Here is a 990,659-nt window from a genome sequence, read left to right on the forward strand (position 1 = left end):
TAAGATCGAAGATCCTGTGTGCCACAACTAAGACCTGGTGCAGCCACGCCCCCCCCCCCCCCCCCCGAAAAAAAATACTGGGAGAGAGAAGAAAGATACATTTCAGTGGGAGAATGAAATATGATTCAGGAAAACTTTTCTGCCAGAATGGCCTTTGCGTTAGATCTTGAGTGAGGCTATATTAAGGATATTTTAAGACGAGGGGACATATGAGCAAAGGCCCTGAGCTGGAAAGGGAAGAATGAGTCTGGAGAATTTAAGGAATTCGTTGAAACTGGAACCTATGGAATGATGACTGCCAATGCAGCCTAGGGATTAGTGACCGTGTGACATGTTAAGGACTTTGGAATTTACTTTACTGATAATGAGAAGCCGTCAAAAGGTAAGAACAAGAAGGGGCAAAATAGCTCATTGTTTTTTTCTTTCTTTCTGTTCTATTCCCTCGTCTGTTCCTTCTTCACCTTCACCACCGATTAAAGGGTTGCTTTTCATTAAAGCACTAGGTCAACCCCACCTCATCTTTCCCTTTGCCTCACTAGACCTGCTGTATGTAATTCACTCTGCACAGACAGTACTGTACCCTCTGTTAAGGTTTTTTATTCTTGGTGAGGTCTTAACTCATATCAACATATTCTCAGTGACAGATGCAGAAAGAACATCTTTTTAAAAAAATGTATATACTTTTGGCTGTGGTGGGTCTCTGTTGCTGTGTGCAGGCTTTCTCCATTTGTTGTGAGCAGAGGCCTACTCTCTAGTTCTGGTGCCCAGGCTTCTCACTGCAGCAGACTTCTCTTGTAGCAAAGCACAGGCTCTAGGGCACTTGGGCTTCAGTAGTTGTGGTCCCTGGGCTACAGGCTCAATAGTTGTGGCTCAGGGGCTTAGTTGCTCCACAGTATGTGGGATCTTCCTGATAGGGATCAAACCCATGTCTCTTGCATTGGCAGGCAGACTCTTTACCGACTGAACCATCAGGGAAGCCCGAGAATACTGGAGTGGCTAGCCTATCCTTTCTCCAGGGGATCTTCCCAACCTAGGAACTGAACCAGGGTCTCCTGCCTTGCAAGTGTATTCTTTACCGGCAGAACTACCAAGATAACTACATTTGGAAAGAAAATTGCATTTTGAATCTATAAAAAACAATGTGATTTTCTGTTGAGATCATTGCACAGTTGACTCTTGAACAACATGGGAAGGTTAGGGGCCTTGACCCCTGCATAGTCAAAAATCCACATATAATTTTGACTCTCCCCAAACTTAAACTACTAATAGCCAACTGTTGACAAGAAGCCTTACTGATGACATTGAGTCAACAGATATTTTGTATGTTATAAGTATAATATACTGTATTCTTACAATAAAATAAGCTAGAAAAAAGAAAATGCTGTTAGGAAAATCATAAGGAAGAGAAATACATTTAAAAAACCATACTGTATTTATTGATACCATAAGTTTACATTGTCTATTTATAAAATGAATTGTGTATATACCTACATCAATATTGTCTTACATGACACAAAACACTATAGATGTTCTACATATTATAACACTAGACATCAAAAATTAAAAGATGATGTAAAAAGGAAATTCATATTTATTTACAGGTATAATGATCCATGCATTGATAACAAAAAAGCAGCAATATACTTATTTTATGATTGCCTAGTGTTTTTGGTACACTTTCACTGTAGCTTAGCCTATACACTAATGAATGAATTTTTATAGAATTTTTATTGTAGACAGTATTACAGTCATATTCATAGTACAGCATCGGAAATATTTAAAAAATCACTTACCTATTAATGATAGATTGATAAGCAGTTTATCTAATTATGAAAGAGAGAGGCATATTTGTCTGATAATGGAATTCTTTCAAGGTACAATTATAAGAGTAAAATATTGATACATTATTAATTTTATATTAAACATCACTCATCTTACATCTGCATAAGGATAGACTAGTGTGTACCTCTATTTTGTGCCATTATGACATACCTTTTTCTTAATTTTTTTGATATTTCTAGGCCACATGATTAGTCTGTGAACTTTTTCAAGCTGTTGCAAATTTCCAAAAAATTTTTCTAATACATTAAAAAAATCTGCATATATGTAATTCAAACCCTTATTGATCAAGGGTCAACTGTATTTCTGCATAAATTGATTCTTTAGTTAGTATTACATAGTTTAGTATAAAAAGTATAAAATTTCAAAACTCTTATTATGAGTAGGACTGTATTTAATGCCCCCAAACTTAGCTGTATTCTATTAAAGAAATCAATTAAGGAGACTATTAGAGTGAGGTGGCTCTCTTACCTTGGGAGTCTATGTAAGCCAGAGGGGATGCACCTGAACCTGAGAAAGGACAATTTAGGAGCAACTGATCACAAAAAACCAATTAGGTTTTCCCAAATAGAGCAACCAGAGAAGCTATAGCGGATCAAATAATTTCCTTGCTTTGCTTCTGCTCTGTCCAATAAAAGCCCTTATACTAGCTTCTATTGATGGAGTGCTCCTAACCATTTTCCATCTGACGCTGAGTGATTCAAATGGATATTTGGTCAAATAATCTTTTGGAAATTTAGTGTACCTCAGTTTCTGCCTTTTTGTTGTCTTAGAAAGTATGAACCAGACATTATCTGTCTTTATGTTTTTCTGCCTTCTCAACAACTCCCTGAGTATATTTCCTTGTCTGTACAGACTGATGTTGAAGCTGAAACTCCAATACTTTGGCCACCTGATGCAAAGAGCTGACTCATTTGAAAAGACCCCTATGCTGGGAAAGATTGAGGGCAGGAGGAGAAGGAGACGACACAGGATGAGATGGTTGGATGGCGTCACCGACTCAATGGACATGGGTTTGGGTGGACTCTGGGAGTTGGTGATGGACAGGGAGACCTGGCATGCTATAGTTCATGGGGTCGCAAAGAGTCAGACACGACTGAGCGACTGAACTGAAACTGAAATAGGAGTAATTATAAAAGTAGCTACCTCATAGAAATATTGTGATGATTGATTAAGTACATTTGATTATTGAGTAAGGTATGCACACTAAGTGGCTCAGATGGTAAAGAATCTGCCTGCAATGCAGGAGACTCAGCTTCCATCCCTGGGTCAGGAAGACCCCCTGGAGAAGGAAATGCAATCAACTTCAGTATTCTTGCCTGGAGAATTCCATGGACAGTGAAGCCTGGTGGGCTATAGTCCATGGGGTCGCAAAGAGTCCGACATGACTGAACGACTAACTCTTTCATATGTACCGCAAGCTTTTTGAATATGGTTTATATAGGAAACTCTGCGTACCGGTAAATCACTGCTTTATAATTAGGAAGAAATTGTTTTCTTTACTTGGTAAATTTTCTTCATTCATTACCCCACTTCAATCTTTTAAAAAAAATTGTACTTTTTTTTTTCAGGGCAGTTTTAGATATAAAGGAATGTTGAACAGAAGTGCTTGCACAGCCTTCCTGAGCATTAGCTTACATCACCAATATGATAAATACATTACAATTGATGAATCTACATTGACAGGATTTTTTCAGGCAGTGAAACTACTCTGTATGGTACTATAAGTGAATACATGTCATTAGAAACTTGTCTGAACCTTTAAAGTATACAACACCAAGACTGAACCCTAACACAAACTATGGACTTCGGGTGATGGTGTGTTAATGTAGGTTTATTAATTGTAACAAATGTACCACTCTGGTGGGTCATGTTGACAGTGGGGGAAGCTGTGTATAAGTAGGGGCAGGGCATATATGGGGAATCTGTGTACTTTCCTCTCAGTGCCTATGAATCTCAATCTGTTCTATAAAATAAAGTTTACTAAAAAAGAAATCCCCTATATTGGACCTTTTCATCCATTCCCTCCCCCTCATCTCTGGCAACCACTGATCTTTTTACTGTCTTCATAGTTTTGTCTTTTCCACAATGCCATATAGTTGGAAACATACAATCGTTTAAATTTATTTTGGCCATACCATGAAGCATGTGGGATCTTAGTTCCTCAGCCAGGGATTGAATCTGTGTTCCCTGGATTGGAAGGGGGAAGTCTTAGCCACTGGACCACCAGGGAAGTCACTATACAGTCTTTTTAGATTACCTTCTTTCACTTAGTACAGCTTATACATTTGTTTCCTCCATATCTTTTCATGGCTGGACAGCTCATTTCTTTTTTCTTTTTCGCTGTACCGCAAGGCATTTTGGGATCTTAGTTCCCCAGACCAGGGATCGAACCTGTGCCCCTGAATTGGAAGAATGGAGTTTTAACCCCTGGTCCACCAGGGAAGTCCTGACAGCTCATTTCCTTTTAGCACTGAATAATATAGTCCATTGTGTGGATACTCACAGTTTATTAGTCCATCCACTTACTGAAGGACATCTTTGTTCCTGCCAAATTTTGACAGTTATGATTAAACATCCATGTGTAGACTTTTATGTGGACATAATTTTTAAGCTCATTTGTATAAATACTAAGGAGCACAATTGTAAAACTATTGTTAAGAGTCTGTCTAGCCAAAGCTATGGTTTTTCCAGTAGTCATGTATGGATGTGAGAGTTGGACCATAAAGAAAGCTGAGTGCCAAAGAATTGATGCTTTTCAATTACGGTGTTGAAGACTCTTTTGAGAGTCCCCTGGATGGCAAGGAGATCGAATCAGTCCATCCTAAAGGAAATCAGTCCTGAATATTCATTGGTAGGACTGATGCTGAAGCTGAAGCTGAAGCTCCAATACTTTGGCCACCTGATGCAAAGAACTGACTCATTGGAACGGACGCTGATGCTGGGAAAGATTGAAGGCAGGAGGAGAAGGGGATGACAGAGGATGAGATGATTGAATGGCAGCACCGACTCAACAGACATGAGTTTGTGCAAGTTCCAGGAATTGGTGATGGACAGGAAAGCCTGGCATGCTGCAGTCCATGGGGTCACAAACAGTCAGATATGACTGAGTAATTGAACTGAACTGATTTTAAGAGTATGTTTAGTCATAGAGTCGGACATGACTGAAGCAACTTAGCAGCAGCAGCAGCAGCAGCAGCAGTCTTATAAGAAGCTGCCAAATGGTCTTCCACAGTGTGTACCATTTTGCATTCCCACCAGCAATGAGCAACAGTTCTTGTTACATATCCTTGTTAGCATTTGGTGTTTTGTATCTTGGCTATTCTAATAGGTTTGTAGCGTAGTACCTCAGTGCTATTTAATTTGCTATTCCCTAGTGATGTAAGGTATCGTGCACCTTTTCATGTGATTATTTGTCTTCCATATATCTTCTTCAATCAGGTCTATTCTTTTGCTCATTTTAAAATTGGGTTATTTGCCTTCTTATTGTTGAATTTTTAAGAATTTGTTGTAGATCTTAGATCACAATCTGTTATCAAGTACATCTTTTGCAAATATTTCTCTCTGTGTCTTGTCTTCTCATCCTCCTGACCTTGGTCAATTTTTTTAATGAGAACATTCTTTTAATTAGAAAAAAATTATAAACTTAAAAGAGAGTGATGAGAAACAGCATTTCAGCATTTAAAGAAGGTTGCGGTGTTTTGTTTTTTATTTTTTAAATTTTATTAAAAAATACTGAATGGTCTGATTGCTTTTCTAGTCTTTTAAAGAACATTTGTATTTTGAAATAATTTTAGAAGTACAGAATTGCAATGTTAGTACAGAGAGTCCTGGTTTATTCTCTCCCCGGTATCCCTTAATGTTAACATCTTACATAATGTTAGTACACAATCAAACTAAGGAATTAACACCAAAGCAACACTATTAACTAAATTAATACAAACCGTTATAGGATTTGATCAACTTTTCCACTAATGTCCTTCTTCTGTCCTTAGGGTCCCTTTTGTGGTTTCTTGGTCCCTCCTTGTTTTTCATGATTTTAACACTTTTACCTGAGTACCAGTCAGGTATTTTGTAGAATATCTCTCAGTTTTTCATGATTAATTGGATTGGGGTTATGGAGATTTGGGAAGAATATCACAGATAACATGCCCTTCTCATATTGGCATCTTAATGAGAATATGATATCAACATGACTCACACTGGTAATGTTAACCTTGATCATTTAGTTAAGGTGGTGTCTGCCAGGTTTCTCCTATAAAGTTACAAAATTTCCCATACCACATTCTATTCATTAGAAGCTAGTCAATAAATCTGGACCCCATTCCACTTCCTGGAACCACAGTAATTAACAGGCAACACAGTAATTAATAAATATTATGAGGTGATACTTTGAGGCTATGCTAATATCCTGTTTAATATCCTGTTTCTCCTTAAAGTTTTACTCACTAATTTTAGTATCCATCAGTGGGATTTTCCTGCAGAAATAACCACTGTGGTTTTCTATTTCTTTCATTTCTGCTACATTTATTTTTGGAATTCTATTTAAAAAAACTTCTTGTCCCCATTTATTTATGTATTCAGTCATTTACTCACATCATGGGTATTTATTTTATTCTTTGGGTTATCATCCACTACTACTGTTTAATGCGTTGCTCAAATTGCCCCAGCTCTGGGCCTGAGAGCACTTTAAAGATTGGCTCCTGTATTCTGTTCACATGTCCTTATCCCAAGCAGCATCTAAAATGGGCACAGCCTGCCCCACAATGACCCCTGTTTTTATTTCACCAGCTAGCCCAGACCTGCACTTTGACATTCTGGTTAGGACCAACTCTGGCATCTGCTTGTTATGCCTTCTCAACTGCTCCCATCAGCTTGCCATGTCTTCTCAGCTGTAGGTGACATTCTCTCCCTCCTACTAGAAGCCCTTGTTGGGCTTGACCTTGAGAACAGCTCCTGTTGAGCCAGGCCTGGCCTTCCTGCCTGGAGGCTCTGCTCTGTCATCAATCCTGTGCTGACCCTGGCTTTGAAGGGTGGAGCCTGTGACAGTCTATAGTCATGAATGTAAATTAAAAGTCAAAAGTGAGCTTAGATGAAACAGTCAGTCACGGAAGACTGTTCTCAACAAAATCAGATCCTGGTAGAGTCAGCAAATTAGCATTTTTTTCTGAGTCAGTTTCTTGAGCTAATTAAGCTTTCCTTTGCTCACCACATTTTGTTGGATTTTCTCAAGCTTTTTATGACTCATTGAAAACACAAACTTGTGCCTCTCTTCATACATTACTTAATAGATCAGCAAGTCTGCAAATAACTTATTAGCAGGGAGCTGGTGAAAGGTAGGGATGACTGACAATTGTTCAATGTCTAGAAAAAACACATCATCAACTAGAGCACCTTGGGAAATGAGTATAGAGACTTGAAAGCTGTAATCTTTGATTCTAGGTCTGAATGCTGAGTGGATTAATATAACAATGCGGACTGTACCTATTGATTGCTGAGGGGAAAACATCAGGATATTCCTTTGGCATGGTATTCATTAAGCACTGGCAAAGCCACAGTGTCACCATATTTTGGCTTTTCATATATGTCATCAGAGACAGAAATTGAATTTCTTTATTTGGGCCTGTCAGGTCTGAATGATGGAAATAGCTAGCAAATTAGCTAAAACATTTACAGTGTTGTTTGGCATTGTGAGAGCTGAAATATTAGAAAGGGGATGTGTGGGAAAAGACTGGGTGAGAGGAAGAAGGGGCTTCCCAGGTGACTCAGTGGGAAAGAACCTGCCACCAATGCAGAAGAAGAGAGTTCGGTCCCTGGGTCAGGAAGATCCCCTGGGGAGGGAAATGGCACCCACTCCAGTATTCTTGCCTGAGAAATCCCATGGACAGAGGAGCCTGGGGGGCTGCAGTCCATGGGGGTCACAAAAAAGCAGACATGACTTAGTGACTAAAGAACAACAACCAGAGGAAGAAGTCATTAAAGTTACAAATAGCACTTTTAAGGAAGATAGAACTGTAGGGAAGAAAAATCTGGCAGTACTTGTTGCACAGGTGGTTCTCCCCTTGTAGATCCACATTCTAATACTGAGCCTCTTCCGTGTGTGGGAATGGTAATGGTGGCCACAGCATTGGCAGAGGTAACTTTCCATGTGGGGCATAAGAGATGGGATCTGTGCAGAGTCTGGAGGCCTCCTCCATCACTGTGTTTCTAGGATATTCAGAATGTCTGCAATTTTTGCCATTAAAATGACATTTATATCTTTGTATCGTAATTTCTGTTTCTCAATCCTCTTGTTATTAGGACAGAGGAATATTTTAAACATTAATAACCATCAATATTCTAAGTAGATTTCCCTCTTGGCAGTCACAAAAACACACTAGAATGCAATAGAGGTACCCTGGGCAGTAGACAAGGATGAAAAAGGTGGGACTAGTTCTGCCAAAAGTGGAAGGATGGACAAAAATAAATATATTAAACTTGTTAGGGCAAGAGCTCAACTGTGGATCTGGAAGATCTGATATTCAGGGATGGTGAATGAAAAATAGGTCTTTTTATAGTGCTGACACAGTTTGAGAGTTGGACTGTGAAGAAGGCTGAGTGCCGAAGAATTGATGCTTTTGAACTGCGGTGTTGGAGAAGACTCTTGAGAGTCCCTTGGACTGCAAGGAGATCCACCCAGTCCATTCTGAAGGAGATCAACCCTGGGATTCCTTTGGAAGGAATGATGCGAAAGCTGAAACTCCAGTACTTTGGCCACCTCATGCGAAGAGTTGACTTATTGGGAAAGACCCTGATGCTGGGAGGGTTTGGGGGCAGGAGGAGAAGGGGACGACAAAGGATGAGATGGCTGGATGGCATCATGGACTCGATGGACAAGAGTCTGAGTGAACTCCGGGAGATGGTGATGAACAGGGAGGCCTGGCGTGCTGCGATTCATGTGGTCGCAAAGAGTCGGACACGACTGAGCAACTGAACTGAACTGAACTGACACAGTTTTTCTTTTTTTTTTTAAAATTACTAGTTATTTCCATTGTTTCTTCTATTTAAAATGCAATTAATTGACTGAAACATAGTGATAGCAGTAGAAACCATTTTACCCAGACTTAGATCCTTGTTCTGCATAAAATTTGATACCTCCTAAAAGTCTGTATCCAGTTATGTAATATTACAAGCAATCTAATGTTATTTAAAGCTTAAAACTATAGTCAAAACACAAGTAAAATGTCATATTATATTTGCTTTATTTCAAATGAATCAACTGGTACTAACCTGCAAAGCAGCTATTAACATTAGGTAACTGTCCACATCTGAGAGTTAAATGCTCCAAGGACACACAAGGAATACTTGGCTGACAAAATCATGCAGAAGAGGTTCAAAAACATTTCATTAGACAGTAATGCCAATTTGAGTTTTTATCTTTACAATGTTTTGGTTTGGAAGTGACTTTGGTTGTATGGATTTTTATTGGTAGAAGGCCAAGCAAATTCACTTTTCAAAAATTGCACGTGTGTGTATTCAGTCATGTCTGACTCTTTGCGACCACATGGGCCCACCAGATTCATTGGTCCATGGAACTTTCCAGGTAAGAATAGTGGAGTAGGTTGCCATTTCCATCTCCAGGGCTTCAAAAATTGGCTGAGGAATAACAGTTTCTCCTTACTACAGAGTAATTATTTATCTCTCATTTCTTGTTTGTACTCTTATCCCATTATAGTCTATTTGCATATGACATCTAGAGCAAACTTCTCAGTGGAAATAGTATAATGTCACACTCTGCTTTAACTTTCCATTGGTTTTTTCCTGTGTTTAAAATTCAAGCTATGGTTTTTCCAGTAGTCGTGTATGGATGTGAGAGCTAGACTATAAAGAAAGCTGAGTGCCCAAGAATTGATGCTTTTGAACTATGGTGTTAGGGAAGACTCTTGCGAGTCCCTTGAACTGCAAAGAGATCCACCCTAAAAGGATTTCCTAAAGGAAATCAGTCCTAAATATTCATTGGAAGGACTGATGCTCCAATACTTTGTCCACCTGATGTAAAGAACTGACTCATTGGAAAAGACCCTGATACTGGGAAGATTGAAGGTGGGAGGAGAAGGGGACGACAGAGGATGAGATGGTTGGATGGCATCACTGACTTGATGGACATGAGTTGGAGCAAGCTCTGGGAATTGGTGATGGACAGGGAAGCCTGCGTGCTGGAGTCCATGGGGTCACAAAAAGTCAGACCTGACTGAGCGACTGAACTGAACTGAACTGAACTGAAAATTCCAGGAACTTCTCTAGGGGTTTAGTGGTTGAGACTTCCAGTTTCCACCATAGGGGGTGCAGGCTTGATCCCTCATTGAGGAGCTCGGACCCTGCATGCAGCACAGCATGGCCAGAAAACAAACAAAACCCCTCAAACCAAAAACCACCCCTCAAAGAAAAACAAAAAAGCCCTAAAATAAAATTCCAATTTCCTTGCTCTTTGTTCAGCTAAAAAGAATGAACCCTTTTCTCCAAGCTCATCTCATGACACTTTCCCACTGGCTCTCTTTTCTAATTATAGACCATCTTTCTAAATAAACTGCCTACCTTTTTCCTACCCTAGACCTTTGCCATTGCTGGCCATGCTGACTTGAAAATCCTGCTCCCCAGTTGTGGCATGATTGGCTGCTTAATCAGTTTACACTCAAGTGTTATCTCCCTGGTAAGTTCTTTCTTGCTTTTCAAACCTAAGGGTGACTTTTATCACCTGGCACTTTTAGGAAAAAATACTATTTTTCCTTATCTGAAATTATCCTCGTTAATCCTCTAATTTTTGTCCTTCTGCAAGACTGTATTCTACACAGTGGAGGGCCATTGTCTGTTTCCCCTCCCCCTCCATACTTTGAGTCTAAGAAACTTCAGTCACATCCAACTCTTTGTGACTCAGTAGACTGCAGCCCGCCAGGCTCCTGTGTCCACGGGAGTCTCCAGACAAGAATACTGGAATGGGTTGCCATCCCCTCCTCTAGGGGATCTTCCCAACCCAGGGATCAAACCTATGTCTCTTAGGTCTCCTGCATTAGCAGGCTGGCTTTATATGACTAGCGCCATCTGGGAAGCTTGGTAAGTCTGGAGCTCTGCAATTTTTTTTTTTTTAATATTATTTGATTGAGCAAATGTATACATTCTTCTTGTATTGGTTGGTTGACAATTATCCTTATCAACTTCTAGGAGATCAGGTTCCTCTGGCCTTTGACCTAAGAGTAGACCTTTGCGTCTAGAAAAAAAAGAAATGCTGCTGGTTTATTAAGAGAATGGTCTCTTCAGATTAGTCAATCAGACAATATAAATCACTGAATAAAATACATACTTAGAAGAGGGCTAGGAGACGAGCCCAAGAGAGGCTGCAGGGTATACCTAATATATAGATTAACCAAGAGAATCCTTGTTCTCAGTGTCAGGGCCTCAAGATAGGCCTGTGACTGGTAAGGACGTTGAGAGGAGGACCGATAGATTGCACCAGGAAAACTGAGTTAGTTATGTGGGGCATACAGCAAGAAGGCCAATCTCTGTGTTAAGCCAGCAATTAATACGGAGGAAGGGAAAATTTTCCACAACATAATTGGGGAAGCAGTGGTAGTGCAATCCCCAGAGGGTTAGAGTGAGTCTGTGGGTGTAGCATAGGGGGTAAAGCACGGCTAAAATAGATAATAAAGTTCCCCTGGAAGGGAGAAGATATTTTTTGTTTTTTAATTGGAGCATAATGACTTAACAATATTGTGTTAGCTTCTACTATGTGGATCGGCTATACGTATACATATATTTCCTCCCTCTTGGATCTCCCTCCCACCGCCAACCCCTGCCCCAGCCCATTGTATCTTTCTAAGTCATCACGGAGTACTAAGCTGAACTCTCTGTGGAGGAAGAGTTTCTAAAAATAAAGGCTGTACATAGAGGGAGAAAGGGGGCTATCTTAAACTTTGTCCTTAATGATAATTGAAGAATGGAATGCAGTCTCGGGGACTGGTTGTGGGGAAATGTAACTCCAGCCACGTTATGAATAGTAGTTCATAGAGTCAAATGTTTTCTGTTCACTGGCCACCTTCTTACGTCACTGTGCGGACATGGGAAACTTAAAACTGACACATAATAACCTCCCCGGGCAATGGTACTCATTTCAAAAGCTGTGGGTAAGAGTTTTAACCAGATGTTCATGAGTAAAATTTGGGAATATGTGAACTGAAACTACATAAGTTTGTGATTATGAAAACTAGAGTGGGTTGCCATTCCCTTCCCCAGGGGATCTTCCTGACCCAAGGATTGACTCCGGGTCTCCTGCACCACAGGCATACTCTTTACCATCTGAGCCATCAGGGAAGCCAATTATCCCCTATGTGTATTTACTTCTAGGGAAATTATTTGTAAGTTTTTCTAGCATTCTCAAAAGGGTCTGAGATTTTTTAAAAAGCAAGATCCTATATTGGATGGCTTTGCCAATGCAATACTTTTTATGAGAAAACTCAGGTAGCAACAAGTTAGGTGACCCACCAAAAGGGCAAAATTGGAACTAAAGTCCTGTTGTTTAGTCACTATATCATGACTGACTCTTTGGTACCCCATGGACTGCAGCCCACCAGGCTCCTCTGTCCATGGGATTTCCCAGACAAGAAAACTGGAGTGAGTTTCCACTTCCTTTCCACGGGATCTTCCTGACCCAGGGATTCAACCTTTGTTTCATCTCCTGCATTGGCAGGCAGATTCTTTATTGCCTGGGAAGCCCCAAAAGCCTTTCTACTGTTTGGTAAATTTGTGAATAGCAGTCTAGGAGGAAGTGATAAGAGAGAGTGATCCTGCTACACAGAACATAACTATGTCTATCAGCAACTCTGAAAAGCAAGCTCTTATTGCAGTGTAAATAAGACTGTATATAGAGTTTGGCTGAGAGACAAATGACTCATTGTCCTTGATAATACTATGGAAAAAGCTAGGTTTTGCATCTTTCTTGGGTGTAAAATTTGCTTTTGATTGAAGCTGTGATGGAAAACAATTTAAAGTAAAGAAACAAAGACAGAAGTGTCATCTTTGTGGGCAGATGCTACTATTAGAAGCTGAAAATGTGATGGAAGTGCTTTTGAAAATGTGTTATTTCTCCATGTTCTTTATGCCACTGTAAGCATAGGAAAAACATTTTTTAATTCTTACTCAAGTCAGCAGATGATGACACACACTGTAAGCACAAAAACATTGTGAATTTGCATTTTGTGGTGGCTATATAATTGTTTCCTAGTAAATGTTTTTTGGGGGGCCTGTAAAGACAATTATCGTTGCAATTTATACTGATATAACAACTTTAAAAAATTATTTATTTAGCTGTGTCAGGTCTTAGTTGCGGTATGTAGGATCTTCCATCTTCATTGCGGCATTCAAACTCTTCCTTGCAGCAAATTGGATCTATTTCCCTGACTGAGGATCGAACCCAGGCCCCCTGCATTGGGAGCCAGAGTCTTAGTCACTGGACCACTAGGGACGTTCCAGAGCAGCTACTCTTGATGAAACACTATCGTGTGAAAACTCACAAGCATTTATTGGAGAGTCTTTATGCTTTTTGTACTGGAGTTTTGGGCTCAAAATCTTTGATTTATTGGGTAGATTGCATTGTTCTAGCCCAACATCACTTTTGTGGCTCCTTAAATTCAGTCAGTGATTTTGGTATTTGCAGATGATATGGTAATTAAAAAAAAAAAATTAGGGAGACTTTTAAATAAGCACTACCATGTAGGCCTGAACAAGTTCACGTCTTTTATTCCAAGCAGTTGCCTAAACCCTAGAAAGATAAGATGGGAAACTAGCACTCCCTATTCAATAATAGATAAGAAATAAGCACTTTTTTCTTTCTGAAAGCTATGTAACCTTTGGATTAATTTGTATGTTTAGAGAATTTTTCTTTTTGTACTTTATATATATATATATATGCACACACACCAATGAGTTTATTTAGAAAAAAATGACCTATTTAAAATAGAAAAAAAAGAGAACTGGTTCCATTCGTCTGAGCCAGCAGAAGCTGAAAATCCTTTACACTGTTCTTTTCTACCAATTGTCTCACTTTGGGCCTTTCTTTCAATTTCCCTGACACTCCTCATTGCAAAGGGGCTGAAACCTATCAACCCCAACACTCTTTCAAACGTGCACTGCAGATTCTTTCTGGCAGACCTCTTGGGCTATTCACTCTGAGTTATTACCTAATAAAAGAGGACTTACATCCAGAAGCTGTCACTCAAACTCCCTCCACTCCCTAGCTTAGTGTATCCGAAGCAAGGTTTCCTGCACTCTGAACTCAACAGGCACTTGGCTTTGGCTGATCTTTAGATATCAAGATTTTGTCACCGTCTAGTCTCAAGTGTCTGCATCACCATGTCATTCTCTGCTTTACTTTAGCTGCTTATGGCTTCCAGAATCCAGAAAGCATTCAGAATGTGAAAAGTTTACAAAGGTCTTCATAAAGCTAAATAATCTGACTCCCAAGGACTTTACTTTCTTACTTTTCAGTATTAATTTCTTTGAGGAGTTTTGCTATTTTTCTCAATTATGTAAGGCCAATGTGAGAATAATCACCATTACTCACTTTCCAACAAATTGTGAATTTGCGCAGACATCAAACTTATTGCTTCTCACATCCAAGGAGAGAGAGACAGAGAGAGACAGAGGGAGAGAACTGTATGATGCACGCACCCATGTATATGCACCATCCATTAGAAACTGGTATCCAGAATTCTAGAATTTCCTAGAAACTGAGAAATAATGGAAAACATTATATTAGCTATGTGTGCAACATACTGCGTTGATATTTATATATATTGTGAAATGACCACAATAAGTCTAGTTCACATCCACCACCAAACAGTCACAATTTTTTTATGATAAGAACTTTTAAGAGCTACTCTCTTAACAGTTCTCAAGTATAAGATACAATATTATTGACTATAGTCACTGTTATAGCCCCATGACTTATCTATTTATAACTGGAAGTTTGTATCTTTTGACCACCTTCACCCATTTCATTCACTCCTCACCCCAGAATTCCAGAATTTAAAGACCCATTTCACTGATGCCAAATAATTATTGTATCAGAAAGCTCTAGTTCCTTTCTGCAATTTTAATTTTCAAAAAGTTTGGTCATGCAGTGTAGCTTGCAGGATCTCAGTTCCTAGACCAGGGATCAAACCCAGGCCCATGGCAGTGAAAACAAATTCTAACCTCTGGACCTCCAGGGAAGTCCCCAGAATCTTGAGTAAACCATGTGGGACAGTAGTCTGGATGGAGTGGTTACCTCTCTCCAAGCATTTGCAGGGTATGATGTGTCCTGAGGAACTAGAGAATAGTAGACTAATATTTATCAGTTACTGTCATTCTGAAGAGTTTTAAGTTAAAAATTCACCAGCCTTACAAAGTGATTTATTATGAAACCATTATAATTCTGCATTTCAGAAAAGAATAAGCATGCATACTGAAATTCTTTTTTAATAGAAAATTACTGTCTTTTGCCAACCAAGAAATGCAGAAGGCTGTAAACAAGAAAAGAGTTTATATGGGGTCTAATATCACAATTTGAGAGATACAGATCTGGGTAAAACCAAAAGACTGTTCTGGGGAAAAGAAAGTTCAGGGCTTATAAAGGCAAACCCCACAAGATTGTTACAGTTGTCTGGCAAGAATTATGACTGACCTTAACTCAAGAAAGGAAATATTTGTTCTTAGGATATAGGCAATCATGAGTTATTTTACAGTAAGGGTTCAATAAGTATCTGAATTTCTGGAGCACTGGGCAGATGTTCTAGATGCCTGCATTAAGGCAGTAAGACAAAGTTCAGATTCCATCCCAGCTAAGACATTCATACGTCACACATCCTCAGTGCCTCCTGGCTCCACTTTGGACAGCTCTCTTAGCAATACTGACTCCATTTTTATTTTCTTTTCACACTTTGTAATCAGGAAATTGATGTCATTTATTATACCCAAATGCAAAGTCCAGAGCTAACCTGATCAAAGAAAAAAGCATTTTATTACAAAATAATAAATTTCATGTCTGCTTGATATGAAAGAAGCTATGCTGTAAACAGTGGGGGGAAAAACGCTTTTGTCTTTGAAGCAAAAATTTTAGAAATGATTCCCTTACCCCTAGTAAATTGAAAGATAACATCTCTTGATCAGAAATAATCACTCCTGGAGGCCACTTTCTCTTTATCTCGGAGGATTTTTCTGAGGATGAAGTGTGAAAGTATAAAACTGTGTCTTCATTCTTTCAAAAAATTTTAACTGAATACTCCTTTTATGAAAAAGTGTCAAATGGCTAGTCTAATCTATACAGTATCTAATCTATAAAAATGGTTTATGTAACAATGTATTTTCTATTTTGTCCTATCCAACATGGTGCCTTTTTAAGTAGTACATATAACCATGGAGAGGAAAAAAAAAAAAAAAGAGCTAAGGAAGTGCTGACTACCTTTTTGTCTGTTTGTTAACTGTGACCCCAGTGTTTTCCATTCCTTTTGCTACCTGTCTCCTGTAGCCTTGTTACTAGCAAAGTCGATTAAAAATTTTCAGGAAATAAACATGTTAATGACTGAGGACAAAGATCCCCAGACAAAATAAGTTGATCTCCCTGGAGTAAATCCTGAGATCTCAGCCCAGGGATGGGTGCTACAAGCTGAAAGAGCTAGTCCTGTGATAGTCCATCTAAAACCCAGACATACAAAGCCCAATAGAAAACGGTACTAGCAATTACACTGCAAATAAAGAAAAACAAACAAACATGTATAAAAAAAGGGTTGGGGTGGGAAAGTAAAGAAAAACAGTACCCAATCCCAAGGCCTATTGGGCCTTGCTCCTGTTATACAGGACCTAATTGACCAGGTCCTTATGAGACCATCCAGTCAGCCTGTAATACCTCCATTCTCCCTGTAAAGATACCCAGTGGGGGGTATCAGATGGTACAGGGCAGTAATATATATCCAGTGCTCCCTAATCCCTAGGTCCTGCTGGCCACTCTACCATCCACCAGGAATACTGATATACCATGCTAGCTTTAAAAGATGCCTTCCTCTGTATTGCATTAACCTCAGAGGTACAAGAAATTTGGCTTTCAAGTGGTAGGACTCAAACATGCAACAACAACAGCCATACTGCCAACAGTTCTGCCCCAAGGCTAAAAAGAACAGCTCTGGGAACCTCTCTCTGGCCTGAAGCTTCCCTTCTATCAAACAACCTAAGCTTTTTGACTAGGGAGATGCAGGCCGTGGCAGGGCCTCATCACCAGGGCCCACTCACCTACAGGCCGAAGACTGAGGTACCTGCATTTTTAGGAAACTCTGACACCTGACCACTACGCTCTTTCTAGTATTGGGACCACAGACCTTAAATTGCCTGGTGTCCTTTGTCTCTTAAAGGTTAGACAAACGAGGGTCGAAGAGTGAGGGTCCAGGTCAGTTCACTAGCAAGCACATCCAAAGGAGCTGAGGGAAGCTCAGCTCCTCCACCAGTGGTTATGACGAGGCCCTCAGTGCCGTAGGAAGCAGTTACAGAAGCCAAACCATCGGCCCCCCCCCCACTGCCCCCCGCAGTGACCCTCAAGAATAAGAAGCCAGAGGAAGGTAGAGCAGAGACTGGCCACTGGCAAAATCCAGTCACAATTCCCAGGAAATAAAAACAGAACCTGGGCAATAAAAGTAAAGTCTGACCTTTCTTCTTCTCCTTTGTGGCTAGTCCAGCTTCTCTGACTCACAGAGGTCTAGGGCCTGGCATTTCCAGCCAGAGTTCCTCCTTGTGAAACGGCTGCCTGGACTAGTCGGCTTGGAAGCCGAGTGAAAAGAGGCTGCGCTCGACACCTCAATTCAAGATGGCAGCAGTGTGCCATGGGCAGAGAAGCTGCGCCTGGCATGGGGTGCACTCCACCCCCTCCCCCAAACTGCTGGGGTTCCCACGAAACAGGCCCACCCACAGACTGTCAGGGAGCCTGTGCGTTACAGCCAGAGCTGGCATCTCGTCATTCTTTCTTCAAAGATTAAAGAGTTCCTTTGTTTCTGAGCCCAACTCAGCCCTGTTCTAGTGACACTGACAGGAGGACCCTGGGTGGGGCCTGACTCCAAAGGGTAGGGAACAGTCTGGAACTGCGTGAGAATGCAAGCTACAGCCCACAAGTGGGTGATTTCCACCCATCTAGAAGTGTCTTTTGGAATGTGTACTTTATGTCAGCAAAGCTTTATGAAAATCCCTGGTGGGCTTTGGAGAATGAAAATTCTGTCTTAGCATTTGTTTTCTTGGTGTTCAGTTCAGTTCAGTTGCTCAGTCATGTCCAACTCTTTGTGACCCCATGAATTGCAGCACGCCAGGCCTCCCTGTCCATCACCAACTCCCGGAGTTCACTCAGACTCACATCCATCGAGTCAGTGATGCCATCCAGCCATCTCATCCTCTGTCGTCCCCTTCTCCTCCTGCCCTTAATCACTCTCAGCATCAGAGTCTTTTCCAATGAGTCAACTCTTCGCATGAGGTGGCCAAAGTACTGGAGCTTCAGCTTTAGCATCATTCCTTCCAAAGAAATCCCAGGGTTGATCTCCTTCAGAATGGATTGGTTGGATCTCCTTGCAGTCCAAGAGACTCTCAAGAGTCTTCTCCAACACCACAGTTCAAACACATCAATTCTTCAGCGCTCAACCTTCTTCACAGTCCAACTCTCACATCCATACATGACCACAGGAAAAACCATAGCCTTGGCTAGACGGACCTTTTTTGGCAAAGTAATGTCTCTCCTTTTGAATATGCTATCTAGGTTGGTCATAACTTTTCTTCCAAGGAGTAAGCGTCTTTGAATTTCATGCCTGCAGTCACCATCTACAGTGATTTTGGAGCCCCCAAAAATAAAGTCTGACACTCTTTCCACTGTTTCCCCATCTATTTCCCATGAAGTGATGGGACCAGATGCCATGATCTTCGTTTTCTGAATGTTGAGCTTTAAGCCAACTTTTTCACCCTCCTCTTTCACTTTCATCAAGAGGCTTTTTAGCTCCTCTTCACTTTCTGCCATAAGGGTGGTGTCATCTACATATCTGAGGTTATTGATATTTCTCCCAGCAGTCCTGATTCCAGCTTGTGTTTCTTCCAGTCCAGCGTTTCTCATGATGTACTCTGCATAGAAGTTAAATAAGCAGGGTGACAATATATAGCCTTGACGCACTCCTTTTCCTATTTGGAACCAGTCTGTTGTTCCATGTCCAGTTCTAACTGTTGCTTCCTGACCTGCATATAGGTTTCTCAAGAGGCAGGTCAGGTGGTCTGGGATTCCCATCTCTTTCAGAATTTTCCACAGTTTATTGTGATCCACACAGTCAAAGGCTTTGGCATAGTCAATAAAGCAGAAATAGATGTTTTTCTGGAACTCTCTTGCTTTTTCCATGATGCAGCGGATGTTGGCAATTTGATCTCTGGTTCCTCTGCCTTTTCTAAAACCAGCTTGAACACCAGGAAGTTGACGGTTCACGTATTGCTGAAGCCTGGCTGGGAGAATTTTGAGCATTACTTTACTAGCGTGTGAGATGGTGTAGCCTTCATTTAAAAGTGAGGAAGCTAATATCTGGTTCACAGATTGCTGAAAGCATTTATTGAGTGATATAAGTTGCGTAAATCACCTGGTGTCTGACTTGGTAGTTCAAGAGGACCTAACAAGGAGTCTTGAGGGCGTTTTCTTGAAGCAACCTTTCTAGACTGTCTTTTCTGGGATGGGGGTGTGAGATGATGGGGTGGTTCTTTAAACTGTGAGCTAATTGGTGCTGGAACTGCTTATTTGGGTTGGAAAATACCTTGGAACTCAGTAAAACTGGTGAATAAAAGCACTGGAGAGTATTTAACAAAAGAAACCTCTCAATGAACTCAAGACTGGAACTTCTATCTCTGTGCAACTAGGGTGCATCACCCTCCAAGCACGTGAGGTTCACCAGCTCAGAAGCTCATTGTATCTTGTTTAACAGTTTTAGAGAGTTTAATCTCTAGCCCACTGCCTCTCTCTTCACTTCCTTGAAATTGGTGGCTAGGCCCTATAATCACCTGATCTTTCCAGTAACCAACCCCAGCCTGAGGCTATGTAGGGTCCCACCCTAAGTCAGAGCTTCCCTGATAGCCCAGTTGGTAAAGAATCCACTTGCAATGCAGGAGACCCCAGTTTGAGTCCTGGGTTGGGAAGATCTGCTGGAGAAGGGATAGGCTACCCACTCCAGTATTCTTGGGCTTCCCTTGTGGCTCAGTTGGTAAAGAATCCACCTGCAATGTGTGAGACCTGGGTTCAATCCCTGGGTTGAGAAGATCCCCTGGGGGAAAGGCTACCCCATCTAGTATTCTGGCCTAGAGAATTCCATGATCTGTATAGATCGTGGGGTCACAAAGAGTCAGACACAACTGAGTGACTTTCACTCATTCAGCCTAAGTCACCTCATTAATAGAAATTCAGGTGAGTTCCAAAGAGCTTGCTCAGAATAATGAGACACTCTCATTATTGTCAGCTCCCTGGTAGCTCAGATGGTAAGGAGTCTGCCTGCAAAGCAGGAGACCCAGGTATGATCACTGGATTGAGAAGATTCCCTGGAGGAGAGCATGGCAACCCACTCCAGTATTCTTGCCTGGAGAATTCCATGAACAGAGTATAGTCTATGGCGGGCTATAGTCCATGGGGTCGAAAAGAGTTTAACATGACCGAGTCACTAACACTTTCATTTCACTTGTCATTTAGGAAATTAAGAGTTTTAGGAGTTCTGTACCAGAAAAAAGAACAAAGACCAAATCTATTTCCTATTATGCCACAAACTGGGTGATATAACAAATTTACCACAGACTGGGTGACTTAAAAACCAGAATTTATTTTCTCATAACCGTGGAGACTAGAAGTTCAGAAGCAAAGAGTTGGCAGGGTTGGCTTCTTCTGAGGCCTCTCTCCTGGCCTTGTAGAGGGACATCTCACTGTATCCTCACATGGTCTTCCCTCTGTGTCTTGTCCTGATCCTCCCAATTTATAAGGACACAATCATAATGAGTTAGGGTCCACCCTAGTGACCTCATTTTAAATTACTTATCTCTTAGGAGACCCTACCTCCAAATATTGTCACTGCTGAGGTCTTGGGAGTTAGGGCTTCAACATATGAATCTTACTGGGACACAATTGAGCCCATAATACACGTCCTAAATAATCTTACTTAGAAGGTCACAGTAAGGTAAGGCATTTATGCATATTAGCTGGATAGGGGATGCTTGGTTATTAATGTGGCTTTGCTGATGTTCATGTTTTGCTTGTAGTAGGCAAACACAGTGCTCTTGTTTTTGTCTTAATCTATCATGGTGTTCTATAAATGTTTTATGTTCAGCAGGAGTATGTTAAATCCTACCTGTGGGTTCCAGGCCAGTTCCTAAATGTCAGGGACTGCTTTTCCCTGCTTTTCTCAGCATCCTTAAAGAAGGAAGAGGGAAAACTGAAATGCAACAATAATTCATAGTGACCCTTACCAATTTGAAACTAAGTATTTTTGGCCAGTAGAATATAGAGAACCTTTCCAAATTGATTGCTTCCTATTGTGTAAATAAAAGCCTTATTTCCTAAACAAAATAAATGGATAAATAGGAAATTGAAATGAAAACTGCAATGTCACAAGACTTTTGCCAAAGTTGACTTATTATTAAAAATTCTGGTAAGTAAGAGACAAGATGATTACTGTGTGTATTTGGCATAATGGAAAGGCTGAGTATGTTCTGCTTAAGTGAAGGAAAGCACGTGATACCATTTAATGGTAATATGATTGGAGTCAGGGATATAACAGGAAGAACCTGAGCTTTAATGGCAGGACTGGATTTGAACCTGAACTTTTCTACTTATTAGCTGGAGTACAGCACTTAGTTTTCCTGGGCCTCTATCTGTAAAATAGATGTGACAGGAGTCCCTCTGAAGGGTTGTTTTGAGGAACAGAAGGAGAAAGTGCAAATGATTGGACTGATCATACTGCCAGACATGTAATAAGTGCATAACATTATTGATGATGCTGATAATGATAGCTTCTCTGTTCCTCATTCTCCAGAGTCAATCTTTTGGCAAACATTATGAGCCCTATCTTTAAACTTTGTACTGAGTCTGAAACTTCACCACCTCTTCTACTTCCTAGTTTAGATCATCGTAATCCTACGGATGAACTGTCATACTCCTTCTTGGTGGTCTACCTATTTCCATGGTTGTCCCTCTGTTCCCACACAGGCATCCCTTATCTACTTTAACAGTAGAACTAAATCATAGTATGTCTCTATTTGTTCCCACCTCCAGAATGAAACGTAAACTTTTACCATGCTTATAACAAGTTACACACTCTAGTCTCTCTCCATGTCTCTCTCTCTTTCCACTGTTGTCTTTTATTTCATTATAGCTTCTCTGGCCTTCGAGCTGTTTCCAACCTTACTAAGCTCATTCGTGATCCAGGCATTTTACTTTTACACTTGCTATTTATTTTAAGATGAAGTGAGATGGCTTGTTCCTCCAATTCATAAATCTCTGCTCCAATGTCATTGGCTTAGAGTGACCCAGCTTGACACCTTATCCAAAATAGTATTTCCTTTCTCCAACCTCTTTCTATCCCTCTAGTCGGCTTGAATTTTCTTCAGAACACATATCAAACACTAAAATTATTGTAACGCACTATCTTTGTACATGTTTGTGTTTTGTCATGTCCACAATCATATAATCTCTGAGGCAGCTGTCTGAATCCACAGCATCCAACACAGTGCCTGGCATGTAATACTGCCAGGAAATATTTGTTGAAAAAGTAAATGACAATTGTTTCCCTTGCAATATTCATCAGATATCACTTTTCTTTTATGTGTTTCCCTTTGGTCTGGCCTTGTGACCTCATCTCCTTATCTGGAACCTGAAAGATTGGATCAATCAGTTGGTGTGGTCCATTATAACTGTAATAGGAATATTTGTAGGGGAATTCCCTGGTGAGCCAGTGGTTAGGACTGTGTGTTTTACTGCCAAGGGCCTGGATAAGATCTCTGCTTGTGGAGCTAGGATCCCACAAGCTGTGCAGCATGGTCCTCCCCCCGCCTCCGCCAAAAAGAAGATTTCTGGAGAATGTGCCTATGATGATTTAGAGTTAATAAATGACCAGTTAAGTTCTGCATGCATGAAAGTCAATACTTCCAATGACCCAAATAGCCACTGAAAAGAAATATGTACATTTTGCAAATTGATGAGAAAATACTAAGATTCTAATAAAGGACAGGCAAAAAAGAGACTAATAGACAATCTGGATAAGCTTATATCTATTAAAGAAATTAAATCAATAATTAATAACCTTCCCAAACAGACAGTACCAGGCCAACCCAGACTCACTGGTGAATTCTACCAAACTTTTAAGGAAGTGAGCAATACCAATTATTTACAGTCTCTTTCAGAGGCTAGAAGCAGAGGCACTACTTTATAACTTATCCTGTGAGGTCAGCGTTATCCTAATACCAAAAGAAAGATAAGCTCTGGAGCCTTAATGTGCAGCATGTTTTTGTTGTTCAGTCACTAAGTTGGGTCTGACTCCCTGTGATCCCATGGAGTGTAGCACACCAGGCTTCCCTGTCCTTCGCTATCTCCTGGAGTTTGCTCAAACTCATGTCCATTGAGTTGATGATGCCATCCAACCATCTCATTCTATGCTGCCCCCTTGTCCTCCTGCCCTCAGTTTTCCCCAGCATCATGGATCTTTTCCAATGAGTCAGCTCTTTGCATTCGGTGGCCAAAGCACGAGAGCTTCAGCTTCAGCATCAGTCCTTCCAATGAATATTCTGGAAAAATCATAGCTTTGGCTATACAGACCTTTGTCAACAAAGTGATGTCTCTGCTTATTAATACTCTGTCTAGGTTTGTCATAGCTTTACTTCCAAGAAGCAAGTATCTTTAACTTCATGGCTACAGTCACTCACTGTCCACAGTGACTTTGAAGCCCAAGAACATAAAGTCTGTCACTGTTTCCACTTTTCCCCCATCTATTTGCCATGAACTAATGAGACTGGATGCCATGATCTTAGTTTTTTGAATATTGAGTTTTAAGCCAGCTTTTTCACTCTCCTCTCTCACCCCCATCAAGAGACTCTTTAGTTCCTCTTTGCCTTCTGCCATTAGAGTGATATCATCTGCGTATCTGAGGTTGTTGTTTTTCCGGCAATATTGATTCCAGCTTGTGATACATCCAGCTCAGCATTTAGCATGATGTACTCTGCATATAGTTAAATAAGCAGAGTGACAATATATTATATAGCCTTGATGTACTCTTTTCCCGATTTTGAACCAGTCTGTTGTTCCATGTATGGTTCTAATTGTTGCTTCTTGACCTGCATACTGGTTTCACAGGAGACAGGTAAGGTGGTTTGATAGTCCCATCTCTTTAAAGATTTTCCAGTTTGTTGTGATCCACACAGCCAAAGACTTTGGTGAAGTCTATGAAGCAGAAGTAGATGTTTTGGGGGCATTCCCTTACTTTCTTTATGATCCACTGGATGTTGACAATTTGATCTCTGGTTCTTCTGCCTTTTCTAAATCCAGCTTATACAGCTGGAAATTCTCAGTTCATGTACTGCTGAAGCCTAGCTTGAAGGATTTTGAGCATTGCCTTGCTAACATGTGAAATAAGTGCAATTGGGTATAGTTTGGACATTCTTTGGCATTGCTTTTCTTTGGGCTTGGAGTGAAAATTGACCTTTTCCAGTCCTGTGGCCACTGCTGAGTTTTCCAAATTTGCTGGAAATTTGGAATTTGCAACATTTTAACAGCATCATCTTTTAGGGTTTTAAATAGCTCAGTTGGAATTCCATTATCTCCACTAGCTTTGTTTGTAGTAATGTTTCCTAAGGCCCACTTGGCTTCACACTCCAGGATGTCTGGCTCTCGGTGAATGACAACACCATCATGGTTATTCAGGCCATTAAGACTTTTTGTATAGTTATTTTATTCTTGCCATTCATGCCTGTGTCAATGGGATTCTCCAGGCAAGAATACTGGAGTGGGTTTCCATGCCCTCCTCCAGGGGATCTTTCTGACCCAGGGATTGAACCCGTGGCTCCTGCATTGCAGGCAGATTCTTTGTTGGGGAGACACTGGGGAATCCCATATTCTTGCCACCTCCTCTTAATCTCTTCTGCTTCTGTTAGGTCCTTTCTGTCCTTTATTGTGTTCACACTTGCATGAAATGTTCCCTTGGTATCTCCGGTTTTCTTGAAGACATCTCCGGTCTTGGGCTTCCTGGGTAGTGTTATGCCCAAGTCGCAAAATCTCCCAATGACCACCAGGGAGCCGATATCTGATGCAAAAGTAAGAGAGTCTTTATTACCAAGCTCGAGCTGGGGCTCCCACTGTTACAGATGCAGTGGCTATAGGGAGGAGCCCCGGGTTTTGGATTACATTGCTTATATAGGAAGTGTTCAAGAAAAAAGAATTTCTAGGTAGGGGGACGTCTGATTGGTCACTTTCTTTCGAAGGGTTGTGTGTTGGTTTTTGATTGGTCCCTATTACCTAGGTAGACCACAAGTTCCTGAACGTTAAGTCAGGAGATTTTGGTCTGGGGTCTGACTGGCTCGTGGGTGGTGGGGTGAGGTCAGGGGATTTCCAAAGGCTCTTTTTCCGGAACCTTACGAAATGGAGTTTTTCTGTTAACAAAATGGAGTAGCTTAGATTCTTCAGTAGCTCAGATGGTAAAGAATCTGCCTGCAATGCAGGAGCCCTGGGTTTGATCCGTGGGTTGGGAGGATCCCCTAGAGAAGATCCCACTCCAGGATTCTTGCCTGGAGAATTCCATGGACAGACGGGCCTGGTGGGCTAAGTCCTTAGGGTTGCAAAGAGTCGGACACAACTGAGCTGTACATTCCACTTTCAATGTACATCATGGTGACTATAATTAATATTGATGTATTATATCCTTTTTTTTTTTTTTTTTGCCTCATGGGATCTTAGTTTTTGGCATGTGAGATCTTAGTTCCCTGACCAGGGATCAGACCTATGCCCCATGCATTGCAAGTACAGACTCTTAACCACTGAACCACCAGGGAAGTCCCATGATGTATTAAATCCTTGAAATTTAGTAGGAGAGTAGATTTCAAGTGTTTTTATCAAACACACAAAACAGTAACTATGTGAGGTGATAGATATGTTAATTATCTTCACAATTGATTGTGGTCATCATTTCATGGAGCATATGTATACCAAATTACCTTGTTGTACACCTTAAATATATACAATTTTTGTTTGTTAATTTTACCTCAATAAAGCTGGTGAAGAGTAATTGCTTTAAGAAATATGTTTTACTATAAATTTTGCTTTATCTTGTGAGCAATTTCCCTTTCAAAATTTTCTGCATGTCATTTATAATATTAAAATTGGATATAGATATAAAATACAAAATCACTTTTGAAGAAGTGACAGCTTTTAGATGTTAGTTTTAATATTATATTCTTTTTTCTGTGGGTATTTCAAGTGTTTTTCATTTTAAATATAAATATAATGACTTATAAAATTCAAAGGTTTTGTTGAGGAGGGAGGAAATATGTAACTGATACCTAAAACAGCCAAAGAGGAAAATATAAAAATATTGCTATTTTTAAAGTAGGGTGGTGTGGTGGGTGGGGCAGGATAAATTAGGAGTTTGGGATTAACAGATACTACTACACGTAAAGTAGATAACCAATGGGGACCTACTGTACAGGGAATTATACTTAACATATTATAATAACGTATAATGTCAATTAATCTAACAAAGAATCTATGTGTATATATATATATCAGTTCAGTTCAGTTCAGTTGCTCAGTCATGTCCGACTCTTCAGGATTTCATGAATCGCAGCATGCCAGGCCTCCCTGTCCATCACCAACTCCCGGAGTTCACTCAGATTCATGTCCATTGAGTCAGTGATGCCATCCAGCCATCTCATCCTCAGTCGTCCCCTTCTCCTCCTGCCCTCAATCCCTCCCAGCATCAGAATCTTTTCCAATGAGTCAACTCTTCACATGGGGTGGCCAAAGTACTGGAGTTTCAGCTTTAGCATCATTCCTTCCAAAGAAATCCCAGGGCTGATCTCCTTCAGAATGGACTGTTTGGATCTCCTTGCAGTCCAAGGAACTCTCAAGCATCTTCTCCAACACCACAGTTCAAAAGCATCAATTCTTCGGCATTCAGCTTTCTTCACAGTCCGACTCTCACAGCCATACATGACCACTGGAAAAACCATAATCTTGACTAGATGGACCTTAGTTGGCAAAGTAATGTCTCTGCTTTTGAATATGCCATCTAGGTTGGTCATAACTTTTCTTCCAAGGAGTAAGCGTCTTTGAATTTCATGGCTGCAGTCACCATCTGCAGTGATTTGGAGCCCCCCAAAATAAAGTCTGACAGTTTCCACTGTTTCTCCGTCTATTTGCCATGAAGTGATGGGACCAGATGCCATGATCTTCATTTTCTGAATGTTGAGCTTTAAGCCAATATTTTCGCTCTCCACTTTTACTTTCATCAAGAGGCTTTTTAGTTCCTCTTCACTTTCTGTCATAAGGGTGGTGTCATCTGCATATCTGAGGTTATTGATATTTCTCTCGGCAATCTTGATTCCAGCTTGTGTTTCTTCCAGTCCAGCGTTTCTCATGATGTACTCTGTACTCTGCACAGTCAAAGCCTTTGACTGTGTGGATCACAATAAACTGTGGAAAATTCTGAAATATATGTATATATATAGTTATATATATAGTTATATATATATATATATAACTGCAAAATCTAATTATTTTCTGTACACCTGAAACTAACACAACATTAATCAACTATATAACAGTAAATCAAGTATATTTCAATAAAACTAAAAAAAATAAAGTAGGGTGATGGTTGTATTGTACATGTTGTAGTATTATATAAATAGTACATTTATATGTATTAGATATTTCATTATAAAAATGAAAAATATTCTGTCTTCGTATGTATGGCATACATATATGCCATTACACCTGCCTTATACAAGTTCCAAAAATGACGACATGCTCAGCCCATTACTCAAAAAAATATTAGATGTCAGGAGTCAGCCAGTTCCTGAACAGAATGAAGTCTAAGGTCACCAGTAATATAGTATCTTAAAATCCTGTTTAAGAGTAACAGCCCATCCTTAACAACTGTACTATCACATGGGGATTTATTTTTTCTTTTGGCTGCATGGCATGCAGTGTTTTCATTACCTACTAGGGATCAAACCTGTAGCTCTTCAGTAGAAGCGTGGAGTCTTAACCCCTGGACAACCAGAGAAATCTCACATGGAGACAGTAAAAATAGAGATTTAAGGGAAATTGATGGCTCAGACAGTAAAGCATCTGTCTACAATGTGGGAGACCCAGGTTCGAGCCCTGGGTTGGGAAGATCCCCTGGAGAAGGAAATGGCAACCCACGCCAGTACTATTGCCTGGAAAATCCCGTGGACAGAGGAGCCTGGTAGGCTACAGTCTATGGGGTCGCAGAGAGTCGGACACAACTGAGAGACTTCACTTTCACCACTGTATTAAAACTTTCTGTATGACTGTTAAATATTTTAAAAAGGTTGAATAAAATGACCTTCAATTTTAGCATTTGTATCTGAAGAAGAAACAGATTAAAGAACAAGTCAGAAGAGTATCAGAAGTCTGAAACATCATTTTGTGTGGGATAAATCCTTATTGCTGTGCAGAAATATCTAGAGATGTTATACTCTAGGGTTTCGGGAGCAGAGATGAAGCAATAAAAACTAAGCTTTCTTTTGGAAGAAACCTGAGCTGAACACTGATGAAATAGGAATAGTGAGTTGCAATGTTCAGCTGAATTTTTACCTCACATGCCCACCTGCATTCAGATTTGACCAGGTCAGGAGGGAAAATGTGTTTGTCTGTTCATTCCTGGTGGACATTTATCTCCATGACAAACCCACTCAATGATAAAAAGACAAGAAGAGTGCAAATCAAGCCATTTCTAAATGTAAATTAGATTTTCTTTTCTTTTTTTATTTTGCATCAGGCCCTGTCTGACAATTGACTAGATAATTCTACTAATTATGTTAATAATTATACGTATTGTCAAAACTCCAGAAATAGCTAAATTAAAACTACCAGGTCAATAAAATATCATTTAGTAAAAATTTATTGTGCATGTATGAACAGTTTTCGAACTGGGAACTTTGAAATTCAAAGTTGATAGGAAGTTCAATGGCATGGAGTTACAGGATGGCTTATAAAGTGAAAATGAGCAACTCCATTAAGCTTTACGATAATTGGTTATTACTATAGGGGTCTCCATGTGGCAGGGTTTGGTTAAAAGTGATTACCTTATACCAGTTTTAGGATGATGACTTAAGTTCCTTTCATGATTATCAGTAGTATTTGCAAGAAATAGCTTAAGTTTCACTTATGTTCATGAAATAAACTAGATTTATTTTTGCTTATGTGGTTTAAATGACTTAGTCTGTGATTGTCGGGGGTGGGGGTTGGGGGGTTGGTAAAAAATAGGTGAAGGGGATCAGAAGGTACAAACTTCCAGATATAAACTAAACGTCATGAAGCTGTAATACACAGCATGTAACTATAATTGATATACAGTTGTTTATATTTTGAAAGTTGTTAAGAAAGTAGATTGTAAAAGTTCTTATTACAAAGCAAAAGTTTTTGTGACTCCATACGGTTGGATGTTAACTAGATTCATTGTGGCAATCATTCGCAATATATTCAAATATAGAATCATTATGTTGTATACCTAAAACTAATATAGTGTTATATCCAATTATATCTCAGTAAAAATTAAAAAAAATTTGAAAGATGTAGCTTATCTCTCAAAAAATCAATAAACCCATTGTGATACCTAAAAAATCAATATGGCAAATTAATTTATATTGCAAATTAATTTCAAATTAATTATAGAATGACTGATAAGAAATGTTAAAAAAAATCACCACTTGGTAATGATCACATTAATAATAGTTTCAGGTAATACTCATCAATGGGTGTTAAAATCAGTGGGTAAAAATTTAACTAGAGATGGGATTTTTATATTGCCTCAAAGTATTCCCCACTCCCCTGCTATGCTCCCCCTCAATGAGCCCAAAAAGTTTTGCCTGTTCAGAGAATATCCAAGTCCAGTCTCCATCTTGTATTTAACAGTGCTTAACTTCCTGATGTTCAAGCTGGTTTTAGAAAAGGCAGAGGAACCAGAGATCAAATTGCCAACATCCGCTGCATCATCGAAAAAGCAAGAGAGTTCCAGAAAAACATCTATTTCTGCTTTATTGACTATGCCAAAGCCTTTGACTGTGTGGATCACAATAAACTGTGGAAAATTCTGAAAGAGATGGGAATCCCAGACCACCTGACCTGCCTCTTGAGAAACCTATATGCAGGTCAGGAAGCAACAGTTAGAACTGGACATGGAGCAACAGACTGCTTCCAAATAGGAAAAGGAGTGCGTCAAGGCTGTATATTGTCACCCTGCTTATTTAACTTCTATGCAGAGTACATCATGAGAGATGCTGGGCTGGAAGAAGCACAAGCTGGAATCAAGATTGCCGGGAGAAATATCAATAACCTCAGATATGCAGGTGACACCACCCTTATGGCAGAAAGTGAAGAGGAGCTAAAGAGCCTCTTGATGAAAGTGAAAGAGGAGAGTGAAAAAGTTGGCTTAAAGCTCAACATTCAGAAAACGAAGATCATGGCATCCAGTCCCATCACTTCATGGGAAATAGATGGGGTAACAGTGGAAACGGTGTCAGACTTTATTTTTGGGGGCTCCAAAATCACCGCAGATGGTGACTGCAGGCATGAAATTAAAAGACACTTACTCCTTGGAAGAAAAGTTATGACCAACCTAGATAGCACATTCAAAAGCAGAGACATTACTTTGCCAACTAAGGTCCGTCTAGTCAAGATTATGGTTTTTCCAGTGGTCATGTATGGCTGTGAGAGTTGGACTGTGAAGAAAGCTGAATGCCGAAGAATTGATGCTTTTGAACTGTGGTGTTGGAGAAGACACTTGAGAGTTCCTTGGACTGCAAGGAGATCCAAACAGTCCATTCTGAAGGAGATCAGCCCTGGGATTTCTTTGGAAGGAATGATGCTAAAGCTGAAGCTCCAGTACTTTGGCCACCTCATGCAAAGAGTTGACTCACTGGAAAAGACTCTGATGCTGGGAGGAACTGGGGGCAGGAGGAGAAGGGGACGACTGAGGATGAGATGGCTGGATGGCATCACTGACTCGATGGACATGAATCTGAGTGAACTCCGGGAGTTGGTGATGGACAAGGAGGCCTGGCATGCTGCGATTCATGAAGTCCTAAAGAGTCGGACACGACTGAGCGACTGAACTGAACTGAACTGAACTGAATAATCTATTAATGTATACACCATGTTCCACAAATAATATGAAGCAACTCAATTATGATATTTATATAGTTCTTTACATACAGTGTATTTTAGCAGGTTTCATTTAGATGTAACAATAAGTCTCTGAGACCAGCATTAACAGCCCATTTTTATAGCTGAGTAACTGCAGGTCACAAAGATTAATTGACTTGCTTGGTTGAGAGGTAGGTATTAACACTGTCTTGTTAGTGGGAAAGTGAGGCTTGGAGAAAAGAAGTAAATTGCTAACGAAGACATACCTAGTTTGAGGTGTTATTAGAAGGTGGGATTTCAACTCACTTTTATTGACCTCAAAAACTGTCATTAACTGGTGTGGTATATTACCTCCTCAAAACGTTGCTTTTCTGATGTTTTTATCCTAGGGAAAAAAGAGTCATTCATTTGATTTCTATTTCCAAATACCATTTTTTAAGACTGATTTCTATTTTCAAATATCATTTTTTAGACTGATTCCTATTTCCAAATACCATTTTTTTTAAGAAAATGGATGCAATTTAGAATTAATTTCAAATTCTCTGACAATATGAGACAATATGTTTTTATTTCTAAAAGACTGCTCCATCCAGGGAATTCTCCTATAATTTTTACCCAATAAATTCCAAGAGAAAGTTAACCTTGGTAAGAAAACATCAGTTGTTTAATCTGTGGAGAAACCAAGTCATTGTAGTTGATTTTCAATAAAGATCAAAATAGTGTGTTAACCTTTTCTGTTCATCTTGTACCCTCAACAAATATGCTTTCAATCTGACAAAGATAGAATCAATTGCCTGTAAGTCAATTGTTTTCATCATTAAAGTGCTATTAGTTCCCAATTACATTATTGAAGTTAAAGTGACAATATAAGAAGTGAAAGAGAAAATTAACACTGAATACTATCTCTTTTTAAATCTAGATTTCATTTATTTGTGAAGATAAGCCCAAAGTTGCTTTGGGAGACCTTTTCTAAAAGCTTTTTACTGTGTGTATAGATTATAAATACTTGAACAAACCATCTACTTTTTGCTGAATAGTAAAAAGCAAAAAATGCTACTCTTCTAATGGCTGTTTCTTCTGGCTGCAAGATTTTGAGTTTTTTTTTAAATCAAGTATACCTAAAAAATATTTATTTGGCTGCAACAGGTCTTAGTTGTGGCACATAGGATCTTTAGTTGTGCTATGCAGTATCAAATAGATGGGGAAACAGTGGCTGACTTTACTTTTTGGGCTCCAAAATCACTGCAGATGGTGATTTCAGCCATGAAATTAAAAAGACACTTACTCCTTGGGAGGAAAGTTATAACCAACCTAGACAGCATATTAAAAAGCAGAGACATTACTTTGTCAACAAAGGTCCATCTAGTCAAGGCTATGGTTTTTCCAGTGGCCATGTATGGATGTGAGAGTTGGACTATAAAGAAAGCTGAGTGCCAAAGCATGATGCTTTTGAACTGTGGTGTTGAAGAAGACTCTTGAGAGTCCCTTGGACTGCAAGGAGATCTAACCAGTCCATCCTAAAGGAGATCAGTCCTGGGTGTTCATTGGAAGGACTGATGTTGAAGCTGAAACTCCAATACTTTGGCCATCTGAGGTGAAGAGCTGATTCATTTGAAAAACACCCTGATGCTGGGAAACTTTGAGGGCAGGAGGAGAAGGGGATGACAGAGGATTAGATGGTTGAATGGCAACACTGACTCAGTGGATAAGAGTTTGGGTAAGCTCTGGGAGTTGGTGATGGACAGGGAGGCCTGGCGTGCTGCAGTTATGGGTCGCAAAGAGTCAGACACTACTGAGCAACTGAGCTAAACTGATGCAGTTTTTAGTTCTCAGACTAGGGGTTAAACCCAGACCCCCTGCACTGGGAGCATGGAATCTCGGCCCCAGGTCACCAGGGAAGTCTCACGATTTTGCAATTCTAGGAATTAGGTATGAACCCAGTACCCTGCAGGTCAGTTTGTCTCCTCCGAGAATTGCTGGATCTAGTCTCTCTGTTATGTTCTTCCTCTGGGTATGGCATTGATGGTCCTTGAGATGTTATACAAATTGCCATGTATCTTCTGTGTTCCAATTGATAGCATGATGTCATGCTTCTGAAGTGTTCACCTAAGGGGCCCTCTAGGAATCTGAAGCCTGGAGCTAGTGCCAGTCAAGCATTCCTCCACAGCCCAGTTGCTGATGTGTCCTGGGCAAGATACCTCCTTGTGGGTGACTGAGACCAGCCTTGAGGTGGCTGAACTTTGGTTTGTTTTTAAATTTGATTTATTTATGTTAACTGGAGGATAACTACTTTACAATATTGTGATGGTTTTTGCCATACATGTGTCCCCCGCCTCCTGAGCTCCCCTCCCACTTCCCTCCTCAGCCTATCCCTCCAGGTTGTCACAGAGCACCTGCTTTGGGTTCCCTGTGTCATACACCAAACTCCTGCTGGCTATCTCTTTTACATATGGTACATGGAGAAGCTGGGCCCTCTGCACTGGCAGCATGGAGCCTTCACCACTGGACCACCAGTATAGGGAAGCCCCCTATACTGGTTTTAATGTGAATTTTTGTTTCACTTGGGTAAATAGGTAGAATTAGAGTTGCTGGGTTGTAGAGTAAATGCGTGTTTAATTTTAATGAAACTGCCACCCTGGTTTCTAAATCGGGTGGCTGTATATTTTATGTTCCCATTAGGAATTGAGGAGAGTTCCATTTGCTCTGCAAAATTCTGATCGCTTATATTGTCAGTTAAAAAAACATAGGCATTCTATAGGTGTTTAGTGGTACTGCATTATGATTTTGATTTTCATGTCTCTAGTAACTAATCAGGGGTACTTACGTTTTAACTTGTTTTTAATTGGAGGATCAGTTATGGAATCCAGCCTTTACTGTCAGAAGATGGAACTGCATGCTACATATGACTCCTTTAGAAAAATTTATCATGATATATCCGTTAATATTTCAATTCTTGTTTAACAATTATTCCTTAATTACTATGTAGCTCAGGGTCTAAAGGTGTTTTTACAAGCTGATGGAGACTTTATAAACACAAAACACATCAGAAAATCCTGAAAAAAATTTGCTTCGGTGGTATTGAATAATCTGAGGTCTGTTTGCAATGAAATGGAAATGAAACCAAAGTTGAAAATCGAAGAAGAGCTTATATTGCACTATTTCTTAACAGCTCACATTAGAAATTGTACCTGCATTTCAAAATGATCTCTAAATTACACGAAGCAAAATTGGGTAACTGTGAAGAAAATCTGAGGCAAGGGAATATTAAAAGAAAAAGGAACAATTCATTTCTTTTTTCTAGGTTGGTGAAATAATATTTCAGAAATGACAGAAGTTACAGATAGAAAGCTTTAACTTTATTATTATTCAGCTCATGCCAATTTTAAATCTGTGTTCGATAGACATGTTATTCTCAACATTTTGGAATTTGTTACCTAGAAAGACTTCATAATCATTTTACTTCATTTTATAGAATTTTTGAATTTCAGATATTATGGTGGTGTTAATCAAGTTTCAGCTTTAGTATTATAATGTGCACTGGCCACCAGCCTTTCTTCTGTTTATGTATGACAATTTTAGCTCTTCCCAAATCTGCCAGGGAAATAACTGTACTCATAGCTTACAGAGTTGATCATGCACACACATACTCACACAAACACGTATGTCAGTGAAATATGCATTGTTGATTTTTAGCTCTAAAAGATTTATGTGAACATTTTAATGAACTAATTTATATGCTTATGTTATTTGGTTATAATTATCAATGTCCTAAATATTTTTGTTTGAAATTTTTTAATAAAGATGAAGATCTTGAAGTCATACCTTATTATGTATCATTCTGAAAGAGATTCTTACTTTTCTTGAATAAAACATTACTTAGTGTTCACTTCTTGCAATGCACTTTAGTTTTTTAGTTATGCATTTTTATTTTAGACATATGGTAATTTTATATGAGGCTCTATTTCTGAAAAACAGTATTATTTTAATAAGCTTTCCTGTACATCACTAAACAAAAAATAACATGGAAGACTGAGAGCAGTATTTGATATTAGATAATGAGCATAGATTTTTTATTGGAGTATAATTTCTTTACGATGTTATTTTGGTCTCTGTTGTACAACAAAGTGGATCAGCTATGTGTCAGCTATATATCCTCTCCCTCCTGAACCTCCCTCCCACTACCCCCGCCCCTCTGCCAACTCACCATCTACGTCATCAAAGAGCACATCCATGTGCTATACAGCAGGTTCCACGAGCTATCTATTTTACACATGGTAGTGAATTTATGTCAGTCCTAATCTCCTGGCTCATCCCAAACATCCCCTTCCCCTACTGTGTCCACGAGTCCTCTACTTCTCCATCTCCATCCCTACTGTGTAAATAGCTTCATCTGTACCATTTTACCCCCCAGATTCCATATATATGTGTTAAAATATGGTATTTTGAGATCTGAGCCCTGCTCCACTGTTTACCCGGAGAAGGCATGGGCACCCCACTCCAGCACTCTTGCCTGGAAAATCCCATGGATGGAGGAGCCTGGTGGGCTGCAGTCTATGGGATCGCTAAGAGTCGGGCACGACTGAGTGACTTCCCTTTCACTTTTCACTTTCATGCATTGGAGAAGGAAATGGCAACCCACTCCAGTGTTGTCGCCTGGAGAATCCCAGGGATGGAGGAACCTGGTGGGCTGCCGTCTATGGGGTCCCACAGAGTTGGACACGACTGAAGCGGCTTAGCAGCAGCAGCAGCAGCAGCCACTGTTTATCAGATGTGTAGCCCCAGAGAAACACTGCACCTCTACAAATCTGAAATAGCCCAAATGTAAAAGGAGTTGAATATTGCCTATTAAACAGGATTGTTATTTGTATCGATTAAGTAAAATATGTGTGATGACTGCATCATAGGTACTCGAAAAATTATCTTTTCTCTTTTAGGGTCAGTTCTGCTCATTAGCTCAAGTTTATTTAATTTGTGGGGCAAGAACTAATGGAGTCTACAACTTCTGCTTAAAGATGTAAGAAAGACTTAATGGCAGTTTTCTTAAGGTTCATGGTGGGAATGGTAATTTCAGTCTCCCTTTTCATTCCATTTACTCTCGTGGTGTGACAATCAAGGACCAGTGGTCAACTGTGAGGAAAGGAACCACCTTAGCTGACAGGAGGCACTGTATCATTTTTTTTTTTTTTTTGTCAAAGAAAGTTTGTCAATGAAGGAATGCAACTGTTTTTGTATTCTGCAAACCTCTGCCCTGCACAATAAAGACACAGAAAAGGACAAAAATGATATGGACCTAACAAAAGCAGAAGATATTAAGAACTGGCAAGAACACACGGTGAACTACACAAAAGAGATCTGAATGACCCAGATAACCATGATTGTGTGATCACTCACCTAGAGCCAGACATCCTGGAGTGAAAAGTCAAGTGAGCCTTAGGAAGCATCACTACAAAGCTAGTGGAGGTGGTGGAATTCCAGCTGAGCTATTTCAAATCCTGAAAGATGATGCTGTGAAAGTGCTGCACTCAATATGCCAGCAAATTTGGAAAACTCAGCAGTGGCCACAGGACTGGAAAAGGTCAGTTTTCATTTCAATCCCAAAGGAAAGGCAATGCCAAAGAATGTTCAAACTACTGCACAATTGTACTCATTTCACATGCTAGCAAAGTAATGCTCAAAATTCTCCAAGCTAGGCTTCAACAGTACATGAACTGAGAACTTCCAGATGTCCAAGCTGGATTTAGAAAAGGCAGAGGAACCAGAGATCAAATTACCAACATCTGTTGGATCATAGAAAAAGCAAGAGAGTTCCAGAAAAACATCTACTTCTGCTTCATTGACTATGCTAAAGTCTTTAGCTAAAGTCTTTAGCTTGACTTTAGCTAAAGTAAAGCTAAACTGTGGGAAATTCTTTAAGAGGTGGGAATACCAGACCACCTGATCTGTCTCCCGAGAAACCTGTATGCAGGTTAAGAAGCAACAGTTAGAACTGAACATGGAACAATGGACTGGCTCCAAATTGGGAAATGAGTACATCAAGGCTGTATATTGTTACCTTGTTTATTTAACTTATATGCAGAGTACATCATGTGAAATGCTGGGCTTGGATGAAGCACAACCCAGAATCAAGATTGCTGGGAGAAATACCAATAACATCAAATATGCAGATGACACCACCCTATGGCACAAAGGGAAGAAGAACTAAAGAGCCTCGTGATGAAGGTGAAAGAGGAGAGTGAAAAAGCTGGCTTAAAACTCAACATTCAAAACACTAAGATCATGGCATCCACTCTCATCACTTCTTGGCAAATAGATGGGGAAACAATGGGAACAGTGACAGACTTTGTTTTCTTGGGCTTCAAAATCACTGCAGATGGTGACTGCAGCCATGAAATTAAAAGATGCTTGCTCCTTGGAAGAAAAGCTATGACCAACTTAGACAGCATATTAAAAAGCAGAGACATTACTTTGCTGACAAAGGTCCGTCTAGTCAAAGTTATATTTTTCCAGTAGTCATGTATGGATGTGAGAGTTGGACCATGAAGAAAGCTGAACACTGAAGAATTGATGCTTTTGAATTGTGATGTTGGAGAAGACTCCTGAGAATCCCTTGGACTGCAAAGAGATCAAACCATTCAATCCTAAAGGACATCAGTCCTGAATATTCTTTGGAAGGAGTGATGCTGAAGTTGAAGCTCCAATACTTTGGCCACCTGATGCAAAGAACTGACTCACTGGAAAAGACCCTGGTGCTGGGAAAGATTGAAGGCAGGAGGAGAAGGGGATGACAGAAGATGAGATGGTTGGATGGCATCATTGACTCAATGGACATGAGTTAAAGCAAGCTCTGGGTGATGGTGATGGACAGGGAAGCCTGGCTTGCTGCAGTCCATGGGGTCACAAAGGGTTGGACACGACTGAGTGTGACTGAACGGCAGTTGCCCCTGCAAGATGTCATGATAGGCACTGTAAAATATTAAATGGCAGAATTCTTATTTCCAAGAAGTTGAGAGACACATAAGTATTTAAAAGAGCTAAACTGGGCCATTTCCTTCGCGTGTCGTCGGTGAGAGGAGCTGTGGTGGGTTGTGAAGTTCGGCTATCATGGCGGAAATAATTCAGGAACGTGTAGAGGATCGACTTCCCGAATTACAGCAGCTAGAGCGCACTGGACTCTTCAGTCAAATGGAGATTAGGGCAATCATTAGGAAAGCTTTAGAACTAGAATACAGGATACAGCGAAGAAGTCTTTTAAAGGATGACTTTATCAGATACGTTCAGTATGAAATTCATCTTTTGGAGCTGATCGAGAAACGGAGAACTCGCGTTGGATATACATTTAAGAAGGATGAGATTGAGGATCCTATAATACATCGGATACAGAGTGTCTTCCGACGTGCATCAATTAAGTGGAAAGATGATGTTCAACTTTGGCTGTCTTTTATAGCCTTTTGTAGGAAGTGGGCTGCCAAGGTTCACCTTAGCAAGATATTTTCTTCCTTGTTGGCCATTCATTCGAACAAGCCAGGTTTGTGGATTTTGGCGGCCAAATGGGAACTGGAAGACTGCTTGTCTTCAGAAAGTGCAAGACAGTTATTTCTTCGGGCTCTGCGCTTTCACCCACGTTGCCCAAAACTTTATGAAGAATACTTTAGGATGGAGCTGATGCATGCTGAAAAATTGAGGAAGGAAAAGCAAGAGTTTGAAAAAGCCAACATGGATGTGGGGAGTCTCGAGCATGCTGAAGAAGTCCTTACGGGCGAGTTGGCGCGGATCATCTATAAGAATGCTATAAGTGTAATTAAAAGTGCAAAATTTCACGTGTCACTGCTTTCAGTTGCACAGCTGTTCGACTTTGCCAAAGATCTGCAAAGAGAAATTTACAATGACCTTAAGGCTCTGCACACAGACGACCCCCTCACTTGGGACTATGTAGCCCGGCAAGAATTGGTGATTCAGTCACAGCCAGGAGAAGAGCTGCCTGCAACCAAACAAGCCAAAGCGAAGGAGGTGGGCCGCCGGGAGGAGAGGTGCTGTGCTGTGTATGAGGAGGCGGTAAAAACTGTGCCCACAGAGGCTATGTGGAAGTGTTACATGAACTTCTGCATGGAGAGGTTTACTAAGAAGACAAGCAGTCGCCTCCTCAGAAAGAAGAGGCTGGAAAGAACCATGGCTGCATTCCGGAAGGCACATGAGCTCAAACTTTTACCAGAACTCCAGTACAGGCAGCTGAGCACGTTGTTGCTGCATCGCCAGTTGTTAAAGGAATCCCTGGAGGTGGCAGACGCTGGGGTGAAATTGTTCAGGAAATCAGTGGAGATGTGGCAGGTGAAGCTGGAGGCCCTGATTTCGTCAGAGAGCCACGAGATGGCCAAGGGTTTTGACCAAGCCTTTGCGTACCTGAAACCTCAGATGTGTCTTCCGTTGTGGCTTACTTGGGCCCAGTGGAGTGAAGATGCCGGAAAGCAAGAAGAAACTGAAGGAATCTATAAGAGAGCTATCTTCCGTCTCTCAGGAGCTGACTCAGTCCCTGTGAAGGAAAAGTATCTGAATTGGGCTTATCGAAGTGGTGGTTACAAAAAGGCTAGAGATGTGTTTAAAAGTTTACAGGAAAACCGTCCATTTTCAGTTGATTTTTTCAGGAAGATGATCCAGTTTGAGAAGGAGCAAGAATCCTGTAAGATGGAGAACTTAAGAGAGTATTATGAGAGGGCTTTGAGAGAATTTGGAACTGATGATTCTGATCTCTGGATGGATTACATCAAAGAAGAATTGAACCACCCGCTTGGTAGACCTGAGAACTGCGGACAGCTCTACTGGCGAGCCATGAAAATGTTGCAGGGAGAGGCAGTAGAGCAGTTTATGGCTAAAAATGCTCTGCATCAGGCCGGCCGTTTGTGAAAAGAGGAAGAGCACAGTCACCTTTGTCAAATAGTGCTGTAAGCCCTCCAGGCAGATTTGTTTTATGCAGTCATCTGCAGTTTGCTGAGATGGTGTCTCATTTTGAGGCCTGCTTTAATTTTGTTGACGTGTTAATCTTGAATTCCAGAAAAGAGAAGTGCTGCTTAATGGCCAGAAGCCAGTTGTTGAGGCCAGACCTGTGTAGATCCTAAATGTTTTTCAGAATACATGGAAACGATGTAACTGATCTTGTTTTACTACACCTTGTCAGGCTTGAGTAGCTCTAATCTAGACCTCAGGTTCAGTTAAAATGGAGACGAAAATACAGTTCTGTTTATTTTCTCCTTATAAAAGTATATGTGGTGTGCATTTAGTGTGAAAGTATGGAGGGGACAGAGTAATTTTGCAATCTTGTCATCTGGACTTAAACTCACTGGTATGATTTCCTTTGTTAGAATTGGATTTATACTGTTAGATCATTCATTCATTGAGTCCCTGTCATGAGCAAGAAAGAAGACAAGCTTTTGGGATGGAAGTGGGGGTTAAAGGTGTAGAGCTGATGTCCTGAGTTGGTTGAAGCAGCAGAATAGGATGCTAGGTATTAGGGGGAAAGTTATCCTTTAAGAAGATTTTAAGAAATTACAAAAGTGTTTTTGTCTCTGGGACTGATCTGGAGAGAAATGTTTGCACTGGAGAGACCCAGTAACAAGGAAAGGCAGGGGTAGGGAGTAGCTTAGAAAGAGAAGGGCTTCAGAGGCAAGGATGGAGGGTAGCTTACAGCGGAGACGGGCATTCCTGGAGAAGAAGAAGCGGTTGTTTGAGTTGTATATCCTTTAGCGTAACATGATGTTACTGGGAAAAGCATTCAGTACAGTTTTACTTACAGTGTTTCACTTAATATTATGTTGTTTTCCATGTTATGTCCATGTTATAAGTAGCCTTGAAAACGTGAAATAAATCCACAGCATTCCATTGAAAAAAATAAATAAATAAAAGAGCTAAACTGAAAACTGTTCAAAATGAATTATCAAGAATTTATATTTGTAGTGTTTTTCAAGCCCCTTTGAGATAAATAATCTCTTAATTTATTTTATTTATTTAAAAGATTATTATTTTTAAATATTGATTATAAACCAGTATGCATACATACATATGTATTTTTAATTTATTTTTATTTTTTAATATAAATTTATTTATTTTAATTGGATGTTAATTACTTTACAATATTGCATTGGTTTTGCCATACATCAACATGAATCCACCACAGGTATACATGTGTTCCCCATCCTGAACTCTCCTCCCTCCTCCCTCCCTGTACCATCCCTCTGGGTCATCCCAGTGCACCAGCCCCAAGCATCCAGTATCATGCATCAAACCTGGACTGGTGATTCGTTTCATCTATGATATTATACATGTTTCAATGCCATTCTCCCAAATCATCCCACCCTCTCCCTCTCCCACCGAGTCCAGAAGATTGTTCTATACATCTGTGTCTCTTTTGCTGTCTCGCATACAGGGTTATCATTACAGTCTTTCTAAATTCCATATATATACATTGCTGCTGCTGCTGCTGCTAAGTCACTTCAGTAGTGTCTGACTGTGCGATCCCAGAGATGGCAGCTCACCAGGCTCCCCTGTCCCTGGGATTCTCCAGGCAAGAACACTGGAGTGGGTTGCCATTTCCTTCTGCAATGCATGAAAGTGAAAAGTGAAAGTGAAGTCGCTCAGTTGTGTCCGACCCTCAGCGACTCCATGGACTGCAGCCTACCAGGCTCCTCCATCCATGGGATTTTCCAGGCAAGAGTACTGGAGTGGGGTGCCATTGCCTTCTCTGATATATGCATTAGTATACTGTATTGGTGTGACAATCAAGGACCAGTGGTCAACTGTGAGGAAAGGAACCACCTTAGCTGAGAGGAGGCACTGTATCATTTTTTTTTTTTTTTTTTTGGTCAAAGAAAGTTTGTCAATGAAGGAATGCAACTGTTTTTGTATTCTGCAAACCTCTGCCCTGCACAATAAAGACACAGAAAAGGACAAAAATGATATGGACCTAACAAAAGCAGAAGATATTAAGAACTGGCAAGAACACACGGTGAACTACACAAAAGAGATCTTAATGTTTTTCTTTCTGGCTTACTTCACTCTATAATCGGCTCCAGTTTCATCCACTTCATTAGAACTGATTCAAATGTATTCTTTTTAATGGCTGAGTAATACTCCATTGTGTATATGTACCACAGCTTTCTTATCCATTCATCTGCTGATGGACATCTAGGTTGCTTCCATGTCCTGGCTATTATAAACAGTGCTACGATGAACATTGGGGTACACATGTCTCTTTCAATTCTGGTTTTGACTGTGCCATGTGACATGCAGAATCTTGGTTCTTCGACCAGATGTGGAACCTGTGCTCCAACACATTGAAAGCCGTGAGTTTTAACCACTGGACAGCCTGGGAACTCTTGAGATAATCAATTTCTATGGGGGATTTTTTTAAGCAGCTCATTCTTTTCTGTGAACTAAGCCAGAGCATCGAAGAGCTATGCAGTGGTCCATATTATTTTGGTTTCTTTACAAAATTCCATTTACATTTCTTTTGAAAATGCCCTCCCATAAATAGCATTGTAAGATACATATATTTTTCAATTTATTGTACACAGTCAGGAAAGTAGTTGAAGGTATCACTACACCACTGAGTAGCCCTTCTAAGGAAAATCCAAAGCACATAGAGGAAATTATAGACTTAAGCATTATTCCTTGTTGGTCATCAAGAAGCTCTAGAATTAATTTGTGGCCCAATTTTTATAACTTTAGTACCTATAACATCCATAACTATGTAGTAATGCTTAGTCTTATAGCTTAGGTTTATCTATAGTTTTCTGATCTTGTTTTATATTTTATTCTATTTTTTAAAAATTTTTTGGAGTATAGTTGCTTTACAATGTTGTGTTAGTTTCTACTATACAGCAAAGTGAATCTGCTTTATGTTTACATATATCCCCTCTTTGAGCACTGAGTAGAGTTTCCTCTGCTATACAGTAAGTTCCCATTATTTACCTATTTTATACATAGTATCAATAGTGTATATATGTCAATCTCAATCTCCCAACTCCTCCCTACCTTTTTTCCCCCTTGGTATCCATAGGTTGTGTTTATGTTTTATTTTATGGAATTATGTTAACTTTGTCAGTTTGTCAATTCTTCATATCTTTGTGTCTTTGTATACTTGTAAGTAGATAATTTCTCTAACTAGTATTTCTTTATTATCAACCTTCTGGCAACGTTAGTTCACTTCTATTTTAATTCCCTCGGGATGTTTTAAAGTTCAGTGCTATATTTTCAACATACCGAGGAGAATTAAGGAGAAAAAAAATGGGAAGTGTGCAAAGACCGGAAAGCTTAATAATGGTAGTTATCACAGAAGACAGAGCTATGCATGAAATAATTACTCATTTATGTAAAATTCGAACTATTCTTTATCATTTCAAATAGCCAGACTTTTAAGAAAAAGCCATTTTTTTCCAAAATAAAAATACTATACATTATGAAAAAGAATATTTATGAAGATAGCTTTTTAGGTGAACTTTATTTTATCACTTCCCTTAACTATAATTCTTGACTCTTGTATCCTTCATGCTATTCTTTCATCTTACCAATTTCTTGAAGCAAATTTATAGTTATTATTTGCAGTAACCCAAAGTTTATTAATATTTATTCATTTCGGGGGCACCCCACTCCAGTACTCTTGCCTGGAAAATCCCATGGATGGAGGAGGCTGGTAGGCTGCAGTCCATGGGGTCGCTGAGGGTCAGACATGACTGAAGTGACTTTGCTTTCAATTTTCACTTTCATGCATTGGAGAAGGAAATGGCAACCCACTCCAGTGTTCTTGCCTGGAGAATCCCAGGGATGGTGGAGCCTGGTGGGCTGCCGTCTATGGGGTCGCACAGAGTCGGACACGACTTAGCAGCAGTAGCAGCATTGTGTATCAGATACTGTGCTAAAGAGGAAAAGGATGATACAAATTTTCTTAAGTGATCTATCATTGGCTCTTGCTGCAGTTAATTACTCTGCCATCTTTGAAATATTTTTTTTATCCATTTTTCATTCTGTCTTGGATCCCTCCTACCTCAGTGTCTTTCCTTTCCAATTTACCTCCCGGGTATTTTTCATTTCCTTGACCTTAGAAATTGGAATGTCCCAGAGCTCCATCCTTGGCCCCTTTCTCCATCTACACCAAAAACCTTGGAAATCTCATGTGGTCTTGTGGTTTACATATTATATAATAAAAATAATTATTGTTGTCTTGTGGTTTAAATATGTGCCAAATATTATATATTATGTCATCCAAATATCTGCAGCCCAAACCTTGCCCCTCACCTGCAGTCTTCTGTGTCTGACTGTCTAGATGACATTTGTACTGGAGCTCAGGCTTTACGTTTCTTAAACTGAGCTCTAAAGTCCTGCACAGCCTGATTGTGTCAGTCACCTCCAGTGCGTATCTGTGTAACTCCATCCTTCTAGTTGTTTAGGCGAAAATCCGGGGTCATCTTTGACTAGTGTCTTCAGTTCTCATCTCAGATTTAATCTATCAGTAAATTCCATTGGCTCACTTCCAAGATAGATCAAGGTTCTGACTGCTTCTACCACTGTTGCCACTTTGATCCAAGTCATCAACATATTTTATTTGGATTATTACAATAGCTTCCTGTGTTAGTCATGACATGATTGCCGTCACAACTTCAAAATCTAAGTGACTTAGTGCAACAAACATTGATTACTTGCTCACATGACAGTGAGTGGGTGAAGGGGCTCTGATCTATAATACATGGTCATCAGGGACCCAAGATTCTTCCTTCTTTCTCTGTGGTATGAAATTCTCTACTGGATTCTCTGCATGTGGCAGAGAATATGGGCAGTATATGAGTTTTCTTGCCTGGCTTGGGTGCTCATACATTACTTCTGACTGCTTCCTATTGGCTGAAAGCCAGTCACATGGTCTTATCTAATTGCAAGGGAGGCTAAGAAATTGCATTGAATGTGTATACTCAGTTCAATTCAGTTCAATCGCTCAGTCGTGTCTGACTCTTAGACCCCATGAATTGGAGCACGCCAGGCCTCCCTGTCCATCACCAGCTCCTGGAGTTCACTCAGACTTACGTCCACTGAGTCCGTGATGCTATCCAGCCATCTCATCCTCTGTCGTCCCCTTCTCCTCCTGCCCCTAATCCCTCCCAGCATCAGAGTCGTTTCCAATGAGTCAACTCTTTGCGTGAGGTGGCCAAAGTGCTGGAGTTTCAGCTTTAGCATCACTCCTTCCAAAGAAATCCCAGGGCTGATCTCCTTCAGAATGGACTGCTTGGATCTCCTTGCAGTCCAAGGAACTCTCAAGCATCTTCTCCAACACCACAGTTCAAAAGCATCAATTCTTTGGCACTCAGACTTCTTCACAGTCCAACTGTCACATCCATACATGACCACAGGAAAAACCATAGCCTTGACTAGACAGACCTTAGTCGGCAAAGAAATGTCTCTGCAAAGATAAGCTTGATAAAGGATAGAAATGGTATGGACCTAACAGAAGCAGAAGATATTAAGAAGAGGTGGCAAGAATACACAGAAGAACTGTACAAAAAAGACCTTCACGACTCAGATAATCACGATGGTGTGATCACTCATCTAGAGCCAGACATCCTGGAATGTGAAGTCAAGTGGGCCTTAGAAAGCATCACTACGAACAAAGCTAGTGGAGGTGATGTAATTCCAGTGGAGCTGTTTCAAATCCTGAAAGATGATGCTGTGAAAGTGCTGCACTCAATATGCCAGCAAGTTTGGAAAACTCAGCAGTGGCCACAGGACTGGAAAAGGTCAGTTTGCATTCCAATCCCAAAGAAAGGCAATGCCAAAGAATGCTCAAACTACCGCACAATTGCACTCATCTCACATGCTAGTAAAGTAATGCTCAAAATTCTCCAAGCCAGGCTTCAGCAATACGTGAACTGTGAACTCCCTAATGTTCAAGCTGGTTTTAGAAAAGGCAGAGGAACCAGAGATCAAATTGCCAACATCTGCTGGATCATCAAAAAAGCAAGAGTTCCAGAAAAGCATCTATTTCTGCTTTATTGACTATGCCAAAGCCTTTGACTGTGTGGATCACAATAAACTGTGGAAAATTCTGAGAGAGATGGGAATACCAGACCACTGTATGCAGGTCAGAAAACAACAGTTAGAACTGGACATGGAACGACACACTGGTTTCCAATAGGAAAAGGAGTACATCAAGGCTGTATATTGTCACCCTGCTTATTTAACTTCTATGCAGAGTACATCATGAGAAACACTGGACTGGAAGAAACACAAGGTGGAATCAAGATTGCCGGGAGAAATATCAATAACCTCAGATATGCAGATGACACCATCCTTATGGCATAAAGTGAAGAGGAACTAAAAAGCCTCTTGATGAAAGTGAAAGAAGAGAGTGAAAAAGTTGGCTTAAAGCTCAACATTCAGAAAACGAAGATCATGGCATCCGGTCCCATCACTTCATGGGAAATAGATGGAGAAACAGTGGAAACAGTGTCAGACTTTATTTTCTGGGGCTCCCAAATCACTGCTGATGGTGATTGCAGCCATGAAATTCAAAGATGCTTACTCCTTGGAAGAAAAGTTATGACCAACCTAGACAGCATATTCAAATGTGTATACCAGGAAGTAAAATTAGCTTTGAATATATAGCAGTCACAGTTAAGCTCATTAAAATGTAAGCATCAAATTGCTTTACTGCTCTAAACTTTCCAATGGTTAACTTCTCACTTGGAAAACCAGCTAAGTCCATACATGGGGTTAAGTGATCTTACATACTCTGGCTACCACTACCTCTTTATTTTCTACTGCTCTTTCCCTTGTTCACTCACCTCCAGTCACTGACTTATTTGATGGTCCTTGAATGTTCCAGTGATCTACTTCAGGGCATTTGTACTTGCTCTTTCTTCTGCCTTTAGTATGTTTCCTCTAAATATCTGCATGGCATTCTGCCTTACTGTCTTTGTATCTTGGTCCCAATATTGCTTTCTCAGTGAGTCCGTTCCTGCTCATCCACATAAAAATTGCAACCATCAATCCCAGTACTCCTTATTTTGCTTCTTTGCTTAATTTTGTTTTCACAGCTCTTATTACCTTCTGACAACAACACTTTCAAAATTGTATTGAAAGTGAAAGTGTTAGTTGCTCATTTGTGTCTGATGCTTTACAACCCCCATGGACTGTACCCATAAGGCTCCTCTGTCCATGGAATTCTCCTGGCAAGAATACTGCAGTGGTTTGCCATTCCCTTCTCTAGGATATCTTCCTGACACAGGGATCAAACCCGGGTCTCCTGCATTGCAGGCAGATTCTTTACCATTTGAGCCACCAGAGAAGCTCTACTATGTATTTTTTGTATTGTCTCTCTCTTCAGACTAGAAGATAAGCGCGGTAGGGAATCTTGTTTGTTATGTTCTCTGCTGTATCCTCAGCTCCAAGATTTGTGCTTGGCATTTAGTAGTTACTGAATAATAATTATAATAATATAATTATGCTAAAATAACTATGATAATGTAGTGATAATTTGTTGATGAAAGAATTTACCACTTCCATGGACTTTAAAGTGAAAGAGGAGAGTGAAAAAGCTGGCTGAAAGCTCAGCATTCAAAAAACGAAGATCATGGCATCTGATCCTATCATTTCATGGAAAATAGATGGGGAAACAATGGAGACAGTGATAGAATTTATTTCCTTGGGCTTCAAAGTCACTGCAGATGGTGACTGCAGCCATGCATTTAAAAGACGCTTGCTCCTTGGAAGGAAAGCTATGACCAACTTAGACAGCATATTAAAAAGCGGAGGCATTATTTTGCTGACAAAGGTCCATCTAGTCAAAGCTATGGGTTTTCCAGTAGTCATGTATGGATGGGAGAGCTGGACCAAAAAGAAGGCTGAGCATCGAAGAATTGATGCTTTTGAACTGTGGTGTTGGACAAGACTCTTGAGAATCCCTTGGAATGCAAAGAGATCAAACCAGTCCATCCTAAAGGAAATCAGTCCTGAATATTCATTGGAAGGACTGATGCTGAAGCTGAAGCTCCAATGCTTTGGCCACCTGATGTGAAGAACTGACTCATTGGTAAAGACGCTGATCCTGGGAAAGATTGAAGGCAGGAAGAGAAAGGGATAACAGAGGATGAGATGGTTGGATGGCATCACCGACTCGATGGACATGAATTTGAGCAAGTTCCGGGAGTTGGTGATGGACAGGGAAGCCTGGCTTGCTGCAGTCCATGGGGTCGCAGAGTCGGGCAATACTGAGTGACTGAACTGAACTGAAGGACTTTAAAATCAAGGGAGGAAGACAGATAACTATATTATCTCCCTACAAGACACAGATACAAGAGTTACGGAAACAAAGAAAACTGATTTATTCTGCCCGTAAACCCAAAGGCTTTACAATGGGGATAATCTTAGACCTGGGCACTGAAGAACGAGTAAGAGTTTTAAGGTCTAAAGAGGCATTCTAGGGGGAAAAAAGGCAGCACAAACAGGGGCTTGGAAGCAGGAATATTGTGACATTTGGGAAAAACTGAGGAATCTGAGGGATAGATACGTGTGTGCATACTTGAAATGGGGATATTAGGCTAAAATGTTAGGTTAGTCTAAACGTGTTCAATATTGTAACACATTTTGATTTTACACTGTTGGCAGTGGAGAAACTTGGCAGTCTTTAGAAGTATGATGGATCCAGGTGTGCAAGAATGAAAGATAAACTTGGTGAAATGTATGGAAGACTGAGAGCAAGTGGCAGGGAATTTAGTGAGAGGCTCTTCATGACAGAGCAGATGAATAAGCTGATCTAAGACCATTCAACGAGGGCTCATATGGACAAATCTACCTGGGCACAAAGATAGCATCTAAATTGCTCACTTATCTCCAAATGGCAAGGGAAAGGGGTCCGCATAAATGTGGTTAACCTTTAGACCAGAGAGAGTGTAGGAACACTGACTTTGTTAAACCTAAGACCTCTGTACCTGCATCTATGTGAAAACTGCTTCTGATGTTTTCCGTGGCCATTACAAAGGGTCTCAAAGTCTGTATCTCAACATATTCATGTGAAGATATTTTTATTATTATTATTGGCTGCACTGGGTCTTAGTTGCGGCCTGGCAGCTCTCCAGTTGCAGAGCAAGGGCTTAGTTGCTCCATGGCCTATGGAATCTTAGTTCCCCAGCCAGGGAACTTGAGTCCCCTTGCATTGAAATGTGGAATCCTAACCACTAGAACATCAGGGAAGACCCTCATGAAGATATTATCTTATGAACAAGAGCAGACATTGGCATTCAAGCTACTAAATATTGAATCAACAAGTGGTTTGATTTTGAATTTGATTCTAGGTTCATTGGACCTACTTGTTCTCTCTGAAGCAAACACCATGATCTGTGAATGATTTCTGTCATTACTGATTTTATTCCATGCATTAATTTATTCAATAAAATTTCTTTATCAAATGCCCTTAACACTCACTTTGTAAGGTCCTACTAGGCATACAATTCCTACTGATACTTAGAGAAAAGCATTGGAGTTACTGTGCCTATTTATCATTGCCTCAGCCCATTACAAGCATCCCCCTAAAAAAGTGATAACAAAAACTCGTGGGCCTTGCAAATAATAATTGTGGTAGGATTGGTTCTCTGGCAGTAAAACATTTGTGCGTATATTGACTTTCTAAACCTGAGTAGCATCATTTCCAAAAGATGATCTTTTGGTTTTTGTTGACTCTGAATGCTCTAAAATTTAGCTTGTGAAGCTGGATTTACTAAGCTGTGTGTGTGTGTGCTTATGTCCTGGCTAAGCCCAGAACTGATGAGAAACTAGGCTGCAGCCAAGTGAGTACTAGGAGATGAAGACCAGGACTTTCCCCGTGGCCCAATAATTGACTCCCTGCTTCCATGGCAGGGGGCACAGTTTGATTCCTGTTGGGGGAACTAAGATCCCACATGCTTCATGGTATGGCCAAATAAATAAATAAATAAAATGGAGACCAAGGCCATCCATGAGTTTTTAACTGACACAATGCATTTATCCTTCTAGAGAGTAAAAATCTGGAAACAACCTTATTTTTGTAATGATAGATGCTGTTTCTTATTAATGATATTTCTCTGTTTGACACATATGTACATAAATAGTGAAGAAAGGTAAAAAACCCAGCCTTACTAGGGAACTGCATGTATGAAAAATCCTCTAACGTAAAACATGATGATGAATGTGTCTTGTCCTAGCACTTGGGAAATTGGTGATCTAAAGCATCTGAGCCTGGATTGTAATCCCTCCGTGAGTTCATTTCAAACTGAGCAGTAGAACACAATAAAATATACTTGACTAAATTCTGGACATTGATGGTATTTCATTTTTGTGGGTGTTTTTAGCTTCACTGGACCTAGAAATAGTCTTGTTCTAGGAGTGTAAATAACAGTCTTCTCATGTCCTTTTCATCCTTCGTACTTCAGTTTGCAGCATCCCTTCTCAGCTTCTATATCAGCTTCTCATTCTGTCTCCATCTTCCCCAGCACATGCTGGATACTCTGAACTAAGAATCTTGAACTTAGCTATCTTCATCATCACATGATACATGGCTACAGATATTTCTCTTTAGGATTTATTTTCTATAGTCATTAAATCAAAAAGCCTCTGTATCCTTACGGATATTTACTTTTAGTTTTATTTGGAAGAAATATGGTTCTAAAAAGTTAGGCAAAACATTTTTTTTCAGTGGTCTTAAGCCTTCTGAAGAAATAGGAAAGTAGACGAGGCATACTTATTTTCATCTAAACAAATAAAAAAATACTCTCCATAGAAAAGTGAACTTGTTTATGTATTTTCTTATTAATTTGAAAAAAATGGTATACTTTTATATTTTGTTTTGAGAGGACTTTTGATATTTCCAATAAAATAGGTGATCATTGATGTGACAGGGTGAGCAAAACATATGTACTGGCTTTTGATACTCTCCACAAACGTGGTATTTTAGAGTGCCTACATTGAGACTGTAGTTTAGTCACTAAGTCGTGTCCAACCCTTTTCTGACTCCATGGACTGTAGCCCATCAGGCTCCTCTGTCCATGGGATCTGCCAAGCAAGAATGCTGGAGTGGGTTGGGATTTCCTTCTCCAGGGGTTCTTCCCAACCAAGGGATTGAGCCTGAATCTCCTATATTGGCTTTCTTGTGAGCCAGCAGGGAATGTTTGAAAGTCATCATTTAAGACTTTTCTCAATCTGTGAACATACCAGTTGGTATTAGTTGAGGGTATGCAGAGATACCTCGTCCTTGGTTTCCTACAGTTGTAGAAAGGCTTGTTCAAGACCACTTGGAAGGACATGTGTGGGTCTGAAAAAGTCTCCGAAGCACTGGTCCTAGAGATAAATTAATCACGGAATTTCTGATTTCTCTATTGCAGGACCACCAGAAAGAGGTGCATTAGATGATGTTAATTTTCTGTAGAAATTGCCACAAAGAACTAAAAAATATGTCCTAAGGTATTGTTTTTTAGAAGATTGTTATATTAAAATAAAAAAAAGCCACATGGACTATATTTTTGAGGACACACATATTTAGCACATTCATTATGTTGTTAAATACTCTTAATGAAGTTACTGGCAGGAGACTCTCCTGAAAATAAGAAGCAAATTGGTAGCAATTATTTTCTTTCTTTCTCATTTCATGGATAATTTTGTTAATTTTTGTGGGAAGTCAAATGTTAAATTTTGTGCTTAACTGATCTGATATCAAGAATTTAAAAACATATTTTCTTCAAATGGCTTGCATTTTTATAAAGGCAGTATACTTTAAAAAATTCCTTTAAAAAATATGCTTTCAAGATTTCCATGGAAATGGTAGGATTGAGAAAAATACCTATTTGGCTTTTTTTCCCCCTTTGACATTATAATGGCTTTATAATGAAGCCGCATATTGACTTTGTAATGAAGCTACATAATGCTGATATTTGCCAAGGGATAATATAAGAATGGATCTTTTCACATCTTTGAAGATATAAAAGTTGCTTGATATATTTTCTATCCAAAAACCTTCTCTTGCCCCCTCATTTCCCACCAGATATTGTCCAATTTCTTTACATCCTTCACTAGCAAACTTTTAAAAAATGGTAGTGAGTACCTTCTGTCTTCTCATTCTCTACAAAACCCCCTTCAGCAGAGCTTTTTATTTTCAAATTTAGACTGCATGGGATCTTAGTTGTAGCCTGTGGGATCAGTAGTTATGGTGTGCAGGCTTAGCTGCCCTGCGGTATGTGGAATCTTAGTTTCTCAACCAGGGATTGAACTCACATTCGCTGCATTGGAAGGCATATTCTTAGCCACTGGACCACCAGGGAAGTCCCAACCTCAATAAATTTGTTTTCCAGTGAACAAACAAGAAAGAGTAGATGATTTTTAGTGTATTGGTATGGAAGTGTTTAATTTTCTTACTTGAAATGTATAAAATGCTGGTTGTGGTTCTATGATTAGTCAACCCTAAGACTCTTTTTGGCTTCCCGGGTGGCTCAGTGGTAAAGAATCCGCCTGCAATGTAGGAGACGTGGGTTCAGTCCCTGGGTCGGGAAGATCCCCTGGAAAAGGACATGGCAACGCATTCCAGTATTCTTGGAGAATTCCATGGACAGAGGAGCCTTGCAGGTTACAGTCCATGAGGTCACAAAAGAGTCAGACATAATTTAGCAACTGAGTAACACCAACAACATGACTCTTTACCCTGAGAATTCTTTACTCCTCTGCTGAGCTCATACTTGGTAATGGAAGGTTCATTCTAAAGGGTTTTACTAGAAGAATCTCTTCCTAGTAAGAGACTTGAACTTCTACTGGAAAACTGATCCATCACTGTTGAGAAACGTAACTGCTGTAAAATTTCCTCTAAACATCTTTGAAGATCTCTCCCAATAGTGGGAGATCAGGGCCTGAGCAAGACCAGTACCATTTGGTCATGTCTTCACAAGAACAGGATTTCTTTTTTACTCCGCTTAATTATTTTCTGGACTCTAGGGGGAGAAGGAAATGGCAACCCACTCCAGAGTTCTTGCCTGGAGAATCCCAGGGACGGGGGAGCCTGATGGGCTGCCGTCTGTGGGGTTGCACAGAGTCGGACATGACTGAAGTGACCTAGCAGCAGCAGCAGGAATAATTTAGGAGAAGGCAGTGGCACCCCACTCCAGTACTATTGCCTGGAAAATCCCATGGATGGAGGAGCCTGGTGGGGCTGCAATCCATGGGGTTGCTAAGAGTCTGACATGACTGAGCGACTTCACTTTCACTTTTCACTTTCATGCATTGCAGAAGGAAATGGCAACCCATTCCAGTGTTTTTGCCTGGAGAATCCCAGGGACGGGGGAGCCTGGTGGCTACTGTCTATGGGGTCGCACAGAGTTGAAGCGACTTAGCAGCAGCAGCAGTTTTGTAGAATCATTACTTTTTTGTTTTATGGGTTGGGGTGCTGGGAGTAAGCTGTTCTAAAGCAAGGATATATTGGAAATGTTTCCTCTGTGGCCAAAATTGTCCAAACTTGACTTTGGAGTCAATGTATTTACTGGATATTTTGTGCTTATCAAAATCACTTGCAGCCAAAATAAAATGTCAATCAGAGTCATACATTATACTGCTAGAAATCCAAGATTTCATTGGATTTTTGTGATGTATATCTCATCATGGTCCACTTTGACAGAAATTAAATTAAATCTGCCATTTCAAATAAATCCAGAAGATGGAAAATCTAGATAATTTTTAATACATGAAAAAGATACGTTCTTTACTAGCAGAACATGCCATGGTCAAAATAAATAAATAAATTTAAAGATGATTTGAGACTAAAATTGCTTTCCGTAAAAGATATCATTAAAGCTAATGACAGTTAAACAGCAGTGTCATAATGGAACAGATATTACTATGGGAAGATGGTTAAAATTCTCCAAATGAGCTTTATAAATTATGAGATTAATGCAAGAGTTAGTGTTATATGCTATTTCATCGTTGAAACTACTCCATGTTTAGTAGGCAGGGTATTTATTAAACTTTCTTGTAATATATCATAAAAGTAGCTTAGAATGACCAAAATATCATAATGAGACTTTTAATTTTGAAGACTACAAAGAGTAGTTACATCATTCAATTAAAAATTTTTTCAAAAAGTCCATGTAAGATTGAAGCATCAGGGGACTTTCCTGGTGGTCCAGTGGTTAAGACTTTGCCTTCCAATGCAGGTGGTATGGGTTCAAGCCCTTGTCAGGGAGCTAAGATTCTATATGCCTCATGGCCAAAAAACCAAAAGGTGAAACAGAAGCAATATTGTAACAAACTCAATGAAGACTTGGAAAATGGTCCACATAAAAAAAAAGCTTTTCAAAAAGACAGTCAAATCAAGCCAAAAAAAAAAAAAAAAAAGACAAAGATTAGTTACACAAGGAAATATTATAATCATTATAAATGGAATATTATATGTTCCTATTATACTGTTAAAGAAGTTCCATAAAACTGTATTATTTTTAACTTAAAATAGCTATGAGATTAAAAAATGAAAAAAAAGAAATATGAGCATTCTGATACAGAAATCACATTTTCCAGCCTTTATCTAAATCCATATATATTTTTATAAGCATAAGCATAAGTGACTTGCAATTTAAAATATTTATGATTTTCACTTAAAATAATGTACTTTTCACATCTTGCTGTATACTCTCCATGAACACCATTTTAAATAATCACTTAATATTCCCTTTGGTGGATTGCTGTAATTTGCTTAACTACTTTTTTTTCATATTGAATTCAGTCACATTCTGTTCCCTTCCTGAGAAGGCACCACTTATAATATTTAGTTGTAATAAGTAACTCCCTGTGTGGCATGTTGGAGTAAGTGCGAAAAAATATTTCTCATTTCAAAATTTCCATCTAAAGTTATTGTTTGTCATTATACCTTGGCCTGAATCAGTTAGCATATTAGTTCTAGCCAAAGTATGGGACATGAGCATAGTGCTTGCATCTAGGCTCACCCTGGGAGACCAGATCTGGTGGACTGACACTGAGGACAGATTCTTGTATGAGAATGGATTCCCCAGGGGGTAAGAGAGGACACCTCATTTTCAGTATAAAAGGTACTAATGGACTGAGGGATAAAAATTGTATAATTTTTGTAGAGCTTGGTTTTTTTATAGACATGGGAAGAACCTACAAAAAAAAATGAACAACTTTAAGTACATTTTTTTATGTCTTGAGTTGGAGCAAGTCTGGGGAGCTGTTACTATTCACAGTGTGTATCCAGTGTGAGTAGAAAAAGAATACATTTACTTGTCCAGAAATTTAACACAACAGAGGAGCATAACTGTGCTAGCAATGGTTCCAAGTCAGTAAAGTCAGAGTTTCACTTGTCAGTTTTGTTGTTTGTCATTAAATCATGGAGAAAATACCAATGATTGGCAAGATTTTAAACACTGATCTGGTTTTATTGGATTGTTTCACAGTCCAAATGACCAAGAAATCAATGGAATAAGGGTTCATCTAAATTAAAGGCAGAATTCAAGAAGCAATAAGATGATTTCTTTTTTTCATTAATGGGCTGCATTGTATGTTGAAAGCTAACTTTCGTTCACTAAGTTGTGCTACGGCCGCTATGACCAAAATTATATCACTCACTTTTGAGAACTTCATTGGCGCAATGAAGTAAATTGCAAATTATATGAGTTGCAAATTATATGTATAAACATTGCAGTAATTATGTTCATTCATTCATTTATGTGACTATATATATATATATATTATTATTATTTTTTTTTTTGAGATTTTGTATGTGGTAGTCTCTAGGGGATATAGTGGTGAGCAAGACAAAGTCCTTATCCTCATGGAGCTTGTATTCTAGATAATAGAGGTAGGCCCCAAACAAGTAAAATATACAAAAATTTGTATGTACAGTAACAAACAAAAACTAAAAGAACACGGTAGTCATATCTGTTTTATATAATATGGTCATAGAAGATCTTCCAAGTCTGAGATATCACAATCAAGATGTGAAGGGGAGACGGGAACAGCATGAGGTCTATGGGAAGAAGAACTTCTGGGTGAAGGAATAGCAAGCACCAAGGTGTGGAGGTGGAGACATTCTGGGTATTTTCCGGGGAAGTGATGAAGCAGATGTTAGGGCAGAATGAATGGGGTCAGGAGTGGCATAAGATGAGTTAAGGAGTGTGGTAAGGTACAGGTAAGCCTTTGACTGTGTGGATCACAATAAACTGTGGAAAATTCTGAAAGAGATGGGAATACCAGACCACCTGACCTGCCTCTTGAGAAAACTATATGCAGGTCAGGAAGCAAGAGTTAGAACTGGACCTGGATCAACAGACTGGTTCCAAATAGGAAAAGAAGTATGTCAAGGCTGTATATTGTCACCCTGCTTATTTAACTTATATGTAGAGTACATCATGAGAAACGCTGGACTGGAAGAAACACAAACTGGAATCAAGATTGGCGGGAGAAATATCAATAATCTCAGATATACAGATGACACCACCCTTATGGCAGAAAGTAAAGAGGAGCTAAAAAGCCTCTTGATGAAAGTGAAAGAAGAGAGTGAAAAAGTTGGCTTAAAGCTCAACATTCAGAAAACGAAGATCATGGCCTCTGGTCCCATCACTTCATGGGAAATAGATGGGGAAACAGGGAAACAGTGTCAGACTATTTTCTTGGGCTCCAAAATCAGTGCAGATGGTGACTGCAGCCATGAAATTAAAAGATGCTTACTCCTTGGAAGGAAACTTATGACCAACATAGATAGCATATTCAAAAGCAGAGACATTACTTTGCCAACTAAGGTCCGCCTAGTCAAGGCTATGGTTTTTCCAGTGGTCATGTATGGTTGTGAGAGTTGAACTGTGAAGAAGGCTGAGTCCGGAAGAATTGATGCTTTTGAACTGTGGTGTTGGAGAAGACTCTTTAGGGTCCCTTGGACTGCAAGGAGATCCAACCAGTCCATTCTAAAAGAGATCAGTCCTGGGTGTTCTTTGGAAGGACTGATGCTAAAGCTGAAACTCCAATACTTTGGCCACCTCATGCGAAGAGTTGACTCATTGGAAAAGACTCTGATGCTGGGAAGGATTGGGGGCAGGAGGAGAAGGGGACGACAGAGGATGAGATGGCTGGATGGCATCACCAACTTGATGGACATGAGTTTGAATGAACTCTGGGAGTTGGTGATGGACAGGGAGGCCTGGCATGCTGCAGTTCATGGGGTCGCAAAGAGTCGGATACGACTGAGCAACTGAACTGAACTAAAGGTACAGATGGTATAGGGCTTTTAGACCAGTCATGACTCCGGCTTTTACTTAGTGTGAATTTAGAATCCAAGACAAGGTTTCCACTAGAAGAGAAACATGGTCAGGTTTCCTTTAAGGGAATGACTCTGCAGTGCAGAAATTTGACTATATAAAGAAATAGATGATACAAAATGAGAAAGAGAAAAGGGAAACCAGTTTTTTATCAATCTTTGTGCAGAGGACAGGTAACTATAGCTTTGAGGCAGTAAAGTGGTTTGATTTAGGATCTATTTTGAAGGATGAGCTTATAGGTCTCTGTTAAACTGAATGATGTTAAGTGAAAAGCCTCGTGCGGTCCCTGTGTTTGCGATATGCTTGGTATCTGGCAGGCAGCTCTGTCCCTTGCTCAGGCTCAGTGTGATGGCAGGATTCCATATCATCGTTTCATCCCATCCGCCAAAGCCCTCAGTCCCAAGCAGGGTCCCCACAGTTGGTCATCTCTCTGTCAGTGCCACAAATACTCAAGGATGCTTTCATTCTTTCGTTTGTTGATTTACTCACTTGCTTGTCAATGTATAAGTACTGAGGACAATGTGTAAGGTATTTGTGGGGATGTCTAGGTGAAAAAAACAAACAAATATGTATATCCTCCAGGGACTCCCAGTCTACTGAACTGATAAACAAATAGATAACTTCAATATGACTACTACCAGCGCAGAGTGGAAGGGACCTTATCCATGAGGTGGACTTGAGATTAAAAGATAAATGCTCTTTTCCCAGTTTAAAGAATAGAGTTTGAAATTCCAGGCACAGGGGCCATCTCCCACACAAGCCCACCAGGGTACAGCCACCTGGCTGTCTGCTGCTGTTGCTGGAGGATGGCCATTGCTCAGGCTCCTTACACTGAATCTCTTCTATGGGGGATCAGGCTGCTGTCTGGTCATCGTCTATGAAGGAACAGGTGCTTCCTCTTCCCCATCTCCGGGCCACTTGTGCCCATGGCAGTTGGGAGTTGGGCCTGATGTTTTAGCAGATGGCAGGATTTGGTGGTTCCTATCCAGCTCCACTTCTAGAAAGCGGGCTCTATCCTGTCTTTAATCCCCTTTTATGCATTTCCTGGAGCGATCAGACTTTTTAATATGACGTTCATGGTTTCTTCCTCATTTGATGCTCTGCATGTCTCTTCCAACTCACTGAGATGAGACCTTCATCCCTGGTGGCGCTAGCTAAGCCTTCTCCCTACATTTGCTGCTGTGTGTCTACTCCCTGCTGGCCTCCTGTGAGGCTGACTATCCTCCTTATCTTCACATGATGAAGCCACTTATTGGACAGTCCCCTCCTTCAGTTCCATCTGGGCTTCACAGGCATGTTTCCATAGTTCAACACTTCTAAAAGAGTAGAAGACATAAAGGGAATATAGATGGCCGAGAGGAAAATAAAACAGCAAGCAGTTGTAAAGAAGAGAAAACAAATGCTAAAAATAACAGAGAGGTATTTGGGTAAACTCCGGGAATTGGTGATGGGAAGGGAGGCCTGGCGTGCTGCAATTCGTGGGGTCGCAAAGAGTCAGACACGACTGAGCGACTGAACTGAACTGAACTGATAGTCTTAATATATATTATTGAAATGCACATAATTGAAGTGGTGGCTCCAAAGCCTTCTAGGAATGGATGTGACTACATGGTTGTCTGGACGAGGAATAGAAATTACGGTTTAAGGACGTATCAGTCAGTTCAGTCAGTTCAGTTGCTCAGTCGTGTTCAGCTCTTTGCGATCCCATGAACCGCAGCACGCCAGCCTTTCCTGTCCATCACCAACTCCCGGAGTTTACTTAAACTCATGTCCATTGAGTCGGTGATGCCATCCAACCATCTCATCCTCTGTTGTCCCCTTCTCCTCCTGCCCCCAATCCTTCCCAGCATCAGGGTCTTTTCCAATGAGTCAGTTCTTTGCATCAGGTGGACAAAGTATTGGAGTTTCAGCTTCAGCACCAGTCCTTCCAATGAATATTCAGGACTGATTTCCTTTAGGATGGACTGGTTGGATCTCCTTGCAGTCCAAGGGACTCTCAAGACGTATATTCTGCGATAATGTTTTCTTTTTTTTAAATTCCATATCTGTTAGTTATTTACACAAACCCTCCATCATAAGATAACTCGAGTAAAAAATAATTTTGGCTTTATCTGCCATTTACCTTTTTGATGCAATCTGAACACTCTAGCAAAGTAAGACTGTCCTGAAAAGACCTGCTAAAGGTGTTATGTGGGAAGATACTGGGAGGGACTTGCTGGGGGGAAGCACTCTTGTGTCTCCACCTCTTCAGATGAGAGAGAATGCCTCATTCTTTGGGTGGGCCTGTGGGTAGTGGTTGAAGTCTTCTGCAGGAGGTGTGGACAGGGCACTGACAGAACCCCAAGGTCTGGCTTCACAATACTCGAAATTCTTCTAATCCATTTGCTTAAATACAACCCAAATAATGGAAAGAAAAAAAAATCTGACAACCTAGTCATTGGACAGCAATAAATTACAGTAGTAACAGAGCTGCCACTGAAATCACTGTCTCACACCTTTGACAGGGGTTAGTGTAACACTTCCAGGTGAAATCCCAACCACCGGGAATTTCCTACGGGATACCAAGACAGTTGCCAGGCCTCCCAGTCCCCATGTTTGCTCTACTATGTTCCTCTTGCTCTGAAGACAAAACCTGGGTAATCAGCTAGTGTGTTTTGTGCACTTTTTCATGAGTTTCCCACCAGAGTTTCCTCCCTCCTTTTTTTTTTTTTCCCATGAGTTGCAAGATGCTAATATGCTAGTATGATGATATTGGCTTAGACAGGGATCATAAATATTCAAGTCAATTCTGTGTAGTGCTTGTTATGTGTCTGGCTGCAGCTCCGATATAAGACGAGTAAAACACAATCCTGATCCTCAGAGAAGCAGGCTAATTGTTTGAGATTGCTAAAAGTTAGGTATGATATTATCTCACATTTACATAGGAATTACACCCTGAAATACAGAAATTCTGGGCAGTGAGTGACAAAAGCCCCAAAAGAACATCCCAGATGTGTAATTTTATTATTTACGTGTGGGTAGCAGGTCACGTTAGTGAGGATTCAGAGAACACAGGAAGTTTTGGTGAGCAAGTTGTGTCAACAAGAACAGAAATTTTGAAAAAGCTAATGCAGAGCACTTGTGATGTGACAGACCCTTTCCTAAGCTCTTTATTATATCATTCCTTTGTTCCTTGCAAAAACTCTCTATGGGCTATGTATTATTATAATATCCTTGACTCCAGTCTCTGTTCTTAACTGCTAAATCCCATTGACTCTCAGAAGGGTACAAGGCATGTTTGTGAAGGAATTTAGATAGGATTTGGAAATTGTTTTGTATGTGAGGAAAGGTAGCATTTAATTCTTCAACATAGCATATAGCTTGAGTTAAGGATAGATAATACACTTTCAAAATAGAATGATGGTAGGTAAATTTTTAAATTTCCTTACTTGATTTGCTTTCAAAAGAGCAGAGATAACTTCAGTCTATTTAAATGCCTTTAAAATGACAGGTGCTTGTATTTTCTAGATATGAATTTTGTATTTTGAGATGTTGGTTTATCAGATTTATGATTTGCAACTGTAAATGTAAGTGATTGATTGATTCATACTAAATACTGAATCCAAATGAGGACTTCTCTGTATATTAGATTAGCTGATTGTAGGTTTTGTAACAAAATCCACCCATTTTCCTTTACAAGATGGGCACTTTGCCAAGCAGCTCTTGGGTAACTTACTATAGCCTGTTTTCAGCTTCTCTGTAATGAGTCCTCAGTCCTTATGTTTGAAGACAGAAAAAAACCCGTAGAGAAAAGTATATTTATCACTTCTCCACTTCTTAGTCTTTAAGTGGTGAATTTTAAAGAGAGAACAATTTCATATTTGGCATCTGTTATTAAATATGTGGTTTCCTCCTTCTTTGGGGTAAATTTTTGTTACTTGATAAAAACTGCTAACATATTTGTATTAATAGCTAATCAACTCTGATAGAAGTGTAGAGCATTTTAATTAATATATTTGAATGAACTTCTTGTTCTGAGTTTAATTATGGGGAGATAAAATATTAATGACTTTGAAATGAATGTATAAAAATATTTTATTGCTTTTATTCCAATTATAATTTCTTTTAACTTTGTTCTTAGTTTGAAGCATATTATTTTTTTCAAACGAGAAGGCTATAGCAAGGGTATATTTATTTCAATAAGGATGGGTTGATTTTAATCAATTTTTAAACAAGAACAGAAAGTGGCCTTATTAGTGTGTAATGGAACATGAACTCTTATTTTAAATTTTATTTGAGTTTTCCATTTGTTTCATTGAGATGTTTGGGGCATGTTGAATATTTTAGTGCAAAGGTTCAAGTTCTTTTTTTGTGGTTATTTGCAAAGAAGGACAAGAATATTAAAGACCCTTGATGAAAGAGGCTGGTCTTTGAGGAAAAAGCCTCTTCTTTCAAGGGCTTTCAAAATTTGCTTTGGGAGTACTGTTGGTTATTTAACTCTTGCTTGTGTTACCTTACTTATATAATCAAATTATTTAGTTTCTATGCAGGAATATGTGTCTTAAGACACCACTTGTAAAAAGATTTAGTTTCTGGGTGAAAGATTTTAGTGACCATAACATGTAGACAGAACAGACAAAGTGAACTTCAAAATTACTGGGACATAAAACACCAGGCTAATTATTTGTAAAGTCTAAAGCCACAGTAATTATTTAGAGAAAGGAAAAGAAAGAAAAGGAAAGAAAGAAAAAGTCTGTTCATCTCCAAATGGTATTCATTGTCTATTTATTCAAACAGTGATTTCTATGGTTTTGATAGCAATATTTTCTGGAATAGATGATTTTGTGACAAGCAAGTAAAAACCAGCCCCAATTTATGATATTAATAGCAAAAATATAATTTGATAAATTACTATGTAGATTGCTGACTCTCTAGTGATCATACATGTTAAGATAAGAAATTTAGTTTGTTCTCCATGTGCATAATCCCACTCCAACTCTTGCCTGGAAAATCCCATGGAGGGAGGAGCCTGGTGGGCTGCAGTCCACAGGGTGGCGAAGAGTCAGACGCGACTTCACGACTTCACTTTCACTTTTCACTTTCATGCATTGGAGAAGGAAATGGCAATCCACTCCAGTGTTCTTGCCTGGAGAATCCCAGGGACGGGGGAACCTGGTGGGCTGCTGTCTATGGGGTCACACAGAGTCGGACACAACTGAAGTGACTTAGCAGCAGCAGCAGCAGCCATGTGCATAATATTTAAATGTTAATGTAATAAAAAAGTGCAAAACTTGAGCTTTGTCTTTTTTGACAAGCACGTGTAGGGTTGCATGAGCATTGAGAAGAAAGTGAATGAGAAGGCAAAACAATAAATGAACATTTAAATAGGTACTATTTCTGCTTATAGAAATAGTGTACTTGTGATATGGGCAATTTGAAAATACAAGAAGCAGAAGGAAGACAGAAAAGCTAAACATACAACCTGGAAATAACTATTGTTAACTCTAAGCTGTATTTCCTTTCAGTGTTCTTTATTTTCACTTGTGAATGCAGTTAATTGAGATCATATTTAATTATTTTTTATTCTGCATTTATTTTCTGCTCAACATTGTATCAGGAACATCTCACTAAACTCCTTCAAAAATGTAATTGTTAATAACTGCAAAACCAATCAAGATACAGTGTGTTATAATTTATTTGATGATTCTGTTATTTGTACATTAGTTTATTTCCCCTTGATCCCTGCAGTAATTCATGCATCATTATCATCTTGGTATATAAATCTTTGTCAGCTCCATCTTATTATTTCCTTAGAGCAATTCTTATAACTGAAGCTGCTGCTGCCGCTAAGTTGCTTCAGTCATGTCCGACTCTGCATGACCCCATAGACGGCAGCCCACCAGGCTCCCGTCCCTGGGATTCTCCAGGCAAGAATACTGGAGTGGGTTGCCATGGGCTGTTCATTCGTTTAATCATTCCTGGAACAAACATACTTGGAAAGCCAGCTTTGTGCTTGACCTGTGTAAATCAGTATTTTATAATGGAAATGTTTTATGGCTTGTCATGAAAGACATCCTCGTGGCATCTACTTTGGTCTCTCTTAAATCCCACATTCTAGGGGAAGCCAGGTGCCATATCATGAGAACACTTATTCAACCTTGAAAAGTGGTACATGTGGCATGGAGCTCAGGCTTCCTGTCAAGAGCTAGCAAGGACCTGAGTCCTCCAATGAACAACTATATTAGTGAGTTATCTTGCAAGCTGACCCTCCAGCCCTGGGCTAGCCTTCAGATGACTGTGGTCCTGGCCAACACTTCGATGGCCACTCATTGGAACTTCTGTGCCAGAACCAGCCAGCTAAGCCACTGCTGGATTCTTGACCCCCAGAAACCAAGTAAGATGCTAAATAATTGTTGTCTTAACTTGCTACATCTGGGAATAATCTGTTACACATCAGTAGATAATTAATACAACCTCCTACCAGCAGTTGGGATAGAGTCCTTGCCGACATTGTAATTTGTAGGTTAATCTGGCAGATAAAAATCATCTTATTGTTTTATTTACATAATTTAATTTTTTCATGTTTATTAACCTTTCCCCCCACTTCTAATTGGTTATTTATGTGTATCCATTTTGTTTTAATCAGTGCTTCATTTGTTTTCTCTGGGATTTGAATTTCCAATAGGAACAGCATTAAAGTGCCAATAAAGACAATAAGGAAGCCTCAGAAATACATAATTCAAAGATTTTATTAGGTTAACTAAGGGTTTAGGTTTGGACAAAAATTAACTCTTAGAGATATGGTTTGGTATTTCTCCTGGCACCCTCTTCAAAGGAACTGTGTACGTCCAAAAAATATTACAACATTATTTCTAATCTCCATGCTCTTCCCACAATGTGAATGTCACACTCCTCCCATTAATTGCTAGTCCTTTCTATAAACTCTATCACCTTGAACCTGGATGAAATTGGGAGTATAGGTGGGGCTATGTAGCTTTTGAATTAGATCATAAAAGGTGATTCTTTCTGGTTCTTTTTCAATGCTTGATCTTGGAACTTAATTTCTCTGATGCAAGGAAGTCCAAACTACCCTACTTGAGAGGATGCTAGGAAAATACCACTCATAGGCTATTCTGGCCAAAAACCCAGCTGATATTCTAGCCAACAACCACCATCAATTGCCAAATATGTAAGTGGAGATGCCTCCAGATAATTCCATCTCCAACCTTTGAGTCTTCCCAGGTGAGCTGCAAACATCTTCAAGCAGAAACAATAAAGTGTAGTCTGCCCTGTTCGAATTCCTGACCAATAGAATCTATGAGCATCATATAATTATTTTACCTCTAAGTTTTAAGTGCTTTTGTTATGTGGCAATAGTAACTGGCACAGCAAACGTATAAAGCTGAGTCAGAGTTTTAAAAAGCTATTTATTTATTTATTATTTATTTTTGGCATTGGGGGGGTGCTGTGCTGGGTCTTTGTTGCTGCAAGCAGACTTTCTTTACTTGCAACAAGTGGAGGCTATTCTCTAGTTGCTGTGTATGGGCTTCTCATTGCGGTGGCTTCTCTTGTTGTAGATTACAGGCTCTAGAGTGCTTGGGCTCAGTAGTTGTGGCGCATGGGTTTAGTTGCCCCTTGGCATGTGGGATCTTCCCTGACCAGGGATCGAACCTGTGTCCCCTGCATTAGCAAGTGGATTCTCAACTACTGGACCATCAGGGAAGTCCTGTTTTTACTATATTAAAAGTCTAATTTAGTTAATGTTATTTTAAAAGCACAAGTTAATTAATATATTTTCATGTTTATTAACATTTTACCACTTCTATTAGTAATTGGTTATTTATGTCTACCCATTTTGTTTTAATCAGTGCTTCATTTTTTTCCTGTGATTTGAACTTCCATTAGGAACTTCTTAATTTCCATTAGGAAGTCCTTTCTATTTATTAATTTTATATATTAAATATATATAATACATATATATTAAAAAGGAAGTCATATATATATATATACACACACACATGCACACACATATATAAATATATATATTTATGCCAGGTCTTAGTTGTGGCATGTGGGATCTAGTTACCTGACCAGGGATCAAACCTGAGCATCCTGCATTGTGAGCTTGGCGTCTTAGCCACTGGACCACCAGGGAAATCCTGTGAGTCAGATAGTTTTAATCCTCATTTTAGTGCTGAGGAAATACAAGCAAAGAGAGAGAAAGAAGTGATATTTTCAGGGTCTCCTAATAATTTAGTGTCAGTATAATACTGGATCATTTCCACCGTTGGATGCTATTTCAGAGTTATATGGTGGTTTAGTTACTAAGTCATGTCCAACTCTTGCAGCCCCATGGACTTGCAACCCCAGTCTCCTCTGTCCATGGGATTTTCCAGGCAAGAGTACTGGAGTGGTTTGCCATTTCCTTCTCCAGTGGAACTTCCTGACCCAGTGATTGAACCTGGGTCTCCTGTACTATAGGCATATTCTTTACCACTTGATCACCAAGGAAGCCTCAGGGTTATATAACTAGTAGTAAAAATATAATGGAAACATTTGATCCTCTATTGAGTAGTACTTCTAGGTGTCAGGCACTGGATGAAGTTTTAGAGTTCAACAGTGAGCAAGAAAGCAGGCATGGGTTCTACCTACATGATTCCAGGCCAGCACAGGAGATAGACATTCATCAAATAATCACATAAGAATTAATGACTTGGCATATCAAATGGGGGAAATTATAACAGTGCTCTAAGAGGAAGAACAAATTAACAGAGATCAGGAAATTTTGAAGAACTGTCATTTAACTGAAGATGGGTCATTGTATTTAGCTCTACTTAGGGTTTCTTTTTCACTCATTATTTAGTTTTTTATTTGTTTATTCACTTTCCATTAAACTATATATTGCTTTAGCCCAGTAAGTGTTTCATTTGAATAACCCCACAGAGCATACTTATTCTCATAATTATGCTCAGCCTTCCACAAATGACTGAATGGAACACAATGGATTTAAAAGTAATTTAACCTGAGTTCCCATTCCTATAATTGTTTCACAATGCTGCTTTTATGTCACTCACCTCCAGGGTTTAGCTGTGGCATCTGTGTCACTTGCACAAAGCTGTTGGGATGAGTATGACAGTTTGGATCCTGGTCTGCAGTGGAGGATTCAAGTAGCTGATGAGCCATGCATTTATTTGGCAAAATGATGGGTTTTGTTCACAAATAATATCAGGGCCTCCTTGTGGTCCCTTCCTATCCTGTTCTACAGAGTGTTAGAAACCAGAAGTTTGGACTATATCTATTGACCAAAAAAAAAAAAAAAAAAAAGTTATTTTTACTCTCTGGCTTCTAATTAAGTCCAGACAATTATGTGCCCTGACTGGACATCAGAGGAGTGAAAGAGGGTAAGATCAGTGTATTTATACCCTCTTCCCCCCACCCCCAGAATATCATAGCTCCTTCTGTCAGGACTTGGCATGGTCTTGCTGTGACCCAAGGCCATAGCTCTCATCAGACAGCTGTCTCCAAGTAGCTTCCTCCCTCCGTTAACAATTTTCTTCTCTTGTTCATCCTTTAAACCTAAGGGTAATAACAGCCCCCCCCACCTCCATTATTGCATCTGTACCTTTATTAACCTCTCTTCAAACTGCCCAATTTGAGTGTGTTATCCTAGTTCCTGCAAGGACCTAATCAATACAATACTGATGTGATGATGCAAAGGCAGAAATGATAAGCTTTGGCAATAAACTGGAAGTTGGGGCAGAGGAGAGAAGCAGGCAAAATCGATGTGAAAAAAAAAAAAAAGTCAATGTTGTTTAAATAGTAAATACAGGGACCAGAAAACCAGGAGAAAGTTGAGAAGAAACTCTAGCAAATAAACTTTAAGGAAATTGTGTTTGCGGGGCAGGCAGTTAAATTATGAGATTGGTGCTTAGGGCAGAAAGCAGGACTAGTGTTTCAAATATATTAATCTATACAAGGAGAACATAAAAGTCATGGGAATGACTCAAAGCAACCAAGGAAGTCTCTACATAATTCTACTAAGCCAGAACGCAATAGCCCAGACACAGAGCAGGACCACAATCCAGCAGCATATATAGTATCATCAAGTCCAAGTCAAAGTAATTAGAATATCTACTTGTGTTACTCAAATGTTGTGAGGGAGATAATAAGTAAATAATAAATTCTTTCAATCTTTTTCTTCATCTACTATTTCTCCACTGACAAGTTTTTCCCCCTTTGTGCTATATTCTTTTCAACTACGTGCACATCACAAAACCTCCTCCCATCCCATTTTCCTGATTTCTGTTTTGAAAAGACCTTATTGAATTTGTTACAATATTGCCTCTGTTTCATGTTTTGTTTCTTGGGCCCTGAGGCACGTGGGATCGTAATTCTCCTACCAGGGATTAAACCTGCCCCCCTTGCATTGGAAGACAAAGTCTTAATCACTGCATCACCAGGGAAGCCCCCCATTTTCCTGATTTTTTATCACAAAATTCTGAAAAGAGAGGTATGAATGGCAGAGGTGAGAAGAGGTCAGATTTTAAGGATATTCAGAAGGTAGAATCAATAGAATGTGCTAACAAATATGATTGAAGGTGTGAAAGAAAGAGATGACTTAGTAGCTTTGGACTGAGAAGACGTTTATAAAAGAGAAAAATGTTGGAGAATCAGTGGAGTAACAACAGAAAATATAAATGTCACTTCTATTACAGTTTTGACCAGCCCTGATAACTTCTGCTTAACATGTGCATGTGTGTGTGTGTGTGTGTGTGTGTGTGTGTGTGTGTAATGGGTGGTAAAGTAGGGGATGTGTTAACATCTGTAATCAGTCCATTACCTACTGACAAGATGAAACTTAACATAGCCCTGGAAGAGCCTGATTGGCAGTCAGTATTTTAATCAATATGTATTCTATGAGAATTTCTTCTCTGAGACCTTGAAAAGCCCTTACAAAATTGCATTGCTATATTTCTGTTCTGTTTTAAGTTTGGGTGTTTACAGTTCAATTTTGAAAACTCTCAATGCATACTTATGTATTTTTACTGTATTATTAGGTGAGTGTTCAGTTGACATTCACCTGAACTGCCTCACAGAGGAAATCTCTAGGTGATGCTAAGAAAGAGTGATGATTCAGGACCCATTCATGCCAGACTGCAGCAGGATGCTGGTAGAAGTAAGAATAGAAAATGATAAAATTGTGATACTGAGAAAGACTACAGGCATGAAAGGATAGAAATACTTATTTTGCAAATGCACAAATTTTAGCTTTAGGACATAATGGCTGTCATTTGTTGTTCCAAAAAATATCCCCATATATAACTTTAAATTCACCATGAAGAGTAAAAGTGAAAGACAGCCTCAGATTTACCTATGTTCACAAATGTGTTAATTTTCTAAATGCGGTCATATTGTTGTGAAACTAAACAGTTTATCATATATTACAATCAGATATATAAATACTTCTCACATGTTTCTTTTTTTTTTTTTAATCTTCACTTCTTTAGGTTCTCTTTGACCCTCAACTCTTACTGGACAGAGTTAAAACAAATTGTTATATAGAACACTGGGCATATCACACGCTAGCAAAGTAATGCTCAAAATTCTCTAAGCCAGGTTTAAACAGTACATGAATCATGAACTTCAAGATGTTCAAGCTGAATTTAGAAAAGGCAGAGGAACCAGAGATCAAATTGCCGACATCCATTGGATCATCGAAAAAGCAAGAGAGTTCCAGAAAAACATCTACTTCTGCTTTATTAACTATGCCAAAGCCTTTGACTGTGTGGATCGCAACAAACTGTGGAAAATTCTTCAAGAGATCGAAATACCAGACCACGTGACCAGTCTCCTGAGAAATCTGTATGCAGGTCAAGAACCAACAGTTAGAACTGGACATGGTACAGACTGGTTCCAAATCAGGAAAGGAGTATGTGAAGACTGTATATTGTCACCCTGCTTCAGTCAGTTCAGTTCATTTGCTCAGTCATGTCTGACTGTTTGTGTCCCCATGGACTGCAGCATGCCAGGCTTCCCTGTCCATCACCAACTCCCAGAGCTTACTCAAACTCACATCCATCGCATCACTGATGCCATCCAACCGTCTATCCTTTGTTGTCCCCTTCTTCTCCCGACTTCAATCTTTCCCAGCATCAGGGCCTTTTCTAATGAGTCAGTTCTTCGCATCAGGTGGCCAAAGTATTGGAGGTTCAGCTTCAGCATCAGTCCTTCCAATGAATATTAAGGACTGATTTCCTTTAGGATGGCCTGGTTGGATCTCTTAGCAGTCCAAGGGACTCTCAAGAGTCTTCTCCAACACCACAGTTCAAAAGCATCAATTTTTTAAGTGCTCTGCTTTCTTTATGGTCCAACTCTCACATCCATACATGACTATTGGAAAAACCATAGCTTTGACTAGATGGACTTTTGTTGGCAAAGTAATGTCACCCTGCTTATTTAACTTATATGCAGAGTACATCATGCGAAATGCTGGGCTGGATGAAGCAAGCGCAAGCTGGAATCAAGATTGCCAGGAGAAATATCAATAACCTCAGATATGCTGATGACACCACCCTTATGGCAGAAAGTCTAGAAGAACTAAAGAGCCTCTTGATGAAAGTGAAAGAGGAGAGTGAAAAACGTGGCTTAAAACTCAACATTCAGAAGACTAAGATCATGTCATCCCATGTCCCATCACTTTATGGCAAATAGATGGAGAAAGAATGGAAACAGAGACAGACTTTATTTTGGGGGGCTCCAAAATCACTGCAGATGGTAACTGCAGCCATGAAATTAAAAGGCACTTGCTCCTTTGGAGAAAAGGTATGACCAAACTAGACAGCATATTAAAAAGCAGATACATTACTTTGCTAACAAAGATCTGCCTAGTCAAGGCTTTGGTTTTTCCAGTAGTTGTGTATGGATGTGAGAGTTGGACTATAAAGAAAGCTGAGCACCAAGAATTGATGTTTTTGAACTGCGGTGTTGGAGAAGACTCTTGAGAGTCCCTTGGACTGCAAGGAGATCCAACCAGTCCCTCTGAAAGGAAATCAGTCCTGAATATTCAATGGAAGGACTGATGCTGAAGCCGAAACTCCAATACTTTGGCACCTGGTGTGAAGAACTGACTCTTTGGAAAAGACCCTGATGCTGGAAAAGATTGAAGGTGGGAGGAGAAGGGGACGACAGAGGATGAGATGGTTGGATGGCATCACCGACTCAATGGGCGTGACTTTGAGTAAGCTCTGGGAGTTGGTGATGGACAGGGAAGGCTGGATTGCTGCAGTCCATGGGGTCACAGAGAGTTGGACACGACTGAGTGACTGAACTGAACTGAGCATAAAAAGCCTTTATAATCTGGCATTTGCCTGCTCATTTACTGTAATCTCCTTCTATTTGTTACTGAACCAAACTTGGGTCCACTCGCCCAAGTGTAGTAAAGACAATCCACTGACACTGGGTTCTGGTGCAAGAAAGTGTAGAATTTACTGCAGCCACCAAACAATGGTGGCTAATGCTCAAAAGACCTGAATGAGGAAGGGTTTTTAAAGACAGGGTGAGGGAGACCGTTGAGTGGTATCAGCTCATGGTAATTCTTTCGACTGGTTGGTGGTGAGGTAACTGGCTTCCCTGATGGCTCAGATGGTAAAGATCAACCCAGATTCAATCCCTGGGTTGGGAAGAGCCCCTGGAGAAGGAAATGGCATCCCACTCCAGTATTCTTGTCTATGGACAGAGGAGCCTGGAGGGCTGCCGTTCTTGGGGTCCCAAAGAGTCAGACACAACTGAGTGACTAACACACAGCCGCTTGCAGCCCAAAGGTGCTCTCACGACATCACCATGAGGTAATTGGGTCTCAACATCATCAACCTTCTGGTCCAGCTGGTATGGGGGTCTGTGTGCTTGTGGTCAGCATGCAGTTAACTCCTTCCACCTGGTAGGGGTTATAGTATCTGCAAAACAGCTTAAAGAAAATGGCTCAGAATATTATCTGTATTCCTTAAAGAGGAACTAAAAGTCCTTGACTTTGTTTAATGGCTAAACTATTTTTATTTTGTCTCGCAAGACTCTTTTTTCTTATTTTCTGAATTTTTTCACTTCTCTGTTTCAATTTGTCTTTGGAACTCAGGGAAGGCCTAGGTGGCTAAAGTTCTTCTACAAATTAGTGCAGACACAGGACATGGTGGTGGTGGTGGGGAGTCAGTCCTGGGAAGTCCCCGTGGGTGCCTGCCTGGTTGCACATTCTTGCCATATCCTTTCTCCGCATAGACACCACAATATTAACCACCTTCTGCATACACTATGCTTGTTCACGATTCTGCCTTTGCATATGTGGTCCTGATTTGTCTTTGCTAGGAAAGCCTCCTAGGATATGCACATATCCTGATAAACTCCTTATTCTATAAATCTCAGTTTGAACACGGCCTTGAAGTAAATTTCCATTTTCATCCCAGGAAAAGAGTTGATTGTTTCAAGGACTTGCTTAGCATCTAAATATCTTCTAGTACTTACCACAAGGAATTGTAATTACTTTTTTACATGTCAGCTCTCTTGACAGGAAGAGCTCAGCTCATCTAATTCTTTGTATTTCTAGTCCCAGAAGGAAAGAAAACTTACAAAAGATGGTTGTTGAATTAATATAAAAAATTCTTTCCAATTGGTTTATGGTAACCAGTGCATGGCAGCTAGGAAATAATCAATGGATGATATATTCATTGAAAAGCTTTCATTTTAACTATATTTCCTGAAATGTAAGTGGGTTTTTAAGAAATTAATCATAACGGATCAAAATTAAGGAAAATAAGTTCCATCTATCTTGACACATTTTTCAAGACTACAGAAATCACACCCAATTTCAACATTTTTTGGGGGGCAGTGTTTATTAATTATGATTGTTCCATTTGGTAGTTTTCTTAAATTCCGTAAATCTAAACAAAGGATGTCTGCTCACAGCATCTTTTTCTTACATTTTAGTAAAAATATCCTCCCCTTGAATAGGATCTCATGTGAAACAGCTCTTCGGTAGAAGAGCTTTTCATCCTCTGTGAACTATAGGGACTTGTTTGCTAAGCCTGTTTTCCTGAAATGTGTGTTAATGCCTTTCTTCCTCATAGCGGCCATTAGCAGGCTTTTAGGACCACTCCAATCAAACTCTAATAAGACCATGCTCAGAGGAAGGTAAAAGGAAAAAATGTATATAGATAAACACAAACTCTAAAGTGTCTCAGGAAAATAATCTGTATTTATTTTGAGCTTTTCCCTTTGAAGACATTTCTTAAAAGCAGATTGTAGATCATTAGGAAGACTAATGGGTAACATGGTTTCAGATAAAAACTCTAGAGAAAAAGCACCATTTCTTTCTGAGTTCTTTTTGAATATAAAATCAGAATGTGTAATTCTGGGTTAGATTTATAGTTGAGTTTTGGAGGGTCTAAAACTAATTTACAGCCAGGATTATTTATGTCAAGAAAGTGGGAAGTATCTTTAGAAAATGTCAGGAAGGAAGTGTTTTTATGAAGGAGTGAGTTTCTGCTTCACCCAGGGTCATTCTGGCTTTAAAACGTCATAGCATGAAGGTCAAAGTGATACTGAGCATCAAGCAGACCATTAGAGTGGGAAGCCCATGTTCAACCTGCACTCACAGTGAGAGGGCTTCACTGATAGCTCAGTTGGTAAAGAATCAGCCTGCAACACAGCAGACCCCAGCTCAATCTTTGGGTCAGAAAGATCCGCTAGAGAAGGCATAGGCTACCCACTCCAGTATTCTTGGGCTTCTCCTGTGGCTCAGCTGGTAAAGAATCTGCCTGTGATGCTGGAGACCTGGGTTCAATCCCTGGTTGGGAAGATCCCCTGGAGAAGGGAAAGGCTACCCCTTTCAGTGTTCTGGCCTGGAGAATTCCATGGACTGTATAGTCCATGAGGTCTCAAAGAGTTGGACATGACTGAGTGATTTTCGCTTTTCACTTTCACAGTGGGAAATTTATAAGTGGGGATTTTGGGTAAAGAGGAGTTAGATCAACCAAAATATCTCTTGAACCAGGACAGAACACAAAATACAGCAAGAGAAAACCAAGAGCAAAACCAAGTCAAAACCCCTCCCCTCCCTAAAGAGAATCACCATTTACTAAGGACATTTTATGAACAATAGCATATTAAAAGAATTGCCTTCTTGGGGACTTCCCTGCTGGTCCAGTGGTTAGGACTCTGTGCTTCCACTGCAGGGAGTGAGGGTTTGAGCCGTGGTCAGGGAACCAGGGCTCCCCTGGTGGCTTAGACAGTAAAGACTCCACCTGAAATGTGGGAGACCCAGGTTCGATCCCTGGTTTGCGAAGATCTCCTGAAGAAGGGCATGGCAACCTACTCCAGTGTTCTTGCCTGGAGAATCCCATGGACAGAGGAGCCAGCAGGCTACATACAGGACATGGACTTGCAAAGAGTATGACACGACTGAGCAACTAACACTTTCACTTCCAGGGACCTAAGATGCTGCATGGCTTGGCCTGAAAAGAAAAAATAAAGAATTTGCCTTTTTGCTTTCATAACCTCCAAATTAAGCCTTTCTTTAAAATGGTTTGCTTTGGCAAGTCTGTAATAAGAGTTGGGTTATGGTAATAGTGGGGGCCCAGAGTTTTGAACTTATGTGCCCAAATTAGCCATGTCACCTTGGCCATGACCTCTGGTCTACAGCTTTCTCCATCTGCAGATTGAGAGAATTTAATTAGATAAACTGGAAAATCTCTTCTAAGCTTGAGTGTTTTTAAGAAAGTTTTCAAAGAATGATTGCATTTGAAAGTGTAGTTCGGCAATGCTAATTGCTGCCATATTAGGACACTTCTTAGAGCTAAAAGTTTCTCCAGAAACTTTTTTTATTTTTTTATTTTTGAGATTAATTACTTGCCATGGATGGTACAATATTCAGTTGATTCCTGTTTGAGCACAGGAACAGATCTGAAATTGCTCTCTAAGAAATCTTGGCACAACTTGTAAGAATTCTCCCAGCAGGCTTCCCCTGTGGCCATATTTCAAGTCATGAACTTTACTTCACATAATAAAGTATCTTTTTATCCTTTCTCCCCCATTTATATGTCCAATATAAGAAAGATTTACACAAAGGCTATAACAAAGATTTTCAAATTTTACTGTGCAAAGGATCACCTTCAGAATTAGTTAGAATACAGATGCCTAAATTCTACCACTAATGGAGGGGGTTCCCTAGCTTTGGAGTGAGACTTCAAAATAGGTAATTTAATTTATTTATTGAAATATAATCGCTTTGCAAAGTTCTGTTAGTTTCTGCTGTGCAACAAAGTGAATCAGCCGTAAGGATACATATATCCCCTCCCTCTGGAGCCTCCCTCCCACCCCTACACCCACTCCCATTGCACTCATCTAGGTCATCACAGAGCACACAGCTCAGCTCCTTGCGCTCTACAGCAGCTTCCCATTAGCTATCTATTTTATACACACGTGCTAAGTCCCTTCAGTCATGTCCAGCTCTTTGTAACCCTATGGACTGTAGTCCACCAGGCTCCTCTGTCCATGGGATTCTCCAAGCATGGATTACTGGAGTGGGTGTTGTGCCCTCCTCCAGGGGATCTTCCCAACCCAGGGATCAAACTCATGTCTTTTGTGTCTCCTGCATGGGCAGGTGGGGGCTTTACCCTAAGTGCCACCTAGGAAACCCATTTTACACATAGTAGTGTATATATGTCAATGCCACTCACCCAATTCATCTCATTCTCCCCTCCTCCTTCTGTGGCAACATGTCCAGTCTCTACATCTGTATCTCCATTCTCAAAATAAATATTTTAAGAAGCTACCAAGGGAATAGGCCATACTTGAACAAACTCATCCTAGAGACCGTGGTTCCTGCCACTTTCAATCAGTGTACCTGCCAGACATTTACTGGGGTCTTCTACCTTGAATCAGCACATTTCCAGCAGTGACAACTGATTTTTGAAAGTGGCAATTCTAGAAGGTGGTTTTTCACTATCAGTTGAGAATCATTTGTTTTATTTGTAGATTTCTGATCCCAACTCTGAAGTCTAGGGAACAGTGTAGAAATTTACACTTTTTAACTGCTCTTGTGTGATTCTTACATATGATTGACTAACAGCAACACAAGCTTAATGGGTTTGTTAATTTCTCAAGATTTTCTGAGGATAATGTGATACTCATCATTCTCCTATTAGCAGAAATTACCAGAAGCCTGCATATCTCTACAAAATCATTACCACTGTGCCCTTTACTTTCACTGAAGCTTTGATTGAAAAATAGCCATATGTTGAATAACAACATTCCTTATTCTTTTCTGCTTAAGTGTTCACAGTTCATTACACTCTCAATGTTCCTTATATAAAGACCTTGGGACTAATTTTTCATAGTACTCAGATTTAAGAAAAAGTTTGTTTCTTCTGATGAATTGATGTACTTTCTTTTACTAGACAATAGAGATATATAACAGATCAAAATTCCCTTGTTACTTAGGCCACTAGGAAGCTCAGGGCAAAGCTTTGAATTTTGTTTTTATAGCTTTCATCTATCAGAGTTTTGTGGATATTACTTGCTTCCTTTCATCTGTATTAACTGGCATTTAAGTTTTATAATAATTATTAAATATCCTTTTGTGTGTACTTTAGCCAGCCCAAGTCATCTCTTTTATAAAAATTAATTAATTAAACAATTAGTTAAATTAATTAACCATCTAAAATTAAGTTTTGACTGTGCTGGGTCTTCTCTGCTGCACAGGCTTTTCTCTAGTTGCAGAGAACATGGGCTGCTCTCTAGTCGTGGTGAATGGGCTGCTCATTGCAGTGGCTTCTCTTCTTGCAGAGCAAGGGCTCTAGGGTGCACAGGCTTCAGTAGTTGAGGTTTCTGGACTCTAGAGCACAGGCTCAGTAGTTGCGGCACATGGGCTTAGTTGTTCTGCAGCATGCGGGATCTTCCAAGATCGGGGATGGAACCCATGTTTCCTTCATTGGCAGGTAGATTCTTTACTGCTAAGCCACCAGAGAAGCTCCCCAAGTCATTTCTTGAAGTGGAAAGAATGGGGGGACTTCATGAGAATAAATTACTTTTAAAAGCTGCACTTATTTATTATTCTATATGCTCTGGTGAAATATTGTCTTCCTTTTCTTTCCACCTAAGGCATGGTTTTAATGGTTTGCAATCTACATTAAGTGATGTGATGATCAGCTGCTTTTCCTTATCTATTGGATTAAGCACTGGATGTTTATCCAAAATTTCCTTTATGTCTTGGTTGATTTAAAATTTCCCCGTTATTCAGTGTTTCCAAATCTTGCCTAATCATAGAATTAGCTGCATTATTAAAAAAAATGCTTATTAAGAAAAAAACAGTCCCAGGACTTCCTTGGTGGTCCGGTGGCTAAGACTCCAAGTCCCCAATGCAGGGGGCCCAGGTTTGATCCCTGGTCAGGGAACTATATTCCACATGCTGCAACGAAAGATTCTGTATGCCGCAAGGATGATCAAAGGTCCCACGTGCCCCAGTGAAGATCCGTCACAGCCAAATACATAAATATTTTAAAAAAAGTTCCAAAATATTCTCCCCTGTCCCAAGATTCTGATTTAATAAGTGAATAGCAAGATAAGGACACATTTTATTTAACTACTCAGTTGTCTTATTGTTATTGGACTTGAAGGATGACCAAGCCATCCCTTCTCTCCCAAGATAGCTACTCACGTCAAGATTCTGCTATGCTCTGGTTGACAAATGAAGGACAACTTTCAGACAGGGTTTGAGACATATTATCCACTCCTAGTTGGAATCCTGGCTTTATGAACAAAGTATCTGTGGAAGTCAGATTCATCTTTGTATTCATCAAGCCTTCCTAGGAATTAAGAGACCAATATTTGTGAAGGAACATCCTGTACCCAAATTGAGAAAGAGGTGTAAAAATACAGTCATAAATCTAAAGCAAGGCAAATTGTATAATGAAAGGGAGGCAAAAGTCAGAGATTTATACCCAGTCATTCTTTGGTTTATTCAACAACTATGCATTGAACTTTATGTGTTATGCTGGGGGCTATCTGCTTTGGGTGCTTCAGTATTACCTCTGGAGCTTTAAAAAATACAGATGTTTCAGTCTAAACTCTTTGCTTGCTGAATGAGTATCTCTTGGGTTGAGTCTGAAAGTGTATACATTTGTCTCTCTGCATCCGCATGTGTTTGGTTCCAGGATACCCTCCCCACCCCCTGCAGAGATAACAAAACCCACAGATGTTAACTCCCTTATATAAAATGGCATAGCGTTTGCATATAATCTATGCAGATTCTCCTATATATTTTAAATCATTTCTAGATTACTTTTAATACCTAATCAGTGTAAATGCTAAGTAAATCGTGTAAATACAATGTAAATGCTATGTAAGTTGTTGCCAAGGTGAGGTAAGATTGAGTTTTGCTTTTTTGGAATTTTCTAGAATTTTTTTTTCAAATATTTTTGATCCACCATTGGTTGAATCCACACACTTAGAACCTGCAGTTATGGAGGGCCCATTGTATTTTGAACAAGTCTATTTGAGAACCCCTGAAATGGGCACGCTCTTGCTAAAAAAGAGCTTATTTTCATATAACACAGGCCAGTATTTCTCAATCCTGACTATGACACACCTGGAAAACATTCAGTGATGGAAATGACTCTTGAACTTCATGGCAGTTTTACTGAATCAGAATCTTGGAGGTAGGACAAGAAACTGTATTTGAAGGAAAAATCTGAATGGAATCTGATGATTCACAGCTAGCTTTGAGAACCACTCATCTAAATTTCAAGGGAACCTGGAAGAAAGAATTTATGAGACAATTTAATAAAACAAGCTTTTGAAGGGTCAGTAGATCTCAGGCTAACACTTGGAAAGTGGAGGGATTTTAGAGCAGTATGTTTTCTGTTGCTCTGAAGACAGCTGAAACTCTTTAATACTTTCATAGTCTTGTCTTTTCATTTTCCTTCTAACTCCCTGCCTCTCTTTTTATCATTCATGCCTATAATCTATATTACAGAATTTCATTTACTGAGTTGTATATCTCATAAACCTTGTTAAGATACAGTTATGATTTAGGGCAGAGTTTCTCAAATCCAACCTTATGTTAGATTTACTTGGAGAGCTTAAAAAAAATGCCTGGACTCTACCACAGAGTAATTAAATCTGGGGCTAGAGTTCTGGTACATATAGTCTTTTGAATGCTTTCCAGTTAATTCCAATGGTGTTCAGGCTTGGGAATCACTTCAGTTCAGTCACTCGGTCATGTCCAACTCTTTGCAACCCCATGGACTGAAGCAAGACAGGCCTCCCTGTCCATCACCAACTCCCAGAGTTTACTCAAACTCATGTCCATTGAGTTGGTGATGCAGTAATGTCTCTGCTTTTTAATATGCTGTTTAGGTTGGTCATAACTTTTCTTCCAAGGAGCAAGTGTTTTTTAATTTCGTGGCTGTAGTCACCATCTGCAGTGATTTAGGAGAAACACTAGTTAGTTCATCTTGTCTGTCACTAATGCCTTCGCGTTTTAAAGTTAGGACTGAGATCATTTGGATTCTGCCCTTTCTGTTGTTGCTTCTCATATCTTTTTACTGCAAAAATTCATCTTTTATAGGAGAGACTTTGACAAGATGGCAAACTGTTTCATGGAGGACAAAAAGAAAACAATGTGATTACCACCAAGCTCTGACATAATCTGTGGAAAATATGGATATAGTCTCCCCAGAAAACTTTGGGGTCTGGGATTGTGTCTTGCTATCCATTTTCTCTGTATAATTTTTGATTCCAAATATAAGTGATATCACCATATATTTGTCTTTCCTTGTCTGACTTGCTTTATTAGGATAATAATCTCCAGGACCATTCTTGTTGCTGCAAATGCCATTATTTTATTCTTTTTTATGTTTATATATATGTAGTGTCAACTACAAATTGGCATCTGTCAGCTGCCTCTGGGAGACTGAACCCCATGCTCCTGCGCAGGGCTGCATCTGACATGCCTTGACGGCAGTTTAGGGTGGAGAGTGAGGCAATCTGCACTCCAGGGAAACTGATGGGACAGGTCTTTAAATAGTTGGATATTTCAGGAACTAATGCCATGATTCCAGTCCTTTTGTCTCCTCATATCTAGAAAAGCCCTAAATCCCTTCATGGTGACATCAGCGCCTCATGACTAGCAGAAACCTTTTTATAAGTGTGAAAGTGAAGTTGCTCAGTCATGTCCGACTCTTTGCAACTCCATGGACTGTAGCCTGCCAGACTCCTCTGTCCATGGGTTATTCCACACAAGAATACTGGAGTGGGTTGCCATTTCCTACTCAAGGGGACCTTCCCCACCCAGGGATTGAACCCTCATCTCTTGAATCTCCTACATTGGCAGGTGGACTTTTTTTTTTTTTCTTTTTTAATCACTAGAGATAGCTGATGCTGTGAAAGACTGAAAGCAGGAGGAAAAGGGGACGATAGAGGATGACATGGTTGGATGGCATCACTGACTCAATGGACATGAGTTTGAGCAAGCTCCGGGAGTTGGTGATGGACAGGGAAGCCTGGCATGCTGCAGTCCATGGGGTAGCAAAGAGTCAGACATGACTGAGCAATTGAACTGACTGAGTGCCACCTGGGAAAACCTTAGATTATGACTATTTTCACAAAGTCTTTTAAAAATCCATAGATAAGTGTATTTTGAAATACTTGTGTATTTGAAAGAAGTAAAATGTTGAGATATTTTATTTCCTTCCAACCTCTTGTTGCTCTGTGTATCATGTACTTAGGGAATCTCTGCCCAGTGCAATACTGGATGTTGGGAGTGAATACAGGAAATTCACTGTTGAAAGAATGAAAAAGGCATGTTAAGTGATAAGATAATGCAGTTTAGCTGGGAAAATAAACCAATACACAAGACACAAATATTAAGAAGTGATTATTTGACATGGTGGAAGAATTACTACAGAATAATTAAAGATGAAATGGCAACCCACTCCAGTATTCTTGCCTAGATAATCCCATGGACAGAGGAGCCTGGTGGGCTACAGTCCATGGGGTTGCACAGAGTTGACAAGACTGAAGTGATTTAGCATACAAAAAGAGTGCTGCTGTGTAAAGGGTAAAAAGTTGGCTTAAAGCTCAACATTCAGAAAACTAAGATCATGGCATCCAGTCCCATCACTTCATGGGAATAGATGGGGAAACAGTGGAAACAGTGTCAGACTTTATTTTTGGGGGGCTCCAAAATCACTGCAGATGGTGATTGCAGCCATGAAATTAAAAGACTCTTACTCCTTGGAAGAAAAGTTATGATTAACCTAGATAGCATATTGAAAAGCAGAGACATTACTTTGCCAACCAAGGTCCGTCTAGTCAAGGCTATGGTTTTTCCTGTGGTCATGTATGGAAGTGAGAGTTGGACTGTGAAGAAGGTTGAGCGCCGAAGAATTGATGCTTTTGAACTGTGGTGTTGGAGAAGACTCTTGAGAGTCCCTTGGACTGCAAGAAGATCCAACCAGTCCATCCTAAAGGAGATGAGTCCTGGGTATTCTTTGGAAGGGCTGATGCTAAAGCTGAAACTCCAGTACTTTGGCCACCTCATGCGAAGAGTTGACTCATTGGAAAAGACTGATGCTGGGAGGGGTGGGGGCAGGAAGAGAAGGGGATGACAGAGGATGAGATGGCTGGATGGCATCACCGACTCGATGGACATGAGTTTGGGTGAACTCCGGGAGTTGGTGATGGACAAGGAGGCCTGGCATGCTGCAATTCATGGGGTCGCAAAGAGTCGGACATGGCTGAGCGACTGAACTGAACTGAAGAATTGAGATTTTCGGATGCTCAGGCAGATTCCTGAGTAGCTCAACCAGTAAACAGTCTGCCGGAAATGTGGGAGACCTAGGTTTGTTCCCTGGGTTGAAAAGATCCCTGGAGAAGGACACGGCAGCCCACTCCAGTATTCTTGCCTGAATAATCCCATGGACAGAGGAGCCTGGCATGCTACAGTTCATGGGGTCTCAAAGAGTCAGACATGACTAAGCAACTTTCACTTTCAAGAACTTAGAATCAATTGGAATAAGCTTTATACAGAAGGTGGCATCTTACTGTGTGTCCTGAAAAAGGACAGGACTTGGACAGTGGAATGTAAAGACAAAGGCCATTCAAATATGAGTGCCAGCAGAGCAAAGGGGCCAGTGTGATGCATATATTTATGTATAGAGGGACAGGCTGTAGCAGACACAGAAGAATAAGTTCTTACAATTTGGAGGCAGTGTCCTGAGTCCTTTTGATAAGCTAATGAAAGCTATGCAATCTTTTCTCCAGAACAATGTATATGTATACAGATGCAAAATTTTTTATTTTACTTCAGGGATTTAGAACTTTATTCAAAGGAAATGAGGTGGAAGTTATTAGTTTCAAAATGACTATTGATTTATGAACAGGGAAGTGAAATGATTAACTTGGGACATTTGCCTGCTTTAGGGAAATTTCCTGGTAACAGTAGGACAAATAATTGGAATCAGAAATGATCTGGAAATAGAGAAATGCAAATAGAAAATAAAGTTCCAGACTAACAGGGCAGCTGTAAGAATGGAGATTAAAGCCATAAAAAGAAGATATTTTTCATTAATTAACTGAAGACACATTTTTAAACAGATGAAATGCAATGAGTCATTTTCTGTGTGTATAAATTTTGATGTTCAACATTCGAAGAATTTTAGGAAGACTTCTATGGTATCAGCAGTTATGTCATCAGTTATTTTGGAAGCAAGAAGCCTTTAGTTGAAGTTTTTAGAAGTGGCTATAGTATATGAAGGAAAAAAAATAGTATTTTTCATAGATTAGCTTTGTAGGAGATGGTAAAAATAGGATGGTGGTATCAAATTCTTCAAAGGTGTTAAAGTTTGGCAAGAAGGAAGGTTTTGCTTATAATGAGTTTGCTAAAAATCTATCGTTTTAAAAAGCTTTTATTTACTGGTTTGTTCAGAGCTTCCTTTAAGGATTGTGAAATAGAAAATCAAATATGTAAAGGATTCACAAATGGGAGAAAAAGATGAATTCATGCTGTATGAAAGACAGCTATTAACCAGCAGAGGGAGCATGTTCACTGGATTTTCCAGTGTTAGCATTTCTCACATTTAGCACTGGCTGAGTAACATGAAAAGAATGAAAATCAAAATTATAAAAGTTCCTTCTACCCTGGAAACTAGGATTAATTATATACCTTCAGGACAATCTCAGCCTTGTGCTTTTATGAAATTAGACATGAGTCTGAGGATGGCAAACTGAAGAAAATGCAGTAGTAAATGTTTTATTTGTGTTTGCTGTTGTGAAGTTCATAGGTTTCTTCTCCTGCCTTCTGTTGGAATATAGGAAGAGACGTCTGATTTTCAAGAACTGATATGTGGTAGTGCAGACGTTCACGTTTTGGACAAAAACATTATCCTCGTACAGTTTTCTTTTCTAAGAAGCTTAATTGTGTCAACTCATCTTCCACTTAAGTTCCATATGCTAGACTTTTATGTGAAAATTTTTGCTTAGCTTTACATAATCCTTTTGTTACAAAAGCAAACTGACTCTAGAGCAAGCTGTGCTAACTTTGTATTACCTACCCAAATTGAATGTTTCATGTGCATGTTAGTCGCTCAGTCGTGTCTGACTCTTTGTGACTCCACGGACTGTAGCCCACCAGGCTTCTCTGTCCATGGAATTCTCCAGGCAAGAATACTGGAGTGGATTGCCATTCCCTTCTCCAGAGGAACTTCCCAACCCAGCAATTGAACCCTGGTTTCCTGTATGGCAGGCAGATTCTTTACCGTTTGAGCTACAGGGAAGTCTTGAATGGACAGGTGAAAATAACAGTATTTTAAGCAATCAATTCTGCAGGTTAATATTTGCTTGAAGTAAATGTTTTGGTTAAGAGACATGAATTCGATCCATGGACAGAGGAGCGTGGGGGGTATGGTCTGTAGGGTAGCACAGTCAGACATGACTGAAATGTCTTAGCTTGTACACACAAATATTTTTGACAGTTCTTTTGGTCATTCTGTCTCAGATGTATAGAGTTCCTTGAGATGGTACAGACATAACCAGTGTTCTTAAAATATTAGCCACAAATGGCAAATATTACCCTATAACTAAATGAAGATGAGATTTTTTCAAATAGGTGAAACAGTAAACTACATTTTCATATGAATTTTAATTTTGTCTCTTTTTAAAATTTATTTTTAATTGGAGAATAATTGCTTTGCAATACTGCGTTGACTTCTGCTATACAACAACGTGAATCAGCCATAAGTACACATATGCCCCTTCCCTCTTGAACCTACCAGCGCACCCCTGATCCCCCCAACACTCCGCCACCACCAACTCCATCCCACCCCTCTTGGTTGTCACAGAACATGTGGTTGAGCTCCTTGTGATATACAACTTCCCATTAGCGATCTATTTTATACATCGTAATGTATATGTTTCAATGCTACCGCCTCAATTGTCCCATCCTTTGCTTCCCACACTGTTTCTACAAGTCTGTTCTCTGTGTGAAACGTGTGAAAGTTGCTCAGCCATGTCCAACTCTTTGCGACCCCATGGACTATACAGTCCATGGAATTTTCCAGGCCAGAGTGGGTTGGAAAATGGAGTGGGTAGCCATTCCCTTCTCCAGGGGATCTTCCCATCCCAGGGATCGCACTCAGGTTTCCCACACTGCAGGCTGATTCTTTACCAACTGAGCTACCAGAGAAGCCTATGTCTAGTCTATGTCTGCAACTCTATCCCTGCCCTGCAAATCAAAACTTCAGTGAGGTATCACCTCACACTGGTCAGAATGGCCAGCATCAAAATATCTGCAAACCATAAATGCTGTAGAGGGTGTGGAGAAAAGAGAGTCATCCTGCACTGTTACTGGGAGTGTAAACTGAGATAGCCACTATGGAGAACAGCATGGAGATTCCTTAAAAAAAAAAACTAGGGATAAAACTACCAAATGACCCAACAATCCCAGTACTGGGCATATACCCTGAGAAGACCATAATTGAAAAACACACATGTACCCCAAGATTCATAACAGCACTATTTACAATAGGTAGGACATGAAAGCAATCTAGATGTCCATCAACAGATAAATGGATAAAGAAGTTGTGAAACATGTATAAAATGGAATATTACTCAGCCATAAAAAGGAATGCAGTTGAGTTCTAGAGAGGTGGATGAACCTAGAGCCTGTTATACTGAGTAAAGTAAGTCAGAAAGAGAAAACAAACTTCCTATATTAATGCATGTATATGGAATCTAGAAAAATGGTGCTAATTTTATCTCCTTTAAATAAATTATAAATCCGGTATACATTGTTACTCTAACCTATTGGCTAAAAGAGCAAAGTTTAACTGAGTTAATAATAATAGCTTAATTAATAATTAATAGTGTGATCATTCCAGAGAGAACACAAGACAGTGTATAAATTTACCTGGAGAATAAATAGATGTAAAATAAATAGGTGAATAAATCAAGTTTAGAAGGTTGGTGGTAAGAGAGATGAAAGACAAGGTCAAGAAAGTAAAGCTAGGGTGAAATTAGTAAACATAATCTGTGAAGTTTATACATTTATTGAAATTGTACATGAGTTTGACTGACTTTTTCACAGCAGGAGATAAAAATAGGTTACATTATTTTCTACTTTTTTAAATTAAAAATCTTGAACAACTTTACTGAGATAAACAGTACAGTCCACACATTGAAACATTCAATTTGGTGGGTTTTAGTATATTCACAGATATATATAGCCATCACCTCAGTCAATCGTAGAACATTTTCAACACCTCAAAAATAAACCCTGGACATTTCCTGGTGGTCTAGTGGTTAGGATGCTGTGCTTTCATTGCCAAGGGTGTGGGTTCAATCCCTGGTCTGGGAACTAAGATCCTGCCAGCCATATTACACAGCAAAAACAAAAAAAACAAAAAAAAAACAAAAAAAACCACCCTGTATTCTTTGGCTTTTACCTTTCTTCAGTCTACCCCCAATCTTCAGCCTACCCACAATCTTCAGCCTTAAGAAACCACTAGCCTACTTTCTCTGTCTATAGACTTCCTTATTCTGGACTTTTATATAAATGAAATCATATTATATATATACATATCTTTATGACTGGCTTGGTTCACTTAGCATAACGTTTTCAAAGTTCATCTATGTTGTAAAATATCATCAATATTTCATTTTTTATGGACAAATACTATTCCATTATGTGGATATGCCACTTTTTAAAAAACTCATTCATCGATTGATCAGTGTTTGGGATTATCTCCACCTCTTAGATATTTTGAAAAACGCTGCCCTAAATGTTGTGTGCAAGTGTCTGTGTGGCATTGTTTTCATTTCTCTTGAGCTCGTACCCAAGCGGAGTTGCTGGGCCATGCTGTAACTCTGTATTTGACCATTTGAGGAATTGCCAGACTGTTTTCCAAAGTAGCTGCTGCATTTTCCATTTCCACTTCCAGTGCATTAAGTTTCCAGTTTTTCCACTTCCTTGCCAACACTTGCTATCTGACTTTTTGATTCAAGTCATCATATTGGGTGTGAAGTGGTATCTCACTGTAATTTTTATTTTTTCCAAATCTTCTGGCTGCACTGCACGACGTGTGGGATCTTTGTTCCCTAACAAGGGATTGAATTCCTGCCCCCTGCAGTGGAAGCCCAGGACCACCTGTGCTTCTTAATCACTGGACCACCAGGAAAGTCCCTCTTACTGTGATTTTGATTGGTATTTACCTGATAACTAATGATGGTTACATGCTGTTTAATGATCATAGAATAAAATGAAATAATTTGCTTAATGTCATGTATCCATAATTCTGCTATGTACATGGATGTGAGGGAATTTTGCTCTATGGATCGTCTCTTGAGGGAATAATTTTCTCTAGAACATTCCTGCAGTCCGCATAATAATATGTCTCACAAGGTAAAGAGCACTTAATAAATGGCTCCATGGCAGAGTTGGGGGATGTGAAACGCTGCAAAAAAGATTTGAATTTAGAATTGTTTTGTTACCAACGCCACCTAACATTTCCTTTAATGAGGTTGATTAAGGAGACGCAGCAGTTGGACAAACATACATTTTCTCTGAAGCACATCTTGTGAACAGCTGAGGTTCACCTTTATTTGTCGTTATGGTTGTGTTAATCTTGCCAAATATAAGTTCACAGTTCTATTTACCCTGTTTGCTCTGCCTGAAATTAAAAGGAAACAATTTAGGGCTACTTTGAAGAGCTCATTCTAAAGAATACAATTCCTGTTTTTCTTTCCAGGAATCTTTTGTTAGCAGACTGGCGCTGCAAAGATTGTGAATCCTGTCTCCTGCTGAATGTCCACCCCATTAGAAACTCAGTTTCACTCTGCTTTTATCCACTGTGGGTTCTGTGTTCATCTCCCCAGATCTCTGCAGTGGGGTTGAAAACACTAATAGACAAAAGCCTTAGGAAGGATTCATCCTCTCAGGTGTTTTTGCTGCCAGGGTTCAAACAGGGCTATTTTTCTGTATTCTTTTCTTAAAACTGCAGGAAAGCAGGCTGAAACTATGATATTATTAAGAACAAAAAGGTATTCTCTTTTTCCCTCAGATTAAACCCTGTGGTGTTGAATTAACCCCGTGGAGATGGCTGAATAAAGATAGTGCATCTGTTAAAGAATTAGATGTTTTATAGTTAATAAGACTGCACTTGATGCTATATTATTCCCTTGTCAGAATCATTTCACAATTTTGAAAGAACTGTAGGAAATTGTGATAAAATATGGCGATTTCGTTAGCAGCCCTTTGTTACTGACACTCTCCTCTAGCTTTAGGGACTTAATCTTTCTGATGATTTATTTAATGTGTTCGAGAGTCTCTGAGTTGGGCAAAGAGAAGTCAGAATTAAAAAAAAAATCACTAACTGCCCTCTTTGTGAAATTTACGGTTTTCAGCCCCACTGCTGTGAATTTTTACCAAGCAGATGAAAACTATTCAGCAATATATGACAATTTTGCTAGACTGCCCCAGCAGATATACAAAAGAACCAGGCAAAACTGTTCTGATTCATTATCAAAGATCAGTTACATAATCCTATATTCTTTTATCAGTTAACTTTCCACTAGTGGGGAAATTAAATTCAATTAAAGTTAGACTGAAATTTGTGAGCAAAAAAATATATGGCTTGAGTAAGAGGTAGAAGGGTTTCCCAGGTGGCACAGTGGTAAAGAATCTGCCTGTCAATGCAGATTCAGTCCCTGGGTCAGGAAGATCCCTTGGAGGAGGAAATGGCAAACCACCCCAGTATTCTTGCCTAAGAAATCCTATGGACAGAGGAGCCTGGTACGCTACAGTCCGTCGGGTCCCAAAGAGTCTGACGTGACTTAGTGGCTATGCAAAACAGGTAGAAAGAGGTAAAAAAAAAAAAATTAATTACTTCCTAACATTTTATATTTATTCAGTATCAGGAAAGCTATTTATTATGTGTATCACCAATAATAATAAGAAAAAAAAATGAGCCAATTTGAAGCATTTCTAGAAAGTCTCACTTCCTTTACAGATTTGGTTAAATCTCATTTGTTTTTCCCTGGCAGCTCACCAGAGCAGAGAAAGACAAGGAAAGGAGGATTTTCCTGAGCCTGAGTAGCCACTTCCACTGGCTCCGTTCGCTCTCATTTGTCATCATATAATTAGTCCACATGCCCTCGGTTTGGTTGACTGTGAGTTACCAGGACCTGCTTCCTGGGTGTGTGATCAGTGCAGGCAACTTTCGGTTGAACGCTTTGCAATTGCCACCTTGAAATTCTTGATAAGTTAACCTTTGAATCTGTGCTCAATAAGTGAACTCTGGCGGAACAATGGAGTATGTGTGGGGGACTTGGAGCCTTGCTTCGGGTGGGGCCACCCTGGTGCCACCTGGGACACACTCAGGCAACTGTTCTGTGGTCCGATGGCCTTCACCCGCTGTGAGGGAACAGGGTGCAGGCGTGGGATGGGATGGTTGAAGTTGGAAAGCATCATATGTGCCCAGCTGTGGGGTAGAGCTGTGAGGTCGGCTCTTCCAAGACAGCGCAGCATTTATCATTGTGAAAACACCACGGCTGGTCCAGAGACAGATGGCAAAATCGAGGAGGAGCTTTTTGCCAGTTTTGTGAACAAGAGGTCCTGCATTTTCATTTTGCACCGGGCCCTGCAAATTATGTAGCTGGCCCTGTCTGTCACACAGCGGTTGTCCCATCTCACCGTTGCTGCCATGCTATTTTCTTTTGAAACATGTGGATAGCGTAAAAACACCATCATGTTTTCCTTGCTTCCCCGCCCCCTCATATGTCTGAGGGCTTTATTGGGTTTTTTCCACTGGTCAGATTCATTCTTAGTGTTTGACACTCAGTTGTATCTGACTCTTTGTGGCCCCATGGGCTGTAGTCTGCTAGACTCCTCTGTCCATGGGATTCTCCAGGCAAGAAGACTAGAGCGGGTAGCCGTTCCCTTTTCCAGTGGATCTTCTCAACACAGGGATCGAACTCGGGTCTCCTGCATTGCAGGCAGATTCTTTATCGTCCAAGCTACGAGGGAAGCCCTGATCTACTAGTAAGGCTCAAGGATTTCAGTGACACTTTCCTATGAAGACCACTGTCCTAAGTATGCCATACATTAACTTCTCTTTGAATGTATCTTTTTTTTTTTAACATTGAGTAATCCAAGGAACCATTATATAAGAGATTTTTATAATGTCCCCATACTTATGTTTGTTATTGTCTGGATTCATTAGTAACATAATTTACAGTCACAAAGACTTATCCACTTACCTCCAGAAGCATGACAGAAAGGCTGGTCATTGATTTTCCTATAGTTTTTTGATAGCTTTTTTTCTATAGCTTTTTGCCCATCCTGAGCAGGGTGGCAAGTCCTGGATAAATTTTGTTTTTAGGTAGAGAAGTCCACTTACTTCTCTATGGTCCCAACAAAGTAAAAAGTGATCATGCATTCCTATAGATCACTGAGGAAATACTCACTTTCAGATATTATCTAGCCTTATTCCTGGTATCTCAATGGTGAAGCACCTGCCTGCCAGTGCAGCAGATGTGGGTTTGACTTCTAGGTGGGGAAGATCCCTTGAAGAAGGAAATGGCAACCCACTCCAGTATCCTTGCCTGGGAAAACCCATGGACAGAGGAGCCTGGAAGGCTGCAGTTCATGGCATCACAAAAGAGTCAGAAATAGTAACTAAACAACAATGAAATATTAATATGCCATCAGGCAAATTTTTCTAACTGGTAGAATTTGATGACAAGCAAAACACGCCAAAGTGTCTTATTCCCTTTGAGCAGGAACTTGCAATGTATAAAATGAAATTTGGATGTATGCAAATATGTGGTGATTAAATCACCATGCTGAAGTGTCATTTGGCTCAGAAAAAATCCTATCTCTATAGCCACGGCCATGGCGACATAATGATATTCAAATTTTATTTCCAAATTCCCATTCATACCTTAAAGTTTGTGTCTGACGTTACCCCATCTAGTCAGACCAAAACCTTCATTTCAAAATTGGAAAGTCTTACTGAGGCTGAAGTATTGTAAATGAATATGTGCATAAAGTGGTATTTATTTTGGGAGGCGATACTTCACTAATACTAAAGACTATCCATTGACTGATTTACCAACAAGGAGGAAACAATCCAAGTGCATCGATGCCAAGGATGGTCTGTTCTCCTCACGTCTGGAACAAACCACCATGGGCCTGCCAAGCTGATCTGATCACATCTCAATTCTATTTGAATTGCCAGGTGTCAGTCCTGGGTTCTGTTGCAGAGACAGGATGGCGTTCACTGGCTACTGGTCCACTTAAATGGAAATGAAAAACTTTGTTCCCTCCATTGGCTTGAAACTGTCTTTTCTGTGCTGTTCTGGCATGCGGACTGCTCCTGTTATTACCCCACCTACCCTCTCTTTCTTTCCTATAGTCTCAGTCTTGTCTTTTACACCACAATTTAGAAGCATTCTGTGTATTATATTTCTGTCTGGGCTGAGTCCCCTGGACCAAATCTTCACCTATCTTTAGAAGGTCCTGATCTCTTTAGAGGGGCCTCCCTGGTGGCTCAGCTGCAAAGAACCTGCCTTCCAAAGCAGGAGACATGGGAGATGGGAGTGCGATCCCTGATTCTGGAAGATCCCCTGGAGAAGGGCATGGCAACCCACTCCAGTATTCTTGCCTGGAGAATTCCCACAGACAGAGGAGCCTGGGGTGCTGCAGTCCAGTGGGTCACAAGAATCAGACGGTTTAGCAACTAAACAACAACAATCTCTCCCTGCCGCTAGGTTTTAATTCTTGATGAAATTCCCCACTGTTACTATTTTTTTTTTTTCATTTTATTGTGGCACTCAGCTTCAAATCCTGATAATTGAGAGCTCAGGATATCGGGGACTAGAAAGGATTGTAACTTTTCTGTCTTTCTCATCAAATATTAAGCTCAATTATCTTTCCCCCAGCAGTAGCAATTCTATAGCTTGCATAAATTTACACTGCCACAGCAGTCATATTGCCCAACTTATTTTCTGGCAAGTTGGAATGTCATTGTTGGAGGTAATTCACAGTGCAAATTAAACAGACACCCTCCTCAACTAAAACCTCTTTCTCCTTGACTCTCTGGAAGCATAATTTTTTGTTGTTTATTCGCTCAGTTGTGTCTGACTCTTTTGCGACCCTATGGACGGTAGCCTGCCAGTCTCCTCTGTCCGTGGGATTTCCCAGGCAAGAATACTGGAGTGGGTTGCCGTTTCCTGCTCCAGGGAATCTTCCTGACCCAGGCATGGAACCCTAGTCTCCTGCCTTGGCAGGTGGATTCCTTACCACTGAGTCACTGTATAAGACACTGTTGCTACATTAAAAAAAATTAGGTAAAACCTTGTTTTGTTTTTGATGAACTTTCTCTCTTGTGTTTGAGGGGACAGATCATGGGTTCCTTAATAACCTGGATAAAGACGCCTCTGGAACTTTGAAAATGAATGAAATGAGGAGGGATGTTCCTTACCTGGGCCATTTGTTATTATCCTTTATGTCTACTTTGTATGGGAGGTTAAACAAATTTTCTCCCTTTTCAGTCTCCAAGCTTGGCAAGGTGATTTAGGTAATATTACCAAAGGCTAAAATAGACAATCTACTTATTTTCTGCAATCCAAAATAGTTAAAGAAAGGGAGGCCTGACGCTTTTTCATGTCTTATGTTTGAAATATTTGTAGAGAAAAATGGACAGTGGTTTTCCCTAAGATTTTGTCTTTTTATCCTAAGAGATTCTGTACCTTTTGGTATTCAGTGCATCTGTAATGTATAAAGAATATTCAGGGTACAGTAAGATAACAGAAGAGGAAAAGGTGTTTTTCAACTTACTAAATGTATTAAAGTTAGACAGTATTTAGTGAGACCCTGATTCTGAGAAAAAAAACAACTTGCCCTTGGAGTATTACTTTTCATTACAGTTTATTGACTCTCTGCTTGTTTTACTCCTTGAAGGTCTATTTTTCACACATTTAGTAGTATAAGAGAAAGGATAATAGCCAAAGTAGAAATAATAATCCTTTTCTGTTTCATACTATTCTTTGCATTTTTTTTTTAAAGGGAATAATCATGAGCTGTATTTAAAAGCAAAACGTTCTTTTGAAGGAAGATTGGGCTTGAAAACCATCAGAGTGCATTTTTTTCAAAGAAAATGACTTACTGTTTTTTACCCTAAAGTTTCCCCCCAAATACTGTCATAGTTTAAAGTAAATGTGCAATGATTCTAATAACTCCTGTGGGTAGGTGACATTTACTCTCCAAGCTGTACTCAAATAAATTTTCAGTTTTGGATTTTGAATATTATAATGTTTTTGAAAACTTTTCTTTTTATGAGGCTTATTCATAAGGTAAAAATATTTCAGGTGAAATATTAAATATTTCATTCAGGAAGGGTTTTAGTTGAATTAAATGGACTCATAGTAAAGACTCAGTGCAACTGTTGTATTCTCACTGGGAGTACGTTCTGCTGTTAGAAATCACCCTAACAGAGACACTGCTGCTGCTAAGTTGCTTCAGTCGTGGCCGACTCTGTGCAATCCCATAGATGGCAGCCCACCAGGCTCCCCTGTCCCTGGGATTCTCCAGGCAAGAACACTGGAGTGGGTTGCCATTGCCTTCTCCAATGCATGAAAGTGAAAAGTGAAAGGGAAGTTGCTGAGTCGTGTCCGACTCTTAGTGGCCCCATGGACCACAGCCTTCCAGGCTCCTCCATCCATGGGATTTTCCAGGCAAGAGTACTGGAGTGGGGTGCCGTTGCCTTCTCCGAACAGAGACACTTCACGCTAGAAAAACTTACCTTTCAGTTTTATGAGCTATGAGTCTTACACTGAAAGCAGAAATAGTGTAGTTTCCCCCATCTACGTATTTTACATCTGCATCATCAAACAATAATTATTTGGCGATTTTATTTTCCATCACTAATTGAAGCAAAAATTTACATTTCATTAAGAAGCGAGCTCTCAGGAGACAAGAAATAATTAAAGGATATTTTGATTTTTTAATTATGATTAGAAATTTAAGAAAATTTTAAAAGGATGTTAGAAAATTCATGTTTGAAATTTTGGATTGCGCAAAGGCTGAAAGCTCCCCTTGCCATTTTATACAAAATAGGGTGGCAGAACTATATCCACATACATCACTAGTAATTATGAATAGAGATGGGCTTTTTTGTTTGCTTGTTTATTTTTCATGTTGTGGTGTGTTATTATTTTTAACTTTTTATTTTATTTTGGAGTATAGCCCATAAACAATGTTACACAACAAAGGGACTCAGCTGTAAATGTACATGTACATGTATCCTTCTCCCCCAAATCCCCCTCCTGTCCAGGCTTTCACATAACATGGAGCAGGGTTTCCTGTGCTGTACAGTACATCCTTGTTGGCTACCCACTTTGAATATAGCAGTGAGTACATGTCCATTGGAAACTCCCAAAGTATCTCTCCCCGCCACACTTCCCTGCTGGTAACCAGAAGTTCCTTCTCTAAGTCTCTGAGTTTGTTTCTGTTTTGTAAATAAGTTCATTTGTCTCATTTCTTTTAAGATTCCACATATAAGCAATATCATACAGTGTTTGTCTTTCTCTGTCTGACTTACTTCACTCAAATAGAGCTGGGTTTAAATCCACTGATGCAATCTTTCAAATTCATTAAAGAAAATGAAACCTAATACTATGTTTCACTGATTTTAAGATGCATATTATTTTCACACTTGTCAACTCTGAAATTACAAAACGTTTTATGACGTGTCTTGGCAACGCTCTTGATGTGGTTGCCACTAAGTGGTGCAAACTGCTTAGTATTCTTGGTGGCATGGTTGGACCATAGCAATCCTTTGATGTCTCAGTCAACAAATTATCAAGGATCGTTTGAAAGAAATATGAGTCTGTTATGTTGGAAAACCTTTTGATGACATCTTTAGGTAAGATTTAAAAAGCACTGACATGAAAACTTGCAGTGTGAATGTCAGCAGCTTGGGAGGAAATTCTGAAGACAAGTATGAAACTTTTGAAATAAACGACGTCTCGCCAATCCTCTTGATGGCCCAGAGGACAATATAGTATGGAAAAATACAATTCAGAAGCACTGGATTTTGAATGTGAAGAAATTTCATTCTGAAAATACATTTATCATAGCATTTCTCTTGTCTTTTCATTTTTCTAGGCATGCACACAATGGTTATAATTTAACAACCAATTTTCAGTTAGTGTAAGACTGAAATAAGATTGAATAGATAGTTCTAAGTGATAAATGTATTACTTGTTTCTACATTTATATTTATTTGCTTATGTTTGTTATTAACTATATACATCATATTTATTATTACATAGGTGTTTATACATTACTTGATAGAAGTGTTTCTTTTATAAAGATGAGTAACAAGATATACATACTGCCAGCTTGCAATTACCTGGTGATATATGGTATTGAGAATTTTTTTATATGCTTCTTTTTTCTCTAATGTGATGTCTGTTCATGTATTTTGCCCATTTTTTAAAATTAGATTGGTTGTTTTCCTACTACTGAGTTTTAAGAGTTCTTTGTGTAATCTGGATACAAGTGCTTTACCAGATATGTGTTTTGCAAATAATTTCTCACTGTCTCGGTCTAACTTTTTATTCTCTTAGTGCTTTCACAGAGCCAAAGCTTTTAATTTTAATAAAGTCTCATCAATTTTTTCTATGGCTAGAGTTTTTGATGTTCTATCTAAAAAAGTCATTGCCAACTCAAAGTCATCTAAATTTTCTTCTGTGTTATCCTCTAGGAGTTTTATAGTTTTACATTTTTGTATTTAGGCCTATGATCCATTTTGAGTTGACAGTTATGAAAGATAGAAGGTCTGTGTTCATTAAAACAAATTTTATCAAAATTTTCTTTTGGAAAGCATCCAACCTTGACTTTTAACTATCTATGTTTTTAATTGATTTTTTGGCCAAGCTATGCAGCATGCAGGATCTTAGGTCCCCAGTCAGGAATTGAACCCATGCGCCCTGGAGTGGGAATGTCGTCTTAGCCACTGGACTGCCAGGGAAGTCCCAGAAAATCTGTGTTTAGATTCATTATTTTGATGTTGATGTCTAGTGTTCTAGTACCATTTGTGGAAAAGACTCTCCTCCAGTGAGTTGTCATTACTTTGTTAAAGATTAGTGGACTTTATGTATGAAGGTGAATTCTGGACCCTTTATTCTGTTCTGTTGATCTGTCTATTCTTTTTCTAACACCACACTGTTTTGATCACTGTAGTTTTATAGTAAGTCAAAGTGAGGGAGTATCAGTCTTCTGACTGTGTTCTTCAGTGTTGATATGTTGGCTATTCTGAGTCTTTTGCCTGCCAAATAAACCTTAGAATACATTTGTCAGTACCTACTAAATAGCTTGCCAGAATTTTGACTGGGATTGCATGAATCTGTAGGTAAAGTTGGAGAGAACTGAAATCTTAACCATATCAACTCTTCCTATCCAAGTACATGAAATATCCCTCCAATTGTTTAGGTCATCTTTAATTTTTTTGGTCTGACTTTTGTAGTTTTCCTCATATAGATCTTGTTAGATTATATGCATTAAGTGATATAAATTTCCCTCCATGCACTGCTTTCACTGTATCCTAAATGATTGGTATTTATTCCTTTAACTTTAATTTAAAAATTTTTCATTGAAGCGTAATTGACATTCAGTATTATATAATTACAGTTGTGCAATATAGTGTCATGATTTTTAAAGGTTATAGTCCAATTATAGTTGTTATAAAATATTGGCTATATTCCCTGTATTATACAATTATATCCTTGTAGCTTATTTTATACTTAATAGTTTGTACTTCTTAATCCCCTGCTCCTATATTATCCTTCCCTTCTTCTCCCAACCAGTAATCACTAATTTGTTCTCTATATCTGTGAGTCTGCTTCTTTTTTGTTATATTCATTAGTTCATTGCAATTTTTACATTTCACATATAAGTGATAGACTGTATTTGTCTTTTCCTGTTGGACTTATCCTCCAAGTTCATCCATATTGTTTCAAAATTGGCACAATTTCATTCTTTTTTATAGCTGAATAGTATTCCATTATATACATATACATTCCACACCTTCTTTATCCATGCATTTGTTGATGGACATTTAGGTTGCTTCTACATCTTAGCGATTGGAAATAATGCTGCTGTGAACATTGGTGAAGCCTACATAATTTGATCTTTGGATTTTTATCAACCTCAATATTTCCTTTTTTTTCCTGCATGAAAAGCACATGTAACTTAGATTTTATTTGTGGATGCAAATTACAAAAAGACAATCAGGCAAATCAATTGAAAAAATTTCATTTTAATAAATTCAGTAAGACTTATAAGTCATTGATCATATCCATAGATTGAGCTTAAAATAGTGCTTATGCTTGAAAAATTTTAAACAGATACTATTTAACTAAATAGGAAAGCTTAGGCAACGATTTGGATTCTTGGCCTCAGAATATTTTTGTGGAAATTATATTTTTAATGTCTTCACAGTTGGTAGATTATTGTCATTCATGTACAAAGCTTTAAAAATCAGTAAAATATTATTTGTAATATGCTTGTCAGACAATATAGTGCATCAGGAAATATCCTAACTTTCTCAGTAGTGTAAATGTTTTATAGCTTCTTTGTTTTTTAAAGATGTAAAAACCAATCTTTTATGCAATATAAAAAAAGAACATATTATTGGGTCATTTCCTATAATAATTCTACATAAAATATCATTTGTAAGTTTGAGACTTTGGAAACAGAGACTTCACTTTTAAATATTCAAGACCAGCACTAGTTAGTGATGTTTTGCTTTAGGTTTGCAAACAATCTAGATAAGTAAAGGTCCCTCATGCCCACCTTTATTTCAGAAAGCTATACTCCCAGCAACAATCACCTCTGAAACTATCTTGATTAGTTATGGCTCTGGTAAAGAATCTCCCTGCAATGCAGGAGACCTGGGTTTGATCTCCAGGTCAGGAAGATCCCCTGGAGAAGGAAATAGCTACTCACTCCAGTGTTCTTGCCTGGAGAATTCAATGGACAGAGGAGCCTGATACGCAGCAGTCCATGGAGTTGCATGAGTTTCTATAACCTTATTGGAAAGGAAAACTTCTTGCATGACCCTCTTAGGGTCACTGGGTGGGTCTGAAAACTTAGCTGGTAAGGACAGACTAATAGGAAAAAAGCATGTAAATATATTTACTATAAAATTTGTCTGACCTGGGAGCCTTCATAAGGAAACACAGACGCAAAGAAACAGTCAGAGCTCTGTATTTTTATGCGAGGTTTGATGAAGATGGGCAGTCAGGTAGAAATGTAGTAGGTTAAGGAGTATGAGGTAAGTGTAGTGAACTGGAAAAAATTTAGCAAGACCTGTTTGTTAAGATTACTCATCTTAACAATGTCTTAGACGATAAGGATGTGCCTTTGGCGATAAGGATGCCTGTTTCCTTTGGGTGTAGGGAGGCATCTCTCCTGTGAACATTTAACAACCTGTTTCAGGAGAGAAGGGTGGGAGGAAGGTCAGAGAAACCTTCCTGCTTCTGTCATTTTCTCAAACTCCTTTAGCTGAAACTCTTCAATATGCCAATGGGCCGTATTTGGGGGTAGTAAGCACCCATATTTTGGTGTCTTGAACCCCGCCAACCCTACATTATTTGAACTTAAGATTTCTCATAGGTTGGTAAATGCACTTAAAGTGTGTGTGTGCGTGTGTGTGTGTGTGTGCGTGTGTGTGTGTGTGTGTGCGTGTGTGTGTGTGTGCGTGTGTGTGTGTGTGTGTGTGTGTGTGTGTGCGTGTGTGTGTGTGCTTTAATTTGGTGAAGCCATGAGTCATGTGGGATCTTAGTTTCCCTGACCGGGGGTTGAACCCACAGCTTCTGCATTGGAAACTTGGCATCTTAACCACTGGATGGCCAGGAAAGTCCAGTAAACGCACTTGGAAATGTCACCCTCCTGCTTCATTAGGTAAAGAAGTATTCGGAAAGCAATTACAATTAAGCTATCCATTGTTAGAAAGGCCTATGAAATACACATTTCTACCAAAACACCATGTTCAAAAGTGAGAAAAGAATGTAGAATGTAGCTGGAGATGGGGGACTGGATGGTAAAGAACAGTTTTCTGAACCTTCAGTATCCTGGATGTTCATAACGTCTTTCAAGAAGGTAGAAAATAGCAGACGTAAATACAGTTGTGAACTCATGGAAGATTATTACATAGTTGAAAACATTCTGAACTTCCGGAAGCTCAACCATAGTCTATATGAAGTCCAGTTTACCCTCCATCCATCATTTTGTCCTCAATTTTACTAAATTGCTTTTCACCTGGTTTGTTATCTTCCTTCCCATGTCTTGCTAATATTTTCAAGTGTCAGTTTACTTTCAACCTTTTCCTTAAAAGAAGAAAAATACCACTTGTTCTTTTCTGGGTAAGTGATAAAACCTATTTGTTTTTTATTGTATTTATGCTGGACTATATTGTGTGATTTCAGTACTCTAGAGCAAAATAGCACATTGTTGCTATACTTCTCATGACCCAAATAGAACCCCTGGAGTCATAGGAAGTATATACCTCCTGAAAGCTACTGTGAAAAAAGAAATGGAATTTATCTAATTTCCATGTCCTAACTTTGTTCATTTAGCTAATGCTTCCTTAGCTTCACGGATCCCACCTGACGTGAATAAGAAATGAGTGCAGGGATTTACAGCATGGTGATTTGCCAATCAAGCCTAGTGTCTGTAGTCAACTTGTATGTCTATAACTAGAAATTCCTGACTGAATATCTAATTGAAAAAAAAAAGTGAATGGCCCATGAAGGTTGATGAAAGTAGATAGTTTAAAATCATCAGATATGATTGGTTTCTAGTGGTCCCTCTTAATGTAATAATCAAATTGGACTATCTTTGAATACAGCAGTCCCCAAATTTAATGAGCCTCAGGATCAACTTCTTAAAAACAGATTGCTGGATCCCACTCCTAGATATTCTGATTCGCCGACTAAGGTATGGGGCTAGATAACTTACATACCTAACACATCCCCAGTTGACGCCAATGCTGTTAGTAAGCAGCCACGTTTTAAGACCCCTATTCTTAAGTGAATTCATTTTATTCTCTGACCTATCCCTAATAGGTGATCTATAAAATAATTTATGTTTTTATTTTTCATGCTTAAGAATGTGGATTGTGTCTTCTCTGAAAGGCTTACCTGAAAATTTATTTTTCCTTTCCTGAGAGTTAGAAGGTAGGAAGAGGTCAGTTTCTTATGAAGCTAATCACTGAGGAGAGCAAATAAAATCAAGTCAAACACAGAAGGCATCATTTCCATGTACAGGAAACTTTCAATCGTATTTCAAATGCCTCTCTATTTTGTATATCTTTCTGCTTCTCTGTTGCTGACAAATGGATGATCAACTTTAATGTAAATAAAACTTTAGAAAAATAAATGTGTCTTAGGAACACATTCAATGATGGCTGCTGAAGTAGTCTATCCATTATTTTGAAAGTCATATCACGTAACTAAACATTCTCACTTGTATTTCTATATTTTTGACAAAATGTTCAGGGGGAATTCCACTTTTGGCTTTCCAAGGGTGCTTCCCAATTTTCTCAGACCGCTGTCTCAGGTACTTTCCTGGTATAAAATTACACCAGTCACTCTCTGTAGTGATCACTGCTTCCGTCATTGTAAGCCTCTGTTGCCAAGAGGATAGATATCAAACTGGAGTGAAAACGATGGAGTGAAGTGTGTATGTTTAGTCTCAAGCAATAAATGTACTCTTCACTTATTGCTGTAGGCTATAGACATCTCTTTTCATATAAGGACAGGCAAAAAATCATTGCAATTTGAAAGGATTTTATTAATCTACTCTATAATGATCTAAGAGAAAGCAATGGCAACCCACTCCAGTACTCTTGCCTGGAAAATCCCATGGACAGAGGAGCTTGGTAGGCTGCAGTCCAAGGGGTCACGAAGCGTTGGACACGACTGAGCAACTTAGCAGCAGCAGCAGCAGCATAATGGTCTAAACTCCACCAAACTTATAAATTAGAGTTTATATTGTCAGAGGAACTCTGGAGTGATACTATTTCTATTCATGTGAAGAAGTTTGAAATAATCATAACATTAAACTTATTTTTTAGGAGAAATAAAGTATGTTTCATGTCATCTCAAAATGTTATATTTCTAATTGGCTTGGGGTTAGTGAAATCTAAATGATTAGAAATTTGGATTCATTGCAGGTATCTTTTACAGAGTTCCCTGTGGCATATTATACAAAGGGGAACAGATTTCTTCCATTTTTATGTATAACACTTTATATTTCAATTTTGCCTATTGGTCACATCAAAGGGTGGAGTCTATTTTTCCACTCCTTAACTCAGAGCTTGGCCACATGACTTGTTTTGGCCAATGGGGCAAATATATCACAAGCAGATACTTGAAAAATGTTCTACAATCTGCTTTGCTGTCTTGTTGCATCTGGAAGTCCAAGTCCAGCATGTGAATGACCACAGGCTAGCCCCGTGGAGAATGAGAGGTTGATGTGGCAAAGAACTGAAGCATCTCAACTGATATTGAGCTAACCAGCCAGATTTTTGTTAGATCGTGTAGACCGCAGATGGGCAGATTGTGATCTGTGGGTTGAATCCAGTCCAATATCTGCTTCTGTAAATAAGATAGTATTTAGGTAGCCATACTCACTCATTTACATATTATCTGTGGCTGCTTTTGTTCTTCAAAAGCAGAGCTGAGTAATTGCAACAAAGATCACATGGTCTACAAAGTCTTTTACAGCAAAGGTTTTTGGACTCATGCCCTAAGACAACTAATCCCAGGTAAGCTGGCCCAGATCAGAACTACCCAGCCAATCCACAAAATCATAAGGAGTAATAAATATTTGTTGTTTGAAACCATCTAGCTTTGTGTGATCTGTTATGCAATATAAACTGCTACTAACTGAAACTAGAACTGATTCCATCCCCATCACCTCAGTCCCCATTTTACTTCCATGTTTGTTAGTGGTGCCCTTTCTCCGTAGCTTTTAAGCTTGGAAGCCTGGCCCATAACCTCAAAAAATAAAGAGATGGATAATGTTAGAGATCATTTAGTCTAATCACTTCATTTTATAGACAAGAAAATAAGCTCCAGGGAAAGTATTCAAGGCACTACAGATAGCTGTTTGCCAACTAATTGGCTATGGGTCTTTCACTTGTGAAACTCAAACCTTTTTTCCTATCCAGTGGTACTGTGAAAATGTCTTGAGTTGATTGCCCCAGATGGCAATTTAACATTTTGTTCAGTTATCCTTAAGGCAGTCTGCACTTCATATTATTTTTCCTAAGGGAAGTCTTTGGAACAGGAAATTATGAATGTACAATTTGAGATCACTGGGAATTGTCACAAAAATGTTTGAGAGTATTGCTTAGGAAAATTGATAATTCATCTCTGATCATATCTGAATGGGTAGTTTGGTCTCATGGAGCAGGGGGAAACAGCTGTGTATAATTATTTGACTTGTTATTCAGTTTCCCTGAATAATTCGAACAGACTTCAGTTCTCCTAGTGTTAGTCTCTCAGTCTTGTCTGACTCTGCAGCCCAATGTACTGTAGCCTGGCAGGCTCCTCTCTCCCAGGAAATTCTCCAGGAAAGAACACTGGAGGGGATTGCCATTCCCTTCTCCAGGGGATCTTCCTGATCCAGAGATTGAACCTGGGTCTCTTGCATTGCAGGCAGATTCTTTACTCTCTGAGCCATCTGGGAAGCACTGACTTCAGTTGGGGTAAGTTAATTAAATAGTTTGTTTTTACCTTTCTCATAGACTTCTAGTTGGATTATACAGAAGACACTTCCAATGCAAATTTTTGAAATGTCTTGAAATATTGGTTAAAACTGCAAAACTACACTTATTAACTTATGAGTCTCTGCAAATGTAAAATAACAATCTTGGGTATATGTAGGCTGGCTTTGGAAACATTTTCCAAAATTAATTTTATTTTTTTGCTTTGTTTTAGTTTTTTCTCTTTGGCTGCCCTTAGCTTGTGGGATTTTAGTTCCCTGACCAAGGACTGACCCCAGGCCGAGGGCCAGTGAAAGCATGGAGTCCTAAGCACTGGACTTTCCATTGTTCTTTCTTTTTTTTAACTTTGTTTTGTTTTTTTAATTTTGGACTTGAATATTACAGAATTGATGAGGATGATGATGATTTTAAGCTTGGTTTTATTTTGATTCCATATATAGCTATTTATTCACATAAAAACAACTGTCACATGTATTTCTGAAAGACTGGGAATCTAAATGAAAACTCAAAGAAAATGCTTTTATTGATTGTATTTTTGTGGATATATGTTACTATTGCTTTTCTTCTGTGTTAACAAAAAGTCAATATACAGAATCAATTACATGTGTGTTATGTATCAAGTAATAGTTTTATTGACAGGTAATATTTGTTAGGTACCTATTACAACGTTATTAAGTAGGTTGGCTATAACTTCTTACTACTTAAAGTAGGTTATATTAGTCATTTACTACTTCCTAAGACAAATCACTGTTAATATTTGGTGCTAATTTTCATATAGATTTCTATTAATTTGCACGTACATGCACATCTGTTTTTTAAATGATAAATTATATATTAATGTACATATTGTACATCACCTCAATTATTTTATGGACATTTTGGGAGAATTTTTTATGTTAGAACATATTGGCCTCCCGTTTCTTAACATCTACATGTAATTTTGTAGAATGCAGTATCGTGATATATAAAAATTCTTTAATTGATAGATATTTAAGTTGTTTTAATTTTTGTTATAATCAATGTTTTAAGTATTGCTCTTGTACATATCCCTGAACATTTATTCAAAAATTTCTTTTTTAAAAATTTTATTTTTAATTGGAGTATAATTACTTTACAATATAGTGATAGTTTCTACCTTACATTATATTCAAGTATTTCTGAGGGATAAATTTGAAGAATTGAAGTACCTGGATCTATATCTGTGCCCATTTTACATTTTAACTGATTTTGTCAAAGGTCCTTCAAAACCGCTGTGACGTTTGGTAGTCTTATCAATGGTATGAAGGCAGACCAACACTAGATTTTATTGAATTCTTTTCATTCTATACCAAGTTGATGGTAAACTTTAGATCCCAAGGTTCTTAACAATTTGATCATAAATGATGATTTAAGGTTTGTATTCAGAGAAGGCAATGGCACCCCACTCCAGTACTCTTGCCTGGAAAATCCCATGGATGGAGGAGCCTGGTAGGCTGCAGTCCATGGGGTCGCTGGGAGTCAGATACGCCTGAGTGACTTCACTTTCACTTTTCACTTTCATGCATTGGAGAAGGAAATGGCAACCCACTCCAGTGTTCTTGCCTGGAGAATCCCAGGGATGGGGGAGCCTGGTGGGCTGCCGTCGCTGGGGTCGCACAGAGTCGGACATGACTGAAGTGACTTAGCAGCAGCAGCAAGGTTTGTATTTATTCTTCTGTAATTTGCTTATTCATACATCTTGAAGACATTTCTATTTCTTTAAAAAATTGATGTGTAGAAATCCTTTGTACACGATAATCCTTATTCTCTCATTCATTTTTACTTTGTTTAAGGGATTTTTCTTATTAAATTTTTTAAAAAAATACACATTTTTATGGCTTCTGGTTTTAGTTTTGTTTAAGAAGACTTTTTCTATGAAAACAATATCCTATACAGTCTTCTAAAATTTGTAGTTTTGCCTATTACATTTAGTTTTTTAGTATGACAGAAATTTATTTTTGTGAATTTGTGATATAGTGATCTGTTTTTAGTTTTTCAAATGGATGGTCACAGTTTTATTTGCTATTTTTCACAATTACCTGAAACATCAACATTATTATATACTAATTATTCTTGTATGGGTAGGTCAGCTTTCCAGTACTTGATTCTCTTTATCTACTTTATTAGCAATATTTCTAAAACAATCAGACTCTCTCTTAGGTACTGAAATTCTTTGTCACAGTGTTGGTATTGGAGCTGTCAAATGAATCACTAATGTTTATTTCTTTAAGACTGTATTACTTATTTTGTGTATTTAGTTTCTCAATTAAATTCTAGAATCACATTGTAAAGTTCCATATAATTTCTTTTTAAAATTTGATTGTTTTGATTTTATGAATTTATTTAAGGGAAGTTGATTCTGAGAGAGATGGGAATACCAGACCACCTGACCTGCCTCTTGAGAAATCTGTATGCAGGTCAGGAAGCAACAGTTAGAACTGGACATGGAACAACACACTGGTTCCAAATAGGAAAAGGAGTACATCAAGGCTGTATACTGTCACCCTGCTTATTTAACTTCTATGCAGAGTACATCATGAGAAACGCTGGACTGGAAGAAACACAAGCTGGAATCAAGATTGCCGGGAGAAATATCAATAACCTCAGATATGCAGATGACACCACCCTTATGGCAGAAAGTGAAGAGGAACTAAACAGCCTCTTGATGAAAGTGAAAGAGGAGAGTGAAAAAGTTGGCTTAAAGCTTAACATTCAGAAAACAAAGATCATGGCATCTGGTCCCATCACTTCATGGGAAATAGATGGGGAAACAGTAGAAACAGTGTCAGACTTTATTTTTTTGGGCTCCCAAATCACAGCAGATGGTGACTGCAGCCATGAAATTCAAAGACGCTTACTCCTTGGAAGAAAAGTTATGACCAACCTAGATAGCATATTCAAAAGCAGAGACATTACTTTGCCGACTAAGGTCCGGCTAGTCAAGGCTATGGTTTTTCCAGTGGTCACGTATGGATGTGAGAGTTGGACTGTGAAGAAGGCTGAGGGCCGAAGAATTGATGCTTTTGAACTGTGGTGTTGGAGAAGACTCTTGAGAGTCCCTTGGACTGCAAGGAGATTCAACCAGTCCATTCTGAAGGAGATCAGCCCTGGGATTTCTTTGGAAGGAATGATGCTAAAGTTGAAACTCCAGTACTTTGGCCACCTCATGCAAAGAGTTGACTGATTGGAAAAAACTCTGATGCTGGGAGGGATTGGGGGCAGGAGGAGAAGGAGACGACCGAGGATGAGATGGCTGGATGGCATCACGGACTCGATGGACGTGAATCTGAGTGAACTCCGGGAGTTGGTGATGGACAGGGAGGCCTGGTGTGCTGTGATTCATGGGGTCACAAAGAGTCGGACACGACTGAGTGACTGAACTGAACTGAACTGAACTGATGGGCTTACAATATTTTTACCTTCAGCCCAGAACATGGTGTGATTCTCTGTGTACTCACGTCTTGTTTGTGTCCATGAATAAAGTTTAAATTTAATAGCTTTCATGATATATCTCTTGTACATCAACTGTCCTGTTAATTCATAGCTATTTTAGTTTTTGTTGTTATTATAAACTGGATTTTTCTTAAAGTGAAGAATAGTGCTTCAGTTAAAAATTGCTGTTTACTTGAACTATTCAACTGTTATCCTATGATATCATATCGTGGTGTGCAAGTCTCAGAATATATTTTAGTATGTAAGTGGTTTTTTGAAACTGTTTAAAAATTGAGAATCCAATTTTTATTTTCCTATCATAAAAAGGTTTTAATATAACAAACATCACTTAAAACTGCCAATGTTTTAAATTGTCAGTTCTTTTTTATTATATCTCCTTGTTCTTAATTTCAGATCTTGTCTGTTTATTCATGCTCATCAGAAGTCATGGATCTTCTTTGCTTCTTTCATTTTTCTGAACTTATTTTCTCCATCCTGAGGGAAAGAAGAAACTTATATGGAGAACAAAAATTATTTTGTATTTAAGGACACCTTACTTCTTGGAATATGTCATAGTAACTAAAGATTAAGAACTACAAGAAAGCTTTGACTCAGATAACCGTAATTTTTCCAGAATCACAATTCTTTCAGACCTCTTTCATTGTGTCACCACCAGGGTAGGGTTTGGGGTATCAGGGTTGCCAACAGTTGTTTATTTTGTGAAATAAATGGTTGTTTATTTCATGTAACACTTTGTTGGGGGGATAAATAATATCATTGTGGCTTCCCAGGTGACTCAGTGATACAGAATCCTCCTACCAGTGCAGGAGACGCAGGAGATGAGGGTTGGATCTCTAGTGGGGAAGATCCCCTGGAGGAGGAAATGACAACCCATTCCAGTATTCTTGTCTGGATAATCCCGTGAGGAGCCTTGCAGGCTACACACAGTCCATGAGATAGCAAGGAGTCAGATACGACTGAGTGACTTAACATTCAGAACAATGTCATTTGTAATTGTACTTATAATGGTAATTGTTACAATTATCACTGGGGTGGGCAGGGTGAATGGGGCAGACTGAGTTCGGCGCAGATAGTCCTAGGCATGCAGGTCCTGAAGGCGCAGATCCAGAAACAGCCGCGAGGTGGCGCTAGGCTTCACAGGTGGCTCCAGGATGCGCGGTCCTGGATGCGCGGCCGGGAGCTGGGAGATGGTCTGTCAGCAATTCCAGGAGACTCTAGGGCTGGGCCTCTTCAGGGTTGATGGGCCTAGGACCCTCTTCCCTCAGGCCTCAGCCTCAGCGGGGTTTCTCTCCAGTCCAGGGAGCCAGCCTTGGGGTCAGAGACAGGCCTCGGCCGTGCTCATCTGCTTCAAGTGCAATACAGAGGTCACAACTCTGCCAACCAGTCAGAAGGTCGTTGCCCACCTCCTTCCCGCGCGGTGGGGTCCTTCGGGGGCAGCGAGGGTCCTGGGCCATCCTGTGACCGCACCAAAGCTTTGCGTAATCCTCCAGCAGAGGTTGCAGCTGCAGCCAAGGGTCACCTTGGCCACTCCCTAGAAGACGGTGCACACGTTTTGTGCAGTCAAGCTGAGCACTGGACGGAGACCCTGCATCCAAACGGTCCTCCCTTGCCATCTCCTGGCCCCTCTGGTAGGTCACAGGCTCCAGTCCTTTCCCGCAGCTTCTTCACCAGCTACATATCCTTGCGCAGGTCAATCTTGCAGCCCACGACTGTGATGGACACCTCCTTGCAGAAGTGATTCATCTCCGGGTTGTTGTTTAGTCGCTAAAACTAAACTGTGTCGGACTCTTTGACCCCATGGACTGTACCTTCTAGGCTCCTCTGTCCATGGGATTCTCCTGGCAAGAATACTGGAATGGGTTGCCATGCTTTCTCCAGGGGATCTTCCCGACCCAGGGGTGGAACCCGCGGCTCCTGGGTTGGCAGCCGGATTTTTTACCTGGAAGCTCTTCACCTCCTGGTAGCAGCAGTTAAAGATGTTGTTAGAGCTGCCCTGGCTGGTGACCGGAAGCAGAGGATCGTGATGCTGGCACCAGTGGGTAACAGGGCCTCATGCTGCCCTATCCTGCTGTGTCCCTTGCCCTGCAGCGTTCTTTGCTCTGCTGGGTCCTGTTAGGGCAGCAATGTGAAGAAGTGGAGTAGTGGGAGGAAGTTGAAAATTTTTTAAATCTCGATTTTTTTTTCTTTTAAAATTTTGTCTATTAATACACTTCCCAGGCTGCGGTATATCTAAAACTTGAGGCACAGTTATTCAAAATAACCTTTGGATATTTCAAATTTAGTTTAAAGTGACCTTGAAAACCTGATGAGTAAATGGCACAAGGAAAATTAAGACCATCGTTTCTGCTCAATTTAGCCATAATTTTACCCCCATTTAGTATTACTAGGGCTGTTACTGGCATTTAAATTTCGTAGGCTTCATATTCTTAGCCATTAGTGTATAAATATCAAAACCCAATCCTTACTTAAGGGTATAAAAATAAGAACTCATATGTTTGTAAAACCCTTTATAAATTTGAGCTGCCTTCAATTCCAAATATCAGCCCTCTATTCTGCTGTTCTAAGTGCGGTACAAAATAGAGACATTGCAAGCATGGATAATGCATCTCCATTTTCACCCATTAAGGAACACCCAGACTAAAAGGTAATTATTTTCCCTTGATTATGAAACATCAAGTTGTGAAGCTATACGCAGAAATTTTGTTTAATTAAACAAAACAGCCTGGGATGGTGTGGTGACAATGGCTAGAAAAGCCAGGTTAAATGCTTTTCAAGCCGTGCTTGTTTCATTAATATGGAACTGTCATTCTTGCTGACTTCTGGTTACTTGCTAAGGAACTGACAAGGGAGAAGTGTCTATCTCTAGTTTCTAATACTAATGTTAATCAAATCATAAAGCCAGCACATCTTTTCCTTTAATAGAACAAAGTTATTAGTCAACCCCGCAGGGTCTCTGGCAGAAAGAATAAAAGTGAATTTTTTCAAAAAACATGACACACTTTATATTTCCTCAGTGCTTGCTATTAAAGCTGTCATTTGTTGACCTTTTGAGTGCCAGGTAATTTACAGACCTCTTCTACAGTCTGCATAACTACAGCAGCATAAGGGTAAATTTTCTTATCTGATTTCATAGAAATAACTGTTTCTTATAGTTGTGTGTGAAAAATTGTAAAGTGATTTTGAGGCTCTCTGTGTTATCTTCCTGGCAAGACAATTGATTTTTGCTTCTGGCATGCAGGAGATTTAGAGGAAGAATACTTCAGCCTTGTGTGGGGTTGAGTTGATTTGCAGCTGTATTTAAATTTTTATGAAAACTATTCTATTTCTCGGAGAAGGCGATGGCACCCCACTCCAGTACTCTTGCCTGGAAAATCCCAGGGGTGGAGGAGCCCGGTAGGCCGCAGTCCACGGGGTCGCAAAGAGTCGGATACAACTGAGCGACTTCACTTTCACTCTTCACTTTCATGCATTGGGGAAGGCAGTGGCAACCCACTCCAGTGTTCTTGCCTGGAGAATCCCAGCGATGGGGGAGCCTGGTGGGCTGCGGTCTAGGGGTCGCACAGAGTCGGACACGGCTGAAGCGACTTAGCAGCAGCAGCAGCAGCATTCTGTTTCTAGTCACACTTAGTCTTCTAGCACAGCCCCTGATGAGTCCTATGTGAAAACTAAGACTAGAAGTACTAGAAATACTTTTAGAAGTATTTTCTGGGATCTTCCTCTTGGTGAGCTCTCATCTTTATTTTCTTAATTCCCTGAGCCCACTGCATTCTCTGTTGAACTCTACTCAGCTTTTTGACCTTTGAGTTGCTGCCTCTTTGACTTTTCAGCCTCTGGACCACCTCCTGAAAAGAGCCAGTGACAGAAAGGAGCATATAACAATGAATTTAGCCTTACTTCTTTGTATTATACTTTCTATGTCTTGAGGATATTGACTCTTCAAGTCCTTGCTGTCTTGGTAACACATTACCATCAGTTTTCTTTTTTTTTTTTTTTGGTTTGTTTGTAAAAAATCTACCCAGGGTTTCTTGTTGTTTTCGGTAGACAATGCCCTGACACTGGCTAGTCCCTCATGGCTGTAAGTAGAAGCCTTTCATGAAAGCTTTGTCTGGAAGCTCATTGATTTTTTTTTTTTTTCTTTCTGGAAACAAACTCCAGCTTTTTTCTGGAATCACATTGATTTTCTTGTTGTCCCTACTCAACCCATAGCAATTCATGATCCATGAAAGCTGAAATCATATATTGCTTTCCACAAAATCTCTCTTATGTGGAAAGCTCTGTCCATCTCACAGTTGGTTGACAGTTTCTCTGTTTCTGTTTAGTTGCTCAGTTGTGTCTGACTCTTTGCAACTCCATGTAGCCCCCCGGGCTCCTCTGTCCATGGGATTTCCCAGGCAAGAATACTGGAGTAGATTGCATTTCCTTATCCTTGGGCTCCTCTCGACTCAGGGATCAAACCCGTGTCTCCTGCATTGGCAGGTGGATTCTTTACCACTGAGCCACCTGGGAAGTCCTACTTTGTTCTTGTTTTAGCCTGTTTTTGGTGTACCAAACACTGGAAAGATAGGGGTGATTTGTGACGCAGTTGTTCTAGTTAGGCTAGATGTGAACATTCGCCAGAAGGCTCAGTTCTTTCCTCCTAATCCTCCCTTTACAACCTGAGGATAGGCCAATGATAATTATAAGGAGGCAAAACTTGTAATAGGGGTTCAGCCTGTGATCATATACTCCCGACACTGATCAGAATTTTAATTTGCAGGGAGGTAGATGACTGCAATGATTAGTATATATAAATATTTTGGAAGTAGATTTTTTTCCTTGGAAAAGTTAGTTAGCCTCTTTATGCTTCTATCTGTAAAATGGTGATAAATTATACTAAGTGCTTTGTAGAGTTGTTTGGAAAATTAAATGTTGTTTGCTTTCCTTTACAAAGCACATAAAACAGTGCTGAGCGTGTAGTATGCATTGTGTCAGTGTTTGTTAAATAAAGAAGAAAAGTCACAGCCCATTTGAGGAAGCAAGCATGGCTCTCTCTCATAATTCTTATCTAGTTAAGACATTAGACTCTGAACTTAGTATTTGGCCTGTTTTTCACCATCTAGATAAATAGCTGGACTTTTTCTTTTTCTGGGTTTGCCAAAAGTGTCATGGCATTTTTAGTTGGAGTTACAGGATATGGGAGATAGGACAAGTGAAGAGTTTAGGTATCATGCAAAGAACAGTGTGTCCAAGTGATAAACACATCCTTGCTTTTTATTAATTTATTTATTCTGAGGGCTTTCACTAGGATGGCTCTGAATTGAGTACTAGTCAGAGGACTTGAGTGAGGGCTACTTCATAGATTACAAAGAGTAAATTACTAGGAATAGATGTTGTATGGCTGTGTCATTCTAGGTCCTTAAAAATAAAAAATACTGGTTTCATGTTTATGTGGATTCAGTAACTGGAAAAATCCCTTGCAGATTACCATACTGTACTATACTATAATACACTGCATTATACCACACTACTATACTACACTGTACCATGCTATACTAAACTGTATTATACGGCGCTATACAATACTATCATGACCAACCTAGATAGCATATTCAAAAGCAGAGACATTACTTTGCTGACTAAGGTCCATCTAGTCAAGGCTATGGTTTTTCCAGTGGTCATGTATGGATGTGAGAGTTGGACTGTGAAGAAGGCTGAGCGCTGAAGAATTGATGCTTTTGAACTGTGGTGTTGGAGAAGACTCTTGAGAGTCCCTTGGACTGCAAGGAGATCCAACCAGTCCATTCTGAGGGAGATCAGCCCTGGGATTTCTTTGGAAGGAATGATGCTAAAGCTGAAGCTCCAGTACTTTGGCCACCTAATGTGAAGAGTTGACTCATTGGAAAAGACTCTGATGCTGGGAGGGTTAGGGGCAGGAGGAGAAGGGGATGACAGAGGATGAGATGGCTGGATGGCATCACGGACTCGATGGACGTGAATCTGAGTGAACTCCAGGAGTTGGTGATGGACAGGGAGGCCTGGCGTGCTGCGATTCACGGGGTCGCAGAGTCTGAACTGAGCGACTGAACTGAACTGATGCAGTACTATATACTACACTATACTACTCTATACCACACTATATTATACTATACTATACTATACTGCACTACACTACACTGTACCACACTATACTGCACTATACCATATTGTACTATACTCTTCTCTACCACACTATATTACTCTATACCACACTACACTGCACTGTAGTACACTATACCACACTATACAATACTATACTACCTTATACTATACCATACTATACTAACCTATATTATATGGCACTAAGAAATAGAGGAAAACAACAGAATGCGAAAGACTAGAGATCTCTTCAAGAAAATTAGAGATACCAAGGGAACATTTCATGCAAAGATGGGCTCAATAAAGGACAGAAATGGTATGGACCTAACAGAAGCAGAAGATATTGAGAAGAGGTGGCAAGGATACACAGAAGAACTGTACAAAAAAGATCTTCATGACCCAGAAAATCACAATGGTGTGATCATTCATCTACAGCTAGACATCCTGGAATGTGAAGTCAAGTGGGCCTTAGAAAGCATCACTACGAACAAAGCTAGTGGAGATGATGGAATTCCAGTTGAGCTATTTCAAATCCTGAAAGATGATGCTGTGAAAGTGCTGCACTCAATATGCCAGCAAATTTGGAAAACTCAGCAGCGGCCACAGGACTGGAAAAGGTCAGTTTTCATTCCAATCCCAAAGAAAGGCAATGCCAAAGAATGCTCAAACTACCACATAATTGCACTCATCTCACATGCTAGTAAAGTAATGCTCAAAATTCTCCAAGCTAGGCTTCAGCAATACGTGAACCGTGAACTTCCTGATGTTCAAGCTGGTTTTAGAAAAGGCAGAGGAACCAGAGATCAAATTGCCAACATCCACTGGATCATGGAAAAAGGAAGAGAGTTCTAGAAAAACATCTATTTCTGCTTTATTGACTATGCCAAAGCTTTTGACTGTGTGGATCACAAGAAACTGTGGAAAATTCTGAGAGAGATGGGAATACCAGACTACCTGACCTGTCTCTTGAGAAACCTATATGCAAGTCAGGAAGCAACAATTACAACTAGACGTGAAACAAATTGGTTCCAAATAGGAAAAGGAGTACGTCAAGGCTGTATATTGTCACCCTGCTTATTTAACTTATATGCAGAATACATCATGAGATACACTGGGCTGGAGGAAGCACAAGCTGGAATCAAGATTGCTGGGAGAAATATCAATAACCTCAGATATGCAGATGACACCACCCTTATGGCAGAAAGTGAAGCGGAAAAAAAGCCTCTTGATGAAAGTGAAAGAGGAGAGTGAAAATGTTGGCTTAATGCTCAACATTCAGAAAACTAAGGTCATGGCATCTGGTCCCATCACTTCATGGCAAATAGATGGGGAAACAGTGGAAACAGTGTCAGACTTTATTTTTTTGGGCTCCCAAATCACAGCAGATGGTGACTGCAGCCATGAAATTAAGACACTTACTCCTTGGAAGGAAAGTTATGACCAACCTAGAGAGCATATTCAAAAGCAGAGACATTACTTTGCTAACAAAGGTCTGTCTAGTCAAGGCTATGGTTTTTCCAGTGGTCACGTATAGATGTGAGAGTTGGACTGTGACAAAAGCTGAGCATCGAAGAATTGATGCTTTTGAACTGTGGTGTTGGAGAAGACTCTTGAGAGTCCCTTGGACTGCAAGGAGATCCAACCAGTCCATCCTGAAGGAGATGAGTCCTGGGTGTTCATTGGAAGGACCGATGCTGAGGCTGAAACTCCAGTACTTTGGCCACCTCATGCGAAGAGTTGACTGATTGGAAAAGACTCTGATGCTGGGAGGGATTGGGGGCAGGAGGAGAAGGGGACAACAGAGGATGAGATGGCTGGATGGCATCACCGACTCGATGGACTTGAGTTTGGGTAAACTCCGGGAGTTGGTGATGGACAGGGAGGCCTGGCGTGCTGTGATTCATGGGGTCGCAAAGAGTTGGACACGACTGAGTGACTGAAATGAATGAATGAATGAATGATACTATACTACTCTATACCACACTGTACTATGCTACACTGTACTACACCACAGCATCCATACCATACTGTACTATATGATACAACCCTATACTATCCTACACCACGCATACTATACTATAGTACACTGTGTGCATGCTTTCTCGCTCAGTCATGTCTGACTCTTTGCAACCCCATGGACTGTAACCTGCTGTGCTCCTCTGTCCATGGGATTTTTCAGGCAAGAATGCTGGAGTGGGTTGCCATTTCCTCCTCCAGGGGATCTACCCAACCCAGGAATCGAACCTGCATCTCCTGCGTTGCATCTCCTGCAGGCATATTCTGTACCTGCTGAGCCATTGGAGAAGCTGCATAGTATACTGAATATACTATATATAAATCCCCTCTTTCTTGCCCCATCATCCCTTCAATGAGTCCCCACTTCACACCCTTCGTCCCAGCACTCAGACGCTATGTAGTTGGGCCCTTATCCACAGATACAGCCCTATATGCTGCTGCCTTCTGTATAGGCTTCCCTGGTGGCTCAGAGATACCTTCTGTATTTCCTTAACGTCAGTGAATTTATTTTGTTCATTTTTCTCCAAACCAAGGACATTCATTTTCAGATATGGTCATGTTTCCTGCTGTTTTTCCTCCCTGAAGTAATCTGCCATTCTTTGTTAGACTAAGTTTTGTTCTCCATTTAGGCTGCATTAGTTGGGATAAAGTTCAATTATGATAACTAGCAGAAAACTCAACTAATTGTGGTTTAAACAAATAAGAAGTTTATTTGTCTCATGTAACAAGGAATTTGGAGCTAGGAAATCTTGCTGCTGCTGCGTCGCTTCAGTTGTGTCCGACTCTGTGCAACCCTATAGACGGCAGCCCACCAGGCTCCCCCGTCCCTGGGATTCTCCAGGCAAGAACACTGGAGTGGGTTGCCATTTCCTTCTCCAATGCATCAAAGTGAAAAGTGAAAGTGAGGTTGCTCAGTCGTGTCCGACTCTTAGCGAACCCGTGGACTGCAGCCTACCAGGCTCCTCCATCCATGGGATTTTCCAGGCAAGAGTACTGGAGTAGGGTGCCATTGCCTTCTCCATAGGAAATGTCAGGCTGGTAAAATAGCTCTGCATGAACCTGGTTCCTTCTATCCTTCAACTGTTTTCAGCCTCATGGTTACAATGTGGTTGTTGTGCCTCTAGCCTTCTATTCATGTTCCACATGGAGGAAAAGAGAGGGTTACAGGGCAAGAGCAAAATGCCAAAACTTACACCATTGTCCATTTGAAAAAGCCTGTCCTTTTGCCTGCAGTTCATTGGCTGGAAATGAGTCACGAGGCTAAGCCCAACTGTGGGGGATTCTAGGAGGGCATCTCAATTCTCCAGTCTCTGTGACAGAAAGTAAAGAAAAATAAGGTTGTGAATGATTTTTGTATATCTGATTCACAGCATCCAAACATTCAGTTTTCAGCTTTCATGAACTCCGGAAACACTGATTTATGCCCATAGTTTGCTTGTAATTTAACCTATGTTATTACGATTGAAAAAAGTTTATGTTCTGGCTCTTTGGTTGGATTAGACTGAGTTTCATCTTGTCACACTTACTTAGATGATTAGCACTTACTTAGACTTAGCAGTAGCAGCAGACGTTTCTTGAAAATAAACATATTCCCTTGAGGATGAATTAAACAAATGAATAGGAACTGTTGCAAACGGAACCAGCAAGGTCCATGATGATGATTTCGCCTGCGCTTCTTCCTACCTGATACTGCTGCTACTGCTGCTAAGTCGCTTCAGTCGTGTCTGACTCTGTGCGACCCCATAGACGGCAGCCCACCAGGCTCCCCCGTCCCTGGGATTCTCCAGGCAAGGACACTGGAGTGGGTTGCCATTTCCTTCTCCAAAGCATGAAAGTGGAAAGTGAAAAGTGAAAGTGAAGTCGCTCAGTCGTGTCCGACTCTTTGCGATCCCATGGACTGCAGCCTACCAGCCTCCTCCATCCATGGGATTTTCCAGGCAAGAGTACTGGAGTGGGGTGCCATTGCCTTCTCCTACCTGATACTAGCCAGTCCCTGTATTTCATGTGTGCGTGCTACGTTGCTTCAGTTGTGTCTGATTCTTAGCGACCCTATGGACTGTAGCCTGGCAGGCTCCTCTGTGCATGGGATTCTCCAGGCAAGAACAGTGGAGTGGGTTGCCTTGCTCTCCTCTAGGGGATCTTCCCGACCAGGGATGGAACCTGCATCTCTGTGGCTCCTGCATTGCAGGTAGATTCTTTCCCACTGAGCCACCAGGGAAGCCCATATATATTTCATGGGCAAGGTCAAAGCCACTGAGCAGAGTGGACTGAAGGAAGTGTTCAGACCTGAGGAAGAGATAGGAATAAAAAAATATTTAGGAGAGTAGGGGTGGGCTCCTTGAGGGAATAAAATGCTGTTGGTCATGCTTTTTTCAGTTGTGTAAAAGAATTGCTTCATGTAATTCTTAGTGACAGTGAAGTAAATTTTGTTGGGAGAGGGATTCAAAGATGTTGAACAATTTTCCTTGAATAAAACAATCGTAGGTAATGGAACTCGGGTTGGCAGACAGATCTAACTCTGAAGTTAATTTCTTTCTGCAGGTTTTGGGTTAGAGAAATTATGTGGATAAAAGACTAGGCAGCAGGGAGCATCCTGTTTCTCAAATAACTGTGGGAGAGATATTACTTGTGTTCATCAAGGTCAATCACATCAAGGTTAATACTTATGGAGTAAATATCTATTTAGGGGTGACCATTGCTAGCAATGAGAACACACTGGAATTTTGGGACAATTTTGATTAATAGTGAAGCTTGATACTTTGAAATATATTTTCAGAACCAATTTGAGCAAGTGAAATGAAAAGTTGAAAAAATGCAGCTTTATAAATAATGGAAGCCTTGCCATTCTTTAATATTACAGAGCAAATAGCTCTAAATTCTAATTACCGGTGTATAATGCTGAATATCTTTGGTGAAGTTAATTAAAGAGTGGCTCTTGAATATTTTGCCTAAAATATCCATGCCTCACTTTTATGCTGCTGAGCCCTTTAAAAACACATGCTAATAACTGGGAAGAAACACAGTCTAGACTGTATCTCTTTTCATACTGTGCATCCCAGGTCCTCCTTTGCAGGGGCTGCAGTGCTGGACATTATTTATTCTGGGAGAGGAGACAGAGGGGTATCCTGAGACTCAGTCTTAATACTTTTTGTTCTTTTATGTTCTCAAATTCATTTCTTGGGTGTAGTCAATAAGATATTCTGTTTGGAAGACTTTTCAGTTTTTTGCTTGTGGGCCTTTCCTTTTGTCTAGTGCTGTAATCTTGCACAATTATGGAGAAGGTATTAGCATACTTTTCCTGTTTTGCTGTGCAAATCATAATAGACCTAGCAGAATGAAAATTTTATTCTTCAAGTCCTAATGTATTGGTTTTTTACTTTTCACTATGAAGAGTTCTTTTAAAGTAAGAAATCTATAGAAACATTCATGTTATATTACTTATAATTTTTATGGTAGTTGATATGACAAACATGCTATGAATTTTAAAATACTTTCAAATAACTTGTATTAATCACTAAAATCTATTTGAAATGCAGTAAGTACAAGTGTTAAACTTACGATTTATTCCAACAACATTGTGCTTTGTGCTATGTGGATCCACAGACTTATTTCTTTAAATTTAAATTTATTTATTTTGATTTAGATGATAATTGCTTTACAATATTATGTTTGGTTCTGCTATACAGCAGCATGAATCAGCCATAGGTATACATATGTCCCCTCTCTTGAACCTCCCTCCCACATCCCATCCCATCCCATGCCATTCCTCTAGGTTGTCACAGAGCACCGGATTTGAGCTCCCTATTTCATACAGCAAATTCCCACTGGCTATCTATTTTACATATGGTAATATATTTCAATGCTGCTCTCCCAGTTCATCCCACACTCTCCTTCCCCTACTGTGTCCACAAATCTGTTCTTTATGTCTGTGTTTTGCAAATAGGATCATCAGTACCATCTTTATATATTCCATATATTTGTGTTAATATACAGTATTTGTTTTCTCTTTCTGACTTACTTCACTCTGTATAATAGGCTCTAAGTTCTTCCACCACATTAGAAGTAACTCAAATGCGTTCTTGTTTATGGCTTATTATAATACTGCCTTCTAGAATTCAATAGAAATAATCTAGGTACAACAGTCCCCAACCTTTTTGGCACCAGGGACCAGTTTCATGGAAGACAATTTTCCTATGGACTGGTGATGGGGAGATGGTTTTGGGATGATTCAAGCACATTGCATTTATTGTGCACTTTATTTCTATTATTATTACATCAGCTCCACCTTTGAACATCAGGCATTAGATCCTGGAGTTGCGGACCCCTTATAGAAGATGCTTCACAGAAGAGTGGGAGGGAAGGTGAGCAAAACAGGCAAGGGTACTAGGTCTTGAGGGGCTGCCAAGTGTTGAATGGTTTTCATAAATTTCTAAAACCCCAAATAAGAGACATCTAGCCTCACAATCTCAGAGAAAGCAATGGCACCCCACTCCAGTACTCTTGCCTGGAAAATCCCATGGGTGAAGGAGCCTGGAAGGCTGCAGTCTGTGGGGTTGCTAAGAGTCGGACACGACTGAGCGACTTCACTTTCGCTTTTCACTTTCATGCATTGGAGAAGGAAATGGCAACCCACTCCAGTGTTCTTGCCTGGAGAATCCCAGGGATGGGGGAGCCTGGTGGGCTGCCATCTATGGGGTCGCACAGAGTCAGACATGACTGAAGCGACTTAGCAGCAGCAACAGCAGCAGCCTCACAATCTAAATTTTCACATTCAGCATAGTAAATGAAATGTGGGATGTTGATAACAGACTCTGGTTCCTCTGAAGATGAATTTGTCCTTTGAATATTTTATATTGCTCAGTACTATATTAATTTAGGGAGATTATGAGAGGTTATCCAGAAGTGTTTAGCCTATTTTTTTTTGGCACTAATATAGAAACACCTAAAAGTCTAAAACCAAGTGCAGCCATTTTAAAAAAATTTATATATATCTGTATATATTATACATATACATATATAATATATACACACATTATATTATATAATATTTATTATTAGATTATAAATATTATAATATATTATATAATATTTATTATATGATTATGATATGTACATATATACATACATATACATATATACATGTATATGTGTATATACATGTATTTATTAATATATATACATATATATACACATATATAATATATATACATATGTATATAGGCTCAGATGGTGCAGAATCTGCCTGCAGTGCAGGAGACTATTATTCAATCCCTTGGTTGGGAAGATCCCCTGGAGAAGGGAATGGCTACCCCTCCAGTATTCTTGCCTGGAGAATTCCATGGACAGAGGAGCCTGGAAAGCTACAGTCCATGGGGTCACAAAGAGTCAGACATGAACTGAGCAACTAACACAGGCACACACATATATAATTTATTTATTTGGCTGTGCCGTGTCTTAATTATGAATGTGGGATTTTTGATCTTCCTTGGGGTGTTTGGGATCTTTATTTGCAGCATGTGAACTCTTAGTTGTGGCATGTGGAATCTGTCTCTAGTTCCCTGACCAGGAATTGAACCCAGGCCCCATGCATTGGGCGTTCAGAGACTTACCCACTGGACCACAAGGGAAGTTCCAAGTGTGGTCATTTTTTGAGAGACCATGTTGTATACAGGTTGAGGTTCAGATATTGATGCATATTCTAGCTCAGAGTCTTATTAGCTACCTCCCTTTGGTCATTGCATTTAAACTTATTAGTACTCAATTTCTTTATTTGCAAAAAGGAGAGATTAATAGGATTGCTGTGGGTATTAAACAGATTTTATTATATTTAATACATCTAGTACAATTTTGGCACATTTCAGTTCTTATTAAATGATGGCTATTATTGTTACTATTGTTATTATTAAATTCCATCCTTTCTAGATGTACAATCATTTCTAAAGCAAAAGCTATGATGCTAGAGTTGCACAAGTAAATGCTACTAGAAACAAAAGGATTATATTTTCCTATGTGGATGTATTTTGCTAATATTTCCAATAAAACTCTTTGGACAAATCTTTTGGAATATGAATTCAGTATTAGGGCTGGTTCAACATTTTAAAAAATCAGTTTGAAGGAAATAGTCAATGTTCAAAAGGGTTTATGTGGAGGCCTTGATATTCCTGCTGTGGTCAGTATGTAGAGTGAGGGACTGGGAAGCCACATTGATACTTCAGTGATTTATATAATGCTTTCTTTGTCATTGAAACCATATCCTTACATACAAAACTGTCGGAGAGAAAGGAGCCCATAAATAGAGCTTATTTTCCCTCTATTATTCTAAATCTGTCTCATCAGAGGGCCATGTTAAGAAAATAAAAAATATAAAAAGAAGGCTAATGATCTCTATGTGGTGATTTTTTAAAACAACAAATCTAGAAATATGAGAAGGCAGTGGATTTTTATAGGTAGTCCTGATGGTACTTAAATGGAAAAAGATATATACCTAACATGAGAGTTCAAAATGAAACTAATTGCTAATTCAGGAATGGAAACTGAACTAATTGCTAAATTAGCCAAATGAATATTTTAAGGTGAAACTATGGAGCAGGACCCCACTCCAGTACTCTTGCCTGGAAAACCCCACGGACGGAGGAGCCTGGTGGGCTGCAGTCCATGGGATCGCGAAGAGTCAGACACGACTGAGCGACTTCACTTTCAATTTTCACTTTCATGCTTTGGAGAAGGAAATGGCAACCCACTCCAGTGTTCTTGCCTGGAGAATCCCAGGGACGGGGGAGCCTGGTGGGCTGCCGTCTATAGGGTTGCACAGAGTCGGACACGACTGAAGCGACGCAGCAGCAGCAGCAGCAGCATGGAGCAGGAGACCCGGATTCGATCCCGGGGTCGGGAAGATCCCCTGGAGAAGGAAATGGCAGCCCACTCCAGTATTCTTGCCTGGGAAATCCCATGGATAGAGGAATTTGGTGGGCTGTAGTCTGTGGGTCGTGTAAAGTTGGGCACGACTGAACGACTAACACACACACACACACGGAGCAATTAATTCATTAAATGAAGACGGCAGCTGGAGTAGTAGTACTAAAACCTTTGTTCTATTATTGCATGTTGTTCCATATAATGTATGTTAAGTGTTGCTGTGTAGGATTATAAAACTAACTGAACACATCTCATTGAACTGCATCTTCTCACCTGTGTCTTGAAATAAGAAAATAGCTCAAGCTTGAAAACTAGCTCTGCCTTTTTATTTTGGAAAGTTCAGAGTGAATTTTTGACTTAAAGTAACATAAATAATTCAGTTACTAGACATAGCCCTGTTTAAAATGTTTAAAGTACAATATTATAAGGGCAACTGCATAAAACTCCCTGAAAACTCACAGAGGTGTTTAATGTCTCTAATTATATTTAGACTATAGCGGCTGGGCCTGGCGAACAGCAACTAAGTCAGCTTATTCACTGATTGGCCCTAGTGGATAAATAGAAGAATCTGAACTCGTGCTGAGTAGTTGCTTCAGCTGAGGACCCTTAAGGCAATCTCATTTTGCAAATAGGCTCTGAGACTCTAGAAGTGATTTGAGGAGGGAGTGGGTTGAGTGAAATTGAAATCTGACCTAAAAATACAGGGTCTGTAGAGGTAATTTTGCATCTAAGGGTATTTTCATCATAGCAGCTAATTACTACTGTTATGGACTGAATGTTTGTGTCCCCCTCAAAATCCATGGATTGAAATCCATACCCAGGTGAAATGATATTTGGGGGTGGGGCCTTTGGGAGGTAATTAGGTGATAAAGCTGGAGCCCTCACGTGGACTTATAAAAAGAGGAAGAGCTAGGAGATTTGGCTTTTTCTCCTGGCGTGCATCGGAGGAGGTCTTGTGAGGACCTAAGAGGAAGACATCCCTTAGCGAGACCTGGGTCACACTAGCACCCTGACCTTGGACTTCCAGACTCCCGAACTGTAAGACATGAATATTTGTTGTTTAAACCCCCCCAGTCTATGATATTCTCCTATATTAGCCCAAACCAATTAAGTAAACTACCAGTTTTCAGTCTGTCCATACAGAAATAAAGACTTAATTTTTCAAGTTTACTATTTTTAATTTTTGAAATTATAAAAATATATTGGAGTATGTTGATTTAAAATGTGTTTCTGCTGTAAAGCAGAGTGAATCAGTTATATATATATATATCTCCACTCTTTTTTAGATTCTTTTCCCATGACTTCTTATTTTTAAGGAAGTTTATTTATGAAAGTGAAAGTCACTCAATTGTGTCCGACTCTGCTACCCCATGGTCTATACAGTCCATGGAATTCTCCAGGCCAGAATACTGGAGTGGGTAGCCTTTCCCTTTTCCAGTGGATTTTCCCAACCCAGGGATCGAACCCAGGTCTCTCGCATTACAGGCAGATTCTTTACCAGTTGAGGCAACAGAGTTCTGAGTTATTTTGTTTTGAATTTCTTTAGATTTGCTTGATATTCTTATTATAACTTGTTGAGTTGCTTAATGATCTATTTGGGAGTAATTGATAATATTTTAAGACAACTCTATCTTATGCAAGCAATTCTAAATTGCTTTAAGAAATCTGTCATGGTAAAAGTGTTTAGTATATCAAAGAACTATTTGTAAATCAATGAGAGCACCTATGTTATTGGCAAAAGGTGACATTAGAAAAGCAGAATGTGAGAAATTGATATTGAGGGGATAATTCTCTTCTTAAAAAAAGATTATTTAAAAAACCTCAAGAAAATAGTAGTAGAAATAGTTGATGCTTTTAAATGGCATTTACCAAATCAGGGTAATGCAAAGAAAATGATTTACTGAAAAATCATGTATTTGGGGAGTCACATGGCAGGTGGGATTGATATCAAGGTTTTCACTGTGTCATTTGGCTTTTGAGGGAAGAGGTGGCATATAAAAACATGTAGAGGATTATAAAGAAGAGTTTAGTGGTCAGGTGTTTTCTGATACTACACAAACAAAACAGATATGATGGGCTGAGTGGAAAAAAAGCCACTGTTGAACATAAAATTGGCTCTTTGGCTCATGGGTGGTTTCATTTCCTTTAATATAGATTTCAAAGCAGGGGTCCCAACCTCTGGGATCTAATGCCTGATGATCTGAAGTGGAACTGAGGTAATAACAATAGAAATAAAGTGCACATTAAATGTATTATGCCTCAATCATCCCAAAGTCATCCCCCTCACCCCGAGTCTGTGGAAAAATTGTCTTCCATGGAACTGGTCCCTGGTGTTAAAAAGGTTGGGACCAGTGCTCTAAAGGGTCAGTAGTAATAAGTTCAGTGTCAGGGACCATGTGACGTCTCACAGCTACTCAACTCTGTGATAGGATGACACAGCCTTAAGCAACATGTAAATGATGAGCAGCTGTGTCCAATGAATTTATAAAAAACAGGAAGCAAGTGGGATTCAACCCATGGTTCATAGTTTGGCAAGCCTGATAGAACTTTCCTGTGGAAGACTTGACAGTTTGCTTGGTAGAATTTAAGAGGAGTGATAATAAGTGAGCTTCATCTCTGTGATTTTTAAAAACTTGTTTATTTTATAATTTAAAAATTCGTAATAGGTCATCTTGGGTATAACCTTTTATGGAAACAAATTTTTTTCCTAATTTTACACTTACTTGCCTGTAGAACCCTGAGACCCACTCCAGACCACAAGCATCTTGAAGAACAGGTTTCCTTTACAACTGTATTCTCAGTGCACTGGATAGTGCTCATCACTAAATAGATGCTTAATGGACATGTTAATTGAATCATCAGAATGTTTAAGCATTTCTAGGCTGCTTTAAGTGCAATAAAAATGCTGAAAAATCTTGAAATAGTGAAATAGTGAAGGTTCACCTTTTTATATAATAAGGAGTCAATGTCTTTCTTGCCTTTGGAAGCATTTTTATTGCTATGGTAAAAGGTTCTTGACTGAAATCTTTTCTTTTGAGTTTCCATACAGTCAAAGACATGGACCAGGATAGGTTTATGTCAGAGGAATATAAAAAATAGTGTGAAAGTGTTAGTCACTCAGTCGTGTCCAACTCTTTGTGACCCGTGGGCTGTAGCCTGCCGGGCTTCTCTGTGGAATTCTCCAGAGAAGAGTACTGGTGTGGGTAGCCATTTCACTGTCCAGGGTGTGGAGCAGTAGAGTCCAGTTTGGCAATATTGTAAAGATTGCTCTATGACCCTGCAAAAACAACTGGCAGGGTGAAGCCTTATTCCATCGTCACATCTTTTTGTGTGAGCAGCAAATATCACCAAGGTGTAGTGGCTTTCCTTTGTTCCAGTGGCAGCGGATGGGCAAGAAATGTTGGCTGGAAAACTTTACAAGGGCAAAGTAAATGCCTCAGTCTATGAGAAAGTTTTACAATTATCGTTGAATAGAGAGAGGTTGCAGTTTTACTGAAAGTCAGTAAAGGGTTAGATAAATGAGTGAATCTCATACTTAGAATCATTAAAGTTTTTCTAGTGGTTGAATAACCGGTTCAATGAACAGAAGCAACTTGCGGGATGTAATGAAAAGGCAATTCTATATTTCTCTCTAATGGTCCCTTCATATTTATTTGGTGAGTCTGACTTGTGTGTCCTATACCCTATCTGAAAACCTTGGGATCCCTTATCTGACGACTCTTAAATAGAAAATCCTATCATCACTTAGGTCATAAATTTCTAAGATAATAAATGTTTATGTCTACCAGAATTACTTTACCTCCTGAAACAAATAAAACTGGACAAGACAGATGAAACAGTTTTGAAGGCACTGATCATCAGGCATGGAAAACAGTGACTGACGGAAAACAAATGAGGTGAACCCATGAGTGGTGCAGTAGTCTTGAGGAAATTTCTAGGGTGTAGTGCAGGGTGGGGGAACTTAGGTAGAATAAAGTTGAAGAAATATAACAGAGTTCAAGGTGACCAGATCAGCTCAAGTCCATGGGCCAGAGATCTGGAAAAGAGAGATTTACACAAAGAATCTTTGATCTGCAAGAAGGTTCTTGCAGGTGTTTAGTGGGATAGTGATTAGCTCAGGTGAGAAACCGACAGACCTGAGTTGAGAGAAGGAACCATTTGAAAGGACTAGCTGGAGCAGTATGTGGCTGTCAAGGTCAAAACAGTCCCTGTTCCATCAGCTAGACTAGAAAACTTCACAATTATGGAGCCTTGGGTAGAGTACTCAGAGGGTCTTTCCTCAGTAGTGTGGAATAATTATCCCAATAAAAGGCAGTCGTCAGATTGGATAAAAAAAGCTAACTGAACAAATAGCATATATACATGAAAAGATAACTTGGCATAATTAGTAGTTCAGTTCAGTCGCTCAGTTGTGTCCAACTCTATGTAACCTCATGAATCGCAGCATGCCAGGCCTCCCTGTCCATCACCAACTCCTGGAGTTCACCCAAACTCTTGTCCATCGAGTTGGTGATGCCATCCAGCCATCTCATCCTCTGTCGTCCCCTTCTCTTCCTGCCCTCAATCCCTCCCAGCATCACGGTCTTTTCCAATGAGTCAGTTCTTCGCATGATTAGTGCTTCAGTTCAGTTCAGTCGCTCAGTCATGTCCTATTCTTTGTGACCCCATGAATCGCAGCACGCCAAGCCTCCCTGTCCATCACCAACTCCTGGAGTTCAGCCAGACTCTTGTCCATCGAGTTGGTGATGCCATCCAGCCATCTCATCCTCTGTCGTTCCCTTCTCCTCCTGCCCCCAATCCCTCCCAGCATCAGAGTCTTTTCCAATGAGTCAACTCTTCGCATGAGGTGGCCGAAGATTAGTGTTTAGGGCAATGCAAATTATTTCAATGGGATAACAATATATATCTAATAGACTGGATACAGTTAGACTGACCCAGCAAATGTTTGCAGATTGTGAAGGAATTAGAACTCTCAGACTGCTGATAGGAATGTAAAATATTACAATACAACCACTTTGGAAAACTGGCAGATTCTTACAGAATTAAAAATACCTGCTGTATAGCCTGTATGTTCTGCTCCTGGCCATTTGCCCAAGAGGAAAGAAAGCACATATCCATACAAAGACTGGAACGTGTATGTTCATAGCAACTTTATTTGTAATAACCAAAAAATGGAAACAACCCAAATATCTTCTATCAGTCTATGAATGGATAAACAAGTTATGGTATATCCATACAATGGAATACTACTCAGTTGGAAAATGGAGTGAACTAGTACTACACACTAAAACACTGATTTATCTCAAAATAATTATGCTGAGTAGAAGAAGCCAGATTGAAAATATTATGTATTTGATTTAATTTATATAAAATTTTTTAAAAATGCAAACTGATATATAGTGACAGAAGGTGGGTCAACAGTGGCCATGGGGGCACAGTGGGGAGCTTGAAGGAATGAGAGAGAATAGGGAGTGATGTGCTGGTCAAATGCTTTTCCCTTCAGGGTCCAGTTCTCTGGCATCCCATCCCTGGGGTGTCTGCTCCAGTTCAGAGTTGTCAAGGCTGGTAGAGCAAGTCTGAAGCATTATTGTACCTCAAATATGAATACTTCTACTGAAAAATACGGTTTTTGAGTGTCAGCTGAAACATCTAGATTTTTTTAGAGTTAATAGCTTTATTTTTGTAACTTGATTACTTCAGAAATTATGTAGATAACATTTCAATTTTGTTTTTTAAATTGGAGTATAGTTGCTTCACGGTGTTAGTTTTCACTGTAGGGCAAAGTGAATCAGCTGTATGTATGTGTGTATTTTCCCTTTTTAGGATTTCCTTCACATTTAAGTCACCAAAGGGCATTAAGGCGAGTTCCCTGTGCTATACAGTAGGGTCTCATTAGTCGTCTGTTTTGTACATAGTAGTGTATATATGTCAATCCCCATCTCAGTTCATCCCACCCCACTTTCCCTCCTTAGTGTCCATACGTTTGTTCTCTACATCTGTGTCTATTTCTGCCTTGCAAACAAGTTCATCTGTAACCATTTTTCTAGATTTCACATATATGTGTTAAAAAGCATGTATTTGAATTTCACTTTGCAATAATCTATACAATTAGAAATAGACACAGGCCATACTTCATAAAATTTTAAGACTATAAAGATAATTTCTTAGAAAATTAGTCGTGGCATGTGACTCACATGTAAATTGTGTTTGCAGGCTTTATTCACATCCTTTCTCTACTTACATATGTTCTTTTAGGGGAGTTAGCTTGAACATCTCAAAATAATGGAATTAGAGAAATTCAACTTTAATTAAAATTACTACCTAGCAATTTATTTTATTGCAGTGCTTGGTGATAGTTACACAATGGTGCTGCTTTGTGATTGGAACCTGCCTGACCCATAGTACATGCGTGCTGTCTGGTTAGGGCACCTTTTTATTCCTTTAATATCAGATGGCTAGAATTCAAGATGATGTTTCTATAGTATTTGGACAGAAGGTGTAGACCAGGATCCTAAGTGCCTTTTTAATCTCACCTAGTCATAAGTTTCTAATATGGCCACCAGAGCCTTCTCGCAAGTGAAGAGTAAGTAGCGAAACTTACCTAGTTTGAGGTCTAACTTTTTTCTCCCTGTTCCCTGATGGTGACTTGCCACATAATGGAAAAGGAGGAAAACCATGACTTCCACTTTTGAAATACTGTTTTTGTCTAAATTTTATATTTAAAAATTTCAGTTCAGTTCAGTCACTCAGTCGTGTCTGACTCTTTGCGACCCCATGAATCGCAGCACGCCAGGCCTCCCTGTCCATCACCAGCTCCCAGAGTTCACTCAGACTCACGTCCATCGAGTCAGTGATGCCATCCAGCCATCTCATCCTCTGTCGTCCCCTTCTCCTGCCCCCAATCCCTCCCAGCATCAGGGTCTTTTCCAATGAGTCAACTCTTCACGTGAGGTGGCCAAAGTACTGGAGTTTCAGGTTTAGCATCAGTCCTTCCAAAGAACACCCAGGACTGATCTCCTTTAGGATGGACTGGTTGGATCTCCTTGCAGTCCAAGGGACTCTCAAGAGTCTTCTCCAACACCACAGTTCAAAAGCATCAATTCTTCAGCACTTAGCCTTCTTCGCAGTCCAACTCTCACATCCATACATGACCACAGGAAAAACCATAGCCTTGATTAGACAGACCTTTGTTGGTAAAGTAATGTCTCTGCTTTTGAATATGCTATCTAGGTTGGTCATAACTTTCCTTCGAAGAAGTAAGCATGTTTTAATTTCATGGCTGCAGTCACCATCTGCAGTGATTTTGGAGCCCAAAAAATAGTCTGACACTTTCCACTGTTTCCCCATCTATTTCCCATGAAGTGATGCGACCAGATGCCATGATCTTCAGTTCGGTTCAGTTCAGTCAATCAGTTGTGTCTGGAAAAAAAAAATCTATTTAAAAAAAAGTTAAAAAATTTAGAGTATGTGAAGTTTTTTTTTTTTTTTAATTATACTGTATCTTCAGTAGTGCTTTTAACACCTGACATCTGAAGAGAAACCATGTTAATTATTTTCTCATTTCTATAATCTCTGCTTCTCAGGTGGTTTCCCAGGTGGTAAAGAACCTGCCTGCCAATGCAGGAGATACGAGATGCGGGTTCAATCCCTGGGTCAGGAAGATCTCCTGCAGTAGGAAATTGTCTGTATTTCTAGTATTCTTGCCTGGGAAATCCCATGGATAGAGGGGCCTGGTGGGCTAACAGTCCATGGTTGCCACAAAGAACTGGACATGACTAAGCACACAACACACAGAATCTCTGCAGTTTCCTCCCCAAATCCACTTTTTGGCGCTTAAAACAATCTCACTGTATGTTGTTTATATTTTAAGGCTTTCCTTTCTATTCAGGCAAGGGCCTCATGATATCTGGGAAATATCACTCTTTAAATTGAACATTCTGGGCTGTATCCTTGAGAAGTATGAGGCTTGCAGGCATTATAGCAGTTTTATGATTCACCTCCAGGTTACAATTCGAGATGCTGAGTTTAAATGAAAAAATGTTGTGATTGGACTTTAGTTACCTTAGAAAAATGCTTTTTCTCATGGAGTCTTAAAAATAGGAAAGACCAGTCTGGGTGCTCTCAGTGCTTTTTCTGTGATTAAACTTCAAGGGAAGACGTGATAAGATATGGTTCTTGCATCTTTGGATTTCGCATCTGTTCTTGCTCTGTCAGTTACATTGAAATAAGAAATTTTAAAGCCTTGCAAAGCCTATATTTTGAAGAGTTTATCTGTACAGGTGGAACTTGGCCTGGCATATTTTATCATCCAGGTCTGGCAATTTAAAAGGATAATTCTACTTAAAAGGGTAGACTTATAAGGTAACTGAACAGTTCCTTTTCTTTATAAGCATTTTTGTAGACATTTGAAACTGATAATTTTGTCTGCAAGTCATAGGCTTACATTTTTATATCCTCATTACTGAGAAATTATATTTATACTGCTCATTTTGGTATGTGCTATGCTGAGTAATTTAGACAGTAGTGCTGAATCTCAGTCTAATAACACTGATTTAGGGAATTTTGAAAAGTGTATGGAATACCGTAACACAATTGTATTCATAAGAGAGCTAAATATATTATACTTTCAAGGTGCTTGGGAAGCACTATGATTTTTAAAAATTGTTTTGCAGTATTACTGTTCAGTATATTCAACAAAACATTTATTTCTAAAATACTCTTTTTTAAAAGTGTTAATTGCAGTACTTTACCAGAAATCCTACAATACGAGTGGTAAGAATATCTTTACAACGTGCCAAAATGTAGCCAACCTTGTCATAGAGTTTCTACTACATGATTCATTCATTCGCCAACTCAGCTATTTTTAGTTAAAGGAAAAAACATAATGTAAATTTTATTGTTCTGTTGCCTTAGGAGAGGCACTAAGCCACATCTCCCATGACATAACTATGTATTACTGACCAATTCTTGCTTTCTTTTTTAACCTTAGATAAGGTACTATTCTTTTGCAATGACATATATAAGGTTATTTTTGAAGAATAAAATATATTGGATTATGTTATTTATCCACATTTACTTTTTAAACTGTTACCACACAAATAGAATATTTTACATTTATATTTTGGGATATTTCTCCCAGACTTTTTACATGTACAGAATTTTACTAATTTGTATAGTACCTAAGTTTTCTTGTAATGTTTATTTTAATTTAATTTAAAAAAACTTAAGACTCCAGTAAATATTGATATTATCCTCAGTAGATATACATATTTTTTATTGTTCTCTTTAAGAGATGATTATAGGTAATTTAAAAATAATTCTGGTTCTGCCATTAGAAATAAATATACAAATTTTATATGTTAGAATAATCTGGTATGAGTTCAGTTCAGTCACTCAGTTGTGTTTGACTGTCTGTGACCCCCTGAACTGCGGCACACCAGGCCTCCCTGTCCATCACCAGCTCCTGGAGTTTACCCAAACTCATGTCCATTGAGTCGGTGATGCCATCCAACCATCTCATCCTCTGTTGTCCATCTCTCCTCCTTCCCTCAATCTTTCCCAACATCAGGATCTTTTGAATGAATCAGCTCTTCACATCAGGTGGCCAAAGTATTGGAGTTTCAGCTTCAACATCAGTCCTTCCAATGAACAGCCAGGACTGATCTCCTTTAGGATGGACTGGTTGGATCTCCTTGCAGTCCAAGGGACTCTCAAGAGTCTTCTCCAACATCACAATTCAAAAGCATCAATTCTTCAGCGCTCAGCTTTCTTTATAGTCCAACTCTCACATCCATACATGACTACTGGAAAAACCATATCCTTGACTAGATGGACCTTTGTTGACAAAGTAATGTCTCTGCTTTTGAATATGCTATCTAGGTTGGTCATAACTCTCCTTCCAAGGAGTAAGCGTCTTTTAATTTCATGGCTGCAATCACCATCTGTAGTGATTTTGGAGCCCCCCAAAATAAAGTCTGACACTGTTACCCCATCTATTTCCCACGAAGTGATGGGACCAGATGCCATGATCCTTGTTTTCTGAATGTTGAGCTTTAAGCCAACTTTTTCACTCTCTTCTTTCACCTTCATCAAGAGGCTTTTGAGTTCCTCTTCACTTTCTGCCGTAAGGGTGGTGTCATCTGCATATCTGAGGTTATTGATATTTCTCCCGGCAATCTTGATTCCAGCTTATGCTTCTCCAGCCCAGCGTTTCTCATGACGTACTCTGCATATAAGTTGAATAAGCAGGGTGACAATATACAGCCTTGATGTACTCCTTTTCCTATTTGGAACCAGTGTGTTGTTCCATGTCCAGTTCTAACTGTTGCTTCCTGACCTACATATAGGTTTCTCAAGAGGCAGGTAAGGTCAGGTGGTCTGGTATTCCCATCTCTTGAAGATTTTTCCATAGCTTATTGTGATCCACACAGTCAAAGGCTTTGGCATAGTCAATAAAGCAGAAATAGATGTTTTTCTGGAACTCTCTTGCTTTATCCATGATCCAGCAGATGTTGGCAATTTGATCTCTGGTTCCTCTGCCTTTTCTAAAACCAGCTTGAACATCTGGAAGTTCATGGCTCATGTATTGCTGAAGCCTGGCATGGAGAATTTTGAGCATTACTTTACTAGAGTGTGAGATGAGTGCAATCGTGCGGTAGTTTGAGCATTCTTTGGCATTGCCTTTCTTTGGGATTGGAATGAAAACTGACCTTTTCCAGTCCTGTGGCCACTGTTGAACTTTCCAAGTTTGCTGGCATATTGAGTGCAGCACTTTCACAGCATCATCTTTCAGGATTTGAAACAGCTCCACTGGAATTCCATCACCTCCACTAGCTTTGTTCGTAGTGATGCTTCCTAAGGCCCACTTAAGTTTGCATTTGATGTCTGTCTCTAGGTGAGTGATCATACCATGATATCTGGATCATGAAGATCTTTTTTGTACAGTTCTTCCATGTATTCTTGCCACCTCTTCTTAATATCTTCTGCTCTGTTAGGTCCATACCATTTTTGTCTTTTATTGAGCCCGTCTTTGCATGAAATGTTCCCTTGGTATCTTTAATTTTCTTGAAGATATCTCTAGTCTTTCCCATTCTATTGTTTTCCTCTATTTCTTTGCATTGATCGCTAAGGAAGGCTTTCTTATCTCTCCTTGCTATTCTTTGGAACTCTGCATTCAAATGAGTATATCTTTCTTTTTCTCATTTGCTTTTGCTTCTCTTCTTTTCATAGCAATTTGTAAGACTTCAGACAGCCATTTTTCTTTTTTGCATTTCTTTTTCTTTGAGATGGTCTTGATTCCTGTTTCCTCTACAATGTCACGGACCTCTGTCCATAGTTCATCAGGCACTCTATCTATCAGATTTAGTCCCTTAAATCTATTTCTCACTTCCACTGTATAATCATAAGGGATTTGATTAGGTGATACCTGAATGATCTAGTGGTTTTCCCTACTTCTTCTGGTATGAGTATTATTGGGCATTTCCATACATGGTGGCATACACTGGGGTGTTGTGGTAAAAACCAATGAATGAATTTGATTTGGTGATGCCTTCCTCCCCTATCGAAGTTAATCACTTTTAACATAGTTCTTCCTCTTCCTTAAAACTTGGCCTCTCAATTACACAAAAATTTTAAGCATTTCACTGATCTCCAGCCTGTTCCATTCATTTTCTTTGGCTCTATGTAGACCTCTAATCCTTTTTTCTCACCATTTTTTCTTTTTAAAATTTTTATTAGTTTAGTTGTTTTACAGTGTTCTGTGTCTGCTGTACAGCAAAGTGAATCAGTTGCACATGTATATATATATCCACTCTTTTTAGATTCTTTTCCCATGTAGGTCGTTACAGAGTATTGACCATTATTTCTATCAATACTTATTCTCTTACTTTCTCTACTATTCAACATAGGTCTATGGCCATGGCACCTTGAATGCACCTGATCTTCTTTGACCTATTACTCCACATAAGAGTTTATGATCCGACATGATAACTACTCTCTTGAATTCTCTAATCCCTTCCCTTTTCTTCCATTATATTCATCTTGCAAAGCCTGATTTCCCATTAAACTCAACTGTTCAACCTCTGTACTGCTCTAAGCAGTTTAATATTTCTAGAACAAATCACATACCCTATTGACTAATTTCAATTTAATCACCAAAAGATTCACATAGGCACTCAGATATCCATCCATGCTCACAGGAGGCTTTCTCTTTCATACAGACATACATGTGTACAAGTGCACACACGTGTATGAAAAATGAAGAAATCAGTGGAAAGGAGATGTCAGGGAACCTTTTTCTGATGTGCAGAAGAAGGTCTTGAGGGGAACACAGGAGGCAAGTTAGGTTGAGGGCAGGGTGATGAATTCAGTTTTTTACATACTGCAAAGTAACTGACATCTTAAGAGATATCAAATAGGTACTCATGTGGTTTTGGAATTTAGAGAAGAGTTCTGGGTGAAAACTGTCAATTTAGGAAATGCTGGTGAATCTAAGAAGAGAGTGTATAACAGTGAAATAAAGGGGTAGAACTGAGCCTGGCCAGACTAATCTCTAAAGTCAGTGAGTGGTGCATGAACCAGCAGAGGTGAGACCAGAACATGGAGAAATAACCAGAATAGTGTGATGTTAGGAAACAGATGGCTTTAGGAACGAAAGAGGGGACATGAGCATAGAAGGATGTGGAGATGTGAAATATGACGGTAAAACTCTAAGACTAAAATGCTGTATTACTAATATTTAACAGGGAGTGGGGTCATGAGTGACCTGAGGTGAGTTATAGTATTGATGAGTTGTTGCAACTAAATTAGAATGAGTGTAAGATTGAAAAGATACATGTACCCCAGTGTTCACTGCAGCACTGTTTACAGTAGCCAAGATATGGAAGCAAACTAAAAGTCCATTGACAGATGAATGGAAAAAGACATGCTGTATATATGGAACGGAATATTCCTAAGTAATGGAATATTACTCAGCCATAAAAATAAAATAATGTTATTTGCAGCAATATGGATGGACCTAGAGACTAGCATACTGAATGAAGTAAGTCAGAGAAAGGCAAATATCATATGATACCTCTTATATGTGGAATTTTAGAAAAGGATACAAATGAGCTTATTTCCAAAACTGACTGAGACTTGTAGAATGAAAGCAGAGAATTTGGAAGCTAATGGCAGACTTTAGCCTACTTGTGTTTAAGAGGTTGCTGACCTAATGCTGTGCATGATTGAGAATGTTAGTATAAATTGGCAGGGTCAGCCTCTGCAAGGCCTTTCAGGGAAATAAAACTGGATGCTTTTTAACTGACAGCTAGAGCTTGTTTCAGGCTTGCTGACTTCAAATGTGCTGGGCTCTGCCTTTAGCATGTCCACCAGATCATCATGTTACTTTAAATTATGTAATATCTCAGTCATTAATAAGCATTTTTATTTTATCTGGAGTAAAGCAGAGTAGAAAAAATGCATAAGGAAGAAGACATTGCTCTTTATATTTTTAGTTCCCCATGGATGTTTAGGATGTTATGCAACTTACACTCAGATTAATTGCTTATATGGTTCGTAGTCACTTTCGTGGCTGCTCTAACTAAAATGGTACCTTTGTTACCTCATAATTCAAAGACAGACAGGGATGCAAACTGACATACAACTGTGGTGCTGGTAGTAAAAGGGAAAGGAAAACAGAAAGGAGGGAAAATTGAGTATGTGGTAGAATAAGATTTGATTCCGTTGTTAAGAAGTGTGATACTAAGGCACATCCTGTGTACATGAAAATGATCACTTATAAGTGAAATTCATCTTGGGGGGTGGTAAATTGATGTCAGAATTCGCATCTTTGGGTTTGAGATCCAGAACTGTGTAATTGCATCATTTTTAATTTTGCCTTGGAACTCTTTCTTAGAAATTGAGGCAAAACCTTCTTCATGTCTGAGACCTGAAGGGCAGTTCCCTGGGTTTATGTTGAGAGTATGACAGTGGGAAGTCAGGTTGCTTGTGACTGATGACCCATTTGGGAGAATCATTGTATTCTAAATTGCTTCCAAGTATCTTTTGTAAAACACAGCAGAAGATTATGTTTTCCAGATGCTTGGCAAATGGCTAAATATCTAGTATTCAGCCAGTGGACCCTTTTAGCTCTTCATCAGAGCAAAGGCTCCCGCTCCCACTCACCTTGCAAATCCTCATTGAGCTTTTGATGGAAATAAACTGACTCTTGCCCAGCTCACTTTCCTATTTGGAAAAAAAAGAAGGAAGGAAAGGAGGCTGTGTCACAGTGATTCATTAGAGGCAACCGCCCATATCCTGGTTCATCTAAAGTTCGTTAAGTTCCAATTCCCCCAAATGCCAAGTTCCAATAACATTGTAATCCAAGAAGTCAAGGAAATAATTTATCCCAGAGGTTTATATACTTGTAAATGCCTGGCTAGGCTTGTGATGTACACAATTGTGTCAGGGCTCATTACTGTATTTGACAAGTTTATGCATTAACTTTGAGCAACAGGATTTCACACAATAGAGAACATACCCATTGGCCACGTGTTGGCTTAGCCACACATTGGAATTCTGTGTTAACTTGCATAATTTCAAGGTTTGAAATCATTGCTTTGAAGAATGTTTTATTCTTTTAAAAATCTTTCAGAATTTAATTTGAGGAACACCACTGTATGCTCTACTCCCCAACTTATATACCTCTTAAAGTTATTTCTGAGGAGTATCATACATCCTTGTGGGGCAAATGAAAATTAGAGAAAATTGTAAAATATTAACACATTTCTTTTACTTTGTGCATAATTATTTAGAGCATGAGAGATAAAAGGTAAATTTGACTCTAAGAAAAATGTATTATTGGTGAGGGTTAATCCAGTTGAGCTGTTTCAAATCCTAAAAGATGATGCTGTTCAAGTGCTGCACTCAATATGCCAACAAATTTGGAAAACTCAGCAGTGGCCACAGGACTGGAAAAAGTCAGTTTTCATTCCAATCCCAAAGAAAGGCAATGTCAAAGAATATTCAAACTACTGCACAATTGCACTCATCTCACATGATAGCAAAGTAATGCTCAAAATTCTCCAAGCCAGGCTTCAACAGTACGTGAACTATGAATTTCCAGATGTTCATGCTGGATTTAGAAAAGTCAGAGGAACCAGAGATCAAATTACCAGTATCCATTGGGTCATCAAAAAAGGAAGAGAGTTCCAGGAAAACATTTACTTCTGCTTTATTAACTATGCCAAAGCCTTTGACTGTGTGGATCACAATAAACTGTGGAAAATTCTGAAAGAGATGGGAGTATCAGACCACCTGACCTGCCTCCTGAGAAATCTGTATGCAGGTCAGGAAGCAACAGTTAGAACTGGACATGGAACAACAGACTGGTTCTAAATTGGGAAAGGAGTACATCAAGGCTGTATATTGTCACCCTGCTTATTTAACTCATATGCAGAGTACATCATGAGAAACGCTGGGCTGGAGAAGCACAAGCTGGAATCAAGATTGGCAGGAGAAATATCAATAACCTCAGATATGCACATGATACCACCCTTATGGCAGAAAGCAAAGAAGAACTAAACAGCCTCTTGATGAAAATGAAAGAGGAGAGTGAAAAAACTGGCTTAAAACTCAACATTCCAAACACTAAGATCATGGCATCCGGTCCCATCACTTCATGGCAAATAGATGGGAAAACAGTGGAAACAGTGGCTGGCTATTGTTTTGAGGGGCTCCAAAATCACTGCAGATGGTGACTGCAGCCATGAAATTCAAAGAGGCTTGCTCCTTGGAAGACAAGCTATGACCAACCTAGACAGAATTAATGCTTTTTAACTGTGGTGTTGGAGAAGACTCTTGCGAGTCCCTTGGACTATAAGCAGATCCAGTCAGTCAATCCTAAAGGAGGTCAGTCCTGAATATTCATTGGAAGGACTGATGCTGAAGCTGAACCTCCAATACTTTGGCCACCTGATGGGAAGAACTGACTCATTAGAAAAGACCCTGATGCTGGGAAAGAATGAAGGAGGCAGGAGAAGGGGACAACAGAGGATAGATGGTTGGATGGCATCAGTGATGTGATGGACATGAGTTTGAGTAAGCTCTGGGAGTTGGTGATGGACAGGGAAGCCTGGTGTGCTGCAGTCCATGGGGGTTGCAAAGAGTCGGACATGACTGAGCAACTGAACTGAATGAACGCATTAGACGTATTATAAATAATTACCATGGAAATGTAAATATGAAAGAAAAAAATTTGAAAGAAAGCTGCTTACTAAATTTGCATTCAATTTAGATACTGAAATTGTTTTTGTGACATTGTCTATAGAATAAATTTTTTTAGAAGATGAATTTTTCCATATTTAATGCTGGGATTATGAATGGGTACATTATTACAAATACCGGTTGTTTTGGAGGAGAAAGAAGTGATGTTATAAACTATAGGAAGGATACATAAAAATTGCCATTTTGACCTATTAGTCTAATAAATGTATGTTAAATAATTGTGATTCAGGATGAATAAGACATACTTTCTCTCGCCATTTCCTGAGGACTATAGACTATATTGCTTTATTTTTTAAATTTATTTTTGACTGTGATGGGTGTTCACTGTAGCACAGGCTTACTCTAGTTACAGAGTGGGGGCTGCTCTCTAGTTGAGGTGTGTGGGCTTCTCTTGTGGAGCGTGGGCTCTAGGGCACAGGGGCTTTAAGTTGGGGCTCTTTGGCTCAGTAGTTGTGGCTCCCGGCATCTAGAGCACAGGCTTAGTTGCTCCATGGCATGGTCAGGAATTGAATCTGTGTCTCTTGCATTGGCAGGCATATTCTTTACCACTGAGCCACCAGGGCAGCCCTTTATTTTTATTATATTTTTAAAGCATAGAACATTTCATTTTACTGAGCCATTGTGATACATGGGTCCAGACCTTCCAGTTACTCTTACAAAGATAGCCAGTCGGCAGCACACAGAAGCGGTCTTCACCTACTTAATAACAAATATTTGGTCAGTGGGAGTTATTTTCTATGCATTCAGAATATAATGATGAACAAAACAAAGTCCCTGACCTCAAGGGCCTTATAATCTAATAGGAGGGAACATAATAAACCAACAATCATATAGCAATAAACCAATATATCTCTTAGGTAGATAAAAGTCATGTTAAGGAAACAGAATAGGGTAAGGACATGTAGGGGAGAGAGATTTACCATTTTTGAGTGATTAAGGGAAGCAACTCTGATAAAGGATCACTTGACCAGAGATCCATAAAATGTGAGGGAATAAGCCACATAGTTAACTGTTTGCAGGAAGTGTGTTTTAGGCAGAGCGGCATGCCTCAAGGCTTGGCATGTTTGAGGTTTATCAAAGAAGCCAGCGTAGAGGAAAGAAGGAGAGAACATCCAAGAATAGCAGGTAGCCTGATAATGTGGGGCCCTGTGGTTCTTATAAGGCCTTAGATTCTTTGTTTTTTTAATTTTTAAAAATTAAACAGTTTTTATTTGGAGGATAATTGCTTTACAATGTTGTGTTCGTTTCTGCCATACAACAATGTGAATCTGTCATAATTGTGTGTATATATATATATATATATATATATATATATATATATATACATCTCCTCTCCCTGTTGAGCCTCCCTCCACTTCCCCTGTAAGACCTTAGGTTTTTATCTGAAGAAAGATGGGAAGCCTTTGAAGGATTTTGAGCAGAGTGACACAATCCACCTTTAATAGGACTGCTCTTCTTGCAGTGTGAAAATAGAGCGTAAGGGCATGTGAGGGTACGAGAGATCAGTTTAAAAGCTGCTGCAAGCATTCAGTTGGGAGAAAGTGGTGGGAGTGAGAGAAGTGATCGTGGTGGTGTTGGTAAGAGTTCTGAATACAGTGCACGGTAGTAGGATTTGATGCATGGAGCCTAAGGAGTGAGAAAGAGACTAACCTAAGATCTGTTTTTCTCTGAGTTGCAGAACAGCACACTTTGTCCCATTCCCTTTTGGTCTTGTTGGGGTGGTGGGAGGATGGAGCAAGTGGGCATGCAAGTGAGGGCTGTTGAAAGTTCAACTTGGGCTTAATGCAGCTTTGTCTATGCTATGCTGATGGGTATGGTCCCCAAGATATAGGTTGTTCATTTACTTTCATCATTGCATTAAGTTCCTAGATGGCCATAGCAAACTACCACCTTAAACAGTTATTTTCAAGTGCTGGAGGTCAAAGTCTAAAGTGAAGTTCTGTGAACTTTGGATAGAATACTTTCTTGACTGTCCCTAGTTTCCAGGGGCAGGAGGGCAGGCAATAATCCTTGTGTTCTGCAGCTTGCAGATTCATCTCCCCAGTCTCCTAATTACCTCTGGGGCTACCTTATTTCCAAATATAGTCACATCCCAGAGTATTAGGGGGATGCTAAGACTTTAACATATGTTTTTGGGGGAGGCAGACAGTCATAGAGATGATGAATCTTGCTGATGTTCACTGCAAACATGAATATCCTGTAGCAATTATAGTTATTTTCTCCAGTTTTTTTCTCAACATTTTCTGGGGCTTCTGTCTTTCTCCCTTGACAGGTTTCTTTCCAGATTGAGAATAATACTTTTAGTATTGTCCTCCTTTACCAATACCTTCTCTGAAGTTTGCTGGTGGGCTTAGTGGTCACACAGAATTTTCTATTCTACACCATTCGACATACCACTCTTTGAAATCTTTTAAGTTTGGTGTGTAACTGCTTCTTTAGTAGATTGCTGCTCCTTTTTATTAATTCCATTAGTTTTATGAGAAGAAAATATGTCGTCCAGCTTAACTCTGCTATGGTTACCTGGAAGTTCAATTTCAAAATTTTGAGAATTGTATTAAAAAACACATAAATTGTTAAGAGCTGTGAATAATCTGAGATTTTTCCCCACTTGCAGACTGGCAAGTCAGCTTAATGGTTTCATGGATGCTGGTAGAACAAATAAGTTTTTATCCTGGGTCAAAAACAATGCGATTTCTCATAGCAATAATAGTATCAGCATTTTACACCAGTTTCCCAGCCTCCGTTTACGCAAGATGCTGTGAAGAGTCAGATGATACCCGGGAAACACCATGGATTGCACTGCAGGAGAGGAACCCTGACTTCGGGGAATCTGATTGTTCTCTAGTGGGCAGTTGCTCTGGCGAAAGATACTGTTTGTCTGCCAAGGAAGCAAAACTACTCTTTTTTGCTCCTGAAGGGAAGAATATATGTCTTCCAAGGCTATTTTAAAATCAAATCTCCTTGAAAGTCTGGGGAAAAAGGACAATCATTTCCTTGCTTGCAAGGCATTTGGAAATGCAAGAGTCTAATGGAGAATTGCTTTCCAATCGTTGTTTTGAAGGGATGTTCTCTCATGAGAAGCATTTACCACCATGTTGCTCTATTTTTTAGGAAATGTGCTAATATGCATAAAGTTTTACAGTGACAATATATGTGAATGCTGGTTTAAAAAAATCTCTGCATTGAATAATACTTCTGTGCCATGTACTGCATATGCATTTCATGCGTCTTTCTGGAAATGGCATTTTGCAGTAGATAGAGTAGTGCTTTCGAGATAGACAAGAATAAGTTTTACTGCTAATTGGACTGTTTCTTCATCCATGGGCAAATTAAAAAATCCTCAATTGTTTGCATACTTAATCCAATGTAATCCTTGTAAAATCAGATAGGATTGGAAAGGCTTAGTATCTTGCCCAATGTCATAGTGCTAATAGAAAATAGTCAGGATTCAAACCAGGATCTCTCCAACTCCCACTCCTGAATTGTTAACCACTCTATTATTACAAATCCATGGAGTATCTGGTATAATCAGTAATGGCTGTTTTACATCCAGTAGTTAAAATTTATGGGAGATTCTTCATCAAGAAATCTTTAAAGTGTATTCTGAACAGCTCCTTAGAACAAGACACAGTTGGGCTAAGGGCAGAGAAATAGAGAAATCAAAGCTGAGAGCATCCCCCCAAAAGACATCTGTCATGGCAGTTAATGAAGTTGTTTTTAGAGGGAAATTTGATATAAAAAATTGTCTTCCATCCAGTTCTGGATGTTGTCTATTTGCTGCTGCGATTGTTTGACTAGGATAGCCAGAAACGTGAACAATGATTTTGATTTATATATTTCTTGATTCATCTGAGCCAAAACATTGGGATGGAAGAAGGAAATATTTATTTTATTTTGCCAGGCAGAAGGACAGAAAGTTTTCTGTTGCATTGGCTTGGTGTGGAAATGAATCCTGAGCCATACTTCCAGTGTTTTGGTTGAGTTTACTAACAAGATTGATAGTCTTACATTTTCTCCTTTGCGTTCTTGATTTTGCAAGGTGTGTGTAACCTCTTCCGTGTGGCATTTTATTCTTTGATTTTGTCATTATATATTTCCTGGGTGTTGGTGATTTGCAAGCCCTGTAGGAAATACCGGTTATGTAGGGTCTCTTTTCAGTAAATTTAAAATGAAAACTTAGCAAGGTACTTTCTAGAATGGTAGGTGAATATACTTTTTTAGATTTATTTTTAAAAATGGGTCAGTGAATTCTTGAGTTGCATACAATCAGTCTATCATCTGACATTTTTACTAACCTTTAACATTTAATTTTGTTGGCTAGTTTTTTGGTCTTGTTATTGCTGGAGTTGATGCTATTCTGTTCTCCTTGTTAATGGTATAATTGACTGTACTGCCCAGATGTTTGAATAGAATGCTGTTGCCAATTATTCATAAATACTGCTACTTAAGGCTTAGGGAAGGAACATTGATATTAAAATGTTTGTCTGGAACGTGCACTTGACTTCCAGCATAATGTTAGATTTCTTTGCCCTGATTAGTGCTGGAGTTATCTTTTGAAGAATGCCAATTAAGTGCAAACCTGCCCTAGAAAATAAATACCTTTAAAACCTTTGCAAAGGGGCACAGTCTATGGGAAAAACATTAAAGCATAAGGCTGGAGCATTGTAGTTTACCTGATAACTTTCTTCATTAAATTCTTAGTTTGGGAAAAATCTCTTGAACTTTTGTTGGCTATCTTATTTACAACGAGAACACATGAACATCTCTAACCTGTTGTTCTCTAGTTAAGTAGTGTCTGACTCTTTTAGACCGCACAGACTACAGCATGCCAGGCTTCCCTGTTATTCACTATCTCCTAGAGTATGCTTAAGCTCATATCCATTGAATTGACAATGCCATCCAACCATCTCATCCTCTGTCATCCCCTTCTCCTCCTGCCTTCAATTTTTCCCAAGATCAGGGTCTTTTCCAATGACTCAGCTCTTTGCATCAGGTGGCAAAAGTATTGGAGTTTCAGCTTCAGCATCAGTCCTTCCAATGAACACGCAGAACTGATCTCCTTTAGGATGGACTGGTTGGATCTCCTTACAGTTCAAGGGACTCTCAAGAGTCTTCTCTAGCATCACAGTTCAAAAGCATCAGTTATTCAGTGCTCAGCCTTGATTATGGTCCAACTGTCACATACATACATGACTACTGGAAAAACCACAGCTTTGATTAGATGGACCTTTGTTGGCAAAGTAATGTCTCTGCTCTTAATATACTCTCTAGGTTGGTCATAGCTTTTCTTAGCAAGGAGCAAGTGTCTTTGAATTTCATGGTGGCAGTCACTGTCTGCAGTGATGTTAGAGCCCAAGAAAGTAAAATCTTTCACTGTTTCCACTTTTTCCCTGTCTGTTTTCATGAAATGATGGGACCAGATACCAGGATCTTAGTTTTTTGAATGCTGAGATTTAAGCCAACTTTTTCACTCTACCCTTTCACTTTCATCATGAAACTATTTAGTTCTTCACTTTCTGCCATAAGGGTGGTGTCATCTGCTTATTGGAGGTTGTTGATGTTTCTCCCAACAATCTTGATTCCAGTTTGTGTGTCATCCAGACCGGCATTTCACATGATGTGCTTTGCATATACGTTAAACAAGCAGGGTGACAGTATACAGCCTTGATGTACTCCTTTCCCAATTTGGAATCAGTACATTTTCCATGTGTGGTTCTAATGGTTGCTTCTTGTCCTGCATACAGGTCTCTCAGGAGGCAGGTAAGGTGGTCTGGTATTCCCATCTCTAGAAGAATTTTCCACAGTTTGTTGTGATCCAAACAGTCAAAGGCATTGGTGCAATCAAAAAAGCAGAAGTAGATGTTTTCCCGGAATTCCCTTGCTTTTTCAATGATCCAATGGATGTTGGCAATTTGATCTCTGATTCTTCTCCCTGTTTTAAATCCAGCTTGAATATCTGGAATTTTTCTGTTCATGTACTGTTGAAGCCTGGCTTGGAGAATTTTGAGCATTAGTTTGCTAGAGTGTGAGATGAGTGCAATTGTGCAGTAGTTTGAACATTCTTTGGCATTGCCTTTATTTGGGATTGGAATAAAAACTGACCTTTTCCAGTCCTGTGGCCACTGCTGAGTTTTTCAATTTGCTGGCATATTGAATGCAACACTTTCACAGAAACATCTTTTAGGATTTGAAATAGCTCAGCTGGAATTCCATCATCTCTACTAGCTTTGTTTGTAGTGATGCTTCCTAAGGCCCGCTTGACTTCTCATTCCAAGATGTCTGGCTCTAGGTGAGTGATCATACCATCGTGGTTATCTGGGTCATGAAGATCTTTTTTGTATAGTTCTTCTGTGTATTCTTGCCACTTCTTAATATCTTCTCCTTCTGTTAGGTGTCACCATTTCTGCCCTTTATTGAGCCCATCTTTGCATGAAATGTTCCCTTGGTATCTCTAATTTTCTTGAACAGATCTCTAGTCTTCCCCATTCTATTATTTCCCTCTATTTCTTTGCATTGATCACTTAGGAAGGCTTTCTTGTTTCTTCCTTGCTATTCTTTGGAACTCTGCAATCAGATGGGTATATCTTTCCTTTTCTCCTTTGCCTTTAGCTTCTCTTCTTTTCTCAGCTATTTGTAAGGCCTTCTCAGACAACCATTTTGCCTTTTTGCATTTCTTTTTCTTGGGGATGGTCTTGATCCCTGCTTCCTGTACAGTGTCATGAACCTCTGTCCATAGTTCTTCAGGCACGCTATCAAATTCTATCCCTTAAATCTATTTGTCACTTCCACTGTTTAATTGTGAGAAATTTGATTTAGGTCATAGCTGAATGGACTACTGGTTTTCCCTACTTTATTCAATTTAAGCCTGAATTTTGCAGTAAGGAGTTCATGATCTGAGCCATAGTCAGCTCCCGGTCTTGATTTTGCTGACTGTATAGAGCTTCTTCATCTTTGGCTGCAAAGAATATAATCAATCTGATTTTGGTATTGACCATCTGGTGATGTCCATATGTAGAGCTGTCCCTTGTGTTGCTGGGAGAGTGTGTTTACTATGACCAGTGTGTTCTCTTGGCAAAACTTTGCTAACTTTTGCCCTGCTTCATTTATATTCTAAGGCCAAACTTGCCTGTTACTCAAGGTATCTCTTGACTTTCTACTTTTGCATTCCAGCCCCCTATAAAAAAAGGACATCTTTCTTGGTGTGGTTCTAGAAGGTCTTGTAGATCATCATAGAACTGTTACATCAATCTGATACATGCCTGTAAAATGTATATGCATTTATTATTAATTCTTTAAAATTTTGTGCAATATTTAAGATGTGCTAGTAAAGTAATGCTCAAAATTCTCCAAGCCAGGCTTCAGCAATACATGAACTGTGAACTTCCAGATGGTCAAGCTGGTTTTAGAAAAGGCAGAGGAAGCAGAGATCAAATTGCCAACATCTGCTGGATCATGGAAAAAGCAAGAGAGTTCCAGAAAAACATCTATTTCTGCTTTAGTAACTCATGCCAAAGCTTTTGACAGTGTGGATCACAATAAACTGGAAATTCTGAAAGAGATGGGAGTATCAGACCACCTTACCTTCCTCTTGAGAAACCTGTATGCAGTTCAGGAAGCAACAGTTAGAACTGGACATGGAACAATAGACTGGTTCCAAATAGAAAAAGGAGTACATTGAGGCTGTATATTGTCATCCTGCTTATTTAACTTAAATGTAGAGTACATCATGAGAAATGCTGGGCTGGAGGAAGCACAAGCTGGAATCAAGATTGCTGGGAGAATTATCAATAACCTTAGATATGCAGATGACATCACCCTTATGGCAGAAAGTGAAGAGGAGCTAAAGAGCCTCTTGATGAAAGTGAAAGAGGAGAGTGAAAAAGTTGGCTTAAAGCTCAACATTCAGAAAAGTAAGATATGGCACCTGGTCCTATCACTTCATGGCAAATAGATGGGGAAACAGTGGAAATAGTATGATTTTATTTTGGGGGGCTCCAAAATCACTGCAGATGGTGATTGCAGCCATGAAATTAAAAGACACTTACTCCTTGGAAGGAAAGTTATGACCAACCTAGACAGCATGGGGTCGTGAAGAGTCAGACTGAGCAAATTCACTTTCACTTTTCACTTTCATGCATTGGAGAAGGAAATGGCAACCCACTCCATTGTTCTTGCCTGGAGAATCCCAGGGATGGGGGAGCCTGATGGGCTGCCGTCTATGGGGTTGCATAGAGTCAGACACAACTGAAGTTTTTTAGCTGCAGCAGCAACAGCAGCAGACAACATATTAAAAAGCAGAGATGTTACTTTGTCAACAAAGGTCCGTCTAGTCAAGGCTATGGTTTTTCCAGTGGTCATGTATGGATGTGAGAGTTAGACTATAAAGAAAGCTAAGCACTGAAGAGTTGATGCTTTTGAACTGTGGTGTTTTGGAGAAGACTCTTGAGAGTCCTTTGGACTGCAAGGAGATCAGTCCTGACTATTTATTGGGAGGACTGATGTTGAAGCTGAAACTCTAATACTTTGGCCACCTGATGCAAAGAGCTGACTCATTTGAAAAGACCCTGATGCTGGGAAAGATTGAGGGCAGGAGGAGAAGGGGATGACAGGAGGAGATGGCTGGATAGCATCACCGACTCAATGGACATGGGTTTGGGTAAACTCTGGGAGTTGGTGATGGACAGGGAGGCCTGGCATGCTACAGTTCATGGGGTCGCAAAGAGTCGGACATGACTGAGCGACTGAACTCCCGCAATCACCCCTGAATTTGGTGATCTGAAACAACAGTGCTGCTCTCCCATTTTTTCTTCTGGCTGTCAATTTGGGCCAAACTTGATAGGGGGCATCATATCTTTACTAAATACCAGCTTGGGCTGGTTGAATGGAGGGTAAGTGCAAGTCAGTCAGTTGTGTCTGACTCTTTGCAACCCCCATGAATTGTAGCCTGCCAGTTTTCTCTGTCCATGGAATTCTCCAGGCAAGAATACTGGAGTCAGTAGCTGTTCCCTTCTCCAGGGGATCTTTTCAACCCAGGGATCGAACCGGGGTCTCCCCTGAGTTGCAGGTGGATTGTTTACCATCTGAGCTACCAAGGAAGCTGAAGAGTACTGGATTGGGTAGCCTTTTCCTTCTCCAGGGGATCTTCCCCGATGCAGGGATCGAATCAGGGTCTCCTGCATTACAAACGGATGTTTACCAGCTGATCTACCTTAGCAGGTCCATTCTTATCCAGTTGCTAGCTCTTTCTTGTGGTTAGCATGTTGGGACAAATCATTGTCTGGGAACTCGGTCAGTACTATGGGCTAGTTTTCGATTCCTGTTCACTTGGACCTTTTTGTGGACTGTTTACAATTCCTTACAGCATGGGGCTGGGTTCCAACAGTAAGTATGCCAAGAGACAGAAAGTAAAAGCTGCCAGTTTCATAAAAACTGGTCTCAGAAATTGGTTCAGTGTTGCTCTTGCTATGTTCTATTTTTCAAGTTTTGACAGATTTTCCATTTCACTGAGAGGAATGTAAAAACAGCTAAAGTTCATCCTACAGATGACTTCTAAACTCCTGACACTATATCACGCAGTTCCATATGACTAAGTGATTAAACAACAACAACAACCATAAATAGCATCCCCAATGTTCAACTCTGTATTTTTTTTCCTTTAAAAACATGAATTATCACTTGATATTCTACATCTTGGGCTTCCCTAATGGCTCAGTGGTAAAGAATCCTCTGGCCAATGCAGGAGACTTGGGTTCAATCCCTGGGTTGGGAAGAAAAAGCTTTGATAAGATGAATGTATAGCAAACAATAGAATGGGAAAGACTAGAGATATCTTCAAGAAAATTAGAGATTCCAAGGGAACATTTCATGCAAAGATGGGCTCAATAAAGGATAGAAATTGTATGGACCTAAGAGAAGCAGAAGATATTAAGAGGTGGCAAGAATACACAGAAGAACTGTACAAAAAAGATCTTCATGATCAAGACAATCATGATGGTGTGATCACTCACCTAGAGCCAGACATCCTGGAATGTGAAGTCAAGTGGGCCTTAGGAAGCATCACTATGAACAAAGCTAGTGGAGGTGATGGAATTCCAGTGGAGCTTTTTCAAATCCTGGAAGATGATGCTGTGAAAGTGCTACACTCAATATGCCAGCAAATTTGGAAAACTCAGCAGTGGCCACAGGACTGGAAAAGGTCAGCTTTCATTCCAATCCCAGAGAAAGGCAATGCCAAAGAATTCTCAAACTACCACACAATTGCACTCATCTCACATGCTAGTAAAGTAATGCTCAAAATTCTTCAAGCCAGGCTTCAACAATATGTGAACCGTGAACTTCCAGATGTTCAAGCTGGTTTTAGAAAAGGCAGAGGAAACAGAGATCAAATTGCCAACATGCGTTGGATCATCGAAGAAGCAAGAGAGTTCCAGAAAAACATCTATTTCTGCTTTATTGACTATGTCAAAGTGTTTGACGGTGGATCACAACAAACTGTAAAAAATTCAAGAGATGGGAATACCAGACCACCTGACCTGCCTCCTGAGAAACCTGTATGCAGGTCAGGAAGCAACAGTCAGAACTGGACATGGAACAACAGACTGGTTCCAAATAGGAAAAGGAGTACGTCAAGGCTATATATTGTCACCCTGCTTATTTAACTTCTATGCAGAGTACATCATGAGAAACGCTGGGCTGGAGGAAGCACAAGCTGGAATCAAGATTGCCGGGAGAAATATCAATAACCACAGATATGCAGATGACAACACCCTTATGGCAGAAAAGAAAGAAGAACTAAAGAGCCTCTTGATGAAACAAAGAGAGAAAAAGTTGGCTTAAAGCTCAACATTCAGAAAACTAAGATCATGGGATCCGGTCCCATCACTTCATGGCAAATAGATGGGGAAACAATGGAAAAAGTGACAGACTTTATTTCTTTGGGCTCCAAAATCACTGCAGATGGTGACTGCAGCCATGAAATTAAAAGATGCTTACTCCCTGAAAGCTATGACCAACCTGGACAGCATATTAAAAAGCAGAAACATCACTTTGCCAACAAAGGTCCGTCTAGTCAAGGTTATGGTTTTTCCAGTGTTCATGTATGGATGTGAGAGTTGGACTATAAAGAAGGCTGAGCACAGAAGAATTGCTGCTTTTGAACTGTGGTGTTTTGGAGAAGACTCTTGAGAGTCCTTTGGACTGCAAGGAGATCAGTCCTGACTGTTTATTGGGAGGACTGATGTTGAAGCTGAAACTCTAATACTTTGGCCACCTGATGTGAAGAGCTGACTCATTTGAAAAGACCCTGATGCTGGGAAAGATTGAAAGCGGGAGGAGAAGGGGATGACAGAGGAGGAGATGGTTGGATGGCATCACCGACTCAATGAACATGAGTTTGGGTAAACTCTGGGAGTTAGTGATGGACGGGAGGCCTGGTGTGCTGCAGTCCATGGGGTTGCAAAGAGTGACTGAACTGAACTGATAGAAAACTAGCACTTTTCACATAAACACATTTAATGCAGGCGACAACTTTCTTCCTGAAATTCTGGAAGATTTGGCTGATTTACAAATCCTTTTGGTGTCCTTGAATAACCTCGATGTCTTGGCATATGTTTTAGTGAAGAATAACTTATTATAAGTGTATGAAATAGTTTGCAGGAGCTATTAATGACAGTGCCACTGGGCTACACAAAAGCTTAGATAAGCAGTATGGAATTATTGTCAGGAGCCAAAGCAGTGGTTCTTACTAATGTATATAAAGGTTTTTAGTGTTTCTCTGAGGCCATAGAGTCTCTCAACTGTCTGTCTTCTATATGTTTGCTTCATTCTTCATAACAACTTCAGACCCACATGGTCTCCCACCCATTTGTATGACACATACTATATTTCGACTGTGTGTTCCAAATACTTTTAGAGGAACGATTACTTTATGTATGACTAAGAAGAAATATTGTCAAGTATGATGCACAAGCTTTTGTGAAATGCCTTCTGATTTTATAAATTATAAGAGGTGCAAAAATCTGCATCTTAGCATCAGTGAAAGAAATGTGATACTAAAGTGTCTGGTGTCTAGACACTAAATTGTTGGAGAGAGTGTCAACTAAAAGAAAAATGCACAAGCTGCAAGTTGAGAATTGTTTTATTCTGTGGACTTTCTGAGATTTTAAGCCTGGAGGCAGCCTCTCAGATAGCTCTGTGGGACTGCTCTGAAGAGATAGAGGAGGAGCCAGAATATAGGAGTTTTGCAGCAAAAACCAGGTAGTAGGAATATAAAAACATTAGTGTTAAAGAAAACCAGATATCTCAAGTTAATGAATTTGGCAGTTTTCTAAGTATGGGGGGGGGGTTTAACCTGGTGGCTCAGATGATTAAGACTCTGCCTGCAACGGGGGAGACCTGGGTTCGATCTCTGGGCTGGGAAGATCCCCTGTTGGAGGGCAAGACAACCCTCTCCAGTATTCTTGCCTGGAGAATCCCATGGACAGAGGAGCCTGGCGGGCTACAGTCCATGAAGTCCCAATGAGTTGGACGTGACTGAATGAATAAGCACACTTGTATGGGAAGAGGCAAGAGTCTGGGCTCATTTAAATCATTTCTTTGATATGCATTTTAGGGCAGGTATCCTGTTATTTTTCATTCTGAGTGCCTGCAGGGCTCTCTGTTGGGGGCTGTAGGAGCTTGAAGCCTGCAACATCCTTTATTGATAGAGCAGCAGCATTTGTCATTCACATGAGAGAATCTGAGTGAATCAGACCAATCATTGGAACCTGTTTCAACAGGGATAGCTACCCCAGCCTCTGTCAGTCATGGCAAAAGGTGCTAAAGGAAAGTTCTTAAGCAAGGGGTGGTTGTTGGGGGACAAGAATTAAAAAGGTTTCTTGTGTATGCTGTTATTTAACAATTTCTAGAGTTTTACTTTCAATATTATGGCAACACAAAGCATTTCCATACTTTAGCTTTTTTGTTGGTTTTGAATTGCTGTGAAATGCAAGTTGAAAAACCATGAAAGCAAAAACATGATGTATATATTACATGACTGTGAATTTAAAAATGAAAAAGAAAATGCCTTTGAGTGTTGAGAATTCCATTACGGGGCACAGCTGTAAGTTTAAAATTTGCCATTTTGTTGAGGTTTTAGGTATGATTTAACTTTTTAATTGAGATAGTTTAGACTTACAGAAGAACTGTGAAAAGATAGAACAGAATACTTGTATGCCCTTCATTCAGCCTTTTCTTAGTCGCTGTCCTCTCCCCTTCTGGGTTCTGCTGGCTGGTCTAAGAGTTAAATTGACTTGAGACAGATTCAGAGGAGAAAATCAAACAAAAGTTTTTTTTTAACACGTATACACAAGAGAGACCCAGGACTGAATAGCTTGCTAAAGTGGCTGAAATTCTCACCTTGGTTAACATTTTTAGTTCATAAAAAGAGGGCGATGAGGGTAATGGTTTGGGACTGCAAAGGGGAGGAAGGCAATTTGCGTAGAGATGGAAAGAAAATTGTTTAGTAAACAGATGTTTGCTGGGCCTGCAAAGACAACAGGCAGAGAAATTTTTGACAAACTGTGCCAGATTCCTCCCTGGCTACCACATTTATTGGGTTGGTGAAAAAGTTCCTTTGGGTTTTTTCATAAGATGGTATGGAAAAACCCAAAGGAACTTTTTGGCTGACCCAATATACTTATCTATAGTGATAGCGTCCTTCCTGGAACAGGCTCACCATCTAAACTCAGGCAATTAGGGGGAAGGTCAGAGATTCTTCCTGAGTCTATGCCTTGATTGTTTTCAGGTTGAAATAACATTCATATTTTATTAAAATAATAAAATTCACCCCAGAAAGATATTCTGGGGTGGCAGGTTTTGCTCCCCTACATCAGTCTCTACTGTAACCACAGAGCAATGATCAAAACTAAGAGATTGACCTAGGTATAATACTGTTAACTAACATATAGAACATACTTGCATTTCACCAGCTTTCTAGTAATGCTCTGTTTCCATTCCCAGCATCCAGTGCTGGATTCTGCATCACATTTAATTGTTCTATGTATTTTAAGTTCTTTGAAGAGCTGACTCATTGGAAAAAACCCTGATGCAGGTAAAGATTGAGAGCAGGAGGAAAAGAGGGCGGCAGAGGATGAGTTGGTGGGATGGCATCACTGACTTAATGGACATGAGTTTGAACGAACTCCAGGAGATAATGAAGGATGGGGAATCCTGGTGTGCTGCAGTCCATGGGGTCACAAAGAGTCAGATACGACTCAGTAACTGAACAACAATAATCTGTACTTGTTCCTCAGTCTTTTCTTGTGTGACTTCGACCAGGACTCTTCACAATTGTTGGTCAAGCAGAATGTCCCTCAGTCTAAGTAGAGAGGATGATTCTACCGGGCTAGAATGTGATGATGCATAACTGAGAAGAATACCACAGAGATATCAGGACGTAGTATTGGGTCCCTGATATCTACATATTAATAGTGATATTAACCTTGATCACTTGGTTAAGGTGGTGTTTTGTCAGGATTTTCTAATACGCAAGTAACTATTTCATTCTTGAAATTACTGTATGTTTGGGGGGAGATGATTTGGGTCTAATACCCTGTTTTCACCTGTCCCTGTGGTCTTTGATATACTACTATCCTTTTTCTTCTTTACACCAGAAGATGCTCTAGGCTTAATCTTCTAATCCCTAACCTTGAAATCCACCAATAATCTAAGGAGACTTGCTCCTTGTGTTGGAGGATGGTATGTGGAAATCAGGATTTGAGTACTCAGATACGCTTTTATTGTTGTAGATTCAAATGCCCCTTAGTAAATATATCTTTCCAGTTCTCTCTGTATAATAACCCATCTATACACACACTTGCATTTCCCTTTCTCTGTCTGTCTTAAAAAATGATAAGTTGACTACAGCCCAGTACCACCAGTTTCATTACAAGAGAACTATTATTAAAAATGTTTTCTGCATTATAGTTGGAAAATAGAGCTTGTGAAATATTTATACTTTGGGATTTATTTGGGCTCCTTTATTGAGGCTTAGGGCTTCCCTGGTGGCTCAGATGGTGAAGAGTCTGCCTGCAATGCAGGAGACCCAGATTTGATCCCTGGGTTGGGAAGATTCCCTGGAGAAGGAAACAGCAACCCACTCCAGTATTCTGGTCTGGAAAATCCCATGGATGGAGAAGCCTGGCAGACTACAGTCCATGGGGTTGTAAAGAGTCAGACATGACCAAGTGACTTCACTTTCACTTTTATTGAGGCCTAATATTTTATTTTAGTAAATATCCTGTATGTACTTGAAAAGAATGTGTGCTCTGTTGTTTTAGAGTTCTCTTTATATCTAAAAGCATATTAGTGTATTATTCACATATTTCCATATATTTGAATATTTTTGTTGCTTGCTATTTGATTTCTGACTGTAATATATTACAGTGATTCTCAAAGTGTGGTTCCTGGACCAAAAGCATTAATATTACCTGGAAACTTGTTAGAAATGCATATTCTTGGGCCTCACTCGATGTGATTATTTTTTTTTTCTGCAGATGATCAGCTCTTTCTCTCTGAAAGGCTCTAGAACTTTCCATTTGTTTGATGTCCTATTTGTCTTATTTGGGTTCTTTTATCTCTCATAGATGGCACTCTCTGAGCCCTTTTGATCTGAGTTCTTTCGCCCCTCTTTAATCTGGGACTTTTATCTCTATTACACTTTACCCTTTCAATATTTTACTTTTCTTCTATGACTCTTATATCTGTATTTTGGCTTATGTGTTTCCAAATTCTTTAACTGTGGAAGAAAAAAAAAAAAAAAACCTCTTTATTCTTTTGTTATTTTCTCAGTTTGTTTCCAGCTCTCTAAGTTGATTTTTAAAAATAAAAGCATTCATCTTACTGCTTAAATTATGTACTGTTTCATTATTTCAAATACAATATTTTTCATCATTAATATTACACTTTGCCTGCTTGCGATTACTCGTTCTCCCTTCAAATTGTCAATAACTTTTTGAATATCACTCCAGAATTTTTCAATTGAATTTCATGATCTTCCTGACAGTAATTCTGCTGAAGATTTTACATGTTGCAAATTCATATAGTTTCATTTGAGATCAATTCAGTTATCTAATTATTTTGTGTGTTTATTTGGGGGTGCCCTTTGGCTATGTGAATTTGAGGATAGCCAAAAACTCAGGATTTTATCTCTTATTCTGGGAGATTGTTAGGACAGGTGAGATGAGAGGACATTGGTTACTATGGACCTGTATGTGGAATAACCACACCAGAACCAGCTTTACTCCTTGACAGAGGAACAACACTGGGCCACAGAGACTCCCTAGGCTTCATTCCTTCAGCCCTGGGAGCCTTGAACAGGAAAGAAAGAGTGGAGGAGGAACAGGAGGCAGCTGGTCAGGTCTATCTTGTTTGCATCAGCTCCTGGCTCTCCTAACTACTTAGCTCCCTCCCTAACCAGCACCAGAGGTGAGAGCTGTTGCTCCTAATGTCTGTGAATGTAGACAGAATGGTGGTTGTCCAGGGCAGCGGGGGGGGGGGGGGGGGGGGAACTTCTTCCTCCAGCTGCCACTCACTCTACACCACCCTGCAGCATACCCCAAGTCAAGGCAGCTTTCATTCTTTCTGGGAGCTTGTCACATTCATTTGATCTGGTGTGTTGTTGTTGTCTTGGTTAGTTCTGGAACCTGTTTCCTTCCTGTTTCTGTGCATTCCTCAGAGGTGAATTTTAGGAAGAGATAGCAGCAGCTCCATGCTATCTTGCTCTCTTGGTAGGTCATTTAATTTGCACTAATATGAGAACTAAAACTATTTTGCCCTGATCTACCAATTAACTGGGGGCTTCCCTGATGGCTCACACAGAACCTGATCCACCAGGGAAGAATCTGCCTGCAATGCAGGAGACTCGGGTTTGATTCCTGGATTGGGAGGATCCCCTGGAGAAGGGCATAACCCATTCCAGTATTTTTGCCTGGAGAATTCCATGGACAGAGGAGCCTGGTGGGCTACAGCTGATGGGGTTGAACAGAATCCTACACAACCAATTGACTAACACATGAACTAATCACTGCTGGTGGAGCCTGAGGGCTAATGGAGCCTATCCATTTTGAATTCCTATTGACCAGCTCCTCCTGCCCTGCACTAACACCTATGATAGTGATTTTTCTTTCCTTCAATGCTCAATTTTCTCCTCGTCACTCTCAGTGTTGGTAAGTGGCCAAGATTCCTGGTTGACAGAGACAGATGAAACACAAGTTACCTTGCCCCAATTCTTATTTATTGTTGTTCTCGTCTCTTCTCATCCCAACCTTCCATTCACTTCTAGAGCTGAGTAGTTATTCCTGGGATTTCCCTAGTGGTCCGGTGGTTAAGACTTTACCTTTCAATGAGGGGGTGCAGGTTTGATCCCTGGTCATTGAGCTGAGATCCTAGATGCTCTGGAGCCAAAAATCCAAAACCAGAAACAATATTAAACAAACAATATGAAATAAACAGATTAAGTAAAGACTTTAAAAATGGCTGACATCAAAAAAAATTTTTTTAGAGCTTACTTTCCCTGAAATAACCTTTCCACTTGTTCTCTGGATCCCATTTTCCTTGGGAGAGTTTTTTCATATTCATCTTTTATATTATTAGCATTGTTTTCATTTTAAAATTGTTAGCATTTCCCTAAACTATATTTACATAAAAGCTTAAATGTATAAAATATAAATTTTAATGGTAATAATAAAAAAAAGATATAAAATGTCTTAGTTCTTATTTCCAGGCAAAATAGAACCTGAGCAAAAGCTTATGCGTGCAGCTTTGCTGGGACCAAACAAAGGCATCTGAGACAGGGAAGAAGGGTGAACAGATGCAAAGCTGTAGGTCACTGATGCTCACAGCTTTCATAGGGAGAATGTGTGCCCTGATGTCCTCAAAGGGCTCCACAAAGCTATTGTCCAACAAATAGTCCACTGGGAGCAAGGGAAAAGAATTTATCGATTGGGTTTTTTCTGCTCATTTGTCAATGTTTACCTTGCCTTGCATTTTCTGTCCTGCAGCATTGATCATGTGCCTCAGCGGCAAGAGAGGACATCCAGGGTGGAAGTTGAGGTGCCTGGGGAGAGGTGTAGAGAGGTAGGGGTGACTTGTGCCAAGACACACTTAATAGTAGGAGTTGTTACCTCAGAGGGTCCCCTGTCTAGACAGCAGGACAAGGGTGTCCCACATACTGAACCCCAACGACAGTATATAACAGGCACAAAGAATGTGAGATTGAATACCCAGGTATTCACCACGCAGATTGAGCAGGAGAATACAACCAGTAACACTGTAGGTTCCTAGATACCTTTTCTCCATTCAAACCCTCTTCTTCCCCTTTCCAATAGTATCAATTTCAATTTTTGTATTACAATTCCAGGGTGCTCACTGCATTTTTCCAACACATAGGTACATAATTTTAATCCAATATTGATAAATTTTGAATTTTGAACCACCTGTAAATAGTATGGTACTCCATATTTTTCTGTGATTTGCTTTTGCAATTGTTGAGGAAATATAATTAAAAACGAAATCTCCTATCAACCCAGGAAACCTCTCCTCAAAGGCAGAAGAGAAAGAAAACAATTTTATCATTGGGTAAGCATTCAAGAAGAGTTGGATATAGATTACAGGCAAGAGGTGCTATAAAATAATGCGAAGTGTCTTCCCGAGACTGTTGAATGCATTTATCTCACACTAATGGTGTGTCGTTCATTTTATTTATCATTACTTGAAAAAAGTCAGTTTTTTAAGTTCTTGCCAGTCTGTGTAAATGTTCTCTCATAGTTTTGACCTTCATATCCCTTATTAAAAATAAGATTGGGCATATTTTTATTTATTTATAAGACTTGATATTTCTTCTCTTGCTCCTCTTTCAATTGGTTGTTGATATTTTTCTTTTGATTTGCAACACTTGGTTTCATTTATGCTCTATAAATTACAAAAATAATCTTCTAGGTTTGAAATTTGATTTTACACTTTCTTATACTTTCTGATGAAAAGAAATCCTAGTTTTAATGTGTCATGTTTATTTTTCAATATGATTAATGCTTTTGTGTCTTTAAGAAAGTCATCCTTAGAGCGACCTGAAGATTCTTGTTCAGTCACTTGGTCATGTAAAGCTCTTTGTGACCCCGTGGATTACAGCAGGCCAGGCTTCTCTGTACTTCACTATCTTCCGGAGTTTGCTTAAACTCATGTCCATTGAGTCGGTGATGCCATCCCACCGTCTCATCCTCTGTTGTCCCTTTCTCCTCCTGCCTTTAATCTTTCTCTAGCATCTGGGTCTTTTCCAATGAGTAAGCGCTCACACAAGGTGGCCAAAGTATTATAGCTTCAGCATCAGTCCTTCCATCAGTCCTGAAGATAGTCATCTATCTATATATATATATTTTTTTTTTCATCTATATTTTTTAAATTAAAAAAGTTTCACATTTAAATCTCTGATATTCTAGAAATGGTTTTTCTGTATGGTGTGGATTCCCATTTCTGTTTTATGTTTTTAATCAATATTCCTGCATCACTGTTTCATTAATCCATTTTCCATCATTTAAGCTCCTAGTTCATCCTTACTGATGAGCAGTATATATGATATACATCTGTCATATATTATATTTCCTTGTATATAAGCGTCAATTTCTGGGCTTTTTATTCCTGAGGGCCACATATTCATTGGTTTAAAGGGATAAATTGAAAATTTTGCATTTCTATTTTTAGTTTTTATTTCATCCTGCTATTGATTCTCTCTCTTATCTTTATTTGGTTTATTCTTTTTTTTTTTTTTTCCAAATGACTTCTTAAAGGATCTTTTCTGAATCTTTGGTTTTCTGAATTTTTAGTGTGATATGTTAATATCTAGAGTGTGATTTTCTACCTTTTAAAATTCTGTTTGAGTGTTTTTGTTTTAACATGTCTAGAAAATTTTTAGACATCATTCTTGAGATGGTTTTTAGTTCTATCTCTATTTCTGTATGGAAGAGTGACTTGATATATTTTAAAGTTTCTCATTCTATCAATATTTTCTGTACCTCTTGATTTCTCTTATTTGCACTGCATTTGGGTCATTTCTTCTGGTTTATTAATTCTTTCTTTGGGTTTGTTTCATGTGCTGTTCACTCAAGACGATTCTCTTGAGTCTTGAATTTCAGTGATTATATTTTTTAGATCTTGGTTTGTTGTCAAATTGGCTTGGTTACTTTTAATAGCTTCTTGAGCCTTGGCTAGGGTGTGATTCTTTATTCTTTGAAGATTTTAATGCTTGATTTTATCTTCTACATATTCTGGTATTAGAATCCTTGAGGATCTCAATCTGCTGTCTTTGTTTCTACTGGCTCTCACTCAAAATGCCTGGTTTTCATATGTATTTGTTCATTATTTTGGACTAATGTTTGACTGTGGAGAAAATCCTGTGAGAGTTAAGTGGATGATACTTTCCTCTAGAGAGGATTTGTATGATCATCCTGGGTCCATCTGAATAATTGTTTTGGCTTCTACTTCACAGATCGTATGTGTGATGTGAAGTCAATTCCAAAACACATGTGGAGGCAAGTTCATGGCTAAACTTTTTTATGAGATCGTTTTTCTTATTTCTCCCCTAAATCCAAGGCTAGGGTAGACAGGTTTAGCTCTCTTTGCTGCAGAGCTGAGTTGTGGAGTCATTCCTTCCTTCTGGTTGTTTCTTTGGCAGTGGGGAGAGTGAGGGCCTGTTCAGTCCAGCAATTTCCATCCTCAAAGTTGTTCTCAGTTATCAGCACCGTGGGATCCCCGTCCTTAGAGAATCTCGGTGCGTGGGATCCCCGTCCTTAGAGACTTTCGGCGCCGTTGGATCCCTGTCCTTCGAGACTCTCGGCGCCGTGGGATCCCCGTCCTTAGAGACTCTCGGCACCGTGGGATCCCCGTCCTTACAGACTCTCGGCACCGTGGGATTCCCGTCCTTACAAACTCTTGCTGTTGGCATTTGTCACCAGAAGATTTTCAGCTTCATATTTTTGGTTTATCATCATTACTATTTCTTGCCTTGTGGGGATTTTCCCAGACTCTTCATAGATGAGCAATGCATTTGGAAAATATGATTTTTATAATTTATCAAAAATTTTTTTTATACAGCAGATTGACATAGTGGGTTCAGAATATGAATTCCCAAGTGGCTGGACACAAATGTCTCAGTGTTTTTTTTTTCAGCAACATATATGAAACATTTCAGTTACTTTGAGCTTCTGGAAAAGGAGGAAATAAATAATTGCCTAGCAATGTGGAAAAGTACTTTACTTTCCAACAGTTTGGAAAGTAGAATCTTAACATTTTGAGAGGTGGTGTGACTAAATATCATTAAGAACATTTTACTATAACTGCAGCTCTGCGATGCCTGTAGGATAGAAGAAGTTGATTTTATTAATTCTCTTCTCTATGTAGCTGAACTATTGTCCTAAATTATTTTTTAAGGGTTATGGATTATAGTCAAGAGTTATAGATTATTCATGGAGAGCACTAGATGTATATAAAATCTCAATCATAGAATCTGTAATAAAATTGTCTTAGCTGAGTCTCTTCTAAGATCCTTCTCTGACAGCATCGCTGGCGTGAATGTTATCTTAGAACTGATAAAATTCAATATCTACTGAATGACCTCACATTTCGAATGTCCTGACTTTATTTTTGTAATGAACCAAAGGATACCATGCCAATAATGAAATAGAAGTGTTTTTTAAATATCTTTTGTTAAAGATGTAAAACTAAGGGAAAATTGAAAATACATTGAGTTAAATTTCTTGATACTAGAAGAACACTGGAAAGTTTAAATGACCACCAGCTTTTTCAATTCATCCTGAAGACAGCTATCATAGTATTTTATTAAAGTTCAGAACTCAGTACAGGGCTCTTCCTTAACTCAAGAAACTGTAATTAATGGCTAACTTTTTGCCAGACATTCCTATGTAGATGCTCAGTAATGTTTACTCCCATTAAATCAAGATTTATTGAAGTCTTCCTTTATGTTGTGTTCTGTGCAAGGCAACATGAGTCAAAGGTGAATTAGTCATGGTACTTACCTTCCAGGTGACTTTCAGCCCAATGGCAGGGGCTGGGGGGTAGGAGAGACAGGAAGCTTGTTTTTTTTTTTTAAAATCCCGTGGTGTGATAAGGGCTAGAATGGAAATTCATCCAAGTAATCCTTTTAAATTTTTGTTGCATTCTGTCTTTATCCCTCAAAAAGCTTTAGTACTTTCACCTTTTAGTACATTTTCCACTCCTATGACTTCAAACTTTTTGAGGGGTAAGGCATGGGTACTATGTTGTGTCCTGAGTTTTTTGCTGTTGTTACTGTTTTAAAAAATTTTTTTAATTGATGTATGATTGCTTTACAGTGTTGTGTTTTTGCTGTACAATAATGTGAATCAGCCATCAGTTCAGTCGCTCAGTTGTGTCCAACTCTTGTGACTCCATGAACAGCAGCACGCCAGGCCTCTCTGTCCATCACCAACTCCCAGACTCCACCGAAACCCAGGTCCATTGAGTCGGTGATGCCATCCAGCCATCTCCTCCTCTGTCGTCCACTTCTCCTCTGCCCTCAATCTTTCCCAGCATCAGGGTCTTTTCAAATGACTCAACTCTGCATCAGGTGGCCAAAGTATTGGATTTCAGCTTCAACATTAGTCCTTCCAATGAACACCCAGGACTGATCTCCTTAAGGATGGACTGGTTGGCTCTCCTTGCAGTCCAAGGAACTCTCAAGAGTCTTCTCCAACACCACAGGTCAAAAGCATCAGTTCTTTGATGCTCAGCTTTCTTCACAGTCCAACTCTTACAGCCATACATGACCCCTAAAAACCATAGCCTTAACTAGACGGAACTTTGTTGGCAAAGTAATGTCTCTGCTTTTTAATATGCTATCTAGGTTGGTCATAACTTTCCTTCCAAGGAGTAAGCGTCTTTTAATTTCATGGCTGCAGTCACCATCTGCAGTGATTTTAGAGCCTAGAAAAATAAAGTCTGACACTGTTTCCACTGTTACCCATCTATTTCTCATGAAATGATGGGACCGGTTGCCATGATTTTAGTTTTCTGAATGTTGAGCTTTAAGCCAACTTTTTCACTCTCTTCTTTCACTTTCTCCAAGAGGCTCTTTAGTTCTTTGCTTTCTGCCATAAGGGTGGTGTCATCTGCATATCTGAGGTTACTGATATTTCTCCTGGCAATCTGGATTCCAGCTTGTGCTTCCTCCAGCCCAGCGTTTCTCATGATGTACTCTGCATATAAGTTAAATAAGCAGGGTGTCAATATATAGACTTGACGTACTCCTTTTCCTATTGGAACCAGTCTGTTGTTCCATGTCCAGTTCTAACTGTTGCTTCCTGATCTGCATACAGGTTTCTCAAGAGGCAGGTCAGATGATCTGGTATTCCCATCTCTTTCAGAATTTTCCACAGTTTATTGTGATCCACACAGTCAAAGGCTTTGGCATAGTCAATAAAGCAGAAATAGATGTTTTTCTGGAACTCTCTTGTTTTTTGATAATCCAGCGAATGTTAGCAATTTGATCTCTGGTTCCTCTGCTTTTTCTAAAACCAGCTTGAACATCTGGAAGTTCACGGTTCACATATTGTTGAAGCCTGGCTTGGAGAAATCTGAGCATTACTTTACTAACATGTGAGATGAGTGCAATTGTGCAGTAATTTGAGCATTCTTTGGCATTGCCTTTCTTTGGAATTGGAATGAAAACTGACCTTTTCCAGTCCTGTGGCCACTGCTGAGTTTTCCAAGTTTGCTGGCATATTGAGTGCAGCACTTTCACAGCATCATCTTTCAGGATTTGAAATAGCTCCACTGGAATTCCATCACCTTCACTCGCTTTGTTCATAGTGATGCTTCCTAAGGCCCTCTTGATTTCACATTCCAGGATGTCTAGCTCTAGGTGAGTGATCACACCATCGTGATTATCTGGGTCATGAAGATCTTTTTTGTATAGTTCTTCTGTGTATTCTTGCCACCTCTTCTTAATATCTTCTGCTTCTTTTAGGTCCATACCATTTCTGTCCTTTATCGAGCCCATCTTTGCATGAAATGTTCCCTTGGTATCTCTAATTTTCATGAAGAGATCTCCAGTCTTTCCCATTCTATTGTTTTCCTCTATTTCTTTGCATTGTTTGTTGAGGAAGGCTTTCTTATCTCTCCTTGCTATTCTTTGGAACTCTGCATTCAGATGCTTATATCTTTCCTTTTCTCCTTTGCTTTTCACTTCCCTTCTTTTCACAGCTATTTGTAAGGCCTCCTCAGACAGCCATAGTATACATATATCCCCTCCCTCTTGAGCCTTCCTCCCACCCCGCTAGGTGTTCCTTTAAGATAATTTGGAGGGCAGTTTAAGATTTCAGCAAAATTGAAGGGGAGGAACAGAGATACCCCTGTACCCCTTGCCCCCACCCCAGCTTCCCTTATTAACCTCCCCACCAGAGTGGTACATCTTGTTATCACTGATGCACCTATACCAAAACATTATAATTGTACCAAGTCCATATTTTTACATTATGTTTCACTCTTACTGTTTTACTTTGAGTTTAGACCAATAGACTGATATAATTAAATGTATCTACCATTAGAATGAGCTTCCTAGGTGGCACTAGTGGTAAAGAAACCTGCTGATGCAGGAGACATAGGAGACACAAGTTCAATCCCTGGGTCAGGAAGATCCCTTGAAAGAGGGCATGGCAACCCACTCCAGTATTCTTGCCAAGAGAATTGCAAGGATAGAGGAGCCTGGTGCGCTACAGTCCATGGTGTTGCAAAGAATTAGAGATGACTGAATTATTGGAGAAGGCAATGGCACCCCACTCCAGTACTCTTGCCTGGAAAATCCCATGGATGGAGGAGCCTGGTAGGCTGCAGTCCATGGGGTTGCTAAGAGTGAGATATGACTGAATGACTTCACTTTCACTTTTCACTTTCATGCACTGGAGAAGGAAATGGCAACCCACTCCAGTGTTCTTGCCTGGAGAATCCCAGGGACAGGGGAGCCTTGTGGGCTGTTATCTATGGGGTCTCACAGAGTCGGACACGACTGAAGCGACTTAGCAGTAGTAGAAGTGTAATTGGCGCACATGTACACACATTACTTTGCCAACTAAGGTCCGTCCAGTCAAGGCTATGGTTTTTCCTGTGGTCATGTATGGATGTGAGAATTGGACTGTGAAGAAGGCTGAGCGCCGAAGTATTGATGCTTTTGAACTGGTGTTGGAGAAGACTCTTGAGAGTCCCTTGGACTGCAAGGAAATCCAACTAGTCCATTCTGAAGAAGATCAGCCTTGGGATTTCTTTGGAAGTAATGATGGTGAAGCTGAAACTCCAGTACTTTGGCCACCTCATGCGAAGAGCTGACTCATTGGAAAAGACTCTGATGCTGGGAGGGATTAGGGGCAGGAGGTGAAGGGGATGACAGAGGATGAGATGGCTGGATGGCATCACGGACTCGATGGACGTGAGTCTGAGTGAACTCTGGGAGTTGGTGATGGACAGGGAGGCCTGGCGTGCTGCGATTCATGGGGTCACAAAGAGTCGGACACGACTGAGCGACTGAACTGAACACGTTAGGACATCATATAGCATATTTTCACTGTCCTGAATATCCTCTGTGCTCTGCTGATAATGCCTCCCCTCCCATCATGATCATCTCTTATAAATTGTCAAACACGTATAGCTGTGTGCCCTACATAGAAAAGAATGTGTGCCAGAATAATAGCAGTAACACCAGTAACAACATAAATCACTTCAGTAGTGTTAACTACGGGTTAGTCTCTGTGCACGCACGCTCAGTGGTGTCCGACTCTTCGCAGCCCCACAGACTGTGTGTCCTGTGGCTCTTGCATTGCAGGTGGATTCTTGACCTGTGAGCCAACAGGGAAGCCCATTAGTCTCTGTTCTAGGGCTTCACTCATCCAATTCATACAACAATTCTGAGGTGGGCACTATCATTATTCCCATTCAACTGATGAGGAGACTGAGGTGCAAGGTAAGTGAAATAACTCTCAAACCCACTTAGCTAGTAATGCAGAGCCCAGAAATGGGCTGTAGATAGTCAGTAAATGTATACTGAAGACATAATGAGTTAATAATTAGGTAGCTGTTTAAAGAAAAACTTAACACAAAAGTCTTGGAAATTTTACGTCTAATACTAATGCATTTTCCTTTGTTTGGGCTGTATAATTGTGGAGACTGTTATACTATATCTGCATTAAAGGGTTTTATTTATGTCTGTTTGGAAGCTCCTTAGTAGTGTTTCTGCCCTAAGACATAAAAGATCGACACATTTTACCCCTAGCAATTCTTTGGTTTTGTTGTCCTGTTTAAGTTGGACTGTCTTCAAAGGAAAGAAGCTTCATCAGTATGCTGGCCATCCTTGTGTTTTACATGGAAACCTCCCCAGTGCTCTGAATATAAATCAGCTTTACCTGCAATGTGTGGCAAGTGAATTTGTAACTTCTGTATTAGTGCAATACACCAAAGTGAAAGTCATTTGGAAACCTGGATTCTTCCTACCTTCTTGGTCTTTTACCTGAGGTCCTAAGATAATCAGAGCTTGTTAAAGTTAGGAGGGGCTTTGGATCATGTGATCCAATCATCTCCCTTTACGAACAAGCAAGCTACCGTTCAGAGCAGCGCTGACTCACCCGAGGATACACCATAAATTAGGGAAGAGCAGAAATGGGGGCAGTGCTGTTTAGAGATGAGATGGACATGCCCAGGACAGTCAGAGACATGCTTGGAGAATAGCATGAGCTATTACCATTAAAAAAAAATACACCATTCTCTGTGTTCAAGGAGTATAATTCACAGTAGGGAGAGGGCAATGCAGGAGTACAAGGTACTACATCACAGAGCAGACTGATAGCCCTCACAGGTGATGTAGGCTGGTTTATATGAGATTACAGAGGAATAAGGGGTGCATTGTGGCTGTACTCAGGAATGCTGCTCTTTCATTTATTGATCATTTTTATTTAGCATATGCTCTAAGCACCAATGTACATGCTGGAAAATCAGTGATAAAATAGATGTGCTTTTTCCTTATGGAACTTAACATCCTTGTTGAGATAGATTGGTCTTCATTTACATTTGCATTTTTTAACTTCATATTTGTGTTTGTTTATAGTGTTCAGTAATAGATTCCAGAATAGTATTTAAAAGCACATATTAATAAGAACAGAATGTAGTCGTAAGCTTTGTCCCTATGGCCAATTTTATTCATCTGTTTTATGTGATTTTTAATTATGGAAGCTTTGCCTATTTCATTAGATTTTTCAAGAAAGCAGTTTTTGTTTTTTTTTGTTTGACAGCTTAAATGACATAAATTTACTTTCTCACATTTCTGGAGGCTAGAAGTGTGATATGAAAGTGTCAGCTGAGTTAGTCTTCTCTCCTCTTTGCTTGGCTTGTAGATGGCTATCTCCTCTCTGTGTCTTCACATGGTCTTCTGTCTGAGCATGTCTGTGTCCCATATTTCTACACTGTTAATAATGAAAATATAGGGAATAAGCAATGGCTATGCATTCAGAGCTTGTTATAGCAAGGGAGTCAGCCACCACCATCACTTGAATTTGAGAGAGACTCAAAGACAGGCAGAGGACTGAGAAAGCTTTATAATAGAGGAATAACAGAAGGCTTCATATGTGCCTTGATTGAAGGCAGGGGAGGCTGTAGGCAGGACATTCAATGTGGCTGGTTGGTGGGGTATATTTGGCTTTCTGGAGTTGCCCCTGAGTTGGAAGTAGGTCAGAAATTACAGCAGCATTATTAAGACTGGTCATTTTGTGGCCAATTTGTTAGGGGTTATTGTTTGGCTTCCTGGAATGGTTGTTAGAGATAGTAGTCTGACTTCCTACAAGTCTGACTGGCAGAAAATAGGTTGGCTTTCTGGGATGGTTGCTACAGATTGTGGGTAGGAGTTCTTTTCTTATGTATATCCTAGCCACTAGTCTCCACCAAGAAATTGAATGCTTCGAATCTTACAAATGAATGCTTCAAAAAAAAAAATAAAAAAGTGAGGGAAACAATAGCATGTGTTGAAAAGATGAGAAGGATGTTATTTCAGACAGGGTAGTTGAAGACAACTCTGAAAATAACATTTGAGTAGAACTTGAATTATGTGAAGGAAAAAGCCATGAGACTTTGGGAGGTACAAGGAGGAGGGAGGAGAATGTGTCTGGTGGAGGACAAAGGAAGAGTAAAAGCTCAGGGGTGGGAAGAGCATGGAAAGTGTTGAAGAAAATGAGGATCATTCAGAGGGAGGTAGGGCTGGTGGGCTGGTATTTCATTTGTCCTTGAGATCTTATTGTAAGGTCATCAAAAGTCATTGGCAATAAGGGACTTCTCTGGTTGTCCAGTGGTTAAGACTCTGTGCTTCAAATGCAAAGCATGAGCATTCGGCCCTGGTTCGGAAACTAAAATCCCATGTGTTGTGTAAAATCCCTGCCCCCACCCCCCGCAAACAAAAAGAAAAGAAAAATAACTATTCTTTAGAATAAAGTCATTGGCACTGGGGTGAGTTAATTGCTTAAGGTCAGTTTAGTCACCATGTGAAGAAAAGTAGGTGGTGGTTTAGTCGTGTCCAACTCTTACAAGCCCCATGGACTATAGCCTGCCAAGCTCCTCTGTCCATGGGATTCTTCAGGCAAGAGTACGGAATGGATTGCCATTTCCTTCTCCATGGGATCTTCCTGATCCAGGAATCGAACCTGGGTTTCTTGCAAGCAGTCAAATATGGAAAGCTAATGGTGAGGATTGGGTTGAGCAGAATATTAAAGACTAACAGAAAAGTGGAAAGGATGTTTCAGCATGAAGGAATGGTTGGAGTGAAACTGGAGTATTAAAATAGTCCTGATGGGGGAATGCAGAGGAATCCAGATGGATGGGTGAGCTCATGCTCTGGGTAATGGATGGCTGAAAAATTTTGCCTTATGCAAAACTACACGGAGTATGGATTTTGTTAATTAGGAAATGAGCATCTGTTATGACAATAATGAGCAACTAAAACTTAGGCTTAAGACATTTTCTTTGTAGTTGTTTGCTGAGTGAGAGAGGTGGAATTTGTTAGAGGGAACATAGGTGCTGAAGTTCTCCTTAACCTGTGTATGAGACATTCCTGAAAGAGTGGAAACAGAAGAAGTCAAGGGAAGCACTGTTTTCTGTTATTTCAAGAATTCCAAAGGATGAAGAAATAATTCTACTGTGTGAGATAAATACAGTTTCGTATGTTTCAGAGAATTGTAGCAAAAACACAGCTCTTAATGTCAGCCACTGGTGCTGGGCTATGTGTAACTGTAAATGATAGTGGACAATCATAAAGCAATAAGATTCTGAATAATGCAAGAGACGCTTTCAGGCAACATTTGACCTGGAGGATACAGTGCCCATGCTTACAGATAGGAAGGTATAAATAAAAGCATCACCTCGTGCAGAAGAAAATCTGTAGTGGGAGGCATTGTACAGAAGTTAGAGGTCAGTTTCAAGGCACGTTTATTTCCATGCTGTCTTTTCCTCTAGGCACTTTGCAATAGCTGAACTGGGACTGCAGATAAAATTTCGAGTCTTACTTTTCCCCCAAAATACTAGAGTTTTCCTCTGACTAAAACTCAGAGTATAATTTTTAAGTATATTTTTAAGCATAATTTTTAAGCATATTCATGTCTTTGTATGTAAATCTTTGCTAATATTTTGGATTATTATTCCCTTAGGAAATAGTACTAGAAGGGAAATGAATGGGTCATTTCTCATTACTTTTGTTCCTAATAGCTCTTGCGTTATTCTCGAGAATGTAGGAAATTCAACAGGTGGAGAGTCTTTTTTTATTCCTTTCAAATGCAAATATGGAAAGTTTAGACATGATTATAGAAGCATATCAATGGCTGACACAGAATGAAATAATAGTGATCACTGGAGTGACTACTGATGTGTACAAGGGATTTTAATCTTCTTTAATCCTCAAAGCGGTTCTGTGAGACAGATTTTTTTTCTTTGCCATACCACGTGGGTTAAGGGGTCTTAGTTCCTGACCAGAGATAGACCCCATGCGCCCTATAGTGGAAGCATGGAGCCTTAACCAGTGAACCACCAGGGAAGTTCCAGAGACAGGTGTTTTTATTCTCACTTGGCAAGTGTGGAAACAAAGGATTAGCCCAAGGTCTTAAAACCTCTACATTTGACTCTAGAATCTGTGGTCTTAATCTGCAGACAAACAAAAGTAGACGATAGCATGAATAGATGGGTACACCCTAATCACTCCTGAAAGGCTTCATCCTTAACCTCGTAAAGGAATTATCCTCACTTTAAGCACCCCAGGCATATTCCTCCCAGCCTAAAATATTCTGCTGAAGTGCTTTTTGTCACATTAATTTCCTAACTGTTGCCTTTGCTTCCACCTTGATCTGTGTTAACCCTGACACTGTAACCACAAGTTTATGTTCACTTAGTTTATAGCTCATTCTCTGGAGTAAATGCAGTAGTTGTGAAGTAATGATTTTGTTGCCATCATAAAATATGTTTTACCCTGAACAACTAAATGTTTTTCAGTATGACCTTCATACAACTTTAGCCTCCAGATATTTCTCCCTACTCTCTGGCTAAAGCCCAAACTGTCCACTAACAGCTGCTGACCTGCAATACTTCAGTGCCTTTGTCCCGTGGTTAACCCAACCTGCTTCCCTGAACTTTCTGGGAATTTGCACAACAAATGGTTCTCAGAATAATAGGGGTAGGTTTTCTCCTTTCGGAAGAAATCAAAGATTTTCTTCAGTTACTTTCAAGACATACTTTTTAACTCCACTGACCTTTATGGCGGAAAGTGAAGAGGAACTAAAAAGCCTCTTGATAAAAGTGAAAGAGGAGAGTAAAAATGTTGGCTTAAAGCTCAACCTTCAGAAAACTAAGATCGTGACATCTGGTCCCATCACTTCATGGGAAATAGATGGGGAAACAGTGGAAAAAGTGTCAGACTTTGTTTTATTTTGGGCTCCAAAATCACTGCAGATGGTGATTGTAGCCATGAAATTAAAAGATGCTTACTCCTTGGAAGGAAAGTTATGACCAACCTAGATAGCATATTCAAAAGCAAAACATTGTTTTGCCAACAAAGGTCCATCTAGTCAAGGCTATGGTTTTTCCTGTGGTCATGTATGGATGTGAGAGTTGGGGGACTGTGAAGAAAGCTGAGCGCCAAAGAACTGATGCTTTTGAACTGTGGTGTTGGAGAAGACTCTTGAGAGTCCCTTGGACTACAGGGAGATCCAACCAGTCCATTCTGGAGATCAGTCCTGCATGTTCTTTGGAAGGAATGATGCTAAAGCTGAAAGTCCAATACTTTGGCCACCTCATGTGAAGAGTTGACTCACTGGAAAAGACTCTGATGCTGGGAGGGATTGGGGGCAGGAGGAGAAGGGGACGACAGAGGATGAGATGGCTGGATGACATCACTGACTCGATGGACGCGAGTCTGAGTGAACTCCAGCAGTTGATGATGGACAGGGAGGCCTGGTGTGCTGCAATTCATGGGGTCACAAAGATTGGACACGACTGAGCGACTGAACTGAACTGACCTGATTAACGTTAGTTTTAGCTATAATTCAGCTAAAACCATGTCGTCAGCAGTCTTACAAACTCTTGACTCAATAATATTAAAACAATGGTAAAAAAAAGATTGAGGGCAGGAGAAGGGAGTGACAGAGGATGAGATGGTTGGATGGCATCACCAAATCAATGGACATGAGTTTGAATGAACTCCAGGAGATGGACAGGGATGCTTGGCGTGCTGCTGTCCATGGGGTCGCAAAGAGTTGGATATGACTGAGCGAAGTCACTTATTGAACAATTACTCAGTACTGGATTCTGAGCAGTGTCTGTACAAGAAACTTATAAGAAACTTCTGTATAAGAAACACGCAGTTTCTTATAAGAAACACGCAGTTTCTTATAAGAAACACGCAGTTTCTTATAAGAAACACGCAGTTTCTTATAAGAAACACATGAGATATGATGAGATCCTGTGTTAAAAACAATGGTGAAAGTGAGAAGTGAAAGTGAAGTCACTCAGTCGTATCCAACACTCCTCTGTCCATGGGATTCTCCAGGTAAGAACACTGAGTGGCTTGCCATTTCCTTTTCCAGGGGATCTTCCCAACACAGGAATTGAACCCTGGTCTCCTGCATTGCAGGCAGATGCTTTAACCTCCTAACCACCAGGGGTACTGAAGCTTAGTTTAAGTAACTTCCAGAGTCACACAGATGGTAAGTCATAGAGCTCAGTTTCTAAGCCAGATGATTTTAAAGCCTGACTTCCAAGCTTCTACAGAGCATGTATTCATTCAGGCAAGTCACTCCTTAAAACAAGTACAATTTCCAACTGAAGGCATAATTCAATTTTGCTTAATTGTTTGTTATGTAACCAGATGCTTAAATGCATAGTAAAATTTCCTGTTTGGTCAACAAATTATATTTCAAATGTTCTTTTGTTGGCTCTTCTTACTCTGAGAAAACTTTTCTTTATGTAAAAATGATAGTGACCATAATATCTTTTCACAAATGAAAGGGAAAGAAATAATCTTACTGGGCCTTAAAGGTCATTCATTTGCATTTCAGTTAAAATGTTTTGAGACCACAGGACAATGTTTGAATACTTGTACAGCTTGAAAGCACAACATATGTTACTTAAATTAAGAAATCTTCAAGACTGTTTGACAGTAAATTTGTCTACATGTCTTTTGGACATTTTTTGTTAAAAGATGATTTTATTGATTCTTTTCATAAATGTCTTTATTAAATAATACATGAGCCACTTTTTTTTAGGCAGTTTTTCATACTTTTATTGGGGTTGAGCCAAATAACCAGCAAAAGCTTAGCTAGTGAAAAAGGAAAAAAACAACCACCCCAAATCTCATACCTGTGGATCCTTGCTGTTAACCAAGTCCATAACAGCTAAAGGGCAGCTTTAAATAATCTGTTGCTATTTTCTAAAGATGGTTAAACAGTTTTGTGTCATCTGCCTAGGATTTTGTTTGTTATGTTTTAGGTTACAAATTTTCCAACTAAATCTATACTTCAGCCATCTTCTTTTGCTCAATCTTTCTGTGTGTGATATTATCGTTAAAGACCAACAAAATGGCCACAGTCCTAATCATCTGCTGTGTTGTCATTATGGGGATGTGGGTGCATCAAAGCTATTAAAGTATCAATAAGCATTTTAAGTGGGCAGGGAGTGAGGGTTGGCATCTGTCCAAAATAGGGGATGGTTTTAACGGCTTTGGAGTAGATCCATTTTCTTCAAGCTCTTTTTTTCTTTTTTCTTTCTTTTTCTTCTCTCTTTTTTAAAACAGCTTTTTGTTACTGAAGAAACTGAATTATACTCAGGTAATAGACAACTCACAAAATATAAGTGTTGGTAGCATTTATACTTTTCAGTCAATGCATGGGGAAACCACTTTCTGCACGTGTATAGGAGAATCAGAATGCTTTGTAATTGTTTACAACTGCTTGGAAAGTTGGAATCAGAATGTGTAAATAGATTTTTTTTTTTTTAAAGGAGGCGTATACTCTTATGTTCCATTAAAAATATATATATATATATATATATATTTTTAAGGAGGAGTATACTCTTATGGTCCATAGTTTTCCTTAATTCTAATTGGGAGGAAGGAAGAAAGGAAATATGGAGACTTAGTTACTTGCTTTATTAAAGTGACTTTTACAGAAGATGCTTTTATATAAGCTCAAAACAAGCCCAGAAAAAAGGTAAAATCAGAAAACATATTTAGAATTTTAGGTCAGTATCATATTTAACATATAAGGCTGCACACATTAAAAAAAAAAACAAAACTGAGCTCTTTTAAGGATTTTCCTAAGTCCATTCACTGTTTTTTTAAACAGCCAATTTTCCAAGAATTAATAATAAAGCAACATTTCCCCTCAGTGAGAAGACTGAACAGAGTGGAAGCATTTAAGCACATGTTTACCTCCGAAAATATTTAATTTTGATCTCAAATCCGAATTAGTGGCATCTGAGAAACTGATTTAAAACAACAATAACAACAAACCTCTGTCTGTATTTGCGGGGCCGGCTGTGGCCTGTTTGCCCTCTGATCTGTACCCAGATCTGTTTCTCTTGCTTGGCAGTAGGGGTCAATATCCTCCAGGCTGATTTTTTTTTTTCCCCAAGTGACGCGGGCTCCCAGTTGGGCCTAGCAAATGGGGGGCTGGAGACAGGGATTAGATGGCAGAGTGAAGGAAAAGCCAGCGTCTCCTTGGCCTGCTCTCTCCCTTGTGCCCACCCCAATCTGTCTCTGCCATCTGCTCTGTCCCCTCAGGGGTCCCCTTTGTGCCTGGCAGCTCACTGTTGCTTTAGCTAGTACTTGGTGATCGGCATCCCTGGACCCTGATTATATCACTCCCTGTCTCTCCAGTGGAGAGTTGGGAGGGGTTTCTTCTGTGCTAATGTCTGGATTGCTTCATCACCCCATTTGGCTTCAATCTTCCAAATGCCTCCGTAACTAATTATTTTATTAAATGTATTCTGTTTTAAATGTTAGGAGCAGTTTCTGTATTCTTGAATGGTAGAATGTGAAATTCTTGTTTTTTTTTTTTTATATGATTCTTTTGACTCATGTGTCTTTCTTAATTGATTTGTAGAATTCTTTTTACATATTCTGGATACTGATATTTTACTGATTAAAATAGTAGTATAAGGATTTGCCTTATATAGATCTATTTTAATCGGTTTTAGTGAGACTTTTAAATCTGCAAATTGAGTCTTACCTTTTTGGTTGTTGCTGTTGTTGGTTTTAGTGCCCAGGAACCATATATTTTTATGGTCTAAGTAGCAATGCTCAGTCGTGCCCTACTCTTTGTGGTCCTGTGGACTGTAGCCCATCAGGCTACTTTGTCCATGGAATTTTCCAAGCAAGGATACTGGAGTGGGTTGTCACTTCCTACTGCAGGAGATCTTCCTGACCCAGGGATTGAACCCACGTCTCTTAAGTCTCTTGCTTCTGCATTGGCAGGTGGATTCTTTACCACTAGTGTCACCTGGAAAGACCATATAGTTTGAGTAAATGAGGTCCATTAAAAACATTTTGCTTGCTGTTAATAGACTAGCTTCTAATGATAGCTTGAGTTCTTTTTTTTTTAAGGGTACAAATAAGAAGTAGGAAATGTGTAAATGATTTGTTGTTGTTCAGTCACTAAGTCGTGTCCAACTCTTTGTGACTCCATGGACTGCAGCACACCAGGCTTTCTCGTCCTTCACTATCTCCTGGAGTTTGCTCAGACTCACATCCACGGAGCTGGTGATGCTATTCAGTCATCTCATCCTTTGTCACCCCCCTTCTGCTCTTGTCCTCAATCTTACACAGCATCAGGGTCTTTCTAATGAGTTGTCTCTTCACCTCAGGTGGCCAAAGTATTGGAGCTTCAGCTTCAGCATCAGTCCTTCAAGTGAATATTCAGGGTTGATTTCCTTTAGGATTGACTGGTTTGATCTCCTTGCAGTCCAAGGGACTCTCAAGAGTCTTCTCTAGCCCCACAATTTGAAAGCATCAATTCTTCGGCACTCAGCATTCTTTATGGTCCAGTGCTCCCATACATGAGTACTGGAAAATGATTGAGAACTTTATTGAAATAAATGTATCAGTCATACAGTGCTTCATGAGTGCAAGTAATTTGTATCAGGTATGGAAAGTGGTTAGGAGAAGTTTCTAAAATAAGATTAAAATGTATATTTGCTGTGCTGTATGGCTTGAGGAATCTTAGTTCCCTGACCAGGGATGAAAACTGGACTCCCTGCCGTGGATGCAGAGTCCTAACCACTGGACCACCAGGGAAGTCCCTAAAATGTATTGTAAATTTTAATTTAAAACTTTGAACCTAATATGCATTTTTCCAGGTATTTCCTGTAATATCACAAGTTATTTTTTCCTAAGCATAATTAGATGATCATAGCTCTGTTTTTAACACAATACACTTCATAATGTTGTAATGTATTTCACTTTTATATTCCTACTGTAGCATAGCATCAGGAATATTAAATGCTATTATTGTTATTTTGGCAAGTGATATTTGAGTTGCAATTCTAGAAACTCTGACTTCTGGAGTCCTGATTATGTAACAAACACTTCTGCTAAGGAAAGGAACAACTGATTAACTATGAAGTAGTTTCTCTCTCTCCTCTGTCTATAGCATTCGTTAAGCCAAACTCTAACATGTTTACTCAAATAATCCAAAAAAATTATATATTGGCATTCTCAATTATATTGCTTTCTAAAAAGTATTTTTTTTTAAACAAACTCGAATTTGTTCTCATGTTTTTCTATTGGATTTGATGTAGTGAAAATTTCTTCTAGGTCATTTATGGTGTTAAGTCTTTGGTTCAATTCCGTTCAGTCGCTCAGTCGTGTCCGACTCTTTGCGACTCCATGAATCACAGCACGCCAGGCCTCCCTGTCCATCACCAACTCCCAGAGTTCACTCAGACTCATGTCCATCGAGCCAGTGATGCCATCCAGCCATCTCATCCTCTGTCATCCCCTTCTCCTCCTGCCCCCAACCCCTCCCAGCATCAGGGTCTTTTCTAATGAGTCAACTCTTCGCATGAGGTGGCCAAAGTACTGGAGTTTCAGCTTTAGCGTCATTCCTTCCAAAGAAATCCCAGGGCTGATCTCCTTCAGAATGGACTGGTTGCATCTCCTTGCAGTCCAAGGGACTCTCGAGTCTTCTCCAACACCACAGTTCAAAAGCATCAATTCTTCGGCGCTCAGCCTTCTTGACAGTCCAACTCTCACATCCATACATGACCACTGGAAAAACCATAGCCTTGACTAGACAGCCCTTTGTTGGCAAAGTAATGTCTCTGCTTTTCAATATGCTATCAAGTCTTTGATATATTCATATAATTGGAACCATATGTTTATTATGTGATTCTGGCCATTGTCAACTAATACGCTGATGTGACTCATCAAAGTTTTGTGACTAGCTGGCAAGGGTGAAATTAAAGCATCATGGTAAAGGTCAAGACTGTGGTTATTTTTAGAAAGAAGTTAGGGAGGTTGAGAGAGGACATTAAAGGGTCTTGCATGATGTTGGCAATTATTAGTTTTTTACTTAGATGGTAGTTATACACTTAGTGGTATGTATAATTTGCATGATTTTTGCATGAGTATGTCAATAGAGAAATGTCAAGTCATAAAAATAGATCTGTTATTAAAAGATAACATTTCTATGGGAAAGGACTAATTAGTTTGAGGGTGCAAATTGGTAGCAAGAAAATATGAAAAAATTAATCTCATGGGAAAGATAAATATATAGTAAAGGTGGTCGATTAGTCACTTTTATAACTATTATAAAAGACAAAAGTATTAAAAACTGCAATTACAATAATTAAGGGATAGCACAATTAAAAGATGTAAAATATGGTCTCAGAAGCATAAATACAGAAGAGAGTAAAAATACTGAACTTTAGAATGGGGCCAAGTTGTTCTCCATTTAAAATAGACTGTTATGGATATAAGTTGTTCTATGTAAGCCTCAAGGTTTCAAATTGTTTACCATTTGCCTGTTGTACTCTGTTCTTGATTTTTTTTCCCCTCATTTTTTTTCCCCTCTTCATCTAGTTATTTTTATTGACTTGCTTTACAACTTACTGTTCTCATGTTCTGTGTTCAATCTGTTGTTTAACTTATCAGTTGGGTTTTTTATTTTATATACTGTTTTTCAGTTTTCAGGTCTAGATTCTCCATTTTATTCTGTTTTATAGATTCTAATTTTCCATTAAATTTTTCCATTATTTTATCTATTTGATCCATATTCTTTCTTTGATATATTTTAAAGTTTTTGCTAACTCTATTTTGATTATATGTTCATTTCTATTTACCATTTCTTTTTCAATTTTAGTAACATTTTCTTCTTTGCTGTTCTAGTAATTTTTAAGTTATGTGTTCAATGTTTATATATGTTGAGATATAAAGAATCAGAGATTCCTGATATTAGAGACTTCCACCTAAGAGGATTCCTTCATGGGCAGATAATTGAGACTGCTATCTCAATCCAAATCAAAATTGAACTGGAACAAGCTGAGTCCCTTGGAGTGCAAGGAGATCCAATCAGTCCATTCTGAAGGAGATCAGCCCTGGGATTTCTTTGGAAGGAATGATGCTAAAGCTGAAACTCCAGTACTTTGGCCACCTGATGTGAAGGGTTGACTCATTGGAAAAGACCCTGATGCTGGGAGGGGTTGGGGGCAGGAGGAGAAGGGGATGACAGAGGATGAGATGGCTGGATGGCGTCACTGACTCAATGGATGTGAGTCTGAGTCAACTCTGGGAGTTGGTGATGGACAGGGAGGCCTGGCGTGCTGTGATTCATGGGGTTGCAAAGAGTTGGACACGACTGAGCGACTGAACTGAACTGAAAGGAAAACTTGACAGTGTGCTTGAAGCAAGTTTTTGTTTCCCTAAGCATTGAGGAACTAAGAATTTCAGTCTTCCTCTAGAAGATTTTGACCTCTATCTTCTTATACTTTTATGGCTTCAAAATACAGAAAAGGTCCTGTTGAATCTATGAACTATTGTTTTAGTTCTCAAGTTTTCAATTCGCCACAGTATTTCTTTGATTATTCAAAGCTTTTCACTTTACATTTTCCCCATTAGAGGCTCTATTCTTAGGTAACCTTGAAACTTGAACAAATCAGATCTGAGTCTACAACAGAAATTACTTCATGTTCCATGGGAAAAATAATTGGATGTTACTAGCTCCCCTGAGAGAATTTCTCCTCTTAGAAACTTCTTAGAATTCTGCTTAGAATTTTATTTAATCTTACTCTTTGCTTCCACAGATTCTGAAGACCTTTTAAAAACTGTTTTGAATAATTAATTTTTTACTAGTTGTTACTGTAGGAGCATTGGCCTGCTGTGAAATAGCTATAAAGTCAAGTTTGTCTGGATTGATTATTTTTATTATCCTTCTTTCCCTCTTTGTAAGATTTATAGTTAAATAGTCATTCTCTGGGAGAAGGAAGTGGCAACCCACTCCAGTATTGTTGCCTGGAGAATCCTGTGGACAGAGGACCCTGGAGGGCTGCTGTCCATAGGATTGCACAGAGTTGGACATGACTGAAGCGACTTAGCATGCATGCATGCATTGGAGAAGGAAATGGCAACCCACTCTAGTGTTCTTGCCTGGAGAATCCCAGGGACAGAGGAGCCTGGTGGGCTGCCATCTATGGGATTGCACAGCGTCCGATACAACTGAAGCGACTTAGCAGCAGCAGCAGCAGCAGCAGCAGCAGTCATTTCTCTAGTTCAGTTTTTACCATAGGTGTTATAACATACATTCTTACCTTATTCTTTTTTTCTTTTTTAAAGAAAATGTCTTATTTTGTATTGGGGTATAGCCAATTAACAATGTTGTGATAGTTCCAGGTGGATAGCAAAGGGACTCAACCATACATATACATGTATCTACTCTCCTCAAAACTCCGATCCCATCCAGGCTGACACATAACATTGAGCAGAGTTTCCTGGGCTATACAATAGCTCCTGTTTTACCTTGTTCTTAATGTCTAGACAATGAGAGGTGTTTCAGCTGTCAAATTTTGAACAACTAACCATCACAAAACGTAGTGCCGTAATCCAGTAATTGATTAATATTCTCATGTTTCTGTGGAGACTGGGCTTATCGGGAAAATTGGCTCTTGGATTCTGTGATGTAGTCTAATCAGGTGTCTAGAGCTAGAATCATTGGAAGGCTCAGCTAGGCTCTGTGTTTTTGATGGTTCACTCACATTGTCAGCAGCTGACGCTTGTTGGGAGCTCAGCAGGGATTGTCAATCATGTTCTTCCTGTGCCCTAAAGTTCTTGTAGTCTCCAAAGGTGCCCTCCTCAGTGAATCATGTCCCCCAGTGTTCACATTATTGAGTATTCCCCTGCCTTTGACTCTAAACTGACACTTTGCCTCAATTATTCTGCTCAATTATGGCAAAAATAATGCCACATGGTTACTGAGGCAAAGTCACAAGAAGCCTTGCAGCTTCCGTCTGATTCTCTTAGCACTTTTATTCATGAGATGCTGCTTCTTAGAATTCATTCAACATGATACAACAAGCTCAAGTTAGGTGAAGGACCGTGAAAGAGCACTCAGGTTGATATTCCCTTCTTAGTTGACCTTGAACTCCAGTTTTTGGTCCACTAACCCCATGAATCTCCACAAAGCCCTGTTCAACCACTCTCTTCTTATCTGCCTCTTTTGCAATTAGAAAATAACACTAGGGGGAAATAGCCTCAAATGCTAGCTTCGTCTCTTTGGATATGCCTCTTTATCCAGGTCTTGGCCATGTAGGTTTTTTAATGCCTCATTTCAGTTCAGTCGCTCAGTCGTGTCTGACTTTGTGACTCCATGAATTGCAGCACGCCAGGCCTCCCTGTCCATCACCAACTCCCGGAGTTCACTCAGACTCACATCCATCGAGTCAGTGATGCCATCCAGCCATCTCATCCTCTGTCATCCCCTTCTCCTGCCCCCAATCCCTCCCAGCATCAGGGTCTTTTCCAATGAGTCAGCTCTTCATGTGAGGTGGCCAAAGTATTGGAGTTTCAGCTTCAGCATCTGTCCTTCCAATGAACACCCAGGACTGATCTCCTTTAGGATGGACTGGTTGGACCTCCTTGCAGTCCAAGGGACTCTCAAGAGTCTTCTCCAACACCACAATTCAAAAGCATCAATTCTTCAGTGTTCAGCTTTCTTCACAGTCCAATTCTCACAGCCATACATGACCACTGAAAAACCAAAGCCATGACTAGACGGACCCTTGTTGGCAAAGTAATGTCTCTGCTTTTAAATATGCTATCTAGGTTCGTCATAACTTTCCGTCCAAGGAGTAAGCGTCTTTTAATTTCATGGCTGCAATCACCATCTGCAGTGATTTTGGAGCCCCACAAAATAAAGTCTGACCCTGTTTCTGCTGTTTCCCCATCTATTTCCCATCAAGTGATGGGGCCAGATGCCATGATCTTCATTTTCTGAATGTTGAGCTTTAAGCCAACATTTTCACTCTCTTCTTTCATTTTCTTCAAGAGGCTTTTTAGCTCCTCTTCACTTTCTGCCACAAGGGTGGTGTCATCTGCATATCTGAGGTTATTGATGTTTCTCCCAGCAATCTTGATTCCAGCTTGTGTTTCTTCCAGTCCAGCGTTTCTCATGATGTACTCTGCATATAAGTTAAATAAGCAGGGTGACAATATACAGCCTTGACGTACTCCTTTTCCTATTTGGAACCAGTCTGTTCCACGTCCAGTTTTTAATGCCTCATTAGCCACTTATTCATGATTATAAATCTTTAAAATATTTTATGCAGCATTCTGACTTTTTTCTCGGTGGGAAAGTTTGCATTATCACTACAGGAAGTAAAATTTTCCTATTTTTTTAAACTTATAATATTGAACTTCTAACAAATCACATCAGGACAATCTGAAACCTTTTCCTCTACCTCATTCCAGTACCATTAGCCATTCAACTGACTGTATGGATCTTTTCTATTGAGTAGAGATAGGACTGTGAGGATGATAATAAAAGAAAAATTGTGATTTCCTCCCCTCGATTTTCTTCTCAGATTCCCTTTTCTTATAGTTTATATGTTTTGATTTGGGGGATTATGTTGGCAGGATCACAGATTTTTAATATCAAATGTGAGAATATTTCTGATAAAACCTTGAAAACAAATCTTTCCAACACTATTGCTTGTGTACTATGTAGGTCTTAAGTCCTTTAAGTTGTACCTTCGTGATATTTCATTGTACCTTAATAGATTGCATTGGAATCATCTACTTACATTTCTAAGCCCACAGTGCAAGTAAGACTTCCTCAAGGACAAAGACCATTCCAATTCATCTATCCCTAGTACCTGAACACAACTGTCATGCAGTCAGCACTCAGTAGCACATTGATCTGACCGATTGGAAGCACAGTGGGTGGTTTGGGAGATGAATTAGCTAAAGATTGTTAACAGTTTGGGTCCTATAGCTCTTAGGTATGAAGAACCAAATGTAAACAGCAGAGTTTAAATATTCATCTTTTTATTTTTTAATTGAAATATAGTTAATGTACAATAATACTGTGTTTCAGGTGTACTACATGGTGATTTGGTATTTGCATACATTATGAAATGATTGCCACCATAAGTCTCATAACTATCTGTCCCCGTACCTCTTAAACTATTATTGACCATATTCCTTATGCTATACACTACATCCCGTGGCTTATCTGTTTTATAACTGGAGGTTTGTACCTCCGAATCCCTTCTGCATATTTTACCTCCCCTCAGCACTCCCCTTTTCCTTTTCAACTACCAGTTTGTTCTCTGTATCTATGAGCCTGTTTTCATTTTGTTTTGTTTTTCCTCATATAAGTGAGATTATGAGTTTAAATATTTTATTCAACAAGAAGAACAAATCATCTAGCATTTCCTGATATAAAACAGGGCTTAATTCAATATCAAGTGATAACAATGGTCATTAAGTAAAAGGAAAAAATGAACATTACGCTGGCAGGAAAAACATTCACTACATTTCGTCACCAATCCTATTCTTTTTCTTTGCTAGATCTCTCCCTACTTTCTTTTAATTTCTTTGCTGCTAATCATCACCAACAACTGACATTATTTAAGCCTCACCTTTTAAGTGTTAGGAATACACAATAAGGTTATATTTTCAAAGACAAATATTCTTTATTTATTTGCCTTAGGTTCAGACATGGTCACTGTCTTCGTAGAAGAGTTGATATGGTGATTTCTGTATTTAATTGCATAAACAAAGTGTAAGTGGAAAATACAGCCAGATAAGCTTTGTAGATTTGAAATGTCATTATTTTTTTTCTTTGCCTTAATTTTTTCTTTTTTTTAATTGAAGTATAGTTGAGTTACAATGTATTAGTTTCAGGTTTATAGTAAAGCAATTCAGTTATACATTATGTGTATACACAAATATATTTACACACACATATATAAGCTAGATAAATTTTTTTCTTTGTTCTATGTTTCCTTTAATATAAAACTCAGTCCATGGTGACAGCAGGTCAATTGTTGGTTGGTGTATCATCTATTGCTATGTGATAATATTACCAAAAATTTAGCAGCTTACAATACCCATATATTATCTCAGACTTCCTGTGAGTTAAAAGTCTGTGTACAGCTTAACAGGCTTCTCTACAAGGCTGTAATCAAAGCATTGGCCAGGAATGGGCTCTTCTTTGAAGCTAAATTGGGGAAGGATCAGGTTCTAGGTTCATTCAGTTGTTGGTTCATTCAGTGCCTTGTAGGCTGCTAAGCTGAAGACATTTGCTCTCTGGTTTTGGGCTGGAAGCTGCCCTCAGTTCCCTGCCTCATGACCTTCCCCACATGGTGGCTCACAAATTGGCAGGTTGCTTCCTAAAGACTAGCAAGGGAGAGATTATCATCCATGAATATTATGATCCATGATCTATGGACATCCTATCACCTTAGCTCTATTTATTAGAAACAAGCCATAGGTCCAGCCCACACCCAAGGGGAGGAGATGATGTAAGGGCATGAACAGCAGCAGACTGTCCCCTACGTTTTGGGATAGGAGAACTGCTTAAATGGGATATATTTACAAAGGGGCAGAGGGGAACTTTTGGGTTGATGGATAAATCATCTTTTTTGCAGTAATTGTTTCATGTGTGAATATGTCTGTCCAAACATATCAAATAATAGAGTAAAATATACATAGTTATTGAATGGCAATATATCTATATCTGTTAAAAATTTTATTTGCTTATGTATTCAGATTCAAGTTGAAGCTGAGCAGGAATAAAAGGGGGAAGAAAAACATAAACATTCACTTAGTTGCAGACAAGCAAGCCTATGCCATGACCTTGACTGCTCTCTAGATGAAACTGTACTAGTGACATTAATGCAGCTTTCTGTAAAGAAATGCAAAGTATACAAAACATTAGTGCTACTGATATCAATTCAAATGTTACAGACATTACGAGCTCTTGTGGTTTCTGTCTTATAAGGAATAATGAGCAGTGCAATTTGTATATAATTTGACTGGCAAGTAAATTCCCCACATAAAGTATGAATAGAATAAAAAAATTACCTGTCACATTTATGAAGCTGGAATTAGGGCTCTTAGAGAAGGTATATTATTCTAATGTCAGAAAGCAAGTTCTTTCATTTTATCATGATAATGAAATTATGGAAATTTGTTTTACAACATGGCAAGCATGGTGTAATTTGATTGAAATGTGGATATTAAAACTGAGTCACCTTTATGTTTACTACTAATTTTGAAAGTTAATGAGGAGATACATCATCAAAGAAGAAAAGAATGAAAACATAGCAGTGTATTGCTTTCTGACGAGAAGAAATACTCATAGGTCCATATAATCTATTTTATTTTTTTCCAGTAGTCATGTATGGATGTGCGAGTTGGACTGTAAAGAAAGCTAAGTGAAAGATTGGTGCTTTTGAACTGTGGTGTTGGAGAAGACTTTTGAGAGTTCCTTGGACTGCAAGGAGATCCAACCAGTCCATTGTAAAGGAGATCAGTCCTGGGTGTTCATTGGAAGGACCGATGTTGAAGCTGAAACTCCAATACTTTGGCCACCTGATGCAAAGGACTGACTCATTTGAAAAGACCTTGATGCTGGGAAAGATTGAAGGCAGGAGGAGAAGGGGACAACAGAGGATGAAATGGTTGGATGGCATCACTCACTCAATGGACATGAGTTTGGGTAAACTGCAGGAGTTGTTGATGGACAGGGAGGCCTGGCGTGCTGCGGTCCATGGGGTCGCAAAGAGTTGGAAACGACTGAGAGAACTGCACTGAACTGAATCTATTAATGAAAATAGAATCAAGATTATTTCATTCGTAATGGGAAAAGAAATTAATAATTGAGTGCTAGCCCTTTGTTAGACATTGATATTATGAACTGAATACTCAATTTTTACAAAATCCTTTATTTTTTAAATATTTATTTATTTGGTTGTGCCAGGTCTTATTTGTGCCACATGGGATCTAGTTCCCTGACCAGGGTTTGAACTGAGACCCTGTACATTGCTAGCTCAGACTCTTAGCCACTGGATCACCATGGAAGTCGTGAGTTGTTATTATTTTTTTTTAAAGACAGGAATATGGTTCTGACATGTCACATTGAATTTCCCATGGTGATACGGTATTTCAAATGATGACCTACTTCACACACGTATTTTGTTTCTTAATACTAACATGGTTAGAAGCAGAGATTCAAAACCATTGTGTGTAGATTAAAATTGTGGTTGTATGAGCTGTCCAAGTTTTTCTACCTCGCTATGCCTCTGTTTGCTCCACTGTAAATATCAACAGTACCTGCCTCATAGGACTGTTTGTAAGGAATGAGAAAATGTTTATAAAGGGATTAGAACAGTGCCTGGTATATAGAAAACATTCTGTGATTATTTATTCTCATTATTATTACATGTTCTTGAGGTTGTATATGAATCAGGGTTTTCCACAGAAGCAGAATCAATAGGACTTTTTTTTTTTTTTTTTAAGGAATTGACTCATTTGATTATGGAGGTTGACAAACCCCAAGATATACAGGGTGAATCAGCCAGTTAGAGATCCAGGAGACCTGATGTTTCAGTTTGAATTCAAAGGCAGGAAAAGCTGATGTCTTGTTTTGAAAGAAGTCAGCTAAGAGGAATACTCTCTTACCTGGCACAAGATGATAACACGGGCAGACCTATGTTCTGTTTTTGTTCAGGCCTTTAATTGATTGAATGAGGCCTACCTACATTAAGCAGGAAAGTCTGCTCTACTCAGTTTACCAATTTCTTAAAAAATAAATTTATTTTTGGCTGCTTGGGGTCTCTGTTGCTTTGCGGGGACTTTCTCTAGTTTCGGGAGCAGGGGCTGCTCTCTGGTTGTGGTGCATGGGCTTCTCATTGCGGAAGTGCAGGCTCAGTAGTTGTGGCACATGGGTTTAGTTTCTCCGAGGCATGTGGGACCTCTCCGGATAAGGGATCAAGCTTGTGTCCCTTGCATTGGTAGGTGGATTCTTATCCCTTGTGCTACCAGGGAACTCCTCAGTTTACCAATTTAAATATTAATCTTATCTCCAAACACCTACACAGAAATACCCAGAGTACTATTTTACCAGATATTTGGGTGCCCCATGGGCCATTTAGGTTGAAACGAAATTAATAGCATAGCATCAGATATAACATCAACACTAGACATACCTAGTTTCTATATTCTGTGATATTTTAAACTGAGATTTACTGATGTTTAAATGTTTTAAAAATTTTCATAGTTATGTCCATCCCTTTTAATTACTCTTTATTACTGAATGCCTGATGCTTCCTAGCCTGGTCATAATCATCATGATTTCTCTCCCTTTTGTGGTGAACAATTTACAAGTTTTGCCAACTAATAACATGACAGGTTGGCTGGTTATTGTGGAAACAAATCAAGCTATTTGATTAATTAAGTGACAAATCTTGTGTTTTTTTCATTTATGAAAAACTCATTAAAATTTTTTTTGAAGTAATTTGAAATAACATATGGCCTTGTTGGATCTTAAGTACATTTCAGCAAGAAGTGAGACATGAAAAGAAAATTTTAAAATTAGGACTTCCCTGGTGGTACAGTGGATAGGAATCAGCCTGCCATTGCTGGGGATACCAGTTTGATTCCTGGTCCAGGAAAATTCCATGTGCTGAGGAGCAACTAGCCCTGTGTACCACACTCCCAACTAGAGAAAGCCTGGGAGCAGCAATGAAGATCCAGCGCAAAAAAAAAAAAAAAAAAAAAAGGGAGAACTAATTCCTTAGTTTGTGCTATTTTAAAAAATGACAATTATAATATTGATAATAGCAAAAATATTTCCTGTTTATTGAGTACCCACTATGTATGAAGAAGCACTGTATCAAGAACTTCACATCTTTAATTCTCACACACAGTTTAGGAGCATTATCTTATATAGTTAAAAGAAACTGATGATCAGTTATGTTAGGGAAGATATGGAGCCAGTCTGGGCCCCTACTGTGCCTTTCTGAAGGAAAAGGTGGTACTTCAAAGTGTGTGGGACCCCTTGGGAAAGGAGTTATTCCCTGTCAGTCTTCTCTTCAAAATGACAGTTACTGGGGAGAGACATCTTAGCTTTAGTGTCTGGTTTATACATTCCCCATCTAGTCACTGTGGTCACCTTCTCCAGGTTACCTTACAGCGACAGTTAGCAGCTGTTCTAAAATGGTCTATTAATAGGAAACTTGAGGGATAGAGAGGCTAACAGATCAGCACATGACTTTCATTATAAAGGTAGTTCTTTACAGTTCCTAGGGGGAGAGGGCATGCCATGAGGGACCACCTGGGGAAGCACTGGGGGTGGTCATGGTGAGGGTTGGGGAACTGTGTGCAAGAACCTTTGTGGATTCTGTGAGGGAATGGATGAGGCAGAGGAAGCAGGCTTAGGATTGGCTCACGGGACCAGGGGCTGTCCCTCATTGTTGAATACCTGGAGCAAGGAGGCAGGTAAATAGTGGCCTGAAGTGTGAGAGCCCAAAAAGGAAGTTGGTTGGGAGTGTGGAGCCTGGATTGGTTGGTTTGTATTTGAAAAGTGCACCCTCTGAGAGAAGGACTCTTTCCAAGGAGAGAAGATGGTGAAGGAGGCTAAAAGGAAGTGACTCAAGCACATTGCATGTTGTCCTGAACAAGGCATGTCCGGGATATGTATGGAGCACAGAGGTAAAACATCAAATGTGTGGAAGCTGGAAACATGGTTAATAGTAATAGCTCAAGTTATTGCTGTTAGAGAAAGGGGATTTTGTGAGGTTTTTAAAATTATACCTGTTTTGGCAAAATTGTGCAGACGTTTTCTTACAGTGCCCATTCATTTTCCTGGTGGTCATTAGACTTCCACCTGCAGGGACAAATCCCTTTATTTGCATCAACAGTAGCAGAGAGAAAAGGTTTGTGAATGTTTGCTGCTCAGCAGACAGACTCCAGTGCAGAGTATAAGTGGCTCTGCCAAAGCGGAAGAAGAAAATCTCAGGAAGCCTCGAGGGTGTGAGAAGGGCCTGTGTTGGGCAGAATGCGCCCCTGCCATCCACAACTCCCTAGGAATGACGCTTGTCAGAGCCAAGCGTACTGTAGACCTTTGCCTCATTCTCCATTTTCCACTAGATTGAAATATTTTTTCTTATTATATATTGAAACTCGTCTCTCTTCTGAGTTCTTCCAGAATTCTTCCTCCCTCTTCTTTGACTCTCATTTTCTGTATTCTTTTGGGTATGGTTGCAACATCCTAAAGAAAATAGTAATAAAAAATTTTCTAGAGATAGAATGTCTTCACTGGTGGAAAAAAATGAAAAAGGGCTCATAGGACATACAAACATTTCCTCCATTTAACAGAATGGAGGAAAGAGAAATTTGGGATTATTAACAGTTGAAAGTGAAAACCTATCATGTTTGTACAAAGCAGATGGGTTGAACTGAATAGGGTAATTTATGGATTTTTAGTGTGGCATGAATCCGTGGTGAAAAACTGCATCTGTGCAGAACCAAATGTTGTAATATGTTAGCTGTCAAAAGAACTTTGAAAGAACTTATGGATGGTGCCTTACTTCCATTTGAACATCAAGTGCATGGCAGAGGTGCTGTGGTTCTGGGTGACCCTGAGAAACAGGACTGAAGTTCTTGAATTGTCAAGGTTCTAGTGAGACAAGTGGACTCTATGTGGATAACAATAGGTGACCTAACTAGAGGGAAGAATTGCTCTGTGTATCCTTCTAGAATCCACAAAGGATTAATTAATCCATGAGAAAGAAGACATTTTTTGAATCAACATTTTTCCCTGGTGGCTCAGAGGTTAAAGCGTCTGCCTGCAATGCAGGAGACCTGGGTTCGATCCCTGGGTCAGGAAGATCCCCTGGAGAAGGAAATAGCAACTCACTCCAGTGTTCTTGCCTGGAGAATCCCATGGACAGAAGAGCCTGGTGGGCTACAGTCCATGGGGTTGCAAAGAGTCGGACACGACTGAGCGACTTCACTTTCACTTTCTCTCCTGCACCTTTGGTGTTCAAGGCATAGAAATATATTACAAATGGAACAATAACAGAAAAGGTATGAATTTGGTGATGTCTAAGGATATTTCTCAAAGCTTGGGCTTGTTAAACCTTGGATAAATCTTCAAGTTGATTGTGCCATTAGCTTTGGGTCATAAAAGAAATGGAAGCTAAAGAGATCTGCTGCTGCTGTTGCAGCTGCTGCGTCGCTTCAGTCGTGTCCGACTCTGTGCGATCCCAATAGATGGCAGCCCACCAGGCTCTGTCTCTCCGGGCAAGAGTACTGGAGTTGGTTGCCATTGCCTTCTCCGAAAGAGATACTAGAAAGTGAAAATTACGTGTATAATCCAATGCAGGGTTCACAAATTAGTGGGTTGTAGAGTTGCCAGACTGGACCTGGAAAGGCCTTTCATTTACTCTAGATTTCTGGCAGACATGATCATGTTATATGGATGTCATGATGGAAAAATGGTTGGAAAGAGCTGAACTAATTTGACTATAACTGTGGTCTGGAAGGATAATGCTGTTTTTTATTGTCACACCGTGCCATTGCTTCTTTAGCACATTGATGAGATTTAGCCCATTTATCTCTTACTTTAAGAGTGCTTTCAAGGGCAAAGTATCCAAAAGGAAAACCCTGGAGATTTGGGGTGAGTACAAGTACATAAATGAAATACTAAAAATTAACTTGGTTTTAGGATCAGATCCATCATTGTTTGTTAATGGGGGAGGGCTCTAAATTAGTACATTAGTTGAATTGGATTTATGGAAATTCTGTAGGTGAGCAATTGAATGGGAAAACACCATTTTTCCTTAGTTCTAATCTAAAATACTCTGATTTAGGTGAGTGTGTTTTATAGCACTACTTGCCATATATAGATAACCCTAAGCTGAAAAATAAGCATTCTTTCTGGGTCAAGATATCACACAGATGCATAAATCAAGAGTGCTTTGTGTTTTTCTCTTATAAATAGTGCTGAATTGCTATTATTTTCTTTTGTATGTTTAATAAAACCTTTGGCAGCATTCCTCTATCCATATTTTCTATTTCAGTAATGGAAGTCACTAAATTCTTTGTACTGTGAGTCAGAAACCTGTGGGTCATATTTGACATATGCCTCTCTTTCACCTCTCATATTAAATTAGAAAATGAGCAAATTAGGAAGATGAAGCTGGATTCCCTAATTTAAAAACTATAACATTTGTCTTTGTCCTTTCAGGCTGCTATAACAAAACACCACTGACTGGATAGCTTATAGACATCAATGCTGTATTTATCATACTTCTGGAGGCTGAGTAGAAGGCAATGGCACCCCACTCCAGTACTCTTGCCTGGAAAATCCCATAGATGGAGGAGCCTGGTGGGCTGCAGTCCATGGGGTTGCTAGGAGTCGGACACGACCGACAGACTTCACTTTCACTTTTCACTTTCATGCATTGGAGAAGGACATGGCAACCCACTCCAGTATTCTTGCCTGGAGAATCCCAGGGGCGGAGGAGCCTGGTGGGCTGCCGTCTATGGGGCTGCACAGAGTCGGACACGACTGAAGTGACGCAGCAGCAGCAGCAGAAGCAGCTGGAGACTGAGAAGTCTGAGATCAGGGTGTGTGCGTGGCTGGATGAGGGTCCTTTTCCAGGTTATGTGCAGACTTCTTCTATCTGCACATGGTGGCCCTATGAACTAGCTCTTTGGGGTCCCTGGTATATGAGCATTAATTCCTTCGTGAGGGCTCCATGACCCTTATGACCTAAACAACTCCCAGTGACCTCACCTTCTAATATCATCAAATCGGGTATTAAGATTTCAACATAAAAATTTGGGGAGGACACAAGCATTCAGATTGTAATGAATTTCTTAAAGGAACTTCTTTAATAGAGGTGCTTTGAATTAAGTGGCCTAGAATGATCTATCTCTAAGTGTTGGGGACAATTCTGGGCTCAAGGAAATGGTGTTTATATCCACTATAGTGATGGAGGTTTTCCAAGGTACCTGTAGTTCCTCAGGATCCTGAGTGTTGCTCTGTTGTTATTCATCTACCTCAGCGGTCAGTGCGAAGAAATAGAGGCAAAGAACGAATGGTAAAGACTAGAGATCTCTTCAAGAAAATTAGAGATACCAAGGGAACATTTCATGCAACGATGGGCTCGATAAAGGACAGAAATGGTATGGACCTAACAGAACCAGAAGATATTAAGAAGAGGTGGCAAGAATATACAGAAGAACTGTACAAAGAAGATCTTCATGACCAAGATAATCATGATGGTGTGATCACTCACCTAGAGCCAGACATCCTAGAATGTGAAGTCAAGTGGGCCTTAGGAAGCATCACTACGAACAAAGCTAGTGGAGATGATGTAATTCCAGTGGAGCTATTTCAAATCCTGAAAGATGATGCTGTGAAAGTGCTGCACTCAATATGCCAGCAAATTTGGAAAACTCAGCAGTGGCCACAGGACTGGAAAAGGTCAGTTTTCATTCCAATCCCAGAGAAAGGCAATGCCAAAGAATGTTCAAACTACAACACAATTGCACTCATCTCACATGCTGTAAAGCGATGCTCAAAATTCTCCAAGCCAGGCTTCAGCAATACATGAACCATGAACTTCCAGATGTTCAAGCTGGTTTTAGAAAAGGCAGAGGAACCAGAGATTAAATTGCCAACATCCGCTGGATCATGGATAAAGCAAGAGAGTTCCAGAAAAACATCTATTTCTGCTTTATTGACTATGCCAAAGCCTTTGACTGTGTGGATCACAAGAAACTGCAGAAAATTCTGAAAGAGATGGGAATACCAGACCACCTGACCTGCCTCTTGAGAAACCTGTATGCAGGTCAGGAAGCAACAGTTAGAACTGGACATGGAACAACAGACTGGTTCCAAATAGGAAAAGGAGTACGTCAAGGCTGTATATTGTCACCCTGCTTATTTAACTTCTATGCAGAGTACATCATGAGAAACGCTGGGCTGGAAGAAGCACAAGCTGGAATCAAGATTGCCGGGAGAAATATCAATAACCTCAGATATGCAGATGACACCACCCTTATGGCAGAAAGTGAAGAGGAGCTAAAAAGTCTCTTGATGAAGGTGAAAGAAGAGAGTGAAAAAGTTGTCCTAAAACTCAGTATTCAGAAAATTAAGATCATGGCATCTGGTCCCATCACTTCATGGGAAATAGATGGGGAAACAGTGGAAACAGGGTCAGACTTTATTTTTGGGGTGCTCCAAAATCACTGCAGATGGTGACTTCAGCCAAGCAATTAAAAGACACTTACTCCTTCGAAGAAAAGTTATGACCAACCTAGATAGCATATTGAAAAGCAGAGACATTACTTTGCCAGCAAAGGTCCGTCTAGTCAAGGCTATGGTTTTTCCAGTGGTCATGTATGGCTGTGAGAGTTGGACTATGAAGAAAGTTGAGCGCCGAAGAATTGATGCTTTTGAACTGTGGTGTTGGAGAAGACTCTTGAGGGTCCCTTGGACAGCAAGGAGATCCAACCAGTCCATTCTGAAGGAGATCAGCCCTGGGATTTCTTTGGAAGAAATGATGCTAAAGTTGAAACTCCAGTACTTTGGCCACCTCATGTGAAGAGTTGACTCATTGGAAAAGACTCTGATGCTGGGAGGGATTGGGGGCAGGAGGAGAAGGGGACGACAGAGGATGAGATGGCTGGATGGCATCACCGACTCGATGGACGTGAGTCTGAGTGAATTCCGGGAGTTGGTGATGGACAGGGAGGCCTGGCATGGTGTGATTCATGGGATTGCAAAGAGTCAGACACAACTGAGTGACTGAACTGACCACAATTAAGTGAAAAGTGAAGTGTAATCGCTCAGTCGTGTCCAATTCTTTGTGACCCCGTGGACGGTAGCTTACCAGGCTCTGCATTGCATGGAATTTTCCAGGCTAGAGTGCTGGAGTGGGCTGCCTAAGGCCACCGTTAAACAGCATCAGCAATGCTGTCAATCAGAGATCTACTCTTAGGTCTGTTATCCACCCAGTTATCTGTATTTGCCTTGAAGAGATTCTTTCAAGTTCCTAGATTTTCAAAGTTTTCTTCTGCAAGTCAGATGAAACTCACTGAAATGTTTGTCATCTATAGCCTAATGTTCTTTTAACAAATGGCCTTAGAAGAGAAAATACTTCAATGTGCAGGTTTCCAATAGCTGTGCTTTCTTTGGAAGAGGCTCTTAAAATTCTGTAAGTAATACGTGAAAATATGCTCACTGAGAAAATTAAATCAATAAAGATTGTATTGTGTCATTCTTGACAGTTGTTAGGGGGTGATTTTTTTTTTTTTTGTAATGCAAGTGCCTGGCTTAAGCTATGACTGCTGAGGCATCCACTTCAAAGAGGTATTCCCTTCATGGTTAGGCAAAGAGCAAGGTGCCTTCCCTAACTGATGCTCCTTTGTTTTAGAGATCTGGGTTGATTTTAATAACTGGCCAATTGGGCTACTTCTTGTCTTCCTATACATTAAATTCCTGCTCTTATATTTTAACTTTCCAATGGAGACAGTCCACTATGTATATAATAACACATCTTCTGTATCCATATATTGCTGGGCACTTGAGGATGTTATGCTCAGTGAAATAAGTCAGAGAGACATTTCCTTCATGTGTCTCATATCTAAGAGGCTGGCTCATGCACATTGTAATTGTGGAGGCAGGAATCAAAGAATCAGTGAAGAAGCGTGTCAAGCTTCTGTTTTCGTCACATTTACTATTGTCCCATTGTCCCGAAGCACATCACAGGGTTATGCTCAGAATTAGTGTGGGAACATACTAATAAGGGTGTAAGTACTGGGAGATGTGAAAAATTGAGGTAATTAATACAGTCTGTAATACAAATGCAGCATGATTTTAATACACTGTGGTCATATCAATACTTATGACCTCCACGATGGACACCGAATGCTTCTAATTTTCACTGTCACAAACATTGCTGTGAATAACATCTTATTACATATAAATACATGATGGGTGCATTTAATTCTTAAATAGGAATCCATCCCAAGAAAATCTAGAATTTTATTTTTCATTGAAAGGAAAAGAAAATGTATATGGTAAGAGATGTTTAAGTTCCGGAAAAAGACTGCTTTCCCCATTTACTGCTTTCTGCTTTGGGCAGCGACATTTTGTGCCCTCAACTCAAGCTTTCGACCTGCTATTGAAGCAGTAGTGTGAAGGTCGTGCCTCTTTCAATTCTTTTGTCCCTGTTCATGGTTTTAAAATGGCTTCTAATAAGGAGCTAAGGAACTGAACAGTGCATAGTATCAGGTGAATACTATAATTTATTCTGTAGGTATCTTTCCTTTTTAGCATGTTGTTAATGCCACAACAACTGGTACCTTGTCTCATTAAATTTTAAGTTTGGCATGTGTGATTATTTACCTCTTGGATCTGCGCGTAGAAGCAAGTTGCACTGAGACAAACATAATCACTAATGATTCCATATGTCTTGTTTATGTATCTAACCCCCTAGATGGATTAGTGCCTAGCACAGTGTGGTAGGTGTTTATCCATTTTTGTTGAATAATTGTCAAACGCTCGTTGACAATCTACACTCTGAGTCCTCTGTAGGGGAGATTATGTGATGGGAGAAACTGAGCTGGTGTTTAGGATTTGAAAAGTCTTATATTTTAGCTTCTAAGGGACAGTTTCACAGAGCATGAGGACTCTGTTTTGCTTAGACACTATTCATTCAGTGTCTAAGATGCTGAATATTAATTCTTCGCCATTATACAGTTCTATTCAGTCTGAGATGTAAGAGTGCTTAAGGTGTGGCATAAAGATCAACACATTAGAAATGGATTTGTAAAGAGCCCAGGGCCTTGTTTCGGGTCATGTAATTGAAGACAATTTTCCTAAATATAATGAGAGAGGCCAGGGCCTAAAAGCTAAGAGTTTAAAAGGAACAGATTTATGTAAGGATGAAAAGTGCCAAGCCATTATATGAAGCAAGTGATTTTTCTGTTCTCAAATTGCATTTTCTAATAAGTCAAGGTTCAATTCATTATAAATGAATATACCCTTTGCCCTGCCTCCTGCCTCCTTGATTGTAGGAGTTTAGTTTCAGAGCGTGGGGGAAAAAAAAACACACTTCACTGGCCACCCTTTAAGGAGAAATGATTATATAATCACCCAATTCAATTAAAAATATGGAAAACATCTTTTTAAACCTGCTTTATTATTTTTTTGTGTGCTTTCATTGTCACAGACAAGAAAAAATCTAGGCTAAGAGCAGCATAAAATGTTAGCAGTCATTTTTTGTTATCCTGGAAAAATAGCTTTAAGAGATGAAAGTTGGTTCATTCATTAACTATAAATATTACTGCTGGTGCTATGTAAGTCAATATACTATGTTTGTGCTTCCAAGTGGACAAATATGCTGAGTACATAAAAACTCTTCTGTCCTGTGAAAGTCACTCAGTCTCTTTGTGACCCCATGGACTTAGTCCATGGAATTCTCCAGGTCAGAATACTGGAGTGGGTAGCCTTTCCCTTCTCCAGGGGATCTTCCAAACCCAGGGACTGAACCCAGCTTTCTTGTATTGCAGGCAGATTCTTTACCAGCTGAGCCACAAGGGAAGCCCAAGCATACTGGAGTGGGTAGCCTATCCCTTCTCCAGCAGATCTTCCTAACCCAGGAGTCAAACTGGGGTCTCCTGCATTGCAGGTGGATTCTTTACTAACTGAGCTATCAGGACTTAGAAATCTCTATAATGGCTGAGCCATATTTAGATTCTGTCTTAGAAGAAAAAACAGAGATATTGTGTAATATAACCTGTATTTCTTCAGGTCACATAAGGGTTCATGAAGTAGCAGGAGTGTCCAAAGGACATCACTTCAAAAACAGTCATCCTAGGGACTTCCCTGTGGTCCAGTGGTTAAGACTTCACCTTCCAATGCAGGGGTGCTGGTTTGATCCCTGGTTGGAGAGCTAAGATCCCACATACTTTGTGGCCAAAAAAAAAAAAAAAAAACCCACCATAAAGCAGAAACAATGTTGTAACAAATTCAATAAACACTTTAAAAAGTGGCTCACAATAAAAACAAACAAAAAAAAATGTTTTATTTGTTGACTCTTAAAACCACCCGCTCACACACAGCCTCAAGAGCCCCACCCCCATGACTTTCTCAAGTCCCTCTGTTTCCAGAATGAGGCTCTCCCCTCCTGCTCAGTTCTCACCATCTTCTACAGCTGCCACTGCCACCCTTCTCCCTGATGCTCAAGCTTGTGACATCACTTGGGGCTGATCAGCATAGCCATTGGTGTCAGTGGTCACTGGGAGAATGTATGCTGAGGAGGGCCACCTCCCTTCCCAATCATTGTCCTTGAGAGCTAGTAATGTAGCACGCATGCTCAGTCACTCAGTTGTGTCCAACTCTTTAGGACCCCATGGACTGTACCCTGCCTGTCTCCTCTGTCCATGGAGTTTCCCATGCAAGTATACTAGATCTTCCTCTGGGAGATCTTCCCAAATGAATCCCACCTCTCCTGCATTGGTAGGGGGATTCTTTACTATGAGCCACCTTGGACACCCTCTAGTTTAATATAGAGTACCTGTTACCTATTTCATTTTCTTATGAACAAGGTCAAATACAAATTATGTATGACCAACATGTCTGAAGGAAGAAATTCAGGATGCTCTATATTTAACCTAATGTGTGGGAGGGTGCATGGTGGTGATGATGATAGTCACAGGAAAAGTTTATAGTATAGCATTGCCTGATGCCATGTTTGTGATGATTATCATTTTCCATTTTGGTGACATCAGTACTTTGGAAGTAAGACTGGGTAATTCCTGTTGAGTGATAGCTTTACTGACTTATGAAAATGTCAGGATGAAATCTATAATTTATATAATTCCAACAATGGTAGTAGTGCAGTGCAAATTTTACAGTTTATTAAAATTGTATGCCTATTATAGAATTAAACCTTTGTAACAACTCCGTGGAAGTACCTTTATGGGTCATATTTCTAATTAAGTTTTACAAATGAAGAAACTGAAGTTCTAAGAGGTTATTTAACTTGCCCAGAGTGGCAGAGGCAAAATTTGAAACCAGGTTATTTAATTGAAATGAATACATTTCTTCATTTACTATAATGATTTAAAAGGGCTTTGCTGGTGGCTGAGAAGATAAAGAATCTGCCTGCAATGTGGGAAATACAGGTTTGATCCCTGGGTAAGGAAGATCCCCTGGAGAAGAAAATGGAGACCTACTCCAGTATTGCTTGGGGAATTTCATGGACAGATGAGTGTGGTGATCATAGGATCGCAGAGTTGAGCACAGCTGAACAACTAACACACACACAGTGATTTAAAGAATCTATTTTCTGGTAATTCATTAAAACAATTCTTTGTTTAAATGTTTCACATGCATGTGCATACACATATATGCATTCCATTAAGTTTATGTTATCTTATGCATTTTCTGAGCTTCTCCTTTGCCTTTTTAATCCTCTCCCAGCAAATCACCCTAATCCTCCACTTCTGCCATAGGTATCCAATGCTAATAACATCTTCTTCCTGTTTTCTTCATGCTTTAAATAATCATACAAAATACACCTATACGTGAAGATGAATAGTAATTACATAATATGCAGGTTTTTTGTATTTTGCTTTTCTCGCTTAAAGCGGTGTGGAAATCTCTCTCAGACTGAATTTTCATTCATTCTTTTTATTGACTACATGTTAGATCACAGTTGGGCATACTAGCAGTTATATAGTATTCCCTTCTCAATGGGCATTTCAGTTTGCAGTTTTAGACACTATCGGCAGTGCTGTATTAAATATATGTCTTTGCGTGGTTGCTGGTTGAAGGGGTACAATATTAAGTTTGTTTATTGTTTATAGATTGCTTTCCAAAAGGCTTGCCTTGGATTGTAAGAGGTCTCATTTCTATTAAAAAAAAAAGTATCAGTGGACCCTTTCCTTTACATTCTACCTGTAAGATGATATAATGATTTTTTTTTTTTTTGTTTTGTTTTTTTAATTAATTAATTAATTAATTTATTTATTTTTTTTTTAAATTTTAAAATCTTAAATTCTTACATGCGTTCCCAAACATGAACCCCCCTCCCACCTCCCTCCCCACAACATCTCTCTGGGTCATCCCCATGCACCTGCCCCAAGCAAGCTGCACCCTACGTCAGACATGGACTGGCGATTCAATTCTTACATGACAGTATACATGTTAGAATTCCCATTCTCCCAAATCGTCCCACCCTCTCCCTCTCCCTCTGAGTCCAAAAGTCCGTTATACACATCTGTGTCTTTTTTCCTGTCTTGCATACAGGGTCGTCATTGCCATCTTCCTAAATTCCATATATATGTGTTAGTATACTGTATTGGTGTTTTTCTTTCTGGCTTACTTCACTCTGTATAATTGGCTCCAGTTTCATCCATCTCATCAGAACTGATTCAAATGAATTCTTTTTAACGGCTGAGTAATACTCCATTGTGTATATGTACCACAGCTTTCTTATCCATTCATCTGCTGATGGACATCTAGGTTGTTTCCATGTCCTGGCTATTATAAACAGTGCTGCGATGAACATTGGGGTACATGTGTCTCTTTCAATTCTGGTTTCCTCGGTGTGTATGCCCAGAAGTGGGATTGCTGGGTCATAAGGTAGTTCTATTTGCAATTTTTTAAGGAATCTCCACACTGTTCTCCATAGTGGCTGTACTAGTTTGCATTCCCACCAACAGTGTAGGAGGGTTCCCTTTTCTCCACACCCTCTCCAGCATTTATTGCTTGCAGATTTTTGGATCGCAGCCATTCTGACTGGTGTGAAGTGGTACCTCATTGTGGTTTTGATTTGCATTTCTCTAATAATGAGTGATGTTGAGCATCTTTTCATGTGTTTGTTAGCCATCCGTATGTCTTCTTTGGAGAAATGTCTATTTAGTTCTTTGGCCCATTTTTTGATTGGGTCGTTTATTTTTCTGGAATTGAGCTGCAGAAGTTGCTTGTATATTTTTGAGATTAGTTGTTTGTCAGTTGTTTCATTTGCTATTATTTTCTCCCATTCAGAAGGCTGTCTTTTCACCTTGCTTATATTTTCCTTTGTTGTACAGAAGCTTTTAATTTTAATTAGATCCCATTTGTTTATTTTCGCTTTTATTTCCAGAATTCTGGGAGGTGGATCATAGAGGATCCTGCTGTGATTTATGTCTGAGAGTGTTTTGCCTATGTTCTCCTCTAGGAGTTTTATAGTTTCTGATCTTACATTTAGATCTTTAATCCATTTTGAGTTTATTTTTGTGTACGGTGTTAGAAAGTGATCTAGTTTCATTCTTTTACAAGTGGTTGACCAGTTTTCCCAGCACCACTTGTTAAAGAGATTGTCTTTACTCCATTGTATATTCTTGCCTCCTTTGTCAAAGATAAGGTGTCCATATGTGTGTGGATTTATCTCTGGGCTTTCTATTTTGTTCCATTGATCTATATGTCTGTCTTTGTGCCAGTACCATACTGTCTTGATGACTGTGGCTTTGTAGTAGAGCCTGAAGTCAGGCAAGTTGATTCCTCCAGTTCCATTCTTCTTTCTCAAGATTGCTTTGGCTATTCGAGGTTTTTTGTGTTTCCATACAAATCTTGAAATTATTTGTTCTAGTTCTGTGAAAAATGTGGCTGGTAGCTTGACAGGGATTGCATTAAATTTGTAAATTGCTTTGGGTAGTATACTCATTTTCACTATATTGATTCTTCCGATCCATGAACATGGTATATTTCTCCATCTATTAGTGTCCTCTTTGATTTCTTTCATCAGTGTTTTATAGTTTTCTATATATAGGTCTTTAGTTTCTTTAGGTAGATATATTCCTAAGTATTTTATTCTTTTCGTTGCAATGGTGAATGGAATTGTTTCCTTAATTTCTTTTTCTACTTTCTCATTATTCGTGTATAGGAATGCAAGGGATTTCTGTGTGTTGATTTTATATCCTGCAACTTTACTATATTCATTGATTAGCTCTAGTAATTTTCTGGTGGAGTCTTTAGGGTTTTCCATGTAGAGGATCATGTCATCTGCAAACAGTGAGAGTTTTACTTCTTCTTTTCCAATTTGGATTCCTTTTATTTCTTTTTCTGCTCTGATTGCTGTGGCCAAAACTTCCAGAACTATGTTGAATAGTAGCGGTGAAAGTGGACACCCTTGTCTTGTTCCTGACTTTAGGGGGAATGCTTTCAATTTTTCACCATTGAGGATAATGTTTGCTGTGGGTTTGTCATATATTGCTTTTATTATGTTGAGGTATGTTCCTTCTATTCCTGCTTTCTGGAGAGTTTTTATCATAAATGGATGTTGAATTTTGTCAAAGGCTTTCTCTGCATCTATTGAGATAATCATATGGTTTTTATTTTTCAATTTGTTAATGTGGTGAATTACATTGATTGATTTGCGGATATTGAAGAATCCTTGCATCCCTGGGATAAAGCCCACTTGGTCATGGTGTATGATCTTTTTAATGTGTTGTTGGATTCTGATTGCTAGAATTTTGTTGAGGATTTTTGCATCTATGTTCATCAGTGATATTGGCCTGTAGTTTTCCTTTTTTGTGACATCTTTGTCAGGTTTTGGTATTAGGGTGATGGTGGCCTCATAGAATGAGTTTGGAAGTTTACCTTCCTCTGCAATTTTCTGGAAGAGTTTGAGGAGGATAGGTGTTAGCTCTTCTCGAAATTTTTGGTAGAATTCAGCTGTGAAGCCGTCTGGACCTGGGCTTTTGTTTGCTGGAAGATTTCTGATTACCATTTCAATTTCTGTGCTTGTGATGGGTCTGTTAAGATTTTCTATTTCTTCCTGGTTCAGTTTTGGAAAATTGTACTTTTCTAAGAATTTGTCCATTTCTTCCACGTTGTCCATTTTATTGGCATACAACTGCTGATAGTAGTCTCTTATGATCCTTTGTATTTCTGTGTTGTCTGTTGTGATCTCTCCATTTTCATTTCTAATTTTATTGATTTGATTTTTCTCTCTTTGCTTCTTGATGAGTCTGGCTAATGGTTTGTCAATTTTATTTATCCTTTCAAAGAACCAGCTTTTGGCTTTGTTAATTTTTGCTATGGTCTCTTTTGTTTCTTTTGCATTTATTTCTGCCCTAATTTTTAAGATTTCTTTCCTTCTACTAACTCTGGGGTTCTCCAACTCTTCCTTTTCTAGTTGCTTTAGTTGCAGAGTTAGGTTATTCATTTGACTTTTTTCTTGTTTCTTGAGGTATGCCTGTATTGCTATGAACTTTCCTCTTAGCACTGCTTTTATAGTGTCCCACAGGTTTTGGGTTGTTGTGTTTTCATTTTCATTAGTTTCTATGCATATTTTGATTTCTTTTTTGATTTCTTCTGTGATTTGTTGGTTATTCAGAAGTGTGTTGTTCAACCTCCATATGTTGGAATTTTTAATAGTTTTTCTCCTGTAATTGAGATCTAATCTTAATGCATTATGGTCAGAAAAGATGCTTGGAATGATTTCGATTTTTTTGAATTTATCAAGTTTAGATTTATGGCCCAGGATGTGATCTATCCTGGAGAAGGTTCCATGAGCACTTGAAAAAAAAGTGAAATTCATTGTTTTGGGGTGAAATGTCCTATAGATATCAATTAGGTCTAACTGATCTAATGTATCATTTAAAGTTTGCGTTTCTTTGTTAATTTTCTGTTTAGTTGATCTGTCCATAGGTGTGAGTGGGGTATTAAAGTCTCCCACTATTATTGTGTTATTGTTGATTTCCCCTTTCATACTTGTTAGCATTTGTCTTACATATTGCGGGGCTCCTATATTGGGGGCATATATATTTATAATTGTTATATCTTCTTCTTGGATTGTTCCTTTAAAGTCTATTTTATCGGATATGAGTATTGCCACTCCTGCTTTCTTTTGGTCTCTATTTGCGTGGTATATCTTTTTCCAGCCCTTCACTTTCAGTCTGTATGTGTCCCTTGTTTTGAGGTGGGTCTCTTGTAAGCAGCATATAGAGGGGTCTTGTTTTTGTATCCATTCGGCCAGTCTCTGTCTTTTGGTTGGGGCGTTCAACCATTTACGTTTAAGGTAATTATTGATAAGTGTGATCCCGTTACCATTTACTTTATTGTTTTGGGTTCGAGTTTATACACCCTTTTCGTGTTTCCTGTCTAGAGAATATCCTTTAGAATTTGTTGGAGAGCTGGTTTGGTGGTGCTGAATTCTCTCAGCTTTTGCTTGTCTGTAAAGCTTTTGATTTCTCCTTCGTATTTGAATGAGATCCTTGCTGGGTACAGTATTCTGGGCTGTAGGTTATTGTCTTTCATCACTTTAAGTATGTCTTGCCATTCCCTCCTGGCCTGAAGAGTTTCTATTGAAAGATCAGCTGTTATCCTAATAGGAATCCCCTTGTGTGTTATTTGTTGTTTTTCCCTTGCTGCTTTTAATATTTGTTCTTTGTGTTTGATCTTTGTTAATTTGATTAATATGTGTCTTGGGGTGTTTCGCCTTGGGTTTATCCTATTTGGAACTCTCTGTGTTTCTTGTACTTGGGTGATTATTTCCTTCCCCATTTTAGGGAAGTTTTCAACTATTATCTCCTCAAGGATTTTCTCATGATCTTTCTTTCTGTCTTCTTCTTCTGGGACTCCTATAATTCGAATGTTGGAGCGTTTCATATTGTCCTGGAGGTCTCTGAGATTGTCCTCATTTCTTTTAATTCGTTGTTCTTGTTTCCTCTCTGATTCATTTATTTCTACCATTCTATCTTCTATTTCACTAATCCTATCTTCTGCCTCCGTTATTCTACTAATTGTTGCCTCCAGAGTGTTTCTGATCTCATTTATTGCATTATTCATTATATTTTGACTCTTTTTTATTTCTTCTAGGTCCTTGTTAAACCTTTCTTGCATCTTCTCAATCCTTGTCTCTAGCCTATTTATCTGTGATTCCATTTTGATTTCAAGATTTTGGATCATTTTCACTATCAATATTCGGAATTCCTTCTCCGGTAGATTCCCTACTTCTTCCACTTTTGTTTGGTTTGGTGGGCAACTCTCCTGTTCCTTTACCTGCTGTGTATTCCTCTGTCTCTTCATCTTGGTTATATTGCTGCGTTTGGGGTGGCCTTTTTATATTCTGGGAATTTGTGGAGTTCTCTTTATTATGGAGCTTCCTCACTTTGGGTGGGGTTCTATCAGTGGCTTGTCAAGGTTTCCTGGTTAGGGAGGCTTGTGTTGGAGTTTTGGTGGGTGGAGCTGGGTTTCTTCTCTCTGGAGTGCAATGGAGTGACCCGTAATGGGTTACGAGACATCAAAGGTTTTGGGATAATTTTGAGCTGCCTGTATATTGAAGCTCAGGGGAGTGTTCCTGTGTTGCTGGAGAATTTGCGTGGTATGTCTTGTTTTGGAATTTGTTGGCCCTTAGGTGGAACTTGGTTTCGGTGTAGGTATGAAGGCATTAGATGGGCTCCTATTGCTTAATGTTCCCTGAATTCAAGAGTTCTCTAATGTTTTCAGGCTTTGGATTTAAGCCTCCTGCTTCTGATTTTCAGTTTTATTTTTACAGTAGCCTCTAGACTTCTCCATCTATACAGCACTGATGATAAAACATCTAGGTTAAAGATGAAAAGTTTCTCCACATTGAGGGACACTCAGAGGGGTTCACTGAGTTATAAGGAGAAGAGAAGATGGAGGGGGTAGTTAGAGGTAACTGGAATGAGATGCGGTGAGATCAAAAGAGAAGAGAGCAAGCTAGCCAGTAGTCACTTCCTTATGTGCGCTCTATAGTCTGGACCGCTCAGAGGTATTTACAGAGTTATACGGGGAAGAGGAGAGGGAGGAAGTAGACAGAGGTGACCAGGAGGATCAGAGAGAGGAATGAGTAGGAGAGAGACAAATCCTGCCAGTAACCTGTTCCTTAGGTGTTCTCCACTGTCTGGAACACACAGAGATTCACAGAGTTGGATAGAGGAGAGATGGGGGAGAAAAGAGACAGAGGCCACCTGGTGGAGAAAAAGGAGAGTCCAGAGGAGGAGAGAGTGGTCAAGCCAGTAATCTCGCTCTCAGGTAAACTGGGATAGTGAAGTTTGGGTTTTTAAATGTACAAAATTGACCACAAAAACCTAAGAGCAAAGATTAAAAATCTGTTTTTGAAGACAATGATCTGCTTTTCTGGTTGCCTGATGTCCTCTGTCAGCCTACAGAAGTTGTTTTGTGAAGTTTGCTCGGCGTTGAAATGTTCTTTTGAGGAATTTGTGAGGGAGAAAGTGGTCTTGCCGTCCTATTCCTCCGCCATCTTTCCCTCTCCTTGATATAATGATTTTTAGACTTTTCCAATCTTACAGGGATCTTCCTAACTCAGGGATCAAACCCAGGTCTATATTTAAAATCAAACACCCATATTTAAAGGTGTTTGATTTTCAAACAGTTGGGGGTTTCTCATTTTTATTTCTGTTACTGGTTGCCAATTTAATTCCACTGTGGTCAGATAACATACTTTGTATTATTTAAATACTTAAAGCATTGTTGACTCTTAGTGGTTTGGATATCTTAGTGGTTTGGATCCGCATTGCAAGCGGATTCTTTATCATCTGAGCAACCAGGGAAGCCCCATATACATCTGTTAGGCTATGGTGTCTTCTATTTTACAAAGTTTTAAAACTTATAAGACTCAAGTAATCTTTCTTTTATAGCTACTGAGGTTCTATCCATGGTAAAAGATATTTCCTTAGATTGTATATTGTGAATGGATTTTTATTGTTTTATGTCTTATATTTAGTTTTTTCGTTCTTCTGAAATTTATTTACATTTATGAGGAAAGAATGGATCTGCTTTTCTTCCAGATGGAAAGCCAGTTGTTCTGACAGCATTTGTTAAATGTCACAGTTTTTCACTGAAATAAAATTCTTCCTTTGTCAAATAGTAACTTCTCAAATACGTGAGATTGATTTCTGAATTGGATTTTACAGTTCTCTTTCAGCAACTGTGAAGGCTCTGAGATTTTACCTTACTGCTAAGGTAACAAGTGAGTCTATACACAGTCTTACAGATTTAGGAAGAATATAAATCTCCTGAGCTGGAGGCAAAGGAGAGTTTATTATTCACGATAGCAGGAGCCATAGTTCTGTAATTCCCCCACTCCCAGGTTCTCTGAGCCTCAATTCCTACAAGTTAATGCAGATCTGAGTGATACTACTTTAGTTGCTTTCTTTAAGGGTTGATAGTTTTATTTTTTTTCCCCACTCATTTCAAGAAAGTTGCTGATTCTCATTGTGAATTCTTTGACTCATATTTAAAGGTGTTTGATTTTCAAACAGTTGGGGGTTTCTCATTTTTATTTCTGTTACTGGTTGCCAATTTAATTCCACTGTGGTCAGATAACATACTTTGTATTATTTAAATACTTAAAGCATTGTTGACTCTTAGTGGTTTGGATGTCTTTTTAATATGTCTTTCTTGCCTAATTGCTCTGTGTAGGATTTCTAGTACTATGTTAAATAGAAGTGGCAAGAGCTGCCATCCTTGACTTATTCCCGACCTTAGAAGAAAAGTTTTCAGCTTTTCATCATTTGGTATGATGATGTTAGTTATGTGTTTGTCATATATGGCGTTCACTCTGTTGAGGTATGTTCTCTGTATACCTAATATGTCGATAATTTTCCTGATGAAAGGATATTGAATTTTGGCAAATGCTTTTTCTCCATTTATTGAGATAATCATATGATTTTTATCCTCCATTATGTTAACATTGTATATCATATTGATTTTATGTATAGTGTATCATCCTTGTGATTCAAGGTGATCATGGTAGGTCATCCTTTTAATATGCTGTTGAATTGTGCTATTTGCTAATATCTTATGCTAATATGTTAAGGATTTTGGAGAAAAAAGGGACACTTTTTACTCTTGGTAGAATTGTAAACTGGTATAACCATTGTGGAAACCACTATGGAGATTCCTCAGAAAATTAAAAAAAAGAACTACCATATCATCCAGCAATCCCACTTCTGGGTATTTATCCAAGAAAAAGAAAAAACTAACTCAAAAAGATATCCACATCCTCATGTTTGCTACAGTTTTATTTACAATAGCCAAGACATAGAAACAGCCTAAGTCTCCTTTAATGGATAAAGAAAGTGTGGTATCAAAGAGAGTATTATAGTGCCTTTAAAAACAAAAAGAAGGAAATTCTGTCATTTGTGACAGCCTGGATGAACCTAGAGGGTCACTGGGCTAAGAAACTAAGGCATACACAGAGCTTGAACAAGGGTTCCCTTTCCTCTGTAGCCTTGCCAAAATATGTTACTTCCTATCTTTTTGATAATAGCTGTTCTAATAGGTATGAGGTGATACCTCATTGTGATTTTGACTTGCAATTCTCTGATTAGTGATGCTCAGTACTTTTTCACATACCTGTTAACCTTTATGTATTCTTTGAAAAAATGTTTATTCAGATCCTCTGCCCACTGATTAATCAGATATTTTTCATATTGAGTTATATGATTTCTTTACATTTTTAATATTTTGGATATTGACCCTTTGTCAGATACATGGTTTGCAGATAATTTCTTCCATTCAGAAGGCTGTCTTTTCCCTTCGTTGATGGTTTCCTTTGCGGTACAGAAGCTTTTCCTGTTTGTAGTCATTTATTTCATTTGTTCAGTTTTGCTTTTGTGGCCTTGGCTTTTGTTATCCAAAAAATCATGACCAAGACTAATGTCAAGAGCTGACTGCCTATGTTACCTTCCAGGAGATTTATGGTTTCAGGTGTTAAGTTCAAGTCTTTCATCCATTTTGAGTTGATTTTTGTATACAGTAAGATAGTGGTCCAGTTTCACTCTTTGGTGTGTGACTGTTCAGTTTTCTCAGCATCATTTATTGAAGAGACTACTCTTTACCCACTGTATATTCTTAGTTCCTTTCTCATAAACTGACCATATAGGTGTGGGTTTATTTTTGGGCTCTCTATTCTGCATTGCACCTTGGGCCTGGTTTTGTGCCAGTGCATACTGATCTGATGACTCTATATTTTTAATATAGGTGGAAATCAGGACATGTGATGCCTCCAGCTTTGTTCTTCTTTCTTAAGGTTGTGTTGCCTATTCAAAGGTTTATCATGGTTTTATACAAAGAATTGTTCTATTTCTGTGAAAAAATGCTGTTGAAATTTTGATAGGGATTTAAGTGATTTTTAAAAAAATTTTTTCCTCTTTACTCCTTAGATTGGAATATTTCCATTTATCTCTCCAAGTTTGTTGTGGTAGTCATTTGGAATCTCTATGCTATTAAGACTATCCAGCATATACTGTCATTTCCCATTCTACAATTTCTATTCAGTGTAATATTGTAGTTTATGAATTTATGATAACATTTTCATCTGTTCATCTGAAAAAAAACTTCTCATTTTTGAACATGTTTATTGTAGCTTCTCTGAATTAGGTGCTAATTCCAATATCAGGGTAAACTTAGAGTTGTTTTCTCTTGACTATGGGACAATTTTTTGTCCTGAAGTTTTTTTCCTCTGAAGTATCTTATAAATTCCAGGTTCTCAAAAGTATTATTTTGTTGGTGTAAATATTAGAATTATCTTGTTTTTTAATTTTTAAGGATTTTTAGGGAATTTAAATATATAGTTGATGTGTGATATTTAAATTACAGATGTACAATACAGTGATTCACCATTTTAAATTTATACTCCATTTATAGTTGTTATAAAATATTGGCTAGATTCCCTGTGTTATACAATATATCCTTGTAGTTTATTTTAAAAATAGTAGTTTGTACCTCTTAATTCTCTTCTCTTGCCTCTCCCCCCTAGTCTCTCCCCACTGCGGTGGTTTAGTTGCTATATCACGTCCAACTCCATGGACTGCAGCCTGCCAGGCTCCTCTGTTCACTGGATTCTCTAAGCAAGAATAATGGAGTGGGTTGCCATTTCCTTCTCCCCACTGGTAACCACTAATTTTTTCTCCATATCTGTGAGTCTGTTTTTGTTTTTTGTTGTTATAGTCACTAGCTTGTTGAATTTTTAAATTACACCTATAAGGGGTGTAACCCCATGGACTGCAGCCTGCCAGGCTCCTCTGTTCATTGGATTCTCTAAGCAAGAATAATGGAGTGGGTTGCCATTTCCTTCTCCCCACTGGTAACCACTAATTTTTTCTCCATATCTGTGAGTCTGTTTTTGTTTTTTGTTGTTATAGTCACTAGCTTGTTGAATTTTTAAATTACACCTATAAGTGATAATATACAGTATGCCTTTCTCTTTCTAACTTATTTCACTTAGAATAATACCCTCCAAGTCCATCCATGTTGCTGCAAATGGCAAATTTTCATTCTTTTTTTTTTTATGGCTGAGTAGTATCTGATTGTGTGTGTGTGTGTATGTATAGATATAGACCACATCTTCCTTATCTATTCATCTGTTGATGGAAACAGGTTACTTTCAAATCTAGGCAATTGTTGATAGTACTTCTGTAAACATTGAGATTGGATGTATCTTCTTGAATTAGTGTTTTTGGATTTTTTCAGATATACACTCAGGATACAATTGCTGGGTCATATGGTAGTTCTATTTTTAGTTTTCTGAGAAACTGCCATCCAATTTTCCACAGTGGCTGCACCAACTTACATTCCCATCTACAGTATACAAGGGTTCCCTTTTCTCCACATCTTTGTCAACATTTGTTACTTGTGTTCTTTTTGATAATAGCCATTCTGATAAATGTAAAGTGATATCTCATTGTAGTTTTGATTTGCATTTCCCTGAGTGATATTGAGAATCTTTTCACGTGTTTGTTGGGCATCTGTATGTCTTCTATTGAAAAATGTCTATTAAGGTCTTCTGCCCATTTTTAAATTAGGTTTTTCTTTTTTTGGATATTAACTCCTCTTCAGTCATATCACTTGCAAATATTTTCTCCCCTTCAGTAGGTTATAATTTTGTTTGGTCAATGGTTTCCCTTACTAGCAAAAGTTTTCTAGGTTTAATTAGGTCTCATTTGTTTTTGTTTTTATTTCCTTTGTTTTAGGAGACAGATTAAAAAAGTAATGCTATGGTTTATGTCAGAGAGTTCTGCATATGGTTTCCTCCAGAAATTTTATGGTTTCCAGTCTTAGATTTGGGTCTTTAATTTACTTTGAGTTTGCTTTTTTATATGCTGTTAGAGAATGTTTTGATTTGATTGTTTTACATGTAGCTGTGCAGTTTTCCTAGCAGCACTCACTGAAGAGGTTGTCTTTTCTCTACTAAATATTCTTGCCTCCTTTGTCATAGATTAATCGACAATAGTGCATGGCTTTATTTCTGGGCTCTCTCTCCTGTTCCACTGATCTGTGTGTCTGTTTTTATGCCAGTACCATAATGTTTTGATTACTACAGATTTGTATCAATAGTATAGTCTGAAGTGATAGAATAGTCTGCACTCAGGGAGCATGGTTCTATGAAAAATACCATTGGTATTTTGATAGGGATTGCATTGAATTTGTCAATTGCCTTAGGTAGTGTGGTATTTTAACAGTATTAATTCTTAATTCTGAGGCTATAGTATATCTTTCCATCTGTTTCTATCATCTTCAGTTTCATTGATCAATGTCTTAGTTTGTGGAATACAGGTCTTTTGCCTCCTTAGGTAAGTTTATTCCTAGCTATTTTATTTTTGATGCAATGGTAAATGGAATTTCTTTAATTTCTTCTGATGTTTTTGCCTTTTTCAATGTCAAGTAATTTTTTTATTCTATAATGGGCATTATTGTTGATAGATGGTTGGGAGTTCTGAATTTTGTTGTTTTTCAGTGTAGAATCTTGACTTTTGTCCTAGTAGGCATTATAATGTAATTGAATTGTCGCTCCCGACTCTGTGACCTTTCTTGTGAGCAAGTTCCCGAGATTTCCTCTCAGTTTTTAAGCCTCCACTTGTTTCTTTCACCTGGTGCCATGAAGTCCACTTGTAGTTCAAGGATCAGAGGAGGATTTGGGTAGAGTCTTTAAACAGGGTTTAGTCTCTCTTCTTTAGAGCTGTTTGTTGAGGGGTTTCTCTCAGGCCTGAACTCCATCTTCTGATTTCATGCTAATCAGCTTCTGGTTACATACTGAGCTGCTCAGACTGGAAAGCGCCCTTACAGAAAAATCTGTGTGAACTTAAATTTCACCCACTGCAGTTATTCTCTTTTCGAAAGTCTTTTCTTCTTAAATCCTGAAAGCTTTGCTCACTTCCTAGTACCTTAACTTATAATGATTGTTTTCATTTGTATTTTGTCTGGAGTTTATAATTGTTATCTATGGGAGAGTCATCCACTCTGTCATTACTGGGAGAAGAATCTGTGCTGACTTTTAATATGCTGGAGTAATCATAAATTGTGAAATCTTCCTTCAGGTATCTTGGAAAGGAAATGCCAAAAAACCTTTTCAAGCCACATTTTTTTTTTTTAAGTGAGCCATCTATCAAACACTAAATGTTTTTGGTTTGCAACTCATCCAGTTCACACCGTGAAATAAATCAATTGTAGATATTCTAGTTGTTGCCTAATGCAATTTCTCCTAAACACACAATAAATACTATGTGTGTTTTTTTTTAAATCAACAAAGGCTGATCAACTTGTTTGTACCAAAGCTGAACCTTGTGAATGAGTACTTATTTATCAACCTTTAGATTTATATGTAAACATGGAAGTTCATTGATCAATAAAAATATGTGTAAAAAGCATACCAGTGGTAACAGGGACTTTGGAGCTTTAGCATTAGTGTGTGAAAAATGTTTTGTGTTATTGGAACTATTTATATGGAAACTAGCAATGAGTATAGGTAAAAGTTACTCAAAACACCAGGTTAAAATGACCAGGCATTTCCTTTCTCAGGTCACTGAAGGCAGTTAAAGCTTGACTACAATGGATGAATGACATTGGTTCAAGGCGAACATTTGTTCTCTTTTAAATTGCATTTTCTTCTTCACCTTTGTTGCCAAGAAGGCTATAAAATTTATGAAATAAGTTTCATACTGTGTATTTGTTAAAAACAAATAAACCAGAGTAAAGTCATTATATACTCTTCCTTATGACAAAAATATGCTATTGTAGGTAGTGGAAGAGAAGCAAAAATAGCAAATTTCAATGTTTGAGGCATATGTGGTAATGAATTTGTAGGGAATTAAGATCAGCTCAGTTCCTCAGTCCAGTTCAGTCACTCATTCATGTTCGACTCTTTGCGACCCCATGGACTGCAGCACGCCAGGCCTCCCTGTCCATCACCAACTCCCAGAGTTTATTCAAATTCATGTCCATTGACTCAGTGATGCCATCCAACCATCTCATCCTCTGTTGTCCCCTTCTCCTCCTGCCTTCAATCTTCCCCAGCATCAGGGACTTTTCAAATGAGTCAGTTATTTGCGTCAGGTGGCCAAAGTACTGGAGTTTCAGCTTCAGCATCAGTCCTTCCAATGAATATTCAGAGTTGATTTCCTTGAGGATGGACTGGTTGGATCTCCTTGCAGTCCAAGGGACTCTCAAGAGTCTTCTCCAACACCACAGTTCAAAAGTATCTTTTCATCTAAAGAGCAAGTGTCTTTTTAATTTCATGGCTGCAGTCACCATCTGCCATGATTTTGGAGACCCCAAAATAAAGTCTGTCACTGTTTCCACTGTTTCTCCATCTATTTGCCATGAAGTGATGGGACCAGATGCCATAATCTTAGTTTTCTGAATGTTGAGTTTTAAGTCAACTTTTTCACTCCTCTTTCGCTTTAATCAAGAGGCTCTTTAGTTCTTCACTTTCTGCCATAAGTGTGAGTGTCATCTGCATATCTGAGGTTATTGATATTTCTCCCAGCAATCTTGATTCCAGCTTGTGTGTCATCCAGTCCAGCATTTCTCATGATGTACTCTGCATGTAAGTTAAATAATCAGGGTGACAGTATACAGCCTTGATGTGCTCCTTTCCCAACTTGGAACCAGTCTCTTGTTTCATGTCCAGTTCTAACGGTTGCTTCTTGACCTGCATACAGATTTCTCAGGAGGCAGGTCAGGTGGTCTGGTATTCTGGTCTCTTGAATTTTCCAATTTTTGTGATCCACACAGTCAAAGGCTTTGGCATAGTCAATAAAGCAGAAATAGATGTTTTTCTGAAACTCTCTTCCTTTTTTGATGATCCAACAGATGTTGGCAATTTAATCTCTGGTTCCTCTGCCTTTTCTAAATCTAGCTTGAACATCTGGAATTTCACGATTCACATATTGTTGAAGACTGGCTTGGAGAATTTTGAGCATTACTTTGCTAGTGTGTGAGATGCATGCAATTGTGCAGTAGTGTGAGCATTCTTTAGCATTGCCTTCCTTTGGGATTGGAAAGAAAACTGACTTTTTTCAGTCCTGTAGCCACTGCTGAGTTTTCCAAACTTGCTGGCATATTGACTGCAGCACTTGAACAGCATCATCTTTTAGGATTTGAAATAGCTCAACTAGAATTCCATCACCTCCACTTGCCTTGTTCATACTGATGCTTCTTAAGGCCCACTTGACTTCACATTCCAGGATGTGTGGCTCTAGGTGAGTGATCACACCATCGTGATTACCTGGGTCATGAAGATCTTTTTTGTATAGTTCTTCTGTGTATTCTTGCCACCTCTAATTAGTAATCATTATTCTTAAGAATTTGCATGTCTTTTTGTGAGGTGTCTTTAAGTGACTTTTTGTGATTGGGTAGATAAGACTCTGAGTACTTTGGAGATAGAATTGTTTCATACTCCTTTGTACTCCATTATCTAATAACACAGTGCCTGACTCACAGTAAGTAGACAAAAAGTATCTATTTTCCAAATAATTTTTTTATATAAATATATTTTTCAAGCAAGGAAGAATAATTTAGGCCATTGGATTTTTATCATTTCTATCACTTTATACATTATTTTTATGCCATATAATCTTTGTATGATTACTTCAATTCTAAATAAATTTCCTCTTAAAAATATCATAATTTATTCCATAATAAAAAATTTATTCTTCAAGGAGCATACTAACATACCTCAACTGAACTTCCAGATGTTCAAGCTAGATTTAGAGAAGGCAGAGGAACCAGAGATCAAATTGCCAACATCCGTTAGATCATCGAAAAAGTAGAGTTTCAGAAAAACATCTATTTCTGCTTTACTGACTATGCCAAAGCCTTTGACTGTATGGATCACAACAGCTGTGGAACATTCTTCAAGAGAAGGAAATACCAGACAACCTGAGCTGCCTCCTGTGAAATGTGTATGCAGGTCAAGAAGCAACAGTTAGAACTGAACATGGAGCAACAGACTGGTTCCAAATTGGGAAAGGAGTGCATCAAGGCTGTATATTGTCACCTTGCTTGTTTAACTTATATGTAGCATACATCATGTGAAATGCTGGGCTGGAAGAAGCACATTCTGGGATGAAGATAGTTGGGAGAAATATCAGTAACCTCAGATATGCAGATGACACCACCCTTATGGCAGAAAGTAAAGAGGAACTGAAGAGCCTCTTGATGAAAGTGAAAGAGGAGAGTGAAAAAGTTAGCCTTAAACTCAATATTCAGAAAATTAAGATCATGGCATCTGGTCCCATCACTTCATGGCAAATAGATGCAGAAACAATGTAAACAGTGACAGACTTTATTTTCTTGGGCTCCAAAATCACTGCAGATGGTGACTGCAGCCATGAAATTAAAAGACGCTTGCTCCTTGGAAGAAAAGCTATGACCAACCTAGATAGCATATTAAAAAGCAGAGCCATTACTTTGCTGACAAAGTTTTGTCTAATCAAAGCTATGTTTTTCTAGTTGTCATGGGTAGAAGTGAATGCTGGACTATAAAGAAGGCTGAGTGAGTGAGTGAGTGAAGTCGCTCAGTTGTGTCCGACTCTGCAACCCCGTGGACTCCCAGGCTCCTCTGTCCATGGGATTCTCCAGGCAAGAATACTGGAGTGGGTTACCATTTCCTTCTCCAGGGAATCTTCCTGACCCAGGGATCGAACCCAGGTCTCCTGCATTGGAGGCAGATGCTTTAACCTCTGCGCCAAAGAAGGCTGAGCACCAAAGAATTGATGCTTTAGAATGTGGTGCTGGAGAAAACTCTTGAGAGTCCCTTGGACTGCAAGGAGATGAAACCAGTCAATCCTAAAGGAAATCAATGCTGAATATTCATCGGAAGGACTGAAGCTGAAACTCAAGTACTTTGGCCACTGATGTGAAGAACTGACTCATTGGAAAAGACCCTGATGTTGGGAAAGACTGAAATCGGGAGGAGAAGGGGACGATAGAGGATGAAATGGTTGGATGGCATGACTGACTTGATGGCCATGAGTTTGAGCAAGCTCTGAGAGTTGGTGATGGACAGGGAGGCCTGGCATGTTGTAGTCCATGGGGTCACAAAGAGTCAGACATGACTGAGCAACTGAACTGAACGTACTAAACTTAAAACCAAGATGTCTGCTTTGAAAGTGAAGCACATTTTCAAACTTTAAAATTCAAGCATATTGGGGCTGGTGCATGGGGATGACCCAGAGAGATGTTATGGGGAGGGAGGTGGGAGGGGGGTTCATGTTTGGGAACGCATGTAAGAATTAAAGATTTTAAAATTAAAAAAAAAATAAAATAAAGAATCTATCTCCATGGAGAAAAGAAAAAAAAATAAAATTCAAGCATAGCTAAGGAGGTTATTGTTTAAAGGGAAAAATGATTAGGCTCTTGAGAATCTTAAGGTGACGGGTATACTTTCTGGTTTTCCTATTTGAAATTCCTAGTTTGTAGTAGGAAATCAATAAATGTTGCATTAAATTGATGGAGAGTGAGTGTAGGGTTATTAAGATATGTTATTCAAATAATAAATGTGATCTTAATATTTCTTAGCTGATAAATTGTCAACCAGAGACATTCATTGAATAAGAGTTGCATGTTTCTTCTGTTGTGCTTAGTCACTTCAGTCATGTCCAACTCTGTGAGGCCCTATGTACTCCAGCCCACCAGGCTCCTCTGTCTGTGGGGTTTCTCCAGGCAAGAATACTGGAGTAGATTGGTATGCCCTTCTCCAGGGGATCTTTCCAACCAAGGGATCAAACCCAGGTTTCCCACATTGCAGGCAGATTCTTTACCATCTGAGCCATTGGGGAAACCCTGACTCATTGGAAAAGACCCTGATGCTGGGAAAGATTGAAGGCAGGAGGAGAAGGGGACGACAGAGAATGAGAGGGTTGGATGTATCACTGACTCGATGGACATGAGTTTGAGTAAGCTCTGGGAGTTGGTGATGGACAGGGAAGCCTGGTATGCTGCAGTCCATGGGGTTGCAAAGAGTTGGACATGACTGAGTGACTGAACTGACTGATGGTATGTTTGCATACTCCATCAGAATTTTCAAATATAATGTTAACTTTCATTGATCTATCTAACGTATATTTATTGTCTCCTATCTTTTTTGCAGAATTTTATTATATATAGTAAATTGTTGAGATTTGCTGTTTGTTTTACTGTTCCTGGCAGCTTTTATTTATTTTTTAAAATTTTACTTTATTTTACTTTACAATACTCTGTTGGTTTTGCCATACATCTGCATGAATCTGCCACGGATGTACACGTGTTCCCAATCCTGAACCCCCCTCCCCATTCCATCTCTCTGGGTCATCCCAGTGCACCAGCCCCAAGCATCCTGTATCCTGCATCAAACCTAGACTGGCAATTCATTTATTAGATGATATTATACATGTTTCAATGTCATTCTCCCAAATCATCCCACCCTCACCCTCTCCCACAGAGTCCAAAAGACTGTTCTATACATCTGTGTCTCTTTTGCTGTCTCACATACGGGGTTATCCTGGAAGCTTTTATAGTGTGTTGAAGAGTTAAGTGTTTTTGCAGTTGTTCTGATTTTTGTCTGAAGGCCCCTGTGTCAGTCAGTGGATACCCACCCAAGACTTATTTTAGCAAAAGACCCCTCCCCACCATGTTCCTTGTCTTCTTATCACCTAATAGTTACTGGGGTGCTTATGAATATGAAGGTAAGTTTTTTGGAATGTAGCATATTGAGCAATTGCCCTTTATTCCTGACCTTATTCTTTTATTGACCTTGCATTCTTCCATTCATTTTGAAAGAATTTCTATGAAATAATGACAATAAGAATAACTTAGTTGTAATACAGTTGACATTTTTCTACTTTCTTCTTCATATACTGACTACCCAGCTGAGTGCCCTATTTGATGTTATCAGTCAGTAATGTCCAGTTAGAGAAAAGAAATCACTTTGGGTATTTGAGTAGATGGAGATTTAATGTTGACATCATTACAGTGATGCTGATCAGGCTGGAAGGAGAAGGAGGAGGAGATGTGTTACTGTCCCTCTGCTGGAGCCCAAGATTCCACCCTTGACACCTGTAGCTGTTGGGAAACTGTTTCCTTCCTTATTTTGGATTTGGTGATATTAAAAACTTTATTAGAATATGTAGGTCAATAAATGTGAACTACATTTAATATGAGTTATTGAATATAAAATCGAGTTAATGAAACCACTTCCACGAGTATATGCTGGTGTAATACTATGACTGCTGGCTCCATTAGCTTTTGAATTCCTACCTGGAAAGTCCCTATGTTTATTCAGTGTTCATTGAACTGAGTGAAGGAATTTGTGTTTTGTGACTTCATAAAGGGTTTTTGAAAGAGGGAATAGGTAGGTAACTAAATTTTATTACCCTTTTCACTCAGTCTTGGAAAACTGATTAATTTTTATGCTTATTTGTTTCTAAGAATTTCAGGGAGAAACTGCTGGGGTTGATGGGATTGGGATGTGTCTTGTAGTTCATACTTAAAAGTATAATATTGTACTAAGTGTAATAGACTATGTTACATGAAATTTTTATTTCTATATTTGAATTAAATATTTGAATATGAAGGTATAATCATAAAGTTATTGGTTTCAGATATTTTGTTGGTACTTGTGGAATGAAATTTTAAAGTATTGAATAAATTCTATATAATGGAAGATTTCAGGTACACAGAAAAATGTAAAAAAAATAATAGGGTAAATATCATATGCCTATCACCCAATTTGCTTCAGAATTTGGAAAAGATCTTAAACATAAGAAAGCAAAATAAGTAACAATGACATGTTTTAATGAAATCTTTACAAATTTGAATTGATTCTTGAAAGTTATTTTTATCTGCAGGGATTAAAAATCCCATTTCTAAATGAGATGTTTTAGGAATGGTACACTTTAGTTATTTTCATAAGAGCATTAAATATTGTCAGTTCAGTCTCTTCTCCAGTTTTATATTAAACTGTTGTCAACTTATTTTTGGAAAATTATCTCCTCTGTTCCTCTCATTTACAGTATATAGTACATGAAAAACTGCATAAAACGATCTAGACTGAAATCAAAGCATGTGAGAGCTTGTGCACATTATAAGAATATAGGAATATCATGTATGTTTCAGACATATGGCATTATTAGGCATGTTTTTGTTTCATAGAACAGTTAGAATAAAATTATGAATCTGTTTAAATGAGGTAAAAGATTATATGGTTCTTTATGCAGAAAATACCTCGTTTCTCTTACTTTATTGTCTCATTTGGTTTTAGATGAAGGATGTCAGATTGTATAATGAGGAAACCCATTCTCATTTTCACCCAGACTGCCCAAATTTAATACATGTGCTTCAAGCTTCAGTATCCTTCTAAGTATTAATAATAATCTTCTTTGTTTCTATTTTGTTTGTCACATGTGGGCAAGGACATTTTGAAGCTTATAATTTAGCTCTGCTCAACTGTCTGTAACAATACTAATTGAAATTATTATAGTTGTTTATGATGTTAAAAGTTGTAATTTTCTCATTTCTGTTTTTTTTTGAAATTTTCAGTTATTGGAATCATTTGAGGTAGCACCCAAAGACTCTCTCATAAAACATTTCTAAAAAATTTTGTAAATTCTTTTTTCATAATCTAATAACATAATGAAATACATGTATAGGTTTAGGCCTGAGAGGATTTTTTTTCCAATATAATCAATTGAAAGTAAATCATTCAATACGTATATTCTACATGTTTTTGTAGACATTGAGGAAAATAAAAGGATCAGCCTCATCTAAATGTCTTTTGTATTTTGCATCTATGTGGAATTTACTCAGTGAATTACTTACGGCTAATGTAGAATTATATTTTATTTATTCCCTTCCCAGATAGTGCACACACAGACACACATGCATGTGCACACACGCAACACGTGAACTATCTTGTCAGCCCACACTTATTATACTTAAAGGAAAAATAAAGTATAAAGTAGCAATAGTGGTGCAGTCAAGGGGAAAAAGGAATGAAAGGATCAGATTTAATAGAAGTACCCTTTCTGGAAATGAAAAATAGCAGCAGGGTTTTAAATAAGTCCAAAGAGAAATAGAATGGCAATTTACTTAATACCATGTTTTAAGATAAAGATTTAAAATTTATATTTCTTAGAAGGACATAACTTGATTCTCCACATTTAATAAAATAAAGCCATCATTTATTTACCTGGAAATGCATGCAGGAAACAAAATAGCTGCCATCAAGAATTACCTTGAGATCAAATCAACGAAACAGTATGTCTTCAATGTTCTCTGTCATACTAGGCACTCAGAAATGCAAAATATGACAAATAATTTAATTGTTTAAAGAACAAACATAAGAAATTAAACTAAAAGATGACTTTTTAGGGAGTATGGGGCCAATATGACTAGGAACTTGGTGTTTACTCGAAGGATAAGACCTATTAGGCTAGGCAGTAGGTTCTAGACACACAGGTGAAGAAAAGACATAGGCATGCAAATAAGTGTTAGATGTGTGGATAAGACTGGAAAAAAAGGTCTAATGACATCAAGCCCTTAGCATTTACTTTGTTGTCGTTCAATTGCTCAGTCTTGTCTGACTCTTTGGGACCCCATGAACTCTAGCATACCAGGCTTCCCTGTCCTTCATTATCTCCTAGCACTTGCTCAAACTCATGTCCATTGAGTTGGTGATGCCATCCAACCGTCTCACCCTCTGTCACCCCTTCTCCTCCTGTCCTCAATTTTCCCCAGCATCAGGGGCTTTTCCAGTGAGTTGGTTCTTCATGTCAGGTGGCCAAAGTATTGGAGTTTCAGCATCAGTCCCTCCAATGAATATTCAGAGTTGATTTCCTTTAGGATTGACTGGTTTGATCCCCTTGTAGTCCGAGAGACTCTCAAGAGTCTTCTCCAACACCACAGTTTGAAAGCATCAATTCTTTGGTGCTCAGCCTTATGTTCCAACTCTCACATCTGTACTTGACTACTGGAAAAACCAAAGCTTTGACTATATGGACCTTTTGTTGGCGAAGTGATGTCTGCTTTTTAATTTGCTGTCTAGGTTGGTCATAGCTTTTCTTCCAAGGAACAGGTGTCTTTTAATTTCAAGGCTGCAGTCACCCTACACAGTCATTTTGGAGCCCAAGAAAATAAAATCTGTTGCTGTTTCCACTTTTTCCTTATCTGTCTGTCCTGAAGTGATGGGACCATATGCCATGATCTTAGCATTTTTACATAAACTTTATTTTTATGTTTTAAAACAATGATTTTAATTGGAGGCTAATTACTTTACAATATTATAGTGGTTTTTGCCATACATTCACATGAATCAGCCATGGGTGTACATGTGTTCCTCATCTTGAACACTCCCCCCCCGGCTCCATCCCATCCCTTAGGGTTGTCCCAGTGCACCAGCCCTGAGTGCCCTGTCTCATGCATCAAACCTGGACTGGTGATCTATTCCACATATGGTAATATACTTGTTTCAATGCTATTCTCTCAAATCATCCCACCCTCGCCTTTTCCCACAGAGTCCAAAAGTCTGTTCTTTATCTCTGTGTCTCTTTTGCTGTCTCACATATAGGGTCATCACTATCATCTTTCTAAATTCCATATATATGCATTAATATACTGTATTGGTGTTTTTCTTTCTGACTTACCTCACTCTGTGTAATAGGCTCTAGTTTCATCCACCTCATTAGGACTGATTCAAATGCATTCTTTTTAATTGCTGAGTTTGAGTGAACTCCGGGAGTTGGTGATGGACAGGGAGGCCTGGCGTGCTGCAGTTCATGGGGTTGCAAAGAGTTGGACACGACTGAGCAACTGAACTGAACTGAATATTTCATTGTGTATATGTACCACAGCTTTCTTATCCATTCATCTGCCAATGGACATCTAGGTTGCTTCCATGTCCTGGCTATTGTAAACAGTACTGTGATGAACACTGGGGTACATGTGTCTCTTTCAATTCTGGTTTCCTTGGTGTGTATGCCCAGCAGTGGGATTGCCAGGTCATATGGCAGTTCTATTTCTAGTTTTTTAAGGAATCCCCTGATTTAGTTGAAAAGTTCAGCCCTAGAGATAAAGGTTGATGAATGGGACAGGGTTTGATTCACATACTAATAAAGGAGACAAGCTGTTGTCCAAAAAACTGATCGTGAGAGATGGTCAGAACCTTGATACTCATAAGGCGAGGGAAAGATGCTGAAACTGCGCAGAGACTGACATTCATGAGGGCATATTTCTGCAGTGAGAAAACATTCAAGTATTTATAAAGACCACCTCCCTTTCAATTACTTAATCTTTATGCTGTAGTAACAGCCCCCCCGCCCCCCCCCAAACAAAAACCAAACCTACAATGATAGCTTAAAACTTCCAGGGATACTTTCTGGTTTGCTGTTATTTGATAAGAAATGAGGAAAATCTGCAGCCTTTCTCTTCTAGAACTTATCAGAGATGTGCTTTTTATTTGCAGTGCTGGGACATTTCTTCATCACTTCCTCCTCCTAGGTTTTCTGCCTTGAGCCCAGATTTCCTTTAATAGCAGAAATACTTCTACCTAGTAAAATCCAGTTCTTTAATTTCCTGTGTTGAGTCTTTATTTTAAAATGATTGTAATGCAACAGATTTTGTTCATTCTATCTTGCATATTTTTTAACCCACTTTACAAAAAAGATCTTCATGACCCAGATAATCATGATGGTGTGATCACTCATTTAGAGCCAGACATCCTGGAATGTGAAGTCAAGTGGGCCTTAGAAAACATCACTATGAACGAAGCTAGTGGAGGTGATGGAATTCCAGTTGAGCTGTTTCAAATCCTGAAAGGTGATGATTTTCAAGTGCTGCACTCAATATGCCAACAAATTTGGAAAACTCAGCAGTGGCCACAGGACTGGAAAAGGTCAGTTTGCATCCAATCTCAAAGAAAGGCAATACCAAGAATGCTCAAACTACCGCACAATTGCACTCATCTTACATGCTAGTAAAGTAATGCTCAAAATTCTCCAAGCCAGGTTTCAGCAATACATGAACTGTGAACTTCCTGATGTTCAAGCTGGTTTTAGAAAAGGCAGAGGAACCAGAGATCAAACTGCCAACATCCACTGGATCATGGAAAAAGCAAGAGAGTTCCAGAAAAACATCTATTTCTGCTTTACTGACTATGCCAAAGCCTTTGACTGTTTGGACCACAATAAACTGGAAAATTCTGAAAGAGATGGGAATACCAGACCACCTGACCTGCCTCTTGAGAAACCTATATGCAGGTCAGGAAGCAACAGTTAGAACTGGACATGGAACAACAGACTGGTTCCAAATAGGAAAAGGAGTATGTCAAGGCTGTATATTGTCACCCTGCTTATTTAACTTATATGCAGAGTACATTATGAGATACACTGGGCTGGAGGAAGCACAAGCTGGCATCAAGATTGCTGGGAAATACCAATAACCTCAGATATGCAGATGACACCACCCTTATGGCAGAAAGTGAAGAGGAACTAAAAAGCCTCTTGATGAAAGCAAAAGAGGAGAGTGAAAAAGTTGGCTTAAAGCTCAACATTCAGAAAACTAAGATTGTGACATCTGGTCCCATCACTTCATGGCAGATAGATTGGAAAACAGTGTCAGACTTTATTTTGGGGGGCTCTAAAATCACTGCAGATGGTGATTGTAGTCATGAAATTAAAACACGCTTACTCCTTGGAAGGAAAGTTATGATCAACCTAGAATGTATATTGAAAAGCAGAGATATTACTTTGCCAACAAAGGTCCGTCTAGTCAAGGCTATGGTTTTTCCTGTGGTCATGTATGGCTGTGAGAGTTGGACTGTGAAGAAAGCTGAGCGCCGAAGAATTGATGCTTTTGAACTGTGGTGTTGGAGAAGACTCTTGAGAGTCCCTTGGACTGCAAGGAGATCCAACCAGTCCATTCTGAAGGAGATCAGCCCTGGGATTTCTTTGGAAGGAATGGTGCTAAAACTGAAACTCCACTACTTTGGCCACCTCATGTGAAGAGTTGACTCATTGGAAAAGACCTTGATTCTGGGAGGGATTGGAGGCAGGAGGAGAAGGGGATGACTGAGGATGAGATATCTCTATCACTGACTTGATGGACATGAGTTTGAGTGAACTCCAGGAGTTGGTGATGGACAGGGAGGCCTGGCGTGCTGTGATTCATGGGGTCGCAAAGAGTCGGACATGACTGAGCAACTGAACTGAACTGATTCAAGGACAGGGCTTCCCTGCTGGCTCAGACAGTAAAGAAACTACCTTTGGATTTGATCCTTGGGTCTGGAAGATACCCTGGAGAAGGGAGTGACTACCAACTCCAGTATTGTTGGCTGGAAAGTTCCATGGGCAGAGGAGCCTTAGCCTACAGTCCATAGGGTCACAGAGAGTTCAAGGACAAGCATTGTGTCCAGTTTGGATTACAAAATGGCTTAGGTCAAAGATGGCTTCTCTTATGTCAAGAAATCCATGCCTGTTTCTTTTTTTCCAGGGACCTCTTACCATATCTGCTTATAATACTACTTAAATATGAAGATATAATTAAATATTCAATAACAGAAAAAGGATAACCTGTTATAAACATAGAATAAAATTTATAAAAACTTTTTTTTACTTAAATGGTAAAACACATTTTACATACATAGTAAAATACAGTGTGATGTTAAATGGAAAAAGCAAAATAGAGGAATGAATCTATGACCTGACCTATTATAAGTAGAAGGTGGCTCTGGGGGATATTAAAGGTGATTTTAGTGTTATCCCTTGCAGCTTACACAGTTCCCACAATGATTATTTTGTATTTACTTCATTAGTTTTTATTTATGTTTTACTTTATTAGAGCATTTTAGAACATTTGTGTTCAGATTTTTGTGGGGACATAAGTTTTTAACTTGAGTAGATATCTAGAAGGGCAATTAATGGATTATTTTTATTGTTAATGAAATCTAACATTAACTTTATTTTTCATGAATCATGCTTTTCTTTCCCAAAGTCATTGTGAAACTCAACATCTCTTAAATTTACCTACTGCCTTATCTTCTAGAAGATTTATAGTTTCTGCATTTCACATTTAGGTTTATGATCCATTTTTGAGTTAATTTTTGTGAAAGATGTAAGATAGATACTTTCAAGGGCTTGAAGTATAATATAGTTGATTTGCAATGTTGTATTCATTTCAGGTATACAACCTGACAATATTTTTATAGACTATACTTCATTTAATGTTCTTGTTAAGTACTCTTTTCTGCATAACATCCTTGTATCTTTGTTTTATACCTAGTAGCTTGTATCTTTTAATTCTTTGGAGACAAATTTTTTTGGCATGTGGGCATCCAGTTGTTCCAACACTATTTGTTAGAGACTCTTTGTCTCCATTGATGCTTTTGTTCTTTTGTCAAAGATCAGGTGACTATGTTTGCATATGGTGATTCTGGGCTATCTATTCTGATCTGTTGATCTGTTTGTCTGTTTTTCTGGCTAGCTGCACTGTCCTGATAACTGTAGATTTATAGTAAGTCTTGATGTCAGGCAGAACCTGTTCTCCAACTTTGTCCTCTGTTTCAACCTTGTATTTTCATTTCAGCTCTTAGCACATTAATCATTGTTCCTTATATTTCCCATCTGATAATTCCCGAATCTCTGCCATATCTAAATCTGCTTCTGATGCTTGCTTTACATCTTCAGCATATGTTTTCTTATTTATAGCGTGCTGCTAAGTCGCTTCAGTCGTGTCCGACTCTGAGTGACCCCATAAATGGCAGCCCGCCGGCTCTGCTATCCCTGGGATTCTCCAGACAAGAACACTGGAGTGGGTTGCCATTTCCTTCTCCAATGCATGAACGTGAAAAGTGAAAGTGAAGTTGCTCAGCCGTGTCTGACTCTTCGCAACCCCACAGACTGAAGCCTACCAGGCTCCTCCATCCATGGGATTTTCCAGGCAAGAGTACTGGAGTGGGGTGCCATTGCCTTCTCCATATTTATAGCATACTTTGTAATATTTTGCGGAAAGGTGGACATGATGAACTGGATAAAATAAACAGGTAAACTGGCCTTTAGTTTGAGGTTTTATGTTTACGTGGCTAGAAGTTAGAGTGTGTTTACTTTTTGTTGTAGCTGGAGGTCTCAGAGGCCAAGATCTTCTCTGGTGGTCTTGTTATCTCCACTGTTGTCTTTGGATTTTTCTAGAAACTTCTCAAATGGGGTCTGAAGTTTCTAGTTCTTGGAACTGTAACTCTCTGCTATCGTACAGGTGTCTTGTGGTGTCTCTGGACTGTCAACTTAGATGCTTGTCAGCCATCCGCACCCCTCACACCCTCTTAGGAGACACAGGAATGCTAGAGGAGGCTGGAGTTGGTTAGGTCCCGGTACCAGCAGTTCCTGCTCCTGGTATACTGTGATCACCTGTGTTTGCCTCTGTCTCCAGTTTTTGGGGTGACCTCAATTGATGATTTTAAGTATACATGTAGTCAATAATCAGATGTTTTAGTAGGCTTTTATAAAAGTGTGCCCAGTTTGTATTAAAACACTGCCTTCTCAGGTTTTTCCAAGTGCACCAGCTTGTTGAATGCATAGTATCAGAGTCTTTCACACAAATATGTGTATGGTGTATTTATTATTGATATGTTTACTACAGTTTCAAGTAGGAAAAGATGCTAGAAAGTTACACACATTTATTCAGTTCTTAGCTATTTCACAAGCATTAACTGAATCTCTGTTTTTCCATGTGAGACCCTGCATGTCTAGAAGTGAACACCACAGATAGGTTGTTGACCACCTTGGGAACTACATTGTGGTGGAGTCTGGCTTTGATGGTTTACCTCTTCTCCTCCATTATGAAGAGCTCCCTCTCGGAAGGGCTGAGGCAAAATTGGCAGAAGGGGTTGTTTTCACTAAATTCTCTTTGGCTCACTTTTCCTCCTGACTATACCATAGGGTCCATAGAATTAAAAGAAAACAAACTATTCTAATATAGAATATTATTTTAAAACTGATTAAATTCCTTTTCCCTTCCCATCCTTTGTCACAACTTTTGGCAAAACCCCCAGTCCTCAGTTCAGTTCAGTCGCTCAGTCGTGTCCAACTCTTTGCGACCCCATGAATCGCAGCACGCCAGGCCTCCCTGTCCATCACCATCTCCCGGAGCTCACTCAGACTCACGTCCATCGAGTCAGTGATGCCATCCAGCCATCTCATCCTCGGTCATCCCCTTCTCCTGCCCCCAAATCCCTCTCAGCATCAGAGTCTTTTCCAATGAGTCAACTCTTTGCATCAGGTGGCCAAAGTACTTGAGCTTCGGCTTTAGCATCATTCCTTCCAAAGAAATCCCAGGGTTGATCTCCTTCAGAATGGACTGGTTGGATCTCCTTGCAGTCCAAGGGACTCTCAAGAGTCTTCTCCAACACCACAGTTCAAAAGCATCAATTCTTTGATGCTCAGCCTTCTTCACAGTCCAACTCTCACATCCATATGTGACCACAGGAAAAACCATAGCCTTGACTAGATGGACCTTAGTCGGCAAAGTTATGTCTCTGCTTTTGAATAAGTGAACCCAATTATTCCCCTTCCCCAGGCTTGCAGTCAAGCTGACGAGTTTTGCTGAATAAAACCAAATAAGCTTACATCACAAATGACTTCCTTATGGATTAATTTAATTAGGAATAGTGAGTCTGCAGTTTGCTTGGCAACTTACCTAAACTGCCCATTGCAACAGTTTTTTACACCATCTTCTGTTTGATTGCTTTGAGATCCACAAATTTCTCTTTTGTGCTTCTCTAGCCACTATTTTGGAGAAGGTAATGGCACCCCACTCCAGTATTCTTGCCTGGAAAATCCCATGGGTGGAGGAGCCTGGTAGGCTGCAGTCCATGGGGTCGTGAAGAGTTGGACATGACTGAGTGACTTCACTTTCACTTTTCACTTTCATGCATTGGAGAAGGAAATGGAAACCCACTCCAGTATTCTTGCCTGGAGAATCCCAGGGACGGAGGAACCTGGTGGGCTGCCATCTATGAGGTTGCACAGAGTTGGACATGACTGAAGCAACTTAGCAACAGCAGCAGCCACTATTTCTTAGTTTCCTTTACTGACTTCTCTTTTCTTCCCCCCCAGTCCATTAAAGAGAGAAACTCTTCAGTGCTTTGTCCTTCGTCCTCTTTTTACCCATTGCTTCACTTACTCTACAGCAGTAATTTACAAATTATACCCTCTGCCTTGAACCATCCTGTGAATTCTATACCAGCATGCTATGCCATGGCCTACTTGTCATCTCCTTTGGTAATTAAATGGGCTTCCCTGGTGGTTCAGACATTAAAGAACCTACCTGTGATGGAGGAGACCCAGGTTCAATCCCTAGGTCAGAAAGATCCCTGGGAGAAAGGAATGGACTCCCATTCTAGTTTTCTTGCCGGGAGAATTCTATGGACAGAGGAGCTTGGTGGGCTAAGGTCCATGGGGTCACAGAGAGGCAGACACGACAGAGTGACTAACACTTTCACTTTGCTATTTAAACATTGATATCTGAAATGGAATTCATTATTCTCATCTACTCCACTCTCTGCTCCTCATTGTCAGCTCCCTCATTCAGTATATAGTAGTGGAATCTATGCAACTGCTCATACCAGAAATCTGGATTATCTTAATAATTTTTTAAAAAATTACCTCTAGTATACCAGAGAAGGAAATGGCAACCCACTCCAGTGTTCTTGCCTGGAGAATCCCAGGGACGGGGGAGCCTGGTGGGCTGCTGTCTATGGGGTCGCACAGAGTCGGACACGACTGAAGCGACTTAGCAGCTTAGCAGCAGCAGTGTACCAGCACCTTCAGGGTATGACACATATACATCTGTGAGGGGAAGGTCATTTTAGTGTTCCACCTGGGAGACTCTGGAGGTACAAAGAGACCAAATCAATTGCATTTGACCAGTAGAGGGGATGCTCTTTGGTTCATTTGTTTCATGGCAGATGCAGTTAGCGATCACATCTGCGCCTGTGAACATGTCCCACAGGAGAAAGAGCCACCTGAGAACCTGAAAACATGGGCCACGCTAGAGGGCCCATGATATTGAATCTAAACATAACCCTAAAGCCTTGCCTTTTTATCAGATCCCTTCTTTCCTGGAAAGGGTTAGAAACAACTCAGGGTGGGGATAGAAGCCGAGCTGGAAAGAGAGAGGCTGACTGAAGCAATTGTGCAGTTGGATATATGTGGAAAAGGAGAGAAATTAAGAAGATCCTGTTGATTATTCTCTATGTTATATGCTAACAGTCTCCAACATTAGATGATTTCGCCTAAGTATGTTAAGATCTTTCATACCTGTTCTTGCTGTTGCTTACACTCTAGTCGAAACCAGCAACATCCCTACCTGTCTTCTGCAGTAATCTATTTCTCATCAGTATTTTCGTTTATTTTTAGAGTTTGATGAAGGAGTCTGTTTATTCACCTGGGGTCTTACAATGAATCCATGCCTCCTGGAGGCTTACATTGGATGCAGGAAGTCTTACATGGAATTTGGTCATGGTTGTCAGGGAATGTTTAACAGGAGGATTCTTACATGCTGTTTCTCATAAATCCTCTGTTCCTTATCAGTTTCTGTTGTCAGAAATGAGTGGAACGGCAGGCTGCTCCCAGCACTGAGGTCACAGGATGAGACAGGCTTGAATCTCCTTCAGTAAACATTCTCCTTATGGCAAAACTGCTTAGTCTCGATCTTCTTTCTTGAGATATGGATTGTTTCCTGGCCTTGTGACCATTATTAATCCTTTTTTTCCTTGGTAACGGTTGCTATATGTTAGGTTTTCTGACCTTTATCATTGTCGAAAGAAATTTCTTGTACAACAGCCTATATATACTCACAGAAAGATCATTAAAGCACCTTTGCTCCATCAGAGCTTGGGTCCCCATGTCTGTCTGTCTATCTCTGTCTCTCTCCCCTCCTCCCTCCGGCTCTCTCTTTCACTTTCTTATCATCGACTACAGACCAGCAGGTTCTGGTCCATTAAAGGACCCCAACAATGGTGAAATCTATAAACCAAGTATAGGACTTTCTGAAAGTATTGCATTTTAATCCAATGCACACAAGACCTAGAATTACTTCAGGCTATAATTTATAAGGAATATTATATAATATTTTGAACCATGAAAGCACCTTTTGGACAGGATAAAGAATATATTTGGTCCTTGACTTGTAAGGAGAGTAAATGTTATTTCCTGGTTATGAACATTTTGCCTTTCCCTTAATTTTTTGCAATGATTTCTTAATGTGTCTTCTCCCCTCAACACTTGCTCTCCTCCAGTCCAGGTCTTGACAGTCACAGTGCTCAGAGAAAAAGTAACCTGGATCTTGTGACTTCCCTGAATGAAACCCTGTAGCATTTTCACTTTGACTGTAGAATATAGACAAAATTCTGTATGGCATATCAATGCTGCATGAATTGGCTTCTGTCTTCTTCTCCAGCCCCAAGTTAAGCAACTCATTTCCTGGTTGGCAAGCTTTGGAGCTGTTGGACTCACTGCTCCACTGTGACGCTTTTGCATCTGCAGTTAGTCTGGTGAACTCTTACAAATCCTTCAATACATTTAGGAAATCTAACCCTAACTTTCCTTACCTCAAAATACCCTTCTTCCTCTCACTCCTCCCACATTAGATTAAGTCAATTTTGCTATGCCTATGTTCCTTTATTCTTTGAAAGTATATGCTTCATAGAGGAACTCCATACACTGTACAATGCCTGTTACCTCTTGACTGTGATCCTCCCGAGGGCAGAGGCAGCATCTGTAACCACTGCATGTCTAATGCCAAGTCCACAAGAAAACACAGTGAAAGCTTAAGGAAAGGATGCTGTTAGCAAATTCCAAGAGCACTGCTTGCAATTCTTAAGCAGAACAAAAGATTCCAGTAACAGACCTTTTTTTTAAATAATAAAGGTAAAATTGCATATTATATAATTCACCATTTTTAAGTATACATTTCAATGGCATTTAATGCACCAATAATATTGGGCAAACATCACTCCTCTTAAGTTTCAGTTGCTTTTATTTTTGTCCTTCAAGAAGAATATACCATACCTATTAAGTACTTCCCATTCTCTCTTGGTCCCATCCCCTAGCAATCACTAACCTGGTATCTGTCTTTCTAAATTTGCCTATTCTGTATATTTCCTATAAGAAGAATCATGCAGTGTGTGTGTCATTGTATCTGGCTTAAATTTTTTTTTTTTTTACTGAACATGATGGTCATCCAAGTTGTATATATTAGTACTCCATTTCTTTTTATGGCTGAATAATCAATTTTGTACATATACCATGATTTGTTTAGCCATTAGATTTAAGGGCGGAAATATCTCCTTCATCAATCTGAAGTAGTTACACACCTTTAGAAAGATAATTTGGTTCTAGACAGCCCAAAGGGCTTCCCTGGTGGTTAAAATGATAAAGAATCTGCCTGCAATGTGGGAGACCTGGGTTCAGTCCCTGGGTTGGGAAGATCCCCTGGAGGAAGACATGGCAACCCACTCCAGTATTCTTTCCTGGAGAACTCCCATGGACAGAGGAGCCTGGCAGGCTACAGTCCATCAGGTTGCAAAGAGTCAGACACTACTTAGTGACTAAGCACAGACAGCCTAAAAAATTTTACCTATTTATTGGAAGATAGTTGATGAATCATTGAATCTTATATTCCATTGGTGTTTCTTGCAGAAATACTGTGTTCAAAGATCCAATTTAAATTGATTTGATGAATGTTGCAATACCATAATATTCTAGAACAGGCATTGGCATACCATGGCCTAAAGGCCAAATCTGGCTCACATCTGTCTTTCTACAGTTTCATTGAAACACAGCTACATCCATCATACTACAGCAGTAGAACTGAGTAGCTGTGACTGACTGCTTGGCCAGAAACACCTGCAATATCTCCTGTCTGATTCTTAACAAAAAAGTTGGTAGACAATCTGCTCTTGAATCATGAAATCCATATAGAATTACTTTTCTGACAGGATCTCATTGGCTTAGACATCACCAAAGGAAAACCTCAGCTTATTTGAGCTTTGAAGGTTTTTCTCACCAGACCCTGGAATAGGGACTAGATTTTGTTTCTCCTATTGATGGGAATTTTGTTAATTATAAAAGGAAAGTGAAAGTTGCTCAGTCATGTTCAACTCTTTGTGACCCCATGGACTATAGAGTGCATGGAATTCTCCAGGCCAGAATATGGGAGTGGGTAGCCTTTCCCTTCTCCAGAGGATCTTTCCAACCCAGGGATTGAACCCAGGTCTCCTGCATTGCAGGTGAATTCTTTACCAGCTGAGCCACAAGGGAAGCCCAAGAATACTAGAGTGGGTAGCCTATACCTTCTCCAGTGTATCTTCCCAACCCAGGAATCAAACTGGGGTCTCTTGCATTGCAGGTGGATTCAGGAACAGAATTTTAATCTGATGAGACCATCCAAGATGTGGTAAGATAGCACAATCCCTTTTAGGATGTGTTGAAAGCATGGAAAACCATAATTAGGGAGAATTTGGTCAGAATAATTTCTCAACTGAAGTTTTGAAAGAAAAAAAATTCTGTGCTATAGGTATATAAAGTTAATAACTATGATTTTTAATTTAGAAAGGAACAAGATGATTCTACCAATAAAAGCACTTAGGGATTTGGTCATAGATCACTATTTTTGAATGAAATCTTCAATTAGTGGAGGCTTTCCTAGCTCACCTCTGGCTCCTGTTAATTCCAGAAGGGAAAGATTCTAAAGCCAAAGGCCTACATCCCCCCCCCCCATTTTTGTTCAATTATTTTTTAACACGTCTAAATGTCATCCATATAGACAAAAGAAGCAAATAGTTATTTTTTCTTGGACTTGAGTAGAATTCTTTTATTATTGTCTTTTTAATATTTTGTTTTGTGGTAGAAAAAAATGTCATTCCTGGAGGTGTCTGACATGGTATTTTTTGAAGATTTTTCTTTGAGAACAGAAATATTAAGGTCCTAGAACAATTGAATTTGTATTCTAGCTAAATTTTGTCTGTAAGATAAGTTTCCAGAATCTTTAACTCCATAAACTCAAACTTATAAAGCAAAAAAGAAAATCTCAATATTTCCATCAGGCTATATTAGAGATCTGGCCTTCAGCTAGGGCTAAACATTCAGTTGTATTATTTTTTCTGAATCTACTTCATACTAATAGGAAGCAGTGCTATATAGTCATAGCAGCTACATGATTGTTTGAATAATTCCTTTTCCTGTTTAATTTTTGTTCTTGAACAAATGAGTATCATTTTATAGGCAAATTTCAATTCCAAGCAGATGATTATATATTTGTGTTTTCATGTTTCTCCCATTTCATTGTTACTCTGTTGTATGTCTCTTGTTTCCATTAGTAAAGATTATAAAAAATGAAGGAAATTAAATGTCATGAGTTTCTATCCCTTTTAAAAAAATTCTTAAAAGAACATTGAAATAGATTACTGTGATTGTCTATGCTGCTTATATGTGAAGGTCATCAAGAGTGGCCAATAAGTTTCTTATGGGGATCTGAAGAGCTAACATAAGGATAAATTTGAATGATTTCTATTTTTCCTTATAATGGACTCAGAAGTACATTTCCTACATTTATTACCTTCTGATATTATTAGAGTTCTGATAGTCTAAACTTGAAAAGTAAAATTACAGTGATATTTTTGGAAACTAATTTCTTAACCATCCTTTAGTTAGGTATGAGTTTAAAATGATACTGGTGTCACACTCAATTTATGTTTCCTTGGGCCCTACTTGATTACTTTGGCTAGTTGTCTTCATCCTGTGATCTGTGACTTGAATCACTTCCTAATTGTCTATAGGTTGTTCTTCCTTTATAAGCCATCTCCAACTTCTATGGTTATTCTGGGTTTCTTAGCCAATATCATACTTCATTCATAGTGGGCAGGTAGAATTTTCTGATTAATTTCTATACTACCACTTGGTAGATAATTTTATTATCATCAGTATTAGAAGTATTAGAAGATGCTTGTAGAAGATAATTAGAAGATAATTCATAGAAATATCTGTTTTCAAAGTACTGATTGAAACAGTCCTGTATTAATTGTAAGGAACAGAAACTGACATGACAAACCTTAAGTCTTTTTATGAGAAAGATAAAGCTTATCAGGGAGCTCTCAAACAAATAGAAATTTGGAGAACTGGTAGATTCATGATGGATAGAGACAAGGACAGGTCTGGTAGCAGCAACTGTACCTCAGACAAGGAGGGAACTAAAAGCTCAGGAAGAGAAGCCAAACCAAAGGGAAGGCAGGTGTCTATTTCCTATAGCCCTGTTTGTTGTTGTTTAGTTGCTAAGTCATGTCCAACTCTTTTGCAAGCCCATGGACTGTAACCCTCCAGGCTCCTCTATCCATGAGCTTTCCCAGGCAAGAATACTGGAGTGGGTTGCCGTTTCCTTCTCTAGGGGATCTTTCTGACTGATGAAATGAACGCTTGTCTGCTTCATTGGCAGGTAGATTCTTTACCACTGAGCCACCACAAACCACAATGACTTCAACTTACTCCTCTGTTCCTAAACCTGCATGACCTCTTTCCCTCTCTATGGCCCTTGTCTCTTCAGTTAAAATGTTCTCGGTCTCCAAAGGTGCCTCTGGCTCCACTCATTCCGTAAATGTGCAGCCATGATTCATCTCCACTTTCTCTCGATGAATCCTTTGCTTCCACTTTCCAAATTTCTTAACACTACCTTGAAAAATTTCCAACTCTCCTTTTTCTCTGGCTTTGGGCATACAGCCAGTATTACAAGCCTGTCCCTCCTTCCTTTACTCCATCAACAAAAGCATTTTTGGACCATTCGCTTGTGAATTATCTTTTGTCTGACATCCAGGTTGTCACCATCAATCAATTTACTAAATATTTCTTAAGTTGAAAATGAAATATCAAGGTCTAGCTCCACAACTCAATTCTGCAATTTCCTGATATAAGCTGACCTCCAACAGATTTCTTATGGGAGCTTCCAGTTTGGTAATTTTATTTAACTTCTCATAATATATCCTAAGTTAAACCAAGGCCCACATCTTGCTACACTTGCAGGTGGATTCCAGTTTCTCCCAGAAATTCCTCAAATCTTTAAGAATCCCTGGGTACATGACTTTACTGACTTTTATTTTTGTAAATTAATATAGTTATTTTAATTTGAGGCTAATTACTTTATAATATTATAGTGGTTTTTCCCATACATTCAGAGAAGGCAGTGGCACCTGACTCCAATACTCTTTTGCCTGGAAAATCCTATGGATGGAAGAGCCTGGCAGGCTGCAGTCCATGGGGTCGCTAAGACTCAGACACGACTGAACAACTTCACTTTCACTTTTGACTTTTGTGCATTGAAGAAGGAAATGGCAACCCACTCCAGTGTTCTTGCTGGAGAATCTCAGGGATGAGGGAGCCTGGTGGGCTCCTGTCTGTGGGCTGCTGTCTATGCGATTGCACAGAGTCAGACACAACTGAAGTGACTTAGCAGCAGCAGCAGCCCATACATTCACATGAATCAGCCATGGGTGTACATGTACCCCCCCCACCACCAACCTCCTTCCCCATCCCATCCCTCAGGGTCATCCCAGTGTACCAGTCCTGAGTGCCCTGTCTCATGCATTGAACCTGGACTGGTGGTCTATTTCACATATGGTAATATATATGTTTCAATGCTATTCTGACAAATCACCCCACCCTCACCTTCTCCCACAGAGTCCAAAGTCTGTTCTTTACATCCATGTCTCTTTTGCTGTCTCGCATGTAGAGTCATAGTTATCATATTTCTAAATTCCATATATATGCATTTTTCTTTCTGACTTACTTCACTCTGTGTAATAGGCTCCAGTTTCATCCACCTCATTAGAACCGATTCAAATGTATTCTTTTTAATAGTCGAGTAATATTTCATTGTGTATATGTATGTACCACAGCTTTCTTATCCATTCATCTGCCAATGGACATCTAGGTTGCTCCCATGTCCTGGCTATTGTAAACAGTATTGTGATGAACACTGGGGTACACGTGTCTCTTTCAGTTCTGGTTTCCTCAGTGAGTATGCCCAGCAGTGGGATTGCTAGGTCATATGGCAGTTCTATCTCCAGTTTTTAAGGAATCTCCACATTGTTCTCCATAGTGGCTGTACTAGTTTGCATTCCCACCAACAGTGTAAGAGGGTTCCCTGTTCTCCACGCCCTCTCTAGCATTTATTGTTTGTAGACTTTTTGATAGCAGCCATTCTGACCAGCGTAAGATGGTACCTCATTGTGGTTTTGATTTGCATTTCTCTGATAATGAGTGATGTTGAACATCTTTTCATGTGTTTGTTATCCATCTGTATGTCATCTTTGGAGAAATGTCTGTTTAGTTCTTTGGCCCATTTTTTTATTGGGTCACTTATTTTTCTGGAATTGAGCTGCATGAGCTGCTTGTATATTTTTGAGATTAATTCCTTGTCAGTTGCTTCATTTGCTATTATTTTCTCCCATTTTGAAGGCTCCTTTTTCACCTTGCTTATAGTTTCCTTCATTGTGCAAAAGCTTTTAAGTTTAAAAGATTTTAAGTACCATTTGTTTATTTTTGCTTTTATTTCCATTAATCTGGGAGGTGGGTCATAGAGGATACTGCTGTGATTTATGTCAGAGAGTGTTTTGCCTATGTTTTCCTCTAGGAGTTTTATAGTTTCTGGTCTTACACTTAGATATTTAGTCCATTTTGAGTTTATTTTTGTGTATGGTGTTAGAAAGAAATCAAAGATGACACAAATATATGGAGAAATATACCATGTTCATGGATCAGAAGAATCAATATAGTGAAAAATGAGTATACTACCCAAAGCGATCTATAGATTCAGTGCAATCCCTATCAAGCTACCCATGGTATTTTTCGGAGAACCAGAACAAATAATCTCACAATTTGTATGGAAATACAAAAAACCTTGCATAGCCAAAGCAATCTTGAGAAAGAAGAATGGAAGTGGATGAATCAAACTGCCTGACTTCAGACTATACTACAAAGCTACAGTCATCAAGACAGTGTGGTATTGGCACAAAGACAGAAATATAGATCTGGAACAAATATGGAACAAAATAGAAAGCCCAGAGATAAATCCACGCACAATGGCACCCCACTCCAGTTCTCTTGCCTGGAAAATCCCATGGACGGAGGAGCCTGGTAGGCTGCAGTCCATGGGGTCGCTAAGAGTCGGGAACAACTGAGCGACTTCACTTTCCCTTTTCACTTTCATGCATTGGAGAAGGAAATGGCAACCCATTCCAGTGTTCTTGCCTGGAGAATCCCAGGGATGGGGGAGCCTGGTGGGCTGCTGTCTGTGGGGTCGCACAGAGTCGGACACGACTGAAGTGACTTAGCAGCAGCAGCAGCAGCAGCAGCATGAACAACTTATCTTTGACAAAGGAGGCAAGAATATACAATGGAGAAAGGACAATCTCTTTAACAAGTGGTCCTGAGAAAACTGGTCAACCACTTGTAAAAGAATGAAACTTTTTTTTTTTTTTTTAACCATTGATTCAGATATCTGTTGGGCAGGGATGAAGGCAAGGATTAAGAGATGCTCTCTAAAATTAAAGAGGAAGAAGCAATTTTCTCTGAGCTATTTATCACTCTACTGAAGTGAAAAAAATTGTGCAGACTTTCAGAATGAATTCTTCCTTTTAAGTACCCCAATAATAACTAGCACCAGTGCTGTAGGATGAATGTTATTTAGTACACATTGAGACAAATTAAACTGGAAGGTCCATATGGTAGAAAAACGTGAAATGTGATACTAATTTATTTATGGCCATACTGCACAGCTTGTGGAATCTCAGTTCCCCGATCAGGGAATGAATCATGGTCCTTTGCAGTGAAAGCATCAAGTCCTAACCATTGGACCATTGAAGGAGTTTCCCCAAACTCCTTTTGTTTTTTTGCTGTGCTGGTGCAGCATGTGAAATCTTAGTTCCCTGACCAAGAATGGAACTCATGCCCCTGCAGAGTCCTAACCACTAGACTGCCAGGGAATTCCCCTTAATGTGATATTTAGATGGTGGGTTGAACTGAAATCAAAATAGAATTAGGACCAGAAAACCAGGGAAACCCCCAGTTCTGGTTGTGTGATCACAGATCAGTCACAGATCTCTTCTGGCTAGGTTACTTTTCTAAAACAACTTCCACTTTATTTCTTCATGGTGATTTACTGTATTCCTAATTTAACTTAAGAGCTCTGTGCTCAAGTTGTGAGATCTACTTTTTACAACTTGACATATTATTTGTTTGATTGGATATTATTTTTCCTCCTAAGATGCCTGCTTTATAATGTGTACAAAATAAAATGTATGTTATTTAGTTTTATTTTCTAATTTTGTGTCTGGTCCATTGCTGCCATGGGAATCAAGACTTCCTTTTTTATAATCTAAGCTGGGCAAGAAACCTGGATTCTGGAGGAATCCTATATGCTCTTCATGAGATTCTTATCTTTGAGGCAAATATGCTATGTCAGTAATTGTGTGAGATCTGGGTAAGTCTGTAAAATTTCCCAGATGGTGATTTTATCTGATTTTATTATATCATTTTTTTTCTATCACTGTGTGTAGTGGCTGTTGTACTGGAATTTGTGTGTCAAATGCCCACACCTTAAATCCAAGTGCATTTAGACTTCTTCCCTACTTCCACAAATACCTATGGAACACCTAATTTGTGTTAGGCTACATGCTAACATATGGTGGTGAGCATTATAGGAAGAGTTCATGCTTTCAAGAACCAATTATCTAATGAGAAAGATACACATTAGCCAAAGGCATGCAAATCAATGAACAGTTGTTCAGTCATGAAGCTGTGTCTAACTCTTTGCAACTCCACAGACTGCAGCACTCCAGGCTTCTCTGTCCTTTACCATCTCCCAGAGTTTGATCATACTCACATCCATTGAGTCGGTGATGCCATCCAACCATCTCATCCTGTCACCCCCTTCTCCTCCTGCCCTCAATCTTTCCCAACATTAAGATTTTTTCTAATGAGTCAGTTCTTTGCTGTGTCCAACATATTGCAACTTGAGCATCAGTCCTTCCAGTGAATATTCAGGGTTGATTCCCTTTAGGATTGACTGGTTTGATCTCCTTGCTGTCCGAGGGACTCTCAAGAGTCTTCTCCAGCACCAGAGTTCAAAAGCATCGATTCTCCAGTGTTCAGCCTTCTATATGGTCTAACTCTCACATCCATACATGACTCCTGGAAAAACCATAGCTTTGACTATACGAACCTTTGTCAGCAAAGTGATGTCTCTGCTTTGTAGTATACTGTCTACGTTTGTCATAGGTTTTCTTCCAAGGAGTAAGTATCTTTTAATTTTGTGGCTGCACAGTCAGACTATAATTGAAGAAAAACTGCCAAATGCTTTAGAAGGTAAATTGCAGATAGACTTTCCTTCATCATCTACACAGTGGTCACCTTTTGATACCAAGATAGGCCAGGTTCCTGTGGTTTTAGTATCCACACAGACTCTTTGGTCTATTATCCTGCAGAACCTAGCTTAAACTCATTGCCATCGAGAATGTATATACATCTAGAACATGTAAATCCCTCAAGTATATTTCACATTATCCTTATCCTCCTCCTTAGCATCTATCTAAATAGAATTAATCATTTACTAGTATCAGTGCTTATAACTATGTCTCATTCTCCCATTGGCCGGTACTGTGACCATCTGGTCCATGCATAGCCCTAGTGCCTAGAAAGAAAACACGATAGTTAATAGATAAATGCTTTTGTTAAAGCATATTGACTATGGTGACTGTTGCTCTTTTCCTAAGAGATAAAATGAAGCATTTCATGTATCATTGTGGTGGTTGTTCAGTATCCATTCTATCCTTCTCCTTTCATACAATAGTCAGGGGTGTGTAAGGTGATCCCTTGAGTGTGGACCCCACCTTCAAGGAGGGGATACCACCTAATCTATGCCATTGGGTAGTTTGATCACTCATTGAAGTGATAGGTTCAGAACAGGAAAGCTTCAGCTGGGTTTTTTTTTTTTTAATTGAAGTATAGTTGATCCACAACGTGTTGTTAGTTTCAGGTGTACAGCACAGTGATTCAGTTTTACAGACACACATATAAATTTTTTTCCCGATTCTTTTCCCTTATAGGTTATTATAAAATATTGAGTATAGTTCTCTGCGCTATACAGCAGGTTCTTGTTGCTTATCTATTTTATATATAGCAGTGTATATATGTTAATGCCATCCTCCTAATTTATCCTTCCCCTTCCCTTTTCCCTTTGGTAACCATAAGTTTGTTTTCTTTGTTTGTGGGTCTACTTCTGTTTTGTAAATAAGTTAACTTGTGTCTTTTTTTCCCTTCAGATTTCATATACAAGAGATATTCTATATTTGTCTTTGGCTTGCTTTACTTAGTATGATACTCTCTAGGTACATCCATGTTGCTACAAATGCCATTATTTTATTTTTCATGGTTGAGTAATACTCCATTGTATTTATATATACCACATCTTTTCCATTCATCTGTTGATGGATATTTAAGTTGCTTCTCTGTCTTGGCTATTGTAAATAGAAGCTTATTAGGTCATGACACTCTTTTGGCTAGGCATAGGGGTAAGTTTATGATCTAAGCTGAAACTAGAAGCTTCAAATACAGATGTGTTAGACACTTTGAGACAGAATCTTCTTCCTCTGTCTCTTCTAGAATACAGGTGTAGGGCCAAGGAGAATACTGGCAGAATTAAGTAACTTGCCTCCAGTCTTCAGTTACATAGCCAGAACATGGCAGAACCAAGATTAGTAGCCAGGTCTTTATAAATGGACATTCAAGCTGTTTATAATTTTCTCACAAGTATTTTTAAGAAGAGGCCTTTGAGCATGAAACTTTTTATGTATGAGATTATTTACTTAGGATTTTTCTTACAGGTGAATTTAGTGGCTCACAGGATAAGAAAACATTTTAAAATGTCTGTTGGCAGTGAGTATCAAACTGTTTTTCAAAAGGGCTATATAAATTTGTTCCACTCAGCAATCTATAAGGTTACTGTTCCATTAATTTTGGCTGTGCGTTGGCTCCTGGGCTTGCTTGAAGTCCCCCTAGTCTATAGAGCTTCTTATTCTGCCTCTTTAATACACCTGTAAATGCAATGACTATGAAAAACAGTGAAGAGGCTTCTATTTTTCTTCTATGGTGCAAATTTAGAATTATTTATGAGGTACTAAATACACTTGACATGAAAGTAGGTTTTTTTTTTAACATAATTAGGTGGCTATATAGTCACCTGTAAATCATATTTGGAAAGGTATCGTCAAAGAGACTTTGTTTACCCATCAAAACATAATTATCCCACTGACTTATCAAATTGGTATCTTCTACCCTATGTGATTGGTAATTCCAATTAGAGTCCAAAATAGCAGAGGGGTAAGACATTATTAAAAAGTTAAATTAATTTATCCTGTTAAATAGGGAAGAAGAGAATAGAGAAAACTTCCCCAGAAGGGATAATATTTAATTGTATTTGACTGCAGATTCTCAGCCATTAACCTTGAAACTCTGGGGAGCAAGTTGAGGAGGTGGAACCCCCAGGGTTCAGGCCAAAGTATGACTATGTGGAAGGTCAGGAGTTGGGTCAGAGGACAGCAACCTTCTGAGCAGAATGTCCCAAACCCATGTGACACTATGTTACCTTGAAAAAAATTACCTGAAGGATCTGATCTTTAGATTTTAAATCTAAATTTCATTTTGCTCACTTTATTAAATTATCCTCTATTCTTTCTTCCTCTTGGTAATGCAAGCTATTTATTTTCATCTAGTAGGCTTCAATTAGTAGACTTTGAAGATCTTGATGATCCTATTCCAGTCTTTCATTAGTTAATGTCCCTAATCTGTTGCTATTAATTACTCAATGTCTTTACTTGAGCATTTCCAATTTTTTCTTTTATATTTATTTGTGTTTATTGTGTATGAATCAGTTTCAGACATGGGTGTTAGTTTAGACAATGTATCCCACACCAGAAATGTATCCTATGGATATAATTTATTTATTTGGCTGCACCAAGTGGCATGAAGGATCTTAGTTCCCTGACCAGGGATCGAACCAGGGCCCCCTGTAGTGGAAGCATGAAGTCTTAATCACTGGACCACCAGGGAAGTCCCTGGATGTATTTTAAAGTACAATCTATTTGTATGGAGCAGTTTGTTGCAGAATTATTCATAATACAGAATTTTCAAAAAGATTAAACAAGGGATAAGGGGAAATGGTTACAGAAACTATTAAATCAACTGATGGAATATCTGAAGAAATTCTAGGTACTTGGCAACATGAAATTCTATGTAAGCCATCATGATAACTATAAAACTGTGTGAATATGGATGAGAATATTCAAAGGAAGACAAAAAATGTACAAGTATTAGTTTGGTTGTTCTAAAGTCATCATTGTGTATTCTTAATTGTTCTAAGGTTGAAATAGTTTATAGAAAGGTATGATCTGTTGAGATATGGCCTTAATCCTCCAGGAGCTCAGTTTATAATTTAGTTGCAGGAAGATAATACACGTGTGCATAGAAAGATAACTGAAGCTCTAAGAGCGCATATGATAAGAGTTGATTGAAAACCCTTGACAGTAAGAATTTTAGTTCTAGTATTTTTCTTCTTTGCTGGCATTTCCATCTCATGAGAGATTGGAGAGGTGGTCGATACAGATTCCATCAGATGCCGAAACATATTACATAAAGAAAAGAATCCCTAATGCATTACTCTTTCATTTCCAGCTCATTTATTTTCCATCTACAAATCCGTTTGGTGCTTCTATTACACACTGAATGATTTTCCAATTTAAATTATATTCAGTGATATTTTTACTGTTTTTATCATAGAAAGGAATACTCTTTAGGATAAGACAATGTTCATCACTAATTAATTTAAAAAAATATTCCACTTAATTCATGTGAAGTTTACATCTGCATAGGGAATTGGGGACATTGTGATTCAGATCTATTTCTGAATAGTAAATGAAATATTCTTGAGGAAGTATGATTATAATCACTTTCAGTTCAGTTCAGTCACTCAGTCATGTCTGATTCTTTGCGACTCCATGAACCGCAGCATGCCAAGCCTCCCTGTCCATCACCAACTCCCGGAGTTTACCCAAACTCACGTCCATACAGTCGGTGATGCCATCAAACCATCTCATCCTCTGTCATCCCCTTCTCCTACTGCCCTCAATCTTTCCCAGAATCAGGGTATTTTCCAATGAGTCAGTTCTTCACATCAGGTGGCCAAAGTATTGGAGTTTCAGCTTTAGTGAATACCCAGGACTGTACACTTCAGTTCAGTCACCCAGTTGTGTCTGACTCTTTGTGACCCCATGAATTGCAGCATGCCAGGCCTCCCTGTCCATCACTAACTCCTGGAGTGCACTCAAAATCATGTCCATCGAGTCAGTGATGCCATCCAGCCATCTCATCCTCTGTCATCCCCTTCTCCTCCTGCCTCCAATCCCTTCCAGAATCAGGGTCTTTTCCAATGAGTCAACTATTCACATCAGGTGGCCAAAGTATTGGAGTTTCAGCTTCAACATCAGTCCTTCCAATGAATACCCAGGATTGTACAGTTCAGTTCAGTCGCCCAGTTGTGTCTGACTCTTTGCGATCCCATGAATTGCAGCACGCCAGGCCTCCCTGTCCATCACTAACTCCCGGAGTGCACTCAAAATCATGTCCATTGAGGTGGTAATGCCATCCAGCCATCTCATCCCCTGTCGTCCCCTTCTCCTCCTGCCTCCAATCCCTTCCAGAATCAGGGTCTTTTCCAATGAGTCAACTCTTCACATCAGGTGGCCAAAGTATTGGAGTTTCAGCCTTAGCATCAGTCCTTCCAATGAACACCCAGGACTGATCTTTAGAATGGATTGGTTGGATCTCCTTGCAGTCCAAGGGACTCTCAAGAGTCTTCTCCAACACCACAGTTCAAAAGCATCAATTCTTCAATGCTCAGCTTTCTTCACAGTCCAACTCTCACAGCCATACATGACCACTGGAAAAACCATAGCCTTGACTAGATGGACCTTTGTTGGCAAAGTAATATTTCTGCTTTTGAATATGCCATCTAGGTTGGTCATAACTTTCCTTCCAAGCAGTAAGCATTTTTAAATTTCATGGCTGCAATCACCATCTGCACTGATTTTGGAGCCCCTCAAAATAAAGTCTGACCCTGTTTCCACTGTTTCCCCATCTATTTCCCATGAAGTGATGGGACCAGATGCCATGATCTTAGTTTTCTGAATGTTGAGCTTTAAGCCAACTTTTTCACTCTCTTCTTTCACTTTCATCAAGAGGCTTTTTGGTGTTCTTCTTTACTTTCTGCCATAAGAGTAGTGTCATCTGAATATCTGAGGTTATTGATATTTCTCCCGGGAATCTTGATTCCAGCTTGTGCTTCTTCCAGCCCAGCGTTTCTCATGATGTACTCTGCATATAAGTTAAAGCAGGGTGACAATATACAGCCTTAATGTACTCCTTTTCCTATTTGGAACCAGCCTGTTGTTCTATGTCCAGTTCTAACTGTTGCTTCCTGACCTGCATACAGGTTTCTCAAGAGGCAGGTCAGGTGGTCTGGTATTCCCATCTCTTTCAGAATTTTCCACTGTTGATTGTGATCCACACAGTCAAAGGCTTTGGCATAGTCAACCCAGGACTGTACAGAGGGCTAATTTTCAAATATGCCCTTGCTGCAAATGTTGGTACCTTATGACTGTGTATACACGACTACTGGAAAAACCATAGCCTTGACTAGATGGAACTTTGTTGGCAAAATAATGTCTCTGCTTTTTAATACGCTGTCTAGGTTGTTCATAACTTTTCTTCCAAGGAGTAAGCATTTTTTAATTTCATGGCTGCAGTCACCATTTGCAGTGATTTTGTTAGGCACAGGTGAAGTGTAGTTTGAAAACGTGAAGGATTTGCTAGCATGGGAGGTGAGTAGAGCATGGGGGTGCCTGGTTTAAAAGTTTAGTTGAAACGAAGCTTTGATAAAGTAACAAGAAAAGGGGTTTCTTGCAGAGGGGTGTTTCCTGCAAAGGGCTGCTCACACTCCTTCCAAGCTGTTGAAACCCTCCTGAATATTCTCTCCATAAGATCTGACAGCTGAAGAGTTGATGCCTATACAATATTTTAAGTTTCAGCACCGCATATAGGACAAGTCAAGAAAAACTATAACTTAGTAATGTAGGAATTTTAAAAACATCATTAGAATGAATCCACTCAATGAAATAAGCTCTATTTTTATTTATCAAGTACTTTATTGATTATCAACTGAATAAAAGGTATATATATACTCACACACACATATATGATGTAAACATATACATACATACTTAAATATATGTGTGTATTATGAAATATGAAGCCAAGTGGGCCTTAGGAAGCATCACTATGAACAAAGCTAGTGGAGGTGATAGAATTCCAGTTGAGCTATTTCAAATCCTGAAAGATGACACTGTGAAAGTGTTGCACTCAATATGCCAACAAATTTGGAAAACTCAGCAGTGGCCACAGGACTGGGAAAGGTCAGCTTTCATTCCAATCCCAAAGAAAGGCAATGCCAAAGAATGCTCAAACTACCGCACAATTGCACTCATTTGCTATGCTAGCAAAGTAATGCTCAAAATTCTCCAAGCCAGGCTTCAACAGTATGTGAACCACGAACTTCCAGATGTTCAAGCTGGATTTAGAAAAGGCAGAGGAACCAGAGACCAAATTGTCAACATCCGCTAGATCATTGAAAAAACAAGAGAGCTCCAGAGAAACATCTATTTCTGCTTTATTGACTATGCCAAAGTGTTTGACTGTGGATCACAACAAACTGTAGAAAATTCTTCAAAATATGGAAATACCAGCCCACCTGACCTGCCTCCTGAGAAATCTGTATGCAGGTCAAGAAAAAACAACAGACTGGTTCCAAATTGGGAAAGGAGTATGTCAAGGCTATATATTGTCACCCTGCTTATTTAACTTATATGCAGAATACATCATGAGAAATGATTGACTGGATGAATGACAAGCTGGAATCAAGATTGTTGGGAGAAATATCAATAAACTCACATATACAGATGACACCACCTTTATGGCAGAAAGTAAAGAAGAGCTAAAGAGCCTCTTGATGAAAGTGAAAGAGAAGAGTGAAAAAGTTGGCTTAAAGCTCAACTTTCAGAAAACTAAGATCATGGCATCTGGTCTCATCACCTAATGGCAAATAGATGGGGAAACAAAACAGTGACAGACTTTATTTTTGGGGGCTTCAAAATCACTGCAGATGGTGACTTCAGCCATGAAATTAAAAGACCCTTGATCCTTGGGAGAAAAGCTATGACCAACCTAGACAGCATATTAAAAAGCAGAGATATTACTTTGCCAACAAAGGTCCATCTAGTCAAAGCTATGGTTTTTCCAGCAGTTATTTATGGGTGTGAGAGAGTTGGACTATAAAGAAAGCTGAGTGCCAAAGATAAAGAACTGATGCTTTTGAACTGTAGTGTTGGAGAAGACTTTTGAGAGTCCCTTGGACAGCAAGAAGATCCAACCAGTCCATCCTAAAGGAAATCAGTCCTGAATATTGATTGGAAGGACTGATGCTGAACTCCAATACTTTGGCCATCTGATGTGAAGAAATGACTCATTGGAAAAGACCCTGATGCTGGGAATGACTGAAGGCAGGAGGAGAAGGGGACCATGGAGGATGAATTGTTTGGATGGCCTCACCAACTCAATGGACATGAATTTGAGTAAACTCCGGGAGTTGGTGATGGACAGGGAGGCTTGGTGTACTGCATTCCATGGGATCACAAAGAGTTGGACATGACTGAGCAACTGAACTGAACATATATAAAATTATCTATGTAAATAATATCTAACACATTCATAACTAGTGTGTGTGCAGTACTACCTTTGCCCTTATCCCACTTCTATAGTCTTGACCCTGGGCCATTATCCTCTGATCTTCTTAATACCATGTGAAGTGTGTGAAAATGTTAGTCATTCAGTCATTTTCTACTCTTTGAGACACCATGGACTGTAGCCCTTCAGTCTCCTCTGCCCATGGAATTTTCTAGGTGAGAATACTGGAGTGGGGTGCCATTTCCTACTCCAGAGGATCTTCTGGACCCAGCAATTGAACCTGCATTTCTTGTGTCTCCTGCATTGGCAGGCTGGTTCTTTACCATTAGTGATATTGTCCCTTATTTTTGTCAACTGAATCCATGTACAAGAAAGCTCAGCTTTTGCTTATGCAGTCTGGGTGCCTAGCTGGATAGTGGAGTGACAGTATGAAACAGTGCTGATCAAAGCTCAGGGTTTCTGCAGATTGCTAAGAATCAGCTGAAGGCATCTCCTGCATTCTGTTGACTTATGACTATTTGAGCAAAGATCCTTCATAAGAAGAGGCTTTCTCCTTCTTTAAAGTCCCTGGAAAGTACCTGGAGCCTGTTATCCTAGGAATGGGTTTCTATCCACTATGGATTTTTGTCTGATCTCTGCTCTGTGAACTTGCTGATATGTGACATGCCAGTGGGAGCAGTTTATAGGATTTGGAAAAGAAAAGAACTTCTGGAGTTGACAATAACCTGGAATAGTCTTGTTAGGAACACAAAACTTAAGACACTTCCCTTGTGTTAATACAAAATATTTTTCTTACTGTAGTGATCTCTCAGTTTTCGCTGTTTAGTTGTATCAAGTTCACTGTGTATACACTGTGCTTTAAAATCCATCATTTGATTTAATTTCCACATCAATGTGAATTCAGATGTTGGAAATTCTGTGTTTTACGTTTACAGATGAAATTTTAATATTTTCCAGGCTATATTTCGGCTCACCCATATAAATGACCAGATTAATAATGGCAACAGTAATAGCTTGAACGCTATGTAAAAACATTGCTTTCTCAAATCTCCTGGCATAAATGCAAATTCCTGAAATTATAGCCAAATGTGGGCAATTTGTATGAAAAATGATGCTCATGGATTAAGATTTTAAAAATGATTGGTTGTTTGGAAAGTGTAATTTTAAAGATGCTGAGGGTAATTCAGCATCTGTTTCAGTTCTAGTTACATGCTTCTGGCTGTCTTCATTTCTCTTTATTTTTACCTCATCATGGTACTTTTTTTTTTTAACTATTGTTTATCTTCTTTACTTTTTAACTTGTCTTAGGTAGGATCATATACTTACAGCTTTTTATCTTCTTGATTACTAGAAAGCCATTTAGTGTCCAGAGTTTTTATTTTTAATTTTTATTTTTTTAATACAAATTTATTTGTTTTAATTGAAGGTTAATTACTTTACAATATTGCATTTGCTTTGCCATACATCAACATGAATCCGCCACAGGTATACACATGTTCCCCATCCTGAACCCCCCTCCCTTCTCCCTCCCCATACCATCCCTCTGGGTCGTCCCAGTGCACCAGCTCCAAGCATCCTGTATCCTGCATCGAACCTGGACTGGCAATTTGTTTCATATATGATATTATACATGTTTCAATGCCATTCTCCTAAATCATCCCACCCTCTCCCTCTCCCACAGAGTCCAAAAGCCTGTTCTATACATCTGTGTCTCTTTTGCTGTCTTGCATAGAGGGTTATCATTACCATCTTTCTAAATTCCATATATATGTGTTAGTATACTGTATTGGTGTTTTTCTTTCTGGCTTACTTCACTCTGTATAATAGGCTCCATTTTCATCCACCTTATTAGAACTGATTCAAATGTATTCTTTTTAATGGCTGAGTAATACTCTATTGTGTATATGTACCACAGCTTTCTTATCCATTCATCTCCAGAGTTCTTTTCCTAACTTAACTTTGTTTCTACATAGTACACAGACACTGAATTAATGAGAAAGATCACTGGGATGATTTTTGGAAGTGATGACCATGCCTTATTCAGTTTGAATCTCCTGGAATATCTAACATGGTGTCACAAGCATATTGGGTACATGCTTGTTGAATGAATGCTTGAACGAGAGGAGAATAAGTAATAATTTACACCTTTTAATAAAATGATGAGGAAAGGTACAGGACTAATAATTTTTAAATGATGGAAAAAGATTCATAAAACTCTATTCTTTATCATTATTGGATTGCACATAAAATATTAAGTTATCAAGATAAATCTAGATTGATGTGATGAAATATATCAGCTTGTATTCTATATAGAAAAACATAGTTTTTGCATGTTTATTAGTATAGTCATTGATATACTCAAATATGAACTATCCACCACATGCCAGCCATCGTGAGGGTAGTGTGGGTAGAAATAGACATGTCTTCTATTTTCATAGTTTATGGACTAGGATATAAAAAGAATAAATAATAGCTATGTGATCAATAATCTCAGACATGCAGATGACAACACCTTTATTGCAGAAAGTGAAGGGGGAACTAAAGAGCCTCTTGATCAAAGTGAAAGAGGAGAGTGAAAAAAGCTGGCTTAAAACTCAACATTCAAAAACAAAGATCATGACATCTGGTCCCATCACTTCATGGCAAATAAATGGGATAACAATGGAAACAGTGACAGAGTTTATTTTCTTGGGTTCCAAAATCACTGCAGATGTTGACTGCAGCTGTGAAATTAAGACACTTACTTCTTGGAAGAAAAGCTATGACCAACCTAGACAGTGTATTAAAAAGCAGACACATTGCTTTGCCTACAAAGGTTTGCTTAGTTAAAGCCATGGTTTTTCCAGTAGTCATGTGTGGATATGAGAGTTGGACCATAAAGAAAGCTGAGCACTGAAGAATTGATGCTTTCAAATTGTGGTCTTGGACTTCATGTAGATCAAACCAGTCCATCCTAAAGGAAATCAGTCCTGACTGTTCATTGGAAGGACTGATGCTGAAGCTGAAACTCCAATACTTTGGCCACCTAATGCGAAGAACTGACTCATTTGAAAAGTCCCTGATGCTGGGAAAGACTGAAGGCAGGAGGAGAAGGGGATAACAGAGGATGAGTTGGTTGGATGGCATCACTGACTCGTGAGTTTGAGTAAACTCCAGGAGTTGGTGATGGACAGGGAAGACTGGCGGGCTGCAGTCCATGGTGATTGTTGCGAGCGAAATGACACAAAGACAAAACACATGAGACACACAAGAGACAGACAATACATCACTCTGGCCGGAGGAAAAAAACTGCGCAAAACTAATTGCGGTTTATTTTTATAAAGCCCCTCAGGCAGAATTCCAGACTGCATGAATAAGCCTTTTCAGTATAGCGCAGGTGCATACATGTTATCGTACAGCAAGGGGAGTGAAATCCCTGTCCACTGCAGAGTCTTCCCAGAGCCCTTTCTCTTCTCCTTATCAAAAGAAGGGAATGTTCCCTTGTTTGCAAGGGACCATTAAACTCAAGGCTGTGTCCAGACTCCTTGGCAGAACGCCTCATTTGCAGGCACGTTCAGCCCGGGCTGAGAAACCCGTTTGCAGGCACATCTCTGCTACCCTATTGTGGCTGCATTAACCCTTCAGTGTTGCAAAGAGTTGGACACAACTAAGAGGCTGAACTGAACTCTATGATTGGTAGGATTATTTTGATTGTAAGTAGAAAAAATGGAAAATCAATACAGTAGAGACAAAAGTGATAGGTATGGTAGGCATTTTTGGCACATAAATAAAAAGTGGAGGTTACTTTTGAGGCATTCTAGGACCAGAGGACTCCAGCTTTGGCTTTTTTTTTTTTTTGTCTGTATTGTCAGTCAGCCTTTCTCTACATCTTAGCTGAGAACATTCCTTGTACTACAGGTTTATGTAGTACATAAACCTGTGATCTTAGCACCAGTGATCTCAGATCACTCAGATCGCAGGTAAATGTTCCTTTCTCTGTGGTCTCAGCTCAAATGACTTCTTATTGGACTAGCAGTTACTGTGGCTTGGAAGAATTGGTCATGCAGGCCTGGGTTTTGAGTAGGTGATAATTTACTCCCATATAAATCACTTAAATTGCATTCTTCATAATGAAAAGTGTTTATATTTCAGAAGAAGAAAGGAGGGTGACAGACAAAAGCATAGTAGTATTTACTATATTATACTGTAAATTCTAGTATATAAGTACTCTATTTACTTCCCAGGTGGTACTAGTGGTAAAGAAACTGCCTGCCAGTGCAGGAGACTTAAGACACTTGGGTTTGATCCCTGGATTGGAAAGATTCCCTAGAGAATGGCATGGCAACCCACTCCAGTATTCTTGCCTGGAGAATACCATAGGCAGAGAAGCCTGGCGGGCTGCAGTCCATGGGATTGTAAAAGGAAGTTGGACATGACTGAAGCGACTTAGCATGAATGCATTCACTACAAATACTAATGAAAAGATACAAATTATTTATTTGAAGGAATAGAATACAATTCTATAAAATTAAGTCAATGCAATAAAAGTAGCTAACAATAAAATGACAATGAATATTGCTAATACTTGGATAAGTGAAGTGAAGTAGCTCAGTCGTGTCCGACTCTTTGCAACCCCAGAGACTGTAGCCTACCAGGCTCCTCCCTCCATGGGATTCTCCAGGCAAGAATACTGGAGTGAGTTGCCATTTCCTTTATGGACACAGCAATCAACTTTCTAAGTGAAGAAAAATTAATGGAATTTCTTTTAAAATCAGCTAAAAGCCAGAAATCCCCTTGCCATTATTTATATTCACCAATTTTACTGAAGGTTTTGGCTATGCAGTAAGTCAAAGAAAAGAAATGAAAAGTGTAAAGATTATAAAAGAGTAAATACAGTTGCTATTGATTCTGTCTCTATAAAAAATTCAAAATCTACAAATTTATTATAAATTATTAGATCTAGAGGAAATGTTAGCAGGGTGACTCAGTGCAAGGTCAATATGAACAAATCAATTAAGTCCTTATTCACCAACAAACGTTTTCTTTTAATTTTTTAAAAAATTATTTTTTAATTGAAAGATAACTGCTTTACAGAATTTTGTTTTCTGTCAAACATCAACAAAAATCAGCTGCAGGTATACATATGTCCCGTCCCTCTTTAACTTCCCTCCTGTCTTCCTCCCCATCCCACCCCTCTAGATTGTTATGGAGCCCCTGTTTGAGTTCCCTGAGTCATACAGCAAATTCCCATTGGCCATCTGTTTTACATATGGTATTGTAAATTTCCATATTACTCTCTCCATACATCTCACCCTCAACAATTTTTAAAAAATACCTTGTATAATAACAACAAAAGCTATAAGAAACATGTAAATGAATCTAACAAAATATGAGCAAGATATATAGTTATAAAACTTGATAAAAGGCATTAAAGAAGCCTCTGAAAGTGGAGAGTCATGCCAAATTTGGGAATGAGGAGGCTTAATATCATTAATAATTCAATTTTTCTAAATCTGTTTATAGAGTCCATACAGGGCCAATAAATATCTCAACCAGGTTATTCATGGAGCTTGACAAACTAATTTTCTCATTTATAAGAAAGAACAAAAGGTCAAGAAAAGTCAAAACACTCCAAAAAAAAAAAAAAGTAGAGGAATGAATAAGTACTTGCCTTACCATATATCAAGACTCTTATGGAGCTACAGTAATTATGAATCTGTTGTGTTAGTACAGAGGTGAACAAATTGAATAATGAAGAACAGAATGATTAGAAATAGACCATGCCTATTTATTTATTTATTGATGTTTTCCCAGAAAACTTTGTTCACCAAAGCCAGCATTGGGTCATATTTGGCCCATGGATTGTAGTTTTCTAAACCCTGCTTGATATATCCCTTTTTGCTTAAGCTTGGCAATAGCCTCCCTTTCAAAAAATTTTTATTGGAGCATAGTTGATTTACAATATTGTGTTAGTTTCAGGCGTACAGCAAAGTGATTCAGTTATACATACATATATACATATATACATATATATATATCTATCTCCACCTTTTTCTTTTTCAGATTCTTTGACCATAAAGGCCATAGTAGATTTCGCTGTGCTGTACAGCAGGTTCTTTTTAGTTATCTATTTTATACATTATAGTATGTATATGTCAATCCCAACCTTCCAATTTATCCTTCTTCCCCAGACAATGCATATTTAGAACTAGGTATTTGGCAGAGGTGACAAAACAGATTTATAGTGCAGATACTGTCTCATAAATGAAATTGGAAAAACTGGTTAACTACATGAAAACATAAAATTGGATCCTTCCATTGCACCATACTAAAAATTCAGCCCCTAATGGATTGAAGACATAAATATGAAAAACAAAGTTTTAAAATTTTTAGGAGAAAATACCAGGAAAGGCCCTGCTGGCTTTAGCATTAGAAAGGCTTTCTGAAGACAAAAACTCAACCAGTAAAGAAATTATAGGTACATTTATTACATTAAAAATAAGAACTTCATTTTATTAAAAACAAGTTGAAGAGCCTGAAAAAGGAGGCTCCCACCTAGGAAGAGATATTTATATTGCACATACCTGACAAAGTACTAATAATCAGATAATCTAATTACTACAAATCAAGAAAAATATAAAACAGCACAGTATAGAAATGGGTAAAATATATGAATAACTATTTCACAGAAGGAGAAATTCATACTGGCAGCAACTGAGAAGGCAGACAATTGTGTGTTAAACATATATTAGCTGGATCCTTTATACATTGCTGGTAGTTTATATCTGTTAGTAAAACTACTTAAAAACATTGGTACTTCTATTTTAATTTCTTGCCCTATAATGCAGTGATTCTAATATTAGCTGTATATTCCAGAAAAATTTTACGTGCTCCAGGAGAAATAAAAAGTAATATCCTCTTCTTATGAGCAAAATTTGGGGAGGGGGGAATAATTGTTTTTATCTGTGATAAATCATGCACTGCCCCTAGTAAAGAATACATCAGCTATAAATAACAGCATAGATGGACATTTCTGTCCTTGTGATATTATACCTTCAAAGTTAGGGAATTTTATACAGTAGATAATAGACTAGCATACATTCTTCATATTTATTTGACTTCCTTAATGTAACTATTGAGATATAAACTAATAATTTCCAAAAATTTTTAAGACTGAATTTTCAACAGAAAAGAGAGCAGTTAGTTTTCCCAAATAGTGTACCGAGTGAAAATAGAACATCCAAGTTTTATAACTGGTAAACTGCAACTTATATAAAAAACATTGACAGACTGATTACTTTAAAATGAAAGTCACTATCAATGTTGGTTTTGATTCTTTCATCTTTTATAACACTAGCTCAACCCTTATCCACATCGTGATCTTCCCAGTGGTTATAGTTAGTGCTGTGGATTATTAGGCCAAGGTTCAGACACAAGGAACAAAGATAAAGCAATATAAATTTGAACTTTGATCTGCTCCTGTTTCTTGGTGATAAAAACTTAGTTTCACCAAGTGGCAAACGAAACGACACCAGCCCTCTCTCCCCACAAGAAAAGCATGTGTCAGTGGGAAGGAGAAATGATAAAAGAAAGCTATTAAGAAATAGGAGATATCCAAAATATTCAAGAAATTTTGTTAATGCAAGGATTCCTTTTTTTTTTTGTATGTAAGGCTAATATTTCAAAGTATAATATAGATTGTACAAAAAACAACTATTTTAATCTCTTACAAATAAGTGGTTTGGTTAAAAGGGAACAGTAGAATGTTTGAAATTCTAGATTACTTTTTACTGAAAATTTAGATACTATATATTTTCTTCCTTTTCCTTTGGTATCCCCAGTTAGCACAGGCAATTGGAAAAGAGTTATAGCAAGTGTTTAAATGGATTTTGGGACTCAATTTAAAAGTCCTAGTAGTTTGGTGATGCTTAGTCCTAAAATTAAAGTTAAAAAATATCTTTACTATGGAGAGCATTACCTCAGAGTTTGTACTTGGCCTGATATTTCTAGTTTCAGCTACCTATTGCTTCTATTTTCAATCTAGATTTAGAAAGAAAAACTAGTACTGCAGAAGCTCCTGAGAAATAAGCTTTCAATTTCAGCTTAGTTTTTAATCAGTATATGCAATATCATGCAAATGTAGGGACTTCCTTGATGACCCAGTGGCTAAGACTCCATGCTTCTGATGCTGGGGACTTGGGTTTGATCCCTGGTAAGGGAACTAGATTCCACGTGACACAAATAAAAGATTGTGCATGCCACAACTAAGACCTGGTACAGCCAAATAAATAAACTAAATTAAAATTTTTTAAAAAGCATGCAAATCTTAGCCTCAAGAAACCAGAAGCTGCCACTTAGTAGAAGCCTAACAATTACAAGCAATGTCCAATTTGTATGATGAAATGAACTATTAATACAGAAACAGCAAATGGCATCTGAGAAATTGAAGTGAGATAATGTGTCATGTGTTAACAAATAGGATAAAACACATTTTTCTAGCTTCCTCAAAATGGAATTGGAATATGAAATAATGAGATAAAACACAGTTTGTTCAACCTTAAAAAAAATAGCACAGAGTAAAAACTAAAATGACTGTGAAACCTTTGAGAGAAATAAATTTACAACAAAGAAAATGCTGGTCTGAAAATTAAACTGGAAAAAAAAATACTGGCCTGCATAGTGGATAATAAAACAAGGACTTAATGTTTAAGGATTCAAAACCATGCATAAGAGATAAATTAAATCCTCATTATTCACAGACACCATATTTGCATTGGTAACCTCCAAACCAATACATAATCTGCCTTTGTCATCATTTGTGGAAATGCCAAGTGGTGAAATACTTGAGTCGCCTGAAGCTCATGTTTTCAACTGAAGTTTAACAGGTGATGCTCTGCCTTCTTGTTTCAGCTGTCATACTGTTAAAAAAAAGAAAAAAGTATCCTTTTCATGTTCTGTTTAATACCGTGTTTTACTCAATATCGTAAATCATCAGGGAAGTACAAATGCAAACCACATCTGTTAGGATGCCTGCATGGAAATGCAAAATGGTAAGGAAAGCTGTTAAGGAAACTGATATTGAGTTTCCACATTTTTGTACTTTTTGTTGGTGACGTCATTGTTTAAAATTGGCCCCCAGTATAGTGCTGCACCTCTACTGTACCCAAGTGCAAGAAGGCAGTGATGTGTCTCATGGACAAAATACATGTGTTAGATAAATTTCATTTGGGCATGAGTTCTGGTTAATGAATTCTCCCTAACCTTGTGGAGAGTTTGGGTTTGGCCCTGTGAAGGCTCACTAAACAGAATAGTACCAAGGAGATGTTCAGATACTATTTCAATATAGCTTATACATTTTCTGTTTGAATTTCTGTTTAAGACTGAAAATATTTTAAGTAAGATATGATGTTTCTCACCTTGTCTTAGAATAGTGAAAGTGAAAGTTGCTCAGTAGTGTCCAACTATTTGGGACCCCATGGACGAGTCCATGGAATTCTCCAGGACAGAATACAGGAGTAGGTAGCCTTTCCCTTCTCCAGGGGATCTTCCCAACCCAAGGATTGAACCCAGGTCTCCCACATTGCAGGTAGATTCTTTACCAAGTGTGCCACAAGGGAAGCTCAAGAATACTGGAATGGGTAGCCTATCCCTTCTTCAGGGGATCTTCCTGACCCAGGGATCAAACTGGTGTCTCCTGCATTGCAGGCAGATTCTTTACCAACTGAGCTACGAGGGAATCTCCATCTTACAATATGTTGACTACAGATATACATCAGAGGGCTTTCCTGGTGGCTTAGTGATAAAAAATCTGCCTGCAGTCCAATAGGCACAGAGACAAGTTTTGATCCTAGGTCGGGAAGATCCCCTGGGGAGGGAAAAGGCTACCCACTGCAGTATTCTTCCTGGAGAATTCCATGGACAGAGGAGTCTGGCGGGCAACAGTCCATACACTCGCAAGAGTTGGACACGACTTAGCAGCTAAACCACCACTACCACATACATCAGATGTGGTTTCACTGTGTTTTGAAAAACATGCTTTTCTATTTTGAGAGGAAAAAAAATGCTGACTTTTCCATTCATTATGTTAGAATATGCTGAGTCAGCCATGAACAATATGGACAAAAATCAAATGATCATGTCTATAGTATTGCATTAGTTGTTGCAGTGGGATGGTTCAGATACAGTTACCATTGAGTTCTGAGATACTTGGATAGGACAGTTGAAGCTTGTGTACTGTAAACAGATTTCATGCATAACTGCACCAGATTGGTTCTGCTTTTTCAGCTTTAGTATCTGTTAGAAGAATGTGATAACAGCATTCGGTAATCTTCCTTGTAGTGCCTGGATTATATATTTGGGTTACCAGGACGATTGAATCAATACATCTAGGTCTTATTTGGTGAAGTTGACAAGCAGACCTATGCCTTTGAGAGACGTTTTGTAAAGTTGACCTTTAATGTGAAAAAGCAAATTGTTCTCCTTTGATTTTGGAATTCACCTTGTCAGAACAAGTCAGGGCACCTTCTATCGCATTAGTCTTAGCACAAGATTCCTTTTCAGAAATAAAGCTTCATTGCTTAAAATTGGCCTCGATTTTAAATTCAGAAAAAAAATGTCTTCAAAGTCATTTGGAAAATATGAACAAGTGCAGAAAATGTGACCTACTTGGTATCCCAGGAAGCCATCTCTCTCTTTTTGTTTAAAAATTATTTATTATTGGCTCATCTGGGTCTTCCCTGCTGTGCACAGGCTTTCTCTAGTTGCAGTGAGTGGGGTCTCATCTGGTTATAGTGTGCAGGTTTCTCATTGGGTGGCTTCCCTTGTTGCAGGCCATGCACTCTAGGTGTGCAGGCTGCAGCAGTTGTGGCGCACAGGATGAATTGCCCCATGGTATGTGGGATCTTCACGGACCAGAGATCAAACCCATGTTCCCTGCATTGGCAGGCAGATTCCTAACCATTAGACCACCAAGGAAGTCCTGCCATCTCTTTCTTAAAAGATCACTCCATGAAATTCACAGACACGCATCAGCTTGTGAGAATTTGTTGCTGCTTAAAGGTGGGAGTAGAGAGATGAAGATTAGCTATGTTACACATAGAGTAATCTAAGGGTGATGCCTAGATGGGTCTTGAGAACAGCTTGTTAACTCAGTAAATGTGAACTCTAGAAAAGAGCTCATAAAAAGAATTCAAAGCTTTATTTCTTCACACATTCATAATTCTTCTCCACTAGTAGAATGAAATAAATTGTATCTAAGGGCACATAGACTCATAGAATAAAGGGGACAACCAAGGATGAGATGGTTGGATAGCATCACTGACTCGATGGACATGAGTTTGAGCAAGCTCTGGGAGATAGTGAAGAACAGGGAAGCCTGGTGTGCTGCAGTCCATGGGGTTGCAAAGAGTTGGACATGACTGAGCAACTGAACAATAACAATAGAAATAATTTGGCCCAGCTTTTCATTTTAGAGACAGTAACTTAAGTTTGTTTGAAAGAAAATGAAAACCTTGCAAAGGTTTAAACATTTAAATTGTTCTTGTTCTTGTTATTTTATTTAAATTAAGAAATTTAATCAAAGAAATAACGACATAATGTAAAAGTCAAGTAGTACCATAGGATTATAATATTAAAAAGGTCCATGTACCAACCCTCTGATAATATTGTTAGTATAATAATAATAATATGTAAATATTGTTGACAAGTGAACTACATTGTGTCAGTGATAATATTTGCCATGATGTACAGTTTTTTTCTTGGAGATAATTTTTTTTTTTTGGTCTATTGGCCTAGTTTTTGACTGAAAATGTAAAACTCTTCTCAGTGTAATCAAACACATGGGGATCTTGAGAAAGTTTGCTTCAGAAGCAAAGTTTTTGTGACCTTGTCTGCTTGATAATCTGTTTATTCTCCCCATACTTGCAATTGATTGTTTAGAGTTACATAGAATTTCAGGTTAAAAATTTGTACTTCTTAATCCAGAGCATTGGTACAATTACTTTTACCTTCTAAGTTTCTGATAGAAAAGTCTCATGACTTTCTGGCTCTCAATCCTTTGTGTATACTTTTTCTTCTGAAGACATGTGGGGCCTTTTAATATCTATGGTATTCTGAAATTTGGTTCTTATTTTTTTTCAGATAAAAATTAGTTTGTAGAATTACATGTGTGTGTGTGTGTGTATGAGTGTGTGTGATGAGAATTTTTAAGATTTATTATCTTAACTTTCAAGTACACATTACAGGATTGTTAACATTGTCATTATGCTGTATGATAGATCCTGAGAAATTATTCATCTTACATCTGGGAGTCTGTACCTTTTGACCATTTATATCTATACCCTCACTTGTGGCATGCAATAATCTGTTTTTTATGAGTTCAGTTTTTTAGGTTCCATGTTTAAGTGAGATCACAAATTACTTGTCTTTCTCTGAATTATTTCATTTAGTGTAATACTCTTCAGATTCATTCATGTTGACACAAATGACAGGATTTCCTTCATCTCTAATGTCTGAATAATATTTCATTGTGTGTGTGTATGTCTTTTATCAGTTATCACCTATGGACACTAAAGTTGTTTTCATGTCTTCAGCTCAGTTCAGTCGCTCAGTCGTGTCCAACTCTTTGTGACCCCATGAATCACAGCACGCCAGGCCTCCCTGTCCCTCACCAGCTCCTGGAGTTCACTCAAACTCATGTCCATCAAGTCAGTGATGCTATCCAACCATCTCATTCTCTGTCATCCCCTTCTCCTTCTGCCCCCAATCCCTCCAGCATCAGTCTTTTCCAATGAGTCAACTCTTGACATGAGGTGGCCAAAGTATTGGAGTTTCAGCTTTAGCATCATTCCTTCCAAAGAACAGCCAGGACTGATCTCCTTTAGAATGGACTGGTTGGATCTCTTGCATTTCATGTCTTGGGTATTATAAATAATATTATCTGGGGAATATAAACATCTATTAGTGGTAGTATTTTTGTTTCCTTTGGACAAATACCCAGAAGTGGGATTGCTAGATCATAAAATAGTTATATTTTTACCATTTCAAGGGATATCCATATTATTTTCCATAGTGGCTACAACAATTTATATGAAGGATGGCTTTTCCAGAAAAATAATTCTTGGTTGAATTGTTTTCATTTAATATTGAACATATCTTCCCACCCTCTCCTGGCCTGCAAAGTTACCACTGAGAAACCAATGATCATCTTACAGGGGGCCACCTTGTATGTGGCAAGTCAGTTTTCTCTTGCTGCTTTCAAAATTCTTTGTTTTTGACTGTCTAATTATAATATGTCTCAGCGTAGAATTTTCTACGCTGGTACAACCTATTTATGGTCTTCAGAGCTTCGTGATTCTTAGTGTCTATTTCTCTCTCCAAGTTTAGACTGTGTTTTTAAGTAGGTTTACTGGGTGGGCTTCCTGGTTGGGCAGCACTGCTGACTACGATCTCTGGCAAGGTGGTACCAATGATTGGATTCCACAGTTGGGTAGGGCTGTGGGCCATGCTTCACTTTTGCTCTTGGGTGGGTGGGGCCTTAGGCTGTGATCCCTGCCTGCACATTTCCACAGACTGGACTCCATGAGCTGGCAGGGTTAAACGGACAGATGGGTAATCAGGCTGTGCCCCAAAGTTGATCAAGGCTACGGATAGGGCTTTGCAATCAGATAGGCCATTGGTTGTGTTCTGCCTTTGGTTGAGGTCACTGGTCTGGCTCTCTGGTTGAGGAGGGCCTTTGAATGAACTCCACAGTTGAGTGAGTCCAGGGACTATGTTTAACAGTCAACCAGGGCTGTATGCTAGGCTTCAGTGCTTGGTGGGATTGTAGGCTGGGTTCTGCCGCTGGGTGGTACTGTTGGCACTATGTGTTCAGAGTGAAAACATGGAGGAGACCCCCAGTGGACAAGTAACAGAAGTGAGAAATGGTCCTGTATTGTAAGCCTTGGAGATCTTGGTAGTTTATTGTCATGTAACTTAAAGCTGAGTGATGCAGTGTTCATTTTTATTGTCTCAATGAAGTCTGGAGGTACGACCCTTTTTATCGTCATAACTTTCAGTTCCTTTTTAAAAGTAGAAGCTAAACAAATTTTTTTGGTTGAATTAACACTTTGAGTATACAATTTTTAATGGACTTGGTTCTAATTAAGAGCAAACCGTCTCAAATTGGCCTAAACTGCGTGGTGAGTTCACTGGTTCACATTATCAGGAAAGTACAGAAGTGAAAGAGTTTTTGAGTCTGGTTTGACACAGGGACTCATTCAGTTCATTGAGGGTCAAGTTCATGTCTTCCTCTCTAGTCTGCCTTTGACAACATCAGCTTTATTCGCTTTTCCTAATTTAGGTAATGATAATGGTGCCAACGATTCCCAGGGATACATGCTTTCTTGTCAGTGCTAGGAAAAGAGAAGGGCCCCTCTAGAAGTTCTCTCACAGAGTGGCTAAGAATCTTCCTTAGAATCCACAGTAAACTTCTGGCATGTTAGTAACAGGAAGTGAGTCACTCATCCATTTCTGAGCTAATAACTATAACCTATTCACCCCAGCCTCAGATACAGATTGAACATTTTGAACCATGTATGGAAGTTAAACCTTTCGTAAAACACAAGGGGAAGGGAATTTGTGCAATAGTTAGATTTGCCAGACAAAACTACAATGAAACACTGTGGATTAGCACTGCTTTTTCATCAATTCCTGTACATGAATATATGATAATTGTGACAGAAGACTTGTGTTTCTAATTATTTGTTACATATTTGCATGCATTTAGCATGTCCCAAGAGAAGCAGTAACTGAGAAGTTATCATCTGGCAGATACACAGCCTGTTTTACATTGCCATTAGTTTCATCCAGCCCAGTTTTGCAAATTGTCATCCTACCAGCTCCTTACTACATTTAACATGGTCATATGTGCCAAATCTTTGATGTCTTTCCAGATTTTATGCTCTTATATTCTTGTTCTCTGTCTCTGGTATGTATACAGCTATATAATTTATATCTATACATGTATATGTTTATGTGTTTGCTTATACTGGGTTAAACTTAGTATGACTTTTTTAGAATAAGTGCTAACTTGATCTTGAAAATATATTCAGGTTTAGAAAGATTAATTTGTAGCATATGTGATTTCTAGAAAAGTAGTTGGTTTAACATATAACATCAAAATGAATAACCTTCATTTTAATTTTAATGTAACATTCTTGATTTTATCTTCCATTGACTATAGCAACAGTAATATAAATATTGAGCTTATTTTAGTAGTACTTTCTAGTAACTCTTAATGGGTGTTTGAAGCATAATACCAATTTGACCATGAAAATCCATTTAAAAGCTTAATTTTTTTTTCCTCCTTATTTATCTAAGTCTCAGAGATGGTCTAAAGATTTTGCTGAGTTACCATTTCATTTGAATAACTTATAATTAATATGATTTTTCTGGTTGTGCTAGATGACTGATCATTTATTTCATGTTTGGTTGTTTTCTATTTGAAAATAGAATTTTAATGGGCCTTGAATCCATTAGAACACATTTGACAATCATTGCAGATTAACTATATGTGGAAGTCTAAACCTTTTTTATTTTGATAAATGTGCACTGGTAAATACAATGCTGAGAATTGCTGAGATTATCATTAAAATGAGGGAAAACATTTCAATGAAAAATTTCGTACTTTGTTATATAAAGTAGACCCTTCAAGCACCTTAGATTTTGAAAACTTCCTGTTTGGTAACAGCAAAAAACAGCATAAATCAGTAGTTTTCTAGTAAAAATGCCAATGTACTATTTAAAGTAAATCAATCTGTAATGAATATTTGCATTTTAAATAACATGTATTTTTTTGTAAGGGAGTTGCATTTTATTTTCTAACCACAGTTCTGTGAACTTCCTCAGTTGGCTTCTTTCCTCTTTTCAACTCTTATTTCACAATGAATCCATCAGAAAGATGCCCAGGGGAAATCAAAGATAGTGAAACTCTACTACAGAGCTCAGTAGCAAAGAGGAAGAATAACACTTCTAGAGCTTGGCTACAAATGAAGTTTTTGAGTGATGCAGTCACATATTTTTTTTGGTATTAATTGGGACCAAGCCAGGGTGGCTAAATGGAGACATTTGTCTATAGTGGGAATAAGGGACTTGCTCTGTTGTCTGGAATCTTTTATTAGTTTTATCCCAGGAAGAGAGAGAGGAGAGAGTGCATATACCTTAAAGGTATAATAGGAAACACAACTACTTCTAATCATGCAGAACTCAGTTTTAATCCCTGTTGCGCCTCTGAGTAGTCCTGTAATGTCTGGGCAAATTATCTCACTAATTGAAGATACAGCTTCACCACTGGGACAAATATTTATTTCACTGAGTAGTGGGGAAAAGTGAAATGTAGTCTCACAGTTGTGTCTGACTCTTTGTGACCCCATGGACTACTGTAGCCTGCCAGGCTCCTCTACCCATGGAATTCTCCAAGCAAGAATACTGGAGTGGGTTGCCATTCCTTTCTCCAGGGAATCTTCCCAACCCTGTGATCGAACCCAGATCTCCTGCATTGTTGGCAGATTCTTTACCATCTGAGCCACCAGGGAAGCTCAGTAGTGAGGAGAATAATGTTAAATGAGTTGTGTTCAGTCACTCAGGCATGTCCAACTCTTTGAGACCCCATGGACCATAGCCTGCCAGGCTCCTCTGTCCGTGGGATTTTCCAGGCAAGAATACCAAAGTGGGTTGCCATTTCCTTCTCCTGGGGATCTTCCTGACCCAGAGATCAAATCTGTATCTCCTGCATCTCCCTCATTGCAGGCAGATTCTTCACCCCTGAGCCACCAGGGAAGCTGTTAAATGAGTTAATGTTGCATAAATGATCAGACACCATGGTTACCACATGGTAGTGGTTGGGGGAGTACCTGGGTCCTTTGCCTGTCTTCCTTCTTAATTCATTCTTTCTCTCCTCTCTTTCTCCCACAGAAAAAAGTGAGAGGTGTTAGAAGTTTCTATAAAAACTTTTATATTTGGAGCATAACTGATTAACAATGTTGTTAGCTTCAGATATATAACAGAGTGATTCAATAATACACATACATGTATCTATTCTTTTGAAATTATTTTCCCATTTAGGAATGTAACCACTTATGGTTTAGTTGAGGACTGGCTTGCAGGGGAACAACTCTTCCTAAAATGCACAGGGAAGCATGAGAAGATGTCTACTTTTTTACACACTAGGCTTTGCACATCACAAAAAAAGTTTTAAGAATTAGCCAAATTATTATACACAAACCCTAACATGCTATATAAGAAAAAAGCACTTTGGAGTCAGAGACATTTGAATTTATACATTGCTAGAGTCATGGTAAAACTCTTTATCTTCTCTGTTCTGATTTCCACTTCTTTAAATTACAGTAAAGATAAGTGTGAGATGGTATGTGTGAATTTAGGCAGCAGAGAATTTAGCACGGAGTAGGCTGTCAATAGATTTTGCTTCTTGGGGCCCCATCATCACAAATAAAATGGAGCTGGCTGAACTGTGTCAAATATTAATCCAGTAACTGTCAGTTGAAAGAATTAAAAAGTTTGTCTGCATGCAGGTCCTGCTTGGCATAGCCCTGAGTTACAGCTGTCACTGATAATTGCTTAACAGCTCAGTTAGCATGGCAGCAAGTTGTTGCTTTCAGACAGCTTGTATATTTGGGAAGAGACTTCAGATCATTGCAGAGAATGTACCTGAATTTCAATTAATTCTGAAAAGGAGTCTCAAGCACTTTGGTGACCTTGGGTTTAAACGTTTATTCAAATTATTTGATGTAACCTGCTCTCTTTTTAAAAAAAGTTTATATGGAATGTAATAAATTATTTTGACAGTCAAAACTCAGTGGCAATTGTATTACATGTTCCATCAGTCAAGAGAGCAATAAGAGTTTATTACTGCACTTAAAATATCTAATGCTAGACATAACCACTAAATTAGCTTCAAATGTTTTAAATTCAGAGTGTATGAAATATGATTGGCCATGCTTAAAAAACTTAGCGGCTGCCAGCAACTGATATATAAATTTAACAGTGGGAACCAAGTTTGGGGATTATAGGTGAGGTGGTTAAAATATGCATTTAGAAAGGATAGCAGCAATGGCTGTGAAATTAGCTTTGGCCATGATGTGGCCTGTCACAGGAATTAATACCTCCCTCTCCTTCCAGTAGCTACATTTTCAGGATCTCTCATGAATAATTATATTTTGGAGGATAAACAAAGATCACAGTTCCTTTAAATTTTACATGATTATTCCCATAGATTTACTGTTTGCAGTTTCCAAGATGTAAGTTTAGGTCTTTCAATTAAGGTATATTCTCAGTTCTGCCCTGATAGGACCTGCATTTAGGAGTCAGAATCTAGGGGAATGCAATCAAATTTTTTAATCTATCTGGTTCTGCTCATTAAAGTACAGAGCAAGGATTCTCAAACTGTAGGTGGATCAGCATCACCTTGCTGAGATAGATTGCTATACCCTTATCTCCAGGGACTGGGATAGAGCTTGGGAATTGGTCTTTCTGTAAAGTTTCCAGGTGAGACTAAGGCTGCTAGAAGAACTGCTGGTACAAAGAAGTGTTTGGGGGGATTACTTTATGTTACAAATAATAGAACACCTGACTGAGGTTGGTTTAACAATAGGACTAATTATCTTCCATGGATAGAAATCCAGAAATAGAAAGTCCCAGAGTTTGTTCAGTGGCACAGAGGTCAGGAGTCCACCCCTTTACGTCTTCTGAGACATCCTCATTGTGTTGGTTCTGGCTTCCTCACTGGGCATCATTCCCACCTAGCCCTGATGGCTTTGGCACCTCCAAACATTAAGTACCAACACGACAGCATTTAGGGACAGAACAAAGAGGGATAAAAGATTCTTTTAGTATCTAAGGTGGGAACACTCGGCCCAAAAGGAAGAAGGGGAAGGACTGAAATAATCGCGGATAAGTAACTAACAGCCACTGGAGGTAAACTTGCAAGACGTTAGGAAAAGGTCCTGTAGCTTTTGTTTTCCACAAGGTATTTAAAATGACTCAAAACCGTCGGCCGCTTATATCATTCTGGTGACTCTCTACTTCCCTGCCTTTCTTTTTCATTTCCTATTCCTCTGAATTCTCCCCATAATATACTGTTTGTTCCATTATCTGTTAATGCTGTTTCCATCTAACTTCCTCCTCCTTATACAGTGTGTGTGTGTGTGTGTGTGTGTGTGTGTGTGTGTGTGTACACCACATCTCTTATGCATGTCCGACTCTTTGCAACCCATGGACTGCAGCCCACCAGGCTCCTCTGTCCCTGGGTTTATCCAGGCAAGAATACTGGAGTAGGTTGCCATTTCCTTTGCCAGGGGATCTTCTGACCCCAGGATTGAACCCATGTCTTGTGCATTGGAAGGCTGATTCTTTACCATCTAGAAAACTAAAATTATATTTTGGGCACTAAATGATTTCATCTGAAATTTGAGAGTCACATGCCTTTTCTTTGCTTTGCCTAGAGCAATGCTGGATTTTTTTTAGTCCCTCATGCCATTCTAAATTTCCCACGTTTACCCTTTTTGGAAAGGAGCTTTTGAACAAGACATAATAAAAATTTGCCTTGCCTTGATGAGTTCCTCTCAAAAGCTGGAAAAACCCTATAACCTGTCAGGTCTAATGTTGAGACTTTAAAGGGGGAACAGTGACGATATTTACCCTCCTATGATGGTCTGCAGCCCCAGATCTACTCTTTCTAGAATCTTCCACATTTCCATAAGAGGTAATTCCACCCTTAAATTTGTGAAGGACAATGTTTGGGAGTTATTCTTGATTTAAGAAATCATTCTTCAGCACAGCTTGGCAGCTTTAACTTTAGAATATGGCCCTAATCTGACTACTTCTCACACTTGCATAGCTACAAAGCTGGCACAAACCAGCATCCTCAGATCTAGCTTCTCTCTCATCTGGATGTTCCCCTGCTCCCCGCCTTGATCTTCTTAAACTTATTACCAACACAGGAGCCAGAACATTTCTATTAAAATGTAAATAAGATCGTGTCACTACGCTGTGTAGAACACTTCAAAGGCTTCTTGTCTCACTACAATTGAGAGTCAAAGTTTTCACACTGGCCTGCGAGGTTCCTTAATGACCTGTTCCCCTCCCCACCTTGCTGCCCTTGGAACATGCCAGTTATACCCCCACTTTGGGATATTTGCCTATTTTGTTTCCTATCATGGTCTATTTCTTCCTCAAATATCACCATCTCAGTGAGTCCATCACTTAGTTTAAAATTACATCACTGGCCTTTGTTATAATTTCCCCTCCCCTCTCTGTCCACTTTTTCTTTAAAGCTCTTATGACCACCTGTTATGCTTTATCTTTTCCTTATTTATTGTTTCTCACTTTACTATTTTAGTTTTTAAAACTTCCTCCACTAGAACGTGACCTGTTAGTCAAATAATGTGAGAGTAGCAATGTTTGTTATATAATTGCTCTATCATTAGAACTGAGAAAACCTAGCACATAAACATGAAGTGATATTTGAATGAATGAATGTATGATTATATGGTAATTAAAATTTAATGTCATAATAAATATCAAACATATATCAAGGAAAAATAGTATAATGAACCCCTCGTACCAATCACTCAGCTTCAACAATTATCATCATTCTGCCATTCTTATATCACTTAGTTTGTTTAGCCCTTGTTTGATAATTCAGTGGGGACTCAGTTTTTTTTGGGGGGGGGTAAAATTACACATATTGAAGAGCATAAATCTATATAATTTTTGACAAATATATACACCTACGTATAACCGGGAGGCCTGGCGTGCTGCAATTCATGGGGTCACAAAGAGTCGGACACGACTGAGTAACTGAACTGGACAGAACTGATACGCCATCTTTATCGTGACATGAAACGCTTCATCTCCCCAGTAAGTTAACTTATGTCCCTTCCAAAGTCACACGCTCTTGTCACTCTTCCTGCCCTCCTAACCCAGGCAATGATTGTTCTCCTTTTTTCATCTTAACCTAGTTTCATCTGTTCTAGAACTTCATGTCTAGCTTGACTTGTATGTTAAAAGTCAGAATCAAAGTGAAAGTTGCTCAGTCATGTCCAACTCTTTGAGACCCCATGGACTGTACAGTCCGTGGAACTCTCCAGGCCAGAATAATGGAATTGGGTAGCTCTTTCCTTCTCCAGGGGATCTTCCCAACCCAGAGATTGAACCCAAGTCTCCCACATTGGAGGCAGATTCTTTAGCAGCTGAGCCACCAGGGTATGTTAGGATCCTTCTTTTTTTTTTTTTTTTTGCTTTCACACAGAACAGTGTCTTTAAGAATCATTGATGTTTTTGCATGTATTAATACAAATTGGTTCCTCTCCATGTTGTAATGTTCCATTATATGAATATGTGGTAGCTTGTCATTTCATTCTCTTAATAGCTGACATTTGCCATTGTTTTATGTGGTTATCTAGCTGAATGTTTTATGTGCAATTGAAATGAGTTTGGTTTTGGCTGTGGTTCAAAATCTGTATATATTCTTCTCTAAGTCTTTCTATCTTTTTATGGACGTATGTTCTCACTTCTCTTGGATAAATGCTTAAGAATGGAGCTGCTTAGGTAAAGTGTTGGTGTATGTTTATTTGTATAACAAATGCTAAGCATATCTACAAAACAGCTGTACTGCTTTTTAATTTCATTAGTGATGGTTTATGGGTTTAATTTACATTTCCCTGATGGTAAATGATATTAAGTATTTTTGGATGTGCTTACTATTTATTTCTCAAAAAGAATTTTTTATAATATTTTGAATATAAGACTGTGGTCAGGTACGTGTTTTGTGAATATTTTCTTCCAGTCTGTAATTTGCTGTTGATTTTCTCAGTGACGTCTCTTGATCAGCAATTTTTAATTTTGAGAAGGCCTAATTTTTTTCATTTTTTTCTCTTGTGATAATTTCATTCTGCTTTCCAGGAAACCTTTGTTTAAGTCTGCCAGATTTTTTTGTATGTTTTCTTTTAAAAGTGTTATTGTTTTATCTTTAGGACCCTGCTTCATTTAGAGTAATTTTTGTATGTGGTAAGTAGAGGTAGAGGTTATTTACTCATCTTTCCATTTGAATGTCCAGTCCAGTTGTCTCAGTTATTGTTGTTATTTAGTCACTAAGTCTTGTCTGACTCTTTGGCAACCCCAAGGACTGTAGGCTGCCAGGCTCCTTTGTCAGTTGTCTCAGTACTGTTGGTTGAAAACAACAGCTCACTCAGTAGCTTTCACATCTTTGTCAATTATCGATTAACTGTGTAAATATGAGTCTATTTCTGGACTCTATCATGTTCCAATTGTGTATTTATCTATATTCCAAGCTCTAACTGATTACTGTAGCTTAATAGTAAATCTTGCAGTCAACATATATTTTATAACTTTGTTTTTTCTTTTGCAAGATTGTTTTGTATATTCTAGGTCCATATGAATTTTAGAACTAGATGATCAATTCTTGTAAAAATACCTTACTGGGATTATGATTTGTGTTGTGTTATGGCTCAGCGTGTGGTCTATTTAGCTGAATGTTTGCATGCTTTTGGAAAGAAAAATAGCCTACAGTTTAGGGTATAGTATCTATAAATGTCGGTTGATAGCGTAATAGTTCTGTCAATTGCTGAGAAGGGATACAAGACTATCCAACAGTAATGTTAGATTTATTTAGTTTATCTTTTAATTTTGTTAGCTTTTGCTTCATGTAATTTGAAGCTTTATAGTTAGGTGTGTACACATTACACATGTTTTATCTTCATGATGTATTAACTCTTTTTCAAGATTAAGTCTTTTATTTTTGATACTACTTGTCTTGATGTCTGCTTTGTCTAATGTTAATATGAAGTAAAGTGAAGTCACTCAGTTGTGTCCGACTCTTTACGACCCCATGGACTGTAGCCTACCAGGCTCCTCGGTCCATGGGATTTTCCAGGCATGAATACTGGAGTGGGTTGCCATTTCCTTCTCCAGGGGATCTTCCTGACCCAGGGATTGAACCCAGGTCTCCCACATTGCAGGCAGATACTTTACCATCTGAGCCACCAGGGATGTTAATATAGCCACTGATAAAATCTTTTTCATGATAAATATTTGTATTTCATCCCTTTCATTTGTATTAAAGTAAATCTTTTAAAGATGTACTATAGGGCCTTTTTTTTTTTTTAAATCTAGTCTGATTGCTTTTTTTGTGAAAAGTTTGGATTGTTTAAAATTAATACATTTGTTGATATGATTGGATTTGAATCCACTGTTTTATTAACTGTTTCCTTTTTGTTCCTTTGCTTCCTTTGTCCTACTTTCTTTAGGGCAAGACAAAATTTAAATTTTAAATTGGACTATGATTGGTTTACACTATTGTGTTCATTTCTGCCATACAACAAGGTGAATCAGCTATGAAGGTGAAAGTCTTAGTCGCTCAGTCCTGTCCAACCTTTGCAAGCCTGCCAGGCTCCCCTGACCATGGAATTTTCCAGGCAAGAATAGTGGAGTGGGTGCCATTCCCTTCTCAAGGTGATCTTCCTGACTCAGGGATTGAATGTTGGTCTCCTGCATTGCGGGCAGATTCTTTGCCATCTATGCCATCCTGTGCATACATATATCTCTTACCTCTAGAGCCTCCATCCCACCGTAAGTCATCATGGAGCACCAAGCTGGGTTCCCCGTGCTATACAGCTGCTTCCTGCCTACTCTCTATTTTATACACGATAGTGTATGTATGTTGATGCTACTCTCTCAATTTGTCCCACCCTCTCCTTCCCAAACATTAAAAAAAAATCTATTTTGATAATTATATTGACATTTAGCTCTTCTTTGAAAGGATTTTAATGCTGCTGTAGGATTTGCAAATTGCATCTTTAATTAATAAACATTTTAGAGATAATATTGTGTTAGTCCATACAAAGTATGAGTCTTCCATCGGTGTAATATTGCTGGGGTCCAGCCCTGGTGGATCCAGGGTAATTCGAAGGGGAGACGGAGTAGGCGTCCTAGGAAAAAACTTATTTAATTACAGATATATAGAGAGATTAGAAACGGATAGTGTAGTAGGAAAATTAGTGGAGAAAAGGAGGCTGAATAACTTGGTTTACGTGGAATACCAATCATCACCTATGTGGGCCACAGGTGTCTTTCCTTTCTCCTGAAGAAGAGGAGGCACTGAGGCCTCCCCGGTCCAATCTTAGAAGCCCAGGCAAAATTAGCAGGCTTGCTGAGTACCCACATTCCAGATGGGAATTCAGCCAGAAGGGGAAAGAAAGAATGACACGGGGGAATCAGTCTTTCCAGAAACTGATCCCACTTCTTTATTTTTTAGGTTTGTTTATATACCTTTTGTTATACATAGGGATGAATACAGTCAGGCGGGGGTCAGCAGACCTGACCCTTGTCACAATCAGGTGCTTCATATAAAATTACACAAAGGTCTTATGGGTTTTACATCATCTTATGGCCATGAGGCCTGCTGACATTTTATGGCCCTTTCTGATAACAGTCAGTAAACCAGAAAACTTATTTTTTCCAGGGGTGATTTTTTTTCTTAAACCAAGCACCACCCTCCAAATAAAGTTGCATTCCTATAGGGTGAGGGTGTAGTGGGTTACAATCAAGAAAGGAATTTAAGAGATGGGAATACCAGACCACTTAACCTGCCTCTTGGGAAACCTGTATGCAGGTCAGGAAGCAACAGTTAGAACTGGACATGGAACAACAGACTGGTTCCAAATAGGAAAAGGAGTACGTCAAGGCTGTATATTGTTGCCCTGCTTATTTAACTTCTATGCAGAGTACATCATGAGAAACGCTGGGCTGGAAGAAACACAAGCTGGAATCAAGATTAAGGAGAAATATTAATAGCCTCAGATATGCAGATGACACTACCCTTATGGCAGAAAGTGAAGAGGAACTAAAAAGCCTCTTGATGAAAGTGAAAGAGGAGAGTGAAAAAGTTGGCTTAAAGCTCAACATTCAGAAAACGAAGATCATGGCATCCAGTCCCATCACTTCATGGGAAATAGATGGGGAGACAGTGGAAACAGTGTCAGGCTTTATTTTTCGGGGCTCCAAAATCACTGCAGATGGTGATTGCAGCCATGAAATTAAAAGACGCTTACTCCTTGAAAGAAAAGTTATGACCAACCTAGATAGTATATTCAAAAGCAGAGACATTACTTTGCCGACTAAGGTCCGCCTAGTCAAGGCTATGGTTTTTCCTGTGGTCATATATGGATGTGAGAGTTGGACTGTGAAGAAGGCTGAGCGCCAAAGAATTGATGCTTTTGAACTGTGGTGTTGGAGAAGACTCTTGAGAGTCCCTTGGACTGCAAGGAGATCCAACCAGTCCATTCTGAAGGAGATCAACCCTGAGATTTCTTTGGAAGGAATGATGCTAAAGCTGAAACTCCAGTACTTTGGCCACCTCATGTGAAGAGTTGACTCATTGGAAAAGACCCTGATGCTGGGAGGGATTGAGGGCAGGAGGAGAAGGGGACGACCCAGGATGAGATGGCTGGATGTCATCACGGACTCGATGAACGTGAGTCTGAGTGAACTCTGGGAGATGGTGATGGACATGGAGGCCTGGCGTGCTGCGATACATGAGATCGCAAAGAGTCAGACACAACTGAGCGAATGAACTGAACTGAACTGAAGGTTTAACATGGTTAATCTTAAAGGTTAATACTTATTTCTCCTATATGCTAGTTATATTCATTATAAGGGCAAGGAATATGGAGATTTAGCAGCAAACATCAGCCCAACAGATGAAAACCCTTTACAAATGTTTCCCTTAATATCTATTTAGTCTTAAGATAGTGATAAAGTTACATTTTTGCATAGCAAGGACACAATGATTTATAACAAAGTACAGTACTCTTGCCTGGAAAATCCCATGGACGGAGGAGCCTGGAAGGCTGCAGTCCATGGGGTCGCTGAGGGTCGGACACGACTGAGCGACTTCACACTCACTTTTCACTTTCTTGCTTTGGAGAAGGAAATGGCAACCCACTCCAGTGTTCTGGCCTGGAGAATCCCAGGGACGGGGGAGCCTGGTGGGCTGCCGTCTCTGGGGTCGCACAGAGTCGGACACTACTGAAGTGACTTAGCAGCAGCAGCAGCACAGTGATCTATAACAAAAGAGAAAATTCATTAACGCAAAAAGTCTAGTATTGCTAACATCAAAAACTACTATATTTCCTTTTCTGTATTCCAAATACATTGATTAAAATATTCCCAGGTGCCTAAGGATATGGAGGCCTGGTGGCAATCATTGACTCAACAATGAGAAAAGCCCTATGCTAATTAAGACTTTCAAAATACTTCAAACTCTCTGTGCTGTTTATGGTTGAGAGGTTGTCACACAAGCTAGTCTGTCAGCAGAGAGGTTTGACCTGAGACACCCTTGTCACACCCAGGGCAGGGAATTAGCAGTAATTATTGGCACAATAAATGAAAAACCCTTCACCAATATAATTCCCAATCAACCCACTATACTATACTAATAATTTTCTAACTTTTCAAAAGAGTCTGTATTTAGAAAATTTTAAAGCATCTCGTGCCTCTCACGGTTGGGAGGCTGTAAACAATCACTTGTGGCTGGACGAACCCGCTCAGGCAGGCTAGAGAACCTTCAGAGGAGTTTGTAAGTTGAAACAACTCTTGTCATGCCCAGGAATTTTTATTAACTAGAGCTGCAAGTTAACTCCTTCTCTGAGAGAAATGGTGATGGGGGAGAGCCCCCCATAAAGTCAGAAGTATCGGTGAGAGCATAAAACAGACTCTGGTTTTGGGGGTAGATGCTCGGGAACAGGGATTTCCTGAGGCTCGATCCTGCCTTTGGGTATGCCGAGCCTCCTTCCTTATGACCTTTGCCATGGGCAGAGTTCCTCATGCTGGCTCCCAGCATACTATTTGCATCTCTGCCCCATGTGTTTTTGCACCATATGCATTGCAATTAAATACATTATATTTGTTTTTAAGTATTATATAACACAAAGAATTTAACATTTTGTCATTGATTGCATTTGATGGGTTAAACATTACTACAATTTAGCTACTACTCTGTTGAAATGTGGAATATGATTTCTAATGCTCTTGACTTGGGGCTGACTTTAATGCTTGATCAATAAGATACAGTAGAAATTGTGTTATTCTTTCAATGATAGCTCATAGAAAGCCTCGCAGCTTCAGATTGAGTTTCTTAGAGCATTTCCCCTTATAGCTCAGCCACCACACTGTGAGCAGCTCAAGCTATATGGAGAAATCTCAGGTAAGCTTCTAGCCAGTAACCACATGAAAGATCTCAAGTAAGTATTGCCCAGCTGATTTCAATTAACTCACAGGCCTATGAGAGAGAAGAATACTTTTTTATATTAAGCTACTAATTTTTGGGTCAGAAAGATCCTCTGGAGAAGGAAAGGGCAACCCACTCCAGTATTCTTACCTGGAGAATTCCATGGTCAGGGGAGCCTAGTGAGCTACAGTCCATGGAGTTGCAAGAGTTGGACACAACTTAGCGACTAAACCCACCAGGCAACTAGCTTTTAGGCTGATTTGTTAGGCTGTTATAGAAAATGTACTCATATTCTTATCATTTCTTCTAACAGTTATCACCTTGTGTCATTTGCCTTTAGCCTGAGGAATTTCTGTTAGCATTTTTTGGGAAACATCTTTTAGTGTGAATTTTTACAGTTTTTGATAATCTGAAATGTCTGGTTTTCACCCTAATTTTTGAATGGTCTTAATGGATATCGAATTCTGGCTTGACCATTTTGTTTTTCACTCAGTGCTTAACTATTATTGTTCCATTGTTGTTTAGCCTTTTCTGTTATCATGAGAGGTTAGCAGTAATTTTACAATCATTTTTCTCACTCTACTTCAAGAATTACTTTTCTTTTGATTTAGCATTTGATTGTGATCTTTCTAATTGTGCTTTCTATGAACTTATCCTGCCTGGAACTTGGTGTGTTTCTTGGTTCTAGAAGTTGGCATTTTTCATCAAATTTGGGGGATTTGGGGGCATTTTTTAATTTTGGAAGTTTCTACTCGCATATCCTCATGCTCAGATTCTTTCCACAGTCATGTCTTGATAACTTTGCCTCTTGTAGCTATCTGTATCTACCTCAATCCTACCATTGTGGATTCATACCAACTTAGTGTATATATGTAACATATAGTCGAGATCAAGATAAATTCTAATGCTTCATGGGGGCATCTGCCAAAATTGTGGACACTGGCTTCCTCGATAGAATATTATTTTCCTGGTGGTGATCCCCACAGATACTATTAAGATTCTACATAGATAGTAAATTTCCTGATAAAATCATTGAATTCTTCCTATCTGATATATACTTTATTAACCCAAGAGCATTTAGTCATTTGTTCAAAATGTTCATTGAGCCACTACTGTATGCCAGATATTATTTCTGGGTAAGGACATTGGCTAAGAAAATGCCTTAAAAAAAGTTATATAAATCAAGACAGAATAGATTTTCTATAAGTGCAGAAATACTGATCAATGGAACAGAAGAAAAATTCCCCAAATCAATCTAAACATGAAGGGAATATTCAAGAAATAATTTTTGATTTAGGATATTTCTCACCAATAAATGATTTAGTATTTAAACACTGAATAATAGAAAATTTATAGGATTAATTTACATTTCTCTTTCTGGAAATGGGTGAAGATTCACAGAATAATCTTTGGGTTTTCAGGGAAAATGCCTTTGGTTTTGAGGTTTATGCTATTGTAGGAGATAACTAAGAACTTATGAAATTAAAATGGGTAATTTCATTTGGTAACAAGCTCTTGGGGGCTTCCCAGGTGGTGCTAGTGGTAAAGAACCCGCCTGCAAATGCAGGAGACTTAAGAGACGCAGGCTTGATCCCTGGGTCAGGAAAATCTACTGGAGGAGGTCATGGCAAACCACTCCAGTGTTCTTGACTGAAGAATCCCCATGGACAGAGGAGCTTGGTGGGCCTAGTCCATGGGGTCACACAGAGTTGGCCTGACTGGAACAACTTAGCATGCACACCAAGTTCTTAAAGAATCCTGGGCCGAGATACTGCCATGAGGAGAAGGGGAAGAAAGAAAGAGAGGCTTTCTTGGGCTCAAGGAAGCTCAGGCAAGTTCTCAGAGGAGGGGATAATTAAATGGAGATCTGAAAAATAAGAAGTGGGGGCCTGGGGAGAAGTGATGGGAGTGAGTTCCAAAGGGTGTGCTTACGTGTCTGCTCAGTTCTGTATGACTCTCTGCGACCCCATGGACTGTAGTGTGCCAGGCTCCTCTGTCCATAGCATTTCCAGGCAAGAATACTGGAGTGGGTTGCCATTTCTTCTCCAGAGTTCCAAAGGGAGGAAGGAGCAAAAATTGAAGAGAAAACTGAGTGTTTTTTTATACTAGTTAATCATTTGGCACGTAAATAGGTACTGTATTGTGAAATGAAATTAATATTTTATGGCAAGACAAGAAAGAGATAAACAGAAAGTATTTTCTCTGCCCTTTGGCCTCCTTACTCCCTGCACTGTACATTGTTTATCTGCATTATGTGTTGAACAAACTGCGCCTGATCAGCAGAAGCACCCGCTCAACCAGAAAGAGCTACATTCTCCTCACAGCAACAACTCCTTAAAGATAACATTCCTTCCTAATCTCCTGAAGGCCCAAGACACTTAGATCTGGATTGTTTAACCTGTCAATAATGCATCACTTACTGTATAGCCCTCTATTTCAAAAAATGCATATAACTGTGCTTTGACTCCTAATGGGTGGAACAGTTTTCCGAGCTTTCTGAGATGCTGTTCCCAGGTTAGAATCCTCAAATTTTTCTTGAATAAAATTTTCCATTTCATTTTTAGATTGATTGATTGATTAATTTTTCTTTGACAGTTTCATAACATCTTTTGTTATCATAAAGATGGTAGTTATCACTTTTTGAGCCTTTTTCAAGGACTTCATGTTTATTAACTCATTTAATTCTCACAACAGTTCTATGAGGTCAATATGTTTATTAGAGAGTTGACAACTCTGTTTTGGAGAGGTTTAGCCGTTTGAAGAATTTGGATTCAAAACCAAGTCATTTTATCCAAGTCTGCCTGTTTCTGACTTACTGGTTTATACTTCTCTTCTGCCATCCTAGGTAGATTTGGAGTTTTATAAAAAAATGTTTTAATTGGCCTGGGCTGCAATAACAGAATGCCATCGACTGGGCTTAGCCAACATAAACGAATTTCTTCACAGTTCTGGGGGCTGGAAGTCCAAGAATAAGTTGATGGCTGATTTCATTTCTGGTGAGAACCCGCCTTCTGGCTGGCAGAGTTCTCAGTGTCCTCACATGGTAGGAGAAAGCTCTGGTCTCTCTTTTTTGTTTTTTCCAAACCATTAATCTCATCATGGCAGTTCTACCTTCATGATCTCATTTAAACCTAATTAACCTCCAAAGGTCCCACCTCCAAATACCATCACATTGGGGTTAGGGCTTCAAAATTATGAAATCTGGGGGGGACACATTTTATCCATAGCAGATGGGAGACATGAATTGTACATATTGGATATTCCCTAAAATTCTCATTAAAAAATATGAAAGTAGTATTACATGCATGAAAACGAACTAATTTTGCCCAGCTAATTCCTACCAGTTTTCCAGGCTTCAGTTTAACTGCTAGTTTTCCAGGAAGGCTGGCTTAGCCGCCATGGTAGCTTGCTTATCCATCAGTGATTTCTTATCTGTTCTCTCTGACTTTGTGAGCTCTGTGAAACCTGTCACCACTGTATTCCTGGTGTGTGGTGGTGCAGTATCAGGTACAAAGTAGCTGAATTAAATTGATGTATGTGTTAGTCACTCAGTCGTATCCGACTCCCCATGAGCCTATGGACTGTAGCCCACCAGCCTCCTCTGTCCATGGAATTCTCCAGGCAAGGTTACCGGAGTGGGTTGCTGCCGCGGCCAGCACAAGCAAGAGTCGCACCTGCACAGGGAGAGAACGGAGCGTCCCCGCTAAGAAAAATAAGAGAGAGACAAAAGATGGGGTTGAGAGGATCAGACCAAAATGGCTGATGCCTTCCTTTATTGTGCTGCAGTATATATAGGATAAAGTACGTGACTTCTGACATTCACAAGATTGTTCTTAATCTCCAAATACAATCACAAGACCCTTACCGTTGTGTACATCACAAATAGATAATCTATCTTCTATCAATAAGCTAATCTATCTTCTATGAAATGTTGCAAGAACCAAACGTCCTGGAGCCTTAAGGGTAATAAATTTTTCAGGGGGGCGGGACAGGGAGCTTAGGAACATGTCCTAGGGCTCTGCATAACGCCGAGTAGCTCCCAAGACTTAACCCTTCACGGGCAGTCCCCCGCAGGTTGCCATTTTCTTCTCCAAAATTGATGTGTGATCCAGGGCAGATTAAAAGCTCCTCAACCTTAGTTCCCTCATCTGTAAACTTTAATCTACTTCATTCAGTTAAGAGAATTTGGTGAACTGATAGATATGAAAATATTGTCTCTTTATTCACCCTTTGTTTCCTCATCCACCTTTTATTTATTCTTTTTTAAAGTTCTTCACTTTACTTGCACAACTGAGCACACGTGCACACAAACACACCCACACCCACACCTTACTTGCAGTGTACCATATGATTTCAGTTTAGTCGCTCAGTCGTGTCCGACTCTTTGTGACCCCATGAATCGCAGCACGCCAGGCCTCTCTGTCCATCACCAACTTAGCTATCTGAAAATGTTAAGCAAACTGTGACATGCGATTTCAAAATGGATCTATATTTCTAAAGCAGTAAGCTGTAATTCTTTAAATGCCAAGACCAAAACAGCACATGATGATTGTTTCGTCTAAAGGTGACCTTTATCACATCGAAGACAGAGGTAATAGGTTTTTCTGTATCTGGTATAAAAGGTTCAGATAGACCGTGCAGCGTTGACTTCTTTGATATGCCTAAGTTAAAATTTGTTGTTGTTTAGTCGCTAAATTGAGTCAGACTCTTTTGTACCCCATGGACTGTAGCCTGCTAGGTTCCTTTGTCCGTGGGATTTCCCAGGCAAGAATACTGGAGTGGGCTGCCATTTCCTTCTCCGGGGGGTCTTTCTGACCCAGGGACTGAACCCACATCTCCTACATTGGCAAGCAGATTCTTCACCACTGAGCCACTAGAGAAGCCCAGTTAAACAGACCAAGGAACAATAATTTTCAAGCAGAAAATGAGGTCACATTATCTGAAAAGCATAAGCTTGCTTATCATGGTAGTGAGATTAAATATGTGAAATTATGACTATTCTGAAAAATCTAAAGTGGTATAAAAAGATGAGCATGGGTCTAGCCGATTAAAAATTTTGTGTTGTTGTTGAAGTACAGTTGATTTAGATGTTGGGCCAGTCTCTGTTGTACATCTAAGTGACTCAGTTATATACATATATACGTGGTTTTTTTCCTTTTTAATTTACTTATTTTGGCTGTGCTGGGTCTTCGTTGCTATCCGTGGGCTTTCTCTAGTTGCAGTGAGAGAAAGGACTAGAGTTGAGGACAGTGGCCTGGCTGTGCTGGGTTAAGGAGAGAGCTGAGCATTTAAGACTTGTATTCCAGCTTTTAATAAAGTCTAATTTTCATTCCTTCAGCTCTACTCTGCTTTCCAAGGCATTGGTGCCTCCAGTGGCTGAGATCCTCAGGCTTTCTGTGAGACGTAACTTTTTTTTATTTTCCTCCCACCTCTGCTAAGCCCTTTACAACTTCTCCATCTACTTTCCATCTTTCAAAATTTGTTAATCTCATTTCTGCTTTCATCTTCTTTCCTAATCTCTTTGTACTTTTGCATCTGTATCTTTTTTTCTTTCATCCTTATATCAAGTAGCTTAGGAAACAGACCATCTGCCATATGTAACTAAAATTCCTAGGTATTTTTATAAGTTGGAGAATATAAATTCCATAAATAGACTCAGAGAACTGAATGGATTAAGCAGTGATTAATAATGATTTCATTGACTAAATGAAATCATTTAGAAGGAGAAGGAAATGGCAACCCACTCCAGTATTCTTGCCTGGAGAATCCCTTGGACGGAGGAGCTTGGTGGGCTACAGTCCACGGGGTCGCAAAGAGTCGCACACGACTGAGCGACTTCACTTTCATTGACTAAATGTTTAAGTCTAGAAGTTCATGAATCTGAATGCTGCAGTACAAAGAAAAACACTGTTTTATAGTTACCATTAGGTATACAGTGTTTTGGTCACTTGTGTCGTTGTTGTTTAAAACAAGAAGTGGAGTTACTGCTTTTATTTGGAGTCATAGACCTAGAAGGGACGCATGTCTATTTATCACTTCCTGTTCTGCTCATTCTCTGACAAAAGTGCTCATACATTGAAACTACAAAGCATGAGGGGGAAAGAAAGAAGGAAAGAGGACGAATTTTCCACTCTTCAGTGATTGAGGTTTGGTGGCACCAGCCACGACCAAAAGAAATCTGCCCAGCGGCTGTTTTAATCAAACATATTTATAACTCAGTCCTTTACATTTGTAATTTAACAATTGAATTAGTTCCATTTAACTGGCAGCAGATGGTGTGTGATTATTGCCTTCCTAGAAGAAAAAGAAAAAAAAGCCTGTCAATACTTGTTAAATATGGATTAAGTCAAGGGTTACTGAAACTCCTTGCGTTTTCATTAATACAGTTCATTCAACTTGAATTTGGCAATTAAAATGTGTAGAAATCACATTAATTCTGTATTCATTATGCATCTTGGCACCTCAGCTGCAAAATGAAGTAGTTGGGCAGTGAATTCCTCTTGGCGATATAACTTATTTTTACTATTTTAAGTTAGAAAGTAAAATTGTCCCTGTGTAAACATGGGTGGAAGTGTATATTTCAAAGTTGATAATGTTTGTTAGATGCTTCCCTCTGGCATGGAGTCAAGGGAGACCTTGCAGCTTGTTCATCTGCTGGGCATTCTCTCCGGTTTAAAAGGAAGGTGGCTAGGAGTGATCACGGACACAGTCTTACTTACCATCCAAGCAGCAGATTGAATGTAAATGATGTTTTCAGCTCTTTAGAAACAGCAGCCACATTTTTTTTAAGTAAATTACTATGCAACAGGTTTATAAACCTGCTCAGAAGAATTGAGAATCTTTTTTAAAATTGACTCAGAGTTCAATCTGAAGTAACTGTGGTTATCTTGGAAGTTTTCAGGATGGAATCAATGTTTGACTGAGTGGAACATATTGCATTATATACTGAAGAAAAAACAGTCAAGTCATTTCGTCTCGGGCTTGAGGGTTCCTGTGTTTTCTGTTTTTCATTTTTTAATGAGAGTTGACTTTTTAGAGGGTTTGTTTGGTTGTTATTGTTTTCAGGGTGTTTGCCTCTTGGGGTTTTGCCTTATCTTTCATCTTCATGATATTTTTCTGGGAACTCTGTTTCAGGTGAAATGCTCGGGTGGGCCCTGCTAAAGCATCCTTTCCTCCCTCCAGGGCTCAATTGATCTTTCTCTACTCAGTGGATCCATCACTTTGCTTTCACTTGCTGAGAGTTCATCACTCATTTATCTCCTGACTGGCTTAGATGCCTTTTTTCTTCAATTTAGAAAAATATCTTTTGCCAGTGGTCGTTTTAAAAAGAAACTTTTTAAAAGGGATATACATGCATGTGTGTGTGTGAGTGTGTCCTGAAGTTCTAGAATAGAATAGGAATAAATACAGAAAAAGATACGGAAAGGCAGATGTATTCTGGCATTTGAAGGAACTTTCCAGTAAACTTCCCTGGTTCAGATAGTAAAGAATATGCCTGCAATGCAGGAGACCTGTGTTCAATCCCTTGGTCGGGAAGATCCCTGGAGAAGGGAATGTCTACCCACTCCAGTATTTTTGCCTGGAGAATTCCATGGACAGAGAAGCCTGGCTGGCTACAGTCCATGGAGTCACAAAGAGTCAGACACCACCAAGTGAGTATCATTTTCACTTTCACTTTTTTCAATAAAGCAGGACAAAAATTTTACATTCTGTTGCAGTTTGGGCCCCTTATCTAAAGTTGGTCTGGCAGAAGTTAGGGAACATAGTAAGTTGAACTATATATATATATATATTTGTAGAAAATCAGCAATTGAACATCAGTAATTTTATCTGATGCAACATTATACCTTAAAGTTTCCTTTTTCAAATTAACAAGACTTGAATTCCCTGGCAGTCATGTAGTGAGAACTCTGCTTTCTCCACCAAGGTTGACAGTTCGATCCCTGGTAGGGGAACTAAGATCCCAGAAACCCCATGGTGTAGCCAAAAATTAAAAAACAAAGCAAAACACACGCACACACACAAAAAACAGGATTGACAAGACTTGGTAACTTCCTGTATTTTGTGGTGAAAGAAGAGGGATTTAAGTGAGTTTGATAACTGTTGGTTGGTGTTTATCTTGAATTTAAATCCATGGTCATTAACATCAGGATAGATAACAGCTTTCCTATAAAACTCTGTTTCAGGCACATTTCTATGCTGTCTATCTCTACCCGTCTATCTCTCTGTCTGTCTGTCTCTCCATCCATCCATCTAATCAGTGAATCCTCTTTTTTTGTGAGAAAATATCAATATTATTAATGTCCCTAATTGGCAACCCACTCCAGTGTTCTTGCCTGGAAAATTCCATGGACAGAGGAGCCTGGTGGGCTACAGTCCATGGGGTCACAGAGTCAGACATGACTGAAGCAAATTAGCACACTAATTTATGGAGCAGGAAAGGGAGGGTTAGAGAGAGATGTTCGCTACCTTGTCCAGATAACATAGGTGGAAGCCGGTGGAGGCTGGGTTCTTATTCAGTCCCTCTTGCTCCAGTGTCTGGCGCATAAACTCCACATCATCCCTTCCATGGGCTCTGAATGCTATCCCTATCAGATACTTGTCCCTCGTACGTTTCATTTCCTCTTCTCTCCTGCAGGATTATTTTATACATCTCCTTTTTCCTTGAGCCTCCAGTACCTTCTCTCCTGCATGCATGCATTCTCAGCTCATGACTTTGTTTTCCAGGTCTCTAAGAAAATTGAAGTAATCCAGAGGGAACTACCTTCTGCTCCACCATGGTTAACTAGCTGCCTTCTTAATATATACTCTGCCCCATCTCCAGTGGACATGGATCCACAGTCCCTGCAGCTGCTCCCCCAAGATGCTAGCGTATATCCCCTTTACTCAGTGCTATTCCTGTAGCAGTTTTCTCCTCTTTTTGCATTGTTAACCTGTCCCTTTCTTCTGGGTTAGTCTCCTAAGCACACAAAGGCGAAGAAGCTCGGTCATGTCCGACTCTTTGTGACCCCACACACCGTAGCTTAACCAAGCTCCTCCATCCATGAGATTTTCCAGGCAAGAGTGCTGGAGTGGGTTGCCATTTCCTTCTCCAGAGGATCTTCCCAACCCAGGGTTCGAACCCAGGTATCCTGCCTTGTAGGCAGATGCTTTACTGTCTGAGCCACCAGGGAAGTTTCCATTTCCCTGTTCTTAAAAAATGAAGCTCCTTTTATCTCAGTCTTTTTGTCAGTTACTCTCCCACTTTTATCCCCCTTGAGACAAAACTCTTGGAAAGAGTTATCTGTAATCACTTCTCCAAATTCCTCTCCCGGTCTTCAGTCTTGAACTCCAAGTAGGCCCTTGTGCGCTGCCCCCGACAGTCACCGATAAGCTTCACATGGTTGCAGTATCATCCTGCTGCTCTCAGTTGATCTCTCAGCTGCATTTGACATAGATGATCTGTCTCCTCCTGAATTCCTTCTTTAATTTCGTTTCTGGAATGCCCCACGGTCCTGGCTTTCATCCTGCCTTCCCGTCTGTAGCCTCTCTGCCACTTTTGCTCCTTATCCTTCTGACCTTGGAACTCTGGAGTGGCCTAACATTCAGTTTCTCCTTTCACAACCTTGGCGCTTTCATCCTCTATCTTGGCTTTCAATATTGTTTGCATCAACTTTTCTTGATGCCACTTCAGATCCTCATACATTCCATTTCAGCTCTTCAGCCTGCGCCTTTTGTTTTCTGCCTCCTGCATGCCATGCACTATTGGTCCTCTGAAAATTCCTATGTTGAAATCAAATCCCCAAGGTTTGCAGCTTGATTAAGTCAAAGTGAATGAAATTCATGCCCTTATAAAAGAGACTTCAGAATACTTCTTCATCCCTTCCTTCATGTGAGGACATGGAGAAGATGACTGTTGTCTATGAACCAGGAAACGAGTCCTAAAAACTGATACTTGCATCTGGGGCTTCCCAGTCTCTAGAACTATGAGGAATAAAATTCTGTTGTTTATAAGTCACCTAGTCTATTATATTTTATTACAGATGTCCAAATGGACTAAGATATGGCAAGAGGCTTTTCTGTTAATGCAACCTGGTGACCTCCTTGCCTATGCGACCCACCCCTACGTCACTGGGAGGTGTGATGAAGTGGGTAAATTCTCTCCTTTTCCCCCACTTTTTGGCTCTCTTATCATAGTCTTGCTATTCCACTCCCTGGTGCTTTAGTTTTCATCACTACTTCAGTTCAGTTCAGTTCAGTTCAGTTCAGTCGCTCAGTCGTGTCTGACTCTGCGACACCATGAGTCACAGCACGCCAGGCCTCCCTGTCCATCACCATCTCCCGGAGTTCACTCAGACTCGCGTCCATCAAGTCCATGATGCCATCCAGCCATCTCATCCTGGGTCATCCCCTTCTCCTCCTGCCCCCAATCTCTCCCAGCATCAGTCTTTTCCAATGAGTCAACTCTTTGCATGAGGTGGCCAAAGTACTGAAGCTTCAGCTTTAGCATCATTCCTTCCAAAGAAATCCTAGGGTTGATCTCCTTCAGAATGGACTGGTTGGATCTCCTTGCAGTCCAAGGGACTCTCAACAGTCTTCTTCAACACCACAGTTTAAATGCATCAATTCTTCAGCACTCAGCCTTCTTCACAGTGCAACTCTCACATCCATACATGACCACAGGAAAAACCATAGCCTTGACTAGGCAGACCTTAGTTGGCAAAGTAGTATCTCTGCTCTTGAATATGCTATCTAGATTGGTCATAACTTTTCCTCCAAGGAGTAAGCGTCTTTGAATTTCATGGCTGCAGTCACCATCTGCAGTGATTTTGGAGCTCCAAAAAATAAAGTCTGACACTGCTTCCCCTGTTTCCCCATCTATTTCCCATGAAGTGATGGGACCAGATGCCATGATCTTCGTTTTCTGAATGTTGAGCTTTAGGCCAACTTTTTCACTCTCTTCTTTCACTTTCATCAAGAGGCTTTTTATTTCCTCTTCACTTTCTGCCATAAGGGTGGTGTCATGTGCATATCTGAGGTTATTGATATTTCTCCCAGCAATCTTGATTCCAGCGTGTGTTTCTTCCAGTCCAGCGTTTCTCATGATGTACTCTGCATAGAAGTTACATAAGCAGGGTGACAATATACAGCCCCTGACCTCAGACACGGGGTAGCTCCTCCCAGCCGCCACCACTGACCTGGGAAGTGCAGTAGCTCCCCTTGGACGCAGGGTAGCTCCTCTTGGCTGTTCCTGCGCCGTCACAGCCTGGCACTCTAGGCCGCTGCCCCTGACCTCAGACATGGGGTAGCTCCTCTTGGCCGCACTTAGTGAGCCGGCTCTCAGACGCCTGCGCTTATCACTACTTCACAAATCTCCAAAGAATGGCAGTGAGCAATGAATAACACTCACATTTTCTTCTAAGTACTTCAAACATAGCCTTGACGAAAATATATCTTTTTATTAGATTCCAGAATTGTTCACAACAATCATATTCTACAGTCTTATTTCAGATTGGATGCTCTATCACATTACATTATACTTACTATGTATCTTTGGATTGTGTCATAAGTAATTTCTCTGTTTGTACAACATACTCACACTTCACGGTGATAGTATTTTTTTTTCCTTTCCTAATTTTACTTTCTACTTAATTTGTTGCTGTTCAGTTGCTAAGATGTGTCTGACTTGTTATGGCTGACCGGTGTGTCTGACCCATGGACTGCAGCGTGCCAGGCTTCCCTGTCCTTCACTATCTCCTGGAGTTTTCTCAGACTTGTGTCTATTGCTTCAGTGATGCCATCCAACCATCTCATCCTGTGTCATCCCCTTCTAACAATTATAGTGATCTTGCCTTCTGTATACTATTCCAACTTCTTACTGATTGGTTCTTTGCTTTTCCTTACTTTGTGAATCTTTCTAATTTCTCTTGCCCTGATTGCTTTTGTTAATCATCTGCCTTAACAGTACCTTTCAGTGTGTTCCAACAAGTGTCTCTGACTCACGCTTACTCACCCCACACCCATACCATGTGCATCATATAGTTTCTGACTGGATTTTATTCAAGTGTAGTTCTAAGGACTCTGAACACATCCAGCCTCTTAGAAGGTTGAAGCAAACGTAGTTCAAGAGAGAACAGAATGGTGAACAGAGTGAGAAATGCAGACGTCTTTGTTTACCATTGAAGAGCAAAGAAAGGGAAAAAAACCCAAAAACATTCTCTATTATTCACCTGGACATCTTCCTGCTCTTTCAAGCTTTTGGAGCACTCTTCTGTGAAGTTTTGTAATAATATCAAGCAGCCTGTCCTACGGCTTCCTACCTCCATCCCTTGCCTCTGCACTCTTGCCAAAGGACAAAAGTCAAGCACAAAAGCAAATATCAAAGAACCGTGCATCACTAAGAGTTAATCGCAACGTTTGGCATATTCCGTGTCTGATTTGTCTGTGTGGCTTCTCTCTTTAAGTCTACAATGCCAAGTCTTCTCTATGTCATGTGAAGGGTTAAGAGTTTTTGGTCATTTAATAGATAATATGGTCTATGTTCTATTTATCTTTTCCCAAACACACATATGAACACCCAATGAATTTGTTTTTCTTCATTTATAATTATGTATTTTCTGCACTGGTTGCCTTAACATCAGAGTGTCCAACATTGTTATGATGTTGCCAAGCTGTGCATCCCTTGCTCCTTGAATCGTCCAAATTATTAGTTTCTGATTCCTTCCCTTTGTAATTATTATCAGGCTTCCCTTGTGGCTCAGAATTTGGTGACACTCTTCTCTAGCTGGTTGATTCCCCCGACATTACAACAAAGGCTTTTGATAAGACAAAGCTGAATTTATTGCTTACCATGGTAAGGGAGAACACTACCTTGCAAAGCTTTGCCAGAAGAGATTCATTTCATAATATGCCCTTTCCCTTAAATTTGAAATCAATATTTTATCTTATTTCTTAAAATCAAAATCAATATTAAATGCAATGAAAGAGGAGTCCAGCAGGGCCTGAGGGCTATGGCAGACAGCCTGGCTGCAGCAGCATCATATTTCAGTGAACTCGGCTGCACTCTGGAAGCCTGATCCAAGAACCATAATCTCTCACAGTCTCTTCTCTGTAGGATGGATTTTGAAGACTTGAGGTTGGTGGTGGGTTGAGATCACCACCTGCCTCTACCTGCTGCTAAGACTGGTTGAGAAAAAGTTTACTCTTGTACTCATAGTAACTCTAACATTTGTGGAAAATCTGAGCTCTTCTACACTCTCTTCATGTCTGCACAGTTGGCTCTCTCTATTGTATTTATTTTATGGCAGAAACCCATAATAACACCCACCCCATTAAGGGGGAAAGCAGTAGAACTCCGTAGTTTGAAATGTCATACAGTTTTGCTTACTCCAGGGTCTCCGGATGGCTGTTCCTCCGCTGGGAATCTGATCATCACACTACAGGTGTAAGTCCCGTGGGACCCAAGTTTTCACCATAATGTTCTCAAATCTTAAAGGCAAAAATCATATGTTTATTTGGAGGGAAAAAAAGTCTGCTCTAACACAAATCTTTCTCTAAGGTGTTGTCACTGGCTTGATGATAATGTCTAAACAGTGAACGGTTGGTTTCTAGAAAGTTTTCTTGCTATAATCACAGATTCTTGCAATCCAAGCCCCCTTCCCTTTTCCATCCAAGGTTGTTAGAAGGTTTTCTTTCAGCTCTTGGCCCTTTACTCATCATGAGGACCCTCCCACCACTCCCACTTAATCAGTGTTTTGTCTTCCATTTTGGCATCTGCTCTTAGATTTGCTTAGCAAAAGTAGTGTAAGAGAAAAGCTGGTGAGATGAGGTTTGGGAACTGGTGTACTTGTGACCTTGCAGGTGAAATGGACACTACTCTGAATGGTTTGCAGGGCAAAATAATTCCTGAAACTTACTTGGTGATAGCCCACCTGCTAATGATTTCACCACTAGTGATCTGGGAAATCATTGCCCTTACCTCAAGGATGCAACAATTAGGGTATTTGAAAGACTGGGGGAAGCCAAATCTTTCAAAGGCAACAGAGTTGGATGGTTACTGCTAAGTGGTTATTGGTGCCTTGCAGGTCCTTAGAAGCAGCTGAGGGCTCAAAGTGAGAGCTCAGCAGTGGAAGAGTGAGGGTGGGCATGGCTGGGCAGGAGACAGATGCCAAATAGTTACAGCAGCAAAGCTCCAGAGATGTTTAAATGTCCACCCAGGGCAGGCCTACTATTTTAAGCTCAGGACACTGTCTGGGCAAAAGAACCTCATGGAAAGATATACATTGCTACCGCTAAGTCGCTTCAGTCGTGTCCAACTCTGTGCAACCCCATAGACGGCAGCCCACCATATATAAAATAGGTAGCCAGCGGGAATTTGCTATATGATTCAGGAAACTCGAACCAGCGCTCTGCGACAACCTAGAGGGGTCGATTGGAGATGGAGGTGGAAGAGAAGTTCAAGAGGGAGGGGGCATACGTATATCTATGACTGATTCATGTTGATGTATAGCAGAAACCGACACTATTATAAAGCAGTTATCCTCCAATTAGAAAAAAACTCCATGTGGAAGCCCCTGGGGATTCTTGCTCTGAAGAGTGCCCTGAATCCTCAGAAGTTAGTGTAATAGCATCAAGGATGGGAGAGGGGGTTGGCCTGCTGTTGACCTCTCCCCTCCACCTTGGGGTCATGGGATGTGTGTGGGATCCTTGTTGTGCGTGAAACTGTGGATTGGCCATGAGCCACTCTCGGCAAATGTACTGGCTGTGTCCCCTACTCAAGTTGGCTGTCCCCTCCCCAAGCTTGCAGTGCTATGGTGTTAATGAAAAGGGCGGCTAGCTGCTAGAATCACTGTAAACTGCTGGACACAGTGAGTTTCTGTACTTTAAACACATCTAACATGCTTTCATCTCTGCAATTCTGAGTTGATGCATCCCTTCTCCCACGATGGGCAGAACAACTAGAGTGAAGGCAGCAGGGAAAGGGTGTCAGGGGAAGGGGTGTTGGCATTCTTGCCAGTGTGAAAATAAACGAAGACCACCCAAATGAAAACACACAGAGGTTTTTCATTCCAAGCTTGGTATAGCAAGGGTCACTGCCATGACTTGCACAGACTCAAAGGCAGGCAGTGAAGTGGGGAAGTTTCATAACGAGGAAAAGGGAGGGCTTAAAGTGTGACTTGATGGATGTTGTTGCCATCGGGAAGCTGGAGGTGGACCAGCTAATAAAAAGTGAGTCATGTTACTGATCGGCTTGGGAGGGGGCGTCATATTCAACTTTATTTTGATTAATCTTGAGTTGGAAGCAGGAGCAACCCCTTGTCTTTTCACTATCTCTATAGTTTTGCCTTTTCCAAAATGTCATATAGTTGGAATCAAATCATGTATAGCTTTCAGACTTACTTCTTTAAGTATTTAATTTCCCTTCTTTTCATAGCTAATTTCTTATCACTACATGCTATTCCATTGCATAGATATACTGCAATTTAGTAATTTAGATGTTGAAGGACATCTTGATAATTTCTAGCTTTTGGTGATTTTATAAAGTGTTATAAATAAGTTGTGTGAATACAGTTTTCAAATAATTTGGTTAAATAGGAGTGTGATTACAGGGTCATAACGTAGAATATGTTTAGTTCTGCAAGAAATTACCAGCTGTCTTCCATAGTGATTGTACCAGTTTGCATTCCCATCAGCAGGGGATGAGACTTTCTCCCTTTTTTGGATTTTAGCCATTTTAATAGATGTGTAATATTATATTGTTTTAAATCACAATGCCCTGAACACGTGTTATGTTGATTATCCTTTCATATGCTTATTTGCCATCTGTATCTTCTTTAGGTGAGGTATCTATTCGTATTTCCCACATTAAAATTTTCCCCCAGATTTATGGAAATATAATTAATGTATAACATTGTGTAAGTTTAAGATATACAACATGTTGATTGATGCACTTAAATATTGAAAAATGATGACTGCCATCACATTAGCAAACACCTCTGTTATGTCATGTAATGATAATGACCATAATTACCATGCTGCGCGTCATATCCCCAGAATTTATTCATCTTCTGAGTCGACATTTATAAGCTTTGACCAGCCTCTCCTCATTTTCCCCCTTCCCCAGTCTCTTGTAATCACTTGATTCTCCATTTCTGAGTTCAGCCTTTTCCACATACAAGTGATATATACTATTTGTCTTTCTCTGTCTGGCTCATTAAGCATAATGTCCTCTAGATCTATCCATGTTGTCCCAACTGGCACTGTTTTCTTCTTTCTCAGGGCTGAATTATACTCCATGTGTATGCGTACCACTTCTTTGTCCGTGATTCATCTGTTGACAGACACTTAGGTTACTTCTATAACTTGATGGTTGTGAATAATGTTGCAGTCAATGTGGGAGTGTGATACATCTTCAATATCCCATTTTCATTCCCTTTGGCTACATACCCAGAAGTGGGATTACTGGATCTTATGATATTTGTATTTTTAATTTTCTGAGAAAACCACATAACTGCTTTCCAAAGTGTCTGTACAATTTGTATTCCCAGCAACAGTGCACATGAGTTCCCTTTTCTCCACATCTTCACCAACACTTATTTTCTCCTGTCTCCTGAAGACAGCCATTCTAACAGGTATGAGGTAATATGTCATTGTGATTTGGATTTGCATTTCCCAGGTGATGATTGATGTTAAACACTTTTTCATGAACCTTTTGGTCATATCTACTTCCTCTCTGGAAAAATGTTTATTTGGTTCTTCCCATTTAACAATTGAATTATTATTATTATTTTTGATATTAAGTTGTGCAGATTTTTTTAAACCTATTTTAGATATCTGCCTTTTATCTGATTTACAAATATTTTCTCCCATTTCCATAGACTGTCTTTTCATTTTGTTGATGGTTTCCTTTGCTTTGCAGAAGCTTTGTAGTTTGATCTAGCCCCACTTGTTTAGTTTTGCTTTTGCAGCCTTTGCTTTTGACGTCAAATCCAAAACAAACAAACATTGCCAAGATGAACGTCCAGAAGCTTACACCCTGTGCTTTCTTCTAGGAATTTTATGGTTTCAGGTTTTGGATTGTAGTCTCTAATCAGTTTTTTTTTCTTTAACTGCCCCCCCCCTTCTTGTCCAATTTTGAATTAGATAGTTTCTTTCATTGTTGATATTTCACAGTTCTCTGTTATTTTAGACCTTTATCAGATAATGTACTGAGAAAGATTTTCTCCCAGTCTAGGCTAATCTTTTCATTCACTTAGACTTTCAGAGAGACATTTTTAATTTTAATAAAATCAAACTTACCCATTTATTCCCTTTTATATATAGTACTTTCGATATTATATGTAAAAAATCATTGCGAAGCCCAAGGTCACCTCAATTTCCCCCTATGTTATTTTCTTCACTTTATAGTTACACTTTTTCATTTTGGCTTATCATCTACTCTGAATTAATGAAAGTGAAATCTCTAAAGTCTGCGTTTATATGTTAATATCTTTCAGTTCAGTTCAGTTGCTCAGTCATGTCCGACTCTTTGTGACTCCATGAATCGCAGTACGCCAGGCCTCCCTGTTCATCACCAGCTCCCAGAATTCACTCAAACTTATGTCCATCGAGTTGGTGATGCCATCCAGCCATCTCATCCTCTGTCATCCCCTCCTCCTCCTGCCCCCAATCCCTCCCAGCATCAGAGTATTTTTTCTGTGTGGATGTCCAGTTGTTGGAAAGGTTGTTCTTTCTCCGAATTGCCCCTGCCCCTTTGTCAGAAATCAACTTTCTGTACTTGTGTGGATCGACTTCTGGGCTCTCCATTCTGTTCCATTGATTAACTTAACTCTTCTTTAACCAGTACTACCTTGTTTGATTACTAAAGCTTTATACTAACTTTTGAAATTAGGTGGTATATTCACACTGCTGTGAAGTCTTCAAATGTTGTTCTTCAGGATTGATTTTTCTGAGTCTTTGCCTTTTCATGTGAACTTTAGACTTATTTTGTGAATATTCATAAAAGAACTTGGTGGAATTTTTATTGGGATTGTGTTGAGTTCATACATGAAGTTGGGAAGAGCTGTTAACATTGTTACCTTATCCATAAACATGGGATGTTTCTCCATTTATTCAAATTTTCTTTGATTTTTTAAATCAAAACTTTATATTTCTTTATATTACTCATGCATATATTTTTAGATTTATATTTATACATTTCTTGGATACTAATAAAAATAGTTCTGTGTTTTTAGTTTCAAAGCCTAATTGTCCATTACGGGTATATAGGAAAGTGGTTTACCTTATATATTAACCTTGGATCCTGTAACCTTGCTGTAATCATTTGTTAGTTTCAGGATTTTTTTTTTTTTAATATGTGATTAAAAAATTTTTTTACATGTAAAATTGTCATAAAAATTGGACAGTTTCATTTCTTCCTTCCCAATCAGTATATCTTGTGTGTGTGTTTCCTTGCTGCATTATGTAGGTCTTTCAGTATGATATTGAATAGGAAAAGAGGACATTCTTGCTTTATATCTGATCTTAGGGAGAAAACACCTAGTTTTTCACCATTAAGTATGGTATTAGCTGTGGGGTTTTGGTAGATGTTCATCAAGAAGGTAATTTCTTTATATTCCTGGTTTTCTCAGAGTTTTTTTAAATTATAATTAATATTGGATTGAGTCCAATACTTTTTTTGCATCAGTTGATATAATCATAACTTTTCTTATTTATAGACAGTTGATGTGATGGATTACATTAATTTATTTTGAATGTTGAACCAATTTTACACATCTCGAATAAATTCCACTTGGTAATATATAGAGTGGTATATAGTTTGGACATGACGGAAGTGACTTAGCTTGCATGCACACAAATTTATTTTTATACATTGCTGGATTTGATTTGCCTTCATCTATGTTCATGAAAGATTGTTTTGTAACTTTTCTTCTTTTGTCTTTTGTCTGGTAATAGGGTAATACTGTCCTCATAGAATTGGAGTAGGAAATAGCAACCTACTCCAGTATTTTTTCCTGGAAAATTCCAAGGACAGAGGAGCCTCATGGGCTACAGTCCATGGGGTCACAAAGAATGGGACACAAAACTGAGCACCTGAGTACACATGCCTGTCTTCATAGAATAAGTTAGGAAGCATCCCTTATGCTTCTGTCTCCTAGAAGAGGTGGTAGACAATTGGAGGAATCAAAAGGGTTACTAGTTCATGACCTTCCTTTCTGGAAAATTTTTACTTCAAATATTGCCTGCGTATATTTCTTTTTTTTAAATCTCTCTTGTAAGTTTCATTTAGTCATATGTTGGATTCTATGATTCTATGTTCCAGGCTCTTAAACTATACTTTAAAATATTTGCGTACATCTCTATGGTGCATTTTGTATATTTATTTATTTATTTATTTCCATTCCCCCAAATCATCCCACCCTCACTTTCTCCCACAGATTCCAGAAGACTGTTCTATACATCTGTGTCTCTTGCTGTCTCGCATACAGGGTTATCGTTACCATCTTTCTAAATTCATATATATGTGTTGCTGTTGCTGCTGCTGCTGCTGCTGCTGAGTCACTTCAGTCGTGTCCGACTCTGTGCGACCCCATAGGCGGCAGCCCACCAGACTCCCGCGTCCCTGGGATTCTCCAGGCAAGAGCACTGGAGTGAGTTGGCATTTCCTTCTCCAAAGCATGAAAGTGAAAAGTGAAAGTGAAGTCACTCAGTCGTGTCTGACTCTTAGTGACCCCATGGACTGCAGCCCACCAGGCTCCTCCATCCATGAGGTTTTCCAGGCAAGAGCACTGGAGTGGGGTGCCAGTTAGTATACTGTATTGGTGTTTTTCTTTCTGGCTTACTTCACTCTGTATAATAGGCTCCAGTTTCATCCACCTCATTAGAACTGATTCAAATGTATTCTTTTTAATGGCTGAGTAATACTCCATTGTGTATATGTACCACAGCTTTCTTATCCATTCGTCTGCTGATGGACATCTAGGTTGCTTCCATGTCCCGGCTATTATAAACAGTGCTGCGATGAACATTGGGGTACATGTGTCTCTTTCAATTCTGGTTTCCTCGGTGTGTATGCCCAGCAGTGGGATTGCTGGGTCATAAGGCAGTTCTATCTGCAATTTTTTAAGGAATCTCCACACTGTTCTCCATAGTGGCTGCATTAGTTTGTATTCCCACCAATAGTGTAAGAGGGTTCCCTTTTCTCCACACCCTCTCCAGCATTTATTGCTTGTAGACTTCTGGATAGCAGCCATTTTGACTGGTGTGAAATGGTACCTCATTGTGGTTTTGATTAGCATTTCTCTGATAATGAGTGACGTTGAACATCTTTTCATGTGTTTTTTAGCCATCTGTATGTCTTCTTTGGAGACGTGTCTGTTTAGTTCTTTGGCCTATTTTTTGATTTGGTCATTTATTTTTCTGGAATTGAGCTGCAGAAGTTGCTTGTATATTTTTGAGATTAATTCTTGGTCAGTTGCTTCATTTGCTGCTATTTTCTCCCATTCAGAAGGCTGTCTTTTCACCTTGCTTATAGTTTTTCCTTTGTTGTGCAGAAGCTTTTAATTTTAATTAGGTCCCATTTGTTTATTTTTGCTTTTATTTCCAATATTCTGGGAGGTGGGCCATAGAGGATCCTGCTGTGATTTATGTCGGAGAGTGTTTTGCCTATGTTCTCCTCTAGGAGTTTTATAGTTTCTGATCTTATGTTTAGATCTTTAATCCATTTTGAGTTTATTTTTGTGTATGGTGTTAGAAAGTGTTCTAGTTTCATTCTTTTACAAGTGGTTGACCAGTTTTCCCAGCACCACTTGTTAAAGAGATTGTCCTTTCTCCATTGTATATTCTTGCCTCCTTTGTCAAAGATAAGGTGTCCATAGGTGCGTGGATTTATCTCTGGGATTTCTATTTTGTTCCATTGATCTATATTTCTGTCTTTGTGCCAGTACCATAATGTCTTGATGACTGTGGCTTTGTAGTAGAGCCTGAAGTCAGGCAGGTTGATTCCTCCAGTTCCATTCTTCTTACTCAAGATTGCTTTGGCTATTTGAGGTTTTTTGTATTTCCATACAAATTGTGAAATTATTTGTTCTAGCTCTGTGAAAAATAACTTTGTATATTTTAAAAAATATCTTCCAATTCACTAAATTTTTCATTCATTTTTTTTTCTTCCTGCTTCTACCATTTACTTTACTTTCATTCTCAATGATTATATTTTTCCTGGGCACTTTTATAAAATCATGCTTAGTCTCTTTCCTTGTGCTTGTTTTAAAAATTTAATCTTTTAAAATCTTTGATAAATAATTTTTATTCACTATTACATAATGCCAATGTATGACACTTCGGGTGTGTAATTGTACCTTTGTTTATTTGATTATTTGTGATGGCCCTGAGTTATATACACTTGTTTGTGACTTGCCAGTTAATTTTTCACTGAGTTCTTATTTGGATGATCATAACCTACGGGAATCCTTATTGAAGGTGTCAGGAATTTATTTCCTAGCATATTCTTCCTCTGGCTTTCTGCAGTGATAGCACTTGTATTTCCCTATGCTATATAAATCCAAATCTTTTTATGACCTTTCTCAGTTCTTCTTTCAAGATTGGGGTTATGAGTCACTTCAATCTGTAATAGAGCAAATGCTTTCTCATGCCTTCTTCATGTATCTTATACCTCTTTCAGTCATTATTTTGAACTCATCTGAAATTTTCCTTAAAATATTCTTCAGTAATAAATTCTGAGTTAATGCTATTTCCTTTTTCCTATTTTTCTTCCAACTCTTGGGAATTTTCTTTAAGATTTATAGGCCCAGGATTCAGTTATATATTTTAAAGCAGTTTATATTCCACTCCGTCCATCATCTAAATTTCTTGTATTTTGAGAATCACACATTGTCGTCAGTCGTGTCCGACTCCGTGTGACCCCACAGACGGCAGCCCATCAGGCTCCCCTGTCCCTGGGATTCTCCAGGCAAGAACACTGGAATGGGTTGCCATTTCCTTCTCCAATGCATGAAAGTGAAAGTGAAGTCGCTCAGTCGTGTCTGAATCTTAGTGACTCCGTGGACTGCAGCCCACCAGGCTCCTCCGTCCATGGGAGTTTCCAGGCAAGAGTACGAATGCTGCTTTTTAAATATAAAGTATAACCTACTACTTTTTAGCCAAAATTAGAATCAGTGTGAGTACATTTTTTAAAATAAATGTCTCATATCACCTTTCCAAGTTGTAATTTCTTTTACATTAGGGACGTTGTCATTTTTTTTTCCCCATTGTGTCTCTCCTATCTTCCTAACCCCCACCCCCAATGTCTAGTGTAAAGTAGCTTCTCAATCTTTTAAAAAAGATAGAATGGTATGTCTTTCTAAAATGAATATTCTCTGTCACTTTGCTTCTTGGAAATCTCACCTTTATATTGCCTTATGAAATTATTGAACAATTATTGCCAATTAAAATTACATAGTCCTTTTTTAGACTATGTACTTTTAGAACTCATTTCTCTTGAGTTCTAATCCAGGTATGTATCATCATTTAATAATCATGTGATCTTGGACAACTGAGTACTACTTTTATTTATTTATTTATTTATTTATTTATTTTTATTTATTTTTTTTGTTTTTTTAAATTTTAAAATCTTAAATTCTTGAGTACTACTTTTTAAATTTAGATCTAGGGAACAATGCAAGATATTTTGGATATAACGAGACAGTGTATATAATGCACCCAGCCCAGTGTACGAGCACTGGATCTCTAAGACTTGTCCTTTTCCTCAGTAAACTAGATAAAAACAACCCTGGGTACTACCAGTATCAGTTTATACCTCTTTTGGTATATGTAGAGAAAAAGTGATTAAATATATTATCATTTGAATATAAATTTACCTTTTCGCCACAAAATATAAATTTGCTTTATATACTGGATTATACTGATTTACTTTGGGTGCCACTATTCCAGTTCATTTCTTGTCTAAATGATGAATGGCACTTGGAACAGTACAGAGCAATGTTAGTTTTAGTAGACAGTAACAGTTAATAAAGGAGTTTCCCAGCTGCAACTAGGCAATAAACAGCTATGATAGCAACAAAATGTGTAACTTTTTTTCTGAATGGAAAATAGTGATCATATAAAATGTTAAGGGACCTGAATTCAGAGTTAGAATATAAAATTGAAATGTTTTTATGCTTTCATGCCTTTTTACACTCTTCTGCTTATTCTTTTTTCTTCTTTATAACATTCTCTCATTTCTATTCTCTCTTGTCTTCCTTACTTGAAGAGGAAAATCTGGAATGAGTTTTGACATGATACATGTCTTTACTTATTCAGTGTAGGGGGGTGGTGGAGTGTATTGCCAGTGCAACACAAAATTGCAATTTCAAAATCTGAAGGACCTTTAAAAACAGCACAAGATTTAGAAATAAAAAAAGCCACATTGAACACAAGAATTATATGCCTTTTATGTAGCAGCACTAAAACCTTCACCTCTTGCATTTATTTACATGTGCCTAGCAAAAGTTGAAATGCTGGTAAGCCCTCCTAAGTTACATTCAATAAGGAATTACTTACTGACCTATCTGCCAGGACCTTGCTAGTAACTCATGATACAATAGTGAGAAAGTCACAGTCCAGCTCTAGTCTTACAGACTAGTGGAGGAATCACTGAAGTAAATACCAGTGACCACACCAGACCCAGAAGTATTTAAGATTAGTGAGCAGAAGACTATGAGAGAAAACCTGGGAACAAAACTTAATTCAGCATGAGAAAATAAGTCAAGATACTTCAAAGATGGTCTTCAAAATTGGAAAACTAAAGACTAATTGGTATGCATCTGGTGGTTGGGATAGGAAGGAGATCTCAAATCTGGAGTCTTGAGATGCATGTTCAGAAAACTGCCAGGGTCATGCTTCAGCAAAATTGTGTTGGAGAACACAGAGGAGGGTTCAATCAGCAGTGAACTGCAACAGGTGAGCTGCCAGGGCATATGGCACTTACAGTTATTTTAGATGGAAATAAGTAGGAGTGGCTTATGCTTTGAAAATGATCACTCTGCCTGAAGAAGGAAAATGTGTTGTGGATAGGAGACGTCTGGTTCAGGGTGTTGCTGAGATAAGAACTGATGGAGTCTTCACTTGACATATATGGAATTCAACTCATGAGATTTGATGACTGATGGATAGGTGGTGAGAGTAGTCCTGGGCCAACATATCAGTTCCTGGCTTGGCAAGGTGGTGCTGTTCCCTGAAATATAGAATATGGGAGTAAAGGCTCATTGGGTGGGTGGGGGAAAGGAAGATGAGGTTAATTTTTGATGCTAGTGTAGAAGTCACAGTGTCTGCCTATGTGCCCTGTGTGTGTGTATATACACTCAGGAAGAAGACTTAAAATATAGGTTTGAGCAGCATGTCATATCATGGGCTTCCCTCATAGCTCAGTTGGTAAACACTCCGCCTGCAATGCAGGAGAACCCGGCATGATTCCTGGGTGGAGAAGATCTGCTGGAGAAGGGATAGGCTACCCACTCCAGTATTCTTGGGCTTTCCTTATGGCTCAGCTGGTAAAGAATCCGCCTGCAATGCAGGAGACCTGGGCTCGATCCCTGGGTTGGGAAGATCCCCTGGAGAAGGAAAAGGCTACCCACTCCAGTATTCTGGCCTGGAGAATTCATGGGTACAGTCCATGGGGTGGCAAAGAGTTGGACACGACTGAGTGACTTTCACTTTCAGCATGTCATGTCAGGGCTTCAGATATGGACTTGGGAGATGACAATGTGTAGATGATACTTGAAATTATGAGCATGAAGAGAAAGCCTGGAAAATATAATCTGAGCACAGAGGAGGACTAACATGGAACTATCAGGTTAATCAGCATTTAAGAGATGTACAAAGAAAGGAGTAGGCAATTCACTTACAAAGCAAAGAGGTGGGGAGAATAAATATTTCTGAAATAGCACAAAGCATAGAGTGAGGAAATGCTAAATTGTGTGAAGTGTTTAATAATAGGGCAAAATTATGAATTTTTCTCCTTGAATCCTGAATAATCATACTGTAGAACTTTATATGTTTACTGAGCCTTTTCTCTTTGAATATGTGAAAAATGTTGCTTTCCTTGTATCTTCTTCAAAAGCATAGGTACGTTGCTGGTCCCTGGTCTGTGATTCTTTTCACCCTACATTCTTCAGTCACTTCATATAGTCTTTGTGTTTTCATCTCTTGAAGTTATATTGCAGAAATTAAAAGTAGTTTGAAAGAACTTTAATATATTGTTAATAAATCAAATATAAAGGACTATTTTGAATAATCAACTTCATATGATTTCTATTTTTCAGTTTCACTGAATTATTATTTGTAATATGAAGTTCAAGTGTTCTGAACTTGAGTATACTGTTCATTGTTAATATCACCCTGAAATCGTATGTTTCACTTGTAAAAGCAAATTAAGATGAATTAACAGGAAAATCCACATACTACAGAAGAAAGAACACTGCATTCAGCAGCAGGATATTTGAGTTCCAGTTTCTAACACCAAATTACTGTATTTCCTCATACATATACCTTAACTTTCTTGAGTCCAAATAATGTAATTTGGAAAATAAGGATCTCCAGTGTCCCTTCGGTTTTTAAAATCCAGTGTTTTTCAGTTTATCTCAACAAACAGTGCAAAGTTTCCATTCAGCGATAAAGGACAAGAATTTCATTCTCATGAAACAGTTCTAATATTTAATATTTAATCTAATATTTCAGTTCTAATAGGCCTGAAATAGTTGAATAAATTTTCATAACAATGTTCTGAATTGCATGAACATGATTAAACATAGGAATTCATATAGAGCATTTTTATGTTGCTTCTAACTTTGAGGTGGTTTTCCTCCCATTTATGTGCCTGCTCTTTTAAAAAAATTTTTTTTTTCTTTCAGGATATAGCATGATTATAAGGGCTTAAACTGTTTGAACATGGTATAACTAGGGCAATAAACATACATGCTTAGCTAGATATAGAAATGATGCAATTGATCAGTTAAATATTTTCTAAAGACACTCCTCTGAAAGAGTAAATGAGCTGCCTTGGACTCATTTGTTAAGAGTTGTGGATGGTTACAAATAGTTTCCAGTCATAAGAGGTAAACCTGGAAATCAAAGAACAGAGGAAAGAAAAAGGATGTTTCCAGTTACGGACTCACCTGTGACAGCTGCCTGATCTCTAAGAGATATGTCAAGTGATGCTCCTCTGCCAGAATGTTAACTTTCCCAAAGAATGAAGCTTTGTGTGTCCTTTGGATTTCCTGTATTTTCATCTCCGTACTGGTTCAGCAAGGAACCGGAGTTTTTCAGTGTGACAATGGAGTCTCTTTGCCTCTTGACAATGTGTGTGACTTCACAGATCAGTGTGGTGACATGAGCGATGAACGGCAATGTAAGTTTCCTTCCTCTCTGTGCTCTAAGTCCTGTCCACCTTTAATCCAGGGGCTGCTGAGTTGCTTGAGGAAGTTCAGCTAGATGCCTGATTCTGCACAGAGTTCATTTCTATGACTTCAGTGTCAATCAGAAACTAAAAGACTCTTTTTCAGACATAAAGAGCAGACTGATGGACACAGGGCGGGGACGGTGAGGGTGGGATGAATTGAGAAAGTGGCATTGAAGCATCATCAGTTGCTCAGTTGTGTCTGACTCTTTGCGACCCCATGGACTGCAGCGCGCCAGGCTTCCCTGTCCATCACCAACTCTCGGAGCTTACTCAAACTCAAGTCCATCAAGTTGGTGATGTAAAATAGATAGCCAATGGAATGTCACTGTATGATAACAGGTAACTCAAATTTGGATCCTGGTCTGACAGTCTAGATGGGTGGGATAGGATGGCGGGGGTAGGAGGGACTTTCAAGAAGTAGGGCAAATACATGTACCTATAGTTGATTCATGTTGATATGTGGCAGAAAGCAACACAATATTACAAAGCAATTATCCTCCAGCTAAAAATAAATAAATTTAAAGAAACAGATCCACAAATAAAAATAACTCTACTTAAATGTTTTCAAATTGCTAAGATTCTTCTTGATGGGATGTATTTTGAATCAGTTTTTACTGAGTATAAAGAGGGAATGAAATGCAAAAAGATAAGTTTAATGTTGTTATCCATGAAGCAAGGTTTTTAAAAAACTTAGTCATGCAGTGTTAAAGTGTGGTGATGGAAATTATGAGCTTAAGTTGGAATATAGTTATGGGAATATTTAATATTAATTTAAGATTGAATGAGGAGATTTTATTTTTGCTTATATGATACTCCCACCACGTGAGTTGGTATCTGTTGTACACAGAGCATAACTGATGAATATCCCTTGATTCTAAGGCAGAGGAAGGAGGGGAAGCCTTAGAGAGTTCAGGGCCTTGATTTGGATCCTGGGTCAGCCATCTACTAATTGTGTAATCTTGGACCTCCAGTTTGTTATAAGAAGTCATAAAATGAGATAAACTGATCTCCCTGGTGGGAAAATACTCCTAGTATAACATTAATAAAAAGTTCACTTAGGAAGATACAGGTAAAGACATGTATGTTTCTGTAGTTTCCATTACAGTATCACATCCTGAAAATAGACTGCAATTCATCAATGGAAGGAGTGCCATTCCTACAAGCAGCCACCTTTTATAAACAACATTTTCATACAATTAAATGGGTCCATTATTGATTTGTAGTAACCCTCAGATACCTGGGGCACTAAGTCTGGTATTTTAGAACAATTTACTCAAACAGTTTCTGTTTTGTGTTCAGAAACGATCTTAATTAGTGCTTACAGAATTCTTCATCTTCTCCTACATAAAGCTCTACATATTTGCTTTGTTGGAATTTGTAAATTCAGTTGTTACCACAAAAACAAGAAAAACTGGAAATCTTCTCTTTGGAAGGAAACAGGTGAGGGATTTTTCTCCTACAGTTTGTGATTACAATCAGGCTGTTAGGAACTATTAAACACAAACTGCACCGAAAGAGAAGGATTCATTTATAATTGTCCAGTTTACCCAGAGAGGCCACCTGTGGACGCACTGCCCTTTCTTTGGCCTGTCTGGCAGAAGCCATTACTATTCTTTGAGCAGCAAAGGGAAACCACTTGGCTGGTTTGACCAGAAGTGCAAAGTCCCTTCCATTAATAATCCCTCTGAAGCTTCCTTTAGCACGATTGCTCTGATAACATGAGTGGTTCTGCTTTGAGGAAAAGGTTAATGCGAAAGAAGGGGAGAGTTGCTGAGCAGGAAAGATCTGGCTGCATGAAAGATTCTAATAACCCCAGACTGAGACAAGCATGAAGGAACAGATCTGTCGAATAAACAGATTTCATTTTAAATGTTACCCTGGGGAAGTCACCCCTTGGCTTTTTCACTTTTCGTTTTCATTTCTGAGAAGTTCCACTTCGGTATTTTATTTAAAATGGGATAACCATAGATAAAATTGACAATCACTTTAAAGCATGAATTTCTTTTGTATACCACACTAGAGGGGAAATATTGTGAAGGAATCATGATAGCAAAGAAGTTTTTCTCTTGAAAATTTAGAATGCTAAACTTACAGACAAGATGTATTTTTTTTTCTAAAGCTAACTTTATTATGATGTTTAAGCAATCACATTTTTGGGGAAAAAAGCAATCTGTGACCCTCTTTAAAGTCCAAATAATGTGAGCTCTAGAGAATGGATTAATATAATTTTAAAAATGAAATTGGCATAGTTAAAATTCAGATGCAACTAATTCTATTAATACTTTTTTGAAAATTTTCTTATTTTACATGATGGTCCTATTTTCAGAATATTTGAACATATTATTTTAACTTAGTATTTTTTTAAGAGAGTAAATTTAGAAAGACTAAATCTTCAGAATGAAATAAATTATATATACATGATATTGAGCAAATACATTTTGAGCAAGAAAAATAATTTTTAGGTGTAGCAATTAAATGTTTTTAATGTTGACAAGAACTTCCCTTTACTAGAATTTATTAATATCCTGAGCCAGGGAAATAAGTGTTGTGGTACTGCTCTAGGTTTTTTTTTTTTTTTTTAAATTCTGTTTCTCATGTCGCATTGTCTGCCTCCATGCGGTACCCCATTGCCTGGTCTGCCTCATTCTATTAAGTTTTATTAGTTTAATTAAACTAAGCAATAGTTTCTCTTTTAGCAATCATGCAAAATTATTTGATGTTCCAAGGCTTTATTGTTTTATTTTTACTGAGCGAGAAAAGAGTAATGTTACTTATGTTACTATCATTCAGATAACAAATGAACCATGAGATAATAACCTATACTATTGATACAATGTTGAGGTATATCCCATGCAGTGGGTCTCTACTACTGGAATACTGCCAGAAAATATTCATAGATAATTACTTGAGCATACTTGAAGTTAGTTTTAACATTAACTGTTTAACTTTTAAATATTAACTGTTTAACATTTAAACATTAACTGTTTAACATTTATGTTTAGAGCTAAATTTACTGTGACTCAAAAATGGAAAAATATATTCAGTTATATAATTTCTCTCGTACTTACATGTCTTGCTTAAGAATACTTCCATTTAGTCTCTTTTGTTTATTTTGATATGATGAAATACATCACAAAGTTTTAAAGTATTACCTAACTTCTTTTGCAAACTTTTTGGATTTAGGAATTTTTCAAAATGTACTTACTTCATATAAATCTTTGTATGTGAAATGTGTGAAAACTACCTCAGAGGTACATTCTGAAAATCTGAGAGGTGATAGTGTTTATTCAGATGATATTAAGTACAAACATTGTTTCTTCAGTAGGATGACATAAATTTCAACTACTTTTATTTATTTATTTTTTTTACTCATGGTTATAGTTTATTATATCAAAAGGATTAAAGATTAAAATCAGCAATGAAAAAAAGTGTGTAGGACAAAGGTCAGGAGACACCAGGCACAAGTTTTTAGCTGTCCTTTCCCAGTAGTCATGGGGACAGTGTTCAATTCTTCCAGCAACAACTTATGACAGCCTGCTTGGTATATTGCTTTGTTGTTGTTGTTCAGTTGCTCAGTCATGTCTGACTGTTTGTGACCCCACGGACTGTAGCACACCTGGCTTGCATGTCCTCCACCATCTCCTGGAGCTTGCTCAAACTCAACTACTTTTAAAAGTGATTGTAATTGCAGAAGTTCATTGAAGTATATGAAGATAAACATTAATAGAGTGAAATGTGAGTTTTCATGTACAGTATTTATCTTACCACTACATTGTATGCAAAATGAATTTTCTGTATGCAAGAGTGATAACTTTCAATTAAAGGTCCCATATTCACCATTACTGACAGCGGTGAAAAGTGGTAAGATCTTTTGGCCAAACTGCTCTGAAGTAGAGAATTGTTTGTAAGCAGCTATATAACCTTTATAATACTCATGTAATACTACTGCAGGTTGGAGTAAATGCCACACATAGTCAGTATTTCTGTAGAAATTACCAGACAATTAGATTCAGAGAATTCCTTTGAATTTTGCTAATCTTGAGTAACAGTATTACAGTTAAAATAATGATTTGGAAATCTGATGGTATCTGTGTCAAATTCTTGCCAAAGATGTGCTTAATGGCTTGAGATTAAAGGCAACTATATGACAAGATTCCAACCTAAGTAACATTAGATAATTCTGGTGTGAGCTATGGAACTTCTTATTCCATTTGCTATCACATACCTTTCTGAATTAGGATTTTTCCTATTTTTGTCTCATTGAAACTATTAAAATTAATTCAGTGTGAAGTATAAACATTTCCCTGATAAAATCAATTAATGGTTTCAAATTGCTCAGCCAAATAATAGCACTCTTTCATGGAAATTTACTTTTGAGGATAATTAAAATTTACTTTTATTTAATTGGAATATTTTGAATGTATTTTTATCCTTTGCAGGAACCGGCCATTAATTTTTAAATTAAATGAGGGTAAGGGAGATAATTCTTTGTGAAAATTTTTTATATACTATCTACATGAGGGAAATCATCTTCTAAACAGTAAAATGTATGTAAAAGTTTGTGACTATGAAATACATAGCTTTCCTCAAAAAGGAATGGGATAAAAACACTTAATCTTGGACTAGAAGGAAATTAACCTTAACACACTAATGGCTATATATGGAAAATCCACAGGTAGCATTATACTCAATGGTGACAGACTGAAAACTTTTTCTTTAAGATCTGGAGCAAGATAAGATGCCCTCTTTAATCACCTCTGTCAGCATAGTACTAGAAGTCCCAGCCAGAGCAATTAGACAATAAAAAGAAATTAAAGCCATTAAAACTGGATATGAACACAAAAAAATTATCTCTGTTCACGGAAAATGGGATCTTAACTGTAGAAAATCCTAAAAAGTCTATGAAAAAAATGTTAGAAGAAAGAAACAAATTAAGCTGCCAGATTCAAAATCAACATACAAACGTTAGCTGCATTTCTGTACACAATGAACCATCTAAAAAGGAAATTAAGAAAAAATTCCATTCATAAAAGTGTAAAGAAAAATAAAATACCTAGGAATAAACATAACCAAGGATATGAAATCTAAAAATTGTTGGCTGGAAGAAATTTAAAAAGACCCAAATAAATGCAGACATCTCATATTCAGAGATTGGAAGAATTAAGTGTTCAGGTGTCAGTAGTACCCAAGTATCCTCCAGCAGATGAATGAGTAAATAAGATGTGGTGGATACATATAAGGAGAAAGCAATGGCAACCCACTCTAGTACTCTCGCCTGGAAAATCCCATGGACGGAGGATCCTCGTGGGCTGCAGTCCATGGGGTCGTGATGAGTCAGACACAACTGAGCAATTTCACTTTCACTTCTCACTTTCATGCATTGAAGAAGGAACTGGCAACCCACTCCAGTGTTCTTGCCTGGAGAATCCCAAGGATGGGGGAGCCTGGTGGTCTGCCGTCCATGGGGTCGCACAGAGTCGGACACGACTGAAGCGACTTAGCAGCAGCAGCAGATACATACAATGGAATATTGTTCAGATTTAAAAAGGAAGGACATTCGGACACATGCTACAACATGGATGAACCTTGAGGGCAATTATATTAAGTGGAATAAACCAATCGCAAAAGGACAAATATTTTATTCCACTTTTATGAGGTACCTAGAGTAGTCAAGTTTATAGACAGAAAGTAGAATGGTGGTTTTGAGGGGCCGAGGGGAGGGAGGATGAAAAGTTGGGGGAAATGAAACAGCTGTGAACTTGGAGGGTGATGATGGTTGCATATTAGTGTGAATGTATTTGTTACCACAGAGCTATATACTTAAAATGACGCATTTTATGTATGTCTTGGCACAATTTCTAAGAAAAGCAGGATTTATTATTAAGGAAAGACTACAACTCTGCCTCATAGAACTTTCAAGAGGGAAAAAACATGCATTATTAATATAGGCCCAGGCAAAACTGTGAAATAAATGCCTTCCACCTCTCCTTTTTAGAATTTCCTAATTCTTCTATTTTCTATTTTTTAAGAACTTCATTATTGTGACGACCTACTCATACTAAGTTAATCCTGAATTCTGCATCAATTTCTTCTCCATTACCACTATTAAATTTTTTTCTATTTTCTATTTTCTCAGAAGCATGCCCTATGTTAACTATCACTTGAGGATACTTTAAAAAATATTTTCCCCAATTACGGTGTTAATGGTCACATTTTTGAATGGCTCTGCAATAAAATTTTAATGAGAGAATCTGGCATGGTGGAAGCCAATTCAGAAGATGATCGGGTCTTCCAAGCAACCTCAAAGAACAAGATAGAGACAGTCTCTTTTTGACAATAGTACACTTGACCTGTGGTATCACAAAATTAAAAGCAAAATGATGAGTTTCTCAATTTCAGAAAGCTCAGGAACATGATTCTTTGGATAAATTCCTGCATCAGTTCCTCCTTGTTCCATATCGAGTCCAACTGCAGCATTGCTATAATAGCAGATAAATCTCCACACAGAGATTACTATAGCATGTACTGTCAGATTTGAATGTAGATGGGTGGCATAGCAGATTATAAAAGGCAAATCAACCACAATTCAAGGAAAATTGTTCAAATGGCTTAAGATGCCCAGTTCTCTCCTGGGAGAAAAATGAGTACTTAGAAAATTTTCTGATGGATTTTTTGAATAACCCAACAGTTATGAGACATTCATGATTGCTTCTTTTTAATAAGAATGAGTTGAAAAATGTATGCCCATTAGATTCATGCTGTAATGAAAAGAACCCCTGTTGAGACTGTTCAGAAATAAAAATGTTTTATCTAGCTACTTTGTGGCTCTAACACTTCAGAATACATCATCATTGTCCTTGTTTATTAAAGAGAACAAAAACATTGAAAACAAACATCAACTAAGTAATTTTAACACAAGGTAATTTCTTGGTATTTAAAAACTGACACCTATGTGAAAATGCGAGTATATTTCATACACATAATTGTTGAAATACAGTGATAAAAATACTTTTGTGAATATTTTGTTATCAGAAATAGATCATTGGAAACATTGCTGGGAGCTGAAAGAGACTTAAACAGATACATATTTATGTAGGCTATTGCATAGCTATTTGAATGACACACACACATTTATATACAAATAGCATATAATTTACTTCATTTTCTGTTCAACTAGATTCTTGGATCAGTAGGAGTCCATGAGGTAGTAAGTCAGGTATTCCAGCAATTCTGACTTCCCTGGTGGCTCAGACAGTAAAGGGTCTGTCCACAATGTGAGAAACCTGGGTTCAATCCCTGGGTTGGGAAGATTCCCTGAAGAAGGAAACGCAACCCACTCCAGTATTCTTGCTTTGAAAATCCCATGGACGGAGGAGCTTGGTGCAGGCTACTATCTATGAGGTCACAAAGAGTTGGGCACAACTTCACTTTCACTTTCCAGCAATTCTAAATATTTTAAAGGCCTTAAGGCAATTGTAAATTTAATCATAGTATGATTCATAGACTAATCAAGTTTCTTAGTTTTTAGGTAGAAGGACATTGCTTCTACCTGGAAATATTGGTTTCCTCAGGTTGAGTAGAAACTCTGACCTACCAACCTTTAAATCTAGGTATTTGGTAAAAATGGGTTAGTGGATTAACATTGAGACCTTAAGAATTCAGGTTTTGAAGTCAAAAAAGACCTGGGTTCTACTTTTGGCCCCAGCATTCACTTGCTGCCTGCTTTGTAAGGTGGTTGTAAAGAGCTCAGTTCAGTTTAGTTCAGTCGCTCAGTCATGTCCGACTCTTGGCGACCCCATGAATCGCAGCCCGCCAGGCCTCCCTGTCCATCACCCATTCCCGGAGTTCACTCAGACTCACGTCCATTGAGTCAGTGATGCCATCCAGCCAACTCATCCTCTATCCTCCCCTTTTCCTCCTGCCCCCAATACCTCCCAGCATCAGGGTCTTTTCCAATGAGTCAACTCTTCGCATGAGGTGGCTAAAGTACTGGAGTTTCAGCTTCAGCATCATTCCTTCCAAAGAACACCCAGGGCTGATCTCCTTTAGAATGGACTGGTTGGATCTCCTTGCAGTCCAAGGAACTCTCAAGAGTCTTCTCCAACACCACAGTTCAAAAGCATCAATTCTTTGGTGCTCAGCTTTCTTCACAGTCCAACTCTTGCATCCATACATGACCACTGGAAAAACCATAGCCTTGACTAGACGGACCTTTGTTGGCAAAGTAATGTCTCTAAGTAAACTACTGGAAGTAGAAAGCCTATCACTGACCTTCCTCAGTAAATTTTACCTAGAATATTCCTATTAATATTACAGAATACAGCTCCTTTGTAAAATCTTTCAATAAGGAATCTAGGACTAAAATTAATAAAACAGACCATTGCTGGTAAAGCAGGTTTAGCTAATGTTGTTTAAAACTGTCATTTTTAAATTGGCTCTTAGTACTCACATGGATGATCGCAAGAACATGCACCAGATGTATTACTAAGTAATATTTTGACCAAAATATGATTAAATAAAAGTGAAGTTTTTGTGACTGGGTTGCCAAGGACTGTCTTATCTATTAGTCAGATTAAGCACTGTGGCTAATGTAACCAGTCAGGACAAGAACAAACTTGTCAAAGGAAAATCACCTTTACTAATAGCTGCAACCCAGGGATGGTGTATTTGTGGTTGAATTAATCTATTTTTCAGAGAGTGACATTTGCGGATGTTGGATAACAGAATAAAGTCCACTCTGGATGATTATCACAGCAACCAGGTGTTCAAATCCTTTCCTTTCTCCCAAGCCTGTTGGATCACTTGTACCCAGAGAAAATGGAATTTAAAAAAAAGCCAGAAAATACCCTTTTTGTGGGTGATTAAAATACATTGTATCATTAGATCTTCATAGAAATCAGTCAAGAGAGAAAGGACAGGATGTCAGTATTTTAGTTTCACAGGTGAAAAAAAGGGCTTGGTGTGGGTAAGTGGTTTAGCTAGGCCCTCAGTAAGAGACAAAATCAGGCCTAGGTCCTCAGTCTCATGGCCTCATGTGTGGCATTCTGTCTGTATGACCACACTGGTTTTTACGTGTGGGGATTTATTTGAATGTCATGTGCAGAAAACCTTTGCATCAATAAAGTAGACTGAAATTGTGAAAAACGATCCAGCTGTTAATCTCTATTTATCGTTTGTTCCTAATCTTTCTTTTTTCATGTATTGTATTATTTCTTAAGTAGACACATAGGGTTTTGGAAGCTAATTTCTTTCTCTCTCATTAGGCTCGGATTATGAAAGATGTGATTTTGAGGATGGGCTCTGTAGTATGATACGAGATCAGAGTCTGCGACTTGGCTGGACAAAGAGGAATGGGCTGATCGGCCAGTCACCTCCATTTTATGATCACAATGGTGATACGTCTGGTAAATGCTTTGAACTTTATTATTCATTTTTGTCAAACAGTTGGTTAGGACAGTAAAATCTTGGCTGATGTTTAGAGATTGTGATTATAATGTCTAATTTGATATCTTCTTTAACCATATTCAAGATATTTGTGATTCTAAGGTGTCATATTGTTGTTGTTATCTGGTTGCTAAGTCATGTCTGACTCTTTGCAACCTCATGGGCTGTAGCCTATCAAGCTCCTTTATCCATGGGATTCTCCAGGCAAGAATGGTTGTGGGTTGCCATTTCCTTCTGCAGGGGGTCTTCCCGACCCAGGGATCAAACCCTTGTCTCCTGCACTGCAGGTGGATTCTTTACCACTGAGCCACTCAGAATCTAAAATGTCGTATTAGATACTTATAATTGGGTTCCTGAGATCCCCAAGGACTATCTAGATAATTGGGATTTTCTAGCTATTTTGACTCTCTCTGAAAACTGTGAAATTTAAATGTAGCAATCCTACATAAATTAATTTGTCAAATATCTTTGCTTTTGGCTCGACTGATTGTAGTAATGCTCATTTTCTTCGGCTGCCTAGAAAGCATTGATAGGTTGACCACTGGCCTTTGAGTTGGCTCTGGACCCAGATATTTATTTGTTTTATTTGTTAGCTAATGAACTTCATTCATTCACCATTTTATACCAGGCAATTAAGATATTTTAGTGAACAGAAATTGACCTTGTGCCTGCTTTCATCTGATGGCCTTATACGTGATATGAAAAGAGGTAATTTTTTGCCTGGCATAACTAATTGAAGGCTGGTGATTTTTTAAAGTTTGTATTTCTCTCAAATAAATACAATTAAATGTCATATATGAATGTTTCCCTAAAGATAACTTTTTCTTTTTGGCTGTACCATGCAACTTGTGGGATCTTAGTTCCTCAACCAGGGATCGAACCTGGTTCCATGGCAGTGAATGCCCAAGTCTCAACCACTGGACCCCCAGAGGATTACTTGCTTAGAGATAATTTAGAGCAATTGCATATTAATTGTTTGGAAATGTTTAGATAAATAGTATACATGTGGTTGGAATCCCAGCGCTGACACTTACTAAGTATATAATCTTGAGCAATTTACTTCATTAAAACTTGGTTTACTCAATTGTAAAATCTATCTTGGATCAGATTTAAGAGCTAAATAAGATATTTTGAGTAGAACTTGTCATAAACTATCTGATGCAAAGTTGATATTTAATACATTCCTGAAAAATTTTGGTTTTCCTAATTTTAACTCTTCTGTAAGTAAAATGTTCATCTTCCTTGACTTTGATGACTAAGTTTTAAAAAAAGAATTTTTAACCATTGTTAGGAAAAAGCCAACTTTTCCACCACCACCCCTGTCCTCTCCCCCCCGAAAAAAGACCAGCTTCACAAACAGGACCAGTGATCCACGACAATACGTAAAAGTTTTATTGTGAATTCAGTTGAGCTAGATGGTGCCACTGAATCTGGTTCCCAGATTTTAGCCAGTGTAATACTATTTCCCTTTTAGAACCTCCCCACCGTTTCTTCCTTGTACTTTATAAGATTTTTCGCAGCATACTTTTACTTACTGTAGTCTCCATCATGGGCAGAAGACTTGATACTTTGATTTTATGTCATATGTAGCTCTTACTCTATTCTTGCTTGCCTCTTCATCTGGAAGTTAGACAACATCAGGATCTCCACCTCTTTTCTGTTCTCCTCCTTTTCATCCCTCTTTCTTTCCTTCTGTCTATTTTCTCATTTTGCCATGCTAATTTCTTGATAGCCTAGTTAAGAGATAAAGTGGGATCATTTATATCAAAATCGAGATGTTATACAGGCAGACACTCTTTTATCTGTATCACTTGGTTTGACTCCAGATCTTTGGAGTCAGACTCGTTGGGTTTGAACCTTGGCCCTGCTAACCTGCTCACTATGTTGTTTCAGTTTCCTCATCTGTAAAATGGAAATAATAATATAAGCCAAAAAGGGAAAAGGAGGCAAAATTTTGATTAGCATAGTAATGAAAAGCTAGTGATTTTAATAATAGTGATGTGTCTCATACCTACAATTAAATGTTAAAATATGAGTTTTTCCCTAGAGATAATTTTAAATAAGCAAATGTTTTGCCTTCAGATATAAAGTGTTGAAAATGTTTATGGAAAAATAGCTATGCTGAAATCTTGTCTTAATTCAAAAATTCTTATTTCATGAGTTTTAATAAAATTTTTGATTAACTTACACTTGAAATAATTTGCCAGTGCTCCAGATTAAGTTTCATCATGTAATCAATGCCTTGAGAAGTTTTCTGAGCTAATTTTGAAAATCTTTTAGAACATTAAAAGCATCACTGTGCTGATGTTTGATGTCTACTAAAGCTTGAAGCAGAGTGATTAAGATATAGCACTGATTTTTTAAAGTATATAACATTGCAATTTGATAATATTATTACAAAAATTCAAATACATCTTTGCAGTTACAGTAACACTTTTTTAAAAGGATGGACTATAACAATTTTTCTTGTAAGAGTATAAAATTTTTTCTTATAACTCATAAATGAGTTTTTCTTTTAATTCTTATAAATATATAAGTATAGAATAATTCTAGAGTTCAACTAATAGTAAAGGTGATACATGAGGTTTTTAAAATGTATGATTATCTGTAAACTTAAACTGTATAGGTTTATCAAAGATAAAAAATTATGAAAAGTTAATATTTCCTTTTATACCACAGATTATTTTCCTTATTTGAATATTTAAAATTAGGTTTAAATGGAATTATGAGAACTTTTGTGATTTTAACCAGTTGTTAAACTGGGTCCAAAGTCCATATACTGCATTATGGAACACACTATTAAACAGCATCCAGTCTTTTCATTTTGTCCTAGGAAAGTATGATTGTAGCCTAGAGCTGAAACCCCTTTGCTGTTCTCCACAGACACGCCTGCAGGGCCCATTTCTAGAGCATTTCTTTGATCGTTTGGGATTGTTGGGCAGTTTCAGTCAGTCTGTTGTTGGCCCCAGATGTTATATCCTGTTCCAGGCAACTATAAAGTTAAAATACTTGCCAGTTGTTTCCAACACGTGCCTACCATGAGGAGTCTATTTGCAGGGGGCAATTTTAGACAGCCGTATAAGTGATGGCTTTCAGGAAACGCGCATGCTCTGTCACTTCCAACTCTTTGCGAGCCCATGAACTGTAGCCCGCCAGGCTCCTCTGTCCATGGGATTCTCCAGGCAAGAATACTGGAGTGGGTTGCCATTTCCTTTGCCATCAGGAAATATCAGTGATGTCAAATGATGATAATTATTTGGTAATGAGGCTTGAAAGAGTTTTAGCTTCGTTCTGCTCATTCCTATGGTTGCCATACTGCACCAGGAACATAGGCTGCCATTTTTTATAGTTGCTTTGGGGCTTGAGAGTGGGCAATGGGAATAGGGCAAACTAAAAAAAAAAAAAAGCCTAAAATTTATTGAAATTCATTTTTTTAAAAACTGAGATTCAGTTATCTATTGAATAAAAATTCTCCAGTTCTCTGAATTTTATTATGGTCATTTTGCCAGTGTTTTCATTGCTTTTATAGAGGAAAAAAATTTCAGAGATCTTTACACTGGCAATTTTGTTAATATCATCCTCATATTTTTTATGTTTTATGATTTCCTAAAGTGATTCACCTAGCCCTTTATCACTGAAGCAGACTTAAATTGATATGGCAGCATTTATTTACACACTGGTAGCAACTATAAGGGATTACTGTTTGAGAGTATCCTTTGACACAGTTTTAGCAAATATTATGTGGCTATGTTGACTTGTGAATTTAATGAACAGGAATGAGCCAAAACTTGATTCAATAGAAATTGAATTTAATAAATAGAAATTATCATCTTGAAGGAGTTTGTATGCAAGACTGCTATTTTACCTCTGTTATCTGAACTGAGCCATTTTTCTGTCACAGATGAACCTACTTTTTCTTTTCCAAAGTTTTAATATTCTAACCTTTGCCTCATGCCTTGGAGCTTGTCACAATGATCCATTCCTGCAGCCTGAATTTTTTTGGATAGTATCTCACTGTTAAAATACTCAAGTTTTTTAGTTCCTTTAAATGCATTGGTTTCTATGCAGGAGCAATAGGATTTATATTTATTCTGCTTGTATTCATTACTATTAATCACTTAGAAGTTGGAAAATGGAGAAAAGGCAAGACTGCCTATCAGTCATTGAAGAAAGTGAGACTGAAAATTCTACCTTATCTTTTCTGAGGATCAAGGTTGGCGGAATTCACTGCCAAAATTATTGAATTTAGCCCTCAAAAACTTGATTCATGGTTTTTATTGCTTTCATATTTTATATACTTTTTTGTCATCAATCTTAAGTTTACATTGGAGTTTTACTCCTATACTTACCCAGCAATTAGGAAGAAAAACCCCTTTAATGTAAACATTTGAGATTATAGATGATATCATGTCATCTTATTTTGTAATGTTATTAATCCCTATTTTATAATTTTAATAGTTAGCAACTTCATCACAGGGTTATTTTAAATATGTTTTAAAGATATGCTATGCAGTTCCTTTTATGGATGCATGCATAAAATGGGAATTTATGAATCAGATGAATCAGTTCAGTTCAGTTGCTAAGTTGTGTCCAACTCTTTGCAACCCCATACACTGCAGCATGCTCAGCTTCTCTGTCCATCATCAACTCCCAGAGCTTGCTCAAATTCATGTCCATCGAGTTGGTGATGATGAATACACTGAAACAAATATGGTAGAGATAAATAGATGACCTGTGATGATGACAATGATATGTGTATATGTGATATGATAGTTACTACTAGTCTCCCTCAAGGACTAAGAATGGTGTGTGGACAGGACATTGAGAACCTTTTAAAAAAAATCAGCTTCGTAAGTCCCTTCTTGATGGTGAAAGCCAGTGGCAAGAAAGGGTATCAGATGAGGGAATGAGCTTGTGGAAAATACTTTGCTGCCAGGGATCTGCTTTTTTCTTTTTTTAATCATAAACTTGATAACTAAAGCCCCAAGGAAAGCAAAAGAACTTTCTATACTTTGATATTCTCCAAGGAATATCTCCAGCTATGAATTAAAGAAATTCTATGCTGATAGGGAGCAATGTAAAACTGAGCATGCAAAAAGAGTGGATATGTGCATAACTGATTTACTTTGCCTTTGGACACCTGAAACTAACACAACATTGTGAATCAACTATATTCCAATAAAAATGTTTTAAAAATTGCTTGTGTATTAAAAAAATACTTGTTATTATCACTAAATTAGGATTAAAAGTTAAAAAGGTATTGCTGTATTGGGTGTATTTTGAACACTTTTTTACCCCATGAAAAGAAAGCTTGTTACTGGAACAAATGCTAAAGGATCTTAAGTTGTTTCTGAATTTAAACTTTACTTTTTATGATAACCTGAAGATTATCATTTAATTTTGGACACAATATAGAGTAATTCAGTGTCATAAAATGTACTAAATGACAGTTCTCATTTATAACACGCCTAACTTAAATATTTATATAATTTATTATTTTATTGAAAATAGTGTTCTATTACATAATGGCTAAAATGTATCCATCTGATTTTTAAGACCAAGCTTTGAAAACTAAATATGTTTAAGTAATTTCCTTGACAAATGAAAATAACTTTTCCTGTATGTATCACAAATGCTTTCTAGGAGCTGAATATTTATAAACAGTAATTATGGGCCCATTGAATAGTGTTACCATTTATATTGCAAACAATTTTATTTACACCTCAAACAGTATATCCATATGACTCATTATGCTCATTTGATTTTTCACTTGCTTAAACGTTTGCTTTCCCTGCTGAATATGAAGCAAAAGCAAACTAACGATTGGCCACTTGTATCACCGTGATGCCAACTCTTCATCTAAATTATGTGTATAAAATTATTCCAGGTAGTACATTCTCAGAGCAATTTTCTGTTATTTCAAGGACTTTAGTTATGCCTTTGACTACATCTATAAGTAATCATTAACGTTCTTTTTTCCCACTTAATTAGGGTAAATTTTGGAAAAGCTGTAGGGAATAAGAGGTTTCGTAGATTTCTTAATTAAGGCTGTCAGTGATGTGACAATTAAATTTAATTTCCAAGGCAGTTTTAAAATACCACTAAATAACCTGGGTAGATAGACCTTCACAATCATCATCAATGTCATTTTTCCATTCTTCTTGACAAATGGGGGTTTACCAAATAGGGTAGGAGGAAACAGTGGTTCCCAGATAATACACTATAACCTTGTCAAGCATTGCAAAAATTTATGAAAGCCCAGAGAATATTCTGTATTTATTTTATAAGCTTCTAAATAGTGACAGTCCACTTGCATAATCTGTACTGCAGTGTACAGGACAGCACTGGGACTCAGTATTGTTTTCCACGTAATCCTGGGAAAAACTGCAACTAATTGTCCCAATTCTTGCAGGAGACAAGCACTACAAAAGAGGCTTTCTTTTAAATTCTTCATTGAATTACTTATTTGGGTGGGCAGTCCCAGTATAATGTTTTTCCTGGATACCATCTTTGCTGAGTTATAACTTTCTAAGTTATATGAGATAAACTGGGTTGTGGCTTACAGTCCATAATAGTGTTATATGGAGTACACTCAAAATTAGTTATTTTACTGGGGAATATATTGAAGTAACAATATCAGCTAGACCATTTGCAAAAATAAATGGTGCAGTTAAATAGTTCATTTTTTAAACAAAAATATATTGACCTAATGTGGATATGGACTTGAATTATTGCCTGATGTATTGAATACGTTTACCAATGATGGTCTTGTTTCTAACAGCTCACTTCCTCTCATTGGTCTCTAACTTGGATTCTACTTCCTCAAACATAAGCACCAGAGTTTTTCTTCCAACGAATAACCAACATGCTTGTCAGGTATTTGAAAGCACATGGCATTTGAATTACCTTCCATATTTGGGAACTTCGTTATTATAATCATGTGAACATTCATTATTTTTCACAGATTACATTTTATTACTTCTCCAGCCAAATGAATGGCAAGTTAATGGCTGGCTTTCAAACTACCTGTGGTGGCCCTATGCAGCATTTATGGCAAAACACTGCTGGGCTCCAGAATCGTTGGGAGAGGAATGTCATCGAAATTCAGAGTCCCCAGAGGTTTCAGGTATGTATGTTATGTTTTCTGTCTTTGAAGGAAAAATGATGAAGTACAGATGTTTAACACCAGGTGATTAATCATCCCAGTTGTCTGAGGACTGAGGAATTTGCCAGAACTGTCACGTGTTGAAACCAAATAGTTCCAGGAAGTTGGGGTGGCCAGTCATCCTAAAAGACAGTTTTAAGAAGTTTAAAACTTAGGTATCAAAACTAAATTTGTTATATACTGACATATATTGATATAACAGTAAAAAATGACCTTCTAATACTCTTCCTAATTTCTTGAATCCCCTCCGCTTTCCTTTTTCTCTCATCACTCCAATCTTCTTTCATTTCATTTTGCATTCTTAAGAATTTGATTCACTTCTAGTGAGGTGGGTGAATACAGAGTGAGCTAAGTGAGAAAAAGACAAATATTGTATATTAATGCATATATATGGAGTTGAGAATAATGGTACTGATAAACCTATTTGTAAGGAGAAATGGAGACGCAGACATAGAGAAGAGACCTGCAGACACAGTGGGCTTAGGAGAGGGCGAGATGCATTAAGAGAGTAGCATTGGAACATATATGTTACCATTTGTAAAATAGATGGCTTTGGAGAAGTGCAGTGTAACACAGGGAGCTCAACCTGGTGCTCTGTGACAATCTAGAGGGGTGGGAGGAGTGGTTCAAGAGGGAGGGGACACATGTATACTTCTGGCTAATTCACAGTGCTATGTGGCAGAAACCAACATAACATTGTAAAGCAATTAACCTCCAATCAAAAAAAAATGGCTTCTGTTTCACAGTTTTCTCAAGCTTTTGAGAGAATAGGATTGTCTTGGGTAATGAGAACGTAGATTGTTTTCAATATTAACACCAAATGCTGCTGAAGTGGAATCATTGTCATATTCATTTCATGGTTAAACTCAAATTATTCAATGCAGCCTTCATCTTCTAAAATAATTTTGAGACTTAAAGCCAATGTAAGCCTATAAAAGACATTTATTTATGCAGCCTAATAAAACTTATGTATGATAGAAATTATAATCTAATAACTATTATAGGAGTTCTTAGAAAAATAGTGCATACTTTAACATTTTGGGCAGCCAAGCAAAATTTTCCAGTTAAAAAAGGGATCTTAAAACATTTTATTCTGAACAAATATGCTTTTTAAACCTTGTTTGTGACTCAGTTTAGCCCAGGTAGGTTTCCTTTATCATCTATTATTAGAATATTATAATTTTATAATTTTGACATGGAATAGAAAATCATCTGATATGTGATGGATTTAGCACTTGCCTTAATATAGAGAGTAAATTGTATTGAATTTTGAGTGGCTAAGAGGGAATATGGGAGAATGAATAAGATCTCTATTATTAAAATTGAATGATAAGATATAAGAATGGCACATATTCTTAATTGATCTATCATAAAACCATTGAAGTTCAGAATTTTCAGCCTTTTGTAAAGCCCTGGGGATCCAAAGAAAAAAATCATTTAGTAGATAGTTAGGTGACTCCTGGATGATGACTTGAGGAGAACTGTACAGTTGGAAGCATAATTCTGTCATTTGAGGCTTTGTATCCTCTTGAAATTCAGTATTATTGGGGTGTGTGTCTGAGTGAGTGAATAAGGTTGGGTTGGTATTTTAAGCCATCAGGCATGTAAGTCTTCCTATAAAGGACTCCTCAGGCACAGGGACAAGACATCTTGAGTTCCTGCCTTGGTGGGGAGTGCTCTGCAGAGTGAGAACCCCAGACAACAAGAATGCATCCAATTTGTTGTGGATGTTCAGGCGTCATTAACCAAAGGATAAAATTCTAGTTTATTTATTATATTACTACTTTATTGTCTTACTTCCCTATGTCTGTCTCTTTTCTGTAACAATAGCAACAAGAGAGTCAAGAGTGCCTTTGAGGGGACACTGACTAGATGCGGAAGGATGAGCTTGGTGAAGTCCCTCTGTCTGCATGCTTGTCTAAACCTTAAGGACTGCTATGAGACTCTTGTCTGTGTGTAAAATTTATCAGTATTTATACATCTTTTCTGACTTTGAAACAGAGTGGCTGATTAAAACAAAGAGAGAGTCTTAAGCTATCTTTGTCAAGCATTGTGCCTTCTTATTTTAGTGCAGAGTCTACCTGTCAATGCAGGAGACGTGGGTTTGATCCCTGGGTCCAGGGAGATCCCCTGGAGAAGGAAATGACAACTTACTCCAGTGTTCTTGCCTAGAAAATCCCATGGACAGAGGAACCTGGTGGGCTATAGTCCACAGATCACAAAAGAGTCAGACACGACTTAGCAACTAAAACTACAACAACAACAAATATTTTGGTCAAGGTCTTTATTAGTAGCACAACAAGGGATTTGATGTTGGATACAAGTAGCGGGAACCTGCTACTTGTAAGTTAAGCATTTTAGGATATATTCTTTGCTTTTCTCAGGTGTCCATTCCCAAACAGCATATTGCGGGGGTTGATGATTAAATATGTGTAGTAGATAACTATAAAACTTTAAATTCCCAAATAGATTATCTCCAGGGCAATTCAGCTGTAGCAGAGGAAGTGAGATTGTTCACCTGAGTCCTTTAAAATGCAGCAGTGTCTTCCACCAAAACAGATGCCCATGGAGCTTATTAATTTGATTCTCAAAATCCTTCATTGCTGATACAAAAACAGTGCCTCTACCTTAAAGGAATTGCTAAAAATTAGGAAACTGTACGACTCTCATGGGATCCTCTGGCCACACTGATCTTTAAGACAGCAGGTATGTTGTAGTTCTATCCTGTCAGCAAGTGAACAGATACTCATTTGCTTTTGTTGAGCTGGGCCACAGAGATGTGCTGTGCTTGTAATACTGCCTGCCACTATGTAGTAGCTCTTTGCTGGAAAGCTTTAGAAAGAGGCTTATTTGAGGTCATTTTGTAATCATCATCTCCAGACAGTATCTGCTGCCTCATCAATTTACAAGTTTCCCAGAATTATTCTAGGTTTTTTTTTTTTTTTGGTTTGTTTTTCTTGGCAGTTTCCCATGCATGCTGCCTTGATAGTTTTAAAGTCATTCATGCTTGCTTTAGAAATACTTACATAGATTTTTGTCCCAGCTGGACTCTGGCTTAGCATGGGTTTCTGAGAAAGCCTCTGGATCTGGTTCCTGTGTGGGGACTTTGTCGCCTTCACCTGTAAAGGACTAACTAGATCCATCCCTTATTAACCTGAAGTGTATGTTAATTTCTGAGAGATTGCTGCTGTATAAGCTAGGAATGCTGTTTATGCATTTAGTCCACAGAGATGGCAGTGTTTCAGAAAGTTTCTGAAGGTGTTTAAAGAATAACATCTAGTATTGATTGAGTGCTTACTGTATGTAAAGAATTGCATTTAGTCCTTCATGTATACTACCTTATTGGCCCTTCATGAAGTCATCTCAACTATCATTTACCCCATTGTTCACATGAGGATTGTAAGCTTTATTTTTTAAAGATAAAGTTTTGATGTGGACCATGTTTAAATTCTTTATTGAATTTATTGCAATACTGCTTCTGTTTCATGTTTTTGTTTTTCGGTCCTGAGGCAAATGGGATATTAGTTCCCCAACCAGGGATTGAACCCAGGCCCCCTGCATTGGAAGGTGAAGTCTTAGCCACTGGAACACCAGGGAAGTCCAGAGGATTGTAAGCTTTAGAGAATGAAATAATATACCAAATCCCATACAAGATTAGAACATAGGATAGTTTGATTTCAGATCTCAGTCAGTCACTGAGCCATGATAATTTTTTATCTAATAAAGCTGTGTAAGAATTTATGAAATATAGAAAAAAAATCCAACCTCTAGATTTGGTCAGATCTGATGTGACTTATTAAACCTTTGTCTGCTGTGTTAGATGAAACATTATTATGCATTGTATGGTGCTAATGAACTGAGATCACATTTCTCAAAATTGCGGACAAAAGCAATTAATTTTACTATTGTCTTAAAATATTCATAGAAGCCAAGAATAAACCAGGCTAAACATATAGTAGAAATTTAGCCTCAAATTCAGATGAAATCTCCCCTCATCCCTGTTTTTTTCTGGTTCTTGAAGGGACTTCTCCTATTGGAGAAAGAATGAATACTATGTTACTAAGTATATCATTGACTGTGGTTTTCCAATTGAATGTCTGGATTCTTGAAATCAGTGCCTGAATTTTAAGACGATACTGAAGCATTTTTAATATGCTATTATCTACTTGTCATTTCTCTGATATTCCACTTAGAAATGCCAGAGACTTCTCATCACTCTCCCATTCAGAAACAATAGGCTTTATTAATACAAACAAAAGATGTGGTTAATAATGATGAATATAAATTATTAACTTACTGCTACTCTCAAACTTTTCAAAATCATAATTTGAGACATTTTATCTTTTAATTCAAGAATACTTACTGTGTGAAAACATGACGATGAAAAGACTACTGTCATCTTCTTGTGTTTTATATATTTTCTTGAAAAAGGCCATTGAGTGCATAACTAATTAGAAAAATTCTCATACAGAAGATATAAATGCAAGGGTTTCTGTTCATGTCGTTACTGGTATAATCCAAGTGAGTTTATATCCATTGTTCACCTGCCATAAAAGTTTCATTGAAGATTTTAATCGAGTATTTCAAGCACAAAGCCTCCCTTCCGAAGCCATCTTTTCTAAAAATGTTTGAGGTGAAAGAAATTTGTCTCATGTTTTCCACTGCATCAGTGCAGGCTATACCTGACTTAAGTGATGGTGTCAAACTTCTAACTTCATTATCCGTGCTGTGATCTGCTTTTGTTTTGCCGCTTTGCTGCTGTTTTCTTTTCTTTATTTTGGCTGTGCCCCTGAGGCACTCAGGATCTTAGTTGCTTGATCAGGAATCAAATCCTTGTCCCCTGTAGTGGAAGCACAGAGTCCTAACCACTGGACTGCCAGGGAAGTCCCTATCTTTTTTTTTTTTTTCGACTTTACCTAACAGAAAAAAATGAGGTGGGTATTTGGAAAAGGTTATTTGCCTAAATTTTGGAGAAAACAAAGAATGTTAATCACTTCTCTTAGAAATGCAATTACCACATCACAAACAGCCTCTGACTATAGGGCCTGGTTTTTAAAAAAACTATCATGGGTTTCCATGTTGTTTTTTTTTTAATTTTTATTTATACTTTATTTTACTTTACAATACTGTATTGGTTTTGCCATACATTGACATGAATCTACCACGGGTGTACATGAGTTCCCAAACATGAACCCCCCTCCCACTTCCCACCCCATATCATCTCTCTGGATCATCCCCGTGCACCAGCCCCAAACATCCTGTATCCTGCATCAAACATAGAGTGGAGATTCGTTTCTTACATGAAGAATACATGTTAGAATGCCATTCTCCCAAATCATCCCACCCTCTCCCTCTCCCTCAGAGTCCAAAAGTCTGCTCCACACATCTGTGTCTCTTTTGCTGTCTTGCATACAGGGTCATCATTGCCATCTTTTTAAATTCCATATATATGTGTTAGTATACTGTATTGGTGTTTTTCTTTCTGGCTTGCTTCACTCTGTATAATCAGCTCCAGTTTCATGCATCTCATTAGAACTGATTCAAATGTATTCTTTTTAATGGCTGAGTAATACTCCATTGTGTATATGTACCACAGCTTTCTTATCCATTCATCTGCTGATGGACATCTAGGTTGCTTCCATGTCCTGGCTATTATAAGCAGTGCTGCGATGAACATTGGGGTACATGTGTCTCTTTCAATTCTGGTTTCCTCAGTGTATATGCCCAGCAGTGGGATTGCTGGGTCATAAGGCAGTTCTATTTGCAATTTTTTAAGGAATCTCCACACTGTTCTCCATAGTGGCTATACTAGTTTGCATTCCCACCAACAGTGCAAGAGAGTTCCCTTTTCTCCACACCCTCTCCAGCATTTATTGCTTGCAGACTTTTGGATTGCAGCCATTCTGACTGGTGTGAAATGATACCTCATTGTGGTCTTGATTTGCATTTCTCTGATAATGAGTGATGTTGAGCATCTTTTCATGTGTTTGTTAGCCATCCGTATGTCTTCTTCGGAGAAATGTCTATTTAGTTTTTTGGGGTGGCTCAGACAATAAAGAGCCAGCCTGCAGTGCGGGAGACCCAGGTTTGATCCCTGGGTCGGGAAGGTCCCTTGGAGAAAGAAATGGTAACCCACCCCAGTGTTCTTGCCTGGAAAATCCCATGGATGGAGGAGCCTGGCAGGCTACAGTCCATGGGGGTCACAAAGAGTTGGACATGACTGAGCAACTTCACTCACTTTCCACATTCTGTAGATAATTCACCCATCCCCCTTTTCAGGATCCCAACCAAAATCCCTGGAAACTTTTTGTTTAAATACCTTTAACTGGATTATCTCCCTGTGCCTGGTGGATCTTTTGTTTCCTAGCTATGTAGATCCACAAGTAATTTCCCTACAATTAGAGAAGCAATTCTTTTCCCTAAGAAAACCTTTGCTCTTGCAGTGCCAGTGGGCTTAAATGACTGCCGATTTTCATACGAGCTTCTCTTCAGTTATACCAACTTAATCTATAATTTAACTGAATCAAATAAATAAATACACATATTGCAAACTCTGAGGAGAGGCTTGAAGGTAAGAAGATAATTTAAAAGCTACTTCAGGACTTCCCTGGGTGGTCCAGTGGTTAAGATTCCATGCTTCCAATGCGGGGGGCCTGTGGTTTGATCCCTGGGAAGTGAACTAGATCCCACATTTTGCACCTAAGAATTTGCATGCTGCAACTGAGACCTGGCAGAGCCAAATAAATAACATAAAAGCTATTTCATTAGATCAGGTATGAAGATGTAGGAGTGGAAATAGCAATGGAAAGGAAAGAGGGTTTAATAGGTCTTGATCGATTGGACATGACTGGGGGAGAAAGTGATTCCAAGGATCATTTTGGGGTTTTGAGCATTGCAGATGGCAGTCTCCTGATACCATTTTCAGAGGATGAGCATCAGGGCAGAGGTCCAAGTTGAGAGGAAAGAACATCTTGAATTAGAAGTGTCTTCGTGTCACCTGACTGAAAATATTCAACAGATGGTAGAGATGGGGAAGGAGAGCTCAAGAGAAAGAGGCTGACATTCCTGATGTAAATGTGTATTCATGAGCCTGGGTGACAGATAAAGTCCTGAAGATGAGTGGGTTTGTGGGGAGAGCATGGAGGAGAAGAGAGACTGGTAATTAGTCAACACTTATTTCCACTTTTCTCTTTAAATGTGGCTGTGGAGAAGGCGATGGCACCCCACTCCAGTACTCTTGCCTGGAAAATCCTATGGACGGAGGAGCCTGGTAGGCTGAAGTTCATGGGGTCATGAAGAGTTGGACATGACTGAGGGACTTCACTTTCTTTTTTCACTTTCATGCTTTGGAGAAGGAAATGGCAACCCACTCCAGTGTTCTTGCCTGGAGAATCTCAGGGACGGAGGAGCCTGGTGGGCTGCCGTCTATGGGGTCGCACAGAGTCGGACACGACTGAAGTGACTTAGCAGCAGCAGCAGCAGCTGCAAGTACCTTATGACAGCTTGAAATCCTAGTATCCAAATATTAATTTTTGGTTATCCTTGATCATTGTAATACTATAGAAATGTTTTCAATTATAATAAAGTAATTGCATTTCAACCAAAAATAATTTTTTTTTTAAATGTGGCTGCTATAGGTAAGTGTTCAGCTCAGCAGGAACTAGGGAATGTATCTATATGAATAGGCTTTCAAGAAGAATAAAGTTAACCTATGCAGAGTAGATTTTTAATTAGTAAACACTATACATTAGCTTAAATATTTTAATAACTATGCCATAATACCTGACATTTAATGCCAACTATATAGGTAAAGTGCAGTTGTATAAGTGATGATTCATTTGTTACCTTGCATACATCTTATCATATAGGTAATAACTATCCTTATCAATACCTTTTTACAAAGAAATAAACTGAGGCACAGAAGTGTTAAGTAACTTCTTCAGGGTCTTCCTGCTAGGAAGTGGTGTATCTTGGATCTAAATTCAAGTAATCTGATTCAAAATATACACTTTAATCACTATGCTATGGAGGCTTCTCAGGTAGTGCAGTGGTAAGGAATCTGCTTCGCAATGCAGGAGACATGGGTTCAATCCCTGGGTCGGGAAGATCCCCTGGAGCAGGAAATGGCAACCCACTCCATTCTTCTTGCCTGAAGAATCCCATGGACAGAGGAGCCTGGCAGGCTACAGTCCATGGGGGTCACAAAGAGCCAGACATGACTGAACATACGCACTATGCTATGCTACCCTCATATGAAGCCATCCCTACATCACAGTTTTTGATAGACTTCTTCCATCATGGTCCTGACTTGTAAGTAGTGCCATGGTTACTCTAATTTATGTGAAGAGAGGATGACATTCTTAGGGCTATATATTGACAGTTCACTGGATGCATTATGGACGTGCTTCATCACATTTTTAATAGACTAGTAGACAATCCCTGGCTTAAAAGGAAACATATTAGGACATCACGTTGTACAGGAACAAAAGAAAATGCAGGACAGCAAAATGATCTCCTAGGTCTTGTGATACAGACCAGCTGTTAAGCTAAGAAGCAATGTGATGTCTTGAAATAACATTTACGTCATGATAAGGTTGAGTCATGCACACAGGTTTAATGCATCCATGAATTAAGCCTCATACATTATTGATATTCATTCATGAGGACGCGAGAATACTCTCCACCAATACACCAATGTTTTATTGATTTAAGTAATTAGGAGTACTTGATCTTTCCAAGTTTCTCAGATTCATTCTGCTAGAGGATTTCCTCTTGGTGGAGACTAGGGCTGGCCTCACATCATAGTACAACATGCGGTCATTTTAACAGTAAGTCACTGAACAATGATTTCCAATCAGTGTCTCGAGCTGTGCTTAGATAATGGCAGAAAATGTGCAGGAAGATAGGACAAGGACATTTAAGATGGGGCTGTGAGTAAAATTCAGAGAACCAGAGGTAATGACTTTGATCTGCTCTTTATTTTTGCTTAATGCTGCAAAATACTGAGAACCAGAGCTTAAGATGGAGTGAGGCTCCCAGAACTGGTAAATGCTAAGTAGTATGAATGCATAGGAACCAAACATGGAAGATGATATAGGAAAGAAACCAGGTGGCTGTTGATTCATTTTGCAAATATGTTACCTAACCTATTCTAAACATGTGAGATACAGAGAAGACTGTACCTTTTTTGGTTCAGGTGGTTTTTGTTTGTTTGTTTTTAAACTTTTTATTTTGTATTGGAGTATAGCTGATTAACAATGTCATGATAGATTCAGGTGGACAGCAAAGGGACTCAGCTGGACATATGCATGTATTTAATCTCCCTCCAACTCCCCTCCCATCCAGGCACTTTTTTGTTCTTCAAAGTATAGATCTCTCTCCACTTGGAATTGGCATGGTCACCCATGTGCTTCTAGGAAGTATCATGTTTCTTTTATTTGTAGACTCTGTGCTACAAGATTGTGAGACAATACTGTTCCTTGTTCTTCATGTCTGTTTGTTTTTCTTGTCCAGGTTGTTTTTCAAGGCCAGATGATTTCAGCTCAGGATGAAGCCATAGCTATTGACGATCTATCTTTCAGCTCAGGCTGCTTGCCAGCAGATGGTAAGATATTTTTTTCATTCTGATCCTTATTGTATAAAAAAGTCAGTTCAGTTTAAACATTGTGTAATGATTTTGATCTGCTCTTTTATTTTTGCCTGATGTTTTAGAGTGAACTATTTTCTATTGTCCTTATGCACTGTGGTACAATGACTAGATTTGTGCTAGAGGTGAACACAGGCTACTATAAAGAACTGAAGTGTGCAATTGAGTCTCAGATTTGGAACCCTGTAGCATATTTACACTGGTTAGTTAAATCTTACCCAGAGGATTCTATGCCTTCTAGGATATCAAGGGAAGACTGGCCCCCATTGATTTGAAACTGTCTTCTTAGAGGATCAATTTAACTAAGCCACTGAAAGACACAAATGGAGAAGTATATTAGTTATAATCTATTTTCTATTTAGACTGAAACAACTAGATCAATAAACCACACATCAGATCTAAAAAATTATCCGTATCAGTCCTGTGATTACATTAACTGTGTAATATTCAATTCACCATTCACATTGTTCTCAATAGGAAAGTTCAATGTTTAAAATATAAGTTGGTAAGGATGAAATTAACTTAGGCTAATATGCAATAATCACATTTATTTAATATATTTGAGTATAGATACTTGATAGAATTTTTTCCTTTTGAAATTTTATGATGATATGGTAGAATCAAGAAAGCTGTTTTGTAGAAAGGGTTCCAAGTTCTAGTTGGATACAAAGAAATGGTAGCTGTGGTTAAAATAAAAATGTTCCAGTAACAGAAGAAATGTGGTTAAGAAAAAAGTATTCCAGTCTACCTAAGAGAGACCAAGGAAACTTGATAAAGGATGTTTGCATTGTGCTTTGATACTTAAAAAGCACTTCTGCTGTTATAAGAGCTTACAGGTTTGTGTCTCCTGTCACTCAAATCAAGGTAAATTTACAAGAGCTAATTACAGCCCCTCTAAACACGGAACACATAAAGTTCTCTTTCATCTTTGTATTGTCAGTTCTCAGTATATATTAGTAAGAAATCATGTTAGGATAAATTGAAATATAGATAAGTGAAATGTAGAACTTTAAAGGAACAGACTGTAACCTCCACCCATTCCTAGAAGTAAATAATTTAAGCATTATTATTAAGCACATCAGTGACTTTTCACTAAAAGAAGATAATATTCCTTAGATTTATCAGAAGGGAAGCAGTATGCTAGTAGAGAATACATTATCAATTCCAGGCAATGCATGATCTGCCATTTAAAACTCCCCTAATAATCTCTCTTCTGTTACCCTGCATGGTTGTTTATGAACCAGAGCACAGCCCACTTACACTGGATTTTGAATGAAACATCTAGTCCCTGACCCTGATCACCTCAGCAGGGACATTATATATCTCAGATTAATAGTTTCTACAGAAATTGAGGTCTGCCAGACAAAATGATCCCTAATAGTTGTATTTATTGCTCAGTCTGGCTGATCACCCTCAAAGGAGAACAAAGCCATGAAATAAGCTATTGACTGGACTTCCTGGACCATCAGGGAGTTAGGAAGTGGCTCTTGCCATTGAAACTGTTTACACAGCAAATTTATGCAGGAAAATGCTTGGGTTGTGCTTGGGATCTGAGATTGCTTGTAATAGGACTCTGCTATCATTTCAGACGTGAACTTAACTCTTCATCTTCAGCTCTGGGAACCAAAGCCATTTCTCTATGTACCCATGACCCATACACTAAGACAAAGGCCTGTGTAGATGGGCCATAATAATTACTCAGAAGACAAATGCCAGATTTTTAGTAAGCACTTAAACTCTTAACATCACTATAGAAATAAAAAATGCAATAATAGTGGGAGTAAGAGCACATGATACTTGAACATTCAAAGATAAGTTGGGGTCACATAGAAAAATACTGGCATCTACAATTTCTAAGAATATTTCTAGATAGTGTTATCACTATATTGGTCTGAAGTGATGTGGAAATAAAGTTTGATGAAGATGAGACATGGATTTTAAAGCTCAGTTATTGGGTAGGGCTTTTACATGATTGTTACATTTATACAAGATAAAGCTCTAGAGAAGATGACTTTGAAATCCATGACTGAAGTCTTCAATAAATATGGAAATCAGACCTCCTGCATGGATGACCCAGGGCTATAAGTTAAATGTCCTGAGCCAAGATGTTTTTACAACATGGAAGAATAAATCACTGTATGGAAGCAACATTGGGGATTTAGAAGGATGATGACTTTAATTTTTGGCCTTGTGTTTTATGGGGCATTGGAAAAAGCTATCTCCCCTTGGGGAAAGCTGCAAAGCGAGTGGTTTCCTTTTAGAGAAATTCTGTACTCAGGTCAAGGTCACAGAGTGTTCTTTGAATCTTTGAAGGTGAGGGTGCATGGGTTTTGTTTTTTGTTTTTCAAATAGAATGAAGATTGAAGGCATATTTAAACTTTTTGGAGGGAAACACAGCCGCATGAGGACTAATAATGGAGACAAAGGATAAAGCATTATGGGATAAGATTGGCATTCAGATGGAGTTACATTTTGTAAATGGTGGGACTGTGAGAGATGGTAAAATTAGGTGGCATTAAATTTTCAAATGAGACTCTCCACTCAAATTCAGGCACTGACAGACTATATCTAGTTAATCATCAGAATCACGTAAAAGAGTGATTGATTCTGGGATTCATTCCAGCCCTGCTAGATGGGAATCACTGAGGATGGGGCCTACGTTGTAAATAATGTCCTTAGGAAATTTTTGTCAAGTCAGCCAATTCTAGGTTTAAGAACAGAACTAGCCTTTGGAAACCATGAGACCTAGTCTTGTGTTGATTTTTTGCCTTTGGCAGCGACTGCCCTGGAGTAGGGTTCTGGATGACTAGAGTCAATGGTTTCAGTCTCATGTCCTGGTGGTGATGGCCAAGTGGGAGAAGCAGGCAGATCCAACCCAACACCTTCTGGACATTTCCATGAGAAAATCCTACTCCAGTGGAAAATAGGGTTAAATATGCATTGGGATGCCAGAAAGCACAATAGTCTGAGATTTTTGCTTTTGCTTTTGACTTAATGGGCTTCCCTGATAGCTCAGTTGGTACAAAACATGCCTGCAATGCAGGAGACCCCAGTTCGATTCCTCGGCTTGGGAAGATCTCATGGAGAAGGGATAGGCTATCCACTCCTGTATTTTGGGGCTTCCCTTGTGGCTCAGCTGGTAAAGAATCTACCTGCAATGTGGGAGAGCTGGGTTCCATCCCTGGGTTGGGAAGATCACTTAGAAAAGGGAAAGGTTACCCCCTCCAGTATTCTGGCCTAGAGAATTCCGTGGAATGTTTAGTCCATGGGGTTGCAAAGAGTCAGACATGACTGAGTGACTTTCACTTGTCAGATGACTTAATAGAGGAGATAGATAGTCATGGCATAGATTCTTCAACTCTGATACTGCTAAATTCAAGGACTAAGGTGTTTTCTTGCTACTTGCCTCATGCTTGCCATCTTATGCTTCTGGAATAACCTCTCTCATTCAGGATAGGAAGAAGGAAGGAATGACATAGGAAATAGTTTTGGACATGTCGTTCATCAGCTAGGTGATCGTCATCTACCTTGGTTGCTAGAGAGGCTAAGAAAACTGAGTGTTTAAATTTGGCCTCTGTAATAAAAGAAGGCAAGGAGAACAGGTTTATAAGTTGAGTGAGCATCCATTTGCTGCAGAAACTCAACATTGGCATATTTAAAATTAAATTCCAATCTTCTTTCAAACTATTTCTTTTCCTTAGTTCCCTTTTCCTATGCTCCCTATTGATGTCTGTTTGGTCTCACATAGAAGCCAAGGAGTCATTCTTCAATGCTTCTTCCCCTTTGTCACCTCCACATTAACTTGGTGCAAAACATTACTGAGAGTATGTTCTTATATTTCTCCAATTGTCTCCATTTATTTATCGTAATTCTTCATCCAACACTGATTTTGTATGTCCCACATTATTTTTTCTTGGATTTTGAAAATTCCAGTTTCAGTCTATTCCACTCCACTAATCACTACTACCTGCTATCCACCAGTTTGTACTTTCTAGCATCCAACTATGACCAATCTCTACTTTATTTAAATCCCTCAGTAACTCTCATTGCCTTCAGAATGGAATTCAGATTTTTTTGGTCATGACATAAGATCACCAGGATCCTGCTCTAACACACCAGCCCAACTTCTTCCTTCTTAATTCCCCCAAGAATTCCCATATTCTGACCCCAAAGAGCTACTTGTGAGTCTAGTGTTATCTCCTTTTTCGCGTATCTTGCAAACATTGCTCCCTCTGCTTATTTCACAAAAAATTTTGATGACCTGTCCTGCTACTAGATATCCTTTCAGACTGAGTCAGGGTGTCTTTTCTGAGAAGACTTCTCTTACAGAAAATGCCCCCACACTCCTAGTCCCTGTCCATACATACACACACAGTATTGATTTACCTACACAGCTAAATGCTGAGAATTGTGTAATAAACAAAGAATATGTGAAATTATTTAAATATCAAGTATTTGGGATTTTGGATGAATTCTCCTTTCTGCTGAGCCACAAGTATCATTCCATAAAAAGCAGATTTAAATAAAATATCATGGGAATATATTTCTTTAGCAGTACTTACACTTATGCTGCTGCTGCTAAGTCACTTCAGTCGTGTCTGACTCTGTGCAGCCCCATAGATGGCAGCCCACCAGGCTGCCCCGTCCCTGGGATTCTCCAGGCAAGAACACTGGAGTGGGTTGCCATTTCCATCTCCAATGCATGAAAGTGAAAAGTGAAAGAGAAATTGCTCAGTTGTGTTTGACTCTTAGCGACCCCATGGACTGCAGCCCACCAGGCTCCTCCGTCCATGGGATTTTCCAGGCAAGAGTACTGGAGTGGGGTGCCATTGCCTTCTCTGACACTTATGCTAAGAATATTATATTATTTTTTAGGTTTTGTTTCAGTATCAAAAATAAAGATATGTCTTCAAAATAATGAGATTTTTATCAGGATGAATTAAGCTGAGGCAAATATTTGCCATGGTTTAGTGGAAACATTGTGTTTTCTGTCATTTTACAGCAGATATATAGCATTTGGAAATGAGTCCTCTTGAAAGTGAATGCTGTAATAAGTCTTTTGGTGGTCATTTTGATTTATAGAAATGGTTCTGTTTAAGATATATAGGTTTCCTGACAAGACTTCTCTATTTTATTCTTCAAACTAGTGTGCTTTTAAAAATTTGTTCTGATTTTTTTTTCTTTTGAGACAAGGGAACAATTCTATTACTGTGTTTTTATTTTCTCTGTTTTGATGCTTTGATACTCGGTGTCTTGCTGATCAAAGAGGGTCTGTCTCTTCCAGAGTGAGCCAATTCCTAGAGACAGTAAACCAGCTCGCCTTACAGTATATTTTTCAAATTGACAGCCATCTATTTAGGCTTTCATACTTTGGGCCACTAGATACCTGTCTTAATTACCCCAGGGGCAGTGCATGCTTTCTAAGGCAGTAGTTTAAAAAAAGTTATCAGAGACTGGATGGCTTAAGGTGGTGCTAGTGGTAAAGAACCTGCCTGCCAATGCAGGAGACATAGGAGACACAGGTTTGATCGCTGGGTCAGGAAAATCCCCTGGAGGAGGGTATGACAACCCGCTCCAGTATTCTTGCCTGGAGAATCCAATGGACAGAAGAACCTGGCGGGCTATGGTCCATAGGGTCACACAGAGTCACATGCGACTGAAAACACTAAGAATGCACAAATAGATGGCTTAAAGCAACAGAAATTTCATTTTTCATGATTCAGAAGGCTGGAAATCCAACATCGAGGGGTCACCAAGTTTTTTTTTTCTTGCGTTTTTTTTTTTCCCCTGCTTGTGGATGACTGTCTTCTCCTTGGTCTTCATATAGTCTTCTTTCTCTGTGTGTCCATGTCCTAAATGCCTCTTCTTATAAGGACACCAATCATATTGGACTAGAGCCCACCAATATGACCACACTTTACCTTAATTACCTCTTTATAGACCCTATCTCCAAATATGGTCACATTCTGACCTACTAAGTGTTTGGACTTGAGCATATGAATTGGTGGTGGTGGGTACAGTTCAGCCTATCAGAGCAACTAGGGACAGCCCTGACTGACTAAATGAAATATTGATGGATTTTCAGACCATGGCTCTATGGTTGTCAAAATATACAGAAATAAATACCAGAAATGTATAATTTTATTGTTTAATTTTTTTAAATTAAAAAGAAATAGTAACTTTTTACATTTGGGAAAATTCTGATCATGAGAAATCCCCCAGATAGATTTTTTCTTGTTCTTGTATTTTATTTCACCACGTAGATTATTATGTGTACTATTATCTTTAGGGGAAAAAAAAAAACCTGTTTCTATTTTTTATTATAGAAGTATAAACAACTCTAGAAAAGTGATAGATATGGGTATTATCATGGTTTCTGGAGGTTTTCAAGTTGGAAAATAAAACTAAATTATTTTTATAACATTAAAAAAATATTTTAGATTACTTCCATGATTTCAAATAGTATCTAACCACTGCCCTTCCCAAGACAGGGGTATTCACTGTGTGTTTATTATAAGGAAGATCTGTTTAGGCTTTACTAAAATAGCAAATATGAAAAAAGATCAGTGTTTGTGACTAAAAAGTCAGTGTTTGTGACTAAATAAGAATATGCTTAATCATTGATTCTTAAATAACATTGATTCTTGAACAAATTACTCACTATGTATTTTTATAAAGATTGCATGATATAGCTCACAGTCAGAATATTGTGAATATTCTGTGAATATTTTTAGGTTGGCTTGCCAGGATTTTGCCTTATTCTCCTTTATAAACATTCCAAGTACACAAGTTATCTCTTGATGAAAACCTGAATAATGCTTATATATTATCCAGTTAACTAAGCATTATTTAACTAGTTACCTTTTTATCTTATTTCTAGCTACCTTTTAATATCTAATGACTATTCATTGAAATTCATTACTGATTTAAGAAAACTGATAAAGAAATTGTCAAAAACCCCTGGAGTCAAAAGTAGATGTCAATTATAACTTTTGCAGCAGTAGCTTTGAGGCTTGGACTTCATTTTCTACCATCTGAGGGAGTCTGGTCAATTTCATGTAACCTGTTTGTACAAGATAAGATTTATGGCAGGCTTTGCACATGTGGCTTCATTGGTATAGAGACTTTGAAATTGTTGACAAAGCTTCAACCTGCTGATTGTACATCATTGATGGAGAATTTTAAAATGTCGAAGATAATTTTCTACAGCTGGATTGTGGTGCATTATAAGAATTAAAGGGAGAAAGGATGGAGAGGAAGAAAATTGAATATGAATATAAATATAGATGACATCTTTAAATAGCTTTGAGCTCTGAAATAGAATATACTAAAACAAAAAGCTGTTCGGAAGATTAATTGATTGACAATTTATTGCACCCCTCCCCATGCCATTGTTGTTGTGGTTGTGAATTCCATTTGGGAGACTAAAGGTAGTAAAAGTGGCTAACATTGGTGAAAGATATTTAATACCAATTGATACAAGCTGCATTTTAAATTCCATGCATGAGAATTCTCTGGTGGTCCAGTGGTTTCGACTTTGCCTTCTCCTGTAGGGGGTGCATGTTTGATCCCTGGTCGGGAGCTAAGATCCCACCTGCGTCGTGGCCAAAAAACCAAAATATAAATAACAGAAGCAATGCTGTAACAAATTCAACAAAGACTTTAAAAATGATCCACTTCAAAAAATTTTTTTTAATTCCATGCAATTTGTTCTTGACTGTTTTGCTATTTTTGTTTATAGCACTTTTGTGGGTATTGTTTTGTACAAATAGTGAAAAATTAGAGATAATATACAACATCTAACTGAACTATGGCAAATATTTAATTATGGAGTTCTAGGGGTAGAAGATTTGTAGCTCTTATATGAATCTACAAAAATTACTGTTTTAATTGTTTCACGGTAATTGTTATTGTGCAATCTTCGCTTCATTTATTGCCCACACTCCCTTAATTGCATATACAGTTTAATTTTCCTCGAATCTTATGTGCAAGAAGCTTTGCATATTCATCACTTGTTAGCTTCCATTATGAGAAACCAGATTAAGGATGTTATGCATAAATCGTTTTCATAACCAATTGGTTCAATTTTATTTCCAATAAAAACACAAACAATTTATATAGAGTTTACACTATTTTAAAAGATTTCATTGAATAGGTCTTGGGTAATTTATTTATCCATTCATTAAACAAGTACATATTGAACATCTATGTTATATCAAGAATTTTTCTAGATGCATGTGAGAAGCAGTAAAAAAAAAAGTAATCCCTGAGTTCATGGAATTTATATTTTAATCAGACAGTGAATGAAATTAAACAAGTGAATAGAAAAATATATTTTATGTCAAGTGATGACATGTGCTATGTATGGACACAGTAAAACAGCAGAAAATTGAGATGAGAGTGCCCAGGTAAGGGGGAAATGAAGTTTTAAGTAGAGTTTTAAAGTTTTAAATAGATCATGCATGGTCACATGGAGAATGTGTGTGTGTGTGTGTGTGTGTATATATATATATATATATATATATATTTTTTTTTTTTTTTTTTTGCTCAGAAAATAAGTTGAAGGAACCAGCCATGTGTATATTGGAAGGAAGCAATGTGTAAATGTAGAAGTCCTGAGGCAAAAGTAAGCCTGGTTTGTGTGAGGATCATGCAAAGGAATTTTATATCTATTTCTTGTAGGACAGAAGCCCGTGTGATGATCTTGAGCAGAGGAACCAAGATCTGACTCATTACTTGATTTAGCTTTAACATGTTCTGGTAGTGCATCATCAGTGTCCATAGATGATGGTGACAAGCTGGCACAGGCAGAGAGGGATATCATTTGATGTCAAAAGATTTAAAAGTCAAATATTTAGGGAGGGGAGAAATCTCCATACTGCTTTACACAGTGGCTGCATCAGTTTCCATTCCCACCAAAAATGTATGAGTGTTCCCTTCTCACCACATCCTTGCCAACATTTGTTATCCGTGTTCTTTCTGACAGCAGTCATTCTGACTAGTTTATGGTGATATCTAATTGTGGTTTTGATTTGGATTTCCCTGACGATTAGTGACGTTGAGCATCTTTTCATGACCTGTTGGTCATCTGCATTTCCCCTTTGAAAAAAGTGTCTATTCATTCCTTTTGCCTGTTTTTTAACCTGGTCATTTGTTTGTTTGGTTGGTTTTTTGATGTTGAGTTGTGTTGTTATTTATATATTTTGGAAATTAACCCCTTATCAGTAATCATTTGCAAATGTTCTTTTCCCATTCCCATGATCTCTTCTGCAGAAAAGGTTAATTAATGAAAAGTTTAATTAGGTCCCATTTGTTTATTTTTGCTTTTACTTCCGTTACTTTAGAAGATGGATCATTTCTGTGATTTATGTCAGTGTTCTGTCTATGTTTCTTCTAGGAGTTTTATGGGCTCTGGTCTTACATTCAGGTCTTTAATATATTTTGAGTTAATTTTTGTCTATGATATTAGAGAATGTTCTAATTTCATTCTTTTACATGTAGCTATCTAGCTTTCCCAGCACTACTTATTGAAAAGTCGGTATTTTCTTCACTGTATATTCTTGCCTCTTTTTGTGCTAAGTGAGAGTTATCTATGGAAGCAGGGGATAAAAGGACAACTCCACCATCTTGAACTCCTGTGTTGCAAGGACTATGGCAGTGAGGGGAGTGGGAGGAAACAGGCTCCATTTGAAAGATCTGCAGGGAAAGTAAATCCAGGGCAGACCCAGGTGAAGAGGTTACCATATGTTGTATTTGATACATGTACAATTATCAGCCTAATGATAGGCTCTTTGTTTCCACATTAAAGCATGTAACCTACTTCACTGGAGACCTAGATGATTTGGCTTGGAGTCTTAGCAATCACCACAGAGATCTGATTAAAATCGAGAAGTACTGACATGGTCATTTTATTCTCTCTTCTCTTCTCTTCCTGAATCTGTTTCTCTGTCTATATAATAGTGCGATGCTGCCATAGAGGAGAGTTGGGTTCAGCACTCTCTGTAGAACAAAGGTTAACCTTTTGAGAATTCCATGATCTTTCTAGTGATACCACATCTCACTTTTTGCCAATCTTTACATTTAACAGATGACATTTTGCCATGTCAAGAGGCATCGAATACTGAGAAGGAACTATGCCATCCAGATAGAAGTCTCTGCAGATTTGATTCTACAGATGAAGGATTGAGGTGTAAGTGCAAAAATAAGATGCCTGCTTGCCATCCATGAGACTCGGACCCCCACAGAAATATCAAACCACTAGTAGGGGTACTCACTTGACAGGCTCTGTGTCATCTGTGTCCTCATTTTACCAGGAGTATCACTGCGGTTTTAGCTGGATTGTAATTGGAAGTGTGTGGTTTATTAAAAAAGTGAAAGATGGTAAATATATCAAGTTAAGGTAATGTTTTGAAAAATAGTTGCTCTAAAAATCATGGAATTAAATACAATGTATCTTCTTTAAAATTTTAATGTGATTATGAATAGTAAATAATTTAAGCTAACTGAATTCCATAACGTAGGTAAAGTCTGGTATTTCTTATGAAAAAAAAAAATACACAGCGGAAGTGTGGTAATGGTTCTCATTTGGGAGGATGCCTGTCTGGATCAAATTAAGAACTTTTAAAAAGAAGAGTTCACTCTAAGGCTTATTGGTATGAATTAGTGTATTTGTGTGTGTATATATGCTTAGCCTTGATTACAACTATAACCATTGTTAAGCAGCCACTCCAGTAGACTATGATAGTCTGCCAACATCTTTTTCTCCTCTCCTCAGTGTGTCAAGCCTGTGGATTTTCATTTGACATGTGTGATTGGGTATCAGAACCAACTGCTGGGCAAACTTCCTGGATGCGCACAAAAGCAAGAGAAATTCCTGTGTTAGAATATACACCTCAACAAGATCAGAGCAGTGATGATGAAGGTAGCAAATAAAAATCATATCAATTATACTTCCATTTTTACTTTGTTTAGTGTTTGCTCTAGAATCATAGAAATGCATTTACAACTAAGCTAAGATTTTTTTCAAATAACTCTATACTTTTCATGGGCAGTGCAAGGAACTTATAATAAAATACTCCTAATTCTTCCCTCAATTCTCTCACATTATTGATATCATTCATTTCACTTAATTAGCAAATACATTAAGACTATTCCTGTTGTGAACGAATTTATTTTTTGATCAGCTAAGCAAGCTGAAAATAAAATGTTTTGTTTTACATTCATTTATTCCGTCTCTAATACTATTCCTTTCTTTATGTAGATCAGAGTTCCTGACCTGCGTAATTTTTCTTCTCTCTGAAGAATGCCTTTTAGCATTTCTTACAAAGCAAGTCTGGAGTATTTCAAAATTTTTGCTTGTCTTTGATTGTCTGCAGTTTTTAATATAATAATTTGCTTAGGTGTTGTTTCTTGGACATTTATCCTACTTGGTGTTTCCTGAGCTTCTAGGTGTCTGCACTTTGGTGTCTGTCTGACATTGACTTGGGGGAAAATTCTCAGTCATTATTACTTCAAATACTGGTTTTCTTCCTGTCTCTCTTCTTCTCATACTCCCATGATGCATATGTTGCATCTTTTTAGTTTTCCCAGAGTTCTTAGATAGAATTAAAGAATTGCTCCTTTATTTTCCACTGTTTGCTTTTCAGTTTTGGAAGATCCTATTGATGTATTCTTAAGTTCAGATTCATGCCTCAGTTGAGTCAGTCTATTAATGAGTTCTTTGAAGGCATTCTTCATTTCTGTTCTAGTGTTTTTTAATCCTAACATTCTAAACTCTCTGCCTATATTATCCTTTTTGCATGTTTTCTACTTTTTCTATTAGAACTCTTAACTTATTAATCCTAATTTAAAAAAATTTACAGTCTTATTATAACATCCCTGCCATTTATGGGCCTAGTTCTGATGCTTTTTCTTTCTCTTCAAACTGTATATGTTTTGCCTTTTAGTATGCCTTGTAATTTTTTTGTGAAAGCCAAGCATATTGGAATTAAGATAAATAGGTGTTTAATATGAGGTTTTTATATTTTTCCAGCTACAGATTAGGCTCTGTTTACTGATGGCCATAGCTTTTAATGTCTGAGATGAAAACTGTATCTGATATTTTTGTTTTCGTTCCACTGTTGTCTTTGGGTTTCCCTAGAGATGTCTTCTGAAATAAGGTCTGAGGCCTGCTGTTCCTTTGATAACATGCCCTTGTTATTTTACAAGACCACTTTTGATGTGGTGATAACCTGTGAGAGGAAAGGAAGCATCCTACAGTCCCAGGAGTCAATCTCAGTCTTTGAGAGGAATGGTACCTTTGCTCTAAAACCTTGACAAATCCTTCTTCCTTACATCAGGTGAGACAAGAATGCCAGAGGGGACTGGGTCTGGATATTTGCCTCACTTCATGTGGAAGGTTAGAACCTGATGGATTTGATACTTCACTTCTCCCTGATCTCAACTGCAGTCAGTTACGTAGTGGTGGTGGTAAACAGTTTGTTTTGAGTGAAAGTCTTGTTAAGAATAACAGGAGAGGCCAGGTATATTTCAAAATGATTACTTTCCTTTTCCTCTGTGCTGTGCTCAGCTGCTTCAGTCCTGTCTGACTCTCTGTGACCTATGGACTGTAGCACACCAGGCTCCTCTGTCCACAGGATTCTCTAGGCAGGAATACTGGAGTAGGTTGCCGTGCCCTCTTTCAGGGGATCTTCCCAACCCAGGAATTGAACCTATATCTCCAGGGTCTTCCACATTTGCAGGCAGGTGGGTTGCTGTTGCCTTCTCTTCTTCTCCCTAGCTGTAGGCAAAAAGGGATTTTGCTCTAACTCTTACTGTGAGAATCTGGTAGGGCTCCTGGAGGTAAAACAGAATGGGGTCCTCCCTAAGATGGGACTGTCTGGAGTTTTCAGCTCTCAAGTGCATTCACACTGAGCCTCTAGCAGTTCATCCATTACACTCTAGATTTCTCCACCCCAGTACTGATTGTCATAGCAGTTTGTGTTCTTGGGATTCTGGGCTTGAAAGTTGTGATTCTCTATATCTCCTTGTCTCACCAATTCCTGCCCAGTGGTTTGTACCCTGACCTCAATTTTCTTAGGGGTATAAGAGGAGCTGTTGATTTTCAGTTCATATATTTTCTTGCTGAGTGGACGGGAGTAGCAACTCCCAAGCTCCTTACATAGTGGTCCAGAAACAGGAAAATTTGCAGGCTCTCTTTCAATGAGATTTGTTCTCTCTCTCCACTACCTTTATTCTTTACAGCTCTTTTTCTTTGTTCTTGCCTTCTTGTTCAGCTGTTTTATTGTCGTATTACTCAGCAACCCAGAACCTTATGTGAGTAACAGTCCTGTTTTAGGGTCTCATATGTTTTCCACATTCTGTCACTTAGCCCTAGCCACAGCAATGAGGGTAGGCATATTTCCCATCTCAGTTTATAAGCAAGGTTCCCAGCCCCAATCTCTAACTTCATTGAGAGAATTAGGCTCTGTTCATCCAGGACTGTGCAGCGTTTGAAGTAGTTGAAATTCTCGCCACTACAGCCTGTCTGGTCTCAAGTCTGAGAGTTCTATGATTTCAGCTCTGTTCATCCTATCTGTTCTTCCTTATCTTTTGAGATGTTTTCTCTTGTGCTTATTCTGTCTCTGCTTTTATAAAACTGTATTTTTATGTCATTTATCATTTCCTTGTATATAGGTCAGAGGCAAAGTATTAATTTACTGTACTATTTTGATTAAGGTCAATCAGAGCTTCATTAAATTCATAGTTTTTTTTTTTGAAGCTGTAGGAATATTTGCTATCTTATAAGGAAATAGAGCATTTGAAAGACCTTATTTTTGGAATTAAACTTATAAAAATATAGAAATAGCTTTGTATTTCTGTATTATATGTATTACTGAATTAAAACAAATCCAAATTAGTTTTAAGAATCAGATGGGAAAAAATGGTTGACAGTATTTTTATGTACTACAAAACCCATCCATGTAATTTGTGGGATTGTAAGTATCTGGTACTTCAACATAGTTTGGTCAGAAAGAGGCAGTTTAAATTACATTCCCTTAAATGATGAAGGTTTTCCTGTGAAGAATAGAAAAAATAACCAAAAGGGAAAATAATTCTGGGAGGAAAGATGAGGAATTTTTGATTAAAGAAAGATTGCATTGTGACATTTAAATGATTATTTGGTGGCACAGAGATTTTTATATCAATAGATTTTTTTTATAAGAACATTCATATTGAGGATAGTATAAAACTTTGATTTCAGGAATTAGAATGAGATTACAATGCATTTTAGAAATCAAATATGGCAGACTTCTCTGGTGGTCCAGTGGTTAAGACTTTATCTTCCAATGCAGGGGGTGAGGGTTCTACCCCTGGTCAGGCAGCTAAGATCCCATATGTCTCATGGCTGAAGAAACCAAAGCAGAAAACAATATGGGAACAAATTCAATAAAGACTTTAAAAATGGTCCACATCAAAAAAAGAATAAGAAAATATGGAAATGAAAATCTATAAATTGTAGTTGATGTCATTAAAAAATCCTATTCTTTTAAATAAAATACTTGTGTTTTAAACTTGATTTTGAAAATTCAAGAAACATGATAATTTTGTTCAAACAGAAACAGCTGAGTTTTTTTCTAAGTTGCTTCTCCCCCCTTTATTTTTCAGGTTACTGTCTATGGGTAGGGGCTAAGCAAGCTTCTACTCTTACCCATTTAGACAGCAGGGCTTATCTGAATAGCTCCGTGTGTCACTGCCTGGGCCGGAGCTGCCATCTTCAATTCTATTACTCTATGGAAAACAGTGTTCTCAGAGTAGGACTGTCTAATGATAAGGTGAGAAGAAACTTGTATTACTTTCAAATTCATTAATAAATGAAATTTCTATTCTTGGCAATTTGTATTTCTATTTCTTAGTTATGTGTAGACTGCAGGTATTTTTTAACTTGCCTTTATTTGATATAATTTTTTTTTTCCTCTGAGGGGGAGTTTATGTTTTTCTTTTCCATTATGGTTTAGTAAAAGATATTGAATGTAGTTTCCTGTGCTATACAACAGGACCTTATTTATTTGGTATACCTTTAAAAAATGTACTAAGAAATTAGTTTAAGAGATATTGTCAAGTACAAAAGTCATGGTGGTAGTTTGTAAAAACTTCATAAGATTTTTAAAATTCATGAAAATATGTTAAAAGAAACTATGGTGTCATAATGTATTGGGGATTCTATATTATTAACTCTACACTGAAGTGTTGATGTGATCTGCTCTGGACTTTTAATCTCTGTATCGTTAAAGCTATAAATATGATGGAAGCAAATTACTGGTTCTGTTACAGTAGATACAGTTTTAAAAGATTGGTAATTGCTGATTAAATAAGCCAAATGAGTCATATAACTGGAAAAAAATAGTGCATTGGGCAGAGTGAAAGTTGTAGTGGTAATGCTAGTGAGTAAAAAAAAAAACAACTATAACTGAAAACAATTCTCTACATGTGCGAAAAATACTTGAGACTCTGAGAATTTCTATTGTGAAAACTTTATTTACAGGTAGGAATAAAGAAATTGTAGGGGTAAACAGCAGTCACTGCAGAAGTGGGAGACATTTGACAATAATTGCAGGAATTCTGACACTGGAAAAGGACAGTAAAAGCCTCCAATCAAGTTTCCTTTTGCTCAAATGGCTTTGGGTAAATTGAGTTGAAACTTCTGTGTGACATCAGTCAGATTCATTCTTCAACAAAAGTTTGTCACTTGTACTTATCAGGTGCCACTAACCATCTTTCAGAAGCATTTTCTTTTGTTCTATTTAAAAAATTCATTATTTTTAATTGGAGAATAATTGCTTTACAATATTGCGTTGGTTTCTGCCATATATCAACCTGAGTCTGCCATAGGCATACATATGTCCTCTCCCTCCTGAACCTCCCTCCTACCCCCCACTCCATCCCACCCCTCTAGGTTGTCACAGAGCACCAGATCTGAGCTCCATGTGTTATATAGCAAATTTCCACCGGCTATCTAATTTTACACATATAATGTATGTGTTTCAGGGCTACTCTCTCCATTTGGGCCACCCTCTTCCCTCTGTGTCCACAAGCCCGTTTTCTATGACTACCTCTCCATTGCTGCCCCACAGATAGGTTCATCAGTACCATCTTTCTAGATTCCATATATATACACAATATATGATATTTATCTTTCTCTTTCTGTACTTCATCCTGTATAATAGGCTCTAGAAGTGTGAAGTGACTTCATAGTTGATCCTCAAGTATCAAACTTCTTATTACCAAGATACTTGAACATCGAAAAGGCATTCTTTTTCTCCTGAGTTCTATCATTTCACCTGTCCCTTTTTCTTTTTTGTGTCATTCTCATCATATCCAGTTTTTTTTCTTCTACTTCTCTTTTCCAGGACCTTCACAGACTTCTAAAGCTGAATACTCTCATTAGATGGCCTAACACATTTTCCTTTGTTACACGGATGAGACACAATTTGTAGCATTTTACTATATTTTCATTGCATTTTTTTTCAGTAGTATTTGGCAGTGCACTGCCCTAGAATCTATTTGATATATGTCATTCAATTTGACGTGGTATGGGATTTCTTTGGAAGGAACGATGCTAAAGCTGAAACTCCAGTACTTTTGGCCACCTCATGCGAAGAGTTGACTCATTGGAAAAGACTCTGATGCTGGGAGGGATTGGGGGCAGGAGGAGAAGGGGACGACAGAGGATGAGATGGCTGGATGGCATCACCGACTTGATGGACGTGAATTTGAGTGAACTCTGGGAGTTGGTGATGGACAGGGAGGCCTGGCGTGCTGAGATTCATGGGGTGGCAAAGAGTCGGACATGACTGAACAACTGAACTGAACTGAGGCTGAAACACCTCCCTGCCCTTTCTGTAGGGCTCCAAACTTTTCAGATAATTGGAAAATTTTTACAAACAAAAATAGGTTTAACTTTATATGTTATAGCATTCAAGTTTCAAGTATCTTTTAGTTACTATCAGCTGTGTCATGTAAACCAAGTCCAGTGAACTTTCATGTACTTTGAAACTTTCTGCAATTTCCAAATCCTCCTTCAACAAAGGCATAGTAAAAAGAAAATTCTGAAATTTTGTTGAGCTTATATTATAGTTAAAGATGCATTTTAAAAAGTATGATGTTACAATACTGCTTTTCAAAAGGTGGGTGATTAATATTCATTAAATGTTGAATGAATTATTATCCTAAGTTTAAGTAGAAATTTGTGTCTTTTATCTTCTAATACTAAGGTTTATTTTAATATCCTGAACATCAGTGGTAGATTATGTTTCAGTATGTGTATATGGAGATATGAATTATTGGAAGTGAGCAGTATCATTCCTCTGGCTTTGGGACTGTACAAGAAAAAAGTGCGAATAAATTGGTTTCAAATACTATGTCATATAATAATAATAGACTTCTCAAGATTCTGTCTCCCACCTTATAAGAAGAAGTTAACCGTGGAGAACTCATCCAGCGTATTAATCAGAAACAATCGGAGGTACATCTTAGGCCGTGTTGACTGATACTTGATCCATGAGTTCACCAGTATTCTGCAAGGCTCTGTCCAGCCTTTTCTGACACTATTCACTGTGCTCGCTATATGCCACACATCGGTCACTAGTGAAAAATCTGCATCACAGTACATTTAAATTACAACTTGATGTTGTGTCATAAAGTTAAAAAGGACTTCAAACCTATCATTTAAAAAATTAGCTCTTGATGAAAATGATCGTTAACATAATCTGTGGATAGAATAACAAAAACAATCCTTATGATAACGTGTGCAGGTGAACCAAGAAATATCTAGGGGGAATGTTAAGCACAATTTTATTTTTTGGAGTACTTTAGAGCTTGAGAAATAAAAAATAGGTGAAAGGAAAGTTGTTAGATAAAAAGTTGAAACTTTGAAAGTCAGCTCCAGTGTATGTACCATCTAACTGTTCTTAGGATTAAGTTTCTGCCCATCATCTATAAGATAATAATCATAGCAACAGCCTATCTTTTATCCTCAGGAAAGTTGCCATGTCAGTGAGCAAAGGATAGTATGGGTTCCCAGCTTATGGTGACTTTTATATATTTTTAAAATTCCCACTAGCAAATAAATAGGAGGAACTTGTAGTTGAGAAAGGAAAGAAAATGCCTTAGAAAAATATCTTTTCTTGTGTGATACAAGTTTTAAAGCTATAATAAGCTTTCCTTGAAGGAGAGCTTTTGCTTAAGTACATGGACCTATCACCACATGCAATCAAAAGTAGTTTTAAAAAAAAAACTTGAATTTGATATCTGATTCCCCCCCACCCCCACTGGAAGAGGGGGGGAGAAGCAGAGAGCTCTAAGAGATCTGATCATAAATATTTTTCTTGAGAGGTAAAACGGCATTATTAAGCCTGGTCTGGGGAGTTTTGCTGTTGTTGTCCAGTTGCTAAGTCCTAGGTGTGTGCTCAGTTACTCAGCCGTGTCTGACTCTTTGCGACCCCATGGACTGTGGCCCATCAGGCTCCTCTGTCCATGGGGATTCTCCAGGCAAGAATACTGGAGTGGGTTGCCATTCCCTTCTCTAGGAGATCTTCCTGACCCAGGGGTGAAACCCACATCACTTGCATCTCCTTCACTGGCAGGCGTATTCTTTACCACTCAGTCACCTGGGAAGCTGGTCTAGAGGAGTAAAGACATTTACATAATTTTGATTGATTGATTTTAAGATAATAGAACATTGGAACATCACTTGAAGGCTTTTCTGACCTGAGGGTTTGTGTTTTACATTGACACCTGTTGAAAGTAACTAGCTAAGTGTGAGAGTATGGACAAATATAAAATAAAAGCTGATATCATGTAGTTGGAGTAAATTTTTTTTGTTTGTATTACTTGTGTTGTCAGATAGGAAAATGTGGTAGAAAAGTCTAGATTTCACACACAATATACCATTAAATGATTTTTCAAATGCTAAGTTAAGTTTAGAAAGAACTATGCTCAGCCTCCTGAACAAAATGTAAATGCATTCTTCTTCAGGTAGAATGGGGAAAATCAATTAGTCATTGTGAAGAAAGAGCAAAACAACTGTACATTACCCTCATAAAGTGAAAGTGAAGGGACGTGGTGAAGGCAGCTTGCCTGGTAATGTCAATAAAAGCGTCAGTGGAGGACATAGTATCTCAGTGCTAAATAACTAAAGTTGCTTAAGAAATTATTGAAAGAAAAATTTGCTGTATTTTTCAACCCTTTATAACTTCATTGTGATGTGACCTGGAAACTATCAGCTGAAAATATGTGTCTGCCATGTATGTTTCATTGTCTTATGGAAGTCTTAAATGTTCATATAAATAAGTAATAGAATGAAGTACATTTTAATGGGTTTAGACTATCTTCTCTGAAATATTTAAGACCTAGAAATTGGAGTAGATAACAGAGGGCAAAGAACAAAGCTAAAAAGAAATTCATATTTAGAAAATCTTGCATATGAATGAAATAAGTGAAACCAAGTAAGGAGATAAAGGCTCTTAAGAGTCTGAAAATGATGGATGTCATGCGTCATCTGGATTACAAATAGTTGTCACCTTCCAGTGCTGATTGCTATCTCACAGACGGGAGGTCACAGAGATGGCCTCAGAGTTTAACCTGAGACATTTATGCCACTGTCTTCATTTTCACTGTATTTCACTATCTATCTATATCTATCTATCCTTCTCCTCCTCCTAAGTCGCTTCAGTTGTGTCCAACTCTGTGCGACCCCACAGATGGCTGCCCACCAGGCTCCTCTGTCCCTGGGATTCTCCAGGCAAGAATATTGGAGTGGGTTGCCATTTCCTTCTCCATATCTATCTATATATGTGTGTGTGTGTGTGTGTGTGTCTATATATATATATATATAATTGTTCAGTTGCTCAGTCATGTCTGACTCTTTGCAACCCCATGGACTGCAGCACTCCAGGCCCCCCTGCTCCTCACCATCTCCTGAAGTTTGCCCAAGTTCATGTCCATGGCATTAGTGATGCCATCCAGCCATCTCATTTTCTGATGCCCTCTTTTCCTTTTGCCTTCAATCTTTCCCAGCATCAGGGACTTTTCTAATCAGTTGTCTGTTCACATCAGATGACCAAAATACCAGAGCTTCAGCTTTAGCATCAGGCCTTCCAGCGAATATTCAGGTTGATTTCCTTTAAGATTGACTGGTTTGATTTCCTTGCTGTCCAAGGGACTCTCAGGAGTCTTTTCTAGCACCACAGCTCGAAGGCATCAATTCTTTGGCATTCTGCCATCTTTATGGTCCAGCTCTCACAACCGTACATGACCACTGGGAAGGCCATAGCCTTGACTATATGGACCTTTGTTGGCAGAGTAATTTCTCTACTTTTCAACACATTGTCTAGGTTTGTCATAGCTTTCCTGACAGAAGCAATCGTCTTCTGATTTCTTTGCTGCAGTCACCATCCACAGTGATCACTAAATCTAAGGAAAATAGGGTTATTCCATAGCATGAAAGCACAATCAAAATCATAAAGTCCAATACTATGGGCAAAATTATGGAGTACTTTATAAATTTTTATCAAATATATGACCTCCTAGTATATAGTAACATAGTTTCGCATATACTTTGCAACCTGGAAAATGACCATCATAGAGACATCTGACATAGGATGCTTTAGAAGACATGGAAAGGTCTTTGAGTGACTGGAGAGTAAAATAGAAATATAATCTCCAGAAAAGAACTGTATGATTTGGAACTTGGAATGACTTCTTCCATAGGAAAAAATATTTGAGATTTGCAGGAAATATATCTGATAACATTTTTTTACTTTCATGTTAAATATTTGCTTGCATTTTTTCTTTTCTTTAATCAAGGCAATATTGCAGAATGTAGTAATGTCAGTGGGATCAGTGTTTAAATACCTGGCTTATTAATTGATGCTTCAGTTCAGTTCAGTCACTCAGTCGTGTCTGACTCTTTGCAACCCCCTGAATTGCAGCATGCCAGACCTCTTTGACCATCACCAACTCCCGGAGTTCACTCAAACTCATGTCCATTGAGTCCGTGATGCCATCCAGCCATCTCATCGTTGGTCGTCCCCTTCTCCTCCTGCCCCCAACCCCTCCCAGAATCACAGTCTTTTCCAATGAGTCAACTCTCGCATGAGGTGGCCAAAGTACTGGAGTTTCAGCTTCAGCCTCATTCCCTCCAAAGAAATCCCAGGGCTGATCTCCTTTAGAATGGACTGGTTGGATCTCCTTGCAGTCCAAGGGACTCTCAAGAATCTTCTCCAACACCACAGTTCAAAATCATCAATTCTTTAGCACTCAGCTTTCTTCACAGTCCAACTCTTACATCCATACATGACCACTGGAAAAACCATAGCCTTGACTAGATGGACCTTTGTTGGCAAAGTAATGTCTCTGCTTTTGAATATACTATCTAGGTTGGTCATAACTTTTCTTCCAAGGAGTAAGCGTCTTTGAATTTCATGGCTGCAATCACCATCTGCAGTGATTTTGGAGCCCCAAAAAATAAAGTCTGACACTGTTTCCACTGTTTCCCCGTCTATTTCCCATCAGTGATGGGACCAGATACCACGATCTTCGTTTTCTGAATGTTGAGCTTTAGGCCAACTTTTTCACTCTCCTCTTTCACTTTCATCAAGAGGCTTTTTAGTTCCTCTTCACTTTCTGCCATAAGGGTGGTGTCATCTGCATATCTGAGGTTATTGATATTTCTCCCAACAATCTTGACTCCAGCTTGTGTTTCTTCCAGCCCAGCGTTTCTCATGATGTACTCTGCATATAAGTTAAATAAGCAGAGTGACAATATACAGCCTTGACATACTCCTTTTCCTATTTGGAACCAGTCTGTTGGTCCATGTCCAGTTCTAACTGTCGCCTTCTGACCTGCATATAGGTTTCTCAAGAGGCAGGTCAGGTGGTCTGGTATTCCCATCTCTTTCAGAATTTTCCACAGTAGATTGTGATCCACACAGTCAAAGGCTTTGGCATAGTCATAAAGCAGAAATAGATGTTTTTCTGGAACTCTCTTGCCTTTTCCATGATTCAGCGGATGTTGGCAATTTGATCTCTGGTTCCTCTGCCTTTTCTAAAACCAGCTTGAACATCGGAAGTTCATGGTTCACGTATTGCTGAAGCCTGGCTTAGGGGATTTTGAGCATTACTTTACTAGCATGTGAGATGAGTGCAATTGTGCGGTAGTTTGAGCATTCTTTGGCATTGCCTTTTGTTGGAATTGGAATGAAAACTGAACTTTTCCAGTCCTGTGGCCACTGCTGAGTTTTCCAAATTTGCTGGAATATTGAGTGCAGCACTTTCACAGAATCATCTTTCAGGATTTGAAATAGTTCAACTGGAATTCCATCACCTCTACTAGCTTTGTTCATAGTGATGCTTCCTAAGGCCCACTTCACATTCCAGGATGTCTGGCTCTAGGTGAGTGATCACATCATGATGATTATATTGGTCGTGAAGATCCCTTTTGTACAGTTCTTCTGTGTATTCTTGCCACCTCTTCTTAATATCTTCTGCTTCCGTTAGGTCCATACCATTTCTGTCCTTTATTGAGCCCATCTTTGCATGAAATGTTCCCTTGGTATCTCTAATTTTCTTGAAGAAATCTCTAGTCTTTCCCATTCTGTTGTTTTCCTCTGTTTCTTTGCATTAATTGCTGAGGAAGGCTTTCTTATCTCCTCTTGCTATTCTTTGGAACTCTGTATTCAGATGCTTACATCTTTCCTTTTCTCCTTTGCTTTTTGCTTCTCTTCTTTTCACAGCTATTGATACTTAGAATTTTATATTTGGAAGTGTAGTACTTTACTCAAGATTCCATTCAAATTTTTCTTCCAAACTTATTCTCTATAATAAAAAATAGGCATCTTTATTATGTATATATACTTTATTTCCTTAGTTTTTAAAAGATAATTTTCATAGAGTGGTTTTAGAGTCACAGCAAAATCTAAAGAAAGGTACAGAGATCTCCCATACACCCCCTGTTCCCACATATTCAGTCTCTCCCATTAGTATCATCTCCCACTAGAATGGCACACATGTTACAACTGATGAACCTACACTGACATGTCATTATCACCTGAGGTCTCTAATTTACATTAGGGGTCATGTTTAGGGCTGCATATTCAGTGGGTTTGGACAAATGTATAATGAATGACGTGGATCCATCATTATATTATCATAAAGAGTATTTTTGCTACCTTAAACACTCTCTGCACTCTCTCTTTTCCTCCCTCCCTATCTCCATTTCTTTATTTTTGTCTTAAAATATAATATATTATTTTAAACAATACTTCAGTTTTTTAGTACTTAATACCCTACAGGTACGATCAACTCTACTGAAATGTAATTAAGAGGGCACGTATATAAATATGAGATTAGAATTTTGGGAATGAGTGATGTTTTTTCCTTTGAATCAAAGGAAGAAGAAACATTTTGGATATACAACACATCAACTCACAGAAAATGGGTGAAAGTGGATGTGGTAATACCAGAAGAACTGAAGACATTTAAGGTATAAAAGGGAAAAACAAGTATTTTTTATCATAGGTTTAATTGTTAGCCTTGTAGTGAACTTATCATTCGTTGTTAATTTAAATTAGCATTTAAATTAGAAATACAGACTCATATGTTTAGGGAGAGCAATTACTTGTTTTCATTGTACCTACCTGTACTCAAGTCAAATTTGCTTGAGTGGAGAAGCAAGAAGGTAACTACTATATTTTTTTTAAACAGAGTTAATGTATTGATCAAATCTAGGAAAGAATAATACAGTTCTTATACTGAAGCTACAGGTCACTCACAAACAAAAGATTGACACATTCAAATTTTATATAATTCAGTATTCAACAAAAGTTTTTGAAATGATGAGAATATTAACTACTCTTGTTTAAAGCATCCTCGTTCTCCATGGGCTCCCTCCCTAGCATCCCCAAACACTGCGCAGTACAACCAAGGAAGCCAGTTGCATTTGAAGCAGATAAACAATAAACCGGTATTGAAAAATCAGGAGAGTATATGCAAATATTTTGAATGCAGGAATTCACATCTTTATAATGCATGGGTAACTCTATCTGTCCAAAGATGCATCTGAAATATACATATGCTCAGTGGGAATGCTCTCTCTTAAAATTATTAACTTAGGTTTTGTGTTGTATATAGAGTTGAGATTGTGCAGAAAAATATCTGGTAACATTTAAAAACTTTCATATTGAGTGTTTGCCATTTCTTTTCTAATATCATGGCAATATTGCAATGTGTAGTAATGTCAGATTGACATAGAAGTTCTGGTATTATTAACTGCTGTTTAGATTTTTATTTTTAAAGTACAGTAGTTTAAGGTTCCATTCATTTTGTGTTGTATAAAGAGTATATAAATACATTTATACTGGAGTGTAAGTATAAAATAAAGAGGCTGATTGTTTGTGTGGCTTATGAAACCAATTTTATTACTTTAAGGTGATATCACACTCATACATTTTTCTAGGTATTAAAAGGAGGACCCAAATGATATGAACTGTGACTATGCAGATTTTTTAAATCCAATTTGCAGCTGAATTTGGAACTTAAGAATCACAGCATTTTTGTAGCAATCTCGGAAGTTGAGGTTTATATCATAGCCCATTGAGTTAACATCTTGATGCTATTTTATAAATTGTTAAATATTTATGCAAACTTGATCTTAAGTAATCCTTAGATATATATTGCTCATGTTTTTGAAAAGAAAATTTCTCAGACATTTGAGGCTGGAAGAGGCTAAAAGGAGTCAGTCTTTGTTCCTAGAATCTTATTTACATATTAACAATATCTATGCAGAAAAAAAAATACCCCCTGAATTACTAAGCTGTACATCTGAAATACAATATTATAAATTAACTATACTTCAAAAAGTAGAAATACTTTTGTTGTATTCCATGAAAACCAAACCAAACCCAATATCTAGTGCAGTGCTAATCAACAGAACTTTCTGTGTTAACGGCAGTTTTATCTGTGTTCTCCAGTATGGTAGCCAGTAGCCACATATGCTTATTGAATTCTTGAAATGTAACTATTAATATGTGGAACTGAATTTTAACTTAATTTTTGTTCATGTAAATTGACATAGTCCTATGTAGCTAGTGACTGGAGAAGGCAATGGCAACCCACTCCAGTACTCTAGCCTGGAAAATCCCATGGATGGAGGAGCCTAGTAGGCTGCAGTCCATGGGGTCACACAGAGTCGGACATGACTGAAGCAACTTAGCAGCAGCAGCAGCAGCTAGTGACTACCATATTGGATGGCAGAGAATAAGGCATCTGCTATACAGTTTTTAATTTCTTTTGCACTCTTGGTGTTACCTAATAATTGCTCTTGTTAAAACTTCAAGGGATATTCATACTTCCACATTATCTTACACTAGAATAGCAACGTATGGTTGTTTCAACTTGCTAGTAGTTTATACCTTTAGAAAGCCTGCAATTCAGTTAGAGAAAATGAATTCATTTCCTTTAATTAGCACTTATTTGATTGTTAGAGCAATTTTTTATAAGAATTAATAGATTTTAAAATGTATTCTTTTAAATGTTTTCCTATTCCATTGCATCCCTTTTTATCTGCCTGACATTTCACTTCCTACCTTCTAGTAACTAATTTCAATAGTTAAAAAACCAAGTGCATCTATAACTCTTGTTATATAAATAGCAACAACACTTATTCTTTTCCTTGAATATTAAAGTCGGTGGGCTGTGAAAATGATGACCAAGTAAGTCTGCAGTCAGGGACATTGTTGGTGATTAAATAGGATCATGATCATGGGTGATTTCTCAGATCAGATCATCAGATCATGGGTGGTTTCTTAGACACCTCAGTGGCTCTAATGTGCCTGTCAATCTGATGCGTGTGAGTCAAGCTTATCAAATGGGAACTTTATTCTTAGTTGTATTTGCTTTATCTTTAAAAAGGCATTTTTCTGAATAATTCTTAAATCTCCAGTATTATTTTTGGAGTCTTTTTGAAGAGGTTTTTAAGGTCACAAATTGTTCTCTGTGCTTCCTTGAAGATTATTTTTGAAGGGACTATTTTGAGCCAGAAAGGTTTTATTGGGCTTGATGACCTGTGGGTCTACGCCTGTGCCCAAGCCCGGTCCAGACAACTTTGCTCTGCAGATGAATTCACCTGTGCCAGCGGCCAGTGCATTGCTCGAGAATTGGTTTGTGACTCTTGGCAGGACTGTTCTGATAAGAGTGATGAGGACCCGACAACTTGCTGTAAGTAAATTAATGGTTGACTCACTCCTATGCTCACATTCATGATAGTGGTGGAATTTAAAAGAGTCTTTATCTTGAGCAAGGTGAAGTTAGTATGTATGAAGTCAGATGAATGTATGGTCTCACTTTGATGCTATTAGCACTATTCCTTGTGGACATCTCTATGCTAACTTAATGTTTTGGTGCTTTTTGCTCACTCTCAGGATCTATTTGTTCAACAAATGAATAGTTGTGATGTTGAGTGAGATGTATGTATTTTGAGTAAGAGGAAAATGGATGGGAAAAGGACCTATTTGTATTCTTCTCTTAAATACAAATTTACTATGGGTTAATAACCTTTTTTAAATGTAAGATTTTTTTCCATTTTGACCAATTATGCAGAAAGCTGTGGGGCAAGGAGAAAGAGAAGGAGGGCTGTCATTACCTTCCAGATAGCCATGATGATGTAGAAATCAGCCATGGTTGGTATTCATGACTAGGCAAAAAGGCCCAACTCCTTTATTTCAGAACTTTTATGAAGTCTTTGATAAGAGTAATGATAAGAAATTCTATTACTATTCAAACCTATTTATATCAGAAAGGAAACATAATTTAATTTATAATTTACATCATGGTTTTCATTCATATGAGGTAACTTAGCAACTAAAATACTTGTCTTTTTAGAAACAATGAATACAACTAAATGCATCCAATTTCTATATCACAAACAGGAGGGTTTCTTAATTATTAAAAACTTTACATTTATTTTTGCCGAAGTGCTTTATTTTAGTGATATATTTTATTGAGCAACAGAAAAATGTTATAACAAGATGAAATCACCTTTTTAATGAAAAGCTTTTACAATATGGTTCTGCTGATTGGTAAGCAAGAATTTTACTGAGATTAATGGACAAAGATGTAGCAAAGAGAAGAGAAAGCAAGGAAGAAACTCTCTGCCTCTTTGTAAATAGCAATTTAGTCTATTCCTGAGACACTTGGGTTTTAACCATAAATTTAAGTAAAATAATCTCCTTACCGATATGACCTCCATGGATTATTTTGTGCCCTTTTTTTTCATTAGAAATGAGGCATTTCATTTTCTCTAATGCGACTCACTTTCCTCTTTTTGCTTCATTAAAAAGCTTTTTTTTTTTTAACAGACAATTTGGTTCATTTCTTGTGACAAATTCACCTTTCTAATGGTTTGTATTATTCTCAATTTCAATAATTGAGAGCAAATATATTTCTTGTCTTTTCAATTCCGCATATTGAAACTTAATAGCTTTTCTTCTTTCTTTCCCCACAATTCAAGGATTCTTTATGCTATCCTTTTAAGTGGTTTTCTTCATCGAATTTCATCTAGAATATTAGTAGATACTTTAGCATTTGATTGTGGACATACTTTCCCATATCTCTTTATTGGAAGTTTTATTGACTACTTACCTGGTGTTTTCCGCATAGATTATATCTTGATACCATTTTGCTCTTTCCTTTGTGTGAATTCAGGGACAGATCCCTGTCCTTATCAAAAAGTAGTTTTACTTCATAGTCAGCTAAATTTTCCAAATAATGTAAGCTCATTTAGTCAAATAGTCAAAGAGCATCTGGCATGCTTGCTTGATTTAGATCAACTTTATATAGGAGATATGACATAAAAAGGTAGCCATGTTACATATTACAAGACATCCATATAGTCTGGTGTCAGCATGAGTATTTCATGTACATATTTGTATAATCATTTTTGCTTGGAGGAAATTATTGTATAGTAATGGAATTACTAGACTCTATATAAATGTTATAATGTTACACTGTTTTCTGCACTGAAGTATTTAACATGTGCAACCCATGTGTAATACGCAAAACATGTCAAATACTATAGTGCATAAAATAGTATAGCACTGTATCAATTCTAACAATTCCATTACTATATAAATAAGTTTCTTCAAGCAAAAATGATTATACAAATAAGTACATGAAATAATCATGTCGATATCAAAGTGTATGTATATATGTTTTGTAGTATGTAACATGGCTACATTCTTATGTCATATCCCCAATATAAAGTATATAAACACATGTATATATATGTTATTGCAAAATAAGAGGCTTTCCTTTGACATTTTAAGCCAGTTTCAAACATTGTACAACGTACTTTGAGTTTGTATTTTATAAATTTGAATTCGTTATACAAATTTTTTTATAAATATAATTTTAAGGTCCATAAAACTCAAGAAAAATGTTTTTATATCTTTTTAAAAACTGTCAGCATAGGATGAATCTCTAGATTATTATAGCTCATATTGCCAGGAGAAATATCAACAAGCTCAGATATGCAAATGACACCACCCTTATGGCAGAAAGCAAAAAAGACTAAAGAGCCTCTTGATGAAAGTAAAAGAGGAAAGTGAAAAAGTTGGCTTAAAGCTCAACATTCAGAAAATGAAGATCAAGGCATCTGGTCCCATCACTTCATGGCAAATAGATGGGGAAACAATGGAAACAGTGAGAGACTTTATTTTGGGGGGCTTCAAAATCACTGCAGATGGTGACTGCAGCCATGAAATTAAAAGACGCTTGCTCCTTGGAAGAAAAGTTATGACCAACCTAGACAACATATTAAAAAGCAGAGATATTACTTTGCTGACAAAGGTCCACCTATTCAAAGATATGGTTTTTCCAGTAGTCATGTATGGATGTGAGAGTTGGGCCATGAAGAAAGCTGAGCGCTGAAGAATTGATGCTTTTGAACTGTCGTGTTGGAGCCACTCTTGAGAGTCCCTTGGACTGCAAGGAGATCCAACCAGTCAATTGTAAAGGAAATTAGTCCTGAGTATTCACTGGAAGGACTGATGCTGAAGCTGAAGTTCCAAGACTTTGGCCACCTGATGTGAAGAACTGACTCACTGGAAAAGACCCTGATTCTGGGAAAGATTGAAGGTTGGAGGAGAAGGGGACGACTGAGGATGAAATGGTTGGATGACATCACTGGCTTGATGGACGTGAGTTTGAGCACACGCTGAGTGTTGGTGATGGACAGGGAAGTATGGCATGCTGCAGTCCATGCGGTTACAGAGTCAGACACTGCTGAGCAACTGAACTGATAGTTACAGCTGTGAACTGAACTAATATATACAGCTTGAATACATCAGATTTTTTTACTGTATTCCAGAGGCTAAGTAAATATTAACTCATGAATATTATTAGTTGGTATCTGTGGTCAGCGTGATTTTCGCAAAATTCATGTTTACTCAGGTAAACATTCTTTACCAGGTTTACCAAGAAAGTTTACCAAACTTTCTTTACCAAGTTCCTCTTACTTTTATACCATTTTAACAAATGTAGTTGATTGAGCCTGTAGCCCAGTACCTTTTCAAAAGTAGCTAATGGTAAAGGAAAAATGGGTTCTGCTGTTCCTACCGTTAGTGTTACTTGGTTGACTTGGTAGTCCAGGCAGCAGCATCTGCGAGTACCTTGGAAACGTAGAACTTTGGGATACAACCCAGTCTTACAGAACCCAAACTTGCATTTTAATTCCCTTAGAAGTCTCTCAGTCATGTCTGTCTCTTTGCGACCCCATGGACTGTAGCCTCTGAAGTTCCTCTGTACATGGAATTTTCCAGGCAAGGGTACTGGAATGGGTTGCCATTTCCTTCTCCACTGCATTTTAATAGTGCCCCAGATGATTCACCTGCATGTTTTAAAATTTGAGAACCACCGTGCCTAAAAGGCTTCCAAAATGGAGGCCGAAAACACTTTCTGAAAAGAGAAAACAGGTGGAGAGAAAACTGTAAGAGAAAACAGTTTTAAAAGGCAAATTGGAGGCCTTTCATGATAGAAAACAAAACTCCCAGTACTTCACTAATACCTAAGGGCATCATTATAATTCCTAACAACAGAGTTTTAAAATAGTGCTATTAAGATGTATTGATGTACAAGAACTGCACAGAAAGAATGTATACAGTTGGGTTACTTTGGATATATGCATACATTTGTGAAACCTGTGCCGCATCCTTCACCCCCCAGGTTTTCTTTGTCCTTCCCCCTCCGCCGCCCCCCACCCCCACATTTTTGTAGCCAAAACACTTGACCCAAGAGTTATCTTCCTAACCGGGAGGGGCCGCACATACAGGCGCCCTGGAGGCCTAGGTGCTGGAGGGTACCTGCTGCTGTCTGCAGGCAGCAGAGGCGAAGGGCGAGGCGGGGGAGGGGCAGCTGGCGGCACCTGAGGCTGCGCCCGCCGCACCCCTCGTCCCACTCCCCCCCCCCCTCCTCCGCTGCCTCCTGGTTTTTCTCTGGCTCAGGTCAGTTAAGGGCCACCTAGTGTCAACATTTCCCAGCAGCGGAACGGTTCAGGGTCCACCTGCTGCAGCTGAACCCCTGCCTGGGTCTAGCAGCCTCCACGACCGGCCCTTGCAGGTGAACCCGCGCCGCAATGTCTTGGTGCAGCGTTCATTCGGATGGTGAAAGGGGCGCCGCAGGACCCACGACCCGCTGCCCCAGCGATCTTGGTCCTGAGGGCAAAGGCACTGGCCTCTTGGCCATCGCCTCAGGTCACCCAGGTCCGGGGCCTCCCCTTAGCGGGGCCTCCCCGTGTGACGGCGCCCCGGGACCCAGGCGCTCCTGTGGAGTCCTCGCCTTCGCCGCGGCTCCTCCTTCCTGCAAGAGACCTGTCCACGGAGGTGGGGTGCCGGAGGGAAAAGGGGGCCACCACCTCTGACACTCCGGGGCAGGAGAGGTGTTGCCGGGGAAGGTGCCCAAATGGCAGTGGTCCTGCAGGAGGACGTGGCCCAGGCCGCGGTGCCGGTGAGCCGCGGAAGGTTCAGGGAGGGGAGCACCTGGGAGCCCCGCGCAGCCGCTGGAGGCGGGAAGCCCGGACGCTGTGCCCGAGGGGAATCAGCCCTGAGAGGGGTGGTGGTCAAAGAACCTTCAGCAGCGAGGAGCGCAGGCCTTTCCAGTCCTCAGACCAGGAGCAGGACTGCAAGCCCTGCAAGGATGGGGAAGCGCCGGTGCGTGGTTTACTGCAGGCAGTTTCGTAGAACTTGTCTGAAGCCCTCTAACCCTTCCTAGAGGAGGATATCACCTGTCAAAGTTCCAAATAGCCTAGATGCTCTTGCCCAGTAAAACTTCGCCACTGTCAACTCTTAAAGGCTCAAGATTGGTGTTGGAGATGCACAGGCAAGTGCCTGTCCCCACAGCACTTTCAGCTTAAAATACGTCCTTTAAATGGACACGAAAGACTGTTCAGAGAACGGGTGCTCGTGGAGCAGAGAAGTGAGCCTTTTTTCATGTTCCTTCTCCTTTCTGCCTCTCCCATTTCAAAATACTACACAAAACGTTGTATTTTTTTTTACAAGTATTAAGTGTTGCAAAACAATTAGCAAAGTGTATAATACAGTATCGTTGACTATAGACAGTACTTTGCATAACCAAAATTTGTATCAACTGAACAGCATATATTTTCCAGGGTTTTCAATACCTCATGCAAGTGGAATCATTATTCTAAGTGAAATAAGCCAGTCACAGAAAGGCAAATACTGCACAGTTCCAAACTATAGGTTTTTGATGGTTATTAATATGCTCCTGTATAAAACAGGGACATTTAAGAATAAAATACTAATGCCATATATTTTCTACAACATTTCCAATAAGATGTAACATGTACCAGGTATACACTGGTATATGCATACATGGTCTAAACGTATACATTGGCTAGCAGAACAACTAACATATAAAATATACCTAATTTTCCAACATATGCTACAATGTGGCTAAATCTTGAAGACATTATGCTAAGTGAAATATGCAGGTCACAGCAGGACAAACATTGTATAATTCTATTTACCTGCTGCTAAGTCACCTCAGTCGTGTCCGACTCAGTGTGACCCCAGAGACGGCAGCTCACCAGGCTCCCCCGTCCCTGGGATTCTCCAGGCAAGAACACTGGAGTGGGTTGCCATTTCCTTCTCCAGTGCATGAAAGTGAAAAGCGAAAGTGAAGTCGCTCAGTCGTGTACAACTCTTAGCGACCCCATGGACTGCAGCCTACCAGGCTCCTCTGTCCATAGGATTTTCCCGGCAAGAGTACTAGAGTGGGGTGCCATTGTCTACTTACCTAGAAGACTCAAAATAGGAATCAGAATGGTGGTTGCCAGAGGTTGAAGGTAAGGGAAAAATGAGAATGTTTAATGGGTATGGAGTTTGGCTTTAGGATTATGGGAAAGTTCTGGAGACACATGATGGTGACGATTGTACAACTGTGTAAAGGTGCTTAGTGCCACTCAACTGGACACTTAAAAATGGTCAAAAAGGTAAATTTTATAATAAGTGTGGTGGTGGTTTAGTCACTAAGTCATGTCTGACTCTTGCAACCCCATGGACTATAGCCCACCAGGCTCCTCTGTCCGTGGGGTTGTCCAGGCAGGAATAACGGAGTGGGTTGCCATTTCCTTCTCCAGGGGAATCTTCCTGACCCAGGAATCAAACCTGGGTTTCCTGCATTGTAGGCAGATTATTTACCAACTGAACTACAAAGGAAGCCCATATGAGTATATTTTACCACAATAAAATGTTGAAAAAATATATATAGTTTATGCAGAAAGACTGTGTGTCAACAAGGACGGAAGGATGGACAGATCAGTGTTTAAATTAAAGCAGTTTGGAAAATTCCATGGGAAAACTCTTTTAATTGAATGAAAAAATAGGAATGTTTCAGAGCATTTAAAATGTGAATAGAAACTGTGACACTTCAAAGAAGAAGGTACAATATTCAAGTGAAAGAGACTTAAACCAAGAATCTGGTGCAAGATGTTTGATTTTCAATGTGATACTGTGCCTGAATGCTTTCCATTTTGAAAAAAAATGTTGAATACTAAAATAACCTCCTGAGGGTAAGGGACATATATGTACACTTAGTGGAGAAAAGATTTTGTGGGTTCTCAATAAATAAAATATTTTTGTTAGTATAATTGTATTAAAATCTAGTGTCTGCTTAATGAATGTATAATTCCCACACAGACTTCTTTTCTTATACAATAGAGAACTGACTGACTGACTTCTGAACCAGGGAGTTCATAAATATTTTAATTTTCATGATCCAGAATTTTCCTCAGCTGCCACAATGAAATTCTTTTTCTCTTGCCAGTGTGCTTCAGTGGTTAAATATGCAAGAGAAAGCTTTGTCATAATTTAAAAATATTACTCTAACTGATGAACTCAGTGAAATTTCACTGAAATTATGAACTGTGGCATATCTCATCCTGTGATTAGAGATGGCTATATGTATTCTGCAGTCACAGAAATTTAAGTAAAAGCAACCAGATAATCCAAATCACTACTTGTATGAATACAGTTTGTGTATAATATGAATAGTTAAATTTTTAGATTTCATAAATATTTAACATTTAACACATGGTGGTATCATAAGGCATTTATTAACTGCCTGCATGTATTTGGCCCTCCCGATTTTACTTCAGATAATAACTTTACCTTAAATGTTTGGAATTACGTAGGGGAAATAATAATGGAAGAACTTCGGCTTTGGTGACTGGAATTTGACTTATATTTTATAGTCCAGTTAAGTTCTAGAATATTTAGCTTTAAGAAAGTCCTTTGACATGTACTGGAGTGAATGTCATTGGTTTGAAAAAAAAAAAAACAAACAGCTGAGCAATTCACTAAGATCGTTATAGAGATGATTGTATAATTTTATAGAGGTGATTGCTTCCCTGGTAGCTCAGCTGGTAAAGAATCCGCTTGTGATGCAAGAGACTCCAGTTAGTTTCCTGGGTCAGGAAGATCCTCTGAAGAAAGGATAGGCTACCCACTCTAGTATTCTTGGGCTTTTCCAGTGCTTCAGCTGGTAAGGAATCTGCCTGCAATGCAGGAGACCTGGGTTCATTCCCTGGGTTGGGAAGATCCCCTGGAGAAGGGAAAGGCTGCCCACTCCAGTATTCTGGCCTGGAGAATAGTCCATGGCAAGGAGTCAGACATGACTGAGCGACTTTCACATTGCATCATTTTGCTTTCATATATCTTTATGGTGATGGACTTTAAAAATTAATTTTCATTTTTCAAAAGACAGTGTTTTGGGTTCTGTGGAAAGTGCAAGATTTTAACTGATAAAACATCCAGATAATGAAAGAAATGGTTAAAACTTTTCTTCTAAAGCTGAATTTCAACATGAATACAATCTATTTTGTCTTGAAATCTTCTTTACGGTTTTTTCAGTGGAGTGAAACAGGCACAGATGTGAGACATCTGTCGAAGAGCCGGCGACGTTTGGGTCATTTTGTACTTTCCATGTCCACAGTCAGTGGTGTTATAGCCATTTCATACCGTTGCATATAACAATAATTGTTCTCTGCATGGTCTTGCCTGCTTCCTTTGTGTATTAACCTGTAATTTGTTGTTCTAATAGGGCTATATTGAATATATTGCCCAAACAGGGCACTTGAGAGGAAAGAGGAGAGATAGTAATTATTATCCTTGGACAATGGGTATAAACTGGGATATTTCTGGGCCAACCCAGATAGGGGTGCCTGTGTTTGGGGGAGGAGGGATTCCTTGACCAAGTTGACAATCAAGAATTGGGAACTTAACACATTTTGGAGATAGAGTATGTATTTAAACCTTGTCTATTTGTATATTCTTCTGACTGAGAAGAGCTGGGAGGTGGCTTGGCAGGTGGTGAAGTTCACAGAAGACCAAAGAACTAGATCAGAAGATTTTCTGGATGCTGGGGGAGACAGTCACAGTTAGGTCATAAATTCTTAACACTGTCAAAAAACTGAAGAGGCTCTGCTTGGAGCAATAACTGGCTATCAATAGCAGTAATTCCAGCAACACTATAACCAGAGCTGAGAAAAGAAAAACATCCAGAAGCAATAGATTTCCAGTTAAGTACTATGTGGGTGAACAGCATTTCCTCACCATTAGGTTATGAGCAACATTTTCCCATTATTACATGATAGTTAATTTGCTTGTTTTTATTTTTGGAGAATACATTTAAGGGGAAATAGTATTTGCTTGTAGAGAAAAATCTTTCGTTATATACCCATTATATGACTATCTAAACAAGCATAGCTCTAAGAACTAAACATTGAATTTACATGGAGAGAAAATTTGTGGCCTTATTTGCAAAGTATCCTTTAGTGTTCTAAGAGTTGACATATTAGTAATAAAATATCTGGTCATGACCCAGGAATCCATTTTTATAGAAATTTGAATATCCTTTGATTATTAATATATAGTGAGTCTATTCAATATACTGGTAAAATTGATCACACTTAAAAAAATTGAACATAACAGTTAAGAGCAAGCAGTGATGCAGTCTTTTAAATATTGAGGCAAAGTCCCTGGTGTAGAGAGGCTTCAAAGTATAACCTTTGGTATCAGACAACTCAGTCTGGATATTCCATTAATTATAGTTGCTTTGTAGGGTGTTTGTGAACATAGATGGTAATATATGCAAAATACTTGGCACATACTTGGAGCTCAGTGGGAATACATCTATTCTTATTTTATTAAAGATCATAGAATTGTGATCTGGGGGAGTTGTTAAAACTTTAGGTGTTTTCTGACCAAGACCAAGAATTATTTTATCCTTCTTTCTGTTATGAAAATGCCTCTGCATAAAGAGGAATACTTGCAAATACGTTTTAAATTAATTGCATAGAATTTCCCCCCAAACCACTATCTAATATAGGCTGATACTATAATTCTTATTTTAGGATAAGGAAGCTTTATAATTTCTTGAAAGCACAAATCAAGGTGTTAGAATTTCTAGCGTACTACCCAGTCCACTGAAACTTGCTATTTTTTTCCCTCACAAATTTGGTGACAAAGCTATGAATAGTGTTTAGGAAGCTTACTCTAAATCCTGACTTTCTCTAGAACTCATTATCGTGTGATAAATGTAGGAACTTAAGTATTTTTCAACTTTGTAGTTGTGTATTAAGAGAAAGGAAAAAAGCGAAGTTCAAAAATACCTAATTTACCTGCAATCCAAAGTGGCTGGGGAATTTTTTCTTTTCTTTTTTTTTTTCAGAGAAACTGTTAAACTAACATAATAGATTGAATTCTAAGGTGCTGACCTCAGGCTCTTCAGGTGTCCAGAATTAATTTAAATTCTATCCTTTTAACCATCCCAGCAGGTGAATCATTTTCATCTTGGCAGTTGAATTGGTTACTCTGAAAAGCTGCAGAGTTTTACCTTGTGTTATTAAATGCAATAGAGATGGCCAACCAGGAAGAAATGTGCCAGGTGTAGATAGATGAGTGGAGAAGGACGATGCTTCACGCAGCACGTGGAGAACTTTGTGAGGCTGGAAAAATCAAAACGACTCTGATGATCAGAAGGCATTCTTTACAAAGCAGAGTGGTGGTTCTGACCACCTCAGTTGATTGGCTATGCTAGGGTCAATGTTTCCCTGCTTGCTCCCCCTTTATTCTTCTCACTTGTTTTCCTTTCTCTCCATAACAGCCAGTCATCTCAGGTGTGACTTTGAGTCTGGTTTCTGCGGCTGGGAGCCATTTCTCACAGAAGATTCACACTGGGAATTTGTGAAAGTATTGCCCAGTGCAGACCACCACCTTCCTGATGCTGAGCACCCAACAAACACAAATCATGGTAGGATATTTTCTTCTTTTCTTAAAAAAATTTTTTTTCTCCCTGTTGTGAAATGATGATTCTGTGCATTTTCTCTGCCCACTGTAGACTGTATAAGTGGAACTCAGGTTTGTCTTGCTTTCATTTCTTCTAATCAACTTCATTATTTATGGTTGAGTTTCCTGGAAGGAGCATTAATTTAATAACAAAACAGTTTGTTACACCTTTTAAAAGGTGGGATTGAAGGCATGAAGAGGGGAAAAGTCTTCTGATAATTTTCTCTCATTGTCATGAATCATGTACAGTAGGCTTGCCTTCTTTTTGGAGCAATCCAAGTTTTGCAAAACAGAATAGTTTAATCCTTTTTCTAGGAACAGAGAACAGAGATTTAGCACTAGCTTGAAAATAAATTGCAGATACTCTAATACAACTTAATCACTCTTAAAGCTTCTTTGTAACAGTCTTACTTCTTCCCCATATATCCTTTTATTTTAACCAGCAGTACAGTTTTTACATATCCCCTTAAAATAGAGCAACCATAACTATATATAGCATTCCACTGAAGGGTTGTAAAACTCCAAGGAAAAGAGAAGGGTTTTGTTCTGTTTTTGTTTTGTTTGATGAATTGCAAAGGTACATTAGTTTCATACTAACTTTATAATAACACAGCTGTGCCATAGATCCTCTTTAAGCTTGCATAACCTCCACTAGACATTATATCTCTTTCTCCTTTGAGATTTCCAAAGAAGTATACCAAAACTAATAGTGTTGACTGTGTTTTTAGCCATTGGAAATTGAGGTTAGTGGGGGAGGATGTTAGGGGACAGAGAGGGAGACTAGCTATTCATCCCATCTGTTGTCTAAAACTATAAACTCAGCTGATTATTTAACAGTAGTCTTATTTTTCCCTTCAGATTCTCTGGCAGATTGGATTAAATTTAAAGTTTAAAATAGGAAGGAGACTATTAATTATTGAAACTACATGTATTACTAGTACATTTCCTCCAAGCTTCTATAATGTTTTCTTAAACCAGTTGAGTACATACCATATATTAGACCTGGGTGTATACCAGTGGAAAGATATTTGAGTTGTTCCTACATTTTGGTGATTATGAGCATATAGTTTGCCTACGGGTTTTGTCTGGACATAAATTTTCTGTCCACTTCCTATGTATAATTAATGTTTTCACTCTGGTTAGTAAAAAGACCCTACTGTTTCTGGCCCTTTATGACCTTGGGGCAGTGTTTCAGCTGCTCCTTTTAGAAGGTTTTCCTCCAGCCTTGGGTGGAGATTTGGAGGGAACTCTCTGGAGATCTCCAGAGTTCACTCTCTGCAGCTCTCCTTTTCCTGGAACTCTGTTTCATGAACTATGGCCACTTGTGTTTCCCCAAACTGCAGTCTTTTCAACTTGAGAAGACTACCACACTGCTGGCTTCCTCCTCCCTGATTGGCAGTTGGAAACTGGGTTTAGGTAGCAAGCTGGGAAAATTGTGCCGCTTCGTTCATTTCCTCTCTCAGAGACCATTGTGATTCTATATTCCCATTGTCCTACATTTGAAAACCATTATATAATATATATTGTTTTGATTTCTTTGCTAGTGTGAGATAGAAGACTAAATCTGATGCCTGATATTCAACCTTGCCTTAAAACAGAAAAAAAGCCTAATTCCTTTTGTTAATTTGCTTAATTTATTTGGTCTGGGCATGCTGTAATATATCTAGCCTTCCTCTTATTGGATAAAAATATTATGACAATGCTGCAAAATCTATACTGGTATGCATTTTCTTATATGGGGATCTTTAATTCTATGCAGTAAATAACTAACAGTGATACTCTTTTTTTTTTTTTTTCAGAAATGTGCTTTCTTTCAAAATTTTAATACTTAAAATTCCAGCAGCAAAAGGGGTACTGTTTTCTATTTGTCCACCATCAATAGACATGCTATTCTCATAATTAAAAAAAATTTATGTGTAAAAAATGATTTCTCATATGTAACCTTGATTTGTATTTCATGGAAAGATGATCTTTTTCAAATGTTTCTAATTTTTTCCATTTATTTAGATCTTTAATTTCTCTATATTTGAAGCTTCAGTGTATAGATTTTAAAAATAGTTTGCTAATATTTCCTTAGGTTTTTTAAATTTTTGCAGCTATTGTAAATGTCACATTTTAAAAACTTAATTTTTGGAGTTGTTGCTGTATATATAAATGTAGTTATATTTTTAAATATTGACCTTGTGTTCAATGACCTTGCTTATTTTAAAATTATAGTTAAGAATTTATGAATTATGGGCTCATAATTATTTTGTCTTCAAAGATTGACAATTTTATTTCCATCTTTCTAAATCTTAAACTCTCTATCTTCAGTTTTATTGCGCTGACAAGGACCTCTGGAAAAATGTTGACTAGAGCTGGTGATAGCTGCTGTACTTGTCTTATTCCTCTTGAGGGGAAAAACTGTCAATAATTCAGCCTTGAATACTATAGTTACTTAAAGGTTGTTTTGTATCAGATAAAGATGTTTCTATTTGTAGTGTTAAAGTTTATGTATGTGTGTGTGTGTGTGTGTGTATGTATATGTATATATAAATTAATCTGTTAAAACTGGGTGTATGCTTTTCAGAACATATTGTGATAATCATCATTGTGATATTATCTTTTTTTGTTTATAATAAAAAGAATGATTTTTTCAAATATTAAGCCACCCTTGTATTCCTGATGCAAACTTCTTTTGACTGGTTTTATTTATGATTTCTTCCTGCATAATGGTATATTTGTGATATTTTTACCTAAATTCATTATAAGGTTTATTTTCTAATGTTCTCACAGCGTCTAAGGAATCCTTTCTTGGCCATATTGCATTAAAACGGGTGCATCCTTTGCAAAAGGTGAGGTTGAGGCTGGCCTGCACAGCGTAGCCTGGGGAGGCTGACCCCTCCATTCTTTATTTTTATACTGTGCTGGTCAGCTAGCCCCTCTGGGGTTACAAGAGTTTTACAAGAATAGTTTTACGATGAACAGTTAAGATGAACAGGAATAGTCTCTTTGGTATGCTATAATTCCATAGGTCTCTTAACTCAGAGCATTCTGTGGTGCAGGCTTGTAAGAAAATAAATCCAGAGATATATTTCTGGAAGTATATGGGCCTGGGGTCAGAGTTCATTCTCTTTAGGCTCTACCTGCATATATAAATTTTGTCAATACCGTCTGTTTTTCAAGCATCTGGTTAAAACGTTCTCTAGATGGCATTTAGCTTCCACATCAGTTTTCATTAAAGTAATATTTTCATAATATTACCTTTTCATCTAAAAAATGTTATCTCTTTTCACTTAATCAGAAGTCTTATAGTTTTTCATGGAGTTTTATGATGTTCTTCATACAAGTCCTGTCCTTTTCTTGTTAAATTTATTCCTACATATCTTGTATTATCATTGTTAACTGTGAGTAGAATATTTCTTATCATTCTATATTCAGTGTCTTATTGCTAAAATAAATAAAATAATGTAGAAGTATTTCGCTGTTCGAATTTACCTTGCTGCTGCTGCTAAGTCACTTCAGTCGTGTCCGACTCTGTGTGACCCCATATTCGGCAGCCCACCAGGCTCCCCTGCCCCTGGGATTTGCCAGGCAAGAGTACTGGAGTAAATTCTCTTATTGATACCTGTCTGTATTAAAAGAGAATCTGTTGGGGTTTCTGATTTTACAGTTACATTATTGGCAATACACATGGAATGCTATCTCTACTTTTCTGTTGTATTTACTAGAAATTTTATTTTCTTGACTTGCACATTTGCTAGACCTGAGATAATATTAGTCTAAGATAAGTAATATTATCTTACTAATATTTCCTCTAATTAGTAATGGTGACAGAATTTTCTAGGTAGTTTCTCATTATAATTAATTTTGTAGTTGGCCATTCAAGACATTATTTATTTTGAGATAAATCTTTAATCTTTATTGTTTCTTTTAACATTTTATTGAGGTTATCGGGAATGAATGACTATTTTTCACAGTCTTTTCAATCTTTGTTTATAAGAGATTCCCTGGTGGCTCAGATGGTAAAGAGTCTGCTTGTAATGCAGGAGACCCAGGTTTGATCCCTGAGTCAGGAAGAGCCTCTGGAGAAGGAAATGGCAACCCAGTCCAGTATTCTTGCCTGGAAAATCCCATGGATGGAGGAGACTGGCCAACTACAGTCATGGGTTGCAGAGCTGGACATGACTGAGCGACTTCACTTTCACTTTGACTCTGTTATTTTACTCTTTACTTTGATCTTATTGGGCTTCCCTGGTGGCTCAGACGATAAAGCATCTGTCTACAATGCAAGAGACCCAGGTTCAATCCCTGGGTCGGGAAGATCCCCTGGAGAAGGAAATGGCAATCCACTCCAGTGTTCTTGCCTGGAAAATCCCATGGACAGAGGAGCCTGGTAGGCTCCAGTCCATGGAGTCGCAAAGAGTCGGACACGACTGAGCCACTTCACTTCACTTCACTTGATCTTATTGACTATGTTGATAAGACTGTTAAACCAAACTTCTGTTCTTGGAAATCTCATTGGTCGGGGCACAGCATTTGTTTTTAAGAATTGCAAATGCAATTGAGACATTTTAATTAGAGCTTTGTGTCTATGATCATGAGTGATATTGAGCTGTAGTTTAATTCTCTTTTCTTCATTCTTAACGTTAGAGATATCTGGCATCATAAAATGAGTCAAGGAACTGTTCGTATTTTTCTAAAACCTATGATATATGCAAGTGATGTGCAAATATTTATTCTTTAAAAATTAAATGAAAAAAACAGTGGGGCCATACACCCTGGTAGATTGTTTTCCTATCACTTTTCCAGTTAATTTTGTGGGATAATCAACTTGTTCAAACCTTTTGCTTCTTTTAGATTTTGGAGTTTTGATGTTTATGTGTTTCATCCTTCATTAACTGCTTGTTTAAAATTGTCCATATTGTTTTAAATGACCAGAGGAGTAAGATCTTTGAATATTGTTAATGTTTAGAATTTTTATTAGTCTTTTGGCAATATTCAGTTGATTTTTACTTGAACCTGAGGATTTTTAAGGGGGAATAATTTTTCAAAGTCATCTTTTCCTATTCTTTCAAAGGTGAAATAGAGAATTTAATGAACTCATATACTCTTTCTATTACTCGTAGTCTGGAGTTGGGAAGAGTAGGCGTTATCCTTCCCAACTGGATTTGGATTTAAGGCCCATAGGAACTGGGTTCTGTTTTTCTCACTCAGAGACTGCGCTGCTGACTTACAGCCATGGTAGTCTGGTTAAACATGTGGTGGTACCTGAAACACATTTAATTATGAAATCCTTTTCATTCTGTGCAGTCAGTGCTGATCTGGCTAAGAAAATTCCCTTCTGAATGTGTTTTATTTCATCAAAATAGTTGTCTTTACAGGTTGCCCATCGCTTTGTGATTATCAAAGAGCAGGATCAGACCTTGACATTGTGCGGCATAGACTACCTTGTAAATTTTCATTATTCAGGGAGGCTACGCTGACTACTTTTCTGAACGTGTGATCTTTCGAGCTGCTAAGAGATGTTATCCCCCCTGTACATTTGCCATTAGCACTTCCATTGTAGTTAAAACCTAAAAGCAGTTATTTTGTTAACACTCAGATTACATCTTTAATTAAGCTTTCATTCCCACTAGCACAGACAACAATGACAAACATGTAAGCCCCAGGAGAAACCAAGCTTATTCTATAGGCTCTCATCCTTCGGTACATCCAGAAGAAACTTGCAAGGAAAGATCTCCTAGGAATTTTCTAAGGGCATGCTGAATATCTAATTGTAAACTTACAAGCTTCATTTAATTTCAAACTGTGACTTGAGTTAAGCCAATAAAACATGTTCATTGATAGAATTTAGATCAAGAGCTTATTTTTCATCAATGAGATTTTATTTCAAATAGTTAATGTTATCCATATGAAAGCAATTCATGGTTATCTATGGAACATAATGGTAAAGAAGTAAAAACGTAATTTTCTTTATCTGATTGATAGTTGAATATGTATGCACAGTTGAGCTATTAGAGCAAAGAACTGCCAAATGTACAAGAGAACTTTCATCCACATGACTTTATGTTTGTTTTTGCAGGATCATTTATTTATTTTGGGGCACATCAACCACCTGCAGTGGCCAAGCTTGGAAGTCCTGTTCTTACAAGATCAGTCACTGCCTCTACGCCATGTCAGGTAACCAGTTACTGGAATATTCATTGGCTAGTCTGTGGTTATAAACTGTTAGGCTTGGGTTACTCCAGCTAGTAAATGCCTCCTGTGTTTTACTACTATTTTCATGATGTATTGAGAGATTTGTGTGAGCTATTTCAACAGGAAATGTCATGTCATTCCAAAAGACATTTATAGCGTATAACTTGCACCCTTTGTTTGGGGGGCCTATTCAAAAATATTTCTATCATTTTGTATTCTTTCCATGTAGTTCTTTCAATAATTTAAAGCTGTGGATACACATTGCTCCAGCTGCTTGTTATTTTGGCCAGAAATGTTGCTAATAATTGAGGAAAATAAAAGCAGTTTAACAAATTCCATTGAAAAAAAGATGAAAGGGTGAATAAATAAAGACAAATATGTTCAGGAAAAATAAATATATTTCCAGAAGTTTAGTTTTTCAGTTAGTCCTTCTGATGCCGCTAAACACAGACCAAGGGGTAGTCAATCTAATCACACTAGGACCACAGCCTTGTCTAACTCAATGAAACCAAGCCATGCCTGCGGGGCAACCCAAGACAGGTGGGTCATGGTGGAGAGGCCTGACAGAATGTGGTCCGCTGGAGAAGGGAATGGCAAGCCACTTCAGTATTCTTGCCTTGAGAACCCCATGAACAGTAGAAAAAGGCAAAATGATAGGATACTAAAAGAGGAACTCCCCAGGTCATTAGGTGCCCAATATGCTACTGGAGATCAGTGGAGAAATAACTCCAGAAAGAATGAAGGGATGGAGCCAAAGCAAAAACAATACCCAGCTGTGGATGTGACTGGTAAGAGAAGCAAGATCCGATGCTGTAAAGAGCAATATTGCATAGGAACCTGGAATGTCAGGTCCATGAATCAAGGCAAATTGGAAGTGGTCAAAAGAGATGGCAAGGGTGAACGTCGATATTCTAGGAATCAGCGAACTAAAATGGACCGGAATGGGTGAATTTAACTCAGATGACCATTACATCTACTACTGCGGGCAGGAATCCCTCAGAAGAAATGGAGTAGCCATCATGGTCAGCAAGAGTCCAAAATGCAGAATCTCAAAGACAACAGAATGATCTCTGTTCGTCTCCAAGGCAAACCATTCAATATCACAGTAATCCAAGTCTATGCCCCAACCAGTAATGCTGAAGAAACTGAAGTTGAACGGTTCTATGAAGACCTACAAGACCTTTTAGAACTAACACCCCAAACAGATGTCCTTTTCATTATAGGGGACTGGAATGCAAAAGTAGGAAGTCAAGAAACACCTGGAGTAACAGGCAAATTTGGCCTTGGAATGCAGAATGAAGCAGGGCAAAGACTAATAGAGTTTTGCCAAGAAAATGCACTGGTCATAGCAAACATCCTCTTCCAACAACACAAGAGAAGACTCTACTCATGGACATCACCAGGTGGTCAACACCGATATCAGATTGATTCTATTCTTTGCAGCCAAAGATGGAGAAGCTCTACACAGTCAACAAAAATAAGACCGGGAGCTGACTGTGGCTCAGATCAAGAACTCCTTATTGCCAAATTCAGACTCAAATTGAAGAAAGTAGGGAAAACCGCTAGACCATTCAAGTACAACCTAAATCAAATCCCTTATGATTACACAGTGGAAGTGAGAAATAGATTTAAGGGTCTAGATCTGATAGACAGAGTGCCTGATAAACTATGGAATGAGTTTCGTGACATTTTTCAGGAGACAGGGATGAAGACCATCCCCATGGAAAAAAAATGCAAAAAAGCAAAATGGCTGTCTGGGGAGGCCTTACAAATAGCTGTAAAAAGAAGAGAGGCGAAAAGCAAAGGAGAAAAGGAAAGATATAAGCATCTGAATGCAGACTTCCAAAGAATAGCAAGAAGAGATAAGAAAGCCTTCTTCAGCGATCAATGCAAAGAAATAGAGGCAAACAACAGAAATAGAAAGACTAGAGATCTCTTCAAGAAAACTAGAGATACCAAGGGACCATTTCATGCAAAGATGGGCTCAATAAAGGACAGAAATGATATGGACCTAACAGAAGCAGAAGATATTAAGAAGAGGTGGCAAGAATACATGGAAGAACTGTACAAAAAAGATCTTCATGACCCAGATAATCATGATGATGTGATCACTAATCTAGAGCCAGACATCTTGGAATGTGAAGTCAAGTGGGCCTTAGAAAGCATCACTATGAACAAAGCTAGTGGAGGTGATGGAATTCCAGTTGAGCTATTTCAAATCCTGAAAGATGATGCTGTGAAAGTGCTGCACTCAATATGCCAGCAAGTTTGGAAAATTCAGCAGTGGCCACAGGACTGGAAAAGTTCAGTTTTCATTCCAATTCCAAAGAAAGGCAATGCCAAAGAATGCTCAAACTACCGCACAATTGCACTCATCTCACATGCTAGTAAAGTAATGCTGAAAATTCTCCAAGCCAGCCTTCAGCAATATGTGAACCGTGAACTCCCTGATGTTCAAGCTGGTTTTAGAAAAGGCAGAGGAACCAGAGATCAAATGGCCAACATCCACTGGATCATGGAAAAAGCAAGAGAGTTCCAGAAAAACGTCTATTTCTGCTTTATTGACTATGCCAAAGCCTCTGACTGTGTGGATCACAATCAACTGTGGAAAATTCTGAAAGAGATGGGAATACCAGACCACCTGACCTGCCTCTTGAGAAACCTATATGCAGGTCAGGAAGCAACAGTTAGAACTGGACATGGAACAACAGACTGGTTCCAAATAGGAAAAGGAGTACATCAAGGCTGTATATTGTCACCCTGCTTATTTAACTTATATGCAGAGTACATCATGAGAAATGCTGGACTGGAAGAAACACAAGCTGGAATCAAGATTGTTGGGAGAAATATCAATAACCTCAATTATGCAGATGACACCACCCTTATGGCAGAAAGTGAAGAGGAGCTAAAAAGCCTCTTGATGAAAGTGAAAGAGGAGAGTGAAAAAGTTGGCTTAAAGCTCAACATTCAGAAAACGAAGATCATGGCATCTGGTCCCATCACTTCATGGGAATAGATGGGGAAACAGTAGAAAGTGTGTCAGACTTTATTTGTTTGGGCTCCAAAATCAAGGCAGATGGTGACTGCAGCCATGAAATTAAAAGACGTTTACTCCTTGGAAGAAAAGTTATGACCAACCTAGATAGCATATTCAAAAGCAGAGACATTACTTTGCCGACTAAGGTCCGTCTAGTCAAGGCTATGGTTTTTCCTGTGGTCATGTATGGATGTGAGAGTTGGACTGTGAAGAAGGCTGAGCGCCGAAGAATTGAGCTTTTGAACTGTGGTGTTGGAGAAGACTCTTGAGAGTCCCTTGGACTGCAAGGAGATCCAACCAGTCCATTCTGAAGAAGATCAGTCCTGTCTGTTCTTTGGAAGGAATGATGCTAAAGCTGAAGCTCCAGTACTTTGGGCACCTCATGCGAAGAGTTGACTCATAGGAAAAGACTCTGATGCTGGGAGGGATTGAGGGCAGGAGGAGAAGGGGACGACCCAGGATGAGATGGCTGGATGGCATCCCTGACTCGATGGACGTGAGTCTGAGTGAACTCCAGGAGATGGTGATGGACACGGAGGCCTGGTGTGCTGTGATTCATGGAGTCACAAAGAGTCGGACACAACTGAGCTACTGATCTGAACTGAACTGACTGAAGAGGTAAAACTCTCAGTTCATTCCCACAGCATAACAGAGAAGAAGGCAAGGGAACTTTGGAGTCAGATGAATCTGGTTCCAGTTTCACTTCTGCTACAGATGATATGCTTTGAGACTCAGTGTCCACTCTGGAAGCGTAGTGTTAGTAAACCTTCACATGGTTGTGAGAATTCAAATGTGATTAAATACAGGATCTGGGAAAGTATTTGGGACATAGTAGGTGTTCAATAAACATAATCCTTCCATTTTTCCATAACACTAATGTTTCCATTAGAAGTTTCTATCCTTTTGAGAGTTCTAACATGTCTCTGCGGAGAAGGCAATGGCACCCAACTCCAGTAGTCCTGCCTGGAAAATCCCATGGAGGAGGAGCCTGGTAGGCTGCAGTCCATGGGGTCCCTAAGAGTCGGACACGACTGAGAGACTTCACGTTCACTTTTCACTTTCATGCACTGGAGAAGGAAATGGCAACTCACTCCAGTGTTCTTGGCTGGAGGATCCCAGGGATGGGGGAGCCTGGTGGGCTGCCATCTATGGGGTCGCACAGAGTCGGACACGACTGAAGCAACTTAGCAGCAGCAGCAGCAACGTGTCTCTGAGCCTGTAGATTTCAGCTTTCTTCTTCTCCCTTTGCTTATCAGAAAATAATGAAGGGATCAGTAGTTCCACACACTAAATTCATTGCCTGGAAATGCAGGGTTACAGAATTAATTCAGGCATTCCTGGTGATAAATTACAGATCATTCAGAGGTGTAAATTTAATTATACTTTCAGCTTGATATAAGCCTGACTGAGAGTGCCTGCAACTCTTAATAGATTGTCCTACTCTGTTTTTTTCCTTTGTTTTTTTGTTGTCCATATCTTTGTGAAAATTTGGATTAAAACAATGGCCTGAACTCCACCTCCATCTTACCCACTTGGACTCTAGACACTACCACCTTCGGTTCATTTTAATTAAATCTGATGTGATAGATATAGATTATTTTTGGAGAACTTGTAAAACATTTACTTGCTCTTTAAAAGCACTTTACAGACTTACTGAACTTTAATTCAAGATCACATACCCAAGTAATGCAACTGCTGTTGTTAAATTCATTAAAGACACTGGATAAAAAGGAATGGAATGTATTAATTCTGCCTCTTTTACAGAAGTATGAAAACTAACATTAAGAACTTATTAGAAATTCTGAGACTCATGAAGAAATCATACAGCTCTCTTCTTTTTCAATATGATTTGCATTTCCCATGGTTGTGTGTGGGTAGCCGTTAATTTGCAGTCATTGGGATTGACCCACAATGTATGATTGTTTCCACTTGAGGACATTTTTCTTTATTGTGGCTTAAATTTGGAGCTTACCTATGGGAGCTATTGGGGTGGAGCCGCAGTAAAAGCAATGAGCAATTTAGATGCTTTGTTGTTTGTCTCTCAGGACAAAGTCCACCACCTTTGTTCTCAGATACTGATTCAGGGGCTTGCCTTGATTTGTGGAAAAATAAGAGGTTGCAGACTGCCAGCGGAAATCTTTGTTCCCTTTTAACTGCATCTGCTTAAATGTTAGGAATCTTTGAGTTAGAAGGATGGATATTTGGATTACTTCATAGTGCTTTCCAGCTTAGAATTATTATTTGATTGTTATAGGTAGTTCATAGTCTGAGATGCGCATAGCCAAAGTTCTCTCCCATAGGAGTATTCTAAGAATATACTATTTACTTTTTTAGAAGTCTGTGGTAATGTGTTTCTTTCTTTCATGAAAGTTACAAAATAAGCTAACAGAACAAATTCTCATCTTCTTCGGTAACCAGAAAATGCAGCTGATCTTCCTAATTGGAACCTATTGATCATAGCTGTATTCATGGAATAGCAAATGTTCTTTGTAATAAAATAATAAAGAGGGGCAGTGAGATAAGCAAAGTGGGGAACTTTGATATGAGTAAAGCTTTCATTTTATGAAATTATATGATTTTTTCTCTACATAATCATATCAGGCTAATGCAGCTAAGAATATTTTTTTGAAAGGACTTTAAAGGAATATGAAGCTTTCTTTTGAAACTTTTTCTAACAGACTTTTAGGGTCATTTTGCATGAATTACCTTGTACTTTATGTGTAGACCACACATGGCATCGACATACAGAACTGGTCCTGCAGCTATGCAGTATTCAAGGTGTGGATTTTTATTAAAAGCTTTAAAATCTCCTTTAGTCACTGGTGGAAATTTGGCATTTTTCCTTAAAATAGCTGGGAGATAGGACACACAGAACATGTGGAAGCCAGAAGCTAGTATTTCTTATTGCTGTTGAAATACTCTTACTGTTTTTAATAAATCAGGAAATATAGAATATGAAAGAGGTTTGTGAGAATATTAATATTTTCTGAGCTCTCATATCTGAGTTACTGTTTGAAAGACCAAATATCTCACTTCACAATTAAATACAGCAGAACTGGTAACATGAAGCTTTTGCTTTCAATGCTATTAACAGTTTATATGTTTGTCTTTTGTTTGTTCTAAATTCCTGAACACATATTTGCTATTCTAATAGTCTTTAATTAAAAAATTCTTAAAATTAAAAAAAAGTGAGTGGGTATATCAGGAAAAAGATTGATGAAACAAAAGATAGACTGGTTCCAAAAATAAAGTTTGAGGGCCAGGCTACATGTTTGAATCGAAGTATCCCAGCAGCCAGTGCAGAGAGAGACATGTGAGTTGTCATTTGGTTCAAGTTCAAGGAATTAAAAACAAAAGAAAAATAGTTCTTCTGAGACTCCTGAGTGCACACATACAAGTGTAAATGTTCTTTCTCTGACTCAGTGCACACCTGTTACTTCCATACTCCATGTGGATACTAAAGGGACAATAGAAACGCATGTTTGTCGTAATATGGAAAATATTTGCCAAAATATAGAACTTAGTGAAGGATACTAATAGCAGTTCAGTGTTAAGTGCTTCACAGCATGATAAAAATATATGTAATACCAGAATGGGTAGTCATTACCTTCTCCAGAAGATCTTCCTGACCCAGGGATCAAGCCCAGGTCTCCTGCATTCCAGACAGATTCTTTACCATCTGAGCCACCAGGGAAGCCCAATATGTAATATTATCTGTAATTATATGTAATGTATAATGTAACAACATATAAATTAAACATATAAGATATATAACATATGTATATAACATTTAACAATATAAAATGTAACAGTGATAACCCACTTGTAGCAACTCTCTCAATGAGTTTTAAAAGGCCATGTCTTATCATGTTCCCCTAGTAGAGTGATGAAGTCTTATTGAAGAGAAATTTAGGAAATTCATGGTGGGGCTTGAAATGGTGCCGTCATGATTTGTTCTCTGTTTTCTTTACTCCAAGGATAGTGTTAGATCATGTTAGAGATCATGTTTAGATCATGATCATGTTTAGATCATGTTAGAGATCCTGAGCTTCCCCAGTGGCACTGGTGGTAAAGAAGCTGCCTGTCAGTACAGGTTAGATGTAGAAGACTGGGGTTTGTTCCCTGGGTTGAACTAGAGTGGCTTGCCATGTATTCTTGTCTGGAGAGTCCCATGGACAGAGGAGCCTGGCAGGCTGCAGCCCTTCGGAACACACAGAATTGGACACAGCTGAAGTGACTTTGCATGCATGCATACATGTTAGGTATTCTAGAGGAAGCAATGGATTTTGAGGAAAGGTTGAGCAGATATTCTTTCTTATTGGACATGGTTAAAACACACCCAGATTAATCATTTAGATGAGAAAAGATTATATTTTACTGAAGACTGCAAACTTCCACTTAAGCTCATTCAGATAAAAAAGTCAATCAAAAGCACGATTATGACTCGGAGTCATAAGAATCACTATAGTGGTAGTAGTGTTAGTCACTTAGTCATGTCTGACTCTCTGCAACCCTATGGACAGTAGCCCACCAGGCTCCTCTGTCCATGAGATTCTCCAGGCAAGAATACTGAAGTGGGTTGCTATGCCCTTCTCCAGGGGATCTTCCCAACCCAGGGATTGAACCCAGGTCTCTATGCATTGCCTGTGATACAGTAGACCTGGGTTCAGTCCCCAGGTCAGGAAGATCCCCTGGAGAAGGGGATGGCAACCCACTCCAGATTTCTTGTACTCTAGTATTCTGGTAATGATAAAGGAGGATGTATGAGAGAGAGAGATGAACGCTCCCCCTCTACTACATGGACTTATTCCCAGCTGAATTTTGAGGAGTTACAGATATCTTGTTTCTTTCTCTCTTTTTTTTTTTTTTGTGTATACATGTTTTATTTTTTTGTCTTATTCTGGATCTTGAAGATACAACAGGTGTTGGAAACATCAGACAGGGGTTGATGTCTGTGGCTGAGAAATCAGAGATAACTGTGCTTTTGGAGAAAATGAGAAAAGACATGAAGATTTGACCAATAAGCTCCCTCATAGGGAAGCAAAAGGAGTCAAGAGCATAAGAAAGTTGAGGAAAAAGGCAGAAAATCCGAAGAGTAGAGTTCCGATTGGAGACAAACCCAAATCAAATGAAACAGCAAAGAGAAATAAGGAAGACATTATTTTGAGCTTCTAAATAATGTCCTGTTATATCTGTTACTAATAAGTAATTCCTAGTTGTTCCTAATCATATTCTTTAGTAGAGACTGGCCTTTCCTCTGGGAATATCACAGGGCCCTGCAGAAACAGAATAGCAAGGTTAGTTATTCAGCCTGCACTCAGTAACTAATAGTATAAGTCACTCGATAAGATGTCCTTTCTTTTTATAGTAAAATGAATGATTCAGTATTTTAAAAAATATATACAAATAATATAAAATCAGAGAATACAGTTAAAAACAGTAAACTAATTTGAGCTTCATTTCTTTTCTCTCCAATTTGCAATTAAAGGAATTGCTTTGTTGGAAGCTTTTTAAACCACATGAAATTCTCTTGAATAAATTGATTCAGTGTCTTGCATAGTCACCCTGTACATACAATCCAAGCTGTGGCTATGCAACTTACTTTACCCAGAAGAAATAAAAGCAAGCCTTTAATATTAACATTTTATATAACTGCTTTTTTTTTTTTTTCTTGGCAGTGGGGCACACCAGGTCTTAGTTCCCTGACCAGAGATCGAACTCTTGCCCCTTGCATTGGGAACACAGAGTCTTGGAGTCTTAACCCCTGAACCACCAGGGAAGTTCCTATATCCCTGCTTTTTAGTGAATCAGACATAAATCAAGATAGTAGTTTCCTTTAAATGATAATTAATAAATACATTTTAAATGGTTGTTATCATTTTAATATGGGCTTCCCTGTTGGCACAGAGGTTAAAGCGTTTGCCTGCAATGAGGGACACCAGAGTTCGATCCCTGGGTCAGAAAATCTCCTGGAGAAGGAAATGGCAACCCACTCCAGTATTCTTGCCTGGAGAGTCCCATGGATGGAGGAGTCTGGTGGCCTACAGTCCATGGGGTTGCAAAGAGTCGGACATGACTGAGCGATTTTCACTTTCACTTTCCCTGGTAACTCAATGGTAAAGAATCCACCTGCTAGTGCAAGAGATGTTGGTTTAAACATTGGGTTAGGAAGATCCCTTGGGGAAGGAAATGGCAACCCACTCCAGTATTTTTGCCTTGGAAATCCCATGGAGAGAGGAGCCCGATGGGCTGCAGTCAATGGGGATACAAAGATTCAGACATGACTTAGTGACTAAACAATAAGAACAACAACATGATTTTAATATACATGCTTGATAGTTCTTTTTAATAGAATTTTCTGTGATGAAAATTGTCTTCTGCATCCACTGTGGAAGTCACTAGCTACAAATAGCTACTGAGCATTTAAAATGTGATGATAACGGAGAGAGTGAATTTTTCATTTTGTTGAATTCATTGACATGTAAATAGCCACACTGTTTTTATATGCTTGTCATTATATGCTTAATTGTTCCTTTTCGTTCTCTCCCATAAAACTTTGAGGTCCCTAAGGACACCTGATTCCTTGTACATTTTACGGTACATGGCGGGGGGGTTTTCTCTCTATCACTGTCTCTGAAGGTTTTTAGACATTTATTTCTTTTTGGCTGTGCTGGGTCTTGCTTGCTTTGCAGGAGCTTTCTCTAGTTGTGGCGTGTAGAGGCTACTCTGGGTGGTGGTGTGCAGGCTTCTTGTTGCGGCGGCTTCTCTTGTGGAGTACAGACTCCAGGCACACGGGCTTTAGTCATCATGGTGTATGGACTTGGTTGCTCCATGGTATGTGGAATTTCCTGGACTAGGAGTCGAACCTGTGTCCTCTGCATTGGCAGAGGGATTCTTATACACTGTACCACCAAGAAAGTCCTATAAACCTTTACTTTAACACTAATGCTGATAGTCCTACTCAAACTTCCTTCTTTTCTTTAGTACCTATTACCCGACTACCTACTAAATGCAAATTGCCCTAGTTGGTTCTATGAGGAATTAACAACGTGCATTATGATTTTGAGTTCATGACATAATGTTAAACTACTAATGTGTATTACAGTGGGAACCACAGATGTTGACTACGTGCCTGTCTGAAGTCATAGCTGTATTAACTCTTGTACAGTATTTTTACCCTGACCAGTATTAAATTTGGAGATTCTGGGAGGTTTCTTGGTCTATACCAAACTAAATAATTCTCCTCAAATCTCTATCATGCCAATTCACTTTTAAAAAAGTAAATTAAATGCGAAATTCTAAGCTCTTATCCAATTGAATATGGATCCCATTGGCATTTACTCCTAATGCACTATTAACTTTGCACGGGTAATGTACTGAGAGACAATTGGACAGCTTGAAATTCTGATGCGGCATGCACAACTCTTCAACTAGGTTTAAAGCTCTGTTTTGAATATTTACAAAGTTGGAACATGCTGAAACTATAGCAGGGATCTAAAATTTAATTGTGGTAGGGGACCGTACAGCCTCTCTTTTCACAGAATTTAATTAAACACTTCCATTTGACTCTGTTTCTTGGCTTGCCTCAAGAACTGAGTGCAGGTGAACTTGGTGGTAGAAGCTGATATGAAATTGATGATCAGAAGGAGCAATCCGGTAGACACTGAAAAAAATGTGTACCACATTGAAACAGAGAATGCTTGATGTTTCAAACAGTTTTTTAGAAGACATTACACATTTTTTTCAACTTTCATCTCTACTGAAATTGGTACCCACAATGACATAAATGGGGTAATAAATAAATAATGCGTGTAATAACGTCTGTCCATGCAGCAAGGTAAAAGTCCAATGATTAAGGGGAGAGAGAAAAAAAAAAAAGCAGGAATTTTAAAAAAGCAGGAATTTAAAATGTAGTGAAACTGAAAAGGAGTCACTTTGAGTCAAAAGAGAATGATTTCATTTCTCAGGAGCCTCATCTCTGAACAATGCTCTGTCTTTGAAACATGAAGCATTAGAACTCTATGGCATAATGAGAGGAAGAAAAAATTGCTGTTGTGTCTGAACTTGGTTTTGTGGGTTTTTTTTCATGATATATTTTGTATTATATCATCCAACCACTGAGGCAATTAATTTTCAACTTGCCTTGTGTCCAGTCCTTAGTAAATGGTCAGTAAATATTGGTTGAGTAATGATAGTGCTGAATTCTATGTTATAGCTGCAGCTGTCAGCACCTAAAATAATCCTCTCTGTTTTCTCCACTACCTCGTTAACCTGTCAGTCCTTTGGATTGTGTCACCATTGATGGTGAGTAGGAAACGAAATGATCAAATCTAGGCTCCCTAACCGCAAAAAGAACATTTTCTAGTTAGATTAAATTATTGATAAACAATACTATGTGATCTCCCAAGGTTTTTGCTAATGTCACAACAAACAGGAATTAATGAAAAAGTATTCCTTGCAGTCTTCTTTTACTTGAGAAAATTTTGAAGACATCAAAGAGAATAGTAGTATGTGATTTTGTAATTTGAGTCAGATATAGAACACGTGTCTTCCTATATTCATAAGAAGCAAGAAAGCAAGAGAAAAGGGTCCTAAAATTGTTCCCTAATGATGTAGGTAAATATTTGTCCTCATACTTGTCTGAGCAGGATGTTGGTGTCCCATGTCTTTAGACAGCGCTATAGCATGTGTTTAAAATACCAGTTAATGTAACTGCCTTGAGCCTCTTCTTAAGGAGGGATCACAAAGGCTGGCAGAAGATGTACTTAGCATTTTCTGGGTCTACATATTTGGAGGAGAATTAAAAAGATGATATTGAACACCAAAGTAATTTTGGGTATTTTTAATTATAGAAGATCTACTGGGCATAAGTAAATGGAATGTTTATATCACTCAAACACACTTTTCACCAGGTGCAGTTTTGGTATCGTTTGTCTCAGCATTCACGTCTCTCACTTTTTACAAGAACATCTCTGAATGGCGATTTGCAGAAGCACAGTGATCTAATCGGAATCTCTGAATCTCAATGGCGACAAGCAAAAATCAATCTCATTGCAAAGGCTGGAGAATCTACTCTCCCTTTTCAGGTAAGCATGTAAGGGATGAACACAACTCAGAGGATGATGCTTATTTAATGCTGATCTTCCCAGACAATAGTAGAACACGTATGTCCCATAAGTTTATCTGATATTAACAAAGCAAGCATATTCACAGTCAGGGATAAGTAGAGAAGTTATCTTGACTGAGTACTCACGACTTAACTTGTGGAAGCAGAGCAAAAGTGGAGGTAAGGATTGAACAGGATGGCAGAGAGAAGAGAAATGTAATGGGAAAATATTTTTCTTAAGGATGGTGGAGTACATAAGGTAGTGAGAAAAATCTGAGCTGCACTCCTATTTGCTGTCCATTAATACTGAGAATTTTTATCACACTTTTATGTCATTTTCTTGGTTAAATAATGAAAGAAGGAAACTGTAGCTTATCAAATGGGTGCCCCAGCTTCCACCCTTCTGGACATGACTCTCTTCTGGATGATGTTTGGAAAGAGCTAGTTTAGTAACTAGATTGGATGGTGGAATCAGAGGAACACACACTGCCATCAGTCAGATGGTCTGAGTTCCCATCTCTGCTTAACCCAAGGGTTGCTAAGTGACTGTATACATTATACTTTCAAGCTTCAGATGTCCCAATTTGTGCGAACCACAGTGATAATAAAAGCAATATTGGGGAAGCTGAGTATTAAAGAAAATGTAGCTAAAACGGTAGCTATGAACATGGGCTCTTTAGCCTGAGGTTCGAATGCTGGTATATAGTCAGAGGGAAATTGCTTTATCCTTCCATGCTTCTGGATTTTTCTCTATAAATGGGTGCATGGAGGTAAGATTGTTGGGGTGTTCAAAGCCTTTGAAAAATAGCACACCTCATCTGCTACTCACTTCCTAACTGAGGCAAATACAGAGGTCAAACAGGGAGAACAAACTATTTTGGAGAAGATGCCTTTAGAACCTTCAGGGATATATTTAAAATAAGGACGTCCCTTGTGGTCCAGTGGTTAAGAATCTGCCTGCCAATGCAAGGGACATGGGTTTGATTCCTGGTCCAGGAGCTAACATCCCACTGGCCACAGGGCACCTAAAGCCTGTGCTCCACAACAAGAGAAGCCAACGCAAAGAGAAGCCTGCACACGGCAAGTAGAGATTAGCCCCCGCTCTTCATAAGTAGCCAAAGCCTGTTTGCAGCAGTGAAGAGGCAGTGCAGCCAAGAAATAAATTAAGTTTAAAATAATACTTCACCTCAGAATAAACAGCCCCACCCAGAGAACAACCAACTGCTAGAGAATCCAAGACTCAACCTTTGGGGAAACCATCTTATCCTGAGTGACTATGATATGTCACTGTTATCTCCTCAGTTGTAACAAATGCCCCCCTCTGATCGGGGGTGATGATGATGGAGGAGGCCATGGATGCTTGGAGGCAGGAGGTGTGTGGGAACCCTCTGTACCTTCCTCTAAACTGTGCTCTAAAACTGTCCCTAAAGGTGCTCTAAAATCTTAATAAAAAACAAAATACAAAAACCAGAATGTCCTTTGTTGAAACTGACTCTTTGAAAACTCATACTGTTCTTTCTGGGCTTCATTAACCTGTCACTTATTATTAAAGGGTTTTAGCATAGTATAGGTGTTTTTTTTATTTAATATTTCTTCTTTTGTCTTTGTTTTGCAGTGAAAATTGAGGTTGCTCTTTATTATCTGGGGACATATTAACTAATTTGTGGACTCATCAGGGTTTGGCGAGATTTTGTAATTTGGCAAACAGCCGCACTCTGGTGCTCTCTGTTTCCCTTCGCTCCCCTCTGTGGTGAATCAGCATCCTGTGGTGGTTTTTCTCTTTCCTAACCCGAGGGCTCCCAGTCAGCACCAATCAACCTCTTTTTTTTTCTTTTTTTAGTATATTTTTGGTCGCACTGTGTGGCATATGAGATCTTAGTTTCCCAACCGGGGATCAAACCTGGTACCCCCGTGCCCTGGAAGCACGGAGTCTTAACCACTGGGCCACTAGGGAAGTCCCAGGCTCTTCTTAATTGTTCTGGCTTTGGAGGGGAGTGAATGGCCCTGGGTTCTTGCTTTAAGCCTCAGCTGTTTAATTTGCCCCTGAGAAGGTAAGGGGTTTAGCCTGTGCCTCTGTTCCTTATGTAATCCTGTTACTTGGCCATAGTAAAGTCTTGTTTTAGAAACTATAGTCAGTGGAAAGAAAAATAAGAACTGTTTTCTCAGATTTCACTTTTCAGAAGGCTATTATAGGTCCACGGTCTCTAAGCAGCAATTTAGAAAGTCAAAATTTGGAAAGCAATAAGCTTTTGAAAAACAAATTTAGAGGCAAAATTTAACCTGACCTGAACCAGTTTTAAGCAGTTCATTTAGTGATGGGTTTGATGATAGAGAGCTGCCCTCGGTCTCTCTGAGGGCATCATGATAGATTTCAGATGAACATCCACAACTCTGAACTATTCAGATTTCAAATCCTAGTTGGACTCAAAGACTGTGGGTAAGGAATTGAGGTCTGTGTTAACATCCTGGTGTGAATCAGTGCAGATTTTATACACATTTTATAAGAGAGATAAATATACAGTCACACACATATATAACATGTGTTTTTATTGAATACATTGACATTGTTTAGATACATTATTAAACCTTTCAAACAAGTAGAAAGTACACAGAAAGACAAACACCCATGTACTTAAACTTCAGAATGAATTAATATGAACATTTTTGTTTGCTTGTCATGTTGATATGTTTGTTTCTAAAAACACAGCTTTTATCTTCTTGGTACCCTTTTCTACTCCATTTCTTATCCTCTACAAACAAAAATGCTAAAATTATGTTGTTTTTAACCTGATTTTTCTAAGTGTGTTTTCAGAGTTACAGAAGTATGCGTGAGGAGTCTAGCTAGATGTAGTTCTGCTTCATTCTTTGGTCAACAGCAAACAGAAAAGATGTTATACCTACAAAGAGTCGATCCAGCTCTTACATATTCAAATATTTAAAGTTTATCTTCTTGGAAACAGGCTCCTTTGGCACTTCAAATTTAGTGGACTGAAGTATTTAAGGGTGACCTTCTTCATTGCCTGACCATCAGTTTAATGCGGCTAAGCATATATTTGTACAGAGTTATCTAATCCAAACATTGGAAAGGAAAAAGGCATGGGACTGTGTGACCTCTCCATTCTCTTGTAGCCATGACATTCAGATTCAGTGTGGTCCTTTTCTGTCTCTTGTACACATCACAACAGAATATAAATTGCTCTGATTTCTTTAGGAAATCAGTGCCTGGGTTAGGTAGGGCTTTCAGTCTTCTAGTAGAAGTGGATTTGGCTTACTGTTTATTTTGCAAGAACAGCAAATTAGCATTTTAATATTCTCTCCATTGCCTTTGAAGTTTTTATTGGAAGAATATAAGTCACATAGTGCACATTGATAGTATTTTTTTTTCCGATCTGTTTTAACTGTTCCTACTCATTTTAAATATTCAGCTTTTTACACAAATATATTCACTTAATTAGCAATTTGTTTCCTAACTCTTCTTAATTTCATATCTAGAAGTGGTACTTTTTCTGAATACTGTTTATTGATTTCAGGTTGATCTGTTGTCTTTGAGTTTGCTACTAAAACATAACCATGTCATATTTAGATTTTATTTTAAGATGACCATTTTGTGGAATTTTCTACAATAATTTTCACTCTTGATCAGTGTTGATGGTATTAAATCAATAACAATTTCCTGACATTATTTGAGGATTCAGTGAAGGGTAAGATTTATAATGCAAAGTAAAAGCTGGTCTGGTCTCTGTCATATTGCTGTGTCCTGGCCTTCTTAGTCCAGGGCTTCATTAAATCTTCTTTTGCCAGGTAATTCTGTCCTCCAGCATCTCTGAAGACCAGTTATCTCTTATTTCATGGTAGTGATGATGATCAGCATAATCATCCATGGCTCAGGTTACACATTTTTCTTACTCAAAATGTGACCTTCAACCAATAACTTCAGCTCTCTCAGCTCTGTTTCCTTTGCTTTAAAATGTGGACGAAAATAGCACTGTCTTCACAGGGTTAAAAATAAGTGAATGTATTTTAACTTATTTAGCTTACTCCAGGCCTGGCATGTTAAAAAAAAAAAAAAAAGCATCCAAGCTCTTTAGTAAAAGTTTGCTGTTGATCTTATTTTTAACACCACCGTCATTATTTAAAAATTACTGTAGTCCAGTTTTTCTTTATTTTTTCTTACCATATTCCCATAGTGTCTGTTTCCCCTTAGATTCATATTTATTCATTCTCATTATCCTTTGTTTAAAACGAGATATCAAAGAACCAAAATTTAAATATTCTAGTTGAATATTTCTCTGGAAAACCTTCTCTCAGTTTTGCAGATGTAAAAAGTGATCACAGGACTGTAAACAATGTTTACCATTGCCGTGCTTCCTGAAAGCAAAAACAAGAATTGATTCTGCTCACTCAGGGGGTAATATAATATAATTGAATATAACAAAACTCAGCAAGATCCTAAAAAATAGTTTTAGAAGGAAAGATATTTACATATAATTAGAAATTTTAGTTCTAAAGTTACCTTCAGAATCTTCTTAAAATTAGGTTTTTCTCTCTGCCTTTTTGCATGGTAGAAGCATCTCTTCTAAGCAACCTTTGGCTCACACAGTGATTATTAACTGATACTGTAGTCCTCAGGGGGAACTGCCTTCAGTGACGAAAGATCAGCTTGGTTTAAAGCAAGTAATGCAAAATAGAAACAGTGAAGATTTTGGCACAATCAGGTGAAATTATTTACAGATATGAGATATATATTTTTAGAGGAATTATAACATTTTTCTCTACTTAAAATTGGAGGATTTTAATTAATCCAGATCAAATTGTAACTGTTCATCACATATTCTTGCATTTAATTATATAGAGGAAAGCAGGCAAAGGTATAGATGACCTAAAACTGAAGTTTAGTATTACCTCTCTGCTGAAACTTTTTTCTGAATTCTCTCTCACATTCTTGGCAGAAGTAATAAAGTGCTTTTCTTTGATTCTCTTAGTATCTTATGCATATTTCTTATATAGTACTTATGGTATAGTTTAGGTGTCAATGTGTCTTACCGAGTTAATTTTAAGGTCTTTGAGCTCAGAGATCCTCCCTGATAACATGGAGATGCACTTACTAGCCACTTGCTAGCCTGGACTAGTGGTCCTGCTATGTGTTGTTAAGACTCTGCACATATTTTTTTTTCTTTCTTTCTTCTTCTTTTTTTAAATAACAACATAATGTGAGTGATTAACAAGAAAGAAAACAAATTATATTAGTCATTGTTTAGAAAGTTAGAATAAATTAAACTTAAGTAGATGCCTCCAAGTGCTTTACCATATGAATATTATTAAACATTGCAAGTGGTTTTTTGCCTAAGTAGGTTTCCATATATGTATATATAATCTATATAAGTGTTTAAATATTCTGATATGTAAATGAATCATTGCCTTCAGCAGACACATTACAAATGAACTCATATCTCAATTAAATTGAGTTGTAAACCACGCAGTTGATTACCCCAAAGAGCTGATTTTAAATGCTTATAACTCTTAATGGCTCCAGTGGGAAGGTGGCCCTTCAGTTGTGATGAATGTTGCAACTTCTAATTGAAACAAGGTTACCTAGGATATTAAGGTTGCATAAGGTGCTGTCAGAGCAGTTATGACTTTATAAATTCCTAATTTGAATTTTCTGATCAAAACAATTTTCTAAAATTAGGTTGGAAGATTGGGACATATGCAAATAAGCTTCTCTACACAAAGAAATATGATTGTAATACATTTACTTTTGTTAAAAAATAATTAAGGAAGATAGTTTAGGGGGTACAAACAAGGTTTATTCAACACTTCAAGAAACAGTCTCTAATTTGAAGAAATGCAAAATGGGGTGGAAGGCAAGAAGCTTTATAGGGTAAAGAGTAAAAAATGAGGGAGAGATAAAACAGAGAATATTCAGTTGGTTGAGGCCTCATAGTCAACCTTGTTTGGGTTGAGAAGGAATAAGGAATAGAGTCAAGAGTTGGCTAGAAGTTTGGATACTGGCTGACTGAATTTACTGTTTCTGGTCAAGAGGAGCATTTAAAGGTATGAAAGTTACTTAAGTTTTGATTTGCTGTAATGGCACCCAGGGCAGGAATGGCTCCATCTTGGGCCTAGAAATTTTTTTTTAATGTTTATAGTATATTTCTAATAATTTATCTCTCTGTAATTTTAGTTAATTTTGGAAGCTACCGTTTTATCATCAAATGCTACTGTTGCTTTAGATGACATCAATGTATCCCAGGAATGTGAAATTTCATATAAGACACTTTCAGATACTAGTGTGCAAAGCAAAGGTAAGTTTTTTCTTTTTTTTCCTTATGGTTTTTGGAATTTTGAACATTGAAATGGTTTTCTTTGATATCAAAATATAAAAATATATGTATACATTTTAAGTTTTAGATATGGACCATTTAAAAAATCTTTTTTGAATTTGTTGCAATATTTTTCCATTTTGGTTCTTGGCCACAAGGCATGTGTGATCTTAGCTTCCTGACCAGGGATGAAACCCTCACCCCCTGCATGGGAAGGCAAAGTCTTAACCACTAGACCATCAGAAAAGTCCTTCAAAATATAAAATATATTAGAATCCTTCATTAATATAGTTCATTAATACCAGGATGTGGATTATGTCACATGTCCATGAAAACTAAAACATTTCTTTTTTTTTTTTGAAGGTAAAAATATGATCTATCACAGTCTAGGCCCAAGGCTATCCAAATTAACACTGTACACTTGTGGCTAAAATTGTCACATACAGATTATTTAATTATAATAGTTATGAAAGAATTTTAAATATTTTGCATGTTTTAAAATACCTCTCTAAAAATCAATTGTAATTTAATATTGTTTGATACTTCAAGTGAATATGTAATTAAATTCATGTTTCAGAATCACTCGGGAGTTCAAAAAAAGTATTGTTTGGAAAAGTGACTTAAGTCCAAAGAAGAATTTCAAACTTGACCCTAAAATTATGTGTTTAAATTCAAAACAACCTTTTTAAGAAACAGATGGAGTTTGACTAATTCTTTGACTACATATTTTGTAGAGAATTTCAATTGAGAGAAGGATGTACTGTCATAAAAATGGATTCCAAATAATAGAATAGGCATTTTTGAAAACCTCTCCGTAATATACGGGCTTCCCTCGTGCCTCAGTGGTGAAGAATTCACCTGCCAATGCAGGAGACTCAGGTTTGATCCCTGGGTGGGGAAGATCCCCTAGAGAAGGAAATGGCAATCCACTCCAGTATTCCTGTCTGGGAAATCCCATGGACAGAGGAGCCTGGGGGTCTATAGTCCATGGGGTCTTAGTGAGAGCACGTTGAAATGGGTATATATTGTGCCTGCAGTTACTTTGTTATTTTAACACTGGTTGATGTTTCTCTCTGACCACCCCTTTCCTCAGGTCTCACTTAAGAAACAAAAATAAAAATTAAAAATGTTTCTGAAAATTGTCACACTTCATTTAACTAATCTCTTTACATGAAAAATAATTGCATGTGGACATCAGGCATGTCATACATTCTGAAGTTATGTTTTCTTATTTGACATATTTAGTGAGAGAAGTTGCATTCTTAACAGGAGCTAAATGCATTAATCAAGGATGATATAGGAGAAACAATTTTAAATTGAGATCTCAGTTAAAGAACTTTTCATTAAAGATCCTTTATTAAAGGCATCTTTCATTGGTGAGGCTGTATATTCTATGTCCTAACTGTATTGTGTTAACATGCTTTTACGTTATTCAGAATATGTGTCCTGAATTTACAATAAACCATTCTAAGCTCTGTATAGTGTGTGTGTGAGGCAGGGGGCGGGGGGGTGGGGAGTGGGGGTTGATAGACATTACAGAATGCAAAGCAGCAGATTTAATGATTAGTGAGTTTTGGAGGGTTAACTGGAATTACCTTATTTCTGTTAATTAATTAAACATTTTCCTTCTCCTAATTAAATGCTGCATCACCAGAACTGGAATAGTAGGAAGGTATTAGAGTTGACATTGAGGGCGGTGTATTTGGAAGCAGAAGTAGTTAAAAGTTTTAAATTATCAGTAAACTTAACCTTAGTAGAAGTCTCTGAGAATACTTGATCTCACTTACAGAGAATTGTCTTCATAAATTAACTCAAAACTGATTTATGTGCGCTTCAATTGGCACACCAGCTCAGTTGGTTAGAGCATAATTCTCATTAGGCCAAACTTACGTGAATGATTCCTGAAAGACCAATGATTTTACACAAAGGAAAAAAACTTTCTTACCATTTGTACAAATTTATCTAGCAGGCAATTATAAGATCTCCTTCATGGACTTAAGTGTTATTCTACCAAGCAGGAGTTTAGGGATGGGAGTAGAAGGGGACTTGTCAAGTCCTACTTATGGTGAATTATGTTATATTTATGGCCAGAGATTTATTGAGACCCTATGCTTGCCATCTTTAGCCCATTTAAAAACTAGTGTTCATGAAACAATTATACATTCCATCTATTTGTTGGAAGAGAAAAAGATGTTTTCTTCTCTCCATGTCTTAATTTGAAGCTGGACTTGTGCCACATGAGGACACAGGCTGGACTTCATCCAGCAGGGTATATGATTTCACATCTGACTGTCCAGATGGAGCAGAGGAAGCTAACTGTGGTAAGTGAGAGAGTCCAGACTCACTTGACTAAGATCTGTGGGTACACATTTACTCTCTGAATGTAAAGTGCATGCTACTTAATGTTTATTTTTTTGTTATTATTTTTAAAATATTTTTATCGAGGTGTGATTACATTATATTGGTTTCAGACATACAACACAGTGCTCTGGTATTTGAATATAAGGCAAAATAACCATGAAAATAAGTCTAGTTATATCACCATACATAGTTATAAAATTTTTTCTTGTAATGAGAACTTTTATTAAAAAAAATATTTATTTGGCTGTATTGGATCTTAGTTGTAGTATATGGGATCTCTGTTGCCCTTAACTTTAAAAATTTACTCGCTTAACAACTTTCAAATACACAATATAATATTATTGATTATTATTACCATACGATACATTATTCCATCCTCATGGCTTACTTATAAGTTTGTACCCTTTGACCCCCAATTCCCTGCCTCTGGCCATCACCAATCTGTTCCCTGAACTAGGACCTGGGGTTTTTGTTGTCCGTTCGTTTTCTAGATTCCAAATGAAATCATGTGGTATTTGTCTTTCTCTGTCAGACTTCTTTCACTTAGCCTAATGCCCTCAAGGTCTATCTGTGTTGTCACAAATGACAAGATCCTTTGTATTTTATGGCTGAATATTATTCCATTGTGTCTATGTACCACATTTTCTTCATTATTGTAGTAAAGCTGCAGTGAACAGGGGGCACATAAATGTTACTGAGTTAGTGTTTTTGTTTTCTTCAGATAAATTCATGGCACCGTCTGAGTGTCCTATGCTTTTAACTCAGTTCTGACACTGTCTACCCAGAGATGCCATTAAGTTCTACAGGTTAAGGCTCCATCCTACAAGACTGCCTCCCTTCTTCTGCTGTACATTGGATGATGATCTCAGTTCCAGGTTGTTATTAATTGGCTGGCGGTAAATCAGGTTTCTTGGACTCCCTCCTTGGATTTGATTAATTTGCTAGGGCAGCTCACAGAACTCAAAGAAACATTCTACTTACTAGATAACCCATTTATTATAAAAAGATCTAACTCAGCAACAGTCCGATGGAAGAGACACAGTGTCGGGGGAAAGGATGAGGAGCTTCTGTGTCCTCTCCAGGTGCTACTCTCTCAACACCTCCACGTGTTCACCAACGTAGAAACTCTCCAGACTCCATCCTTTTTGGTTATTACGAAGGCTTCATTACATAGATAGTAACATGATTGATTAAATCGTTGGCTACCAATTCAACCTCCAGTCTATCTCCTCTCCTCAGTGGTCAGGGGTAGGACTGGAAGTTCCAACTTCTAATCACATAGTTGGTTCCATTGGCAACCAGCCTCCATCCTTAGGTTCACTCCAAAATTTCCTAATTAACATGAGAATACACAACTTTGTTATTCTCCATACTTAGGAATCCCTAGTGGCTTAGCAGTAAAGAATCCAGCTGCAGTGCAGGAACCTGAGGAAATGCACGTTTGATCCTTGGGTTGGGAAGATCCCTTGGAGAAGGGAATGGCAACCGACTCCAGTATTCTTGCCTGGAGAATCCCATGGACAGAGGAGCTGGGTGAGCTACAGTCCATAGGGTTGCAAAGGGTTGGACAGGACTGAAGTGACTTAGCATGCATGGAACTTAGCACACTTAAGAAATTCCAAGGATTTTAGGAACTCTGAACCAGAAACAGGGATGAACCTTTTGGATGTAATCCCGCTTGTTTATTTTTGCTTTTGTTGACTCAGCTTCTGGTGTCAAATCGAAAAAGCATTACAAAGACTTTTGTCATGGAACTTTTTTGCCTGTGTTTTCTTCTAGAACTTTTGTGTTTCCAGTCTTATGTTGAAGTTTCTAATCTATTTTGAGGTAATTTTTGTGTATGGTGTAAAGAGAGTGGCCCACTTTGGTTATGTGACTGTCCAGTGTTCCCAGCACCATTTATTGAAGAGACTATCTTTTCCCCATTGTTTATTTTAACCTTCTTTATTGAACATTAATTATCTATGGGTGGGTTTACTTTTGGGCTCTCTATTCTGTCCCATTGATCTATGTTTATTTTTATGTATGGCAATAACATAGTTTTAATCATGATCCTTTGTAATATAATTTGAAATCAGGGTGTGAGATGCCTCTGTCTTTGTTCTTCTTTCTCAAGATTGCTTTGGATATTTGGTGTCTCTTGTGATTCCATAAAAATTTTAGGATAGTTTGTTCTATTTTTGTGAAAAATACCCCTGAAACTTTGTTAGGGATTGCATTAAATCTGTAGATTACCTTGTGGGCGGGGGAGGGGGTGTAGCATGGACGTTATAACAATATTAATTCTTACAATTCATTGAGCATAGAAAATTGTTCCATTTATTTGTGTCATCATCCATTTCTTTCATCAATATTTTATAGATTTTAGTGTCCAGGTTTTTCATCCCCTTGGTTAAATTGATTCCTAAATACTTTGGGTTTTTTTTTTGGGGGGGGGGGTGCAATTTTGAGTGTCAGTCTTTTCTTAATTTATCTCTCATAGTTCATGATTGATATATAGAAAGGCAATAGATTTTTGTATATTGTTTCTGTATCCTGCAGCTTTAGTAATTCATTGATTGGTTTTAACAGATTTTGGGGGAATCTTTTATAATCATGTCATCTGCAAATAGTTTTATTTTTTATTTCTGATTTTGATACTCTTTATTTTATTTTTCTTGGTAGATATTGTGACTAGGTTTTCCAATACTGTTAAATAAAAATGATGAGTGTAGGCATCTTTGTCCTATACTTGATCTTAGAGGAAAAATGTTCAGGTTTCATCATAGATTATGTTGATTGTGGGCTTGTCATATATGGCTTTTACTATGTTGAACTACATTCTGTTAATACCCACTTTGCTGAGAGCTTTTATCATAAATGGATGTTGAATTTTGTCACGTGCTTTTTCTGCATCTATGGAGATGATCATATGATTTTTATCCTTCATTCTGTTCACATGATGTATCACATTCGCTTCATTTTGTTACATGGTGTATTACATGTGTAAATACTGAAGCATCACTGCATTCCTGAAATGAATCCTTCTTGATCCTAGTGTTTGATCCTTTTAAGGTGCTCTTGAATTTGGTTTGCTAATATTTTTATTGAGGTGTTTGATGAAGATCTTTGTTCATCAGGAATATTGCCCTCCCCCCCCCTTTTTTTTTTAACCTGTGGCATCCTTTTCTGATTTTGGCGTTTAGGTAATGTTGGCCTGAAGGTGTATTTGGCAGTGTTCTTCCATTTGGAGGAATTTGTTGGGATGCTGTGGGCCAGATTTTGTTAACAGCTTAGTAGTCAAGGAAGAAATTATCCACCAAGATGCCTGCAAAACTCACTGAAGGGTGACTTAACTGCATTGTGTTATAAGGCTGGTTGTCATGGTTTAAGAACAAAAACAAGAAAAAAGTACCCTGGAACCAAAAAGGGAAGCTCCTTGTTCTGCCATGCTTTGTGGCATTCTTTGCTCTTCACTAAGAAAGCCAACCATTGTATGAGCTATAGAAAAGAGAAATGTTTGCACAGTCCAGCTCCGTTATCTCAAAGCAGAGCAAAGAGGGTAGATTTGGAGCTGGGACACAATGTGATTATAATTGGGACACATTCCTAATGTTGTGTAGTTTCTAATTGGTGGAAGGCCATCTTACATGTGGGTGATCTGTTCCCAGAACACATTCTTAACCACACATTTTGCAACCTTTCTGTCCGTCCAAATTCATCATTAAATTGAAAATGATAGTTTCCAGAAATGAAAAGTGGCTTCCTTGATCAGTTTGAGAAATAGGAAATTTGAATCCAGTGAAAGAATTTACTTTTGGAGGAGAAATCATGCTCTCAGGACCCTAGGATATCAAATGGTATCTTAGGAATTCTGTCTGGAAGTTTTAAAACATTAATGTCCTTAAAAAAAGAGAGAAACCTTAATCTTTCCCCTTTAGAAATTATTTTGTTTATGACATTACATTTCATAAATCAGAAATGTACTAAAGTTCTTTCCATTCCAATTGTGTGTTTCAGGAATTTAAAAGATTTATAGACACAGAAAGAGGACTGGGATCTTTATGTGGCACTGGATCCATGATTATAGTGAATTGAGTTAAAACAAATTAGCAAACAAACTCCATATCTCTAAAATCTTTGTCCTTATGTCTGCCCACGCACCCCCCCACCCCTGCAAGGCTGATTTTATCCTGATGAATCTGTTTTGTCATACAAATGCTAACCCTTCAACCCAAAGTTATGAATTAATAAATTAAAGATTCCAGCAGTGAGTTGAGATGAAGTAAAGGCCCAGTAAGAATTTGGAGTACAAGCAGGCATCTTTTGTCTTCTTTGCAGCAAAAAAGAGAAGTAAGCACAGTGATTTTAGGCCGACAATCTAGCAGTGAACAAACTTGTTAGTTTTCCCATAGAAAGCTTCGGTTCAGTTCAGTCGCTCAGTCATGTCCAACTCTTTGTGACCCTATGAATTGCAGCACGCCAGCCCTCCCTGTCCATCACCAACTCCTGGAGTTCACTCAAAATCATGTCCATCGAGTCTGTGATACCATCCAGCCATCTCATCTTCTGTTGTCCCATTCTCCTCCTACCCCCAATCCCTCCCAGCATCAGTCTTTTCCAATGAGTCAACTCTTCTCATGAGGTGGCCAAAGTATTGGAGTTTCAGCTTTAGCATCAGTCCTTCCAAAGAACAGCCAGGACTGATCTCCTTTAGAATGGACTGGTTGAATCTCCTTGCAGTCCAAGGGACTCTCAAGAGTCTTCTCCAACACCACAGTTCAAAAACATCAATTCTTCGGCACTCAGCTTTCTTCACAGTCCAACTCTCATATCCATACATGACCACTGGAAAAACCATAGCCTTGACTAGATGGACCTTTGTTGGCAAAGTAATGTATCTGCTTTTGAATATGTTATCTAGGTTCGTCATAACTTTCCTTCCAAGAAGTAAGCGTCTTTTAATTTCGTGGCTGCAATCACCATCTGAAGTGATTTTGCAGCCCAAAAAGATAAAGTCTGCCACTGTTTCCCCATCTATTTCCCATGAAGTGATGGGGCCAGATGCCATGATCTTCGTTTTCTGAATGTTGAGCTTTAAGCCAACTTTTTCACTCTCCTCTTTCACTTTCATCAAGAGGCTTTTTAGTTCCTCTTTACTTTCTGCCATAAGGGTGTTGTCATCTGCATATCTGAGGTGATTGATATTTCTCCCAGCAATCTTGATTCCAGCTTGTGTTTCTTCTGGTCCAGGGTTTCTCATGATATACTCTGCATAAAAGTTAAATAAGCAGGGTGACAGTATACAGCCTTGACGTACTCCTTTTCCTATTTGGAACAGTCTGTTGTTCCATGTCCAGTTCTAACTGTTGCCTCCTGACCTGCATATAGGTTTCTCAAGAGGCAAGTCAGGTGGTCTGGTATTCCCATCTCTTTCAGAATTGTCCACAGTTTATTGTGATCCACACAAAGGCTTTGGCATAGTCAATAAAGCAGAAATAGATGTTTTTCTGGAACTCTCTTGCTTTTTCCATGATCCAGCAGATGTTGGCAATTTGATCTCTGGTTCTTCTGCCTTTTCTAAAACCAGCTTGAACGTCAGGGAGTTCACGGTTCACGTATTGCTGAAGCCTGGCTTGGAGAATTTTGAGCATTACTTTACTAGCATGTGAGATGAGTGCAATTGTGTGGTAGTTTCAGCATTCTTTGGTGTTGCCTTTCTTTGGAATTGGAATGAAAACTGACCTTTTCCAGTCCTGTGGCCACTGCTGAGTTTTCCAAATTTGCTGGCATATTGAGTGCAGCACTTTCACAGCATCATCTTCCAGGATTTGAAATAGCTCAAGTGGAATTCCATCACCTCCACTAGCTTTGTTCATAGTGATGCTTTCTAAGGCCCACTTGATTTCACATGCCAAGGTGTCTGGCTCTAGGTGTAATCACAATATTGTGATTATCTTGGTCATGAAGATATTTTTTGTACCCAGGGCTCTGTGTTCTTGCTACCTCTTCTTAATAACTTCTGGTTCTGTTAGGTCCATACCATTTCTGTCCTTATCCATTCCATCTTTGCATGAAATGTTCCCTTGGTATCTCTAATTTTCTTGAAGAGATCTCTAGTCTTTCCCATTCTGTTGTTTTCCTCTGTGTCTTCGCATTGATCGCTGAGAAAGGCTTTCTTATCTCTCCTTGCTATTCTTTGGAACTCTGTATTCAGATGCTTATATCTTTTCTTTTCTCCTTTGCTTTTCACTTCTCTTCTTTTCACAGCTATTTGTAAGGCCTTCCCACACAGCCATTTTGCTTTTTTGCATTTTTTTTTCCATAGGGATGGTCTTGATCCCTGTCTTCTGTACAATGTCACGGACCTCTGTTCATAGTTCGTCAGGCACTCTATCTGTCAGATCTCATCCCTTAAATCTATTTCTCAATTCCACTGTATAATCATAGAAAGCTTACTGCTACTACTGCTGCTAAGTTGCTTCAGTCATGTCCGACTCTGCGACCCCATAGATGGCAGCCCACCAGGCTCCCCCGTCCCTGGGATTCTCCAGGCAAGAACACTGGAGTGGGTTGCCATTTCCTTCTCCAATGCATGAAAGTGAAAAGTGAAAGGGAAGTCGCTCAGTCGTGTCCGACTTCGTGAGCCCATGGACTGCGGCCTACCAGGCTCCTCCATCCATGGGATTTTCCATGCAAGAGTACTGGAGTGGGGTGCTGTTGCCTTCTCCGATAGAAAGCTTAATTGCTTTAAGAAAAAAGGTTATACGTAAGGAGGAAGAGATGATACCACACTCAGGATTTCTACACATAAAAATAAATTCTCTGTAAAAGGAACATTATTCCTCTAGGGTTTCAAATATTAATATCTAAATGCAATTTATTCAAATGTTCACAACTATCTCGGACCTAATTTGAGTTGTCTTTCTTTATAATGAGAATGATTATGACTTACCTCAAAAGAGTTGTTAAACTTACTATGATTTAGGTATTCTGTGTCTCTAAAATGTCTTTGAATTTTTTAGGAAAAAATTAGCAAATGTAATTTTTAACTAGTTTTGGTAAAAGACATAGTTTATCAGATAGATGAAAAAACCTGTATTTTTTTAAACAACTCTTTGTGTTTTAAAGGTATTATAATAAACCCAAACATCATTTTCTCAGCACTTGTATTTCTGTCTAAAAACTGGTTAGTAGAAAATGCATATGCTTTCTTTCTGAAAATAGATCTACACAATTTCTCATTTTCTACTTTTTTCTCTGTTCTCAGGGAAAAAAACATGTACATCAGTACTTGGTTTGAATTCAATAAAGTCTAAGCCAAGGCAGGTTGAGCAGAAAAGGAAAGAGAGATTTATTATTTTTCTGATTTGACTTTTCAAACTGAAATACTGGCTGTTTATTTTTCCCAAACTACTATGTCTGCTAAATATAAAAATGTATGTATTAAACACTGGCATTTCTACAGCTGATAGTAAGGTAGAGGCTACGTGATTTTATGTGTTGATGCTTTGGAGGCCATCTCCATGTATTTTTACTAATGTTGTATCTTCCAATGGGCCTCCCTGATGGTTCAGATGGTAAAGAATCCACCTGAATGCACCAGACCCAGGTTTGATCCCTGGGTTGGGAAGGTGCCCAAGAGAAGGGAATGGCTACCCACTCCAGTATTCTTGCCTGGAGAACTCCATGGAGAGAGAAGCCTGATGGGCTACAGTCCATGAGGTCTCAAAAAGTCGGACATGACTGAGTGACTAACATTTTGATTCACCTCTCTTTACCTTCCAGTAGTAATTTTTGTATTCGCAGTGAGACAAATTTCTTTTATGATACAATAGCATTATGAGAAAGCTTGAATTTTCCATATCTATGTTTCTTTTGCTCTCTATTTGTTGAGAATGTGTGTATGTTTGTGTCTGTGTGTGCATGTGTATGAGAGAGATCTAATGAAGGCTCTGTTTTTACTGCTTACATTCTAAAATAAAATGTTTTTTGAGAAGGCATTTTTTTGGTGAGATTGAACATATGTAAACTCAATTATAGAATTAAAGCCTTCCTAAAATGTACCTTTCTGTATAACCATCACTTGCTTTTTATTTTAATGAAAGATGGGGAAATAAGCTATTTCCTATTTTCTATCTAATGCTCTTTTCTATAGGCCTGACTTCCAGGGAAAAAAGGGGTCTCCAAATAAGACTAAATTTTCTAATTATTTACCCTCTTGCTTAAATGTATATCAATCTACACGTTTTTGTAGAAAGAAGGTGATCTTGCTATTTTTTTTCTTACCGAACGGGGTTCTCTTTCTCTTCATATTGTCCTCCATGATTTAGACACTGTTTTCCAGTCCAAGAAAAAAAAATACCTCCCTAGACAGAGGTACCTGTAAAAGATTAGAATGGGAAATTGTTTCTTGTGAAGGCTCATCAATTTTGGGACATAAAACTAAGAAGTTGAGAAAAAAAATCCATTCATTCTCATTTGTGGAGCCATTGATCACAGAGGAAAAAAAAAGAAAACTATTTCTGTAGACAAGTAAAATCTGGTAAATAACCCATGATGATTTGATCAGTCTTTGCTGTGGATAATTATGTTGTTAGACTAGAGAAATTCAGGACAGTAGGGATAAAATAATACAATAGGTAATGCAGTAGACAGTGAATTTTCTCAGTTGAAAATTCTATTGAGAATACGAATCTATGTATTTAATAGGAAAGTCTTTTTCTATGATTATTTAAGATTAAATTTCAATAAATTACATTATTAAGAGTATCTATGGAAAGATTTTGTGTGCATCGTGTTGAGCTCAGTTCAGTTTAGTTGCTCAGTCATATCTGACTTTTGCAACCCCATGGACTGCAGCACAGCAGGTTTCCCTGTCCATTACCAACTCCTGGAGCTTACTCAAACTCACATCCATTGAGTTGGTGATGCCATCCAACCATCTCATACTCTGTCATCCCCTTCTCCTCCAGTCTTCAATCTCTCCCAGCATCAGGGTCTTTTCCAGTCAGTCAGTTCTTCGCATCAGGTGGCCAAAGTATTGGAGCTTCAGCATCAGCCCTTCCAATGAATGTTCAGGACTGATTTCCTTTAGGATTGCCGGGTCGGATCTCCTTGCTGTTCAAGGCACTCTCAAGAGTCTTCTCTACCACCACAGTTCAAAAGCATCAGTTCTTCAGTCCTCAGCTTTCTTCATGGTCCAACTCTCACATCCACACATGACTACTGGAAAAAACGTACCTTTGACTATATGGACCTTTGTCAGCAAAGTAATGTCTCTGCTTTTTAATATGCTGTCTAGGTTTGTCACAGCTTTTCCTCTAAGGAGTAAGTGTCTTTTAATTTCATGGCTGCAGTCACCATCTGCAGTGATTTTAGGACTCAAGAAAATAAAGTCTGTCACTGTTTCCATTGTTTCCCCATCTATTTGCCATGAAGTGATGGGACGAGATGTCATGATCCTAGTTTATTGAAGGTTGAGTTTTAAGCTAGCTTTTTCACTCTCTTCTTTCACTTTCATCAAGAAGCACTTGGATTTTATTTTTCAGCATGATCATTGTTCTTCTTCACTCTGAAAATTATAAGCTAGAGATTTAAGTGGCATTATTTTTGCTTCTATACCCCAATTACTTCAGTCCTTCTCTTTAGTTTCACACCTGCTACAGTTGTCCATTTAGTTTCTATTTTCAGGTTAGTGATGGTTGTGATGAGAAATATAAGGGGATTTAATCACCTTCCCCTGTTGAACACTAGATTTGCTTAGCAGTCCCTGTCTCCTTGCCTTGAAGAACTTTACCACTGTAGATAGTGATGTTATCATTTTCTTCCAGGGTTGATAGAAACCCCTTTCTTTGGGGTGTAGACTTAAACATAGGTTTAAATATGGTATGATAATAATATAAATTCTGTTACACACTTCTCATGCACTTATTTTGTTCCTGACATTGTTTAAAATGAATTTATAAGTATTAATTTATAGCTAAGAAAAATAAGGCACACACAATGAATGTCACCACTCTTCCTATGGTCTTGGTCATGTAGTTAGTTCAGTAGAGATAGAGGTGGGAGTGAAAAATGGATCTTGGGATTGATTTTCATTCACTCACTGAGTGTTCAGGGTGCTTAAATTTGTAAAGTTCTCAAACAGTGTAAACCTTTTCACCCCCCTGGGCATTTATAAGAAAGGCATTAAAATAGGTTGGTATTTCCAGTGGCTGTATTTTAAGATTATTTGAACATTTCCAACACTTTGTTAGGTTTGTATAGTAGACACAGAAAGGGGTTTTTACTTTAAGGAAAAGCAATCTAGTAAGAAAATCTAGACATGTGTGCATAAAAGAAGTCATGATAATCTATTGCCAGTAACCTGATTAATAATAATAATAAACAGTGGTTGTACTTAATATCTGCTAAAAGAAATGTGTATAGAGTATGTAGAGATGTTAATATATTTGCTCTGCTGTGAGTAGCACACAGAATTCAACAACACATTAAAATGGTCACAATACCATGATCATGTTGGGTTTATCACAGGCATGCAAGCATTCTTAAATATATGCAAATCAACCAATGTGATACACCATATTAACAAATTGAAAGATAAAAACCATATGGTAATAGGTGAAGAAAAAGCTTTCAACAGAATTCAACACCCATTTATGATTAAAAGCTCTTCAAAAAATGGGCATCAAAGGAACCTACCTCAACATAATAAAGGCCATATATGATAAACCCACAGCAAATGTTATTCTCAATGATGAAAAACTGAAAGCATTCCCTGTAAGATCAGGAAAAAGACAAGGGTGCCCACTCTCATTACTATTATTCAACAAAGTTTTAGAAGTCCTAGCTGTGGCAATCAGAGAAGAGAAAGAAATAAAAGGAATCCAGATTGGAAAAGAAGTAAAACTCTCACTGTTTGCAGATGACATGATACTATATATACAAAACCCTAAAGATATCTTCAGAAAATTACTAGAGCTAATCATTGAATTTACAAAGTGGCAGGATACAGAATGAGTACACAGAAATCACTTGTATTCCTATACCCAACAATGAAATATCAGAAAGAGAAATCAAGGAATTGTTGCAGGAAGGGGGACCCCTTCCAGGGCCTGAAACTGGGCTCTTGTCTTACATTTGGAAATGAATTGTCCAAGAAGACACATGTGCTGACAAAGCAAGAGATTTTATTGGGGAAGGGCACCCAGGTGAAGAGCAATAGGGTGAGGGAACCCAGGAGAACTGCTCTGCCACATGGCTCGCAGTCTCAGGTTTTATGGTGATGGGATTAGTTTCTGGGTTGTCTTTGGCCAGTCATTCTAATTCAGAGTCTTTCCTGGCGGCGCACGCATTGTCCAGCCAAGATGGATGCTAGCGAGAGGGATTCTGGGAAGTGGACGGACACGTGATGTCTCCTTTTGACCTTTCCTGAACTCTTCCGGTTGGTTGTGGCTTATTAGTTCCGTGTTCCTCACCAGGATCTACTGTCATAAAACAACTCACATGAATGGTTACTAAAGGGCCTGGCCAGGGTGGGTGGTTTCAGTCAGTGTGCTCCCCCTAACACAATCAATCCCATTTACCATTGTAACAATAAAATACCAAGGAATAAACCTACCTAAGGATAGAAAAGAGCTGTATACAGAGAACTATAAGACACTGATGAAAGAAATCAAAGATGAGATAAACAGATGGAGAGATATTCCATGTTCCTGGGTTAGGAAGAATCAATATTGTGCAAATAACTATACTACCAAATGTAATCCATAGATTCAATGCAATCCTTACCAAATTACCAATGGAATGTTTCACAGAACTAGAACAAAAAAATCTCACAATATGGAAACACAAAAGACCCCCAAGCAGCCAAAGAAATCTTGAGAAAGAAGAATGGAGCTGGAGGAATCAATTTTTCTGACTTCATAATATACTACAAGGCTATAGTCATCAAGAGAGGATGGTACTGACATTAAAACAGAAACAAAGACCAATGGAACAAGATAGAAAGCCCAGAGATAAACCCATGCATCTATGGATATCCTATTTTTGACAAAGGAGGTAAGAATATACAATGAAGCAAAGATAATCTCTTCAGTAAGTGCTGCTGGGAAAACTGGACAGCTACAGGTAAAAGAATGAAATTAGAACACTTTGTAACCCACAGACAATGATAAACTCAAAATGGATTAAAGACCTAAATATAAGACCAGAAACTATAAACCTCAGAGGGAAACATGGGCAGAACACTCTATGATGTGAATCACAGCAAGATCCTCTATGACCCATCTCCTACAGTAATGGAAATAAAAGCAAAAATAAACAAGTGGGACCTAATAAAAGCGTTTACACAGCAAAGGAAACTATAGGTAAGGTGAAAAGACAACCCTTAGAATGGGAAAAAATAATAACAAATGAAACGACTGACAAAGGATTAACTTCAAGAGTATACAAGGAGCTCATACAAATTGGTACCAGAAAAACAGCCCAATAAAAAAGTGGGCAAGAGACCTAAACAGACATTTATCCAAAGAAGACATACAGATGGCTAATAAACACTTGAAAAGATAATATCACTCATTAGAGAAGGGCAAATCAAAACTACAATGAGATATCACCTCTTACCAGTCCAAATGACCATCAAAAAATCTACAAGCAATAAATGCGGGAGAGGGTATGGAGAAAAGGGAACCCTCTTGCACTGTTGGTGGGAATGCAAATTGATATAGCCACTATGGAGAAGAGTATGGAGATTCTGACCAGAATCTAGAATGGAATCTAGAAAGATGGTTCAGTTCAGTTCAGTTCAGTCCCTCGGTCGTGTCCGACTCTTTGCGACCCCATGAATCGTAGCACGCCAGGCCTCCCTGTTCATCACCATCTCCCGGAGTTCACTCAGACTCACGTCCATCGAGTCCGTGATGCCATCCAGCCATCACATCCTCGGTCGTCCCCTTCTCCTCCTGCCCCCAATCCCTCCCAGCATCAGGTACTGATAAACCTATTTGCAGAGCAGCAATGGAGACACAAACATTGCTAACAGACTTATAGACACAGCTGGTGGCAGGGAGGAAGGAGAGGGTGGGAGGTATGCAGAGAGTAATGCGGAAACATACATCACCATATGTAAAATAGATAGCCAATGGGAATTTGCTGTATGACTCAGGGAACTCAAACCGGGCTCAGTAACAACCTAGAGGGATAGATGGGGAGGGAGGTGGGAGAGATGTTCAAGTGGGCGGGCACATGGGTAAATCTATGGCTTATTCATGTTGATGTTTGTGATTCATATTGTGTTGGTAGAAACCAACACAATACTGTAAAGCAATTATCCTTCAATTAAAAAAAATTTAAAAAATAGATGAAAATATACATAAAAATGTAACTAATAGAAAAAGCTGGTTTTGCTTCATCGACAATAAGGGTGGACTAGGATAGGAATGCGGAGAAGGCAATGGCACACCACTCCAGTACTGTTGCCTGGAAAATCCCATGGATGGAGGAGCCTGGTAGGCTGCAGTCCATGGGGTCTAAGACTCGGACACGACTGAGCGACTTCCCTTTCACTTTTCACTTTCATGCATTGGAGAAGGCAATGGCAACCCACTCCAGTGTTCTTGCCTGGAGCATCCCAGGGACAGGGGAGCCTGGTGGGCTGCCGTCTATGGGGTCGCACAGAGTCGGACACGACTGAGGCGACTTAGCAGCAGCAGCAGCAGGATAGGCATGAATCAGATTCTAAAATGAGAAGCTTGTGGGGAAAGTTAAATGAAAAGTTTGAGAATAAACATTTCTTGACTTCAGTTGAAAATTCCATACAGCACAGGTGAAGCTGGCTGGAAGCACAGTTTGCATGGTGTAATCAAATTGTTGATAAAATTAGAGTGAGGCATATTAGCCGGGAAAGTTTTTACCTGGGACATTAGTGTTGTAATATTGCGCTAGAGGAGTGGATACTTTGGGAGGGTGCCTGAAAAGGGTGGATAATAGTAGGAAGCAAGTGTCGTTTAACACTTGCTGTCCTTGGGGTTAGTTTATGCATTCAATAAATATTTATCAAGCACTGTACTTGATTCAACAGCTGTTTACAGGATGAACAAGACACAGGTAGTTCCTACCTTCTTAGGGGTTACAGCCTAGTGGGGAGACTATATTATACTAATACAGCCATAATTCTAATTCTGATGAGAAGTATGTAACAGTTAGAGTGAAAGGTATAGATTGACTCTTTGATTGGTCCTAGTCTTAAGATACCAGAATTTTTCCTTAGTGCATTAGCCTTTTTTAAAAATTAAAAAATTTTAGAGCAATTTTAAATTCACAGCATGACTGAGAAGGTACAGAAAGTCTCTATAGAACCCCTACCCCCAATACATGCATAACCCTTACCATTATCAGCATCATCCACCAGGATGGGATATTTCTTACAGTTGATGAACCTACACTGACATATTGTAATCGTTCGAAGTCCACAGTACACCTCATGGTTCACTCTTGGTGTTGTGCATTCTGTAGGTTTGACAAATATATAAATACATATATCCATCATTACAGTATCATGCAAAATATTTCCACTGCCCTAAAAATTCCCCTGTTCTCTGCTGCTCCATCCCTCACCTGCTCCCAACCATGGGCGAACACTGATCTGTTCATTGTGTGCGCAGTGTTTATTGCCTTTGCTGTAAGGTTAGGTAGTTGGGATCATATGCTTTATAGCCATTTCAGATTGGCTTGTTTTATTTAGTAATATGCATTTAAGGTTTTTTCGTGGCTTTCAAGTGCACTACTTTTTCTGTGCTGATTAATATTCCATTGTTCAATATTCCATATGAAGAAAACAGCTATAAACATCTATGTGCAGGATTTTGTGTGGACATACATTTTTGTTTCCTTTTGGGGTAAATACCAAGGAACATGATCCCTGGATTACATGTAAGATTGTGTGTAATTTTCTAAGAAACTGACAAACTGTGTTCCAAAGTGGCTGTACCAGTTCACATACTCACCAGCAATGAATGCAAGTTCCTGTTTCTCCACAGTCTCACCAGCATTTGTTGTCATCAGTGGTCCAGATTTTGATCATTTTAATAGGTGTATGGTGGTATCTCAATGTTGTTTCAATTTGTATTTCCTTGATGATGTACAAACGTGGAGTATCTTTTCATATGCTTATTTGCCAGCTGTGTATCTTCTTTGGTGGTGTGTCAAGTCTTTGGATTATTTTTTAATCAGGTAGTTTATTTTCTTATTGTTGGGTGTTAAGACTTTTTAAATTTTGGACGAGTCCTTTATCAGCAGTGTCTTTCGTAAGTATTTTCTCCCTGTTTGTGGTTTGTCTTCTCATTCTTTTCATGACATTGTCTTTCTAAATTTTAATTGAAGTATAGTTGACTTACAGTATTAGTTATAGGTATACAACATATAATTCTATATTTTATAGATGATGCACCATACAAAGTTATAATATTACTGACTTTATATTCCCTGTGCTGAATATTGCATACCTGTGGCTTATAAATCAAACACAGACAAATATTGTATGTTGACATTGTCTTTTGCAGAGTAGAAAATTTTAATTTTAATGAAGTCTAGCTTATTAATTATTTCTTTCATAGCTTATGCTTTGGTGTTGTACCTGAAAAGTCTTCACCATACCCAAGGTCATTTAAATTTTCTTCTAAGTTATCTTCTAGGAGTTTTATAGTTTTACATTTTGCATTTAGGATTGTGATCCATTTGAAGTTAATTTTTGTGAAGGATATGAGGTCTGTGTCTAGTCTTCCCTGCATTGGAAGGTGAAGTCTTAAACCACTGGATGCCAGGGGCGTCCCTGAATTTTGGTAAAATGGAAAATGGATGTCTTATGTAATGTTTATCAGTATTTTTATCTGGAATCACAGGATATAGAGTGAGTAAGATGGAGAAGTAAGGTTGAAGGAGGAGATCATTATTGTCTGTAGTTTGGATAGTTCTGGCATTAACAAGAGGACAGTGAGTTGATGAAATAATTATTGAATACTTTTATTGGCATAATAAAGTAATTGTAACTTTGATATTGGATAGAATTTTCTGGGGAGAGAGTATAGGCTAAGAGCTAGTGTTTTTAACTGAAATTCTGGCATGGTGACACCACTTGAGGTTTTCCATTCCAGAGAAAGTATGATATTTAATTACAACTCCTTTGAGAGGCAATTAAATATAAGTAAGATGAAAAAAAAAGGGTCAAATAGAACCTAAAGAGAGAGACACAATTAAGGAACTCTGACAGAGGAGAAACCTAGTTAAAAAAAGGAGTGAATTTTTAGGAGTGGATGGGCTGATAAATGGGCTTGTATTAGGGGGTCCCAACTAAGTATGTCTAACTTAGTAATAGAATCAAGAATATGAGGGAAAATAAGAAATGAGAAAAAAATTATTTCTGGAAAAAGGAAGGTCACCACTGATGCTTTTAACAAGTGCATTTTGAGTGCCTGGTCTATGCCAGGCATATAGATCCCACAGTAAGTAAAACAGACAGATATCCCTCTCTTCTTGGAACTTGCTTCCAAGTAGAGGAGAGACTGAAACTATGATAAATGAGCAGAGTGCACACTATTTTAGAAGGGGTATACGTTGTAAGAAACAGAGTGGTGTAAAGGCAATCAGGTAATGATGGAGGAGAGGACTTTGAAATTTTAAATAGGATCATCATAGTAGCTCTCAAGGACAAGGTGGTTTAAAGCAGATGGAAGAAGGGAAGGGAAATAAACTGAGAATATCTCAGAGAAAAGATTTTCAGGCGGAAAGCAAGAACAAAGGGATTGAGACAGGAGGCTATCTGGTGAGTTTGAGCAATAGCAAATGATCTGTTTGGCTGAAAGAGAGTGATTATAAGAAAAAAAGTAAGGGCTTCCCTGGGGGCTCAGGTAAAGAATCTGCCTACCCATGCAGGAGATACAAGTTTGATCCCTGATCAGGAAAGATCCCCCATTACTTGAAGCAACTAAGGCTGTGCACCAGAACTATTGAACTTGTGCTCTAGAGCCTGGGAGCTGCAACTGCTGAACCCATGGGCCTCAACTACAAAAGCCTGGGCACCCTTGAGCCCATCTCTGCCACAAGAGAAGCCACCTCAATGAGAAGCCCTTGCACCACAACTAGAGAGCAGATCCCACTTGGCACAGCTAGAGAAAAGACCAATCAGAAACGGACACCCATCACAGCCAAAAATAAATAAATAAATAAAATTCTAAAAAAAAGAAAGGATTTCCTTTAACAAAAGATAAAAATAATAGGAAATGAGGCCAGAGAAATAAACTAATATCTAAAGCTATGCTTCTCAATCTTGACTGCATTTGAGAAGTATTGAAAGAAAGAAATTGAAAGTTTCTCTGTGACCCTAGGGACTGTAGCCCACCAGGCTCCTCTGTCTGTAGGATTCTCTGAGCAAGAATATTAGAGTGGGTTGCCATTTCCTCCTCCAGGAGCTCTTTCCTACCCAGGGAATGGTCTTGCCAGCATTGCAGTTTCTTTACCATCTGGGACACCAGGAAGGCCCTGATAAGTACTGGGTTGGCCAAAAGTTTCTTTGAGTTTTTCCATAACATCTCATGGAAAAACCTGAACTCTTTGCCCATTCCAATATCTAGAGAGCTTCTAAAGCTCTAGATGCCATGGCCAATTAACATTGCAGTCACTGGAAGTGCAACCCAGGCATTAGCAATTTTAAAGCTCCCTATGTGATTTTTAATATGAAACCAAGTTTGAATGCCATTCAATTAAGACCTTACAGGGTCATTGTACGGTCACTGGCTTTAAGTGAGTGAGATGGGGAACCACTGTGGCACTTTGCAGGGAGGCTTTCCAGAAACTGACTTAATAGAATCACTATGCTTATTATTTTGAGACCAGACAGGAGGGTACTAATGCCCATCCATCAGAGAAGACCAGTTCAGTTCAGTTTAGTTGCTCAATCGTGTCCTATTCTTTGCGACCCCATGGACTGCAGCACTCCAGGCTTCCCTGTCCATCACCAGCTCCTGGAACTTGCTCAAACTCATGTCCATACTGTTGGTGATGCCATCAAACAATCTCATCCTCTGTCATCCCCTTCTCCTCCCACCTTCAATCTTTCCCAGCATCAGGGTCTTTTCCAATGAGTCAGTTTTTTGCATCAGGTGGCCAAAATATTGGAGTTTCAGCTGCAGCAGCAGTCCTTCCAATGAATATTCAGGACTGATTTCCTTTAGCTTAGACTGGTTGGATATCCTTGCAGTCCAAAGACTCTTGTGAGTCTTCTCCAACACCACAGTTCAGAAGCATCAATTCTTTGGTGCTCAGCTTTCTTTATAGTCCAACTCTCACATCCATACATGACTAAAGGGAAAACCATCAGAGAATACCGTACAATCCCTATAACAAAGCTGTGTTGACTGATACTTGCAGAACAAAAAAAAATGGTTTACTGTGGGGACTTGTGGGGCATTTTAGCAGGAGTGTTAGGAGGAACTTGTTAATGGATTTAGACTTGTGTTGTGTAATTTGTGGAAGGGTTCAAAGAAGTAGGAATTCCCTCTGGAGAGATCAACAACTAAAAGTACAAATCTAGTAAAAGGCAAGGGTAAAATTCCACCTTGGCTTTTCTGCTTATAAAGCTTGTGCTCTATCTGTGGCAGAACATGTATAGAGCAGATTTCTGAAACACCACTTTAGAAATCAAAATGTAACATTTTTGCTCAAAAGACAGTTCCGTTATAAAGAAAATATTCTGTGTTTAGTTTTCAGTTTAAAAGGAAAAGCACAGTTCAACTTTTTCTCATCTTGTTTCTTCAGTTAATCATATACATACATGTAAGAAGACTCTATCCATACTTCTGGTTTCAGAACCATTGATATTCTTTAAGAAAACTATTTTAGTAAGAGAATAAAGCTTTGAGATGACACTTTTAAACAATTTTATTTTATTGCCATCTTTAGACTGTTGTGTCTATGGGTATTTTTAATGGATATGTTTCCTTTTTCATTTTAGTTTACTACTGAAATTTTTAGTCATTTGTGAGTAACATTCTTAACTCTCTTTAAAACTTGAATAAGGTTAACTGAATCTTAGGGATAACCATGTCTTAGACTAGCTCCATCTTAAGTAATAATTCAAGATCACAAGGCCTTACCAGAAATAGAAACAAAGAGAACTCCCTACCTTTTGTTGAGTAAGAGCAAAGATTCTGCTTCATCACATTTCCATGGAAAAATGTCTAATAACCTCTCATTTTTTGCTGCTTCCATAGAGCAAGAATAAGCCATGCACAGACATGTAATAAACTCATTATGTTCATCTCCCTAACCTGAACTTATGAGGAACAATTTTTGAGATGATAATTACACTGAATGAATACTCTAGTGGTATAAAGACAGAAAATATGATTTGTAAAAAGGCTTACTATTTTTTACCCCAAGAGTAGACAGACATGAATGATGACTTTTTTTAAAAAGAGTTAACTTTTTTTTCTATCCTGTTAGATTTTTTTGTATAGGTATTGTATTTCTTTCCTCAGACTAACCTAATGATTTCAGATATTTTCTATTTCTTGAGAAGAGCCCAGTTATCTGTGGAGCTAATAAGCTCAGGTTATTTCATTATCATTTATAGGGTTTTTTCATTTACCCGAGATATCCTGTTCCTCAGTCACTTCTGAGTCACTTATATAATTATCTTATCCATTTTAAGATGCAAGGCAAGTCCAGTTTTATATAGTCTCCTATCAGTATCATGTCTTAATGATGCCTTTTTACTACATGATTTTCTAGGCTTACCTTGCAAGTTATCTTATTCCTACATCCTGTTTCCTTGTTAAAATGATATTTTTGATTATTTGGTGGAATAGTCTTGACCTTTCAGAATTCCCTGTGGGAGTTACAGCATTTCTAAGGATTTCTCATCCTTATGGATAAATGAATTAGTAACACTAGGAGCTCAAGCTTTAGGACAAACCTCAAATTAAAAAACATATTAACAATAATTTATTGATTTTTAAAGAATACCAAAGGTTCAAATTTAGCATTATCTGGTATTTCCATATTTCCTCATTCTTTTCCTTTCCCAAACAGAAATGAAAGACTGTTTATAACTAAGTTTGAACATATTTCCGTTTCTGACTTGGTATCCTATGAATGTATTTAATAGTAGTTCCTGTTTTAGATATATACAAGCCATTGCAACACCTGTTAATAAAATATTTTAGAAGCTATATAGATACAAAAATTTATTAAATTTAAATATTGACATAAGATATAGTAGACTGGAAAGCTTTTAAATGAATATTTTATGTTATTTGTCACATATCAATTGGTATCTTATATATACATCTAAATATACACACACATTTTCTTTGTTTCTTTCAAAAACAATTTATATTAGGAAAAATAACTTCTCACCATTCCACAAATAAAATTCTACCAGAGCATTATGTGCCCATAATTACTGCATACATATTTTAATACAGTTGTCCCCCTTCATCAGTGGTTTCCCTTTCTGTGGTTTCACTTTCATCAAGAGGCTTTTTAGCTCCTCTTCACTTTCTGCCATAAGGGTGGTGTCATCTGCATATCTGAGGTTATTGACATTTCTGCCGGCAATCTTGAGTCCAGCTTGTGTTTCTTCCAGTCCAGTGTTTCTCATGATGTACTCTGCAGAGAAGTTAAATAAGCAGGGTGACAATATACAGCCTTGACGTACTCCTTTTCCTATTTGGAACATGTTGTTCCATGTCCAGTTCTAACTGTTGCTTCCTGACCTGCATACAGATTTCTCAAGAGGCAGGTCTGGTCGTCTGGGATTCCCATCTCTTTCAGAATTTTCCACAGTTGATTGTGATCCACACAGTCAGAGGCTTTGGCATAGTCAATAAAGCAGAAATAAATGTTTTTCTGGAACTCTCTTGCTTTTTCCATGATCCAGCGGAGGTTGGCAATTTGATCAATGGTTCCTCTGCCTTTTCTAAAACCAGCTTGAACGTCAGGGAGTTCACGGTTCATGTACTGCTGAAGCCTGGCTTGGAGAATTTTGAGCATTACTTTACTAGCATGCGAGATGAGTGCAGTTGTGTGGTAGTTTGAGCAATCTTTGGCATTGCCTTTCTTTGGAATTGGAATGAAAACTGACCTTGTCCAGTCCTGTGGCCACTGCTGAGTTTTCCAAACTTGCTGGCATATTGAGTACAGCACTTTCACAGCATCATCTTTCAGGATTTGAAACAGCTCAACTGGAATTCCATCACCTCCACTGACTTTGTTCGTAGTGATGCTTTCTAAGGCCCACTTGACTTCACATTCCAAGATGTCTGGCTCTAGACTAGTGATCACATCATCATGATTATCTGGGTCATGAAGATATTTTTTGTACAGTTGTTCTGTGTATTCTTGCCACCTCTTCTTAATATCTTCTGCTTCTGTTAGGTCCATACCATTTCTGTCCTTTATCGAGCCCATCTTTGCATGAAATGTTCCTTTGGTATCTCTAATTTTCTTGAAGAGATCTCTAGTCTTTCCCATTCTGTTCTTTTACTCTATTTCTTTGCATTGATCGCTGAAGAAGGCTTTCTTATCTCTCCTTGCTATTCTTTGGAACTCTGTATTCAGATGCATATCTTTCCTTTTCTCCTTTGCTTTTCGCCTCTCTTCTTTTCACAGCTATTTGTAAGGCCTCCCAGACAGCCATTTTGCTTTTTTGCATTTCTTTTCCATGGGGATGGTCTTGATCCCTGTCTCCTGTACAACGTCATGAACCTCATTCCACAGTTCATCAGGCACTCTATCTATCAGATCTCATCCCTTAAATCAATTTCTCACTTCCACTGAATAATCATAAGAGATTTGATTTAAATCATACCTGGATGGTCTACTTTTTCCTACTTACTTCAATTTAAGTCTGAATTTGGCAATAAGGAGTTCAAAAACACTGGTGAAAGAAATCAAAGAGGACACTAATAGATGGAGCAATATACCATGTTCATGGATGGGAAGAATCAATACAGTGAAAATGAGTATACTACCCAAAGCAATCTACAGAGTCAATGAAATCCCTATCAAGCTACCAGTGGTATTTTTCACAAAGCTAGAACAAACAATTTCACAATTTGTAAGGAAATACAAAAAACCTTGAATAGCCAAAACAATCTTGAGAAAGAAGAACGGAACTGGTGGAATCAACCTGCCTGAGTTCAGGCTCTACTACAAAGCCACAGTCATCAAGACAGTATGGTACTGCCACAAAGACAGAAATATAGATCAATGGAACAAAATAGAAAGCCCAGAGATAAATCCACATACCTATGGACACCTTATGTTTGACAAAGGAGGCAAGAATGTACAATGGATTAAAGACAATCTCTTTAACACGTGGTGCTGGGAAAACTGGCCAACCACTTGTAAAAGAATGAAACTAGAACACTTTCTGACACCATTCACAAAAATAAACTCAAAATGGATTGAAGATCTAAACGTAAGACCAGAAACTATAAAACTGCTAGAGGAGAACATAGGCAAAACACTCTCTGACATAAATCACAGCAGGATCCTCTATGATCCACCTCCCAGAATACTGGAAATAAAAGCAAAAATAAACCAATGGGATCTAATTAAAATTAAAAGCGGATATTGAAGAATCCTTGCATCACTGGGATAAAGCCCACTTGGTCATGGTGTATGATCTTTTTAATGTGTTGTTGGATTCTGATTGCTAGAATTTTGTTGAGGATTTTTGCATCTATGTTCATCAGTGATATTGGCCTGTAGTTTTCCTTTTTTAACACCGTACACAAAAATAAACTCAAAATGGATTAAAGATCTAAATGTAAGATCAGAAACTATAAAACTCCTAGAGGACAACATAGGCAAAACACTCTCAGACATAAATCACAGCAGGATCCTCTATGATCCACCTCCCAGAATTCTGGAAATAAAAGCAAAAATAAACAAATGGGATCTAATTAAAATTAAAAGCTTCTGCACAACAAAGGAAAATATAAGCAAGGTGAAAAGACAGCCTTCTGATTGGGAGAAAATAATAGCAAATGAAGCAACTGCCAAACAACTAATCTCAAAAATATACAAGCAACTTCTGCAGCTCAATTCCAGAAAAATAAACGACCCAATCAAAAAATGGGCCAAAGAACTAAATAGACATTTCTCCAAAGAAGACATACAGATGGCTAACAAACACATGAAAAGATGCTCAACATCACTCATTATTAGAGAAATGCAAATCAAAACCACAATGAGGTACCACTTCACACCAGTCAGAATGGCTGCGATCCAAAAATCTGCAAGCAATAAATGCTGGAGAGGGTGTGGAGAAAAGGGAACCCTCCTACACTGTTGGTGAGAATGCAAACTAGTACAGCCACTATGGAGAACAGTGTGGAGATTCCTTAAAAAATTGCAAATAGAACTACCTTATGTCCCAGCAATCCCATTGCTGGGCATACACACTGAGGAAACCAGAACTGAAAGAGACACATGTACCCCAATGTTCATCGCAGCACTGTTTATAATAGCCAGGACATGGAAACAACCTAGATGTCCATCAGCAGATGAATGGATAAGAAAGCTGTGGTACATATACACAATGGAGTATTACTCAGCCGTTAAAAAGAATTCATTTGAATCAGTTCTGATGAGATGGATGAAACTGGAGCCAATTATACAGAGTGAAGTAAGCCAGAAAGAAAAACACCAATACAGTATACTAACACATATATATGGAATTTAGGAAGATGGCAATGACGACCCTGTATGCAAGACAGGAAAAAAGACACAGATGTGTATAATGGACTTTTGGACTCAGAGGGAGAGGGAGAGGGTGGGATGATTTGGGAGAATGGGAATTCTAACATGTATACTATCATGTAAGAATTGAATCGCCAGTCCATGTCTGACGCAGGGTGCAGCATGCTTGGGGCTGGTGCATGGGGATGACCCAGAGAGATGTTGTGGGGAGGGAGGTGGGAGGGGGGTTCATGTTTGGGAACGCATGTAAGAATTAAAGATTTTAAAATTTAAAAAATAAACAAAAATTAAAAAATTAAAAAAAAATAAAATTAAAAGCTTCTGCACAACAAAAGAAGCTATAAGCAAGGTGAAAAGACAGCCTTCGGAATGGGAGAAAATAATAGCAAATGAAGCAACTGACAAACAACTAATCTCAAAAATATACAAGCAACTTAGGCTGCTCAATTCCAGAAAGATAAATGACCCAATCAAAAAATGGGCCAAAGACCTAAATAGACATGTCTCCAAAGAAGACATACAGATGGCTAACAAACATATGAAAAGATGCTCAATATCACTCATTATCAGAGAAATGCTAATCATGACCACAATGAGGTACCATCTCACACTAGTCAGAATGGCTGCAATCCAAAAGTCTGCAAGCAATAAATGCTGGAGAGGGTGTGGAGAAAAGGGAACCCTCTTACACTGTTGGTGGGAATGCAAACTAGTACAGCCACTATGGAGAACAGTGTGGTGATTCCTTAAAAAAACTGGAAATAGAACTGCCTTATGACCCAGCAATCCCACTTCTGGGCATACACACCGAGGAAACCAGAATGGAAAGAGATACATGCACTCCAGTGTTCATCACAGCACTGTTTATAATCGCTAGGACATGGAAGCAACCTAGATGTCCATTAGCAGATGAATGGATAAGAAAGCAGTGGTACATATACACAATGGAGTATTACTCAGCCATTAAAAAGAATACATTTGAATCCGTTCTAATGAGGTGGATGAAACTGGAGCCGATTATACAGAGTGAAGTAAACCAGAAAGAAAAAGACCAATACAGTATACTAACACATACATATGGAATTTAGAAAGATGGTAATGGTAACCCTGTATGCAAGACAGCAAAAGAGACACAGGTGTATAGAACAGACTTTTGGACTCTGAGGGAGAGGGAGAGGGTGGGATGATTTGGGAGAATGGCATTGAAACATGTATACTATCATGTAAGAAACAGATCACCAGTCTTGGTTCGATACAGGATGCTTGGGGCCGGTGCACTGGGATGACCCAGAGAGATGATATGGGGAGAGAGGTGGGAAGGGGGATTCAGAATTGGGAACTTGTGTACACCCGTGGCAGATTCATGTCAATGTATGGCAAAACCAATACAGTATTGTAAAGTAAAATAAAAATAAATAAATAATGAAAAAAATGGAAATAAAAAATTCTAGAACTTCTAGTTATGGAAGATTTTTTTGGGACACCCTCTGAGAGCAACTAGAAATATAATCAAAAAGATGTTTATAAATCACTTGAGTCCATTGAAGATGTAAAAAGGGACAAATTAAGTGACCAGTGAGAAGAAAGCCCTGATAACTGAACCTGGTGTTTAGTACCACTTCATATGCCAACATGGAACTGGTAGTTGAGAATTAGTATAGAAATTTGGAAGTCTTGTTAGGCAAGGGAACATGTTGGAGTCTAGGCTTAGTATACTAAATATGGGGTGGTAAACTCTGCAGTTTTGTTTGCAGTGCCTAAAATCTGTATCTAAGAGATCTGTGTGAATTGCAAGGTGTGGTTCCTCAGAGTCTCAAACCCAGTTCCAAATACGCTCAATCTCTGAAGTTAGTTTTGTGTAATCCTCGAATATCATTTACTCTTCATGCCCACAGAAACAAACATAAATCTTACTGAGAAAGATAATATCTTAGGTCCCAAATTATTTTACCTTTTATTATATATAGTGTCAAGCACTTAGACACCAATGAGGTGAGGCCACAGGAAAGAAAAAGCTCAATTAAAACTGAAACCAAACAAAAATCCCTCCAGATAAAACAGTTATCAGACATTGAATTGAGACTATGCTCAAAGTTTAAAAAAAAAAAAAAGCTGAGAATTTGAGCAGATAATTAGAAGACATAAAAAAGAACTAAATGAAATTTCTAAATTCCAACAATAGAATAATCAAAATTGAGAACTCATCAATGGTTTATCAGCATACTATACACAGCTAATGAGATAAGGGAATTAGACTTTAGATCTGGAGAAAAGGTGAAGTAAAATATAATAAAATGATTGAAACTACAGAAAAAGAAAAAAAGCATGTGAGAGCAGTGAGAATTTCTAGTGTTATATATTTGGAGTCCCAGAAAAAGAAAAAAAAAAAAGACAGTGTTCATAGAGAGTTTAGCTAAGAGCTTTCAAATTGAAAAGGATACAAAACCATATTTCAAGAAGCCCTATGGCCATGAAAACAATAAAAATGAAAACCATGTGGGGACATCATAGTGAAATTGCTAAAAATCTATAACAAAGTGAAACATTTTTAAAACAGCTAGAAAAAAGTATAAATCACTGTCAAAGACTGACTATTAGACTTTTGTAATGGAAACAGTGGAAACCAGAAGAAAATGGAAAGTTATCTCCAGAGTGTTGGGAGAAATCAGCCATCAGTCTCTACTCAATACATGAGTTTTCTATTATTAGTTAACTAACTACCACAAACTTAGTTTCTTAAGGCAACTTTTATTTACTATCTCTTAGTTCTGTAGGTTGGAAGTCCATATCCATTGCCTCCCCCATTATCCACATTCCCCCTCCAGACTAGGCCATTTGTTTACCATTGACAAGGTGTGTATTTAATTTGAAGTGAAGTTGCTCAGTCGTGTCCGACTCTTTGCGACCCCATGGACTGTAGCCTACCAGGCTCCTCTGTCCATGGGATTTTCCAGGCAATAGTACTGGAGTGGATTGCCATTTCCTTCTCCAGGGGATCTTCCCAACCCAGGGATCGAACCTGGGTCTCCTGCATTGTAGACAGACGCTTTACCGTCTGAGCCACCAGGGAAGTCCTATTTAATTTGAGAAGATTTCATCTGATTATGTCTCTGATCAGTCAAATTGAGTTTGTAAATGTGTGTAGAAATCTAAATATACAGAAACAAAGTATACTAACAAGGCATATTTGAATTTTAACAGCATAATTGCCTCCTAAGTCTCTTCAAAGATTTTTATCTGAGAACTACAGAATTGCTGCAGTAGTTTCTTAAATTTTACTACTGTTTGAATATTCATTTATTTCCATGGCAATATATCCCATGATAGTAGATGACAAAGTTCCATTTTCAGAGATCTATGTGGGATAGATATTATACAGTAGCAATAACTTATTTTTTTTCTATATGTGCATAACAAAACTCCTGGATCCTATTTTTGGGATTGTCTGAAATAGGAATCAAAAGTATTTGCTTTCTTTGGGATTGAAATAGCATCTACATATTGGAATCTATGCACATTTATGGGTTATTTGGTAGAGATGGCTTTTGAAAATACAAAGAGTTAAATTTTCTTAGCATTTGTCCTTAGTTTGTCATATTTATCACTATTGTTTGTCACTTTTGAATAGCACTTAATTTTGCTTTCTAGACTTTACTTGAAAATCTTTATTCTAAGTGTAGCAATTGTCTCTCCATTTTGATGATTTCTATTTGTCCCTGTTGAAATATAATTATTGCTTGCTTATTAAAGTTGATGCAACATTTTCAAAATATTTATTTTTAAATGTATTCATGCCTTCTCATTGACTTTTGATAACATTTGAAAGTATTCTATTGGCCATATTTTGGGCCAGAAGACCTGATAGAAAACATATTTTTGAAATCTAGAATCTTAAAAAAATAAAAAATTTTTATTATGTTACTAGTCACCACCTCCCATGTGGAAGGAGCATTTTCAAAATTAAACATAACTTATTGTTAGATAAAATTTCCTTTACCATGTAAAATTTTATAATTTCATTGAGTGATTTACTTTATACTTTTATCTCTTAAATATACTGATTACTTTCTAAATTGTTTTTTTAAAGGAAGATCTGTGCAGTTTATTACTGTGTCCTTGGATAAAAATATCCAGCACCAAGGATCCCAATGTAATAATCATCAATGGGGCAAATCTTATTTTTCACTGGAGTCTGTAGTAACACCTAGATATCCTCATTAAGCAAATTCAGATCATACCTTTTTGGTTTATCCTTTTCCAATCTAATGACAATTAAAAGTTACTGTCAACAGTTGCAGAAATAGTATTAAAGTAGAAGCCAGAATATTTGATTTCAATCAATCTCTACGACTTTCTACCTATGTGACTTTGGTTAAGTTAAAAGCTTTCCTAAACCTTCCTTTCTTCCTCTGTAAAACAACAATAATAATACCTTCTCCACATAACTATTGTGAAACTTAGATTTATGTAAAGGCTACTGTATAGGGTCTGTTCCCTTAGATATTCACTACGTATTAGTTTTAATTCCACACTACTGTTATTAAAACTTCCCCTTCTTTCCCTTTTACTTTTTTCTTCTCTTCCTCCTCCAGAATGCCTTTATGGAAATTAACTGTTTCTCTTCCTTTTTACTTGAAAAGTAGGTCATATTATTTTGCCTTGTGCCTATTAGGTGATACATTTGATGCTTTGGGAAATAGTAACTCTACAAATATCAGAAGTGAACATTAATGTTAAAAATCATGGATTTTTCAAATATTAAATTTTTTAGAAGTAGTTTTTCATGGTTTGGTTTAAAGTAGTCTGTAGGAACAATGAAACCTTCCAGATAATGTGATAACAGAGAAACTAGCATAAGTATCAGGATAAATTAGACCTTTGCAGTTCTATAAGCAATGTGGCCAAAGGATGCTGTTTCTTTCTTTTTTTTTTTTTTTAAGGTTTCTTTCTTCTTCTTCTTCTTTTTTTTTTTTTAATGAGGATAGTTTTTTAAAGTCTTTATTGAATTTGTTACCATATTGCTTCTATTTTTATGTTTTGGTTTTCTTCAACGCAAGGCATGTGGGATCTTACTCCCTGACCAGGGATCGAACCTGCACCCCCTTGCATTGTAAAGTGACATCTTAACCACTGGACTGCCAGGGAAGTCCCAGTGCTATTTGTTAGAAAAATATTTGGAAAACATTCTTAAGTTGTTGATTCTACCTATCAATTTTCCGTTTTTTTTTTTTTTTTTGAGGGGATCAGATAGCATCCTTTTCTTCCTCAAATAAAACTTTACTTAGGGAAATGTGACAAGGTGATTCCCATTGAACTCTGGCTACCCTTTAAACACGTGATCACCTTCAAGAGTCTACTGAAAAGCTGCGTTTTTGTTTTTCAGTTACCGAATGTGACTTTGAAACAGATAGCTGTGGTTGGTTTGAAGCAGTCCATGGTGATGATTTTGAGTGGACCTGGAGCTCTAGAAGTAACCTCTCTGCTGAATTTGAGGATCAGGCTCCACCTCGGGATCACACTCACAACACATCTCAAGGTAAGATGCCTGTAGAGGTTCTCCAAACCTACCCACTTTCCCCAGCTAATGATGGTTTGACCTAATGATTTGTCAGCTTAATGATGGTGTGAAAGAGATCACATTCAATAGAAAGTATGCATCACATTTTGAATTCTGACCATTTCTGGGATAACGATACACCTGTGATGCTCTCTTCTGATGCTGGGAAGAGGCAGAGATGCGGCTCCCAGGCAGCCACGTGATCATCATGATGGACAATCGAACAGTTACAGCTGTTCTGGTTTTCACTTCCAGTAGAGCATTCAATAAATCACATGAAATATTCAACACTGTAGTATGAAATAGGCTTTGTGTTAGATGATTTTGTCTAACTGTGGGCTAATGTAAGTGGTCTAAGCAAGGTTGAGGGAGGCAAGGTCAAACTGTGATGTTCAGTAGGTCAGGTGTATCAAATGCCTTTTGAACTTCAACATTTTCTTTAAAAAAAAACTTTTTATTTACATAGGGTTGATTTACAGTGTTGTGTTAGTTACAGGTATACAGCAAAATGAATCAGTTATACATATATCTGATGTATATATTTTAAAATACACATTTTTTTAAAAAAACTTCAGTTTACATTAGAGTATGGCCAATTAATAGTGTTGTGATAGTTTCAGGTGGACAGCAAAAGGACTCAGCCGTACATCTACATGTATCCATTCTTCCCCCAAACACCTCTCCCATCCAGGCTGCCACCTGACACTGAGCAGAGTTCCCTGTGCTATATACAGCAGGTCCCTGTTATCCATTTTAAACAGAGCAGAGTGCATATGTCTATATCCACTCTTTCTTTAGTTTCTTTCCCCATATAGGCCATTACAGAGTATTGAGTAGAGTTCTTCTGTGCTATGACTTTGATATTTTTAACTTATGATGGGTTTATGAGACATAACTTCATCTTAAGTCAAGGGAGATCTGTACTTCAATTTACTTTTGCCCAAGTCTGAGAAGAAAAAGAGAAGCAGTCAAGTTCTATGATACTACAACATAGGACAGTGTGGAGTAGGAAATGGCAACCCACTCCCACATTCTTGTCTGGGAAATCCCATGGACAGAGGAGCCTGGTGGGCTACAGTCCAGGGGGTCAACAAAGAGTTGGACACAACCAAGCAACTAAACAATAACAGAACAGTTGAATGTTATCTATTGTACTTATGTTGTCAAAAAAGAAATTCTCCTTTATGGGTTTTTTGGGGATGGAGTATAGATATATTTTTGGCTGAATTAATGGAAACTGCCGGTTGTTTTGGCATCATTTTGGCCCAGCTCTAGATAATAGTTGAGTGCTCATAAAGGCAAATTTGCTAACAATCACTATTATTGAATTTTTTTTTTTAATTTTAAAATCTTTAATTCTTACATGCATTCCCAAACATGAACCCCCCTCCCACCTCCCTCCCCATAACATCTCTCTGGGTCATCCCCATGCACCAGCTCCAAGCATGCTGTATCCTGCATCAGACATAGACTGGCGATTCAATTCTTACAACTATTATTGATTTTTAATTGTTGTATAGTCTTCAGTGTAGGGGTTACAGACAGATGTCTCATTTTAGAATTTAGTAGGTTATGATTTCTTCTTATTTTCTAATAGGGCACTTTATGTTCATTCTGAAGAAAAGCAACAGCTTATCACAAATTGCTAAACTCCAGAGCCCAACTTTCAGCCAGACAGGACCTGGATGCACTCTTTCCTTCTGGTAAATATTGAAAACAATGGTCAATTACTCTAGCAGCCTGGTAGTTGTAAGCATAGTCCTGCATATACTTGATGCTGTAATTTTTCCTATAATTTGGCTTTATTTTAAAAATAGCTATTGTATTAGATCCATACATTTAGCATTTTACTTAGGAGCACATTATCAGTATGTATAATGTTCTTTCTTAAAATAAAAAGGGCTCTTCCTCCAACAGTGGATTATAATTAACTCTGCTTCCTGGGTTTTGGACTGAACTCCTTGAGAAAGGATCTCAGGGTCCTGAGAGTCAGAGGATGCACCTGAGCAGATAAGCTCTTTCAAATGGGTGGCCACAATATTAAATAAAGGCATCTATTGTGATAACTCATTTTTGATTGGCTGTTGACTGAGTAAAAGTCACACAATTAGTCTTTTCCAGAAATCATTTCCATTTCTTGTGTTTGTTCTCTTTCAGGTTTTATAACTATGGCCTATCAGTGGGGGCAGCTGAGTTACAGCTACACATGGAAAACTCCAGGGAGTCCACGGTACTCTGGAGAGTATTGTATAACCAGGGTGACCAGTGGTCACGGGTAGTTGTTCAGCTTGGACGTCTTACTCGGCCCTTCCATTTGTTGATACATAAAGTCAGTCTTGGCATTTATGTTGGTGTCTCAGCGATTGATGATATCAGATTTGAAAACTGTCTTCTTCCACCCCCCTCGAAGAGCTGTGAAGGGCCAGATCATTTCTGGTGCCTGCACACTAGGACTTGTGTAAAAAAACTTCAATTATGTGATCTGGTGGATGATTGTGGTGATTATACTGATGAGGTCAATTGTGGTAAGTATCTTTCTTTCTGGTCCCTCTTACTAATTTTTAAAATATTTATTTACTTTAATTGAAAGATAATTGCTTTAAAAAATTGTGCTGGTGGTGGTGGTTTATTTGCTAAGTCATGTCTGACTTTTTGTGGGCCCATGGATTGTAGCCTGACATGCTCCTCTGTCCATGGGATTTTCCAGGCAAGAATACTGGAGTGGGTTGCCATTTCCTTTTCCAGGGGATCCTCCCGACTGGGATCAAACCTGTGTATCCTTCATTTCAAGCAGATTATTTACCGACTGAGCCACTAGGGGGAAGCTCCATGATATTGTGTTGGTTTCTGCCATACACTGACATGAATCAGCCATGGGTATACATTTTGATGGTGGTGAGCTTGATCAGTTCATTGTTTTCCTAGTCCATCAAGACAAAGGCCCTAAGTATTGTTCCAAAGTTGAATGAATGTTTTGTGTGATTAGTCAGCCATCAGTATTTATTATGTAGATTTATGAACTAGATACTAGAGATACAGTGATGAGCGCAATTACACAGAGTCCCTGACCCCTGGGGGCTTACAGTCTCATTGAGGAGATAGATATTATTCACATATTTTAAAAAAAAATGTAAAATGACAGGAGCTAAGACAGGACTTCACAGATGCTGTGACTTTATATAATTATGGCTTTGGACTTTCTAGAGATGATGACTTAACTGAGATCTGAAAAACAGTAAGTAAATGAAGATGTGCAAAACCCTGATGCATGACCACACAGCAGCTGCAAGATAGCCAGTATGGCTAGAGCAAAGCGTTGAGGGAGAACTAGCATGCAACATAAAGATGGAGATGAAGGGGGAGGCCAGATTATCAGATCTTTGTAGACCATTTTAAGGAAGTTTTTCCCCATTTGAAGGTTTTTAAGAAGGAAGGTAATATAATAAAATTGATTTTAAAATTTAAGATTTAGAAATGTCACTGGATACACTGGATACAGTGTAACGAGTGGATTAGAGGAGACTGGATCATACTTATTAGGAGTCTGTAGCAGTAGTTCTCAGGAGAGGGGTTGGCAGCCTCTCTCCAGTGACAGTGGTGGAGATGCAGTGGCTAAAGTTTGGGGGAGGGACCTTTAGGAGGGACATCAGACGATGTCTTAGATACAGGGAGCAGAGAGTGAGATGTTAAGTCCCGAATTTCTGATTAAATTACCAAAAAGTCGATGGTATCTGATGATTGTGGACCTCTTGCAGTTTAATTATTAAACCTGGTTCCTGGTAGTGCCGGCTGCATTTGTTTCTGAAAATGAATCGCAAGCTAAGAGAGGTTTTTCTTTTTTAATTACCAAAATCTATCAAGAAAAGTTTGCATTTTTCTTTGTCCAGAAATAGCAACGATCCTTAAAATTCAGTCTATGTGCCTATTAAATTGGAAGCCTTGTCATAAAGCAAAGGAAAGCCATCAAATACTTGGAACATCATAGGAAACATTACACTGAGAAATTTCCATATAAATATTGTGGAGAATTTTGCACATATGTGGTGTTTAATACAGTCAAGCACATTAAAGTCAGAATTGCCATGCAGCTTGTTACACAACTAATAACTTTAGTGCATATAAATGAAATTGATGACTTCGACCAATGGCTGTTACAAGAAGCATTGCTTGTCCTAAAAGTGATTTATTTTTTGCAAATTTCAAAAGCCTTTTCATCTTTTTCACTCACTTCAAACCCCACTCCTTGAAAAATGTTGGTCTATTACTAAAGATAAGCCAATTATTCTTCAAACTTCACAGTATTAACTGAGTAGAATAAGATTTTGGAAGTATGGCTGTAATACTAAAATACTTCTTCTGACTAAATATTAATGAGAGGAAACCACCGTGACTGTCACTTTCGCTCATAGCCTTCCATCTAGAAGTAGTAATTTTTAAAAATATTTTTAATTGGATGATAATTTCTTTACAATGTTGTGCTGGTTTCTGCTGTACAACACTGTGAATCAGCCATAAGAATATAAATAGACATAGTAATTTTTTTTTAATGGAGACTTTTTATTTTTATTTTTTAGCTTTTATTTTTTTTATTTTTTGGCTGTGCGATGTGGCATGCAGGATGTTAGTTCCCTGATCAGGGATCAAACCCGTGCCCCCTACAGTGGAAGTGTGGAGTTTTAATCACTGGATCACCAGGGAAGTCCCTAGAGTTAGTACTTTATTAACATAGAATGCATGAGTCATCCAGAAATCAATGGTGTATTTCCTGAAGTATGCGTGGAACGTGGTCTTTCATTTAAGGGTGGGGCTATATGCCTTCCTTTTTGAAATAAAGATTGAGCATGCAGTCAGTCTGAAGACAGGCAATGTGAAAAAATCTGTTGGCTTTAGTGCCAGTTTTATGTCAAAAACACAGTTGCTTGACATCCCCCTTCTACTGCACAGCCCCAAACTGACACTTGCTGAGGACCTGCGGGGCCCAGTTCACATCACAGCTGCGCTTGATTAGTCACAAGTGAGGAAATATCAAAGGAAAGCTCATCTCCCATTTGACATTTACTCTCTTGGTTCCCTTCATTAGGTCTAAGCTCCTGTTCTCTAGGTTTCGAGACAGATGATTTGTTCTTGCCTGGCTGCATTTACTCACATATGCTTTTATTTATTATTTCAGAATATTTGTTCACCTTTGGCGCCAAGTGCCGTTAGTAAGATGAATAGAGGACAGCTGACATTTGTCTTTCAAAAATATTAACTTATGTAAATGAAGTTAAAATGTGGAATCTTCATTGATTCTAAATTAACATTACCCAAATAATGTTAAATGTATATTCTATCCCATTTATTCTAAAAAAGTACTTGGTGTCAACAGAATTGTCACATCTTGAAAAATGAATACATTCCAGTGTTATCCTACAAATGTAGGTAGAGTGTTGAGTGGATAAGGGACTGACCGATTCTTTAAAAGCGCTTTGAGTTCTTCTACTGACTGAAGGGAGTTAGAAGTTTAAAAGCACCGGGATTTCCTCGGTGGTCCAGTGGCTAAGACGCCATGCTCCCAATGCGGGGGGCTCGCGTTCAATCCCTGGTCAGGGAACTAGGTCCCACCTGCTGCAACTAAGCATTTGCATGCCACAACTAAGACCTGGAAAAGCCAAACAAATAGATAAAGAAAAGATTTTAAAGCATCAGCTCAAAGGAGCTACAACCCAGTGAGCAGAAAAGATTACCACAGAGGGGACACAGCTAACAACTGATGAGACACACAGCATAGGAGGCATCGATAGAGAAAGAGGGAGAGGTGAGGTGTTTAGGGCATGCTGACAAATTAGTGCATGCCAAGGGGAAAGACAGCTGTGGATGAACAGGAAGTTATTTTAATTTGGGAATAGTAAAGCTTGAAAGATAGAGTTTAGATTTAAGTTGAGATTAAATAAGTAAATATGAAAGGATTTTGAATAGAGAAGAAAAATGATAAGCGACCATTGAAATATGGTCATTGTGGTACAAAGGAGGGATATTTGGAACTGAGGTGGGATGGATCCAGAGAGAAGAATTCAATTTCAGAGTGAAGTCTGGAAAACACCTGCCTCAGAATCATCTTGGGTGCTTATTAAAAATTGGGCTTCCTTCCATACCTGACATAGTGTTTGTACAGGACTCTACCAAGGAGTAAACAACTTTACCATTCACCCCAGGGCATTCCAAAAGATTGAGAACTAGTATGATTCTTGTCAGCAGTGCAGGTTAGAACCACCAAGGGAGCTAGTAAAATATCCTCTCAGTTGATGGGTACACAATTTGGACCAATTAAATCAACATATCTGGAGCTGAATTTGAACTTCAATTTTTCTAATGTATACTGGTGATTGGAACACTCAGCTGAAGTTGAAATCCATGGAGACAGAAATTTGTTGCTGTGAGCCAGCTGTGGGTAAGGTTGAGATAGTGCTACAGGGCAGGGGATGGGTATAAAAAGCATTTGGAAAATAATGGCCAAAGTGATTCCACCTCCATCTATAAAATATTATTGCTTGGTGTATTAGCTATGATTTACTTTTCTTAAAAGTTTACTCTGCTGCTGCTGCCAAGTCACTTCAGTTGTGTCCAACTCTGTGTGCTCTAATGTTACTTTACCACCATTAGAAGAGCTGGTAAATATGAAACACTTGTGGAGTTACCAGAATTGCCATTAACAGTATTTTCTTTCTCATATCTCATGCTTTCTGCTTCTGTACATATGACTGTGCTGTGTATTTATCAAAGCTAGTAAGCAATAATTTATATGTAAAAATGGCCAAGCAATGTAAGGTGAAAACTTACATAAGTTACTGTTACCTTGTATTTTCAAGTGTTTTTTTTAAAAACTGCTTTTCCAAATACAAGATTATGTTAAAGATTAAAAAAAAATTAAAAAAATAAATAAAAAAGATTAGAATGGTGTACCTTGGCAGAAGCAAAGTAGAAACTAGTATTCTCATTCATAGTTATTTTGGTCCTTAATGATCTTTTGATTTTATTTAATGCCCATTTCAGTACCCGAACTTCAGTGTAACTTTGAAAATGGAATTTGTAACTGGGAACAAGATACAGAAGATGATTTCGACTGGACTCGGTACCAGGGCCCAACATCAACGCTTAATACAGGGCCGATGAAGGATAACACTTTGGGCACAGCTCAAGGACACTATCTGTACATTGAATCTTCCGAACCACAGGTTTTCCAGCACCGAGCTGCTCTGCTCAGCCCAATCCTTAATGCCACTGATGCGGAGGGCTGCACCTTCCGCTTGCACTACCACATGTTCGGAAAGCACATTTATAGGCTGGCCGTCTACCAGCGAGTCTGGAACAACACAAGAGGACAGCTGCTGTGGCATATATTTGGGAATCAAGGCTCCATTTGGATACGGAAATCTCTCAGCCTTTTCAGCAGGCAGCCTTTTCAGGTATGGACAATGGCTTTCACAAGGTATATTCAAAGTGGTGTCAGAACGTTTAAGAAATATGAAAGATCTCTATGTTCTTGAATTAAAAGTGAAGTTTTTGGTCAGTTAGCTTGACTCACATTTATCATTTAATTAAAGGTGTACCCAAACTCGTTAGGTTTCCTTCCTCCTTGACTACCTTCAGTAACATGTGATTGAAATTTCTATAGGTGGACACATGGCATTGAACACAGCTGTATGTTCTTGCAATCTAAGTCATTGTTGTGCTGAAATGAAAAACCTGGAGGGAAAGAAAAGGAGTTTGGCTCAATCTCTAGTCTTCTGCCAAAAGTTCAGACTCTTAAATTTGTTATTTTGAATCTCTCATTCCCTCAGATTTTGCAAGTAAGGAGCAAAAATCCAGGAAGAGAGCACACATTGTTGGAAGAGCTATTCTGGGGCAGAACCAGACTTTGAATCTAGGTTTCCTTCCTCTCAATGGAATATTCTTTAAATCTTTCCTACCTTCTCCTAAAAGTCAGTGTTTCAGTAGCAAGTTCAAATGCTTATGTGCTTTTACAGTTTTGTAAAGGGCTTTGGCATACTTTGTTTGATTCAGCAATTCCCTGAAGTGGGTAAGTCAAAGATTCTTTTTGCCAGTTTTATAGAAGGGAAAAACTCAAGTTGTTTTTTGTGCCATGCTTAGTCGGTCAGTCCTGTCTGACTCTTTGCAACCCCATGGATTGTAGCCCATCAGGCTCCTCTGTCCATGGGGATTCTCCAGGTAGGAATACTAGAATGGGTTGCCATGCCCTCCTCCAGGGGATCTTCCTGACACAGGGATCAAACCCAGGTCTCCTGCACTGCAGGTCAATTCCTTACCATCCGTGCCACCAGGGAAGCCCAAGAACAGTAGAGTGGGTAACCTATCCCTTCTCCAGGTGATCTTCCCATCCCAGGGATCAAGCCGGGGTCTCCTGTGTTGCAGGAGGATTCTTTACGAGCTGAGCTCCTGGCCAGATAGATGGTGAGCAGAAAAACAGGGACTTGTTCTAGAACCCACAATGTCTATTTAATTCATGCTCATTCTGTTTCTTTGTTGTTGTTGTTGTCTCATAATGCATTATTTTTACTCTGCTTAATAAAAGAGTTTTATTTATTTTTGGCCCTGCTGGATCTTCATTGCTGCACAGGCTTTTTTCTAATTGCAGTGAGTGGGAGTTACTCTCTAGCTAAGGTCTGCAGGCTTCTCATTGCCCCGGCTTCTCTTGTTGCAGCGCATGGGCTCCAGAGCATGTGGGCTTCTGTAGCTGTAGCACATGGGCTCGGTAGTTGTGGCTCCCAGGCTAGAGAGCACAGGATCAATCATTGTGGTACACAGGCTTAGCTGCTTCATGGCATGTAGGATCTTCCCTGATCAGGGATTGAACCTGTGTCTCCTGCATTCGCAGGCAAATTTATTGCCACTGAGCCATCAGGGAAACCCTCGTTCTCTTTCTGATGCATCATATAGCCTGTTGTATGTAGGAGTGTTGAATATTTGTTTTTTCCCTCTGGTTGAGTAGACATGCATATAATATATTGGAAGAAACTTCTTACCTATACTGGCTAAACCTTTTTTTTTTTTTTTGCATATTCTAAACTTCTCAGTTACCCCAATTGAAAGCACTATCTTTATCTAAATGTCTCTAGTAAAGAGTTTTACAGCCCAGAACTTAGCTGCAGGCCACCTGAGCTTCTAACCGTTATAGATATACATTGAATATGGCTCAGTAGAGAATATATCGGGGTTGGTGTTTTGTCCTGATAGACATAAGCTGACATCATGAAACCTAGCCTGCAAGGTGCAGAGTGATATCTTGCTGTCCAGCCCAGTAGTAAGATCCATATAATCATGTGGAATGAAATTGAAGAGGGTTTTTTGATTTTTAATTGATAATTGCTCATCCACTTCAAGTTAATTCTTAATGTCTAATCAGGTCAGTTGTAATTTGGGCTTAACTAGAGAAAGAAATGGCAACCCACTCCAGTGTTCTTGCCTGGAGAATCCCAGGGGTGGGGGAGCCTGGTAGGCTGCCGTCTATGGGGTCGCAGAGTCGGACACGACTGAAGCGGTTTAGCAGCAGCAGTATTTAAATGGATAAACTTTCCTTGTGATGTTTACTGAAGAATTGCTCTTCAGTTATGGAATTGAGCTTATGGTTTCTGGAAGGGGATGGATGGGGAGAAGGGATTGTTAGGAAGTTTGGGTATACACTGCTGTATTTTAAGTGGATAACTAGCAAGGATCTAATGTATAGCACATGGAACTCTGCTCAGTGTTACATGACTGTCTGGATGGGAGAGGAGTTTCGGGGAGAGTGGAGTCCCTTTACTGTCCACCTGAAACTATCCCAACAGTGTTAATCAGTTATAACCCAGTACAAAATAAAAAATAAAATAAAAAGAATTGGTTTTCAGGAGAAAATCAGCCTTGTAAGGGAGTAGTTTCAGAGTCAGATGACCATTGAACTAACCAAAATTCCTTTGGTTATGAATCTAAAGCATCAATATTGAGGTTTGAAACCCAACCTGGATTACACAGAGTACTCTATTTGATTTTATCCAAGGGTTCTTTTTTTTTTTTTAAATGAATTTTAGGCATGAAAAGATGAAATCAGAGATTCTGCATGCTGTGTAGATTAATGATTTAAGATAATAAGGACTGAGACCATTTTAAGCAATAGGATGTTTGTTCATTGAATGGTGGATATACATAGTTTCTGTTCTACTGAGCAAAGGTGGCAACAACCAGCATTTTCATTAAGTGTAATATTGTAGTGAAATTACCTAGTATCATGCCCAGGAATTAATAGGTACTCACTAAATATTTGGTTAATAGAAAAATTTTTAAGTTTTTCAGGATCATTCATTTAAAATGGAATACATAGGATAGAACCAGATTGTGCATGCAGGTATAGGAACAATTTGTCTTCTTAATGTCAGTTTAAATTATCATCTACTGCTTTTGTGTGTGGTATGGTCAGTAAAAGCTCAGCAAGTCACTGCATAGAAAACTTCAGGTCAACCTTCTACCTAATTTTTATTATGAGATTTCTGAGATTTGTTTGATAACAGTACATTGTGAATGTACGGTCAAGCTAATTCAAATATCAATGTGCTTCATTCCTGAAAGTTTCTTAATATCCCTTTTTAAAATTAATTGATTTTTGACTGCACTGGGTCTTCATTGCTTTGCCCAGGCTTTCTCTGGTAGTGAGCCGGGGCTGCTCTTGGGCGCAGTGCGTGAGCTTTTCATTGTCATCGCTTCCCCTATTGCAGACCACATGCTCCAGAGTGCATGGCCTTCAGTGGGTGCAGCTTGTGGGCTCGAGGGCATAAGGGCTTCAGTGGTTGCAGCTCGAGGGCCCAACTGTGCAGGCTTAGTAGTTGCAGCACACAGGCTTGGCTGCTTCACAGCATGTGCGGTCTTCCCAGACCAGGGATCAAACCCATGTCTCCTGCATTGGCAGGTGAAGTCTTATCCACTGTGCCACCAGGGAAGTTCCTGATATCCCTTTGTAATATCTCCTTCTGGCCCTCACTTCCATCCCTGGACAACCACTGAACTTTCAGTGTATATTAACTTACACCACTCAAAATGTTATATAAGTCAAATTGTATGGCATGTACTTTTTTCTGACATATTTCATTCTGTATAATTATTTTGAGATTCATTTTATTACCAAATATATCAGTACTTCACTTCCTTCTATTGTTAAATAGTATTCCACGATATGGATAGAGCAGTTTTTTTCCATTCTTCTTGGCAGGGATTCAATATCAGCAGTGTTCACTGATAAGTATTGTAAAAATCTAGTTTAAAGAAACTTATTAATTCTTTGGCACCACAGGAACCAGGACTTACAAGCTTCTGCTCACTTATTCCTAACGTGGCCTTGTTTTCTGAAGTATATATTTATATATGAAGTTGGCCCAAGGAGAGGACATGGACTTTCAAAGAAAAAATTCTCCAGGTGGTATCACATCATTAAAATATTAAGAAATTGTAAAATATAAATACCACAGAACTGTCTGACTAAATCTGAAAGAATTCTATAGTGTTCTGGTAACATTCCTCAGTAATAAAGAGAATTTTCCACTGGTGGATTTTGTGAAAAGATTGAAAAATCTTATTCATAATCATGATTTATTTTTTTCATTTGTGGGATATAGCTTTAAATACTAAACAGTACATCATTTTTCAGTACTTCTAGGAAAAATGTTTCGTAAGTTATATTGTAAATAAAAGAGGACCATATTTAATAATGTTAAGTTGATTCCACTTTTCATGAAATTGTAAACAGAAATGCTACAAGTATAAATTATTTATGCAGTCTCATGTAACATTTTTCTTCCAAGCTTCTAGTGGAGTTGTTAGAATTTACATTGAAAGGTTTGGGGTGGAATCTGCTGGCTTGAAGCCTGTGTAAGTAGCGCTCATAGATTTGTTGCTTACTGGCAGCAGCAGAACAGCATACTGAATCTTATTTTACAATCTTAAGTTTCTCATAGGCTGTCTTCTTCTGCTGAACTCAAATATAAGCACAGCTTAGTATGTCAACTCTTGCTCACAACCTGATCCAAAGTGATGAGCTTGGTTTCCAGTGGGAAGAACGTGTGAGTAAGAAAGGGAGAAGAAAAGGTTAGGTAGAGAATATTACAAGAATGCAAGGGCCAGAAAGGATGTCTCATTCCTTAATAAATCCATTATTTAAATTCTGCTTTACTTGTTATGATAGAGCTTCCCTGTAGCTCAGATGGTAAAGAATCTGCCTGCAATGCAGGAGACCCAGATCTTCCCTGGCTTGGGAAGATCTCCTGGAGAAGGGAATGGCAACCCACTCCAGTATTCTTGCCTGGAGAATCCCATGGACAGAGGATCCTGGCAGTTACCGTCCATGGCGTTGCCAAGAGTCGAATACGACTGAGTGACTAACACACTACTTATGACTTCTATAATACTAAATGACATCTAATATTTTTGATCCTCTAAAATTACAGTAGAATATTAATGAGTCATTAAACTTTGGAAATATATTTATATATTTGTAATATATGTGTTATATATTATGGATCATTAAGTATTAAAAAATGATAGAAATTAATACATGTTATAAAGTGAAAGTGTTAGTTACTCAGTCAAGTGTGACTCTTTGCAACCCCATGGACTGTAGCAATAAGAAAAATGGCAAGTTTGAATGTTTTACTGGGTTGCCAAAACGTTTGTTCAGATTTTTCTCTGTGATCTTTTCTGTAACATCTAGTTTGTCTTATCCCCTTTTAGTCTATGCCCTATTTGAAACTTCGTGTAACTATGCTTTGGTTTGTTTGTTTCTTTTTCTCCCTGCTGTTGCATATATGAGCCATTCAATTCCTTTCTAATCATACTTGCAAATACTTTTATCCTCCCTTCTGGTTAGAGGAGTAGGATGGAGGCAGAAAATGTAGACGTAGTGTAGGGGGTCGCCATGTCTGGTTTGGCGGATTTTGCCACAGCAAGGCTATACAGCTGAAGGGCTCTGAGTGGGGTTGAAATCTCAGTGGTGGGATTTATTTACCATTCTGGAATTTGTGCAGAAGTGCTGGCTATGCTGCCAGCTGCCTTGCTGGCCTCTTGACAAAGTTTTTAACTACACTTTTGTGAAACTGCAGTATGAAGAAAAGTGCATTAGATTATTAGGGCAGAATTATTTTGCTAAAAGCAAAACTGTAGGTAGCATACTGAATATGAACCTTCTTATTCAGAGAGTGTCTGTGTATTTATCTGGACAAACAAAAGCAATAGTTTATTCCCATCTGAGGTATTGTTCACCCTCTAGGAATAAACTCTGTGAAATGTCTTTCAAATGTGTTTTTTCTCTGCTGATCCAGACTCATTTTAATCATGTGTAACATTTCAGATTTGACTTTTCTCTGCAAATGTGTGTGTGTGTGTGTGTGTGTGTGTGTGTGTGTTTAACAATATAACGTATTGAACCAAATTGTTTTGCTTGTTTTTATTGATGACACGTGATTTTGGCTTTTGTCTTCAGTAGAAAATCAGTGTGTCATAGCACTCACTAAGAAAAAGGTATGGTACCTCTTTGTAATTCTTTGTCAGATATTGCTTTATCTTGATTTATGCCTTTAAACTTTTTCTCATTCAGCAGAAAATATCATGGTGATATCTGTGAGAGCAAAGTGATCTATACCAATTTATGCTCTGAGTGCAGCCTCCTTCCAGAATTGCTTATGGAACATATCAACTCACAGTAGATTAGGGACACAATGCCTTCTTCCTTCTTAAATATGTCAGATTAACGATTTTGGTGCATATCCAAACTTTTACACTGAAATTTTTAGGGAAAATGTTCCTTTATAAAATAAAAGGTGATTGAAGATAGTTATTATTCTAGGGTATTCAAGGCCTTCCCAGAATTTTGGAGTCTGAAAAGAAAATCAGGATTCTTGGTCTTGGCAAGATTTCACTTTGTGTTATCAGGTTTGTCATTTAGAACTGCTCTAGGGCCTGTTCTGAAATTATCTTCAAAACAGCATTGTCGACTATGGCCAAACTGAAATCTGATTATAAACTTTTGAAGATAATTTCTTGGACCAGAATTCAAGAAATCATCTTCCAAGTAACTTTTTATTTTATTTTATTTACTCCAAACGTGCATTGTAGTTTACTTTATCTTGTCATAATCTGCCCTGGAAACAGTATTTCATTGTTACCATCTTGAACTTTTTACTGAATTCAAAAATGATTAGGCTGTTTCGTGCTTGTGTAAAAGAAGCCTTTACATTTTATGATATAAAACCTTCTGCCAAGGGGAGGAAAAGAATACGGATGAATGCAATTCTTTAAAATGTTTAAGGTTCAGTTCAGTTTAGTTGCTCAGTTGTGTTTGACTCTTTGCGACCCCATAGACTGCAGCAAGCCAGGCCTTCCTGTTCATCACCAACTTCCGGAGTTTACTCAAACTCATGTCCATTGAGTGATAATGCCATCCAACCATCTCATCCTCTGTCATCCCCTACTCCTCCCACCTTCAATCTTTCCCAACATCAGGGTCTTTTCAGAAGAGTCAGTTCTTTCCATCAGGTGGCCAAAGTATTGGAGTTTCAGCTCCAGCCTCAGTCCTTCCAATGAATATTCAGGACTGATTTCCTTTAGGATGGTCTGGTTAGAACTCCTTGCAGTCCAAGGAACTCTCAAGAGTCTTCTCCAACACCACAGTTCAAAAGCATTAACTCTTCAGCACTCAGCTTTCTTTATAGTCCAACTCTCACATACATACATACATGACTATTGGAAGAACCATAGCTTTGACTATATGGACCTTTGTTGGCAAAATAATGTCTCTGCTTTTTACTATGCTGTCTAGGTTGTTCATAACTTTCCTTCTGGGGAGCAAGTATCTTTTAATTTCATGGCTGCAGTCACCATCTGTAGTGATTTTAGAGCCCCACCAATAAATGTCAGCCACTGCTTCCACTGTTTCCCCATTTATTTGCCATGAAGTGATGGGACAAGAGCCATGATCTTAGTTTTCTGAATGTTGAGCTTTAAGCCAACTTTTCCACTCTACTCTTTCACTTTCATCAAGAGACTCTTTAGTTCTTCTTTATTTTCTGCCATAAGGGTGGTATCATTTGCATATCTGAGGTTATTGATATTTCTCCCAGCAATCTTGATTCCAGCCTGTGCTTCATCCAGTTTCTCATGATGTATTCTGCATAGAAGTTAAATAAGCAGGTGACAATATACTGCCTTGGTGTACTCTTTCCCTATTTGGAACCAGTCTGTTGTTCCAGGTCCAGTTCTCACTATTGCTTCATGACCTTCATACAGATTTTTCAAGAGGCAGGTCAGATGGTCTGGTATTTCCATCTCTTTCAGAATTTTCCAAAGTTGATTGTGATCCACACATTCAAAGGCTTTGGCATAGTCAATAAAGCAGAAATAGATGTTTTTTTGGAACTCTCTTCCTTTTTCAATGATGCAATAGATGTTGGCAATTTGATCTCTGGTTCCTCTGGCTCTTCTAAATTCAGTTTGAACATCTGGAAGTTCACAGTTCACGTACTGCTGAAGCCTGGCTTGGAGAATTTTAAGCCTTACTTTGCTAGCGTGTGAGATGAGTGCAATTGTGTGGCAGTTTGAACATTCTTTGGCATTGCCTTTCTTTGGGATTGGAATGAAAACTGACCTTTTCCAGTCCTGTGGCCACTGCTGAGTTTTCCAAATTTGCTGGCATATTGAGTGCAGCACTTTCACAGCATCATCTTTTAGGATTTGAAATAGCTCAACTGGGATTCCATCACCTCCACTAGTTTTGTTTGTAGTGATGCTTCTTAAGAGGCCCACTTGACGTCACATTCCAGGATGTCTGGCTCTAGGTGAGCAATCACACCATCGTGGTTATCTGGATCATGAAGGTCTTTTTTGTATAGTTCTGTGTATTCTTGCCACCTTTTCTTAATATCTTCTGCTTCTGTTAGGTCCATACCATTTCTGTCCTTTATTGTGCCCATCTTTGTTTGAAAAGCTCCCTTGGTATCTTAATTTTCTTGAAGAGATCTTTAGTCTTTCCCATTCTATTGTTTTCCTCTATTTCTTTGCATTGATCACTGAGGAATGCTTTCTTAACTCTCCTGCTATTCTTTGGAACTCTGCATTCAAATGAGTACATCTTTCCTTTTTCCCTTTGCTTTTCACTTCTCTTCTTTTCACAGCTATTTGTAAGGCCTCCTCAGACAACCATTTTGCCTTTATTTTTCTTGGGGATCATCTGGATCCCTGTCTCCCGTACAATGTCACAAACCTCTCCGTAGTTCTTCAGGCACTCTGTCTATCATATCTAGTCTCTTGAATCTATTTCTTACTTCCCCTGTGTAATCGGAAGGGATTTGATAATGAATGGGATATGAATGGGATTATGAATGGGATAGTGGTTTTCCCTACTTACTCCAATTTAAGTCTGAATTTGGCAATAAGGAGTTCATGATCTGAGCCACAATCAGCTCCTAATCTTGTTTTGCTGACTGTATAGAGCTTCTCCATCTTTGGCTGCAAAGAATATAATCAGTCTGATTTCGGTGTTGACCATCTGATGATGTCCATATGCAGTCTTCTCTTGTGTTGTTGGAAGAGAGTGTTTGCTATGCCTAGTGTGTTCTCCTGGAAAAACTCTATTAGCCTTTGCCCTGCTTCATTCTGTACTCCAAGACCAAATTTGACGGTTACCCCAGGTATTTCTTGACTTCCTACTTTTGCATTCCAGGCCCCTATAATGAAAAGGACATCTTTTTTGGATGTTAGTTCTAGAAGATCTTGTAGGTCTTCACAGAACCATTCAATTTTAGCTTCTTCAGCATTACTGGTTGGGGTATAGACTTGCATTACTGTGATATTGAATGGTTTGCCTAGGAAACAAACAGAGATCATTCTGTCATTTTTGAGATTGCATCCAAGTACTGCATTTAGGACTGTCTTGTTGACTATGATGGCTACTCCATCTGAATCCAGTTAATGAAATGTTTCAGGTAAAAGATGTTAATTGATCCCTGAACCAGTCTCCAGCATGGTTAAGAGTAACGAATGAAGATGGAGAAAAATTCTAAAAATTGTTAAAAAAAAAAAAAAGAAGATGTCAATCCCCATAACCTCATACTTTGATCTATTGGGGAATTCTGTGATGTACCTGAAGTGTTTATTTACACTGAATATCTACAAAGGCCTTTTCTCTTCCCAGCTTCTCTGTGAGTTACTGTCTATGGAAATTTTATTTATATTTGAAAACTTTGAAATTTTTATGACATTTGAGAGGTTTTTAGAGACTACTTATGATATTTTATTTTATTTATTATTTTTCACTTATTTATTTATTTTATTTATTATTATTTTTTAACTTTACCATATTGTATTGGTTTTGCCAATACATGAATCTGCCATGGGTATACACGTGTTCCCAATCCCAAACCCCCATCCCACCTCCCCCCCACCCAACACCATCCCTCCAGGTCATCCCAGTGCACCAGCCCCAAGCATCCTGTACCCTGCATCGAACCTAGACTGGTGATTTGTTTCTTATATGATATTATACATGTTTCAATGCCATTCTCCCACATCATCCCACCCTCTCCCTCTCCCTCTCCCTCTCCCACAGAGTCCAAAAGACTGTTCTATACATCTGTATCTCTTTTGCTGTCTTGCATACAGGGTTATCATTACCCTCTTTCTAAATTCCATATATATGCATTAGTATACTGTATTGGTGTTTTTCTTTCTGGCTTACTTCTCTCTGTATATACAATCAGCTCCAGTTTCATCCACCTCATTAGAACTGATTCAAATGTATTCTTTTTAATGGCTGAGTATATGTACTACAGCTTTCTTATCCATTCATCTGCTGATGGACATCTAGGTTGCTTCCATGTCCTGGCTATTGTAAACAGCACTGCGATGAACATTGGGGTACACGTGTCCCTTTAAATGAGGACTGTTCTGGAGAATCTGAAATATGTGTCCCTCTGTATAAATACATCCTTTTCGTGTAGAGGCTACTTGAATACTTTGGTGTCTCCAAATTCACACTCTGTGCACATCGATTTATGTGCAAATCCATATAAATATATTTTCTGTTATTAGCAGAGTTACTATGATTTTCATTTGTAAGTATCATGAGTATTCTTTAAACTGCAGGTCCCTGATTACTGCTTCAGTCAGTACAGAGCAGACCTTCACCCACTGTGCCCCTGGTTGAAGCTTCATCTTAATTATAACACAGTCAGAAGCAATTAAAACCCATGAGGAAGTGTCAGAAAAGCTATGGAGCACCTAAGCTCTATCTTAGAATAAGGCTTTATTTTTCTTTCTCAAATACAGTGTGTAACTACTTGTTTTGACCTCCAAGACTCTATACTCCCTGTATGTTGTTGCCCCTGACTTTTGAATTTTTGATTCCGTTTTAAGATTTATTCCTGCCTTCTCTGCTCTCATAGGTAATGACAGCCTCCTCTATAATTCATGGCTTTATCTTTGCTCAGATAACTGCTAATGATGGAGGTGGGTGTATTACATGTCCTTCTATCATTTGGATCTACAATTAGTAGTGTTATACCTACATTGCAAATTATAGTGCTATACCGCCGCCGCAATTTATGCAGTGTTAGAGAACTTTGCATTGACTTGGAACTACTACTTGGTGTAAAGTATGAGTTAATTTTAGTTTACATTTTAAGTAGCTCAGATTCAAGAGGTATTTTTTTAGTACAATAAATTTAACTTGTATTCTGTTATAGAGTGATTTCAGGTTATTGAGAAAGACAGAATAAGGACTTTAGAGTAAAATATGGACTTTACATTTGCTTGAGTTCAAACCCTGACTTTGTCAGTTATTATCTGTGTAGCCTTAGGAAAATTATGTAAACTCTCTGTGCCACATTTTCTTAACCTGTAATCAGGTATAATAATAGTGCTACCTTGTATAGCTTTTTTTAAGGTTGCATGTATTAATATATACATATAAAACACTTGAAATTTTCCAGGCATACAGTAATTACTCAAACATTAGCAATAAGAACAATAATAATAATAAATATAATAGGTGTTATTAAGTTTAAAAGTAAAAATTGAAGGTTGTCACTGAGCTAGAGTAAACATCATATGACCTTTGTCTCCTTTCTAAGTGGTTGAGGAGATAAGCCATTTCCTTTATCTTTGTGCCTAATTACTCTAAATAAAGGCATGTTTCTCCTCATGGACTTCCCTGGTGGCTCAGACTGTAAAGAGTCTGTCTACAATGCGGGAGACCCAGGTTCGATATCTGGGTTGGGAAGAGTCGGTTCCAGAGGAAGATCCTCTGGAGAAGGAAATGGCAATCCACTCCAGTACTATTGCCTGGAAAATCCCATGGACAGAGGAGCTTGGTAAGCTACAGTCCATGGGGTCCAAAGAGTCTGACACGACTGAGCGACTTCACTTTCACTTTCCCCTCATGGTAGCCAGCACAAACTACCTGATTCTTCTCGTATGTTGTAATATAATGATAAAAGTGAAGTCGCTCAATCGTGTGTGACTCTTTGTGACCCCATGGACCAGGCTCCTCTGTCCATGGGATTTTCCAGGCAAGAGTACTGGAGTGGGTTGCCATTCCCTTGTCCAGGGGATCTTCCTGACTCAAGAATCAAACCCAGATCTCACACGGGACAGTCAGATTCTTTACAGTCTGAGCCACCAAAAGATAAATTATCAAATTATTTCAAAATTTGCTTATGTTCCACTAATGTTTGATAACACAATGCTTTCTTGGGTTCCATTTCATTAATTAGCTTTGGTAAAATTGACTCCTTCCAGGACTGTCATAGGCTCTCTGAGTGTGGGATTTCATGGTTCCAACTAGTCTCTATTCTAATTATTGCCTAATCTTTGCCTTTCATGCATCTAGCTTGACTTGCATTATGATGTACAGTCCGTATTTATCCTTATTTAGTAGCTTCCATCTGCATCAAAACAGGTCTTTTTCTTTTCCCCTCAATCTTAACCATATTTATTTCTGCTCCTTACATGACAAAAAATAAAAACAATTCAGCTTTTGTCTGTAATCCCCACATGTCATTCACTTTGTTTTAAATACCTAGATTCAACCTTTACTTTTTCAGTGAAGTATTTTGTATTACACAAATACAATGAACAAAAAAAATGACAATTTTCAAAAGATATTGGCATGATCCTCAGATGATGATGTACCATAGGATAAAATTGGGCCTGCATAAATTAATTTTCATTAAATAGTTATTAATAACTGTACAGAAAACTTTAAGCATTTACATTAATTTAGGAATAGGAAATTGAGCTTGATATCTGCTATTATTGTTCTTTTTTTATTATTGTTTTATTTATTTATTTATTTTTTAAATTTTAAAATCTTTAATTCTTACATGTGTTCCCAAACATGAGCCCCCCTCCCACCTCCCTCCCCACATAATATGAATATCTAATAATATTTTAACTTTACATTGTTAAACATTAAGTTATTTGTTTAGAAAAATTTGAGGGGAACAGTTGATTTACAATGTTAGTTTCAGGTGTACAATAAAGTGAATCTGTTACACGTGTATCTGTATCCACTCTTTTTTAGATTCTTTTCCCATATAGGCTGTTACAATAAGGACATACTGTATGGCACAGGGAACTCTACCTGATACTCGGTAGTAGATCCAACCTTTATAGTCACTGTTCACAGAAGTTCCTGATGTACTGTCAGGACTGCTACTGCCCTTTGACAGGAGGCCAACCTATATTCAGTCTAAAGGTGTGTCATCTGTGGGTGCTGTCACAGGGCAGGATGCTGAGTGTCTTAGTCTGAGTTCCAGGAAAGGGGAAAGAATTAGCTTCTCTTTTTCCCTAACTCCTTCCTACTCCATGTTATATTAGTAATGATTGCTCTCTAAAGATTCCTAAACAAAACAAAAACAAAATATAGCAAAAGACAAATGTTTTAACAGGCTTTGAGTGTTAATGTATAGATTTTAATTTATCTTTGCAGTATCTATTACCTAATAGAAAGGATGATGTAGGTTTGATTTGCTGGCCATGAATTAGCCTTGTCCACACAAAGTTCTATATGACTCATTGATCATGGACACTGTTGTGCACAGCCTAAATCTCCCTCAGGATAGAAGGTCTCCCCCCAGGTACTGGGGCTGTGGGCAGCTAATGCTGCTTAGCTGATTCTCTCTCTAGAAATTGCCCTCAAGAGGGTTGACTTGCTGAGGGGATACCTCTCCTTGGAGACCGGCTGTATCTGCAGTCTGGTCAATGCAGAGCCTAAATGCTTAGTGCTCTTGCCTCCGTGTAGGACAGTACTGAAGGGCTGGCCCAGTTTCTAGGCTCCCGGTGTGGTTGGCTGAGGCCTCTGTTGTGACTGCATCACAGCTCAACTGCTCCGTCCACTCAGTCCTTCCTTCTCTCACTTCCCTCCAGTTGTTGGTTCCAGGTGAGTTCCCCCAAGAAAACTTCTGTACCCAAATCTCTGTCTCAGATCTATTTTTACGGGGACTCTGGCAAGAGTCCTATTTCCATGTGTTCTGGCTGTTAACCCTGATTAGTTTTAGCAACCCAAAGCCGGATCAAGGAGTGTCCCCTGCTTCTGTTTTTCCTTCTAGCCTCTATTTCTACCAAAGCTTTACACACGTAGATAGAAAATAAATTAGTTAACCATAGGTAATACTTTAGCTTAACACTGTATGTGCCTGGTACTGTATTTTGTATGTTATCTTTTTATAATATCCCCAAACCACTAAGAGGACTCTGCTGTTAACTGGAGAAAATGAGGGTTGCTCAGTAAAATGTTAAATTTGGAGAAGCAGGGTGAAGGACATAGGGCATTTTTGTGTTATTTTTGCATCTTTTCTGTAAGTCTAAAATGAAGTCAGAATAGAGGGATTTGAAGACACTGAATAGTAGAACCAGGTTTTTAAGATTTGCAGTGTGGCTCCAGAATTCAAGTTCTTAAATATCAACCTAAATTGCCTTTGAAACAAAAGTTCTCTTGGACTCAAACCACAGCAAAGTGACATGATTGTGTGCCTTTTTTGCATAGAGTGAAATGGGATGTTTATCTAGACATAGTTAGCTAAAATATCCTACTATGGATATAAGCTTTATATAAATGATCAGTCTAATATTAGTGCTTAGATTATAATTACCTAAAAATAGGGATCTAGTTCTTGTATTATAGTTTTGCTCTATCAGCCATAATCAAAACACATATGCAAGCATGAAGATGAATTTCAGTAAATACAGTCCTGTCAGTATCAAAATAAGTGAATATGTGACTCCCACCCTTTTCTCTCTTGCTTTTTCACTGTTGTAGAGAATGAAATGGTTCAAGCAGTCAGCATGTCATCCTGCAGTTTTAGTTAGTGGTACCTTATCTTTAACACTTTGTCATCCTTAAGCTGATACTTATTTTTCCTCACAGATCCCAGTTCTTGGGATGAAGGGGAATCATTGTGTTCGAATAAGATGAGTCTGTTAAAAAAAAAAAAAAAAAACTTAGCAAGAAACTTAAAAAAAATTTTAGTTAGAAACAAATATTCTTCCTACTTATTTCCAGCATGGTGACCCTTTGTATTTTCAGCACATGTTAATATGAAAAATTGATTATAGTTAATGTGAAGCATAGTGTAATATAATGAAGAACAAGATTGTGGAAAAAAATGGGAATAACTCAAAAGCCAATTTGCTTCAAATTGAAGCTTTGGATTAAAATAAATTAACTTACATTTCATCATGTTTACAAATAACTTATCTTATTTTTTCAATATATTCCCTTTGGGGGGTAAAATATCTTTGTAAAAGAGCTTTTCCTGTTAGATTACCCAGTTAGTTATATTCAATTATTTTGAGATGATTTTTATATGAAATTTTATTGTTTTGCCTTTAATAGATACACATAATATTTATGTGTTATACTAAGCTTGATATTATGCTGTACATGTAAAGTAAATGTAATTTTCCAATTTTTATTTTTAAAAGTATTGGGCAGGACTTCACTGGTGGTCCAGTGGCTATAACCATGTGCTCTGGATGCAGGGTTGGGGGGGGGGCTGGGTTCGATCCCTAGTCAGGGAACTAGATCCCACATGCTGCAACTAAGGATCTTGCATGCCACAGTAACGCTGAAGATTCCACTTGCTGCAACTAACACCTGGTACTGCCAAATAAATAAATAAACATTTTTAAAAAAGCGCTTGGGAAACAATGTGATAAAATGGAAATAACATCAAGTCAGAAGCTAGAATACATGGATTCTAAAGATTTAATTTTCCATTAAGGGATCTAGTGACTTTATGGATGTTACTTAATCATCTAATTATGTATTTTTTCATCAGAACAGTGAAATGATCTATAAACTATTTCTAATTGTAAAATTCTAGAAATTGCATTTTTCATTTACAGTTGAACTCTACAATTCTTGTTACATGTTGTATGTCACAGAAATCCTTCTTATTAAGAAACTTAAATTTAGTTTTATCTTATCTTAAAAAAGTTAAAAGCTCAGTCATGTCCAACTCTTTGTGACCCCATGGACTGTAGCTGGCCAGGCTCCTCTGTCCATGGGATTTTCCAGGCAAGAACACCAGAGTGAGTTGCCATTTCCTTCTCCAGGGGATCTTTCTGACCCAGGGATTGAACCTAGGTCTCCTGCACTGCAGGAAGACTCTTTACCATCTGAGCCACCAGGGAAGCCCATCATATTCTAAAAAGCTTTCCTCAACTTTTATTGTTACCATGAAGTCCAATGATTTTTGAGCCCTTAATGCACATTTAAGATCAGAGTTTGTTTTTAATTTCTTTCCAGATAATTCAAATTCTACTAGTAGATAGCAACAGCTCTACTGTTGCATATTTTAGAGATGGCCATTTAGTTCCTCTCTTTTTTTTTTAATATCAGCAAAATGTGTTGAGAATACTAAAAGTAAATCATTAATTTCCTGAAAGAAATGGAACATAAACAGCAAAATTAACTTGTAAGTATAATCTCTCGGTGTAAATTTTAACTTAAGTGCTAATTCATGTCTGTATTAATTTGTTCACTGATTTTAGGCCCTCCATCGCCTCAGGCACTATGCTACTTGGTGGTGATACAAATACAAGTAGTGGATGGTCATTGTCCTTATGGAGCTCACATTCTAAAGTGAGACAGAGATACTCAAGCAATTAGTTACAATAAAAATTATTTTTTTAGAAGAGTGACATCTTGACTAGGAATGGTGATATCAAGGCAGGAGTTGTATGATTTACGTATCTACGCAGTATCTATAGGTGATGGCCTGTGTTGGGACTGAGGGTCAGGATCAAGGAGCCACAGAAGCTGATGGCAAATATACATAGATGAGAAGCAGCATGCTGATTGGAAGAATAACCAAGCACTTCTACAGTTAATGGTGCATGAAGTTAGAGGCAGCGGAACGTAGACAGGAGACAGAGCAGGGAATGACTCACTTGTCATGGTCACAAATGCATACACTGACCATGAGCTAACGAGCACCGTTGAAGGTTTTATCAGTTTAGTGAGCCAATCAAAAGTGACCCATCACTTTTGGATCACTCCATCCAAAAGTGGTCCACTTTTGGATCACTTTCAGATCCATCACTCTGTTAGCTGTGAGGAGAACATTTTTGAAGTAGGGCTTACCATTAAAAAATAATCAATTATATATGTGTGTATATATATATATATATGTGTGTGTGTGTGTGTGTGTTAATGTGTATTTGTATATGCATATGTATGTAGCTTAGGTAGGAGACAGCTAGAGCCTAAGCTGGGAACATGGGCTAATATAGATGGAATGAAAAGGATTCAAGAAATGTTTAGAAAGTAATGCCACTGAGGCTTGCATGTGTGGTGTGAATGATGGGGAATAGTCCAGAATAATTCAAGATTCTGGTGGTAACAACAGTAGGAGCCATCAGTTGAAATATAGAACAGAGAGCAAAAGAGAGGACGTTTTAGGGAGAAACATGAGTTACTGAAAGACATTTTAAAACGTTGAGGGCCATCAGAAACTCTGAGGGACATTTCTTTTTGGGAAAAAAAAGTCTCAAATTTAGGGTTGGGGGAAAAAGGTCTGAAGTTTAGGGAAGTATGGAGTGAAAGGAGGTTTGGGGTAATGAATATACTGGTTGTAATTGAAAGTATAGAATTGATTCATGCAGAGAGAATGTTTAAAGTGGGAAAACCAACGAGTAGGTAAAATCAGGTGACTCATCAATGTACTTGCTGCTGCTGCTGCTAAGTCACTTCAGTCATGTCCAACTCTGTGCGACCCCGTAAGACGGCAGCCCACCAGGCTCCCCCATCCCTGGGATTCTCCAAGCAAGAACATTGGAGTGGGTTGCCATTTCCTTCTCCAATGCATGAAAGTGAAAAGTGAAAGTGAAGTCGCTCAGTTGTGTCCGACTCCTAGTGACCCCATGGACTGCAGCCCACCAGGCTCCCCCATCCCTGGGATTCTCCAAGCAAGAACATTGGAGTGGGTTGCCATTTCCTTCTCCAATGCATGAAAGTGAAAAGTGAAAGTGAAGTCGCTCAGTCGTTTCCGACTCTTAGCGACCCCGTGGACCGCAGTCTACCAGGCTCCTCCGTCCATGGGATTTTCCAGGCAAGGGTACAGGAGTGGGTTGCCATTTTCTTCTCCAATCAATGTACTTAAGTAGTGCTTAATTAACCTAGATGTTCTTAAAAGGTACAGGTCTGCATTTCTTATAAGGCAAAGGAAAATGTTTCTTAGTGCCCACGTAAGGCGAATGGGGCCCTGTTTTGGATAGCTGGGCACCACTTCTCAATCTTTCGGGCACATGTTTTAATTTAGCTTCTGCTGTAACAGCCAGTTCTTCATAAACTTCCACTAGGGCTTGAACCACTTTGTTCAGGTGTAATAGGACAATACTTGCCTGGACTGGCCCACAGCTCATGGCTCCTGTTGTTTAGGAGGTGGGATATTCGTACAGGTGCTGCCCAGGAGTTCATGCCCTGGGACCCCCTTCATGACCACTATGGGATGAAGCCCTTCCCTCCGCCCTAATGGATTGGATGTTTCTTAGACCATTCCATTCAGCTCCTCCGAAGGCCCATGAGGTTCCATCACAGTGACAGCCAAGTTGCTAAGTCATCCTTTTAAGCTGCCTTCCTTCCTTTTGTATCTCACTCTGCTCCTCCTTCTTCCTTCCTTCACAAATTCTTAAAATATTTACTTTCAATATTAGGGAAGACAGTTTGATATTCTATTTATATCTCCAAAATCTAGACTCTTACCTCTAAAACTGCCAAACACATATAAAATGGAAGATTGCTGTATAGAAAATTTGGCTTTATGGATTTCACTGTAATTTTCCCAAATACTTCAAAATCTTTTCACACACTTTTGCCTTTCCTTTTTGTATGCTTCACCTAAGAGAAGACTCACCCCAGGTTATGTGTAAGAATAGAGTACATGAAATACATTTTATATTTCAAAAGTTTATCTAAGACTTTCAAAACTGAAAGGATCTACAAATTTATCTACAAAAAATCTAACACATTTTTTTTCCAGGTTTAGAATTAAATTGAGCACAGACTCTTAAACTTTACTTTGATGGAAAGGAAGTAAGTTTCTAAGTTTGTAAAATAGGCAGCTTTAAAACCGTTCAGTCTAAATTATTTAGTGTTAAGTGATTTGTTGAGATATTTTTATATTTTTTAATATAGTTTTAAAAAATGAAAGATTATGAAAGGACCTTTTAATTGTTATTGATTCTGACAGGCAAAATATTTTCAATCTGTATCAGCCATTTGCAGACTTTACTTGTAAGAGCAAGGTGATAAATATTTCAGATGTCATGAGCCATAATGTTGCTCTCCTGACTACTCAACAGAGTCGTGGTAGAATGAAAGCAACTTTTGTTGTTGTTGGGCTTCCTTGGTGGCTCAGCAGTTAAGAACCTGCTTGCCAATGCAGAAGACATGGGTTCTATTCCTGGGTCAGGAAGATCCCCTGGAGAAGGAAATGGCAACCCACTCTAGTATTCTTGCCTGGGAAATCCCATGCAGATAGGAGTCCATGGCGTCACAAAGAGTCAGAGATGACTGAGTGACTAAACAACAACAACAAATGGGGTGTTCCAGTTGAGAGAACAACCATTTTAAAAATAAAGCTTGCAATTAAAAGGGGGGAAAAACCCCACCTAAGTTATGACTTTGTTGAGTCCTGATCTTTGCAGAAAGCCACTATGGAGTTCACAAGATCATTATACACTTTAATATTATAATAGAATTGTTGTTCATCCTTAGATATGTTGTATGTCATCCTTAGGCATGATTCTTTGTTTTTCTTATGTTGCCACGTTACCAATTTGAATGTAACTTTTGAGTATTCTGCTTTATGATTTATTTAGGTGTGTTAAAAAGGCTGTATAGTTAGACCGTGTTTTCAGGCTTTTTTTTTTGTCTTACCCTGGAATCAGATCACACTGATTATTAACTGAAAGGTATATTGGGAATTGTATCAATTCTTCCCAATCATTTCAGTTTAGAAATATATACTAAAAACAAGCTTGGGCCACAACCAGTCTTCTGCATGCTCAGAAAGGTAGGATATGGAATAATGGTTTTCTGATGAGGTGAAAACAAAATATATGTTTTCAGAAGGATTGACAGAATAGGTTGAAAAGAGGTTGCTAACACATGGATGGAGGAGATGCAAAGAGCATGAAACTGAGCGTTTGACAGAGCAACATTGCCTTCTAACTCTCTGACTCTTATGAATTATATGAAAGTGAATGTCCTATACTAAAATTACACTGAAGGAAACACTTTAATAATCTGTATGACTTTCCATTCTCCTATCTAAAATGTGTCCAAAATGGTCTAGTTTTTAAAAATAATCCTTTAATGCAGGATTTAAGACTTTAGGTGGTATTTTTTTTAATTACCATGTGATGTCATGCTGTTTGTACATATGATTTTCTACTTTTATTCCTCCACTGATTGCTTCCTCAGGTGTCTTACCTTCCCTTGCTTACTTAGACAATTTCATGTGAAATTAATTTTTAAGAGATTAGTGATAGGTGAAGCTTTGGTTTCCATGAGATTCAAAATGAAGAAAGCTGTAGGGCTAATGACTTTCTTAAGGCCATTGCTAACTTGCATTTTCTATAGAACCAGCAGATGTGAGCATGCAACTAGAAAGCAAGCTGTATATATGCGTATTTAGACTTTAGACTTCTTCCTTTGGCTGTTATTAAAAAGTTCCTCTACCCACCAGAAAAAAACATGTAAACTCGTCATTCTGTATCTTGGTCTCTTTAACAAAAATGAAAACTTGTGGCCCTGGATATGAGTTAAGAGCAAGGACAGCTGTCTCTGATTCATGGCTGCCTGTCTGTACCTCCCACAGAACTCCGTGAACTGGGACGATCCAGGACAGAGCAATGAAGGTGGTATCTCAACCAACTTAACTGACTTTTCAGTACATTAGAGTAACTGTTGATTTCTATCTGTAAACTTGCTATGCATGTATATTGCTGATTCATTTCATTGTTCAGCAGAAACTAACATTGTAAAGCAATTGTATTTCAATAACTCCAGTACTCTTGCCTGGAAAATCCCATGGACAGAGGAGCCTGGTAGGCTGCGGTCCATGGGGTTGCGATGAGTCAGACACGACTGAGCGACTTCCCTTTCACTTTTCATTTTCATGCATTGGATAAAGAAATGGCAGCCCACTCCAGTGTTCTTGCCTGGAGAATCCCAGGGACGGGGGAGCCTGGTGGGCTGCCGTCTATGGGGTCACACAGAGTCGGACACGACTGAAGCAACGCAGCAGCAGCAGCAAAAAAGTAGAAGAAAGAAATAGATAAAAAAATTCCTGAGGATGGGGACTACCCTAGTGCTCCAGTGGTTCAGACTTTGCCTTCCAATGCAAGGGGTGTAAGTTCGATCCCTGGTCAGGTAGCTAAGGTCCCACGTGCCTTGTGGCCAAAAAACCAAAACATAAACGGAAGCAATATTATAACAAAATCAATAAAGGCTTAAATCCTGGGGATGAAAAGCAGGTGTAAATGAACTCTACACTAAGTGGCTTCCATATTGTACTAGTTTTAATTTAATTTTGTTTCAATATTGAAATTTTGCCATTCAAGGATGCTCACCCTAATGCGCTTAAGCTTGAATACTGAGAGCTGACTATGAGATGCAGTGGTAATTTTAGGTATAGAATAGGTGATGGTAGAGAACTAGGGAAAATAGAATGGATTCCTAGGAAGTAGAAACTTATAGGGCATTTATCAAAATTTGTTTTTCCTTCAAGGCTTTAGTTGATATACAGAAGGCTATAGACAGCTAGAGATCCTCCAGAGTTCAGGAAAAAGATTGCAAATGTTTCCTTTTGAGCAACAAAATAAGTCTATGCATAATGTACCTTCTCCTGGTAGCACTGTGTAAACAGAAACTGGGTTAAGTGGCTTTCATTTACTATGTCTTCTCTCCGTTATTAGGCAGAATACTTTTCATCTCTGAGGCATTTGTATGTGTGTGTGGTGAGGTGTCTCAGTTATCTTATAGAGAACTTTATTTCCCTGGGAATCCACTTTATTCTTTTAAACACAGAATTTGGATTGTATCAGTAGTTCCCAAATTTTCTTAATTATCAAAACCATCTGGAGCATTTAAAAAAATACAGGTTCTCTCATGTACTGTATCAGAAGCCCCAGAGGAGAGTCCTATGAATCTGCACTTTTAATAGAAACCTTTGGTGATTCTGATGGTGAGACAAGTTTAGGAGATAGTGGATTAAATGATGTCTAAATTAGGTGTTACCATTATTTAATGTCTGAATTTATTTTAAAGATACCTGGAGATGTAAATGTGACTGTTCATTCAAGTTTATCACTTAAATGGCATCCAGAGGCCTATTTTCTCTCTTAAGTTGCCTTTAGCAAACGCCAACTTGGGATTTTCCTGTTGGTTCAGTGGCTAAGACTCCATGCTTCCAAAGAAGGGGACCCAGGTTGGATCCCTAGTCAAGGAACTAGACTGTATATGCCACAACTAAGACCCAACACAACCAAATAAGTTAAAAAAAAAAAAAAAAGAAAGAAAGAAAGGAAATGTGGGCAATGAAGTCTGGCATCAACAGTAACATGTATAGTTTTAGTTGAAATTAGTTTGGTTTTTCCCTATAATAGTCAATTCTCACCACATGCTTGTCAGGGTGCAGGTGCTGGGTGCATACAGCTTTGTGTGTCCCTCAGTGAGCCTCATGTCACTTGTCCTTAAACTCTCCAAGAAGAGACAGACATTGAAATGCACACAGAACAATAGACTTAAAAATTATATAACAAAATAATTAAAATGAGACGTTTTTAAAGGAAAATAGCTTCAACTTGAGTGATCAAGGAAGGCTTCTCTGAGGAAGTAATAATCTAAAACTGAGACTTGAAATGGGATTTTTTAATTCACTTTCATCACTGGGTGGATATTATGAGATGTGGAACCAGGACAAAGGACAGAGGTGTGTTATCATTGGAGTTTAAATGCGTGACCTGATTTTTCTCACTTTCTGTCTACATTACTTTTAAGAAGTACCCACATGGAGGTGGCGGTAGCTTTGGAGCTTTATCTTTTCACAAGGAGATTGAGGGGCATGTGATTTTTTTTGTGAAAAAGACATAGTGAAAGTCAAAATAATAAACTGTGGTTCTACTCCTTCACCTTTAAATATTATTTTTAATAGTATGGAGGATAAAAAATGAGTTTTAATTGAAAAAAGATAAGCTTTAAGAATTTCAACACTATGCTTCTTAAATGAGAATTTAATTTTGGCACATGTGAAGCAATCACTCAGACAGTATTACATCACATTCTGTTAAAGTTCTATTATATCTTACTGTATCATTTTAAAATAATAAAGCCACAGTTTTCTGAACTTTTAAGTCAATAATTCCAAACCTGCATCACTTTTCTCTGATACTGACTAGGCTTTTTTCAATTAAATGCTTCTTTGTAACCACCAATCAAATTGGTTCAGTATAAATTCTTAGAACTAGAGAAATTGAGAACTATTTGTCTTCATTCACATAATTGATGAGATGTGTAATGGGTTATGGTCTAGATGAGTCCCTGGAGGATGTTGTAATATAGCATGTGAATGTGTCCAGTTTCAAGTAGCAAATTAATTTAAAATTTATCAACATTTATCCCTTTTAAAATCTAGTTAGGCAAGTTCCAGAAAGGCACTGTTAAGAATTGGCAGGGAGGAAAAAATCTTGCCCAAATTTTGACTCTTCCTGTACATCTATTATGGTATAGAGAGAAAAGTAGCAGAAATAAGATTTGTGGCTTGTCAACCCTTTAAAAACTGTGAAAAGCAAATCCAAATAATGTGACCTGAATACTCAGAGGGTTTTTTTTAGGTTTCTGTCTCTTTCATTCAAGAAGAATAATACAAAAAAAATTTTTATCTGAATAAAGAAGCTTGTATTAAGTTTTCAGTGACCTTATTTCTTCAACCCCATTCTTTGCTTCTTGATTTTTAAAAAATTCTCTACTGTTAATATAGCAGAAGCTTTCATGGGAAAAGATTTTTGTGGGTGGAAAAGGAGCTGGGCCAAGAGCAGGTGGATAACCATCTCTGAGAGACTCTAACAAGTTACTCTCATTCAGTTTAGAAGAGTATAAAATGAGGTATAAGAGGAAAGGAGGCTGAATTTAGATAAATATTTCAATTTTTACATGAATGAAGGGGTTATCATACTTCCACAAATTAAGTATATTGGGAAATTAGCACTTTCCAACTTCCCCATTGGGAGACAGTTCTCCATGCATTTCTTTTTTAAAAACTTTTTAAGTTTTATATGTGGTATAGCCGATTAATAATGTTATGATAGTTTCAGGTGCACAGCAAAGCGACTCAGCCATATATATACATGTATCCATTCTCTCCCAAACTCCCCTTCCACCCAGGCTGCTCCATGCATTTTGTATGTCCTGTCTTGTTCAGCTTCTGAGCAAATAATCTATTGCATAGAGTTTACCCTAGGACATTTGCTTGTGTTCCACAGTTACTTAACCTACCTAGAGCCCATCCCCTTCCTCCCATCCTGCATCACCTCCTCCTCCTCCTTGTCCTTCAGTAGTGCCAGCAGCTTATAACAGCTAGAATCTCCCAATGCTGGGGTTCTTCTTCTTCTTTTTTTAATATAAATTTATTTATTTTAATTGGAAGCTAATTACTTTACAATATTGTATTGGTTTTGCCATACATCAACATGAATCTGCCATGGGTGTACACGTGTTCCCCATCCTGAACCCTTCTCCCACCTCCCTCCCCGTACCATCCCTCTGGGTCATCCCAGTGCACCAGCCCCAAGTATCCAGTATCACGCATCGAACTTGGACTGGCGTTTCATTTCTTATATGATATTATACATGTTTCAATGCCATTCTCCCAAATCATCCCACCCTCTCCCTCTCCCACAGAGTCCAAAAGACTGTTCTATACATCTGTGTCTCTTTTGCTGTCTCGCATACAGGGTTATCATTACCATCTTTCTAAATTCCATATATATATGTGTTAGTATACTGTACTGGTATTTTTCTTTCTGGCTTACTTCACTCTGTATAATAGGCTCCAGTTTCATCCACCTCATTAGAACTGATTCAAATGTATTCTTTTTAATGGCTGAGCAATACTCCATTGTGTATATGTACCACTGCTTTCTTATCCATTCATCTGCTGATGAACATCTAGGATGCTTCCATGTCCTGGCTATTATAAACAGTGCTGCGATGATCACTGGGGTGCACGTATCTCTTTCAATTATGGTTTCCTTGGTGTGTATGCCCAGCAGTGGGATTGCTGGGTCATAAGGCAGTTCTATTTCCAGTTTTTTAAGGAATCTCCACACTGTTCTCCATAGTGGCTGTACTAGTTTACATTCCCACCAACAGTGTAAGAGGGTTCCCTTTTCTCCACACCCTCTCCAGCATTTAGTGCTTGCAGACTTTTGGATAGCAGCCGTTCTGAAATGGTACCTCATTGTGGTTTTGATTAGCATTTCTCTGATAATGAGTGATGTTGAGCATCTTTTCATATGTTTGTTAGCCATCTGTTAGTCTTCTTTGGAGAAATATAGAAAACTATAAAACACTGGTGAAAGAAATCAAAGAGGACACTAATGGAGAAATATACCATGTTCATGGATGGAAAGAATCAATACAGTGAAAATGAGTATACTACCCAAAGCAATCTATAATTCAATGCAATCCCTATCAAGCTACCAATGGTATTTTTCACAGAGCTAGAACAAATAATTTCACAATTTGTAAGGAAATACAAAAAACCTCAAATAGCCAAAGCAATCTTGAGAAATAAGAATGGAACTGGAGGAATCAACCTGCCTGACTTCAGGCTCTACTACAAAGCCACAGTCTTCAAGACAGTATGGTACTGGCACAAAGACAGAAATATAGATCAATGGAACAAAATAGAAAGCCCAGAGATAAATCCACACACCTATGGACACCTTATGTTTGACAAAGGAGGCAAGAATATACCATGGAGAAAAGACAATCTCTTTAACAAGTGGTGCTGGGAAAACTGGTCAACCACCTGTAAAAGAATGAAACTAGAACATTTTCTTACACTATACACAAAAATAAACTCAAAATGGATTAAAGATCTAAACTTAAGACCAGAAACTATCAAACTCCTAGAGGAGAACATAGGCAAAACACCCTCTGACATAAATCCCAGCAGGATCCTCTATGACCCACCTCCCAGAATACTGGAAATAAAAGCAAAAATAAACAAATGGGACCTAATTAAAATTAAAAGCCTCTGCACAACAATGGAAACTATAAGCAAGGTGAAAAGACAGCCTTCAGAATAGGAGAAAATTATAGTAAATGAAACAACTGACAAAGAACTAATCTCAAAAATATACAAGCAACTCCTGCAGCTCAATTCCAGAAAAATTAATGACTCAATCAAAAATGGGGTTCTTCTTTTATGATGCAGCCCACCACTCATGCAGAAAAATGCCTGGCACATATCATGTTTCCCTGCAGGAAGTGGGAAAGCAATGGAAGACATTTCTCTGGCTGATGCTTTTTTGCCATCTCTCTAAGTCAAATCTCCTGTGTCTTCTCTCAGTGTACGTATAGGAAACAGTGACAGCCTAACTTGTTAGCTTGAAAGTAGGGTAAAGTCTAGACCCTTCATGTTTTCTAACCTAACTAGCATGCACAAGGAATTGCAAACCCAAGTGCCCATGGAAACCAGGCAAGGGATGTGAATTAAGAGAACTGGTAATGGTGTAAAATAATTCATGGCAACTGACTTTCAGCCTTAGAGTTAGGTGTGATAGAGAGTAAAGGGGACTACAGCAATTACAGGCAGTATCTTCTTGAGAAATATCCTGCCTTAGAAATATTTGCTGGGACTTCCCTGGTGGTACAATGGTTAAGACTTTGCCTTCCAATGCAGGGAGTGCAGGTGCGATCCCCGATTGTGAAGCTAAGATCTTGAAAAGCCAAAATATAAAACAGAGGAAATAATGTATTCAATAAAGACTTTTTAAATGGTCCATATCAAGAAAATCTTTTTTTTTTTTTTAAGAAATATTTGGCAACTTATTCTACTTGACACAGGCTTCCCCCCCTGTTCCATTTCTGGGTTGGGAAGATCTGCTGCAGAGGGGATAGGCTACCCACTCCAGTATTTGTATTCTTGGGCTTCCCTTGTGGCTCAGCTGGTAAAGAACCCATCTGCAGTGTGGGAGACCTGGGTTCGATCCCTGGATTGGGAAGATTGCCTGGAGAAGGGAAAGGCTAACCAATCCAGTATTCCAGCCTGGAGAATTCCGTGGACTGTATAGTCCATGGGGTTGCAAAGAGTTGGATGTAACTGAGCCACTTTCACTTTTCTACTTGAAAGCACTGTTGGAGTTAAACTAAGTTCACAAGAACTGAACCATCACCATTTAATCTCTTCTGTTATTAATGATGAGAAACGCCAGGATAGGGAAGACTTTTTTTCCTTCTTAGTAACCAGGGGAACAGTTGGCACAATGTCAAAGTAGACTTGTACAGAAAAACTGAATTCTTACCAATCCGTATATTGTGAAGCCTGACAAGAAGAAATATTGTATTTCTTTTTTTAGATTTATATAAGCTGAGTCATATGCTAGTTTTAGTTTTTTGAGAAAACTCAATAGTGGCTCTGCCAATTTACATCCCCACCAACAGTGTAGGAGGGCTTCCCAGGTGGCTCAGTGGTTAAGAACCCCCATGCCAATGCAGAAAACTTGAGTTCCATCCCTGGGTTGGGAAGAACCCCTGGAGAAGGAAATGGAAACCCACTCTGCTACTCTTATCTGGAAAATCCCATGGACAGAGGAACCTGGTGGGCTGCAGTATACGGGGTCACAAAGAATTGGACATGACGGAGAGCACACATACGCATGCAGCAGTGTAGGAGGGTTCCCTTCTCACCACAACCTCGTCAGCATTTGTCACTTGTGTTCTTGTTGATGATAGCTGTTCGGACGAGTGTGAGGTGGTATCTCATTATGGTTTTAATTGGCATTATCCTGGAGCTTAGTGATGTGGAGCATCTTTTCCTATGCATGTTGGCCATCTGCATTTCCTCTTAGGAAAATTCAGCTCTTCTGCCCATTTTTAAAGATTAGGTGGTTTGTTTTCCTGATGTTGAGTTGTAGAAGCTGTTTATATATGTTGGATATTAACTCCTTGTAGGTCACATCATTTGCAAAAATCTTCTCCCATTCAGCAGGTTTTCTTTTCATTTAGCTGATGGTTTCCTTTGCTGTGCAAATGCTTTTCAGTTTAACTAGGTCCAATGTGTTTCTCTTTTTATTCTATTTTTGTTTTAGAAGACAGATTTAAAAATATTTTGCTGTGATTTTTGTCAAAGAGTGTTCTGCCTATGCTTTCCTCTAGGACTTTTATGGTTTCTGATCTCAGGTCTTTAATCCATTTTGAGTTTATTTTTGTATATAGTGTTAGAGAATGTTATGATTTCATTCTTTAACATGTAGCTGTCAGTTTTCCCAGAAATACTTGTTGAAGAGACTATCTTTTCCCCATTGTATATTCTTACCTCCTTTGTCATTCATTAATTCACCATTAAGTGCATGGGTTTATTTTTGCCAAACTATTTTTCATAGTGACTATATCATTTTGAATTCCCATCATCAATGCATTGGAATTCCAGTTGTTCCACACAGGATTTGTGCTTTTTATAAGTTTTAAGCAAGAATTTCAAGTCTTTCTGAAGATGAGTTATATTAAAAATTGATATATATTATCCTGGAATTTTGTAACTTTTTCCCCAATGCAGGGTGGTTAAACTAAGTGACAGGCTGACTCCATTCCATTTTTTCTTTCTTTTGAGTTAATAGTGTATGTGTATATGTACATATGTACATATGTATAACTCACTTATGAATTAATATGCATATGTTAGGAAAATGAAGGTATTTTCATAAAAAATATGATTAAATTCTGTCTTACATATGAATAATTAGTTTCTATATCATGTAAACACTTCAGTGAATAACTCGGTTTCCTCAATATGGAAAAGAATCTATTCAGACAAGTCTTTAGAGGCTTATTAATATAAGAGTTTTTGGCTATGTTAGAGCTAAAATTTCCTATGTAGCTGACAAGACCACTCCATCTTTATTTGGAGCATGCAATAGCCCATGAAAAGAACAACTTAAAAGGGCTGGATAACTTTATAAAAATTTCAAGCCAGTAATAGTTCTCATGTAAGTAGAATTAGCCTCTGCACATAATGCAGGTCATTCAGACTGAACTGGAATTTTCAATTGCCTTTTAAGTCATTCAGTAAGGTGCTAATGAAACTTAGGAGGAAAATTTGGCTTCCCTAATGTTCAGAGTGGCAATACTGCCTTGCATACAATAACATTAGTGTTTTAATATCCTTTCATTTATTCTGGGAAAAACACCAAGAGAGAAAGTGAATTTTCCAGAATAGAGACACTTGGGTTTGCTTTCTTGTGACTAGTTTCTTAGGATAATTTGCAAAGCTTTTTGCAAGACTGAAATAAATACAGGACAGAAGTAGAGTTGAACTTTAACATTCATAACTTTTCTCAAGATATGATTATCAAGTAGGCTTTTTTAATGTCTGCCTTAATTAAATATTCAAAAGAGGCTGAGACTGCAGTTATACATGCAAATTGACTTTTTTAGTACCTCAGCTTGAAATTATTCATTCTTTCTCAAGAATGCTACCATTTAGAGGTTAGGAAATTGAAGATATTTTGGTAAAAATTATGGTTAATTTTTGTCAGCGCAAGACCCAACTGTCCTCTGCCATGGATTATTTCTGTCTTCCCATTGACAGTGCTAGTAGAAACATTATCAAAATGCTTATTGTGTAATACGAAGTAACCCCAATGCAATGCTCCTTGTATAGACAGCATCCAAATGCTGCTTACCTGGTGTGGACTGTAAATGAAAGAATTTGTAACTTTCTCAAATGGCCAATTCTTGAATTTGTGACTATATAAAGACAGCAAAAGGAATGCTTTGGGACACTTGAGCCCACCCACACACTCGAATGGAGCTATGTATGGTTATATACCCATACAGTTAGCTTATAGATATTTATATGTACAGTTGTGCTTATCATAGGCTTGAGATTCTATTATATCAATTTTCTATTCTTTCTCATGAATGAAGCAAGATAAGCATGATCAGTGTAGCCAAGTTAGTAAAGCTTATTTTTATTTATCCTAATTTTTCCTTTTTCTTAGATCTTCTGAGCCTCTTGTTACCATGTCCTCTGTTGTATTGCAGTGATATTGATCCAAGGAATGTATTAGTAATTAATTAATGTATAGTTATTAATCAGTCCTTACACCTTTTTCTTATTGTTCACCCAACTGCTGTCTTTATTTTCTATAAAATAAGAGATATTTTATTACAGTGTGTTCTGTCAAATTCTGACTGCTGGCTTTTTGTTTATTAGAATACATTTGTGTTCCTGTTTTCTCCCCCTGTAATGTTTTTTTTAAATCGTGCTAATGGTGAAAAGAAGGGTGCATTTTATATTTGCAGTGATCCATTTTGAAACAGCAGACTTCCTGTCATTCAGACAGTGTTAGGTGGACTATATTTGCCCATTAGTTGAATACAAACCTTTTCCAAATTGATTAATTTCCTTAGTGACATATCAGGGAGAAAATTCTAGTAATTCTGGAGAAAATCTAGAAAGCTGGTGGAAGATGTCAAGAGGCTTAAGGTCAGTAATTTGACCTTTTAATTATCTTTAGGGCATGAATAATGTATGAAACAACTTTTAGTGGAGGATAGACTTTGAAGAATGAAATAAAATTTCAATTTCCATATATAGCATTTGTGAGGAAAAATGAAACAGAAACATATATTCCTATACTAGTGGAAAAATGGAATGTGTTTTTATGAGTTTGCTTACTGTTCTTCATTATATAGCAGAATTCCTAGTAAGTGTGCAACATATTTGCATGAGTATTAAAATAATTCATCATGATTAATTCTGCTATAGTAAATCTCAGCCCTAATTACAATCTGCCATATACTATCGTGGTTTGTCAGTATTTCATATTTTACTGGAGTTGCAGTGGAATTGCAGCTCGTATAACAGCACCGATGTCATCTGAGTTCACTGTGATTAATGTGGTTCTGAAGGAGATCTAATAACGATTAGCCGGTTTCATAAAGTGTTACAGAATAAGGTCGATGTGAGAAAAATTTTAAAGCTCTTCACAATGTGCAGTCTAGCAAGTACCTCTGGCAACAAATTGGGTTTCTTGAAGGATGAAGAGATTTAACCTTGGAAACAGATGAGCTACTAGGGCAACGCTGGGCAGAGGTTCAGTAATTTGCCTTAAAGGCTCGGAGGAAAGCAAGACAAGTCTAGAATTAATGATGGAAAGTTATAAAGAAGTAGACATCGGTCTGATACACTGAAATCTCAAAAAATCAAAACTTTCACCAGAAACAGGGTGAAAGTGGGCTTCATGGATATAATGGGCCCAGTAAGGTGTGGAGCTTCCTATGACTGGAAGTATTTGGTAGAGAGACAAGATGCCTGCTTATGGAGAGTTTTACAAAGTATGATTTTAATGGTTCAGAAGAGGAGATTGTCTTTAGGTAAATTCTGAATTCCTTTTCAACCATGTGTATCCATAAATGAATTTCCTTCACAATATCAACAAATTTCTTATATTGTTCTTAGATTTTGGTGGAGGCTTCAGTGGGAGATGGCTTTACTGGCGACATTGCAATTGATGACTTGTCATTTATGGACTGCACTCTCTACCCTGGTAAGGAAGGATATTTCAATGTATGACTGCTTTCAAGCCTGTTTACTTGAATAAAACTTCCAAGGAAATCAATATTTCATTTCCAGAAATATTCCAAAAGTATTCTCGCTTCTCTCTCTTCTCTTAATATATTAACCCTGGAAAAGGTTGCAAATCTTTGTAATTCATCAAACTCTTTGCAAACATAGTAAAGAGGTTTGAATCAGTTGTGTATACATCCCATCACATTCAAAGTATTAGGAAAATGTGTCTGAAGTTAAACAGTAATTCTATAATATTGGGTGGGGGGGCAGTTATAATAACTGAACTGATTGCTTTGTAATTACATTGTTTTGGAAACTTTAGTAACCATTCAGTTACCTTTAGTGATGTCTTTCTCTCAAGCTGCACTTTAAACATTCCTGAGGATTGCTACCAGCCATTTCCTTTCCAAGTTATAGACTTCTTTCCATTAAAAAAACTAATATATTTATTCCAGATTTATATCTCCATTCTCAAATTTCCCCCTGAACTCCAAAAAGAAAGTGTCACTTAAGTTGTGTCTGACTCTTAGAGACTCTATACAGTCCATGGAATTCTCCAGGCCAGAATACTGGAGTGGGTAGCTCTTCCCTTCTCCAGTGGATCTTCCCAACCCAGAGATCTAACTCAGGTCTCCCACATTGCAGGTGGATTATTTACCAGCTGAGCTGCCAGGGAAGCCCAAGAATGCTGGAACTCCAGACTTGGATACTAACCACCTATTCAGTATCCAAACTTAGATGTAATGAACATCTCAAAGATAACTAGGGAAATAACCTAAAACAAACACGCCCCAAGGGAGACTCATTCCAGCAGTGCATAGTGATCTAATAGGGTAGACATCAAGCTCTTGGAAGGTGATATTGGGATTGAGACTGTAGACTCTTTAATTGCATGACAAGAGGAAGCACAGTCTCCTCCTCAGAGTGATCAGAGGTTGGGTAGTTTAAAAATCAATTGCATTCACCCAAGGAGAGCCTTTTCATATGCTAAAAACTTTACCTGCAATGGTCCATCAGAGTACCTACCCCTCCCCATACATAATCAGAGGGCTGGATTCCAGTGCTTTCTGCTGTAGCTACATGTCCCAGATCAAATTTTCCAGCTCATCATTCTGGCAGGGTTAATATCATCCTCCATGTAGTAGTTTCCATGGAATTCTGCAGAGTCAAACCCCTCTGTGGAAAGCCAGCAAAGATGAAATCAGAATTCAACAAGTTTACCTTTATCCCTCAATGTGTAAAAGTAAATTTTTGATGACCCATTGTCCCCTCAATCCTATCATTTTTTCCTGCCTTCTTGTCTCGGTGAATGACAATTTATCTCTAGTTGCTTATACTTCACAACAAATTTGATCAACCACTAAGCTACACGCGTATCCATACTCCACTTCTCATTTCCCTTGCTTCTCTCCTCTTGGTCCAAATCACCAGTGAAGTGTCTCTGTATAGATTTTTGTGATTGCTTTTTAAATGATCTCTGCTTCTACCCTTGAACCATATAATCTCTTCTCATAACAGCAGCCAGAATGATCCTTTTCAAACTTACATAAGCTCATGTCACCCTAACCTGAGCCTTGCTATGACATCCATCTCATTCAGAACAAAAGCCAAACTTCTCACAAGAACATCCAAGGAATAAATGACTGGCGCTGTCATATATGGCTCTGTCTTTACCTTCTACCACTGTGCTTTTTTTTGAAAGTCCCTTATTTTTAAAAATGCATTTGTTTAATTTTTGTCTGTGCTGGCTCTTCATTGCTGCACCTGGACTTTCTCTAGTTGTGGTGAATAGGGGCTACTCTTAAGTTGAGGAATGCAGGCTTCTCACTGCCATGGCTTCTTGTTGTGGAGCATGGGCTCTGGGTGCTTTGGTTTCATTAGTTGTGACTCATGGACTTCGTTGCCCCACAGCGTGTAGGATCCTCCAGGACTAGGAATCAATCCTATGTCACCTGCATTGGCAGGTGATTTCTTAACCATTGAACCACCAGGGAAGTCCTGACCAATGTGCTTCTGATTGACGTCCCTCAATGAGAAGACCTCTTAGCTGGTCCTTGAATACTCCAACCCCCTTATGCCTCGGGACTTTTATACCTGCTTTCCCCTCCTCCTGGAATGTGCTTCCTCCAGATATCCATTTCACCTCCTCCTTTCTGATCTCTGCTGGAGAATTTCTTCTCCAGTAAAACCTTCTCTCAACCTATACCCCGCCTCTCTCCCAAACATACACGCATCTCTTCTTACCTCTTTACCTGACATTTTCCATCTCCTGTTTTTCTCCATAACACCTATCACCTTATAGTCAAATTTGATTTTCTCCCATAATAATGTTGCATGAGAGCAGGGATTTTATTTGATCACTGCTGTATCTTGTAGTATAAACAGTACCTGGTGCACAGTAGTACTCAATAAGCATCTATTGGATAGATGGCTGGATAGGTGGAGAGATGTCTATTTTTTTAAGTGCTTATGTATTTTAGTTTATTATTACTATTGCTAAAATATTAATTCTGTATGTAAGATACTATGTGTCAGCCTCTGTTGAAAGCCAAATCTCAATGGCTTATAACCAGTAGCATTTATTTCTTGCTCTCAAGTGTGTCAGCTGGCATAAAAAAATAACAGCAAACGTACACTCTTCTTGTTCATATCTCTGTATCATTCTATGTTGTTTTAATTGTTTTAGGCACTGAGTTGTGTCTGACTCTTTTGTGACCCCATGAACCGTAGCCCACCAGGCTTCTCTGTCCTTGGGATTTCCTGGGCAAGAATACTGGAGTGGGTTGCCATTTCCTACTCCAGGGGATTTTCCTGACCTAAGGATCAAACCTGCATCTTCCTGCATTGGCGGGCAGATTCTTTATCACCGAGCTGCCAGGGAAGCCCCATAATTCCATGTAGTTCCAAACTATTTATCTGTGTGATATATATATTCTGTGTGTCCTGTCTATCTGGGACCCAGGCTGATGGACCAAATCCTTGTCTGACACATTCTATTTTTAAGTCAGAGGGTTAGAGAAAGAAAGCACACTTAAAGCTTCTATTAGGGCCTTGGGTACTAGCTTCCACTGGTCAGAGTGAGTTAAGTGATCAAGCCTAACAGTGGGGCACGGCAGTATTGGCTACAGTCAGGGAGCTTGGCAAGGACAGAAAATACAGAAAGTCCTTAAAAGAAAGGGAGCTGATAAATGGTCGTATTCCATGGTGGTCCAGTGGTTGGGTATCTGCCTTCCAGTGCAGGGCATGCAGGTTTTATCCCTGGTAGGGGAACTGGGATCCCACACGCTACAGTACAACTCAGGCCATGGACGACGACAGCTCTGAGTCTGTGTGCTCTGCAGACCTCGTGCCACAGCTAGAGAGAGGTCCATGGGCCTTGGTGAAGATCCTATGTGCCGCAACTAAGACCCAACAGTGACATAAATAAATAAGTAAACAAATATTGAAAAACACACACTTAAATATTGTCTATCACTCTCCATATCATCTCATATAATTCTGTAACCTTTTAAAAATCTGGAATAGTGCTTGGTCCATCACAGGTTGAAGAGACCTTGAATGATGAATAGATTGGATGTGTTTGTTATCCCAATTTTGTGGAGCAAATTGAGAAGGAGATAGCCAGTCTAAGGCGGAGTTAGCTATCAAATGGCAGAATGCAGTCGTCTTCTTTGGATCAGAATGCTTACCACTATCATTATATTGCTCATCAAATGCATTAACCTCCCAAGGAAGAAAAAGTGATTTCCATTTTAGGGATATGAAAGACGAAACTTAAAGAGCATAGATGACTGGGATGAGAATACACAGTTGAAAGCTGTAATGAGATTTTCACCTAAGGTGTCTGATTTCAGTAGCCAAATCACCTCCCACTCTTAACTTAGGGAGAATGGCTGTAACCCCAGTGGTAGAAGGGAATAAAGAATTCACAAGGAGAACCAAGACATCGTGGATACTGTTGCTGCTTTAATTATACTGCTGCATGTGTTCTGTAGCTGATGTTTCCAAGGTGGAGAGGAAAGAGCTGCCAGAAACAAGGGCAGAGATGTGAAATATCAGTTACACACCATTAGTCCCAATTTTCTGGTTTACATTTTGAAAGAAAAATATGGAATTTTAAAGACTGTCTGAACTGTGTGGTTTTCATGTTGGCTTCATAACAAAAGAAACTTTGGGTTGAAACTGCAGAATCTGATGAAGCCATATGTCTCATAAAGGAAGTTGATGTAATCTTACTATAAGATGAAAATGAAAATAAAACTAGGCTTTTAATAAAAATATTGCTTTTGATGATTATCAGTCAGTGTTTTGTCATGACATCACATTAGCTGAGATGGGATCAGTGTATGTAGAATCCACTTACATTGATTTGCTTTCAGTATAAACATTATCTGTGACATGTTCTCCCTCTTGATTAACGAAACAAAACAAATAAAAACGAAAAAAAAAAAAGCACAAACTATTGACCTTATGTCCAAAATACAGTTTTGTAACCTGTAATTTTATTTTATACCAAAAATGGCTAAAGTGAAGTAGATTATTTCATTTATACCCATTTCCTCAAAATCAAACTCTTTCTACCATATCTCCCTTATTCCTTTTGGATGAACTCAGTTTTCTCTAGCAACCCAGGATTGAAATACCATAGTAATCTTTGGCTTTTCCCTTAAACTTGCCCACTTGCGGATCCTATTAACTTTCAACTCCAAAATATTTCTCACATCTGTTCTATTTTTTCCATTACCTCTGCCATGTCCTTGACTTGAATGATTGAGCTTCTTAACTGCAAACCTTTATTACTTTTCCTCAATAATTTTTATGCCATAAGCTTAGTTTCTTTACACTTAATCCTAGACAATTATTACTTGCTCTTTTAGGTCATTCCTCTCTCATTTTCTAACTTCTAGTTGTTTCTAATAATTTTCAAATCCATTCTCAATTATGGATTGTCCTGCCTTTGTTTCAATACTTTGATGACAGAGATTCTCGTTTTAAATCTAATTCAGGAGGAAAATAGAGAAACAGCTGTTTAGGCAAGATTAATTACATTTCTAGGGAAAGTAGACAATCGTAACCATGCAATTGAATCGTATGATTCTTTGCATTAGTGTGTGATGATGTTGTCTATTCCCAGGGTAGATAATGATGCGGAATGATGGCAAAGCTAAATAGCTTTCCCTTCACCTTGAGTTAGACCTTCAGAGTAGATTATTTTGGAAGAATTGTTACCAGACATTCAGATTTAAAAATATTATCCCAGAAGAAGTATCTGTTTTGCATTATGCCTTCCATCTTCAATCAGAAAAGCAAGAAGTACATTTCTTTCAGCAGAACACATGCAACAGGAGTTTTCTTTCTTGTGTCCAAGATTATTGGTGAGATACCTGAGTTATTTGGAAGAATAGATCTGTGATGACATGGCATCACAACATACTCTTGCCAACTGAAAGAAAAATTACCAAATACTTTTCTGTTTGTCTTTTTATTTTGTATTGGAATATAGCAAATTAACAATGTTTTGATAGTTTCAGGTGAACAGCAAAGGCACTCAGCCATACATATACATGTATACATTCTTCCCCAAACTCCCCTCCCATCAGGCTGCCACATAACATTGAGCAGAGTTCCATGTGCTATACAGTAGGTTTTTGTTGGTTATCCATTTTAAATATAGCTATGTGTACATATCCATCCCAAATTCCCTAACTATCCCTTCTCCTCATCCTTTTCCCCACCCCTGCCACCAAAAGTTCATTTCCTAAGTAAGTTCTTTGCATAATTTCTTTTTATATTCTACATATGAGAGATGTCATGTGATATTTCTCCTTCTCTGACTTCACTCAATATGACAATCTCTAGGTCCATCTATTTTGCTGCAAATAGCATGATTCCATTCTTTTGTAATTCTGTGTAATATTCCATTATATATATGCACCATATTTTCTTCATCCATTTCTCTGTAAATGTCTGTAAATCGTAAATAGTTCTGCAATGAACATTGGGGTGCATGTATCCTTTCAGATCGTGTTTTTCTCCAGATATATGCTCAGGAGTAGGTACTTTTCACCTGTTTAAAGTTTCAGAATTCAGCATGCATATTACATTGATTAGCTACTAGAATTATTAATTATTAGAGTGAGTATTGGACTTCCCAGGGGGCACAGTTGTAAAGAATTTGCCTGCCGATGCAGGAGATGCAAGAGATGTAGGTTCGATCTCTGAGTCAGGAAGTTTCCCTGGAGTTGGAAATGGCAACCCACTCCAGTATTCTTGCCTGGAAAGTTCCAAGAGGAGTCTGTGGGATACAGTCCATGGGGTCGCAAAGAGTCGGACATGACTGAACATGCATAAGGAACGAGAATGAGTATCACTATCCAAGGTATTCATATTTTATTTTTCCAAGGAAAGTTGTTACTAAGTCAGGGGCATTTCTTGCATCTGATGATACCTTAAGATTGAGAAATGATATTAACTCTTTAGAGAATGCTTAGCAACGGTTTTTACCATGTTCCCACCAGTTTTTGCTATTGCTGCCAAACTGGCCGAGTTATGGAATTCCTGACATCTCTCCTCCTTTGCCTACACATCTTACCAGCTTTATTTGTGCTTGATCAAGTCTCCCTTCCTTCTACAAATTTGTTTCAGTGGCAAAATGTGTGTGTTGTATTGTGTATGCTTTTAAGATATCACAGGCAGCGTTTTCCCTGCTAATACTAAGCTGTTTGGTGTGCCCATTACATTTATCTCAGTATAATAAATTTCATGAAAGCATTATGCTTTGGGAAAAATCTGTATTTTAAAAGGAAATACAGATTCTGAAAAAAATTTAGAAATGCTGGAAATATTTCTTCAAGGCATAAATGAAGAAATTTGAGACTCAGTGATTATAATCTGAAATATCCATGTTTTAGTGTTTTAGTGTAGTTTTGTAAAGTGATTTAGCATATATCCAGGGAAAAGTTTTGTCCAAAGCCTGTGGTCTATGCAACTTAATATTTTTTATTATGTCTCTAGAAAATAAAACTGGACACATAACTGACTTATTTTAAATTTAAAACTTTAAAATTTTGTCATCTTTTGTTTGAGGGAAATGCTAAATACTCCAAATGGAGACGACTGTTAAAATACTTAAATTTTAGCTGGAGAAAGCACTTTCCTCCAATTGTTCTTTTGGTGCTCTCAAATACAAAGATACTACACTTAAGATTAATTCATTTTAATTGAATAGAGAGTAATGAGTAAAGGACAAAGAATTTCAAGATTTCAAAAGCCTAGTCAACCTCATGCAAAAATATTAGAATAAATCCAGATGCTCATGGAAATGGATTAGAAAAACAATAAAAAGGAAGATTATGTTAAAAATAGCCAGAGATTAAAATACAATTACAGAAGAATGGAATTAGGAAGATAGTTGGATATTATTTGCAAAGTTCTGAGAAAAAGTGACTGTTGGTCTAGAGCAAAGCAAAATTCTTTCAAGAATGAGGGTGACAAAAGGCACTCAGTATGACATCCACAAACAAATGAAAAAATGAATTTACTGCACCAGACTCTTACCAAATGAATGATGTAAATGTCAGCATTATAAGACAGAATGAGCCAAACCAAGGCTGAGATGCAAAAGGGAATAGACAGCAAAGTAAATGACAAACATACAGGTAATTCTTAGCTGTACTAGTGGATGACGAATGTGTGATATGACCAGAATGTTTATACATTCTTGGGGAGTATAGACATTGATGCAACTACTTTTGAAACCAGTTTAACATTGTGTGAGTTAGTCACTCAGTCATGTCTTCTGCACTGCAGGCAGATTGAGCCACCAGGAAAGCCCCAGTGTGGCATTATCTATTATAATTAAATGTGCATGCTCTGTGGCCAAGCAATTCCATACCTAGGTATATCAGGAGAAATGTACAAACAAACAAATCCTCAAACAGGATCAACTCAAGAACCTCTGATGGTATAATGGCTACAAAACATATGAAAACATATGTTGCATAGTCATATGGTGAACTATTATAGAACAGTCAACCCCTAAACTGCGAGAACATACATTAGCTTGGGTGGGTGAATATACAATGTTAAGAAAAAATTAAGTTGCATATTATAAAAAGAATGAGTCTATTCATCTAAAGTTTGATTCTCAACAGTGTTTTATTTAAATTGGACCTACATGGCGTTACATGTATATGGTCACTATTCTAAGAATTTCACAGTGTTAAGTTATTTAGTCACATAATGAGCTAATAAGTTAACACTGTAAGAGTTTATTTGGTTTATATGCAAATGAAGAAAATATGAACACAACTGAAAGTAAAGAAATAAAAAACACAAATTTCAGTGTTTTGTGAACCAGGAAAGATTGCATTGAGGGTCTGGAATCAACAGAGAAACATTGGAGGGTTCAAATCTCTTTGTGAATTTTATTTTCATAAACTAGAAGGTAAACATATGACTTTTATTATCCTTTAAAAAAAAAGCCTATATTTTATACTCATTTTTCTATATGTATAATTACATTTCATGGGGAAAAAGAAGTGAAAGTGTTAGTTGCTCAGTCGTGTCCAACTCTTTGCCACCTCATGGCCTGTAGCCTGCCAGGCTCCTCTGTCCGCAGAATTCTCCAGGCAAGAATACTGGAGTGGGTTGACACTTCCTTTTCCAGGGGATCTTCCCGACTCAGGAATTGAAGCCAGGTCCTGCATTGCAGGCGGATTCTTTACTGTCTGAGCCACCAGGAAAGCCCAATATATTTCATAATGAAATATAAAATGATAAGTGAGAAAAGTTTGAGTTGCACAATAGATTAATAGGTCAAAAAGTGGTCATTTGTGTGGAAAAAATTGAATTTAGATTCTTATCACTGACAGAACAATAGAGGCCAGATGGAGTAAAGATCTAAATATGAAAAGTAAAGCTATCAAAACTTCATGAAAATTATCAAAGATATATTTATGATATATTTATGATATTAGAACAGGGAAGATTATTTTTCAGTGAAAATTTAAAGCACAAACCATAAAGGAAATGATTGATATATTAAATTTATAATTATTTATTCTGAAGGGCAACCATACAAAATGAAAAGACAAATCATAGATTAAGAGAACTTATTTTTCACATAGATAAATGATTGAGGATTAATATAGAGAATATAGGATTAATTTAAATTTGTGAATTAATGAAAAGACAATGGATTCAATAGAGAGAAAGAGCAGACGATGTGAAAAGTCAAAAACTATAGTAAAATACTTGAGTGGCCTAAAAAGTCTCAGTAATTAGGGAAATACAAGTTAGGATATCAAGGAATTATTTCAGAACTGTTACTGTGGCAAACATTAAAAAAGAAATTCATGATATCACACGTTGGCTAGAATATGAGAAATGCACACATTTCTGGGTGGAAATAGTAAACCACCTTTGAAAACAACTAAAGTTGACTAATTAGATATTCTATAACTTTGTAATTTCATTTTAAGATGACTTGTCTTGAAAATACTCTGGCATGTGTTTACAGAGAGAAATGTACAAACACATCCATTGTAGGACTTTATATTCTTACTATCCTACTTGAGAAGAGGTATACCAGCTGCAGACTATTCATACAATAAATATTGAATCTGGGTATTCATTTAATTGAATACCCTAAAGCAGTTTAAAATGAATGAATTAATTATGTATGTAGCAATAGAAATCTGAAAAGTATGTTTTGAGTCAAAAATGCAAGTTCAAAAAATATGAATATTATTTATGTAAAATTTTCTGACACATAATAGTATGTATTTTATACAGAAAATGTTTGTTTAAGATAAGGATACAAAAATATGCATTGGAGGAATTCTTACTATATTCAGGATGTTAGTTCTTCCTACATTGATCTATGGGCTTAATGCAACCCCAATCAAACAGAATCCCAGTAGATTATTTTGTGAATATAGAAAAACTAAATCTAAAGTGTATATCGAGAGGCAAAAGGCCCAGAATATCTATGTAGTATTGAAGGAGAACAAAATTGGAGGACTGACACTACCGACTTCAAGATTTATTATAAAGCTTCAGTAATCAAGACAGTGAGGTAATGGTGAAAGAACAGAGAAATATTGGGTTGGCCAGAAAGTTTGTTTGGGTTTTTCCATTCCATTTTATGGTAAAACCTGAATGAACTTTTTGACCAACCCAGTATTTTATGGCAGTGACAACTTTGGCTTTAAATCCTCTGCAACTAGCATCTATATGATACAGAGATGTTATTAATAAATGCTTATTGAATAGCTTACTGTCTAAATTAGCTTGTATAAATTTCTTCTAAATTCTGTTATATCAGAAATTATTATCTTAATTATTTAAATACTTCTGGATGAATACTTTTGTTTGGGTCTGCCTTGCGGCCTTTGAATTCCAACTATGTGGGAATATCTGAAAAAAACATGAGATGTTAGATTCATTGTGAAAGTGGAAGAACAAAGTTCCTTTACATAGAGAACTTGAGGGTTTAATCTGACCTTGACTCTGCTTCCTAATGCCAGCATCTGGGATTTCTTTGGTTCCTGAAGATCATCCAAGCCCTGCTCTTGAGACTCCCATTTATTCAGTGAGCTCTGAAGAGTTTTCAATAATTTCCATCTGCACTTTCACTATTTTTATAATCAGAGATATCCAGAGTTATTTGTCATTACTAAGACCATGAACCCCAATTTATATGCTTACATAAAGCAGTGCAGCAGATTAGCAAATGATATCAGATATTCCTTATAATGTTGAATGCAAAGCATACTTAGTAAAGTTTATCGTGTGTAATCTTTAAAGAAACAGAAAAACTGCAAAATGATACTTGTCTATTATTTCAAGGTCATTTACCTGTGAAACTTCCAACTCCACCAGAAACTACAGTTCCAGTAACACTGCCTCCACACAACTGTACAGACAGTGAATTTGTGTGCAGGTCTGATGGTCAGTGTGTTGAAAATATCCAGAAATGTGATTTTAGATATGACTGCCCTGACCAATCAGATGAATCTTCCTGCGGTATGTGAATTTCTAAATTTTGTATTAAATATAGCCATAAAATAGATAAGAAAACACTAGTGTAATTTCAAGTAGTATTGTAATGTCCTAGTTAGAGTCTTCAACCTAGTTTAAAGCAGTTTCTTAATATAAAAGGTATTTGTATAGAAAATGATGGAAGAATCAGCATACTTTCTGAGGTAAGTGTCTTTAATATTTTAGATTCAAAATACTTGTTTTCATGAACTTGATTCCAGGGCTATCATTTACCAGCCCTTTTTAAATTCATCTTTGTTTTGTCTTTATTCTTCAATATCACTAAATGGAAATATTTAGAGAAGAAGCATAATACCCTCAAATAAGATGAATCTGTTCAAATTTTGCCATTATCAAAATACACATATACAATGAATACCATGTCCAATGTACAGAGTTAATAAGAAAATCAATCCTGGTACATGTGGACACTTCAGTAGCTATATACTGTTGAAAGATGGTATCCATTTCTTGGCATCTACCAATCTATGACTTTTTAAAAATGGATCTAGGCAAATTATTTAACTTAAAAGTGAATGTCTCAGTCAGAGATACAAACTGAGAGGAGGAAAATTAATCTGCATCTAAATAGGCAAAGCACAGGATCAGAAGAAAGAAACACTTGTGAATTTTTTCCCTTCCTTGCTTATTATTAAGTATTGATTATATGTGAACTTACCATAATATTGCTCAAGTGTCTTGATAATATTAAAGATTTAGAACATACAGACAGTACAGTGTATAGTGACATTCTAATTTGTGTTTGTCAGCCGCATCAAGGAATTCCAAAACTTAAAAAATATAAATACACATGTAAACTAAACGACGCCGAAAAAACTCATAAAATCAAAGCTGATCCACTCTGTGAATGAGATGAGACAGTAGTTAATTCAAGTTGGTCAGGAAGATACACAGTGTATCACAGATGTAGGATAATGGAAGCTGTTGTATTCAGTCTTCTTCATGGGAAGACAATAGAATCCTCTTCTAATCACACAAAAGTTATCTTTGTAAAAGTTTACACAAAATCTAATTAATTACACCTAGTGACCATTTTTAGTGAATACTGACTTTCTTCTCAGTTCGGCTTAGAAATTTTAGTAATGTCATTGATGATTGGATGGGATGTTTTGTTAAGTTTCTTTAAGTTCTTTAAATGTCCTGAATGAATGCTTACAATTAAATTATCATTTTAAAATTATGAGGATGTTTAATTTTGATTAAACACGAATTATTGCTGTTTATTTCTGAACAAATTGTATGTCTTTCCTCCTCTATCTCTTTGTAAGATGAACTATTGTGACAAATCTTCCTGTCATCTAGTCTTACATTTTTAAATTTTTTGTTATAATAAGAACACAATATAAGATTTACCCACTTGATACATTATTAAGTGTACAATACGGCATTGTTGACTATAGGTACAATGTTGTACAGCAGATAGCTTGCCTGAAACTCTGTCCTATAATTTTTTAAAAACTTATACTCTTTAAGGTCTTTTTAAAATTACGTGAAGAACAAGATTCTATTGAATACTTAACCTCTTCACAAAATAATCATATGATCAATATTAATATCAGTGATTAAATAACGCATCTGAATATCATGATTAAAATCACTTTTTTTGATGGAGGGTTTCCTTCTCAAATTTTATGTTAAACTATGAATCCAAGTTTCTAAATGGTGGTAGTGGTAGTCTATGCCGTTATTGTTTATGCCATCTAAAGATACCCATGTCTGATTCATGCTGATGTATGGCAGAAACCATTACAATATTATAACATAATTATCCTCCAATTAAAAATTGAAAAAAACTGGAGTTTTGGTTTTTATTTTTTTTTAACACGCCAGGCTTTCCATTTTTTACGCAAAACCTCATTGAATTGAATCTTTCAGAAGTAGAGGATTGAAAACAGACAGACATATGAATACATGCAGAGAGAAAGGGAGGGGGAAAGGAAGAGAGGGCTTTTGCTTTCACACACAACCAATGTATTTTTTTAAAAATCACTGGTTTTTTAGTTTTTGATATTGGAATACAGTCATAAGAATATTGAAAACTTTCAAGGAAAGAGATTCAATATAAAAGCTGTTGAAAATCTTATTGCTTTGAATTTAAGTAATTTGGAATTTAGTTTTCATAGTACTACTGTGACAAAAGAACAGACTTATCAGAACTTGGAGGTCATATAAGCATCTAAGTGTTGTGTCAGAAGAGACTGGTGATGCTGAAAGTGCTGCTTTAGGAGCTAATTAAAACCTTACTTGTTTATGAAAGCAGATTCTTCAGTGTGTGCATTTATTTCCACATTTCAGTGACTATAGATATTTGAATATAATACACCTAGATTTCTTTAAAACTCTTCAAGTGATTACATAAAGCATTAGCCTAATTATTTCAGTAATGTTGAAAAGTTTGATTAAAAATTTAAAAAATCCCCAAGTGTAAGAAAGTGCTGATGCAGATGGAAATTGCCATTTATTGATACATTTTTGTGATTAACTCATCTTGTCTTCGTCCCATTCTCTTCAAGCTATGGACATTTGCAGTTTTGAAAAAGGAAGCCTGTGTAAATGGTACCAGCCAATCTCAGAAAAATTAATTAAAGATTCAAACACATTCAGATGGGGACTTGGTAATGGAACCAGTATTCATCATGGTGAGGAAAATCATAGGTCATCGGTTGATCATACAACGTAAGTGACCACATATTTGGAAAATTTCTCTTAGGAAGTGTTTATTAAGCACTATCCAAATTCCTGCCTTGCCCCCTTACCCTGTTAGTGCTCTTGAAAAGATGAATGTTTAAGTGAGAGAATAAGTGGACTAAGTACATTCTTTCTTACGATATTGAAGAAGACATTTAATTTAAAAAGTAGTAAATACTCTTATAAAAGTCATAAAGAGTAAGGTAAGTCATAAAGAGAAAAATATTGTATATTAATGCATATATGTGAAATCTTGAAAAATGGTATCATTTCTCTTACTTGCTAAGTTGCTCACTCACTTACACTCTCTGCAACCCTTTGGACCATAGCATGCCAGGCTCTTCTGTCCATAGAATTTTTCAGGAAAACACACTGGAGTGGGTTGCCATTTCCTCCGCCAGAGGATCTTCCCAACCCAGGGATCGAATCCCCATCTCCTGTGTCTACCGCATTGTAGATGGATTCTTTAACTACTGAGCCACTGGGGAAGCCCCTCAAAATGGCACAGATGATCTTATTGGAAAGCAGAATTAGAGTGTGGATGCCAAGGGGGTCGAGGGGAGTGGAATGAATTGGGAGATTGACATATATACACTATTGATATGACACTGTGTATAAAATAGACAGCTAACGAGAACCTACCGGAAAGCGCAGGAAACTCTACTCAGTGCTCTGTGGTGACCTAAATGGGAAGGAAACACAAAAAGGAGGGGATATATGTATCAGTTCAGTTCAGTCGCTCACTCATGTCCTACTCTTTGCGACCCCATGAATCACAGCACACCAGTCCTCCCTATCCATCAACAACTCCTGGAGTTTACTCAGACTCACATCCATTGAGTCAGTGAGGCCATCCAGCCGTCTATCCTGGGTCGTCCCCTTCTCCTCCTGCCCCAAGTCCCTCCCAGCATCAGAGTCTTTTCCAATGAGTCAACTCTTCGCATGAGGTGGCCAAAGTACTGGAGTTTCAGCTTTAGCATCATTCCTTCCAGAGAACACCCTGGGCTGATTTCCTTCAGAATGGACTGGTTGGATCTCCTTGCAGTCCAAGTGACCCTCAAGAGTCTTCCAACACCACAGTTCCAAAGCATCAATTCTTCGGCACTCAGCTTTCTTCACAGTCCAACTCTCGCATCCATACATGACCCCTGGAAAAACCATAGCCTTGACTAGATGGACCTTAGTTGACAAAATAATGTCTCTGCTTTTGAATATACTATCTAGGTTGGTCATAACTTTCCTTCCAAGGAGTAAGCATCTTTTAATTTCATGGCTGCAGTCACCATCTGCAGTGATTTTGGAGCCCCCAAAATAAAGTCTGACGCTGTTTCCACTGTTTCCCCATCTATTTCCCATGAAGTGATGGGACCAGATGCCATGATCTTCGTTTTTTGAATGTTGAGCTTTAAGCCAACTTTTTCACTCTCCTCTTTCACTTTCATCAAGAGGCTTTTTAGTTCCTCTTCACTTTCTGCCATAAGGGTAGTGTCCTCTGCATATCTGAGGTTATTGATATTTCTCCCAGCAGTCTTGATTCCAGCTTGTGCTTTTTCCAGCCCAGACTTTCTCATGATGTACTCTGCATAGAAGTTAAATAAGCAGGGTGACAATATACAGCCTTGACGTACTCCTTTTCCTATTTGGAACCAGTCTGTTGTTCCATGTCCAGTTCTAACTGTTGCTTCCTGACCTGCATACAAATTTCTCAAGAGGCAGGTCATGTGGTCTGATATTCCCATCTCTTTCAGAATTTTCCAAAGTTGATTGTGATCCACACAGTCAAAGGCTTTGGCATAGTCAGTAAAGCAGAAATATATGTGTATCTGGAACTCTCTTGCTTTTTCCATGATCCAGCAGATGTTGGCAATTTGATCTCTGGTTCCTCTGCCTTTTCTAAAACCAGCTTGAACATCTGGAAGTTCATGGTTCATATATTGCTGAAGCCTGGCTTGGAGAATTTTGAGCATTGCTTTACTAGCGTTGCGAGATGAGTGCAATTGTGTGGTAGTTTGAGCATTCTTTGGCATTGCCTTTCTTTGGGATTAGAATGAAAACTGACCTTTTCCAGTCCTGTGGCCACTGCTGAGTTTTCCAAATTTGCTGGCATATTGAGTGCAGCATTTTCACAGCATCATCTTTCAGGATGGAATTCCATCACCTCCACTAGCTTTGTTCGTAATGATGCTTTCTAAGGCCCACTTGACTTCACATTCCAGGATGTCTGGCTCTAGGTGAGTGATCACATCATCATGATTATCTGGGTCATGAAGATCTGTTTTGTACAGTTCTTCTGTGTATTCTTGCCACCTCTTCTTAATATCTTCTGCTTCTGTTAAGTCCATACCATTTCTGTCCTTTATCGATCCCATCTTTGCATGAAATGTTCCCTTGATGTCTCTAATTTTCTCAAAGAGATCTTTATAGTCTTTTCCATTCTATTGTTTTCCTCTATTTCTTTGCATTGATCGCTGAAGAAGGCTTTCCTATCTCTTCTTGCTATTCTTTGTAACTGCATTTAGATGCTTATATCTTTCCTTTTCACCTCTCTTCTTTTCACAGCTATTTGTAAGGCCTCCTCAGACATCCGTTTTGCTTTTTTGCATTTCTTTTCCATGGCCATGGTCTTGATCCCAGGCTCCTGTACAGTGTCACGAACCTACGTCCATAATTCATCAGTCACTGTATCTATCAGATCTAGGCCCTTAAATCTATTTCTTACTTCCACTGTATAATCATAAGGGATTTGATTTAGGTCATATCTGAATGGTCTAGTGGTTTTCCCTACTTTCTTCAATTTAAGTCTGAATTTGGCAATAAGGAGTTCATGATGTGAGCCACAGTCAGCTCCTGGTCTTGTTTTTGTTGACTGTATAGAACTTCTCCATCTTTGGCTGCAAAGAATATAATCAATCTGATTTTAGTGTTGACTATCTGGTGATGTCCATGTGTAGAGTCTTCTCTTGTGTTGTTGGAAGAGGGTGTTTGCTATGACCAGTGCATTTTCTTGGCAAAACTCTCTTAGTCTTTGCTCTGCTTCATTCTGCATTCCTAGGCAAAATTTGCCTGTTACTCCAGGTGTTTCTTGACTTCCTACTTTTGCATTCCAGTCCCCTATAATGAAAAGGACATCTTTTTTTGGGTGTTAGTTCTAAAAGATCTTGTAGGTCTTCATAGAATCATTCAACGTCAGCTTCTTCAGCGTTACTGGTTGGGGCATAGACATATACATAGATATATGTATACAAATATGTATATACGCTTCCCAGGTGGCACTAGTGGTAAAGAACCCACCTGCCAATGTAGGAGACATAAGAGATGTGGGTTTGATCCCTGGGTGGGAAAGATCTCCTGGAGGAGGGCATGACAACCCTCTCTAGAATTCTTGCCTGGAGGATCTCATGGACAGAGGAGCCTGGTGAGCTACAGTCCATGGGAGCGCAAAGAGTAGGACACAACTGGAGTGACTTAGCACACACACATGCACACATATACACATATAGCTGATTCATTTTGCTGTGTGGTAGAAACTAGCACAACATCATAAAGCAACTATACTCTAAGAAAAATTAACAACTTTTTTTAATTTAAAAAATTTAGGAAAAACATTTTATAGAGTGCCTTAAATGCATATGCAATTTATTATACCTCACGAAGTCTTTGTGTAGATTGTGTTTCAATATGTTTTGCAACTGTCTGGTGAGGATGGATGACACAATCCCCATTTCCTTCTTCTCTATGCTCTTCTCTAAGTAAACTACTCCTTTACATACAAAAAAAGTCATAGAAACCAGAGAAAAGCATGTGTAAGTAAAGAAAAATAATTTGTAATATTGCCCAGGATCCAGAAGGAGTTACACATTCATCCCTTCTCCAAATTTCTTTTCCTCTTTTCTTCTTTTTCAAACTTCTCCTCCATCACCTTGCCCTTTCTCTCTTGTTCCAGTCATTGCTCTTTATCATCATTTATTTTGGTCTTTTCTTTCAAGTGTAGATAACTCATTCCTTCCCCTGTCTTGTAGTCTGCAAATAATACTCCCTACAAGCTCCCTTTATTCTTTTTTCCTTTTAATGATTTCAAGGAAATGTTACTAAAGACAACAAAGAACTCCCCGTTTATATTACAGAGAATCTTTTCAAAACCTTTATGCCTTCACACTTCTCCGCTGGTAAAGCTTTATGACCCTCAGCTCCTATGGTTGCTGCTTCAAAGAAAACTAAAGGTATATCTGCTGTCCAGTCCATTATTGCCCTGGCCAACTTGACCTTGCACTCAAGGGGATCACTGTGTCTTCAGTGTGCAGTGACTTTATTTTCCTGGCTGACTTTTTCACCCTGATTTTTTGAGCTCTCTTTTGTTGTTTGTGTTCCATTAAAATGGTTCCAGTTTTACCATCATTTTATTTAAACATCTGCAACCAAGTTGCCCAAAGTATATAGAGTAGCAGATATGAATGCTGCTTTGTTTTGATCACTTCTGACAACTGGCAAATGAGCTTTGTAATTTCAGTATACAAAAGTTTTCTCGGGCTGCTTCTCACATAAAAAAGAATAGGATGATTTCAGAAAGTTTCTGTGGCTCATGCAAATCTGTGCTTCATTAATAATCTATAGTTTTGTAAAGAAAAAGAGAGTCTCATTTCTAGGTGGTAAAAGTGTAAATAGAACTATGACAACATATAAGCAGAGTAATATAATCGACTTTTAACTTGTTTGTCTCTGCCTCTCACCCCCACCACCTCCAGTAGACTGCAAATTCCCCGAGGAATTTCAAAGACTGTGATTCCCTTTCATTGCATTATTTTTAAGATTCACTATATAATTAAGTACCAGTAATTATTTGTTGAATGAGTTAGTTGATGATTAGGATCAATATATTGATACTATATAATTAAAGGCTGCAAGGCACAAAGTTAAATATATCCTAAATAGGAATACTTAATCAGATAATGTTTAATGCATGAGCACTACACTACAGTGAGTCCTGGAGAAGGGTGCAGTCCCTAAGCTTCCATCTCCTCTTGCCTTCCTCTCTGTTTTTTTAATTTTTTTCCCTTTTACTTTGTGAAATAGTTCTTAAGTGTCATTTATCCTACTCTCTGGTTTGTAGTAGAACTCTAAGCTTCCCTATGGCTCAGATGGTAAAGAATCTGCCTGCAATATGGGAGACCTAGGTTTGATTCCTGAATTGGGAAGATCTCCTGGAGCAGGGCATGGCAACCCACTCCAGTATTCTTGCCTGGAGAACTCTATGGACAAAAGAGCCTGGTGGACTATAGACCACAGGGGCTCAAATAGTTGGACACGACTGAGCAGCTAAGCACAGCATATAGCACAAGCTCAGTTTATCCAAATTCTGTTTTTGTTGTTGTTTTATTTTTAAAGAGGAGCTTTTCTATTTAGAAAATATTTTTTTCTCTCTCAGATATCTGGCTCTAGAGATTTAAAGCTAGATTTTTAGACTGTTGTGTCTGAGATAGTTTTCAAGAGCACTCTTGAAAATACAAAAGCTCTACACCAATTCTTTCATTCTATGATTTCACTTCACCCTAAGGCAAAGACTGCTTCTGGCTTAGCGTGGCGAAGATCATTCATAAGTTGGTACAAAGAAAAACAAGTCACATTACTGTATTTCAAAATATTCTCTCACTTTATATACCTAGTGAAGCAATAGAATGTCTATCATGATGGAGTAGGAATATGTAGGGAGGTTTTCATTGTGTAGTTGAATCTTTGATAAGTCTTAACTTGTGTTTTTCATCATGGAAATGAAATAGTAAAGGCTAACAAAGTGAAGTGATATTCCAAGGGACACTCTTCGGTTTGTAACAGACAAGTCTTTATATTTGAGGATCTAACGTGAACTCTGGGTCTATAATAAGGGTTATATCTTTATTTTACTTTTTTTTGTTTATAGGAGAGTAACACCATTCTATACAGCTATTTCATTCAACATATGTATATGAATTAGAAATAGCCTTCTCTTCTTCTGGGGCCTCTTCTACGTGGCCGTGGTCTTAGCATGGGGCTTGTGAGTGAATTCTCCCTTCATCCTGCTCAGCAGGGACCAACTAAGGGGATCTAGCATGATATTTTTTCCTAGGATTGAAATCAAAACATTTATTTAAAAATAAATGTTGTTCTCAATTAATTATAATCCGGAGAAAGAATAAAGTAAAACCTACTCAATGTTAATATCATTGCAATTTGCATGTTCTTTTGAGAATGGAGTTGGATGAAATTTCCATTTCCTTTAACTTAGGCAGTGAGAGGGAATATTTAGTAGAAAAATTATTTTCTTGGTATCTTGGGAAAAGAACCATGATCTAGTTAAACAATAACAACAACAACAACACACACACACATACAAAACACAGAAGTAAAATGGATTTATATCCATTCATGCTCCAGGAACTACTACAGAACTCGGAAAAACATGAATCTTAACTGAGAATTGTTTTTAAAAATTATTTGCTTACTATTGAATCAAGGCATTTGGATTACCTAGCATCTAAGCTTTGTAACTAGTTCATATTAAGTATGAATATGAATATGTAGCTAATTCATATTAAGTTTAGAACATTGATGCTATAGGAGTGTTGTGCATGATTTCTCTCAGTTTGTAATTTTATAAGACCTCAGAATCCTCTCCTCTAACCTCCGTAATCAGTTTAACAAGCCAAGTCAACTTTACCATGGTATGTAAATTGGTAAATTGGCTCATAGGCAAGTACCATAAGTTTTATGATCATTTTTATCTCATAAGAAAGCCTTTGTTTGATCCAGCTTATTCATTTTCACAGCTGGAAGCAAGAAGAACAAAGTTTTGTACCCTTGGCCCTCAATTCCATTTTATTTAACTTCAGTAAATGCCTATCTATTGGTTAAATAAGGTCTGCTATTAAGATTTTTTAGGAGCTTTAAATCATTCCCCTCAGGCAGATTAAGCTCTCTCTATTTGTTGTTCATGTGGAATTATATCTAGTAGAATACACATACATATTCTGGGTCAGTGGTTTCTGACTGCTCACAGAAGCTCTAGAGAAGTTTTGCAAAGTATAGATCAAGGAACTCTGATCACGTTTCTGTGTTTATTAATATTTAAATATGTAATACATTTATTTAAAAGCAGATTCTGACACTTGTATCAGAATCTTGGGGCTAGAGCTGGGACTCTGTACTTTTAGTATAACTTCTAGATGGTTCTAAAACCTCATTCTTAGCAGCTGTATATGGGAGAAAGTGGGGAGGAGGGTATTGCTAGAAGAGGGTGGCTTTCTTAGCAACTATTTCCAATTTTGATCATAGCTGACTCATTTTCCTCTAAATCCAGTGACTAATTAAAAAATTTAGAACAAAATATCTCAGGAAAAATGAAGCAATAGAAAAATTCAAAGATGATTTTATTCAAAAACAACAAAATGTGTGTGCTATAAAGTAACTATTATTTTTTTTTAATTTTTATTTTTACTTTATTTTACTTTACAATACTGTATTGGTTTTGCCATAGTATGGGAGAAAACACTACACTGTGTTAATCTAGAAGACATGTAATTTCAAGGCACCCTCTGTGTTGCCTCATTCATGTAAGATACCCAGTGTTTTTTCTCAGGTCTTTTTGCCTGTGTGTTTTCTTCTCTACCCCTAATCAAAATGATTCTTGCCTTTCTTTAAGATCAAAACCAAATGTACCGATTTTATTAACATCTTGACCAAAAAAAAGGGTATTTTTAAATGCCTTGCATTTTAAGGTTTGCTTACAGATTATTGAGAAGCTGTTTGAGTATGAACCATCTCATTCAAAATGCAGATTAGATAGAATATAATTTCATGTGTTGCTTGTTTATAAAGCTGGAAGTACTTTTTCTGAAATTTTTATTTCATAGCACTGACTGTTGTCTTTGAGATGGGAATGAGCTATATCCACATTGTTGCAAGTGGACCTAGATTCCTATCTACATTGTGCATTTGTACAGGCTTGACATCATTATAAACTAAAAGCCACATAAATAATGCAAGCTGTCTCTGTGACATAACTGTGCATACCATAATGTGTCTAAGTGCTAGATATAAATGTGGATAAAGGCTTCAGTAAACCCGAAAATATTTTAATGTTTTCTGCTCTGCAACAATAACAATTTGCAAAGCTTTACTCTCTTAGACATTAAATGCCAGGATCACTGCTTTCTCAGAGTCCTGTCTGGGAAGCCAAAATTTTATAGGCCAATTTAAATGCTTCAACACTCTCCCAACATAATTTCTGAAAGATCCAGTTTTATAAATCTAGAATAATGGTTAAATAGTAGGCTTTAGAAACAGTTTGGCTAAAATGAAAATAAAAATGCAAACAGGCAAAATCAGAATTAAACTGTTGTAATTTTCTCTTAACTGTTTTAACACTTGTGGGAAATAGCATTTCTGGCAGTGTTTTCACAGGACTGAATATAAAGCATGATTGCACTCTAAAACACAAAAAAATGGCTGTCATTTTAGGTTGACCTTGAGTTAAGCACCTATTCTTTATTTTTCCATACATATCAATAATTTGTTTTAATTAAGTGAATTAAATCACTTTATTTTTATTTTGATGTATTTTAACTTGATAATATTTTTAGAAAATTAACTACAGTTGTTCCAAAACATGGAAGTTAAGAGAAATCTATGCTGGAAATAATACTTGTAAACCATTCCTAAAATAATATAAATATAGCTTGTTAGGTAAAGTATTTGCCCTACATGGTAAAGTTTTAATGATATATTCATAATATAGCATATGATTTATGATGTTACCAATGGTCACTGTTTAATAATAAAATAACTTGTATATCATAGTTACTTTCAGAATTTTTGAATTCATTTTCATTATATAATTTTTAAATATGCTTTCCCTTCAACCACATTAAGATGAAATAAATTAATTTGTATTCTAACTTTTGCACAAAATTGTTATAGTTATACAAAATACAGAGGAATACAATATTTTCTCAAGTAAGGTAAATTAGATTTAATTCTTATGTGAAGACAACTTGAAAATTTGAACATACTACACCACATATTGGAGAAGGCATTGGCAACCCACTCCAGTACTCTTGCCTGGAAAAGCCCATGGGCGGAGGAGCCTGGTAGGCTGCAGTCCAAGGGGTCGCGAAGAGTTGCACATGAATGAACAACTTCACTTTCACTTTTCACTTTCATGCATTGGAGAAGGAAATGGCAACCCACTCCGGTGTTCTTGCCTGGAGAATCCCAGGGATGGGGGAGCCTGGTGGGCTGCCGTCTATGGGGTCGCACAGAGTCGGACACGACTGAAGCGACTTAGCAGCAGCAGCAGCAGCATACCACATATCAACCATTCATATATATATATATAACATATAAATCAAGTATATATTAATATCATCTGATGACCTTTGTATATGCAGATTTATCAAATATTCAAAGATCTTTATGGTCTGGAGGATGAAGAGGTACCCTTGACTAGACACACAACTCATTCTTAAATTAGACATGTATTTCCTAAGCATCTGGTCTGTGAGAATCGCAAGGTTAATCAGACATGGAACCAGCATAGACATGAATACATGCGTAACACTCAGGAGAGGCCCCCCGTAGACACTCAGGTCTACAGGTCTGTCTTGGTTGTCTCTATCTTTAATAATACCTGCAAAGATTCTCCAAATTTGAATTTTAGTGAACAATATAAGTGAACTAAAATAAGTGAACTAAAACCACACTAAGGGTAAAGACCATTTACTGATTATTTTAAGACTTTAACTTTTTTATTGTTACAAAAGTACTGCTTTTTCCCCAGGAAAAAAAGAGATGTATTCTTATTGTAGGAAAATGTTTAAATATAAATAACAAAGGGAAATAATGGCAATGACTATAATCTTACCACCATGATAAAAAGCATTGTGTGTGTGTATATATATATATCTTTGATAAGCAGAAATAGGTTCTGTTAATCACATTGTTTTCTAATATGCTTTTAATTTTATATACAATCTGTAAGCAATTATTTGCCAATACTTTTCAAAATGGGGCAGTAGTTTTCCATTAACAGGATACACCATAACTCAGTAATTTAATTCCTCACTATTTGATTTACGAGTTGTTTTTGATTATACACAAATTTAATCAACCTTCGCTGAACACTATGCGACTTTACACATATTGTAGATTACATCCTGAGAGTTAAAAGGCATACAGAGTAGAATTCTTATATTATTAATTATATTTTAAAACACTTGATTTATAATTTTGTGTTACTTTGCAAAATGTACCATTTTTGAAAGCAGTACGTGCCTGCATGTTTGCCAAGCAATTGAGTATTGAATTATTTCTCGTGTGTATGAAAGCTATTAAATATCAGCTAACTGCATTCTTTTCATTTCTCTAAAACAAAGAGAGAGCAACCTATGATTTTTCCTTTGTACCTTGTTCAAGTGTATTTCTCTGTGTATCGCCTGTTTGTGCTCTTTGCTTGGTTTTCAGTTTATAGTGCTTATTTTTTCTTATGGGGTGCACTGGGTCTTCTTGCTGCGTGTGGGCCTTCTCTAGTTGAGGTGACCTGGGTTGACTCTTCATTGCCATGTGTGTGCTTTTCATTGTGGTAGCTTCTTTTGTTGTGCATGGGCTCTCGACACATGGGCTTCTGTAGTTGCGGGTCCTAGCTATAAGATCCTTTAAAGCATGGAGGGGATTTTTTTTTTAACCTGTTACAAATGTCGTAGAAATTTTTCCCAATTTTTATTGGCCTTTTGTTACTGTTTATCATATTTTTCATATCTTAAAATTCTTAGGATGTACATACTTAATGTCTCCCAACTTTGAGAAGTTTTATTGATGTGAACTAGAGAGGAAAAAAGCAGAGACATCACTTTGCTGACAAAATCTGTATAGTCAAAGCTATGGTTTTTGCAGTAGTCATTTAGGATGTGAGAGTTGGACCATAAAGATGCTGAATGCCAAAGAATTGATGCTTTAGAATTGTGGTACTGGGGAAGACTCTTGAGAATTCCTTGGACTGAAGGGAGATCAAACCAGTCAATCTTAAAGGAAATCAACCCTGAATAGTCATTGGAAGGACTGATGCTGAAGCCGAAGCTCCAACAATTTGGCCACCTGATGTGAAGAGCCGATTCACTGAAAAAGACTCTGATGCTGGAAAAGATTGAAGGCAGAAGGAGAAGGGGTCAATAGAGGATGAGATGGTTGGATAGCATCATTGACTCAATGGACATGAGTTTGAACAAATTCCAGGAAATAGTGAAGAACAGGGAAGCCCGGCGTGCTGCAGTCCATGGGTTGAAAACAGTCAGACATGACTCAGCGACTGAGCAACAACAGAGAGAAACAATCTCTCTGTAGAGACCTTGAGTGTCTTCGCTGGACCACAAGCTCAGGAGGGCAGAGGCAATGCTGTTTTATCATTGATGATTAGTGATTGCCTCTTTTGGGTACAAGAAAAGAATTTTCTGCTATGTATGCAATGCATTCCACCCCTAGTATGCACTGAATTATTGTCAAGCATACGGGGAAGGGGATTGGTCTCTAAAAGAGAGTAGAGGAATTCACAAAAATAAAGGTAAAGATGCAAACAAGTTATCACTCTGGAAAAAGTAACAGTAAATTGCTTCTAAAGTCAGCATCATATATTTGATGGCAGTGGAAAATAGTGTGACAAAATATTATGTGCAGAATATGTCTACAAAATACCATTATAGATCCCCCAAATCATGTCAATATATTAAGGTTTCAGGGCACTGAGTAGTGAACTTGACCAGAAATTGACTGTGACAGTAGAGAGCTTATTTGCAGTGGTCAAAGTGCCAGGAAGGAAATAGTATCATTTAAAGTTCAGAATGTTTGTTAAAGAACCTATATCTGCAAGTGGAGGGTAGACATGGTTGAAATGGAAAGAGAGGCCTTTTTTCTAAATTTAGAATTATCATTTATTTCAGTAACATACTTCATGACTATCTTTACTTTCCAAATATTCAACATTAATTCCATCAATTGAGTTTTCTGCAAATAGCCATCTGGATTTATTTTCTTTTTTTTCCACTAGGTTGTAAGCTCATTAGGATCTAGTCTCCGTAATATTTTCCCTTTTGTGTCTTTCCTAAATACAGGCACTAAAACAAGTGCCTTGGAAATGCTTCAGGTTACTTTATTAAGTGGCTTCCTATTTAGCTAAATTCATCTCTTATGTAATCTATATTCATACTTCTTAGATAATTTTATTCTAGTGGAAACATTTCTTCACCTGCACCTACTTGATTTAGTTCTCCTTTCAATTTGACATTTTAAGCCTCATTATTAACATTATTAATTTAGTTTAATATTTTCAATCACCAAGGATTGCCATAAAGTGAATTTTTAAATTTCTGTCCACTTAAAAGAAATTTACTGAATTGAAATTAAACTTTTCTCTAGGTTTTGAGCAAAAGTTAACAAAGTCAACATAAGCCTTAGTATAAAAATATACAGTGAGCTTTAATAGAGGAAGAAAGAAACCTCTTATCTTCTGTATTCACTTTGCAGACTTAGAAATACAAGCAAAGGAAGGCAATGCATTTTCTTTATGGTGTGAAGGTTTTTGCTTAAATGTGATGCTTGTGTTTGCATATTAAAAAGATATTTATTTGTAAGATGATGTGACTTTAATGCATCCATTCAAATATCTCTGACATTAAGAACATAAATTTTTCCTGAGAGTTTATATGATATTCAAATTCAACCATAAACTATGGGTAAAGATTGTAGTAATCCTATCTAGCACAGACTTTTCCATTGAAGAATTATTTACATTGGTTTTAGAAAGTCTGTATTTTAGAACTACCCTCATAATGAAATTCAAAATACAGTTCCTCAGTCTCATGGTTTGAGTAAATCTCAGTAGATTTGTTGTTTAGAACTCACTTTCTTCAAGTTCTTTGTAACATTATTATCCAAGAAGTGTAGTTCTGTCTTAGTTTATTAAACAGTTTATTAAAATTAGTTTACAAGAGATGTCTGTTTCTACTTTAGTTCTGTATTAATGGTCAGATAACCAAAGGATGGAAGATTAAAATGTGATATAAGAGATAGAACAGCTGTTATCTTTTCATGACTAAATGAATGAATATATGTCTCTCCATAGTGTTTATTTTAAAAGTATCTACAAAAGATGTTTTAAGTGGATTTATTAAAAATCATGCATAGTTTTATACATGATAGGTACTAAGGTCAGTATGCTCAACAGTTCATTGGTAACGTAATGGCTAATGGAAGGATGTTACATAAATTCAGTTATATCTTTTTAAAATCATTTTTCTCTGGAAACAGAAGATTACTTATTTGTCATTAATAAATGTTAGATAGAATTAAAAATTACATCTACTTTGTACTTAAAAACCTACCTTTGATTTGCCTATTTCAAAGAATAATATCTACAATTAAGTGGAGACTGTTCATGAAAAAGGGGGAAAATGCCGAATTTATGAATTTACAAATTCAGATATTTACATAGGTCTGTTTCCTCAGCATGTCCTCTTTGATTGTACACAATTAACAGGGAGGTCTGATAAATGAGCCCTGATAGCTTTCATAGTGAAGCATCTTAGAAATGAAATCTATTGTTTATTATGTGATAGACATTATGAGGATAGCTTTTGTACATAATCACATTAAGTCCTCCCAGTGAACTTTGCTGGTTCGTATAATTATCCCTGTTTTACGTGTCAGGAAACCAAGGTTTAAAGATGTTAAACAGCTTGCCTTGGTGCACACTATTTAGTAAACTTGGGAGATGGAACCTTTGAATCCAAATTGCAGTTGCTCTAATCTGTGATCCTACACACTTTTCCTCATCTTGGAAATATCTCTTGCTTAAGAACCAAGCATTTTTAAGATTTCTGACCTGATTTGATTGCAGTTTTATGCCACAGGAGATGGAGAAACAAGACAACTGGTACTGTGTAAATAATTCAGGAGAAAAAGGAAGGGTAGATGAGTGAAGTGTTAGTGATGGTAGTTTGGAGAGAAAGCAGTAATCTAGAAATGTCCAGAGACTTCCATCATGGTCCAGAGATTAAGACTTCACCTTCATAAGTTGCCTGTATATTTTTGAGATGAGTTGTTTGTCAGTTGCTTCATTTGCTATTATTTTCTCCCATTCAGAAGGCTGTCTTTTAACCTTGCTTATATTTTCCTTTGTTGTGCAGAAGCTTTTAATTTTAATTAGATCCCATTTGTTTATTTTTGCTTTTATTTCCAGAATTCTGGGAGGTGGATCATAGAGGATCCTGCTGTGATTTATGTCAGAGAGTGTTTTGCCTATGTTCTCCTCTAGGAGTTTTATAGTTTCTGGTCTTACATTTAGCTCTTTAATCCATTTTGAGTTTATTTTTGTGTGCAGTGTTACAAAGTGATCTAGTTTCATTCTTTTACAAGTGGTTGACCAGTTTTCCCAGCACCACTTGTTAAAGAGATTGTCTTTACTCCATTGTATATTCTTGCCTCCTTTGTCAAAGATAAGGTGTCCATATGTGTGTGAATTTATCTCTGGGCTTTCTATTTTGTTCCAAGAAGACATACGGATGGCTAACAAACATATGAAAAGATGCTCAACATCACTCATTATTAGAGAAATGCAAATCGAAACCACAATGAGGTACCACTTCACACCAGTCAGAATGGCTGCGATCCAAAAATCTGCAAGCAATAAATGCTGGAGAGGGTGTGGAGAAAAGGGAACCCTCCTACACTGTTGGTGGGAATGCAAACTAGTACAGCCACTTTGGAGAACAGTGTGGAGATTCCTTAAAAAATTGCAAATAGAATTACCTTATGACCCAGCAATCCCACTGTTGGGCATACACACCGAGGAAACCAGAATTGAAAGAGACACATGTACCCCAATGTTCATCGCAGCACTGTTTATAATAGCCAGGACATGGAAACAACCTAGATGTCCATCAGCAGATGAATGGATAAGAAAGCTGTGGTACATATACACAATGGAGTATTACTCAGCCATTAAAAAGAATACATTTGAATCAGTTCTGATGAGATGGATGAAACTGGAGCCAATTATACAGAGTGAAGTAAGCCAGAAAGAAAAACACCAATACAGTATACTAACACATATATATGGAATTTAGAAAGATGGCAATGATGACCCTGTATGCAAGACAGCAAAAAAGACACAGATGTGTATAACAGACTTTTGGACTCAGAGGGAGAGGGAGAGGGTGGGATGATCTGGGAGAATGGCATTGTAACCTGTATACTATCATGTAAGAATCGAATCGCCAGTCTATGTCTGACGCAGGATACAGCATGCTTGGGGCTGGTGCATGGGGATGACCCAGAGAGATGTTATGGGGAGGGAGGTGGGAGGGGGGTTCATGTTTGGGAAAGTATGTACACCCATGGTGGATTCATGTCAATGTATGGCAAAACCAATACAGTATTGTAAAGTAAAATAAAGTAAAAATAAAAATTAAAAAAAAAAATAAAAGAGATTGAATAAGATTAAAAAAAAAAAAAAAAGACTTCACCTTCCACTGCAGGAGGTTCAATTAATGGTTGGAAAGCTAATATCCCACATGCCTCATGGCCAAAAACAAACCAAAACATAGAAGCAGTATTGTAACAAATTTAATAAGGGGTTAAAATTGGTCCACATCAAAAAAAAATCTTAAAAAAAGAAAAGAAATATTCAGTATCCAAACCCATTCTTGCCTTCTTTTCTTCTTTAAGTCCAGAACCCACATTTTGTTGGTAGAAGGCAATCTCATTCCGCTTTCCTGGGAATTGTTTTAGTCCAGTGGTTCCCCATCACACATCAGAATCACTTGGAGAGCTTGTTAAAACACAGGAATCTTGGGCTCACTCTAGAATTTCTGATTCAGTAGGTCTGGGTTGGATCCTAATATTTACATTTTTAAGTTCCCAGGCGAGGCCACTCATCTGGCAGCCATGCTGTGAAGACCCATTTGTTTAGCCAAGTTCTGGTTCTCAAAACTGGCAGCACATTGGACTTGTCTGGAAACACTGTTAAAAGATACTGATATCCAGGTCTTATATAGAAAACTTTTTTGTTGTTGTTGTTTTGCCCTGATACTCGTAAAGGAATGGCTCCAAAAATGGGCTTCTAACTTTGGTTACTTTTTTACCTTTGTTAACTTTCTGTCATATTGAGAAATACAGACCCTTAAAAGCGTTGTGTTTATTTCCTGTGACTGTAAGAATTCACTGATGCCAAAGGGGTGATACAATCACTTTGGGTTTGTGTTTTCTTGAGTCTCTGAATTATGTTACTGTTTATGTTTTCTTGTTCATATTGACTCAGAGAAATCTTAGAATGAAAATTTTAATCTAATGTTAGTGATTCTGTATAACATAAAATGCATTTCGTGATCTAGTTTTATCTGTGGCTCCATTTAGTGTAAGAATAAAGTGTACATTTATGTGTGTTTATCTTTTAGTTTATGATGTTGTTATTGTTGTTTAATTGCTAAGGCATGTCCAACTCTTTTGTGACCCCATGGACTGTAGCCCACCAGGCTCCTTTGTTCATGGTATTTCCTAGGCAAGAATACTGGAGTTAGTTGCCATTTCCTTCTCTAGGGGTTCTTCCCAATCCAGGGATCAAACCCGTGTCTTTTGCGTTGGCAAGCAGATTCTTTGCCACTGAGCCACCATGGAAGCTCTAATTTATAATGTTACACTATATCTTATTTTTGTAAATAGCAGTATATTTTGAGAATAAGGTGAGATATAACAATAATAATAAAAATTAAATTAAGGAAGTGTAAGCAATATTAATGATCTCATTAAAAATGTACTAGGTTCTATGAACTTTGTTTTAATGGGCATAATTTATTATTATAAATGTTTTCATTTTTATAATTTTATTTTCTCATTGTTATTAATCATCATAAAATAAAGAGTTCTTAAAATTCTATAATCATAAGATTAAAAGAGTGAGTATATATACCTAATGTTCTCTTTAAGCAGCTAAAAATATTTAGATATTTTATTTGTAGTATAATAGTACAGTAATAAAGTTTCTGGGATAATAAGGTTGGGATTCAGAGTCAAGATTTTTTTTTTAATTTTAAAATCTTTAATTCTTACATGCGTTCCCAAAGAGTCAAGATTTTAAAATCTGTATCATCATTGTTATCTTTCAAATTTGTCTATATCTAGATGGGGGAGCCTGGTGGGCTGCCGTCTATGGGGTTGCACAGAGTTGGACACAACTGAAGCGACTTAGCAGCAGCAACAGCAGTCAAATTTTTATGACTATAGTGACTTCATAATGTGTAAACTATTGATATATTCATAACATCACTGATATTCCCTAAGAATAGTTACTTCTAGATATAATACAATTTAAGAGAGATTTCTGCATACCAGTTATGAGAAATACTTTATGCAAATAACAGAAGGATATGCAAGAATTTTAAATTTGAGTATAGATAAGAGACATTTAAAAAATTAGGTATCATTTAAAAGAAAATATAAAATCCATTAAGAAGGTACAATATTACTTGGGTGCAGAGGAAGTAGGGTTGATCGTATACAAAGGAAAAAAAAACATTATAAAAATTGATTTTTGAGCTGGTTTTAAAGAACTGCATGGAACTTCGCCAAGCAAAAATAAAATAGCAGCTATACTATGCTGCCATCATGCAGCAGTAATAATCAGTAGTTTTCTGTTTGTCATTCAGTTCAGTTTAATCACTCAGTCATGTCCAACTCTTTGCGACCCTATGAATTGCAGCACGCCAGGCCTCTCTGTCCAGCACCAGTTCCCAGAGTTCACTCAAACTCATGTCCATTGAGTCGGTGATGCCATCCAGCCATCTTATCCTCTGTCATCCCCTTCTCCTCCTGCCCCTAATCCCTCCCAGCATCAGGGTCTTTTCCAATGAGTCAACTCTTCGCATGAGGTAGCCAAAGTATTGGAGTCTCAGCTTTCGCATCATTCCTTCCAAAGAACACCCAGGACTGATCTCCTTGCAGTCCAAGGGACTCTCAAGAGTCTTCTCCAACACCACAGTTCAAAAGCATCAATTCTTTGGCACTTAGCTTTCTTCACAGTCCAACTCTCACATCCATACGTGACCACTGGGAAAACCATAGCCTTGCCTAGACGGACCTTTGTTGGCAAAGTAATGTCTCTCCTTTTCAACATGCTGTCTAGGTTGGTCATAACTTTCCTTCCAAGGAAAGTTTTAATTTTTAATTAATTAAATTAATTAATTTTTAATTTCATGGCTGCAGTCACCATCTGCAGTGATTTTGTCAATACTTTCTATCAATTTGATTAATATGTGTTTTGATGTGTTCCTTCTTGGATTTATCCTTTAGGAGACTCTATGTATTTCCTGGACTTGAGTGTTTCCTTTACCATGTTAGAGAAGTTTTCAATTATTACCTCTCCAAATATTTTCTCAGGTCCTTTCTCTCTTTTCCTTCCAGGACCCCTATAATATGAGTGTGGTGCATTTAATGTTGTACCAGTGGCCTCTTAGACTGCCCTTGTTTCTTCTCATTCTTCTGTATTCTGTTCCGCAGCAATGATTCCACCAGTCTGTCTTCCAGCTCACTTATTCATGCTTCAGCATCATTTATTCTGCTATTAATTCCTCCTAGTGTATTTTAAATATTTTAGTTATCACATCATTCATCTTTGTTTGTTCTTTAAATTTTCTATCTCTTTATTAAACATTTCTTGTATCACCTCCATTGGTGCCTCTATTCTTTTCCTGAGATCTTGGATCATCTTTACTATTGTTACTCTGAATTCTTTTTCTGGTGGATTTTCTATCTCTATTTCACTTTGTGGCTCCCTGCTCCAAAAATGGTGAGGTAGAGAGGGAAGGGACTGGGATTGTGAGAATAAATACCCTGAATGCTCTTTCTTTCCACCTTCTAGTCTCCTGCTTGTATCTTATACCAGCCAATTCTAATTGAAAGTCAGAAGTTAATGGAACCTAGATGACACATTCTATAGAGGTCTTCAGCACTGGAGGTATTTTACAATAGCAGAATGATAAAACATTTAATGAAGGGAAAGATGTGCTTGAATTTGCTTTTCTAAAGTTATTGGTAATAGTGATTGATTGGAGTAGCACTTTGTGCTAGAGGGCTAATTCATTGTTGAAATACTTCAAGTGATGAGTAAGAAGTGAAATTAAGAAGGACAAAAAGAGGAAAGGCTGGAGAAGCTGATGTAATGCTTGTATGATATAAATGCAACACAATTGGACTAACTGGAAATGCAAGGAAAAAGAAAAAAAGAGCTGCTAAAGAACATTATTAGTTTTTAACTTAGAAGCCTGGGTTGACAGAAGTCCAATAGGACCTTTCTGTGGGAACAGAAAAAGATCCCTCATTTTGTTTTGAGTTCTTTAGTTTGAGGCACTTAGCCAACATCCAAGTTGACGTTCTTCATCTCCTTAGCTTGGTATTATGATTTTTTTTTTGTTTCCAACTTTATCTCGATATAACTGATAATACAGCATTGTGTAAGCTTAAGTTATACAATGTAATAATTCTCTATATGTGCATATTGCAAAGTGGTTGTCAGAGTAAGGTTAATTAATACATTCATCACTAAGGTATTTTCTTGTGTGACTCAGGCTTCTTATTGTGGCCACATCATCATTAGCCCTCTCTCCTGTTCTTCTAGTGAATCTGTTAACTCTCCAAATGTGGGACTCTGTGTCATGCATGGTACTTTCTTTCAACAATCTCCAAACCATCCTTTCAAACTTAGTTGAAAGTCAATTCTGTGAAACTCTCTGATCTCTCTCCAGTCAAATCCAAATAGTTCTTCTCTGGGTATTAGCTGTATTCCAGCACATGTCTGAGAATACCGCTAATATTAGTTTATTTGTCTAATGCCTTCATGATACTGTATCTTGAGAAAAAGGGTGCTGAGAATTTGACTATTTTACAACACCTACCATTGTGCTGATTGCATACTAAGTAACTGTGAGAAAATAGGGATGATGAAAAGTCAACACAATTGAAGCATTTACTATTTGGACCAATAGAGGAGTTCTTAAAAAATAAATAAAAGCCAAAAGCAAAGCCAGAGGAGATTGGTGACAATAATAAAATTTTGATGATAAAATTAGTTCTCTTGTCTAAACTGCTTTAGATAGAATTATGGTGCTTTTATGGATTATTTCCTGATATGCTCTTAACTCATGTGCATAGATATATTATACTTATTAACTTTGGATATATTTTACATGAGATGTATGCAGTACTTGTGAAAAAGAAGACAGAGAAAAATATTTTGAGCTATAATTTCTTTGGAGAAATAATCACTGAGTTTAAAATAAAATTTTCTGATACTAAAGTAGGGATCTAAATTTTCTTCCAGGGATTACTTTTCCGTCTATTTTAAGTTAAACACAAAGTTTTCTAATAAAACACAGTTATCCGGTTGGTTAGGATATCATGAACTCAAATTAATATTCTGGGAAAGCTTTTAGTGAGTTAATTAAAAAATGTAGATTTTAAAAAATTAAATGATATTTATTATTAAATTATTTTTAAATTTAAATATTAAATTGAGTAATTAAATTTTTATCAGCAAAATTTTTGAAACAAATATGACTGTCCAGTAATGTCAATATCATTCGTGTATTTCAAAGATTGATTTAAAATGAAAGGACACCAGAGGCTTTTTATGAAGTAGAATATCTGCTCCCAAGTTGTCCTGGACTAGACCCATGCACTGTTCACATTCTATTCAAAAAAGATTTCCCTTTTAACAGCGTTAAACTGTTATAGCTTGTACCACGTTAATTTCATTACTAGCATTGCCTTAGTTTAGATTCCAGTTGTGACATTCTGTATTCACGTTATTAGAAAAACAGAGGATTAGCCACAAAACACTGTGGTAGTGTTTGTTTACATTTTCAGATACTTCTAACATGATCTACCTCTTTTGTATATTCAGAATTTAGATTGCCCTTTCCAACACAGACCAGTGATACTATAAATAACTGATAACAGCAATTGCTGATGAGCAGTGCTGTAGAATAACATAAAGGTCAAAGAATGATAGTTCATGATCATCCTTAACAAAGTATACAAGGCTTTAAAATGCTAATGTTGAACTCCGGTGGCCTAGCACAGGGAATTCATGGCACAATATGAATCCCCTTAATCAGTGTGATTGTGAGAAGGTTAAGAACCAGCGCCAAATTATCTGCTCTCTCTACAAATGCAGAGATCTGAGGATCAGCTTTCTGTGTGCAACACAGGACAATAGATAGTTTTACACATCATAGGTGCTCCTCAGTTCAGTTCAGTTCAGTTCATTCGCTCAGTCGTGTCCGACTCTTTGCGACCCCATGAATCGCAGCACGCCAGGCCTCCCTGTCCATCATCAACGCCAGAAGTTCACTCAGACTCACATCCATCGAGTCAGTGATGCCATCCAGCCATCTCATCCTGGGCCATCCCCTTCTCCTCCTGCCCTCAATTCCTCCCAGCATGAAAGCCTTTTCCAGTGAGTCAACTCTTCACATGAGGTGGCCAAAGTACTGGAGTTTCAGCTTTAGCATCATTCCTTCAAAAGAAATACCAGGGCTGATCTCCTTCAGAATGGACTGGTTGGATCTCCTTGCAGTCCAAGGGACTCTCAAGAGTCTTCTCCAACACCACAGTTCAAAAGCATCAATTCTTCGGCACTCAGCCTTCTTCACAGTCCAACTCTCACATCCATACATGACCACAGGAAAAACCATAGCCTTGACTAGACGGACCTTTGTTGGCAAAGGAATGTCTCTGCTTTTGGATATGCTATCTAGGTTGGTCATAACTTTTCTTCCAAGGAGTAAGCATCTTTTAATTTCATGGCTGCAGTCACCATCTGCACTGATTTTGGAGCCCCCAAAAATAAAGTCTGACACTGTTTCCACTGTTTCCCCATCTATTTCCCATGAAGTGATGGGATCAGATGCCATGATCTTTGTTTTCTGAATGTTGAGCTTTAAGCCAACTTTTTCACTCTCCTCTTTCACTTTCATGAAGAGGCTTTTGAGTTCCTCTTCACTTTCTGCCATAAGGGTGGTGTCATCTGCATATCTGAGGTTATTGATATTTCTCCCAGCAATCTTGATTCCAGCTTGTGTTTCTCCCAGTCCAGCTTTTCTCATGATGTACTCTGCATAGAAGTTAAATAAGCAGGGTGACAATATACAGCCTTGACGTACTCCTTTTCCTATTTGGAACCAGTCTGTTGTTCCATGTCCAGTTCTAACTGTTGCTTCCTGACCTGCATACAGATTTCTCAAGAGGCAGGTCAGGTGGTCTGGGATTCCCATCTCTTTCAGAATTTTCCACAGTTGATTGTGATCCACACAGTCAAAGGCTTTGACATAGTCAATAAAGCAGAAATAGATGTTTTTCTGGAACTCTCTTGGTTTTTCGATGATCCAGCAGATGTTGGCAATTTGATCTCTGGTTTTTCTGCCTTTTCTAAAACCAGCTTGACATCAGGAAGTTCACAGTTCATGTACTGCTGAAGCCTGGCTTGGGGAATTTTGAGCATTACTTTACTAGCATGTGAGATGAGTGCAATTGTGTGGTAGTTTGGGCATTCTTTGGCATTGCCTTTCTTTGGAATTGGAATGAAAACTGACATTTTCCAGTCCTGTGGCCACTGCTGAGTTTTCCAAATTTCCTGGCATATTGAGTATAGCACTTTCACAGCATCATCTTTCAGGATTTGAAATAGCTCAACTGGAATTCCATCACCTCCACTAGCTTTGTTGGTAGTGATGCTTTCTAAGACCCACTTGACTTCACATTCCAGGATGTCTGGTTCTAGGTGAGTGATCACACCATCGTGATTATCCAGGTCGTGAAGATCTTTTTTGTACAGTTGTTCTGTGTATTCTTGCCAGCTCTTCTTAATATCGTCTGCTTCTGTTAGGTCCATACCATTTCTGTCCTTTATCAAGCCCATCTTTGCATGGAATGTTCCCTTGTTATCTCTAATTTTCTTGAAGAGATCTCTAGTCTTTCCCATTCTGTTGTTTGCCTCTATTTCTTTGCAATTATTGTTGAAGAAGGCTTTCTTATCTCTTTTTGCTATTCTTTGGAACTCTGCATTCAGATGCTTATATCTTTCCTTTTCTCTTTTGCTTTTCACTTCTCTTCTTTTCACAGCTATTTATAAGGCCTCCCCAGACAGCCATTTTGCTTTTTTGCATTTCTTTTCCATGGCGATGGTCTTGATCCCTGCCTCCTGTACAGTGTCACAAACCTCATTCCATAGTTTATCAGGCACTCTATCAGATCTAGGCCCTTAAATCTATTTCTCACTTCCACTGTATAATCATAAGGGATTTGATTTAGGTTGTACTTGAATGGTCTAGCGGTTTTCCCTACTTTCTTCAATTTAAGTCTGAATTTGGCAATAAGGAGTTCATGATCTGAGCCACAGTCAGCTCCTGGTCTTGTTTTTGTTGACTGTATAGAGCTTCTCCATCTGTGGCTGCAAAGAATATAATCAATCTGATTTCGGTGTTGACCATCTGGTGATGTCCATGTGTAGAGTCTTCTCTCGTGTCGTTGGAAGAGGGTGTTTGCTATGACCAGTGCATTTTCTTAGTCTTTGCCCTGCTTCATTCCGTATTCCAAGGCCAAATTTGCCTGTTACTCCAGGTGTTTCTTGACTTCTTGCTTTTGCATTCCAGTCCTCTATAGCTGCTCCTCACTCATGCTTTATTGCTAATTTAATCTCTAGTACAGTGTGGAATTTTAAAAAAATGGTAAAAAGCTAGAAGTGCTTAATCTCAAGGCACCATAGCTTTAATAATATTGAAAAATATTCAAATACAGGAATCATTTAATGTTTGAGCATAGAACATTTTAGTTTTTATCAGACCCTGATATTGTTGAATTAATAAGAATCTGACTGGAAAATATGACTCATTTGCATACTTGTGGTTGTCATTTACATCTGACCAGCCTATTGCCTGTTAAAAGAGACAGCTTGTACATTTCTTTTACCTCCTTGATGCTAGCAGGCTTATGCTCATTTTAGATTATGGAATCAGCCAAACTGCTTTTCAAAAGGAAAATAAGTCCAAGCAGTTGTTATCTCTCCATTATAGACATATATATATATATATATAGATACAGAATGCTATACGTCTGCTTATCCTCATTTCTCTTTCGACTTTCAACTCCTATATTTGTAAAACTAAATTAGGTGGCCAGTAGAAGGAAAGAAAACTTGAATATAGTTGGGCTTCTTAATCTGTTTCATGACATGGAGCCTGTAGAAAATGATGATACTGGTAAGATCCACTGGGTAAATTAGAGGAGATTTGATTTTATGTGTACCATGCTTAAGATAAAATGTCCATGTGACTGAGCGACTGAACAATGACAACAAATATTTTCTTTATATAATTATGGTAAGAGGAATAAAGCAAGTATTGGAAGATATTAAATATTGGATTCAAGTAATGCTAATGCTTTTTTTCCCCAGAAAAATAACAAGATCTTTAATTTGCTTCCTATTAAAGTCTTTTCAAATTTTTTATTATGACAAAATATATCTAACATACAAATTTACATATATAATAAACATCTTTCTCCACGTTCTTGACAGCATTCCCCCCCCGCCCCGGGAGTTGTTTATAATAGCCATCCCAGTGAGTGTGAAATGCTATCACATGGTTTTGAGTTGTATTTCCCTAATGATAGTGACATTGACTATCTTTATATGTGCTTAGCTGATTTGCATAGTTATTCATGTCCTTTGCTCATTTTGAATGGGGTTTTTGTTTTTTATTGTTGCATTGTACGAGTTCTTTGTATATTCTGGATATTAATCTCTTATCAGAGTATGATTTGCAAATATTTTCTCAGATTCTATGTGTTGACTTTTCACTCTGTTGTTAGTGTTCGTTGATGCATACAAGCTTTACTTTTGGCATAGTTCAGTTTATCTATCTTTTCTTTGGTTACCTTTGCTTTTGGTATCATAGCCAACAAATAGCTGCCAAATTCAATGTCATGAGGTTTTTCCCTAGTCTGTATTTGGGCTGTGCCATGCAGCATGTGGGATCTTAGTTCCCTGACCAGGGAGTGAACCTCTGCCCCCTGCACCGAGAGCATGGAGTCTTAATCACTAAACCCCCAAGGGAAGTCTTCCTCTAAAGTTTCTTCTGAGAATTTTATAGCTCTTATGTTTAGGATTTTGATTTAGTTTGAGTTAATCTTTGTGTGTGATATAAAGGTAAAGGTCCAACTTCATTATTTTGCAAATGGATATCTTACTTCTCCTAACCATTTTCTTCTTTTCCTTCTTTCTCCTCCCTACTCTTCCTCCTTTTCCTCCTCTTCTCCTTCTACTACTAAAACGTAAGGCCTTTTTCACATTATATAATGGAAAATGTATTGTTCTAACGTTATTAAAAAAATTCTTTAATCTCAAAGTTATCATCCCTAGAGTGTTCATTTCAGGAAGGCTAATGAAGCTTGAATATTTATTTTTCTGCATATTCCCTTTGGATTAGCATCTTCATTTAGCAACTTTTAACTGTTAGAAATTTTGAGCAATGGATCTCAAAATTTAACATGCCCCAGAATAAGCTGAAAAATTTGTTGAATGAACCTTACCCCAGAGTTCCTGATTCAGTAGTTTGAGATAGGGCCCAAGAATTAGCATTTTAAAAAGTGTCCAGGTGAGGCTAATGCTGCTAATTCAGACACCATACTTATAGGACAACTAGAAGGAGATATTCTGGGGTAAGAGAAATGTTCTATATCCTGTGTGCTGGTTATACAGATATAAAAGGTTGTTAAAAACCATCAAACTCAACATTTAAAATATAAGCAGTTTACTGTATATTAATTATAATGTAGTTTAAAAAATAACTTCTTAGGAACACTGAAAAATAGATAAGTGGAAATACATACTTGAATAGGAAGATTATTTTGTAAAAATGTCAGTTCTATCTAAGCATAAATCAAGTGTTCTTATTTTAAGAAGAGTATAAAGCATGGGGTGATGAATCTAAGTCCCCAGTCCTCACTTCAGTATTTTGCCAAAGAATTACCATTGCCAATTTGTTTTAGTTATCTCATGTATGAAATAGAAATGAATAATCCTACTTTCTTAGTCTTGTTGCAAGTATCAAATAATAAACTATTATTTAATACTCCCTAATTCAAAGGCATACTAATTTAAAGTCTGACCTAAAAATTCCAATATTTTATACATTGTAGAAGCTAGTGTTTCTTTGGTCTGAAATCTGTTTAACAAAGAATATACATACATGAGCATTCTAAATTCCTGTTTTGGAATTAGATGATTAATACAGCTGTGTTGTGTAAATTTAGGAGTTTCCATATAAGACCTCTATATTTATCAGTTGTTATCTTTTAAATACATTTCTTCTTGCCTCACAAAGAGCTGTTTTCCAGTGAATGTCATACAATATTGAAACAAGAACCATGGATGCTCCTAATTAAAACAGTTGGCTTTAATACCTTTGTTATTAAATTTTGTGTTGATAAAACCCCAGGTGGTTATGTAAAATTTCAACAAATGTTTTTTTTCATTTTTTTGTTTCATTAGACTAGGAAAGAGAAATCTCAAAGGCACTGCTCAAATTGTAAATCCCTTTTTCACAATTGTGGTACAAATTGTATTTGTAAAGAAGAATTTTTTGTAGAAAAGCAAGAAATATCTACTGCTTTTATTTAGCAACACATTCAGGAAATATTTATTAAGCACCTGTTGAGTTTAAGCCATTTTACAAGGTGTTCTAGATACCATAATAGGTTAAGTTAAAATATATGCCTTCATGTGTTTATGTGAGACTTTAGCTTCATATTCAGTGAACTAAAATCTAATATGAAAAATGCATCTAAAAAGTTATGTATAAAATGATGTGGAATTCTTGGGTGAGGGAGTGATTTTGAATCAAGGAATTTAGGGTCAAGGGATTTAAGAAGGCTTAGAAAGGAGAATATACTTGAGAGATGCTATGGAAGGTAAATCTTTAGGAAAAAGACTAAGGATAGAGGTTATACTCATCTCATCTTAGGGAATGAGATGGTTGGATGGCTGATGCAATGGATATGAACTTGGGCAAACTCTGGGAGATGGTGAGATACAGGGAGACCTGGCATGCTGCAGTCCATTGGGTCGTGAAGAGTTGGACATGACTGGGTGACTGAACAGCAACAGAGGTTATACATTGTCCAGAAGAAAGACCAACATAAGGCAGACAGAGAGAAGGAAATACATGATATACTCAAGTAACTGCATGAACACATACAATGAGTATAAATCTGGGTGGCTGAGTGAAATAATATATGAAAGTTGAAGCTGGATGTTAGTATAGAAAGTTATTTCTCAGATCCTGATGACTTTTATCCAAAGAATGGTGCTAAATAAACTATGGTCCATGGGCCAGTTTTTGCCTAATGCCTGTTTTTGTTAGTGTAGTTTTTTTTGGAACATGGCTATAATCATTCATTTAAGTGGTCCATGGAGGCCTTCATGCTGCAGAGTTGAACAGCTGTAACAAAGACCATATGGCTCCCAAAGCCTAAAACATTTTCTGTGTGGCCTTTACAGAAAAAAAGTTCTCTGACCCCCAGTAAGATACCAGTTCAGCCTGAAAGAGGCTTCCCTGGTGGCTCAAATGGTAAAGAATCCGCCTGCAATGCAGGAAACCTGGGTTCTGTGGTTGAGAAGATCCTCTGGAGAAAGGAATGCCTACTCACTTCAGTATTCTTGCCTGGAGAATTCTATGGAGAGAGGAGCCTGGTGGGCTTCAGTCCACAGGGTCACAAAGAGTCAGACACAACTGAGCGACTAACTCACTTTTTCTCATTATGAAAGACTGCTCTGTGGACAGGCTTGTTACAAGAAAATGATGATATCAAGGAGCCTGAGCCAGAAGCAAATTAATTCAGTGCTTCCTTTATCAAGAAATTCTAACTATTAAAAAAATGAAACAAAACAGTCAGCTGATCAGACAGTGTATGTAATAAATTGATGTGTATTTTACCAGGGCTTCTTATGTGCTTGCAATCCAGGAACATACAATCTAGTTCAGGGATCTCACTTTGAGTAAGTAAAGGTGTATTGTAGATTTCTAAGCCAGATGGTAGAATCAAATGTACATTGTAAAGGACCAATAAGATCAAATAGAACCTTTTTCTTTTTCGGTCTTTTGCAATGTTCCAGCAGAATGTAGAGGACATATGTGGAATTTTGGAATCCTATACATCTGGTTTCAGACTTGGGTGGGGGTCAGGGATGGGGGTGGCGTCATGTCCTGACACTCAAGAAGGAATGTTCCTTTTCCCTTATATTCTAAAAATCCCACATGAGAACTCTGAGTGTGCTATCTTATTTAAGAAGGTTACTCCAGCAGTCGATGGATTAGATCATGGAGCTGGTAGGAGGGGTGGGGAGCAGTTATACATGGCAACGATGGCTCATTGCAGACATGAGGGTGATACTATGGAAATCCCCAGGAGAATTGTACTGTTAAACACTTTGTATTTTCCGCTACTCATGAAGGTAATCAAGTTCATGACAACTTTCAGTCACTCATGTACCATTAGGTATATTCCAACAGCCTGTTACAGTATTATAAGATATGTCTTAACACAGAATAAGCCTGAAGAATATGTCCCTCATACTGTACCTGTATATTTTGATTTGTCCATGCAAGGGTATATTTTTTCCTTACTAATTTAAATAAGATGAATACGCAGGAGATTCTCAAATAAGAAGGAGATGTCAATTTTTAAATCACTTAATCTGTGTAATACTGAGGGTCTAGAAACTGATTATCCTATGATGCTTAGGCAACATTTAAAAAAACAGCATGACTGTAAATCAGATCTCTTTTTATAATGACTTTTTAATGACTTCTGTATCATCGCCTGGATCTTTACTTTTGTGACACTTGGATATAAAGCTGTGCTTTCTTTAAACCTTTACTACTGTGGTTTATGCTGTGTTTTATTAGAAAAGGTATATTTCTATAAAACGTCATCCTTCCTGCCCTGTATGAGAAAAGACAGTTTGAAGGCTGGGAGAGAGATGCTGATATTTTATGAGTGACAGCACTGTTAGGTGTGATCATTACTGCTGTACTCTTTCCAGGAGGGGAGTTGATTTCCTTTGCAGGTACATGCTCAAATAATTTCATCTCAGGCATGTGCTTGGATCATTCTTCATTTTCCATTAGACACCATACATACATCGTATGTCTTCAATTAAGGCATATAAAACTAGTGACCAGATGGTATACTTTTACATCGGTCCTGTGTAGAGTGCTTCTGCATGTTCAGTTGCTCAGCTGTGTCCAGCTGTTTGCCACCCTGTGGACTGTAGCCCTCCACACTGCTCTGTCCATGGGATTTTCCAGCAAGAATACTGGGGTTGTCATTTCCTCCTCCAGTGGATCTTCCTGACCCAGGGATCGAACCCATGTCTCCTGCCTTGGAGGCAGATTCTTTTACTGCTGATCCATTGGGGAAGCCCAGTGTTCATAGGGCAGTGTTAAAACACAAATGCAGCTGTATTGTTGGCATTTTTCAAATGGATCTCCTGAAATGTCTCCCTTTTTCCTTTTCTTTGCAGGTGAGGGGATATTTCAAGGGAATATAATTAGAACTGTTCCAATAATTCATTTACTTTTGTTATTGTGATTGAATTTTCTCAAATTGTATTGTTGGGGGAAATGAAGCATTTGTATTTTTTCATTGTCTAGTTGCTGTGAAATTAGTGCAAGGACCTCCAGTTGAAGAACTATTGATTAGATGCTTTTATTGTTGCTAGAATAATGACTTTTAGTCACCAAATACTTCCATGGTCTCCAAATCTATTCATATTGTTCTGTCTTTTTATATTTTTTTCTCCCCTAGCCTGGAACATATTATTACAAAATTTTCTTGCATAATATCATCGGATTTACAGCTCTAGTATTCCCTTGGTGTTTTTGTTTCCACATGTGCTATACTGATTTTAAAGTACTTTTTGCTTATCAAGTATTTTTGAGACTATTGAGTATCAAGTATTGTTGAGAGTGAACCAGACACTGTGTAAGAGATGAAATAGTCATGGCCTCAAAGATATAAACATTACCTTTTGGCGGTATTTCATCCTGTTCTTCCTTATATAAATATGTAGTTATATAATCAGTTCAGTTCAGTCACTCAGTTGTGTCTGACTCTTTGCGACCCCATGAATCACAGCACACCAGGCCTCCCTGTCCGTCACCATCTCCCGGAGTTCACTCAAACTCACATCCATCGAGTCAGTGATGCCATCCAGCCATCTCATCCTCTGTTGTCTCCTTTTCCTCCTGCCCCCAATCCCTCCCAGCATCAGAGTCTTTTCCAGTGAGTCAACTCTTTGCATGAGGTGGTCAAAGTACTGGAGTTTCAGCTTTAGCATCATTCCTTCCAAAGAACACCCAGGGCTGATCTCCTTTAGAATGGACTGGTTGAATCTCCTTGCAGTCCAAGGGACTCTCAAGAGTCTTCTCCAATACCACAGTTCAAAAGGATCCATTCTTCGGTGCTCAGCTTTCTTCACAGTCCAACTCTCACATCCATACATGACCACTGGAAAAAGCATCGATAAGCTTTATTGTTTTACTTTTCACATTTCAGGTATATTCTACCTGTAATTTATTATTTTTGAATGCTGTGAAATAGGGGTCAAGGTTTCTTATTTCCCCATAGGACTACATAATTTATTCAATCCACATTGAAAAGATTGTCCTTTCCTTCACTGCTCTGAAGAACTAAGCTTTTCATAAATCAGATGTACAAATATGTATAGAATTTTAAGACTTTTTTATCCATTTCTCTGGCCCGTTTTTCTGTCTTTACTCCAATACAACTCTATCTTGATTATTCTCCCTTTACAATGAATCTTGATATCTGATCAAGTAAATTCTTCAACTTTGTTCTCCTTTGTGATAAAATGGCTATTCTTAGTTCTTTGGATATCTATATTAAGCTTAGAGTCAGTTTGCCAATTTCGGGGAAAAAAAATCCACGGAAATGGAGCTGAATTTCAGTGAATCCTGAACCACTGAATAATTCATGTATTCATCTTTGTTCTCAGCATCTGTGAAATCCTGGGATATTAAGCACGCACAAGGAAAAAAGCTGGAACTGTTTAGTCATTGACACACAATTCTGACAATTTAACGTAATAATCCTGCCTCTTAAAAATAATCTTAATTCATAACCTGTATAGTTCATAGGACACTAAACTCTTTATTCCATTAGCAGCAATTAGTGACATAAACATAATCACACATCACAACTCTCATTTATTAAAAATATTAGATGGACCAGGTACTGTGTTAGAGGTTCCACTTATTTCTAACTCTTGTTAATAACATGGAGCGATCCTATATTATGAATGAAGAAAGCAGTAGGTTCAGAGAGGTTAAATCACTTGCCTAATATTGCCATCTAGTAAATGCTGTGCCAGGGCTCAACCATGGCATGTCTCTTGTCCACAATCACATTCCCACTGCCGGACAAGTAAGACTTGAAAGACTGATTCAGTTAATATGTGGTGACTGAATGAACACTTTCCTCTTTCTCTCCATCTATTTTCTATTAATGTTTCATACTACTTTCCTCTAGAAGTTATACAGCTTTCCAAATGGTTTCAATAAGTAGTAAGTTTAAATTCTATGGTACTAGTGTCACATGTGGTGAAAAAGTGCTGTGAAAGCTAATTAATCAAAGAAGTGAAAGAATGCCAGAATGCCTGAAATTTGAGGAATCACTTCCTTATTTAATATTTTAAAAAGCTCCGTGTTGCATAGCATGTCTTATCTCTTTTTTGAATTGATAATTAAAATGGGGGTATAAACTCTATCCTTTATGGCAAGATTACACTGATATTTGTTTCCATCATTAGTTTCCCTCTCCTGTATGAAATTCAGAGAGAAAAGATACACATTAAAAATTATCTACCAATTTATTAAAATATGTTTAAGTAAAACTGACCTAAATTAATAGAGAAAATAAATTTGAACCTGAAAGACTTTAGACCAGTTAATAGAACAGTTCATTTCTCTTTTTCATGCTTTAATTATTTATAGTTACATTTTTATGCCTCTTCTAAATGTTTTCAGTGTTACACAGTCTCATTTTACACTCATAAAAATAAGCTCTACAAAATTGATCAGAATATTGGTAGTATTGTAAAAAAAAGATCAAGTCATTACACGATGCTGCTAAGTCGCTTTAGTCGTGTCTGACTCTGTGCGATCCCATAGACCGCAGCCCACCAGGCTCCCCCATCCCTGGGATTCTCTAGGGAAGAATACTGGAGTGGGCTGCCATTTCCTTCTCCAATGCATGAAAGTGAATAGTCAAAGTGAAGTCACTCAGTCTTGTCTGACTCTTAGCGACCCCATGGACTGCAGCCTACAAGGCTCCTTCATCCATGGGATTTTCCAGGCAAGAGTACTGGAGTGGTGTGTCATTGCCTTCTCCACATTACATGTTTGATTTGGTAATTTCAGCCTTTACCATAATTTTTGCACATTGTACCACTGCTGCATAGATTCAAAATTAAAATAGAAGAATGTCTATGCTGAAGGTTATGAGTTGTCATTATGCTAAACAGCATGTCATATTCTTAGGACAAATTGCAGAACTGTAATGTATGATCAATGACAAACTGTATTTATGAGTTTCTTCTTCGTTTTTATCTGATAAACACATCCTCCTTTCCCCAGAAATACTGCAGACGGCTGGTACCTGTATGCTGATAGTTCCAATGGAAAATTTGGTGACATGGCTGATATCCTTACTCCTGTTATTTCACGCACGGGACCAAAATGTACCCTGGTGTTCTGGACTCATATGAATGGTGCCACAGTTGGTTCTCTCCAGGTACTGCTTAGGCAATGGCATTTTCCAAATTTGTTCTATAAAAATTCATACTATACAATTTAGTGTTATTAAAATATATAGTCTGCTAATAAATGAGAAATGGAAAATTACCAACAATTAACTGGTTTCAAAATATTATGACTGAAAAAATTTCGTAGAATTGGACCTGAATATCTAATAGAATTTTTTTAACTATCCTATTTATGATTATGGTCTATTATAGGTCATTTTATTTTCTCTTCTATTTTTTTCAAATGTATTTGACATATAAAAGTGTGTCAAAACCATTTAGAAAAAATTAAAGTTTGTTTCAAAACTCAAGTAGCCAGTTGACCTCATTTGTTTTTTTTAAAAAGAAAATTATTGAGGTATAGTTTATAATGTTGTATATGATTATGGAATTTATTCTGAGGCTACAGCTTCTGTGTGATACTGTTTTACCCTTGAGATATGTCATATAGGTTTCAGTCAATACTCTGTGAATAACACAACAGATGAATATAAACACTTGGGTGATATTTGGATGTGCGTTCTTGTTGTCTTCGATGTAGTGGTGCTACATTCTCCAATAGTCTCTTTCAAATTGTTTCTTGGTTAAAAAATAATAATTATATATATATATATATACACACACACACATATATATATATGTTAAACTGTTTGAAACTCACAAAAGGTTGCAAGAATCTCACAGGCAACTCTAATGTATCTTTCACTCAGAGATTCTTTTTCTTGTCCACTATCCCTATAGAATCTTTTGTAGGAAAGTTTTAATTCAATATAGAATTATTTATCACACTCCATTGTTGTCTCTTTCTAGTATCTTTTTTAGAAATTAATTTTTTTGACTCTGCTGGCTGTTCAGAGCGGTGCGCTGGCTTTTCTGCAGTTGCGGTGAGCCAGGGCTGCTCTCTAGGTGCGGTGCGCAGGCTTCGTGGCGGCTTCTCCTGCTGTGGAGCACAGGCCCTAGGCATTGCAGGCTCAGTGGGTGTGGCCTGTGGGCTCAGCAGCGGCGGCTTGCCGCCTCTAGAGTGCAGAATGAGTAGCTGTGTTGCACAGGCTTACTTGCTCCATGACATGTGGGGTCTTCCTGGACCAAGGATTGGACCCATGGCCCCTGTATTGCCAGGAAGACTCCCAACCCTGGACCACCAGCTGCTAAGTCACTTCAGTCGTGTCCGACTCTGTGCGACCCCATAGATGGCAGCCCACCAGGCTCCCCCGTCCCTGGGATTCTCTAGGCAAGAACACTGGAGTGGGCTGCCGTTTCCTTCTCCGATGCATGAAAGTGAAAAGTGAAAGTGAAGTCACTCAGTCATGGCCGACTCCTAGCGGCCCCATGGACTGCAGCCCACCAGGCTCCTCCTTCCATAGGGTTTTCCAGGCAAGAGTACTGGAGTGGGGTGCCATTGCCTTCTCCTGGACCACCAGGGAAGCCCTATATTTAGTATATTTGCAAAGAGGTGACACTGGGTTACCTGCTTTCTTTTCTCCAATAAGTAGAAATACACTGCAGATCACCTGCTTATCCATTTCTTTTCAGGTAGCTTGATGTAATTTTAGTATTTTTCTAGGATTTTTCTGGCAATATTAAGTACTATATCCCCCAAAATTAGATAAACATATCTTATTTTAAAAATGATGTTACTTTTTTAATTGGAAATATGTTAAATTTATAAATCAATTTTGGAAGAATAGTTTTATTTATTATAGATGAGACTTCCCACCAAAAACAGTTAAAGAGTAAGCTTGTTTGTGTATATGTATGTGTGCATATAATAACCTGGAAACATCGAAATAGGCTTGTGGATTGAAGTTATAACTTACCTTTGCGTTACACTGATTCTTTAAAAATTGTTTTAGAGAAAAAAATCAATACAACTGACTACAGGGTTTCCATCAGAAAAATGAGAATTATTAACCGGGTGTATTTTGTGGTTGAGATTAATTGTCTAAAATAGACTTTCATTTTTTTTTAAATTTAATTTTACATTAGTAGGTGAAAAATTATAAAACAGCCTTAAATTTTATAGGCAATTAATTATCAAATAATTACAGTGGTAATACATATAATCCATATTTTTGTGCATGGCTGGATAAAAGGACATTAAATGTTGGTACTATGTTATATGAACACAGTTTTCTTTAGTGATCTGTATGTATAGCAATATTCATACAAAGAATACCTATTTCATATACACTCATTTTAGTATCCTTCAAAAATGATTTTTTACATTTTTTAGAAATTCTGTTTTCTTGACTTTAATATGTTTAAAATTCAGCTTGAATTTTACAGACCAAAAATTTAGTGGTATTATTGCTAGCTGCATACTAATTTTTATATGACTCTGAAAACTCTAACTTTGTAAAAATAACCATTTCTATTTAACATCTTTAAAAATCAGTGATGAAAGCATTCAAAATTAACTTCACTCTCAAAAACCAAAACCTTCCCACACCTTTATGTGAATAATAATTCCATTGTACATATTTGTATTGTTAAAAAGTAATGTCGTGATATAATTAAACACATCATCTAATTCAGTTATTTTAAAATGTGAAACTATTCTTCTCAGTTACTCCCTTGATGGCTTTTTTTGTGTCATCTAAATGAAGAGCCATGATTATTTATCTGCTGAGTCTCAGTTTGCCTTTAGAATGAAGGCCCAGTAGTACTCGTGTGAATGTTCTAAGTCGTGTCAGTTGTGTCTGACTCTTTACAACACTATGGACCATAGCCCACCAGGCTCCTCGGTCCATGGAATTCTCCAGGCAAGAATACTGGAGTGGGTTACCATGTCCTCCTCCAGGGGATCTTCCTGACCCAGGGATCGAACCCGTGTCTCTTAAGACTCTTGCATTGGCGTGTGGGTTCTTTACCACTATTGCCACCTAGGAACCACCCCGCTACCCAGTAGGACTGGTGAGAGTTTATTGGGTGGGGAACTCTTACTGGCTTAGATAAGAAGATGCCTGCTTGTATCACCCATACATGTTGTTGGAACTGAATTGGCTTCCACTGTAATTTCACCATCCCCACTGAACACAAGGTCATTCTCAAAATTATGTTTCAGTAAATAATCCTGTGCTTTTCATGTGACTACATGAATGTTATTCAATATTGAGACTTCCAGTTGTTCCTGCTGTCAGATTTTAAAAGGTAAGGTAGTTAAGAATTCGTAATTAAATGGTGCCCAGATACCTTCAGACTTGACTGACAGATATTGGTGCACAACTTTATTACACAGAGCTAGTAAGGTACCCTGGGGGACTCAGTGCTGTTCTAGAAAACAAAGATATCTAATGAAAAATGTCTGAGCTTTTCTCTCAGGGATTCATGTTGACATTAAAATTAAAAGAAATACTGGGAAAATTCTACATGTTTAAAATTTATCAAGGCACAATGTTTCAATACTTCTTACTTGATTTATCTCTGCAGGTACTCAGCAAGAAAGACAATGTTACTTCTAAACTGTGGGCTCAAAGTGGACAGCAAGGTGCACAGTGGAAAAAAGTGGAGTTGTTTTTAGGTGTTCATTCCCATATACAGGTTTGTAATCCAAGTGTTAAGATAATGATTGAGTTTTGTTGATTTTTTTCTTTATTTCCTCTACCCCTGTCTTCTGTCTCTCATTCCCATTCTGATATGTTACATGAATGCTTACCATTCCATAGAGCATTTTCCATAAGGAATTTGCAGTTCTGGACTGCCCTAATTTTGTTCCTAATGAGACAACCATATTTCTAGGAATATTTAATATTAGTGACAACCATCATACCTCCACAGTCTCATACACCACTCTATTTTGCAAATATATTCTCAGAGACTGTAGAGTAATTACCTTCATTTATTTCAAACCTGATTAGAGAGACCTTTGAAAGTACACTGCATTGTTGAACCTTATTAGAGAAAACAGGTTTACGTGACTGAAAAATATTTTGGGAAGCACAAAATTGTGTGATGCTGTATTTGTCATCATGTAAAATATAATAATATTAGGATAAGACCTAAAAGTAAAGGAAAAGAACCAAGGATACCTAGATTAAAACATTTAAACCGAAAGTAATTACATGACAAGATATTTAATGTGAATTTTATTTTTTATGGATTATCTGGCAAAAAAAGAGCTCCTAGGATGTGTGACTTTTGCTTTTGGAGCTTTGTTTTGTCACGTGAAGGGATATTTATTGGATGATAATGCTTAACAGTTAAGATTTAGATTGGATATGGGAAAGTGAGAATACAGAGCCATTTATGTCATTTTTTCTTAGTTTTAACTGCACAAGCCTGAATTCTTTGAATTTACACCATGTATCTATGGATGGTATACTGTCTTTGCTAATGATTGCATTTCCAGTCCTCTATATAACAGCTGCTGCTGCTAAGTCACTTCAGTCGTGTCCAACTCTGTGCGACCCCATAGATGGCCTCCCACCAGGCTCCCCCGTCCCTGGGATTCTCCAGGCAAGAACGCTGGAGTGGGTTGCCATTTCCTTCTCCAGTACATGCAACTGAAAAGTGAAAGTGAAGTTGCCCAGTTGAGTCCGACTCTTAGCGACCCAATGGACCACAGCCTACCAGGCTCCTCCGTCCATGGGATTTTTCCAGGCAAGAGTACTGGAGTGGGGTGCCATTGCCTTCTCTGCTTTATAACAGTAAATGTAGTTAAATCAGCTGTGAATATTCAGTAACTGTATCTGCAGTCATGTGCCATATTTGATAGATGAGCCCATTTCGGCTCCAATGGAAGCACAGGCTAGGTATAGCTCTTGTAAGGCACTGATACTTGTAACTTCCCTGGTTGTTCAATGGTTAAGACTTCGTCTTCTAATGCAGGTGGTGTGGTTTCAATCCCTGGTAGGGGAGCTAAGATCCCGCATGCCTCCTGGCCAGAAAGCCAAACACAAAACAGAAGCAGTATTGTAAAAAAAATTCAATAAAGACTTTAAAAAAATGTAACATTTTAAAATAAATAAATAAAGGCATCGATTCAGCATTATCCCCAATTTCTTAGAATGTTAGGTATAATAAATCCATCTTGCTGGAACTTAGTTTTCTGAAGGTTCATTTGTAGATAATTTAGAAAATGGACAAGAAATAAGTTCAACTTGAGAATAAGAAAGATTGGACAGCAATATAGTGGCCTTGCACTGTGTGAAATTTATTATTAAAGGGTTCTACCTGTTTAACCTTCAGGACCTTTTAACAGAGGCAAGAAGGATCATCAGCAAGAACATGTAGAGGGTTCAGCTGCTGCCAGGTGTCAGCTTCCACTTCAGGCAGTGGATTCTTAACTATTCTGTGCAAGTAGAATATTTGCCGAGTAAAATCTTGTTCAAAACAACATTAAGAGGGATTTAAGCAGAGGAATCAATTATTAATTTAGTCTTTCTGAAATTTAATTTTTCATATATTGGAATTTGCAGAGGAATATGCTCGTGTGGTTTGAATCTTAAGGTGAAATTTTAATGGTGTGTTAATATTTGATATTCAATGTGATTCACTCATTCCTTCAATAAAAGCATATTAAGAACCTACTATGTGCAGGAAGGCACATTACTATGCACTGGAGAAATAGTGATGGAGCATATATATTGTCCACTGTTCTTCCATTTTAACAGTATCATTGTCTTTATCATCAGAAACATTACTGCCCTTAACCTTTGAGTAGAAGTATATAGTATTTTTAGAAATTATATACTGAGTCAGCACTGGGTCATTTTCAGAGTTATATTTAAGAACCACAATTTAATCATAATCTTTAATTATAATAATTTTATAACTAGAGCAATCATGTACATAGCACTTACTAAATGCTAAGTACTCTTCTATGAATAAAAAATTTATTCCTGTAATGTTTTAAGGGACTTACTATTATCATCTCCATTTTATAGATTAGAATATAGAAATACTTAGAAGTTGGGTAACTTGCCCTATTTATATAACTACACAAAGGCAGTGATAGGCTTTAAGTACAGGCAGGTCAAGTGCAAGTCCATAATACAGATGCCATGCTTTATTGCTTCCTATGTTTTATAAAATAATTGTCCCAACTTTTATTTTACTAGAAAAAATATGCTTGTGCTTTAAAAAATGTTTAGTGACATTCAGTATTAAAGTCTATGGAATCTTAACCAACATTGTGTGGAGCATTGACATGTAAGTGATAATTTGACCATTGGATTATGGCAAAGTACCTAAGGTTGTATCTACAGGATGACAAATAAATGAATATTGAAGTATTTTTAGAATTATATAATTTCTTAATCAGAAGCAATGCATTATGTATTTAAGAGTTCAGATAATCCAGTAATTGAATACCTGTTTCAGTTTATGTATCCATTTGTCTTGGACTTAATTTTTCTTATAAAAATGTTGTCTTTATAATTCTAATTTCACCTCTTCTTAACCACAGCCAAGATCTTAATATATCTTACAAATTTATTTTTCTTTTCCAGTACAACTGCTATGAAAAAAGTAATTTTTTCCTTTTATGTAACTTTGATACATGAATTTATTGTACATAAAAATGTATATTTTTTATAATGTAAAAGATGTGAATTTTCAGTTATTATCTTTAAAGGAAAACACCTAGGTTTTTCATATAATAGTATAAAAATATATCATATCTTAAGGAAAAACTAATTACTTCTTTCAAGAATAATAGTTGTTTAGATTTGGTAAAAAGATGTTTGTGAGTTTGATGACAATACATAGGTATTTTTTATTAACTCATCTCTAATTGTCCTAAGTTTGCTTTAAAATATATGACTATTTCCTGTTAACACACAAATACATATTTAGCTTGTAGACAAATTTAATAAAAACTATCTGAATTAGTTTCACTTGGAAAATTTTAGTGAATACTGTTGCTCCTATTTTCCATCATGTCTATCAAAATCCATAGAAGTGATATCTCACTGACCAACAGTGACACACTTAAGAATTTTGTTCATAACATCCATTAATCAAAGGCAAATAACAATTATTTCAAGTCCAAAGAGGTGGCCAATTTTTTAAAAATTCATAGTTTTGAGGTTTGGTATGTTTTTGATAAATACTAGTCGAGTTGAATAGATCAGAAAAATGGTAAGAAGTGGATAAAATAAAAAAAAAAAAGTATGCTTGTATCTTCCGTCTCTAGGTACATTCTGTCACCTGGTTGGCCTCCTATCTATGTTCGTTGAGGGTCTCCAGTGCACAGGTCTTGTTTTGGCCCTGAGATTTACAGAGGCAGCAGCGACAGGTGACTCCTGCCAGTTTCTTAGGCCCCATCTTCAAAAATCTAGACAAGAGGCAACAGTGTTGCTACTCACACATTCTTATGTGTTGGGTATGGTACAGATCTTCAATGTCCCTCAAACTTCCTGGGTCAGTTTTGTCATACGGATTGCAGGATCATTTCTATCAGATTCAAGCCCTATGTTCTTCTGTACTGTATTTACTGTTTGTCCCAGGTTTTGAATTCTATGTTTAAATTTTTAAACAATTTTTATTAGAAGGCATTGCTTTACAACGTTGTGTTAGTTTCTACCATAAAGCAAAGTGAATCAGCTATATGTATGTATATATATGTCCCCTCAGTTTTGGATTTTCTTCCCAATTAGGTCATTGCAGAGCATTGAGTAGAATTCCCTGTGTTATACTGTAGATTCACATTAGTTATCTATTTTATACGTAGTATCAAAAGTGTGTCCAAGCTGAGGTGGCTCAGTGGTAAAAAAAAATCCCCCTGCCAGTGCAGGAGACATGAGTTTGACCCCTGGGTTGGGAAGATCACCTGGAGAAGGAAAAGGCTCCCCACTCCAGTATTCTTGCCTGAGAACTCCCACGGACAGAGAAGTCCATGGGTAGCAAAACAGTCGACATGACTTAGCAACTAAACCACAACAGCATCGATAGTATACGTACATTTATCCCAGTCTCCCAGGTTTTGATTCAGTCTACTGATGCTGTTTTTTTTAGTTGTTTTATTTTTTTCTTTTGAAGATTATCTTCAGGGCAAAACGTGGTATCAGTTACATAGGAGATGTAGCAGTGGATGATATTTCCTTTCAAGATTGTTCCCCACTTCTAAGCGCAAACAGAACATGCACTGCTCAGGAATTCACGTGCGCTAACAAGCACTGCGTTGCCAAGGACAAGCTATGTGATTTTGTGAATGACTGTGCTGATAATTCAGATGAGACTCCTTTCATCTGTGGTGAGTGCATGTGTTCTGCTTCCGTCCTGCCATCTTTATCTCTACAGCCTCCTTCCCTGCAGTGGGCTCATTTTTGAAAAATACAGAGAATAATTGGAGAAGCCTAGGCAAGTAAGGTGGTTTAACCATTCAAATACATTTTAATGATTCTAAATGCAATACTTAATTTACTTTAGTCATTTGAAACTAGTCAGTGACTTTGTGTTTGTGTGTGAAGAATTGGAGGTTAACTGGCAAATAGATGTCTTCAAAGACAAACTGAATTGAAACATGTATTTTCTTCATGAAATAAATTTTGGAGAAGAAGACAAGCCAAACATCCATCAATGCCAACTCATGCAGGGCTGACGAGCCTTGATGCTTTGATGTATTTCTGGCAATTATCTTTCCCTTGAGTCAATTATGATCTGGGAGAAGTGGATTTAAAAAAAATCAATATCCAGATAGTGTATAAAATTATCTCCTAAGGGAAATATATATCAGCGGTGTAATATTGTTATAAGAGATCAACTTGTAATAAACAGCACCTATTAAACCATCCTTAGCTATATGGGCCTTGTGTGCTCATCCAGGGAAGTCTGTGCAATGGTGCAACAGAGTCCATTGTTGCCTCATTTCATTGCAAATGAGGGGAATACAAATTGTCAAAATGGAGGCTGACAAATTATTCCACTATCACTAGTAATAATTTCAGGGCTAGTGTGTTTCAGTTTGATCTTTTTTATTTTTTGCCTCTTGAAACCAAATCTGGAATCACAAGAACAACTTCAGTATAATAAGAGCTCATGTTTATTTACAACTTTCAACATTCAAGGCCCTTTTATCTATTAATCTCCAATTGGTCGTCACAGAAACCCAAGGGGTAAGGGGGAAAGGTATTAATTATTAGTGAATTCCATGGATAAAGCTGCTGACAAGAATGGCTGAGATTAGGTCAAATTTCATAAAATTGGCACTGGCAGAGTTGATCCAAGTTTTCAGGTACTTTGGTTTATGATTCACTGCTTTGCCAAAGCTATAGTACCATACCACCTCTATGTACAGCTGAATCTTAGGAAAACCAAAGATCTTATTGATGTACAAGTCTTGTTTCTATCCAATAACTGTTTCCTCAATTGTGGATTATGTCTTATAATATTCATTGTTACTTATATAGAAACCAAGCAAAACTGTTTGGCTAATTGTATATTCTTAATTAATATTTATCTGTATCTTATGAATATTTTTTACTGCATTTTAGTCATTTTCTGCATCGAATGTTTTTCCATTTTCTTCATTGTCATTTTCATATGAGTATCTCACAAATTTGTTAGGTTATCAGTCAAATAGAACAGATATTATGCTCTTGAATTTTATTTGTAATGTTGCCAATTTATATCTTTCCCAAGATATGATTTAATGCATTTTTTTCAGTGTTTACAGTAACATTTTATTTCTGGCTGAACTTTACTCTTTGTGCTTAGATAATAATGTTATGAATATCTCTAGGCATCTTCTATCTGTGCTTGGAAGGGGATACTGATATACTGAGAGGGTCAGAGAAATGCACTGGAATTTGTCGTCTTGGTAGCTCTTTTGTATGGAAAACTAAAGACAAAAATCATTATAAGCCTTTGGAGAGAAAGTTGTATCAGAAGGTGCTTTTTGGTGAACTAATTTCCCAGTCTCTCTATGATTTGAATGGGCTATGATATCAGTAATACTGGAGTAAAAAGGTGAATTAGTTCACAATATTACATAAGAAGAATATTTTTTCAGCTCCTTAGAAAAAATAACCAAGTTACAGCAAACCTTAAAAAAACAAAAAAACCCACATTTCAATATTGGATCTTATTACATGAACGTGATTTCTTTTTATATCAATTCAGTTCAGTTGCTCAGTCGTGTCCGACTCATTGCGACCCCATGAACTGCAGCATGCCAGGCCTCCCTGTCCATCACCAATTCCTGGAGTTCACCCAAACTCATATCCATTGAGTCGGTGATGCCATCCAGCCATCTCATCCTGTCGTCCCCTTCTCCTCCTGTCCCCAATCCCTCCCAGCATCAGAGTCTTTTCCAATGAGTCAACTCTTCGCATGAGGTGGCCAAAGTACTGGAGTTTCTATTTCTTAAAGACATAGACTATTTCTGATGGAGGAAAATAAAATAATCTTTTATAAATCAAAGTATCTGTGGCTTTAATTTTCCGTAGTAGTATAGGCTCAGAAAGCGAAATTTGGCTGAAAGTTGAAATATTACTTTTTATTTTATGATATAAAATATTATAAAATACAGAACATAGTCAAAAATAAAGTGATTTGTGTATCTGAGAAATCTGAAATCTTAAACAGTTTTTTCCCATTGGTTTAGAGGCTCCTTACAAAACTGTCACGTTTTTGTTTTCCTATATATTCCAATTAGGATATTTATTGTTGGTACACAACTAAGAGTATCTCAGGGAAACTCAAAATAATTTAATTCTGAACTGTGATTAGCAAAGATACAGGATATTTGACCAGCATAATTATTTAATAATCTGAACTTATGGGCACTTGTATTAATCTGTATTTCTCAACTGCAGACATCTATTTCAAGTACATACAAAATTATTAAACACTAAGTAAATATCAGTAATTTTAAGTGGATTAAAGTGACATGGATTAATCCTTTGAATTAATCTGGAAATCATTTCTAAGGCAAAAACTAGAAAAATCCCTGTTACTTAGAAGAAAAACATGGTTAATAACCCATGGCGCCCCCCAAAAAATTATAGTAAAAGCTAGAATATGTTTTAAATAAATAATAATAATAATGCAATAAAAAACCTATGACATTTAGATAAGAAAGTGCTTAGTGAAAATTTTATGTACTTCAATTCTTACATTAGAAATTAATTAGCTTGCAATACAAATTAATGAAATAGAACACAAATGTCAGAGAGAATTTGGAAAGACTGATAACATATTCAAGACTCCATCAAGAATGAGCAAGAGAAGTAGAGAAGACAAAAGTCACACAGAACGTGTGTGTTTGTGTGTATATATATTATAGAGTGTGGCAGAAGGTGGTAAATGATGTATTTTGTAGGAGAAACTATAGAGTAAAGTAAAGGAGATAAAAAATGGAGAGCAAATTGCAATATTAGGGAGCTTAGGATAGGTACAAAAATAAGAAGGCGAAAAAACCTTTTTTCTTTGTAATGAGAACACTTAGGATCTAATCTCTTTATTTCAAATACACCATACAGCAATGCTACCTATAGTCATCATGTTTTGTGTTACAGCCCTAGTGTTTATCTTATAACCCAAAGGTGATCTTGGACTTAGCTGATACTTATTCCCCTTCCCACCTTTTTTAAAGTTATTGCCATTCTAGAGAAGACAATGGCACCCCACTCCAGTACTCTTATCTGGAAAATCCCGTGGATAGAGGAGCCTGGTGGCTGCAGTCCATGGGGTCGCTAAGAGTCGGACACGGCTGAGCAACTTCACTTTCACTTTCCACTTTCATGCATTGGAGAAGGAAATGGCAACTCACTCCAGTATTCTTGCCCGGAGAATCCCAGGGACGGAGGAGCCTGGTGGGCTGCTGTCTATGGGGTCACACAGAGTTGGACACAACTGAAGCGACTTAGCAGAATGTGTATGAAGCAGACTCTTACTGTGGTTTTGTTTTGTCCTTCTCTAGTTACTAACAGTTTTAATCATCTTTTCTTGTGTTTAATGGCTATTTACATGTCTTCTTTGGATAAATGTCTATTGAAGTCCTTTGTGTTTTTCTTTAAAGGATTGTGTACTTTTTCATTGTTGAGTTGTAGGAGTTATCTATCAGTTCAGTTGAGTTCAGTCACTCCTGGAGTTCACTCAGACTCACGTCCATTAGTCGGTGATGCCATCCAGCCATCTCATCCTGGGTCGTCCCCTTCTCCTCCTGCCCCCAGTCCCTCCCAGCATCAGAATCTTTTCCAATGAGTCAACTCTTTGCATGAGGTGGCCAAAGTACTGGAGCTTCAGCTTTAGCATCATTCCTTCCAAAGAAATCCCAGGGTTGATCTCCTTCAGAATGGACTGGTTGGATCGCCTTGCAGTCCAAGGGACTCTCAAGAGTCTTCTCTAACATCACAGTTCAAAAGCATCAATTCTTCAGCGCTCAGCCTTATTCACAGTCCAACTCTTGCATCCATACATGACCATTGGAAAAACCATAGCCTTGACTAGAAGGACCTTAGTCGGCAAAGTAATGTCTCTGCTTTTGAGTATACTATCTAGGTTGGTCATAACTTTTCTTCCAAGGAGTAAGCATCTTTTAATTTCATGGCTGCAGTCACCATCTGCAGTGATTTGGGAGACCAAAAAAATAAAGTCTGACGCTGTTTCCACTGTTTCCCCATCTATTTCCCATGAAGTGATGGGACCAGATGCCATGATCTTCGTTTTCTGAATGTTGAGCTTTAAGCCAACTTTTTCACTCTCCTCTTTCACTTTCATCAAGAGGCTTTTAGCTCCTCTTCACTTTCTGACATAAGGGTGGTGTCATCAGTATATCTGAGATTATTGATATTTCTCCCAGCAATCTTGATTCCAGCTTGTGTTTCTTCCAGTCCAGCGTTTCTCATGATGTACTCTGCATAGAAGTTAAATAAGCAGGGTGTCAATATACAGCCTTGATGTACTCCTTTTCCTATTTGGAACCAGTCTGTTGGTCCATGTCCAGTTCTAACTGTTGCTTCCTGACCTGCATACAGATTTCTCAAGAGGCAGGTCAGGTGGTCTGGTATTCCCATCTCTTTCAGAATTTTCCACAGTTGATTGTGATCCACACAGTCAAAGGCTTTGGCATTCTGCTTCAATAAAGCAGAAATAGATGTTTTTCTGGAACTCTCTTGCTTTTTCTATGATCCAGTGGATGTTGGCCATTTGATTTCTGGTTTTTCTGCCTTTTCTAAAACCAGCTTGAACATCAGGAAGTTCACGGTTCACGTATTCCTGAAGCCTGGCTTGAGAATTTTGAGCATTACTTTACTAGCATGTGAGAGGAGTGCAATTGTGCGGTAGTTTGAGCATTCTTTGGCATTGCCTTTCTTTGGGATTGGAATGGAAACTGACCTTTTCCAGTCCTGTGGCCACTACTGAGTTTCCCAAATTTGTTGGCATATTGAGTGTAGCACTTTCACAGCATCATCTTTCAGGATTTGAAACAGCTCAACTGGAATTCCATCACCTCCACTAGCTTTGTTTGTAGTGATGCTTTCTAAGACCCACTTGACTTCACATTCCAAGATATCTGGCTCTAGGTGAGTGATTACACCATCGTGATTATCTGGGTCATGAAGATCTTTTTTGTACAGTTTTTCTGTGTATTCTTGCCAGCTCTTCTTAATATCTTCTGCTTCTGTTAGTTCCAGACCATTTCTGTCCTTTATCGAGCCCATCTTTTCGTGAAATGGTCCCTTGTTATCTCTCATTTTCTTGAAGAGATCTTTAGTCTTTTCCATTCTGTTGTTTTCCTCTATTTCTTTGCATTGATCACTGAAGAAGGATTTCTTATCTCTCCTTGCTATTCTTTGGAACTCTGCATTCAGATGCTTATATCTTTCCTTTTCGCCTCTCTTCTTTTCATAGCTATTTGTAAGACCTCCCCAGACAGCCATTTTGCTTTTTTACATTTCTTTTCCATGGGGATGGTCTTGATCCCTGTCTGCTGTACAGTGTCACCAACCTCATTCCATAGTTCATCAGGCACTCTATCTATCAGATTAGACCCTTAAATCTACTTCTCATTTCCACTGTATAATCATAAGGGATTTGATTTAGGTTGTACTTGAATGGTCTAGTGGTTTTCCCTACTTTCTTCAATTTGAGTCTGAATTTGGCAATAAGGAGTTCATGATCTGAGCCACAGTCAGCTCCTGGTCTTGTTTTTGTTGACTGTATAGAGCTTCTCCATCTGTGGCTGCAAAGAATATAATCAATCTGATTTCGGTGTTGACCATCTGGTGATGTTCATGTGTAGAATCTTCTCTTGTGTTGTTGGAAGAGGTTGTTTGCTATGACTAGTGCATTTTCTTGGCAAAATTCTTATTAGACTTTGCCCTGCTTCATTCCGCATTCCAAGGCCAAAGTTGTCTGTTACTCCAGGTGTTTCTTGACTTCCTACTTTGCATTCCAGTCCCCTATAATGAAAAGGACATCTGTTTTGGGTGTTAGTTCTAAAAGGTCTTGTAGGTCTTCATAAAACTGTTCAACTTCAGTTTCTTCAGCTTTACTGGTTGGGGCATAGACTTGGATAACTGTGATATTGAATAGTTTGCCTTGGAGACGAACAGAGATCATTCTGTCGTTTTTGAGATTGCATCCAAGTACTGCAGTTCGGACTCTCTTGTTGACCGTGATGGCTACTCCATTTCTTCTGAGGGATTCCTGCCCACAGCAGTAGATGTAATGGACATCTGAGTTAAATTCACCCATTCCAGTCCATTTTAGTTTGCTGATTCCTAGAATATCGACGTTCACCCTTGCCATCTCTTGTTTGACCACTTCCAATTTGCGTTGATTCATGGGCCTGACATTCCAGGTTCCTATGCAATATTGCTCTTTACAGCTTTGGACCTTGCTTCTATCACCAGTCACATCCACAGCTGGGTATTGTTTTTGCTTTGGCTCCATCCCTTCATTCTTTCTGGAGTTATTTCTCCACTGATCTCCAGTAGCATATTGGACACCTAATGACCTGGGGAGTTCCTCTTTTCGTATCCTATCATTTTGCCTTTTCATACCGTTCATGGGGTTCTCAAGGCAAGAATACTGAAGTGGCTTGCCATTCCCTTCTCTAGTGGACCACACTCTGTCAGACCTCTCCACCATGACCCACCCGTCTTGGGTTGCCCCGCAGGCATGACTTGGTTTCATTGAGTTAGACAAGGCTGTGGTCCTAGTGTGATTAGATTGACTAGTTTTCTGTGAGTATGGTTTCAGTGTGTCTGCCCTCTGATGCCCTCTTGCAACACTTACTTGGGTTTCTCTTACCTTGGCGTGGGGTATCTCTTCACGGCTGCTCCAGCAAAGCACAGCTGCTACTCCTTACCTTGGACGAGAGGTATCTCCTTACCGCCTGACGTTCAACGTGGGATTGCTCCTCTAGGGCCCTCCTGTGCCTGGCAGCCACCACTCCTCGGGTTGTTCCTCCCGGCTGCTGGCCCTGGCCTCAGGTGTGGGTGGCTTCTCCCAGCTGCTGCCCCTGGCCTCGGGCGCGAGGTGGCTTATGGCTTCTCCTGGCCGCCCCTGATCTCGGACACGGGATGTGTCCTCCCGGCCACCGCCCTGACCTCGGACAGAGGAGTTATCTATATATTCTGGATATTAAGCCATTATTGAATATATGATTTGCAAATATTTTTTTCTCATTCCGTAAGCTGTGTTTTAAAATTTTCAGTATAATTTATTTTTAAAGGACTTGTATGTTCACAGCAAAACCAACTCCCATACATGCACAGCCTCCCTTTGACTAACATGTTGCCTACCAGAGGGTTGGTTTGTCACACTGGAGTTGTCATTATCACCACAGTCCATAGTTCACATTAGAGTTCCCTCTTGGTGAAAGAACACCAACTGTTAGACACTTGGTGATAAACAGTAAATCAAACTCTTATACTCAGTTACTTAATAGTAGCCTTACTAAACTCATTCCAATATATTTAAACACATTTTTTCTTATCGGATGCAATGTTTTCAAAAATATCCTTTTTTAATATTACATTTATGTGCAATTTAACACTGCTGAAAATTTCCCTAACTCAGTTACTCAAATTTTGGTCCACAGACAAATAGAATTTTTATTAGAATTCAGGCTCCACCCCAGCCTTATAGATTGTAAACTGCATTTTAATAAATGTGTATATATATACACGCTAAAATTCGAGAAACACTCATTTAAACAGACAAACATTTGAAAAAGTTTTCTGGTGAGGGGAGAGCTATGATTTTATTCTTTATTGACATATACAAATATATCAGGATTTATATATGGGCAATAATTAATGTTTTAAATATTGAAAGTGATTCTGTATATTTTAATGAATTTAATTGATTGATTCATACTCTAGTCAAGATTTAATGGCTGTATATATATTTAATTGCCTGATATAATTTACTGGCGATTTTAAGAAATTTTAAAGAATAAACATTTGTGTGTTTATTCAGAAATATTTATTGAGTATCATGTGTGAGGGTTTCTTCTAGCTATTTGGATTAATGCTATGAACAGTACAGACAAACTTCCTGCTCTCATGGAGCTTCCATTATGGATGGTGGTAGTGTAGGTGGACACAGACAAAACAGAGTAAATAAAATAATGCAGTAAAATAAGGATAAGTGCTCTGGCAAAAAAGTGAAATAGGGAAAAATGAGAAAGAAAATGCTTATAGTGATGGTTACAGTTTTAAACAGGGCCATCAGAGAAGTTCTCACTGAGAAATTGACATTTAAATAAAGAATGAAAAAGCAGTGGGTTTGAGCCGAGTGATATTTGCTATAATAGAATGATTTTTTTTTTTAATTAAAGAATGTTTTAAAAGCCAGCAATAACCAAAACATACCCCTTTCGGTATCATTTCCACATCACCAACAATTTCCTTTGGTTTCTGTGAATGTATGACTGTAATTCCCCTAAACAGTTATCCTTCATTTGAGTTGACTCATTTACATCCTGAATGTCCTTTCTCATTTGTTATAGCAGAATTCTTTCTCTCTTTAAGTAAACTGATGAATGTTGGAGGGAGAGGGGCTACTGTTTGATTATATATATATAATTGATGCTTTTGAACTGTGGTGTTGGAGAAGACTCCTGAGAGTCCCTTGGACTGCAAGGAGATACAACCAGTCCACCCTAAAGGAGATCAGTCCTGATATATTCATGGGAAGGAATGATGCTAAAGCTGAAGCTCCAGTACTTTGGCCACCTCATGCGAAGATTTGACTCATTGGAAAAGACTCTGATGCTGGGAGGGATTGAGGGCAGGAAGAGAAGGGGATGACAGAGGATGAGATGGCTGGATGGCATCACAGACTCAATGGATGTGAGTTTGAGTGAACTCCAGGAATTGGTGATGGACAGGGAGGCCTGGCGTGCTGCGAATCACAGGGTTGCAAAGAGTCGGACACGACTGAGCAACTGAACTGAATGTTTTACTCACTGTAAGGTTATATTGGGGCTTCCCTGGTGGCTCAGATGATGAAGAATCTGCCTGCAATTTAGGAGACCTGGATTCAAACCCTGGGTTGAAGAGATGCCCTGGAGAAAGGAATAGCGACCCATTCCAGTACTCTTGCCTGGAGAATTCCATGGACAGAGATGCCTGGTGAGCTAGAGTCCATGGGTTCACAAAGACTCAGGCATGACTGAGTGACTCACACATACACACACAAGGTTATATTATGAAGCTTATGTCTCCATCAATATCCAGTGCTTCACCTAAAACTTTTGAGCATTTCAGAATTTGTGCTCAGTTGTGTCTAAAATGAATTTAAAGGTGTAGACTGCCTTTATGAGAGTGCAACAGTGTCCACCGTCATGGACATCAAAAACCACTGACCTAGCCTTGCATACTGGACATTTCCTTTTCATTTATTTGTTTGGTAAACACTGGGCATCTCTAACATTACTATAATTGACCTGGAGTGAAAACAAAGAAAAATAAGATATTACATGAATTGTTGAGCTTCTTGTCTAGCTAGAGAAATAGGTACCTAAACATTCACAGTGTGAATGGGCATTAGAGTAAGTGCAAAGGATTTTTGAATGGATAAAAGTGGGAGAGAATATATAAATATATAATATATAAATATATACTCCCAACATGAACTTTCATAAACTTTACATCACCTTGAAAACAACTGGTATATTTTCAGAGACTTTATTCATCATGTACTATGAATAGCTTTTGTTTTCTGTGGGAGATTATGTTAGAAAGTAGGTCAGGTATCATAATGTTAATAAACCAAACCTTCTGGAAAGGATCAGCTATCTTGAGCTTCAGGAATTTATTATTTGCAGGCTGTAGTCAAGTGACTGGAGCTCAGGAAGCTTTCATTGTCTTTCCAAAATTATTGACACTGATCCCCACTCTCACCAACTCAGTTTTGTAAGTGACATGAATTAGAATAATATTTTCCAAATTACAAAATCAGGTAGTCATCAGTTCAGTCACTTAGTCGTGTTCGACTCTTTGCGACCCCATAAATTGCAGCACGCCAGGCCTCCCTGTCCATCACCAACTCCAGAGTTCACCCAAACTCATGTCCATTGAGTCAGTATTTCCATCCAGCCATCTCATCCTCTGTCGTCCCCTTCTCCTCCTGCCCCCAATACCTCCCAGCATCAGAGTCTTTTCCAATGAGTTAACTCTTCGCATGAGGTGGCCAAAGTACTGGAGTTTCAGCTTTAGCATCAGTCCTTCCAAAGAACACCCAGGACTGATCTCCTTTAGGATGGACTGGTTGAATCTCCTTGCAGTCCAAGGGACTCTCAAGAGTCCTCTCCAACACCACAGTTCAAAAACATCAATTCTCCGGTGCTCAGCTTTCTTCACAGTACAATTTTCACATCTAGATACGACCACTGGAAAAACCATAGCCTTGACCAGATGAACACTTGTTGGCAAGGTAATATCTCTGCTTTTCAACATGCTGTCTAGATTGGTCATAACTTTCCTTCCAAGGAGTAAGCGTCTTTGAATTTCATGGCTGCAGTCACCGTCTGCACTGATTTGGGAGCCCAAAAAAATAAAGTCTGACACTGTTTCTACTGTTTCCCCATCTATTTCCCATGAAGTAATGGGACCAGATGCCATGATCTTCATTTTCTGAATGTTGAGCTATAGGCCAACTTTTTTACTCTCCTCGTTCACTTTCATCAAGAGGCTTTTTAGCTCCTCTTCACTTTCTGCCATAAGGGTAGTGTCATCTGCATAATTGAGGTTATTGATATTTCTCCCAGCAATCTTGATTCCAGCTTTGCTTCTTCCAGCCCAGAGTTTCTCATGATGTACTCTGCATAGAAGTTAAATAAGCAGGGTGACAATATACAGCCTTGATGTACTCCTTTTCCTATTTGGAACCAATCTGTTGTTCCATGTCCAGTTCTAACTGTTGCTTCCTGACGTACATACAGATTTCTCAAGTGGCAGGTCAGGTGGTCTGGTATTCCCATCTCTTTCAGAATTTTCCACAGTTGATTGTGATCCACACAGTCAAAGGCTTTGGCATAGTCGATAAAGCAGAAATAGATGTTTTTCTGGAACTCTCTTGCTTTTTCCATGATCCAGTGGATGCTGGCAATTTGATCTCTGGTTTTTCTGCCTTTTCTAAAACCAGCTTGAACATCTGGATGTTCACGGTTCACGTATTCCTGAAGCCTGGCTTGGAGAATTTTGAGCTTTGCTCTACTAGCGTGTGAGATGAGTGCAGTTGTGCGGCAGTTTGAGCATTCTTTGGCATTGCCTTTCTTTGGGATTGGAATGAAAACTGACCTTTTCCAGTCCTGTGGCCACTGCTGAGTTTTCCAAACTTGCTGGCATATTGAGTGTAGCACTTTCACAGCATCATCTTTCAGGATTTGAAACAGCTCAACTGGAATTCCATCACCTCCACTAGTTTTGTTCATAGTGATGCTTCCTAAGGCCCAGTTGACTTCACATTCCAGGATGTCTGGCTCTAGGTGAGTGATTACACCATCGTGATTATCTTGGTTGTGAAGATCTTTTTTGTACAGTTTTTCTGTGTATTCTTGCCAGCTCTTCGTAATATCTTCTGCTTCTGTTAGTTCCAGACCATTTCTGTCCTTTATCGAGCCCATCTTTGCATGAAATGGTCCCTTGTTATCTCTCATTTTCTTGAAGAGATCTTTAGTCTTTCCCATTCTGTTGTTTTCCTCTATTTCTTTGCTATTTTCTCTATTTCTTTCCTCTATTTCTGTTCTATTTACCGCTGAGGAAGGCTTTCTTATCTCTCCTTGCTATTCTTTGGAACTCTGCATTTAGATGCTTATATCTTTCCTTTTCACCTCTCTTCTTTTCACAGCTATTTGTAAGGCCTCCCCAGACAGCCATTTTGCTTTTTTACATTTCTTTTCCATGGGGATGGTCTTGATCCCTGTTTCCTGTACAGTGTCACCAACCTCATTCCATAGTTCATCAGGCACTCTATCTATCAGATCTAGGCCCTTAAATCTATTTCTCACTTCCACTGTATAATCATAAGGGATTTGATTTAGGTCATACCTGAATGGTCTAGCGGTTTTCCCTACTTTCTTCAATTTAAGTCTGAATTTGGCAATAAGGAGTTCATGATCTGAGCCATAGTCAGCTCCCAGTCTTGTTTTGCTGACTGTATAGAGCTTCTCCATCTGTGGCTGCAAAGAATATAATCAATCTGATTTCGGTGTTGACCATCTGGTGATGTCCATGTGCAGTTGGAAGATGGTGTTTGCTATGACCAGTGTGTTCTCGTGGCAAAACTCTATTAGCCTTTGCCCTGCTTCATTCCGTATTCCAAGGCCAAATTTGCCTGTTACTCCAGGTGTTTCTTGACTTCCTACTTTTGCATTCCAGTCCCCTATAATGAAAAGGACATTTTTTTGAGTGTTAGTTCTAAAAGATCTTGTAGGTCCTCATAGAACTGTTCAGATTCTTCAGTGTTACTGGTTGGGGCATAGACTTGGATTACTGTGATATTGAATGGTTTGCCTTGGAGACAAACAGAGATTCTTTCGTTTTTGAGATTGCATCCAAGTACTGCATTTCAGAGAAGCCAAACTTCTATGTGAGGGGTTTCTCTGGATCCTGTAGTGTGAATTTTCAAAAAGCTGATACTATAAATAGAATTTTTTCCCAATACCTTTTGCCCCCAATTTTTTTAGTATGGAAACCAAATATGCTATTTGTAGAACAATTGTTTTGTGTCTGTGAAACAGTTTGGAAAGTATTTGTAGAATTTATTACCATTATTTTAACAAAACAAGGCAATAGAAAGGATATCGCATCACAATATAATGATATAGCTCAATAATAATTGACACATGTCATTAATGCTTTGAAATTTAAACTTTGAAATATTAATGAATTAATAGGAAAAGTTACGTAGGTATTACAGAGAAATTCTATTAGCCTGCATGCAGTTTCCCTCAGTGGTTACAGTTTACGTAACATATAGTATCACGACTGGGAAACTGACATTGGTTTATTATGTATGTATAGTTCTCTGGCATTTTATTATGTGTGGAAATTCCTGTAATCATCCATGTAATTAAATTTTTCCATCTCCACAAAAATCTCCCCTGAGCTCTTCCTTTACAGTTATATGTACTTCTTCCATTCCAAACCTGGGAACCCACTGCTTCATTCTCTATCTCATAGTTTGTCATTTTGAGAAAGTTATGTAAATGTGTAAATATACCATGTGACCTTTAGAGACTGTTTTTAAAATTTCATTCAGCATAACCCCCTTGAGAGCCATCCAAGTTGTTGTGTGTTTATTTGTTCCTTTTTATTGCTGCCTTATGTTCCACTATGTGGAATGTACACAGTTCCACATAGTACCATTTTGTGGACTGGCTATACCATTTTATGTAACCACCAGCAATGTGTGAGAGATCGGTTTGTCTACATTGTTGTGAGAATTTGGTATTGTAACTATTTTATTTTTATTTTGCTCTTCCTGTTGGTATGGAATATCTCATCACGATATTTATTTGCATTTTCCCTAGTAGCTCGTGGTGTTAAACATCTTCTCCCATGTTTCTTTGTCATCTTTCTGTTGTCTGGTGAAATGTTTCTTCGTGTCTTTTTTGCCCATTTTCTAAGCAGATTTTTTTCAAACTGCTGAGTTTTCACAGTTCTTAATATGTTATAGATATAAGTCCTTTGGCTGATGTGAGTGGCACATTACATAGTGTGGCACTTAGTGGCACTAAAGAGTAAGGAGTTTTGTTTTGATAAAGTCCAGTGTATTGATCTTTCCCTTTTAGGATAATGCTTTTGATATGGTAAAAATAATTCACTGAGTTTTTCCAGATTTTCTTTTTTTTTCTTCTAAAAATATAGTATTAATATTGTACATTTAAATGTATGCTCCATTTTGTTAGTTTTTATAGAAGATGTGAGATTTAGGGCAAATTTTTAATTTTTTGCAAATAGTTATCCAGTTGCTTCATCACCATTAACAAACTGACCTCCCTGCCTGTAACTGTATGTGCATATTTGTCAAATATTAGTTGGTTGTACTTGTGTGAAGCTATTTTTGGGTTCTGTATTCTGCTCCATTGATCCATATGTCTGTTCCTTCATCAATGCCACATGGTCTTAGGAACTAAAACTTTATCATAAATCCTGAAATTAGGTGGAGCAAGTCCTTTTATTTTATTTTTCAACTAAATAGCGTCAGTTATTCCAGTTTCTTTGGCCTGGCTTTTGCAGTTTTTTAAAAATCATCTACATATCTATCAATAGTGAAATAATTTTGATAAGAATTTTATTAAACACATATATCAGTTTGGGAGAAATAAGACTTTTACTAGGATGAGTGTTCCAATCCATGAGCCGTTTGTGTCTGCATTATTAAGACTTAGATTTCTTTCACCCATGTTTTGTGGTTTTCATATCGTAAGTCTTGTACATATTTTATAAGATTTGTACTTAAGCATTTCACTTTTAAAGGATTGCAAATAGAAGTATGTTTAAAAGTTTGATTTTTACCTATTTATTGATGGTATAAAGCTCAGTTAGTTTATACAGTTAATATTGTATGTATTAATCATATAGATCAATAGATTATCCTTCACACTTGTTCAGTCGCTAAGTAGTGTCTGATTCTTTGTCGCCCCGTGGACTATAGTACGCCAGGCTTCTCTGTTCTCCACTATTTCCCCAAGTTTGCTATATTCATGTCCATTGAGTAGGTGATGCTATCTGACCATCTCATCCTCTGCCCTCCCCCCACGCTTTGCCTTCAATCTATCCCAGCATCAGGGGCTTTTCCAATGAGTCAGCTCTTCACATCAGGTGGCCAAAGTATTGGTGCTTAAACATCAGTCCTTCCAATTAATATTCAGTATTGATTTCCTGTAGGATTGACTGGTTTGATCTCCTTGCAGCCCAAGGGCCTCTCAAGAATCTTTTCCAATACCACAACATGAAAGCATCAGTTCTTCGGTGCTCAGCCTTCTTTATGGTCCAACTCTCACATCCATACATGACTACTGGGAAAACCATAGCTTTGACTAGACGGACCTTTGTCAGCAAAGTGATATCCATGGGGATGACCCAGAGAGATGTTATGGGGAGGGAGGTGGGAGGGGGGTTCATGTTTGGGAACGCATGTAAGAATTAAAGATTTTAAAATTTAAAAAATAAATAAAATTTAAAAAAAAAACTAAAAAAAAAAAAAGAATTTTAATATGCTGTCTAGATTTGTCATATCTTTCCTTCCAATGAGCAGGCATCTTTTAATTTCATGGCTGAATGAAACTTCTTGTGTATTTCTGTTAAAATGCATAATCTGAATCTAATCACCAGGATTCCTCAGACAAACCCAAATTTAAGTACTTGCTAAAATAACTGGCCTGGCCTCATGGAACATATCCAGGCAAAGGAAGAAAAAGAAAGGATGAAAAACTCTTGTAGACAAGAAAATAAAATTCACGACAACTTAATACAATGTGTGATCTAACTTGGATTAGATTTTGAACCAAGGAGAAAGATAACTATAAAGGACTTAGGCAGAATACTTGACAAATTGAAATATGAACTGTGCGTTAGATATTAGTATTAAAGTCACATTTTCTGGTTTTGTTGTTTTTCTGTGGTTATGTAAGAAAACATCTTTGTTTACAAGAAAGACACATGAAAATATTAATGAAGTGATGCTATATCTCTAAGTTACTTTCAGATTTTTCTGAAATTCTTATATAGATATGCATATGCATATATAGATAGACAAATAGGGAGATGTAGATATATAAGAATCAAGTTAAAGAGTAGACAGAAAATACTTATACAATTCTTATAACTTTTCTATAAGCTTGAAATTATTTCAAAATAAAATATTGCAAAGAATAACGTCGTATTAAGACAATCAAGAGAAAGAAATATTAACTTGGAAACAAAACCAATTCAAGTGATAAATACAAGAATATGTAATTTTTAAAAGTAGACAAAACACCAATTTATTTTATTTTAAAAAAGGAAAAATACATACAAATGTAGGTTTGCTTAAGGGAAATTAACAAGTATATGGAAACTAATAACTATGCTAGTTTGAAAATGTCAATGAAATGGTTAGTTTTTTCACAGAAAAATGACCAAAATCAAACTAATGAAGCAGAAAACCTGAATAGACCATTAAGTATCAAATAAAGTTATCAACAAATGTCCTCCGATTTTGTCTCCTGGGATAGTTACTGCTGAGTTCTATCACTTTTTAAATGAATTGATAAAGTCCAAAGAAACTATTCCAACCATATGAAATGATAGAATTTATTTTATGAAGCTAATATATCACTGATAATGAAGACTCCAGAAATTAGAAAAGAAAATGAAAGTTAAACCTCCTTGTGAATATAAATGTGCAAAACTTAAAACACCAGCAAACTAAATTCAGTAATGTAACAATCGTATACTTTGAGATGAGAATCTTACATTTCAAAAATGTTTTAGTGTAACAGACTGTTAATGTAACCAAGTCACTAAAAATTGTCACAGTCAACTGATAGGTACTGAAAATCTTGTCTGAAATTTAACAACCATTTCTTATAATATATACAGAATGGTATTACTTTAACAAGTTAAAAATGGTCTATCAAATTAAAGAAGGAAACAATGGAAATATTCCCAGTAAAATCAAGATCATGTCAAAAATATCCATTACTAATATTATTATTTGTACTCTTTGTGATTCTGCTTAATACGGTGGGACATAAAATGAAATATGGAAATGACAAATTCTATTTTCTTTTTATTGAATTATAATACAGTTTAGTTCAGTTCAGTCGCTCAGTTGTGTCCGACTCTTTGCAACCACGTGAATCGCAGCACGCCAGGGCTCCCTGTCCATCACCATCTCCCGGAGTTCACTCAGACTCACGTTCATCAGGTCTGTGAATGCGACCTGTGAATGCGACCTTGGGTGGAAACAGTCTGTGCAGATGTAGCCAATTAAAATGAAGTCATACTGGATTAGGTGGGCTCAAACCCGGTGATTGGTGTCCCTGTAAGAAGAGAGAAGTAGGAGCAGAGACCCCCAGAGGGAAGAGGACGTGATGACACACAGGGTGAATGCCTTGTGAGTGGAGTGGTGTGGACAGGGCCAGGCACGCTCAGATTGCCGATAACTACCTGTATGCTTACGAAGACGAAGACCTAAGAAAGGATATGCCTCCCATACCAGCGAGGGCATGGTGCCACTGACACCTTGATTTCAGATCTTTAATTGAGAGAGAGTCAATTTCTGTTGTTTAAATCCACCCCCTTTGTTATACTTTGTTACAGCAGCCCTAAGAAACAAATACAATTCCCCAAGGAAAGTGCCCCACTCAGAACTGGTGGAAACTAACTTCTTTAAGTTTGTTTTTTGCTAGTTTTGAAAAACAAAATGGTCACAGTATAGTTGCTTTATCAGTTCAGTTCAGTCACTCAGTCCTGTCCAACTCTATGGACTGCAGCACGCCAGACTTCCCTTTCCCTCACCAACTCCCAGAGTTTACTCATACTCATGTCCATCAAGTCAGTGATGCCATCCAGCCATCTCATCCTCTGTCGTCCCCTTCTCCTGCCTTCAATCCTTCCCAGCATCAGGGTCTTTTCCAGTGAGTCAGTTCTTCGAATGAGGTGGCCAAAGTATTGGAGTTTCAGCTTCAGCATCAGTTCTTCCAATGAATATTCAGGACTGATTTCCTTTAGGATAGACTGGTTGGATCTCCTTGCAGTTTAAAGGACTCTCAAGAGTCTTCTCTATCACCACAGTTCAAAAGCATTACTTCTTCGGAGCTCAGCTTTCTTTGTAGTCCAATTCTGACATCAATACATGACTATTAGAAAAAACATAGCTTTGACTAGATGGACCTTTGCTGGCCAAGTAATGTCTCTGCTTTTGAATATGCTATCTAGGTTGGTCATAACTTTCCTTCCAAGGAGTAAGCATCTTTTAATTTCATGGCTGCAGTCACCATCTGCAGTGATCTGGGAGCCCCCCAAAATAAAGTCTGACACTGTTTCTACTGTTTCCCCATCTATTTCATAAAGTAATGGGACCAGATGCCATGATCTTAGTTTCCTGAATGTTAAGCTTTAAGCCAGCTTTTTCACTCTTCTCTTTCACTTCCATCAAGAGGCACTTTAATTCTTTGCTTTCTGCCATAAGGGTGGTGTCATCAGCAAAGCAAATCAACTGTGTGTATATATATATATATATAAATATCCTCTTAGTTGGATTTCCTTCCCATTTAGGTCACCATAGAGCATTGAATAGAGTTTCCTGTGCTATCCAGTAGGTTCTCATTAGTTACCTATTATATATATAGTAGTATAAACATGTCAATCCCAACTCATCCAACCCCCCTTTCCCTCCCTTGGTGTCCCTAGTTTTGTTCTCTATATTTTTTGTCCATATTTTTGTTCTCATCTGTATCTCTATTTCTGCTTTGTAAATAGGTTCATCTGTACCATTTTTATAGCTGGTTTGTTTTTATTAGGATTTGTGAACCTTGCTGTGTGCATTATCAGCAGTATAGTATTCTAAAGTTGTTCATAGTTCTAAATAAGCAAGTAAAAGGATTCCTTAGTTAAATAAGTTGGGAATAGGCTTCATTATATAAAGAGAGTTTCTATATTGTGGGAATTCATGGAGCTTTTAATATGCTAGTATATTTTGAAATCTCTCAGTGAGGGATATAATTTATAAGATTGATCATATTCTGTCTCTTGGCAACTGTGAAGAACGTACTTCCTTTGTGCAGCAAATTGATATCTGTTGGACATTCATAATTCAGATGAACATAGTTAAATGATGAACAATGCCACCTTAAGAAGAATCAAGCCAAACTGGATGACAGCCATCTTCATGTAGCTCCCTACCCTAGAGAAGAAATCTCCTAGAGTATTTCCTTATAGACACATATATTTTCTTACCCTGTATTATTTGTATTTTTTCTTTTTTGCAGCCTCTACCCCCAGCCACTGTGTACCTCATTATAATGGGGAATACTGGTGCAGGGGTTCTGTCATATCATTCTTAAACTCATAGTCCTGCTACTTACTAGATAGTACTAAGCAAAGTACTTTAACTCTGAACTCTAGCTTTCTCTTTGACCAAAAGAAGCATAATAACTATTATATAGAGATGCGGGAATTAAGTGTAATAATATGTATAAAGAAAATGCTCAAGCCCTGATGTTATGTTCTGATTAATACAATGGAGCCCTGTTTCCAGGCTGTTTCCCAGTTTCTTAAATGTGCTTTGTTGATAGAATGTGCTCAATAAATACTAATTCAAAAGAATACATGCTCCCCAATATTCATAGCAGCATTATTTACAGTTGCCAAGATATGGAAGCAACCTAAGTCTCCATCAACAGATGAATGGGTGAAGAAGATTGTGTGTGTGTGTGTGTGTGTGTGTGTATACACATACATACATTGTAATACTCCTCAGCCATAAAAATAATCCGATTTTGCCATTTGCAACGATATGGATGGACTTGGTGGGCATTATGCTAAATGAAATAAGTCAGAGAAAGACAAATCTCCATGATATAACTTACATGTGAATTCTAAAAAATACAACAAATTAGTGAATAATACAAAAAAGAAGCAGACTCAAAGATACAGAGAAAAACCTCGTTGTTACCAGTAGGGAGAGGAGGCAGGAGGGGAGAGGTAATATAGGTAATATGTGGGTTAGGGATTAAGAAGTACAAACCACTAGGTATAATATAAGCTCCAAGGATATATTATGCAACACATGGAAAAGAGCTAATAATTTATAATAACTATAAATGGAGTATAACCTTTGACATTTTTGAATCACTATATTGTATACCTGTAACATATTTTACAGCAACTATACTTCAATTTAAAATAAATAATTAAAATGTATATGAAAGGGACAAATGAATATAATGCTATTTTAATTTTAGAGATTTGATGGTAAGATCTTACAAGGCATGTTCTTTCAAAACTATGCACATTTTAAATGAAAGTGATATTTTATACTTATAAGGATATTGATCCATGGAAAAATAATAGCATTTTGAAAGGGAAAAACTGGTTTGATGGATGACACAGCTGTAGACAAAGGTGATCATTTTCCTCCTAAGGGCACACTTGTCTGGCATTGGCATTAATTGCTCCATGATATGCCAGGAATTGGCATCTGCACAGAAGACTACTTGTTACTTGTCTCACCTGGCACCAATGGGAAATAGTAGAAAATGAAAGCATAAGTTGCCCCTCCTTACCATAGTGATGTGAAATTCAAACAGCTTTTAGGCCTCCTTGTGTTTTCTCCACTGACATTTTATAATAAAATTTTCCAAGGAAACATATCTTCAAACCTATAGAAAATATCAAAAGCAGAAATATGATTTACATTATAGAGATTCATGCAGCAGTATTTTATTTGTATTTTTTTTTTTTTTTAGAAAAACGAATCGGTCTTTTAGCAATGCACATCATTTCCTTATACAAGTGGCCTTTTTAGATGCTGGTCCATATGGGAATCTGGTCCTCAGGGGTTGTTAGATTTTCTAATGTAAGGGCAACTGAATTAGTTACTTCATTTATATTCTTAACCAAGACAAGAGTTCAGATTATAAACAAGATAATGAGTTGGGGTTCATTATTATTTTAGTGAGATTTACTTCCCTGTCCTTTGAGAGAATACCTGGGAGAACTTTAGTATTCTGAACTAAAACTTTTATCTGACATGTGTTAACAGTAAGAATACCTCCATAAATAAAAAAGATTTTTCTTTTAAAGATGTGTTTTATTTTTTGACTGTGCTGTGTGGCTTGTGGGATCTTATTCCCTGACCATGATTGAACTCTGGCCCCAGCAATGAAAGTGCTGAGCCCTAACCACTGGACTGTCAGGGAATTCCCTGAAAAAACACAGATTTGATGCCTTGGTAGTTCTTAAAGAGTCCCATGTAATAAAATAGATTGTTCATCCAGGAATTTCAGTGACTTCTGCCAGGGTATTGACCTGCCCTCCCTTTCCTGAGAGTTTTGGCAGCAGAATCATTCCTACTCTGATTTTGATAAAATCATCTAAATTTTATTTATTAAATTTTTAATTTATTACATTTTATTTATTTGAGCAGTTGTTCAAATGTGCTGTCTTTAAGAGAAAAATCTTTGTCTAAATATACCTTGACATATTGCAACTTACCTTCTTAAGTATTTTTAGTTTTGAACATCAGCTTACATATAATTACGATCTTACAGATTTTCTCTTTCACTTTGTAATATTCACATAGGACTTAATAAAGAATTACTGTTGACAAGTAATTCTAAACAGTACATTTTTATTGCCCAATTAATCACTCATTGGTTTTATGCCACAGCATGTGAATTTACTTTAAATAATGTGAAAACTGTCCCAAACATATGTTTATAAGATATTGCACTTACTAATACATTCTCAGTTTTATAACATCTTTACTAACATTGTTAGTGTTATCATTTACCAGAAGAATTGTAAAAAGGTGTTTGTGTATTCCCAGTATCTGGTTCTGTATGTGAGGAGCTCAGAAGTTGCTGGCAACCTATTGTATTGTTGTTGTTCAGTTGCTCAGTCATGTCCAACTCTTGCAACTCCATGGACAGCAGCACATCAAGCTTCCCTGTCCTTCACTGTCTCCTGGAGTTTGCTCAAGCTCATGTCCATTGAGTCAGTGATGCCATCCAACTATCTGTCATCTCCTTCTTCTCCTGCTTTCAGTTTTTCCCAGCATTAGGGTCTTTTCCAACAAGTCGGCTCTTCGCATCAGGTGGCCAAAGTATTGGAGCTTCAGCATCAGTCCTTCCAATGAATATTCACAGTTGATTTCCTTTAGAATTGACTGGTTTGATCTCCTTGCTGTCTAAGGGACTCTCAAGAGTCTTCTGCAGCACCACAGTTAAAAAGCATCAATTCTTTGGTGTCAGCCTTCTTTATCATTTAGCAGCAGAATTGTAAAAAGGTGTTAATGTAATTCCCACTATCTGGTTCTGTATGTGAAGAGCTCAGAAATTGCCAGCAACCTATTGTCTTAATTACAAGTAAAAGTCTGAACAGACTGAAAAATGAAAGACTCTTCTTGCATTAGTAGGGCTTCCCCGATATCTCAGTTGCTAAATAATCTGCCTGCAGTGCAGGAAACCTGGTTCGATTCCTAGGTCAGGAATATCCCCTGGAGAAGGGATAGGCTACCTGCTCCAGTATTCTTGGGCTTCCCTTGTGTCTCAGATGGTAGAGAATCTGCTTGCAATGTGGGAAACCTGGGTTTTATCCCTGGGTTGGGAAGATCCCCTGGCGAAGGGAAAGGCTACCCACTCTAATATTCTGGTCTAGAGAATTCTATGGACTGTATAGTCCATGGTGTTGCAAAGAGTTGAACACGACTGAACAACTTTCACTTCATTTCAGGTCAGTCACTCAGTCGTGTCTGACATTTTGTGACCCTATGGACTGCAGCAGGCCAGGCCTCCCTGTCCATCAGCAAATCCTGCAGTTTACTCAAACTCATGTCCGTTAAGTCAGTGATGCCATCCAACCATATCAACCTCTGCCGTCCCCTTCTCCTCCTGCCTTCAATCTTTCCCAGCATCAGGATCTTTCAAATGAGTTAGTGCTTCATATCAGATGGCCAAAGTATTGGAGTTTCAGCTTCAGATAAGTCCTTCCAATGAATATTCAGGACTGATTTCCTTTAGGATGGACTGGTTGGATCTCCTTGAAGTCCAAGGGATTCTCAAGAGTCTTCTCCAACACCACAGTTCAAAAGCACCAGTTCTTCAGCATTCAGCTTTCTTTACAGTCTAATTCTCACATCTATACCCGACTACTGGAAAAACCATAGCTTTGACTAGATGGACCTTTGTTGGCAAAGTAACGTCTCTGCTTTTTAATATGCTATCTAGGTTTGTCATAACTTTTCTTCTAAGGAGCACATGTCTTTTAATTTCATGGCTGCAGTCACCATCTGCAGTGACTTTGGAGACCTAGAAAATAAAGTCAGCCACTGTTTCCCCCTCTATTTGCCATGAAGTGATTGGGCCAGATGCCATGATCTTACTTTTCTGAATGTTGAGTTTTAAGCCAATTTTTTCACTCTCACTTTCATTAAGAGGCTCTTAAGTTCTTCTTCACTTTCTTCCATAAGGGTAGTGTCATCTGCATATATGAGGTTATTGATATTTCTTCCAGCAACCTTGATTCCAGCTTGTGCTTATCCAGCCCAGTGTTTCTCATGATGTACTCTGCATATAATTTAAATAAGCAGGGTGACAATATCACTTCAGTTCACTTGCATCCATAAGAGAGGGGAGGACATAGCGCAAAACCTGTCCTCAAGATTGGAAAGATAGGCAGTCTATACAGAGAGTCAGAATTTATCAGAGCAGAGACTCGCAAGCAGTAGCCATTTCAGAAATCAGTTGCTAGGATAGGAAAACTTGAGTTATCTTGATGAGTTGCTGGAGGCTCAATGTGGCCAAGCCTGAGTGTTAAAAACTGTAGGGGAACACAGGCATAAGGTGTGCGGCCCACTGTGAGATTTATTTCCAGAAGTTCAACCAGGTTCCCACATTAAACATTGGAGAAAAAAGAATCCCCTCCTTCTTCCAGCAGGAGGAGGGATAAAGGAATCATTTTGAAATTCACCAAAGCACTTGATTCTTCTTAACAAGTCCTATCATTGGGGGAAGCTATTATTAGTTAACCAGAGCCTGCATTGCTAGGGTATTATCAGAGCTTAACTGATAGGGGGAGGAGAAATAATGCTAGCTTCCTCTAGGAATCCTGTTTCACCTAAGAAGTGAGGGGGAAAGAAATTCTGAGAGTACTTGTGAAATTCAGTGCTGAGGCATAGGTTCACTAAGAGACCCAAGCATAGGACCATAGCACACTCTCCCTCCCCCATACTCACCACCACATTGCTAAAGGCCTGCTTCTGTGAAAGTGAAGTCGCTCAGTCGTATTTGACTCTTTGCAACCCCATGGACTGTAGCCTGACAGGCTCCTCTGCCCATGGAATTTTCCAGGCAAGAACACAGGAATGGGTTGCCATTTCCTTCTCCAGGGGATCTTCCTGACAGAGGGATCGAACCCAGGTCTCCTGCATTGCAGGCAGACTCTTTACTGTCTCAGCCACCAGGGAATCTCAAGGCCTACTTACAGCAGTTCCTTTTACCTGGTATATCATGTCTGGTTATCAAGAAAAAGTTACAAGCCATACTAAAAGACAAAAATAGAATCTGAAGAAACAGAACAACCATCACAACTAGACATGGCAGGGATGTTGGAATTATCAGACTAAGAATTTAAAACAATTATGATTTATATTCTAAGGCCTCTGGTAGGTAAAACAACATGCAAGAAGAACAGATGTAAATCCTAATAAAGACTCCAAAAGAAATGATGGTGATTAAAAACACTGTAACAGAAATGGTGTCTTGATTAACTGAATAGTAGCCTGAATGTGGCTGAGGAGAGAGACCTGTGCTAGAGGGTATATTAATAGAAGTCTCCAAAACTGAAAAGCAAATGAAGGAAGACTGAGAAAAACAGAATATTGGGGGACTATGGGACAACTATCAAAGATGTGACTGATGGGAATATCTAAGGGAGAAGAAAGAAAGGAACAGAAGAAATATTTGAAGCAATAATGACTGAGAATTTTGCCAAACCTATGGCACATAAAAATCACAGATACAGGAAGTTCAGGAAATATGATTCTGGATAAATGCCCAAAAAATCTACACATGGGCTTAACTTTTAACATTACAGAAAGTCAATGGTAAAGTAAAATTTCTGAAGGAAGTCAGAGGGAAAAATACCTTACTTATACACAAATAAAAGTAAAAATTACATCCAACTTCTCCACAGAAACAATACAAGATAGAAGAAAGCAGAATGACATTTAAAGTGTTGTAAGGAAAAAAAAAAAAACTGATGTAGAATTCTGTACCCTGTGAATTTATCCTTTAAATATGAGGAAGCTATAGACTTGCTCAGACAAACAATAAGAGCATCTGTTGCTAGTAGACTTGCCTTGCAAGAAATGTTAAAATAACTTTTTGAGAGGAAAAAAATGATCTGAAATTCAGAGCTGTATAAAGAAAGGAGGATCAGAGGAGCAGTAAGTGAAGGTAAAATAAAAAATGTGTTTTTTTTCTTATAATAGATAGTTTGTTCAAAATAAAAAGCTATAATGTATTACATATGCTTATATATTTATGTATATCTATATATATGTATGTGTGTATATATACATATACTTTGTTGTTTAATCACTAAGTCATGTCTGATTCTTTGTGACCCCATGGACTGTAGCCCTCCAGGCTCCTCTGTCCGTGGGATTTCCCAGGCAAGAACACTGGAGTGGGTTGCCATTTCCTTTTCCAATACATGTGCTTATCTTTGTGAAATTAATGACAGCAGTAATATAAGAAATGAAAACGAAGAATTAGGGTTATTTTGTTATTACAAGCTATTCACACCACCCTTGAAGTGGTGTGTTGTTATTTAAAAGTTGTCCTGGATTAGTTGCAAATGTATAATGTAGACTCTAGGGCAACCAGAAAAAAGCAAAAAAAGAAGAAGAAAAAAAAAAAGGGTAGCCTGTATTTTAAAAAAGGAAAAAAAGGAAATCAAGCCTGGAGTGCTGCAGCCCATGGGGTCGTGGAGAGTTTGCCATGAGAGTGACTGAACAACAACAACTGTCAGAGACGCATAGATTTGGCAGGCAGAAAACCAATAAGGACGTAGTTGAACTCAATAATTTTTACTGTTCTGGAAATGAAAGAGAAACTTAAGCAATGTGGTATTAAATAACAGATTTAGTTTCTGTGGCTTATTATAATAAATCATTGCAGTTTTAACCTTACTTTTTCATTTCACAATTTTATTTTCTCTAAAATGAGTATACATTAAAAAATAATTATGATGATTAGTAATTTTTGCTTCAGGCAGTATTTCCCATGCCAAACTGTGTTGAAAAATAATGAACTTCCTAAATTCCGTACCAAGAGCTGAGAAGCGAAGAGGAGAAGAGAGAAGAAATAAGTTACTTTCATTAAATAGGGGTTTGGAGGAGAAAATGTGTATAATGCTAACATTTTCCCATGGATTTTGACCCTGGGACCAGATTGGTGAAGAAATAAACTTATCTAAGTCATTAGTTTGTTACATCTCTGTGTGTAACAAACTAAAATATTCTGTTTTAATGTTTCTATCAGGATAATATTGATAGGTTTTGAATATTACATGATGTGGCAGGATTACTGTAAATTTTTGGTATTTTTAAATGAAGTATAGTTGATTTACAATGTTGTGTTAATTACTGCTGTACAGCAAAGTGATTCAGTTTATACATATATATACATTATTTTTTGTATTCTTTGCCATTATAGTTTATCATATAATATTGAATATAATCCTCATGCTATACAATAGGACCTTGTTGTTTATTCATTTTCTATATAAAAGCTTACATAAGATTACTATAATTTTTTGTTTTTTCTTTTAAAAAATTTCATTTATTTATTCAGCTAATTAAGCAGTTTTTTGCCAGGCACTGGAAAAATAGCAATGAACAAAACTGAGCAAAGTCTCTCCTTCATGAAACATGCATTCTGATGAGTGAAGAGTGAGGGAAGACCAATAAAATAAAATAAATAGGTAAAGATATGATATATTAGGAAAGTGCCAACAATAAAAATAAAGAAGTGAAGCAGGAGAGAGTTGAGTATAGGAGATTTTAGATACACCGGTAAACAAGGATTCACTGATAAGGTGATATTCAAATACAGATCTGATAGAAATGAGTGGGCAGGGCATGTGGACATTTGGGAAGGAATCCTGGCAGAGAGAGGGGAAAACTCAAAGGTCCCTAAACATGAGAATGCTTTATAAAATGTGATTTTGGATAGCATGCTTTATCGGCTAATTTCCTTTTTCTCTCCACCATATATTGGAAAATGTTTTCCAGGTGCCTCCAGGGGGCGCTGTGATTTTGAGTTTGATCTTTGTTCCTGGGAGCAGGAGCAGGATGATGACTTTGACTGGAATCTGAAGGCAAGCAATGTCCCTGCTACAGGCACAGAGCCAGCGGCTGACCACACCTTGGGAAATTCATCTGGCCATTACATCTTTATAAAGAGCTTGTTCCCTCAGCAGCCCATGAGGGCAGCCAGGATTTCAAGTCCAGTCATAAGTAGGAGAAGCAAAAACTGTAAGGTATGGAGAAAAAATTAAAACAGAAATGTTATAAGCAACTTCTGATAGAGTCAAAAACAGAAAACAGAATGGCCAGAACCAGACCAAAAAGTGAGTTTGAATGCACTCAACTTGGAATTTTGTGAGAGTCAGAAAGTGAAGATGAAAGGGAAGGTTTGTTAGAACTGTTGGAAGAATTTATCCTGTGGATAAGTTCCATAGACAAGGAATCTTGGAATCCATTGGAAAAATGTCATGGTTATTATCCATAACTATGGGTGAAAGTGAAAGAAAGTATTAGTCATTCAGTCGTGTCCGACTCTTTGCAACCCCATGGACTGTAACCCACCAGACTCCTCTGTCCATGGAATTCTCCAGGCAAGAATACTGGATTGGGTTGCCATTTCCTTCTCCAGGGGATCTTCCCAACCCAGGGATTGAACATGTGTCTCTGCATTGCAGGCAGTTTCTTTACTGTCTGAGTCACCTAGAACAAAGTAAAATATTGGTTGTGTCCACTCAGGGAACTTGGCACTCATTGGAATTATGGGAATTTCATCATAAGGAAGAGAATTAAACAGCGAGAAATAGCATATAGTTAAATATTTCCAAGAACTAATATTAATCATAGTTGACACCATGATAAAATGGTTGGACATCTTCACGGAAAATTAAAGACTGAAGTTGACCCTTTAAAAGGTAGAATTTCTAGATTAGGAAAAAATGATTTGGCGATTATCCTGTGGAAATTTGAAGAAAATGTTTATAGAGTGTTAAAAATATAAGTAGAGTTGTTTGGATCTTCATATGATGACTATGCATTTGCAAGGTCCTTCACTTTCCTTTATTATTTGTGTGATTGTCTATTTTTATTCCCCAAGGGATTTGAGCCAGCTAGGCTGGGAGCTAAATTTAGCTTTACATATAAATTAAGCACTCAGAAATGACTTCATGGCATCTTTTTATAAGAGGTTAATGTATGAATAAATGTGCCCTTTATAGTTATGACAAAAAATACAGTCTTCATAGCTGTGAACACATGTATTTGGACTAGTGTATTCCTCAATGTCTGAACATTGAAAAGAAAACAAATTATATCCAGAAAGTTGCTAGCTGATCAAAGAATCAAACTGGGAGGCATGATTTAAATCTTTATTATCTTCAGATTGTCATATTCTTATATGTTCCTTTCAACAACACAGAGAGTCTTAACTCCAGAAGGAGGCATGTTAAATCTTTGCTCATGGGCTCTCCAGCTGAACCTGTATTTACTACAGGTGTTTATTCCTCTGTTTTATACTGACCACCCTTCACATCCTACCACTGTCCCAGCCCAGTCATATTAAACCTTTAGTTTGTCTTAGGAGATTTTCTGTCCCAGCTTAAGTTGATTTCATAGTTTAACACTCAGAGTAATATCTCTCTTCTCTGTTTAGGCACATTTAATAGATTTTCTGCAAGAAAGTGACATGATCAAAGTTTGAAAGACGTAACTCAGCAGTCCAGAATGGATGTAATGAAAAAATACACAATTAACCTTTAATTAGTTTGGCAAACATTGAGTTTTAGAGAAGCAAAGAAGTCAAACTGAAATTTTATATACTTCATGTTTAATTTTTAATTAACTTTCCAAGACTATGAATATACAGATTTATAGATATAGACACAACATATATAAACCTGGTGTTCTGGGGTTTTATTTTCAAAAAAGTATAAAGTAATTTGGAATACAACAGAAAGAAGACTTCTTAGCTTTTCTATTTAGACTTCCTCTAAGAATGTTCAATAGATTTTTCATACTGTAGTAACCAAGGGTTTCATTTATCTCTATTTTTGCCTGGTCCCAGAACTATAGTTCCCACTATTTTAAACATCTGTGTGAGAATAATGAAGTATGCCTAGGAGAAATGTCAAAAAATTAATGATGAACGGTTCATTTTATGAATATTTATGATATAGATTGTATACAAAGAAGTAAGGAAAAGTCTTACTGGAAATGACTGGGACTCTCAGATATAAAAAATTTATCAAGTGAGCAGAAATGACCTCCTAAACTTTCATGAAAATCCTTTCTGTCACTTAACCTTGTGGAATACCTTCAGGCAGAAAAAAATCAAACTGGAGATTTTTCTACCTTCTGAGGGATGGGTGGAATACAGAGAAGGATGCAGACCTCTGAGTAACTGAAATTTCTGGTGAAGATGCCTCCTTAAAAGAATTCAGTACTCGACAGATTTTTATTTGCTCCTGTTGCCCTGTGATTATGTTACATTGTCACCAAGTATTCTCTGTAGAAATGGAGTGTTTGCGTTTAGATGTTTGTTTGCATGTTAATCCAATGGTATCATTCAGAAAATGGCCTCAAGAAGATACAGAAGTGTTTATGTGACATAAAACATATGCCTTAGGCTTTCTGTGCAAATAAGACCAAACAAGGTAGAAAACTGGGACGACCATGTGTATGACTGCAGGGGCTCCAGACAGCTGTGTGCTATTGCCTGTTGGATAGTTTCCTTTCTTGCATTCTGACACTGCTAAAGAGGCTGGCCTCAGACGCTTTTTGAAATTAATTTTTAATGGAATATATTTGCTTTACATTGTTGCGTTAGTTTTCTGCTGTACAGCAAAGTGAATCAGCTCTGTTGTTATTTAGTTGCTAAGTCATGTCAGACTCTTTTGCAGCCCCATAGCTCCTCTTCATGAGATTTCTCAGGCAAAAATATTGGAGTGGATTGCCATTTCCTCCTCCAGAGGATCTTCGCGACCCAGGGATCGAAACCATGTCTCCTGAATTGGCAGGTGGATTGTTTACCACTGAGCCACCAGGGGAGCCCCCTGGAATCAGCTCTACACATACATATATCCCCTCCTTTTTAAAATTTTCTTCCTCTTTAGGTCACTACAGAGCATTGGGTAGAGTTCCCTGGGTTGTGCAGTAAGTTCTCATCAGTTACCTATTTTATACATAGTGTCAGTAAGGGTATATATGTCAATCCTGGTCGGATACTTTTGTTTCTCACTTTGTGCCACACAGGATTGACCAGTCCCCCCAGAACAAGCCACAGTGGTCATAGAGTTCATGTTTTCCTACACTAATGTGTTAATCAATAGAATAAACATTTTTGGATCATAGAGTAATAGCTGAAGTTTGGGTATTATTCATCAGCTAGGAAATTTGCATAGATTGACTTCACAGAGCTTACCTCTTGATGCTGTTTGAAAGTATGCATTATGTATATGGTTTAATCACATTCTTTACCCTTTAAACACATTCATTTCCCTTCTCTAGAATATAATATCCATGAGTACCAGTGTTTCTAAAATGTTATTTTCCTGCATGAAGATTACCCACCATTAGTTTTCCCTCACTCCTAAAAATGACAAGCTAAAAGCTTAAAAACACAGAGTCCCTACTGTTCCTAACTCATACTCTTCTTTTCTTAGAATTTCCCCAACTTTCTCCATCAGTGTTTTAATCACCAAAAATCTGGTAAACTCCATATTTGAAACACTGAAATGTTAATCCTTGGAAATACTCATATTAATTTTTACTTGGGGGTAAAACTCAAGTCTACTCTTCTAAAACATTTCAAGTAAAATTTAGAAATTGCTATTCTGGTGGTTTTGCTCTGTATAGTGGAGCCCTGAGGACCTTGAAGAACTGAAAATGTGTTTCAAGTAAAGAATGTGGTGGAATAAGCAATCAAGTACTCTGCTGTTTTGAAGGAAATGATTTAAGTTTCATGAGATGGAAATTTTCTTTAGTACCTGATGTTTCTTAATCATGAAAAGTCTTTCTATATAATACAGCACTTTTTAATGATATTTTTATCCCTTTGACAGTGGATTTTAAGAGTTTGTAGAGGAATCCTACTTTTATAAGTCACAAAAAGGAAGTAAACGCCACTCATTTTTTCAACTAAATTCCTGCTTGGTCCTTATTGTACTACATTCCATGTTTTGCAACATATGATTTAAGGCTGAACTAACTTCATTCATTGATAGAGTATTCACTAAGCAATAGAACATACAGACCTATTTTTTCTTCCAGAATCTGTTAAGAAAAGAGAGGACAACATGATATAATTGAAAATAAGATGAAATTAATTGTACTAATTATTTATAATATTTCTATTTTTGGTTGCAGATAATTTTTCATTACCACATGTATGGACATGGCATTGGAGCGCTCACCTTGATCCAGGTATCAGTCTCAAACCAAACGAAGGTCCTGCTTAACCTCACTGTAGAACAAGGCAATTTCTGGCAGCGGAAAGAGCTAGGCCTGTCTGGTGATGAGGACTTCCAACTCAAATTTGAAGGCCGCGTTGGGAAGGGCCACCGCGGTGATATTGCACTGGACGACATTGTGCTGACAAAGAACTGTCTATCTTCCCATCACTCCATGAAAGAAGAACTCTCAGTGCCTCTTCCAACAGGTACGTTTTGATTTATGTAGTTAGTGCTTTTACAGAGTGGTAGGTGGGAAGGAAAGAAATGGAAAAGAAGTGACCTAAACACCTAGCAAATTATTCTTTTCATAAGGAAAAATATTTTTGAATCTAAAATGTTATCTTTCAAGCCTTTACTCATAAACTTGTCTTCCAATTTTTCCTCCAAGCTTTGGTGTATTTACCAATTCCTGAGTTCTTCGTTCAGTCAGTCTCTTCTTAGATCAATAAAATAAGGCTCCTTTGTTTTCAGTTTGATTCAGATTTCAATCTGAAAAGAATATCATTCACTCTTAATAAAATGTAAGAATATCTAGAACAGATTTATTCCATTTTAATTAGATATTAGTGTGGTCATTTTATATACTTTATTCTCTTTAGACAAATACTTGATTCATTTGAAAGAAATGGCAACCCACTCCAGTATTCTTGCCTGGAGAATTCCATGGACAGAGGAGCCTTGTGGGTTATATAGTCCATGGAGTCACAAAGAGTCAGATATGACTGACTGACTAACACTCACTCACTTATTCATTTGAATGGTTTAATTTATATATTTAAGTCATTTAGATGATTGCCTATGTCCATCCATCCACTTAAAAATATTTGGGTAATTTTTCTTAATAATTAGATTAAAATGTTGACTTGATAGATGTCCAATATAATATATAGATTGACAGTGTTATGTGGAAATAGTAAGTAGCATTAATCCCTATAATATATTAGAGGTATGAGATGAAAATAAATACAGTATATAGTGTTAAGAAAGCAAAAGAACAAATTTTATCAATTGATAACATGATATATATTAATATTTAAACTATGAGTTTGGAGAAGAAAATAAAAATGCCATTCATTTTGTATATAAATTAGATATTGTAAAGGAGAAACAAAAGTGCTTTAAGAAGAATGAACTAATTTATTTGTGCTGACAACATGGTGGGTGGAATGGGGAACCGTGCCATTTCTGCCTTGACTTCCTCATTCGTTTCACAGGGAGTGTTTTAATTTGGTTAAGAGGATGTTTCTAGATAAATGTTTCCCCACTGACACATAATTAAGTCAGGATGTTTGCTTGAGGTTTCCAGCACTATATGGAATGGTACAGAGTAAAACAAACATTTCAAAATTGTATTGAGGGATATATATACTACCAAATGAAAGTTAAAGTTGCTCAGTTGTGTCGGACTCTTTGAAACCCCATGGACTGTATAGAATTTTCCAGGCCAGAATACTGGAGTGGGTGGCCTTTCCCTTCTCCAGGGGATCTTCCCAAACCAGGGATTGAAGGCAGGTCTCCCACATTGCAAGTGGATTCTTTACCAGCTGAACCATCAGGGAAGCCTAGATACTAACGAGAATTCAATGTAAAAGCATTTCAAATACCTCAGAATAATCTACTTCTTGAGAAAAACTTCACCTTCTTTTTCTGTAGGAGATCTGATGACAGCTATGCTAGCTCTTGTCCAGATCTGACCTTTTAAATAGTAAATGTTTGATCATAATATAAAGTACTCTCATAGCATCCAGGTAACAAGAGTGCAAAAGTTTTATGTAGAACCACTTTAAACTTCAATGAACAACTACTAAGTGGGATGTCAGAGGAACAAACCAATCTCATTGGGAATTTTAAATTCTTAAACCTGTGAAATCTGGAATGAAGTTTCTTAAACAAAAATAAAAAGACCGCCCAAAGGAAAATTTTAAAGTATGTACCAAGTGGTATAGATTATATATTAATGATAAAATTAAGGGTGCATGTTAATATCACTAGAGTTCTTTGTATATCCTGATGCTATTGGAGATATTCTATTAAAATTTTTGATGAATAGAAATTGAGACTCTGCTCTTAAGAATATCTTATTGTGATAGGGGAGAATAGGAAAACCATCTCAAAAATCACCTAATATTAGGTTAAATATAATAAAGTGCCAGTAGAGAGTTTATATATAATGTTATGTATATATGTGTTTAAACATATTTGGGGGAGTGTCCTGGACAAATTTTTTAAAAGCCAAACTGCTTTTTATAAGTCTTCATGAAAATTGGTGCAAGAGATTTCAGCAATATCATGAACTTTTAACAGAAGTATAATGCAAGCCACTAATGTAAGCTACTTGTGTAATTTTTATATGCTAGAAGGTATGGCAAAACCAATACAGTATTGTAAAGTAAAATAAATAACAAAAAAAATTTAAAAAAAAAAAAAAAGAACACTGGAGCGGGTTGCCATGCTCTTCTCCAGGGGATCTTTCTGATCCGTGGATCAAACCCAGGTCTCCTGCACTGCAGGCAAATTCTTTACAATATGAGCCACAAAAGAAGCCTTATACTTAGGAGTAATGTAAAAAGGCCACCACTATCCATATAACTTAACATTTTACCAATATATTAATAAAATGTTATGAAAGGAAAAAAAGCAAAGTTAATTTTTAAAATATATTTTGCCATTTCCTTCTCCAGGGAATCTTCCTGACCCAGGAATTGAACATGGATCTCCTGCATTGCAGGCAGATTCTTTACCGACTGAACTATATCCTTGTGTCAGCTCAGTTCAGTTCAGTCTCTCAGTCATGTCTGACTCTTTGTGAACCCATGAATCACAGCACACCAGGCCTCCCTGTCCATCAGCAACTCCCGGAATTCACTCAAACTCATGTCCATCGAGTCAGTGATGCCATCCAGCCATCTCATCCTCTGTTGTCCCCTTCTCCTCCTGCCCCTAATTCCTCCCAGTATCAGGGTCTTTTCCAAAGAGTCAACTCTTTGCATGAGGTGGCCAAAGTACTGGAGTTTCAGCCTCAGCATCAGTCCTTCCAATGAACACGCAGGACTGATCTCCTTTAGGACGGACTGGTTGGATCTCTTTGCAGTCCAAGGGACTCTCAAGAGTCTTCTCCAACACCACAGTTCAAAAGCATCAATTCTTCAGCACTCAGCTTTCTTTGTAGTCCAACTCTCACATCCATACATGACCACTGGATAAACCATAGCCTTGACTAGACGGACCTTTGTTGGCAAAGTAATATCTCTGCTTTTCAATATACTGTCTAGGTTGGTCATAACTTTTCTTCCAAGGAGCAAGCGTCTTTTAATTTCATGACTGCAGTCACCATCTGTAGTGATTTTGGAGCCCCAAAAAATAAAGTCTGACCCTGTTTCTACTGTTTCCTCATCTGTTTCCCATGAAGTGATGGGACCAGATGCCATGATCTTCGTTTTCTGAATGTTGAGCTTTAAGCCAACTTTTTCACTCTCCTCTTTCACTTTCATCAAGAGGCTTTTTAGTTCCTCTTCACTTTCTGCCATAAGGATGGTGTCATCTGCATATCTGAGGTTATTGATATTTTTCCTGGCAGTCTTGATTCCAGCTTGTGTTTCTTCCAGTCCAGCGTTTCTCATGATGTACTCTGCATAGAAGTTAAATAGGCAGGGTGACAATATACAGCCTTGATGTACTCCTTTTCCTATTTGGAACCAGTCTGTTGTTCCATGTCCAGTTCTAACTGTTGCTTCCTGACCTGCATACAGATTTCTCAAGAGGCAGGTCAGGTGATCTGGTATTCCCATCTCTTTCAGAATTTTCCACAGTTTATTGTGGTCCACGTAGTCAAAGGCTTTGGCATAGTTGATAAAGCAGAAATAGATGTTTTTCTGGAACTCTCTTGCTTTTTCCATGATCCAGCAGATGTTGGCATATCCTTGTGTAGTTCACCCTGAATCATGACTGAACCCTGAATTAACTCAATATGCCCCAAGTATTATCATTTTAACACAAAAGCTATGTAAGATAATAATGAAGTATTTTATATTCTTATTTTCAGACTTAACCTGTAAAATTCAGTGTGTATTTTACCACTACAACCCATCTCAATTTGGATTAGCCACATTTTGATTGCTTGATAGCCACTCATTCTATCCCAGTGCACAGGAGATGAAGTAGGTACTGTAGGGCAGTTTTATGTAAGTCTGACAATTGGGTTCCATTACTTGGGGTCAAATTTGTGAATTCCAAAGAATTTCAGTTCTATTCTCATTTAAACAGAGGCAAAAATATACCCCTAGGCTAAACGGGGAAGCACAGGTAGGTACCATGTTCTAGTGAAGTAGGTACTAATTTCAGACATTCTTCTTACTTGGTATGTGTTGTACAACTTCTCTGAAACCCAATTTCCTCATCTGTTATTCAAAAAGAACCAATTTCTTAAGTTCTTAAAAGAAAAAGGGGTAATCACCTATATGGGCTGCCCAAGTGGTGCTAAAGTGAAGAATCCACCTGCCAATGCAGGAGATATAAGAGATGTGAGTTTGATCCCTGGGTTGGGAAGATCCCTGGTGAAGGGAATGGCAACCCACTCTAGTATTCTTGCCTGGAGAATCCCATGGACAGAGGAGCCTGGTGGGCTATGGTCTATAAGGTCACGAAGAGTTGGACATGACTGAAGCAACTTAGCACGCACACACGCAATCACCCATATAATTTACCTAGTCTCATGTCTGGTATATTCTCTTGTTTGCCATGTATTCAATAAAAGCTATATTATTTTACATTATCTGATATTTTGAGCACCTTACCAGTATTCCTTAGATGGTATAGACATTTGAGTGTGAGCCTCCATTATTTGCATTTTATTAAGAATATATTTCTACCATGTGTTTTAACAAAGTTTTCTCTCTTGCAGAGATCACAAGCATATAATTATTTTATATTACATGGTAACCATTCAATCTATTATTTATTGGAAACCTCTTTAATTTAGTAATTTTTATTTGTCATGAATAACATATGTGTATGGATGTATCTTTGAAATGTTTCTCAATTTCTCAGTACTGCAAAAACACTTAACCTGGAACTTTCACAGATAAATGATAAGATACAGATAAATGATATTCAGGCAGCGGCTATATCCACTAAACTTCTGAAAGTGACTTTAGTTCACGCACACTTTTCATCTATATTCATGGGCGTAGGCTAATAATTCCATCAAGGACAGCTTAAAATAGAAAAAGACAAGAGGAGGCGAAACATATATATTTAGGAAGATGCAATTGAACTGAATCTGGAATTAGTGCTTCTAATCAGTCAAATAAGAATCAGAGCTTTATTAGCAAAAGTAATATTAGGGGGTTATTATTGAGTCTTTAGAAGTTATATTTATAAGCTTATTTTGATGGCAATTTTGTTAATTGCTAAATGATGATGGAGAAAAATAATTGTTTAATGAATTTTAATAAGAAAAAGACAACCAAGATGCCTCTTTTAAACATCTGTATGGAAATTCAGCCACTATCATATTGACTGATATTTAACAAAAATTATAATAAGGACAGAGACCAATTCTAATTTGTGTGTGCATGCACATATGTGTTTTAAGTAATTTATAAATATGAGTCATAATTATGTTTTAACATGACAATTAATTTTTGCTTAAAAGATATGTGTAAGGGAGTTTGAGGTCCACGTGTACACACTGCCAAATTTAAAATGGATAACCATCAAGGACCTAATGTATAGCACAGGGAAGTCTGGTCTCAATGTGATGTGGCAGCCTTGGTGGAAGGGGAATTTGGGGGGAGAATAGATACATGTATGTGTATGGCTGAGTCACTCTGCTGTGCACCTAAAACTATCACAACATTCTTAATCAATCAGCTATACTCCAATATAAAATGAAAAGTTTAGAAAAGGCCAAAAAAAGTATAAGGCAATGGAGCATGAATGGATTAGCTTCTCTTTGAAGCCAAGTATTTCCTTGAAATACTTGGGGGGAGTTTAAAAGTCTCGTACCTGCTGATGAGAATGCTGGCATGGCAACTCAGAGTCCTCCGCTGGGAAATCTGACTGATTATACTTGGCTCTGTAATTTAGCGGACCCTGTATACAGGGTTTAGTGCTAAGTGCGTGTGTTTGGGGTTTAAAAAGATGAGTTTGGACTTTTGTACTGCTTACTCCTTATAAGGTGTCACCTGATCTGCTTAACCTCTCTAATTCTTATCTTTCTTGTCCATAAAAATGGAGCTATTGGAATCTACTAAGTGATCTGAAAAATAAAGGAGATCATAATATATAGTATGTTTTAAGCAACCATTGGCATACAGTCAGTGTTTAGTACATCTTCCTTTTTTCTAGCAGTTCGCTCCCTGTTGGGGAGATTATGAAATTAAAGTGTGCATAAGTTGAAATTTCTTAAAAGCATGTTGTAAACTTGTTTTTTTCTTCTTCATGTTCCATTCATTGCTTAAAAATTCAGATTTCCTCTGACCCTCCTATTTTCTTCAAAGAATTTGCTCTCACAAAAGCCCCTAAATTGCTAAATTCTCTAATTTTATTTATTATTCATAATAAACAGTGAAGAGGAAAGAAGTGGTCCTAAGATTCAAGGAAGTTGATGACTTGCGTATGATGTGGTTGGGGGCAGAGGAAAGTTCATTTTAGATATACAAGCTTACTCCACCCAGTGTTTTCCAAGTTAATATTTTCCCAGTAAAATATCTGTTGATTTTCATGGAATGCCTATATTTCACTCTGGTTTTTTTAATTTTTATTTTTTATGGGGGATAATATTTATATTGGAAACTATATTTGCACTACTCAACACTGAGAACACTGTTTAAGCAACATATTGTTTAGAAAAGTCTCAAGTTCCGTTTCAAATACAGTCAACAGACAATGAGGTTTTGAAAATTTCATGCAGTGACCATACAGAGGAAGTTCATCATGGACACTGCTCTGGTTAGGGGAAGCATGAGAGTAGTATATACCCTGTAAAATATTATTTTATTTGTGCATTTGTTCTGACTATGTTTCTTCAGTACATATTTTTGTCTAGTGTAAACAAGAAATTCCTCCAGAAATTGAGAAAATGTTGAAAAAAATTGAAAGTGAAAACAAAAGAGATTTCAGTGTAAGAGAAGATAAGGGAAATTATAATGTTAACCAATATGAGCTTGTTCTGAAGAGGTAGATTTAAACAATAATTGAGAGGGACTTCCCTGTTGGTCCAGTGGATGAGCCTTTGCCTTCCAAAGCAGGATGTGTGGGTTCGATCCCTGTTCAGGGAGCTGATTCCCATATGTCTCTCAGCCAAAAGACCAAAACAAACAAACAAACAAAAACAGAAACAATACTGTAACAAATTCAATAAAGACTTTAAACCAGTCCACATCAAAAAACCCTAAAATCTTTTAAAAAATTATTGAAGTGCTCTTATATCTTACTGAAGGATTTGCTATTAAGTTTGTTCCTGTAAACATATAATATTAGTCTAAGGAAAACTCAGACACTAACTAATTAAAATGATAGACATCATTGGCTTGAAAGAATTTATGGCTCTTATAATTGCAGGGATAAACATAATACCTTAATTGGTGTTCTGCTGTGTTTCATTTGCATTTTTAGAACTTAGTTGGGGTTAGATGAGTAGATTGTGTAATGCATAATAATTTTTCACACTTAAATAAGGTGAAATTGGCTATGGATACAGCATTTTAAAACAGAACATCTGGGACTTCGCTGGCGGTCCAGTGCTTAAAGACTTCACCTTCCAATGAGAAGGTGCAGGTTTAATCCTTGGTCAGGGAGCTAGGATCCCACACGCCACAAGGTCAAAAACCAAAAGTATAAAAGAGAAGTATTGTTGTCACAGGTTCAATAAAGATTTTTAAATGGTCCACATCAAAGAAAATCTTTAAAAATCTTTAAAAATAAATGGAACATCTGAATTTAGAAACATATTTTTAACTATGTCGGAATGAACTATACTGTAAGTTTTTAAGGAGGCACGATGATAGACACAGTTGAGCAACACTTGGACTTGTGAGGGTTCAGATTTGAATGGCCAGGGGTGGACTGGGGACTTTTAAAGTCTGAAAGTTGTATTTCTTTTGTGCTACCTGGGTCTATTGAAAAAACAAATACCTGTCTCATGTTCATGGGTAAATCACTAATTAACTCTCCTTTTTTCCTTTAATATAATAAAAATTTATGGATTCTTCTTTTTTTAATATGTATTTGTTCCAAGTAGAACAAAATTTTCCTCACTATAGTAGGAAGGCATCCATCAAGCCCCATTCTTTTTTGTGTTCCAAGTCTCTCTATTGCTAGTGATGACTATATTTTACAAATGTTCTTTCCTCTAATTTCAAATATAATAGAACAGATATTGTATAAAGTTCTATACATTTTAAATAAAGAAATTTGTTCCTTAGTTTTCATTTTATTTATTGATTTATTTTTTAGATTCCACATAGAAGTGGTAGCATACAGTATTCGTCTTTCGCTGTCTGACTCATTTCTTTTAGCATCAGATCAGTCGCTCAGTCATGTCCGACTCTTTGTGACCCATGGACTGCAGCATGCCAGGCTTCCCTGTCCACTACCAACTCCCAGAGCTTGCTCAAACTCATATCCATAGAGTGGATGATGCCATCCAACCGTCTTATCTTCTGTTGTCCCCTTCTCTTCCTGCTTTCATTCTTTCCCAGCATCAGGGTCTTTTCCAATGAGTCAGTTCTTCGCGTCAGGTGGCCAAAGTATTGGAGTTTCAGCTTCAGCATCATTTAGCATAATACCTTACAAGATCATCCATGGTGTTGCAAATGGCAATATTTTATTCTCTTTTATGGCTGAGTAGTATTCCATTGTATGTGTGCATAAATAAAGTTTAAATATATGGCATCTTTATCTTATTTAAACACATCAGAATATTTTAAATGATAGTGGAGGTGATGGAATTCCAGTTGAACTGTTTAAAATCCTGAAAGATGATGCTGTGAAAGTGCTACACTCAATATGCCAGCAAATTTGGAAAACTCAGCAATGGCCACAGGACTGGAAAAGGTCAGTTTTCATTTCAGTTCCAAAGAAATGCAATGCCAAAGAATGCTCAAACTACCGCACAATTGCACTCGTCTCACATGCTAGTAATGCTCAAAATTCTCCAAGCCAGGGCTTCAGCAATACATGAACTGTGAACTTCCTGATGTTCAAGCTGGTTTTAGAAAAGGCAGAGGAACCAGAGATCAAATTGCCAACATCCGCTGGATCATGGATGAAGCAAGAGAGTTCCAGAAAAACATCTATTTCTGCTTTGTTGACTATGCAAAGGCTTTGACTGTGTGGATCACAATCAACTGTGGAAAATTCTGAAAGAGATGGGAATACCAGACCACCTGACCTGCCTCTTGAGAAATCTGTATGCAGGTCAGGAAGCAACAGTTAGAACTGGACATGGAACAACAGACTGGTTCCAAATAGGAAAAGGAGTTTGTCAAGGCTGTATATTGTCACCCTGCCTATTTAACTTCTATGCAGAGTACATCATGAGAAATGCTGGACTGGAAGAAGCACAAGCTGGAATCAAGATTGCCGGGAGAAATATCAATCACCTCAGATATGCAGATGACACCACCCTTATGGCAGAAAGTGAAGAGGAACTGAAAAGCCTCCTGATGAAAGTGAAAGTGGAGAGTGAAAAAGTTGGCCTATAGCTCAACATTCAGAAAATGAAGATCATGGAATCTGGTCCCATCACTTGATGGGAAATAGATGGGGAAACAGTGGAAACAGTGTCAGACTTTATTTTTTGGGGGCTCCAAAATCAGTGCAGATGGTGACTGCAGCCATGAAATTAAAAGACGCTTACTCCTTCAAAGAGAAGCTATGACCAACCTAGGTAGTATATTCAAAAGCAGAGACATTACTTTGGTGACTAAGGTCCATCTAGTCAAGGCTATGGTTTTCCCAGTAGTCATGTATGGATGTGAGAGTTGGACTGTGAAGAAGGCTGAGTGCCGAAGAATTGATGCTTTTGAACTGTGGTGTTGGAGAAGACTCTTTAGAGTCCCTTGGACTGCAAAGAGATCCAACCAGTCCATTCTGAAGGAGATCAGCCCTGGGACTTCTTTGGAAGGAATGATGCTAAAGCTGAAACTCCAGTACTTTGGCCACCTCATGCGAAGAGTTGACTCATTGGAAAAGACTCTGATGCTTGGAGGGATTGGGCACAGGAGGAGAAGGGGACGACAGAGGATGAGATGGTTGGATGGCATCGATGGATGTGAGTTTGAGTGAACTCCGGGAGTTGGTGGTGGACAGGAAGGCCTGGCATGCTGTGATTCATGGGGTCGTAAAGAGTCAGACACGACTGAGCGACTGAACTGAACTGAACTGAATATAATGAAATAGTACTAATGCTGCATATTATTAATTATATTACATATTAGTTAACAGTGGCATAATATCAGTTTTAAAATTCCCTATTTTGTAAGGCAACTAATGAATTTTCATTTATAATTCGTTCTTTCATAAAGTTTTACTACAGTATAATTATTATACAGTTAATTACGTAAAAGTAAGTGTGCTTGTCTAAACAAGGTATCATTTTTTATTGAATCACCCAGTATTGGAACTGTGGTAGTCTGCTTTTTGTTCTGAAATAGCCATTTTCTTTTTCTTCTTGTGGTATATAAGATAGCCCTATATTTAGACAGGCATATAGCTAAGCATTTCATTGCTGCAATAAATACAAAATAGCAGTATTTTCATAGACTGAAAGATTCAATAACATATTGTAACTTTATGGTAAGGGCATTTAATATCTTCTGTGCTATTGATAATTATAATTTTTAAAGTGGTATCTTTAAATTTTTGTTTTCTATTTGTTTTGAGGATAGAAAAGTGGTTGATTTTTAAAATATTGTTTATGGTAAGGATAAGTACATATTTGTTTGTTTGCTTAGTCGCCAAGTCGTGTCTGACTCCTGTGACCCTATGGATTGTAGTCCGCCAGGCTCCCCTTCCATGAGATTTTCCTAGCAAGAATACTGGAGTGGGTAGTCATTTCTTATTCCAGGGGATATGGGTAGAAAAGTAGTTGATTTTTCCTTTCATTTTTTTTTCCTTTCATTTTTTTAAAAATTTTTTTAATTTTAAAATCTTTAATTCTTATATTAACCTTGTTTATGGTAAGGATAAACACATATTTAGGTAATCTTTAATTTTTTTTGGTAATGTTTTATAGTTTTTATGGAAGGAGCTTGGGACGCATGTACACCCGTGGTGGATTCATGTCAATGTATGGCAAAACCAATACAGTATTGTAAAGTAAAATAAAGTAAAAATAAAAATTTTTAAAAAATAAAAAAAATGCTAAAGGCAAATGATATTTTTAAAAATACTCTCTTAAAATTCAATTTTCTATTTCTTTTTGTTACTGGTATACATAAATATAATTACCTTTTATTATTATACCCTTATCAACTCATTTTTAATTGAGGAAAAAACTATATTTGTCAGCTTCCCTTGCAATGAATGTGACTACATTTTAGCCAATGGACTCTGAATGGACACTGCATGTACTCGATAGATTGTACATTAAAAGACAGAAACATTCTCTCCATTTCCCTTCTCTTCTCATCAGCTGGTTGGAATGTAGATGTGATGGCAGCAGCTAAAGTTCTTATTTTAGTTCATGAGGTTGAGTAATTGCCTCCTTAGCATGTGACAGGTAGAAGGGGTCTGGTCCCCTAGACTGCAAAGGGTAGAACATCAGTCTGTGGTTGTTTGGCAGTGAGAGGGGGAAAAAAACCCTCTCACTTTGTCATTATTGTCTTTTGATTTGGGACAGCAGCCCAGTCTATATCTTAATAAAGGAACTTGTTATTTTCAATTGCTACATGCTGTGCCATTATGATGTTTATTTGGATGTTGGCTTGTCTCTAGTTATTCTTAGAGGATCTCTAATTTTCCACCTGTCACCAAGAAAGATGTTCGATGATCTCTGTATTGGCAGTTGGTCTCTTGGGGAGTCAATTCTGGGAGTCATTCCTGTGCGAACTCGACACACATCACTCCTCCAACTATTTCAACAGTTTTTCAAATGTATAATTCTCACTGTCCAATCACTTTCTGTTTAAAATGTTTAGGATGATTTGGGTTATCTGCTTTTAGATGCTGATTGATCTTAGCATTTTGTACCAAAGGCTTGACTTTATTGTTTGCATTAGTCCTATTTGTATGAATTTTCTAAACGTGCCATTCTGATTCTAATGAGCCGGTGTGTCAAATGTCACTTAAAAACCTTGCTTGCCAGATTTGATTTCAACCTCTATTGTAAATTTGCAGTCTGGTAAGTCAAACTCTGTGTCTGATAGTGTGTGTGTGTGTGTGCCTATATCAGCCTCCTGTTTACAAGCAAAAAGAAATTTCTTTAGGGTTATAGCAACAACACTCTGAATTTCTGATCAAACCTTAAATAAAGTATTGAAAGTTCTGAGCCAATGAGTTCTCTTTATAAATGCTCTGGCTATGAAATCCAATGTAGCCAACTCACTCTGATAATGCCTGAATTCCTTATGCATTTCACATTGTACTATGGAGACTACCACTTAGACTTCTACTGTTTTGCTTCCAATGGACACTTTTTTTAGATAACTATGGATAATATTTAAATGATAGCTGAGGAACGTCCCTGGTGGCTCAGATGGTAAAGAATCTGCCTGCAGTGCAGAGACCTGGGTTCAGTCCCTGGGTCAGGAAGATCCCCTGGAGAAGGAAATGGCCACCCACTCCAGTATTCTTGCCTGGGAAATCCCACGGACAGAGGAGCAGGCTACAGTCCATGGGGTCACAAAAGAGTCGGACACAACTGAGCAACTAACACTTTCACCTTCATACCAGCTTATAATGATTAATGATTATTTTATTTCCTATTAAATGACTGGTAGAAGTGATAATTGTTACAGAATTCTCAAAAATGTGTTTTTGTATCTTAAACATTTTCCTTTGCATTTACAGTTTGGTTCTTAGGAACTCTAAAACAAAGCACTACATTTGTATTCTCTTAAATAATATATGTTTGTGTTTCTCATCAGCTTGATCCTTATTGAAATATTTATATCATAAGCAAAGTTAGAAATTATAGCATTATTGGCATTATCTTGGTTGTCAAGGTAAAATTAATCTGTTTTTCCTGTTTGAGCCCCCAAAGTATATTCTGGTTAAATAAAAACCAAGAAAGATTGTGCGATAAGCTATTTTAATGGTTGAATGTAAGTGAAACAACACAAACTACATTTCTCTTGGAAGAAAAACATGGTTGTGTGAAATCAAATATATTACATGTCCCAGTGAACTTAATATGGTGGAAAATTTCAGATTCATTTCAAATGTCAATTGGCTGTACCCTACTGATGTAGTAGTGGAGAGTGGTGCAGTTTAATTTTTAACTTTATCATTGTTCCAAGAACATGTCCTTTATTCCGTTTAAGATTTCTATTTCCAAATGAATAATTTCTATTCATTTGTGGAAATGATAATGGGAATTAGAATATCTGAGTGCTGTTATTATTAGTATTCTTTTCCAAATGTTTGGTTGTGCTGGGTCCCCATTGCTGCCCTGGCTCTTCTCTAGCTGCCATGCGTGGGCCTCTCATTGCAGTGGCTTCTCTTGTTGCAGAGCATTGTTTCTAGGACCCACAGGCTTCAGGAGTTGCGGCATGTTGACTCAGGAGTGGTGGCTCCTGGCCTCCAGAGCACGGGCTTAGTTGCACAATACCTCCACATTTACGAGCTCCCAGCTCTGGTAATGACCATTCTGCTTCCTGTCTCTATGAATTTGATTACTCTAGGTACCTCATGTAAGTGGAATCATACAGTATTTTAAGACACTGTTTTTTAAACTAAGTTGCTCTGTGTAGGAATCAAATAGTAAATTACTAACACAAGTAACTGTATCCTGACCACTTTTTCTATTGTATTATGATTAATATCCAACATTAGTCTCAGGTGTACAACTGAAACTGCTATAATTCAATGCTCTTATACATGATGAAATGACTACCACAATAAGTGTAGTTACCATCTGTCACTATACACAGTTGTTAACAATATTGATTACATTCCCTATGCTGTGTGTTTCATCTCTATCACATTTATTATAGCTGGAAGTTTGTATGTCCTAATCCTTTTTACCTCTTTTGTCCTTCGACCCAACCCAAGTCCCTCTGGTTTTGTTTTCTGTGTCTGTGAGTCTGTTTCTGTTTTGTTTGTTCATTTATTTTGGTTTTATGAAATTCCACATATACGTGAAATCATACAGTATTGGTTATTCTCTGTTTTACTTATTTTACTTAATACCCTCTAGGTCTACCCATGTTGCTGCAAATGACCACATTTCAATTTTTTTATGGCTGAGTCGTATTGACAATTTCTTTGTCCGTTTATCTATTGATAGACACTTAGGTTGCATCCATATTTTGGTTATTGTAAAATAGTGCTGAAATAAATAAAGAAGTGCATATATCTTTTTTTTTTAATTTTAAAATCTTTAATTCTTACATGCGTTCCCAAACATGAACCCCCCTCCCACCATCTTTTTGAATTAGTGTTTTTGTTTTCTTCATATAATCACACAGAAATTGAATTTTTGGCTTGTGTGATAGTTCTTTTTTTCTTTACTTTTCAGGTATCTCCATCCTGTTTTCCATCATATATGGAACAGTTTTCATTCCCACCAATAATGACAAAGGTTCCCTTCTCCTCCATCCTGACCAACACTTGTTTCTTGCTTTTTGAAGATAGTCATTTCGACAGGTGTGAGGTGACATCCTGTGTTTTTAAATTACATTTTCCTGATGGTTAGTGATATTGAGCATCTTTTGGCCATCTGTATTCTTCTAGGCTGCAGTCCATGGGGTCGCTAAGAGTTGGACAGGACTGAGCGACTTCACTTTCACCTTTCACTTTCATGCACTGGAGGAGGAAATGGCAACCCACTCCAGTATTCTTGCCTGGAGAATCCCAGGGATGGGGAAGCCTGGTGGGCAGCCGTCTATGGGGTCGCACAGAGTCAGACACAACTGAAGCAACTTAGCAGCAGCAGCAGCATTCTTCTTTGGGGAAAATGTCTGTTCAGCTCCTCTGCTCATTTTTTAATAGGTATCTTTGTTTTGTTTTTAATATCAAGTTGTAAGACTTCTTTATATATTTTGGATATTAACACTTTATCCAGTATATCATTTGCAAATACCTACTCCAGTAAGGGGCATTTTTTTTTTCCTTCTCTTTTCAGCACTTTAAATACATCCTGGTACTCTCTTGTAGCTTATAAAGTTTCTGCTAAAAAATAAGCTGATAGTGAAGATTTTCTCCTTTTTACTGACGTTCCAAGTTATGTGAAATAGGATAGGGCTTCCCTGGTGGTATAGAGGTTAAAGTGTCTGCCTGCAATGTGGGAGACCTGGGTTCGATCCCTGGGTCAGGAAGATCCCCTGGAGAAGGAAATGGCAACCCACTCCAGTATTCTTGCCTGGAGAATCCCATGGACGGAGGAGCTTGATGGGCTACAGTCCACGGGTCACAAAGAGTCGGACACGACTGAGCGACTTCACTCACTTTCACTCACTTTCTCTGTATTTATTCTGCTTAAGATTCAGTGAACTTTCAAAATCTAAGAATTGAGGTTCTACATAAATTCCAAAACATTCTAAGCTATTATATCTTAGAATATTACTTGTTCCTCATTCAATCTTTTCTGTCCTCTGGATCTCTGCTAAAACTTATGTAGGATTTTCTCATCTTTTTTTTTTTTTCCTTTAAAAAAATTTATTGCTTAGATATAGTGATATGTACATGTTTCCAATATACAATTGATCCTTGAACCACACAGGGATCGGGGGCACCAACCTCCTGTACAGTTGAAAATCCTTGTACTATTATCTCTGCCTCAGAAATAAAGGATTTAATAAATGATTCATCCAAGGGCAGAGGGCTGAAACAGTTTGGATAGAATCATCACCCAACCATGATTCTTTTGATTCCACATATTGATTGGATTCCACATTTTGATTCCACATATTCCACATATCTAGTCAAATACAAACTTTTCCCCAAATTTAATTTACTGATCTGTAAAATGAAAATATAGGTACTATATTTTTGAAAAAATCCACATATAATTGGAACCCAGCAGTTCAAACCAGTTGTTCAAGGATCAACTATATAATTCAATGAATTTTAACAAATGCTTACACTGTTAACCAAACCACTTTGAAATACTGAAAATTTCCTTCACCCCAGAAATTTTCTTTGTTCTCTTTCTCAGTAATACTGCCCCCCATTCCTCCAAAAGCAATAGGAGTTCTGAAGTATTTCTCCACATAGTAGATCTGCCTGTCATTAGCATCCCATCAGTGGTGTGTTTGGCTCCTTTTGTTTACACAAGGCTTTTAAAATTTATCCATATTAATGAGTGTGTCACTAATTTGCTATTTTTTTCATGAATAGATGGATAAAATAGACATTGAATAAATAATATGATATATTCTATTGTATGAATATGTCATAAGGTGTTTATTCATTCTGTTGATAAACATGGTTATTTCAACTTATTGGATATTGTGAATTAAACTGCTATGAAAATTTGTGTATACATCTATTTGTCAAAATGTGTTTTATCCTTGTAAATATCTGGAACTGTGGATGCTTGGTCATTAGACAGATGTATGATTTACTTTATGAAAATACAACCAAAGCTTTTTCAAAATGATTTTATAACACCACCAGCAGTGTATGAGACTGCCAGCTGCTACTCATTCTAACATATGTTTTGTCTGTCTTTTTAATTTTAGTGTATGAAATAGTATCTCTTTGTAGTTTCAGCTTACTTTTCCCTCATGATTTTTAATTGTGCTTTTGGCCACCTGTATATATCACTCAGTCTCATAGCCTTCTCCAAAATATTCCTCTATGGAGTGCCTGTTTAAGTTGTTTTTTTTTTTTTTCATTTATTAAACATCTTGTATATTTAATATTAAGATATAGATATTAAGTTTAATATTAAGATATAGATATTAAGTTTAATATTAAGATATTTAACAAAAGTTATAGAATTTTTAATATACTCAGGATATAAGTAGCAACATATATATATTGTAAAACTTTTTTTTCTAAATGAATGTCTTAGTTCTTTAATGGTATCTTAATTATGAGAAATGTCCAGTTTATCAGTTTTTTTTTTTTCTCTCTAAGGAATCTTGCCTTATCCAAAGTTACAAAGTATTCTTCCATGTTTTCTCATTAGTTTTAGAGCTTTAAATTTTATACTTAGGTCTCTGACTTGTCAATATTATGTATGGTGTTCCAACATCATTTGCTGAAATGATTTTTGTTTGCCCTTTGATTACCTGGAAGCTTTTATCACAATTAATCACATAGGTACAGATCTAAAGCTGGTACTTTGTTCTCTTTTGTTTATATATTTGTCTATTCAATATCCAGTATATTTTAATATAAGTGTGATTGGATTGTGATAGCTTCATATCTGTCAGTTTGGGGAGAGTTGATGTGTGATTAGTACTGAGTTTTTCTATCCATGTGCATGTACGTGTATAGGTCTCCGATTGAGTGTTCTTTAATTTCTCTCAGTACTACTTTGTAATTTAATTGTATAGATTTTAAGAAGTGCTCAAAAAAGAAGCTCAAACTTTTAAATATTTTAGTGCTATTTCTAGTGGCAGTGTTTTATTTTATCTTATTTTACAGAGACTTGTTGCTAATATCTAAAGCTATAATTGATTTTTGTATGCTAAATGTATATCTTCCCAGAACTGACATATTAGTTCTAATAGTAGCCTTTTCATAAATTTTTTATGACTTTAAATCATGGAACGTGTGATAAAAGACAGTGTTATTATTCTTCCCTTCCAAACTACAAGCTTTTATTTATTTTCCTTGCTGGTTAGAACATCCAGGACAATGCTGAGAGTAAGTGGTGGTCAGATACATTTTGCCTTGCTTCTGATTTTAGGGGGGAGCATTCTGTTGTCCATTAAATGTGATGTTAGCACTTTGCTCCTTGGAAGAAAAGCTATGACCAACCTAGACAGCATATTAAAAAGCAGAGACATTACTTAGCCAACAACGGTCTGTCTAGTCAAAACTATGGTTTTTCCAATAATCATGAATGGATGTGAGAGTTGGAGTATAAAGAAAGCTGAGTGCCGAAGAAGTGATGCTTTTGAACTGTGGTGTTGGAGAAGACTGTTGAGAGTCCCTTGGACAGTAAGGAGATCAAACTAGTCAATCCTAAGGAAAATCAGTCCTGGATATTTACTGGAAGGGCTGATGCTGAAGCTGAAACTCCAATATTTTGGCCACCTGATGCAAAGAACTGACTCATTTGAAAAGACCCTGATGCTGGGAAAGATTGAAGACAGGAGAAGGGGGAAGACAGAAGATGAGATGGTTGGATGGCATCACTGACTCAATGGACGTGAGTTTGAGTAGGCTCCAGGAGTTGGTGATGGACAGGGAAGCCTGGCATGCTACAGTCCATGGGACTGCAAAAAGTCGGTCATGACTGAGTGACTGAACTGAAGTGATAGCTGTATATTTTTAATGAACAGTTTTATCAGTTTAAAGATGTTTTCTTTCATTCCCAATCTTCTAAGAGATTTAATCATGATTGGATATTAAATTTTGTCAAATGCTCTTTTTGAATCTGTGAAGAAAATCATGCAGTATCTCTCCTTTAATATCTAACTGTAGATAGTACCTTAACTGGTTTTCAAATCTTAAACAAGGCTTTGCATTCTTAGCATTGAACCCACTTGTTTAGAATGTTTTATCCTACCTATATATTGCTATATTTTAGGTATACTTTTTTTGAATATCTTTACTTTTATATTAGTGAAAAGCATTGTTCTGTAACTTTCATTTTTGATAATTTTCCTTATACTGACCCCTCATCTTTCATACTATATGTATCATACATATTTGTATACTGACTGTATTTTGTCTCAAAGAAATTTGTTACTTTTTTTAAAAAAAATTGCCTTAAAAGTATATTTTAAATTATTTTTTTTAAAAACTGCCTGTCTTTGTGCCAGTACCATACTGTCTTGATGACTGTGGCTTTGTAGTAGAGCCTGAAGTCAGGCAAGTTGATTCCTCCAGTTCCATTCTTCTTTCTCAAGATTGCTTTGGCTATTCGAGGTTTTTTGTATTTCCATACAAATCTTGAAATTATTTGTTCTAGTTCTGTGAAAAATGTGGCTGGTAGCTTGATAGGGATTGCATTGAATTTGTAAATTGCTTTGGGTAGTATACTCATTTTCACTATATTGATTCTTCTAATCCATGAACATGGTATATTTCTCCATCTATTAGTGTCCTCTTTGATTTCTTTCATCAGTGTTTTATAGTTTTCTATATATAGGTCTTTAGTTTCTTTAGGTAGATATATTCCTAAGTATTTTATTCTTTTCGTTGCAATGGTGAATGGAATTGTTTCCTTAATTTCTTTTTCTACTTTCTCATTATTCGTGTATAGGAATGCAAGGGATTTCTGTGTGTTGATTTTATATCCTGCAACTTTACTATATTCATTGATGAGCTCTAGTAATTTTCTGGTGGAGTCTTTAGGGTTTTCCATGTAGAGGATCATGTCATCTGCAAACAGTGAGAGTTTTACTTCTTCTTTTCCAATTTGGATTCCTTTAATTTCTTTTTCTGCTCTAATTGCTGTGGCCAAAACTTCCAGAACTATGTTGAATAGTAGCGGTGAAAGTGGACACCCTTGTCTTGTTCCTGACTTTAGGGGAAATGCTTTCAATTTTTCACCATTGAGGATAATGTTTGCTGTGGGTTTGTCATAGATAGCTTTTATTATGTTGAGGTATGTTCCTTCTATTCCTGCTTTCTGGAGAGTTTTTATCATAAATGGATGTTGAATTTTGTCAAAGGCCTTCTCTGCATCTATTGAGATAATCATATGGTTTTTATTTTTCAGTTTGTTAATGTGGTGAATTACATTGATTGATTTGCGGATATTGAAGAATCCTTGCATCCCTGGGATAAAGCCCACTTGATCATGGTGTATGATCTTTTTAATGTGTTGTTGGATTCTGATTGCTAGAATTTTGTTGAGGATTTTTGCATCTATGTTCATCAGTGATATTGGCCTGTAGTTTTCTTTTTTTGTGACATCTTTGTCAGGTTTTGGTATTAGGGTGATGGTGGCCTCATAGAATGAGTTTGGAAGTTTACCTTCCTCTGCAATTTTCTGGAAGAGTTTGAGGAGGATAGGTGTTAGCTCCTCTCGAAATTTTTGGTAGAATTCAGCTGTGAAGCCGTCTGGACCTGGGCTTTTGTTTGCTGGAAGATTTCTGATTACCGTTTCAATTTCCGTGCTTGTGATGGGTCTGTTAAGATTTTCTATTTCTTCCTGGTTCAGTTTTGGAAAATTGTACTTTTCTAAGAATTTGTCCATTTCTTCCACGTTGTCCATTTTATTGGCATACAATTGCTGATAGTAGTCTCTTATGATCCTTTGTATTTCTGTGTTGTCTGTTGTGATCTCTCCATTTTCATTTCTAATTTTATTGATTTGATTTTTCTCTCTTTGCTTCTTGATGAGTCTGGCTAATGGTTTGTCAATTTTATTTATCCTTTCAAAGAACCAGCTTTTGGCTTTGTTGATTTTTGCTATGGTCTCTTTTGTTTCTTTTGCATTTATTTCTGCCCTAATTTTTAAGATTTCTTTCCTTCTATTAACTCTGGGGTTCTCCAACTCTTCCTTTTCTAGTTGCTTTAGTTGCAGAGTTAGGTTATTTATTTGACTTTTTTCTTGTTTCTTGAGGTATGCCTGTATTGCTATGAACTTTCCTCTTAGCACTGCTTTTATAGTGTCCCACAGGTTTGGGGTTGTTGTGTTTTCATTTTCATTAGTTTCTATGCATATTTTGATTTCTTTTTTGATTTCTTCTGTGATTTGTTGGTTATTCAGAAGTGTGTTGTTCAACCTCCATATGTTGGAATTTTTAATAGTTTTTCTCCTGTAATTGAGATCTAATCTTACTGCATTATGGTCAGAAAAGATGCTTGGAATAATTTCGATTTTTTTGAATTTATCAAGTTTAGATTTATGGCCCAGGATGTGATCTATCCTGGAGAAGGTTCCATGAGCACTTGAAAAAAAGGTGAAATTCATTGTTTTGGGGTGAAATGTCCTGTAGATATCAATTAGGTCTAACTGATCTAATGTATCACTTAAAGTTTGCGTTTCTTTGTTAATTTTCTGTTTAGTTGATCTGTCCATAGGTGTGAGTGGGGTATTAAGCCAGAAAGAAAAACACCAATACAGTATACTAACACATATATATGGAATTTAGGAAGATGGCAATGACGACCCTGTATGCAAGACAGGGAAAGAGACACAGATGTGTTAATGGACTTTTGGACTCAGAGGGAGAGGGAGAGGGTGGGATGATTTGGGAGAATGACATTCTAACATGTATACTATCATGTAAGAATTGAATCGCCAGTCTATGTCTGATGCAGGATACAGCATGCTTGGAGCTGGTCCATAGGGATGACCCAGAGAGATGTTATGGGGAGGGAGGTGGGAGGGGGGTTCATGTTTGGGAACGCTTGTAAGAATTAAAGATTTTAAAATTAAAAAAAAAAAACAAAAAACTGCCTGTCACATAGTAGGAGCTCAGCAATTATCTCCTAAATCGATTAATTAGAAAGGCAAAGGGAATCCCCACAGATATGGGTGTGCAGAATGTCAACCCATAAGGGTGTACAAGGCAGTCAACCAAGACTGGGTTAGGAGGCCTAATTTGCAATAATAATATCTCCAAGAAAATGTACAAGTGGACTGTTATTCATAGATTTGACTATTTAGAGGAATTTTATACCTCATTTATATACTCACGTGGAAGAAAAATAGATATGTAAGTATAGGAAAATAATTATTGTTTAGGAACTTAACTATTATAAATTTATATGTAATTAAGTCAAGAGCAATATTTGTATAGTTACAATAACATGAACACTAAGTATGGATTTAACAAAAAATTATAACAGTTCATGAATATATGGTGAGGGGAGAGAAGTATATGTGTTGGAGAAGGAAGTAGCATGACTTATATCCATGGTCTCTGTAGGATGAAGACAGTAGTTCATACTGAAATTGAAAAATCAAGAATTAACATTATAAATACCTTATTTAGACATGTTGGAAGTTATCAGACAAAATAGATGAATCTATACAAAGTAAGACAATATAATGAGTGTAGGATGAGACATGGGCTGCTGAAGTAGTCTTCAACTTTTAAAACTCCATTTATATATACATATATAATTGAGATTATATATAATGACTATGTAAGAATATTTTCATTTTTAATACAATCATTAGGTTGCTCAAGACTTGAATTACCAGTCAAATCATGCAGTTTTCACTGTGATTATAGTCTTCAGCAATAAACTAAAGTAAAATCATTGATGGTGATAAAAGGAATATTCTTGTGAAATAAAGTACCCTAGCCAAATGACTATTCTCAAGCGGACTTTTAAAGATTAAAATTCTTAGAAAAAGATGAGTTGACACTTTTGGGAAAAAGCCAGACCATTGCTGAAATTTATGTTCTTTCAGTAGACAACAGAAAGATAAAAGTTAACCTCAGTTTTTTCCAGAAGAGTTATTTCTTGCATTGTCTAATATTCTAAACACATACCAAAAAAGAATGACAAGATAAACTGTAAGGGAAAACATCTTTATAAAAATGCTTGAAGAAATGACTTCTAAGTTTCTCACACCTCAGTGTATGTTATCCCTCGTGTGTGCTTGTGTTCAGTCACGCAGTCGTGTCTCACTCTTTAAGACTCCATGGACTATAGCCCCTCTAGGCTCCTCTGTCCGTGGGATTCTCCAGGCAAGAATACTGGATTGGATTGTTGCTGCCACCTCCAGGAGATCTTCTTGACCCAGGGATCAAATCTGTACCTCCTGCATCTCTGCATTTGCAGGTCGATTCCTTACCACGGTGCCACCTGGGTATTATTCCTCACTTTAAATTAATTGCCCTTGGATCTACAGACAGGACATTATTCACAATGTTTTCTTAAAATTATGAATATCAATTAGCCAAGACGCTTTGACAATTATCACATAGTTTTGTGACTCTGATCCAGATGTCAGAGCGAATATATAGGTCAATATGGAAATTGAAAAATTGGAATTTTCTTTTGATTAGATTTGCACTGAATATACAAGAACACAGGACTTCACTGGTGGCTCAGATGGTAAAGAATCTGCCTACAATGCAAGAGACCAAGGTTTGATCCCCTGGAGAAGGGGATGGCTACCCACTTCAGTGTTCTTGCCTGGAGAATTCCATAGACAGAGAAGTCCGTGAGGTTGCAAAGAGTCAGTACTCACCTGAGTGACTAGCACTTTCTCTTCACTTTTCACAGTAGAACACACATTTATCAACTCAAAGCAGTTTCTGACTAGCTTATTTCTCCCTCATGTTGGATGGTGCAAAAGCAATTGAACTCAATGAAATACAGTTCTTTACTGATCACTTAGCATAAATTATTGTTTGTACTGGAAATTGTTTGAGAAGCTATTTGTGAAGGGGCTTTCATTTTGGCATCTTTATTGTCTTTCCAAAGAAAGTCCATTTAAATACATGCATGTGTTAGCTACTTTTTAAAATGTTGTCAATGACGAAGACTGCATATATAAACGCACACTACTGTTTCTTTTAGTGCTTTAGTTATTTAGATGGCATATATAATACAATAAAGTAGTGATACAGAAATCCATTATCTTATTAAAAGGAGAACATTTTAATATACTGGAAATTATGCTGTATGATCTTAATAGAATATATAGCTCAGATTTCAATGTATATTAATACTATTGCCAATTTCAGATAAATTAAAAATTTCAGTGTAATATTCTTCATGATGGGTGTTCACATTGAAGATTTGGGACTTCGGCAGTCCAGTGGTTAAGACTTTGCCTTCCAATGCAGGAGGTGTGAGTTCAGTCTCTGGTTGGGGAGCTAAGACCCCACATGCCTCATGGCCAAAAATCCAAAAACATAAAACAGAAGCCATATTGTAACAAATTAATAAAGATTTTTAAAATGATCCACATTAAAAAAAAAAAACCTTAAAAAAATTTGAAGATTGAGGCAAAGCCAGTAGCAGAAATGGTAAAGGCTGATTTCTGTTTTCTGTTTATTATCACAAACCTAGTTAGTATAGTATGTTTTTAGTGAAAGTTACAACCTTTTCTTTAAAGTTGTAATGCATTTTTTAAGTGATTTGAGGAAGCAAGTAAATAATATTTATATTGACGTGTATACACACACATGATGAGATTTGCTGGTTAGATACATCACTCCAACAATTGTACGGAAAACAGGTTAAGATGAGCGATAAATATGGTTGTAGTCATCACAGTCTTCTCCTTTGAGATAGAGATGGTATACTCAGAAGAGACCCCAGTCTGGCTCTGCAGTAGTATCTTCCTGATACCAAAAGGTACAGGCACATCTTTAGAACCTTTACCTCCCCCTTAATCAATACCAGAGGAAGCCTTGGCTACCTTGGCGCTATGGTAAACCTTCCAGGAATTTCTCAAGAATACATGGACTTGGTTTATCAAAAGCATGGCCAAACTAATGTCCACTGGGTGGCAGCAGCCATCCAGCCCCAAGAATTACTCCAAAAGACTCTTGCCTTGGACCAGTAATCGGCAACCAGTCTTTATTGTTTATTTTGTGTCTTGTGTATGAACGTCTTATTCTTAAAGGAAGACTTTAAGCTTGTATAGAACAGGCTATATATTGTACATTTCCTGCCAGACACCACATGAATTGGCCCTCAATTTAAGATACATATTTGAAAGATGGTATCAATGAACCTAAATTTGCAAGCAGCAATGGAGATGCAGACATAGAGAACAGACTTTTGGACACAGGGGGTGGGGGAAGGAGAGGGTGGGATAAATGGAGAGAGTAGTATGGAGATATTTAAATTACCGTATGTAAAATTTGACTCAGGGAACTTAAACATATGCTCTGTGACAACCTAGAGGGGGTGGGATGGGGTGGTTCAAGAGAGAGGCAACATATGTATGCCTATGAGTGATTCATGTTGGTGTATGACAGAAACCAGCACAATATTGTAAAGTGATTATCCTTCAATTGGAAATAAAATTTTAAAAAGATACATATTTTAAAAGAATATCATTTATTGTAGATGACTTCAAAATGAATCGTAACAGTTTTAAAGAATATCTTTATATTTTGCCTCAGTGTATTTGAAACATATAACCTAGTTCATTTGCATCCTTGTTAGGTTGTTCTGAAAACCATCATAATATCCCACAACAGGTGGCTTTTTTGTAATTAGAATATTTGGATAATTTATTGACTAAGGTTTGAACACAGATAATAAGTGGTGAATTCTTATTATGTCCTGATGCAGGTGTATGTGGTCTCTTTGTCCCAAACACATTCACTGAAAGAATGGAACCTGGTATTGGCTCCTTGATTCAAAGAATCCTATAAGGTGAAATGATCTCTATTGATATTTCTGCCTCCAGTAATTATTGTTATACTTGGTTCTTCATTACTCTTAATATTATTAGTCTTATGAGACCGAATGTAACCAGAAACGACTGTAGGCATAGACACACAGGAATAGCTTTACATGTTTTATGTCCATTGTCAGTCCTCTGAATTGGTGCTTCCTTGGAAATTTAGCTGGGCCAAAGGAGGCTGTCCCTGGTTAATTACACATTATACTGAAAAATGGGTACTGTCTGGCAGGTGATAATGCTTTCTGGATTCTGCATTAAAGTTCACCATCACACTCTGAACCACAAATAGCAACGCTATATAGTGGAAGAATATTGAACTTGAATTTTTTTTAATGAGTTTTAGCCCTTTGCCAGCTCTGAGTTAAAAATAGAGCCTTAAGTAAGTCCCTTCACCTCTCTGTGTCAGCTTCCTAACATGCTAAGTATCAAATGAAAGAGACTAACTAATTGAAACCTAACTAGTCTCACTGCCTCTAGTCACTGCCAATTTCAGGTCATTGTTCAATTTAAAAAGATTAAACCTTCTAGAACCATACTCTGATCACATTGCTTCTCTGCCAAGAATTATTACTCAATAGCTTTCCTCAGCTAAAAGATAGAATTCAGACTTCTTAGACGGGTATTCCACTTTGGTTCTATTCAGCATATGTTTCTCGAGTGGATATTATATATATGAAAATGTTCTAGGCTCTAGTGATGCCAAGATAAATGATGGCTACCTTTAATCACATTCACCAAAATCATACCCCCCGCCCCACACCACACAGATATTACTGTTTAACAGGTTCCCCCCAGAGATTTGGGCAGGAACATTGTGATGAGTCATTGTTTATACTACCACACCGATCTTTATCTTTCTTTATCATTTTTCCTAAAGAATGCTGGATCTAGTAAAGTGGGATAAGTTTGATCTAATGGAACTGTAGATTTTCTTTGGATAGAGATATACTTAAAACTAGGAAGAGCATCATTAAGGACTCAGGGACGTAAAGGTCCATGTGTGTGTTTATTATTTATTTATTTACTGACCACACCTTGCAGCATGTGAGATCTTAGTTCCCAGACCAGGGATCAAACCTGCGCCCTTGCAGTGGTAGCAGAGTCTTACTTACTGAACTGCCAGGAAAGTCTCAGTACATGTGTGTTTAAAAGGATGGACAGTTACCTGGTTTGAATGAAAGGGAGATGATGTAATAATGAACATCTGAGATAATGATCTATAAAGTTGGGCTGGGAGTGGCATGTGAATGTCTTTGAATGATGTGCTCAGGAGTTGAGACTAAATTCCATTAATTTCAGAGGAAATGTTCTGAACATGAAGCAGGCAGATGAGAATCCTGTATGATCATATCTGTACTAAAGTCCACATATGAATTTCAGAGTAGGAGGACATACATTTTGAGTTCTGACCCTATTTTGACTAATTTTCTCTCTACATGATTGTTCTTAAGGTTTGATGCAAAACAAGTATAATCCTATATACATGTGTGTATGGAACTAAAGAGCCTCTTGATGAAAGTGAAAGAGGAGAGTGAAAAAGTTGGCTTAAAGCTCAACATTCAGAAAACTAAGATCATAGCATCCGGTCCCATCACTTCATGGAAAATAGATGGGAGAAACAGTGGAAACAGTGGCAGACTTTATTTTGGGGGGCTGCAAAGTCACTGCAGATGGTGACTGTAGCCATGAAATTAAAAGACATTTGCTCCTTGGAAGAAGAGTTATGATCAACCTAGACAGCATATTAAAAAGCAGAGACATTATTTTGCCAACAAAGGTCCATCTAGTCAAGGCTAGATCTAGTCAAGGTTTTTCCAGTAGTCATGTATGAATGTGAGAGTTGGACTGTGAAGAAAGCTGAGTGCCGCAGAATTGATGTTTTTGAACTGTGGTGTTGGAGAAGACTCTTGCGAATCCCTTGGACTGCAAGGAGATCCAAACAGTCCATCCTAAAGGAGATCAGTCCTGGGTGTTCATTGGAAGGACTGATGCTAAAGCTGAAATTCCAGTACTTTGGCCACCTCATGCAAAGAACTGACTCATTTGAAAAGACCCTGATGCTGGGAAAGATTGAAGGTGGGAGGAGAAGGGGATGACAGAGGATGAGGTGGTTGGATGGCATCACTGACTCAATGGACATGAGTTTGAGTAAACTCCAGGAGCTGGTGATGCACAGGGAGGCCTGGCGTGCTACAGTCCATGGAGTCACAAAGAGTCGGACACGACTGAGTGACTGAACTTAACTGATACGTACATGTGTGTGTGTATATATATATATATATATATATATATATATATATTTCTATAAGTACACACACATATGAAAGTGCTTTGTAAATTATCAAATATTAGTTTGGATCTCAAAGTTGATTTATTTCTTATCCATAAGCATGCTGTGAATTGTACTTACTATTCATATCACTTGTTGATTGCTGTAAAGAAATTTTCTGTTCTCTGTGATTCTTGCATGAATGTCTACTCTTCTTTTTATGGTAGTTAAGTACTCAACTCCTCTCTGGAGTCATCACTGGTGACCCCAGTGTTATATCTCCTGTTATCACTCATCTTTCTTTGACTTCACTTATGCCATTCAGTTCTTCCATCATATGCTGAATTATATTCTCAGCTAACCTCTACTTCTAGTATAACTGTATGCATTGTTGTTATTTATAAACTCTGTTAGGACAGAGATATAGTCTTGGCTTCTTCTTATTTCTTAGTTTTTCCATTTGGCCTAGGATTTTATGTAATGAGTTATAATGAAAAATAACACAAACCTCAGTGTTAGATCCCTTTAGGTCTAAATCCCAGCTCTGCCATACACCAATAATGTGAATTTGCACTAGTTAATTAATATTGGTGTAAAATCAAGATAATTATTTTTCAATGTAGTGAGAATTGGAGATAATATGTATAAAATGCCCAGCATTGGTTGACATTCAATTAATTTTAGTCATAATAATGACATGAAAATGAGAGTCCCTTGGCTGTGTATGACCCTTAGCAACCCCATGGACTGTAGCCCACCAGGATCCTCTGTCCGTGGGATTTCCCAGGCAAGAATACTAGAGTGGGTTGTCATTTCCTTCTCCAGGGATCTTCCCAACCCAGGAATCAAACCCAGGTCTCCTGCCTCAGAGGCAGATTCTTTACCATCTGAGCTATCAGGGAAGCTACGATAATGAAAGTGATGACTATTAAACAGTGTTTTTACTTTTTTAACCAAGCATGTGTTCACCTAAATTTGGTTTTATATAGTTATTTACATAGTGATCCATGCTTTCCAAAGCATCTTATGATCATTTATTTATATTTCAGAACAACCGTGAAAGTGAAGTCAGTTTTAACAATAGTTTTAGTAATGGAAAATTTTTGTACAAGAAGGTTAAAAGAAGTGATTAAGACCAGACTTTGAAGGTCTGTGAACGGATCTTCGTGTGGTGAATTTGCCTGCTATGCTTAGTTAACTATTAGCAGTTAGCCTTCTTTCACCAAACTGTAATTCTTATTTCTAAAACTATCAGATATTTGCATATTTTCGTCAAAAATTTTCGGTGCCTTGATTTTGTAGCAGACAATCTGGAAAAAAGAAAACTAGACTTTTTCTCCTGTCAATTTCTTTGTGTGTACATTCTTTTCCCTTGTATTTTTCAAATACTTTTGGAGGAAATGGTTTGTTTACCTTTGATTACCTTCATTACTTAAATTCTTTCAGCTTTCATCCCACTTCTCAACTTGTCTCACTCAGTGTATGACTCTTCCCCCTTCTCTTTTTAAATACATCATGGGTGTGATTCCATATGTCAGTAGATTTTTTTTTTTATTTAACCTAAACAGCTAAAATATAATAGGTTCATAAAAGTATGACTTAGTATGTCAATTTGAACTTTGCCATTAGTTTTATTTTATTTTTTATTTATTTATTTTTTTAAAAAAAAATTTTAAAATCTTTAATTCTTACATGCATTCCCAAACATGAACCCCCCTCCCACCTCCCTCCCCATAACATCTCTCTGGGTCATCCCCATGCACCAGCTCCAAGCATGCTGTATCCTGCATCAGACATAGACTGGCGATTCAATTCTTACATGATAGTATACATGTTAGAATGTCATTCTCCCAAATCATCCCACCCTCTCCCTCTCCCTCTGAGTCCAAAAGTCCATTATACACATCTGTGTCTCTTTCCCTGTCTTGCATACAGGGTCGTCATTGCCATCTTCCTAAATTCCATATATATGTGTTAGTATACTGTATTGGTGTTTTTCTTTCTGGCTTACTTCACTCTGTATAATCGGCTCCAGTTTCATCCATCTCATCAGAACTGATTCAAATGAATTCTTTTTAACGGCTGAGTAATACTCCATTGTGTATATGTACCACAGCTTTCTTATCCATTCATCTGCTGATGGACATCTAGGTTGTTTCCATGTCCTAGCTATTATAAACAGTGCTGCGATGAACATGGGGTACATGTGTCTCTTTCAATTCTGGTTTCCTCAGTGTGTATGCCCAGCAGTGGGATTGCTGGGTCATAAGGTAGTTCTATTTGCAATTTTTTAAGGAATCTCCACACTGTTCTCCATAGTGGCTGTACTAGTTTGCATTCCCACCAACAGTGTAGGAGGGTTCCCTTTTCTCCACACCCTCTCCAGCATTTATTGCTTGCAGATTTTTGGATCGCAGCCATTCTGACTGGTGTGAAGTGGTACCTCATTGTGGTTTTGATTTGCATTTCTCTAATAATAAGTGATGTTGAGCATCTTTTCATGTGTTTGTTAGCCATCCGTATGTCTTCTTTGGAGAAATGTCTATTTAGTTCTTTGGCCCATTTTTTGATTGGGTCGTTTATTTTTCTGGAATTGAGCTGCAGAAGTTGTTTGTATATTTTTGAGATTATTTCAAGGAAAATTCAGCATTATCCTTCTCCAGAGAGAGCACTTAAATACAGCAGATAGTTAACATTTGCAAATGTGTGCTTTGCTGTGATAATGTCTTGGTGGATGTATAGGTATTGAAGCCATTTATACTTCCTCCAGCCCAATTATCTCATCTATACAAAGGAATCCTGGTCTCTAATCCCCCTAGGAATTGAGATGAAGGCAGTATAATACATGTTCAGTTCAGTCATTCAGTCATGTCCAACTCTTTGCGACCCCATGAATCGCAGCACGCCAGGCTTCCCTGTCCATCACCAACACCTGGAGTTCACTCAAATTCACGTCCATCGAGTCGGTGATGCCATCCAGCCATCTCATCCTCTGTCGTTCCCTTCCCTTCCTGCCCCCAATCCCTCCCAGCATCATAATCTTTTCCAATGAGTCAACTCTTCACATGAGGTGGCCAAAGTACTGGAGTTTCAGCTTTAGCATCATTCCTTTCAAAGAACACCAAGGACTGATCTCCTTTAGAATGGACTGGTTGGATCTCCTTGTAGTCCAAGGGACTCGCAAGAGTCTTCTCCAACACCACAGTTCAAAAGCATCAATTCTTTGGCGCTCAGCTTTCTTCACAGTCCAACTCTCCCATCCATACATGACTACTGGAAAAACCATAGCCTTGACTAGATGGACCTTTGTTAACAAAGTAATGTCTCTGCTTTTTAATATGTTATCTAGGTTGGTCATAACTTTCCTTCCAAGGAGTAAGCGTCTTTTAATTTCATGGCTGCAATCACCATCTGCAGTGATTTTGGAGCCCAGAAATATAAAGTCAGCCACTGTTTCCACTGTTTCCCCTTCTATTTCCCATGAAATGATGGGACCAGATGCCATGATCTTCTGAATGTTAATATTATATAATGTTATATAAAAATAAGGTATTTCTATTATTATCTATTATGACACTAATCTATCTTTTTCTTGCAAATAATAATAGAAGTTTATTTAGTCTCAAAGTTTCCTCTTCCCCTGACTTGAATAAATGGTTAAATCATTCAGCCAGTTTTTCATACAAAAAACCTAAAAGTGTTCTTGACTTTTCCCATACTGATTATTTACCTTTGAATCTACCAGAAATTTCTGTGGCCCTGTTTTCTTTAACATATTTCCCAATATCAGCCACTTTTCACCATCAACTCAGCTACTCTTCTAATGACAATGTTAACAGCTCATAGGGGTTGAGTATTCACTATGTTCCAGGCATTGCTTACTTAATACTCATACCTGTGAGTCTGAACCTACTTCATCCCTAAACATCATAGCCTCCTGGTGGGTCTCCTTTTATGTATTCATGCTACTATTTCCATGTGCCAATCAAGAAGTTTGTTTTTTTTTTTTAATTTGTTTCTGGGTGGTATTCAGCTCAGTTCAGTCACTCAGTTGTGTCTGACTCTCTGCGACCCCATGGACTGCAGCACACCAGGCCTCCCTATCCATCACCAACTCCCAGAGTTTACCCACTTTCATGTCCATTGAGTCCGTGATGTCATCCAACTATCTTATCCTCTGTCGTCCCCTTCTCCTCCCGCCTTCAATCTTTCCCAGCATCAGGGTCTTTTCAAATGAGTCAGCTCTTCACATCAGGTGGCCAAAGTACTGAGTTTCCGCTTCAACATCAGTCCTTCCAATGAACATTCAGAACTGATTTCCTTTAGGATGGACTGGTTGGATCTCCTTGCAGTCCAAGGGACTCTCAAGAATCTTCTCCAACACCACAGTTCAAAAGCATCAATTCTTCAGCACTCAGCTTTCTTTGTAGTCCAACTCTCACATCCATACATGACTACTGGAAAAACCATATCCTTGACTAGATGGACCTTTGTTGGCAAAGTAATGTCTCTGCTTTTTAATATGCTGTCTAGGTTGATCATAACTCTTCTTCCAAGGAATGTCTTTTAATTTCATGGCTGCAGTCACCATCTGCAGTGACTTTGGAGCCCCCAAAATAAAGTCTGTCACTATTTCCACTGTTTCTCCATCTATTTCCCATGAAGTGATGGGACCGGATGCTATGATCTTAGTTTTCTGAATGTTGAGCTTTAAGCCAACTTTTTCACTCTCCTCTTTCACTTTCATCAAGAGGTTCTTCAGTTCGTCTTTACTTTCTGCCGTAAGAGTGGTGTCATCTGCATATCTGAGGTTATCTATATTTCTTCTGGCAATCTTGATTTCAGCTTGTGCTTCTAAGTTTGTAACTAGATTCATTGTATTAGGCTCTCTTTATCCTTTGATTCCATCTGTTTACCCATTTGGTCATTTCTGTCTTACTGAAGAGAAAGTATTAAAATATCATTAACGTGTACCTTATATACAATGAAATATTAGTCATAAAAAGAAATAAATTTGAGTCACTGGGAGTGAGGGGGATGAACCTAAAGCCTATTATACAGAGTGAAGTAAGAAAGAGAAAAACAAATATTGTATATTAATGCATATATGTGAACTCTAGAAAAATGGTACCAATGAACCTATTGCAAGGGAGGAATGGAGACACAGATGTAGAGAACAGACTTGCGGACACAGCAGAGGAAGGAGAGGACGGGACGAGTTGAGAAAGTAGCACCGATCATGTATAAAATTGTACTTTAGCCTTCTTCTCCTTAGTTACCACATTTGAAAATGGAGGTAATGTTTCTTATAATGTTGTTATGAGGATTAGAGATGATATTCATAAAATGTCTAGCACAAAGCAAAACATATAGGAGGTGATTGATAAATAACTTATTTTGCCATTTACTTTAAAATTGCTTTTCACTCATTTTAACCATATTTTAATATGTATGCATGCTCATATATTTAATACTGTCACATGTATATATACAAAATTATACATATATACAATATGTGTGACTTATGCAACACATATGTAACATACATACACACAGACATACAAAAGTACTGAAAACTAGGTAGACAATACATATTTTAAGGAAAGTGAAAGTGAAGTGAAGTCGCTCAGTCGTGCCCAACTCTGCGACCCCATGGATAGTAGCCTGCACCAAGCTCCTCCGTCCATGGGATTTTCAAGGCCAGAAGTACTGGAGTGGGTTGCCATTTCCTTCTCCAGGAAATCTTCCTGGAGATTTCCCAGGGATCGAACCCAGGTCTCTCACATTGTAGACAGACGCTTTACCGTCTGAGCCACCAGGGAAGTCCTATATTTTAATCTTGTTTTAAAAGGATTTTGCAGTCAACTCACTGTGAATGATATATACTAAGTCAAAAATACATAAACTAAAGCAAATTCAAACATGGCTTGGTTTACCCCAGTTAGTTTTAGACATAATACATTGCACAAATGGGAGTAGCATTTAGGCACCCAAATCCTGTGGACTTGCTTTGCTTCCTATTAATAGAATTTAGCTTAAATGGTCTTTTGTATATTTCCCTTTGAATTAGGTAATTGCCTCAGTTTCATTACATAGAATTTTTGTTAACCAGGTCAATAGGTTTAAAAATGGAAACTGCTTTGTTATAGGATCAAATTATATAAAGGTAGTATTAAATTGGGATTGTGACTATGATAAATTCTGCCTATAGAAGTAATAGGTAAATCTTTGCTTAAAGTATTGAAAGTGTATATTTTGAACAAACTGAATAGCTACTGTCACTATCCAAAACAAAAGGAGAAAAACCCAGAAGTATTTGACATTTTCATCACAGCAAAACAGGTCTGAAGTGACTGACTCCGTATAATTTTCTCAGTCTCGGTATCTCAGATTTCATCAGTTCAAACACAGTCCTGTACCTGTTATCCTTGTCCAACAACCAGAATAGCAAGTCATTTTCACTCAGCCATCTTCTAGGAGGGCTTTCCTAGTGGGTCAGTGGTAAAGAATCCACCTGCCAAGCAGGGGATGTGAGTTTGATCCCTGGGTCAGGAAGATCCCCTGGAGAAAATGAGAACCCACTCCAATATTCTTGCCTGGGAAATTCCATGGACAGAGAAGCTTGGTGGATTACTTTTCATGGGGTCGCAAGGAGTCGGACACGGCTTAGCAACTGAGCATGCACTATCTTCTAGGAAGCTCTCAGTCATCACTGTTCTCTCCTCTGTTTTATTCAGTTCATTCATTCATTCACCCACTCATTTTTTTGTTCAGCCAGTGAACGTATAGTGAGCACTTTTAAGGTGTGTCGATCTCAGTCCCCTATGGACCCATTTGACTGGCGGTGGAAAGAGTCAAATGCCAATAACCATGTAGACACATATAACACAGAGTTTTGAAAAGTTCTTTGAAGAAAAGCTGCCTGGTGTGATAACAGGTTATAACAGAAGGATTTGACCAAACATGGCTTCTTGCAGGAAGTAGAGATTGAGCTTAAATCTACAAGATTTTCAAAGGGAGAGTTGTTGAGGCAGGTAGGTGGTCCAGCTTGTGTAAAGTGTCTGTGGTTGGAGGGGCTGGATGAAGGCCAGGAGGTTCATGGTGGGAAGTTAAGAGGAAGAGCATGATCAGAGAGGAGGCTGGAAAGGTGAGTGGCAAACAGACCTGGAGTTGATTCTCTGTCACCTCAGCCAAGCTTAATTTCAACATTTCTTTCATAGCCATTTGGAGTAGAGTGTGTTCAGTCTCCCACTTCTCCGTAAACCATGGTGTCCAGAAAATTGTCAACATTCTTGCCGCTCATACCAGGCTAATACTCTTCAAAGGAACTTCAGTCTGTTTGGGATTTCCCAATTATAATATAATTTTACAACCATAGCCCTTTCTTTAACCAGGGATGAGGCCCTGGTGTGTTCAGGCCTTTGTTCTCACCAATTTCTTTTTAAAATAAAGCAAACTCATTTAATCGCACACACACAGTATTACCAAAAAGGAGCAGAAATTAAAAATTTTCTTTTGACTTTAGTCTTTGTTTCTATTTCCAGAGGAATTGTTCACTGCTTATGTATCTTTCCAGAGACAGTCAATAAATACACCAGCACACATGTATGTTGTGCTTGTGTATATACTCCTCTTTTTCACTCTAAAAATCTTACTGTTCATTTGCAGCCAAAGTAAATTTCAGGTGCATCAAAGGTTTGAAATCTTTTTAAAAATGAAATCATATAGTAATCATACAGTCCTGGAAAACATATGGAAGGCTTTTATTTAGTATGGGATTGTCAAAAGCCATAAAAGGAAGGATGGAAAAATTTAACTGCATAGAAGTACAAAATACAATTTTCCTAAAGTGATTTCGAGCTTGAAATTTAACCGTAGGTCAGACTTGTAGCTCTAGCTTTGTCTTATGGCAACAGCTCCATTTGCAATGTCTTAGATAAAAATAATTCTCCTTAAATACTTGGAGCCTCTACTAGGTACACTGAAAGACAATAAAGAATTGTTTTACATTTCTTGACAGCAAAAATAAGAGTTCAGAAAACAGAGATGCTTAGTGATCTAACTCATTACCTTATGTTACTAAGTATGATACCCTCAAAACCAAGATATATAGATCGTTTACTACCAAGACATTAGAAATGTTCTCCAAGTCAGAATTATTAAGAAACATGTATCTTTACAGATTCCTTTGTAATTATTTTAGTGTTCTTCTAGGAGAGTTAGAGTTAATTCAAGGTGAGCATGTAATGTTAATGTAATATTTCTCAAACGTTCAGTATTAAAATTGAGTAAAAGTTGAGAAATGAACTGACAGTGTGTTTTGAATGAACATGAGTGGTAACTGTGTTAGTGTAAATTTCATCGTTCTGATCAAGACTGTTAGAAAGTGCTCTTTGAATATTTGGATTGCTACTATTTGGAATGAAGAAGTGGGAGCCTGCAGGCATAATATTTTTATATTTTGTCCAGCTGGCAGTTTGTTCCCAGTTGAGGGCTGAGTGAGCCTTTGGCTAGTAAGCCGTGCCCAGGAAGCACAGAAGTACAGAATGCTACTCTTCTCAGGTAGGGCCTCAGCAGTACTGCAGTCACAGCCAGTTGGAAGCATGTCAGGTCTTTTTCCTTAAAACCTGGAGGCCTTTTTTCAACCTAGACTTTCCTCCATGTTTCTCTTTTATTTCTTATTGCAAATTACAGTTTCTCTACTTTTGTTGCTATGGTTGTCTTTCGTTTGTCAGTGCTTTAAGGCCACCACTATCTATTTTATGGAACTTTTTTCCACATATTATCTCCTTCATGCTAATAACATTAAAGTAGATCCCAGAAACCTTGATATTTTCAAGTTTTTGCTGAAAATTACTAACGGGAAATATCAAAAGGCTTAAAAATAACTAATAGGAAGGCCTTTGAAATCTTTTAGCATCTCCCAAAGCAAATGGTCGCCATGTTTTACCTACTGCAAAGACAATAACCAGAAGGGTTTTATTTTCTAGCCTCATATCATGCAGGTTTGGTTGCTCCAGTGAACTCTCTTGCCATATGAACAGAATTGCAAAGTGCGATAAAGAAATGCATCTCCTGACATTCAGGACCTGGTCTGGAACTGTCAGCTAGGCATTGAAGTTGTATGAGCTGGTGCTTCTCCTGTTTATAGTGTAAACAGTTTCACAGAGCATAAGCATCAGACATAGATTTCCCCCAAGCTTCTAGCTGCTTATGGCTGGAGAATAATTTCGTACCTTCTTACTCTCTCTTATATATGTGGTAAGAGCCAAAGTCCGCTCATTACTTATTTTGATGTTGAAATTATTTCTGATGACCAGTAATTCAGACTTGCATCATAATGATGTAATTTTTTTGAGCACTTTTCTAATTTTTGGCACACACAAAAAATTCCTAGGCTCATCTTGGACCTTCTTTTCCTTAGCCCCAAATAGATGATTTTTCCAAGAAGACCTAGTTCCTTTTAATGGGGAATAGTATTTAAATATTGTAGCATTTGGGACAGAGAAGTAACATTCAATTTATATAAAATATCTCCATGGTTTTTCTAGGTAAATATTTTTATTAAAGTATAGTTGATTTATAATGTGTTAATTTCCTGCTGTAGAGAAAAGTGATTTATATATGTGTGTGTGTATGTATACAATACATTCTTTTTAATATTCTTTTCCATGATGGTTTATCATAGGATATTGAATACAGTTCACTGTGTTATACAGTAGGACTTTGTTGTTTATCCATTCTGTATATAACAGCTTACATCACCATCGTTCTTTATTGCTTAATGGGAAGTGGTAGGGTACAGAGATCAGAAAGGAAAGTGTTGTAATAAAATCACACGCAGAAAATGATAGTGGCTTGAACCAAAAGTAGTAGTAACCATCACCTTTTGTAACAGAGTAGGATTGAAAATTGACAGAATTCACTGAAAGATTATATATGAGTTATGAGATAAAATATTATATATTATTAAAACAGTATTATATGTGAATATATAATAATGATAATTATTATTATTTAGAGAATGAGGAAAGGAAACTGGAGAGAGTGTTATGCTGGTTAGGGGATAGGACCTGGATGAAGATTACTGTGCACAGGTAGGTAGGGGCTGATGTATTTGGGATCTTCCACCAACAGGGGGAGCACCTGGGCTTTCTTAGAAAACCTCATTTTGTGAGTAATGCAATCCTGGTGTGTTGTGTGGTGTTATCAGTCTTAATATCTGAACAAAATTTTGGACAGCAGTCTACCTTGAAACTGAGGATAGTCCCAAGCTCTAGGAGTTGTAATAATAATATATGTAATATTTTATCTCATAAATCATGTAAACGTTCAGTGAATTCTGTCAATTGTCAGTCTTATAATTAGAATATATCTTATCACCTCTAAGACTGATGACATCACATACATACCAAGATGGTTTGAAAATTTCCTGGATGTAGAACACATGGGGAAAGGCTGTCAGTCATTAAGTCATACGTTGAAAAGTGGAGTCAGACTTCCATTACAGAGCTCTTTACAAGACTTTTTTCTCTCCAAGCAACTGGACTTATAGAGTTCCCATTAACACAGATGGAGCAGACTGTTCAGTGAGTAAGTTTGAAGGGGAAGAATCAGATTTTGAATGTAAGCATATTAAGTTTCAGAGTCTCTGATGTTTACATGGGAGGTTTTAAAATTTTATAATTTGTTCTTCCTTACAAAATTAAGGGCTTCCCTACTGCTCAGATGGTAAAGAATCTGCCTGCAATGCGGAAGACCTGGGTTTGATCCCTGGGATGGGAAGTTCCTTGAAGGAGGGCATGGCAACCTACTCCAGTGTTCTTGCCTGGAAAATCCCCATGGACGAAAGATCCTGGCAGACTATAGTCCATTGGGTTGCAAAGAATCAGACACAACTGAGCGACTAATCACAGCACAGCACACAAAATTAAACTGCCTATCAGGAGGGTTACTGCCTAATTTAAACAGTATTTTTTTCTGTAAAAAAGAACACACTATCATTAGATCCTTAATATCAAATCATTTAAAGGTATACACCCTACTTTTAGGTAGCTGATTTCCTTGAACAAAACAATAGGCATAGAAAATAATTTAGAAATAGGTAAATAATATTAGTTGATAACTTCCCTTGAATTTACCAAAAAATGTTGCTTGTTGTTTTATGGATAAGTGTACATTATAGCAGTGAAATTTTATTTATTAACCTAGAGAGCTGTCTGTTCAAAATTAATTTTGTGTTATATTTGAATTATTGTATTTTAAATTATGCAGGTGTTTATGTTTTATAAATGTAAAACAGTGATTCACATTGTGACTGTCTTAAAATATTAGCTATATTGATTATGTAATATTTTGCCTCATGTTTCCACTTAGAGACATGTCCAAATTATTTTCTCTTGTGTTTTAAAAGAATTAGATTTTAGCTTGACCCAGTTGCTTTGGAGAAAAACATCTTCAAAACCAGTAAATTTGCTTTTATTTCCCCAGATGAATTGAAATTGATTGAATCAATACAAATGTCAATTATATAAAATCAAATGATCTAGTAATTTCTCATGTTCTCAACAGATCCATGAGAAATAATGTATCTGGTAGTCAACACTGGTGTTTCATCCCTCAGTGATCTTGTGTCTTACAATAGTAGACCTACCACTGTTCTTCAAGTCAATGGACTTAAAAAATAATTCTGAAGACAACAGACCTGGGTCCAAATTGCATTGCTCCTCTTGAAAATTCAGCAAGTCACTTAACATCTATAATCATCAGTTTTCTCATCTATAAGTGAGAGGGTTAATGTAAATGATCTCCATTTCTGTGTAGCTCAAAAATGCTTTAATGTTACAATTCTCAGTCAAGCTCTATAATTGAAACAGCAAAGGTCTTTTGTCTTACCCTCCAATCTGCCAGCTGAACTGGGTACCTAAATAAAAATAGTTTAATCTTACACTGCAAGAAAGGAAAATGTTAGCAATTAACCTAGAAGACAGGAAAAGTTTTGTTAAAGACAGAATGCATAGTTGAAATTTGTTTCAAAGGCACTGCAAATGTAAAGGCCATTTAATTAGGCAATCTTGAATGTGCAGTCCAAGAAGAGCTTAGCACACCAAGTGGCTGGGAATTCTCAGAACACCAGTTCTTCCCCATTGATCTCTTCCTGGCCTTCCATTCCTCTCCTGCCACTTCTTTCCTCTTAGCCATCTGTTTTATAAAATGTGAGACTGATCCAGAGCATAAAAGCTTTTCTATAAGATTCTATCAAAAGAAGTTTCCAATTCTCAGAACACCTTCCATTAAATGTCTGAATCACCTCCTTCCTCTAATCCACACCAGTCCTCAACCTCCAGCCACTCTCTCAGGCCATGGAAACTCCCACCTAAAAGAAAACTACAGTTCAATATCACTGATGAACATAGATGCAAAAATCCTTAACAAAATTCTAGCAATCAGAATCCAACAACACATTAAAAAGATCACACACCATGACCAGATGGGCTTTATCCGAGGGATGCAAGGATTCTTCAATATCCACACATCAATCAATGTAATTCACCACATTAACAAACTGAAAAATAAAAACCAGATGATTATCTCAATAGATGCAGGGAAAGCCTTTGACAAAATTCAACATCCATTTATGATAAAAACTCTCCAGAAAGCAGGAATAGAAGGAACATACCTCAACATAATAAAAGCTATATATGACAAACCCACAGCAAACATTATCCTCAATGGTGAAAAATTGAAAGCATTTCCCCTAAAGTCAGGGACAAGACAAAGGTGCCCATTCTCACCACTACTATTCAACATAGTTCTGGAAGTTTTGGCCACAGCGATCAGAGCAGAAAAAGAAATAAAAGGAATCCAAATTGGAAAAGAAGTAAAACTCTCACTGTTTGCAGATGACATGATCCTCTACATAGAAAACCCTAGACTCCACCAGAAAATTACTAGAGCTAATCGATAAATATAGTAAAGTTGCAAGATATAAAATCAACACACAGAAATCCCTGCATTTCTATACACTAATAATGAGAAAACAGAAAGAGAAATTAAGGAAACAATTCCATTCACCATTGCAATGAAAAGAATAAGATATTTAGGACTATATCTACCTAAAGAAACTAAAGACCTATATATAGAAAACTATAAAACACTGGTGAAAGAAATCAAAGAGGACACTAACAGATGGAGCAATATACCATCTTCATAGATTGGAAGAATCAATATAGTGAAAATGAGTATACTACCCAAAGAAATCTATAGATTCAACGTAATCCCTATCAAGCAACCAACTGTATTTTTCACAGAGCTAGAACAAATAATTTCACAATTTGTATGGAAATACAAAGAACCTCGAATAGCCAAAGCAATCTTGAGAAAGAAGAATGGAACTGGAGGAATCAACCTGCCTGAGTTCAGGCTCTACTACAAAGCCACAGTCATCAAGACAGTATGGTACTGGCACAAAGACAGAAATATAGATCAATGGGACAAAATAGAAAGCCCAGAGATAAATCCACACACCTATGGACACCTTGTCTTCGACAAAGGAAGCAAGAATATACAATGGATTAAAGACAATCTCTTTAACAAGTGGTGCTGGGAAAACTGGTCAACCACTTGTAAAAGAATGAAACTAGAACACTTTCTAGCACCATACACAAAAATAAACTCAAAATGGATTAAAGATCTAAATGTAAGACCAGAAACTATAAAACTGCTAGAGGAGAACATAGGCAAAACACTCTCTGACATAAATCACAGCAAGATCCTCTATGACCCACCTCCCAGAATATTGGAAATAAAAGCAAAAATAAACAAATGGGACCTAATTAAAATTAAAAGCTTCTGCACAACAAAGGAAACTATAAGCAAGGTGAAAAGACAGCCTTCAGAATGGGAGAAAATAATAACAAATGCAACAACTGACAAACAACTAATCTCAAAAATATACAAGCAACTTATGCAGCTCATTCCAGAAAAATAAACGACCCAATCAAAAAATGGCCAAAGAACTAAATAGACATTTCTGCAAAGAAGACATATAGATGGCTAACAAACATATGAAAAGATTCTCAACATCACTCATTATCAGAGAATTGCAAATCAAAACCACAATGAGGTATCATTTCATGCCAGTCAGAATGGCTGCAATCCAAAAGTCTACAAGCAATAAATGCTGGAGAGGATGTGGAGAAAAGGGAACCCTCTTACACTGTTGGTGGGAATGCAAACTAGTACAGCCACCGTGGAGGACAGTGTGGAGATTCCTTTAAAACCGGGAATAGAACTGCCTTATGACCCAGCAATCCCACTGCTGGGCATATACACTGAGGAAACCAGAACTGAAAGAGACGTGTACCTCAGTGTTCATCACAGCACTGTTTATAATAGCTAGATGTCCATCAGCAGATGAATGGATAAGAAAGCTGTGGTACATATACACAATGGAGTATTACTCAGCCATTAAAAAGAATACATTTGAATCAGTTCTAATGAGATGGATTAAACTGGAGCCTATTATACAGAGTGAAGTACGCCAGAAAGAAAAACACCAATACAGTATATTAATGCATGTATATGGAATTTAGAAAGAGGGTAACGATAACCCTGTATGAGAGACAGCAAAAGAGACACAGATGTATAGAACAGTCTTTTGGACTCAGAGGGAGAGGGAGAGGGTGGGATGACTTGGGAGAATGGCATTGGAACATGTATAATATCATATATGAAATGAATTGCCAGTCCAGGTTCGATGCATGATACTGGATGCTTGGAGCTGGTGCACTGGGATGACCCAGAGGGATGGTACGGGGAGGGAGGAGGGAAGGTTGTTCAGGATGGGGAACACGTGTATACCTGTGGTGGATTCATGTTGATGTATGGCAAAACCAATACAATATTGTAAAGTAATTAAGCTCCAATTAAAATAAATAAATTTATATTAAAAGAAAACAAAAATAAAAAAAATAAAAATGAAGTATGAAGTGGTATTACCAGCTCCCCTAACTGGCCAACTAAGGAGGAAGGAAAACAAAGTGACTTTTGTTTTCCTCTATTGTACTATATTGTACTATATTGACTCGATTGTACTATAGAGTCACAAAGCAAATGGGAAGTGATGTCACCACATCAGAACTTTTCCTACTGAAATATTGTCAACCACGGTGGTTATGTTCTGTTGAAATACTGGAGCAGAATATTTATAACTTGATATGCCTATTGAACTGGTTATTATTTCCAAAACACTTTAACTCATTCATTTGACTAATATTTACTGATTACCTGTGAAGTTTCAAGCACTCTTCTAGTGATAGAAACCAGAAGTCCCCAACCTTTTTGGTACAAGAGAATGGTTTTGTGAAAGATAATCTTTTCTGTGGCGTGAGGGTGGGGGTATAGTTTCCTGATAATTCAAGCCCATTACATTTATTGTACACATTATTTCTATTCTTATTACATCAGCTCCACCTCAGATCATCAGGCGTTAGATCCCAGAGATTGAGGATCCCCAATATAAACAAGTCTCTCTAGTTAGTTTAACATTTTACTATTATTTTTTCCTCTTTTCTGATCAGTAGACTAAAATTCATCAAATATAGGAATGATCCAAGTCACATAACTGATGAGTTATCAGCATCAGTTCAAACTCAGACATTCAAAAGCATCATGCTTTGTCTTAAAGTTTGTAGAAAAGTCTTTATGGGCAACATTACTTTGTAGGAAAATTGCTCCTTAAATTCCAAACAACTTGAAATAAATAAGCATTTTGGAGGAAAAAATCTGTTGGAAGGTTAAATATTAGTTGTATATTCATACCCCTGCTTCTGAGGAAGTGTGATATATATTTGGCTTCTGATAAATAATGGAGTGCATGGATACTGATGTACCTACAAATAACCCATGTTACATAAGTTCTTACTACCCTGAAGATCTTGTTTCAGGATTAAAAATAGAAAGCCTCTCTTTGGTTTTCAGATCTAATTTATCTCTTTGAGGATAGCTCACAGGACATGCTGCATTTGAGGCCGATTGGAGTACATTCCTAGATCAATAAAATGACTGATTGTTTTCATTTTGAATGATGCTTGTAAATAAGCTATAGACCAGAACCCTGGAGAGATTAGGGGAGAGAGAGGCAGGGGTCAGACACCCCAAACTCCTAAGAACACTATGTTTCTTTACATATTAAAGGGAATCTACTCTTCCTACTTTTTAACCTCAGGAACGTGGTGGGAGTGTTTCCTCATCCTTTTTGTTCGTTTGTTTTTTAGGTTACTGTCCACTTGGCTATCGGGAATGTCAGAATGGCAAATGTTTTAAACCGGAGCAGAGCTGTAATTTTGTAGATGACTGTGGAGATTATACTGATGAAAATGAATGTGGTGGCTCCTGTACTTTTGAAAAAGGCTGGTGTGGTTGGCAAAACTCCTTGGCTGAAAACTTCGATTGGGTTTTGGGGGTCGGCTCTCCACAAAGCCTAAGACCTCCCAGAGACCACACACTTGGAAATGAAAATGGTAGGTTATCAGGTTGTTCCAGTTACTCTAATTTTATTCACAGTGAGCATCACATTGTCTTTCCTGACATCAGAGAGACCACCGTGGTGCCAGGGCAACTAAGTCAAACATTTAATGAGTACCTTTGTCTCCCAGGACTGCATAGCAGACAGCCTCAGCGGGGTGGTGTTAAAAGCACACATTTATTGTCTCACAGTTTGAGGGCTAGAAATTTGAAATCACGGTGTCAGTAAGGCTGGTGGTTCCTGTTGAGGACTTTGAAGGAGAATAATCTACTCCTTGCCTCTCACTAGCTTCTGGTAGCTTCAGATGCTACTCAGCTTGTAGGTGGGACTCTCTTTCTGTCTTCGCGTTGTCTTCCCTCTATGTATGTCTCTGTGTCTAAATTTTCCCTTTTCATTACAATGATCTTATTGAACTAGAGGCCACCCTCATGACTTTATTTTAACTTGATCATCAGCAAAAACCCTATTTCCAAAGAAGCTCACATTAACTGGGACAGAAATTAGGACTTTCACATCTTTTGGGGGGACACATGTAACATATAACAGTGAGTAATTAAAATTGAATATTGCTTTGATAATTGTAGATAGATGATAACATAGGCGGCCCTCAGGTACCTTTTTGAAATGACACATTTGTAATCAATAACCTTGAATTCTACCATTCATTTGATCAGTAGCAAGTCATGTAACTTTTCAGATTCTCAAATCTCTCCTCTGTCCAATGGAGATAATAAAATTTGCCTTGGAGTTGTCAAGATCAAGGGAGATGATCTGTATTTGGGGACAGGCAGTAGAAAGCCCTAAATGTGTTTTGCAGATGTAGCTGCAAGATCATCTCCCTGAAGGGTGCTTGGAATGGCTCATTTTTACAGTGAGCTGAACCTGTTTCTCAGATTTTTTGGTTAACAGGCAAAAGAGATTAGCAGAATAAAGAAGGGATCTTGAATTTCTGGCTACTACAGAGTAGAATAAAGGTGTTTAAATATTGAAGTTTCACAGGCCTATGATAAAACAGGGGCTTCCCTAGTGGCTTCCCTAAAGAGCCCGCCTGCAGTGCAGGAGACCTGGGTTCGCTCCCTGGATCAGGAAGATTCCCTTGGAGGAAGGCATAGCAACCCTCCCCAGAATTCTTTCCAGGAGAATCCCCATGGACAGAGGAGACTGGTGGGCTATAATCCATGGGGTCGCAAAGAGTCAGACATGACTAAGAGACTAAGCACACAGCACATGATAAAACAGAGCTCTCCAAGCTGGACCAACCATGCCAGAGAAAGGAAGGTCTGAGTCCCATTCTCACACTCAGCTCTACATACATAAAATGTTTTGGATATTTGGATAAACAAGCCCAAAACTCAGAATCTTTCCTTGTATGTTGTATATTAAAATTCTCATCATTTTATTTGTGCACTCAAAAGGTGACTGACTGTTTGAAAGCATGTCATATTTCTTTATTTATATTTTGTAGACAATCTCTGCATTGTTTCACAGTAACTGGATAGTTTGGGGAGTCTATGAAATGATTTCTGTAACTGTCTCATTGAGTCCATGGCATAAATATTCTGTCAGATCAATTCATCTACACACTGTGAAGTACTTTGCTAAAAGCACAGACAGTTGGAAATTGTTCTGTCAGTGAGCTGGAGGCAAGGCTATTAGATTTCCTTTCTCTTTCAAGTAGAAATACCTTTAGAAGTTGAGATTCTATGAAACTGTAATTAAAAACCCTGCGATAGAAAAACTAAAATGATCCTCTCCATGTTATTTTGGCATGATCTGAATCTCATCTTGTTCCTAGGGCACTTCCTGTATCTGGAAGCTACTCCAGTGGGCCTGCGGGGTGAAGAAGCACACCTCAAGAGTGGCCTGTGGCAAGAATCCAGTGCTGCCTGCACCATGAGCTTCTGGTATTTCATATCCACAAAAGCCACAGGGTCCATTCAGATCCTCATTAAGGTAAGGTTTCAGTTTGTGATGCCTCTGAGCTTCCTGAAGTTTCCTACAGGTAGCACATGGCCAAAGGGAGTTTATCACAACTCTGCTGACCTGGCCCTGGAAGGCCTCCTCCCATCAGAGGGCGATGCTGCTTGTGGTTCAGCTGTTTTGTGGAATTTGGTAAACTGGGCACAGGAACCAGCTTGGAGCTCAACATCATACAACCATCATACAACAGGTTGTAACAGAGGTTATAACTGACTCTCAGAAACTCTTTGTGGTAACTTTTAGTCCAAGACCCACGAGTTTCTTCACTCTATTTGGGTATTTCCTTGCCTATCCTCCTCACTGAAAGAATCTAGATAATTTGTACATCTGAAAGGAGAGTAGCTATCCATTGTAATTAATATATGAATGATCATTAAAGAAATTAATGTGAAACATTCTGGTTCTAAGTACAGCATACAAAGGACAGGACTGCCGAGGAGAATGATCAAGGTATGATTACATTGAACTGCTTATTAACTATGACACAGTAATACATTTTCTTACTGTGGATTAATTAGATGTTTCTGACAGGGCTTTAATTTAGTTTAACAGAGTGACAGTGTTTGGGGAGCAAAATAATGAAGCATGTATTAATATTAATGAGACTTGGTTCACATACTTTGACTCTTTGGCAAGTTACAGCAGCAGCAAAAAGGTGGGGTGTGTGTATGTGTGCGTGTGCATACATGCGTGCCTGCAGGTATGTACACGTGTGTTCATTTCAAGAATCTCTTTAGAATTCCAAGAAAGCTTACTCTGAAAACATGCTTTTGGGGCTGTTGCTGTTTTCTCACACATGGGCCTTGGTGAAGTGCCCCCACATTGATGGACAATGCCTGACCAGAATATCAAAGGCCTCATTTGTCTGAATAGCTCATGGCTGCATAATTCATGTTTTATCTGAAACCTGAGCTAACTTTATAATTTAGGACCCTTCTCTAATAATGCAGAAAAGCCTGCCTAATAAAATGCATGCAGAAAATACCACAGTGATTTATTCTTATATTTAAATATGGAAACTTACTGAAATACAGTGCTTAAAGTTCTTAGAAGAGTATTTTCCAGTACTCTATTGAATGTGGCACTGGGTTATACGGTCTGTACTGTTAAATAATAAAACTTCAGCTGAGGAAATTTAAAGATCAAATTGCTTTGTTGAACGATTCATGAATTGGGCAGCATCCCATGTAGCAGATAGAAAGGAATTCTGCCAAGTTATAGAAACAAAAAAGGTTTTCAAAGGCAGAAAGAGGGCTGGAAAAGGAAATTATTAGCCAAAAAAAAAAAAAGCATTGTTTCAGGGAAGGTCCCCTCCTAAGGAGGATGGAAGGGTTCTTTTGGACAGATAATTTCTCTAGTGCTGACTGGTTAAGATTACATTCCTGAGGGAAGTTGAAACTGCAATTAAATTAGGTATTAAGGTCTTAGTTTTCTGTAGTGGTGCTTAGTACGAGGGACTCCATTTTGAGCAAGTTGTCTTTTTTCAACAGTGCCATGTGAAGGGTTTGATGCACTGGATTTTACCTTTATTATTTGCTTCACTCATATTTACATTTCTCTTCTCTTATAGTAATAAGCTTTACATTACTATAAAAAACTTTACTATAAAATTGTACTGATTTGGTATATATGTCTTCCTATCAAGTCACATTGAGTTCCCATATTCCTCCCAATTCCTCTGGACACTTAATAGCAACTTTAAAGACCTATATTCCTATTGTATTTAAAAAATGCCTGTTATTATTTAGCTACATTTGTTATAGAGAGAAATCTTTCATACCATATATTGATTTTATATTCGTGAATTAGGGCAATCATTTCATTTTGGTAGCTAACACAATACATATTTTTGATCATCACTACAAAGTACTGCCTAGGCTTCTGTCTGTGTGGAAGCATGTTGGATTTCACTTCACTTATTAGTTGGAAATCGTCCTAGCCAGGTGGCAAACACAACAAGGGTATGAATGCTACCTTTTCTTTCTTTCTGTACTCCGTATCATTTTAAATGGTCCCAATATATGCATATGGTGTCCCCGGGCCAGTCTCCTCTATTTTTTCTCGGGAATGCCTCCTTCTGTGTTTCCGTGTTTTTCCTCCACATCAGGTCCAACACAATCGGGCAGATTCAGCCTTTCACAAATCTTTCCTTGACACTTTTGCCAACCATGACTATTCCTTTTGTAAGTGTCCCCCACAGCTCCAGAAATTCTTCCTGATGACTGACTGTTCATTTATATTTATACTATTTCAATAGATACATCATAACATAGTGAAGGCAAAGCCTTGAGACTTAGTTCTTATGTCTGTCTCAGCTCTTTGGAGAAGGGACTGCAGGATGAAGGGATTAGAGGAAAGGAATGGTGCTTCCCCAGAGGAGCCCATCACTGGGCTCAGGACAACCATTGTTTGGGATAATCCTTGTGAAGGAATGGCCATTACACATTACATGCATGACATTAAAGTCTAACCTGGAGAATCTGTAATCTAGGTCTGAAATATATATATACATTCAGATGCAAAAGGCATGAAAGCACTGACCAATAATTTAATAACAATATAGTTCTAAAGGGTAGTGTTATTGACTACAAATCATAACCACAGTAATACATGCTGAGTCATGCATTTTTCTGCATATAATAATAATTCACTTTTCTTTTTAAAATTTATTATTTTTATTTTTAAATTTATTTTTAATTGAAGGATAATTGCTTTACAATGTTGTATTGATTTCTGCCATATGACATCATGATTCATTTCTAAAATAGTATGTTTGCTCTTGATATCATCTATCATTTTTACCTACCTTTTAACTCATATATTTAATATGAAATTTCTCATTAAATTTTAGTGTATTGCTTTTGAAACCATCTAATATTTAAAAAAATGAAACAAATGCTCAAGGGTAGAGTTACAGTTCCACAGCATGAAAGTTAACTTGTTTTTACAAATATATTTAATTTTACACATTTTTCAGGTCAATTTTTTTCTGATGGAATTAATTAATAATGAGTAATATGTCGATTTTAATATGTAAAAAAGAATTGAGGGAATTTTAAAGTTTACATGCATTTGATAAATCGTTTTCATAGGTAAAAATTCTAGTTTCATCATGAAACAAAAGGCCTTTGCATCTTTTCAATTAGTCTTGTGAATAAAATGCAGAAACACCTGCTACCTGAAGGGCATTATTGTGTTTTGGACCAACTCCATCTGTGATAAACTGTTGATATTTTAATCAAGATGACTTCATGCTATAGGGAATTTGAACCTATTTGACTGAAGGTCTTCAGGACTATCCGTTATGCCATTGTGATAGAAAATATAATGTATTCAAGCCTGAAGTGGAGGAAAATAATGTTATTTCAGGAGAGCCTTCCTGATTATAGCAACCTAGTTATGCTGAAAGATCATAATTAAATTAGCTTATTGCTTTATCTTGCTTAGTAATTTAGAGAATTTTGGGGCTGGTAAGGTCCTTCAAAGTATGTTTAAACTATTCATTTTACAGATGAAGGAACTAAGTTTATGAGGTTGTCTTTCTTGTCCCAGCTCATATGGTATTTTAAGAAAAAAGTTAAGATGCAAATCCAATTTTCCTGACTTCTAATTCAGAGATCTTATGTACTTGACTTTCTGGAAAGTCTATCTGAAAATCATATTCAGTATGGAAATACAGATTTTGTTCAGTAGGCAATGGAAAATGTCAAATCAACAAAGGAAAGGCCAGATTGCTTTGCCTACTTGAAAGAACTGCCTACTTGGCAGTTCTGGTTCTGATTTTACCCTCAGCCTAGCAAACAAGGAGCTTCAGTTGGGTTTAAGGATCCACTGACAAAAGTGAGCACCTCCATCCTTTCTCACTCACCACTACCTCATCCCTGGTGCGTGCACACACACAATCCCCACAGTCCTAATGCGAGATTTACAGCTAATTACTAATACTAATGTGCCTAAGAGAATGTCAGACAGGCTTTCGTACTTAGACATCTTTCGATCTTTTCTGCCTATTGAATATATGATGCTATCTTAATCATGTTGTTGAGATTTGATTCATTATTTCAGAGAAAAGGATGTAGAGAATATGGATAGAGGGGCTACATATCAGTTGTATATAGCATATTGATTTTTTCAAAGCCAGTCATGTGCATTGGGAGCTGTAAATTCATTAAACTAAACTGTAGTACCAGAACTTTATTTGCTTTTCTGGAGTTGTTTCAGTGTGTTAACAATTCAATCTGTGTAGTTTTGTAGTTATTGACCTTAGCCAAATCAAGGGAGAAAAGTTGATCTTTGCATTTCAAAAGATAGACTTACAAGAGATCAACACACCCAGAGTTTGATTAATTAGTAGCCACAAGATCACAACACCATGGTTTATGGAAAACAAATGTTCCTTGGAGAACATGCCAGTGTGGTTTTTTTTGTTTGTTTTTTGTTTTATTTTTTTTAATTTGGTATTTTTTTTTAATTTGGAGGAAAATTGCTTAAAATTTTGTGTTGATTTCTGCTGCACAACTGGGCAATGTTTATCCCCCATATATTTTTGGCTAAGATTTTTTTCTGAACTTCTCATTACTTATTTCACATCTATCTCTTTTAGGTTCCTCTACTGCTTCCCACTAGGCAGCCAGTGGAGTCCCTTCTATTAAGATTTCTATTAAGACACTAGTTAATTAGTTTAATTGATCCTAGAGTTTTACTTTTCAAGAGACTCAATATGGTCAGCGCTGAAGAGTGTCCTTTTAACTTCTGTATTGCCGTTTCACTTTCATTTCTATTCCCACTACTACAACTACTTTTTGGGCAAACCTCTACTTATTGACTGATTTCTTTCTTCTTTTTATTAAAGTATAGTTGATTTGCTATGTTATATGTTTCAGGTGTACAACAGAGGGATTCAGTATTTTTATAGGTTATACTTCATTTAAATCTTTATAAAATAATGTTTTTTTCCACTATGCTGTACATTACATCCTTGTATCTCATTTATTTTACACCTGTACTTTCTACCTCTTAATTCCCTCCTCATATCTTGCCGCTCCCCTCACCCCTCTCCTGACTGATAGCCACGAGCTTGCTCTCTGTATCTATAAGTCTATTCTGTCTTGTTATATTCCTCTGTTTTATTTTCCATTCCACATATAAATGAAAACATACAGTATTTGTCTGTCTCTAACATACTTCACTAAGCATAACGTCTGTGTTCATAGTGTTGCAAATGGCAAGATTTTATTCATTTTGTATGATTAAGATTAGGGTTAGTAATATTTGCTTTTATGTGTGAGTTTGTTGCCTGTATTCCAGGGGGACAAAGTCAAGTGGGCCTTTGGAAGCATCACTATGAACAAAGTTAGTGGAGGTGATGGAATTTCAGCTGAGTTATTTCAAATCCTAAAAGATGATGCTATGAAAGTGCTGTACTTAATATGCAACAAATTTGGAAAACTCAGTAGTGGCCACAAGACTGGAAAAGGTCAATTTTCATTCCCATCCCAATGAAAGGCAATGCCAAAGAATGTTCAAACTACTGCACAATTGTACTCATCTCACACACTAGCAAAGTAATGCTCAAAATTCTCTAAGCTAGGCTTGAACAGTACGTGAACTCAGAACTTCCAGATGTTCAAGCTAGAATTAGAAAAGGCGAGGAACCAGAGATCAAATTGCCAACATCCTTTGGATCATAGAAAAAGCAAGAGAGTTCCAGAAAAACATCTATTTCTGCTTCATTGACTACACTAAAGCCTTTGACCGTGTGGATCACAGCAAACTGTGGAACATTCTAAAGAGATTGGAATACTAGACCACCTTACTTGCCTCCTGAGAAATCTGTATGCAGGTCAAGAAGCAACAATTAGAACCAGACAAGGAACAGTGGACTTGTTCCAAATTGGGAAAGGGGTACATCAAGGCTGTATGTTGTCACTTTGCTTATTTAACTTATATAGAGTATATCATGCAAAATGCTAGACTGGATGAAACGTAAGCTAGAATCAAGGTTTCTGGTAGAAATATCAATAACCACAGACAGGTAGATGACACCACCCTTATGGCAGAAAGTGAAGAAGAACTAAAGAGCCTCTTGATGACAGTGAAAGACAAGAGTTAAAAAGCTGGCTTAAAATTCAACCTTCAAAAAATGAAGATCATGGCATCCAGTCCCATCACTTCATGGCAAATAGATGGGGGAACAATGGAAACAGTGAGAGATTTTATTTTCTTGGGCTCCAAAATCACTGCAGATGGTGACTGCAGCTTGAAATTAAAAGATATTTGCTCCTTGAAGGAAAAGTTATGACCAACCTAGACAGCATATTAAAAAGCAGAGACATTACTTTGCCAACAAAGGTCCATCTAGTCAAGGCTATAGTTTTTCCCGTAGTCATGTATGGATGTGAGAGTTGGACTATAAAGAAAGCTGAGCACCAAAGAATTGATGCTTTTAAACTGTGGTGTTGGAGAAGGCTCTTGAGAGTCCCTTGGACAGCAAGGAGATCAAACTAGTCAATCCTAAAGAAAATCATTCCTGAATATTCACTGGAAGGACTGATGCTGAAGCTGAATTTTCAATACTTTGGCCACCTGATGTGAAGAACTGACTTATTTGAAAAGACCCTGCTGCTGGGAAAGATTAAAGGCAGGAGAAAGGGGACAGATTAAAGATTAAAGGCAGGAAGAAGGCAGGATTAAAGGGGACAGCAAAGTACGAGATGGTTAGATGGCATCACTGACTCAGTGAACATGAGTGCGAGCAAGCTCTAGGAATTGGTGATGGACAAGGAAGCCTGGTGTGCTGTAGTCCATGGGGTCACAACTGATAGACTGAACTGAACTGATACATACAATGTCATCTTTATTCATTTATTTATCGATAGACACTTAGTTTGCTTCCATATCTTGGCTGATTTATTGTTTATATATCATAAATGTCTTTTACATATAGTAATTCACTTAATATTCAGAATATATCTGCAAGGTAGATATTTTGTTCTAATTTAACAGACCATGACATTGAGACCCAAATCACATAAATAATAAACAGTATCATCAGGTTTAAAGCCAATTCTGGCTCTAAAATCCATCTCTAAACTACTGCATTCCACTTCTGCTTTTAGAATTTAAAACATTCTTATGCCAAGGAGGCAAACATATTTCATCAATGTTTTCCTGTGGCTCTGAGATCATATGTATTAGAGATTTCTGTCTCTCCATAATAATAAATCCACAGGCCTGTCCCACACATGTTAAAGAGGGAAAAGATTAGTTTGTGTTTAGCAACTTTTACAGGTTTTTTTTTTTGGAACAGCTTGTCAACATCTAGTAATAATAACCACATTTATCTAAATCACCCTGCTTGATATCTAAATATTTCAAAAATTTCAGAATCATGATTAATAGCTGCATTTTAATGTTGGTGAAGAAAGAATGACTTAGAAGCAACATAATTTGTTTTTTATAAGACAGAAATCTAGCTAGACAAAAGCTCTTAATTTTTATTCAAACATGAAATCTTTAAAACTGTTGCAAACATCTGTTGTTTTTTAGAATCTTCTTCTCCCACCCATCTCTGCTTAGTAGGATGATCAAACATAGTAATCATTTTTTCCTTTTTGAAAACTGAGACCCTGTAAATTGAAGCAGAAATCTTCAAGATCAGGGTTTCTTAATCAATTGTCCATGTATGTGTTTGTGTGTTTTATAGATTTCTTGGAAATCTGCTGAACTTCTGAATTACTTCTCAGAATACTGGTTATAAATGTATAAAATGCTAGACTTACAAAAAAAAAACTATTTAATTATTTGGAATTCCCTGGCAGTCCAGTGGTTAGGGCTCTGCACTTCTACTCCAGAGGGCACAGGTTTGATCCCTGGTTGGGGAACTGAGATACTGCAAGCTGTGTGGCCAGAAACAAAACAATGCTAATTATTAAAATATTTTAAAAACTCCAAAATTGTGATATAGTAAATTTGTGACAAATTGTAAAGGACAAAATTTAATGGAAGATAAAATAACTGTTATTCCAAAGAGTGATAAACATAAATGATATTTTTGAGACAGTTATGTCACTTTAAAGTGATGTTAAAATATTTGTTACTATTATTGGTGGGAAAGTCACAAGTGCTATCAATATTTGTGAGTTTGTTGCCTGTATTCACAGTTGCAAAAAAATACCAAACTTTAGTTCAAGTTTTCCCCATCCATGTTCTGACCCTCTTAAAAACCAAGATCCCTCTATTATAAAGGGTCTCGTGAATTTTTAATTTCATAAGCGTATCTACCTGATTTGTTGTTTAAAATATATATATCTTATCTGAGTAGGAACTTTTTGCATGGAAAAGCAATTCCAGTTCCCAATAAATGGAACTTAAAGGTACTGACGGTAATATTCAATCTGAACCAAATTCAGAGCAGTATGATTATAAACAGGTTTAGGTGCTGCCACAGCAAAGAGCTGTTTCAGCTGCTGGTTTTCAAACTTGCAGCCAGGTAGAGTCAGCAGCTTCTGAACTGACTGTTAGTGGATCAAAATATTGAGAGATTTATCACCCAGTTTCAGGAGTGTCTTTTCAAATGTCAGAAGAAGTCACAGCTATTGACTTTTTATGTAATATAGAGTCTGGTGGAAGAAAGTGAAGAGAAACAATATTGTAACTTACCTCACTTTTAAATTTAAATTTAATGTTTAAATTAAGTTTAATTTAAGGTGTAATTGCTGGTAACTTCACTTGCTTACTCTCCATTTGATGTCAGAAAATTCAGAAGTGCAGTTATGTATGGACTGCTCTATATGGGAATCCTGCGTGTGCATGCTCAGTTGCTTCAGTTATGTCTTTGTAGCCCATGAACTGTAGCCTGCCAGGCTCCTCTGTCCATGGGATTTTCCAGGCGTGCATACTGGAGTAGGTTGCCGTGCCCTCCTCCAGTGATGGGAATCCTTAGGGTTGGTTAATTTCCTTTTTACTTTTGCTTACTTCCTGATATTTGCATCTTCACTATATAAAACCAATTTGCCATGGCAAAATATCGCTTTTTTCTTTCACTTTCTTGTATTTTGGGGGAGGGCATTGCTGGAAAAATTGAGTCTTCAGCACATGATAGCAACTTTTTGGAACTTGTAAGTTTTCATCAATTAATTTTTTTGATGCTGGGTATAATTTTTATTTATCTTATCAGTTAATTTATAATGCCTGCTCTGTTAATTTTCTTTGGAGTTTGCCGCATATGTTTCTGCTGGAATAGGTTAAAATTGCTTATCTGTGGGCAGACTGTTCTAAATGAATCACATGCCTGAATCAGGCTGCTACAAGGTCAGTGATATATTTTTACTAATTATAGATCATAGAGTTGGAGTAGAAAAGACTCTATGATTCACTCTCATATGTTTTGTCAAAATAAACAATGAAAATCCCAATTATGTTGGTAGTCTTATCTCTATGAGATGAATATATAGCACATTTAATGATGAAAGTATTTAGAATTAATTTCCATTGTCCAGATTGGTACATCTCTTATATTTTCTCATAATCTATGACTTGTGTCAGCAAAGCTCTGTGTAACATTCTGCTGTGATCCTAGTTCTTTGGATACTATTACTCTTCCATTCATGCGTTCAAAGCAGTCTTCAATGAACTTCTATTGAATATACGCCTGCTGTCATGAAGGCTATGAGTTCAGAGTGGACTAAACTGTTTGCAAAAATGCAGCAGTGTCGTACTCAATCTATCAGAATCAATCAGAGCTCTCTCACTAAAATGGAATGTTCTTTGATATTTAATTATCCTCTTTTGAAGTTGTCCTCCATCTGAGAAGGTGACTTATGATCTGCTGTGCTGTATTCCCAGAACAGGAACTTCTCTTGGGGTCATGGTGTGGGTCCTAATTGAATGGCGTGTGTTCCCATTCCACTGATCTATGTCTCATGACCCCATCATATTGCATCCTGATTGTCTACATGTGAAGCTCTATAGTCCAGTGGCTAGGGAGCTTTCATGTTGCAGAAATTGTATCTACCTTGTTTACTTATCTCTAGCATGTAGCATAGGGTCTAGTGTATAGCATATAATAGGTGTTTGAAATGAATTAGTGAATTTACAGGCTTCCCATATACAATTAAATGCCAACTATGGAGAACAAACCATTCAATATCCTAGGAATTCAAAGCTATTAGAGTATTTGTGGAATGAAAGTGTTTAGGGGAAGAGAACATGGAACTAGACCTTTCAAGTAATTAATAGTTTATTTTGAATGTGAAAATCTGTCAGTCATGTCCAACTCTTTGTGACCCCATGGACTGTAGCCTGCCAGGCTCCTCTGTCCTTGGAATTCTCCATGCAAGAATACTCGAGTAGGTGGACATTCCCTTCTTCAGGGGATCTTCCCAAACCAAGGATGGAACCCAGGTCTCCCGCATTGCAGGCAGATTCTTTACCATCTGAGCCATCAGAGAAGCCCTAAAATACTTTATTTTAGGCACATAAAGTACTTGTTAGGAAAAAAAAAATAAGATTTCAAATATCTCAATGAACTTAGATATAGACAAGGAGAACAATGTGTAAATATATAATAAAAGGAATTTGCAAAGTGAAAGATAATGGAAGAAATTTTTGAGCAGGACCTGTAGACGGAATTATCTATGCCATCGAGACAGATTCTTTATAAAACTACTACCTCTGTGGTCCTAATTGAAAACCCTGTCATGTTGCATTTGATGTTATTCTCCCAAGAATGGAAAAATAGAGTTAAGCATGGACTTGGCTGAATTACTGATCTTTTTTATGAATTAGACCATTTTTTTAGGGATTTACTTTATGGATCAAGACTTTAACATTTTATTTCCTGTATTCACATATCCAGACTTGAACGTGCACATTCCTTGATTGATTCATTGAGGACTTAGTTATGGATTACAAACATAGATCAACTTTATTTTCAATTCAAGATGCACCATGTACTATATCCTAAAGGTAATCATTGTACATTGCTTTGTCTTCTATTTTTATGCTAACCTCTTGGTGGCAAAAGAGCATACTTAGTTCTTCAGTCTTATGAGCTGAGAGATCATTATTCTGAGTGCTAGCAATTGAAGTGACATAGAGACTAGAGGTTAAAAAGAAGGGTAAAATAATATTTTCTGTGAATTTATGGGTTTCTTTTCATCAGCATTCATGAGCCCATAAGGATTTTAGGGGTCATATTTTTAATGAGTTAACTTGACTCTTTCTTTACCTCACTGGGGGTCATTCTTCAAATAAAATCTCACCAAAGTTAGATATGCATATGGCTTCTGAGTGATGAGAAAATTATTTAGTTTAGAGCAGGATTTAATTTTGCACAGAGTGGGGTATTTAAATTATTTTTGGAAAAAGTTCTAAATTATAAGTTAGACTCAAAGTAATAACTTTCTCAGCTTCATCAGAATTGGAGCTAATTTTTCTTCATAGTCAAAAGAACACACACAAACACATGTACAGAAGAATAGAAAATAATGCGTTAAATAGCACTAAACAAGCTAAGCTTTTGCAAAGCAATTTATTCATTTAGAGTTTTTTTTTTTTACTTCCGAAAGATGTCTAAACAAAAGATAAGTTAAGAAAAAGAAATAGTCAGAATTAGAAGAAACTTTTTTCGTTTTCATTTTCTTTCTACATTTGAGCACAAAATATGGGGACATATAATTGATTTTTTTTTTTTTTGCAGTTTAGTTTGTTTACTTAGATGCCAAGAGATTGTGAGCAGTTTTATTTTTCCAGATATACAGTTAGTAGTGATTTTACAGTGCATTTATGCTTCTTTTTATTACTATTCTATCCACACAGTAATAAACGTCATTTGCAAAATCTCATACAATATTTCAAATAGATACCTCAGTGCTTGAAAAATGCTTCTGTATTTTATAAAATGATTAAAGGCTCACTGTTGATCTGGAGCACCAGGTCATTTTTTTTTTCTTTACAGATTATTTATCTGTAGCTAAGATATAATATTTTCTATTTTCTGTTAGAAGTTTCTGATATATCCTACTTCCTTGAAAATCTCCATTTTTTCCCCTCCAAACTCTCTAGCTTCAAACATGTAGGATTTTCTGAGTAGCTCAGATACTGTTAAACTTCTAAGAAAATTTTATGAATGCAGACATAGCTGTACAGTGACCAAGAGCCACCTAAAGGACAGTGCTTGGTTTGGAGTGACTGATGGATGACTATATATTCACTTTGTTTTCATAAATCTCTGGGGGGAAGTGAGAGCTCCATGTCATGTTTTGCACACACATAAGGTGTATTAACTTTTTTTAGTCAGCACTTTTGAAAAGTTCTGTTACATTTAATAATGTCAACGTGAACCACAAGGATCAGAATCATTACCCCAGGCACAGTACTCGTTTCATCCATTTGTACTTGGCAACCCACTCCAGTACTCTTGGCTGGAAACTCCCACGGACGGAGGAGCCTGGTGGGCTGCAGTCCATGGGGTCGCTGAGGGTCGGACATGGCTGAGTGACATCACTTTCACTTTTCACTTTCATGCATTGGAGAAGGAAATGGCAACCCACTCCAGTGTTCCTGCCTGGAGAATCCCAGGGACAGGGGAGCCTGGTGGGCTGCCGTCTCTGGGGTCGCACAGAGTTGGACATGACTGAAAAGACTTAGCAGCAGCAGCAGCATACATGATAATTGCTTGGAAAACACATGAAATTCTATACACAGAGAAGAGAAAGAAAGCTTACTAATTTTTTCCTTATAATTGCCTGTGAATATATCCATGTGAATAAGTCTATGTATGTATTCATGAAGATAATTTGCAATTTATTCAGTAGGTGTTTCATAATGACAACAGAAATAAATCCTGCAAGAAGTTAAATTTGTGACAATAGTTGAAATTGCAAATGAGGCCTTGATAGTCTTTTGGATATATTAACATTAATTTTCTTAATATTTCTGAATTTGGTAAGAAGACTGGAAACATCTTACTTGCTCTATCTGAAGAAGGAAATGAGAACTGCAAGCAGAATGTAGAAGGAGCTACATGAACAAAACGTTCATGAGAAGCGTCTTCTCTCCCCTTTGAAAGATCACCATTATCTAATATTTTTGCAATTATTTTTATATCCCCCGTTGAATTGTTTACCAGGAAGCTCTTCTCATCCTTGTGTACTTCTGCCTGGAACTCTCAACAATATTTTCTGTCATCAATTATTCTGTTCTAGCTGCTGTATGGTACTCCGAGACCCCTTAATTTGTACTCTGCTACAACCACTTCGCTCTTGTCACCAAATGAAGAAAGCCACATACTTCTTTGATCTTATTTATTCATTCAAAGCAAAATCACCAACACAGCCTTTGGTGTATGTCATAGATTTTACAGAATTTTAATTATTATTTTGGACAGTAGGAAGGTAAACAAAATTAGTTCTCAGACTTACTCCTTTCCTTTGGGTTTGACCTTCCTTTGAGGCTTTCAAGGAATCAGATGTTCTGTCCTTCCATTGCGTAGACGGACACCAGTTCAGATAACACCACCCTAAACATAGCAATTGGTCTTCACTGTGGATGTATCTTGCCATAGTGATCAAAAGACACTGAGACCTATATCAGCTCATTTCTCAAGGTGTGAAGTATTTGACAGAGTTTCACCCTGGGCTTCAGGGTGTGTCAAAAGACCATTAGATATATAGCCAGAGAGACCTTCAGATTTGAATCCCAGTTGTGCCAATTATTACTCATGACCTTGGGCATGACCTTAGGGTCTATATATTATATATATATATATATATATATATATATATATATATATATATAAAGATATACACATAGGTACATATAATTGAAAGTTAGTTGCTTAGTTGTTTCTGACTCTTTGCAACCCCATGGACTGCAGCCTGCCAGGCTCCTATGTCTATGGAATTTCCCAGGCAAGAATATTGGAGTGGGTTGCTATTTCCTTCTCCAGGGGATCTTCCTGACCCAGGGATTGTCTCCTGCAGTGTCAGATTCTTTACCACTGAACCACTGTATACAATGATGGTCACAGCATGAGCTGAAACAGTTCTACAGTCATCGAATGCCATAATAGATGAGGGTGTTGTTTGAAAACTATAGAGCATTTAATAAGTTTTAAGTCATTTTGTTCTATTGATTCTTAATGAAAAGTGAGTTTAGGAATGGGAAAGTAAAATTTAGAATATTTATTTTTGTTCTTTGTTAAAAATAAACTGTATTAATATATGTATCATCCCCAAATGTGAATTCTGTCACTTTTCTAAATGGGAATTTTCATATTGTTTCCACTTGAATGCCCTTCTCTTTGATGCCAGAACTCATTATCTGTGTTGATTCTCGCACATTGTCTGTTTGGATGCATAGGACTTTGTGTCTGTGTTCACTGTAGCTGAGCCATGATGAGATCCCCTCAGGCGTTAAGCTTGGAGCACAAGCTGTTATTCTTTGCCTCCCATAACCTGGCTAAAGATGTCTGTCATTGAGGAGATAATTTTTAGAAAAGCAGAATGTTGTTATGAGTCAGGTTATTCATGACAAATACGTATCTAAGTAAACCTAAGATGTTTGTTTTTAAACTAAGGAAGGACATTGAGATATGTCAACATGATCCATTAAAAAAACATTGTTCCCCATCTCCCACATGGCGAATGTTCCAATAATCACGATATCTCAAAGATGAAAGAGCATTAAATGATATAGTGCCATAGACACCTCATTCAGTAGCTCTCTATTGAGAAGAAAATCCAGTGCCCACATTTTGTTATCAGAGTACCAGCTCTCAAATATAGAGCACTGAACATGAGAAGGATAATCCAATGATTAATATGGTTTCAGATTTTTTGTTTTGTTTTGTTTTCCATGTATAGCCCTCTGTCCACCTTCTACCTCTAGATACACATAAAACTTTTCTTCCTATTTCAAACGAGGAGGGGATCTCTCTTCCTGATGAAGGTTTAATTCCTCCACCTCTGGTCTTCCTTGTACTCCTATCCATCCTAAAACCTGGCTTGACTTAAGCATAGGTTAAATCTTAAGATTTAAGATCCAGAATCTGCACTTTAAACCAACTTATCCTATTTTCTCTCTTTATAAAGAATTCATGCAGATTTCTAAAACACAGACAAATAAGCATAAGACATAAATATGTATTTCACCAAAGAGAAGGTACAAATGGTCACTAAACATATGAAGAGATGCTCCACTCTAGTGATCAGGATAATGGAATTCAAACCACAGGCAGCTATTATTTGATATGAAATTGCTGGGCAAAAATTAAAAAGGCAATATCAAGTGTTGCCAAGAAAGTAAAACAAGCCATGAAAGATTTCCTTTTTTTTTTTTTTTGCTCTTAGTGAGAGTATAAATTGGTATAACAATTTTGGAAAATAGCTATGCAATAGTAAGTAAAACTGAGATGGCATAGGCCCCATTATACGCTATGTTCCTCGTTTTCATATTTTCTAGGAAAATATTTGCTTGTGTCTCTAACAGTCATGAAATAATTCAAAGCAGAGAGTTTATAAAACCTCTAAGCTAAAATTGACCCAAATGTCAGTCAGTAGAAGAATGACTGAATGTGACTATTCTCATAGCACAAAAGAAAAAAACAAATATCAAACTTCCACATGGATTCCCTCTTTCAGCACATTCTAGTTCCCATCCTTTCTCCTCCCATTCAGTTTTGACTCTTCCTTGAGTCTTTTCAAGGAATCACATAGTCTATCCTCCTAATAGATTCCATCAAATAATGGGTGGTATATTCAAAGTGTGAAAATCATGCATTACTGAAATACATTAACAAACAAAATAAACAATTCATTAGATAATGGGCAAAAGACATGAAGAAACTATAATGGATGGCAAAATAATTATGAATGTATTTTCAATATTACTAGCTGTTCAGTTTAGTTCAGTCGCTCAGTCGTGTCCAACTCTTTGTGACCCCATGAATCGCAGCACGCCAGGCCTCCCTGTCTATCACCAACTCCCGGAGTTCACTCAGACTCACGTCCATCGAGTCAGTGATGCCATCCAGCCATCTCATCCTGGGTCGTCCCCTTCTCCTCCTGCCCCCAATCCCTCCCAGCATCACAGTCTTTTCCAATGAGTCAACTCTTCGCATGAGGTGGCCAAAGTACTGGAGTACCAGCTTTAGCATCATTCCTGCCAAAGAAATCCCAGGGTTGATCTCCTTCAGAATGGACTGGTTGGATCTCCTTGCAGTCGAAGGGACTCTCAAGAGTCTTCTCCAACACCACAGTTCAAAAGTATCAATTCTTTGGCCCTCAGCCTTCTTCACAGTCCAACTCTCACACCCATACATGACCACAGGAAAAACCATAGCCTTGACTAGACGGACCTTAGTCGGCAAAGTAATGTCTCTGCTTATGAATATGCTATCTAGGTTGGTCATAACTTTTCTTCCAAGGAGTAAGCGTCTTTTAATTTCATGGCTGCAGCCACCATCTGCAGTGATTTTGGAGCCCCCAAAATAAAGTCTGACACTGCTTCCACTGTTTCGCGATCTATTTCCCATGAAGTGATGGGACCGGATGCCATGATCTTTGTTTTCTGAATGTTGAGCTTTAAGCCAACTTTTTCACTCTCCTCTTTCACTTTCATCAAGAGGCTTTTTAGCTCCTCTTCACTTTCTGCCATAAGGGTGGTGTCATCTGCATATCTGAGGTGACTGATATTTCTCCCGGCAATCTTGATTCCAGCTTGTGCTTCTTCCAGTCCAGTGTTTCTCATGATATAGTCTGCATATGAGTAAAATAAGCAGGGTGACAATATACAGCCTTGACGCACTCCTTTTCCTATTTGGAACCAGTCTGTTGGTCCATGTCCAGTTCTAACTGTTGCTTCCTGACCTGCATACAGATTTCTCAAGAGTCAGGTCAGGTGGTCTGGTATTCCCATCTCTCTCAGAATTTTCCACAGTTGATTGTGATCCACACAGTCAATGGCTTTGGCATAGTCAATGAAGCAGAAAAAGATATTTTTCTGGAACTCTGTTGCTTTTTCCATGATCCAGCGGATGTTGGCCATTTGATCTCTGGTTCCTCTGCCTATTCTAAAACCAGCTTGAACATCAGGAAGTTCACAGTTCACGTATTACTGAAGCCTGGCTTGGAGAATTTTGAGCATTACTTTACTAGCATGTGAGATGAGTGCAATTGTGTGGTAGTTTGAGCATTCTTTGGCATTGCCTTTCTTTGAGATTGGAATGAAAACTGACCTTTTCCAGTCCTGTGGCCACTGCTGAGTTTTCCAAATTTGCTGGCATACTAGCTGTTAGGGAAATACAAATTAAATCCACAAGGAAATATCACTATGCACCTATCAGATACAGGTTATTATAAAACATTGAGTATTGTTCCCTGTGCTACACAGTGGGTCCTTGTTGCTCATTTTATACATAGATATCTTCCCTGGTGGCTCAGAGGTTAAAGTGTCTGCCTCCAGTGCGGGAGACCCGGGTTCGATCCCTGTTTCAGGAAGATCCCCTGGAGAAAGAAAAGGCAACCCACTCCAGTTTTCTTGCCTGGAGAATCCCATGGACTGAAGAGCCTGGTGGGCTGCAGTCCATGGGGTCACAAAGAGTCAGACACGATTGAGTGACTTTACTTACTTTATACATAGAAGTGTGTATATGTTTTTCCCAAATTCCTAATTTATCCCTCCTGTCTTTCCTCTTTGGTTAATATAAGTTTGTTTTCTATGTTTGTGAGTCTGTTTCTGTTTTGTTAAATAGGTTCATTTGCATCTTTTTTTTTCAGATTCCACATATAAATGATGTCATAGGACATTTGTCTTTATCTGACTTAGTATGATAATCTCTAGGTCCATCCATATTGTTGCTAATGGCATTATTTCATTCAATTTCTTGGCTGATTAATATTCCATTGTACATATGTACCATGTCTTCTTTATCTATTCACTGCCAATAGACATTGATATTGCTTCCATGTCTTGACTGTTGTAAAAATAATGCTGGAATGAACGTTGGAGTGCATGTGTCTTTTCAAATTATGGTTTTCTTCACTATATGCCCAGAAGTGTGATTGTAGGATCATCATATGGTAGCTGTCTTTAGTTTTTAGGAAACCTCCGTACTGCATTCCACAATGGCTGCACCAATTTACACTCCACACACACACCCCAACAGTGTAAGAGGGTTCCTTTTTCTCCACACCCTTTCCAGCATTTATTATCTGTATACTTTTTGATAATGGCCATTCTGACTGTGTGAGGTGGTGTACCTCATTGTAGTTTTGATTTGCACTTCTCTAATAATTAGCAATGTTGGGTAAATGGTTTTTGATATTTTGTGCCCAAGTTTAGTTCAGATTTTTTTTAACCTCATTACAAGTCACTGTAAATGACCCTTGAAGCAGTCCTCATGAATGTCAAGTCTAGGAGACAGACACTTTTCTCACTACTTTAAAATTTGAGATGGAATAATTTGCACTTTGGGATTAAGCTGTAATCAGGCATTTCAAATCAAAAGAATGGCATAATACAAGCCTGCCTCTTGACCTCTGGAAATCTAAATTAAATCTTTCAGTTAAGTGTGAACATTGTACACTTCAGAAAATAACCTTGGTGATAAAAGCAAGGAGAGAAAGAAATAGAAGCTAGTGAACTGTCCTCCTTTTTTCCTTCATTCCTTCCAATATTTAGTGAGGACCTGTTTTTAACCAGCCACACTTGGGAATAACTTACATGATAGCAGCAAATTGATAATTAATTTATTATTCTCTAAGAATTCCCTTTAGCTTGTGAGATAGAAGTTACAGGCTTGAACTCTATTAAGAGCTGAATTTGGGTGAAAAAACATTAAAAGAGAGAACCTTCTTGGTGTTGATGTTTCCTAGCAAGATAGTCTCTCAGCGTTATCTAACCATAAGGTTTTTTCCCAGGTTAATTTTATTAACTCTCTCTTTAATTGGACTTTTTTGGTAAATGTGCTGCAATTTACTTTTGGAAAAGTATTGTCAATGAGTACATGATTTGGTGTGATATCACAGTGGACAGTTTTGGGTGTCAAAAGAAGGTGAATATTGGATCACCCTCTTAGGCACAGTGAGTGGGAGAAAGATGTTTTTAAATGCCATAGCAATTGTCTGTCGTGATGTGTGGACCAGCCCTTGAATGTATCAAAATCAGGGTTAGAAGGAGGTATTGTTTAGATTCCATCATCTTACCCTTCTCAGCTAAAATATGAAGAACATAACAAAATATTTAGGTTTGTGAATAGATAAAACTAATTCTAAAAGCCAGTAGTTGCTGCAGCTGTTAGCATTTACCAAAGCCTCTCTAATAGCAATATTATCCAGACATCATCTAACAGGGAATAGGAAATTGAAAAATGTGTGCTTAATGGAGCAATGAATGGTAGCTATTCTTATTCTCTTCCTACTAACTAAGCACCCTGTTAACTAAATGTGCTATCTTGTTTATTCTTTTGTTGTTGGGGTTGTTGTTTAGTCGCTAAGTCATATCTGAGTCTTTTGTGACCCTGTGGACTATAGTCCATGAGGCTCCTCTGTCCATGGGGTTTTCCAGGCAGGAATAATGGAGTAGGTTGCCATTTCCTTCTTCAGGGAATCTTCCTGACCCAGGGATCAAACCCATGTCTCCAGCATTGCAAGCAGACTCTTTAATGCAGAACCATCAAGGAAGCTAACTCTATGAAAAGGATATTACTGTAATACTCTTCTTTCAATGGCATACTGCATTTGAGAGTACTCATTAACTTGCTATATTAAGTTGTTGAGCTGGATTATAGATCCAGAAAATTCAGCTTGAGAACTCAAATCTTAACCATCACGTAAGGCTGCCTCTCAGTTTGTAGAAGGTAGAGATTTATGAATTCCACACACAGTCTTCATTCAACATCTAGCAGGCAAGAAACCAAGGGACTTTAAGTCCTAGATTTCTCTAAGCATAATAGTGATTTGGAATTTCATATGAGAAAATTTTGCTGTTTAATTTTAAACTATATTAAATAATTTTAAAGACAGCATGACTTTTGTGGAGAATTGGTACAGACATGTTTTCAGGTCTCTACTTCATATTGGTCATTGGATTAGTAAATTACATAATATGTGACTGTCTTAAGTTTAGAATGGAATCCACTCTTTTAAAGAAGGGCAACTGAGTTTGGACTCACAAAAATTCCGCTGCATAAACTGAGTCAGTAATTAATAAATACAGTATTAGAAAAACTCCATCAACCCTCAAAGAAAAGCAGCAGAAAAGTTTGCATTTTTCAAGAGTCTTGTGTAGGGCTAAAAGGTCTCTGAAATAATGTGAAAACTTAGATTTGCAAAATGTTCAATGAGAAATCCCAGTGTGTACTATCTGCATGATGGAGACATGCTGAGCTAAGAAATTAGTGTTAAAGCAAATGTAGGACAACTGGGACCTTTAGGGTTGAACTTAAAGCCCCATAGGGACACATTCAGAACTTAAACACACAGCTTCCTGCAAATGATGAACTCCAAATCAATAGTGTGAGCAGGCTGAGTCAGCCACTAGAAAGCTAAAGAATTATCTTGTTACTTCTACTCCCAAGCTAATCTCTTGCCAATTTTCCCATGAAAATCCTCCTTGTTGTCTAGGGAAATCCATGATTTGTGTATTACTATCCTCTCTGCTAGTAATGATAAGGATAGACACAATGTATTGCATAGATTAAAAGTTATTCCTTTGTAAATCAAAGATTCCATTTTACAAGGAAGAAAACAGTCTTTCTTGTATGATGTACTTTAGAAGATAATTTTATTCTTGTTAATTTAACTCACTGCTATACATGGATTTGGAAAAAAAGTAATGGTAAATATTAATTTTGGAGTATGTTCTATATGCTGGTATGCCATATGTATGATGTATTCTACTTCTCTTAAAAATATTATGAAACAGTTATCCATTTTACAAATGAGGAACTTCAGCTCAGTTTTGGAGTCTGTCTTCATAGTCCATGATAACAATGAACTGCCACTAGGTAGTTTTGAAATTTGGGGGCTATTAATAATTTTACACTGATATTTTATTTATGGCTTTAACTTTTTGTTGCTTTACAACACTACAAATTTAGGTCTGAGACACCGATAGACTTATATTCTCAGAGAAAGCAGAAAAATACTTAAATAATAATATTAGTTACTATGTTTACCCTGTGCTTCTTTTGCTGATTTCTTGCTTTCTATAAGATTGATTTTGAGAGTTTCTCTTGCTATTTTAAATAGTTTTTCATCTCTGCTTTGAAAATTATAAATTAAATTTCTCTGTATTTAGTGGACACTAATTAGACTATTTCATTTTTAATCATGAGAGATGTAAGAATTTTAGGAAAGATTAGTTTATATCCCCATATTTCACCTATCAACCAGATTATTATTCTCTACTTTCTTCTCATTTTCCTAAATAGTCAGTAGGTGTTTTTTTTGTTTTTTGTTTTTTTTTTTATAGTGAGTCTTCCAATTTCTTTCCTCACCTTTGCTCCTTCCCTCTGAGTTCGATTTCCTTTTAAATGCAGTACATCATTTAGTTGTCTTTTTCAGTAGAAGGTCTCCTAGTTCTAGACCATACAGAGTTTTATATAATAGCCTACAGTGTTTAGTAATTGAACTCCTGAATAAATTATCTCTATTCCTTTTCCAGAAGGTTTTTCCAATGTTAATACATGGGATGAACTAGGTGGGAGGAAAGAATAAAATCCATTCAGATGTAATTTTAAAAACTCATGAAGTAATAATTGATAAACCTCTTTGTCACAAATAGGTTGGAAACCATAAGTACATTTTTGAAAATGCATTGTTAAATAAATGGTTTGTGACCTGGAACTGGGTGGCCAGGTTAAGAAAGAGATCACAGTCCTCAATTTTAGTTTGAGTGATTGGGGTAAAAATTTACATACAGGAAGAATAGAGAAATCAGGAAGAAAAAAAAAAAACCTATTTGTGGGATGAAGAGGAATTAATTTTAGGTTGTATTTTACTGTTTATATGACACAGCTTATAATTGGAATTACATAGCTATGGCCTGGAAGATGTTGGAGTTTGAAAATAAAATTTGGTAATACTCTCAGAAATGTATTAAAGTTATAGGAAAAGAGTACAATTTCAGTATCCTTACACTTCAGTAGGAGAAGTGTAAGGATTTAATGACAGCTATTGGTAATCAGTATTTTAACCAGCATCTTCTGAGTCACCTCATCCCCGAAGATTTGTATAGGCTAGAAATTTTGTGAACTACTGGGTTCTTATGAAACATCTTGGAAATTTTATATATGGAAATGCTTGCTTGCTAAGCCTTTTCAGTCATGTCCAACTCTTTGTGACCCTATGGACTGTAGCCTCCTGGCCTCCTCTGTCCGTGGGGATTCTCCAGTCAAAATACTGGAGTGGGTTGCCATACCCTCCTCCAGGGGATCTTCCCAGCCTGGGGATCTTCCCAGCCTGGGGATTGAACCCACATCTCTTTTACCACTAGTACCACCTGGAAACCCCATATATGGCATAATTTTCTACATAAATATGAAAAGAGCAGAGAGTATCTTGAATGCACTATAATTCTTCACTACAGGCCAAATACATCAGAATTCATATCATTTTTCAGTTCAGTTCAGTCACTCAACCATGTCTGACTCTTTGCAACCCCATGGACTGCAGCATACCAGGCTTCCCAATCCATTACCAACTCATAGAGCTTACTCAAACTCAGTTCCATTGAGTTGGTGATGCCATCCAACCATCTCATCCTCTATCATCCCCTTCTCTTTCTGCCTTCAATCTTTCCCAGCAGCAGGGTCTTTTCCAATGAGTCATTTCTTCACATCAGGTGGCCAAAGTATTGGAGTTTCGGCTTCAGCATCAGTCCTTCCAATGAATATTCAGAACTGGTTGCCTTTAAGATTGACTGGTTGGATCTCCTTGCAGTCCAAGGGACTCTCAAGAGTCTTCTCCAACACCACAGCTCAAAAGCATCAATTCTTCAGCACTCAGCTTTCTTTATAGTCCAACTCTCACATCCATACATGACTACTGGAAAAACCATATCCTTGACTAGATGGATCTTTGTTGGCAAAGTAATGTTTCTGCTTTTAAATATGCTGTCTAGGTTGGTCATAACTTTTCTTCCAAGGAGCAAGCATCTTTTAATTTAATGTCTACAATCACCATCTGCAGTGATTTTGGAGCCCCCAAAATGAAGTCTGTTACTGTTTCCATTGTTTCACCATCTATTTGCTATGAAGTGATGGGACCAGATGCCATGATCTTAGTTTTCTGAATGTTGAGTTTTAAGCCAATTTTTTACTCTCTTTCACTTTCATTAAGAGGCTCTTTAGTTCTTCATCATTTTCTGCCATAAGGGTGATGTTATCTGCATATCTGAGGTTATTGATAGAATTCATTTCATTTTTAGGCAGCCCAAAATTTGTGAATGATTTATTTTCCAAAAGATCGTGAATAAATCAGCTGGTTGAAACTTGCAGCACATTTTTCTGTAGAAACAATATTGTAACTCATGGTTTGTTTCACAAACTAGTCTATACAACCCTATTGAAACCATAATATATTCTACATGAGAAATGAAAATAATAGGTATAGAAAACATCTTTTTTGTTCCTTTAAACAACAAAATTATAATTAAGCACATGGCACAGACAGAATAATCATTGGTAGACATGATGATTTTTAAATGTGTTGAGTTAGAGATAATGCAACAAAGGAAATTCATGTCCTGAATAAGATAAGTTTTTAGACTTACTTTTGAATGTTAACATGTGAGAGGAATTAAACTGATGTGGGGAGTGATGAAGTAGATGGAGAGTGATGAATAAAAAAGGGACTTCATGAGCATTCTGAGTCCTTGAATGTTTATTGTGCTCTTTTGTTTATTTATTTGAATTTCAAAACTTTGGTTTCCCCCCCCCCCTTGGGTTTTGTATATTTCTTACACAATTAGGTTCATTTTATTTATTTGGATTTTAATTGAAGGAAACATTTTTATTTAAAAACACAAAACTTTCCTAACTAACTGCCTCCTCTAATCCTTCATATTTAAAAGTTTCTTCTTCATTCTCCCTTAGATTTATTTTCTCTGTCTTTTTTAAAATTAATTTTTATTGGAGTATAGTTGCTTTACAATGTTGTGTTCTTAGCCACCAGGGAAGCCCATGTTAGTTTCTGCTGTACATCAGTGTGAATCAGCTATACATATGCATACACCCTCTTTTTTGAATTTACTTCCCATTTAGGTCACCACAGAACACTGAGTGGAGGTCCCTGTGCTACACAGTAGGTTCTCACTAGTTATCTATTTTATCTATAGTATCAATCTTACTTTGCTATACTTTCCTTAATTTTTTGTTTTGTTTTCTCCCGCAGTGGAAGATCTTTTTTGAGACATCAGTATCCTCTCTGTTTCTTTTACATATGTGTTTGTTTTCCTTTGTGTCTCTGGTCAAACCTCAGTTTTTAACCAGAAGATACCTGAGCTGAGTCCTGAAACTTCACCTGTGTTCCTCCCTAAGGGAGGTGTCTCTCCCTAAGAAACTCAGACTCCTGGCACTTCCAAACCCATGTTCAGGTTCCTCTACCTCAGAGGTATAAACTAAACCACAGGACTGAGACATTCTGCTTTCCAGTGGCTCAGCAGGTAAAGAATCTGCCTGCAAGGCAGGAGACTCAGGAGATGCAGGTTCAATCCCGAGGTTGGGAAATTCCCATGGAGAAGGAAATGGCAACTCACTTCAGTATTCTTGCCCCAAAACTGCCATGGACAGGGGAACCTGGCAGGCTACAGTTCATGTGGTCACAAAAAGTTGGACACAACTGAGCAACTAGGCACACATTTAAGACATTGTGGAGGTTCTAAAGACATGCTCTAAGGAACTGGGCATGGAACACTATGGATTCTTACCAAGAATAGCATCATATCTTCAAAACCAAAGAGATAGGTTTGGAATGGAAAGACGACTTTCAAATTACGTATGGTGGGCTCACTATTCTGCTGAGAAAAACAGCTAAACTTAAAAGATGCCCACCAGGAAATGGGCAGGGTGTGGGGAACTTGGGTGGACATTCTAAGAGCCTCAACCACCACCTGCATAGCCTGCCAACCAGCTAAGCACACGTACCAATGCCACACAGCCATAAAAGATTTTTTGTATTTGGGCATTGACTATTCCTTCAAATCAGTGTAAGATTTGTATTCATTTAAATGAAGGTTGGTTATGTACACTTTTCAAAAAAAATAATATTGGGATTCTCTTTCTGAGTTATTAGACAAAATCAATAATTCAAAAATATCCCTCTAGTTCTTGAGAATCTGTTAAATGATTTGTACTTTCATAAATAATGTATTATTACACTATGTTAGGCTAATCAACTATCATATTTAAAGATGATAAATGACAATCAAAATGTCATTTTTACATGTAGATCAGACAAGAAAGCAGGATTTTTTTTTCATAGAACTTACTAAAATTATCAGACCACGGTATTTTTTTTTCCTTTTTTATTTATTTTTTAATATAAATTTATTTATTTTAATTGGAGGTTAATTACTTTACAATATTGTATTGCTTTTCCTATACATCAACATGAATCTACCACAGATATACATGTGTTCCCCATCCTGAAGCCCCCTCCCTCCTCCTTCCCTGTACCATCCCTCTGGGTTGTCTCAGTGCACCTGCCCCAAGCATCCAGTATCATGCATCGAACCTGGACTGGTGTTTCATTTCATATATGATATTATACCATATCATAATATCAATGCCATTCTCCCAAATCATCCCACCCTCTCCGTCTCCCACAGAGTCCAAAAGACTGTTCTATACATCTGTGTCTCTTTTGCTGTCTCACATACAGGGTTATTGTTACCATCTTTCTAAATTCCATATATATGCGTTCAGTTCAGTTCAGTTCATTTCAGTCGCTCAGTCGTGTCCGACTCTTTGTGACCCCATGAATCGCAGCACGCCAGGCCTCCCTGTCCATTACCACCTCCCAGAGTTCACTCAGACTCACGTCCATCGAATCCGTGATGCCATCCAGCCATCTCATCCTCGGCCATCCCCTTCTCCTCCTGCCCCCAATCCCTCCCAACATCAGAGTCTTTTCCAATGAGTCAACTCTCCTCATGAGGTGGCCAAAGTACTGGAACTTCAGCTTTAGCATCATTCCTTCCAAAGAAATCCCAGAGTTGATCTTCAGAATGGACTGGTTGGATCTCCTTGCAGTCCAAGGGACTCTCAAGAGTCTTTTCCAACACCACAGTTCAAAAGCATCAATTCTTCGGTGCTCAGCCTTCTTCACAGTCCAACTCTCACATCCATACGTGACCACAGGAAAAACCATAGCCTTGACTAGACGGACCTTAGTCAGCATAGTTATGTCTCTGCTGTTTTACTTTCTGGCTTACTTCACTCTGTATAATCGGCTCCAGTTTCATCCACCTCATTAGAACTGATTCAAATGCATTCTTTTTAATGGTTGAGTAATACTCCATTGTGTATGTATACCACAGCTTTCTTATCCATTCACCTGCTGATGGACATCTCATGACTGAAGTGACTTAGCAGCAGCAGCAGCTGATGGACATCTAGATTGCTTCCATGTCCTGGCTATTATAAACAGTGCTGCGATGAACACTGGGATGCACGTGTCTCTTTCAATTCTGGTTTCCTCAGTGTGTATGCCCAGCAGTGAGATTGCTGGGTCATAAGGCAGTTCTATTTCCAGTTTTTTAAGGAATCTCCACACTGTTTTCCATAGTGGCTATACTAGTTTGCATTCTCACCAAGAGTGTAAGACGATTCCCTTTTCTCCACACCCTCTCCAGCATTTATTGCTTGTAGACTTTTGGATCACAGTCATTCTGACTGGTGTGAAATGGTACCTCATTGTGGTTTTGATTTGCATTTCTCTAATAATGAGTGATGTTGAGCATCTTTTCATGTGTTTGTTAGCCATCTGTATGTCTATTTAGTTCTTTGGCCCATATTTTGATTCGGTCATTTATTTTTCTGGAATTGAGCTGTAGGAGTTGCTCATATGTTTTTGAGATTAGTTGTTTGTCAGTTGCTTCATTTGCTATTATTTTCTCCCATTCTGAAAGCTGTCTTTTCACCTTGCTTATAGTTTCCTTTGTTGTGCAGAAGCTTTTAAGTTTAATTAGGTCCCATTTGTTTATTTTTGCTTTTATTTCCAATATTCTGGGAGGTGAGTCATAGAGGATCCTGCTGTGATTTATGTCGGAGAGTGTTTTGCCTATGTTCTCCTCTAGCAGTTTTATAGTTTCTGGTCTTACGTTTAGATCTTTAATCCATTTTGAGTTTATTTTTGTGTGTGGTGTTAGAAAGTGATCTAGTTTCATTCTTTTACAAGTGGTTGACCAATTTTCCCAGCACCACTTGTTAAAGAGATTATCTTTACTCCATTGTATATTCTTGCCTCCTTTGTCAAAGATAAGCTGTCCATAGGTGTGTGGATTTATCTCTGGGCTTTCCATTTTGTTCCATTGATCTATATTTCTGTCTTTGTGCCAGTACCATACTGTCTTGATGACTGTGGCTTTGTAGTAGAGCCTGAAGTCGGGCAAGTTGATTCCTCCAGTTCCATTCTTCTTTCTCAAGATTGCTTTGGCTATTCGAGGTTTTTTGTATTTCCATACAAATCTTGAAATTATTTGTTCTAGTTCTGTGAAAAATACCGCTGGTAGCTTGATAGGTATTGCATTGAATCTATAGATTGCTTTGGGTAGTGTACTCATTTTCACTATATTGATTCTTCTAATCCATGAACATGGTATATTTCTCCATCTATTAGTGTCCTCTTTGATTTCTTTCACCATTGTTTTATAGTTTTCTATATATAGTTCTTTAGTTTCTTTAGGTAGATATATTCCTAAGTATTTTATTCTTTTTGTTGCAATGGCGAATGGAATTGTTTCCTTAATTTCTCTTTCTATTTTCTCATTATTAGTATATAGGAATGCAGGGGATTTCTGTGTGTTGATTTTATATCCTGCAACTTTTCTATATTCATTGATTAGCTCTAGTAATTTTCTGGTAGAGTCTTTAGGGTTTTCTATGTAGAGGATCATGTCATCTGCAAACAGTGAGAGTTTTACTTCTTTTCCAATTTAGATTCCTTTTATTTCTTTTTCTGCTCTAATTGCTGTTGGCAAAACTTCCAAAACTATGTTGAATAGTAGTGGTGAAAGTCGGCACTCTTGTCTTGTTCCTGACTTTAGGGGAAATGCTTTCAGTTTTTAAAAACATTCATAAATGTGCTTTTTAAAGAAATCGATCCTAGAGAATGGATGATTGCTGCAGACTTTCATCAAAGTGGTTTTTTTTTAAAGATCCTAGTTTAGTTTTCATAATTTATAGGGAAAGTGTAAGAATTTTAAAGAAGTGAGCAACCCTGGCTAAGTAACATTGCCAGGCTGTGTTCATGGTCTTTGTAATCTCTGAACAATAAACTTTATTTTGCAGTAGTCAGGGACTTTTGTCTGTTTTGTTCACAGATGGATTCCAAGCACTAAGAACTGGTCTTGATAAAAGAAAGCCACTCATATATTGAGTTACTAAATGAAATGAAGCTTTTAAGGAAAAATAATCTAAGTAAGGGAAGTTTTATGGCTTGTTTCTGGCTGTAAGCAATTTATTTGTATGTTTATAAGATAGCACTGGTTTCAGGTCAAGGAATTTGCCTAAGGGAACAAGGCAAGAGTCAGAATGTCTTAACAACTAGCCTCAGAAGTTATCCACTATCATTTGCACGATTACCCATTGGTTATATAGGCCAACATCTTCAGTGTGAGTAGTTGATCAGGGTAGAAATCAGTAAATACCAGACAATGGGGAGAGGGTCATCTTGGCTGGCTGTCACAAGGACATCCTGATAACCACTCCCAGGTTAAACTTCGTTGATGTTTATGTGTTCTCTTCTTGTTACGTGTTCTCATTTACATATTCTCATTTATATATTACGTATTCTCATTTATATTCAGTAGTTCCTCATTCCCAGCTTTAAAAAAAATTCCAAACATGGAAAGCTTGCATATTCCTCTCAACTGTTGGCACCAACCAACTTTGACATCACTGTGCATACAATTCCTCTCCAGTATGTCCTCAATTATAATCTCTCTCTCTCCTTCTGTACTTGCTTCCATATAATGATGCTCTTTCTCCTGTTTTTGATCTCACCCTCTCACTGTATCATCCAATCCGCTTTTAAAATCCTTTAAAACTCCTTTATCTGTCTCGTTTCCTGCTTTAGTTACTGCCTCTTTACTTGGCTTCTGTTCACAGTAAAACTTGTTAAAAAGTTGTAATTCTTGCACTCCCATCTTCAACTTGTGTTCACTCCTCAACCAACTCATATTCAGTCTTCCAAACTCCACTGAATCTTAGTTTACCAGTTTCATCTCACCAGTGCCACTTAACACTTTTCTGGGCCCAAGTTGCTTGGCAGCTTAGCAGTATTTGGCATCTATGACTGCACCTCTTAGAAACACTTTCATTTCCTTGTCTTAGTTTATGGGATACTGTACCTTCATGGTTTTACTCTAACTTCTCCATCTTTTTCTCTTCATATATTTTCCTAACTCTTCTTCCAGACAGTATCTTTGCGTCCTTATTCTCCATCTTTGAATCTCTTTAGATTATTTCATTCCTCATACAGCTTTAAATGCCAACTGTTCTGTTCCTTGCCTCATATCAAATTACTTAATGAATTGGATTCCCAATAAGTTTAATATAAATTAAACTTTGATTCTGGTGCATGCTTTTAAGTTCCATGATTTTATAATAGCTTTATAGCTTCATATATATATATATATATATGTGTGTGTGTGTGTGTGTATGTATATGTATATGTATATGTATATGACATGTTTCCCAGAGTGGTTGTAAATACTTAGAGTTTCAGAAATGTATTTTATACTTTACTGTTTGTTATGACACATAGCACAATGAGAGGGAGCTATTTGGTGCTTAATGCCCATTGAATTCAACTAATATATCAGCATAACAGGACAAGTACAGCCTATAAAATAAATGCAGTCTCGGTTCTAGACAGAGAAACAAGTTTACTTCTAAGTGATGTCATTAATTAACCTTAGTATAATAATTTACAGGAACACAAATCTCTAACTCTGTCTCTTAAGTAAGCACACATAACACATCTAAATGGATAGAATATGTTTTAAGAAATGTGTCTAAATGAATAAAATGTGCTTTTCCTAGACTGACATCAGTCATTTTTGTATATGCCTTGTGTAGCTGTAGAGTGCTATTTTTATTCGTTCTACACAGTGTAGGAATTTTGAGCATAGAGATCTCAATTCACAGTGACTATATACAGATACAAAATGTATATGCAATATGTATAATGTATATCTAATATCTAATGTATGTATATCATATATATGCATATGTATGTGTTAGAGATGTGTATGTATGTAATATAACATGTATTATATATCATATGATGTAAATATGTGATATAAGAAAAAATCATTTCCTAATCTTTCAGCAAAATGATTGCTTAGTGTGCCTGGCACTGGGGTTACAACAGCAAACACATGCATGGCCTGTGGATTCACTTTAAAAAAATTTTTTTTTATTTTGTATTGGGACTTCCTTCTTGGTTCAGACAGTAAAAAATCTGCTTGGAATGCACGGGACCTGGGTTAGATCCCTGGGTTGGGATAATCCCCTTCAGAAGGGTATGGAAAACCACTCCAGTATTCTTGCCTGGAGAATTCCATGGACAGAGGAGCCTGGTGAGCTACAATCCATGGGGTTGCAAAGAGTCAGACAAGACTGAGTGACTAAAAGTGGAGATAGCCAATTAACAATGTTGTGATAGTTTCAGGTGAACAGTAAGGGGACTCAGCTATACATATACATGTGTCCACTCTTCCCCAAGCTCCCCTCTTGTCCAAGTTGTCACATAACACAGAGCAGAATTCCGATAGGTACTTGTCCATTTTAAATACAGCAGTGTATACATGTTCTTCCCAAACTCCTTAACTATCACTTTGTCCAATCCTTCCCCCAGCAACCATAAGTTCATTCTCTAAGTCTGTGAGTCTGTTTCTCTTTTGTAAGTTCATTTGTATCATTTCTCTTTAGATTTCACATATAAAGGATGTTATATATTTCTCCTTCTCTATCTGACTTTCTTCACTGAGTATGGCCATCTCTAGGTCCTAGATTCACTTATTTTAAGGCAAACCTACTGACCTATGAAAAATCTTGACAAAATTCTTTGTATTCATGAACTCATATGAGTTTTATCATCCCATATGTAAAATCTTAGGATAAATGTAGATCCCCAAGAATAACTATGTGCTGACAGTGAAAGTCACTCAGTCATGTCTGACTCTCTACAACCCCATGAACTGTATTGTATAGTCCATGGAATTCTCCAGGCCAGAATACTAGAGTGGGTAGACTTTTGCTTCTCCAGGAGATCTTCCCAATCCAGGGATCAAACCCAGATCTCCCGCATTGCAGGTGGATTCTTTACCAGCTGAACCACCAGGGAAGCCCAAGAATATTGGAGTGGGTAGACTATCCCTTCTCTAGGGGATCTTCCTGACCCAGGAATTGAACTGGGGTCTTCTGCATTGCAGGTGGATTCTTTACTACTACTAGGGAAGCCCTTCATGCTATTATTATATTTGTGCTTGGGAGAGTGATATATCTAGGTAGCTATGTAGTAATCTAGTTAGCTAGATAATATAGCTAGATAGATAGGTGAACGGATGACGTCCACACCACTTCTCCCACCCCGCGTCACCACACACACACACACACACACACACACACACACACAGTTTTCAAACATAAATGCTGCAGTCTAGAAGATTCAGAACTATAAAGTTAAATGTTATGTTTTTCCCCTTAAAACACTGCTTTTAGGGAATTGAAATATATATTTTTTTCTTACATAGAGAAGGAGATCTCTCTCTGTGACTATGAAAGAAATTTTTGATTGTGTTTAATGTATAGAATATGGCTAGTTCTCATTTTGCAGTAATTTCAGTAATCAGGACTATACCTAAGTGTTGCTTTCTCTGCCCTCTATTATGTGGAAGGATAAAAGTTTTAATATTCATTGTTATCTTCTCCTGTCACCATAGAGGTTTCAGATGCCTCAGTGTGTGTGTGTATGTATGTACGTGTGTGTGTGTGTTTTAAACCTAAAATTTGTTATACTCTATGTTCCAGAAACTCTGCTAATGAGATCCAGAATTTGAAGCCTGACTCTAATGCATTCTAGTTCTAAGCACTGACATAATAATGCTGGCTGGCTTTGGAGATGTATAAAAAAACTCACTAGCTTAAATGAGGAATAATATGTATTGCCTGATTCACCTGAAGTCATTGTAGGAAAAGGCATGCAATCGTAAAAGAGAGAATTTTAATTCTTGATTAGAGACCACAGTGAAACGAGTATAAGATATTACAGACACCAAAGTTCTGTAATTATTGTGTCCCTGAGTAATTACTCCAGAATTGGAGAATGTTTAAAAGCTTTACACACTGAAGAGTGCAAGAAAGAACCACCTTTTATGATTTCAAATTTCACCAAATGCAGTAATGATTAATTGCTGCTCTAGTTAAAATATTTCTATATATTCCACTGAAATTAATACAGATAAAAATACCATTTTTGCTTTTGCCAGGGCTTGTATGGCTTGTCAGTAATCCAGAAAGAATATTTTGATAATTCATCTTATCCTTCTCTAGTCTTCAATGGCATTTTATTATATATATATAGGACTATATATATATAGTCCTACATATATATAGGACTAGGACAGGGTTAAACCCTTAACTTGAAAGATATGTCCAGAGTTTGGCTTAGATACAAGGATTTCAAAGATGAGAGCCAAAATGAGTATGCTTGTGCCAAGAAGAAGGATGGAAGGAGCATATGACTGGACCCATCTGTAGCAAATTGCCTTTGGTGATGCAAAAAAAAAATAAAATAATAATTGAAACACTACAAAAAACAGTAAATGATTTCAGTAATGGATAAAATCCTCTGGAAGACTGATAAAGATACTAGTACAGAAAAAACAGCATTTCTTCCAGCAAGAAATTTTGAAAAGGAAAATCCATTTCTCTAACCTTTAAAGTCTAATGGTTTCTCTGTGGTCTCTTTCCCATTTATATTCTTTCCTAACGTCATGTTGGCACCAATACTATTTAGTAAAATTGACTGTGAAGTCCTGTGATAAAATGCCACTCTGCAGTATCTTTGTAATTTTATGATCAATAAAATACCCTGATGCCATAGCATAGTAATCAATGTATGAGAAATGAATTTCAAACAAAGAAATAATAAAAGTATTAGCCAGATAAATACCTTTCAGATATTAAAAATGTCATTTACAGAAACTAAGCATAGCAATGCATAGACTAAAACCAAGAGAGCTACAATTTTGGGGAAAAGTCATGAAACAAAAGCTTGAATGCTTCTAAGCCAACATACTAGAGAAAATTTAAGACTGACACTGATAATTATTACCACATAATCTTTGTGCATAGAGTGGTAATTGCTTTCTGGCTCCAGAGCTACAGATTCAGAGTGAAATGTAACAAATGAGAATTGCATTTTTTATACCTAGTGATGAGACATAGAATGGATCTGTGGTTTATTGGAATGATATAAAATAATTACTGCACTTTATAATCTTAGAAAGTCAGGTTTCAATTTCTATCTAGAATGCTTTCCTGAAGTTTATCCATCTGAATTTTCATTTTCCCTTCTATGTAGGAAGTTTATGAAGCCTCACTAATTGGGCTGGACATTTCTATGAGAAATGCAAAGTGCAGAATAATGATAGCATTTTCATTCTTCACCCGTGTGCTCCAAGAGGGCCCCCAAGAGGTGTTGTCTGGGTCTGCACTCATTTTCTGTCCCAGTTTCAGGCAGTTCCATCAATAATCAGGCTCTGCTTCTACTGGTGGTGTTTGTAACAAATCCACTCTTGGGCAGCGGAGCCACTGATGATATTCTTGAGCCCATGCAGTGCTAACTCTGCATTCCTGGCTGCTTGGGCCATGCTGTCAAGATAGAAGATGACCCTTACAATGGAAAGACTGAGAGTCTACTGGAAAAAAAAAAAGTTTATTCCAATTGAAGTTTTCTGAAGTCTAGTAATTGCTATAGGAGGTTCAGCTAAATGTTCCTTAGAATATTTTATAAAATTGTAGTTGTCCCAACAAAGCAGAGATCTAGATATTTTGTATCATCACCATTCTATAGTAAAATGAAATCCTGTTCACTTAGTTTTACTCTAAATCTGTTTCTTCAGGAGATAGACATTTAATACTACTCTAGGCACAAGTATCATAGTAATTATTTCTTTTATCTTTAAGATAGTTTGATTCAAATGGTCATGGTTTAGGAGTAACAGACTTTCAAGTTATATGATGCTAAAAATCACCCAAAAGCACCCTATAATGAAGGTCTCTATGCAAATAATGATGCTGAAATATAAACTAAATTCATTAAGCTTTAAGTCATTCTTCCTGTAAGAAGTATAGTACAGGTTGCACTTTCAGTGTTGTGGAAGACTATCAAAGTAATGAGGGATTCCAGTGGCAGGTCATCATGTGTTTAGAGGGATGAGAAAAACAACCTTGGTGTCAGTAATGAAGAGAGGAAAAAAATAAGTTGAGGGGTCGAGGTACTGAGTAAAAGGTTGTGTGTTCCTTCCCCATGTGATGTGAAGAACCTAACAATTATCAAGGCTAAAAAAGACTTATATAATTGGCAGCCTCTTGTCACCCCAAAGCACTTCCTTCTGTCATTCATGAAGATCAGGATGTGCCAAGAAGTCTAATTGTAATCAGCAGAAGGATGACCATTCTAACAATAAACACAGTTTGACCTAGGAACAGGCTGGAAAGTAAGACTGAAATGAGATGATTGTGTCATATGAATCATTTATGTTAGGCATTCATCTAACATGGATGACATAAAAATATGGATGAAACTGATCACAGAAGAGATTCATGTAGCATGCATGGCTAAAATAAGACAAAAGAAAATAAGAAAAACAATTTTTAGACTATTAATATATATTCAATTAAATGAGCCAAGAGTTTGGAAATCTAGCTCATATTTTGGAACTACGCTAGTTGTTGCTTAACATACTCTTAACTAACTTTAATTTAAAACTAAAAAAGAGGTTTTACTGACTGTCCTACACAGAAGCATATATGTTATCATGAGATTTGCCTCTTTACTTGGGACCCTTCAAAAACCAGAGCTTAAGTAACTTGTAGTGCTACAATTAAAATATTACACAAAGATGTTTATTGCTTTTGTGAAATGGACAATACATTACAATCTGCTTTTGTATTCAGAAACTCCCCCGATCATGTTGGGTTTAAGTATTAACATTTGCTTTAAAAATCACTCTCTGAGTGATTGCTTTCTGAGTATGGAAATTGACTTTATTGAACAGTGATAAAATTCTGAGCTTTGTTTAGCAGCTGATACCAGCCATCAGATTAACATCAGGTACCAGAGAAGTCTAGGCCTCTGAGAATAAAATTGACCATCAAGAGATACAAAGACACAATTTTTAAAAAATACAACAAAGGTTAAGAGTGTAGGATTGGAACAGAGGGACCACTTTTCTGAAAGTGTATCGATAGTTGACCTGAATTATTCTGAGCTCTGCCATCTTAAATATGATAGTTACATATTTAATCACATCATTAAAAAGTGATTGGGGGCTATTTCCTCCCTATCTTTTCATCTGCCTGAGGGGCTTTCCAAGCAAATGGAGATCTGCCCTTCAACAGATATTAACTGACAATGTGAGATAAACCTCAGCCCTTTTTATTAGTTTTAAGAATGAGTCTTTCCCTTATTCTTAGCTTTACTAGTACAGTTTTGGCTGTTTATTTTGATTTTTTTTAATTTTTATTTTTACTTTATTTTACTTTACAATACTGTATTGGTTTTGGCATACATTGACATGAATCCGCCATGGGTGTACATGAGCTCCCAAACATGAAACCCCCTCCCACCTCCCACCCCGCATTATCCCTCCGGATCATCCCCATGCACCAGCCCCAAGCATCCTGCATCCTGCATCGAACATAGACTGGTGATTCGTTTCTTACATGATAGTATACATGTTTCAATGCCATTCTCCCAAATCACCCCACCCTCTCTCTTTCCCTCAGAGTCCAAAAGTCGGCTCTACACATCTGTTTCTCTTTTGCTGTCTTGCATACAGGGTCATCATTACCATCTTTCTAAATTCCATGTATATGTGTTAGTATACAGTATTGGTGTTTTTCTTTTTGGCTTACTTCACTCTGTATAATCGGCTCCAGTTTAATCCATCTCATTAGAACTGATTCAAATGTATTCTTTTTAATAGCTGAGTAATACTCCATTGTGTATATGTACCACAGCTTTCTTATCCATTCGTCTACTGATGAACATCTAGGTTGTTTCCATGTCCTGGCTATTATAAACAGTGCTGCAATGAACATTGGGGTACATGTGCCTCTTTCAATTCTGGTTTCCTTGGTGTGTATGCCCGGCAGTGAGATTGCTGGGTCCTAAGGCAGTTCTAGTTCCAGTTTTTTTAAGGAATCTCCACACTGTTCTCCATAGTGGCTGTACTAGTTTGCATTCCCACCAACAGTGTAAGAGGTTTCCCTCTTCTCCACACCCTCTCCACCATTTATTGCTTGCAGACTTTTGGATCACAGCCATTCTGACTGGTGTGAAGTGGTACCTCATTGTGGTTTTGATTTGCATTTCTCTAATAATGAGTGATGTTGAGCATCTTTTCATGTGTTTGTTAGCCATCTGTATGTCTTCTTTGGAGAAATGTCTATTTAGTTCTTTGGCCCATTTTTTGATTGGGTCGTTTATTTTTCTGGAATTGAGCTGCATAAGTTGCTTGTATATTTTTGAGATTAGTTGTTTGTCAGTTGCTTCATTTGCTACTATTTTCTCCCATTCCAAAGGCTGTCTTTTCACCTTGCTTATAGTTTTTCCTTTGTTGTGCAGAAGCTTTTAATTTTAATTAGATCCCATTTGTTTATTTTTACTTTTATTTCCAGTATTCTGGGAGGTTGATCATAGAGGATCCTGCTGTGATTTATGTCGGAGAGTGTTTTGCCTATGTTCTCCTCTAGGTGTTTTATAGTTTCTGGTCTTACATTTAGATCTTTAATCTATTTTGAGTTTATTTTTGTGTGTGGTGTTAGAAAGTGATCTAGTTTCATTCTTTTACAAGTGATTGACCAGTTTTCCCAGCACCACTTGTTAAAGAGATTGTCGTTACTCCATTGTATATTCTTGCCTCCTTTGTCAAAGATAAGGTGTCCATATGTGTGTGGATTTATCTCTGGGCTTTCTATTTTGTTCCATTGATCTATATTTCTGTCTTTGTGGCAGTACCATACTGTCTTGATGACTGTGGCTTTGTAGTAGAGCCTGAAGTCGGGCAAGTTGATTCCTCCAGTTCCATTCTTCTTTCTCAAGATTGCTTTGGCTATTCGAGGTTTTTTGTATTTCCATACAAATTGTGAAATTATTTGTTCTAGCTCTGTGAAAAATACCTCTGGTAGCTTGATAGGGATTGCATTGAATCTATAGATTACTTTGGGTAGTATACTCATTTTCATTATATTGCTTCTTCCGATCCATGAAGATGGTATATTTCTCCATCTATTAATGTCCTCTTTGATTTCTTTCATCAGTGTTTTATAGTTTTCTATATATAGTTCTTTAGTTTCTTTAGGTAGATATATTCCTAAGTATTTTATTCTTTTTGTTGCAATGGTGAATGGAATTGTTTCCTTAACATCTTTTTCTACTTTCTCATTATCAGTGCTAATCAATGAATATATTAAAGTTGCAGGATATAAAATCAACACACAGAAATCCCTTGCATTCCTATACACTAATAATATTTATTTTGATTTTTACCTGAGTTTGAACTTCATCTGTTATCCATGATTTCTTCCTTCTTCCCTTTATCATTAGTACATCACACTTATGGGAGAAAACAATGGCTTCTGGTGATGCTCAAGAAATAGTAGGGACTTCCCTGATAGTCTAATGACTAAGACTCCAAGCTCCCAAGATAGGAGGTCAGGAAACTAGATCCCACATGCCACAACTAAAGATCTTGCATGCTGCAACTAAGACCTGGCCCAGCCAAATCAATATATTAATAAAAATAAAAATTTTTTTAAAGTTACACAACAAGGTTAAAAAAAGAAATAGCCCTGAATAGGTTATGGTATATACACATATGTGTGCATATATATGTGGGGCTTCCTAGGTAGCGCCAGTGGTAAAGAATCTGTGTACCAATGCAGGAGACACAAATGATGTGGGATCGATTCCAGGGTTAGGAAGATGCAGTGCTACTTGCCTGGAAAATTCCATGAACAGAGAAGCCAGGAGGGCTACTGTCCATTGGGTCGCAGAGAGTCAAACTCAAGTATGGTGTTATGTGTATATACTTGTACTTACCTATATGCATGTAACTTTATATATATGTGTGTGTGTGTGTCTGTGTGTGTGTGTGAGTGTGAGTGTGTGTTTGCTGTGCTGTGCTTATGCTGTGTATGTCTGGCTCTTTGCAACCCCGTGGACTATAGCACCCCAGGCTCCCCTGTCCATGGGGATTCTCCAGGCAAGAATACTGGAGTGGGTTGCCATGCCCTCCTCCAGGGCATCTTCCCAACCCATGGATTGAACCCAGGTCTGCCCCATTGCAGACAGATTCTTTACCAGCTCAGCTACCATGGAAGCCGTGTATGTGTATGTGTGTGTGTGTGTGTGTGTGTGTGTGTGTATAAGCCACAGGTTGACAAATGTGTAATTGCGAGAAAGGTGTGATTGTTTTTGATGGCTTATAGTGAACTGCAAGAGTGAAACAAAAAACAAGTGATTCTGTGCCTCTCTGTCTACTGTATAAGAAAAGCTTTGTGCATTGGCCTGAGTTGTTTAGAACTGAAGAGGAAAGTAAGAGTGAAAAGACCTCCAGTGAGTATTTGGCTTTACTTGTTGACAGGACAAATTTCATGTGAAGACCTCTGAGATACTTGTGAAGACTCTACTTCTTGACAGGACAAATTTCATGTGAAGACCTCTGAGATCCAGGGCATTGTGGAGTGTAATGATTGTAAACTATTGTCCTTAGAGTCTTCTTTGAGCCACAAGCAAACAGCCCATTTGTTAGTCTCCCCTCTTCACTGAATCTTAGGGCATTAATCTAATCATTGAGTATAAAGATATATTGGGTTGGCCAAAAAGTTCATCTGGGATTTTCAGGAGATGTTACAGAAAAACTGCAATGAACTTTTTGGCCAACTCAATGTATATATATATTTTTATTATTTTTATTTTTCTTCATTTCACCCCTAGAACATTTCTCTGGAAAGAAAATAGGGTGAGAGATAATGTATTTAAACAATTATGATTTATGTTTTAGAAATATATTTTTTATTTGCTATAGATCTTAATAATAAATGTTCATGTGTGGACATATATTGGTAAAATGTAAATGTCTTCTGTGTCAGACATGGTATTAGAAGCTCTAAACACTGGATCTCCAATCCTTACAAAAGATGACAAGGTAAATATGATAGTTCTCATTTTTTCAGATGAGGAAAGTGAAACTATAGATGAGGCAAGTTTGCAAATAAGGAGAGATTTCAGTTTAGTTATCACTTACTGTGTGGTTTAAGGAATGGGAAATACCTACAGAAAGCAGCACTGTCCTAGCTAAGCCTCGTGGAAGCTGTGACTTTCTTTTTTTTAACATAATTGGGGGATATTTGCTTTACAATGTTGTGTTAGTTTTCACTGTATAACAAGGTGGATCAGCTACATGTATATGTATATTCCCTCCCTCTTGAACCTCCCTCTTTTGCCCCCATCCCACCTCTCAGGTCATCACAGAGCACAGGGCTTAGCTCCTGTGCTATGCAGCGGCTTCCCACTAGCTAGCTATTTTACGTATACTAGTGTATATATGTCAATGCTGCTCTTTCAATTCGTCCCACCCACCCTCTCCTTCCACTGCTGTGACATTCTTGACTGCTAAACCCACATTCATTTTTGGAAGTTTAGTCTTTGATAGATGAGAGGAAATTATGGTACCTCCAATCTATGAATAGAATTTTGTATCTTTTTCATGATTTAAATATGTTCTGCCTTTTCTAATTACCCCCCTATTTTAGACTGTGTGTGTACTCATGTGTTCTTTTTGCTAACACATGCAGCTCTGAGGAGTATCTGTGGCCAACATCCAGGCCAGTGTACTAGAATCTGTGTAAGTTTTACCACATGAGTTTTTCCTTAACTACCTATTTATCACTTAGTTTCATCTTATTATACTCTTGTATCCTTACCTTTCATCCTTGGAACAAGGGCATGAATAAATAAATCCAATAATTATTCCTTATTCTTGTCCTTAGTAAACTTCTTACTATTTATTGCTGAGTAATTAATCCACCACTCATAAGCATTTGGGTCTCAGTGCTGCTGCCCAAGGCTTCAAAGGACATGCACAGTTCTTCATGATATTAAACCTTAATGAGTATGGCTCTCATATTTTTATATACATAATAAATTGAAAGGCTAAATGAAATCAAACTTTCATTTTTTAGCTCTTACCCTGCATTTCAGCAGTTAAAATGTCCAGATAATAAATTATAGAGTGACTGTTGTTATTACTGTTTTAAAGAGAAATATTCCATTTGGCTTAAACCATATTTTGCCTACAAATTCTTGTTAGCTTGGCTCTCTAGTTTCAGGCAGCAGGCAGTGGCGTGGACATTAGATTCAGATAAATCTGGGTCCAACCTCTGCTCTATCCTAATATTTCTTCCTATGTTTTCTCAGTTTTGAATTTCTTAAGTATTCTGAGCCTCAGTTTCCTTATTTACAAAATAGATTAATAATAGGTTGTTTGTTGTTTTAGTCACTAAATCATGTCCAACTCTTCTGTGACCCCATGGACTATAGCCTGCCAGGCTCCTCTGTCCATGGGATTTCCCAGGCAAGAATACTGGAGTTGGTTGCCATTTTCTCCTCCAGGGGATCTTCCTGACCCAGGAATCAAACCCACTTCTCTTTGAGGTCGTGCATTCACAGGCAGGTTCTTTACTACTGCACCACCTGTGTACCTTTAACACTAGGAGCTATAAAGACTTGACCTCTTTCTCATCACCTGTCCAGAAGCCCTGACCATTGTCAACTGTTCTAGGGCAATGTCCGCATCTTGTGGACAGAATAAAGAACAGTTTGACCTAATATCACTTTCCATTACTGTCTTCATGTCTTCTTGGGGTAGGGAGAGAGTCTTTTGGGAGATTAATACTGGTGATTGGGAGGGGAATGGATGAATAGTCTCTGGAAGTTTTACCTGATTCTCACTGTAGGCTATACTTTTTGTTAATTTCATCAAAGGTATTCTTTCTTTATAAAACACAAGCATATGTTTGCCTACATCCTCTTTTTCCTTCTCTGTGAACTCCCAGCTTGCCAATAACTCCAAAAAACATTTCTTTACATGAATTTGCTCTAATTCTAGCTATTGCTTTTGGACTACTGAGGAAACCATGTATTAATACTTATAATGATCAGTTCTATTAGGAATTTGAATTCTAGTTTCAGCTGGATTTTTCAATGAAGTCTCTTAAGCCTCCCATTCATTCCACAGTAATGTCTACTCCTAGATGCCTCAGGCTTTGCTCTCTGCATGTCACACCTTTTGATGATATATGTCCTGTATCAACCCACTTGCATATCGCATCCTTTTCTTTCCTCTAAAGCTCCAGAATTTCTTTCCTCTAAAGTTCCTCTAAAGCTCCAGGATTAGTTGCCATGAATCCACCCTGCCCACTGTCTACAGCTCTTTCTACTAAAGAACAGATCTTTCTAAAGGAGATCTGATCAGGTTACTCCCTTATTTAAAAATTGTAGGTGGCTTTATATTGGCGATAGGATTGGGTTAAACCTTCACAATGAAATTAAAGATACTTTTCATTGTATGGTCTTGGTCTCTATATCTGAGTTGTACATCCTCAGTCTTTATTATACTTTTGATATTCTAATCACATCAGACTATTCAAGGTTCCCAAAATATTTCAATACTTTCATAGCCTACTGCCTACAATCATGTGATTTTCTTTATTTGGAATGTCCTCATATATTTTATGCCCTTGGTGATATTCTGTGAAGTTTCAAAGCCTGATACAAATACTACACTCTTTACGACATCTTCCTAATTTCACACAGATCCTTAATTTTACTGAAACTCCACTCAAGTACTGTATTATTTTTCTGTAATATAATGGAATTTGCTCACACTCAAGCTAAATAGTTGCATGGTGTTTTTGTTTCTATTTATTTGTGAGTCCTTTAAATAGTAGCAATATATAGCCTAGACATACTCCTTTCCCTATTTAGAACCAGTCTGTTATTCTGTGTCCAGTTCTAACTGTTGCTTCCTGACCTGCACATAGATTTCTCAGGAGGCAGGTAAGGTGGTCTGGTATTCCCATCTCTTTAAGAATTTTCCACAGTTTATTGTGATCCACACAATTTATTGTGATCCACACTTATTTAACTTATATGCAGAGTACATCATGAGAAACACTGGACTGAAGGAAGCACAAGCTGGAATCAAGATTGCCAGGAGAAATATCAATAACCTCAGATATGCAGAGGACACCACCCTTATGGCAGAAAGTGAAGAACTAAAGAGCCTCTTGATCAAAATGAAAGAGGAGAGTGAAAAAGTTGGCTTAAAGCTCAACATTCAGAAAATGAAGATCATGGCATCCGGTCCCATCACTTCATGGCAAATAGATGGGGAAACAGTGGAAACGGTGGCTGACTTTATTTTTCTGGGCTCCAGAATTACTTCAGATGGTGATTGCAGCCAGGAAATTAAAAGACACTCCTTGGAAGGAAAGTTATGAGCAGCCTAGACAGCATATTAAAAAGCAGAGACATTACTTGGCTAACAAAGATCTGTCTAGTCAAGGCTATGGTTTTTCCAGTGGTCATGAATGGATGTGAAAGTTGGACTGTGAAGAAAGCTGAGAGCTGAAGAATTGATGCTTTTTAACTGTGGTGTTGTAGAAGACTCTTGAGAGTCCCTTGGACTGCAAGGAGATCCAACTAGTCCATCCTAAAGGAGATTAGTCCTGGGTGTTCATTGGAAGGACTGATGTTGAAGCTGAAACTCCAATACTTTGGCCACTGGATGTGAAGAGCTGATTCATTTGAAAAGACCCTAATGCTGGGAAAGATTGAGGGCAGGAGGAGAACGGGACGACAGAGGATGAGATGGTTGGATGGCATCACCGACTCAATGGACATGGGTTTGGGTCGACTCCAGGAGCTGGCAATGGACAGGGAGGCCTGGCATGCTGTGGTTAATGGGGTCACAAAGAGTCGAACATGGCTGAGCAACTGAACTGAACTAAATAATAACATCTTCTTAGTTTTCTTCTTGACACCATCTCAATTAATAGCATATACAAGAACATAATAATAATTTATTTAAATTAAAATTTAGCATTCATGTGAACCATATTTCCTTCATTACTTGCAGTAGGGAATATTGCAATGTAGTGAGCACATACCTGCTTTGAGATTATGTAAAACAAGCTGAATATTAGGTTGTGTTTCTTATCATTATAACATTTTATCAGCAATTAGAAGAATGTCTGACCTAGACTTAATATATGAGTTAAGTAAGTAGAAAACTGATAAAATTCATTTTATCATATTGGGGTTCTAATCTTTAATAAAGATTATTTTTCCTACTTAATTCCTATCCCAAGTGACTTAATGACTAGTCTTATTCTTTTGTTATTGACTCAATTCTCATCCTAGAGTTCTTTTTTCATGTTTATACTCAGATTTTAGGCTGATAATTATTTCTGAATATTTTAGTAATATATTTTGAGTGTAAAAGTGTGGATATATTTGACTTGTTTGTTGAATACAAACAGCAATACTGTTTTGGTGAATTCAATGATTTATTAAAGTCAGAAAATTTTCTCACTCTTTCTACACACATAATATATACTTCTTTAGGTAGTAATACTTTTATACCTATAATTTTGTGCCTGCTATTAGGATTGGTTTTCAGAGAATTTTAAATTGAGAATTTTACTCTTTTAATACTTTCCTGAAGGAAAGCAGACCATTATTCACATCTTATAAACATTGTATACCTGTGTCTCCTTTGGAAGAAAAATTTGTGCAGGAACCTTAGCTTGAAGTTTGTCATTCCTTTGTACACATATGCTGTTTCACACACATATATTTGTTTTATTTTCTCTCTCATTATTTCCCACCCCTGGAGGAAGACAGGGAGCTGAGTTATGTCCAATGATTTTGTCATAAAATGCTGTTCTTTTGTTCGCATCGAGTGGTTATCAACCCTGGTGAACGGCAGTGTGCCAAGGGACAGATACAATCATTCATGACTGACATTCTGCCTCAGACCTGCTGCCTCCTCTTATTATTCTTCCTGTCAGATGCTTCCTAAAGACTCCTCATTTTTATTTTTTTCCCCATTGTTCTTCCATGTTCACCCATATGAACGTTTTTCTCCTTCAGGAACCAAATGTAGTGTGAAAGACAGTAGAAACAAGCCATCAACCACTAAGGAGGCTATCACCTTGAATATCGTAGATTGGGAATTTTAATTGGGTTAGTCAGCCCTTTGTTTTAAGTGAGTAAGGACCTTGCAAGAATCATTCTGAATGTAACTTTGTAAGAACAATCAGCTCTATAGTCTAGTCCTTGTTATAAATAATTCTTCCTCCATTTTGTATCACTAAGAGTTAAAATAACTATAGTAAGTCTCAGGAAATTATCTCTATGAGTGTCATGACTCACTGTTGAGAGAATTTATCTGTTAGTCAGTTTTTAAATGTTTATTATGACAAGCTCTGCAATTTTTTTATAATTTTTTCAATATAAATTTGTTTATTTTAATTGGAGGCTAATTACTTTACAATATTGTATTGGTTTTGCCATACATCGGCATGAATCTGCCATGGGTGTACATGAGTTCCCAATCCTGAACCCCACCCCCAACTCTCTCCCCATACCATCCCTCTGGGTCATCCCAGTGCACCAGCCCCAAACATCTAGTCTCATGCATCGAACCTGGACTGGCAATTCATTTCACATATGATCATATACATGTTTCAGTGCCATTCTCCCAAATCATCCCACCCTCACCCTCTCCCACAGAGTCCAAAAGACTGTTCTATACATCTGTGTCTCTTTTACTGTCTCGCATACAGGGTTATCATTACAATCTTTCTAAATTCCATATATATGTATTAGTATGCTGCATTGGTGTTTTTCTTTCTGGCTTACTTCACTCTGTATAATCGACTCCAGTTTCATCCACCTCATTAGAACTGATTCAAATGTATTCTTTTTAATGGCTGAGTAATACTCCATTGTGTGTATGTACCACAGCTCTCTTATCCATTCGTCTGCTGATGGATATCAAGGTTGCTTCCATGTCCTGGCTATTATAAACAATGCTGTGATGAACATTGGGGTACACGTGTCTCTTTCAATTCTGGTTTCCTCAGTGGATATTCCCAGCAGTGGGATTGCTGGGTCATATGGCAGTTCTATATCTAGTTTTTTTAAGGAATCTCCACACTGTTCTCCATAGTGGCTGTACTAGTTTGCATTCCAATCAACAGTGTAAGAGGATTCTCTTTTCTCCACACCCTCTCCAGCATTTATTGCTTGTAGACTTTTGGATAGCAGCCGTTCTGACTGGTATGAAATGGTACCTCAGTTTTTACCTTTTCAGAGAGTCTGAAATCCAGTAGAATTTTCATAAATAGGCACTGAACCTATTTTCAGCCAGTACTAACAATTTCATGCAACATCTTAATTCACCATTTTGAATTAAATATTTATTCACTGATTAAAAAGAAGCTTTTTTTTAGTGCCTGCACAATGCCACACTGTATCTTAGGCATGGGAAATCTAGAGGTTAATAAGATAGAGAAAGCTCTTGTCATCATGGACTTTAAATTGTGGGAAAGACAGACAGTGAAGAATTACTAAAATAATTAAAATATAAGATAATATTGGAAAATGAGAGGTGAGAGTGCTATAAACATTAAAGCAGGGTGATGCAATGTGAATGAGAATGAGACCCACCCTAAAGGTCCTATGAATGCTTCTCCAAGGTGACATTTGAAGAGAAAAAGACAGTTGCTTATTTTTGGGAAAAAAAAAATATATATGTGTGTATATACACATGTATAAATATATATGTATATATACACATGTATATAAATATATATGTATATATACACATGTATATAAATATATATGTATATATCAGAAATTCCCTGGTGGCTCAGAGGTTAAAGCCTCTGCCTCCAATGAGGGAGACCCAGGTTCTATCCCTGGATTGGGAAGGTCCCCTGGAGAAGGAAATGGCAACCCACTCCAGTATTCTTGCCTGGAGAATCCCATGGACTGAGGAGCCTGGTGGGCTGCAGTCCACAGGGTCACAAAGAGTCAGACATGACTGAGTGACTTTACTTACTTACTTACTTATGACTGAAAGAGAAACTAAACTTTCTCTCTTGTACAGTGTAAATGAGGTTGTGATTCTGGAATCCTGTTTCCAAGATCAAAATGGTAAAAAGGAAAAAAAAGTGATTGTAAAAAATTATATAACTTCAGCTTTATTCATCTCGATACTTTGCATTAAGCTGCCTACTTTGCCTGAGTCCCATGTTAGTTGCCTAAAATTTTAAAGAAAATTATCAAGAAATAAGTGTTTTGAATTTAAAGAAACATTATTCTACAAAACACGAGGACATATTGTTTAAAATGTTTTCAGTGAATATAGGTCTAAAACCACACATAGCTGTTCAGTGAATATATTAATCTAAACTTCAAAATCATTTTGTTAGGACAGAAATCCTCTTGTAAATATAAGAGCCACTGGTTACAGATTTTACTACCAGTATAACAGCCATTTGCAAGATATTTCTGTGGAAGAGGTTTTATGCACTTTAAAAAGAGTCTATGCTTTATTTCATCCTATTTTTGAAAATTCAAAATAGTATTAAACTATGTAAAATTTTAAACATTTGAAAATGTTTAGAATATTAAAGAATATAAATTTCTAGTATTTAATTTTTTAAGACAATATTTAGATGATTTAGAGAATTATATATATTGGGTTGGCCAAAAAGTTCAGTTGGGTTTTTTCATAAGAGCTTACACAGAAAAATCTGAACAAACTTTTTGGCCAGCCCAATATTTATCTGCTAGATACAGATATTATTCTAAATCGTAGCTACTCCTTCCCTTTTTAAAAAAGATATGTAAACATTTTTGTTATGGCTATGAAAGATTTTAATACTACATGGCATCATTAATCAATATTTTAGTCTTGTCTAGAGTTAAAAGACAAAACTTGACTGCACTGCCAGTAATTAGGGCCAGACATGTATTAAATGACTTTTTTGTTGTTGTTTTTGATTCAGAATTATTCCTGTGTCACATTGCATCTTTTTTATCCTTTATTTGCTCAATGTGCTTGTATCTTTTATGTGCTTAATTTTTGTAAACATTATGTTTATTTAAGCATATTTTAAGTTTAAAAAATTGCTGAAGTTTCAAAAAGTATTAATAGCAGAAATAATTCATTACATGCCAAACACAGAAAATTTAAATGGAATATTTGGAAGTTATACTCTATTATCTTAAAAATGAATAAAGCTCAAATAATTTTTGTAGTTCTTATTTTTTCTGACTTTTTCAAATTTGACTTGATAATTTTTAGTTACTTTTAGTTACATAAAAGATATATATTTTATATAAATATACATATTGTGTATACTAAATGTTTTACAGTTCTGTTTATGTTTCTAGAGTAATTTTATATTAATAATTTTTGAGGGGCTCACCTCTATTAAATGATTACCATTATAGGGTAGGCTCCCCCTCTCTTTGACCTTCTTATTCCTGGTGTCTAATGTCATATATGGCAACTGTATGAGCATCAAATATTTGCTGAATAAATTGAGGACTGTCTGAATAAGTCAATAAATAAATAAATTTCCATTGCACATTTGAATGGCTACTTTTGATAATTAAGGGGACATGATTGTTTTAGAAAAGGCAGAGGAACCAGAGATCAAATGGCCAACATCCACTGGATCATGGAAAGAGCAAGAGAGTTCCAGAAAAACATCTATTTCTGCTTTATTGACTATGCCAAAGCCTTTGACTATGTGGATCACAATCAACTGTGAAAATTCTGAGAGAGATGGGAATACCAGACCACCTGACCTGCCTCTTGAGAAATCTGTATGCAGGTCAGGAAGCAACAGTTAGAACTGGACATGGAACAACAGACTGGTTCCAAATAGGAAAAGGAGTACGTCAAGGCTGTATATTGTCACCCTGTTTATTTAACTTCTATGCAGAGTACATCATGAGAAATGCTGGGCTGGATGAAACAGAAGCTGGAATCAAGATTTCTGGGCGAAATATCAATAACCTCAAATATGCAGATGACACCACCCCTATGGCAGAAAGTGAAGAGGAACTAAAAACCTCTTGATGAAAGTGAAAGAGGAGAGCAAAAAAGTTGGCTTAAAGCTCAACATTCAGAAAACGAAGATCATGGCATCTGGTCCCATCACTTCATGGCAAATAGATGGGGAAACAGTGGAAACAGTGTCAGACTTTATTTTGGGGGGCTCCAAAATCACTGCAGATGGTGACTGCAGCCATGAAATTAAAAGACGCTTACTCCTTGGAAGGAAAGTTATGACCAACCTAGATATTATATTCAAGAGAAGAGACATTACTTTGCCGACTAAGGTCTGTCTAGTCAAGGCTATGGTTTTTCCTGTGGTCATGTATGGATGTGAGAGTTGGACTGTGAAGAAGGCTGAGTGCTGAAGAATTGATGCTTTTGAACTGTGGTGTTGAGAAGACTCTTGAGAGTCCCTTGGACTGCAAGGAGATCCAACCAGTCCATTCTGAAGGAGATCAGCCCTGGGATTTCTTTGGAAGGAATGATGCTAAAGCTGAAACTCCAGTACTTTGGCCACCTCATGCGAAAAGTTGACTCATTGGAAAAGACTCTGATGCTGGGAGGGATTGGGGCCAGGAGGGGAAGGAGACGACCGAGGATGAGATGGCTGGATGGCATCACAGACTCGATGGACGTGAGTCTAAGTGAACTCCGGGAGATGGTGATGGACAGGGAGGCCTGGTGTGCTGCAATTCATGGGGTCGCAAAGAGTCGGGCATGACTGAGCGACTGAACTGAACTGATTTGATATGTTATATCCAGAGTTGAATGAGAGCAAATGTATTAAAATGATATACTACAATAACTCATCATCAGGTCAATCCATTAACCCTCTTTTCTTTTCCTATCATATAAAATGAGAACAAATATATTAATTAATTTTCATTTGTTAGAAGGCCTGCTGTCAGAGTAAAGAAATGATGTGCATTTTATTGGTTAAAGTGATCACACAACCTTCTTTGGTGGCATTTGGTGGAATACACTTTTGGTAATTGGCATAGTATATAAGTGGTTCTATAAACTTTTGAAACCGACAGGACAAATTAGCAATATATTCCCAGGTGGCTCAGTGGGAAAGAATCTGTCTTCCAGTGCACGAGACAGAAGATGTGGTTCAATCTTTGGGTTGGAAAGATTGCCCTAGAGGAGGAAATGGCAATCCACTCCAGTGTTCTAACCTGGTTTCATGGACAGATGGGCCTGGCTGTCTACAGTCCATGGGGTCCAAAAGAGTCGGACATGACTGAGCACTGAGCTCAAATTAAGTTTGCAAAATAAAACAGACATGTCATTATCTCTGCATGTTATGCCGTTAAGTGTCAAACACTTTCTGCTTTAATCTTTAATTTAACTAATCATTCCTTTGATTCCAAATTGCTAAGACATTGGTGATAGTCAGAGACTAACCTTGAAAAAGCTTTTCTTCCTTAATCATTAGAAAGATATGAATTTCCATTAATTAGGTGTGAATTTCCCATCCCCTTCAATGCAGAAGCTACAGGAGTCTCTGGGTGTAAAATTTGTTATTTTGGGGAGGATGTTGAAATATCGACCTGTGTACTGTTAGTTGTTTTACAAAGTTAATTTTAGAGTAACTAATACAGAGTTCCACTTTCTCTCTGTAATTCCCCAGAAGAGCTGCTTGACTGACTGATCTGTGCCTCCCTCAACAGAATGAGGTGTCAGCTGCCTCATTTATTAACAGTAGTTTCCAAAAAGGATGAGACTATGAGTTTGTAACTCCTTTGGATCTCCTCTGCAAGCATTTCTTTTTTCGTTCAGTCCATATTTTTTAAAAAAATCTGTAAAATATGTATTTCAGTTATATGCTATAAATCAGTTGGAACATCTTATTTGATTTTCTAGATGTCATTCCATTACATATTCTCCTCTATTCCACCTTTTTGATTATAAGATTCAGTGACCAAATTTACTTGTGAATTTGTCATAAAAACACAATACTGGACCCTGAAATATTAATTTTGGGGACATAAACATAATTATATATATTTTCCCTTTTTATTTGCTATATATCCATTGTTATGATTTGTTAACCTTGAATTCCCAATAAGGACTATGCATGGAATAGCAAAGAGCAACACATACAGTTTAAGCCTTGTCCTTGTGATCAACTGACTTACATTCTGTTTTACTGTTAGCGTCATTTTTTTGCTGTTGTTAAGATTATGCAATATGTGACATTACGTCTTGTCATGTCAGGTCATGTTGTACTTGGATTATTCATCTATTAGAATATTGTACTGCTAGCAGACCAAACTTTGACATTCAGAATATTGCTAATTTGGGTTCTTGAACTTTTTAATCAATAGAAATTGATAAGAGGGAAGACAAGAAATTTGACCAAGATTTCATTGGGACTCGTGCTACAGCATCAGGGAGCAAAAACAAGTGCCAGTTTCCCTTGCTTGGGTCCCTTAAGTGGGCTGAGGAATGGCATGGGTGGTCTGCCCACTTCCTTGGTGGTACTGTTGTGCAGGAATCATGCACCGTCCCTGCTTTTGCTCCTGGCACCTCAGAAGTGGCAGTTGGGTTTTAGTGTTTTTGTAGCTTGTTCATAATTTACTCCACCTGTGCATAGGTACAGTTATTTTTAGTCCCTTGTAGTTTCTTTATATTCCCTTGGCCAAGGAAACATTTGTCTTGAGGGGAGATATTTAAATGTTTTCTTAGAAAATTAATTTTTCCTTTACAATTGGAAGAATTTGCTCTAAAATACTGTTAAGCCTAATGTAATAATCCTAGTAGAATTTTATAAAGAGCCAAAATCATATAATCATCTAATAGAATTTTTGAAATACCATCTTAGAAATAATCACTTTCCATTCACTTCACAATATCTTATATCTATCAGGGATCTGTGGTTTCTCCCAACTGTTCCTCCTTTCTTCTCTCCTTTCTCTTTCCTTAAATTATTTCAGGCCTGTAAAGAAAGGTATTGGGTTGGACAAAAAATTTCATTTGGGCTTTTCATAAGATGTTACGGAAAAACCCTAATGAACTGTTTCGCCAACCCAATACAGTATCAGTGATTAAAGAATGGGCATAGAAGTTTGGCAGGAAGGGTACCTAGAGCAGTAAAATCAGGGCTTCAGTAAACTGTTCAGACTCCACCAATTATCCATTGAGAACTCTGCATGCAAGCGAGAAGTGGGTTTAACTGAGTATTCACTTGCTAATAATGATGTCTCTGAAAATATTGAAACAAGTTTACAAGTCTTGCTCATATTTCTTTTGGGAATACTTTAGTAGATTAATGGGCCTCTGTTTCAATGGGGTAAAGTATACCATGACTGTTATCAGCTTTAATCAGTTTCCACTGGTCAAATGCTTGTGTTCTAAATAATTTGTGTTTTTTCCTTCTTTTGTGTTAAATTATTTGCCTAATGCAAACTTCTTTATCTTTAGACAGAGAAAGGACTATCAAAAGTATGGGAAGAAAATCAGCAGAACTCTGGTGATCGCTGGCAAAAGGCTGTCATCCTTCTAGGAAAGTTAAGGAATTTCGAAGTCATATTTCAAGGTCTCCGTACACGGGATCTGGGAGGAGGAGCTGCAATTGATGACATTGAATTTGAAAACTGCATGACTGGTAAGTTTCTGGAAGGCTCTGCTGTTTGGAAGCACACATAAAACCTAACCATTTATCTTTGCTTCATGTTTATAAAATGTTCCGCAGTTACATATTTTGTATGTACATAAAAATCAATTGAAAGAGATGATTTTATGATGGTTGAATTTACAGCTCCATGTTAAGAGATAATAGTTTCTCCATCCTTTGATTATATATATTTTTTCATCCTTTGATTTAAAAGATAATTCCTGTCTTCCTTCTGTGTTAACGTCTTTTTCTAACATGTAGAAGTGTTTTTCTTTGAATTTATTTTTCAACACAATTTAAACCATAAGCCTAATATTCTCATACATTTATGTAATTAATTTTAAATGAACCAGTAGAAAGGGTTAGAAAACAGGAAGTTAGTGGCTATATAAAAAATATATACAACTAGGCGTAATTCAAGCAGAACTTGAACTGAGAGCTATGCTTAAGGCATCTAAAAAGCTACGCATGTACACCCGTGGTGGATTCATGTCAATGTATGGCAAAACCAATACAGTATTGTAAAGTAAAATAAAGTAAAAATAAAAATTAAAAAATTAAAAAATAAAAATAATAAAAAGCTACTCTAGCCAGTGAACAATACTTTGAAAAATACATTATCATTTATCGTGTTTCTAAATCTGAAGTATAATTACACTTAGATTCTCTTTATGAAACTACCCAGAAAATGTAAAAAATAATTATAAATATATGTGTACAGTTTCACAACTTCAAAGTTTCTTTCTGAGAAGTTATTCCATCTTATTTATGAAATAGTACAGTGTGGTATGTCCTGCCCATGAAAGATACACCTTCTGTGATTTCCTATGCTGGTTCCCTTAGAGGAAGCCCCTGGGACTGAAGAGCTAAACCTGAGTGCTGCTTAATTCTGTTGCTGCTTTCATATTAAAATATCACTTCACTGAGACATTTTCAAAATATGACTTTGATTTTTAGTGCTGTTAGAGCATTTGCTTTCTTTATGAAAAGCCTTCTGCTTAGATGTCAGTCTTTTATTGAGTCCCCCACCCCTCTGCTGTGTTTCCAGCAAAGGCAGCTGATACTCAGCTATTATATGTATACACACACACACATTACATAAAAGCAGAATGTATGCACCCTAGATAATCTAGGGAGCAGAGAATCTGAAAACAGGGTTTGGGTGTGGAGGTGTTTGGAAGAGGATTCCTGGACCACAGAAAATGGGATCTGAAAATATAATCATGAAAAAGTATATTAGAAGTTAGAATGTGCTTCTTTAATGCTTTTCTAGTAACTTCCTAGTAATATGCTGCTGCTGCTGCTGCTGCTGCAAAGTCACTTCAGTCGTGTCCAACTCTGTGTGACCCCATAGACGGCAGCCCACCAGGCCCCCGTCCTTGAGATTCTCCAGGCAAGAACACTGGAGTGGGTTGCCATTTCCTTCTCCAACGCATGAAAGTGAAAAGTGAAAGTGAAGTCGCTCAGTCATGTCCAACTCTTAGCGACCCCATGGACTGCAGCCCACCAGGCTCCTCCGTCCATGGGATTTTCCAGGCAGGAGTACTGGAGTGGGGTGTCATTGCCTTCTCCCAGTATCATGCTAAATTTCCATTATAGTTTGTTACTCAATTTATAAGTGATTCTGGCAAGTTCAAAAGGAGAAACTCTTCAAAGCTTTATCTAAGATTTTTAGAATGAAGCTTTTATTAAATAGGAGAGATTCTTTTCCTCTCAAGGAAAGCAGAATGATTCTTGGATGGGTTGATTCAGTGCAGAAAAAAATTTGAGAGTTATTATTCCAGTTTTGCCAAGTTTCATGTTGAAGTTTTTTTTCTCTTAAAGTCCTGTGAAAATTTACATGATAATAATGCATTCAAGTCAACTGAACATTCATTCCCCTTACTGACTAATACTTTATTGTCTTATATTTAGTGATATAGTACTTTTAAGTCTTTCTATGTCATAAATAAAGAGGCAATTTTGGTTAATTGTAGTGAGTATAGTAAATTGCGTGTCAAATGTATTTTAGGAAGAAGTAACCGTTTTTCGATAGCCAGGCTGTTGCATATGTCTGGAACTAAAACAAAGCAATATTTTTTTTGGTCTTCTTAGTTTTAAATTGTATGCCAATAAATTAGCAGTGCTGTGAAAAATCAATAAGAAGAAGCAATTAGTGTATAAGTTGATCTAGGTTGTTTTCTCCTATTGCTAATTTAGAAGATAATGGTATCTGACAAAACATCAGAGAGACAGTATAGAATGGTGGTTAGAAACAAGGAGTGGAGTCAAACTACCTGGGTGTGGAAACTGGCTCTGCCACTGACTGACTTAGGTGACCTTATTTCACTTTTCCTCAGTTTCTTCATCAATAAAATGGGTACAATAGTAATAGCACTTCCGTCATAGATTTCTGTGAATACTATGTTACTATATATAAATTACTTAGAATACTCTTGACACTTAGTAAAAACTTTATGTATTGCATTGCATTGTTTCACCCACCATCATTATATTAACTAAGTCATATTTTTAAATGGTACTTTATTGCTCTATTAAGAAACCAGCTTCAGATCCTATGCAAATAGATTACCATAAAATCTATCATGGAACTGATTCTCATTCGAGATGAATAATTTAAAAAATGACTTAGTATTCATTTATCTTATCATTTCCTGCCAGTTACAATAGAACATATACTGTATGATGCCATTTATATAAAATGCCCAGAATAGGAAGTATATAGAGACAGAAAACAGATTACCGGCTCAAGAATATGGGGTGGGGAAGTGACTGCTGATAAATATAGGGTTTCTTTATGAGATGAGGAAACTATTTTAAGTTTTTATAGTGATTGTTACACAATTCCATAAATATACTAAAACCATAAAGTTGTAAACTTTATATGGGTGGACTTAATGATATCTAATGGAGAAGGCAATGGCACCCCACTCCAGTACTCTTGCCTGGAAAATCCCATGGACAGAGGAGCCTGATGGGCTGCAGTCCATGGGGTCGCTAAGAGTTAGACACGACTGAGCGACTTCCCTTTCACTTTTCACTTTTCACTTTCACTTTCACTTTTCATGCGTTGGAGAAGGAAATGGCAACCCACTTCAGTGTTCTTGTCTGGAGAATCCCAGGGACAGGGGAGCCTGGTGGGCTGCTGTCTGTGGGTTCACACAGAGTTGGACACGACTGAAGTGACTTAGCAGCTTAGCAATGGTATCTAAATTATAAATTATTTATCAAAAGCTATTAAAAATAAAGAATTCAGAAAAAATTCTGGGAAAAATGGTGGTGGTGGTGAATAGCTTTTGAACTTTCCCAAATTCTCACATGAAACAGAACTGGGGACTATAGCCAATATTTTATAATAAGTATAAGTGGAGTATAATATCCTTTAAAAATTATGAGGCACTATATTATACACCTGTAATTTATATAACACTGTTACATCAACTATACTTTAATTTTTAAAATTAAAAAAGAAATAGTCAAAGCCTAGTTGGCAGTCTATAAGCTATAGAAAACATATGCAGCAAAGTAAGTGAAAATGCATTCCTAAGAAACCCAATATATAAGCTACTGAGGATAAACTGCCAACAGCCACAAGATCTGAATGGTATTTGTGTGTATGAGACAGAAGCCAGGAGAATCACAAAATTGTCCACAGATACTCACTTGAAGATGCAGTCACGTGGTTTTAAAATGGCAGCCAAAACTGGGAGAGATTTCACCTACTTTTAGGATCATTGGGACCAAGGGATCTGTGGTTAAGTCTGTGGAGCTGGAGCAGTCTAAACCCCAGGAACACTCAAAATGGATCCACCAGGATTCCCTTTCAGGACAGCAGCCCACATTCAAAAACAAAACAAAAAATGAACAAACAAAAACACCACTGGGAGTGAAGTCAAAATTGAACAGGGAAAGATGAGAACAGAAAAGACTAACATCAAAGAGTTTGAGGGACCTAGATCCAGAAAATTTTGAAAAGCACATCATTATGTTTCATGTATATAGAGTATATAGACTTATAAATCTTCCTGGAGTCGTAACAGAGTGTCTCTGAGATTTTTCTAGGACTTTTTGACAACTCTAGAATCTATGCATACTTTTTAAATTTCAAAATTAATAAGAACAAAGTTTTAAATTGATCAAGAGTGAAAGGGGAGAAATTAGAGGCTATAAATGAGATATATTTGATGGTTATCTACTTTACCTGAAGATAAGAAAACTATTTCAGCTTCATGTCTACTTTTTACCTTCCATTCAAAAACACACACCTTGGTTTACTAAGTAATATTTAGTACATGGACAACATAGAGCTAGATATATACCCATTATTTCTTTGCATTTAGAGCACATCATGGTGCTACCTTCAATTAACTGTCAAAATTATTATTATTTTTTAAACAGAAAAATAAAAAAATAGGTCTGTCTATGCTGTGTGCAGGGACACATTAGGAAGCATACCTCTTTTTGGACAAGTTAAAATAGAACCTAGTAGCTTATTCATTTTTGAAAAAAATGACTGTTAATGAATTTGATTTTTTTCTCTTTTTATTTTTTTAAAATATAAATTTATTTATTTTAATTGGAGGTTAATTACTTTACAATATTGTATTGGTTTTGCCGTACATCAACATGAATCCACCACAGGTATACACGTGTTCTCCATCCTGAAACCCCCTCCCTCCTCCCTCCCCATACCATGCCTCTGGGTTGTCCCAGTGCACCAGCCTCAAGCATCCAGTATCATGCATCAAACCTGGACTGGCAATTCATTTCATATATGATATTATACATGTTTCAATGCCATTATTCCAAATCATCCCACCCTCTCCCTCTCCCACAGAGTCCAAAAAGATTGTTCTATACATCTGTGTCTCTTTTGCTGTCTCGCATACATGGTTATTGTTACCATCTTTCTAAATTCCATATATATGTGTTAGTATACTGTATTGGTTTTTTTTTTTTTTTTCCTCTGGCTTACTTCACTCTGTATAATTGGCTCCAGTTTCATCCACCTCATTAGAACTGATTCAAATGTATTCTTTTTAATGGCTGAGTAATACTCCATTGTGTATATGTACCACAGCTTTCTTATCCATTCATCTGCTGATGGACATCTAGGTTGCTTCCATGTCCTGGCTATTATAAACAGTGCTGCGATGAACATTGGGTTACACGTGTCTCTTTCAGTTCTGGTTTCCTCAGTGTGTATGCCCAGCAGTGGGATTGCTGGGTCCTAAGGCAGTTCTATTTCCAGTTTTTTAAGGAATCTCCACACTGTTTTCCATAGTGGCTATACTAGTTTGCATTCCCAAGAAGAGTGCAAGATGGTTCCCTTTTCTCCACACCCTCTCCAGCATTTATTGCTTGTAGACTTTTGGATCACAGCCATTCTGACTGATGTGAAATGGTACCTCATTGTGGTTTTGATTTGCATTTCTCTGATAATGAGTGACGTTGAGCATCCTTTCATGTGTTTGTTAGCCATCCGTATGTCTTCTTTGGAGAAATGTCTATTTAGTTCTTTGGCCCATTTTTTGATTGGGTCGTTTATTTTTCTGGAATTGAGCTGCAGGAGTTGCTTGTATATTTTTGAGATTAGTTGTTTGTCAGTTGCTTTATTTGCTATTATTTTCTCCCATCCTGAAGGCTGTCTTTTCACCTTGCTTATAGTTTCCTTTGTTGTGCAGAAGCTTTTAAGTTTAATTAGATCCCATCTGTTTATTTTTGCTTTTATTTCCAATATTCTGGGAGGTGAGTCATAGAGGATCCTGCTGTGATTTATGTCGGAGAGTGTTTTGCCTATGTTCTCCTCTAGGAGTTTTATAGTCTGGTTTTATTTTTAGATCTTTAATCCATTTTGAGTTTATTTTTGTGTATGGTGCTAGAAAGTGTTCTAGTTTCATTCTTTTACAAGCGGTTGACCAGTTTTCCCAGCACCACTTGTTAAAGAGATTGTCTTTAATCGATTGTATATTCTTGCCTCCTTTGTCAATGATAAGGTGTCCATAGTTGCATGGATTTATCTCTGGGCTTTCTATTTTGTTCCATTGATCTATATTTCTGTCTTTGTGCCAGTATGATAGTGTCTTGATGACTGTGGTTTACCTTCCTCTGCAATTTTCTGGAAGAGTTTGAATAGGATAGGTATTATCTCTTCTCTAAATTTTTGGTAGAATTCCGCTGTGAAGCCGTCTGGACCTGGTCTTTTGTTTGCTGGAAGATGTCTGATTACAATTTCAGTTTCCGTGCTTATGATGGGTCTGTTAAGATTTTCTATTTCTTCCTGGTTCAGTTTTGGAAAGTGGTACTTTTCCAACAATTTGTCCATTTCTTCCACGTTGTCCATTTTATTGGCATATAATTGCCTATAATAGTCTCTTATGATCTTTTGTATTTCTGTGTTGTCTGTTATAATCTCTTCATTTTCATTTCTAATTTTATTGATTTGATTTTTCTCCCTTTGTTTCTTGATGAGTCTGGCTAATGGTTTGTCAATTTTATTTATCCTTTCAAAGAACCAGCTTTTGGCTTTGTTGATTTTTGCTGTGGTCTCTTTTGTTTCTTTTGCATTTATTTCTGCCCTAATTTTTAAGATTTCTTTCCTTCTACTACCCCTGGGGTTCTTCATTTCTTCCTTTTCTCGTTGCTTTAGATGTAGAGTTAGGTTATTTATTTGACTTTTTCTTGTTTCTTGAGGTATGCCTATATTGCTATGAACTTTCCCCTTAGCACTGCTTTTATAGTGTCCCACAGGTTTTGGGGTGTTGTGTTTTCATTTTCATTCATTTCTATGCTTATTTTGATTTCTTTTTTGATTTCTTCTGTGATTTGTTGGTTATTCAGCAGTGTGTTGTTCAGCCTCCATATGTTGGAATTTTTAATAGTTTTTCTTCTGTAATTGAGATCTAATCTTACTGCATTGTGGTCAGAAAAGATGCTTGGAATGATTTCAATTTTTTTGAATTTACTAAGGCTAGATTTATGGCCCAGGACGTGATCTACCCTGGAGAAGGTTCCATGTGCGCTTGAGAAAAAGGTGAAATTCATTGTTTTGGAGTGAAATGTCCTATAGATATCAATTAGGTCTAACTGGTCTATTGTATCATTTAAAGTTTTTGTTTCCTTGTTAATTTTCTGTTTAGTTGATCTGTCCATAGGTGTGAGTGGGTATTAAAGTCTCCCGCTATTATTGTGTTATTGTTAATTTTCCCTTTCACACTTGTTAGTATTTGTCTTACATATTGTGGTGCTCCTATGTTGGGTGCATATATATTTATAATTGTTATATCTTCTTAGATTGATCTTCTTGGATCATTATGTAGTGTCCTTCTTTGTCTCTTTTCACAGCCTTTATTTTAAAGTCTATTATATCTGAGTATTGCTACTCCTGCTTTCTTTTGGTCTCTATTTGCATGGAATATCTTTTTCCAGCCCTTCACTTTCAGTCTGTGTGTGTCCCTTGTTTTGAGGTGGGTCTCTTGTAGACAACACATATAGGGGTCTTGTTTTTGTATCCATTCAGCTAGTCTTTGTCTTTTGGTTGGGGCATTCATTTACATTTAAGGTAATTATTGATAAGTATGATCCCATTGCCATTTACTTTATTGTTTTGGGCTCGAGTTTATATACCCTTGTTGTGTTTCCTCTCTAGAGAAGATCCTTTAGCATTTGTTGGAGAGCTGGTTTGGTGGTGCTGAATTCTCCCAGCTTTTGCTTGTCTGTAAAGCTTTTGATTTCTCCTTCATATTTGAATGAGATCCTTGCTGGGTACAGTAATCTGGGCTGTAGGTTATTTTCTTTCATCACTTTAAGTATGTCCTGCCATTCCCTCCTGGCCTGAAGAGTTTCTATTGAAAGATCAGCTGTTATCCTTATGGGAATCCCCTTGTATGTAATTTGTCGTTTTTCCCTTGCTGCTTTTAATATCTGTTCTTTGTGTTTGATCTTTGTTAATTTGATTAATATATGTCTTGGGGTGTTTCGCCTTGGGTTTATCTTGTTTGGGACTCTCTGTGTTTCTTGGACTTGGGTGATTATTTCCTTCCCCATTTTAGGGAAGTTTTCAACTATTATCTCCTAAAGTATTTTCTCATGGTCTTTCTTTTTGTCTTCTTCTGGGACTCCTGTGATTCGAATGTTGAGGTGTTTAACACTGTCCTGGAGGTCTCTGAGATTGTCCTCATTTCTTTTAATTTGTTTTTCTCTTTTCCTCTCTGATTCATTTATTTCTACCATTCTATCTTCTAATTCACTAATCCTATCTTCTGCCTCTGTTATTCTACTATTTTTTGCCTCCATAGTGTTTTTGATCTCATTTATTGCATTATTCATTATATACTGACTCTATTTTATTTCTTCTAGGTCCTTGCTAAACCTTTTTTTGCATCTTCTCAATCCTTGTCTCCAGGCTATTTATCTGTGATTCCATTTTGATTTCAAGATTTTGGATCATATTCACTATCATTATTTGGAATTCTTTCTCAGGTAGATTCCCTATCTCTTCCTCTTTTGTTTGGTTTGGTGGGCATTTCTCCTGTTCCTTTACCTGCTGGGTATTCCTCTGTCTCTTCATCTTGGTTATATTGCTGCGTTTGGGGTGGCCTTTCTGTATTCTGGGAATTTGTGGAGTTCTCTTTATTATGGAGTTTCCTCACTGTGGATGGGGTTGTATCAGTGGCTTGTCAAGGTTTCTTGGTTAAGGAAGCTTGTGTCAGTGTTCTGGTGGGTGGAGCTGGATTTCTTCTCTCTGGAGTGCAATGAAGTGTCCAGTAATGAGTTATGAGATGTCAATGGTTTTGGAGTAACTTTGGGCAGCCTGTATATTGGAGCTCAGTGCTATGTTCCTGTGTTGCTGGAGAATTTGCATGGTATGTCTTGCTCTAGAACTTGTTGGCCCTTAGGTGGTACTTGGTTTCAGTGTAGGTATGGAGGTGTTTGATGAGCTCCTGTCAAATAATGTTCCCTGGAGTCAGGAGTTCTCTGGTGTTCTCAGGGTTTGGACTTAAGCCTCCTGGTTTAAGGCCTTCTGGTTTTCAGTCTTATTTTTACAGCAGTCTCAAGAATTCTTCTATACAGCACCATTGGTAAAACATCTAGGTTAAAGATGAAAAGTTTCTCCACAGTGAGGGACACCCAGAGAGGTTCACAGAGTTACATGGAGAAGAGAAGAGGGAGGAGGAAGTTAGAGATGACCCAAATGAGATGAGGTGGAATCAATAGAGGAGACAGCAAGCTAGCCAGTAATCACTTCCTTATGTGCATTCCACAACTGGACTGCTCAGAGATGTTCACAGAGTTATACAGAGAAGAGGGAGGAAGGAGACAGAGGTGGCCAGGAGGATAAAGGGGGGAATCAAAAGGAGAGAGACAGATCCAGCCAGTAATCAGCTCCCTAAGTGTTCTCCACTATCTGGAACACACAGAGATTCACAGAGTTGGATAGAGAAGAGAGGGGGTAGCGAGGAGACACAGGTGACCTGGTGGAGAAAAAGGAGAGTCCAAACAGAAAGAGAGCAGTCAAGCCAGTAATCTCGTTCCCAAGTAAAAATGGCTAGTGAAGATTGGGTTCTTAAAGGTAAAAAATTGATAACAAATACCAAAAAGCAAAGATTAAAAATCTAGAGTAGAGTGTGGAATTTCAAAAATACGATATTAAAGAAAAGTTAGAAATAAAGAAAGAGAAAAAAAAAGTCACAAAAATTATAAAATATATATATATATATATATATGAAGTTTGCTTTTAAAAAATAGGGTCCTTTTTTTGCAAAGTAATAGTAGGTTATAAAAGTGAAAATTAAAGGAGTAATAAAGGACTTAAAATTTTTTTAATTAAAAAAAAGAATAATCGTAAAAATAGTAAAAATATATCTAGGACTTTGGTGTTGTGGGTATTGTGGGATCAGTTCATTTTCGGATAGCTCCTTGGTCCAGCTTATATTTCTCAAGATCTATAGGCCCCTTCCTATGTAGTCGGTACTAATAACAGGGTTTTAATCTATTGCACCTGTCACTTCCAAGGCGCTTCCCTCTGTTTGAGCTTCTTCTGTTTGCTGGTCTCTTCAGTGTCTGATTTCCACCCTGACACAAAGGGGGTGGTGGTGGACACTTTTTTAAGGCTCACTTGTTCAGTCGCGCTGTGGGGAAGGAGGGACGCTGCAAACAAATAACTCTGGCGTGTGCTCGCAGTGCCTCAGCCATACTGTGCCTGCCCCCGCTCACGGCGCATGCACCCTCCCTGCCCACACTGCTCGGGCTCTAGGTTGCTCTGCTGGGAACCGTCCAAGGCTGGCGCTGGGCTGCGTGGACCTCCCAGGTCTAAGCCACTCAGGTTCAGGCACTCGAGTAGTCCTCAGAGGCACAGATTTGGTTGGGCCTGCATTTTATGCCCTTCCCAGGTCCGAGCAGCTCGGGTGATGAGGTGTTTGCCCAGGGCAGTCGCTGCGAGTTACCGCCTCCCCTGTCGCTGCCACTCGGTTTTCTGGGTGTACAACCAGCGCACCTTCTCAGGTGGATGTTGACTGTCCAGAACCCCAAGAAGTCTTAGTTAGCAAAGAAGCCTGCTTGCAGTTTGGTAGATAATGTCTCTCTGGGGCTGCGATTGCCCCCTTCCGGCTCTGGCTGCCTGTCACCGGAGGGGGATGGTCTGCAGCCGGCTAGTTCTGTTCAGTCCTTTGTTCTGTGTGCGGGCCTGGTGGTGTCTTTGGGGTCTTCGCGGGGTAGCTATCCCACAGTCTGGTTTGCTAGCCCAAGTTAGTTCGCTCAGATTGCCCTCTGGGCATTCAGGCCAGATCCTTACTCTAAGCAATGCAGCCTGCACCTCCCTGCCCAGCCCCTGCTTGCTAGTGGCGGGTGCAAGCGTCTGTGCTGCTTCTCCGCTGGGGGAGTTACCGTTGGGCTCATAATCTGTGGGTTTAAATTTTTTGTTTATTTTTCCTCCCAGTTATGTTGCCCTCTCTTCTTCCAAGGCTCGCCACAGACAGCAGTGAGAGTTTTTCCTGGTGTTTGGAAACTTCTCTCTTTTTAAGACTCCTTTCCCGGGACGGAGCTCCATCCCTACCTCTTTTGTCTCTTTTTTGTCTTTTATATTTTTTCCTACCTCCTTTGAAAGACAATGGGCTGCTTTTCTGGGTGCCTGATGTCCTCTGCCGGCATTCATAAGTTGTTTTGTGGAATTTACTCAGCATTTAAATGTTCTTTTGATGAATTTGTGGAGGAGAAAGTGGTCTCCCCATCCTATTCCTCTGCCATCTTAGGACCGCCTCTTAATATTTTCTCTTTTTAAATTCAAGTTGATTTAGAAATTATTTGTACAAAAATCTTATAAAATACAACCACCATTCTATAACACAGAAAAGTAGGAAGGGAATTCATATAGTGACAGAAGAAATATTCCATCAGTGTAACTTATAAAAGTGGCAATTCAAAATTTAAAAGGTTACTCAATTTTGGATCAATATTATTTATTAAGTAAAATATTTATTATGCACAGTCATTCAGCTGATACTTATTGAGCTGACTATTAATACTAAATATCAGTTATGTCAATTTTACAGTAACAACGCTAGGTGCAAATCCTAGTTTGACCACTTGATATCTACTCTGTGGTTTTAGGCAAGTTTCATAATCTTCCTTCGTATTCTTTTCCTCAGCCAGAAAATGATAGGAATACTGCTTCCATCTCAAAGAGCTCTTACAAGGATTAAATCATTTACTTTAAACAAATTCTTTGAAGAATATGTGGGGCATAAAAAGCACTGAATATTTGTTGACTACAAGTATAGATGAACAACAATGACAAAAAGCTTGACATTGTTCTAGGCACAACACTTTCTGTATCAGCGCTTAAAAGCTGGTTCTGTCCATTCCCATGTTCAGTCAGTCTTTATCGCTCAGCTACTAGGCTACAGAAAACTGCAGTGAACTATGTGCATCTTTTTGAAGCAGGGCTGAAATGCCTGTGGTTCACAGTGTTTGGCTTTCCTGATTTTCCATGTCCCCTTTCAGTGCTCCTTTCTCGATGCCCGGCATTTCCTCCCCTTCCCTGTGTGCCCCTCCTGTGTCTTCCGCTGCCAGCACTGCTCTGTGAACAGTCTCTAAGACAGTGGTAAGCTCAGGACCTTGGGATAGGAGCCAGTAACAGTATAAAATGTTGCCTTTTCCACTGAAAAATCTAAAAGATCCAATTGAATGATGACCAGTTTTCCATTGAAGGAAAAGAAGGAAATAGTTCAGGGATTGCAAATGCTTCCAGAAGTCAATAAAGTCTTCTAAGTAGACAGGAGCCCAGTAGCTACACCATCTCTCTCTTAATTCATATAGAGGAAAACACCTCATGCTCCCCCAAATAATCCTAAATGTGAAAGGAAGGAAGCAACCTTGGGGAGAAAGTAAGAGAAGATAGCATCATTATAATATCAGATATCTAGTACGTGGTCTTCGCACATCACCTAAAAAGATTATAATGACTCTCATACCTTTTGTTTTCCCCCTTAAACACTGTAGGTATGACTCCTCAGTGTCCTGTAAGCAGTAATTGATTTGGAGTGAAAAATAGTGGTTTGATGCTAATGATTTCAGCGCAGCCTCACTCGGAATTCAAATTGAACTTGGGAGATCGCAAAACAGTGATTGCTCTACATAGAGTTCACATTTACATAAATCTATACACACTACCCTGTGGAGTGACTTCAAAACTTTGCTTCTTCACTTAGTTAATCTGAAAAACTGTATTTCTGCTCAACACAGGAGTGTTCAAGTAATTTTCTCTTATAGTAAATGTCAGAAGAGGAAAAAAAAGGAAGATGATAGTCAGTAGAAAAAAGATTAATTTTCTCACCATAGAGAAATAATTAAAAGTGACTTTTATTTTTAATAACTAATGGCTAGATAATACGTAGTGCTTTATAATGTAAGAGTACATAAAAGATGAATGAATGAGTGGATGGATGAGTGGGTGGATGGACCAATAGATGGACAGACAGATGGATTAATAGAAAACATTTATTCAAATCTTATTATATTTGAAAAATCAGAACAGAGCTTTCATTGAGTTACAGTCTACTGGCAAAAGCAGACAATAAGCAAAGTACTGGGTACTATGAATGGTATAGGGAGAAAGTGTTGGAGAATTATTATCCAGATTAGAGTAGTCAAAGTAATCTCTGAAAGTTACAGATGGGCAAAGGCTTGAATGTACTAAGAGGCAACCACATGGGATTTCCCTGGTAATCCAGTGGTTAAGACTCTGTTTCAAATGCAGGGGCCATGGGTTCAATCCCTGGTCAGGAAACTAAGTTTTGACATGCCTCACAACATGGCCAAATATTTAAAAAAATAAAAAGGGCAAGCACACTAACACCCTGGGGAAAAGCACTCCAGGCCTTAGGCACAATAAGGCAGACTCACTGGGAGGGAATGCATTCCTGAAGCAGAAGGAAGTGTGGGGAGATGGCAGCGACCCTCAGGATGCAGAGCTTTGTCCTCAGCTGCTTTGTGCTAGGGTCATCTCACAGCCCGGAGGGGAAGCAAGCAGACTCTGGAGTCAGCCTTCTTAGGTTTAAATTCTGTCTCTGCCTCTTAGTTGCTGCATGACCTTGAATAAGCACTTATCAACTCTTTACCTCAGTTTTTTATGGCAATGAAAATCAGACCTACTTTATAGGGCAATTTGTGCGGATTTAGCAAGTTAATATGTGCCAGAAGCTTTGAACAGTAACTCTTTGTGGTAACTACTCAGTAAATGTTAGACATGATTATCATTGAAATCCTCACCATTATGTTTAATTTAATCATCACTGCAACTCTGGAAAATGGAGGGATCCAGAGGTTATACTAAATAATTCCAACCAGCTTGATTTCTTTACTGATGCTTAACGGCACAGAAACAGCCGTATTGAACCATAACAGCATAGAGTACTATTAAAATCATGATGAATACTCTGGAGTAAAAAGAGACATGCAACACCTGCCACATCTAGTTTGTCAATAATTTCAAATGCTCTTGGAAGAAAGGCAGTATCAGACATATCACTTGTACTCCTAACAGTGGTGTGTTTTAGTAACACTTGAAATATTTTCAACACTATAAATCCTGTTTTTAAAAAAAAAATTCATGTTCAACCAGCCGTCATTGTTACAGACTTTTTTTTTTGATTCAGAACATTTTTCAGTAAGATGAGGAAGGGGAACACACTTTGTGAACAAATGTTATAGCACTTGAATGAGATTCAATTCACAGCAGTTTCTTTATCTGATTATATACAACCGTTCTTATTTTAGGTTTTCTTAAACTGCAATGCACCTTTTGTGCATAAAGCTGAAAATTTCTGCCAAGAATTGATATAATTTTTTAAACATATTCTATGTGTCAGAGCCAATTCATATCTTTAAATTAAACCTGATACTTTATATTGAACTTTATCTGTTGGCTGGTGAAATGTCTAGTGATTCTCAAGCAGTTCTGAAAAAGACTATGAAAAAGTACTTGAAGTAACTACTTTAGATTTCTGCAAATATCTTTCATGAGTTAACAGTATCAAGGTCACACCTGAAAAATTTTGTTATAATTAATATATATTCTGATTATATTCCTCTCCCAACTTACATATCAATAAGATATCCATCCATCCATAAATGCATATTTTACTAAGCATATACTTTATATATTATGCAGAAATTAAACATTTTGACTTTTCAAAGAAAGGTAACTAGTTTTTATTGATTCAAAAATGTTTCTTTATCAAAAGGGAATAATGGTGATCTCAATTCATTGATTTATGAACAAATACTACAAAATTTTTAAACCTACCATTGTACATAACAGATATTTACTGCTTTGATATATCCATTTTCTCCACTGAGTGTTCCTGAACCTTTCAGATAGGTAGTTCCATGTAAAAAAGATGCGGCCAGAGTGCCATGAGGATGTGAAATGTCATTTCCAGGCTGAAGCATTTCCAAGCTGTTGCACAGCCCACCTGGTCTCCTGCTGCTGCTGTGGTTGAGGATGCCTCATTTTCTAGGCAGCATGTCTACATCTGCCTGGTCCCCTTGAGTTTGCAGAGAAAAATCCTTACTTTCAACTTGTTATAAACCTAGATAGCAAAGTGACTGAAAAAAAAAAATGATGTTTTTGAGATTTGGAGATTTTTAAAGTTTCATATAATCTAGTCAGATCTAATGAACACATCATGCATTTTCCTGTGTTAAATTCAGTAATATATTTTTACACTTAGGGCTATTCTGTAAAATATATATTTACTGTTCCTATACTAAAACTTTAAATACATTAAGAAAGAACATCTACAGCATTCCTGGCTCCAGTCTTATGGTGAGAAAATTAAGTTAACACTAAGCAAAATTCAAAACCAAGAGATGGAGAGACCCCTTGTGGCATCAACCCTCTCCTACCGGACATTGACAGCAGTATGTTCACTTTGCCTCACTGCTTGAATTAATTTTAGCCAGGCCTCAGGGGAGAAGTCTCCTTGTTATAGTCAGCCAACAATATTATTCTTCATTAACTCTGAGAGCCACCTTATTTGCTTCTTGTAAAATCAGGGAATAGATTCTTATTCCTGATTCCATGCCCATGTTTTAGACAATAGGACTAAGTAATTGAGTTTATTATATCTTTAATCAGCTATTTTAAATTAAAAAATCAAAGCCATGAATGGATCTAATTATTTTAATGTTGCATTCAAGTCAAGCATTTATTACGTACCTAGAAAATATCAAATCTTAATTTATCTTTTAATAAATTTGATAAAATTATCGCTTCAGTGTCAAAAAAGTCTACATCTAAAGATGTAACTATAATTGTATCATCATGACAAACTGAATGTTATAATTAATGTGATTGTACTTGATTATAATTAAGCACAATAATATAACTTGGTTTGTTCATAATATTAAGAAAATATAATTACTTGAACATACATTTTAGTAAGCCTTCAATAACCTTTGAAATATCCATTAGTTCAAATGAAGACTACTATAGATCTGAATACTAACATTTTCCTCAATTCATGCAATTTCTAATTAGAATTTGTTTCAATTACAATGAACATTTCCCCACTTAATATCTATTAGGTCAGTAAGACCATTGCTTAGAGAATTTGTGATAGTATGGAATTTCAATTTTTACTGAATTTTATCTTTGCTAATTTCTAATCAAAATGAATATTAATGTTTATGAAACTTCCATTTTACACTGATATATGTGTATATATATATATATATATATATATATATATATATATATATATATTTTAAAATTTCCATTACACAGTTGAAAGGTAAAGTTTTCAGTCCTGAAACAAATATAGGATAGGCTATGCATATATATAGGATATGCAAGATAGAAGTGTATGTAAAATAAGTAGATGTGGAACTCAAATTTATACCCAGTTATTTCAAACATAAATAGGTTTCAACAAAATCCATAGATGCTTACACAGTTACAAATATTAGGCCAGGACCAGAAACTATTTTTTTGTCTGTTTGATGAAACACACACACATATACAAGTACACATACATACATATACACAGAGGCAAGCATGAGTTTATGCAAAAACCTCATAATTTGGATAATCATTCAAAAGGGCTTATGGGAAAACAGGATTGGGACAAGCCACTATAAGCATAGATAACTAAGTTATACAGTGCTAGTATAAATAGCAACCATAATAAAAATACAGGCACAGTTTAAAGCATTTTTAAAATCCTAGTAAAGGAATCCTAATAGAGGAACTTTTCAGCAAATGTGCTACTTTACCTAAAAAGGTGTGTGGGGTAGGATGCAAAGAATCTTGATGAACGGGTGGTGTGAAAAAGAGTTTAAGGCTTTTGAATTATGGAGACATGAGAAAGTGACAAAAGAAAAAACAAACGAGAGCGTGTGGAGAAACAGAGCAAAGAAACATGGGATGAGGTACATACTTAACAGCCCTGTATTTTTTTGTTGCTCTCTGGTTGAGCTGTGATAGAGTACTTCCATCTCTTCCACTATGCCTTCTCTGCAGAAGACTTTATCATAGAGGGAAAAATAATGTAGGAATCCATACAAATTCTGTGCTGTATTGACTTAATTCCTTCATTGTTTAGCTGCATACAAACTTCATTATTTTACAGAAACCTGCATTGCATACTTGATCATCAAGACAATGAAAGGAAGCTAATATATTTTGAACACCTAGCATCATGGGTGGCATGGTGAAACCAGACCCAGTGCATATGTAATGTCTTTTAAGATAGGAATAGGATATTTAATACAGAAGAGGTTCTTGAGGGATTTGAGCAAAATGAGTCAAACAAATTGCTTGGAAAGTTGCCTCAGAGGAGCTGGGAAATGCAGTTTTAAATTGTTGATTAAATGGTCAGGAAGGAGTTCAGCAGAAAAACAAGTGTGGTTGAATTTCTTTCCACTCATTTACTCCTTGGGCTGTCAGTCTTTATACATCCTCACGATCATTTCTGAGAAGTCTCTAGGTTAATTAGGTCTAGTTTAATCGCCAAAAACATCAAACATAAAGAGTTTATTCAAGGACACAAGGAATCTCAGGAAACCCAAGCTCGGGAGAGCAGTCCAGCTTCAGGAAGATTCTAAAACCAAGAATTGGAAAGAGGGAAATTGAGCTGTACTCTTTCTGTGCCTCTTTGCTTCTCTCTGTATGCCTGTTTGGGGCTCTTCTACTGTGGAACCAGCTTTCTTTGCTTCACCGTATATGGCAAAACATGTTACTACACCACAGGATTCAAGAGCCTCAAGACACCATTGCAGAAACCCATTAGTTACATTTTTTAGTTCTCTGGTAGGTGACTCCAACTGACCTATCTTGGGTCAAATAGCCATCTTCAGACCAGTTAACTAATCTGATGTCAGAGACATGTGCAAACATGCCTACTGAGCCCCCACTTTGATGACCATGTGGCCAGGTGAATGATGCGGAGTCATCACATGAAGGGAGTGGGGTAAACAGGTACACTCTTGGCTCATCGATCATGTATTCTTAGAATAGTATTCATTCAACAAATATGAATACAGTGCCTCCACGAATAAGTACACAGATGAGGTACTTATTCCAATGGATGGCTAGTCTGATGGCATAGGTGAAAAGTAATTAGCTAGAGTATTGCCATAGAAATAGAGAAGGGGAGATAGCTATATGAGGTATTGGCAGGGAGATGGTAGTTCAGGATGAATGCTTTAGCTCCAGTCGTAATATCTCCCTCCCAGCTGGCAAGAAAAAAATGGAAGAAAAAGACAAAGAGCCCATACCAACTATTCTTTAAAAAGTTTTCTTGAAGCTGGTGTCTTAAAATTCCACTTATAACTAGTCAGTCAAAATTTTGTTTCATAGTCAAATCATAAGGAAAGTTAGGAAATATGTTTATTCAAAACTAAGGAAGAGGAAGGGAATGGATATTTGTTTAGAGAATGACTAGCCTACCACAAGTTCCTACAGGCAATATCCTAGCCTAGTGGTGTTGGAGAAGACTCTTGAGAGTCCCTTGGACTGAAAGGAGATCCAGCCAGTCCATTCTGAAGGAGATCAGTTCTGGGTGTTCTTTGGAAGGAATGATGCTAAAGCTGAAACTCCAGTACTTTGGCCACCTCATGCGAAGAGTTGACTCATTAGAAAAGACTCCGATGCTGGGAAGGATTGGGGGCAGGAGGAAAAGGGGATGACAGAGGATGGGATGGCTGGATGGCATTACTGACTCGATGGACATGAGTCTGAGTGAACTCTGGGAGGTGGTGATGGACAGGGAGGCCTGGCGTGCTGCGATTCATGGGGTCACAAAGAGTCGGACACGACTGAGCGACTGAACTGAAAGGTGTACAGAATGATGAATTTAATATATATTGTCAATAAGAATGATTAATAAAATGCAAATTTCCACTGGCAACCCTTCATTGTTTTCTGTTTCTTCTCGTGCTATCTGTTAAGGTTCCTTATTGCTCAGTTCTTCTCAGCCTTTGGCCATATTTCCATTGTTGCCATAATTCAACACATTAAACCTTTGTTAACCTCCTACCCTTTCCATCTAGATTGCTTTCCCTTTTTAGTGTAGGTAAACTATCTATATCTTTAAATCCTCATTGCTCACTGTTTTTCATTAAATTTCTGTAAAGAATTTTTTCCTAATTTAGTAGGTAAAATGATATATCTACATCTGTACTTAATAATGCACATAATTGTTTTTTCACTAAAATACCTGTTATTGGTCATTCACATTTCTTCTTTTCAGATTTGTCCATTCCTTTCCTTGTCAAAAATTTGTTTTGTGCTGTTTGCTTCTTGCATTGATTTGGACTTGTTCTTTCTTCACTAATTATATAAACATTCTTTTATAAGATATATTGTAAATATTTTTTCTTGCTTTTACTGTTTTTTTTCATATTTTTGATGAAGTGAAAGTGTTAGTCGCTCAGTCATGTCCTACTTTTTGCGACCGTATGGACTGTAGCCTGCCAGTCTCCTCTGTCCATGGGATTCTCCAGGCAAGAATACTGGAGTGGGTAGTCACTCCCTTCTCCAGGGGATCTGCCTGACCCAGGAATTGAACCCAGGTCTCCTGTATGGCAGGCAGATTCTCTACTGTCAGAGCCACTAGGGAACTTTTGATGAAAGCATCCTTGTCCAATTTATTTAAGCTAACTTAATGAAGGTTTTGTTTTATACATGTGCCTTTGTTATATAGCTTAAAATATACCAGAGGTTAAATAAATACATTTTATTCTGTTTTCCATCTTTACATTTTAAAGCTTATATTTAAATATTCTTGAACATACTGCTGCTGCTGCTGCTAAGTCGCTTCAGTCGTGTCCGACTCTGTGCGACCCCATAGACGGCAGCCCACCAGGCTCCCCCGTCCCTGGGATTCTCCAGGCAAGAACACTGGAGTGGGTTGCCATTTCCTTCTCGAATGCATGAAAGTGAAAAGTGAAAGTGAAGTCACTCAGTCATGTCCAACTCTTAGCGACCCCATGGACTGCAGCCCACCAGGCTCCTCTGTCCATGGGATTTTCCAGGCAAGAGTATTGGAGTGGGGTGCTGTTGAACATACTACTTCATCACCATTTGTATTTTTTCTAACTTTAATTATGCTTTATATTTTTGGTTGTTGCTTTTTCTCAAGCCCTCTACCAAAAAATAAAATAAAACCACTGTTAGATTGTTTTTTTCGCTTACAACATGCTGGTGCATTTTATTATACTTTCCAAGTATTATAATCTACTCTTTTCTTTTTTAATCTGTTGTGCTTTGCACTTGGGGAACATTCTGCATTGATTTTACATGTTTATTTCTTAGTGGTTAATTAGAATTCTCTTAGTTATCCCACTCTGGTGGAAACTAAAATATGGAATTAGGTGATTATCCTGATTATCAAGGACTCATAGGAATTCATTTAGCAGGGTCATACTTTCATTTTCTTAATTGCTTTAAATATAAGCATAGTATTATTAAAAGGTTCTTTTAATCTGTAATAAGCTAAATGTGTTGGCTGAACTAATAAGAAAACAAAAAATGACAGTAAGAAATTAATGATTTTACTATTCATTGATTTTTTTTACTCTTGTTAACATTTCTAGATCACTTTAGTGTGAGTTATTTTATGCCCAGCTATACCTTTATGTGTTGAATCACTGATTGAAAGTCATCTATGATATATTAAATATTATAAACACATTTAAATGAAGTTGAGAGGCATACCGCTCTCTTTGGGTATTGGATGCAATTGCCCAATAAGTTATGGAATGTTTTACAGAGACTATGAGAACATATGCTCAATAAAGCCTATGGAGGCCTTCAACAAGGCATAAACCATATCGCCTGTGTTTAGATGATCCGAAAAATTCAAAATCTCCAATGTTCCAGAATCTTCTCTTTCTCTCACTCTCTTTTCCTCTACTGTTTCTTAAAAGCAGTATTTACTTCCTTGTAAATCAGCTAGAGGAAAACAAATATCATATATTAACACATTTATATGAAATCTGCAAGACTGAAGGCAGGGGGAGAAGGTGTCAACAGAGGATGAAATGGCTGGATGGCATCATCGACTCGATGGACATGAATTTGAGCAAGCTCCGGAAGTTGGTGATGAACAGGGAAGTCCGGTGTGATTCAGTCCATGGGGTCACAAAGGGTCAGACATGACTGAGTGACTTAACTGAATATAAAGTCTAGAAAAAGGTACTGATCAGTATATTTGCAGGGCAAGAATAGAGATGCAGACATAGGAAACAGACTTGTGGACACAGCAGGGGGAGGATAAGGTGGGGTGAATTGAGAAAGTAGCATCAAAACATATATATTACCATAGCTAGCGGGAAGCTAGCTATATAACACAAGGAGCTCAACTGGCTGTTCTCTGGTGACCTAGAGAGGTGGACTAGGATGGAGGTTGGGAAGGAGGTTTGTGAGGGAGGGGGCATATGTATACTTAAGGCCAATTTGTGTTGATGTAAGGCTGAAAACAATGCAATATTGTAAAGCAATTATCCTCCAATTAAAAATTTAAAAAAGAAAAAACTATATTCTCATGAAAAATTTTAAAAACCAATTGTTTACTTCCTACTGTGAAATGCATCAGTGTGGTGGCCTTTATCTCTGGTCTCACACTGAAATCTCTTGGGGAGCTTAAAATAATCTCTCTTCCCAGGCCCCATTCCAGACCAATTAAATCATTAACTCTGGATGTGGGTTGCAGGCATCGATAATTTTTAGAGTTTCAGATAATTCTAATGTGCAGCCAGTTATATAGGCCCTTATTGTGTATATATGTGTGTGTGTGTGTATTTTAAGTATGTATTTTCAGCTTAATATGAAAATAAAATGATTCCCCAAGTTACTCTACACAAAATAAGCATATTGCCTGTACTTTGCAAATCCTTATATGCACTTCTCCACTCATGTAATGTTCTGCTAGAGGAAATCAATACCCTGACTTTTATGATAATCATCTTCTTGAATTTATTTTTAGCTTTGGCACAACTGTATTCCTAAATCACATTATTTAATTTTGTCAGGTTTCGTACCTTATGTAAATGGAATCATACTGTAAAATTGTGTGTCTATTTTGCTTCTTTTTTGGCTAAAGTTTTTTGAGAATCTTCACTCTGCCTGCAACTGACTTCACTCTGCATACAGCTGTCATGAACTAATGTTCATGACATCAGTTGTTTTATGTGTTCATGAATGAATATTCCTAGAATAAGAAAGAGTCAATTTCTACTTTTTGCTGTTATTGAAAGTAAGTACTAAGAAACCTTATAAACATAAGGTTGTGATGCTTGTTAAGACTGAATTTTCTTATAGCATTGTCCTGAAAGTACTTGAACTGGATTATGTGCCAAAAATATGTTTTAAAAAATCATAGTATTTTATAATCAAAAATTATTTTTTGATCTAATATCTGAAAACTATTCTGAATTTTTGGAAGCAATGGATTAGAATCCACCTGACTTATAAAAGCATTTATTTAGGAATAATATCCAAGAATGATTCACCTAACAAGACTTAAAAAGATAGTAATCTTTTTACTCTTCCATTTAGTGGCTCCTTTTTTTAACATAATATACTCATAGTATGTAAAAAATTGGAAGCATAATTTTAACATAACTTTGTCAATTATATGTGATAAAAAATTGGTTTTGTCACATGATTCCTACATACTTTATGTATTACTAAATAACCAGTGAGTCACTGAGGAAATCAAAGAGGAAATATTTGGAGACAAATGGAAATGGAAACACAACAATCTAGAGTGTATACAGTAATTATCAGTTCAGTTCAATTGCTCAGTCATGTCGGACTCTTTGCAACCCCATGAATTGCAGCACATTGGGCCTCCCTGTCCATCCCAACTCCTGGAGTTCACTCAAACTCACGTCCATCGAGTCAGTGATGCCATCCAGCCATCTCATCCTCTGTCGTCCCCTTCTTCTCTAGCCCCCAGTCCCTCCCATCATCAGAGTCTTTTCCAAAGAGTCAACTCTTCACATGAGGTGGCCAAAGTACTGGAGCTTCAGCTTTAGCATCATTCCTTCCAAAGAAATCCCAGAGCCGATCTCTTTCAGAATGGACTGGTTGGATCTCCTTGCAGTCCAAGGGACTCTCAAGAGTCTTCTCCAACACCACAGTTCAAAAGCATCAATTCTCCGGCCCTCAGCCTTCTTCACAGTCCAACTCTCACATCCATACATGACCACAGGAAAAACCATAGCCTTGGCTAGACGGACCTTAGTCAGCAAAGTAATATCTCTGCTTTTGAATATGCTATCTAGGTTGGTCATAACTTTTCTTCCAAGGAGTAAGCGTCTTTTAATTTCATGGCTACAATCACCAACTGAAGTGATTTTGGAGCCCCCCAAAATAAAGTCTGACACTGTTTCTATTGTTTCCCCATCTATTTCCCATGAAGTGATGGGACCAGATGCCATGAGCTTCGTTTTCTGAAAGTTGAGCTTTAAGCCAACTTTTTCACTCTCCTCTTTCACTTTCATCAAGAAGCTTTTTAGTTCCTCTTCACTTTCTGCCATAAGGGTGGTATCATCTGAATATCTGAGGTTATTGATATTTCTCCCAGCAATCTTGATTCCAGCTTGTGTTTCCTCCAGTCCAGCATTTCTCATGATGTGCTCTGCATAGAAGTTAAATAAGCAGGGCAACAATATACAGCCTTGACGTACTCCTTTTCCTATTTGGAACCAGTCTGTTGTTCCATGTCCAGTTCTAGCTGTTGTTTCCTGACTTGCATACAGATTTCTCAGGAGGCAGGTCAGGTGGTCTGGTATTCCCTTCTCTTTCAGAATTTTCCACAGTTGATTGTGATCCACACAGTCAAAGGCTTTGGCATAGTCAATAAAGCAGAAATAGATGTTTTTCTGGAACTCTCTTGCTTTTTCCATGATCCAGCAGATGTGGGCAATTTGATCTCTGGTTCCTCTGCCTTTTCTAAAACCAGCTTGAACATCAGGAAGTTCACGGTTCACATATTGTTGAAGCCTGGCTTGGAGAATTTTGAGCATTACTTTATTAGTGTGTGAGATGACTGCAACTGTGCGGTAGTTTGAGCATTCTTTGGCATTGCCTTTCCTTCGGATTGGAATGAAAACTGACCTTTTCCAGTCCTGTGGCCACTGCTGAGTTTTCCAAATTTGCTGGCATATTGAGTGTAGCACTTTCACAGCATCATCTTTCAGGATTTGAAACAGCTCAACTGGAATTCCATCATCTCCACTAGCTTTGTTCATAGTGATGCTTCCTAAGGCCCACTTGACTTCACATTCCAGGACGTCTGGCTCTAGGTGAGTGATCACACCATCGTGATTATCTGGGTCGTGAAGATCTTTTTTGTAAAGTTCTTCTCTGTATTCTTGCCATCTCTTCTTAATATCTTCTGCCTCTGTTAGGTCCAGACCATTTCTGTCCTTTATCAAGCCCATCTTTGCATGAAATGTTCCCTTGTTATCTCTAATTTCTTGAAGAGATCTCTAGTCTTTCCCATTCTGTTGTTTTCCTCTATTTCTTTGCACTGATCCCTGAAGAAGGCTTTCTTATCTCTTCTTCCTATTCTTTGGAACTCTACATTCAGATGCTTATATCTTCCCTTTTCTCCTTTGCTTTTCACTTCTCTTCTTTTCACAGGTAGTTGTAAGGCCTCCCCAGACAGCCATTTTGCTTTTTTGCATTTAATTTCCATGGGGATGGTCTTGATCCCTGTCTCCTGTACAATGTCATGAACCTCATTCCATGGTTCATCAGGCACTCTATCTATCAGATCTAGGCCCTTAGATCTATTTCTCACTTCCACTGTATAATCATAAGGGATTTGATTTTGGTCATACCTGAATGGTCTAGTGGTTTTCCCTGCTTTCTTTCAGTCTGGATTTTCAATAAGGAGTTCATGATCTGAGCCACAGTCAGCTCCCAGTCTTGTTTTTGCTGACTGTATAGAGCTTCTCCATCTTTGGCTGCAAATAATATAATCAGATTTTGGTGTTGACCATCTGGTGATGTCCATGTGTAGAGTCTTCTCTTGTGTTGTTGGAAGAGGGTGTTTGCTATCACCAGTGCATTATCTTGGCAAAACTCCATTAGTCTTTGCCCTGCTTCATTCCGCATTCCAAGGCCAAATTTGCCTGTTACTTCTTGACTTCCTACTTTTGCATTCCAGTCCCCTATAATGAAAAGGACATCTTTTTTGGATGTTAGTTCTAAAAGGTCTTGTAGGTATTCATAGAACTGTTCAACTTCAGCTTCTTCAGCATTACTAATTGGGGCATAGATTTGGATTACGGTGATATTGAATGGTTTGCCTTGGAAACGAATAGAGATCATTCTGTTATTTTCGAGATTGCATGCAAGTACTGCATTTTGGACTCTTTTGTTGACCATGATGGCTACTCCATTTCCTCTGAAGGATTCCTGCCCGCAGTAGTAGATATAATGGTCATCTGAGTTAAATTCACCCGTTCCAGTCCATTTTAGTTCGCTGATTCCTAGAATGTTGACGTTCACTCTTTCCATCTCTTGTTTGACCACTTCCAACTTGCCTTGATTCATGGACCTGACATTCCAGGTTCCTATGCAATATTGCTCTTTAGAGCATCGGATCTTGCTTCTCTTACCAGTCACATCCACAGCTGGGTATTGTTTTTGCTTTGGCTCCATCCCTTCATTCTATCTGGAGTTATTTCTCCACTGATCTCCAGTAGCATATTGGGCACCTAATGACCTGGGTAGTTCCTCATTCAGTATCCTATTATTTTGCCTTTCATACTGTTCATGGGGTTCTCAAGGCAAGAATACTAATGTGGTTTGCTGTTCCCTTCTCCAGTGGACCACATTCTGTCACACCTCTCCACCATGACCCGCCAGTCTTGGGTTGCCCCATGGGCATGGCTTGGTTTCAATGAGTTAGACAAGGCTGTGGTCCTAGTGTGATTAGATTGACTAGTTTTCTGTGAGTATGGTTTCAGTGTGTCTGCCCTCTGATGCCCTCTTGCAACACACAGTATTTATAGTGAGCATTATTTCAAGTTGCTTCTTGGCTGTTTGTATGAGGGCCAAGGAATATCTATTCAATTCCTTTATCCATGTTATTTGTGTGTGTGGTTTCTTTTTTTACTCTTGACTTTTAAGCACATACTTTTCTAAAATTTATTTTTAATTGAAGGATAATTGTTTAACAATATCGTGTTAGTTTCTGCCATATATCAACAGGAATCAGCCATAGGTATACATATGTCTCCTCCTTCTTGAACCTCCCTCTCACCTTCCGGCCTGTCCCAACCCTCTAGGTAGTCACAGAGTATGGCTTTAAGCTTCCTGAGTCATACAGCAAATTTTTACTGCCTGTCTATTTTACAGATGGTAGCATATACATTTCCAAATGTCAAACAGACATTTCTCCAAAGACTTACAGATGGCTAATAAACACACGGAAAGATGCTCAACATCACTCATAGAAAAATGCAAATCAAAACTACAATGAGGCATAACCTCAAACCAGTTAGAATGGCCATCATCAAAAAGTCCATAAGCACATACTTTTAAAAGAGTAAAGAGATGAACATGAGCAAGAAAGGCACCCTTCTGCTTAGTCATCAAGCAATTCCTTCAGGAAAAAGAAAAAAATGTAAATTCAAATGTGTACACATTTATAAAAATACTCCTTTCCCAATGTAAGTCCAAACACTTTTGCAAAAGAATCTATATTTCAACAAACTCTTTTCTGCTTGTTGTAATCTCAGTAGTAATATATTTTTGTTGGCAATGAGGCATAGTCTTATTTTCCCCTGTGATGATTTTTGATGCAGTTTGTTGAACAATGGCTTCCGCCATCACATTCATTCATGAGCACAGTGATGTCATGGTAGATAATCAGCTTTCTGAAGTGCTAACATGAACATTTAACTTGTAGCTACTAACATACATCAGACAATAATTTTTCTGTAGGTATATATGTTTCTTGAGCTTTCACTGTGAGCAATGCTGATTTGTATCAAATACAAATTTGTATTTGTATTTAATACTTTGATGGAAGTAAAAAATATAAAAATTACTTATGTTTGTGCTTATATATTCAGATTTTTTAATTTTAAAATATAGCTTTATTTTTAGTTGTGAATGCACTGTTGGTAAATAACATTGTATGGTAAAATGGTTTCATACTAATATTTTTCTATTCAATCTCATGAAACTCCATCAGGCTGAAACATTCTTTGAAAATAGAATAAAAGAAGTGAGACTTTAAATGAGCTAAAAATTACCATATTTCTACTATCACAATTTGCCCATGTATATTTTTGAATGTCAAATAGAGGGAAAGATGCAAAGTTCTACCTTCTATAAAGCGCTAAGTGTGCTTGTGAAAGAGTGTGTAAAGGAAGACCAAGTTGATCATAGGTACATTCTAGGCATGTCAGTTATAGGAAGCTTCATATTTGGGAAAGAAAATCTATTAGAAATCCATTTCCTGAACACTATGTCTTTTTTTTTTCTTTTTTTTTTTAAATTTTTTAATTTTTTTTTATTTTTTAAATTTTAAAATCTTTAATTCTTACATGCTTTCCCAAACATGAACCCCCCTCCCACCTCCCTCCCCACAACATCTCTCTGGGTCATCCCCATGCACCAGCCCCAAGCATGCTGCACCCTACGTCAGACATGGACTGGCGATTCAACTCCTACATGACAGTATACATGTTAGAATTCCCATTCTCCCAAATCATCCCACCCTCTCCCCCTCCCTCTGAGTCCAAAAGTCCGTTATACACATCTGTGTCTTTTTTCCTGTCTTGCATACAGGGTCGTCATTGCCATCTTCCTAAATTCCATATATATGTGTTAGTATACTGTATTGGTGTTTTTCTTTCTGGCTTACTTCACTCTGTATAATTGGCTCCAGTTTCATCCATCTCATCAGAACTGATTCTTTATCTTCCTTGCAAACATTTTTGTGGACTCTCTTGTTGCTCAGTTGTGTCTGACTCTTTGCAACCCCATGGATGACAGCATGCCAGGCTTCCCTGTCCTTCACCATTTCTTGGAGCTTGCTCAAACTCATGTCCACTGAGTCAGTGATACCATCCAATCATCTCACCCTCTGTTGTCCCTTCTCCTGCCTTCAATCTTTCCTAGCATCAGGGTCTTTTCTACTGAGTCAGCTTTGAGTATCAGGTAGCCAAAGTATTGGGGCTTCAGCATCAGTCCTTCCAATGAATATTCCAGATTGATTTCCTTTATATTTACTGATTTGTGGAAAATTCTGAAAGAGATGGGAATACCAGACTACCTGGCCTGCCTCTTGAGAAACCTATATGCAGGTCAGGAAGCAACAGTTAGAACTGGACATGGAACAACAGACTGGTTCCAAACAGGAAAAGGAGTACATCAAAGCTGTATATTGTCACCCTGCTTATTTAACTTCTATGCAGAGTACATCATGAGAAATGCTGGGCTGGAAGAAACACAAGCTGGAATCAAGATTGCTGGGAGAAATATTAACAACTTCAGATATGCAGATGACACCACCCTTATGGCAGAAAGTGAAGAGGAGGTAAAAAGCCTCTTGCTGAAAGTGAAAGTGGAGAGTGAAAAAGTTGGCTTAAAGCTCAACTTTCAGAAAACGAAGCTCATGGCATCTGGTCCCATCACTTCATGGGAAATAGATGGGGAAACAGTGGAAACAGTGTCAGACTTTATATTTTGGGGCTCCAAAATCACTGCAGATGATGATTGCAGCCATGCAATTAAAAAACGCTTGCTCCTTGGAAGAAAAGTTATGACCAACCTAGAAAGTATATTGAAAAGCAGAGACATTACTTTGCCAACAAAGGTCCGTCTAGTCAAGGCTATGGTTTTTCCAGTGGTCATGTATGGATGTGAGAGTTGGACTGTGAAGAAAGCTGAGCACCAAGGAATTGATGCTTTTGAACTGTGGTGTTGGAGAAGACTCTTGAGAGTCCCTTGGACTACAAGGAGATCCAACCAGTCCATTCTGAAGATCAGCCCTGGGATTTTTTTGGAAGGAATGATGCTAAAGCTGAAACTCCAGTACTTTGGCCACCTCATGCGAAGAGTTGACTCATTAGAAAAGACTCTGATGCTGAGAGGGATTGGGGGCAGAAGGAGAAGGGGATGACAGAAGATGAGATGGCTGGATGGCATCACTGACTCGATGGATATGTGTCTGAGTGAACTCTGGGAGTTGGTGATGGACAGGGAGGTCTGGCATGCTGCGATTCATGGGGTCGCAAAGAGTCGGACAGGACTGAGCAACTGAACTGAACTGATATTGACTGATTGGATCTCCTTGTTTGCTTGCTTTCTAATTTGCTTCAGTTGTGTCCTACTCTGTGCAACCCCATAGATGGCAACCCACCAGGCTCCCCCTTCCCTGGGATTCTCCAGGCAAGAACACTGGAGTGTGTTGCCATTTCCTTCTCCAATGCATGAAAGTTAAAATGAAAGTGAAGTCACTCATTTATGTCCAACTCTTAGCGACCCCATGGACTGCAGCCCACTAGGCTCCTCTGTCCATGGGATTTTCCAGGCAAGAGTACTGGAGTGGGGTGCCATCGCCTTCTCCGATTGACTGATTGGATCTCCTTGCAGTGCACCCATATTAGCCTGAAGACTGCTTAGACATGACAGTCCTTTCTTTACCTTCTCATCTGCATGCCAAGTCTGCCAAAAAACAAATATCTAAGCCCACGAGGTTCAGTTCTAGGTCTTTTATTGTGTCCTCTGGTCTATGAGTCTGTATCTGCTATTCCTTACCTCTTATTTACTATAATGTTTAAATAAGTTTTGATATCTGAAAATCAGGTTGGCCAAATGTTCATTTGGATTTTTCTACAACGTCTTACAGAAAAAACCTGAACAAACTTTTTGGCCGATCCACTATACAGGCTCTTGATTCTGATCTTCTTTCTCAGAAGTGTCTTTGCTCCTGTTAGCCTTTTGTTATTCTGTATCAATTCTAGACTCAAGTGATTGATCTCTGACTCTGTTTCTCTCTCTCTAGTTATATAGCTATAGAGGTAGGTATAGGTATATATAGGTATATATCTATGGAGGTGGATGTTGTTGTTCAGTTGCTAAGTTGTGTCTGACTCTTTGTGACCCTGTGGACTACAGCATGCCAGGCTTCCCTATCCTTCACTGTCTCCCTGAGTTTTCTCAAACTCATGTCCATTGAGTCAGTGATGCCTTCCAACCATCTCATCCTCTGTCACCCCCTTCTCTTCTTGCCCTCAGTGTTTCCCAGCATCAAGGTATTTTCCAGAGAGTCCACTCTTCACACCTGGTGGCAAAAGATAGATACAGATATAGAGATAGATACTCAGGTGGTTCATTATGGCTATATCTATATCTCCATCACTTCTGAGAGGCAAGTTTCCTTCTCATTTAGTCTAATGCAGCAAATATAAACCCTATTGATTCCAGTTTTGTCTGGGAACCTCCAATAAACCTGCCCTGGGTAGTTCTTAGCCCATGAAGTTATCTCCAGATTTTAATAGAAATTCCAGTTGGCTGAGTTCATTTCATTTTTTACTTTGAAGAGTCTTGTATTTGAAAATATAATTCTGTATTTTATTACAGATTGAGATATTTTCTTTCAGATGACCTTAATATAGTGACTAAAATCTCATACCACCAAAAATGGAAGTAAAAAAGTGGTTTCTGTCAATAATATTTAAAATATTCTAAAATGTAAAACACATGACTACCAAAGTCTTTTGCAGTGTTTTATATTTTATGAAAAATAATATTATTTTTTGAAGCCTACTTTAGATGTATATCTTTTCCCAAGATGTCAATCCTGCTTTGTTCTTGAGAATGTAATGTTCTATTTGATGAGTTTATCTTTAAAGTAACTTATGCAACATATTAAGCAATTTAAGTATTATGTTGAGTTTGAAAATGAATCCAGTGAGCTTTTGGCTGTTTCTAGTCTAAAAGATATTATCTTATATTCTAAGAAAACCTTTATTTTTAAATATTTTATGTATTTTTCAAATTTCCTTTGAAGTGTAGAACACACAATTTAATTTTATTCATCACTATTTTGATTTGAAAAACAATATCTTAGAGGTTATGTAACAGGATAGGCATCGGAATCTTTAACTCAGTTTGAATTTTAACATCACTGTTTCTCAGGTGTGTGACCTGGAACAAATCACTTACCTTATCTTCCATACAATTGGATTATTGTGGAGTCTACTGATTAAATCCTTGCAAAGTGATTCAACCAGTACCCAGTCTATTTTAAGTGAAGAATTAATATCATCTAGTAATACTGAAAATCCCATGGATAGAGGAGCCTGGTAAGCTGCAGTCCATGTGGTCTTGAAGAGTCAGACACGACTGAGCAGCTTCATCTTAACTTTTCACTTTCCTGTATTGGAGAAGGTAATGGCAACCCACTCCAGTACTCTTGCCTGGAGAATCCTGGGGACGGTGGAGCCTGGTGGGCTGCCGTCTATGGGGTTGCACAGAGTCGGACACAACTGATGTGACTTAGCAGCAGCAGCAGTAATACTGATGATATTAATTTTGATTAATATCAAATAAATGATGAAGCATTTTCTAACACTATTTAGAAAGGAAACAGTAGTATAAAATATTACTAATGTTTTCTCAAAGCAGCATTTTGTTGTAGAAAGAGTGCTGGCCTAGGATGACTACAAAAAGAATTAGAACTTTCAATATCTACAAATCAAGGACAGTTTACCAGCTTTATATGTTTTATCTTCATTAAATCTTACAAGAAAATATCTTATAGATAAAGAAACTAAGGTTCTTAATAGGGCAAGTAGTCAAGAGTCAAGAAAAAATTGGAAAAAAGTGGCACTAAACACAAGCTGGAATAAAGATTGCCGGGAGAAATATCAATAACCTCAGATATGCAGATGACACTACCCTTATGGCAGAAAGTGAAGAGGAGCTAAAAAGCCTCTTGATGAAAGTGAAAGAGGAGAGTGAAAAAGTTGGCTTAAAGCTCAACATTCAGAAAACGAAGCTCATCGCATCTGGTCCCATCATTTCATGGGAAATAGATGGGGAAACAGTGGAAACAGTGTCAGACTTTATAATTTTGGGCTCCAAAATCACTGCAGATGGTGACTGCAGCCATGAAATTAAAAGACGCTTACTCCTTGGAAGAAAAGTTATGACCAACCTTGATAGCATATTCAAAAGCAGAGACATTACTTTGCTGACTAAGGTCCGTCTAGTCAAGGCTATGGTTTTTCCTGTGGTCATATATGGATGTGAGAGTTGGACTGTCAAGAAGGCTGAATGTCGAAGAATTGATGCTTTTGAACTGTGGTTTTGGAGAAGACTCTTGAGAGTCCCTTGGACTGCAAGGAGATCCAATCAGTCCATTCTGAAGGAGATCAACCCTGGGATTTCTTTGGAAGGGATGATGCTAAAGCTGAAGTTCCAGTACTTTGGCCACCTCATGCGAAGAGTTGACTCATTGGAAAAGGCTCTGATGCTGGGAAGGATTGGGGGCAGGAGGAGAAGGGGATGACAGAGGATGAGATGGCTGGATGGCATCACCTACTCGATGGTCATGAGTTTGTATAAACTCCAGGAGCTGGTGATGGACAGGGAGGCCTGGCGTGCTGCGATTCATGGGATCTCAGAGGCAGACACGACTGAGCGACTGAACTGAACTGAAAGAACTAACTACTAAATGTCAAACATGTACTGAAAACTTTGCAAACATGATTCCTAATGTTCATTCACCGCTGTTATTCAGATGGGCCCCTCAGTAGCTCCATTTGTTGGAGAAGGAATCTGAGCCTCAGAGAGACTGGTTAATTTAGCCAAATGACACAGTTTTTAGAGAGTTTACTCAGGGACATTTGAAGATTTTGTTTAAAAATATCTTTAAGTTTCTATGTTATGGATAAACTCTTTGTAAACAGTTATGAAATGCATCAAAATATGTTTTTATAGACTACCCTAAACTGATTAAATTCTGAAGATTTGAATGAAATATTTTATCAAAAATAGAGTGCAGATTAAATTTTTATACATCTCACATATATGAGAGAATTCAGTGGAAGAGATAAAAGATAATATTATCCTGTGGTTATATTTATTTGTATTCATTTTGTACAGAAAAACATAACTTGATCACTGATGCTAAAATTTGCACATAAATTGCAAATTATGTAACAGTGTCCCAAATAAGAGACAAGACAAACTAATTAAGAAAACTGAATCAGATTGATCAACATTTCAAAATCTCCTATTCTTCACTGAAATCCATTAATGGCATCAACAACAGCGAGGTTCTAGAGTCTTACATTTTTAGGAAGACCATTTATTTCCTTTAATGTGGAAATATCTGATGTATGATCATTTTTCTATATTATACATATCATTGATTATTGTTGAAGCATTCCTACTTCTTAAGAGGGGCCAAGATGGGTAATAATAGGTGTGATTAACAGTTTATATCCTCATTTAGTGCATATACTAGAAACCACTTTTACCAATCTTAAATCAAGGTCATTTTTTCTAAAGAATTAAAGGTTGAATGAGGCTTACTGATTCTCAATTTAGTCTGTCATTCCAATTATTCTGTAATTCCATAGCAGGTGTAGGAGAAAAAGAAAAAAACACACATGGTAATTGCTGACATGATTAGTAAAATATAAACAAATAGTTGCTTTTAGGTTGGTTAAAATAGATCAACTACTTATTATCAATCTAAATAAACGTATATGCCTACTGTATATTAATATTTTGAACCAATCAGCAAATGCTTCAGTATGATTTCTATACAAAAGGTACCTGAAGGGAAAAAAATAGTATTCTGAGACAAATGCTAAAAAACAACTGAATCTACCTCCTTTGCATATTCTATCATGTGTGTGTATACATATATACATATGCTTTGATATGAAAATTTCCTCTTATACCTCATCTCCAGTGGACTGGAGATAAACTTAAGCTAAAGCGTGTACTCCCCTCTTAATACAACAATTAGAAAATTTTAAGTAGGTCTAAACAGATGACATATTTCTTACATTATGGGTTGTCTTCAAGTTAGAGTTGGAATTTGGCATGTAGATAGATACCCTTAATAAAGGACCGCTTATGAATGATGATTACAATTTTTAAGAGTGAGTTTTTTTCTTTCCTTACAATTTTATGTCTAACACCAGGTTCATCATCCTTCAAAAGAATATTTATTATCTCAATACTCCTGGCTGCTTTTCCTCACTTCTCTTTAGCTTATCTTTGCTTTCTGCCTCACGTCATCACACACCATGGAGCTATGTCTGTGTAACAACCAGAAAATTACATGACCTGTGTTTATAGATGGTCCAGCTCACAGTATATTGTATGTCTCAGAAATTATCTTAGGCAGTGACAATAATTATCCTGCAGCTGATTTATCCTATAAATAGTTTATAATATTTGACAGTTTTCCTATAACCATTTTAAATGCAAAATTTTATAAGAATGATTTTGCCCAATATATTTTAAATTCATTAAATGAAATTCATAGCATGTTCAGAATTTTATGTTTAATTTACCACCTATTCTGATTATTGTGGTAAAGTACAGGCAGTTTTACCAAAGTTAAACACAGTTCAACAAATGTTAACCTAATCACCAGAAGATACTTGGACTCTGTGATAAGTATTAGGGATGTAGCAATTAAGACAATACAATTCATTCCTTTAAGGATTCTTTCATTTTTTTCGCAGAAGAAGCATGTCTAGTTTTCTATTGTATAGTGGATAAATCCAACAGGAAATGTATCAGTGTACTGTATTTCAATACCATGTGCTATAATTAATATTATCCAGAGCACTAAGAGAGCTGGATAGGTAAATGGGACTTGGAAAGAGTAACACTTAACTTACAGTTTATGGAATTAGACATTTGAGCAGAATGAGGGGAGGTTTTGGGATTTATAAGAGTAAAGACTGTAGTCAGAGCATGAATTCTGGCTTTGCTATGAGGTAGTTGTGTGACCTTCAGTAGTTCAAATCATATGGAAATTTATAGTACCTGCTTTGTAGAGCTATCTTTAGAATTAAATGAGTTAATATATGTAATGTGCTTAAACAGGATGAGGCATACAATCCATTGCCTTCCCCCCCCCTCCCCTTTCTCCTTAAGAATTGTTGTCACCACCATCATCATCAGAATCATCCACATCGTATCACATTTGTAGTTGGCGAAGCTGCAGCCGTAACAAGTAGATCACAGTTCAAGTTCATTTCTTATTCACCTTGCGGAGAAAGAGAACATGATGAGCAGGGTGTGGAAGTTTGTGTGCCTTTAGCTGGAGGTGGTATCTCCTCCATTCACACTCCTTGTGTTAGAACTTACTGTCGTGGCCCCACGTGGTTGCACATGGAGCTGAAAAGTTAAACAGCTGCTACCCAGCAACAGTGGTCTGCTGTGGAAATTTGAGGGTATATGTTGTAAGCAGTCAGCCATCTCCACCACATGGATGAGACAGGATGACGGTGTAAAAACAAGAGTAAAGATCGAAGAAGATGAGGAAAAATGTATGCTTTTGTGGACCATCCACAGATGGGCATTTTGAGGTTTGGTGTGAGGCACAAAGTAGGGAAAGAGAAAATAGAAGGGGGAAAAAAAAAAGAAGAAGAATGTGCATCGTTGGTCAGGTTTAGTGTGTCTGGTGTGTTACTGAGAAATCCAGCAGGAAATATATCCTGTTTCTAAACTCAGGCAAAGGGACAGATTGGGTTGCAGGCATCATGTCACCCACTCCCAGATGGCAGGTAAAACCGTGATCATGAATATGATGTCCAAAGAGAGCAAAAGGTCACAATTTGCTGCCATGGCATTAAAGACCTGGATTAGGAAAGGAGCCAAGAGAGGAGAAGGGGGTCAAGATGAGGCAGAGCAGTAGAAAGATGGTGGCCAAGAGCTAAAGCAATGGAGGGTTACCAGAAGGAAGACATTTTTGCCATGTCAGATGCAGACGTAAAATCCAGAGTGGAAAGGGCTGACATTTCTTTAAAAATGGTAGTTAGGAAATCATCAGATAACTGAGCAAGGGTTCTTTTAGCGGAGCGTTAGCATCACCAACTCAATGGATATGAATCTGAGCAAACTCTGGAAGATGGTGAAGGACAGGGGAGCCTGGAGGGCTTCAATTCATGGGGTCGCCAAGAGTCAGACATGACAGTGATTGAACAGTAGCAGCAAGGACCTGAAAAGACATGAGGAGTAAATGAGGACTTTTGAATCACTGCTGCTGCTTCAGTCGTGTCCGACTCTGTGCGACCCCATAGACGGCAGCCCACCAGGCTCCCCCGTCCCTGGGATTCTCCAGGCAAGAACACTGGAATGGGTTGACATTTCCATCACTAACATACTGAAAATGCTTCTTCAAGCATAAAAGCATAGTTGTCTTCGTCATATACATCATTTCTGAATTTTGTTGTTGATTTTGTTTTACTTTTTTTATTTCCTTTTCATTCATCATAGGCCTTCTAAGGCTTTTTGTCTAAACCTTTAAACTTGATGTGTCTAGAGCCTAGAGTTTAGCAATCTACTGTGCTTAATTATATGGAGAATCCATAGGAAAATCACATTTAAAATATAACTGGATCTAAAAAATGCTAAAGATAAAAATCTGAGTTTCATGTCTTAAAGGAGAGGTTGATATAGAATCAGTTTATAAAGTCCCCTTGTTTTTTGCTTAAAATCTTGAAAAGTTGGTCTTGACAACCTTGTATACACCTTGGCTCTGTGTCCTGGATTCACATTTTTTATATTTTCCTAAGCTCTTGCTGTATCTAAGACATGATATGGTACTTGGTCCAGTAATTCCGATAACACTTCTGATAATTTTGGCACAAGCTGAACTTTGCTGTCACTGAGCTCATGAGGTTACTACGTTAGATATGTTGTACTGAACTGTCTGATATGTGCAGTGACCTTCTTAAAACCTAGTAATTTTTCTAACATAAGATAGATTTAAATGTTCACCCTGAATAGAAAATATGAACAGTATTATTGTTATTTTCTGGACATTTAAATATTCTGGTCATGAGAAATGTAGTTGTCAGCCTTGCTGAGATTTCTTTTTATTTGCAAATTTTCCCTTGTTAGTGTTTCTAGAACAAGAGAGCACTCTGGTGAAATAATCAGTTCTGTTAAGGAAGAATAACACCTGTCAAGGAAGATTTCAGGTATATTATCTTTCCCAAAATACTTTTTCCTTGAGCCCATTTCCCTTTTTTAAAAAGCCAAATGTTATTCTTGAAATAAATCTGAATCTTCTGTATTTGCAACATGTGCCCAAACTTACTTGATAAGGAAACAGAAGGAATGGCATTTTGTAAAGGACTCACTTCCTCTCAGTTGAGTGGTCTAGCCCATCTTTCTGACTGACTAAATGACAAGCTGAGATGATAGGCATTTTGAAAGGTCAGCAGCTGAATAAAGGTATTAAATATTTATTATCACACCAGTGCAAACTAGGGCTACATTTTATTATCCTCTGACAGCAAGCCATTTAATACCTTCAATTACAGCCCTGAACATCCTGTTTTACTCATATAAGTCTTCACCACCAGACTGTAAATTCTTTGATGGTAAGATCTATCCACCTGGTGTCTGATAATGGTTTGATATATGTTTCTAGGATGAATAAGTAAAGATACTACATTGATTACATCACTAGGTGTAAAGTTACAGTCCTTTATATGAGAGTTATTACCATTATTTTCATTTGGAAATCGATATTAAATGGCTTCCTTAAGGTTACAAAGCTTTTATGAGAATGGAGGTTCAGCACATTACATTGGCCTCACATATTTGGACTTTCCATTAACAATCAATATCTACTGTCCAGTAGTACCAGCTTTAACTAGAGAGAAATTTTTGCTTAGCATGATGAAATGTTTGAAACATACCTACAATAAAATCTACCCAAAGGCAATTTATCAACAAATTAAAATGGACAAATGACAAGGAAAATTTATATCTTAACAACCAAAAACATGTTTATGAAAAAGTTCTCTCTTCTAGCCGCTACAAATATATTTTAATGTTTCTATTTCAGTGAATGCATTCAAATGTTCGTATATGTTTACTTTTATAAAAACACAAAATAAACTGATATATGCCAATTTCAGAGGTTTTCCTTTTAAAGCGTTCAGTTCAGTCGCTCAGTCATGTCCAACGCTTAGCGACCCCATGAATCGCAGCACGCCAGGCTTCCCTGTTCATCACCATCTCCCGGAGTTCACTCAGACTCATGTTCATCGAGTCCGTGTTGCCATCCAGCCATCTCATGCTTGGTCGTCCCTTTCTCCTCCTGCCCCCAATCCCTCCAAGCATCAGAGTCTTTTCCAATGAGTCAGCTCTTCGCATGAGGTGGCCAAATTACTGGAGCTTCAGCTTCAGCATCATTCCTTCCAAAGAAATCCCAGGGCTGATCTCCTTCAGAATGGACTGGTTGGATCTCCTTGCAGTCCAAGGGACTCTCAAGAGTCTTCTCCAACACCACAGTTCAAAAGCATCAATTCTTCGGCGCTCAGCCTTCTTCACAGTCCAACTCTCACATCCATACATGACCACAGGAAAAACCATAGCCTTGACTAGACGGACTTTAATCGGCAAAGTGATATCTCTGCTTTTGAATATGCTAACTAGGTTGGTCATAACTTTTCTCCCAAGGAGTAAGCGTCTTTTAATTTCATGGCTGCAGTCACCAGCTGCGGTGATTTTGGAGCCCAAAAATATAAAGTCTGACACTGTTTCCACTGTTTCCCCATCTATTTCCCATGAAGTGATGGGACCGGATGCTATGATCTTCATTTTCTGAATGCTGAGCTTTAAGCCAACTTTTTCACTCTCCTCTTTCACTTTCATCAAGAGGCTTTTTAGCTCCTCTTCACTTTCTGCCATAAGGGTGGTGTCATCTGCATATCTGAGGTGACTGATAGGTCTCCCAGCAATCTTGATTCCAGCTTGTGTTTCTTCCAGTCCAGTGTTTCTCATGATGTACTCTGCATAGAAGTTAAATAAGCAGGGTGACAATATACAGCCTTGACGTACACCTTTTCCTATTTGGAACCAGTCTGTTCCATGTCCAGTTCTAACTGTTGCTTCCTGACCTGCATACAGATTTCTCAAGAGGCAGGTCAGGTGGTCTGGTATTCCCATCTCTTTCAGAATTTTCCACAGCTGATTGTGATCCACACAGTCAAAGGCTTTGGCATAGTCAATAAAGCAGAACTAGAGGTATTTCTGCAACTCTCTTCCTTTTTCCATGATCCAGCAGATGTTGGCAATTTGATCTCTGGTTCCTCTGCCTTTTCTAAAACCAGCTTGAACATCAGGGTGTTCACGGTTCACGTATTGCTGAAGCCTGGCTTGGAGAATTTTGAGCATTACTTTACTAGCATGTGAGATGAGTGCAATTGTGTGGTAGTTTGAGCCTCCTTTGGCGTTACCTTTCTTTGGGATTGGAATGAAAACTGAACTTTTCCAGTCCTGTGGCCACTGCTGAGTTTTCCAAATTTGCTGGCATATTGAGTGTAGCACTTTCACAGCATCATCTTTCAGGATTTGAAATAGCTCAACTGGAATTCCATCACCTCCACTAGCTTTGTTCGTAGTGATGCTTTCTAAGGCCCACTTGACTTCACATTCCAGGATGTCTGGCTCTAGGTGAGTGATCACACCATAGATTGGACAAAATCCAAGTAATGTTAAATGAGGAGAGTGATTTGGAAAATATTGCTTTCTGGGACTTTCTTGAGATTATTTTTAGAATTTGTGATACATTAGAAGTTTTAAAATATTAAATTCATGTTGAAAATTAGACTATAGAAAAATTAGCAGAATTGTGTCATAGTATGTGTTTCTCATTCACTTCAAGTATCTAAAAATATCCTTAAAAAGCACTTATTAATACTTAAATTTAATTAATTATTTTATTTTAAGTTAATATTTGATGTAAATAATTTAAATATTATTTTAGTAATTAATACTGAATGTTAAAAAAGAAAATCTATCACTTCCAGAACCAAAGAGGGGATTCAACTACAGGTTATAGATGAAAAGTAACTTCCCAGTGGCTTAAAGGACTTGGGGGCATGAACATAGAATATGGTATCTGGAGACTGAAAGTTTTAATCCTGTATAAGAATAGGAGAGCTAGACTTGTACAATTTGCATCAAGCCTGGTCCTTTCCAGAGAAATCCCAGAAATTTGTTGTCTGCCCAAGGACTTAGAAAAGGTTAAAGAGAAACAGAACAGGATCTACCAGCATGAAACCAAAACCCTAAAACTCATGCCATAGCACATATAGAATAGTACAAGCTTTAAGAATAACTCTAAAGCAACACATTAGTATTAAAATTTCTAGAACTTTAAAACTGCAAGGACAGTCATGAAGCCACTGTACATTTATGCTGTTGGGAAGCCATGTTATTGGGATCATAATACAGAAAAAGAAAAGCATAATATAGGCAGGATATTAAATAAGATAATTAACTTTAACTTCCAGAAATGATTATAATTAAAAATAAATATCAGTGAAAAATTTAAACAGATGAGAAGCACAACTGATGGATAAATTGTCAAAAAGAAATGTGAGCTTATTCACCAGAACATGGTGCAAAAAGGTAAAGAGGCATTGAGGATAGAGTACACGAATTCAACACTTCTAATGGCAATTCCAGAAATAGAAACAGAGACCACTTGAAGAGATAAAATTGATCATTTTCTGTAATTGAAAAATATCATGATCCTCAAGCTATCATAGCATAGAAACAATCACACCCTAATAGCAGAGGGTGACCCAGCACCCAGATTTTGGTTTCCAACAGCATTCTCCAATAAAAGGAACCAGGGCTGCTTACAGAAATGACTGACAGCTGATTCTAGGACTGAGTCAAGAAGTATACAAGATAAGCCTGAAGCAACTTATGGTGTTAGAACAGACGGCAGTGTGCAAAAAAAAAAAAAATTTAAGTCTACATGAATAGGAATATGTCAAAGGGACACAGGAGCCAAACGAAAGAGCTCTCCTTGGACAAAGCTGGACTAATTTGAGCAATAAAATGAACTAGCATTGGTGGTAGTTTAGTCACTAAGTCGTGTCCGACTCTTGCGACTCCATGGACTGTAGCCCGCCAGGCTCCTCTGTCCATGGGGTTTTCCAGGCAAGAATACTGGAGTGGCTTGCCATTTCCTTCTCCAGGAGATCTTCCCAACCCAGGAATCGAAACCGGGTCTCCCGCATTGCAGGCAGATTCTTTACCAACTGGGCTATGAGGGAAGCCCAAACTATCATTGTATTATGGTAAATAATACAAATTGTAAAATAAATGTCCTTGAGTCTATGTTGATATAATTTACTAAATAATATTTAAATGGGAGAGAAACGAACAATCTTCTATATGTAAGAACTCTAAATTTATGTAGATTCTCTGCCCGCAAGGAGGGACATATAGATCTTCACTATGTGGTCTACACATAGTGACTTCCTTCCAAAAAATATTATATGGAAAGGGGTAGGAAAAAAATTAAAGTGGAGAAACATGACAAGAACTACATTAGCCAGGTAGACAAGGTCAGCATGACCAGTGACAAGTCAAGTAACAGTATGTACCTTGGTCATGATGTGATGAAGATAACACTTCTATATTATTCCTCCTTTACATCCTTCAGTTCAGTTCAGTTCAGTCGCTCAGTCGTGTCCAACTCTTTTGAAACCTCATGAATCGAAGCACTCCAGGCCTCCCTGTCCATCACCATCTCCTGGAGTTCACTCAGATTCATGTCCTTCGAGTCAGTGATGCCATCCAGCCATCTCATCCTCTGTCGTCCCCTTCTCCTCGTGCCCCCAATCCCTCCCAGCATCAGAGTCTTTTCCAATGAGCCAACTCTTTGCATGAGGTGGCCAAAGTACTTGAGTTTCAGCTTTAGCATCATTCCTTCCAAAGAAATCCCAGGGTTGATCTCCTTCAGAATGGACTGGTTGGATCCTTAATCCCATCTAAATTATAAGGGCAGGGGTCAGGAATCAGAGTCCAATAGAAACCCTACAAAATACTTGACCAGTAATGTCTAAATTGTAAAAGTTATCAGAAACAAGGAGAATCTGAGAAACTGTCCCAGTGAAGAGGAGCCTAAGGAGACATGACCTTACCAACTGAATAATATGGTTTTCAATAATGGGTCTGGCCATTATCAACACATTTTTATGTACTTGATGTGGTAATATTCTGCATGAAGAAAAAAAGGTGTTTAAAAATATCTGCCCGTGTAAATTTTACTGTCTGAAATCCCAGAGCATGCTGAATATCATCACTTGAAAGAGATGATAAAATGAGTGTGTGCCCACAAATAGAACCTGTAGAATGATTATGTCAAGTTCTGTGTAATGAATCCTGTGTGCAAAGCTATTTTACTCCAAATACAAATTTATATGGGCAAGGATTTCTTTACTGTCAATTCTCTTACAAAAAAGAATGATGCCACTTTTCAAGTGATGTCACTTTAAGTGGGGACAGTGTATTCAGATCCACAGTGGATTAGTCCTATATATTTCCCATGTTTTTTGTTGGATTAAATATTCACTTCTTATGGCTACATCATTTTGCAGATCTTTTCTTCTTTGTAGGACTTTTCCATTTATCATGGTTTACTTTTAGGTCTTTAGGGCCCTGTCAGTCAGTCTTTACTTTTTTAAACTAAAATAAATATTTCATCTGTTTCATATATTGTTTTCTGCCAGCCAGGGTATCTTCAACTTGCTCCCATGAGCACCAATGCTCTTTCCATTCTCATTCTCATTCACTACAGCATATGTGAGATTATCTCTCATTTCATTATCTGTTGACCGGGTGAATAGGTACTGCATTTGTCATTTTGACTAAATGAAGAAACTGAATGGTTAAAGATAGACAAGACATGCTCAAGAAAATAATGCACCTCTTCTATTTACCATGGTGACTTTCCTAACACCAGTCTGACTGACCATACTCTTAAAGAGGATCTACATTTCTTAGAATTGCAGTCTCTTTTTATTTTTAATTTGTGCAACCCATATACCATAGATTAACCCCACCGTAGAGCTGTCAGAACTTACACAGGACAGGGTAAAACAGACTCTTAAAGGGCACAAACAGAACCTGGTGTGCACCAGGACCCAGGAGAAAGTAGCAGTGACCCCACAACTTGTCCGTGAGTGTCCAGCAGTCTCTGGTGGAGGCGTGGGTCGACGGTGGCCTGCTGCATGGTAGGGGGCACTGAGGTGCCCATTATTTTCATTACCTCCTGTTGTGGCCTCAGGTCAAACAACAGGGAGAGAACACAGCCCTGCCCATCAACAGAAAATCGGATTAAAGATTTACTGAGCATGGCCCCGCCCATCAGAACAAGATCCAGTTTCCCCCTCAGTCAGCCTGTTAGGAAGCTTCCAAAGCCTCTTATCCTAATCCATCAGAGGGCAGACAGAATGAAAACCACAATCACAGAAAACTAACCAAACTGATCCCATGGACCACAGCCTTGTCTAACTCAATGAAACTATGAGCCATGCTGTGTAGGGCCACACAAGATGGACGGGTAATGGTGGAGAATTCTGAAAAAATGTGGTCCACTGGAGAAGGGAATGGCAAACCACTTCAGATTCTTGCCCTGAGAACCCCATGAACAGTATGGAAAGGCAAAAAGATAAGACACTGAAAGATGAACTCTCTAGGTCAGTAGGTGCCCGATATGCTACTGGAGATCAGCAGAGAAATAACTCCAGAAAGAATGAAGAGTTGGAGCAACTCAAAAACAACACCCAGTTGTGGATGTGACTGGTGATGGAAGTCAAGTCCAATGCTGTAAAGAACAATATTGCATAGGAACCAGGAATGTTAGGTCCATGAATCAAGGCAAACTGGAAGTGGTCAAACATGAGATGGCAAGAGTGAACATCAACATTTTAGGAATCAGTGACCTAAAATGGACTAGAATGGGTGAATTTAACTCAGATGACCATTATATCTACTACTGTGGGCAAGACTCCCTTAGAAGAAATGGAGTAACCATCATAGCCAACAAAACAATCTGAAATGTAGTACTTGGATGCAATCTCAAAAATGAGAGAATGATCTCTATTCATTTCCAACATAAATCATTCAACATCACAGTAATCCAAGTCTATGCCCTGACCAGTAATGCTGAAGAAGCTGAAGTTGAACAGTTCTATGAAGACCTACAAGACCTCCTAGAACTAAAACCCAAAAAAGGTGTCCTTTTCATTATGTGGTGTGGTGTGATTTAGTCGCTCAGTCGTGTCTGACTCTTGCGACCCCAGGGACCGTAGCCTGCCAGGCTCCTCTGTCCATGAGATTCTCCAGGCAGGAATACTGGAGTAGGTTGCCATTTCCTTCTCCAGGGGATCATCCTGACACAGGAATTGAACCCAGGTCTCTGGCATTGCAGGTAGATTCTTTACTTACTGAACTGTGAGGGAAGCCCTTTGATTACAGGGGACTGGAATGCAAAAGTAGGAAGTCAAGTGATACCTGGAATAACAGGTAAATTTTTCCCTGGAGTACAAAATGAAGCAGGTCAAAGGCTAACAGAATTTTGCCAAGAGAACACATTGATCATAGCAAATACCCTTTTCCAACAACACAAGAGAAGACTCTACACATGAACATAACCAGATGGTCAACACCAATATCAGACTGATTATATTCTTTGCAGCCAAAGATGGAGAAGCTCTATACAGTCAGCAAAAACAAAACCAGGAGCTGACTGTGGCTCAGATCATGAACTCCTATTGCCAAAATCAGACTTAAGAAAGTAGGGAAAACCACTAGACCATTCAGGTATGACCTAAATCAAATCCCTTACGATTATTCAGTAGAAGTGAGAAATAGATTCAAGGGATTAGATCTGACAGAGTGCCTGAAGAACTATGGACAGAGGTTTGTGACACTGTACAAGAAGCAGTGATCAAGACCATCCCCAAGAAAAAGAAATGCAAAAAGGCAAAATGGTTATCTGAGGAGGCCTTACAAATAACTGAGAAAAGAAGAGAAGCTAAAGGCAAAGGAGAAAAGGAAATATATACCCATTTGAGTGCAGAGTTCCAAAGAATAGCAAGGAGAGATAAGAAAGCCTTCCTCAGTGATCAGTGCAAAGAAATAGAGGGAAGTGAATCGGAAAGATGAGAGATCTCTTCAAGAAAATTAGAAATACGAAGGGAATATTTCATGCAAAGATGGGCACAATAAAGGACAGAAATGGAATGGACCTAACAGAAGCAGAAGATATTAAGAAGAGGTGGCAAGAATACACAGAAGAACTATACAAAAAAGATCTTCATGACCCAGATAACCACGAGAGTATGATCACTCACCTAGAGCCAGATATCCTGGAATGCGAAGTCAAGTGGGCCTTAGGAAGCATCACTACGAACAAAGCTAGTGGAGGTGATGGAATTCCAGTTGAGCTATTTCAAATCCTGAAAGATGATGCTGTGAAAGTGCTACACTCAATATGCCAGCAAATTTGGAAAACTCAGCTGTGCTGACAGGACTGGAAAAGGTCAGTTTTCATTCCAATACCAAAGAAAAGCAATGCCAAAGAATGTTCAAACTACCACACAATTGCACTCATCTCACACACTAGCAAAGTAATGCTCAAAATTATCCAAGCCAGGCTTCAACAGTACATGAACCATGAAATTCCAGGTGTTCAAGCTGGATTTAGAAAAGACAGAGGAACCAGATATCAAATTGCAAACATCCATTGGATCATCGAAAAAGCAAGAGAGTTGCAGAAATACCTCTAGTTCTGCTTTATTGACTATGTCAAAGCCTTTGACTGTGTGGATCACAACAAACTGTGGAAAAGTCTTCAAGAGTTGGGAATACCAGACCACCTCACCTGCCTCCTGAGAAATCTGTATGCAGGTCAAGAAGCAACAGTTAGAACTGTACATGGAACAACAGGCTGGTCATAAACCTGGAAAGGAGGATTTTAAGGCTGTATATTGTCACCCTGCTTATTTAACTTATATGAAGAGTACATCATGAGAAATGCTGGGCTGGAGGAAGCACAAATTGGAATCGAGATTGCCAGGAGAAATATCAATAACCTCAGATATGCAGATGACACCACCCTTATGGCAGAAAGTGAAGAAGAACTAAAGAGTGTCTTGATGAAAGCAAAAGAGGAGAGTGAAAAAGTTGGCTTACAACTCAACATTCAGAAAGCCAAGATCATGGCATTTGGTCCCATCACTTCATGGCAAATAGACGAGGAAACGATGGAAACTGAGAGACTTTATTTCCTGGACTGCAAAATCACTGCAGATGGTGAATGCAGCTATGGAATTAAAAGATGCTTGCTCCTTGAAAGAAAAGCTAAGATCAACCTAGACAGCATATTAAAAAGCAGAGACATTCCTTTGCCAACAAAGATCTGTCTAGTCAAGGCTATGGTTTTTCCAGCAGTCAGATGTGGATGTGAGAGTTGGACCATAAAGAAAGCTGAGTGTTGAAGAATTGATGCTTTTGAACTGTGATGTTGGAGAAGACTCTTGAGAGTTTCTTGAACTGGAAGGAGATCCAATCATTCAATCCTAAAGGAAATCAGTCCTGAATATTCATTGGAAGGACTCATGCTGAAGCTGAAACTCCAGTATTTTGGCCACCTGATTCAAAGAACTGACTCATTGGAAAAGACCCTGATGCTGAGAAAGACTGAAGATGGGAGGAGAAGGGGACAACAGGGGATGAGATGGCTGGATGGACTCTATGGACATGAGTTTGAGTAGGCTCCGGGAGCTGGTCATGGACAAGGAACCCTGTCATCCTGCAGTCCATGGAGTCGCAAAGAGGCAGACATGACTTAGTGACTGAACTATACCATAGGTTCTCTGGTCTATGCCAAATTTACTATAATTATACTATAATTCACTATGCTATGATTTTTCTCTCTTTTTTTTTTTCTATTCTATATTGTTAAGGAAATAAGCCTCATTTAGAGATGGAGTCTCTCTTGATCATTTTTTTAAAACTAAAGAACCAATTATTTAGATTATAAATTAAAACACATTTCCTCTGTGGAGTAATTATACAACTCCACAGGCTATGGCATAGAAAAATAAAATAATCTCTAGTGCATAGACTTGCATACTGAACAGTGTCTGCATACCTCTCTGGGTTAATAGTAAGTTCTCACCAATGTTAATTAAAATTATGTGGCAAAGATTCTAAATCACTCAAAGAACATAACCTTTAATTCTTCATTTTACTGATATCCACATCTAAATATTGGCTATTCTTTTAGATTTCCTCTCTTCAATCTTATATTTAGACTCCATTTTGCTGGTAAATTGTTTCTGGAAATTATTCAGGTTTTAACTGTTGTATTATGGAAATGACTCAAAGACTATGGAAATGCACTTTTATGAAATCTGCAGAGATTTACTATTTTTCTTCATGAAAATACTGCCTATTTTTGAGTGACTTACTGCCACCACGGTCACACTGGTTCAAACCCATAGTAATCTCTGTAACAAAGGAATTGTTGAGGTTTATTTAATTTGCTGAATTTGATAACAATAGTTTTAGGCCTTTAATGTATATAATTTTGAAGCTATAAAGTATTATCATTAGACTTTGTGTCAGTTGAAATTGTATGCAAACATGTGAATTGCTTGGAAAATTCTGTCGATTTGCTTTTTAAATTTTATTTTTCATATGTTTTTGGCTGAGCTGGGTCTTTGTGGCTGCCTGAGCTTTCTCTTGTTGCAGAGAGCCAGCTTCTCACTGTGTTGGCCTCTCTTGTTTCCAAGCACAGGCTCTATAGAGTATGGACTCAGTATCTGTGGCACACAGACTTAGTTGTTCCATGTTATGTGGGATCTTCCCCAGACCAGGGATCAAACCCATGTCCCTTGCATTTTCCAGCAAATTTTTAATCATTGGACCACCAGGGAAGTCCATCAATCTGCTTTTCTAAGTCACCTTTAGATGATACTATTATGCCTTCAATTATTATAACTAACATTTATAAAGCACAAATTGTATATTGAGTGCTGTATTAGGCCCCAAAAATCCTGTGTCAAAAGAGCTTGGAGTCTGTAAGGACAAAGAGATGTGTAAACAGCTCTTATACAAGGTGGTAAGCATTTAATATAGAAATAAAAGTGCTCTTAGGCAGCATGAAATAGGGAGTGTCCAACCTGAGGCACGGATGGCAAAGGGAAGGTAAGACCAGAGTAGAGAAAAAAGTTGTTTCCTTGGGTCTTAAGATTGAACAGACCACCAGGACCAAAAGAGGGAATGACCAGTACAGGCAAAGGAAGAAATATTTATGAGGACATGGCAAAACAAAGAGCAAGTGTCATCTCAGTGAAGCCCTCAGTCCTAGGATAGAGTTTAGCTGCAGGTGTTTCAGAGAAGAGTTGCCCCTGGAAAACTAAGCTGGAACCAAAAATCAAAAGATTTTAATGCCTTGACTGGGAGTTTGGGTTTATGTAATAAACAGTGGTCAGATCTTGATTGCTTAAAATGTATTTTCAAAGTGCAGTTTCTGTTACTTGCTGAACAGTTCCAGATGTGACTGAGAGATGGGGAGTCATCTAAAGTCTATCTTGGGCAATGATTCAAATCTTGAACTTATCTAATACTGTGGGATCTATAAAACAACTAAAGGGAGCATTGAAGTATAATGAAACTATTACCAAATGATGTTTGTGACTGTTATTTTGTTTTTCTCCAGTGGGAGAGACTTCTGAGATTTGCCCAGAGGCCACTGATTTTTTGTGCCACAACAAGAAGTGTATTGCATCCCACCTTGTCTGTGACTATAAACCAGACTGCTCTGATGGGTCTGATGAAGCTCACTGTGGTAAGTGTGTTTGCCTGTTCTAATGCTGCCAGTTCAGCACAGAGTTTCACTTTATTAGTAGAGTAACTTATTGACGTTGGTGAGTGAAAAGAAATGTTCTTTTCATGCACTAGAGTAGACTTAGAATAGCCAAACGATTTTTCCAACTTCTCTCTGAAGATGTTTAAGTAGAAGCCCTACCATCCTTTTCATCCCCATACTAAAAACTGCAGCAAATCTATAGCAAATCGTGTGACAAAAATTTCCCATTATGTCATTGTACAGAACTGTGTGCAGAGTCAGAATTCAAATTGTCAGAAATTGAACTAGCAGTCTACATTTCTTCATCAATTCTCATTACTGTTTTCACTCCTCCCTCCACCCAATGGCTGATTTTATACATGAGGCAAAAAATGAGCACCTTGAATAAATACTAGTTTAATGATTAATTTTATTAATTACATTGCAGTGGAAAAAGAATACATGAGCCACATTTTTTAAAATTCAAACTTTAATTCAAATGATTTTTAAAGTCATGTATAAAGCCAAGTAGGTAATTTTAAAACATGAGCACATACTTAAATCCAAAGAATTTTTTTCATATATCTTACTGATTAGAATTCATATGGCACACAGGCTGCCTGTTACAATTAGCATTTGCTGTGTAACAAAGTACCCTAAGAGTTAGTGGTCCAAACAACTTTCATTTGGTTTGCAGTTTTGTGGGTCTGTAACTTAGGAAGGAATCAGTGAGGCAGTTTGTCTCAGATCCACATGGCTCGAACTGGGACATCTGGACCTGGAGGAGCACTTCCAAGATGGTGGTATCTCTTATTTATTTGGCACGTGTGTGCTCTTTGGCTTCTCTGTATGGATCAGCATGTAATCAACCTCTAGGGCAATTGGTATGGCTTGGACTATCACAGGTTAGTCAGACATCTTTCATGGGGTTGGCCTTTACCATATATTGACTGAAAAAAATGAATGCTTAACATGAAAGTTGAGAATTATGTTTTCTTTGGAGAACTCTGGTGACTCAGATGGTAAAGAATCTGCCTGCAATGCGAGAGACCAGGGTTCTATCCCTGGGTCAGAAAGATCCCCTGGAGAAGGAAATGGCAACCCTCTCTGGTATTCTTGATTGGAGAATCCCATGGACGGAGGAGCCTGGCGGGCTACAGTCCATAGGGCCACACAGAGTTGAACACAACTGGGTGACTAACACCACCACTACTACTATTACTACTAAATGCTACTACTGCTACTACTGCTTGGAGGACTCAAGCCTACAAGACAGCCTCTCAGACAGCTCTGAGGGAGTGTTCCCAAGAGGTCCAGAAAGAGCCAGATTATATAGAAATTTTGCAACAAAGACCAGGTAGCCCAGACATCAAAAGATTGCTGTTAATTAAAGAAAACCAGATATCTTAAGGAACTTAGTGCTTCTCTGTGTATGGGAAGATGCAAGATGGGCTCACTGAAATCATTCTTTTGGTATCCATCTCAGCTATCTAGATGGATTTTTCCATCGTTTTTCCCATCCTGAGTCCCCGCAGGCTACACTGTTACGGTGGCTGCAGTGCCTGAAGGCTTGATGGCAGGCATCCTGCTGTTTCTACCCTGAGTTCCCTCAGGGCTCACTATGCGGGAGGGGGTAGTGGCTGATATTACAACATCCTTTGTTTACTGACATGGCAGGCAACATTTTTCATTCACACATGTGAATGTTCCAAGAGCAAGCATTCCAAGAGTCTGTGGGAAAATAGCAAGTGTATTTATGATTTCACCTTAGAAGTTTCAGAATGTCCCTCCTGACTCTTCCTAATGGTCATGCAGATAACAAAGACTAGATTCAAAGGGAGGAAGAGCATAGACTCCACTTCTCAGTGGGAAAACATCACACATGCACCTGGAAGGAGTAATACTCAAGCCGTGGTTAAGTGTTTTTTATTTTTAGCTCAGTATTGTTTTCAGGATGGTAGAGTGACAATGCTTCTGCAGTGTTCATTTCTCCTTTTTACATCCATCATTTTTTTTTAATTGTGGTAAAAATATATGTGCAATGAAATGTACTATTCTTGCCTTTTGATGTTACGGTTCAGGGACAGTAAGTATATTTGCATTGTTGTGCAGCCAACATCACCACCTATAATCAGAACTTTTTTATCTTGAAAAACTAAAACTCTATGTGAATTAAGCAATAGCCCTTCCTTTTCCCTAACTTTCAGCCCCCAACCACCACCCGTCTAATTTTTTCTATTCATTTGATGACTCTAGGTACCTCATATAAGTGGAATCACAGGATTGTCCTTTTGTGACTGGCTTATTTTAGTTAGCATATTATTGTTAACATTCACCCCATCTTTTCATTTTAAAGTAAGGATTCAGTTCAGTTCAGTTCAGTTGCTCAGTCATGTCCGACTCTTTGCTACCCCATGAATTGCAGCACGCCAGGCCTCCCTGTCCATCACCATCTCCTGGAGTTCACTCAGACTCACGTCCATCGAGTCCGTGATGCCATCCAGCCATCTCATCCTAGGTCATCCCCTTCTCCTCCTGCCCCCAATCCCTCCAAGCATCAGAGTCTTTTCCAATGAGTCAACTCTTCGCATGAGGTGGCCAAAGTACTGGAGTTTCAGCTTTAGCATCATTCCTTCCAAAGAAATCCCAGGGCTGATTTCCTTCAGAATGGACTGGTTGGATCTCCTTGCAGTCCAAGGGACTCTCAAGAGTCTTCTCCAACACCACAGCTCAAAAGCATCAATTCCTTGGTGCTCAGCCTTCTTCATAGTCCAACTCTCACGTCCATACATGACCTCTGGAAAAACCATAGCCTTGACTAGACGGACCTTTGTTGGCAAAGTAATGTCTCTGCTTTTGAATATGCTAACTAGGTTGGTCATAACTTTTCTTCCAAGGAGTAAGTGTCTTTTAATTTCATGGCTGCAGTCACCATCTGCAGTGATTTTGGAGCCCAAAAAAATAAAGTCTGCCACTGTTTCCACTGTTTCCCCATCTGCTTCAAAAAAGTGTAAATAGTTGGTACTTTTTAGAACTGTACTGCTAATACTACAATATATAATCTTAATTTTATACAATATTGTTTCCTCTATAATGTATATTTTTCTCCAGTGAAATTTATAATATATTAACTAATAGTTCCTAGCATTATTTTTAACTTCTTTTACGTGAATCAAATATATATATAATATATATACACATATGTATATTTTACATTGACTGTAAGGAATTTATTTCAATGGAGTTCTTAAACAGTGCTCTGAAACATTCTGAAGTTGCCATTTTCCCCACAAGATATGACAAGTAGAGTAAATCACCAGTAAAAACACTAAAAACTTGCCAAAGTTTAAGCAGGTTCTAAAGGAAAAATAATAAAAATATGGTGATAGTGATATACATAATCCAATGTGACAAGAGGGACAGCTGTTACATGCATATAGAAAATTTATTACAGATAGTAAATTATCTTTCTCTCATGTAAACATATACATATATTGAAAATGTTTATATAAAAATTAAACTCTTCCATTTATTCCTATTCCTAAATTGGACTAGGACTGGCCTTCTAAACACTTCAGTTCAGTTCAGTTTTTCAGTCGTGTCCGACTCTTTGTGACCCCATGGACTGCAGCACGCCAGGCCTCCCTGTCCGTCACCAACTCCCGGAGTTTTACTCAAACTCATGTCCATTGAGTTGGTGATGCCATCCAACCATCTCATCCTCTGTCATTCCCTTTTCCTCCTGCTTTCAGTCTTTTCCAGCATCAGGGTCTTTTCCAATGAGTCAGTTCTTCACTTCAGATGGCCAAAGTATTGGAGTTTCAGCTTCAACATCAGTCCTTCCAATGAACACTCAGGACTGATCTTCTTTAGGATGGACTGGTTGGATCTCCTTGCAGTCCAAGGGACTCTCGAGAGTCTTCTCCAACACCACAGTTCAAAAGCATCAATTATTCAGCACTCAGCTTTCTTTAAAGTCCAACTCTCACATCCATACATGACCGCTGGAAAAACCATAGCCTTGACTAGACAGCTACTTTGTTGGCAAAGTAATATCTCTGCTTTTTAATATGCTGTCTAGGTTGGTCATAACTTTTCTTCCAAGGAGCAATTGTCTTTTAATTTCATGGTTGCAGTCACCATCTGCAGTGATTTTGGAGCCCAAAAAAATAAAGTTAGTCACTGTTTCCACTGTTTCCCAATCTGTTTCCTATGAAGTGATGGGACCGGATGCCATGACCTTAATTTTCTGAATGTTGAGCTTTAAGCCAACCTTCTCACTCTCCTCTTTCACTTTTATCAAGAGGCTCTTTAGTTCTTCTTTGCTTTCTATCAAAAGGGTGATATGATCTTCATATCTGAGGTTATTGATATTTCTCCCAGCAATCTTGATTCCAGCTTGTGCTTCTTCCAGCCCAGCATTTCTCATGATGTACTCTGCATTGAAGTTAAATAAGCAGGGTGACAATATACAGCCTTGACATACTCCTTTTCCTATTTGGAACCAGTTCTAATTGTTGCTTCCTGAGCTGCATACAGATTTCTCAAGAGGCAGGTCAGGTGGTCTGGTATTACCATCTCTTTCAGAATTGTCCATAGTTTACTGTGATCCACAGTTTACTATGATGCCAAAATCAAAGGCTTTAGCATAGTCAATAAAGCAGAAATAGTTGTTTTTCTGGAACTCTCCTGCTTTTCCAATGATCCAGCGGATGTTGGTAATTTGATTTCTGGTTCCTCTGCCTTTTCTAAAACTAGCTTGAACATCTGGAAGTTCATGGTTCACATATTGGGTATATGAAAATGAATAAGACATTGTATTAGGTATCAGAAATTGACTTTCTACTGTGGAAAAACAATTAGAGGTGAAAATATATTAAAATATGAAGTTATTTGCTTTTTAAAAAGTTTGTAAATAAAAGGATCCCTGGTTATTTTCTTTAAATGTAACAGGTACTTTCAGGAATAAAGTTACCACCAGTTATTTGGGGAGTATATATGAAGAATAATGTGTATGTGTGTGTACATCTTTAGACGAACTATAAAAATAGACTTTAAAACATTAGAAAGAATTTCAAGTCCTTTGGTTTTTCAGGTGTGAATGCTGCCTCTGCTCTCTCTCTCTCTTTTTTTTTTTATTTATTTTTCTTCTCAGAGAACCTTACATGATTTTTATTTTTCCCACAGCTATTTGAGGTACTGATGTAAAACACACAAAGGCATTTTTGACTTTCAAAAACTGAAGTCCGTTATATACCCATATCTGTTAGTGTTGCTCATGACTTTGATGAACAACACTGGGAAATATTTGAATTCATTAAGCTAAAACCAATATATTGAGAAGTGAATAGTCACTTTTCTTAAAACATCTTGATAGATTTTGTTCGTATCCAAAAGGAACATTGCGAAGCACACAGGGATATTCAGGTGACTTTTTTGATTCTGCAAAGGCTTCCCTGTGGCTCACATGGTAAAGAATCTGCCTGCAGTGCAGGAGACAGGAGCTCAATCCCTAGGTTGGGAAGATCCCCTTAAGAAGGGTATGACAACTCACTCCAGTATTCTTGCCTGGAGAATTCCTTGGACAGAGGAGCCTGGCAGGCTACAGTCCATGGGGTCATAAAGAGTCGGATATGACTGAGCAACTAACACTGATGCTTCAGATTGACTCCCTCAATATTTTATATTGCTGATCTTTTGGATGTAGTAGAGACATCAGCATTGGATTCCTGCAGGCAGAGAATCTACTGTGGATAATGGAACACTTTCAAAGTGACCTTTGAAGAAATAAGGAAAGAATTGACCTTTGAAATTATTAAACTGGAGTCTTCATTTTTACTTTGAACATCATTTCTTGGGCAATTATTTAAATTCTTAGAGACTCACTTTTCTTATCTATGCAGTAGATATAATATACAGAGTGCTTTGAGAATTAAATGAAATAATGTAAAGGATATATTTGTTCAGTCTTTGAGGATTAATGTTAGCTTCTTTCATAATATTGTTTTTATATTCCCTTGCAATGTGTCAGTCATTGTGAATGCCTTATTTACATGTCCTTTATACTCATCAGACAATAAATGCAGCTATTCCTTATGACTAAATGTTGACTGTAGGTTATGAGCAAAGATAAATCTTTCTTTTGCATCTCTACCTCTTGCTGCAAAAATGCATAGTTGATAGGAAAGGAGAGCAATTCTTTTTAAAAGAAACAGTTACATTAGAAAAGATGTCCTTTTTTTTTTTTCATGGAAGGAAGGTATTACTTGAAACAGGTATTAAGAGTGCTTCATATTCTAGGCTAGGGAAGCAGAGAATGAGGCAGCTACTTTCTCTCCTGTCTTTTACAGTGATGAACATCATTATCAACAGTCTTTCCCACTGTACCCAGATTCTCCAAAATTCTTTTGAATGCAACTTTCCAAGAAGTCATGTCACAATGAGAAGAAATTATTTAATAGCCCTATGTTGTATATTGTTGTGTTAGTCACTCTAGTCGTGTCCGACTCTTTGTGACCCCAAGGACTGTAGCCAACCAGGCTCCTCTGTCCATGAATTTCTCCAGGCAAGAATACTTGAGTGAGTTGCCATACCCTTCTTCAGGGGATCTTCCCGATCCAGGGATAGAACCTGGTTCTCCCACCTTGCAAGCAGACTCTTTACCAAGTGAACCACCAGGGAAGCCCATGTTATATATTATGGTGTTGCAAAATAAGGTGGCTACGTGGATGTGAGAATTAAAAATAATTAATGATGGAGCCATCTGTTTAATATAAGTGAGTTGATTAATGTTTGTACTGACCATGCAACCATATGGCTGAATATTGTACCAATGGAAAAATGCCAGTTGTGTAAGAGTGTTCGTAATGCTTTGAATCAATTCAAGGAATCATGATAAAGTTCACAATTTGGAAATTATTTTTTCTAAAGCCGTAGCCATGTCAAAAATATTGATACATATTAATCATCAAGAAATATTACAAATTGTTCATATCATCTATCATTCAATAATTAGTGTAGAATCATTATAGCTTATGTAATGCAGTTAATAATAATACCTGATCACATGGAAATGTTTATAGTAATTCAGTGGTGGTTGTTGTTCAGTCACTGTGTTCGGCTCTGCAACCCCATGGACTGTAGCACACCAGGCTGCAGTGGTAAATAACAATTAGGGTGACGATGCAAAACCAAGAAGTAATAAGTTGCTAAATAAATAGTAGCAATTAAAATTACTGTTGTAAAACACCCCCACCACCACCACACACCCCTCACCCCTGAGAACGGACATGATCTGGAAAGAGAAAGATAAGACCTAGGTTGGACTTTGAAGGAAAATTATCATTTGCTAGATGGAATGGAGCAAAGAAGGTAAATTAATACACTTGTAGAGAAATTTGAAACTTGTCAAGTTTAGGCTGCAGAGCAATCTTTGCTGCTTGCTTATCCATGTTTTTGTTAAAAAAACAGAATTCCAGTTTTACTTGGGGCAGCATTATAACCAGCCACAGATACTATCTTCTGCAGCTTCTTTGTAGCCACTAGAGGCCCATGAGATATACATGGCAACTGGGGGCAAGTATCACTTTCAAAAAGAAAAAAGTGACAGAGTGGGCAAAAAGCTTTTCTCTTCTTTCTTCTTCCCATTGCTTTCAATGCCATGAATATTTGTGGCTCTGGGAAGTACAGCATCATCTTGCAACCGTGAAGGAACATGAGGATAAGATGACAGTAAGGAAGGATGGAAGATGTGTGCTTCACGCTGCTCACTGGAACTGCAACCACAGTGCTCCAATTCTTCGGCCACCTGATGCAAGGAGCTGACTCATTGGAAAAGGCCTTGATCCTGGGAAAGACAGACGGCAAAAGGATAAGGGGGCAGCAGAGGATAAGATGGGTACATAGCATCACTGATTCAATGGACATGAGTTTAAGCAAACACTGGGAGATAAGTGAAGGGCAGGACAGCCTAGTGTGTTGCTGTTCATGGGGTCACAAAGAGTCAGACGTGACTTAGTGACTGAACAACAACAACAGGATGCCAACCTTATACTGACACCTTCCTGACCTATTGTTAATTGAGATAAATGAATTCTTGTCTATTTACGCTATTATTTGGGCTTTCAGTACCTGAAACTAAATGCATCTCTGATACAGACAATAAGAAAAACGTATTTTCTAAAATGACAAGAAGTCGAAAGCAATTTAGAGTTGGTTAATTTAGTAACTTCTGTCGTCAAAAGTATAGAACTGTTTGCCCTCCATAACTCTTTAAGTTCTGCCTCCTTCAGATAATGAACGGTCTTATAAAGTCAGCTCCCCTTACACATCTTTGCAATGATATCCTGAGAAAGAACAGATAGATTTTCTTCCTTTTGACTTGTTTTTAAGAATAAAGAAATATTTTCCTAGTTGTCTTTTTCCTAGTAAGTCTCATTGTCAGAAATATATCTCAAGACTGCCTTAAACCAGTGAAGACAAGGGAAATTTGAACATTACATCATGATTGCTTAGATAAACTGTGAGGCACCGCTGGAGCTATGATAGCAGCTGTTTGACTCTTCAGACACTCTTCATAAAACTTCAGTTCTTCCCTGTTAATAAAACTGCAGTTATGTCCTGGACCAGAGAGAAAAGGAAGGACTGACAAGTAGCATCCAATTGCTAGAGAGAGTATGCAAAAAACAAGAGTAGTTTAACATGAAAGTTGAAAAAAATGTCAATTTTATTTAAGAGATAATTTACTGAAAAATTTTGTAGAGACAGTTTGAAGACAAGACAGATTTCAGCCTTAAAAAAATTACATCAACAGAAAGGTTATTGTACTCAGGACTAGAAGTCTTGAGGGCATTTTCAAATAATGTGAACACCTGAATATTTTGAGCAAGGGAAATAACAGAAGGGAAGTCTGAAAGATGATTGATGGAGTTTGAGTTTATAAGGTTGATAGCATGAAGGTTACAGTAAGGCAAGAGGCTTCTTAACTCAGCAGCTTAAACCAATGGAACTAGAACAGGGACTATGGGGCTGCAAAAAAGGAGTGAATTAAACAAATTCTTGAAGGGAGATTATACAGATGTTGGTAGATTAGATACGTAAATAAGAATGCAAAATCAAAAGATAACTTCAAAGTTTGAATCTTTAGAAAGAGAATATTCATGCTATGATATAAATCAATCTCAGAGAAGAACCCATTTGTTGGGATCGATGATGAGTTCATTTTAGGATTGTTGGCTTTGAGATGACAATTGCATATTCCAAGTAGAATATTCAACAAACATTTGTAGAAAAACAGCTGCATTTTATTGTGTCTGTGGATTCGTAGATCATTTGCACAAGAGTATGAAAGCCATGAGAAAGAATGAATGAAGGTATACAGAATGAGACTTTTAAATTTTATGTAGTTTTTTTTTTTTTTTAACATGAGGGGCACCCTAGCTACCTCTGCAAGGTGAGAAAGGAATTAGTAGAGAATGTGTGTTTGAAAGATGTGGAAACTTTGTGTAACTTTGAAATAAATGAAGCCTTGGAATGCTAATAGCAGTGCTTGATAAGCAATTGATTAGCAAGATTAGCCCCAGAAAAGGGGAAAACAAAAGTGACATAATTTGAGTTAGAGAGGCTGAAATGTAACAGAATGAATCCTGATCGGGTAGATATCTTGAGTGTCAAATATGAAGTTTAATATTAAATAGAGTACAAGAATTAGGGCAAAGGTGATCACAGAGAATAAAAAAAGGATGTAGAATAATTATGTTACAGAAATACAGTAGAACTTGTATGTGACTTCATTTTAATAAACACACAATGGCTGTCTTTTCTGTAACCTTGGACGATTCTGGATGTTTGCAGTTGGTTAGCTAAACACTTGGAGAAACTGTTCCTCACTTTTATCCATATTGCATAAGTATGATATATATCTATCTATATCACATAATCCTGGCATGTAAACATAAAAAGGATATACAGAGCCCATAAATAAACATGTAAAAATCAATGGATCATAAGTCATGGAGAATGAATGAAAGAAATGTACATAATTAAAAATGATTCTAGTTTATAGAAATAAGATGCAATCATGCCAGAGAAGTAAAAGGCCAATATTTTATGAAAATACTGTCAGAGATTCAGAAAGTTTTCTATAAAAATAGTAAAGCTTTGAATACCTAATGTTTGGCATCCATTTTAACAGCAAGTTGTCCTGTGACAATGTGTCTATACATGCTCATAATAGTTTTATGTTAAGAAAAAGTTTGGAACGAGAAACCACCTGGAGAAGAAGTGTTAAAATAATACAAACTTCATCTTTCAAAAAAGAAAAAAAAAGTCAATGACAATCTCAGTTGATTCATACTGATTAAACCATCCAATAATTCATTCTGTCTCTGTAACACAGTTTTTACAGTGAATGCTCAAAAATAATAACTGCTATGCAAAAAGAAAATTAAAGAAAAATGAAAGCAGATATCAGCGTGTTATGATGGCACTTTTCACAGATGACTAACTAGTAGACAATCAGTTATTATCTAGTAATTTTTCTCATTGTGAACAACTTAATATTTTAATGAGTTATCAATCAACACTTTTAGAAGAGAACTTCTTTCATTATTTAATGACTGGCTCTGAAATGTTTATGTGGATGATGGGTATGGTAGCAGAGAGGGTTTGCGTCATGTACTGTTTACTACTTCTCCCAAAGGCACCTTTTCATTAATTATTGACTTTTCCTCTATAATGACCCTTGCTGTTCAAGCACTACAGTGCACAGAGGGACTAAATTAATCATCCAGACAACTGGAAATATTTAATTATTTGACCTGAATTATCAGCATTATCGTAATGTTATATTCATTCTTCATGTATAGATACAGTTTTATCTATCATCTAAAATGTTACTAGTCAATTCGTGTAAATCCTTAATGGCTAAATGACAGTATTCATGCACTTCTAGATTCTGTGATAAAAAAAGCTTCAGTGTACAACTGATATTTCCAATGAATACAAATGCCATGATTCTTTAAATTTTTAAATAGAATATGCACATAATAGTTTTAAACCATCCCAAATGAAGTATAATATCAAGTGTGACATACATTTCTAGAACACGCCATTAATATTTTTGTTTCCTTAGGCCAATATACAGGCACAGCAGGAAGCTGCAATTTTGAAACAACTTCAGAAAACTGGACCACAGCTTGCCATCTTACTCAAGAGTCTCAAGATGACTTGGATTGGGCCATTGGCAGTAGAATTCCTACAGAAGCATTGAGTCCAGACCCTGATCACACACCAGGTAAATCTAGGAGAGAGAGCCAGGCCAAAGAGTCCACTGGGTGGTAATCTGCTTTAACTATTTGAGTGAACATCAGCGTGCCTTCCTTGTGTCTTTGTGGAGATAGAACTCAGTATCCTTTATGAAAAGAGAGTTAGTTCCTTTTGGTTATCCCCTGAATTATTTAACAGACCTAGAATTGATATTGCTACAACAAAGTGATCCATGACTCATATTTTAAGAAACTCAGATTTTTTTTATGGTACCCTAAAGGCCCAGGGCTTCTCTGGTGGCTCAATGGTAAAGAATCCACCTACCAATGCTGAAGATGTGAGTTCAGTCCCTGGGTTTTGAAGATCCCCTAGAGAAGGAAATGACAACCCACTTCAGTATTCTTGCCTGGGAAATCCCATGGAGAGTGGAGCCTGGTAGGCTACAATCCATGGGATTGCAAAAAGAGTCAGACACGAATTAGCAACTAAATAGCAACAATAAAGATGACCTTAAAATTTCTTAATTGGGGCAGGGACAAGTAGGGGATGTTTGGATTAATGCATGAAGTAGACAAAAGAATATAGTTGGCATGCTACCACAGTGATAGCTAGCTGGCCATCAGTTTCATTCCAGGCCCTCTGAAGTGAAGCGATGATAGACGGAATGAGCATCAGTGAACCCTGAACAAGCTTTGCTTCCTGCTGGTGGTTTGAGAGTAAGGTGATCTGAAATGGTTTTACAAGTAATAGAGTCAGAGCAGAAGTAAACTTGTATTCTTGTTTGCTTTTAACCTGAAATTTTACCTGATGCTTAACACTTTTCTCTTCTTAGGAGTCAAACTTTCTTAGGAATTAAAAATAACTTTTTTCAGTGATAAATTTTCTTAGGGACAAAACTATTCTTAGGGATAAAATCTAACTTTTCTTTGAGATAAAAAAAATCATCTTAAATATTGTGATGATTAATTTTATGTATCATCTTGGGGTGTGTTTTGGGATGAGGTTAACATTTAAATTGGTAAACTTGGAGCAGATTACATGCCATATAGTGGGTGGGCCTCACCCAATCAGTTGAACACCTGAATAGAACAAAAAAGACCAGCCTCTCTGAGCAAAAGATAACTCACCAACAGATTGCCTTTGGACTTTCACTGCCCTGTTGGCTTTCTTTCTGCAAATATGGGGCTTGCCAGCCTCCATAATTACATGAGCCAGTTCCCTTAATAAATGCCTTGCTATGTTTACACATACCCTATTGGCTATGTTTCTCTGAAGAACTCTAATTAATACAGCATTCCCCAAAATAATTGAAGCATAGGCTCAATGAAAAAGAACAAGATTGCATGGAATTAAAATAATTTTTCATAGAAAGGGTATTTAAGATTGGCTCATCCATTTTATGTCCAATAAATGAGAACATTACTTTTATTATTTATATATTCCAGACAGATTGAAAATATCATGATTTCAATTACAGCTTGGATGTGCATTTTTGTTTAAAGCTGTTTCCTAATTCAGTTTCAGGTTGAATGTTTCTATTCCTTTTGACCTGTCAAGTTGTATTTCCTCTGCCTTTCATCAAGTTTTTATTTCCTTAAAAAACAGATGAGATTAGTATATATCAGCTGATAGGGTAATGGAACAGGATAGAGAATTAAGGCACTTGGGTAAATAATTAGAAGAGTTTAGTGTATAACAAAGGTTAATTCACTGGGAAAAAGATGTATTATTTAGTGTGATGCTGGCATTGCTAGTTATCCACCTGGAAGGAAATTAAATGAAATTCTAGTTTTTCTTCTGAATATTTCATATATAACCATATATTCTAAATGGATTAATGATATAATGTAATAAATCAAAATAATAAAATTCTTTCAAGAAAACATAGGGTAAGCTATGTGCAATTTAAAGAAGTATCTACCTTCCAAAAGGTACAATAAATAAATAAATAAATAAACCACACGTATTTAAAGATATAAAATTATAACTATGATCTAAAAATTTCATAAATAAAATCAACAGGCATATAATAGATTTGAAAATTCTTTTCTTTATATATTGCAAGTACATAGGTAGGTAACTCTTATAGACTTCTTAGAAATGGCAGTTTTACCAACCAGGGAAGATTTGCATAACCAATTCACAGATGAACAAATTCAAATAATCAGCAAATATATTAAATGATGCTCAAGTTTGCAACTCATCAGAAAAATGCAAATTAATAAGATGGGAAGGGATTTTTCAGAAGCCACTCACAGATGGCTGAGTGATGGAATTGGGGAAAGAGGGGAAAGACACTCATTCATGGTTGTGGGAAGTTTTCCATTTTGGGAAGTATTCTGTCCATATAGAAATATAAAGACCATTATAAAGAAATATAAAGACCATAAGCATATGTATGTAAGGATATTTATTTCAACATTGTTTGAGGTTGAAAAAATGGGAAGTAACATAAACATGGGGCTTCCCTGGTGGTTCAGATGGTAAAAATTCTTCATGCAATGCAAGAGACCAGTGTTCCATCCTTGGGTCGGGAAGATCCTCTGGAGAATGGAATGGCTACTCACTCCAGTGTTCTTGCCTGGAGAATTCCATGGATTGAGGAGCCTGGCGGACTACAGTCCATGGGATCACAAAGAGTCAAATACAACTGAGTGACTTTCACTTTCAACATGAGTATGCATCATTCATAGAATCATTTAATCATTCACTTGTTCATTTATTTATCCATTTATTAAATGCCAAGCACCATTCTAGGGCCTGGGGAAACATTAAGAGGATGAAACAGACAAAAATCATCACCACAGTGGACTTTGCATTCTAGAAGGGGGAAACAATGGTAAATAAACATATAAGTAAAAAAGTCATATGGTCAGTTAGAGAAAGAAAGAATAGAGGAAGTAGGTTCCCGAAGGCTAGTGGATGGATTGGGAGAGGGTTGTAATTTAAATATGCTGGTCAAAATAGGCTGCACTGAGAAAATGCCATTTGAAAAATGACTTGACAGAAGTGAGAGAGAGTGATACAGGTAGGGACCTAAGGAGAGGGTGTACTAGCCTGAGGAATAGCCAGTGCCAAACACGCTGAAGTCAGAGTATGCCTGGTGAGAGTTTTGGCAATCTAATTAATTGCTGTGGAGCTTCCCTGTACACTCTGTGATGTTTGGCAGTGTCCCTGGCCTCTACCCAGCTAATATCAGCACCACTCCTCTCTCCAGTGTTGAAAGCTCAAAATATCTTTAGAAATTGACAACTACCACCAAGGAGCCAAAATGGCCCCTTGTCAAGAATCTAGAGGAATAGCCAAGGTAATTGATTCAATCCACAGTGCACAATATCACGCGGCCACTGAAAAGAGTGCAGTGCCATACAGTTGGCTTATAAGGATTTCCAAAAGATATTCTTAAAGGAGTGAGATAACATGCAAAATGATTATATGATGTAATCTAATATTTCTAAACAACAATGACTGACACCCTCTTATCTGTGCATGCATTTAACTCCGAATGTAAATATTTATAGAATAACAATGTGAAAAGAAGATGAGAAAGGATATACATCTGTTTATTAACATGAATTATGTAGACGGGTGATAGAGTTGGAGCAGAGGAGAGGAGAAAGAAATCCAAAAACAAAAAGAATAATTGAAACCAAGAATGACACCTTGAAAGAAACGCTAGCATACATGATAGCAGCACAATTAAATGTGTTTGTGGAAAATGTGGTGGATATTTTTAAGTTTTACTCCTTAAACAAACCTGAACTATTGCATTTCACCCTTAGTATTTAAAATTTTTTCTTCAAGAATTCTTTTCTTGAATTTTACATTACTGAAAATACATTTTTTCTAAAACATTTTAAATAAGCAGAAAAAAGAAAACTCTAGTCATTCCAGTAGAGTGCTTATACTTTTAAGCTTCATATCTGTGTGTCCTGTCATTCTTTCTTAATGTACACATTGGCCAATAAAAATAAAGTTTCTACTTGATCCAATAATTAAAAAAAAACCATAGTGTGAACAAGTTTATCTTATGCAGTACATTTAGTAACATAATTGTAATTATATCATAGTATTCTACTTGTGGATATATCATGATTTATAAAATTATCTAATGGTAAATTCTTAAATTATTTCCTAACATTTTCAGTATAACAAACATCACAACAGTCAATACGCATTTAGATGGAACTTTTTTCTTTTAGCCTTTTCTGATAGTCTCTGAGGATAAATATTAGTTTCTCTTCCTTGAGAAATTAAGAGAAATAAACCGATATTTATTTGCTACTAAGATCCAGAGGGGACTTCCCTGGTGGCTCAGACGGTAAAGTGTCTGCCTACAATGCGGGAGACCTGGGTTCGATCCCTGAGTTGGGAAGATCCCCTGGAGAAGGAAATGGCAACCCATTCCAGTACTCTTTCCTGGAAAATCCCATGGATGGAGGAGCCTGATAGACTACAGTTCATTGCGTTGCAAAGAGTCAGACACTAGTTAACATATAATATAATAATATATAATACAATATAATATAATCAGTTCAGTTCAGTTGCTCAGTTGTGTTCAACTCTTTGCAACTCCATGGACTGCAGGATGCCAGGCTTCCCTGTCCATCATCGACTCCCACAGCTTGCTGAAATTCATGTCCATCAAGTCAGTGATGCCATTCAACCATCTTATCCTCTGTCATCCCCTTTTCCTCCTGCCTTCAATCTTTCCCAGCATCAGGGTCTTTTCCAAGGAGTCAGTTCTTTGCATCAGGTGGCTAAAGTATTGGAGTTTCGGTTTCAGCATAAGTCCTTCCAATGAATATTCAGGACTGATTTCCTCTAGGAAATATAATACAATATAATAGTTTAGAGAAAAAGAAGTATAATCAATGGACATGAGAAAACTTCCATGCATTGTCCCAAAAGACAAACATGAGTGATCTATTGATCATTTCTAATGTAACATTTAAAGAATATTAATGATTATTTTTATTTAACTTTTATAGCTAGTGTGAGTTCATTAAAGACCACATGAAAAGTCTTCCGTCTGGTTCTTTATGCAATATGGTATATGTCATGTTATTCACAGATAAGGAAAAGTAATCATGTGGACAGAATACTTTATTATCTTCCCTGTTAATCACTGTGCGAGACAGTTTATTTTTACTGAGTGCTCTTTTCAAAGCGGCCTGATTATATCACCCAGGCTACACCACTGCAGCTCACTCAACTTGTTTAGGCATCACTGAGACAATGGGCTGCTAAATAGATTGTAAGGACATTAATTAATGTTGACCCTCTGGGAAAAACAAAATTCTTTGTGAGAAGGCCAACAGATTCAAAGAACCCACGGTCTTTTTCTAAGCATCACAACCTTGCTGTTAATTAAAGCTGCATTTATGGATCTCTTCACTTGTTGTTACCAAGATGAAGAATTAGATACATAAGGAGGGCATTCTCAATGTCCATCACAGGCCTATTTATGAGTCTTTTTGGGGCCATCACCAAAGTTGTAGAGAGAAACTGCAAGCATTAATTGACTCTTCAGTCTGCACATGAATAGTGTTCGGACTGAGTGTATATGAGTTTTAATGGCAAGAATGACATTTGCGTGACATAAATTAACAGGGGCAAAATGCAGCAGGCTGCTGTCTCTTTTTTCCCTTCCCTCATAACTTTATTTTCTTTTTAATGTTATAATAAATTAACTCTCTCTACAATTAGACTATGAACTCTGATAGGGTATACCAAAGTCACATCTTTTGCTATTTTTATATTCTTTCCAGAATTTATAATTGAATAGACCTTACTGAGTATTTATGTAGGCCTCACGTGACCTAGATGTATGTTTGTCTGTATTTTACAAATTTTTTGGATTAAAGAATGCAGTGTGGTTTTCCTGAGTGCCTTCTAAATACCACACACAATGTGTTGGAAACCACATTAAGTGAATGTTTGGAAGGTAACTGAAATGGAGTATATTTCCTTATATGAGCCACATGCTCACTGGTGTGCAGTTCTCTACTCACAGCTCAAGGTCAAAAAGTAAAGCTGCAAACAATCTTAGTGATACTAACACTCTAATGCGTATGTTAGTAGTTTAAAGCTTTAAGTGTTCAACAAACAGAACTTAACTTGGTACTTAGTTGATAGAGCCCTGCAGGCTTGATGGTGATAGCTGTATTTCCTGTTGGGCAGACAGGACAGATACTATTATTATTCCTGCATCAGAGATGAAGAACAAGAGAAGCTGAAGGTCTTCTCTGAGTCTGTGTACTGAGCACCCATGTCAGAACAGAACCCCTAGTGTTTGGAACTTCATCCAAGCTGTTTCCTTCACTGTCTTGCTTTATCCTTAGGTACAGCTTTGCCTGAATCTTCTTAATGGCCTCATTTGGGGCCACTTAACCTTTTCTTTCTTATGAGTTATGTCGCCATCTCACCATGGTCTCTGATAGAGCAGGGAGAGTTGAGGCTCCGTCAGGGAAATGGTGTGTTATATACAAAAGCCAGCCCTCACTCACATGTTCATCAGACCACTCACTTTGATCTTATCCACACACACTCATGCACACCTACACACACATGTAGAAAGAGATAACAACTGTACTTTTCACACATTTTAGAAAATTCCCATCTTTGGACCAGAAATGTTTGAGGTATTCCAGTTCAGTTCAGTTCAGTCACTCAGTCGTGTCCGACTCTTTGTGACCCCATGAATCGCAGCACGCCAGGCCTCCCTGTCCATCACCATCCCCTGGAGTTCACTCAAACTCACGTCCATCAAATCCGTGATGCCATCCAGCCATCTTATCCTCTGTCGTCCCCTTCTCCTCCTGCCCCCAATCCCTCCCAGCATCAGAGTCTTTTCCAATGAGTCAACTCTTCGCATGAGGTGGTCAAAGTACTGGAGCTTCAGTTTTAGCATCATTCCTTCCAAAGAAATCCCAGGGCTGATCTCCTTCAGAATGGACTGGTTGGATCTCCTTGCAGTCCAAGGGACTCTCAAGAGTCTTCTCCAACACCACAGTTCAAAAGCATCAATTCTTTGGCGGTCAGCCTTCTTCACAGTCCAACTCTCACATCCATACATGACCACAGGAAAAACCATAGCCTTGACTAGACGGACCTTAGTCGGCAAAGTAATGTCTCTGCTTTTGAATATACTATCTAGATTGGTCTTAACTTTTCTTCCAAGGAGTAAGCGTCTTTTAATTTCATGGCTGCAGTCACCATCTGACAGAAGGGAATAAAAAACCCGATGGGATCAGAATAAGTGAAGTGAAAACAGTATAAATCTCAGCCCAGGGGAACATGGTTCCCTCTAGATCTTCCCAAGGAAACTACACAGATATTCTCAGATTAAAGTCAAAAGTACTGTCCTGGACAGAATGGTGTCCCTCCCTCAAAATTTAGATGTTGAACCCTTAACTCCCAATGTGACTGCATTGGAGACAGGGCCTTTAAAGAGGTTGTAAGGTTAAGTGATGTCATGAATTGGGGGACCTTCATCCAAAGAACTGGAGAACGCAATGGCATCCCACTTCAGTACTCTTGCCTGGAAAATCCCATGGACAGAGGAGCCTGGTAGGCTGCACTCCACAGGGTTGCTAAGAGTCAGACACGACTGAGCGACCTCATTTTCACGTTTCACTTTCACGCATTGGAGAAGGAAATGGCAACCCACTCCAGTGTTCTTGCCTGGAGAATCCTAGGTGCCGGGGTCCAGCCCCGGTGGATCCAAGGAAATTCGAAAGGTGAATGGTGTAGGCGAGAAAAGCTTATTTATTTAGAAATATAAGATTAGATTAGGAAGAAATAGTGTAGTAGGAAAATTTAGTGAAGAAAAGAGGCTGAATAACTTGATTTACATGGAGCACTAATAAAACTTCAGGACAAGAAGTTTGCACCATCTACGTTTGGCCACCAGTGCCCGTTTGAATATCGGAGAGTGTCCTGCCATGGGCTCTCTCTCTCACGGAACTTAAAAGCTGGGGCAAGTAAGTACACATGGCGAGCTTCCATGCCCCAGATGGGAATTCAGCCAGAAAATAGAGTCAAGAGACACAGAGGAAACCAGTCCAGTGACTGGCCCAACCTCTATTGTTGTAAAGGCTTTTTATACCTTTTTTTGTACATAGACATCAATGGATAATATAAAATTATGCAGCATCAGCAGCCCTGACTCTTATCAAAACCAGGCTTTCTTTCTGCATACCTAGTTGTATACACAAGTCTTAGGTGATTTACATCATCTTCTGGCCAGAGGGCCAGTTAACATTTTACGGCCCTTTTCTGATAAGGGTTTGTCAACCAGAAGACTTATTTGTGTTGAAAATGTTGTTCTTCCCAAAGTCTGGTGCCACTCTCAGAAAGCACTAAATAAAGTTACATTCTTACATAGCAAAGGCACAACAATTTACAACAAGTAAAAGGAGTACAGTGATTTATAACAAAAGAAAAGTAATTAACTCAAAAGTCTAGTGTTGCTAACATCAAAACTACTATATTCCTTTTTCTATATCCCAATTACATTGATTAATATCCTTCAGGTGTTAAAAGATAAAGAATATGGAAGCCTGGCAAGAGTCATTGACTCAACAGTGAAAACCCATCACCAATATGATTTTTAGCTCTTTAGAAAAGGCTCTGTATCTTTAAGATGCTTTAAGCTTTGTGCCTCTCTCGGTTGAAGGGCTGTAAACAAGTCACAAATTGTAAAATGTCCGAGGGAACCTGTCAGGCAGGTTAGAGAGCCATCGAAGGGGTTTGAGCTGATGCAGGAGACTGAAGCCCTGAATTAACTTTTTTCCAGAGAATGTCAGAAGAGTGAAAAGCACAGTAATAAAGCAGGGCAGACTCTGGTTTTGGGGGGTAGATGTTCAGGAAAACTCAGGGGGAACCCCTGAAGCCAGATCACGCCTTTGTGTTTTGTTGAGCTTCCTTCCTCATGACCTTTGCCATGGGCGGGATTCCTCACACTGGCTCCCTGCACCCAGGGACAGGGGAGCCTGGGGGGCTGCCATCTATGGGGTCGCACAGAGTTGGACATGACTGAAGTGACTTAGCAGCAGCAGTATCCAAAGAACTTACGTCCTTATAAGAAGAGGAAGACACACCAGGAGGCACTTACCCAGGGGAAAAGCCCTGCAAGAATTCGCAGTGGAGGAGGCTGTCTTCAGGCCAAGGAGAGAGGCCTCAGGAGAAACCAACCCTGCCAGCACCTGGATTTTGGACTTTGAGACTCTAGAACAGTGAGGAGATAACTTTCTTTGATTGAAGCGCATAGTCTGTGGTATTTGTTTTCACAGCCTGAGCTGACTAATACAAATACCAGGAAAGGTTGTGAGGAATTCTTCAAAGTCCCTGAGAAGCAGCACGCAGAACACCTGGTTGAATTGGAACTTGGCACCACCTTTTGTATTTCCTTCCCAGGACCATGGTTTCTAAGCACAACTGCTCACAAGAGTAGCTTTTTCTCACAGAATAAAATCAGTGAAATGTCATCTAAGGAAAGCCAGGCATCTGCCTGCAAAATGATTATCATAATTTAATTACATCCTAAAAAAGAAGCAGGGTTATATTGAGGATTATACAGGATCCATACCCTAGGTTTTCAGGGGGAAATAAAGAAAGATAACTCTGTCTAGGAATAAAAGAAAATCAAAGAGGCAATCTGCCTGTCTGCCAACCCTTCACCTCACAACCAAGGATGATGTTTCTCAAACTTAGTTAAATATTAGAACCACCTGGAGAGTTTAAACAAAATATTAATACCTGGATCCACCCACAAAGATTCTGACAAAATCAATCAGTGCTGTGACCTGGGCAGCAAGATTTTTAAGAACCCTCCTTGAGTCTAATGTGTATCCCAGGTTGAGACATACTGTCCCATCTTAGGAATGTCTGTGCATCTTTGTGCCCAGCCCGCCTGCCCAGCACCTGCTCCTTATTCTTCCAATCAGAGGGCAACTCTGTGGGAAAAACAGTTCTGGTTAACAGCAGTGAATATTCTTTCCTGACAGCTGTATACCAAGATATATCTATATATCTTTCCTGATACCTATATAATATATAGCTATCCTCATTCAAAGTTGAAATAGATAGCCAAGCATCACCAAGCATTTAAAAACAACCAATATCATGAAAGATAAGGATGTAAAAAGGGAACAATTACCCTGGAGGAAGGAGATAACTTAGTGCAGTAGACATTTGTCATATTCTTGTTGTTCTTTAGAAAGATGTTTATTTACTACTGAGCCTTAAGAGTTCCTTCTCACCCAACTTGTCCTGTGCTTATGATGACAGCTGCGAATCAGATGCACATGAGTTTGATTTGAAAGCAGACAACAGTTCTCCTCCTCCATTTTTAATGGAATATAATCATTTCCTGAAAAAGCTGGGAATATAGATACTCCCACTTATACATATATGTATACATATATATATTTATGCTCTAATAAATATACTTTTACCCATATTAACATGAATATAAAATATATTCCTACTGTCTAATATTTAATTATAATGAACTAAAACTCATCTTTGTGTAATATGTTTATGAAATATGATAGACTTAATATGGTAGAAATATATACTGACCTGTATTTAACATATAAACATGTAATTTGATATTCAGGGTTACTTTCAAGTAGTCTAGTGGTAGTGAGGATATGAGTGTTAATTTAGAAGAAACGAGAATGACCATGGGTTGAAACTGTTGAAGTTGAATTTTGCATAGATGGGATTTCATTATGCTACTTTTTTATAATTCAGTATAAATTTGAAATTTCTCAAAGATGTTTAAAAAATATTTCCCACAAAATATGAATGCAACTTAAGTGAAAAAAAACCCTGGTAATATGATATCTAGTGTGAAATAAGAATTTGATATTCAGAAAGCACCAAAGGAGTTATACACAAGGTAGAAATGAAGACATGAATGCAATAATTGAAATAATCTCTTCATTAGATTTTCAAATGATACTCAAGGTATATAATTTTTTTTTTACTTTATCCAGTTTTAAGATTGAATGATAGCTACGGTATCCAAGATAATGTGGTATTAGCAGAGGTATAAATACTGAGATCAGTAGGATAACATAAAGAACTCAGTAACAGACCAAAACGGCCATACAAAACTAGACACATAGTCATTTGAAAGGCCTTGAGATGGGTTCAGAGTGAATACATGATTATTTTTATATCTTTCTATACAGTATATTTCTTAACGTGAGGTAATACTATCACATGTTGCTTTAAAAAATTAAAGGAAGGAATCTCAAAATACCCTGACAAACGATATAAGTCATTAATCCATATACTGGGACTAAGCCAATGGTGACACTTGCGAAATTCACCTCTACCTGTACCAACACATGCTCGTTTTAACCATTACAATTCTAGTCAGTCTACTTGACAGTAAATCTTCACACGATCTTTTGTAAGATTAGAAATGAGGTTCCTTCTCTGACTGTATTGTTATCATTTAGCTTGATTTAGCTGTGTGTTTCGTTTTATTGTGGCTGCAATTCAACCTCTAGAAAATGACTAAAGTGTTGCTGAAGCCTCTCTAAGGAGGAATCAGAGGGAAGAGCTGGGATTCACCTGGAAAGGTGGCACTGTTACTCCGTGCTCCTCACCCCACAGACAAACAAAGAAATAGATTAAATATGAGTGTTGGCTGGTTAAAGACACATGACACATTACGTTTCAAAAATATCAGTCAATTCAGTAAAATGGGCTTGTTCCCACATATGTCTTTTTCTCCTTAAATATGAAAGTGTATCATAAGTCAAGCCTTCATATTTCTCATAAAGACACATGCTACTCAAGGGTAGAGACAATGCTATAGAACAAAGGTGTGTGTGTTAGTCACTCAGTCATGTCCAACTCTTTATGACCCAGTGGACTGTAACCCACCAGGCTCCTCTGTTCATGAAATTCTCCAGGCAAGAATACTGGAGTGGGTTGCCAGTTCCTGCTCCGAGAGTATATGATTTTTAAATATGTACATATTTTAGCTGATCCTTAAACAATACATTGGAATTTATTATGTGTTTTTATACATAATAATGCATAAGTTTTGTATTATGTATTATTAAATAATACTATTGCATAATACATCTTATATGTTATGGGAATTTGGGGGGATACTCCAAGGGGAGTGAATTACTAACACACTTCTACTAGTATTCTTTATCATCATCATCACATTGAAGTCTGAGAAGAGTGTTAAAGGAAAACATCTGTAATTTGTGTAATTCTTCAGCCACTGCTTAAAAAACACATGTAACCGGGGACTTCTCTGGTGATCCAGTGGTTAGGGCTTCGCCTTCCAACGCAGGGGGTGCAGGTTCGATCCCTGGTTAGGGAGCTAGGATCCCACATGCCTTGGGGCCAAAAAACAAAACATAAAACAGAAGCAGTATAGTCACAAATTCAATAACGACTTTAAAAATGGTCCACATCAAAAAACCTTAAAAGAAATGCTTGTGACTAAATGGAAGAGTTTCTACACATGTGTGACAGATAAATGAAATTATATACATTGTGTGTGTGTGTGAGTCATTCAGTCATGTCCGACTTTTTGTGACCCCATGGACTATAGCATGCCAGGCTCCTCTGTCCATGGGATTCTCCAGGCAAGAATACTGGAGTGGGTTGCCCTGCCCTTCTCCAGGGGATCTTCCTGACCCAGGGATTGATCCCAGGTCTCCCACACTGGGGATAGATTCTTTACCATCTGAGTCAAATCATACACTGACATGGTGAAAAAAAATTTTTTTCAGTTATTCATACAGTATATTGTTGTTGAGCTCCCCTCTTTTTTGTTGTTGTTGTTAGCTGCTCTTCTAGTTATTTGGAATATATGTTGAATATGTCAAGAAAGGATCTCTGCTGTCATGTGGCTGACACTGTAGCAGAGGAGAACAAAAAATAAATATCAAGCATTTTAAGTAAAAACCTTGTATGGTGTGTGCAAAGTTAACTGCTAGGAGAAAGAAAGGAAAAGTGGAGCCTTCAAAAAAATATCACCCAGGAGCCAGTGGGGAGTAGCGTAGGTGTTACAAAGGTGAGGAGGTACTACAGGTTAAAGACATTTTTGTCTGTAGCCACTAGAATGAGTCGACCTGCATTACTGTTTCTATAAAGGGTTGTGAATGGAGGTTGAATAGTTTTGTTCTTATCTATTCACGAAAATCCAAACAAAAGGAATTTTTTTACAAACAAAATAAGGATAAATTTCAGAGGGATTTAGAAGAAGAAAACTAACATCTGTTAAATGTTTCCTGAGAATCAGAAACAGTAAGAGAATTGCTTCTGTTATCTCATTTCATCCTTTTAATACAGTGAGATGTAGAAGATACTTAATTCTTTAAAAGGTTGAAAAAACTTGACTAAGTCACAGGGGAGACTGGAATATTGAACTCTCTGACTAAAACGCTTTCTTTTACAGCCTACACTGTCCAAATGTGGTAGCCACTAGCCACATGGAACTGTTGAACCCTTGAAATGCAGCTGGTCCAAATGTTAAATACACACTGTTTCAAATATGGCATACAAAAGAAAATAGAGTTTAGGAAAATCTCATTAAGAATTAAGAATTTATTGATTATATGTTGCAATGATAGCATTTGGGAACATTCAGTTAAATAAGTTGTATTACTAAAGATTAACCTATTTCCTTTCACTTTTTAAAATGTGTTGCTAAAAATTCTAAACCTACATATGGGATTCACTGTTTCTGTTGAACGGCTCTGTTCTATAATACCCTGGACACCTAGAGAAGGCTTTCTCATCTCTCAAGTGAAAAAAAAAAAAAAAAACACTTGAACTAACTAAAGAAATACTGAAAAACATCCATCTCTTTGAAGATGAGCAGCCTCTTTTTTTAATATAAATTTATTTATTTTAATTGGAGGTTAATTACTTTACAATATTGTATTGGTTTTGCCATACATCAACATGTATCTGCCACAGGTATACACGTGTTCCCCATCCTGAACCCCCCTCCCTCCTCCCTCCCCGTACCATCCCTCTGGGTCGTCTCAGTGCACCAGCCCCAAGCATCCAGTATCATGCATCGAACCTGGACTGGCAATTTGTTTCATATATGATATTATACATGTTTCAATGCCATTCTCCCAAATCATCCACCCTCTCCCTCTCCCACAGAGTCCAAAAGACTGTTCTATACATCTGTCTCTTTTGCTGTCTCACATACAGGGTTATCATTACCATCTTTCTAAATTCCATATATGTATGTGTTAGTATACTGTATTGGTATTTTTCTTTCTGGCTTACTTCACTCTGTATAATAGGCTCCAGTTTCATCCACCTCATTAGAACTGACTCAAACGTATTCTTTTTAATGGCTGAGTAATACTCCATTGTGTATATGTACCACTGCTTTCTTATCCATTCATCTGCTGATGGACATCTAGGTTGCTTCCATGTGCTGGCTATTATAAACAGTGCTTCGATGAACACTGGGGTACATGTATCTCTTTCAGTTCTGGTTTCCTCGGTGTGTATGCCCAGCAGTGAGATTGCTGGGTTATAAGGCAGTTCTATTTCCAGTTTTTTAAGGAATCTCCACACTGTTCTCCATAGTGGCTATACTAGTTTGCATTCCCACCAACAGTGTAAGAGGGTTCCCTTTTCCCCACACCCTCTCCAGCATTTATTGCTTGTAGACTTTTGGATCACAGCCATTCTGACTGGCATGATATGGTACCTCATTGTGGTTTTGATTTGCATTTCTCTGATAATGAGTGATGTTGAGCATCTTTTCATGTGTTTGTTAGCCATCTGTATGTCTTCTTTGGAGAAAGGTCTATTTAGTTCTTTGGCCCATTTTTTGATTGGGTTGTTTATTTTTCTAGAATTGAGCTGTAGGAGTTGCTTGTATATTTTTGAGCTTCTTGTTTTTGAATTCACATACTTGCCACTAGAAAATGCAAAAATGACCTAGTTAACCCTGGTGGCTCAGATGGTAAAGAAAGAAGTTTGATCCCTGGGTTGGTAAGATCCTCTGGAGGAGGGCATGGCAACCCACTCCAGTTTTCTTGGCTGGAGAATCCCCAGGAACAGAGGAAACTTCAGACTATAGCCCATGAGATCTCAAAGAGGTGGACACAACTGAGTGACTAAGTATAGCACAGCACAACTTCGTCTACTTTATGCAAAAGGTACTTTGAAAAAAAAACATATAAAAAGTAAAGTGGGGTGATTATAATCTTATCTGATATGTTGTCTTTATAATATTGTATTGTATGTGTTATATCCTAATACTTAAACCTTAGCATGCTGTTTTCTTATGGTATCAGTAATTTCTGTGTCTAAAAATACTGCTTTCTGAATTATTGCCCAACTATTGTGACTTCTTTCAATAATTTTCAAAGAGAAGAATCAGTCTTTATTTCCATATTTTCTTTCATTCGTCTTTTATATATTTTTCTTTCTCTAATATGTAGTTAAAGCTCAAAGTTGATATGTTATTGATTTTATGAAAGTACAGATTTGGAAAATACCAATTAGACAATAGTTATTACTGTATAACATCTGTATGATGACAGGTTGTGCGTCAGTGTTTTTTCTCATTTTCTTCTATTTGTACCTCCTCTGTCCCCTTCACTTCTCTTCTATGATGTCGTCAAACACATAGCATCAGGTAAAAGGAGATTTTATCAAGAATAATGATATAGATTATTAGGACAAAATGAGTAATATTAAATAACATAACATATTTTTCTGATTTTCTATATATCTTTTGGTAACCTTTAATGTCATCTCATAAAATAATTTGGCTCTAATATTTAATAAGTAATGCATTAATTCAGTGACTAAGTAAATACTTCAGAATGAAAGAATACTAAATGATCTACATATGCCTGGAGTATATGTACTACATGATCTACATATACATAGAGTATATGTACAGATGGAGAGAGGTTTTGTATAGTACAGATGAAGAGAGGGGTTTTATTATTATCATTTATTTCTTTTTACTACTAAAACTTGAGCACTGTTGTATGTAACTAAGGGCTTCTCTTGTAGCTCAGTTGGTAAAGAATCTGCCTGTAGTGCAGGAGACCTGGGTTCGACCCCTGGGTTGGGAAGATACCCTGGAGAAGCAAGTAGCAACCCACTCTAGTATCCTTGCCTGGAAAATCTCATGAACAGAGGAGCCTGGTCAGCTGCAGTCCACGGGGTTGCAAAGAGTCGGGCACAACTGAGTGACTAACACTTACTTACTTCAATTCAGTTCAGTCGCTCAGTCGTGTCCGACTCTGCAACCCCATGAATCGTAGCACACCAGGCCTCCCTGTCCATCACCATCTCCCTGAGTTCACTCAGACTCACGTCCATCGAGTCAGGGATGCCATCCTCTGTTGTCCCCTTCTCCTCCTGCCCCCAATCCCTCCCAGCATCAGAGTCTTTTCCAATGAGTCAACTCTTCGCATGAAGAGGTGGCCAAAGTACTGGAGTTTCAGCTTCAGCATCATCCCTTCCAAAGAAATCCCAGGATTGATCTCCTTCAGAATGGACTGGTTGGATCTCCTTGCAGTCCAAGGGACTCTCAAGAGTCTTCTCCAACACCACAGTTCAAAAGCATCAATTCTTCAGTGCTCAGCTTTCATCACAGTCCAACTCTTGCATCCATACATGACCACAGGAAAAACCATAGCCTTGACTAGACAGACCTTAGTCAGCAAAGTAATGTCTCTGCTTTTGAATATGCTATCTAGGTTGGTCATAACTTTCCTTCCAAGGAGTAAATGTCTTTTAATTTCATGGCTGCAGTCACCATCTGCAGTGATTTTCAAGCCCCCAAAAATAAAGTCTGACCCTGTTTCCACTGTTTCCCCATCTATTTCCCATGAAGTGATGGGACCAGATGCCATGATCTTCGTTTTCTGAATGTTGAGCTTTAAGCCAACTTTTGCACTCTCCTCTTTCACTTTCATCAATGTAACTAAATAGAACAAGCCTGGTTATCAAAAATTGTGACTGTGTAACTGGTAGTCACTGAATGCCAATCACCAGGTCCCTGGCTTTCTTTTCTAATCCTCATAATACCTTGAGGGTTTTACTGAAGAGAAAATGGATGCACAGAGAGAATAACTTGCCCCCAGCCACACAGAAGACACTTGTTGAATCCAGCATTGAAACTCATATCTCTCTAAAGCAGAAGCCTGCATGTGTAACCCTCGATCTCTTCAGCCTAACATGACCCTCTCAAAGCTTGCAAATATAAAATGTGATGATCATATGAGAATACTTAGTAGTTTCTCTTCTAAAACACAAAAATGTTGGGAGATGGCATTTTTATCTATGTCAAAGAGCTCAAAACAAACAAGTATTTTATTTCTATATTTCCTGTTCACTTTAGTTGCCATTTTCTTATCACAGTTCAGTATCATTTCTACTTTCTGTTTTTCTCCAGTTACTTGTTGGAGAAACATTCCATTCCAAATATATAACTATGTTAAGGGGGGAAAAAAGAGGCTGTTTGGCTGATAAATCTTGGGATATGTCTTGTAGATTTCATTTTCTCATTGCAAAAGCAATGGATGACACCCTTCATTTGTTTGTTAAGCAGAATTAGAATAAAGGCACTTTTCTTCATGACTTATCTTCATGAAGTGAGAAAACAAGGACAGTTTCCTTCATGACATGAGTGCTTAGGCCAGGGTTGTTTCTGTTCTCCTTAATTTACTCTGAGACAGAAGGTAAACTTGGTGATGTTTAGATAGCAGAAACAAGCCCAGATCCTCTACAGCTCCTCTGTGTTTCTTCAAAAATTCTCATGATCCCAGGGCGATTTCTATTTTGTTAGCAAAAAGTAATGCTGGTATCTAACTTGAACCCTTTCCAATCATTCACATGTACCATTTGAATCAATACCCCACCCAATTTATATCACATTTTCCTGCCTCCCGGGAGAAACAAAATCTTTATTTCTGTTTTTCTTTTTTTTGTTTTGTCTGTGTTCACTTAAAATACTTCCAAGGATACTTAATAATTGTTTCAAGTAGGACTCAGGATATACTTTCTCTTTTTGAAATGCCAGGAGGTATCTGTGAGAGATGGTGTAAAGTGAAAGGCCTGTGAAGGAAGCAGTACTTTTAGAATCCTGTAGGGCAAGATTAAAGCCTAAATAAATATTCTGAAAATCTTTCAGGTTATTTATCATTTTCCAAGTATCCAAGAATCAAGAGTTTCTCTAAAAGGAATTTACTAAATGTTTATTTATTTATGACTCTAGCTCTCAGTGAAATAATGGAACCATTCAACTTATCCGTTTCTGTCTTTTCAGAACCTTGCCTCTTTGTATTTAGTTTGTTTTATGTGTGTCCTTAAATTGCCCCTTTATCACCACTTTTTGACTTTAGGCATCACAATTCTTTCTTACCTTAAAAAACAATGAATTACCTAACTACAAAACCTTAACTTTGTTTCTCGTCTAAATATTATTGTTTTTAATTATATTTTATCTCAAATTAACATTTTCCACACATTGTGGGACATGTATGGATATAAGAGTTGGACCATGAAGGCTGAGCTGTGAAGAACTGATGCTTTTGAACTGTGGTGTTGGAGAAGACTCTTGAGAATCCCTTGGCCTGCAAGAAGATCAAGTTAGTCAATCCTAAAAGAAATCAATGTTGAATATTCATTGGAAGGACTAACGCTGAAGCTGAAACTCCAATACTTCGGACACTTGATAAGAAGAGGTGACTCATTGGAAAAGACCCTGATGCTGGGCAATATAGAGAGAAGGAGAAGAAGGGGACGACAAAGGACAAGATGGTTGGATGGCATCACCAACTAATTGGATATGAGTTTGAGCAAGCTCCAGGAGAAGCCTGGTGAAGGACAGGGAAGCCTGGTGTGCTGCAGACATGGGGTCACAAAGAGTTGGACACAATTGAGAAACTGAACAGCAACACATTGTTTGTATCCTCTACTTCAATACACACATCATCTTTGGTTTCCTGCAATCTGTTTTCTACAGTCTCCCCAAAATATTTTTTCCTGGGACTTCCTAGTTGTCCAGTGTTTAAGACTCTGCCCTTCCAATGCAGGGGGTGCAGGTTTGATCCCTGGTTGGGTAACTAAGAGTCCACATGTAGCACTGTGCAGTGTGAAAATGTATGTATGTATGTATGTATGTATATATATATATATATGTATATATATTTCTTCAATGTATAATTATTGATCACTGACTCTTGGTCACTGATCTAAAACTGTAGAGATATTGTTCATCAAATACATTCCTGACCCTCATGAAGCATGTATTCTAGCTGTCTTTGAGGACTTCATTAATTTCATAATCATAATGATTCTTACACTGCTGCATTTGACACTACTGATCAATCCACCTGTTCTTCCCAGATGGTGCTAGTGGGAAAGAACCCACCTGCCAATGCAGGAGACTCAAGAGACATGGGTTTGATGCCTGGGTCAGGAAGATCTCCTGGAGAAGGGCATGGCCACCCACTCCAGTCTTCTTCCTTGGAGAATCTCATGGACAGAAGAGCCTGGTGGGCTACAGTCCATGGGGTTGCAAAGAGGTGGACACAACTGAAGTGACTTAGCACACACTCATGATCAATCCACACCTTCTTAAAGTATCCATCCATGTTTTCAGTATAGTGTATGTGATTTTTCCCCCTAGTGCTATATTTGTATTTTATGCTTTTTCTTTCTCCTTTTAGGACCTATTTGTGCATCTCAACCAATATTCTGACTTTTACCTTTTTATATCTTTTCCTACACATTTTGCTTGAATTTTTATTTTCTTTTTGGGGGGGGCATTATTTTCTCTATTTATTTTTTCTTTAAATTTTCAATTTACATTGAAGTATAATTGATTAACAATGTTGTGTTAGTTTCAAGCATACAGCAAAGTGACTCAGTTATACACATACATGTATCCTTTTTCAAGTTCTTTTCTTAGCACTCAAAATTTGCTCATCCCCCCATGTATGTAACCCTTATTTCCACATCCTCATCCCATATTTTTAGTTGCCAGTATCTTCAACTCTGTATTCAAACTCATACTTACCTTCCTTTAGGAAAGAATTTCCTAATCCTGATCTTACTGTTCCTGTTATTAAAATTATCATTATTAACACTATTATCATTATTAACACTATTATCGTTATTAACATTATTAACTAATTCTCTCTGAATTTCAATCTGTTACTTCTTCATTCCCAACTTATATGCTTTTCTTTCCTTGCATCTCCATCTCTGCCATCTTAGTAACTCCTGGACTGTTGCACATGTCCAGCCAACTCATTTTTGTGCAAGTATTCTCCTAAACCAGGCCACTCTTCACATGGATGCAGGGTTAATATTTCTAAACGATGACACCAAATCAGAGGCTCTTCACTACCTTTTAATTTGGTTTTAAGGGCTTCCTATGTTCTTCCCCAAAGAAAAGCTTTGATTTCATCTCTTATTCTTCTACAAAGTCTGTGTACTTGTTCCTAGAATATGCTTTGGGTGTTAACAAATGTCAGCATTTGGCTATATCATTGTTTTAGTATGACTTGTAAATTTGTGTCGATGGTGAACATAATGAATTGCTTTGAAAGAATCAAGGTAAACAGCCAGTTAATGTCAGGTTTTTGTTTATCTGGCTAGGTTGTGTTTACTGCTGATAAGAGCTGTGGGTGTCAGAAGGTACAGTTTTCCTCTGGCATCCTGGTTTTGTCTCCCTTGCTGTGTTTCGAAGGTCCAAACTTCTTAAATAAGGTCTGAGAGATGACACTCTTTTGCTACAGTTCCCTGTTATTATGTAGGAGCCCTAGTGATGAGATGATGGGATGGAAAGGTGCCAAGTGTCAGGTCAGGGGAATGGAATCATCCTCCAATCTTGTGATTTGATCTCAGTCTTCTAGTGTGTCTGCGTCCTTTCACTGTAACTTTCGTAAGTACTTTCCACTTCTGACCCTACCCCGCCCCAGAAGCCTTAGGTGAGATAGGAAATCATTAAGAAAAATAGGCACACTCTCAGATGGCTACTTTTTCCTCTCTCCTTGTAAGAAGTAGAAGGGATTTTTTTCCTAATCTTCATCATGAGAACGTGGTAGGGCTCCTACCAAGTAACGTTATAGGGGTGCTCCCAAAGACTGGTCCCTTGGATTTCATATCCCTCAAGTTTTTCCATACTGAGCCTCCAGCAGTTTGTTCATGACAACTTACTTTGTCCTTACCTAGTACGGCTGTTGTTTACTTGCTCAGTCATATCTGACTGACTCTTTTATGACCCCATGAACTGTAGCCCACCAGACTCTACTGTCCATGGGATTTCCCAGGGAATACTAGAGTGGGTTGCCATTTCATTCGAGTGTCTTCCCCACCCAGAGGCTGAGCCCAAGTCTCCTTCATTGAGCCACCTGGAAAGCCAAATGCTGACTCCAGTCATAGTTCCTTTTCCCAGGTTTTGCTTCGCTAAGTTTTGCTCTCTCTATATGCCCATCAATTTGGGGGAAGCAGTTTTCCCTGTGTTTTCTCTTCTTGAAGGATCTAAGAAGAGTTTTTGATTTTTGGCTGTTGGGAAAATGAAACCAATGCTTTCCAAGCTCTTTACATGCTGGACTGGAAACCAGAAATCTTCCCCCACATTTGTTTTCTTTCCTTCTTCTTTTTTTTTTTTCTTTTTTTGATGATCTTTTCCCACCCCTGTACAACCTCCTTTGCCTATGACATCTCTGCTGTATACTTTGGTGGTGGTGGTGGTAGTTTAGTCACTAAGCCATGTCTGACTCTTGTGACCCCATGGACTGTAGCCTGCCAGGCTCCTCTGTCCATGGGATTCTCCAGGGAAGAAGACTGGAGTGGGTTTCCATTTCCTTCTCCAGGGGATCTTCCAAACCCAGGAATCGAACCCTGGTCTCCTCTATTGCAGGCAAATTCTTTATTGACTGAGCTACAAGGGACGCACTCATAAACATTCTCTAATATTCTAATATAATGAATCATGGGAAAAGACCCTGATACTAGGAAAGATTGAAGGCAGGAGGAAAAGGGGACGAGATGATGAGATGATCAGATGGCATCACCAATTTAATGGACCTGAGTTTGACTAGACTCTGGAAGACAGTGAAGGCTAGGGAAGCCTGGCATGCTGCAATCTAAGGGGTCACAAAGAGTTGGACATGACTGAGCGACTGGATAACAACATAATGAATCATCTTTTATGGTCTCTTTCTGTATCCACCAATTTTAAGACATCTGTTATCTGTTGAACTACATAGCAGTTACCATCTATATTAATATTTGATATTATATGCTCATGTGTAGGGTCTCATTCAGTCTTTACCACAACTTCTTGAGGCTAAAGTACCTACTGTAATTATCTCTTATTGCTTTTCCATCCTGAAGAATTTTAATAGGCTGCTCAAGGTCACATACTTTATAAGTGGAAAAGTCAGAATTTGAATCAAGACGTCTAGCACCTGCAGGCTTAACTAGTATACAGTCCAGCCCAGGTTCTGCTCCTTATTTATTAAAATAATATAATAATATTATAAAGATTATAAAGATAAATATAAAGATAAATTTTTATAAAGATAAATATTCATCTGTTCTTATTTGCTTCCTGTACCCTTTCAGGCAATAGATCAAATCATTTCTTACTATATATCACTTACCTAAAGAAAAGGGTTTATAATTTAATTAGCTTCCTTTGTAATCTTAATTTGGCAAATGAAACCATGTCACAGAAATACTATTAAACCAATACATGTTTCCAAAGGCATTTTGATAGGAAAAAGCACTAAAGACATAATTCAGGGTTCTTCTTTGAGGATTAAGAAACTCTGAGTCCTTTGAAATTCCTAGACTTATAGGAAGTACCAGCCGGTTCCATTCGTATATCATCTTCATGTGCTTGAGACATTTTTGCTGCTGAGCATATTAGAAACTTCAAAAGAAGTCGAATCTACCCTATGTCAGCATGTCACAACTAGAAGCTTCATTTTTATATCAGAGCACCAGATCCTGAGGGGGAAAGTTTATAGCACTCAATTTGGTAATAGAGAGTAGTGCTGAAATGAGACATTCTGCTGGAAAGTGGAGTTTTAAAAAATAGGTAATAATGACTCTCAAGAGAATAATGCCTAAAGAATAAACTGTTGGAAAAGGTGAAAACGAAGAAATGTCAAAAATATTCAGTGCATAGCTCTTCAGGAAGTGATGCAGTGACAGTGTCTATTAAATACTATGAGCAGATTTCACTTGACTTGAGAGGCGCCATATCTGTGGTTCCCATTTTGACACCTTTGAGGAAACTTTTGTTCTCTCTCTGAGTATGTTTCTATTTCACAGTCTTCAAAACTTGCAGATGCAAATAGCTAGCACCTTGAACATCTGGTGTGGGGAGGGAATGAAAGTACATAAAGAGATTAAGGGCATTTCAACTGTTAGTCCTATGCACCCTTCTATTTTAGAGTGAGAGACAGGTAGAAATTATAGAGGATATGGAGCCAAACAAAGTAAGTCTGACTTTGAGGAAGGGAGAATTTGCTATCTTTAAAGAGAGACATATTGCATTTAAAAAAGAAAGAAAGAAAAAAAAAAAACCATTAGCCTATTTTATGAACAAGAAAAAAAAGATGAAAATTGCCTACAATTTAAAGCAGGGAGTGAATTCAGAACACTTGAAGTGAGAAATTGTCTTTTATGATTTGACCCTAGTGCAAATGAGTATCATTCTGCTGAGGGCACTGGAGCTTTAAAAATGCAGCTTTCTTTTAAAAGTATTAGCTGTCTATTTTAAAGAGACATGTCAAATATATTGCCTTATGGCATAATAACTCAATGAAACATTTTCAAAAACTCAAAATTGTAGCTAATAACATCTACAAGACAAATTAGAATCTTTACTTTCTGCAGACATCAAAGTTTAAAACGAATGTTCATGAAGCATGGTGATGGATTCTGAATATGGCTAGTGTATTTTGGCCTCTAATGTCAAGAAACAGTAATGATTTGAACAAAATATACTTTGATGATGAATTTGCCCTATTTGACACTAAGGCAGTTTTTGAAACCATGTGTGACTCTTTAAAGTTTTTAAGGTAAAGAATTTAACATTAATGAGAAATTTCTGTCCAGTTTTTATTTTAGCTAGTTAAGATGTGAAATATAAAAGCTATACCCTTAGAATTTTAAGAATTTGTAATCATTAGTCTGGTACAAGCAGAATCGAAATGTTAAACTGAAAAGGTACAGAAAATATCAGGAGGCATAGCATCTGAGGAGAGGAAAAATTCAGATAATATTTAATGAATGCCCATGTTCTACAGTATTACATGTAGTAATGTTTTAGATTTTACAAGCTTAATTGGATCCATTCTGATCTATTATATCAGAGTTAAGTAGCTTGTTAAATGCCCAGTAGAAAGTTATGAAATAGTTCAAAATCAAATTAATGAACAAAACAGTCCCCTTCTGTGGAAATCTGTCCCATGAATGAATGCTTGATCATGCCACACAGTTACATTTAAATAATGCTGGTTTAATGATTTACTGTTAAATTCTAACTATGTTGTGGTAATTGGAACTTTTCAGCTTTATTTTCTGCTTTAACAAGTTCTGAACTTTGTGAAGGAGGCTGGATTGACCTCCCCAAGGATTTTTCCAGATATAAATAGGTAGCTCTCAATGAAGCAACTGAAAGTTTATAAATGTAGGAAAGCATGTCTAGTCTGAGCTTGCTAGATAAAGAACAAGTCCATTTCTGAAAGTATAATTCAATGTAACATTTTATAATTTTGTGATAGAGTACCTAGTTTTCAGAGAATTTATACATTTCTATTAATAATTTTAAGAGGCTTAGCAACTTTTCACCTTTATGATTCTCCGGTGGGGTGGGGGGAGGGGGGGGAATATAGCATTGCAACAAGTCTATTTCACTTGCAAAGTCAAACTTAGATATGCTTGAGTTCCAGAATTTAAAATCCCCAAAGACCAAATTTGCAATGGTGGCTTCTAAATTGCTATGCACAGTTTTGCAATCTTAAATTTTTAAATGGATAAAATTTTACATGTATAGGCACAAATACATCACACAGGAATTGACTTTCTGATTTGGTAAGACCAAAATTGAATATGCAAATCAGAAGAGGCTAGGTGGGGTGTGCTCTGAAAGCTCACCCAGAGTCCCCTAACTAATAATTGGAATTGCTACCTTTGATGTCGAGCCTTATGTGACATTGTTTATCTTGTACTGAAATAATATATACTTCAGTGGAATGCTGGATTATCATCATTCCCAGTGAATTCGTTTTTTGTTTTTGTTTTTTTTTACACTAAGTTCCATGATATAACCCTAAAATACAAACAGCAGATTGTCCTACATTCTTTTCAGTCATATTGTATCTTTGATAAACTGCTTTTCAGTAGTTGCTGTAAAAAAAAGTTAAGTCCTGGGGAAATAAATGTGGAATGAGGCGTGAAGGTGATTTTGTTCAATCTGATTTCAAGGTTTGAGAACGTGTGCAGTGCCCAGTGGAAGCACACTCGGATAGAATGTTAATTGTGGCTATTTAAGAATGAAATGAACTTTTTCAGTTGTATGCTTTAGTTTTCAAATGCCTGTAATATTGTTAGATACCAATAAATACTAAGTTATTTGCACTGAAGTACTTAATAAACAAAATTGAGATGTAACTTCCCACTTGAGGTGCCATGAGAAGAGATATTGAGACACTAAGGAAGCTGTAGTCTAAGTCACTCTGGAAGCAAGTAGGCAAAGACCAAGAATGGAGAACTTGGTTAGAATGAACTCAGGTTTCTGGGCAAGCTTAAAACTTACATTTTAAACTACATACTATATGATTAAAACTATTCAAGAGAAACATCTGAATTAGTGAAGTTTCAGTGTATTTTTGTAGTTAGAAGAATAATTTACTATAATACCAGTTTAAAATGAGAGTTCCCAGCTTTGTAAAACAGATTAAATTCATGTCAATGAACACAAATACTTTTTTCCCCACTGCCCTAAATATTTAATCTTCAGCATCATGTTAGCATTAAACATGGAAAGAAATATATTTGATGTCTGAGTTAAACATAATTTGCTTTCGTGAGATCAAAGTTCATCAATCTCATTATGTATGTCGTACTATTTAAGAGCTAAAGTATGAAATGTGGAATCATTTTATAAAAAGATTGCGTGCTTGTGCTCAGTTGCTCAGTTGTGTCTGACTCTGTGTGACCCCATGGATTGTAGCCGCCAAGCATCTCTGTCCACGGGGCTTCTTCAGGCAAGAATACTGGAGTGGGTTGCCATGCTTTCCTCCAGGGGATCTTCCCAACGCAGGGATTGAATGTAGGTCTCCTGCATTGAAGGTGGATTCTTTACCATCTGAGCCACCAGGGAAGCCCATATTGTTAAATCAGGTTTGCTGATATTTTGTTGAGGATGTTTGCATCTATGTTCATTGGTGATCTTGGCCTATAATTTTCTTTTTTTGTGCTGTCTTTGCCTGGCTTTGGTACCAGGATTATGGTGGCCTCATAGAATGAGATTGGGAATGTTCCTTCCTCTGCAATTTTTTTTTTTTTAATAGTTTCAGAAGGACCCGTGTTAACACTTCTCTAAATGTTTGATCAAATTTGCCTGTGAAGCCATCTGGTCCTGGAATTTCATTTGTTGGGAGTTTTAAAATCAGTTTCTATTTCAGTACTTGCAATTGACCTTTTCATATCTTCTGTTTCTTCCTGGTTCAGTCTTAGGAGATTGTACCTTTCAAATAATTTGTCCATTTTATCGTTATGTAGACTGAGCAACTTCGCTTTCACTTTTCACTTTCATGCATTGGAGAAGGAAATGGCAACCCACTCCAGTGTCCTTGCCTGGAGAATCCCAGGGATGGGGGAGCCTGGTTGGCTGCCGTCTATGGGGTTGCACAGAGTCAGACATGACTGAAGCAACTTAGCAGCAGCAGCAGCAGCAGGTGCTTAATAGTAGTGTTTTATGGGTGTTTATTTTAGCAGTGTCCACTGTAATTTGTAATTTGTCCTTTTTCATTTCTAATTTTACTGACTTGAGCTCTCTCCCATGTTTTATTGAAAAAGCTTTATCAATTTTATTTTTTTCAGAGAACCAGCTTTTAGTTTCATTCATCTTTTCTATTGCTTTCTTCATCTGTTTTTCATTTATTTCTGCTCGGATCTTTAAGATTTCTTTCCTTCTACTAGCTGTGGATTTTGCTCTCTTTTCTCCGGTTGCTTTAGGTGTAAGGTTGGGTTGTTTGAGATCATTCTTTCTCCTGAGGTTAGACTATTACTATGAAACTCCCTGTTAGAACTGCTCCTGCTGCATCCCACAAGTTTTGGATCATCGTGCTTCTGTTTTCATTTGTCTCCAGGTATTTTATTTCCTCTTTATTTTTCTCAACGATCCACTGGTTGTTTAGTAGCACATTGTTTAGCCTCCACATGTTTGGTTGTTTTTTTTTTAACAGCTTTTTTTTCCCCGTTGAGTTTTAATCTCATAGTGTTGTGAGAAAATATGCTTGATACGATTTCAATTCTCCTGAATTTAAGAATATTTAAATTTTAAATTTGCTCACTTTGTGACCCAGTGTGTGATCAGTCCTGGGAAATGTTCCATGTATCTTGAAAATGTGTATTCTCCTGCTGTCAGATGAAATGTTCTATAAATATCAAGTGTCTCTGCTTATAATGGGTGTGTTAAGGCCTGTGTTTCCGCTTGATTTTCTGTCCAGATGATCTGACCATTGATGAAATTGGGATTTAAGGTCCCCCACTGTTCCTGTGTTACTGAGTTTCTCCTTTAATGCATATTAACATGTGCCTTGTATATTGAGGTTCTCCTATGTTGGGGGCATAAATATTTACAATAGTTATACCTTCTTAGACTGATCCCTTGATCATTATGTAGTGTCCTTTTTTGTCTCTTATACCAGTCTTTAAAGTCTATTTTGTCTTAGTATTCCTACTGCAGCTTTCTTCTGAATTCCATATGCATGAAATATGTTTTTCCATCCTCTCACTTTCAGTCTGTTTGTATCCCTAGATCTGGAGTGGGAGGTCTCTTATAGATAGCATACATACAGGCCTTGCTTTTTTATCCATTATCCAGTGTATGCCCTTTGCTTAAAGCATTTAAACATTTAACCTGTTTACATTTAAGGTAAATATTGATATGTATGTTTCTATCACCATTTTCTTAATTGTTTTGGGTGTTAGGGAAGTTTTCAGCTATTGATAATCTTTAATTCCTTTATCATTTTTATCACCTCCTTTTTGAACTTGGTGCCTAGCAGACTAGAAAGGCCTGTTTCATTGTTTCTTCTTTCAGGGGATTTTTCCTGTTCAGTTCAGTTCAGTCGCTCAGTCATGTCCGACCCCTTGCAACCTCATGAATCACAGCACGCCAGGCCTCCCTGTCTATCACCAACTCCCGGAGTTCACTCAAACTCATGTCCATCGAGTCGGTGATGTCATCCAGCCATCTCATCCTCTGTCATCCCCTTCTCCTCCTGCCCTCAATCCCTCCCAGCATCAGGGTCTTTTCCAATGAGTCAGCTCTTCACATGAGGTAGCCAAAGTACTGGAGTTTCAGCTTTAGCATCATTCCTTCCAAAGAAATCCCAGGGTTGATCTCCTTTAGAATGGACTGGTTGGGTCTCCTTGCAGTCCAAGGGACTCTCAAGAGTCTTCTTCAACACCACAGTTCAAAAGCATCAGTTCTTCAGCGCTCAGCCTTCTTCACAGTCCAACTCTCACATCCATCCATGACCACTGGAAAAATCATAGCCTTGCCTATTTAGTTGGAAATAGTTCCTTCACTTTTACTTTTCTCAAATTTCTCTGTCTCTGTGAATTCAGGAGAAACAGTTAACTACTGTGGTCCTGAAGGGCTGTTTTTATGTGCGACCATCCCTGTGCAGACTGTGTGAGTCCAATATTTTGGGTGCAAGCACTGTTTACAAGTCATGACAGGCATACATCCAAAGGGTATGCTGGCTGTCACCCTTTTGATAGGGGGTGTGGCTGGTGTTGTGGTGACAATAGCCTTGTCTGGAAGTTGTGTCGGACCTCTTTGATGTGTGGCTGTCACAGACCTGTCAGGGGTGGGGTCTGCTTCCCAGTTGTTTGAGTAGAGGCCCTGAGGGTCAGGTTTGATAAGGGCCTGTTGCTCGTGTGTGTGTTCTGTCCCCAGGAAGGTGAGCACGAATGCAAGTGAGGCCTGTGTGCTCACAGAGAGCCTGTGCACTGAGTGATCATGCAGGGGTCCTCGGTTCTACCCAGAAACAGCCCAAATGCTGCATCCCTTTCTCCATTTTGTTTATACAAGATGTAATGCCAGGCTGGTGCTAGAGCCTGAGGTGTGGCTATAGGGATTGAGGTGGTTGTGCTGCCTCTTAGAAACTGGGCTGCCTATATGGCAGGACTTTCCCAGGACCTATCTGCTCAGATCCAGCTCCAAGCTGTGGTGTGAGGTAGGCGGGACTGGAATACTCCATTTGGAAAGGGATCCCAGCATGCTTCACCCTAGGGGCTGTCTGCAGAGTACATGGGATTCTGTGATACAGCCCACCACCCAGTGTGTTCACCAACAAAGTGGCTGCTGCTGGACCCACCCCCATGGTGGGAACACTGATACTGGGCTTACATACCAGCCACAGCCACACCATGTGCTCACTCACAAAGTCTGCAACCAGAGTTGCTCCCTGCTGAGAGCATGCCTACAGTGCGGCTCCTATGACAGAACTACACCACCTCATGCATGAGCTAACAATGGCAGCCCAGACAGTTAGCATTAATTTACCTTCTTTGGAACTCGATCAAGTCTATTTCTTTACATCCACTATGTTTTCAGTAAAGTCTTAACTATATAAAAGAGTAATTATTTAAGCTAATTATAAGTCATCAAGGGTGTAAAATGTAATAAGATGAGGGAAAGCTTCGATGTTCTTATTTAATCAAAATAGCATAGAGTTAAAGATGCATGTTCTTAATGAATAAGTCACAGTTCTTAGTAGGTTTGACAGATGAAGCGTAGGTATACCTTGGTTGTGCATGCCACATATATGTCTTCATTTTCCAAATAAGAATACAAGCAAGTGACATCCGTGCAATGAAATGTGAAAGAAAACTGTTTCATTTTTGGATTAAAATCTTGTGTACAATTTTCCTAATCCAGTACTTGCTAGCACATAAAATAAATTTCATAGAACATTGAAGATAGAAGACCATTCACAGATGTAATAGGGAAACATTTCAAATTATTTCCAGTACCACTCTTTTCTAAACAAACACTTCATTTACTTCTTTGGCTGCATCAGGTCTTAGTCATGGCATGCAGAATCTTAGTTCCCTGACGAGGGGTCAAACCCAGTCCCCTGGCTGGGAAGCCCATTTCTTAACCACTGGACCATCAGGGAATTCCCACCACTCTTTTGTATTGAGGAGAATCTTGCTGCAATAACTCATACTTCATGTTTCTTGGTTATTTTTCTTGGATAAGATTTTTTTCTTTATTTTGCCAGACATTAAAGGGTCCTTAATGAAGAGAAATACTTTCAGAAAGGAATAGGTTTTTTTAATATATACAAGTCACTTTCAGTTTCTCATCTGACATGTAAGTCATTTGGAAGTCATTATTACTATCCTCCTAACAAGATAAAAAGCTGAATAAACTAAAAATCAACAGCACTTTTAGATCTGTTAGAGAATTGATGTCAAAGGCAAACCACTGCCTCCAAATTGGGGACAAATAGGAGAAACAGAATCATAGCTTCCTGGAGCAGAAGCTCAAGAGCAGAAACCTCTGCAGGAGTCAGAACTGGGGGAGAAAGTTCCAATTCCTAACTGACGAAGTGCTCTAGGCTCCATGTGCAGGTGTTCAGTGGAAAAGAATCTGCCTACTAATGTAGGAGACGCAGTTTCAATTTCTGGGCCAGGAAAATCCCTTGGAGCAGGAGATAGCAACCCACTCCAGTATCCTTGCCTAGGAAATCCCATGGACAGAGGAGCCTCGCGGGCTACAGTCCGCAGAGTTGCAAAAGAGTTGCAGATGACTTGGCAACTAAACAACAACAATGTGCACCCATTTGAGAGATGAAAAAATCCTGGGGGAGATTCAGTGTTAGAGGGCCTCACACTTGTTTACGTTTTAACTTCAGGAGCCCTACCATTTCTCACAGTAAAGATCAGAGAAAACTCCTCTCTGCTTTGAGCTGGTGGAGGAGAAGAGTCGCCATTTATCCAGAACAGTCTGTTCTCTCTAACAAGACTTGCCCTCAGTAGAGAACACGAATCAGTATTACCTATTACAGTAGCTAAAATCCAAGTCACTGATGACCCCAAATGCAGATAAGAATGAGAAGAAATGGGAACTCTCATTCATTGCTGGTGGGACTGCCAACTTTGGAAAATAGATTGTCCGTTTCATACAAAACTAAACCTAGTCTTACTGTAAGATCCAGCTGTTGTGTACCTTGGTGTACTTACAAATGAGAACTTCTGTCCACACAACACTTACACACTAATGCTTATAAAAACTTTATTCACATTTGCTAAAGCTGAGAAGAAACCAGGATGTCCTTCATAGGTGAATAGATACAGAAACTGTGGTGCATGCATATAAGGAAATGTTATCCAGTGATGATAACAAATGAGCTAGCAAGTCACAAATGGAAACAGAAAAACCTTAAATGGTACATATTGCTAACTGAAAGAAGCTAATCTAAAAAGACTATGTACTGTATGACTCCAACTATATCACATTCTGGAAAAGGCATACTGTTAACTCACAATTTATTATTTACACACGTATTTCTCAGTAAAAATACTGAGAAATCCACAAGAAAAAATACTTGTAACTAAAGAATATTTTAATAGACTTCATTTAGAACTATAAAGAAATAATTAACCTGAGGAAGTATTTATATATATATATATATATGCATTTCATTCTTCCCTAGTAAAAGCCATAGAGGGAGTAGTAACTGTGATGCATTTTGATGATGTCTGCAGGAAAAGAAAATCCAATTGTGTTTAAATTGAGAGATCGTTCACATACCAATGTAGTTGAGAAGTTATCTATTGTTCAGAAAAATAACAAGGTAAATTTCAGACTTACATTTCACTTTGCAGTTCTTGCCTGCCATTCACTGCTACTTTGGTCAGTGTGAGAATTGGAACAACCAAAAATAACATACAGTATCAATCAGTCCCAACACCCTCCACACCTGTTCTACATGCAGCATACGAAATATTTTTATTTGCTTGAAACTGACAGACAAGTTTGAGCAATGTAGAAGAAAAGGAATATACTTTCAGAGTCAATGAAATATTTGATCATCTTTATGCGAAAGTCACATACCAAGGTGAATTTTGTGAATTACATAATCATGGTGACACTGTTTTTAATGTTGGTTTAAAGAAGTCAATATTGTTGATATATAATTGACAGAAAGTGAGTTGCGTTTAATTTTCTCTCTACATACCTGTGTGTGTTTGGGGAAACCTGAGATTCACACACGATTTCAATCTATTCTACATCATGCTACAAAATAAATCATTTCACTAAATAAAAATTGTTTATGTTTCAAGGTAGTGGTCAGCACTTCCTGTTTGTCAACTCATCTGGCCCCAAAGAAGGATACACTGCAAGAATCACCACGTCCCAATACTTCCCAGCAAGCCTCGGAATGTGTGCTGTTCGGTTCTGGTTCTATATGGTTGATCCCAGGAGCACAGGAGTCTTAAAGGTACAAAGAGAAGACAGAGATTTGTCTTTCACTGACATACTCAGAACGTGTGTTTAAACATTTCCCTCTTTTTTTGATAGCCAGACAACACCAATCCTGATCTGTTAATTTCTCATTTCTTTCTGGGGCAATGGGACTTTGGCAAGCAGTTCCATCATTCATCTTAATCTCATTCAAGATTATCTCATTCATGGCTGCCACCTGAACTCAATTATGGTGCATGCTATTTAAAAGATTATCTACAGATGAAAGGTTATGGGCAGATTCTACAGGTATCTTCTAATAACAACTTAGATAGGAACAATAAAGAAATGTGACAAGAGGGATAGTAATGGAGAGGATTCTCTTCCCCAAAGTAAAAGCAAAGCACACTTAAGATTATAAGTATATTATCAGCTCACACTGAAAACAATGTGCCTGCTTTATTTTTAACTAGTTGAATATAAGAATCTACACCAAATGCTAATGTCTTTAAATAAACAAGCTGCTGCATCTATACTTCTTATAGGAAAGATCAGTAAATGAAATTTTCACTTGTTAAGAGCCAATTTTGAAGTCTTAATTTCTAATGAAAAGATTGTGTATCAGAATACAACATGTAGTGATATTGCCTTGAAATTATGCAGTCATTTGTTGTTGGGATAAATACACAATTTGGAATTTTTTGTCATTATCTCAAACATTGTCCCTTGTAAATAATAACAGCTATTATTAAGTGATTCCTATCTTTCTGGCTATTTATTTTAACTTTATACGTGTTAGTAGTTTTAATTCTCACATTGACCTAAAGAGGTAGTGTTTAGCTTTCCCAAAATTTTCAGTAGAGGAACTGAACTCAAAGTGGCTTAATAACTTTTCCATGATTACACAATTGACCAGAAATCTGATTTCAAAAATCTGACATCCTTGTCAGATTTCAAAAATCTGACAGCGTTGTTGCTCATATTTCCTGCATTACTCAGAGACATCTAAGGAGAAATATGAAGGAAAGATAGAAATAATAAAAAGCCTTATCAATTCTAGCCATTGCTGGGAAAGCAAGCTCTTATCAAGTAAAAATGAAAGCATGCAAGAAAGTGGAAAATCTGTTTTCCTCAAGAGAAACCAGTAAAAACAACAAAGAAAGATATTCATTTTTAACAGTTTAGATGCATGTGACTATTTTGTACATCATGAAAAAATTTTGGATATATTTTTTTTTGTTTTTACATGTAGTATGTAAATATTCAGCAGATTAGCCTTTTGCTTATGCTAAATTTCATCCTTAGCACTGATCTTAAAAAGACTATAATATGTTGTTTTCACTGATATTTTAAAACATAGATACTGCAATTGAAGAGGACAGTAGTCAGTGGTTATTTGTTTCACACAGAAGCAAATATGAAATGGAAACCTTTCAACAGAATGCACAGAGATTTCAGTCACTTTCTAACAAAATGTTGCTTTCTCGATTCAAAACTAACATTTGTAATCCTTTCACTATTCACCAGCTGATCAGTCAGTGCTACAGGCTGAATGTTTTTGTCTCCCCAAATTCAGGTGTTAGATCCTGACTATGACAGTCAGCTAGTTGAGTTACCTAGTTAAACAGCCCGCTGTTTTTAGCCATGCTTCTGCAAACAGTCTTTGAAATGAAAATGTTGGTCTCAAGTCATGATTTCTGATAGCTTGCTTAAAATAGTGATTACAGTTTTTTCTAACTGGAAGGCAGCCATTAAGTGTACTATTGTTTTTATACTCTCAGCTGTCTTCAGAGAGGTATACTGGAAAGAAGAGTGGAGGGGAATTGCAATAAGGCTGACATGCAGGTTTTGTAGAGAAAGTGCCCTCCTCAACACCAGATTGTCTTGGTAGGTTTGACGGTCCCCATGGCTTTTTACCGCCTCCACAGGGGACCCAAGCGGAACCAATTATAGTCACTTCCAGGATTTGATGCGATGTTTACAAGAGGCTTTCTCTGTCTTGTGTGTTGCAAGTCACTGGCTAGAAGTAGACTAAATTTGGGGCTCTTGGAGACCATCTTTCCCGACATGGAGAGAGAGGTTGTCTGAGAAAGAAGCTAGCACACAGAGGAATTCAGGACCAAAAGAAGGAAGACAGAACTGTTTCTGTTTAAATCCCGGAGCCTGCTTTACCTGAGTCAGTAAAGTTCTCTTTGTTACTTGCTATTGGAAAATTCATGTTACAGAAACCCAGGGAAAAACTGTTTTTTGTAATATATCCTCATGTCTCTGATGGATCACAGTAACAGTGGCAAGTCTGTTTCTCAACTGTTGCTTTTAATCTTGAGTTATTCCCAGTCTGAAAAACTCCCTGAGTATACCATATTTTTATATTATGTGAACATATCAGTGAAGTGGAAACCTATTCTTTCCACTCTTTTAAAGTGAGACTTGTCAGCTGCATGCTATTCTTTCACGGGCAACTGTTTTTCTTTTTTGTAATCTCTAATTTGAGTATAACAGTGTCACAGTTTGTAAAATTTCCTTGGCCAGGATATTTCAGCTGGTGTGTTGCCTTAGAAAGAATCATCTGTACTTACAGTATTGACAAGACTGATGGACAGCTAGCTTCTTACAAAGGGTCTGAAAACCCACCTTTGTGAATATATTGTCTAAAGTAACCAAAATAATATTATCTAGATTTATGGTGAGGAAGAACTTCTTCTCTTTAATATTAAAAAAAGTTAAGACTATAATAAATGATAATATGTACTGAGCCATGATGTGCATAAATAGATACTCAGTGGTATCAGCATGCAATTATAAAGAGCATTTTGGAAATTAAAAGCTTTATAATTTTTACATTATTTACCAAAATATTCCACATCTATAAATATAAGGAAATAAAGATAGATATGTATGATGTTTTATTTATAAGTGTCTTCATCTCACTGTTGTTTATTAAAAAGGAATATTTGAAACCACCTGAATGTCAAATATTAGGAATTGGTAAAATATAGTACATTCACTCTTATAGTGAAATACTGTGGAGAAGTTAATTCTGTAAATGAATAATTGATAATAAAGAGAAGCATTTGTGATTCATTAATAACCAAAGTAACCAAATTAACAAATATGTATTCTAGAATGTAATATAAAAATATATCTAATTTCACATATTTTAGCATGGGACTATCTATTCCTTAATCTATATAAATAAGTGTATATGTGTGTGTATATATATGTGAAAAAATATATGGAAGGATATACACTAAAATGAAAAGAGTAATTATCTTTAGACAGTGAGATGAAAAGATTGTTTTCATTACTTTTACTCTTATTTATTTTATAATTTTTCTATATTAAGCATATGATGCCTTTCTAGTAAGAAAAATATATACAAGGGTCTTTCTAAAGGATCTTCACCTTTGCAAATGTTGAAAGACACAGCCCAAGGATATCCATAAACAGGTCACTTCTTGAGTTAATAAAGAGAAAATGTGACTCTGGAGCACTTGGTAGATTATAAACCATCTCTTAGATTGATAACATAAATTCTTTCAAAAGGATATGTCAAAGAAAATATCTAAAGTGAAGTTCTACACTGAAGTGTCTATGAAACCCTAAAAATAACCTGGCATTCCTAAAAGAGATCAAATAGCAGATTGTGCTAGAATGGTTTCTTGTCAGCACAAATCTGAAATTGTATTGAATGTTATGTATCTCTTGCCTTTCTGTGCTCTGTTCTGTATCTCAGAGAACAACATTTCCCAGACTCCTTTGCTGCTGCATTCCTGAATAAGTTTGACCAAAGGAAGGTACTGGCCAAAAATCAGGGCAGGAGGAGGAGACAAGCCTTCCTCCTCTTTCTCTCTTCTCTTTTTCTGTATATTTATATCTATATTTCTCTAGCTGAGTTTTTTCTGCATCTCATCTGTGACTCAGTTCCCCCAGAAGGCCTTGCCTCCCTGATTCAACTCCCACCAAGGATATTGACAAATGCGATCTTCTTCGAGCAACTCAGCCTTGCTACTCCCTCCCTTTGACTTTAGGTTTCAGAGGAGAAACTTCTTCCTGCACATGCTAATCTATAGGTTGCCTCATAATTTCCCTGGTGACTTCTCATCTCTTCCATAAACTTAGTACCTATTACCTATATTAAAGTTCCTCTATTTGAAATATATTAGTTTCTGTTTCCTAACTCCGCCCTGTCTCGGTACCTACCTCAAAGAAAACACAAATCTTTCAAAGACATTAACTGATAAAACAGTGAAAAACTGTGAATGAGAACCAATTTAAATTTGTCATCCTTACATTAACTTCTTAAAAACTTACTGTCTAGTAGAGGAAGACAGAAAACAAATTGAAAAAAAAAAACCACTAATATGAAAACTTCTGTTTGTGATATAATACTATGGACCAAATTAAACTGTTTCCTATAATACATAATTACTCACAGTCTGCTGAGAAAGTTATTTTATATTGAATAGTAAGACAGTCTCTCTGAGAAATATGAGCTTTGAATTTGGACTTGAAAAACTAGAAAGATCCATTTTTGTCAATAACTGTAGTAAGAATGTTCTAGGTAGAAGAAATAAGCTAAAGGGAAAAGCTCAAAAGTAGAAGGTATTTGAAGGCCACTGTAGTGGAACAAAATAACCAAGACAAAGAGAGAAATGACCAGAGATGGGTAGGAACCAGCTCTTTCAAGGCCTTGCAGGGATGATAAGGAGATTAGATTTCATCTAAGAATCATGGAAAGTCATTGGAGAGTCTTAGTCAGCTTGAACTACTGTAACAAATTACCTGAAGTGGGTGGATCAAACAAGAGAAGTTTCCTTCTCACAGCTCTGGAAGCTCAGAAGTTCAGGATCAAGTTCAGTTCAGTTCAGTCACTCAGTTGTGTCCGACTCTGCGACTCCATGAATCACAGCACACCAGGCCTCCCTGTCCATCACCAACTCCTGAAGTTCACTTAAACTCACGTCCATCGAGTCACTGACGCCATCCAGCCATCTCATCCTCGGTCGTCCCCTTCTTCTCCTGCCCCCAGTCCCTCCCAGCATCAGAGTCTTTTTCAATGAGTCAACTCTTCGCATGAGGTGGCCAAAGTACTGGAGTTTCAGCTTTAACGTCATTCCTTCCAAAGAAATCCCAGGGCTGATCTCCTTCAGAATGGACTGGTTGGATCTCCTTGCAGCCCAAGGGACTCTCAAAAGTCTTCTCCAACACCACAGTTCAAAAGCATCAATTCTTTGGCGCTCAGCCTTCTTCACAGTCCAACTCTCACATCCGTACATGACCGCTGGGGAAACCATAGCCTTTCAAGGTATGGGCCAATTTGGTTCCTCTTGTGGACCTGCTTCCTGGTTTGTAGATAACTGGCTCTCACTGTGTGCTCAACCGATGGATAGAAATCATCTTTTTTGGGTCTGTTCTTAAAAGGACACTAATCTAATCCACAGGACCCCACTCTCATGAGCTAATTACCTTCCAAAGACCCCAACCTCCCCAAATCAAAACATTGAGAATTGGGGCTTCAACTTATGAATCTGAGGGGATATATTCAGCCCATAGCCGAGAGTATTAAACTGAGGGATAATAACATCTTCTTTGAAAATTTAGAAGATATGCTGTGTGGAAAAGGGACAGGACCTGGGGGTAAGAGGAGGAAATCAGAAGTGGATGTGAAACAGGAAGGCAAGTTAGATGATTTCCAGGGGTCCCCAGCTGATTTAAAGTTGGGAGTATGAATAAACTGGAAAACAATTGCTACAAATAATGAACAAGCCTGAGATCTTCATTGGCATATTAAGATTATCTTCTAAATAAAACACACTTTAATTTTATTAGTATATTAGTGAGGGCATCATGTAAAGTTAGTTTAATCAAAATGTTATACCATTGATGAGATCAAGGTGAAATTCAATTATATGTCCCTATTACTTTTTTAGGATAAAAAGCCAAATAATTCACATCTATCCATCCTACAAAGTAGAAAGCTGCATGATGAAAGCAATGTTTTATAGAGACTAGAAAGCCTGATACTAAATGTATAATATTCAGGATAGTGAATGAATAATATTCAGAATAATAAGATGTCTCTTCAGGCTTCAGTATCCTCTGATTCACAGGCTCATGATTTATGGAGCAATGCTAATACATACTTTATTTTCTAGGTCAGTTTCTTTCTTTCAATTACCTACCTACATATAAAATTAAAAGCACTCTTTAAAATGGTGCTGGTCATTTTCTGATACATATTGCCAAAAAAGTCCTAAGTGAAACCAAATTAATTTCCCATGAGATTATTTAGTTTCAGTAGTCCAGCTCCTAGCTTCTGACTTGTCCTGATTTTTAATGCTAGCTCAGGTGAATTATTTAATATCTATGAAAAGAGGTAAAGTTTGGCACAGGACAAGAGAATTTCCCTACAAATACCTAATAGCCCTTTATTCCTCTAGACTCATTTTTTAAAGACACAAAGAGGAAGTGAACTTTTGTAATTAATACTATTCAAAATGCTCTTTGTAATTTATAGAAGCATTTCTTTGTTCAAGGGAGAAAAATGAACTATTTCCTAAAACTTCTTTCAGTGATAACAGATGAGTCAATATATCTAAAGGGGCTTCCCAGAAGCTTATTGTTCATATATCAGAACAGTTAGCCTATGAGGTTGAGGTGAGTTTTATTTTAAAGTTGAGTTTTAGGCAGCCCAGTGGATAAGGTGAAACTTTGCCTTCTAGCACAGGGTATGGGTTCAATCCCTGGTTGAGGAGCTAAGATTTCACATCCCTCATCACCAAGTAACCAAAAAGCAGAACCAACAGAAGCAATATTGTACTGAATTTGATAAATACTTTAAAAATTGTCCACATCAAAAAACAAATCTTAAACATAATAAAGTTGAGTTTTAGAGCTAAATGATTTCTGCAAAATGTATGGAATTCAACATGTAAATCTTCTGTTCAGGAAGCCATTATTGCCATGTCCTTATGGTTGTAAATTTTGCTGTGTTTTCTTTTAATGTGATATTTAGAAAAATAGTAAGAGCAGTGGGAAAAAAATGAGAATACTGTAAGATGGTTACTATATGCTATACACTGAAGTCCTTTACATTGATCTAATCTACCAGACCACCTGACCTGCCTCTTGAGAAACCTATATGCAGGTCAGGAAGCAACAGTTAGAACTGGACATGGAATAACAGACTGGTTCCAAATAGGAAAAGGAGTAGGTCAAGGCTGTATATTGTCACCCTGCTTATTTAACTTATATGCAGAGTACATCATGAGAAACGCTGGGCTGGAAGAAGCACAAGCTGGAATCAAGATTGCCAGGAGAAATATCAATAGCCTCAGATATGCAGATGACACCACCCTTATGGCAGAAAGTGAAGAACTAAACAGCCTCTTGATGAAAGTGAAAGAGGAGAGTGAAAAAGTTGGCTTAAAGCTCAACATTCAGAAAACGAATATCATGGCATCTGGTCCCATCACTTCATGGGAAATAGACGGGGAAACAGCAGAAGCAGTGTCAGACTTTGTTTTGGGGGGCTCCCAAATCACTGCAGATGGTGATTGCAGTCATGAAATTAAAAGACGCTTACTCCTTGGAAGAAAAGTTATGACCAACCTAGATAGTATATTCAAAAGCAGAGACATTACTTTGCCAACAAAGGTCCCTCTAGTTAAGGCTATGGTTTTTCCAGTGGTCATGTATGGATGTGAGAGCTGAACTGTGAAGAAAGCTGAGAGCCGAAGAATTGATGCTTTTGAACTGTGGTGTTGGAGAAGACTCTTGAGAGTCCCTTAGACTACAAGGAGATCCAACCAGTCCATCCTAAAGGAGATCAGTCTTGGGTGTTCTTTGGAAGGACTGATGTTGAAGCTAAAACTCCAATACTTTGTCCACCTGATGTAAAGAACTGATTCATTGGAAAAGACCCTGATGTTGGGAGGGATTGAGGGCAGGAGGAGAAGGGGACGACCGAGGATGAGATGGCTGGATGGCATCACTGACTTGATGGACGTGAGTCTAAGTGAACTCCGGGAGTTGGTGATGGACAGGGAGGCCTGGCGTGCTGCGATTCACTGGGTCACAAAGAGTCGGACACGACTGAGCGACTGAACTGAACTGAACTGAATCCTCAACCATCCAGTGAGGAATATAATGACATTATCTACACTTTAACAGTTGAGTAAAATGAGATAGAAAAAGCTTCAGGAATTTGTTCAAGGTCACAGTACTATTTAAGAGATGGCAGGCCATGATGTTCCCATACCCACTGGCTCCAGCCTATGCTTTTAGTTAATATGGTTTACTGCCTCCCAGAACTAGATGGGTTTTTATAACATATTTTATTTTCCATACTTTATTGCTCAAAATCATCTTTCATTCTTTCCAATAATTATTGAAATCTGGTCTTTAAAAGATACTTTGCCTGTTTTATATTCTGCGTATTGTGGTTTTCAATATAAATTTGATTTGAATTACTAATATAATTTGACAAAGGTAAAAGAGGAGTGTGAAAAAGCTGGCTTAAAACTCAACATTCTAAAGATGAAAATCATGGCATCTGATCCCATCACTTCATAGCAAATAGATGGGGAAAAAGTGAAACAGTGATAAATTTTATTTTCTTGGCCTCCAAAATCACTGCAGATGGTGACTGCAGCCATGAAATCAAAAGATACTTGCTCCTTCGAAGAAAAGCTATGACCAACCTAGACAGTATGTTAAAAAGTGAAGACGTCATTTTGCCATAAAAGGTCTGTATAGTTAAAGCTGTGGTTTTTCCAGTAGTCATGTACAAATGTGAGTGTTGAACCATGAAGAAGGCTGAGGACCAAAGAATTGATGCTTTCGAACTATGGTGTTGGAGAAGACTCCTGAGAGTTCCTTGGATAGCAAAGAGATCAAACCAGTCTATACTAAAGGAAATCAACCCTGAATATTCATTAGAAGGACTGATGCAGAAACTGAAGCTTCAGTACTTTGGCCACCTGATGTGAAGAGCTAGCCAACTCATTGGAAAAGACCCTGATGCTGGGAAAGATTGAGGAGAAGGGAGAGACAGAGGATGAGACCATTGGATGGCATCACTGACTCAGTGGACACGAGTGTAAGCAAACTCCAGGAAATAGTGAAGGTCAAGGAAGCCTGGTGTACCACAGTTCATGGGGTCACAAAGTGTTGGACATGACTTAACGACTGAACAACAAAAACCAGTGTAACAGAAAAAAAACAAACCAAAAAAAAAAAAAAATTGGTGTAACAGTTATTTAAATCATTCTCCTAAACATGGCACCCTCAATGTATAGTGTGTGTTTGGTGTTGGGGGCGGGGGATGCTATCAGGATTCCTTTTTTCTATAATTACCCCTGTGACATAACATTTAATCCTTTTGTTCTGCTGCTTTGGAAGGTTAACTTTTGAATGAGCTGTTCAAGGACAAGAGCCACCAAGACTACATCCTTTTTGTCAAACTTTTCAAAGCCCTTTCTGGTCAGTTTCAGAGTCCTCTTGGGTTTGTTATCTGATCTATATCTGTCCTATTAGAAGAACTGGCCCTTTCAGAGGCCCCCATCTCTCAAACAATGCAAGAGGAAATTCTTTATATTCCCTGTGTTGCTTCCAGACTTCCAAACTTCAGAATAAGACATTTAGGGAATTTCCTGGAAGTCCAGTGGATAGGACTTTGTGCTCTCACTGTCAAGGGCCTGGGTTCAATCCCTGGTAAGGGAACTAAGATCTTTCAAGCCATGTGGCTAAAAAAGAGGAAAGAGTCTCACTTAAATTCAGCCGTTTCTTAAATGCAAAATGACCTTGGGCCCTCTAGGGGTGATGCAGAGCACAGTGAATTTTGAGGGCCAGGTATTTTGAGGTATTTAGAAAGGACATCTAATATACCAATTGGCAACTCCCCTTATCACCATATATAATAATATGATCAGAAGTAATTGAATTATGAATTAATAAAATATTGTCTATAAACAGTTCCTAGTAATAAAGGAAAATGCATTTTAGATTTAAGTTAGGTAAGTAAGTAAAGTCACTCACCCGTGTCCGACTCTTTGCAACCCCCATGAACGGTAGCCAACAAGGCTCCTCTGTCCATGGGATTTTCCAGGCAAGAGTACTGGAGTGGGCTGCCATTTCCTTCTCCAGGGTATCTTCCCAACCCAGGGATTGAACCAGGGTCTCCAGCATCGCAAGCAGACACTATCGCATCTGAGCCACCAAGGAAGCCCATTTGAGATTATATTCACACAAATCAGGACACTAGATTACCACTTAGTTCAATAAAGTCATAACTTACAAATTGATAAGTATTGACTTGCCCCAAGTCTCTGATTTTTACCATGTGATGTTACGACAGAGGCAAGGACCTGGCCCATTTCTTAATTATCACTAGTGCTATAGAAATTCTTCCAGTGATACATTGAGCAAAAGGAGAAATGATAAAAATGTTAAGTTTCAGGAAGGACAAAATATATTCAAAAAGGTTAATATATACTTATATTTATAGAACTGTCCATTCAAAATTAAATAGGTTCTAGTTTGTATGGCACATGCTTAAGGCAATTTACACATCAGATTGTCTGCTTAGTCCTTTTCTTTATTATTAATGCTTAATTTTAAAATGCATTTTTATGATATTATGTTATTATAAAAGTTGCTGAGAGGCATTATCATTATTTGGTCTATAATTTTATTATTTTATTATTTTATTAAACACATTTTAACTGTCCCAGGGTAACAATTTCGCTCTCATTCCTGTTACATGCTGAACCTCAGTCTTTATAAGTGGTGGTACACTGCTTATCAATGGCAGCTTTTGAGAATAACCTCAGACAATGTTGAATAGAGGAAACAATGATACACGCAAATATCCCCAGGCATTAAAAAGTAGGAAATCGGTGTAGATGAGCAGACTTAGCAAATGACTGCCCTCTAAACAGACTTACCAAACTCTAGATAATACCCTTCATTTGAGCATTTCATACTATTTTAGCAAAAACATAGTCATGTACTAAGGCAGTAATTCTCAATGTGTACACATGCTGGTGGTCAGTCATTTGTAAAATGGGACACAGGTAATACGCAAGAACAATAGTTAAAATGAACCCAAGTATTTTTCAGTGATTTCTTCCCTTTTTGAGCATAGCTTCAAGATTCTCCCTGTATCAGTGTCCTATATTTCTTCTGACAGGTCTTACTGAATAGAAGACAAGAAAGGTAAGGCTGTCCCAGGTGTGCCAGGCATTTTGCTGAGCAGTTCGTGTGACACTGAGGATGCTGTGATGGGGAGTGTGTCCATAGGAGAATGTGTCCAGCAGAATGTTTCATCCAACATGTTGTGTAGTGAGAATCATGGGCTTATGTTAACAGCTTAGCAAAGGTGGGTGCACAGACCTTGATGGCAGAGATACTTCGATAGTGCAGACAGAGGAAACAGTGCTGACACGTGCTGTTATCTTTTATTGTATATAATAGGAAAATAAATCTCAGGATGGGAAAAACCTTGCTGTTAGTTTCTATTAAAGTATAAATTAGCAGGCTGAGAAGGCACTCTGTGAAATGCAAAGGTTGACACTCAGGAGAAGGAGCTAATCGAATATGACCTTCAAATTAGACTTTCCCTTTAGAATATAATAAAAGAAGGAAAAGAAAAGTGACCTCAAGTTGAAGAGTTATGCTGCTAAAAATTAAAATCAAGCCACAGTTTTAGGATAGAGACATGGGAATTTGCAAAAGAAGATATTTCTTACACCTGCCTAAAAGCAAGCTAGGTACAAAGTCACCTTGAAAAAGAACCAAAAGTCAACTCTGCTTTAAAGTCTGGCTCCCAAGCTGAATATTACTTCTTAAAAAGAGAAAAACACTTAATATATTCATAGTTAAAGCAACTTTTTTTTTCCATTTTTATTTTGTGAAATCCATCGATCTATTTTCCTGATAGATTTTGGCTTTAACACTTTGTTTAGGAAGCCTTTTCCTGTCATAAGTAGCAAAATATTCTCACTAGTTTGTTATCACATAATTTTGATTTTCAGATCTAACTGATTAATACAGTTGTAATTGATTTTGTGTATATGTGGTAAGAAGTTAGAAACTCATGATATTCTTTCCAGGTACGAAGCTGGTTATTCCAACACTGTTGATTCAATACTATGCCATCTCTTTGTTGATTAGACATGCTTTCGTTATCATTGTTAAGTTTATGTTTACCTTTATAAATTTTCTATAGATGTGTAAGAGAATGGCTGCTTCTTAGGTGAAACAAAGATAGATAGATACACAGAGATGATAGAAACACAGAGATAAATCACGATCCTCTACAGCCTTACTCACTGTTATTGACTTAATTTGACAATTTAGGAAAAAGACATTTTTCCTCCAGTATAAAGTCTCAGTTTGGTTTCCTGTTTTTATTGCTCTCAGCTTCTATATTTCAAAGCCGTGTGGTGGAATGCATGAAGATTCAAGACAGTTATATGTGCTGGAGGAATTACAATGTTTATCAATTTTAAATATCAACCCTTTATACTTTCCTGAAATCTTATTTTGTTTGTTTATAATACGGACATCCTTACCACTTTAAAAAGAAATACTTTAACATCTTATTCATCCCAACAATGGAAACCGTGAGAGACTTTATTTTGGCGGCTCCAAAATCACTGCAGATGGTGACTGCAGCCAATTGCTTCTTGGAAGAAAGCTTTGACAAACCTAGACAACATATTAAAAAGCAGAGACATTACTTTGCCAACAAAGGTTCGTCTAATCAAAGCTATGGTTTTTCCAGTAGTCATGTATGGATGTGAGAGTTGGACTGTAAAGAAAGCTGAGTGCTGAAGAATTGATGCTTTTGAACTGTGGTGTTGGAGAAGACTCTTGAGAGTCCCTTGGACTTCAAGGAGATCCAAACAGTCCATCCTAAAGGAAATCAGTCCTGAATATTCATTGGAAGGACTGATGCTGAAGCTGAAACTCCAATATTTTGGTCACCGATGTGAAGAACTGACTCATTTGAAAAGACCTTGATGCTGGGAAAGATACAAGGCAGGAGGAGAAAGGGATGACAGAGGATGAGATGGTTGGATGGCATCACTGACTCAATACACATGAGTTTGAGCAAGCTCTGGGAGTTTGCGATGGGCGGGAAGCCTGGCGTGCTGCAGTCCATGGGGTCACAAAGAGTTGGACACAACTGAATGACTGGATTGAACTGAACATCAGTTATAAACAGCTTATGGCTGGATTTTTTTTTCTATAATCTAAGACTTTATAAATCAGTGCAGTTCTTTCACATCTACACAAACCATTTTTTGTGTACATTTTCTATTTGCCTTTTGTTTATGTGTTTCATTATTTACCCTGTTAGCTCTGTCTTCATTTAGATTGATTGTACTTCCTTTACTTCTTCTTATTCCCTGTGTTTCTACATTCTAATTGCTATATTTTTCTGTAAAGTGGATACTTAATTTTTAGTAAATCTCTATAAAATATTTATCCATTTTTGATGAAAATTAATTGCATACTTTAAACTACCTATCCCTCCAAAAAAAAAAAAAAAAAGACCTTTGGCAAAATTTTACTGACTTAAACTAACCCTCTCAAACAGCTCTATGACTTACTACAGTTAGGTGCATGTTGTAAATGTCATCTACTTTCCCGGCAATTCTATTGTTTAAAATTCCTTAGACATCATCAGTATATAATTATCAATGACAACTATCAAAAAGCATGATCTTTGCTCAGTATGCTTTATTAATCTCTATTGTTATTCAGTCGCTCAGTTATGTCTGACTCTTTGCGACCCCATGGACTGCAGTATACCAGGTTTCCCTGTCCTTCACTATCTCTCAGAGTTTGCTCAAAGTCATGTCCATTGAGTTGATCATCCACTCAACCGTCTTACCCTCTGTGGCCTCCTTCTCCTCCTACCCTCAATCTTAATCCCTGTGCAGTCCACTATATTTAATTCTTTTTGTTTAATGTGTTCATTAGTTTGCTCTGCTCATGGCCACTATAGCAAACTACTTTCTCCAGCAGTACATACCCAACCTGTGTGTTCTAGGTATGCAAGTCTGCATCAATAACTCCTAACATAATGACTGACCGGGCTTTTCATGGAATTCTTTGATTAATTATAAGCTGGTGACACAGGCATAGATTCTTCTCTATGCTGTCCATCTCTTACAGTTATTCCAGAATTCTGCTGGGAACAGTCAGTTTTGTGTTTTGTTTTTTTTTTTCACCTGTGGATATTTGCAAATTCCTCAGTTTTGTTTATGTAATTTCAACCAACAGTTTGCATTTAATTTAAAACTTCTATGTCCGATGCAGGATACAGCATGCTTGGGGCTGGTGCACGGGGATGACCCAGAGGGATGTTGTGGGGAGGGAGATGGGAGGGGGGTTCATGTTTGGGATCGCATGTACACCCGTGGTGGATTCATGTCAATGTATGGCAAAACCAATACAGTATTGTAAAGTAAAATAAAGTAAAAATAAAAATAAAAAAAAAAAACTTCCAGAAAGAACTTACCATTTTTGTACATTGGTAGATATGCTCCTAATTGTCCAGTGTTTCTGTGGGTGGAAACATTTTTGAGTTGTATAAATAAACGTATGTTTTCAGTTAGCCATCAGAACCAGAAACCGTTTTTACAAATATTTACAATTCTTCAGAATACACTAAAAAAGTAAATCAAATAATAATTCCATTTTTTTCCTGTTTGTAGTTTTACAGTCTAAAACTTCCTTCCTTTTGAGGGAAGATCCTTTGAAGGCATTTTAAAGGTAGTCTGTACAGTGATATTACTAATTGGGATTTAAAAAAAAAAAACTTAGAGGTATCAGGCTAACATTGAATACTACATAGGTCATTCTGCTATTAAGGGGCACTTTAATTCTGATTACTCCTAAATAGTCTGTCTCTTTCAAAGCATGTGAAGTTAATGTTGTCAGTTCAGTTCAGTTCAGTTGCTTAGTCATGTCCAACTCTTTGTGACCCCATGAATCACAGCATGCCAGGCCTCCCTGTCCATTGCCAACTCCCAGAGTTCACTCAAACTCACGTCTATCAAGTCAGTGATGCCATCCAGCCATCTCATCCTCTGTCGTCCCCTTGTCCTCCTGCCCCCAATCCCTCCCAGCATCAGAGTTTTTTTCCAATGAATCAACTCTTCGCATCAGGTGGCCAAAGTATTGTAGTTTCAGCTTCAACATCACTCCACCCAATGAATATTCAGGACTGATTTCCTTTAGGATGGACTGGTTGGATCCCCTTGCAGTCCAAGGGACTCTCAAGAGTCTTCTCCAATATCACAGTTCAAAAGCATCGATTCTTCAGTGCTCAGCTTTCTTTATAGTCCAACTCTCACATCCATATATGACTACTGGAAAAACCATAGCTTTGACTAGATGGACCTTTGTTGGCAAAGTAATGTCTCTGCTTTTTAATATGCTGTCTAGGTTGGTCATAACTTTTCTTCCAAGGGGCAAGCATCTTTTAATTCCATGGCTGCAGTCACCATCTGCAGTGATTTTGGGGCCCCCAAAAATGAAGTCTGACACTCTTTTCATTGTTTCCCCATCTATTTGCCATGAAGTGGTAGGACCAGATGCCATGATCTTAATTTTCTGAATGTTGAGTGTTAAGCCAACTTTTTCACTCTCCTCTTTCACTTTTATCAAGAGGCTCTTTAGTTCTTCCTTGTTTCTGCCACAAGGATGGTATCATCTGCATATCTGTAGTTATTGATATTTCTCCCAGCAATCTTGATTCCAGCTTGTGCTTCATCCAGTCCAGCATTTCTCATGATGTACTCTGCACATGAGTTAAATAAGCAGGGTGACAATATACAACCTTGGAGTATTCCTTTCCCAGTTTGGAACCAGTCTGTTGTTCCATGGTTTTTAGTTTTGTTTTGTTTTTAGATGGTGAAAAATTCTGGTAGCACGCCACCTCCAGCTTTTTAGAGACTTGAAATAGTTACACTTTGGGGCCATATCTAAGTTGGTACACAGAAATCAATGTAACAAAGCTAAACAAAGGTCTGATTCACCGAAGAAATATAACATCCATAGGCAACCATGCTTTTATATATATAGAAGTATTATTGGGTTGTCACATTGCCAGACTCCATTCTTTCACTGACAACCTGGGTGTCTGTGTTCCTCTAATACCTAAACCACGAAGAGTTGATTTTTTTCTGTTTGTTTTCTTCCCTATTGTTAGGTGTATACTGTTGACGAATCTGGACTAAACATCCTCATGTGGTCCATGATTGGCAATAAACGAACTGGTTGGATGTACGGACATGTTCCTCTCTCGAGTAACAGTCCATTTAAAGTGGCATTTGAAGCTGATTTGAGTGGAAAAGAGAACATCTTTATTGCCCTTGATGACATCTCTTTTACCCCAGAATGTGTATTTGGAGGTAAGCAATTCCTTCTGAAAATGGGCGGTACAAAGATAGTTTTCGATATCTAAATATCAAAGAATTGGGAATTTCTGAGGAATTGCATTTCTTTTCATGTCCAGTCTTACTCATACACTGTAGAAAGAGCAGTATACACAGCTGAAGATAAAGTTTTTCTCTCCATGAGACTTTATCATGAAATTTCCATGCATTCTAGGCAACAAAGTAGCTTTGACTAAAGAAACCCAGAGAAAATTTCGTTTTTTCAATATAGCTTTGTTGTCTACTTTTTCTTTTAATTTCCAAAGGTTCACAGCAACTGCCCAAAGACTCTTCTGCTCACCTGTCTTTTCCATCCAGATTAATTTTTCCCCTTCTGTTTCTGTATTACAATCTAGAACTCTTATTCTATTGCATCAAGGAAAAAAAGTCTTGTCATTAACTCTTTTTCTAAGAAATCATACCTTTAACAAAAATCTGAGTTTCTGATGTTCAAGATGCTTCCACTTAAGTGGCTATTTGTTCTCATATAAATCCTTCACTTTATCAACATTAGAGAGTAGGATCATTGCCTTTCAAACTGTCCATTAATTTTGTATGCTGCAACTTCGCTGCATTTATTTATTATTTCCAACAGGGAATGTTTTTGGTGAAGTCTACTAACATGAAATATACTATCACATTACCTGCAAATAATAACAGTTTTACTTCTTCCATTCCAACGTGGATGCCATTTACGTTTTTTCCCCCTGATTGCTGTGGCTAGGAATTCAATCGTAGAAGGCAATGGCAGCCCACTCCAGTACTCTTGCCTGGAAAATCCCATGGATGGAGGAGCCTGGTAGGCTGCAGTCCATGGGGTTGCGAAGAGTCAGACTCAACTGAGCGACTTCACTTTCACTTTTCACTTTCATGTATTGGAGAAGGAAATGGCAACCCACTCCAGTGTTCTTGCCTGGAGAATCCTGGGGACGGGGGAGCCTGGTGGGCTGCTGTCTAAGGGGTTGCACAGAGTCGGACATGACTGAAGCAGCTTAGCAGCAGCAGCAACAGGACTTCAATATTATATTGAATAAAAGTAGACAGAGTGGGCATCCTTGTCTTGTTCCTGATCTTTTTGGAGGTAAAGTGTTTATCTTTTCATCATTGTTATAACATCAGCTGTGGGTTTGTCTTCTATGGACTTTATTATGTTGATATACATTTCTTCTATATCTTCTTTGGGAAAATTCTTATCAAAAAATGGATGTTGATTTTTCCAAATGCCTTTTGTGCATTTATGGAGAGGACCATATGATTTTTATCCTTTATTCTGTTAATATGGTGTATCACCATGACTCAGTTTCAGACTTCAGTCATCCTTCCATCCCTGGACAATATCCCAGTTGACCATTACATACAATCTTTTTAATGTGTTGTTTAATTTGGTTTGCTAATATATCATTGAAGATTTTTCATTCATTTTCATCAGGAATATTGACTTGTAATTTTCTTTCTTTGCAGTGTCCTTATTTTGTTTGTGTATATAATTCTGACCTCATAGAATGAGCGTGAAAGTGTTCTCTCCTCTTCTGTTTTTGGAAGAGTTTGACAAGTACTGATATTAGTTCTTATTTGAATGTTTTGTAGAACTCACCTGTGAAGCCTTCTTATGCTGGACTTTGGTTTATTCGAAGGTTTTTAATTACTGATTCTCTTTACTAGCAACCATCAGCTCAGATTTTCTATTTCTTCCCGAACCAGTCTTGGAAGGTTGTGTTCAGTTCAGTTCAGTTCAGTTCAGTCGTGTCTGACTCTTTGCGACCCCATGAATTGCAGCACGCCAGGCCTCCCTGTCCATCACCGTCTCTGTTACTGAGAATCAATCCATTTCTTCTAGATTGTCCAAATTATTTGGAGTATAATTGTATGTAGTAATCTCTTACTATCTTTTGTACTTCTGTGTTATCAGTTATAACATCCCCTCTTTCATATATGATTTTATCTGAGTTCTGTCTTTTCCTTGGTGAGCCTAGCTAAAGATTTTTCATTTTGTTTATCATTTCAAAGAACCAGCTCTTGATTTCACTGATCTTTTCTGTTGTGTTTTTAGTCTCTATTTCATTTATTTTGGCTCTAATCTTTGGTATTTCTTTCCTTCCACTAACTTTGGGCTTTTTTAATTCTTCTTTTTGAACAATCTTTCCAGCTACATTTTTGTTGTTGTTGTTGTTGTCATTAAATTGAAAGAAAATAGATCTTCGGGGAGTGAATGCAATTCAAAAAAAAAAAAAAGAATATATTATCCCGGAGCATCCCTTTTAACTTGACTTGGTAAATATAAAATGACAGCAACTAGCAAAGTGCCAAACAAAATAATGAAATTCATACGGAATTCATGGGGAATAGGCAGCCACAAGTTCTCCTTGTTTATATTATCACTGCTAAATAACAGTAGCTCTCACCTCATTCTTGAATAGAGAGTTTTCTTCTTTTTTCCCATCTCTGGATGTGAACAGAGAGTATTACTCTGGAGCATTTCCAGGACTGGTAATGAGAATATTCTCTTGAAGGCAAATTATTTAACAACGGAAATATTTGTCTGTTTTCATCATCTTCATCATTTATATTATCTCCAGTGATGTATTCTATATGCCTAGAAGAGTCCTGTTATATAGGAAATACTCAATAAACATGTCCTATGAATAAACAATAAATATGTCAAATGAAAAGACGAATAAGTAAAAGTCATCAACTGAATTTATATGATACCCCTCTTCACTACCACCAATGAACTCTGCCTCCAGTCTTATTCTCTGACCCTTGTTTTGGAAAAAGGAAAGAGACAGCGACAGACAGAGCTGTGTGAATTGTCCAGTGTACTCTGTGTGACTGTATTGAGAGGTAGAAAGATAACAATTTTACTAAAACTTTGGAGACATGAGTCTAAATCATGACTGTATCACCAAACTCTTATATAATTTTAAGTGAAATTTAAACTCCTTAGATCATGTTATATCATCAGGGAGATGAAATAAACAATGTCTTCTCTCTCTTTTAATTCTACTCTCTTATGATCATATGGGACAGGCTTTGTAAAAGAGGATTAGAAAAGCAGAAGGAAGGGATAGAAAATGATCTAGAAAAGAAAATCCAGAGAGAATGATGAGGAAGTTCAGAGGGTCCAGGAGTTAGACCAGAAATGTCACTGTGGGAAGACATAGAAGACTTCTCATTACTTACTGCATTTGTAAACTTGAGTAAGTCTGCCCTTCATTTAACCAAAAGTGAAGGGAAAGTTGCTCTGTTGCATCCAACTCTTTGTGACCTCATGGACTATACAGTCCATTGAATTTTCCTGGGCAGAATACTGAAGTGGGTAGCCACTCCCTTCTCCAGTGGATCTTCCTGACCCAGGAATCAAACTGAGGTCTCCTGCATTGCAGGCAGATTCTTTATGAGCTGAGTTACCAGGGAATCCCATGTAACTAAAGTTTGTTGTGAATCGACTGTGCTGCCCTGAATTTAGATTGAAAAGACATATGTGCCTATAATATTATTGCCAGCTCTATAGAAGTTTACTATCTAAGGACATATTGGGAAAACAATGCATCCTTAGAAGCTTAAAATAGTAGTAAATGTAATTGAAACTCTCTTAGCTCTAAACTATGGTTCTAAGACAATTTCATTTGACTTGAAGGCAGCATCAGGCATAGAGAAGTAGTTTATTGAGCCATTAATGAATATTCCTGAGAAATATTCAAGGGTGTGCTGGTAAGCTAGTTCTCAAGAGGGAAAAAACGCCCCGTGTGTAACATTTTCCTATTCCCTTGGTGTCGATTTTCCAGCATCGTTAATTTTAATTTACCAGTATGACGTCACTGCAGGTTGGTGGGTTTAAGAGGAAAAGCATGCCATCATTTTCTTTACATAGGCTGCTCTACACATACGTCAGAGGAAGGATCCTCACTGTTAATGGTGTTTGCTTTCTACCAACACCACGCAGGAGTGAAGACCACAGCTGTGGTCCAGGGCAAAGAATCAGTTCTGTTCACTTGCTGTTGTGTCTGGCTCTTTGCGAACCCATAAACTGCAGCACACCAGGCTGCCCTGTCCATCACCAAAGCCTGGAGCTTACTCACACTCATGTCCATTGAGTTGGTGATGCCATCCAACTATCTTGTCCTGTCATCCCCATCTCCTCCTGCCTTCATACTTTCCAAGCATCAGTGTCTTTTCTAATGAAGTCAGTTCTTTGCATCATGTGGCCAAAATTATTGAAACTTCAGCTTCAGCATCAGTCCTTCCAATGAATATTTAGGACTCATTTCCTTTAGGACTGACCGGTTTGATCTCCTTGCTCTCCAAGGGACTCTCAAGAGTCTTCTCCAACACCATAGTTCGAAAGCATCAATTCTTCAGCGCTCAGCTTTCTTTATGGTCCAACTCTTACATCCATCTATGACTACTGGAAAAACAATGGCTTTGACTAGACAGACCTTTGTTGGCAAAGTAATGTCTCTGCTTCTTAATATGCTGTCTGTGTTAGTCACAGTTTTTATTCAAAGGAACAAGCATCTTTTAATTTCGTAGCTGCAGTCACCATCTTCAGTGATTTTGGAGACCAAGAAAATAAAGCCTCCCACTGTTTCCGTTGTTTTCCCATCTATTTGTCATGAAGTGATGGGACCAGATGCCATGATCTTAGTTTTTTGGATGTTGAGTTTTAGGCCAACTTTTTCACTCTCCTCTTCACTTGGAGGTGGTTTCATGTTTGGAAATGCATGTAAGAATTAAAGATTTTAAAATTAAAAAAATTAAAAAAAGAGGCTCTTTAGTTCCTCATTGCTTTCTGCCATAATTTTGGTGTCATCTACATATCTGAAGTTATTGATATTCTGCCTGCAGTCTTGATTCTAGTTTGTGCTTCATCCAGCCTGACATTTTACATGATGTGCTCTGCATGTAGTTAAATAAGCAGGGTGACAATATACAGCCTCGATGTACTCCCTTCCAATTTGGAACCAGTCCATTGTTCCATGTCCAGTTCTAACTGTTGCTTCTTGACCTACATACAGATTTCTCAGGAGGCAGGTAAGGTGGTCTGATACTCCCATCTCTTTAAGAATTATCCACAGTTTGTTGTGATCTACACAATCAAAGGCTTTAGCATAGTCAAGAAAGCAGAAGTAGATGTTTTTCTGAAACTCTCTTGCTTTTTTGATGATACAACAGATGTTGGCAATTTGATCTTTGGTTCCTCTGCCTTTTCTAAATCTAGCTTGAACATCTGGAAGTTCATGGTTCATGTACTATTGAATCCTAGCTTGGATAATTTTGAGCATTACTTTGCTGGCATGTGAGATGAATGCAGTTGTGTGGTAGTTTGAACATTCTTTGGCATTACTTTTCTTTGGGATTGGAATGAAAACTGACCTTCTCTCTTCCTGTGGCCACTGCTGAGTTTTCCAAATTTGCTGGCATTTTGAGTGCAGCACTTTAATAGCATCATCTTTTAGGATTTGAAATCACTCAGTTGGAATTCCATCACCTCCAAGCTTTGTTCATGGTGTTGCTTCCTAAGTCCCACTTGACCTTGAACTCCAGAAAAAAGGCAAAATGGTTGTCTGAGGAAGCCTTACAAATAGCTGAGAAAAGAAGAGAAGCAAAAGGCAAAGGAGAAAAGGAAAGATATACCCATTTGAATGCAGAGTTCCAAAGAATAGCAAGAAGAGCTAAGAAAGCCTTCCTAAGTGATCAATGCAAAGAAATAGAGAAAACAGTAGAATGGGGAAGACTAGAGATCTCTTCAAGAAAATTAGAGATACCAGGGAACATTTCATGCAAAGATGGGCACAATAAAGGACAGAAATTGTATGGACTCATCAGAGGCAGAAGATATTAAGAAGAGGTGGCAAGAATAGACAGAAGAACTATACAAAAAAGATTTCAACGACCCAGATAACCATGATGGTGTGATCGCTCACCTAGAGCCAGACATCCTGGGAGTGCAAAGTCAGGGCAAAGATGGGCATATTTATTTCACATAATGTATCCAGAATATTGCTAATGAAAACTTAGCCTATTATAAGGATATTTATAGCATTTATATCAGTTGATATTTTCAAAGCCCCAAAACGTCTTGATTATGAATAGCCATAAAGGGTGTTATCAATTGTTTTGTGCCTTTATTTTTTTTCTCAAATATTCACTTTGAAAGCAGTATTTCTCACTCCATTTGCTTATTCCAAGCATACCTCAGGCAGCATATTCTATAGACTTTGCCTTCTTCCCGCAACCCCCTACCCCCAGTTCCCTTTTGTTCTTCAAACTCTAGTTCAGGGCTTCTTATGACTCATCAGAATCTCTCTTATGGCTGCATACCCAATTTGTCTAATTTACTCACACATAATTATCAACTTTATCTTCTAGTCCCTACTATAGTGTAAGTTCTAAAAAAGTATTTCTTGCATTTTTCTAACTCATATAGTAACAGAAAGATTTTTTTTGTTTTACTGCAAGCAACAGTATCTGACTTAGGCTAACTTAAAAGGCAGAAAATAAGTCTATTGAAAGAATATTAGATTACTCCAAAAATCAAATGTAAAACTAAGTCTAAGGCAGAAAAACAAGCAGAAAGTGAGTAAAACTGACTACACCAGTGGGTTCAGTTCACTTCAGTTCAGTCACTCAATCGTGTCTGACTCTTTGCGACCCCCTGTATTGCAGCACGCCAGGTCTCCCTGTCCATCACCAACTCCCAGAGTTCACTCAAACTCACATCCATCGAGTCAGTGATGCCATCCAGCCATCTCATCCTCTGTCGTCCCCTTTTCCTCCTGCCCTCAATCCCTCCTAGCATCAGAGTCTTTTCCAATGAGTCAACTCTTCGCATGAGGTGGCCAAAGTACTGGAGTTTCAGCTTTAGCACCAGTCCTTCCAAAGAAATCCCAGAGCTGATGTCCTTTAGGATGGACTGGTTGGATCTCCTTGCAGTCCAAGGGACTCTCAAGAGTCTTCTACAACACCACAGTTCAAAAGCATCAATTCTTCAGCACTCAGCCTTCTTCACAGTCCAACTCTTACATCCATACATGACCACTGGAAAAACCATAGCCTTGACTAGATGGACCTTTGTTGGCAAAGTAATGTCTCTGCTTTTGAATATGCTATCTTGGTTGGTCATAACTTTCCTTCCAAGGAGTAAGGATCTTTTAATTTCATGGCTGCAATCACCATCTGCAGTGATTTTGGAGCCCCCCAAAATAAAGTCTGACACTGTTTGCACTGTTTCCCCATCTATTTCCCATGGAGTGATGGGACCGGATGCCATGATCTTAGTTTTCTGAATGTGGGTAAAACTGCCTGATTCCACTGGCTACGAATACTTCCTTCAGAGCTGACCTGTCTACTTCCCTGCCATCATATGAGTATTCTCTAATTGTGCCTTTATCTTTCCCTCCAAATTAGAAGAACTTATTGGAAGCATACTATTGACCAAGCCCTAGTCAAATGCCCATGCTTCAGAGTCTTGTAAGTTACTCTTTCATTTCTAATTTTCACATCATCCATCACCTGGATGATCACCATTCCTCTACTTCTTTAAAAAAATTCATAATCAAGCCTGAATATTCTGTAACCATATGGTTCAATTTATATGGTTGACCAGAAACAATAAATTATCTATCTATATGCCAGTGGTGAGAGAGGAAATAAAACTGAGACTAATCAAAATATAGTAATTCAGACCAGCTATAAAGAAAAAGCAAAATACTTATAGACTCTCAATTGCCTGCTAAATACACTGCTTACCCTTTATTACTTCCATGGTGGCTCAGAGGTTAAAGTGTCTGCCTCCAATGCGGAAGACCTGGGTTCGATCCCTGGGTTGGGAGGATCCCCTGAAGAAGGAAATGGCAACCCACTCCAGTATTCTTGCCTGGAAAATCCCATGGACAGAGGAGCCTGGCAGGCTACAGTTCATAGGGCCGCAAAGAGTCAGACACGACTGAACGACTTCACCTTACCCTTTATTGCAGCTCTTGGCTTAGCTATGTGATTCTGGTTCTAAAATGATCCCTTAAAACAGAACTTCTTGCCTTTCTCTAGTCTTGTCCTATATTATCCTATATTCTCTCCTCTCATCTCATTGACTTTAATCTTACCACTTCCCAGGCTGGGAATGCCCTGTCCTTTATCTCCTCTTGTTAAAACCCTTTTTCACTTTCTAGGGCAGAGCAAAACCATCTTATTATCCTTGAATTTATCCTTGATATTCCCAGCAGGAAGCTAAACTCTGTTCCAGATTTTCTTAGACTTAAGTTTGCAGCTCTCCTGTAATATATCTTACGTAGTATTTTGTGATATGTGTAGCTTATTTTCTGTCACTTTTAGTTCCTTTACATTGAAAAATTTCCATTATCTTATTTTGTAAAGAAAATTTTGGTGTGTGTAAGTGATCTTTAATTTTAGGTTGATGGATAAAAATATAAATTTCAAAAAAAATATGATATAGTGTAGATATCCATTTTATATCAGAAGTGGTATCATAGCAACTATAGATAAATAATTTAAAACATAGTTTTAATACATGGGTCCATTTTATAATACTGATTCAGTGAGTCATTCATGGGCCTAATCTTTAAAGGAATAGTAATGAATGTACAAAAAGCTGAAGGAAAAGTATTGTCTGTCCATTCTGATTCACTTACTGGTTTATAGAATATTATTAGGTTTTAAATCTATTACTGTGGGTTGTGAAGTCCTCACAGTCTGTCAAATGATAGAATAATTCCTCTTTATTCCTGGAAAGGACATTAGATCAGAAGAGAAAAACACAGGAACCAGAAAAATGACATTAAAAGCGAATACCAAGCCAACTTATAGGAGTAAAATCTGGATTCCCTTTTAACTACATTTGGAGGAGCTTGTCTGTTGTATTGTGAGGTGGTTCTTACTTGATTTCCTGCTGATTCTCAGACTGGAAGGAATTTTGTTGAATTAGGGGCAAGAAATCCAAATGACAACCATGGAAAAATCAGTCCCAGTAGGAACCATACTCCATTAGCCTGGATTTGACATGTGCCTCATATTGAACATAACAATAAACCACACTTCACTGTCCCAACACTCTGTCTTAAAGGTGAATGCTCTTATGTGAAAAATGATGTTTACCACATAATCATGTATATTTTGTACCATAGTATATAAATAAGTGCATAGTAAAATAAAATATGGAGATTGTTATTTCTCTACTGCACAGTCAGTTTGAAAATGATTATAACCTTTGCTGACTCTTTTCTTTTTGCTTGCAAATACTCAGCAGGCCAAATGTTTTACCAAGCCAAGTGTATCTGAGGGATCCTGGGAGTTTTTCAATAGCCAAGGTCAGTCTGGGCCTGTTTAGTTCTCTTGGGCTATTAAAGTCTGTTTCTATTACAAGTCTCCTAATTCCCTGGAAGACATATGTTGTTATCTGGAAAACATTCAGATCTATGAAAACACGGGTGTTTGTCTGTTGCCTAAGAAATAGAATAAGAAAGTGACACTCATTAACTAAGAAATCTATTTTAAGAAAAGCTTTATTTCTTTTCATTGAAAACAAGTGACTTCAACAGAATGACCATTTTTCTGATAGCATCTTACTGAGAACATTTTACTCAGCAAAGACTGACCACTCTTTTAAGTAGGAAAATAGAAAATAAAAAACAACTTTCTTGTCTTAACAAAGAGTAAATAAATGGGTTTACATATATGAGTTATCATTTTCACTAATATGAACTTCCTCAAAATAAAAAATATGAGGTTAGAGAAATAAGCAGTTTTTTATTAGAAAAAGTTATGAAGAAATAATAGACCCATAGTTGGTCTTCTCTGTTGGATGGAGATAATTGATAAGAAGTCAGTTCAAGTTCTAAAATATCCAGATCTTGCATTTTGCCTTTTCTGCAGTTTCTGATTAAAATGTAATTAAGGTATGTTAAATAGGCATGCCTCCTATAGAATTCCATATGGAGCAAAATAACCCAACACACTTTAAAATAATCATTTTTTAATCTTCCCAGTAAATCAGTTTTTATCATTAAGCAATGAATGAAGTACTATTTCTATTAGTTCTTTTTGACTTAAAGTATATTTTTAACTTTTAAAATTTTATTTTACAATGTTGTATTAGTTTCAGGTATATAGCTGTACATTTTAAATGAGTCTATTAGGCAGAAATTAGTCTTCAAGTTATGTGAATTTAAAATTAATAGTAATTCAATCATATAGAACACTCTAAACTTTAGGGAAAGCTATTCATTCCTATTCCTCAAAAGTTAATAGTAAGTTAAACATAGCTGGAGGTATTTGTCTTTGTGCTTAGAGCCAAGGCCCTGTTAACTGAAAGTTATGGGCTATCCCCACCACGTTCTCTTGGATCATAGAGGCAGTCACGGCAGTACAGCTGGGAGAGCTCTAAAAGACCACCGTATTTAACTCCTGACTGGTCGTCTCTACTGCCCACCTCCGTATCTTCATCTTGGTATCTGCCTCTCTCCTTTGACTTTCTCGAGACATGTAGAAAGTCCCCAAAGTACATATGAAATTCAGCAATGTTCCCTCACAGACAGATTGCCTGAGACTCTTAGATTTCCTTCAATTGTGTGTATTTGTAGAGTGTGTTAAAGAAACAGCTTTCCACTCTCCATCTCAACTCTTCTACACTGAGACACAGGTGTAATAATTGATTGATGCCAAGACACCCTCTCATAATTTCTATAAGTGAAACCCTTCCCTCTTACAGGAATGACAACAGCATTCCCTTCTCTGCCCCACCTCAACTGACAGAAAGTATTATGCTTAGTCGTTCAGTAGTGTCTGACTCTTTGTGACCCCATGGCCTGTAGCCCACCAGGCTCCTCTGTCCATGGGTATCCTCCAGGCAAGAATACTGGGATAGGTTGCCATTCCCTCCGTCCAGGTGATCTTCCCAGGCCAGGAATCGAACCCAGGTCTCCCACGGCACAGGTGGATTCTTTACCATCTGAGCCACCAGGGGAGCCCAAAGAGCACAACACAGTCATAACTGAAATAGTCAAAGACTAAAATACAGTCATAATTGACAGAGTACAATACAGTCATAACTGAAAGAGAGTCACTATTTCCTCTGCAAGTTTAGGCTTAATGGGAGAGCACTGGTGAGGCTGAACCAGAAGTGAAGTCACTGAATAACCACAGGACAGTGGACCTTTATCTTTTGAGGACAGTGGACTTCATTGTGTCAGACATTGGAGAACCATTTTTGAGCAGGATTCTTCTTTTGGGAAATGTATATTTGAAGCAATGTAAAGCATGGATTAAAAGGAGAGTGTACTTAATAATATTGGCACTAATATAGAAGTCAAGAGTTTAACATTTGGGGAATTCTTTGACTATTAAATAAAATTTAGTTAATATGGAAATAGAGCTATCAGTGAACAGTAGCATTAAATTAAGTCAAGTACTTTACCTGGCCCAACAGTGCATACAAAAGAGGCCGCACCAGCATAGATATGGCAGACCAAGAAGTATAGTATAGCACCATCTGGAGATGATAAGAGAGGAACTTATCTCTTATCCGCTGGGGTCTTTCTCTGGGTTCAAGGCTTCATGAAAAGAAAGGAATGACCAACAGCTGTTCTAACATTCCGTATTTTACGCATGTTTCCACATTCACATATGTTTTAGATTATTGAAGGGTATAAGTAGGCAGAAAATTCTCCATTTATGCAGTTTCAGACATTTGCAGTGGAATCACTAGTTATAGTTAGGAAGATATTGGCTATCATTGTGGCAAATACTGATGTTGAGTAAAAATGATAACTCTTTAGAGGACCTCTTAATATGTTCTGCTCCTTCAGCTCTTGATTTTCCCCAGTATGGAAAATGCGTTTTTTATTTTCTCTCACGCCCAGGCTCTGTGTGCTGGGGGAGAGAGCAGCTCCATCACAACTTCATGTTGTAGGTAACCCAACATCCACTGCCATGTGTCTCTCCTCCAGCCTTTCTGTCACTAGCAAAGAGCTTCATGGTTTCAAATAACCTGCCTCTGTGTGTAGCGGATGTGCACATATATCCATACATACAGTTGTTACACAAAAGTGCATTTATGCATTTATCAGTGCTTATCTGTTCAGTTTAGTTGCTCAGTCATGTCTGACTCTTTGCAACCCCATGGACTGCAGCACACCAGGCCTCCCTGTCCACCACCAACACCTGGAGCTTGCTCAAACTCATGTGCGTCGGTGATGCCATCCAACCATCTCATCCTCTGTCGTCCCCTTTTCCTCCTGCCTTCAATCTTTCCCAGCATCAGCGTCTTTTCCCATGAATTAGTTCTTCACATTAGGTGGTCAAAATACTGGAGCTTCAGCTTCAGCATCAGCCCTTCCAATGAAAATTCAGGATTTCCTTTAGGATGGACTGATTTGATCTCCTTGCAGTCCAAGGGACTCTCAAGAGTCTTCTCCAACACCACAGTTCAAAAGCATCAATTCTTCAGCACTCAGTTTTCTTTATAATCCAACTCTCACATCCATATATGACTACTGGAAAAAACATAGCTTGGACTAGATGGACCTTCGTTGGTAAAGTTATGTACCTACTTTTTAATAGGCTGTCTAAGTTTGTCATAGCTTTTCTTCCAAGGAGCTAGCATCTTTTAATTTAATGGCTGCAGTTGCCATCTGTATGTCTGTGCATATCTGTATGTCTGTATCAATTTTGAACTTGTCTCTTCTATCTTTACTTTTTCAATTTCAATAATTGTTACTCTTTTTCTTGATTTCTGTGTCATGTAGATCTATGGTCTCTTCTCAAATGCAAAACAAATTTAATTCGTAGTATTCTTCTATCTTTATTTTAGCCTTAGCTTTAACTAGCTCTGCCATTCACTCTGAAAATAATTATCACTTTCCATATGGCATCTCTTTTCAAATACTTAGCAACTTCTATTGGGTTGGCCAAAAAATTTCAGATATTTCATATGATGTTATGGAAAAACCTGAACAGACTTTTTGGTCAACCCAACACTTTGGACTCACCTTTTGCAAACTTTTAAATTTCCTTTATTTTTGTCTACTGTGTTAGACTTTTGACATTCCTGTATAGCCTTTCTAACCAACCACCCAAGCTCTCCTGATTCATCACCCACTCCAGTGCTCCCCATATGGCTCTGTTTATGCCAGGCTCTTCTATCTTCTTTAGTTCAACCTGAAGCTTCTAGGAATATTTAAACTGTTAAATATTGAAATGATATAAAAAGATAAAAATGATTCTTTTATGACTCTACACTAAAGATAAGTATTTTTAATTGAAAAAGAAATATTTTTATACTTTATGAAGTGATTTGCAAAAATATAAAAATTAAATTTTAATTCAAAATAATTTGAAACCAAGAGTTCTGCAGAATTGAAGTTAAAAATTTATCATCTGCTTCCCCTCCTGTAGCTCCCTGTAACATTTTTGAATGTTGTTAATGAAGTATTGGCCAAAAACAAACAATTACCAATTTATAACTGCCTATCATATTTTACAATAAGCATGTTACCATTTATGTCATTGAGTATGACAAGATTTGGAAAGAGCTTAATTCCTGCTCTTTAAAACTAAAGTTTCCTGTGCATCTTGTTTCTTTCCCTTCAAAACAGGCAATCAATTTTGCTTTCACTAAACATATTAATCATAAAGATCAAAATCCATGAGATTTTCCTTGGGCACTTTTAGACTTTTCTTGAATTTATTTGAAATTCATGAGAATGCTACATTGTATTTCACTGTAAATCATCAGTATGAAATGTTTATTGCTTTATATTGTTTATAATGTTTATTGCTCTAAAAAAAAAAAAGGTATTTCAGCTGCTACCCAAACTAAGTGAACAGTGACACTCATCATTTTAGGAGAACAAAGAAATATCCACAATGTTAGAAATTATACCTGTCTGCATAGCACAATATGAAGTGGAATGTGATAATGAGAGGCATGTCTGTGACTCCTGGGATTGCAAAAGTTAGTTAACAATGCCTTCAATCAGCTCCAGCCTGCAAAGAGAGTATAATTCGCTCAGTTGTATCCAACTCTTTGCGACCTCATGGACTGTGAACCAGTTGCAAACCACAATGTGAGATACCTTTGGTTTTTGAACCCAACATACTTTAGACTTGTGATCTATTTAAGAAACATGCCCCTAAAGCTAAGATGATATAGTGTGTGTGTGAGTGTATGTGTGTACAATTGTACTGTCTTCACAGTATCAGGTCTTCACAATTCCCCTAATCAGATACAGCTTGAGAAATGTTGGCTGAAGAGCAATAAGAAGAACACCTGTAAGTTAAAGACTGAATCACATGGTCAAAATGAATCCACATTTTCTTTCTTTCCGCCTTCTCTCTCTGCCCCTGTCACAGCCACCACCGTTTCTGATGTCCATCAATCTCTCTTTCTTACCTTTCTTCCTTCCTATTCTCACTTTACTCTTTGAGGTATATTTCAGTTGGCTTTCTGGATGTCGGTTTTCTTTTGCTCTGGTTGTGCTTTTGTTGTTCAGTTGCTCATCCTTGCCCAACTCTTTGCAACCCTGTGGACTACAGCATGCCAGGCTTCCCTGTCCTCCGCCATCTCCTGGAGCTTGCTCAAATTCATGTCCATTGAGTTAGTGATGCTGTCTAGCCATCTCATCCTCAGTGACTCCTTCTCCTCCCCTCAATCTTTCCCAGGATCAGGATCTTTTCCAACTGAGACTCTTTAATTCCTCTTCACTTTTTTGCCGTTAGAGAGTGGTATGATCTGTATATCTGAGGTTGTTGATATTTTTCTGGCAATCTTGATTCTAGCTTGTAAGTCATCCATTGCCTTTTCTGATCATGCTACATTCCCTCAAAGTAACTCTCACATGTAATGAACAATCATGTCCATGTTCAAGGAGGCAAAGTTGGGTTAGGACTGAAATGGTGCCATTTCTCTTGTGCATTCACTGGCCCTGCATCTCAGTTCTATTGGTTTTAAACAACTGATTAAGCAACTCACTGGGCATGGGAAGAAATGGACCACATGGCTTGACCAGTGGACAGTACACTTACTTAAGTACTGTGAATTTTAAATGCTGGATTTTAAAAGGAACTTAGAGAAACTAAAACACAGAAAATTTGATAAGAAAAATATCAAACATGTGTTATAGGCTAGAATACAGATTCTGAGAGATACTGGTGCTGAGATGTACACACACAGAGTTTATTTCTTAAAACAGTTTTCGGTTTACAGCAAAATTAGGTGAAAATTATAGAGAGTTTGTGTATACCTGTCTCCTCCATAATCAACCTTCCAGCACGATTGGTCAAGTGTGACAACTGGAAATTCTGCCAGGAACAGCCTCTGCAAGGGGGTGTGACTTTAGAGGGAAGATGCTAGAGGTAGACAGCTGTGTGCTATCATCTGGTAACCTCTCAGCAGTTGGGGGAATGAGGGCCTTGACCTTGAGAGAAAAATCTGGACAATACAAGACAGAATCCACAGGAGACAATACAAGCCTACCAAGTTTCCTGTAAAGAAGGACTTAGAACAAGTGAGTTTGAGTATCTTTTGATAGAAATGATTCTAGAATTTAACAGAATTGCTGCCTCCAAATAAGAAAGAAGTTTATTTGTGCGTATCTTATCTAAGCAAAAATGTAAAGGAAAGCATGCACACTTCATTTTGAATAAGGCAAGAAGCTTGTGAAATACAGAAAATTACTTCCCTTGTGTTTTTTCCTAAAATATTGATAGTTTAACTAAGCAATAGGTTAATTACTAAAATTAGTTCTATGTTTTCTTCACATGCAAAAAATTTATCCAGCCTTTTCAACCTTGAGCTGAGGTTCTACCTTGAGGGAAGTTTATAAAGATAAAAGTTTAGTCCATAAAATGTTTGAGAAAAAAAAGAAAGTTAGGCTGTCTGCCATTCCTTCAATATGAAATTAATAAAAACAATGAAGAGAAATTATTCATTTGACCATGGTTAAACATAAAAAGATACATATGCTATATATATATATGTAAAAATTTAAATCCAATTTACTTTCTAAGTTTTCATTCAGAATGTTTCCATTGGAACACCACAGTTGCTGTGTCTTAGGTAGTCAAATAAAAACATGATACAAACACCTCAGAGTCATACATATTTCCCTTCCACTTAAACATGCTTATTCCCATGAACAAAAATTCCCTCAGATACATGACTTTCATCACAGGGTTCAAATTTAAATATGTTCTGAGTATATCACCACTACTGAGTGAGAGAGAAACTTTTAGATTTCCTTTCTAAAATGAATTCACACCACCATTCTTATGTTTAAAACAAATCATTCTTACAAAATCCATAAATAATAGTTTTAAAATGTAACAAACATAAAAAAAGGTATTCCTGAACTGCTTCCCATTATTTCCTTTTTTTAAGATTTTTTTTTTGACCTCCACCATTTTTAAAGTCTTTATGACTATGTTACTTTATTGCTTCTGTTTTATGTTTTGGTTTTTTGACCACAAAGCATGTGGGATCTTAGTTCCTTGATCAGGGATCAAATCCGCACACCTTATATTGGAAGGTGAAGTCTTAACCACTGGACCTCCAGGGAATTCACAATCCCCATTACATGCTATATTTTTTTCCCTAAAATACTGATTAGCCCATTAGCTTATGTCCCAGAAATGATAAGAAGTATAAGGACTGCTCCAAGAATAATGTTCCAGCAGATTAGTGCAGTCCTGTATATTCACAGATACTCTCTGACCTCTAGAAACAGCAGCAAGTCAGCACTCTTCTCTCATGCTTTAAGTATTGATTCAAACCGTTGCTGTGGAATAGTTTCACGTGATAAAGGTTCATTAAATTTACATTGTGTCTTTAGACACTAAAATTTTATGAGCCTCAGTATCCTTATCTATAAAATGGGATTGTTGAGTATGAATCACATTATCTTGAAGAGTCTCACTAGTGTGAATTTTGGCTTAAGCTGTGGTTTCATCTCTACTTCAGATACGACTGTACATATTGTACTTTTTAGACCTTTGAAATGTGATCAAGACTGAAGGGCAAGAATAGTGTAACAAAACCATGGCAGCCCTCAGTTCTGTGAATCAGTCCTCCCCAAGTTCTCAGGAGCCAAATTCCCCAAGCTGAAGTCACTAAGAAACAGTTAATAAACTGTATACTCGTATAATGACATAACGCCAATTTCCTTAAATGCTAAAATTATTAGTGCAACCCTTCAAAGTGCCTAACTTACCATATAAAAGTGTTTTTACTCCTCCAAGAAAATCTGACTGTTGAATTTAAGAATATGAATCACAATTTCCTCTTTAATTGGAAAGTGTCATTTTTTAACAGTAATGATGCCCTTTATAAAAATGTTTCTGAGGTTAAGATAAGGTATATTCTGTAATCATGTTGGCCTGTTACGTTAGAGTTCTTATTATTCCTAATAGAAAATTAGCACTTAAATTAGCTAAATGTTTCATTGAAAATATCTTACAATGTTTCAGCACTGGACAGAGAGCTAACTCCCCTAATGTGAACATGACTTGCTCTCTTTTCCAGGTCTTGTCACAATACAGCCATCACTGTGTGAAGCTGATCAGTTTTCTTGTATCTACACTGTCCAGTGTGTCCCTCTTGCAAGGAAATGTAATGGACAGGAAGATTGCACAGATGGATCTGATGAAATGGACTGTCCTATCAGCCCCCTTCCCCAACTCTGTGGTCAAACAGAATTCCAGTGCTCCACCCATGAGTGTATCCCGTCCCTCCTGCTTTGTGATGGAGTGCCTGACTGCTACTTTAATGAAGACGAATCTGGCTGCTGTGAGTTATTTTCATTCATTCAGTGTTCCAGGGAAGAAATGCTGTTTGGAAATGATAGAGAGAGCTTGACAGATAAAACAAAGTCCTCTAGAGTCTTAGCATGATCATATCATCAATAACAAAGCTGTTTGTGCTATGTTGCTGACAAAGTGTACAGTCCTTGCTTAGCATTTCTGGAAACATTTTGTTTGTAGTCATACTAATCTCTGTTAGATGTGTCTAATCTCCTTTTTATATTTGTATCTGAATCATTCATATAGGGGATGTTCTACAGTTCCATCAGTTTTTAAAATGTTTGTGGGGATGGATTAAAGACATGTAATTATAATTTCTTCCCCCTAAAAACGTTCATGAAGCTGGCGAAAGTAAGTGGGGAAATATCCATTTTAGTGAATAAATGTAATTAGAGTTTAGACCTGGACCTTGATAGATATTATGTCAGTAAGAGGTAATGCAGGATTTCCCTGGTGATACAATAGATAAAAAGCTACCTGCCAATGCAAGAGACATGGGTTCCATCCCTGTCGAGGAAGATTCCACGTGCCACAGAGCAACTAAGTCTCTGTGCCATAGCTACTGAGCCCGTGCTCTGGATCCCATGCTCTGTAACAAAAGAGGGCATGGTGAGGAGAAGCCCACACACCCCAACTAGAGAGTAGCCCCCACTTGGCACAACTGGAGAAAGTTCACGTGCAGCAATAAAGACCTAGCACAGCCATAAACAAATAAATTTTTTTAAAAAGTTAATGCCAGAGTAAATTGGTGGGACATCTGGTTTGACCTCATCTTCATCACTTACTACTTGTACAATTTGGGGAAAGTCATTTGAGTCAGTCTCACCGCCCATGTTATACCTACCTTACAGGGCTATAAGAATTGGAGAGAATGCACATAAAATTCTCAGTCCTGCGTTCATCAACTTCTTTCTTTAGTGTTAATTAAGTAATTACACAAATTACACAAATCTTTAAAGTGAGCACATAATCATGGTGGAGTCAAGGCACCACTAGCATTTTATTTAATTATTTTCTGTCTGGTTTCATGTTATATCACACTGTATATGAGCTGCAGGGATAGAGCTCCATAAGCCTATGTTAGTGGCCACTATTTTTGGAGCAGTAAAGTTTGGAATGTAACTGTAAGATGGAGGTATTGGAAAAAAAAATAGAAGGCTGTTTCAGTGCCCCATTTTGCGTGAGCATCCAGAATTATGATATCTATTGCAAAAGGCATGAAGATGAATGAAGTAAAGTAAGGTAGTTTTTGTATGGGTTTTTTTTTTTTTGTATGTTTAAAAGTTTTAGCTTTAAATCAGTGAAACTCTTTTCCTTGGCTTTGTATTTCCCTGTTATTTCCTACATGTATAGTCTTTCTATAATAAAGTCAGTTTGTGAGGTCATATAATATTGTCTTAGAGGCAAGTAAGAGGCAAACAGAGGCAAATGAGGAAGAGGAAGCCAAGTTACTTATCCCTGTTCTGATCAAGGCTCTAATGGAATTTGGCTGTTAGAAATCAGATTAAGTTAAAGAATTCCCTGGTAGTCCAGTGATTATTAATTGGCACTTTCACTGCTATAGGTGCAGGTTCAATCCCTGGTTGGGGAACTAATATCCCATAAGCTTCATGGTTTGGCCAAATTTAAAAAAATAAAAATAAAAAAGAAATCAGATTAAGCTCAATATAGTCATATTGTATTTGACTTCAAATAACAGTGCTATTTAAAGGGAAGCATAAGAAGATACCATATTCTTATACTTTTAGACATATGCTAGAAAATTGGTATTTGAAGAGATAGTAATATATGGAATTCTGCTCCTAAAGGGAAATAAGTGTACATTAGGAACAGATGGTACTGTGAATGAATTGCTCTTCTCCATCTCCAAAATATTTATTGAGTTATGGCTCTGTAGGGAAAAGTGCATGAAAATAAATTGTGGACAAAATTCTAGAACAATAATTACAGGTTTGTCATCTGATGGTGACAATTAATTAAACAACTGCAAGCATAACAGTTTTTTTTTTTCCTGGACTCATTTTTTAAAATTTAGAATGGCATTTTATAAGCTATCATTCATTCATTCACAAACCTTCATTCAGTTCAGTTCAGTTCAGTTGCTCAGTCGTGTCCAACTCTTTGGGACTCCATGAACCGCAGCACACCAGTCCTCCCTGTCTATCACCAGCTCCCGGAGTCCACCCAAATCCATGTCTATTGAGTCAGTGATGCCATCCAGCCATCTCATCCTCTGTCCCTTCTGCTCCTGCCCCCAATCCCTCCCAGCATCAGAGTTTTTTCCAATGAGTCAACTTTTTGCATGAGGTGGCCAAAGTACTGGAGTTTCAGCTTTAGCATCATTCCTTCCAAAGAACACTCAGGACTGATCTCCTTTAGAATGGACTGGTTGGATCTCCTTGCAGTCCAAGGGACTCTCAAGAGTCTTCTCCAACACCACGGTTCAAAAGTATCAATTCTTCAGAGCTCAGCTTTCTTCACAGTCTGACTCTCACATCCATACATGACCACTGGAAAAACCATAGCCTTGACTAGATGGACCTTAAAGATGTAATTTATGCCGCACATTGTATTGGGCATTGATGATCCAATGGACATGACCCGATACAAACTCAGGTTGTTAGATACATTCTATATTAGTGAAGGAGAGGGGTAAATGATAGTTGAGATACCATGTGGTAAGTTCTGTGAGAGATAACCAAAGTGTTATTGAATAACGTAGAGTCCTCCCTAACTATGGTGCCAGAGTGTCTAAATTTTAATGTGAAAAGTGATTGCAGAGCCAAATTTGGAAAGACAGATAGTCATTAGCCAATTTGAAATGCTTGATTCCAGTGAGAATGTTCCAAGAATAGAGCAGAAGTTGTGTGATCGAAGAATATTTCATATAACTAGAGTCTGTGGTGAAAAACGTAGAAATAAGTTGGGAGAGATGAGCAGGGACTAGGTCTTGAAGAGTTCACCCTATCATGCCAGTGATAAGTAAGTGTTTAAGTGATACATTGATGGATTGGAATGAGGATGGGTGCCTGGTTAGGAGATGTCACACTTGAAATAGTAAGGGGTTGATTAGGTTAACGGTATGATGCACAGTATGAATAGATTTAAGAGATATTCAAGTGAAGAGCAGGAGAAAGAAATCAATAACAGTTTCCAAATTTCTGATCTAGGCAACAAGATAGCTAATCTGCCATTTCTTGAGCTGGGAAAAGTAGGAAGAGAAGGACCTCTTAGGGTAAGAAATGTGGCTTCACCTTTAAACATGTTTTATTTATGTTATCTCTGGCATACCCACGTGGAAACATCCAGAATATGTTTTGAAATGGGTGTGTGGCACTCAGGAATGAGCTCAAGGAAGATATATAAAGATACAAAGCTATTAGCATACAATGATTCAGACTGTGGCTGTAAATGAGATAATAGAGGAAAAAGATAAGAGGGGAGACAGAATCCTAAGGAACATCTAAAGGATAGTTTAAAAAAAAAAAATCAAAAGACAGGGAGATGTCATAGACATAGGAGGGCAACCAAAAGAGAATGATGATCTTAAATCAAAGGTAGAAATCTATATATCAGAGGGTATGCATAGGTTCAGATGTTTCTGTGAGATCACATAAAATTAGAACTAAAAATTTTTAGACTGGGAAAAAGCTAAAGTAGTTGCTGTGATTCCGGAGAGGTAACACCCTGTGGAGTGGGAGGACAGAACTGTGACATCAGCCTTTTGTGGAGAAGATGAGAAATCATAGGGGGAAGCCAGCTATAGAAAACCCCTTCAAGAAGGTGGCATTGAGACTGGAATATAGGACAAAATAAGAGGTTTGGTTGATTGGTTTGTTTGTTTTGTGAGACTTGCATTGTAGGAACAGAATTCTGAAAAGTTTGAAATTTTATACAGGAAAATCAATAGCAATTGATATTTAAAAGTCTTTTATTTTTACAAAACTACATGTTTAGTCATCATAATGCTTAAACAGAGCATATGATGAGTCCAACATTTAAAAATAATTCATATTTAATCATGTATTTCCATTTGTAACACATTTTTTTATAAAAGTGTCACTTCAGTTAGTGATACTTTTGTTTGACCAAAAATATCCAATTTGTTAAAGTAAGTGGAAAAAAATAAGTATGGTTTAATGATATGGGAAAATAACCCCAAACTAGGAACATTCTTCTCATTGATATTCCTCTGAAAGAAATCTATTCACCATGAAGATTTTTATTTCATCAGATGTATCAGTCAGTGTCCTGACAAGAAATAGATGGCATGTTGATATTATGTAATTTTAGGCTATTTTAATAAAGGAATTATTTATTAGGGGAATAATAAGCATAGGAAAACCACAAGGAGGTCTTTTGTCACCCATAGAACAAAGGATGAGAGAGGAGGGAACAGCTGTTTGTATCTAGAGTCGAGGGGAGCTACTTGATAAAGGACGTGGCATTTGTAATGGGAGCAGCTAACCATTGGTAATCTCACAGTCTCTTCCTCTGCATTAACCTCCCACTGGTGGTACCCATCAATCAAACCCAATCAAAGCTAGAAGACAAAGACAGATGTTCTACCTCCTGGGGCCCAGAGCAAGGAGAGAAGATGGAGATGGATCAAGAGAGGCACATGGATGCTCTCTATCAATAAGAGAGATAACTGTGACCAGTGGACAGGGAGGTGAATAGTTTTACTGCTATCTAACTTTAATTGATGGGCTTCCCAGGTGACACTAGTGGTAAAGAATCCACCTGCCAATGAACGAAATGCAAGAGATGCGGGTTCAATCTCTGGGCTGAAGATTCTCTGGAGGAGGGCATGGCAGCCCACTTCAATATTTTTGCCTGGAAAATCCCATAGACAGAGGAGCCTGGCAGACTACAGTCCACAGGGTTGCAAAGGTTGGCCACGACTGAGCGACTGAGCACACACAACTTTTTTGTTTATGTTCCAGAAGTGGTTGATGTATTTTACAAAGTTAAGTGCCACTTCAAAAAATTAGGAGTGGGGTTGTGCTCCTAAGACTTATAGACCAACCTTTATCAACAGTTTTATTGGGGCCTTTCGATTTGTTGCTTCCCTGATAGCTCAGTTGGTAAAGAATCCACCTGCAATGAGGAGACCCTAGTTTGATTCCTGAGTTGGGAAGATCCCTGGAGAAGGGATAGGCTCCCTACTCCAGCATTCTTGGGCTTCCATTGTGACTCAGCTGGTAAAGAATCCACCTGAGTGCAGAAAACCTGGGTTCAATCCCTGCGTTGGGAAGATCCCCTGGAGGAGGGAAAGAATACCCACTCCAGAATTCTGGCCTGGAGAATTTCATGCTCTGTATAGTTCATGTGGTGACAAAGAGTCGGACACAACTTAGCAACTTTCACTTTCAATTTGTTAGCTATGATCTCAGCACCCTATGTATAAAGATTACCCTTTGTATTTGACAGCTTCTTACAAACGTGTTCCTCAGTTTATTCAATATGAAAATCATAGTGGTTAAGTCTGTTTTACAGAGGTATTCAAGAATTAAATGAATTAATGTGGCAAATTGAATAATATGAGCATTATTATCCTTTCCACATTAAATTATCTTTATAGTTTTATTAAAATTATTTAAGCTAAGATATTTTAATAAGAGTCCTGATTGGTTTTGTTCAGGGACAGAGTACATATCCATCCTGTTTCATGCTGGGTGTGTATCTGCCTTGAAGGGCTTGTCACCTTCATTCTCATGGCACAAAACCATAGCTCCTCTAATGTTGGAAATGTTAATCTGCTACATATATGACCTTTCATTTAATAGTAAATAGATACACAGCCATAGTCATATATGCTTTACTTTTGTGTATATTTCTTATGTAGCAGATATAATCTTCAAAAGGGATATTGCTTTATAGAAGTAACTTTGGTAAGCCATCATTCATCAGCTGTTTATTTTAAATGTATCATCTACCTAAGCAAATGAGCTTAAAGCCATAAAATGCACTGTGATGCTTTTTTTGGTCAGAAAGAGTATCAACCTCTAGGGTGATGACAGATTGACATAAGTATTTTTATAGCTATGAAACCATAATGTTTGAAAGAGAATGTGGCAAAAGTTGATATTGTCCAAGGAAACATTTTGAAACCTGATTCTCCTATAAATTTTATTTATAGCTTATTTGGACTAATTTTGGAAAATGTTTTGTTGTATGTGTATTCAGTTCAGTTCAGTTTAGTCACTCAGTCATGTCCGACTCTTTGCAACCCCATGAATTGCAGCACGCCAGGCCTCCCTGTCTATCACCAACTCCCGCAGTTTACTCAAACTCACGTCCATCGAGTCTGTGATGCCATCCAGCCATCTCATCCTCTGTTGTCCCCTTCTCCTCCTGCCCCCAATCCCTCCCAGCATCAGAGTCTTTTCCAATGAGTCAACTCTTCGCGTGAGGTGGCCAAAGTACTGGAGTTTCAGCTTTAGCATCATTCCTTCCAAAGAATACCCAGGACTGATCTCCTTTAGAATGGACTGGTTGGATCTCCTTGCAGTCCAAGGGACTCTCAAGAGGCTTCTACAACACCACAGTTCAAAAGCATCAATTCTTCAGCACTCAGCCTTCTTCGCAGTCCAACTTTCACATCCGTACATGACTACTGGAAAATCTATAGCCTTGACTAGATGGACCTTTGTTGGCAAAGTAATGTCTCTGCTTTTGAATATGCTATCTAGGTTGGTCATAACTTTCCTTCCAAGGAGTAAGCGTCTTTTAATTTCATGGCTGCAATCATCATCTGCAGTGATTGTAGAGGCCCCAAAATAAAGTCTGACACTGTTTCCATTGTTTTCTCATCTATTTCCCATGAAATGATGGGACCAGATGCCATGATCTTCATTTTCTGAATGTTGAGCTTTAAGCCAACTTTTTCACTCTCCTCTTTCACTTTTATCAAGAGGCTCTTTAGTTCCTCTTCACTTTCTGCCAAAGGGTGGTGTCATCTGCATATCTGAGGTTATTGATATTTCTCCTGGCAATCTTGATTCCAGCTTGTGCTTCTTCCAGCTGAGCATAGAAGTTAAATAGGCAGGGTGACAATATATAGCCTTGACGTACTCCTGTTCCTATTTGGAACCAGTCTGTTGTCCAGTTCTAACTGTTGCTTCCTGACCTGCATATTAATAATGGATAAAAAGAACGTAATGATTCCATTTGTTTTCCTACTTTCAGTCCTTTGCTGTATAGGTGTCAATAAGTATTCATCACATATGTGAAAGTAAGTTTTCCACCTACTTTTAAAACCCAATTTTAATAAGTATTCATTAACTTTAATATTATATCATTTAACATACCATAGAAACTAAGATTTTAGTTTCTAATTTCATTAAGTGAAAAGCCAATTTTAAATTATCTAAACTGTAAATTTTCTATTTAAAAAAGAGTTAAATTTTCTACAAATTGAAACCATGTGTTTTCTTATATATATTTTTGTCTTTCAATGCTACTTGGGCTATGGTTGAACATTTATATCATTTAAAGTTAGAACTTTTCATTGTACAATAAACTTGAAACTAAGCTATTAGTCATACTAAAAGTTGGGTTGAGGAATATTAATTGGGTTAGTGTTTCTGAGATAAGAAGTGTCCAAAATGATGTTCTACAAGTAGATAAGTACCATCATCTTTGTGTACAAATTTCAACACATTATTTTAAACCTTAAAACTGTCCTCTTGTATGATCTCTCAGCTCCTGGCAATGCAAAACAATGATAAAATGCATATGCATGCATTGCTGTTGTTCAGTTGCTCAGTTGTGTCTTTTTGAGACGTCATGGATGGCAGCACACCAGGTTTTTCTGTCTTTCACAATCTCGCGGAGTTTGCTCAGTCTCACGTCCATTGAGTCAATGATGCCATCCAACCATCTCATCATCTGTCATCCCCTTCTCCTCCTGCCTTCAATCTTTCCCAGCATCAGGGTCTTTTCCAATGAGTCAGCTCTTCACATTAGGTGGCCAAAGTATTGGAGCTTCAGCATCAGTCCTTCCAATGAATCTTCAGGGTTGATTTCCTTTAGAATTGACTCTTTGATCTCCTTACAGTCCAAGGGTTTCTCAAGTATGTTCTCCAGCACCACAGTTTGAAAGCATCAATTGTCAGCTCTCAGTCTTCTTTGTGGTCCAACTCTCGCCTCCGTACATGACTACCGGCAAAACCGTAGCTTTGACCATGGGGACCTTTGTTGTATACATATATAGATGGGCATATTGATGCAAGTTTTTAGCCATGCATCCATATTTTTAAACTTATTTTGGTTTGCTCTGGGTCTTCTTGTTAGTGGGTCTACTCCCCAGTTGCCATGATCTGACCTCTCATTGTGGTGGCTTCTCTTGTTGTGGAGCACAGGCTGTAGGCATGTGTGCTTCAGTAAATGTGGCTTGTGGGCTCTAGAGACACAATCCTTTATTACTTTTTACAAACATCTCTTCATCTTATAAGAGTTGGAAAATTATTCTGTTTCTTAGTTTGCTTGGTTTGAAATATTATTTATCTTGTCAATGTATATCCTAAAACTATTTTACCCTTTGGAAAAGCTTAAAGAGCTTTTTCCCTAGCTTTTTCTCCTAGCACTTTAGCCATTTCTACAGTCTGGTTCCAGCCTTTGGTTTTAGATTTGTCTCTCATAACTCTTCACAGAAATTCTCTAGCCTAGGCAAACTGCTTTATTTACTGTTCCAATATCAAAAGTATTGATTCCCAATCTGTAGATTTGATTCCCACTCTGCTAAATGGATTTTCTCTGAAAGCATTAAAATGTAAATTAAAATATAAAGAGTATCTCAAGACTCTATTCCTACTTTCCCCCTTTGCAGACTTCCCTATACCTAAGGAATCTCTTGTTTCTGTCATACTTACCTATACCAATGCTTTTCTAGCTAAGTCTGGCCTTATGACATTTCTCATATTTACTTTAAAACATTAATCATTCTTATATTGTTATCTTCATTTTGTTGCTCCATATGTTTTGATTACTGTTTTCAAAATCTCTTTCCTGCACTTACCAGTGGAAGTGCAAAGTATAATGTCTTACTTACAGTAAGGCAGCTCAATATTATTTATTGGTGTGAATTAATGTTCTAGCAGGAAGAATCACTCAATGAAGAGTATCACTTGAATTTTTCAGATCCAGCAGTTTTAGTCAATGAAAATATATACTCTTAAAAACCTTTTTATATCCTACTTGACATTAAATGGTGATAGGAAGTTCTCAAATCAAACGTCAATAACCTTTGATCAATAATCTATGATTCAAATAAACAACTCCTTCCAACCTATAAATATACTTAAAAAAGAAAAATTGTGACCTAACTGACAAAATCTGTGTAAGACCCATACATGGGGAAGTTTACTCCTGAGTATTCTAAAACTATCAATTCAGCTTGAAAATTTTGAGCTTAATTGTCTTTATTCTAGTAGTAGTACTTCATAGATCAGTCTTTTACAAATTTTTGGCAGCAGCTTTGGGTTAAAATATTCATATAAGGGATACAAGAATACAGCTATAGGACTAAGAGTAGCATCTGAGGAAGGTCAAGTACTTTTCAGGACTAGATTGCCATTGAGCTGTCAGGAGTCTTAATGGGCATCCATAAAGGCAGTTTTCTGAATTAGCCAAAGTCTTATGCACAAGACTTATGTTTGCCCCTTGAAATCAAGCCAGCAGCAGACTCTGGAAGTAGTGAAATACCTACATCATACATTGACAGTGCTATCAAGGCATGTAGTCATAGTGCCTTGGGCAGCAGTGACCTTCATCATCACCCAGATCTAACAGATATCCAGTGACTACCCATGGCTTATGACCCAAGTGAAAACGGATGAACATTCAAACAAGTGACAGTCTCTGCTAATAGCACATAATATAGAGATGTTAGGGGAGCAACAGAAGAACAAACAGAGATCTGCCTTGATATTGAAACTGACTAGTCTAAAATCAGTTCAGACCATAAAACATACACAAAGCATTTTATACATACATACGTGAATAATACTACATGATGCACACAGCTGGACAATGATGCTATTGACAGGTTTTTGAGGACATTTTAGTAAATTGATGTTTTCTTCATTAAGAACTCTATAGAGAACAGTGTGGAGATTCCTTAAAAAACTGGAAATAGAACTGCCTTATGACCCAGCAATCCCACTGCTGGGTATACACATCGAGGTAACCAGAATTGAAAGAGACACGTGTACCCCAATGTTCATCGCAGCACTGTTTATAATAGCCAGGACATGAAAGCAACCTAGATGTCCATCAGCAGATGAATGGATAAGAAAGCTGTGGTACATATACACAATGGAGTATTACTCAGCCATTAAAAAGAATACATTCGAATCAGTTCTAATGAGGTGAATGAAACTGGAGCTGATTATACAGAGTGAAGTAAGCCAGAAAGAAAAACACCAATACAGTATACTAATGCATATATATGGAATTTAGAAAGATGGTAACAATAACCCTGTATGCAAGACAGCAAAAGAGACACAGATGTATAGAACAGTCTTTTGGACTCTGTGGGAAAGGGTGGGGGAATGATTTAGGACAGTAGCATTGAAACATTTATAATATCATATAAGAAACGAAGCACCAGTCCAGTTTCGATGCAGGACCCAGGATGCTTGGGGCTGTGCACTGGGACGACCCAGAGGGATGGTACGGGGAGGGAGGTGGGAGGAGGGTTCAGGATTGGGAACACGTGTACACCTGAGGTGGATTCATGTTGATGTATGGCAAAACCAATACAATATTGTAGAGTAATTAACTTCCAATTAAAATAAATAAATTTAAATTTAAAAAATAAAATAAAAATAAGGCTAGAACAAGGAACTCTGATCAGTATTATGTGGCAGCCCAGAGGCGAGGGGAGTGTGAGGGAGAATGGATACAGGAATACGGACGGCTGGGTCCCTGTGCTGTTCACCTGTTACTACCATAATCGACTGGACTCCAAAACAGAATAGATTCTTAAAAATTTTTTAAATAATAAGGCTTGAGAAATGAAGGATAAAACAAATTGGCTTATATTATTAGAAGAAATACATTTTTAAGTGATTATTATTGTTCTTTTCTTCAGCCGACAAGAGCTGTTCTCATGGAGCTTTGACCTGCTCCTCTTCTAACAGCTGTATCCCAGTGCACAAGCGCTGTGATGGTTTTGCTGACTGCATGGATTTCCAACCTGATGAATCCAGCTGCTTAGGTAACTACCCATTGAAATATTCTTTGCAATATGAGTCAGTAACTTCACCTGTGTACAATAAAAATATTAAAACTTGAAATTCTAAATAACAGCAAACAGAATAATTACATTTTTGTTATTGGCTTAGTGGCAGGAGGAATGTTAATGTTATTTTGCTACATTTATAGAAATTTACAATATATAATACAATGAACTCATGTATACTCTATTTTAAAATGTTCACAAAATAAAAAACAATTTTAATTTAATATAACTTACATTATTAGCATTTAATAATCTCCTCTAAGCAAATTGCTAGTTTCTTAATAACCCTACATAATCTAATCTTATATAACACCTACATAATCAAATATGTTATTAATATTTTTAATTGTGCATTTTGCTCACCTCTTCCTAAGAACTCCCTATTTGCATGATCTAGTCATGCTTAAAAGTCAATTTATGAAACTTTAGACTAGCTGTTAAAGATTTTTCTTTCTTCTGACCCCAGAATATTTATAAGAACTGATAATATGTTTTTGTGATTATACTTTTATCAAAACTGCTTTAATAGCCTCTAATTTGTTGTAGCACATTGTTAACATCTCTCCTGAGTAATTGAATTTTTATTTCATGCAGGGATATGTAAAATAAAAGATAGAGGCAATGTAAATGTCACAAGTAAAAGATAATATGAACTGATGATAAAAGATAATATTCAATCACATTTTATAAATAAACTAGGGATATTTCATATTAAAACTATGACAGAATATATTCTTTGTATCTTTCAAGATAGAAAAACATTATGAGATAAGCAACAAAGCAAGTTATTTAAAACCAAATCATAGTTCAAAAATATTTTTTATGCTGCTAAAAATGAGTTCTTGCACAGCACTGAATTTTAGGAGCACAAAGGGAAATCAAGAAGTGGGCAAATCTGATCCCATAAAATATGCAAAGATGAATGCTCTTTGACTTTATGTCTCTATTAGGCATGCTTATACATCAGATCAGATATCCAAAAGGATGTGTTCTTACTTTGAAGAGAGATCTTACTCTAAGAATGGTATTAATGAAATAAGTCCATTCTTTGGAGAAGGAAATGGCAATCCACTCCAGTACTATTGCCTGGAAAATCCCACAGACAGAGGAGCCAGTAGGCTACAGTCTATGGGGTCACAAAGAGTCAGACACGACTGAGCGACTTCCTTTGAACTTATGAAGATACAGCACTTATGTCCAGTACTCATATTTATCTATATAAAACTGGGATTTTTTTCAAGATAGTCCTATCTGAGAACAAGTATGTTGCAACATGTTGCAGTTCACTGTCTACTTTGACATATTCTGTCTTTTAAAATATGGTCAGAAAAACAGAAGACCTGTCATTTATACTGTATGATGGACGATCTGTAGATAATATCATAGTACACATTTTTGTGGCCTGTCATTTCAGTCACTCAACAATTCACTTAGTTCATTTACAAAGAATAGGTCATATTGCCACAGCTGTTGGGTAAGAATGAAATACAGAACTAGTGAAACAGTTTTCATAAAAAAAGATCCATATTATCTATCCTTTTATTTATATTTTTATGCCTTTTAGTTTGTCAATCAAATATGATAAAGTTATGTTTCTGTTTTTAAGAATGCCTTTATACCTCATCCATGCTAAAATGTGTCTATGCATATTATACCTTCCTCTTTTCAAACATCATATTATCTTAAGGTCAGCATTTCACAGACTTTTATGAGCCCAATCTTACAGCATCCAATAATTCTCCCAGTGGTCACACAACAGATGGTGAGCAGATGGTCTCCCCTCACCTCAAGGTTTAAGTCATTAACCAAAACATCAAGCTCAGGCACTGCAAGAGTGTTGCAGGTTAAGTATATTTCAATGAGTCCTATTTGTTCTCAAGTTACCCTAAAAAGGAATATTATTCTCAAGTTTTGGTTGTTAGGCAACAGAAAATTATTAAACAGAATATGTCTCAGTTAATTTACATTGGAAGTCTTTTTCCAGTCATTTGCAGTAGTAGAGTTAATAAAGATTATGTTAAAGTGATACTGTAATTGTGATAATCATTATTTAAAGGAGAATTAGGGAAAGGCACACAAAATGTACAGTTATCAGATGAGATAGTATTAATTTAATATTTGAACAACAATAATAATATAGCTTAATAAAGTTTCAGAGCTTCTAAAAACCAAACCAAAAGATAACACAAAAACATCTCATACAAGTACTTGTGAAGCTTTTTCAAGTTTCTGAAATGCAGTTTATCCCCCCTGCTGTCCCTGAGCTGGGATTTCAAGACAAAGAAAAGTCTCTGCCCACTAGGAATTTAGTTTGCTGCACAATTTTCCGGTGAACTCTTATAATCTATAGAGCTTTTGAAACTACATACAGTGTACTGTATATATGTATGTTTAACCCATGGCAGTGCCTAAATACCACATAATATCAAGAAACACAACAGGTAATAGAAATTCTGCACTGAATAGCAAATTATTTGACATTTTTAGACTAACAGGGTTTAGAACTAGAGGACCAAAATTTAAACATCTGGTGTTCCCTTGCTGTTAACTTAAGCAAATTATACTATTAACCAGTTTCTTCCTCCGCTAAAAAAAAAAAAAAAAAGAAGAAGAAGATAAATATGGAATATAGGGATATACCACTTAATGCTGTGAGGAATAAATGAAGTAACATCAGTAAAATTCTTGGGACTCTTGCTGTATGTCTCTGATAGAGCAGGTCTTCTGTAAATGGTAGTGAGATGGTGGTCATGATGATAGAAGGAAAATAAGAGAATTTGGAGAGAACAGTGGTAATATAAATTAAGTTCCATGGTAAACTCAAAGAACCCCCTAAAAGGACTTCCCTTGTGGTCCAATGGCCAAGACTCCATGCTCCCAAAGCAGAGGACTCAGGTTTGATTCCTGGTTGGGGAACTAGATCCCACATGCCCCAATTAAGGATCTGGCATGCCGCAACAAAGATTGAAGATCCTGCGTGTGGCAACTAAGACCCAGGAGAGCCAAATAAATAAATAAATTGTATCATTTTAAAAAAGAGAACACCACATATAGAGAAATGGATGAGAACAATCATTTAATACTTTATTCATACCACTCACTGCTATAAAAATGTCCAGTTCAGTCGCTCAGTCGTGTCCAACTCTTTGTGATCCCATGGACTACAGCACACCAGGCTTCTCTGTCCATCACCAACTCCTGGAGTTCACTTGAACTCATGTCCATTGAGTCAGTGATGGCATCCAACCATCTCATCCTCTGTCGTCCTGTTCTCCTCCTGCCCTCAATCTTTCCCAGCATCAGGGTCCTTTCCAATGAGTCAGTTCTTTGCATCAGTTGGCCCAAGTATTGGAACTTCAGATATCAGTCATTCCAAATTTATCTTCCCAGAAGTCCTATAAAAGAAGATCATCTTCATTTTAAACATGAAGAACTTTATACCCAACCCAACAACAATACGTAAATCATTAAATAAGTCATGTATCACAGAGGGAAAACCAAGACTCACATGATTGTCAGTCTTCCTTATAGTCCACCATAGAATAGTCATCACTACTCTAGTAGTGGATAATAGTTTCCATGCAACTGAGAAGGGGAAAATATATATATATTAAATATAAATATAAAGATATATGATTATATTATATATAAATATTATATAGAGTGAAAAGTGAAATTGAAAGTCGGTCATGCCTCACTCTTTGTGACCCCATGGGCTATACAGTCCATGGAATTCTCCAGGCCAGAATACTGGAGTGGGTCTCCAAGGAATCTTCCCAACCTAGGGATCAAACCCAGGTCTCCCACATGACAGGTGGATTCTCTACCAGCTGAGCCACCAGGGAAGCCCAAATATTGTATAAAGATATATAAGCATATTTTATAAATATATATGTGTAAAAATATTTTACATAAATATATATTTGTGTGTGTGCCTAATGCAGATTATTTAGATTTAAGCTTAAAAGTTACTTTTGTTTTTATACTCATCACTTGTCCAACTTATATGTGTTTTCTGCTTATCTAAAGCCATACGTGAGAGTGAGACTGAATGTGAATCCTTTCCGGAATGGTATTTCCACATAGTTAATAGTGAGTTGTATAGGCTTCCAGACACATGGTTATGATAAACAATTCAAGAGGGTACAAGGCAGTGAGATATTTGTGTTGCTAATTCTAACATACAGCTTATGGATTTCTAGCTCCCAACTATTCATTTATCTACTAAATATTTTTTTGTATCTTCATTACTATCTGGTGTCCATGTCTTTCCCCATTTCATTCTCTGCTCTCTGCTGTAAATTGTTTTGAATAAATTAAAGATGAAAATGCTTGTACTGTTTCTGCCCATTATCTTTATAAAGAACTTGGTTTTAAGGCCAAAACTTAGAAAATCTTCTCACAGAGATAATCTAGAAACCTTTGTTCACCCAGACACCGGGATTCACTCTTTGTTGCAGCCGATGCTTGTGTTCTTTCTGCTGTGCTCCACTCTCTTGTGTAAGAAAATATATAATTAGATTCCCACAAAATCATTCTGATGTAAAGCAAGCATCAAAGCAAATTTTAATAACTCTAGAAAAAAAAATCTGCAGCTGTGTATTATATTTTGACACTGTGGAGTATCAGACATTCTATTTTTTTTATTATTAAAACACAGCTCTTACTTGAGGAAGATTAAAATTGTACCTAAGACAAAAAAATAATAATAAAATGGCTAATCTAACAAGGTATGTATCTATTTATTCTCTATCAAATTCATAGAGTATTTTTAGTCAGACTAGCTAATTTCTTATTTATGAAGGAAATTTCACATCTGCTCTGTTCAGTCAAGTCTGCCTTCAATGCTTGAGGGGGGCAGCTCCTTATGCTCATTTCCAGCCCTGCACTTTCCTCTTGAAGTTACACAGGAGGATTTGGGGAAGGCAAGACAGGAAATATACCCCTAGAAAAGCAAAACACTGCAAAGTTTTGAAATGAAATATATACAAAACACATGGTATATTTCAAGTTTGTTCCCAGAATGAAACCTTTCTTCTTCCCTGTTTTCCTCTTTTCTGATGCCTCTACCAGCCCTTTCTGAACTTTCAGTGACTGACCTGACAATCTGACTCTTTAGACTCATGGTTTCCTTCAATGGATAATACCTACATAATGTCTCTATTTCTCCTCTTTACTTTTCTGCTATGCCTCATGAACATCAACCTTCCTCTGCCCAAGTAAATGATTTCTCTATCTGTGTTAATATTTCGCCTTTCTTCAGACCTAAAAATCTGCCCACTGAATACTTCCATTTGGATGTCCCTTAGGCACCTAAAACACAACATCATTGTTCCCTTTAAAATCTTCCTTCCCCATAAATTCCACAACTCAAGGAATCAAGCCATCAATTAATAAGTAGCCCAGTCAGAAATTTGAATATCATCCTTGACTTTCCCAAAATGTTTCAGTCCCAATATTTAAATATCTCATAAATTCCCACAAATCTGAATGTTCCCATTCCATCTCTTTCATTCAGGCATTCCTGGATTGTGACATACACCCAGATTTTTTGCCTTTGCCCTTCCATTGACTGTAAACTCTGTAGCCAGAATTATCTTTCTAAAGCATAAGCCATACCACTTCCCTTCTTAAGAGTGTAGCTTCATAGGATAAAGTTTAAACTCCCTGAGCCCAGATGATCTGGTCCCTGTGTGTCTATGACCTTCTCTCATAATTTGTATTATCAACAACCCAGTCTGGTGGAACATCCTTCAGTTTCTCAAATACATCACAATCTTTTCTCATACCTTTGTGTCTTTATGTTTACCTTGACACACACACATAGACACACAGACACAGACACACAGACACACAGACACAGACGGACACAGACACACACACAGACACACACACACACACACACACACACCCCTATCCAAATAAAAGCTCTTCTGGAGCTTTTCCTCATTGGTCAAATTTTACTTAGGTTCTCTCCTTGGTGTCCCCATTACCCTTGTTACATTTATTACAAAGTAGATTACTTTTAATACCATATTTTAATTCCCTAGTAACTTTTTACATCCTCTATGAAGCTGGAAGGTCAATGAGAGCAGAGGCTGTGCCTATATCATTTTTAGATCAACATTTCTTAAACACATATTATGATCCTGATGTTCTATTAACATTCTCAACAGCCCTATGAGATAGGTACTATTATTAACCCTGTTTAACAGAGAGAAACCTGAGGCACCGAGAGACTAACTACCTTGCTCTGAATCACACAGCTAATAGACCTAGCTGAGATTTCAACTCAGGTGGTCTGGCTCCAGTACCCTCAGCCTTAACAGCTATGAAGCTTCCTATATTATTTATCATTCCATATCCAGTGCCTAGCCAAGTGCCAGACATAGAATAGGGGCTCAAAATAGATGTGTGGATTACACATTAAAAGCAGTGTAGTCTTCTCAACTACTGGAGTTATGATAGCCTAATCAGAGAAGAATTATCTCCTATAAGAAAGGTGTGAAGAAGCCAAAAAGAGTAGAGAGGGGGTTAAGTGAGTAGGGAAATTGGCAATTTTCAATGGATCGGGATCGTGTAGTGACAATACAAGGAGACACTGTAAAGGAAAGAGCTGAAATCACTAATCACTTCTTTTTTATTGGAGTATAATTGCTTTACACTGTTGTGTTAGTTTCTGCTGGACAGCAATCTGAATCAGCTATTATGCATACATATATCCCCTCCCTCTTGAGTCTTCCACCCCCAGCCCCTATCCCATCCCTCTAGGTTATCACAGAGCACACTCAGCTAAAGCTCTGCTATACAGCAGCCTCCCACTAGCTACTTGTCTTCCACATTGTAGGGTATTGGGGAGAGCAACACTAACCACTTCTACAGGCATGACTGCATGAAACTATTTAGCTTCTTTTTAACTTATAAACAAACCATCTTTGAAAATAAATGTTTATGCTAACCTAGAACTCAGGAATGATACAAGCAGCAAAATAAGCAGGTTCAGGGCGGTGAGGATCCATTTGAGCTGTGTTGACATCTGTCACAAACATGGAGGGTAGGACCAAATTCTGCGTACAAGTGACGTTTTATCAGAATGACAGTCACCCATGCGAAGCATTTATCTGCCATGATATAGTGACTGGTGTGTGGAACTGAAGAAATGTTTCAGTAAAGAAAACGTTTCAGTATAATCACAAAGATGTCATACAGACCTTCTAAATAAGTAGATTGTACCTAATCTATGGGGAAAGAAAGTCTTAGGACCAAGCACTGGGCATGTATAAGGAATGAACACGTCCAGAGCAGTGGGGACATTGAACAAATCTGGGTGTACAGGAAAGTAGCCTAAACAAATTCCTGTGCTTTTAGCAAGTAGGAAGCAATTTATTCTCCATGATTAGATTTAATGTCTTGATTAATAGTAATATGTCTTCCTTCTTCCTGGTAATATTTATAATTAACTGTGGGTTTTGGGTTACTTCTTTTTAGAGTGTCCAAGAGGTTACTGCAGAAATGGTGGGACTTGTGTGGTGGAGAAAAATGGTCCATTGTGTCGGTAAGAATAATTGCCTTTTTAAAATTTTTTAAACATTTATTATAGTCATCTTGTTTTTCTTGAGGCTGATCTAAGAGAACATAATGAACATGTTATTAAGGTAAAAACTGAATAATGGCACTATATTAATATTTGTCCATTTGAGTATGAGAAAGGAATATTTGATATTTAGGAAAATATCAGTGATTTCACATGATTTTATATCTCTCAGCATTCATTTTATATTGTATGGGATATATAGTTTTAATAATATTCATTATTTCTTGTTTTTAATTTTTGTATCAGATTATAAAAAGATTTCATATCGATATCATCTTATTTCAGATAAACTGAATGTCTGTATTTCCTATCTCCCTTTTTATTTCATGGTCTATATTTTTCTTTTCTAACAAGACAAGAATAAAATTAATTCACAAGTAAAACCTTTTTCTGGTTTATTCAATGGATGTTTATGAGTAGATAAAGTTAAGGTACAGTTAAGGAATATATTTACATAGTTAAAGCAAAAATATTCAGAAAGAGTTCTTGTGATTTCTTCTGGGAATTATTTATATTGCCTATCAAAGATGGCTTAAATTTTTGTCTCTCACCCTTTAGGGAATATCACTGAAAACAGTTTCATAAATTCTAAAGGAAATGATGCATATTCTATTATATTTGTGTTTATGATTTTTTATTCTAACAGACCAGTGTATATATTACTTTGCTTATTAGAGAAATGGTTTCAGGTTGACACTCAAGTCATAACAAAGCACACAAAAGTATTAATATCTGGAAAAACTCATTAATAGTTGTTTAAATTCTTCTATCCTTCTGAGTCAACACTCATATTTTAGAAAAATTCATTTATCACTTTAAAAGACAGCAAACACATCTACCAAGGAGAACAACAAAAATTTTTATGATGAAATACTACAGTATTTTAACATTGTTGGAACAGAAATATTAATGTGTTTCTCAAAGTTTTTGGCTCTCAAATTCACTACATAATTTAACTCACAACATCTTAGCAAAATTATACTTTTCCCTGTATCAGTTTCCATGGAAATTAGCTTTCTACAAACTATGACTTCATGGAAATACAGGATACATATTACTAATTTCTAAAAATCTTGTGGAAGAAATTGAGAAAGATGGCATAAATATTTATTGAACATCAGCTGAGTGGGTAATGTTTAGTATCAACTGTTTACAATAAGGAGGTCCCAGTTTTTCTCTTTTCTAACCCTGATGGTTAGACAAAAGCTTCCAACTGTAGTTAGTCTCAGCTGAGCAAGCAGAGTTTTGCGTTCTTGGCAACATCCTCGTGTGCTTAAATAAACTTTAAAATTTGAAATCCAGATGGTGATGTTTGAAACTTGTTTCTCTCAAGTGAGGAAACTCTGATGTGGGGGGAAAAGATATGACAAGAGAATTGAGAGAGAGCTAGACTAAAGAAAGAAATTAATGCAGCAAAATGTATTGAGTTGGCCCAAAACTTTGTTCGGATTTTTCACAAGATCTTATGGAAAAAACCCGCATGAAGTTTTTGGTCAATGCAATATAAAGGAATTCACTGACTGGAAAGCCAATGAAATATTTTATTATGTTACTTTGCATAATAAATAATACTTTTCAAATAGCTAGCTAACTGTAATTACCATCAATATAAACAACTGGTCTGAGGGCTCTCTGCTCCATAGGGGTGAAAAATATGACTTTTAAACATTTTTCTCATAGTATAATATGGTAGCCTTTTCATTCAAATTTTTATTTCTTTAAATGGTGAGCTGCAGAAGTGACACATGTATTATAATAAAGTTTTTTAAAAGCGTAAAATAGTGTATGAAGCAAAAGTAGAAATCCCAATACCTAAATTCTCCTCTTGAGTAGTATGTGTTATATCCACACGGCTTTCTTTTCACACACACACACACACACGCACACACAAGCACACACACACACACAAGCACACATTTATTTCTTACAGAAATGTGAATTACACTTTACAATACACGATGTACTGTGTATGTGTGTTTTCTTTATGTCTCTTCACGAAATGCCATGCTGTTCTTCCACATCCGTCGGCATAGCTCTAGATCTGCCACTTACTGGTTGTGTATTACTGGGTGAATCCGCTAATCTGACTGTTTCAGCTTCTTCTTTGTTAAAATGGAGAAAATAAGTGCACTCATAGAGCCTCCTAGAGCCGTTAAGAGATTTAAAGGGGTTAATATACGTAAGGCATTCTGCACAAAGCCTGACACATAAGACATTATAGGAATGCTACTCATTATTATTACTATGCCACTATTTTATACTGTGTAGTATATAGTATTCAATATATGGGCTTGTCATCATTTAATTAACCCCATTAATCCTATTACTGGTTGTTTTGTTCTTAAACATTTTGTTTCACAGTTATATTGCAATACCCATCCTTTGACTTGTTCTTGTACATTTCCTTACTTTAAGCATAATGTGTCTTTCTGGAATGCCAAATAATAACATAAATTATTTCTAATGGCACTTAGTGTCGATTCATTTCCAGTTAAATTTAGCATCCAGTTCATTTGTCACATACAGATATTCATTTTTGGATATAAGGTTAGATGAAGACAGCTTTAGAATACAGTTTTAGAGTAACTCTAGGGTACTGTGGAAAGGTGTTGGCTTTATATCAAGCCCTATTCTCTCATTCCCAAGAGTGGGAATTCATTGTCATTCTTATCCAAATAAATAAGGACACAAAGTCCAAAGCCCATCTCTCACTCAGGCCACTGTGGATACAAGAATTTCATGGTTTCCTGAGGAAACTTGTCAGAAAAGCCTTTGAACTTCCTCTTGGAATCTGTGAGAAAGGACCTTCAGGCTTAATCTACAATCCCAGAGGAAAGAGACTTTACAAGGTCATTCATATTGCTAGGAGCTTGTAATTATTCACAAGAGTAGAAGCTACAAGGTGAATCATGGTTTCCCATTACTTGAGAAACACTATGGCTTGGAATGTTCAATGACTTAGGAAGCAAACAATGAGCCAAAAGATTCTTCACCTGGGGAGGCTTGATTATTATATTATTTCAATATACTAGCATGTTTATTAGAAAAAAGAGTGAGCTATGTAATATAAATTCCAAGTTAATATGGAGGGCAGGAAAGAAGTTACAAGAAAGAAAAGAAAATCAAGTTAGCCAGGCTAAGAGAGAGAAATAGGAAATAGTATTAAATTTAAAGTACTTCTACAATTACATACATATACAGAAGTTTACTATATACATATTTATTTCATATATATTTTTATTGTATAAACATTATATGTTATATTTTTATTTCACATATATTTAATTTTAAACAAAAATATATTTAGAAGAACTGAAAAAAGGCAAGAAAAAAACGATTTGACAAATGAGTACAAAAATACACAGTGGTAACTTTAATATCAAAACCCCACAAAATTATAGTATAAGCACATTTTTAAAAGGTTATATTGCTAAATTAAAATGATACATTCTAAAAGTTACAAAAGACAAAAATCCCTATGAAGCCAACGACCTAGTAACAAAATACAGAAAGCAGCAGTTTCTAGATACCCAAAAGAAAAAAAAAAGGATGACAAAAGAAAATAAACACCTTTTTGGAAATTTTGAATACCATTTCTAGGAAGCCCTTAGGTGAGAAATGCATTTTAACCTGGAATTTTAAAAGACAATAAAAATGATAATTTCTCTTTTCTCATCTTCTCTCCGTGTCAGCATGTGAGAGTGAATCACAGTTTTTCTTCATCTGGTTTCTGACATATCACTGGCCATCACTCTCACTTTGCTCTACTAGTTCCTTCTCCTTCTTGTAATACTGGAGTGCTCCAATACTCAGGGCTTGAAAGCCTTCTCTTTTCTGCCTACTTTCTCTTACCATATGATCTCATCTAAGCTTGGGTTAATTTATTGACTTTGAATTGTGTATTAGCAGTTCAAACCTATCCTACCAAATTCCACATTCTTAAATTCAGCTGCCAAGAAGACATCAGACTTCATCTGGCTATCTAATGGACATCACAAATATAACATGTCCAAAAAGATCTTTTGCCTCGACAGGGCATCTTCTCTTTCTCCACGCTTTGCACACACTGTTACCTCTGCCTCAAGTTTTCTTTTTTTGCCTTATTTTCCCAAAGGATGCTTTTTAATACTTAAGATCCAATATAAATGGCATTTTCTTTGGATATCTTTTCCCATACAAACCAAGTAAAATGACTCAATGCTCCTTCTATGCTCCTCTATTGACTCTATAAGCATGTTATTTTACAAGTCTTCGTTTTACTTCATTATCTATTTAAAACCTATCCATCCTATTAAGAAATATATTTCCAATGTAATTTTTAATGACCATCAAAATTTGCTTTTCCCAATTTTTATTAGTTTTGTATATAAGAATAAAATCTTAGTTATGATCACAGACAGTTTTAAAAAAATAAATTACATATTTGTTGCAGAAAAGTTTGAAAACAAAGCTTTGTGATATAAAAAAGTTTGCAATATGAACAGTAAAAATCAGTTGGAAAGGAAAATTAAAATATTAGTTCAATGAGGAAAAGGAGCTATTAAAAATTCTAACCATTAAAGGCAAACTTCTTCATGTATATTTTGTTGGAAGATAATGTGTATCTGGGGCTTCCCTCATAGCTAAGTTGGTAAGGAAATGGCCTGCAATTCAGGCCACCTGGATTCAATTCCTGGGTCAGGAAGATCCCCTGGAGAAGGAAATGGCAACCCACTCCAGTATTCTTGCCTAGAGAATCGCCATGGACAGAAGAGCCTTTCAGGCTACAGTCCATGAGGTCGCCAAGAGTCAGACACAACTTAGAGACTAAACCACCACCGATGTATATCCAGTGATATTTACATTTCAATGACAACATTTGAAAAAGTGGTCTAAGAGTTTTATTTTTACTAGCCTGGAGACTATATAATTTGAAATTGCTTAAAGTTAAGATTAAAAAAATAATAATAACTTTGACTTAAAGGAAATTCAAAAATTTTCAAAAATTCTTTTAGAGAGTGTGGGCAAAAATTTTGAAGACCAAAATAGAAAATAAAGGTCCTGTTTTTTGTACTTTTTCATCAGATCAGTTCAGTCACTCAGTCATGTCTGACTGTGACCCCACAGACTGCAGCATCCCAAGCCTGTCCATCGCCAACTCCCAGAGTTTACTCAAACTCATGTCCATTGAGTCGGTGATGCCATCCAACCATCTCATTCTCTGTTGTCCCCTTCTCCTGCCTTCAATCTTTCCCAGCATCAGGGTCTTTTCCAATGAGTGAGTTCTTCGAATCAGGTGGCCAAAGTACTGGAGTTTCAGCTTCAGCATCAGTCCTTCCAATGAATATTCAGGACTGATCTCCTTTAGGATGGACTGGTTGGATCTCCTTGCAGTCCAAGGGACTCTCAAGAGTCTTCTCCAACACCACAGTTTAAAAGCATCAATTCTTTGGTGCTCAGCTTTCTTTATAGTCCAACTCTCACATCCATATATGACTACTAGAAAAACCATAGCCTTGACTAGACAGACCTTTATTGGCAAAGTAATGTCTTTGCTTTTTAATATGCTGTCTAGGTTGGTCGTAACTCTTCTTCCAAGGAGCAGGTGTCTTAATTTCATGGCTGCAGTCACCATCTGCAGTGATTTTCGAGCCCCAAGAAATAGTCTCTCACTGTTTCCACTGTTTCCCCATCTATTTCCCATGAAAAGATGGCACCAGATGCCATGATCTTAGTTTTCTGAATGTTGAGCTTTAAGCCAGATTTTTCACTCTTCTCTTTCACTTTCATCAAGAGGCTCTTTAGTTGTTCTTCGCTTTCAGCCAAAGGGTGGTGTCATCTGCATATCTGAGGTTATTGATACTTCTCCCGGCAATCTTGATTCTAGCTTGTGTTTCATCCACCCCAGCATTTCTCATGATATACCCTGCATATAAGTTAAATAAGCAGGGTGGCAATATACAGCCTTGACGTACTCCTTTCCCTATTTGGAACCAGTCTGTCATTCCATGTCCATTTCTAACTGTTACTTCCTGACCTGCATACAGATTTCTCAAGTGGCAGGTCAGGTGGTCTGGTGTTCCCATTTCTTTAAGAATTTTCCAGAGTTTGTTGTATATCTTTTCATGACTAATACCAAATTCATACCTGATGTTATAAGAACTATTTGTGTAATATACTGAATGAAGGATGAACAAATGGATATACATGCAAAGTTCTGGAGTTTCAATGAAAAAAATATCAATACTTTTAAATATGTTCTTAAGTTATTGAGGTGAGCATATACAGTCAAATCGCTCAGTCATGACCCTTTGTGACCCCATGGACTGTAGCCTGCCAGGCCCCTCCATCCATGGGATTTTCCAGGCAAGAATACTGGAGTGGGTTGCCATTTCCTTCTCCAGGGGATCTTCCCAACCCAAGGATCAAACCCAGGTCTCCTGCACTGCAGACAGACTCTTTACCATCTGAACCACCAGGGAAGCCCAGGTGAGCATATGGTCTCACCAAAACTCAGACTGTCAACCACAAAGGGATTATTCAATGTTTTCTAAGTAGATTGCAAGAAGAATATTGAGTGAGCCTGTGATGTGCTCATTATACTAAAAAGTAATGACTCTCCAGTTTATAGGACAGAATGGATATCAATAAAGATAAATATCACCCATTAAAGAAACTCTACTTTGCTATAATGACAGAAGAGGGTGCTCTTAAACTAGAAATCTTATAAACTACCTCAAATCCACAACCCTAGGCTTTAAATGAAGAGTAAATGCAATTTTCATACCTACAAAGCTGTTTAAAAGTTTAAACAGTTTCATACCTGTTTAGAAGTTCACCTTATGAACACTATTCTTCTTCCCACAAAAAAGAAAAAGAAGAGGAGGAGTAAGGGGAAGGAAGGAAGGAAAGAAGAAAAAACAAGTAATATGAAGTAAAAGACAGAATACTCGACGATCTCAACCAGGCACCTCCATCCATGGAATTTTCCAGGCAAGAGTACTGGAGTGGGTTCCCATTGCCTTCTCTTAAATACTGTCATAAAAAAAAAAAAAATTTAGAGATAAGGGGAAAAAAATTTTCACTGAGAAAGACAAAACCAAAGTAAAAATGGACAACACAACAGTAAGAATCAAATTACTGATTGAACTCAGGAAAGAAATTTAAAAACCAAAACTAAATTATAATTCTCTCAAAGGAGGATATATTCAAATTAAATTTATTAAGGAATTTTGAACAAAAGTGAGAAAATAACCAAGGGAATGAAAGTGGGATGAAGTAAAAAGAACCAAAGAGAAAGTAAGTGAAGTGGAAGACAAAAATCATTCATGTACAGCTGGCCCTTGAACAACATGGATTTGAAGTACATCCAAGTTATATGCAGATTACAAATTCACTTATATACAGATTTTTGAAAAACATATGTACTACAGTATACCACATTTCATGACTGGTTGGATCTGGGAATGTGGAACTTCAGATACAGCAGGTCAGCTGTAAATTTATACACAAATTTTCTTTTTTTTTTTTTATACATAGAGATTAAATTTATTTTTTTTTGTAACCATTTTTTTTATTTTTTATTTTTTAAATTTTAAAATCTTTAATTCTTACATGCGTTCCCAAACATGAACCCCCCTCCCACCTCCCTCCCCACAACATCTCTCTGGGTCATCCCCATGCACCAGCCCCAAGCATGCTGCACCCTACGTCAGACATGGACTGGTGATTCAATTCTTACATGACCGTATACATGTTAGAATTCCCATTCTCCCAAATCATCCCACCCTCTCCCTCTCCCTCTGAGTCCAAAAGTCCATTATACACATCTGTGTCTTTTTTCCTGTCTTGCATACAGGGTCGTCATTGCCATCTTCCTAAATTCCATATATATGTGTTAGTATACTGTATTGGTGTTTTTCTTTCTGGCTTACTTCACTCTGTATAATTGGCTCCAGTTTCATCCATCTCATCAGAACTGATTCAAATGAATTCTTTTTAATGGCTGAGTAATACTCCATTGTGTATATGTACCACAGCTTTCTTATCCACTCATCTGCTGATGGACATCTAGGTTGTTTCCATGTCCTGGCTATTATAAACAGTGCTGCGATGAACATTGGGGTACATGTGTCTCTTTCAATTCTGGTTTCCTCAGTGTGTATGCCCAGCAGTGGGATTGCTGGGTCATAAGGTAGTTCTATTTGCAATTTTTTAAGGAATCTCCACACTGTTCTCCATAGTGGCTGTACTAGTTTGCATTCCCACCAACAGTGTAGGAGGGTTCCCTTTTCTCCACACCCTCTCCAGCATTTATTGCTTGCAGAGTTTTGGATTGCAGCCATTCTGACTGGTGTGAAGTGGTACCTCATTGTGGTTTTGATTTGCATTTCTCTAATAATGAGTGATGTTGAGCATCTTTTCATGTGTTTGTTAGCCATCTGTATGTCTTCTTTGGAGAAATGTCTATTTAGTTCTTTGGCCCATTTTTTGATTGGGTCATTTATTTTTCTGGAATTGAGCTGCAGAAGTTGCTTGTATATTTTTGAGATTAGTTGTTTGTCAGTTGCTTCATTTGCTATTATTTTCTCCCATTCAGAAGGCTGTCTTTTCACCTTGCTTATATTTTCCTTTGTTGTGCAGAAGCTTTTAATTTTAATTAGATCCCATTTGTTTATTTTTGCTTTTATTTCCAGAATTCTGGGAGGTGGATCATAGAGGATCCTGCTGTGATTTATGTCTGAGAGTGTTTTGCCTATGTTCTCCTCTAGGAGTTTTATAGTTTCTGATCTTACATTTAGATCTTTAATCCATTTTGAGTTTATTTTTGTGTACGGTGTTAGAAAGTAATCTAGTTTCATTCTTTTACAAGTGGTTGACCAGTTTTCCCAGCACAGGGGTTGGTGTCCCGATAACTCAAGTTGTTCAAAGATCAACTGTAGTTTGAGTCCCTAAGGAAGGAAATCAAAACAATAGAACAGAATTAATATTTAAAACTATCATCCAAGAAACTCAAAAATGAAAGAAGACCTGAATTTACATAATGAAATGACGAACAGCTGTTAAGATGACAGTTCGGCAGCAACCCGGGAAATTTGACACAAACCCAGCATTTCAAAGATATATGCTAACCTTAGACTCTAAACCAAAGGAAAATATTCCCATTACCTGTAGGGAAAAAGACCAAATAATAAGGAAAAGGGATTAGTCAAGCATTAGACTTCTGAAATCAGAGAGACAAAGAGACCTATTAGGATTTTCTCCAGAATTTAAAAAAAAAAAAAAAAAAGTCTTTGACAAAATTTAATATCCATTCCTGATTTGTTTTAAAAAGCCGTAAGGAACATATGAATTGGTATCCAATTGATGCTTTCTTAATGTGATAATAAATTCTTATTTTAAATTTTGAATCAATTCTTTATTTATAAATTCAGTATCTTAATTGAGAATCACACAAGGCGTTTCCATTAAGATGTCAGGAACAAGGAAATTTGACCACTCTCTTCGCTGACATTTAAATTTGTATGGGAGATAGTAGTCAATTTAATTGGACCAAAAACAAAAGGAAAAAAGCAGCCTAAGAACTAGAAAAGAACTTAAATTATTATGACAGTAAACCTGGAAAACCTTAGAAAGTTAATCATAAATAAAATTCAAAAATTGAAAACAATTCCATAAGTAATTTTGGAGGGTATAAAATTAGCATTCAGAAATCAGTAGTCAATATACACAAAACTCAGGGAAAATAGAAAAGGAAACTGTATTCATAACAAACACAAAAAGATAAAATATTTAGGAATAAATTTAATAAAGTAAAAAGCAAATACATATGATAAAATCAATCCCACAACCTTGAACAGATAAAAAGACATTTTCCTTCTCTGGGTAGCTGACTCAACATCTTAAAGGACTTTGGTCCCTAGGCCAGTCTATGAATTTTATACAACCCTACAAAAATATCCACAAATTGGGGTAAATAATTTGATAATAAAGTTCATATGGGAAAATAAACATAGAATTAGCTAGTTAACTGTTGAAAAAAGCTACTAGAAGCTGAGTAGAGCGACGAGTACAAAGATAGCAAAGTCCTTATTATTAAAGCAGGGTAGTGCAGGAAATTGAGTAGACTTTATAGACATTTTAGACTAACAGAATAAAAAGTCTAGAAATGCATTTAACTGCATATGAAAACTTAGTAAATATTAATGACAGCATCTCAGTCTCAGAACAGGATGGATTTTCAAGCAGTGTTGGGGCAACTTCGTATCTATTTGGAAAACAGGTAAAAATTAAAACTATACCTCACACCATACACAAATAAAAATAAACTTCAGGTAGATCAGAGTTCAAAGTGAAACCATGGATATACGAGGGTGATTTTTAAAACCAGTTACACACATGGTAAATTTCTCTAATCTGGATATAAGAAAAAAAACAGGTCCAAATACAATCAAATATAATACTGATAAATTTGACTATATAAAAATGTGGTTAGAAGGAATATTTTGCATGTTATAAAAAAGTACCATATGCAACATCAAAAGACACCTGTCAATCTGAGAGAAAATGTATCATATATCTCAGGAAAATGAAAATTTGCCTAATACTTAAGTATTTTAAAATATGGCCAAAGCCTAAACATCATATTAAAAATAGACCATGATTAGTTAAAATATGCAAAATTATGCTTAAATATATGAAGAAACCTCAACTTCATTCATGAGATCAAGATAAGACCATACTAAGGTGCTATTCTCTGCCTCTCTGATGAGCAACATATTCTGTTGGTAAGAAAGTGAAGAAACAAGCACTTTGCTAAGGGAAATGCAGATCAGTATAATTTTTATAGAAATGAACTTGGCAGTATATAGCAAAACTACATATGCATTTACTTCTTGAACCTAAGAATTCCACTTCTAAAATTTATACTCTTGGTACAATTCCAGCACTATGAGAATGCATGTCCACAAAGTTACTCACTGTAAGCATTTTTTATAATTTCAAAATACTGGAAACAACATAAATGCTGACATAGCGGAGAGTGGCAGAATAAACAATGGTACATTCACACAACAGATACAATTGGAATGCAAAACAGCTAAGGGGTGTCCCTTCTACCAGATGTGGGACAAGTGTTGCCTGGGGCAGGCTAAAGGAAAATGAGAATATATAGTCATAGTTGCTAGAATTATCACATGGCTTTTCTTTCATTTGATTCAAATGTTAAAAATCAGGTGTCTTACTGTCACATGTCAGGTACCTCTTAAGTGTCTGACATGACTTTGGCCTTCACATAAACCTATACGGTAGATGACATTGTGTCCAATTTGACAGGTAAGGAGAAGAGACCATGAAACTGAGTAATTTTCCTAAAGACAAAGGGCAAGAAAGTGGTGGAGTTAAGACTTAAACCATAGTCTTCTGGCCAGTGTCTGTACTCCTAAGTCATCAACCGTTGTGATATGTTGCTGCTTTGGATATTTGACTAGGTGACTCATGAGTCTTTTTTAACATTTTTTTTAATTAGTTAATTAATTTATTTGACTGCACTGGTTCTCAGCATGTGGGACCTTTAGCTGTTGTATATGGGATCTAGTTGCCTGACCAGGGATCAAACCTGGGCCACCAACATTGAGAGCACAGAGTCTGAGCCACTGGACCACCAGGAAAGTCTTCAGTTCAGTTCAGTTGCTCAGTCGTGTCTGACTGTTTGTGACCCCATGAATCCCAGCATGCCAGGCCTCCCTGTCCATCACCAACTCCCAGAGTTCACTCAGACTCACGTCTGTCGAGTCCGTGATGCCATCCAGCCATCTCATCCTCTGTCATCCCCTTCTCCTCCTGCCCACAATCCCTCCCAGCATCAGAGTCTTTTCCAATGAGTCAACTCTTCTCAGGAGGTGGCCAGAGTACTGGAGTTTCAGCTTTAGCATCATTCCTTCCAAAGAACACCCAGCACTGATCTCCTTTAGAATGGACTGGCTGGATCTCCTTGCAGTCCAAGGGACTCTCAAGAGTCTTCTCCAACACCACACTTCAAAAGCATCAATTCTTCGGCACTCAGCCTTCTTCACAGTCCAACTCTCATATCCATCAATGACCACAGGAGAAACCATAGCCTTGGTGACTCATGAATCTATAATTGCCAGATTCATTGAGTATAGATTTGACTCAAATGTCTGAAGGAATTATAAAACTAAGTTTTATTTGCATTTGGATGTTTTCTGTTCTTTAACACATTGTGCACTTCTATTCTTACAAGTTTTCATGTTCCTTTCTGCCCATTTTCCACTTTCTTGTCTTGACTACCTGAAAAACTCCAGTTTAATTTTTTATGTCCCAACTTGTAGAAACTCCCCTCTATTTCGATGAACCCACATGCATATGAGCCATATCCTGTAGGAAGTGTACAAAAGAGGGCAGGAATTTGACCCTAAAACCAGGTCAACCTGGGCTTGGGTATGAACTCCATCCACCATTGACTAACTCCATGACTTTGAATAAAGAAAGTGAAAGTGAAGTCGCTCAGTCCTGTCTGACTCTTTGCGACCCTGTGGACTGTAGCCCACCAGGCTCCTCCATCCATGGGATTCTCCAGGCATGAATACTGGAGTGGGTTCCCATTGCCTTCTCCAGGGGAATCTTCCTGACCCAGGGTTCGAACCCTGGTCTCCCACATTTCAGGCAGACGCTTTAACCTCTGAGCCACCAGGGAAGCTCATGACTTTGAAAATAAATTACCTCATTTTTTTTCTAAAGAGAAGGGGAAATGAACATTCACTGAGGAACCAACATTCTCTGCCCATGATGGAGCTATGAATTGAAAAGAGCTTCTGTATTGCTGAATATATATACTTCATAATTGTTTTATTGACTTAAGAACACTTTTTAAAATGTATCTAAGTGGGAATCACTGGTAATCTGTTTGCCAGTTTCTTATTTAACATCATTGAAATCATCTCCATAGCAACCAACAACAATTCTTTACCAGTGGAAAATAGAACAAATTATCAAAATTTAAGATCATGGCCTCTTTTTTTTTTTTTCCTTCAAACAGAGTACTGAAGTGCTAAGGACTAACAAATATATTTATAATAACATTTGAATGCTTTGTAAATGAAAATTATTTCAAAATTTCAAGAAGTCAATTTAAAAAGAGAGCATTCAGATGTTTTCTGTGTAGCAAGCTTAAGGCCATGCAGTTGCTTTTCTTTTCATATTTATTAATAACACATGAAGAGAGCACTTGATGGGAAAATGTAAGTCACCAAAATAGGCCCAAACAGAGATATTAAAGTTGATTAGATTAAATGATATAGTAGATATTTTATGTCAAAGATGTAGTTCCTCTCCTCCAAAAACTTAAATGTGTATATCTATTTTATTTTTTATTTTCTTTTGTCAGTTAAGAATTTATTTATTTATTTATTTATTTTGCCTTTTTTTTTTAGTTTTTTATTTTTAAAATTTTAAAATCTTTAATTCTTAATAGACATTTCTCCAAAGAAGACATACGGATGGCTAACAAACACATGAAAAGATGCTCAACATCACTCATTATTAGAGAAATGCAAATCAAAACCACAATGAGGTACCACTTCACACCAGTTAGAATGGCTGTGATCCAAAACTCTGCAAGCAATAAATGCTGGAGAGGGTGTGGAGAAAAGGGAACCCTCCTACACTGTTAGTGGGAATGCAAACTAGCACAGCCACTATGGAGAACAGTGTGGAGATTCCTTAAAAAATTGCAAATAGAACTACCTTATGACCCAGCAATCCCACTGCTGGGCATACACACCGAGGAAACCAGAATTGAAAGAGGCACATGTACCCCAATGTTCATCGCAGCACTGTTTATAATAGCCAGGACATGGAAACAACCTAGATGTTTATCAGCAGATGAATGGATAAGAAAGCTGTGGTACATATACACAATGGAGTATTACTCAGCCGTTAAAAAGAATTCATTTGAATCAGTTCTGATGAGATGGATGAAACTGGAGCCAATTATACAGAGTGAAGTAAGCCAGAAAGAAAAACACCAATACAGTATACTAACACATATATATGGAATTTAGGAAGATGGCAATGACGACCCTGTATGCAAGACAGGAAAAAAGACACAGATGTGTATAACGGACTTTTGGACTCAGAGGGAGAGGGTGGGATGATTTGGGAGAATGGCATTCTAACATGTATACTATCATGTAAGAATTGAACCGCCAGTCTATGTCTGACGCAGGGTGCAGCATGCTTGGGGCTGGTGCATGGGGATGACCCAGAGAGATGTTGTGGGGAGGGAGGTGGGAGGGGGGTTCGTGTTTTGTATATCTATTTTAAAAACTGAAAGTATTTTCCCTTGAAGCCAGGAATAAGAAAAAAAAGAAAAAAAAGTGAGTCTGAGACTATTCTATTTGCTCAAGGTTTGAGTGAAGGAACAGCAAAAAGAAGTAAAAATTAAACATATTTAAAAAGAAGAAACACAAATATTATTGCAGATACAGCCTAGGAAAGTCAAGCAAATTAACTGTGACACTATTAGAATAATAAAAAGGGCTCAGCAAGGTAGATAGATACAAGATAAAAATGCAAGACTAATTAAATTTCCCTTTCACCAGTAAGAACAATAATTAAACAAGATAATTAGAAAAAGAGCTCCATTCTGAAATAGTGTTATTATTATATATACAGGCCTACACTTAAATGATGAAGTCCCACATAAAGAGAACTGCATACACAAATGAAGGATACTCAAAGACCTAATCAAAGGGATAAGAAAAGAAAACAAAGTTACTTTCTAAAATTAGCAATATTCAATAATATAAAAATGATAATTAACAAAGGACACTTTTGGTGTTTTAGATTTTGTTTGTTTTTGAAGTAGACCAATGGATCTTAATGTTCACTAGAAAAAGAAATATAATATTTAAAGACAAAATTAAGGATTTCTATTTGTTGTACTTGATATTAAAGCTTGCTATAGGTTCTTGGTAATAAACATTGTGGAGAAGGGACAGAAACCAAAAAACAGACTATTGGGACGGAATGAAGAGTCTACTAATAGGTTGATATAGCTATATGGAATTAATGTAAACCAGTGGCATTTCAAGTTGATGCGGGTAGACGGGTTGGACTATGTAATAATTGGTGTTAGGACTGTTGGTTAACCATTTATTTTAAAATATTAATTGTTATTGACATTATACCCGAAACTAATCTGAGTATAATGAACTAATCCCAGATTTGTTAAAGGTATAAATAGGGAAAACTTATAATTAAACACAATATACAATCAGAGAATATTTTAAAATCTTGAAGAATGGAAGTCATTTATAAGTTTATTAGCAACCATAAGTGGAGAAGGCAATGGCACCCCACTCCGGTAATTTTGTCTGGAAAATCGCATGGACAGAGGAGCCTGGTACGGTGCAGTCCATGGGGTCACTGGGAATTGGACATGACTAAGCAACTTCACTTTCACTTTTCACTTTCATGCATTGGAGAAGGAAATGGCACCCCACTCCAGTATTCTTGCCTGGAGAATCCCAGGGACGGGGGAGCCTGGTGGGCTGCTGTCTATGGGGTCACACAGAGTTGGACACGACTGAAGCGACTTAGCAGCAGCAGCAGCAGCAACAACCATAAGAGAAAAGATGAACAGGTTTGGAAATTTGACCACCTGGATGGTTCCTAAACAAAAATAAAACTGCAGTAATGGTGAAAGATACAATAGCAGGCCACAAGGAAGATATGCAGTGAATACCATAGATGGAGATTAGCTATAATATATGTAGTAATAGACAAAGATTATTCACAGAAAAAGGAATATAAATGTTCAACACATACCAGAAAAAAAACTCAACACTCATTAATAAAAAAGTACAAATTTAAACCTTTTAAACTTTGGTTTAGCCTATCAAAGTAACACAAAAATTTTAGTAATATCTACCATTTTAGTAGATAGTACTAGATAGAGAGTAGATAGTACTAGAAGACAGTACTACTCCTATCTACTAATATCTACTAGAAGGTAGAAATACTTACCCTATTTTATACAGATTATGGGAATATAACTTGTATATTTAGGAAATTATACATACAACATTTAGGAAAAGAAACTTGTAGGAAAGACAAAGTGGTAATATCCATTCAAGATTTTTAATATCCATATTCTTTAAAGGAGATCAGTCCTGGGATTTCTTTGGAAGGTCTGATGCTAAAGCTGAAACTCCAAAACTTTGGCCACCTCATGCGAAGAGTTGACTCATTGGAAAAGACTCTGATGCTGGGAGGGATTGGGGGCAGGAGGAGAAGGGGACGACAGAGGATGAGATGTCTGGATGGCATCACTGACTCAATGGACATGAGTTTGGGTGAACTCTGGGAGTTGGTAATGGACAGGGAGGCCTGGCGTGCTGATTCATGGGGTTGCAAGGAGTCGGACACGACTGAGTGACTGAACTGAACTGAAATGAACTGAGTTCTTAAACTCAGCCATCTCAATCCTAGGACTCCAGCCCACTAGATAAGTGTTGAGTTGGCTATTTTGCCAGTATGATTTTGAAAACATTTTTTTAATTAAATATAAATCATGACAGAAAAGCATCTTTGTTGTTAGGTAAAAATGTGCAGATTCCAAAATAATATGTGTATTAAAGTCCTATGTGAGGTAGGGCTGGCAGAAAGTATGTGAAAATACAAAACAAGTGCTTATGGCAACACGAGCATCAACACATTCAGGGTTGTCAGTGACCTCTGTAGAAGGAGACTGGCTCTGGAGAAAAGGACAATTTCATATTTTAGTTTCTGTATTTTTATTTTAACAAGAACTGCTCTTGTAGCTCAGAAATGCATTTTTTTTTCCAAAAAAATCTTTAAAATGGTTGCAATGTTTCAAAAAGAATAACACCTTTTACAGTAAAAGGCAGAGCCAACTGGCTGCTTTTAACAGCAACTCCGTGATGAGATGTGCTTGTCTCTGAGTTGTCCTCCCCCGTTGTCAGAAAGCATTACACACTTTCTGCCTTGTGCCGAGTCAGACAGGCCAGGCAGGCCAGGAATGCGACTGACGATGAAACAAATAACCTCTCTCACCAAGCCTCCCTCCCTCCCTCCCTCCCTCCTCGAGCTCCATTCTCCTCTGATCACATATGCCCAGAGAATCATGAAAATCAAAAGCCCAGTAATACCTCATTTTCCCTCTCTGACTCTTTCCCAGAAAGCAAGCCTTGTGAAGTGTTGGGCCACTTAATTGTCCAGTTGTTTTTAGACTCCCCCTGCCAGCCTGTAAACTTTCACAGCTGACTACAGCATTGCTTTCACAGTCTGATGCAACTGCCTTCTGAATGACCTGTGGTGTGGACTCATCCCGAAAGGGTGCCCTCCAAAGAAGCACATGGCCCAGATTTTGTTCACTGGTCATTGCTGACAGAGATTTGTGATCCAGATATTTTCCAAAGTGTCTGGTCTGACCTGACTGTTAAGTAGATATTTCTCTTCTCCTGGAAGAAAAGTGGTGGGTTATTTCTGGGGCAGGATCTACCGTGCCAAAGGACTGGCTTTAAAAGACAGAACAAGAGATAGCTGTCTATATTGTGAAGATCAGGGTCTTGAAAAAGCTCAGTGCTTCACCAGTCCTAACACAGCTGCGTCAGAAAATGTTTCCTCTGCATCGACACAGTGTTTACTTTCTCACTTTTCGTAGCCTACGCACACCGGTGCTTTAACGAGGTCATGGTGGATTAGAAGTGACATCCGTTCTTTCTTTGCCAAGCTTGGTGTGTGTGCACGTGTCCAGTGCAGTCTCCTGAATGGGAGAGAGGTGCTGAGACCTGAGCTTCAAAGAATGCTGGCAAAAAGTCATTCCTTTGACGGAATTTCACAATTTCCCAAACCAGGCTCCCTAGTGGCACTGGAACTGCAAGCCTTCCAGCTCTGCCCTGATCCTACATAGCTTTTCTTCCTGCTCAGCCAGCATGAGCTTAACTATGTCAAGAGTAGACTCCTTTGTGCTGTTGCTAGGTGGCTGATCTCTGCCTTACAGAAGCAGAATCTACCAAATGAGGTAGAACTTTTTGAACTTGTCCCTCTTCCTAGTGAAATGTTGACACAACTGAGTAGTTCAGTGCATTTTAATTTTGAAACCTCCGTGGGACTTTTCTTATCCTCTGAAAGCCCTGGTTTATGTGTCTTATTGCCTTAATCTGCTGTCCATCTGTAACTCTGAGATGTAGGGCATCCCTTTGTATTCTTCAGAGAAAGTCTTTGTTTATTTTCCTTGTTTGCACCAGGAGGAAGAAAGAGGTAATAGAACTTGTTTATGTCTCTAAGTTTAGGATTAAATGACCTCTATTCATGATCAGTGGCTAGATTTTATATAAGCTATAAATCTATAAGGCTGTATTATCCTTCTGTTTACTGTGTATTGAAACATGAAGGTATTGTGAGTCAGATGTATGACAACTAGAAAAAGCAACACACAATATGGAAAAAATAACGATGCAAAATATGATATTGTCGAACTTCTTGCCTTTTCATTCCCTCTGTGTGCCATGACTGACCACACAAATATATTGCAGTAAATACCACAGGTGGAGAAAAAAAAAAGTTAAAGGAAAGAATGGGCATTTTGGTATTAAGAGAAATTTATCCCTTTTGAATTTATTGCCTGAGGATTCAGAATAGAAACATATAAGATCATTTCATAGCAAAACTTGTGTTTTAGTGTCACCACTATCTGAAAATGTAGTGGACTAAAGTAGCATGCTTCGGAGTATATATGGGGAATTCTAAGTTTGGAATAAGAATATTTTCTAATAATTACTTTTTCATTTTGTAGATAAAACTGAAAAATACTGTTCTCTTGTTACAGTGTCAGAATGAGAATGTGTTTCATTTGAATGAAGACTTCAACATAGAAACTGAGGCTTTATGTATATTATTCTTTTGCATTTGTTGGAACTAAAAAAGATATTATAAGAATTTTCTCTGTAACAATGTAAATTATAATGTGTTACCTTTTCCTATTGGTTATGGAGGGATACAAGTTATATATATATATATAAAGATATATGTTGATAGATGATATGTAATATATTCTTTTTATGTTATTTTTTTTTCACTAGGACAAATCACCCTAGGGAACAACTCTGTATCCATACTGACAAGTATTTTGCCTATATTTTTGTTTGTTTTTATGGTAATGTACCACATATATAAAACTTGATCATTTATTGAAGGTCAAGTATATGAAATAATGTGAGGTATAAGAAAAGGAAGAATGGATTTAGAATTAGATCTGCCTGACTACCCTTCATAATTGTGGGTATAGTGGTATTAGGAGCCTATCAGAAAAGACAAATCCAGATGGCTAAAATAGCAAAACTTCCAAGAATACTTGCTTTAATGAAGGCATTGGCAAGGTGGAAGGAATGACCAGGGATGGTGAGACTCCTGGAGACTAGCAGCAGTAGACAGACTACTTGGAACGGACATGGATACCCAGTTCCCAGTGAGAGCTGGAACCGTGGGGAGGGGACCTCATAGCAGGAGTGGGAGTTGAGGAAGCAGCTGCCTGTCAGAGAAACTGGAGGAAACAAACAGATAAAATGCATCCGAATTCTTCATTCTCCCCACCCTTCCAACTCCAGCTTCTGTCTCCCTTTGGCTGAACCCAACAGAAAGCCAACCAAGGACCACAAATAAGGATGTAATCCGTAGTGGTTCTTCACAGATAAGGGCACAGAAGCGAGTGATCTGTAGACTGTTATGATTTCTAGAAACATTAAAAAAAATAGAATATTAGGAAAGCAATATTGAAAGAAAAAAGGGGCTGAGAATATTTTTGATTTGAGTAAAATTATGACTTCAAATGCACCTCACAAAGTACTGTACACATATGAAAAACAAAACAAAAAAACCCCCAGTCCACTGCTTAATGTGTCATAGACAAATTGCAGGATTTTAGGGGAAAGAGACTATTTTTAAAGCATTTGGAAGAAAAGAAACACACAGTACTTATAAAGTTTTAGCAGTTAAACTGACCATGGACTTGTCTCAGGACAGCACATGACAACAGAGGGAAAATACTGAGGGAACATCACTGTCAAATTGAAATTTCATGCTCTGGCAAACTCTTTAAGACAAAGGCTGAGTGAAATAAAGATATGGTCAGAGGAATATTTATTATCCATAAGCTTTCTAATAAAAGAGAAGTTTTCTCTGATGGTCCAGTGGTTAAGAATCTGCCTGCCAATACAAGGGACAAGGGTTCAATCCCTGGTCTGGCAAGATAGCACATGCCTTGAGGCAGCTAAGCCCATGTGCCACAACTAGTGAAGCCTGTGGGTCTAGAGCCTGTGCTCCACAAGGGAAGCCACTGCAATGAGAAGCCTGGGCACTGCAGCTACAGAGTAACCCCCACTCTCTGCAACTAGAGAAAAGCTGATGCAGAACAATGAAAACCCAGTGCAATCAAAAATAAATAAATAACAAATAATTCCTTGGTACGTACTTAAACAAAGAGAAAACTTTATCCCAAAGGAAAAGTGTAGATTTGCAACACAATGGTGATTCAAGAAGTTGGTAAACCCTTCTATAAATTTATTAGCTATTACCTCTAAAAACAATAGAAGTAGAAAACCCATCCTACTTACTTTATGAGTACGTGCGTGCTCAGTTGCTATGTCTGATTCTTTGCTACCCAATGGACTGTAGCCCACCAGGCTCCTCTGTCCATAGGATGTTTCCAGGCAAGAATTCTGGATTGAGTTGCTATTTTCTCCTCCAAGGGCTCTTCCTGACCCAGGGGTCGAACCTGAACCTCCTGCGTCTTCTGCTAATGAACAAGGGCAAAGCAGAGAAAGTGTAGAGAAGGTTTACTTCTAAACACAAAAGTGAAACTGAATATATCAATTGTTAGCAGATAAAGTACCTTATTCTTAATGAGGTTCAAGAGCTTGTCGCTGTGCTAGTAGTGGTGAGAAAACTGGATATCAGGTCAACCTAGTTCCAGATCCAGAGTCAAAGGGGAGTCATTGATGGCTTATAACCACATTAGTCATATGGGCAAAATTCTGTTTTCAGAAGGTTAATGTCCCATTTCCTTTCCAGAAATAAATGAATCAGCAAACTTACCAGCCACATGCCAAGGTGGGCACATGGGGTGAAGTCATAATACTGGTATGCCAAGACAAAATCTCCAAAACAAGTTTGAGATCACTTTCCCAGAGAGAAACCACTTGGTATGAGAATGACCACATCACAAACAGATGGAAGAATTCAGGAGAGAAGGCAAAAAAAGAAAAAAAAAAAAAACTTTTAGTCCTAAAGGAAGTTTTAGTCAACAAAAGGAATATCAAGGATCTATATACTAAATGTTTAAACAAAGGCAGTGAATAAAGTCCTATATGCCAAAGGATACTTTTCCTTCTATTGATTTCTTTCCATGGATCATGAAAATATGTGAAGTGTGTAAAAGCCACAGGACAAAAAGTTAGGTGAAGATGATAATGGAGAGAATACTTAAAGCAATTAAATTAATCATGCAAGTTACATGGGTGAGATGGGGGGGGTGGGGTGGGGAGAGAGGCCCAACAGAGAGAGGATCTATATATAATTATGACTGATTCATGTTGTTGTACAGCAGAAATCAACATAACATTGTAAAGCAAGTTTCCTCCAATTAAAAAATAAATTTTAAAAAAGCCAGGTACAGGGGAAAAAATAAAAAAGGTACAGGTACACCATTCATCTAAAAGTCAAGTGATACCGCATTAAGGGAATAGCAGAAAATTCATCTTAGAAAAGAGATTTTTAGAACTAATTAATCAAATATGAGTGATGGATAATAAGGAAGAGTGAAAGTTTACCCTAACCCTTTTTAACAACTTGGAAAGTAGTGGTACGGTGAACTGGAACTTGAGTGTCTAGAAGAGTTGTTTTCAAGAGAAGAGAACTAATATTCTATTAAACTCTTCAGAAAGTATATTTCCAGCTACTTCAGGAATGTGAACCAAACAATCCTTCACCAGAACTAGGGTTTGTTTGCAATTATTATGGCTTTTTTTTTTTTTAGCCTTTGCTCTTAGATTCCAAAGAGGTCACCTCCCACAAAAGATTGTCTGTGGAAGCTGAGTGTTTGGCAGGAGTCCTAGAAAAGGAAGCCCAGACTCAAACCATAAGAAACATGTCAGCAAACAGTTTAACTTCCTTTTTGTCATGAGGATGACCAGAGTAACAGGAAGGGTAGGGTTTTTTAAACTATTATTATTTATTCTTCTTTACTGAAGCCTCATGAAAACTAAATTCTTAAACTTTGTTTTATCTGAGTCAATGTATGGCAAAACCAATACAGTATTTTAAAGTAAAATAAAGTAAAAAAATAAATAAATAAAACAAACAAACAAAAAAATCATTCCAAACCCATACAGTGTACAACCATACACAAAGTAAAAGTTAGGAAGTCAAGGGGAGGAAGGGTCCAGAAATTCAAATATAGAAGTGAATACAATGTCAAAAACGTGTAACATTGTTCTCCTAAAAAAAAAAAAAAATGTGTAGCAAAGAAAAAAACTTAGTCTTCATACTGTACTTTTTGGGGCTTCCCTGGTAGCTTGGATGGTGAAGAATCACCTGCAATGCAGGAGACCCCAGTTTGATTCCTGTGTCAGGAAGATCCCCTGGAGAAGGAATAGACTACCCAGTGTTCTTGGGCTTCCCTGGTGGCTCAGATGGTAAAGAATCTGCCTGCAATGAGGCAGACCTGGGTTTGATCCCTGGGTTGGGAAGATCCCCTGGAGGAGGGCGTGGCAGCAGTAATTCTTGCCTGAAGACTTCCTGTGGACAAAAGAGCCTGGCAGGCTACAGTTCATGGGGTTGCAAAGAGTTGGATACGACTAAGCACAGCACAGCACTGTGCTTTTATTTTAGAAAAACTTCTATCACATCACCAAATAGACTTCAGTGGTACATAGATGATTGAAACTCGTGTGCCCATTTGTCTGTAGGACGCTGGCAGGATGTAGTCATCTCTGTATAGTCTTCATTAGAACAGTGGCTGAAATGAAGTAGTTCAAATTCAACAAGCACATCTCTTTGATCCCTGTAAGAATCCTGTAAAAAACTCTGTCCACCATACAAGCTTTCTCCAGCTCTCACCATACATTTTGACAAAGATGCAAAAATAAATAACACTTCAAAATTGAGTTTGATCCTCCGCAGTATCCCTGAAGGGATCGCTGAAATCTCAGTGTTCCAGTCCTGGAGTGTACAGGAACCTGAGCACACAGCTCTAGTCTTCCATCATAAAATCCATGTGAGAAATGGCAGATACAAATTATTTCACTGGCAGAAGGCATTAAATAAGAAAGTATGAATATACCACAATCAAACATTAGTATTTTCTCTGATCATATTTGCAATCTATATATCTCTGGCCAGCAGCTAACCACCACATCACCTTCATATAACTTGTATGTTTTTAACTCAGCAAGACAGTATATAGTTTGAGTCACCATTAACTAAACCTAGAATTTCTTTTCCTACAGAGTCAATGTATGCTTTTGTGTCTATATATCATAGAGAAGAACATATGGGATTTTTTTTTCAGGGGTGGTAGTAGTGGAGATGGAGGTTATTTTCACAATAGAACTGGGCCAATTAAATGAAACCAGCTCAAGTCACCTCCTCTCCTTTCAAGTCAAACGTATTACACTAACTCCACATTCCAATCCCAAAGAAAGGCAATGCCAAAGAATGCTCAAACTACCTCACAATTGCACTCATCTCACATGCTAGTAAAGTAATGCTCAAAATTCTCCAAGCCAGGCTTCAGCAATACGTGAACAGTGCACTTCCAGATGTTCAAGCTGGTTTCAGAAAGACAGAGGAACCAGAGATCAAATTGCCAACATCCGCTGGACCATGGGAAAAGCAAGAGAGTTCCAGATACACATCTATTTCTGCTTTATTGACTATGCCAAAGCCTTTGACTGTGTGGATCACAGTCAACTGTGGAAAATTCTGAAAGAGATGGGAATACCAGACCACCTGACATGCCTCTTGAGAAATCTGTATGCAGGCCAGGAAGCAACAGTTAGAACTGGATGTGGAAGAACAGACTGGTTTCAAATAGGAAAATGAGTACGTCAAGTCTGTATATTGTCACCCTGATTATTTAACTTCTATGCAGAGTACATCATGAGAAACGCTGGACTGGAAGAAACACAAGCTGGAATCAAGATTGCCGGGAGAACTATTAATAACCTCAGATATGCAGATGACACCACCCTTATAGCAGAAAGTGAAGAGGAACTCAAAAGCCTCCTGATGAAAGTGAAAGAGGAGAGTGAAAAAGCTGGCTTAAAGCTCAACATTCAGAAAACAAAGATCATGGCATCTGGTTCCATCACTTCATGGGAAATAGATGGGGAAACAGTAGAAAGTGTGTCAGACTTTGTTTTCTTGGGCTCCCAAGTCACTGCAGATGGTGACTGCAGCCATGAAATTAAAAGAGGCTTACTCCTTGGGAGGAAAGTTATGACCAACCTAGATAGCATATTAAAAAGCAGAGACATTACTTTGCCAACAAAGGTCCATTTAGTCAAGTCTATGGTTTCTCCAGGGGTCATGTATGGATGTGAGAGTTGGACTGTGAAGAAAGCTGAGCACCGAAGAATTGATGCTTTTGAATTGTGGTCTTGGAGAAGACTCTTCAGAGTCCCTTGGACTGCAAGGAGATCCAACCAGTCCATTCTGAAGGAGATCAGCCCTGGGATTTCTTTGGAAGGACTGATGCTAAAGCTGAAACTCCGGTCTTTGGCCACCTCATGTGAAGAGTTGACTCATTGGAAAAGACTCTGATGCTGGGAGGCATTGGGGGCAGGAGGAGAAGGGTACGACAGAGGATGAGATGTCTGGATGGCATCACTGACTCGATGGACATGAGCTTGAGTGAACTCCAGGAGTTGGTGATGGACAGGGAGGCTATAATTCATGGGGTCGCAAAGAGTCAGACACCACTGAGCGACTGAACTGAACTGAACTGAGGCTATATGTGATAATAACACTCTCTCAGTATGCCACCCCCTCCTCCCCTCACTGTGTCTACAGGTCTGTTCTCTATGTCTGTGTCTCTATTCCTGCTCTGCAAACAGGCTCATCGGTACCACTTTTCTAGATTTCATATCACCTAGACTTGGAATTTGGTGCTGGTGATACATCATGGGTATTCTCACTGGTAGTGCTGGGGATTTCATCAGTTGTTAGTTTCTGGAACTATTAAGGACAGAGTCAAGGGACAAAGAAGGTGATTAAATAGTTAATCCCACTAGGGGACTGCAAGTGGAAAAAATATGGGAAACTCATGTAAGTTAATGGTTACTCAGGAAAGCACATTTGCTTAACTACAAAACCAAGCAGGCTTGCATAGCAACAATAGCATGCAACAGGAGTATGAGACATGCCCCCAAACAAAAACCAATGATAGCACGAGGCCCACATCCTTCTCAGTGAGCTCAGTAAGTTAGGACACACTCTCTGCACACATAAAAAACAATTTGTGGACCTAGCTTGACTATGTAGTGACAGGAAGACTCCCCTGCCCAATCTGGAGGAGAAACTGATGATGGAAACATGGCATCTAATCAAGAAAGACAAAGAAGGTCCTCTCCCTCTCCCCTCTCTTCCTTTAATTATAAAAATGTGACCCACTAAGTTCTCAGGGCACGGCATCCTCTCAGCTACTGTGTGTAAGCTTCTCAAGTGTCCTAATAAAAAACTTCTTATCACTTTTTGGGCTCCAAAATCACTGCAGATGGTGCCTGCAGCCATGGAATTAAAAGACGCTTACTCCTTGAAAGAAAAGTTATGACCAACCTAGGTAGCATATTCAAAAGCAGAGACATTACTTTGCCAACAAAGGTCCCTCTAGTCAAGGCTATGGTTTTTCCAGTGGTCGTGTATGGATGTGAGAGTTGGACTGTGAAGAAAGCTGAGTGACGAAGAATTGATGCTTTTGAACTGTAGTGTTGGAGAAAGCTCTTGAGAGTCCCTTCGACTGCAAGATCCAACCAGTCCATTCTGAAGGAGATCAGTCCTGGGATTCCTTTGGAGGGAATGATGCTGAAGCTGAAACTCCAGTACTTTGGCCACCTCATGCGAAGAGCTGACTCATTGGATAAGACTCTGATGCTGGGAGGGATTGGGGGCAGGAGGAGAAGGGGACGACAGAGGATGAGATGGCTGGATGGCATCACTGACTCAATGGACGTGAGTCTGAGTGAACTCCGGGAGTTGGTGATGGACAGGGAGGCCTGGCGTGCTGTGATTCATGGGGTTGCAAAGAGTCGGACACGACTGAGCGACTGAACTGAACTGAACTCCCCATTGAATGTGATGCCCACAAGGGGATACTGCTTCATTGTATTCTTCTCCTCAGCTGCTATTTCCTGAGGTCCCATTGCAGTATCCCATGGACAGAGGCGCCTGGTGGCCTGCAGTCCATGGCGTTGCTGGGAATCAGGCACGACTGACTTTCATGCATTGGAGAAGGAAATGGCAACCCACTCCAGTGTTCTTGCCTGGAGAACCCCAGGGACAGGGGAGCCTGGTGGGCTGCCGTCTATGGGGTCGCACAGAGTTGGACATGACTGAAGTGACTTAGCAGCAGCAGCAGCAGGGTGTTTCCAATCCTGAGAAAGAAAAAGAGGAGAAAAAGTCTGTTTCATTTATTTCAGTAGATAAATGTGTATGGGGTCTTTCAAAAACCTCAATGGAAACTTAACACAACATTTTTTAAATTTCCTCTCTACCCTAACCATATTCTGTATCATATACTTTATGGATTCTCATACACTAGACTATTTTGAAAAAATGTATCTAGCAGCATCTAATTCTAATTTGTATCTCTCTGGGTCACTGTTACTCTGTGGTTAAAAAGTTCCTCTCATTTTGTTTCTTGAACCTATCTCGTTTCCTCCTTTCTCCTTTCTACTCAATCCAGAAATAACTGTTTCGTGGTATTACATAACAAAAGAGCTGAGAGGCGGCAATTAGATAATCATTTTTTGTTTTTCAAATGAAAAGGAAAAAATACAAAAATGGAACTTGTCCGAATAATGGAGTTCGTCTTTGAAAAAAATTAGCACTATGCAAGTTTTATTTTGTTTTCATATCCAACTAGAAATCATCTAGAAATTGCTTTCTAATCATGTTGTTATCCTCTTAATGCCATCTGTGTTTTTTACTCTTGGACATTCATTTTTACTAATAGTCCCATAGGAAGATTAAAAATAGGTTTAAAAAGGGGGCAAAAGCTAAAATGATTGGATTTCAAAATCCCAAAGGTATATTTATAATAAATTTATCACATTTAAATATCCCAAAGATATGTTTGATGCAAACATATTTAGACTCTATGATGGTGGATTATATTTTTATATGATAGTATATATAGTATGACAAATCTGATAAACATCAAGTAATACACAAGGACATTCTAGAATTAGAATTTAAAATCTTATTTTTAGATAGGATGATTAAAGTAAATTATGAAAATCACTAAAGATATTATAAATAAACTCTATGATTCAGAGTACCAAGCAATAATTATATGCACACTCATTGCTTTTTAATCATTAGACAAATGCTTTACATGCAAAAGGAAAATGTGCATTCTGAAATACAAAAAGGAAGTGGCAATGGGTACTGCTTTATATAAGAGTGTGGTTTTTATAAGTAAAGACCTCATCTTAAAACAGATTAATAATTTTGTTTTACTTATTGACCAGCTATTTTCCCCCAGTATAATATTAGACTTTTTATTTCTGGTACTCTAATTCTCCATTACAGATTATAGGATCCTACAGACAAATTACAGAAAAAGGAAGACCTCCAAGGAATGATAGAGACCATTTGTTACACTCTTGGAGTAAAAAATCTTTGTTAGAAGAAAATGAGCATCGTAGCTATCTTATAATCTAATGGGAGTTTTCTGTCTGTTATGCAAGCTCATTGGTTGATTTTTAATGCCTGGAACAGCATTTTATCACAAGTATATATACAAAATATTTACCAAACACTTGACATGACTTCCTCAGAGTTAAATTATAAATTAAACATACATTAAATGACCCAAGTTTTATTATAGTCCATATATCTCAACCATGTCCTTTTATTATTGATAATAACAAGTAAACACATAATGGTAAGAATTGGAGATTATCTTTGAATGAATAAAGATTAATGTATACTTTCTCTTAAAATTAATACTAATCCCCAACACATGTACACCCATGGCTGGTCCATGTCACTGTATGGCAAAAACCACCACAATATTGTAAAGTAATTAGCCTCCAGTTAAAATAAATAAATTAAAAATAAGTTAAAAATAATCTTAGTCATTTGTGGCATAGTTTTAAGATATTTTTGAATGATAGATGTCAATTTCAACCCCAAAATAAATTTACTGAAACTGCCACATATTTTGTTTTTAAGGGTTAGGCCAATGAAACAGAGTTTTTGTCTGTATATTTGTACAAACAAATTGCTTCTGTTTGTATATTTATGTAAATCTCCATAAGTTGGCTTGAATCATTGTGGAAACAGGATAACAGACTGTTCAGAAAATCTACTGAACAATCTTAATGTCTAATTTTATTACTTTTCTATGAAGGTATGTTGAACTCTATGATCCTCACAGTTAGAAAAATGGGCTTTTTACTAGGGCTTGGTGCCCTTTTTTTGTTTTTTAATCCATTTAGAAGTACAGAAATTATTATAAGCATTAACCTAAGCAACAGGAATATTGAGAGTTTTTTTCTTTTTTAAATTTAAAACACCCTACGTACATAGTTGACTCTCTTTCATTGTTACTTCCAATCTCTCAGTAAAAAATAAAAATCAAAAAAAGCAAAGGTAAAGTAAACAATAGAAAAACACACTAGAAATTTATTGAGTAGAATAGCAGGGAAAAAGATAAAAATAATCAGTACAGTCAATACACATATAATCCAACTGAACAAACCTATTTCTAAGGCTAGGTGCAATAGTGTGAGTAATTTAGAAAGATCTGAGAATAAAAACTATATACTCTGCATAGAAATCCTCAAGTTCAACTTAGGGGCTGATCCATTGAAAAGACCTGGGTCTTTTAAAATTTGAAGTATTAGGTTATGTGCCTCCAGCTTGAGAGTCTAGAGTGAAAGAACTAAAGATAACTGGGCATCCATGTATTACTCAGCAAGGGGATATGGTTGGGAAGTTAGACGGGTCTTTAAGGACGTGGTCTCAGATAGACTTATGCAAACAAAGCCATTACCATTGGCTCCAAAAAGCTCTCTCTTCTCGCTCTCACTGAACTTGATTCATGTTGTGACTTAGCAGCTGTAATAAGTTTGTTAGATTCATGTTATGACTTAGCAGCTGTAATAAGTTTGTTAGTCCAAACATAGCTGTCTTATTGCCTCCTCGTTGGTAATGGTCAAGTTTAGTTTCCCTCTGCATTTCTTTTATATATTCTCTTCACTGTAGGAAATATTTTGCATACCAACTAGTATGGTCATTATTAGTTTTGTGGTAAAGACATGACTGTTGTAAGTTTACATGAATAAGACTATGTGTGTTATTTCTTCAGTTAACCAAAATTGTGCTTCATTAAGCTGTCCAATAACGGAAACATACTTTTGAATGTAATCACATATGAATACTGATAATAGATGGAGAAGATCAGCACCCAGTGTTCTTATTTTAGCCGCTGATTCCACTAACAGAGTAAGGTAAATGTTTGACCTTAGTATTTGTTGAACAGAGATGTGCTTATTAGTATGCAGTGTCCAGACCACAGATGATGCATATTCAGTCCCCTCCCCGCAGCACGTACTCCGCTTGTCCCCGTATCTGTTCTCCACTCTCTCTTCCCACGCTCTGGTCCTGGGATGCTGACCTTCATGGACTGTATCAACAGACTCCCGTGCCTTTGGCTTCTAATTGAATTCAGCTGCGGGGATGCACAGGGAGAGATCAGAGGGTAGGGGAGAAAATGAGATTATTTTCCTGGACACCTCCCTCCTGCGCTGTTGCAGTCTGGCTGTACCTTCTAAGACATAGCTTCTGACCTGGAGCCCTGCTGCAACTATAGTTCTATTTCTGAGCTCAGGAAATCGCTCTCTCCTCTCACCCCTTCAACTTCCTACTGTTATTTGCCCTGATACACTGCACTGTCCCCTGTGGCTTTGCCTAAGCCTTGCCTTCATTTTTGAAAAAATCCCTTTACTAAACCCCATTAGTGAACTGAAAGGACTTCACCATCTGTTTTCTGCCGAAACCCTACCTGAGCACTTTCCCTCCCAGCTGGTGGTTTTAAAGAAGGAGAAGATGCAAAGGTAGTGCTCTGTAGGCTTAAAGATCCCAGAAGTACAGGAACCAGTGGTCCTGTGGAGTACTGTTTTCTGAGCTCATTTCAGGTAACTGATCTCATAGTGAAAGTGAAAGTCACTCAGTTGTGTCCGACTCTTTACGACCCCATGGACTATACAGTCCAGGGATTTCTCTACACCAGAATACTGGAGTGGGTAGCCTTTCTCTTCTCCAGGGGATCTTCCCAACCCAGGAATCGAACTCAGGTCTCCTGCATTGCCGGCAGATTCTTTACCAGCTGAGCTCTCAGGGAAGCCCACTGATCCCATTGTTATTCATTTGAAAGAGACATTGAAATTTGTATCAAGGCTTAGCAGATGCTTACCTTAACTGCCTATCAGTCTGCTTTGTTGCTGTGGGCATCAAAGATGGACTGGCGGAGGCAGTTCATTTAACTGGATCATGTGCAGTGATGATGGTAGAATGGCATTTACATCAATAGGTGATCTTTATGCTTATAGGCAAGACAGCATCTGATTCTACATAATCAAATGGAGTTCTTAAGTGACGATCATCTTTAAGATCAACATTTAGCAAGATCTTACATCATGATAGGCGCTCAGGACAGGAGCAAAATAGGTTGTTAGTGGATACATATTATAATTTAATAATATAAACGGCCATCATTTCTGACTACTATGGGTCAGATAACCACTGTTTTATTTTCTTTTTTAATATTTTACTTATTTGGCCACTCCATGTCTGAGTTGCGATACACGGGAGCTTCAATCTTCATCGTGGCATATGGGATCTTTCAGTGTGGCATGTGGAATCTTTTAGCTGCTGCAGGAGAACTCTTAGCTGTAGTTTGTGAGATCTAGTTACCCAACCAGGGATCGAACCAGGGCCACCTGCATTGGGAGTCTTAGCCGCTGGACCACCAGAGAAGTCCCTTTCTCTTTAATTTTAAGAATAAAAAGTCCATGAGGGTGTTGTTTTCAGATGATGAACCTGAGGATCAACACCTTGTAGTTCTTCCCCAAATCATGGAACTAACAAGCAGCAGAAAGTAAACCCATTCTGACTATAAATAACATTCTCCTAACTCTTATCCCTCATAACTAGACTTTTGGATGTAGAAAAGCAGCCATTTATAAAGCTATTCATTGTCCTTTGCAGTTAAGTTCTATTTTGTTGACAATATATAAATAATTATCCCATACTGATTATAACTTGGAATAAACTATATATCAGGTCTAATTGAAGACCATTATCAGATAATTTTCCTCCCTTTTTCTTGTTAAATGGTGCCATTGCATCTTGTAAAATTTTAGATGATACTCTCTGAATTCAGTATATTAAAAAATGGAGAGGAAGAAAATCTTTTTCTTAGCTCCTAAATAGTACATTAAGTAACAGTGTACAATTTTCCCTATAGAAACAAATTCTGGTTTTCCTTTATTGGCATTTTCTTTGTTGTTTGAATGCAAATTTTGTAGCTCATGTAAATAAGGAAAAGCAAAGTTTTGCTAAGTTAAATATGGGTCCAGTTTTCACCAATTTTCTTTTCTACTTAAAACATGATACTATTTCTTCTTTCGTTTCCTGCCCCACTGCCCCTACATATCCAAAGGTTCAGTTCAGTTCAGTCACTCAGTTGTGTCCGACTCTTTGTGACCCCATGAATCGCAGCACGCCAGGCCTCCCTGTCTATCACCAACTCCCGGAGTTCACTCAGACTCATGTCCATCGAGTCAGTGATGCCATCCAGCCATCTCATCCTCTGTCATCCCCTTCTCCTCCTGCCCCCAATCCCTCCCAGCATCAGTTTTTTCCAGTGAGTCAACTCTTCGCATGAGGTGGCCAAAGTACTGGAGCTTCAGCTTCAGCATCATTCCCCCCAAAGAAATCCCAGGGCTGATCTCTTTCAGAATGGACTGGTTGGATCTCCTTGCAGTCCAAGGGACTCTCAAGAGTCTTCTCCAACACCACAGTTCAAAAGCATCAATTCTTCGGCGCTCAGCTTGATTAGCATTTCCTTTTTCAGCAGTTTATTAGGGAGGGTGCTGGCTGGGATTATTAACAGGAAAACCCATTCCTCTGTCTCAGTGACTACATTGGTTTCCAACTTTTGGTTAACCAATGACCCAAAATATTTGTAGAATATAAAATATTTTAGATTTAAAATAGGTTTTAAACCTTCCTCTGTTAGTTTCTCAGATACAAAGCTAAGCATGTTCATGTCTGTGACCCTGGCCCCTGGACACTGTTCGCATATTTGCTGTGCAATTGCTAAGTTGTGTCCAGCTCTTTGTGACCCCATGGACTGCAGCCTGCCAGTCTCCTCTGTCCTCCACTATCTCCCAGAGTTTGCTCAGATCATGTCCATCGAGTCAATGATGCTATCTCGCTCTCTCATCCTCTGCTGCCCCCCTTCCTTGTTTGGCATATACGTGCTTTAAAAATACAATAAAGCAAATGATAATACATTTTTTTTTATAAAGTTGTTTTGATCATTGAATGAGATAACCAGTGTAAAGACTTTCACTCTTCTTGGTTCAGAAGTTAAAAAGGACAAAAGTAGATGCGACTTTGTCATTTAAGACACAACATGTGCTAGGTGTATATGTCGTTTCTTAACAGAAAAGTTATAAGAGCTGTGCTGAGCACTGAGTAACAGAAGACCTGTGAGAGGGGACGGATTGGACAGAGGAAAGGCAGAGAGAAAATTTTTTAAAGCTGGGTAAGTTTTGAAAAATGTCCTCAGATGACCTAGAAGTATTCCTCAAAACTTTTTCAAGAAAAAAGCCCTAGCAGCAGAAAGAAACAAAGGCATATCCCTGGAGAAGTTTAGGAGGAAAGTTTGATGACGCTTACTGCAAGTGTGACAGTTTTGAGTATATATGTTTGTAGATAAATGAAATAGATAACCAGCAATGATACAAGGAACAAGAGGGAGAATTGGGATTATTTTGTTATTATAGGATACTCACACTATCCAAGAAGTTACCACTTAGGGTTACCACTTATTCAAAAGTGGACTTGGATTAACTGTAAATATATACTGCCAATTGTAGGGCAATGACTTTAAAAAATTAAAAAGGTGTATAACCGACACACTTAGAAAAAAAAAAAAAAAGAAAATACAATTACCTAAATGTTTAATTAAAAAGGAAGGTAATGTGTAGAAGAAAAAATAGGACAACAAATAGAAAATAGTAACAAATATGGTAGATATTATTCTAATACAACCAATAATCATTTTGAACATAAATGGTCTATATGTACCAATAAAAAGATAGAAACTGTCAGAGTGGATCAAAAAAAAAGACCCAACTTCATGCGAAGAGTTGACTCATTGGAAAAGACCCTGATGCTGGGAGGGATTGGGGGCAGGAGGAGAAGGGGACGACAGAGGATGAGATGGCTGGATAGCATCACTGACTTGATGCACATGAATTTGGGTGAACTCCGGGAGTTGGTGATGGACAGGGAGGCGTGGCGTGCTGCAAATTCATAGGGTCGCAAAGAGTTGGACACAACTGAGCAACTGAACTGAACTGAACTTTATATTTTCTGCAAGAAACGCACTGTAAATATAAAAATGCATATAAATTAAAAGTAAAGGAATAGAGAAAAACATGCTATGCTAACAGCAATCAAAAGAAAGAGGGAGTAGTTATACTAATTTCTGCCACAACAGACTCCATTCAGAGCAGGGAGAATTATCAGGATGAAGAAAGGAATTTTATATTTATAAAGGGGTCAAGTCTCCAAACAGACAGAATATCCTTAATGTATTATGCACCTAACAATACAGTGTTAAAATATATGAGGTAAAAACCAATTGAACTGCAAGGAGAAACAGGTAAATCCACTATTCTGGTTGGAGATTTCAGACTCCTCTATCAGAAATGGACAGATCTAGCAGGAAGAAAATCAGACTCCTCTATCAGAAATGGACAGATCTAACAGGAGGAAAATCAGAAGGACAAAGTTGAGCTCAACAAGCACCATCCAGCCACTGGATGTAATTGACATTTATAGACTATTTCACCCAACAATAGCAGAACACAGATTCTTCTCAAGCTCACATAGAACATTCAACGAGATAGATCACATTCTGGATCATAAAACACACCTTAGCACATTTGAAAGAATAAAAATCAATAACAGGTAACTGGAAAATCTCAAAATACATGGAAATTAAAAATGTGATTCTACATAATACATGGGTCAAAGAAGGACTCAAGAGAAACTGAAAACTATTTTGAACTAAATGAAAACAAAACTACATAACATCAAAGTTTGTGGGATGCAGTGAAAAAAGTGTTTAGAGGGAAATTTATAGCATTGAATGAATAAATTAGAAAAGAAGAATGAGCTGAAATCAATAACCTGTTTCCATTTTACAAAAATAAAAAAGAGTGAATTAAAACTAAAGTAAGTAGAAGAAAAGAAATGAAAAGATAGAAAACAATGAATCTGAAACAAGAAAACCATAGAGAAAATCAATGAAAAGATGGCACTTTGTAAAGACACATAAAAACCAATAATGCTCTAGTCGGGCTAAAGTTAAGATTTAATTGACTTTTCTGTTTTTAAAAAATGAACAGTGTAAGAAGATAGTGAATATCTTCATGTATTCCGAGTTATATTCTGGTACTTTATTGCCAACAGGATTTGGTTTTTTTTTTCCTAAATATTAAGCCTTCTATTTAGACTAAGCACTCTTATTATTATTAACGTTGTATGAAGAGTGACAAAAGTCCTTTCTACCTGAATTTTTTAAAATACATTTATGATAATACAGGTTTTAATTTTCAAAAAATAGACACATTTTTGTTTCCATGGAGGCTGTCTGTCTGATTTAGATGGTATGATATTTTTAGAGTTTTTAGTGCCAGGTATTCTGCTGGACACTTTTATGCATTATCTCCATCCTCAAAACTCTTCTGTGGAGTAATACTGTAGACATCCTTATTTTTTAGATGAGAATCTTGGAAGAAGTCATAACATTAGCAGCAAGCAGAGCCTGGATTTCAACAAAATTTAGGCTTTAGATTCACTGTGGATGTTTACATCAGAAACTTTCTTGAGTTAGAAATTTCTTCAAAAATGGATTTTTAGAACATTTCATCCTTTGGGTTCTTTGCTTTTCATCTGGTTAACCCTGTAATGATTTTTCGATTTAAGAAACACATTAGTTTTGAAAATTGGTTAAATATTTTAAATGTTTATTATGTTTTAATAAATAGCAATATTATACCCATTAATATTAATTAAAATTTTAAGTTCACATTTTTGTTAGCTGTTGTTTTCAACTATGATCATGGTACTGTTAAATTTCAAACCAAAGCAAAGTACTGTTTAACATTTCTTAGAATAATAAAAGAAGGAAAAACTGATGAAAACAATTTAGCAATCATTGGAAAGGATAAGGTAGTGTTAAAAAAAAATTGCATGATGTGAGAGTTACAAGTTAAGTTTTATTGGGGGCAAAATGAGGGCTGCAACCTGGGAGACAGCATTTCCGATAACTCCGAGAAATTGCTCAGAGGAGGTAAGGGGAGGACCTAGAAAACATAGGAATTTTTCAACAAAGGGCAGGTAGTTTGGAACATCAAGAGATTACTGTTTAATTAACAAAACCAGGTATCTCAAGGTAAGGAGGTCACAAAAGACTCTATGTATGGGGTCACAAAAGAGTCAGACACAACTTAGTGACAAATATATGGGAAAATGCAAGAATCTGGGTTCACTGAAATTATTCCTTTGATATGCAACTCACTTATCTGGGGCCAGTACAGTGTGTTTGCACATCCTGAGTTCCTCTGGACTCACATAGAGAGTGACTGCAGTCCAGTGGCTGCTGGATTGTAGGTATTCTTTCTTTTCTGAGTTCCTTCAGAGTTCACCAGCTTACCATCCATGGTGGCTGCAATTGGTGGTGACTGTGACATCCTTGTTTACTGATATGGCAGGAAATACTTCATTTCTCAATGGATGTTATTGAATAGTCTCTTTAAAGCATCAAATGGGTAATAACAAAATCTGAGTCAATTTTTGCAGAAAGCAGCTTTTAACCTGTTTTTAAGGGACATTGGCTTATGGGTTTAGCCTGTTACCACTTATTTACTTTTAAAGGTGTACCAAGCACAGTGCCTACTCATGGACATCAGAAGATGAATGATGACGTCCAGCAAAGTTCTTATCCTCAAAGTAGACTGTGGCTGAGATAGACGCATAAATTTGTAATTGTAGTACATGGTTGTAAGGTCAATAAAATTACACTGCAGCCTCAAGTAATATTAACTAGTGTCTCTGTAATAACCTTGTAAGATTTTGTAACATTCAAGATTTCCAACCAGTTAATGTGCATCTTTTAAGTCAGTTGGGTCTCTACAGGCTGCCGCCTATGTCACCAATTAGGTTAAATCTTCAGCAGCTATTCCTACTGAGAGGTAGAATTGGTATCAGCTCAGCTTGACAGCCAAAGAAGGCAATGGCACCCCACTTCAGTACTCTTGCCTGGAAAATCCCATGGACGGAGGAGCCTGGAAGGCTGCAGTCCATGGGGTCACACAGAGTTGGACACGACTGAAGTGACTTAGCAGCAGCAGCAGCAGCTTGACAGCCAGTCCTGACTGTGGGAGTCTGTACTGAAAGCCAGAGAAAGCACTGAGTGTTTCTAAATGTATGGTTGATCAATAGAAAATCAATCTCCCATCCTCTTTAGAATCCATTGTCCACATCAAAGGATATTCTCTGTTCTTGACCCAAATGGAATACTTTAATTCAATAATGGAATTTCCCCCTCAATACGATTTCCCTATTTTTCCTCATTAAAAATGAAGTGAATTAAATGGTCACAAGTCCAAAGAATTTAAGTATTCTTTCAGTTCAAATAATTTTTAATTTAGCTATTTTGGTTAGGAAATTGACATTTCTCATTAACTGAAGATTAGTTAGTAAATTTGATGGGGTCTGAGATACCCTTGAATATGCAAGAAATGTCCTATAGTGATCTATATTACACATACCTTCCAAAACATTTTTGGTCAGATAAACACAAGAGTGTCATTTGATCTCTCAATTTTGCATCTTTAGAAAACACTTAAAATCATCAGATTCATTGTAGGCAGATTGAGCCTACTTAAGCTTCATTGTTAATTTTTAAGAGAGGGCTGCTATTTGAAACAGTATAATGTAGAAAATCAGACTAGTTCAGAATCACAAGTTTTTAGTTATCCATTAAATAGTTTCCTCATTCAAAACAAACACTTACTGATACCATTATGTGGATAGAAGCATAAAGAAGGCAATTATCATAGTTTCAAAATGATTAATATAGCGGGGAAGGCAGATGAGCAAGAAAACCACAATATAATGAGAGATGTGCATAATAGCCTACAAAAAAGGATGCTATGAGATCAGAGAATAGCACTTGCTTAATCCTCCAGGGCATGACAATCAATGCTGTTAGTTGCAATAAACAAATATAACTCTGGTAGCCTTAAGTAGAAAGGAATGTATCTTTAAAATAGAGTATGTCTACAGAAACACTTAGAAGACTCAAGAATACTATGTGGGATCTATGAAGCCAGAAACCATGACCAAATTCATGCCCCAGAACTGATGGTGACAGGGCATCACTGTTGCTGCCCCAGAGCACAGGTGCTAAGCCTGTATCACCACAGTAGGATTGTTTTGAAACAGATGGGTGGCATTTCAAAGGGCTCTGAAGAACTCCAGGACCATAGTCCTTTATGTCTTAGTGCAGAAAGAATTCACTGAGAGGCAAAGTCAGTTCAGTTCAGCTCAGTCATTCAGTCATGTCTGACTCTTTGCGACCCCATGAATCACAGCACGCCAGGCCTCCCTGTCCATCACCAACTCCCGGAGTTCACTCAGACTCATGTCCATCAAGTCCAGCCATCTCATCCTCTGTCATCCCCTTCTCCTCCCGCCTCCAATCCCTCCCAGCATCAGAGTCTTTTCCAATGAGTCAGCTCTTTGCATGAGGTGGCCAAAGTACTGGAGTTTCAGCTTCAGCATCATTCCCTCCAAAGAAATCCCAGGACTGATCTCCTTCAGAATGGACTGGTTGGATCTTGCAGTCGAAGGGACTCTCAAGAGCCTTCCGCAACACCATGCTTCAAAAGCAACAATTCTTCGGCACTCAGCTTTCTTCACAGTCCAACTCTCACATCCATACACGACCACTGGAAAAACCATAGCCTTGACTAGAGGGACCTTAGTTGGCAAAGTAATGTCTCTACTTTTGAATATGCTGTCTAGGATGGTCATAACTTTCCTTCCAAGGAGTAAGCATCTTTTAATTTCATGGCTGCAGGCACCATCTGCAGTGATTTTGGAGCCCAAAAAGTGATAAGAAGTTTTTTATTAGGACACTTGAGAAGCTTACACACAGTAGCTGAGAGGATGCCGTGCCCTGAGAACTTAGTGGGTCACATTTTTATAATTAAAGGAAGAGAGGGGAGAGGGAGAGGACCTTCTTTGTCTTTCTTGATTAGATGCCATGTTTCCATCATCAGTTTCTCCTCCAGATTGGGCAGGGGAGTCTTCCTGTCACTACATAGTCAAGCTAGGTCCACAAATTGTTTTTTATGTGTGCAGAGAGTGTGTCCTAACTTACTGAGCTCACTGAGAAGGATGTGGGCCTCGTGCTATCATTGGTTTTTGTTTGGGGGCATGTCTCATATTCCTGTTGCATGCTATTGTTGCTATGCAAGCCTGCTTGGTTTTGTAGTTAAGCAAACATGCTTTCCTGAGTAACCATTAACTTACATGAGTTTCCCATATTTTTTCCACTTGCAGTCCCCTAGTGGGATCAACTATTTAATCACTTTCTTTGTCCCTTGACTCTGTCCTTAATAGTTCCAGAAACTAACAACTGATGAAATCCCCAGCACTACCAGTGAGAATACCCATGATGTATCACCAGCACCAAATTCCAAGTCTAGGTGATATGAAATCTAGAAAAATGGTACCGATGAGCCTATTTCCAGAGCAGGAATAGAGACACAGACATAGAGAACAGACCTGTAGACACAGTGAGGGGAGGAGGGGGTGGCATACTGAGAAAGTAGTATTATCACATATAGCCTCAGTTCAGTTCAGTTCAGTTCAGTCGCTCAGTCGTGTCTGACTCTTTGCGACCCCATGAATTATAGCACGCCAGGCCTCCCTGTCCATCACCAACTCCCGGAGTTCACTCAAGCTCATGTCCATCGAGTCAGTGATGCCATCCAACCATCTCATCCTCTGTCGTCCCCTTCTCCTCCCGCCCCCAATCCCTCCCAGCCTACCTTGTGTAAAATAGCTAGCTAGTGGTAAGCTGCTGTATAACACCGGGAGCTCGGCTTGGTGCTCTGTGATGACCTAAAAGGGTAGGATGGGGATAAGGGCTGAATGGGAGGGAGGCTCAAGGAGGAGAGGATCTATGTATACTTATGGCTGATTCATGTTGTTGTATGGCAGAAACCAACACAATATCATAAAGCAATTATCCTCTAATTAAAAATAAAGTTTAAAGAAGTCTAGGATGTGAGCCTCTTTTTGGCAGAGCCTAAGTCATATGCTGACATCTTGGCTGCCATGGAAACTGGAAAAGCAAATTTCTGGAGTGTTCAGTTTCTGTAATGGGATGTGTGCTATGCCTCTCACTTCCTATATGAAATGCCTTTGAGATGAATCTTGGAAAATAAATAGACGTTTACTAAACAGGCAAAGAGTTACATAGTCCAAGAAGAAGTAACCAAGTGTGTAAAGACATTTCTTCAATGTGCTGTTCAAGTATGTGGCCTGTACAGGAAAGACATTTAGAGGTAAACTTCTAAAGGCAGACAGTGTTCAGATCACGTGCCACAATAAGGAGGGTAAGCCTTGGAAAAGTGGGAAGGGACATTCTTGGATCTGAATGTTATACAGATCACAATGCATGATGGATATTGCTCTGGAGATAGTGTGTCAGTAATACACTGAAGCAAGAAGGATCCACGAGGAGGCCACTGAATTGAATTCAGAAGAGGAAAGATGAGGGACTGGATGATGGCTATAGCTATGAGAACAAAGAGGAAGCTGCAAAAAAAATATTATATATATATATATATATATATATATATAAAATAGAAATCAGCAAGACTTGAAAGCCAATCAGATATGGGGCTGAGTGAAAATAAATGGCTTAAGATAACAGTCAGGTTACTGACTTGTTCCACTAGGATGCTAGGAATAAAGAACAGTCTCCGAATTAAGAGAGGCAAATGTGTTAGAAGAATTTGCAGGATGATGTTGACCTCTAGCTTGGATACACTGATTCTGAAGCAGATGTGGAATATCCATATGGAGATAGACTCTAGGGATTAAATATGAGCATCTGGCTGTTAGAGGAGATTGTTGATTAGAAGCAGTGTAGTGTGGTGACTGGGACTAAAGCTTTTGTTCAAACTATCTTAGGTTTGTGTCACCACTCTACTATTTTTAAAGTGTATGTGTAAAACTAAATTTTAAAATGTGTGTATGTGAACTAGACAGGTTACTTAAACTCTCTGAACCTCAGTTTTTCAATTATAGAAGGAGAATAATTTCTACTGCTAGGGTTCATATATATAAAGAATGAGATAATATATGTCAATCGTTATGCATACCTATTAAGCATGTAGTTCTTAACACTTGGAACTAGAAGTTTTAATTTTGGAATCAGCAGTACATAAATATAAAAGACAGGCAGACTGGAGAAAAGAATGAAAGGAAGAATCTGAATAAGGATAATGTCTGGGGGAGTTGATGTCAAGAGGTCCTAGGGAGGATTCAACTAGAGAATCCTAGAGAATTCTGAACAGTGACATCAGAACTGTCAAATGGTGGAAAGTCCGGTAAGGTAAGACCTAGTAAAGAGTCCCTTGGTAACAACTAGAGTGCTGCCAGCACCTAACTTAGAGTATCTCAGTGAAGCCAGAAGGTACATGGGATATAGGTATGACAAGTGTTTCAAAAAGAAGACATAGGGTAAAAATTAGAAGCTTATGACATTTCTTAAAAATGAGAATACTGAAAATTACTTTTTAGTTTAAACATGCGAATAATCCTCTGATCCCTAGCAAGAATAAACCTAAACAATTACTAAATACAGTTTTTCCCTCAAAGTTGCATTTTCTGTAGGTTTAAAAATGGAAATTTAAAGTTCATTTGCTTTCTTCTATTCACATTTACTTTTGTTAATTTCTTCTCTTTTTTTGTACTTTAAGAAGAATTTTTTATTCTTTACCTCCACGTGGATAATTCAAAGGCTACTTCTGAAGAGTCTGACTAAATTTCAAAATATCTAGGTTATTCTTTAGTGGTACATAGTGATCCATTTTAATATAGTTTTTCCATTATTAGTTTAAAAAAAACTTTTGAATTCCACACCATTGCTTGTGGCTGCTAATTAGCATTGTGAATATATATATAAATATGCAAATGTATGCAGGGTAAAGTTCAGTTCAGTCACTCAGTGGTGTCCAACTCTTTGCTACCCCATGAATTGCAGCACGCCAGGCCTCCCTGTCCATCACCATCTCCCAGAGTTCAGTCAAACTCACATCCATCGAGTCGGTGATGCCATCCAGCCATCTCATCCTCTGTCGTCCCCTTCTCCTCCTGCCCCTAATCCCTCCCAGCATCAGAGTCTTTTCCAATGAGTCAACTCTTCACATGAGGTGGCCAAAGTACTGGAGTTTCAGCTTTAGCATCATTCCTTCCAAAGAAATCCCAGGGCTGATCTCCTTCAGAATGGACTGGTTGGATCTCCTTGCAGTCCAAGGGACTCTCAAGAGTCTTCTCCAACACCACAGTTCAAAAGCATCAATTCTTCGGCCCTCAGCCTTCTTCACAGTCCAACTCCCACATCCATACATGACCACTGGAAAAACCATAGCCTTGACTAGACGGACCTTTGTTGGCAAAGTAATGTCTCTGCTTTTGAATATGCTATCTAGTTTGGTCATAACTTTTCTTTCAAGGAGTAAGTGTCTTTTAATTTCATGGCTGCAGTCACCATCTGCTGTGATTTTGGAGCCCAAAAAAATTAAGTCTGATCCTGTTTCCACTCTTTCCCCATCTACTTTCCATGAAGTGATGGGACCAGATGCCAAAGTGACCACTTGTCTAAAGACTTTGTTGTCTAAAACTATTCTCTTTTGTGTGATACTCTTTGGGTAGTCTACAAATTATGAATGTCATTCCTTCAAACCCATGTGTGTCTCAGTTCACTGAAGTACCAACTAACCATGAAGATAAATGTTACTTTTTTTCACCATTACAACTCTCATAGTCCAGGAATTAATTAGATGATTAATTAAATTTATGGAACTAGGATAATAGAAATGTGTAAAGATTCTTCTAGATTATAGACAGGAACCTAAAATATCAATATCATTTATCATTATCCTTCAGATTTGAGCATTTCTTTGCCACTGACACATGATCCTCAATTCTAAGTGGAACTGTGATATTGCATTTAACAGTTTAATGAAGCTCTTTGTTAACAGTGAGCAGGGTTATCACTGATGTACTGAGTGGCTTTTTGACATGCGCAGCATTAAGAATAGACAGCCATAGACTTCATAGCATAATATTGTCTCTTGTGGAATCAGATGAATTTATGATTTCCTCAACATGACAAAATGATTTATCACCTCCCATATGCACTACCATCCACCTGGCAGGAGTAATGTTTCCCTTCACATGCTCTCTCCAATGGGAACAAACAATTTTGATGGATAAAAGACTAAACCAATATTAAGAAAAGAGAGAGAAAGAAATTTCATCAAAAAATGAGGGGTTTTTATGCATCTTATTAACAAGATGTGTAGCATAACACATTTCATGAAACACAGTCATCATTCAAGCCTTTAAGTGAAAACTTGTTTCATGTTATTCACACTCTGCTGATTTACATGGTAAGCACCAGGGAAAACAGGTATAAAGGCTGTCTTGGTCTGGAAAAAATGACCAGTATCCATATTTCTACATAGATGAACCCAAAAGGTGAATCATATTAAATAGTGCAGTTTCTTGTTCTCTGTGTATTTTGGAAAGGAAATCTTTGCTGTATTAAATGGCTGCAGGACTCTGCTTTCACTTACTCGCAGTTGCAAACAAATAACTTTCAGTTGAATCTGAAATTCAATGTTCTTAAAGTAAAAAGAGGTTAGGGAACAAAGTTGCCCAAAGAAACTACCTTTGTCATTGAATATAGTAAAAGAGAAAATAAGGGAGCCTGAAAGTTAAAGCTGAAAATATCCACATACAAAGGGGAAATCAGGAAGTGACTATCCAGAGAATTAGAGGCAAGAAAGAAATGCACAAGATAGACGTAGTGTGTGTGCTGAGCCTGAGGCCTTGAATATTTATGGCTGTTTCAGCCTGCTGCCCCACCTGCTACATAAAAGTTATATGAAGACTTGGGGTGTTTGGCTTTTGTAGAGAGTAAAGAACTGCATTTTTTCCCCTGTTTATTTGACAGGAAGGAATCAGTCCTTCTCCTCTGATAATAACTTTAAAATAATCACAGAATTGATGTGAATCTAAAGATTCATTTTTAAAGAGCAAAAAACATGATGTAGTTGGTTGATATTTTGCACTTTGGTTTGGGATAAAAATAACAGTAAGTGGGAATTTGTAGACAGAATGATGATGCAAAAGCTATAGAAGCTTCATTTGAGATCAAAAAGAAATCTATGCCTCAGTTGGAGGGTTGGGTATGGTTCTCCTACAGTCTTCTGATCAAATTAATTTTAAAAATGAAATTCAAATTGAAGAATTTTTAAATTTCTGCAGTAAGACGTGGAAGAAGAGTCTGTTTCTAGGAGTTTGCCCTTTGTATAAGAGAAGAGGGAAGTGATTTTATAGACCATTTCTGGCCTTGAGTTCTCCAGTATTTACTTCTCTGGGCTTGATTGTCTTCAACGTAACTATTGATAATTTGAAGATACATTTGATATCACAGAACCTAGAGATCCCAAGAAGTCATGTATGTTTCTGGAGACAGGACAAGTATATATCATCCACAATTATTCCCATTTTACCTGTGATAAAAGTGATTGCTTGGTGAGATGTAATAGCTAGACATATGACATATTCATTGTTGAAAATAGTACCAGTAGGATAAAGACAAATTTTTGTAAATTAGGTAGTGACTCTGATGTGTGTGTGTGTGCTAAGCCATTCCCATTGTGTCTGACTCTTTGAGACCCCATGAACCATAACCTGCTAGACTCTGTCCACAGGATTCTCCAGGCCAGAATACTGGAGTGGGTTGCCATGCCCTCCTCCAGGGGATTTCCCAACCCAGGAATCGAACTGGGGTCTCTTGCATTGCAGGCATGTATACATTTTGGTGTGCTGGCACAGCTGTTCAACCACACTTGATCATCTAATCCAATCATTTTTCTCTTTAATCTGTATTCAAATTTTGCATTGTTGACTGATTTATCCTTTATGCTAACTGGGTTTTTATTTTGCATTGAACCCATCCCCTTCTTCCACATCCTAATAATGTGCATTCTCCCACAAAATCTTTGGGCCTTTGCTTTTGTCTTTCTTGAGAAGGCAGAGTTCAGGGTGGCTTCTCCAGAAAAACCCAAAGAAAGCATCTCCTAGTATCCATATCCAGGACCTCTGTACTGGTAGTTTAGATACCAGGTCTAGAAGAAGCCCCACCTAGTCACCAAGAAATGACCACAAGGACTAAAGGAGAATTGTTTTTGCTTCCTTTATAAATAAATGAATTAAGAGAGGAGAATCAATACTACAGAATACATACACATTTATTCAATAATTAGTGAAATATACCACTACTTTGAAAATGTGCAAGTCATGAATCATTAAAACCATCATGATTCCCATCTAAGAGTTTAGGTGGCACTTGTCTTCAGCTATTATTGCTTGTGAGACTTCTATAAACAATGATTTATCCATCTTCAAAATGGAATGACAGTGTCTGTCTTTGCTGTCCCTTAGGGCTTTTCTGAGAACTGGATAAAACAGTATGGATAGAAGTTCTTTGAAAATTCTATGATGTAGATATAAGGCATCTAGTAGATTGTGGGTTTTGAAAGAGGAGAGGCTATTATACTCTTTGGTATCTGCTCTGCTCCACTCATGGTATTCAGGTAATATTTATTGATTAAAGTCAGACTAATAGTGTATGAGTGCTGTATTTTGATACTCAGACCAAGTATAAGACTGTTCACAAAAGATCAAAATAGATTTGAGACTCAGCATGCTCAAAATAGTACTGTAACCTTACCTGGGTTTGTCCGTTTTCAATCTTTTACTCCACGATTGATACCTCGCCAGTTCTCAACATAACCTGAGAGTACAAACATCACAGAGACTTGATTCTGAGACACAGGTATGTAGTGAACCATAATAAGTGTTGGAAGAGGTTCTGGACATTTTCTTCTCTTTGTATTCCATTTTTCAAACAAAGGACAATTAAAATACAATAATTTGGAAATGTTAGAGAGATCTTGATATTGAGAGTCAAAAGTTGTGGGCTCTGATGGCTGTAGTCATTTTTACTAAATTCAATTCTCTGATGTTGAGTCTCCTTATATATAGATGGGAATAAGGGGAGAGACTTGGACCACAAGAGCAGTAAGGGCTGTTTCAATGTGATGTTTTTATCAACCTCTCCTGTTTATCTACCATGGTATAACACTTGGTATAGCCTCTAATTACACATGGATTATTTTTCATTGTCATGTTGGCCATACTTGAAAAAACTCTAATAGGTGTCTCTTGGTGGTTTATCTCTAAAAGTAATAGTATTGCTGCACTGATTTTTTAAGAGAGATGCCATTGAAAACAATCATGATTTTTTTAAAGAAGAAATGAAAAATCAATTGAGCCAAATGCTTGCTTTGGAAGACAAATCATTTGCTATCTCATAAACAGTTTAATTGGCAAAGTAGAAAACCTCCTGTTTTCTGAACCAGCCCTAAAAATGATTCATGTATTTTCTTATGTTTTGCTCTTTAGCTATCAGTGTTAGGATAGGGAGCTCCTTCTTATCTATTTCAGTCTTTTGATATTTGCTCTGCTAGTCATTTGATGAACTTTTCATCAATACATCAGTTGCTTTGGCCTTTATATTTCTAATAGATAGCCTTGCACACTGCATATATTAGGAGCTCAATAAAATATTTGTTTATGATAATAGCTAACATTCATAGAATGCTTACTATATATCAAGTTACAGTTATAAGCACTTTGACATATATTGAGTCAATCCCTAAGAGATAAGTGTTATGTTTTCACAGTTTACAGATGAAGAAACTGAAGCATAAATTGATCTTTATCTTCTACATGCTAGATGAGATTCTCAAATTTATTCTCTTCATCAATAAGCTATTTTCTGAAATGCCTATTTCTATGTTCGTTACATCCAACATATATTTTGAATTTTGAATTTTTTTTTTAATTTTCACATAATCTTCCAAATCTTATTCCTGTGTATTTCATTTTCTTCTCTCTCCACCACTGGTGTGCTTCATAGAAGCCATTTCTTCTTACAGTGGCTCATTCTCTGGATCTTTAGGATAATGTTCCTTTTACCTTTTGCTACTAAAATATTTAAGGTGGCATGTTTATTTTTCCTTGTGGATTAAGGTCAATAAATAAATAAGTATATCAGGTGCTCATATCCCTGCTCCGCTTCTACTTGGATAATGTTAAACTTGTCTTCAGTCAAACGTGGAGTTTGGTGTTGGGAAGAAGCAGTCCCATTTTCAGCTCTATTCCGTGGTACTAACTGGCCCTTGGATCTGCCAACTTGATGACTGTGCTGATGACTCGATGCAGAATTGTGTAAGATGCAATGCACAGCCTGAGCTATAGGGAGCACTTTCTCCCTAATTCCATCCTCACCTTCAGTGACAAGCTGTGAGGACTTTATCTTGTGGGTCATAAAGTGGAAGTTGCTCAGTCATGTCTGACTCTCTGCGATCCCATGGACTATATAGTCCCTGGAATTCTCCAGGTCAGAATACTGGAGTGGGTAGCCATTTTCTTTTCCAGGGAATCTTCCCAACCCAGGGACAGAACCCAGGTTTCCTACATTGCAGGCAGACTCCTTACCAGCTGAGCTACCAGGGAAAACCATAATATACCCCCAAATCAGTATCTATGGGTCATGGTGCTTTCCAAGGTTCCTCCACTGAAAAGATGATAGTGAGATCAAAGCACAGCTTGGCAGTAATAAAGTGACTCCTTGTTCTTTGCTAGGCATAGACTGAACTTGCAACTAAAGTCTGCTTACATAAGATGCTGAAGCTTGTGTGTGTTTCTCTTAATCTGCCTGAAATTATTATCTGAAGAAATTTCTTCCAGTCTCAGGCAATAGGTGGATTATCGTCTTAATTTAGGGTTTCTTAGTTTTCTTCTTTTGGCAAGTGGGAGATGGCGGTGTATCAGACATACCCATATAAGAAGTTATTAAAATATAAATTACTTTTAAAAATAAATTTTAAAAAGTTACAAGCACTCATCATAGTTTAATTCAGAGTACCTCTTATCCCAGGCTGCAGATAAAGCAGTGAATAAGACAGTCATTCCTGCTGTGTCTTCCTGGGCCTTGGAGGTTAGGAAGTGAAATGTGGTCTTAACTAGTTATTACATATGCATGGTGAGGCTATGAAAATGGAAGAAGAGGATATCAGGTGTATTCGCCCAAGTATCACTTCAAAATGCCTAGATAAGCTACCTTCACCTTTCTCCATGTGAGAAAAAAAAAAAAAAAAAGTTCTGTTTTGTTTTTCTTTGGCTTGCTTTGCTTTTGAGAGTTCACAGTAATTATAATCTCCTGAAAGCATCAAAGATTTTCTCCCATAAGCGCTCAATCAAAAAGAAAAAACAAAACACAGTAGTGGTGTTAATTCTAGAAGGTTCCTCTACTCCCCTACATTTTCATAAAAGAGGAAACTAATTAGCTACTGTGATCACAGTTCTTTAAAGAACTGTTTTCCAATTGGACTTTCTTGGTAAACTATTTTTTCCCAGGTTCTTTTCTTTCCATGTGGGAGGAGGTAAGATATAAGATCGGTTATTCCAATGCCATCATGCCAAAAACACTAACAGTTTTTCTTTGGTAAAAAGGAAACCAAATGATAGATTGATAATAATGACAACATAATCACAGCAAGCAAACCAAGGGAAACAGCCTCACTTGCTCTTGTGAGAAACAATGCATATATTAAACACCATGGTGAGCATCACAATGAAAAAAACAGATGGAAAGTTTGAGGTTTTGAATTAGCTTTCCACCTACAGATGGATTCAATGGGAACACCCATTCCTTCATTACTTATTTTAAAAAATATATATCTTGAAAATGTAGCATCTGTTAATAAAATCACAGACTACTTTAATATGTGTGCTGTGTGCTTAGTCACTCAGTCATGTCCGACTCTGCAACTGCCTGGACTGTAGCCTGCCAGGCTCCTCTGTTCATGGGCAAGAATACTGGAGTGGGCTGCCATTTCCTCCTGCAGGAGATCTTCTCAACCCAGGGATCGAACTCAGGTCTCCCACATTGCAGGCGGATTCTTTACCGTCTGAGCCACCAGGGAAGCCCCTACTTTAACATGAAAGAGTGTAATTAGTACATACTGTTCCAAGTTCTAGGAAGAAAAAGAAAATAATTGGACAAGGCTTTGTTGTATATTTTTGCTATGGACTGGGTACTATTCAACATCAGTACTATATTGTATTTATAATTGCCTGATGCTGGGAAAGATTGAGGGCAGGAGGAGAAGGGGGCAACAGAGGATGAGATGCTTGGATGGGATCACTGACTCAATGGACATGAGTTTGAGCAAGCTCCAGGAGATAGTGAAGGACAGGGAAGCCTGGTGTGCTGCAGGCCATGGGGTCACAAGAATTGGACATGACTTAGCAACTGAATAGCAATGACAACATGTAGATTAGCATTGTTTGAATGGAAATTTAAGGACTTCTAAGATGATCGTGTGAATTGAGCCTCTACCATTGAGTCTCTACCTAACTTGCTCTTTGAGGAAACTAAAAAGGCACATCAAGTACATTTCAGAGTAGTAGTACTTTGCAGAAGCAAAAGGGCAAAGAGAGAAATAATCCTTTTACACATCACTTGTTATAGAACAAACTCAAGCATTATTATTGAGTTGATATAGGATTGTTCTTTTTGGAGAATTCAAAATATTTTCCCACTCTTGAAACAATTATGCATTCCCAGCATTTCTGAGATGTAGAGAGTCTACTGTGAATATTTGCAGACAAAGGTATTGAGGGTTTACATGATTTACTCAAAGTCATCCAGCTATCCAAGGGAAGAGAAAAGGGAGGTTTTAAAATTTCCAACTGTTCAGGTTTAACATAGTTTGGTACAGTCCTGTATAAAACATAGTGAAATGTAATTCCTCATTGTGGTTCATCAAGGTGAAGCTTTGCTGCCACCAAAGTCACCTCCATCACAAAGGCGGTAAAGAAAGTAGTCAAAATTACTCTGAAAGCTCTCCATGATAGCCCCTAATTTGCAGATATGCAGGCTGAGGAGATGACTGGGTTGTTCTGCAAAAATTCAGGGTGAAAACCCTCGGAAGAGCCCTCTTTCTGTCTTCCATGGCCGGTTAGCCATGGAGTGTGATCGTGGCTGGGTTCCATGGGCCGAGGAGCAGGACTTTCAATGGGATCTCAGAGGAGCATAGATGAGATGAGATGGTTGGATAGCATCACCAACTCAATGGACATGAACTTGCACTAACTCCAGGAGATAATGAGGGACAGGGAAGCCTGGCATGCTGCAGACCACACGGTCACAAAGAGTTAGACATGACTTAGTGGCTGAACAACAACAAAGGAGAATGCTAATGATGAGTCCAGTTTGGAAATCACTGGCTGTGTCAATTTAGTTTTAGGCTGACTGTCTCATAGCCTTCGTGTATCTCAAAGCAACCTTGTTTATTAATCTAAAGTTTTCATATAAGAACTTTTTAAAAATAAGCACACATAAAGAAAAGTAAATATTCAATGCACAGTGTTGTTGGATATTTTAAAAGATGTTTTTCTTTTCTTCCTTTCTTAGAAAAGAATTATATTTCTAATGTATTTGTTATAGAAAAATTTGGAATTCAGAAGTACATCAAATAGAAACACCTCAGAAGTAATCAAAATTACTATGTTGCTGAACCTTAACTTTAAGGTTATACTGCCTGTGTACTGTCAGAACACTTCTTTTTGTACTTACCATAAACTTATTTTTGCACTTCATTTCGAAGGTTATTTTTGCTAATTGTTTTAAGAATCATAATACTTTGTTCTTTGGTATTTTTAAATCAGTTTTTGTTGGGGTATAGTTGCTTTATAATATTGTATTCGTTTCTCCTGTACAGCAGAATGAATCAGCCATACATATACATATATCTGCTCCTATTTGGACTTCCTATTCAGGTCACCACAGAGCATTAAGCAGAGTTCCCTGCGCTATACAGTAGGTTCCCATTAGTTATCTAGTTTATGCATAGTCTCAATCATGTATATGTGTCAATTCCAATCTCTCGATTCCTTCCACCCACCTTGACATCCATACGTTTGTCCTCTACATCTATGTCCCTATTTCTACTTTGCAAATAGGATCATCTGTACCATTTTTCTAGATCTGACATACATAAGTTAATATACTTGTTTTTCTCTTTCTAACTTAACTTCACTCTGTATGAGCAAATGTTATTATAAATAATATTAGGTATACACATACCATCAAGTATTTACATAAAATTCGAAGATCATTATCTAGAGTCTTGGCAGATAAACAGGAACCTGTTTGGGGTTGATTGTATTAATTCCCTTTCTCCTGTAAGATATCACATCTTCTTAAACTACTGAAGGGAATAGCTTGCCTGAGCTCTCCCAAAACTTAGCCATTAGGGTCTTAGCTTAAACTTGAATTTTTCTACATTTTTCTTCCATTTAATATATCTAAGAATCTTCAACCTCATTATATAAGATTCATTTGCTAATCTACATCGACCCCCCCATCCACCTCTATTCATTTCCCCACACTCTTTCCTCATGTCCCTCAATCTGTGTAGTCAACAAACTTTCTCATAGCATCAGCAACTTCTAGAATGACTTACTCCCCCTCCCTTCCACCACATAAAATAGTTTGTGCCTTGAAAACTGTGCCCTCTGGCTCTGCTGTTTGCCACCCCTCATTGTTCCCAGCATCTGCCGCACTGTGTTTGATTTTGGCTTTCATCTGCATTCATTTCCAGTCCTGTAATCATTCTTAGTGGCCTAAGGGTTAGTGAATATATCTTCATAATACTCCCTGTCCCTTCAGTTCTCTGACTTCTTCCCAGTTAGCTTTTCTTCTCCACTTGCAGATCTCTTCTTTCTCATAGTCACATCCTGGACACTGTCATCATCTACAGCTCCGTTATTTAGATTTCAAGTTTCTGTCTAATACTTCCAGACCACAAAATCTATCATTGCAGTGTCCATTTCAGTATTCCTTCTTATTCAGATCCCCATACCACTGACTCCAAAGTAGTTTTCACATTCTCCCTCACTTCCTCATGTATTTACATGCATTCTTATCAAAGTTCAATCCTGTTGTCTATTATTAAAAGTCTTCTCTTTTTTGTCAGTTCCCATTCACAGTTTCCTCTGAATTATTTAGGGCTTCCCTGATAGCTGAGTTGGTAAAGAATCTACCTGCAATGCAGGAGACCCCAGTTCCATTCCTGGGTTGGGAGGATCCGTTGGAGAAGGGAGAGGCTACACACTCCATTATTCTTGGGCTTCCCTTGTGGCTAAGCTGGTGAAGAACCTGCCTGCAATGTGGGAGACCTGGGTTCAATCCCTGGGTTGGGAAGATCCCCTGGAGAAGGGAAAGGCTACCCACTCGAGTATTCTGACCTGGAAAATTCCATGAACTGTATAGTCTATGGGGTTGAAAAGAGTCAGACATGACCAAGTGACTTTCACTTTCTGAATCATTTACTGGGGAAAACGCTACTTCTAAATGTACACAACTCCCTGTCTTTTCTGAATATACCAGGTCAGCTAAATATAGATGAAGAAGATTATAAAAGGTGGGAGGTTGTGCAAATGCATTTACCTCTATCTCTTTTCCAGACTCACTAAAATAGCAGCAGCAACAAAGCATGAAAGCCATGTAAATCCACAAGGCCTCAGTAGTGATGAACAGACAATAAAAGATAAGAGAAGTTGATGGCATTTTAGGAAGGAAACATAGGTAAAAGATGACTTGCCCAAGTGGAACCAGCTGATGCCTAAACATCTTCAGAAGGGGCTTCCAATGAGCCACAGGTGCCTTCACCCCATTAGACACCCTACAGCACGGGTAGCCAACCTCTGGAATCTAATGCCTGATGATCTGAGTGGAGCTGATAAAACAATAGAAATGAAGTACGCAATAAATGCAATGCACTTGAATTATCCTGAAACTAAGCCCCCACCCCCCTGCTGTCCCGCACTGCCCCTGGTCTGGGGAAAAATTGTCTTCCATGATACCAGTCCCTGTTGCCAAAAAGGTTAGAGAGTGCTGCTTTGTAGGGCTCAAAAGTTGGAGGACTGAGTACTTCAATGGCGGAATGGAGCACTAAGTTGGAAAATAACTTGTTGAAAGCCTGTAAGGGACTGTCAGCCAAACCCCAGCTGTACTCACCCATTCAGGAGATCAAAAATTCTCTGAATAAATTGTGCCAGCACTCTGAATGCCAGAAGAGCAGGTTCAGTGGAGAACAGTCATGAGATGCTGCTTCAAGGATTGCCAGTTTGCGTTTTCAATGGTGAAAGCCTTATTTTTCTTTTCCTTTCCCTCACAGCCCCCAGAACTCCAGCAGTTAATTTTGTATCTTCCCTGTGCCAAATTTCCACCCCCACTACAGAGACTGAATCACTCCAGAATAAAGACCTACCAATTCTATAATAGGACAGCGCCAAGAACAGGAGGCTTGTTACCTTAAATTGTAACCCATCAGTCAACCAGCTTAGCCCATGCCAGAGACCCAGTGATCATCTTTTCAGGCCTTTAGCCTTAAATACACCTAAAAACCCAAGAATAACAAAATGTAGAGGAGAGCCAATGATATAAAAGACAGGTAGAACTCATAATGTAAATCAAAAGATTCAATAGAAAAATGGAGTTCCTATAAAACAAACAGTGTGTGGATCTAAAGAAAAATATTTAAGTTGATTTAATGTGTTCAGAGAGAGAGAAAATTTATTATACCTGATGTCTATGGAAAATAGAGGAAAAAAGCTTAAAGAAATTTACAATGTTTCTCAGAATTTTAAAATATGAGTAAAAATGTTGGCAGATGAAAGCAGAGCATTCTCCTTAAAATGGAATATAAAGGCTAAGAAAATATGTGATGAAAATAAGAACATTTAAGGATCAATTCAGAAGGTCAGTACCCCCAAAAAATGGGTTGCAGAGAGAAAGAACAGAGAAAATAAAAAGTAGGGAGAGTCGTCAAAGAAATCTGTGCAAAAACCTTCCCCAGATGAAGCGAGAGGTACGGTGAACGACAAATGAGTCCTACAAAGACTCTGCGTGGGGGAATTTCAGAAAACTTGAGATGACAACACTCTCCATGAATGTAACAGTTCACATACAAAGAAGGGGGAATAATCTGAGAAATACTGGAAACTAGAAGCTAAGAATGGAGAGATCTAGAAGATAATACACCTTCAAGTTCATTTATTTATTTGATTACATGATATTCAAACCTGAGTTCCAAACTGAAAATGGAATGAGTGTAGTCTTAAAAAGAAAAGATATTAAAAAATGAACATTCTGTGTACTCTGTGCCCTAGGAAAATGGGGGAGGGAACCAAAGACGAGGGCAGAGTGGGATTCAGGACACAGGGCTGATGCTCAAGAGAAGTCCCAGAAAAGTCCCTGGAAAGGAGGTCCAGAGAACAAGCATCAAGTCTGGCCCAAAGAATCAACACACAGGGGCTTTGGAAGTCTCCAAAAGAAACAGTGTACTAATAGTCTGTCTGATGGGCTTGCCAGGCGGTCAGTGGTTTAGAATTTGCCTCACAATGCAGGGGACATGGGTTCTATTCCTGGTCCGGAAAGAGCCCACATGTCATGGTGCAACTAAGCTCATGGGCCACAACTACCGAGCCCATGAGCTGCAACTCCTGAAGCCCATGCTCCGCAGGAAGAAAAGCCACTGCAATGAGAAGCCTGTGCACTGCAGCTGGAGAGAGGCCCCTACACCTGCTCCTTCACCAAAAAAGCCCACATGGAGCCACAAAGACCCAGCACAGCCAAAATAAAATAATAAAGAAATATATAAATAAGTAAATACGTCTATCTGATATTTTAATCTAATGGATTAAATTTTATTGAGAAGTTGTTGGAGAGTTTAAGAATTGGCCTCAAAGCCTGGACAACTTGGCAAATTAAAATAAGTCAGATCATTAGCTCCTGAGAAAAGAACAAAAAAAAGTAAATGAATGGTTCACTTTCATACCCTATTAGCTCGGCAGTCAACAGCTATAGTTATGTAGTAATAGTTATTATAAACTGTGAATATGGATTTAATTATGTGGAGTGGTGGAGGAAGGGCTCTAGGAGGCCATGAAAAGGAGCTGCTGGATATATAACACAGTGAGATTTTTAGCTATAACAATAAAATAGATAAATCAAAAAGCACCATATATGAATATCATTAATATAAATAGAGGCTGATACCGGAAGAAACAGGAAGGAGAGTGAAAGTATTTTTGTCTTGGAGCTTAAGACTTTTAGTTCAACTTGAGTTTTTGAACACTTATGCATGTAATGTTTTACTGAAAATATAAATATAGCAAAATCTCCCTGATCACACACACACACACACACACACACACACACACACCTGTGACCTCAGTGAACATGCCCTTTCATGTTTGCAGACTGAGTGCTTTTTGAATCAGAAATTACTCCAGTTTCCTGCTTTCTCCTCTCCTCAGTCCTCCCACCCCAAAATACCATCTCTGCCAACTACTCACCCTCGAATTTATTGAAAAGATTTATTAGAAGAGAACTCCCAAGAAGCCTTTCCATTAGCAAATGACCAGTTCTCACGTTCCCTATCCTCTCTTAAAAAAGATCCTATTTCCCATGAACTCTGGAGGCAGCCATTTCTCCTCATCCTAGAATTTTTCCTTCATCACCCCTCTCTCTTTATCAGACATCAGCCTCTCCTTACCTACTGAATCATCAACAAACATGCTCTGGAGCTATACCCTTAAAATAACGCAACCCTCACTGGCTCCCACTTTCTAGTCCAGCTCCCAGTATATCCATCTTGTCCACTTCAAAGAGTTGTCCACACTGACTGTTGCCAACTGGGTCCTTCCATTGGCAATGCATCTTCTCTCAGGTCAGTTCAGTCTCTCAGTCGTGTCTGACTCTGTGACCCCATGAACCACAGCACGCCAGGCCTCCCTGTCCATCACCAACTCCCGGAGTCCACCCAAACATATGTCCACTGAGTCGGTGATGCCATCTCTAGTCCACCATAAACATAGTTACTGATAAATTGCTTATTATCTCTACAGTGCCCTCTCTCAATAGAATGTATACTTTGTGAGGTTAGGACTTTGTCTTTTATGCTCCTGTCCCAACTTTGGACTTGGCACCTGGCCCTCAATAAATATCTTCCAACAAGTAAATTAAGTATCTAATGTTTATTTCAAAACAACGCAATGATTTTTATAAAAGATGTTTTAGAGCATATTGTAAGGTCCACCATATAAAACATATAGTGTGACAATGACTTAAATATTTTTAAAACAACATTTGATTTAATAGAAATGTAAAATCAAATCAAATGAAAATGTATATTTATTTCCCAATATAATCTGTTTTGGGGGCTTCCCTGGTGGCTTAGAGGTTAATGCATCCGCCTGGAATGCGGGAGACCTGGGTTCGATCCCTGGATGGGGAAGATCCCTTGGAGAAGGAAAATGGCAACCCACGCCAGTACTCTTGCCTGGAGAATCGCATGGAGGGAGGAGCCTGGTAGGCTACAGTCCATGGGGCCGCAAAGAGTCAGACATGACTATAATATATATAAATATGTTGTTTTTGTTCAGTCGCTAAGTCATGCTTGACTCTTTGCGATCCCAAGGACTGCACCACACTAGGCTCCTCTGTCCTCCTCTATCTCCCGGAGTTGGCTACTGGAGATATATTTTACAAATTAAATATAACATTCTACAAAAATAGCTTTATTTTTAGGATTTAGGCAGATAAGCACAGCCAATACATGCTACATGTCCATTCTAATTGCTTAAAAATTCCATTTTTAGTGCATGTTTATTGGCTTGCAAACATAGTAAGGTGCTCAGAAATAATTCAAACTATATATATGTGTGTGTGTGTGTGTTTTAAATTTAATGGGAAATGCTTAATTCTCTGTAGATTGGATGTCATAAAATCTTCTAATGTCAGGATTTATTGTAACAGAAACAGATGAAACCTCAGGAGAGTTGAAGCAACATTTCTTTGGTAAAGATCAATCAGCGTCACCGGCTTATTCTTGCCCTGACTTTTTCTTTTTTCCAATTTCTTTCTCCTGCTGTGTCCCTAGAATATCCCCAGCCAGGTGGTTAATGACCTATTATCCTTAAAATTTATGAGATTTTCACAAGGTGAAATAGCCCCTAACAGAGTCATTTTTCTTCCATTGCTAGCCACACCACCCTATCCTTATTCAGAGCTTCCACCCATAGAGGCAGCCATCCAGAGCTCCATCCTCACCAGGTGTTACACACGAAGAACCATCATTCTTCATTATGTCCAAGGGCGTGAAGTTTTAAGAGATCAACACATACTCTAACAAAGAGATATAAACAATGGAGATATTTGTGTGTGTGTAACAGAGGATTTTTTTCTGAATTATATGAGGATTTTTGTGCATCTTTGAGACTGATCTATGATTTTTTTTTAATAATCTTATGTATTTATTTTTGGTTGAACTGGGTCTTTATTGCTGCACACAGGCTTTCTCTAGTTGCGATGAGTGGGGTCTACTCTCTAGTTGTGGTGCATGTGCTTCTCACTGCGGCGGCTTCTAGAGCACAGACGCTGGTACGTGTGGGCTTCAGTAGTTGTGGTTCCCAGGCTCTGGAGCACAGGCTCAACAGTTGTGGCACACGGGCTTAGCCGCTACGTGGTATGTGGGATCTTCCCGGACCAGGGGTCGGACCATGTCTCCTGCACTGGCCGGCAGATTCTTTACCGCTGAGCCCCTAGGGAAGCCCCTGATCTATGATTTTGTGGGTGTGCTATCCTTGAATTATGTAGCAGAGATTTGTAACTTGATGCAGCAAATTAATCTTTTTTTTTTTTAATGTTTAGAAGGACATATATAACCTGGAAACTACCTATTTAGTAAACATTTGAAAGAATTCACTAGTAAATTGATCGAAACCAGGAACTATATTAGGAGGTTTTTCATTAATAACAAAATGGATTTATTTTGATATATTTTCTATGTTGAGAAGAGTTTATATAACATAAAAATTATTTATTCATTAAGAACTTGAGAAAAGTTATCAGTACAGTGATTTAGACAAAGAAACTTTATCGGAAGGACTCTGTAGATGATTTAGAACAATAGGTTCTTTTGTTATATCTTTCACTTCTCTCTCACAGGGTCCTCTGCTTCTTGTACCATTTGATTTCTCTTTTCCCCATGGATTAAAACTACATACCCAGGGAAAAGGGAGTGTTTAATAAATCCTAAAGCACAATGTACTCTTGCACATTGTATTCAGATTGCTGGTAATTTAGGATATTAGCATCTATGAGCAATATTGTTCTCAGCCTTTCTTCTCTGCATATTTTTTAAGGTTCATTACTAGGCAAGCATTAGCTCCCTGAAGTAAATTGGGTAGCTTTTTATTTTCCGAAACAGCATGTAAAGCATGAGAATTACCTTTCTTGAAACTTTGAAAGGACAAAACAGCCAAACAGCCTGGTCTTGAAGCAGTGTGTAAGGCTTTTTCAATATCATATGTATTACTGAACTTATCTGGATTTCTACCACTTACATTAATTGTATAATTTGTAGTATCATTGCAAAATCACTCATTTCATTGAAGTTTTCAAGTTTCTATTTATAGTTTAATATGTAAATCCCTGGTGGCTCAGAGGTTAAAGCGCCTGCCTCCAATGCGGGAGACCTGGGTTCGATCCCTGGGTCGGGAAGATCCCCTGGAGAAGGAAATGGCAATCCACCGCCTGGAGAATCCCACGGACAGGGAAGCCTAGTAGGTTACAGTCCATGGGGTCACACAAAGAGTCGGACATGACTGAGCGACTTCACCTTCACATTTATACTTAGAAGTATATTTTAAGTATACTTATATGATATATATGCTTATGCGTACATGTGTGCGTTAAATTTGAGTAGTCACAAGTGCAATGAAGAAATCATTAGTGTAAGCAGGTTGCTAGGAAGGGATGGGAAGGTATGACAGCAGTGATGTATTTTTGATAAATTTGTTAAGGCCTCTCTGAGAGGGTGTAATTTGAGTCCAGATCACAATTCCAGGAAAGTGCAAACTATTCCAAGATTTGGGCGAAAATTTCTTAACTGTCAGAAGAGGCATGAAGTCCCTGAGGCATTATGAAGACCCTAAGGCAAGAACAAGCTTAGTGTATTTAGGGAAGAGCAGTACCAGACAACATGTGATCTAATAGATTACAGTGCACCTAGAAAAAGGCCTGATGTATAATGTGGATTAGCCAAAAAGTTCATTTGAGTTTTTCCATAACATCTTATGAAAAATGCTATAGAAAAACTCAAACGAGGTTTTTGGCCAACCCAATAGGAGACAATCAGTAATTACTCACTGAACAAAGAGTACAGGGTTTAGACTTTTTTTTTTCTCAGTTGGATGAAAGGTCATTAGAAGATTCATTGTTGTGTGCTGAACAAGTACAGGACCTAATTATTAATGAAGGTCAGAGTGAATCCTATACATCCATGAACTCTCATCCCAGCCTTTGTGGGTACTCTGGTTAGTGGACGTCCCTTCCAGAGCTGACAATTCATTGTTTGTTCCTTCTAGTTTTCAGCCTTACCATCTTGTGTGTTTTTGTATGTATTTCAACACACATATATTCAACGGAGAGACAACAAGAATAAGGCCTTGCTGGAATTAAGTCAGAGTTTATGTTTTAAAGGAAAATTATTTTACACTTCATAGAATTGCAGGAGAAAAAGTTCAAAAATCTATTTCTTGCTAGTTTACACTCCACAGCAAAAACTTAATGTCTTTATCTTCTTCATCCTAGAACAAGACTGGTTTCTATTGACTTGCAGCCATTTTCAATTGCCCAGTTTGTGAATTATTTAGTTTCTATGTTATTTCCTCTACCTTCCCCCCCCCTTTCATCTGACTCCAGGGAAATATTACTTCATAACAGTTGGAACAAAAAAAAAAGAAAGAAAGAAAGAAAAACTAAGTGGGAAGCTCAAAACATCAATTTCAGGAGTTCTTTTTTTTAGTATCACATCAGTTCCCTATATGAACAAAGAGGAAACAGAAACATACTTTTTATCTGCTTTATTTCTATTCTGAAGTAATTAAAATTGTTTCTCCTGTAATAATTGAAGTAACATGTGGAAGTGCTTCCTTCCGATATTTGCAATTCTGTGCAATTTAGCTACCAGTTCCAGTGGTGGTGATGGTTGTTACTTAGTTGCTCAGTAGTGTCCGACACTTCTGTGACCCTATGGACTATAGCCTGCCAGGCTTCATCTGTCTCTGGGGTTTTCTGGGCAAGGATACTGGAGTGGGTCGGCATTTCCTACACAAGAGCTTGTGATTTACATTTATAAGTTATCATCCCCTAAGGACAAAGTCTGACCATACATACGCAGCTTTTGGTTAGCAGGGCAAGAAGAGAGATGCAGATGTAGAGAATGGACTAATGGGCTCGGGGGAGAGGGAGCCAGGGAAGAATTGAGAGAGTCGCGCTGACATATATACACTGCCAGTGTACAATAGCTAGCTAGTGGGAAGCTCAGCTCAGCTCAGCGCTCTGAGATGACCTAGAGGGGTGGGATAGGGGTGGGACGGAGGTTCAGGAGGGAGGTTCAAGTGGGAGGGGATAGATGTATACCTGCAGCTGACTCATGTCATTATACAGCAGAAACTAAAATATCATTGTAAAACAATTATACTCCAAGAGAAAAGAACAAACTAGTGGTTACCAGTGGAAGAGGGAAGGGGGGAGGGGCAACCAGGGGCAGGGAAGTAAGAGGTACAAACTATTATATATAAAATAAGCTACAAGGCTATATTATACAACACAGAGAATATAGCCAATATTTTAAAATAACTATAACTGGAACATAAACTTTAAAAATCGTGAATCTCTCCATTGTATACATGTAAAATATAATATTGTCTACCTGTAACATATAATATTGCACAGCAACTATACTTCAATAAGGAGAGGTCTATATTCCTAAGGAAATGGAACATAGTGAGAAATTTACAAATATGCATATGGTACAATGGCAAGAACACAGGCTATGCGGCTTTGAGAACCTGAATTTGCCACTTACAAAAGCACGGCCCTCTGAGCTTCAGTTTCCTCTCTGTAAATTGGGTATAACCACACTTAAAGAGGGGTTCTAAGGCATTGGTTCTCAAAGTGTGGCCTCTGTTTAGCGGCACTGAAAACTTGTGAGAAATGAAATTCTGGGGTCACCTCAGACTTACTGAATCAGAAACCCTGTGGATGGGCCAGCCATCTGTTTCCACAAACATTCCAGGTCATTTTATTACACACTAAAGTTATAAATGACCATGACTGTGGCTAAGCAGATACTATTTGGACTCCGGACTTTCATTAAAATGAAAGTGTAACAAACACATTGCCCATGTGTTAACTCCCATTATTGTGATGCTAGTGAATATTTTCAGCAAATATTGTCTTTGAGCAGGATTGTGCTAATTGGAGCATACAGGAGTTAAACAGGTATAGTCTTTACCTTTAAAAAAAAATTCATAGTCAAGAAAGATTTATAAAGAAACCAACAGTTGTGGTAGTGTATGTTAAGAGCTATCATGGCAGCTTGCAGAATGTGCTAGAACCAAAGATTGCCCATTTAAGTTAGGCAGGGGCATGAAGGAAGGCTTCTCAGGGGATGCTGTTTGGTCTGTGTCCTTAAAGTGAGTTGGCTAGGTTGATAAGGATTGAATCCATTTTCCAGCTAATGAGAATAGATGTCTTGGAAAGTCCTAGGAGTGTGAAAGAGTATCTTAGAAGAAGGGGGCTTAAATAAAGGTAAAGAGAGTGTGAACAAAGGGAGAATGGAGATCAAACCCTCCATACCATCAAGAGGCCCTGTTGGAGAAGTCTCCGTGTGAAACCACTTCATCTAGATAGGATTATCACAGCTGCAGAAAACCAGCAAAGGCTTGTATCAGGGAAGGTATATGATGTGACATCAGCTTGCTAAGGCAGGCCATCCAGTTCCAATACTAGAGCAAGGAGGGCCTTTGGCCATGTGACCAAAGCAGGATTGAGCAAAAGGACGTATGGCTGAGAGGCCTAGCAGGTAAATTGATGGAACTTTGGTGATTGAGATGATCAGAGGCCCCTAACCTTTACGGCACAAGCGATCGGTTTCGTGGAAAACAATTTTTCTAGGGAGTGGGATGGTGAGGTTTGTTTTGAATAATCAAGCACATTACTTATATTGTGAACTTTATTTTTATTATTATATCAGCTCCATGTCAGATCATCAGGCATTAGATCTCAGAGGTTGGGGACCCCTAGAAATTATGAAGTGGAAGAATGGATATGGGAATTCAGAAACTGTTTTTAACCTGTTCATCTTTCTTTTAACATAAAATTCTTCTCTCTCTCTGATGCTTGAAATATCACATTTCAAAACAGAATTAAGATTCCCTTTAAAGAGTTTTCAAAATTGTTAGGAAAAAATGCAATCAGATGTGTTTGCCTCATTATCCTGAATCAGTAAGAAGTATTGGATCAGGTCAGCTAATTAAAATCTAAAATATTCAAATATCAACATGTTATGAAATAGGTATGCCTCTGCATTATCAGTTTGTTTTTTATTACTTTAGAATTATTTGAACAACTCATATTGCTTAAAAAGGAGAGAGTAAACCCCCTGCTGGTTCCCACCAAATTAATCCATGAACACATGCTTGAAAATGGGTGGCTCCTCATTTGTTTTTCCTGGCAACGAGAGAGATGAGCTGGGACCAGCACACAGATGACAGAAAGGATGGGAGGATCTTCTGTTCCAGGTGTTAGCGAGTAATGAATGGGTGTTCCCAAGCACACCCAGAAATAAGCTGTTATTTTATAACTCCTCCCTTATTACCTACTAGTAGCAGAAGACCTCTAAGAATTTAGGAAAGATTAGGATGCGGGCTGTGGCTGAAAGAGTCTAACTACATTTTATTTCTCCCTTTCTCCTGTTTGTGTTAAGAAAACAGGCCCTTATGCATGGATGGAGTGGGATGTTTATCTTTCTCTTTCAGGAGGGCTCTGCCTAATACTTCTAAATGTTATAAAATATGCTGCAGCTAATTAGTCAAGGAGGAAATTAGTCCAAGCGAATTAATCACTGGTGCTCAATGTGGAATTTCAGTGCTTTGTGACTCAGAGATTATTTAGTTGTTTCCCCTGCTTTCTTGTTTTCTGTTAAAATGAATTCACCCATGTCAACACGGATGGCTCATTAGGGGCTTTCCGCCATTGTCCCACTCCCCTTCTGCTGGCACAGGCTCGCCATAGGGATCAGAAAGCACTCCATCTGAACTGATGCTTACATACAAAGTTGGGTTGGCACTACTTTCTCCTTCCTTGGAGTACTTCCAGTGGGTAGAAACCACAGGGGATGGGGGAGGGGTGTAGAAGTGTTCAACACAGGCAGTGAGTGCTTTATTAAATACCTGCTCTTCCTTTCTCTACCTGTATAACTGGTTCAAGAACCTCCAGGTAAATTTGGGTGTAAAAATGCTTTTTAAGTGACATAAGTGATAAGTTAGGAAAGTAGAAGCTGTGAACCATAGCTTTTCACTGTCTCCTAAGATTTACTGATTCTCAGGCAGGGGTGGAGACAGGACTGTTGTCAGATGCCAGCTCCCTGGAGGGTCAGTATGTTAGGGCAGGGAATGATCATGACCGTGGTTTATACAGAAAGCAGAAGGCTGAGTATCAAAAAGCCTGACATAGATAATGCTTTACAGTTAGCAATGTGCTTTCATGTGCATTTTTTAAATTCAGCTCTCCTACACATCCTGTGAATGAGTTGTACTTATTACTCTTTATAAATAGGAAACTGAATTTGTGTGTGTGTGTGTAACTGTTGTGTAGTATTTTGAAAGTCTAGATGAATACCATGATTTTTCTTTAGTTGGGTGGAGAAAACTGAAGTCAAAGTGTTAGTGTTGCTCAGTTGTGTCGACTCTTTGCAATCCCATAGACTGTAGCCTACCAGGCTGCTCTCCCCATGGAATTCTCTAGGAAGGAATACTGGAGTGCTGGCCATTCCCTAGGCAGGAATACTGGAGAATGGCTAGCCATTCTCTTCTCCAAGGGACCTTCCCAACCCAGGGACTGAAACTGGGGTTTTTCTCTCTCTCTCTTTTTTTTTTTTGCTTATCTTTGTTTTTTATTTTTTAACTACTGTTGCTTTTGTAAAAGGAAAAATAATCACTTTTTAATTAATGAAAAGTATGTCTCCTCTCTAAATAAATCAGTAAATAAATAGTAAAATGAAGTAATCTGACTCTCCTAAGGCTACAGAGCTAGAAAGTGGCTTAGTCTTGCTGAATGAATCCAGGTGCCCTGATTTTCCTTTCTTAGTCTTTCTCAACACCACATCTGCCTCCTGTATACCTAGACGTTTGCAGAGTAAAACTTAATGTGATAAATGGACGTTTTCAGACAATGAAAATCAGACCCCAGTGTCTCTCCGAACAGACAAAAACCGTGAAGTTAATGGCAATTATAAACAATTATATTCCAACTTTAGGAAGACTGTGGGAAGCAAAACCACGTAGTAAGCAGAGCGTCAGCTGAGAGCCAAACAGATACAGTGTAAGGGCTTGTTCACAGGGTACCTTTGGTGACTCACTGCTCAAACACTCTGGGCATTTATTTTCTCAACTATGAAATGGGGAAATAACTTGTATCCTATAACATAGGTGTATCACAAATAATATATTAAAGTATTTAGAATATTGTTCAGCACATAGGAGGTGCTCAGTCCACTCCCCATTGGGTTTAGTATATTGTAGTTTTCTAAAGCATGAATGTCATTGTAGAATGATATCAGTTCCTATAACAATATTCATAATTTTAATAATCATAAAATGTTACTGTAAACATGCCTAGCAAAATAAAACAAGTCTACTACTAGAATGCTAAATGATTAATCTGCACTATATTCAAAATCCCTTCCTTCTGAAGGAATTTCCCTTTTGCAGATTTAAAAAACTATAGAGTAAGTATTTCTGAAAAAATATACTTCAGTAAAGAACTGGAAAATCTAGAGGCTAGATTAGCATTGCATTAACAATTTGAACATAATTTAGACATCTCTCTCGAGATCCCATCAGTCATTGATGGTTTCTACATACTCAGATGACCATTTTTTCTGACTCGTTGTATAATATATATATAAACACTTCATGCTCTGGAATAAATACACTTTAATAAATCACTTGTTCCATACATGTCTAGTTGCTATTGTACATTTTTTGCTTTCTGAGTCTGGAGAAATAGATTCTGGAAGCAGTTTTTTGCATCTTCTCCTTCAGCATTTTTCTTTCCCTTTCTTATACTTCATATATTTTATTTTCTATTTTGTCTCTTACTTATGTTTTAAAAAGGTTTTTATCTCCTAAGTTTATGCTCTTGCCAGTTCTCTAGCATATCCTGGCCATCCTTTTTCTATGTGGCAGACTATCTTGTATGTAGTAGACACTGAATAAATATTTTAAGAATAAGGGATTCTTGATTTAATGAGGAGAACTTCAGGGGTCAAAATGGAAGAGTAGGAAAATGGGGTTTGCATGTGTGCTCCTAAAAGACCAGACTCAAACTGGCTCAAATGATACAGAAACTTATTGACTCATGTATCTAAAAAGTCTGAATGCAGAGCAGACGTGAAATCGAAACAGACTGAAAAGGTTCAAGTGCCTTTAAGATTGTTCCTCCCTTTCTCTATGATTTCCTAGGCTATGTCTTCCCAGTAGGTTATTTTATCCTCAGGCTGGCTTTTATAGCAAAATGGTAGCTTCATAAGGCTATATTCTTCCTTGTTCACATCAGAATTGGGCAGAGGATAATTCTTACCACAAATATCCATCAATGTGTACCCACTGGTGACAGAATTACTTCTGGAAAACTTACGTCCATGTCTGTCTATGAACCAATACCTGTTGACTGGGAATGCTGTCTGGTAATGGACAGGGTCCTGAGGCAAAACACTGCACCAAGGAAAATGAGATAACCCTAGAGACAGGCTGGGGTTCCATCTCAACCAAACCATGGAAACACTTATAATTTGATGGAGGGAAGGGAAGGAGGATGGGTGTTTCAATGAATTTGGTGCAGGCAGTCATAACATACATGGTAATTGAGTAGCAGCTGGAACCTCCATTGTTCTAAAATAAGGCTGAAATGCTTCCAAATCCCCCTTGGAAGAAAAGCTATGACAAACCTAATACCATACTAAAAAGCAGAGACATCACTTTGCCAACAAAGGGCCATCTAGTCAAGCCTGTGGTTTTTCCAGTAGTCATGTACAGATGTGAGAGTTGGACCATAAAGAAAGCTGAGCACTGAAGAATTGATGCTTTTGAACAGTGGTGTTGGAGAATATTCTTGAGAATCCCTTGGACTTCAAGGAGATCAAACAAGTAAATCCTAAAGGAAATCAATCCTGACTATTCATTGGAGGGACTGATGCTGAAGCTGAAGCCCCAATACTTTGACCACCTGATGTGAAGAACCGACTTACTGGAAAAGACCCTGATGCTGGGAAAGACTGTAAACAGGAGAAGGGGATGACAGAGGATGAGGTGGGTGGGTGGCATCGCCGACTCAATAGAATGAGTCTGAGCAGGCTCCGGGAAATACTGAAGGACAGGAAAGCCTGGCGTGCTCCAGTCCATGGGGTCACAGAGTTGGAAATGACTGAGCGACTGAAGAATGGAAGATAAGGCTGAAATGCTGCAATGTTAAACTCATTAGGTATATGAAATAAATGAGAAAGCACATAGCCTCACATTAACTCGGGATAAATTAAATTTTCCTCAAAAACATTTTGTTTATGCGTACTTTCTAAATAAAAATGAGTTATTTTTGACATTTTGTCAAGCTTAACAGGTCATTTTTTGATTTAACTGTTTCTTATGACTCAGTATGAAAAAGCCTTCCAGAATAATTTCATCACATCTAGCATTTCTTTTCTTCTTGACGTGAAAACAAAACAAGCCTTCTCATTTACGCTGAGATATCCTAGTCTTTGGCTTCCCTGTTGTCTCATTGGTCAGGAATCTGCAACAGATGCAAGAGATGCGGGTTTGATCCCTGGGTCAGGAAGATCCCATAGAGAAGGAAATACAACCCATTCCAGTATTCTTGCCTGGGAAATCCCACGGACAGAGGAGCATGGCAGCTATAGTCCATGGGGTTGCAAAAGAGTCGGATATGAGTTAGTGACTAAACAATGACAATAATCCTCGTCTTTAGCACAAAAATTATATAGTGTTTATCATCCTTATATTAATAGATCTTGTTGGGTTATACAAGAGGTGGAATCACCATTGTATTCAATCTTGTCTAATCATAATGTAGCTAAAACATTACCTAGAAAGGATTATTTGGTTTTTAATTTTCAAGCAAATAGGATGAATCTCATTGCCCCATTCTTTTAGGGATCTCACTGTTGGTATCAGACAGTTATACAGGATTCCCCACACCCACCCGACTCACCACCCAGCCACCCAGCTTTTCACAGCTGTGCCTGGAAAGCCCCACCTGGACTGGTATCCTCCGGTTGGCATCTGCTTAGGCAAAGCACACCAGGTTCTTCCGAACAGATCATCTACTTTCCCTTTTTCTCCCCACAAGAGCCTTCACCTTCTGTCCCCAACAGCTGTTAAAACTACCCAGAAGGCTGCCACTGAAAATAACAATCTGTGCCTTCCTTCTTCAGGAAGGAAGTCTCTTATTTTTCATTTGGTATGCTACTATTTATGATTTGCTAGTGAAAAATAAATAGTTGAATGAGATATCTAAGCTTCAGATTGCACATGAAGAGGAACAGAGAGGATGACTAGCCTTAAAAAAAAAAAAAAATCTCAGTGATCTTTAGGATTGACTGGTTTGATCTCCTTGCATTTCAAAGGAACCTCAAGAGTCTTCTCCAGTACCACAATTTGAAAAGCATTGATTCTTCAGCACTCAGCCTTCTTTATGGTCCAACTCTCACATCTGTACATGACTGCTAGAAAAATCATAACTTTGACTATACAGACCTTTGTCAGCAAAGTAATGTCTTAGATCAAGTCAGTTGAAGGCAAAATGTGAAAGACTGACATGTGGATTCACACTGCCAACCTGAGAACTGATAAAGAATACTTATTAAGGTTTATGAGAGTAAAAAAACAAATAGATTCTGATCTTAAACATTTCTAATTTATTTTAATTTGAATAGAGACATCAAAAACAACTAAATTGTCTTAAATTTCTTTTTAAAGAATATTTACTAAGGAAAGAAGGCATTCTTATGGGCCCCCTTGAACCTCCTTTTTATATTTAATATTTAAGGAAGCTATTGCTTTTTTGAAGAAATTGATATTGGTTATTCAGATTTTCAAAATCAAACGGGAGATTGAGAAAAAAAAATTAACTGTGTGCTGAAGAAACATTGCTTCTAACACATAGCTTTAAAAAACATTCATTCAAAAGCCAGTTTTTAATCCAATTGGCAGGAAACTCAACCAAACCCTTCTTAATTTGTATCCTGTTATTTCTGGTAAACAAGAATGTATATATAAGCTTTCACATTCATATGCAAACACATTCTACCAGAGAAATTCTGACACTTATGCTGCTTAGAAATAAACCTCGTTTCCCTTTGAGGCATGAGTTAGTTTCCAATTCTGAACTTTCTCAAGGCCATCCATATCAGAGCAGATGTTCCCAGTGTTACAAATTTCATCACGTATGACACTAAATAAAGCAGAGATAGTGAAATCCTATAGGGTTGATGGTATTTCCAATTTGATTATTAATCTGATTCCACATCTATGAAATTGAAGGATCATCCCCTTATAATGAGAAATAAAAATACTCTCTGATTTATATTTATGTTAATCTATTATTTGAATATTCTCTATTGGTATCTGAAAGAACTTAAATCCATTCACTATTGAAAAATGTGCTAGCTTTAGAGTTTGAGACAAATGAAAAAGTAAAGTAATATTGGGCACTGGTGAAAAGTGAAGTCAACTTTTGAAAACAAAAAATGAGTCTTGTCTCCACTATCAGTTCAGCTCCATTGCTCAATCACGTCTGACTCTTTGCAACCCTATGGACTGCAGCATGCCAGGCTTCCCTGTCCATCACTAACTCCTGGAACTTGCTCAAACTCATGTCCATAGAGTCAGTAATGTCATCCAACCATCTCATCCTCATCCCTTCTCCTTCTGCCTTCAGTCTTTCCTAGCATCAGGGTCTTTCCCAATATATGGAAATATGGAATTGGTCTGCCACAGTTATCAAAGGAACTGTGAACACAGGAATCGAAGAAAATATAGTCCAATATATGGAATATGGTTCCCACCAAATAGATGAGGAAATCAAGCCCCCACCTTACAGATAAAACAAGGAGGGACTAAATACTGAAAAAAAAATTCTCTTGCACAAATAATATGAAAATAATAAGATTTAATTTTTTTTTTTGCTTTGCTTTAGCATTTTTGGTTTCATATCAAAGTTACCCACATTCCTGGTATCTCATTATTTTTAAACATTCATTGTTTTATTCCACGACAGTACTGCTAAAATATGTTTCCACTTCTTTATTTATTTATTTTTTTACCAACTATCACATTTTATCTCATTTCCAGATGTGCACAAGGTTGGAAGGGAAATCGTTGCCACATCAAGGTTAACCCACCGACTGCTGATTTCACGAACACTCAGAACAGTAAGTGACATTGTGACCAAAATCACTTGAGTTTTGGAGTCTCTAATATTTTTCACTGAATATTTACATTTTTTCATTGGTTTGAAATTCCAGATATATGGACCCTCCTGGGTATTGGATTAGCTTTACTGATAGCTCATATTACACTAGCGGTCTTGTGTTTTCTTGCCAACAAAAAAGTACCAGTAAGGTAAGTGATGCCTTCCATTGCTCTGGCACACCAATTTTCTGAAACATTTCATTTGTTATATTTTTCTTTCATTCCATATTACATTCAGGTAACTTTAGTTTTCCATACTTCGTGGATTTATTTTTCTGGGAAGAAAGCCTAAGCTATTTAATGATTAGTAGTTTTTAAATAAAAAGCCACAAGTTTACTTTTCTGATTATGTTAGGAACATTTTTGATGACACCAAATAACAAAATCTGATGTTTGGCCCAAATGAAAAATGCACAAGGTGATGGATGTCCCACTTTCTGGCAGTGCTCAGGGTCGTCAGCACAACTATCAAAGAGACCCTTTCTCAGCTTGCTCAGGGAGGTCTTGCACCAGTGCCCCAGACCAAGACTCCACGTCCTAGGTGGCACATAGATCCGAAGCTGAGATCTGTGTACCTGGAGGGACTCTGTGGGCTCGACTCATGCATGGTTAAGACCTCACAACCTATTGTGCCCTTCAGGATTCTGGGGCTTCCTACTCCATACCCATCTTCTATCATCTGAATGAGAAACACATCACACCCCCCCAGTAATGAAAGCGATTGTCTTTCCCATGAACTAAACAAGCTAAGGGCTCAAAATTAGACTTAAAGAAATTTTAAGAAATTAAAGAAATGCATCGTGTCTTGCACACCTGCATCTGTGTTCAGAAATTTAGATTTGCTGCTAGCCAGTGTGTCACAGAGCCCTGCATAAGCTGCCTGTTCCTTGGTGCCAACTTATATCCGCCTCTTGCTTGAATTCTCCACACATCTCCAGCCTGCAAGCATGTTAATTAGCAGACACCAAACTCGATATCATCAATTAAGGCAAATTTATTATAAAATTATAGTCTTCATTAGGAAAAAAGATACGACATTTTAATCCATTACTATTAAGGTCTCACTCATCTATTAATTCTTTGTTTCTTATGTGCCTAAAATATGCCAGACAATGTGGATACAAACATGAATGAAAATAAGTCTGGACTTAATGTAGTGGGAAAAAACATAAAGCTACTAAGTGAAATACTGGTTTTGTGCTACTATATAGTAGCATTTTCCAGAGAAACAAAAAAATGGATAAAAAGATAGAAGCTAGCTGCAGCAGCAGCAGCTAGCTAGTTAGATATTCTGTTATTTCTATCCTTCTGTGTTTATATATATCTTTAAATATCAAATGCATAATATATTTATATTTAATGTATAAATATAATATACAACCTATACAATAAACTAGTAATTATTATATTAATATATTATTATGTTTAAATATGTCAGTATATAATATATTAAGATATCTTAAAAATTAACATATATCTTCCTATTAAAAATTGCATATTAATATATTACATTTATGAAATATGAATTATAAAATTGTTTATTAATATTGAGATAATCATATTTAATTGTATTAATAACATAATATATTAAGAGAGAAGGATTTATTTGCTCACGTAATAGTGGGGACTGGCAAGCGTGAAACTTGCAGGGCAGGCCTGCAAGCTGGAAAGTCAAGTAAGCGTTGACGGTGTAAGCTTGAGTCTAGAATCTTTCAGACAAGCTATCAGACTGGAAACACGGGTAGGATTTCTCTGTTGTAATCTTGAGGCAGAATTCTTTCTTTTTTTTAAGAAATCTCAGCATTTACTCCTAAAGCTTTCAAATAAGTGAATGAGCCCCACCCACAATAGAGGTAGTAATCTTAAAATTGGTTGATGGTAAGTGCTCATGACATCTGAGAAGTCCTTCACAGTAGCATCTCAAGTACGGTTTGAATGAACAATAGGGCTCCACAGCCCAACCAAGTTGACACATAAAACTAATCACTGCAGTATATAAATAAGTTTTCATATGAACACAACCAGCAGAGGTCCTCAAAAAGAACCTTAAGTTTCACACCTTCTCCGGATTCATATTGGACAACCTGCATATTCTGGGCTATGGAGAGACCTCTAAAGCAAATGTTGGTGGCACTGCAGCCCAGCCTGAGAGATCTCTTTTCCTCTTCCTCTCCTTTCTCACTTAGAGTTTGAAATCATATTTATTTTCTTAATTGAGATACAGTTGTTTCACAGTGTGGTGTTAGTTTCTGGTGTATAGCAAAGTGACTCAGTTATATGTGTATATACATATATTTTTTCCCAGATTACTTTCCATTATAGGTTTTTACGAAGTATCAAATATAGTTCCCTGTGCTATAGAGTAGGACTTTGTTGTTTATCTGTTTTTTTTTGCATATTTATTTATTGCAATTACTTTTTTAAATTTTTATTTTTACTTTATTTTACTTTACAATACTGTATTGGTTTTGCCACATCTGTTTTACATATAGAAGTAAGAGTCTGGCAGGCTACAGTCTATGGGGTCGCAAAAGAGTGGGGTACAACTTAGCAACTGAACAAGTGTGTATCTGTTAAACCCCAAACTCCTGATTTATCCCTTCCCCACCCCTTTCCCCTTTGGTAACAGTAACAAACCATAGTTTGTTTTCTATGTTTGTGAGTCTGCTTCAGTTTTCTAAATAAGTTCATTTGTACCATTTTTTTCGATTCCCTGGGACATGTTTTAACATATGTATTTAAATTTAACAATAAGTCAGCTTTTTCGGAAAATTAGGTTTGAGTTGGTTGATTGGCTAGTTAGCACGACTGGCTTTGTCACTTAGATGAGATGGTAGACAAATTCCATAATTTAAATAACTCAATATAAAATATTCCAGAAATTCTTTTCTTTGCAACCACTAAACTTATAGCTTACTGTGAACGGTATCAGATTCTTGATCTCCAAAGATTTAGCTTCAGGACCAGAGATCAGGCTTGACCACTCAGGGCTGTTGTGTGGCAGAAGTTTCATTACAGTGAAAAACAAAGAAGGCTTCTGACAACGACATCAGAAGGGGATGGAAAGTGCCCCCTCACTAGTCTTAGCAAGGGAGCTATATACTTTTTAAATTAGTTATTACACTAAATCAAAAGAATGTCCCAAGATTGTAAAGGTCTTACTAGGCCCACTCCCACAATTTACATTTTAAGATAACAGGATTAGTCAGAAGGTTCTCAAGAAGGAGAAACATATCCTCAAGCCGGATACATTGTTGTTATAGAATCCTTAGTATAGAGTTTAAGCTGAGTTTTTTTGTTGGGTAATCATCAACTCTGGGCTTAAGGAAAAAAAACCTAAAACTAAGGACTGTAGAAAAAAATTTTTTCCTTTTCTCCTCCTTGAGAACTCCAGACCCCTATCTCCTCCTTGAGAGCCCCAGACCCCTCTCTTCTCCTCAGGGACCCCCAACTTCTTATCAACCTATCTAGAAATTGACTCAATACAATTTTTAGACATTAAAATAAAAATGTAAAAGGAGATGCATATTTTTCTAAATTATTTTAGAGATAACTCAAGTGGCAATGTTCAAAGACCACTGCACCAAGTTTGATTTTCCACCAACTCCACCCTCCACACACACCCTACCCTTGGGAAGTGTTCCCATTCCTCTAAAGTGTGTGGCATTTCACACAATATGCCTAGCAGAGCTATACAAACACATGTATTTTTGATACTAAGTAAAAATAACCTGGTATTCCTTCAGGGTTAGTCACTGAGTTGTCAGAATGTTATCCGCAAGGAGATTGTTAAAACGCCATTTTGTAGTGTTATTACTTAACAATTTCCATATAAACCATCCTTATCTTTACAGTCCCAGTTTCTAGCATCATATGCATAACATATCCAATACACACCTATTGAAAACTATCTGTACTTTAATATTATCCATACTTCTGATCATCACCAGAAATATTGCTCGTGTCTACTGATGAATTTTCAATTACAATGTTGCACATTAACTTTTTTAAATGCCTTTTTGCAAAAAATCATTTAAGCCCTAAAGCAAGTTAGAGTGTTAGGCTGGGAGATAGCTACATGATAACAATGACTCATCTTCAAAATAATACCAAAACTTTGAGATAGGCAGGAATTAATGTAAGCAGGAAATTTATCACCTTCTCTAAATAAATCTTAACCTTAATGTTTTTCATTAGATTTTATAGAAACAATCTGTAACATAAGAGATCCTTCAGTGACTTGAAACTTTTTTGTATTCATTTCTGAAAAACACAGGATGGAGCACTGCATGCTCAGACAATGCTAAGCACAGCAACGAGCCTCTTAAAGTTGTTTTTAGAGATGCAGTTCCTGGATTTTATTATACATTCTCTGACCTTTCTGTTAGCTACTTGCCACCAAATGTGTGAGTGAGGACAGTGATTGCAGGTGAAGAAAGCATCTCAAGCACCTTAATCAAAATAAAGAATTTAGTGTAACAGTGCACATGTCTTACAGAGCTCAAGGGTAGGAATAAAGAGATCAGGCCTCAGGGAGGCCTGGACCCAGTGGTATTCTGCTTCTCATCTCTGCTGCTTTTTGCTTCGCTCTTGGTGACTCTCTCTCTGAAGACATACTGCCTTTACTCTGTCTATATAACAAAAACATGTTGCCTTGAGGATGGATGTTACAAATTATGCCCCCAGACCTGTGGAGAGACTATATCTTTGTTTTTCTATCTCCATTCCATATTCCTAAGGAAGACCCTCTGATTAGCCCACTTGGGTCAAGATCCCATTTCTGGTTAAATCAACTATGGGTGAGCTATGGGGCAAGATCAACTGTACAAACATGGCTGCTGGGACCCCATACAATGCCCCATGGTGAGGATGATGGGGGTCATCACGAAAGGTCTCTGAAAGGTATCTACTACACGTGGCCGCACAGTCCAATATCCACCAGATTTTCCTCATGAGACTTCAGTTCAGTCACTCAGTCATGTCCGATTCTTTGCGATCCCATGAACCGCAGCACGGCAGGCCTCCCTGTCCATCACCAACTCCCGGAGTCCACCCAAACCCACTGAGTCGGTGATGCCATCCAACCATCTCATCCTCTGTCGTCCCCTTCTCCTCCTGCCCTCAATCTTTCCCAGCATCAGAGTCTTTTCAAATGAGTCAGCTCTTCGCATCAGGTGGCCAAAAGTATTGGACTTTCACCTTCAACATCAGTCCTTCCAATGAACAGCCAGGACTGATCTCATTTAGGATGGACTGGTTGGATCTCCTTGCAGTCCAAGGGACTCTCAAGACTCTTCTCCAACACCACAGTTCAAAAGCATCAATTCTTTAGCACTCAACTTTCTTTATAGTCCAACTCTCACAACTTTAGAAGATGCAACAAATTTGTATTAACTTCTAGAGTTGTTTGCAGTTAATACAAAAAGCTGTGACAATCCCACCTACACAAGGAAGCCAATATTAAAGAACACAAATAAATAGTGAACTATTTATCCTTATTTTCCTAAAGCCACATAACACCCACTGCTTTCCTATTTTGGATTACATCATCTTTGCCTGGGGAAGAATACACAGTAAACAGCTGTTTATTATGCTGTCTTGTGGCACTTACTCCTGAGGGATTGTGTTGATTTAATAAATACACTAACAGATGTTAAAAATTAACAGACCTATTTCATTCAGTTATGCTGAGAAATAACATAGGTCTACATCTTTCTAAAAGTTTCTAAATAATTTCATGGGATTATAAACATGTACAACTGTAAAATATTACTGAGTAGGAAATTATAAGACCTGAATGTGATCTTGGGAATGCCTCTTGATTCAAGCCCGTGAACATTTATTAAGAATTCCTATGTGCTAGTCTTGCAAAAGCTCAAAGATATATATATAAACCTTATATGCTTTCTGACTCATACCCTATTATAGTAATCTATTTATTTGACTATGGCACATGTAAGGGGCATGTGTAAAGGTAGAAATGTAAAACAAAATACTTTAGGGATAAAATGGAAGGAAAGAATAATCAAAATAGCAATTGTTTATATTTCTGATAAAAAAGGTGACTGGAATCCCAAAAGGTATACCAGCTGCCCATGCAAAGTACAGATGTTCTTGGTTGAGATTTATGTATGAGTGGCCCTGATGGCCAAATAAAATATCTGTCTCTATTTTATTATTCTTTCTCCCAGAGCCTTTCCCACTGCTAACACCTTGTATGATAATGTGTTTCTTTGGGGACAGAAGTTTTGCTTTTCTCCTAGTTTGTGATCCTTGGCTAGACCTAAATTGGGCTCAGTAATGAATATTTATCCTTAGCCAAAATCAAAAATTACTTACTCTGTGCCTCAAGGCATTCAGCTGCTCTTGCAGCTAGAATGTCACTAGTGAGCCTGTGTTTGGTCCCAGAAATGAATTCTTAGCCTTAGAAAACTGGAATTCCACCAGTGGCAATGACTAAGATCGTCTCCCAATGCTTGCAAACCTTTGCTCTCTCCACATATGCGTTTGCCCAAAAGAAGTACAGCTGTTAAGATGCACAAACCTAACTCCCCAGTCTCAGGCCTTTGTGCATATATTGGCCATGTTCTGTCAACTCTGGTAAATGTTTACTTTGAGCTAGAAAAGGAAAATGGAGAGCAGGGGTTTGAAATCTTACCCTTAAAAACAGGATTGGACTATATGTGATCATGATGATTTCTCCTCTTCCTCCTCCTTCCTTTTCTTCTCCCTCTCTCTCTCTCTTTTTTTAAAGAATACCATGCCACCTATTCTTTTCCCTTAATCCTCACCTTTGTTTTTTGTCTTGAAGTGATAGAACAAGCCCATAAAAAAGACCTCAAGGGGGGAGTCTGAGGTCTGATCTCAGCCTGATCTCCCTGAGCCTTTTTCCCAGGCAGATCACCTCTCTGCACCCCTCAGAAGAGTCCCATTCCCTACCCTGTGCCTGGGGATTTCAGGACTCCTTTTATTCAGAGTGGAGTGAGTGGGGCATGGCATATGTCTTGGTGTATCACATAGAGGCGATATATTCTGGGGAGATGCAATTCAGATGGATGAAGAGGGCTACAAGGGGAAAGTAAGATTTATATAAAGCCTGAAAGGATGAAGAAACTAGGTAGAGATGAGGAAAGAACACTGCTGAAAATAAAAGATAATGTGGAAACTTACAGTTTCTCAGTAGGCTGACATAGCTATAGAATATGGAGGAGAACAAGTCACATTACACTTGTGGTAAAAGTATGTGGTAGAGAGGTGGTTAAGGGTTTTGAATGACTTTTAAGGAGTTTTCAATTTATTGGTAAAGTTGGGATAAATGCTGTCTATCTCTGTCTGTCCCCCCACCCCGCCACCCCCAGCATCTAGAGAACTGGCCTTTATGGATTACATTAATGGGCTCCCTTGTCATCTGAATTTATATTATGTTTGGTTGAAGTGGAGCGCACCTTGAGGGAGGAAAGAGAGAGGGGGCTGGGTATTTATAATCCTGGCTTGAGCCATAATCCTGGCCAGCACCATTCTAGCTGGCTGGTAGCAATGATAGGTCCACGAGGGGCCCTATGCAGACCCCAGCTGTACCTCTTCTCAGTCTTCCTCCTTCCAGCCTAGGCTGGTAACAGGCCTGATGTCATTGGCCCAGCCTACTGCCACATCATTTATGGTGTCTTTATATTCTGGCCACACCTTTGCAAATTAGCATTTTATCGAACATTCCTCACATTTCCCAATTGGAGTATATCAACTGTTTCCTGCTAGGGCCTTAACTGATGCAAGCCAGGAAAGTGTTTTAAGAATGACAAGAAGTCTTTTAAGACTGTAAGAAGAATGACCAGATCATATTTATGGTTAAAATAAAAGAATGCAGAGCATGAGATTAGGATAAGATTATAAAATCGATCCTCTGTCTAGAGGACATAATCCTATTTCAGAGGTTTGGATGAGAGACAATGAGAACTTGAACTTGAGCAGTGGCAACTAACTTGATATAACTGGTGAGGAAAAAACACGTGTCAGAGTTGATCCAAGACTGTATTACTTAGACAACTGCATAGTTGATAATGCTGCTAACAAAAATCCAAAAACCCAGGGAGATAAACAGGTTGGGCAATAGGGAAGAAAACTATTTTGATATTCTGTATTTTCTTATACATAAAATTAGGAAGTTGAACTAAATTTTCCTGAATACTTTAGCTGTATTTTAATACTTTACCTGACCTTTTTGGCACCAGGGACTGGTTCCATGGAAGACAATTTTTCCACAGACTGGGAGTGGGGTGATGGTTTCAGGGTGATTGAAGTGTATTACATTTATTATGGGCTTTGTTCTTATTACATTGTGATATATAATAAAATAATTATACAATTCACCATAATGCAGTATCAGTGGGTGCCCTGAGCTTTTCCTGCAGCTAGATGGTCCCATCTGGGGGTGATGGGAGAGCAATGGGTTGTTGTTATTGTTCAGTCACTCAGTCGTGTCCGACTCTTTGTGACCCCATGGAATGCAGCATGCCAGGCTTCTCTGTCCTTCACCATCTCCTGGAACTTGCTCAAACTCATTTCCATTAAGTCAGTGATGCCATCGAACTATGGGGAGCAGCTGTAAAATACAGATGAAACTTTACTCGCTCACCTATCATTCACCTCCTTCTGTGTGGCCTGGTTCCTAACAGGCCATAACTGGGGGCCAGGGGATTGGGAAACCCTGATGTAAAGCCCACCCCCACAATTCAGGGCATGACTATATGTTACGTTTACTATTATTTTTTTATTTATTTATCTTTAAATAGACTTAGGGTTTACTCCTTTGGGCCTTGAGTATTGCCTGGTTCTGATGTATTAATAACTGCGTTAACCTTTCAGCTATTAGAGTGCCTTTTATCTGACTGAATAGTGTCCTGTCTTTATCTCTGCATTACAATTCTCCAAGAGAATTAATGCTTAATTTTAAAAATTAAAAGTGTCTAACTTACAATTCAAAATTAGACCAGACACTTAGCAAATCTATCTGTATAGTGGTCTTTCAAGATGATTAGAAACAGCAATATCTGAGACTCAGATATAATTCTATTTGCAGATAAATCTCTGGGAAGCAGAGACAGCAGTGTTTGTTTACTCTGTTCTCTGCCTAACACACAGTGTGCTTTTCACAAATAATGCGTAGGGCAGATGAAAAATAAGGTGGCTAGGATCTGTAATGTATTTGCAGTAACATACCAAAGTCTTGGAATTCAGGCTCTGTAAGCCAAATATGCCCAAGACATAGAATGAATGATGCCAGCTGCCATTTTTCCAGACGCCAGTGATCAAGAAGAACTTATTGGTCAAAGGAAGATAGAATAAATTTTCAGAAATACTAGGTTTACTTCTTTCTTTCCCATAAAAATAAAACACAAAAGGAAAAACTTTCACAAACACTAACCGCAGAAGCTGTGTCATCTGCGAATCTTCCCAGGTGACACTGGACAAAAGCAAGCACTCCTACTTCTGAGCATCCAGACTGCTTTGTTCTCAGCCTTGTTCTTCTCTCATCACATTGACTTTTGGTTTGATGTCTCCCATAACAGATTGTGAGCTTCTTAATGGTAGGGTCCATGTCCTATTCATATTCATATTCTTAAGTTCAACAAATAGCAGATACAAAATGCATCTTAGTAATTATTTGTTTGAGGAACCAGCAATTATTATTTGAGGAACCAGAGATCAAATTGCCAATATCTACTGGATCATCAAAAAAGCAAGAGAGTTCCAGAAAAACATCTATTTCTGCTTTATTGACTATGCCAAAGCCTTTGACTGTGTGGATTACAATAAACTGTGGAAAATTCTGAAAGAGATAGGAATACCAGACCACCTGACCTGCCTCTTGAGAAATCTGTATTCAGGTCAGGAAGCAACAGTTAAGAACTGGACATGGAACAACATACTGGTTCCAAATGGAAAAGGAGTATGTCAAGGCTATATATTGTCAGCCAGCTTATTTAACTTCTATGCAGAGTACATCATGAGAAATGCTGGGCTGGAAGAAGCACAAGCTGGAATCAAGATTGCCGGGAGAAATATTAGTAACCTCAGATTCAGATGACACCACCCTTATGGAAGAGAACAAAGAAGAACTAAAGAGCCTCTTGATGAAAGTGAAAGTGCAGAGTGAAAAAGTTGGCTTAAGCTCAACACTCAGAAAACTAAGATCATGGCATCCAGTCCCATCACTTCATGGCAAATAGATGGGGAAACAGTGTCAGACTTTGTTTTTTGGGGCTCCCAAATCACTGCAGATGGTGACTGCAGCCATGAAATTAAAAGATGCTTACTCCTTGGAAGGAAAGTTATGACTAACCTAGACAGCATATTAAAAAGCAGAGACAGGAGGTGGTTCTAAGATGGCAGAGGAATAGGATGGGGAGACCACTTTCTCCCCAACAAATTCATCAAAAGAACACTGAAACACTGAGTAAATTCCACAAAACAACTTCTGAATGCTGGCAGAGGACATCAGGCACCCAGAAAAGCAGCCCATTGTCTTCAAAAGGAGATAGAGAAGTCTTGAGGCTACTGTAAAAATAAGACTGAAAACCAGAAGCAGGAGGCTTAAGTCCAAATCCTGAGAACACCAGAGAACTCCTGACTCCAGGGAACATTAATCGACAGGAACTCATCAAATGCCTCCATAACTACACCGAAACCAAGCACCACCCAAGGGACAACAAGTTCCAGAGCAAGACATACCAAGCAAATTCTCCAGCACACAGGAACACAGCCCTGAGCTTCAATATACAGGCTGCACAAAGTCACTCCAAACCCATTGACATCTCATAACTCATTACTGGACACTTCATTGCACTCCAGAGAGAAGAAATCCAGCTCCACCTGCCAGAACACCAACACAAATGTCGCTAACCAGGAAACCTTGACAAGCCACCCACACAACCCCAAACACAGCAAGGAAACTCCTCAATAAAGAGAACTCCACAAACTGCCAGAATACAGAAAGGCCAACCCAAACCCAGCAATATAAACAAGATGAAGAGACAGATAAATACCCAGCAGGTAAAGTGAAGTGACGGAGAAGGTGATGGCACCCCACTCCATTACTCTCACCTGGAAAATCCTATGGATGGAGGAGCCTGGTGGGCTGCAGTCCATGGGGTTGCACAGAGTCTGACACGACTGAGCGACTTCACTTTCACTTTTCACTTTCATGCATTGGAGAAGGAAATGGCAACCCACTCCAGTGTTCTTGCCTGGAGAATCCCAGGGATAGGGGAGCCTGGTGGACTGCCATCTATGGAGTCGCACAGAGCTGGACACAACTGAAGTGACTTAACAGAAAGTGAAGTGAAGTGAAGGGCTTCCCTGGTGGCTCAGAGGTTAAAGCATCTGCCTGCAAGGTGGGAGACCCCGGTTCAATCCCTGGGTTGGGAAGATCCCCTGGAGAAGGAAATGGCAACCCACTCCAGTATTCTTGCCTGGAGAATCCCATGGAGGAATAGGATAAATGCCCACCAAACAAAATAGGAAGAGATAAGGAATCTACCTGACAAAGAATTCTGAATAATGATAGTGAAAATGATCCAAAATCTTGAAATCAAAATGGAATCACAGATAAATAGCCTGGAGACAAGGATTGAGAAGATGCAAGAAAGGTTTAACAAGGACCTAGAAGAAATAAAAAAGAGTCAGTATATAATGAATAATGCAATAAATGAGATAGAAAAGACTCTGGAGGGAACAAATAGTAGAATATAGAATATAGGCAGAAGATAGGATTAGTGAGGTAGAAGATAGAATAATAGAAACAAATGAATCAGAAATGAAAAAAGAAAAACAAAAGAAATGAGGACAATCTCAGACACCTCGAGGACCATGTTAAACGCCCCAACATTCAAAACATAGGAGTCTCAGAAGAAGAAGACAAAAAGAAAGACCATGAGAAAATACTTTAGGAGATAATAGTTGAAAACTTCCCTAAAATGGGGAAGGAAATAATCACCCAAGTCCAAGAAACCCAGAGAGTCCCAAACAGGGTAAACCCAAGGTGAAACACCCCAAGACATATTAATCAAGTTAACAAAGGTCAAACACAAAGAACAAATATTAAAAGCAGCAAGGGAAAAACAACAAATTACATACAAGGGGATTCCCATAAGGATAACAGCTGATCTTTCAATAGAAACTCTTCAGGCCAGGAGGGAATGGCAGGACATACTTAAAGTGATGAAAGAAAATAATCTACAGCCTAGATTACTGTACCCAGCAAGGATCTCATTCAAATATGAAGGAGAAATCAAAAGCTTTACAGACAAGCAAAAGCTGAGAGAATTCAGCACCACCAAACCAGCTCTCCAACAAATGCTAAAGGATCTTCTCTAGACAGGAAACACAACAAGGGTGTATAAACTCGAACCCAAAACAATAAAGTAAATGGCAATGGGATCATACTTATCAATAATTACCTTAAATGTAAATGGGTTGAATGCCCCAACCAAAAGACAAAGACTGTCTGAATGGATACAAAAATAAGACCCCCATATATGTTGTCTGCAAGAAATCCACCTCAAAACAGGGGACACATACAGACTGAAAGTGAAGGGCTAGAAAAAGATATTCCACGCAAATAGAGACCAAAACAAAGCAGGAGTAGCAATACTCAGATAAAATAGACTTTAAAATAAAGGCTGTGAAAAGAGACAAAGAAGGACACTACATAATGATCAAAGAAGAAGATCAATCCAAGAAGATATAACAATTATAAATATATATGCACGCAACATACGAGCACCACAATATGTAAGATAAATGCTAACAAGTATGAAAGGGGAAATTAACAAAAACACAATAATAGTGGGAGACTTTAATACCCCACTCACACCTATGGATAGATCAACTAAACAGAAAATTAACAAGGAAACACAAACTTTAACTGATACAATAGACCAGTTAGACCTAATTGATATCTATAGGACATTTCACCCCAAAACAATGAATTTCGATTTTTTCTCAAGCACACACAGAACCTTCTCCAGGATAGATCACATCCTGGGCCATAAATCTAGCCTTGGTAAATTCAAAAAAATTGAAATCATTGCAAGCATCTTTTCTGACCACAATGCAGTAAGATTAGATCTCAATTACAGGAGAAAAACTATTAAAAATTCCAACATATGGAGGCAGAACAACAGGCTGCTGAATAACCAGCAAATCACAGAAGAAATCAAAAAAGAAATAAAAATATGCAAAGAAATGAATAAAAATGAAAACACAATAACCCAAAACCTGTGGAACACTGTAAAAACAGGCAGTGCTAAGGGGAAGTCAGTTCAGTTAGTCGCTCAGTCATGTCCAACTCTTTGCGACCCCATGAATCGCAGCACTCCAGGCCTCCCTGTCCATCACCATCTCCTGGAGTTCACTCAGACTCATATCCATCGAGTCCGTGATGCCATCCAGCCATCTCATCCTCGGTCATCCCCTTCTCCTCCTGCCCCCAATCCCTCCCAGCATCAGAGTCTTTTCCAATGAGTCAACTCTTCACATGAGGTGGCCAAAGTACTGGAGCTTCAGCTTTAGCATCATTCCTTCCAAAGAAATCCCAGGACTGATATCCTTCAGAATTGCCTGGTTGGATCTCCTTGTAGTCCAAGGGACTCACTAGAGACTTCTCCAACACCATAATTCAAAAGCATCAATTCTATGGCGCTCAGCCTTCTTCACAGTCCTACTCTCACATCCATACATGACCACTGGAAAAACCATAGCCTTGACTAGATGGACCTTAGTCGGCAAAGTAATGTCTCTGCTTTTGAATATACTACCTAGGTTGGTCATAGCTTCTCTTTGAAGGAGTAAGCGTCTTTTAATTTCATGGCTGCAGTCACCATCTACAGTGATTTTGGAGCACAAAAAAATAAAGTCTGACACTGTTTCTACTGTTTCCCCATCTATTTCCCATGAAGTGATGGGACCAGATGCCATGATCTTCGTTTCCTGAATGTTGAGCTTTAAGCCAACTTTTTCACTCTCCTCTTTCACTTTCATCAGGAGGCTTTTTAGCTCCTCTTCACTTTCTGCCATAAAGGTGGTGTCATCTGCATATCTGAGGATATTGATATTTCTCCCTGCAATCTTGATTCCAGCTTGTGTTTCTTCCAGTCCAGCGTTTCTCATGATGTACTCTGCATAGAAGTTAAATAAGCAGGTTGACAATATACAGCCTTGACGTACTCCTTTTCCTATTTGGAACCAGTCTGTTGTTCCATGTCCAGTTCTAACTGTTGCTTCCTGACCTGCATACAGATTTCTCAAGAGGCAGGTTAGGTGGTCTGGTATTCCCATATCTTTCAGAATTTTCCAGAGTTTATTGTGATCCACATAGTCAAAGGCTTTGGCATAGTCAATAAAGCAGAAACAGATGTTTTTTCTGGAACTCTCTTGCTTTTTCCATGATCCAGTGATGTTAGCAATTTGATCTCTGGTTCCTCTGCCTTTTCTAAAACCAGCGTGAACATCAGGGAGTTGATGGTTCACGTATTGCTAAAGCCTGGCTTGGAGAATTTTGAGCATTACTTTACTAGCATGTGAGATGAGTGCAATTGTGTGGTAGTTTGAGCATTCTTTTGTATTGCCTTTCTTTGGAATTGGAATGAAAACTGAACTTTTCCAGTCCTGTGGCCACTGCTGAGTTTTCCAAACTTGCTGGCATATTGAGTGTAGCACTTTCACAGCATCATCTTTCAGGATTTGAAACAGCTCAACTGGAATTCCATCACCTCCACTAGCTTTGTTTGTAGTGATGCTTTCTAAGGCCCACTTGACTTCACATTCCAAGATGTCTGGCTCTAGATTAGTGATCACATCATCATGATTATCTGGGTTGTGAAGATCTTTTCTGTACAGTTCTTCTGTGTATTCTTGCCACCTCTTCTTAATATCTTCTGCTTCTGTTAGGTCCAGACCATTTCTGTCCTTTATCGAGCCCGTCTTTGCATGACATGTTCCCTTGGTATCTCTAATTTTCTTGAAGAGATCTCTAGTCTATCCCATTCTGTTGTATTCCTCTATTTCTTTGCACTGATCACTAAAGAAGGCTCCATAGCAATACAGGCATACCTCAAGAAACAAGAAAAAAAGTCAAATAAATAACCTAACTCTACACCTAAAGCAACTAGAAAGGGAAGAAATGAAGAACCCCAGGGTTAGTAGAAGGAAAGAAATCTTAAAATTTAGTCACCCTGCTTATTTAACTTATATTCAGAGTACATTATGAGAAATGCTGGACTAGAAGAAACACAAGCTGGAATCAAGATTGCCAGGAGAAATATCAATAACCTCAGGTATGCAGATGACACCACCCTTATGGCAAAAAGTGAAGCGGAACTAAAAAGCCTCTTGATTAAAGTGAAAGAGGAGAGTGAAAAAGTTGGCTTAAAGCTCAATATTCAGAAAATGAACATCATGGCATCCGGTCCCATCACTTCATTGGAAATAGATGGGGAAACAGTGGAAACAGTGTCAGACTTTATTTTGGGGGGCTCCAAAATCACTGCAGATGGTGACTGCAGCCATGAAATTAAAAGACGCTTACTCCTTCGAAGAAAAGTTATGACCAACCTAATAGCATATTCAAAAACAGAGACACTACTTTGCCAACAAAGGTCCGTCTAGTCAAGGCTATGGTTTTTCCAATAGTCATGTATGGATGTGAGATTTGGATTGTGAAGAAAGCTGAGTGCCAAAGAATTGATGCTTTTGAACTCTGGTGTTGGAGAAGACTCTTGAGAGTCCCTTAGGACTGCAAGGAGATCCAACCAGTCCATTCTGAAGGAGATCAGCCCTGGGATTTCTTTGAAAGGACTGATGCTAAAGCTGAAACTCCAGTACTTTTGCCCCCTCATGCGAAGAGTTGACTCATTGGAAAAGACTCTCATGCTTGGAGGAATTGGGGGCAGGAGGAGAAGGGGATGACAGAGGATGAGATAGCTGGATGGCATCACTGATTTGATGTACGTGAAACTGAGTGAACTCTAGGAGTTGGTGATGGACAGGGAGGCCCGGCGTGCTGCGATTCATGGGGTCACAAAGAGTTGGACACGACTGAGTGACTGAACTGAACTGAACTGAGGGCATAAATAAATGCAAAAGAAACAAAAGAGACCATAGCAAAAATCAACAAAGCCAAAAGCTGGTTCTTTAATAGGATAAATAAAGTTGACAAACCATTAGCCAGACTCATAAAGAAACAATAGGAGAAAAATAAAAGCAGCAAAATTATAAATGAAAACAGAGAGATCACAACAGACAACACAGGAACACAAAGGATCATAAGAGACTACAATCAGCAATTATATGCCAATAAAATGATCAACTTGGAAGAAATGGACAAATTCTTAGTAAAGTACAATTTTCCAAAACTGAACCAGGAAAAAATAGAAAATCTTGACAGACCCATCACAAGCACAGATATTGAAACTAATCAGAAATCTTCCAGCAAACAAAATCCCAGGTAGATGGCTTCACATCTGAATTCTACCGAAAATTTCGAGAAGAGCTAACACCTATCCTACTCAAACTCTTCCAGAAAATTGCAGAGGAAGGTAAACTTCCAAACTCATTCTATGAGGCCACCATCACCCTAATACCAAAACCTGACAAAGATGCCACAAAAAAAGAAAACTACAGGCCAAATAACTAATGAACATAGATGCAAAACTCCTTAAAATTCTAGCATTCAGAATCCAACAACACACTAAAAAGATCATACACCATGACCAAGGGGGCTTTATCCCAGGGATGCAAGGATTCTTCACTATTAACAAATCAATTAATGTAATACACCACATTAACAAATTGAAAAATAAAATCCATATGATTATCTCAATAGAAGCAGAGAAAGCCTTTGACAAAATTCAACATCCATCTATGATAAAAACTCTCCAGAAAGCAGGAATAGAAGGAACATACCTCAACATAATAAAAGTTATATATGACAAACCCACAGCAAACATTATCCTCAATGGTGAAAAATTGAAAGCATTTCCCCTAAAGTCAGGAACAAGACAAGGGTGTGCACTCTCACCACTACTATTCAACATAGTTCTGGAAGTTTTAGCCACAGCAATCAGAGCAGAAGAAGAAATAAAAGGAATCCAAATTGGAAAAGAAGAAGTAAAACTCTCACTGTTTGCAGATGACATGATCCTCTACATAGAAAACCCTAAAGACTCCACCAGAAAATTACTAATCAATGAATACAGTAAAGTTGCAGGATATAAAATCAACACACAGAAATCCCTTGCATTCCTATACACTAATAATGAGAAAATAGAGAAATTAAGGAAACAATTCCATTCACCATTGCAACGAAAAGAATAAAATACTTAGGAATATATCTACCAAAAGAAACTACAGACCTATATATAGAAAACTATAAAACACTGGTGAAAGAAATCAAAGAGGACACTAATAGATGGAGAAATATACCATGTTCATGGATCGCAAGAATCAATATAGTGAAAATGAGTATACTATCCAAAGCAATCTAAAGATTCAATGCAATCCCTATCAAGCTACCAATGGTATTTTTCAAAGAGCTAGAACAAATAATGTCACAATTTGTATGGAAATACAAAAAACCTCGAATAGCCAAAGCAATCTTGGGAAAGAAGAATGGAACTGGAGGAATCAACCTGCCTGACTTCAGGCTCTACTACACAGCCACAGTCATCAAGACAGTATGATAACGACACAAAGACAGAAATATAGACCAATGAAACAAAATACCTCAGAGACAAATCCACGCACCTGTGGACACCTTATCATTGACAAAGGAGGCAAGAATATACAATGGAGAAGAGACAATCTCTTTAACAAGTGGTGCTGGGAAAACTGGTCAACCACTTGTAAAAGAATGAAACTAGAACACTTTCTAACACTATACACAAAAATAAACTCAAAATGGATTAAAGATCTAAACATAAAACCAGAAACTATAAAATTCCTAGAGGAGAACATAGGCAAAACACTCTGACATAAATCACAGCAGGATCCTCTATGACCCACCTCCCAGAATATTGGAAATAAAAGCAAAAATAAACGGGACCTAATTAAAATTAAAAGCTTCTGCACAACAAAGGAAACTATAAGCAAGGCAAAAAGACAGCCTTCAGAAGGGGATAAAATAATAGCAAATGAAGCAATTGACAAAGGACTAATCTCAAAAATATACAAGCAACACCTGCAGCTCAATTCCAGAAAAATAAACAAACCAATCAAAAAATGGGCCAAAGAACTAAACAGACATTTCTCCAAAGAAGACATATGGATGGCTAACAAACACAAGAAAAGATGGTCAACATCACTCATTATCAGAGAAATGCAAATCAAAACCACAATGAGGTACCATTTCACACCAGTCAGAGTGGCTGCAATCTAAAATCTATAAGCAATAAATGCTGGAGAGGGTGTGGAGAAAAAGGAACCCTCTTACACTGTTGGTGGGAATGCAAACTAATACAGCCACTATGGAGAACAGTGTGGAGATTCCTTAAAAAACTGGAACTAGAACTGCCTTATGGCCCAGGAATCCCACTACTGGGCATACACACCGAGGAATCCAGAATAGAAACAGACACGTGTAACCCAATGTTCATCGCAGCACTGTTTATAATAGCCAGGACATGGAAGCAACCTAGATGTCCATCAGCAGATGAATGGATAAGAAAGCTGTGGTACATATACACAGTGGAGTATTATTCAGCCATTAAAAAGAATATATTTGAATCAGTTCTAATGAGGTGGATGGAACTGGAACCTATTATACAGAGTGACATCAAAAGAGACACAGATGTATTGAACAGTCTTTTGGACTCTGTGGAGAGGGTGAGGGTGGGATGACTTGGGAGAATGGCACTGAAACATGTATAATATATGTTAAACGAATCGCCAGTTCAGGTTCAATGCAGGATACAGGATGCTTGGGGCTGGTGCACTGGGATGACCCAGAGGGATGGTATGGGGAGGGAGGGGGGAGGGAGGTTCAGGATGGGGAACACGTGTATACCTGTGGTGGATTCATGTTGATATATGATAAAACCAATACAATATTGTAAAGTAGTTAACCTCCAATTAAAATAAATAAATTTACTTTAAAAAAAAAAAAAGCAGAGACATTACTTTGCCAACAAAGGTCCGTCTAGTCAATCTATGGTTTTTCCAGTGGTCATGTATTGATATGACTACAAAGAAAGCTGAGCGCCAAAGAATTGATGCTATTGAACTGTGGTGTTGGAGAAGACTCTTGAGAGTCCCTTGGACTGCAAGGAAATCCAACCAGTCCATCCTAAAGGAGATCAATCCTGAGTGTTCATTTGAAGGACTGATATTGAAGCTGAAACTCCAGTACTTTGGCCAGTTGATGTGAAGAACTGACTCATTTGAAAAGACCTTGATGCTGGGAAAGATTGAAGGTGCTAAGAGAAGGGGACAACAGAGGATGAGAAGGTTGGATGGCATCATCGACTCAATGGACATGAGTTTGAGTAGACTCCGGGAGTTGGTGATAGACAGGGAGGCCCAGCATACTGCAGTCTATGGGGTCACAGAGAGTCGGACATGACTGAACAACTCAACTGAACTGAATTATTTGTTAAATCAGATTTCTCAGCCTGTTTCCAGTAGGATGTTTGAGCCCAAATGAACATCTTATATTCCAAGAAATATTTTACTTGGCTTCAATGCTCCAAGATTTATTTCTGCTAGAATCTTCACAGATGACTCTTAATGTTAGGATATCATTGTTTAGTTTTATTAAAAATTTTAATCCAGCTTGATTGGCTGAAAGCTAATAAAGGAATTCCAAATGCTGCCTACATGTATGACCTTTAGCAGAATCATTATTGGATTCCATGATGGGCTACAAAATCAGCCCATAGTCAGGAGCTTAAATCCTGGAATATGAATGAAGGACATTAGAGAAAACCAAAAACCTGAAAGTATGCACATTCATAATCTATGGAAGAAACTGGATATCAAAACACTGGGCATTTCAGGGAGCAGGAAATTCAAATTTAAGAAGTGACTAAATTCACTCATCCCAATATCATCCTCACACTATATCATTTCATTTGGATATTTATATGTGTGACAGATTTTACCCTGAATGTTTCTGAAAACAATGCCTGGCATCAGACAGTCTAATCTAGTCCATCTAATTTGTAATTTAATTATCAGTTTTATTCATAATGATATTATTACTCCCATTCTACTTTTTTAAATTTTATATTGGAATATATCCAATTAACAATGTTTGATAGTTTCAGATGCACAGTGGAGTGACTCAACTATACATATACATGTGTCTATTCTCCCCCTATATAGATGAGCATATAGATTTACTCAAAGTAATACTCATATTTATCAAATGAACAAAATTTCACATGAATTTTCAAAATGATTTGCTATCTTTACTAAATAACTAGTAGCTCCTTAAGTAGCCACTCCTCTGATCACTGGGGCTTCCCTGGTGGCTCAGATGATAAAGATTCTGCCTGCCGATTCAGGAGACCTGGATTCGATCCCTAGATTGGGATCCCCTAGAGAAGGCAGTGGCTATCCACTCCAGCATTCTTTTCTGGAGAATCCCATGGACAAAGGATCTTGGCAGGCTACAGTTCCTGGGGTTACAAAGAGTTGACTGTACAAAATCAGCTTACATGCAATGTGTCAGGGATATAAGTCTGGAATAATACAGGCTTCACTGGTTTGTACATATGTGTGTTGTCATTGCTAACTTTCCCACGATGTTTCAATTCTGTTGTCATTGGATACAGACTCCAAATAGTCTAAGAAATAAATTCTGTGTGAAAAAATAGAGCACTTTACTGTATAATAGCTCCATGTTCTAATTATTTGATCTGAAGATAGCTATTTTCCCATTTCAATGCAGATGATTGTTTGTCAGAAATAGTCCTCAGGGCAAGATTCAAGGCGCTTTTCAGCATCAGCTTTCTGTTCACTATAAATCTTACATGAGCAGGAAAATAGCATTTCAGTCCTGATATATTTCAGTGTTTCTTTTGTTTCTGCCTATCCAAGCAATCAGAGTAGAAGAATGTGTTGTAGGGAAACCAGAGTTGCTCTTTGAAAGAGGTAACCTGTTTAAATGAGGAAGTACAGGAAGGTAGTAAAGATAAGTGAGGTATGTGCTATTAGCAAACCATTTAGCTCTACAATGGCTTGTGGCAAATACATTCAGTCACTATTGCCAGAGAATCAGAATTCTTATTAATGATACTAGAGGGTAGGGGATTTCAAAGAGGGGATGATGGGATCAGCTCCATAATTTTTCTTCATGAACTGCTTTGCCATCCTCCTGCTAGACTCTTCTGCTCTCACATCATCTTTGATACCATTTCTCCTTAGAAGCATCCTTAGGGACACTCTTAACAAGTTCAACGGTCTGTTTACTGTGTGGGACTCTCTAGCTCACTAATGAATCAAAGGACACAATTAGACCTTGAAGACCAGCCTGTTTTTGTCTTTGGAAAGAGAAACACATATATCAGAAACTCTTAATAATTCATTAATATACTTGATGGCAAACATTTATTAATCACCTAGTATGTGCTGGGCACTGTGCTCGTGGCTGGGGATATAGAAATACAGGATAATGTACAGTCTGGTGGAGAAGGCATATAGAAAAGCAAATAATGTCACTTCTTCAACAAGCATGTATATAGCTACTTCCTACTAAGTTTTGGAGAAACACAGGTAAAGGAGAGGCCAAGTCTGTTTCAGAGGTGAAAATAATATGGTGGGGGAGGTTGAGAAAGGATTTATGTGCTGCATCACTCAAGTCTGAATTCATAGGTTGGAAACCCCAGATGAAAAGCAGGAAGAGCAGACAGAAAAACTCGTGTCAAGGTACAAGCTGTACTGGAGAATGATATGGGTTAATGTGATGGCTCAATGTGTAAAGAATCTGCCTACCAATGCAGGAGATATGGGTTCAGTCTCTGGGATGGGAAGATCCCCTGGAGAAGGAAATGGCAACCCACTCCAGTATTTTTCCTGAAAAGTCCCATGAACAGAGGAGCCTGGTGGGCTACAGTCCATGAGTTGCAAAGTGTCAGACATGACTAAGCACGCAAACACAGATAAGGAAAAATGATAGGAAATTAAGAAATCTACATAGAATGCTAATCATGTGCTTGTGTACGTACAAATTTCTCTTTATATTTTAAAACTAAGTTATTTTAGAATAACTACAAGAAAATGCAATTTTATTGCTTTCTAAAAAATTTAAGCACTATGATCTGAATGAATTCATAGACCCAAGAGAGTTTTAATAAATGTATTGATAAATCCAAAATAGGGTATATTTAAAGGAATTTGTCGGTATTTATGAGTCATAATGAAGTAAGTCAGTTTTTCTACATAGATTATCATATGGAGTTGTCAACTTTAAATTGTCTAAAATGATTTAGAAAGAAGCAAGTTGCTAGGCAATTGCTAAGGGAACTCACGAAGGCTGATAATTAACTTCAACACTGCAATCAGTTTCAATCAAACAGATTATGTGTCTAAGGGAATTCAATAAGAAAATTAGAGTGAGTTTTCATATAGAGCAATTTACATGAAAAAATATTTCATTCTGATTGAAGAAAGTTATATAGTACTTGGCCCTTTCCAACTGTGGGACTTTGGGTATCACATTCACTCAAAGAGAAAGGAAGAGAACATATTTTCAGAAGATAAAAATAGATATATTTTTTTTTCAGCTAACAAACAATTATTAGAAATCAGAAGTAGAAATCAGCCAGGCACATGTGTATTTACTCATATCTAAACACCAGTGTTAGCAGAACAGAGCTATCTAAACTGTATGATGAAGGACCAGCTGTGTTTTGTTTTGTTTTCAATCCACCACATACCAATGCTTTTGTAAGAAGTACTGGGAACGTGAAATTAAAAGACACACAAAACACTAGTCCAGATTTCTTATTCTTAGCCTCAACACACAAATAGCGACAAACATTTCTAAACTGCTATCCTCAATTTTTGTATTTATGTCATCTTGGAACGAGAAACAGAGTAAGACCATAACCAAATATAAATCACACTCTTGAGTAGTTCTGCAATAGAGTACATGGCTCATATTTGGGGCTCAAGAAATGTTTCCTATATAAATTATAAAGATTTTAGCTCAGCCTATAGGAAGTTAATAATATTCTAGTTGGAGAGATGTGAGTGTAGACAAATAAATGCAACTAAGTTCATTTTTCTAGACAGATTCTTACACAGCATTTTCAAGTTTAAATTGTCAAAGATTTAGAAAGAAGCCAGTTTCTAGGTGATTGCTAAGGGAAATCACAAGACTGATAATTAACTTCAATACTGCAATCAGTTTTTAAGCAAAGAGATTATGTGTCTAAGGGAATCCAATAAAGAAATTAGAGTGAGTTTTCACATGGAGGAATTTACAGGGAAAAACATTTCATTTCAATGAACAAAAATACCATGTAGCCTGATGGTAAAATGTACAACGCACACTGAAGTACAAAGAGGAGATGTGGTTTACCTGGCTCCAAGGCTGGCAAAGACTCTGGTCAATGAGAAGGGTGTGTGCGTGCTAAGTGGCTACAGTCACATCTGACTCTGTGACACTATGGACTGTAGCCCACCAGGGTCCTCTGTCCATGGGATCCTCCAGGCAAGAACACTGGAGTAGGTTGCCATGGTCTCCTCCAGGGCATCTTCCCAACCCAGGAATCAAATCCACGTCCCATGTCTCCCACATTGGCAAGCCAGTTCTTTATCACTAGTGCCACCTGGGAGGGTATTTAAAAGCAAAAATAAGAATTATGAAAAAGCATGACCTGCTTAAAACCTAGCCTAAGGAGTGTAGCCGCAACGGGAGGTAGGTAGATGTTGAGAAGAAATGCTAAAAAGAGAGGAATCAGGAAAGACTGCGATAAGGATCTTGTCTTTTAGGTAAATGATTTACAAGGAGCTGGGCAGGACAGAGGCAAGGAGCTCATTCAGGGGAAACGCCTCGTTATCTTTTCCAAATTGGAAAACCATCACCTCATCCTCAAGATTCAGATACACAGTAGCATAATGAATGGAATTTTGGAAACACAACAAAGTGCCAGAAAAGAATTAAAGATTATATTTAATGTCACCACCCAGAGATGCAGACTGTTACCATTTTGATGTGTCTTCTTCCAAACCTTTATCCATGTGCAGACACGTACATACACTTTTCATCTTGAAAGTCTGTTTTCCTCTGCGTCTGGTTCCCACTAGGTGGCTGTGGATGTGCTAACACTGCACTCGGGAGGAGAAGCTGGCAGAGACCGTCTTCCTGTTGGCAACACGGGGTCTCCTTAGAGTTAAGCTACGGAAACCTGTGTCAGCTTTATTCATCCTAACTGCCTCCATATTCCTGGGCATGTTCCCATTTAAGCACTCTCCCACAGCTAGATCCAATTAAACAGTGACAGTTTCTGTGGTCAGTGATATTTATTTCCTGCCTGAGAAGAGTAGGAGAAAAAATATGGCAGCTGCTGTATCATGTGAATCAGTTTAGCAAATGCGATGTCCCAGTTGTCGTTTGGTTTTGTGACCCTGGGTGATTAATCCTTTCCCTTCCTTTTTGTGGCATTTCTGGTTACAGTTGCAAAGCCAATGTTTTGTGAATTTTCTCACCCAAAACATTTGGTTCAGCTTGTTTCATAAGGACTGGCAAATGAAAACTTGAGTTCATGGACATTCTCGCACCGCCCCCACCCCACCCCCGCCCCACCTCCCCGCCCCCACCCCCCCCACCCCACCCCACAGCCCCCCACTGCCCCCCACCGCCCCCCCTTAATTATCGCTGCTTTTCCAAATTGGCTTTTTTTCTTTCTTTCCTTTCTTACAGATTGTTTTAATTCTTTTTTTTTTTAAGTCATCATCTTTCCAAAGGTAGACACCATTTTATAGCTCAATATTTTTGTTTACTGCTACTCATGATTTCTTCTCTTTTTTCTTTAGCAGTGGTCAGATAATACAGCATTTTAATATATTCAGTGAGAAAAGGATGATTTAATAGACTTGGTTTATTGTTTCTCATACTGCCTTATAACGTTGTATAATTTTATTCTATCTGTAGATTCTTATAACAGATTTAATGTGTCACGATGTAATTACACACTGCAGATTGTAATCTTGGTGCTGGCTTTTTTATGATAAACACAACCATATGAAAATGCCCCCCAAATCAAATTCTCTAAGGTACTGTTGTGTTTCAAGGTTTCCATTAAATCCCTCCCCTCTGGCCACCACCTCTCCTAAATAGTTTTTACCAAAGCACACTTGGGCATAATCTCAGTGTGATATTTTTTTAAGGATTTTAGTTGAAACAACTTAATGAAGCACATTGCTGGTCTTCCTAAAATAATATTGTGGGGCCTTGTTACTTTGCTAGTCTTGATGATAGTGACAGGATACAGACCATAAATGTCTTCTCTCCTAAGTTGGAGATGTGCTTCTAAGCAACTGGCTTTGGTTTGTTTTGTTTTGAAAGCTGACCTATGGTAACTGATTCTTTTGTCCTGCTTAAATTTGCATTGGAGAATCTTCAAGTCAATGTTGTATCTTGTATGAATTAAATACATAGACTGGACCATACCCATTTCATGGACCGTCTCCAGTGCATTCCCTCTGGGTCAAGTCTATTTTCCGGTTCTCAGAATCCCTTTCTATCTACTTCTCATCTGTCTTATATTCTTCTGTTGTGCTTATCTTTGCAAGCCACTGTAAATTTATTTTCATTACAAAAAGGACAAAGCAGTGTCTGAATTTTAAAATTTGTGATACTGTTCCTTAAAAACAGTTTATTCAAACAGGCTAAAATTTGGATTGGAAATGATCAGAGACCAGGTATAAAATAAAACTTATCTAGGGTTTTCAGAAAAGAAAGATGATATATGTAAATCGTGTGGCACGCATGGTTGCACAGAAAATGCAGTGCACAATCTCTCCCCATTACTACAACTTAAAAATGAACATACCAAAATAATCAAAACAAGCAAACCTCATTTCCATAGGTTTTAGTACCCTAAGAATCAAACATTTCTAGAAACATCTCTTCTTGAACAAAAGAAATATGTTTGATAGATATGAGTAAAAGTAGGGACCAAAAATATTTTATTTTTATTGGGATTTTGTAATATATTTCCCCTTTACCTGAAAGATTAAGCACACTCAGGAAGACTTAATAGAAACTCTTAGAGCTGAAAATATTTAGAAAAACCAAATTGAAGGGTGTAAAATGACAGGTTGAAATGAGTAGAGTAGAACTGAGGTTTACTTCTGAGGGACACCTCAGGTTCACCATTAATCAGGGTAAGCGAAATTTAATATGATAGGCATGACTCCCAGAGTAAATGAGTTCCATTTTCACCAGTGAAATGATTGAATCTCATAATTCAGATGGATCCTTTTTTAAAAAATATGTCATATGTACTTTTACTGTTAGAAACATTTTCCCCAGTAGCAACAAATCATGTACTTCATAGCCTGAAAACTCACATCAACTCCTGATATTTATACATGGATATTTCATACCATTTTTCAGAGATACATATGAGATGTAGGAAACACAGACCTTTATTTTTCAAATATTGGAAAGTGAGTCATTTCTACCAAATTAATTTTTCACCAGTTGTATGATTTTTTCATTTCCTGTGTGATGAAATGGATAGAGAGACCATCCCTGTTCTATTGTACTCTTCTCTCCCTGGTGGGTCAGCTAGTAAAGAATCCACCTGCAATGTGGGAAACCTTGGTTTGATCCCTGAGTTGGGAAGATCCCCTGGAGAAAGGAACGGCTACCCACTCCAGTATTCTGGCCTGGAGAATTCCATGGACTGTATAGTCCATTGGGGTAACAAAGAGTCGGAAACAACTGAGGGACTTTCACTTTCACTTCATCTTCAAGAAAGCCCCCAGGATACCCCTCTGGCCTGGCACTTAACCAGCTGAAAAAAAAAAAAAAAAAAAAAAAAAGGAAAGAGACAGAGACTTAGTCTTGGGCTAAGTGGAACAGAAATCTAAATACAAATGTGACTCCAAGATCACAATAGTAAAAATGAATGTCTTTCTCTGAGTATTGATGAAGTATATTGCTGGGAGTGGGCATGGAAGAACAGAGTAGAGAACTAGCTAGTGTAGCATCAAGACTTCAAACTATATACATTTGTTGTTATTCGTTCTGTAAATATTCACTTGATTCCTATAGCACTAGGTACTACACTAGGTGCTATGATAGAAGAGGAAGCCAGATAAGGAAGAACCTCCTTTAACCTTCTGTAAAAAATGCATGAATAAGATGATTGCAAAGGTCCTTGCTAACTCTAAATAAATAAATCTATTATAAAAAGTTAAAAGTACTACAGTGAGTATTATTGCCAATGTTGTCACTTCCTTCCCCCCCCCCCTTTATTCTAATGTCCTTTCATTGGTCCCAAGCTTTGGGGTCAGAAGAAAAAAGTAGGGAGTTTAAATGAAAATATCAATGGCAAAAGGAGAAAATAAGAAAAGAAAGTAAAAGAATAACGCTGAACCATTAGTCGGCATCTAATTTGTGGTGGGCATTTTATAAACATGTAATTTAATCTAAGAGACAGAAATCTAGTAAGCTGTCACCCTCTAAAAGAAATTAGATCTAGAGTGAGGATCCACATACTGATTAACTCTGTAAGTACAGGACCTAAATCAGTCTTCAATAGATAATATGTGTCCTAGAAATGTTGGATACGTTTAAATAGATAAATATGAAAGATGATAAATAACATGATCAGCATTCTAGCATTCCACCATCTGGAGGAATGAGTCACCACATTATAGACATCATTTTCCTTTAGACACTTAGAACAGTTATTTCTTAGATCTTAGAATGTTCTTTAGCATTTAGAAACAAACATAGAAATCATTTCTTCAGTGGAAGCATGAGAGCAAATTCCACCACACACACACATGCACAAAATTATCATGTTTATCTCTTCAAATCACCTTGATGGCTACATTAGGATTACCCAGTTTCAGAGGGTGCTGTTCTTCATACTTTTAGTAAACAGATTTTTTACAGTACAGTTTTATAATACAGTCCACCTGGATATAACAGAAATCATTGTGCATGGCCCTCTCAGTGTTGTTCCACCCTAATAATTTGTGCTAAAGTTTTAAGCTCACTTGAGCATATTCTAAGCTTACTTTTAAGTATGAAAACATTGTGACAGCTTTACTCACATGAGATGGTAGCAAGGAGAAGATATTTGGTGGATTTGACTTAAGACTGACCAGTTTCCCCAACACACAAAATTGGAGAAAAAGTTGTCTGTTGTTAACAAAAAGAAAGTAAACTACTGATTGATAACCAAAAACAATAATAAATTTAGTAAAGAAAATGAATAAGACACTCACTAAGACAAATAATAGAAGCAGATTACAATTATTAATAAACTTACAATATGTGTAAATAGATGTTTATTTTGAGGTATAGACTTGTCAGTTAAAACAATTCAGGCACTGTCTTGTCATTCTTTTATTTATTTTTTTTTAATTTTTTTTTTTAAATTTTAAAATCTTTAATTCTTACATGCGTTCCCAAACATGAACCCCCCTCCCACCTCCCTCCCCATAACATCTCTCTGGGTCATGCCCATGCACCAGCTCCAAGCATGCTGTATCCTGCATCAGACATAGACTGGTGATTCAATTCTTACATGATAGTATACATGTTAGAATGTCATTCTCCCAAATCATCCCACTCTCTCCCTCTCCCTCTGAGTCCAAAAGTCCATTATACACATCTGTGTCTCTTTCCCTGTCTTGCATACAGGGTCATCATTGCCATCTTCCTAAATTCCATATATATGTGTTAGTATACTGTATTGGTGTTTTTCTTTCTGGCTTACTTCACTCTGTATAATCGGCTCCAGTTTCATCCATCTCATCAGAACTGATTCAAATGAATTCTTTTTAACGGCTGAGTAATACTCCATTGTGTATATGTACCACTGCTTTCTTATCCATTCATCTGCTGATGGACATCTAGGTTGTTTCCATGTCCTAGCTATTATAAACAGTGCTGCGATGAACATTGGGGTACATGTGTCTCTTTCAATTCTGGTTTCCTCCGTGTGTATGCCCAGCAGTGGGATTGCTGGGTCATAAGGTAGTTCTATTTGCAATTTTTTAAGGAATCTCCACACTGTTCTCCAAAGTGGCTGTACTAGTTTGCATTCCCACCAACAGTGTAGGAGGGTTCCCTTTTCTCCACACCCTCTCCAGCATTTATTGCTTGCAGATTTTTGGATCGCAGCCATTCTGACTGGTGTGAAGTGGTACCTCATTGTGGTTTTGATTTGCATTTCTCTAATAATGAGTGATGTTGAGCATCTTTTCATGTGTTTGTTAGCCATCCGTATTATATCAGCTTCCTGATAGCCATTTTTCAACTGCAGAATGCTGTCACCTTTTCTTTCAACCTAGATAAAAGCTTATTCACTTATCTAGTCTAAAGATGTTCATATTAAATGGCAATCAGACTCTACCTTAAAACTGTCCAAATGTTGCCATAATAATTTTTCTCATACGCTAGCGTTACAATTTGGTTTTATATTAATGAAGATTTTATAGCTCTGCTAAACTGGAGATACGGAGAAGGCAGTGGCAACCCACTCCAGTACTCTTGCCTGGAAAATCCCATGGACAGAGGAGCCTGTTAGGCTGCAGTCCACGGGGTCGCGAGGAGTTGGACATGACTGAGTGACTTCACTTTCACTTTTTACATTGGAGGAGGAAATAGCAACCCACTCCAGTGTTCTTACCTGGAGAATCCCAGGGATGGTGGAGCTTGGTGGGCTGCCATCTATGGGGTCGCACAGAGTCGGACATGACTGAAGCAACTTAGCAGCAGCAGCAGCAAGCTAGAGATTAATGTGTTTATCAATAAGAAAACTTAACCAGAACAATTATATAAGAAAAAGAGACAGAATCCATCCAAATTGGAAAGGAAGAAAGAAAACTATACTATAAATGACATGAACATGTATAGATAGAAAACTCAAAAAAAATCCATAAGAAAGCTACTAGAATTAATAACCTCAGCAAAGTTTTGATATATAAGATCAACACATAAAAATCAGGTATGCTCTTAAATACTATCAGTGAACAATCAGAAAAAGAAATTAAGGAAATAATCACATTGACACTAGCATATAAGAGAGTAAAATACCTGGGAATAAATTTAACCAGGGAAGTGAAAGATTTCTACACTTAAAATTTCAAAGCATTACTGAAAGAAATTAAAGAAAACCTAAGTAAGTAAAAAGACATTTTGAGTTTATAGATAGAAAGATTTGTTATTGTCAAGATATCAGTACTACACAAAGCAATCTACAGATTCAACACAGTACCCATTAAAACTCCAGCAGCTTTTTTTTTTTTTTTGGCAGAAATATAAAACTTATCCTCAAATTAGAATGGAATTACAAGGGCACCAAAGAGCTAAAACAATATTGATAAAGGATGGACTTGGAGAACTCACATCCTGATTTCAAAGCTTACCACAAAGCCACAGGAAATGAAACTGTGTGGTATTAGCATGTGAATATAAGTGGAGACCAATGGATTAGAATTAATCAAAGTATAAACCCATACATCTATGACCAGTTGAGTTTTGACAAGTCCATTCAATAGAGAAAGAACAGTCTTTTCAACAGATGGTGCCAGGGCAACTGGATTTCTGCATACAAAGGGATGGATGTGAACTCCTACCTCATACCATGCATAAAAATTAACTCGAAATGGATCAAAGACTTCAATATTGAAGCAAATAAGAGCTAAAACCAGCAAATATTTAGGGGAAATCATAGGAGTAAAACTTCATGATCTGAGATTTGGCAATGCCATCTTAGATATGATACCAAAAGTAAAGGAAACAAAAAAATATATATATAGATAAACTGGACTTCATCAAAGATGTTCATTTCACTGAGAAAATGAAATAGTGCCCAACACTGTGAATGCAGTTAATGCTGAATTGTACACTCTTAAAAAATGGCTAAAATGGCAAATTTTGTTATATACATATATCTACCATATTTTAAAATTAATACAATTAATATTCCTAGAAAACTTTGAATTATATTCTTTAAATGAGTGACTTGTAGGGTGTGTCAATTGTAATTTAATAAGGTGGTTAAAAGGTATAAAATAAGCATTTACCTGAAAGTCATGTTTAATGGATGCAACATACAGGAATTTATTTTTTGTTTTTCTTCATTGCCCATCTAAAATATTTTCAGATATCTATTATAACTACTTTCATGTTTTTAATCAACACTGAAACAATTTTGTTAGTTAATAAGCCATGAAGTCAGTTCCTGTGGTGATATCCATATGCTCACTATATTTAAATTAGAAACTTGTATCAGACTTATCCTAGTTCTGCACTAACATATCTCTGTTTAGCTTCCTCAGAACACCACCTTATACAGTGCCTGCACACACTGGGTGTAGCCAGAGCTTAATAGTAATTTTTGTGAATGCCTGTTAAGTCAGGGGAGGAGAATGCATGTGATTCAACCGTTTCCTTTTATCTACTCTAAACTTCTAAATCAATGCCTTTCTGATTCCCAGAGGTGTTTCCATTCTTCGAAACCTTAGCTCTTAAAGAGCTGTCTGCCTAATAATGACAGATACAGTAAGTTAAACACAGCATTTTTTAGCCTCATGCAGACTTAACATTGTACCATACAGTGTTAGGACTTGCAGAAAACATCATAATCAAACATTTTATGTCCCTTGTAGCAGGATTTGTCATTTTAAGTAAAATTGTTTATGTTTGAATATCAAACATATATAACTGATGAAGGTGGAAAATTATATCATGGAGCTTGAAATAGTAATTCTATGGAGCTGACACTTGAAATGTACTTAACTGAGGTATCTATGGGTAGTGGGTATGTTTTTACTTCTTAAATAGGAAAGACATTAAAAATTAAGCCCAACAATTCTCAGATTTTCCATATTGGGAAACAACCCTTGATCTGGGAAAAATTAAAAGTTTGAAATTGTCAATAAACATAATTTGAAGTTAACATAATTTGCTTACCTCCCACTACTCATACTGTGACCCTTTCTTCTTTTATTATGGTCCATATCCTTACACTTAATGTATCCCTCTTCTTTCTTTATACTCACCCACCCCAAAGGCTGGTCACTTCATTTTAACAGAAAATTATTTAAGACTTAAAATCCTTTCAGAAGAAAAGTATCTTCTATAGCTGAAGCCATAGTAATAATAGGGTTGGAAAATTGATCAATTTACTTGACTTCTGCTTGCCAATAGTGGTTTAGGTCATCTGGAGTCTTAGCAGTTCAAAGCCAAAAATAATCATCTCGTACCAAAATCTTTTGCGTTGCTTGTGCCTCACTTCTATCCCACTGACAGCAAAGCCTGTCTCTTCAGTTCCTGGTTGCCTGCCCAGTCTTTGGACCATCTGTCCTGTCTGGTCTTATGGTTTGGGTTTCCTCCTGCTTTCTGATTTCATGCCTGATTTCAGCCAAGAATTTTTCTCAGTTGTTGGTGTTTGTGGCTGTCCCATATTTACCTAGCTCCTAATTTCCATCTTGTTTTAATCCTCAGTCTCTCCTGTACCAGCTTCTGCTTTCACATTTGACACATTTCAAAACACCGCTTCACTTCCTACCCAGTCTCAGTTTTAAGAGCAGCCCCATCATGCCCTAACTCTGCCACTTATTGAGATTAGTGCTCTGAAAACAACCTTGACTGGTCTTGGAGAGAGAAAAGGCAAAGAATCAAACTCCACTTATTCATTTTCATTAATAATTATAGCAACTGTACATTTTCAATTAGTGGTTAAGTAATTGTTCCTTCATCATTTTAAAGTATATCTGTTTTTTTCCCACAAAATAACACAAAAATGGCTGCTACAACCCTCTTCACCTATAACTCAAAGGTGATCTGGTTAAGCTACTGAACATTTAGAAACAGTAGAGGTCAGGAATCTAAGAAAACACTGAATCCACAGGGAGAATGTATTGCCAGCCAGACACAGTTACCCAGATTATGCTGTTGGGTTCATTAATCCTGTTACTTTTTAGAAGAGGACCGTGTGGTTTGGTAGATGAAATAAGAGGTCACACCTCTGACAATATATTATCAAAGAGGGAATCAGTAAGACTTACTCTTTACGCCCTTTTCTTTCGGAATATAAAGGTACATTATTGACAAGTATTAATTGTCATTATACTCTGATTAAGCAAAATTTCCATGCCTTTTGGGCTCCCTGGTGGCTCAGACAGTAAAGAATCTACCTGCAATGTGGGAGAACTGGGTTTAATCCCTGGGTTGAGAAGATCCCCTGGAGGATGGCAGGGCAACTCACTCCAGTATACTTGCCTGAAGATTCCCATGGACAGAGGAGCATAGCAGGCTACTGTCCATGGAGGTCACAAAGAGTCAGACATAATTGAGCAACTAAACACAGCACATATAATTTTTTCTTCCTGGCTGCCTTCTTAAGACCCTGGCAATCATACTGGAATTGGTCTTCCATTCTCCACTGTGTGTATATGTATGTGAATGTGTGCATATATGCAATTTTCCTTATATCTTCAATAGCGTGTATTTAGTTATCTGGTTATATTTATTTTGTTCCTGTGATGAGCATTTGTTTCTTCATCAGTTGTGACCAACTATCCCAGGGCTAGTTGTCTTCTAATAAATCTATTGACTCTTAAGTAACCAAAATATAAAAAGGAATGATCATTTAGGAGCTCAGTTAATCTGAGTCAATTATGCAGATATAAACTAATATGTGAGATTATCAAGGACATGCTTCTTTATGACTCCTGAAAGGAAATACTAACATAAAGTTCTCTTCAAAATGTTCCTATTTAAACTTGCTGTTTAAAATGTTAAATACTTTCACTCATATGCTATGTACACATCATTACGACAAACAAGGTCATGGAAAATAGTCCTCAGATTGTGGTGGGCTTGGCACTTTGGAATCTATGGGACTTCACGGTGGTCTTTCCTTATAACCAGTTCAGCTTTACATTACATTATTCTTTCTAATGTTGTATCTTTTGTATTATTTTAGTAATATTTAAGAAATTAAGAACAACTTTTTTATATGCTTGGATTTTTTTGGATCTAACTTTTCAGACATCACATTATGTTTGCCTTCCAAGATGTGGTTGCCTTGGTGTCCTACAAAGTAGTCTTTACTTATGGAAATACCTTCATAAAAATAAGTTCACTGGTTAGACAATGTGTCTTCCAAAGATTTCTATCAGATAACAATCTGAAAATATCCTGTGCTGAATTTCGATACTTACTTTCCTTTTTGTGGCCTTGTGTGCTTTAAGGAAAACTAAAAGAAGTATTAACCATGCATTTGTTAATCCAATTTATGGGAACTGGAGCAACTCAGAGAAAACAGAGGTAAGTGGCAATGATAAACTGTATTGTCTCAGAAGTGAAAACACAAGCACTTGCACATGCACACACATACACACACACAGAGTGTTGTCTGGACATGTTCCCATATCATGGTTAAGAGATGTGTTTAGTGGACTTATTTCTCCACCAGAGAGATGAGATGGGAAGGATTTTAATTCTCTCTAAATATGCAGTGAGAATTTTCCATTTCAGGACGGTTTCAATCTGCTTATAGAAGTTCACTGTTAAATGGCTTTGTGGTCATTGTTCATACTGAGAAAGAACAACTCTGGAAAATATCAGTTTAACTAACAGAGTATTAGTCGTCTCCTCACAGTAACTCTTCATGGACTCTTCTTCATATTTCATTCCCAAACACAAAAGGGACGATAGCATTCTGTGCTTTCTTTCAATTCAGGTGTGGGCTGTGAGGGCTGTTACCTGATAATTTAGACAGAGAAAGGAGAAACTGAAGCGTTGCATCTTTCTTGGCCTTTTTAATGGCTACTCCTTATAAGTGCAATATGGAATAGGCTGGAGAGAAAATGTCAAGTAAAATCCCTCTCATCCCTTTCTTAAGTATGTAATATGAGCATCCATTTGGGTATAAAACAGGATTAGCTATGACACATCACATCTGTGTGAAAGCTTCCTTACATCTGATTTTAGAAATATTGTTAATTTTATTAATTTTGTTGTCAAAGTGAGCATATGTTAGAAAACCAGTTTTCCTTTTTAATGAAAGTCAGTCACAAACAGTTATCACTGTTACTAAAATTAAGTAGCAGAGGTGGTTTCCAGCATATTTGAGTTATGTAGTCAAAGTCTAACAAAACGCTTGACTTTTTAAATTTCTGTTACCTGATAACTTGGGCTTCCCTTGTGGCTCAGCTAGTAAACAATCCAGCCTGCAATGTGGAGATCTGGGTTCAGTCCCTGGGTTGAGAAGATCCCCTGGAGAAGGGAAAGGCTACCCACTCTAGTATTCTGGCCTGGAGAATCCCATGGACTGTATAGTCCGTGGTGTTGCAGAGTCAGACACAACTGAGCGACTTTCACTTTACGTTATAACTTAGAAGAGGAAGGGAGAAATTAAGGGCATTACATCTTCATTAATGACATAGTACACTCTTTGTGTGTGGTTATGTTAGAAATGAAAATAAGTAAGATATACCTAAGAATACAGAATTAACTTGATTTCAAGTCAATTAGGTCACAGAGCAAAAATGAAAACATAGTTCTACTTAATGGATAATATTAATAAATAAAAAACAAAGTAATGTATCTTCTTGACAAAGTAGGAAGGTATAATGTGAACATATTTTTATTTTTACTAAAGAAAATAAAATTTAATCTTTTTAGTCTTTAGCTTAGTTTAAGTTTTAGAATCTGAAAGTTACAAAGGATGTAAGGAAATAAAATGTTTTAAATTTGAGATTTTTTATTAATCATTCCTCTTTCATGTTGTTTCCTCCCATTAAGAATGGCTAGAGAAGAAATCCTGTCATAGCTCTCAACTTTTATTGCTTTTTTAATTTCTGTTGTTTCAGAAACAAATAACTTTGTATTAATTAAACAAACTGCACCTTTCCTGACATAACAGAGAAGTAGACTTCTCAGAAAATGCTCTTATGACCATTCTTAGAAAAAATTCTCATATTCTGATATACAAATTTAGAAGATAGTATATTGAAAACCACGGACCCATCAGCCAATGTCTAAAATGATCAACCCATGGTTATTCTTGTTTCACCTCTGCTACCACCCATTCCCTCCACCCACCAGAATGGTGGTGATATTTTTAAGAATAGAGTTTATTTTCTTTGAGAAATTTCAGGTTCAGGACAGAAGGTACATGGATTTTCCGTATATCCTGTGTCCCCACACATGCATAGCCTTTCCCATTATCAACATCTCCAACAAGAGTGGTTAATTTCTTACAACTGATGAACCTACATTGACATGTTATTATCACCCAGAGTCCATAGTTTACATTACAATTCACTCTTTGTGTCAACCAGAGTGTTTTTAAGCAAATTCCAGTATCATTTAATTTTATTTGTAAATGCTTCAGTTATACTAGGATAAATATATTAAAATATATATATAATCACAGTATCACTTGCAAACATTTAACAGAAATTCTGTGACACAATCAAAGATTCCATCACTGTATCCCATTTGTCTCATAAATAAGTGTGTGTGAGGGGTTGTACTTTGTTGTTGTTGCTATATTTTTAAAATCAGTATCCATATAATTTATGTGCATTCAAATTGTTAGACATGTTTCTGCTGCTGCTGCTGCTACTGCTAAGTTGCTTCAGTCGTGTCCGACTCTGTGCAACCCCATAGACGGCAGCCTACCAGGCTCCTCCGTCCCTGAGATTCTCCAGGCAAGAACACTGGAGTGGGTTGCCATTTCTTCCTCCCGTGCATGAAAGTGAAAAGTCAAAGTGAAGTCGCTTAGTCATTTCCAACTCTTAGCGTCCCCATGGACTGCAGCCTACCAGGCTCCTCCGTCCATGGGATTTTCCAGGCAAGAGTACTGGAGTGGGTTGCCATTGCCTTCTCCAGGCATGTCTCTAGTCTCTTTTAATCTCTAGATTTTGTTTTCTATTTTCCCCTTGCAATTTACTTGCTGAGGAAATCATGTTGGTTGTCCTATACAACTTTCCATGTTTTAGATTTTTTAATATATACTGCAAAATATAATTCTCCCAGCTGAAAGCTGTTTGGCTATTGTTTTTTGTAAATATTTTTATTTAGTTTTATTTAAACTAACTATAATTAAAGTAACAAACTTAAAAACAGTGCCATAGAAAGAAGCAGTCAAGATCCTGGCCACTGCATTCCCCCATCGCACTAGAGGTGAGGATGAGGCGTGCTGGGCACACACCAAGAAGAGGCTTGTCAGTGGTTCAGGCAGTATGGGCTGAGGTGTTGAAGTAGGAGTCACAGATGCACTAGTTATTACTCCATTGAAAATCCATTAAAAACTCACTGCATTCTGCATGATCTGGAAAAGTCTCTTATTTTAAAGTCTAAAATCATAACTCTTTCGATGTGTTTTTCTTTAGAGTTCTATATACTCCTTCTCAAATCCGTTATATGACACAGTATCAGGAAGACTGGAGACTATATCTAATCGTCTCAAATAGTGCCATCAAGATCATCAAGACTGGGACTTCCCTGGTGGTCCAGTGGCTAATACTCTGTGCTTCTTCTGCAGAGGGCACAGGTTTGATCCCTGGTCACAGAACTAAGATCCCACATGCTGCATGGCATGGCAAAAGGAAAAAAAAAAAAAAGAAAGAAAACAAAAGGATTAAATCTGATCTCATATCCAGTCTGTGAAATCTGATAGAAACTCATCTTATTCAATAGTAAAACTGGAAGGGATTTTGAATACCACTCTAATTATTACAGTTACAAATAAATTTTCTTATAGAATATTTTGAATGTTTTCATGGAATCTGAATTAGAACTTTATCTTCATTATATATCTGAATATTTTAATAAAATGTCCCACTTAAGTTTCTTGTTTTCTTTTGACTTTATTATAGTTATTTTTTTAAGGATGAATCAAATTGTTTCAGATCCTGAATATAAAGAAGTTTTAAGATGCTTATTTATATTCCATTGAGCTTAGAAATAAAGTTGAACTGACTGCAAACCAGCAGGAGTGGGTGGACAAATATAGTAATCCTAATCAACATAACCATGAATAAAAGGTATTTCTGTATTTGGGGAAAAAATATGATAAATTATCATCTTGAACTTTCCTTCATTCAAATCATCATTTAACATCTATCTTTACATAGATATAAAAATAATGCTAAAATATATGTTAAGAAGCATTGTTTTTCTAAAAAGAATAGAGAACCCAGAAATAAACCTGCATGCTTATGGTCAATTAATCTGCAACAAAGGAAGCAAAAATATACAGTGAAGAAAAGACAGTCTCTTCTGTAAGTGGTTCTGGGAAAACTGAACAACTGCTTATAAAAGAATTGAATTAGAACATCTTCTCACACTATATACAAAAATAAACTCAAAATGGATTAAAGAACTAAATGTAAGACCTAAAACCATAAAACTCCTTGTAGAGAACATAGGCAAGCTTATGTAAATCATAGCAATATTTTTTGGATCTGTCTCATAAGGCAAAAAAAAAAAAAACAAAAAGCAAAAATAAACAAATAGAACCTAATTAAACTTAAAAACTTTTGCACAACAAAGGAAACCACTGACAGAATGAAAAGACAATCTACTGAATGGTAAATATTTGCAAAGGGCATAACAAATAAGGGGTTAATATCTAAAAAATATAAACAGCTCATACAACTCAATATCAAAAAAAAAAAACCATGCAATTTAAAAAATGGGCAGAAGACCTGAATAGACATTTTTCCTAGGAAGAATACAGATGGCCAACAGGAACAAGAAAAGATGCTCGACGTCAGTAATCATCAGAGAAATGCAAATGGAAACCCCAATGAGACATCACGTCACACCTATCAAAATGGCTATCATCAAAAAAGTCTACAAGTAACAAATGTTGGCAAGGATGTGTAGAAAAGGAACCCTAATACACTGTTGGTAGGAATGTAAATTGGTGCAGTCACTATGGAAAACAGTATGGGGGGGTTCCTCAAAAAACTGAAAATGGAACTACCATTTGATCCAGTGATCCCACTCCTGGGTATATGTCCAAAGAAAATGAAAACACTAATTTGAAACTTGGTGTTTCATATGTACCCCAGCATTCACAGCAGCATTATTTATAATAGCTAAGATATGGAAGCAACTTAAGTGTCCATCAACAGATGAGTGGATAAAGAAGATATGAGGTGTGAATATGTGTGTATATATATATATTACTTAGCCCCCCCAAAATGAGATTCTATATTTGCAACAATGTGGATGGAGGGTATTATACTTAGTGAAATAAGTCAGACAGACAAATATTCCATGTTATCACTTATATGTGGAATCTAAAAAATAAGACAAACCAATGGATATAAAAACAACAACAACAACAAAAAACACACAAAAACAAAAACAAAAAAACCGTCACAGGTAGAAAGAACAAACTGGTGGTTTCCAGCAAGAGAGAGGGCAGAAGGGAGGGGTAAGAAGCAGGTGGAGGATTAAGAGATACAAACTACTATCGGTGACATAAATAAGCAAGGATGCACAACACAAGGAATTATAGCCAATATTTTAAAATAACTTAAATGCAGTATCATCTTTAAAGTATTGGGGGTTTTTTATGACATTTGGGGCTGTAAGTAACTGAAAACTTCCGTACTGAAATGGCTTAAATAATGTGGCAATTTTTAGCCAACAAATCAGGAAATTGGGAACTAGGGCATCTCTTTGTGTTGTTATTCTTTAAAAGTTTTATTTTAAATTTATTTATTTTCGGCTGCGCTAGGTCCTCATTGCTGCATGAAGTCTTTCTCTAGTTGCAATAAGCAGGGGCTACTCTCTAGTTGTACTACAATAGCTTCTCATTGCAGTGGCTTCTCTTGTTGAGAAGCATGGGCTCTAGGCTCATGGGCTTCAGTAATTGCAGTATGTGGCTTCAGTAGCTCTTGTGACAGCTCTATGGCTTCAGCAAGGATTCTTGTTCACAAGTTTCAATCCTCAGGCTATGTTTGGGACATTGCTGCTGCTGCTGCTGCTGCTGCTGCTGCTGCTGCTGCTGCTGCTAAGTCACTTCAGTCGTGTCCGACTCTGTGACCCCATAGATGGCAGCCTACCAGGCTCCCCCATCCCTGGGATTCTCCAGGCAAGAACACTGGAGTGGGTTGCCATTTCTGAGCCCCATGTAAATTCTACTACCAACATAGTTCCCTTTGTGAGAGTACACAGTAGAGAGAAATATTACTTTTCATTAAGCTTACAATAAAATTAATCTCAAATTTTATGGAAATTAATTTTTGAATCCCATAAACTGCAGTCTTGTTTTGCTCTCTATGAATATCTTTTTCTAAGTGCTGCTTTCCAACTAACACCAAAATTTCTGAACTTAGGAAAAAAATCATACAGGAGAGGATCAGTTGCCATTCTTATTGTTGAATTGTTGTTCTTTACTCTTTGGTTCATGGCACTGTGGGACATATACGTTTTTAGAAGTTGCATTTATTTTAGCTTAAAAATATCATCCAGATATATTCAGTATTTTTATCTAACTTCCTAAAGAAGCAGTGAATTAAAATTCAGGTATAGTTTTAGTAAAGGTCTCAAAGCTACTACATGAAAAATATAACGAAAGTGCAAAAGAGATAATAAAAATGACTGTCCAATTTAAATTGGCTTGTTTCTTTGGAGTATCAAGGAAACTCCTGACATATATGTAGCTTCTGACTGAGACTAATGACAGAGACTAGAAAATCTACAGAGACTAGAAGTTAAGATATTCTTAAAAGTATGTAAAACTTTCTTCAGGAGCAAGTTAAACACACCTTAAAATGTATAAGTCAAATATTTGTGAAGTCTTAACAAATACATAGAGAAGGAAATGGCAACCCACTCCAGTACTCTTGCCTGGAAAATCCCATGGATGGAGGAGCCTGGTGGGCTACAGTCCATGGGGTCAGGAAGAGTCAGACACGACTGAGCAACTTCACTTTCACTTTTTACTTTCATGCATTGGAGAAGGAAATGGGAACCCATTCAAGTGTTCTTGCCTGGAGAATCCCAGGGCCAGGGGAGCCTGGTGGGCTGCCGTCTATGGGGTTGCACAGAGTCGGACACAACTGATGCAACTTAGCAGCAGCAGCAGCAACGAATACATATGCAGTTCTGTGGAGCTAAAAGAATGAAACTGATTTTTCTTATCCAGTAAGTAGAAGAGGTAGAAATGTTTATGTTGTTTTCATAATTTAATGCAAGATTTAGACATAAAAATTTTATTTTTATTTGCATACTGAAAACTTTCTGATATAAGTCCAAATTTGCATCATTGTGATTTTTAAAAGAAAAAAAGAGAGCAAAAAAAAAAAAAAAAAAGAGGGACAACAGGAAGTATAGAGAGCCCACAAATAACATAACTCAGCTTTAAATCATCTAAAATTTCACAAAAGAAAGAGAATCTGTTGAAAGTTTTTTTTTTTTAAGCTGGTAGATGTCAGGAGAATGGATACCAATGAGTAGTGCTAATAGATTCTTAGGGCTTTGAGTGCACACATATTTAAGACAACATCTTATTGTTAATTGGATTCATGTGACCAACCTGCTCTTTCCCAAAATATACTTTAAGCCAATAGCAACATTAATAACAAACTGATAAGTACTAATCATCTGCCAAATACTGTTCTTATTTTATGTGTTTTAAAATCACAAACGTGGAAATATGTGTATATTATATTAGCCACATGTGGATATTTAATATGAAATTTAAATTAGCCAAAATTAACTGCAAATGTGTGTCTTTTGTTGTACTAGCCATGTTCCAAGTGCTCAATAGCCACATGTGGCTTGTGACAATTGTTTTGGTCAACACAGAGTACATTTCCATCATCCCATGAAGGTCTCTCCAACAGCAGTGGCTTAGAACAGCTTTGAAATATTTCCCTATAAATAGCACAGCAGTAATCTCTATAAATCTGCTAAGCACTGAAAATATTTACTGGTATATGTATTTTAACTAGAAGCAGCCCGATTTTAGCATAATAAGTTTTAAATAAGACAAAACATGTTTAGCTGTAAGCAAACTACCAAATATGTGTGATAAAGTAGCATATTTTAACAGTGCTTTCTTGGCATATAACATATTATACTCATATCATCTTTGCCTATTTTTTCTGCATTTAGATGGCATTTTGAAAAAACCGTGTAAGAATTTGCTTTTCCCTTTTCATCTTCTTAACTGTCAGTCATTTTTCACATTTGTCACACCGAGAACTGAAGATTCATGAATCCTTTAAATAATAACTGCCTTGTATTTTTCATTTAAGGGCATGTACTTTAGATAAACCAACTACGATATTCATGGCACTGTCTTCTGCAACAAGCAGTCTTAAACTTTATTCTTAAAAATAAACACCAGGGAAAATCCATAAAAGGACTTTGAGTTTGTTTTCCAAAAAGTCTTTTAAAAAATAAGATTTCAAGTATATATTTCACTGTGAACAATGAAAGCTTTGTGAGTCTTTTCTCTGGCTGCGGCGGGTTTTAGTTGTGGCTCCAGAGATCTTTTACATGTGGTATGCAGACTCTTGGTTGTATCACGTGGCTTCTATTTCTCTGACTAGGGATTGAACTCGGGCCCCCTGCATTGGGAGCCACTGGACTACCAGGGAAGTCTTGCTTTGTGAGTCTTAATGTTATTCTGCTTTTTTTTGTATCAGCCTTCAAAATGCTTGGAGTTTCATTGCTGATGTGTCTAGAAAACCAACACAAGGGTTCAATCTCTAAAATAAGTAATCATTAAATTCAAGAACTTGCTCTTTAATTAGAAGTGAAAAAGCACCACTTTCTACAAGCACCCACTTTGTGAAATTTCAGTGAAACTAGTTATATGCCATATCTTGAATTAAAAAACTCTATAACTATGAATCAGTTAAGTATGCAAATAAATAAAAGCATAAATGAATGATTATGATACTTAAGGATCCACTCAAAAATTCACAGATACATGTCATTAAACATGCTGAGAGAGTAAAGAACACATTTTCTTCTCTAGAATGTGGAAGCAATAATAGAGAGGTTTTTATTTTTCTAAATTTAAAAAAATTTATTTCTATAGGCCTGGTTTTAGCCACTTTCAAGACAGCTTCCTTAGAGTTTTATAATATTTGCCTAAAGCTGTGTTACTAAGAAATCAGCTGAGGAAATTAGCATTATCTCTGTAGTCAATATATAATTTGGAGCCAATGAAAAAATGCCAGCATAATAAAAGATCAAGAATAGGAAACTTTGTTTCTCTCTCTAGCTTTTTTTTTTTTTACTCTGTTTACTAGTGATCCCAGTGGGAAAATAAGACGTTGGTGGTGGTTAGTTGCTAAAGTGTATCCTACTCTTTGCAACCCCATGTACTGCAGCACACCAGACTTTCCTGTTCTTCACTATCTCCTGGAGCTTGCTCAAACTCATGTCAGTGATGCTATCTAATCATCTCATTCACTGTCGCCCCTTTTCCTTTTGACTTCATCTTTCCCAGCATCAGGGTCTGTTTCAGTGAGTCAGCTCTTTGCATCAGGTAGTACTGGAGCTTTAGTTTCAGCATCAGTGATTCCAATGAGTAATCAGAGTTGATTTCCTTTAAGAGTGACTGCTTTGATCTTGCAGTCCAAGGGACTCTCAAGAGTCTTTTCCAGCACCACAATTGGAAAGCATCAATTCTTCAGTGCTTAGCCTTCTTTATGGTTCATCTCTCACATCTGTACATGACTACTGAAGAAACTATAGCTTTGACTATACAGACATTTGTTGGCAAGTGATGTCTCTGCTTTTGAATATGCTGTCTAGGTTTGTTATAGCTTTCCTTCCAAGGAGCAAGCATCTTTTAATTTCATGGCTGCAGTCAACGTCCACAGTGATTGTGGAGCCCAAGAAAAGAAAATCTATCACTATTTCCACTTTTCCCCCTTCTATTTGCCATGAAGTGATGGAACTGGATGCCATAATCTTAGTTTTTTGAATGTTGAGTTTTATGTCAGCTTTTTCACTCTCCTCTTTAACGCTCATCAAGAACCTCTTTAGTTCCTATTCACTTTCTGCCATTAGAGTAGTATTATCTGCATTTCTGAGATTATTGGTATTTCTCCAGGCAATCTTGATTCCAGCTTGTGCTTCATCCAGCCCCGCATTTCTGTATATAAGTATATACACTGTATATAAGTATATGTACATATACATATGTACATACTTATATACATATAAGTATATACATATACTTATATACATATAAGTATATGTATAAGTACATATATAAGTATATGTACTCTGTATATAAGTTAAATAAGCAGGGTGACAATATACAGCTTTGTCATACTTCTTTCCCAATTTCAAAACAGTACGTTGTTCCATGTCTGGTTCTAACTGTCTGGTTCTAACCTGCATACAAGTTACTCAGGAGGGAGGTAAGGGGATCTGGTATCCTAATCTCTTTAAGAATTTTCCAGTTTGCTGTGATTCACACAGTCAAAGGGGTTAGCATAGTCAAGGAAGATGTTTTTCTGAAATTCCCTTGCTTTCTCTAGGATCCAATGAATGTTGGTAATTTGATCTCTAGTTCCTCTGCCTTTTCCAAACCCAGCTTGTACATCTGGAAATTCTCGGTTCATGTACTTCTGAAGTCTAGCTTGAAGAATTTTGAGCTTTATGTTGCTAGCATGTGAAATGAGTGCAATTGTGTGGTAGTCTGAACATTCTTTGGCATTGCCCTTCTTTGGGTTTGGAATGAAAACTGACCTTTTCCAGTACTATGGCCACTGCTGAGTTTTCCAAATTTGCTGGCATATTGAGTGCAGCATTTTCACAGCATTGTCTTTTAGGATTTGAAATAGCTAAGCTGGAATTCCATCACCTCCACTAGCTTTGTTCACAGTAATGCTTTCTAAAGCCCACTTGACTTCACCTTCCAGTTTTTTAAAGAACTGTTTACTAGTGATCCTAAAGAGAAAATAAGACATGAAAAAGAAAAATATATATACATAAAAGTATTGGAAGAGGAAAAAATTGTCATTATAAATAGTATAACAAGTTTGTTAGATATAAGAATAATATATAAGGCTAACTGAATATATGTCTTGAACAAACAAAATTTTTAAATGAAACTAGTATGATAAATTTAAAATAGATATACTAGAATAATAAATCTTACCAACTCTCAGGCAGGCCAATTAATTTCTCCCTGATGGGAATCTGCCTATTAAGCAGACATATGAAAATGTAAGATAGTTGGACTGAAGGCAACAGAAGCTGAGGCATCTTTTGGAAATGCCTACAAAAATGGTGCCCTTACTTCAATATTTAAAGCAATGCTGTTTCAAATCCTTCACATGTTCTGATTGTTCTTTTGTTCAGTTTTGAGAGCTCCCTACTATCCTTCCAATATATCCCTTTATCTTGCTTAAGTTGGTCAGGCTGTTTCTATTGCAAAAAACAAAAGAAAACCAACTGAAGCATAAATTGGAACTTGCCTTAGTCAGCTTGAGCAGCTGTAACAAAAATGCCTTAGACTGAGTTGCTTAAACAAAAGAAAAGTTATTTCTTATTTATTTCTAGAGGCTGGAGGTCTAAGATCTATGTGCCAGCAAAGTAGGTTTTATTCTGAGGCCTCTTCTCTTGGATACTGGGCAGCTACCTTTTCTGTGTGATCTCATAACTGCTTCCTTGTGTTAGGGAAGAGAAGAGTGAAAGTAACCTCTCCTTTCAAGGCCCCACGCCTCATGACTTCATCTTAACCTAATTACTTTGCCAAAGTCTTATCTCCAAACACCATTACGTTATAGTTAGTGCTTTGCCATGTGAATTTTGGAGAATACAAACTTTCAGTCCATAACAGTGCTGTTGTTACATGGGATCTGCAAGGGTTTTTTGTTACATTTTTCATAGATCATAGGTGTGGGAAATACATTAAAAATTGGCTAAGAATATAATAGAATAAGAATGTAAAGTTCAGATCCTGATTTAGACAGTGACGTATGATTACAGATGAAGAATGGATTAGAAAATCTATCCTTTCTGCTTTCTAGTAATTCCTTCATTCTTGTTTACAGATGCATTCTGTATACTGTCCATTATTAGCGGTTGAAAATATCAATAAAAGTTAAGTTTTTAACAAATATCATTAAAGTCATATAAAATATTATTTTATAGATTTTCAGAAAGCATTCTGTACTATGAGAACAGACTGTAAGAGCAGCTTGGATAACTTTTAGAAACTTTAGTTTTAGCAACTTTTAAAAATGAAACTTACAGACGGTTAATTAACACTGAATGAAGTTATTGAAATTCCTTAAAATAAAGAATCACAAAAAATATATATTTGCCAAATTTTGCATAGATTTAATTTAGAAGAACACAAGTCCTCTTTACCAAATTGTTTGTTCCCAGTGAACACAATTTCACTTAACTCTGACTTCCATAATAAACATTTCATGGTGAAGATTTGGAAATATATTATTCCTTAAAAATCATTTTATATGGCCTTACTTTTGTTTCAGATGTAAACATTTTAAATACTAAATTGTATTAAATTTGGAAACACAATAAATAAAATAAATGTCTTAATATTATTCATGATTACAATTTTCAAGAAGTAGAAGTTACTTAGTACCAAATTAACACAGACTTATGATAGAACTAGACATTATAATGGCATTAATATCAAGAATGATAATTTATATCAGCGTGCCACAAATTAGTATAATTATTTCCCAGCTGTAAATAAGGAAGAAATGTATCCATTTAAGTGACATGAATTCTGTTCAGGTAGGTAAGTAGCATACTCATGCTCACATATAATTTTATCCTCATGTCAGACAACATGCAATTGAATACAAAACTTTGCAATGATGGGATGAAGAAACCTTTGATGCAAGTTAGGCTCTTAAGAACAATGTAGAGATAGAGATATATGGATGTAGAATACAGATGGGTGTATATAGATATGTGTGTGTGTGTGTGTGTGTGTGTGTGTTTAGAGAGAGAGAGAGAAAAAGAGACAGTGAGAGATCATATCGTTCTGGTTCATGTTAAATCATAAGATGGAGACCCTAATCCTTTCTTTTGCTAACCTCGCTTGTCTATCCAAATCTAAGACAGCTTTAGCATGGCCATCATGTAAAGAATTTCTCTCTCCCCACCCCCACCCAACTGAGCCAAGACAGGGGGCGCTTCTAGCGGTTAAATTCTTAGTGACCTCCTTTCTGTCTGCACAGTTCTTGGGTTCAAACTCTGTCTGAACAGTTCTGTTCCTCAAGAAAACCCACTGTGACAAACTAGAGGCAGATTTTTCCCTTCCATGTGAAAAATAGAAGGAACTTGTAGAGAAACTATAAATTTAAAACTGGTTGATTTACATTCTTAATAATGTGCCTATTAAAAAATTTATGGGTCTTTGTATTACCTATAAGACTACAATAATCCCCCTATTTTTTAAAATAAATTTCTACATCTTTCTACAAAATGAATCTCCTGGCAAATTTTTATTAGAAAAAGACCTTGAAATTTCACTTTTTGAAGGTCATTTGATGAAGTAAATCATAACAAGATATATTATAAGGTTAAATATAATAAAATATTTAACATTTTTCAATTAAAATTATGTTAGCAGGAGAAAATGGTACAAAGTATCTGGTGCCTTAAAATACAAAGACAAGAAAATTATGCCTGTGCCAAGTAGGATTTTCATGACCTAGAGATTCCTGAAAATGAATTTCAAGATTCTCAAGAGCACTAGACATTTTGCTCTTCATGGGTACCTATTTGGCAGATACCCATTTGCATTTCTTTACACTTAAGGTGCTTGCCAGATATAAATATGAAAACAGATAATTTCTAATTCAAAAGAGTGCCAGTTCCATGCTTGGTATTATACATCCCAATGGCTGATCATTTAGTATTGCCACAGCCAAACTGAATTACTCATTTGATGTGCCTTACATTAACCGCAGCACCACCTACCATACTGAAAACGCACGTCCAAAAGAGAGAGGATGTCTTTCCCAGGAAAGCCTGCCTCAGAATGATTATTTCTATCTGATGTTACATAAAAAGCTTCCACAATAGGCACATATCAATTCCGCACAATTCAGCTCGTCCTTCTGTGACTGATGCATAACAGATACTATTGTAGCTGTTCCAAACACTCTTGTTGCTCTTCGTCACTCTCTATCATACCATGACTAGAAAGACAATGAGCATGTTGCTGCTTCTGAAAAGCTTTCATCTACTGCAGCATCTAGAGGCAGATCGGAAAAGAAAGAAAGGGGGATGGGAGGAGATGTCAGAAAACCAGCCCAGTGGCTGCTCATTCGCATGCAGTGCATAAACCATTACCAAGCCAAAGATTAGAATGAACGTAGTTCAGTTAATGCAAGAAAACGGCCAGTGCTTGATGTGTTTCTATCAATCATATTACAGCATGAATGCAATTTGGAAGTTGAAAAAATAAGAAGGCTTATATTAGGATTAAAAACTCAACTGTTTTTGGTTTTGTTTTATTATTCTATTTTACCACTGGTTTTGGATCCAAAATATCAGAGTAAATGAAAACAAAGTAAAACATATTAGGAACAAATAAACAGTGTTATTTCTTACCATTAAAAGTTCCAGATTTAAAATTCCTCTTTATTACCTTGGGCTCTTCACTCTGGTTTATTTTGAAACATGATACCCTGGAAGGTGATTTTATTATGCAAGTTTATTATCTTTCTTACCATCGTTAAGGAATAGAAAGTGAAAGATTTCGTCTTATTGCTTGTTGCTTAGAAAAAATACTTTTAAACTTTTACTACTATGTTTCATGGTGCTGAGAGCATATATAGAACAAAATATTGTCCACCTTGTCCTTGTCTTTACTAGATTAATCCCAGTTATTTTATATATTAATTTTTAGAGAGAAAACAGATGAAGTTTAGTGACCTTAGGATTAAACATTTATATTAAAATATATTCTTTAAACTTAGAACAAATGTTTTATAAGAAGAGAGCATCAGTCTTCATTAATTAAGATTTTTTTAAAATATGGGGCACTTTTTATTCCAGAGATTATATAATTTTTGTATTATATTTATGAGAATTTAAATGATTATATTATTTTCAAGTGATTGCTATGTAGAGCTTAGAATACACGTCAACCTTGAGATAAAATTATCATCTTTGTTCCTCTCTGTGTAATGTATCTTTTGTTTATTTTTTCTGTTTGCTTCCAGATTTTTTTCTTTATCATTGAGTTTTAGCTGTTTGACTCTAATATGTGTGGGTGTGCTTGGGGGAATTTATTCTTTTAGAGGGTCTTTGAGATTCATAGATTTGTGTCTTTTTTTTCCCATAAGTTTTAGAAAATTTTATGGCCATTATCTCTTCATCTTCTTATTCTATCTCATTTTTTCTCTCTTCTTCTAAGACTAAAGTTTCATATATGTTAGATCATTTGATAATATCCTGAAGTTTATGCATGCTCTATTCTGTTTGGGGTTTTTACCACAGTTTTTATCTCTGAGTTTCTCTTTGGATAATTTCTATTGTGTGTGTTAGTTTCTCAGTCATGTCTGACTCTTTGCAACTACATGAACTGTAGCATGTACTCTGTCCATGGAATTTCTCAGGCAAGACTACTGGAGTGGATTGCCATTTCCTTCTCCAGGGGATCTTCCTGACCCAGGGATTGAACCTGGGTCTCCTGCATTACAGGTAAAGCTATTAGAGAAGCCAATTTCTATTGTTGTCCCTGCAAATTTATTTTCTCAGTTGTGCTTGGTCTGCTGATGATCCCATTGAAGGAATTCTCCATGTCTGTCATTGTATATTTTATTTTTAGTATTCTCATTTGATTAAATACTTTCTTTCAGCCTGCTGAATCTTTCATTTGTTCATATATTATCAACATTTTCTGCAAGATTCTTATTAATTATCATTATTTTAAATTCTATTTTCAGATTATTTTAACATCTTGGTCATTTTGAAACTGGATTTTCTGATTACCTCAATTATGGATTAGCTCTTTTTGCTTTTTGTCTGATAATTTTGTATAGAATGCTGGATATCACATGTAGACTAGCAGAGACTAAAGTAAAAATTATTTATGCCTGAAAATGAGCATGCCTCTTCTTTTGCCATGCTTCTGTTGTGTTGGGTTTTTATTCTAATCAGGACTTCAGCTTGTTTGCTGCTCTCCTAACATTTCTTCCCCCCTGCTCCCCCACCCCTCCCAGCAGACTTTAAAGGCATATAGCAGTTAGTTATCATTACCTCATCCTTAGAATGGGCATGAAGGTGCCAGAAACTCTTTCTCAGTATTCTTGTTCCATTCTCGAGGTCAGCAATATTGGCATGATTTGCTAGTATTTCCTGCCATTTTAGTGGTTGCCTTTTCACTTTCCAGATGGCATCATTAGAAGCACATTTTTTTTTAATTTTGATAAAATTCAATTCCTTTATTTTTTGTCTTGTCCCTGCTTTTGGAGCAGTCAATATCTGATAATCTATTGCCAAATCTAAAGTCATGATGGTTTACCTCTGTGTTTTCTTCCAAGACTTTTATAGCTTTAGTTTCTGTATTTCAATTAATCCACTTTGTGTAAATTATCATATAGAGTATGAGGAAGGGGACCAAATCCCATTTGCAAATGGATATTCAGTTGTCCTAGCCATTTTTATTGACAACATGATTGTTTTCCCATTGAACAGTGTTGACACCCTTGTTGAAAACCAGTTGACCATATATGGGTTTATAAACCTATAAACCATATGTTTGTACCTGAACTCTGAATTTTATTCCATTGATCTGTCTATCCTTGGACCAATACCACACTGTGTCACTTACTCAAATTTTGCCATAACTTCTGAAATAGGAAAGTTTGCATCTTCTATTTTTGGTGTTTTCAAAATTATTTTGGCTAAACCTGGGTGTCCAGAAATTCCATGTGAATTTTGGAGTTAGTTTGTTAAATTCTATAAGGAAGTTAGCTGCAATTTTTATAGTGATTGTGTTGCATCTATAGATAAGTTTGGGGAGTTTTGCCATATAAAAATATTATGATCCATGAATAAGGAATTTTTCCAATTATTACATTTTCTTTGTTTTACCATTGCTTTGTAGTTTTCAGAGTATAAGATTTATACTTCTTTTATTAAATTAATTCCTAAGTATTTTAGTCTTTCTGACATTATCATAAAAGGATTTTTAAATTTTCATTTTGAATTGTTCACTGCAATATAAATCAAATTGATGTTTGTATACTGAGCATGTATTCTGCAAATGGAGGACAGGGAAGCCTGGCATGCTGCAGTCCATGGGGTCACAAAGAGTCAGACATGACTTAGTGACTGAACAACAACTTGTCTATTAGTTCTGATTGTTTCTTTTAGTTTGTTTATTTATTTTATTATTTATTAAGTCTAATTCTTTTTAGTGAATTATTTAGGATTTTCTATAGATAAAGTTATGTCATCTGCAAATAGAAATAATTTTACTTTTCCAATCTGGATGGCTTTTATTTCTTTTGCCTGCCCTAATTGTCCTTACTAAAACCTCCAGTACAATGTTGAATAGAAATAGTGAGGAAGGGTATCTTTTTGTTTATCTGTTCTTAGAGGTGTCCAGAGTTTTAATTAGTAACTATGATATTAGCTATGCTTTTTGTGGCCTTCGTCAAGTTGAGCATGATCCCTTCTATTCCTAACTTGTTGAATCCCTTTTTTATGAAAAGTTATTAGGTCTGTCAAATGCAGTTTCTGCATCTAATGGGATGACTATGTAACTTTCATTTTTTATTACATCGATATAATGTACTGTTTTCAAAATGATGAATCTGCCCTGCATTCCTGGGATAAATTCCATTTGGCCATAGTGTATACTTTTTTATGTTGCTAGATTTGGTTTGCTAGCAGTGTTCTTGCCTGGAGAATCCCAGGGACGGGGAAGCCTGGTGGGCTGCCGTCTATGGGGTCGCAGAGTCGGACACGACTGAAGTGACTTAGCAGCAGCAGCAGCAGCAGCAGCAGCAACAGCAGCAGTAGTTTGTTGAAGGTTTTTGAACCTATGTTCATAAGAGATATTGGTCTGTATTTTTCTTTTCTTATAATGATATTGTCTGACTTTGTTGTCAGGGTAATACTGGCCTCATAGAAGGAGTTGGAAAGTGTTCTTTCCTCTTCTAATTTTCAGAATTTGTGAATGGTTGTTCTCCTTTTCTTTAAGTGTTTGTTAGCATTTAGTGGTAAAGTCTTCTGGGTCTGGACTTTTTTTGTGTAGATTTTTAAAGAAACTATTTCCTCAGTCTCTTTATATTATAGGTCCAGTCAGGTTGCCTTTTATTTTTTGGAGTCAACATCAGTAGTTCATATACTTTGAGAAATTTTTTCATTTCATCTCACTTATCTAATTTTAAGTTCTCTAATGATTTTTTTCACTACATTTTTTTTAGTTGGTTGTTTTTCTGACAGTTGCTTGGGGTTTACCATCTATATCTAAATATTATTCCTATACAGCTCTGTTCTCTTTTCTTTTTATTGAAGTATTATTTTTATACTCATTGTGTCTGTTAATCTTACAGACCCCCAAATACATTGCTACAATTATTATTCTACAATCTAGTCCTTTTCTTAACCCAGAATACCTTTACTTCCACTCACCTCCTTTATGCTGTTATTGGCACATTTCTTTATAAGTCCAAGAGTAGATTTTGTATATATTTTATATAACTGCTTTTTAAATCATTTAAAATAAGGAAATAAAAAATATGTACATCTATTTTCTTTTTTACAACTACATAATTATGTCTTCTGGTACTCTTTTTTTCCTCACGTATTCAAATTACCATCTGAAGTCACCAGCTTTTCACTTGAAAAAGTAATTAGGATTTCTTTCTGGAAAAACTTAGAAATAGATTTGCCAGAAATAGATTCTCTCAATTTCTTTGGTAAAGTCTTTATTTGGACTTCATTTCTGAAAGATAGATTTTCTGGATAAAAGATTCTTAGCTGACAGTTTTTTTCTTTCAGTGCTTTGACTGTTATACCAAACAATGTATTTTGGTTTCCCTTGTTTCTACCATACCATACCAGACTCTGTTTTTAATCTTCTTGAGGGTCCTTTTAATGTTATGAGCAGTTTTTCTCTTGCTACTTCCAAGACTGTCTCATTGTCTTCAACTTTCATCATTTTTACTATTACATGTCTATTTCTGGCTCTCTTTGAGAGAGAGTCTTAGAGTCACTGACCTTCCTAAATGTGTATAATGTTTTTCAGGAAATATGGAGAGATGGTTGGATAGCATCACTGACTTGATGGACATGAGTTTGAGTAAGTTCTGAGAATTAGTGATGGACAGGGAAGCCTGGTGTGCTGCAGTCCATGGGGTGGCAATGAGTTGGACATGACTGAGCGACTGATCTGAACTGAACTCTACATATAAGTTAAATAAGCAGGGTGACAATATAAAGCCTTGATGTACTCCTTTCCCAATTTAGAACTAAGTAGACACTGATATAATTAAGTAAATTAGGAATGCAAGATAAAGAACCTGATCTGGGAAGGACAATAATGAGTTTAGATTTAAACATATTAAATTTGAATAACCTAGATATCCCAGTAAAGAATTTAATAAACAGTAGGTAATATGGGTTTCTAGCTCCAGGACAATGAGAAAATGAAAAGAGATAATCCACGTGCTATGTTTTTAATGAGTTATTTAGATTTCATTTTTTAAATGCAGATAATACTAGTTGGAAGTTCCCTGGTAGCTCAGACAGTAAAACGTCTGCCTACAATGTGGGAGACCTGGGTTTGATCCCTGGGTCAGGAAGATCCTCTGGAAAAGGAGATGACAACCCACTCCAATACTCTTGCCTGGAAAATCCTATGGATGGAGGAGCCTGGTGGGCTACAGTCCATGGGGTCACAGAGTCGGACATGACTGAGCGACTTCACTTTCACTTTATTTTCCCTGGTGGCTCAGAGGTTAAAGTTTCTGCCTCCAATGAGGGAGACCCGGGTTCGATCACTGGGTCAGGAAGATTCCCTGGAGAATGAAATGTTAACCCACTCCAGTATTCTTGCCTGGAGAATCCCATGGACGGAGAAGCCTGGTAGGCTACAGTCCATGGGGTCGCAAAGAGTCGGACACAACTGAGAGGCTTCACTTACTCACTTACTCAATACTAGTTACCTCATAAAGTCTTTAGTAGGCAATTAAATAAGATATACACAGTGCCTCAATAAATGACAGTTCTGTTGCTATTCATTTTTTAAGTTATTTGGATCATCAGAAACAAATCATCCACTGGAGTTAAGGGAAAATCTAGAATTTAAAACTTGTGTAATTTTGCACTTTAAAAGTGCCTTCCCATGTAGCATCAAACTTGGAAATTCATTCTTTGAAGTAGGTAATATCATCTTAATTTTATAAGGCTTATGATTTAACCTATCTAAGTTCAGCCACAAGGTATAGTTATGAAACTGATCTTGCATGCTTGGCTCCTGACTATTGGCCTAAATCTCTGCCATATCAGATCAGTCACTCAGTGGCTCAACATTCATTCTCTCATTCTGAGTCTTCCCCTGGACTCAATAAAATAGCTCCATGAAATACTTGTTGGAAGGCAGCTCTGATAAACAAGCTTTTTGATCTTGAAAGCACATCAGTAGTTTATCAACACTATTAAAAAAAAGAAAATCTAAAAGGGAGGCAAAGGTTCATAATCTATAACTGAATTAAGCTGTCAAGTGTACAGTTCAATTAAATATTTTGGAGATACAGGTGATGTTGATTTTTTTTTCAGGCTCTGTGTTGAAATTCTGATACTATCTGGGGTTAAACCAATCACAATTTTAAGTTACTGTTATTTCTAAAAATTCAGCCACACAAATTAAATGCTATCTTGAATAACAGTTACTTTTACAGAAAAACACACATCTCATTAACTATATGCCATATGATAAAGTTTAAAATGAAGCAATGCTATGATGTTTTGTTTTTACCCTTTTATCCATTATCTCTGTTATATGAAGAAAGTTAAGCATAGAAATAGTATTTTGTTACCAAGTGTATGATACAACATTTCTTGAAAACCTACTCTTCACGTGGCATGATTCACTACTATGTAAACAATGTCATCATCTGTAGAATGGAGTTTATTTTTTACATGAATTAATAGTGGCATCTGGCAGTTTTCTGTCTTTCAGGAAACTCAAAGCATTCCCAAAGTGCTACTTCTACTATTATAAGAATAATTTCTCCTCAAACTAGTTTCCTTTTTCACTCTCATCTTCCATAAGATAATATTCCATGATACAGGATGATGGGAACTTAATTCTGTTCAGGTACATAACAGTTACAGCCCATGGAAAATAACAGCAATAGATCTGAGAGTCATCTAAAAGGTATAATTATGCATTAAATGATCCAGTTTATGCTGGACTTCTGCAGTGTATCATTGTAATTAATCAAGAATGGGTAAGTGTAAAAAATATTAAGTATGAGAATAAGCATGCTCTGTTTCTTGTTTTCCCCACCTTCTACTAAAAGATAAAACAAACATCCTAGAAATATCAGTAAATTAAGAGAAGATTTATATAGAAGAGAAGCTTGAGATTTCAGAGTTGTTATAAAAATAACCTTTAAGATAATTTATTTCAGCTAAAACTTGTATTGATAGCTCCAAAATGGAAAGAGTAAAGAGGGAAAAAATTATGATGGATAGAAGAAACAGAGAAAGAAAATGGAGGCAAAGAGCATTTGGGGGAAATTTCAGGCTAGCTGTCATCCTTTAAGGAAAAGTTAAATGATCAAATATATTCTAACATTTTGTCTACCCAGTCCTAGGAAAAACTATTAGGTATACAAAAAAGATCTGGGGAAAACACTCCAATATAAGTCCCAAGATTATGTGCATTTTATAAGCATATGTGCCCTCCCCAAAAGCATAACTGTAATGGTAGCATCTCAGATGCTCTAGCATCTTCACAGAAAAGGAATATAAATCAATCAAGAACAATGGGGCACCTACCACACCCTCACACAGTTCCTGGTAACTGGGAATAGAGATGAGTAATTCTTGGTCCCTGAATCCAGGCACGCCAACCAACCAACCATCAAAAACTATAGTAAACTAGTAATAATATGAACAAATTATCATCAGGACATAGAGAAAAAAGTGCTTACCTCTTTAGCCTAGAGGAAGCAGAAATGCAGAATAATAAACAGCCTCTCAGAGAAAGTGGCACTTAATGCTGACATTTGACAGACGAGTAGTTGTCTCCAGGTAGGCCTGGGGAAGAAGTTCTCTGTAAATTCTAGATACTCTTTGAAGTGCTTCATGTTATATCAAACACTTTTAAAACGTGCCCATGTGCATGTACACTGTCGTGTCTCTTCGCAAACCCATGGACTGTAGCCTGCCAGGTTCCTCTGTCCATGGGATTCTCTCAGACATGAAAGTGTACTTTATACATAATCATGTTAGTTGGACTGTATTTGAAGATGATATAAGGCCACATTTTGTAGACAATGAATGAAATGTTTAATTCAATTTTGTGATTATTTTTTCACATATTTAGTATAATTTATTTTTCCCATTGACATTTTCTTAGACTCTTGGAAAACTTGTAGTCTCCAAGCACTGTTTCTGTGGTGCCTAATGGAAAATGATGACTAGAGAGAAGGCAGAGAAGTTACAAGATTCAATTCAGTTTGAACAGAGACTTTGGAAAGATGTATTTTGAGTAGGAAAGTCTCCCCGATAGTAAGATCATTGATTAACCTTTTATACATGAACTCATTTCCATACTTGGAGAAGCCATTCTCTCTGCCTTGCAGTCAGATGTCATCAGCAAAGTGCATCAGTAAAGGTTCACTCTAAGAATTTATTTCCATGCTGACTCTGTGATCCTGGACAAGTCCCATTTCGAAGATTTCTAGAGATGTGAGGCATTGTAGCAGCCACAATAAGCAACCCAGTGCTTTCTAGCCAGCACTTTTCTTCTACTTCAGAAATGGCAAAAATTCTTAAAATATTTTCTTCACTAGAAAAACAGTATGTAATAAGAATTCTTCTTTACAAAAGCATTGAAACAGAGCTTTTCTAAAACAGAAAACACTTGAAAAATATTGATTTTTGTGAATTATCATATGCAAAGTCATGCCTGACTAACGTATGAATGCTCTAGAATATCATTGAGTTGCTTGAATGCTCCCCTCCACCCCCCAGCAGGGTCTCCTTTTATTCATCGGGTGGGTTTTTGAAATGCAATGCCAGGAAAGTAAGCCTGCCCTGTGCAGAGAAGGGCAAGATGCTTGTAGAGCCTTCCCACCCACTGGGTATCCTCATCTCCCTAGGGCCACACCTGCTGGCCCAGAAAGGGCCAAGTGGACCTCAGAATGAGATCTGGGTACCTGCTTTGTCGGAAACTCTTGATCTGTCTTCCTTGTGTATCAGTTCAGTTCAGTCACTCAGTCGTGTACAACTCTTTGTGACCCCATGAACCGCAGCATGCCAGGCCTCCCTGTCCATCACCAACTCCCGGAGTCCACCCAAACCCATGTCCATTGAGTCGGTGATGCCATCCAACCATCTCATCCTCTGTTGTCCCCTTCTCCTCCTTCCCTTAATCTTTCCCAGCATCAGCGTCTTTTCAAATGTGTCAGCTCTTTGCATTAGGTAGCCGAAGTATTGGAGTTTCAGCTTCAACATCAGTCCTACCAATGAACACCCAGGACTGATCTCCTTTAGGATGGACTGGTTGGATCTCCTTGCAGTCTAAGGGACTCTCAAGAGTCTTCTCCAACACCGCAGTTCAAAAGCATCAATTCTTCAGCACTCAGCTTTCTTTATAGTCCAACTCTCACATCCATACATGACTACTGGAAAAACCATAGCTTTGACTAGCCAGACCTTTGTTGACAAAAATAAAAATAAAAAATCTGCTTTTTAATACACTGTCTAGGTTGGTCATAACTGTCCTTCCAAGGAATAAGCGTCTTTTAATTTCATGGCTGCAATCACCATCTGCAGTGATTTTGGAGCCCAGAAAAATAAAGTCAGCCACTGTTTCCACTGTTTCTCATGTATTTCCCATGAAGTGATGGGACCGGATGCCATGATCTTAGTTTTCTGAATGTTGACCTTTAGGCCAACTTTTTCACTCTCCTCTTTTACTTTCATCAAGAAACTCTTTAGTTCTTCTTCACTTTCTGCCATAAGGGTAGTGTCATCTGCATAGCATATCTAAGGTTATTGATATTTCTCCTGGCAATCTTGATTCCAGCTTGTGCTTTCTCCAGCCCAGCGTTTCTCATGATGTTCTCTGCATATAAGTTAAATAAGCAGGGTGACATAATGGTGCTCAAATACATTTGAAATTATCTTCACAAAGTGTCACAGAATAGGTGCTGCACAGTATCTTTTGGCCTAAGCGGTGTTCTGGCCACAAATGAAGGGTTGAGCAGTTTCGGTCCTTCCAAAGGCCTGGACATCGCCAGCTGCCTTGGGTCCTGCCAGCCTAGCCTTCACACAGCATGTACATCACGACCTCCTTCAGGAGTCCACCCGCTAGCAAGCGAAGCTGAGTGCCTTGAAGCCACGGACATCCGGACTCTTAGGGATACTTTCTGCACTCAGAGCACAGCTGGCTATAGACGCAGAAGCAGACCGGCATCAGAGGAGGCAGGTGGTGAAGAGACCTAGAGCGAGGCGTCAGCCCCAGGCCTGGAGGCAGATGTAGAGCCGGAAGTAGCCCTGCACCGCGACATCGGCCCAGCCAGCTAAGATGGAAACGACCAGGAGGGACGTGAAGGCCTGGAAGCGTGCCTGGACTCTGCAGAGCATCTGCTCCTCTGTATGAGGCCCTGGGGCCTTCAGCCTGTTTCTGAAGAGCTGAACTACTTCTCCGCTATGAAGTCCACATGATTCAGCCCACAGTAGCTGGCGGTGGACGGGGTAAACCACCTTTCCGGACAGCTCTCCTGAACGGAGCCTAGTGGGCCTGTGCAGCCTGTAGAGAGACCACAAGCTCTCCCAATTTGCTCCCTCCTGGCAGGTCCACTGAAGGGCCGGTTGCTTGGCACGTTAAAGGCCTGGATGCTGGCAGAGAGGAGCGAGCCACCCCCTAGAAGCCAACAACGGCACTTTCTGGGGTGGCGTGAGGCTCTTGGCCTCTGGGACCTTGGAAAACAGGGCTGCCAGAGCAGTTGCTCTTCCTCACAGACACAGGGAACCTCGTGTTTTCAAGGCCTGATGCCCATGGTCCCAGGAGCCCGACCCGCGCGGCCTAGCCAGTTGCCCACGCAGGGCACTGTTGTCATCCGGGTCCCCTCTGGCTGCGACTAGTCCCTAGCAATGTTCTGACTCTTCCTCCTGCGTCCCAACCTGGGTAAGCCTGCATCACAATGCAGTATTGCAATGCTTGAGCTAATGCAGTAGCCTTCATAGTTGAAGCTGTTAGGAGTTGGGTTGGTGCTGTTTATAATTCACGTGGGGAAAGATGGCTGATGTTAACCTGGCAGATTGGTAAATATTTAAAAACATAAGCTAAAATTTTTTAAAATGCAGTAAAATATTTCCAGTAAATATTTTATGGAAAAATTCCACAACTGAAGTATGGTGTCTTAATTTACATAGATTTAATCAGCAACTTGTGCTAGGTGTTACAGCTCTTATAGCTCTGCTCTAGTAATTCTACAGAGATTGGAGAACATTTTTTTTTTAATTTTATGTTGTTATTGTTGCTGTTATTAGATATGATCGATTATATAGTTATGTGCTTCAAAAACTAAAAGCATTTAAAATATATGTCTGTTCAGTTCAGTTGCTCAGTCGTGTCTGACTCTTTGTGACCCCATGAATCGCAGCACGCCAGTCCTCCCTGTCCATCACCAACTCCCCGAGTTCACTCGGATTCGCGTCCATCGAGTCAGTGATGCCATCCAGCCATCTCATCCTCTGTCGTCCCCTTCTTCTCCTGCCCCCAATCCCTCCCAGCATCAAAGTCTTTTCCAATGAGTCATGAGGTAGTCCTCTTCGCATGAGGTAGTGCTCTCCTACCTATGTCCTCCAGCTGTAAAGTCTGCACCCCTGTCCCATCTTTCCAAGCTGTCCCCTACTTCTGCCATACACACATGCTTACCCACCCACCCAAGTAGACACCATTATTAATGTGACATTAAACACTTTGGTTAAATAATTAGAATTTGAACCTTTAGTCACGTCTAGGAGGAACCTGGTGCACATTTTTGTCAACTGAGAAAAAATAATTGCAGAAGAAAAGTCCCTGAGAGTGAGGGAGGAAACGGATATAGAGAACAAGCAGAAGGACCATGCTTTCATTAGAATCTATTACCTTAACAAATACTCCCCTGAGACAGAACTTGAGAGAATTTGGAGGACTATTTCTGTTAGCCATGTGTGTGCCCAGGGCGATAGTTTTTGTTTTTACAAGGAAGATCCAAAAACTCTGAAAATTGATGGGATTGGTTTATACCTTGTGAAATTTATGATACAAAATTTTCTCACAGGGTGTAATGTCAGAATTCTCTCTCTACCTTTTTGTTTTGTATAGGAGGGAGAAGGAGCACAGAGATATTAATGAGGCTTTTATTCCTTTCTTTCCAGTCAGTGGATATTTGGAAATAGTATGGTAAGTTTGGTCACCTCCGTAAGTTAGGAAAAATTAACATGATTATCTTGCATTGACAAGTATGAAAATATATTGGTTTAGTGAGATTAACAGTTACATATCAAGACAGATTTAGCATAAATATCAAGGTAAAAAATTTTTTTTGGTTTCTTTGGGATAGTGAAAGTGAAAGTGAAGTCGCTCAGTCATGTCCCACTCTTTGGGACCCCATGGACAGTAGCCTACCAGGCTCTGTGATCCGTGGGATTTTCCAGTCAAGAATACTGGAGTGGGCTGCCATTTCCTTCTCCAGGGGATCTTCACAACCCAGGGATCAAACCTGGGTCTCCTGCATTGCAGACAGACGCTTTACCATCTGAGCCACTAGGGAAGCTGCAGCACTTTTTAGTTATTAGAAAGACCTATATAAACTTTTATTGATGGAATTATTCAAAACCAGTGGTTTTGTTGTTGTTGAAGTATAGTTGATTTACAATGTTGTGTTTCTGATATACAGCAAAGTGATTAATATACATGTATATAAATTCTTTTTCATATTCTTCTCCATTATGGTTTATTATGAGATATTGAACATAGTTCCCTGTGGTATATAGTAGGACCTTGTTGTTTATTTTATATAGTAGTTTGTATTTGCTAATCTCAAACTCCTAATTTACCCCTTCCCCACCCCCTTTACCCTTTGGTAAATTTGTTTTCTGCCTGAGTCTGTTTATCTTTAGAGAATAAGTTCATTTGTGTCATTTTAGATTCTACATGTAAGTGGTATCATAGGTCTTTCTGACTAATTTAGGATGGTAATCTCTAGGTCCAGCCATGTTGCTGCAAATGGCACAATTTCATTCATTTTTATGGCTGAGTACTATTCCAGTGTATACATATACCATATCCATTCATCTGTTGATGGACATTTAGGTTTCCATATCTTGGCTATTGTGACTAATGCTGCTGTGAACTTGTGGTGCATGTGTCTTTTTGAATTCTTTTTTTTTTTAATCTTTCTTTGATACATGCCCAGGATTTGGATTGCAGGTTCATATGGTAGCTCTAATTTTAGTTTTTGAAGGACGCTCCATACTATTTTCTGTAGTGGGTGCACCAAGTTACATTCCTGCCAAAGAGAGGGTTCCCTTTTCTCCACAACCTCTCCAGCATTTCAAATCAGTGTTTCTTTATTTATTACTATTTATTGAGATGTATAATGACATGAAACAGATGGCTATAGAGAAATAATTAACTTTCATCAAATTCTGGCATATGTGATTGAGAAGCTATCCCTTGAAATTTGAGAAGGCAGCAACTTTATGAAATATCACATTAAAGTTTGCATAATAAAAGTGGAAATATATTCAAAGATAAACATTCTTATATAGCCATTATGTCCCACAAGTGAAAAACATGTATGTGTTAGAATATAAATATCCAAGATCCATTATATTAATATATAAGATCACATCACTCCTGCAGCCCTCCCCTAGAGGAAATGCAAGAGGTCACATTCAGAGCACCAGATTTTGTTATGTACACCTTATTTTATTTTACTTATTGAAGAATAGTTGATTTTCAGTGTTAATTACTGCTGTACAGCAAGCTGAGTTATACATGTGTATATATTCTTTTCCATTATGGTTTATCATAGGATACTGAATCTAGTTCCCTGTGCTATAACAAGTAGGACCTTGTTGTTTGTTTATTCTGTTTATACAGGTTTACTCCGCTAATCCCACTCTGTGAATCCATCCTTCTTCCACCTCCTCTCCCTTGGCAGTCACCAGTTGTTCTCTGTGTCCTTGATTCTTTTTCTGTTTCATAGATAAGTTCATCTGTGTCCTGTTTTTAAATTCCACATATAAATGGTATCATGGTATTTGTCTTTCTCTGACTTACTTCACTTAGTATGATAATCTCTAGTTGCATCCATGTTGCTGCAAATGGCATTTCATTCTTTTTATAGCTAAGGAGTATTCCATTGCCTGTATGGGCCACATCTTCCTTATCCATGCATCTGTTGATGGACATTTAGGTTCCTTCCATGTCTTGGCTGTTTGTAACCAGTGCTGCTATGAACATAGGGTTGCATGTATCTTTCTGGACTGTAGTTTTCTCTGATGTGTGCCCAGGAGTGGAACTCCTGCATCATGTGGTAATTCTATTTTTAGTTTTCTGAGGAACCACCATAGTGTTTTCCATTGGGGCTGCATCAACGTACATTCCCACCAGCAGTGAAGGAGGTTTCCCTTGGCTCCACACCCTCTCCAGCATTTCAAATCAGTGTTTCCCATTCCAGCCGGAATGCATTTATTTGTATCTGCCCTAGCACCTATCACAGAACCTGGCACATACTTGGTGCCAAATGAACATTTGTTGATTGGCAGACTAATGATACTTTACAGAATTATTAGTTATTTTTCATTTGATACTTAGTATTGTCTAGTACCTTAAGATGGTTTATTAAAATAAAGCTAGCTAGGCACCATTTCATATTTGGTCCCTCATGTATGAAAATAATCCAAAATGATAAATGTTACAAAAGCTGATTTTTCAGTTTTGCATTCTCTTAAATACATAATGCAATTAGAAAATTACAAAAATAAGCAATTAATAGCATTGCCAGAATGATTCTGTCCCATAAAACACTGCATGTTTCTTAGTTTGAGATTTTTCATGCAGAAGTGGAGAATCGATGATTCATATACTGAATCAAACTTACTTTGTGCTAACTCTCATTACAATTTCCTTTTCATGTTATCACATCCAGTCTTTATCACCTAAAATCACACTGCCACTTTACATGTTCAAACTCCTTGTCCTGCTTTTATGGCCATCCAGTGTCTGCTCTGTCTTGATCCAGCTGAGGCCGTCCCTCCTCCAGGAAGCCTTCCCTGCAACACACAGCCTGCAGTGAATCCTTTCCTCCAAACTCGTCTAGAAGCAATAACATTTATCATACTAACATTCTTTTTGACATTATCAGCTGAAATTCCTGTGTATACATTTGAGCATTCTGGTTAGGTTGATTTTAAGGGTACATACAACCACAGAGGTATGTCAGGTCAGTTCCTTTGTTCACCCTACCAGGAGGGATTAAGGACCGAAATTCACAACTTTATTGCATACCTAAACAGTACAGGTCTTTGTGTATCTTTGTGCCCACATGAATGCTATGCATGGTGCCTCATGTATAATACATTTTGGGCTTGTTGTTATTGTGTTATAAACTTAATATAGGACATCCATCCCACTACAGATTGAAGAATATTTGCCCAGAGATTTGATAGAGAGATGTTTATGTGAATGTACTTTCGTATAGTGAACAGATACTTGCTTTTTTCAAGGCTCTTTGACAAGAGTCTGTTCATACATTTGACAATCTCATTACAACCAATTCCTTTGGCTATACAAGTTTGGTATTACTACAAACAGAAAAGAGGGGAAGAAACTTTTAAAATTTACAATTTTTTAAAGAAAGATGTATTATTTTTACCTCATGCCTATCCTTTCGACCTCAACTCAGGAAAAAAGCTGGATACACACACGTGCTGTGTGTGCTCTATCACGTCCAGCTCTTTGCGACTCCATGGGCTGTAGCCTACCATGCTCCTTTGTCCATGGAGTTGTCCAGACAAGATTTCCATTTCCTTTTCCAGGAGATCTTCCCAACACAGGGATCAAACCCACATCTCCTGCATTTGCAGGCAGATTCTTTTCTTCTGAGCCACCAGGGAAGTCTCATTAACTCATTAGCCCGTGTATTATTCAGGGTTCTCCAGGTATATATCTCCTATTGGTTCATTTCATAGTATATATATTATTAGGAATTTGATCATGCAATTATGGAGTCTAAGAAGTCCCATGATTTGCTTTCTGCAAGCTAGAAACTCAGGAAAAGTGATGGTGTGATATAGTTTGAGTATGAAGGCCTGAGAGATAGGGGAAGGGGAACTGATGATATAAATCCCATTGCAAGGGCAGGAGAAGATGAAAGGTGATGTTCCAGCTAAATTAATGAGGCAAGAGGGAAGATGAATTCCCCTTTCCTCTGCCTTTTGTTCTCCTCAGGCCCTCTGTGGGTTGGATGATGACCACCCACATTGGGGAGGACCATCTACTTCACTAAGTCTACCATTTTAAATGCTAATCTCATTCAGAAACACCCTCACAGCATACCCAGAAAGAATGTTTAATCTTGGCCCCCCAAGGCAAGTGAAGTTGACACACAAAATTAACCATCGAAGTCCTTAGCTATCTCTGAGGTAGATACATTATTAGTCCCTTTTCACAGTTAATGGTTTTATGGTCCAGAGTGGTTGAGGAACTTGCTCAGAGTCATAGCTTGTAAATGGTGGAGGCAGGATTCATACTCAACCTGGTTCGTTCTTGTACATCTAGCTGACCAGTTTTCCTAGGACCACTTATTGAAGACTATCTTCTTCTTTCTGTTGTATATTCTTGCCTCCTTTGTCATAGATGCATGTGTTTATCTTGGGGTTTTCTATCCCCTTTCATTGATCTATATTTCTGTTTTTGTGCCAGTACCATGTTCTTCTCTTTACCCTAGCTGTGTAGTATAATCTGAAATTAGAGAGTCTGATTTCCCCAGCTGTTTTTCTTTCTCAACACTGCTTTGGCTATTTGGGGTCTTTTGTGTTTCCATACAAATTGTAAAAATTTTTGTTCTAGTTCTGTGAAAAATGCTGTTGGTAATTTAATAGGAATTGTACTGAATCTGTAGATTGCTTTGGGTAGTGTAGTCATTTTCACAGTATTGATTCTCCCAATCCAAGAACATGGTGTCTTTCTCCATCTGTTTGTGTCATCTTTGATTTCTTTCACCAGTATCTTACAGTTTTCTGCATATCGGTCTTTTGCCTCCTTAGGTTGGTTTATTCCTATTTTTGTTCCTTGCGGTGGTAAATGGGATTGTTTAATTTCTCTTTCAGTCTTTTGTTGTTAATGTATAGGAATGCAAGAGATTTCTGTGTATTAATTTTGTATCCTGTGAGTTAAATTAATCGATTAGCTCTAGTGGTTTTCTGGTGGCATCTTTTAGGATTTTCTATATTATAGTATCATGTTATCTGCAAACAGTGACAGTTTTAGTTCTTTTCCAGTTTGGATTCCTTTTATTTCTTTTTTCCTCTGATTGCTGTGGCTAGGACTTCCAAAACTATGTTGAATAATAGTGGCAAGAGTGGACACCCTTGTCTTGTTCCTGATCTTAAGGAAATGCTTTCAGTTTTTCACTATTGAGAATGTTTCCTGTGGGTTTGTCATATATGGCCTTTATTAAGTTGAGGTAAGGCAATGGCACTCCACTCCAGTACTCTTGCCTGGAAAATCCCATGGATGGAGGAGCCTGGTGGGCTGCAGTCCATGGGGTTGCAAAGAGTCGGACACAACTGAGCAATTTCCCTTTCACTTTTTACTTTCATGCATTGGAAAAGGAAATGGCAACCCACTCCAGTGTTCTTGTCTGGAGAATCCCAGGGACGGGGGAGCCTGGTGGGCTGCCGTCTATGGGGTCACACAGAGTTGGACACGACTGAAGTGACTTAGCAGCAGCAGCAGCAGGGTCCCTATATTCCCACTTTCTATTGTGATGATCATATGGTTTTAATTCTTCAATTTGTTAATATGGTGTATTACATTGATTCATTTGTTTATATTGAAGAATCCTTGCATCCTTGGGATAAATCCCAGTTGATCATAGTGTATGTTCCTTTTAATGTGTTGGATTCTTTTTGCTAGTATTTTGTTGAGGATTGGCCTAGTAGTTCTTGAGGAAGTGTTTATTTTTCTGAGAGCATTTAGAAGAAGGAAATCCTTTAACTCTCCATTCTTTATGTTGTAACAGTTTATAAGTACTACAGTTTATTCTTTAGGTCTTCTGGTTAGTGTGAAGTTGGAAGCCTTATTATTTTAGGGACATTTTAAATGTTGCCCATTTTTCTCTCCTGATACCTTCTAAAACTTTCAGAGTTAAACTTTAACATTGTATTCCTGAAATTCAGGGAAAGTCACTTAGGATTTGGTTATCCCCACTAGAAACCTATTTAGTGGCATGTTTTCACTTTCATTACCTAATTTTTTTGTAATTGTCAGGGGTAAAAAGAATCTGAATAAGAAAATTTTCAGGGAATTTCATGGCCATCCAGTGGTTAGGACGCCACGCTTCAACTGCAGGGGTGCACAGGTTCCATCCCTATTTGGGGAACTAAGATCCTGTAAGCCATGTGATGCAGCCAAAAAAAATTTCTAAGAATTACTAATTTAAATATTTTAAAAGTATAGAAGTATGTGTAGTTGACATAGGTTAACCACTTTTGGTTTCTTGGTTTCAGTAGAGATACATATTATGGAGTACTGAAATAATAGTTATGATCTCATTTATAAGGCTTCTCCCTCTCATCTTAAATTCAACAAAACTTATTCAACATTTAATGAAAACCTTTAATATTTAACCCCATTCTCATTTGCCAAGACTGCAAAAGTAAAACCAACTATGTAAACAGCACTCAGATCAAGATATAGAACATCAGCAGCCCTCCAGAAACCTCCCTCATAGTTTCTCATGATTCTCCCAATCGTTACTTCTCCCTTCTCAAAGGTAAGTAACTACTCTGCATATCTCACACCATATGTGAGTTGTTATATTTTTTAAAATGAATAATAAGTATGTGTTCCTTTGTGTCTTTTGTTTTTGTTCAATTTTGTTCAAAATTGTATTTGTGAAATTCATTTTTTTTGCATTTTGCTATTGTTAAGTATTAGCTATACAAAGATTCCAATAATCTATCCATTTTACTGTTGATGGACATTTTGGTCTGTTTCTAGTTTGAATATGTATGAATTATGTTGCTATGGGCATTCTTGGACATGCCTCTTCGTAAACGAACATATAGATGCTTTTTCTAGGTAAGTACCTAAGAATAGAAACATGCATGAGGATATATGAATGCTTAGTTTTAATACAAGCTGCGAGTTTTCCAAAGTTTCTGTATAAATTTATTATCCCACCTGCAGGACAGATTCTGTTACTCCACATCTTTTCCAACATTTGAAATTGTCATTTTTAAACAGCAGTCATTATTGTGTACCATGTGAGGTTTTAATTTGCATTTTCAGTCCATGGGGTCACTAGGAGTCAGACACGACTGAGCAACTTCACTTTCACTTTTCAGTTTGATGCATTGGAGAAGGAAATGGAAACCCACTCCAGTGTTCTTGCCTGGAGAATCCCGGTCTCTGCGAGGGGGGGGGGGGTGGCCTGATGGGCTGCCGTCTCTGGGGTCGCACAGAGTCAGACACGACTGAAGTGACTTAGCAGCAGCAGCAGCAGCATGTTTAATGAGGCCAAATCTTTCCTTATAATTTTTGGTAATTTAATGAAATTCTTAATCAGATTTGTTGCTAATTTTTCTATTGGATTGTCAGACTTACCATTTGTAAAAATTGTTTGAATAGTCTTTATTACAAACTCATTGTTGGTTATACATGTTGCAAATACTTTCTCTACTCTCTTAGTAATCTTTTGATCAACAAAAATTCCTAATTTTAATGCAGTTTTCTTTCATGACCAGTGACTTTTGTATCTAATTTAAGAAATATATTTGTATTCTGATGTCTTGAAGATTTTCTCCTATGTTACCTTCTAGACCTTGATTGTTTTAACTTTCACATTTAGCTTTCAAACCCACCATTTTATTCTTTTGTGACTTGAGTAAAGAGTTGGGCTAGGTAGGGGGTAAGTTTCATCTGTATTATCCAGTTGGTCTGCATATTTATTGACAAAACCTTCTTTTCCCCACAGCTCTGAAGTGTTATTTTCATCATCAGTTACTAAATTATGGCTTTATGTAACAACACTGATAAACACTGGAAAAATACAATTATGAAACAAGTTGCAGGATAACAAAGACAGAATTCATTTAAACATATATTAAAACTTGCTATGAAAATGTTACCAATATAACATTTGGGGTGGGGGGCACAGGTTTGATGAGTCTGTGAAGTTAAGGTAGTAATAATATTTGGGAAAGGGTTTAACCCTTAGCAAGGAGCCAAAAGGGTGTTATAATAAGAGGCTCAAAGGGGATTTGGAAGGCACTTGCAAGTGTTCATTTTGTTATGATTGTTTTCATACATTGGAAATATTCAATATTTATGTATCCAGTTTTTAATAAAAATTTAAATGGTGATTGGCAAGTTAACCCAGGGCAACCAGTTTTAGTTTCAGCTTATTTCTCTAAGTCCCCCTTCATTGTCTATCCTTTACAATTCTTAGTTTCTTGTAGCTTAGCTGCGTATTTAGGAAGGTGTCTGTTATACTTTGCCCAGTGTTTCTAAGTTTTCTGTTGGGAGGCTTTCCAGGATATGTATTTTTCCACATCGCAGGAATATGAAACTAAAGCCCTCCCATGCACTCCTCCTACTTCTCTCCAATCCAGGCTCCAGTTCTTCCCCATCCTGTTGAAACTGTTTTTGTCCAAGACAAAATGTTTTCCACATTTCCCAGTCCTGCAGACTTTTTCTCTACAGAGTTCATTAAATTTAGTTCTCTACTGAATGCATTCAGAACAGTTGAAAACTACCTATATCTTGGTATTATTTCCTTCCTTTGCTGCTCTGAAACCAAAATCTTTGAATTTTCTTACTGCCTCACTGGACTTGTTTTTTCTTTTCTGTCTTTACAAACTTTATCAGTCCCATGGCTTTAAATCACCAATAGCTCCCAAATGAATATCTCCCAGTGCTGGTCTCTTTAGGACAAGATTTCTATATTCTGTTGTTTATTACACATTTCATTTTGATATCTAAGACACCTCACATTAATGTTTCAGGAATAGTTCTTGATTTTCCACAACTCTCCTCAAACAAGTTGGTATCAGTGGAAACTGAATTCAGCTGCAAACGAAACTATCAATAAAAGTGACTTAAAATATAAATTTTATTTCTCTTATGTGAAAGAGGTCTGAAGGTCTTCATTCAAAGCTGCTATGAAGGCTCCTTGTTCATCAGGTATGTTTTTGTTTCTGATGCACTATCTTGGCAGCTGCTTCTGTGTTTCAAATCATTTCATTATCAATGGTGATCTTGGCATACCACCCATCATGTTCAGGTTTCAGAAGGAAGATGGAAAAAGATAAAAATGTGAAAAGGGAACATCACTTAGCTTGAAACAACCTTTCCAGAAATCTCCCATGTTATTTCCAATTATGTTTTGTTAGCCAGAACCCAGCCAGTGGGCACACACCTAGAATTAAGGAAAGGAAAGCAAAATTCTATTTCAGCTGGACCCATTTCCATATTTAATATAAACCCTGTTGTTACCAAAGAAGGAGAGAATTGGAACTCTCTGGTGGGTAGAGGTCTCTTTCACACTTTCTCCTTCCATTCTTGCCATCAAAGTAAAAGAACTATTGTCTCTCTAGTGATTCAAATTAAAAATTCTAGAGTCCTTAATTCTTCCCTACATCTAATCCGTCAGCCAGTCCTCATAGGTTCAAAATGTACTTTGGAAACAAAACTGTCTCTCTCTTTTCTTCTCCTCTGCTGTCCCTTTAGTAAAAACTATCGTCATCTCCTGGTAGCTGTATGTAGCTGTATTATTACAGTGACCTCATATCGAGTCTCTCTCCTTCCAGTTTTCATCACCCATCCTCTTTACAACAGCCAGTGTGGTTTGCTTTGGTCTTAACTTTATGTATATTTGTTTTTTTCTTAGGTAGGAAGCCCATGTGGCTTTATTTAAGAGTTTTCAGTGGCTTCCTATTGTACATAGAGTTTTAAAACTCAGCTTCTTATAAACAGTGCTGCGATGAACATTGGGGTACATGTGTCTCTTTCAGTTCTGGTTTCCTTGGTGTCTATGCCCAGCAGTGGGATTGCTGGGTCATAAGGCAGTTCTATTTCCAGTTTTTTAAGGAGTCTCCACACTGTTCTCCATAGTGGCTGTACTAGTTTGCATTCCCATCAACAGTATAAGAGGGTTCCCTTTTCTCCACACCCTCTCCAGCATTTATTGCTTGTAGACTTGTGGATAGCAGCCATTCTGACTGGTGTAAAATGGTACCTCATTGTGGTTTTGATTTGCATTTCTCTGATAATGAGTGATGTTGAGAATCTTTTCATGTGTTTGTTAGCCATCTGTATGTCTTCTTTGGAGAAATGTCTGTTTAGTTCTTTGGCCCATTTTTTGATTGAGTCATTTATTTTTCTGGAATTGAGCTACAGGAGTTGCTTGTATATTTTTGAGATTAATTCTTTGTCAGTTGCTTTGTTTGCTATTATTTTCTCCCATTCTGAAGGCTGTCTTTTCACCTTGCTTATAGTTTCCTTTGTTGTGCAGAAGCTTCTAATTTTAATTAGGTCCCATTTATTTTTTCTTTTATTTCCAATATTCTGGGAGGAATATTCTCATAGAGAATCCTGCTGTGATTTATGTCAGGGAGTGTTTTGCCTATGTTCTTCTCTAGGAGTTTTACAGTTTCTAGTCTTACATTTAGATCTTTAATCCATTTTGAGTTTGTTTTTGTGTATGGTGTTCGAGAGTGTTCTAGTTTCATTCTTTTACAAGTGGTTGACCAGTTTTCCTAGCACCACTTGTTGAAGAAATTGTCTCTTCTCCATTGTATATTCTTGCCTCCGTCATCAAAGATAAAGTGTCCATAGGTGCATGGATTTGTCTCTGGGCTTTCTATTTTGTTCCATTGATCTATATTTCCGTCTTTGTGCCAGTACCATACTGTCTTGATGACTGTGGCTTTGCAATAGAGCCTGAAGTCAGGCAGGTTGATTCCTCCAGTTCCATTCTTCTTTCTCAAGATTGCTTTAGCTATTTGAGGATTTTTGTATTTCCGTACAAATTGTGAAATTATTTGTTCTAGCTCTTTGAAAAATACCGTTGGTAGCTTGATAGGGATTGCATTGAATCTATAAATTGCTTTGGGTAGTATATTCATTTTCACTATATTGATTCTTCCAATCCATGAAGATGGTATATTTCTCCATCTATTAGTGTCCTCTTTGATTTCTTTCACCTGGATTTTATAGTTTTCTATATATATATCTTTTGTTTCTTTAGGTAGATATATTCCTAAGCATTTTATTCTTTTCGTTGCAATGGTGAATGGAATTGTTTCCTTAATTTCTCTATTTTCTCATTATTAGTGTATAGGAATGCAAGGGATTTCTGTGTGTTGATTTTATATCCTGCAACATTACTATATTCATTGATTAGCTCTAGTAATTTTCTGGTGGACTCTCTAGGGTTTTCTATGTATAATAGCCAGGACATGGAAACAACCTAGATGTCCATCAGCAGATGAATGGATAAGAAAGCTGTGGTACATACACACAATGGAGTATTACTCAGCCATTAAAAAGAATACATTTGAATCAGTTCTAATGAGGTGGATGAAACTGGAGCCTATTATACAGAGTGAAGTAAGCCAGAAAGAAAAACACCAATACAGTATACTAATGCATATATATGAAATATAGAAAGATGATAATGATAACTCTGTATGAGAGACATCAAAAAAGACACAGATGTGTAGAACAGTCTTTTGGACTCTGTGGGAGAGGGTGAGGGTGGGTTGATTTGGGAGAATGGCATTGAAACATGTACAATATCGTATGTGAAACGAATTACCAGTCCAGGTTCGATGCATGATACAAGATGCTCAGGGCGGTGCACTGGGATGACCCAGAGGGATGGTATGTGGAGGGAGGTGGGAGGGGGGTTCAGGATGGGGAACACATGTATACCCGTGGCAGATTCATGTCAATGTATGGCAAAACCAATACAATATTGTAAACATTAATTAATTAAAAAAACATACTCAGCTTCTTAACAGTGGCCTGCATGAGTATCTATGTGTAACATTTCACCCTTTTCTTACCTTTTCCAGGCACAGAATCTTCATGCACATCAAGTTCTTGCCACTTTAGGACTTTAGTGTTAGTAATTTTGCTTGTTGTCTGTCTGTAGAACATAGGCTTTGTAAAGTCAGTAGCTTTCCAAAACTTTTCAGGCATCTTACCCACACCTGGAGCAAGATTTGCCTAACTCCTGGTGGTGCTTAGTATTATCAAATGAACAAATATGCCTCATTTGTGGGCTGTAGAAAAGTTTTATTTATTTTGGCTTACACTATATTTGGGGTATTCCATAACAAAAATATGAATTGCTTTTGAGTGTTTAAATGGTTTATTTCAGTAACATTAAATACCTTATAGTGTATAATTTGTAGTGCATAAGCATTAAATCTGAAGTTAACTAGTTAACACCTAATATTTTAGAGCTGCACTTACAATATGTAAGATGTGGACTAGGAACAACAGGGAAAAAATAAATCAGGCACTCATTGTAACTTCAAGAAGCTTACAATTCAGAAATGAAATCTCAGAAATAAGCAATTTACATTCTAAAACAGACTTTGATAAGTATCAAGCAAGATATATAAAGCAATTGTGAGTTACTGCTATATACTGCCCCACCCCCAACTGGTGTAGGTAGTATACTATACTCTATAGACATGGCCTCCCATGCAGCTGTTATATAGACAGATTCAAGTTTTCACTTGTTCTTACAGCAAAAGTTTCTTCCATACTGATTCACACTTTGGTTATTATTTACACCAAAAGCAAAACAAAAACAACAAAACGCATGTAAGAATTAAAGATTTTAAAATTTAAAAAATAAAAAAATAAAAAAAAAACAAATAATAAATATCGCTGTATAGCAAAAACCATCACAATATTGTAAAGTATCCTCCAATTAAAAAAATCTTAGAACATGTTTACCACCCCCCCCCCAAAAAAAAAGTTACCACAAGCAGGTTTCTGAGTATCCTTGCCATTACTGTGCGCTTTGGGTTAGTTCCTTTCCAGGATTTTGCCTACCTTAGAGATGCTATTTAGTTTACTTCAGAAAAAGTGAGTAGGAAACTGAATATGCTGATTAATCTTCTTTTTTATTGGATAATAGCTTCAGGAAAAGGCACCATTAGCGAATCACAGGAGAAAAACTTTAAGGCCTCCAAAGAGCTCTAGAGATAAGGTATACATGTGTTGAAAAGGGAAACATTTAATAACCTTAGTTTATCCTAAAGAATAAATGACTTAGGACATTAAGAGATGTTCACTAAGTTATTTATCTATAAGAACCAAGACTAATATATTAAGCATTGTGAAATTTAGAATGTTATGGTGCAATTTAAAATTCACTTTGATTCCTTTATCTTTTATTTTCCCAGATAAGTCTTGAGAGGTATTTGTACTTATAGTTTTATTAACATGAGACATCCTCAAAAGTCTAAATATAAACTACTTAGTAATAATATAGACACCATTTATTGTGTAAACAGCATACTTTGCAAAGATTAAGAGATATTTAATGTTATTTTTCCTATATTTTTATAAAGCCTAAACTTGACTGGGTTCATCTTAAGTACTTAATGTTGAGAAAATAATGTAGTGGGAATTATAAATGAAAATATTATTTACCATCACTTATTAAATGAAATACCCTTGCTAGTTTTTCATAGACTATATAACTGCTAAAGTTTCTCCTAGTTTCCTTCCTTCCTGGGTTAATGAACTTTCCCAGCTTTAGATATAGTCATCCAATCATAAATGTATGTTGAATGCCTACTGATAAAGTACCAGCTAGTGCTCCACTTAATGGAATTCAGCAGTGAATAACCAAGTCTTTGCATTCTCATGGAGTTCAGAGTTTGTCTTCCTTGAGGGAAGACGAACTGTTCATTCATGTGTTCCTCCATGTTGCATAGAAGAGAACATTTATTCTGTTAGTACTTCAAGGGAAAAGCCAGTGAATGTAGAGAAGAAAGAATGAGTGAACTTTTGACCTCTTCAGGTTTGAAAGAGCAATTCTGTCCTTGATGAAGTGTAATTAAAGAAATATTGGATAGCCTCAGAGAGATTGAACCAAAGAGACAAAACGTAAGTAATTAAAGGCACTTCTGTTTGTGTTCAGCTTCCATAGCAGTTTCATTTTCACAAATTATCCATCAATGTCCCTAAAAAACCTTCACTGCTCTGAATTTAGACCTCTATGATTAGCCGACAAACATTTCAAGCTGTGACAAAAAGAACTTTCTCAAACTATAATTCAGTAACATCACTTGTATCTACCAGTTTTTGTCATTATTTTAATATCTTACTACAATTTGTCCTTATCATTTTATGATAAACATTCCAAAGAGGACAAGAAGTATGACTCTCATATACCTAATGTATTTCTAATAACACTGGAAAATAATATTTGAAGAAATCTATTCATTTGATTGTCAAAGCAAAAATGTTTAAGAACATGTATGGAATGTTGGAATTTAATCATTGATTTTTAGGTATAACAGAACAAAAATTACTTTTTTATTCTTTAAACTATGAGCAGAAGAACTCTTCCTATATTTGTCTAATATTTGACTGCTATACATGAGACTTTCACACATTATCAGAAATACATTAAGTGTTAAAGTGAACCCACAAATGGTGGTGTCTGGTAGCCAATTGGTGGTGATATTCCCACTCCTCACCAAAAGTATCCTTTCCCTTCATTTCTCCTTTTCTTTCTCTTTTCTTCTATTAGTATCACCTTTATTGTTCCTATGTGCATTTTCTCTGCTTCTGCATTAGGCCTGTTAGTGACACCTAAAGGGACCCACAAGCACTGCAGACCTCATGGTAGAGCAAGAGAAGCTCGAGTAAGTGGACTTATATGAATTTCAAATATTTGGAAGGTTTAGAACCTGTGTGCTTTTTCTCTCATTTTTGGTGTAAAGAGTTTGAGGAGACTTCTTAACCCTAGAAATGCTTGACGGCACAGCACAGTGGAAAATGTGTTTGTGTATTAACACTGGATTAAAAACTTGGCTCTATCATTAATAAGCTACATATCCCAGAACTAGTTACTTATATACTTAGAAAGTTTTTTTCATTTCTAAAATTTGTATTAAAATACTAATCACTTGAGATTATTGTGAATATTAGGTATAAATGTATATGAAGCATCTGCATATAGTAGACATTCAGTCTATTATTGTCATGATACTAATTATAGTAATTATTTTTCTATTATATTGGAGTAAATTTCTTTTATGTTTAAAACATGGATACAATTTAACAAAAGTAAAGGTTGTCTTTTTTAAAAGAAACCTTTAAAGTGAGGCAGAGATCAGGATAGCAGAAGAGAAGGATGTGGAGCTCACCTCCTCGCACAAACACACCAGAAATACACCTACATGTGGAACAGTTCTTGCAGAAGACCTCTTAAGCAAACGAAGCTGCAAGAAGATCCCCATGTAACCACATAGGACAAGAAAATACAAGGCGTAAGGATAGGACTGACAAACCTGGAAGGGAGTCGTGAAAAAGGAAAGATTCCTTTGCCCTGGGAACCCTTCAGCAGCTGGGAGGTCTCCGGGAACAGATAGGGAGCTGAAGGGGTCTGGTCTCTGCTCTCTGCTTGGGAGGAGTGTGCACATGCTGACTTGCTAGCAGTCAGGACAGAGAAAGACAGGTGTTGACAGCTGCCATTTTGCTGCGCTGCTACTCTGAAACACATGCTGGGTAGGGCTGCTAGTCATGTGCAGAAGCTAAGCACTGAAACAGGCTTCAGTGGCCCTCGGGATTCACTGGAAGGACTCTCAGAGAGGACTTGGTCCAGCTGTGCAGGCAGCCTGTAGGGTCTGGAGTGTGGTTTGGGCTGCCATTGTTAGCACATGCACAAGGTGGCTTGCCTCTGTCATAGGAGCCGCACTGTAGGCATGCTCTCAGCAGGGAGCAACTCTGGTTGCAGGCTTTGTGAGTGAGCACATGGTGTGGCTGTGGCTGGTATGTAAGCCCATTATCAGTGTTCCCACCCATGGGGGTGGGTCCAGCAGCAGCCACTTTGTTGGTGAACACACTGGGTGGTGGGCTGTAGCACAGAATCCCATGTACTCTGCAGACAGCCCCTAGGGTGAAACATGCTGGGATCCCTTTCCAAATGGAGTATTCTGGTCCCGCCTACCTCACACCACAGCTTGGAGCTGGATCTGAGCAGATAGGTCCTGGGAGAGTCCTGCCATATAAGCAGCCCAGTTTCTAAGAGGCAGCACAACCACCTCAATCCCTATAGCCACACCTCAGGCCCTAGCACCAGCCTGGCATTATGTCTTGTATAAACAAAATGGAGAAAGGGATGCAGCATTTGGGCTGTTTCTGGGTAGAACCGAGGACCCCTGCATGATCACTCAGTGCACAGGCTCTCTGTGAGCACACAGGCCTCACTTGCATTCGTGCTCACCTTCCTGGGGACAGAACACACACACGAGCAACAGGCCCTTATCAAACCTGACCCTCAGGGCCTCTACTCAAACAACTGGGAAGCAGACCCCATCCCTGACAGGTCTGTGACAGCCACACATCAAAGAGGTCCGACACAACTTCCAGAGGCTTTTGTCACCACAACACCAGCCACACTCCTTATCAAAAGGATAACAGCCAGCATACCCTTTGGATGTATGCCTGTCATGACTTGTAAACAGTGCTTGCACCCAAAATATTGGACTCACACAGTCTGCACAGGGATGGTCGCACATAAAAACAGCCCTTCAGGACCACAGTAGTTAACTGTTTCTCCTGAATTCACAGAGACAGAGAAATTTGAGAAAAAGTAAAAGTGGAAGAATGATTTCCAACTAAAAGGACAGGAGAAATCCCCTGAAAGAAAAAACAATGAAACAGGCCTTTCTGGTCTGCTAGGCCCCAAGTTCAAAAAGGTGGTAATAAAACTGGTAAAGGAATTAAAGATTATCAATATTTGAAGACTTCCCTGACACCCAGAACAATGAAGAAAATGGTGATATATATGTTTCTATCAATACTTAACCATAAATGTATACAGATTAAATGTTTCAAGCAAAGGGCATAACTGGTTAATGGATTAAAAAGCACGACCTGTATGTATGCTGTCTGTAAGAGACCTCCCACTCCAGATCTAGGGATACAAACAAACTGAAAGTGAGAAGATGGAAAAACATATTCCATGCAAATGGAATTCAGAGGAAAGCTGGAGTAAGAATTCTAAGATAAAACAGATTTTAAAGACTGTTACAAGAGACAAAGAAGGACACTACATAATGTCCAAGAAAATATAACCATTGTAAGTATATACACCCAACACAGTAGCACCTCAATATATAAGGCAAGTGCTAATATTCATAAAAGAAACTGACAGTAATACAGTAATAGTGGGGGAGCTTAAACCCCAATTTCATCAATGGACAGATCTGGACAGAAAATCAATAAGAAACGCAGGCCTTAACACACCCATTATAAGCAGATAGACTTGATATTTATAGAACATTCCATCTGACAGCAGGAGAATACACATTTTCAAGTCCACATGGAACATTTCCCAGGACTGTTCACATGCTGGGTCACAAAGTTAGCCTCACAAAATTTAAGAAAATCAAAATCATATCAAGCATGTTTTCTGACCACAACACTATGAGATTAGAAATGAAAAAAAAAAAAAAAAACTGTTTAAAAAAAAGCCAAATGTGTGGAGGCTAAACAATGTGCTACTAAACAACCAGTGGATTGCTGAGAAAAACAAAAAGGAAATAAAATACCTGGAGACAAACGAAAATAGAAGCATGGTGATCCAAAACCTATGGGATGCAGCAGAAGCAGTTCTAACAGGGAGGTTTATAGTCGTACCTCAGGAAAAAGAAAAAGCTCAAACAACCCAAACTTACACCTAAAGGAACTGGAGAAAAGAGAACAAAATCCATAGCTAGTAGAAGGAAAGAAATCTTAAAGATCTTAGCAGAAATAAATGAAAAGCAGATGAAGAAAACAATAGAAAAGATGAATGAAACTAAAAGCTGGTTCTTTGAAAAAATAAAATTGATAAAGCTTTTTCAAGAAAAAAGAGAGAGCTCAAGTCAGTAAAATTAGAAATGAGAAAGGACAAATTACAGTGGACATTGCTGAAATAAACACCTATAAAACACTAATATTAAGCACCTACATACCAATAAAATGGACAGATTCTTTGAAAGGTACAGTCTCCCAAGACTGAACCATGCAAATTGTGAAATTATTTGTTGTAGCTCTTTGAAAAATACCGTTGGTAGCTTGATAGGGATTGCATTGCATCTGTAGATTGCTTTGGGTAGTATACTCATTTTCACAATATTGATTCTTCCAATCCATGAACATGGTATATTTCTCCATCTATTAGTGTCCTCTTTGATTTCTTTCATCAGTGTTTTATAGTTTTCTATATATATAGGTCTTTAGTTTCTTTAGGTAGATATATTCCTAAGTATTTTATTCTTTTCATTGCAATGGTGAATGGAATTTTTTCCTTAATTTCTTTTTCTATTTTCTCATTATTAGTGTATAGGAATGCAAGGGATTTCTGTGTGTTGATTTTATATCCTGCAACTTTACTATATTCATTGATTATCTCTAGTTTCTGGTGGCATCTTTAGGGTTTTCTATGTAGAGGATCATGACATCTGCAAACAGTAAGAGTTTTACGTCTTCTTTTCCAATTTGGATTCCTTTTATTTCTTTTTCTGCTCTGATTGCTTTGGCCAAAGTCTACAAGCAATAAATGCTGGAGAGGGTGTGGAGAAAAGGGAACCCTCTTACATTCTTGGTGAGAATACAAACTAGTACAGCCACTATGGAGAACAGTGTGGCGACTCCTTAAAAAACTGGAAATTGAACTGCCTTATGACCCAGCAATCCCACTGCTGGGCATACACACCGAAGAAACCAGAATTGAAAGAGACACATGTACCCCAATGTTCATTGCAGCACTGTTATAATAGCCAGGACATGGAAACAACCTAGATGTCCATCAGCAGATGAATGGATAAGAAAGCTGTGGTACATATACACAATGGAGTATTACTCAGCCATTAAAAAGAAAACATTTGAATCAGTTCTAATGAGGTGGATGAAACTGGAGCTGATTATACAGAGTGAAGTAAGCCAGAAAGAAAAACACCAATATAGTATACTAACACATATATATGGAATTTAGAAGGATGGTAATGATAGCCCTGTATGTGAGACAGCAAAAGAGACACAGATGTATAGAATGGACTTTTGGACTCTGAGGGAGAGGGAGAGGGTGGGATGATTTGGGAGAATGGCATTGAAACATGTATACTATCATGTAAGAAACGAATCGCCAGTCTATATTCGATACAGGATACAGGATGCTTGGGGCTGGTGCATGGGGAGAATCCAGAGAGATGATATGGGGTGGGAGGTGGGAGGGGGGTTCAGGATTGGGAACTCATGTACACCTGTGGTGGATTCATGTCAATGTATGGCAAAACCAATACAGTATTGTAAAGTAAAATAAAGTAAAAATAAAATTTTTTTGAAAAATACTGAACCAGGAAGAAAGAGAAGATATTAACAGAGCAATCACAAGTACTGAAATAGGAACTGATTTTAAAACTTCCAAGAAATGAAATTCCAGGACCAGATGGCCTCACAGGCCAATTTGATCAAACATTTAGAGAAGAGTTAATACCTGTCCTTCTGAAAATCTTTTTTTTTTTTTTTTTTTTTTTTAATGTAGAGGAAGGAATATTCCCAAACTCATTCTGTGAGGCCAACATTATACTGGTACCAAAGCCAGGCAAAGATACCACAAAAAAGTTTATAAGCCAATATCACTAATGAACACAGATGTTCATCATCCTCAACAAAATACTAGCAAACCAAAATCAATAATATGGGCTTCCCTGTTGTCTCAAATGGTAAAGAATCCACCTGCAATGCAGGAGACCTGGGTTTGATCCCTGGGTTGGGAAGATCCCCTGGAGGAGGGCATGGCAACCCACTTTAGTATTCCTGCCTGGAGAATCCCTATGGACAAGGGTGCCTGGTGGGGTCCATGGGGTTGCAAAGAGTCAGACACAACTGAGCAACTAAGCAGAATTCAACAATATGTTAAAAGGATCATAATCATGATCAGGTGGGATTTATCCCAAGGATGGAAGGATTTTTCAGTATCTGTCAGTGTGATATAACAGGTCAACAAATTAAATAAAAATTATATGATCATATAAAAGATGGAGAAATATCTTTTGATAAAATTCAACAACCATTTATGATTAAAAAAAAAAAACTATCCAGAAACTGGGCATAGAGGGAACATACTTCAACATAACAAAGATCATGTATGAAAAACCTACAGCAAACGTCATACTAAATCGTGAAAAGCTGAAAGCTTTTTCTTTCTTATCAAAGATCAAGAATAAGACATTCACTACTATTATCCAACATAGGGTTAGAAGTCCTAGCTACAGCAATCAGAAAAAAAAGAAAAGGAATCCAAATTGGGAAAGAAAATTGTCATCATTTGCAGATGACATGATGATATACGTTTAAAAAATCCTTTAGATGCTACCAGAAAACTACTAGTGGCCATCAATGAATTTGGTAAAGTTTCAGCTTACACAATTAATACACAGAAATCTGTTGCATTTCTGTACACTAACAGATTAGAAAGAGAAAATTTGAAAACAATTCCATTTGCCATTGTATCAAAAAGAATAAAATACCTAGAAATAAACCTACCTATGAAGGCAAAAGACCTGTATGCAGAAAACTCTAAGACACTGATGAAAGAAATCAAAAGATGACATAGATGGAAAGATATACCATGTTGTTAGATTGAAAGAATCAATATTGTCAAAATAACTCTACTTCCCAATTTAATCTATAGATTAAATGAAATTCCTTTCAAATTACCAATGATATTTTCCACAGAACAATAAGGAAAATATTAAAATTTGTATGGAGAAACAAAAGACACAATAGCCAAAATAGTCTTAAGAAAGAAAAACAGCTGGAGGAATCAGGCTTCCTATACTTCAGACTGTACTACAGTCATCAAAACTGTATGGTACTGACACAGAAATAGAGAGCAATGGAACAAGATAGAAAGCCCAGAGATAAACCCAAGCACATATGGTCAATAAATTTATGACAAGTGAGGCAAAACTACAATGGAGAAAAGACAGTCTCTTCAATAAATGGTATTGGTAAAACTGGACAGCTGCATGTAAAGCAATGAAATTAGAACATTCTTTATACACAAAAGTAAACTCACTGTGTTAACTGTAAGACCTGATACTATGAAAATCTTAGAGGGAAACGTAGGCATAATACTCTGATATAAATTGCAGCAATGTCTTTTTGCTCTGTCTCCTAGAGGAGTATATATAAAGACTAAAAATGGTACCTAAGTAAACTCAAAAGCTTAGCACAGCAAAGGAAACCATAAACAAGTTAAAAAGAGAACCCATAGAATGGGAGAGCATGTTTCTAAATGAAGCAACCAAAAAAGGATTATTCTCCAGAATCTACAAACAGTTCATGCAGCTGAATATCAAAAATAACAACCCAATCAAAAATGGGCAGAAGATTTAAATAGACATTTCCCCAAAGAAGGCATATATATGGCAAAGAGGCACATGAAAATATGTTTAACGTTGCTAGTTATTAGAGAAATGCATATCAAAACTACAAGGGGATATCACCTCACACCAATGAAAATGCCTACCACCAAAAAGTCTATGAATAACAAATACTGGACAGGGTTTTGAGAAAAGGGAACCCTGTTATACTCTTGGTGGGGATATAAATTTGTACAGCCCTTCTGGAGAAGAGTATGGTTGTTTCTTTAAAAAAAAAAAAAAACTAACTAACTAAAAATAGAGCTACCATATGATCCAGCATATGAGCCATGAGACTATGGGCCATGCCATGTAGGGCCACCAAGACAGATGTGTCATGGTGGAGAATTCTGACAGAATGTGGTCCACTGGAGAAGAGAATAGCAATGCACTTCAGCATTCTGGCCTTGAGAACCCTATGAACAATATGAAAAGGCAAAAGGGACACTGAAAGAGGAACTCCCCAGGTTGGTAGGTGCCGAATATGCTACTGGAGATCAGTGGAGAAATAACTCCAGAAAGAATGAAGGGATGAAGCCAAAGCAAAAACAACATCCAGTTGTGGATGTAACTGGTGATAGAAGCAAAGTCCAACGCTGTAAAGAGCAATATTGCATAGAAACCTGGAATGTTGGATCCATGAATCAAGGTAAATTGAAAGTGGTCAAATAGGAGATGGCAAGAGTGAACATCATCAACATTTTAGGAATCAGTGAAGTAAAATGGAGTGGAATGGTTGAATTTAACTTTGATGATCATTATATCTACTACTGTGGGCAAGAATCCCTTAGAAGAAATGGCATAGCCCTCATAGTCAACAAAAGAATCCAAAATGCAGTACTGGGATGCAGTCTCAAAAATGACAAAATGATCTCTGTTCGTTTCCAAGGCAAACCATTCAATATCACAGTAGTCCAAATATATGCCCCAACCAGTAATGAAGAAGCTAAAGTTGAACAGTTCTATAAAGACCTACAAGACCTTCTAGAACTAACACCCGAAAAAGATATCATTTTCATTATAGGGGACTGGAATGTGAAAGTAGGGAGTTAAGAAATACCTGGAGTAACAGGCAGATTTGGCCTTGGAGTAAAGAATGAAGCAGGGCAAAGGCTAATAGAGTTTTGCCAAGAGAATGCACTGATCATAGCAAACACTCTCTTCCATCAACACAAGAGAAGACTCTACACATGGACATCACCAGATGGTCAACACCAAAATCAGATTGGTTATATTCTTTGCAGCCAAAGATGGAGAAGCACTATACAGTCAACAAAAACAAGACCAGGAGCTGACTGTGGCTCAGATCATGAACTCCTTATTGCCAAATTCAGACTTAAATTGACGAAACTAGGGAAAATAACTAGGCCATTCAGGTATGACCTAAATCAATACAGTGGAAGTGAGAAATAGATTCAAGGGATTAGATCTGATAGACTGCCTGAAGAAATATGGATGGAGGTTTGTGACACTGTACAGGAGACAGGGATCAAGGCCATCCCCAAGGAAAAGAAATGCAAGGAAGCAAAATGGCTGTCTGAGGAGGCCTTACAAATAGCTGTGAAAAGAAGAGAAGCTAAAGACAAAGGAGAAAAGGAAATATATACCCATTTGAGTGCAGAGTTCCAAAGAATAGCAAGGAGAGATAAGAAAGCCTTTCTCAGTGATCAGTGCAAAGAAATAGAGGAAAACAATAGAATGGGAAAGACTAGAGATAGCTTCAAGAAAATTAGAGATAACAAGGGAACATTTCATGCAAAGATGGGCTCAATAAAGGACAGACATGGTATGAACCTAACAGAAGCATAAGATGCTAAGAGGTGGCAAGAATACATAGAAGAACTACACAAAAAAGATCTTCATGATCCAGATAATCACGGTGGTATGATCACTCACCTAGAGCAAACATCCTGGAATGCAAAGTAACTGGGCCTTAAGAAGCATCATTATGAACAAAGCTAGTGGAGGTGATGGAATTCCAGTTGAGCTGTTTCAAATCCTGAAAGATGATACTGTGAAAGTGCTGCACTCAATATGCCAGCAAATTTGGAAAACTCACCAGTGGCCGCAGGACTGGAAAAGGTCAGTTTTCATTCCAATCCCAAACAAAGGCAATGCCAAAGAATGCTCAAACTACCACACAATTGCACTCATCTCACATGCTAGTAAAGTAATGCTCAAAATTATCCAAGCTAGGCTTCAACAGTACATGAACCATGAACTTCCAGATGTTCAAGCTGGATTTAGAAAAGGCAGAGGAACCAGAGATCACATTGCCAATATCTGCTGGATCATTGAAAAAGGAAGAGAGTTCCAGAAAAACATCCTTCTGCTTTGTTAACTAAGCCAAAGCCTTTGTGTGGATCACAGGAAGCTGTGGAAAATGCTTAAAGAGATGGAATTCCAGACCACTTGACCTGCCTTTTGAGAAATCTGTATGCAGATCAGGAAGCAACTGTTAGAACTGGACAAGGAACAACAGACGGGTTCCAGGGAGTATGAGACTGTATATTGTCACCCTGCTTATTTAACTTATATGCAGAGTACATCAGGGAAACACTGGGCTGGAGGAAGCACAAGCTGGAATCAAGATTGCTGGAAGAAATATCAGTAACCTCAGATATGCAGATGACACCACCCTTATGGCAGAAAGTGAAGAACTAAAGAGCCTCCTGATGAAAGTGAAAGAGGAGAGTGAAAATGTTGGCTTAAAGCTCAACATTCAGAAGACTAAGATCATGGCATCTGGTCCCAGCACTTCATGGCAGATGGGGAAACAGTGGAAACAGTGCAAGATTTTATTTTGGTGGGGGGTGCTCCAAAATCACTGCAGATGATGACTGTAGCCATGAAATTAAAAGAAGCTTACTCCTTGGAAGAAGAATTATGGCCAACCTAGACAGCATATTAGAGAAGGCAATGGCAACCCACTCCAATACTCTTGCCTGGAAAATCCCACGGACATAGGAGCTCCTTAGGCTGCAGTCCCTGGGGTCGCTGCGAGTCGGACACGACTGAGCAGCTTTGTTTTCACTTTTCACTTTCATGCATTGGAGAAGGAAATGGCAACCCACCCCAGTGTTCTTGCCTGGAGACTCCCAGGGGCAGGGGAGCCTGGTGGGCTGCCGTCTATGGGGTCGCACAGAGTCGGACACGACTGAAGTGACTCAGCAGCACCAACAGCAGACAGAATATTAAAAAGCACAGACATTACTTTGCCAACAAAGGTCTGTCTAATCAAAGCTATGGTTTTTTCAGTAGTCATGTATGGATGTGAAAGTTGGATTATAAAGCTGAGCACCAAAAAATTGATGCTTTTGAACTGTCCTGTTGGAGAACACTCTTGAGAGTCCTTTGAACTGCAAGGAGATCCAACCAGTCCATCCTAAAGGAAATCAGTCCTGAATATTCATTGGAAAGACTGATGCTGAAGCTGAAACTGCAATACTTTGGCCACCTGATGCAAAGAGCTAACTCATTGGAAAAGATCCTGATGCTGGGAAAGATTGAGGGCAGGAGGAGGAGAAGGGGATGACAGAGGATGAGGTGGTTGGATGGCATCACTGACTCAATGGACATGAGTTTGAGTAAACTCGGAGTTGGTGATGGACAGGGAGGCCTGGTGTGCTGCAGTCCATGAGGTCACAGAGTCAGACACGACTGAGTGTCTGAACTGAACTGAACTAATGATCCAACAATCTCACTCTTGGGCATATATTCAGAGAAAATCGTGTTTCCAAATGATTCATAGACTCTAGTGTTCATTGCAGCATTGTGTACAATAGACAAGAAATGTGAATAACTTGAATATCCATTCATTGACAGATGTGGTACATATATATAATGGAATACAACTCTGTATAGTCATTAAAAATAAAGGGTGTGTGTGTGTGTGTGTGTGTGTGTGTGTGTGTGTGTGAAATTTGCTCAGTTGTGTCCAATTCTTTGTGACCCCATGGACTGTACAATCCATGGAATTCTCTAGGCCAGAATATTGGAGTGGGAAGCCTTTCCCTTCTCCAGGGGATCTTCCCAACCCAGGGATCAAACCCAGGTCTCCCACATTGCAGGCTGATTCTTTACCAGCTGAGCCACAAGTGAAGCCCAAAGAAAGGGTGGGACAGAGTAAAGATAGCAGAAGGTTGTGAAGTTCCCATCCCCTCACAAGTACATCAAGAATACATCATAACAATTCTCACAGAGCACCTACTGAACACTAGTGGAGGACCTCAGCCATCTAATGGGACAAGAAAAATTCCCATGAAACCAGATAGAACATTGGAAAGGAATGGGGGCATAAAAGTTGAGGTGGGATGGGACTGGTGCCCTTGAGGGGAAGCTGAAGGAGAAGAGAATGTCCCCTTTCAGAAAAGCCCACTCATGGTGAGGGGATCAGTGGGGACTAAGAGGGATCTTCAGGGAACCAGAGGGAAATGCAGTAACTGGTCTGTGGATGGCAAGACAGAGAAAGACCTATGTACACTGTGCTGCAACCCTGCATATCCCAGCCTGAGTTATGTGTCTGCTGATGAGGAGGCAGGCTAGGTGCTAGAGAGTGAGGTTTGCCAAGTGGACCCAGGGAGGGGACAGCTGTTGGTGAGGAGACAGGCTGACGCAACAAGAGGGAAGGCCTCCACAACCAGCCAGGAAGGTTAGCAGGGGAGGCCTAGGCCACTGTGGAAGCAAGGTGCCATTGTTCATTGGTACACAAAAGGGCATGGTTGCCATTGCAAGACCCTTCCCACACCTGGGCTCAGCCTCTTCGGGCAATGGGAGCAGCGCATACCTATGCAGGCTCACCTACCTCTCAAGCCAGGGTCTCCCGCTCAGGGCCTCCTGCTTAGGCCCCAGCGAAACTGCTTGTATCCCAGGCCTGATCCTCACTCCTGCCAAAGTCTCAGGGTCACGTGGGTCCTGGGCTTGAACCCTCCAGCACCTCCTCTATCCACACAGGTCCTACTGGACCTGAGCACTGCTTCCCTCAAAATCTCTGTGGGCTGCATGGGTCCTGGTGATCTGAATGCTGCATGTCTTCAAAGCCTCTTCAAGTTGTGCTGGGCTTTGTAGACATGCCTGTGGAAGCCTGTACCCCAGCCAGCCTGCGGGGGCAAGGACAGTAATACAGGCACCTGGGAATTTTTAGTTGTTGTTGTTTTTATTCTTTAAATTTTTTTCATCTTTATTATTTTATTTTATACTTTTAATATTATTATTTATACTTTTTTCTTTTCTTTGCCACAATGTGGCTTGCAAGGTCTGATTTCCCAGTCCAGGGGTTGGACCTAAGCCCCTGTAGTGGGAACCTAAAATCTGGGCCACTGGACTACTAGAGAACTTCGGACTTCAGGAAATATTCATCATTGTGAGCTCTCCCAGAGGTCCTCATCTTGGCACCAAGACCTCACTCCACCCACCTGCCCACAGGCTCCAAAGCTGGATGCCTCAAGCCAAACAGGAACACAGCCCCACCTAAATTCATTTCAACATAAATGAAATGATAAAATTGCATTACAGATGAAGCAGCAAGGTAAAAACCTATAAGACCGGAGAAATTTAGAGGAAATAGTTAATTTACCTGAAAGAAGAATTCAGAGCAATAATAGTAAAGATGATCCCAAAATCTTGGAAACAGGATGGAAGCATGGATTGAGAAAATACAAGAAATGTTTAATAAGGACATCAAAAACTAAAGAACAAACAGTGATGAACAACAGAATGAATGAAAAATACACTGGAAAGAATCAATAGCAGAATAACTGAGGTAGAAAAATAAGTGAGCTAGATAACTGCCAAGGAGCAGAATAAAGAAAAAAGAGTGAAAAGAAATGAAGATGGTCTTAGAGACCTCTGGAACAGTAAACACACTAACATTCAAATTTTAAGAATCCCAGAAGAAGAGAAAGATCTGAGAAAATATTTCAAGAGATTATAGTTGAAAACTTTGCTAACATGATAAAGGAAATAGCTACCCAAGTCCAGGAAGTGCATAGAGTCCCATACAGGATAAACCAAAGGAGAAACATGCCAAGACACATTAAACATAGTGTTGCCTGGGGATATAAATACGTTTTTAGAGAGGGATACAATAAACATCAACATGAAGAGCTGTTAGAGCTTGAAACTGAATGAGGGTTATGGTTGTCATTATCATTCACATTTTGCTTTGTTAGGTTTTATTCCAACCTTGTGTATATTATAAACACAAGTTTATTACCCTAAAGCTTAAAAAACAAGTTTTTAAAATGATGCATTGTTAAATTTTGAGTGAAGAATTTTTCAGTGAATTTTATGCAGATATTTTCTCTGATTGTCCAAACAATGTGTATTTTAGTATTTAAAAAGATGATAGTTCTTCAGAATATAGTTCAGATTCAGACAATGTGAATGACAGACTAACAAATAGACAAAAAAAAAACTTAATGACTGATTCTGATACAGAAAGTGAAAATGAAACTCATGTGCTGGAGAATGCTTCTTTGCCTCTAGAGAAGAGTGGATTGAAGACAACATTTCATGAATATTAGAAGACTTTATAGCTATGTCAGGTGTAACTATTGAATATAATAACCCACAAAGTTAGTGAAATAACAGAATTTTTGATAACGACTGCTTCGAGTTGGTAACTTCTCAAACTTTTTATCACCAACAGAATGAAAAATAATATAAAACGTATGATAAGGATTTTAAATGGACTGATGTAACCAATAGTGGCCTGAAGAAGTTTGTTGAATTAATAATTTTGATAGGAAGAATAAGTCATAGTGAAAAGAGTATTGGTTGACTGGTCTCTTACTTGAAACACCTAACTTTCCAAAGAGTATTACAAGAAGAAGGCTCAAACAAATATTCTTCACTTTAACTCAGAAACTCCACTTCCTCCAGACAGAATCTGAAAAGTTAAACTTGTTTTGGATTCACTTCACTTCAGTCGCTCAGTCATGTCCGACTCTTTGAGACTCCATGAATCACAGCATGCCAAGCCTCCCTGTACATTGACTAGTTTTCTGTGTTTTGGATTATTTTGTACCAAAAAGTGGAGAGGATGACTCGGATTCAAAAGTTTATAATCCTAGAAAACTTACAAAAAATATAGAATAAATTCTGATCAGGATGGTTAGTGAAATTGGTTGTATATGTAACCTTGAGATTTATACAGGTGAAGAAAGGAAACTGCAAGAAACAATATTATCAGTCCTACAACCTTATCTTGGCTCATGACACCATAGTTACTAAGACAGTTATTACAATAGTATGTCTACATCTAAAATATCATTGAAAGATAAAGCCAGAGTTTCTGGGACTGTAACAGAGAATTGTGTTCTACCAAATCAACTAAAGGAGAAATGAAAATCTTTTGAAGGAAGAAATGACATTCTTATAGATGGGAGAAGTGATTCTTCTTAAATGAAAAGACAAGTGGCTAGTCCACATGGTGACAACTATTCACAACACCTCAATTGCATCACTAGGAAAAGAAAACAGGAGACCTGGCCATCAGATAGCTAAGTCCATTTGTATTTTAGAGTATAATTAGGAGTTAATAGATCTGATTAATACCTGGCAAACTTCAGTATCCTCTGGCAAGCTCAAAAATGGTATAAGAAAGTAGGTTTCTATTTGAGTAATTGTGGTTTATCCAATGCATTTAAATTTTTTGTAGCCTTAACACAAAGAATAAAATAATGAACAAGCAATTTTTGTTAGCAGTAGCCACTGACCATTCTGGTCAATGCAGTGGTAGTCCCATACCTGGTCCTTCTTGTGGCATTTCTAAAAGAAAATATCCACCTTGTTGAGTATCAGGTACAATAGAATAACATATTCTAGAGGAAATAATACCCACAGGGCTGGGAAAAAAAAAAAAACCGCTGCCAGAAAGTGTAGCATCTGCTCTTCCAGGAAAAAGTGCAGATGGTATATGGTATATTTGTAATATATGTTCTGTTCCCTGTACAGAGGTGCCTGCTATACTGCTTATTACACTCTCAACGAAATATTAGAATGCTTCTGTAAGAAGCATTGTTCAGTTATTGTTATTGTTCAGTCACTAAGTCATGTCCACCCCATGGACGGCAGCACACCATGCTTCTCTGTTCTTCACCATCTTGCAGGTTTCACATAGGTACATTAGGTGCAAAGAAAACTTGTTGATTTTAGTCCAACATGGGTGTTTCAGTATTCACTTACAAATTTCGAGCCACAGACATGAGTTTTCTGCAAAAACTCCCCCAGTCAATAATGTATTAATCAAAATGACAAAACTGAAATTCAAAGAAAAATATTAAAAGTAGCAAGGGAAAGGCAACAAATAACAAACAAGGGAATCCCCATAAGACTATTAGCTGATTCTTCAGTAGAAACCCTGCAGGTAAGTAGGAGGTGGTAGGATATATTTAAAGTGATAAAAAGGAAAAACCTACATCAAGATATTGTCCCCAACAAGGATACCATTCAGATTCAACACAGACTTCAAAAACTTTACAGATGAGCAAAAGCTGAGAGAGTTCAGCACCACCACCCCAGCTTTACAATGAATGCTAAAGGAGCCTCTTTTGGCAGAAAACACAAGAGAAGGAAAAAACCTACAAAAGCAAACCCAAAGCAGTTAAGAAAATGGTGATAGGAACATACATATCAACACTTACCTTAAGTGTAAGTTGATTAAATACTTCAACTGAGAGACAGATTGGCTGAACGGATACGAGAAGAAGACCTATACACCCCTATACACATTCTGTTCACAAAAGAGACCTACTTCAGACCTAGAAACACACACAGACTGGAAGTGGGTAGGAAAAGGTGTTCCACGTAAATGGAAATCAAAGCTGGAGGAGCAATATTCATATCAGCCAAGATAGATTTGTCTATCATTTGGACACTACATAAAGATACTATATAATGATCGAGGGGTCATTCCAAGAAGAAAGCTATAACAATTATAAATATTTACACATCTACAATAGAAGCACCTCAAAACATAAGGCAAATACTAGCAACCATAAAAGGGGAAATTGACAGTAATACATTAATTGTAGGTGACTTTAATACACCATTCACACCAATACACAGGTCATCCAGGAAGAAAATTAATAAGGAAATACAAGCTTTAAACAACACATTAGACCAGATAAACTTAATTGATATTTATAGGACATTGCATATGAAAGCAGTAGAATCAGAATACATTTTCTTCTCAAGTGCACAAGGAACATTCTCTAGGATATATCACATCATAGGACAAAAATCCAGCCTTGGTAAATAAAGAAATTTGAAGTTGTTTCTAGCATCTTTTTAACACTATGAGATTAGAAATCAGTTAGAGGGGAGAAAAGTAAAAAACACAAACACCTGGAGGCTAAACAATGTGCTACTAAATGACCAGGACATCACAGAAGGAATAAAAAGATAAATAGAAATAACCATGAAACCACAACAACCTAAAACCTATGGGATGCAGCAAAAGCGGTTTATAGGAATACATTCCTATCTCAAGAAAGAAGAAAAATCTCCAACCTAACCTTACACCTAAACCAACCAGAGAAAAGAATAAGAATACCCAAAGTTAGTAGAAGAAATCATAAAAATCACAGGAGAAATAAAAGAAGTAGAAATGATGAAAAGAGTACAAAGATCAGTGAATCTAAAGCTGGTTCTTTGAGAAGATAGACATAATTGATAAACCTTTAGCCAGACTCATCAAGAAAAAGAAGAGGAAGGACTCAATAAAATTAGAAATGAAAAGGAAAAATTACAACTGATACCATAAAAATACAAGGTACCATAAGAGACTACTATAAGCAACTATATGCCAATGAAGTGGACAATGTGGAAGAAATGGACAAATTCTTCCAAAGGTACAATATTCCAGACTGAACCAGGAAACAAATAGACAATGAACAGCACATCGCAGCAACTGTGATGGCACATGAGCACGGCTGAGAGGAGCTACCCCGCATCAGAGGTAAGGAGCAGCGGCTGCGCTTTGCTGGAGCAGTCCTGAAGAGAGACCCCACATCCAAGGTAAGAGAAACCCAAGTAAAATGGTAGGCACTGAGAGAGGGGATCAGAGGGCAGACAGACTGAAACTACAATCACAGAAAACTAGCCAAACTGATCACACCAACCACAGCCTTGTCTAACTCAGAGAAACTAAGCCATGTCGTGTGGGGCCACCCAAGACGGCCGGGTCATGGTGGAGAGGTCTGACAGAATGTGCCACTGGAGAAGGGAATAGAAAACCACTTCAGTATTCTTGCCTTGAGAACCCCGTGAACAGTATGGAAAGGCAAAAAGATAGGACACTGAAAGAGGAACTCCCCAGGTAGGTAGGTGCCGAATATGCTACTGGAGATTAGTGGAGAAATAACTCCAGAAAGAATGAAGGGATGGAGCCAAAGCAAGTACAACACCCAGCTGTGAATGAGACTGGTGATGGAAACAGGGTTCGATGCTGTGAAGAGCAATATTGCATAGGAACCTGGAATGTTAGGTCCATGAATCAAGGCAAATTGGAAGTGGTCAAGCAGGAGATGGCAAGAGTGAACATTGACATTCTAGGAATTGGTGAACTAAGATGGACTGGAATGGGTGAATTTAACTTTGATGACCGTTATATCTACTATGGGCAAGAATCGCTTAGAAGAAATGGAGTAGCCATCATGGTCAACAAAAGAGTCCGAAATGCAGTACTTGGATGCAATCTCAAAAATGACAGAACGATCTCTGTTCGTTTCCAAGCCAAACCATTCAATATCACAGTAATCCGAGTCTATGTCCTGACCGGTAACACTGAAGAAGCAGTAGAACAGTTCTATGAAGACCCACAAGACCTTCTAGAACTAACACCCAAAATAGATATCCTTTTCATTACAGGGGACTGGAATGCAAAAGTAGGAAGTCAAGAAACACCTGGAGTAACAAGCAAATTTGGCCTTGGAGTACAGAATGCTGCTGCTGCTGCTAAGTCACTTCAGTCGTGTCCAACTATGTGCAACTCCATAGACGGCAGCCCAACAGGCTCCCCCATCCCTGGGATTCTCCAGGCAAGAACACTGGGGTGAGTTGCCATTTCCTTCTCCAATGCATGAAAGTGAAAATAAAAGTGAGCAGGGCAAAGGCTAATAGAGTTCTGCCAAGAGAACACACTGGTCATAGCAAACACCCTCTTCCAACAACACAAGAGAAGACTCTACACATGGACATCACCAGATGGTCGATACCAAAATCAGATTGATCATATTCTTTGCAGCTGAAGATGGAGAAGCTCTATACAGTCAGCTATACAAGACCGCGAATTGACTGTGGCTTGGATCATGAACTCCTTATTGTCAAAATCAGACTTAAATTGAAGAAAGTGGAGAAAACCACTAGACCATTCAGGTATACCTAAATAAAATCCCCTATGACTATACAGTGGAAGTGAGAAATAGATTTAAGGGACTAGATCTGATAGATAGAGTGCCTGATGAACTATGGACGGAGATTCATGACATTGTACAGGAGACAGGAATCAAGACCATCCCTAAGGAAAAAGAAATGCAAAAAAGCAAAATGGCTGTCGAGGAGGCCTTACAAATAGCTGTGAAAAGAAGAGAAGAGAAAAGCAAAGGAGAAAAGGAAAGATATACCCATTTGAATGCAGAGTTCCAAACAATAGCGAGGAGAGATAAGAAAGCCTTCCTCAGTGATCAATGCAAAGAAATAGAGGAAAACAACAGAATAGGAAAGACTAGCGATCTCGTCAAGAAAATTAGAGATACCAAGGGAACATTTCATGCAAAGATGGGCTCAATAAAGGACAGAAATGGTATGGACTTAACAGAAGCAGAAAATATTAAGAAGAGGTGGCAAGAATACACAGAAGAACTGTACAAAAAACATCTTCACGACTCAGATAATCACGATGGTATGATCACTCACTTAGAGCCAGACATCCTAGAATGTGAAGTAAAGTGGGCCTTAGAAAGTATCACTACGAACAAAGCTAGTGGAGGTGATGGAATTCCAGGTGAGCTATTTCTAATCCTGGAAGATAATGCTGTGAAAGTGCTGCACTTATTATGCCAGAAAATTTGGAAAACTCAGCCGTGGCCACAGGACTGGCAAAAGTCAATTTTCATTCCAATCCCAAAGAAAGGCAATGCCAAAGAATGCTCAAACTACCGCACAGTTGCACTCATCTCACCTGCTAGTAAAGTAATGATCAAAATTCTCCAAGTCAGGCTTCAGCAATACATGAACCGTGAACTTCCAGATGTTCAAGCTGCTTTTAGAAACAGCAGAGGACCCAGAGATCAAATTGCGAACATCCGCTGGATTATGGAAAAAGGAAGAGAGTTCCAGAAAAACATCTATTTCTGCTTAATTGACTATGCCAAAGCCTTTGACTGTGTGGATCACAATCAACTGTGGAAAACTCTGAAAGAGATGCGAATACCAGACCACCTGACCTGCCTCTTGAGAAACCTGTATGCAAGTCAGGAAGCAATTGCTAAAACTGGACATGGAACAACAGACTGGTTCCATTGGAAAAGGAGTACGTCAAGGCTGTATATTGTCACCCTGCTTATTTAACTTCTATGCAGAGTACATCATGAGAAACACTGGGCTGGAGGAAGCACAAGCTGGAATCAAGATTGCTGGGAGAAATATCAATAACCTCAGATATGCAGATGACACCACCCTTATGGCAGAAAGTGAAGAAGAACTAAAGAGCCTCTTGATGAAAGTGAAAGAGGAGAGTGACAAAGTTGACTTAAAGCTCAACATTCGGAAAACTAAGATCATGGCATCCAGTCCCATCACTCCATGGCAAATAGATGGTGAAACAGTGGAAACAGTGGCTAACTTTATTTTTCTGGGCTCCCAAATCACGGAGAAGGCAATGACAACCCACTCCAGTACTCTTGCCTGGAAAATCCCATGGATGGAGGATCCTGGTAGGCTACAGTAATGGGGTCGCTAGGAGTCAGACACGACTAAGCGACTTCACTTTCACTTTTCACTTTTATACACTGGAGAAGGAAATGGCAACCCACTCCAGTGTTCTTGCCTGGAGAATCCCAGGGATGGGGGAGCCTGGTGGGCTGCCATCTTTGGGGTCGCACAGAGTTGGACATGACTGAAGCGACTTAGCAGCAGTAGCAAGTCACTGCAGATGGTGATTGCAGCCATGAAATTAAAAGACGCTTACTCCTTGGAAGGAAAGTTATGACCAACTACACAGCATTTTAAAAAGCAGAGACATTACTTTGCCAACAAAGGTCCGTCTAGTGAAGGCTATGGTTTTTCCAGTGGTCATGTACAGATGTGAGAGTTGGACTATAAAGAAAGCTGAGTGCAGAAGAATTGATACTTTTGATCTGTGGTGTTGGAGAAGACTCTTGAGAGTCCCTTGGACTGCAAGGAGATCCAACCAGTCCATCCTAAAGGAGATCAGTCCTGGGTGTTCATTGGAAGGACTGATGTTGAAGCTGAAACTCCAATACTTTGGCCACCTGATGTGAAGAGCTGACTCATTTGAAAAGACCCTGATGCTGGGAAAGATTGAAGGCAGGACGAGAAGGGAATGACAGAGGATGAGATGGTTGAATGGCATTACCAACTCGATGGATGTGGGTTTGGGTGGACTCCGGGAGTTGGTGATGGACAGGGAGGCCTGGTGTGCTGCGGTTCATGGGGTTGCAAAGAGTCAGACACGACTGAGCGATTGAATTGAACAGACCAATCACAAACAATGAAGTTGAAACTATATTTAAAAATCTTCCAACATGCTGAAGTCGAAGACCAGACGGCTTCAGAAGGAAACTCCATCAAATATTTAGAGAATAACTATTACCTATCCATCTCAAACTCTTCCAAAAAAATTGAAGAGGAAGAAACACTCCCAAGCTCATTCTACAGGGCCATCATCACTGTGACAACAAAACCAGACAAATAGATCACATGCACAAAAAAGAAAATATAGACCAATATCATTGAAGAACATAGACTCAATAATTATTGAAAACTAGTAAACAGAATTCAACAGCCCATTAATAGTATCATTCACTGTGATAGTGAGATTTATCCCAGTGATGAAAATAGCATATGCAAATCAATGTGATACACCATATTAACAAATTGAAGACTTAAAAACCATATGATCATTTCTATAGATGCAGAAAAGCTTTTGAAAAAATTCAACACCCATTTATGATAAAAAATCCAGAAAAATGGATATACAGAGAATGTAATTCAACACAATAAACCCACATATGACATACCCACAGCAAACATTCTGTGTGGTGAAAAACTGAAATGTTTCCTTTGAGATAAGGAATAAGATGATGACCACTCTTGACATTATTATTCAACAGTTTTGAAAGTCCTAGTTACGACAGAGAAGAAAAATAAAGGGAATCCAAACGGGAAGAGAAATATAACTGTCACTGTTTGCAGATGACATGATACTTTACATAGAAAATCATAAAGATGCTAACAGAAAACTACTAGTGCTAATCACTGAATCCAGCAAAGTTGCACAGTGCAAAAATATGCAGAAATCTCTTGCATACCTATACACTAACATTGAACAATCAGAGAAATTAACAATCCCCTTTATCATTGCAACGACAACAACAACAACAAATAAAATGCCTAGGAATAAATCTACCTAAGGAGGCAAAAGATTGATACACAGAAAACTATAAGATACTGATAAGATATATCAAAGACACACAAACAAATGGAAAGATATACCATGTTCTTGGATTGGAAGAATCAATATTGTGAAAATTACTATCCAAAGCAGTCTACAGATTCAATGCAATCCCTATCAAATTCAGTTCAGTTCAGTTGCTCAGTTGTGTCTGACTCTGCAACCCCATGAACCGCAGCATGCCAGGCCTTCCTGTCCATCACAAACTCCCGGAGTTTACCCAAACTCATGTCCATTGAGTCAGTGATGTCATCCAGCCATCTCATCCTCTGTCATCCCCTTCTCCTGCCCTCAATCTTTCCCAGCATCAGGGTCTTTTCAAATGAGTCAGCTCTTCACATCAGGTGGTGAAAGTATTGGAGTTTCAGCTTCAACATCAGTCCTTCCAATGAACGCCCAGGACTGATCTCCTTTAGGACAGACTGATTGCAGTCTTTGCAGTCCAAGGGACTCGGAAGAGTCTTCTCCAATACCACAGTTCAAAAGCATCAATTTTTTAGTGCTCAGCTTCCTTTATAGTCCAACTCTCACACTCAGACACGACTACTGGGAAAAACCACTACTATGGGAAAAACCATGGCCTTGACTAGAAAACCTTTGTGGACAAAGTAATGTCTCTGCTTTTTAATATGCTTAGTTGGTCATAACTTTCCTTCCAAGGAGTAAGCGTCTTTTAATTTCATGGCTGCATTCACCATCTGCAGTGGTTTTGGAGCCCCCCAAAATAAATTCAGCCACTATTTCCACTGTTTCACCACCTATTTTCCTATCAAATTAGTAATAGTATTTTTCACAGATTCAGAACAAAAAGTTTTTACAATTTGTAAGGAAAAATTAAAAAACACGCCTCAAATAACCAAAGCAATCCTGAGGTGGCGGAGGGAGAAGCTGGAGGAATCAGGCTTCCTGACATAAGACTGTACTACATAATCTACAGTAATGGAGACAGTATGGTATTGGCCAGTGAAATACAGAAAAACAGAAATATAGACCAATGAACAGGGTAAGAATCCCAGAGAAACCGATGGACTATGGTCACCTATGAAAATGGTGACAAGAATACACAATGTTGAAAAGACAGTTTCTTCAATAATTGGTGCTGGGAAAACTGGACAGCTACACGTAAAAGAATGAAATTAGAACACTCCATAACACCATACATAAAAATAAACGTTAAATGAATTAAAGACCTGAATGTAAGGCCAGACACTGTAAAACTCTTAGAGGAAAACATACGCAGTTCACTCTTTGACGTAAATTACAGGAAGGTATTCTTTGGCCCAACTCCTAGAGTTGTGAGACTAACAAAAATAAACAAATGGAACCTATTTAGAGCTTTTTGCACAGCAATGAAAACTATAAAGAACATGAGAACACAGCCCTCAGAAGGGGGTGAAATATTTGCAAATGTAGCAACTGAAAAGAAATTAATCTCTAAAATATACACACAGTTCATGCAACTCAATACCAATCAGAAAATGGGTGGAAGACCTAATTAGACATTTCTCCCAAAACGAGATACAATGGCCACAAAGCACGTGAAATGATGCCCAACATCACTAATAATTAGAGAAATGAAAGTCAAAATTATAATGATGTATCACCTCACACCAGTCAGAATGGCAATCATCAAAAAATCTAGAGACAGTAAATTCTGGAGAGGGTGTGGAGAAAAGGAAACCCACTTGTACTATTGGTGGGAATGTAACGTGGTGCAGCCACTATGAAAAATAGCATCAAGACAGTATAGTACTGGCACAAAGACAGAAATATAGACCAATGAAACAAAATAGAAAGCCCAGAGACAAATCCACACACCTCTGGACACCTTATCTTTGACAATGGAGGCAAGAATACACAATAGAGAAAAGACAATCTTTTTAATAAGTGGTGCTGGGAAAACTGGTCAACCACTTGTAAAAGAATGAAACTAGAACACTGTCGAACACCATACACAAAAATAAACTCAAAATGGATTAAAGATCTAAACATAAAACCAGAAACTATAAAACTCCTAGAGGAGAACATAGGCAAAACACTCTCTGACATAAATCACAGCAGGATCCTCTATCACCCACCTCCCAGAATATTGGAAATAAAAGGAAAAATAAACAAATGGGACCTAATTAAAATTAAAAGCTTCTGCGCAACAAAGGAAACTATAAGCAAGGTGAAAAGACAGCCTTCAGAATGGGAGAAAATAATAGCAAATGAAGTAACTGACCAAGAATAAATCTCAAAAATATACAAGCAACTCCTGCAGCTCAATTCCAGAAAAATAAACGACTCAATCAAAAAATGGGCCAAAGAACTAAACAGACATTTCTCCAAAGACACAGATGGCTAACAAACACATGAAAAGATGCTCAATATCACTCATTATCAGAGAAACTCAAATCAAAACCACAATGAGGTACCATTTTATACCAGTCAGAATGGCTGCTATCCAAGTCTACAAGCAATAAATGCTGGAAAGGGTGTGGAGAAAAGGCAACCCTCTTACACTGTTGGTGGGAATGCAAACTAGTACAGCCACTATGGAGAACACTGTGGAGATTCTTAAAAAATGGAAATAGAAATGCCATATGACCCAGCAATCCCACTGCTGGGCATACACACCAAAGAAACCAGAATTGAAAGAGACACGTGTACCCAATGTTCATCGCAGCACTGTTTGTAATAGCCAGGACATGGAAGCAACCTGTCCATCAGCAGATGAATGGATAAGAAAGCTGTGGTACATATATACAATGGAGTATTACTCAGCCATTAAAAAGAACACATTTGAATCAGTTCTAATGAAGTGGATGAAACTGGAGCCGATTATATAGAGTGAAGTAAGCCCAAAGAAAAACACCAATACAGTATACTAACGCATATATATGGAATTTAGAACAATGGTAACTATAACCCTGTATACGAGACAGCAAAAGAGACAAAGATGTATAGAATAGTCTTTTGGACTTTGTGGGAGAAGGTGAGGGTGGGATGATTTGGGAGAATGGCATTGAAACATGTACAATATCATATGTGAAATGAATCACCAGTCCAGGTTCGATGCATGATACAGGATACTCGGGGCTGATGCACTGAGATGACCCAGAGGGATGAGATGGGGAAGGAGGTGGGAGGGGGATTCAGAATGGGGAACACATGTACACCCGTGGTGGCATAACCAATACAATATTATAAAGTAATTAGCCTCCACTTAAACTAAATAAATTTATATTTTAAAAAAAGCTAAAAACAGAGTTAACATATGACTCAGCAAACTTACTTCTGGGCAGGTATTCAGAGAAAACCATAATTTCAAAAGATACATGCACTGTAGCAGTGTTTACAATAGCTGGGACATGTAAGCATGCTAAATGCCCATCATCAGAGAAATGGATAAAGATGATGTGGCATTGTAGCATATATATACGGAATATATATAAAAAGAAATGAAATAGTGCAAATTGCAGAGATGTGGCTAGACCTAGTGGCTGTCATACAGAGCAGAGTGAGGTGTGTCAGAATGAGGAAAACAAATATCATATACAAATGTATATATGCAGAATCTAGAAAAATACTACAAATGAATCTTTTGAAAAGCAGAAATAGAGACACAGACGGATATATGGACACCAAGATGGGAAAGGGGGAGTGGGATCAATTGGAAAATTGGATCCACACATATGAAATTTTATGTATAAAATTGATAACTGATGAAAGCCTACTGTGTAGGAAACTACTCAATGCCTGGTGGTCACAAAGAAGGGATATATGTAAATATATAGCTGATGCATTTTGCTGTTTAGCAGAAACTAACATTGTAAAGCAACTACAATGAAAATTTTTTAAATAAATAAAAATGAAATCATGCCATTTGTAGCAATGTGGACAAAAGAATACACACAAGAAGTACAGAATCCAACTGAAAATGTTTAAAATGACAATAATTATATGAAAATGAAAGTGTTAGTAGCTCAACTGTGTCCGACTTTTTTGTGACTCCATGGACTAGTCCACCAGACTCCTCTGTCCATGGGATTTTCCATGCAAGAATACTGGACTGGGTTGCCATTTCCTTCTCCAGACAATCTTCCTGACCCAGGGATTGAACCTGTGTCTCCTTCATTGCAGACAGACTCTTTACTGTCTGAGCCATCACTGAAGCCTGCCAAAACAACCTGAAGCCAGCTGAAAAAAAAAAAAACAAAAAAGATTTAAAATGACAATAACTACACACTTACCATTACTTTAAGTGTCAGTAGACTAAATGCTGTGATCAAAAGATATAAAGCAGCAGACTGGATAATAAAAGAAACTACAGTATGCTGCATATGAGACTCACTTTTTGGCAATGACATAGATTAAAGAACAAGGATAGAAAAGGTATTTCAAACGGAGATGATGATAAAACTGATGCTGCTTTCTGATACTGGATAAAGTAGATTTTATAACGAAGTCCATAAAGAAAGGCAAAGAAGGATACTATATAATTGTAAAAGGATCAACACAAGAAGAGGGCATTATAGTTGTTAACATATATGCACCCAATATAAAAGCACCTAAATATATTAAACAAGTGCTGATAAAAGTGAGAGATTGACAGGAATACAATAATAGTAGGAAACTTTAATGCCCCACTAACACCAGTGGACAGATCATCCAGTCAGAAAATCAAAAAGGCAACAGAAATCCTAAAGTACACAGTAGTATATTTGGACTTAATTGATATTTAGAGGATGATAAAAAAAGACACTACCAAAAAAAAAAAAGCCAATATCTTTGATGAATATAGATGCAAAACTCCTCAAAGTTTTAGCAACTTACACCAAGAATACATAAAAAGAATTGCACATCATGATGATGTTGGATTCATTACAAGGTTGCAAGGATAATTTAACATACAAATCAATTGATATGATACACCATATTAACAAGAAAAGACAAAAACTACATGGTCATCTGAATATATGCAGAGAAAGCATTGGATAGCTTTCAGTATACATTCATTATTTAAAAAAAAAAAAAAAACTCACCAAAGTGGGAATATATCTCAGCAGGATAGTGCCATTTCACAGCCAACAGAAAACTCAAGAGTGAAATGCTGAAAGCCTCCCCACTGATTCTGGAACAAGACAAAGATGCCCAGTGTCACTGCTTCTGTTCAACATAGTATTGACATTCCTAGCCATTTCAAGAAGACAAGAAATAAAAGGTGTCCATTTGAAAGGAAAGAGGTAAACCTGTCATATGTAGATGGCATGATACTCATTGGAAGGACTGATGCTGAAGCTCCAATACTTTGGCCACCTGATGTAAAGAACTGACTTACTGGAAAAGACCCAGGTGCTGGAAAAGATTGAAGGCAAGGGAAGAAGGTGACAACAGAGGACAAAATGGTTGGATGGCATTACCAACTCGATGAACATGAGTTTGAGCAGGCTCCAGGAGTTGGTGATGGACAGGGAAGCCTGGTGTGCTGTAGTCCGTGGGGTCACAGAGAGTCAGACATGGCTGAGTGACTGGATTGAACTGAACAATACTCTGTGTAGGGGTCCCTAAAGACTTCACACAAAGAAAGCTATTTGAACTAATAAATTGATTCGGCAAGTTAGCAGAGCACAGTTAATATACAGAAATCTGTTTCTTTTCATTATACTAACAATGAAATATTAGAAAGTAAAAGAAAAAAATTAAGTGCCCAGGAATAAATCTATGTAGGAGGTGAAAAGACCTATACAGTAAGAAGTTAAAACCCTGATCAAGGCAATTGAAGATGATTCAAAGGAATGGAAAGATACTTTATGCTTGTGGATATAAAGTATTAATATAATGGTCATACTTCCCAAAGCACTCTTTCAATTTATTATGATTCCTGTCAAATTACTAGTGACATTTTTCACAAAACTACAAGAAACAATTGTAAAACTTTTATATGGTATTGCAGAAGACCCAAAATTGCCATAACAATCCTGAAGAAAAAGAACAAACCTAGAAGCATTACCCTCCCAAAGTCCACACAATACTGTAAAGCTTCAGTGATCAAAACAGTATCATATTGGTGAGAAACAGACATATAGATCAATGGAACAGAATAGAGAGCTCAGAAATAAACCTAGATAACTATGGATCAATCATAAACAAAGGAGACAAAAGTACACAGTGAAGGAAAGACAATGTCCTCAAGGGTTTTGAGGAAGCTGGACAGTGTCATGAAAATCAATGAAATTAGAACACCCCTTCACACCACATACAAAACTAAATGTCAAATGGCCTATAAACCTAAAAATAAGACAACACCATGAAACTCTTAGAAGAGAACATAGGAAGCACATTCTGATGTAAATTGTAGCAATTTTTCTTAGATGAATCTCCCAAGGCAAAAGAAATAAAAGCAAAAATAAACAGATGAGGTCTAATCAAACTTAAAAGCTTTTGCACAGCAAAGGAAGCCATCAACAAATCAAAAAGACAAAAAGACCTATGGTTAAACTGAAAATATTTTCAAATATTTTTCAATATATTCAATATAGTGAATGTGAATATATTGAATATATTTCAATAACCAACAAGGGATTAATTTCCAAAATATGCAAACAACTAATACAACTCCATGTAAAAAAAAATAAATAAAACAGACAACCCAATCAAACAATGGGAAGAAGATCTAAATAGAGATTTCTGTAAAGAAGACACATGGATGACTAACAGGCGCATGAAAAGATGCTCAACATGATTAATTATTAGATAAGTGAAAAAATCATAATGAGGTATCTCACACTGGTCAGGATGACTGTCATCATAAAGTCTACAGATAATAAATAATGGAGGTATTGTAGAAAAAAGGGAACCCTCCTTCACTGTTGGTGGGAATGTAACTTGGTGCAACCACTATAGAAAACAGTGTAGAGATTCTTTAAAAAATTATAAATAGAGTTACCATATGAAATAGCCATCTCACTCCTGTCTATATATCCAGAAAAGATGAAAACTCCAATTTGAAAAGGTACATACACCCTGCAGCAGCACTGTTTATAGTACTCAAGACATGGAAACAACCCAAGTGTCCATCACCAGATGCACGAATAAAGACGTGGTATGTATACACAATGGAATACTACTTAGCCATGAAAAACAATGAAATAATGCCTTTTATAGCAATATGGATGGACCTATAAAATACTAAGTCAAGTCAGAGAAAGGTAAATATGTTATCACTTCTACGTGGAATTTAAAAGAACAATATGAATTTATCTGTTTACAAAACAAACACAGACACAGAAAACAAAATTAGGGTAACCAAAGGAGAAAGGGAAGGTGGGAGGGATAAATTAGCAGTATGGGATTAACAGATATCCACCACTGTATGTAAAATAGATTAAACAACATGGACTTAATGTATAACAAGGAATATTTAATATCTTAAAATAACCTATAATGGAAAACTCCCTGAAACAATATATATAACTGAATCACTTTGCTGTACACCTGAAACTAGCACAATATTGTAAATCAAATATGCTTCAATTTTTAAAATTCTCTTATTTTTTTTTAAGTGAAAAGCAAAACTGACTTTCTTCCCAGATTTTTATCTGATCCTTAAAGTATTAATTCCTAAATTTTCAACAGTGGAGTGTTAGGTATGGGTGACAAATACTAAAATAATTAAGACAATGAATAAGTTAATAAGAAATCTGCAAACAATAAATGCTTGAGAGGATATGGAGAAACGGGAACCCTCCTCCACTTTTGGTGAGAATATAAATTGGTACAGCCACTATGCAGGCTACTATCTAAAGGCTCCTTAAAGAAACGAAAATAGAACTACCACATGACCCAGCAAACCCATTCTTGGGCATATACCCAGAGAAAACCATACTTCAAAAAGAGTCAGGCATCCCAATATTCATTACATCACTATTTCGAGTATCTAGGACATGGAAGCAACCTAAATGTCCATCAACAGAGGAATGGATAAAGAAGATGTGGTACACATAAACATTAAATGTGGAATATAACCATTTAAAAAATGTGATTTGTAGCAAAATGGATGGACCTAGAAATTGTCATACTGAGTAAACCAAGTGAAAGACAAATATCACATGATATGGTTTACATATGGAGTCTAAAGAGGGTATAAATGAACAAGTGCGCTCATCTTCTGCAAGAGCACCAAAATTGCAATTAGCAGCTGAATAACCATCAACAGGAAAATGTTGGAACCCACCAGATCCAAAGGCAAAGGAGAAGCTTCAAGAAGGCAGTAGAAGGGTCACAATCACATTTAAAATCAAACCTCATACCCGCCAGTGACACTTGGAGGGCATAATCAAAATCTTGTGTGCATCAGGACCCAGGGAAAGGAGCAGTGACCCCAACAAGAGAGGCAGAGCTGCCTGTGAATGTTTGAGGGTCTCCTGGAGAGGCATGGGTCAGCAGTGACCTGCCGTGGGGACAGTGGCTCTGGCCACAGCAGTTTTGGGAGGCAATGCGTGTGGCATAAGTCCACTTGGAGGAGATTTCCATAAGCCCTACTATAGAGCTGCCAGGCGGGCTATCCATAAACTGGAAAATAGTTGTACCAAAGAAGTTCTTTCACTGTTGCGAAAGTTCTAGGCCCCACAACAGACTTCCGAACCTGAGGATCTGGCAAAGGAACTGAGAATCCTCAGGGAATGTGACTTTGAAGATCAGCGGGAATTGATTCCAGAACTTCCACAGGACTGGGGAAACAGCCTCTTGGAAGGAAAAGACTTTCCTTATGTGCTGTAGGACCCAGGAGAAAGGAGCAGTGACCCCAAAAGACACTGAGTCAGACTTGTCTATGAGTGTTTGGGGTCTCCAGTGGAGGCGTGGGTTGACAGTGGCCTGCCACGGGATCAGGGGCATTGATAGCAGCAGTCCTGGGAGGCACAGTGTGCTGGCATAAGTCCTTTTGGAGGGAGTCACCATTAGCCCTACCCACCATTACCCCTGCCACCCATCAGCAGAAAATTGGATTAAAGATTTGCTGAGCATGGCTTTGCCCACCAGAACAAGACCTAGTTTTCCCCACAGCCAGCCCTCCTATCAGGATGCTTGCACATGCCTCTTATCTGCATCCATCAGTGGGCAGACTAAATGAAAACCACAATCTATGAAAACTAACCAAAATAATCACACGGATCACAGCTTTGTGTAACTTAATGAGGCTATGAGCCATGCCCCGTAGGGTCACTCATGACGGACTGGTCATGGTGGAGAGATTTGACAAAATGTGGTCCACAGAGAAGGGAATGGCAAACCACTTCAGCATTCTTGCCTTAAGAACCCCATGAACAGTATGAAAAGACAAAAGTGACACTTTCAGTGTCAAAAAATATGACACTGAAAGATGAACCCCCCAGAGTTCAGTAGGTGTCCAAAATGCTACAGGAGAAGAGAGGAGAAATAGCTCCAGAAGGGCTAAAGAGGCTGAGCCAAAGAGGAAACAAATGCCCAGTTGAGGATGTATCTGGTGGTGAAAGTAAAGAACGCTATTGCATAGGAACATGGAATGTCAGGTCCATGAATCAAGATAAACTGGAAGTGGTCAAACAGGAGATGGCAAAAATGAACATCGACATTTTAGGACTCATTGAACTAAAATGGACAGGAATAGGCAAATTTAGGTCAGATAACCATTATATCTACTACTCTGGCTAAGAATCCCCTAGAGGAAATAGAGCAGCCCTCACGGTCAACACAAGAGCTCGAAATGCAGTGCTAAGTCGCCTCAGTCGTGCCCGACTCTGTGAGGCCCCACAGACGGCAGCCCACCAGGCCCCCCGTCCCTGGGAGTCTCCAGGCAAGAACCCTGGAGTGGGTTGCCATTTCCTTCTCCAATGCATGGAAGTGAAAAGTCAAAGTGAAGTTGCTCAGTCATGTCCGACTCTTAGCGACCCCATGGACTGCAGCCTAGCAGGCTCCTCCGCCCATGGGATTTTCCAGGCAAGAGTACTGGAGTGGGGTGCCATTGCCTTGTTCAGTTCAGTTCAGTTCAGTTCAGTCACTCAGTCCTGTCCGACTGTTTGCGACCCCATGAATTGCAGCACGCCGGGCCTCCCTGTCCATCACCAACTCCCAGAGTTCACTCAGACTCACGGCCATCGAGTCCGTGATGCCATCCAGCCATCTCATCCTCTGTCATCCCCTTCTCCTCCTGCCCCCAATCCCTCCCAGCATCAGAGTCTTTTCCAATGAGTCAACTGTTTGCGTGAAGTGGCCAAAGTACTGGAGTTTCAGCTTTAGCATCATTCCTTCCAAAGAAATCCCAGGGTTGATCTCCTTCAGAATGGACTGGTTGGATCTCCTTGCAGCCCAAGGGACTCTTCAAGAGTCTTCTCCACCACCACAGTTCAAAAGCATCAATTCTTCGGTGGTCAGCCTTCTTCACAGTCCAACTCTCACATGCATACATGACCACAGGAAAAACCATAGCCTTGACTAGATGGACCTTAGTCGGCAAAGTAATGTCTCTGCTTTTGAATATACTATCTAGGTTGGTCATAACTTTTCTTCCAAGGAGTAAGCGTCTTTTAATTTCATGGCTGCAGTCACCATCTGCAGTGATTTTGGAGCCCCCAAAAATAAAGTCTGACACTGTTTCCACTGTTTCCCCATCTATTTCCCATGAAGTGATGGGACCCGATAGTTGGGTATAAAAACAACGGAACGATCTTGTTTTCTTTCCAAGACAAAACATTCAATATCACAGTAATCCAAGTCTGTGTCAAAACCATTAATGCCGAAGAAACAAGTTGAACTGTTCTATGAAGACCTAAAAGACCTTTTAGAACTAACACCAAAAAAAGATGTCCTTTTCATCATAGAAGACTGGAATGCAAAAGTAGGAAGTTAATAGATGCCTGGAGTAACAAGCAAGTTTGGTCTTAGAGTACAAAATGAAGCAGAACAAAGGCTAACAGAGTTTTGCCAAGAGAACACGCTAGTCATAGCAAACACCCTCTTCCGACAACACAAGAGATGACTGCTGCTGCTGCTGCTGCTGCTAAGTTGCTTCAGTCATGTCTGACTCTGTGCGACCCCATAGATGGCAGCCCACCAGGCTCCCCAATCCCTGGGATTCTCCAGGCAAGAACACTGTAGAGGCTTGCCATTTCCTTCTCCAATACATGAAAGTGAAAAGTCAAAGTGAAGTCGCTCAGTCATGTCTGACTCTGTGACTCCATGGACTGCAGCCTACCCAGCTCCTCCATCCATGGGATTTTCCAGGCAAGAATACTGGAGTGGGGTGCTATTGCCTTCTCCGAGAGATGACTACACATGGACATCACTGTATGGTCAATACTGAAATCAGAATGATTATATTCTTTGCAGCTGAAGATGGAGAATCTCTACACAGCAGCAAAAACAAGACTGGGAACTGACTGTAACTTACTGCAAAATTCTAACTCAACTTGAAGAAAGCAGGGAAAACCACTAGGCCATTCATGTATGAGCTAAATCACATCCCTTATGATTGTACAGTAGAAGTGACAAATAGATTCAAGAGATCAAATCTAATAGAGTGCCTGAAGAACTATGGCCAGAGGTTAGTAACATTATTCAGAGGCAGTGATCAAAACTGTCCTCAAGAACAAGAAATACAAAAAGGCAAAATGGTTGTCTGAGGAGGCCTTATAAATAGCTGAGAAAAAAGAAGCAAAAGGCAAAGAAGAAGAGGAAAGATATATCAATCTGAATGCAGAATTCCAAAGAATAGCAAGGAGAGATAAGAAAACCTTCTTGAGTGAATAGTGCAAAAAAAAAAAAAAATGAAGAAACCAATATGATGGGAAAGATATCTTCAAGAAAATTAGGGAACATTTCATGCAAAGTTTGGGACAATTAAGGAAAGAAATGGTATGGATTTGCAGAAGATATTAAGAAGAGGTGGCAAGAATACACAGAAGAACTGTCCAAGAAAGATCTTAATGACCCAGATAACCACAATGGTGTGATCACTCACCAAGAACTAGAACTATCCTGGAGTGTAAAGTCAAGTGGGCCTTAGGAAGCATCACTACAAACCAAGCTAGTGGAGATGATGGAATTCCACCTGAGCTGTTTCAAATCCTCATAGATGGTGCTGTTAAAGTGCTGCTCAGTATGCCAACAAAGGTCTATATAGCCAAAACTATGGTTTTTCCAGTAATCATGTATGGATGTGAGAGTTGGATCATAAAGAAGGCTGAGAACTGAAGAATTAATGCTTTTGAACTGTGGCATTGGAGAAGCTGCCTGAGAGTCCCTTGGACGGCAAGGAAATCAAACCAGTCAGTCCTGAATATTGATTGGAAGGATTGATGCTAAAGCTGAAGCTCCAATACTTTCACCACCTGATGTGAAGAGCCAACTTACTGGAAAAGACCCTGATGCTAGGAAAGATTGAGGGCAAGAGGAGAAGGGGATGACAGAGGATGAGATGGTTGGATGGCACCATTGGATACTCAATTAACAGGAGTTTGAGCAAATTCCAGGAGATGGTGAATGACAGGGAAGCCTGGTGTGCTTCAGTCCATGTGGTCCCACGGGGTCAAGACACAACTGAGAGACTGAACAGCAACAACAACAAATGAACTTACTTCCAAAATATGAAGTAGAGCCATAGATGTAAAAAATAAACTATTGGTTACCAGGGGATGTGGGTGATAAATTGGGAGATTGGGACTGACATATACACAACTATATATCAGATAGGTAACTAATAAGAACCTACTGAACGGTACAGGGAACTCTACTCAGTACTCTGTAATGACCTGTATTGGGAAAGAATCTTAAAAAAGAAAAAAAAGTGGATATACATATTTGTATAACTGATTCACTTTACTGCATACCTGAAACTAATACAACATTGTTAATCAACTATACTCCAATAAATTTTTTTAAAAGAAAATATAAAAAGGGAAGCCATTTTAAAGATCTCTTTAAAAAAAAAAAAATCAATATATAGATTTTCTTATAACAGAGAAACCAGAATAGTCCTGAATCATGACTACCCTCATATCCTTACTTATTGAAACAAGAAAACTCCCAAGAAAGAGAAAATTCAAAGAATTTATATCTTAAAATGAAGCAATGTTGCATGTCTGTTTCTTTTCACTTATCTAAGTGTGTAGGCCTTTAAATACTCTAAGGAGCACACAGAGATGCCATTAAAACTATCAAAAACCAATAGCCAAGAGGAGAATATGAATCATTTTGTTTCTTTAATACACTTATTGCTTTAATATATTTCCTTTCCTCCTCCCCAAATCATTATTTTTCCTCCACTATCCTATATAGTAACTGCTTTTTCCAGAATCTCAAAACTCTTTTTTCCACTCTTTTATTCTCCCTCATGATTCTTCTCATTTGTTGTCAATGTGTTGATTCTACACTGTAAGATAAAAGGACAATTTATGAATATGCTGAGCATAGTACCAACATTGCTAAACAGATGAAATATGAACTCTGTAAAACCAAATTATGGGCATACAATCTGTTAGTCTTTTTGAAAAGCAGTGTGAATATAAAGAAAGTTCACATTGCCTGCTAGGGTGTCTCTCATAAAGGTAATTGGTTAGGTCTTCAGTAATGGATAGGATAAGAAATGAAGATAGAATATGGAGTTGGCTGTACATTTTGGGTGAACTTAATGACATGAGCAAATGGAGTCAGAAAAAAGAGGTTTAGCACGTAGAATAAGCCATCAAGTTTCAAGGCTACTCAAAGAACAAAGTTGGACAATAAGGTTCATTTTGAATGATGTTCTAAGGAGGCTGAAAGCTAGTGAAGACTTCTGAGAAGAGAATGAACATAATGTCTTCAAGAAATTATTCTAGCAACTGAGTGGATAAGAAGTAACATAGAAGTGTGGTTTACTAGTAATTATTAAAAAAAATCCAGGCCCAAGATTGTCAGTGCCTGAAATGTGAAGTTTTTGAAGTGGGGAACCATAGAGTGATACAATGGAAACAGAAGAAATAAAATAGGTCAGAAATACAAAAACTTCTCAAGCTAGGGCTTCAGAAAATGGTACTGGTGTTAACAGAAATAGAAAAGCAGAAGCAGCAGCTTAGGGATGATAATTAGCTCACTTAACTGAAACTTCACTCCTGTTGATTAATAACTGCCCATTTCTCCCTTGGCCTAGATCTTGGTAACAACCCTTCTCGTCTTTGAGTTTGACTATTTCAGATAACTCATGTGAGTGGAACCATGCAATACTTGTGTCACACAGCCTATTATTTTCTAAGGAGAAATACCATATGGGAGGAAAAGTAGAGGAGAGAACATTTTAGTTAAGCTGTGGAGACTTATATAAGCACTTAATAAATCTAATATTGTATCTCTAGCTGCTTTAGAGTTTACAACATGCCTCCAGATTATGTCATTTTTATAACCTTTCTGTAAGGTTGAGCTGGAATTGTTATCACCATATAAAAGATGAAGTGATGCTCAGAGGTACTGAGCAGTTGCCCTAGAGCATGTAACTAAAAGTTACAATTAGGTCTTTTGATTGAAACTAGAAACAGAAAAAACAAGCAAACACAATCACTATCATCTATTTAGTGGTATTAGTAAATAAAGTTCTGTGCAGTTTTAACATTTCTGTCTTGAAGCAAGATCCACTTTTCATGTAAACTATAAAATATTGCTATGTAAAAACATACAAATTAATCCAATGAGTAGTTAATTGTACCTTAATAATATTGGTGTAATTGAGTTGGTAGTATAACAAATTATGTGTATCTGAAAATACTAAAATTGTAGTTGGTGACCAAAGGAGCCAGAGTTTACTAACACTTCAAAAATAAAAATGTCTTCCCAAATCCTATTTTTAGAGGGTCCTCCAAATAATGACCAAAAAAAAAAAAGATTAATAGATAGTCACAGAGAAAAAATCATAAAATAACGGATGCCCTTTGGAATGCTACATTGTTTTCAAGTGGTTGAAAAGTATTTGAGGAGAAATTGAACTTGAATCTATTTTCTCATAAAATGTGAAAGAAAGTCTTGGTGAATGTTTTAAAATACCAAAAGGATATGATAGGCTATGGTACCCAAATAGTTGAATTTTAAAATATTTTACTTTAAGATTAACCTTTTAAAATATACTGCTTTAAGATATTTACACTTGTAAATTGCAATAAAAAATTCATTATAATATAGAAAAGTAAAATAGAGTAGGATAGTACGTTAAATTATCTAGTTAATCTCATGTGTTGGAAGCCTGACAATTGAGGTCAGAAAGTTGCATATCAGCTATTTGGCATGTTCTGGCTCTGCATTCTCTGATTAAAAAAACAGTTTGGGATAATGGAGCATCAGCCTGTTTGTTCTAAACTTTAAGAGTATTTTATGTATAGAAAGGAAACATCAAAGTATAAATTAGCCAGATTAAAATATTTGCTTATGAATAACTGATTTCCCTGCTTTGCTTAATTTCTGAAGGTAGTAATGTGTTGTCCTGCAAATATAAAAATCTCAGCCAGAAGTCACCTGGTAACCGTGTCAGGATTCCATATAACATACTGAAGGATGCATTTAAGACAAAGATTTATCCTCAATGCAGTTTAAAAATTACAGTCAACAAGAAAATAATTTTTGAAAAAGGCTAATTAGTTTTGAATCAATTCAATGAGAATATGTGCACATGTTCTCTGTATATTTATAAAATGGTATAATGTTTAGATATTTTAATTTCCCACCGGCTTATTCTATGACCCTTAAAACAAATTCCATGTTTTGTTTTGCAGCATGCACAATTAACAGCTACATTTATTTGAATTAATCTCCAAAACATCAGTCCCAGTAATTGGGACAGAAGTATAGGAGTGGTAAGGGTGGGGATGGTGTGTAAAGAAACAGGCTAATTAATAATTCCAGTCTTACTACTTCTCATTGCAGTGATTTATATTTCATCAACATGGGGACTTGGGTGGAGTAGATTTTGATAGACTGGAGGACTTGAAAGCAAGCACCAATAAAGGAGAAACTCAGATTTACTGATGTGATCTTAGTACCTAGGATATAACCCGGCACATAGTAGGATTTTGTCACCCATTTGTTCAGTAGCTATTGAGTGATTTCTGTTTGCCAGGCACTATTCAAGGAGTGAAAATACATCATTTAGCAAAACATGTAACATCGCTGTCCTTTGTAATCTATATTTCAGTAGGGGGTGAGAAAATATAAGCATAATTAATAAAACATTTGTAATACTAAAAGGTAATATGCTATATAAAAATAACAAAGATGAGTAAAAAGGATCTGGAATATAGAAATGATGGAACATCATTTTGAGATTTTAAATGGAGTGCATAGGGTAGGCCTCAATGAGGTGATATATGAGCAAAGACTTGAAGAAAGGGAGATCTGAGACACATGGCTATGTAGGAGAACACTGTTCCAGGCAGAGATAACTGCAAGTGAAAACGTGCTGAGGTGGTAGCAAGACTAGTGTTTTTAAGGAATAATAAGGGGCCAACATGGGTGGGGCAAAATAGAAATACAAAGGTTTCTTTAAATAGGTCACATTAGGGGAAGCACATAGTGTAGAGAGGCCAAAGATTTTGAACTGTATTTTGAGTGAAATGGGAAGATGAGATGGTGTAGGGTTTTAAATGGAGGAGAAACACAATCTGATTTGTGTTTTAAACAGATCACTCGGATTGCTATGCTGAGAATAGATGGGGGCAAGGGTAGAAACAGGGAGGCCCATGAGAAGACTACTGAAATTATCAGATAGATGGCGGTGCTTTAGATAAGACTGTGAAAGCAGTGGGAAGTATGCCTGTCTACCCATTCATTTTACAAGTCACAGTTGATGGTGTTTTGTGTCAAGCATTTTTTGGTTTTTTTTGGCCAAGCTGTGCAGCTTGCAAGATCTCAGTTCCCCAACCAGGGGTTGAACCCAGGCCAGAAAAGCCCAGAATCCTAACCATTAGGCCACCAAGAAACTCCCTCAGGTGCTATTCTAAACACTTTAAATATTCACTAAATATGCATTCACTTGTTTATGTAACATGGTAGCTGGATAGTGGTCCCCTAAAGATGTCCACAGACCTGAGAATATATTACTTTATATGGTAAAAGAGACTTTGCAGATGTGATTAATCATGTGGGGATGAGTAAATTTAACTGGATTATTCTGATGGGCATGTTATAATCACAAGGATCTTTATAAGGCGGTCAGAGGGTCAGAGTCAGTGGTAGAAAGATATGAATGAGAATGGAAACAAAAGGCTGGAGTGAGGTAAAGAAAAGGTCAAGAACCATTATATGCAGAAATCTCCACAAGCTAAAAAAAAATGCAAGAAAAAAAGAATCTTCCAGAAGAAATGCAGCCCTATCAACATCCTGATTTTTTAATTTAGACCCATTTTAGACTCTGACCTTCAGAACTGTAAGCTAGTATATAAAAAAATCACATGACTAATTTATGTGACATTCCTATATTGTAAAATTTTTATATTATTGTTACTTTTACTCATAAATTATAAATAATGCTGAAGAGAATATCTTTATGGATAAATCTTGGAATGCACTTCTGATAATTTTTATAGGTTTGGAAGTGGAATGACTGCTATAGTGATTTCTTTGTCTACTTTAAAATACAAAAATCAGAACTACACAATCACTGCACTCACACACCAAAATTTACTGTATTAAGACCAGTGTTTTATATAATAAAATATGATAAATAAAATATAATTGGTAGAGGTCCAGTACCCTTCAATTTTCCTTTGCCATCCTGCTTTCCCTACCCTATCTCTTCCAAGACAAAGACTGACAGCTATGGAATGATTCACAAATGTATGAACCATCATTGCACATTAACTATGTTTATCTTCTCTGTGCTGTTTCAATTTCAGTATACATATTGACCAAATAAGCGCCAGAGTTTACTTTTAATCTTAAAAAAACTTGAAACATAGCCAAGGTTATATAAGTTATTCTTTCTTTATTTCAACAACACTTGGACTAAAAAATACAAATCTTCATAAAAAGGAAAAGACAAAAGCATTGAGAGAAAAATAATACAGAATGTTATATTCATAAGCAATAGAATAGAAATTTTTCAAGTGCACATGGAACATTATCCAGGATAGATCATGTTAGCAAAAAACAATCTTAACAAATTTAAAATATGAAGTCATATCAGCCAAGAGATCTTTCCAAGACGGTAGAATAGAAAGACCTTAAAAGGTCACCATCTCCTTTCACAAACAGAGCAAAATGACCTCTTCTGAATAACCATCAATGAAAATGACTGGAAACTACCAGAAAAGACCTACAACTAAAGACATAAAGAAGGAACCACAATGAGCCATCTAGGAGAGGTACAGTCATGGTACAGTCAAGTCTATACCCCTGGGAGTGGTGGATGACCCACACATTTTTCAGTAATTATATTGCAGAAGTTCTTCCACAGTAGTGCGAGTTCTGAGCCCTGTGTCAGGTTCTGCAACCTCAGAGGTCCTGTCCTGGGAAGATGAGCTCCAAGAGCATTTAACTTTGAAGACTTGTCCTATAAGATTCAGGAACTAGAGTACATGAAACCTCCCATGCCGTGGTACCCAGTGAAAAAGCCGTAACCTGATAGTAACCTGGGCCAGACCTTCCTGCTGATCTTAGTTTCCTAGAGAGGTGGGGAGTGGTTGCAGCTCTCCCTGGGGACACTCAGTGGAAAAAGTCATTCTTGGGAGATCCTTCTGTTGTGTGGATGTTGGTGCTGACCAGCACCATAGTAGAATCCTCCCTTTAGCTTATTAGCACCAAGATCTGGCCCCACTCAATAGCCTGTAAGTACAGTGTTGATATGCCTCAGGCCAGGCTACTAACTGGATGGGCACAGTTTCAGACCATGCAACTAACTAGTAGACAGGCTGCCTGAACACTCCCTGAGCCTATTGCCACCTCTCAACAGGAGTCTAGACACAGTCCTGTCCACCAGAGGTCCTAGGACCCAGCTTTGCCCATCAGTCAGAAGGCACCAGCTTCAGAATCCTCTGGGTCCCTGCCTTTCCCTCCAGGAAGTCTGCTGTAGGCCCTGAACCAGCTTTATCCACCAGTGGGTAGACACCAGATTCAAGAGAATGATCCAGAACCTAAGGACTGCAGCAAAACACTTCTCAGAAGGAAGTTTACAGCAACGAAAGCTTACCTCAGAAAACAAGAAAAAATCACTAGCAATATAACCTTACACCTAAAGAAATCACAGGAACACACAAAACCTGAAGATAGTAGAAGGAAAGAAGTCAGTTCAGTTCAGTTGCTCAGTCGTGTCCGACTCTTTGTGACCCATGGACTGTAGCATGCCAGGCCTACCTGTCCATCACCAACTCCCAGAGTTTACTCAGACTCACATCCATTGAGTCAGTGATGCCATCCAAGCATCTCATTCTCTGTTGTCCCCTTCTCCTCCCGCCTTCAATCTTTCCCAGCATCGGTATTTTCCAACGAGTCAATTCTTCACATCAGGTGGCCAAAGTACTGCAGTTTCAGCTTCAACATCAGTCCTTCCAATAAATATTCAGGACTGATCTCCTTTAGGATGTGCTGGCTTAATCTCCTTGCAGTCCAAGGGACTCTCAAGAGTCTTCTGCAACACCACAGGTCAAAAGCGTCAATTTTTCTGCGCTCAGCTTTCTTTATAGTCCAACTCTCACATCCATACATGACTACTGGAAAAACCTTAGCTTTGACTAGATGGACCTTTGTTGGCAAAGTAACATCTCTGCTTTTTAATATGTTGTCTAGGTTGGTCATAACTTTCCTTCCAAGGAGTAAGCGTCTTTCAATTTCATGGCCGCAGTCACCATCTGCAGTGATTTTGGAGCCCCCAAAACTAGTCTGTCATTGTTTCCACTGTTTCCCCATCTATTTCCCATGAAGTGATGGGACCAGATGCCATGATCTTAGTTTTCTGAATATTGAGTTTTAAGCCAACTTTTTCACTCTCCTCTTTCACTTTCATCAAGAGGATCTTTAGTTTTTTACTTTCTGCCAAAAAGGTGGTGTCATATGCATATCTGAAATTACTGATATTTCTCCTGGCAATCTTGATTCCAGCTTGTGCTTCATCCAGCCCAGTGGTTCTCATGCATGTAAGTTAAATAAACAGGGTGACAATATACAGCCTTGAAGTCATACTTATCAGAGCAGAAATAGATAAACTAGAAATTAAGACAAAAAAGAGGAATGAAACTAAAAGCTGTTTCTTTGGAAAGAAATGAAATTGATAAGCCATTAGCTAGACACATGAAGATACAAAGGGGAGTGACCAAAGCAATAAAATAAAAACTGAAAAAGAGAAAGTTACAGTTTACACTTGAAAGAAAATGAAAGTTGCTCAGTCGTATCCAACTCTTTGTGACCCATGGACTTCTCTATGTCCATGGAATTCTCTAGGCCAGAATACTAGAATGGGTAGCCTTTCCCTTCTCCAGGGGATCTTCCCAACCCAGGGATCGAACCCAGGTCTTCCTTATTGCAGGTGGATTCTTTACCAGCTGAGCCACAAGGGAAGCCCCAGCTGACACCTAGACAGCATATTAAAAAGCAGAGACATCACTTTGCCAACAAAGGTCTATATAATCAAAACTATTTTTTTCCCCATAGTTATGTATGGAAATACAAAAGATCTTGAACAGTCAAAACAATCTTGAAAAAGAGAACAGAGCTTGAGGAATCACATTCTCTGACTTTAGAGTACACTACAAAGCTATAGTAATCAGAACAGTATAGTACTGGCACAAAAACAGATACATAAATCAATGGAACAGAATTAAAAGCCTAGAAATAAACACATGCATTTATCATTAATTATTATATGACAAAGGAAGCAAGAATATAGGATGCAGGAAAGACAGCCTCTTTAATAAGTGATGCTGGGAAAACTGGAGTGGTAGATTTAAAACAATAAATTAGAACATTCTCTAATTCCATATATAAAATTAAACTCAGAATTGATTAAAGACCTGAAGGTAAGACTATAAAAAACTCCTGGAAGAGAACATAGGAAAAGACTATTTGACAGCAATCCTAACAGTAATTTTTTTTAATCTCTCAAGGCAAAAAAAAAAAAAAAAAGCAAAAATAAACAAATGGGACCTAATTAAACATAAGCTTTTGCACAGCAAAGGAAATCATTGACACAATGAAAAGGCAACCTATTGAATGGCAGAAAATATTTGCAAATGATATAAAGGGTTAATATTTAAAATATATAAATAGAGCATATAACTCAACATAAAAAAGAAAAAAAAGGGGGGGCAGAAGAGCTCAATAGACCTTTTTCCAAAGAGGACTTGCAGATGGCCACAGGCACATGAAAACAGACTCGACATGAACTAACATTCAGGGAAATGCAAGTCAAAAACACAATGCGATATTGCTTCACACATATCAGAATGACTATCATCAAAAGCAACAGAAATGTTACCATGGATATGAAGAAGAAAGAACTCGGGTTCACTATTGGTGGAAATGTAAATGTATACACTCACTGTGATAAATAGTATGGAGGTTTCTCAGAAAACTAAAAGTAGCCCTACTTATCACCCAGCAGTTTCACTCCTGGGTTTATATCCAAAAAGACCCCAAAATATCAACTAAAATGATACATATACCCCACTGTTCATAGAAGCATTATTTACAATTGCCAGGATGTGTAAGCAACCTAAGTACCCATCAACAGGTGAATGTACTAAGAAGTTGTGGTGTATGTTGTTGTTGTTGTTCAGTCACCAAGTCATGTCTGACTCTTTGTGACCCTATGCACTGTGGCACGCCAGGCTTCCCTGTCCCTCACCATCTCTTGGAGTTTACCCAAGTACATGTCCATTGAATTGATGATGCCATCCAGCCATCTCATCTGTCGTCCTTCTGCCTTCAATCTTTTTTAGCATCAGGGTTTTTTTCCAGTGAGTCAGCTAGGTTTGTATCATGTGGTCAAAATATTGGAGCTTCAGCATCAGTCCTTCCAATGGATCTTCAGGATTGATTTTCTTTAGGATTGACTGGTTTGAGCTCCTTGCAGTCCAAGGGATTCTCAAGATTCATTTCCAACATGACAGTTCAAAAGCATCAGTTCTTTATGGTCCAACTCTCACATCTGTACATGACTACTGGGAAAACCATAGCTTTGACTAGATGGACCTTTTCAGCTAAGTGATGGCTTTGCTTTATAATACACTGTCTATTTGTGGGGTGTGTGTGTATACATTAATTTTGCCATTTGCAACAACATGGGTGGACTTGGAGGGCATTACACTATGTGAAATAAGACACAGAAAGACAAACACTATATGATATCACTTAAATGTAGAATCTTAAAAAGTACAAAACAGTGAATTTAACAAAAAAGAAGCAGACTCACAAACATATAGAACAAACTAGTGTGTATCACTGTGAAGAGGAAATGAGGCGGGACAAAATAGTGGTAGAGGATTAAGAAGTATAAAGTACTATGTATGAAATGAGCTACAAGAATATTCTGTACAACATGAGGAATATAGCCAATATTTTATAAGAACTATAAATGTAGTATAACCTTTGAAAATTGTGAATTACTAAATTGTACAATATTGCATATCAAATGTACTTCAGCAAAAAAAGAAATGATATAAATCTTTTCCGACCACTATGGTATAAAAGTAGAAATCTATAAAAAGAAAAGTGTAAAATTCACAAATACGTGGAGAGTAAACAACATGCTGCTGAACAATGTTCAGTGAAGAAATCAAAAGCAAAATCAAAAAACTCCTTTTGACAAAAGGAAATGTAAATATAACATACAAAAACTTGTAGGATGCAGTGGGATGCAGCAAAAACAATGCTAAGATGGAATCAATGCTTGCTTAAAGAAAGAAGAAAAATCTCAACCTAAATTTACACCTCAAAGGAACTAGAGAAATAATTACAAATGAAGTCCTAGTAGTAGTATGGAAGTAAAGTGAAAGTGAAGTCGCTCAGTCGTGTCTGACTCTTTGTGACCCCCTGGACTGTAGCCTATCAGGCTCCTCCGTCCATGGGGTTTTCCAGGCAAGAGCGCTGGAGTGGATTGCCATTTCCTTCTCCAGGGGATGCTCCTGACCTAGAAATCGAACCCAGGTCTCCTGCATTGCAGGCAGATGCTTTACCATCTGAGCCACCAGGGAAGCCCATGGAAGTAAAGATCAGAACAAAAATAAATGAAATAGAGACAAAAAGACAATGGAAAGATCAATGAAACCAAAAACTTATCCTTTGAAATGATAAACAATATGACAATCCTTTAGCTTGACTTTCCAAGTAATCAAAAGAGAGGACCCAAAATCAGAAATGAAAGGGAAGATATTACAAGAGATACCACAGAAATACAAAGGATCATAGGAGAATTTGAATAATTAAATGACAAATTTGACAACTTAAAATGAATGGATTAATTCCTAAGAACACATAGACTTCCAAGACTAAGTCAGGAAAATATAGAAAAGCTCAATAGACTGATTACTAGTGAAGAGATTGATCAGTAGTTTTAAAACTTCCTGTAAAAATTAAATAACTTCATGGGATTTTCCTGGTGGTCCAATGGCTAAGGCTTCATGCTGCCAATGCAGGGGCCCCTGGGTTCAATGCTTTCCTGGTGGCTCGGTTGGTAAAGAATGCACCTGCAATGCAGGAGACCTGGGTTTGATCCCTGGGTTGGGGAAATCCCCTGGAGAAGGAAAAGGCTACCCACTCCAATATTCTGGCCTAGAGAATTCTGTGAACTGTATAGTTCATAGGGTAACAGAGTTAGACACAACAGAGTGACTTTCTCTCTCTCTCTCTGGGCTCAATCCCTGGTCAGGGAACTAGATCCCACATGTTGCAGCTTAAAAAAAAAAAAAAAAGGACCCAGCATGCAAGATCTAAAAAGACCCAGCATAGCCAAATAAGTAAGTAAAGAAAATAGCTATTTTAAAAATTGAGACAACTTCCCTAGTAAGTTCTACCAAATATTCAGAGAAGAATACCAATCGATGTTAAGTTATTCCATAATACAGAAGAGGAGGGAACACTTCCAAACTCATTTTATGAGACCGACATTACCTTGATACCCAAACCAGAGGATCTCACTAGAAAAGACTATTACAGGCCAACATTCTAATGAACATAGATGCAGACATTCTTGATAAAATATTAGCAAGCCAAATTCAACAGTACATTAAAAGAGTCAAACACTGTGATCAAGTGGAGTTTATTACAGTAATGCAAGAATGGTTCACTATTTGCATATCAGTGTGATACACCATGTTAATAGAACAAAATTTAAAATCATATGATTATCTTGATCAATGCAGTAAGAACATTTGATAAAAGTAACCATCTACTTAGAATAAAAACTCTTGTCAGTGTGGGTATAGAGGGAATGTGCCTCAACATAATACAGACCATATATGATAAGCCTGGGCTTTCCTGGTGGCTCAGAATCTGCCTGCAATATAGGAGGCCATGGTTCGCTCCCTGGGTCAGGAAGATACCCTGGAGAAGGGAACGGCAACCCACTCTAGTATTCTTGCCTAAAGAATTGCATGGACAGAGAAGCCTGGCAGGCTACAGATCGTGGGGTCACAAAGAGTCAGACACAACTGAGTAACTAATATATGACAAGCTCACAGCTAACATCATACACATTAGGAAAAGCTGAACACAATTCCTTTAAGATCAGGGACAAGACAAGTATGCTCACTTTTTCCACTTTTATTCAATATAATATTGGTAGTCCTAGCCAAAGTAATTAACAAGAATAAGAAATAAAGGCATGCAAATCAGGAAGATAGACAGGGAAACAATGGAAACAGTGACAGACTTTATTTTCTTGGGCTCCAAAATCACTGTGGACAGTAACTGCAGCCATGAAATTAAAAGATACTTGCTCCTTGGAAGAAAAGCTGTGACAAACCTAGACAGCATATTAAAAAGCAGAGACATTATTTTGCCTATAAAAGTCCATATGGTTGAAGCTATGGTTTTTCCAGTAGTCATGTATGCATGTGAGAGCTGGACAATAAAAACGGCTGAACACTGAAGAACTGATGCCTTTGAACTGTGGTGCTGGAGATGACTCTTGAGAGGCCCTTGCACTGCAAGGATATCAAACCAGTCAATTGTAAAGGAAATCAACTCTGAATATTCATTGGAAGAACTGATGTTAAATCTCCAATACTTTGGCCACCTGACGCAAAGAGCCGACTCATTAGGAAAGACCTGATACTGGGAAAGGCTGAAGGCAGGAGAAGGGGATGACAGAGGATGAGATGGTTGGATGGCATCACCGACTCAATGGACATGAGTTTAGGCAAACTCCAGGAGATAGTGAAGGACAGGGAAGCCTTGTGTTCTATAGTCCATGGGGTCGCAAAGAGTTGGACATGACTGAGTGACTGAATAACAACAAAATTGGGACAGAAGAAATAAAACTGTGCAAATGATATGGTACTATATAGCCAAGATCCTACTGACTCCACCTAAATTCTAGTAAATGATTTCAATAAAGACACAGGATGAAAAAATCAACATATAGAAATCTGTTATATTCCTGTATGCTAATAACAAAGAGTACTATCAGAAATTAAGAAAACAGTCTCATTTACCATTTCATAATACAAGTAAGATATCTATGAATAACTTTTATCAAGGCAGTAAAAGACCTACATACTGAAAACTTGTAAGCCATTGATAAAGAATTTGAAGGAGACACATTAAATATATATTTTGTGCTTCTGGGTTATAAAGAATTAAAAGTGTTAAAATTTCCATACTACCTAAAGCAATCTATAGATTCAGTGTAGTTGCTATTAAAATTCCTTTTTTTTTTACAGAAATAAACAATTTTTTAATTTGTATGGAACCACAAAAGATCCTGAAGAGCCAAAGCAACCTTTTCAAAGAAAAAAAAAAAAAAAAGCTGGAGACATTGTTCTCTGTGATTTCAAACTATATTATAAAGCTATGGTAATCAGAACAATATGCTACCATCATATGAAGAGACACATAGGTCCATGAAACAGAATAGAAAGCCCATGAAATAAACACACACATATCTGGTCAATCCAAAAGAAATCAGTCCTGAATATTCATTGGAAGGACTGATGCTGAAGCTGAAACTCCAATACTTTGGTCACCTGATGCAAAGAACTGTCTCATTGGAAAAGACCCTGATGCTGGGAAAGATTGAAGACAGGAGGAGAAGGGGACAACAGAGGATGAGATGGTTGGATGGCATCATCAACTCAATGGATATGAATTTGAGCAAGCTCTGGGAGTTGGTGATGGACAGGGAGGCCTGATGTGCAGCAGTCCATAGTGTTGCAGAGTCAGACACGACTGAGTGACTGAACTGATCTTATGACAGATTAGCAAAGAATATACAGTGTGGAAAAGACAGTCTAGTAAATGATGTTGGAAAAACTGTACGGTCATGTGCAAAAGAATGAAATTGGACCACTATATTATACCACATACAAAATTTAAATGGATTGAACATATGACCTGAAATCAATCTTTTGGAAGGAAGCATAGAGAGTAAGCTCCTTAACATCAGTTGTGGCAGTCATATTTTGGATTTGACAATAAAAGAAAGAAGTTGGAGTACAAACAAAAGCTACTGCATAGCAAAAGAAACCATCAACAGATGAAAAGATAACCTATGAAATGGGAGGAAATATTGTCAAATCAGGTCACATAAAATGACTTATAAAATATCACTTGCAAAAATACTCCCAAATAATTAAATTAAAAGTGGGCAGAGGATATGAAGAGACATTTTTCCAAAGGCAACATGCAGATGGCTAACAGATATATGAAAACATGTTCAACATTACTAATAAGGGAAATACCAATCAAAACTGCAATGATTATAACTGTACATTTGTTAGAATGGTCATCAACAAGAAGAAATAAATGTTCCCAAGGATATGGAGAAAAGGGAACCCCTGTGCCCTATTGGTAGGAACATAAATTGGTGCAGCCTCTATGAAAAACAGTATGAAGGTTTCAGAAAAAATAAAAAATGAAATTATCATATGGCCCAGAAACTCCATATCTAAAATATTATCCAAAGAAAATGAAAGCACTACCACAAAAAGATACATGCACCATCATGTTCATTGCAGAATTACAACAGGCAAGATATAGAAATGACGTGTTCATTGATATACAAATGGATAAAGAAAATAAGTCCATACACACACGGAATATATACATACATGCACTGGATTATTATTCGGTCACAAAGAATAATGAGATCTGCATGTTTGCAATACATGTTGCATACATCTTGAGGGCATTATGCTGAGTGAAATCAGTCAGACAGAGAAAGCCAAATATCGTAGGATTTCGCTTACATGTAGAATGTAAAAATAAAACCAACCAACCAACCAACATCATAGATACAGATAACATGTTTTTGGTTACCATAAGCAGAGGATCACAGTTGGGCAAAATGGGTGAAAGGAATAAAAAAAAAATACAAACTTCTAGTTAAGAAGTTAGTGAGTCATGGCAATGTAACATACAGCATGATGACTACACTTTTCGATACTGTTTTGCATTCAAAAGTTAGTAGGAGAGTAAATCTTAAAAATTCTTATCAAGAGGAAAAAAATCTTTATGTATTATTGGATATTAACTAAACTTTTTATGGTGTTCACTATGCAAATAATTGAATCATTATGTTATCCACTTTAATACAGTGTATGTCAGGTATACCTCAATTAAAAAATCCAAGAAGAATAAGACAGGCTGAAGTGATTAATGAACTGATTATAGTTTTTTTCTAGATATGCATTTATCTCACATTCAAACCACAAAAGTTAAACATATGAAATCTCGAAATTATGCACTTGCAACCCATTTCTAATTTTGTCACAGTTCCCAAATTATCCAGATTGACCCATGTCATGAACTGGAAAGAAAAGGGTATTGTTACTTTCACTGTAATTCTACTGTTTTACTAGAGTGTCACAGTGGCAACTTTCCAATCTAGTTTCGAGAATAGATCCCTTTGTCAAGCTTGATCATAATTTGGGCAAACCCTCCACTTAAGCAGAGAATAACACAGTTATGAGCATGAAGATTCTTTCCTTTTTGTAGGATATCAAAAATCTAGAAGTCTGACTTAATGGACTCACCAAATAAGATTTTTCAACTATAAAATTTTCTAAAGGTCTGTAACTTTTTAATACCTTTTACATTCTAAATTGCATATAGGACATTACCAGTTTTTATTGAAACAATCAGTTTGATTCATTTCGAAGCACAAATCCTTTACTCTGGGCAATCTGAATATTTCAACACAAATTTTTAGATAATATGTGTAAGAATCACATGATATGAATTACTGCCATTAAAAGGTAGTAACTTTGAATTCCTATATTTTAAATAAGCAAAAGCCTATAAGGCTAAATACTAGTATATATGTAATACTAGAAATAAAATGTTTTATTTCTTACACTTCACAAGAGAATTATGTTCTCAGATAAAGCTACAAACATGGCTAATTAATTTCAGTGATAATGTTTTAGAATAGAAATGAGCAATAAATAGATGTCTGTCTATACAGTACACACACACTCAATGAGAGGTGGTATTGGTTATTGAAGGGCTCATTTTCCCAGATAGAAACTTCATCTCTATAATAATAAAAAAATATGATAAATGAACTGCCTCATATATTTTTAACTTATTCTAATTAATGAAACAAGAAGTGTTCTCACAAATCTCTCTTAAAGGCCCTATGAGTGAAACTTATTTTAGAATCCAGCTCTGAGTAATTATTAACTCACAATTAAGGAGGAGCTATTTAATGAGATGGCTTGTCCTCAACTTGACTACTACTTTCTACATTCTGAATTACAACACCTCATTATGTAAATTGATTTAATCATAGAGGGATGTGCTTTATAATTTTTAATTACTGTGTCTTACTTTCTAATCTAATAAAACTGTAGAAACTTATATGGCAGAGAAGGCTTTTTTAAAGCACATATTATCTTATAGAGGTTTATTTCCTTTTAATTTTACTATCATGAAAATTGATAATAAAAATAAAATGCATTTATATATACATGTGTGATGAAAAGGCCCTTTTGTCATTCCTTTACTCTAGGACAGTGTTTTCAAAGTGTGGTGTTAGGATGACTTGAGCCATTTAATCACCTAAAGAGCTTGCCTAAACATTTGTTTCCCACATTCCATCCCAACTCAGACTCACTAGGCAGGCATGTGGATCAGAAATGCATACAAAACAAGCATAGTTGGTGATACTGATAGAGCTAGCTGAAGGTGTGACCTTTAAGTGTCCCTGCTTTAGAGGCTATCGCCTCATCTAAGATGCTTTCTATCCGGCTTCCATAGCGTACACTTTAATGGCAAGTATGCATCTGCTGTGCATTTTTTGTGAGACTCCTTTTTAAATGGATGATTGGCCATTTGTGGAATTTCTGATAATGATGGCAATAATTATAGATTTTTAAATACCACTAAATTAGTCTAATTCCTGCTTTGATAGTAGTCCAAAGCCACTCAAATCTTGACTTGAGCACACACTTGAGTGACACTAATTAGTCATTCTACAACACTAGTATCTCCAGCTTTGTTTCCTGTCCTCCATAACATACAACTCTCACTTCTCATGACTATTCTGCCATGACTGCCGCCCGTGTGTGCCCTCTGCACCCCAGCCCAGTTAAGGACCACGATCTTTTCTATATTCCGATTAGTTGAGATGTTGATTTGTAGTTTGTGTTTTAAAAAGAAGACTTTTGTTTCCCATATACAAAATTATAATGTCAGGTGTTTTTTTTTTTCTTAAGAGTCTTTTTTTCCCAAACATCCCCCACAGCCTTAGAAGAAATAGGAATATGCTCATCCTATTGAGAATCACACTTCTATTAACTGCTATCATGTTTTGATTGAAAATTAAGATGTTGATTCAAGTTGCCATCATTAATGTAAGATCCAGCCTAACAGCCTTTAGACCCCACAAGTCACGAGGTCAGTTTATGATGCTAGGACTCTGAGTTACCCCTTGAATGGAAGAAAGGTCATCATGTGGTTGTGACTCCACAACTGTCATTTGCCTATGTGTTCTCTGCATCTCTCTGTCCTCTATCTGAAATCATTCTTTGGTGGTGTCTCCAGATACTCTGTGTATTAATATTATTTTATATCTCAGTTTTCCACAGTCATCATTTGCTAATATATACTTCTATCCAGACCATGCTCCATCCTCACAGCTTCTCAAGCATCTTCTGAGTTGTTTTTTTTTTTTTTAATGCAACCCCTCGATTATCTTTCAACACACTTTCCTGCACACAGGCATGGAAACTGCTCCTCCCACTTCCACACATTTTCTACCTCCATGGATTAGATAATACTAAGGAAACAATCATGTATGTCTTCTCTCTTGTAATGCAGACATTTCATTGTCTGAACTTTTATCTTCACTGGCCTTCATCAGGGAAGCTCAATCCCTGTAAAGTGTATCTCTTTTATGTTTCATTTTTCGCAAAATAGAAAGTTTAATTGGTCTTCTCAGGATTAATACAAAACATTTCATAGCTCATAAAATAAGTAGTGGCTAATTATTTAAATCTAATACATTAGAAAACATTTACTTCTAGGTGTCACAGGATTTAGGGGTTGTGGAATATTTGCAAGCCATATAATGACAACATAGGGGCAAGATTTCTTCTTTGAAGGAGCTGCTTATTTTACTGAAAGTCCCAGGTAGATACAGAAATCCAGAGACATGAAAACCATGAAGGATAAAAAATAGCAAAATGAACTATAACTAAAATGAAAATTAATATGCTATTAGAAAATTTAATATACAAAAGCCACAGAAATATTTTCAAAGTGACATATCAAGAAGAGAAAGTAGCAAATAGCTAAAATAATTGAGGCAGTACCAAAAAGCCAATAGGAGAAAAATCTTCCTAAAAATGATGGATGATTTAATCAAGAAAACTGGAATTTAATCTGAAGGAGAAAATGCACACAAGGTAGTAAAATATGTCAGACCAAATTCTGTAGAGCTGGGAAAAAAATAGGTTATTGAATTCTTTAATATAAATGAAATCCTCTAAGTAGCAAAAGAAACTAATAGACTTTTCCAGTTAAAAGCATTCATTAATGATAGCATATTAGCATTTATTTAAATTTTTTGATGCTCTAGAAGATTTTAAAGTTTTCATTTGCTTTTTAACACAAATTATCCTGTGATTTCTCTGTCATTTTAAGTAGGTCATAGAACACCTAAATTTAAATGTTCCTTCCTTTTCCTGCAGAATTTTAATAGATATTGTGTATTTCAATAAATCAGCCACGATACTGAGGTTCTACTACAAAAGGACAATGGCAACAAAGTTGTATAAATTTGAAAGGTTTTTTTTTTTTTTTTTTTTAACTTTAAAATACTGTATTGGTTTTGCCATACATCAACATGAATCTGCCACGGGTGTATATAAGTTCCCACTCCTGAACCCCCCTCCCACCTCCCTCCCCATACCATCCCTCTGGGTTATCCCAGTGCACCAGCCCCAAGCATCCTCAATAGGTGTATGTACGGAATCTAAAAGTGGGCAGTATTACTTGAAGATTATTTTAGTTGTCCTTGTTTATTGCTTATTGGTTATTAGATCAATGTAATATTATCACATGTATTTCCATGTTACATCCTGCACAGTTTAATTAATAGGATATTTTAGGTATACATTTAATATTTAATACTAATGATTATGTTTCTTTTGACAATCTTTTTCTGAAATGAATAAACTTTCTGTATCATGAATTAAGCAGTTCTTTTAGACTATCCTGGCAACTTATTGTGATGTGTTAATATCATGTTTGCTATAGAAATAAGGTGGGCGGGGGGTTCATGTTTGGGAACGCATGTAAGAATTAAAGATTTTAAAATTTAAAAAAAATAAAAAATTAAAAAAAATAAAATAAAATTTAGAATGGCAGTTTGTCCTTCGTAACACAGGTTATTTGCATCTTCCTTGCTTTAAAGATGCTGTCTAGATCCACTTGGTTTTAAAACATTGTTGTTGTCCAGTTACTAATTTGTGTCCAACTCTTTGTAGCTCCATGGACTGCAACACACCAGGATTCCCTGTCCTTCACTATCTCCCCGAGTTTGCACAAACTCATGTCCATTGATTAGATGATGACAACCAACCATCTCATCTTCTGTTGTTCCCTTCTCCTCTTACCCTCAATCTTTCCGAGCATCAGGGTCTTTTCCAATGAGTTGGCTCTTGGCATCAGGTGGCCAAAGTACTGGAACTTCAGCATCAGTCTTTACAATGAATTCTCAAGGCTGATTTCCTTTAGGATTGACAGCTTTGATCTCTTTGTTGTCCAAGAGTCTTGTGAAGGGAATCACATCTAACTTGACCATACCACTTCTATTAACTGTTTGGTAGCTTCTTTAAACTAATTTTATATCAAAATGTTGTTCAGTCACTCAGTCATCTGACTCTTTGCGACCCCATGGACTGCAGCACACCAGGCTTCCCTGTCCTTCATCATCTCCTGGAGCCTGCTCAAACTCATGTCCATCAAGTCAGTGATGCCATCCAACCATCTTATTCTCTGTCATCTCCTTCTCCTGTCCTCAATCTTTCCCAGCACCGGGGCCTTTTCTAAAGAGTCGGCTCTTCGCATCAGGTGGCCAAACTACTGGAGCTTTAGCCTCAGCATCAGTCCTTCCAATGAATATTCAGAATTGATTTCCTTTAGGATTAATTGGTTTGATCTCCCTGCAGCCCAAGGGATCTCAACAGTCTTCCCAACACCACAGTTCAAAAGCATCAATTCTTCAGCACTCAGCCTTCATGGTCCAACTCTCACATCCATACAGGACTACTAGAAAAACCACAGCTTTGACTAGACAGACATTTGCTGGCAAAGTAATGTCTCTGCTTTTTAATATGCTGTCTAGCTTGGTCATAGCTTTTCTTCCAAGGAGCAAGTGTCTTTAATTTCATGGCTGCAATCACCATCTGCAATAATTTTGGAACCCAAGAAAAATAAAGCCTGTCACTGTTTCTATTGTTTCCCCCATCTATTTGCCATGAAGTGACGGCACCAGATGCCATGATCTTAGTTTTTTGAATGTGAGTTTTAAGTCGGCTTTTTCACTCTCCTCAAAATGAAGATTGCCCATTAGATTGCTCTGAGCTAGTTTCCTATGTATCTGCCTACTAACCCTTCTAGTATAATAGACTTTATACAGTATTCAACAAGTAATAGAACCATGGGGTCACAGAGAGTTGAACACAATTTAGCAACTGAGAAACAACAACAAAATAATCTTAAAAACTTTGAGTCCAGATCTGCCAAGTGATTATGATTTCCTGAATTTTGGGTTTATCTTTTTATTCTGACCAGAAAAGAGGCACAGTTTTGAATCCCTAAGATGACTGTGGTTGACATTAGCCTGTTTATGTGGGCGTGTAGAAACTTGCTGGAGCCATCAAGTTTCAGTTGACTGTAAGGCTGAGTTTTCACCACACCCTTTCACTTCAAGCTTTTGCATCACATTGCATGAGCCATCTTGCCTCCTGTATGCATTGATTTTAATTATCCACATCCCATGTGAGGGTTGCCCTTCATTCCTTAGTAAAGGTTGTTGTACTTGTGATATAACCTATCAACATTTCTCAAGTTTAAATAGTACATATCTATAATTATGTTGATTATTAGTTTTCCTCCTAGCAGTAATATGTTTAGAGTTAATTCACTCTATGGTATTTTCTTATTGGAAAATAAAAGAAACTAGAAATAATGTTGTTGATAGATTTTTGTGTGTGTGAATACTTTATACAGTATATTAACATGAAAGAAACAAAAAAGGCAAAAGTTACATTTTATCCAGAATTTGGTTTTTATCTACGTCCAAGTAAACAGATGTCAGTTTTATCTACATACTAGTCGTGTAAATGTGGCATAATGCATGCATGTATTCTGAGATTTATATTTAATTTTTTTCAGTTGCTGACATTTTCTTCCAACTCAGTTCTCATTTGTTCAAATGGGTTATTATTATCCTTGTTGAAATGGTTTCAAATGTCTGTTGCTGGAAAGTTATATTGATAATTTTAGCCTTAATAATGAATCAAATTCTGATATATATAATTCACATAAGCCTTTAAGACATTATGATAAGTAAGCTAATAAGTCAGAAACAAGGACGAATGTGGTATGATTCTACTTATGAAGTACCTACAATAGTCAAATTCAGATAGTAGAACAGTAGTCGCTTGGGGCTTGGGGTGTAGTGGGCGTGGAGGAGGAGAAATGAGGACTTTTCTTCTAAAGATACAGACTTCCAGTTTTTGATGAAAAAGTTTTGAATATGGTTAGTAATGTTGGCTGTTCAACAATGTATTTTTAATGCTAATGATTTGTATACCTAAAAATGATAGAAAATTTTTATGTATATTACACCACAGTTTTGACAAAACAGAGATTGAAATATCTTGAGTCCATTTGGGATCTTAGTGTCACTTTAGGGACACAGTGAAATCCAACTAGAAAGGATGTGGAGAAGCACACTGTAGTGGGCTTAAGAGCACTATAAATTAGCGTTAAAATAGCTGTTATCTAATGTAATTTATAATTTTAATGACTCATTTTAGTCAATCTTTGCATATGAAGACATTTAAGGAAACTTTGACTTGTTTTTAAGAAGCATTCAGATATTATACTGCATTCTTTATCTGTTTCCTTGTTAAAATTGAACAGACATGAATCAGTTGAAACAAATTTGTTTACAAAGAACTTCAGAAAAAGTCAAGTGAGAAAATAAGTTCGGTTGAATTACATACTGAGATTCCTAACAACACAAGTCAGTTTCCATGTATGTTATTCCTATTTTAAAGATGAAAAGTGAATAACTACTTAAATTATACAAGGGAGTGATGAACAATAGATGACAAAGTTGCTTTAGGCAGGAGCAGGCTTCATGAGGTTAATGAGTTTAAAATCTGAATATTTTATACTGACATGCAAATGAAGTATATTAAAGGTAAGAAAACTAATAGTATTTTGTAAATCTTAAACTTCTTTAAATAAAATATATAAATGTTATGCTATTTTTGGACTTCCCTGGTGGCTCAGACGGTAAAGAATCCACCTGCACTGCGGGAGACCTGGGTTCAATCCCTGGGTTGGGAAGATCCCCTGGAGGAGGGCATGGCAACCCACTTCAGCACTCTTGCCTGGAGAATCCCCATGGACAGGGGAGTCTGGCGGGCTACAGTCCATGGGGTCGAAAAGAGTCGGACACGACTGAACAACTAAGCACACATGCTATTCTCATCTACATTTTCAAAGAATTAACTTAGATCAGATATTTTATGCTTTAACATATTTTTCTTCCTGTGATTTTTCAGTCCTTTCAGATTTATTACCCTCCTTAATCCCCAGTTTTCAAACTGTTTTACAAAAAGTGGGGGTACATGTCAGTAAAAATAGTACAGGCAGGATCTCCAAAAACATGTTCTTTCATAAAAGCAATTGGCAAAATTATCAGAAAAATCTTTTCAGAATTCTGGAAATTAACCAAAGTATCGTAGCAACACAATGAGTATTATGCAAGAAAAATAGTTAACTCTGAACAATAGTGAGGTTTGGGGTATTTTATCATACACTGGCCCTATGCAGCTCAGTGGTGGCAGTAATAGGTAATATTCTGCATTTCTGGTGTAGCATGGCATTCATTATAGTGAGCAAATAGAACAAGATCTCTTTCAAAGCCTTATTTTCATAGTATGGTCATTATTTTACCTGTCTGAAGGGTTCCTGGAAGATCTACTTTCAATTTGGAGTATATGCTATACTAAAAGCCTCCTTCTCTTACAGCACGGTAAAAACATTTAGAACCAAGTGCTCTATCTTTGCAGCTGCCTGGGGAGATTTATAACTACTGAAGAAAATATAAGTTTTAGAGAAAACAGATTGACCAAAACAATCTTAAAAAGGAAAACCTGGAGAATGAGATGCCTGTAGTGGCTCTGAAAGACCTCGGACGTATTGCAAGGGATCTAGAAGGCCACATGCATGCGTACCTGCTGAGAAAGACCATAGAAGACCACAGTGGCTCCTCTGTGGCTGACCATAAGGCCATGGCCAGCAGAAAGTGGAGACTTAAGGCAGAGCCGAAAATTATCTGGCTGAAAGTTGAAGGCATACAACATGCACACAAGCCCCTCAGCAAAGACAGAAAAATTGGTTCCAGTCCTTTTAGGAAATCGGATCAACAAGTGCTAGACCAACCAAATAGACTCAAATGGCCACACATGACATATAAAGATTTCTCCCAATTAGTACAGGAAATATCACTAAACAAATAGCAATGGCTATAGAGAACAGCAGCAACAAACCCTGGGGAGAGGGTAGAGTCTGATTTACAGAGTTGTCACACTATTTAAAATGTTCAGTTTACAAAAAAAAAAAAAGTTTGCAAAGAAGCACAAAGGAATAACTCATGCATGAGGAAAAAGCAATTAGTAGAAATAATCTGAGGAAGGTCACATGTTCTACTAGAAGAAAGCAAAACTTTAAATCAGCTGTTTTAAGTAATGTTCACAAGAGCTAAAGGAAACTATGTCCAGATGAGTTTTTAAAAATTATGAAAATGGTATCTCAGAGAAAGTTAATAATAGAAATTATGAAGATGAACCAAATAAAAATTATATAGTTGAAAAGTATAATAACCAATGGAAAAATTTACTAGAGGGGTTCAAACAATTCTCAATAAACTTAAAAATAGTGAAATCTTTTTCTGACTATGATGATATATATCAGTAACAGGAGGAAAATTGGCAAATTAACAAAACGTAGATGTTAACACACTCCTGACTAACCAATGGATCAAAGAAGTAATCAGGAGAAATCTAAATATATCTTAAAATGAAAATGGAAATACAATACACCAAAATCTATGAGATGTGGGAAAAGCAGTCCCAAGGAGGAAGTTTATAAAGGCTCTATTAACAAGATCTAAAATAAGCCACCCAACTTTATACCTCAAGGAACTAGAAAAAGAATAAAGTCCACTTAGTATAAAGGAAGGAAGGAAATAACAAAGATCAGAGCAAAAATTAATGAAGTAAATAGAAAAATAGAAAAAAAAATCAATGAAAATAAGACTTTTTGAAAACAAACTTTTAGCTAGACTCATCAAGAAATGAGTCAATTTTATAAATCAAGAGGGAGACACTGAAATTGATACCACAGAAATACAGCAGATCATGAGAGACAATATAAGAGACTATATACCAGCAAATTAGACAGTCTAGGAGAAATGGGTAAATTACTAGACACATACAGCCTCCCAAATTTGAATCATGATCAAAATCTGAACAGACCAAGAGACCGTATCATTAATCAAAAGCCTCATGACCAAAAATGTCTAAAATGTCTAATCAGATGTTTTCACAGGTGACTTCTGCTGAACATTTAAAGAATTAAATAGCAATTCTCAAGCTCTTAAAAAAAAAAGAAAAATTGAATACTGTAGGAGTAAAACATTCCAAAACCATTTTAAGAGGGTAGCACTAAAGTGAAGTGAAGTCGCTCAGTCGTGTCCGACTCTTTGCTACCCCATGGCCTGTAGCCTACCATGCTCCTCCGTCCATGGGATTCTCCAGGCAAGAATACTGGAGTGGGTTGCCATTTCCTTCTCCAGGAGATCTTCCCAACCCAGAGATCGAACCCGGGTCTCCCACATTGCAGGCAGACGCTTTACCATGTGAGCCACCAGGGAAGCTCTAGGGTAGCACTATTCTGATACAAAAGAAAAGGATAGTATTTAAAGTGAAAGTCACTTAGCCATGTCCAACTCTTTGCTACCCCATGAACTATACCATGCATGGAATTCTCCAGGCCAGAATACTGAATACTGAAGAATACCTTTCCCTTCCCAACCCAGGGATTGAACCCAGGTATCCTGCATTCCAGGTGGATTCTTTACCAGCTGAGCCACAAGAGAAACCCTAGTATAAAAAGAAAATGGCAAACCAATATCTCAGATGAATATAGTTGCAAAAATACTCAATAAGTATTAAGAAACAGAATTAAACACATTTAAAGGATCATACACCATGATCAAGTGAAACTTATCCCTGGAAGTCAAGGATGGTTATCAAATGTAAGTCAATAAATGCAATATAC

The 990,659-nt window shown here is 37.8% G+C and overlaps 2 protein-coding genes and 1 non-coding gene across 3 annotated transcripts; 2 read left to right on the forward strand and 1 right to left on the reverse strand.

The window, feature by feature from the left end:
• On the forward strand, nt 38,299-41,129 carry LOC102175592 (U3 small nucleolar RNA-associated protein 6 homolog). Its single transcript, XM_018057075.1, has one exon. It carries the CDS (start codon nt 38,357-38,359, stop codon nt 40,151-40,153), a length of 1,797 nt encoding a protein of 598 aa, XP_017912564.1. The 5' UTR covers nt 38,299-38,356; the 3' UTR covers nt 40,154-41,129.
• MALRD1 (MAM and LDL receptor class A domain containing 1) lies at nt 295,400-893,091 on the forward strand. The gene is made up of 40 exons (XM_005687912.3): nt 295,400-295,577; nt 304,892-305,032; nt 311,854-311,948; nt 312,037-312,198; nt 321,751-321,841; nt 331,971-332,072; nt 332,658-332,804; nt 336,530-336,696; nt 345,312-345,404; nt 347,929-348,136; nt 358,595-358,741; nt 364,841-364,938; nt 376,906-377,079; nt 383,284-383,404; nt 414,912-415,064; nt 416,683-416,788; nt 417,243-417,610; nt 422,118-422,530; nt 454,352-454,439; nt 465,314-465,490; nt 468,040-468,202; nt 500,998-501,154; nt 504,594-504,704; nt 509,145-509,358; nt 536,577-536,824; nt 540,951-541,242; nt 585,207-585,452; nt 587,253-587,410; nt 639,533-639,716; nt 688,508-688,636; nt 699,768-699,929; nt 732,506-732,663; nt 748,858-749,059; nt 766,614-766,877; nt 777,990-778,115; nt 785,628-785,694; nt 855,295-855,374; nt 855,468-855,564; nt 889,861-889,936; nt 893,011-893,091. Exons 1-40 carry the CDS (start codon nt 295,400-295,402, stop codon nt 893,089-893,091), a joined length of 6,444 nt encoding a protein of 2,147 aa, XP_005687969.3.
• TRNAC-ACA lies at nt 412,527-412,598 on the reverse strand. The gene has a single exon. It is a non-coding gene; the product is annotated as a tRNA-Cys (tRNA).

This window comes from Capra hircus, chromosome 13 (assembly GCF_001704415.2).
Source record: "Capra hircus breed San Clemente chromosome 13, ASM170441v1, whole genome shotgun sequence".
Classification (NCBI taxonomy): domain Eukaryota; kingdom Metazoa; phylum Chordata; class Mammalia; order Artiodactyla; family Bovidae; genus Capra; species Capra hircus.

Excerpts from the sequence above, each read along its gene's own strand:
- LOC102175592 (XM_018057075.1), top strand. The coding sequence starts at position 38,357 with ATGGCGGAAATAATTCAGGAACGTGTAGAGGATCGACTTCCCGAATTA.
- MALRD1 (XM_005687912.3), top strand. The coding sequence starts at position 295,400 with ATGTTAACTTTCCCAAAGAATGAAGCTTTGTGTGTCCTTTGGATTTCC. Across the intron at positions 321,842-331,970 it reads AGGCTGCTTGCCAGCAGATG|ATGACATTTTGCCATGTCAA; the intron begins GTAAGATATTTT and ends TACATTTAACAG. Across the intron at positions 585,453-587,252 it reads CACACTTGGAAATGAAAATG|GGCACTTCCTGTATCTGGAA; the intron begins GTAGGTTATCAG and ends TCTTGTTCCTAG.